Source organism: Arvicanthis niloticus, chromosome 1 (genome assembly GCF_011762505.2).
Source record: "Arvicanthis niloticus isolate mArvNil1 chromosome 1, mArvNil1.pat.X, whole genome shotgun sequence".
Classification (NCBI taxonomy): Eukaryota; Metazoa; Chordata; class Mammalia; order Rodentia; family Muridae; genus Arvicanthis; species Arvicanthis niloticus.
This window is the reverse complement of record NC_047658.1, coordinates 21,411,553-22,476,312: the sequence shown is the minus strand read 5'-3', so window position 1 is coordinate 22,476,312 and position 1,064,760 is coordinate 21,411,553. Positions and strand designations below refer to the sequence as shown.

Here is a 1,064,760-nt window from a genome sequence, read left to right as displayed (position 1 = left end):
AGTGTGGTCAACCTACCAAAGACCACAGCCTTAAAGAAAAGTCCCTCTCTGGGAAACATTCACTGTCCATAGCTCCTCAGTTAGGAGTGGGTGCTCAAGAATCCCCAGCCACTCCATGTTAGAGTGTTGACTGGCTTATCTTGTTCAGGAAACCAAAGCTGCTAGCTTTACGAGTGCCAGGGGCCTGTTATGTTCAGAAGACAGCTTCCCTCCGGGCCTCCCCACCTCTTGCAGTTTTCCTACCCCTTGTGATGGTCTAAATAAGTATGGCCCCCACAGAATCATGAGCTTGAATGCTTGGCCCATGAGAAGTGGCACTATTAGGAGGTGTGACCTTGTTAGAATGGGTGTGTCCTTGTTAAAGGAAGTGTGTTGTTGTGGGAGCAGGCTTTGAGGTCTCCTGTGCTCAAGCTCCACGCAGTGTGGAATCCAGTCCCCTTCTACTGCCTTCAGATCAAGATTTAGAACTCTCAGCTCCTCCAAGATCAAGTCTGTGCGCACAATGCCATGTTTCCCACCGTGACAATAATAGACTAAACCTCTGAAACTGTAAGCCAGTCCCAATTACATGTTGTCCTTTATAGAAGTTGTCTTGGTCATAGTGTCTCTTCACAACAATAAAACCCTGAGACCCCTCTCTTCCCAGGCACATCTCCATTTCTAAAACCAGGTTGTGTCACTCCAGGCACAGCCGAGCCTTTCTTACTGTTACCATCTATTCTCTTCTCCCCTCCTCTTCCTCTCCTCTTTTCCTCCTTTCCCAAGTACCACATTCCACAGAAGAGGGTAGAACCCACCACATATCATCCTGGAACAATGCCAGAGATCTGCTGACCCTCTTGGCTAGCACACTGCTCACTGACTTATCAGCATCTTGATAAGTGCCTGCTGAACAAATTAATAAATGCACAGCCTTTCTTTATCTGGGTCCTTTCAACTCTCCTTGCATAAACTTCTGTCTCCAGCAAGCCACATTTTTCTCTGTTGAAGGAACCTGCTGAATCATAGTGGTGCCCAAATGTTGGTGACAGTAATGCCAGTCTGGAGGGTGAGCGTGCCAGAACCTTCTGTGAGACTGACATCTCGCTATAGTGCAGGGCTTGGGTGTGGGCTATTTTTTCTCTCCAAAACATGAAGATAGATCCTTCCAACATCACTCTGTTACTGAGATCTGACTGTGGACTTATTCTCTCCTCAATGTTTGATGTGCAGAAACAATAGAGAGTCATTTAAAACTGGCCACTGAGTCTACCCCTCTTCAGAGCCCACAAGGCTCAGTGTATTCTTATGGGTATCCCCAAAGGCTGCTTTACTTCTCAAATCCCAAGACTGTTATGATGGAAACACACCCAGGCTCCTCCAAGCCCAACCACAAGAGAACCCTACCAGCAGGAAGAAAACTTCTATTTTTGAGATGGGGTTCTACTGTGTAGTCAGGGAAGACCTTGAGCCATGATCCTCCTGCCTCAGCCTCCCTAGTACTAGGATTACAGTCATGCATCCAGCTCTGTCTCCTTGAAGTTCACATGCCAAGATCCCAGTCTGCTCTAGAAGACTTAACACTGGCAATCTCCACTGTTTTCCAAGAATATAAACCCATACTCCAGGGAATTGTATTCACTCAGCAGTGTCCACCAGAAGTTGAAGTGTAATTGGGACAATAGACAGTCATTGAAGTCAAGTGAGGATAAGAATAGAAGTTTAATACAAGTTTAAATGAAAAACTAAAGATATCAGGGTAACAGTATGGCTTTATAGGATACTGGGGAACTATTGGAGGGCCAAGAACATACAACCTAAAACTGTACAGACACCTGCAGTGTTAGGCTGTGACGCCATCCCCAGGGGCCTTCACTGTACCATCCCACTAATACCTCCAGTTTCCAGCAACTGAAACAGAACACAGGGTTTTCCCATTACTTTTATTCCTCAGTGAATTACAGAAGCTGGTGTTACAGCTTGTGTTGACACAGAGTCAAGGAAGGCACAGTGTTCACTCAGCTACATGCAGCCCATCAGCACCGTGCCACTAGGAGACTAGACTGCTAACAAGCTTCAACATCACTCGCCTGCCTGAAGTACGAGGGCCCCTCTGCTCAGCTGTCTCTGTAGGAGTGCTTCAAAGCTGGTTTTACAACCAGAGGCACTGGGACCTCCAGAGATCCCTGTTTGCAACCTACAAAGTTTAGGTTTGTGATATAAACCTGTTCTTCGAAAGCTTCCTGGATGGCTTACATGAACAATGGGGCTCACAACTGACTCAGAGCTCTGCTCTGCCATTTTCTGATGGAGCTGCACGGCTGAGAAGACACCACAAAGGACCACGAAGAGACTTTCTAAAGAGCTCAAAATGACTCATTGGGTGACAGGCACTGAGGTTTTCACGAATGTCCTCCTGCGCAGTCACAGTTTGGGCACATCACTGTCTTTCCCCAGGTGGAGGATGGCCTTATTTTCCAGAAGTTCCATCTGTCCGCTGCTGGGACTCACCAGGTTGTTCAGCATAGCTCTAACCACCGTCACCACAGGCACAGCGTACCCACTGGCCCAAGAGTCTGGCAGAGAGCCGAAGAATTTTCTAGCCAGCCATTCGCCTGGACGAGACTCTTGCCTGTCACACAGTAGGACTCTAGGAGACAGAAAAATAGAGGAAGAGATGGTATGTCCATTTGGACCATGTGAGATACTTCAGATTGAGTCCGGTTCCCAAAACCTGTCAACTGAAGCCCAACCCCCAAAATACCTGTATTTGGAGATGGCCCTTATGGAGTAATTAGAGTTAAGGGATATGGAGAATGGATACGGCTGCTGTCCTTCCAAGAAGAAAGGATACCAGATATCTTTCTGTTTATGCACAAGCAAGGCCATGTGAGGGCTCGCTGAGAAGGTTGCAGTGCCTACAAGGAGGAGGGGCACCTCAGCAGACACCAACCCCAGTGACACCTCTATCTCAGACTTCAAGAAAATCACTTGGTTCATGTAGTGGTTGGAAAATTTGATTTCATGCATAAAGGGGGTTAAAAAGGCAAAAAAAAAATCATTAAGTGAATAAAATTTAGCATGTAAGGGGAAAAAATGCATGTACCAACTACTTCCAGGAAGTTCCAGATGATTCTAAAGCAGCCCCAAGCTACTCTGTTTTACAAAGCTGAAAGCTGGGTCCTTCAGAGAAGCAATTCACCACTAGCTGACCTTGTTCACAAATGGATGAACAAGATGTTCTTAGCTGTCAGCCTCTCTGCTTACTCCTGGCAGCATGAAACTCACCCTGGCCGAAACACTGAGAATCGATCAAACTTTAATTCTTCAACCTTGGCTTCCACTTCTCCCTGTTAAGATTTGAAAATAATAATAAAATCAGTGTTTGATCAAGACCAGTGCACTCAGATAAAGCCTGATGGGGGGTCACTGGGGCTTGAAGATAATCTCTGCTTCCGCAGCTCACGAGTCTCACCTCAGCCCCAAAGAACAGCCTGAGCCTCAAGTCTGGACCTGACAGAAGAGGCCATTTAATCCTGGCACAATGACAGTGATCTGCTATTGGTCAAAGTGCAGAGAGTAACTGTCAGCGGAATGCTCAACCACAAGTGGGACATCGACGTCCCATTGCAGGTGAAAAAAGGCAGAAAGACTGTAAGAGACAGAGGTTAGGGTGGGCCTGAGCAACAGTGTCTTGCGGACATGATCAAGCCAGGCAACATTCCAGCATGGAGGTGGCTATGGACAGCTGATGATGTCTAGGGGTAGGGACAATGAGTTTTCTTTAAGATTATGGCCCCTGGTAGGTCAGCCACGCTCCAGGGGCACTCTCGTCACTTATCGATGTCAAAGCAGATCCAGAGAGGGTAAATGAAGCATCAATCCAACCCCTTTCGGTTCCTCCTCAGAGCTCCAGGCCTACGGTCACCTTTTCAGTATACAGGCAGTTGCAATGGATCAGAAAAACATGGTGGTCAGGAGATGAGCCACCACCCAGTGGATCATAGATGACCCTCTGTGCCAATCACTTCTGAGCATTTGCAACCTCCACCCAGATCTCAAACAAACAAACAAACAAAGGTGAAATTATAAATAGAAGATGCTTTAAATTAGAAAGCCATGAATTTTCACACCAGGGATGTAATCAGAGAGGCCAGGGGAAACTACAATGTGACATGTTCTTCTAGGTCCACTCAGTAAAGAGACCAAGGCAATGAAGAGAGTAGACATAAAAACCAATAAAATATGGAGCCGAGAATTCAGGGTGTCACCTGAATTACAAAGCGCCTACTCCATGTCCAGGGGAGGACTTTTAAACAAGTGCCTTTAACCTGGGTGGCCAGAGGAAAGCCCCTTCTGCTGCAGGTATTTAGTCAAAAAGCAAGTGTGCTTCTGTGAAAGGATTTTACACTGAAAAGTCTGTGGCTTGGTAACCTCTGAACACTGTTCTTGTCTTAAAGGCAGATGACCGTGTCCAGAGACATGGAGCACAAAACCAGGTCTTCCCTCCTCTACCTCAACATTAGGAAATGGAAACTTCTAGCTAAAATCAGAAATAGTCAGGTATTGTACTGGCAAAAGGCATAATTCTGCTCCCTTGTTCACAAGAAAAAAAAAAAAAAAACATGGAGGGGAAGTCTCCGCAGCTGAGAGGCCAGGCATCCAAGGCCAGGTTCCGTCTGCTCCACCCACTTTACTGAATAATCCGTGGAGAACAGAAGTGATCTTTTAAAGCATCCCTGCCTTCTAAGTATGTTTCTCCCAAAATGGTCCATACAGCTTTGAAAAATACACAATATAATGTGTTTAATAGTTTTTAAGAAGATTATACTAGTCACTTAGTATTATCAATTTCCCCACAACTACGGCAAACAGAACACTCACAAACCTTTACTTGTAAGTATAAGAAACTGCTGGACTTATCGGCCCCCCTGGAGGACAGCAAGTTGAAATGTTTGCACCCTCCTGCTTTCGCCAGCTCTGCAGACTTCAGCACATAATCTCGGTCAACACGAACGAATCCTTCCTGGGGGCAAAAGAACATGAGTTATTTCCTAATGCTACACACTCGTGTTAAAAGATGATTCCCCTTCCCCGGGGATAGGCGGCGGCTGGGAGGCCTAGGGGAAATGGGGTTCTAAATAAAAAGCATTTAAGTCACAGTTGAAAGCCAGGCTTCTACTCTGGGAAAGGCTCAACTGTGATTCTCCAGAGGGACACAGCAGCATCAGCAGCAAAGATGAAGGGCAGTACACCACTAGGATGACAATGAAATGTGAGCGGAGGAAACAGCAAAGTCTCAATGGCAAGCCTGCTCCTGTCACACGTGTTCCTCCCCTTTCGTTATTACTTAGTTATTATTTATCTATAGACTGATTAGTTGGTTGGTTGTGTGGTTGGTTGTGCTGCTCATCACTGAATTCAGGGCCTCATCTGCCATAAGCAAACACTTTGCTTGGAGCTACCATCCCAGCCCATTTCTTTGAACAATTTTATAACTCTGCTTTTTCTTTTTTTTCTTTTCCCTGCATCAGCTCCACCATGGTGGGTTCTCCAAAGTATCACACAGGAACAACCAGGCACTATGAGAATAAGGAAGTCAATATCTAGTTTATGTGGAGCCTCTACAAAATACTTTGGGTTTGATACGACAATGCATTTTCAAATCTTTAAGAACTGGCAAGCAAATAATCAAAAAATGTTAGAAAGGGACCTAACAAAAGGCCTTAGTGGGAAAAGATGCTTTGCCACCTTGAACCTGTGTTCCACTTCCAAACCTGTGTAAAGGTGCAAGGAGGGAACCTGCTCAGGCCTCTGTTAAGTGTGCTTGGCTTGCTCACTAACACACACACACACACACACACACACACACACACACACACACACACACTTTTAAATGTTTAGAGAGGGCTATTGTGAGTCTGAAGAAAGCCTGAGTTACAAAACCCAACAAGGTTGGAGACTCTCTCTCCCCACCCTACCCTAGGTTCAGTCCAGTGAGGATAGTGCTGAATCTTCATTCTTAATTCACATCATAGGGTCAGTGATAAGAATTCAGAATGTAAAATATATTCATCCAAAAATACCTGAATAAAAAGGTAAATCCAGTTACGATTCAAACAGACAAACAAAAACAAAAATGGAACCACAGGGTAATGGGGAAAAGGGGAGAGGGTTACCCCAGAGGCTCACTGAAAGATGCATGCTTTCATACCCCAGAGTGAACTGAACCCAGATCCTCTGCAAAAGCAGTTAACCACTGAGCCATGGCTCCAGCCCCAGGTCTTAGATCTTTATGAAGGAACTGTCACTATCGTCACTGGTGCAGTTAACTCACTCACCAGTTTGACCTATATGCTGACTCAGATTCATATTTCTGCTTCTTAAGATTAGTGTGAAACAGCCAGGTGAGGCAGTGCATGCCTGTAGTCACAGCACTTGGGGAGCAGAGCAAGAAGATCAGGGTAAGTCTGAGGTCACCTTGGTTTTCATAGCAGGTTCCAGACCAGCCAGGGCTAATAGCAAGACCATGTCTCCAAATACAATAAACAAATCGATACAAAAACAAACAAAAACAAACAAACAAACAGTGAGGCAAACCAAATTTTAACACTTAGGGAAAGAGAGAGTAAGAAAGTTGATTTCTTGATTTCTCAAAATGGACATGTTACGTATACTAAGAGTAAACAGGAAAAACTCCACACTGAGAACGAGCCTCCCAGGGTCTCTCTCATATGTCTTTCCCTTACTCTAATTAAAAGCAACTTTAATAACTGCTTTGTTATTCACAATGCATAGTTGGCTAGTAACATACATTCTGTCTTGCCTTAGCACAATGCTTGGATTATTATAGCTGTCTGTGTCCCAATGCTTTCTTCTTTTTCCAGCAGTTTCTTTAAAACTAAGAAAGGCTCAGCCAATCACAAACCTGCAGACCGACGCTATCTCTCTCACTTAATCCAGGGCCAGGAGAGGGATAATTTGATTAAACTGAGACTCTAATTTATTTGGCTTTAGTTCTGGATCAACCTCCCCTTAACAGAGTGCTGTCGCCCCCAATTGTTTGATGGGAATTAAAGTGACATAAATACCATGGACTCTTTCAAGCTGATTAGTCAGCGAAGGCATATCAATACCTCCCCAGCCATCAGGCGCTAGCGTCCTTCCTTTCACCAGCCCAGCTAGCAACTGACAAGAGCTCCTTGAAGGACCAGCACCCACGCCGACGTGTAGACCCCCGCCCCCAGCCCATCATCCCGACTCAATGGGCTCTGGTGACAAGGTGCCCACACCTTTCTCCAGGGCTGTTCTCCGGACAAAGCTAAATATTGTTTTATTAGCAATCAATGGCTGTTAATCCCAACCGACTTCACAAATCCTCTGAGCCCTCAAGCTCATTATAAATGCGCACTTTTTCAAGCACACTAAATTTTAAATTTCACTTCCTTCACTCTGACGCTGTGGCCTTTTAGCTGCTGAATGAGATACTAAAGCAAAAGGGTCAGTGGCTTCCAGGGACTCAGAAAACAATCTGAAGTCTTTCGGAATGCCTGGAGACTCCACTGTGTGCTAGGTATGGGGGAGGGTGGCATAAGGAAGAGTCTAGTTATACTTAGAAGAATTATATGTGGCTTTAATATCACACATGGCTTTATTTAATATTACTCTTGTTCTTGCTCTCTACTGCTCAAATTAAAAGCAGTAGAAAAAGAAACTTCAGAAGCTATTCTGTACCCTACAGACAGTTTTGTTTTGTTTTTTCTGAAAAACTACCTCACTGTCTAACCACACAGAGAGAGAGAATCCAGGTCTCTCCTTAGAGAGTATTAATTCCATTGTGCTAGTGAGTCTTCAAATCTCATAGCCCATGTGTCCTTCTCTAAGATGGTGAAACTTTCTAGAATAAGGAATTGGGTTTCCACTGTAGATTTCTTTACCAGGATCTACAAAAAAAAAAAAAAAAAAAAAAAAAGCATATACCTAGGCAGAGATGTGCTCAGAGACCACAGACAAATTCCCCAGATACTCTTGAGACGTCTTAAAATACAAAAACATGTCTTCACCAGCCATGATGGTATACACCTTTAATCCCGGCACTTGGGAAGCAGAAGCTGAATCTCTGTGAGTTCAAGGCCAGCCTGGTCTACAGAGAGTTCCAGCCAGAGCTACATAGAGAAACTCTTGGAAAAACAAGAACAAACAAACAAAAATGCATCTTCTAGCCTTTTTTTTTTTTTTTTTTTTTTTTTTTACCAATATCTGAAAACTAATTAGCAACACTAAAATTCTGTGGCTCTGGAACAACTCATCTTTGTCCTTTTCTTCTTGCTTTGAGATAGGATCTCATGTAGCTCAGGCTGGCCTCAAACTCACTTATGTAGCCAACAATGATGTTGAAGTTCTGATCCTCCTGCCTCTGCCTCCCAAGTGTGAGGATTACAAGGCCAAGAACAACTCATGTCAAGAAGTGTGATGGTTTGAGTGACAAATGTCCCCCATAGTCTCAAACAGTTGAATACTTGGTCTCAAATTGGTGGCACTGTTAGGGATGTGACCTTTTTGGAAAAAGTATGTCACTGAAAGCAGGCTTTGAGGTCTCAAAGTCTTTCACAATTTCCAGTAGGCTCTGTGTTTTGGGCTTGTAGTTCAAACCCTAAACCCTTAACTTGCTGCTTTAGCTGCCAAGCCTGCCACCTGCTGCCTCTGCTTGGCCATCATGGACTCTAATCCTTTAAAACGATAAACCCAAATAATCCCTTCTATAAATTGTCTTAGCCACAGTGTTTTACCGAAGCAAGAGAAAGGTAATTAATACAAGATATCTAAGAACTGATAGTATCGGAGAACATTCTGGAACAACAGTCCAGGCTCTGCCTGAGGATTAAGACCTATTACTGTGTAAATGGTCTCAGCTGTGATTCTGTTTAGGGTTCTTGCTCCTTCACCTCTTTTCAGTTCAACAGTAAATCAGAGTGAAAAACAGACGCTGATAGATGAAGAACTATATTATTCGTGTGTGTGTGTGTGTGTGTGTGTGTGTGTGTGTGTGTGAGAGAGAGAGAGAGAGAGAGAGAGAGAGAGAGAGAGAGAGAGAGAGTGTCCTGGATGGCATCTCCCTATCTGATGTATAGAGATGAGAGACAGCTCTTTCTTAGAGAAAAAGCATAGAAACTCAAGCCAAACAGCCACTGAGGATTCCTGGGCCCATCACTGCGCTCATTTCAGTCACTCTGCAGGTGAGAGGGAGCTTCGTGCTAGACAAGGCGTGCTCAGCAGACACTAACCTACATACTCAAGGCTACACAGCTACCTGTTTTCCCAGAGGACCTGTGATCTGTGTCCTTGGCACTATCAAGGTCCTCACCATTTCACAAGCCTCCTCCAGAACATCAAATAAAACAATGGTGCTACGAACAGGTCTGGGCATCTTATCCTGGAAAGGAACAGGAACAAATATGCTGGCTATGAGGGCCCTGCTAACGCCTACCGAGATCTGCCATGACTGCACAGAAGTGGCCATGGATGACATGAAGCATAATGAACTTGGCTATGTTCTAAACAGACTTTATCTATGGAAACTAAAATTAGAACTGACTGTGTTTTCATGTGGCATAACATTTTCAGGCACTTAAAAATGTTTGTTGCTCACAGGCTATACAAAAATTGATGGTTAAGTGGCATTCAACACCCAGGCTGGATTATCAGAGTGTATTATTGGAATCAGAAGCCAGGAGATTCTACAGATGTTTAATAAATGCTGCAATGGCTGCATTAATCACTTTAACAGGATCAAGAATTTGACAGTATCCACAAATCTGGACTGCAAGAGTCCGCTGCTAATAGGGGAGACACATGAGGGGGTGAAACCACCCAAACCTGACACCCAAATCCTTCTCATACTGCACTCAAGGGAACTGCATTATTCCCAGCAGTGTCTTTGACTTTTACTATTCAAGGCACGTTTGCTTTCCAAGGGGATCCCAGCCTTCACTTGACCAAGCAAGATTACTAGAACTACAGCACTTGGAAAAGCAGAAGAAAATGAATTTAGCTCCATGCCTCCCAATACCAAATCTAACAGGGAAGCAAGACCAGCTGTCTCAGATCTCCCAAGGAACCTGCAAAATAGATTCCATGCTTCTTAACCTCAGAGATGCTCATCCAGCCTGTCTGGATTGGGGCCAAGTCAGAAAGCAACTGCACCAGCTACACAGCTGTGGCCTGTGAGTGTGGAAGGAAGGTAGCAACTAAGCAGCCACTGCTGGAAGAAACTGGTTTCCAAATAGCTGAAGAAAGCTAAGACGTCTGCCTAGCATCAGTTCTAATGGAAATCCATGGGTTAAAAAATAGTCTAGATCCTAGCCCTGGTATCTCAGCATGTAATCTTACTTGGAGAAAGATCATTGCAGAGTTAATTCGTAATGATGAGACTGTACTGAACAAACTGGCTCCTCATGCAATGCAATGTCACAACTCGTGTCCTCATAACATAATATGGACACAGACACATGCACATAGGGAAAAGGTCTTGTGTAAAGACACCCATCAGAAGACAGGGGAGAGCCTAGAAGAGAACACTTCCATCAAGGAACCACCCAATAACACCCTGGCCTTAGACTTCTAATCTGCAAAGCTGAGAGGCCACACAGCTGTTTACCCAATGCTACTTCGTTAGGGGCATCTTTGGAGCCTTTCCACAAAGGCTCACAGGGGGACTAGCCAGCTACTCAGAGGATCTGAACACTGAAACAGAAACCAACCCTTCTCTAAGTTTTTCTACTAAAGTCTCCAATTGTTGAGGCAAAAAGTATTCCTGTAACAAACAACTACTGAAAGAGATGAGTTTTGAGATGCCAGCAGTTTTGCAGTGTCCGCTTGGCTAGTCCTTCTCCAAAGAGGACTAGTGACCCAAAATCCAAGCAGGGATGCGCTCAGAAAGCCACAAGCCCCTCTGAACTATGATTCCTAGCCATTTAAATTACTGCAACCTCCAAATGGCATTATAACTCTGAACCTAAATTAGCCTTTTCTTTCTTTTTTTTTTTTTTAAGGTCTCTGCTCTTTGCTTTGGAGACAGGGTCTCACAAGCTCCTGGCTAGTCTCACACTTACTATGTAGCCTTGGATTCCTGGTCCTTCAAGTGTTGGGAATACAGGTACAGACCACCACACCAGGCCTTAAAAGACCTGGGAATGTGGGTCTGACACCTAGGGCCTACAGAAAACAAAACAAACAACAGATGAATCGGTATGCAGTGTATTACTAAGGAAAGATAGGCGGCAGAAAAAAAAAGAATATCCTGGAAGTTTGGAGGCCAGCTAGCTTGAAGCATGGCAGACAAGGTGGGAAAGATTTCTTTTCTTTCTTTCTTTCTTTCTTTTTTTTTTTTATAAAAAAATTTTACTTATACGCTGTAGTTGTCTTCAGACACACCAGAAGAGGGCGTCAGATCACTTTGCAGATGGTTGTGAGCCACCAAGTGGTTGCTGGGTATTGAACTCAGGACCTTTGGAAAAACAGTCAGTGCTCTTAACCACTGAGCCATCTCTCCAGCCCCGTGGGAGAGATTTCTAAAAGTTGTCCTCCACATCTGCACCCTAATACATAAATCTGAGTGCACATGCACACCGCGCACGCGCGCGCGCGCGCGCGCACACACACACACACACACACACACACACCACACACACCTTTCTAGAAGCAGCAGCACCTATCTTCCCTGCCAATAGCCTCTTGATCCTTTACTCTCTCAGTTCTGAGACTACTTGCCTGGCTATTCTTTGCCCTTTTGTATTCATTAATTACCTTGATCTTTTCAAGCTGATTTTAAAGACAAACAAAAGGCACTGAGAGGCCTAAGAGATAGGTGGGAGCCACCCTGACTAAAAACCTATTTTCCTCTGGTTAGAACTGCAGTTTCAGTGCAGACATTTAACATTTTCCCCCAATATCATAGGACATTTGCTTCACCCTATGCTCAATGCAGCAGTTCCCTTTGCTGAGTCATCGCCAAACCCAGGCTGGAGCCTGAAGCAGAAAGCTGCAGTGTGCTTTTGGAGGACGCGCTTATTATGACTGACCCAGGACAGAAAGGACCTCACTACCTGAGCAGGAACAGGACCCCTTCTGGAGGAAGAAATGCAAATTCTTCAGAAAGCAAACTTCTCTGTAATCTAGTTCCTACCCCTGAGCTTCCAGGTTGGAAGCGTACAACTGCACAGGACACGAATGTCCACCTATGCTGGAAACATTTGTAGAATTGCTTTCTGTATCACCAAGAAGCCTAGAGAGACACAACAGAGCCACTATTCTGTTGGTAGAAACCCGCAGGTTGTGAACTACTACTGTAAGCGGGGCTGGAGAGATGGTTCAGATGGTCCTTAATCTGTTTTCAGAGGACCTGAGTTCAATTCCCAATATGCACTCTAGGAGGCTCACAACTGCCTCTAACTCCAGTTCCAGGTAGCTCCATACCTCTGGCCTCCATGAGTACCTGTAGAACACACATACATACACACAAATATACACACACGCACACACTCATGCACTCACGTGCAAGCACACACAGATACACACACACACTTTAAAAGATAAAAATAAAATCTTAAAAAAAAAAAAAAGCAACAACAACCAAAAAAAAACTAGTGTAAGTCACTGCAAAGGTTAATGTTGTCAACTTGACCTGACTTAGAATCAAACCTCTGGGCATGTCTGTAAGGAGTTTCTGAATTGGGTTAGTTTGAGGTGGGAATCCCACCCTAAATGTGGGTAGCACTATTCCATGAGCTGGGGTTCTACACTGAACAGAAAGAAGAAAATGAACTAGACCCTGGCATCATCTTTCTATTTCCAGACTATAGATATGATGACCAGTTGCCTCACGTTCCCACCCCAGGTCTTCCTCACCAAGCTGGCCTGGGCCTTCAGGTTGTAAGCCGCAATAAACCTCACCTTCCTTAAGTTGCTTTGCCAGGTATGTTGTCACGGTAATGATAAAAGCAACTAATACAATCATTATAGCAGAATCAATGTCCTACGTATTTAATAGATATATAGAGTCCAGCAAGCAACTCCTGCCAGAGGAACAAACCATATTCAAGATCTAAACTGAAAAAGATATGTAAACGTTTGCCCAGGATCTATATTATAAACCATGACTTTTAACTATGCAGTAAATTTTAGCTTCTGGATAGGGGCTGACTCAATTTAGTACACCATTAAAGAGAAAATAAAATGGATATTAAAGCAGTTTTGCGTCAGTGAGGGCTGAGTCATGCCTGGGCTGAATCACTGCTGGTGGCTAAGTCATCACGGGGGCTGACTGAATCGTGCCTCTGGGTTCTGATGATCCAGCTCCCAAGTTTAAAGGACAGCTTGAAAGAAGGTTGGAGCAAATAAGAGAGAGAAAATGCTTCAAGCCTAAAACATTTATTATGGAAAGAAATATAAAACTTGCCACCCACAGCATGAGCCAGCCGACTGCTTTTGCCCAAAGACTGCTGGCTGCTTCCCTTAGTCAGGGGACGTTGCGATGATTATAATGTCTGCTGTAGGCTCGATCACGTAAATACTTGTGATGTATCCGGCATTCAACCTTAACACAGAGGCTATTACGTAGAGATGATGACCCTATCTGAAATATCCCATGTGTAATACAGACGGGACAGCAGATGGACTCTTAAGTACATTTTTACATTTAAGCACTGCAGTATGCCCCAGGAAAAAAAGTAAGCAAGAAAGGAATCCTTGAGGCTGTAGAAATGGCGCAGCAGTTGCAATCTCAAAGTGCTTCCACAGGGGACCCACAGTCAGTGCCCAGTACTACCTCACCAGCGCCTGTAACTCTTCTGAACTCTGTGGGCACCTGAATTCTCAAGTGGACATCCTCTACACAGGTTCACATAAAAGAAATAAAGTGAATCTCTGAAAGAAAGGAAGGGAGAAATCCCTGAGTCCTGGCCAGTAAGAGAAAGGGGTTAATTTCTTCCTCACCGCTCCGGCTTTTCTTCTGGTGGTGCCCAGGCAACAGAAGCCAACGTCATGACCTTGAAAGGCAGAAGCGTAGTCATCCAGCTTTTCAAAATCCACCACTTCTTGATTCTAGACAAGGAAGAGCACAATGGCATATAACTCCACACACTTAAAAAAAAAAAGAGACAAAACACTTTGAGACGTAAAGAATAAATGACAAATGATTATCGGAATCTCTAAGCTCAGAACATCAAATTTGCCCAATTCCCCCTTTTCCTACCCCCCAAAAAGTTAATTTGGAGTTGAGGGTAGATGGCCACTCAGTGGCCAAGTGTTTCCAAGATACAGGTGAAGCCCTGGGTTGGGTACTAAGCAATGAAAAAAATGCCATCAGAACTGATAATCAATGATTCACATGTATGTCCACAGAACATGTAACTGCAGTGGAGTGAGTCAGATTTCAAATATCAAGGTCACATGTACCTTACCTTTGGGAAAACAAAGATAGCCTTCTATACTTTACCAGAAAGAAAACCATTTGGGTAGGATGTGGAGACAAAATGGTAATTAGAATCGAAAAGCAAATCCAGCTTCAAGTCTTAGGCCTGGTACATATAGATATACCCTTATGGCAAAGCTTTTATTGTTCTCATTTTTTTTAAGTTTGTTTTATGTGTATGGGCACTCTGTCTGCATTCATGTCTGTGCACCACATGTACATACTGTCAGAGGGGCCCAGAGGAGGGCATTCTATTCCCTGGACCTGGACTTAACAGACAGTTGTGAGCCACTATGTGGGTGATGGACACCTAACCCAACCTGTGGTAATTGCTGATCATATGGACGTCTCAGTTTTGTTCAGCTGTAATGTCTTGGTGCTAATCTTCAATTCAATTCATGAACTACACTCATTAGAAAGAGCCAGAAGGAACCTGAGACAAAGGCATTTTCTTAGGACTCTTGCCAATACCTGTGAGTCAACCTCTGCAGCTGGACAGCTCCTCCTCAGCATCTCCCTCCCTCCCTCCTTCTCATTCTCTCTCTCAAGGCCAGACCGGCCTCCAGCTTGCACATAACTGAGACTGACCTTGAGCTTCTTTGTCCTGTCTCTATCTCCCAGGTGCTAACATTACAGGTGTGCTCCACCAGATCCAATCATGACACACAAGAGACTGAACCAGGGGCCTGAACTGCCCTGAGCGACCCAGCAAGCACTCTATCAACTGAGCTGCATCCTTACCCATGTGTTCTCCTCTATGGTATTTCTAACGTCCGCTGAAATTGGCAAGCTAAGAGAGGTGCCATTGGCAGAAACAGAGGCAGAGGATCTGAGTTCAAGGCCAGCCTACCCTAGTTAGAGAAACCTAACTCAAACCTAAGCCTAAGAGTCTAGGATTGACATCAAAAGTGCGGTGTTCCATCATCCAGGAGTTCAGATGAATTCTTGGGCTGTCACTACCTTCAGTTCCTTCTGAAGGATTTTTCCTGGCATGGTATATACTATACTAAAGAAAAATTAAATTATTAAACACAGCCTCGTTAAGAGGAGTGCCACCAAGACTCTGCTCTTAAAGAAAACTGCTGTCTTAGGCTCCACTTGCCAGGAACCTCCGCAGGGTTCAGGAAACCAGACTGGTTCAGTTCATCCAGCACCCACCTGAGCAATCTATTTTATTCAGCCAGTTCAGGTGCACCAGGCATTTGTAAAACAAAACAACCAGGAAGTTGTGGAAATCAAAGACTTGTACTTTCAAGTGTGCACACCAAGCAAAACGTGGGGCCCATGGGAGGACTGCCTTGAGGTCCCAGCAGCACACTACACTGTTTAATTTGCTGCAGTTGATAGGTAACTCTTGTTTACTGGAGACCAGAATGGCCACGACTCTCCAATTTAAGATACTTGGGCATTATTACCAGATGGAAGTCCGGCATTACCATTTGCGGTAACTTACAAGGAAGGCAGTATGTGTTACAAACACACAAGTCTGGGGAGTTAAGCGGGGGTGCGGGGGTGCGGAGGGTGCAGGGGCGGGGGGTGGATTCTTGGTTGGGAGAAAAGTTCTTGTCATACTTTTCCATTCTGATATCGTGAAACACACATGTAGGCAAAATGCACAAGCAGTGCGCTCTAGGAACTACAAACAGCGCCTTTCTCTATCATCCCCCATTCCAGTCTAAGTTCCTAACACAGGACAGCAATGCAGGGTGCTATTAGTATAAAAGGCAGGCCTACAAGTCAGGCACAACCCAGGGATTGATGGAAGGGTTCTTCTAGATCAGTTGTGCCCAATTTTGATCATTTGTCCGTCCCTACCATCACCTGGCAACGGTCAGCCTTTAGATACGGACACCTTCCCCTCAGCAAAATGATTGCGCCTACATTCCCTTTTAGCCCCAGCTCAAATACCCACCACATTTTTATAAGCTTCCTCCTCGAATGTTAGCTTCCTCCGGCCAATGAGCGTTACTTTGGAAAACAAGTTCTGTCTCAGGATTTCTTTTAAAAGTACTTTGCCGGTTTCCCCGCTGGCGCCCAAAATAAAGACAGATTTATTCTGCATCTTGAAGTCTTCCCGAAGCTTCGGCAGTGTTTCTTTGTCCACCATGCTGGAGAAACAACACCCACGGGTACTGTCTCAGAGTGCTAGGGGACACTCTTTACCCTGGGGAACAAGGGTTGTTAACTGTTGGGCAGAACGGACTCACTCTACAGTCTCAACCCTAGGGAAGTGCTGAGTCACACGGCTAGGGGCGGTGGCCAATCCGGGCACCTCACAGGTGTCCCTACATCACCAAGCCTCGCAACCCACGGTAACCGGGCCCGCCTGGGCAGGGCTGCAGGGCCCGGCTGCATTCCCTACCGGGGGGTTACCTGGGGGCAGCCCCGGACCCCTCGTCCCCACGCTGCAACAGAAGCATTGAAGCCACCAGCGCGGCTACCACCGCGCCCAGCATCGTAGGACCGAGCATCGTTCTGCCTGCAGCCCCACTGTCTCCCCTCCTGGCAAGGATTCCCCCAAGAGGTTCAGCCGGAGCTTACCCGCCGCGGCGTCTTCCGGGTGACAGCGTGCTCGCGGCCCCGCCCCACCGGGGGCCGGAGCTGAGCGCGGGACCCGCCCCTGCGCGGAAGCCTCACCCAGGGCTCGAACCACTCCCCGGGGATGAGCTGCAACGGGGCAGGGGATGTGGGGTTGTGCTTCACCCCAGCACAGATCTCCTCCCCCTCTCCCATAACCCTCTTTGCAGCCGCGTTCTTTCTAACCATTTAGGGCTAGAGCTTTCAGGTTTTAGCTAAAAGGCATCCCAGACTTGACTCTTGGCCCCCGAAGTATAATTTCCTTCACGTATTGGAAAGCATCATCTCACCTCCCACGTTTAAAATGAGCCCCTTCTCAGGCTGGGGAGGCAGCATGTAGCTCAGTTAATCAAATACTTGCCTGGCATACATGGAACCCTGGATGACGATGGATGTGGTGGCACAAGCATGCAATACCAGCAAGAATGATCCTCCTTGGAAACATAGTGTGTTCTGAATTCTAGGACACCCTGAAATATATGAGCTTCTGTCTCAAGAGCTGGGAGAGCTTGGTGTTGGGGTAAGATCAAAATATATAAACACACACACACGAAATTGTCAGTAAAGTGAAACATTAAAAAAAAGTCTAGCTCCATTTAAACACTAGGAAAAAGGAAAAACAAAACTATTTCTTGCCTCTTTAAGGACACATATCTTATTCCCTCAGGCTGGCTCCTTTAACTAGTTTTCAGGCTGATCTCCCTGCCCAGGCCCCCTTCTGGATGGTTAGGACAGGAAGAGTTTCCAAACCTGATCCTGTGGTTTGATCTTCAATTCACAACAGGATCAGGATCGATGGTTAGAACACAGCTATCCACACTGGGTGAGCCCTGGATTTTTGGATGCATAGAGATTAGAATGATATGACTCTGAGATATTTTTTAAATGCATTTATTATTTATTTATTTATTTATTTACTTATTTATGTGTGTGTGTGTGTGTGTGTGTGTGTGTGTGTGTGTGTGTGTGTGTGTCTACAGGTATCATGATAGGTGTATGAAGGGCAAAGGGCTCCTTGCAGGTTCAGTTCTTTCCTTCCATGATGTGGGTTTGCCTGATCTAACTCAGTCTCTCCCAGACCCAAAAACCTGATGATCCTGAGCAAAGAAGAATGGGCTGTGAGCATGACACTCCATCGCTCAATCTAGAGGTCAAATGAAATGTACTTTCCTGCGCCTTGCTGGTTGGGTGTTATTATATGAAAACCTGGCCTAGGCATGGCATACAAATACTTCCTAACAAGTTTTTCCACTCTGGTGAGCAATACAAAGATGCAATGAAGACTAGGGGTGGAGCCCAGCTAGGCAAGGACAGGGAGCTTAGGCTGATGGATGGTCCTGTGAGCCTCTGCCCTGGGTTGCCTGCCTTAACTGCTGCCTGTTTGCAGAGGCTCTACTGAGGCCTTCCTGTTTATTCTGCCTGTAAAGTCCTTTTATGACTCACTCTAGTCAGATGGACTTCCCCACTGGGCTATCACAGTGCCAGGCTGTCAGAATGTATAGGCTCTGCCATGCACCTTCTCAGAGACTGTCATATGAAAAGATACCCTCAGATCTTGTCAGCTCACATGGGGGACCCAGGTATTAAGTCCCTTATAGAGATTGCTGACCACAGCAAGCTCATTCTTTCTTTTTCAAAATTGTGATGTAGTATACTTAAAACAAAATGCTTGGGCCCTAAGGGTTCAGGTCATGATTCTAGAACATTGTATACCATGGCTAGGTACACAGCCCAATGCATGTTACCCCAGAACATGCCTTTGTTCTTCTACTTTGGAGACCCCTCTTCACCAAGAGGCTAGAACTTTCCAGTCTGATTAGTTTTGCTTGCTCAAGAATCACAAGGCACCTACACTTGTATCTTAGGGTTTGGTTTTGCTTTGTTTGTTTTATCTAGTTTATGGGTTTAATATCCATTGCTGTTTATAGGGCTGTATAATAAATTCCACGAGCCTTATTTGCTTCATGAGCCACTTCCTTCATTTTTAAAAAAATTGAATACCTGGAGAGATGGCTCAGCAGTTAAGAACACTGATTGTTTTTCCAGAGGTCCTGAGTCCAACTCCCAGCAACCACATGGTGGCTCACAACCATCTGTAATGAGATCTGATGCCCTCTTCTGGTATGCATGAAGACAGCAATACATAAAATAAATAAATACATCTTTAAAAAAAAAAAACATATAGACCAGCATGGTGGCACAGGCTTTTAGTCCCAGCACACAGAAGACAGAAGCAGGAGATCTCTGTGAGTTTGAGGCCAGCCTGGTCTTCAGAGCAAGCTCCAGGACAGCCAGACTTCCATAGAGAAACCTGGTCTCAAAAAACAGCAGCAACAAAAACCATGTAGGGCTGTCAAGAGGGTTCCACATGCAAAAGCACAAGCCCTTCATTGCTGAAGGAGAGAACTGACAATGCCAAGTTGTGCTCTGACCTCCATATCATGCCACTACATGTCCACCCCTTCCAAGAAAGAAAGAAAGAAAGAAATGTAATAAAAATATTTTAAAACACATATATTTAAAAGTGTGCCTTCCACCCATCTTTGTCCAACTTGAGTTCATTTTTTGTGGCCCTGGAACTGTGTCCTGTGACATGTGGGTCAGTTAGCCCTGAATGTTTCTTTGTGTGTAGCTGTTCTATGGTGCTCTCTCCTCCTGCCATCCTGGACTTTTCCCTGGTAGCCATAGCAACTAGAACACAGCAACACAGTGGTAGCCTGGTCTAGGGTAAAGATAAGATTAATGAGGATATTAACACTCCCCAACAGATGTTTTAGTCTCGAGAAGGACTCCATGATGTAACTTCATGAAGTCACCTCCCATGACAGGGTGCATCTCTGTAGTGATACTGCTATGGGGAGTCACCCCCACTCCTGCAAGTAACTCTACACCTCCACTCCAATAAACTCATCAGTTTCACCGAGTTGGACTTTAGTAAAATCACACCTGCCTGTCTTTTCTGCCCTTTGGTGGTAAATAGAAAGAAGAAATGAATACTGTGGTTGTGTCCCACTGTTCAGGAAGACTAGATTAACCCACACCCTGCTTGTAAACAGGTTAGGTTTGCTTCCATTTTTTTTTTTTTCTGTTATAAACAAGAATTTGAACTTTTCAGCTGCAATCTCGCCATGGATATGTTCTCATTGTTCTCCCAGGGCGGGTGCACCATTTCACATGTCACCCATTTGGTATCATCATTAGTCTTTAGCGGTCAAACAGCTCCCCTGTTATCATCCTTTGAGCCAGAGCTCTACACTGTGGCACATGCAGATGCCCATTTTGAGTCTGCCTTTCCCAGAATCACTTTCAAGCTGACTGTGTGACTAAGGTCTCACTCATGAGACGATCCATAGCCTCTCTTATGTTGGTTTTCCCATTTGTGGATGAATGAAGACAATGATCTAAGCCTCAGAGCTTCCACTGGGTCCTCATGAGAGGGGTCCATAAAGCATCTGTCCTGTGGTTCATCAGAAACAGAGAATGGCCATTAGCAAAGATCTCATTGCACTTGGATGCTGAAGCACACAGCGGGGGTTTCTGTTCTGGCTACTCCAAGTTAGTCTCAAGAGGGACTCCATGATGTAACTTCATGAAGTCACCTCCCATGATAGGGTGCATCTCTGTAGTGTATTTTCCTAAAGTGCCACCTCTTTAGGAAAATAATGACAAATGAAACTTTAGAAAATAAAGTTGCCTGGGCTTGCCCTTGACTGACGAGCTCAGGATCACTAAGAGTTTGTTGTTATTTGTCTTCTGTTTCCAAAATGTTTGTGTGTCTCTCTGCGTGTGCAGGACATGTGTTTTTTGAATGCCTGAAAGAAGCCAAAAGAGGGTATTAGATTCCACAGAGCTGGAGTTACAGGCAGTTATGAGCTGTCTGATATGCTCTGTTTGAAGAGTATTATGTACTCTTTATCACTGAGCCATCGCTCCAGCCCAGGACCAGCTGCTTTTAAAGCTGCTGAGAGGAGTTTGCTACTCAGTTAAATAAGAACTTCCCTATGGGAGGGGAAGTCATTGGTATCTATTTCCTCATAGTAACCTGAAAGAAAGAGTCTTCTGCTTAAGGAGTGAAAGAAAACTGGGCTTTAAGTCTTCCACTTAAAAAGAAATGTAAAAAACATGCAACAATACACAGCTCTGTTTAGAACTTTATAGATTACTGATTTAACATGTGTAGCTTTTGAAGAGAATTAAGAAGACAGAAGGAGAGCGGGAGAGAAGAATGGAGGGGAGGGAGGGAGGGAGAGAGAGATCGGTCTTTTTGGAAACACAGTAGACAAAATCTAATTTACAAGTTGTACAGGAAGGAAATTCAGACAGATGAGGGAAAGACCAGGGCTGCGGAAGCCATCACAGTTTTGACATGACACTGAGTAGCTGGCGTTCAGGCAGGAAAAGCTAGTTCTCCAGGGCATGCTCACTGTGTAAGCTCCCAAGCTCCTGCCAATTCCCAGTAAACACACTCAGATAGTTCTGCCTCAGCTGCTCAGGAGTAACTGCAGATATCAAGCACCAGAGGGCGCCAGAAGAGGCCAAACTACTCACTCAGATACCCAGGTGGTCCAAGATGCCTTCCAATCTCTATTTATAAGGAAGCTTAGAGTTGTTTCTCCGGGTTAACGTAAGGAACAATTATGCGTGCGAGTTTAGTGTCTAATACTTTCAGTATGAGCGGGGTAGTTCATAAGTAAATAAGCAATGTGGGAGAGTTCAGAAAGCAAAGGGATGGCCTCTAAAGCATGCGTGCATTCACTCAGCTTTCTGTGTTCCTCGTTGTACATTAAATACCAAGGATAGAAAGACAGGTGGAATCACATTTTCTGTTGAACCCATTTGTAACAGAGATTTAAAACTTTAGGCTACTTTGGTAATTTTTTATTTGAAATTCTTACACCCTTACCTATTAGACTCTTTAGGGGAAGTATGTGATGATCGAGTCAGGCAAGCACACGAGGTTTAGGCTGGGACTCTGTTTGGTTCGGTTTATGCAGCCCACCCCCTTCTTGTAATAATGCATTGGTAGGTTATGCCCCGACCCATAGGCTCTATGTATACATTCCATCCAAACAGGTCACCTAGCAACCACAGGACTCCCTCAAGCCCTCACCTACAAATAGGTGGTTGGAGGAGGGGAGCTTTTTCTTACCCCTGAACAACATAAACATTTATTCACTTCTAGCAATAAGATTCAAACAGTTTCTGTTCAAATGTATTCCCAGCTCATCCTATAAAGAATAGAAAGTTCAATCAGGCCCAAACCAGCTTTGGATGCATGCACAATAAGGCAAGTGTGTCTTTTAGTCACTTTTTAGGGAGAGTCTCTATTGGCCATCGTATGCCAATGCATAATTAGGAGTGCTTATGATTAAAATTAGATGCCTTATGGGGTGGAATATGCACAGTAGATGAAATGATTATACAACCTATCAATCAAAATAGAGAGCCACCCAAACTACAAACCTTAGGGACCAGAACCTCCTCCCTGTGAAGCCAAAACAATAGCTGAGTATTATTCACACACTTGGTCCTCTGTCAGTTTTGACAGTTGTACCCCTTTCTGATCTTTACCCAAAATAAAAATATCTCGCCGCTTCTCCGAGTCTCTGCGAGCCCTTCTTTTCAGTTCTTTGGAAAAGAAGCCAAGAACATGCCAACATCCAGGCCAGACCCTGAGCACATGTGACAGTCAACACAGAGGGCTTTGGAGGGAGACAGCTGGGCCTCAGTTTCACTTGTGCTGATTTCTGTCACCCTCCTTATGTTCTGGGATCCTCGTCTGTGACTAGCTCTTCCCCCACAGGTGCTGTAAAGATTAAGTGGATAATTCATGGAGAGTGCTTGAAATGACGTCATAGTTAAGAGCCCAGGCTGTATTATTCTTCAGTACTGCCTAGGCTCAGGAATCCAGCTGCAAAGACTCACTCCCACTCTGTAGTGAGTCAGACCTATCTGACCCACACAGTTTACAGACAAGAAGACAGAATTCTGCCACCTGCTGGCTGCGTTAGCATAGTGAAGTTCTTTGAACTTCCAAAGCCTATAAAGGGGACTGAATCCTCCCAGCTGTGGCAAGAATTAACTGAGGTAATAACGTACATGAAGCTCCCTGACGTAAGTACACATGTCAGTGCTCACCTCTCCGAGCTGTGGTACGGCTTAGTTGCTTTTGCATCGTGGTCACCATAATTTCTGACAGAAGCAACCTATTCCTGGAGGCTGAGGATTTCAGTCCACCATCCCGGGAAGGTACAAAGGTGCAACTCAGATGGTGGTGACTGGAGTGTGTGGCAAAGACTGCTCACATCACAGTGGACCAGGATGCAGAGACCAAGGCCAGAGCCACAGTCTGGGCTACAACTTTCAAAGGCCAGTCCCTAGTGATCTCATCCAACCAGATGGGTCATACCTCCTGAAAGTCCCACAGCTTCCCAATACAGTTCCAGGGGCCTGAGGCTGTGAGGGATATTTCAGAATCAAACTAACTTTCACTGGAGCAAACTATAACCTGGAAAGAAGCTGGTTCCACGTTTTACAATCATGTTTCTCATCGAATCATATCAATGATAAACTGCCAAGTCTAGGCCAGCAGCACTCGAGGGGGAGCAGGGATAACTTCAGAGTTTATCTCCAACAGAGATGGAAACACCTATAAACCCCTCCCCCATATAGTTTGCCTTGTCCTTTCCATTGAGGAGTATCTGGGGACTGTGAGGTAGACAGCCAAGAGGAAGGGCTGTGGAATGGCCCTTGAGATAGAGTCCCTGTAAATTCTGAGATAAGATTGTTTTCCTAGTAGAAGAGAAGGTAGAGGAGGGTGAAAGGATGGGTGTCCACGCTTGCTGTGAGCAGAAGCTTGTGTGGTGGGGTGTGCCTCTCACTTGAACTCCAAGAAGACAGGACTAGTCCAGCTTAGGCCACTACTGTGTTACCACCAACCACACTGGTGCCTGGCACTAAGTAGAAGCTCAGTAAATATATCATAGTATTCTTCACAACATAGAAAATGCACACATCCTTGCAGTCGAAACAATACTTTTGGAGGCAGAAAGATCAGTTTTAGCATACGTGCTGCCGAAACGAGCACAGAAAGATCAGAATTCAAGGTCTTCCTTGACTGTATAATAATGAAGACCTCCAAACTCGGGAGACCCTTACTCAAGTCTCAGGAAATCACGGCTACCCCAAAATCACAAGACACCGTACCTGGATGCAATCAGCAGAGGTTTATTGGGGAGAGTTGGCTAGCCAACAGTCAAACTGCTCATCCACGCAGGAACAAAGTTTACCAAAAGGCCAGCAAGCTGAGAGGCTTTTTTATAGCACGGGGTGGGGAAAAGGAGGAATTTTCATGCGGTTACACATGATTGGTTGTTTTACAAATTTTGAACATCAGCAGGCTATAATACTGGGAAGACCTCAAGGGGGGAGGGGTAACCAAGAACAGTGGAAAGTTAGCTACTTCTTGGAACCACCCAGATGATTTGCATCTTTCTCTGTGGTCAAGAATGTGTCTTCTTGCTTTGGGCTTTCCCCACCCTGAGGCTTGAGGAATGTTATTCCAGCAAGTGTCCTCTGATTCAGGGATAATGTCCTCCACCCAGAATGTATCCCGGGGCAGTGAAGGCCTGAAATCTTACATTCAGTTCCGCCTTCTGGAACTTGCATTCTTTTGCTCAGGTCTAGGGTAAAGAAAAAGCCTGTATATATTTCATAAAATGGTTTTTATAATTTTTCACTCTATAATATAGCAAGTTACTCTCCAGAAAACAAACAAACAAAAGCAATTTGGTTGATGGAAATTGAGATTAGAACAAGTTGGCCAACAAGACATCTTAAAATTCTAGTAAAGAAAGCTTAAGTGTCTCTGTCTTTGGTTTTATGTAAATCTGTTTGTTTGACTTTGGAAGAAGTATTTTTTTATATCTTTTTGCCCTTATCACTGTAATGAATTAGGGCTGGGGCTGTGTGTAGCTCAGGGGTAAAATACCAGCTTAGCACACGTGAGGCCCTGTGTTCCATGCCCGGGATTGCAAAAGCAAACAAATGATAAATACATTTATTTTCTGAGGTTTGATATTGCCGTTTAAGAATACCTCTGCTTTGAATCGCTGGAGGCCCTGCTTTTGGTCAGACTCAATTCTTCTCACTAGATCCAGCTAACATTGATTAGTGGTTCTAACTGACTGAGTAATTATAAAGTATAATGCCAAAATTCAGTCAGTTTCTATGCCTGATAAATAGTACTGTTTCCCCTGCAAACATCTGAGCTCTTAGAAACCTGCTGCTCTGGAGTCCTTTTTTTCAAAAATCACTTTTATGCAGATTACTGTTGAAGAGAGCAATGAAGGGGAGAGAAATCTCAGCCTTCGAAGGAGAAAGCGACCAGGATTCCGGCTAGGACAGAAGCCCTCTTATCTGTCAATAGCCTTTTAGAATCTCTGTTTAAATTTAAAACTAGCCGGCTAGCTGGACCCTATCTCTGAATCTCCATACCCTATCTCTGAAGGCTCTTTTAGTCTAGATAAACTAATGTTTACCTGTCCCCTTTATGCCTACATATAGATTATATAGAATATATTATTTATAACATTAAGTATATATGCACTAATTTAAATATGATATTATTTGAAGCAGGAGTTAGGCTGGGCGGGAGGAAGACTTATTTTAATGAAAGCCTGCTGCTGTAAACTCTGCTCAACACTAGAGGGCAGCGCAGTGCTAATATTTCAGCAGCCAGGCTGGACTGACTCCCAATGTTAACATGCAAAGTTACAGGGTCCATTTCAGATCATCCTATTTACAAGGTTGTTAACAAAATTAATGTCAGAAGGCCTTTTATTATGAAAACATTAAATATTCACAAAACTAGCAAAACTCCTGTTAGAATTCTAACCCCACCTCCACACCCCCACCCCTTCATGCTTCTTAGTATGTCCCGCTCCCTAACTTGTGTCTGGCGTATTTTTTTTTTAAGCCACCCTAGATAGACATCATGTTACTTTGTCCCTGTCTGCTTCAGTTGCTACCCCTGCAAGATATGAAATGTTGGGTTTTGTTGTGTTTTTCTTTTCATAAATACAAGCTGTTAATAGGTGTTGATAAAACTCCTCTTTATGAACTCCCAGCCAATCTATAATCAAACTATTGCAGTTGTCTCAAAGATTGCAGTTGTCTCAAAATTCCCATTTTGTGGCTTTGTTTGAGTCAGTAATCAAAGAAGAATATTCGGATACCCTATCTCTGAAGGCTCTTTTAGCCTAGATAGACTGATGCTTACCTGTCCCCTTTATGTCTACATATAGATTATATATAGAATATATTATTTATAACATTAAGTACATATGCACTAATTTAAATATGATATTATTGTGTATATGACATGCATGTAGATGTTCAGGAAGCACACAGAAATAAGAATTTTAAAACATTTTTTATGTATATTTATTTTATATGTGAGTGTTTTGCTTGAATGGGCTATGCACTGTGTGGTGTAGTGCCCTCAGAGGCCAAAAGAGGGCATCAAATCCTAGGGAATTGGAGTTATAGGTGGTTGTGAGCCAATATGTGAGAGCTCAGGACCTCTGGAAGAGCAGTCAGAGCTCTTAACAGCAGAGCCACGTCTCTCCAGCCCACAAAGTTTTCTATTTCTAAGAATGAATCAGTGGTGCTGGAGAGGGAGAGATGGTTAAGAGCACTGATTGTTTTTCCAGAGGTTCGGAGTTCAGTTTCCAGCAACTAAATGATGGCTTGCAACCATCTGTAATGGGATCCAGTGCCCTCTTCTAGCGTGTCCGAAGACAGCTACAGTATACTCATATACATTTAAATAAATAATAAATAATTTAAAAATGAATCACCTATTTTCCTTTTCTTCTTCCTCTCTTTCTCTCTCCTTTCTTCTTCTTCCTCCTTCTCTTCTTCCTATTGTAATGGTGGTGGTGGTGGTGGTGATGATTATGACGGTGGTGATGATGGTGGTGGTGGTAGTGATGATGATGATGATTTTTCACTTTGTGGCCTGATGGGCCTGGAACTTGCTGGGTAGACTTGAGGCAATTCTCCTGCTTCGGCCTCCCAAGTTGTTAACATTGTGCTGTTAATGGAACACTTCAGAATTAATTATTAGAGTTTTTGGGTTGTAACCCTTGGTTTCACACCTTGTTGCTCTCAAACTAAAGGGTACAAATTTTGCAGGCCAAAAGAACTGTGCTCAAGTCCCGTTCAGCTATGCCCTGCCTAGGCATCTGTCCGTTTGGACCCCGAGTTCATTCTTTATAAGTTCTTGCAATATGGAATTATTAGGAGAATTAAATGAGGCAGTGTACAGCAGGCTTTTAGGACTGAAAAACTGCAACATACTCAAAAACTAGAATTATCACCCAAATTAATTTTCATACTACTTAGCACTCCTGACTAAGACAACACATGGTCTGATAAGAAGTGCAGACATCTTACCTCATCACGACCAGTCGAAAGTGTTTTAGCCTCTCTGAATTCTTTCTCATGCTGAAAAACGCTGCCGTCTTTATGAGCATCAGTGTGACTGACTTGAATACAGAAGTTAGAGTTCTCGGGCCAATGAGATGGCTCCCTGGGTAAAAGAGCTTGCTTGCTGCCACATCCTGAGTTCAATCCCTAGGACCCACACAGTGGAAAGAGAGAACAGACTCTTGAAAGATATCCATTTGGCTTCCTCGTGGGTATTGTGGCACCTGTGTATGTGTGCACACACAAGTAAACAAATGTAACAAAAATAAAGATAGAGGTTAGAGTTCTTTCAGAGTCACAGAGGATGAAGAGGTTCTACTATGTGTTAAGGTGTTGAGGAAATGTTTAGGAGTAGAGTCCAGCCAGACAAGAATTCACATCGCCATTTTTCTTGCTGCATCCTTGCTCCCCCACCCAGTAACAAAGAGAAAGATCACAGTGATTGTCTTACTTTGCCATCGAGATTGCCAAGTCTTAGCTGGTGAACAGGATTCACATGTACATCCAACAGGCATACCAAAGGTCAATCACAGGAAACCCCAGGGTGGTGGATGGAGCACTCACTCAGCAAAGAAGTATTGGTTGGTGAACATTTACAAAGGCAGACTCAGCTCCCTGGTAGACCAGGGATCATGGTGTGAGACTCTAGTATTTCAGAACAGTAAATGTCCTGAAGCCTCAAAGAGCTCTGTCCCTCCCATGGCCTGGACTGATTCAGTGTGAAATGGAAGTTCATTTGAGAATTGAAAGTAGAAAAACCATAAGCCGCTTTTCAAGTTATATAAGAAGAAAAAGAAGAAGGTACCACAGCTGAATCTCAAGTTGTACAGGAATAGAAAAAAGAAGGTACAACAGCTGGATCTCAAATTATATAGGAATAGAAAGAAGAGGATAAAACAGCTGGATATCAAGTTGACTTTGTGGGCTCAAAATGGTGTGTTTATAAATGTATTTGTTGTTGACACGGGGTGTCATGAAGCCAAGGCTATCTTTGAACTGCTGACCCACTTCCTTCTTCCTTCTACATTCTAGCTCCTGGGGTCACAGGCATATGTCATCACTGTTGGCTTATGCCTGAATATGTTAAAAGTCTCACTTTTCATTGAGCCATAGAATTCTGTCTCAGGTCCTTCTTGGTAGAAAATAACTAAATTTTAAAATGAGCACAGAATTATTATGCTACCTCAATTATGGATACTTAAGTAGAAAGCACCCAAAGCCTTTTTTTTTTTTTTTTTTAAGGTGATATAATTTGGCAACTTTTGCTACACTAATACAAAAAAAAAACTAACACACACTTGGCCACACTCCCCTGTAGAGGATTTACTACTGCCAGAGTAACTTAGACAATATCTGCTTCAGTTGGCTTCCCTCACAGCAAAATAATTGTTTTTCAAATGTGCCATAAAAAAATAGATATCAATATTAGAGTATTAAAGAGATTGTGCTTTTTTACAGTGAGATACAGTGAGCATGGGAGAGGCAAAGACCAAATATAAGTGACTGTGGAAGAGAAGAAAATGCACTATGTATGAAAATACTTAATTAAGGTCTAGTTCTCTCTCCCTGTCCCTTTTGCACACGCATGCTTGTATGTGTGTGTGTGTGTGTCTGTGTGTGTATGTGTGTGTATGCATGTGTGCCTGTTGTGTACAAATGAGCGAGCAACATGATATGCATGCAGAGGACAGACAACTCTTTTAGCAGTCAATTCTTTCTGCCTTGTTCGAGGATGGTCTCTCTTGTTTCTGTTGCTGTACTTTATACTCCGGTTAGTCAGCTGGCCCAAGAGCTTTCGGGTGATTTCCGGTCTCCAGCTCCCTTCTTGCTATAAGCAACAACAACAGCTTGCATGGCCAGGTTCTTTGCCCCAGCCCAGCTTCGATTTTTTTTTCCCTAACAAACTTGTTAAAATAAAAACTAGTCTAATCCGAAGAAAAGAAAAATTATCATCTCTACAGCTGTAGTCAGTTGCCACAGAAATGCCTTCACGTGAAGACCAAATTCCCAAGTTCAAGGATGGCAGGTCTCCAAAAGGTCACACCTGATCTACGGTACTAACACAACGACAAACTCTCTTTCTTGGAGCAAGGTGGATGACCAGGGAGCATCAGTCCTGTGGCTACTGTTCCCAAGGGAACCCGATCACTCAGAAGCCATGTTAAGCGTCACACGGATGTTTTCAGATGGGCAAGTCACTTTGACAGTGTAATCAAAGGCCTTGAGTTATTATCCGTCTTTGAACAATGTGTTCCCGAATCCCAAAACTTAAGAGTTAGAGCAGGCTTTAATTATAGCATTGCCTACAGTTAAAGTGTCTCTTCTGACCCAGGATATGCTCCCAAGGATGGCGATGCTGTTCCTGTCTTGCTAGCTGATTCCACAAGCCAATACAGAATCCTTTCTTGGAACCAGATGTGATCCTGACACTCTTGAGTAATCCCCACCAATGTCTGAATGTATGAATTATGCTGTGCTAGAAAAACCACACTTCTGGCATCAAGCCGACCCTGCTAAAGATTGACCATCGTCTTTGACTGGATCAACTCAAGCTGGAAGCGAGGTCACCCGTGGCACCAAGCAGGGGAACCCCAACGGCCATGCTGTGCTCCTAGCCATCCAGTCAACCCCCAGTGGGCCTGGCGCTGAGAGGATGGCCGTGGTGGAACCAGGTCTACAGAGGCGGCTTCTCAGGAACCATGTCTCCTACTTGAAACAGAAGCAGGCTGCCGGGTGATCAGCTGGCCGGTGGGTGGGTCTAAGGGCAAAGTCAGCACTGGCGTGCTCTATGCTTTCCCTGCCCTGCGACTTTTCACAGCTGTACCTCCAGTCAGCCCTGCCGACTTTGGGCAAGGCAGAGGAAGAATACACAGTGATAGTTGTAGAAAGAGATACCACTTGGCCCACACCTGTGGTTTCCAGCTGTGTTCGTGTCACAGAAGCAATTATTTTAAAACTCGGCTCCTTCTCTACCTACCTTATCCCTTGGTTTGAATTCTCTGCTGGGTTTTTGTGGTTCATTTGGTGGCATCCTGTCTATTGCTAAAACTAAGTTCTTAGGGTTTTTTTTTGGGGGGGGTGTTTTTTTTATAAGAAGAAACTCTGTTATGTTTCCTCTGTATGAGATACTGCCTGCTGTATTCAATATATATATATACACACATATACATCATATACATATATATTCCATATACATTACATATATATTACATATACATTACATACATATACACATACATATACTAACTGTATGGGAAATTGTCAGTAAACCCCTTGTCAGAGGAAAGAAAAGGCTTTGTCCCTAGAACCAAACTCATGGGGCTCCACTTCACAGTTGATCTTGGATACATCCTTTTTTCTTTATGAGGCCCAGTTCCTTCTCTGTAACTTGCAGCTAACTATTTTTACAACCCTCAGAGGGAGTCACAAGGCTCAAATGAGCAAAGGTATTCCATAACAAACAATAATTCTAGAGTTATATGTTTCATCTTAAGCTTTTTTTGCACAGAAAAGTAATGAAGACCCAGAGTCTGGGGGCTGGAGCAGCAGCAGAACAGTAGCACAGTGGCTGAGTGCTCAGCTAGCACACTCAAGGTCCCGGGTTTGATCCCCACCTCGGAAAGAAAAGCTTAGCATTTGTGTAAACAGTCCTTCTGTGGGAAAGTCGGCAGTGGTTGTTTTTCAGTCTGTAACACATAACTATTAACCGAGGGCCTGGAGTCTTCAGACTTCAACATCCATCTAGTGCTCTAAGTTTGTCTTAAGCATTTTGTAAACTGAGTCAAGACACGAATGAAGCTGTTATGAGGATGATCCGGGGAAACTGCTTGTGGGGAAGCCTGCGGCTACACTGTCTAAAAGTCTATATTGGTCAGATTCTTCCTGACACTGACAGGCCACAGCCTTTTAGAGTAAATCCAGCTTCCAAGAACCCTGACTCCCTGGGGTCTCACTGTCTTAGTGTCAGGACCCACAAAGTCAATCGGCCATATATATGAACAAGCAAAGCTGTGGGGCGGTTATCTGGTGTTTATACAATGAGGTTTCCTAAGTTACTCCATCCATCACAAACAGAATCTCTAACATGTCTTTCCTGGCAGGAACAACCAGAGCTTGCAGTCAAGCAGGCACCATGAAGGACTAAACCTATGATAAATGCATGGGGGCAGAGAAGAGGTGTGTGGAGCAAAGAGGGTGTTGGATCCTCAGAACTGGGTTACAGGCTGTGTTGGTTTGAGTATGAATGGCCCAGGGAGTGGTACTATTAGGAGGCGTGGCCTTATTGGAGGAAGTGTGTCACTTTCCGTGTGGGCGATGAGACCCTTCTTCTTACCACGTGGGAGCCAGTCTTCTCCTGCTTGCCTTTGGAACAAGATGAAGAACTCTCAGCTACTCCTGCACATTTCCATGCTCCTGCCTCAATGATAATGGACTGAACCTCTGAACCTGTAAGCCAGCCCCAATTAGATGTTGTCCTTATAAGAGTTGCCTTGGTCATGGTGTCTGTTCACAGCAGTAAAACCCTAAGACATAGGCAGTTGTAGGGTGGCCAACATAAGTGCTAAGAGTCAAGCAGGGGTCCTCTGCAAGAGCAGCAAACACTCATAACGGCTGAGTCCCAGAAGTTGGAATTTTAAACTTGTCATGGTTAGGTTGGCGCAAGCAGTCTTGGTGATAAGTGTGAAGTAGGAATTTCTAAACTGCTGCCAACTTCAAACTACAATCTCTGAAGGTAAGAGAAGGTACTAGGTTAACCTGTTGCTGGTCGTAGTTTGCATTGAAAACCCAATATTATGTGCATGTGTGTGTTCTTGATGTATTAAAAGACCCAAGTGATATTTATTCATATTGAAATAATTTTCTGAGTACAGATTGGGCGTTGGAAATTATTAGGACCCAGATTTCAGCTTTTAGTCTGAAAGTCATGGGTTGGCCATCTACTGGCAAGTACTTCCAGGGATATCTATAGGTCTTTTCCGAGCAGTGATGTGCACTTAAGAAGCAGGAGTTACAGAGACTAGGGAGATGGCTCTGAGGGTAAAGTACCTGCAGCACAAGTATGAGGATCTGAGTTTGGGTTCTCTCTCTCTCTCTCTCTCTCTCTCTCTCTCTCTCTCTCTCTCTCTCTCACACACACACACACACACACACACACGCACACACTGAATACTATGGGAAAATTTGACCTAGGCTTTATGCCTGGCGTTATCAAACAAAATCATTTAGATAACACAGGCATTTGGGCCAGAAATAATTTGGATCACTATTGTATTGGAAAAATACTGACTCCATGAACTGAATAAAATCCCTGGAGGAGATACACAGAGCAACTCTCAGAGGCCTCTAGAAGGTCGACTGGGGGGAGATACCCTGTGCTTGAGGAACAAGCAAGCAGTGGGTTTCCTGGGTTACTTTTCCATGCCCATGCCAATGCCCATGTTCTGGCTCTAAGGCATCCTGAAAGGTAGAGTCACAGGTGAGCACACAGAAGGCCTTTCTAGCCAGACGACCTGAGCAGGGAGTCATCAAGCAGGGGTCTTCCTTTCCCTGGTTCACTGTAAAGGAGAGCGGGCATGGACACAGCAGTTCTCTATTCCCATCAGTATTAATGAAGAGTGATTCAAGGACAAGACCCTTGAGAGTCTACCTACCCATCACCAGGCAAGCTCAAGCATCAAAGGACCACCATCTCTCCTACCACAGGTATGGTGGTGGTCACTACTGGGGTCCCCCACACTCAGCAGGCTAATGACAGCTCCAAAGGGAAATTGTCAAGATTCCCTTTCTGTTCTGATCAGTGATTTGGGGTGGGCAAACCTTGTCTGAATTGAGAAAGCGGAGTCCTTTACCCCACACTACAGATAGGGCCACATAAAGAAGGTGGACTATAGAAAAAAGATGTTTTTAGGTTGTGTGTATAATTGGCTTTCAGATAGGAATTCTCTCCAAATATGGAATGTGCGTAGAGGGTTGAGGACAATGAGTTCTGGTTGTTTGCAATTAAAAAACAAACAAACAAAAAACAAAACACCTTTAAGAAACGTAACAGAACTGTGGATCTCTCTTCCTTATTAGGCTGTGTCAAGATGCCTCAAGCGTGCACCCCACAGTTGTCCAACTCCCGGGACCTTCTCCACAGATCACTTTGTTCACTCAAGAGTAAAATTGGAAGCAGGTTAGAAAATGAGACCAAAGACCCTTTGGACCCTGTGCATCTTGGTGTTTCAGTCCACCCTAGTCTCTCCTACCTAAGAAATACCTTTGCAAAGTTTCTACTTGTATCGGCTAATGTTCATTTAACTGGATCTGGAGCTATTTAGGAGGCAAACCTCTAGACACATTTGTGGGGGAGTTTCCAGGTTATCTTAACTGAGGTAGGAAGATACATCCTATATTTGTGTGGATATATAATATGTGTATATATGTGACATATATAGTATATATATATATGAGATACATATATAAAATATGGAATATATAGGATGTATAATATATAGAATATATATATTTGTATATGTATGTATACCTGTGTATGTACATATATATGAGATATATATATATATATATATATATATATCATATATATATAGACTGTACCCTCAGAGTGTGAGCGTGTGAGCTCAAATCAACCCTTCCTTCTTGAAGCTGTCCTTTCCAGGGGTCTTGTCAGAGCATCAAGAAGAGCACCTGACTGATAGACCACTAACAGCAGTTTCCTTAATGTCTATTAAAATGACAATTTAAGCTACATGTCTCAGCTCCTTCTGGGCTGGTGACTCAGGCACATTGCCAGCTATGGTGTACTCCATTTGAGAGAGAGGAGAGAGAGAGAGAGAGAGAGAGAGAGAGAGAGAGAGAGAGAGAGAGAGAGAGAGAGAGAGATTATGATTCCCTGGACTGATGTCCTGAGTGCAATAGGCTTCTTTGTGGTTGTCTCCCTGCATCCTGGTCATGAGACAGAGCCTCAACTGCTCCTTGTAGGTTTATCTTGCTTCCTGCTCTTGCCGTGGGCTCTTGTAGCCCTTTGATGAAGGCCTTAAGTTAACAAGCTCATTTCACACCTACAACTAAGACATCCCTTCTTCGTCTTCCCATTGCAAATGAAGGCAATTTCATCCCTATCACTCTGAGATCCCTGGTGTCCAAAAGCCTAGATACCAATTAGCCTCCATTGGAGATTAATAAACAATACAATAATGACAGATAAAAAGACTAATTCCTTGGCCAGGAGAATCGCTTTAATTAATTTAATCCTGGCTGAAAGATCAGCTGTGCCCAGGCCGGCTCACCAGCAGGGCCATTTATCCCAGTCTGTCCTTGCCCTGAGAGCCGGGGTGTGCCTGGGAGCCCGCACTTAGGCGACAATGAGAAGCAGATTGTACTGTCAGGCTTCATTAAAGGTGATCATTAGCATTCCACGCTGAAGACCCCGCGCGGCTCACAGCCCTTCTCTGATTCTTTTCTGGTGCATTGTGAAGTTTGGTTCAGCTGTGAGACATAAAAATTCTCTCTGGACTCCCTGGAGGCCGAGGATGGCTACTATTTGATGCCTGTCCTTCTGCAGCTTAAAGAACGAATCTCTAGGGAAGGGACGGTCCCAAGACTCTTATTTGAGAAACTAGTCATGTGCAGCTGCCTGTCTTTGGGATATTTTACAGGAACGGAATTTCCTAGGATTCAGCAACTGTAATCAGACACCAGGTAGTCTCACTACCCTTCCAGAGCCTACTCTAACTGTGCATGGGGTAAAGCTGCCAAAAAGTGACAAACAGGACTGCACCATCACCACCTCAGTGGGAAACAGGAGTCAGAGGCTTAGAAGAGGGAGGGACAGGAAGAGCCCACAGGATTTAAAGTCTACAACTCAAAGCAGTTTCCACAGGCTTCGGGAAGTGCTTTTCAAGTTTCAGACTTCCTACGGTCTACATCTTAATGCTTCCTCTGTCTCTCTGTTTCACTCTGTCTTTATCTCTGTGTCTGGCTGGCTGACTGTCTCAGTGGATTTTAACTACATTCTATATGCTGAAGCATTTTTATTTTTAGGTCATCTCGTGCAAGGAGGTACTAAAAAAAAAAACAAAACAAGACAAAACAAAACAAAAACAAACAAAACAAAAATTACCCATAAACAGAGCACCAGCCCCACCTCTCCTGTTCTACAATCAGGTCACTCCCACTGGGTGTGGCTCTGCCACTTTTACTTTTTGTCCATGTCATTGAAAGTTTTTTTTTTGTTTTTTTTTTCTTTGTTTTTGTTTTTTTTTTAAAAGGGGGCTTTATTTCTTTTGGTTCTAATTCTTTTGAATTTTCAACATTTTGTTTCATACTTCATTTGGTATCATACCGCTCTGCACATGAAGTGTCACAAATCCACCCCCATGAAGCAACTTCCCTACTTTCTCCTCCTCTTCTGCCTTTTCTTCCTCAGCACCTTCTCCTCTCATCTTTTCCTTTTCTGTTCTTCCTTTAAGCCCTCCCTTCTCCTCCCTTCCCCTCCCTCCCTCTCCCCTTCCTCTCCCTCCCTTCCCCTCCCTCTCTTCCTCTCCCTCCCTTCCCCTCCCTCTCTTCCTCTCCCTCCCTTCTCCCTCCCCCTTCCTCTCCCTCCCTTCCCCTCCCTCTCTTCCTCTCCCTCCCTTCCCCTCCCTCTCTTCCTCTCCCTCCCTTCTCCCTCCCCCTTCCCCTCCCTCCCTTCCCCTCCCTCTCTTCCTCTCCCTCCCCCTTTCTCTCCCTCCCTTTCCCTCCCTCTCTTCCTCTCCCTCCCTGCTCCTCTTTATTCTTCTCTTTTTCCCTTCTTTTCTCCCCATCTCTTCCTCTTCTTTCATTCTTTTGCGTTCTCTCTCCTTCTCTGCATCTCTTCACCTTGTCATTGTTCAGATTATCAATCAATGTGTTGGAAGGATCAATGTAAGATAGGAATCCCTAACTAGAACTCAAACTCACCGCAGCTGGTCGCTCTCCAACTCCCTCCTCTTCAGTCAGAACCGATGGCTGCCTCCTCTGAGCCTCTGTTGCCAAAGGAGATGACAGACAAGCTGCACAAGGGCCTCAGCGGGCTGCTTAGGGGATCGAGAGGCTGTGGGTGAAGTTGGGGTGGCTGAAAGCGTGACTCGGGACAACACCCTATTTTACCAAGAGCAGTGAGTGGTACCATAATTTACTCTGTATTTTACACCTTGGAAAGAGGAGTTTGAAAATATTCTCTTCAGCGAACCGGCGGTGGCTCAGCCCGTAAGGCGTCCGACTCCGCGCGTTCGAATCCCGCTCGCTCCCGCCCGCCTCCTCCCGCGTCTCGTGGGGGGAAAAATATATTCTCTTACATTTCTAATGATTTCATATATTAGATCTTCTGGGATTCCATGAATTTTCTCACCAGCTAGAAATCCAAATCTCAAACACCAAACAATCACAGGAATTGCAAACATCATTGTCCACTGTTCCTTCCCATGAACCACAGAGGACCTTGTTCATCAATAATGAGACAATGAGGATCAGGATGGCTCAGGAGCTTCATCCTCCTAACCTTGGCAGCTGTCAGTGGGGCTGGCATGTGACTGCACACCATGCTCACTCTCAGACCCAGGAACTCTTGGCTAGACTTGCTTTGCTTTCCCTGGAGTCTCTGCTCCACGGTGGGTGTTACCACTATTCGGCTGGCTACTTGTTTCTTCTGTTGTAGCCTTGGTAAAAGGGTAACCTTGTCAGCTCCAGGTTCAGCTGTGAGACCAAAACAGGCAAGAGCAGTATACCTTGTGTTTAATGGAAAACTAAAACAGCAAAAATATACTTTGCAGGATAAGAGTTCTGTGTGCAGTTGGGAATAAGTTCCAGTGTGTCCTATGTTTGTTTGACCCATCTGCTTCGGATGTGCTTGATCCCACTGGAGCAGGAGATACACAGGTAGGAAGTACGTCAGGATATATTTTTGCCCCTGATTGAACCTAATGAAAACTACATAATCTTGTGATGTGCCTTTATAAGCCTCTGCAAAATGTGACTCATGGCCATTTCCTGGGAACCCTGGAGTGTTCCTGACCAGAGCCCATCATCCTGGCCAGTACTTAATTGAAGCTTGCTTCAAATTTGGCTCAAAATTGTGGAACTTGTCTTTCTCTTCCAATTTTTAAGATTAACGTGGTAAAAGACCCTTTCTCAAACAATAAAGTGATAGGCTATTAAAGAAAATACCTAACGTCAATCTCAGGCCTCCACATGGATGTACACATGTACACATGCACCTCCACACAGGTACACACACACACACACACACACTAATATCCCAAGACTACTAAGCAATCCACTTCCTGAGTCTCTGTCAAGTCCCCTGATGACAATGTGTGTGTTTTGTGTGTGTGTCTGTGTGTCTGTGTCTGTGTCAAATGTCTGAAAAGGTTTACAGCACCTCAGACAAGCTCTTTCTGCCATCAGTATAAGAGTGAAGGCATTTGTATGTTACTAACAAAAACAAGGACATGACTATGCTTGTGTATGGTTGGGGAGAAGGTTTTTATTGTAGATATGAGGGAGAGGTTCAGTCAGAAGCATCTGGAAATCTGAGGACCAGGAGAAAGATCCGGAGAACACTAGGCTAAAATGGCTGAGGTTATACAGGAAAGAGAAGCTGGGGGAAGAGAAGCTCAGGGGCTGGAGAGGTTAAGGTGGGGGGTGGGGCTGAGAGGACTCTGCTACAGGTATTTGTGAAGCCGAGAGCCTGGCAGCCATTTGTCTGCTTTGATGTGTTAAACAGACACCCCAGAAAGCCATTTGTCTAGGGTTTCTTTGAAACCTAACAGTTACCAGCTGGTGGCCAGTAACTATCATTCGCCTGTGGCTAGAGGTGGATGGCATCCTCCTAGCTACTTCTTTTTTCAAAAGCTACTTCTTTATTAAACAATTTTTCTTTTATGTGTATGAGACCTGCTTGTGTGTATATGCATATGTTTGTATGTATATTTGTGTGCTGTGCTTGTAGAGGTCAGAAGAGAGCACAGATCCCTGGAACTGGAGTATTGTTGTGAACTATCATGTGGGAGCTAGAAACTGGACAGGGGCCTCCTGGAGGAGCAATCAGGCTCTCAGGCACTGAGCCGCCCCCCAGCCCCAAGAACACATCTTTTCGGTTTTTTGTTTTGTTTTGTTTTGTTTTGTTGCTGTGTGGGGTTTTGTTGTTTGCTTTTGTTTTGAGGTAGAGTCTCAGGTCGCTCAGGTTATTCCTGAGCCACTCTGTGACTCAGGCTGGTTTTGTTGATCCTCCTGCCTCCACCTCTCAAGCACTCATACTCCTCATGGTGTACCACCATGCTCAGCTCCAAGACCACAACCCCACCCCACCCCCCCACAGTGCTCAGTCAGTAACAGTAGTTTGATCAAATGAAAATGACAGCAGGTAAACTGATAGGCCACTTTTCACTATCAAAAGGAAGCAGCAATTGTAACTGAGAAACACACACATTTGCACAAACACGTTCTCACACACACCTTCTCATTCACCCACACTCGCACGTGTGCTCACATACATACACACACACACACTTTCTCACGCATGTGCAAGAACACACAGGCATACACATATGCTCGCACACGCACATACATATGCACACGGACATACATACACACAGATCCCTTATAGACGTAGCTCTCCCTGAATTGCTCTGGCCCTTTGCATTTGAGATTAAACAGCCCCCAGACTTACAAAATGCATGAAACCAAAGAGCAGGCAGATGAAAAGCATGAGTGGATTTTCCTGGGCAATTCCGAGCCTCCATTGCAGGCCTGTTTTGAGGCTCAAAGGGACAATGTTACATGACAGTGCTTTTGAACACCTAAAGTGCCACACAAATGGAAGGGATCATTTTCTCACCACACTCAAAACACAACAGCCGACTCTTTCCAAAAACAGTTCCACCCCGACACAGAGTCCGTGCATGGAAAGGCAAGCCTTGTGTTCCACAGCTTTTCCTGTGGTTAGAATTCAGGGATTTCTGGGACAGTTTTGGTGTTGCACTGTGTATGTACACTGTCAATGTTTCTATCACCAGGACATCTCAAGACCTGCATTTGTCCATAAACACTATGCGGTGAGACGCACTTCTAAACAGACCCAGCAGAGCACACACTTTGCTGGGGACATTTGCATTCATCTTTGCGATAATTAATTCACCGCTCAACACATGAGCAAATTCCTCAAAGAAGTCTTTGTGCTCTGCTTAAGATGAAGGGTACTTCTGCCCCATCAAAGCCTGTGCTACTGAAAATCAGTTTCTTTGAGAGGCTCACACAGTGTTTCCAGTGCCACCAGGCCATCACTCTGTATGCTGACTTAAGGTTTCTTTTAATGCAAACTGGTAAAAAAAAAAAAATATGCTAAAGGGGTCTTTTAAAATGTGATCACCTCAGGGGGACCCACTTGTTATGTGGCAGGAGCGAGGACCTGAGTACACCATAGCCTGGTGGGGAGGGTAGAGCAGGACTCTTTGCCTCCTCCAGATGCTTGCGTTTTATGGCTCTGTGGTTCTTTATCTGGAGACACTTGAAAGAGCAAATGCGCTGCACCTATGAGGTGGACTCATACATAACCCTGAGTGTCCAAAGGGAAGCCTTCTTCATCCCACCCTCATCCCAGCTAGGAGGAATCCCCACCCCACTCTGTAGTACCGAGTTGGTTCACAGCAACTGTGAAGAAAAAATTTCACTTTCAGTTTACAAATTACAGATTTAGAACTTGGAGTGAATGGTTAAAGAACCCTCCTCTTCTAAAGATCCTTAGTTTTTTTTCTTTTAAGTGTGTGTGTGTGTGTGTGTGTGTGCGCATGACATATGTATGCAGGTTCTTGCAGAGGCCAGAAAAGGACATGATATCCCCCAGATTTGGAGTTACAAGTGGTTGCGAACCTTCTGCCAGGAATCAAACTCGGGTCCTCTGTGAGAGCAACAAGTGCTCTTAACCACTGAACTGTCTCTCCAGGCCCCTCTTCCTTCTTATAAAGGACCTCTGTGTGGGTGAAATAAAGTAAGTTTTGTGTATATGTATGTATGTGTGTTTGTATATATGTAGGTGTATACATGTGAGATTGTGTAAGTGTGTATATACATTTTTATGAATGATAACTGCTTATCAAGCATGCACAAGGCCCTGGGTCCAAGACAAAAACAAAAAAATATTTTTTTCCAAACTCTACATTTTGTGTATGGTGGGCTCCACCAGAGCGTGAAGGTCAGTAGCAGAGTGATGCCAATTAGACCATGGGGCCTGCTAAACTGCTCACTACTGAATAATTGTGCGTGAGCACACACACACACACACACATACACACACACACACACACACTCAGTAGTTATGCTGCTGACCCAGGTAGTGTGGCAAGAAAGTATACAATTGTATTGGGCCTGCTATATAACATTATTAAACTAAAAGTGCAGGACAACCCTAAATGCCATGTCTGAACATCCATTCCTTCAATCCATATATTTAAAGCTTGCTGCAGACCACAGCAAGCAGAAGGTTAGGAGACCTAGTGCTGAGTAAGGGAAGGCGCTGTCTTAGTTAGGGTTTCTGTTGCCGTGAAGAGACACCATGGTCATGCAACTCTCACAAAGGACAGTATTTCATTGGAGCTGGCTTACAGATTCAGAAGTTCAGTCCATTATCAAGGCAGGAAGCATGGCAGTGGGCAGGCAGTCATGGTGCAGGAGGAGCTGAAAGTTGTACATCTTGATTCAACTGTAGTCAGGAAAGGACTATCTCCCAGGCAGCTAGGAGGAAGGGTCTCAAAGCCAACCCCCACAGTGACACACTTTCCACAACAAAGCCACACCTACTCCAATAAGGGCACAACTCCTAATAGTGCTACTTCCCTGGGGCAAGAATATTCAAACCACCACATTCCACTCCCTGGCACCTATAGGATTGTTCAAACACATGAGTCTAAGGGGGCCATAGCGTCTGTGGATTCTCAGAACAGACCACCCGCCAAGAAGTGGTCATTGCTCTAGCCCAAGCTATAGGTCAGACAGGTCGATTTGTCCTTGTGCAGTGTCTTAGGGAGAAGGAATGACAGCTGCTGCCACAGGAGTGTCCAGTGGGAGCCCAGGCCACCTGTGGACAGTTTGAGGATGATGTCCACTTTGTCCTGAGGCGGACAGGGCCTGGCCTATCTGGAAGGCCCTCCTCAGACAACTGTTCACCCCAGAACAATGCCCGGTTTGTGCCAGCCTTCCCCCCAAAGCCATGGGCAATACCAGGCCGTGAGCCACTCAAAGCTCCAGGTTCCAGGTTCCAGGTTCCAGGTTCCAGGTTCCAGATTCCAGGTTCCAGGTTCCAGCCCTGTTTGAGTTCCTGTCCTGACTTCTTTCAGTGATGAGCAGTGAAGTGCACATGTAAGTCAAATAAACCCTTTCTTTCCTCTCCAGCTTGACTTTGGACGTGGTGTTTCATCACAGCAACAGAAACCCTAACCAAGACAACAATGAGAATGAACGGGGAGCTGCAAAGTCACTCAGCAGTTCAGAACTAAGCAGCATAGACTCTTAGAACCCAACTGTGTGATCAGGCCACAAGCACAAGTCAGCCAGGAGTACGGGTCTTCTGAGAGAGAGAGAGAGAGAGAGAGAGAGAGAGAGAGAGAGAGAGATCAGCCAGGAGCACAGGTCTTCTCAATGAGAGACAGACAGACAGACAGACAGACAGACAGACAGACACACACACACACACACACACACACACACACACACACACACCTCAGCCAGGAGCACAGGTCTTCTCAATGAGAGACAGACAGACAGACAGACACACACACACCTCAGCCAGGAGCACAAATCTTTTCCAGAGAGTCATATCCATGAGTCAACAGGAGCATAGGTCTTCTCAATGACAACAGACAGACAGACACATAAGTCAACAAGGAGTACAGGTCTTCCCAGTGATAACAAACAGACAGACAGACAGACAGACAGACACACAAGTCAGCCAGAAGCACAGGTCTTCTCAATGATGGCAGATGGGCAGACTCAGCTGCTTCTTCTATGTTTGAAATCCAATGTGGGAACTTACCCTGAAGGTGACTTTTCCTTGGTAGACAGTTTTGGGGGAGAGATTCACGGTAGGCCTCCTTGTCTCCCAGTGCTAACAGGAACCATCTTCAGAAGAGTCCTATGTCTGGGACTAAGTGCTCTGGGGACTAGAAGATACAGACCCACTACAACTCAAGGTCCCTGGGAGACATGCTGTGCAGTGACCAGGTGGGGGACAGAGACAGCAGGCAGTTATGGAGAAGTGAAGGTCCAGACACAGCTTCTAAGTTTGCTGCTTTCTTAGGGAGATCTCGTTAAAGATTTTATATTTTTTAATTTTTAAAGTTAAATTTATTTAATTGGGGGGAGGAGAGGCATGTGCATGCCATAGTGGATGGATGGATGTCGGAGGGCAACTATTGAAAACTGGCTCTCTTCTTCCACCATGTGAACCCTGGGGCTTGAGTTCTTAGATTTGGCAGCAAGGACCTTTACCTGATAAGCCATCTCCTCTGGATTCAGAATTTCAAGTTTTATTTCTATATTTTAATTTACAAATAACAATGACATTTATTAATATTATTTGTTTGCTTGTTTGTTGAGGCAGCAGCATCTCACGCTGAATACCAATGCGTCTATGCTGGGACTCATTATGTAGCCCAGGCCACCATGAACTCACTGCACTCCTTCTGTCTCAGCTGCCTGAGTTCTGGGGCTACAGGCATATGCCACAATGCATGGATATGTTATCATTTTAAAGTGGTAAAATATTTAACATTTCTGAATTTTTTTGAGAGTGTGAGCCTGAGTACCTGAGGAGGCCAGAAGAGGGCGTCAGCTCCCAGAGAGCTGGAGTTGTTTGCAGTTATTAAGGTGCCTGGTGTAGGTGCAGAGTCCTAAACATTGCTACTCGTCTTTTTTTATTTTTATTTTTTCCTGTCTTGATTGGTTCTTGCTGATTAAATATTTTTCAAAAGCTTAAAAATTACTTACATTTAAAAGCTTCTTATGCAAGTTAAAAGCACTCATGTTCAACTTTTTTTTTTCAGTGCTAAAACTGCTATGTTGCTATCTGAATGTTATAGTTGGCATCAATAGAACATAAAGACTTGAATTAGTAAATCTGGAAGAATCTGCTGCCAATCAATCAGTCTCTCATTTACCTTCATTAAGTCAGTTTTAGCTGAACTTTCTGCCATATCCTTGTCTGTGAAAGGCGGCACTAGCCTTTGCCACCTACACCATACATTCTCAACGTATATACATGGCTATTTATAAATTACAAAGCTCTACAATATTTGCTATTCTCAACGTGTTTTCATACACAGGTCATATATTTCTTTAGGAATATTTAAATGTGATACCATCCTACAAAATGCCTTTTCAGTCCCCACTCAGAGGACCGGAGTGCTCTATTAGACATAGTGTCCCATGTGTTAGGCTGGGTGTGTACAGAAGTGTAGCTTGCCTAACTGGTACAAGGCACTGGGTTTTATCCCCAGCACCATTTAAAAAGGGTTTTCAAAGCACCAGCCAGCTAATTGAGGGGAACTATGGAGAACAAACGGAGCTGAGAACAATGCAGGGCCAGAGCTGTCTCCCCAAATCCAAATCCCCAGGTTAAACAGACATAAGCAGCCTCCACGGCAGGCCTCATGGGGGGAGGGGTCTAAGAGGATCACCCCCCAGGGAAGGTTTGGTAAAGGGTGAAAGGTTAACAGGCCAATCCCAGGACAAGGTGTCAGCCCAAATTAGGTATTTAGAACATTTGCTGAAGGACTTAGTCCTCGGAGTCCTTTACTTCCAACAGCAGAAGTATTTAGTGAACAAGAAAGACTATTGTGTGGAGGAATTCAAGAAATCTAGTTAGCTCCTGTCTTCTCCAAGGGAACCAAGAAGGCTAAAATCTTCTCCAGCTTTTAAGCAATTTATAGACACAAAATGTTAGAACTCATTTTATAGCCTGAGAAATCGTATCCTTATTCTATGACTGTCTCCTAAGGTTTTCACTGGTCACTCTTCCGTAGGACCAGAGTGATTGAGAAGTAACCACAGCAGCTGCTCCTCTGCCATTGCACACGGCTAGTATTAGTGTTAACTTCACAGAAAAAAACGAGTTCTCCAGTAAGGGTGAGATTTGGGGCAAGAGCAGGAAGAGGAAGAGAATTTTAGAATCTGAGGAGAAGAAAACTGTAACAGGACACTTGTCATTTCTAACCCCAAAGTCAGAATAGTTTTCTTCAAGTTACAAAGCACGCAGGCATCAGATGTTAGTAATGTTTTATTCAAAGATGGAACTCTGTGGCAGTTACATCACAGAGCAGGCTGAAGGGAGACAGAAGCGTTTTTAAGCTCTATTATTTTAAATCACATTGCATGTGTGCACAAGTGTGTGAGTATGCATACAGGGGAAGTGCTCACAGAGGTCAGAAGAGAGCCCTTGGAGGTGGCATTGCTGGTGGTTGTGAGCTGCCTCATGCGGGTGCTGGGAACTGAACTTGGGTTTAATGCCCAAGCAGGCTCCTTCCTTGCTGAACTAAGTTCCCACTGAACCTCAGCAGACCTCCTTTGACTTTGTTCCTTTCCCTCTAGCTCACTAAGAAAATAGAAGCTGGACCACTTTCTTCCAAGTGAAGTAACCAAGGAGGAGAAAACCCTGCAGAAAGCCCTCACGAGCCAGCCTTGAGTTTATGAGGAGTTTGGGGAAAGGGGAGGCACAGGGTCTGCCTTCATCCAACAAATACTGGATTCGTGGCCTGCCAGACACTATGAAGGTACCAGGTAAAGACAAGGAAAATCAAGCTCCTGCCCTCAAGTCATTCATAAGCTATTGTGACTTCATGACGGCCGCACATTTTACATTGCAGAGAAAAAGAGACTACGTGGCAGGGTAGTCTGAAAAGAGGGAGGGCTTCCAGCAGCAGAGGATGCCAGCAGGACTCCTCCTTCTGTTGTTTACAAGCTATGTTACCTTGACAACCAGTTATTAGTCTATTTTATTTTTATGTGACTCAACAGCTTTGTACAGCTCTGAGTAACAGCCACTTTATTGGGTGACTGTAAGAACCAATAAGGTAAACTTTATTTCAATGGCTGGAGCTGCTGGGGCTAGAGAGGTTGGAGCTCAGATGTATCCAGTTCTTTCACTGTCTTATCAAAAAGTAAGGACAGAATGTGGAATATGTATAGACCACCATTACATTCATTGACTGCAAAGACTGAGACAATGAAGACATAATAAAAATTACACATGTAGGACCAGCACACACATATGTACCTGGACTATGGCACATATGTGCAGGTCAGATGGGAACTTGTGGGATTCCATTCTCTGCCATCAGCCTGTGTGTCCCGGGGTTCAAACTCAGATCATTAAGCTTGCTGATGATAATGCCTTCACTTTCGGCACCATCTCACCAGCCTCAGTCCATCACTGCCTTTTGCATGTGCCCATGCTCTCTTGTGTTTCAGAGGTGTTCACAGCTCTGTTAAGCCCTCAATTTTAGACATTCATGAGAACAGACTCCCTATGAAGTCTTCAGCTCCTCTTCTACCTGAAACATCCTTCTGTTTATACCCTGCTAAGGACTAGGAAGAGAGTAGCCGTGTGTGTGTGTGTGTATCTGTGTGTCTGTATGTATACAACAATTAATAATCCAGCTGTCAATCATAAACACAAACATATATAATCTTTGTATATATATACATATATATACATATATATATATATACAAGTATATATATATATATACTGTATATTGTATTTATTTTAAAAGTTTTGATAGCACGCATGTCATAGCACATGTATAGGGGTCAGAGGACAACTCTGAGAGCTGGTTCTCCTACAAGTCTCAGATTTGTATGGTTAGACAGCAAGCATCTTTACATGCTGGGTCTTCTAATTGGCTATATGTGTGTGTGTCCTCAGTTCTTCACTGAAATTCTTAAGAGAACCTGGAATTCTTATCTTTTCAGGCAACATGCCTGAAACATGAAGTTTATGCCAGGTTCAGTTTAATAGACCACTGCTTTTGCGTGTGACCAGAGCAAATGCCAACACCACCTAGAACAAGTGAGCTAGCATCTTATTGTACGAGAACTGAGATACACAAAGTCAGAGAGTGACTGCACTGGGCTATAAGAAAAGGAATGGGAGGCCCTGAGGTGAGAGAACTTGACCTTGCCTACCCAGGAATGTTTATGAGGTGGATGATAGCACATTAGCTGTTTATCTTCAGGTGTGGAAGAAGTATGTACCTCACAGAAGCTAGCAGACATCTTCTGGGCAGTCAGTGATTAAAAGACTCAAGGCAGCACCATCTTCCTTTTGAGTGGCAGGTCTCTGCTGCACTGCCCCATGGGTGTTTGATAAACACTTAATAAACAAACAAGTCAGTCACTGACGCAGTTTATCAGGAGGTTTCCCTTAGCTCTCCAGGCAACATCTGTCGCTCCTTTGTGTCCTACTAGTTGACATTCTAACTTTGATTAAGTTAAGTTGTAGTGATCTGAGAAGTTTGCTCAAAGTGTGAGAACATCTCTGGATGTTACTGCTTGAGAACAGCGTGGGAGAGCATGACACTGATTCTTGGGTTCTAGTCTCAGCTTGGCCACATGCTGGTTCTTCCTGCCGGAGGATTTTAGAGAATTAAACAGGTTAATACATGTCTGTCAGTGGTGACAGTCAATGTTCAATAAATGCTTACCTAACTTCTTCTTTGTTCACAAGATATTTGTGAATGAATTCCTTATTACATGAAGATAAATAATTCCTTATTACATGAAGATAAAGTGAGCCTGAAATTAAAATCTCAAGATGTGTCGGCTCACACACAACAGGAAATGGAAAACACAGAGCCCTACTAGTGGGTAGCTTAAGAGAGGATGGCTCTATCTTCAAGACTGTAAGAATAATAGACGAGAAAACAAAGAGTTGATCAGCATGAAGAGCTACTAAGCTGAGATAGCTTTTGGAATGAAGTTATCAGTCATCCCTGGCCGATGTGTCCACTCTGTCATCTGGGGTGCAGAGGAAAGTAGAGAGTGCTCTGGGTATGAGAATGAGCCGTCTGTTAGGAGCTAGCTGTGACATTGCAGTTATGGATGTGAGGAAGGATGACCCCTCAGAATGTTTGCAGGATGTTCATAAGTCACCCCCTGTAAGCTTCAGCTCCTCCATGTACCCATGAAACTAGTGACAGTACTGGCTTCAGAGGTTTGCCTGTGACAAACAGAAAGACTGGTACCTCTGTTGTTGGTTGAAACCGTTTTAATTTTACCTTGCAGTATTTCACCTGTTAAATTTATTTTTGAATGTTTTGAATATATAGATATATATATCTATATATATCTATATATATAGATATCTGTATGTTTGTTCACATGTATGCGGGTGTATGTGTGTGTGCAAGTGGGCATGCATGTGTGTGGGCATGCATGTAAAGGTCAGTGGACATGCATGTGAAGGTCAGAGGTTGCCTTCTTGATTCTTTTTTTTACCTTGTACATTGAGGCAAGGGTCTGTCACGTAGAACCAAAGCTTCCCTATTAGGGTAGTCAGGATAGCCAGCCCGCTCCTGGCAGTCTCCATCTCTGCCTCCTGTGTGCTGGGGTCTGGTCCTCTTTCTTGTGCAGCAATCACTCACTTCTATCACCCTGAGCCACATCTTTAACCCTGCTTCCAACTTCTAACTGCTAAGCTTTGCTTTTCAGTTACCTTCACAACCAGGCATGGGCAGGTCACACCGATTCCCACTGTCTTTGCCTTCTGTTAACAGAAGCCCAGGGCATCGTTTTCGGAGTGCTGCTCCTCTGGTTGCCTCTGGTTTAATTAATTTTTCGGTGTCACAACTCACTTTATGATTCCCTTGGCCCAGATATGCTTAAGACTCTGATCTCTAAAACAAAGCTATAAGTGATTCTATCACATGTGCAGAATGTGTTGCATAAAGCCCACAGAGGTGTCTTTAACAGCAGCTCTGCACAAGATTCATATTTCTTATGAGTCATAATTACTCATATTTCTGTAACAAAATACTTACATAATATGAACCTGTGAGGGTCTAAGTTGCCCCATGTCAGTTCAAAGCTGCTTTCAGTGCTAAATGAGTGATGAGGAAAACGGGGGGTGGGGATGGGAGTGGGGGCTGTGGTGATGGCTCATTCAGTAAAGTGTCTGCTGTGCACACTCAAGGAGCTGAGTTCCGTCCTGGCACCCAGCATGCAATCCCGTTCTATAGAGATTAAGGTGGGCCGATCCCTAGGATGAGCATGTCAACCAGCATCGCAAAATCAGCAAGCTCTTAGGTACAAATGACTCATTCTCAAAAAACCAAAATAAAACAAAGAAAAGAAAGTAGGTGGTACCTGAGTAACAATCCCTCTGAACACACACACACACATACACACACACACACACACACACACACTCATATATATCCCCCTACAAAAAGGAAAAAAGAAAAATTAGTTTTCTGAGTGTTGGAGATTTCAAAACTACTGAGTCCAGTGGATCTGTTGCCTAGGGTTTTATTTTTTAAGTGTATGTGTGCATGTGTTTATGTGTATGTGCACATATGTGTGCACCTGTGTGTGTGAGTGTGTGTGTGTGTGTGTCCTCCTGCAAGCTCTTGCAAGTGCTTCACCAATAGCAACCCTCCTCACTGAACATTTTCTCTGACAGACAGTACAGAGTCAATGTGGTGGGAAAACAGGAGGTCTAAGGATACAGGAAAAGCAAAAAAAAGAAAAAAGAAATGAGGAGGAACCAGGCTAGATCTCAGACAGCACTTTTCCGGTAGAGGCTGGAACAGCAGCAGGAAGGGGGGAGTAATTTGGATCAAATGCCTCTGGCTGCTCCCAGCAGTTTCTCAGGCCCTTCCCGGTGAGGAGTGATTCAAAGCCCCTCCTGAGAGGCTGCTCTCGAGTGGCGGTGTATGCCTAAACACCCAATGTCCGGATTTATTAACTTCATATCTCTCAACAAGGCACTCATATCAGACCTACCACAGGCCTAACGTGGCTCCGGTTTAGCCCCTAGTGGGAGGGCGAAGGGCTAGGCTAAGGGTGCGAGGCGGTATGAATAGGACTGAATCAGGCCGGCCTAATAACCCGTTTACTAACACCTGTATTAGTCCACCATGGCTAGTGGTGAACTGCTGTCTGACAAGCTGTAATCCCATAAGCTGCTCATTTGCATATCCTTCGTTAGCTGATGAAAATTTGAAGACGGGGCAAGTCTGCAGCTGGTGAGCCCATTCCTTCACACCGCCGCCTGGGTGGCTTTGGGGATGAAGTCGTGGGTGGATGTGTGGTTTACATGTATGGAAGGGATTAAGAGTTTTACAATTTGTATGCGCTGGTGTTGCCACCCTCTCTCGTCTACAGCCCAGTAATTGGATGGGAGGAGAAACGGTAGGCCTGTTTACCGGACTAGAGATTCAATTTTGCCTCCTTTGGCTCCACTCGCCTTTGTGAGGCGGGCTTGCTTTGTCTCCTCAGGCCCTGAGCACTTCCAAGGAGCACCAGTCTCACCAAGGCGATCAAACCACAAAGGGATGCTGGTCACTGGGGCCCCCAGAGGAGAAAAATACTGGAGACTCAAGTACTACTTGAAGGCAGCCCCATCCTGCCTCAACCAATCCTGGAATGAAGAGCAGGAGATAATGGAAGTTATAAACACTTCTGGGGTTCTTTTTTGATTATTTTATTAGGTCTCCAAGTTTGGGATTAACGATCCCGGGGCATCAAACGCACCGCAGACCTCTTATCCGGGAAATGAATGGTTGAGACATTTCAGAGCCCGCACAAAGCAATTTTTGTATCTGCCGGGTTTGCATAATATTGATAGGCTGAAAAAAAAAATAACCCCAAGACAAAATCCACTTCCTCTGCTGTTTGTACAGCTGGAGATGGAGCCCCTTGAGGCTTTGGTGACGTTGGGGTGTGCCATTGTCTGGCTCCTCACTCAACTTTGTGTTCCCACTACTGTCATCAGCAAATCAGGACTGACCAATCCCGAAGACTTTGAAGTCAATCATTGTTCCCAAAATGTATGATGTGCTGCCACAACCAGGGTGGCGCATACTCGTGCAGAGGGATATGAGGGCTTCCACCACAGAGGGGAGAAAAATGATCCTGAGTCCAGGGTAGCCGGACACATGGCAAGAATCTGCAGATTGAAGGAAGCACTTAGCTTTTCCTCCATAAAGTACTAGAGAAGCGTTAGTGTGTTTCAGCTCTGAAAGGCTTATAGTATATATGCCATAGCAACATAATACAATATAGATGGTTTTAAGCTGATGAGAAGGAAACAAAAGCATAACAAGAACTTGAGGTCAACAGTTTTTTTTAAAGATACAATGTTTTCTTAAGGCTTTTCTTCTCCAGCTCTTCTGGGGCCCAAGGGGTCTGCTTTCAGATCTTGGCTTTGTTAATTTTTAGCGGTTATGCTTTGGAACATGAACCGAATCCTGCTTCTATTTCCTCATCAGCATAATGGAGATAAGAATGACACCTTCTGATGGGGTGGGTTGGTACCCAGGGGGTACCTCTTCTTTCTCAGAGGAGAAGAGGAGGTGGGAGGGAGGAACTGCTGTGTGAGTTGGGGATTGGGAGGGGAGGCTGAGATTGGGATATAAAGCGAGTAAATAAATTATTAATGGAAACAAAAATAAAAAGAAACAAACCAAAAAAAAAAAAAAGATACCTTCCTCAGAAGTGTTCTAAGTGTTACTACTAACTCATATGCTGACCCCCCACCATGATGTCATCTAGCAATATGTGCTCAGAGCTGAGGAACAAAAACCAGGCAAGATAAGGAAGATTTAATATTGACTTTAACCTACTTATGTAAGTGTCCTCCTCCTAAAATCAATCCCTGCCTCTCCTGCCTAAAATCAATCCCTGCCTCTGTGTGTGTGTGTATCTGTGTGTGTGTATCTATGTGTGTGTGTCTGTGTATCTGTGTGTGTTTGTGTTCTGTGTCTGCATATCTGTGTATCTATGTGTGTGTGTTTGTGTATCTGTGTGTGTGTCTGTGTTCTGTGTCTGCATATCTTTGTCTGTGTGTGTGTGTGTGTGTGTGTGTGTGTGAGAGAGAGAGAGAGAGAGAGAGAGAGAGAGAGAGAGAGAAAGAGAGAGAGGTGTATTTATTTGTGCAGCACACATGTGCTGTGGTATGGGTGTAAAGATGAAAGGGCAGTGTTAGGGAGTCAGTTCTCACCTTCTACCACGTTGTGAGCTGGAGGCAGGTTCTCTATCACCATTTCTACTCTTGTATTAAGTACTCCAGGTTAGCTGGCCCATGAGCTTCTGGGTGGTTGCCCTGTGTCCACCTCCTATCTTACTGTAGGAGAACTGGGATCACAATTGCCCGCTACTGTATCTGGCTATTTATGCAGATTTCAGGGATCCAAACTTGAATGATCACGCTTATGTACAAAGCACTTTTCTAATGAGTACTTAGAACAACAGAGTCAACAACCTGGACCCATGGGGGCTCCCGGAGACTGAACCATCAACCAAAGAGTGAGCATGGGCTGGACCTAGGCACCTGACATATATGTAGCAGATGTGCAACTTGGTCTCCATGTAGTTCTCCCAACAACTGGAGCAGGAGCTGTCCCTCAACTGCTGCCTGCCTGTGGATCCCATTCTCCTAACTGGGCTGCCTTGTCTGGCCTCAGTGGGAGAGGATATGCCTAGTCCTGCAGTGGCTTGATGTGACAGGGAAGGTTGAAACCCGGGGGCTGGAGGATCCCCCTTTCTCAGAGGAGAAACGGATAGGGATCGGGGAGGGACCATATGAGAGGGGACTGGGAGAAGGGGAGTTGTAATCAGGATGTAAATAAATAAATAAATGAGAAAAATGTAAGGACTCCTGTAGAGATAGATTATTTTTCCCTGGTTAGTGGCTCATGGCATATGCTACACTTTATTTAAACTCTTGTGTTTATACGATGAAGTCATTCTAGATGACAGAATCCGCTAAGCTAAGTCAACACTAATGCACCGTAGCCTTTTCAAGACTAGGGTTATAGATCACACCATAAAGAAAATAGTTTTTTGGCTGACTTAATTATTAATTGGCTCCAAGATGCAAAGGATTGATCAAACACTAGGATAGGGGCTGTGGCATATGTTGAGAAAAGCTAGGGAATGCCTACTTAATTTAGGATCATCATTGTTCCCACATGACCTTGACACACATAGTATAGTTTTGCAGAGTGAAAAAAGCTCAATATGGGCAATCAGAAAGGGGGGTCCAGTAAGACAGACTCCATTTTCCAGCTTTCCAGCTTCCCTTGCAGCTAGGTTGTGCTCACACAATTAAGGTTTGATTAGTGAGATACACTATACTTTTTGGCTTTTATCCTTTGTATATTTTTTTAGCAAGGAAGGATTTCTAGAAATTATCAAATTTCATGGTCTCAAGGATGGTTATACAGACAACTAAAAAGAGCCTAAAACTAGATTTGGTGGGGGGTGGGGCAAATCAGTGCAATAATTATTATCCTGACACCAGGATGCTGATCTTGAACTCTTAAGCACAATCCTAACCCAGCCTCCCACGCTACTGGGATTACAGGCATGCACCACCAAGCCTGGCCAATAATTACTGTTCATGGACATCTTTTTTTGAGTGATTTTTATTTTATATCTTTATTTATTTTATGGCATGAATATTTTGCCTACATATATGTCTGCTCACCACATGTGTGCCTGGTTTCTGTGGAGGTCAGAAGAGGATATTAGACACCCCAAAAAGGAGTTACAGGTAGCTGTGAGCCACTTTATGGGAACTGAAAATTGAACCTGGGTCCTCTGCAAGAGCAGCTAGTGAGTGCTCTTAACCACTGAGCCATCTTTTCAGACCCTAATTAACTGTGCTTAAACTAACTTTATCTATCTATCTATCTATCTATCTATCTATCTATCTATCTATCGTTATATAGAGCCAACCATAAATAATACAATTACTGTTGAAGTGCTTGTTCTATTGTGGATCTCTCTCTCTCTCTCTCTCTCTCTCTCTCTCTCTCTCTCTCTCACACACACACACACACACACACACACACACACACACACACACAGAGTTTCATGTAGCCTACCTAGGCTGGCCTTGCCTTGCTCTATAGTAAACACAACCTTGAAATGCTAATCTTCCTTCCTCCACCTTTTCCTACAAGTGCTAGGATTGTGGGCATGTGCCAGGACACCTGGTTAGAGTAGCTTGCTATCTTTCTTTCTGTCTGTGTTTCCTTTTTCCTTCCTTTCTTTCTTTCTGAACTTTTTATTGATTCTTTGTGAATTTCACATCATGTACCTCAATCCCACTCATCTCCCTGTCCCTTCATATCTGTCCTCCAGCCTTATAACATCCCCCACAAAAGAAAACAAAAAATAAAAATTAAAATAATGTTAATTAAAAAAATAAAACAACAACAGCAACAAAATCTTGCCATGGAAACTATAGTGTGTCACCATGTGTCACACAATATACCCTCCTGTCCAAATAGCTTTACTTACAAATGATCATTGCAATGAGCCATTGGTCTTGTCTGAGACCTTTGGCTTCTGCTACACCATCAATACTGGATCCTCGTGGGGACTTCTCTCAGATATCTTGTTGTCCCATGTTATGGAGATCCTACAGCTTCGGATCTGCAGGACTGATCCTTCACATGCTTCAGCATGCAAAAGCCACAATTTGGGTAGATATTGGGGTGGGACAACTTAAAGCGCTGGATCTGGGCCTTGGTGGTAGCTGAGTTGGTCAGCTGGCCAGCTCTCCTGTGCCCATGCCACCAGAGCCACCTAGCTCTCCTGCTTTGCCAAGGGAAAGGGCAGAGCCAGTTTTCATGCCCTTGGGGACAGCTCTTTCTCGCCTGTGCCAGCTCTATTGTACTGCCCAGGTGAGACGTGGAGGCCCCCTCTCCCAAGTGCTGCAGCTAAGAAGTGGGGAGACTCTTTCCTACACCATCTCACAGCCAGTAAGGGACAGGGACAGCTCTGTGCAGCCCTTGGACATCAAGCCTCAGGTGGCAGCCCAGACCAGGATGTCAGCATGGTCTTTAGAGGTCACATGGGCCATGGACATCAACACAGACTCATGTCGCCACAGGAGCACAAGCACAGGCATGGTCCTCTGCGGTAGCACAGGCAGGGACATTATCATCAAACAATAAATTCCATAGATGCTATCATGTTATATCTACTTCAAAGTCCTAGAAAAAACTAGGATAAAAGTCAGATGATAATTCTATGGAAGCACTGTGCATTGCAGAAGTCTACTGCTTCCAAATGGCCACAGCCATCCTAACCAGGCTCGCTCCTGCTCATCCCTGCCCCTCCTTCCACGTGCTTTGTTCTCTAGCTCCACCCAACTAAACACACCACACTTCTTTAATGTTCCAAGTGACAGCAGAGGAAAGCTTCAGCAGTAACTAAATGGAGACAGACCCTCGAGTGCACTTAGGAAAAGTCACAGATCTTTTGGGAGGATTACATTTTACCTGTAAAGATTAAGGAGGTTTGTCATTGTCCTCTACTGTGTTTACAGGAATCAAACTGTAGCGTTCACTCTTAGGTATTATGAGGCTTTGATCCAAGTCTGGGAACGAAAAGCCACAGTTGTCCTTTCTCTGTGGTTTGTTTTTGTCTTTCAAGATTTTGTGTGTGTGTGTCTGTGTGTCTGTGTGTCTGTCTGTCTGTCTATCTATTTGTACAGGTATATATGTGCTTATATGTATAGTTGCGCGTGTGTATGTATATAGGCATGAGTGTGTGCACACATGTGCTCGTGCTTGAGGTGGCCAAAAGAAAGCACCACTGCCCTGGAGTTAGGCCTTTATAAGCCACTGAATATGAGTGCTGGGAACCAAACTCGGGTCCTCTGCAAAAACAGTACTCTTAAACTCTGAGCAACCTCTCCAGCCCCTCTCCCTTTTTTTTCTATTGTGCCTCTTCTATTAGAACTCAAGGAAGAGGGAGAAGAAAAAAAAGAAAAGAAAGAAGAGGGGGAGGTGGAAGGAGAAAAAAAGAAGGAAGAGGAGGAGAAGGAGAGGAAAGAGAAGAAGAGGAAGCAGCAGTCATTTTTCATGAATCTTTTTCTCTTTAGCCTTATGCTTGTCACTTACCCTTCCACTATAGCAGTGAAGACATGAGATTGAACCCAGTGTGGAAACAGAAGGCAGCAGAGGAACAGCTGGCTCTTTCTCTAGTTTTTAATATTTTTCAGGAGAATGATGGAAACTTATAAAATCACCATGTTAAGCCTGCCACTATGCCTAAGAGGTTAGATTGGATGGAGAAATAGATCTGCAGCCAACAAATAAGTGTCACTCATCTCATCAAGAGAGAGAGAGAGAGAGAGAGGTAGGGGCTGGAGGGTGGCTTGGTGGTTAGGAGTGACTGCTGCTCTTCCAGAGGACCTGAGTGTCCTGAGTCACCAGTTCCTGTGGCTCTATGGCTCTAGCTGCAGGAGATCTGACACCCCCTTTTGGCATTCACAGGTACCTGTATATAACACACACACAGAGAGAGAGAGAGAGAGAGAGAGAGAGAGAGAGAGAGAGAGAGAGAGAGAGAAAGGAACACATATGCAGAAGCAGCTTTATGAATGATGGGCCTCAGAATTAACCCTGGCATAGTTTAACTTGGCCTGGAATAATATGATAGGGTAAGGCCCTGATCCCTCTACCACGTAGAAAGATAAAGACAATCACCTTGAACTTGAGTTGGCTCAGCCTGGAAAATGTACAGCCAAGGTTCCCAGAGTCTTCAAAATGTTACTGCCGCTAAGCTCTGCAGTCCCGAGTTATCAAATGCCCCTCTGGCCCATGTTTTCTCTGGCCTGTCAGCACTGTTTACTGCAAAGCAGGGCCCTTATCTTTATTGATCACTTAATTTATCTTTTCTTGACTTTGCTGGCACCGTCTGGTGCCGTGTGTCCGTCTGTTGAGGTTGTCATGACTGGTTTGCTCTTGAGATAATAGGGGCAGCAGGTGGTGTGACTAAGTCGACCCTGTGCAGAATAGGGACCGGTTCCCAGTCCCTGTCCCAACCTGCCAGTGTGTCTACACCCCCCCAGCTGTTCCACATTAAAGCAGTCAACTGTGACTTTACAGTCCGAGTTTTACACAACTGTTTTACAAACCGGGAAGAAGGTCTTTTGTCACAAATCCTTTGTCAGAAGGAGAATGGGGTGGGGGGAGCCATTTGCAAGACTTGGTGCATTTTAATGATATGCAGATAGATGGACACACATCTTTTTCTGACTGCAAGGGGGTTTAGGTTGGGGTGGGTGGCTGGCTGGTAAGGAGAGGGAGGAGGCCAGTTCCTTGCTCTGGGGACGATTTACTAAGAAGAAGCCGATGACTCTGTCAACACTAGTTTCTGCTTCAAACAGACCCTCTACTCTGTGAAAGCCTTCGTTCCTTTTGTAAAGCAAAAATAAGGGCAGTTAGTTAAAGCCCTGCATCCGGGGTCAGTACTCTGGGGGTGGATGCCATATAAGTGTGGGAAAGAGCAAGAAAATTATGCCTTTGGGACCCAAAAAAGCCAAATGCCTTTATGACTTAATGCTTGTAATCTTGCATGAGAAGGAAACACACACATGAATGCTGGCTTCCAACCTAAACAATGCTGACAGAACTGGTCATCAGCTATACATCAAACTCTTAGTCCTGTGATATGGCAGCTCTCTCTCTTAACTAGAAGCCAAGTCAAAATCTTTAAGTAATTATCTCTTCCTGGCTTCCTCCCCATACTACCCCCCCCCACACACACACACATACACACACACACCCCAGCTCTACACTTAGGTCCTAAGATACAAGGCCAGGGAGAAAGGACCAAGCTTAGCACTGTGGGGATAGTGGAACAGAGTGGGATTCAAAGTACCAACTCGTGTGAATACGTTAGTGTTTAAGCGTTGTGAGCCTCAGTTGGTAAATTGTAGTCCATTACTGCATGTTTAAGGCATGTGACTGCAGCGGAGTTTCTGTCAGAGAACAAGAAAGCCCTCTCACTAACATCTGAGTCCACCTTAATAAAATAAAAATAAAAAAAGCTAACACCAAAGGAAAGAAAACACTAAGGCCAAGAACAGTAAAACCCAAGATAAAAACAAAAACAACAATGACTGAAATTAAGAGCTGGTTTGTGGGAGTTGGAAGCAGGCAGATCTCTGTGATTTGGAGGCCAGCCTGGTCTACAGAGAGAGTTCCAGGTTAGCCAGGGCTACACAGAGTGACCCTGTCTCAAAATAAACAAACAATTGAACCTGGGTCTTTGACAAGATTAATAAAACATGATCAAGCTGATTAGAAAAGAAGGGGCAGGGCACAGATTGCCAATCCTGGCAACAAAATTGAGTGCCATGAGTACTGACATACAGAAGTTAAAAGAACAAAGTGGTTGTGTAGCTTTTGCCAATGAACTTGATGAAGGCAGAAGGACAAACTCATCCCCAAGACACAAATGACTTAAGAAGAAATACAATTCTAACTGCTCTCTATTTTGTAAAACAATTCAAATCATTATTAGAAAATTTCCCTGGATAGTTGGTTTTCAAAACGTCAGAAGTCCATAGAATTGATGTTACAAATATTTATATATTAATGTTCATTTTGATTAGAGACCTGTCTGCTCCTGACAACTTCCTGTCGTCGATTCTAAGAAGAAATTGAGCATCCTTGGAGTTACTCCAGTTGTGCGGTGACAGCCACTAGGCAAGAATTGCCCTTTTCCATCTACAGACAAATTACTGTCCAGAAAAGGACACACTTGCAGAATAGTCGACTGATTATATCTGCCTAGACAAAGTAATAAGCCCTTAATAATTCTGCATCACTAAGGTCTGTCAGATGATTCTGGGCCAGAAGGCTGAAGATTTGATGCTCCAACGTTCAGTAGTATAGGGGCTTTCCAGGTGTTCAGCAGTCTCTATAAATTGGCTAAGTTTTAGAAGCTATGCTTAGTGCTTCCCATAATTTCAGTTAACTCAGTCATTCTGGATTTTTGACAGGGTTGAAGACCTATAGTCTCATAGCCAATCCTAGCTATTTACTTTGAGAGAAAAGATCTGAGTGGATGGTTTTCAGCTGACACTCATTCTAAAGCCAAGAAAAAAGCCAGGTTCAAAACTAAGTGTTTTAGTTAGGAGAGATGTCAGAGGTTCTGGTTAGTCAACAAAATGATGGACTGGGTATTAGGACTATCTTGTACCTCACTGGTACAATTAGGAATAATTATGCTCTAATTGTATTTTGAGGGAAAAGTTTTATTTTAACAGGAAGGGTGATATGTAGGAGGAGCTAAGGGGGAAGGAGTACCGAGAGGAAGAGATGGAGTAAGGAGAGGAGAAGATGAAGGAGAGGAGAAGCTAGGTGATGAGAGAGAGAAAGAGAGAGAAAGAGGGGGGGGGGGCATGGAGGCAGATGTTCACGTGTCTCCACCAGTCAAAGATAGTTTATATATCTAGGTTGGGTATTGGGTTACACTTCTGATTGAGCATTACCAAACTTATAAAGCCTTTGTTTAACATTAAAAAATTGTATAAAAGCAAAAAGGAAAAGGGAGCATGGGATAGGGGTTTCGGGGGGGGGGGGGGGAGGGGAATGGGGAAAGGGAATGGCATCTGAAATGTAAATAAAATATCCAAAAAAGAAAAAGAAAATTTCCCACAAATAGTTCATGCCCAGACAAATTTATTGATGAATTTCATCAGACGTTTAGTGAAGAAATAATATAGATTGCACATTAAACTTCACTAGACAATAGCTAAAGAAACATTTCTTAGATCATTTTATGAGGCCCGCATTACCCTGGCAGCAACCCAAAGAAAGGCATTATGGGAAAAGAAAACAACAGAATCCAACATTCCTTGTGGATGTGAGCATCTTAAACAGAACTGAGACTGAATTAAAAATATATATAAAAGGTAAGATATAGCATGATCAAATAGAGTTCATATCAGGGAGTCAAAGCTAACTAAACATCTAGAATGTTGATCAATATAAACAATTATGTCAAAGAGAAACAAAAATATTATGACTATCTCTCTAGATGCAAAAATCATTTGATAAAAATCCGACATATATGGATAATAATATTTCAGGATGTTAAGCAGAGGAGGGGGTTCTCTTAACCTCGTGAAGGGCATCTGTGCAAAACCCACACTGCTATCTTTTCTTTAGTGCTTTCCCCCTTCAATCAAGGTAGGAGGATGTTTGTTCCCATTGTTCTTATCCTAAGCTGTTGTGAAGATCATAGACAATGCAATAAAGCAAGAAAAAGACCTTATTTAAAACAAAACTAAGGATGATCGTAAAAACAAAACAACGACATTGTAACAAACAATCCCAGCAGTTCCAAGTACAAGTGGGAGTGGGGAAAGCTTATCTGTATTACTACCCAACATGTACTATACTGCAGCCATTTGGGAAAATAGCATAGGAGTGAGTGTTTTTATAAAGTTAAAATATGCTTATCAGTAAATATAATCTATGATCATAAAAATACTTCCGTCTTTGGCAGTCAACCTGTGTGGAGGTACAGGACAGAAAGAACATCTGCTGTGTTCCACAGCCCAGTGTGAGGACAAAAACCAATGCTATGTTTCAAAATTGCCAACAGAGAGAATTTTTATTGCTTCCAACAGAAAGACATCATAAATGTTTGAGGTAGTAAGTGTCAGCGGTACAACCCTTCACCCTACATTAAATGCAAGTTCCAAGGCAGTGACCATATCCCACAACTGTGAACAGTTCTTCTGCATCAATTAAACACTTTCAACACCATCTAGGGAAAAAAAAAAACCATCATTTGAATAACAAGTTTCCCCATAATAAATTTTTTCTATAGAAATAGTTCAAGTGTAAAGCATTTAATCTACTGGATATTTAATAAATAACTACTTATTTATTAAATGATGGACTCATGTGTTTGTATTTATCATAAAGTAGGGGATGTTTGGCTTATCATAGTTTTCTTTTTTTTTATTTAAGCCAAACACATCCATCACACCTGGCCCATAGTTCTTTAACCCTTCCTCTGAATGACCTCTGAGCCTCTGACTTTTCATTTCATCTCTGGCACCCAAAGCTTTCTTTAAGTATGCTCAGAACTCCTGGGTGTGTGTGGGTAGGGGAAGGGGGCAAGCTGACTGATAACAGCAGGTTAGAAAGTGGCATTATTTTGTCCTCCTTGTCCTTTGGTGTTAATTCATTGAGCTCCCTAGAGTTAGAGGCCCTTCAAGATTAGACATCTTTCTCCTAATGGAACTGTTGTAAAATCCAGTACTTCTTAACTCCTTTTCTTCTAATGAAATAAAAAATATGGAAAGAAGAATTGGGTTTCTGGAAAAGGTGATTTTAAAAACAAACATAAACAACGGGTTTTGTAAGCAAGTGGAGCCGAGTAGCATCTCACAGCTTTTCCTAAGGAGGAGTTGGTGACAGACACTTGGAATTGGTCCCGAAGAACAGAGACTGGAAATAAGCAGCAAAATAGATGTATATAGTCAGAAACCTGATTTTTCTTAAGAACCAACATTTTAATGGTTCTAATCAAAATATGAAATTTGGCTGGCTTCTGAATACAATCTCATGGGGTGATTATATGTCCAGAATCCCCACACCTGGCACCAGTAGGGACACAAGGAAGCTGCCTCCACGTGCAGAGCTGGCCAGCCCATTTGCAAAGTTGAGGTTTTCCAAACACCTTTGGTTCAAAGTTCTCCAGTTGATGTTATTTACTGTGGTCAGATATTCAAATAGTGGAGTCCCTCACCTCAGAGACCCCGGGGCGTAAATCAGAGAACTGAGTTTGGTGGTTCTGTCAGAGGCTCTGACGGGCGTTTCTCTGCCTCACAAAAGCCTCTGTACAATTGGGTTCACTTTGTCTCACTGACAGTATACTCTAAAGCGGCCCAGACTGGAGGGGCATGGTTGGTACAGCTTTTCCCACCTCAGTTCTGACCAGAGGACAGAATTCACCTACAAGCAGTAATAACACCAAGTACTCTCCCCCAAACCAGGCTGTTATATGAATCTTGCTTTTCTATTTTCCACTCCCTCTCTGATATGGTTATAGGTTAGATTCCTTAGCTTAAGTAAAACAACCCCTCGACACTGTCAGACTCATTCACAGAAGACCTCCAAGGACACAGTCGTTTCATGAACTGTTAGAAGGCCTCTCAAAATACCAGCCAAGGTAACATCTGCAGGGTAGTATATGTGCTTCTAGAAGGCAGAGCCCAGCCTTCTCTGCTGGTGCATTCTCCCACAGCGCCCAGCTCTGTTCCCGTGATGATCTGTCCATTGATGCTACTGAGGGCCGATTGAAGAGTTTGGCATCCTACCTTAAATTCACTAGTCACTGCAGGTCTGAAAACCTAGTATGTAATCAGACAGCCCCAGCAGGGCCCTCAAAAGGTAGGCAGAGTCTGTGGGTAAAACCATCAGAAAACCCAATGTGTAATCAGCCAGCCCCAGCAGGGCCTTGAGAAGGCAGGCAGAGCCTGTGGTAAAACCATCAAACACCTGGTTTCTGTGTGCTGCTAAAAAGACTGGGAAAAACAAAAATTATTCTGTAAGCACCTTGCAGGGAGCATGGGCTCCATATAATTGTCTTAAGAGTAATTGAATGTGGCCTTTAACAACTCACAAATTATCCCCTGACAACTTGAAATAATAGGGCTTTTTGTTAACGGGAGAAAGCTTGTGGAGACCAAAGGTTAAACAGGTCTTTTCATCATGATAAATCACTGGTTAATGAGGTCACTATTGTTGGGTATTATGACCATCCCCTTTAATGCCATTACCTCCTGGTTGTAAAGCTGACACTGCAATGATGAGTCTTCTTTGAACTTTTCTACAATATTGACTGGCTCCTCTGAGCAGATGTCCCCTGGAAGCAACTGCAATAAGGATCACAATTCTTAAGTCATGGAAAGAACTTCAGGCAAGCTTCTGGCATACAGAGGGTCTAGGCACTGATAGGGAAAGGAGAGAAACCCAGGCCTCTCTGGGCACAATCAGTTTACTGAGCGATATAATGTACAAGTGACATCTAAGTGTTCCCCAACTCAGTCACCAGAAGGCAAGTGTTAACCAGAAGGCAAATGTTATCCTGTGGCACAAGATCAGGCTCATCCATCAGACTTTATAATAGTCTAAATAAATTTATTTTATCCTCACCAGACCCTTCTTAATTCTACTGATTTTTAAGTGACAATCTGAGAACCTGAATGGATCTACTGTGTTCCCAGGTTCTACTGCTGGAGGCAGGGGAGCTTTGATGCCATACCCATGCTCAATCACGCTGCCATCGGCACCAGGAAAAATTAACCAATTGCTGCTTCTGACTCCCCAGGAACTAATGGAGATATTTCCTTTACACATACAATTGTGTGACACAGTGGGTCATCTGTGCTTGATGATAGAACATAGATAAAACCAGAGAATTCCCACAACAAAAGGAAAGGACTTTAGAGACCCACTAGGGGAAGAGAAAGCACCCAGAGGGGAATATTTTGGCAGCATCTGAAGCCAGATAAGTGGCTAATTAATGTCCATTGCAGGTAGGAAAAGTCAATGTCGCACTGTCGTTTAAAGAGTTTGGAGACACAGCATGAATACTAGGTGACTTAAAGGCAAAAACATTTATATGACTTTACCCCATTAATTCTTGAAACACAGAGCTAATCTGTATGCTTTACCACTGGAGCTGAGAACAAATCTAGACTCATCCACAATGGCACCATGCTTCTGCTTGGAGTGACCAATTATACCCACAGTTGAATGGGACATTACTACTTCAGTTTTGACTCCAGATAACACAGTGTGAGGTAGAAGCACTTTTGAGAGATCACGGCATTAGTATAAGTGATTGGGGAGGCAAGGGGACAGCCTGTGGTCAGCATGGCTGTGTCTAAGGACAGACCCTGTGGCAGGAGCTGTATACTAGTCAAACGTGAGGGTAAGAGGAAGGAGTTTAATGCATGCTTATTGAGTTAATTTAATAAATAAACAAAACCATAAATTCTTGAATGAAAACTTCAGATAGGCATGACAAATCGATGGCTTAGGCATGGCAGACACTCTTTTCCCAAACCTAGCTCACTTCAAATACTCATTTTGGTTTTGGGGGTTTTTTGTTTGTTTGTTTGGTTGGTTTGGGTTTTGTTTTTGTTTTGTTCTGTTCTGTTTTGCAAATGCCATGGGCCAGTCAAATGAGAGAACTGGGTCACTGTATTTTGTTGTTTGTTTTTGTTTACAGATTGAAGAGTTGAGGCCACAAGGCAGGTAAGCAAACTGACTAAGAAGGAGACTCTGATTTCAGAAGAGAAAAACCTGTCCATAGTAAAAGTTATAAAGTGAATTTGGTGAGAGTCCATTGGTGTGGTATACACTTTTCTAGCAACGATGTTTTCATCCTTGGGAAAAAAATCAAAATCTTCCCTTCATAGAACAAAAGATGGGGACAGTTAATCTCTCAAGAGCCTTGTCTAGGCACCAGAGAGCCTAAACCAAGGGACAGGGGGCAGGAACCCTCTGATGTCTGGACTTTCATATCAAAGCCCTAATAATTAGCTGATTTTCACTTGTTTTTTGAGAACACAGCCCTGGACCCACAGGGGGGATTAGGCAAGTCTTAATTAGTGAGGCTTCATTTCCAAAGCAGAGCTTAGGCCTTTTCAACATTCAGCTGAACTCTGAAATAAATCAGGATCCTGTTAGCTGTCCTGAAGCGGATGAATTTCCAGTCTTGCGCCCTGGGAGTCAGGATACAGTTCAGTTTTTGCCACCTTGTCATGACAGTGAAGGACAGAGAAATATCAGATACTATGGACAGGGGCTTAGAGATTGAACTGTGCTCCCTGTGTCCAGAGCTTAGAGCAGAATATACAAATATACATAAATAATGCATACATACAATATACAATGTATACACAATATACACACTCACACATATATATAGATATAGATGATATAGATATAGATATAGATATGGATATGGAGATATATAGATATAGATATAGATATAGATATAGATATAGATATAGATAAATGAGCATTTTAACCAAGTTAGTTTAAATAAATATTCTCAAGAACTGGCAAGAGACAGAAAGACAAAATGAGAAAGTGGGAATATTTACATTTGACACAAGCTGCCTCTTGGCCTTACATTGTAAGAACTTTTGCTGGCAACATTAACTCTGCTGGTCAATGAGCAAACCGAGATTCCAAGAGGTGAAAAGCAAAGGCTTATCAGGTCAAGGAACATCAAGAGACATGCCATTTCTAGGGAAAGTTGCTTGTCTCCTGGAGTTTACAATTTGGGACTTGTGTGGTGAGCTGTGTTGGGATCACAGTATCCTTTCCATGTTCTACATGGTATGTATGTGCTTACACTGTGGCTCCAGGAGCTGGCAGCTCGCATATTGTAAACAATTTATTACCCAGGGCTGGTGAGGTGGCTCAGTGGGTAAAGGCACTTGCCACCAAAACTGGTCACTGAGTTGGATCATCAGGACCCACACGGTGGAAGAAGAGAACCAATCCCTCTACATGCATGGGGGGCTGGAGTTATTCTGTGGAGGACTGATGGTCACCAGAGTTCATATGAGTATTCTACTTTCTCTGAGGATTTATATTCTGGAATATTTCACCTGTTGCATTGTGGAGGTCTGGCTAATGCAAGCTCTTTGTTCTTTCTCTTTGGCCGAGTTGTGGCAGACATTTCCCTTACCCTTCCTTCCACATGGACCATCTTCTCAAAGACAGCCTGCAGTAGCGCTGCCCACCAGTGCCCAGGGCTCCCAGGAGAAGAGAGCTAGTTTGTCTGGCTAGCTCCTCTCCTTGTTCTCACTCTCCGACTCACACTTCAGTCAAAGCACCCACCTCCACCCTGCCATGAGCTCGGTGCCTCAGCTAGGTCAGTGGACTGATGCCTCCAAGTGAAAGAAGTCAAATTTGGAGAAAAAAATAAACAGCAGGGGGCTGGTCTCACATCTGCTGATTAGCATAAAATTGCTCTTTTGTCTCATCTGGGAGGTGGACAATGGGGCAGGGGCTGAGGGATGGCTTCCCTCGCCTTTCCTCCCCTGAGCTTAGCAGAGCCTAGGGAAACGGGATCAGCCCTAGTCCAGCTGGACTCCAAAAGGGCTCCCCTGGTTTAGACCTCTTTCCTCCCCAAGTGGAAGTATAAAATGCTTTTGGAGAGCTGGATAGGACACAAGGCTCTGCTCCTTTTACTGTTCTTCTATTTGTTGAGTGGCTGCTGTGTCACGCTACTTGCTATGCTAACTGCTAATTTCCCCCAGAAACGTGACGAGAAACAGGAAAAAAATTGAAAAAAAAATTTATCTGCCCCACAGTGCTGACATCCAGATACATACACTTGACTCCAGAGTGCACAATCCTGGAATACCTTACTAACTAAATAAAGACAAGAGCTAGAGACACTCTTAGGTCACAGAACAACAGCACATTCTTACGACTCTAGAACCCACAGCACATGCTGATAATGAAAGTTGTCTTCGGTTGGCTAAGTCTCTGGAGGAAAGCCAGAGGCAGAAGGTTCAGTAAACAAACAACTCCCACTGTTCTCCAGGTGACAGACTCATTTCCCATCAGTTAAAAGTGAGACTGACTGGACACCAGAACCAGATCAGGGCAAACAGACTCAGCTCTAAATCCTGTTCCCAGTACTTGCCATTCCCTCGTACCGGGAAGCCTTACATTCCCGATCTGTAAATGGCAGGTGATGAAATCACTTCCGGGGCAGGGAATGACCCGGAACACGGCACACGGGAGATGCTCAAAAGCAGTGACTTCATGCTCTTTGTGTAATGATGGCTCCAGCCAAGTCCATACAGTCTGTGAAACATGCCTACCAGGTAGGCGCAGGGTACTGTGGCAAGCCTGCAGGGTAACATGCAGGGGCTTCCAAAGATGACATCTGATGCCACACGTAGTAGCCCACTCTTCACACAGTAATTAAGTCTTTTAAAAGTCCTTATCACAGGTGTAGCTTGGTAGTAAAAAGTTTGCTTAGCATTCCTGACATGCTAAGTCTCACTACCACCATCAAAACAACCAACCAAAACAAACAAGCAAACAAACAAACAAACAAAAAACCTCATTACAGTATTTCCACTGTCAAGCCCCACCCTCTGGTTCCTAAAAGCCGCGAGGCTTCTGAGTACAGACACAGGAAAGGGACAAGGCTACTTATAAGATGTGACTGACTCTTGTGAGCATATGTGAGCTATTGTGTCAAAATCAAGGGCTCATAATGAGCTCTGATTTGACCCAGTGAATGCGTCCCCTTCCCTCTGACGCCCTTTGGGACCACCAGTTGTGGCCCAGCACAGCCGCGCGGCTCTTCCAGTTCGCAGTATATTGACACAGCCATTTTCATGGTAGGCCTGTTGTAAATTTGTTGCTACATGGTGCGTCTGCCCCAAATTGCACGGTGTACGTAAATTTTTGTGTGTGCGGTGGGGCTGGCACGGGGGTTGGGGGTGTATAGGACCCTGAATGGAGCCTAGATGGGGCAACCCGCAGGAGACCTAACCCTGATAAATTGTTTACTTGTTAGCAGTGGGGCTCAAGAGTGAGCCTGGGGGCTTCAGGCTCAGCAGGACAGACTAGAAGGTGGACCCACGCCAATTACCAGCCATTGTGGTCCTACCCAGTGATTGACACCAATGTCTCCCCTCACACCATGGGTTCTTTTACTATACTGGACCCAACACAAGCCCCACTGTGCGAAGCCCATGGTGTTCTCAATTTCCTTTGCTGCTGGCAAAAATTAACCCAGGCCTCCGGCCTGTGGAAGACCCACCGGCTTTATTTTACTACGCATTTTCCTTCATTTTTTTTTTTTTTTCAAGGATGAGTAACAAAAATGGAGGTTGCTAAGGCCAGTTGGGCAACAAATGAAGTAAAGGGAGAAACATTAGCTCTGGATGACTGACTTCAAAGTTAATGATCTCCCCCTACTGAATGGTGCCCTCCGCGGCTCAATGAGGTCTCTGCAGTCAGATAAAGAAGCGCCTCTTTAATCCTCTCTCATCGCTTTGTCCTTTTGTGGCAAAATGATCATTTCATCAGTTTCTGGTACTCTCAGCCCCAAGAGTTGTTTAGCCTGAGTGATTCAGAGCCAGAGAGACAGAGAAGGGTATTTCTCTCCTTCATTTTTCCTCAAGTGACGGCTGAATAACTATGCAAAAAAATTAAGGCATAATGACCCCGCAACAGTGACAAAACCTAATTAGTCACGGAGGCCACTGGCTAATGAGCCGCAAAACCCGGCTCTTGAGTGTGTAATAACTGTATTTTTCTCCGTTTCTTCCCCTTTAGTCACAGCCTTGTGTGGCATTTCTAACTAACTAAAATGGCACCAGATGCAACAGGGTGCAGACATTTTAACTTGAATTAGGAAACCATATGTTCCGATAAGTCACGGTCTCTTCTTTCCCACAGACTGGGTCCTCCATCTGTGAGGTGGCGCTGGTGGGGAGGGGAGGGCTGCCACAGGGACCATCACCCCATGATGAAGACCGGGTGCTGGGGTTGGGAGTGGGGCCCCGTTGAGACAGTAGATCCGATAGCAACCCGGATGCTCCAGATACGGGTCCAGCTGTGCCTCGGAGCACAGGGAGGAAGCATGGAGCTGAGGAGAAGAGAAGGTGGGATTTCAGTGTGGAGACTTCGAGTTCTCCCTCGTATCAACATTTAGTGGCCTAAGCCAGTTCTGAGCCTCACAAAAATCTTGCACCTTATTTGCATCCATGTTTGCAATGAGGCCATCAGGTATCAGTGCAATTAGGAGTTTGCACATGGCCACAGTTAGAAATGTGAGACTTGGGGCTGGAGAGATGCCTCAGTGGGTAAGAGAACTGGTTGTTCTTCCAGAGGTCCTGAGTTCAATTTCCAGTAACCACGTGGTGGCTCACCACCATCCATAAAGGGATCTGACACTCTCTTCTGCATGTAGGTGTACATGCAGACAGAGCACTCATACATTAAAAAAAAAAAAACTAATTAATTAATTTAGAAAAAGGCAGAGTGCTTTCTCATCATACTGCCTCACTCAGGGAGATAGTTTCTTTTCAAAGCTGGCCAGGTAAGACATCACTGTCACAGTTATCAATTGCATCATCCAATGTGCATTCCTTGTCCCACTGTAGAGACACTGCCCTGGGTTCTGAACTTGGATTGGTATTGTAGTTACTTCCAGCCTTCACCTGGGTTCAAACATGGGATTAAAAAACACAAGACAGTATGACAGTACGCTCTTCATTCTCTGAGTGGCAGTAAGGTTGATCTGTCTTTCCTCTCTCTACACACCCAGGGTGGGGGAACCAAGGGAGACTCTTGCTGGACTTTAACAAGGGCCTTGTTAAGTAGTTGAACCATACAAGAAAGCCTCACAGCACCCCATCTGAACCATGAAGCAAAGAGTAACTATGGAGTGCTGAGACAGGACAGCTTCTTCCTTGAGGAATCTTCAACACGCCATGCATTCAAAATAAAACTCTCTATTTAGTACCTATTGTCTTCCTATAGCGGGATAAGGACACAAAATGCAATGTAGGACTGGGATGAAGTTCAAAAGTAGAGTTCTTGTTTAGTGCAAATCCTCGTACTCAATCCTCCATATCACAAACAACAACAGAAGGGAGAGGAGATGGCTCAGTTGGTAAAGAATTTGTTATGCAAGCAGAAAGGCCTGGGATTGAGCCCCAAGAAAACATTAACAAGCAAAGATAACAGAAAACAAACAAACAAAAACCACTGGGCATGGTAGGGTGCATGCAATCCCAATGCTGGAGAGACAAAACCAGGCATATCCCTGGGCTGACTGGCTGGCCTAGATGAACTCCACACTAAAGAGAGACTGTGTCTTAAATATCAAAGCAGATGGCACCTGAGGCAAGATATCCAGACTGTGACTTTCACATGCATGCTCTCATGAGCTAACACACACACACGTACATGCATAGGTATATACATGTCCTCGTTCATAAAGCACACAAAAGTATAACAAAAAGCAAAGTGACTATACCATTTGGAGGGGCAATACAATATAAATAATATTCTTCACTCTCTGATAGCTGGGGCATAGAAAAGCCTGGTGTCTAGGACTGTGGATGTGACAACAGCTTGTTTGTTTTGTTTGCTTGTTTGGTTGGTTATTTGATTTGGGTTTTTGAGAGAGGGTTTCTCTGTGTAGCCTTGGCTGTCCTGGAACTCATTCTATAGACCAGAATGGTCTCAAACTCATAGAGATCTACCTGCCTCTGCCATTTGAGTGCTGGGATTAAGGGCATGTGCTACCACCTCCTTCTGACAAAAGTTTGTGTATCCAAAATAGAACCAGCTGCAGAATTAGGTGGGACACGTACAAAATGAAGATATAGAATCTCTTGTTTAAAAAAAAATGACTAAAAATTTGAAGATGTAGACACAGAACACAACGCTTCCTTTCTCAGGAGGGGGCTCTGTATAGCTGTATAGGTCACTCACCCATGAAGCCAGCCAGTCCTGCCGAGAGCCTACATATCACCATCCCTAAGAGGAGCCACACCCATCAACAGCACCTCCGTTTCTTCTGACTTCTCCCTCACAACTGTCCACAGCTGACTCTTTCTTCTCCGTGATTTGAACTTCAGAGAGTCCACTCCGCACCTCAGAAGTACTGAGCTGTGCACACACAATGCCATTTCTTCTGGACGGTTCTCCAAACTTTCATCTATTCTAGTCCTGGCAAGCTTGGCTGCACTGTTCATCGGCCTTTTCCTGCCCTCAAGCCAAGTCATTATCCTTTTATATACTGCACTTTGTGCCCCTGTGAACCTGTTGAAAAATAGTGAAAAGAGAGTTGAAAAGTACCACTGGCTCCTAAAAATAGTGCCGACTAGGAGGCAGAAAGGGGGAACTCCGGTTTTATTCAGTGCTAAAGATAACACCACCAGAATGATAGACTCCTCCGAATTGTTTGTCCCCACTGGCCATTGTCCCCCAGGCACTGAATGAGCCTCTTAGCAGCTCTTGAGGCCTGTCACAGGTAGGCACCCAATGGAGATAATTCCCAGCCTATGCTTGACTGCTCCTTAACAGACTCTCGCCCTGCTTTGAAAGGCCTCAGACTCTGCTGAATAAAATTCTCGCCTCCATCAACTTAGTCTCCCACTGAATTTTCCGGGGATGTGAGCAGCTTCCCAGCATTGCCAGAGGATGCCTCTGAATTGCGCTCCTGTTCTGAATCAGAGCCCAGTGGCCAGGCCTCCTTCCCAAGCAAGAGGGGATAACGGGCCAGCCACCCCCAAGAGGAAGCCTGTGCGCTGCTGCCTGCTCATATGGGTATTGGGTACAGAAAATTCCTTTTTTTTTTTATAGAAGAAAAAAAAAATTTTCTTTCTTGTCCGAACTCTGTGCCTTTGGGTTTTAGAATCAGAAGAAGGGTCCTATGGTCATAGAGAGTCTGGGGACATACATCTCTAGAAAGTTCTAGAAGTCCATGGGCTGAGTTGTTTCAAGATGGACTTGTATCCATCTTGTACCAACTTGTAAGAGGTCACTTGTCTTTCTAAGTCAGCTTTCTCATCTATAAAAAAAACTCATCTAAAAAAAAAAAAAAAAAGCACAGGAATGAGAAAGAGGAGGGGTTGATATAAGGGAGAATATATCTAACACAGAGCATGTACATGTATAGAAGCTTTAAAAATGAAATAACACAGAGCTCATAATATCTGACTTCATGGGGCCCTTTCTTCCCCAAAGCTTAACATACACTCATAATATGTGTGCAAAAAGTATACTTATGATACATGCACAGTTGCCACTATAATGCATGCATAAATAGCATGGTGCTTAATGGGTTTCGTCATTCCATAATTTCCAAGGCCCTTTTGTTTGTTATTCTGACTTAACACATTCCTAGGAGCCTGAACATTGGTCCTTCCTTCCTCCTGTCTTGCCTGACACTCAGGTTTTTTGGGTTTTTTTTTTGTTTTTGTTTGGTTTGGCTTGGTTTGGTTTGGTTTTTGGTTTTTCAAGACAGGATTTCTCTGTGTGGCTCTGGCTGTCCTGGATCTTGCTCTGTAGATCAAGTTGGCCTCAAACTCCCAGAGATCTGCCTGCCTTTGCTTACCAAGTCCTGGGATTAAAGGAGTGAGCCACCACTGTCCAGTCATTCAGTTCTTTTTACAGTAGCTCATCAGTTAAGGTGACATGTATGTCCATGCACCAGGCAGACACAGTTTATAATACCGCCTCACCCAAACATTAGAATAAAAACATCTGGGAATTCAAGGGATTGTTTTTTGTTTGTTTGTTTTGCTCTGTTTGCTTGCTTGTTTGTTTTAGTTTGTTGATACAAAGTTTCTCTGTGTAGCCCTGGTTGTCCTGGACCTCATTATGTAGTCCAGCCTGCTCTCCTTTGAACTCACAGAGGTCTGCCTGCCTCTGCCTTATGAGTGCTGGGATTAAAGGCATACACCACCGCTACCAGACTTGAAGGACTGTTTTAACGCTATAGAGTAGTGCCACCCATGAGAACACTTGGGAAAGTATACTGGACATTAATTATTGTTTTTGTACATTCAGCGGCTTTGAGGAACTTCTGCAAATGAGAACACAATCAACCATGCCTCAGGAGGGATCACCAAATAACCATCGGAGCTGCAAGACGGAGAATCACAAATGTGACCCAGATCACAATCCGTAATGTGACGTGGACAATGGGTGAGAGCATATGGTTCAAGTGTCCATGACCTCAAGAAAGGAGAACACTGTGATCCAAAAGGAAGAGGAATCTCATTGTGCAGACAGGGCTGACATGGGTGGATGGTCTGTTAACACATTCAGAGAGACACTAGAATAGTACCTCAAGCAGCAATCCTTACTAAGACTGGTCCAAGACAGCACACGTGGAATCTCACCCCTGAGAGTAACCCTGCTCTGCTCACCATAGTAGCTGTCCTCTTCTACCTCATGAAAGAAAAGTATCTGAAGAATGAAAAAAAAAAAAAAAAAAAAAAGACAGATACTGCCTTCTGACCATGCCCTTCTTTTCCCTAAGGAATAAGATTTTAGTTTGGGTACACAGGGACTTCACTGAGATATCCAGGTACTGACAGTAAAAAGTACAATCCCCAGTCATCCTCTTTGAATAAGTTCTGTCCCATAGGATAAAAGGAGAAGGATCATGGGATGAATTGAGGTTTGTACAGCCATCTTCTGACTCTCTGACTTCCACAAGTGATCATGGGAAGTTCACACCCTTGAAATAGCAAAGCAGAACACCAGGAGCCCAGGGCTTCAGGACTCCGGAAGAACTGCCCTCCCCCTCAGGGTGGCTGCTTGCTGGTTCTTTACATGAACCATTGCTTCCATGTGTCACATGGATCTGTTCACAGTATTATTTCACATCTCTGATTAGGCATATAGAGTCACCTGGGAGATGGGCCTCTGGAGATGACAGCAGGGATTATATTGATTATATTCATTGATGTAAGAAGCCCCCTCTTAACTCTGAGAGAGATCATTCTCTACTCAGGGCGTCTGGGACCATATCAAGTAGAGACAGCCAGCCAAGCTCCAGCACGAATTCCTGTCTCTTTGTTTCTTGACTGTAGATGCAATGAATTGGGTTCCCTCAAACTTGACTGCTGGAACATCTTCTCCATGATGGGCTATAATGTAGAAGTGTGAACCAACATGAACTCCTTTTCCCTTAAGTTGCTTTGGTCATAATAGTGTATCATAGCCACAGGAGAAGTAAGAGAAACAGGTATTTCCCCTTCACCTGAGCACAAGCCATTACACCTAACATCCCTCAATCCTAAACACATTAGTAACTTCTTTCTGCAAAGAAGAAGAAAGGCAGAGAACTCCCAGGTCTGTAAACACTCAGTTGTTTAGAGGAGAAGGGTAAGTGAAGAAGGTGTAAGAGTCTCTGTCTCTCTGTTTCTCTGTCTCTCTCTGTGTCTCTCTCTTTAGACAGTCTTTCCCCGACTGACTTCAAACTCCCTATGAAGCTGAAAAATGACCTGGAGCCTTTGACCCTCTATTCTTTACCTGGAAAGCAAGAGCTGAAATTGCCAGCATGTGCCACCACATCCAGTTTATGCTATGCTGGAGATCAAACCCAGGGCCTTGTGAATGCAGGGCTGGCACCATACCAACTGAGCCACATCTCCCGGCTAGCAGCTAAGCCTTCAGGCCCCTCACTGTGCTGCAAGTACAGATTTCATGTCTGACAGGCTCAGATGCTTAGAGCTCTCTATGTCACCATGTTCTATAGACTTACTAGTTAGAATTCTGGATTTTTCTTCTACCCATTGTTATTTAGAAGACTATTTTAAATGGGGTATCAACCTTCTATTAAACGAACAGCTAATACTTGGAATGTACTGTTTCTTTACAGCCTAGCGTATTTTCGATGTTTTATATAATCCATAAATGCCTTGAAAGGGCTATGGAAGCATTTCTTCTGATTTTTTTTTTCCTTGAAACTGACTTTTTTCTACCTAATGTCAGAAAGCCATGACTTTATAAAGTTTGACCTGCCAAGTTCTCCTTATAGTTCCTACAACTTTGGTGTTAGACAGCTAGGTGACAGCTAGATCAACGAAGAGATGAAAAATGATAAAACATGATAGGTATGTCGGAGATGAACAGATGATGGATTATAGATTGATGTGCACATGAATTTATGTGCTTGTACTAAATAAACAGAGGTGATGGTGAAAGGCAGATAACCAGGTAGGGGCAGACAATAAATGATTAGCTATAGATGATAATGACAGCTTTGACCCTTGTCTGGCTCACCTATAAAGAAAGACAACTGATTAATTACTTGCTGGGAAATTAATTTTTATCACTGTAACTTGCTTTGTTAATTTCTTTCTATTTTATTTTATTTTATTGTTGTTGTTTATCTGTTTCTTGAGACAGGGTTTCTCTGTGTATCTCTGGCTGTCCTGGAACTTGCTCTGTAGACGAGGCTGGCCTCAAACTCACAGAGATCCACCTGCTTCTGCCTCCTGAGTGTTGGGACTAAAGGTGGGCCCCACCATGCTTGGCTTTGCTTTATTGATTTCCCTGATGATTTTTCTTGACTTTGAACACGTTCCAGCTGAGGAAGTCAGCACTCTCATTCACAATCTTTCCTTTACAGACTATTTTTACATTTGCTTTCTCTACTGATAGAGATATTCATGACAACTATTTGTTATCCTCGACTAGACTGTTCTCACACTACCCCTCTGTCCTAGTCAGGGAGGCTGAACCAAAGGCACAGGGAAAAGCAGGTCAGAGACCAGGAAGCTCCTGAGGGTGCTGAAGAGAGCCACCTTCCCAGTTCCCGTGAGGCAGTGCTTCCTGTTACAGGATAAGAATCCTTCCTCCCTTTTATGACGGCTTTAACGTCCACCATCTTGGCTTCAGTGTCTTGGGTGAGGCCTAGGGCAGCTCAGATCAGATGCTATTTAACTGGGTGAGTGTTTGGAGCCGACTTTAGTAGAAAGCGGCTAGATCAACTTTGCAGCCATCTGGAACCATATACCCTGATGAAAGACTTGGTTGTCAAAAGCCTATAACAGCTGAAGCACACTCTGATAAATATATTGTTTATCCCACATAGCTTGTTTTGCTGTTTAGTGACCTCAGCTGTATGGTGCACGTGGTAAAGTGTTTTCACCTGTGTTCTCCTGCTTGTGTATATAAATACCTCAGAATTCCCTTCAATAGGAGAGACTTGAGAAAATAGAAGAGACTGAATCACACCCTGTCTTGTCTCCATTCTTCGAGTCTCCTGCCCCTGCAGCTCTACTCTCTCTCTTGACCAGAGCACTTAGCCCCAAAAGCGTTGAGGTAAAGTAAAGGCCTCAACAGGTGAGCTTCTGTGGCAGCCGTATTTCCACAGATAGGCCCCTTCATATCAGCTATACTCCACACTCTTACGGAACTCTGTTGTGTTTCTGCCAAGAAGAAGGATCTATATTCTCTCCCCTTGAGCCCAGAAGGAGGGATGAATGGTCTTAGTGGCTGTTATGACCAATGAAAAGTAGTCGCCATGACACTCTATGACTTTTGAGGCTAGATCCTAACCCAGCCAGTTGTCCTGTGTTGGAGTGGAGAAGTTTGTATAGAAAGAACTAAGTCCCAGGTAGAATTCCAGCTAATCTCTAGCACTATGGTAGTTTGAAAGAGATGTCGCCCCGCTCCCCATTTTCTTAGACATGTAGATACTTGGTCCCCGGTTGGCAGCACTCTTCGGGGAGGCCTTAGAGTATGCGACCCGGGGCAGACTCTTTGGTTTCAAAGCAATGCACCATTCCCAGGGACTCCTCTGTTTCCTGCTTGCTTTCAGCTTGCTGATCTAGTCACCATGCCTGCCTTCTGCTGTGATGGTGGTGGACCCACTAGAACCATAAACCCAAGTAAAGCCTTCCTTCTAAAAGTTTCCTTGGTCACCCCAGGAACAGAAAAGTAACTAATACAGTACCAACTTGATAGACAATTGAGTGGTCCATTTTACAGTCTCCTGGCCCAAGTGAACATATTCTAGTCAATATATTTAAGTTCCTATGTCCTGATCAGACAAGCACAGGAAAGATAATGTGATTCTTATCCTTTGAAGGTGTGAATTTTGGGGACCGTGGTGGTTTGAATGAGGAATGCCTTCTGTAGGCTCACGTAGGTCCCCGGTTTGTGGTGCTGTTTGGGACGGTTATAGGACCTTTAAGAGGAGGAGCCTGCTGGAGAAAGTACATTACTGGGGTGGGATCTGAGAGCACATAGCCTTGCTGCACTTACTGTTCCTTCTCTTTACTTTCTCTGTAGGGATGAGACGTGGTCAGCCAGCTTCCTGATCCTGCTGCCATCCCTTCCACGCCTGTCCCCATACCTTTTTTTTGTTACTTTTTTTTTGTTACATATACTTTTTTTTGTTACTTTTTTTTTTTTTTTTTTTTTGCCTTTCCTTTGGAACTAATAAGCCCTTACAAAAAATTAACTAAACTAGTAACTCCCTTGATGCCAATACCTGATTACAGTAGTTTGTTAATGGGGGCTCTCTGAGTATCAGACTCAGGATACTCTTAGATGAGAAGGCAGGGAATAAACAGATGGAAAAAGAGACACCCTTCAGTTACTTACAGTGAGTCCTTTGGGTATCCAGAAGTGGTTACCAAAGAAATATGTAGAACTTAGAAGAGAGGAGGAGGGAGGAAAACTTTGTTAACTTCCCAATGCTCTTCAGTAAATACCTGGGGAAAAGATAGCAGTACCTCCGGGAGCTCTCACACTTGAGTCCTGCTGTTACTATCTTTTCCCCCAGAGGCTGGTGCCATGCCAGTCGTACAATAGAGGTAGTCAAAACATATTGTAACTTTAAAGCCTGCGCAGAAATTCCACAGTGTCCTAGTCAGACTAGGCTTGTAAAGAATACAAGCTCCGATCAGGCAGTGGTGGCACACGCCTTTAATCCTAGCACTTAGAAGGCAGATCTCTGTGAGTTCAAGGCTAGCCTGGTCTACAGAACAAGTTCCAGGACACCCAGGGCTAGACCTTGTCTTGAGAAACCTTGTCTCAGAAGGGAAAAAAAACCAAAACAAACTAAAAAACTGTGAAATGTATGGCAGAGCCTCACATTTCTAAGGGCCTCCCATCCCCCTGCCCCCATCCCCCATCCATCCCACCTCCACCTCACACTCCACCCACTGCTGCCTGGAGCCCTGAAGAGCTCTTCCTTTGGCTCCTTTCTGGTCTCTTTTTCCTTTACAGATAGATCACTTCCTCTGTTAAGCCTTTCCATCATGTACTTACCCATGGTTGTTCTGAAACTCGCTATATAGACCAGGCTGGTCTTGAACATACAGACCTGCCTGCTGTTGCCTCCCAGGCACTGGGATTAAAGAAGTACACCACACACCTACGGCTCTAATAACCCACAGCAGCCAACTGCTCCCTCTACCTGAATTGGGGAGAGACTCTCTCTAGCTAAACCTGGATTGGTATCCACCTTGGTGTGAGGATTGGTAGCTGGGCTGGGGCCATGCAGCTTTCCAGGCTTCCTGTCCTAATGGATGTGTGAAAGCATCCTATGAAGGGATAGTGCTGGGGAGGAAATGTTAATGCTGAGACAGGTAGACTCAGCATTAAGGGGGTGTATTGTACCCACCGGAAGTTTGGTTTATAGCCCTTGATCCTGTGAAAAATGCCTCCAGGGTCTTAGATTCCACTGCATTCATTACCTTTCTGGTTGCTGAAATCAAATGCCTGGCAAGAAACAAGGGCAGAAGCCCAACATGACAGCGGGAGGCAGTGGGAGTGGGAGGCGGCTGGTTGCACTGTACCCAGGCAGGAAGCAGACAGATAATGCTCTTGCTCAGTTCACTTCCCCTCTCTATTCAGTTCTAGGTCCCGGATGTGTCACTACAGAATGTGTCACTCACAATCAGTGAGTCGTTCCTCTCCAGCTAAACCTCTCTGGAAACACCTTCCTAAAGAAACAGTCAGAAGCACATTTCTACTGTTAGATCCAGTCAAGTTGACAATGAGCGTTAACCTTCACAGTTGCCATCGCCAGTTGCACCTCAGAAGGATGTTCCTGACTTCTGTTTCAGGTTATAATTTCAAATGCAGGCAAACCTGGAGGAGGAGCTGTCTGTTAGCGGTGACCCACACTGTCTAGGACTTCCGGTGATTTTAAGAATGCCCATCTTTACTGCCCACGGTTGCTCTCAGGTCAAACGATTAGGGTTCACAGAGAGCCAGGGGTTCAGATCAGAGCCCCTCTCCAGCTAAGACGTACAAGTAACAGTCCTGGCCTGTACTTTCTAGAACGCCTTCATCCAGCAGCCGGCAGTGGAACCGGCTCTCAGTCAGGATTAATCAGCTGCACAGAGATAGCATAGTTCTTCTATGGGAAGTCCATCTAAGGTCTAGAGGATCTCCAGACTTCCAAAGGGCCCCAAGTGGCCTCTAGGGAATAAAGAAGACAGACTCCTGAATCTCACCTAATTTTGAAAGGCTGTGGTCACTGTGGCTAGAACTCAGAGTCCTGAAAAACAGCTCACAGTTGGAGGGAGCCTGACTGCTGTCTTTTGGGACCACATGCAAAAAGGCTAGAAAAGAGTCTCCTGGGCCGTGCCTGGCAACAAGCACTTGGATGAATTTTTCAAGTCTATCAGGGAAGCAACCATCATGTTTTCCACTCTAGAATTTTGCAGTTTTCTAATTAGGACAGCTATAGGAACCCAGAAGCCTAAGGTCTAGATTTTTGTAAATTTGTTTTTAATGAAAATTGTTGTTGTTGTTATTATTATTATTATTATTATTATTATTATTATTATTATTATTATATCAGTTTTTAAAGTATTTTCTACCCTGCTGCCTTGCTTCTTGTTTCTTGATCAGTCTGGGTTGAAGTTCAGAACTGAAATAAAAACAATATGAACTCCAGTTCTTGCCTCAAAAAACTCCTTTTTAAATTCTGTTGTTTTTTTCCCCCCCAGTCTTTCAAGGCCCAGGCTGTTAGTCAACCGAGAGCAAGCCTGAGGTGATTGACAGTATCTGTCCGAGGCAATGAACTCCACTCCAGCGATGCCTTTATGCTCCTGTGTTGAGTTGTTCAAGTGTGACCCTTCCATCTGTTCCTGTTAATCTGAAAGTCATTGAGACCCACGTCCCCATTCATCCGACACGCAGCACGCTCTCCTGTTAACACGCATATGCAAAGCTGTACCCTGTCAGCAACCGGAGGGGTTTTTAAAAAAAGTCTCACTTACAACATCTGTATAAACATTTACACAACAGAAAATCCACTTGTTCACTGTTAACTTTTTTCCTTACTTAATGTTTTGGCAGACACTTCTAAGTATGAGGTCCTGCGGAAGAGACATTTTCAAGTTTACCCTTCAGATTAATTTTTAAAGAATGGTAGCTGGGCTTTGATGTTTCAAAAAAAAAAAAGAATATTTTGTATATGGTGCCTTAAAAATTCTTGAGTGTGCATAATAATTCTGTTTTCGGGGATTTGAGTAAAATTTCCCTTCAAGAAAGGTTGGGAAAGAGTCATTTACTTAATTAGGACTCCTAAGTAGGAATCTTGGGGCTCTAGGAAGCTGTAGTTTTGAAAAGCATTCCCAAGATTTCAAATTAGCAGTTCTGTTATTAAGAATCGGCAGGGAAAAAAAAAAAGGCGGTAGGGTTCTGCTATCTGGTTCATTTATAAGGTGCTTTCACTGCAGGGTTTTGCTTTATTTATTTACTTAAATGATTTCATTAAATAAGTGACTTGGTAAAAGGTAACCCCCCCCCCCAAAAAAAAGACAAAATGCAAAATGTAATTTAAAATACAACAGAACAAGAGTGTGAGTGGGGTGCCTGGGTACTGAGAACTGAGACGACTTTGAGGTAAAAGATAATACAGTTAAATTAAATGAAGAAGGGCCTCTGTTGTTCCAGAACATAATCTGTCTCTTCCTCCTAACCTAGTGCCTTCTCTGCACCCTGTCCAGATCTGCACTCCATTATTCAGGTCTGGCCTGATCTTGACTCTGTGTGAGTTACTGCTCCTCTCTCTGCAACTTTCTTTTGGATGGATGAGGCACTTAGGGAGGATGAATTCTAAAGTCCTTTCTGACCTTGATAATCTCTGTGTATCTAAAACCAGTTCTACACACTCGAAAAGGTTATCTTCATGTTAGAACATCCCACCTTAGGGTTGGAACCCCCAAGAGCACGCATTCACTAGCTATTTAGGTAAACATTCCTAAAGTCTAGGGTGTAAGAACTACCTGGGTACCAGTCTTCTCACCTTATTGAGCTTCAGGCTTTTCATCAGGAAAGATGGAAGTAACACATACTGGAGAACAGAAGTGATGGCCAGATCCTAGGCTAAACTGTGACCTGTCAGACAGATGTCACTATTTAGCTATGAGTGCTATTCATGGACAGTCTCCATCTCATGATAGTAAATAAAGTGCTGATTTAACACCATGATACCTGTTCTGGACATCTATGGAGAAAAAATAAGGTGACAACACACATGATATCAAAAGCCTTAAATATTTGTGACTTTGGGCACAGTAACTTTACTCCTAAAAACATAGCAAACCTATAGACTATCTTCCATGTTCAGATGGTCAACCAAACACTATTTATAACAGCTCCTACTAAAGCAAATCTAATATTCACAAGTCAATTACTATTCAACCATAGCTGAAGTCCCAGGTAGCCCTTCAAAAAGGCTTCAGAAAAATAATATTTTGTGGCTTTGAAAATGTTCACATTATTTTATAAGGATGAGAGGCTTATATTTAACTATTAGGGTAGGGGTTTGGGGTGTAGCTTGGCTGCTAGAGAGTTGTCTAGCATGCAGGAAGCCCTGGGTTCAATTCCTAGCACCACATAAAAGGTGGTAATTACCTGAAACCCCAACTCAGGCAATGAAAGCAGAAAGATTGGGTGTTCAGAGTTGTTCTCGGCTATATGGAAAGTTGGAGGCCAGCCAACCTAGGCTATACATACATACATACATACATACATATCCTAGATGAGATCCTGACTCTTTATAAATGAGCAAATATTACTGTAAGTTTAGGGTAAAATATATTTCTTAAATATACCCCCATTAAGGAAAAAAGATTGACTTGTTTTGAAATATTCAGTCACAACGGTTGAGAACTGCACTTTTACTCATCTCCATATTCTAAATTTGAATATATTTAGCATGTTGAAAGGCAGTCTGCTTACTAAATCCCACAAGAGTGGCTAGTGGGAATGATGAGAAGCAGGTAGAGTATTTTAACCCCACAAGGCTCTTCCCTGACCATTCCTTCTTACCAGGAAGCTGAGGTTTTGTGTATTGAACTGCTCTTGTCAAGCTGAGCCCCAACTGGATGCCCCTGATTTGCTCAGGGAATAGATAAAGTTGCTCTTACCAGATATCTGGGCCCTCTCATAGTAATAATAAACCAAGAAAATGCCCAGAAGACATGCCTTCCGACCAAGCTGGTGGAGGTTAAGTCCTTAAGCTTGTGTCAAGTTGACGAACACTAACTAGCCAATGTGCCTTTCCCAGAATGTCTAAATCATGAAAGCACCGTGGCTGTCAAACAGTCCACATCTGGGCCAGCTTTGGCTCCCTGGGCAGAAGCCAGTCCAGTCCGAGTCCTGTACAGAGAGATCCTTGGAAAAGCATGCTAAGAAACGTGTTACTCATGGTTCCAGGGAAGGGTTATCTATTTTCCTATTACTTGAAACACATTCCTAGAAATGATTCTTCCTCTAAGAGGAGCTTAGAATAAAAAAAGGCTAATGACATCTGGGTATGACCATGGAGGCAAGCAGAGGTGTCAGTCTTACACAAGGTGAGGGAAGAGCTGAAGGAGAACACACACAAGCCATCAAGATGTCCTACAGGTCAGCTTCCAATGTTCCCAGGTCTAACCACACTGTGCCAGTGGCCCTCATGGGGACAGTACTCACTCTGCAATTCTGCAGCCGCTTTTAAGTACCTCAGGTGGCCGGGGAGGTGGTAGTGCTGGAATCTAATAGGCAACAGACACTGTCAAACAGCCTTTGCTGCTGCTTACCTTTGTTACTCCCATTAGCCAGAGCTCCAGAGCTGTGGCTCTGACAGTAATGCAAGCTGCTACAGCAGTCTGCAGCTCTCAGACCCTCTGGGGGTAAAAACGAGGATTCTTTTAATGGCTTGGATGACAAGATCATGCGACACTCAGACTACAGCCTGTGTTTCCAGATGTATCTCCAGTCACCTGCCACTTGCTCTGACCAGTCTGGCTTGCTTTTCCCATGCTTGCCACACTCATCACACCCCTATGGCTTTGTTCACCACCCTCCTCTGGCTTCTAGGGGATGCACAACCTTGTGTATGTTTAGATTTTGTCTCCACAACTCTTTCCACCTTCGTGATCCCAGCAGCACCAGAAACTGCTACCTAAATCCATCAGATTTCAGGCCGTTTATCTGTTCATCATAGCAGTTATGGAAATTATTGGTTTTTTTTTTTTTTAAGATTTTATTTATTTTTTATTTTATGCATATGAGTGGTTGCCCACACATAGGTACACTACATATGTGTAGTACCTGCGCATCGGATCCCTTGGAGTTATAGATGGTTGTTGAGTCACCAAGTGGGCGCCAGAAACAAAAGCCAGGTCCTCCACAAGAGCAGCCAGTGCTTTTAATCACTAAGCCATCTCTCCAGCCCCTAGTGAGGATCTTGACTCAGGGAGTTAATTAACTCCTCCCAGCCATCACTATCAGCAATGTGTAAGGTTTTGGTTTCCATAGAGCATCGCTGGCCAGCGCCTTTACCCACTGAGTCATCAAGCCACTGGCATTACGTTGTTTAAGACAAGGCCTCTCACTGAGATGTGTAGCTTACCTATGAGGCTAGGCTGGCTGACCAACAAGTCCTAGGGATCTCTTCTCTCTGCCTCCTTAGTCCTGGGATTACAAAAAAAGCACCTTGTCTTACTTTGTACATGTGTGCTGGAGATGAGAGTCAAATTCAGCTTCTCACACTTGTACATTAAGCACTTTACCTACAGAGCCCTCTCCCAGGCCTAGAAAAGCACTTCTAAAACCTATTTGCAAACACCATGGTTGAGGGGTGGGGAAAGCCAAGCCTCTAGATGTTACTGTTAACACAGTTGCTTCCTTACTGTCCGCTTACTGCTCTCGACGCTGGAACTGTATCCTGGGGGTTCCTGCTCTTTTCCAGAGTTGCCACCACCAATGTGTTGAACATCCAAAAAGGAAATGCCAAATGTCACCTTCAAGATAAGGGCAGGGGCTTTGTCAAAGACAACTTGATTAAAAGAAAGTGTCGTTTCCCCCCCTCCCCCAGCCAGTTAGTGTAAAGAATACAGCAGTGAACTATAGGCAAAGGCAGGTTTTTCCTATCTTTTGTTATTGGCATTGACTCTGAAGGTCCTTAGTCCTTCATGGAAGCTTAAGGGGCTTAGATCAAGGGCAGATTTTGAAATTGAATTTATTCAGATTAGGAAAAACCTTCGGTGAGAGGATTTACTCCCCACAAGCTGTTGCCAAATTGGGGCTGCTTTGGCCAGGCCCCCTTTCCCAGGCCACAATCAACTTGTTCCCACACCTCTGCTGGCACCCAGGAGGCAGTATGCTGGGACCTTCAGCCTTTATAGCTTCCTCAGTCTACAGATCTCATCTCACAGCCCCATGATTTTTTTTTTTTTTTTTTTTGGCACGCCTTCTCCGAGCTGTGGATGTCCTAAGAATTGTTCAGAGAGATGATGTTTCAGAGAAGGGCCAGAGATGCCCAGCCACAGAGTGTTCCTTCCTGCTGTCAGGATTTATCAAGTTACATGAGATGGTCTCAGCAAGAAAGGTGCTCTATCCATGACAGCCAAGAAAGATGGCTGCCAAGGAGAACTCAGGGTTGTAAGAAGTTGCTTGCTCAGAGATCTCCCCTTTAACACCACCGATCTCTGGCTTACTAGACACTAATCTGACCCCTACATTGGAAGGAGACTGTTTCTGAGGGTCTGTGGGTGGCAAAGGGGAAAACTGCAGAGATGCCTCCCATCTGCAGAGATGTCACAGCAGGAGATTGCTCAGCTTCTATGTCAAGTGAGCTCTGAGAGCTTGAAAGATTTGGAGTCCAAGTTTTGTTTTTATGAGATAAAAATAGCTTTCTGTTAGGAAGACTGGAGATGTGGGGCTGTAGAGAGCAGTTCAGTACTTGCTCTTGCAGAGGATCCGGGTTCTGTTCCCAGCACACACATCAGGCAGCTCACAACTGCCAATAACTGCAGACCATGGGGCTCTGACACCCAATTTGGCCTCTAAAGGTACCTGCATGCATGTAGTGACACAAATTCATGCACACACACACACAGAGAGAGAGAGAGAGAGAGAGAGAGAGAGAGGGAGAGAGAGAGAGAGGGAGAGAGAGAGAGAGAGAGAGAGAGAGAGAGAGAGAGATCAGTTTTTTAAAAAATTAAATCTTCAGACATTCTAGATACACAAGTCCTTGTAAGGTAGAAAGAACCCACGTGGTCACCTCTGTATCAAACATGAAGGTGATCACCTATAATCTGCTGAAACACTATTTAAAAAGAAATCCTGGCCAGGAGAGATGACTCAGTGGATAAGTATTACACCAATATGGGGCTGGAGTTTGACTCCCCAGAATCCACTAAATAGCAAGGCACAGTAGCACACATGTGTAACACAGTGCTGGAGTTGGGGACGGGAGGATCCTGGGGGTTGAGGAGATGGCTTATGGGCTAGCCAGACTAGCTGAAATGTCTAGCTTCAGGTCTAGTGAAGGACTCTGCCTCAAAAAGTAAGAGGATGAGTAGTAAGAGAGAAAGCCATCTAAAGTCAACCTCTGACCTACACACATATGTATATTAAGTGAGCATGCTCACTCTGACATGAAGAAGAAAGAAAGAAGATAGGTGAGGGGAAGGGAAATAAGAAAAAGAAGAACAATTTTGTCTGTGGGAATGCACAGAGGCTGAGAACCCAACAAGCAAATACAAAACTCAGTGCCAGGGGTGCTGTTCCATCTCAGACACAGGGCAGGGACCACTAAACCCTTCTGCATCTCAGACACAGGGCAGGGACCACTAAACCCTTCTGCATCTCAGACACAGGACAGGAACCACTAAACCCTTCTGCATCTCAGACACAGGGCAGGGACCACTAAACCCTTCTGCATCTCAGACACAGGACAGGAACCACTAAACTTCTCTGCACATTTAGTGTTATACTTTGAACTAGACCAGTTGTCTCACTATAGAAAGAATTAGTGGTAAAACTCAATTAAAGTCAAAGCATTTGTTGTACACCCAAAACAAACTGTACACACTGACTTGACACTGTGGAGAAGGAAATAATCTCCACACACACATTCAAATCTCCTAGCAACGAGGGCTCAGGTTTTGTTTTGCTTTGCTTTTTTTTTTTTTTTTTTTTTTTTAAACAAAGACTTTGAGCTTAATTTTGATCTATTTCAATGGAAATCATTCTAAATGTATCTTTTCAGAGTCCAACACATGTGACACCACTTAATCATTTCTTGATGGCTGGGTCATAACTATGCCCATTGGTTTTTCTTCTGTGCTGTGAATTCTGAGACCTTCTAGGCTTGATAGGTTGTCCTGTGAGCTGGTCCAGACCTAAGCTGTTACCATTTTCTATGCCTGCTCTGTATGGATTTTCTGTCTCTCTCTCACAATCAAGCTGTCAGCTATCATGTCTTGCTGTTCTCAGTGTCTCGAGACCTTCCTTTCATTCCCTGTCCATCTGCTGTTGCTTCTACTCTGATCTACAAGAGCATGCAAACACCTATGTGTGGCTCAAGTATTTACAATGTTGCAAATACTTGAGCCACACATAGGTGCCCCTGCGTGAGCACTTAGGGGCTCTCAATAATGAAATTAGTAAACAGACATACAGACATGTTCAATTCATCCAAAGCCCTATGATGCTTCCCCCTACCCCTGGCTTGGATTGTCAAATAAACAGATAAATGATACCGTACAAGATCTTTTTTAAATGGCACAAGTGAACATGAAGAATTCAGGCACCTTCCACTATTTTCACATAGCAGTCTCTCATTGGGAAGGGGACTAGATCTCAAAGCAATAGAGGGGGTTCTGGGCCCCTGAGGTTCTCTCATTTGTTCTTTCTAATTTCTAATGCCACCCCCTCCCCAACTCAAAACAGATGTTTTCTAAAGTCACATCAAGCCACGAGGAACGGGCAGGCCAAAAGGTAGGGTTTCTAAGAGATCCAGGTGGCTTCTCTTTCAAGTATCTGCTGCCCTCCTCTCAGCCAGTACCCACACGTCTTCCTTCACTCACTGCCTCTGTACTTCTGAAACAATTGAGATAAGGCTGGGTTTGTGGCTCAGCTGGTAGGGTGCTTACCTAACATGCATGAAACTCAGGGCTCCAGTACCATGTGGTAGCAGGCATCTATAATCCTAGCACTCAGGAGGTAGAGGCAGGGGGGATCAGAAGTTCAAAGTCATCCTATGTAGCAAGCTCTTGGCCAACCTCAGCTACATAACAGAATTTTTCTATCTCTGTCACAACATTCTAACCCCAAATTACAAATTCCTTAAAATACACTTACTAAAAAGAAAAAGAAAAAGAAAATGCTATAGACCAGTACTCTCCAAGCTCATGGAATGCTGAAATTGTTCTTAGCTTTATGGTCCAAAAACGATGCTGCCGGGAGCTGCATAAGCGGAGAAAGCCAAGTGATTTGCAAAATTATACTACAAGGAGGGATTTTTCCAATGCAAGCACCTGTTTCAGGGTGATTATCAATTATTCACAGCCTAACTACGACCCTGCTAGCTGACTTTCCTCCCTCCCCCACAGACCCATTCCTCTTTGCGGCCAAATGAAAGGGCTCATACTACAGTTAATGAGGGCTGTGGCCACCACAACCAGTGAGATTTGAACCGTGCATTATCAATTTGCAAAAGACGAGCACACTGGACATCTCACATTTTGACGTCCCTGCTTGCCAAGGCTGATCCCTGGGAAAGTCCTCTCCAAAGACTCTCCTCACAGATCCTGCAAAATGGTAACTTCAGAACTGAGCTTTTAACCTGTCCCACGTTCCCCTCCACACCATCCCCTACCCGTTCCCACTGCCTTTTTTCCAGCTGTCAGTTTTTAAAGTGTATGTTTTAATTGCCCACAGTGCAGCCCATCTGAAGCTGTTTGCAGAGGCACAGGGATCCTAGGCTGCTCTAGAATCTCTCAGCAACCATGGTGACAATGGCTGGCCCTGGGGACATTTACAAGTTCCAGCTTCTTACCTAAAACTATTTCTAAGGCTATTGTGAGTGACAGAGGACAGGTCCACTGGCAAGAGCGTCCCTCCTTGTAATGGAAACTATTTTTAAATGGTCTTTTTGTGATCGGGGTCTCCACCCTTAAACAAATGCGGGGCAAATTTCCCCCATGGGTGTCCTGAAGAGAGCTTGGGAAGAAACCCATCCTTATCAAGGCAGTAAGCCCAGACACACACACACTTGCTTGTTACCATATTTAAAGGAATGGCCACAAAGAAGCAGTTTACAATAGGGGAGTCCTAGTCTGCATTTCCAAGGAATCACATTTTGGGGAGAATTACAGAATAATTACACATATGCTTAGATCGCAAGCATTCAGCGAAGCGAACAGTATTTTGAGGATTTAAGATGTTGGTGTAGCGCTCGTCTCTAAGAAACCAGGATAATTCGGACATTCAAATGCAAAGCCGCACCATTTGGAGAGTGTAATGCGGTCTGTTCTGGTCCCTGTTACAAATTCGGAAAGGCTCCCAGGCTGCAGACCTTCGAGGCGCTTAATACTTAAATCTGTTTCCAATGTAAAGCGCAGAACAAAAGTTCTGGGCATTAATGAAACGGATCCTAACTCGGGGTGTGGGTGCGTTTCATTAACGGGTCAGTTTAGGAGAGTAAAAAATGACGACGAGAGAGCTTTGCCACGCAACTCGGTGGTGTCTTTCGATGAAATATCGTTCAACCAATAACACATTCAACATCCATTTTAATAATATTTGGGGTGTTCAAATCCGGCTTGCCTTCATTTCATGCCTATGATACTGTCTATCACCAATTAGTATAAACAACTGCCTTTTCTTGGTTTAAATACTGATTGGTTATTCATGCTTGTTTTAGTTTAGTAGCCAGGAAATGACATGTAATTGTGCGTTATTGTAACTAACCTTAAAACGGTGACTTTAAAAATATGAAACGTTGTTCACGTCTAATCTCTGCACTGGTTATTTTCCACGGATGTGTTTCTGTAAAGCTTTAAAAGTGTACGCCCACCATTTGTACATAAAAATTACAACGTTCACAGATTTAGCCCCCAAACTCACAAAAGACTTACGATTGAATATTCTGATTCACTGTCTTTCTATTTAAACGTATTCTATTTGGGAATTTTCCCCTCAGTATAAATAAACGTAATTTGTATTTTCAGTACAAGTTTTCTGACACTTTGACTTCTAAGATTCTGTATTCGAAATAACAAAACCTTTGCAACTCTGTCAGCCACCTCCAGGAGCCTAAGTGGCAGATTTGCACAGGGTGTTCATGGTGTTTACACATTTGATTGGTTTTGTGCCTTGGATGTGTTCATTTGAGATGAGAATGTTTCCCAACAGGACCTCCGCTGCTAGCGAGAGCGCGAGGTGGCTTGCAAAGTACGGAAGCGGCAGAGATGAAAGGAGAAAACACATCCCCAGTGCAGAGGGCAAGCCGCTCCGAGCCAGCCTTCTCACAATGTGAAAGGTTAATCATGAGATTTAGAATGTGATCTCGCTCTCAAAGGCAGCTCACTCACGTGACTGCAGACATTGTAAAGGAAGATGAGAACAGACGCAAACTTCCAACGACAGGCTTCACAGGAGCTGTAAATTTATCGTGGAAAAAGCAAGAGTAAGACTACTTCGAAGTGAAGGGAAGAAACCGGGAACAGGCAGGCAGGAATTTCAACAGGCATGTTCAAATCAAAGGGAACTTTTCACTTCTCAAAGGTGATTCAAATAGAATACTCCCCCAAAGGTCTTTTAGATTACATTCCATTCGTCCGTGGGGCCCGCAGATATTTATTGGAAGCTTGGTGGTTGTTGTCATGAAATTGTGGGAATACACAGACCCTACAGGAAGGTTCCCAGCTCCTTGGGCACAAAGCAGAAGAGTTCAGAAAGGGAGAGAGCCTCCTATATGTGCAGTATAGGAGATGGCATTTAAACTATGCCTTGAAGAGGGGGCAGGAAGAGGCCACGTGTTTGTGGGAGGGGAGTTGGGGTCCCCCATGCAAAAGCAGGGAGACTGGTAGCTGCCTAAGTGTCATCTGTCATGCACAGGGGTAGCAGGAGGAGGCCTTCAGCAGCTTTGAGATGGATGGAGTTTGCCAAATTCCTCTATAGCAAGTGAGAAACTGCATGAGAGATTTGAAGCCCTGGAAGGTGGTGATGCAGCAGGCATGGGAGAAAGTGAACCCTGGCTGCCTAGAAGAAGAAGGAAAGAAGACTAATCTCCACAGAGAGAATATGTTGAAAACAGTCCATGCTCTTAGACCAGGGAATGTAGATACCATGTGTCCACAGCTCAATTCCATAATGGCCACCTGTCGTTGGTCAGAAAAATGAAAGGTCATGCCACAAAGGACCATAAAGCCCTCCAGGGGACAGTGAAAGACCTAGAGCAGACGGTGTTTCTCAGATCTCAGGAACGGTTGCTTTCTGCAAAATGAGCAGGTAGTAATAACCAGTCCCAAGGATGCATGCCATCCCCTTATGAATGAATGCAGAAAGCATGGGATGCAATGCACGAATTCACAAGTCTACTTCCTTGTGCCCACAAGTGATGTCGAGGTCAAAAACTGCTTCCACATTAATGATGGAGAAGAGAATGGGCCTCACCCTGTCATCAAACACCTCAAGAGGACCGTGGTATTCACTGCATGGTGTCGAGACTTTGGGAAAAATAATCTAAAGCCAATAATTGACAATCTGCTGTATTTCTTTATCATTTTATATTTTCTAAAGTGTTTAAAAAATATGGTATTATTTTATTTTCCCCAATGATTCCATTAGTCTAGTTTCACAGAAATAGTTAACAGAGAACCAGGTAGTTTGTATAACTTGTTTCAAGTCTCAGAGCCCCTGGGTGGGGAGGGATGAGAACTTGGAACCCTGGTTACTCATTTCTTTTTCAATACACCAGCTGGTCCCTCGATCATAGAATCAAAACGTATTTACCAAGAGTCTATACTGTAGAAAGCATGCTTCAAACCTTAAGGAAAACCCAGCTCTTCCTGAGAACAGTGTGCGTGTGTGCCTGTTTGCTGCTGTTTGGTTTTGGTGTGAACATTGAGTCCAGCCTTGTACATGCTAGGCCAGCGGGCTCTGAACTGAAGCCCTAGCTCTTTATTTGGAGGGGGTGATGAGGGGAACAGAGTCTGACAACGCCTCCACTCCCTACGATGTCAGTATATTTTCACTTAGAATTTCAGGGACCCACGGTATAAACAACAGAAAACTTTCACAGAGGGTGTGGCCGTATGCCCCAGTTTGCTCTGAGACTTCTAAATTTTGCTTTTTTGCATCCTATATACACTTATGAGAATTACCCTCTTTTGCCCTCAAAACCACACAAATTTGGATAATAAATTATATGTATATGTTCTAACAATATGCCACGTGGAGAAATCTTTCCCATTCTTTTGAAATTACAAACAATAAGAGAAAGTAATAAATCAGAGGAGAAAAAAATTTATTATCCAGCCTGAGCTGGCTTTGAACCTGTGGCAATCCTCCTGTCTCAATCTCCTGCTGAAATTATAGACATGAATCACTATGCCTACCTAGGAGTAGCCATCCTTAAATCTGAAAAATGTATAACATTACAAAATTAGTCAAAAGACATAAAAAGATCATTATATGAAGGAAATAATCTATCATGAAAAAGTAATAGTAAGTACATATTCCACAAGTTTGGGTGCACTTGATTTCATAAAACAAATACTCCTAGTCATAAAGGGACAGATTGACCCAGAAACAATAGCAGAAGGTGGCTTTGATATTTAACTTTCATCAGTAGCTAGCTTACACAGACTGTTTTGTATTCTGTCCTATAGTGAAAATCACTCTATTTTATCTTATGCCGGACTTATTACCTTAAAAAAAATCAAGACAAAATAAGCCATTTTAGACAAGCAGAGGTTGAAATTGTTGTTTGCCTGCATGTTCTCTGTATCCTAAGAAATATTGAAGAAATTTCTTCAGGCTAAGAAAAACTCCAAGTGGAAACATTTCACATGGAAAACACTTACAGTGGTAACAGTTTTCAGATTTTACATGAAACATGATATTATTTATACTCGTATGTATAAATGAAGTACTCCATGTGGGGCGATGTGCAAGGCAAGGAGACCTGATTTCATGAATTTGCTTCAACACAATTTGGGTTATAGCAAGTGCAACAAAGAAGGAGAAAAGGTATAGCTTAAAAAGAAAAGAAACTCCCACAGGCATGTCATCTGTCAAACACAGGGACGTTCCTGAGAACTTCACCAATTTAAAAGAGAAAGGGGAGGGAAGAAGACAAAGAAGAAGAGGAGGAGGAGGAGGAAGAGGAAGAGGAAGAGAAGCGAATCTAAGAAAATTCTGTGCATGCTTCAGGCCCAATATACAAAATTGTCATTTTTTATAGCAGAGAACACTTACAAAATTAAATTTATAAAAAATATAATCTATAGAGTGAGTTCCAGGACAGCCAGGGCTACATAGAAAGACCCAGTCTCAAAAAAAAAAAAAAGTATAAAATAATTTTAAGTACACAAAAAGAAATTTAACAAAGTAGTTTCAAAATCAGTACAATGATTAAAAAACAAAACCCACAGAAATTAAAGGACCAAATGTTCATGCGTGAGAGGTCTCTATATTACTAAAATGTCTACCGCCCAGACACCCACATATTCACAGCATTCCAGACAAAAACCAAAGCAGCCTTGAAAAGTTCAACTGGAAAGCTGATCCTGAAATGTATATGAAAGAAGGTGTGTGTGTGTGTGTGTGTGTGTGTGTGTGTGTGTGTGTGTGGTATGTGTGTGTGTGGTGTGTGTGGTGTGTGTGTGGTGTGTGTGGTGTGTGTGTGTGTGTGTGTGTGTGTGTGTGTGTGTGTGTGTGTGTGCGCGCGCGCTAGGGTCAATCCCAAAGCCTTGTGCAAACCTCTAACCCAGCCCACAAACAGGTCATCAACGTGATGTCAGAGCACTAACAGCACTGAAAAATATTAGCAAACTGGATTTACTCTAAATTTAAAAACAAAACAACAATAAAAAAGTTACTCATTAAGTGATATTGTGGGTGCTACAGAGATGTCTCAGCAGTTATGAGCACTGGCTGCTATTGCAAAGGACCATGGTTCAATTTCCAGGACCCAATATGGTGGCTCACTACTCTAGGTGATTTGACACCCTCCTCTGGCCCCTGTGACCATCAGACACACAGACATACATGCAGGCAAAATACATCCATATAAAATAAATAAATCTGATGGAAGGCAGGGAAAGACTGACTTAAGCCTGGTATAGTGACATACATCCTTAATCCCAGCACTTGGAAGGCAGAGGCAGGGGGATTTCTGAGTTCAAGGCCAACCTGGTCTACAGAGTGAGTTCCAGGACAGCCAGGGCTACACAGAGAAATTCTATCTCGAAAAACAAAAAACAAACAAACAAAAAGCAAAAACAACAACAACAATAACAAAAAAGACAGCTATACAAAAGAACAACTCAGAAAAAGCATAACCCACAGTAGAAGATATTCATAGTACATCTGTGACAAAAAAAAAATCTGTGCAAAATAATTATGAAGGATACAACTCAACAATAATAAGTTGACAAATCACCCTATATCTTAAATTGGTCAAAAGATTTAACCTAATAGCATTTTGACTCCCACAAGCAATTATCAGCCAATAAGCACATAAAAGTTGGTTAGCATCTTTAGTTACCAGGGAGGTGCAGTGCAAACCGGCCCCATCTGAGAAGTCCTGGTGGCCTGTGAATGGAAACCCTCATGCACTGGGGTACAATTACTTAGGACAATGATTTGAGAACATCTTATCAACTTGAATTATGCTTTACACGTAACACAATTCTGCTCTTAAATGGTCACTCAAGAGAAATGGAATTACGTGTCCAGGAAATACCTTGTACATGAATGCTCAAGGAAGCCTTATACATAACAGAGTCTAATCAGAAGCAACCTGAATGATACCATCAGTTCTAATTCCATGTCTATTGCCATTAAAAAAAAAAAAAAAAAAAAAAAACCTCAGCAATTTAGGGGAGGTAAAGGTATATTTATTTAGCTTACAATCCCAGGTTACACGCCATGACTGAAAAGCCAAGGCAGGAATTGAGTAACTGGTTATACCACAGCCACAGCTAACAACAGGGAGAGACAAAGGCACCCAGCTCTGCTGTCTCTTTGCTGCTCACTCAGCCTTCTCCAGCCCTGTATGCTTCCAAACTGCCCAGAAAATGGTGTTGCCCACATGATCTGGGTCTTCCTCCATCAATCAACAATCAAGACAATTTCCCACAGACATGCCCACAGGTCAACCTCATCTAAATAATTCCTCATTGAAACTCCCTTCCCAGGCGTATTAGTTACTCCCCGATGGCTGTGATTAGCGCAATAACCAAAGGCACCTTCAGTGAGGAAGAGTTTATTTTGACTACTTCTCCAGAAGGGGAGTCCATAATGGCAAGGTAGGTGTGGCCGCAGGTGGCTGGAGCAGAGAGCTGAGAGATTGTATCTTCCTCCTCAAACATGAGCAGGAAGGAAAAAGAGCATGCTGGAAGTGGGGAGAGGATATGAACTCTCAAAGCTTGCCCCCCAAGGGATGTACTTCCTCCAAGAAGCTGCATCACCTCTCAACCAGCACCTGCGCCTGGGAACCAAATGTTCAGAGACATGAGGGTGTGGAAAGATTTTTATCCAAACCACCACACCAGGTCATTCTTGGCTGTAGCAAACTGACTTTTAAAATAAACCCTCACACGTCAGAGAATAAACAAGGAAACTGTGATATATTCCTATCACGAAACCATATTCATCAGGAAAGAAGCATAGGTGCATCTCAGATGTATTAAGGTGAACAGAGTCTAAGATTTTCTTGCAAGACGCCTCAGTACCTACAAAGTCCATACCAGGGGCTGGAGAGATGGTTCAGGGCTCTTATATGTGCTTCTAGTTGCTGATCCAGCTCTCTGGCCCCAGATGTCTCTATTTAAAATTATGGTAAAATATCCATATTGGGAAGCTTATTGTTTTTAATAATTTTCTGCATAAAGGCGAACTACACTAAATTGATTTCCACTGTTGGGTAGCCATTGCTCTCTCCATACGTAGAACTTTTTCATCCACCCAGACTGCTTTGTATCACTGAGATGGTAACCTCCTCACTCTGCCCTGCCCGCCTTGAGTATCTCTTAACGCACACAATTTTATCTATGGATTTAATACTCTAGTTACTTTTATATAAGTGGCTTCATAAAATGTTTTTTTTTTCTTACATGTCTGATTCTTTCTCTTAGAGTAGTGTCTTCAATTGGTATTCTAGCCTGTGTTAGAATATAACTCAAACTTTATTTTTAGTGTGTGTGTGTGTGTGTGTTCACTTACTATAGTGCATATGTGGAGGTCCGTGGACAATTTGCAGGAGTTGGTTCTCCCCCCCTCCACTATGGAGGTCCTGAGGATCAAATGCAGGTCACCAGGCTTGGCAGCAGTGGTTGAGAGCATTTCCATGCTGGCCACCGTGCTGGCACACTCGCTCTTTTATAAGGATGGCTAACATACTCATTTTACGTGGGAAACTTAGACACAGAAAATCAAGTTGTAACTAAACACCTAAGCAGTTTGCCCCAAAGCCTACAAGTCAGAAATAATTCAAGAACTTTCCCATATGACAGAGTTCTTTCAACACTTAGGATTTGTAATTCATAGTCACAGGTTTAAAGAGAACATACATTCATTTCATTTTAATTATGAACACTGCCTGTCTCCCTGCTGATCCTAGACAGTAAAAAGAATCTGCACTTTAAGCACTGACATTGTACTATGGATATTGCAACAACTGTCTGTGGAGAGGATTGTGACCTCTTTTTGACCTGCAGGGACTGGGCAAGGGTCTGCGAGGGTGGGTAGGTGCCCAGCACTGGCAAAGGAACGTCTACACGGAGAGGCATGTGTGAGCTGACGTGAGACACGCCATATTTCTGATGAGGTCTTCACGCCTTCCTTGCCTTCAAGTGAAAACTGGAGCCATGAAATTCCTTTTTTGTTAATGTTCAGATATGGTAATGCCAAGCATTCATGACCGTAAGCATGGAGAATTGACGGGATTACAGTCTGTTCAGGGAAATAACATGCTGATGAGAGAAGGGACCTCTGCCTGTGTCCAGACCCTGGTGGCAGCTTTTCCTAACAGGTGAACATTTTCTTCCCTCGCTGCTGAAAACGCATCCCTTTGTATGCTGTGCCAAGTAGATGTCTACAGAACAAGGTCAAAGGAAGGCAAGGAGGACACGAATAATTGAGATATTTTTAAGGACGGGTAAGTCACTGAGCACTTTGTTAGTGTCATTTCAGATATTTTCTGCCCTCCGAGGAGTGGCCAAATTGAAATCCTATTCTTCTACTTAATGAACAGAAGAATGCCATGTTTCGGTGGCATGAAGATTAGAGATGGTCACATGACAAGCTTCAAGAAAACCAGAGCTTTAAAATCTAAGTAACATGAACCCAGGCCTTTCTTGTGAATATTTGAGCAGAATGAATCAATAGCTAACTTCCATATGACCTGATAGTAGAAGGGGGACCATGAATAGAAAGAAGGGTCCTGGGGTGGAGGGGGGGGGGGAGATAGGGAAATGAGACAGGGTAATGGGGGAAGAAATACTAAATATTGTTCATTCTTTCTTTTGAGAAATCCATATTTAAACACACTAGCATGGGCGTGCACACACACACACACACACGCATGCACATATGCACACATATGACATGGCAGCACAGAGGGTACTTGAAAAGGGTTGGGAGGGGTATCGTGGGAGTAATGAAAGCAAATAAAGTACAGCAGTATAAACAAATGAAATATAAAAGCCTTTTAAAAGTAACTTCTTCATGAACTAATACTAGCTAGCCAGAAATCAATACTGGAAGGATTTCCATTGCCCTCTTGATACAAGTAACCCAGAAAAGCGTTAGTGCCACAGACCACAGAACAATCAGCTTCCATCCTTCAGGCCATCTCCCTAGGTCCAAAGCTGTATGGTTGAATCAGGTGGTTATGGCTGCTTGGGAAATAAAACTCCAGGCTGTTAAGATGGCTCAGTGGGTAAAGCATGTGGCTTGCAAGCCTGCTGACCTAAGTTCGATCCCCAGAACCCATGGAAAAGTACATAGAGAGAATCCACAGAGTGTCCTCTGACCTCCACAGATGCACGCTGTGCCACATTGTGGGGAGCAGAACTCAAGATGGCGCCTGGCTGGGTGCCAGACGCCCCTGGCGTGTTGGTTCACCATTTCAGGAAGCCTGGGTGGCACCTAGGTTAGGCTTTACTGCGCTTGCATTTTGCTTGTTCATCGTTATATAAGATCAGGCCATGTGATGTATGTGCTTAGCACCAATTGAGAATGACTTCGTGGCAGGTTCTGATTGGAGAGGACACAGAGATTTAAGGGCTGGGAGATAGAGCTGGGGGGGGTGGGGGGGTGGGGGGGTGGGGGGGTTGTGGTACTTCAAGGTTCCTGAATAAACTGTGTTGGGAAGGAGATCCCGTGTCCGTTGTCTTCTGTCTGCTGGTCAGTTCAGGAGGCGACAACACATGCCCTCTCTCACAGAAATATGAATAAACAAACAAACAAATAAATAATAAGGTCAACAGTGGGCAACTTAAGCCACACCCCCATGACTGATGCTGCTTGTGACTGAGTTGGTTGGGCTTGCCCCTGAGTTCAGTTGCTTGGTGACTGTCATTCAGCTGTGGTAAGCTGAGGATTAGGATGAGAAGGAAAAGGGGCTTCATTTTTGTTTTGTTCCATTGACTGAATTTCCCTGCATGATTATCTTTTCTGTAATAAAACAACCAAATAAGACAGTAGCTGAAACTACCCCCAGACAGAAAAAAGGACCTGCAAGGTAACATTCCATCAACATCGTCCTGTTCCTACCTCTCTTTGGCCTTGACCTCTAAACTCATTTATCTTCTTTCCTCCCTTTTTTTAAAATCATAATTTATTTAGAATTAATATCAATAGCACTTTAGACACAATGAAAGAACTAACTGCAGAATTTCCCTTATCTAAATATTGGGTGACATTTTCTGTACATGGTTTAAGTCTTCATTATGTTACATTATGTTGTAAAACACTGTGATATATTTTCCTTTCAGTAGTCAATAGCCTTTTAAAGAGATTAAGAAAAATAATCATATATATATATATATATATATATATATATATATTCCTTTTTGTTTCACTACTTGTTTCACACTTGCCGTTCTTGTCTACCAGATGTAAATTTTTTTCTGACATGATTTCCAGTCCATGAGAAGCAAGGTTGCTTTATTCAACATTCCTACTTGCAGTACTGCCAATGACAGACTCTCTTATGTATCGAATACAGAACTCGTCTTTCAATGTGGCAATGTCCACAGCCAGGCTACAATATTTAAAAAAGAGAAACTGTGGCCAGAACTGATCTTCCTCCACTAGATCCCAAGAAATTTCAGGGACCGAATTAAAAGTCAGAGCCAGAAGTTGTTCTTCTCTTAGTATCTGAGAGGTTCGTTTTGTGTTATCAGCAGGCAAGGTTATACCACCCAGCTATTCCATCAATCACTAGCCTGGATCTTACTGTGAATGGGTTTTGGAACTGTACTTTAAAACCCATATTTATGTAAAAGCAAAGAACGCTAACCTGAATCATGTGCTCTAGCCTCATCAAATCAAGTTAAAGTCTTAGAGGTCATCTTGTCACACACAGGCCACAGGCTGTATTGTCACCTTTCTGTGGCTCCATTTTGCTATCAAAGCCCAAAAGGTTTCCAATTTGTGAGCCCCACAAGCACAGAAGTCAGTTCTTTGAAATCAATAATGTATTTGAGATGGGATCTCACTGGGAAGCTCAAGTCGGCCTGGAACTCCCAGTCTTCCTGCCTCAGGCTCCCAAGTACTGAGATGGGTGAGGCGGGTCTACAAAAGAATGAGTACCTCTGTGCAGATGGGTGATGGATGACCTTGAATGTTCAATTGGTTGGCTCCAGAATCAACTAAGAGACAAGTCTCTGGGTGGGTCTGTGAAGGCATTCTGAGAAGGATTAACTGAGGGGGAAGCCCTTCCCCCAGAGTGTGCAGCACCTTCTGGCACAGCCCAGATAAAGAGGTCTGAGGGGAAAGCACCACTAGCCTGCATTTGCTGCTTGCTGACGAGTGTCTCCGTCATGCTGCTGCAGTTGATGCTGCTGCTGGTGCTACAGTTGCCGCTGCCATCACCGCCATCCTTCACTGCCATCAAAACTCCACCTTTTCAGGTCCCTCATGGGTTGAAGACCAGCAACTCTCCAAGATTCTCGAAGGCCTTCAGCCCCAGATTGAGACTGCTGGCACATTTGCCTTTGTGGTCTGAGCAGCTACTGAGTTCTCACCTCTCCAATACTTAATGACCACCACTAGACAACCCAGGCCTGTGGTGTAATCCAATTTAATAGACCCCATTTTGTAATACATATTCATTCTATTGGTTCTGTTCCTCTAGAGACCCTGACACACATAAAACATATATGTATTTATGTGTACGTATGAACATTATATGTATGTACCCTGATGATTTGTCTTTTTAAGAGAAAGAAGGCCTAAGTGGAAGTGTGCTAAGTCACAGGAACAGGCTGAGACCTACAATCCATGGTATGGAGGAAGAGCCACACTGGAAGGAAATCCCAGAGTTAACAGCAGAGAAGCCTCGTACACTGTCTCATCCTGAGTCCACAGCTTCCAGAGCTGGTCATCTATGCACCTCTCCATGCACAGTACTGCCTCTTTGCTTAGCTGACTGATGCTGTGATGGTCATCTAACAAAAAAAAGAGAGGAAGCTGAGGACACCCTGGAGTCCTTCCAAGCTGCTATTTTAAGTTGAAAAAAAGTACTAAATTTGTCCTGCCAACCATTCAGGGCCTTTCGAGTTCTGCAAAGTCAACTTGCATCAGCAAGACAGCTCAGTGGCTAATTTGGTCCCTCACTGGGAGAAGAAATTTTCAGGGCTTAAAGTTATTAGTTTCAGTCTCATCTTCTGTTGCCATCAGGAATCTGCATCTTTGATTGAAATAGAGAAATCTGAGATCTGGGGAGAACCCCAGAACACATCACTAGATAGTAAGAACCTGGTTGGCTGAGGAGAAACCCACACAGAGCAGCCCGGAGACAAAGAATCAAGGTAAGGTCAGTCCAGGGTACTCTAGAACTACCACAACCTGTGAGGTCAGGTGACAGAGGGGGTGGATGATAGGGGCTATGCAGGCAGAAGCTCCATTTGCCGGTAGCACCAGCTTCCATCCAGCCTCTGATTAAATATTAGAGCTGAGCATGCTGTCCACCAATCTCAGCACTAGGGAGGTGCAGGCAGGAGGCTCAGGGATTTCAGAATTACTGCATCACTGCACTACATGAGGACCACACACACACACACACACACTTAAGACATCTTAATGTAGATCATGTTCCTCCAGTTCCCGACTCCTCCTAAAACCTTCTAAGACATTTCCATAGGAGTCAGACTCCATACGGCTTAATGGGCTCTCTCTGGTCTGGCCTTTAGCCTTTCTCTCCAACCAAAACCTCCCCAGTTTCCACAGCATACTACACTCCAGGAATACTGCCTTTCTCTCAGGTACTTGGAGGAAAAAAAATATGCTACCTAAAAAAGTCAAGCCAGGTAGACATATCAAGTGAGCTACTGGGTGGAAATACGGATGCGGACAGTTTAGTGTTCAGGGAAACAGCTAAGTTGGAGGTGTAAGGTCGGGAATTCATCAGAAAGCCTTGAGGCTTGATGAACTCACCCAAGGAAATGAGCTTGGAAAGAAGGGGCAGGGGCTGGGGAGGCAGCTAATACTCAGGTGATATAGTGGTTTGCTTGGCCCAGGGAGTGGCACTATCAGGAGTTGTGGCCTTATTGGAGGAAGTGTATCACTGTGGGGGCGGGCTTTAAGACCTTCCTCCTAGCTGTCTGAAAGGCAGTCTTCTCCTGTCTGCCTTTGGAACAAGATGTAGAACTTTCAATTCCTCAAATGCCACACCTGCCTGGATGCTGCCATGCTTCCCATGATCCTAATGGACTGAACTTCCGAACCTGTAAGCCAGCCCCATTAGATGTCCTTAGCTTGGCTGGATCTGCAGTATACGCTAACATGCAAACATCAAAAGGACCTGAGGAGAGAAGTCCTTGGCTCAGGAGGAAACTCTGGCAACCTGGGGGATTTAGAGGCTTCTGGGAAGCTGCCTGAAAATACAATATATTCTCATAGTGTATCTACTGGAGTTTTGATTCAGTATGAACACAGACCCCAAAGTACTTTTTTTAAAAGCAATCTTAATTTTGCTATCAAATGACCCCAAGAGACACTGCCTTGGGACAGGACCCCATCACAAGGATCATCTGTGAGAGCCCTTTCTAAACTGACCTTCTAGATGGACCTGGAGAGATGGCCTGCAGTTAAGAGCACTGGCTGCTCTTCCAAAGAACCCAGATTTGATTCCCACACCCACATGGAGGCGCATGGCCATCCTTAACTCCAGTTCCAGAGGATCTGATGCCCTCTTCTGGCCTCCAAGGACACCAGACACACAGGTGGTGCACAGACATATATGCAGGCAAAACAGCCTTATACATAAAATGAATAATAATTTTCAAAAATCATAGCCACATTAAAAGAAAGAAAGGAGGGAAGAAAGGAAGGAAGAAGGGAAGAAAGGAAGGAGGGGGAAGAAGGGAAGGAGGGAAGAAGGGAGGGAGGAAAGGAAGGAGGGAGGGAGGGAGGGAGGGAGGGAGGGAGGGAGGGAGGGAGGGAGGGAAGGAGGAAAACTTCTAGGGACATTCTCCCTAGACACAATCTGAGTTTTATCCGGTGGGGAGGATTGAGAATATGGTAGTTTGTCACCCAAACTTACATTTTCTTGGGACTTCTTCCAAAGCAGCCCACTCAGTTTTACTTTTTGAGCCAATAAAATTTACTTTTTAGTTGTTGTTTCATTTCCAAAAATAGTTACTATCATCTTTTGGGCTGGAGGCAATTTCACTAACACCTTGAGGGTTTATTTAAGTGCACGGAATCAGGTTACAAGTCTGGCAGTCAGCCTCAGGTACACATTGAGATAACAAGGGGGCCCTCCAGACTGGACTGGCAGTGAGCCTCCTAGCGTCCCACTCTGCTGCTGCTTAACCCATCTTACCGAACCAAAGCACCTGCCATGTTTGAGCCAGAGAACCACACCCACGTGTGCTGAAGTGAGCTTGTCCTGAGCCCTCAGAAATGTAGTCTCTTTCTCCTCGGAAACCCAACTTCCTTCAAGGTTTTGTTTTCCAGAGTCTGTATTCAGGAATCCTTTCTAAATTCCCTTAAGTGTTAAAACCCCTCCCTGTCCGTTGGCTCAAAGCCGGAACACTTTCTATCTCTTTGACAGATATGTTTCTGAGTTGGCCACCTGATGCTTCCTTGGGGTTAATTAGAAAATCCTCACCAAGAGTTCAGAGGCCAATATCAGCTGTCAAAATCCCACATTCCCCACTTTCCCTTCTTTCAAGTGCAAAGCGACCTGTGTCTGGAGATGGGCGAGATGAAAGCGTGCACACCAGCGCTGGGGGCTTTGACGCGACCCTATTCACCGCCCACTGCCATGAATACCGCAAGATCCCAAATGAAAGTTTTAATCTCCCCACCGCATTCAGGCAGAAGAGAAAAGGGCTTCCTTTTAACAGTTTTCCCCCTTAAACCCTTTGTATCATAATGCGGAGACTTCACTCTGGCCGGCCAGGGCTTTACGCCAAAGAAAGCAATGCACCTCAAACGCTTTGTGCAGACTAAGAAGGGCAGGCGAGTGTGAGGGCAGGCGCCAGGGCAGCGAGGGTGGTGGGTTGCGGGACCCGAGGCCCGCGGCTCTGCAGTTGTGGAACTCTGGCCTCTTGACCCAAGAGTCTAAAAGCACCGGCATGTCCTGCTGGGGTCTTGGCTGCTTGTCAAAATTAGGGGCCTCTGATGACTAGCGACAAGGATGGACAGTAGTGGATGGTTTCCCAGCCTGGGTATGGATCTGAGACGAATCTCCCGTGCAGGCTCTTGGGTCCAATTAGGCTTTCCTACACTGGGACATAAAGCAAAACGAACAATTATGACACAGATACTTCCCTCTCCAAGGCCACCCTTTGATGAGAATGTTTCGCCACAGGGGGATGCTTGAGAGGCCAAGCTTCAAGTTCAGTCCACTCCAGCTACACCTGTAGGTGTATCACTGCACCTGTAATCCCAGCACTCAGGAGGCTGAGGCAGGAGAATCACCTCCTTTGATTCCAGCCTGGGGTATATAGTAGAACTTGTCACAAATCATCATAGAGGGGGCTGGGAAATGGGTAGTTTCCTTTATTGTTTTTAAGGAGGGTCAGAGTTAATATGACAGATACTTTGCCTCTGTCCATGGCAAAGTTATCTTTAATTTATTGAATTTTAAAGATTTGGTGTGTGCTTGTGTGTGTGTGTGTGTGTGTGTGTGTGTGTGAGAGAGAGAGAGAGAGAGAGAGAGAGAGAGAGAGAGAGAGAGAGAGAGGTGGTGTTTTCCTAAGCGCCTTAGATCCTGAGGAAGTGTACTAGACTCAAGAGTATGTAGTACTCCTGGTAGGGCAGGCTTAGGGATTCTGCAAAGACCTCATCTGGAAGTTTGAGAAAGTGGTGGGGAAAAGCCTGCAGGCTGGGGATGGCTTGCTGACCCTTGTTTTGTTTCTGTCTTAAAGAAAAGTAATAAAGCCAAGTAGCATTTAAAATTATCACTGAGATCTGTATCCAGTGACAAGCATTTTGAAGTTTTTGTCTATTTGATGATTTTAAAACAGGATTCATGTACCCCAGGCTAGCCTCTAGTTTGCTTTTCTCTTTCCTGAGCCTTTTGGTACTGGGATTAAATGACCCACCAAGACAGGCAAATAGCATAAAAATTTTCAATTATAATATGAATCCCATTAAGATTCCTTTTTTTCACCTGCTACGTGCTGAATAAAAGAGAGTTTTTGGTTTTCCTTAAAAATAAAAATGTTGCTATTAGCTGGGTCTGGTTGCCTGGACCTGTAATCCTAGCACTCAAGAGGCCGAGGCAGGAAGACTGAAGCTTTTGATCTTAGTCTGGTCTACATAGGGAGATTCCACCTTGAACTAACTTACTTTCTTTCTTTCTTTCTTTCTTTCTTTCTTTCTTTCTTTCTTGTAATCATTTTTAGGATAGAAAAATTTAACCAACTTCTTTTAACACACACACCACTAGCAAGAACAAATTAACATATAAATGAAAATAATCCTGATCAGATTTTTTGCATTTTGTTGTTGTTGTTGTTGTTGTTTTGCTTTTAAAGACAGGGTTTCTCTGTGTAGCCCTGGCTATTCTGGTTGCTCTATAAACCAGGCTGGCCTCACAGAGATCCACCTGCTTCTGCTTCCCAAGTGCTGGGATTAAAGGTGTGCACCACCACTGCCAACCTACATTGACCTTCTAACTGCAAACTCAGCATTAAAATTCAAAGAGAAACAGTGAGCTTTGCTGCCAAGCCTGGTGACCTGAGTTCAATTCCTGGGACACATATGACAAAAGTTATCCTCTGATCTTTGCATTCATACCATGGTGCCCATGACCACCACCCTCAAAATAAATCAATGAAAAAAATTCTCCATCCATCTTTATTAAAGGAACTCTAAATTCTGCCGTATCTATTGTCCTACAGGGTCTTTGTTTTGTTGTTGTTTTGTTTTTCACCTGATGCGTGGGTCAAGTGAGAGTGTATCTTTTAAACATTCTCTTAAGACATATTTTCTTTATTTGATGTGGATGACTATGTGCCTGCATGAACACAATGTGCACCGCCTGTTTGAGCCTGGTGCCCACCCACAGAGGTCAGAAGAGGGCATCGCCCTCCCTATACATGGAGTCATAGGCAGTTGTGAGCAACCTGGTGTGAATGCTGGGAACAGAACTTGGCTCTTAATTGTGAAAACAATAGGTTTCACTGTTGCCTGTCACCTGCGTTTATAAGGTACCTTGAGCATATTCAGACCATCACTTCTCTTGTACCCTCTCTTTCAGAAGTAGCCTCCCAATTCCATGTCCTAAGTTTAATCCAGACCTCAAAAGCAAAAAAAAAAAAAAAAAGATAGATTTTTAAAGACTAGTTTTTCTCCTTTTGACTGAAGTCATAAAGCCCCATCCCTAGTCTTTGGAATGATAGGGGTGGGGATGCATCAAAAAATACAAAAATATCTTAACCCCTTCACTCAATTACAGGACCAAACCTGTATCTTGGTGAAGGAAAATTAGAATAGTACATTTAAATAGCCAGCATATTAGCTTGAATAACTACCTTTATGTAAATAAATTCAGTATCGCCTTTTGAGGAAGTCATTCTTATTTAAGTATGGTGCTTTATCCAGAGGTTTTAGAGAAAGGAAAAATTTAAGATTATTAATATAATTAGTATAAATTCCCATGAGGCCTCAGTGGGAAAGGAATGAAGTCACAGAAGTTTCTGATCCAAGTGTTTATCTTCTAACATCAAAACATCCCTCAAAACTCAGCAATTGTGAACCTTCACACACAATTTGTGAACCTTCTTTCGCAGCCAGAATGGCATTTCTCACTAAAGCATGTTCTTTGTTTCATTTAAAACCAAACAGTTTTCTAATGCTGCTATTAGCTGTGTGTGGTGCACAGACCAAACGCTAACAGCAAAGAAAAGAAGACAGACCTGGCTCAAAACACCTGATACACTGCCATCCTGTCCAATTAGAGGCACCCTTTCCCCAGTGGAAATGGTGACCACTAGCTAGAGGCATCCTTCCTCTCCGTGGGAACACTGACCACAGACGCTGCTACTTCCAAACCAACCAAACTGAACCCCAAAACAGAGCATCCTTCCAAGCTGGAAAAGTTAGTAGGCTTCAGGCTTCAAGTGAACCCTGGAATCAATAAATCACATGCAGAGCTATTCACACTACTGCCCCTAAAGCCTTTTGAATCAAACAAACACATGGGGCCGGGGGGGGAGGGGAGAAAAAGATTTATCCCTCGATTGAAATATACTAACAGTTATTCCAGACTTTGCCCAACTGTTTCCCATCTTCAGCGAGTTTGAACAGCGAGTTGAATTTGCGAGTTTCAGCAAATTTAGGTGAAGGATTAGACCATGAATAATGGTTCAGAGGGAGCTGGCCCTCCCTGAACACTGTGTCTCCCACCCTAGCTCCTTACTCAGCAACTCCAGACACAATTCCATCCACATGTTTCACTGGAAGAATCTGGTTTTCTTTTCCTTTTACACTTATGTAATTAGTGTGGGTGTGCATGTGTGTGTGCGGGTGTACGTGGAAGTCAGGGGTTGGATCTCTCCTTCCACTGTGTGGAGTTGAACTCAGGTCATTAGGCTTGGTGATCTCACAGGTCCATAGGCTTGGTGGCCAGGGCCATCTCACAGGTGTAAGGACCTAGTTTCTCTATCAGCACTTCCCAGAGCAGATCTCTCACGTTCTTCATAGCTATTCATAGCTGTGCCCAGCGTAGCTCACAGGAAGTCGGCTCACCTACTCATCCGGTCATCATCACCGTCTCGATGGCAGTGGAAGAGAACCCTACAATTTCTATCTTACCCTTCCCCCTTTTTATTTGAATCCACAAGAAAGAAAAAGACCAAATATAACCTAGGATGCAGTTGCAACCACTTACCAAGTAACAGCTTCCTGGCAAACAAGGGTAAGGACTGCAGAGAAAAAGAGAGCTACTCTGACACATGAGAAAACAGCGTTTAATAGACCCCTACTCCACAGACTGAGTTCAAATGGAGAACAAGGGAAAGCCTCCCGAGTAAAGCGCTAGGAAAGAGAGTCTGGAAAGGAATTGTAGAGGACTCTCTTCATAACTTCAGTCGCTGTGACTTCGTTGATGGGAACAAAGTCCCATGGAAGAGACTGAGTCATTTTTTTAAGACTAATTTATTTATTTTATGTATATGAATACACTCTAGCTATCTTCAAACACAGCAGAAGAGGGCAACAGATCCCATTATAGATGGTTGTGAGCCACCATGTGGTTGCTGGGAATTGAATTCAGAACCTCTGGAAGAGCAGCCAGTGCTCTTAACCACTGAGCCATTTCTCCAGCCCCCTGAGTCATGTTTTGACTTGTAGGGTTTATATGAAGTGCTAGAAAGGGGACACTTCAATTGTTTGGGAAGGAGGGGAGTGAAGGTTTCGGGTAGGAGAGAGGAGTATTAGTTCTTTTTTTGACAGTCTCTTTATTCAGGTGATGGGTGTAAGAACTCTACAGTAGACATTTGCTCGCCTATCTTGACTGGTGAGCATAAAGGAAGAGCACCTAGTAGGCAGAGCTAATGTTCTGATTCAAGCACAGCTCTGTGAGTTCAAACCCAACAGGTCTACACATTGAGTTCCAGGCTAGCAGAGCTACAGTTTGGGCTCCTTCTTTAAAAGAAATAAAAATATATCACCATATCCTCAAAAGTGGCGGGCACATTTCAAATATCCTCAAGAAGTGGTGTGTGGATGGAAGAGACAGTAGAGTCTGTGGTCTTGTCATCTGTTACTACTGAGCCATTTATTTCACAGCCTAATGCATATGGATTAAGTGTCTTTGACTACCCACCCTCTCCAGGGTTATCTGGTACTAGTTAAGTCTTCAGTCCAAGTTTGCTGAGGAATCTGCTGGGTTACACATCACACTGGAACAACTGTGTTCTAGTTACTCACAGTAACAGAACAGGCCATCTGGCCAAGAGGGAAAAAGGACATTTGCATATCATTGAGCCAACAAGGGGATCCCAGCTCACTGGGAAATGGGGCATATGGGCAAGATTCAGGAGTGGCAGGAAGTCTCCAGGCAGGATAACAACGGGGTGGGACACACTAGAAACCAGGGTTATTTGCCTACAAAGTGAAGCAAAAATATCCATTCCTTCCTGCTTGGAAGTAGAAAACCACAATGTGTACAGAGTGACAACAACTGGGATTATTTACTGTCCAGATGGAAAATGTCAGAAACACAGACAAAGATAAAACATAAACATTCTCCTCAGGTCCCTCACACATCTCCCACATTTATAATGCACCTGTGTAGGGTCATCTTGAACATCAGCTACTTCCTTACTTATTACTTAAAAAGTATTTCACAATTACCTAAAGACAAATGTCTTTGCAAACATTCTTGCTAATGATATGTGTGTATAGCAGAATTTATTATTGCTGTTTTGGTTTTTTTTGTTGTTGTTGCTTGAGACAACGCATCTCTATAATGTAGCTCTGGCTGTCCTGGAACTCACTGTGTAGATATGGCTGACCTTAAACTCACAGAGATCTACCTGCCTCTGCTTCCGGAGTGCTGGGATTCAAGTCATGTACCATGACACCTGACATCATAATTTATTAAATCAAGTCCCTACAGTTAGACATCTAGTGCTCTGATTTAAATCTGTGTATATACTTATACATGTGTTTGTGTGTGTGTATATATATATGTGTGTGTGTGTGTATATATATATATATATATATATATATATATATATATATATATCAAGGGTTTAGGTTCTTTTTGTTTAGACAGATTCTCACTATGTATCTTGGCTGACTGAGAACTCACTATGCAGAGCAAATAGCCTCAGTCTCACAGAGATCTGCCTCCCAGGTACTGGAATTAAAAGCATGCACAACTACACCAGACAATTTTTAGGTTCTTAATACACATCCTATTGCCTTGAAGATCAAATTCTAATCTTACTTTTGCATTTTCAGAACAAAAACATTGTGTTTGTTCATTTATTTATTTGGAGGTACTAGCATTAAACCCAGGGCATCATTTATTTTTTTTCCTGTAAAAAATCAGTAATCCATTCATTTTTCTCTTGATCTTAATTATGTTAATGATCCCTTGTCTTTAGAAGAATATCAAGTTTCCCCAAAACTTTTATGGGTTGTGCCTATATGAAACATTTATACAAATTTCCCCCAAATCACAGCACAAATCAACAAAATAACACGAATGATGATAAGCAGTCTGCAACTGTCAGCATCACCTTCCTTTCAAACCTTGCTTATGTGTTTCTACATCTTTACAAGTAATCTGGGTGCTCTGAATGAACAGCCTAACCTTTATTAGAATGAAAATGTAATCAGTGTCCACCCATAAAAATGTTCTAAAATTATATGTATGGGTGTGTATAATACGTTTGTATGTACAAATATGTGCACATAAGTGTAAGTGCCCTTGGGTACCAAAAGAGGGCATCAGATCCCTTGGAACTAGAGTTACAGCTGGTTGTAAGCGTCTGACTCAGGTGCTGGAAGCCTATCCTGGATCCTCTGCAAGAGTGGTATACACTCTAACCACTGATTCATCTCCCCAGCCTCCCGGCAAAAGGTTTGTTGTTGTTTTATCTAAAATCATCCTGAACTAGAGACAAAACAGTAATTGTCTTGAATCCAATGCAGTAATATCTGAAATCACTTCCTGGGAGCTAAAAACATGTCTGTCTGTCTATCTATCTATCTATCTATCTATCTATCTATCTATCTATCTACTATCTAGCTATTCATCCATTTATCTGTCTGTCTGTCACCATCTAACATCTATCAACTTTGAATCATCTATCTGTAAGTGTTCTGTTATCTCTATTATTTATCTATTACCGTCCTGTCATCTCTGTTATCTATCTGCCATTATGATCTACTTGCCATTTCTACAGTGTATCATCTCTATCTTCTATCGACTAAGGAAGAAAGACTCATAATTTGCCTACAATTCATTGCTTTTGTGCACATATGGCTTAGCTGGAAAGAGGATACATCGGGAGCAAGATGAGCAAATATGCATTTTAGAAAAGGGCTTCCAGATTCCTCTGACAAAAAAAAAAAAAAAAAAAAAAAAAAAAAAAAAAAAAAAAAAGGAAAAGAAAAAAAAGCCTGATTTGAATGTCATTAACATAGCTGGCCTTCCGGGTCTTCTAAAATGGCCTTTCATTTCCATGTGAATATTGAAATTGTCCTGCATGGGGAGGGTGACAGACCTTGGTGCCAGCACCTCAGCTAATTTATATGCTCCCCAATGGAGGTCATATCGATATGAGGCCCTGTCTCTGTCAGCTTTGTGGGTCCCTTAACCTGAGAACCCTGAAACCCATTGAGAGCTATTCATACTTGGCAGATTGATTTCTTCAGTCATTTTGTCATAGTAACTGACAATTCACTGCCATCCAAGTGTATCTGGACGCACAATGCCTACATAAATACCACTGGCAATTCTGCGCATATCCCTTTGTAGAAAGGGATATGCACTTACTTCTGCCACTTGACTTTCTATAGCTATGTGGCAGAAGATCATTTCCACTGGAGCCATACAGCTGACAGACCCAGCGGGGCTTGTTTCAAAGAAGCACAAAGTTCAGAACCCCCACGAGTACAGAATGAGATGAATCAAAACTTCAAACAGGTTCGTCTGCAAGAAGAGACAGGAGAGTAAGGGGAGCACACAAAGACCCCAAGGACAGCCAGGTGCAGCCCAAGCCCTAATGCCATCCCAGAGAGTTTAGGGCCTGGAAATAAAAGATTGTCGTCTCTCAAGCATAATAATCATGCAAGGACACAAGTCAGTGGCTCCCTTTAATCGCATCAGTCTGAAAGGTGCACAGAGCCCTGCAGCAACTCAACAGCAGGTGGTGATCTCTCTCTCAGTGTCAAAACTTCTGTTGGGCAGTGCTCTGCTGGGGGATTTTCCTGGTGCCCCTCCAGTTGCTAGTGCAGCCAGCCTTGCATGGATAGTCACCCACAGTTGGTGTAGTCTGGCAGAGGAACAAGGATGCCAGCAGTGGGCACTGCTGGATTTGCTACCTCGAGTTATCCCAGTTCATCTAAGTCCTTCAGTGTTTCAACTCACGATCGCCATGTGTAAAATGGGTATGTAAAGATACCCATGTTACAGGGTGGCCTTGGGATTTAATGAGGCAACACACTCAATCTTTCCTGAGTGCCTTCTTGCATGCGCCTCATAATGGGACTGGGAAATGAAAAGTTTGGGAGGGAAAGGGTCCACGTATTTGCTCTGGATGTGTTCAATTATAAAGGAGAGTTCCTTCCATGTGAGATTCAGCTCTGCAGTTGAGCCAGGGAAAGACAGGATGGCCTCCTTGAGCAAACAGCTCTTGATAGCTGAAGGAAACAAAGGCTGCCGAGTCTTCCAGCAGGATGGGGGCATCCCAGGTTGGAAACAGTCCAGGTGGGCATCAGAGAGGGAGATGGCGGCAGTGTGCTCATTGTTGCTGGAGTGAAGAACAGATAGAAGATGCTGATCAGTAGCAGGACCCAGTTGCCCCGAGCTATGTGCTGGCAGTCTCAGGAGCCTGTGGGTACCACTGCATCATTGAAAATCTTCTGTGGCATGTGCTGTGGTCAGCCCCTTCGTTGGCTTATCTGACTCAGGCAAGGTCTGGGCCAGTAAAATCAAGATCTCTCTCTTGTCCATGATAATAAAGGCTGATGTCAACTAGGAGTTGATTTTTCCACACAGTTCTTTGTGATAGGAGATAGAGATCTACACAGTTTCTCTATGGGCACGAGGGAACAGGAGGTGGAAAAGTCCTTGAAACTGTCATAGGGGACCTAGAGACCTGGGTCTTCCTCTGACTTCTTTGTCCTCAGTACCTCTCTGTCTCTTGGTATGTGTGAACCACTTCTGCAGAGCGTGTGTGTGTGTGTGTGTGTGTGTGTGTGTGTGTAGCCCATGAGGCTTGAGCAGTGATTTCACTTTGACAAATTCAAGTACTATCCCTTCCTGCCACACAGAGTGATGAAAGAGCCTGAGCTCTAGGAGGGACCTCAAGCCCCCAGACTGAAGTTAATAGGAACACCCATTACTTCTGAGACCTGTGGAGAAGAGTCAGGGCGTCAGGGTGTAAGGAAGATACATCACAGATATCCTGGTGTTTGACATGTAGCACTCGTCCAGCCTCTTATGAGCTTCAGGACTGTCATTTGAGAAACGGGAAGAGATACCTGCCCTGGTCCCATGAGAGTGTGGGATCAGCTGTCCTCTGCAGTGTAACAGCTGTCCCAGAACATGGCCCTGATGCCACAACAGCATTGATGTTGCCCTAGAATCTGCAGTCTCAACTACACTCCCAAGGAGAGATTACCCAAGCTGCATGTGGTATCAGTTGGAGGTGTTGAGAGGCCATGGAAGTCTAGATGTGATGACACTCATCCCAGCACTCAGGAGACAGAGGCAGACAGATCTCTGTGAGTCCAAGGACAGCTTGGCCTACACAGTGAGTTTCAGGTCAGCCAAGGTTACATAGTGAGACCCTGTATCAAATACAAATAAATAAGAAAGAAAGGCTGATGTCGGAGGAATTTTGAATAGCTTACCCTTTCCCATGGTCTGGCATCAGATGCTGGTTTTTTGAGTGAGTGTCTTTGTGCTGTTGTACAACCTGCTGACAAGATGAAGACAAGTGGTTGCCTTGGCTGTGCAGAGCACTGAGCTAAAGCTTATTATTCTCTTCAGAGAGGGTGCTGATGGGGCAGAGTCTTGCTATGTGGCCTTGAACTCACAATCCTCCTGCATGCCCTTCCCAAGGGCTAGATGGCCAGTGCTTGGGCCTATGTTTTGTGACTTCAGAGGCTAGGCTGTAAGAATACTATACCATGGGAAGGAAGACTAATTCCCCCCCAAAAAAAGAATGTATGAAAACATTATAATTAGGCTCATTGCTTTGTATTCTAATTAAAGAAAAAAAAAAAAACAAGAAGAATTATCATAAGGCTGGTGGCTCACCAGGTGAGCTTAGTATGAGAGAAACAGAGGCAGGAGAAGGGCCAGTCCAAGACCAGAAAAAGAAAGGGAAGAAGAATGAGAAGAAGAAAAGGAGGAGGAACTGGAGGAGGAGTGGGAGAAAAAGGAGGAGGAGAAAAGGAAGAAGAGAAGAAACAGAAAGAGGAGGAAGAGATCATAAAACATCGTCTCTGCCATTTCCCCCTTGGTTAGAGCAGTTGCAATGTTACAGAGACTCAAGGGGAGGAGTCTGAGAGCTGCACCCCTCTACTCGGGATCATCAAGCCATGTAAGGGGCAGACTATGGGGTGGGATGTACACACTCTTGTGGGGCTGTCTTTGGAAAATACAGTCTGATAGTGTGTGCGCAGAAAGTAGCTTTGACAAGTAGAAAGCATCATGAGAGACCTTGCTGACAGAAGGCCTCTACCACTAGGGGCTACTCTATGGCCTCGATGAACACTATTCTTAAGCACTTCCTGAAGTACATATTAATATCTAGTATATACAGGCACTGTCCAGAGCATCCCCAATCACAGCACCTCGCTTCACCCATACAATAACCATGAGAAGCTGACTTGTGGTGCCCTGCTCCGTGCTGAGCCCCAGGCACTTAAGACAGCTTGCTTCCTCCAGGCACTAATTACCAGACAGTATGTTTTGTCCTCCAGTGAGCTCAAAGGGCAAACATAGGAAGCCAAGCCAATATTTTTTAAAAACTTCTTTCCTTCCTTCTCTAAGTTGCCCTGTGAGCGCCACAAAATAGAGATAAAAAGTTAAACACTTTTTAAATTAGAAGCTAGGATCTGCACATGAGAGAGAACGAACGTGTGGTAGTCATCAGAAAGGATTTTCCAAGATTTATTTTACAGGTATGGTTTTTCTCCCTGCATATACATATGTGTACCATGTGCCTGCCTGGTACCTGTGAAGATCAAAAGGGCATCAGATTCCCTAGAATTATAGTTACAGATGTTTGTGAACCGCCATGAGGGTCCTCTGCTAGAGTAGCCAGTATTCTTAACCACCATGCAGAGCCGTCTCTCCAGCCCCAAAGGGATTATTTTTAAATGATGCCTAGAAGTAGGAGTGAGGTAGAAGTTTAGAAATAAGAGTGAGATGGTAACAGTGACACATGCCTTTAATCCCAGCACTCAAGAGACAAAGGTAGGTGGACCTCTGAGTTCAAGTCCAGCCTGGTCTACAGAGTTCCAGGACAGCCAGGGCTGCACAGAGAAATCTTGTCTCAAAAACAAACAAACAATCCCCACACCACTCTGGCTCTCCCCAGAAGAAGGAGAAGGAAGAGGAGAAGGAGGAGGAAGAGGAGGAGGAGGAAGAGGAAAAGGGGAGGAGGAGGAGAGGGAGGAAGGAAAGAAAGAAGGAAGAAAGAAAGAAAGAAAGAAAGAAAGAAAGAAAGAAAGAAAGAAAGAAAAGAAGAAGGAGGGAAAGAAGGAAAGGAAGGAAGAGAAAGAAAAAAAGAAAGAAAGAAAGAAAGAAAGAAAGAAAGAAAGAAAGAAAGAAAAGAAAGGAGAAAAAAGGAGGAAAGGAAGGAAGGAAGGAAGGAAGGAAGGAAAGAGGGAAGGGGAGAGAATGATGTCAATCAAGGGGCTAGTTTGTGCAAGGCCCTGTGGTGAAGGTAGAGGGGTAGAGTGAGTACACAGAGGGAAGAGGAGCATTAAGATTTGCCTGGGGGCAGGGGGTGGGGGCTGGAGAGATGGCTCAGAGGTTAAGAGCACTGACTACTCTAACAGAGGTCCTGAGTTCAATTCCCAACAATCACATGGTGGCTCACAACTATCTGTAATGTGATCTGATGCCTTCTTCTGGCATGCAGCTGTACATGCAGCTGTACATGCAGATAGAGCACTCATACATAAAATAATTACATCTTTAAAAGAAAAAAAATGTGGCTAGAGGCACGGATGGCACAAAACCACGCAGAGCACAGCCTATCAGGCCCTGGCTGAGCTTGCAGGCTTCTGTGTGGACTGTGTCAATCCAGGACAAGTGCCTGGATCTTGCTGAGCCAAGAGAACCACTTTCCCCTCTAAAGCACAGCTCTGCTAAGTCACATGTTGTCCCGCTCAACAGACAGGCTCTTTCTTGTGCCACCTAGACAAGTGCATGGGTACAGTCAGTCCTTCTGTCTGACAGTGAGAACGACCCACTTCTCTGTCAATTCCCTGCTAGCAAAACCAGAGCAGCAGGGCCTAGGCACTGACCTGAGAACCATGAGCTGCATGGAGTCTGCTCAGAACCTGAGTATGAAGAGAAAGCAGACCTTCCCACCTACCGGCCCTCGCTGACTTCCCAGACAGCTCTTATTAGCGATCGACAAGTGTAATCAGCAGAGTTTTGCCCACAGTAGCTGCCCTTGTTCAGCAAATGGTTTTCTTAAGAATTTTGGGAGAAAACATCCTAGGTTCTCTGCCAGCAGCTGTTTGGGCTCCTGGCGTCACAGAAGCCAACACTTTTCTCACAGAAGCCAACACTCTTTAGTCAAAGATAGATGACTGGGTTCTCACACACCTGGGGGTGGGGCAGTTCCTTGGAAATAGGCATTGCAGCCTGCAGCCAGACCTTCCTGAACATGCCCCAACCTCTGCTGATCTTGGAGGCTAAGTGGGTTGCTGGGGTCCAGGAGTCAACCCACAAACCACACAAACACCGATTTCAGTCAGAGAAGGATGGTTTATTGAATGCATACCCTAAACTGTAGGCTGAGGCTACTATCTCAAACATCCTCTCTGTCAGCTTAGAAACACTAAAACCACAAAGAAAACCACAGTGAGTTTATACGCAGGTGCAGGAAGTGCTGCTCGGTGGTCAGCTCTGACCCAAGCCATTTTAGATATAGCCATTTTAGACATTGACCTTTAATGTGATGGGTTCTATGTAAAGCTTTGTGGAATTTCCTAAGATTAACAAACCTTATCCAGAAGATATTAGGATATATGATCAGCATGGGCTTGCTCTGAGTTAAGTTGATTTTCTGTGTCAATGACTGGCAGGCATATCACAGCAACAATATGAAATAACTGGCAGGCATGGAACAAAATAGCTACAGCTATGCTGGGGGAGGGGAAACAGACCTCAACATAGGTGGAGCCTGATTAGTGCCTGGATGACAAGGACAGGCACTGTCCGACAGGTCTACCTTTTTCTGCCTTCACACTGTTCAGATATGATTTACTGAGGCCTCACGACTCAGAAGAGTTAAATCACAATTCCTATACAAATTATTCTCATCTTTATTCACATCGACAGCAACAGGAGGTATCTCCTTCTGAGTTGTCAGTAAGGAAGCCTCAGAGGCCTCAGACAATACAAACTTTGCTATTCCTTTTGTATACTCACCAAACAAGGGGATCGGACTGTGATGCTGACACCATATTCCTGTATTACGAGATATTGAGAAATCAAACTAAAACTGGGCTGGAAGCTTCCTCCCTGTTGGGTAGCTTATATACTGATAGAAGGACTTCTGGGAGAGAAAGGCATCATCAGTGTCCCAACCAAATAAGAATCCTATGAACTACAGTGCCAACCTGCGAGGCAAGATGAGCCCAATTGCGTAATAATGGCACAACAGTTATGGATGTAACCAGTGTTCTCTGATTGGATTTGAGACCTACTTCACATGAGGGAATCCATCCTTGGTACTATAAACTCAGTCAAAAATTCATGGGGGGCGGGGGGCGGATCATAGTTACTTTTCTATTGCTGTAATAAGACATCATAAGGAAGCTGGCAGATTCAGAGGGTGACTCCATGGCCATCACAGTGGAAAGAATGGCAGCAAGCAGGCACAGTGCTGGAGTAGTACCTGGGCATTCACACCTTGAGATATAACCACAGGGTAGAGAGAGAGAGACACTAGGAATCATGGGAGTCTTTTGAAACCTCAAAGCCCACTTCCAGTAACTCATCTCCTCCAACCAGGCCACACCTCCTAATCCTTCCCAAACACTTTTACCAACTGAGGATCAAGCATTCAAATACATGAGTCACTGTCACTCAAACCATCACAGTAGAGGGGGTCGAAGGCCCTAGAGGAGAACATGATACTGTTTTGTTAACTAAACTGACACAGCCTCAAACTGCCTTATAAACATTTACTCTTATACACATAGATGCTACTCTTGGCCTTAATCAGTGAACAAGAATGAGTGCAAAGACTCTCGGCTCTGCAATGCGGTAAGAATAAGTGGTGGTTGAGTGCTCAGCCCTAAACAAGACATTTATATCACCCCCACTAAGGCTCAGGAAGCACTGCAGAAGGAGGGTTGGGAAGAGTATAAGAGCTGGGACATAGGAAGAAGAGCTGCAAAATGTCAGCTTCCTTTCATGCCCCAGTCAGTGCAATCATAAAATCACAGCAGCCATGGAGGACTGTGCTGGGTCTGCACAGAATGGGCCTGTTAACAGCCAGGCATGGATGGGAGAGGTACCCAGTGGTTTCTTCCCATCACTGCTGAACTATCTACTGATAATTTCAGGGAGAGAAGGGGCCATTGCCTTCAATAGTGTGGCCATTGGTGACCTCACCAGGCTCCAAAGGTTAGTGCCAATCCAATGGTCATGTATCTGAGAAAGGGACTGATGAGGGGTGAGATGACAGGGATGAGAAGGAGGTGAGAGGAAGTGGAAGAGTGACCAGTGTGTGTGTGTGTGTGTAACTGTCGAAGAATGAAATCAACTTTTTGCACTTAAAAAACACTTTCTAAGATTTTATTTATTTATTTAAAACATATGAGTGCTCTATCTGTATGAACACCTCCATGCCAGAAGAAGGCATCAGATCTCATTACAGACGGTTGTGAGCCACCGTGTGGTTGCTGAGAATTGAACTCAGGATCTCTGAAGAGCAGACGGGTGCTCTTAACTGCTGAGCCATCTCTCCATCCCTAAAAACTATTTTAAAAAAAAATTTTTTTAAAGTCTGAACTTCATGAACCTTGGCCATCTTCCATCCATCCTGCTTTTAGGATTCGTTTGCTTAAAATAAGACTCAGATCTTGCCGGGCGGTGGTGGCACACACCTTTAATCCCAGCACTTGGGAGGCAGAGGCAGGCGGATTTCTGAGTTCGAGGCCAGCCTGGTCTACAGAGTGAGTTCCAGGACAGCCAGAGATACACAGAGAAACCCTGCTTCAAAAAAACCCAAAAAAAAAAAAAAAAAGACTCAGATCTATTAGCATGCTGATAATGAAACTCCTTCCCTGGGGAGACTCCAACAAGGTTACTCCCACTCCACGCTTACTAAGAGCATAATAACAAACCAACTTACTCGGCCATGTTCTTCCTGCCCGGCCTGGCTGTTGACAGGAAAGCCAGTGAATTCATTGGGCTTACTTATAGAGACCACATGAAGAAGGGTTATTGGCAGAAGCAGGGTAGCACCAAAGCAGTCGCACTGGAAAGTCTTTATGCAGTATGAAAGATGGTTTCCCCATAGCAGCATAGCCCCATAATCCCTAGAATTATATTCTAGCACAGCAGTTTTCGACCTATGGGTCACAATCCCTTTAGGGGTTGCATATCAGATATCCTACATATCAGATATTTACATTATGATTCATAACAGTAGCAAAATCACAGTTATGATGTAGCAACAAAATAATTTTATCGTTGGGGGGGGTCACCACAACATGAAGAACTGTAAAAGGTTCCAGCATTAGGAAGGCTGAGAACTACCTCCCTAATACCGCAAGCTGTATGCAATTAGGGCAGAGTGACATACAAATGGCTGGGAGGTGTCGTTGATTTACCAAGTGAGAGTTCAGTGACACCGCAGCAGCCCCTCTTTCTAGGAGAGAATGTCAACAGTCCACAGGCCTGGTAGGGCTGGGGTGCTCAAAAGAAGGCACAGATGATCTGAGGGAGATGTCGGTAGTGTGGCTCAGAGGGTAGTGCTGCACACGACTCACCCCACTAGACCCCAGGAGAAAAAGGCTATACTCAGCACATACTTAAGGACCAAGGAAGCTGAGTCCCCATTCTACTCGAACAGAACCAGGCTGAGCTTACTTAGCAGGTTCTCACCAGCTAAGGGCACTGAATCAAACCAAGTCACAGACTGTGAGTTTTGTAAAGTCAAACTACATGGATGGACACATACTGGCAACAGACCTGGAATTCTCTTCACAAACACCCAGAGAACTAAGTACCTCAGAATGGGAGCCATGCATTTCTGAAACTACTGCATTGCCTGAACCAAAAAGGATGCCTCATTAAGGGATGCTCTGCTCCTTGCTGAACCAGGGGAGCCAAGAACTCAGGCCATGAACAACCTGCGAGGAAAAGGTGTTGCCCCTGCCTCCAAGAGTCACACAGGAATGGACAAGCCTCTCTCCGACTCCAGCCCTCCTGGATCCAGAAAACTGCTCTGGGAGCCGCAGAGGGAGGGGGGCTTTACTTCTCTGTCATCCACACATTCCTCTCTCAAATGATTTTAAACCTTTTCTTGTCCAAAAGCCCAGCAGAAGCAAATAAAGAGTAACCACTCTGCAGAGTCGCTACTATTATGCAAATAGACTAATCAAGCCGTGCTGCAATGAGAATTAATTTATATTTGAGTCCAGTGAGGCCTGGATACTTGCTAACTGAACCTCGGGCCAAAGCCCTCCGCTAGGTAGCACCTCGCATTATTCCTTTGACGAGATGTGAACTGACATACATGCCATGGCTCCCTTTCAATCCGATTACCCCGTTACCCCACATCAATGCTACCCCAGCCATCAGACTCTGGCGTCCTTCCTTTCACAGGCTGCAGGAACAAGGGACAACCTCTGCTTGATAACAAGCACCCACGCTGCCACCTCGTACCCCCACTCTTAACCCATCATCCCTGCTCAATGGGCTCTATTCGACAAGGTATTTTATTTTGTTTGTAGAAATCAAGGGCTCAAAAACAGTGCAAAATCAAGCCTGGCCCGGACTGCACATTCAAAGCTGCCCTTTTATACAGTGACCAAGGGCCTCTTGGCAGCAAGGCCCCTGAGATAACCACCCTTTAACAGAAAGCTTGCCCACTTCAATTCCCTCCCTAGCGTCTCAGGAACTCTTTTCAAACACACACACACACACACACACACACACACACACACACACACACACACACACACACGTAGCAAGCTCATGTGACCTGAAGCTCTATCCGAATGAACCTATGTTTTAAGCCTTACCTTTGTGCTAAACTCATGTTGACAACCACCGAATTATTTCCTTTGCTCTACATTGGGGTGTGGGGGCGGGGGGAGGGAACCTCTCAAAACTGTGTGTCCTAGAAGCTTGGGGGGAACAGTCCTCCAGGTGTCCTGCCTAGATGAGCAGACATTTTCCGAAGCCCCTCCCCTGGTAATTAGATTAACAGGCCGCATGTGAGCCGAAGTCCTTCATGCTTCGTGCCATTTATAGCATATAAGGAGGGCAAAGCATCTTGAATGGGGCCAGACGAATAAACTATGGGCCCATGAGCTGCGTGAGAGAGAAAATGGAAATGAGGGAGAACACAGCACTGGCTTTCTGTTTCAACACCAACATCAGGTCTCTGTAGATTTGGTTCCGTTGAGGGAAGGATCAGGAGTTACATTCGAGGTCCTTCTGTGGCTGCCATGGTGGGGACTGGGGACAAGGATCAGCCTTGGAGGCAATTGGAGAAGCCATGAGCCTCCTCCAGGCTCTGATGTCGCCAAGTACAGTGGTCAGGTGAGAGCATGTCATGATCCCATATAGGGCTGAATGCCTTCTCCAGACGAGGCCCTGGAAGATCCTGACTTTGAAAAACATTGAAGCGATTTTAGTTAAATAGCAGTAGATGCTAGCTGCTCTTTTTGGTTTTGCTTTGGTTTTGTTTTAAGACAGGGTTTCTCCGTGTAGCCATGGCTGTTCTGGAACTGTCTGTATAAACCGGCTAGCCTCGAAATCACTGAGATTCACTTGCCTCTGCCTCCCAACTGCTAGGATTAAAGGTGTGTACCACCACGTCCAGCCTGATGCTAGCCACTTTTAAGAAAAGAGTTAAAGCAAAGTAAGTACTAAGAAATGAAACACATGGACGCACCCACACAATGCATATGCGCGCGCGTGCACGCGCACATACAGACACACACACACACACAGGAAGTTATGAGTTTGGCTGGTGCCCTTTACATTTGTTGTACTTTTTATTAATATTTAATGACTTTGACAATTTCATACAGATATACAATGTATCATGCAATGTACTATGATCATATTAGTCCCCGTACCCTCCTCTATCCCCCTCTCACCCCTGCTGGCCCTTCTTCCCAGTGATTCCCCCTCCTACTGTGACATCTGTGTGAGTGCCTGTCTGTGTGTAAAGGTCTGTCTTAGCAGAGTCCCTGCTTTATCCATTGCTGTACAGCAAACACAGGCTTCTCTGACCAAGGCGGACAATAGTACCACTCCCCACTCCCCATTTTCTTTCTGTTAACACAGGGGATTTCTCTTGTTTATATGCAGTTAACTATTTAGGGTCTGGGGATGTAGCTCAGTTGGTAGCGTGCTTGCCCAGCGTGCAGAAAGCTCTAGATCTATTCCCAGCGCTGTATAAAACCAGGTGTGGTGGCATTCACTGACCTGTAATCTGAACACTCAGAAGCTGGAGACAGGAGGATCAAAATGTCAAGTTCATCCCAGGCTACACAGTAAGTTCAAACCTGTGATACAGGAGACCCTGTCTAATAATTTAAAAATAAATTAAGTTGACCAATTAGAAATAGAAGAGGCTTCCAGCAAACAGCAGATCTACTTAAGAGAGGCATCCCTGGACTGGAGAGATGACTCAGAGGTTAAGAGCACTGGCTGCTCTTCCAAAGGCCCTGAGTTCAATTCCCAGCAACCACATGGTGGCTCACAACCATTTGTAATGAGATCTGGTGCCCTCTTCTGACCTGCAGGCCAGAATGCAGGCAGAATGCTGTATACATAATAAATAAATAAATCTTAAATAAAATAAAGAGAAAGAAAAAAAGAGAACTCCCTTCACTGAAATTCTGGCCTTGCTGTCTTTGAACAACTGTCTAAAAGGCAGTACTTTCTAGGTTTCAGGTTTAGACTGGCTCCCAAGAGTTATTTTGCTGTTTTGTTTTTTTGTTTTTTAATCTCCTTTCCTTCACTGAGTCTGCTCATTACTCCCTCCTTCAGCATTGGCTCACTGTACATATGCTGTGATGACAGGCTCTCCATGACATTGGGATAAACAGCTGGTCCTAGTCCCTCGATCTGTAGCCGGGCATCCACAGTGGCTTATTCTCAGCACCCTGAACAGTGCTGTGTATCTGCACTAACCACTACACCACAGTGAAAAAGAAAAAAAAAATCCTGCAAACTAGGGATGAAAACACAAATCCTTAGACAAACATTTGACAGCATGCCCATTTATGGCACACTCATATTAACCTCCTGCTCTAGGCTCAGGTGGAAAAAGAGCAGAAAGAATGAAAGGGCCAGAGGATGGAGGAGCTCTGTGAAGTGCTGTTGTTTGAACGTAGCAAGGCAGGCACCCATACAAATGCGCAGCACTGCTATTTGAGCAAAAGCAAGCCAGTTAAAGATTGGGAGAGGCTCCAGAGGCCCCACTCCTAGCAGAGAAGGTATGGCAGTTGCTGGCTGCCATAGGAGGGACAGTCCTTTGGGGAAGGGGCTATCAGTAGGTTATTGTGGTGGTATGAATATGCTTAACCCATGGGAAGGGGTATTATTAGGGGGCGTGGCCTTGATGGAAGAAGTGAGTCACTGCATAGGAAGACTTGGAGGGCTACTAGTCCTCAAGCTCAGCCCAATGGGGAAGAGAGAGCCTTCTGGCTGCCTGTGGAATCAAGTCTCCTCCTAGCTGCCTTCTGATCAAGATGTAGAACTCTCAGCTTGAGCGTTATGTCTGCCTGCAAGTTGCCATGCTTCCCACTATAATGTTAAGAGACTGAACTTCTGAACCTGTAAGCCAGCCCCAATTAAATGTTTGCCTGTATAAGAGTTGCCTTGGTCATGGTATCTGTTCACAGCCATGAACCATAACTAAGAAAGTTACCTATGTCCCAGTGGATGATGCCACGTCCATGGGCATATGGGCAGTACTAACTACGCTCAGTGGTTTCAATAATAATAAATAAAAAGCTTTTAAAGGAGGACCTGAGGTTGGAATGGACATGTGGTGGGGATCAAAATGATTAAGATACACTGTGTACTTGTATGACATTTTCAAAGAATTATAAAGACAAGTTGTTTCCTTCCAACTCCTTCTTTCACCTGAAGGGGCCACAGAAATTTCTCCCTCTTCAGTCCTGCCCTCAAAGGCAACTCCTAGGGAGCCTGAGTTCACAAGCCTAGAGGATGCTGCCTTCACCCCTCCCCTAATGCTGTCACCTTCTGCTGGTTTAGAGACTTCCCAGGCTACCCCAAATGACCCTGGCTCCCTAAATTCCCAGACTGACTTCTTGCCTTCACCATCCTGTTCTTGGAACCTCCCTGGGTCACCCGCCTGCTCAGGACCAGAACTGTCCCAGATATTGAGCATGATCCCTTCTAGTGTAATGGTTCTGAGGTTAGCCACTAGGACCCGGTTGAGGGTATTTGTAAGTTTTGGTGACAGCATCGTGAGGAAGGGGTGCTCATATGCAGTTCATAGAAGTGCATGACGTTGATAATCACCCTACAATATACCACTTCAAACACCCAATACCTATTTCTGTGAAAAGGGCAAGTGCTGCAAACTAAGTTGCCACTGCTAAGATCATAGTGGAGAAGAGGTGGGTAAACACCTATGCACTGAGACATGCACCTTGGACTCTGCACATGCTCGGTGAATTTCTGCATCATTATCGGGAGACCCAACATTCTGTCGTTCAAACTTTTGTCTTTAAAAGTTAATGCTACCTTGTCATGTTAGCTTAAGAGTATATTGACTCTTAATCCCTGCAGGATTTCAAGGCATAAGAATTTCCTTTCCAGATTCAGGTGGGAAGGAAGCTCGGTTTGCCACTGTGCTTGCCTCCTGCTTTGGATGCCATCGTGTGAAGAAGGGATGGCTGGGGCTACTGCATCCTCATGACAGTGTGCTCCGGAGCAAATGTGCTGAGCAGGGTGAACTAAACAAAGACCATGGCACAGCAGTAGAGATAGTCAACCACACATATATGTCTTTCCTAGATATCACATACAGATGTAGATGGGGTGTCATTGCTAGGACTAAATCTTACGCATATGATTATGGGATTGGCTAAGAAGTCTCTAAAAGACAGTCACCTGCTAGAGCTGCAGGGCCAAAGGGAAACAAGAAGATACAATGGGTATAAAGCAGGAGGAGATCAAGAATGACAGACAGGAGCAGGAGTCCTGTGGGATAGACTGAAACTCACATCAGTCCTTGGTACCTCTGGCTCCATTGTGATGAATCCTTGCAGAAGACCAAGTCCTTCTTCATGGAGCTAACCATACACCCCTGGTCCAGGAACCAAAGGGGCTGGGGAGGATAGAGGGCCAGCAGGCCCACTGCTACCTCCTGTCAACCAAGGGAGTCCACTGACCAAGCAAAAGACATCTTCCTTTCACCCTTCCAGTGTTTTAGTCTCTTTTCTGGCCCACGCTACTTAGAACCACATAGGAAGCTGACACAGTATAAAGCCCCTATAACTCTAGTATTCCGAGTTTGTATGTCCTTCCCTGTGGATGACTGTGCATAGTAATGGTATCTGCCTCCTAAGGCTGCTTTGAAGAAGATTTAAAATATTACATGAATAATATTCATATAATATTTTAATGTAATATTGTAAAAAGTGGATAGTTTTCTCAAAAATCCAGCTCAGTCACCACTGCTGCTGTTCTTCACTGATCCTGGGAAGGAAATTAAAAGTGGAGACAATTAATTTGGGGACACCAGATGCTCAATGGCACAACACCACTGCGCAAGCCTGACAGCCTGAGTTTGATCCTCACAAACCATTGTGGAAGGGGAGAAAAGACTCCTGAACGTTGTCCTCCATACACATGTGCTGCCACTCAATAATAAATAAATAAACCAACAAAAAGTTTTCAAAAGATATTTAGCTTCACTAGGGGACAGACTCATTCTTATGGATCTAGACAGTCTAGTCACTTTCCAAGGGTCTCCATCTCTCTCTCTCTCTCTCTCTCTCTCTCTCTCTCTGTGTGTGTGTGTGTGTGTGTGTGTGTGTATGTGTGTGTTTGCATGCCCGCATGCTATGTGTGGATGTGTTTATTATGACACATGTATGGAGGTCAGAAGACAGTTTGCAAGAGTCAGACCTCTTATTTTACCATGTGGATTCTGAGATCGGGTCAAATTGTCAGGTTTGGCAGCATACTAACCAGCCCTTCACAGTCTTTTTGAATAAATTTTTGCTTTTGGGTTTTGGGTTTTTCAAGACAGGGTTTCTCTGTGTAGCTGTCCTGGAACTCGTTATAGATGAGGCTGGCCTTGAACTCAGAGATATACCTGCTTCTGCCTCCTGAGTGCTGGGATTAAAAGCGTGTGCCACTACCATCTGGCATGAGTAACTTTTATTAGGTGCATTTTAGATAAAACAGTTGCCAAATCTAAGGGATACAAAGATGAAAGAGCTGGGCTTAGGTATGAACACAGTACAACACAACATGACACTATATAGATCACATACATAGACAAACAGCTGCGGTTAGGTCTGAATGCATTACATGACACTATATAGGTCACATATGTGGATAAACAGCTGGGCTTAGGTATGAACACAGTATAACATAACACTATATTGATCACATATATAGATGAAATGCTTGTGTATAGGTAATATAAGTATGAAAAAAAAAACACAAGTCGACAGAAAGTGAGTGGTGAGAACGTAACATTCCAGCTTTGGTTTGAAGGAAGAGAAGTTTTAACAGAAGAAAGCAAACAGAAGGCAGAACAAATGTGAAGACAATCTGTGAACAGAGCACCAGACACATTCGAGAAGCCCCTGGAGCTAAGTGGCAGGAGTATAAGGGAAGGAGGGACAGTACATGGTCAGCATTGCTGTCACTCCAGCAGGAGGCTGCCAGGGCAAGGTGGCACATTAGGAGCTTCTGATGCGTGACTCTATCTATAAGTTGGAGCAATGAAAAACAGACTAGACTACAGTCCAAGGAGACAGAGAGGAGAAGAGCAGCAAGGCAGCTGAAAGGCATGGAGAAAAGGAGAGGCTGCTTAGGGAGAAGGAGGGTGACTCCAGCCCACCCTTCCCCAGTGGGGAGGGCAAGCTGAAGCCACAACCACAGAGGGACTGTAACAATCTGCCTCCTTCTCACTGAATGATCCTGGGGAGCGGGCACTCAAGAAAAGGCTGCCCAACTAAGAAGACCCCCCCAAATAAATCAGAACAGATATCCATGATGCATGACTCACCATTTAGAAAGGAGAAATGTGAAAAGGAAAGCAACCTGGCTCCACTAAACAGCTCTTCAATAACAGAACCCAAGGATACCGAGAAGCTGGAACATCAGACAAAGAATTCAAAAGTCTAGCTTCTTAAAATGATTAATGATCTTAGAGAGGATTCTAAAGTGGACATTTCTGGTTTCTTTGGAGACTCGGGTTATAATGATGGCTTCCTGGGGCAGACAGGTAAAAGAATGATTTGCTAAAGCAGACATGTGAAAGACTGTTTTCTGAAGCAGACACACGTAAAATGATGTTTTGCTACAGCAAATACATGAAAGGGCACATGATGTTCAGAAGGAATATAAATACAACCCCACAGACTGTGGGAGCTCGAGCATTGGTAGCCCCCACCTTGCTCTTCTTTGCGGATGACACACGTGCATGATTTGGCTCACTTTACACTACATTGCTGAGCTTCACTTGTGGTGATTTCATAGAGAGAAACTCACCAAAGAACTTGTGACATTCCTGTGGCTTCTTCCCACTTCCACAGACTCAGGTGATTAGTGAACCTTGCAGTTTCTTCTGGATTGAACGGCCTTGCTGATTTGTATGTGGTGTCTGCCAAGTGGTCTATACTGCGGCTGCTGATTCCTGTTTGTTGTTTGCTAGTGGACTGAACTGAGAACAATGAAGATTGGAATCAGCCCAAAGAACTATTTCTAAACAGGTCCACTTCCACTGTATCCTAATAACCTTTCCTTTCCACTACCTCTGGTGGGTGGTAGGCTATAGGGGATGTTGAACCCTTAGTAAAGTATGTTGTAAAAAATATATTACTACAGGATTCAACTGAACCAATGGATGAAATGAAGGAGTCAATTCTAGGTATGGACAATCTGGGCACTGTGGAGCCTGCCTGTAGTCCTCACACATGGAACACTGAGGCAGGGGGGATGTGAGCTTGAAGTTAGCCTTGGCTAGTATAGTAAGACTCTGTCCTAAAGGGTCTGAGAAATGTTACAGCTTGTAAGAGAAGTTTCAGCAAAGGAGAGAGATTCTAGAAAAACCCAGAGACCCAGGAAACTAAAAGCATTAACAACTAAATTAGATGATGTGTAGGCCACCCGCTTGAAGAAAGACCACCAGCGATTAAAGGCAGGGTTAAAGAACTGTTTCATTTAGATAGAAGAAAAGCTCCAAGATGTCATGACCATAAACGGGGCCTCCAGCAAAGGCCAAGAAGCCAAACCAACAAATAGATGATGTAGAGGAAGAAATTTAGTTACAGAGAAAAGCATGGGAAACCTACTCAGTAGAGAAATCATGGAGGGTTCCCCAAATCTGGAGAAAGGAATGTAGTGGTTAGTTTTTATTGCCAATTTGACCTGACCTAAGAGTCACCCAGGGAAGGACAACCCTCACTTATAAAACTGCCCCCAATCAAGTTGGCCTGTGGCAATATCTGAGAGAAATTGTCACTTGTTTGGTGATTGATGTGTCACCTCAGCCCACTATAGGTGGCATCATCCATAGGCAGATGGGCCTGGACTGTAGAATAAAGGAAGCAGACAGTGAGCCTATAAGCTGTGTTCATCCGTGGTCCATGGTCTCTGTTTCAGTTCCTGTCTTGACTTTCTTCTAAGATGGACTGTGACCTGCAAGCTGAAAGAAACCTTTGTGCCCAAGATGGTTTCGGTCATAGTGTTCATCACAATAGCAAAGTAAACTAGAACAGCATTCAAGTCCTAATGTGTTTAGAACCTAAAATAGACATAACCACAAAATGGCCTCTCCGTATGGTGCATGCATGTGTGCATGTGTGTGTGTGTGTGTGTGTGCATGTGTGTGCATGTGAGTACAGGTGCCTAGAAGCCAGAGGAGCCATATCCACCTGACACCGGAGTTCCAGATGGCTGAGAGCTGCCTGACATGGGCACTGGGAATGAAACTCAGGTCTTCTGGAAGAGCAGTTATCTGCTTTTAACTGCTGAGCCACTTCCCCAAAACACTTCTCACTGTCTTATCATTAAAGGGCCAAGAGTACAGAACAGAAAGAATGCCCACAGCTGCAGGAGATACGCTGAGTTGCTTGCAAAGACAAGCCTGCCAGAATAACAGCAGACCTGTCAGCAGAAGTGTCAAAGGCCAGGATGGCTGAACATTCCATGCCTCAAATTAAAATAACCGTAACCAAGACTACTCTATCCAGCAAAGCTGTCCTTTAGAAGCAAAGGAAAGACAAAGATGCTCTGTGGTAAGCATTGAGTGAGATGATCCATGGAGAAGCAGAAGACACTTAATGGCTTCTGCACACAGAAGAAGTAAAAGACATGGGTGCTGGAGAGAGGATGCATCTCAAGGAGAAAGAGGAAGTGGGAAGGACTGGTCATCACTAACTCAGCAACCGTTTAAGATGGAGATGGGAAACCAGCACATATCTAAGTAACAACTGCAAATATCCGTGGGGTTTTATCTCTACAACTAAAAGACCCAGATTGCCAGGATGGATCCTAGGATAAGATACAAAAAGAATAAAAATGTTTACTGACCACACTTTTATCCTGTGATCTCCTCCCATGGGTACCTGCTAAGAAGACAGTAATTAGAAAGCTAATTTTCATTACAATATGAAGGACCAGCGACCTTGCCTTTAATCCTCCCACTGGAGTCTGGACCAGACAATACTCTTGTGTTTCCCATGAGAAATGAGTTGGATGTTACTCTCTTCAGTTTCTCCTGATTCTACAAAGACCTCTCTGATTCCCAATCTTTTTATTGCTGGGGACAGGATGGGGGAGGGAAGTTGTTGGTCACTCTTTTTATTTTGTCTCTGTTCTGTTTTTGAAAAGATTTTTTTTCATATACTGAATTTTGATAATGTTTTCCTCCCCCAACTCCTTCCAGATCCTCTCCATCTTCCTACCCACTCAACCCTTATGTTCTTTTTATCTTTCAGAAACAAACAATGGAAACAACAACAACAACAACAAAAAAACAGGTAGCACAAGAAACTCACAAAACACAAAAATCAAAACAAGCAAAAGACAAATAGGACAAAAAAAATCCAAAAACAAACCAAAACAAACAAACAAAAAAAAACCCTTGATTCATTTTGTATTAGCCAGCTACTCCTGGGCATGGGATCTGCCTGAAATGTGGTTGATACACCCAGTGATGCTCTACTGGAGAAAATTAATTTTCCCTGTGCCAGCAGGTATCAGTGACACATAGCTTCTTGATGGGAGTTGGATTCCGTGTCCACATTCCCTCTGAGAGCCAGTCTGGCTTGAACCTGCAGGGGTCTTGTGTGAGCTACCACTGTCTCTGTGTGTTCATATGTGCATCAGTTCTATTGTGTCTGCTTCTCTGGAGTCATCCATCACCTCTGGCTCTTACTGTCTTTCTGCCTCTCCATGCACATGTCTTGAGGGAAGGGGTTTGATGAGGACATGCCATTTAGGACTGAATGCTCGAGAGTCTCTCATTTTCTCAACCTTGTACAGTTGTGGGTCTTTTGAGCCACACCTCAAATCCCCAGAACTGTTTTAATATTAACATAGCAACTGCCCAAGATCCAGGCTGCTATAGGCCCCACAACATGGGATATAGACTTCTTATATGCAACATGAACAAAACTGTCTTCCAGGAAGGGGTGAGTGGTCTCCAGGACCTGTACCCAAGACACCAGTTCCCCCAGAACAACCTCTGCTGGGCTACAAAAAGGAGCAGCTGGTCCACACCCCTGAGTCCTGGGAGATCAGAGGAGGGTGAACAGATATCTGTCTCTCTCCTGTCTATGGACAAAAGCATCCATTTTGGCAGGGAAGGGGCAGCCTTCTCACCCAGCCAACTTCACCTTCACCCAAGCCTCTCAGACTAGAATGAGGAAGAGACAGAAAATCAATAGGTCGAACTTGGGCTGAGAAAGGAAGAGGGAGGGGGAGGGAGACTTGGAAAGAATGAAGCTGAAGTGCAACTGAAGCAACTGAGACCGTGACAAGGGAGATGGCTAGGGAGGAGACCCTCCTTTCTTCCACTGGTGTCCAGCCAATATCTCCGGATGGATGAAGGGCCTAAAAATAGCTTCAATAGGGTTTGTTGATCTCTGAGACCTGGGAATTCGGAAGGCAGAAAGTGGGCCTGGGCAACCCTTCCTCAATGGCCAATCTGCAGGCTCCCAGCAGGTCTAGCTTCCCTCTTCTGGAAACACTTCTTTCTGGTATTCATTCTAGACCCAAAGGCTCAGCTGCTGGGGCCCCAGAGCCAGCTGTGGCAACAGCAGGAGTTGTTTTCCATTCCAAAAAGCTCAAAGTGGAAACGTTTTTTTTTTTTAAAGAGGTCTAGGAAGCAACCTTTTATTTCACCCATGGATCATCCACCGAGGTCCCATTCTTTACAGACACACCATAAGTGAACTGGATGCAGACATGAGTTAAAGGCTAGAACTGGACTGGTGAGATGGCTCAGTGCATAAAGGCACTTGCCTCCAAGCCAGATAACCTGAGCTCAATTCCCAAGACCCACCCATCTGGTAGAAGGACAGAACTAACTCCTGCCAGTTGTCCTCAGAGAGAGAGAGAGAGAGAGAGAGAGAGACTTTTGGTTTTTCATTTGAAGATTAGAATTAGGTGATCAAGGAAAAGAGAAGGGAATTACCTTCAAGACTAAGACTATAAATTTAATTTCTCAGTATGGTGGTTAGGAGAGTTGCTAAAAAGACACTGAAGCCCTGACTTACCAGGTTTAATGTCTATCCTTTCCAGTGGGCTCTGATGCACTGCCTAGCACTCTGGGGCTTTGCATCCCTGGAAAGGAGGGGGGGCCAGGGGGACTACCAAGCCAGTACCACCGCACTGGGCTGCCCTACAGAGAGCCTTTTTCTTTGAATTAAAAGAAAAAAAAAATTAAAAGGAAAAAGAAAAGAAAACACAAAAAACTCACAAAAAACCACAACACACAGTTAACCACCTGTCAGGGCTGAGGGTACAATAAGAGCCTTGGAAAAAGAGCTTTTCATGCATGCGGAATATATTTGTTCAGCTATTCACTTAATGAAGCTGATCAATGTGATGGGAGACAATGGTCAAGTTAATCTATTTAGTAAAATGTTTTGAGACTTTCAGAACGAGGGGAGCCGTTGGCGACATTTTCATTTAAATAACACTCTTCTCTCTTAGGCTGCACAAGGGGTTTCGGGCAATCTATGTGAATATAATTTCTTATAAACGTGTCTTTAATGGGTTTAATTCACCCTTGCCAGCTGTTTTGGGAGCTATTTTGTAAGAGCAAAACAAACGTTGCAGGCCTGGAAAGCTAGTTAAAATTAGTTTCGGTCAGCGAGGCCAAGCTATATTTTCTAGAAACCATCTGCTTGATTGGCACAATAGGAGGATTTTCGAGGAAAAAGAGGGGAGCGAGTGTGAAAGGGAGGGAGGGGGTGCTAGAAACGGCTGGGGCCGCTGGTAGTTCCTTGGGCCTATTCTAAAGGTGAGCCCCTTAGAGTTTATCTTAATAGAGGCTGGGGCTGTAGAAAAGCGTTCTGGCTGCGCCTGGAGCACTCCTCCGTTGCTAGTACAGGCAGCATTCGACTTGGAAGCCCGGGGTGAGGGGAGTGCAAGTCCCGGTAGCCTCTCACCCAGGGAACTGTCTGCCTTTCTTAGTTACTTTCTCCATGCTCCGGAGGACCAAAGCCTGTGGGTTTGCGGCTTGCAAAAGGCAGCCTTAGCATCCTGCAACCCTGAAAGCTGACACCAATTTCCTTCTCTGAGAGCTATGAAGCTCCTCGCTAGGTGGCCCAAGCTTCCTTAGTCTGGGCACTCACTCCCGGAGAGGTCTGTTGACAGTCAGAAGGTCCTAAAGGCACCTGCCTAGCAGAAAGGGGCACTCTGGGGATGGATCTGCAGCAGCCTGCAGGGCCGGACTCCAAGCCGGAGCCCCAGCTCGCTCTCCTCTTATCTTCTTTCTTTGGTTTTGCTTTTTGAGACAAAGTCTTTCTTTGTAGACTTGGCCAGCCTGGAACTCACTGCGCAAACTCGGCTGGTCTTGAACTCCCCAGAGATCCTCTTGCCTTTACCTGTCGGGTGCTGGGATTAAGGGTGTGCACCTTCTTCCCTGCAAAGAGAAACAGTCAGAAAGCTCAACTGTGGTTTAAGAATGGGAATGTTTTCTCCGACATAAACTTGAAAATAACGACGTTACAATGAGTGTCAGGACTCAAAAACAAAACAAAAAACCTCGTGAGCTCAGGTCAAATGGCATTAGTCACAGGACTTAGGCGCGGCCGCCATGCATGTGGCCCTCGGTGGCCACGAGTTTGAAAAGGCGCATCCAGAAATCACTTTAAAGTAAGATCTGTTTCTGATTTTTTTTTCTTCCTTAGGATTTAATTTTGTTCTTTCAACGGCAGCTAGCCCTGCTCCCACCACCACCACCACCACCACCACCACCACCCCGAGACCCCGAGACCCCTCACTTTTGCTCTTTGCCACCAAAGGAACTCTTGAGACGTCTATGTGGATCCGCAATGGGTAGACCTACCTTATAGTGAGTCAGAGTGGCCTCGTAAAAGCAGAGCTTTAGTTACAACTGAATTACGGGGAAACAAAACTGCCTGAGGATGAAGAGGGTAGCTAGCCAGCCAGGGCTTCAAAAACCACACCTCAGCGGAAGTAACCTCGGGAAGCCCGATCTGGGAAGACCCAGGATGCTCTCTGGTCCTTTCTTCCGCAGAAACCTAGCGAATTCTGCAGGTGGAGGTTGAATTCCGATCATCCGAAGAGGAGGAAGTGCCTGACGGATAGGAATTCTGGCACCTGTAGCCACAAGGATCTTCAGAATTTCTGAGCTGCCTCGGATTTGCAGATGGGTTGGGGGTTGTGGGTAAAGGAAAGGGGTAGGAAATAAGAAGGAGGTGGGAGGGAAGGAGGAGAGGAGGAGATTGGAGAGGCAAAACAGGAAATGAAGAAAAGGAGGAAAGGGAGGAGAGGAGGAAGAGGGGTTTTAGTCTATTTTGCTGAAGAACTTTCAAAACTCAACAGATCTTGCAAGTACAGGATCCTGGTGCCAGTGCCACGTCTGTATTTAAATGGCCATTTCTTTGATCTGGTTATTCTAGACAGCTATTCCTCCTGATACAGGAACGGTCCTGGGTTCAGAAACTGCAGTTTCACCAATCTTCAAGCATGAATTCACCCCCAGAGCCCGGCCCTAAATAACTTTTTAATTTGAATCAAGGGAGAGCTTTAGTGTGCTCCGTTTCTGGTTTAATGTGATATAAATCGCAGATGTACTTTCATGAATGGTTAAAGCAGCGACATGGCGATCATCAACACAAAACGCCCTGAACAAAAACCATCGAAAGAAATAGGCTGGTTAATAAGATTTTTTTTTTTTTTTGAGAAAGCTTTGTGTTAAAAAGCAAAAAGGAAAACCAGCTGAAAGTGACAGTTAGTTCATGGCTAATAGGATCAGGGCAGCCTGGCAGGGCTGCACACTTCTCTTTGGGGAGGGTTCAATCGCACTAAAGAAATGAATGGGACATTTAACACATCTGTCATCTCGCCGAGCCAGAAACCGGGCAGTGGAGGCTCAGAGCCACCTCAGCCCCAGACTAAGGAAAGACGCCAAGGGAGGCTCTCTAGGATTCTGGTTGGAGACACCAAACTTGGGAGACTCTTTTCCCTGTGCGAACTTAGTTCTTCCTGGTAGTTTTTACACAGTTCTCCCTTGCAGTGAACCCAGAAGCTGGCAAAATAAATGTGCGGGAGTTAAGCGCCTCTAAATACCCGGAGTTGTGTCCTAACTTTCAAGGCTCTCTGGCTTAAACAAAGAGTTAGGGTGGTGAACTTCAATGCCCCCAAAGATTGGAAAAAAGAGACCCTGACAAGTGAGCTACTGGGAGGAAGAACATTTCCAAGGGTTTGTGCTCTTCCCAATCGGAATTCCCAGTCGGGTTGGGTTCTGGGCTCTGCCAGGTTCCGCCTTCAAGGAACATCCTTGCACTCTGGGCAGAGTCCCAAAGAAGTTCTCTCTCTCCCCTCTCCCCTCTGTCACCTCTCTGCCTTCTCTCCCCTCTCTCCCCTCTCTCCCCTCTCTCCCCTCTCTCCCTTCTCTCCCCTCTCTCCCCTCTCTCCCCTCTCTCCCCTCTCTCCCCTCTCTCCCCTCTCTCCCCTCTCTCCCCTCTCTCCCCTCTCTCCCCTCTCTCCCCTCTCCCCCCTCTCTTCCCTCTCTCCCCTCTTTATCCTCTCCCCTCTCTCCCCTCTCTCCCCTCTTTCCCCTCTCTCCCCTATCTCCCTTCTTTTCCCTCTCTCCTCTCCCCTCTCCCCTCTCTCCTCTCCCCTCTCTCCTCTCCCCTCTTTCCCCTCTCTGCCCTCTCTCTCCCCTCTCCACCCCTCTCTCCTCTCTTTGTCACCCTCCCTCCCTCTCTCTCCCCTCTCCCCTCTCCCCTCTCTCCTCTCCCCTCTCTCCTCTCCCCTCTCTCCCCTCTCTCCCCTCTCTCCCCCCTCTCCCCTCTTCCCTCTCCCCTCTCTCCCCTCTCCCCTCCCCTCTCTCCCCTCTCCCCCCTCTCCCCTCTCTCCCCTCTCTCCCCTCTCCCCTCTCCCCTCTCCCCTCTCCCCTCTCCCCTCTCCGCTCTCCCCTCTCCCCTCTCCCCTCTCCCCTCTCCCCTCTGTCAACTCTCTCCTCTCTCTCTCTCTCTCTCTCTCTCTCTCTCTCTCTCTCCCTCTCCTTCTCTCTCCTCTGGCTCCTCTCTCTCCCTCTCCTCCTCCCCTGTCCCTCTCTTCCCCCTCTTTTTAGGTTATTGGGAATTAGAAGTGAATAGTTTTCCCACCTACTTTGGAATTCAATATTCCCCCAAAACAAAACAAAACAACACCCGTCAAATCTTCCCAAATCTGGCCGACTATCGTCGGATAGCACCCAAGTCTCCCTGGGTGTGAGAGAGGGACTTCCAACCCATCCCTTGCATCTGCTCTACGTGTCCCATTGAGTGAGAAATAGCTGGAGACCGGTGTGTTTTCATGCTTAAGGGCTTGACATTTTCCACACGGCCCCTCACACACAAGGGAGAGTTATTTTACCGATAGCCTGGAGATGTAGTTCTATGAATATTTATTGATTTATTTTCTAGGCTCAGCAGGGGGCCGCAAATAAATTTAGTGCGTTCTTTAAATAATTCCTTTTCTATGAGGCAAGATGTCATCTGAAACTTCTAAATAGGCATTTAATTAGCCCGGGTGTTGCTTCAGAACAAAAACCTCCAGCGAGAGCTTCGAGGGCTCACTGTATAGTAGAGAGGCCATCGATGCACAGCGTTGATGCGCGCCGGCCTTTGTTGCCGCCCCATTGTGAAGGCCATGCTTATGAAGACTAATCCAATCATAAATTGCATCTCTGAACCAATCAGAGAGCCTGGAGCCTCCCGCGAATGAAGCCGGAGTGGAGAACTTTGTTGAACTTCATTGTCAGAGCTGTCAGTTTTAAAAGCGTTGGAGCGGGCGGGCCACTATAAAACCATCTCTTGGACCGGAGAGCCACAGAAGATTCGCAGACGCCCAAGTAGGACGGTTACCAGGATACTGAGCCGAAGAGGGCACCGCGGGAGGGGCGGGAAGCCAGGCGCTTGCCCTCCGGCCAAGGGAAAAGGGGCTACTGCACCAGCCCCCCGCTCTGACCATGATGTTCCCCGGCCTCCTTGCGCCCCCCGCGGGATACCCTAGCCTCCTGCGACCCACACCCACCTTAACACTGCCCCAGTCCCTTCAATCCGCATTTTCCGGCCACTCTAGTTTCCTAGTAGAAGATTTGATCCGCATCAGCCGGCCCCCCACCTACCTGCCCCGCAGCATACCCGCTGCCAGCCTGTCACCTCCCAGGCAGGAGGCCCCCACAGCCCTCGCCGACTCGGGGACCTCGGACCTGGGCTCTCCTGGGCCCGGGAGCCGGCGGGGCAGTTCTCCACAGACCACCCTCTCCCCTGCCAGCGAGCCCACGTTTCTGAAGTTTGGGGTGAATGCCATCCTTTCATCCGCGCCCAGAAGAGGTAAGTAACAACCGTGCCCTCGACGTATGTCCAGCGGCAGGACATCCACTCAATCCTTCACAAACTAGTTCCTCCGCGCTTGTTAGTGCATAGTTCCACGCAGGAACTCAGACCCCAAGGGCCAGGTCACTGATTATGAAACTTAGGTACTGAGGATTTAGGGGGAAGAAAAGTCTCAGACCTTATGGGTATCCTCGAAATGAACTTGAGCCCCCGACCGTTGAATGCAGTTCCCTAGTTAGATGTCTCAGCGCAAGCGCTTTGGCGTCTGCGTTCCCGCCCTCAAAACTAGGAAAGAGCCTTTTTTTTTTTTTCTTCTTTAAACCCAACAAGTACGTTTATTGTGTTGGTTTGTACTATTATAGATAGATTTGCAACACCCCACCCCACCCCTCCCTATTTGCCTGAGTCTCTGGAATGGTGATGGGATGGGGGCACAAATGAAGCGACGCTACGCAAATTTATTTTACTCAGTGAATACGTTTTTAAAGATGCCTCGGATACCCGCTGCAGTATTAATTAGATCGCGTATGTGACGCGCCACGCAGTGATCAAGCACATGACCAAATTCTCTCTCCTCCCTCGCCCTACTAGAAACTTCGCCGGCTTTGCTGCAGAGTCCCGCTCCCAAGACGTTCGCCTTTCCATACTTCGAAGGCTCGTTCCAACCCTTCATCAGATCCTCCTATTTCCCAGGTAGGTCTCTTTCGTGTTTTTCCGCTCCGGGCGGCCGGACAACCCGTCCCAGTCCCGGACCGTCGCTCCCTACCCCGAAGTCATATTTCTCCGTCCACCCCTCGGGGTTACGCTCTGGTTCAGAGGTTGCGAGGCGTACAACATTCACGAATCCGTCGCGCCAATTTGATACCCCATTTAGCACAAGCAGTGACTGCTTGACACTACGCACCAATTCCCTGCTCTACAAATTAGCAAGAATTGTCATGGTTCGCATTTGAGGCGGTTCCCTTCCCGGCGAGGAGCTGTTGGCATCCCTTCACTGCCGCCGTTTCCCACAGAGTTGGTGCACTTGGCCACCATTCGCCACAAAGGTCTCAGCACCGTGACCAATTGGCCAGCTCCTCCGGGCAGCCACACGCAGACCGGCCCTCGCCCCTCCACGCCGTCGAAAAACACCTACCAGCCGCAGCTAATTTCCCGTTAACATTCATTCAGGGCTGCTTCCCCACCCCCCCCACACACAAGACCGCATGGGGTGCCCTCTTCTGTAGGATGCTTGGGGTTGCCCAAAGGTAGGAAGCCTAGATCCTCCCGCGACTCCAATCTTCTCTTGCCGGTTTGATTTCCCAACCCCATATCTTGCCCATGGGCTCATTTTGTAAAAGAAGAAACAGTTGGCAGAATTCGGCTCTGGGTCCTGCTCTACAGGCGAGGCACCCCCAAGAGTTTTCATCCTGAGACTTACGAGTGTTCAAGCGTTGCCTCGAACACTTTACAGCTGCTTAAAAAACAGGGAAGGCCCCTAGACAGGAAGGGGCTAGAGCCTGGGTGCAGTGGGTGGGGGCAGGGCAGGACCAGGACAGCACTCCCAACATCAGCAAAAGAAACTAGCGACGCTTTTTTTTTTTTTTTTTTTTTTTTTTTAAAGGAGAGAAGAAACTCTCCACCATCACCATTCAGGCGTTTGCCCACAATGGAATTTGCTCCTTTCTCCCGGGTCTCAATGGGCTAACAAAAACAACCCGAGCTTTATAAATAGCTTTTCGTGTCCATTTAATGTGAAAGATTGTGGGTAGAGAAGCCTCTGCCATCACCGCTCTCCCAGTGGTCTCGGCCTGCAGTTGTGTTTGGCTTGAGTGTAAATCTCTTTTGTCCCGGTAATATATGGCTCTCGCTGCTTGTCCAGAGCCTTTTGCGGTTAGTTCATTACTACACAATTACCATTCACGCTTCGTTAGCGTCTCTGTTTCTTTTTGTTTTTCTTTTTCTCTTCCTTAAAGCGAAACTCTACCCCTTTTTATAGCGCCAATTCCCAGTGGGAAGCGGTCAATGTGCTAATTAGACGCCACTTTCCTTGCATTCAAGCCGATTTCTTTACGTTTGTGGGGGAAGCAGAAAAATCATATGTATTTTTTTTTTTTAAGGATGAATGACTGGATTTTTTTTTAAGCCAAAGAGGATTTTTCTCTGTCTGCCAAACCAGCAAAGTGCCGTGTTTTAAAAGGTATAGACGGCACCAAGGTGATTGCGAGTCTGTGGGTCTTGGGGGAAAAGTGGAGGTGTGCTGAGTAGCTTCTGTGGGATTATTTTTATTTCTGTAATTTACTTTATTCTGTTGCTATTTAAGCTGGTTGGTGTGGATTGTTTCTCTAAGACCATTGAATGGAAGTTGGGGGAAAGCAACAGGCAATTGTGGCCGCTGTTTTTCCTAATCCGGGTTTGCACGGGAAAGTTATTTATGCGGAAAGTGCCTTTCACCCAGACAGGTTGTAGGTTCTCGGTCTATTCTCTACCGGGAGAAAAAGGGGTGCTTTAAAGAGATGAAGGGACCCGGGAGTGTGGGGGGGAGGGGAGAGAAAGCTAGCGGAAAAACAGCCTAGGAGAGGCGGATGCTCGGCTCTGCAGGACACCCAGCTCATTCTCTACTTCCCTCACCCCTCAGCTTCCTCCAGCGTCGTGCCTATCCCAGGGACCTTCTCCTGGCCGCTGGCCGCTCGCGGCAAGCCTCGCCGGGGCATGCTGCGCAGAGCTGTGTTCTCTGACGTGCAGCGAAAAGCCCTGGAGAAGACGTTCCAGAAGCAGAAGTACATCAGCAAACCAGACCGGAAAAAGCTGGCCTCCAAGCTGGGCTTGAAGGACTCGCAGGTGTGCGCACGCCCTCCACCGCCCCACCCTCACGCAGCACCCTAGCCCACGTCAATCAATTGCAAGAGCTCTCTGATGCCTCTTAGGCTGGCGGAGCAGCTGGGGAAACCCAGGCCCAGCGAGGTAGTAAGCATGGGTACCAAGTTATTTGAGGTTTCCCCAGATTAGCTTCCTTTTCCACTCCCATTTCCATCTTCCTAGGCCCACCTCCCCCACACGCCCACTGAGTCAGGTGCTGAAGGAGAGGATGGATGGATGGATGTAAGGGTACATGGATAGATATATTGATGGATAGATGTCTATGCTTGGATAAATATATATGCAGATGGGCGTGTGCATGGATAGGTGTATGCATGTATGGGGTAGGTAGATAGTTACATGAATAGGTGCATAGATTATGAACTGGAAAGATGAATGGTCATGGCTATGGGGGCGAGTGGATGATCCCCGAATTCGATCAAACTTGCCTGGACAGGCAGGTAGGTAGATGAGTGGATCAGGAGCAGAGAAGGCCTACAAGGTAGATGGGGAATATCTCCACAGAAATCACCTTGAAGGCACGAAAGACAGCGCTCTCCTCCATATTCCCCAAGGTTGCCCCACCCACCACTTCCACCACCACCCTCGTGAGCAGACACTAACTTGTTTCCCGGTTCTTTCCTCACAGGTGAAAATCTGGTTCCAGAATCGACGCATGAAGTGGAGGAACTCCAAAGAGCGGGAGCTTCTGTCTAGCGGGGGCTGCCGAGAGCAGACCCTTCCGACAAAACTAAACCCTCATCCAGACCTCAGTGATGTAGGCCAGAAGGGCCCTGGGGATGAGGAGGAAGACAGCCCGGGTGTCCGCCTGGCCTACCATGCGCCCCCAGACCCTCGACATCTGCTGGAAGGGCCACTACCTGCCTCACCAGCACACTCGAGCAGCCCGGGTAAACCCTCAGACTTCTCTGATTCCGATGAAGACGAGGAGGGCGAGGAGGACGAGGAAATCACGGTGTCCTAGGAGCCCCTCCAGCGGCTCTGGGGCTGTTGCAATTGGAAACTGGAGAGGGAACGCCCACGTGGCTACCTCTGTACAGGATCCTGGACCCTGCCTCTTCTCACAACAGATCCACCACTTCCTCAGGGGTGGCGCCACCCTTTCTGTTGTCCCAGAGACATTTCCTTGCTCGGTGCTGCCCCCTCTAAACAGCCCTTTCCACGGGAGTGTAAGCCTTTCCCACAAGGGCAACGTTGCATCTATTTATTGCAAATTATTTTAGATACCGCGTGCAGGGTGTGTGTGTGTAGAGGGGCGTCTCTAGTCCCACTGCCAGTGCTTACTGTGAGCCAGGGCCTGTCAAACACCAAGCCTCTGACCCCTAGCTTCCTGGATGCCCACCTTTCTGCAGGGAGCATCAGTCAGCCATCTTGTCTTCTCAGTGTGAGAGTAGAGAGCACAGGAGATTCCAAAAGAGAAGAAGGGCACAGCCAAGCCTCCCTGCCTAGGGGGAAAACACTAGGTAGCTTCTGGTTTCTTGATGCTCCGCTGGTGGGAGGAAGTGATTTCTCTCTGTAGAGAAGAGCTTGTCTCTATTTCTATTCTTCTCTGAAACATGTAAACTTTCTCTACATGTAGAACACGCGCACCCAGCGCTCTGCTTTGTGTCCTTTTTGCTATTTCAAGGGGAGCCTTTTGCAGAGTGCCGGCTCCTGGCACTGGGATGTGGACTTGTCTGCCTCTCTGACATGTTTCACCCAGCTTTGCTGTCTGTGCAGCTTTCATAAGCTGTGCTCTACTGTGTATCTATATTTTGTATGGATATTTTATACTGAGGTTATTGTGAATGACCATAATGAAGGGCTGACTGCGTCCCTCTTATTATTTTTCCCTGCAGTGGTCTTTAAAGTTTAAAAGGTAGCTGTGTAACTTCATAATTTATAAGGAAATGCTTATTTTGTATTTTTTACCATGTACAGACTTTTTATATATGTATATATGTATCAAATGGACAAAGGCCAAATAAAAAGTAGAATGGATTTGATGGCTAAAGAACATCATTAATTCACAAAATGTGATGGCTGAAAGAAACAGGATTGGTCACCCGGATACCCAGAAGGAAAATGTCTTAGGGGTTTACTGTTGTGAACAGGCACCATGACCAAGGCAACTCTTATAAGGACATTTAACTGGGGCTGGCTTACAGGTTCAGAGGTTCACTCCATTATCATCAAGGCAGGAACATGGCAGCATCCAGGCAGGCATGGTACAGGAGGAGCTGAGTTTTACGTTGGAAGGCTGCTAGCAGAATACTGGCTTCCAGGCAGCTAAGATGAAGGCCTTAAAGCCCATACCCACAGGGCCACACATACCTTCTAATAGTGCCACTCCCTGGGCTGAGCATATACAAAATCATTAAAACAAACTATTATAACATAGCCCTATATGCTAATTGACAAGTGACAACTCCAGTAAGAGGGTACCAAGAAGCTGGGCTCACAACTAACCTCCCATTCTCCCAGACCAAAGTGATGGACTGCAAAAGGCCAGTGCAGGGCACTCGGGTTGCTCAGGCCTGCTGTGGTTTGCATGTTCCCCTGGAAGGGAGAGCTTTTTCTAGTGTCCTGGAATGCTTTAGGACTAGTCCCGATCCTCCGATCCTTCTGCAAATAGCCTGATTCTAACTGGAATGTCAGTCTACAGTCAAAGCCCGGATGTGAGTTCCAGGCTCCAGAGTCTGCAAGTTTTTTTTTTAAAGCAAGAGCCTGATATCTCCTTCTCACAGCAGTGTCCGTAGCCATTGCCTAAGAGAGGAGTTCCAGAGGGGGCTTTTGTGTCCTGTGAGAGAGTAGGCTCTGTCCCTTGTACCTCACATGTCCTGGCTGGTTTTGGGTATCAACTTGACACAAACTGGAGTTACCACAGAGAAAGGAGCTTCAGTTAAGGAAATGTCTCCATGAGATCCAGCTGTGAGGCATTTTCTCAATTAGTGATCAAAGGGGGAGGGCCTCTTATGGGTGGTACCATCCCTGGGCTGTTAGTCTTGGGTTCTATAAGAAAGCAAGCTGAGCAAGCCAGGGGAAGCAAGCCAGTAAGTGACATCCCTCCATGGCCTCTGCATCAGCTCCTGCTTCCTGACCTGTTTGAGTTCCAGTCCTGACTTCCTTTGGTGATGACCAGCAATGTGGAAGTGTAAGCTGAATAAACCCTTTCCTTCCCATCTTGCTTCTTGGTCGTGATGTATGTGCAGATATAGAAACCCTGATTAAGACATCTCACCTACGGTTCTTTGTGAATTCCTAACTCAAATCCCAATGGTCAGAGAAGTTGGCAAGCTTCAGGGAGGCAGTTTGTTTGGTAATTGAAATGTGAGCCTATTCTCCCTCTTCTTCAAAAACACAAACCCTCAGGCTGACTTCTCCCGACCTTGTGACTAGGTTAGTTTATACTGAGTACTTGGAGAAACTTGTCTTGAAAACATGAAAATAAATAAATAAATAGTAAATAAAAGTGAACAGAAATCAAAGGAAAAATGACAGACATTGTGACCTCAGGCCTCCATATGCATGTGTACACCTATATACCACACATATGGAAAAAGAGAGAGAGAAAGTGAAAGACGTGTTTAACATGAAGCATGGCAGGGTAGTGTCAGGTACTGTCAGTGTAATCCCAGCATGGGAGGCTAAGGCAAAAAGACGGCCAAAGTTTTGAGATCAGCCTAAGCCACATAGTGAGCTTGAGGCTAGCCAGGGCTAACTATCAAAACCCCGTCTTGAAAAATAAAATAAAGTGGTGGCGCACACCTTTAATCCCAGCACTTGGGAGGCAGAGGCAGGCGGATTTCTGAGTTCGAGGCCAGCCTGGTCTACAGAATGAGTTCCAGGACAGCCAAGGATATACAGAAAAACCCTGTCTCGAAAAACAAAAAAACAAAACAAAATAATAATAATAAAATAAATATTGTTAAAATGGCAACTATTATATAGTTTTGCCATGTTTTTTAAATTTCAGAACATAATTTAGAAGCCATGTTGGTGGCACATCCCTGTGATACAAATACTCCAGAGGTAGAGGCAGGGGGCTTAGAGTTCAAGGATAGCTTTGGCTACATAGCAAGTTAAGGCTAGCCTGAGCTGAATGAGATTCTCTCTCAAAAAATAAAGAATTAAGTAACTTGAAAATTACTCACATATTGAAAAGATGAAGATTTTACAATATCAAGCTTGTGAAATGGCTCAGTGGGTAAAAGGTGCTCTCTGTCAGGCCAAACAACCTCAGTTCCATCCCTTGGACCCTCTAAGTAGAGGGGAAGAAGCAACTCCTGCAAGTTTTCCTCTGCATGCACACCATGCACATACACACACACACATGAACACACAGACACACGGACACACAGACACACACATACACGTGCATGCATGCAATAGTTGCAAAATTTTTTAAATTCAGCAATGTGTGTGTGTGTGTGTGTATATATATATATATCCTGACTAATACATTATATATATGTTATAGAATATATATATTATATATAATATATAATGAATTACAGACTGTTTTCCAGCTAATCCAACAATGGGTGGCTATGAACATTCAAGAAAATTCAAGAATCCAGAGCTTTCTCCATCCCCAAGGCTGTATGTCTCAACAGGTTTTTAGTAGATACTGGAATCCTAAAGAAGAAAGCTCTAATACCAGTGAAGAAGTGGACTTGCTAGCAAGGTGAGGGCAAGTAGGCAAAGAGAGAAAGCTTCCCTCTTCTATGTCCTTATACAGGCTTCCGGCAGAAGGTGTGGTCCAGATGAAAGGCGCTCTTCTAGCCTCAAGATTCAAATCAAAGGTGTGTGTCTTTCAACCTCAAAGGTCAGGACTGGAAATGGATCCACCCACTTTAACCACCTCCCCCCCCCCCAAAAAAAATCTCACAGGTATGCCCTTTATTTTTGGATTGTGGTTCATTTCATATGAAGCCAAACTGATAACCAAGAATAGGCATCACAAACAATATCAAAATTATGACTGCAAATAATGTCATAAGGCAACATAGAATGGAAGCAAGTAGCATTACAAGAGACAGAATTATTTTTAAAATATAAACAAATCATACTACAATTTAAGTGTTAATAATAAGTGCTAAGAAAGTCCAGAAAAGAAAAAGGAAACACTGCAGAGATCTTATGGAAGTGTGTAGTCCTCCTGCATGCACAGAGCCCTACTTATTGAGAAATACAGGTGGTTTATTTTATGTTGTTTCAGTGTCTCTAATGACTGATGTCACTGATCCATTCTCATACACACTAGGTACTTGCTATGTGCCCAGGGTGTAGATGGAAATAAAGGGACAGACACCCGGGAATCCAAACCTTAACCCTGGAAGTTACAAGACTTTGAGGCAAATGGAAGGATTAGTTAAGTTAGTAAAGAAAACTGGGGGTTACAGAGATGGCTCAGTGGTTCAGAGCACCCACTCCTCTTGCAGAGAACCCAGATTTGACTCGTGAAATCCATAAGGTAGCTCACAATGATATGTAACTCTGGTCTCAGGGGATCCTTTGCTCTGCCCTCTTCTGGCTCTGAAGGCATCAGGTGCCCATGGTGTACATGCAGGCAAACCATGGCACAGTAAAACACATATAAAACAAATCTTTAAAACAAAAAGATAGATACTAAATAAGGGGGAAGTTATTTATTTATTTATTTATTTAGTTAGTTAGTTAGTTAGTTAGTTTTGAGACAGGATCTCATTATATAGACCAGGTTAGCCTTAAATTCACCAGATCTTTGCCTTGACCTCCTGGGTGCTGTGATTGTTTTTGTTTTGAGATAAGGCCTCACTCTATAGCCCAGGCTGGCTTCCATTTTCCTTCCTTCGTCTCCCGTTACTTGGGTTCCAGGTCTTTGCCACAATATTTAAGTCAGCTACGTTTTCATGACAAGCATGCATCCCGTTAGCTGCTGTCAGAAGACGCCACACATAGAACCTCTGGAAAGCTCCGCTGTGTAAATGGGAAAGGGCCTTGTGGACTGGCTTCCCAGGGCCCCCCAGTCCCATTACCCACTGTCTATGTCACTCCCTGGCCAGAGACCTGGTCTTAGCCTTGACTCCTGACTCCGTTTTCCCAGGTGTCTCTCCTCAGTCCTTGCTGCCTCTTTCCCTGTGAGCTATTAGTTAGTGGCCTGCTCTTCTCTGTGTCTTCAGACAGATCTGGATGTTGATGAGCCCCACCTTCCCACTCAGAGATCTCTCTCCTCAGCCCCAGACAGAGATGGCCAACAATCTCAGAAAAAACACCTCTGGGTCTTCCCCAAACTTACTATCTTTGTCCACCTGACCGGATTTTAGAGTCACCTTGGAGATACATGTCTGAGCCTGTCTAGAGGACACTTCCAGAGAGGACTGACTGAGAGGGAAGATGTACTCTGAATGTGGGTGGCACCACCCCATGTCTGGGGTCCAGGGTTGAGTAAGAAGTTGAGAAGGAAGAAGCAGAGTGGCGCACCTCTCTGCGATGTGATCTGCTGAGGCAGGAGCTAGCAGCCTCCTGTAGCCTTGCCTTCTCCTCCACGTGGCCTTGTATCCCCCAAGTGTGCATCAAAATGAACTTTCCTCCCTCAAGTTGCTTCTTGTTAGGCCTGTGAGGATGTGAGGATGTGAGGATGTGAGGATGTGAGGATGTGAGGATGTGAGGATGTGAGGATGTGAGGATGTGAGGATGTGAGGATGTAAGGATGCAGTTAATACCTTCTGGTTGCCTCAAGCATTCACACAAAGCAGAGAACTAACTCTCCCTAACCCTAGATGCCACTTCACTTATGCTCAAAAGTCAGCAATGTGGGTGCCACTCCTGACTCTCACTGGCTGCCAAATGTCCCACTGTCACCAGCCAGCCTCCTTAAGACCTGCCTATGTGATAAACAATGACCTCTTCTTAATAAAGACCATCTTTATTGATTCCCTGTCCTTCCCGGTCTCACACACCACAGCCACAAAGAAAAGCTGCCATTATTATTTTTGTTTAAGGAACATGGTTCAGGTACAATGCAGTTGTCAATATTTTGCACACATCATTTATTATGATTCACACTCTGGCTATCTTCAATCCCATTTTACAGATGAGAAGTTGGGTTTGTAGATCAGCCTGGTTTTCTCTGGCTCATTCATCTCCCTTCCACTGAGTAATGACAACAGTGAAGAAGACTTGGAGGAACAATTGCTGAAGCGTTCAAGAATGATTTAGCTCTATATGAACAAAGAATGTTGTTCTGAGAAATACGGAGAAGAGAGTGTGCTTCTGGGGGTGTGTTCAGTGGTGACATAGATGCTTTCACTAGTGAACTGACAGCGGATTGGAACAAGGAGATCCTACCTAAAACATTTCTAAATGACAATGTGAGATATAATCTATGGTTTATCATCATCTGTGCAGGACAGCTGCGGAGGTCAGAGTGCACACCACCCTGTGGTGTTAATGCCTCGGTACAGGGCTCTGGGCACAGCTGATTCTGAGTCACTTTGCTGCTAACTTCCACTGCTTCTGCCATGGCATCTCAGAATAGGCAACCTAGACTTTCCCTATCACCCCAAAAGTGAGATGGTTGGCTATGCATGCTCTTTCTTCTAAGGGTGAAGGAACTCGACCACCTACCAACCTTGATCTTCACAGGAATTCTTTTGGTACATATCTGTTTTCTCTGTGAAAAGCGCCTTCCGGGAGCCTGTGAGACGGATCCCGAGGGGAAATGCCATCAAACCTCACTATCAAAGTTCATTCCCTGGGCCCACATGGGGGAAGGAGAGAACTGCCTCCTGCAAGCTGTCCTCTGACCTCCACATGTGCTTCATGGTGCCTCACCTCATGAATGATTGTTTTAAGGGAGTGGGTGGGAATCCTATGTCCCTATAATCTCTCCTTTAAAAACAAACAAACAAAAAGTTTCTTTAGTCCAAATGTGAAAAGTCAATATGAATAGAAATATGGAAAAAGACTTCCTGGCAGAGACTGCACAGGCTTGCAACTTTACAATCTCCCAAAGGAAAAGGGTTGCCTTGAGTTTAAATTGATGGCTTTATTTTAAAAGGAGGGGAGACAAACACTTTCTTTTGGCACAAGCATCTTGTTTTAAGACTCTTTTTCAACTGTGATTAATAGGAGATTATTTACAGCTAACCTCCTTCCCGTGTGAGCAGCCAGGATGTCCCCTGCCCTGTGTGAACATCCAGGACCCGTCTATACCTTACCTATCTTTCCTACCAACCCCATACCAACATTCACCGGCTCACTCAGCAGAGTGCATTCTGGGACGGCAGACCTGGGCTCTGACTGTTGTGAGCAAACTCCCATTATTACTTCTCCATGCACTCACTGTACCACCCAATCTTAAACCAGAGGGATCTAATAATGTCAGTCATGTTGAGGTTTGTATGCCAAAAATAAGTAAATAAATAAAGTCTCAAGCCACAGTTAGAGGAGAGATCAAAAGGTACGGTCACTGATTTGGCCTCAGCGCAGAGATTATTATCATTTACCTGCTTTATTTTGGATAGGGTTTTTCTGTGTATCCCAGGCTAACCCAGAACTAACTACCTGTGTAGCCAAGGCTGGCCTCAAACTCATAATCTTCTTATCTCAGCCTCCTCCGTGCTGTGATTGCAGGTATGAGCATCCAGTTAACCCATGTTTAGGAGAGCAGGTCTCCTGCACATGAGTGAGCAGAGTCCTGTATCTTTTCCTTTCCTTGATAGAAGATTAATAATCCCTTAGTTCTTGGTCATCTTTAAAAACTTTTTATTGATTCTTTTTGAATTTCACATCATGTTCTCTACTCCCACTCATCTCCCTGGCCCTTCATATCTGCCCTCTGTCCTTGCAACCTCCCCGACAAAGGAAAAAACCCACAAAAAAATCTTGTATTAGAAGCTGCAGCGTGTCACAGTGAGTCCCATCATATAGACAGACTTCTGTCCAAACATCTTTACCTACAAATGTTCGTTGCAGTGAGTCACTGGTCTGGTTCGAGGCCTCTGGCTTCTGCTATTCTGTCAATACTCAATCCTCACCAGGACTCCTCTCAGATTGCCTGTTGCTGCCCTGTGTCACAGAGAGTCTGCAGTTTGAATCTGTAGCACCAGCCCCTCACATGCTCCAGCAGATCATCAGTGAGGTAGATGCTGAGGTGAGCCAACTCAAAGCCCTGGATCTGGGTCTGAATGGTAGCTGAGTTGGTCAGTCTGTCAGTTTTCCTGCACCCACACCATTAGGAAGAGCTCTCCGGCGCTGCCCTGGCTAGCTCACCCAACGCTGCCGCAGGCTGTAGCATGTATTTTTCGCATCCTATTTTCAATAAGGGTTCTTAAATGCTTTAACCTCCCTTCTAGCCTACCACCCACCAGTGGAAAAGAAAGGCTATTGGACACGGGGGAAGTGGACCTGTTTAGAAATAGTTCTTTGGGAGCGAGTTCAATCTTCCTTTACAGGATATCAGCAGTTCAGTCCAATAGCAAACACCAGCTATAAATCAGCAGCTGCAGTCCAGTCCTCTCGGCAGGAAGACGCCACACACAAACCAGCAGCTGCTGTCCAGTCCATGTGGCAGTTACCACACACGAACCAGCAAAGGCAGTTCCATCCTGAAGAAACCACAGGGCTTATCAACCAGCCTGAGGCCGAGGAAGTAACAAGAAGCCACAGGAACCTCATGAGCAGTTCTCTGGTGACTTTCTCTCTATGGCATCACCACAAGCGGAGCTCAGCAACACAATGTAAGAGGAACCAAAACATGTGTGTCTTCAACGAAGAATATCGAGGCGGAGCAAAGCAAACCACAGGCTCGAGCTCCCATTGTATATAGGGTCGGGTCATATTTATATTCCTTCTGATCATGCATCCTTTCACGTGTCTGCTCTAGCAAAACATCCCTTCACCCATGCGCCCCAACAAAACATCATTTGACATGACTGACTTTCCAAAGAGACCAGAAGTTTCCACTTCAACAGGCAAGGGGCAGGGCCGGCTCTCCTGCTCTCATGCCCACAGAGCCAGCTTACCCTCACTCATGACAGCAGGGCCAGCTCTATTGTGCTGCCCAGGCAAGGTGCAGGAAAAGCCCATATATGGCCCTCAGTGGCAACACAGGCCAGGACTTCACCATGGACTCACATCGGGCTGTTCCTCTCCACCCTCCAGTCTCCAGTTCCACCTCTCTTTATAGTACTCAAACTGTTCCCCCACCCTCCCATCTTACCATCACACACTTGTACATCAGAACACCTCCCACTGCAGGCAGGCCACGAGGCAGCTGGCCTCTGGGTGTCTTCCTCCCATACTTTGTGCATCTCATTTGGGGTTATTATTATTATTATTTTCAAAATCTCATGGGATAATCAGAGTAGACCTCAGTGTTCATGTTCCAGACAAGCTCAGCTAGGTGGATCGATAACACAGCCTGTCAGCAGCTGAAGGAACTTCAGCAAAGGATCTTTTACAGTAGCAATGTGTCTCTCACTAAGCAGTTATTTCAAGATGCTGGGAAAGGAGAACACCCAAAGTTATCCGCAGTCTTGCTGCCAGGGAGCCTATAGCTCAGCATGGGAGAGACAGAACAGCCATGCACGTGAACAAGTGACACTGAGCAAGTGATATGGAGTTTAAAAGTGGAGACAGGTTAAAAGGGAAAACTCGGTGCACAGAGGCAGTGGGGAAACAGCTTTAGGAAGGGGACATTTTATTTAGTAACATCTGCAGGGGCCAGAGGGCACATGTCTTGTCCACACTGCTTAATGCAGAATCTGCAAAGGGTGGGAGATGCTGGGAAGGCATCTCAGGAGACTGAGTGACAGCCAGGCTCCAGCAGAGTCTCAGTCATAGACCTGTGTAATAGTTCTGTGTAATAGGAAAGTGCTCCAGGTCTCAAAGGTAAAATCTTGTAGGGAACATTAGGTGTGAATGACAGTTGGCACGGGTTAGAAATGATGGGGACTGGGGCAGGGATGTGGGGGAAACTTGAGACATTAAGAACAGAATCAACAGGTGTCAGAATGAGTGCAGGAGGCAAGGGAGAGCGAAGGCGTCAGCAAAAAGCAAACACAAAACTGGACGTGGGCTTTTTGGTGAAAGAGCCTAAGGATGCACAGGCTGAGTTAAGTAAACCTTGGATGTGAGTGGAAGAAAAACCCAAAATGGCAATGTTTTTGTGAAGTTCTGCCCACCTCTATTCTGCATGAAGCATGGCATTTGGGGTGGTGGCTTCAAGCCACCAGCATTATGGGACGCCTCAGGCCTCTTCATCTTTCTGGGTACCCAGTTGCCACCTCATGGTCCTCGGTGACTGCCCTCTTCCAGCCAATGCACAGCGGAAGCAGGAAGGAGGGAAGGGCACATTCCTCTGCAAGTGCATGGGGACATCCACTTCTCAGCCAGGAGCCAGGATGCTCAGGGGTGTGCACAGAGCTACAGAGAGAGGAGTGAAAGCCAGCACAGAAGGAGGAAAGAGAGGACACCAGAGGGACTCTTGGCTGTCCTTGGGAGCAGAGCTGGGCAGACAGGAGGATGCTACATGCTCCCTCACAGGGCTGTGACTTACTTTGCTTATCTACTCTGTGAATCATTTGTGTATTATTCACACAGTTCTTAAAGACAGAGAAAACAGAGGAATGGAAGTACCTGGCCAGGGCAGGGCAGGGCAGGGCAGGGCAGGGCAGGGCAGGGCAGGGCAGGGCGCAGGGCAGGGCAGGGCAGGGCAGGGCAGGGCAGGGCAGGGCAGGGCAGGGCAGGGCAGGGCAGATGCCAACAAAAGGGATAGGAGGACATACTTGTTACCTGTTCCATTGCTGTCACAAATGCCTGATAAAAACAGTGGAAAGAAGGAAGGAAGGAAGGAAGGAAGGAAGGAAGGAAGGAAGGAAGGAAGGGAGTGAGTTATTTTGGCTCGTTGGAGAAATCAGCCACCATAGCAGGAAAGGCATTGGGAAGGAGGAAGAGACGGCCGCTAGCATTGAGTCTGCAGTCAGGAAGCATAGAGACCAGTGCTAAGGCTTCTCTCTCTCTCTCTCTCTCTCTCTCTCTCTCTCTCTCTCTCTCTCAGGCTATTGTCCATGAAATGGTACCCCACATTCAGTGTTAAATCTCTAGAAATGCTGTCACAGACACGCCCAGATAATCATCACACCAGGCACCAGGAGAGTCCGCCATCATGGGAACAGAGCAAGGGGCATCTTAGGGAGCACAGCAAGGTCAGCTCTCCTGCAGTTTCTCAGCTGGCCATGAAGATGAGAAGAGGGACAATCAGGCTAGATAGGAGGCTGGGATGGGAAGCTGGATTCTTCTCCTCACCCAGACCTCACTAGTGTGGTGACTAACATGCCCAGTTACCAAACACAATTATGTGCATCGTGTTAAGTTTCACACAACATGAGAGCCTTCAGGAATGAAGAACCAAAGACCCTGGGAAAGCCGGTGTGACAAGTGAGCTATGATGAAGGAGGTGTGACTGGACCAAAGGCTCTCATTGGCTGCTCATCGTCCAAGGCCTGGCTGTTCAGATTCTTCCAAACTCTCCCCGCACACACAGCGCTGTTTCTCCTGGTATGGGGAGAACCTTGGGCCCTCTCTATGCTTTATGAGGGAGACCTGGTTCTGTGAGAGAGCAGGAGAGGGTCGGGGTGCTCTGCCTTAAGGCCTTCTTCAGAGCAAAGCGCTCTGCGTGTGGAGGTGCCCTACTTTATGGTGTCAAATCATGACAAATTTACTGGGGACTTTACAAGGCACTATTGGGTTGTATGATCTGGTATTGATTAGAGAAGAAATACTCCAGAAACAAACCCGAATACACAGGAAACCCGAGCTGAACTCTTAGTAACGAGATTTCAGAGGAATGGAAAGAAAATGTTTCTATTAGAAAAGGGCACTGGGATAACCCCTAAATCTGTAGCTCCCACCCCAAGCCCACACCATATGTGAAAATCAACTCTACAGAGAACAAAACGTGCAACATTCTCAAATTAGCACGCACCTTGTGGGTGTGTGCAGATTTAATACCAGGCAAGCATGTATCAGAGATACCTGCCCCCAGTCTTGCCCCAGAGGAGTAGGCAAGGAGTTGCAGGCAGGAGTAGGGTGGGTGGGGTGGATTTATTATATTATTCTTTGAATGAGTTTATTGTATTACTTTTAGCTATATATGAATATACTAATTAATATGTTCACATATATGTTTAGGGCTAAAAAATATTATAGGAAGAAGAAAAACTCAACTAATTCTTTTCTTTCTTTTCTTTTCTTAAAGGGCAAAGTATTACACAGAATTGAATAGGAACTTTCCTGTGGTCTGAGGATACAGCTTAGTTGGCAGAATGCTGCCTAGTATACACAAAACCCTGGGCTTGATCCCCAGTATAAAATGGGTGTAGGGGTGCATGCTTGCAATCCCAGGGAGGTTGGGGCAGGAGGCTCTGAAGCTATATATTCAGTTGTGATAGTGTGTGCTCACATTATCCTAAGATACACAGCAACTCTGAGGCCAGCCAGAGATGAATGAGATTTTGTGTTGGAGGTTTTGTTGAGGCTGGAGAGATGGCTCAGAGGCTAAAAGCACTGACAGCTCTTCCAGAGGACCCAGGTTCAATTCCCAGTATCCATAGAGTGGTTCACAAATATCTATAACTCCAATCATGGGAATCCAACACCCTCTTCTGACTTCCACAGGCACTGTACACATGTGGCACACAGATTTACAGGCAGGTTAAGTACCCTACACATATAATAGGCATGAAAAAACCCATTGTGTTATCAAATGGCATGGTTTATAAAGGTCCACTCTGTAGTGGGATATACCCCCCCCCTACATTTGCAATAAAGCTCGGTGATTGGGCAGTATGAAAGGTAGGTGGAGTGAGGAGTTGGAAGGAGAGGAGGAGAGGAAGGGAAAGAGAAAGGAGAGAGGGAGCAGCCATGAAGAACCACAGATGAGTTGGAAGCTGCCCTGGGTAGCAACTTCTATTAAAAGGTTAGATAATTGGGTAACAACTCTAATTATGTGGGCATCTTGTTAATTGAGCATTTCTAAATATGTAAATTCTTTAGATAATCATCAAGCTTTAAGAGTCTTCTTTCTACCAGGTACCATGAGGATGGTGGGTATTATCAGGGGCTCAGCCAAGCTTTGTGGGAGCAGCATGGTGAATTGGCAGAGCCAGCCACCATGCTGGTGTCTCGTGGATGTCAGGGACAGTGTTTCTAGATAGCCAGAGCCGTGGTCCAGAGCTGGAGCAGCAGGAAAATGTAGGCTGCCTGGGAACCAGCTGAACCAAGGGCCGTATTCTAAATATCTCCTGTTACACCAGTGGGATGTGGTAATGTGTGCAGTGCAGTGATGTGTCTGTGCTTATGTGAGTGTGTGCTTACACACTGCAGGTAAGAAGGTGACTGTGCATGTGTGTTACACATGCATACATGGCATTGTTCTGTAAAATGTATTTCTTACTATTGGTTATAATAAAAATAAATCTGAAATCCAATGCAGACAAGTTTTTTTGTTGTTGTTTTTGTTTTTTGTTTGTTTTTTTAGCTTTCCTGTGAGTACACCATCACTATCCTCAGACACACCAGAGAGTGCTTCAGATTCCATTACAGATGGTTGTGAGCCACCATGTGGTTGCTGGGAATTGAACTCAGGTCCTCTGGAAGAGCAGTCGATGCTCTTAACCACTGAGCCATCTCTCAAGCCCTGCAGACAAGTTTTTTTGAGCAAACTGGCTCTTCCTTCTGCTGGCACCTCGTGCCTGACGTTCGGTGGGAGTCTCTCGTATACATAGTTTTTTGTTGCAGAACTGCTCTGTGCAAGCTACACTTCTGAAATCAGAGAAGGCACTGCCTGTTTAAATGCCTACCTGAGGAGAGGTACAAGAGGGAGTTAGTTATAACTGGTTTGACTTTGGGGCAGAGGAGGTGGCTCATAAAGACACCTGGCAATCTGAGTTTGATCCCTGGAACCCAAGTGTCTTACTTAGATTTCTACTGCTGTGATAAAGACCATGACCAAAAGCAAGTTGGGGAGAAAATGGGGGGGCTATTTGCCTTACAGGTTACAGTCTATCCTGAAGGGAATCATGCCAGCAACCTGGAGGCAGGAGCTGATGCAGAGGCCATGGAGGGATGCTGCTTACTGGCTTGTTCCCATGGCTTGTTTTACCTGCTTTTTTACATGATCCAGGACCACCTGCCCAGGGGTGGCTCCACCCACAGTTGTCTGGGCCTCCCACATCACTCTTCAACTAAGAAAATGCCCTACACACTTGCCTACAGGCCAACATTACGGAGGCATTTCTTAGTTGAGGCACCTTCTTACAATATGACCCTAGCTTGGGTCAAGTTGACAGAAAAAAAATCTGACCAGCACATTGCACAGACAGAAAGAGAGAACCAACTCCACAGAATTGTCCTCTGGCCTCTACACTCCCACCCATACACATACCATTCACCCACATGATGATGATGATGGTGATAGTGATGGTGATGGTGATGGTGATGGTGATGGTGATGGTGATGGTGAGGATGATGATGATGGTGAGGATGATGATGATGGTGATGATGATGATGATGATGACAAGATAAATTAAAAATCAACCTTTTAAAATTTTGTACCAAGTTTTAAGTTAGACAACTGTTCTTCCAGAGTTCTTGAGTTCATCCAAGAGGCAAACGTGATATGAGAAAAGATGTTGTTCAGCATCTGGGCTGCCACTAATCACTTCATGCACCCTGCCCAAGATAATCATTTCGCATTTGTTACTATCTCCGTGATTAAAAGGTGAACATTAGGGCTGGAGAGATGGTTCAGCAGTTAAGTGCACTGACTGCTTTTCCAGAGGTCCTGAGTTCAATCCCCATGGCTCACAACCATCTGCAGAGTTCCCTGAACGGGGGATAGAGGAACAGCAAACTGAGAGCGACCTAGAACATAATGGGATCTGATGCCCTCTTCTGGTGTGTCTGAAGACAGCTATAGTGTACTCATATACATAAAATAAATAAACCTTTAAACAAAAGAAGTGAACATTAGCACACATCCAAGAGAGATGAAGAAAAGAGTCAGACTGTTCAATTGGCCTCAAATGACCAACAAACAGTCACACTGCTGTCTGTCTGTGTGTTCCTCCTTGGTGTTAATATCTCTGTTAATAAGCCCTTACCACCTCCCGACTAGTAATTCTTTTTGTGTCCCCCTTGAACCACCTCCCAGCTGAAACCTCGCACTCTCTTGCTGGTGAGGAGGAAGAGGAGGTTGTTGCTTGCTTTTCTTCTATCTGCCTGCCCATGCTTGGGGGCATCTTGCTTGCTGTCCTGCCTACTGCTTCCAGAGGTCTGGAGGGCCACCACTCATTTCTTGGCTCATAACTGCTCTGGGATCCTAGACCTCTCTTTCCTGTAGAATACTGGGCACCAGCAAACGAGGGAATATAGCCCAGGACATGTTTAGTCTCTGTACCTATTTACATCACGGGGCACTGGATGGCATGGTGCATCATACTCTCAGAAGCCCAGCTCAAAACCATCAAAAGATAAGACATCCAATAACAACACACACAGCCCCATAGCCCTCGGGAAAGGTGACTGCAGTGGGGTATTTACCAATGCGAACTTTGGCAGCAATGGCTTATGTGGTAAAAACATGTATTACTCCCACGGGACTTGACTCTGAGCATGCTGGTCCTGGTGGCCATTGCCATGGCCACTGTAGCTCCAGTCATGACTTCACAGGTGAGAAGCCAGAGGCAACAAGGACCACAGCAAAGGGAGCTTCATTCTCATGTGAATCTGGAAAAGAAACTCTTCCCAGAATCCTCAGCAGACACCCCGCCATGTCTCATTGGATCCATACTGTGTCTGAATGGATAAGTGAAGGAGTTATTAGAGTCTGCTCAGCCTGCGGTCTGTTCTCTGCCTGAACCAACTGGGGTTTTGACAGAAGAGTGTGGTGGATGCTGGGTAGGCAGCCGTCAGTGGTATTTTCCCCCTCCATTAAAAACCTCAATCATGGGCTGGAGAGATGGCTCAGTGGTTAAGAGCACCAACTGCTCTTCCAGAGGTCTTGAGTTCAGTTCCCAGCAACCACATGGTAACTCATAACACTCTGTAATGGGGTCTGATGTCCTCTTCTGGTGTGTCTGAAGCCAGCTACAGTGTACTCATACAGGAAAGAAAGAAAGAAAGAAAGAAAGAAAGAAAGAAAGAAAGAAAGAAAGAAAGTCTTTAAAAAAAAAAAAAAAAAAAACCTTCACTCATTCTCCCAGTTGTGACCATTTCTTCCAGTCCACCCTGCTCTCAGACTTGATGTCCTTACCAGATAGAGTATTGCCCTGGAAGATGCCTGCTATTTGACCCATTCCCCTCCCATCCACAGACCAGGGACTCACTTCTTTATGCCCCATTTCCTGTTTCACGTGATCATCCTACCTGGTCTGCTTCAAACAAGAAGAGTCATTTTACTGTGGTACAGTGAAGATTAACCTAGGCCACGCTGCAGAAGGGAGGCACCAGCTGAATGCTACAGTCACTGTGGTGACACTGCTGCTGAGCCACACTCTGTGGGTCTAGGCAAGAAAGAACTCAGGCTGCGTGGCAGTGTGTGTCCACTCAGTTATGACAGAGCTGTGCCCTGACTTCATGTATAGACATCTGTTCAGTTCTGTGCATGTTTAGCCCACCCCAGCTCACTAGAACATGTAACCAGGGCTTATACATCCAGTTGGCAGGGCCCAGTGCAGATGCCAGTGTTAAAACAGGCTGCCCCACTCATCCACCCCACCCCCATGCCATGACTTCTTCAACATTTGCCAGAGAGAAGGAGGAAGGATGCTAACTATGGGACCCAGTGTCAAGGCTGCTGTGGAAGCAGGCACCTGCCAAGCTCCTCCACTGCCATGGCAACACAGGCAGAACCAGGATTCACTTAGGGATACAGAGCAAGGACCAGTCAAGGATGCTGTGAGAGGCCAGTCATGAAAGAGTTCTTACCTTAGGCTGCCAGTGTTTCACTCTAAATTTCCAGACCCCAAGGCAGGGAATGGGTCTCTGAAGGCCACAGCCAGGTTTATAACAGTGTCTTGTCTAGAACCCACACCTCCAGCAACGGCATCATCACAAAGCCCATGCGTTCCAGCCTGGAAGATCTCGGCGACATTTTTATTTTATTTTCCAAACAGGTTCTTATATAACCTATGCTGGCCTCAAACTCGCTATTTAGCCAACGATGACCTTGAACTTGTGATTCCTCTGCCTCTACTTCCTAAGTCCTGGGATTAGAGGTATGTACCACAATGCCCTGTTTTATGGGTGCTTCGGATCAAATCCAAGCTTCATGTAAGCCCATATAAGCCCATATCCTCATCCCCTCAGCAACCTTTAGATACAAAAGAGATCCTGACCACAGCTAACATCTGCAAGGGTCTCACACAGCATGTACTATTCTCAGAGAGTGACAGATTTGGTTAGACCTGTAAGAAACAGTCCTGTCACTGTGTAGACTGAGAGGATGTGTAGCTTCTGAAATGCTAAGTGGCTTACCTATATGCACACACGTTTAGCACTAAGCTGACCTAGGATTTAAGCCCCGGTGGCTGACTGTAGGTCCCAGGTTTTGCAAGTCACGGCCATCACACACTACCTTGCCTGGCTATAGTCACCAGCCTTGCCTGTGCCCTCCGTGGTCAACAGAAGAGGGCTCCCATTGGTCCCAGGCTCACTTCACACTGGGTACTCCCACCAGCAAATTTCAAGGGGTCTCCATGGTGACATCTTGCTCAGGTAGGGAACCTGCTCAGGTGGAGTCCTAGTAGAATATTCTTCCACTAGAAGTCCAGAGGGAGGCTGTGATCCTGTGGCCAACGTCAGCAACTCAGAGTGAGTGAGTTTGACAGCCCCTCCCCATCTGTCTTTCTGCTCCACCATCAGGACGATGCCAAGAAGACAGACTAGGTCCAGGGTCATCACTGGGAGGGGTAGAGTCCTGCACATGATCAAATTGTTAGAAAGAGGGACGGTGGGCGCCGCAGGGGGCACTCATAGCATCTACTGGAGGAGATGGCTTCTCCTGACCTTACTAAAGAGCTAGCTGACGCTCATGGAGCAGCTGTGTCTGCTCAGGGACTCAGCCTGAAAGCCGGGGAGCTGGGTGACAGCAACTCTATAGCCTCTGTACCTAACTGTACCCACGGGTCCTCAGGACACCCGGGATCTTGTCTTGCCTCAGGACTTGCTGCTATAATTTTCTTCCCTTTTTGAACACCAGTCCTCCCTCTTAAGTGTAATAATGCCTCTGGGCTCAACTGCTCAAAGGGGCCCTGGCAATGGCACTGCCGTGGGAGCTAGTAAAGTATGGTTTGACATGGGAGTCAGAATCTGGGTTTTTGGAACAAATCCTTTCCCTAGTCATGACTGGGGACACCTTGCCAACTTCCTTTCTTACTCATCCTCGAAGCCAGTCAATCTCAATTTACTGCAGCCACAGAGGGTAGGGTGCGACTTAAGATGCCGAGCACCCTTTAGTTCGAGTGCTCATTGATTCCTTTCCTGCCCTTTATACACCGCTACATTCCCCTGGTGGGGATGCGGGGGAGCACATAAGAAGGGGAGACCCATGGTCAGAGACTGGAGAGAGAAAAGAGAAGAGCGAGGGCACCGAGAGACTCACAGAGAGGGAAGATAGGGGGAGGGGAAATAAGGAGGGAGGGAGCGAGCAAGTGCAGACGGGATTAACTTTGCTTGGGCTTTGCTGCCCTCTGCTGGTCACTGGGAGGTAGTAGACAGGGAGGCCCCTAATTGGCCGGGAGACCTGGGCCTTTCTCCAGTACCTGTTTTTTTGTTTTGTTTTGTTTTTTTGGGTTTTGTTTGTTTGTTTGTTTTTTGTTTTTTTTGCCTCCACTCCTATTCCCTCCCATACACATGGTCTCTATGCATCCCAGGCTGGACCATGCCTCACTCACCCGCCTCCTTTCTTAACTACAGGCGTTTGCTACCATGCCTGTTTCTCCAAGAACATTCTAGTTCATCCCTGGGCTGAAATTCTATCCTGTTTCCTAGGCCAGTGGTGACCAGCCAGGAATGATGGAGCTAGTGGGCTCTTGCTAGAGACACCCAGGGGTGACAGTGGGAGGAGACTGGGTGCCTCTAAAGGGCAAGCAGTACAGGGTCCAGCAATGCAAGCTTGTTCTTTGCCTTCTGCCCTCATCCCGACTGATGAGCTAAGCTTCAGAGAAGCCAGGATCAACCTGCCAGTCACAGCATGCTGACATCTGACGCTACCTTATCAGGGGTTTTCCAGGTCTTGCATGGACCCTAGTGGCAATGCAGTACAATCCATTTCTGCCACTTCAAGTCATACCCCTCATGCACACCTGTCTGCATCCTTTCCTTTGGGGCCCAATTTGGCCCTTAGAGGCCATAAAGCAACATCTTGGGACACCTACAGAGACTATATAGGCCAAGGAATCAGAGTCATGAGGACAAGAAAGATTGAGGGAGGGAGGGTGTCAGAGTCCTCAAGGCTGTGACACAGATGTGGTCAGCCCTGCCATACTTGAAGGCAGGCAGCTGAGGTTTAAGGGAGTGGCATGAAGATATCGCTCACACTTTGTGCTTAACCAGAAGACTGGCCTGGACCTTCCTTCTGGAAGAGCCTAAGTGACCCCCTGCCCCTGCCCCTGCCCCTGCCCCTGCCCCTGCCCCTGCCCCTGCCCCTGCCCCTGCCCCTGCCCCTGCCCCTGCCCCTGCCCCTGCCCCTGCCCCTGCCCCTGCCCCTGCCCCTGCCCCTGCCCCTGCCCCTGCCCCTGCCCCTGCCCCTGCCCCTGCCCCTGCCCCTGCCCCTGCCCCTGCCCCTGCCCCTGCCCCTGCCCCTGCCCCTGCCCCCGCCCCTGCCCCTGCCCCTGCCCCTGCCCCTGCCCCTGCCCCTGCCCCTGCCCCTGCCCCTGCCCCTGCCCCTGCCCCTGCCCCTGCCCCTGCCCCTGCCCCTGCCCCTGCCCCTATAGGGGCTGTGATCCTTGCAAAGTTCCATTCAGAGCCATCAACAAACATGGACAGCCAGGGAGAGTCCACGTTTTGGACATCCTGTTCCCCACCTCTTTGTGCAGCAGCTGCGCCACTGTGTCATAACCGGGATTGTTGGCCCTGCAACCTTGTGACTCTTTTCCGGTCTGCTGGTCTGCTGAAACCAGCAGTCCTGTGAAGTGACAGGTGAAGCTTTAAACCCAGTAGAGAAGCCTGGCATTGCCTCTTCTGTCTCTACTGTGCCACACACATTCCAGGGACCATCACTGTGAATTTTGCAGAGCCTTGAGCATCCAGTGCCAGATGGGTACTGCAGTGGTGGAGGGCTGTGTGTGTCCTTTCCTCCTCCTCTTCTGTCCCCAGGCACCTATATTCTGGCTGTTGGGCACAAGCCAAGAACTAACAGCTGATGACTGACAACTGCCCAGAGGACAGCCTCAGCAGGAAGTGAGCCAAACTGGTGAGCACACTGAGCCTTTAAAGAGGACAGGCCAACTTCAGGGTTTACAATGGGAGCCAGTGGCTGTCACCAGCACTGTCCCTGGCTGTCACTGACATTATTTACAGTTCCTTACAATAAAGAGAACGTGTGTTGGATTCGTTGGGGCTATCTATCCTAGTCTTCTAATCCTTTTTTGCTCATTTTTTTGTTTTCTTTTGTTTTGTTTTTTTGAGAAAGGGTTTCTCTGTGTAGCCCTGGCTGTCTTGGAACTCATTCTATAGATAAGGCTGGCCTCGAACTCGGAGATCTGCCTGCCTCTGCCTCCTGAGTGCATGTGCCACCGTACCCAACCGTTTGCCCATTCTAGCACCGATAAGACACTGTCTCTGTGACCTCAGTCTTGCTATCTGGCAAGACTAAAAGGAGGACATTCTTCTACTCTTTGCCTTTCCTCTTTAACTTTTGAAGAGTCCTGCGAGACTTGGGGTTGCTTCATTCATTCTATAAAACCACACTGCCTGGGATTGCTCCAGATTGGGAGTTTTACTTGCAGAAAATGACTTTTCGGGTGGTGGTGGCGCACGCCTTTAATCCCAGCACTTGGGAGGCAGAGGCGGGAGGATGTTTGAGTTCGAGACCAGCCTGGTCTACAGAGTGAGTTCCAGGACAGCCAGGGCTACACAGAGAAACCCTGTCTCAAAAAAACAAAATTAAATAAACAAGCAACTGTTTTCCTCTGCTTCTTCGGGTTTTCACCACTAGCTTCTCAGTGCAGACTTTCTAGAACTCTTGAGAAACCTTTGTTTTGTCTTCCCTTGCATTTATTTCTAAGGCTGTAACTTTTTTTTTTTTTTTTGTCTTCAATTTTAAAAATTAGGCTACAGACACCTTTTTTTTTTAATGCTGTGACAAAGTTCCTGAAAGAAATAAGATTGAAGAAAGCTTTCAGACCATGGAGAGCTGGCACCACTGTGGCAGGTTTGGAAGGGTATCAGAGGTGTGGGGGCCTGAGGAAGAAGGTCAGCTCACCACAAGTAGCCTAGAGGTAGACACAGAAAAGGAGGGACCAGGATATGTCCTACAAAGAGACACCCCCTCGCTGACACATTTTCCCTCCAATCAGACCCCACCTTCCATCTCTTCTGCCACCACTCTCCATCCCTGTTTGAATGAATCAGTGGATTGATCTATCAATTAAATCAGAGCTTTCATGGTCCACTTACTTCCTAGAGTCTGACCGGCCATCAGGATCAACCCCTTCCACACAGGAGTCTTCTGGGGCAGCTTACGTCCTCAAATGTATTAAACATATTTCTAACAATTTACCTGTGAATTTTGTTGGAGTATCTAAGTACATGGTGAGTAAACAACTCCCCACCCCATCCTCAGTCATTTTTCTTGTGTCTTTCTGCATCAACTAGTGTGATGGTTTGTATGTGCTTGGCCCAGGGAATGGCACTATTAGGAGATAGAGCCTTGTTGGAGTAGGTGTGTCATTGTGAGTGTGGGCTTTAATACCCTTGTCCTACCTGCCTGGAAGCCAGTCTTCTGCTAGTTGCCTTTGGAATAAAAGGTGGAACTCTCAGCTCCTCCAGCCCCATATCTGCCTGCCGTGCTTCTGCCTTGATGATAATGGACTGAACCTTTGACTTCTAAACCAGCCCCAATTAAATGTCATCCTTATAAGATGTTTCTGTTCACAGCAGTAAATCCCTCACTAAGACATCTAAGGTCTGTCTACCCTGTCACGTGGAGAGGAGACATTTTTACCTGTCCCCTACTCTGAAAGTGAAACATTCAACATTTTACCCTTTAACATACTTCCTACAAGTCTTACTTTTAAATATTCCTTGTCTATTTAAGACACACAGACAGCAACTGGTGGGACAGAAGGCCCAGCGCTCGAGGCTGAACTGTGAGGAAGTGTTGATTTAAGTTGGTCAGTTTGGGGATGATTTGTGATACTGTTGGAGGGATGTGTGACCCTCCCCTGCCCATTCAAGATTATCGGACTGTAGCACAGCACACAGGAAAGAGCATGGACTGTAGGGCCAGTAAGAATTGCATTTCCAGCGGCTGAGAGGATGACTTAGTAGGTAAGAGCACTGGCTGCTCTTGCAGAGATCCCGTGTTCAATTCCCAGCAGCCACATGGCAGCTCACAACCATCTGTAACTCTAGAAGATTTGATGCCTTATTCCAGCCTCTGTGGATTCAGGAACACAGGTAGTTCACAGCTAAACATGCAGACAAAACACTCCTACAGATGAAATAAAATAAAAATAGCAAAATTTAAAAAAAAGAATTCTATTTCTGCTGTACAGTAAGTTACTGAACATTGCTTAGGCTACTTCACACCTATAAGGTAAAGGTAATAATATAATATAGGATAGGATAATATGATAATATTATTATATTATATAATATTATATAACATGTAGCTATATAGTTATATTAATATATCGATAATTATATAATATATAGTTGTACAAATACATCGTATAATATTCAAGAATATAATTATATAGTATACATTATGTTATCTAATAATATAATACCATGTCAGAGGTGCTGGGCACACAGTAACTTTAAATCATCTCTTCTTTAAAGTCATCCAGCCAAGCTGAAGAGATGTCTCAGAGGTTAAGAGCACTGACTGCTCTTCCAGAGGACCTGAGTTCAATTCCCAGCAGCCACATGGTGGCTCACAACCATCTGTAATGGGATCCTCTTCTGGTGTGTCTGAAGATAGCTACAGTGTACTCACATAAATAAATAAACCTTAAAGTCATCGAGCCCATCGTATGCTTTGTGTGTGCCAATCCCATTTTCCAGGACACACCAGGAAGCAGCATGTATCATATGGGTTGCAAGTATCAGCCAGACTCTCTTAATCACTTCTCTTCCCTCCACCTCCTTCTCTTTGGACATGCATTAAATCTGCCCATGCTAAACATCTGGACTGTCCGTCTTCCCCTGGCCAGGCCATCATGCATTATGGGCTGGAAATTTCAAGTCATCAATACTGGAGCCAGCTGTGCTGTGTAGGATCAATTTCACTGTGAACCACAGGACTCTTTAAACCTCTGTACCCTGTGGTTGCTGCTAAAGGTGAGACATCACCTTCTGATGCCTGTGACTGCTAATGATGTTATGGTAATGCAGACCAAGACTCCCAAGCTCTCTGGGTCCCCTGACCAGGCAGGATTTACAGTTGAAAGATGGGTGAGCCTCCAGTCTCCCCCTTTCAGCTGTAGTGTCCTGACAAATCTCTGAATTTCTTTTTCTTTTTTTTTTTTTTTTTTAATCAGAGCTGTAAAATGGGAGGAAAAAATACCCTCTCTGGGGTTCTTTTGCAAATCATGTGGAATTTTGAAGAAAGCATGGGATAATCAGTAAGTTTTTGATACACAGCAAAGTCTTTTTCTATAGTAAGAGGGGAGGTTCCTGGGCTCTGGGAGCTCCAGGGATCTTTAGCAACACCCAGGACCCTAGCTAGGACCTGTCAAAGGACTAAATAATAAAACGCTGGTGAAGATATGGAGAAAGGGGAATTCATCCCCATGGCAATAGGGACGTATGTGGTACAGCTATGAGAACACTACAGAGGTTTCTCAAAACATTCACGTGGGCTGGAGACAAGGCTCACTGGCTGTAGTGGTTATTCCATCTGGGATGAACTACAATATACAGAGACACTCCATAAGTTCTGTGACTGTAGAGCACTTGCTCTCCCCATCCCCCCACCAACCTTTTTTGAGATAGGTTCTCTCTACAAAACTCTGGCTGGTCCTGAAACTCTCTATGTAGACCAGGCTGGCCTTGAACTCAGAGATCAAGACCTACCCCTACTTTCCTGAGTACTGGTATTAAAGGTGTGTGCCACCACATCCACCCAGCACTTGCTACCCTTGCAAAGGTTCTCAGTACCCACACACAGTGGTTCACACTGTCTGTAACTCCAGTTCTAGGGGATCTAATGCCCTCCTTCTCCACAGATCATACATGCAGGCAAACACACACATAAAATAAACAAGAAACAGGACAGACTGACTATAGGATCTAGAAATCCCACTACTAGGTTTTTATGTCAGAAGGAAATAAAATCAATCTATCAGAGACATGTGAGACTCATGTTACCTGGCATTCTCAGTGGCTATGCTATGGAGTCAACTAAGATGCTAGCTCATAGGTGAGCAGATGGGGAACTTTGTATTGAGACAGTTGAATGCTTTTTACTAAAAAAGAGTAAAATGATGGGTTGTGGTGATGCACACCTTAAACACAAGAGGCAGGCAGATCTCTGTGAGTTCAATGCCAACCTGAGCTACATGGTAAGTTCCAGGCCAGCCTGGGGCCACATATCAAGACCCTGTGTAAAACAAGCAGAATAGTGAAATCCTGTCCTCCGTGACCACAGTGAAAGAGATTCAGGTATATAATGTCTGACCTCACATATAGAAGATTAAGTTGATTGTAATAAGGGTAGGGGTTACCTGAGGCTGGTGAGTGCTAGAGAACTAGAGGAGGGTCGACTGGCAGGTACTGAGCGAGCCCTAGCATTGCACAACACAGCGCGGTGACAGGAGCTTCCGTGGGAAGCCATGTTTCAGAAAGCAACTCGGATTTGCTGTGCCTGAGGGGAGAAGACCCTGGTTTGCTCTCTTCATCCCTGCCTGTAATGATCCTGATGTGCCTGTCAAGAATTCACAATGAAAAAACCATAAACTTGCAGCTGGGGCTCTAGGCAAGCATGTTTGCATAGCAATTAGGAAGCCCTGGGATCCATCTGGGAACAGGTATGGTCAGTCATACATACCCATACATGTAGCATTCAGGAGGATACAGGCAGGAAGAAGTATTAGAAGTTCAAGGTTACCCCTGGCTAAGTAGTAAATCTGAGACCAGCATGGGACACTTAAGACCATATTGCAAAACAAACAAACAAGCAAACAAAACAAAACAAAACAAAATACCCTACCAAAAGGCAGAAATCCAAACAAAACTCATGCAATCTTGAACAGAGACTAAGAGTATTTGGAACGCCAGGCTGTCCTCTGAGAGCAGCATTTGTGGGTGGTGCTCCGGCTCCTAAAGGGTGACAGAGTGGTGGCTGTGTCTCCCAAAAGCTCCAGTGAGCAGCGGACAGAGGTGCTCCTGATGACTTCCCAGCAAGGGTGGATCTGAAACAGGTTTGGGGTTCCTTAGGTTCACAGCCTCTGGGGAAAAACAAGGTCCTCCTGGCATGAACTCAACATGAGACAGGTCTCGTAAGAACACAGAAGCCAAACCACCAATCTGAATAAATAAGCATTAAGTTTATTGGATCATGAATAATTTAAGACTGTTACAATCATCAGCTTTATTCTCTATGACGTGGGGCAGATCTCCAGCGGATTGTTCTCAAACCCAAAAACCTGATGACAAATGAGAATTAAATAGGGATGGGGGGGAGGGATGGGGGGTGTGTGTGGAAACATACCGTACACAAAATACTCAATTCCTAGTTTTCTCTTTAAAAATGGCTAGAAAAAAGTCATCAAAATGCAGCAGTTTTATCGATTATTTACAATTTTTATGTTACAATGAAAAAAAAAATGTACATCTTATAGAACATGTTTCATAAACCGCTCGGCTCGAGACAAGCAGGTCAAAACAGCAAACCTCCCGTCTGATACCTGCAAAGTTGGATTGTTTTGCTTTTGAAGTAGATTTGCCATGGTCAGATTTGAGCACACAGAATTTTAAAGTCGCGCACTAACCAATAAAATTTAAAATGTCCCCAAGGTCAGAGGAAGATCTGGGCAAGTCTTGCCCTTGTCACACTCCCACCCCACCCCCAACCTTAAGTTAAAAGGACTTCTGTAGAATTCGTGGCCTCCTGGGAAGAAAACTTTTGGCTCCAACTGGTACCTCAGCATCAGCATTGCATAGGATTTATTTCATTTCAAAATTAGCCTATCTATAGAAAAAGGCAAACATGGAAGCATTTCAGACAGAGCTCTAAATGAGTACAAAGTCACTTTGTCCAAGGTGGAGTAACAGGAAAGGAAAACCATGACCCAGTCGGAAATGTGCCTTTCAGACAGCCCTGCTTCCCAGTGCTTCGGGAAGGTGGCTGAGCTGGGAGGCACTCAGGGGCCACAAAACCAAGTCAGGCAGCATGGGTACACAGGTTGCTGTTGCGGTCCTGGATGTGGTGGGAGAGAAGTCTAGGCGTGGAGAGTGGGGAAGAGGGTGTCCTTAAAGAAACAGTTCTAAGCAATGTTGGTAGGGTGTATTCCTAAGGTGACTGAGAAAACTATGTCGAGGAGAGGCTTGATTTTCCTACCTCCCAAATTCACAGTATGAGAGTGTACGGCCGTTGCTGGGAGATAGACTGAGAAGGGCTACCCTTTGGGGGGAGGGGGGCCCTGGAAGGCTCAGGGTTTGGCCCTGGTCACAGGCTACACATGTGGTTTAAAACTTGTATTACAAACAAAACAATAGGAGACACACTCACATCCATTCTAGAAGGGAAGGCTGGGTCTGGGATTCCAGCAGGGGGTGGAAATGTTTCTATTTACCAGTTAACAGGACAGTCTTGTTGCTTTCAACAAGGAAGGAAGAAAATCATTGCCATTCCAAGCAAAGTGAGCAGGTTCAGGTCAAGCTCTTAGGGTAAGAAAATAAAAAAAAAAAAAAAAAATTAAAACAAAACAAAACCAAGAGACAAACGTCCAACAGTAGAACAGTAAAGATGGGATAAAAACCCTGATCGTTAACAGAGACCCCTCAGTGGGGCCAGGAAAGTCTATAGAACATAAAGAGCTCAAAGATGTCCATATGGTGAGGGGACATCAGTGTGCTGAAGCCATGGCACACTGGGATATGTGTCCTAGAATATGGGTTTGCAAGGTTGCATGGACTTGTGGGGTCACTGTCCAGTGAGTTTGTTAGCTGGAGACTGATAGGAGCCTAAAAAAACTTTCACTTTCTCTCTCTCTCTCTCTCTCTCTCTCTCTCTCTCTCTCTCACTCTCTCTCCATATATATGTGGATATCCACAATCATACATCCACACAGATGACTCTTTTGGATGAGAAATTGACAACTTGTGTTCTCTTCATGGATAGATGACTTATAGCCCTGTTTACTTCGATGGGGAAAACACACACACACACACACACACACACAAAGCCCCAGGCAGGAACAACACTCATGTGAATGGACATGGTCAGTACAAAACCAGTAAGGCATTGCATGGGGGCAGTCAGCACCGAAGAGGTCAGGCAAGGCTCATCAGGACGGAGGCACGGCCAGGACTCTGGGAAGGGTGGCCGCCCCTCCCTGGCTAAGCTGTGTCACGTTGGTTCTGAGGAAAAGTGCCAGTGTTTGGTGAAGGGGCATCATCAACTCCTCCTGCAACTGGGGTCTGGGGTGCCTGAGGTGATGACATGGGATTCTCAGCTCTCAGAGACAAGAAGGAAAGGCGAGGTCCATGGCTCACCCACAGAACTGGTCCTCATCTATCTGCAAGGATACAAATGCCCACACAGACCCAGAAGGAGGTGTTGAGGGCCCAGAACTGTGACAATGGACACTGAAAACCCAAGCTGAGGGAGGAGGCAAATTCTACTTAGCTCTTGCTTTCACCAAAGGACTAATTCTGGTCAAGGGAGTGGGGGTGGGGAAAAGGGGCCTTCACAATCAACCAGAAAGAAAGGCAGACACAGGCAGGGGTCGATAGTTCTCCAAAGAACTACTCTCACAGTACACAGTGTTTGCGGACAGAAACCTGACCATTTAGACAGACGAAGGAAACAGGCGTGCTTTTCTGTGTTGCTAGCCCCATCTGCTAACTCACATTCTCGCGACTTGCTCTCACGGATAATCGGGGCTGATGGACCGGAAACAGGGGAAGGGGTGCTCTGGAACAGACAGAATACCTCTCGGGAAGGACAGCACCATGTGGAAAACAGAGACATGTGATGTACTGGTGTCCCTGGGTGGCGCTCCAAGCAGGCGCCCTCATTAGCACCAATTCTTCCGTGGAGGGTGGGTGGCATGGCTCTGGGGTGCTGGTGGCTAGACCCAAGCTGGCGGGTCTGTGCTGGGGGGAAGCCCTGCTGTCTGTGTTTCCAAGTTGGGTTTAGTCTTTTCTGTCTGGGGGGGGGTAGCGTGTGGAGGGATGCTGTTGGGTTTCAGGGCACCAAGCAGAATCTTACATTTAAAATTTCCATTTAAACTCTTTATATTTCAACGGTGAGGATCCTTTCCCATGAAGTGTTTTCAGTGTCTCACGGAGGTCACGGCAACAAGGCAAAAAAACGAGGATGAGGGTAGAACAGAAGCTAGTACAGTTGTCACTGTCGGAGGAAGAGGTCCTGGGCTGCTCATGCAAGGGCAGATAGCAAGGAATGAGGGTCTCCTGCTCCTGCTACTCTGCTCTGGCTTCAAGGCTGTGGCAGCCAGGGCTGGCTCAGGAAGTCATCTTCAGAATGAAGTGGAGGATGTGGGGTGGGGATGGAGCAAGGAAAAGTGAGGGGCCTCGGTCACAGAGTGGACTCCAGGGAGGAGTCCAGAATGTCATCATGGTGGCTGTTGCTGTTGGAGTCACTGTCATAGCTCTGGGGGCTGGAGTAGTTGGCCGCCTCCTGCAACCTCATCAACATGTTCATCTGTGGAAAGAGCAGAGAGGTGGGAGTGCCTGTCAGTTTGCTGGGAAGCCCCCCACCCCCACCCCCTTAGCCTCTCTGGAGCCCCTGCCACCTACTCAGACTCGCCTCGGGGTCATAGCTCACCCGAGAGGCTGTAGACAAGAGCACAGAGTCCTGGGTTCAAATCCCAGCTTCCCCGATTACCAGCTGCATGACCTTGAAAGGTTACTTAGTCCTTTCCTGTGGCATTTCCTGACTGGTCAAACTTAATTCAAATACACACAGTTCCTGCCCATCATGTCGAGTTAATATATGCGCCACACTGTGAGTGAAGTGGAAAACCCTACCACTGCCATCCCCACAGCTGTTGCTAGTGGCACCTGGCCGCCTTGACATCCGAGGCATAGGGGCCTCAGTCACTGCCACAGCCTTCGGGAAGGGGAGGAGCAGTTGGCCAGGAGCAAACAGTATGCAAAGGATACGCACCACACACCAAATACTAAAGCACCCGAGCCTCCCATGCCCCATGTGTGGGCCAGACACAGGGCTGATCTCTTGGGAAGCAAAGGACCTGGTGTGCTGACCACTCAAGAACTGCCCACCTGTGACAGAGCAAGTTTTAGGAGTGTGTAGTGGTTTGAATATGCTTGGCCCAGGGAGTGGCACTATGTGAAGTAGGTGTGTCAGTAGGTGTGGCCTTAGAGTAGGTGTGTCACTGTGGATGTGGGCTTTAAGACTCTCATCCTAGCTGCCTGGGAGCCAGTATTCTCCTAGCAGCCTTCAGATGAAGATGTAGAACTCTCGGCTCCTCCTGCACCATGCCTGCCTGGATGCTGCCATGTTCCTGCTTTGATGATAATGGACTGAATCTCTGAACTTAGCCGCAATTAGATGTTGTCCTTATAAGAGTTGCCTTGGGCATGGTGTCTGTTCATAGCCGTGAAACCCTAACTAAGACAGAGTGTGAGCTGTTGCCTGCCTCCTTTACCTCAAGTGGAGAAAGCACCTCTAGGCCTTTGCTCGACATCTCCTCCACCTTACTTTCTGTACTGGCCACATGTTTGGGAGCAGAGAGTGGCAACCAAAAATATCTTTGCTTTTGCTTATAACTAAAAATTGCTATTTTGTATCTCATATAGCAAGTAGGTTAGGAGGAAGGGCCTCTCTGGGCTAAGGAGAAGGCTGTCACAGCAGATTATAAAACCTGCCTTCCAGATGCTGTGCAGACTCTCCCTGGGGTACCAGGCTGGTAGGCCTATCAGCTGCTCTTTATCTGCACAGCCAGAACCACGGAAGAGGAAGGTGAGGCGAGGCTGCCAAATAGCAGTTAATTCTCTGCAGCACGGAGGGTCGCTCACTATCGAATACCCCGAGTCCACACTGTATGGTTCTGAGATAAAATCCAGCCAGTCCAGCTCTCAGGAAGGACTCATTCTCACTGGGGGGGAGGAATCAGTAAGGATGTCAGCCACTACCATAGAGATGTGTGGTCCTAGGCAGAGAGAGAGGCTCAGGAGCTACAACGAGCATACAGAGGTGCTTGTGTCAGCATAATCCCCTTCACCAGCCTGGGTTTGTTCTGAGAGGACCGTGTTTGGAGGACCATCCAAGTTTGACCCAAATGCTTCATACACTGAAGGATTTCCCAGCTCCTACTTTTACATAAGACATGACACACAATGAACTTACTAACCTCAATAAGGTGACCTGTGACCTTGAGAAATGTCTGCTGGGTTCAGCAGACCATGGGGCAGGATAGCAGTGTTGAATTCTTTTAATCAGCTCCTATTCACAGCCTTCATACAGTGTGGCTGTGCCGCAGCCCCTACCGGCAGGACTTGGACAACTGAGGTCATCAGCTGGCATTTATTTAGTCCACCGGCTCCCCACAAGGGCTAGAATAGGTGATGTGGCTGCCTTCCAGCCCCACTCTTTCATTATGTAACGCAAGCAATACTCTCTGTTCTTTTGTTGTAGGTGCCATAGAAGTGGGGGGCAGGTTTCAGGCAGGCTGACAGCCATACCTGTGGGGACTTGGCACGTTTGCTTCCTCTAAAAAGCTTCTATGGCATTTTGATGAGTGAGGTATAACTTGGCAGTATGACTATGCACGAGTCTAGAATTGACTGGGGATTTATCATTTATACCCAAGGTCTGTCTGTCTTCCTTCCTTTTTAATTTTTTTTTTTTTTATGTTTCTCTTCTCCCCTAGGAAAACATGGCTCGGTCTCATCCCACTAGCCAGGGTATCTGGATTGGGGCTGTCATGTCTTCTGCTTGTGTCTCCTGCTCTTAAAAACTGCTCATTGTCTGGCTTTGGTGCCAAGTCCCTAGCCCTCTATAGGACAGTATATGATAATGGTACCATCTCAAATCAGAGGACAAATAGTGGGGCAGAGAACATGTGTCAGGACATTTAAAGGGGGAGGAAAAAAAAATCAAACTTTTAACTTTATACAAGAAAAACTTTAAGTGAGGTTAAAGGCCTTAGTGGAAAATCAACACCATAGAAGAAAATACTGGAGAGGACTGTCCCTATTAATGGGGTGAGTCCAGCCTTCCACAACAAGCCTTTGTCAATCCCCTGTGTCCTGAGAGCTTTGCCTCACACCCAGCCCCTGGCTGCCGCTCCCTTTGTTGCCGTCAACTCACCAGTGGATCTCCTTCAGTGTCGCTGGGGGGCACCTGCTTGCTTGTTGACCCCTCCCGAGGCAGGGAGTAGCCATCGAAGCCCACGTCCTCAGGCCGGAGCTGCAGGAGGGGCGGCCACTCATGCTGCTGAGGGCTGGCGGCCCATGGATAGGTGTCCATGACCCACTTGGCAGGGTCCTCCCAGGGAGCACGCCTTCCATAGAGCTGCAAACAGGCAAAAAAACGGGTACAGTCTAGAAGCAGGCCGAGACTTTCTCTTGTTGCCCTAGTTCTGTAGCTTGATGGAAAAACCTCCTAAACCAGTATCGTGAGCAGCATTCTGAACTAGGGAAGTCGTCCAGGATAAACACAGCCTGTGGGTTAGGTGCTCAGGCTGACTCACTCTCAGCTCTGTCCCTGTGCATAGCATTTGCCTCCTGGCATTGCTGGCTCAACTTGATAGCCCCCAGGGAGGGAAGCAACAGTCTGAGGAGAAGCTTTACCAGTTTCCATGGTGGAAATATTCCCACCACAGCTGATATCACACTCCCGCCATGAGGCAGCTGAATGTTGGGTTGGAAAGAGCCAGTCCCTACTAACTTTCACAAGGCACCTCTAGAATCCCACTGATTAAGTCCACTCAGGGATTGGGTTCTGGGCAGCAACACGGCAAGTCTGATGACAAAATAAACCTTCATTATTTTCTTTTTCATACATATGTGTGCTGTGTGTGTGCACATCCACGTGTGCGCCAGCGTGCACTGGAGGCCCCGAGGTCAATGCTGGGAGTCCTGCTCAGTGTCTTCTGCACAGGAGTCACTGACGCAGTTGGTCAGCTGAGCCCAGAGCGGCGTGATTCAGCTAGTGTACCTGCCCACTTGCTCTCAGGATCTCATTTCTGCATTCTGAGCATGGAACTACAAAGGGGACCCCACAGCCATTGGGAATTTACATGGGTTCTGGCGATCTGAACTGTGTTCCTCTTCCTTGCTGCTGGTGTGACAAGCACACGAACAGCTGAGCTATCTCCCCCCCAGGCCCTGAACCCTGATTTTTCAAGTATATCTGACTCTCAGAGTGCTTCTGTGGGCTTACTCATCCCTTTTTCGGTATGACATTAAGAGAGGACACCGTGCATGAGCAACAGCGATGAGACCTTTGCTGGCTCTGGATTCTCAGACTTGCCCGAGAGAGTAACTAATGTATTTCCAAAGGCAAGCTATAGCATTACTTAGTTTTATAAGGCTAACATATCCTGCTCCGAGGGTTCTTTTCTCAAGCCTTGAGGCCCTGGCCCTGCAATAATTTTAATGACTGCTCCCGACAGCTTCATATTCTTTAAAGAATGGAAACCTAAGCTGAGTTGCTTCTCAGAGCGAGGCTCTGACCACTGTGCTGCTGGGTCTGGCGTGTCTGTTTCCTTTCATGTCATGCCCTACAGCCTGTGCCAGGTGCCAGCAGTGAACAGGATGATGACTCTGTCAGAAGCATCATCCCCATGGCTTACAAATGGGGGAGCCCCAGGAAGGAGAAGAGCCATTGCAGAGCAAGTCTGCTACCCACTGGCCACTAGCATCAGAGCAGACATGATAGGGCATGCTCACAGACAGGGCAGGGCAGGGCAGGGTTGTCTGGGCTGTAAAGAGGTACTTCAGGGTACATAGATGGAAAATTCCAGACACCACCTCCCTATGTATGAGCTTCTTCTATCCTCTTAGAAAGCTGCAGAGGAGAAACGGAAAGGTAAATAGTACTGAGACCAGTATTTAACCAAGCCCAGCTCTGGCCCAATAGAACCTTACTTTTGAAAGTCACAGTTTCTCAACTGGAAAGAGCCAGGCTACTTAACAGGTGCCCTCTCTTATCTGATGGGAAACCAGAGTCTAACTGCGGTGTCAATATGAAAGGTCAGAAAGCAGATCTGGATTTGAACCCAGAACTCAAACTTCCTTCTTGGGGCCTTTTCTTCTTACTCACCCATGGGACCACTTTGAATCAGCAGAAACTATATTACTGGAGCCTGAGAATGGGCTGTTCACCAGACCTTAGCATGTCAGCCTGGCCTAAGTTCATCATTCTCTCTGATGGGTTCCCTCTCCCCTAGTCACCTGAGGTACTCCAGGTCTTAGAATCTGATTTCTGTCCAGGATGCCACCCATTCTATCCCACCTTAGATAAGCCCATCTCTCTGTCTTAATGGCTTCCTCCTTTACTTTACCCCAGCACCTCCTATGACATTATCTTGTCAGATGCCAGCTCATTGTGTCCCCATAGCCCAGGCTAGCCTCTAGCTTAGTTTGTTGCTAAGCTCTCCTCATCTGGAGCAATGGCAATCTTGGTCCTTGAGTTCAGTCCAGCAGCCTAGAGTAACTCGGTGCAAACAGGAATGAATCAGGAGAGAGGCAGGTGTGAACCCATGTGTGATCAGGGGTGTAGGGGACACAGAAGCAGCTGGGGATAGTTACAGCCGAAGGAGTGAATTCACATCAGAAGCCTCTTCCTTCTGGGCCTCCTCTCCAAGGAGACCCTCGAGGCGTTGGAACCACCAAGGCTGAGGCTGAGCGTGCCCTTGGCACTCCTGAGGCCCAGTGGTTTGTACACACTTGCTCTTCATCCTTAGCCCCTACGCTGTAGGATCAGAGAACATCTGGGTTTCTAGAAACCAGACCAGTAAAATTGTCCCATAGGTCAAATGTTTTCCATTTACGGATGGGAAAGCCAAAGCTGGCACAGGGGACTGCCCAGGATGTCCGAGGACTTTGGTAACTGAGGAAAGGTCTCTGAGTGTCCTTCTATAGCTCCTACCCTTAATATCCCCAGTCTACCTCAACACTAGGTCTTCTGAATTACCCCGCTCAGCGGACACCAGACACATTGGCAAGTGTTTGTGCTGACAAGGGGGAATGGGACCTTGGACTGAGTCATAAGGTAAGCGTTCGTAGGTGCAGCAAACATTAGCTGTAAGAACAGAAAACATTTTTTACAAGCCTTGCTACATTCCACGGGATGTGGTCAAGGCCAGGTGGCCGTGAGTCAGGCTAACACAAGCAGAGGAAGTGTTGTGCAGCTATGGGGCTCTTCCGCAGACTCTGGAGGGCAGTGGAGGGGCAGCTGGGCAGGCAGACAATCACTTTCACAAGTGGGGAGGAAGCTGGGTCAGTAGGAATTGTGGGTGATGCTAAGACAACTAAGATTTGGGGTGCTGTGAGACTCCTGACCTCACAGGAAGCACAGGGCTCCTGGATGTGCATGGCAGCACCAACATTCGCATTTAGGAAGCGCTTCTAGGCATTTACTTACTTATACCCATGCACACACACAGAGGAGACACACATACATGCACATTCCAGAAAAAGACACTACAGCCTGAACATGCAGAACTGCACTATATCCACTAGGGGGCAATGCTCTGTTCCCCCAGGCAATCCTGAGTCTGATGGTACAGGCTGGTGCCTGCAGAATGACTTCCCTGTGTTCTTTCTCAGTCTCCCATGGGCAGCCGTCTTTCTGGCTCTTAACATGTGACAGCCCCCTTTGGAACCTATTCTGAGGTCTCCACCTCTTCTCAGCTCATAGCCTTGGCCAAGGAAGGGCATACATGTTCTAAATGGCAGTGTGCTCCCCTTGTGGCCACTGTGCAGGCAAGAGGTGAGGAGTGAGGGACACCACACACTCAGCTTTCCCTCAGAGGAAGCCAAGGAGAGAGGGGGAATTGAAATGAGCTTTTTTTTTTTTTTTTTTTTTTTTTTTTTTTTTTAAATAAAGGATTCCTCTTATGAAGTGAAATCACACGTAGAACTCTGCCATAAAACCTAACACTAAACCAGACATAGTTGTGCACACCTTTAATCCCAGAACTCAGGAGGCAAAGGCAGGCCTAGGGTGAAGATTTAAATTCCAGATCGTTTGAGCTTTGATTTGCTTGTGGCGTCTCAGAGCCCAGGGTCTTGCCTGTGCTGGGTAAGTACTCTACCAGTATGACCTTGAACTCAGGACCTACCTCTCTTTCTTCCCAAGTGCAGGGTTTTAGGAGTGCACCATTATGCCTAGTTGAGGTTTTGTTTTTATGATCTTTGGGCGTCAGTTTTCTCCTCTTGAAAAATTATAACAATAAAACTCGGCCCAGCTCTTAGGCCTAATCTAGGTCTTGAACCACTAAGACAGATGAGCAAATCAAGCCCACGTATCTGGTTTGATTTCTTTTACACTCCTATGCTGGAGGCTTGATGGCCATGGTTTTATTTAATCTATACAACTCTTTGTGGCAGGGGAACGCCGTTATCTCCCCTGTCAATAAGGCAGAGCCTGTGAACCGCTTTGCCTGGAGTCACACCGCTAATAAGCAGCTGAGCCACGACTTACAACCAGCTGCTGTCTCCACGTGTGCCATACAGAAGACCACGCAGGGTCACGAGCACAGGGCACTCAAGTCTGAGGAAGCCAAAGGGAGCATGCTTCTCACCTGGAGTCCTTCTCTGACAGCTTCCAGGAGGTAGGGGATTATGGAGTAGTTCCACAGGTCAGTGAACCACACTCTGGAACCATCCACGTCAATGGGACATGACAAGAAGAGCCGGGGACCTGGAGACCACAATGAGATACATCACAACTGAAATGGGGCAGGGTGGACTTCCTCGTGTAAGCGTCCCTCATCAAAGGGATATTGGAGTCTCTACGTAGTGGTGGAGCTGATGGCTTGAGGTGTCCCTCTGCCCTTCTACAGAATGACATCTCTGCTTGGTCCTGTCCTGGCCAAGACCCAGAGCATAACACGAGGGAGCCAGGACTCTTGGAAGACCACCACCTACGCCATCCTCCCATCAGCTCGCCCCAGCCTGCCTGGCCTCCCACCTACCGATGGTGACGTCCGAGGAGCTGTGGGCCTCCAGGAAGCGGTTGAGGTGATGCCAGACCTTCGGGATCCAGTTGATGATTTTCACCAGCTCTGCATTGCGCACCCGCCCACTGATCTCCGTTTCCATGAGCTTCCTCCTCAGGAAGCGGCCCAGGAAACCCTTCACGGGCTCCGTGTGGTTGGCACAAAGCACCCACCTGGGAGAGTCAAGGAATGCCTTTCAACCCCAAGGATGCCCAACAAGACTGGCAAGCCTCAAAAACCATAATGTCAGGGGATGGAAGGTGAGCACACCCGTTGTCGTTGAGGCCACATTTATTTAGTACACTCTCGAGGGAGGCCTGCATGGTGGTGGCCAGTAAAAATGTGTGTAGGGTTCAGGCTATAACAATGAAGTCTATCCCCTACCTAGAGGCACAGGGAGTGGTGAGGGTGCTGAGGGAAGCCAGGGCAAGCTGGGTCACGGTCTTGCAAGGAGATTTGACTACCCTTGGAGGGGAGCCCAGCCATGAAGGATTCACAGAGGATAGAACTGGCAGTTCCACAGACCCTGCTACGTGGGGACATTTAAAGGCACAGGCCATCACTGCTTATGCTGAATCAAGGCAGAGACATACGGCCTCAGCTGCCTCCTGACATTAACCAGTGACTGAGAGTCACAGAGGCCAGGGTGCAGGCTTCTGTTCTGACTGGTGCATGGCTCTCAAGTTAGGTTCCCTGAGCCTCTGTTTCCTCATTGTAAACATGAAAGATAAATGGCTTTATGTGTAAACACATAAGGTCGCTGTGGGAGCTAAATGAGTTAAGCTGGGGAAAATGCCCAACAGAAAGTCTAGCCCACACCAGATGCTCTGAGAGGGCTGAGCACCCACCATTCTATACGCTCCCTCTGCCTGGATGAAGGCCAGGGTACCTCACCTGAAGTTATGATGAAGCTGCAGGTTGGGGGTGGAAGAGGTAGCCTGGTTCATCGTGCCGATGATGTAAGGGCTGTGGGGAACACAATGTGAGAAGCCCAGAGTTGGGGTGGGCTGGAGAGCAAGGGCTTACAGGCTGACAGACCGCTGGCTATGGCTGGCCACCCCACCCCCACCCCCTCTGGCTGTGTATTCAGCACTTCACTGTCATGCTAGCCTGGTTCACTAGCATGCCCCCTGCAGCCCTCCACCCCAGGTCTAGAACCCCCTCTTACCATTTGTGGTATTTGCAGTTTAGCAGCCCGTTGAAGATCTCGCCCAGAGAACTCACGTGGTGCAGGTTGTCCAGGATGATGACTAGAGGCATATCCACAGCGTTGTTCTCGCTGTTGCACTGATCGGCCAGGTTGGACAGATACTGGCGCAGTTCCTACGGAGGCCAGCAAGAATGAGCTTGGAACGGGAAGACCCGAGTGCTCCAGGCCCTCACTGTCCAAGGCCAAGGCAGGAAGAAGTCACACTGAAGTCACTTCTGAAATCACACTGTGGACACAACCTGAGACCTCATCTGTCACAGGACATCGGTGTGGTGCTCCAGGGATGCTGTGAGCGTGGAACATGGAAGGCCTGTGACAGTCTGCCTCCTAGCACTTACAAAATGTCTGCTCAAGGCCTCTTTTTTCCCTCTGCATGTGCACACAGGCATATGTCTGCATCTGCATGTATGTACCTGTGTGTGCAAGCCAGAGGACTAACTTGAGTGTTCTTCCCCAGGTAGGTGTCATCAACCCTGTGTTTTGAGATGGAGTCTCTGTCTCTCTCTGTCTCTCTCTCTCTCTCTCTGTCTGTCTCTCTGTCGCTCTGTCTCTCTCTGTCTCTCTCTGTCTCTCTCTCTCTCTCTCTCTCACACACACACACACACACACACACACACACACACACACACACACACACCAAGCAGGCTAGGCTGCTTGTCTTCACCTCTCCAGTACTGGGATTATAAGCGGGCTGTCATACCCAACTTTTTTTTTTAATATGGATTCTGGGACATCCCAGCCTATGGGTCCTATTTTTAATTCCCACTGAAACATTTCTTTAGGAAAACTGTGGTTTCTTGCTATTATGCTAATTTCCTAGTAGGCTTCTGGAGGCAGGTGTCTCATCTTTAGCCATCTCCAAACCATCCTCCTGAGAGCCAGCTCTGTAGAAGTCATTGGAGCAGCAGAGGTCCCAGACACATGTAAGTGCTGTTGGGTAGTGCACGTACATGGGAAAGCATGTAGGGGCGGGTGAGTCTATGTGCCCAGGGACCTTATGATGACCCACTGCAGCTGAACCTTGATGGTTGTCTTGGAGACTGGAACAGCTCAGTGTGCCTGGGTCAGGGCTACACACCAGGAAAAGACACAAAGGATGGCACAGCAGGGAGGATGGCTTTCCAGAGTCTCCTGAGGGGAGTCTGTTGGCATCACTTAGGACACCCATGGGGACTTAGGCAGGGTAGTAACTCTGTGATGGAGGGACTGCAATTAGCTCTTTTTTACAGAAGTTAAGGCACAGAGCCAGGCCACCAGCCTGTGACCGTACCAGGGGTAAGTGACAGGCTGGGTTAGACCCTGATGCCTTTGAGAACCACTCAGCTACTCGGTGGGCAATAATTCCTCCACCTCTTTCAGATGCATGTCTCTCCAGGCTTCCCTTCCTAGTCAAATGCTCATGAAAATGTTCCGAGTTTCCCTCCTCCTCTCAGCCGCTGCTCACCACAGGCAGATCCTCTGGTTCCTTCTCATGGGGAACTCTTATCCCTCTTACCCAGCCCTGCAGTGCATGGCTTAGCGCGCTCTGCACGGACACTCTGCCCATGCAGGGAAACGGGATCAGCTGGGGCACAGTTTGCCAGCCAGTCACCACGCGGCCTTCCTTCACTCACCCACTCCTAAGCTGTAGTCAGAGAGATGAGAGCGTTTCTCACCCCTCCCTACATCAAAAGCACACAGGGAACCGGTAATCAGGCCCGGTAACCATGGATATAAGTGACAGGCATGAGATCTAATCTCAGGTGCGTGAGATGACTCATAATTCACCAATTCACCTTTGATGCTCCAGGTGTGCTGTGTAACACCTGCCAGCTAGAAATCACAGGCTTCCACTGTATCATGGAGGATGGGTGGATGAATGAATGAATGAATGAATGAACAAACGAAGGACATTGCAACAACCCTTTGCAGAGCCACAGCCAGGACCAGGTCAGACTATGTAGGGTGATGGAGCTGGCTGTGCACAGGCCTCTGAGACCTCAACCAGAGTCCCAGTACCAATACTTAGTTGGTCTGAGTTGTGTCCAACATGTGACAAATGTCCTTCAAGCTGCTGTTGTCAGTCCTGCAACATGAAGACAAAGACAACTAGGGCTTCAAGGGCTCTATGAGGACAGTTTTCTGCTCATGGGACAGGCATCATCAATGCCAGCCAGCCGTGATTGTTGTTATTGGTGGTATTGTCTCATAGAACGTTTTTATTTGGGGAAAAAATAATAACGCCCAGTAGGCACAAGCTACGCTCTTGGTGAACTGGACGTATCTGAAGGAGCTATCTCTGTGAGTGGACAGGATTGACTTGCCCCAGATGGTCCTGGCTGAGAGGACCTGACTTGAATTGTCCATTTCTGCAAGCCCCGTCTCTGAGCTCCTTCCTTGGTCTTCTAGAATGGAGAGCTTGAAAGCACTCATAGTGACAGCAGCATTCAAAGAGCCCAATGTGCAGAGGGCTCAGGGCGACCTCCTCACCTTGCTGGACTTGTGGTCCACGTTAAAGGTCGCAATGACGCCGTCTGTCAACTCCCGTCCTTCCCGAAGTACCACGTACTCAGAGAGCCGGTTGGCCAGGTAGGTTTTCCCAGTGCCGCTGGGGCCCGAGAGGATGATCCGCCGGTGCTCTGTCAGCAGGGATACGTAGCGCTGCAGGATGGGCTTGGGGATCAGGGACTCGAACACCAGAGAGTCTAGGCTGTTTTCCGTGAGGCCTGTTTGAGAGAGATGAGGAGGGTTTGAAGTTGGGCAAGGAGGCTAGCTCCGGAATCATCCCTCTGCAAGTCAACAACCCTCTTCGTGACATCATCCCTCTTCTTGGTAGTCCTAAGACTCCTGACCACCCAGGCACACTGGAGGCTGAGAGCTCAACATTGCTGCTGTAGGAGGCCACCCTCCCGGTCGTCAGCAACTCCTGTTTTGAGCTCCCTGAACTCTGGACTCCCTCTGCCTGTTAGCATTAACTCGCCTTGTAGTGTCTACCTCAGTTGATGCCCGAGTCATGTCCACCCATGTCTGTCACAAACCTAGGTTGTTTCTTCTCTCTCCTTCCTGCCAGGCACCAAGCTGCTCATCCTTAGGGTTGCCCGGATGGCAGGGCGGGAAACAAGGTGAAACCAGGATGCTAGAATGGGAAAGCGGACTGCAGGCCTAGACTGAAATGCTACACGCTGAGGCCTTTGACCAGCACCAGCTACAAATGGAAGCTTCTCTCTTCCCCTTTCTATCTGGGACAACCTCATTAACCACTCATTGGTTTGAAAAGGATGCTCTCAGAATTGGGGAGATGGCTCAGTCAGTAAAGGGCTTGCCTTGAAGGCATGGGGACCCAAGTTCAAGCCCCAGAATGCATACAAAAATAAGGGGGTCAAGGCAACATGCACTTATCATACCAGTGCTAGGGAGGGGGAGAGAGGATTCCTGGGGCTCATTGGTCAACCAGACCAGCCTACTTGGCAAATCCCAAGCCAATAAGAGACCCTGTCTTAAAAATCAAAGTAGATGGTAATTCCACTTGAAAACTCCCTTCAAGAAAGCCCCTCTGTGTCAGTGATTAAACCAGGAAGTGTTCCTCTGTCATCCAACAGCACATTCCTCCCTCCCAGGGCAAAGACACCCCTAAAGCATTTATGGGTTTGTTTTAGCCCTCCCCTAACCAAGGTAACCCCTATAAGCAATGACCACTCCCAAAGGACCATAACAAAGATCTCTTGTGCCTCACCAGGTATACAGTGAACGGACTCTTGTCTAAATTTAGTAACAAGGACTTCAACAAGAAGGACCACAGGGGACAGCCAGTGGAGAGAGCACTCTGCATGTGTGTAGCTAGTTTGGTGTTTTGCATTTTTCAGAGGATTCGTTTCCAAACATGCCAATTCATGGGCCAGCAAAATGGCTCTGCATGTAAAGGCGTTTACCACCACGCCTGAGTGAGACTCTCAGTCCAATCCCTGGGACACACACGGTGGGAAGATAAAAAAAAACAAACAAAAACAAAAAACAAAAAAAAAACAAAACAAAAAAGACAACCAATTCCTAAGAGCTGTCCTCTGACTTCCATAGGCACTCTGTGTCATGTGCATATCCCCAACACACACCACACACACACACACACACACACACACACACACACCCCACTAAAATAAAATAAAAAAGGGTATGCAAAGTCAGGCCTTGTTCTGGTCTCACTGGTGTGAACTGCTACTCCAAATGGGACCCTTCTGGCAAAACCCGATGTATGAATATAAAAGCAGAGCTGACCCTTGTGAGTGCTAAAACCGATGGCAGCCATACCACTCTCCTCTAGGGGTGGGCCATCCTGTCACCACTATGCACACGGTTTTACCCCTTGCTATTTGTGGTGCTCGCTGTGAAACATGGAGGTAACAGTGTGTGGGCCCCATGAACTTTGAGTCCCTGTTGTAAATGGCTCCCTTCCTTGGGAGTTCCTGCTACACAGTTCTTGTTTCTGCTGGCCTCGTGCCTCATCCTGCTTCTCCTATGGCAGGATTCTTCCTGTCAGACCCCACCCACCCTTTTATCTGCCAGTGGGCTGTGGACTATATCCCTTCAAACCATAGTCAGGATGAACTCTTCCTTCCTTTTGTCATCTCTGGAGAGTGTTTTGTCACAGCAACTAGAAAAGCAACTCATTCAGAAACTTGGTACCAAGAAGAAGGGCCATCGGTGTGATATCCTCACTACTCGGAGCTCAGGCATCTTGAACGGGTTTGTAGGAGTGTGGAAGTGCTGGGAGCTTTAGGATACAAAAGGCCAAGAAAGCTGCAGGCAGAGATTAATGAACCATTCTGATGGGAATTTGGAAAACCAGAATGTGTAGAGAAATCTGAACAGTAAAAGCAAGGCTCGTGATGCTTGGGGATGTGGGAGTCATGACTCCATTGGGAACAGGGCAAGTCATCATTTTTGCCACATTCTTGCAAAGACCTTGGCTGCCTTCTGTCCATGTCCTAGAAAACTGAATTTAAAGGTGAAGGACTGTGGGGCGTAGTGGCACATGCCTTTCATCCCAGCACTCAGGAGGTAGAAGCAGGCGCATCTCTGTGAGTTCCAGGCCAGCTTGGTCTACATAGTGAGTTCCAGGACAGCCAGGGTTGTGTAGAGACCAGGGCTATGTGGAGGGAGGTAAAAGATGGTCTATGGAAGTTTGAATAAAAATGGCTCCCATAGGTCCGTAGGGAGTAGTACTTTTAGGGGGTGTGGCCTTGTTGAAGGAAGTGTGTCACTGGGAGTAGGCTCTAAGGTTTCAGTAGCTCAAGCCAGGTTCACTGTCATTCTCTCTTCCGGCTGCCTGCCGATCTAGATGTAGGACTCTCAGCTACCTCTCTAGCACTGTGTCTGCCTGCATGCTGCCATGCTTCCCACCATGATGATAATGGACTGAACCTCTGAATTGTAAGCCAGCCCCAATGAAATGTTTTCCTTTATAAGAGCTGCTCAAGGTAGGAGAGCACCCCAGCTGTGACATGGGCACTACTCACCACTCCGGATCTATAGTGAGAAAGAACAGGTGGGGCAGGAGGAGAGGAGAGTGCCAACAAACGTTGGGGGAAAGGGCTTGGTATCCCGCTTGCTCCAGGAGCCTCTGAAGCCTTGGTGCCACAACACAATAGGAAAGGAACTGTAGAGGGGTTTCCCTGCTCACAAGCAACTGCCTGAGGTAGTGACTACAGATTCAGACACCAAGAAACGGCTCTAACTTCAGTTCAAAGGACAAGGGGTCCATCCCAGGCTGGCCACAGAACTTGGCAACATCATCCGCTTTGTACTGGTTTTGCGGGCATGCAAGATGTCAGATTGAGGGAGTCATGGAGTTTGATCTTGTAGTTCTAGAGAGAGGCAGAGGAGGCTAGGCAATGTATGGCAGGGTCAGGAGCTGCAAGGAGAATCCCTGAGAAGACACTGCATGAAGCTATTAAGCTGAAATGGGGACCCCTGGATGTTGGAGAGACCAGGACCATGAGACATCCACCAAGGAAAGCTTTAGGCATTGAGTGGAGCTGATTCAAGAGAGAGACTGTGCGACTGTGCATGCCAAGGCAGAAGAGCTGGAGGGGCAGGGCTACCCAAGCCCTTCGGAGCTCAGATGATTCCACCACTAGCCTAAGATACTTGATATGCAGTTGTAGTATTAGGTCTTTAACCTGCTAACTTTCAGTCTCTTTCTTTTTTTTTTTTTTTTTTGTCCAAACCTTGTATTAACCCCACACCTCTGTTCCACAATGAGAATGCCAATTTTATGACGTTTTGTATATAACTTGTTTTTACTTTTTTTTTTTTTATAATAGCTCACAGTTTGCCTTGGATCTCAGATGAGACTCAAGCTTTGGATTTTTTAAATAGTCTTAGAACTATTATGAACTACAGGGTTTTTTTGTTTGTTTGTTTGTTTGTTTTTTCAAGAGATGGCCATGAATACATGGGGACAAGGATTGGAAAGCTATGACACACAGTACCCTGGAGTCTAATACTTCCGGGAGCCAAGGCTTCAGAGGCTCCGGGGCAAGAGGGATACTGAAGTTGCTTGCAGCAACCTTCTTGTAGTCTCCAGTACATCACAGTTTCTTCATCTGTAGAATGGGCTCCTGTCCAAGGCTGGCTGGCAAGCATCCTTCATTGCTTTGGCAAAGTGCCATTTTAGCAGGGTTATTAAGGAGTTATTAGTCTCTCACCATCTCAGTCATAAGGCTAATGACATCTTTTGATATCTAATTTCAGCAATAAAGTGAAGTGATTTGTTTCCCAATGATGTAACTTGCTTAAGTCAGAGTGGTTGAGGTAAGAGGGGGGAAATAAAAACAAACAAACAAAAAAACACTACCCACATTCACAGAGCAAATCTACGAAGACCTACCTTGGCCACTGGAAGTCCCAGCTTTTGCAAGTAGCCACTTACTTCTTTTGTGCTTGTCTGTCTTTCTTTCTTTCTTTCTTTCTTTCCTTCTTTCTTTCTTTCTTTCTTTCTTTCTTTCTTTCTTTCTTTCTTCTTTTTCTTTTTTTTTAAAGACAGGGTTTCTCTGTGTCCTAGAACTTGCTCTGTAGACCAGGCTGGCTTTGAACTAAAAGATCACCTGACTCTGCCTAGCTCTGCCTCTGAGTGTTAGAATTAACAGGGTGTGTCACCACCAACCCTCAGCTGGCACCCACTTACCTTTGACGGTCACCAAGATGGTGGTGTTCTCTCCCACGAGATAGCCACAAGGGAGGAGCTCGGGGGTCTCTGAGGTGTTGCTCCGTTTGATCTCACCAATGCTGTAGCCGAGAACGCTATCTGAATTCAGCCCCAGCTGACTCACTGGGTCCACGTGAATGATGTACTCCTGAAGAAAATAAAACACGGACCCCATCAGAGAGCTGGCTAAAACTGGCTAAGGACTCACATTCTCACTGGGTGATTGATAGTTGCCCTCTTTTCTTCAGATGGCAACTGGACTGAAATTAAGCCATGGTATACCCTCAAATCCCAGACCTGTTAAGATACAGATTTATTTGCGTAGGAATAGGGGAAAAACACAACCCCCCTCCCCCCGCCCAACAAGACCATGAACATTTAATCTGGGTGAATCAAGCATGGAAAGCCAGGCAACTTCTCTTAATTCTGGCTGGAATTTTAAAGGCATCAGTGTCTGTGAATGGTGCAAAGAAGTTGATAAAAAAGTAACTGATATGAAAATTTTCCCCATCCCCCATGTTGGCCCAGCAAAGCCAGAAAGCAAAGCAACTTCAGCAAAGCCAGAAAGCGAAGTCTGTGCAACTTCAAAGTATTCAAAGGTTTCCTTTGCAAAATATCCCTTTGGTAGTGACTGTGATGGCTAGATGACTGGAGACAACCAGTAGGCATGTCTAGGGATGTTTCTGGATGAGGTTAATTAATGTGATAAGACCTACTCTAAATGTGCTATTTATATATATAGGACTATTCTATAGGTTGAGGTTTGGAACTGAATGAAAAGGATGAAGCGAACTGAGCACCATCCGTCTCTGCTCTGACTGTGCGTGCAACGTGACCTTGCATTCCTGCTTCCGTGCCTTCTCCTAAACAGTAAACCAGAAAGATGTGTGCATGTACACATATATACACAGCTCTGTGTGTGTGTGTGTGTGTGTGTGTGTGTGTGTGTGTACAAGACAGACAACATGGCAGATACCCAATCCAGTGGTATGACCACAGCAGTATTTTTGACTGGTGGGATGTTACTGTCAGAGATTGCAGGGCTGGTATGGGGTGCTGTAATGGGGTGGCTGGGCATGTATATGCAAAACTGTACTGCCTGGGCTTCAGCCTCCGGTAAGAGACTCTAACAGGACATAACTTCAGGGATGCCATCGTGAACAAATGTTTACTAGCTGGCCAGCCATTGCCAAGGGCAGACAACAAAGAACGTCCAGTCAGCCATCTGAACATAGATGGCATCATCCTTCCATGCCCTGGAGGACCAGGAGACAAGTCCTAGCAATGTGTGGATGGGGAGGAGTGAAGAGGCCAGGGAAATAGTCGGTTCTGGAAACAAAGCTCTCCTCCCTCCCCAAGCCCACTGCTGTGGCTTGCTTCTTGAGACACTTACTTTGAACAGCCGTCTAACCACCCCATCGAGCACGTCCCACTTTGTTTTGCCACTAACTCCGATGCAGCCAATGAGGAAGAGGTGTGGTCTGGAGTCCTAAGGGTGAAGAGACATGTGCAGGTGAGAAACAGCTGGCTGTTGTCTGGCCGGGTTGGGCAGAGGCCTAGGCATTCCAGTGCGTTCAAAGGAGAACAAGCCCCCATTCCTTTCCACACCAGGCATGACTTAGCTGGCATACCACAGCCTTAAGCCTTGCCCCTGCTCTGGTAAAACTGCAAAGGATGTGGGGGACTAAGATGACCTCTCTGGTACCTGAAACCATCAGCTAAGTACATGCCTCATGCAGGGCGTGGACACCAAGTCCTTGACTGCATCCTTCTCCCAGCTTCTGTCTGCCATAGCCGTTTCCAATCCTGCTAAAGAACTACTCACCTTTTCCAGGAAGCTTTCATGATTCAACTGCCTGGCTCAGGGCTACACTGGACAGACCCAGGCAACGATGCTTCTCAGTGTACACATTTCTAGGGTCAACTGTCTCATGTGGTTAAAACGCCAGAGAGAATGTTTCAGTTCCCTTCCTCCCTCCCTCCCTCCCTCCCTTCCTTCCTTCTTTCCTTCTTTCTTTCTTCCCTTTTTTGAGAACCTCCTGCCTCTGCCTCCCAAATGCTGAGATTAAAGGGGTGAGTCAGGCTTCTTCTACCTAAAAATAATATTTATTGCTTTCCTTCTATTAAAACTTAAAACAAGTTCAATTCAGAAAATTAGTAAAAGCCTGGGAAGGCTGCCAACAACTCTCATTTCCCACTTCTTGTTCTTCTACACCCACGGGGGCTAACCGATCACACTAATGGCAAGGATGCCGAGAAAACATTCCATTCTGCTTGTTTTGTTTTGTTTTGTTTTTTAATATCTTGCATGCCTGTGAGGATGTAGTTGGGACAGGGGTGGGTCTGGGTGGTGGGCTCAGGCATGCGGCAGCTATAAGTCAGCAGAGGGAAAGAACGCCAACCCAGCAATGAAAGGGTCTGACGCCACTAAGTGTTTTGTGGTCTTGGGTTTCTTAGCAGCACGATGGGGGAGATAGCATTGTGGTCAGTGACCTCTTGGGTATGCCATAGTGGCCCTGAATAGCAGCGATAGAGGAAATGGCTTACCATCTTGTAAGAATGTCAACTTTGACACTGAGAGTGATGGAAAGGTGAACTGGAGGTAATATGGAGGGGTGAAACCTGCCTGCACTGAAGAATGCTGGGAGAAAGAATTCCAACCCAACAGGCCAGGCCTCTGTGAGCTGGGTTCTGGAGGTTCCTTATCAGCTAGACAGCCCCAAAACCCCTAGTAAGTCAGCCACATGGTGACAAAACTGGCAGAAAAGAGTCTGGCTGGAGACACTTTGTTTTTGGTTCCCCAACTTTCTGAAACTATAACAACATGACTGGCTAGGGACTTCATGTGGAGACTCCTTTGGTCTTTTACCACTTTCATGGCTAAGGTCATCCAAGCACCAAATCGGCCGTACCCACTAAAATACAGCTCACCTTGCAGCCCTTCACCTCGACCTCAGAATAGTCTCCAGGCAGATATATGTTGGAACAGAAACCATCCCAGAGGCATTGTCTTCTAGCATGGGTGACTCAAGATACCCCTACCCACCCCACTCTGAGACCCCATGTGCTCCCTAGACTCGGCTGAGAACCTCCTGTCTCCCAGCATGGTGAATAATGCTATGTCCGTAGCCTCTGATGAGACAGAAATGGGTCCCAGGTTGGCTAAGTCTAGTCAGCTTCCTCCTGGGCCTTACCAATAAAATGTACAAAGCTGCCTGGGACAGGCTTCAGAAAAACAGGAAATGCAGAAAAGCCATTTTGGAGAGCATTAGTGTTTACTAGTGCTGAAAATATAGGCGACTACAATATGAAGCTGTTTTAGCAAGTTTTCTCAGTCTTTTAAACAAAGAAATGAAGTGCTCTTTGCTCACTTTGTGTCAAAGGACAGTCAAGGAGTGTGAGCACAGGAGGGACCGCCAAGGATTGTGTATAAGGACTGGTGAAGATTATGGGCACAGGAGGAACCACCAAGAATCGTGGGTATAAGGACTATTAAATATTAAAGATTATGGGTAGAGGACGGACAGCCAAGGACAGTGGGTACAGGAGTTCTGTGTTTTCAGAACATTGTCACAAGTATTCTAGTTTATCTTTACAACATCTTTTCTTTCTGTTTCTTTTTCCCCTTTGTTGTTGTTGTTGCTTGTTTGTTTTTTAACTGTGGTGTTATGTATGGAACCCAGGGCCTTGTACATGCTAGTAAACACTCGGTTACTGTGTCACACCTCCAAGCTCCTCTTGTTAATCTCTTACCGTGTCTAATTTATACATTAAACTCTATTACCCATAGTCATGTGGCATATCCCAGCATGTATTGGGTCCAGTATACTCAACCATTTCAGTATCCCCCTGGGTCTTGCAATGCATCCCCTGTGAGTAAGGGGGACTATGGTATCGAGAAAGGTGTTAGCATTTCCCATCGCCTTGGGTTTCCAGTTAAGTTGCTAAGCTAGGCCATTTCTCCCTGGGGGAAAGGACAGGCGAGCAGGGAGAGAGATCCGACTAACCTCCTTCCACTTCATTGCCTCCTGAAAGCTGACAACTATCTTAACATGCCTGCCTCCTTCCTTCCGAGCCGAGCATTCACCAGTGTCATCCAGCAACATGTCTGCGAATGGAAAACATCAATAGCCTTAGGCACGTGGGGACAGCAAAGCTGCTTCCCGACACCTCTGCCGCCTGTGGGCACGGCGGCAGGACAAACCAGGTGTCAGGGTGCAGGGGAGGTGGGGGTGGGAGTGGGAGAGGACAGGATGAAGAATGAAATCACAAAAAAAACTGATGGTGGGAAGACCAGGGAGCAGCCAGCAGGCTGACGATGCATCTTGCCAGATGGAAGTGCAAGGGAGACTCAACCAAACAACAGCAACGGTAGCATCATGGGTAAATAAATAAATAAATAAATAAAGCATCAGCCTTGAAATGCTCACAAAGAAAACTCAAAGTGCATTCTGGGATGATGTGCCAGCTTGGAGTCTACCCCAACAGCCAGAAGGCTGAAGGCCAAGACATGGTCTCTGTAGGACCTGCTACCGAGAGGTACACGGGCATTGGGCCTGCAGATCAACATTTTAACATGGATTGAGCAGAACTCAGCGTGGTGGGCAAGGAGAAACCCAAGTTCATGGTCTGAAGAATTTGGGGTGCTGGAGCAAAGCATGGAGTACTCTAATGGCCAGGTTCATGTTGGTAGCAGATGCACACCCAGACACACCCAGACACACCCAGACACACACACACACAGACACCCAGAGAACACACACACCTGCTACCTCACCATCAGATCTGTGGACCTGCTCATCCTGGAGACTGGAGTGCCAGTTGCAGGCCTCCCTCTGCCCTCATCCCATGAGTCACTCACCCAGGCTGGTAGACTAGGCCTGCCCAGAGACTCATAAGCCACTCACCCAGACTTATAGACTCAGCTTGTCTTCAGCCTGTGAGCCACTCAGTCAGGCTGGTATGCACGGCCTGCTCCTGGTCCCACGAGCCACTTACCCAGGCCGGTGGACTCGACCTGCCCCCAGCCTGTCAGCCACTTACCCAGGCTAGTAGACTTGACAGGTTCCCCAGGTCCCACTCACCTAGACTAGTGGACTCTGTGAGGTTCAGGCTGTGTTGCGAGAGACCTAAAGACTGCCTTGGGGAGGCGGAAATGGACACCTGGGAGGGGGCCCGGCTGCAGCCACTGCCTTGAGACTCAGACTTCAATCGGTCATTCTCAGCTTTCAGCTTCTCGATTTCACTCTGCAGACAATAAGGGAGAAACTGACTCACTAGATGGATGTAATGAATGGATCAAGCCTTTTCTGGAGAAAGAATCTGGAAGTTCCCGGTAGTCACCAGGTAGCTAGGTCAGCTAAACTCAGGCACACCCTTGGGGAGACTCACCAACGTGCTCCACCTACCCTGTCACTCAAGACTCTGACAGGGCCAGTCCCCTTTTCATGGAGAATTGGTCTTTAGGGGTTATTCAGAAATTGCCTTTCTCAGGGTCTGCTGCCCAAGTGGCCAGTGTAAAAGGGTCTCACAACCAAAGAGATTTCAGAATTTGGGGTGTGACTCTCAGCTCCACAATTTCTCAGTGCCTTAAGGAGCTGTTTGCTTTGTGACTCAGAGAAGCACACAGCATGTTTCTAGAACACACTAACTATACAGAGCTTTCCTTTCTGGGAGCCTCCCAGAGACAAGTGTCCAGGGAATGGTTTTGGGGATGCTACTCCCTAGTGAGTCTCATTTAGCACACTCCATACGAGTCTTTTACTCTATAGTTGTCCATAGAGAACCTGATGCATGCAAAACTGTGGTACAAAAGACTGGAATGCCTTCGGTCCACAGCAGAAGGTGGGGCTGGTAAGAACCAGTCTGTAGCCATCTTTAAAGGAAGCCACTGACTCTTCCACTTGCGGGATGTGGAAAGGTTTGGGATGAGGCCCAGGCTGAGCCTTGGAGGAGGGGTCTGGTTTGGATTGACAGAGGATATTGGGGAAGGGGGGGGAGAAACAGGATAAAACAGACTGTAGGGATATAAAGCCAGCGCTCTGTGAGCAACATGTGTGAAGTGGAGCTAGGGAAGGCAGAGTAGGCAAAAGGTAGACAAGGCAGGTGGAAGGCTGAGGCCAGTGTAGGGGACCATCTTTGAAGGAAGAGGCAAAGAGGAGACACCCAAGGTCTGATGTGAAGACTCACTCTCTAAAGAGAGGTGGCAGGGGGAGCAGCAATGGCCAGCATGCCGACAAACACCCCTCACCCCAGGCTACCATTCTGCAGCTTCCTGGGGCTCTGTTCAACATCCACTCACCTGCATCCTGTTCATGGCCTCTCGGAGCTGGTCCAGCTGGTGAGCAGAGCTGAGTGCTTCCAGGCGGATGTCTGTCAGCTTCATCTCCTTGTCTCTCAGCTCATTTCGGAGCTGCATGACCGTCTCAGCTTCGCTGTCCATACACTCGGAAATGCTAGGGGAAGAGGATGTTACTGGCAAAAACGGCTGAGTTCCTTCACTTGGCCCCCTCAGAGAATGGTCCACAAAGTTGTCTATCTGAGGTCAACCATCACTCAGCGTCCAGCACTATCATAACCAACTGGCTCCTCCTCCTCCAGCCCCTACCGCTTCCTCATCACGAGGACCAAAGTATCTAAAAGACAGATTTTGTTACTCTGTGTAGAGCAGTGGTCACCAGAAAGGCTCTGCTGTATCTTTCCCCAGCATCACACTGACAGAGGCTAAGTAGGTACGGGTAGACTGGAGTTGTCTACCACTGGGGTCTGAGCATGTCCCAGGGCAGGCTCTAAGAGTCAAGAGCAAAGCGTGCTCTCCCTCCTCCACCTGGCCAAACGTGGGGGGTGGGGGGGGATTTAAATATATGAGTAAATAGTTAATCTTATTCTCATTTTATTTTGTTCAGCCACTAAGGTTTCTATAGAACTCTTGCAAGTCAATATGAAGTGGGAGACCTTAAAAGTCATGGTACATTGTAACCTTTGGAAGGGACAGTTCTACTAAAATATAGTTCTGTGATTTTTAAAGGATGTTGGGTGGTTGGGCATGATTTGGATTGAAGATGGGAGACAAAGAAAAAGCTCAGAAAACCAATGCTCCCAAGTTTGAGAGCTGGAGCTGATGACTGCCTGGGAGACTTCGTGTTTGGCTTGGGAGATGACAGCCATGTCAGCACTTCCCTAAAACTCAGTGCTGGCTTAGGGGCCAAACAAAACTACACATGGAACAGGCTGAGGGCCCAACCTCAGCTGCCAGCAGAAGACATTCAGACAACTGTTCAAAGAGATGCAGAGGCTCGAAGGAAAGTCTAACACTCGAATGAACTTGTCTTTCCAGGGCCATTTAACTGGCCTGAACGTGAACTCTTTCTAAAACCATTTCCTACTTTTTCAAACTTGCCAATTAGCAAGCTAGGTGGGAGGCCGATGCCTAGAATCCTAGGTAGCTGAGGCAGGAGGATCACAAGTTCATAGCTGGTTTGGACACAGAGTAAGGCCCTGTCTTTAGAAAAGGTTACTAATGGGGCTAGAGAGATGGCTCAGCAGTTAAGAGCACTGGCTGGGCCTCCAGAGGACCCAGGTTTAATTTCCAGCACCTACATGGCAGCTCGCAACTGAGTGTAACTCCAGATCCAGAGGCTCTGACATCCTTGTATGCAGGCAAAACATCAATACACATAAAAATAAATCTTAAAAAAAAAAAATTACTAACTACTGAGGGAACATCTCAACTTCAGTATCTTCTTAAATTTAGATACACACACACACACACACACACACACACACACACACACACACACGAACTCCCCAGAATGTTATTACCCTCTTCTGAATCTGAATCTGAGTCTACAGAACTCAAAATCCCTTTCCCCAGCTCTTTGTACTCAGATTGGCCTATAGTGTTTAAGGCTGAATTGCTGAGCCATCATTTAGTTTAAGAGATATGCTCTAATTCAGGTCTTGCTGAGAATGTGGGGTTTGTTCCACGCCTTGCTGCAAGCTTTGGATCTGTTCCCTTATTCTGCTGGGAACTCCACTCCAGGTGTGGCAATAGGGCCTGCCCTTCTTCTCTAGAAAGCTCTCTCAGAACTTCTTCCTGACTTTAGAACTGGGGGGTGGGGGGTTGCCTTGCAAAGTTTTGCCTATCAGGGACTCCATTAAAGGGATAGGATTATCTGTCTACTCCCAAGTTCACTCTGAGACTTAATCCTGAGGCTTTGCTTTAATGATGCCTAGAGGTGGGACTTTGAGGAAGTGATTAACATTAGATGAAATTACAAGAGTGTGGCCCAATAATTGAATGAGTGACTTTACAAGAGAAGAAAGATGGACCTGCGTGAACTGGTTTGCTCCAGCCAGTGATGTCAAGCTCCACGGCACCCCAGCCATGCCAAGATCCAGCAAGAAGGCCAACCAAGGGTGCCAAGTGGGCCTGGCATATACACCCAAACTGTAAGCTTAATGAATGTCTAGTCTATAACACAACCGATCTATTCTGTTTTCAGCCACAGAAAATATCTTGAGATGCAAAGGGAAGAACACTGTGCCTTCTTCCCTCCCCAACCCCTGTTCTGCTCGCTCCAGTTCCTTTAGAACTATACTGTTTTCGAATCATTCCGAGTATTTAGGCATGCCCCGCCCCCCACCACCACCACAATAGGTATCCAGCAGTGTTTTCTGGAGGTATCTGAAGCATATTCGATTATCTTATACACTGCCATAATTTCAATTTTAAAGTAGGAAGAATGGGACGCAGAGCCACCATCATGCCCAAGGTCACACTATTTAAGCATGGCAATTTGGGATAAAATCTGGAGGAAGGGGGTCGCTTAACTCTAGGCTCCTGGGCTACACCCAGTAGGCAAGCAACACAGGCCTTTCTACTCCAGAGACCATGAACTAAAGTGACCCGATGTCTTTCCTTCAGTCCCTAGCACATTATCCTCTCATCTCCCTCTGTCTTTCCAGAAGTGGGCTGGAGGCATACTCAATTTTAAATGCCTGGAGTGTGGGAAATGTGACCTCCCCACAGCTGCCATTGCCTTCGCCCACAGAGGAGCAGAGGAGGGATTTCTCCAAGCCTAACCCCCTCAGCCTTGGGCTTCATCTTTGAACTCCCTCTCCAACCTACATTGGCACAGTTTTACAAACCTTTCAAGGTTGGACATGAGCATCTGCCCTCAGCCTACCCTTTGGAAAACGAGACCCAAAACAAATATCTCCCATGTCCACGGAGGCTGTGGAATGTGAGAAAAGGGGAGGGGAGCTAAGAACCAGCCCTGCCCCTCCCTGTGGGGAGCTAAGAGACAGCCCTGCCCCATCCCTGTGGGGACAGTGGTTTGGAAGGTGCTGCCTTGCTCCTCTCTCATTTGATGCTGCAGCTTCCCTGACTCTCTGATGGACCACCCAGTGGCCTGTGGCTGGGGTTTGTATTCCCTCTCTCACGTAGTTCTTCCCTCTGCTCTTGGGTTTCCTCCCACGCCACTAGCCACTGTGCTTTTTCTTCCTGAACTTTGAATGTCAGCACATCAGAGCTAGTCCTGGTCCTCTGTTCTTTCTTTCCAATCCACCCAACAGAGTTCCCATTTTTCCCAGATGAGCACATGTAGGAGCTCCAGGTTGGCTGACACCTCCATATGAATGTCCCCTGGGCATCTCCCATATCACTCATTCAAGGGGAGGTCCAGATTGACACCAGCTGTAGTTTGAATGTGAAGTGTCCTCCCCTCCCCACCCTCTTGTGCTTGAATACTTTGCTCCCACTGAGGTGGCTGTCTGGGAGAGCTGTGAAATGTTTAGGAGTTAGAGCCTCACTGGAGGATGTGAATTACTGGGGGTGGGCCTTGAGGCCTCAGAGCTCAGCCCCTACTTCCTGTCTTCTCTTTGCTTCCTGACTGTGGGTGCAATGTGACCAGACACCCCACTGTGCTGAACAGTACCCTTTTAAAATGACAAACTAGGGGGCGGGAAAGATGGCTCAACAGTTAAGAGCACTGACTGCTCTTCCAGAGGTCCTGAGTTCAATTCCCATCAACCACATGGTGGCTTACAACCATCTATAATGGGATCTGATGCCCTCTTCTGGTGTCTGAAGACAGCAACAGTGTACTCATACATAAAACAAATAAATCTTTTTAAAAAAACAAACTATGAACCAAAAGAAACCTTTCCTTCCTTAAGGTGCATCTTCTCACACCAATAAGAAAAGTAACAACTACACTACCCCACACCACATCCTACCTGCCCAACCCCATTGCCATGACAACAAACCCTCAAGTGTCTCTAAACCAACAGAGTATCCACCCCAGAGCCAGGTAGAAGAGAAACAAGAACTAAAACCGGAGAATATACACAATGGTAAATAACAAAGCAGCTGAAAGGGGTGGGTGGTGGGTGTTACTTTATGCATGGAAGATAGGCCAGGCTTGTGGATAAGATTACCTTATAATAAATACCCAGAAGGAGAGCGTGTTGGTGTTAGACAGGAGGCATGGCAGCAGCAAAGGTTTGAGGAGAGGAGTGTGACTGAAAGGTTCACGGACAGAGCAGTCGGACCTGGAAAATGCTGCTACATCTGTGATTCCCCACCCCTACCCGAGATGTCCTGCATTGTTTCCACAGAACTCCCATTCAGTCTGTCTAATCTTGCCATCACCCATGCAATTGGATTCGGCCATACTCACTTCAGAGCTCTTCACGTTACAACCTCACCCATCTCTCCGGCCTCATCCGCCATGCTGTCCCTCGACTGTCCTACAGCAAGCAGGCTACCTGCCCCATCCTCCCCTGCAGACTCAACAGCCCATTTCCACTTCTTATACTGTTGATTTCCTGGGAAGACAGCCTTGCTCCGTGTGTTTGATCTGTGATCCTCAAAGCCCATTTCCCTTTTTGCTTATTCCTTAGCACAGCAGTATAGGCCTTGGGTTCCAGACAGTGGAGTTTAGTAGGAGCGGACAGGTGCAACCTGTAGGCCTGGCCCGCAAGGCCTTGCACACATGCCTGTCTCCTGACCAGACTGGACACAGCATCACTGTGCAGATTCTTAGTCAGATTCTTACCTGCTGATGAGGACGTTCTGACCAGGCTTTGGGTGAACCGGGAGGAGAAAGCTAAGCAAAGCTTCTGAGCTTCAAAATCAGGTTTGTCACAGTGGCTTGTGTTTCTGACCAGAACTAACCAGTGGTTCCTTCTGTTACAAAGCTTTCTGCGGGAAGGCCCCAGTCAAGAGGGGCCTCCCCTGACCACCCCATGAAAAGTGGCTGCATCCCACATGCATTCTTAGAATTAACCCTTGGGACAAACTGCCTGGATTTTCTAGACTTCTCTGATTACTGTCTGCTCATCCATAGTAGAGGGCATCCCACAGTCAAGCCAGCAAGAAATTATAAAAATCTGGGACACTGTTGTAACAGAACCAGAAATGGTTCCTGGCGTGTGGCAGTGGGGTAGGGTAGTGTGGACTTGGGCGTGAATAGACTGTATTGTTCCATGTGGGGATATATGTATGCCACAAAGCATGGTCCCCCTGTGATGAGCACCAGGCACATGAGGCCTTAGTCCCTAAGGAATGTCGGGCTCGATGTCCTATTCTTACAGACCACTGGATACCAAGTTCGTGTCCAGGAATTAAGAACAGACACTGGGCTCCTTTCATCTCTCGTCAGGCGATGCGAGTCAAGATGCTCCAGGATGGATGGTGGAGACCTCTGTTGTCTTTACATCTTGGGAATCCCATATGAGAGGGGCTCATACTCTCAAGTTCATCCTCTCTTCCAATCAAGAGACTACAGTATGGCCAGGGCACACAGCAGACCAGCTCTTCAGGGCTGCCTCTTTCCGACCCCCCCCCACCCCGTTCTTCCCACTGGACTCCTCCCAAAGGAAGAGGAAAAGATCACCATGGAGACCCTTTGTTTCACTAAGAAGCATTCAAAGATGCAGATTAATTTAAGTGCTGTCTGCTCCATCCTGTCTTCCACATACTCAGTATGCCATCCTATCTGCATTTTCTGAGGCCAGTGCTAAGCGGGATACCATGCAGGCCACAGCCCTCAGGAGGCTGCAGGGCTATGCAGACTTAGGATCAGCTCCACAGGTGTGCCCTCCATAAGATGAAGAGTGGAAGACAGAAGCTCTTCAATGCACAGGGTCTAGTTGTCTCCCTCAAGAGGAGATACACCTCCAACAGAGAAACTGAGGTGTACATGACAAATCTCATCCTTTCTCTGGCATTCTCTTAGTGGCTGTTCTGGCCATGACCATGAGTCCTCTCTTACACACTGCCCCATCTTCCTGATGTCAACTCTCTTTGCAGGCTGCTTTTATCTGGTTTTTCACCAGTGACCCTAGGCCTACTGTAAGTGCTCATGGGAGAGGCTTTCTCAGCGCTACAGAAATCCAACTGTGTCAGGTTCTGAGCTGATACTCAGATACTGAGTATGAATCTAACAGTCAATACCTGGCCACCCCAAGCTATTTTGCTCTAGGCTCTAGGAGCATTGTGTTTATAGGTAAGGCACAGGACTGCCTCCCTACACCCAACTGGAATGAGAAATCCAAGTGAGAATGAATCATCATCGAGGATAGTGCCAGGGCAAATGGCTCTTCTCTGTGTAACTAACAGCACCTACATGTCTCAACAAACCAGCTGTGCCTCCAAAGAGAGAGTTCTAAGTGCCACCTGTCCTGAACTCCCCAAGGGGTGGCTCTTGGGATGAACCACTTTATGAGACCCAAAATCCTTTAGCTTTTTGAATTCTATCCACAGAGAAAACAACTAATACCAGATTTTTAACCAAAAAAGAAATGTACAATCTAAGTATCAGGGAAGCCAGAAGTCTGGTAAAAACTGCCGACACTCACACAAGCATCTCCCTCTGTATCAAAAGGGTGGCTGCTCTGTTGCAGCTGTTCATCTTGCTCAACCCTTGGCATGGGATAAGGCAACAACATGTACAAAGAGAATTTAAACAGTCTGCTGATGGGCAGCTGCCGATTATAAACAACCGGCACCCACAGATGAAAGCAAAGCCTGGCGGAGCGGGGCCATGATGCATACAGGACTCCCAGCTACAAAAGGACACAAAGGTATTGCCTATTAGAAAGACTCACAGTGAGTTTGAGTGGGCGTTCCTCAGCAATGGGGTAGAGCCTGTGGATCCGTTGTGTGGCAATTTTGGTGAGGAAGGCAATGAAGAATCCGTCATCTCCTCGATGTCTGAGTGAGAGGATGCTGACTTGGGGGACTTCTTCTTTCCGAAAGCTTGCTTGAAGGAGCTGCGTAACTGAATATACAAGATGGTCAGCCTGGTAGAGGTGAAGCCAGGGTACAGACATGCTTGCAAAAGAGCAATTATCCAGACCACATTTCACCCATCAATGGCCAAGGCACCCAACAGGTCTGTGGGATCAGTGCATTCAGGGTAGGGAAGTTATTTGGCATTGACAGCTCAGGATGGGCCTGTGGGGGGCATTCCATGCCTACTCTTTGTTCCAGAATAGATGACAACAGCAAGACAGAGCCTGGCTCAGCGGGTGCATGTGGGAAGATGAGGTTACACAGCAATAAAGCAGAATGCTTGGATGTGGGGACAGATGCGGATGAGGTTAGTCATATCAATGGATGGGTTAGCTTGGTAGCTGATATTAAACTTGGTCTTGCTTACCTCATTGACCTGCCAGAGAAAATGCAAGCAAAAAAAAAAAAAAAAAAAAAAAGAAGGGGGAAGGGGAAGGAAAAAAAAAAAAGACAATTTTTAACAGAGAAAGCCAGTGACAGGGAAAGCTTAGGACTTTTCAGATGCGATATAGCTCACAGAACACACCACACAGAGGCTTCTGGTGGGAGCAGGATGCTCGAGCAGCATGGGGTGGGTCGGGGGCATCTTCTTCCATCATGAAAGGAAGAGGAAGAAGAGCTGGGAGGGTCCCTACAACCAAAACTCTTCCAGCTTCCTTCCACTTGCAATGGTGCCCCTGCTTTCCTGTGCCCCTGCTTTCCTGTGTGCCTGCTCACTTCCCCGCCTCTTTCCAACCAGCTAGTATTCTGAGCGGCAGCAGGAACACTTCCGTAGCAATGAGGGACTGGGGTCTGCATTGGCCGCTTGGGTCTGTGCAGCTCATTGCTGCATCTGCTTGGGGGTTCCTGCTCTGCTGCCATGAGAAAGATAATCTAACAGGCAGAGAATCTTGGCCATCTCACTCCATACTCAGGAATCCCATAGCTGTCAATGGAAGTCATTAACTACCATGGGGGGAAAAATGCAGAAAAGTGGTTAAGACCATTCCCCAAACCCTGAGGCAGACATGGAAATTCTGATGAGAACATGTGAATTAAATAAAACTCTCCAAGGGCCCTGCAACATAGACTTTTCTAGGCTCCAAACAAAAATAACCATACGTCATCTCCAAAAAGGTATTTTCAGAGTCATTTCCTTTCCCGGGGCCTTTTTTTTTTTTTTTTCCTTTAGAGAATTTCCTTGCTTGTGAGTCATGAAGCCTCTCCCAGTGGATTTGTTTCATATCTGACAAGGTACTTGTTGAGCCTGTGGGGAAACCCAGCCCACTCCCCTCTCCTGTTTGCAGGCAGAAGTCACAGAACCAGGCTTTGCCACACAAGCCAGAGAGTTAAACCCTGGCTTAAACAGTAAAAGTGCCAGGTGAAAGAGAAGGTTACAAAATTTAGACAGAATTAGGCCTGGCGGGTAAGCTGAGAATGTCTATTATCTGTCTTTCCTGGCTTCATAGATGAGAATTGTCTAAAAGCAACATAAATAAGTTTCAATTCTTAGCCAGAAGAAAACAGCCATGAATTCTTTTTCTTTTCTTAAATGATAATAATAACAAATTATTCTATAAATATATTATTATTGTTGCTGTTGTTGTGTATGTGAGGGGTACGAGTATACCACCATGTATGCGTAGATGGCAGAGGACAACTTTATAGAGTAGGTTCTTTCTATCTTTATGTGGGTCCTGGGCATCAGACTCAGGCTGTCTGGCTTGCATAGCAAGTGTCTTTATCTGCTGAACCATCTCACTGGCTCCCTACTTTTCAGAGATAATTCTCTCATCATTTTGAGAATCTGACCAGACTATTTATCAACTGCATATTAGAGATGGCAACATAAGCTAATCTCCTCTAATTACAGCAAACAGGTTGCTAAAAAAGAACTTTTAGCAGCCTAAAGAAAAAAAATCAACCAGAATAATAAGAGAAAAACACAAAGATGGGCTGGTAGGTCACCTCCAAGGTGACCAGCATCATGGAATGCCAACTCCTCTGTCACTAACTAGACCTCGCCACCCATCCAAGATGACACAGATGAGGAAGATGTGTATGGCATAAAGGACATGACGCCACATGAAACATGACAGTGTCAGAGCTGAAAAGGTCTCTGTGAGCCTGGCCACTTCAGATCTACCCAGAGTGTTCTTGGTAAGTAACACACCTCCCTTGATGCCTTGAAGCTGTGACAGTCGTCATAAAACTGGGCAGAAGTGCTTGGGACTCCCTTGGAGAAAGCAGTCTTCTGCACTCCAGGCAGAAAATCAAGAAGCGCTTTAGGATTGTGGATAGCAATTGAATTAGACTCAAAATCTGGGGTTATAAGCCTAAACTCGGGACCCCTGACCCTATAACAGTGACAGTAAGAAATGTACTCATAGAATATGGTTATGAAATTCTCAGTGAGAATGTTGGTTTGATATTATACAAGGCAATTACATAAACAATCAAAGACAGCCTTGCAGTGGCAAACACCTATAATACAAGCAATTGGAAGGCAGAGGCAGGGCTGTTGCAAGTTGGGGCTAGCCTGGTCTACATAATGAGTATGATGCCAGCTAGGCCTACATAGTGAGTGAGACCTTGCATAAAAAAAAAAAAGTATATACATCAACAAGTAAAGATAATGGTTAAGGATGAGATAACTACTGATATATGCTCAAAGAACTACCTTGGAACTAAGAGGAAACTACGAGCAATTTTGCTAAAGGCTGCGGGAAGGGGGACTGGAGCTCAACTGGGGGGCTCTTGCCTATTACACATGTGCCCCTGAGTTTCATCCCCACGACCAAGAACAAAAGAGTAAATAAGGGTAAAAGACCGCTAAGCTCTAGAGTCTGTGGCCAATGTAAGATGAGACAGAAATGACATCTACATGAAATGAAAAATGGGCACATCACAGTCTCAGGAAGCGAAAAACCGTAGGTGGGACTTATCAATGCCATTGTTTTTGCTGAGCACAGCATGGGTTTTGGTAAAAGGCCTACCCCAAAGCACGTCCTTGGATCTATTCTCCAAGGGTCTGTGGTTCTGAGGTCAGGAGGCAGCCTGGGCTTTATCTAGGGACATTTATTCCAAGAGAGACTGTGGTCCAGTCCCTGGGAGAGTCTAGGGATGCACTTACCCAGTTCTTCCTCTTCTTTTTCTTTGAGTCACTCTCTATGTTGCTGCCCACGCTTGAGTGGCTGGTGGCGCTATTGATACTGGAGACACTGTCAGAGGAGTGCTGCCTGCGGATGCGTAGGTCTGTCGCCTGGGCACTGCCATTTCCTAGAGAGCAAAGGCAAGGCATGTCGCCCATGAACTTTAGGATCCAATCTTGTGTCCCCAAGAATGGCTTCTTCTGATTCTAGGAAATTTTTACTGAGGCATTGCCTCCAGGCCCCACTGCTGATGTCAAGAGCCTTGATTGGCAATGTCTGTGCCCTCCCCCTTTCCGGGGGGTGGTGTCTATCATTTTGCACATTACAAATGGGAGATAGAAAGCCTAAGGAAAATCCTCCAACACCAGGTCTCCAAGTTTTGACAGAGAGGGAGATGTGCTTTGAAACACAGCGGTATTCCCCAGCATGGGCACCTACACTCAGTTCTCTTCTCTTTGGCCTCAGGCACCAGGTTCCTGTGGTCTCTCCTGAACTGCAGTCTGCTCAGTCACTCTTTTGATTGCTGTAGTCCTGCCCTGCCTGCCTCCTTTGGAAGCACCAGGCCACATCATCTCAGGCCCTCCACACTGTCTTCTCTTCCCTCCGCCTCCAGTGCACTTTCCTTTCCACTCTGTATGGCCAACTCTTCTAACCCTCCCCACCTCAGCCCCATCACTGCTGTTTCAGAGACCCAGTATCTGAAGCACGGCAATGCCAGAAGTAACGAGATGGCTGAAATCATGGTTGCAGCTAGCTTTCCTCCTATGGTTACAAGTGTCTCTGATCCTGAAGAGAGCTTGCCATATGTAGAACCAGAAGGTCTGAGGGTCCTCGCCCACTTCTGTCCCTAACTATCCTTTGACCTCGGCAAACCGCCATCACCTCTAAAGCACTTGGCTATCATTAGCATCATGAGCAAAGGGCCAGTAGGGTCCTCAAAATATAGACTGATGAGCAAGTTTTAAAGGGAGATGTCTTCGCCTGGTATTGAGAACACAGGGAAAGCCTTTTCTAAGTGCAAGGTATCCATCCTGCACCAAGCATAGGTGCTGTTCAAATGGGTATTGCTGGGACAAACTCACATGCATGCCCACCAACTAAAGACACACAAAGCCCAATTTATTAAGGTAGTTTACTAGGGCAACTAAGAGATGAACCCATTCTACTTTCTTGCCCATATACATATTAAATAATCATGGAAGCATGAAAGGAGCTGTAAAACACTATGAAGCTTCTCCATAAGAAACCTATTTCTTCTGCCTTTAAGGTTGATAGAGAAGAGGGTACGCTCCACTAGCCATCTCCGCAGTGGCCAGAAGCAAGCAGATGAAAGGGGTCTCCCTTCTGGGACCTGGCCCTTGGAAGTGCAATTTGAGTCACAGTCTCTCAACCCCTAGCAGGGGGGCTGTGTCTGTCCTGCTCTGTGAGAGAGGCTGAAGAGCAGCAGGCAGCCTGTCCAAGGTGTGTCTCATTACCTTTGCAGTTGAGCTCTGGCGTGTTAATCACTCCGTTAATGGCAGCCTGGGCAGCTGCATTCTGTTTCTTTAGCAGCTCGATGGTTTTTCTTAACTCATTCAGTTCTGAATCCTGAAGGTGAGAAAGATATAACAGGGACATCCCAAACCAGCTCCATAAAGAACAACTTTGAGGCCAAAGACAGAGGAGGGCAGTGACAAAGGAGTGTCACAGATCTGCCTCACACAAGGATCTAAACACAGTTGTAAAGCCATCAGGGAGCACATAAAAAGAGTGGCCAAGACCCCTAGATCCATAGGAGACATCAGGACCAACACTTGGTTGATCTAGGCTATATTTCACCCAATGGACCTCCTCTTGACATTCAAACCCTAGTTTTGCAGGTCCCAAACTAGTCTCATACATTAAAATCTGCATCTTGATACGAAATGAAAGAGAGAGCAAATGGCATCGCCAGCCTTACCTTCTGCTCGGCAGTCATAGTTAAACTCTGTAGTCTGATGGTCATGTTTCCCAGACTCTGCTCAAAGGCTGCCACAAGATGAGCCTAGAGGGGAAGATGAGGCCTCAGTGACATCATCTTGCAAGGTCAGAGTACCCAAGGGAGAGTGGGTTCTCAAGATAGAAACCTATCAGAGTCTCTTCATGTGGCCCATACAGGTTCGGCCTCCTTTTACCTCTGGGATCGGTTAGTCTAGCCTTGCCCTTGCTCAAATACGTCTTCCTCAAGCATTCTTCCTCTCTGTGTGGCACCATTTCCCTATCCACTCCTTGCCTAGTTTTTATGTTTCTGTGTCTAGTGATACCACCAGTCTGGGTCTATTCTCTCACTCTCACGAGCCCACCACTGTACTCAACAGGCTTGGAGGTTGTCGTTCAAAAAACATGGTGTCTGTGACTGCCAGTTATGCCACAGCACACTGTAGTAGGATCTGCTGTTCACCAATCACCAAGCCCTTAATACAAGGGTTATGGGAAGCAGGGTTATAGAAATGAACAAAGTGGCTGGTTTATTTTCCTTGTTATAATCCTCATTAATAAAAAGCCACTAAGAGGCCCATCTGCTCCCTCTGTGAAAAAAAAAAAACCTTTCCCAGAACCCCTCCTCCCCATTCCCCAGGGAGACACTTTCCCCCAGGCTCCTGCACACTTTGATACACTGTTGTTAGAACAAGACACCAGATGCAACATCTTACAGAAGGCTCAGAAAAAGTCTCAAAAGCGGACAGTTATAATTAGACTATACATCCAATCTCAGATGCTACAATGTAACAATATAAAACTATGAATGCTGGGTTCGGTGCAGAGCCCAGCTGTTAAGTGTGCTCCTTCCACCCTGTGGGTTTTTAGATCAAATGGGAATCCACAGACAAAGCTTGCCCGCTTGCTTGCCTTTATCCCCTCAGCCACCTTCCTGTCTGACACCTATTTCTTATTATTCCTTTGTGGTTTTTAAAAGATTTTTATTTTATGTGTATGAGTGTTTTGTCAGCATGTATGTAAGTGTACTATACACGTGCAGGTCTGCGGGGAAGCCAGAAGGGAATGTCAGATTCCCTTGAAGCTAAAGTGTTTGTAAGCCACTGTTGGTTCTGGGAACTGAACTCAGATCCTTTGTAGGAGCTATTCTCAGCACCTATGTCAAGAGGCTCACCACCACCTGTAACTCCAGCTCCAGCGTATCTCATCTTCCTTTTTGGCCTCAGTGGGTGCCTGAATACACTGGAGCAAACACACACGCACGCACACATGCACGCACGCACGCATGCAAATAAAACATAAATCAATGTTTTAAAAACAAAACAATAGCTAGGCGTGGTAGTACTTGCTTTTAATCCTAGCTCTTAGAAGGCAGAGGCAGGCAGATCTCTGTTGAGTTCAAGGCCAGCCTGGTCTACATAGTGAGATCCAGGCCAGTCAGGACCGCATAAAGACGACAGACAAACAAATAAAAACAAAAACCAATGTATATCTTAGAACTCAGAAATGTAGTGTTCCTTGTCGATTCTAGGGTCAAGGTCAAGAGGTAAGTAAGTATGCCAACACTAAGCTTGTTTTTACTTGAAGAATAATGAACACATGATGTGTCTTTGTTGATTCAACTGCTGGTTGAATGAGAAATCTGGAAAATGCCATTAAGACCAAATTTGAAGGACTGGAAAAATGGCTCAGCCATTAAGAACACTTGCCACTCATAGTGATCTGGGTTCACTACTCTTGCAGAGCTGGGAAGGACCAGCCAGGAGACTGGAGATGAGTCTGGAAAGAAGTGAGCTTTGACCATACTGTAAAAACCCAGAGGAAAAGGTGATGGTGTCCCCAGGGAAGGATATGTGTGGAACAGCAGGTGGGCAGGGCTGTGGAGTGGGCCTGGATCTCAACCTAAGAGGGAACTGCAGTCACTCAGACTTCATCAAGATAGCTGGTTAGGGCTAAGAGAAGCTGAGGTTAGGGCCACCTGTTGTCATGAAGCAGAGCCAACATCACATCAAGATTACATGGATTTTTTTTTATTATTATTATTATTATACTCTACTTATCTGAAATGGAAAAAATACTTCTGTACTTGACCTCAGGGGAAAGTCTTTTATCTGTCTATTGTCTATCTATTGTCAGGGTCTCACATTCTTCCTCAGGCTGGCATGTCAGTCACTATGTAGCCTACACAGCCAGGAACTAGTGATAATCCTTCTGCGACAGCTTCCCTTGGATTATAGACATGGGTCGCCGCCATACCTACTAAAGCCAATCGACTCAAGAAGACCCCGTGGGCAGAGGAACTGGGTCAGGACACAGTGTACTGTTCTCACCCAGAAGAGGAAGGTGAGGGACTCAATGACTGGCATTCATCTTCCAGCCTCATCTGACTGTCACCCAGGATCCCAGTGTGATCTCTCTTCAGCTTTGTGAACCCTCAAGCGCTGCAACTTACTCAAACTGTGAAAGTGTGTCTGCAGGCTCAAGGAGTAGCCGTTTAGGCTCTGAAGGGTCAGAGATCCAGTTCTGCCGGCAAGTGAAAGGGCTGCTTTTGTGTCCTCAGTACAGCTATAAAAACACGGGGGGGTGGAGGGGGTGGCCGGGCCTAGCAGGGCTGCACAACACATACAACAGCCTCCCCGCCAAGTGCCATTCTCACATTCCCAGGGAAAAAAAACAAATGGAGAGCTATCAAAACACCAGCTAGGGCAGCCCTGAGTAGCTTGTCCTAGGAAAATAAACACGGCTTGGTCTCTAAGAAAGATGGCAGATAATAAAACGCGGGCAGCTGAGGTGGAGTGCGGTGTGTGGTAAGAGTAAGTATTTACTTTAAAACAAAGCTGGACTCAGCAATTTCTGTGAGGTGTAATAAATACACTTTTGGGATAATGTAAGGGGCCATACTCCAACCCTTCAAGCGCAGAGAGTAGACCACCACAGGTTCCTGGTGGCAGATCAGGGTGATGGCTGGGTGATCAACCCAAGGTCACTGAGAAACGACTTGCACTTGCTGTTGAGTCAAGGGCAGCAACTAATGACTGTCACAAATCATGAGGCACTTCCTGGAGGAAGGGGGGTGGGCGACTGTCCACCTCCCTGAGACTGCATTCAGTTCTGAAGTCAAGTGCATACATGTAGTTTTCCACTTAGAAGATCTAAGCCTAAGAATTCAGGTCTGAGAATGTTTCTCATGATTTCTTAAATGTATTGTGTTTCTCTCTCTCTCTCTCTCTCTCTCTCTCTCTCTCTCTCTCTCGCTCTCGCTCTCGCTCTCGCTCTCGCTCTCTCTGTGTGTATATACCACATTTAAGTGTGATGCCCAAAGAGACCAGAAGGGGGCATCAGATCTTCTGGAGCTGGAGTTACAGGTAGCTGTGAGCCATTTGATAGGGATTCAGGGACCCTAACTTGGGTCCTCTGAAGAACAGCAAACGCTGCTAACTGCTGAGCCACCCCTCTGGTCCTCCATTGAACTTTTTATAGCAACACTGAAGATGGGCTGGGTGAAGAAAAAGATTGCAAAGCACATAGTGGCCTGGGGTGTTGAGGTTTTGGGAAAACAGTCAGATTCCAGTGAAGTACCAGAGCTTGGGAGACCGAGGAATGATGAAGGCGTTTACACTTCCCGGGCTTGTAATTAAGGGCGTTTCATGCTTCATGTGCAGATTTAAAAGAGCCACACTTCCTGGAGTCAGTCAGGCTCAAGCAGGAATTAGCAGGGCAAAAACTCCAGGTAAATGACTACTCTGGAGCTTTGACTCACTCTCCTGGTCAAAGGAGTGCAGCCTTTGAAGTGGCTTCCATTGTTAGTATGTAGTGGGGTCCCACAGTGAGCTCCCTCAACCTCTGCCAACACCACTGCAGGCTCTGGTACCCTGCTCTGTGCTGCTCTGTGGCTACACTGTGAACTACTAGGCAGGAAGTCTGGCCTTGGAGCCACCCAGCACCTCCAGTTTTGCCTTCTGAGCCTCATGTTTTATGGCTCACAGCCCCTCAGTAGGGCCTCTCAATGGGTCTCCCAGATAGGGTTGAGAGATTCTTGCCCACCCCCTCCTCCATATGGTCCAAATAACAAGTTCCGACTCTACATTGACAGGCTTCTTCCAAAGGTCCCAAAGCCCCCTCTAACAGCTCAGACACTTAGGAGTCCCTTGCTTTTCTCTATATGGCTCTTTCCATGGTTCTGTACTCACTTCCTGGCCACAGGTGCTAACTGGAGAAGTCACTCACAGTTCACCTTGGACCTTGCACTGACAGTTTGCTTTGGTTAGGGATCTAACCTAACCAAAGGTTAGGATCTCCAGGATCTCCGTCTGGTGTTACTTCCTCTGGGAAATCCTTCCTGACTCTCTCTCTCACCTGCTCCCAAGACATAGCTTGGTGCTCCTGTGTTTTCCTCCCCATATGGCAAGAGTGATCATGTACCAGGGAAACTGCTCATTTTGCTTCCCCTCCGCTCCAGAGGCGGCAGCGATTCTGCCTGCCTTACGTTGGGTTGGACTCACAGACCATTCTGGCACTAGCAAACATGGCTGGACAGACCAAGGCTGGCAGTGCTGAGCACTGTGTATGCTGTAATTACAGAGCGCTGGCTGTTTATCATGAAGCTATGGATGTCTTTCTTCCCCTGAGTTCCCTTGTGTTCTCACCTCCCTTAAGACTGCAATCTTCAGAAAGAGGAAGGGAAGCGAATTAATTCTTAAAGAACTGCAAGCCCTGGTTACCTCGCAATACAGCACAGGCAAGGCTCAGAAAAAGCAGATGGCTATTTCCTGTCCCATCTCCAGCTTCTACTCTGTCCTGTTCTTGCTTCATCCTGTTTTATCCCGTCTCTAGCTCCTACCCTGTCACATCCTGGGCTCCCTCCCTGTCCAGCACTGCCATGGGCTTCCACTTAGTGCTGTCTTCAGCTCTTATCCCATCCCTGGTTCACATCCTATTTTGTCTGTGGCTCCTACTCGGTCCTGACTCCTGTACCCATACTGTCCTGTCCCTGGCTCCTATTGTCCATGCGCATGCGCACATGTGTGTGCGTGTGTGCGCATGTCCGCATGCACGCACTCTGGAATCTGTACTCACATTTGCAGTCAGCTGGGTGGTCAGTGCAGACACCTTTTCCTGGGAGGCATCCAGCTCTCGACGCAGCTTTCGAATCTACAGAAACAGGCACAGGGTTACCTGCTTGGGGAGTCCATCTCCAGACTGTGCAACATGGGATCAATCAACACTGATAATGAAATCGAGTCTGACCATAAACTGTTCCTTACCTCTGACTGGCATTTCTCTTCTGGCTGTAAATAAAACATAAAGGATATTAGAACATCAAAGGAGAAAGAGCAGAGCAACCCAGCTGACAGGAACTGCTGGATTTGCAAACTTGGGAAAGTCTAGATTTTATTTTTCAAGATTTATTTGTAGTTTATACGTACGAACATTTGAATACATGTACATATGAGTGACCCTGGAGGCCAGAAGGGAACATTGGCTTTCCTGAAAGGATAGCTACCTACAGATGGTTGTGAGTCACCATGTGGGAATTGAACTCAGGTCCTCTGGAAGAGCAGGCCATGTTCTTATCTACTGAGCCATTTCTTCAGCCCCTTAGATTTATTTTTATCATTTTCAGTCATGTGTAGGTGTGCATGTCTATATGTACAGATGTGATGCACATCAGTGCAGGTGCTCTCCAAGTCCAGTGGTATGGGACCCTCTGGAGCTGGAGTCACAGGAGGTTGAGAGCTGGCTGACATGGGTGCTGGGAACCAAAGTTAGGTCCTCTGGAAGAGCAGCAAGTGCTCTTAACTGCTGAGCCATCTCTCTGGCCCTTGAAATCTAGAATTTTGATTGCCTTCTTTTCTGGTATAATTCTGCAAAGTGGGACAATTAAATCCACCCATCAGAAAGTCCGAATACAAGAGCATAGTACTCTAATAAATTAGGAAGAATGATGTATGTTCTGTTTGGGGGATGAGGAACCACCAGCTTTCTATTTGGCGATGTGGACGTAAGGTGGGGTTACATATGAGTGACTCATCTTTTACATGAGGGCCAGGGATTAGAACTTGGGTCCTCCTGCTTCTGCAACAAGTTCTTCCTTCACCCACTGAGTCCTCTCCCTAGTCCCAAGGAGGATGTGATAACCAGTTGTTTGTGAACTTCAAATCTTTTTCTCCCAGGAGTTGATTCTTTCGCAATGGGAACACTCTCTGCAGAGAGGATGCTTATAATTCCCCTTGACACACTTGATGACAATACAGGAGTGACAAGCACGGCCACTCAGCGTTGGCTTAGACTCACCGTGGAGTAGATGGAGGATGTGCTGGAAACCAAAGACAGGGAGGATCCATGAACTGTTGGAAGTAAATAAACAGGGGTCAAAGGCTAAGCTGGCTGCCGTGAAAGAGAAGAGAGGGGGGAGGAGGCAACCAGCATTTCAGGACACCACTGGCTCAGCCCCGGCTGTGACTGTCATCTTGGCTCAATACCTCCTGGATTGGGCACAGGTCAAAGCCAAATATGAAATAATCCATTAAGGAAGTCATTTTTAAAAATAGTACCACATTTATCTTAACTAGCAAAATAACATATGATTCTGGGGTTATATATTCATGTAACCAAATGTTCATACCATTGAAGGTTCAAATGCAGGGCAACTCGATTGTGGAGATTCTAACCACACTCTTCAAAGCCAGCTTGTGCCTGCTTGGGACTGCACCCGCTCTTTGTCCAAAGCTCTTCAGTGTTTTGACTGTGGGACAAAGCTGTCGTATTTCATACCCTGATACCCTGCTAGATGCTCAGAGATAAATATTTTGAATATAAGAGTCTTTGGTCACAATAAACTCAGACAGCTTTGTAGCAGAGTATTAGTTAAAGCAACGTTTCAGCTGGAGTATAGAGTCTTGTGTTTGTACAATGTCTGCAAGTGATGAGCAGGGGTGTTCTCTTCCTTTCTTTGTAACTATAGGTTCTAACTCAGAACCATATTTGTGGACCCTTAGCAGTCCCTCCCATCTCCACCTAGAGGAGCTTTTTCATGATCTGCTTTCACTCTGAAGCATGCTCTTTTCCAGGCCCAGGTATCTAAGCTGCTTCTTTTTCAGGGAACCTGATTTTTATTTTCTCAGCTACCTCCTGGCAAGTTGTCTGGAAGACGGAACTAGCCCCGTATCAAGACATGACGGGTTTTAAGTGGGCACAGCTTTTCTGACTACAGGTGGAAAGCCTTATGCTTCTACAACCCAACAGGGTAGGAGCATACCCATGACTGAGGAAGGCAGGGGTGGGGTGGGGGCATCTCTTCACCCACTGCTGAGTTCACCTGTCACCCCTGCAGTACGCTCAGCCTCACTTAGCATCTGGTAGAAGCTCCTGGCCAGCAAGATATTGAACAAACAGTTGTGTCTGGCACTTGGGAACTTGCCCGTGGCATTTCTACTAAACCTCCCTTGACCTCCCTTTGTGTGTACTTCTTGCACACATTTATCCGACACTTCTTTCCCAGGCAAGCTCTAGATGGTACTTGCCTGCCTCTGAGGCTCTGCCAGGGCAGCTGTTTGTCCAGGGTGCTTCTGAATCCTACCTGCTCGAATTCAGCACAGTCATGAGCTCCTTCTCCTCTCACTAGAGGTACCCACCTATGCCTCTGAGGCTGAGGCCCCAGCAGAATTCCCATCTACCCTCCCAGGTAATGCCAGGTTCTAGAGCTACACCCTGCTTTTCTACCAAGCATGACTAACCTGACTCACACCCCATAAAAGACAGTTTAAGGTGTTAATAGCCAATAATGGCTTTCTGTGCTAACATGTCCACAGGTTCAGAAGTCCCAAGGCACTTAAGCATGACACAGACTGCAGTGGACAGAGTATCTGGGAGGCCTGTTGGTGAAAGAGACATGGGTGTCATGGAACCATGTTCGGCCACACTTACAGGGCGGGCTCAGAGGCCTAAGCAGGGTAGCACACCGACTCTGGCTGCTATTTTGTCTCCAATTTTTCCATCTCAAACCTATCAGATTCCTGGCAGTCAGGATCAGCTTAGGGACTCAGGCAGAGGAGGCACATCTGGCAGGCTTCAGGTGGAGGTTATTACTTTCTCTGTAATTAATGGCTCTTACTTGGAAATCAGCAATAGCAAAGCTACGATACATAGAGACAGCCTTCTTGACTACCCGAGCCCACACAAACCTGAGTGTGGTTTGCCCGAACTGCTGTGGCTGGCTGGCCTTTAAGATGAGAACCGGAGCCTGGAGAGAGAGATCGGCATGGATCTTCCCGGACCATGACAATTTTAGCTCCAAACCCACTAAAGCCTGAAGGCGCTTCTCACTATACCTCCAGAATTCTACAGCTGGACAGACAGAGACCATCTAAGTCTGAAATTTAAATGGCATGACTTGCTTAAGGCTATAGAGCAATTCAGGTGCTGCTGACCAGAAGTCTGGGCACAACTCTACTCTTTAGTGACCAGCTTTGCTAGGTTCTGTTCTTTACTTTAAAAATCCTTTAGGTGGGCTGGCAAGACAGCTTACTAGGTCAGGATGTTTGCTACCAAGACTGACTGAGTTCTCTCCCCCTGACCCATACAGTGGAAGGAGAAAACCAATTTCCAAAAGTTGTCCTCTGACCTCCACATGTCTAGCATAGCACACAGACAAATGTAATTTCGAAGTTAAAAAATTTAAAAAGAACTTTTAGTGTGTTTTGAAATGCTTCTTTAATCCTTTATGTAATGTTCCTATAGCCATAAGATCCAGGACTGTGAGGCACCATAGACGGTGTTAATTATTGGGCTCCAATCCCTCTGCAACGATGGTACATGCTTTTAACTGCTCTTAACCTCTGGGCTATCTCTTGGGCCAATATCTATCTCTCTCTCTCTCTCTCTCTCTCTCTCTCTCTCTCTCTCTCTCTCTCTCTCTCTCTCTCAGAGCTGAGGACCTGAGGACCACACCCAGGGCCTTGCACTTGCTAGGCAAGCACACTACCACTGAGCTAATTCCCCAAACCACCTGCAACATCTCTTAAGTGTTCCTGTACCAAAGTTGACTTTGAGATTACACCGAGTCTATGGCAATGAACTTCCCTAAAACACTACAAAAGGCAGTACCTGAGGCATGCTGCACATGCACAACCTGGTGGTACTCTCTACCTGACTACCTGACGGATTCCCATCACCTTCAAAGTGCAAAGTGCTCATCGAACAGCACCATCTCACAAACACCGCCGCTAAGTTTCCCTAAACATCAATCCTTCCTCACAGCAAAGAATAAACATTTCCTGGCCAGGTATGAGGTCTGACTTACCCTAGCTTCTCCCATATCACTGGTAACTTATCAATTCAAAGTGGAAAAAAAAAATAAAAGTACACTTAAAGGAATTAAAAACCTCTAATTATTCAAGCCCTATTCTGTTTCTCTTATATAACAGCCCTGCAAGGAATAAACCCAATCTGATGGCAATGTACCCAAAGATGAAGAGGCCACATCTTCCTGGTGCCATAACAACTTTCTCGCTCACAGCCTTGGCAACTCGGCTCCGGGTTATCATGAATCATGTGATTACCAGGCCTACTTTTCAACTGATATCCCAGATGGTCCGCAAATCAGGTTGCTTGGTTCCAGAAGGACTGCCTAAGAGCTGCCGAGGGTGAGTCTGCTATGGTCCCTGGCCTTTGTGGGCCCATGTACACTTGTCAGGACAAGTTTTGGTATGATGTTGTGATTCCCCCAGGCATACACAGGACAGCACAGGACACACTCCACATGGGAGCCGTCCCCAGAGACAGAGGGAGACACATTACAGCTATTCTTGACCAATCATGGACTAGAAAGGGCCTAAGACAAACTTCCTCCTCCATTGCCTTAGGGTAGGTATGTGCCCCACTGTGCTGCTCAAAGCCAATTTCCAACCCTTAAATCAACAAAATGCCCTCAGTCACCCAGGCTCCTCTCCTCTTTATCCTCCAGCCCAGTGGTTTCCATATAAGGGATTACAAGCTTGCTCTGTTCAGGGTTGCTGGGGACATAAATCTGGGGAAGAGCCCCAAGTCACCACGATTAGCCAAGAAGTGCCTGCTCTGTCCCGAAAGTCCTTTCAGCTTTTCTTAGAATGAAAACCAAGAATCGGAAGTATGTCTCTTGTATTCCCTTCCTTACTGTTTGGGATCTTCTAGTGTGAGCGCACTGAGCCTATTCCCCACCTTTTACCGGGACCAAGAGCTGAGGGAGTCATCTATGACTCGCTCCTACGCTCTCTCCTGCTTCAGCAAAATGGTTCCAACAGAGACAGAGCCCCACTGGGCTCTGCTAGTTCATGAATCCTCATCCTCAGCCTGGACATCGTGCCCACAGGCTACAACGCACAACAGCTAGCAGTTAGCAAAGAGCTAACATTTACATGTATTATCTCTGAATTCTTACAGCTCCATAAGCCGAATGTTATTACTTTCATTTTTACAGTGAAAAAGTGGGGGAGGGGGGGGGGGAACACAGAAAGGTGAAGCATCTGGCCTGAACTCTGGTATCTGAGGAGGGGTAGAGCTGGGGTTCACCCTTGGTCAGCCCACCTCCCCTCTCTTCATTACTCCTTGCTCAGCCTGCCTCCAGCTCTCCCACAAGCCCAGTGTTTGGAGAATGGGGCGCCTCTGAGGCAATGTCTCGGGTGAAGGAGCAGAGGGTGAGAGAAATGAAGTGAGTTATGAAGGTAGCTGACAAAGCAACCCACAGAACTTTCCTTTCATAATTCTGATTAAAAGGAGCAAAGCTATAAATGTCTATGGTTGGCAGCCCAAGAAGGAAAAGAGTAAAAACTGAGCATCCGTATCTTGAGACAAGCTAAGAAATACTGGATGGAAATAGGGATGCCTGCCCCCGAAGCTGCGGGGCACAGGGAGATGAACTCAGTGCAGTCTGCCAACAGAGTGAGCCAGCAGCTGGGCTTGAAGATGGAGATGCATGCCAAGAAGTTATGGCCCAAGGCCAGGAGAGGAGCCTCAGGCAGAACTCAGTCAATGCTGAGGGTCCACAATAGCTGCAGAGGCCTCCTCCCTAAGCAGCCTGAAAGGTTACCTGAGAGTCAGATCTTCCTAGTGGGAGCCCCTCATCCCTACCGCAGAGGCAAGGGAAGAGTTGTAGTGACCAGAGGGAGCACCATCAACCGTGTCATGCCATGCCAAGAGACCCAGTAGATGGCAAACTCCTTCATTCCTTACCTTCTTCAAACCCATCCCGGAAGGAGCCCGATCGACTCATTGTTCGGCTCTTCTCATCCAGAGACATGGAGCTGTTCCGGAAGCGGCTGTCGGTGTAGGGGTCATACTGGCCATCTGCGTTGGACAGGCTGTGGGTCCTCAGCATCGTTGGGTTGGACAAGCTCATCTGAGTGACAGCGGTGGGGCTTGCTGGAACCAGAGGAGCAGAATGAGATGCTGGATGTCCATACCTCTGTTTGAATCCCAGACGAGTACCAGAGAGAGAGGCTGCTTATCACCAGTAGCGTGTGTGCCTGCCAACTTCACTCCCTTGTCTATTTCTAAAAGGTAGTCACATCAGCATTTGAGTTACAGGCTCAGAGCTAAAAATATGGGAGGGAAGGCGGGTCAGTTCCAAAGCAAGGCTCAGGGCCTCACGTTCCAACTTGGCACGTTCAGGCAGGCCAGTGTCACCTTCCAGGCATGAGCTAATTACTCCCCGGGTTCATCTGAAACAATTCTCTGTAAAGCCAAAAGCCCAAAATAGTCCAAATAGGCTTTTGATCAGATAGGAAGCATTTGCGCATGACAGGAGCCTCTCGCTGCAGAGAGTTATGGCTGGGAACGAAAACTGCAAACATAGGTCTCACGGCTCAGATGGGAATCACCTCCCAAGATCAGGCAAAGAGGCACACTTCCCTGAGCTAAGCTAAGCTTCCTCATCAAAAGCCCCGCCCCTGTTAGCCAGGCACGCTATATTTGGACATATACATTTAATAAAGAGTAAAATTACATGTCCGTGACGACAAGATCACTTAGACTGAATGGGAAGTCTAGAACATTCAGAAAAGCCTCTTTCAAATGGGGAGACCCGCCGGGTGGTGGTGGCACACACCTTTAATCCCAGCACTTGGGAGGCAGAGACAGGCAGATTTCTGAGTTCGAGGCCAGCCTGGTCTACAGAGTGAGTTCCAGGACAGCCAGGACTACACAGAGAAACCCTGTCTCGAAAAAAAAAAAAAAAAAAAAAAAAAAGGGGGGGGGGAGACCTAAAAGGCTTTCCCTCCACTGACCAGTCCTCAAATTCCCACCATTACCTGAAGCATCAGCTGATAGCGGCACCCAGTTCTCTTTCCTGCAACTAGAGATGGGATCTCTTCCACTGTTTGCTGATTTGCTACAAAGCTTTAGACCATTCTCTCATACCTTTGTCTGTTGGATCTGTACCTGTGTGTTTGTCTCTAATAGATAATCCCTCAGGATTCCATCGGGGACTATCACAAACCCTTCTCCCCTCTCAGTGTGTCAGTCAGCGCATTAGGTCAGCAGCAGCCATTTCCAAGAACACTTGTTCATTAAAACTTATTTCCGGCCTGATACAGGAATAAGGAGTAGGCTGGAAAACAGTCTTTCTTCACAGGTCCGAGAAGCAGGATGTACCCAGAGTAGTGGGATGGTGTGCCCTCTGCTATAACCTTACCTATACCAACCACAGGGAAAAGACTACGTGGGTGTGTCTAACCCTCACATCTTATGACAGGAAGCTGTCATCTACAGAGTCCATGCTCCACACAGTACAACTGAGTTACAAAAATATCATACACACAAATCTCATAATGTTTTAAGTTAAAAGGGTTGGCCTTTATTTGCGGCCATCCTAAGTCACATATGGCCCAGGGTCCTCATGTTATTGAAAGTACCCAAGACTTTGGGTGATTTTGTTTCCTTGACTGTACAGCCAGGGGGAGTGGAGGGGGCGGGGTTCCTCAGATATTGAGAAGGATGTGGCCACACGCCAGTTTGAAAGCACAAGATAACCTCTGCCCTGCAGAGTGGATCCATGTGGCTCAAGTGGCGACTCACCAAGCTGAGAGAAGTTGAATCTTGTTCCTGAAGGAGAAGTGACACTAGAGCCAGAGGAAAAGGGGGAATTGGTAGCAGTGTCCTGCAGGCCCCCAGCTGAGTGGGACCGGAACCATTCTTTGGCGTCTTCCTGCGTGCGAAGCTGGGAGGTGGGTGTATACCTGGAGAAAGAAACCAGGCTGGAATGAACAGCCGTTATGAACATGCATCCCCCACGGCTGATGAGGAGTGGGTACAAAGAAAGCTATATTTAAGATGGGGGGTGGGGAACAACTCAGATCACTACACGCCCTGAAACTTATGAAGTTTCTCAAAACTTTTTTTTTCCCCCTACTTGGCTGCATCTGGAGGAAATTCTAATTCCTTTCAGCGTGCAGGGGAACACCTAAAAGGGAGAAAGACTGGGAATGCTCAAAAGAGCCATCCCTGGGTGTGACTGGAACATGCTGGTTCATGACAGGGTCGCCTCAAAGCCCCCTCCTTGACAGGAAGAAGCAGTAAGAGGGTTGTTGTTAGAGCTTTGAGGAAGTTTTAATGAGCTAACTACTGGCATCTGCATGCTGAAGAACCAGCGAACGGTCATGAATCATTGTGTGTTAGTGGGTGTCATTTGGAGAGACCTGGGGTGCTAGCATTTATAGTAGCTGCTGCAATTTTTGTGATGTGGGGGTCTCACATAGCCCAGGCTGTTCTTGAACTTGCTATGTAGCTAAAGATGACCTTCAGCTTCCGATCCTCCTGTATCTGTCTCCCAATGGCCAGTATTAGAGGCATGACCAATCATGCATATGTTATAAAATGCTGGGAGGTGTGGGTTGAACTCAGGTTTTGCTGCATGCTATACAACTTTACCAACTGAGCCACATCGCCAGCCCCTTAACTGCTACAATGTAGCCCTCACAGGTTTCATGAAAAGAACCACACGCTGGTCTGTTAAACATGGAGGAAGTCTTCAGAAGTCATGTGGTCCACCCCCTTGGGTATTCCCAAACCCGGAGCATCTCTGGTGGATGAAGTACCATTCCAGGCATCATCTCACTGAGACTTCAACTTAGACAATAATACAACACGATGAATCCTGCTATACGCTCTGGGAAACCGGAGACCACAGAGCTGAGATTCTAACCCATGCTTATCTGATTCCAAACTGCACGCTCTTTCTACTCTTTCTACCCAGAACGTCCGTAGTGCCCACATTGTCAGGGTACATCATTGCAGGGGCGGCTGCTGATCAGGAATCTGCTACCCAATATGAGTATGTTAAGGAAGCAAGCTAGACAAAAACCAGTATGAATAAGAAGATGGTTTTCGATCTTATTGATAGATATACACCCTTGAAAGGCACATTGGGTGCCTGGAAATAGTTGCATAAAACTTCATTCTGCATGTTTAGACAATTAATTTAAAAAAAATCCAGGGCTACATATCTTTAATAGATCTCTTACAGACATGCACACAGCATTTCAAAATTTAACTACTTAAAAGTTAGCTTCCTAACTCTGGGTAGCACTGGGTCATGAACATATCTCAGTTGGCGGAGTGCTTGCTGAGGGCACAGGAAGCCCTGGGATCAATGTACAGCCCTGTTGGTGCAAGCTTGCAATTCCAGCACTTTGAGAAGTGGACGCAGGGGGATCAAAAGTTCAAAGGTCATCCGAAGCTACATAGCAAGTTCAAGGCTAGTCTGGGCTACATGAGACCCAGTCTCAAAAACAAGGGGCAATGATGGCATCACTCATTAACATATCCAGCTGGCACACACGATGAGAGACCCCAGTGCAGAACTCTGGTGAGAGGCATCAGCGCACACCTTCTCACATTGACACCCACCTCACATTAACAACGTTCGAAATGCTCTGGGTCTTAAGAGCCACCGGTTATTAACTAGACACACATGAGACAACACAACATTTCACGTCATGTGAAAATACTTAATGCTTAATGCAGGGTGAAGCCAGGGCTACAAACAACAAGGCTTTTTAGAAGGCAGAACTGACAAGAGGTCCACAGGGATCGTGAGCAAACTGAAGCACCTCAGGCTGGTGACTCGATGACATGATTTGAGCAATGACGACTTAGAGCATCCTGTTTCATCAAGATAAGCACCAACAAGCAGTGCAGGCCTGACTTACAACGGGAGCAAAGACACTCTTTTCTGGCCTTTTTTTCTTTTTCGTTCCACCAAAAAAAACAATCATATGCATTTCTGGATGGGAATGGATAGCTGATCCATTCATTGATTAGGACATTAAGACAACTCTTCAGTGACGTTTTATAGCAATAAAGGTATTTTTAAGTTATTATTGTTGTTGTTATTATTGTTATTTGGAGGAGCTTGGGATTGAACCCATAACCTTTGTGTGGCAGGCAAATGCTCTACCATGGAGCCGTATTTCCAGTCAGAAGCAGCTAGAGTTTTAAAATGGGGACAGCTAACAAAGCAGCATGCTCTAGGTCATAGCCTCCTTTGGAAGCGACTGTGTCTACAGACAGTCATGAAGTGCTCAGCGTCCCTCCTGCCGGCCCACCAGGAGCAGCCGCTCCTAGCTCAGGGATACTGGTTGTGAGATGGCTCGGTCACATGAAGCTTCACAAAGCACAGACCCTGCTCAAGCAAGTAAGCCACAAATGGAAAGATGAGAATGAAAGGGGTCTATCATCCAAAAATCCAGCTGCAGTGGCCAAAGCAGGGACCCCAGCCGAGCCCAGCCCAGCCCAGCAGCTATGAGAGGATGACACAGCCAAGCTCCACAGCCACAACAGATGGCATGGGTACAAGGAGGGGACAGATACCTGAGTCCTTTCTTAGGCAAAGTGTTCCTATCAAGGTGCGGGTCACTGTAGGAAAGTTAAAACAAAATCAAGAACTTCAGAGAAGCACAGAGGACATGAGAGAAGAAAGGCAAGAAGGCTGGGGAGAGGCACAAGGACCCCCAAGGGACAGGCTCCCACCACCAGCCAGGCATGCAGCATGTCCACACAGAACACAAAAGAAACCTGGTCCTGTCTGCATCCACGCCAGTGCATACATCACAACGTGGCCTGAGTCGTGAACCCCAACTGTTCTTCCTTTTCCACAGGTTCAAAGGCAAGGCAGGGGCTATTATCATCTAGAAGCATGGCCTGTTCTGCCCTGTGTCCCACCTGAGTACCTCCTCAGCTCCTCTCCCGAACCCTGATGCCTCTGGCAAAGGTTTCAAGAAGGGGCAGAGACTCATTGGAGGGTTTCAAGAGGCAGCAGTCTGCATATTTGGAATTCGTGTGTGATGAAGTAAATTCCAGGTCCCTCTCAATGTCTCCTTGTTCCTGCCCAGCAAGGGCGTAGCCAGGAGCTGAGCCCTGGGCAGGAGCCTGGGCATGTTGGAACTTGCTGAGAGACTCAAGGCATTTGAATGTCTAAAGTGCAGGGGTTTAAAGGCTTGGTTTCTAAGTCTGACAGAAACAAAGTTTGTGCTGTGGATGGGGTGAAGGGGGTTTCCATTAATTTTTCTCCCCCTAAGCATGAAACAACATCTGCTTGTTATGTTTGGCCAAGCCACCACTCCTCCAGAAACTTCAGGGTCAACTTCCATCTCAGAGGCCCACCCACGGCTGGGGGCAGACCCAGGCTTCTCGAGTTGTAAAAGCCCCAGCCCACCAGGCACTCTGTACCATTATTGCTGAATATAGACACACACAACACAGTACTCGGAACAACACGATGCGCCAGACTGCAGCAAAAGCGTTCAAGGGAGAAGAGCCAGCTGGGTTGGGAGGGGTGGGGTGCGGGGAAGAGACAGAGGTGAGGGCCAGGCTGCACAGTGGGTGGCAGACAGTATCTGGAAGGGCAGGGAGGAAAAAGCAAGACTCCAGGCAGGAACATGCCACGAACACCACGGGGGATGCCAGGGAGAGCTCCTGCAGCCCTGGGTGAGCAGTGGGGTTTGGGATGGCCACACACTTGCTACCTTTCCCTGGGCTTTAGCAGATAGTGGAGCAGGCCCTCACTGGCATGCCTGGCTATCAGAGTATACCAGAGCCACAGACACAAGTGGGAGCCTCAGGGCCAACAGCCTTGCACAGAACAACTTGGCTTGACAACAAAACGGACAGGCAGAAGACCCCAGAGGTTTAGGAGGCCTACAGTGTCATTACCTGTCCTGTTTCCTGGGCAGAGTACTTCTGCAGAACTTAGGGCTAGCAGCAGGGGAAGAGAGAGGGCTAGAGGTCCAGGCAAGTCGAAAACAAGAGAAGGAACATTAGATGGAAGGAAAAGGAACTGTTATACACAACGATCAGAACGCTTTTCTCATTCCCAAATTCTCAGCGTTGTTTCCCATGTCTGGTCTGGAAACTAGACGCGCCCGCCCCAAGACTGGAGCAGAATCAAAGCTCTGCGGACTCTTGCAGGTTCTCCATCTCTTATCACCGTGACAACAAGCACCCCCAACTGTTCCCAGGTCACCTGTCCTGCTTGCTCAGTTACATGGGAAGAAGAAAGAAGGAGCTGAAGCTGGTAAGCCTCAGCAATGGAAGGACTTCCGGCGCTAAATGGTATTTCAGGCCATAGCATAAATGTGTCCCATCTGGTGGCTCCAAGCACCAAGGAAAAGAGACGGCAGGAAGCGGTCCAGATGACCTGTCTCCTAAACTGACTTCCAGTGGCAAGGAACACTTATTAGAAAGATCAAAACCAAGCTGGGCGTGGTAGTGCACACCTTTAGTGAGCACCTGGGTGAGCATCCAGGTTTGGGATGGCCCACTTGCCACCTTCCCCTGGGCTTTAGCAGACAGTGGAGCAGGCCCTCACTGGCATGCATGGCTATCAGTACTTGGGAGGGAGAACAGATGGATCTCTGAGTTCAAGGGCAGCCTGGTCTAAAGAAAGAGTTCCTAGATAGAAAAATGAGGGGAGAAAGAAAGAAAGAAAGGAAGGAAGGAAGGAAGGAAAGAAAGAAAGAAAGAAAGAAAGAAAGAAAGAAAGAAAGAAAGAAAGAATCTAAACTTTCCAGGCAAAGAAACCCTAACCTCCTGTCTGTATCTATGGAAGGAAAGCTTCCTGAGGACATAGCACCAACCTTTCCGACAGTGTGGTCTTCACACTGCTGGTGCGGACAAAAGGCGTCAGGGAGTCTTCCTTAGTGGAGGCGACTGGACCAGGGGAGGAGTTGTGACTCAAGCCCCCTCCGCTGCCGAGGGATATGTCAATAGACTCACAGCTGGTGTGCAGGCTGCTAACAGACTGGAAGCCCAGGCCATCCTTGCTCACTGCCGATGAGCTGGTACCCCAGGTGAGGCTGTTAGAAGGGCCGGAGTGAGCTGAACTGGGGCTGGATGCTAGAGGAGACTGGTTGAGGTCCACGTTCTTACTGTAGAGAGGACTGCTGCTCCCACTGCTCAGGACACCGCTGCCTGAGGGGGACTCTAGGTTACCTTGCTGGGTCATAGAGGCATGAGGGTTGGAGATGACCACTGCACTTTTCATGGTCTCGGCTGTGGCGATGGGGACTTGCTTGGTAGGCTTCCCACCAAAAAGTCTGCGAAGAGACAAAGGGTTGTATGGAACAAATACCTGGGACCAAGGTGGGCAGAGCTACTGAGGCAGAGGAGGCCATGAGACCCTTGGAAAGGGCAGTGGTCTCTCCTGCAGACTCACTATGGTCTCTCTAGAGAAAGGCTTGCGGTTAAGTGGGGTTGACTGCTGGTGCTTCTGAGGGACCTCTTTCTAGCTCTAGACAGCAGCTGGGACTCAGATCTAAGCCCAGGTGACAAGAAGGCTTTTCCACAGGCTTAGCCACACTACTCCATGATCTTGCTTCCCTTTTCTTTCTCTACCCCCTACCCAGGAAGTATGAAGCCTTGGGACTTGGTTTCTTTAGTCTTTCAGCATAATACAAAGGTCAACACCATGAGCCTATACTGCTGGTAGCCCAGGAGAAATATAGACATGGGTGTATGAGCAACAGAAAAGCAGGGTCCCAGAGAACCTGTGTGTGCTAACACCATTCACAGAAACATGCTGGGTCCACAAGACCTCAGATCAGGCACACCAGTACAAATTGCACCTCTGAAACAGACACACATAATAAATGCAATGCCATGCTACCTTCTGCTCAGTCCTGCACATGTAACATCTATACAGGGAAGGCACAGGGCCCTTCTCTTCCATGGGCAGAGAGCCCTCTGGTAAAACCGGCTCCAAGCCAGAGGGTGAATGCAAGAGCCTAATCCCACACTCAAAATGTGGTGAAGGGAACAAGTCGCCCTGAAAACTGACAAGAAGACTACATACATGTCATGACAGGCAGACAGCCTTTCACCTTGCTGCCTGGAGTGATTTGAGTCTGACTTTCCTTCAGATCGCAGTATCTGTGAGCCACAAGGGGGATGTATAATCCTCATACAATATCTAATGGTGGAATCAGGGAATGCGTTATCCTGCTCTGAAATCTGGGCATCAGGATGCTTGTACCCTCTCGCTCGGCAGCTGTGCCCCCCTATTAATGGGCAACTCATTTGATGGTCAAGTTCTTTTCATCATTAACCAAGTTAACCGTCATTAACCAAGTTTCACCTGGCTTCCCACCCCACATACAAATCCACCTGCTCTGCTGTCTGAATGCTTGGAATCATTTGAAGGGAGTTACCCATCTCACTCCACTGAGGGCTTCTCCTTGCCACACAGTAAATGCACAGGGAGATTTAAGGAAAGGGTGGGTGAGGAGCCCACGTGTTTTTAAAGATTCCTTGAGGGTCTAGCAAATGCCAGTGGCCTCCAAAGGAAATCGGAAGACCACATTTCACTCTTCTCCTTGAGGTAAATAGCAGAGAGAATTTTTATTTACATGGTAGTGTGACAAAACAGCAAAGAACAGCCCCAATTGGACCGTCCCCCTTAAAAAAAATGATTACCAGAATCCTAATGATCAAGTCTAGACAGGGCACTCCACACAGACCCTTTCTACCTTTGTGTGGAGCTTTCCTTCTGGGGCCTTCAGGCATCCCTGTTCACCCTCAAGTATGAGTCCTGGATCTCACTTCTATTTTCACAAACCTCATCCTGGGGTTTGTCATGACTCAGAAGGCAATGGGAGAGCTGTTCAACTGCCATTCAAAAACAGGCCAGTGGGGACTGGAGAGGTCCCTCAGAGGTTAAGAGCACTGCCTGCTCTTCCAGGAGCCCTGAGTTCCATTCCCAGCAACCACATGGTGGCTCACAACCATCTGTAATGGTATCTGATGCGCTCTTCTGGCATGCAAGCATACATGGAGATAGAGCATTCACATACATTAAACAAACAAACAAACAAACAAACAAACAAAATGTTCAAAAATGAGCCAGTGGCTGAGTTTGGTGGCTCATAACTTTAATCCCAGAACTTGGGAAGCAGAGGCAGGCAGATCTCTATGAGTTTGAAACTAGCCTGTTCTGCATAATGAGTTCCAGGACAGCTATGGAGAAGAAATAATGAAAGAAAGACCGAACGACAGAAAGAAGAACGAAAGAAAGACAGAAAGAAAGAGGTCCAGTAAGTGACATAAAAGGAAATGTTAAAGGTTGCCTTTCCCATATTGAGAAATTCTACCAAGTGGAGAGATATGGGAAAGACATTCTTTTCAAAGGTGCTAGGAGGTCAATTTTTATTAGAGATTATTCTGCTTTTAGAGGTTTATATAAAAGAAAAGAAAATAGTCAGGCTAAAAAGATGTCTCACTGTATAAAACCCTTGCAGCCAAGCATGAGGACCAGAACTCACGTGAAGGATGAATAGGAGTGTGGTATCCACCTGCAATCCCAGACTAGGAAGGCAGAGGATCTCAGGAGCAACTCAGGGGTATGCTGGTTAGCAGACTAGCCCAGCTCTGGGTTCAGCAAGAGACTCTATTTCAGTAATTAAAGCAGATAGCAATCAAAGAAGACACTGACTTCAATTTCAGGTCTCTACATACGTGTACATGCAGCCATGTACCTACACACATGAACACACATACACACTTATGCCACACACACTTACATATACAATATTTTTACAAGTTAACGTTTCAAATATTGTCCATATGTTATAAAAGAACAAGATGATATAGAAATAAGAACACAACGTAACGCCTTCCCTTAAGCTACAGTCAGGGTCTGAAAATACACCAGGACCTCACCCTCACTAACTTTCACAGAATGCCTTCCATAGCCAAACATAGCCGCAAAGATGACCTTTAGTAGGAACACTGAGGGAAATACCATGAACTCCAATGAACAGTGAGGAAACTGAGGCAGGATTTAGAAAAGCGACCTGAGAGCTAATTAAAATAAAGTCAGGGTTTGAACCCAAGAAGCGTGGTTCTAGAACTTTCTGTTTCCCATCCCTGCATGGGAGGAAAAAAAATGCATAGACTACAGACCTACAGGCAGAAGCTGGCCTTGAACTCAGCTTTACAAAAAGCCGAAGCACCACAGGATGCTTTATGCCACTTACTTTGGCCCTCCTTGGCCCATGAATCTCTCCCTGCTTACCTGCGGAGTGTGGGAGAGGCCACATCTGCATACTTGGTCCCTGGCTGCAGAGTAGCCTGAGATGAGCAGGACACGGGCTGGGTGGCCGGGTTCACTTTCACAGAGTTGCAGGAAGCCACACTCTCGTTGTCTGAAGAGATGCCTTTCTCCTTGTCCGTCTGGTTGACAAGCCCTGGTAGGGAGCTGCCCAGGGATGTTTTGGAGGGCTCCCTCAGCTTGGGCACTGGCAGGCCTGCTGACTTGCTGCTCATGTTAGAGTCAATGCTGCTGGTGCTACACCTATTCCCTGCTCCATTCCGGCTGTTGGACTTGCTGGGCCTAGGCAAGCTCCGGTACTGTAAGTTTGTCCGGGAGCTGAGAGACAGATACCCATCATCCTGGTTTGGGGCTCCATCCATGCTTGTCTTCCGACCCGTGGACCGACCGACGAGGGCGGACGACTTGGGGATTTTACCCAGTGTGGCAGACCTGCTGGTGACAGTGGCCCCACTGGCTGTGATCATGGCCAGCCCAGCAACAGAGCCACTCTGTTTCTTGAACCCAAAGTTGTTGGCATTGGCTGTGGGCGTCCTAGAGCTACTGGGGAGGGTTTTTTTGGATTCGTCTCCACTGCTGCGGCCAGCATCCGATGGGGAGCGCTTGACTTGGGAAGCTTTGGGCGAAAGCCTTCCCTTCTCGGACACCTTGGCATCGTCTGTTTTTCCTAAGAGAGAAACCAGTAAAGTCAGACCAAAACCCTGATGCTGCTGGCTAGTGTGTCTAGGATGCATGCCCCTCTCAAGACCATGACCACCCTGCTTCCTGAAGGGCAAGTCAGGAGAGAGCCTGGCACGGAGACAATCTCATCTGCTGCAATTGCTCAGGATCTTTTAGGACACGTTGCTGATTCTGCTCTTCTCCAAGCAGTCTAAGATGACACAGAGCAGAGCAAAACTGGGAAGCTGTTAGTACATCCACACACTCAAGAGACTCTCATACACCGCCCTCTTCCCCCATGTCCATGATATGGACCCTGACATTCCCAGGGTACAACATGCAACACACCAATATGGCCTTAAGGAGGAGCTTGGACTAGCATGTTAACTTGATGGTGAGAGGTGACACTCAGGACTGACCAATTGATAGGCTGTGAAAACGCTTCACAAGGAAGCATTGAGTCCCACATAGCCCTCCTCAGAAAGAGCCAGGGAAGCAAACCTTTAAGGAAGTTGTCGTGAGGGCTGGAAGTGCCAGCTTGGTCAGTAAAGCACTTGCCTTATAGGCATGAGGGACTGAGTTAGAGAGCCCAGAACCAACCTTTTTTTTTTTTTAAAAAAAAAAAAAAAAAAGGCAGTTGTGGTGGTGTATAGTTACAATCCTAGTGCTGAGGAGGCAGAGACAGAAGGATAGCCACCTGGCTCACCAGCCAGCCTAGCCTACTGGGTGATCTCCAGGCTAGTAAGAGACTCTGGCAAAAAACAAAACCCCCCCAAAAAACCAAAACAAAAACAAAGAAAGAGTGGAACACCTTTAATCCCAGCACTTGGGAGAGAGAGGCAAGAGGGTCTTTGTAAGTTTGAGGCCAGGCTCATCTACAGAGTGAGTTCCAGGACAGCCAGGGCTACATGATAGGAGCCAGTCTCATTCATAGATAGATAGATAGATAGATAGATAGATAGATAGATGATAGATAGTAGATAGAACAGACAGAAGACAGACAGACAGGTATACATATAGACAATATAGACAGACAGACAGACTGGTAGGTTAGGCAGATATAGATGAGAGACAGGTAGATGATAGGTATAGGCAAATAGACAGATGATAGCCAGATCACAAAAAAAGGATGGTGGTGTTGAGGAACATACCTCAGATTATCCTCTAATGTCCTTATGCATGTCCACACAGTATATACTGGCGTACTCACGTTACTTATGTGAACATACCCCCCCCACACACACACACATACAGCCATGCATGTGCACCATAAAAATGGTTTCAGACAAAACAGCCACCTGAGGAAGTTCCTTGTAATGCAAAGCCCCTGCTAAAGTCATCCTGATTTTGGTCTCTCACTCACCAGTCCCTGGGGTCTTCAGTGTACCCGTTGGCGCTGATGGCTTGGTTCTTGGCATGGTGATGCCCACCTCTGCTGTCATGCCTCTCCGCCACGAGCCTGTCTGTGAGAGGACTGGATTCTTCTTGCCAGACACACTTTTGTCCGACTCATCAGACATGTCTGAAGGATTCCGCCTCCACTTGGAGCCCGGCTCCATCTTCACACCACTGTCTGAGCCTCCATCTGATTTCTTGATGTCGTCACCAGACCACAGGGAACTCCTCTCTACCTGTGAGTGCTTCTCAGCGTCAGTCTGTGGACAAGACACATGCTGAATTACAGCTCGCTCATACAAGCCAAGCCAGTACAGGGACTACTGAAGGACTTTCGACACCTCGGACGTCTGCTTACTTTGTGAGAAAGTCACAGCAACTTCTACTTTTTTTTTCCTTTAAGGAAAGACTAATGGAGGAGGAAAAGAGAGCAAAGGGTCTGGGGAAGAGTAGGTCAAGGGCCTCACGAGGGAAGCAAGCACAGTAGAGGGAGAGGTGATAAGAAAGGGGCCATCAACTCTGCCACTTGCAGACAGCCACTTCCAGCCCTGGCTCTGAATCCCCACTAGCACCAGCCTGTCCCCTTTCCCTTTGTTCCCAATCTTCCTGTCATTCCACTAGCAGGGAGAGCTGTACATCTAGCTCTGCAGACAGCCTAACACACCCGAGGGGGAGCAAACAAGCAAGCGAACTCCGCGATCTGGGAAGCATTTGGCGGGCCATAGCAACTGTGCTCACTCCTGCCCAGCTCTTGTTTCTGAGCTTTTGCGCCCCACGATGAGGGAGTCCTCAGACAAGTAAGATAATTAGACAACTCTCCTTGGAAGAGCCTGACCCCATGGCCATGAAGCCCAGGAAGAGATAGGAGTGCGCTGTTAATGAACTGGAGGGCCGAAGGACACAAAGGGAGAGGAACGCTCTGGGGCCTCTGGGCCTTGAGGCTGGGGGAGGGGACTGGAAGGGTGAAGCTGTGTATGAACAAGAAAGGAGCAGTCAGCAATGCTTTGGGGCTGGGTACTTTGAGAAACAATTCCCCCTATATGAGCTGCCTAGCCTGGGCCATGCAGGCAAGGTGGGAAAGCTTGTGAACAGGGCAAGACCTGGCTTGAGGCCATGCTACACAACAGGGAAGGCTGAGTGGAGGAGAGCTCAGGGTAAACAGGAAGCCCCTGTTCAACCTCCATCCTTTACAGCCTCCTGGAGGTGTTTGCACTTGCTTGGTCCTTCCTAAAACACACTGCGAGCTGCAGCTCCATATAAAGGACCAGAGGTGGGACGTGAGGAAGGAACAACTAAAACACATTCAGCCATATGAGGAGCAGAGGGGAGGTTCCATATCTGTGTGCAGAGCAGATATGCACTAAGGTTTGAGAACAAAGGTATGCGTAGCTACTACACACTGCAGGCTATGACACAGGAACCAGCTGGTCAAAGCCCGTCAGGAGATATGCAATACTACTGTCTTCTTAATTTGAAAGCTGAGCACGAACTCAATGACCTCAGCCTGGTTTAGTTTCCTTCTTTTTAGATCCTTCCGGTATGCACTGAACCAAAAATGAACTCGATGCCCACAGCTTGGCAGGCATCATGTAGGGTCTTAGAACCTATGAGATTAGTCTCCATCCTTTGAGGAATTGACAGTCATTGAGAGAAGCGACAATGGGATACAAAGACATAAATAAACACACAACTGTGAGATGTGATGGACACCATAAGGAAAGGGGGTGTGGCCTTGGAGAGATACAGACATTGACCCAGTTTAGATGGCAGGGGTGATGTAGGAAGTGGTGGGCAGACAGAAACTTCTAGAAGGACCCTAAGGAATGAGACAAATTAGTATGAGGAGCAGCTAGAGAGGACCAGGCTAGTGAGCAGAAATTGCTTGTGCAAAAGGCCTTAGGCAGGAAGAAGAGACTTTGGAAGCATCCATCTAACTAATATTTCTCAGGTACCACCATGAGCCAGGGGAGTCGTCTGTACCGAGAATACTTCAAAAACAATTCAAAGCCTCTGCCTCGTGGACCTTACATGTGAGCACATCCAAGACATATGAATATGTTCTAAGATGTACGGAGGCTGTAGCACCTTTTACAGACTTGACCACTTCGTTGTTTGTTTTTCCATGTCAGTAGACCTCTTTTCCACATCACACTGTAAGGCAGTTAATAACAGTGGCACTAAAACCGAAAGCTTTCCGTGTAGCGCAGTGCTTCAGATACAAGCTAACATGCTTTCTTCTGTTAAATAGGTACACCAGGGGAACTCCTAAAACCCATGGAAAGGTGGAAGACAAAGGCTCCACAAGTCGGTCTCTGACATTTCCACACTTGCCCATGGCATAAGCACACAGAGAGAATAAAGTAATACTTTTTTTTTTTTTTTTTTTTTTTTTTTTAGGTAGGGTCTCATTATATAGCCCTGGTTAGCCTCTCCAGGAAGAACGGGATGGCCTAGGTCTCATAGAGATCCACCTACCTTTGCATCCCCAAGTGTGAGAATTAAAGATGTGCACCACCATGTCTGGTTACAATAATTGTGTGTGTGTGTGTGTGTGTGTGTGTGTGTGTGTGTTAATTATTTAGAAAATATATACCCCAGACTGGGGACATAGCTCAGCCTACCAAGAACTTGCCTAGCATGCATGATGCCTGCATTCCCCATCACCAATGCTACAGAAAGCCAAGACAGAGGCATGTGTCTGTAATATCAGGGTTCTGGACACAGAAACAGATGGATCCGAACTTCTAAGTCATCATTGACTAGGGAGTTTGAGGCCTGGGCTACATGAGACCCTGGGGATTGAGATGAGAGAGAGACAGAGACACAGAGACAGACAGAGAGACATGGACAGTTGGAGAGACAGGGACAGACAGAGACAGGGAGAAAGACAATATAATTCAATTTATTCCTCAGCAAAACTCACAAAAAAAATAACAGAGTACTGAAGCCTGAGTGGAAAAGAAACTCGCCCAAGCTCATACAGTAAGGAAGGCATTGTGGGTATTCTACTAGTCCAGTCACCAAGCTAATAATTTAACCACTGTAATACAGTGTAATTCTTGACTACAAGCTAGAAGCAATTATAACCTTCTACATGCCTCAGGTCACCTACTAAAGATACCCACACCTAGCAGATTCTCCTTCTACAGAAATTCTGGCTGTTTCAAGCCCAGGCATAGAGCAGGCTTAGCCTGACTAAATCCCCTAGGACAGAATCCCTCTTCATCAATAACAGAGAGTACACATGTCCCCAGATTGGGACTATGGCTTGACCTTTTCTTCTCTGGCAGAACAGTTCTCCAACTATCTATCACACCCGATAACTTGGTGCAGGGTGAGAGCTCTTCCAACCATCTTCTGCAGAGCTGGGTATCTGCCTGGGACATCTTGACAGGCTTGTATTCACACATCCTTAGCAAATCCTCCTGGAGCCATGTGTGACCACTGGTGGTATCTCTTGGACGTTAAAATGGATGGCATCTGTTTTTCTGTTCCCAGAGCTTACAACAGGAAAACCAGCAGGCCAGCACACTGGTGGTCCTATCTCCCGTTGGAGCTTTTCTTACCAACTCTTTTGGAGGTCTCCTTGGGGGGGTTGGGAGGGAGAGGGCAGATAAGCCAGAATGGACCTTGGAGTAGAGGGCAGTATTCCCAGAAAGGGAAGTCTAGCCCAAAATAATAAGGACACTGCCTTTGTGGCCCAGTGGGCTTGAATTCCAGCATGGGGTGCTATCACTCATTGCTGTGTGAGATCTTGGGTTTCCTCCCATCTCCAAGACGGTTACACTGGCTGTCAAACAGGTTGGAATTGAATAGACCACTGAATAGAGAGCTAGTGGTAAACTTAAGAGCTAAGCATGGAGGAATTTCATAAACAGTGGCTCTCCTCACCAAACTCCCCAGCTCCGAGCCTCCCAGCACCCTACTGGGTCTTTAGCATTTATCCCATCTGTGTCTTGAAGTTGAACAGGGTTTTAGCCACTTAAGCCTCTAGACACTGAATCCTTTTGCAGGCCTAGATGCTGTGAGGGCTTTAAGTTGGAGCCCATAAAAATGTCAAGAATTACAGCAACATCATCTATAATTTGTGTCCCAAGACATTATGACCCTCAAACACTTTCAACTCATCCCCTGAGATTGCACTGTTACTCCTACTGTGCACAGCTTCCATGAAAGCACAGGTTTGAGGAGAAGTAACTGGCCCAGAGTCAGACGCAGTGGCTCTTAGGGAGGTTGGTATGTACCAGCCTGCCTATCTCCAGTTAAGTTGAGCCTGCCACCCTGATAACCTGAGGACCAGAGGATGCTAAGACATACAAGACAGCAATCCTGGCTACATTAGTCATAACTTTGTTGCCTTTAGAGGTAAATAAATAAATAAACAAACTGACAGTTGTATTTTTACTCCACTGTGAATTTTGTTTAAAAACAAAGCAAAACAACAACAAAAACTTTGCATTAAAATGAAAGATAATCTTGGCACAGGCAGCTCACCACCCATAGCACCTGGATTAGTGCCTTCCACAAAGCATGGAAGACTGAGTGGCCTCGTACTGAATGTATAGGTGGATAATAGTGGGCATATGTGTGCTTGTTAAAACTCTATGCATGAACACAGTGCCTGGAGAACAAGATGCTGCAGAATGGAAGGCAGACTGGTCTGAAAGTACAAGCAAAACTCACAACAGTGTGCTACCCTTTGGAATACCATCATAGATGCAAGCAGGAGACAGAGAAAAGGGCAGTTAAGGTGCAGAAAGATGAGGGACCTCTGAGCAGCTCACCAGAAGCGTGTCCAGAATTGGACCATTGCTGACATACCCTAGGGTGCAGGTCTAGTGGTCGTGGATGAGAGACCAAAGGCTCTAGGAATCTGACTGGATCATCCTACCATGTCACATGGTGAAAAACTTAACCCCAGAACACTTGACTTAAACACCCTCCTCTCTGATGCCACAGTTGGACTCACCGATACAGCTCTCCTAGAAGTCATGCAGAGGGGCTCAGGTCTCATTCAGAGGACGCTGTCTCTTAAACTGAGCCATGAGTGCAGGGGCTCTGGATACTCATGAACAGGTCATGAAAACCTTGTGGGCACCTTCAATGTTTCTCAATGTCTCCGAGGAGACTGAGTCCCCTGAAGGAAGGTTTACTCCCCCAGTGATTGCACCTCCTCTGCCTCCTCCTCTTTCCATCAGCTCACCGGGTTGCTCCTTGTACTTTCCAGAAAAAGAAATTCCCTTCTCCTCAGATGTGAGGCCAGGAAGGCAGAGTTTCCTGGGGGAACACCAAGCCCTCTCTTGCCTTGTGTGTCCTGTCTGATGGGCTGTGTAGCCCACTCGTCCAGGGTAAAGCATTATGTGACGAGACCCCGATGCACGCATCAAGGAGTGGGAGGGTGCGGGCGCATCTTCCAGGCTGCATCCACTCAAAGAAGGGTAATGGCCCTTAGCATTCCTGCCAGCCTGTGGGGGAGGAGTCACAAGGCTGCCAGAATGTGGAATCTAATATTTTGAGATGCTCCCTGGACAGGAACAAAGAGAATGTCACGAAAAGTCCATTTAAAAGCATCATGACAATAGGCACACTCTCTGCTGTAGCCAGCATTTCTGCTACCCAGACCTACTTCAGCTCCTATTTTAACATTTAAACTTGGGTAGGTCTGTAAGAGGACAAATAATAGGCCCTTTGTATCCCTTAAAATTACTTCTGATCTTGTCTAAGATACCTGTGTAGCACCCTTAACACTGTGACATTCGTGAGAAGAGAGCAAAATGCTGATCAAAAAGGGAAGGCCTTTGCCTGCACCAAGCTCAGATGCATGTAGGGGGAAACCATCTTATTTGGCAGCAATATGGTCTGCAGACAAATGTCAGCCTGTGGGCAGGGAGGAGATAGGAGGATTTTCTGATTCTGTGTCCAGCTTCCCCTGGTCCCCTTCAGACATTTAGTATCCAATAGATAGCAGGGGCCTAGGCTGGTAAGTGTTCCTAACTTGTGTCTAAACACCAATCAGAGATCATTCTCAGCGAGTGTGGCTTCGAGTCTGTTTTTAAAAGACAATCATTTATTTAGGTGTTACGTGCACCCAAGGCATATGCATGTGTAATTCTGAGATACGGTTTCATAGATGGTATGGCCCAGGTTGGCCTGAAACTCATTATGTAGCCAAGGTTGATGTTGCTGATCCCCCAACTCCATCTCCGAGACCACACGCTATATGGTGCTGGGAATCCAACACAGGGCTTTGTATGGATCAGGAAAGCAGTCTACCAGTTAATTGATGTGCATCCTGTAGATGCAATATTGTTTTTTTTAAAAGTTCTATTTTTAGTGTGTGTGTGTGTATAAGTGCTTGTGCCTACAGAGCCTAGAAGAGGGTGTGGAGTCCCCTACAGTTAAGACTTAAAGGTAAAAGGTAGTATGAGCCTCCCAACGTGGGTGCTGGGACCTGAATTTGGGTCCCTGGCAAGAGCCACACATACTCTTAGGCACTGAGCCACCTCTCAGCCTCCTAAGTGTCATATTCTTATGCTAAGGTACAGAATCTTAAGAGCAGAGCTTGAAAAATCCTAGGAAATCAGCATATTCACGAACTACCACCAGGATCAGGACACAAAGTGCTCACCCCAAAATCTTAGTGCTCAGTTTTTGTTGTCTGAGCACACACACACACACACACACACACACACACACACACACTGCGATTTTTGGCTAAAATGAGAGAGCAAGATATAACAGGTAATCCCAAAAGCAATGCCTAAAACATGTGCCCAGGTAATCTGCAGCTACATCTCCGTGGGACAGAATTAGTCCCCACACTGCCAACACAGCCTTTCTTTAGCCCTGCCCTCAAAGAAGAGACTCCTTTGAAACAGAGGCTTCCAACATGGCCCCTATCTGTAAAGAGTAAGAAGCAATGGAGGAAGAGGGTGCGGGAGAATGGAAGAGAAGATGGAGGGCAGGCCTGGTAGTTAGGGGACGGTAATTTCAGGCCGTCTCAGCAGTACACCTGAAACAACAGGCCCCACTGGAGAGAGGGACCAAATGGTTCACCCATGCCAGAGCTGCCACAGCTAACCTTGTGCTGGCAGCAAGCCACAAAGATGATACTGTACTTTGCCTGCAATAAAATGGGCTCACAGAGTCAAGTCCAGGCTCTCAGGAATACATTGAGAGCCAATAAAGTTGAGTCCATATAAACTGAACTGTATTTGAAATGTAAAATCTTGGAGTAATGCAGCTGGCTGCCGGCTGCTGTTACACACTACTCATGGGTCACCTGTACAAAGAAGGAACTTGCTTCTGCAAAGAAATAGCGTCTGGCCTCCAGGAGCTAGGTATACATATTGTATTCATGTGCAGAATACAATTTTTAAAAAATTAAAGCTAGATGTGGTGGTGCATACATGAGAGCTCAATACTTGACAAGAGGATTCTAGGCCAACCTGGATCCCATGAAAACTTTCTCAAACACTAAACCGAAACCAAAACCAAATCAAAACCCTAATTCCCCCATCCCCACCCCCCCAAAAAAAAACCCAAAATAAGAAGGGACCAGGGATGTGGCTCAGTGGGTAGAAAGGTCTCCTAGCATGAGGAAAGCCCTAGGCTTAGAGCCCTGATGCCGCATAAAGCAAGGTATAAGTCACACCAGTTACCCCAGCACTCAGAATGGAGCATTAAGATAAAAGAGCAGGGGCTGGAGAGATGGCTCAGTGGTTAAGAGCACAGACTGCTCTTCCTGAGGTCCTGAGTTCAATTCCCAGCAACCACACGGTAGCTCACAGCCAACTGTCATAAGATCTGATGCCCTCTTCTAGTGTGTCTGAAGACAGCAACAGTGTACTCATATAAATAAAATAACTAAATCTTAAAAAAAATAAAAATAAAAAAAGATAAAAGAGCAGGAGAACCTGTCTCAAAAAAACAAAACACAACAACGAAAAAAACCAAAAAATAACAACAACAAAAAAAACCACAAACAAACAAAACCAGAAAGCTATTTATAATAAGATTAATTAGTATAACACAATAGCCAGGGATGTGAGCCACAGCTGGCAATTCTCAACCTTAACCTTTGTTCCACTCCCTAGAGACAGGCCTGTGCTCAGAGACAGCAGTGGCTCATGGGGCAGAGAGGAGATACACTTTGTTAAAACCAACCACCCTTTGCTTATCATCTTCTTCAGTTTTAAAAGGTGTGTGTATATATACTCGTATACACATGCTAAGGGCTCAGGTGTGTGTGAACAAGAATGAGCGCGCTTGTGTAGGCCAGAGGACACCCTTGAGTGTCCATTCCTCAAGTGCTGCCTGCCATTTTGTTTGAGACAGTGTCTCTCATAGCCCTGATGCTTGCTACGTAGGCTAGGCTGGCTGGGCAGTGAGTCCCGGGGATCCACCTGTCTCTGCCTCTGTAGCACTGGCAGTACAGATGCCCACCCATACACAGATTTTAATCTGGGTTCTGGGTATTAAACAGGTCCTCAGGCTTGCGTTTTATAAACTGAGTTCTCTTTCTGACCCCTGCTTGTTTATTTTTTTAAAAAAGCTGAAACTGAGGTCCATGGAGAGAATATGGTTTCCCCACACCAAGCCGATGAGAGTACAAGGTTCTTTGCCCATCTGTACCGCCCACTACCTAGCCTTCTTTCCTTACAGTGAGGGGACAGAGACTGGATGTTGGGGGCTGGACCTCTCCTCGTCAGTATGGGAATTCTGACCACCGCAAGGCCAAGCTGGGGCTGGCTAGCAGGGAGGGTGGAGGAGCCTAGGAAGGCCTCTCTTGTTCCTTACCTGCACATCCAGGTTTCTCCGGGAGGAGGCAGGCGTGTTGGCATAGGAGCTGATGGACGAGCTGGTGTTGATGTCATCCGTGCTGAGGTTGTCTATGGTGTCACTGATGCCACTGCTGACGGAGCTGCTGTCATCCCAGCTGCCAAGACAAAAACACCCTGAGTGACGGAGCCCTCTCAACATTCTAACGCAGCCTGACAGCTCAGGCAGATAAACTGGTCTGGGAAAAGGCCCAGCTTGTGACCTAATGTCTTCCAGAGGGCTCCCACTGGGATGGGACTCAGCTATGAGAGCCACCTGAGTGAAGGGGCTGGTCCCACTTCTTCAGAATGGGTAGATTCATGAGCAGAGGCTACAGACCTTCCTTGGTCTGGTCCCTTCCCTCTTCTCTGCTAAAGGTAATCACTCCTCCCCAGGGACAGTGGCAGGGCAAGATTGGCAGGGCAGGATCTGAATGACAGCAAGATTCAATGACGTCCCTTGTGGGAGGAGGGGGAGTGGAGCAGATCTGCTGTGTGAGTTTCCTGGTCGCCTCTCCAGAACAAACATCTGAGGAGGGTGGAAAGCATCACCAGGGACTAGCCCATCCTATCAATGGCTCTGCCGTCGTAATACCACACAGTACATTCAAAGCATGGTTCTTCCCTTCCCAAGCTTCAGACAGGCAGAGCTCAACCCCTTCCGGCTTCCAACCAATGTCCTGGCAAGGATCCTCCATCCTTGGGTAACCTGTCACTCTCTGCCGCCTCCCAACCACACCACATTTAACCCAGCATCTGGCCTTACCACGGCTCTTTGCAAAATGCCTCATCCATGTGCAGCTCAGTGTAGCCTGTCACCCCACAGTTTATGGTGCCTTGGGCTTCTGCCTGGGTCACTACACACGGGCCAGCTCATCCCTACTCTGTGATCTCCTCTCAGCTCACTCTCCCATGGCAACCTGAGTGACCTGTAACGTCACTGGGTTTGGTCACTCCTTTCTTTAATGTCACTAGCTGGCTGCCCCTCCTCTCCCCCAGGTGTATCTGCTCTCCCTCTCCAGTCCTATCTTGCAGCCTTGTCTCCTTTGAGCACTTGTCTCTGACCACATGGGCTTCTGTCCCTTCTAAGGGACAGGGCTATTTTTCTTCAGCAGGGAGGCTTTCATTGGTTGTCCCTACAATCTTATCTTTTAGGTCTCGGTGAATGCGTCATCTCTTCAGAGATGCCATCCGTTACCTATACAGCCATTGTGTATTATTACCCCAATAAAGACATCGTTTTCTTATTTGTTTGTGGGGTTGTTTGTGGGTATACAGCAAGTGCTTAATAAGTACTCACTGAATTGAAAATCATGGGTGAATTCCATAAAGATGATGACATCAATGTGACACTGCTCTAGTTGAGCCCACGCAATAGTAAATAACACTGCTTCTCTACTGTACAGCTGGAGAAACTAAGGCTCAGCAAGGTGGGATGCTATGTACAAGGTCAGACATGAGTGGGTCAGAATCCAGTCATCCTAACGTCAGTATCACACTCTTCACTGTGACAACAGACAGCTTCCCCAACATTCTCTGAGCGCACCAAATACAACACAATTCATTTCTCCAGGAGGCCATGAACCTGGTTCAAGGTCATACAAGGCAGGAAGGACAGGACTGATACTCAGGGAATGACTTAGCCAGATTACTGACACATGTGGCCTTCCACGGTGACTATTGCTGACCGCCTTGCAGAAGTGAGGTAGGAAGCCTCTAAGGTGTCAGGTGGCTGAGATTAAAAAAAAACTAAGAGTCTCTCCTACATGCACACTCGCACACTCGAGTGCACGTTTGCACACATGTGTATAAGACTAGCTTGCAAGGCATCTGCCTTTGCATCCCAAGTTCTGCTGGCCAGGGAAGAGAAAGGGGCCTCTAGGAAAGGCTGCTTTCAGTTTAGTTGCTCAGTATGCCCACCTAGCTTTCAAAAGTTATCCTGGAACCTTGCACAGAATGCAGGAGAGCCGTGAAGTTGATGTGCACATAGAGAGGACAGAGTAGTGACAGCAAAGGTTCCATGGCTGCTCCAGTGGGAGGGAGGGAGGGAGGGAGGGAGGGAGGGAGGGAGGGAGGGAGGGTTCTTTGGCATGGCTGGCTCACCTGCTTCCAGCCAGATCCGGAGCCAGAAATACCCATGGAAGTGTGAGGACCAGGCTCAAAGCTATTTTGCTTAGGCTTGTTATTCATGCTCGCTAACCAGCTATCAGGGATGTGCAACTTGAAAGTGACTCCAGACATGTAGCTGAGAGTCAACATGAAAAATGTGGAAAGCAAGATGCCAACTAAACAGAAAGGACATCAACTAAGTGGAGACAGTCAAGCCGTCCGGTACAACCTAGACAGGGAGCCAGAGTCCATAACCTCAAATTAGGCAATCAATACTGAATTATAAGAAGCAATTAAGACTGGGATTTGAGGGAAACCCAGAAGTTGTAGCTGGGTGGTGGTGGCGGCGCACGCCTTTAATCCCAGCACTTGGGAGGCAGAGGCAGGCGGATTTCTGAGTTCGAGGCCAGCCTGGTCTACAGAGTGAGTTCCAGGACAGCCAGGACTACACAGAGAAACCCTGTCTCGGAAAACCAAAAAAAAAAAAAGAAAAGAAAAAAAAAAAGAAAAGAAAAGAAAACAAAGCAAAACAAAAATCCAGATTATGTGTTTACTGAGGAATGGGGAGATGAAATTTGAGCACGAAACCCGGGAGCCAATGACACGGAAAGATCCACTTCTACTTGGAAATGGAATGGTCATTCTCAGGTGGAGTCTGACCACACCTGGGTTCTAGCCTTAAATCTGACAAACGAGCCCAGGAGAGAGATGACAAGAGTCAGGAGAATGTGGCTTTTAAAGCGAACTCACGGTGTGAATACATGAAGTTTAGAAATCCCTGGGGGCACTGATCTAATCTCTCCATATACGCCCTTGAGAGAGAACACAGGGCACACTGGAGCACATTACAAAACAGCCTTGTGACGTCACAGCTTTAAGAACTTAATCTGTGATGGGCTGGTGATGCACACCTTTAGTCTCAGCACTTGGGAGGGAGAGACAGTGATTCTCTTAAGTTCAAGGCTAGCCTGGTCTACACCTGGTCTAAACCTTGTTTCAAAAAAAAAAAAACAGCATACATACATACACATATATGTATATTATATATTATATGTATGATGTATATGAATGTTTTCCTGCATGAATGTCTTTACACCATGTATGTGCCTCGTGCCCACAAAGGGCAGAGGAGTGGGGCACTGGATCCCTCGGAACTGGAACTATAGACAGTTGAAAGCTACCATGTAGGTGCTAGAAATCAAACCCAGGGTTCTCTGGGAAAAAAAAATCTCTCCACTCCCAACTTCATAATTTTAAATGACATGACATTAGGATGAAAGATTTAAAAACTAGAGTATGATACAAAAAGAACTGAGGGGCTACAGAGACAGCTCAGCAGGTAAGAATGCTGGCTGTTCTTGCAGAGGATCAGGGTTCAGTCCTCAGCATCTATATGGTAGCTTACAACAGCCGGCGAGGATGGATCTGGGGGATATCTGGCCTCCCTTGGCACTGTACATGCATGGTGTACTTACATATGTGCAGGCAAAATACCCATACACATAAAGAAAAAAATTAAAGAATTGAAATGTTGATAGTAATTTCTTAACAACTGAAGTTAAAATAAATGACCTAATTTATTTGCTATCAAGAGTTAAATGCTTAAAAGACTTTACTGATTCCAGTGCTATTTGCTGGAAATGTGAAGAGCGTATGGGCAGAACCTGGGTATATGCAATTTACACACTTTAAAATGTTTAAAGAGATTTAATTATTCAAGTTTGCAGATCTGTTTACCTGTTTAGGTAAATGTGATCAGCTAAATCAGCAAGAAGAAATTATATCTTTGTTAAAATTTTGTTGACATTTTTTATTTTATGTGCATGAGTGTTTAGCCTGCAAGTATGTTTGTGTACCACCTGAGTGCCTGGCACATATAGCAACTGCTGTTCTAATGCCCAGCCTCCTCCTGGCTCACCTCACCACTCAGATCAACCTGAGGTGCTTGTTCGTTTTGTGTTTTTATATGAATGTGTGTGTGTGGTGTGCACATGTGTGCACGCTTGTTTGCGCATGTGTTGTGGAGACCGGAGGTCCGTGTCAAGTTGAGTGTCTTCAATCACGCTGAACCTTATGTTCTGAGATAGTGTCTCTCTTTGAACTCAGAGCTAGATGACTCCTCTAGTCTAGCCAACTTGCACCGGGGACTCCCTGTCTCTGCCCTACCCTCTGGAATTTACAGGAGCACCAAACTCCAGCTCTTGCACTTACCAGGACAGTGCTTTACCCACTGATATATGTAAGCCTACAGAGAAATAGGCACAATGGTTTTCATGTATGCCATATCAGATAGCCCTTAGTTATTTTTTTAATTAAAAAAAATATTTTTGTGTATTTATAGGTGATTTACCTGCAATTATGTCTGTGCCCCATTTGTGTGTCTGGTACTCATCATGTCTCCTGAACCTAGAGTTACAGATGGTTGTGAACCTCCATGTGGATGCTGGGAATTGAACTCAAAACCTCTTGAACAGCAGCCAGTGCTCCTAACCACTGAGCCACCTCTCCAGTCCAATGACAGGTGTCTTTTTCTTCTTCTATATAGGTGTGCTGTCCTCATCCAACATAACCTCCAGTAAGCCTTATGCCCACTGCCCCACAGGGTCATGCAATCAAAGGCTGCAAACCCACTATAGAACCTTTACAGTCACTTCATGTTAGCATCTACATCAGACCACATTCTATCCACACAGAAAGAGGATAGGTTCCTGCCTAATAATTATGATCACCAGGGACAGTTATCTTTCGAACAGACCAGATGTTGATTGGGCCAATGGTATTTTATACTCTTAGTTTCTCCAAATGCTTAGGACCCAGAACTCCCCCCTAGAAGATTCCATTCAACCCCTTTCCAGCTCACCAAGAAGAAAGTCCACAAGAGTTTCAAATCTCCCTGGCAAGCAGAGACATGGGGCAGAGACCTTAAGAGAGCCAGCAGCCAGTAGCAAGCAACCAGCAATTTCCCTAGAACCAAGGTTCTTCACATTGCCCAGTCACACTCTGCCACCCCTGAAGGAAATGCAGATGTGAAAGAAGTGTCCTCCCCACCCCCACCCCAAACTTTACTAGAAAAATCCATGAACCCCGGGATCCAGTTTCAGTGTCTTAGAGCTGCTAACCTCACTGAGTTGGGAATTCAAATGCTGCCCAGTTGCTTTAAACACACGTTTTGAAGCCCAGGTATGGGCTATCTGTATGAAAACCACAGGTGACAGGGTTGTAAATTACTTCAGCTTTGCACACTTCCCGTTTTTTGCCCCAGTATTGTGGGGAGTGATCATCCCAAGGGCGGGAGAAAGCAAGTTTGAGCTAGGAGTGGGGGGAGGGGGAGCTGAAAGCAACAACACAACCAGCCATGATCTTGAATCCATGTGGTAATTTACAACTTCATCTCGTGCTCAAAATAGACTGGCAAGGTTAGAGAGAGAAGCACTCAGACCTTTTCACCCAGATTTACATGTCCTAACTCTGGAATTATTGAAGGATCTACAGGGAGGGAGGATCATTATACTTTTCAAACAGACTCCTTCAGAGATTTTACTATTTACTTAAGAGAAAGACCTGCTAAATGACATTGTAAAAATAAATCGCACAGCAGAGCTCAGAAGAGGCAGGATCCTCCCCAGACTTAAGTGTCCTCAGACCCATCCCAGGCCCCCAGGGCCCCCTGCCCTCTTACCAAACCTCTGCAGTTAACTAAACTGAGGAGTCACCACCAGCTGTACCAGACTTTACCTGCTAGCTATTCCAATTCAGTGGAGCCCACTCTGCCACCGGCCTCCAACCCCCCACCTCAGCCAGCCAGCTGCATTCAGTCGCAAAAAAAAAAAAAAAAAAAAAAAAAAAAAAAAAAAAAAAAAAAAGTCCAGACTGGTGGAACTTGTTTTCTGGCTATTGTTCAAGGCAATTGTTCCCTGAAACCCCAGGGCCTGATTGGAATGAGGTCCTCTGGTATGGATGAGTGAGCAGGCCCAGCTTTAGGCTTACCAGAAAACCCCTGGAAAAGAAAGGGAAAGGTTGGCTACCTGTATTCCCACCAGACAGGTATGTTAACTATTTCCCCACCAGCAGGCTGGCTCAGAGCATCTCCGACCCCCAGCTGCTCCAGGGTTTCATTAGGAAAGTCTTCAAAAGCCTTTCTAGAACTCCCGAAGGCCTTTCATAAAGGACTAGGGGGATATAGAAAACCCTGCTCTAGTTGATCTATAGAAAGTCTGTTAATATTCCCAATATATTATTTCCTTTAATTCCATACTTCTATGATCAAAACAAAAAGTAACATTAACAGCTTCCTAAATATTATGCCCAGCTATTATTTAACATATTTTCTTCCTAGCTATCATGAGATAGATATGAGTAATTAATAATTATTCAGAGATGAGAAAACGGAGGATTGGAGAAAATAGACCAAAGGTCATAGAAGTAGGAACCTGTAAAGTGAATTATGAGTGTCCACTACAAGTGTTATGAGTGATCTGTGTATGACACACACACACACACACACACACACACTGTATGTTCAGATCCAAGGGCTCTGCAGGCCACAGAGCTAATGGAAATCAGAAGATAAGGTCGGTGTGGTGCTCACCTTGTTTGGGGCAGGGTCTCTCTTTAGTTCACTAGTGCCCATGTGTACAGCAGGCTAGCCCAATAGCTTTCAGAGGTTTTCCTGTCTCTACCTCCTATCTCACTGTAGTCCTGGGAGCCTTGAGATCACACACTTACACACTACATGGACACAGTTACAGGCTTGAGAATTGAACCTCAGAATCTAAGGAGCCGGATGAAGCTTATGTTGACAGTGTTTTACCAATGTTATCCTGAGCCATCCATCTACCAAGTGCTGACTTCTCAGATTTTTAGGACACATCTACTCAGTGTTCTAGAAGGTCTTAGATGTGTTCCACACCACAGAAGACACAGCTACTTGAATTAAAAAAACGTAAGTGGGGTGCGGATACAGCTGAGAAACAGCGTGACAACCTGGGAGTCCCAGCACTTGGAGAAGAACAACAACATAAGAGACCAAAGAAACAACAATAACAACAAAACAAAACCCCACAAGCTAATCACCTCTCTCTGGGGCCAGCATACACTGTTTGTAATTCTGGTACCAGAAAAAAAAAAAAAAAGAAAGAAAAAGAAAAAAATTACCCAGAAGTTTAATTTGAACTTTGCAAGGGCAGAGTTTAAATCCCAAAGCCAGCAAGTTGTTTTGTTGGCCTAGACATGGGTAAGGGTGCCCCCAAACTCAAGGGGCACACAGAGGCTATGCCAGTTCTGCAGAGAAACAACCAAATAGGTCTTTGCTGGAATCCAGGCACGGATTACCTTGTTAGAGCACCCTCATTTCTGGGAGACTCAGGTCTCCTGTGTGGTACTCTGCTAATGACACCCGGTTCCGTTCTCACGGGCCTTCTGTGAGAATGAAAGGGTTTGATAGGTGCCCAAGGTTTTCCAGGCACATCAGAGAACACCAACTCTGGGCAGCTGCACCCAGGTTGCAAGGAACCTGTGCGGTATGGTAGGGAGGTGTCATCGACACTGTGAAACAGGCAGTAAAGTCTGGGGGTTTGGGGCAGGCATAGTGTTCCTTGCTGTGGTCTGTGGACAAGGTCTCAGGGGAGAAGCACGTCTATTGATGGTGCCAGGTGCAAGCCCAATCACTTGGGATGAAGAGAGGGAAACAGAAATCCCACCAAGAGGGCTTAGAGGGGATTTAGCAGAGATGAGAGTGCTCCAGGCTTGGGTTTCATCTCACAGCACCTTTGTCCCAGTTCAGCAACCCACTCCTGGACAAGTAGGTGGTCCCTCTGAGGAAGCGTGAAATTCTCCCTCTGGTTTCAGGGCCTCGGTATGGTTGAAAACTCCAGGCTTTGGTCTGGATGCCTCAGACCCTCATTGTTGTAAGAGGCACCAGAGTGTCTGCTGACCTCAGCTACACAAAGCCTTCTCTCCTCCCAGGCTCCTCCAGGCTCAGCTTGAGCCATTGCCAGTCGCTAGCCAGCTTGGGCTAAGGTTCTCAGCAAACTCATTCTCATTTTCAATTTCCAGGAAGGGGTTTCCCCTAAACATCCACAGATCCAGCCATCGCAACAAACACAAACAGTGCACACTCGCTGACTAGGGAGAAGAGTTTTAATAACAAGTTCCAGGCACCATCTCGGTATCCTGTAGATATCAGCCGACTGCACTACCAAGTATAAAGTATAAACTCCCCCCTTTTTCATAGATGGGAAAGGGGAGCTGATTAGGGTACTTGTGCTTCATGTACTAGCAACTCTGGTTCCAGAGTTCCTGTGAACCACATCAAGGGAAGGAAAAAAAATCAATCTGCTTTGGGGTGGGGGTGGGGGAGGGGGGAAGGGTATGTAAGAAATCAGAACATCCACCTGTTCTCGAAACCAAGGACACCATAGTGTCACAGGTCATTTGAAAACATCTCAGTGAGCTAAAGAAAATGGGGTGGGGAAGCCGGGCGGTAATCCCAGCACTTGGGAGGCAGAGGCAGGTGGATTTCTAAATTCGAGGCCAGCCTGGTCTACAGAGTGAGTTCTAGGACAGCCAGGGCTACACAGAGAAACCCTGTCTCGAAAAACAAAAGAAAAAAGAAAAAAAAGAAAATGGGGCGGGGGAAAAAAAATCCCAGAGAGGCCAACTAGTTGGCCACTTTAAGTCAGGGGGCGGGTGGTAGTGGTAAAAGGGTGTCTTGACATCCTCATAAACTCTCCTCAACCCCAACCTCCATTTAGTTTCCAGAACATCTCAGGGCTGTCGAAATCTATAGAAAGCTGAATACAACACAAGAAACATTCTGCTCCAGGGCAGCAGGCAAAGAAGCAGGGGTGGTAGTCTCCCTTTCAGTTATCTAAGACTTTCCTTTAAAGTTCTGTCTCCTGGAGTAAAAAGCTACACACGGAACTAGGTCAAGAAACTACCCCTCAGCAGGTGTGGTAGTGCATGCCTTTAATTCTAGCACTTAGAAAGCAGAGGCAGGTGGAGCTATACAGTGAGTTCTAGGACAGCCAAGGCTACATAGAGAGACCCTGTCTGGAAAGAAAAAAAGGAAAGAAGGATAATAGCTAACCCTCAGTGCTGGAAAGATGGTTCAGTGATTAAGAGCACTAGTTACTCTTTGCAGAGGACCCTAGTTCAGTTCCCAGAGCCCACATGGTAGCTCACAACCACCTGCAAGTCCTGTTCCTGGGGGACCCAACTACTCTCCAGGCTAGTATATGGTGCACATACACGCAGGCAAAACACTCATACACATAAAATCAATAAATACGAGGAAAACACAATCACCTACCACTCAAAATCAGCGTTATGACTGAAGAGAAGCAAGGTGGTAGCTAATTAGGCACCCTGCCTGGCCAACAGCCTGGGGCACCATTAACATGCAAGCTGGCCTGTCTTCCCCTTCTAAGAGTCATTCAGCTGCCTGGAAGGAGGCCCCAGCAGCCCATGGTCAGCCCCAAGGTCATCGGCCTTCCCAGATGTGACCAGTAGTTAGAATCTCAGCTTTCTGAGCTCTCTGCAGCAGCACCGCCTCAGCCAAAGCCACCACATGGACCAGGAGCCTTAGGAAGTCTGGCAGCAGCTAGGTCCCACTGCAAAGCAAGGGTGTTTCCTAACCCAGGAACAGGCAGGTTCGAAGTCAGGTTGCCAAGCAGTGTGCCCTGGTGAATCCCTGACCAGAGGAAACACCCTTTGTGAAGCAGTCACTCTCTTATTAGCTCTGTGATCTTGAGTGACTGACTTAACTTCTCTGAGTTCCCACTAACTCATTTCCAAGTTGGGCGTGCTCTTACGGCTTTGCAAGGAAAACTGAAGGAGAGGGTGTCTACTAGATGCTTGGCATACAGTAGGTGCTGAGAACCAGTTTGTTCTCCCTGGTTAGGTTTAAAAGCTGGACTACCCATCTCTGAACAGATGTCTGCGTACACATTTAAAGTTGCAAAACTGAAGCTGCTCATTCTCTCCTGGGACCTAATTTTTAGAGAGTGTTTTTTTTTTTTTTTAAAGCCCACTCAGTAATTTTCAGTATTAGTAAACACAACCACAGCCTCATCTAGCTCCTTAGATTCTAAACAAGACTCCCATACAAGTCACTTTAATCAAGCCACCAGCAACCCCAGTGTGGGCCACTCGACTCCCTCCATTCCCCTTCCCCCAAGCAGCCCAAAAGACCTGGAATGAAGACTTGAGACAGCTGGGTGAGCAACACCCAGTTTTTCAGGCTTGACAGCCTAGTTGGATAAGAGAGACTGGAACACGGGGGATGAATTGTCTAGGTGTGTCAAGTGCTTTTGGTGAATGTCCCAGCCACCTCTAAGCCATCAAGGTTAAAGAGGAGGACACAGGGAGGCGGGATTTGTGTACACACACACACACACACACACACACACACACACACACACACAGACCCCAAAGTGGTGATTTTGGCAGCCGCCCCACTGCCTGCTCTGCTGGCTTCCCAATACTAGCCAAGGACCCACAAGGCGTCGCATGCCCTCTACCCCTAGTCCCAGGAGCTTTGAGAAATCGTCCTACCTTGTAAGTTTCTTAGGCCAGAGCATGGCACTACATTATGGTCCCTGGAGAACGGTGGACAAAGAAGCCGAGTGACTCTCATGGGACCACAGTCCTGCAGCCGGCAGTCCCGCCCACGCTGGACCATGCAGTCACGGCACCCTGCGAATCTGCCACTGAGGGGCTAGTGAAGAGACTGTTACCGTTCCCTGGCCCTGGAGGGAAATCCGATCCACCAACAAAATTAACCTTTAAAGTGCTGAGGGAGTGGAGGTCAGGGCTCAGTGCCGGTATCAAGTCAGCTGTGTGAAGTTTCAGCAAAGCAAATCCAACAGCAAACTCAGACACCCTACCGTAAAGCACCGAATAGAGGGTCCTGTACATGTTCCAGAGTCCGCTATCATAGATCCCACATCTACTGCACTAAAAACACAAAAGGTCTTTTCACCAACATGTGCTTCTTTTAACTGCATGGAACTCAATGACCATAACAACTCTTTGCTCAACCGGTGAACATGTGATTTCAAAGCATTTGGTTAAAATGATAAGCACAGAGAAAGAGAAAGACGTTACCTGTCTGTATGGTTAACAAGGAAGCACATTTTTTCTAAGGATGCCGGTGTTAATGGGGTGCCAAGGGAAATATGCGTTAATTCCTCATAAATGTTTTAAAAGAAAATGAATCTCCGTCTGCACATGGCTACATCGAGCTTTATGGTAGCGCTGGCGAGAAAGGAAGATGGGACCAGAGAGGGACGAGGTCTGGGATGGGAAAGAGTTGAACTCAGCTAATCTCTATTAAAACCTGTAAGAAGGCAAGATACAAACAGATGCTGAAAGAAGAAAACAGCAGTCTCGCGGCTGGGAACGTGAAAGCAAAGCTACCTTATGGCCACAGGCTTTGATCGCCAGAGAAAGGGTAAAGATGAGTCAAAACCCTACTTATTTTCCCCAAATCCTACAGCATGGTTTACAGCAGCCTTGGAAGACAGCAGCCTTGAAACACCTTTCCTGAGGTAGGCTCACCCCTGGGGGCCATGCTGCCCTGTAGCTGGTTGAGGAGTGTGTGTAGGGGGCAGGGTGAAGGAATGGTCTTCTGGGGCTGGGGAGGAAGCAATAACCTGAGTGTGCTGGGTTTCAGTGGGGTTTTTAGAAGTTTTGAGAAGAGGATGGAGACCCTTCTGGCCCTCACCCACCTGAGAGGGAATAAAATTTGATTCAAAGAGGAAAGGAGGGGGGTGGGGCTGGGAGTGTTTCCCAGGTGAATAAAAAGGCAAAGAGTCTAGGAGCTGAGATTGCAATCTTGAAGGAGTCCCAGCCAGGGAGGTTACTCATTCCTGTCTCAGCCCCCAGGGCCCTCCTCCACCCAAGGCATCAGCAGTGGGAATGGAAAAGCAGAGGTGGGGGCTGGGTGGAACGCAAACTTGGCTAGTCCAGAATTCCTCAGACCAACAGCAGGGGAGAGACAAGCTCTAGCTAACCAAGGTGCTTCGATGCTCTGATGACCAATCTTCTTTGTCCTAAAAATGACTTTTTTTTTTTTTTTACAATATGTCTGAGGGTCTGAACCAATGTATACAAAGGAAATGTAGACACACACACACACACACACACACACACACACACACACACCCTACAGTTGCCGTTTGCTTTAAGCAATAGAACAGGTTTAAAAGCAAAACCCTAACTAGCCATGGGGAAACAAACACCAGGGGAATCCACTTACCCATCTGCTCTCCCAGCTAATTCATAATCACAGAGGTGTGTGCGCTGCGCTGCTCTAAGTGCAAGCACCCAGCAGTTAACAGAAAAGACAAAAAGCTTCCTCGAACGAAACATATCTTTTAGTGGAAGCTATGAAGTTTCACCTGCGAGCTACCCAGTAAATGACAACGAAGGTAAATGATACAGTTTGGTTGGTGATAAAGGCTACTGAGAAAATAAACTGCAAAGCATAGGTTGTGATATGGTAGGGAGGTGTCTGAGCAAGCCCTGCTGAGGAAGTGGGTTCTACCACAGGAGCTAGCTGTGTGAATACCTGAGTGAGCACAAGGGCCTTCCAAGAACAGAGCTAAGTTCTCCAGGCAGGTTGCAACCTACACATGGAGTCCAAGAGTACAAGGATCAGCAGAGTGACCAGGGAATCAAAGGGAGCCCAGGAGAGGGTCGGGCCAGAGGGCCAAGGTCCAAGGAGGACTGCAAGTCACAGGAGACAGCTTGGGCTTGGTTTTACTGAGTAAGAACATACTCAAAGGGTTATTAAGTGCTGGATCGCCTTCTGACAAAGTGTCATGTAACTCTTGTACAACAGGAATGACTTGTGTCTCGCACAAGGCAAGTGTGTAAGACCAAGTGCTTGAGGTGGGGGATTTCAGTTTTCTGTAGTCAGGAGAAAAAATCATCTCTTTAATATAAAAGACTGCCTGCCTCACAGCAGATGACAATCAGGTGTGACTAAGAAAGAGCCAGACAGGAGCTGCAGAGACAGCTCAGTGCAGTGGTTCGGAGCACTGGCTGCTCTCGCAGAGGACCCCAGTTTTGATTCCTGTCACCCATGTAGTGGCTCACAACTGTTTACTCCAGTTTCACGGGATCCAATGACCTCATCTGGCCTCCTTAGGTACGAAGCACACGAGTGGTATGTGCACATGTGCACCCATCCATGCACGCAAAACATCAATATACATAGAACAAAATAGTCTTTAACAATGTAAAGACACGGACAACAGGAGAAAGGAAACAACAACAACACACACACAGAGCCCACCAACAAAAGCAGGAAAGCCATCCAACTCTGAGACAGCTGGCAATTCTGTTTCTCCACTGGGAAGCATTATTTCTGACCCTAATTTAAAAACTGGCCAAATTCTAATGACCTAGAACTCACAGCAGTTTCACTCATAGTAACCATGTTATCAAATGTCAAGGTCCCAAAGTTACTGTCATTTTTTTTAAAAGCAAAAGAAGCTGAGTAAACTCTACCCAGACATCAGAAAGTAGAGCACACCTTCATTTTGGGAATACGATCACAAAACAGAAAAGTTTGTGATTGTATTCCCCAAATCTAAAAAATGGGCCCTATTTTCTCTCTTTTTTCCCCCTGTGTGCATATGTGTGTCACGTGCATGTAGGTCTTCACAGAGGCCAAAAGGAGGCACCAGATGCCTTGAAGCTGAAACTATAGATGGTTGTGAGCAGCCTGATGTGAGTGCTGGGAACTGAACCCAGGTCCTCTGAAACAAGTTAGTTCTCTTAACCCTTAAGCCATGTGTGCAGCCCCTAGGCCCTTGTTTCTAATGAGTACTGCATTTAAGACAGCTCAGTGGAGAAACTTAGCTGCTTTCCCACCAGTCCCAGGCTCCCCTTCCTTACTGCACCACCTCCTGCTGAGAAGTGTGCCACCGGTCTCTTCAAATACTATAGGATATTCAAGATGGGCACATAGCAGTTCAATCAATACAAGGCACACTTAGCACACAAGGTTTGAGGCTCAACTTACATGCTTCTGCAGTCCCACCATGCAGGGGGAGGATGCAGGAGGGTCAGAGATTCAAGGCCATCTTCAGCTACTTAGCTAGTAACAAGAGCAAAAAACCAAAATCACAAAACCAAAACCTTTGACCCCATGTTCCTCCCTAATTGTTGAGAGTCTTTGCTAAAAGAGCTATAAAACTCACATCCCACCAGCTTACTTTGGCACCCGCTTCTCCTCTGGGAACACTGCCTTTCCTCCCTCTACAATAATGGCTTCTTCTACCAATGGTCACTTCTTCATCCTTACCCCACCCCACCCCCAATTTCCAGCAGCAGGTGGATCTACTCTTCCCTTCTCAGTTTCCCATGTGGTATTATCCTCCACCCTGGGCCTCCTTACTGTCTCCCTGGGTCTCCTTCCTCCTGATCTCTCCATCCCTCATCTCCCTCTGTTCTCTACACTCTTTTCTTATGACCTCATGCATGGATCCAAATACTAGCTGTAGCCAGATGCCTCTAGTGTGTAATCTCTCAAGCCTGGGCCCTCTGGGCACTCAACACGTGTGGAATCGAATCCTTCTACCAAGTTAATGCTTCCAACTTTTAATGTGTCTGTGTTGTGCTAACACTTCAATATGTAACCAGGTGTCACCTTTCCCAATTCTCTTTTCATTCTTCCTACCAGATCTTGTTGATGACCAATCCCCCCCCCCCAAGAATATTGTTATGGGAGACATAAACAAAAATCTGCCTCCTCGCCGGGCGGTAGTGGCTCACGCCTTTAATCCCAGCACTTGGGAGGCAGAGGCAGGTGGATTTCTGAGTTCGAGGCCAGCCTGGTCTACAGAGTGAGTTCCAGGACAGCCAGGACTACACAGAGAAACCCTGTCTCGAAAAACAAAAACAAAAAACAAACAAAAAAAAAATCTGCCTCCTCTTTTCTTGGTTACCAAAATATGATTTCACTAAAGTTCCCAAGAGTTTACCGGGCTGACTTATGGAGAATGAATGAGAGTCACTCACAGGAGTGCAGGTGACTTCAAAATGGCCACACCTCTGGAAAGTCTCAGTCCAGCTTGGAGGAGGACTTCCCATAGCAGCACAAATAGGGATGCCCACTTCAGATAACTTCCCACAGGCTAAGAACTCTAGCGCTCAGACCGTGAAAAGCACATGCAGTTTGTGCAGAATTACATACAGGTGGCCTGAAGGAACAGGAGAGAATAGACCAGAATCTCAGGTAACAGTCCGAGGACCCTCCCTGTCCCCTCCTTCATCACCAGTCAACAAGCCTGGGCTTGTGGATCTCTTGTGATGAGCCATTAGCTGTTTTTCTCAGAGGATAAAGCTCTTGACACTGAACCTACTCACTGCTTGGCCTTTCTAGTCAGAGCCTGATTCAAGCCTGATGATTTGGCCCCTCCCCCACCCCAGGCTCAGTCCTCCAGACACAGTGACAATGACCTCGCTCAACTGCACTTCAGATCCCATCATTCCCACCTAAAACCTCTGATGCTTTCCCAAGGGACTGAGTGTCAATCTGAATCCATTGCCCTGCCGGGAAGCCTCGGAGGGATCAGTTCCTGCCCAGGTCACCCATGGCTCTGCCCGCCCCCTGATGTAGCCACACTCTTCTCCCACCACAGCCTGTCTTTTACTGTCACCTCTTGAGAAAGCTTCTACACTCTCCACCCCATTACTCTTCCTTCATGGCCTTCTTCAGAGGCTTCCAGGCTGTGTTTCCGGAAGCTTCTTTTACCTTTTGTTCTCCATCCCGTCCTGCAGCCTACACCAGTCCTGCTGTGTGGCCCTGACAGACAGAGGAAGTAAACCTCTCCACAGGCTCCTAGTTCCCAAAGCCTTTAGAGCCAAGAGTCTTTATAGTTACTTGGTCACAGACCCACGTGAGAGCAGGATAGACACTCAGGCCGTACCCTGCAACAAATAAGATGCTAACAAGACTTTTTTTTTTTTTTTTTTTTAAAGAGGGTTGGAGGAACATTTTGGGACAAGGTCTATTTATATAGCCCTGGATGGATGGAACTTGCCATGAAGACCAGGCTGGCTTCAAACTTGTGGCAATCCTCCCACCTCAGCTTTCTCAGTGCTGGTGTTACAGGTGTTTGACACACACTGTAAGAGACTTACCAGCTCCTGAAGCCTGGCTGGAAGCCCATGTTTGGTGTAGCTGCATCTGGGTCTTCCAGTCATGGTCTCATGCTCTGGCCTTTGTCCCTTTTTATAGCTTGTTAGTAACAGAAGAAGAAGGGACGGTGGCAGGAAGAAGAAAGGCAGGAGAGCCAGAAAGGATGAAGAATGCAGAGGAGAGAGAAAAGGGCCTGTGTGGGATGTGTGACATTGCCTGGTGTGGGAATAAACAGGATGTAGCCTGAGGCAGCCTGTGGAAGTCAGATGTGGTGACTCACACCTGTAATACCAATGCCTGGGAGTCTGAGATCGAAGGATTGCCCCAAATTCAAGGCCTGCCTAGAATACATAGTCAATTCTAAACTAGGCTGCTCTGTGAGGTACTACCAACAACAAACCAGAAAACAAAAGGCGAACTAGGCATGGTGGCTCATACCTATAATACTAACACTTGGGAGACCAAGACAGGAGGACAGTGGCTCACATGGACTACATAGTAAGTGTAAGGCCAGCCTGGGCTACAAAGAGAGCCTGTCTCAAAACAACAGCAACAGCACAAAACAACAACAACAAAAATAAACAAACAAACCAACCAAACCAATCTCTTGATCAAAACAAAATAAAGTCCCTTGGGGCCAGTGAAATGGCTCAGTAGGTAAGGTGTCTGCTGACAAGCTGAGTTCAATTCCTGACCCACACAGTTCTCAGCCAGGGACTGACTGACTCCCTCAAGTTGCCCTCTAACCTCCATGTTGGAGTTGTGACTGACTCACACACATGTACACACCACACACACACACAAACACAAAATCCGTAAGTGTAATTTGAAAAAATTTAAAAAGCTTTATATAGGTGAAGTGCAGAAAAAAATTATTCTTACTGATAAGCAGGTAGTTAGGTGATCTCTAGAAGGGAGATCTCATTCCAAGTCCCTTCGGCTAACAGCAGCAGCCATGCAAATTCCCAAGCTGAGGTCTCCACGTGGCAATTGGGAAAGTTGGTTCAGGATGTCTTTTAGAGATAATTTTGGAGCTAGGCCTTCCTCTACCTTCAGTCACAAAAAAATACACCTTAAGTAGTGGGGACACGGAATGGCTACTTGGTCTTTGTACCCACACTATAAAAAAAATTAAGGAGATTTACAAGATCAGCATTGGCCACAGGGCCTGTATTTATAAGGGGGTTGGATGTATTGAGAGAATTCAGATTCAATATTGACAGTATTCAAATGTGTGTTTTGCAGTTGAAACATCTCCATTAGAAGAGGCAAGCATGGTGGTGTATGAATTGAATCACAGCATTGTAAAGGCAGAGGCAGATGCAGGGGGATCTCTGTAGCAAGCTCCAGGCCACTCCAAGCTACATAGTACAGGTGAGTTGGGGCTAAATGGTGAGACCGGTTCAAGAAAGAGAGAAGGGGACGGGGCAATGGGTCTGTGGGTGTGGTTCACTTGGAAATGAGCATGCCTGGCATTCAGGAAGCCGTGATTGGACCCCTCACTCTGCATAGTATATACATATACACACACACACACACACACACACATATATATATATATATATATACTATATATATATGTATACTATATATGTTATATATAGTATACATAGATATAATTAGTATATATTATATATATAATATATATAGTATATTATATATAGTATATATAGCATATATAATATATAGTATATATAATATATAGTATATATAGTATAAATATTTATATAAAATATATATAATATATATTTTTATATATAAATAATTTTTATATATAAATAATATATATTTATAATAAATATAGTATATATTTATATAAAAATATATTATATAGATAGTATATAGATAGATAGATAGATAGATATAGTATATATAGTATACAGATACTATAGTCCAAGCATTTGGGATTTGAGAGCAGGAGGATCCTAATGTCAAGGTCATACTCAGTTACACAGACGAGTTCAGGCCACATGAGACCCTGACTTAGAAAACAAACCCAATCAATAATTGAGACAGGCATTATTATGAACTATTCAAAGAGACACTTCAGCATTGTCTAATTGACAGTACAGCTTCGTGGGCACCTGTGAACATGCCTGCTGCAGGATATGATAACCAGGGAGAAGGGGAGGCAGGCTGGGGTGGCGTGAGATGGCACAGTGGCTAACAGTGCTTACCGCCAAGCCTGGCAGCCTGACATAAGTGAACACAGGCAAATAAGCAAATGTAACAAAAATAAAATTAAGGAGACGTAGAACCATGGACAATACTTGCCCACACAGTCCTCTGAGGCCCCTCCAAGCATGATGTTTACCCCTTGATTTTCTACTGAAATCCTTCTCAGAAGAAATTACTTTCTCTGAGACTCAGACTCTTAAGCCATCTGTCCTCTGCTGGGGATAAGACAGCCACCAAACTCATGGCCAGCTTTCTAAGTGCCAGACAATACATCCAACATTGTCAGTATCCAACCGCACGGAACCTTGTGGTCGCACAAGAGGCTCTTTACGGAGAAAACCTGCCTTTGCTTTAGCCTTGACATTTTGTTATTTTCATTCCAAGTTTATAGGAAACTATAAAATTGGTTTGCAAAACCTACCACAATCTCCAAACCACAATCTAGTCTAGTTCAAAAGAAGGAGGAGTGGGAAAAAGGGTCTGGCTGAGAGCCCAATTTGTTCTAGCTAATTTGTCTACCAGGAAGGAAGGCCACCTGAAAAGTTACAGACTGGTTAAGAATTAAACTTCATTTGACCATTAGTCTTCAAGAAAAAACTTGTTTTGAATAAGCAAAGAGAAGAAAACAGGATTCTAGCACATAATAAGAGCTTATCAATTTTTCTCTTGTATTGAAAATCCAAACTATGGGGCTTGAAGAATGCCTTTAATCCCTGAACTTGGGAAGCAGAGGCAGGCAGATCTCTGTGAGTTTGAGGCCAGCTTGGTCTATAAAGTGAGTTCCAGAACAACCAGGGCTATGTAGAGAAACCCTGTTCAAAAAAAAACACGCACTCGCGTGCACACACACACACACACACACACACACACACACAGAATGAAAGCAGCCTAACTGTATTAGTTCTAGGTACCAGATTGAAGCATGGCCTCATCCTTACCTAGGAAGACAGACCTCATCATCTCTAACTCACAGATATTACATGCTAAAGCTCACAACATGGGATGGGAGAAATGGTTCAGTGGTTAATAGCACTTGTAGTTCTTGCAGAGGACCCAGGTTCAATTCCTAGCACCCACATGGTGACTTGCAACTACCTGTAACTCCAGTTCTGGGTGAGCCAGCACTATCTCTTGACTTCTGTGAGCCCCAGATTTGCATGTGCTGCATACTCATACAGGCTGGCAAAACAACCACACACATAAAGACTTAAGAAGAAAAACCAAACTGGGATATTTAAAGTTCTCAGTCACTGAGTGTTTGCCACGGCTCTCTGCTACTTTTTACTGCCTTCTTTAATCCACCTGACTGTACCTATGAAGTAGACATTACCTCTCAGCTTACATGAAGACAGTGGGGGCAAGTGGGTTGGCTAAATTGCCCAAGGTGACACTGATGGGGGAATCTAGGCAGATCAGAAATAATCACTGCTGCACTTTTGCCTTGACTTTGCACTTGGCACATGAGGAAGGATGCCAGCCTCATCGTGTTCATTACTGGAGAATAAGATGGTAAGCTGATGGGGCTGGAGAGATGGCTCAGAGGTTAAGACTGCTCTTCCCGAGGTCTTAAGTTCCATTCCCAGCAACCACATGGTGGCTGACAACCATCTGTAATGAGATCTGTTACCCTCTTCTGATATGTCTGAAGAGAATGACAGTGTATCTCACATACATAAAATAAATAAATTTAAAAAAAAAAAAAGATGGTAAGCTGAGTCCATGGCTTCCCCCTTCTCCTTCTCTCCCTGTCTAGAAGACTAGGTGAGTGACGGCAAGGCAGATTCTTATTCTGTACTCTGATTTAGGTTTAGAGAGAAATATAAAAATTAGAGAAAAAATGCAGATAGTTAACACTGGGCATTCAGCTGTGACAGCCAATTGAACAGAGACAGAGGCTCTGTTCTTTAGCCAAACTCCCCCCTCCCCCAACCCCCAACCACGGAGCCAGGAACAACAACAGAGAGTGTGAATGGCTCAGGGCAGCCCTGTCACGAACAGAACATACTGGAGACCATGTCCTACAGAACCAGGACATCATGGCACCAGTGTCTGAATTATAAGGAAAATATAGAAAGCAGGCTTAATAGACAGCTCACACCAGTGCGCATACATCAAGTTTAAACAATAGCCTTTGCATTGTTGTTTAAGAACAACAGGGCTGAAACACACAAAAATACCTCCCTTCCCCCGTTTGGAGAGAGTTAATCAGAGGGTGGCTCCTCAATGAAGAACTGACTGTGTGGTTAGTAAAAATGACAGTAAAGAATTCTAATAAAATATACTCCTGCAGGAGCACTGTGGTATCTGGTGAAAAGCAAGTTATAAAACACCTCTCATTTGCTCTGAGCGCATAAAGCAGTAGTTGAAATCCAGGACCATAGAGCTACACTGTCTAGGTTCAAGTCCCGGCAGGTGTGTCTCAGCAGCATTGACTGAGCCGTGGGGTTGGGGGGATCTTACATTTAGAGAAGTAAAGCCATGCATGGGCAGAGCTTAGCCAGCACAAGGTTCACAGTGCATGCTGGACAAAGGACTTCAGCCCTTGGGAGGTCGAAAGCAGGAGAATTAGAAGTTCAAGGTCATCCTCAGCTATGGAGGGAGCTCCAGGCCAGCCTAGAGACTAGGCTGGCGACCCTGTCTTACAAATTATAAAAAGGAACATCTGAGCTTTTGAAAATAAAATGCATGCCTTTAATCCCAGCACTTGGGAGACAGAGGCGGGCGGATTTCTGAGTTCTAGGCCAGCCTGGACTACAGAGTGAGTTCCAGGACAGCCAGGGCTACACAGAGAAACCCTGTCTCAAAAAAAAAAAAAAAAAAAAGAAAGAAAGAAAGAAAGAAAATAAAATGCATGGACAGAGAATTGTGGGAAGCACCGAAATGCTAACAGGTCTCCGAATCAGACAGTATCAACCTTTATTCTTCAAGCCCTATCGTTTGCTTCTCTGTATTTCCCATGTTTTCAGATAAAACATATTTTTTTTTTTTTTTTTTTTTTTTTTTTTTTGGTTTTTCGAGACAGGGTTTCTCTGTGTAGCCCTGGCTGCCCTGGAACTCACTCTGTAGACCAGGCTGGCCTCGAACTCAGAAATCCGCCCGCCTCTGCCTCCCAAGTGCTGGGATTAAAGGCATGTGCTACCACTGCCGGCATGTTTTTGTTTTTTAGCAAAGAAAGAAACCACAAGGCTCCAATTTTCTTTAAAAAAAAAAAAAAAAAACAAAAAAAAAAACTACAGGGGGCCAGCAAGATGGCTCAGCAGGTAAAGGTGCTTGCTGCCAAGTTGGATGGCCTGAGTTTGATCCCTGGAACCCACAAGATGGAAGTAGAGAACCAACTCCCACAAGTTGTCCTCTGACCTCCACTCACATGTTGCTGTGGCATGTATGCACTCTTCTGTTCCCACCCCTACCCCCCACTAAAATAAGTAAATGATACCTGCTATTCCCTGTCCTCAAAAAAAAAAAAAAAAAAAAAAAAAAAAAAAAAAAAAAAAAAGATGTTAATCATAATAGATATTTGAAAACTGGAACAAGTGTGTGGGATTTCCTGGTCTTTCCTGGTTTGTACCAAGTCCTTTAGTGAAGATTCCCAAGCAGGATGAATGCAAAGAGATGGGAGTGCCTGATTTCTTTCGCAGCAATCCACTTAGTTTGAAATGTCAGGAAGTTTAGCGGATTAAGGGTATTACAGTCGCTATTCATAAAGGTGTTTTGTTAGAACTTCCAAATAGCAAGCTGGTGAAATAAGCCTCACAGCCTTAAATGAAAGCCTGTTACAGTACTTAACATTTCCCAGGGAAGGAAAAAGACCTCCAGGTATTAATTTACCTAGAACAGCTGCCTGGAAGATACTGTAATGGATCCATTTAGCCAGGGCTATAGAGCAGGTCACCAGTCACATAACTAGGCAGCCTGGACCCAGAGCCCCTGGTGGAGTGGTGGGACTGCAAATTAGCAGTAATGAGAGGTGTGTCTGCATTCTGACAGAAGCCGCAGCTGCATACCCGATCCATGGGCATTGTTTTAAGCTGCTAGGATCCAGGGAGCACACCTTTTATTTTATGCATTTGAGTGTTTTGTCTGTGTGTATGTCTGGGCACCACTGCGTGCCTGGTGCTCACGGAGGCCAGAATAGTGTTGGATCCTCTGGAATTGGAGCTCCAGGCAGATGTGGGCCCCACATCAGGGCTAGGGATCGAACCCAGCTCCTCTGGAAGCAGCAAGTGCTGTATCTTCCCAGCCCAGGTTTGGCTTTTTAAAATTAACCAACTAAAATAAAAAGAGCCTGCAAGCACACCTTGGGAGAGGAAGGCCAAGTCAAACTCTCAGAAGGGAAGAGACTGACTGTGACTGAGGCCAGGCTATCAGCGCAGGCTCTGCAGCAGTGCACTTCAGCCTATGAACCTAAGCATTCTTGAAGACTCCATCTACAGATCTAGACAAGCTTGTAAGAGGCTTGTTTGGTTTTGGACCCTGGGACAAAGGACTGAGGCGCATATTTTACATACCAAAGCAGACCTGGCCTCCAGGTTCTCCCAGCATCCCTCAGTCCCTACCTTGCATACCCTGCCCCCAACTTTACTTCCCCCAACTTTACTTCCCCCAACTTTATACTTCCCCCAACTTTACTTCCCCCAACTTTACTTCCCCTATATAATCCAGACATTTTGGGCACTCTCTGAGCCAGCTCAAGCCCTTTCTCTATTTCTCTTCTCCCCTCTCTGGAGGTGACTCCCCAAAAGTCAATTCTTGGGACCAGTGAACTCACCTGAGAGCAGCTTCCCAATAAACCTGCCTTTAATAAATTCTAATCTGACTTGAATTGGCTCATTTCATGCGCAGTGGAGAAATAACCCATCAAGGCCCTGCTGTGCTTTCAATATGAAGTGTTCACCACAAGCTTATGTGTTTGATTGGCTAGCTCCCAGATGGTATGCTATTTATACAGGGGAGTGCTGGAACCTTTAGGAAGTGAAATTTCACTGGAAGAAGCAGGTCACTGAGGTGAGCCAGAAGGTACATAGCCCAGCCCTGCTTCCTGTCCTCCAAGATGTGAGCAAGCAGCCTTTGGCTTCTGCAGCCACAGTCACAGCTAATCCCACTACTTAGGAGTGGCCTGTCTCCAGGCCTTCATTCTCTATCTTGACTGGCAGCATCCCCTCCAAAAGTGAGCCATAGTAAGTCCTCTCTGCTGCCTCCTGTCAAGTAACTGGTCACAGGGACAGAGAGAGTAGCCAGTATAGGTTCTAAGTCAAACATCTGCAAAATGAATTCCATGTCTTCCCCCTGGACCTGCTGAAGTTACCGAGTTTTAACAGAAAGAATGTCTAACCCAGTTCAGAGAGCAAAGGGACAGAGTCTTTCCCAAGGGGGAGGGGTACAGACAGACAACTGAGGATTCCCCCAGCAAGTGGAGGTATATGACCTACCCCCTGGGCTGTTCCCAGATGACCAGGATGTGATGGTGAGTAAGTTCCTGTCCTCAAGATGATGAGTGACAGGCAAGGAACACTTAGAAGATGACTCATTTGGTGCTGCCATGAGGGTCCTAGGAGAGATGCATGACCTGGCCCTTGGTGAACAGTAGTCAGGGAAGGTTTTGTGGAGAGAATGGCATGTAGTCTGAGTCAAGATATGAGGTAAGGGAAGCGAGGACCCTGTAAGGCTAAGAGGGGAGAAACGGTTTTTTTGCCTTTTTTTTTTTTTTTTTTTAAGAGCTATTTATTTCATGTATATGAGTATACTGTTGCTGTCCTCAGGCACACTGGAACATCACATGCCATTACAGATAATTGTGAGCTCCCATGTGATTGCTGGGAATTGAACTCAGGACCTCTGCAAGAGCAGTCAGTGCCATTAACTGCTGAGCTGTCACTCCAGCCCCTGAGAGACAGGGTTTTGAGGAGTGACCTGTAAGGTAGTGTGGTGGGGGTGGGGAGAGGGAACCAGACCTCATGGGAAGCCCAGTTGCTGAGGCCTGAACTTGCACCCCAAGCACCATCAGGAGCTCTAGGGCACACGCTGCTTCTGGAAATCCCTGTCTACCAGGAAGGCTAGCCCAACTCTGTTTCCCACCTCAGAAGCCTCAGACACCGTGGAGTTTACCAAGCAGCTGTCTTCCTCCATTAAAACTCAGTGGTCAAATCCCAAATTGGACACAGGGTTGGTTTGGAGGCCCTTTGGCTAAATTCCCAGTATGTGCCCAGGAGGAGAGAGAAGAAATGCACACTTTGTCTTCATATAGTTTAGTGGTACATTCAAAGCTAGAACTCAGACTGTCAGCCTTCAGAGACGGTTACGGCTTCTCTTCTGTTTCTTTCCGTCACAGATCAGGAATTCCAAATTCCTTTCATAAAGGCAGGGAGGTTCCAGGGACATCTGTGCTGCCATTTGGGGATGTACAGTCTCTTGTACCAGGGAACAATGTGGGAACAAACGGGAAAGACTGTTGGCAGGATAGGAATAAGAAGAAAGGCAAGCAGCTAGAGCAATCTTACCCAGTTAAAAAGAAAAATGGATATGGGCCAGCAAGCTGGCTCAGCAGGTAAGGATGCTTGCCAGCAAGCCTGATGACCTGAGTAGGCGCTGTGGGACCCACGTGGTGGAAGAAAACTAACTTCTGCATGTTGCCCTCTGACCTCCATAAGTATGCACGTGTACACACAGACACACATAGACAGACAGACAGACAGACACACACACACACACACACACACACACACACACTTAAAAAAGCAATTAACCCAGCACTCAGGAGTCAGAGGCAGGCAGATCTCTGTGAGTTCAAGACTATCTTGGTCTAAATAGTGAACCTCAGGACAGCCAGAGCTAAATAGAGAGATGATGTCTCAAAAATGAAAAAAAAAAAAAAAAATCAGCAAAGAAACACATCCTTTCATTCAATTAAATCACTTTAAGGGAATAAAAATGCTTACAGCATTATCCTAGTGAAAAATATTTATGACATGCCAAAAAGAAAAAGAAAATGGAGCATGTGCAGGCACGCACACCGTTCTGTACAAATGGTTTATCTGACAACTAACCAGGGGACAAAAGAGAGGACTGAGAACTTGAGTTTTCAGCTGCCAAGTGGATCAAAGACACAGGAAGCAGAGAAAGCCTTACATGCAACTAAATTTAGTCTTCTCCAATAACGCACTTCCCCCATTGCCAGTCTGTGGGCTGCTGCCCTGACACAGCCTGGAGAAATGATCTCCATAGAGCCTCCACCTCTCAGAAAGCTTCCCCTCTCCTCACTCACAGTTGGGCTGCTGGAAATCATGAGCAGGCCATGTTGCTGCTTGTGTTCCTATAGCTCTGCCAGCTGCCACGGACTGAGAAAGCTTCGGAAGCTTCCAGACCTCAACAAGTAGTAGAGGAGAATCAAGAAGAAACAGAAAAAGAGAAAAGACCCGGAGGCGGATGAAGACAGATTGGCACATACCCTCTGACTTACTCTACCTTAAAGTTCACAGTCTGAATACTCTGGAACACTAGGGTTCTGTTCCCCGGCCACCTCACATCTACTAATCGCTCAGCACTGCATGAATGGGGATGGATAACAGTCACGGTCAACTTGACTGAATTTAGGGTCACTGTGAAACACACCCCTAGACGTGTCCATAGAGGAGTATCTGAGGGGCTTTAACTAAAGAGGGAAGATGAATGCTGAATATTGGTTAGGCTATGCCAGGGGCTGAGGTCCTACAGTGAATAAAAGAAATAAGCCAGGTTAGCACCCTCTTTACACACACCCTCCCCACGGCCACTTCTTGACTGTAGATACAATGTAACCACGATTCTGATTCTGCCTCTTTGGTGGACTGTATCCTTGAACTGAGTCAAAAATAAATCCTTCCTTAAGGTGTTTTGGCACACCCATGTGAGAAGTCAGGAATGCAAGTGTGAGGAATCATAGCAGTCTCCTCCCATCTGAATCCACTCTTCCAAGCTCTAAACAGCACCACAGGACAACGGGACAAAAGGACAGGAGTAAGGGACCATTGGGAGCAGGTGCTGACGTCATGGCAGCTTGTCCCCCATGTCAGTATAGCAGGTAGCTGTCTTCTGAACTACCTCTTCACTATCCTATTGCTGTTCATATACTAGGCAAGGCACAGACAGGCCTATGAGGAGCCTGCCCAGCCTTTTAAAGGAGACCTAAATTTTTCAAGGACTGGCTTTTGTCACCCAGCCAACCTGTCACACCTATCTTCTGGTGCCTAGGGTGCACGGCACATGAATACATGCCGCCAGCTAAATTTAAACTCCTCAGAGTCCTTTCTAAGTTGACGTTTCTCTCACTCTGAGGAGGAACAGGTCGGCTTCTTTGGTGAAAACACAGCCCAGTGCACACAGTCAGTGCAGACAGATGGAGCGGTGCCCAGGGAAGTCAGAAATGGCTCAAAGCTTCCCCTGCGCCTCCAGAAAAAGTCCTGACCCCACACCCTGTGTGCACGGATGTGACAGTGCATTCCTTAATGACCTGACCCTTCTGTTTCTGTAACAGCATACAGAAGAGAGTCTGTAAGCTGCCTCAATAGGCTCTTTATCATTGCTTTCTGAGACAGGAGAAGAAATCACCACGGGAGGCCAGGGGTTCTGATCTCAGCTCCATCTCCAAATGCATGCACATCATTTAGTGATCCCTCATCTTTAAACGGGGACGACAGTTGTGATGGGGACTACAGCTGCAGTATAGCATCTTGTTCACAGTGGGTGTACAACGCAGGCTGGGCTGGCTAGTTTTATGTCCACATGACTCAAGCTAGAAGTATTTGAAAGGAGAGAACCTAAAGTGAGAAAATGCCTCCACAAAACTTAATGTATGACATTTTCTTGTGATTGACTGCAAAGGGCTCAGCTCGTTTTAGGCCCTGCCACCCCTGGGCTGCTGATGATCCTGGGTTCTGTAAGAAAGCAGGCTGAGCAAGCCATGATGAGCAAACCAGTAAGCAGCATCCCTCCATGGCCTCTGCATCAGCTCCTGACTCCAGGTTCCTGCCTGCTTGAGTTCCTGTCCTGACTTCCTTTGATGATGAACTAAGACATTGGCTGCTTTGGCCAGCACCATCACCGCAACGGCTGTTGGTTATGACTAGGATGTTGCAACTTCTCAGCTGTTCAGGTTCCATTTAACTCTTAACATGAAAGCTAAAGGTCACATTGACTCTAGAAGACTTTAGCAGGATTAAGGAATGGTCAGGACTCGGTGCAACTGCTCTTGACTGAATGGGTTGACTGACCTGGTATCATGGGACATTCTCTCTCAGGTGTTGGTGTTTAAAGTGTTACGGTTGACAGAGGATATCTACTCCCAGCCAGCTTGTAGTCTAGAGAGAATAAATCGAGAGACACTTCCTCCTCCCCTGATTTAGATTCTTACATCCAATGAAGCATTAGGGAAAAGAAAGGCTTGAGGAAAGTCCCCACCTTATGGGGATTATGGGGACAGACAGGCTAAGTCTTTCTTAGAAGAAAGTGCTGCAAGAATGAACAGTGATCTGGCCAGAAGGGACATCAGATTGTTAGTGTTTGAACCTTTAGCTTTGTGCTTCACTAGCACTAGGTGGCCTTTCCCTTCAAGCAAGCATGACACCACTCTGTCCAGAGTCTGTATTGGCACCACCTCCAGGCTCCTGGGGGTGTGGCTAGCTCCATGACTCCATGGGGCTTAAGACAGCAAGGAAGTCAGAAAAGGAATGGCTTACACTAGGACCCTCAGCTCTAAAACTCAGGATTCCTCCCCGGCGATCTTAACTCGGGCAGCTTCTCCTCTTGCTTTTTCAGATCTGTCAGGAAACACACACAAAAAACCAACAAGCTTATGCCTGACTATGGAGGGGACTTTGGTGAGTAGAGTAGCAACTGCCATTGGAACTGGAGAATTATGGGTAAACCTTTGTAAGCTCTCTGGAGTTTAAGGAGTTAAGGAGCCCTAGAAATTGGATCCAGTTTCTCGGGGGTCCTAATGTTCACTAACAAGCAAGGATGGTGTTAACAAGCAACGATGGTGTCTTCTGTATACTCCCAACTTCACCTGAGTCCTCTGTACTCTCTAGTAGTAACCAAACATGAATAACACTATGGCAAAGTAACAAGAACATCCAAATCCAGTGAGTGAATGGCTAAAGGAGAGAAGCACTGGATTCAAGTCACTTGGGGCAGCTAGCATCAGTGGGGGCCTTTGCTCTCACCCTGGGCTGTCAGAACCAGAGCTGCAATGTCACTGAGGCATCTCTTCAGCCCTAGCTAGCACTGCTTCTTACAACTGCTTTCTGTGTGACTCCATACTCATAACTAGCCTCTCTGAACACAGTCTATCCTTCAGAGCTGGGTGTGCAGTTGGGTGCAGATCTCACCTGAATCCAGTCCACAGATTACCAGCTGTAGTTCCTGGTTTTTAACATGTGACCCATAGAATATCTTCCCAGCACCCAGCACAGGCAGGAGGGAACCCATCCCCCACCAGTTAGTTTCTCCGGTGACCTCCTGGGCTCCAATTGGAGGGTGTGTTGCTTAGCATAGAAAGCATCTCTCCAGGCTGGCTTCCTCCCAGCTGCTGAGACAGCCGTGCCCTCTTGGCTTTGCAGCCCTACTTACATTGAGAGCTGGTCACCCAATGTTTGTATAGTGTTTAATCATTATATGCTGGAGGTTCTAATACCAGGGGCCCCAGGGCATCTGCAAATAAGTCAGCTATTTGCCTCTGTCTATCAAGGTCTTCTTTGGAGAGGTTTCTCTGCAGAGACACAGGGCTGACCTCTGACATAATGGGCTCTCAGATGCTGGGGAGGCTTGTTCTCCAAGGACACAGGGTAGGTGGCGTGGAGGAGAATCCAAAATGGGATTGCTTCTTCCCAGAGCAGAACTGGGCTCTTGTCTTTCCTCCAGCCCTCTCCACTCAACCTGAACTGCTTCCCCTCCCCTCACTTGTTTTCTAAGGTCTGATCCAGGTTTTGCAGAAACACTCCCATAGTCTTGTCCTGCCACTTGATCTGGAAATGTGAACAGCCGGAGTGCCCAGCCCTATCCCTTGGCAGCTCCTGCCCTGCTCTTTGCACCAAGCGGAAGGTGTTGGTATTGCAGAAGACAGCTCCAGTTCAGCCTCCCTGTCCTCAGAACCCCAGCCTAGTACCTCACATGCAGGGTGATCCCTATGGTTTGCCAATCCTGGCAGGGTGAGTCTATAGACCAAATAGCTTATGTTGAAACCTAACTCCCAGTGTGGGAGTATTTGCAGGTTGCAGCTGTCTTTGAGAAGTGAGGACAGAGCTCTTATAAGTAAGATTAGCAGCCTTTCAAAGGGCTCTAGAACATTCCCTCATACTGTTTCTATTAGAGAGGATAAAAAGAAGAGGGCCCTTGATGGAATCTTTCAGATTGGCTTCTACCAGGGCCTTACGGCTTATGGAGAACAAATGTCTGGTGTTTTTAAGTCTATGGTAGCATGCATAGCTTAGGATAGGTGGCATAGTCATATCCCCTGGTCACCTCATCCAGCCCATGTGTCAAAGCCTGTATTATTAGGTCCTGGAAACTCCATGACAAATAAAATAGTTTTAGTCTTTTAAGCCTAGCATTACAAAAATAGAAAACAATTTAAGATTAAGTTAGAAGTTAAAATGAAGGACCACACAGGCTCCTTTGTGTGATCAAGGGAGAGAGCTGTTAGCGGACCTCTGAAGGCATGTACATGCTAGCCTGGCCCAGAGCAAGAGCCCAAGCAAGAGGAAGTGCTGGGATAGAGTTGCAGCCTGCAAAGCTATCAGAAGCATGCACAACCTGAGAAGTGGAGACCAGAGAGGTGGCAGGGCCAGGCTGGGAGGTGCCACTGTGTGACATGGAACCCCAAAGGCTTTTTAATAGATTAGACCTTCATTGGAGGGTCACAGTGCTGGGGTAACTCCTGAAGAACAGGGCTGGCATCCAGCACAGTGACTGGCACAAAGGACAGTCAAGGAACAACAGCAGATGTGCCATGTGCCAGTTCCCTGCAGGGACTCCAGCCCCAGCACAGGAAGCTGACCTTGGGTATAACCACAGAGGCCACACCATTAGCATGAGTGCTGCTTGTTCAGGGAGGCCTCCCTCCCAGATTCCTGTAGGGGACACTAAAGGCAGGTCTGCCCACAGGAGCTCCTCAGCTTCAGACTCCCCCCCCCCTTTTATTCCAGACCATTAAGACTTCAGCCCTCTGGAGGCTTCCTGGGGGCCTTTGTTTAAAATGAGAAGCCAACTACATTTAATTGCTTCAGCCAGACACCATGCCTCCCTCCCCATCCCTCCCAAGGCAGCTCCATCCTCAGCTTGTCTTGAAACATAATCAGCGCCTGTTCCGAGGCCCTCCGCAAATTATAGTTCTGATCTTTTGCTCCAAAGAGTACTGGAATTATAGCTTGGCACGGAGAAAAGTTCAAGTCTACAGGGTCATAAACTCTTTCATGTTCTGTTTCAAGACCTCTACTGGGGATTTTAGCAGGTTTACACCTCTGATGTTGCCTGGGGGGTGGGGGGAGTTAGAGCAGACCTCCTGCCAGGCTGTGTACCTCAGCTTTTGCTAGTTACCACACTGGGGGTCCTAGGCCTTCTATAGTTTCTACTTCAACCCCCTACCAGACTTTGACCAGGGCAGAAATAGCAGGCTGGCAAGAGCTGAGGAAGACTCACCAGTGAAAAGGACACTGTGGTCACATGGTTGGGTCTAGTGTTGACAGGGCCCATTTTATAACCTGGTGTTTTGAGGCAGTCACTTTAGCTTCTGATCCCTCCAGGTCTCCTCTATGAAATCAGCATTCTAGCTTACTGGCACTGGCTACCAGGCTTTCTAATCTATCACCGAATGGCACTGGCTACCAGGCTTTCTAATCTATCACCGAATGGCACTGGCTACCAGGCTTTCTAATCTATCACCCAATGGCAGTGGCTGATGGCTTCTAATCCATTATTATCATGTGACACTGGCAGGATTAGAGAGAGAGAGAAAGAAAGAGGAGGGGGGGGAGGACATGATTGCTTCTTGGTGTGGTGGAGGAGAAAGTTTATTATAGATATGTGGGAGTGGGAGAGTATAGTCAAAAGCAGACACATCTGGAAAGTCTATGGTCCTGACCCTGAACCATATGAGGAGGGGGGCGGGGCAAGGGAGAGAGGAGAGAGGAGAACATGTGGTGTAGCAGCCGAGAGGACAAAGCTACAGAAAAGGCGGGTGACCAAAATGTGTGGCTTATATAGGGAAGAAGCTCTGGGGGAAGAGCAGCTCAGCCCCTTGGCTAGAGAGTTTAGGGTAGAGGGCAGGGTATGCAAGCCATACCCTGTGACAGGAAGGTGTGGAGGGTTACTGAGGGAACCTGGAGGCCAGGAGCCCTAGCCACTGGTCCAGGGTTTGAAATTTAACACTGACTAGCAGGCATTCTAGTCTATCACCGAATGGCACTGGCTACCAGGCTTTCTAATCTATCACCAAATGGCACTGGCTATTAAGGATGGAGGGGACTCACTAACCTTGTAGCAAGATTTCATACCATCACCTTTGCGGTTGCCCAGTGAGAAAAACACAGCTGACACACTTGGACTCAGGATAGCTAACTCTACCGTGCAGTGGGTTAAGAACACTGATTGCTCTTCCAAAGGTCCTGAGTTTAATTCCCAGCAAGCACATGGTGGCTCACAACCATCTACACTGGGATCCGATGCTCTCTGCTACCATGCAGGTGTACGTGCACATAGAACACTCATATATAAAATAAATAAATCTTAAAATGCACATACATACATCGGCCCTCGGCCTCCTCTTCCTGCTACCAGGACTGCTGCTTGCCACCCTGCCTCCCCACCATGATGGACTCTTATTCCTCTGAAACCACAAGTGTGAATAAACTCATTCTTCTGTAAGATGCAGCTGGTCATGTGTTTTATCACAGCAACTAATACATGCTCGGTCATCACTCATCCATTTATTCATTCTTCCTGGCGTAAGTAAAAGGAGCATGCTCTCTGAACCAGGCACTGTTCTAGAAGAGAAGATTGGCCCAGAGGCAGAATTGTTTTGTTTTACTGATGCTTATACTGGTGGGTAAGATAGCATGCATGAGAACAAGGTGTGCGGCCCGGCATGGTGGACTGTGATGTTAATACTTGGGGGGCTGAGGCAGGAGAGTGGTGTGTTCAATGTCAGCTTGAGCCACACAGAAGACCTTGTCTCACAATTAAAATAAGCAGTTTATAAATAGTGCATAGCTGAGGGCTGAGGTTGATGAAGGGGTCAGGGTCAGCCACTCTGAGGTGACCTGGAAGAAGAGGAGGAGAAAAGTGCATGGAAGCCCACTCTACAGGTAGTGTGGCAGTACAGAAGTGCTGCAGGGAATGGTGGGTGAGCAAGTTCAAGGGGGGGCCAGAGGAAGGCATGGCTCTTCCAAGGAGAATGTGGATGAAGTGAGAGGTGCCACCAGAGAGGTGGCAAGAGCCAGAACACACCTATTTGGAGGCCACAGAATGTAGGTCTGCCTTTTGTTCGGAAGCCACCGCTGTGAAGCTTTAGGAAGGCAACGAAGTCCTTAGTGTGTTAGTAAGGTTATAATGGTAGCTGGCCATCTGAAGGCCACAGCAAAAGCTAAGAGGAGAAACACTAGTGTCCTAGGCAACTGTCCTGAAGCCTGGGAGCAAGGTAGAAGGATTTATAGCTCACTTGAGAGACTATGACAAGACTTGCCTTAGCCTAGATGAGAAAGAAAATGAAAAAAAAATGCAGTAACTTCATCAATGGTCTTATTAATATCGGTGCACTGATTAAACACTCAGGGAGTGTCTGTTAGTATGAGGTGAATCAGGCTCTGTGCAAAGCCAAGACAACCAGCAACAAGGTTACAGGCAGCATCCAGTTTCTTCTCACTGAAAAGCCTAGCCTACACCTGGGCTTGCCTACACCTGGGCTGTACCCAGCTTGCCTTTCTGCAGCCAAAGCTGACAGCCTAAGGCATGCAGATGCCTTCGGAGCAATGTGTCAGTTGTCTCTGGAAGGATGAGAGGTCCTGTAGGCTTAGGTTCTGGGTAGAAACAAAGAAACAAACAAAAGACAAAGGAGGAATCCCAGGGCAGAAAGGATCTGAGTTTATCAGGGTTCCCTGGATAGAGAAAGCCAGGAAGTTATTCCTCACTGCTAGGGGGAAGAGGGAGAGAGAAGAAAAAGGAAAAAGGAATGGGGAGGTGGGGGTAAGGAAAGGGGTGGGGAAAGAAGGAGAGAATGAACCATTGAATATAAGCTCTGGGTCTGTGAGCACCCAAAGGGCTTCTTGCACTCAAATTTTAAAAGGGAATCAGAGACCCAATGGATCATCTGTACCCTGTAAAAGTCCACACAACAGATTCCTACCCAAATGACAACACCCTTCTACATGTTCTCAAGGGCTTCAACAACTGTCTGAGTGTGTATGAGCCATGTCCAGACAACTTAAATAAACAGAGGGAAATGTTTCTTCCTAAGTGTTATTTTGCCACTGAAGAAACTGAAGAGCTGTGACTCCCTCTGCCCTAAATCTGCGGAGTGATGTGAGAGCAGGTGTCCAGTATCTGCAAGCAGGAATGGAGTTCACTGAGCCACGCTATCCTTCATTTCCCTCAGCCTCCACACAATCTCAGAGCTCACTTCAGGCTACTCTGTATCACTGAGTACTAGGGATTAATGGGACAAACCAAAGTGAGAACCAGTCTCCTCTTCCTGGCACTGCTGAGCCTCAAAGCAACTACAAGGGTCTACACCAGAGCCCATGGAAGGTAGAGAGGTCAGCTCGTGTGATCAGTGGGGTGCTGACAGGGTGCTGACTGGCTATGCTAAAGGAGATGCTGCATTGGTGGCTAAAAGTATCCCTAAGGTACCCTTGTGTGGGATACAACATTTTTTTTTCAGTCACTGCAAAGCCCAGCCTGAGCTGTACCAGCCTTGTCCTTCTTGAAATGTCCGAGGAGAAAGTGGTACCCAGCAGGAAGTTGGCAGGAGTCCAGGGATACTTGCAAGCTAAGGTGATGTCAAGTGTGCAGTGGGCTCCCCCTTGAGGAAGGGTTGGAGTTCTAGGGGCTTGTATCCTAGCCTCATCCTGGCCTCATCCTCCCTTTTAGACAGGGACCCTCTATGTAGGTCAGACTAGCTTTGAATTTATGGTCATCCTGGTCAGCCCCTAGGTACTTGGATTGTAAGCAGATGCCACCAGAACTCACTCTTCCCTGGGTGCCGTTCACAGGGACTCTGGTATACCAAGTAGTGTATCAAACACATAAAGCTTTACAGTGTAAGTAAGGAAAGTGCCACATATCCTAGTGAGGGCTGACCATCCTCATGGCTATAGGCACATGTCACTCCAAACAACTAAAAGACAATCTTAAAATTCATTGCTTTCAAAAAACCAAAAATAAATAAATATTCATTGCTTACCAGCTATTTGGGATTTTATCTTGATGAAAATAAGACTCTAGTTCTACAAGCTTCATCTCTTAGATCTTAACTGAAATAGAAGCTGCTACAAGGTTTGACAGTTGGTTTATTATTGTTGTTGTTATTATTATTATTATTTTACTATTTCAAAGTTTCAGGAATATCCAAAGACCACTGCTGTAGGCACAGTTCTGCCCTTCCCTTAGAGGACCTGACTCCTGTGGTTCAGTCACAGACAGGCCTTCTTGTGTACCCACCCTCAGGAACAACAGCTTCCCGTTTCTTGAAGTCTCTCAAAGCTGCTGCTGCAGGCATGGGACGGAAGAGGTCAGCAAGACAGCTACAGAATGGCCCACATGTGCACTCATCCAGGAACTCCGTGGAGAACCTGGCGCCTAACTGAAGCATCACCACAAGGTAACACATGTGATCATGACTATCAGCAAGGGTGAGTTTGTGGAGTCCCCCTCTGTGGGACGAGCTCTTTCCAGATATCACCTGTCAACTCAACTTCAAGAACACTGGCTTGCAGAAGCCAAAAGACGTTAGACATCAGAGGGTCTGGTTTGCAGGTAAAGAAATGGGGATACATAGAGTGGAGGGACCTGTTAAAGACATTCAGTGGTGGCAGAGCCAAATCCCTTGGTCCCTGGCTTGCTTACTGTGTGGACTGCATCAAAACTAACATCAAAGAGATAGGCTGGGCTTTTCCCCAAGTTCCTTAGAGTTGATGATCTCCAAGGATACACAGGGAGCACTTTGCTCTCTGGAGACCAAGATGAGTAGTTGCTATCCAACTTCCTCATTGGCAAAGCATGCAGTCCAGCACTGATGACCTTGGATCGAGCTGTCTGGATGGCACAGATGAGCAGCAGACCAAGACAGAGGTCACACGGAAACTGGGGATACTCTGCAGAGGCCTGAACAAGGGTCACCTCACATACCAGGCAGTTATAACCAGAGCTTTCCTGTCAGGAACAGGGAGCGAGGCTGAACTTCTTTTTAAAGTGACAGAGGAGAGCTAACTGTAGTAGCATGTGCTTGCAACCCCTGAATCTGGAAGGTAGAGGAAGGAGAGTCATGAGTTCAAAAACTTCCTTAGGTATGTAGTGAGTTTCAGGCTAGCCCAGGCTATGTAAAGACCTGTCTCAAAAGAAAAAAAAATGCATATAAACATATGCATAAACACAACAAAGGATATTAAAAAGTAAAAAAAGAAAATTCACATGTACAAAGCAATAAGTAGGCCTACTTGACTCTTTTCCCATAAATTAATTAACTAGTTAATTAATTAATTTAGTGTTTACATCCTGGTTGCAACACTGTCCTACTTGATTCGGGGGTAAAGTTTCTAAGGGATATTTTATTTATCTCTGTGTGTATTCACGTACATTTGTATGCATGCACGTTTGTCTGCACACAAGGGTACATGTGTGCCAAAGGATCCTGTATGGAGATCTGAGAACAGCTTTCTGTGTTCTGTGTCGCCTTCCCCCTCTCCCTCCTTTGAGAGAGCATGTCTTGAGTGCTTCTGCCTATGCTGATTGGGGTGGGTATGTGAAAAGCTTCCAGGATCCTTCTGCTTCAGCACTGGGATTTTAGATTGCACTACTGTGCCGGAATTTACTGAGCTCTGCATACCTAGACCATGGTCCTCATGCTTGTGTAACAACTACCCTACCCACTCACCAAAGCATCTCCCTAGTCCATCCTAAAGGTCATTGTTTTTATTCTAGTGTGTGATGTACGTATGTGGGGTGTGTGCTGGCTAGTTTTACGTTATCCGTTATCCATGGCACAAACTGGAGTCATCAAGAGGAGGGGAGCCCCAATTGAGAAAATGCCTCCACAAGATCCTGCTTTAGGCAAGCCTGTAAGGCGTTTTTTAAATTAGTGACAGGTGTGGAGAGCCCAACCAATTCTATATCGGGCCATCGCAGGGCTGGTGGTCTTGGGCTCTATAAAAAAGCAGGCTGAGAAAACCATGAGGAGCAGGCCAGTAAGCAGCACTCCTCCACGGCCTCTGCATCAGCTCCTCCCTCCCTCCTGCCCTATTTGAGGTCCTGTCCTGACTTCCTTCAACGATGAACAGTGAAGTAGAAGCTAAATAAAGCCTGTCTCCCTCAAGTTACTTTTGGTCATGTGTTTCTTCACAGCACTCCTAGTAACCAACCCTAACTAGGACAGGGATGCAGGTACTTCCCAGCCTCTGTCTACGGCACTCAGAACTTTGTGGAGGTGGCCTTTTCCTCCCACTTTTATATGGGTTCCAGGGATCAAACTCAGGTGGTCTGCCTTACATGATAAACACTGTTAGCCACTGAGCCATCTTGTTGACCCTGAAGAATCTTTGTAGCTATCATTGCCAGAGAACAGAAACGAGCAAACTTCCCGCCATTTGTTAGAATAACAGCACGCACCCACAGTAGGACCACAGTAGGCACACATGGTCACATTATCTCTCCAGCACTTGGTGTCGTGGCTTGACTATAAACTTCCTGCACACAAGGAATGTATCCTGCTCATCTTTAGACTCCAAGGGCCCGGTGTGTCGTAAGTGCTCAGTACATGTTAAGCTATCAACTTTTCTATGTTGTCACCCTTGACATGCAGCTGATACATACTATGGGGCAGCTACCTTGTTCCTCAAAGACCTGAGGACTTTTCTCCACACAGAGAAACCACACAGTCACACTGGGACAAACACACGGTGAACAGGCAATGCGTTGGATCTGGGGAAATGAAGATATAAAGTCCAGGGTGTGACCCCTGTGCAGCAGGACAGTGGAAGTCACTATGTGTTTTCAGCTGTCCCCCCACACATATGGTGGCACTGTATTTCCCTTCAAATGGAACGGAAACAGAGCCAGATGATCTCCTTTGGTCAACATGGCCATCCTGGGCTTTAAGATACATGTGGCTTACCGCACTCACCACCTCCTCCTCCTCATGGAAATGATCGATTCTCAGTCTGAACGACAGTCCCTCTGATGCCCTGGTTCCCAGTGAGAGCCATGAGCAGCATAACCTTCTACAGCAGCAGGACGGTAAGTGTGGGAGGTTTTGGAGTCACTTGTTGTTAAACGGCATAACCTACCCTGATACCAGGACTTTCCAAGATCCCTGGACTCAGTCACATGAAGTTATTTTCTGCTGTGGGGCATGCTCTGATTGGGCTTCAGGACCTAGGCTTTGGGTTGCTGTGGGGATTAAGTGCAGAGGAAGTTTTCCCCTTTTCTCTTGGGCCCCTCATTCCAGCTTCCAATGTTAGACATCTATCTATCCCACCATTCAGTGTTCGAGATATCTTAGTTTTGCGTGTGTGAGCTTTTGCCTGCATGCATGTATGTGTGGTATGTTCATGTCCAGTATCATTGGAATCCAGAAAAGAATATCAGATCCCCTGGAACTGGATTACACACAGTTGTGAGCCACCGTATGGTTGCTAGGAACTGAAATTCCTCTGTAAGAGCAGCCAGTGCCCTTAACTTCTGAGTCACCTCTCCAGCTCTCATACAACTTATCTTTCAACAAGTGTTGAAAGGGCATCATTTACAAAAAAGAAAAAGTGTCTTTTGGAATCATGGCTATGCTGTCCAGCCCTGACTCAGCTTTGTGTCAGGGAGTGGAGTACCTCACAGGGCCACCGTACCTTTATCCTTTCTTTGTTAGTGGGAACATTGCCTGAGAAGCTCCACGCTTGGCAGACTGTGGGTTTCCAGCCTTTTACAACCCTCTGGAGAATTCCTCTGAGGCTTAAGGTGCAGATGGTTAGCTTCCTGTCATCACCCGCCCCCTGTTCAACCCAGGTGGCCTCTACCCACAGGATCGGCCTCTTGCTTAAAAAGGAAGCCGGTGGTAGGGGCAGACTTGGGGCCCTCCAGGAAGGCCAGTGTGGTAATTATCACCCTGCTACAACGGAAATAGAGATTTGCCTCCAAGGCCTCTTTTATGGGCTTTGAAACAGGGATTTTCACTCTCTCCTACTTTGTCCCAGATGCACAGGAGGAGAGAGAAAGGGGGCGGGGCATGGAAGGGATGGGAGGAGCCGTGAGGAAGGGTGCAGACTGGCTTTTACTCTGCAGCTCCGGCTGTCTATAGAGAATGGGTGTGCACACAGAACAAAATAGTATTCTTGAACATAGTGGGCATTACTTGGCTCCCAAAATGAGAAGAAGGATGAGAGGTGGAGGGTGGAGGTGGGGAAGAAGGAGTGGGAGGGAGGGGGAGGGGGAAGAGTTCCCGAATGGGAAAGATTTTCCGAGTTCTAGGTAGAGAGCCTCCTGACATGGGTTGAATATGAAACTGGGCCCCCGAAGGCATCTGTGTTGAGACTTGGTGCCGCTGTGGAGAGGTAACTGCAGCGCAGGCTCACCGGCCTCGTTGATGGATTCATTACGATGCATTCACACCGAAAGTGGGCCGCTAGATGCTTGCTCTTGAAAGCACAGTCTGTCCCCAGCTGCTTCCCACCAGGTGAGCAGCTCTTTTAACTGTGCCCTTGGGTCACCCTCATCCTCACAGTGAGTTCCACACTGGTCAGAGCTCAATGGCAATATTCTGACTCAGAAAAGTAAAATAACAAAACAAAATGACCAGTACAGGAACTATACAGTAGTTAGCCAAGACCAATAAGGGTTCTGTTTTTTGGGATGACTTTAGAATCTTTGCAGATTCTGGTAGTCCTGAATTTCCTATGTCACTAGAAAGATGTGTCATCAGACTTCGAAATGAACTCTTCTTCTCACCAAGGCCACGGAAATGGCAGTCAGAATTCTCAGTGTCCCGGACTCTGAACCTGCAAGGAGGCCAAGGCCTAAGCCGGGTGGACATAGTGCTACTGGGAACAGAACGTGTTATACAGCCTGGCAGCAGGAGGGCTCTTGTGCTCTTGGGGAAGAGTCCTGGGACTGGAGTGCAGGCTGTTCCTCAGCAGGCAAAGTAGCTACAACCTTTCACCCTGGGACTCGCTGTCCGCTCCCAATCAGGGCTGGCTTTGAGGGCCAGGGTCAGAAGCCAAATACAAGCTGCGAAGCTTATGTGTGTCCTGTGCCTGTTTTTTTTAAAGCAATCTCAAAGCTTTACTGACATGGATACCATCTGGAGAGTGAAAAGACATCCATGACATGAAGGAGGGTGGGGGAAACAACAATAATAACAAAAAGACTCCCCACCCCCTTTCTGCTTCCATTCCTGGCCTGATCTAAAGTATACATTGAGCCGGACTCCTGTTTTATAAACACAACATGACCTGGAAGTACCGGCAAGGAGGAACATCCATCTAATGCCCGCAGCCTGCTGCAGGCTAATCCATGAGAAATGTTAAGATCCCTGCGCACAGAGGTCCTTCGCAGCGTCCAAGGAAGAGATTCACAAGTGGCTTATAAAGCGGCCGAGTTGCTAGAATCCAAGAATCCCTGACATGTTCACTCCCGACATGGTCAGGAGACACAGTACTGCAGGCAGAAACCATTTGACTGATAGCCAGACTCTAGGCCCGGCACGTCAGGTTCCCTCCTCCTAAAGTGGCCTATATTCTGCTATTGGGGCCTATTATGTGTACTGAGCTGCCTCCATCCTTCCTCCACAGCTGGCTGGCTCCACTTTGCTGGATTTAGTGGCCATTTGCCATCAGGAAGGGACTGGGATCCAGGGTGCAGCCCTGAACAGTAACAGGAGATGAAGGGGACTTGGCGTTTTGAAGTTATCATCTTTATTATTCCTCAGAACTGGCTGATGACATGAAGACTCTAGCTGACAAAGTTTCTATCTCCCAGGCCTCTGAAGACTTGTGTTCCTATTGGTGACTTTTAATAACCCCAATGATGCTCTCATGCCACGCTACAAATAGCCATTGGTCTGTCCGGGGTCTCAGCATCCTGTTACAGGCTCTGGACCAGCTATGGCTACCTATGCTAGTGACACTCCTAAGCCCAGTGTATTCTGCCCTTTCTGTGCCATCTCTTCCTGGCTGAGAACTAATGTTTGATCATTCCCCATTTCCTCAGTAGCTTTCTTGTGGCCGAATACTTGTGTGAAACTAAACAAGGACTCAGATCTCTCTTTACATAAAACTTCCTGGAAATTTTCTTAGTTCTTATGCCTTTGTTTTTCCGGGCTGTAAGGGAAGGATTCTGGTGGCTTTAAATTGTTTAAAGAACACATTTTCAATCACAGGGGAAGCAGAGCCACTCCCAATTTGCATACTCGCCATCTGTGGTGCACTCGCCTGATATTTCAGAGTCATTGTCTCACACTTACACCTTCTTAGCATAAACAATGTTTGTAAAATCATGGGCTTGATGTGCTAGCTGTTAAGTTCCCCGAAGCAGTAAAATTAAAATGTAAATATTATAAAGGAATAGTTCTCTATCATTTATAATGATTTCCTATCCTACAGTTAGTCCCCTACTTTGTGAAACAGTCACCTAGCTTGGGGTCGGTGATGAGGTATTCGGAAAACATTATAAAGAAATCTATGAAGGACTGGAAAGTTAGCCCAGTCAGGAAAGAGCTTTCCTTGCCAGTGTCAGGACCTGAGTTTGATCTCAGAGAGTCATGTCACATACACAAGGAGGTAGAGGCAGGAGGATCTGTGGGGCTTGCAGCTCACCAGCCTAGTGCACTTGTCAATGAGAAATTCAGTCTAAAATAAAATAAAATAAAATAAAGGGGCCGGGCGGTGGTGGCGCACGCCTTTAATCCCAGCATCTGGGAGGCAGAGGCAGGCGGATTTCTGAGTTCGAGGCCAGCCTGGTCTACAGAGTGAGTTCCAGGACAGCCAGGGCTACACAGAGAAACCCTGCCTCGAAAAAAACCAAATAAATAAATAAATAAATAAATAAAATAAAGGGATTGAGTAGCTACCTCAACAGTTGTGAGCACTTGCTGTGAAATCATGAGGATTGGAGTTTGGGTCCAAACACTCATGTAACAAGCGGTGTCCGTGTAAACACCTATAACCCTGGCTCCCGAGGAGGCAAAGATGCAAAGAGCTCTGGGGTTTGCCAGCCTCCTGCCTGGCTGAGAAAACTAGAGGCTCAGTCTCAGGGAGAGACCCTACCTCAAAGACATACATAGAGAGTGTTAGAGGCAGACACCTGACGTCCTCTACTGGCTTGAGAAGCAGACCAATACCTGACGGTCTTGAGCCTCCCCACGCATGCGCGCACACACACATATATGTGTACACCTCACAAATATGCATGCATGCGTAAAGAAATAAAAGCACAGCTTTCTCCACTTAGTGGGCAGAGTAGCGTTATCACAATCTATTCAGTATAGCTATGGAGCTTAAAGAAATTTAGCACGGTCCACAAGGATACAAATATATCCCTGCTTGTAGCCTAGAACTTACATAAAACAGGGAGACATTTGTATCATTATTCCGTCTTTTTTTTTTTTTTTTTTTTAAAGTAAGCCCCTTGGGTTCTTTTTTAAAACCTTGGCTATCTATCTATCCAGTCCTTAAATGATCATAGCAGGCCACTCAGGCCTGGGGAGGACCAGAAGACAAATGCTGTTTATTTGGGGCCGAAATGAGAAAAAACGGCTTTTGTCTTTCCAATCTTAGCCCCCAAATCTCCAAGCAGCAGCGTGAGGCTCAGCTGCTGTCCATGATAATTCCATTAGGCCTCCAATAAAGCATCAGGTAAATGGCTATCCCAGAGGCTTCTACTACAAGTGTAGACTGACCTCACAGGGCCTGAAAACAGGCAGACTGATCAACTGTAACAGGACGAAGACAAGCAGAATAATTCGACAAATTATGACATCACCAGTGAGGCTGTTCCAGATACTGACTATTTTCTTCTGGTGCTGTTCGCTATACAGATTTATCGGCAGGGTTTAAGCTTTAAGAAGTGAGCTCTCAGGGCTTGAGGATGGCTCCTAAGCATTTAAGAGCACTGGCTTCTCTTGTAGAGTACCATTGTTTGATTTCCATCATCTTCATGGTGCCTCATAACCTCCTTATAATTCCGGTTCCAGGGACTCTGATGCCCTCTTCTGGCCTCTGGAGGTATTGTGTGCACATACATGCAGGTAAAACACTGGAATGTATACAAATTAAAAATAAAAAGCACAGCTCTCAGAGGTTCCTTCCTTCCTTCCTTCCTTCCTTCCTTCCTTCCTTCCTTCCTTCCTTCCTTCTTTCCTTCCTTCTTCCCTCCCTCCCTCCCTCTCTTTCTTTCTTTCTTTTTCTTTCTTAAAGATTTATTTATTGTATGTATGTAAGTACACTGTAGCTGTCTTCATGCACACCAGAAGAGGGCATCAGATCCCATTATCTCAGATGGTTGTGAGACACCATGTGAAGGCTGGGAATTGAACTCAGGACCTCTGGACAAGCAGTCAGTGCTCTTAGCCGCTGAGTCATCTCTCCAGCCCCACTCAGAGGTTTCTATGGTCAAGCCTTGTCCTGCCCTCCCTTACCTCCTTTTTCCCTGCTCTCCTCTTTGTTTTATTTTGTTGAGACAAAGTTCCTCTACATAGCCCTGGCTGCCTTGGAACTCATTATGTAGTGTAAGCTGGTTTTGAATTCAGAGATCTGCCTGCCTTTGTTTCCCAAGTGCCACCATTAAAGATGTTTTCTGTTTGTTTGAATGTGATGCTAAGGAGCAAACCCTGGGACTCTCTGCATGCTGGGTAAGTACTCAGTCAACTAAGCTCTACCCTCAGCCCTTGTATCGATTCTTTTCCAAACCAATAATTTATAGAATAGCAGTCACAAAAGCTAACCTGAGGTAGACCTCTGATGAACAGCCTTTTGTTTTCCCCAGTGTAAATGACCACCCTGGATACCAAGAGACTCAAATGAGGATGTGCCAAGTTAGTAGACTCTGGGTCAGATCCCAAGGTCTTTCTTGATGACAAACTCAGCACTTCCCCGACCCAGCCTTTCTACCCTCTCCCTAGAGAATGTGAAGATTGTTCTTCCATTGTTGGGTAATATTTCAGTATTTGCCTGTCTACAAGGTCGCCCTGTTTCTCTGAAGCAAACCATAGAGCTACAGAACTCACCTTGCATTATTTTAAAGAAAAATGTATGTGTATGTGTGTGTCAGTGTGTTCATACGTGTTTGTGTGTGTGTGCATGTGTAATATATGTGTGTAAGTGCCTACAGAGGCCCAAAAGAGGTGCCAGATCCCCCAGAGACTGGGGCTATAGGGGGTATGTGAGCTGCCCAATGTGGGTTATCACACCCAAACTCCTCTGAAAGAACATTAAGTGCTCTAACCACTGGATCATCCTTCCAGCCCCTCACCTGCTAGGAGAACAGCAGGAAAGCAGCCCTATCTCACAACATAGCCTCCACAAAATTGGAGTGCAGCACCCTAAAAGTACACAGCAACTTCAAATCACTCATCTCTGAGTTTCCTGCTACAACTCATCTGCCCAGATGTGGAAGGAGGTCGAGTGAGACAGAACAGTGAGATCGCTAAAGAGTACCCAAACTATACACTGAAGGCCAGAAAGACAGCACGCCAGAGATGGCAAGCCATACCGTCCTCTCACAGCTTGCTCAAGGACGCAGGTTCTTTCCGTCTCTGACAGTGGTGGTGACAAAGGTCGACAGACCCCTTTGGATGTCAGCTCTTTAATGTGTGTCCCTTGAGTATGTACCCTACGTTTCGCCATTTGCTCCAGGCAGCAGGAAGCGTTGACAAAACCTACTCGGGCACGGCCTGAACTGCACTCTGCATACAGACCTTCTGGTGATCTCAAGGTGCAATACCTGGAAAGCTGAGTAATGAGAGAGGGAGTGAGGCAGGTCCCTGGGGCCTGCAGGCAGAGAGTCTGAGTAACAGTCAAAGCAGCAATGAAACGGCCCAAGCCTGAACCCTTGCTATCTATCTGGTGTCAGCCTAGATAGGGTTGAGGATGTAGCTCGGTGGTAGAGAGCTTAAATGACATTCATGAGGTCCTGGGTTCCACTCTCTGCACCATCACCGAATACATATGTACATATACACACACCCATAACTATATCCAAGCAAGACCCAGGAAGCAGCAGCCCTTTCCTACTTTTATAAGTTCCAGCTTAGTACAGGAACGACTTCAGGGCAGCCCTGCACGTAGGCCACTCTCAAATGGCTTTGGCAAGCGGCTGAATCTGAGTGTAGCATGCCTACCTGTCAGCATCTCCGAGGCCCAGGGAGGTATTTCGTTGTAGGGTTTCTCGCACCACAGCCATCCCATCAGGAAGCCGGTTCAGGCGACGAGTGTAAAGGCCGAGGCCACCATCTGTCATATACCTTTGAAAGAAGAGGATGGTAGGTGCATATGGTCAAAAGCAGCTGCACACGGTCTTGTCATTGTATCTAGAAACCCTGCATGGGTACCTTGTGCTCTTAGGGGGGAAAGATTTCTCGAGGCTCTGTCACTACAGACCAAGGAAAATTTGGCTGCTGATTCAGGCGGGGAGAGAGCATGTGAGGCTTAATGAATGCAAACTCATGGGAATCTATGAAGCAGAAGGAACTGGTGAATAAAATCAGCTGTCAGATGTATTCATGACATGCTACTGAATGTCAGCAATTATGCAAGCAGGTGTTCTATCAATGTCATGTAAACAGAACTGAGGAGTCCTTAGCACACTGAGGGAGAAACAACTACAGACTGGAGAGAGCGGGCAAGCTTTGAGGGAGGAGGCAGGGAAAGATGGAGGGTGAGTGGCAGGCATCGCAGCTGCTATGGTTAAAGTACGAACAGTGTCCGGTTTCACCTCTGACGTCGATGTTGTCAGAGATTTCCTACAAGACTCCGTGAGTAACAATCATTTACTCTTGGTGATGCTACAAGGCCATCTTCTGTTGGACCCAGGGTGCTTTGGGGAGGGAGAACCGCAGAGACTTCTGAATCGATGGCTTAAAAATCTACCAACCAGAGCGTCCCTGTGAGCAGTCACTAGCCTGAAGTTGTTCAAGCATAAAGCATCTGTGCCTCATGCCACCCGGGCCCCCGTAACCCCCATGCAGGGCCTGGGTAGTGGTCCCCCTCATTTTCAAAGGAGAATGAGTAACAGTGCTAAATTTAGGCAGAGCCCAGTGCTGAGCTTGACCATTTTCATCCTGGGTGGGCCCCGTTAGATCAGTAGGTTGCTGAAAAAGGAAGACTTGTATTTCAAGTCTAGTAACATGGAGCTCAGGGCCCCATAAGTCACGGTGCTCTTGACATGGCTGGCTGAGATGAATCATGGGAGCTTTCCCACATGCGCGTTTCTGCTTATCATGTATGGTGTGGCTGTCCCACCCTGGCCGCCACCTGCTTCAGATATCTTTTGGGAGAACAGAATTGTGAGGTGCTGAGCTTTTTGGCAGAGTCAGAGAAGCCAAGAACGGGGCAGAGAAGAAAGCCTTCCATGGAGCCACCTTGTATGAGCAGTGGCCAACACACACTAAACACACTACACACACACATACACACACACACATCTACACACACAGACTCTACATACCTATACACACCTACATACTACATGTAAACACAGTACATACACACACTACACACACTATATAATACACTACATATACATACTACATACACACATACACACCCGTGTAAGCTTGCACACACACATGCTACATATTGACAACTACACATACACACACTAATACACACACTACTCATATACACTACATACACATACTATATACATACATATATTACACACAGACACATCTACACAAAAAGACCCTACACAACTATACACGCACTACACACACTCATATACACATCTACACACACAGACCCTACATACCCACACACACACATACTACACACATACTACACACATACACACCTACATACACATACTACATATACACACAGTACATATACACACTATATACATATACTACATATACATACTACATATACACACGTGTGAGCATGCACATACATACACTACATATTGATACACTACACATTACACACTAGTACACAAACCACTCATATATACTACATACACACACTACATATACACACATACTACACACACACACATAACATACATAAGTCTCTTCATCTAGTCAATCAAACCAAATGTTTGTGGTTGTGTCAACAAGGCAGAACAGACTGAATTTTTTACCCAGCAGTATGATTAAAGAAAAAAAAAAAAAAACAACCTGTGAAAATCCACTGAATTGTACACTTTAAAACGGTGTGTTTTATAGTGTATGGATTATATATTAACGAAAACTAAAATAACAATCACAGCCATCGGTAAACAACCATGGAGATGGTGCGCTACTTGGATGTGGGGTCTATGATTTTGCTCAAATCCGTATCCCTAGCTCATTCCATTTCTACACCTATATTCCTTTGCTTGGATAAGTGAACACATGAAGGAATGAAGCAGACTAACAACCGCAGAGGGCTTAGCAGACACGCACTGTGATCATGTGATCACAGGGTTCCTTCTTGCCAGCCTAAATGTTAGCAAACTCAACACCTAAGACACAAAGCAAGGCCTGTCACTGTACCTAGGATCTGTCTGTCTGTCTGTTCATCTGTCCGTCTACCAGATATAGCAAGCCAGGGTACAGCAGAGTGGGTGACTTGTATCCAAGTAGCAAAAGAGGGGCAAACACCTCCACCAAAGGCACAATGTCTACTGAAGGCTGGACATTTAGAAAAAGCCCTTGCCAAGAGAGTAAGAAGCTCCTCAAAGCACCACCTCATGTCCCATTAACCAGGGCAGTTAATCTTGATCTCAGCAAAGTCACCCTGCCAGTTAGATAAACACAATTTTTTTTTTCAACTGGGGAGATCTTGTCAAAGGACAAACAAACTAATTTTAGCAGCTCTCATTCCCTGCTGGATTTTTATTGCTGGTGAAACAATACATACGGTTGGGCAATGACATGCACCTGGGCAAGGAGATGACAACCCTCTACCCCTCCCCCCTGCTGAGGGAAGAGTGGGATGTTGGGCCACAGACACTGTGACCTACACTCACATCCACCCACGGAAACACCACATATACAATATGAAAAGAAGAATGTTACGGTTTTATTAATTAGTGTGTATGCATGAATATGACGAGTGTATGAGTGTGTGAGTGTGTGTGTGTGTGTGATGCACATGATGTGCAGAGGTCAGAGGACTACTCTATGGAGCCTCTTCTCTCCTTTATGTAGCAAGTGCCTTTATCCACAGGACCATTGCTATTCCTCTGCATGTATTTCTGGTTTCTGTCTCTGCAAAGCCAACTCCACGAGCGCCTGGCTCTCTGAAGAAGCAGTCCCTGCTCTGTCCATCTGCAGCCCTGACCCAGGCTCAGAGTTGTCAACAGACTTGTGCTCTGAGGGCTTAGGAAGACAATGGGGAAGGTCATCTCCTCTTTTGCAGCTCTATCTGAGGCTCACAAGGGGTGGGGACATGAAATGACTTGCTCAAGGTTGTGAGCTAAGGAGACAGCTGGTCCAGGGCTGAGTCCCTGAGCCCCAGCACCACACCTGCCTTCTCCTTGGAGACACAAACAATTATCACTGTTATCCAATGAGGAGCTGTGATACCTTTGAACCTGCCACATGGGTTCCTGCCTACACCGAAGGCTCCTGAACAATTCCCACATCGCCTACCTGAGTTCTGCAGTGACAGTAGCTGAGGGTCTTTGCTTCCATGTTCCAAAGCTTCCCAAGACCTCTGGAACAGGACTATCTCATAATTAATATAGATAGTGTTCCTATCATCTATTCCAAGGGACGACATCCTAAGACAATGGTTATATGATCTCTTGGACACAATATACGCACTAGTCTCTGTGTCAGCCTGGGACTAGACCCAGGTTCTGCCTGCTGAAATTCACGATTATTGGGAATTAGGCAAACAGTTCTACTCTCCAAACCGAGGGGTATAACATGAAGATTTAAGAGGCTGGAGGCTGAGGTGGGGTGCAGCAGCCATAGGTGTCAGAGTCCTGGAGAAGCTGGTCCTGCAGGTGACACTGGGGTTTGCTAATGAAAACAAAGTCCATCCAGGCACATGAACCATACATAGCACAGAAGCAGGAAGGGAAAATGGAAGAGGTAAGCTAGGAGAAGGGAGGAGTTTGTTGTGGCAGGAACACCATTGATAAGAGAGAATAGTGAACTGCATGGGAGGAAACCCAGGCCAAGTGCAGGGATGCGGATGGGGCCTCCGATGGAGACACAGGAAGGTGAGTACCAGGCCCCACTTCAGTTTCAAAGAGCACACTGGGTTTTCCAAACTATCATCCCATACCCTATTTTTTTTTTTTTAGATTTATTTATTTATTATATATGAGTACACTGTAGCTGTCTTCAGACACACCAGAAGAGGGCATCAGATCTCATTATAGATGGTTGTGAGCCACCATGTGGTTGCTGGGATTTGAACTCAGGACCTCTGGAAGTGCAGTCAGTGCTCTTAACCACTGAGCCATCTCTCCAGCCCCCATACCCTATTTTTAACAAGACTTATACTTTAGTTTTTTATTTGTTTTATGTGCATGGGTGTTTTGTCTACACATACACATACACACACACACACACACACACACACACACACACACATACACACACATCTGTGCATCATGTATATGCCTGATGTCCAGGAAGGACACAAGATGGTGCTGGGTCACCTGGGACTGGAGCTACAGATATTCCTGAGCCACCATGAGGGTTCTGGGAATCAAGTGCAGATCCTCTGGAAGAGCATGCAGTGCTCTAAACTGCAGGAACATCTCTCCAGCCCCCTATTCATTTATGTTTTAACTGTGTCTATGCATGTATGTCTGTGGGTGGGTATGTGCACATGTGTGCGGGTACCTGAGGAAGGCAGAAGACCCCTTGAGCTGGCATCAAAGGATGCTGTGAACCTCCTAATGTAGGCGCTGGGAACCAAACTCTGGTCCCTTGGAAGAACAGGGACCATCTTTGGGCCTTCTCTTCTGCTCCTCATACACCAAATGCTTTTTTGGTGAGCATTTTTCTCACCAATCTATTCTGCTACAGACTTTTCCAAAATACCAGTTCTCATGCTGGTTGAGTCATCTTGACTTTCAGGGAATGAGCAAATCTACAGGGTGGACCTCATATCCCTGTAGCACCAAAACCATTGCAAAGGCTATGTGCCAGCTACAGGAAACCTCCCCCCCCCCCTCCTTTCTTTCCTTCCTTCCTTCCTTTCCTTCTCTCTCTCTCTCTCTCTCTCTCTCTCTCTCTCTCTCTCTCTCTCTCTCTCTCTCTCTCTCTCTCTCAGTTTCTTCCCTCCCTTTGGTTTTGTTGTTGTTTTGTTTTGTTTTGTTTTGTTTTGTTTTTTGAGACAGGGTAGTCTCTGTGTAGCTATGACTGTCCTGGAACACACTTTGTAGATCAGGCTGGCCTCAAACTCACACTGGCTAAGGAAAAGGCTTTGGAATCCCAAGCATCTATTGGAACAAACACACTAGACAGAGTCCAAAGCTGGGTAAAGAGATCTTTTCCCTTCCTTAAGTGCAGTGAGATAATACCATAGAGCCAAGTGAAACTGGCTGGCTGACCTTTGGAGAAGGGACATGTCCTTGTACCATCTAAGTTCACAGTTCAATCTAGTCTGCCTCAGCTCAGGGTCCTTCACCTGGAAAGAAGTCACCATTGTGGAGAGCTGGAGGCAGGGATGGGGAAGGAACCAGACAGGTAAGGACTCACTCTAGTGCCCTTAGAGCAGAGCATGTGCTAAAAGAAAATAGCTCTCCGCTGCAAGAAATGAAAGCGGGATCAGGAGGAGGGAAAGCACATCAGGCTGGGCAATTACTTTTCTTCAAAGACTTAGCCTCTCTGCAAGCTTTTGGACACCTCTTTAGTTTAGAAGTGAACATAGGCAAATGGGCATAGGTGAGATCCCTTACCAATATCAACATAAACACACCAGCATGTACATCAACAGTTCCGGTGTTGCATAAAGCTGGGGGGGGGGGGGAGGGAGGTGAGCTGATGGACAGCCCTGCGCCCCACATTTTAGCAGCCAAACAACATGTGCTTTCAAGGCGCTCTGCAGGGTTACAGCCCAGTGTGACATCGATTCTCTGAGTTTATTAGGATGTAAATTGAGTTTCTAGACAAACCTGTAAAAGGATCCTTTTAGCTTAGGGCCTCTTAGAAGTTAGATGGATAAACCTCCCTCTGGGTCACCGAGGGACAAGCTGAATGCCAGCCTAGCAGGGCAGCCTAATCCCTTTGAAGGCGCCGGTCTTTACCAAAGGTCTTTACCAAAGGCGGGTGGGCAGCTGCTGCGTCTGATTTAAGATGATGCATATGAAATGCAAAAATGAGATCGCAAAAAAAAAAAAACAAAAAACAAAACAAAAAAAAAAAACGGGGCTAATTTTTCTGTGCTGATATTAAAATGGCGGCACTCAAATTTAAGTAAATACCTAGCGTTTTGCTTGCTCTCAGAGCCCTTCTACCCTGGAGTTTTAGTGTGGCGCACTGACTAGCACGACAGGCATCACTCAGTGTCATCCTCTCAGACATCCTCTCAGACATCCTCTCAGTGTCTCAGTGTCTCGATCCTCCTCACAGCATATTCTTACTAATTTTCAAGGAAATAAAAGTTGTCCCAGTTAAAGATACTGATGCTTCACTTCCTGTTGATGAGTCCCCTAGACTGACATAAAATAAAACAAAACCAACAGCAGTTTCTGGAGAAAATACAAGGCCAGAGCACCTTGCTCATGTTTCTCTGTGGTGACAGGACTAGAATTACGAATGAACCCAACTGGGTAATACACCCCACTCACACCCAACGTATAAGGGCAGGGACAGGTAGGCAAGTTCCCAGTTTTCATTCCATGCCTTTATAGGCAATCCTTCAATACACATCCACACTCTCCTCAGCCATTTGCTGAAACCCTCCCAACACCTTTTGGGGCTGAGGGATATAGGACACATTTCCTACCTTTCTGCGCTTCTTTCTGCTGTCCCTCGAGGCTGCTAGCTCCTCGGGACCTCACCAGGTTTCCAACAAGTCTCTTTCTAGGAGGATGTAGGAGTTCTATTTACATCCCTAGCTTCCTCCTCCCTTGTTTTGCCCAGCCCTGGAACAGCCAGCCACCTGTAGCCACACTAAGCCGCCTCAGCTCTGAGCTCAGGGCACATAACCCTAGCAAACGGACCTTGAAAGCTGTGAACTGTTCTGCTGGGGAGGTTCTCGGCTCAAAGGACACTATCTCCTTCCCTGACTCTTCTGCAATCCACATCCATCGCAGTCCTGACGTGGATGAAAGGTTCTCTGGATGTAAAGAAGCAGGCGGGGCAGCCACAGTACAAGTGAACCCAGGAGGTCTGCAGCCTACTCTGGCTGGCCCTTGTCAACAGAGCCTGGCCCTCCAGGGAGCACTCGAAAGAGGTTGCCAAGCTAATCAGATGAAGCCTCAGCAGGTCGCAGGAGCAGAGAGAGCAGCAGGGGAGAAAGACAGGCTGGAGTAGAGGAGCAATCACAGAGGCTCCCGACCCCCAAACAGGTGTCACAGAATTCAGTCATTTCTATCGGTAAAACCAGGTATGGAAGAGAACACTCTGTAGGTAAGCACAAGGCATAATTGGGATGTGGGGGTTGGAACAAATTAAACTCCTTACAAGCTAGCAGGCTCAGCACCCTCTGGCAGTTGCCCAGGTGGCTCAAGTTGGACCTTACACTTCAGCTCGCTCCCCTGCAGACTCAAACACCGAACAACAAAAGCAGTGATTTCTGCCTAGCAGGGAGTGGATGGGGGAGGTATGGAACCACAGACATAGAAACACAGTCCCTCTACTACTAACTTCTTGGCATGCCTTTACTGCTTGTATATTTCTAGACTGGGGTCTCACTCTGTAGCCCAGGCTGGTCTCAAACTTGAGATCCTCCTGCCTTCCCCTTCTGGGTTCTAGGTTATGGCTGCGCACCACCACAGGAGGCATCATACCCTTTGTATTCTTATGGCTTTGGGGTGGGGGTGGGGCAGGTATTTTATGGCATATGCAATATTTCAGTAACACTCCGCAAAAAAATTTTTTAAGTACAGGAGTGCTCTATTTGCACGTATGCCTGCACGCCAGAAGAGGGCATCAGATCCCATTACAGAAGGCTGAGAGTCACTATGTGGTTGCTGGGAATTGAACTCAGGATTTCTGGAAGAGCAGCCAGTACTCTTAACCACTGAGCCATCTCTCTGGCCCTACACATAAAATCTTAAAAACAAATTTAACCACGAGTGTTTTCAAGGCCACTACCTAAAGTGGAAACTCTTGAAATCAGATCTCTTTGAATCCCAGTAGAAGCCAAGGCCCCATTTTTACACGTTTGCAGTCAGTGGCATCAGCTCTCAGGCCTCCAGGCTTCATGTCAAGAAGGGCCCAGCAGGACTGGCTGTAGAGGGGCTGTGCTCTCCCTTCAGCTGGGCAGTGGCTTCCCCACTGTGAGACTCTCCTTTGTTTGCAGCAGGCGGGTGGGGGTCAGGGGTGGGGTGGGGGAGGTGGGTTGGGAGTGGGGCAGGAAGGTAGGGTTAGGAGGTAGAGTGAGGTGGGATCCAGCAGTGGTACCTGGCAGCACCCAAGTGACTCTGCCCCATCTTTCCACTGTCATATCCTTACCATGCTCCCGGCAGAGTGATGGATCCAAGAGGGGAGATGTCTGCACAGCTGTAAAATGTGATGCCCTGGTCTGTCCATCTTCTGCAAAACGCAGTGGGATGCTCCTCATTTATTTACTTATTTACTATGTATGTATGTATGTATGTATGTATGTATTTATTTATAGACAGGGTTTCTCTGTGTAGCCCTGGCTGTCCTGGAACTCACTCTGTAGACAGACCAGGCTAGCCTCCAACTCAGAGATCCAACTGATTCTGCCTCCCAAGTGCTGGTTAAAAGTGTGCACCACAACCAACCACTCCCCGGCAAGAGACGCTCCGTATTTTAATAAAAGTTCACGGAATGCTAATTTCCAGAGGAGTTCAGTTTAGCTTACCCAAGGATCTGCACGTAGAGATAGATGTGCTATAAGAATTTTAATTGGGGGGGGGGCATTGAAGAGATGACTCAGTAGATAGACTTTCTAATATACAAGCATCGGGACCTGAGTTAAGATCCTCAGCACTTGTATAAAAGCAGTGGGTAGGAGAGTGGACTCTGTAAACCAGTATTGGGGGTGGCAGGTGGAGTAAGGTGGATCCCTGGATCTCATTGGCCCACCAGCCTAAGTGCATCATCAGTAAGTTTCAGGTCCAGTGAGAGACCTTGTCTTAAAAATTGCAGTGGCCATGGGTGTTGGTGGATGCCTTTAATCCAAACACAGGGGAGGCAAGTGGCGCTCTGTGAACTCTAGGCTAGCTTAATTTAGATTGAAAGCTCCAGGCCACTCCGGGCTACCCAGTGAGACCCCAGTGAGTCTTAGGATTTCTATTGCTGTGATAAAACAGCATGACCAAAAGTAAGTTGGGGAGGAAAGGGTTTATTCCGGCTTACCCTTCCACACTTCGGCTTATCATTGAAGAAAATCAGGACAGGAACTCAAACAGGGCAGGAATCTGGAGGTCTAACTTGATGCAGAGGCCATGGAGGGGTACTGCTTACTGGCCTGCTTCTCTGGCTTGCTCAGCCTGCTTTCTTACAGAACCCAGGACCACCTACCCAGGCATGGCACCACCACAGTGGGCGGGCCCTTCCCCATCAATCACTAATTAAGCAAATGTCTTACATCTGGGTTCTTATTGTGGCATCTTCTCAAGCATGGTTCCCTCCTTTCCAATAACTCTAGTTTGTGTGTCAAATTGACATAAGAAGACTGGCCAGCACAGCCTATCTCATTAAAAGAAAGGTAGATACCAGCAAAGGGATATACCTAGTGTCAACCTCTGTCTCTATACATATGTGCAGACATCCACAAGCACAAACATAGATACAAACTCATATACACACAAGAACAGTTATAAATGCCATACACAATACAAAGAAAATAATCTGAAGTTTCTCCTCCTCCTCTTCCTCCTCTTCTTCCTCCTCCTCCTCCTCCTCCTCCTCCTCCTTCTTTTATTGTATGTGTGTGTGTGTGTGTGTGTGTGTGTGTGTGTGTGTGTAGGCGGCCAGAAGACAACTTTGTAAAGTTGGTCCTCTCATTTTACCTTTAAAAAACTAATGTTTATGTGTGCGGCTGCTTTGTAGTCATGACTACGTGAGCATCACATGTATGCCTGGTATCTCTCAGGGCCAGAAGAGAGCACTGGATCCCCTGGAAGTGGAGTTAGAGATGGTTGTGACTTTGCCATATGGGGGCTGGAATTTGAACCTGGGTCCTCTGCTAGAGGCATGTGTGGTCTTAACTAGTGAGCCACCACCCCAGCTCCTCTCCCTACATCCATGGGTTTAGGGATTGAACTCACACTGACGTGACAAGCCATTTCTCTGGGCCAAGAATTTTAATTTTTGAAAGCTATAAGTATGCTAATGAAATGCATCCTTGGGGCGGACAGAGAGTCAAGAAGTATAAGCACTGCCCTTAGCACCTCCTATCTAAATAAATGGGCATGTGTAAACTTTTCATTATGATTAACGAGAACTCTTGTTTAAAGTGAAAACTATCCTCGAAAAACCAAAAATAAATAAATAAAATGAAATAAAATGAAAACTATTGCACATCCTTCTGAAGACACACTGCCAGCTTTGGAAAATGGGCAGGCAACCCCCCCATCCCTACCCCCACCCCCTGTATCTGGGATTGTGTCTGACTGAATTCTCTTTATTGTGGTTCAACTGTTAGTGTGGATTGCAGCAAATATTTCTATCACCAGCAGGAAGCTTTCTGTTCACCCTGTGAAAGATGAGACACATCCTACTACACAGGAGACTGCTCTCTAGACAAAGCCCCTTTAAGCTCTTTCTTGGCATGAAACATGCTGAACAGAGACGCACTGATACCCAGGAAGTCTCGCAACTCAGATGCACTTAAATCACCAGGGATTTGGAGAAAAATACACTTTCCAGGGCCATGGCTTCTTGGCTGTATGCTGTCCTTAGCAGAGTTCAAATTCGATTTTATTTTATTTTACTTTAAAGTACCTTGATTTTCAGAGCATTTTAAGGTTTGTAAGAAAGTTGTACAATAGCCATTGAGTTTCCTAGCCCCTCCCTCCCTTCAAAGTCTGATCTATGTAATTATTTAATTATTTCATGCTAATGTGGCACATGGCTGCCACTGACAAACCCATTTCATTGACAGATAACCGATGTCTATCTTCATGTGGGCTCTTCTGTGTTTATACCTCTGAAAAAGTCATGTGTACAAGGGCTGGAAGGATGGCTCAGTTGTTAAGAGTACTAACTGCTCTTCCAGAGGTCCAGGTTCAATTTTCAGCACCCATATGGATTCCAGGGGACCCAATACCTTCTTGTGACCTCTGTAAGCATTAGGCTCAGACACATATACAGACAAAACATCTATACACACAAATCAAATTTAAAGAATAAGAAAACAATCACGCCGGGCAGTGGTGCCACACACCTTTAATTCCAGCACTTGGGAGGCAGAGGCAGGTGGATTTCTTAGTTTGAGTCCAGCCTGGTCTACAGAGTGAGTTCCAGGACAGCCAGGGCTACACAGAGAAACCCCGTCTCAAAACAAAACAACAACAACAAAAGAAAAAAGAGAGAGAGAGAGAGAGAGAGAGAGAGAGAGAGAGAGAGAGAGAGAGAGAAAGAAAACAATCACATATCCTCTAGACTAATATCATAGAAAATAATTTAACACTCTTTTAAAAAAATCCCTGGGGCTCCTCCTGGTCACTGTTTCCACATACATGCAATTAAAACAAGCATGTTGGCAACTCTGCCCTGGGAAGAACCTATCAGAAATGCCACCTTAAATCCAGAAAGCATCAAGATGAGCCTCAGTTTCCTTAAGAATTAGTTGTCATGATGTAACAAGAGTGTCATGACAATTTAAAACATAAATCTTCAGTGACTGGTCCTGGCCTCCTCTGTGGAGAGAGAGAGAGAGAGAGAGAGAGAGAGAGAGAGAGAGAGAGAGAGAGAGAGAGAGAGAGAGGCCATCTCATCCATATTAATAGGAACTAGGTTGAAGCTGATCCAACTGTGCCCTCAACCTCAGGTCAGGGCGTGGTACAAATTGTTTCAGAACCTCAAGTCCCTTCTGAAATATCAGTTAACTAGTGGTCTAGACTGAGAATCTCCTGGCCCTGGAACAGTCCACCTGGTGGAGATCAGTGTGTCTGGTGAGGTGATGGCTGAGGAGTGTTAGCCACGATGACCTCAGAGCACAGCAGACAACATGTGGCAGCCACAGAAGTATCACAGTCTCTGCGATATCAGAAGAATCCTTCCTGAGCTGGGGAAATGGGTCGGTGGGTAGAGCCTGAGGACCTGAGTTCTGGCCCCACGGATCCACATAAAAGCTGGACTTCAAAGGGTGAGCATCTGGAATCGCAGTACTACAGATGCTCACAGACTAGCTAGCTAGCTGAGTAGCACAACAACCAAGGTCTCGGGCAAGGTAGAAAAATAAGCACACCCAAAGGCTGTCCTCAGTCTTCTATATGCACACACACTCCTGTCCACACCAAGCTCTCCCTGCAAGCACATCCAACACACTGTTAAGCTAAGCTTCTGGGATGGCTATAGCTGTCGTCCCAAAGTCTTTGATCTGCTCCTCGACTCAAGTGTCACATGACACAAGTTCTTTTTACATTACAGCCAGAAACACGTATGCTGGCTTTGAGAATTCTACGATCTCTTTAGAAGATGACTAGAGCCTTTGAGGGTGGAGATCAGACACCCAGTGCTTCCTGCCCTTCTGGCTTCAGCAGACAGGCCAGGGGAAATGCCTTTGCCTGTTTGACACCAGGAAGCAAATGTCTTGCACCGTGCTTGAGGTTCACACAAGTTTCACCTAGTCTTTATCAAAACTGCAGAGAAATGCCAAGGTATCCTGAGAACAGGCAGTGAGGGGGACTGGCTTATTACAGATACATCTCCTCTGCAGGCTGAGTCACCAGGTAAAAATGGCCAGACTTCTGGCGGTTCCTGGGAGAGGGGAGGGCTGCAGAAAGGGCTGGCTACAGGAGGGCTAAATGAAGGTATTTGTTCTGGAGGTGGTGTTCAAGGCTATGGCATTCTTTTCAACCAAAACTTCAGGCAGTTGTTGTTGTGGGGTAGGTGCTAGCCTGCATGCTGGGGACACAAGAATCCAGGTCCTTGACTTTACAACTGCTTACACAGGGCTCAACAAGGGTAAATGCAGAGATAAGTACCAGAGAGGGCTTCTTAGAGGGGGACCCTCAAGAGACATCTTGGAAGTATTGGCAGGGAGCCTTGGGTTAAAGAAGTTAGTGAGCATATGCACACAGGCAGGCACACACACACACACACACACACACACACACACACACACACACACACTCATTGACAGATACAATAATAAAATTTTATAAGCATATATTACAAACAGTCTGCAAAGATAGCTCAGCAGTTAAGCACACTGCTTTTGCAAAAAATCTGGGTCCCATTCCCAACACCACACAAGCTGGGCATGTAGAACAGTCACAGCACTCGGGAGGATGTCCCCTTATCAGGATGATTGGCACAGATCTGTCCTCAGAAGGGACAGACTTGTAAGCGGACATGTTTCTTCCTATACAGCAAGGTAGCTGCTGGAGCCATGGGGGTGGAAGGATAAAGCTAGGATTTATTCAGGAGTCAGGTGACTGAGCACACAGGCAAACTAGCCAGCTCCACCAGTGGTGGAGAGGACCAACAGCAGTCGGGTACTGTGCTGGGCAGGCGGAGGGAAAGTACAGTCTGGGAGAGGAAATGGGGCTAATACTGGGGGCCTCCAGAACACATAATTTGCCTTAAATAAACACGCCAGGAGCTGTAGTCATAACAGCTGTGACACGCAGGCTAAGGGATGGGGTCACTGATTGGTTTTCTTGCCACTCTTTAACTTGCTCCAATGCAGTACTTTCACAAACAAGATGAGCTGACCATTTAGACATGGCGGGGGGGGGGGGGGAGCCGAATTCTGTAAGCCACACAGTTAGAAAGTATGTTTGATGTTGTAACCTTTAATAGCTTTTCAGCCCCTGCATCCACTATACGCAAGAGGTATAATGGCTGTTTTGTGGGTAATAAGCTCACAGTGGGTCTCAGTAGCCATAGTCCATTGCTCCTCTGAACCCTTTATCCTGGGGCTTGGGATCCTACTCAGATTGCTATGTAAGCAGGCATACTCCCTTATACCTGTAATCTTAGCACCAGGGAGGAGGAAACATGAGGATGAGAAGTCCAAGGTTATTCTCAGCTACGTGATGAGTTTCTATACAGTTTGGGGATGCATGAAACCCTGTCTCAATATGAATAAACAAAATCTCCAATCCCTCATGGTCAGATCAGTTGCCAGAGCCGAAAAGAGGCCTGTCTGATTTTGTGTTTATTTTAACAGGCCTGGGTTAAATTTTTTGTTAGAAGAATCACCTTTGGGGTTGCTCTGAACGCCTGTCTGGCCTGACCTATGGAGTCCTGTCTTTCCAGGAGACTTCCCAGAAAGCAACACCCAGTTCCCATCCCTTGATTGTGGAACCACAGTGACTCCTGGGTGAACGAGGGCACACTGAATTCTCAGCTGGCAGATCTTCCTTTGAAGGAATCCCCCTGCAGTCTCTTAGATATACAGCATTCCAGGCTTGGAAACACTCCAGACAGGAAGTTCTGTGTTTCTGTTCTCTGCAAACAGCCCTACCCACAACCTAACGGCACTGATTGGCAGCACATTCTTCCGCACTTTCACTGCAGGTCATTTTAGTGCTTTAGGCAGTGAGAAATGCAAGTCTAAATTCCATCTGTGGTCAGAGCTTGGTTCTTTGAAACCTGTTCACTGAATGCTTTCTACACGGTGCACATCTAGTTTCTGTAAGTGGAGATACTACGCTACAGGCTTGGAGCTCTGTGCCCTCATTCATCTTCCAAACAGACCCCAGCCTTGCTTTAAACTCCTTATGACCTAGCACCAAGAACACAACAAACCTTTGACACTATATCCAGCCAGCAAACACTCAACTACCTCCCTTACTCATTCTTCCACTATCAATCCAAGGAATGGCAGGCTTTGGAGAGCACCAGACATTAGACACATCCAGCAGGGGGCAGCACCAGAAGAGACAAGGCTGGGGTCTCAATGGCTGAGTGCTCAGGCCTGTAGCCCTTTGCAGGTGTGTGATATGGGTCAAAAACACTTCTCCTGTGCTCAGTTTTCAGGTCTCTGAAATTGTGGGAATAATGACACAGTGACATTGTGACAAGTCACAGCGCTAGACAGTGCCCCATCTTCCCAGGGCCTGCAGTGCTGGCTACTCCTCAGGGATCACTCATGCTCTTAAAGAAAACTGACTATTCCTCCCCGAGAGGCCATCCACTGTCCATAGCTCATCACTTCATGAGATGGAGTGTTCACTAGCTTAATCTTGTGCGAGACTTATGCCGGAAAACCACAGTTGATGTGAGTTCATGCATGCAGCTAGCTGTGCTGTTAACTCTAGAGTACACTGTTTTGCCTGGGGTCTCTTCAACCTCTGTCTCTTAAAAATCTTTCCACATTCTCTTCTGTGATGGCTCCTGAACCTTGGGGAGAGGGTGTGATATAGACATCCCATTTATGTCTGAGCACCCCACAGATATTTAGTCTCTGCACTTTGATCAGGTGAATAATGCCTATTCTTAAAGTTCTTAGCAGCCCAGTGCTCTGAGCCCCACCCTTCTGAATTTCCCTAGCTAGCTCCTCACTCCCTGTGGCTTCGAATTCTTCCTATCACATTCTGCCTTCTAATCTTCCTCTTCAAGTGAGAAGCCACACCAGCAAAGACCTGGGAGCACACACATTGAGTCTAGTCTCAGAGAATATTTGGTTTTAAATACTGCTACCCATGTGAGCCAGCTAAGCAACTCCCTCTGCCTCAGGCTCCTCAAAGATAAATAGGGAGCTGGGCAGTGATCACACATGCATTTAATCCCAGCACTTGGTAGACAGAGGCAGGAGGATCTCTGTGAGTTGGAAGCCAGCCTGGTCTACAGAGTGAATTCTAGGACAGTCAGGGTTACACAGAGAAACCCTGTCTCAAAAAACAAACAAACAAAAACAAACAAATAAACAAACAAAGGTAAATAGAAAATGAAATCGGCCTCCACCGATCAAGAACTGTTTGGTCAGTTGAAGAAGAGGTGAGACACTCCCTGTATATACCTAGAATACCATAGAGATCATCCAAATTGTGGATCAAATAGACACATGTGGGCATGGTGAATGGATCCTACAGCCTCCCACCTTCCCACAGAACCAATACCTCATCTATTTCCCCCCGAGTTTCTGATTACTTGAGTTGATGTCACCCTATAAACTTGCCTGCTCAAATATATAGAATTCCTAATTGCAAAAGAGATGACCAGTCGACTACAGACACAGCTCTGGCAGGAGACCCATACTCTAACACGCAGCAAAGATGACCACAAACTCCTGCTTCCCCTTCCCAAAACCAAGAAGGAGATGATTTATAGCTAGAAGGACCTCTCCTTAGACAGGGCATATCATTTCATATTTGAGTCTCAGAACGTGTTGGCCACCAGGAGTCCAGGTCAGAGGCTCTATTGGCCACCAGCTCAGGAGTACGATAAAGAAACAAAGTCACTGCTTGAGTCTCATGACTCAGGGATGCTGGGGGCCTGGAAAAGGATACAGTGCTTCCTTTGACACACATATACTTTCAACTATGGTCCCACTTCCTAAAAGATGCTCTAGCTTTGAGCTCCTGTCACACTGTTCTCTGTCTTTAGGGCACAGGTGAGCTATCTCCTGTCTCAGACAACTCATTTTCTTGATCCCACACAAGGCCTGTGACAGGCTGTGAGGATAAATTGTATGTGTCAACTTGGCTAGGCTGTGAGTCCTAGGTGTTCAGTCAAACCCTATTCTAGATGTCGTGATGAAGTTCTTCAATGAGACTCGCATTTAACTCGGCAGATGCTGGATACTCATTATAAGTTATTATTTAATATATAGATGGACCTCATCTAAGCAGCTGCAGAAACAGACAGGTTCTGAGGAGGTAATCAGGTCTGTGGATGACCCTACAACTTATGTCCCAGACCACCTTTGAGGCTTCGGATTTGCATGTCTCCATCACAGCCTGGGTAATTGTTGGGAGCAAACTTTTAGCAGAAAGCGGATAGAAAGCAGCTATCCACATGCTAGCCACGCCTCCAAGGCTTACATCATATCCACGTGCCTACAAGGGGCGTGACAAACGTGTATAAATACCTCAGATTTCCCTTCAATAAAAAAGACTTGATCAGAACCTCTGTCTTGTCTCCATTCCTTGTGTCTCTTCTCCTTATCCCCACTCTCTCTCTCTCTCTAGACCCTGACCGGAAGACCAGAGCGGCAGTTTGAAGCTGGGCAATGGTGGCATATGCCTTTAATCCCAGCCTTTGAAGGCCAAGCCAGGCAGAGCGGAGCAGGCCACAACATAGTAACTATTCAGGCATTGTTAAGTCTTTTGTCTCAAGCCAGGTAGAGCGGAGGTTGCAACAGGTAATTCCCTAAAATTAACTGACATCCTTCAGTCCCTGATGGTTCTGTCTGGTCCTTGGTACTCAGAAGCAGCATGGCCTCATCCTTGAGAATGTCCTAAGAAGGATAAAGGACTCAGACACATGGAAAACAGGGGCTTAGAAAAATGACTCCCACTGGAGAGTGTCTATTGTACAGCACGATGGGAGGTTGTTCACGATGAAACTTCAGCTTCTTATCTTGATCAGGGCCTCGGCACAGGCAGCCTCCAGTTTGAGTCTTTCAGCATGGGATTACTGTCTCAGGGCCAAGACTCTCCCAACTCCATCCAGATGTTTTTCTTCATAGTCATCTCTACTACAGTCTGGTATTCTCCAACCTTGCCACCATAAATCCGTCAAGGCCATTCTAGCTGCTGGCCAGGCAAAAGCAACTCAGAAGGGATTTGCAATGCCAGTGGATCACGGTTAAGATAAGAGCCAACATGGGATTGATTTTCCAGAGGAGAGTGGCACAAAGGCATCACAGGAAACACAGGGGAGCTGTGGCCCCACCTGCCTCCTCGGTTCTCTTTTTAACATGTGTTTATTGGCAAAGTGTGGGGCAGAGAAAGGAGGGCTTGGCATTTCTCTCCAGCAGAGAGTGGAGAATACAGGAGGGCACCAAGGACACAGTGCAACACTACATCACAAGGGGAAAGAAACAGCAAAAGGAGAGGCCAACTTTTCATGTCTTGGGGAGGGGGGTTTAAAATGTTTCCATGTGTTTAAGAGCAGTATCATACAAAATCTGAATTTTGGAGTTGGAGTTAGCACACAGAAGGGCAAAGTAATCATTAGCCCTTAAACATTAGTCTTTGACAATGCATCTAATGCTACAGGGTGGGATGTATTCCCTGCATGTAGAAAGGCTCCTTCCAAGTGTTGAGTTTATGGGCCACAGATTTACACTTGAGAGTAGTTTCAACGATCCAAAAAGAATTATCAAATGATCCATCCTGGAAAACAAATTCATACCCTAGGGGCTCAGCTAAAGGCTGGGACTGAGATATTTGCTAAATACATGCCAACTGAAGCCTACTAAATGGCTGAGTGTCTGGAGTGCTGATGAATGGACCCTATGTGGAATTCACCTACGGTAAATACCTGAAGGCTAGCCTAGCCACAACAGACGTGGATGAGCACTTGTTGAGACTGTTAACCCACATGGAACCTGGAATATTCCTGGGAAGGGAATATCCTCCAGTAAGACAGCTGACAGGGCAGAGCATGGGTGGGGAAAGGAAGAAGAGCCTCGAGAGGTGCTGATCAGTCACCATGAGCTTCTCTGACACAGCACAGTTAATGCTCGTATTTAACCAATATGTTGATAGGTTCCCACCTCAGCCCTGACTCATTCTCAGGAGAGACTCCACTAGCTCCTATCATCTGAGACCTGAGAATGAACTAGAACGAGAAAATGGAGTCTTTGAGAACTTCTATGAGCCAGGCTGAGCTAGGCTGTATGCACATATTCAATGTCTTTGGGTCTCGGGACCTTATTGTCCTGGCCACAGAGAGTTAGAAAGATATACAGGCTTCAGGAACTCTGCCACCTTCTGCCTGTGTCATTTTGCCCCACTGTCACTGCTACTCAAAGCAACATTATCCTCAGATGAGGGTCACTGGTTTCCTACAGAATCAAGAGGCCACAAAGGCCCTGCACTGTTTCCAGACTTCTCCTAAAGGTCCCACACATTGGCTCTCCATGCTAGGAGGAACTACTGACACTCTTAACACCAGGACAGTCTTCTTCACTGTGTCCTAGCAGAATGTGAAAGCTTGTGGAGCCAGGGTGTGCCTAAGGTCTCCGGATTGTTACTGGGTTTAAAAGAACTTCTTGCTCCTTTAGTGTGAAGGTATGAGCAAGAAGCTGCACAATCAATTGGAAGCAAGGGGCTCACTATAGAGGCAGGAGAGCAGGTCAAGAATGAGACCTGGTAAGCCTTGCCTATAAGACCTTGTAAAATTAAAGGAACTCAGCTGTCCAAGGGGATGGCTGGAGAACCTACTCCACACCCAATCCCTCCACTGAAGGAGGCACAGATGACACTAAGGAGACACGTGTTGTGTGAAGATGTACTGCACTCGATGGAACAGCATGAGCAGACAACCAAAAAGCTCACACAATGTGACATGAAGCCCCATCCTCTCTGTAGCAGGGACACTGGAGCTACTGAACCCACCCTTGTTCCTCTCTTAGAAGTGTGCCATTTCCTAATAACCCCCCTTCGGTTTCTGCTGCAACTGTTGTGATGAACGTAAAGCTCCCAGCAAATACTTAAATCCTTATGTTGCTATGACATAATAAATATACTTTGGTCTCTGCCCTTCATCATTAGCAAGAACCTTGAACTCTCAGGATATGTCCTGAGTGATGGGGTGAGAAAAGTATCTTCCATAAACCCCTTTCTACCGTACCTGCATCTGTGTAGCTGAGCTATTTGTGGATGGCAGCTGGTTGTCAGAGGAACCAACCATATCATTAGTAGGTTAGAACTCTCAGCCCCACCATCCCCGGGGAGAGAAGCTGGAGACTGGTTTACTCACAAGTGGTCTTATTTAAGCAGTCATGGCTACATAGGAGAGTCTCCATCAAATCCCTCAACTATGGGATTCAGAGAGCCCCGAGGTTGGTGAACACACAGAGGTGCTGGGAAAGAGGCTCCCTCTCCTTCCCTGATTGTCAATCTTCCTAATATCTCCAAGGTCAGTGGCTAGCTGGCAGGAACCACTGGTGGCTGAGGTCCTTTCCAAATCAGAGATTTCTGCCATGCCATCTTGGAAACTGCCTGAAGCAGGGTCTTTCAAGGACAGCCTCCTCACAAGTCATTTATCTTGGCTTCTGGGAATAGCATACATAGGCTTCCTTTCCTATCAGTCCCTGCAACAGCCTGGCAAGTTGCTTGGGGCCAGTTCTAAAAAGACAGTGGGGAGGAGCAGGTTAAGAGTCTTTCAAGCAATGAACAAGACTTGATGCCACCTGCTGGCTGCCTGGGGAAAGACACCTCAACCAACCAACAGCCCTATGACATTCAGTGGGGGAAGGACAAGTGCCAGGGCTCACTGGGCAAATGTCCCGATCCATTCTGTGCTGTTTCTCTTTCCTGCTGTCATTGACAGCACAGGGGAGGCTAAGAAGCAAGAACAGGTGGCTGGGGCCCCTATTCAAAAGGGCTCTGACATCGACATATACTCATGCAGGAGAATGGGGCTGGTCTTCTGTCTTAAAGGCCAACTGAAGCATTCATTCATTTACGAATCGTTTACTATGGGTTTGCTGCTGTGTCAACCAATGAAGGTGTGCGAGCATACAAGACAGATGTGATCTTACTCTTCAGCGCATGTGACATGTATGGTTTTGTCCGCCTCTGTAGCTCTTCCGTCTAGGCATAGGAATGTGTATACGTATCACAGGCACACATGTACAGGCACATGCAGAGTAGCTCTAAGGTGGCACTCCCACAGCTGGCACAGACACTTCCAGTCTCAGATGATCTGAAAGAACAGGAGGAGTCTTGGCCCTGATGAGGGAGGGCGAAGCCAAGATGTGGATCATGTACTTAATGTTAGAAAGCAGAAACACCCTGTATAGACTGGACGCTTGTGCTGGTACCAGGAGCTAGGATCCCGGGGAAGGGAGGTAACTTAGTCTCCACAAGGTCTTACAAACAGAACTTCAGGATGGGACTGGCATCCTTCTAAGAAGGGAAAATCACAAGCATTTTCTTTCTTTGCCATGCAAAGATATGGCTGCCATTGTTACACTAGAAAGAGAGGCCTCACTGAAACCCATCTGCTGTTTAAAACCCAAGTCTAAGGCATTTTATGATATCAGCCTGGACTCTCTGAAGTAAGTAAGTCCTAAAGTACTGGCAGTTACAAGCCAGTCAGTTGGGGAGGGGGGGAGGCTCCTTGGTATTTTTGGGAACTATGTCTCCCAAGAGAAATCTGCCTACCTCTGTTGATGGGGTATTGCCTGCCACCGACCAGGGGAACTCAGGCTGTGCAGATGCCATTCTTGAAGACCAGAGTGCTGGTGCCTTCTCTCCCATGCTGGTTAGCCATAGCTAAGGAGCAACTTCCTTGTTGTACCTTCCTTGTAGTACCACCACCTTAACATGACTGTACCACTCAAAGGCAAAGGGGGTATAGCAATATCCATATTGGCCACTAGATGACATCACAGGCCAAGCTGGCTTCCTCTAAGTGTTCGGTGACCAGGACTACTGGGAGGCCCACTAGGGTGGGCACCACAAACAGTCACAAAACATTAAATGTCTATTATGCTCTACTCTCTGGATTTAGGCAAGTGATAGGCACTATCCTTCTCCTAGAAGCGTGGAAAAAACACGCAGGCTTATTTGTGCATACATACATGTATATATATGGACACACAGACTTGAGTGCCTCTGAGTCTTTGCCTGGTACCAAGCACCATCTCTAATTTTTAATATTAAAAATTTGTTTCAGTTCATTTAGTAGAGCAGGGATTAAATCTCTGGTCTCTTTTGTTCTTAGCCCACTAGCCCATGTTGGGATGCCAGCCAGTCCTCAATCGTTCACCTGAGAAAGGCTTGCCTGGTTGTTTAGGGACGAGCCAAGGCCAACAGAAACACAGAAGCGGACCCTTGTTAGGGGAGCATGTCTATGGGGTGGTGGTTTTCAGCGCAGCTGGGCAGGCTTGCTAGGGAAAGGAGCTACATGGAGAAGTGGCGTGGCCCAAACAGAGAGCGCTGCAGACACAGGACTCACTTGTGTTAATGGCACACGTGGCCCAGCCAGGAGAGTACAGACTGTGGGAGGGGCCATAGCCGGGTGAGTCATGGGAGACAGATGAATAAACCTCTGAGAATGATCTATGCTCAGTTCAGAGCCATTTTCAAAGGCTACAGAAGCCATCAAAGGTTCTTAAAGAGAGCGAGAGAACTTTTGAGGTTAAGTTTAAATGGTTGATTTTCCAGGGAGGGATGTATATTTATACTTCAGAAGATTATACAATCCAGTGCTGCCTTTGAAAAAGGGGGAAAAAAAATCTTTAAAACATATGGATGCTAAATCTGCCCTTATAATTTTATTCTGTGCCACATGGCACTCTGCAGTTTTAGAATCAGAGCACAGGACTGACTCAGGACATCAAGACTCGCAAAGGGATCCCTTCTTCTGTCACTTTAATTTCTTTTTTATTATAACCAAGACCCAAATTATCAGATAGAAGAAGCAGAGGGGTCAGATGATGATGATGTGTCCGATAACACCTACATACTAGGGTGTAATAAACACACAGAGAGACAAGTGCCCTCTCCATGCGGCTCTAGCTAGACTCCGCAGCAGTGTTGCAGTAATGTCAGGGTCAGGTCCACACACAAAGAACATGAGCTACACATGAAGAACATTTGTTATACCAAGACAGGGCCCGGTATCACTTAAAAAAAAAAAACAAAGATACAGGTTTTCAGAAACTAGACCTAACTTCCATGAATGCATTTGCTGTCAACTTTTGCAAACATTTTCCTTAAAGAGCCTGTAACCTGATGAAGATTACTCAGGCTTTGAGGCTATAAACAGCTGGATACAAGCTTGTCAATGCTCTGCTTCTAAGTCCCCATATGTTACAGGCTGATAGGACATCTAGATCCTAGTGGAAATGTTGTGTCTTTGTTAGATAAACATCTGTAACAAGATGCAACCTCAAAGAGAGGTCAGCCAGAAGGTTAAGATGTGCATCTGGTGACTGGAAATTTAGATGTCATGCTTGACATCACAGGGCTCACAAGAGGCTGCGTGGGGCTTTATACCCTTGATGGAGTTTCTCATCCATCCACTGTCCACTCCATCCATTGCCTCAGAGGTGACATGTTGCGCAGATTCTGGAGAGCAGATAAAGTGGCCAGTCCTGACACTCACGACTGTGTCAGTTTAAGAAAAGAAAAAGTGGCGTGGAAAGACATTAGGCGCTGGCATGTGAAGTAGACCTGCTAACGTGGCCTCACAGGAGAACCCTACGTGTGTTTGCACAGATGGAGGCAGGCTTAGCAAGTGTTCTAGAAAGTTCCCAGTAGAAAGTGCATTAAGTATCACCTAGGCTGCCTCTCCTGGTTTTCTCCTATAGTAGAAAGCATACTGAAGGAAAGCTCTTGGGTTTCAGTCACAGGAGTGTGCTTAGGCTTCTGCGTGGCCTACACTTCCGCTAAGTCCTATCTCAAATGCTGAAAGCACCAGCTTTCCAAAGCAGAGAACAAATGAAGGAAACCAGGGCTTCTCCCTGGGACATCGCTAAGCTTCGGCCTGGAGTGAGCACATGTCTCCACCTTGTGGACATTATTAACACTATCAAACTCAACCCACTATCCAGCAATAGCGAGGAAGTAGCTCTTTGCCACAGGGTATAGAAGCCTCAGAGGAACCAGAATGGGGGCTCGTATGTCACGATGAGGATGGGTAATGACCAACTTGAGGTCAGCTGTGCTGGATGCCCAGATTGCCTAAACAACAGTAAAAGATTAAACGCTGTGCCCTTCAGTTTTATATATACACTAGTGTTCACAGCAAGCTAGAAACACAATGATGCTGACTTGGCCGGGCTATGCCAGACTGTTCATCAGGGCATTGGTATTTGAAGCTTTTCTGGATGGGAGAAATTTGTAAGGTTGTTAAGAATTTAGTAGCTCTTGGGTTTGAAGGTTTTACCAACTAAAATGTTTCTCCTAATCTCAGCACAAAATCCAAACAACTCTATGCCTGTGCTTTAAATTTTTTTATTACATTTTTTTCTTCTTAAATATCTTTTAGTATGTGTGTGTAAGGGGAGGGAGGAAAGAAGACAGAGAGGGGAAGGAACAGAGAAAGTAGGACAGAGAGAGAGAGGGAGGGAGGGGAACAGAGAGAGGGAAGGACCCCCCCACACACACACACAATGACAGGCAACTGCTCTGTTGCTCTCTGAAACAGGGTACCTTACTGAGCCCAGAGGTAGGACAGTAGACAGCAAGCCTCCGTGACCCTCTTTCCTTCTGCTCCCCCACACCACCAAGTTAACTTTCACAAATCTATACCCAGTTTTTTATGTGGGTGCTGGGATTTGAACTCAGATCCTCCAGCAATTACCCTAACCCACTCAACCACCTCCCCAGCAGTATGCCTGTGCTTATTTGCAGTTGGGGCTGGAGAGATGGCTCAGTGGTTGAAGGCACCAGCTAATCTTAAGGAGAATTTGTTTGATTCTCAGCATCCTCTGTGGGTAGCTCACAAGCATCTGTAACAGGGGGTTCAATGTAACCATCAGTCCATGGAGGTTCAAGGTCCTCTTCTGACCTTTGCAGGCATCAGGGCACACATGGTACACAGATGTATATGCAGGCAAAATATGTATGCAAAATAATAATATAAATAGTAGTCATACTATTTCAACACAGCAATAAGGTACTGGCAAGATGGTGTAGCACAATGGTTACAGTCAGTGGGCTCTGGAGCTACTTTCCCTGGGCCTGACCTACCTATTTATTTATTTATTTACTTACTTACTTACTTATATATATTTTAGTTTTATGAGACAGTTTCTCTGTGTAACTTTGGCTGTCCTGGAATGCACAGAAATCTACCTGCCTCTGCTCCCCAGGTACTGGTATGCCACCACCACCAAGCTTTTTTTTTAAACCATTTGTTTTTAATTATGTGTCCGAGTGCAGGCATGTGTAAGCAAGTGAAGGCACCCACAGGGGTGGAGGTGTTGGATGCAGCTGGAGTCACAGGCGGTCGTCAGCTACCTGACATGAGTGCTAGGAATTGGGTCCTCAGGAAAAACGGTGTGCGCTCTTAACTGATGGCGACCAGCCCTTTAGTCCTGGGCTCTGCCTCTTAACAGGTACATAACCACCTGTAAGTTTTCTTGCCTTTCCATTCTAGTTTCCTCATTTATCAGCCAAGGACTATGACATCACTTACCCTTAGGATGGAGCAAGATAACACATACAAGCACAACTCAGTATGTGGCAGCCAGCAGCGGTTGCAGCCATGACTAATGTGACACTACTGGTTCTATATCCCATGTCTGTGGGGAATGTATGTGGTTGCTAGCCCTGACTTTACTTATCTGTAATTTCATTGCTAGGACATTAAGTTTCTTAGGAAACTTCAGAGCAAATCGTGGGAATGGATGAAGTCTCAGGTAGGCAAAATAAAGCGATATAAATGACATTTATAACATACCTGAAAGTGAAGCCACAAACAGACCCCCTACCTCCTCCCTCTTGTACACTGGGTATACACTCTGATGCTTATGAATCACCCCCAGGTGCAGCATCATGGTGGCAAGTCTTTAACTCATGGAGAAAAAACAGAGAAAACGGGACCTTTGGTTTCTCCCTCTAGCCATCCAACCATGTGCTCACCCATTCAGAAGTACCCATTAGCTCTGATGCACACTGCACTAGGGATGCAGAGAGCACATTAGGAGGGGAGGGGAGACAATAATACATGGACTCATCCTCAGGGTGACTTTACATAGTGCATTGAAAAGAGCCCACCACGGGATGTAGAAGTGGCAAGGGCACTGGACAAGACATCCTTTCAAATGTAATGTCCAGTGGGAGAGGCTCCACAGAGCCCAAGGAGACAGAAGGTAAGCCCAGAAACCGTGCAAAGGCTGTGGGGCTGGAAGGCGGTAATAGAAACGGAAGATGGAGGGAGGAGGTGCAGCAGAGGAGAGTGAGGTGGGAGACTGAGGGGCGATGCATGAGCCCTGAGAGGAAGGAAACCGCTAGGTCACACAAAGCCAGGAGGCTAGGCCACCAGTCAGGCGGTTACCCAGAGCAAGGCACATACGGGACAAAGGCAGCAGATATGTTTACATAGTAAAGTTTTGTGGGTCCCCAGCTGAGTCTGGGGACCTGCTCCTTTTGAATCACAGCCCAGCAGTGTTCCCTACCACACCACGGTTGCAGATGAGGCAGCATCAGCTGTAGAGACCTCTTAGTAAAGGCAGGCAAGAGAGACTCGAGGGCCAGGCCTTCCCGTTTGTTTACTTACCCACTAGTGATGTCATCAGTTCGGATGTTCTTGCTCAGGACATCACCATCACTCATGTAGCCAGGGGCGTCCATGCTGATGCCTTCCAGGTCTACTTCATCCCCTGCCTTGTCTGAGACATCCACATGGCAGATGCTGCTGCCCCTAGAGGCCAGTTGTCTCCTCAGAGGGGCCGAGTACACATAGCGGCCTGCCTCGGCACTGATGAAGCGGCTGGCGTTGGCTCGAGGTGGATACCCATTGCCCATTGAAGGGGCATCTCCCGCCTGGAGCCGGGGGCTGGACTGTCCGAGTCTCCAGGTCAGAGGAGTGGGTCTTCCTGTGAGGCTGAGGAGGCTGCGACCACTTATCTCTGTGGTGACGTTGGTGTCAAACGTAGTTTCTAATGTACTGAAAACATAAAAGCAACCTGGGTTAGACCCCCAATGCGTGCAGGTTAGATGGGTTTTAAACATTTAGAACTTGAGGGGGGAAAAAAAAATCTCATTTACAAAGCAGGGTAAAACAGCAGGCACCAAGTACCAGGAGAAGCTATGCGTTTATCTGCACATTCTGGAAATCCTACGGGGAATGTTCTCTTTTAAAATGTGGCATAACACACTCTTCACTGACTCTTTAATTACACGCAAAGTGCAAAGCCTCATTCTGCTAGAAAGCTGGAATCTCCCTTCTAGTTCAGGAAACAGAAAATGCTTACCTTGTGAAGAAGTGACAAAGGACCCTCTGACCTATTTGTTCCAGAGTGCTGTGATTTCTTCAAGGGTTGGCTACAACAGCCTGAGGTGGTGCTCCTAAAACTTCATACCCACACTCCCTTCATAACATCCCAGAGTCAATACTGGTGACTAGGTGCAAAGAAGAGTGATAGACTCATGCCTATTCATGAAGTCACAAGACCCAACATCAGCACCCAAGTCCTTCAGATACCTGAAGGGTGAGGAAGGCACTTCCTCCATTCCGGTGCCAGTGGCTGTTTTTGTCCCATTCTCTGTCCCCAACCCTGGAAATGATCTCAATTTTTTACATCTTAGACCTTTGGGCTCTGAAGACAGAACCCATAGTGGCTAAAACCCTGATCTAACAAGATCTATTCTCCCTTCCTCCCTCCCACCCTCCCTCCCTCCCTTCCTCCCTCCCTCCCTCCCTCCCTCCCTCCCTCCCTCCCTCCTTCTCTCCCTCCTTCCCTCTACTTCTTTCTTTTCTTCCTTTCTCCCAAAAGCTGTTGCTTGTATGTGGGATATGTTCTTCTAGCTGGGCCGCCTTGTCGAGCCCCAGTGGGTTGAGGAAGTTGACTACCAAGACTCTTAGTGGTGGGTCTGACAGTTAGTATGGCTTGTCAGCTTGACAGGATTGAGAATCACCTCTGGGAGACACACCTCTGGGCTTATCTGTGAGGGAAATTCTAGATTGGGTTGAGGAGGGAGGACCCACCCTGACTGTGTGTGGTACCATTCTGTGAGCTCCTGTCTCAGGCTGAACGAAGGAAGAAACCGAGGCAAGCACCTGCTTTCATCTATCTCTGCTTCCTCACCGTCCCCACCACGATGAATTATATCCCTTTAAGCTAAAAACCAAAAAAACTTCTTTCTTCCTTAAGTATTTAGTCACTGCAAGGAGAGGAGTAACAGATACAGCAGGAAAGCCCCTCGCATTTCCTCCTCCTTTTATACGGGTTACCAAAGAAAGTGAAACTGGAGAAGCAACCGGAGAACCCTTGGGAGCCCAGCGGGTAGCCGAGGTCTCTTTGATTTTCAAAGCCAAAAATAAACTGTGAGGCCTCATTCTGCCAAAATCAGGGAGGAGTGCCCACATTACATCCTCCTTAAGGGTCTCGCTGAACAAGGAAAACAACCCCGAGATTCCTTCCAACAAAACTATAGTTTAAACAGGGTGAAGTTTTATAAACACTTTCTCTCATCTTTCATACACGTACATGACTGACAATATCAGTGTTGTGTATCAGGGGACCTGGTAGGAATCCAAGTTACTCAGTTTGTCACACGGGTCAGACATAGTTCACCTGCTCCTTCCAACGGCTTGCTGTAGTTTTGAAAAATTCAAGTAAAATAAAGTTTTAAATGGAGCTCGAGCAATTTCCTCTGGGCAGGGAACTTGGAAACCTTGTGCTCTGGGGTGGTATCTGTCTACATTAATTTTCATCCCCTCCACTTTGTATATTGTCTTGGGTTCTTTGTGAATTCTAACACGATTGAGAACAAGGTTATCTATTCCACTCTCAACCAAACCACTTTGTGGGTGGCACGGCGGGCAGAGAGAAGCAGAGTTAGAAGGAGCTTCCAGCAAGCTCTCTCAGCAAAGCAATTCAATGCTGCCCATACCTGTGTGTAACCTGAGTTCCCCGTAAACTGGACATGGTCTCTTCTAAATTCTGTCGTAGGTCTGCGATGTTCTTTACTGTCCGAAGCCGCCGAGCCTCGGGGTCTTCCGCTGGAGAAGCAAGGGTTAAAGATCAGTCTAACTCTTGCTAGACCATGAGGTTCTTAAGAACAGCAATCAAGTGGGGGGAAGGTAATGCTGATCTATGTCCAGTTTCTTGTTTGCTGTAAGAACTTGACACTGCATGGATAGAAAGACGGATGGATAGATGATGGATGGACACATGGATGGATACCTACATGTCTGTTTGTCTGTATAGATAAATAGATGCATATGTGTATGGATAGATGGATGTATGAATTATGTGTGAACACACACACACACACACACACACACAGACACACAGACACAGATGGGATGAATAGGTGGATGCATACCTGCAAGTCTGTTTGTATGCATAGATGGACAGATGAATTTATATGGACAAAAGTCTGAATGGGTAGATACCTATAGGTCTGTGTGTCTGTATGCGTGCACAAATGAGTAGATGCCCAAATGAAGGGGTTAAATCCAAAGAGGTTCCTTCTGAAGATGTGTGGGCCAGGGCTTACCACACCTCTAAGACCACTTTTTCTGCCCATAAGAAAATGCGAGTGCCCCTTTGCTTCTCTGGGTAATACAAAGTGCCTTATAAAACCACCTGCATTTGCTCATCACTGATAATCTACAGGGAAAGCTTGTCCCCCCTCCCCCCCCCTTACTTCCAGCACATGTGCTGTGGACTAGCAGCTGTGTGGTCAGATCTGGAGAAGTTGGTCTCCCTCACCTTCTGATTCTAGGCCTCTAAAATGAGCATGGTCCAGCACCATTTCTCCAAAGATAGTTGTGGGGGAAACATGGGTTATTGCCATCACTACTGTTCACAGTGTGCCCATCACAAGCTCCAAATGAATGCTGGCAAGAAGCCACTGAAAAGCAGCAGAGCTGTGGGGCAGACCTGCATTCCTATGTCTGAATAGAACTCATAGCTTCCAGTGTCTTCAGAGCACACTGTGCACAGGCTAAGACGCTGAGTGCCTCTGGACACAGCCCTGCTTTCTGCTCTTTAGCTATGTTCTTTCATCTGGCTTTACAGGAGGATGAGGAGAAGGGAAATAACTACAGTCATGATTTAAGAAATGGATGTAAGTATGATTTAAACATGATTTAAGTATGTTCTGGAGAGAAGGCTCAGCAGTTAAGAGCATTTGTTGCTCTTGCAGAAGGCCCGGATTTGATTCTTAGCACCCTCATGGTAGCTTACAACTGTCCATAGCTCCAGTTCCAGGAGAACTGACTCCCTCTTCTGGCCTCTGCAGGCACAAGGGATGTATATGGCACACAGATACACATTCGGACATAAACATTCATACGCACAAAGAAGTCCAAAAAAGAAAAAAAAAAGGTGTTTTCCTCCCTATAGCAACTTCAAGGAGAGCTGAGATCAGAGACTCACAAGGGTCTTTAAATGCCTGCAACTCTTTTTAAGAGATGGACAGTACCTTAAAAGAAATCTCTCTATTGAGAACAGAACAAGTGACAGTTACAAGTAGCATTTATACACCGAATAGAACTTCCAACCACTATTTTTAATAGACCAATGGTCATCTAAGAAATGTCACAGAATAAGCCTCACCCTTGGGATAGGTGACAAGTTCCCTGGCCTGGCATTGTAGTGTCTGGAGTGTAGGGGTAAAGAAATGATTACCACACGATTAGCTACATTTTTTTTTTTTTTTAAAAATGTAGGAGTGCTCTGTCTGCATTTACACCCACACGCCAGAAGAGGGCATCAGATCCTTTTATAGATGGTTATAAGCCACCATGTGGTTGCTGGGAATTGAACTCGGGACCTCTAGAAGAGCAGCCAGTGTTCTTAGCTGCTGAGCCATCTCACCGGCCCTATCCACGTGATTATTATAGAAGAAAGAAATTTACTAGAGCAAACTCTGGAAGTGTAACTGTTTTCAGTTTTCTATTCCCTTTAATCCAGAGAAATTTGCAAGACACTTTTCTCTTATCTGAACTGTGTTCAAACTTCAATTTGCCACCCAAGTTGTTAAAGTACATACGTATGTGTGTGCCTGTGTGTGCGCGCCTGTCTGTGCCTGAGACTTTGAACTCCTGATTCTTATGCCTTCACCTTCCAGATCCTGGGATTACAAGTGTGTGCCGCCAGGTTTATCTGGTACAGGGGATCAATAAATGCTAAAAGGTCTACCCTACCTTTTCCCTAGAGCTTTCCTCACGGGCTGCCAATCTCTGTCATTGTAGGTTTAACTGCATTTTTTCTACATAAGACTGATTTAAAGGCACCAAAGCTTTCGATCACTGGGTGCAGTAGTGAGGCACAGATTTTCTAATTACTTCCATTAATTAATCTCATCTCACCATAAAACCCTGCCTTTAAAAGCAGGGGTGGGAATGAGGCCAGAGAAATGTCTCAGCACAAAACAAAACAAGACAAAACACCACCAACACCACCACCACCACCACCAAACCACTGATTGTTCTTCCAAAGGACATGGGCTCTGTTTCCAGCACCTACACCATAACTCCTATAACTCCAGTTCCAGGAGATCCAGTTCCCTCTTCTGGACTCCACAGGCACCAGGCACACATGTGGTGCATGTACATATATGAGGGCACAGCATACACATTAAAAGCATATTTACAAAGAGAGTCATAGGTTCATAGGTAGGCTGGTGGAGAAGCTCATGGGTAGGATTCATCCAAAATGAATTCTAACTCTTCTTCTCTTCTTCAGCTTAATAATGTAGCGTTGTGGGGTGGGGTATTGTCAAAGTGCAAAGACTAGAGTTCAGATTCCACCAACTCACATACAAGCCATATAATCCCAGCACTTGAGAGGCAGAAACGGGGATCCCTGGGGCAAACTCGACTAGCTGGAATTAATCTGTGAGCGCTGACTTCAGCAGGAGACCCTGTCTCAATAAATAAGATGGAGAAAGATCAAGGGAGAAGCCTGGTATCAACTTCAGACCTCCATATATGTGAGCCTATATACACACTTGTAACCACATACATGCAAACATACGTGTGACACACACACACACACACAGAATGTAATCGTACAATATCAACATTGAACCCTCCCCCTTGAAATGGAGTTACAGATGGTCGTGAGCCAAAATGGGTGCTGGGAATCCAATCCAGGGCCTCTGTGAAAGCAATAAGTGCTCTTACCTGCCAAGCCATCCATAAAACTAAAAGTCAATCAATATTTTATTTATTTTTTGTTGTTGTCAAAAAGCAACTTCATATGAAGGGTAAGCAGTGTGACTCAAAGCTAAGCATTAACGTAGTCCAGGGCCCAAACAGGAGACGTACCCACAAGTAAGAGATTTAGCTATAGTTATGGGAAGCTAGGAAGAGGCCGGGAGAGAGAACGGGGTTGGGGGTGGGGGAGAAATAACAGAAGAGAGCAACTTTGCCTGATTCCTATATTGCGCTGGCAGCCCGCCCTAGCAGGTGCTTGTATGAGGGGCTTCTTCCCCTGCAACCACACAATCCAGGGCTCCTACTCACCAGTGACTTCCTCCAGAGCAGTTCCTCCACTCTTGGTGTAGTGGCTAGGCTCCATGCTCACACCCGCTGAGCTGGACTCGGCAGTGACATTCCCTTCGGTGTCCGTCTGGGACCTTGACATACAAATCAGAGCTGACCCAGTCATCAGGAGTGGCAACCATCACATCTGAGCTGCTTGCCATGGCCTGCTAAGTAAGCAGCTAGGGAGCAGGGCTGGCCAGCAGACTGACTCTAAATAATTCAATAGCCACACGTGGAGAGAGCAACTGAGCCCAGAAAGATGAAATATTCAAAGCCCCAAAGGAGGGTCTGCCATTTCTCAGTGAGGGTTCAACCAGAAAAATGCTGGAGGGTGCCAGGTGGTTTGGACATTCGGACTTACATCTAAAAGCATGTGGTAAGTTACCACAGCATCAGCAAGTAAAGCATAACCATGACACCACTGACAATCCCTCTCCCTCCACAACCCTCTTGACACGGCTCTCTATGAAACAGTGAGTGTGAGGCCGTCAGGAATGGGTGCCAAGCAGCTGTGTCTACCCTCCAGGTTTCTGATTCACAGCTCAGATCCTCCGACATGAAAGGTCTCATTGATCATTATTTCAACACTTGACTGAGATCTGTACTTTCCCAACCCTTCCCCCAGGCCCTGTATTTGTCAAGCAGATTGAACCAGTGGCCAGTTGCATGGGAGGTTTCTGGCCATAGCTGCTTTGGCCTACTCAGACCTTGCCAGTAACATTGGTTATTGTGCATCGAGGCCTGGAGTGATCCAGCTACTTTTCACCACCAGGAAGAAGACATGCCTCTCTCCCCATTTTTGTTGGGGATTGAACCCAGGGGCCCCGTGCATGCATGGCATGTGTTCTGGCATGGAGAAATATCCCCATCCCTTAGAATGTGCCAAAAATGTAGCTGTGCTATGGGAGATAAGCTGATAACTTCAAACCCCACAATGTTCTTTGTTCTTTTTCTGTCCCACGGAAGCCATGCACCCCTAGTTCCCATAGCCACCCTGTTTAAAGGTCTATTATTACCCCAGTGTTCTTGTTTATCTACACAGCCAGAGTTTGAAGCTCTGTAATCAACTTAGGACTAGAAATGCCTTAAAACAAGTACACTGCTTGTAATCCCAATTTATAAATGAAATCCCAATTTATACAACTAGCCTACAGACATACTGCTAAAATTAAATTAGCATGCTCTCCCTGTCTCTGTCCATCTGCCTCCTTTCTATCTGTCTCTGTGTCTCTCCATCTCTCTCAGTCTCTTTCTGTCTCTCTGTCTCTGTTTGTCTTTCCCTTCCCCCTCTCTCAATCAGGGTCAGTGTGCATAGTCATGACTGTTCTGGGACTCACTATGTAGACTAGATGACCTCAAACTCAAAGAGATCTGCCCATATCTGTTTCATGAGTGCTGGGATTAAAGGTATGTGGCACCACACCTGGCAAATTAGCTCATTATTTCAAATCTGTGAGGGTTTGGGGGCTGGAGAGATAACTTAGTAGTTACGAGTACACACTGCTCTTACAGAAGAGGACCCAGGTTTGATTTCCAGCACCAACAAAGAGTGGCTTATAACTGCCTGTAACTCCAGATCCAGGGGATCTGCTGCCTGTGGCCTTCATAGGCACCCGTATTCATATGCGCAACTTCAGCCACATATATGCATAACTAAAAATAATAAAAATAAAATTTGAAAATTTGGGAGATTTCATGTAAGAATCTATCTGAATTTTTGCCTTCAGCCAGTGGAAGGAAGGAAAGGGAAGGGAAGGGAAGGGAAGGGAAGGGAAGGGAAGGGAAGGGAAGGGAAGGGAAGGGAAGGGAAGGGAAGGGAAGGGAAGGGAAGGGAAGGGAAGGGAAGGGAAGGGAAGGAAAGGGAAGGAAAGGAGGAATGACTGGAGGGAGAAAGGAAGGGAGAGAGTGAAGGAGGAAGGATGGATAGATCTGGAGATACTTAGTTCACTCTTGTCGGGCGCCATCTGCTGGCGCCAATCGGTAGTGTGTCCTCTAGAGGAGCATGGCACTTACTTGCTTCCTGTTACATCACTGCAGCCCCGTTCTTCTGAACATACATGTGCATTCTGCAGTGACCCTGCCATCATCCCACAGAATGTCAACAAACCATGCTTGAAACAGCTGGGCTTAGACTTGAGACTATTGTCTATTGTGAACTGCAGTTCTTTTACTGTGCATGTAAAGATTTCTGCTTTTAAAATGTTTTTTTTTTTTTTAAAGATTTATTTTATTTTACATGCATGACATAGATGAGGGTTTTGCCTGCATGTATGTATATGCAACATACACACGCAGTACTCATAGAGGCCAGAAGAAGGCATCAAACCCCTTGGAACTGGAGTTAATAGATAGTTGTGTGCCACCATGTTGGTGCTGCGGACCAAACCCAGGTTCTCTGTGATAGCAGCCGGTGCTTTTAACAGCTGAGCCCTCTCTGAAACACCAAGAATCCTTGACATAGACAGTAAGTTAGGCAGACTTGGAGTTTTGTTGTTTTGGTTTTTTTGGGGGGGGGTTGTTCTGTTTTGTTTTTGTCTGTCTGTCTGTCTGTCTGTCTGAGACAAGGCTTCTTTGTGTAGATATGGCTATCCTGGAACTTGCTCTGCAGAGCAGGCTGGCCTTGAACTCCAAGATCTGCACACCTTTGCCTCTGCAGTTCTCTGCCCCCACACCCAGCAGCAGGCTTGGTTTTAAACAAGGGCTCGTCTAATTACCACATCTGTGACCTGGAACAAATGTCCTGGTCTGAGCATCAGTTGCTCACCTATAGAACTGGAATTTTAAAAGCAAGCTAGCTCACAAAACTGGGAAGTCTCAGGGGACTAGGACGAAGAGGCCCTTGGCTGGGTCTTCGCACACATTTGGTTCACAAGCAATTGCTAGCTATCTCTGTGGCCAGTGCCTAAGACGACACAGTGGGCGGCCCCAACAGACACAGGTCAGGGTGCTGTGGCCCAATTCCTATCTGGGTCTCTTTTCCCCAGTCTCTCTTCATGGCTTCTCCAAAGAGGACTTTGCCCAGAGTGAGTACACACAGGGAAGGCTGGCATTGAACATCTAGGAGGTTCCCTTCCTCCTGTTCCTCACACATTAGTCACAAGATATCCTTCTTACTGTAGAAAAGCTTGAAATAGCCGGGCGGTGGTGGCGCACACCTTTAATCCCAGCACTTGGGAGGCAGAGGCAGGCAGATTTCTTGAGTTTGAGGTCAGTCTGGTCTACAGAGTGAGTTCCAAGACAGCCAGGGCTACACAGAGAAACCCTGTCTCGAAAAACAAACAAAACAAAACAAAAAACAACAACAAAAAAGAAAATCTTGAAATAATAATAATTAATAATAATAATAATGATAAACGTTTGCTTTCTAGTCTGCCAAAGAGCTCAGCATCTAAATAAAGATGGAGCAGCAATGGCAGTGGCCAAACACTCACATGTTTTAACATGGCTAGTAAGAAGTTATCAAGTAGCCTGAATGTGCATCACCTCATGGCACTGTGAATGCTGCTAGGGTTGCCCCAGTCCCACTGCATGTCAGAGAACAATTCACGAGAAACCGTGCATGCATCCTCACCCGGCCTCTACTGAAAGACTCCCCAGAGTTCTTCTCAGCACTGTTAGCTGAGCTGATGGCTTGCCTGAATAAAATAGATCTGTCTGCCAATCAGAGGAGATTGCTATGGCTCTCACAGAAGGCGGAAGTAGGCAGAGGAGAGTGAACACAGGACAAAAGGAAGTCTGGCATCACCCCTGTACTGCATGGATGCTGGCTAGCTTTCTCCTGACAACTCTTGTGGCAGGCAGCCTGAGAGCTCACAGGTACACAATTCAGGCAGGGAGGGAGGGGACATCTAATTCTTTGGGGAGTCACACAAGCATAAGAAGCTCAAAGTGTGGGTGTGAATGCACACACCTGGGCTTGTGCAAATGTACCTATGTGAATACACATTGGCATTTGGCACATGAATGTGTAATCGTGTCTGTACTTGTGTGCAACCGTTGATGCATGTGCTTTGCGTGTGTGTACACAGTTGTGTTTCTGTGTTTTGGAAGACAGCCACAAACTAAGTGACGTTCGGGTCATTTTGCTATATGCACAGGTACTGGGGGCCACCTTTCTGTGAAGTGGGTCAAGTACAGGACCAGGGACAGCCCTGTGAGCCAAAGCTCTCAGCTCCCTTCTCAGTAGGACAGGAGCTTCCATGAGCCTGAAGAGCTCAGCCACTGCTTACGGGTGTCTGTCTCAGTGTGGGAGTGTGGGAGCGGCAGAGTAGAGTGACTCTCAGGACAGGACAAGGAACTTGTAGCACCTACTTCTACATGGGCTGCTGGGTTCTACAGATGTGCTATTAAAGACATGAGGCTTCTGAGACAGAAAAAGGACAGCAGACTTTAGCCTGATACATTTCCTGTTCTAGAGTGGCCCTTGTCAATCTTATTATTGTTGTTGTTGTTGTTGTTATTGTTATCATTATTATTTATTTGGATTTTTGAGACAGGGTTTTTCTGTAGCCCTGACTGTTCTGGAACTCATCATGTAGATCAGGCTGGCCTTGAACCTGGAGAGCTACCTGCCTCTGTCTTCCAAGTGCTGGGATTAAAGGAGTACACCACCATTGCCCAGCTGGCCATTGTCAATCTTATCTCTTCCTCCTTCGTCTCTTCTCAGAAAGCCCCAGGAGGTAATAGGGATTGCCAGACTCGAAAAGTTCAACACCAGCGCTGCCATAGGGAATTTTATATAGCAGGATGGTCTTAAGTCTACTTAGTATACGCTTACAACTCATTTTGGGTGACACCAAAGCAGCCACCCTGCATATTCAGACCTACATGCTGCTAGTGCTTCTGAAATGCCCTAATCCCTCACAGGCCTAGTGAAGCCTTCTTATCCTGGGGTCAGCTCACAATGTCTCCTGCTTCAGCACTGTCTAGCTATAGTAGTTGCCCACTTGAGTGCACCAGGACAGAACTATGTGTTACGCTAGCTGTTGGCTCACATGTTCCCGATCCTTGCACGGACAGAGCCGGGAAGCAGGCTCTTTACCCGGGGGGAGGGGGGGGTAGCAGGTGCTGCCGCCTACCTGTACAGAAAAGGTGCAACCGTGGCGGTGTTGGGATGGTTGTATTGCTGCTGAGGCTGAGGTAGCTGAACACTGACGGTATTGCTTCCAGTGGTCTGTGTGGTCCCGACGGAGCCGCTGACAGTTTGGCTGCTGATGCTGTGGTTCAGAGTGGTCCCTCCGGGGCCTTTTCCCTCTGAGGATGCCAGGCTGGAGGAGGAGCTAGAGTGTCTGCTGTCCAGCTGGGGCTTCTGGGGAGGAAGCCCTGAGCTCAGCTTCCCTCTGCTCCTCTCTCCTTCCTTGGGAGGTATGGGGGCACTTGGGGACTTCCCAGGCATGTTCTTCATTCCTGGTTTTGGTATGCCGCTGTGGGATGGAGCTGTAGCCTCCTTCTTGGTGCTGTTGAGCTTGCCCCCTTTGGGGATAAAGCTGGCGATCTTGGAGGACTTTTTCGGCACCTCAGTCACAACCACCCCACTGAGCTCTTCCTTGGGTTCTTCCTTGAGGTCAGGCCTGTCGGTCACGGAGACCCTCTTGGTGAGGTCCTTGCTCTTCTCCTTTTCCTTCTCCTTCTCCCGCTGCTGTTTCTCCTTCTCTTTCTCACTGCCCTTTGGGGAGCCCTTCTTATTGGTAAGCGCCCTGCTGAAAGTCCTCTGTGCAATGCCCTTGAGTGCGATCTTGGGGCTGCTGGATGCAGGGCCCGCAGTAGACAGTGCCCTGTTAGCGGCCTCCAACTCTTCACTCTCTTCAAAGCTGGGCAGGATCTCTAATCGCTCACAGCTCGTGTCCCGGGATGCTGCGCCCTCACCCGCCTTGGAGCCTCCCTTGCTGTTGAAAAGTTTGAGCTTTTCCAACATGGATTTCTGATTGTTGGGGGCAGGCTTCATGGCTTCAGGTGTGGGCCTGGGGGCCTCAGGCCCAGCGGGTTTGACAGAGAGCATGGATGACGTGGCACTATGCTTCACACTGAGGGACTTGCTGCGCCAAGGCTTGGAGGTCATGCTGGGCTGGGGGATGGCTGAGGAGGAGCAGTTAACAGGGATGGAAGGGTTGTTCTCCAAGGAAGCAGGTACATTTTCGCCCATTCCGGGATGGGAGGATGCTGAGTTTGCCAATGGCTCTGCAGAGACAGGGAAGGGAAAGCGACCTGAGTCATATCCACTGAGCTGCACTGAAGATTAAAGGCCAGCCATGGCTACCCAGCCAGCCGTTCCCCACTCATATGCCCTGCCGCTCCATTACTGGAGGTGAGGATTATCTGTGGTTACAATGTAAACGAAGTTCATCCTCCCGTTCTGTTCACACGGCACCTCCCCCAGCCTTACCACATCTTGGTTGTGTCTGTTCTGTAAACACATGCCAATCTTAACAGTACCATGCAGAGCACAACTAAGAATGTAAATAATCTACCGGAAAAAAAGAGAAAATCCTTTACCAATACCACATACCACTCCCGTGGTATTCCAGGGTGTAGGAAATAAATGCTTTCAATGATTGAACCCAGAATTCCAGTTGTGAACAACAGTCAAGAAATATCCAACTATTTTTTGACATTTTCAACTTTTAGAAGACAATTTATCATAGACATTAAAACAGACCAAAGTAAGTAAGTAAAAATAGAAACTGAGGAGAAACCAATAATTTTAACTGAGAAATAGATTATTCATATAAGTTGCTAATTCATATGTAAGATTTTTCTATGTTGGCACTTTTTCTTCCTTCCATCCTTCCCCCCTTTTCTCTCTTCCTCTCTCTCTCTCTCTCTCTCTCTCTCTCTCTCTCTCTCTCTCTCTCTCATGACAGGGTTTCTCTGTGCAGCTCTGGCTGTCTAGCAACTTACCCTGTAGACCAGGCTGGCCTTGAACTCAGAGATCTGCCTGCCTCTGCCTCCTGAGTGAGCCACCATGCCCAGCCTAAAGAATTTCACTTTGTCCTAGCCTGTTCAGGGAAACAGGTGAGGCATATTCTCTGTATTTACTTGGGAATTCACAGTGGAGAGAAATGAGGAGTTCTCTCCAGTGAACACTTAAAACCCACACATCCCAGAGTGGGCGTGAACCGCCAACCTTTCTGTTAACGGCCAAATAGGCTGAGCAGTAGTTGTGCAACAGAGACATTATGCTGGCATTTTCAAAGGCTTACAAACAGAACAGACTTTAGAGACCTTCTTTTACTTAAGAACACAATCGGAGCACGTGCCCCGGGCCCCCATCTCCAACACACACACAAGGCGAGAAAACACAGACTATCTGAGAGTCAAGGCTTCCCCTTTGGCACTCAATGCATGTTTCCCTACCCACATTCTTTTCTCAGAAATCCATGAAGGCATTTCCATACAAGTGCCAGGACCATTCTGGGAAGTGTGGGCTCACCTATCACTGTCCTGTCACTTAAACTTACCAGAGTGGCCCGGCATCAGAGAGCCCTCCAAACTGCAGCCCCTTCATCAGATGGAACTGCCATGATGCACCAGTGGCTCCAGATTCCAGTAGCTGCTAGAGAAAGTGGCCAGGAGACAGAGGAGACACCCTCCACTGAGCCTGTCCCCCACCCCCAAGCCCAGCCCCGTCAGCCCCTTAAGAGAACACTGCTTGCAAAGTCACAGTGGCGAAACTGGGACTTACCTAATGGTGGCCACTTTCTCCCACAAGGATTCTCTAGGAGAATTTCTGCAAGCGGAGAGGCTGCCCTTCCAATTGTCACAAGTGTTTTCGGTTAAACTGCTCATGTTTCTAATTAACTTTTGTCATCCGCAACTACTCCTGTGCCCAGAAGCCTGGCAGGATTAACGGCTGCTTCCTCAGCTCTCTTTGCTTTCCCCCACCTCCTCTTCCTAATACCTATGTTCTGCTGCCTTCCAGCAACAGAGTAAACTGTACATAGTGCCGCTTTTGATGATTTAAAAGTCAACGGCTGCTCAGGCTGGGTCAAGGCAGCCCTGTGTGGGGCGCGAGCGCCGGGAGCCGGGCAGCCAGGGAACTGGCTGAGTCTGCCCGCAGCTGCGTGGGGAAGCCACAGCTCTGGGTGATCCAAAGCAGACCTCCCAATGTTTTAAAACACATCCATCTTCCTGACTTACTGGGGAATTTGGATTTGGAGGGGAGGGTGCTGCACAACTCCTCCACCAAAACTCACGGGTGTTGCTGGATCTTTTCCTGGGCAGAACCACAGACTGGCTTACAAACCTACCTAACTACCAGCTTGTCGTGGGGTCTCCTTGGCTTGACCCCCACCCCCTCCCAGGGTTGACTCATGGATATCTGGAGGCACACCACTCAACATATTGTTAAACGGCGTCCTGTTCCCCTATTACAATGAAGTGGGCAGGGCTGTTTGTGACTGTGTTCTTTTTAGCTAAAATGGAATACCCAGGATTTGAACCCAGGTCTCCTGACACAGTACTCAGTGACATCTATTTGGTTGTTGTTAAAGGCACAGTCTCATTGCATCCCAGACTAGCCTTAAATTTGCTCTCTAGCTGAGGATGACCTCCTGCCTCTATCTTCCACGTGTATGTGGGGCTGAGAAATGCGCTTGTGCATGGCAGGAAAACTCTCAACAACTTGTTCACATCTCCTGCCCACCTCCTCCTTTTAAAGAACAAATACAAACATTTGTGAAAAACACAGAGTGTTTTTCAGACATTGCCTTATGGATGGTGATATCCACACCCCCTCAGCAGGAAGCAGCTGTACCACAGAAGAGTCCCTCTGGCTAACGAAAGTAAGTTTTCAAGTTGGAGACCACTTTACCTCGTAAAATTGTCCTTCCCTTTATCTGGGATCTTATCAGAAGCCAAATGAAACAACACTCATCCAACCATCCACCCGTCCGCCCACATCCTTCCTTCTACTACCCATCCATCCACCCACTCGTCCGTCCTCCCATTCCTCCTCCCACTCCCATCCACTCACCCACTCATCTTTGCTCCCACCCACCCACCATCCATACACTCAACATGTGCACGCCAACAGTCACTTATTTATCAAACATGTCACACTCACACCAAATGCCATTCCAGACACTTGGGGCATGTCCGCAACAAAACAAAGATATCCTGCCTTTATGAACTTTATATTTTAGAGAAAGGAAACAGGAAATAATTCATCAGCACCCCGTTTGCTGGAAAATAAGGGCTAAAGAAAAACAAGGCTGATTTGCCAGAGAGAGGATTAGCTGCAGGCTCTGGAGGTCTCTGAGATCGAGGCCCAGCTTTGTCTACATCGTGAGCTCCAGGGTTACCCAGCGAGACCCTGGTTTTTAATAAAAGGAGTGAAGACAAACTATTTCTACTATTTCTTTGGAGTCTTTTCAGCTGTGCTCGAATTAAAATCCCAGTGAGCCTTTAAGAAGCCTCATGAGGTCAAGCCATGGCCATTTTTGTCCCACGGGGTACCACATGCTTAGCCTCACATGCTAAGTCCTTTTACTGCTGTGTGATAATGCATAGGGTATTTCTTTATTCTCAAATATTCTCCCTCATGTTTACTAGCGGAGAAAGCTGTCTGGGATAAGGTATTGTCAACCTCGTTAATTGAGAAATGCTGGTGTCTTAGGAAAACAAGCCTGGAGGGTGGAGGGAGGGGTGGGCTTTCTAAATGGGGAGAGCCACTCTAATAACTAACAGCTCTCGCCTTTTTTCCTCATGTATATGGGCCTTCCTCTTCCTTACATCGAAGGAATGTGTCAGGGAGGAGGGGGCAGGAGCAAAGCATACCAGAACGTTCTGGACATCCTATCCCCCACAGCGCACGTGGGTCACTGTTGGGAAGCGACTTGCTTTTTACAACCTACAGATGAGTATCTGCATCCTTTTCAAGGTATACTGCACCCAGCCCACGTAGAAGTGAACCATTTTGTGTTGACTAAATATACATTTACGTTTCAAGTTGACTTAAAAACATGACACCGAGACCCATGAACGGTTTAGAGAATTGGTGAGAATCATATAGGCTTGTGAGTGGTGCAGGTTGAAGAAGCACTTATTTAAAAGACTTATTTTTATATTGAATCTATCCCTTTGTCCCACGTCACACTGCCTTTGAAAGTCATCTGAAATGGCTGCTCTCGGCACTCAGTCCACTTATGTCCTGAAGGGTATGGAGTGTATTGCTGAGAGTGGCCAGGTCAGCAGCATGACCTAGTGTTGACGGGCACACATAAGTTTAAATACACACATCGTGACTCACTCAGAAGCTTGTGAACATGTATCTGTAGACGAAGATGAACAGCGCTGAGATACTTTTTAAAAAGTTACACTCTGTCTGAATGCCTGCCTGTCTCTCCCTCCCCTTCTTTCTGTGTGTATGTGTGCACACGCACGTGTGCATGCATCTGCATGTGTGTCCTGGCATGTGCATCCTTGGAAACAACTTTCTGGAGTTGAATCTTTTTGCATGTCTGCAAATCGAGCACCTTCACATTCTGGGCCATCTCACCCCCGCCCACTACTTTTATTGTGTATAATAAACTCTGATATAGTCTACTCTAGTGTGATGTTTAAAATGCTAATGGCAAGGACTATGGAGTAGCTCAGTGTATGAAGGGCTTGCCTTCCAACCCCAGAGCCCACTTACAATCCTCAGCATGGAGATATTCACTTGTAATCTCAGTGCTTGTGAGGTAGAGACATTGAATTCCTGGGGCTCTGGCTTGCTGTCCTGGTCTACTTGGTGTGTTCCAGTCAGTGACAGATACTGCCTCAGAAAACCACCAAGTGGACAGTGACACCTGGGAAACTACACGGGAGGTTGCCTTTGGTTCTCTACACATATTTGCGCGCGCACACTCGTGTACACACACCACACACACACACACACACACACACCAATGGCAGAGGCCTTTATGGAACTTCCTGACCCACTCATGACTTCCCAGTGCTGGTCTGGGCACCTTGGTTCTAAAAGACCAATTTCCACAATCCAACTGACAAACCACTACTTAAAGAGACCGTCTCCTTCGAAACACTGTGATGGCTTTGAAGAAAAGGAAAACCTTTGGGTTTATTTTGGCAAGCAGCCTCAGCCTTCTCTGACAGGAACCCAAGTGCTCTAAATGGAAACACTGTGATGCAGATTCTGAGAACTTTTTCCTCTCTCTTTCAGCAAAGGTGAGATGCAGCCCAGGACTCTACTGTTTGCGGGTTTCAGTCAGGGAGCCAGCCGTTGGTGGTCTGGTCCTGAAGCCAACGGGCACAAAGACAGAGTGTATTCCAGGAAGGCTGACCCCAGCTCCTGTCATTGCTATGGTGAGTCGAAACCTGGTTGAGGGAGGTTTCCTGCCTAAATCTTCTCCAAAGCTGTTGGGGAATAGAACTGATCATCGGGCCTGGGAAACTGTTTGCAATTTCCTATGATTTGTCAAGGTGTCAATCTTGAACACTCAGATTTCTGAGGATAATTGAAACCAGTTGAGTTATCCCAAGTGCGTGTCTTTCAGAACAGCTTCTGTTGGTGTCGTTATAGCCTCTGAGCTACTACATGGGCGTGTGGATGTGTCTCCGTTCATTGGCTCTGCAGGAAGACTCTAGAGCTGGCGGAAGGAGCCTTCTCTACACTGTCAAAACAACTCATCATCACCACCTCGACCACCATCACCGTCATCACCATCATCATCATTAAAATTAAATTTCACTTTTTTTTTTTTTTCCGAGACAGGGTTTCTCTGCATAGTCCTGGCTGTCCTGGAACTCACTCTGTAGACCAGGCTGTCCTGGAACTCACTCTGTAGACCAGGCTGGCCTGGAACTCACTCTGTAGACCAGGCTGGCCTTGAACTCAGTAAATTTCAGTTTTTTTTTTTTAAAGATTTATTTATTTATTTTATGTATGTGAACACATTGTTGCTCTCCTCAGACACAGATGGTTGTGAGCCACCATGTGGTTGCTGGGAATTGAACTCAGGACCTCTGGAAGAGCAGTCAGTGCTCTTAACCACTGAGCCATCTATCTCTCCAGCCCCAAATTTCAGTTTTTTAAAGCCAGGTTTCACACCATCCAGACTGACCTCAAACTCATTATGTTACTGAGGATGACCCTGGGCTCCCGGTCTTCCTGTCTCCACCTCGCAAGGGCGGAAGGACAGGTGAGCACTGACATCACCTGGCTTCAGTGTCTAGTATCAAGGAAGAGGCTTGAAGACACTCCCTTTGCTGGCTGGCTTGGGGAGCATCTTTAAAGAAAGGAAAAAAGGCAGGCACAAAGATGGCCATGGCAGCCAGGCACCAGCCTGGCGGAGGTGAGAGGATCTTGGCTTTGGATACACACACGTTCACAATTCCAAAGGCTCTTAGAAGGTCTGAGCTAGAACACAGATTGTAATCTTACCAAGCCTAAATTCTGTAAGCTGCTTTGTAATGCATAGGCTTCCAAAATCCCAATACCATTCTTCAATTTTTTTTTTGTTTTGTTTTTCAGAAATGCAAAAAGGTAAGCTTTTCTGTCTTATATGAGCCACTAATTCCCCAGGGTCCCTTGTGACTTTTTCATTTCAGAGGAATAAGTAGCCATCAATGTATGGGACAACCACGTTGGGTCCTTTTATAATATACGACAAGGTAATCGTTTCTCTTCAATGGCTTGTTTTTAGATAAAACCCTGTGAAACTATGAGTAACAAGGTCGTTTGTTTTTCTGCTGGTAGCTTAAAAAAAAGAGCAATATAAGAAACTAAGGAAGCATCCTCCCATTTCCAAAGCTGTGTTCTCCATCTCTTCTTCAAGGAGATTCAAAGGAAGAATCTCTCAAATACCACTCCTTCTGCAAAGAACTGGGAAGCCAAATGATGAAGTCTGGCTTATGTTTCATCTATAACTTTAAAAAACAGAATCAACTCTTCAATCCTGTATCTGTCTGTTGGTCCATCTCTGGTTTTGTTGGGCTGTGCCCACCCCAAACCCCACATCCTGTACATCAAAAAGATTTGTCATACATGAAATTTTAAATCCTTCCAATTATATGGAAGAAGAGAAGAGACCTGGTGTTTAACTGTGACATTAAAAGGAAGCTATTCCATCCCTATAATACCTTTCCCTTTCTTGTTTTGAGACAGGGTCTCAGTTAGCTTAGTTTAGCCCCAAACATACTATATAGCCAAGGATGACTTGAACTTCTGATCCTCTTTACATCTCCCTCCAGAATGCTGGGACTTCAGGTATGTACCACATGCCTGGTTTATGTAGCACTGGGTACTGAACCCAGGGTTTAATCTATGATAGGTAAGTATTCTACCAACTGTTACCCCAAGTCAGGAAGATACCATTAAAAATGGGAGGCATCAGCCAGGCAGTGGTGGCACACGCCTTTAATCCCAGCACTTGGGAGGCAGAGGCAGGCAGATTTCTGAGTTTGAGGCCAGTCTGGTCTACAGAGTGAGTTCCAGGACAACCAGGGCTACACAGAGAAACCCTATCTTGAAAAACAAAAACAAAAACAAAAACAAAAAAAGAAAGGCATCTGTTTTCTTATCCTTTGAAGCAACAGTACCCTGAAAACACCTTCTTTCTCTATTCAAATTATTCAAAACCTCATGGAAAATCCTTCTGCTTTAGTTGATAGAGCCATTTCTCTATCTTGTACCATATATGGCCACAAGAAAGTCAAAATTGGCTGTGGAAAAGCTGCTCCTTCTGCTTCCAAGGGCGGATGAGATTTCACAGAGAGACGAGAAACTCTTTACAGGGGACAACTCCATTCCTCGGGAGATCACTGTCCACAGCCAGCAGCTTTCTGGCAGAGGGGAGCTGCTGTGTGCTATGTAAATGCAGCCTTCTACCACAGTTAGGCAAAGATCTTTGCCAAGTCTCCTAACCCTAACGCACCAGCCTTCCGTGCTTTGTCCTGGCATAAATGGAGGCTGCCCACAGAAGGAGCCTCCCAACCAGTGTTAAACAAGGGTAGGTACTTCCCTGGGAGCCAGGCAACAGGCAGGAACAAGGAGAAGGAGTTCCTGGTCAAGGAGGTTTGGAACCTGTAGGGTTAAAGAGTGGTCAAACCGTTTTCTTCTCTACAGGACGCCTCACAGCCTCTCTGGCAGTGGGACAGTCCAAAAGCTAATGAAATTGTGTCTTTCCTAAATGTCTTTTTGCCACAAACATCGTTTTATAGAATGGTTTAAGAAAAAGGTCTATTATGCTAAAAACTGACTAGTGGGTGGGGGACCCAAGTGGGATGTACAGCCCAAATCAGAAAAAGCACCAGCCTGCCAGCTAACCAACACTCACAGTGGGAGCCAGGCAAGGAAGGCAGAAGATGGGGTTGGGGGGCTGCTTCTATCTGGGATTCCCTATGATTTGTCACCAAAACAAGGCTGTCACAAAACCCTACAGAAGCCAAGGCAATACCAATTCTGGAGTAGCATTCAGCACAGGGAAGATAGGGCTCCTGCCTACTGCATGGTGCAGACCATACTAGAACAATGTAAACAACATCCCAGAATTCTCAGAGATTGATATCAGAGGTCATGCTGCTCTCCCTCCCCAAAAAGGATCTGAGCCTTGGGGAAGTCTCCAGCGTCTCACACTCAGTAAAATGATGTTGAGCATGAAATCCCTGCCTCTGCCATATGACAGGGCTTCCACCCTGTCTGCCCGGAATATCTAGTGACAGTCCCACAAAGCTGCATCTGTAAGCAGCTCCTAAGTGGCTCAGCACTCACTGAAGTTTAGCGGTGGCCCAAGTCTGTGCTGGGCAGTTACAGTTCTCCAAGGACCAGGAATGAAGGTGACCCACTATCCCTAAGGTTGTCCCCTCCCTCTCCCCACCCCAGGTTTCTGCCTAATGACCCGGGGGGAATGAACAACAACAAAAGGCAAAGAAATACCCTTCAGAGCAGGTTCCCGACACAGAGAATCGAGGACCCATTACAGCACTAGGTGTTCAGAGAATACCTAGAGACAGCCAAGGGTGGTAAGGCTCGGTGTGTCTACAGCTACCATGGAAGAGGAGAGCAGTCAGCCTAAGCTTATATCTCTGCTCCATGTCTCCATGTAGTTCTCTCTTCGTATGAGTTTATTCGACAAAAGGTTTTCATAGTACATATATATGTGCATGCATATATATGTGTGTGTGTATATATATATATGTGTGTGTGTATATATACATACACATGATATATATATATATATACATATATATATATATATATGACGTCATTGGATATTGAAGTGTGTAATAGTCAACACTTATGGAGCATTTTCTTCTGTTGGCTTCTTCATCTGCATTGTGGCAGATAACAACTGTTCCATTCTACCAGTGGGGACACTGAGGCTCAGGGACAAAGTAAAGGATCTAAGGTCAGATCAGAGGTTGGTAACTCACTGACAAGACCACATGCTTCAGTGGCATTTTCTAGCCACCCCAACTTGAGGTAAGATACAAGCCTACATTTGATCCCTGGAACCCATAAGGTGGAAGGAGGGAACCAATTTTTGCAACCAGTCTTCTGACCTACACATGCTCACACACACATAATATAAATATATGTTAAAAAGAAACAAAACCAAAAACCTTGGGCCCTTCTTCTGGTCCGAGACACAGGTTTCAGAGACTACAGCATCATCTGCTAACCTTTTAGGCCTTCCCTCAGGAAAGCGAGTTTTCCCTTCCAAGAGGTTCATTTTTTAAAAAACGGGACTGTCAAACGGTTTAATAATAATTTAAGTATAGTTTTTTTTGTTCTTCAGAATTTAGGATGCTGGCAAGATGTAATCTCTCTGCTGTTATTATTTTTCTTTCCTGTCAACCAAATTCAGAAGCCAACCAAAGAACTAGCATATTGTATTCCTGGGGGGGGGGTGTCACGCAGAAAGTGGGCGCTGAATTGGACCATTATTCACTATCTGTGATCACGTTAGGCCAAATGTGCAGGAGCCAGAGGGAAAAAAGGCAGTCATTTATTCTCATTCTGCCAAGCATGCAGACACTGGGTATCAGATAGATCAAATAATCTCAGGGCTTCGTGAATGCCACTGATCCACCCAGCGCGGCCAGACTTCTGAGCCTTTCTCCTGACAGTTGTCTTCTTAATGGAAAAACAGAACTCTTTTTAGAAAAGAAAACGTCTGTGGTGGTAGAAAACACTCCCCAGATGCTGCTCAGCAGCTTGACGAGGAGTCAGGCAGGCTGCGATTCCTCCAGGTGTCTGCTCTGGTTTCTGCAGCGGGCCTGGCCCTGACAAGCTGGCAGCAGAATAGGCGTTTGAAGTGAAGCACTCACTTGGTGACTCTCGGTAAGGCTGAGGTGTCTTTTACAAATCAGATAACCATGGCAAGGTGCACAGAAAGCCAAGGAACATCTTTTTCTACCCAGGCCACACAGCACTTTCCAGGTGGGCCTAAGTCCAGCTTACCAGCTTAGAAGTCACCTTGAGTAACTTCACCTGGTGAAGCTCTTGCTCGCCCATAAGTAAACGCCCCGATGATACCACTGGAGTGCCCAATACTTCACCAAGTCCTTAAATAATTTCACTTCACAAATTCATTTAAAATTATGAGTTCTTAGCTGAGAAGCTAGCTTAGTCAGTACCATCTTTGATCTATAGGCAGGGAGAATTTAAATTTAACACCCAGAACCCACACGAAAAAGAGCCAGGCATCGCATGTGCACCTATAACCCCGGCCCTGGGAAGGTGAACACAGAAACTCGAGGGCTCACTGGCCAGTCAACCTAGATGAATTGGTGAGTCCCAGGCCAGGAGGAGACCCTCTAAACAAACAAGGTGAACGACTTAAGGAATAAAATCTGAGACTGACCTCTGGCCCTTGACCCCTGGCCTCCACACACATGTACATGCACACACATATAAAACAATAAAAAAGTAAGAGGACTCATTATTTCATACAAGTGCCTTATGAAATGAGTTGGCTGCAGCTCAGAAGTGAGCATCTTGCCCTAAGTCCTAGTTGGTATGAGGCTGAGTAAGAACTGGAACACTGAGGTCAATGCTCTTAGCAGACTCCCCTCGGCAGGAAGAGTGAGCACAGCTCTCTCCCTTTCTCACAGTGAGTAAAACGGTGCTGCAGAATGTAAGCACTTCTGTACACAGGCACACACTCGCGCGCACACACACATACACACACACACACACATGCATGCAAACACACATGTATACGTACACACATACAAACCCGCATACACATACACGTACACACATACATACACATATATACATGCACACATGCATACACACATACAAACCCTCATACACACATACTTACATATATACATACATACATAAATACATACACATGCATACACACACACACACATACACACATACATACACATATATGCATGCACACATGCATACACACATACAAACCCTCATACACACATACTTACATATATACATGCATACATAAATACATACACATGCAAACATACACACACACACACACACACACACACATACACACACCCCTTCACCCTTCACTAACATAAAGCCTTCTTAACATTAGCAGAGTGGAGCTATATCATGTTTTGGTGCCATTTCTGTCAGCCATAAGCTTAGCAAGAACAGGAGGCATCTCTCTGATCTTTAGTACCACTGTGCATCCAGGGCTGACTACAGATGCCTGGCAAGCCTCTCTTTGTTCCTCCTCTCAGCCAGCACCCGTGCGCTTTGTCCACCTTACCAGGCTTGCTGGAGGCAGCTTGGTTAGTGCACAGCTCACTGTCTGCTGTGATGACTCAGTCACTCCTGGCAGCATCTGATTTGTTCTGGTGAGAATCTCAAAACTGTTCTCCATGAATGAAGGTAAGCAAAGATGCATAGAGCATCTAGCTACAGTGGGGAAACCTGTAGGTCCACTCTCAGACCAGGTTGTAGCTTTTCAGACTTTACATACAACTGAGCTCCTCCCATACTATTCTAGCGCGTCTTTGCCAACCCAAGTGATGGATTCTGGATGTTCAGCAGGCAGGGCTATGAGTGCAGCTGCAGGTCATTCTGTCATTTGTCCTTGGAATCCTAGGGCAACCACAGGCACGGTGCTTGCTCCTCGCCTTCTCCCAGTCCCATCCTAGGCCATCCCATCCTAGGCATGTGCCTTTTAATTCTCAATCTTCTTTTGTCCCAGGTGCTAAGGCTCAGAACAATGAATCTATAGTTTAAACCTTCAGTGGCCCAGCTTTCAGCAAAGTGACAGACACGGAGACTGAGTTGGAACCTAGTCAAAGGGAGTGGGTCACTGGGGCTGAGTCTTGTCCCTGCATTCCTCTACCTCTGTCTGCTGGATCCTGGGAGACACTGTGCCCTCTCCACCTTGCTGCTCTGCCTCTCACAGGTCTGAGGACAATAGTGACCAGGAACTGAAATCCCAAGACCAGCATCTCAAAGCACTCTTCCTTCCTCTTGCTCGCCTCGGGCGTCCTGACTCAGTGGTAGAATGCTGACTTCTGCAGGTGTGACCGCAGACAGAGTGACCTCAGTCTGGGAATGAGTGAGGACAAAAAAGCTCATCCAAGTTATTAACAATAACTTTCTGTTTCCTTCATGGAAATTCTGGGGATCTATTCTTCGTAAAGCAGAAAAAAAAAAAAAGTGTCCAGGTTCCCACATCTAGTGATTAAAATCAAACACACAAGAACAAAATACACAGATTCTGTACTTAATCAGGGTAAAAATCTGGTCAGCCAAATGTATTCGTGACACTAATCACAACCAGGGACTCCGGGGGTCTCTCTGTTCCATCCAAGCATAATGAAAAATGGGACATATTACTCAAGTGGAACGTTGGTCCCCAAGCACCCAGACGAACACACGCCTTTCATTCAGCTACACGGACTGAATTGATTTCCACAATGAAGAAACCTTATAATATGAACTCTCAGTCACCACTGGGGAAAACAAGCTAGGAGACTTGGCTCTCTCATAGTTCCCTAAATGTGCCTCAGTAGCCAGGAAGGAGTAGACGGTTTCAAATAATATCAAACCAACCCTTGACTCAGCCAATTCTCTAGTTCCATCAAAGCGGCTAAACTCTCTGTGCCCAGAGTCAGGCTTTTGACTGAAGACTTGCACGAGTGGCAGAGACCCATCAGCCCTTTTATCTTCCCAACCTGAGAATTAAAAGGAAAAATGAAGATGGGAAAGATACCTGGCACCAGCCCCACACAGGGGCAGTCTGGCTTGACCATGCCATTCTCCTCCTACAGAGGGCACTGTAGAGCCGATTTTTACACAACAGTAAATTCTGGAGGAGGGTGGTTGAATCCTTGTTATCACACAACTGGAGAACGTGGGGGCAGGGGGAATGCAAGCCTAGCTCTGTCCAATGTGGAGGTGACATATCTCAGACTCATTGTCATTTATAAAAACTACCAGATCCATAGGACAAAGCTATGAAGAGAGGAGGACATGGGATAAGAAGACAGGAGCAGTGTCTGGAGAGAGGGTAAAGAGACTAAGTGGGGGAGTCACCTCTGCTAGAAGAACTTCTTGACAAGCCATGTGGGTCAGCTGCTGAGACCCCAGGGAATGGCCACTACGTGACACACATAGAGAAGACACAAGGTGGGAAACATAAACCACAAGCTATCGTAGAGACAAGATGCTCTCTGTGAGTCCCGTGATGCCGAACCCCAGGAGGTCAGCTTCTGTGTTCAGGGTAGTGCGTAGGAATACAGACAACATTGGCAAGATGAGGAAGCAGCCTGAAGGATCCTTCTAGACTGTTCCGTCAGCTCTCCAGAGGTCAGACAGGTCCTGCCAAACATCTAAGTGTCTCGGTGGAAGGCCAGGGCAGCTGCTGCTCCCACATTGGGACTCCCCCGCAACACTTCGCTGTGCTCTTCCCTCAGAGCACCGCTACTAAGTACTCTCCTAGTGATGGACACGACTGATGCAGACTCTTCCCCTCTCCTCCTCTACTCATCACAGAGCAGTGCCATTTGTCATTAATACTAGCCTCACGTACACGTAGCCCATCCCTCAAGAAGTCAGTAAGTCAAACCAGGCCCACCGTCTGCCTTTGTAAATGAGATACAACCATGCTTATTCAGCAACAGGTTTTTATAAGAAAAAGTGCCAGGATGTGGTTGGAAGTGGTGGGCTGCTGGGATATTCCTGACTGGGGAAAGCACACCCCCCCCCCCTTTAAAAAAAATCAACAGGAAACAGGAAAGGCAGAAAATTGAGGCCTTTCTATGTTCTTAATAAAGCCTCAAACACAAAAACACACAATGTACCAGGCAATGCCTCCCTTTCATTGAAAACAAGATCCAATTAGGCATCCTAAATGTTTTTCAAGTGATTCCTGGCCTGGATATGTTACATAAAACAGGGCCCAGTGATTCAAACCTGCTGTCAATACAGAGGTGGGGAAAGAAAAATGCCAGCAATTCTGCAGCTGTCCGGCCAGGATCCTGGAGGAGCTGCTCTCTCACAACCCCACGCACAGAAAGAAGCCTGCTTCCCGGAGTGGGAGCTAAACCAAATAAACCTGGCAGGGATCTGCCTAGGAGGAGAGTCTTCAAACAGCAGCCAGGAATGCAGGGCTCCCTTGGACAACTCAGATTACACGGCCTGCCCTTGCCTTTAGTAAAACTGCACCAAAGGTCTGTTGGATCTAGTTTTTCTCTGGGTTGCCAGTAAGTTTCCCTCTCCTGGAAGAAAGTCTGTGGTAGAATGTGCCGGGTGAGCAAATTATATGAAGTGTGAGCCCTTGCAGGGTGTTTGACGGGGTACAGAAGGGACTAAGTGTGGGTCCCTGGGACATTTAAAAATATTTTTATGTTTTCATTCGGATATTTTAATTATATATCATAATTAGCTTCATATATTCTACATATTTGTTGTATTTTATGTGTATGAGTGTTTTGTCTGCATGTATGGCTATGCACCACGTGTGTGTCTACTTGCCTAAGCTATTCTGTAGCTGTCTTGCCAGGATCTTGGAGGAGTTGCTTTCTCTACAACCCCACACACAGAAAGAAGTCTGTTTTTTTCTATTTTGTAATAATATATAATTTCTATTTTGTAATAATATATAATTCACACATCTCTTATATAACATATATGATATGTTTATATTATATAGGATATATGAAACTATTATGATGTACAATATAATCATAATAATATAAATTATGTTATATATCATATATAATTTGTATTGTATACAATTATGATATTACATATATTATACATATATTACATATATGTATCATATATACATATATAGAATATATTCATATATACATATGTAGAATATATTCATATATACATATGTAGAATATATTCATATATACATATATAGAGAGGGGGGAGTGTGTGTATGTGTGTGCACACACACATGCATGCACACGTATGTTTGATATATATTCATTTAGAGTGCTAGGAAATGCATAAATGTGGATCAGATGAAGACTTCTAGTCCGTACTGTTACCACTCTCTGTCTTATTCTCTGAAAGTAGAGTGTCTCATTGCACTGGGAGCAAAGCTGCCACCAGCAAGTCCCAGTAATACTGTCCCAGCCTCCCATAACACCAGACTTACTAGAGTGTGTGGCCATGCCAGCTTTTTCACACGGATGCTGGGGATTCAAACTCAGGTCCTTGTGCTTGGACGGCTAGGGCTCTGACACTGAGCCATCTCCCCAGATGTTATATAAATATATTCGGATAACATTCACTGTCCCCTTCTTCTTTGTCCAAGCTAGTCTCCCTCCTGCCCACAAGAACGTGCTCCCAAGGGTGTGTGTGTGTGTGTGTGTGTGTGTGTGTGTGTCTAAATTTTCAGTTAAACTAAAGTGGTATTTTCATAACAACGGTCATCGGAATATACTCGTTTATATATCCATTGATGGAAACATTCAAAGCATGTCTGTACCAGGGTATGGAGACAAACGTAACAGAAGAGACCAGGCCTACTGGAAGTGAAAGCGGGGAGTCAGGCATCCTAACATACTCCACTTAAAAGTCTCTCTCTAGTCATGAGCAGCAAAGATTTTTAAAGTCCGATTGTATTTAAGTGGAACATAAATATTTGCTTAAAGCTCTGGGTGTTTGAAAGTAGGCAGTCTTTTTCAAGCTATTCAGAAGCACACAAGGATCACCCACCTTCCATACCCCAATACATTCTTACTTTGGGAGGGAAGAGGCAGATACATCCCTAAGATTCCAAGTGTAAATGCCATGTTTATTTCTTTCCTATTTCAGAAACACTGGCCCAAAGCTCTCCTTGCGTTTGACAGTTTGCTGATCTTTACTTAATGGGAGAGAACTGAGGAACTATCAAAACCCCACGTTACAATGTGAGCACTAAGGAGGTGATTAGACTTTCATCTGCCGGAAGATCCCAAGTGATGCTCTCCTATCCCCAGTCAGAATCACTTCAGTGACTGTGGGAGCTCTGTTCGGGACAGCTGTTTAGATGAGAATCCTGGGGACTTCCTGTGATCTGACCAGCCCAGGACTTCATCACCACACTAGAACAGGGAACACTGTCCTTTCTGGTGGGAGCCAGCTAGTGTTTCTACCCCTGCTGAACTACAAGCATCTCACTGAGTAGTCTATGAGAGCCACCATGTCCTCTGCTGTCCATGACAGAGTTGGAAGTCATCAAGAAGTCTCAGCAATGTGCCAAGGTGAACCACGAAGGAGCCACAGAATCCCATTTCAGTATCTGTTCTCCTGGTTCTTCCAGAAGGACAGGCATGCTCTCACCCTCACAGAACCCGAGAGTCCGGAGCCACTGTGCCAGCTATGGTTCAGTCAGCCATTGTGTCTGCTTCAGACAGACTCTTGTTCACACATCTCCAATGGACTTCTGTGTCCTCCCATCCTTCCTGAGTGCTTTGACATATTCTCTCAACTTCTTCCTAGCTAATCCATCTTTTAGATCAGACCTCACTTCTTCCAGGATGATGCCTGGACTCCTTTGGGGTTAGACAGGATGCATCATACAGAGCTCAATAAAGACATTCCTCATAGAGCTCCCTAGTCCCTAACCAGACCTTATGCAGCTCACTGGAGCAGAGCTCCTAGGCTCAGTGCAGTATGCTGTGCCCAGGCTTCAAACACAGTATGGGGAATATGCTATCCCTGTGCTTCACGTACATTGCTAGACACATGTTGTCCCCTGTGCTCTAAGCAGAGCACTGCACACACTGGCAAGTTGGGAACCTTACAACCAAGAGTTGGTGGCAGTTGTCTTCAGCTTACAAATCTTTCCTGATCTTGCCTTTAAAGGAATCAAGATTACATACACACATACGTACATACGTACATATATACATACATGTTGGCAAAATGAAGTTCTGAAAACCAGAGACTGGGATTGCATGTCACTTCAAGATAAAAAGAGTATGTGATGACAGAACAGGTAATGATCATGCAGTGAACTCAGATAATCTTGGGCTGGGGTGAGCTGAATTTGATCCCTACTAGCACACGCGCGCCCCCACACACACACACACACACACACACACACACAGACACGCGCGAGACAAAGTGCCACCTCAAACCCATAAACAAAGGAGTTGGTATTTGTTTTCTAAGATCACACTGATGAGTCAACAAGCAGGCATGGGAATGGCTGAAGCAGGAGAATGTACAGTTGTAAGCTCCGAGGCTGCACGAACGTGGCTCTCCTCCCTAGTTTCCACCCCCACTTTCCTTTCCTTGAATGTCTGGCTGGACTAGGGCCATCACCCAACATGTGTAGTTATCTTGCCAGTTGCCTCTCCATCAACTTGGATAGTCCCTGACACAATGTATGGCTTTCTTCAACTACAAATCTTGTCCAAACTGGCTCAATGGGGAGATGGAAAGACATGGGTTAAGAGCTCCACCTAAGGACTTGGGTTTGATTCTTAGCATTCATATGGTGGCTCACAACTGTATGTAACTCCAGACCCAGGGTTTCCAATACCCTCTTCTGGACTCTATGGGTACCAGGCATGCATGCAGGCAAAACACTCATATACATTTTATATTAAAAACTGGCTTCCAAGCATGGAAATGCTTGATCAAGTCTCAACTCCAGGCCTTGCCAGTCATGTGGTTAGGCAGGTTGTTCAACCACTCTGAGCGTGAGTTTGTCTTTAAAACAGAGGATATAACTGGTGCTTGCTGCTATGGACAGGGTGGATGCAGTGAGGCTACATATGCCACGGGCCAAAAGCATCCCTTCCAGGCACCTAAGGCTGACTCAGTAATGAGGGCAGCCACTGTTACTATCACAGCCGTCTTCCAGCCCACCACCTTGAAAGCAGGACCTCAAGCTATGTATGAGACATGTACTGTTGTTACATGGATAGGCAGTGGGGAGGCAGGAAGGAGGAAAAGAAGGAGGAAGAGAACAGAGAAATGGGAGTGACCAAAGCAGTTCTTATAATGGAAGCCATTTAATTGGGGCTGGCTTACAGTTTCAGAGGGTCAGTCCATTATCATATGGTGGGAAGCACAGTAGCACGTAGGGAGACATGGAGCTGGAGAAGGAGCTGAGAGTTTTACATCTCCACCCACAGGCAGACAGGAGACTATCTTCTGCAGACAGACAGGAGGAGGCGGATTCCACACTGGGCAAAGCTTAGGCATAAAGACACCTCAAAGCCTACCTCCACAGTGACACATTTCCTCCAACAAGGCCACACCCACTCCAATAAGGCCACACCTCTTAATAGTGCCACTCCCCATGAAACACATCAGTCTATGAGGGTCATTCCTATTCGAACCACCACGGGAAAAAGAAAAAAAAACAATGGAGGGGGAGGGGAAGATGAGCAAGAAGGGAAGGAAGAAAAAGAGCAGAGAGGGAAAAGAGGAGGAAGAGAGAGAAGGGAAAACAAGGTAGAGGAGAAAAGGAGAAGAAAGAAAAGGGATGAAATGGAGAAGAGGAGGAAGAGGAGGGGAAGGAAGAAAAGGTGTGGGGGGAAAAAGAGGAGAGGCAGGAGGACAAGGAGGGGCAGGAGGACAGGAGTGGCAGGAGGAAGAGGAGGGGGCAGGAGGACAGGAGTGGCAGGAGAAAGAGGGGTAGGAGGAAGACGAGGGGCAGAAGAACAGGAGGGGCAGGAGGAAGAGGAGGGGGCAGGAGGATGGGGGGCAGGAAGACAAGGAGGAGCAGGAGGAAGAGGAGAGACAGGAGGAAGAGATGTGGGAGGAGGAAGAGGAGGGGCAGAAGGAAGAGGAGGGGGCAGGAAGAAGAGGAGGGGGTAGGAGGAAGAGGTGTGGGAGGAGGAAGAGGAGGGGGCAGGAGGATGGGGGCAGGAGGAAGAGATGTGGGAGGAGGATTGCTTCCTTGAAGTTCCCACTTTGCATTCTTTTGTCTTCAAAAAGAAGTGAGAGAAGAAAAAGACCAGCTCAAAGCTGTTCCTAAAGAAATGTGCTTTCCAAGAGAAAACCCACAGGACCCTCAACCGCAAACCACAGAAAGCCATGTGCTGTTCAACAGCCAGGAACCTCCGGATGACCCCAGAAACTCTGCTGCCCAAGGACAGAGAGAGTAGGCTTTATGCATCAGCTCCCCTGGCTGCCAAAAGCTAGGCTTTGTGCCTGTCTGGATGGAAGGCCAAAGAACAGTGCCTTGGCCCTTGCTCATGCCGGAGCTAGCCTTTGGTGCTGTGGATTTCGAGGGAATGTCAGCTACCTGTTCAGAGTTCCACCTGTTGCTGGACCATCTGTGACTGGGAAGGGGATATTTTCCTACTCTGGAAACCATGCTCTGCTCTAAGCTATTCCATGTTGTATAAAACAATGGTTTCTCGGGCTGTGCATGGCCCTAGGAGACTCCATTTTACAAGTATCTTTTGCCTCCATTATAAGGGATGAGGATGACTGCAAACCTGGGGGCACCTAGAGCCTGAATCTTTTGTTAGGTACCACCCATCCAACACACACTGACATACTGATAAGTGATGTACTCTTGGGAATAGAAAGGGAGCCACTCTGTAAGATTATTGGGGTGAACTGAGACTATAAGGGAACATGGCCATAAACAGTTGTCATTGAAACCATGAAATAGTATGAGTTTATGGCTATTTGATAAATTCTAACACTGTGGAAGACACAAATGTGTCCCTCTATGTTTCTGGCATATTACACTCAGGATACTATTCCTTCAGAATTGGGTTAAAGTTAATAGATACAGGGAAAGAAGATCGAAAAAAATCTTTGCCATCCTTGAAGCCAAAGCAACCCTCTTCATCAGGGAGAAACTGGGAGCTAGCACAGGTGAAGCGCTTGAACACCATCCCCTCAGGGAAGGAGAACTGGGGTCTGTTCTCTGCCTGCTTTGCTACAGACAGAACAAGAAGCTGTTCTCAAACCACACACTGAGGTGGGACTCGCCACCATAACAAAACACACACATCTAAAGGGTGTGTTCGCATGCTTTTGGTGAACACAGAACTGTGCACAGCCCCACAGGCTCATTTCCAAACATCTTTATCAAAGCACAAAGAAGGTCCACAGGCCCTTGAAATCCCTCTCCGCTCCCTGACCCAGCCTCAGCCAGGTCATGGTCTGTCTCCAGGGACTCGCCTTTTCTGGGCATTTCATAAAACATGAGACAAAAAGCCATTTAAAAATTGTCACCTTTGCATTTATTCATTCACGCCTGCATTCAATACACAATTATTGAGCATTTACTTTTATCACTAGATGATTCTGGATGCTGGGGCTCTTGACACTGAGTGTGAGGGTGTCATCAACAAAGTTCACCCTTGAGAACTACACAGAGACGTTTCAACCCCCCTCCCTCCCCAGTCTCACAGTGTCTTACATACATGTGTGATTTTGGTTGGCCCCATCCGTTAGCTGTCATGGGCTATAGGCTGGATCCAGATGTTAATCAAACAACTGCCCAACTAGACTGCCAAGTTGCAAGTGTAGCACTTGATGGAATTAAAAGTCTTATTTATTTGTATTTATGTGTATCAATATTTTGCTTGCATGTACATATGTGTAACATGTGTCTGGTGCCCATGGAAGCCAGAGGAGGGTTTTGGATCCCCTGGAACTGGAGTTGGAGTTACAAATGGTTGTGAGCCACCATGTTGGTGCTGGGAACCAAACTTGGGTTCTCTCTAAGAGCAACAAGTGTCCTTAACCACTGAGCCAAATCTCTAGTGCCATTAAAAGCCACTTTTAATGACAGACTTCAGAGGCACCTTTCTAGCTGCTCACCAGACTATTAACTGGAGCTGTCCTGATCAACACTGGAGCCACCAGCCCTACATGGTCACTGAAGAAAATTACAATTAGCATATTACGAATTTATACAGTAGTTGACATCAAGTTTGATGATTTGAGTTCAATCCCTGGGACCTACATGATGGAAAGAGGGAACTGACTCCTGCAAGTTTGACCTCTGACCTCCACATGCATGCTGTAGCATGCATACACCCCTGACCCTCATATACCACACCCTGAAACATACACATAAACAAATGTAATTAAAAGAATCAGCAAGCCAGCAGTGGCGCACGTCCTAAGTGTCTGCCCGCCAGAGGGCCTCCGTGCCCTCCTTTGCAAGTTCGAATCCCGTTGTCTCTATCTCCCGTGTGACTCTCTCGTCATCGGGAAAAAATAAAAAAATAAAAATAAAAGAATCAGAAACAAACAAACAAACAACCCCAAAAACAAACAAACAAAAAAACAACCCAGCTTCTCAGAGCTGGAGAAATGGCTCAGTGTGAAAGAGTGCTTGGTTTACAAGCCTGAGGATCTGAGTTCAAATCCCTAGAGCTCATGTAAAAAGTTAGGAATGGCTACACCTGCACCTGCAATCCCAGCAATGGGATAGGGGAGCCAGAGTCATAGGAGACCGGAGGGTTTGCTGGCTACCAGCCTAGCTGTAGGTTCAGTGAAAAGCTGTTTTAACAGCATAAGGTGGAGGGAGGGAGGGAGGGAGGGAGGGAGGGAGAGAGAGAGAGAGAGAGAGAGAGAGAGAGAGAGAGAGAGAGAGAGACTGTCATAGCCGATGCCCTTTTCTGTCTTCTACACATGTGCACACCCCATGCAATCACTTACCCAATTTCAGGAACAGCTGGTGGCAAGTAAGTCAGACCATGTGCCAAAAGGTCTGCTTGGCAGGGCTAGCAGAGGGCACAGGGGCCTCTGTAGATTCCAGACACTGGCTGTCTGAAAGCACTGCTCCTCCTGGGACCAGAAAGCACACGCACGGATGGAGAATGCGCACAAGGCGGGTTTCAACACAAGGAGCAGGGTGTGAGCTGTGGGTCTCCGTGCTGTCCCAGCCCCATCACAGGCCCCCAAAGCTCTTTGCTTAGCTAAGCCATTCCAAAAGACAAGTGTGCCAAAGTGTCTGGAGAGACTTCAAGGAAGCTGGCCTGCACCTTGGCTGTTTGATGGGTTTTGGAGGGTTTCATGCCAGAAGGTGATCTGAGGGCCTCTCTAATGAGACTGAACAGTTCTGATCAGTGTGCAGTAAGCACTGGCCATTTCTGTTGCCTGCTGACCAACACCCCAAGGCCAGAGCCTCTCAGCAGAGACCCGGGCTCAGGTTGTACCCACCCCTTTCCATGCATAGGGTAGTCGGTTTATCTCTGGTGTCTTTAATCTACTCAAATCCGGTCACCAACTCCCAGGAACAACACAGAAGGGCTTTCCAAATTGTGGATCTGGACTTGTTATGATAACCAGAGGACCGACATTTGGGAGTGATGAGAAAAATCAGAGGAAAAAATAAACAAAATTACACTTGAAGAAAGATCATTTGCTAATCAAAGATCCCTTTGTTCGAAAGCACTGCAGAACAATTATCACCTATAACCTTTCTTAGTGAAGTCCCTCTTCCTTAAAACTCCATGGAAAGCATCTTCTTTACACATCTGCTTCAGCTATTTCACACACACTTTCACACACACACACACACACACACACACACACACACACACACACACACACACACACAGGGGTGTGGGGAGAATGAACTAAACACATGTGCCTCTCTTGCTTGCTTTTCTCAATCAATATTTTCATCCCAAATTCCCCCTTCACGGCAAGCTGTTAGTTACTGGGAGATTTCAACAATCAATAAGTTGCATTTCTGAGATTCCACAAGCAAAAGCTAACCACGCTGATGTTTAATCACGCGGTGGCAAGAGTTCATTTGCTAGGAATGTCCTCTGGGGACAGGTCAGTCTGGTTCTAGATCCCTATTTTGTTTTTAAAGCATTTATTAAAAATTATATATTGGCATATAGGTATGTGCCTGAGGCATTCAGCCCCTGAAAGGCAGAGTTTCAGGAAGTTAGGAGCCACCTGACACGGGCGCTGGGATTTGAACTTTGGACTCCTGAAAGAGCAGCAAAAGCTCTTAACTGCTAAGCCGTCATCCTAGCCTCTACACCCGTTTTTTTTTTTTGTTTGTTTGTTTGTTTTTTTTTGTTTTTTTTTTTTTAAAAAAAAAAAAACCTTTACTCTGGTTCACTCAGGATTGCTGAGGCAGAGCCAGGAAGTCTTAGACAGCTTCAGATTTTGGGCCAGAGGCAAGGAGATGAGCATGAAAAGCCAGGGATTTCCAGCTTAGCTTCTGTGGTTTCTTTGCCTCCTTGGATCCCTTTTGACTCCTGTGCACTTGATTTCATTGGGTTGAGCAAATACATGCACGGGGCTGGTTCTCTTCTCGTGTTTGTTGCAAGGCAAGGGTACTTGAAGTCCAGAGTGTTTAATGATCCAGAGTCATGTGGCCTTCATTTAGAGATGCTGGGACCAGTCCCTAGGGGGGTCCCAAAACCAAGATGGATGATCACCTGCCAACTGCTATGCAAGAATAAGCAGGGGGTGGGGAACATGGAGACTAAGGATCATGGCTGCAAAACAGGCTTTAGCAGAGCGCCACTTTTGGCACAGGCCACTGTGTCTTCTCATTGGCTGCTGCTTCTGTCACACAGCAGCCTACGGGCCTCTGGTAACTGAGGATGTTCTGGCCTCTCAGCCCTGCACATCCCTCAGAGCGGTGGGAAATCCTGCATTCGGAGCTGAGCGCATTCTTATTACCATCTTGATGAGTGAAATCGGCGTCTGCTGACTTGTGTCTGACTTATTTGTTGTGTTGGATTAGGAAGATGGTTTCCAGTCTTCATTCTCTGAGTCACATTCCCCCCCCCACCCCCCCCAGCATGGCTCTGAAGCTATCCTCATAAATGTGGTCAGGCCAGCATAAGAAGACAAGCCATGATGTCCCTTTTAGTGGTTAGGTCCACATGGGCCTTACACATCCCAACCCTTTATCCCAGAATTCATCTGAACACCATAAAAACAGTCAGAAAGGAGTTTCTGGCAGGAAGATCCTTCCTTCAGGGATCACTGGGTCATCCTGGCTATGGCTGTTCTCAACCCCAGACACATTCACATGCCTGGGACACCTCTGTAGAAATATCTGGTCAACCCAGAAGCTTGTGGGAAGTAGCACACAGCTCTTACTCGAAAGTGTCACTTTTCAGGCCTGGGACGATAGGGGAAGTCACAAGCGTGTTCTGCCAAGCTTAAGTCCAGAGGGAAGCTAGCTCCCACAAGTCCCCTGTAACTTCTGAGGCTATGAAGATGCTCTGTGGGAAGGAAACACATTTCTGTTGGAGGAACTGAGATGGAATGTCTTGGATTTGACTACAGTTTCAATGGGATAACATGGGTGAGAACCCTTGTCCTAGTATACACATTTAGTGTGGACAAGCCACTCCCACCCCTGCCACCCACATGTCCTTGGTTTGATTGTGGACCAGATGGACTTAACACAATACAAAGTCATCCTGGCCCATAAGAAAGTCTGTGTCTGAGTCCAGCCTGCCTAACACATGATTGACAGACAGAATAAAGGCACCTCCAGTGCTCAGAAACCTTCAAAGCAGAGACAGGTTTCTTCCCTAAAAGACCTAAAATGACTTGCTCTCTGCAGGCTGGGTTTTGCTTGATGAGTGGTGCCCCCTAGAGGAAGCATGCAAAACAGGCCTTTGAGTCCCAAACTTAGGCCATCTGGCCTTAGGAAAAGGCAGAAAAACAAATCCACAAGCTGAGGGTCCACGCATGTCATCTCACCAAGTAGCCATAACGGCAAGGGTCCTCTCTGAGACTGCAGAGCAAGAGCTTAACCAGTTCACAACTTGTCTGAATTTATGAGAGAAATCACCCCAAGTACACAATCAGAGGGGAAAGTCAATGCAAATGTCACCGAGGGCATTTTTGCACATTTTCTTTTTTCTTTTCTTTTCTTTTCTTTTCTTTTCTTTCCCTTTCTTTCTTTCTTTCTTTCTTTCTTTCTTTCTTTCTTTCTTTTCTTTCTTTCTTTCCTGCCTTCCTTTCTCTCTCTCTTTCTTTCATTCTTTCCTTTCTTTTTTTTCTTTCTTCCCTTCCTTCTTCCCTCCCTTCTTTCCTTCTTTCCTTCTTTCCTTCCTTCCTTCCTTCCTTCCTTCCTTTTTTCCTTCCTTCCTTCCTTCTTTCCTTCCTTCCTTGAAACAGAAACAAATTCTAGAGTGTAAGCAGCACTGTTGAGGATGGATGGATGCCTTTACAGGAGGCGGGGCTTAAGGAAAGGTCATAAACTATGGGTTTTACCGGTGACATTACCCAAATGACAGAAGTACTTCCAGAACCTCCATAAATAGCAAAGACTCCATCCTTTATCTGAGATAATCAGCTCATAGGTTTACAAGCATCATCAAGGCTGTCTGCTATACACAGTAGCCAGAATAGGGCTGATCTGACCTGCCTGAACACCTCTGGGGACCAGAGGACTTCCTTCCCATCAAACGGGGAGAAGATAGAAGCAAAAGTCCTTTATTTATTTTTCAATGTGGAGCCAAGAATTGTTTTCCTGTTTTATTAATGTGTGTGTGTGTGTGTGTGTTTTCAATGCCCATGTTCTAAAACATCCCAACCATTGTGTAAGAAAATGGGCAAACACAGTAAAGGGGACCCCTGCAAACTTTGTGGGTGTCACCTTTGAGGGCGCCCAGCCCAGAAGCACACATCTATGTGTGGCATCTAAGTTTCTACAGAGGAGTAAGTACCACTCTATTAGTTGATTTTTTACTTATCTCTCCCACCAGACTGTGAGCCCCACAAGGGCAGGGCCTGGCACCCCTCTCTTCACTCTTGAATATTAGTGACTAGCACGATGTTTAATACAGAAGAGACTTTACACAAACGACCTTAGACATGTCCAGGGACATGAAGGGTGGGGGAAGCACCTGTGTGATCAAGAGTGGGGTTGTTTACCACACACTGCTTTGCTTCATTTGAAATTAGTCACCCACTAAAAACAAATAAAATCTAGTAAAACTTTCCAGTTAGTAAAAATCCACTAGTGCCAGCAAAGAACTCTTTCTTTAGGATTAATCCTTCTGCTTGAATCCCACAGCTGGCTCCCCACCTCAGGGGGAGTGAGTGACAGCTTCGAGGAGGAGGGGCTTAGCTCAGGCCTTCAGTCAGTTCCTTGTTTTTACAGACAGAATTTTTCCTCCAGGCCACTAGGACCTTACTGAACATACTTAGACATTCTTGGGTCTACAGTCACTCTCCCAAGTGGAGGAAAGAAAGCAGGGAAGCCATACCTGGATGGGAACATCCAGACAATCTACAAATCTTTACGTTTCTACCAGGGCTCCTTAGTTCAATGGTTAAGAGCACTGGCTGCTCCTCCAGAGGACCCAGTTTTGATTCTAATCACCCACAAGGCATCTCACAACCATCTGTGATTTACCTTCCAGGAATCTGATATGCTGCTCTGGCCTGTGAAAGCATCAAGGGATGCAATCTGTACACAGATATACATGTAGGCAAAAATACCCATACATATAAGACAAAAAAAAATTATTTCTTTTTTAAAGTTAAATTAAGAAAAAGGCGGCTAGGCACAGATGAGGTGTATCACAAGACTTAGACAGCAGAGGGCAGCAGAGGCTCATGGTCCTGGACTACTAGGTCAAGATAGTTTTTTGTTTTTTTTTTTTCTGTTTTTTGTTTGTCCCCTCAAAGCCTTGCTTTTCCTAAGCCGAGTCATTATATGAGGGCCTTGCAACCCAGTTGTCATTTCAGGAAAATGCTATGATTCTCCCATTACATCCAAGGCATCAGGCTCAGGACACAGAGGGACCTGCTTCGCTTACAAGAATTAGGCAGGCTACGGCTGTGATGCATAAGCCTACATTATCATCCGCAAAGCTCAAAGAGCCTCTAAACTACAGAGGTAGGCATAGGCACTGCTGAAGAAGCCAGCAGGAGCTCCTCAGGCCCTCCGTGCAGACCATTCTTCAGCATGGCTGCTCACACAGGAACAGCATTGGCAGACAGGCTTACCAACAACTGAGGCTACTGTAGCCACTACCTTAAGATGATATGATATTCTTGCTGTGACCCCTCATGTACAGCATCTAGAGGCTGGATCCCTCCCACACCAGCTGCATGATGGTGTTCTAAAGAACATCTTATCTGATAGGTTGGTTTCAGCCCTAGGAGTCTGTCATCTGCAGAGAAGGGGGTCAAGTGCCTTTGTGAGAAGCCCATCATGAAGTGTGGGCTATGGCTGAACCAGAGAGTCACAGCTCAGTTGCCCCTCTCCCCTCTTGCACCTTGCATCATGAAGAAAGCCTTACATGTCCACAGAGGGGTTCATTTCATTTACTCCAAAATAAATTTATCTTTAAATGTAGATGAATACTGTTAAATACATAATTTAGGAGAAAAAACACTTTTTTTTTAAAAAGAACATTTAAATGGAATGAACCTAGTATTGCAGATCAAACTGCTGTAACCCTAAGAGAGCACACGGATGCCTGAGTGCATTCCCCTTCTAGTGAAGCTTAAAATGAAACTGAAATCATGTACACGTGATGCTTTCTGCCCGACAAACAGGAGCAGGAGAAGCACCGAGTTGATCACCTGCAGATCAGACATACGACAGGCACTCATCTCGCTTCCCCAACGTAGACTAACCAAATCGGCATTTTGTCTTCTTATCTGACTCAGTTTCCTTTCCTTTTCCCCACCCATTCTTCCTGCTCCCCAAAGCTAGGTTCATTGTCTTTCACAAAACCATAAGCTGGCACTCTGGTCTTGAAGCACATGCATACTGCTGGAAAGGCAAATCTGGCCATGCAGCCCTCTTGTCTCCATGGGAAAGGGTTAGCCCAGGCACTGTCATTCATAGCTTCATACCCAAGGGCTTTCCTGCCCTTTCTCCCCAAGGCTTTCCTGAATTCTGAAGCAGATAAAGAAAATGGCCCCCAAAGATAGCCGGAGAAAACACACCAGACATGATTTTGTTCCTCTTGATATTTGGCTTTTGTTTAATCCTAGATGTTAAGAACAAAAGCTGGAGTGTGAGGCTTTTATAGTTCTCCCCTGTGTCTGCTCTCCTGGGCAGAAAGAGACTCCAAGCTCTTTAAGAGCCAAGAGCACAAAGAACTGACGTGGGCTAGCTGACTCCCTCCAAGCACTTGGGCCTTTGGCTACCATCCCGACACCACCTTGTATTCCTGCAGCCCAAGTAAGGGATCAGAACCCAATTCCTTGTTTTCTATGAGCTCAGCTAGCACGAGAAAGAATGAAAACATTTTAAAATAAAATATAATAATGACTTGAAGACTGGCAAGTTAAAAACCACAAAACCGAAGCCGGCTTTGAAGTCCTTGGCTGTCAGTGAGCCCAGTTATCAAGTTCTGGCTCTGAGAATAAATTTAAATATAGTTATGATAAAAATGAATATAAAATTTCTATGGTTCCCCATTTTTGAGCTCCTGCTGCATGCCAGGCTTGAGTTGGGGTATTGAACAGGAGATGGGTCCCACTACCTGTGGTGACCCCTATACCCATAAGTCATCAAATTCTTGCTAAGAGTTACAGAGCAATTAGAAAACAGTGTCTCTCGTGATGTGCATCTAAGAACACAAGGGTAAGAAGAGTAAGGGTTCTCCACCTTTATAGCCTTGAGGATTACAGGAATGTCAAATATAAACTCAGAAACCTGAATTGAAAGGGCAAAGTTTATGAAGTCCAGGGTCTATATTTGCATAGCCATCTTGAAAGCTGACCGACTGATAGTTGTCAGACCTGGAGAAACAAGCTCTTTTTCACAGTAATCTAGGTCTGTGTGTGTGAGTGTGAGTGTGTGTGTGTGTGTGTGTGTGTGTGTGTGTGTGATGGAAAAGTAGAAAGGAGACTATGGAGGTGGGGGAGGGGAAGAAGAGAGGGTAACGGGAAGTGGTATGACAGGTGATGTGGGAGAAGGGACCAGAAAGAGGCAGACATGGTACAGGAAAAAAATAGTAGCATAGTTGAGTATCAGTACATCAGGGCTAGAGAGGTAGCTCAGCAGTTAAGAGCACTGACTGCTCTTCTATTAGACCCAGGTTCATTCCCAATATTCACATGATGGTTTACAACCATCTGGAATTCCAGTCCTAGGGATCCAATTCCCTCTCCTGGCTTCCTTGGGTACTGCACAAATGTGATGATATATCGAAATATATTGGCAGAATAAAATATACACAAAATGAAAATAAAGCTTTTTAAAAAGAATTTGTTCACTGATCCATATGTATATGTATGTATATACATATGTGTGTGTGTATCTCACAATGAAGCCCGTTTCTTTTTTTAAAGTTTATTTTATTATTTTAATTATGTGTATATAGGTTTCTGTGTTGGTATGTACACATGTGAGTGTGGATTCATGTGAAGACTAGAAGGTGTCAGCTCCCCTGGAGCTGGAGTTAGTGGTAGTTATAAGCTGTCTCGTGTGGGTGCTGGGAACTGAACTCGGGTCCTCTAAAAAAGCAGCAGTGTTCTTAATCACTGAGCCATCTCTCCAGTCCTCATCAGCTTCTTAAAAATTCAGTAACCAAAAATCCAAATTAACTGTCGCCCACAAAAAGTATGAGAGAAATCAGTGGCAAGTAACCTCTATTCCCAAGGATGATTCATGGGAAGTAAATTACACTCAAAATGCCAACTGAATAATTTGGTCCTGTGGGAAAATGTCGTATATTGTTACAACTCAGGGTATCTATTATATTTAATAAAAGAGCCATTGAAGAATGACGAGTTGAGAAGTATTGACAAAAGCTGCACTTTGGCAGTTGGTGGCTCCATGTGTCACCACAGGCCACAGCTGCTGACCAACGGACACTGTGGAAGGTTCTGTCTCTGTGTCGGGGTTTCTTACTCATTCTCCTTCACTCTGGTGTTTACACACTGTCCTGGGGCTGGGCCTCTGAAGCCAAACGCATAATTAATAAATAATAAATAATTGGCTCAGTGTGTAAAAGTGCTCACTGTGCAAGCACGAGGCCCCGAGCTCAGGCCATCCAAACCCAGGCAAAGCCAGATGCAGTAGCATGGGTCTGTAACCCCAGCATTCCCTACAGTGAGGTGACAGGAATAGTAGAGTCCCTGGAAGCTTGCAGGCCAGCTGGTGAGGAGCAAGAGACCCTGTCTCAGACAAGGACATATACTTGATTTTGTCCCTTTGTATGCACCTGCACACACATACATGCAGAGAGGGCTGGGGGAGGGGAAGGGAGGGAGGGAAGAAAAGGGAGGGAGAGAAAGAGGGACAGGGACAGGGGGAGGGAGGGAGAGGGAGGGAGGGAGGGAGGGAGGGAGGGAGGGAGGGAGGGAGGGGGAGAGAGGGAGAGGGAGGGAGGGAGGGAGGGAGGGGGAGAGAGAGAGAGAGAGAGAGAGAGAGAGAGATCTTAAAAGAATAATTTAGAGTTTGAAATCTTCCAAGGCTATCTTAGATCATGGGCCAATCAATCACTGTGACAGTCACCAATGTGGACTTTCTTCTCGCTGGGATTATGTGGACACTTTGCATGGACTCCATCAGTGTGGACCCTATTTTGGAGTGGCAAGCCTGTGGAGAAGCACCCGGGGGAGCTTGCCAGCACCTTCACTGGCTGTCTGCATCTTTCTGAGTACAGAAGCACTGGTGTAGCTTGAGATGCTCTTCAAAGGTGATCTGGAGCAGATGCCCTGGTGACCGCTACCTATAGGTACTTCTGGAAAGTGGATGCGGCTTCGTAGCTGGCCAGGCCTTTTCCTCTTCCAGGGCCTTGTGAAGACTTTAAGTGTGGTAGTTTAATCCAGCTTGACCATCTGCACACAGAGCTCTGTCTCCAGACGACCTTCTGGAGCATACTTTAAATGCAACAACGGCCTCTGGTCCATACCTGATGCTGGTTTTCTAAGACAATCCTCCCCCCCCCCCCGCCCCCAGCAACCCCACGATGGATTGCAGCCCAGAGATCACAGTAATTTTACAGCTGCTACCCAAAAATGACAGTTATCTTCTGCTCTCTCTGTCAAGGGTTACAGCTCCAGAATGACCAGCAAGGCTTACCCATCACTATGGCAACCTTGGACAGGTCCACTACGGAACCTTCAAAAGTGAACCCAGTAGATCTGTTCTCAGATCAACACTAGGACAAGGTTTTTTAGAGCAACTCACTCCTTCCTGAGCAACAAGGGAAAGCAATGCAGTTGGGATCACTTCAGACTCATCCCCAGAACAGAATGGGTACTTACTACTCTGTGCTCAGCACTCAAGCACCTCTGCTATGGCACACACGGGAACTACTCCTCCCTGCGTGCCTCTGCAAAGCAGCATCTTAGGCCCTTAGTTCCCACAACCAGCCCGATGCTAGTCCCATCCCAGTTTCTACTCATGGTCACAAGCAAACGAAAGAGGTACCACTATATTCTCCTCTACAGGACTTAGAGTACGGGATTCCTTCCATTCACTAGACTCATGATGCCATGTCAGAATCCTGGCGCACAGCCCAACATAGATGATTATTTTACAGTTCTGTCTTCTAATCACTGACTGTGTCACCAACCACAAGGTGACATGCTTACAGACATTCTTAATCAATTGACCCAGTATAACATGGACATGACACAATGTTAGTCTTCGAACCCTGTCTCCCGACAAGAAGAACAGAGCAAAGAGGTGATGCAAGCTGACAAAGACCAGAGGAGGAGACCCACCAGGTAGCAGAGTAGTTCTCACGTTAACAAGGCCCAGTCGCAAGGACAGCTGAGCATGCTTCGTGTTACAGCTCTGCAGTGATCTCACAGGTAGAGGAGAAAGTAAGGTGGTGGGTTTGAGTCTCAAACCCAATGGAGTTCTTACTATACCAGGCCATTGACAGCCACCGTAATGTCCATAAATTAGGCCAGATTTATCAGTTCAGCATGTTAAAACAATCTGCCTTGTTTCAACATCCATACCCCCTACCCCTCTACCAGCAACTTCACCCCTCCCACCTCTGTGACTATAGCAAGTATCAAACCTTTTTTTGGTGTTTTGTTTTGTTTTTGGTACATGTTTGTTTCATCCTTTTAAAGTGTGGATAAATGAGGTTGTGACACGGGCAAAACTAAAAAGAAAATAGCTTTTTCTTTTGAAGTAAAACCCAAGACACTTGTATATGTGAGTGAGTTGTATTTATATGGCTGCACTGTGAAAGTTCTTGGAAGAGTATGCACAGTTTGCTTTATACTGGTGCTTGTTAAGAAATATAAAAGAACTTTTAAAAAAACATGTGTTCTTGTACCATTTTGCAAACAGATGTGATTTTTATATTCCAAGCACACATGTATGGTTTTTTTAAAAATATTTAATTGTTTTATTTATGTGAATTTCTATATGTGGGTATATACACGTGAGTACAAGCATCCTGAGGCCAGAAGAGAGAATAAGTTGCTGTGGAGTTACAGGTGATTGTGTGATGCTGGGGACTGGAACTTGAATCCTCTGCAGAAAGTGCATCTAGTCTCTCCAATGTCTCCAAACACAATTTTATAAAGAATGCCACTTAGGCATGGGGAAGTAAAGAAAAGAAGAGGTGTGGGGTGTGACTTAGTGATACGTTTGTCTAGCATGATAAGGCTTTAGATTTGGTCCCCAGCACCTCAGAAGTGAAATAAACAGACAAAAAAAAAAAAAAAAAAAAAAAAAAAAAAAAACTATATACATGAAACAAAAGCTCTCAATTTTTTGAGTGTAACAGACACCAGGGTGCAGGATCACATAGATGTGACTGAACCATATATCCTGGATTAGATTTTAATACTGGTTTCAAGTTCCTGGTACCTTGGTTGAGAAATCTGTCAGCCTCATAAAAAATAAAAATCCCCTCCCTTTCTGGGGGGGGGGGGGGACACAACTATTAGTAAACTCTCAAGGGACTCAGGCTCTGTGTCCCAAGTGGTCTTGGTTTGGGGAGTAGATAGGATGGGACCAAGTTCATTCACAACATGAGGGCTGCCCAGGCTCCTAAGCCACTGCAGGGACCGAGGGGCAGCATGCTGTGGCTCAAGGGGATGGTGTGACATGATCCACGGTAAGCTCCAGGACACTCGCACACTGCCACCAGAAACACTTCTGAGAGATCTGGCTTTGGTTCCCACCCGCTCTGCTTGGCGGGAGGGCAGGAAGGGCTTGTCTTCCATTGAAGACTTGTCCAACCTGCCTTAGTTTCTCGAATGTCTCACAGGCCTATCCAAGCAAAGGTTCATTTTACTACCTTCTGTGGAGGTCTTCCACAAGCCACTCACCTTGCTTTTTCTCCATCCTAAACGCTCAGCGGCATAGATGGTCAGATATCATTGTATCATCACAACCCTAGGAACAAGTCTGTCTGCTTCTTATACGTAAGCCAAGCGCCTCACTGTAGCTGACCCAAAGGGGAGAAACGTCCACATTACCAATACTCCCTCACATCATTTCTGATGACTCCCAAAGCATGCTCCCAAGAAACCTGCATTTCTACTGCGCAGCATCCATGAAAATTTATTCTCAAATTTCAAGTGGCGTCTTGTTTCTAATCTGTAGCCAAGTGTCTTATGGGCCATGGCCAAACAAGTAACTTATTCTGGCTGGCTGGCTGGCTGTGAATGTAACAATGCTTTCCCCAGTGTGTTAATGTCATTGATAACAACCTTCTTGCTAAGCATGTGTATATTTGAACCACAGTTGTTTATCCTTTTTGCAAGCTCGATCTTGACCCCACCCCCAACTCACCCGAAGGAACCAGACAAGTCTGCTAAGAGACAAACTAACAGAGGACTGCAGAGAAAATGACTCACCTTTCTCATGGTTACTTGGTGGTGCGGGTGGGGGTGGAGAAGTGACAGGCTTGGACTTGTCATAGTTGTTAAAGCTCTGGCTCCGGCGGTTGTTGGCAGCAGCTGACCCTCCTCCGCGTGTTTTGGCCTCGCTGCCTGCAGCGGCCACCCTTGCGGTAGGACCTGGGAGTCTAAAATGCAAGAGCCAAAGAGTAATGCAGTCAGTCTTAGGAATACAGCAGTGTTCCAGAAAGAACGGCGACCATGCAGGACATCAGCAACAACATTAGCAGCAACAACAAGAAACCAAACAAACTCAGACACAGTGTCTGTGGAGAAGGATTGCACCAAACGATTTGGTGCAATACAGCAAATACTTAGGCTCACAATGACCCCAGGAAAGCCCACCGGCAAACTGGGAACATGATTTCTTAGAGAAGAAATCTGAAGGAGTTTGCTGATGAGAAATAGAAGACCCATCTTCTTTATCCTCTGAGACAGGTGTTTTTACTTTTCAATGAGCAAAATAACAACATTCCTGGCTCTATCCGGCATGGAGCATAATGGCGTAATTACTTTTCCCATGTGCACCGTGTTGGAAATCGTGTTTGCCATAACCCAGGGGTATAGGCATTAAGACCGGGATTTGGTTTACAACGGTAAGAAAGTAAACTGTGACCACTCAAACCCAACACATCTGTGGTACAAACTTGAGGCCTGGCTGACAGCACTCGTCTGGCTATACACTTTCCTTCAACTCCTGACAACCTGTCTCTGTGGCATCCCTTTGAGGCCGAGGCTCGGCTTGTCTCTACTGTCAACATATAAAGTCATAATTCTATCTGTAAAAACAGCAGGCTTCAGTTAGTCTAAAGACAAATACACATTTTCCCTTTAAATAAAACCTCATTTTGGGTGGTTCTGAAAGTAAAGCTGCCAGATTTCTTTGTAGTGTGTCTAAAGATATCAAGGAGTATTCCGTAGAGAGGTAACGGGAAAGACTCCTCAAATCAGAAATTTGGTCCAGGGACTTACTAAGCAGGCTGTTTCCAATAATTAAAGTTGAAGGATGAATACATGATGACATGTTTAGTAGTATCTTTCAGTGAAAACCCACTGAGCCGTGTTTAAAAGCAACCAGAGTCTCGGCTGACCAGCATTAGACCCAATGATAAGCCTAAGTTTTCAACTCATAAAGCTTTCAGCCTTCTCTTTCCATGTGATTCGGCGAGCACCAAAGAAGCCCAGAGTCTGGAAGCATTTTAGATGCAAGCAGCAAGCGCTTTAAACTTTTTCTTGTTGGCTCAGCAAGAAAGATGGTCATGGAGCACACAGAGAACATGAGCGGGTGTGAAAGGACTGTAAAAGCCATCTAGTTAAAAAGCTGGCTGGGTCCCGACTGGGAGCTGGGAGGGTGGGGGAGGTTGCCATTCCCCCACCCCCCCAAAGCCACACTGAATCTTGAAGGCATTGCATCCTGCTGTGCTAGGAGCATCCGCCCTCTGAGAACTTGCAACCTCTGGTTTGGAGAAATTCACTCCCACAAAGATAGAACTGGTACAAATCCCCAGTGGTTCCAGCATCTGGGGTGGGGAGGCTGGATGTGTCAGCACAGCTGGTCAAGGAGATCCAGTGATGGGTCCTTAGTGTCACTTGGATCTGCTTCTGATTCGGTGTCCTGCAAATCTTCCATGTTAGGTGACGTGGTTTCACATGCACTGGTGGAGCAGGTACACGAAGTGGCTGTTGGGTCGGACTGATTTAAGCAGCCATGGTTTGCAGAAGTCTTTATCCCTACATATAGGACTGGCGGGAGGAGGATTATGGACATGTTCCAAGATAATGTCACAGCAGAGGTATTCTGTGGTACAGGCTTCAGTAGGGGGTTGGAAAGAGCAGGGGGTGGGCAGCACAAAGCAGCAAGGTGGACAAGACAAAAATCCCTTCAGAGTTGCTAGAGAGGCTCCAGTGCTCACTCAAGGCTGGACCACAGGAGATTTTTAGAACAGCGCAGAGGCAAGTCCTCTAAGCACATGGTAGGCTTGATCTTCTGGGGACAGTGCGGTGTAATGGACAGAAAGCAGGCTTTCCTGCCCACAGAACTCCAAGGCAGCCTCACATCTGACATTCATCTTCCTCATCTAAAACTCTGGAAGAGCAGCTACCCAGTGGATGGCTGTACATCTGACATGGGACTCGATACCTGGCCTGTAGTGACTACTCGCTGCCGCAGAATTCCCCTCTCATCCATCCTTCCTGCTTGGCACAGATTTGTAAAGAGCTAGACATCATCATAAAGGGAACACACTATGGTACAGACATAAAGGAAGTAGCCAGACTTACACGCTGAGAAGGAAGGAGGACAAAAGTCAGTACCAGATCGACATTTTGAAAGAGGTAAGATAGGCCTGGTCAAGCAGGGCTGTTTTCCTTGTTAAGGAACATCCCAGCAGAGAGACCATTGTCTGTGATGGAAAACCTCACATTAGTGAAACAGTCCTCACTTGGGACTAAGAAAAACAGTCCTGGATCCCTCGGGGTCACCATGGTTCAGTGCTCCTCTGATGCTTGAAATGATTTCTCTGAAGCTCATCCATCTGACAACTTTAGCAAAACTCGCCTCTGCAGGCTAGTTTTATGTCAATTTAATACGGGTGCGGGTTATCTGAGAGACGGGAACCCCAACTGATAAAATCATTCTGTAAGACTGGGATGCAGGCAAGTTTGTAGGGCATTTTCTTAATTAGTGATTGGTGGGGCAGGGCCCAGTTTGTGGGCTTTGGAAATCAGGCTGAGCAAGCCAGGATGAACAACAAGCCAGCAAGCAGCACCCCTCTATTGTCTCTGCATCAGCTCCTGCCTCCAGGTCCCTGTCCTGTTGAGTTCCTGTCCTGACTTCCTTCAATGATGTAGAAGTGTCAGCCAAATAAACCCTTCCCTCCCCAACTTGCTTTTAGTCATGGTGTTTGATCCACATCTATAGTAACACTAAGTAAAACACCATGTCATATACAAAGACCATGAAGAAAATGTATGTTAGGTAAGAAAGAAGAACTCAATCATGACGAAACCAAGGCACCCTCCGGACAGTGTGTTGATCTGCAACTGAATAAACTTCAGAATACATTTTAGTATGAGATTTCAAGTGTGGAATTTCAAAGTCAAGGGCAACCGTGGTGTCCTAAGCAAGGCAGCTGTGTGATCACCGGAAGGCACTTTACCAGCTGCAGGAGGCAGCACTAGTCGGTACAGTCCTCCCTGGATCCAAAGGAGCCAGCTGACCCTAGCTGGCATCTAGGTGCATGTATGTATGCAAAAAGGCAATTCACGGAAAGGAAATGGTGAGTTAAAAAAAAAGAGAGAGAGACCCCAGAGCAAGACCCAGATTTGGCATGTGGACGGGGACTGTGGATGGAGGCTCAGAAGGCATAGCATGCTACACAAGACAAGAGCTTGCAGAGAGTAAGCTTGCAGAGGTGAAGCCAGGCATGGTGGCTCACGCCTGTGATTCTAGATACTAGGGAGGCTGACACAGGAAGAGTCCAAGGCCAGCCAACACAACTCAGTGAGAACTAAAAAGAAGTCTAAGGATCTCACTCAGTGGTAGAGTGTATCCACCTTGCACGCAATGTAGACTACCACCAAAGCATAGCTAGCCATGGCGGTTCACACCTATAACCCTTCACCGATGAGGCCGAGATGGGTAAACTGTCCTGATTCAATGTCACCCTGCACTACAAAGCATGACTCTATGTCAAAAACAAAGCACACTAAAAGAGGGCAGAGAAGAGAGATGGAATGTGATGGTTCTTAAGGGACAGAGTGGAGTGAACCAGCCAGGGGAAGTGAACAGGACCAGAGAAGAGAAGACCTTGTGGTCAGCCTAGGAAGCCTGGACTCTGTCCTATCCCTCAGGACTGAAGCATTAATTAAGGAGGCCGAGGGCAGAGCTGGAGCTAAAAATAAGAGTATGTCTTCTTTACCAGTGACACAGACCCACGGCCTCACACAGAGGCTTGCAGCCTCTGGCTAAACATTCTGCAGTTCATTACTATTGATGTCCTTGTGTATCACGGGGACTTGGATCAACCCCAGCCTGGAAGCATGTGCTGTCAGTCACATCAGAATCCTGCCTTGTTGAAGAGCCCGGTCTGACCCATAGGAACAGCTGCAGGTGGCATGGCAGATGCTGCCCAGCGCACAGCCTCACTGAAGCAAGTCAGCGGGAGGCAAGAGGGCAGGTTGCCCCTGTGCCACTCACAGTACCAAGAGGTCCCAGTGGCTCTGCAAATTGACAGAAGGCACAGATGGGCTTTTCCCAAACATACATGGCACTTTAAAAACATTAAATTTAAGGAAAGTGCTGTGGAAAGGTGGGAGACAAGTCTTGCTTCTTTGAGAGCCATGGCCAAATTCTCTAAAGTGTGTTGAACACCAAGCAGGGGATTGAACTCATTCCTTGCATGGAACCTACAACCAAGCCCCCGTGCCTCTGTTCTACACACTGTACGTGCTGATGGCAAGAGCGCCGTTCTTCTCTCCTAAACCACTTCAAAGAATGGGAGTGTGTTGGGGGGGGTTGCCCCTCCCAGGAAGCATGGCAGCTTGTGTGCACATGCTGGGGGTGGGGAGCCCAGGATCGGAGATGCTTTCTTGCCAGACAAGATGATTAAATGCTAAATCTCTCATTTCCACGGCATCTGCTTTTCAGCAGCCAGGCAGAGGCCTGATTATCCCACTAATCTGATTCCACTCTCCAAGATTGCCAAGACAGCCATACAGGGATCCATTCAGCCTGACTGCCGTACCTGACCTAGCTCAACTAGGAAAGCAACATCACACCCACGTATACCTGCAATTTACTGTGCACCGGTGATATTCTAGAACTGAAAAAGCCTTTTACAAAAATCTTCAGGACACTGTGTGTAAAGTAAGGTAGACACATATATATATGCTCCTGAAGATGAAATCATTCACCCAGGCAATGCTAAGTGGCAGCTATACCATTGTGTCACCATGCTTTCCTGTCTCCTGTGGGCAGAACATGATGTATGCCTGTGACTCTACCAGAGAGGCCAGGGAAAGACAACATGGTGGACTGCAGCAGTGCATGAGGTCCACATTCAAGGCTGAGGCTTATTCTGCTGAACATCCCTGGTGCCCATTAAGATGCTTGGTGCTGGCAAGAATCCAATTAGTATTTACACTTCCACCAGAGACTTGTTTCTAGAGTTCTGGGGGCAGGTGGCCTACTCAGCCAGAGGGTGGGCGAGGGTTGTCTCCTCTGCCAACCAGAGTTTACTGCTGTACTTAAGGGTACTTAATCAGCCTCAGTCCTTATCAGGGCAATGCTCAGGGGTAGGATCTGTGAAGAAGGGAGCCCAGGAGTATGGGTCTATCCCTCTGTTAGCCTCAGCAGAGACAAGATGCACTCAAAATGTACTCTTGATGAGGGGCTTGATGATTCTGAAGGAAGCTGGACCTGGGCTGATGGTGAAGCTGAAAACTCTGTTCCTGGCACAGACTTAGGGTGGGGTAGCTGCACCCTTGTCTTCAGCTCCTCTCTCCCCCTGCCTCCATACAGCATCTGTGCCAATGAAGGGCAAGCATGTGCTTCCAATCAGACAGCTTCTCAGACAGCTCCTGTCTTCTTCTCTTTTGGGTCAAAGCACTGGGTCTCCTGGGAGCAGACACGGGTTCCTCCAGGCTTTCCTCCTTCCCTTTGATATATACGCACATTTGCATGATGTTCAGATTCAGTGGATCCACTCCAGCTGCAGCATCCTCTCCGTCAGGGAAAGCAGTCTCTTACGGGTAACGTGTGCATGTTGTCTGTGCACGGCAGCACAGGGCCATGCGGTTTCTCCCGCACCAGTCAGGACAAGTTTTTCAGAAAAAGGAATTAATTATAAAAGGTTACTAGAGCCCAGCAGAGGGGACAGCTGGCAGCTCGTCACACTGGGCTGTACATGGATGAAACGAAGGGCGGTTTTCCTTCACCTTTAGGAAACAGTTCCTTGGAAAGTTAAACACAGCACCAGTCATCAAGGGAAGATCACCCATATGCAGCTTCTCTTGTGTACCTTGTGTACCGCAGGGGCAGCGTGAAGGACTAGGCTGAGGCAGGGGCTGAGGCAGGCTTGATAACAACTGCACAACATCAGAATGCAAAAGAAAGAAACAGTGGTATGGCCTAAGGGTTCTGGGGCAAAACAACCCAGGCTCTTTCCCATCTTCTGTGTAAACTGGGAGCAAATGATCACACTTGTGAATAGTTTCCATATCTGTAAAATGGGGCTATTAACATGACCTACCTGGTTACCTCATGGAGGCTGTAGGAGTAAATAAGACTGTAGATGTTACAATGTAACTGGGGTTGCCCATACCCAAGCATGTGTCTCAGGGTTTAGGACAGGATGACTGCAGACTAATGACTGTCGTTCCCCCCGCCAAAACCCCAACCTGAGAAACTGAGGCACGGTATGAAGGAGAATGCAAAAACAAAGACAGGACATGGCAGCCTTCTGTAATGAATTCACATTTCAGATCTCAGCTCACAAGGACACCTACCCCCCCAGTTAGTAATCGAGCAACCACGACCATAGCCAAAGCACAGCACACAGAGAGGAGATGCGGATTAGGGCAGGGATGAAGCAGGGAGCAAATGCATTCACCATAAGATAGCTTATAACTACCTGGAAACTCACCTCTTCCTATGAACAGGTTTCTCATGACAAGGTGAAATCGATACAATGTAAACATCCAGTCTGAGTCAGTCACTCACACACATACAAAGCTTCTCACACACATACACACATTCCCACCCAAGCCCACTCTCGGAACTCCTCCGGCTGAATCAATAGCCAAAGCATGTTTAGGTTTGGGTAACTGGAGACACGGAGCAGGGAGGGGGGTCGACAGGGAACTCAGCCAGCAAGGAGGCAATGGGAAGAGTGGGCTGGGTTTAAACCATGCTTTGGAGGACACAGAGGACACTGCTAACCTAGAGATCTTTTTCTGACCCAGGGTGAAGCGGATGATTTTGCTTTGAGGTGAGTCCTTAGATGATGCACTGTAGGGTAGGAAGGAAAAGATGGAACAGATGAGTGAGGAGAGACATATTAGACAAGCCAAGAGGAAGTCCCTGGGCTGGTCCACCATATTCTTCCCACTAAACACACAGTGCCCTCTAGGTCTAACTTCATCCAGAGATTACAGTGTGAAGAAACTACAGTCAAGATTATCTAAAGCCTAGGCTTGCGATCTCAGGTACTCAGGAGGCTGAGGAGGATGGATGGTGTCTTTGTTACTTTTCTATTGCTCTAATTAGATGTCGTGACCGAAGCAACTTATAGAAAAGTCTACTGGGGCTTACAGTTTCCGAGGGTGAGTCCATGACCATCAAAGAGTGGCACAAACCGCCACAGTTGGCATTTCAAGATCTGCTGGAGCCAGAGGGAGTTCAGGGCCAGCCGTGTCAACTTACTGAGACCTTGTTTTAAAATACGAAGTAAAAAGAAAGCTGGGTATATGATCTAGTAACCGAGCACTTCCTGAATGTGAGCACGGCCCTAGATTTAATCCCAATGACTGTAAGACAAAACAAAGGATCTAGCTCAGGGCTTTTAGGTCATTGATCCTTCTTCCCCCGTCCCCCCCCCCCCCGTTCCCCCTCCCCCCCCCCCGCCCCCGGGCCCACTGTACCTCCTCCCCTGTTACCATACTAAATATCTTCACTGACTTTACTCATTGATACGCTTTCTTTATTCTTTTTGGTTGATTTGGTTTTCTGTGATAGGGTCTCACACCTGGGCTGCTCTGAGTTACCTTCACTGTATAGTTTGGGTTAGCGTGGAATTTGTGGCAATTCTCTTATCTCAGCTTTTCTTTCCTGTTTTTCTACATCCCTAAAGCATGGCAGTGCTTGACGCAGGAAGCATTTATAACACATAAAGCAATACTCTCTAAAGTACTGATGTGCTGATTTCGCAGGATTGCTCACTGGGGTATAAGGGCAATTCCCCACAAATGTGCACATATAAAAACTCTTGGTCATATTCAATCAATTTATAGTTATTTTGTGACATTTATCTTTCTTATGCCTTTTTAGATAAAGGTCGGGGTACTAGAGATGGCAGGTATTCTACCACGGAGCTGTCTCCCAACCTCAAACACTTACTCTGGCATCCATTTTTCTTGAAGTATATTCACGGGAAAACCTGAGTTAAGAAGCACTGTTCTCTGGGAGTAAAAGGGAGAGTAGAGAATGATGAAAAAAAAAATAAATCAAGCAATTTTTCCGTTATTTCCTAAATAACGGAATATGGACTGTATGTATTTAAGATAGACACAAGGGGAAAGAAACGCAAGGCTTAGAAAATGCGCTCCTTCCAGGGACTCTATATTGTAGGAAACTTCACGTTGTGAACTACGGGCCAAGTGCCCAGTCACAATGGAGACTGTAAAGTGACTAGGCATGCCATGGCTGCTCTGACATCGTTACACCAATGTCTCAAATGTTCTTGAGTAATATAGATGAGCTTCTTAGAAAGCAGCCAAATCTTGGTGCTTGCTGTACGGGAGCATAGAACCCAGATATGTCTTTTTTTTTCTATTTTTAAAGATGTATTTATTTTTATTTATTTGAATACACTGTAGCTGTCTTCAGACACACCAGAAGAGGGTATCAGATTCCCATTAGAGATGGTTGTGAGTCCCGATGTTGTTGCTGGGAATTGAACTCAGAACCTCTGGAAGAGCAGTCAATGCTCTTAACTGCTAAGCCATCTCCAGCCCCCTAGACCTGTTCTTAATGGGCATGTCGGCATCTTCAAGAGTTCTAACAAAACACCAGAACAGACTTGGCATCTAGGGTGCTCGAACTCGTACCTGACACTAATAGCCAAGTGTCCAAATGGCTACCCTTTGGAGCTTTGGCTACCAAAGATAGCCAGAGTGTTAGTATAGGATATCTAGACCTTGGCAAGATGCTCTGAAAGTAAGAGTGGGAAGCGACAGTGCACAGCAGATGAGACTATTCATATGCAGAAGTACTCCGCCCTGATGGGATAGAGGAGTGAATGAGGACATAACCACTCAACTCCTAGTTCATGCCTCCACTTTGCGGGGCCAGAAAGCACGACATTATGGCAAGAACCCTTCTGCTGTTGGAGTAAATGAGTTTAAAATAAAACTGACTTGAGTGTGGCTGTTCTTGAGGTAGGAAGTGCTCCCGAACAATAGGTTGCCTTTCTTATAACCTAAACATCCGGGCTTTATTATTTGGGCTGCCTCTTCTTTCTCAACTCTAGAATTCTTTTTCTTAACATAAATCCAATTGGACCGTCAGGCTCCTTTAGCTTCCCGACTTTTTAGAGAAGAGTCGAAACTCACTTCATTCAGCCTGACTTTGGTATCACATTCATCACCACACAGAGCCTTCTTTGCTTGTGGGCAATCATCCAGTTCCTTGTCTTCCCACTCCCATGCCAAGCTTGCCCCTAGCACAGAGCCTCCACATAGCTGCCCCCTGCCCCCCGTCAGATCTCTGCAGTTGAGGTTTGCATGGTTAGTTTCCTTCCATTCATGAGGTGCCATGGCCTCAGAGGGGCCTTCCCATTAACCCAGCCTAAACTATCAATCCTGAATCCCACCATCTTCCCGTGGATGCACTGTCTTTCCCATCTTTTTCCTGGTTCGTATGCTCATTGCACAGCTTCCTCCAGGAACGTGTAGAGAGCAGGTATCATGGCTATCGTTCATCTCTGACTCCCAAATGACTAACAGTCCCTGGCACATAGAAGGCTTTGCTCTCACTAGATAAAAGAATGCAAACTGGCAGATTTAAGGTTCGGAGCAGACATGCAACAACAACCGTAACAACTTAACTATGAGGCTCTCGCCACTTCCCACACAGAACCTTTTCCCCGCACTATAATTCTAGCGAGCATTTCAGGGAATGGACCTGTGCAGAAGGCAGCGTGGGAGTGATGTACTCAACTCAGGTCTACTAGGGAGCCTCCACCCAGGGGAGAGTTCCCAGCCAGGGGCATTCCTCCAAAGGAAAGAACACAGTGCCTGGCTGCTTGGTGTTCTCTCTCTCTCTCTCTCTCTCTCTCTCTCTCTCTCTCTCTCTCTCTCTCTCTCTCTGTCTCATTGCTAGTCCATGCAGCTCTCCTATTTCACAAATTTCCATAATGCCAGCTGGATAATTAGATAATTAATTAGGGGGCCTCACTTACATCAGACCCATAGCTCCTGGCTGTAAATACCCTGCCAGGTGGGAAACTGCACTTTTCATGGGGAAACACAGCTGTGACTCCAAGGTAGTTGGGGGGTCAAGCAACTTTGGGCTGGGTTTGTGGCTAGCAGGTGTTAAAGGGTCTAAGGAGTTGAAGAAGCCTTCTGTACTGGTGCTTCAGGGCCTGGCGTTTTTTCAGCACACATTCAATGAAATCAAGCAACCAACCAGGCCAGTGGCACTGGGTTTCGCTGCTAGCAACGGGTAGCTTACAAGAAGACAGTTATAATAGGCATTTCTACAGGACTTTCTCCTGAGTCAAAAGCTTTCCAGTTCTCTAATACATCAGTCTTTTTTTCTGCCATTAAAGCAAATGACTTGTGGGTGATCTTTTACAGAACAGCTTAGGAATTTGCAGGCCTCTTCCTGACCTGTAGGAACACACATCTCCACTGGGTACAGCCTTGTTGTATCTATCTTGAGGCCATGCTACTTCCTCTCAAATGAGCACCACAGACTCCACAGGCCCTCCAGAGCTGAGGAGAGGGACACCTAAAGATCGATCGGCCGCGCCATCTGTCCCCGAGAGGAGCCCACCTGGACTGCATTTCCGCTTGTGTTTTTGCTTGCTGATGTGAAACTGGCTGGAGGGGCTGGCACGGGGCTTGGGGAGTGGCCAGCCCCTGTTGCTGAGGAATGCCAGGCTGGCACTGGGAAGGCGCCCCGGCCACCTGAGACCCGGCAGGTGGCAGAGGGGATGATGGGAGGTGCTGCTTCTCAGGCTGCTGCTGTTGCTGCTGCTGCTTGTATCGGGAGAGGCTGAAGAAGAGGCCTAGAATGGCCTTGAGGTTCCCATTCCTGATCTCTGCAAGACAATAAAGAGGTTCTTGTCACCGGAGGCATACATGTGGAAAACGGCCAACCTTGTCAAATCGATGGCATGGTTGAAACTGCCATGAAATTTTAAATGTTTTTTTAGGAAAACCTAATTTTGTACGCAACATGCCCTCCCTGTCTAAACTAGAAATGTCTTAGCGTAGTCAATCGACTTGTTGTTTTCATAAATAAAACTTAACGTCCTTGCTTAACATGTATTGGAGGTTTAAGAACAAATGTGCAAGAAAGCCTTTGCACAGTTTAAGTAAAATAAGGATTCTTGTCAGCCTTTCTTTTCCACGCTCAATGTGCTTCTTCAGCCGAACCTGAGTTCAACTCCCGAAGGTCCATTAAAATCACTCCTAAACCACAAAGAGATTAGTCTAGTCTCCCCGTGGGGTTGCAGTAGATGTACTAGGCAAGTCAGAACTGGCTGGCTGGTTGGCCTGCTGGCTGGCAAGGGCCAGGAGGAACTTCTCAGTAAGAATACCAGTGAAAGAATGAGTGTCCGTCCCTCTCAAGACTGAGCCTGTGATCTGGGCAAGGCTGTAGATCCTAGACTTCTCTCTGGCACTATCAGAGGCACTATGGTCTAGCTCCGTCTGCCAAGTCAACACTCTGAGCCTCAAGCCACACAAAGCATGCCAAGTGGCCGCCCTCGCCACCAAATCCTTTCTCTCCTCTACCCAGTCAGCTTTCCAAACCCGTGGCTCAGCCTGTGTTTTCCCTTGAATCCGTAACTGTAATTCAAGCTTTGAGTGTGGGGCGAGAGAGTGTAAGAACCAGCTCCCATCAGAACTCCCGTGAACTATTTCCTATATGAAAATAAATTTGAACAGAGTGGGAAAAATTTTTAAATTCCAGACGGTACTTTTTAGATATTAAAATGCATTTGCCTTGAGGCATGCATAAAGAGCTGTGGCAAGGAATGAAATATTTATTCCGTACAGAAGCTGAGCATCCATCCTTTTATGTAGCATTTTAAATACCAACCGCCAATGGCCAGAAGCTACACTGACCCCAAGGTGGGGACATAGGGCCACTGAGAAAGAGGAACATCAAAGAAAACCCAGAGAGGTGATATTCTCCATACTCCCCTGCTATGCTGGGGAAAAGGATGCTAGCACAAGGCTAGGCTAAAGAAGCTTTAGGGGTCTTGTGAGAGGATAGAAGTCAGCAGCCCTGCTTGTATGGGAAACACAGGCCTCTGGTTGAGCCCTGGCTGAGGAAACATGCCCAGGAAGGCACAAGGACTTCCTCTAAGGTCCAACGCAGGCAAGAATGTGTGAAGGAAAGTAATGTATGCCTTCAGGACAAGCCATGTTCCCACATGGAAGGAAGGGCAGCCAGCCAGGCCTTTGGACCTGTGTCCAACCCTTCACCCCCAAGTTAGACTGGGACAAAGCAATTGTTTTGTCAAAGCACCCCTTTCCTCAGGCTGTGAGGATAACGATACGCCCTTCTGGAAGCCAGTCTTCCCGCCACACTTGGAAAGCTAGCAGGTTCTATGAAGGCCGACAGGTGCAGCAGAGAGTTTACAAAGTCTGCACCTCCGGACTCCAGCCTGCACTCTACACCCTCCAGTTGTGCAAGTCCTGCCGTCTCTCCGGGTCTCTGAGGAAGGGTAATCCTTCCACAGCCAGCCCCAGCACGCATAGCTGTCTTTGCAGAACAAATGATGGCATCTAACGTCAAGATTCACTGGGTGCGAATAATGATCTCCACCACTCTTGGTGCTACAGGAAGAACACAGCTCAGAGCCTCAAAGATAATAGCCACACAGCCTCGTGCTGCATGAGTAAGTCTCTCATGCTGATGACTCTTCCAAAGTTACTCTGCAAAGTAGGATTTATTTACTAAAGGGTTATTTTATGTGTCTGAGTATCTTGTGTGCATGAATGTGTGTGTGTGCTGGATTTTTATATATGTGTTCTTATGCTGTAAGACTCAAAGCCTCTGTGCCTTTTGCCTGCAGAAGGAAGGTGATGTTGGATTTCCTGAATTCAGGTCCCTGGTGAGAGCAGTCAGTGATTTCAACCACTGAGATATCTCTTTAGTTTCCAAGTGATAATTATTTTTAAAGCACATTTTGCTTCGTATGCACTAAGGAGACGTGCATGCCATGGCAGACCTGTGGAAGTCGGTGCTCAGGGCCTGCCTGAGGCTGTAGTGGGCAGGTTCAAATCAGCACCCAAAGCCCGAAAACCCACCCAGTGCTTGTGGACCCCAGGGACTGAACTCAGGTCATCAGGCTTGGCAGCAAAATGCCTGTACCTGCTAAGCCTTTTCTCCATCCCCAAACCATGATATTGACACATTGGGCTCTTAATTATTTCACAAGGATGGGTGGAAGTCAGGGCTGACCTAGTCCAATTGGGATGCACAGCCATTGCTTCTGAACTACCCCTGTGACAGGGATTCACAGGAAGTCTCAGAGGTGAGGGCGCACTCCCTAGCTTGGCTGTGTAGCTCCAGCTGCTTTGTTCTTCAGCCCAAGGAAACCGAAGGAGCTGCACCCTGTCCCCAGATGTCCTTATAAGTACACATCACAGACTGTGAGGCTAGGGGCAGGGAGTATGACTCAGTCGGCGACTTCAGTCATGGGGGAAACTGAAGCCAACAGTAAAGGACAACACATCTCTGGTCATCAGTTGGACAGAGACCTGAGTAAAGGAGAAATTCAGAAACTGATCAAGTGTCAACATTCAGATGAACACCACTGAAGGAACGTGGGGAAGAATGAACCAATTCCCCTCAAAATATGAATTTATTGGAGCGGTAACAGCTATTCTTAGAGATGAAATCTGTGTAAAATCTTATTTTTTGTGCTTTTCCCAGTTATCAGGATGGTGAGTAGTTTTATGATTAGCAAGTTTTATGACTGACTAGTGTGTACCTCCAAGCTAGTTGCAAGCGCATGGTATCTGTCCTTCTGGCGCCCTGGACAGGGGTACTTAAGGGGAAGCTGGAAGTCAGAAGGATGGTGAGATTTCTCCAAGGTAAGAAGCTTCGAGGTGGGACTTGAATCCAGGGTTTTTTTCTAGGTCAGGGGTTGGTTTTCCTAACACTGTGTGAACTTGGCTTGCTTGCACGCCCATCACATGTGGTGAATTTAAAAACAGGCCAGATAATGTTTTATTTATTAAGGTAGCTCATGGGTGGGCATGGGCATGTAGTATTTTTTTTTTTAATCTTCCTAGTGCGTTCAACATTCCTTAACACGTTTTTAAATAAACCACACAAGAAAAACAAAAGGGAGGGAGAATCAAGAAAAGCTAAAAAAAAAAAAAAAAAAAAAGAGAGAATTAAAAATCCCAGCATGTCCTGGGCGGGGCTTAAGGCCAGCATTACACAGTAGTGGATATGTCCACACCAGCACCCAAAGCCTGACAGCCCACCCTATGCAGCTGTCAATACTGGGCTTGTAGCTACAGTGACCAGCAAGCCACCTGCAGCTCTTGACTGTTTGCGTCCTTTTCCCCCCGAAAGCATCTCCACCTACCAGAAGCCATGGTACCACCCCAGCCATTACCCGTTTTTCTTGGTACTTTTATTATAAAGATCAAAGACTTATAAGGCAACCCTAGGGGTTGAATCTCTACAGTCCATTCCTTAAAGGCCTTGTGTTGTAAGAGTCAAGGCCTCTGAGCCTGTTTCTTTACCCCACACGTCGAGTACATACCTTCCCCGGGGATGTTAGAAGTGTGAAGAGAGGGGATGAGAAACTGAGTACCCAGCACCCGCAGTACCACCCCACTGTGTAGTTTGAGCTCAAGAACACACAGGCCTTCTCTACCTGAAGCTGTCTCAGCTCCCTGTCTGGGCTTTCCACCCAAAGAAACCCTGAGAAGGAGTCTGCCCACCCAGTTTTCCTAAAGGGACACACAAGGAAAGCCATCACAGATAACCTCACAGTGGACAGAGTTCAATAGTGGCTTTCTTTCTGTTTCTTCAAATAAATCAAAGTATTACACACCCAGTGTATATACATAAAATTAAGTCTACCATCCAATGACTTGCAGTGAGTTTAACGGGTTCTAACTTTGAAACATTTCTATTAAGGTAATTTCCTATACTCAGTGGCAATCAATCCCCAAACTCCCAGGCACCCATGAATCTGCTATCTCTACAGATTTTCCTTTCCTAGACACTGTATGTAAATCATATAACTTGTAATCTTTTGTGCTGGCTTCTTTTACTTAGCATATTAGTTTGTTCTTTTTCATTTTTTGTTTTTAACTTTAGCTTTATAGTACCAGGGATTGACTCTAGGGCCTTGCACACGCTAGGCAAGCCTTCCACCACTGGGCTGGCTGCATCACCAGCCCTTAGCCTAAGTTTTGTTCAACTACGTTAGAACACGCATGGGCTTTACAACGCTTCATAGTGTATCACTATATGGGCATACCATATTTTCCTTATTGATTCCCCAATTGATGAAATTATGTTTTCATACCACAAAGAACAGGAGTGAAACTTCTAAAAGCCACCTAGCCTATCCTATGAGTGGGCCCTAACAGACAGTATCCCAAATAGCTAAAAATTGTCTTCTGCCCACATTTCCAAACAGTATTTGTCTGGTGAACCAATTCCATAGAGGAAGCCAAGAAACAAACCCCCGAAAGACCACAAGAATGTCGACATTTCCCAAGGCGTTGGGAAGGGAGCCTCATTCTGCATATGATTGGCCAAGCTTACCTAGACTTCCAGCACAGGTTAAAAAACAGGGACACCCAGAGTGAAGTGTCTGGCCCAAGGAGACTCTGGTCTGGCCACCCTCTTTTGAATGGAAGGCCAAAGGTCACAGACTATTCTGTTTCAGGGATATCCACTACTGTCAGGACACATATCTTCTCTGGTTTCTGCATGACCCCTGTATTCCCACTGGCTTGTACTAATCCACTTAGACATAAGTACTAATTTATCTTAGATATAAGATAAATCTGCAGAGATGATATAAGTAATGCCAGGCACTACAGCTAAGTCAAAAGATTGTTTTTTTAATTTTTATTTTTTTGTTTGTTTGGTTAGTTGTTTTGTTTTGTTTTAGTTTTTTGAGACAGGGTTTCACTATATAACCCTGGCTGTCCTGAAATTCCCTTCGTAGACCAGGCTGGCCTCAAACTCAAAGAGATCCACCTGCTTCTGCCTCCCAAATGCTGGGATTAAAGGTGTGTGCCATCACCACCTGGTTTGTTTTGGGTTTTTGAGACAAGGTCTCATGTAGCCCAGTCTGACCTGGATCTCAGTATACAACCAAAGATGATCTTGAACTTGTGATACAGTTGGCTGCACACCTCAGATACTGGGCCTGGAAGCAAGCATCTCTGTACTTCCTTTATGTGGTGCTGGAGACTGAATCCCAGTTTCTTGCATGCCAGGCAAGCACTCTCCCAATGAGCATGTCAGTAATGTTACCATCTTTGGAAACGTTATTTTGTTTCAATGCTTGCTTTTTTTTCCCCTTGCAAACAGAGTCTCACTTAGCTTGATACTCTCTAAATGGACCAGGCTGACATCAAATACTATAAACCTACAGGCTTTGCCTGGATTAAAGGAGGGGCTACCAGGCTACCACACTGGGCTTGTTTAAACATTTTTTTTAATTTAATTTTTTTCCTTCTTTTTTTTTTTAGAGTGTTTATTATATAAGTACACTGTAGCTGTTTTCACGAACACCAGAAGAGGGCATTAGATTCTATTACAGATGGTTGTGAGCTACCATGTAGTTGCTGGGAATTGAACTCAGGACCTCTCCAGCCCAATTTTATTTTTTTTACTTAATCACTTTGCATCCTGCTCACTGCCCCCCCTCCCAACCACCCCCTCCCACAACTCCCACAATCCTTCCCCTCTCCTTCCCTCCCCTTCTCCTCTGGGGACAGGGAATCCCAGTTAGGTCAGGAAGTCCTATACATCAGAATAGTAATATGAACAACCCTGCCCCAGAGAGGAGGATCGATTTTGAGTCATAAGGAAGGGGGCTGTTGCAGAGGACAGTTGTGAGACTCCTCTCCGAGTCCACCAGCCCTGTGGGTCTGTGGCATTGCTCTCAGTGATGAGCTGGCTTTATAACTGCCTTGGACCACCCAACCACCCGCCCTGCTCTGGAGGCCCTGTGCCCCACCAATGGCACTATCTGTGGGGAAGCTGGGACAAGGGCACAGGAGCAGAGCCCGTGGGGACCCTTGTGCAGAGGGACAGAAACTGCCACTCAGTGCCACACTTTGCCGATGCGAGGACGGTCAGTGGACACACACCACCTGTCCTGTTCCCTGCGCTCAAAGTGTCCAGAGACACTTCCTGCTCTCCCACACAAGATGAAAGGGGTAGTAAGTAAGCAACTGATTTCACTTGGAAAGCTTGCACTCTTGAGTCCTCAGGAGTCACCCAGAAGAGTTGCCCATGACTGCTGAGTCCAGGCCCTCCCACTTGCCTCTGCCCATAGTCATGGTCACCTGCAATGTCAGAAAATCATCATAGTGTTTTAAAAAAATAATGTTGTTTTAATGTCTTTTGTTTTCCTTTTGAAGCCAACTGATTGCCCCAGGCTCCTCTTAAGAAGCAGCTGGCAGCTGGAAAGCCCCACAGATACACCTCCGCCCTTCCCCAGTGATTACAGCTGGCTCTGGAATGGCCGTGCGCACCTGTCCTGCGGTTCTGGAGTAGCACAGGCCTGCCCCGACCTGCCTTTAGAGAGCCACAGAGAGCCTTTGTTCCAGGCCCAGACGGCGGGTGCCCAGGGGCAGTGGCTATAGCGATAGTCCACAGAGGTGATACTGGTCTGAGTGGCCCCCTGGCTCACGCCTCCTGCACTCTTTGTGCCCTCGAAGCTCGGCCCCATCTCTTTGCTCTTGGAGATGTGCCAGAGTCTGCCAGTTTAAGCCTGCCCTGCCCTGGGGTGATGTTTAAGATCTGCCCTGCCCAAAGTCCTTCCAGACTCCACCTGTCAGATCTGACAACCTGTTCTGGGAGACGAGTGGGAGTGGGGGCGCGCTTTCTGAGAACACCTGGACTTTGCTCTTCTAGGCCTCGAGTCCATCCTCCCCTGTGGTGGAGAAGCAGGGGTCGAGAGTGAGGTGTACTCCATCAAGAGCTGGGCACGCTGGGTACTTTTTGGGTACCTACATGTACAAGTTGATTATGACTAACGAGAGCTGTGCTTGTGGAAGAACAGTGGCCAGTGCAGCTAAAAATATTAAAGACAGATGCCCCGCTTGGATAGCCTGGGTGCCGTCCCAGAGATAGGGCTGCGTCTCTAGCTTTTCCAGGATGAATAGGCACTTACCAGAGATGTCACTCATAATCTCTCTTTGTGTGTTGGTGTGTACATGTGTGCACATGGGTGTGTCCAAATGCACTGTACGGGAGCCCCTCATTACTGAACTTGAAGCTTACCATCCAGTTAATTGTCTGGTTACCTCCTGTCACCACCCTCTGTTTTCCTCAACTCCAAGTCCTAGGTGTATGGGCAAAGCATGAGATGCCATGACCACTGGGGACCAGCTCAGGTCTTCACGCTCGTGCAAAAAGCACTTTACTCACTGAGCTATCTCTCAGCCCATCTCTCAGCTCCATTCAGCTTTCAGCCAGTTCCTCCATCAGTAAACCATGAATCCTGTAAACTCCATCTTCAGCTATGAGAACTGGAGCCAATGCAGACAAGCCCAGCAGAGGACAGTTAGCATCTGTTCAGTAAATACTTACAGTAAAGACATCTATGCCTTCTGAGTATACAGAGATGAGAGAACAAATGAAGCAGAAAGGCAGACAACAGGCAGCTGCTACGTGGCCAGAGTTCACCTCCAAGCCTAAGGGAGGAGGCAGGACTGCACAACTCTGTAAAGGTCCCTGCAGATGCTCTCCTGGAAGGACAGAGGCCTGCACCATTCACTCCTAGACACTAAGAGGAACATGCTCTGCCACCTACTGGTCAGCACAGGAATAGCACAGGGGGGACATCTTGTACACTGAATTTGTGTCTACTACTGTACACTGTAGATTCCAGCAATGTATACTAAGTCCACAAAGATGAGACCCATAACTAGGGCAGGACAACCTTCTAAGGATTTTTTCTGTAAGTAAGTCCTCAGATTATGGTTGGCTAAGCTACTCCTGAGACTCATGCAACGGGTGACGACCAGGCCTGCCCAAGGTCAGGCTTGGCAAAAGGAGAATTACAACCCTTTTCTGACACATTCCACACAGAGTCACACTATGGATGTAGAAGCCATGGATGCCACCCACCTCCAACATGGAGGAGACAACAGTTCAGACACACAGCCAGACGATCCAAGCTTTCGTCACTTCGCAAAGACAAGGCATAAGCCCATGCAGAACCCACGAGGTCTGCTAACTTACCTACTCCATCTGTGGACTCCGGCTTACTGCTCCCCTCAGCCCCACCCCAGCTTCCAGGGCCAATGCTCCCTTACATCTTTTCACAGCACACTCCTGCTATGCTAGGACGAGCAATTGCACTGCCCCGACTGCACTACCTGTTCCGGAAAACTGGAGGCAGGTGCAGCCTAATGAGCTGGGAAGATGCCTGGCCTATGGCAGCTTCAGAGCCGGCAGCTGCCAGTGTTTACAAACAGGGGGAGGGGGAAGGAAGGGGAGAGAGCAGAGAGAGAGAGAAAGAGAGAGAGAGAGAACAAGAGAGAGAAAGAGAGAGAAAAAACAAGAGAGAGAGAGAGAGAGAGAGAGAGACAGAGACAGAGACAGAGACAGAGACAGAGACAGACAGAGAGAGAGAGATTCCAGGTGGAAGTGTTGCCTGAGGAGGCAGATAATTCTAGGCAGCGGGCTCCAAACTATTATCTCGTCTAACAACACTCCACTAGCAGACACTATTGATGCTAATTAGCCATCAAATCCAAGTTAATTAAAAGCTAATCGGGAGGTTAAAAGGTGGTCGTGTGTTCACAAGCCTCACTCTCTCTGTCTTCAAGAGCAAGGTGAGGTGCCACCAGTGAGGACTAAGTACGCAGTTCCCTTGGGCACTGGATGGTTGAACTTGGTTCTGTGCTTGCATAGTCTCTTTCCCACAGACAACGGCTGGTTGATAACCTGCTGCGCCAGGGGACTGGGAATCAGTGTTGTTCAGGCAGGCACATCTCCAACTGGAACAGCGTGCTCCCTTTCTCTCCCCCACCCCCTCCATGGCATGCAGATGTGGCATGCACACAGGGCTGCGTTCTTAGAGTGAGCTGAGCACTGTGAGGAAGTTAGTATCCTCAACTGTGCCAGAAAGGGCATCCTACCAGGACAGCCCACCGCAGCCCTGGTCATGACTGCAGCAGCGATTGTTAGGGGACAGGTGGGCCTTAACAGGTGGGCATCGCTAATGACGAAAAGGCGTGGGCCCTGACTCACCTTCTGCAGACAGCCCCTGGGTGTTGATTCCCTTTGCTGCCAGGAAATTCAAGCAGGCATCTATGTTTTCAATCTAGAGGGGGAAAACACAAGACAAGTTTAATAACCATTCAGCGCTCCTCCAGACAGGCTCACGAGGAACCAACAGCAAGCAGAACGCACTCAAAAAGCGACCAATGAGATAGAAGCAAGGTTAGGACTCTGAAAGTGCTGTCTGTACTCACACAGGAAGCAGTTACTTAATATCTTAACCACACGGGGCCAGAAGTCGAGGCCCTTGGATTGTTTGCAGATGCCAAAAATAACCAGGGTGGAATGAGATCTCTCATCTTGATCAATGTCACCACAGTGTGATCCTCAAAACCAGAGTGGTTGCCAGTAACACGGAGGTGGAGATGAAATTGATAGACCCACCCACCTTCCAGTTGCTGGGGGGAAATTTCCAGTCTCTAAAGATGCGGGCAGTCAAATGTCCAAATGGTGAGTGGCAGCTTCAGCAGGGAACCTGTGTTTACTCACAAAATTCTCAGCCTAGCAGACATTGGAGGTGACCACAGAGGCCCATGACCTCTGGGATGTCCCTGTCCTTTGTCCTCTCTGTGTCAAGAATAGAGTCACCAGCCGGAGTCTGGGAGGCTGCCCATGTTTGCTTGTGTTGACACCAAGGCCAAGGGCAAATCGATGTCAGGCCTCGAACAAAAAAGCAATTAGGTCATTCCCAAAGGTCTGATTTAACTTCAGCTGTCAGGCCTAATTACTTTTTTTGTTTTAAAGGAGAATATCCTGGCTTGATGAATGTCTCTGGTGACCAAGAGTAAAAGAAATGGCTTTTGACTGGGTGCAGCAATCTTGGGACTTCATAGAATTTGAGTTACACAGTAATGATTCCACCACTCCCCTCTCCAACTAGTTCCGGCAATGGGATTTCCCAGACTCTTCCATGTTTATGTGCACTCAACCCAGTATTTACGCCACGGAGTTTATTCTAAACTCACAGGACTGTCTTTCACAATGAACATATTGTCCTTCTCCCCACTCTCAGGCAATGTCTTGATGGTTCGTTCCCCTCAGCTACAGCTGGTGAGAAGTGTTTTAGCTCTGAGTACAGCCTGGCTCTGTGCTGGTCCTCATGAATTTGATTCACCCTGCTACATGAAATAGACTTCATTCTGCCGCTGACTTCCAGCATGCTCCTTCTCCACTCCAACCTGTAGATCTGCTTCTACCTCCCGAGGTCTTGGATTCCAGGAAGGTATTAAAACATCTAACAAATTCCATGCTTTTATCATGGTCTCACAGTGAGGGTGGCCCTCACAGTGATGGTGGCTCTCCTTGTTTAACTCATTAAATAGGCCACAAGATCCCTGACTGAAATTGTGCCATCTTAGAAGAGCCCACATAACCCTACCCCCCAGAAGTGACTCTCTCCAGGCATCCCCTTTTTATTTGTTTATTTTATGCATATGAGTACACTGTAGATGTCTTCAGAGACACCAGAAGAGAGGGCATTGGATCCCATTACAGATGGTTGTGAGCCACCATGTGTTTGCTGGGAATTGAACTCAGGACCTCTGGAGGAACAGTCAGTGCTCTTAACTGCTGAGCCATCTCCCCAGCCCACCCCCATCTTTAAAAAAAAAAACAGGTTCCCTCTCCTTCCAGCCCACCTTGAAAGTCTTCTTCTATATTATAATCATGAGACCACTAAGTCCTAGCACCTTGGTGGGGAAATGAAAGTGGGGAGAGAGGAAGAGATTGCTTCCTGTACCGTATCACATGTGTGGAGGGTGATCTGCTCCCACTTGAAAATACAGTAAGAGTTAGATTTCCAAATACTGTTTTACCCTATTACAAAATCTTGCCTGTAACAGAAAATATTGGTCATTAAAGAAAATATGGTCTGCGATGGTTTTATTTCTGCTATTTATACAGCAAAACACTTCAAAGAAGTTTGTAGGCCCACAAAGAAGCACTGTTGTATAGACAAATACATGTAATATGCACACATGCACACACACACACACACACACTTATTTAAAGAGAGGCTATCATTATGTTTCCAAGTATAAACTTGAACTCCTCAAGCAAGCCTCTGCCTCAATCTTTAGATTAGCTGCCACCACAGGTGTGCACAACCATTTCCAGTTCAAACCACTATCACTTTGAAACCACAGTAAACGCATGAAATGTACTGAGTATTGTGATACACTTCTATCATACAAGCATTTGGGGGCGTGGGTAGAGGCAGGAGAATTTGAAGTTGAAAGCCAGTCTGAGCTATCCACTACCCTGTTTTGAAAGACAGACAAGAACAAGAGAGATGGCACAGTCGTTTAGAGCACTTGCTGATCTTCGGGAGGACTTGGGTTCAGTTCTTAGCACCCACATGGCAGATCGCAACTGTCACCAACTCTCATTCCAAGAGATCTGATGCCTTCTTCTGGTTTTGGCAGACAGAAGGGACACATGTGGTGTACAGGCATTCAGGAAGGCCAAATAATCATACATTTAAAGTAAATCTTAAAAGCCAAACAAAAACATTGTACAGGCGCATTCCTTCATGCCTGTCCTTTTCCATAACCCCACGCTGCTTCTCTCATAGAGCAGTCTGTCTTGTGTGTGGCTGATGAGAGAGGCTTAGGTGATTCTATCCCCGTGGAAAAAGAGAAAAGGAAAAGGCTGTCGTCACTGAATGCTTGTTAATGCAAAAATTAAAAGTGGTACAGTTAACAGTTGCCCTAGAAAGGGTCATGGAATACGGCTAAATACTTTGGTGCTGTAATAACAATGTGAAACTACAGGAAAAAATGATGGGGGGAAGAGAGACAGAGAGAGGGGGAGAGACAGAGAGAGGCAGAGAGACAGAGAAAGAGACACAGAGAGAGGGGGAGAGACAGAAAGAGACACAGAGGGAGACAGAGAGGCAGAGAAAGAGACACAGAGAGATAGAGATAGAGAGATTGGTTTAAGAAAAGCATTCTACAATACAATACTTCTATGAACTCCCTTTCAAGGATCAGGGAACAGGGTTATTATCCATCACACCCACAGGACACTCAGTGCACACAGCACTGTGTACAGCACACGACAGGCTCTTCTGGCAAGGCTGGCCTTACTATATTTCAATTCAGCCATCTGCTGGGATTCCTCATGGCCTTCAGTTCTATGAGAGGATGAATAAGTATAAGTGCAATTATAAAAAAGGCATAGAGGCATACTTTCTCCTTAGTTCATTTTTTGGAGTTCTACCATTCTTTTATACAATTTCATGGTGTCATTTAACATTCCCTCACAGGAGGAGGGGGGGGAGGAGAGGGGAGGGGAGGGGAGGGGAGGCGAGGGGAGGGGAGGGGAGGGGAGGGGAGGGGAGGGGAGAGAAAAAGTGACATTGCTGTAGGGGCAACATCTTAGGCTGCCATAATGCAAGTGGGGGAAAGGGTGTCAACAACCATGTCAGCTAGAAGTCAGTTTCTCCTATGCGCACGACTGCCCTCTCCTGCACTTAGTGGGATGGCAATCCTTTTCTCTGGGCAGGATTACCCAGGCAGAACACCAACAGTGCTGATGCTGAGACTCCTCAGGTCGGATGGTTCATTCACAGCCTGGCTGTGCAGGTTTCAGGCGATGATGAGCGTCATTCTTTGGATGCCACTGATTTTAGTCAGGACCACATGATGGGGCAAGTGAGGTAAGAAAGCTAAGGCCAGGCTTTGGAACAAGGTCACCCAGGTCAGTGAAAGGGTGGGGAGGCCCTCCTATCTTGCTTAGGGACCTGCAGCCACATGCTTTTCCCCTTTGGGGTCCACGGAGCCATTCCTTGCCCACTCCAGTTCCCCTCACCCCCAAAACACATGAACCAGAGGAAGCATCTAAAACTTCGCTCTTTCAGTGTACAAACAGCATTAGGACACCAAGAAAACACAAGAGACAACATCCAGAAGGCTGAACCACATGCCCAGAAAACGTTAGATTAAAAAATAAAATAAAAACTGGGCCACCGTGGAAAGGTCATTCACACAAGCCCACAAGAACCTTGAAAATGTTCCCAGTGCCCTGAACTCCGCACAGGAGGAATTAAAAAAATTCCTCAACTCACGAATCCATTTTTTAATCATGTTCTTCTGGGGCTGGAAATCACTCCTGACAAAGGGGGCAGGGACCCTCACTCTTTTCATCTGCACCCCAGGAACACAGAGAGGCTGGGGAGCAGGAAGGGGTCAGGCCTGGATTCCAACCACCCCCCAGCTTCATTTGGACCGAGATCAGAAGCAGGGCCTGCTGCTTTGATCCTGGTCCTCTCGTGATTACAATGTACCTTAAGGTTTTCCTTCAAATATATAGCACAGGTGAGCAACCCAGCTCCTCGCCCATTAAGACTGCAAGCCACCACCCGACCCCAACAGCACCCCAGTGATCATTATAGCTAGCGACAAAGATGCTCTTGTGCCCTCTCTGAAGAGGCTTCTGGCTCATGTGTGATCCAGACACCCAGTGAGAGCTGAGGATCCTGTTAACACTGGGAGGCAGAGAGAGGGGAAAAAAAGACTCTTAACAAGAAAAGTATGTAAATATGACCAGACCTGTTCATTAGCACTGTGCAGCCAATGTAAACCACTTTCCAAAATTAGCTAAGAGGAGAACAAATCTGTGCAAAGTCTGACATTCTGGTATTGCCTAAGGGGCCTGGGGATGGGTGAGGAGGCTTCTGTAATTGTGGCCATAGAGATGAGCCAAGAGATCTGGGATTGAGTTGCTCCAGTGGGCAGCACAGCTAAAGTTGGAAGCCCAGCAGAGGGGCCACCATGTAGCCTAGAGGCCTGGAAGCAGAAGGTAACTTTTGAAGGATGGGGCAGGAAAAAGGAACAGATGCTGGTCAGGATACCCTTTCCCAGAATCCTGTTGTTTGGAGCCAAATGTAGCACAGCCTTCATTCACCCCAGCGGTCCTGTCTCCCCATCTGCCATCACCTTGAACTTGAACAGGTTCTCCACAGTATCTGTACTTCAGATTGTAGGGCAACCTACATGGCTGTGTGTGTGACAGCCTTTGTCTCAGTACTCAGAAGACCATTTCGTAGCTCAGAACGCCCCTCAACCAGGGGCATATCTGTAAGTTCAAGGCCAGCCTGGTCTATATAGCTAGTTCCAGGGCAGCCTGGGATATGTAGTGAGAAATAAACAGAAAAACTTTCAGTTGTGATCAAGGTTTGACTGGGTCTCGTGCTAACAAATATGCAAACCTCAGAGGCTGTTGTCTATCTCCTCTGTGGCTTAGACACTGATCAAATACCATCTGTTGTAGCAGTTGCCATGGCAACATCTTTCTCTGAATATCAGCATAGCTGAGTGCAAAGCACATGAAAATGCTGAATATAAGGGAAGATGATGGTCTCTACTGCAGCCTGGTGTCCCTGGCAGAACGGGTCCCTGGCCAAACCGAGTCCACACAAGCTTCACACTGTGCCTGCCCCTTTGATGCTCTCCACTCTGGAAGAGGGCAGGGAGCTAATGCACCAAAATCACACCAGGTCATAGCTAGATTTTGGAAAAGCAAACAAACCACGAGATGTCTAGACCCTAGGCAAGGCTAGGTTTGAACAAGCAAGTTCTGTCTCTCAAAAAGCAGTGTGACTTCTAAAATCAGCTCAAATGACTTGCTTGTATGTGTGTGTGTGTGTGCACATGTGTGAGAAAGAGAGAGACAGAGGCAGAGAGAGAGAGAGAGAGAGACAGTATTCCTGATGGTGCTATTTGCCATTAAAAATAGCCATCACTGGACTGTCAAGATGGCTCAGTGGGCAAAGATGCCTCTGTCATTGAATCTCAATGACTTGTATTTCAGGTCTGAATCTCACAGTGAAAAGAAAGCCGTTCTCTCTACATGTGCACTGTGGCACAAGTATACCTGCCTTTACACATACACAGTTCTTACTGATGTGGCCCTGAGAGGGATACCTATATAGTGGGTACTTAATACTTGCTGACTGAAAGAATGAAAGTGAAAGAGAGTTAAGGCCTAAGGAGGAGACAGGGAAGAGGGATAGTGTATACTTACATATATAAAGTTAAAAAATTAGCCGTTTACTTATCACTCACTTATATGTACTGAGAAACTACTGGGTACTGAGCAATGTGCTGGCAATGGGTATACAGTAGTGACAAATAATACAACCCCCGACCTTGTAGGGCCTATAAGTATAATGTACGTAAACAAACATTCATTTGATGGTGCATGTATGAGGACAAGATGACAAGCTGTTGTGGTAGTTACAAAAAAAAAAAAAAAAAAAAAAAAAAAAAAAAAAGAAGAGGAGGAGGAGGAGGAGGAGAATGAGGAAGATGTGGGGAACATGCATATGGGAAGAAGATCTAGCCATAGGCATTCTGAAAACATTTCCCAAACAAGTTGCAACATATCAGGCCACAGACAGGGGAGTCTTATCGCCTTTGTTTACTGATGTAACCCTGACAGGGATCCCTACATAGTAGATGACTTATTACTTGCCGATTGAAAGAATGACAGGGAAAGTTAAGGTCCAAGGAAGAGGCAGAGGTGGGGAGGGAGGACCTTTCCATCTCTTGGGAAGCCTTGTCAGGACCACATCCTGCTCTGCCATCAAGGCGACTGCAGCCACACTCTTCCCAGCAAGCCTGAGAATGGGCTATTCTGTGTTGGGCATAGCTCCAGCCACAGCTTCCACATGAGACTAGGGATGATGGACTAGAAGAGAGATGAGAAGGCACAGAAGTAGCCGTCAACATCTGATCCTGTGTAAAAGGAATGCGTCCTGTCTCCTCACTTCTGTAAGGAGCAGAGGAAGCCCCGAAAGTCTTGAGGGGCTGTGTACTGTTGACATAGGAGTGGCCATGCTAAGGACTCAAGGCCTCAGCCCCATGGGAAGCTGGGAAAGCCATTCCCCATATGAGTCAGACTCAGAAAGGCAAAGCCTTTCATGAGCTCAAGAGCTTGCAAGTGACCTATCAGCGTGTACAAATGGCCACTGCAGCGTTGTCCACCTAGATGTTTATAGCCTGAAACTGTTCAACCCTCCCCTATATGCTGCATATAATAAACAGTTTGGTACTGCTTTATCAGCATGCACGCAGCCCCCTCCAGACCCCTGCTTTCCCATACACACATGCATTTGTGTATTTGTCTTTTCTGTATTCTCTCACTAGTCAGGGTTCCCAAGGGCCCAAGACATGCAACACAAAGTACATTTCTATGCCTGCTTACAAAAATAAAATAAATTAAAAAAAAAAAAGAAGAGTATCAACTCAAACAGACTAAAATAAAATCAAAACAAGCAAACAAACAAAAACCCCATAGTATATACTCTGGTGACATGTCCTCCTAGACTGGTCCCCTGGTAGCTGCCTTTCCTGTACATGCTAAGGGTGCATGCCAGGTGCCTGCTCTGCCAGGCTCACTTCTGTTCCCCTCCCACCTCTGTCACTGTGATTGCAGAGAAGCTCACATAGAGCTTTTATTTCAGAAGGGGACTTCAGAAATGAGGGACCGCATGTCCATTGTCGCTCTTTTCCTAGACAGTAAAATACTGGAAGCATCCAGGCCTGACCTTCTGAAGATCACCCAGCTGCTGCTTGCCTGGCTGGTCTGTCAATCCACTTTTTGGGATGGTTAATGGGTACCAAGTCATGGCCAGATGGGAGGGCTGAGTCCCGGTCTTCTACCACAAAGAAGGCTGACAAGAGTAAATAAACACTATTGTATAATCAGAATAGCTAGATGTGAGAACTGGAAAGCTGTCCCTCAAGGAAACATTCACATTCAAGATGATGGATAGTTTGTAATCAAGACGATCAACGCGCCATATGTAAATTCTGAAACAGTAGGCTGTATCTCAAAGATGTACAACTGGCTGTCACAAACTTAAAAAGCAAGTTACTAATTCCTCCTTCTTCTTTTGGTTGTTGTTTTGTTTTCTTTCTTTCTAAAGATTCTTTTTTTTTTTTTAAAAAAAAAAAAAAGCTGATTAAGAGTATGTGTGCATGTATGTATGTGTGTACACAGAAATGTGTTTGCACTTGGGCATCTGTGCCATAGCACACATGTAGAGGCCCGAGGATATTCTGTAGAGTCAGTTCTCTCCTTCCAGATTTAAGTGAACTCTGGGGATCAGACTCAGGTGTCTTGGGTGCTTAGAAAGCACCGTATCTCACCACCCCTAGGTTTCTGATGTCCAGGTTGGCCTCAAACTCACAGTGATTTCATTTTTCCCAGTGTTGAATTATGGGCATAAACCACCATGCCCAGTCAATTTATTAACCTAAAAAAAAAAAAAAAAAAAAAAAAAAAAAAAAGTCAACACAAGCTCTACAGCGAGGCCCTGGCCACTGTCATCAGATACCAAAGCTGCTTTAGAGCTTCACAGGGTTTGTCTATGGAAGTGGGCTTGAAACTGGAAAGTGTGAGAAAGTGGGACCAGGGCTGGGTGTGGCCGCCTGCTCCACGTCTGCCTGCTTCTCTTCTGGCTCAGTTGCCTCACCCAGCTCTTTCCTGAGATTTGGCATCATTATCTACCATACCATTTACAATATTTATAACTTTAGCTTTCCAAGATGCTGTCAAGAATTCCTTGAAAAAAAGGGGGGTTGGGGGGTGGAGGACTTTATAGGAGTTTCTCTGATGTTTCAGCAAATGGGTAAGTCCACATGGGTACGAAAAATTCTGGAGGGGGGAAAATTGAAACCAAGCATCTCAGATTCCTCCAGTGACTATCTTTTTCCATTGTGTCTCCAACGACCTAGACTATTTCATTTTCCTAGGGTTTTCCAACTTTCCAGATTTTCCCTTGAAACAAATCAAGCCCGACAAAGGTGCTAAAGCCAGTTTTCACCCTGGAGGGTCCCAGAGTGGATTCCCAGACCTGAGGTCTGCCCCCTTTCACAGATGGTGGCAGTGTAAGCAGAGGCAAGCCACTAGTGACAAGAGCCTTGACCCTTATCTTCCTTCCTCCGGTTCCAATTACTTCTCTGTTCTTTGCTTTTCTGATGTTGTAACTAAACACTGACCAAGGGCAACTTGGGGAGGAAAGAATTTATTTAGTTTACAGATTAACAGTCCATCATGAAAAGATTGATGTTAACACATGAACTCAAGGCGGGGACTGAGGCAGGCTGCAAGCTTCATTCAGTGCAAGGAGCGATGCTTCTTCTGGCTGGCTGACTTTTTCATCCCAGGTCCATTTGCTAAGAAATAGCACCGCCCAAAGTGGGCTGGCCCCTCCCTCCATCACTTAGCAGTTAAGAAAAAAAAAATTGCTTCACAGGCAGAGGTCACAGGACAGTGTGACATTTTATTTAACTATTCAACATTTTAGTTAAGGTTCCCCCTTCTCTAGGTTTGTGTCAAGTTGACAGCTGAAGCTAACTATCATACCGGCACTCTGAAAAGTCAAGAACTCCAAGTGAGGAACAGAAGACAAACAGAAAAGTGACAAGGGCCAAGGGGCAATCCTGGAGTGCCAAAAGGGAGGGGTCTGTCAAAGGCACAGTCTGTCAGCTGTTAAGACAAGCAAGTCCCTGGGGATCAAAGTCACAGCAGGGGCAGTGGTAGACTGAAGGGCTAATTAAATCAATGATGGGAATCATATACAATGTGAGTGGCTGCCATATTTTGGATCTGAAATGTACGAAAGACTTCACACTCCCAACCTGGTGCTATTAGCAAGAGGACACCCATAGTCAGGTGGCCTAGTGGGTGGTCTAGTCATTGGAGGTACACTCTTAAAGGGCCAGACAAACACTGCTCTTTCCTCTGTCTTTCTCACTTTCTGGCAGCCTTGATGGGCTGCCATCAAGTTCTGCCACCGTGTTGTAGACCCAGAAGCCACAGGATGTATGAGATGTGCAGTGGAACCTCCAAACTAGGGACCCAATGAAACCTTGCTCTTTGGAAGCTGAACATCTCAGGAATTGTTACAGTAACGGAAAAGCTAACTCAGTGAGGCAAATTTACACTAAAAAGTAAGTATTTTGCAAAAACTTTTGGCTTTACTCAGACAGACGGAATAAGCACAGGTAGTAATTTTAACTGGAAAACCATGACTTTCAGTCCTCCAACCACGAGGAAGCATGCGAACACTTGCAGGAGAATCTTGTCTGGGGAGTAACTAGTACTCAAAGGTCTCACACGGTCCTTTAAAAACACTAGCCAAACACCCACTCTCTTCCAGGCCCTAGCCTAGATGCAGACAGCACAGTGACAGACAGAACAATGTTGTTCATTCCTCAAGGAACTGCCAGCCTATTGGGCATGCTCTGGTTTCATGTAAACAACTAGGCCATAAACTCAGACACAGCAGTGTTAATAGCCAACTTACCTACTTAGAGCCAGTCACAGGCTCATGCTCTTCTTGTACCTTGGCATGTTTATAATTCTACACCTCAGGCCACTGCGATGCCAAACAGAAGGCACATCAATGTCCTATCCAAAAAGCTGCATGTGTAGCTGAAGGGTTAGGTTTGAATTATACATCGATGATATGTATTCCCAACATATAGTTGGGAATTTTGCAAGTCATAGGCAAGAAGATATCGCCTACCAAGAAATTAGATTTGACTAGCACTTCTCAACTCTACAATATGAGTAAGGCTGTATGCCACTCAGTCAGAAACTGTGAGAACAAAAATAATTTAAATAATATTAATAATTGAAATATTTCTTAACTCTGCTTACTGGAGATCCAGAATGTCAGAGACATGTGGTGGTCACTGAATGAGAAAAATATACCGAACATGGAAGATCTCCATTGCGGGACACCCTTGAAGTTCCCAAGGCTACATGATCCCCAGTGCACCTGTGCGGAAACAGTGACAGTATCAGCTTCTCACAAAATGCTAATCTCTGTTTCTATTTATAGCTTTGTGCAAACATTCCGTTGAAGCAAATAAAACTTCCATTTACTGTTTTAAAAAAAAGTTTGTTAAAAAAACAAAATATGAATATTGACCACTTCCTGTCAACCTCTTTCTCAGTGTACTAAGAAGATAGCATCTATTCACTCCCCATATATACTCCAAAGACTAGGATTAACTGCTGGATGATCATGAAAACAGTCTGCTGTATCCCAACTAAACAGAGCAAATCGTAAAATCTGAATCAGAACCAATTCCCCAAAAGTCCTTCCGAAAGGAGTATAATCAGAACAGTTACACATGAAGACAGAGATCAAGGGACAGGAAGATAGCTCAGCTAGTAAAGGGTTTGCTTTGTAAGCAGGAAGACCTGAGTTCCATCCCAGAACTGTGTGTGGTTTGCTCTTGAAATCTCAGCAGAGTGAGGTAGAGACAAGGGGACCCCTGGGGCTTGCCAGTCAACCAGCTCTACGGTCCAAAGGAAACTCCAATTCCCCAAACTCCAAGAGTCAGTCCAAATATCCAGAAATGAGTTCAACCTGCACTATGGGAAGATTTCTTGTGGTTAGATAAAAGCCAGAGTTCCTCAGGTTCCCCTGTGCCAAAAGGAGTCATTGCCCTTACCTCAGACGAGGGGGACATATTACTACCTGTGATGCCCATTAGAATATCAGAGCTGATGCTGGCCTCCAGGACCCCTCAGTATCACATTTCAAAGCCCATGTCCTCCCCACAGCTACCCATTCTCCTTATAACCCTGCTATTCTTGCTATGTTCCCCCTCCCCGTCCCCCTCTCAGCATGTGCTCTCTATTCTCAATCCCCTGATGTTCTCCTGTCTCTCACAGAGAGCCCTGGTCATGTCCATGTCAAGTCTGCAGGCCATGTTCAGTTTATTTCTTTTTCTTTTTGCTCTGGACTTTTCCAGATACGTCTGGCTGTTCTCATATATCTACAATAAAAACCTTCCCCTTCACCATACTATGGAGTGGTCATCCCTCAGATCATGCACCAGGCTAGACTAGTTGGCAAATTGTAGGCATTTAAGAGAAACACTGTGTAAGAAAACAAAGTGGAAAACACCAGAGGAACAATACCCAAAATGATCCTGTTCTCTACACACACACACACACACACACACATACACACACACACACACACACACAGATACATACATACATACATACATACATACACACACACACACACAAACACACACACACAGAGATACATACATACATACATACGCATACACACACAGACACATACATACACACACACCTACACATGCCCCTCCCCAGAGACACACACACACAACATACACAAACACACACAACCACACACACAGATACAAACACAGACACATACACACAGCAATTGAAGGCAATTGTGAAGCATCTTCACATCTGAACATGCCCTCACCCATGAAACACCAGAGGAACAACACCCAAGATGGTTCTGGCACACACAGACACACACACACCTGCACATGCCCACATGCATATAGACACCTGCATACACACACACACACACACACACACACACACTCACTGAAGGGCCTTTTGCTTTCCTTATGCAATCACTTTCTCATGGAAGGCTTTTCTCCATGTTCTCGCATGATAGACTCTAATCAAAGGTGAACCCTGATGACTTGGCAACACAAGACAAGATGAGGCTCTTTGCTTCTTGCCTTTAGATTCCTCCAGGAGGAAGTACCACAGAAATGAGATTTTGATTGGGCTGTGCCACACAATCCAACTGTATGTTGCTGTCACAATGTCACTACATCAACAGCAACATTGGAAAATCATTCAGGAGAAAATGTCAACTCACCTCAAGCATGTAGGCAACGGTAATCATCACTCTAAGAAAAACGGAATGGTGGGCAGAGAGTTGAAGGATTTGAAATGGTCAGAGTTAGCATCCAGTAACCACAATCAGGGGCTGTTTCCTGTCTCTTGTCAATCTTTGGACAAGGTAAGGTAGACACTCCTGCTTGCCTCCCAGGTTGGGAGACAGACCCTGAGTGTGTGTCTCCTTCCGTAAACCGCACTTCCCTGTATAAACACAAGGTACTAACAATCAACCCGCAAGCGTTCACTTCTCCAAGCTGGGCACTAAGCACTCTACTGAATCATTTTCTCAGTCTGTGTCTTTAGCAATGTGACAAGGCAACCAGGAGGGCTCCGACCTGAACCCTGAAAGGATACTTCAAGGGGAATGTGGCTTCCTTCTAGAAAGTTCTAAAGTATATTCACAGTATTTTAACCCTTCCAAAGTAGAAACATTTTAAATCCCTGGGGAAAAAAAAAACATTTATAAGCCTTTGTGGTGTTTTAATGAGAAATGTCCCATACAGGCTCATGCATATGCACACTTGGCATCTAGTTAGTGTTGCTGTTTGGGGAGGTTATGGCACCTTTAGGAGAGGAAGCATGTCACTGGGGATGGACTTTGGGGCTTCATACCTTAGCCCCATTTCCTGTTCTCTCTGCTTTCCGTGTGAGGAAGAAATGTGATCTCTCTGCCAGGAGAGCCTTCTGCCCTGTTGCCATGGCTTCCCCACCAAGAGGGACTCTTAACTCTCTGGAACTACAAGGCGAAACAAACCCTCTCTTCCCAGTGGCTGCTCTAGGTCAGGCATCTTATCACAGCAAAAGAAAATAAACTCATACAAATCAAAACTCCCAAATCAAAATACTTCCCAAACAAGAATCTTTGAAACTACCAAAGGGCCAGGCATAGGTTTGCTTAACGTGTTCACAATACTTGCAAGGATATAATACTTTGAGAGAGTTAAAACATGTGCTGGGGGAAAACATGTAACAAAGAAATAGAAGAGGCTGGGTACAAGAGGACCTGGAGAGCCAGCATTGTAGCTCGGCAGCAGAACACTGGCCTAGCATGGTGCTAGAAAACAATAATGGTAGGGAGAGCCGGTGATAGTCACATGTTCAGGCCACACCTGCCCAGAGGGAGTAGCTGCTGCCCAGTTTTTGCCATAAAGAGCCAACTCATGGTTACCAGATTGATTATCTTCTGCCAAAGCAGAAAATCAACTTTTATCATTCTCACTTAACGGCGACCATCAGGAGGGTTTTGTTGCTGTGTTATTTAAAGTTCTTCTGACCCTGCACTTGAGACTTGCAGGCCACCATCCTCCACCTCTGCTCAAGTGAGCACAGGGGTTCACAGTCCTCATGCACAGACGCAGGCTGCGTACCTTCCAGTGCAAACAGGCAATCCCTCACTAACTTCTGTTCCATGGAGATATAAAAATAAAAAAAAATTAAAAAAAAAAAAACACTTTAAAACCACACATACAAAAAGCTGTCCTTTGATGCTCGGCGAACATAAGAACTCCATGAGGCCCAGATGGCTTTTATACAAACCATAATCCAAACGGTTATAAATCATCATCGGATTTCTCATTCCGCTCAGGAAGGTCTGAGGCATGCTGCACACCCACCCAACTCCCGCGCCATCATCCTGGCATACACCAAGTGTCTGGGCCTCACTGAGCACTAAGATACCAGTTACCACTCCCAACACCTCATGCCTGGCATAGGTGTGAGAAATATGCCCTTTAGGTTTCCACAGAACATTTACCAAGTACCAGAGATAAGACTTCTGTCTGCAAAGCCACTCATGTCTAGGGGAAATACAGTGAGCTGAAAGAGATGAAAACATTCTGCTTATATTACAAAGCCTTGTTACTATCATACAGCATAGGGGCCAGTTGTATGGATCAGCAGGTAAAGGTGACTACTGCCAACCCTTGAACCCTCACCTGAGTTTGATCCCTGGAATCTACACAGTAAAAGGAAAGAACTACTTACTGAATGCATGTCCATATATGCATCATGGCACATACATACACACAAACACACACCACAAAAATAAATAAGCATGAAGAGAAAAAAACAAATAGCATGTAATATGTGGTGAGCCACTTGTAAAATCTGCTTAAATGTCATGTGAATTACAAGACAAACATGCGTTAGGACCCTAGATTATATCCACAGAGCAAATGAAGGGTCCCCGAGACTAAGGAACTAGAACTGGTAGGAAAGTCATTTCCGTGAGAACACAGCACAGACAGTACAATTCAGACTCCATCAGTTTAGAATATATAATGTTCTTAAAGACTGTTCAAATGTGTCCTAAAAGAGTGCCAGAATGGGCTCTAGGCTAAACTTCAGCAGACCTTTTGGAAATACTCTCAACCTAAAACATTTTGAACTCCCCGGTGAATAGATACTGTACTTAAAAGCATATTTGAACAGGTACATCCCAAAGTATTTTCTTTTTCTTAAAATATTTTTTTGAGACAGTCTTGCTATTCAGTCTGGCCTTGGACTCATGGCAATCCTCCTGCCTCAACCTCCTGAGGTCCTGGGATTACAGGTATACGCCGCCATGCCCAGCTGAGGCTTTTCTCTTGGCTCTAACGTCGAGCGAGTGGGCTGTGAAACTGGCAGCTTGAGTTTTTCATGTGAGTTTGTAAAGGAGGTCAACTCTCCCACACCTCCCAGACCCCTGGAACTAAAAGCTGCAGGGTCAAGCCCAGAATATTCTATTTAGCATTCACTGAAGTTTGGGAAGCCTTGCTTAAGAGGCTTTGCCAAGCCCAAATAGCTTGCAACTTTGGAGTTTTTGTTTGTTTGTTTGTTTTGTTTTGTTTTTTTTTGTTTCCCCTCATAACTGTGATGTGAGCCAGGAGTGGCAGTACACCATGATTTGTGAGTTCCAGACCAGCCTGGCTGCAATATGAGAACTTGTTTAAAACAAACAAACAAACAAACAAACAGCAAAAACACACAAAACAAATAAACAACAAAACACTAAGTGAAACTATAAAACTGAGAAGACAGAGAATGGGAGAATTCTTGTCCTAGAACAACTAGAGAAATCTTCAAGTACCTGAAAGTATTACAGTTATTAAACTCTGACACACACAGCCTTGCCTCTGCGTCTGAGGAGCCCCCAGTGATCAGATAACTCTTAACAGTTTAACTCCACCCTCTGAGAAACATGAGCTAAACATGGTGAACCTGGCTAGCCCAATGTCAGGACCTAGGCGAAGAGATGGAAAACAGGCTACTTCTACAACAAAGCTTTTGTGCTATTTAATAACACATAAAATATGACCAGTCTCTCATAAAAATGGCTTATACAGCATGTCAATTACAAGACAAACACACATAAGTCGGGGAGCATGACCCACGCCTGGGTTTATGTTTGCAGAAGAACGGTATCTGTCAGCATCAACTCTGGGGCCTCAGTAGGAATGGCACAGCCTTTCCTGGCTGCTCAAGAGTCCGGGATGCCTGTGATGCAGGGGTTGGGAGGATAATAATGTACCAGAAATGGACTATGGCTGCTCTGTAGACCTCCTACCTGCAGCTTCTTGGAATGTGCAGGCGTGGAGGCCTCCTTCCTCATACATGCAAACAGTGGAGGCGACTTCCAGGAAAGTCAGCCCTGCAGGAAAGAGACTGGCTGTGGTACAGCCAGTGTTATTAAAGAATGCCAAAGACCTGGGCAGGATCTCCCTTCTGATCTGGTAAGCCGCTGTGCTTGAATCCTAGAGTGTGTTTGCTCCCTGATGCTCCTATGAGCAATCGCCACAAGCTTAACAGCTCTGAACAACCATGAACTCCACGGTTCAGAAGTCCTATGTTGGCCTCAGAGAGCTAAATTCACGCTGCTTCGGAGCTGTGTCCATTTGAGCAGCAGCTACAGCAGGACCTGTTTCCTAGCACCCCTGTATTTCATAGCTCCTGGCCCTTTCCTCTGACTCCAAAGCTGGCAAGATTAAACCCATCAGGTGCCATTATTTCCTGCCCCTTAAAGGATTCTTGTGCCCACCCCAGGCCTGCCCAGATAACCATCCCAGGTTACAATCCTTAGCTTGCAAAACAACATGCGCCACCAGCCATGGAGATCAGGATGCCACAGAGATGTTGGTTCCTCACTCAACCTCACTTCACTGAGCACCTACTTTCTGACCATGAGGAAACTCCTTGTTGCACAGATCAACAGTCATGGGTGGCATGCAGTGAGAATGCCCACCAGATGTACACTTGCTTCGAGCCCCTCCCACTGACTCCTCTCTCCCCTCATGGCCTGCCTCAGGACAGCTTCCATTATCCCGCTTTTATAAGAGAGGAGCTGCCCCAGAGAGAACTGGGCTCTGTCCAGGCCACACTTCCCATTCCAGCCCATGCTCGTCTTTCTTCACCTGACTCTTTTAAACCCTGAGCCATTGCTTATACCCCTCTGTAAGGGATGGCAGGATACTGTGAGTCCCACCCTTCAGTGTCATAGTCAGTTCTTCTCCTTAGATCACTGTCCCTGTACAGTGACCGATAATAATAAAGGGACTTGATAGAGCCAGGTTTCCGGCATAAGAGCCTCAGGGTGACACTCATCAGAGCTGGGTGACCTCAGACAAGCTACTCAACTGCTGCCTGCCTCAGTTTCCTTTGTTTTAAAATGGTACTAATCATGTCTGCCTCCATAGAATATACAAAGACCAAGTCAGTTAATACAAAGTATCTACAATAGTATTCAGCACACAGTGTGTACACGTTGGGTTTCCTGTACAATACTGTATGAGACCAGTTGAAGAATACTAAGAACAACAGCTCTGAGGGAGGGAGGGAGGGAGGGAGGGAGGGAGGGAGGGAGGGAGGGAAGGTGATGCTCTATCGTGACTCTCAGCCCTGTAGAGCCTGGCGTCCAGATTGTTCCTTAATCTTAATGGAATGAACAAAACATACATCCTTATCCTGAGAGGTGTCAGGAGACTAAAATGAGCTGCAGCATCTGAAACACTCAGAAGGTGGCTCGTCTCAGAAAGGTGGCTTGTCATCCTTGTCATCTTGGTATTAGTCTATGGTAGCATCCAATGGGGATGCCTCGGTACACTTACTTAAAACAAAAGAGCAAACTGAAAAGGAGACATGGGTCCTGACAAGTGGCATCTCCTACTTAGGTCTTCTAGGCTAATCCAGGAAGAATTAAGGCAAGGAAAGAAGTTTGTTAACATTGCTACATTTCCCTGAACTCAAATAAACAATATCTATCAAGGAATAAGACCTCGACTCACCCATCCTTCCTCATACACTTGAGATGTCCAGTATTGGAGCTAATGGGGACAGTAAATAGATCCTGAAGGACCTTCTGGCTTATTCTTGAGAGTGAGAACAGGAATGGAGAGCTACTCGTAGTTTTCAAGAGACCTGAGCTCAGTTCCCAGCAACCAAGTCAGGTAGCTCATAGCTACCTGTAATTCCAGCTCTATGGAATTTGAGACACTTCTGGACTCCTTGAACACCTGCAGTCACTCATCCACAAACCCACACAGAGACACATACACACATAAATAAAAAAGAACATTAATAAAATAAACCAGAAGCCTAAGGAAGAGAGGCAGAAATGAAGACCGCTATCACCTTTAAATGTAACAGTCAAACCCAACCAGGATGGTGGAATGGCCACTGGGTAGGAAGCCATGGGCGCTTCCTGCTGCTCTTGGTTCTGGCTTCCTATTTTGCTATAAATTCCAAGTGGCCTCTGAGCTTTCCCTCATTCCTTCTTGGTTCTGTAACATTTGTGTGCCCTTAGGGCCATGTAAAAATAGACCCAGAAGCCTCGTGTGGAGGCAACTCAGCTGCCCAAGGATCTCAGACACTCCCAAGGCATGCGGCCGACTTGCTGGCAGCTGCTGTTAGGGTTCCCAGTCACTGTGCCTAGAAATTTGATCTGGTTGCAGATGTCTCTCTCCTGGCCCAGGAGGCTCTGCAGAGAATGAGGCCGAGAGACCTGGCGCCCAGAGGCATCTCAACTAGAGGCCACCTGCTCATGGCAGCATGTGAGTTCTTAGTGATAGGTTACCTCAGGCCTCTCCCAGAAACATTCAGACCCCTCCCTTCCTGCTAACTCCTATCTCCAAGGTCAAAAATCATGGAAAACAAAAAATAGTGAGGAGGAAGGCGCTGTTTTTTTTTTTTAATTGCATATCTTCTCCATCACATCAGTGAAGACCCCAAGTCTTCCTCCTCTTAGGTGAATAACCTGTTCCCAAATCCTCAGTTTTCATTTGCAAATGTAGATTTAGAAAAATCATTCTTCTGTCTTAAATCAGTAGTGATCCCTAATATTGTCAGCTTAATGGGATTTATCATCACCAAGGAAACAAGGGCATCTATCTTTGTGTGGGAGCTTCTACATTGGTTTAAATGATGGAAGACTCATCCTGATATGGGTGGTACCATGACATGAGCTGGGATCCCAGATTGAATAAAAAGGAGGTAGTGAGTTGGACACCAGCATTCATCTCTCTGCTTCCTGAATTCGGAAACATGACCTTGAGCTCCTCTGCCTCTGTACCTTCCCTACCATGATGGCCTGGACCTTCAAATTGTGAGTCAGCTAAGTTCCCCTTCCTAGTTGCTTTTCTCAGGTATTTGTCATTGAAAGGAAAAAAGCAACTGATACAACAGTGTTGAGAACTGCATACAACTAGGTGAGCTCCTGGCACATGGTACCAGGAAGAGAAATCTGATTTGTGAGGTCTTTCTCTCTCACATTTCCAGAGAAGGAAGTAAAAAGCTGAAACTAAGGGCCACCCTGTTAAGAAGGGACTGGTCCAGGAGTGACTGACGACAAGACTGGACACTCTGCTGGATGTGTTTCTGTGACAACTTGTCTACTTAGACTGTCATCTGCAGATCTAACCATACTGAGTGGTATCCATGCCCAGCACACAGATCATCCTGTGGGAGTTACAAAGCAATGCTTTGAAGCAGGTATGGTTCTCAGAACTTCAGTAACATACCCCGGACACAGCTGGTGACCTCAAGATGCATATGCTTTGCAACCTCAGGGGTCAGAAGGAAAACAAAGCCCTAATCCAGTCACAGAGTGAAGGAGGAAAGCCGTGGCCTTAGCCTAGTGCTGTCTTCCTCCTCCTTCAATCTCTGTGTCTCCCCAGATGCTGACCCTGGCAAAGGTTGAGCAGGGAAAGTCTGCCCTATGCTGCCCACTCCTCTTGTAGCAGTAACTCAGCTTACCACTTCTGAATGGGGGTTCTACACATAACACCATGGTGAGGGGTTCTTCCCTTGGAAATTTTGCAAAGTCCTGCCATCCCCTTGTCTGTACTTACCTGCAGACTTGGAAACCTGGGTATTGGCATTTTCTACAGGGCAGGGACAGGAGCAAGGGCATTCTCGGATAAGGAGAAGAACTGTTAGGGTAACTGGAGGTTTCTGGAGCTCTAAGGGACACTGGGCCAACCACTCAGAGCAACAATCTGCTAACCTGTATGCCAAATTCTGGGTCGTTACCACTTGAGGAGGAGAGAATTGGCAGTTTTCCTCCAATTTCTCAAGTGTTCTACATCCTTAAAAACATGAACCACTAAATGATGACATCAGCATCAGTATCATCACCATGGAAACCACCAAGGAGGCAATGGGAAGGAGGGAACAAGCTTCCGTGTAGGCTACAAAGAGTGAACTAAGGGCGTTTACCCAGCACTCTAACAGCAGCCGCAGCAAACACTGTCCACCTTAGTGTATTTGCCATCTTAATTACTACCAACTATTGTAGTGAGAATTCTGGTTTCTTTAAAAAAAAAAACCACACACGGAAATATTGTGGGAATATGTCTTTGTTTTAATCCCAGGTGTGGGATATGGGGCTGCTTCAGATTGTCCACAGCAGGAGACTATGATTTGCCCCGTGCTCTAGCAGGGATGTGGGTTTGCAAGCTGCAGATGGCTTCTGCGAGTGTGTGTGATATTGGAATTCTGGGAATTTTTCAGAGGTTATGTAAATGCCAGGGCCCCGTAGAAGGGACTGGTTGGGGGTCAGTTGGTGGTTGGATGCTGTTGGTTGCGGTTTGTCAAGTAGCTGTCGCGTTCGAAGAGATGAAAAGAAGAAACTAGATATCCTGATGGCAAAGATGAAACTTGCTCCAAGGAATTTGACACCTCCTAATCAGCAGGAAGTAGCCTAATGATATTGTTGGTCCTTAAAAGTAGCAAAATAAATAAATAAATAAATAAATAATCAAGCTACAAACTATCACTACTTTCGTTGCCTTATTAGTTCACACATGTGTGCGCACACACATACTGTATGTGAGTTATTATCATTCCCACTTCAGAGGACAGGAAACTCAAGGCTTCAAAGATTAAACAATTAGTTCCAGGCCTCTGAACTGAAGCAAGGCGGTGAACATCCTCCTGGCTGGCAACTCAGGCAGTCTTCAGTCTAGAGATTCCAGGGGAAAAGAAAAGAAGATTCCCAGAGACCCACACTGAGAGGCCAGTGGGCTGCTGGAATGGAGGCCAGGCTGAAGGGAATAGCAGGTATAAGTCTCCTCTCTAAAAAGGCTCAGCTCTATGTGTCCCTTAAAGGACTACAGAAAGGCAAGTTGCTTAAAATAATGATTACAAGAGAAAACCACTGCCTGCCACTGGCTAGTCCAAAGCTCTACAGGGAACAAAGCCCATGAGATCTCATGGGGCATTGAGTTCTAGGCGAGAAGGAGCGACCCAGTGGCCGCTCAGCACCCTCTGGCTGAGCTCCAAGCAATGTTTTCCCTTCCAAACTAACACTTAATTCTGCTGAACAAATCATTTGAAAACCAAAGAGATGCCCCTTGGTTGCCATGGCAACATCACACAGACAAAACATTTCTACCAGCTTTGACGCACACACAAACTTACTAAAGGGTCAATGGGATATGTTTGGTAAGAGGGTAGGGGGTGGGGGTGGGGCAGGGAATGATATTTCTAGAGCTCTATGTCCAAGGATTTGGCTCTAAAAGATTCAAAGTCAGACTGAAATAGGCTAACAGACTTCATAAGAACAAGCTGAAGTCAGGCTTGCTCTGGATACGTAAAGCCCTGACTTTTATCAACACTGTCGAGTTTGTTTGCTGAAGAGCTGAACACCAAGGGTCATGGATGCTGGGAAATGAGCATGAAGTACTTGCGGAAAGTACTGAACAACCTGCCACTTAGGTTTCTACCTGCAAAGGACAGTACCACACCAACCACAGCCAATCAGAAGGCTGAATATCCCAGCACAGAAGGGCTTAAAACCAATTGCCATCCAGGTATGTGTGAATGCTGACATGAGAAATCAACAATTCCTTCCAGCTAGGTAGGGTTTGCTGTTCCTAGACCCCATGACCGAACTGCCTGCCATCAAAGATGAACAAATAGCCTTGGGTCTTTTCCTCCAGAAAGCTTTACTCTGGGACTAACCCCAGAAGCAGCAATCTAGGGGGTAAAAAAAGAAGCAGGCTTACCTCAGTTCTAAATGCTCCTCCATTCTCTGAGTTCTGCCATACCTTGGGCTCTTCCAAGCCCCGCCTTTCATCATGGGAACAAAAGGGCAAGGGCAGACACTGCTGGGCAGTCAGAAGAGGCCTCAGCTGCAGCCTTACAGGATTCGTGCCTCAGAAATGACCTTCCTGGGGAAGGATGGGCTCTAGCATCCTAGTGTTCTAATTGTTCTCTGATCTCTTGGCCACGCACCTGATTGTCCTGTGGAGAGACCACTTCTTGCTGCCCGCTATTCACCTGGCCTAGCTCAGAGACTGGCACCAGGACAACATTCTGTGACTGTTTGCTGACAGGCCATTAGGACACAATATCATGTCTCTTGTGACCCATGGCACTACCCCCTGGAATTTCAGCCTACGTCCAGTGTCTGTTCTTATTTCTCCATGCTTAAAAAAGACAGTGGGACTCAAAGTGGGGGTGTGGTGTGGCTAGAGAAGAAACTAGAACTCCTGGTCAGCCTGTGGGCAGGGCATTGGAAGTGAAGGAAAAGGTGCCTTGCTTTGCAGGCTTGTTCCTCCTGCGAAGCTCACTGACCAGCTGATGAACTGGCCTTCTGCTTGGAACAGCTGCTTTTCTTCAGTTGCATTACTAAAGGCTCCTGGTAGATACTCCTATACCAAAATTTGGGAGAATCACCCACCCTCCCTGTAGAATATCTTTTGCAAGGTCTCATCTCACTGTGTGTCATCGTCCCTTTACCAAAAATCGATGCTCTCCTTCAAACAGCAAAGGGTCATCACTGCTCACCCTAGACAGAGCCCAACAGGGAGATTAACTGAGTAGGAAACTAGAAATGCTGGATAGCACACTCTCAAATTCTACTCTGACAGGAGCACAGGCACTTTTACTCTGAATGTTTACATGCACGCACGTGTGTATATGCACACATATTCAGTCAGTCACAGTAACACCTCACTCTCTATATGAGCTGGTAGAACTGCAGAGGACACTTGTAACTATTTTATGGCACTGTAAAGGACAATATCCCTGGTGTACACAAAACCAACCTCTCCTCATCTCCAAAGGAATAGAATGGAGCTCGTAGACGTTCCTTATCTCCCCAGACTCAAATCATCTTTGCCAAACCCTTCTCTGCTAGGTTTGCCATAAGACTGTCTGCTTCCCCACCCCACACTGGAACCAATTATCACAGGCAATTATAGGATTTTATACTGCTGTTCTAAAAAAGAAAAACAGAAAAAAAGCCCACACTGCCCTCCTCCTCAGTACTAACATAGCTGAGCTGTGGGGAAGCCACAGGATTGCTTTGCTCTTGTGATAGTATTTATAACAAACACATTTGCAGATTAAAAATAAATTTGCCCAGAAGAGTCTGAGATGGTAACATTTCATAAGCTTGAGAGTAGACTTTAATGACAACAAACAGCATCTTTAACAAATAGTGCAGGGCATACATTTGGACCAAATAAAATAAAAGGCTGCCTACCTTCAAATGTCAGCTCTACACACATGACACCAGGCTAGGACAAATGCATTGATATCTGTCCTAGAGAGAAGGAAGGAATACCTCTCTTTCACATGAAGATTGCCTCATGTATGTAAGATGCTTGCACTGAAATTAAGTCTTCTATTGTCCAAAATTTTTCAATTATTAATACACTAGACAGCTGCAGTAGCACTAGTAAAAATAGCAGCCAACCCTTCCCAAGAGTCAGAGCCGTTCTCAGAGTCCTGGCTGTGGATTTTCCTACATAAGGAATGGTTGGTCTATGGAGCAAACAAAAAGAGCAAAGCCTCCAGGGGCCTCACCAAAGAGAAGGAACTTCCTTCAGAATGTAAAATAGAAAATGAGAATTTCACACACACACACACACGCACACACACACACAGATGTACACATACACAGAGAGACATACATACACATACACACACATGTCTACACACACTTCTTTACAATAAAAATAGGTTTTGTGCACTTTAAAAAGTTGTCTTAAAAGGCTACCTCTGTCCAACTCCTCAGGATGCAAACAAGTCAGAACGTTAAAGAGAGTTCAAGAAATGCCAGGCACTCTGGAATCCGTGGCATCTGTCAAATGGTGAGGAGTCGGGTGTGGACGGAAAAAATATTTTGTGCCCTTCTTTAGATTTCTGAAGCAAATCCACATCCAGGTATTTGGACATCCTACCCGACTCTGACAACAAGTACTCTCTGAAGAAGCACTAAGATCTCCCACAACACAGGCCTCCAGTCTCCCAACACAGTGATAGATATGAACTCAAGGGCTTGGCAACAGAAGGAAAGAACAGACTAAAAGATTAATTTTTGTATTTTTAAAGCTTACATACATCACACTTGCCAGGATATCACTTGTCATGGTTGCTGAGCAGAGTTCAGAAGTAGTCACTGTCCGTTTTCCAGTTACCACCACAGAGCCAACTTCATGTCCCTCTCCTCTTTACAGTCCAGATTGAATGTCCCACCCTGGTTAGTCAGAGTCCATCATCCCTACCGGAGCCTCTGCAGCCCACACAGGCAAAAATAATAACAGATCTCTGAGCCATAGAGAGTCCGTGTTCTAAGGGTGCATGTGTGCATACCTATTCTGTATGACTTCTTGTAACATAAAAGATGTTTCATTTTTGCATCCTGACTATACAGACATCAAAACCATTTCTTAATGAATGCCAACAAATGTGTCAGAAGCAGAAAGCACAGCTACTTGGGGACGGCTGTTGGGGAACTAACCCCACGGAGGAACTTCTGGTGTGAGTGTTTTTCAAGCTGCTCAGGTCTTTCAGAGACCACGGCCTGCTAACCTTACACTACCCCAAGGACCCACTTACCATTTGCGATCTGTTCTTTGGACAGCCATTGATGTCTTCAATCTTGTCGTTTGCTGTAAAAGGAGACACAAGTTAGCAAAACAAATAGCAGAAAGACAGTTTCAGGACTGATTGCCAGACACATGAGTCCAGCCAAGTCCAAAGTTCCACACTGGGGTCCGTCCGAACAAGGCTGTGTGTGAAATGCTGAGAGCCACATCTAGCAAGCTTCGGGACTTACTCATCAAGCTGCCATCCTCCAGGGACAGCTGGGGCAAGGTCATCATCACTTCAAGTAGAGACAACTGCACTGACAATCATCTTGCCTTGACAGGACACAGTAGCAATGTCTGACCTGGGGAACAAGTGAGTTGTGGTTGCATGGCAGGCTGCAGACACAAATTTAACTGCAGTCCCTCCACAAAGATGGGGGTGGCTCTGAGAAGACTGGACCACTTCTGACTCAGCAGGTGGGGACAGAAGCCAATGAAAGCTGCTCAAAGCAGCTGTAACCAGAAGTACTTAGTATTGCCCTTGGGAGCCCTGACTTCATGAAGTGGAGACAAATAAGGAGATGGAGAGTCAGACCCCAAAACACCTTGACCAAGACCAGATAGCAAATCCACATAGACCAGGCTGCACACATGCTTGAGGTGGCACCTTGCTAGGCTACGTGAAAAGTAAAGGAGGTACATTGAATGAACAAGAATCAAACACCAATAAGGAGGGAAGATCCAACTTCCTATGGTAAATGCAATTTACCATATAGAAGTGGGAATTCTTAGGAAATACAATCCGAGGTATTTGTGGAGAGGGGACCAGTGGAAGCAGCAGGAGAAAGCTATGGTTGCTGCCTGTTTGCATCAGCTCTAGAGTTCCTCAGCTATGGTACTCAACCTCTCTAGGCCATAGATCCCTCCTCTATATAAGGAAGCTGACATCACCTCCTTCAAGAGGAGCAATGAAACTGTGGTGCCAAGGATACTGGGAAAATGCCGCAGTGCCTGGTACACAGTAGGTGCTTCGTGTATCATTAGTTATGACATAGTCTTGATGATATAGTCGTGATCTCGATGACTCCATGTTGGGTAGACTCAGAAACTCGACTAGAGCTCCATATTAAGGAATAAGCCCCTATTCCCCTTCCCTAAGCACTCTGTTACTGGAGGGAAATGTGCCCTGGGGTCTCTGCTCTCCAGCACTTTGTGCCCATCTGACCTGATCCTACTGACTTCACATGGAACATCCCCTGTTCTAGTCTCCCCAACCCAGGCTTTGAGAGCCTGGCAGACATGCCAAGGCTGCATCTCAAATTGTTCCAGAGCTTACAACTGCCTGCAAAATCTAATTCCTCCCCTACTCCCTCAAATTTCTCATCAGACTATTATGACTATAATGGCTATAACTTGCATAGAGACGAAGGACATTGAAAACCATCTAAAAAAAGATAACAGCATCAGAGTACCCAGGCCTTTTAGGACTTCAGAATGCTAGCCCTTCATCAGCTCAGATTACACTTACATTTTCTCTTGTGTTCTATCTTAAAAGAGACTCTCAAAGATGGAAAGCAAGCTAGGGGCCTGGAGCCAGCTTGGTTAGTACAGATTTACTTGATTCGAGCATGCCAAAATGATTAGACATGCAGGGTGGTGACCCACCAGGGGACTCTTCAATCTTCAGAGATGAAGTTGAGGATTTTCAACCCTGCTTAATGTCAGGACACAGAGAAAGGAGTTTTTGAAAGCCCTAAGACCAAATGAATGTCAAGAATAGGAGAGTAACAATGTCTGGTTGGCTGGGGATGTAGCTTAGTGGTAGAGGACTTGCCTAGCATGTACAAGGTCCTGGGTTCAATCATGAGTGGGGGAAGGGAGAGAGGGAAGGCCAGCTCAATGAGCAGGAATGACATTTGTTCTTTAGTTCACAAGAAAAGTTCACAAGTATCCAGAACAGATTGCTGTCATCTAAAGCCCATATAAAACAGAGATGTCCACCTGCCTCGTTTTCTACCATGCCTCCAGAGCTAAGGCCATGCCTATCATAGTAGTCATTCAATAAATATTTGTCAAATGGAATGAAGAAACGAGTATTCAGAACATCTCAAGGAAACCATGCTTTGCTGCTGATCTTGAAGCAGCTGTCCTTTTGCTAGTACATACAGATGGGCACACCGAAGACAGGAAAATAACCGAATACCCTCAACAGATGGCAGTCCTTCACACATGAGAAGTTACGGCAAGCTCAGGGGCTCACCATGAACTCTCATATGTTAGAGTTAGTGTGTGGTTCTGGCGAGTCAGCAGCAAAGGTATCTCCACTGTATGTTTGCAGCAGCCCGAGTTGTGAGTCACTGTCCCGATGGATGCACCTGATCTGTGTCCACATCACTGGGTACTGATGAGGGCCCATGTTGCTGGCTCCTTATCACAGAACAGGATAGGGAGCTGGGATGGTAAAGAGTCACTCGGGGGAGTGTGAAGGATCCTGTTAGGTGGAAATGAAAGAGTTTGGTCTAATAACTCCTCTAATTCTCGTTGGCAGTCTGTCATATAAATGCACTCATGCCATCTGTGATTTCAAACATCACAGCTCCTATGACCTGATACTGCCACTCAGAATGGTGAAAATAACCCCATAGCATGTAGCCTACTTAGTAAGCACTCAGAGAGTCCACACAAAGATGCAAGTCAGATGGCTAAACCAAACTCGAATTCTTAAAAGAGCAAGGTTAAGCCTTGGGCCATCTAGTTTCTATTTTTATATCATTTAAGTACTTCTTTATTTAAATCCCCAAATCTTTCTATGGTTGTCATAAATACATAGCAGTGGTTCTGTTGGGCCTTTCGAGCCAAACACAGTAACTTAGAGTGAGTGGGGGGTGGGTCTCTGGTTGGAGCCCCAAATCAGATAATCAAAGAAGTGTACATTTGTCCTCTGAGTGCTCGGCCACGATTAGACTAGCACCTCTAAGAACCTATGGTAAATTATCTACCCTAGGGTGTTCAAGACATACTTAATCCCACTAATGCAGTAACTTACCTACACACAAGGTGACAAGTTACATATTGGAAAGTGTCAACATGTACCTTTAGTAATGGCAGTGACATCAAACTCTGTGCCTATACTTCTTCAAAGCACATAGTACACATCCCTGGCTACTGACAGCCCATGAGAGGCAGTATGAGAGGACTCACATGGCTCACACAGAGCCACAGAGCAGCAAGTCATTGACAGAGGGGTATAGTCCTTTACGCTGTCTTGAACTTCCAGGATAGAGGGAGCAGAGGAACACCAGAGTGAGCAGTCTGGAGCAGACAGCCATGTCAAGGACCCCAGTGCCAGGGGGCTGAGGGGAGGGGAGGGGAGTATAGGAGAGGAAGGGAGGGAATAGGAGGGGAGAGGAGGGGGTATAGGAGAGGAAGGGAGGGGGAGGAGATAGGAGGGGGAGGGGAGGGGAGGGGAGAGAAGTTACTCCTCCTATGGAGGAGTGGCAAAGCCTTTCCCAAGTGAGGATCAAGAGGGATAGGAAAGCTTTCCTCGTGTATCCAAGTATGAGTGTTTATGAATGATTGGCCGGCGTGATTCTCTGGGACATTTACAGGCTGCGATGGCTCACATACAGACACTATCTATCCAAGCTAGTTAACTCCTCTCCTGTGCTATACCCAATAAACAGGCTGAGGTTTGGGGTTAGCAGCAGGAGTGGGTGGCCTCCATCAGAGCACAAACCCCAAACCAGGCTGCTTCCCACTGCACGTCTGTCCTTTCTTCATCCCTTCATACCTTTAGTCAGGGTTCCAGGACTGAAGCTACTTGGGACAAGGTACTGGAACATGGGGCATCCGAGACAGGGGTGAGAAATGAGAGCCTCTGAGCTCTTCCTGTTTCTAAGGGGAAGGTTCTCATTTCTCTCTCTCTCTCTCTCTCTCTCTCTCTCTCTTTCTCTCTCTCTCTCTCTAACTCTTCATCCCTGTCTTTCCCCCACTCTTCTGCTTTCTCTCCCCTGCTTCTCTCACCTCAGCTCTTTCTGGTGTCACCTCAGACTAAACAGATGGAGGCCACTGTTTTCTTTTGACTCTCACAGATCTCCTTGGCCATTCCCAGTGCTCAGGCATAGCATGTGATAGACAGCACGAGACTCAAGATGCTCACACCAGCAAGAGTCTAAACACAGAAACCAAGCCCTTTGCTATAAAAAAAATCAACAGTAGCACTTTCTATCTACTGTACAGAAGGCAACCTGGGGAAGCAGGGGTATTAAGCAGCCCAGTGTTCAGAGTAGGGTCTGGAAGGGGGTACCTAGGGCAGATGAAGACTGAGTAACATGGAGAGAAATCGCTTCCCAGTTTGGAAATGAGCTGGTCCTCACTGACACTCAACATGCCCTATGCTGTACTCAGGGTTCCTACCTGATGCTGCCCTATTGACCTTGTGCCTCCACCATCAGCCTTTCCTCATGGACTCCTCTGTAGACCAAGCTGGCCTGGAACTCAGAGATCTGCCTGCCTCTGCCTCCTGAAGGCTGGAATTAAAGGCCTGTACCCCACCACCACCTGACACTCCTGCCTGCTTCTTACCACCTTCCCCCCTCCCCCCATCTAAATTAAGGTCCATTTTCTCTCTCCCTCCTCCTGGCCTCATAGTCTCTACATAGGAACGCTAAGAGCACACACACACACACACACACACACACAAATTTAATGAATCTTACTTTACGTTATTATTTTTGACAGAGTCTTGCTACATTGCTTAGGTGGTCTTGAGCTTCTGGGCTCAGTCAATCTCCACACCCTAGCCTACCAAGTAGCTAAAACTCCATAAGAGTCCTCACACACCTGGCTTGAATCATGTTAGAGTAAGCAATGCAGATCACATCCTGAGCCCCTTGTACTTCAATATGGATTTTGTAAAGGACACGGATATCATCTTCCATGGTATAATTATAAAACTCAAAAAATTTAATGTTGACACAATGCCAGTGCTCCAATTTTGTCAACTAACTCAAGAATGTCTGAGAGAGCATTTTTATCCCCACTCAGAGGCTGCAGGCAGAGACCACACAGCCCATTTCTTGTGCCTCCTCAGCCTCCTCCATCCTGGCATCACTTCTTGCTTTGTCTTTCAAGGCACTAAGGCTTTAGGGAAACACGGGCCAGTTTTGTTTCAATTAATTTTTTTTTTAACAGAATGCTCCACAGTTTGGGTTTGTCTGTGATTTCTTGTGATTAGTCTCATGCACTTCATCCCAAACTGAAACATAACTGAAGTAAGGTCATGTTCTTCCCAGCAAACCATCTTAGAATGCCAGGGCTCCCATCTGCCCCGTACCAGGACTGGGATTTGGATCATGTGGTCATGATATGGGCTGATAACCTCCCCACCCCCATAGCCACTAGGGTTCATCTTGCATGCATTCTGTTTGCACGCTCCACACAAGATAAAACCTAGGTGCTATGGACCAGAGACATCCTAGTCCTGCCCTCCCCAAGCCTTCTCTAGATACCCTCTTCAGTATGGACCTCACCAGGAAGATGCAGCAGTGTTTAGCAGCAGCTTTCTTGTGTATAGCCAGGTTCCCTCTTCACCACCGTGTTTATTTGTAAATTTTCTGCTTATTACCAGTATAGTCCATATTTTATTCCATTGTTATAATCCACTGGTACTATCAGTTTGTTCTAACACCACCAGATTTCCCTGGTTTCTGTAGCCCTGGCAGCAAGAACTGGTCCTTTAACACTAAGGAGAGATTCTGCTGAATGAAAGAAGGACTGAGTGTGAATCACATATTCCCGAGATCACTGAATCCACAGTCAGAAATTTAATTCCCAGTGTGGTTGTATATAGAAGTAGTGCCAATGTGGAATGATTTAGCCATAAAGACAAAGCCTTCACGAATGGGACAAGAGAGACCTTTACTCACAGTTGTCACCCTTTCTACCACACCACGCTTGCAGGGATTCCTCACCTAGTGTCTCAGCTTTTCTTGAACCTCACTATGTGCTGGACCCAGGCAAAATTCTGGGTTCCTAGGCAGAAAAAAAGACTTAGACTCAGATCTAGAGAAGACAAAGCCCAAGACCACAGTAGGCAGATGATGGAGGTCCTGCTAGCTGTGGTTGGGCAGCCAGGAGAAGTATCAGAAAGAGCTGGACTCCAGAGCATGAATAGAAACACACCATCCCAAGGGTAGCCACTGGAGTCCAGCACATTGCAAGTGTGGCCAGTAGTACCCTAACTCTAGAAGACTCCCATATGGATATTCATATATGCATCTTGATGTCCACACACAAATACACTCTATATTTTCTCATAATGAACACATAAAGAAGAGAACACTGAATTCAGAATTCAAGAGGAGGAATCCTGGACAGTCCACACTAAGATCAGAAAGTCTCGCTCCTCTCCCATTAGGAGAAATACCACTGGATAGTGGCACAGTTTACATGTGAAATGCTAGCCTCTGATGGAGCCCTTTTAATGGTAGCCTTTTGGCGGCAGAGGCAGAGGTATTTCTGTGAGTTTCATGCTAGCCTAGTTTACATAGTGAGTTCCAAACCAGCTAGTGCCACATAGGAAGACCCTGTCTCAACATACAAAATGGAACAAGAAAGTTCCCCACAGGCTGATGGGTTTGAACCTTTGGTTGCCAGCTGGTAATTTGTTGGGCAAGGTTGGAGAGGAGGAGGCTTGTTGGAGGACATGGGTAGCTGGGAGAGATTTGAGCTTTATAGTCTAAGACCACCTTTTGGCTTTTTGTTCTCCCTCTCTCTCCAGGTATGGATACAATGTGAGTAGACAGTCTCCTGCTCCTTCCACCACACCTTCCTCAACACGATGGACTGTGTCCTCCCGCAAATGTAAGCCAAAATAACCTTTGTCCTTTCAGTAGACGCTGTCAAGTGTTTTATCATAGCAACACTGGGAAAAATGTGCTTCCTTCCAAGTTCCTATCTTCTGGATCTCCATGCATGCACAGAGCTCAGAAGTGTGCCCAGGCATGGAGCTGTCAGGGAAACACCAGTGTGTTAGCACCTGACCTTCTCTGAGAAGCCCCCAGCCAGAGCTACCCTCTTCTGGGCCTGAGGTGCCCCAAAGTCTGTAGTTACGTCATGAGCATCCTTTATCTGAGAATCTGAAATCCAAACTGCTCCAAAATCTGGAACTTTCTGAGCATCAGCCTGATGTGGCATGTAGAAAGTTCCACAAGATTAGCCTTCTGTTTCACATCCAAAATTATCTAAAAACATTGAATAAAGCTATCTTCAAGCTATGTATACAAAGAGCCCATGAAACTTAAGATTGCTTGCTTAGACTTAAAACATTCCCAACATATCACATGCATATGGAAATATATCAAAGCCCCAAAATCTGAAATCCAAAACACATGTAAACCCCGGCATTTGAGAAACTCTGCTGTTACTGACCTGAGCCTCCAGAAACACAGAGCAGCAGTTTAGTTCCAAACGAGCCATTCATCTGAATTGACTCAAGGAAGCATCCTATGCTCCCGAGCAATGAGAAAGCTGATCTCCCATTTTCATAGCTGTGCTCAGCAAACTGACAGTACGCATCCTACCAGGAGCCTCTTCTGAGTCTGTGGTAGGCATGATTAATCAGCTCTGACACTCGACATCATCTTCCTCTGCCTACTGTTCTAGACAGCTGCTACTGAGTGCTATCCTGGAGCACATCAACTTCGCATATTTCTTATTTGATCTCCAACTTCCCTGTCATGAAGCACCCATAAAGAAAACAAGGCTAGCTGACCCACTTTCAAGTCAGAAAAACAGCTGGGGAGATGGCTCAGTCAGTAAAACACTTGATGTGCAGACGTAAGAACCTGAGCTCGGATCTCCAGAATCCATGTAAAAAGCCAGGCGCAGCAGTGCATGCTGACGACCCCAGCACTGGAGAGTAGAGACAGGCGGATCATCCCTGAAGCTCATTGGCCAGGGATCAATGAGATGACCCTGTCTCAAAAAATAGAGATGAATGAGGCCGGAGAGATGGTTCTGTGGTTAGGAATAGTTGCTGCTCTTGCAGAAAACCTGAGTTTGGTTCCCAGCACCTATTTTTAGCTGGCGTACAACTGTTCACAACTCCAGCGCCCTCTTCTGGCCTCAGTGAGCACTGCATTCACATGTATAAATATGCAAATACAGACACACACACAAGTAAAACTAATAAATTTTCAAATAGAGTAAACAAAGGTGGAGGGTGATTAAAGAAGGTACCCTCTATCAGCCTCTGGCCTCCACAAATGTATATGTACACACACATGTACACTCACTCCATGCACTCTCACTCACACCCAATGGTAACAAGTATATGCACACGGGGGAGAGAGGGGTGGGAAACAGAGGTAACAGAGGCAGAGTGAAGTAGGAGCCTGTGAGACATGGGGCAAGGCAGAGAAAGACTCCTCAGTGTTATCCTTTCTCCGTTTCCTCTCTCACTGATAGCTGAAACCGGAGAGGGTCCCAGCAGAACCACACAGCACCACCCCTAGATCTGTTTAAAGGAGGCTCTGAGCCAGCCACAAGCCTGATGACAGGACCTCAAAGCCCAGATCAGATACAGGTCAGAACTCCAACAAAGGTGCAGGTAGGGTGGTAGGTAGCATGGGCCCCAAGGCTGTGAGCCCAGCCCATCCCCTCTCTCCATCCCCAGCGAGGCACTGAGGTGCTCCAAGGCGCTCAATACCTGTCATGGAACTAAAGTGAAGACAGTGTCTGCACCAGCTAAGAAGTCTTGCGTAGTCTCCCTTTCCCCATTGGCAAAATTGGAAATCTACTACTCACTTCCTAGAGGCAGAGGAATCTAAATGAGAAAGGCTTCTGAAAGAATGTGGTGTGTGCAATGACAGCAGAAGGAAGAGGAGGGATTGAAAGAAAAGTGATGCAACATAGTTTAGGTGTCCTCCCACGAGGCACGCGGTGGTATCCACACCTAGTATAAACCTCTCCCCGTGTGTGGGCCAGATCTGTAACTCTAACATTATGTAAGAGAGTTTGTCCCACTGGGATGATTGCTCTGGAGCTGGCACTGAAGGATCAAGATTCTGATATGGCAAGAAGCTATAAGAGCAGCTGCCAGGAGGTGAGGGTGACCTCCAGCTGGTAGCCAGCAAGACTCAGTACCTGGAGTCCCCCAGTGATGAGGAAATGACTTCCACCAGTAACTCAAGTAAGCATGAAAGCCAGCCCTTTTCCAGTGAGTCCCTGTGTGCGGATACGGCCCCCAACATGATCATAGCCTGACCTAGGTGATATATGGAAGATGTGAGATAAAAAAGGCCATGTTTTAAGTGGTTGCCTGTGTGACAAGAGCAAAGCAGTCCAGGGAGGGAAGGGGAAAGAAGAAATCAATCTCAGAAATTAATGTGGAGGTAGAGGGGGACCTTCTTCCTCTCTCAGCGGAAAGTCCCAACTTTCAGCCCAGGCCTACTGCTTTTGTCTCTATGGATCTCTCTGCAGAACATTAGCATGACTTAATCTGTGAAATCCACTTACTTCTCACGGCTGAAAGAAAAGCGGCTTTTGCACAATAAGCAGAGGAGCTGGGGCCCCGTCCTTTCCCTGTTCCTTCCTCTCTGGCACTAGTGAGCTGCTGCAGGTGACAATAGTGACCATCATCAGCTGGATAATGTACACCAACAGATCTCCACAGCTCTGACTCTCAGACAGGGCTGCAGGCTAGAGACAGTGCCATGGCCGGCATGGCATCCACCCACTGATGTGCCTGCCCCTTCCAGCTCAGGTCTAAGGCACAAACATTCAATGGCTCAAGCTCTTTTGCCCTGGTATTAAAACCAGAGACTACCAACCATCTCTAGAACCTTTGATTTCCTCAGCCCCAATTAGAGTTGGCAGGATTGAACAGTTCTGTGTTTTCTTTTCCTCTTTGAAGTATGCCCAAAGTTTTCCAAAAAGAACTATGTGAGTTAAGGAAAGAGAGCCAGACAGGAGGCAAGACACAGGTAGAGTGTCCCTTTCAAAGCCCTAGTTTCCCACTTTGGCCATGGGTATTCTTTTCCCTGAGATGGTCAAGGCAACTCTGCCACGATTTTTCTTCTTTTGAGAGCACAGGCTGGCCTTAAACTTACTATGTAGACAAGAATGGCCTTGAATATCTGATCTTGCCTCCATGTTGTGGATCACCATACTGGGTTTATACGGTGCTGGGGATGGAATCTGGGGCTTGCATTCTTGTTGAGCATTCTACCAACAGAGATACACACACTCACAGCCCTGCTGAGTTTGAACAGAAACAGTTTTAAAGCTGGGCTCCTCACAATCAGAATGAAAAGAAAATCAAGAAAACGGGCAACATGTTGGGCAGACATGTCGGGGTTTGCATTTCCTCAGCCTACGGGGCCTTTCTGGGCTGCCTTTGCTGTAACCCACTATCCCTCAAAGGGAAAGGTGAACTTACCTACAACCTGGATGATCTGGGCCAGGAGCACTCCATCGCTCACATCTTGCTGGAGGTCCTTGATGAGGCGTTTGTGGCCGGATTTAGCGAGGTAATGATTGGCCCAATCCGTGTAGATCTACAAAGAAAGCACACAGGCAACTTCAGGAATCTGGGCAGAGCCCACTGCAGGGTCAGAGACAACTGCTGGGACCTATGCTTGGGTGCCACAGTCACTTTCCTGCTGGCACAGGCAAGCTGGCGAACTCCGGAGCTGCCAGAGCCATTAATATTCAGTGCATTGTGCGGGCTAGGCATTCAGCTAGCTGTAACGGTCCTGTCTATTGAGAAAGCTGTGTCAGGGTCTAGAGAAAAGCTAAAAAGAGCGTCAAAACATGCAGAGACCTGAATAGGCCCAGGGACAAGGAACTAATAGTTTGTCCAGACGGCTTTGCGACACTGCAGCTCTGAACACAAGTGAGGCTCTCTCAGCCCGTCACAGCTTTTCCACTTTATGGAGAAAACGTATGGGGAGCTTACCACCCAATAGGCATCTTTGGATGGACCATTTAAGGCAAAGAGGGCTATTGAGTGAGCAGAGTTCTTTCTCAAGAGCCTGACTCCCTTGTAAAGCAGCCAGGAGAAAAACACAGAGTCTTGCCATCACACACGTGGAAGTAGAGCTAACTATGGCCTCACCATCATTGAAGATTTAACTGGGTTAATTAAAAGCCAGTCACCATTTTCACTGTCAAGACTCTACAAATAGGGGGCTGGTGAGATGGCTGAGTGGTTAAAAACAATGGCTGTTCTTCCAGAGGTCCTGAGTTCAATTCCCAGCAACCACATGGTGACTCACAGTCATCTATAATGGGATCTGATGCCCTCTTCTGGTATGCAGGCATACATGCAAATAGAGCACTCATATATACAAAATAAATAAATAAATCTTAAAAAAGAGAGATCCTACAAATAAAACCTAGCCAATTTCAATACCTGCTGTGGGACCTCTTTCCCTAGAGAGACAAATGTCAGACCTTATAAAGACCAGCTACAGAAGGATGATTGTACCAAGGTCTAATGTGGCGAACCAATGAATTTATTTCTTAGAGAGTACTGGTGACCTCAAAGCTGCCAGAACTCTGAAGAGGCTCTTCCCAGCATGATAATCACTTGCTACAAAGATGCCTCGCCTTCAATTAACCTTCTGGAGACTGTATACTTTAGCACCTCCCTTGGTCCAGGGGGCACAGGAAAATCATGGCAGAATTATATACAACTGGCCTATACAAGGTATAAGAGTGGGAACAGCTGAAATCTCAGGGGAGGGTCCAAAGATCCTCTCCACTCACTCCTTCTAAGGGCAAATGCCTGGCAAGCAGTAGCACTGGTCTTGTGGGTCTCTTGTGAGTGAGTAGTCAGTCACAGGCTTCTCTGAAGAGGATCATGGCTGCTGTGCCCAGGGGAACACTCTCTATCTTTAAATACATCAGTGTTCATAGCAGCCCAGAAGGCAGAAGCTGGGTGGTCTGTGGGGGACCAGATTCCTTGGGGAGCTCAGTATACCTGCACTTCTACATCATAGACTCATTAGAGCAAAAGATTATTTTCTTCTAAGTAGGGAAGCAAAGAAAACTCACCCAAACCCAGGAAAGCCCCACCCCCAAACATTCGCTGTTGATTTAGAGAGAGGGCTATTTGTTTCTGTGCTTGTGGGAATGTGGGGTGGGGGATGGGCACACCTTTCTCAGTGACATGAATGACTACTCAGAAAAAAGGACACTACCACCTCAATTGGTCAGAAGCAGTAAGTTTACACCCAAAACTTCTAATGCCTTTTCCCTCTACCAGTGGACCTCCCCAAGAATTCACAAAGATCACAGAGCAGAACTTCAGCTGGCCCTGCCCGCTGTCCTCCATGCTTTGCCTGAAGGAGTCTTTCTTTGTTGGGGAAGCTGGGGGAAACTGGGGTACAACCTTCGCGGATAGGCAGTATCTCCAGCTGCTTAACCTGGGAGCAGTGAGACCCTCATGCCCAGAAGTGACAAGACTGTGCACTCTGGTTCAGAGGTGAGAGAAGCCACTTCTTTCTCAACTGATTACTAAACACTCCAACTTCCATTATGAAGACCCATATGCAGACTAGATGCTCATGAGAACTTTTTCTTTAACAGCCTGGTTACCAGATCTTACATCCATGTTCAACCCCTCCCCAGACTTCCAATTTACCCAAGACCAGAGAGCTGGTAAAAAAAAAGATAACTTACACTTTTACTTTCTTGGGTTTCTTTGTTTTGAGTTAGTTCTTACATAGCTGAGGCTGGGCTTGAACTGTCTAGGTAGCCAAGGATGACCTTGAACTTCTGATCTTCCTGCCTCCACTAGCTCGGTGATGAGATGGCAAGTATGTACCACCATTCAGGGTGTTATGGTTCTAGGGAGCAAAGCCAGGGCTTCATACATGCTAGGCAAGCCCTCAGCCACTTCAGCTCTATTCCAGCTCATCCTCAATTCATATAACTCAATCCAATAAATTCAGAGAACGCTAAGGGATCGAAATACCATAGCGGCAGTTAAGACGGGCAAACTGAAATTTAGGCAGTTAATAAATGAAATTATTCAGAGGGAGAGATGAAAGAAGAACACTGAAAGGAAAGGGGGCAGACCCGAGTTCGAGCGCCAGTTCTGAAGGCAGTGCCAAGGAAAAGACCTGGGTGTGTCTAACTCAGTGATGATCCTCAACACACACATACGTCACAGCTTCTCAGAGTGGATGAATGAATAGCTGTATGATAGCCGAGAGCCACCAAACCCATCCGAGCACATTTCTTATCTGAGAGATGAAACCTGCACGTATGTTTCTTGGCTATGATGATAGTGAATCAGCCAATGCATTTGAAAGGGTTTTTTTTGTTTGTTTGTTTTTTGTTTTGTTTTTGTTTTTTTGTTTTTTTTTTAAAATCTTTGAGACAGGGTTTCTCTAAATAGCCCTGGGCATCCTGGAACTCACTATGCAGACCAGGCTTGCCTTGGACTCACAGAGATCCACCTGCCTCTGTCTCTCAAGTGCTGGGATTAAAGGAGTGTATCATGACACCCAGCAGAGAGCAGGTTCTTCACCCAAAACTGGACTTTAACCAATATCCACCAGGGCAATGCAGTGCCTGCTGCACTTGGGGCCTCCCCTAACCATGCTAAATATATGAACTCATCCAATCCCCATCATTGCGGTGGTCACTCGTCAGCAGAGAAAACAGAAGTGTAGAAGGATAACATACTTCATCCAATGCTACACTAAGTGGCAAAGCTAGAAGGGGAGCCCAGGCTGAGTTTTCTAGATTCCTGACACATTCCTCAACATTGCTTCTCTGAATAAAGTCTATATGTTAGGTTATTCACTCACCCCGTTACATCCTATAGGCTCATTTCTCTGGTTGGTTATGCTGAAAGAATTCAAATTTAAAGAAAGATCAAGACCCACCTTGTTATCTGAATGCCACTGGGTAAATCACCCACTGAGTAAGTCACCCAACCTTTCTGGGCTTCCTTCTGTTTATTTACCAGAACTGAAACCTTGAACTGGATCCAAGATAAATCCTTCTTCTACATGGATTTTTTTCTCAAGTGTTTTGTCATAGTGATGGAAAGCTGACCTATACACTTGTGAGCCAAGGACAGTGCCCATAGGAATCTCTCAAAGGCATCTTACCAGCCATGTGGGAGGGATGGCTGTGACACACAGAAATGTAAAGCCATGTGCCTAAGGACCCAGCTGAGTGAGAAAAAGAACTCAGTCAGGACTCTGGAAGGTGACCCACTTTTGTCCCTCCCCAGGTAGCTGTCCTTTAAAGTAGGCATGCTGTTTACACATTCCAGATGGAAGCCAGGATTAAGCCACCATCTTTCCAGGATGCACATATACATGCATACGCTCTTCCCAGAATGACATCACCCTCAAAGGGTGGGAGGCAGTGTATGACAAGAGCACAACACAAACCCTTGGAATCTGACCAAGTTGCCTCTGGCTCTGGGCAAGTTAATTTCTAATAATATTTCATCCCTTGGTGTCTTAGTTCTTTCTCTATTGCTGTAAAGAGACAACATAACCAAGACATGTTATAGAGTTTAATTAGAGGCTTGATTACAGTTTCAGAGGGTGAGTCCATGACCACAGTAGTGAGGATCATGGCAGCAGGCAGGCAGCTCTGGCACAGGACCAGTAACTGAGGGCTCAGCATGATCTTCTGAAACCTCGAAGCCCAACCCCAGTGACACACCTTCTCCAACAAGGCCACACATCCCTCCCTCCCCACTCCCCTCCCTATTCCCCTCCCTATTCCCCTCCCTATTCCCCTCCCTATTCCCCTCCCTATTCCCCTCCCTATTCCCCTCCCCACTCTCTGTCTTCACACACATAGTAGAAGAGGGCATCAGATCCCATTACAGATGGTTGTGAGCCACCATGTGGTTGCTGGGAATTGAACTCAGGACCTCTGGAAGAGCAGTCAGTGCTCTTAACCACTGAGCCATCGCTCCAGCCCCAAAGCCACATCTCTTAATCCTTCCCAAATCGAGTTTTCCTAACTTGGGGCCAAGCGTTCAAACATGAACCCCTATGGGCCATTCTCGTTCAGCCCACCACACTCAGCCTCATCATCGATAAAATAGAGACGATATCAAATACGTTATAAGGTGGTACTGGCAAGTTGTGGCCTGAACCAATGCCCACTGGGCACCTGTTTCTGTTAGTGAAGTTTGTGGGACACAGCCACATCCTTTTGTGGTCTCTGGCTGCTTTCATGCCACTAAAGCAACGCTGAACAGTTGTGACAGAAATCTTTGGCCCATAAGACCTCAAATATTTGACTCTGATTCTTCCAAAAAGTTTGTCAGTCTGTGCTCCAAAGAGCAAGTGCGACGACGACACGCCCGCCGTCCACCCCAGGAAAACTCATCAGCTCTCCTGTCTTTTTGCTGCTGCTGCTGCTGCTGCCCCGCTTGGGGGCTCCCTGGCTCAACTCCAGGGCCTGTCCTTCCATGAAATCACTCTACGTTTCCGGATCCAAACCTCGAGTTCCCACTACCAGATGTGAGCAACCGCCATATCTTGCCCAGTTTCTGGCACGTGGCAGGAGGCCATTATGTGCCTGCTGGGTCAAGCTGAGTGGAATGAGAGCGATTGATTACCCATGAAAACTAAGGATGTGGGGGCTCTTGGTGAGTCTTCAAACAAGAATTTCAAACCAGAGGAAAGGTGTGGGTAGGGTGGAGGTGGGGGCCGGGGCTAGAGCAATGGCTCAGAGATTAAGAGCACTGGCTGCTCTTCCAGAGGATGGGGTAGGGTTGGGGGGGGGCATTCAATTCCCAGCGTCCACATAGTGATATTACAATCGTCTGCTACTCAACTCCCGTTTTAGGGAATCCAACCTCCTCTTCTGGCCTCTGCAGGCACTGCCCGTGCAAATGGTGCACACATATACATGCAGAGAAACACACAGGCATTTTTTTTTTTTTAAATGTTTTTTAAAGAAGAGTGGGAAGAGTGGCTATTCTTTTTTTTTTTTTTTTTTTTGGTTTTTTCAAGACAGCTTTTCTCTGTGTAGCCCTGGCTGTCCTGGAACTCACTCTGTAGACCAGGCTGGCCTCGAACTCAGAAATCCGCCTGCCTCTGCCTTCCAAGTGCTGGGATTAAAGGCGTGCGCCACCACCGCCCGGCAAGAGTGGCTATTCTTGCCAACTCGACTTGACTATATCTGGAATTAACTAAAACCCAAGTGACAGGGTACACCTGTGAGGGATTTTTCTAGATTGAATCTCTTGAAGTGGGGAGTCTGCCCTAAATCCAGATCTTTGATCCACCTTTGATCTGGGTCACACCTCCTGGTGGCAGTCTATACAAAGGACATGGAAGAAGGAAGGGCTCGCTCTTTGCCTGCTTGCCCTCACTCTCGCTGACAAGTTCATTCCTTCACTGGCTTTACAGTCCCAGGGTATACTGAAGACTGGCTGAGACATCCAGCCTTGTGGACTGAATGACTACTGAGTTCTTCGACTTTCCATTGGGAGACAGCCCTTATTGGAATAGTCGGACCATATCATGTAAGACACTCTAATAAAGGCCATTATGTAAGTATGTAAGTATGTATGTATGTATGTATGTATGTATGAACAGACTGATAGATTCGTTCTATCAGTTACCTTTCTCTAGAGAACCCTGACTAATACAGCGGAGAAATTAATTATCCCACTCAAGCGTAATCATTAGGGCCATCTAACATGGATACTTGATAATTTGGAATTTCCCTTCCTCTCCCATTCCCAGCTCTTGACTTAGAAGATATGAACCACACAAAACCGCTCAGGTTTATTTTTAAAGTCAGGGCCACAGGCCATGGTAAGTGTAGCCATAAACTCAATGCCGTATCCTTTCTGTGATGTTTCGGTCAATCACACAAGTTAACACAGGCTTCCAAGGGACACTGTGCTGGCTGGCTACTTCTTATGTCAGCTTGACACAGATGGAGTCATCGGAGAAGAGGGAACCTCCATTGAGAAAATGCATCTATAGGATCTGGCTGTAGACAGCCAAGCCTGCAGAGACTTTTCTTAACTAGTGATTGAAGTGGGAGGACCCAGTCCATTGTGGATGGGGACATCCTGGGGTGGTGGTCCTGGGTTCTATAAGAAAGCAGGTTGAGCAAGCCATGGGAAGCAAGCCAGTAAGCAGAACCCTTCCTGTCTTGTTTGAATTCCTGCCCTAACTTCCTTCAACAGTGAACAGTGATGTGGAAGCGGAAGCAAAATAAATCCTTTCCTCCCCAAATTGCTCTTGGTCATAGTATTTCATCATGGCAGTAGAGACACTAACTATTCTCTAGAGACCTACTCCTTAGGTTCAGCAGCTCTGCAAACAAGTTTTCAAGCCAGGGTGAAAGCCAGAGACTTTAGGTAGCCAAAAGCATGTCTCCAAGGCTCTCATTACCCCAAATCATGGGACTTGGGGTAATGCCACCGCTGCTTTTTGCAGACACATAATGATCCTCGTTTCACCCCAAGAGGGGACCTATGAATTTTCAACAACACAGTTTTAGTGGGAAAGAAAGAACAAAATCCCCCAGTTGGATTTCAAATCCTCAAACCAGTTTAAAGTAAAAAGGTCTCAGGACAGTTTCACACTGGTGCCCAAGCAAGCGTCCCTAACATTGATTTCCCTGTACCCACAGCCTCTGTGCTGCCCAGGTGATGCACCTAAAGAAGCTGCTGTCAAACAAAATAGGAGGGGGAAGAAAGGAGAGGGGGAAGGAGAGGGGGAAGGCCCAAGCAGCGAATGAGGCTTTCTACAGACCCTGGCAGGATTCCAGAGTGCCAAGTTTGCTTGCCTCTCACTCCACAACAGTCTCTGTCATTGGAGTTGAAACCCAAAGGGGAGACTTGTGACAACTGGTAGAATTAAAGGATCTGATTACCAGATGATGCTGGCACTGTGCTGATCAAGGGGGATAATAATGTCTCCAAGTCTGGACCTCAGTTAGTGAGGCTGGTCTGTAAAGAGGAATCACACCGCAGGAAAAAACACACCAGCAGAACTAGACTGGATAGAAAGCAGGTCAGAAATACAGGCTCGGACTTCAGACAGAAGGCAGGGTACCAAGAGAGCCATTCCTGGGAAACTAGGGTGAGAGGTGTCTCAGAAGGAAATACTAACAGGGAGACTGGTGATCAGAGCAAAGTAGTCATTTGTCATCAGCAGCTGTTTCCTGTGTTCGTAGTAAAGGATGCTACTGTCTAACTTTGAGCCCAGACTTTGGTCATGCCATCAAGATAACATCCCTCCTTTGCCTGAGCGCTGTGCAGTCAGATGTCTTCACTCTGATTACCCAGTACTACAAAAGTGATACTGTAGCCGAAGATCAGGTGTTCTCACTGTTTTTTGTTTGTTTGTTTGTTTGTTTGTTTACTATAGCAAGGTTAGTGTTTCTAAATGGATGCCAGCTTGTTACCCAGCATAAGGGTGACACATTCTGCATCACCAGCCAAACAGAGAGAAAGAGGCCCAGCACAGAGAAGGAAAATCTTCTGTGTGGGGCTGCACAGCACAGTAGGGCTGAGTCAGAACACAAGCTCTGCTCCCACCATCGTCTGTTAGAGTCCACTTCTGCCCAGAGCACCTCAGTGCCTAACTGAAGAGCACTGACCCTCCCTCCACTCCCATCCTAGGCATGTGATCCATCACTCTAGCCTCATAAAGGCAACGTTTGCAGCCTCAGGTGTACATGGGGATCAGGCTGAGCTACGTTTAGCCTTCCCAGTTGTGCTCCCTTGCTGGATCTCACCCCACCTTGGGCCTCAGTGTCCCTGATAGCGCAGCTGCCATGCAGGTGCTTTAGACACAAGAGGAGATCACATATGTAGCCAGCTAACACAGTGTCGGTTTCTGGCACAGCATATTAAATTCAAAGCTGTTATTAATATTCAAGTTAAACACCGAGTTTTAGAGAAAATGTCATTCCTGGTGGCAGAAAGAGGCCACTCTCTTCAGAACCTCACATTTTTAGCTATTTAATTGGCAGTCTTTCTAAACAGATTACATTGAGAACTAGAAACGCAGCCTGCTTTTAATTGCCACGACTTCCCTTTTCTTGGCCACCCAGGGGCATCACTCTGAACACAGGACCACTGTGATGTACTCCTAGGATGCTCCTAGGCCCCACCCAAAAGACTGACAGTCTTTGAACATCAGGTATCAGAAGCCTGGTAAGTAGAAGCATCCCAGCAGTGGGGAGGCAGAAGCAAGAAGACAATTTGAGGCTAGCCTGAGCTACATAGTAGCCTATCTCAAAAAAAGAGCAACAATTGTTCAATGTCTTGACAGGACGGGGCCTCAAGGAAAACACAGAGATGGGGAGACCCTGTGACCATTTGTGCCGATTTCAAATGAGAAAGACTTGGCTCCTTGAGCAAGGGGACCCCACCAAAAAGCTGGGCTGCAGAAACACTGAGATTGTCACTGGCTTCTCTGTAGCTACCCCCCAAGTCCTGCCCCACTTGAGCACAGGTGTACCCAACTGCCAGCCTCTGCTCCTGGGGTACATTTTGAATAGAGCCATCATGTAGCATGGACAAGGATCCCTGTCTGGACTCAGAAGGCAGTAGGTACAGGGGGCCACCCACTGGTTCCCTCCCTTCTCATCTGCAGTAATCTTGCTTACATCATCACCAAACAGATGTACTTCCCAACACCCACTGCCCAGCAAGCCTCACTTCTAAAGGGACCTGCGGGCGGACACACAGAGGGAGCCACTGGCGGGGCCTGGCAGTTCCTTAATGTCAACTTTAGTTTTCCCCCCAAAGTTGGGCTTCACCTGAATAGGAAAGCAAGCTGCTTAGTGCTGCACCTGCGCCTCGGTGCATTCAACACATGCTTCCTGACCACCTCACCGGTGCCAAACGATGCTCTGTTGTATGCAATGTTAATTGAATACATCTTCTGAAGCCAGGACAACCGGATTTCAAACATGCCTCAACCACTTCCTAGCCAGGTGATCCTCCAAGGTGTAGTTAAACTAACTGAGCCTCAGCTTTCTTATCTGCAAAATGGGTTGACTCCCTGTTTGGATTCCTGTGAGATCATAAGCACATTTACTGGTTTCTGGTATAGGCTGACTGTGCTCTCTCTGAGCAGGAAGGACATAGATGACACATCATGTGGACACTTGGCAAACCAGAGATTCCTTTGTTCTCACCTTGCCTTGGAGCAAGATGTATCACTTCTCTCAAACTGACATACTAAGAGCTTGTAACAGAGAACCTTTATTGACAACTCTACAGATTTGGAATCATCTAAGGGAGCCCGTGAAGGTGTTCCAGAGGAAATTAACTAAGAAAGGATCACCCTGGATGTAGGCAGCACCAGGGTGACTGGAGCTTTGGACTGAATGAAAAGGGGAAACAGAGGAAGCAAACTGAGCACAGCGCCCATCTCCCCTGGGTCCCCACTGTGGGTGTGATGTGGCCAGCTGCTCACACCACGACCAGCATGACTTCCCAGGAAAACGCACATGGAAAGAAACCCTTCTTTCAAGTTGCCTTTTGTCTGGTATTTGGTTGCTCTGATTCGGAAAAACTACTCATGCAAAAGTCAAAGTTTTCCCCAGTTTGGAAGAGAGTGAGTGGGCACCGTCTGCCAGGAGTGGCAGTGGCACCAAGGGCACTGCACCGTTTGTGAGGGGCTTAAATGGAATCCACGAGCTGCGAAGGGTCACGTGTCACGGCAGCGTGGGAAAAGCCGTGAGGCTGTGAGAAGGGCTGGTTGAACAATAGCCACCACAGTGCCGCCAGACCCTGGGAAAGGGGCTGGACACTTGTCCCTGGGTGCTGACAGACCTACCTGCACAGGGACGCTGACGCTTTCCCATGTCGCCAAGGTATAAAGCAAACATAGTTTCACAACCTTATTAGGAAAACCAAAATAAATATGCCAATATAACACGTGTTACCTTTGCAGGGCTGTGCTCGGTCGGGGTAAGCCTCACACCCCACCCCCTCCCTGGTCTTCCAGTCTGTGGGGCCAGGCTGGCCTGGGACCCTGTACAGAGAATGCTGGGGTTGGGCCTGGGAACAGCCCCAGAGCCACACAATGGTGGCATTGTATGTTGGGAACATGAACAAGTTACAGGTGGGTGTGCACAGCAACTCCAGGAGTTTTGAAACCCTGCCTTTGGAAAGAAATAGAAAAAAAAAAAATACCAGGCTGCTGAAGGTGTTGGGAGGGACCGGCCACATCTTAAAGACGAACACACAGGTGTCTGCTTTCTCCATACCAAGTTAATCCACTCGAAATGTCCAGCATCACCCTCCCTACACTCTGCTCTCCCACAGGACTCGGTGCTCTGGACCCCATTCCCCAAGACTCAAAGCACTGCCCCAGTGTGCTAGGGCCATGCATCTCAACACAAGGCCTACTGTGTGTGAGGTGAATTATGACTGGCTTCATCTGCAACCACCAGCAGCAGTAGCTGCTGCTGCTGCCAGGAAGTCTTCCTAGTTGGTTAGAGTTTTCCAAACATGTAAAACACTTCCTGGCACACAGTAGGAGCTCACTGAATTGTTGAATAAATAGCAGCCCACATGCATCAACCATGGTAATCAATCTTCATCCCCTTGACCGGGGTTGAGATCACCAGGAAAACACACTATTGGGTGCAGTCAGTGAAAGAGTTTTCAGAGTGGTTTGGATGAAGAGGGAAGATCACTCTGGAATATGGGCAGCACGACTCTACTACAGGCTGCATCCTGAACTGAATAATAATGAGAACGTGAGCAGCGCACTAGCATCAATTACTCTCTGCTTCCTGACTGTGGATACAATGTATCCAGCTGCCTCCTGTTCCTGCCCCAGTAAAATACCCTCAAATGTGAACCCAAATACCCGCTTTTCACTCTGAACCCATTCCTGTGGGTACTTTCGAGAAAAGTAACCAGCATAAAACCTGAAAAGAAGGAAACAGGCTCTGAGAGCCCACGTTCACTCACTCTCACACAGCCAGTGGCAAGTAACGCTCTGGTTGACCCAAGAAGCCCAAAGGTAGACTGAGTCTGCCTATCTCCCAAGGGCCCCTCAGGAAGGGCAAGGATGGATGCTGGAATTCTTACTGGACACTTCCAAATAAAATCAGATCCCTCATCAACCTTAGGATACAGATCTGAACAACACAGCCCAGAGACTCCAAAAGAGCCAAGTATCAGCACCTAATAGAATGTCTGGGCGTTTTCTCCCTCTTCCGAAATCCACAGGCTGACTCTCAACCACCATTGTGACATGACGGGTGGATCAAGTCCTCCTAGCAGGTAGGCAGGGCAGCAGGACACAAACAGCATACCCCTCCTTTTAACAACAAATATCAATCTGGCAGGGCAGCCTCACCCAAGGGTGGTGACAATCCAGACATCACACAGACCTCTCTATCTGTCCCAGACTTGTTAGACAGGAGGTTAGCTCTGAGAGGGACTGACCAATGAGATTCCCCCAAAAGAAGTTATGAAAAATAGGAGATAGTGCTGAACTCAAGCGGGGTCAGCTCAAACTGGCTTCAGGGACTTCCGCATCAGGAGAACAGGTGGAGGGGGAGGGGGAGGGGGAGGGGAGGGGAGGGGGAGGGGGAAGGAGAGGAGAGGGGGGAGAGGGGGAGGGAGAGGAGGGGGGGAGAGGGGGAGGGAGAGGAAGAGGGAGGAGAGGGAGGGGGGAGGGGGAGGGGGAGGGAGAGAGAGAGAGAGAGAGAATTGTTACTGTTACCTTTCTTCTTTCCTTTTTCTTTTGTTGATTTTTTAACCCTTCCTCCTTTAATTTGCTTCTTTTTAAATATATATATATATATTTTGTGATATGTGATATATATGATATATATATATATATATATATATATATATATATATATATCACACTGTCACTGTCTTCAGACCCACCAGAAGAGGGCATCAGACTCCATTACAGATGGTTGTGAGCCACCATGTGGTTGCTGGGAATTGAACTTAGGCCCTCTAGGAAAATAGTCAGTGCTCTTAACTGCTGAGCCATCTCTTCCACCCCACTGTTACCTTGTCTACAAGTGAACTTTCTAACCATAGGCATACTTGACTCCCTATATATGGCCTTAAATCTTGTATGACTTGGACTGAATTCTGGGTAAAATGGGCTTCCAGGAAGAATATACCCCTTTCCTTGGAAGTACCTGACTTGGAAGAGACACAAGGATCAGCTGACAGCCATAGGAGAGATATAAGCCCCAGGCCCACCAGGCCACCACTGCTTGGTTCAGCCCATTGTTTCTAAAGAGACAGCTCAATGGTTAAAGGCACTTGTTCTTGCAGAAGACCCAGGTTTGGTTCCCAGCATGCTCATGGTAGCTCACAAATCATCCTTAACTCCAATCCCACATCTAGTACCCCGTTCATGGGCTCTCAGTGCACATACATGTAGACAAAATATCCACATACAAAAAGTAAAAATAAAATTTTTGAAAAAGTCCTCTTTTTAGGTCACATTACAGTTGCCTATGGCCTTGATGCTGTTGTCTCTCTCCTGACATTCCAGGGACAGAAGAATCTGTTCCTCCCTCCAAGGCCCCTGCCAAGCTATACATGGTGGCCATTGTTAGCATTCTGTCTAAACTCCACCCCCACAGTTACCTGGCAATAGCCAGGTAGGCCTGGCCCACTATAAAAGGGGCTGCTTGCCCCCTCCTTTCTCTCTTGATCTCTTCCTCTTGCTCTTGCTTCTCTCTGCCCTCTCACCCCTCCCCCTTCCCTTCCCCCTCTCTTCACGTGCTCATGGCCGGCCTCTACTCCTCTACTCTACTCTCCTTCTGCCTCTCTCTGCCTCTACTACCCTTCTGACTCCCCTCCCCATGCCCTGAATAAACTCTATTTTATACTATACTGGTATATGGCTGGTCCCTCAGGAAGATGGGATGCCTCAGCACGGGCCCACTGAGACATCTCCTTCTCCCATACCTCACCACACATCCACAGAACATACTCTCTTTATCTTTTTATAAACACATCAGCCATCTTTCCCAGTGAGGCCGCTCCTTGGACCTGAAAGCCTGCTCTCTTGCTTCTGGGTCCTATTTTGGAATAATTCTGAAAGGTAATCTCAGATCAGCTCCTTCCCATAAAGCCTCAGTTTACATTGTTTATTTTGAAAAAACTTTAGATCAATTTATCTTATATGCAAGAGTGCTTTACCTGCAAGTCTGTGTGTGCACATGTCTATGTACCTGGTCAGAAGAATGCATTAGATTCCTTGGAACTGAATAGTTATAAGTCACCATGTGGATTCTAGAAACTGTACCTGAGTCGTCTGCAAGTACTCTTAACTCTCCAGTCCTCCACTTTAAGTTATAACTTTTGTTTGTTTTTGAACCGAGAAGATGCTGAGGTTTTGTGACCCCTTAGGTGACTCACAACTCCATGAGCCTTGGCTTCTCCATCTGTGTAGTGGGATAACAGTCTCAATTACACCTGGCAAAGGGGCAGCTTCATCTACAGTGAGGTGCATAACACACAGAAATGGGACCTTTAACTACTATTGCCTCTTTTCAGATGCCATCCTCCAGCCCACAAGCTCAACAGTTCCCTCACAGAGGTCCCTCAGCAGGTGTTCTCAGCTGGAACACCCTTCTCTCCCTGCACTGGGGGAAACACGTTTAGAGACAAATCCTGCCAGCTTTTCTCTTCTTTCTGTAAGATCCCAGCATATCCTGTAAACAAGCCTGTGGTCCAGGGCCCTCTGCCCTGGCCCTCTTCCCCCCAACCCCCACCCCATCCCAGCAAATGCATACCCCATAGAGTAAAACCCTGCTCACATCAGTTGCTGGAAAAACCATCATTTACTTCATCCACATGGCCAGAAATTAGGAGCTTCACTACAGTGAAAGCAAATCTGTATCTGAAAGACCAGCATATGACGGAATCCACAGGCAAGCCCATAGTGACTTACTGGGGAGTGGTGAGAAAGGGGAAATGGATACAGGGGGCCCAGAGAGACTCTGGGGAGTACACAGTTGTATCAGAGGGTGGAAGAAAGACATCCATGACTGGGACTTTGGCTGACTGGATGAGATAGGTCACTGTTGCCCTTTACTTTCTAAATCTCAAACATGAAAACAAGGTATTTTAAGGCTTAAGGTGTTATCTTAAGCCAGGCACCTGTAAGACATACTTTGCTGATTCAGAGATGTCAAAAGCACAATTTAAAAAAAAAACAAAAACAAAAAACAAAACGTTACGAATCCACCTCACAGTACACCAGAGCAGCAAGAGAAGGGGTGACTGGAGACCCTTTTGGAGTTCTTAGGGAACCGGCTAACTTAGAGATTATACTATTATCACGACCGCCTGCAATTAAATTACATTTTTTTCAAAGTGGTAATGAATACTCAGTCCTAATTACTTCTCTACAGCTTTCTGTTTCGGATGCTCCCGGGATAAGAAGTAGTTGCTGCTTTCCAGGATGACTGTGGGGATTCGTCCCAAGGGAGCCCAGCTCTCGCAGCCTGCCGGGTGTTTTTCTTGAAAAGCCAAGTTCGGACCTTCCGGGAGTGAACTCAGGTGGGACAGGAAAAGAAGGAGGAGTTATTGTTTCCCCCCTCCCACTCCGAGAGGGAGGTTTGTTTCATAGATGGGAGGACATGGGAATGCAAATGTGAGGGCTTAGAGACTACAAGAAAACGTTTTGCATGAGAATTCAGGGAGGCAGGTGGGATTTGGGTCCTGCCTGCAGAAAGTGGGAGCTGTGTGCATGGGGCCTAATGGAGGGTACTCCACCAGTCAAGTCCCATCCAATCTCTTCTCTCCTGGAAAATCTTCCACAAAAATCTATGTATCCTCCCTGGACTTTCTAGGGCAAGCAGAGGATTCAGGAATAAAAAAGAGATGCTAAGTTCTGCTTCCCTGTGGGGGAAGGGACAGGAGCGAGCAAGCCAAAGCTGCAGTTAGGTTATTCCCGTTCAGGTTTGCTTCCATGGCTCATAAAGGGGCATGGTGAGCTTGTAAGAGCCCTTGCAATGATACTGTGCCTGGTAAAAGGAAAAAATCCCTCCTGGCTGACACATCATAAATCTCAGTCTCGGTGCTGGCCCTCTTTGCTCTCTCTCTTGCACTGACTGCCACACACAGAGGCATGCCAACTGGCTGCCTCTGTGCTCCTCATCCCCTCCTTTGGCCTTGGCTCGGTCCCAGCCTGTCTTGGGTGACCAAAACTCACCTGACTCTTCTTGTTCCTTTCCATCAGGGCTGAGAGGTCCGGAGAAGCACAGAGCTCTCTGTTCAGGGGATGAGTCACTCTTCTCAACTAGCATTTACACTTCCAGCTCAGTCAATCCCAGCCTTAGCATCAGGAGGGTGGATGCATCTATGCAATCGATCTGGTAAGCCTGCCAGGTGTGGTTTTTGTCTTGTAAAAGAGGGGGTTGTTGCTGCTGTTTAACTCATTTTTTTTAAATTATTTTTTTTTATTCTTATCTATGTGTTTGGACTTTTTTGTTTGAATGTGTGCCTGTGGAGGCCAGGAGAGAGCAACGGATCCCCTTGGAACTGGAATTAGCGGAGGATTGAGCAGCCATGTGGGTCCCGGGAAATCAAACCCAGGTCCTCTGGAAGAACAACCAATACTCTTGTCTGCTAACTCTTATTCTCCAGACAGGTAACTTGTTTTTTTCAAAGGGCCACACAGACACAAATAAGGTGCACAGGGATGATTAAAATTTCCAGTAGCCAATTGAAACAGTGTTTCCCATGCAAAAAAAAAAAAAAAAAAAAAAAAAAAAAAAAACTGAGTAAGGAAACACTGATACACCCAGATTGCCCCAGGTGAAGCAAGTCCAGAGAGGCACCTGAGGCACAGGGCAAAGGCAAGACAGTGGGCTCTTTCCATGGTTTCACCCAGAGAAAAGTGAGAGGTAGATTGCTTAGAGCGCATGACTATGATAGGAATGCATATGCATTATATCTATATGTGTAGGTATATGCACCACACACATTCATATCCTTTTACTCAAGAGATATACTAACCATTAAATAGCAAGTCATGAGACACTGACTTTTGAGATGATCAGGTACAGATATTTCAAACCCCAAAGCATTTGGCTAGGTGAGTGGGTGTTGTATTTGAAATCCACAATCATGTGTGAGTGACATACAGGGAATTCTACACCTGGAGAATGGCATGAGCCCTGGAGGCAGGTCCTGGCTTCACCCTCTTCTTACACTCAGAACAGGTAAGTCACACAAACTCTTCCAAGTCCTCTTCCTCTTCTGTGAAGCACAGGCACGGGCAGCACCGGAAGTCACGTGTAAGAGTGGCTCCTGGCAGGCATTTTGTGGAGGACCCGGATGCCTGCTCAGGAAGGCACTGCCAGACTCCAGAAGGTCTAAAAGTGTCTAAGGGGTTAGAGCACCCCATGTCACTTGTCAAAAGAGAACCAGGACTTGCCTGACAGACACACTTTTGTGTTGTGGGTGGGAAAGTTATATGGAAGGAACTTTAAAAACTCTGGACTGCAGGCAGTTCCCAGCTGTGGCTGCCACTCCCCTGCCCTAGGAACACATTCCACGCACCCTCCCCACATGGGAGCCTCATTCCTTTCTGAGCAAGTCCAGAGCTAAGAGATCTGGCTTCTGTGGAAGTGACCAAGCAACCATTGTGCCTTGCGCCCTGGGCCCTTCTCCATCCCAAATGTTAGAGCTGCCAGGCCTATGGGGGAATCCCAGGTTGCTGTGTTCTCTGTTTTTATAATAGGCTTTTATCAGGAAGGTGGCAAGAGAAAGGGGGCTGTCCCCTATCCAGCAGACAGTGTGGCCCTGGATACAAAAGAACAGTTTGCACAAGCATACTATTTATTCTAGCGTCCTGGAAGGGAGCCCTGCTGGAGTCATCTTAGTAGGGATAGTGGTATCCTCACAACAAAGTTGTGTCTGCCTCCCAGCTACAGGCTCACACAACCTAGCCCAAGCTATCCTGGAAGACAGGATGGGAGCCTGTATCATTGCATAGATAAGGCCACTGGTGCCCAGTGGACAAGGGTCAGCCATCAGCACCACACATCAAGTCTTCTAGCTTGGTCCATACACCATCACATCACAAGGGAGTTAGAGAAGTCAGCCTGGTTCATTCTGATAGCCAAGATGGAGAGAACTTTCTAGGAGAACATTTACATAAACATACAGTTCCTAAGAATGGGTTGGGGTTGGGGGTGGGGGGTGGGGTGGGATTGGCTCTTGTGCCTATCCAGGTTAAACAGGGAATGGAAATCCCCACCCAGGCACAATGGCTGTGTTTGTCAAGGCTCAAAACACATTAGTAGCCTCCTCCTGGTGAATCCTATTTTTAACATTCTACCTCAAAAGAAATCCATTCTACAGGGCAATGAGTCTGGAGTTCAGGAGTTTAGAAATATATCCCCAACATGATGCTGTTTACCGCTGTACCTACATAGGGTTAGACACCTAAGGTCAAAGAGACACATGCCCAGTTCCCTGGCAACCTTGTTGCTGTGATGAGCCAGTACATCTTGAGGAGATGAAGGGAATAAGAAAAGCCAAACAGGTTGGCAAAATGCCTCTGCCAGTAAAGGCATTTATGGTGCAAGTCTGGTGACATGAGTTCAAGTCCCCAAACACACAAAAGCAAAAATAGATACTGACTTTGTAGAGGTTTTTCCTCTGAGAAACTTCAGAGGCCTTAGCACAGCAGGGTGGTCCCAAACCTGTGTTAAACCATATTTATTCAGGGGCTTTCCCTTACCTCATTCATATTCCTGAAACACAGCTTCTGCTCACAAGGCAAATGCTGTAAGGCTTAAACATTTGACAGTGCACCGTTGTAAGGTCAGTTATACACAGCATTCCACTAAGTACACAGGAACACCACTCTGCTCTTCTCCAAACAAGGCTTGCCACCTTGGGATGCTAATGTCTCAGAAGTTGGGCTAGCGGCTTGATGGGGAGGGGCACAGGGAGGGGAAGTTTGGGAAGAATAAGCTAGAGGGAGCTCCCAGACTTGAGGCTGTAGCCTCTTGCCACTCTCTCAGACCCTATCAAAGTGACCACTCGGATTGTTAGAGCACACTGTCATGAATGGCAGTGTCCAAGACTGCCATTAGCTGTGGGTGACATGAAGCATCTGAATGCTACAGAGATACTAAAGATGAAAAGTGCATCTTGCCTCTTTGCTTGGTGAACACAAGCTCCCACGTGGATTCTCCACAAATGGAAAGCTGGGTTGTCCTGGCCAAGAGCAGGGGAGGCTATAATACCCTTCATGAAATATGCCATGGCCACAGCTGGCTGGGTGTGGTGGTCCATGCCTTTAATCTCAGCACCGAGAGGCAGAGCTGGGTAGATCTCTGAGTTTGGGCCAACCTAGTCTACAGAGTGAATGCCAAAACAGCCAAGTCTACACAAAAAATCCCCTGTCTCGGTGAGAAAAAGACATAGAAGAAAATAAATATAAATAAATATAATATATAAATATATAAGTAAATAAATATAAATAAATAAATATCCCAGGGTCTTAACAGGTAGGAACTCCTTCCAGCTTCCCTCTCAAATCTGTCCCACAACTGAAGTCCTTTGGACTACTCCCTGACACTTCCAGGCCTCCACATAAGCTCATCTTTCTCCCCATTGCACCTGCTGAGGCCCCATTAAGAAGCCAGATGGAAATGGCCACACCTGCTGCCTTGGTGACCCTGCACATCTGGCCTCTGGCTTCTTCGGATTTTGTGCAACTGTGTTTTCTCAGACCACCAATAACTTCCAGATAGATCCTTCTCCATCTGCTCTAAAGACACACCACTGAGCCTTCCTGAACCAGGGCACAGGACACAGAAAACAACAGGGGGTTGGGGGGGGGGAAGGCTGAAGAGCAATCTTTCAGAGAACTCACAGCCTACTCCTGGCACAGACAATAAATCCAAACCATCAACAAACAAAAAACTTGGTTCAAACAAAAGCCTGGTTCAAACAAGTTTTACCAGCTCTCCCCAGACACCCCTGCCAATGCCCCTCACTTGCTCACCACTTTATAATGGTCAAAGGAATCACGACTTTGGTCCCGAGCAGGGACCCATACGTTGATACTTATAGGCATAACTGGACCCCTGCTGGTAGGCAGTAGTGTGATCCTCTGTGGTCAGCAGCCGGTGCCCTCTCTAGGGGGTGTTTAGTTCAAAGCAGTGTGGAGGCGTGTGAAGCCTCAGAGGTTAATTTTAGCTGTGGTCAGATTTCCTTACACAGGCCACCTCCCGAACAGCCGCAGCTTATGTTACCCCAACCCGTGGGACGGCCTCCTGGCCCCCTGCCCTAGCTTCTTGGTGCTGTGATGCCTGCACCTCCGTCACCCCCACCGGATTCTCTTCGCCCTCTAAAATAATCCAGCTCTCTGTGCTTACATTTTCATGACACATTCAGGAGAAATACAGCACGGTTTCTTTGGCTGCACCAAGCAAACAAACCTGGGGAGCCGCCTCCTCCCTTGTCCTGTGCTTGGCAGAGACTACCGTGGAAGTTCGGGCTGAGCAAACTTCAGCGAAGCCTATAGGCGTCCAGCTTCTGTACTATTTCCAAATTCTCCCAAATCACAGTGTGCCTCCGTGCCTCTCATCTTTTGCTTTAACACCCTGTTTCCTGCCCTTACATTACATGGCTTTTCACTGTCCACAGGGAGAAGCATCTACATATTTCAGTCCTGCAAAGAAAGTCCAGTAGTTCACCTGGGCTCAGCTCTTGCCGGGATCTTGACAAAGCTACAGGGGCCTCCGCCCGGATGCTGCCTCCCAGGTGTTAAGCAATGGACGAAAGCAGGCTTTAGGAAGAGAGTAAGCAGAAAAAGATCTTTTAAGCTTTTACATCCTGCCAAACTCCCAGACAGAGGCATGGCAGCTTACCGACCTAGTCTGCGCTGAGTAAGATGCTGGTCTGCTTGAAACGGCCTTGTTTCAATACGGTCAAAAAATGGAAAAAAAAAAAAAAAATCACACAATCTAGAGTGGCCTCTTGTGATCTTCAAACAAATACCTTGTAAACAAAACATGTGGTATTTAAGACGGGCATGGGGCCCATGTCCAGAATGTATCCTCCGTAGGGCACAATGCAGTCTTTGCCTGCCTTGCCCTCCTTGTTAGTCTCCAAGATGTCTTTAGGCCCCTGCAGAGACTCAGGTACTCTTGTGTGAGAGGATGAACGTGATTAAGAAAGTGCTTTCCTGGGCTGTTACTGGTACACCAACTGCCTATAACTCCAGCTTCCAGGTGGCTCCCAACTGCCCTCTGGCCTCTGCAGGTACCTGTATGCATATGGTGCATGTAAACTCGTGGAGGTGTATACACACATACACACAAAATAAAAATAAAGAAATGTAAAAACAAACAAACAAATAGAGGGCCGAAGAGATGGCTCAGTGGTTAAGAGCACCTGTTCGCCAGGCGGTGGTGGTGCACGCCTTTAATCCCAGCACTTGGGAGGCAGAGGCAGGCGGATTTCTGAGTTCGAGGCCAGCCTGGTCTACAGAGTGAGTGCCAGGACAGCCAAGGGCTACACAGAGAAACCCTGTCTCGAAAAAAAACAAAAAACAAACAAACAAACAAAAAAAAACCACCTGTTCTTCCAGAGGATCCAGGGTTGGTTCCCAGAACCCACAGAGCTGTTCGTGACCACCTGTAACTCCCGCTCCTGGGGAGCTGATGCCTTCTTCTAGGTAGCAGGCACTCACAGACATACATGCAGGTAAAACACCTAGGCGCATAAATTTTAAATTGAAAAAAAAAGAGGGGGGATGGTGTGAAGAACAGCCTCTCCATGGAGGTGGCATTCTAGGGAGGTGACATTTGATTGACAGGAAGGAACTATGCCAAGACTGGGCAGTGATTTTTCTAGAGCCAGCAGAGCAGTGTGGCTTTGGTGACTTGTTAGAAATGCAGATTTCGGGCCTCATCCTAGGCCTGTTGAAACTGGAACTCCAGAGTGGGGGTGGGAGTAATGGGGGGGGGGGGAAGGGAGGTGCCCTGCAGCCTGGATACAGACAGGTGGTTTTTCTGCTCTACTGTTTGGGAACAGCTAGACTGTGAGAAGAGCATCAAAGATGTCGAATTAAAAAAACAAAAACAAAAACCTCTGCAATCCCTGGCCACTAGCTCAGGACCTAGCACATACTCGGAATTCAATGCATTTTCCAGCTTGTCTGCCAGGTTGTAGCCCCAGTCCTCAAGAGCCCGGATTAAAATCACTAAAAGATAACAATCATGAAAACAGCATTCATAAAATTTGAGCATGGACATCTAGAAAGGAAGAGGGAATGATGTCATTTAGAATTCCAGGTGGCCAGAAGAGAGCTTTCTTTGGGATCAGAAGCTGCCAGCCCCTGACACTGACTCTTCTCAAATCTAATAAAACTTGGCATCTCAAAGTTGTCAATTAGATTCCCTGTAAAAGGCTGAATGTGGTGGCCTTCTGCTTCCTAGTCCTGAAACCCAGTGAGAAAGGCATTAGTGGGTGGCAGCTGGGATAATCATTTAATTAATCTTTTCCACTCAGGGAAGGGATCTTCCCTCCCTCAACCCAGTGACTTGTAAATCAGCATCGCCTTCATCACAAAAGGCAGAGCAAACAATTACCCCCATCCCCCACCCCCACCAAATTGGAGCCAATTTCCTGATGGGGTCTGAGTGACACTTTAAATGGGTGCTGCCATTTCTGCCCCCCCTGGCCTCCACCAGAGCCATCCACAAGGCTCCATCTCATAGCAAAGAATAGCCAGAGAGAAGCTTCCTACAGAAGGGCCACTAAAGCACAAAAGACAGGGATTCTACACACAGCCAGACTTGATTCAAAGTGTCAGGATGATTGACATTTTGCAAGTAATTAAAAAAAAAAAAAAAAAAAAAAAAAAGGTTTTGTGTGGGGGGGTGGCAGGATTAGAAAAATTATGCATTTTCTTCTCCTCTTCCTCTCTATTGCTGTGCTATTCATCCAATAAATAAATAAATATTTATTTATTTGCATATTAGATACTTACTTGCACCTTCATTGGGGAGAGAATGACATGCAAAAGTGACGGCCCGTGGGGCTTGTTTTGAGGGACTGACAGATATTAAACAAGGAGGTCAAACACAATTTAGGGGTACCGATAAGCCAAGTGGGGGGTACCATCACGGAGGTAGGAGGCTGGCAGCCCACAGAGGTAGAAGTTGGTAAGACCTGTGCATTAGACTTGGATACTATAGAGACTATAAAATAAGTTTCTTAAACTAAACTCTAGCAGAGTTTGTTAGGAAGAACTGTATAAGATATCACTATAATAGTTTTTTAAAATACAGATATGTATAGATACATGTCTTTACACAGGGAAGTAGGCACACAAACATACACACACAGAGACACACACTTCCTAGTCTGTCACCTTGTAAAGCATTCAAACGATGTGATGTCTCAGTTAGTAACATGTTATCTATCCTAGCACACAGAATTTGGTTTCCAACACCATGCTCTAAGAGAGGATACCAGAACTCCTTGCAGAAATGATTTCATCCATTGGGACAAGCTATCACCATAAAAGGCTAAAGTTTGTTCTAATTCCCAAAGGCAACACTGTATCTCCACCTCAAAACACAGCAAAGGGTTATGTCATGCCAAAGGGGCTAGAAGCCAGATGAGCAAGCTCCTAACAGTCAGAGCCAGCCATTCTCAGCACACCTTGTAGAAGAAGAAAGTAGCATTAGATTATAAGTTATAACAAGAAACAAATAGTCTAGGGCTCGTACTGATAACTGAAATGTGTGAACAAACAAATGAGAACAGAAAAACACCTAATATAAGAATTCCAAATTGATAGACAGCAACATTCTCTGTCAAGGATGAATGTGGGTGACACAGAGGGTGACATGGAAAAGAGAAAAAGAGAACCTTCCATGGAAAATATGTCAACACTCCCTAGCCAGGAGATCCAGGCCAGCACAGACACCCAGTCAGGATGACAGAACGGACCCCACACATTGAGGGAAAAGGCCCATTAATTGAGGTTTTCTTCTTCTAAACCCATGATTCTCATCTAACCATGAGAAAACCTAGCATACCCTAGTTGGTGGCTGGAAATGGAGACAGGAGATGATGCTCTATAGCAGTGACTCTCAACCTTTGGGTTGCCACCCCTTTGGGAGCCTAGGGACACTGTCACAGGGGTTGCCTATGACCACCAGAAAACATACATGTTTACTTTATGATTAATAACAGCAGCAACCTTACAGTTATGAAGTAGCAACAAGAATGGCTTTATGGGTGGAGGTCACCACAACATGAGGAACTGTATTAAAGAGCTGCATCATTAGGAAGGGTGAGAAACACTGCTCTACAGAATGTCTGGTGGTGAATGCCTCCAATCCCAGCATTCACTCCAAAGGTGGAAGCAAGAGGGTCAGGAGTCCAACGCCAGCCTGGAATATATGAGACCCCTATCTAAAAATCAATCAAATAAAATTAAAAAAAAAAAAAAAACCCTAGCATAATACTTGGAAACTATCAAAAATTCTAACAACTGCCAAAGCCTGGGGCTGGAGAGATGGCTCAGTGGTTAAGAGCACCAACTGCTTTTCCAGAGGTCCTGAGTTCAGTTCCCAGCAACTACATGGAGGCTCACAACCATCTGTAATGGGATCTGATGCTCTCTTCTGGTGTGCATGAAGAGAGTGACAGTGTACTCATATACATAAAACAAACAAACCTTTAGAAAGAAAGTGAGAGAAAGAAATAACAAAAGAAAGAAAGGAAGAAAGAAAGAGAGAAAGAGAGAAAGGGAAAAAGGGAGAAAGAGAGAAAGAAAAGAGGAAGAAGACCTAGCTATTAAATGTAACATGGTCCCCAGGGGAGACCCCCAAGTAGACAAAGGGCATTGAACAAGAACCAAGGAAATATGAAAACGTTGACAATGTCAGTTCATTAGTGGTAGTAAGTATATTGCACTATTAATTTGTAAGTCCTACAGCAATTTTCTGTCCTATATTCCATATTTACAACCTTTCTATAGAGATAAATCTATTGTTTTAAAATTATTTTATTTTTTATTGGATATTTTATTTACATTTCAGATGTTATCCCCTTACCCCACCCCATCCCCCACCCAGGAAGCCCCCTATCCCATCCCCTCTCCTCCTGCTTTTATGAGGATGTGTCCCCACCTACCCCCAGGACAGTATGGAGGGGGTAAGTGTAGGAGCCTGTGGAGGCCAGAACAGGATGCTCTATACTATGAAGCTGAAGTTAGAGGTGTTTGTGGACCACCTGATATTGATACTAGGAAACAAACTCAGGCCCAACAGCCAAAATCTATTCTTTTTTTTTTTTTTTTTTTTTTTTTTTTTTTAGATTATACTAAAGGCATGTTTACTGGGAAGCTGTTCTCAGGTGGGCAAGTTCACTGGCCCCAAGGGACCAGAGCCAGGAAGTCGCCTTGGGGGAAGGGGGTATAGGGGAGGGAGAAAGAAAAAGAGAGCCAAAATCTATTCTTGAATTAAAAGTTAATTTAGCTCTCCCTAGCAGTCTATGCCTTAAATTTCAGCACTCAAAAGGGGCTGAAGCAGGAAGATTGACACAAATTCAAAGTCCAGTCTGGTTTGCAAAGTGAATCCCAGGCAGTCAGGGTTACTGTGTCTCAAAACAACAACAACAACAACAACAAAATATAATAGCAACAGAAAAAGCTAAATCTATTCTTAAACTAAATTGTAGCCAGGCTTGTGGTGGATGCCTGTAACCCCAGAATTCAGGAGGCTGAGAACTATGAATTGAAATCTGAGCTATACAGCAAGACTCTATCTCAGACAAACAAAACAACAACAAAGGTTATTTAATGGGAAAAAAATCTTCAAAGTTCCATATTGACTATGATGCACAGTCATGTTTGAAACCCAGTTCTATCATTGGCAAGAATAGCAGAGGGATTGAGCTATTTCAAGCAGGATGCTTGCTGAGTGTTTGATTTGAGATCACAGGGTCTCAGAACTTGCTCGCGTTAGTATACACACAAACACACAATGTGCATGAGCCTATGTATCCTGGTTTACAGCCCCTGGTCATTATGTTCTGGAGGCCCCACCCACAGGGGTGAATTTCCCAGAATACTCATTAGTAGCTGTTCAGTAAGATAAAAGGAACTAACAAAAAGAAAGCCATTCAGAAGTCCAGGTTTTACTTTGATCCATTCAAAAGGGCCATGAAAGAACTATTTGTGCCCAAAGAATAAGTATGGGGAATCTCCCAGTTAACAACCCTGAGCCTGAAATTCAAAAGATCTCATTTGTTCTTGGGTCTAGGATCTGCATTTGGTTCTTTCTCACCTTTAGAAGACAGGACTCAAGATGCCTAGAGTTCCCTCACATTTATCAGGTCTTAACTTGATGTGAGACATTGGAATGAAAAATGTGAACGACCAGACACCAGAACTTAAGAATGTTTGTGCTGCAGAAAACATCACCAAAATGAGTGAACCTTGCAACGGCCCATTGTCTAAAGATTTTAAAGATCCTCTCATTAAAAATCTCCCCCTCTCCCAACCATATAAAGGATATATACATATGTACATATAACCTTTATATATCCTACATATACATATGTATGGATATCCTTTACATGTATATGTACATATACCCTTTATATATTCTATATTCATATGTACATATACCCTTTATATATCCTATATATATCCTGTATATACATATATACATATGTATATACACCTTTATATGGCTGGAAGCAGGAAACAGAAGCCAATTTTATCAGCAATAGGTGGTAGTACTTTATTCTTTAGGCTATGCAGACTCCTAACAGGCAATTAGAAGATAATTATTTTTTTAAGTTCCTGTCATATCTTTGTTTTCCATTAAGGTGGGGGCCCTTTCTACAAATTGCTTTTGCCAAAGATAACAAAATCACATCTCTTTTCTTTTTTTTTATAAACAAAAGAATGGATAATAAAGTGGCAAATTAATTTCCCCTGACATGATAAAACTAATGATATCATCTCGTGTGGGCCATCTGCCTCATGCACGCAAACCGAACTGCACTCTCCACTGCCCGGCAAGTTGTTTAATTCAGTTAGCCTTTACTGTTCTGCTTTTGTTCTAGTCTCAATGGGACCATCTCCCTGGTGGCTCAGCCAGAGGAGGGTGACACATGGGATGGGGACATCTCCAGCTGGCTGTCCATCAGTGAGTGAAGTCTTCAGGAGGGTAGCCAAGATGGCTAGACATTTAGCAGAGCTGCATAGCGGGTACTGTGGAACACTTCCTAGATGCCACCCACTAAGCCCCATGTAAGCATTTGCCATGCTTAGCCCTTCTGATTTTAGAGGTAGTTTCTTTGACTGGTCATGCTTGGCTCACAGGGACTCTGAGGTTCGGGGAGGATAATGCATTTGCCAATGGCTATTCTATGCCATATTGTCTGGCTGGGCAGCCAGCAGTCACTATGCATGAAACTCAGCATTGCCCAGTGGGTGTGGATGAGTGTTGGCTTAAACTTGAGGTAGCTGTACAACTTGTATCAGTGACCAAAGTGTGGGACAAAAGGGCAAACTTCAGCATTCCAGAAACACAGGAGGAATAATTGCACCATTTTTTCCTGTCCTCATAGAGGGGAGACAGGCATAGAAAGAGGTAGGTGCTCAGAACACCGGGCTGCTCTCACACACTCTCTCCACCCACTCAAACTAGGGGTCACTGACCGATGATGGGGAATATCCGTGTATTCAGAGGTGCTGTGTGCTAGGGGCTGACCTCTGTGCTGAGTATCTGGAGGGACACTGGTATGGTTGGTGGTTTCAGGAGTACTACCAGGATATTCTGATAGGATGCAACTGGCAGACACCCTCACAGTGGGGTGGGGTGGGGTGGGGGAAAGTGTGTCTTTGGAGAGAGTGTGACCTGTCTTCCAGCAGAGTAGAAAACCAGCATAACCCAAGGACACACCTTTCCCCACTCTGTAGCCTCCCTGGGGACAGAGGGAGAGGGCTCACTGCTCCTACCTCATCTCTAGGGGTGCTGACCCTAGTTCTAGCCAATGGATTGTCTTTGAATGGAAAGAAAAGTCATCTGGCTGCTGGAGTCTTCATCCCAGCAGGCACAGTCTGTGGGTTTGTGTGCTGTCACCCCCACACTACCCTTGGGACTTCCTGGTCTCCATTCATTCTCCTTTTCCTTTCAGTCAGATGCCTGGACCCAAGCTGGAAGCATGAGATAACTAGGAAAGTTTGGATGATCAACCGTCTGCGTTTTCTTTCTAAAGTTCCCTAGAGAATGCTGATGGAGGCAACATTAGCTGGAAATCACATTCTGCATAAAGATACTGGCCAATTATCTCTGGAGGAACAAAAAAAAAAAAAAAAAAACAAAAAAAAAAACAAAAAACAAAAAACCCAAAACCTCATTTCAATGGTACCCAAGCCATTTGCCCCAGGGATCCTACAGTCCTCACCTTCCCAGCTCTAGAATTAGAAGTGAGCACGTCACTGCTGAGCCAGCTTTTTATGTGAGTGCTGTTACCAACTGAGCTAACACTCAAGTTTTGGTGTTTTCTTTCTTTTTTTCCAAACAGGATCTCATGTAACCTAGGCTAGCCTCAAATTCATTATATAGCCAAGGTTGAACTTGGTACTCTTGTTTCTATTTGCAGAGTGCTGGGATTACAGATGAGCTTCACCACATCTGGTTAGGCGGTACTGGGAATCAAACTAAGATCTTCACAATGCTAGGCAAGCACTCTGCAACCAAGCTCTAGTCCCAACCTCACTGGCATTTCTTAATATTTAAAAACATCATTGTTGTAGAGTGAATGAAGCAGTATAGTTCAAATGTGTCCTGCAAAAAAATGCCCCCTTCCACTTTTGCCCCTTCCATTTTTGCCCCCTTCTACTTTTGCCCCCTCCCCTGCTCTTACTCCCTTTATCTTCTCTTTCTTTTAGACAAGGTCTAACTATGTTGCACAAGCTGGTCTGGAGTGTGCCAATAGCCCAGGCTAGCCTCCATTCCTTGAGCCTCTAGCTTTAACCTCTCAAGTGCTAAAACCTGCTACCACATATATGGTTTAAGTATTGTTTCTCTTAATGTGCGAAGCAACAGCATACAGAATCAACATGAGAACACTAAAATCATATCTCTGCTCCCTCCCCAGAAATAAGCCTTCCCTTTAAAATAAGAGAATTGATTCGAGGCCAGCCTGGTGTACAAAGCAAGTTCCAGGACAGCCAAAGCTACACAGAAAAACCCATGTTTTGAAAAAACAATAAATAAATAGTAGATAGATAGATAGATAGATAGATAGATAGATAGATAGATAGACAGACAGATAGACAGACAGAATAGAATACAATTAGGAGAACTGAAATTCAGAGATGTGATGTACCCGAGGTCCAAGAGTAAAGAAGAAACCAGGCAGATCTTACACTGGGTTCTCAACCACACACTTTCATCCTCAGGGGTAGCATGAGGGGAGATGAAGAGGGTCTCTCTCTGGCCCCTGGCCTGAGCATGCTGCACATTTTAAGTTGAAGAAGTACAGGTACCAGAGATGAAAGGGGTGGAATGACAGAGGAGGTGACTGGCGCAGGACTATTTCCTACTTAGACCATCAGCATCCAGGCCACTAAAAACTATTATGACTCATGATGTGAGACATCACACAGAAGAATATTTTGTAGTTGAAAAGTCCCCTGGATGGACTCAGTCATCTCTCAAATGTACTAGATTCTATGGCCATAAAGAATGTGGCCTGGCATTTTATTTGTTGTCTAATTTTATTATTTAACCTGATTATTTAATTATTTATTGTTTAATTACTATAATAAAATTTTATTATTAATTTATTTATAAATGTGAAAAGGAAATTCTGAAGATGGAGCAGCGTGGCTCCTAATACAGACTCGGCATAAATGAGCTGTTAAAAATTGCATGTCCCATCAATGGATTAGTGCCAAGTGACTAACCTGTCATCAGACAAAATGAATAAATAAAAACCTCTGAGGTGACATTCCAGGTCTGTACATCAGACATGCGTGGTTTCACGGAAATTACCCAAGCTTTGATTCCCAGCAGAACTCAGGCTGACTTCTGCTTCTGTCACTTAAGTGGGTGACTCTGGGCAAAGGGGTTAACCTTTTGACCCTCAGTGTTTCCCTGTGTGAGGCGGGGCTATGTCTATCCTAGTTCAGAAGGCTGTCAGAGGACTAGAGGTACGCTAAGTGAAATCCAAGCAGCTGGATTACACGGCTACCGCAAATCCTATAGAGGAACCGAGATAAACATGGTAGATAATTCAAATAAATGGAAAGAGACAACTAGATAAGACAAGGAGGCTCCCAGCACATGAAACTTTAATGCTAGTGACAATTCAGGTTTGGCTCTGGTCAATAGGAACCATAAATAGCTGTCGCCTAATGGCCATGTCCTCTTGAAAATGGGTTATTCGTCTGAGTCCGTCTCCCAGAGGACAGCTGCAAATGCCATCAATACTGGCACTAGGCAACAACCTTATTTATAGCCAAGGGACAGATTCCAAAGATAGAAGAGGCCATGGAGGCTGAACCCCCATCTCCAAGCTCCCATATTTCTAGAGCATCGGGAGGTGAGGCTGGAACATCAGTCTTAAGGAATGACTAAGACGGTGGAAGAATAGCGCGTGAAAACGGGAAATAATGGGAAAGGAGACGTTTGAACTGAGCCGTGAGCAGAGCTGAGTGGAGCTACATGTGCCTGGCTTCCTGGAGTCAGCTGCCAGCTCTCACCAGGACTGGCCCAACTCGGAGCTGAAATGGAACTTCAAAAACTGGAAGACCCCACTGAACATCTAGGCAGATTGCAGTGAAGTTCGGAAAGCCTCCTCTGGACCACACCCACCATGAAAGCACTTTTGAAAGCACCTGCACACATGCGGGGTCCCAATCTTGTTCATGACCTGCATTGTAAGCAGGTGTCCCTAACTCCTCCTGTCCCTCCCTTTCAGAGGAGGTGCCTGCAATTCCTCAGGGAGACTGGCCTCTTCTAGTCTCTCATATATTGGGGTCATCTGGGTTTCTCAGTGAAACCTGGATTCAAATGCTAATCCCTTCCCCCCCACCAAAAAAAACCTAAACCTTGCCCTTTTCATCAAATCATCTATATTTCTTAACTCCTATTGTACCTGTTAAGGTCTCCGAGGACAAGACCCACAGTCACTCTTTCTACTAGTCTCACATATTGTCTACTCAAGTAACAGTAAGTACTAGATGGATTAATGGATGGATGGACAAACTGAAGGACAAAAGGAAGAAAAGATGGGCTTGGTGAATCACAAAGAAATAAGCCAGAGGAATAATTCTCCAGTCTTCCATCTGTCATTCAACATAGCCAATAAATGGACTGTGCTAGCTACCCTAACACTGAGATTGAGATGGTACCCTTCCTGAACACCACCCACAGATCTGATCCCTGATAACTGACCAGGATAAAATCAACCTTGCACTTCAAGAGGACGAAACCAGGCCATCTTTTGTTGATGATTAACCAACCTTAGGTTGTCATGTCTGAGAGGACTGGGGTCCATGGTTGTTACCATTGCACCAAGGCAGGCAAAAGGTAGACAAACGAGTGCCTCCACGACTTAACTGGAGTATATTTGGGAAACACAAGTGAAAATGAGTACTTTCCGTATATTGCCTTCTTTGGTAAAGATATATAAAACTAGATGAACACGTACTGTAGGTTTTCAGCCGGGGCTGGCTACAGATCAGTAGAGAAGCACACCTTCCTCTAATCGCTGGAAGCCTGGCTCCTCCCACACTGACCCAATGAACACACTTGAACTTAGAAAGTGACTAGGAGAAGTCACTAAGCCAACTGGCCATGGACATTACACCTGCCACCTCAACCTTAATCCTCGTGCACCCCCATGTTTCCCCTTACCCTGGCCAAACATTCCTAGACAAAGGCCCATGTTTATTTGGCCACTTCCCAATCCTTTAAGCCACAGAGAGGGTGAGGCCCAGGAAACGCATGCCAGACCAATCAGGCTGCGGTTATTTTATTTTTCTCTTGGCTCCTTCGTGCTTGCAGGTAAAACTGGTTCTGTTGTGCAGAGGGATTTTCCACTGCCAAGCAGGAGAGAGTGATGGTCTTCTCAGCCCATGTGTTATCCTCCACTTGTAAGGGAGTGGCTTCCAGTGTGTCTGGCAACTCCCCACATGCACTAGAACTCTGATCTACGTAGGTTTACCACATGTGGCACCTCAGGGAAACTTCACAATACCCTGTGAAGAGAGGACCACTGCCCCATTTCATAGGGAGGACACGCACTCAGGAGATGTAAGTGACTTCTAAATCACACAAGAGGACCATACATGCAGTCACCATGAAGCTTTGCTCCCACTAATGCAGCAGAGACCGTGGAAGGATGAAGCGCTTCATAGTTCAGCTTTCTCGTAACCTCTAACCTGATCCTAGACAGAGCAGCCCCAGCAGCCTCTGCTATGTGGTGGGTGCTCTCAGCTAACAGGGGAGCTGGCGCTCACCAGAGGAGGCAGTCCTTACCCATACTCGCAAGGCCAACACTACACACACTGTGATCAGAGGTTGCATCTTGGCTCAGCAGATGCCTGGTGAATCTGTTATATAGTTTTGATACATGACACCAGCATAATATGCTCACCTGGGAATATTTTGGTGCCAAGAATAAGCAGGAGAGAAAGCACTGCAGAAGGATTAACCTTGGCAATCTCCTGCCACAGTAACCCTCTGGAGGAGCTTTAATGAAATCTTGCAAGAGACAAGGTACATCTGCATTGCCAGAGAACATAGAGTCCTGTCTGGAAGATGCTACAGTCTGCAGGACGGTATGGTGAGCTGGATGGAGAGCAATAGCCTGTCTCCGTGATCTGAAGAGCTGCTTAGAGCAGACAGCAGGCCACTGCACATGTCTGTCTGCGCTCTCCAGTCAGGGTTAATGGACACTTGGGTTAGGAGAACAGTCTATATCTGTGCCGCTAACACTTTTCTGGAAGCCTGTGTAGGATGACAAAGATTCTACCAATGGCCTGTCCCCAGTGACTGTGCCTTGTTGCCCAAAACTGTTTCTCAGGACGAACAAGCATTGATGTCCTGCTCCTAACCAACAGTTGGGTCTTCTGAATACATCATTCATAAGAAAACAAAATAAATACCATCTTATTTAAAAGATGTGCCAACAAGGAGGCCAGTCCACTGACCACAGGGACTTGCAATGGCATAGTCTCTGTGCCAATGTGGCACCATCTGCTAGGTGACTTTTCCCATATAATGAATATCACAGCACCTCCCTGCACCCAGAGTCAGAAGGTTCTGAGGCACAGAAGGGGCTTCTCAAATGCTCAGGCCCAGTACTGATGTTTCTTGTCATAGAAACCCAAGCCTGACCTCCATGCATGTTTTCCCAAACACCAAGTCATGAAGAACTTTCTAGCCCATTAGCTGCTGGATATTCTTCTTGGAAAGCTTCCTTCTGTTGACTTGAGTTTGGATCCTAGTGTCAGGGAGAGAAACCCAGCGGTCAATGTCCCAGCCTTCAGAACTAGACAGCGGCAAATTGCCTTGGTTGTGAATCTTTGTTTTACAGAAGCATTTCAGATGCCTGTGAAACCCCTTCTTCCTCTACTACCCTCTGCTCTTCCAACAGAGGCTGATGCTGGGTAAGGCTGAAAGTGGTTTTGTTTTATTTATTTATTTATTTATTTATTTATTTATTTATTTATTTATTGAGACAGAGTGCCACTATGTAGCCCAGGTTGGTTCTGAACTCTCCGTTTTCTTGCCTCTGCTTCCCAAGTGCTTGGATTTCAGGTGCACACTCCACCCCCAACTCTGAAGGCAATTGCTAGAATTAAAGCAAGGACCTGATTTCTTATCACAGCTACCCATCCTCCACCTCCAAAAGATGCCCATACGCCAGCTCCCCCACATCCTCCTATAGTGGTCTCCAGTGTAGTCATCCTGCCTCCTGACACATAGGGCTACTGTGGTTCCTGGGTTGCATTTTTACATATGGAGCCCCAAAGTGCTTCAGAAGAAGTCAAAGATCCTGCCCAGCCACATAGCACTCTGCTTAGCAAGAGAAAGCCTTAGAGAGAGACCAGGTGAAGCAATGTGGGACAGGAAGGAGACTGTGAAGACAAAGTCTTCGACATTTAGCAGTGCATATGTGTGTTGGAGGGATGGGGGGGGGAGCTTCACAGTCAAAGGGGAGTGGGGGGAGGGGGGACTTCACGGTCAAAGGGGAGGAGCCCATGTGTGACAACACCATGCTGTTCATACCCACATAGCAAAGAAAAATGCTTCATGGGTGACCCACTGGGAGCAGAGGGGAGAAGTGCCAGCCTGCTGGTTTCGGCCAAGAGCCAGGCTACATTGTCACGGGCTGCCTCAGTGCCCACCATCTTTCACTCCCTACCCTGATGCAGCTTGCTGTTGCCAAACTGGTTGGGCTAAGTCACAGACAGTAAAAAGGACCTGTCTGGCTGCCATATCCCTGATCAAAGCTGACTCATTTCAAAGGCAAACTGTCAGCCATCCGGGAGATTGTGATCAGACAGACAGAAAATAAACTATCGGGTTACTTTAGGGGTTAAAAAACAAAACCTCCCTATAAACAAAGTCACCTTTTGTGCTCTGAAATGTTCCATCCTAATAACCCATGAGGAAAACTATCAGGCATTAATTAAAGTACACACTTGTGTCCGGAGGTGAGGCCCTAATGCTTATTTGGCTCACATCGGCCCCTATGGGGAAATTTTCTAAAGCTGGGAGCTTAAGAAAGCAGACCTAAGCCCAAACCAGACTCAGGTCTCAGGTGTTTAGAGTCCCACCTTGTTCTATAGTCATTCATGATGCAATCAGGGCATAGTGAAATCCCAAAAAGGTTCTAGAAGACTGAGATACACACAGACATACAGATACACACACATAGACACACACATATGCACAGATGAGAAACAGACAAAAACCCTCACACATACAGACACAGAAACATAGACATATACAGACAGATATATACAGAGATGCACACAATGAGACACACACAAATACAAAGACACAGACGCATATTCAGAAACACATACAGAGGCACATAGATATGCACACACAGACAAATGCATGCATGCATGCACGAGGGTGTGTGCGCACACACACACACATACGCACATACACACATACACACGCACACATGCCCATCCCCCACTTTCTTTCAAAAGACACAGCATGGCAAAGCTATCAGCCACAGTTTCGCTCGGCTCACGTTTCAGGACAAGTTGGTTTCAGATCTGGATTCTCAGAGTGAAACAATTTGGTTGAGAGTAGATTTTCTAGACAGGTCTCTGGGCATCTGTCTAGCAATGGGAAGAACTGATCCACACGATGTGTTAGAGACAATGGAGGCCATTCCTGTTTCTCAAACCCTGGACACTTGAGAACTCAATAGGATCCGTAGATGTACACAGAAGGGGGCAACCATGCCTGAGCTCCTGGGGCCAGCTGGGGCCAGCTTTCTCTTCTTCAGTGAGGTTGTAGTTCACTCCCCAGGACCTGAAATCTCCACAGGTCCAACTACACCCAAGGCTAGTCAGAATAGTCCCAGTCAGACTCGGTACACAGAGCTACCAGTGAGGAGGGGCAGCATCCTGTGGTAAGAACTGTCTGCCATCTAGCTGGTGAGAGAATGCAAACTCTGTGAGGAGGGTGGGTGAGGCAGCTGGGAGAAACACTGAAGCCATCACTAATGTTAAGCCTGCCTCCATCAAGGCGCATCCACTTAGTAGAATGTCAGGGGTTCCCTCGGGTTCCAAGAATCTGCAAAATATGTGGTTCTATCCTACTTGGGCTGAAACCAGGGTGGCTCCAACACTGTCTCCACCAAGTTGGCCTTGTGAAAACAAGTGTGCCAGCTACTGGGTCCACCCAAAATACAATCTTTCGGAGTTTTGATATCCCCCACTAGTGTATGTGACCTAAGAAGCAACGAATCCAGGAAAAGAAGGCAAGGGCTTCAGAAAGCCAGTTACTCCAGCCATGGACACTACACCTGAGACCTGATGCTTGCTTAATGTGTTAAGTCTGCAGATACCCTGCGGGAAAAGCTGTCAGAGGCAGGAGATAGGCTTTCTAAAGCTTTACAAGCATCTCATAATGTCCCCAAAGTAGCATTCTCTCCCCATGCCAGTCTGGCAGGTGTCGCAGGCCAGCTCCCAAGTTCACCAGACTCAGTGCTGAGTAACTAGTGCCAAGTCACAAGCTATGTGTCTATAGAAAGAGCTACTGGGGACACTGAGTGTTTGCAGAATTAACTCAGTGAAGGCCTATGCCCTGCGGTGGTTCCCCTTGCTCTTCCTGACCTTCCCAAATGCTATAAATGGCCCATGCTGCCAGGCTTCTACCTGTGATCTGGAGTCCCCTGGGGTCACTAAGGTAAAGCAATGGGGCCTCTGGGAATTCTCACAGACATAAGAATGATGGTAGCCAGCCAGGAGAGTGATGGGCATATCTGTCACAGGACCAGTCTCCAGGAACTGCTAACATGGTTTCATGCCAACCCCCAACCCCGCATGAACCCTCACAATGAGGTCCTATAGGACACAGCATCCTTTCCTGCCTTTCCAAGTAGAGGGGGCAGGATGGGGCTAGACGGGTTAACAGAGCACAGTTAGGGGAGTGCCAGCAACTTAGAGCTAGAGTTTCAAGGATTTTTTTTTTCCCCTCCAAGAATCCATAGATTAAACAAGACAGAGTCAGACATGCCCGGAAATCCAAAGGCTTTGATGTCAGTTAAACAGATTTACAAGTCTCCTCTATCATCTGCCTTGCAGCTTTGGGCAAGTTGCCCTATGGGAACCTCAGTCTTTCTCTGTCTGTAAATGGGTATGTCAAGGGAGATAGGAGATGATTAAACAAAGCACAGTGTTTGGCAAACCTTATTTCAGAACCCCGAGTCCCAACTTGGGCTTCCATCATAGTGAAATCAAAGAAGCCGCTTGGTCAGTGAGAAGCCCCAGAACTCACTGCTGGCAGCTCCTCTCCAGTAACCCAAGAGTGCCCTTCCTCCTTCCTGGCTGGCCACTCTTGGGCCTATCCTGCCTCCTCTGCACATCTTTTCAAAGCCATTTTCCCACAGCAGAGGAGATGGGGGGGGGGTACAGTTTCAACACAGATTTATGAAAACCCACAATTGGAAGATTAAAATTCCAAGTGTCATCTGGATAAGATGAGCCAGATGCTTGGAGTCTTCCAAAAGCTTCTAGCCCTGCACTGGCAGAGGCATCAGGGTGGTCAAGGGGCTCCTGGCAAGCCCGGTGCAGGCTGAGAAGGTTTACTCTATTACAGAAGGGATGTGTTGATAAGGCCAAGTTAGCAGGTTCAGTGCATCTGCTAGCAGAACCATCAGTTAGTGATGCTGTAGGAATGGATTCAGGGAAACTGTGAGCCTGCTTAGCTCAGGGAACCATCTCCAAGTGTGGGAAGAAATGCATTTGTCAATGTTGGCAGTGCCAGCAGGGAGAGGACAAAACCTGGACCATCAGGACATGCAGGCCCTGGAGGCTCACTCATTAGGAAGAAGGTCACATTAGCTCACTTCGGTTGCCCCAACATACGTCCAGAGCTGAAAAAGGAGGTGACAGATATTTCTAGAACTCTTAGCAGGCACATATCCACCATGATGCTTTGCCCTGCTAACTTCACCGGGTTCTTATAAAACACTGATAAGGATCACTTTTATCTCTGCTGCTTAGAGGGCAGACGTGTGCTTGGGGGCACTATGTAATCCATCCACTCCAGTCCTAGAAGACCCTGCTCCCAAAGTGGCAGGTTAGGATACTGAAGCAAGTATTTTTGAATTCAAGGACTGTGGCTAAGGACTGGCTCTCTCCCAATAGAAGTGTCAGCTCCCAGTATTTGTTTACACAGGGCTGACCTGTTACCACTCACCACCATGACCAGAGGTAAAAAAAAAAGGTAGACCATTGTATTCAAGAGGCTGAGGCAGGAAGTTTATAAGTTCAAGGCCAGCCTTTGGGGCACTCGGTAAGTTTGAAATCAGGTATAGTTACATGAAACAGGGATTGTGGGGGAAAACAAAGGAGGAGGAGGAGGAGGAAGAGGAGGAGGAGGGGAAGGAGGGGGGAAGAAGAGGAGGAAAAGAAAGGAGGGGTAGGAGAAAAACATAGGAAAGGGGGGAAGGGAGGGAGATAGGATCAGATTGCCTATGTCACCGTCAAGGCATTAAAAAACCCTACGGAAAAGAATGAGAGAGAATGAGCAGTGTGTGAGAGATAGCCCTTGACCATAGTTAAAGATCAAAACCATTGTTGAGTGAAGGCAACAAACTTTTCAGAAGGGACTGCTTCACTAGCCAAACTGGAAACCTGACACTCCCTAAGATTCAGGCTTTGTCAGGGCAGGGGTTCCTGCTCTTTATAAAGCCACTGAAGGAAGCAGGCAGCACAAGAGCCTGCTGGGCTTGCCTCTTCTAGCTCTCTGTCCTTTTCATGTGATAACTAAACCCACATCCTCCTGCTAGGCTCATCTGAACACCTCCTTCATATCCTCTCTAGCCTCTAGGGACCCTTTCTGTCATATGAGGAAGTCCAGAATTCTTAGCCTTGCACGCAGACCTCTTTGCTATATGGCTTCTCTTCACTTCCCTCCTCCCTTTTGCCCCATGTAGTGGCAGTGTTGCTTTGGGGATAGGCTCACAGACTCCAGGCTCAACCCTCCTGGTGTTTAGCACTGTGGCTTGGCTGCTATAAACTAGTGTGGCCTTGCATGAGTTACTTAGGCTTTCTGAGGCTAAACTACTGCACATAAAGCAATAATGCAGTCATGATGACTAGAAAGGGGCTGAGAACCAAGGAAGCTGGGGATTTTCAAGCCTTTGGGCCAGGGGAACTAGTAGGGCATGCTTGCTTCTGACTCTCCTCACTGTGAACCTCCTTTTATGTACCCAGCAGAATCTGCAAGGCCCAGACCAAGCCCATCACGCACTCTCCTGTGGCACTGCTGGTCCCATACACGCAAGCAGGATCTGCACTCACCCTGGTTCTCTGTCTCATGCTAGATAGAGTCTTAATGGCTGTTTACACTCTATCTATTTTGGCCTCCTCCTGGATTTGCTTTCAATCCCTCCTATCTATTGTAGAAACTAGAAAGCCAACACAAGTCCCAGAGGCCCTTGCATTTCTGGAAGGCAGGAATGAGATAGAGACCATCCTCGTTGGAAGAACAGAAGTTAGTTAGGCAGGTATGGTTGGACTCTTGATTTCAAGGTTAAAAGATTAGAGAAAAGGAAAGTCTAAATACAGGAAGACCTAAGTTCTGTTCATTCAGAGATTCTGGGAGTGCCCAGTTTCCTGTAGCACGTCCCTTTCTGCTTGAGTTACCCCGTTCTTAAGTTTCCAGGCTAACCTCAACCGATGAATTCTCCAGTTGCTCCTCGGGTCCTTAAGCTCGGATCACCTCATCCATGTACAGGTCAGCACCCAGCCTTGCTCTTAGGAGCTGCTCACTACATGAAGCCATTAAGAAATACAGATTTACTTCTGTCCTTGAAGCCAGCTGAACCCAAGTCGGTACCTTCTCACAGGCCCTCTCACCAGCACCTCAGTCTGAGGGCCTGACAGAGGGCAGCATTGCCCAAGTCTGTCCAGAACCAAGGAGGGCTTCAGCACCTACAAAGCCTTACGCTAGAAAAAAGTAGTAACTGCTGGCATTTGTCCCTCAGCAGACAAAAGCAATCCTGTCCTGGAGGTGACTTTTACTGTCCTTGGAGAGTCTGCTTTTTTATTAGAGTCTAAGTGTCCCATTAAAACGTCTTAACCATTACAGTAGCCTCCTCTTCAGCTTTCTTTCTTTCCCTCTGGTCACTTATAGCTTGGTGAGTGGGCAGGCGGATAGCTAGTGATATATTGCATGCTGAGTACACATGAGTACACATATAGCCATGAGTTTGGTCCCCAGCAATACAAGAAGTTAGACTAGCATTACCATCTGTGTCTCAGGAAGTATAACCAGTGAGCCACCGGTGGGTGTGCTTTAAATAGGAGCATATGCAAGTACACATGTAAAGATTTATTTCATTATTTTTTATTCGTGCAGGGGTGGGGGGTGGGAAGTGGGCGACGGGAGGTTGTGTGTGGAAAAGTGCACATGACTGCGGTGCTCCAGAAGGCCAAAAGAGGGTGTCAGATTCTACTGGAGCTAGAGTCACAGGAAGATGTAAGCTGCCTGACATGGGTGCTGGGAATTGAACTTGAGTTCTCTTTAGGAACAGTATGAATTATCTTTTCCACCCCAGGCATCTTACTTAAATAGCTATATATTTATTTGTATGATTATCTTCTACTATGCCCACTTAGGATGCATAAGCAGTTTTGCATAAGCAGTTAAATAAACAGTGTCCTCTTTATATCAGGTTATTCAGATCAAGTAGCCAATGTGAAGAAAAACAGTAAATAAATAAGAGATACAAGTGGTAGACAAGCCAGACAAAAGCTGAAAATTTCCTGTAAGAATGACTATATTTTGGTGACGGGGCATTAAGTCAAACATTACAAATATATTCGCTGGAGAATTTCAAATATCTAATCTACTTGACTTATCAAAATAGCATGAGTTATCTCTGAGAATACTCATAATTCATTTGAAATAACTGACTGTCCCATTTTGTGAGCTCTTGGGAATACATTGGTTTTGCAGGGAAACAGCCGGCTAGAGTCAGGCATGTCAGCAGCCTGACACAGGCTACAGCACAGGTCAGGGTGTTCGGCCTCTGTCTCGAGCTAGGGACAGGAACTAGAGTGGTACCCATTTCACAAGACACTAAGCTGGGCAGAAAGGTGCGACTGTGGCTTTTAAGTGAAATCACTGACTTCAACAATCACCCTATTTAAAAATCTGCCTGAATTCAGTTTTCAACATATCAGACCTTAGCAGTTATCCTAATTTGCATTAACTGTCAACTTGACACAGCCTAGAAGTACCTGAAAAGACTCTCAACTGAGTAATTTTATCAGGTTAGTCTGACTTTGGGGAATTCCCAGGATTATTGACTCAGAAAGGCCTAGCCTATTGTGTTAAGCACCATCCCAAGGGAGGTAAAGAAAGTTAGCTACCTACATGTGAGCTTGTGAGGGAGGGAAGGAGAGAGGGATGGAGGGAGGGAGGGTGGGAGAGGGAGGGAGAGAGGAAACTAAACAAGCCCCATTCCTCCATCATTTCTGTTTCAGCTTTCTGCCCTGATTTCTCTCAGTGCTGGACATTGACCTGGAAGTGTAAACCAAATAAACCCTTTCCTCCTCTAAGTTGTTTTTAGTCAGAGTGTTTTTATCACAGCGACAGAATGAAACTAGGGCACTGGTGCAGGAGGGGAAAGATTTGTAATCAGTTATCAGAAAAGTAGGGTAGAGCTGAGGCTGGAGAGCTAAGAAATTGATGGGTACAAATGAACAATTACGGGAGGAAAAAGAGGCTGGCATTCTCTCTCCAGCATCCCATAAACATGCACACTCATTCTAAGAGGAAAAGTCAGCACCAATGGCAAGAAAGTAACTCACTGTTCATGGGGCAAAATTTGGCCAAATCCCTGGCAGACCTCCCATAGTTAGTTCTAGCAAGTTGTCACAGAGAATATTCTGGAACATATTTGATAAAGGAGCCACCTTCCGGGGAAATGGTTGTTATATTTATTGTTAGTAACACCAGCACTATAGGCTCACAGCTTTCTGCAGGGTGGGTCCTGCATGCTTTGCAAGGCAAATGAATTGAGTTCTTAGGAGGAAAAAAAAAAAAAAACAACCCAAAAAACAAAACTAAAGTGTAACCAGAAACTGACCATACAAAGGTTGAAAAAGATGCCATTATGTAATATAACCCCTATGGCAATAGCACTTTCTTCCAGCATGCCATCCATCCTCTCTGGACCCTCTGCTGCTGTTGGCTTACAAGGTGGGAACGAAGGCTCCTTTTGCCACTAAGCACAGGGCCCTGCCTGAGGCTATTCATTCATCTGGCAGATGTTTATTGGATCCATCCTTCCACCAGACTTTGTTCTGGGTACCACCAATTCCTAGAAAATCCAATAGGTATAGCCCAAAGGCAGGGTGGGACCAATGACAATGTGCAAATGCACTTACGAAGGAAGCCATCCCAAGTATGTGGTGGCAGTAAAGCATATCAGGATAACACGAGGCAGAAGCATTGCATGAAGAGGCGGTGGCAGGTACTGCATCCATACATGGATCCAGGGATTAACCTAACTGTGGCCCCAAGGGAATGAAAACTGACAAACACAGGCACAGAAAAGATGGGCTGGGTTTTCAGGTAGAGTGAAGCCACAGCACCCTGGAAGCCCAGAGTGTTTATTATATACCGTTGAACAGAGAGGTGGCATTATTGCCTATAGCAGCACAGGGAGGAAGGCAGGTTGTTACATACAGATAAACAAAGAGGTGGTGTTGCTTTATACAGCTGACTAAGGAGGCAGCTATATACTGTATACCAAGGAGATGGGTTCTGTAGGGGAGCAGTGTTCAGGGCTTAGACACCAGGAGCAGGGAGAAAAGCTACGGTGCACATTTTCTGCAAACAATGTCAGCATTCACTCTCAGAACACAGGAAACCTTTGGCATCTCTACTGCTGGTTGTGCCCATGTCAAACAGTACATATTCACCCAGGACTTATGTGCTCTCTACAATGACAGTTCTAGCAAAGGGCAATGCCCAGTCAGGCACATAGGTGGTGAGGGAACCAAGATCATGCACAAAGAGAAAGCAGTCCCAGGTGCTGTGGATGAGGAAACATCTCAAAGATGCTAGGAGACAAGCAGAGGAGAGATGACAAGTGGACCTTCCAGGTCACCTCCAGGGTAGAGTAGGGGTGAGTTTTATTCTCTAAGTAGAGGCAGCTACAGAGAAGCTTAAATACAACATGATGTGATTTCTGTTTTCAGTAGGTCAACCTGAGAGGTGGGGAAAGGAGAGGAAGCAAGGAGACTCATGCACTCAGCACAGGGACAGTCCAGGTACAAGAGGCAGGGGGATGGTGACAGAGGGCAAGAACAGAACCAGTGACGGGAACCAAAGCTTCCTGAGTAAGTACCCTATATTCCAACTCTGCTGGCATTTCATCCAATTTGATTGACTTGTCTAAATTCAATCATCATAAAGTGGGGAAACTAATTAGATATGCACCCCAAAACCCTTAATTCCAAAACAGACAACAAAAGACTTCTTTAAATTCAATGTTTGCACCCAGGCAAAGGCATGGCACCCTCTCCAATGGTACTATAGAAAATGACTGACTCAGACTGAGCCATGGAGTGCTCCCTGGCTTCCACTGGCTTCCTTCATTCCTCCCAACTCCTAACTCCCAACGCTCAGAATTCTTACTCTGCAGTTTCAAAGTTAAGCACCCCAAACCTCCTCAGAACAAACCAAATGTAGCTTCTAAGGAAGAATGTTCTCTGGCATTTCGCTTCGGTGAGCCCAGAAGGCGAGTCTAGATAAGAGTCGATACTTTCGATCAATGTAGCCAGAAGTCTCAAATAAGGCAGAACGACTGTTCCAAGGGGAGATATAAACCAGAGATACATGCCAGAGAGGGCCGCCCAGTGGGCTCCCTAACTGCTGGAAAACTTCCAGGCAAAGCCTTAGCCTCCAGCTGCCTCAAGGAACAGCTAGGGCCCAGAGGCCCAGAGCTCTGCTCCCCCACAAGCCTGAAGTGCCAATGCTCCCCAGACAGCTAGAACAGGGCTATACAGTGGGTACCAATATATAGTGCTGCAGCCTATGGGACAGCCAGGCACAAGGAAACAAGAGACTAGCCAAGTCTGGCTGAGGGTTGGGGTCCAGGGCCATGCACCAGCTACTGAGACTCATGCACCCTGGCATGTGGGGAGGCTTTGACTTTGGGAATTTTATGGGGAGAGAGAATGGCCAAGAAACATTAGAAAATATCCCTGGCAAGGACACTCTTGAGGCCTGTGGCCTGGCCTAGGTATTTATGTTTGGGAACATAGGCAGGATGGTCCCCCATTAAACCTCTGAATGTGTCCACTCTTTGCCATGTATGTGCATAGTTAGCACGAAGGCACATTCCCTCCAGAGGCCCAGTGCTGTGCTGGGTAGAGATGGCAGAAGGGGATGATTTGCAAAGCATCCTCAGGGGCTGGGCAGCTGCTTAGCACTTCTGTTCAATGCTTGCCATGCCTCCCTACCACAGTCATATTGAATGGGGACAGGTGCCATCTCCATAGAGAGGGGGCATAGGTGAAGCTCGGATCAGGTAACCAGGGACAACAGTGCTGATGCTTGGAGAAGCCAATCCCAAGCCCTACACTTTCCCCACACCTCTCCCTGCTGCTACTACTACCCTCTCCTCACCAGGCTCTCTCCAGGGAGATTTGGTACCTGCGTCTGAATGGTCACAGCTCTGGCTACTAACCAACCACTTGCCCACCCAAACTCTTATCCAGCATAAGAAAAGTGACAGCTGTTGCTGTCCTCATTTGGGGATTGTTTTTTTTTTTTGGGGGGGGGGTTGAGAAAGAATCTACAGCAACCAAATTCTTTTGTCATATGAAGTCACCAACAGCAATGGGCCAGAGCTTCCCTGGGGCGCCAGGGCTCCGCTGAACAGCTCTCAGGCACAGCTTTCTACAACCTTGCTGGTGCGTGCTCCCCAAGAAAGGAAAGGGGCTCTGCAGTCTGGCTGCTCTTAGGGTCCAGCAGATGTGATGTGCAGGGTGTGTGGGCAGGGAAAGGGCTTGTCCTCTTGTCATGTAGCAACTGGTGAGGTGATAATGGTTAACCTGGGACCAAGTGCCACCATCTCTTGGTATTCTTGGCGTCAGCCCTGTCCACTCTATACAAGACTTGACCATATCTGGGGCTAGGCAGCACAGTTTCTAATGAGTGCTTATGTATACAAATTCTTTAAGCCAGATTGATCTGAGCTCAGAATTGTGGTTCTCCTTCTCACCAAGTATATAATGTTGGGTCAGCTCTCTTTGGAGACTTGGTTTCCCTTCCTATCAAAAGGGGCCACTAATAGTACTTAAACCACAGGGCTGTTGTGCAGATAAATGAGATAACACATATAAAGGGATAGAGCAGGTCATGTCCCACCACGGAGACGTGAGCTTGAAGATGCAGGTAGTATTCATATTTCACTCTCTCTCCCCCTCGTCCCCATCCCCCCTCTCGTGTGTGTGTGTGTGTGTGTGTGTGTGTGTGTGTGTGTGTGTATGTGTGTAGTTGACAGTGGTGTCTTCCTCTGTCATTCTCCACCTTATTTTTTTGAGAATCTCCCACTGGACCTGGAGCTCACTGATTCAGCAAGACCAGCCCATGAGCCAGAAGAAACAGCCCGTGCTGACATTACACACATATGCCTCTGTGCCTGGCTTTTAATGGATGCTGGGATTCAACTCAGCTCCTCACACTTGCACAGCCACTTCCCCAGTGCCTGGGAATACAATGGTCTTCTTTTTAAGAGGCTAAGTCACGAAAGCTAAAGAGTCAGCAGATGCTGCCCTGAGTCCTACTCTCAGAAAAGGAGAGACCCAAGCAACCGTGTGGTACTGAGACAGAGCTGTGCTCGATGACTCCACCCCCACAACCCCACGCGTTGAGATGAAAGATGTGCATACGCTTCAATCTTCTAACTAGGCAGATGCCTCAAGCAAATGTTCTATGTTCGGTTCAGCTACCATAGTAAACTACAGAAGACATACCCAAGGCTCAGAGATGCCAGGGTCACAGGGCCAGTGAGCAGCTGGGACTCATACAATAGCCAGAACAGCAGTAATATTGCACTGTGACATGTACTGTCACGAACACCCCACACGCTAACTCAGTCTTCCACATATCCCAGGAGAAGAAGAGGGACCACGATTATCCCCAACACAGATGAGAAAAATAGAGGTCTAGATGGTTGGACAAGCGAGTAGCTGGGCTGGATAGAAACTGAGGAAAGGAGACTCCAGCAGCCTTATTTTATTGCTTTGATTACCTTATACCCTGAGAAACCCTGGTTATGCTCACTGGACTATTCTGCCTCTGTGAAGGAAAACTGGATCCTGAGGTGCCTGAGACAACTATGTGGGGGTGAAAACCACATTGGTCTCAAGGCTGTGACCTTAAGAATGGGTTTGGCCTGGAACTCTGCATTGAAAACTTACAGCCCTGACCATATATGGCTCTCTGAACTAGGTCATCCTCCTTTCTGGGGAAGACTGTGAAGATCATAAGAATGTGGGCTGGCGCTGCTGACAGGCTCTTCCCAGAGCTAGCCATGGCCCTTCTGTGGCCGGGCACGTAAGAACTGCACACAATGAGTGGGGCAGCCGGGGAGATCCTGGGCAATTTACCAGGCCCTTGGTTTTTCCTTTTTGGCAGAGAGAAGGGAGTTAGTTGCCTTCGTGGGTTGCTTTGAGGTCATAAAAACGGTCATAAAGCATTTTCCCAGATTCAAAGTCCAGGTTTGCAAAATGCTGTTGAACTCAGCCATGAGAAGAGTAATCAGAGAAGAAGTGGGGGCTTTGCAAGTTTCCCAGAAAGTAGTCTGAGAATGTAAAGAATCTTCATGACTTCTCCATGCTTCATACAGCTGAGGCTCTGCTCCAGGGAGGGGCAGAGAGGCCCCAGGGCTACTGCAGGACAACTAGCAATGTTCAAGATAGTGCCATGATGCTTAATCCATTCATAGGCTGTCTTGTCCAACACATTCCTCATCTACCATTAGACAGCCCATACTGAGAGGATACGACGTTATTCTGCCTTTAATCAGGACCTGACTGATTGATATCTAAGATGAGACTTGGGTTAACTTCTCTTGTATCAACTTGCATGATTCTTTCTATCTTTTATCCTATGTGCTTTGATGGAATTCAAGTCTGTGTTTATCTGATACTCACAGAGGGCCAGACAGTGAGTTTTGTGTCATTCAGCTACTTCTTGGTTGTTGCTATGCTTGTTATTTAGAAAGAGTCTCGTGTGGCCCAGGCTGGACTCAAACTCACGATGTAATTGGGGAGGACTTTGAATTTCAGATTCTTCTACCTCTCCTCTTGGGTGTTAGGATCACTGGAATGCACCACCATACCCAGCTTTATGCATGTTGGGGATGGAACCCAGGGCTTTGTGCATGGCTAAGTAACCAACTTCCATACCAGTTCCAGTAACAGTGAGGCCTGCAAACACATCCATGCTTTCCATTTGGAGTCAGGGCAAGGACGGGGAAGGTTTAACCTCTTAGAGCTGGTGGAGGAGGAAAGGTCAAACCTCCTTATAACAAAGTTTTCAGAAGGTCAAGGAATGGACCTTAGGATTTCCTTTCCTTTCCTTTCCTTTCCTTTCCTTTCCTTTCCTTTCCTTTCCTTTCCTTTCCTTTCCTTCCCTTCCCTTCCCTTCCCTTCCCTTCCCTTCCCTTCCCTTCCCTTCCCTTCCCTTCCCTTATTTATTTATTTATTTATTTATTTATTTATTTATTTATTCATTTATTGAGACAGGGTTTCTCTGTGTAGCTCTGGCTGTCCTGGAACTCTGTAGACCAAGCTGGCCTCAAACTTTGAAATTTGCCTGCCTCTGTTTGACAAGTGCTGGGATTAAAGGTGTGCACCACCAGACCCAGCTGACTTTGGGATTTCAAGGGCTTAAAAATCCTTTAAAAGAAAAAAAAATCCTTTAAAAATTATTTGTTTTAACAATTAAGCATACATGAAATATTACATTAAAAAATGGGTTGTCCATTACTCACAATGATTTCTTGGGCATCTCATGTTTGGAAAGCAGTATGCTTACCGTCCTGAGAAATCCAGAGAAGAAAACTACCATCATCAGCTGCCTTCACGGGCAGGCTAATTTCTCTGGTCTGCTCTTAACCAACTGTCAACCAGGAAGAAGGATGAAGAGTCAATTCTTAGTCGACATGTGTTTGTTGAGCACTGATCTTATCTGATGTTGGGGATACCTCTGAAAGCCTTCAAGCAGGATTCTAGTCCTTGAGGAGACCAGCACTCTGCTTAAGAACTTAGATGGGTGGGGTGAAAGAAGTGGCAGCCACAGACTGAGATTCTGAAGACAGTACCTGTGACAGAGCAGAGGTCTCTGGGAAGGAGCTCCATTCAGATGGCCAAGAGCCATGAATGAGAAGAGTAGACAAGAGCCTGCTGGGGCTTATGGGATGGATGGCATGGGATGGCAAGGAAAAGGGGGTGTGGTCAGGTCTGTGAGTGGCAGGAGGAGAGGTAAGAGGAGCACAGCAGATCCTGAAGGACTTCTAAGCCAAGGTGAAGACATTATTCTTTACACAAAGAGACTCAAAGAAATGAATGTACTTAAGGCAGGAGGGTGAAACAGTGCCATTTCTGACCGGTGGCTCCTCTGGGGCTGTCTGGAGAGTGGACTGGAAGGAGTAGTAGATACAGGTGTCTTTAGCTATGAGACAGTTAGACAGTGTTGAAGTTTAGGTCTCTGGGGGGAAATTTTTGTTCTGGCCATGAGGCAATGGTGTGAGGAGAAACCGAGGCTGAGCATTCAAGCTGTTGGAAGCAGTTGGTAAAGGAGAGAGAACTTCTTACAGCACTTCTCTGCCAGGGGTAATTCTGACACTGGGTCACACCTAGAGACTTTTGAACACTGGCTGTTGTTTATTTTTGTTTTTTTTGGGGGGGGGTTGTTTGCCTTATTTTGATTTTTTTTCTGAGATAGTGTCTCATGTAACACTGGTTACCCTTGAACTCTTGGTCTTTATGCCTTCACCCCTCAAAAGCGGAGATGACAGAATTGCCACCAAACACATCGCAAAAAGCAGATGCTAAGGGTGCTACTGCGGGACCTGTGGGACCTGTGAGACAGCCTTCAGGGACTTGTCTGTCAAGCAGATGTCAACCAGGACCCAGGCTGAGAAACCCTGGCTTGCAAGAGCAGGAAGAGCAAAGGTGGGGGATTGTATGGGGGGTTATTTAGCACTACATCTGGAACATATTACCCTTGAAATAGTCACGCAAATTATCGTTGGCACTACACGGCTTGGAGTGGAGCAAGTAAACATCAGGGCTGGCATGCAGGCTCTCTAAGAAGAGAGCCAGTCTTCTTTCTCTGAGCCAGGAACACCTAGGGCACACGAGTTGCTCTCCTGCTAGCTGTCCTATGACATATTTCCCAAGATCATGAAAATGTATGCCTTCACACTTGCCCGTCACCCCATCTGCGACTTTCCCTTCCTAAATGCCACCTACCTCTAGCCTGCTTTCAAGTCCTAGTTTGGGGAGGTTTTTCTAAAGACCCCTAGCCTACAGACAAGCCTCAATTTCTAGAATCTTCTTTTTAAATAAAAAAATTATATTGTTTTAATTATAAATGTGTGTGTGGTGGGAGGGGGTGTGCACATACATAAAGAGCTCATGGAGGCCAGAGGAGGGCACTGAATCTCCACAGAGATGAAGTTGCAGGTGGTTGTGGGCCACCTCACATCAGTGCTGGGAAGTGAACTTGAGTCCTTTGCAAGAACATTAGTGCTCTTAACCACTGAACCATTCCCAGATCTCTCTTAACTATACCATCTATTTAGCACCATTGATGAAACTCCCCCCACCCCCATGAGAAAAGGACTCGGCTAATCTTCCAATGTTCCCACCAGAGACTCTGAAGTCCAGACAAATTGTCATTTGTCCAAGATCATAATGATCGGGACCAAGATATTTTGTTGCTAATGTCAGCGCATCACAGAAGAGACTCCCTCAAAATCTCCAACATCAGCTTCATCAGCAGCTTCTGAGGGTTTTCTGAGAAGCCAGTCATCCATCTGGCATGCTGTTTACACACACGGCAGGCACACACACACACACACACACACACACACACACACACACACACGGCAGCACAGCTTCCAGTTCCAGTTCCTGTTGGGTAGCATGTAGAAGTATGTTCCCTCCGTCTCTATGGAAAGCTTGGCAGCAAGCAACCATGTTGGAAAGAAATGGAACTTTTCCCCTTTGCCCTCTGTCCCAAATTCCCACTTGGGTTCCCAGGAAAATGACTCACTACTGGATGATCTGGGTTTTTTTCTCCATAGCCAGGTCACTCTTCCCACAGAGCTGTGGCTAATCCGGCCCAGCAAAGCTCAGTGTGAGTGGGCCCTCTGTGCATGCACTGGTTCCTAATCTGCAACCCAACCGACAGCAGAGCAAAAACCTCTTTCAAAAGCTGTACAGAATTCTGCCGAACATGTCCCGACCTAAACAATGCGTGTAATAACTAATTACATGCCATCTCCATTGCATTAAGTTCTAACAGCCATGCGGAGCTATTTCAAAAAACACAGGAAGGTGTGTGTAGGACACATGGAAACACAACGTTTTACATAGGTACTCAAGCATCACAGACTGTGTTATTGGCAGGGGTCTGGTAGCAATTCTATCTGGCTATCAAAGGACAGCTGCCTGTAAAGCCAGGCATGAGGCTCCATAAAGTCCCTTTCACTTTCAGGAGAGGCACCTCTGGCATCTTCATCCTCACCCCAAGTCTCTTCCTGACAGTCTGGGGGTGAGACAGATTAAGCTCATCCTGTGGACCCAAGCAGGGGAGGTAAGAAGGTAGCTTTCCTCAGGGATCAGTCAGATTCTTTGCAATTTATCACCTGTCCTTGAGCTGGGGAGGAAGAAGGTGCTTGGCCAGTTTAATGAAGGCCATGGGTTTTTGTCCTCAGGGTAAGAGGAAGGATGAGGGCACAGGCATTGCTTACGCTGATTCACATTCCCCTTGTAACATTTGGACCACAGTGTAGATAAATATTCGACAGAACTTTAAAAATGCTATGAATAACTTCCAACGAGGTACTGCCAAAACCAATCCATCATGTCTAGCTGGTTACTCTCTACTGCAACTCCCTCTTGCCTCACGGATCTCCCAGGACTGCAGTACACATTTCCCAGGCTAAAAGCCTCAGGACTCTTCAAACTCCCCTTGTCTCTGCTTACCACTGACAACCAGTTGGCAAGCTTTGCCTGTGTGTCTCCAGGGAGGCACGCTCACCAGTGGCATACCTTTCCTGCAATGTTAGCCCCCAGCTGGCACTTACCAGAGAAGCCCTCCACAGCACAAATGCTGGGGGAGGAACAAGGCTTCTTCATCATCTTCCTAGTACCTGCACACAAAACATTTAAGACCCAGAGAAACTAGAAAGCCCCCCCACTCCTACAAGTTTGATGCCATGGAAATTCAAGAAGGATGATTAGCATGGCTGCCACTTATCTTCCAAATGTGACCCCAAGTATCAGAACTATAAGTCTTCAACAGGTACACCCTGTCATCATATTCAACAGGTGAAATAACTCCATATCCACTAAGTGGAGACCCAGAATCCACTGGCTTCCACCTGGGAACACAGTAGAACCCGGAAGTAATATGGTCTTGTAATAACTTGATTCTGATGTAAAGGGCATGGTGACCTGGGCCAGTCTCAGTCCAGGACCACATTCTCTGAGGAGGGTAAGAAGCATGCAGAGGACATAGGAGATAGCAGCCAAAGGACAGGTCCAAGGTAGAAGTCTACATTCTCTGTTTTCCTCAGATCCAATGTGTCTGGGTTCACCCAGGAGCCATGCCAGACTTTTAGTTTACTTTATTTTATGTGTTTGGGTATCTTGTTCATATGTGTGTTTGTGCTACATGCATGCCTATTGCACGGGATCCCCTGAAACTGGAGTTACAGATGGTTGTGCACCACCATGTGAGTGCTGGGAATGAAACCGCATCTTCTGGAAGGGTAGCCAGTGCTTTTAACCGCTGAGCCTCTCTCCAGCTCCAGGACTTTACAGTTTCAAGATCATGGAGCAGAACCAGACAGTCCTTGTCAGAACCAGACAGTCCTTGTCAGACTTGCAGGAGTCTAAGCCAATCATATATAGATTTATACATCTATAATGTACAAAGTTTCTGGAAATAAGGGACAGTGACAGGTTTCATACTCTAATTTCTCTCATTTGCTCTTTCCTGTCTTTGGCCAGCTCGCTATCCACAAAGGCCCACAAGCAGCACTCTTTCCCAGGTAAAAGGTGGCTGCTCACTTATCCTTTATAGCGTGGAAAACATCTTGCAAAGAATAAAAAAGCAGGGGACAAAGCCAACAAACTCAGAATGCTTAATTTAAAGTAGGCACGTTTGCCAAATTTCCTGGGGCCAGAAAACTACACATTCAAATGATAGCCCCCTTAGACCAAAATACGGTTCAATTTGGTGTAATACCCATCCAGAGAGACAGTGGGTCAGCCTTTTAAGAGCTAAAAACTGCCATGTCTATAGCTCCCAACTCTCCCAGTGCAGGCCAGGCTAGACATTACTTGGTAGAGAGAACATCTACTACCACAAGTGTGTACTTAAAAAAAAAAAAAAGATGCAGTAAACTCGGTTTAATTTCCAAACATGAACTCATTGCTCTATCAGGAAATATCACTTTACCCTTTAGATTAAATGTTATTCCAAGTCCAGGAGGCAGTCAACAGCGAGAAAGTAATGTACTTTAGCTGGCTTCTCCAGACTCGAATTTCACCTAAACAAGTTTTATACAAAGATTAGCCAAGAACCGGGTAACGGGATACCACAGGGTTACGTCATCTGCAGCCCATTTCCAAAGAAACATGGCTTTTCCAGGCACAGTGCTAAGCGCTGGCTTTTCTCTTTGCACCTCTGCTACAGAGACTCTGGGGGTGTGAGTAATGGCAGGTGCAGGGAGAGTGGTCATAAACAAGAGGCCCTAGGCTGGTCCCTCTCTGTAGTGCCTGGCTGTGACACCTTGTTACAGGCCCTCTTTCTGACAGTGATGGCATTCCAGGATTCTCAGCCCTGGACTTTACTGTCCTTTCTGCCTGTGGTGCTGAACACAGTCACCCAACCAGAGGAGTTAAATCTAGCACTTTTATCCTAAACAAAATCGAGTGGGGAAACGCTTTGACAGATCAAGGGAGTATAGCGCCTGAGTCCACTGCTCGGCTAAATTTCCAAGTCAAACAACAAATAACCTGCCTTGCATTATCTTCAGTGTCTTGCCGGGCTCAGAGGGGACAATTCCTCACCTCAACTTGATGACTTTACGACTCAGGCTCTGGATTGAGACTTCATTTGCAGTATCTCATTTAACTCTGATGACTCAGCATGTAAAAAGGTTTTTTTGGTTTTTGTTTGTTTGTCCCATATGATTCCTTGTCGCAGGTCTGCCTACCTGAGCTCAACTCCCAGAAACCATGCAAATAAATAAATAAATAAATAAATAAATAAATAAAGTAAAATAAAGCAGGGCTAAAGAGATGGCTCAGAGTTTAAGAGCACTATCTGTTCTTCCAGAGGTTTTGAGTTCAATTCCCAGCAACCACATGGTTGCTCATAACCATCTATAATGAGATCCGGTGCCCTCTTCTGGCTTGCAGGCAAACATGCAGGCAGAATACTGTATACATAAATAAATCTGTATAAATAAACAAATCTAAAAAAAAAAAAAGCCAGACGTTGCAGTACCCAGAACTCCTAAGGTGAAATAGGAAACAAAGACAGGAGAATTGCCTTGAGTCTGATGATCAGTAAAAGCAGGAAAGCCCCTGCATCAGCAAGTAGGAGAAAACCCATACCCCAAAGCTGTCCTATGATCTACACATGTATATGCCCACACTTGCATAGACATCATATATACACATAAACAATACCAATGACTTTGTTAAAAATAAGCAAGTATACAGACAGGCCCTAAAACCAAACCAAACCAAAAACCAAAAACCCACGACTACAGAAAACCTGCTGGCTATGCTGGCGGGAATGGAAGCAGTACAGAGAAAGACAGACAGCTCTAACACAACCACCCAGAAGGCCTGGTGTGCCTCCAACAAGCAGGGCTTCCCTCCCTAAAAAGCTCAGCTGTACTGAAGATTTCAGCCTGGGGATGGGACCATTGTCTGCCAGTCTGGAATCCTGAAACTTCAAGTGGGTGACCACTCCATCTTTGTCCCACACCACAGGGTTATGACAGGATAAAGTTAGCAGTTTCCATAGCAAGGATACAAGGACAATCTTCTCCTACCTCCTAGCCATTTCAAATATCTCCAATACAACTGTCTTGTTACCCAGTTCAATCAGACTTGCATCACCTCATCCTAACCCCTGCTCTACCATATCCTAGGTAGCTGGCTGGGCTCTCCGACTGTCTCAGTGCCTCTCAGCCTGCAACTCTTATCACATCACAGCCAGCACATCTGCAATGACATGTAAATCAGAAGACCAGCCATTGGGAAGAGCCCTGGGCTGGTGGCTGGCTGAGCAGACAGTAGCCTACATGTCCTAGATAGATTAGAGACCCCAAAGGAAAGCTTAGTTAGACACATGTCTTCTGGGTGGCATATGATAGAGGTTAGAAATAGAACCGCCCCCCCCCCCCAAATGTTTTGTACTAACTCCATACAAAAACAATTAAGTCGGTAACGTAAGCACAGCTGGGTCACCAGAGGGACTAATTATAAATCTCTATGCCTCTATTAACACAAAAATAAAGGAAAATGTGTAACCTCCCCAAATGTCATCCAAAGAAGTTACTTGCTAATTTTAGGGGTTTTGCTTTCTTCTCCTTCAATATTCTAGTCTTTACTGCCCTGGTAATTAACCAAAGCTGAACCTTCTACATATGCGATGGTTTCGATTCTGAAATGAATACCAAGGCTTATTACTCACAGCAGAGATTCATATGGAAGCATTCCTGTCTACCCCAACCTGGCTTCTTGAAGAAAGGGTGGAATTTCTTGCCCTTGAGCATTAAAGGACTAACAGAAAACAGATAGCATTCAGTAGCCAGCAGACAGAAAAGTCTATGCCAGTTACAATTAGCAGAAAGTAGAGAAAAACTTGCGCTGCCCAAGAGTTTTATAACTGATATTTCCCAGCGAGAGATGGGAGTAACATGAAGTGAGTGCCAATGAGCTTTATTCTGAAAAACATAGTTGAGAAACAAGAAACAGCCTATTCAGAGAGAGGTGAGGAGGGGCTGACTGCAACAAGGGATGCATGTTAGTGTCATGGTAATAATCATTTCACTGTGCACTCTTGTCAAAACCATTACACCAAACACCTTAGATGTCTGTCTATCTGTCTGTCTGTCTGTCCATCCATCCATCATTCTATATTTAGCAATTATAGATCAAGATGGAAAAAGAAAACACCAAAGAGGTGCTCACATTTTGTATGTGTGGTATATGTATATGGGTAAATGTGCCTGCCCATGCGCGCGCATGTGTGTGTGTATGTGTGTGTGTGTGTGTGTGTGTGTGTGTGTTGTGTTTGGAGGTCAGAGGTCAACTTGAGTGTCTTGTTCTACCACTCTCCATCTTGTTTCTACCACTCTCCATCTTGTTTCTTTAGACACAGTCTCTCATCCAGCCAGGAACTCACTACTTAAGCTAGACCAGCTAGCAGCTTAGCAAGCCTCCGGGATTTGCCTATCTCTACCCATCCAGTGGTACGGTTATAAGCACACACCACCACACTCATTTTATATGAATGCTGGGAATCTAAACTCAGGTCTTTGTGTTTGCTCATCAAGCACTTTACCCACTGCCCCAGACACGCACTGGTGTTTTGAACACAGTGCCTGCAGTACTGTTACTTCCTGGGCTTTGAATCTGTATAGAACAACTATAGAAAAAGCCCCACAGCCTGGACCCCACCTAATAATCTCCGTTAGCCTAGCTAAAGGTAGGTTGCATGTGTATGGGGAGGTAGACTAACCAGTGCCTCTGGGGAAAGGTCAGAGGTCAGCAACACATTCAGCATCCTTATTTTTCATTATTCCCCATTCAGAGCTGCTTTCTCCATCATTTTGAGGAAGGGCCCTGTGAGGGTTTTTTCAGGGTTACTAGCCCACTCTGACTTTCCTCTGCACCTCTTTCCCAACATGCCATGGTATAAAGAAGGGTAACCGGCCATTGCATCTCACAAAGAGGCCCACAAAGAGAAACATCGCAGAGGGCGCAGCTCAGGTCCCACATTCTTGCAGCCCTATCTGTGCCTTAGCCCTGTTGGCCTCTGGGAAGCACACTGGTCTCTGAACCCAGTAGCCTGATGCCTGGTCATTGCCCCGAGAACACCAGAGGTGGGTCTTCTTTTCCGAACTCTGAGCCTTCTTTTCCTCATCTAGACAAGGGGGACCTATTATCAAATAGTTTCTAGTTTACAAAGTTGTGGGAAGATGAAATAGAATCATCGTACAATCTGCAAATGAGAGTCTCTGTGCACACCAGCTATTAAGGTTATTTTAGCAATTCTTTTTATCTCTTCTTGACCACAAATGTTTGGTTGTTGCATAAAATTTGAGATACAAGGAAAAATTGGATAGATAGAGTCCTAATTGATACTTCCCCAAGCTTGCCCCTGTGGCAATTAGGGGCACTGTTCCCTTCTTTGTGTGTAGAGACCTGTACATTCTCCTGGAACACCTCCTAATCGGAAGGGCAGCTCTTCACCTCCCACCAATTACCTGACCCTGAGCAGAAAGCCCACTGCATCTTCTTAATTTTTACAGCACCCCTAGAGGATGCTCTGGTCCCTAGGCACCACCAGGAGGCTGAAGTCTAGCAGTCACATGACCAGAGCAGATTGCAGATGTCCAACCAGAGCCTGGGCTCTGTGCTAGCACAAACTGCAAGTGGGGGAAGGGGCTTCTCCGAGTATCATTTCTCATACCACTCTGGATGCTACTGCTTCTCCTCTGCCACCAGCTGCACCAGCAATGGCGTCCTTGTCTCTCCATGCGCTGCCTAACACCAAAGAATCTGAGGGAAGGGAGCTGAGGGGTGACAAAAATGTCACAGCCACCTACATCACAGCTCCTGGCTGTGCCTGAGCTTATTCTCTTCCAGCAGGAGCTTAAGGCCTGGGCAGTCACCTCCTCTGTTTCTTTCATTGAAAATCTACCAGTCACGGCCTTCTCTCTGAGGTGGGCAGGTGCATTACTGACATTCCCCTGCAGAGATAACACAGAGAGATCCAAACTTTGCCCCTAACGACTCTTGGTCTTTTTTTTTTTTTTTTTTTTTTTTAAATCCAATTACCTTTAAAATAAAACATGAAGCAAAACCTTCTGCTCCACTATCCAACCAGAACAGTGACTTCTCAAGCTGTGGGTTAACTGACTTCATGTTTATTGAACTGCATCAATGATAAAAGGTCGGGTGCCCACCTCTGCTCCTGGGCCTTGTTGTGGGCGGTTATTCACACACAATTGACTTCTAAGATGTTCTCAGGAAACTCCCTCCTGCTGAGGGCCAGCAATGATTTAAAGATAAGAAAGGTTTGCTTTCCAGAGCCCATCACTAGACATTCACGCAGCAGCTCTGGCCAAGTGGGACCCTAGACTGTGTCTCATTTACCGTTGAAGAAAATCACAACAAGAAGCTTGGTGGTGCCCACTTAACCTATACCAGTGATTCAGACTCTAGTCTATCACTTTTGTGCAAAGGCAGAGAACTGCAAAACCCTATCTTACAGAAAAGAAAATGGGGTCAGATTCAGTAAACAGTAAGGTTAGAATTTAAACCAGGAATCAGCTATGAGCGAAGGCCCTTAGAGATGCAGTCCTCGCTCGTGTCCACTAAGGTCATATCCCTAGAAGAGCAAGCTCACAGCAGGTTGCTGGTAGCTTTGATTCATTGATTAACAATGTCTGTACTGCTCCTCAGACTATACAGAAGGACTAAGGCTCACTTGGGGGACACACAAGTCTCTCTGAATAACACGATCCAGCCATGCATTTTTTGGCCTGGGCTCAGGAGACTATAGGGTACCCAGTATAGTAACTGCTGCCTTATGCATGAGAACAGGTTGTTTGAGCTCCTCCAACCCTCCTTTGCCTGGTTGGAAAAGGGGTACAAATAGCCATCCTGGGTGGTCCATGCAGTTCATTTGAAAAGTGAGACAAGCCTAAAGACTCAGCCAGACCCAATAAAGGCTGACCCCCTGACCCATGCAGAAGAAAGCTCTCTCCATGGGATAATAAAGAGACAGCAAAGATGTCCCACTTCTGACCTCAGGCACCTGCCACCAGGCCCCAGACACCATGTACTGGGATGCTCTATGGTTTTCCTGCCTGGCACAGATTCCATTTTCACCATAAAAGCCATTTTCTTCATAAAAACCTTCCTAGTTCAGACTGGGCCTTGACTCTCCTATACTGCATAGCAGGGTAGCATCTCAGATGTGGCTTGGGAAGGAAGCAAGGGGGACTCTGGCTATCCCACAGCAGGCCAGGAGAAGGTTCCAGGAAAGGATTAAGGAGCTGTAATCATGACCCAGAGCAGCAAAGGCACGTAATGTCTGCTAATGTTATAGCACCTTAAACCAAGCTGTAAAATAGTAGCTCAAGGTTCCACAGGCCAATCATAACACATGCAGGGTTAACACCAAGGTGCACGTTTCTAACAAATACTTCATTATGTGAAGACTCAGGCTCCATTATTTTGCTGTTGTTGTTTTTAAATAGCATCTTTAATGAGCTCCCCTTAATAGGTATGAATTCCAGCTTATCCATCCTGTTTCTTTTATTGAGCTCTTACATATCAAGCTCAGCTCAGGATCTGCAAAATGGGAATGTTTATCTCCTGCATGCTAAGGGCACTGGCCAGACCACAGCACCCTCTGACTTGTGGGGGGAACGTTTACAATCCCTGCCAGCCAAAACCATCTAATTAAAACACCAAAACCAACCAAACAAAAACAACAACAAACAACAACAAACCCCAAACTACATCATAAAGGCGAAGCCAGAGGAGCCTTTGAGTCCCATTTCCTGCTTGGGATGGGAAAATCAATTCAGCCTTCCTGGAGCAGCAAGGACAGCACTGCTGGCCTCACCTCTCCCAGGAGGGAGCAGCAGTTACTTTTGAAAACAGAGGGAAATGGTGCTTGAAACCTGCAGGCTTCTTGCAAGCGTGAAAAGGAGCTACCGCACATTGGGGGTGTTTGTATGGGGGGAATAAGAAGAGGGGCTGCACGCTCCCACCTCCCAACCCCAATGAGCTAGACCACAACTGAGCAGCTCCCATTTGCATCCTAAAAGATTACAATACAGTGCTGGCCAGAGGACCGGCAGGCAGACCACGCTGTCTTTAGTCCTGTCTGCAGAATGCAGCTCTGCACCAAGATGACCCTGGAGGTGCAACTGCAGAAGCCTCAGGAATTCATAGGTGGAAGGGATGGAGACAAAAGTCATCTCAGCTCTGCTCCCTATATACAGGTACAACACACACACACACACACACACACACACACACACACACACACACTTCAAAACAAAAAGAAATACCAACTGTGGATCAGGGGTTTTCCTCTCCAGCAACAAGTCAGGCTGTCAGGGAAGAGACCAAAGTAGAGTTTGTGAGTCTGCCATGTGCCCTTACCAGCTTCATGGTGGAATTGTTCTGTTCCCAGCGCCACAGCATCACGCTCATCTTACTTCAGGGTGAGGAGGGTGGGGGAAGAGGAAAGAAAGAAGAAAAAAAGAGCCGAAGCACCTGTCGGCCAAGTCGTTGGTCTGGCCCAGGCGCCAGGACGTCCACTGTTCTGCAGCCCCTGGGGCATCCCTGGCGGGCCACGGAGGTCACTTCACCAAGCCCTGGGATGAGAGGGGGTGGGGGCGAACCAAGGCGGGAGCAGAAGCCCTGCGCCTACAATTCTTGAGTGCCGTGCTCCCTCTGCGCGATCCAGTAACTAACTCCCCTGAGCCCAGAAAGCAGACGCTGGGGCCCCTGGGACTCTGGATTGTGGTTGGGGGGAGGGTGCGGGGGGACACTGTCCACTGTCGCAGGGCTCCCGTGCAAGGGGAGCGGAAAGCAGCAAGCAAGCGCAGCGGGGAGGTCCTCTTGCGAAGAGGGCGAGGGTAGGCGGGACAGCCTTGGGCAGGAGGGAGGGCTGCAATCCCGAGAGGGGGCTGTGGCTTCTAGGATCTTTCTGGTTCTCAGCCAGGACACCAGCTCATATCTCCCCCTACACGTGTTCAGCTCCATCTCACTTTCTGCATCAAACTCACCCAAATTGTCCCATAGTAGTCACTAGTGCTGGGAGAGAGCATACAGGGAGAATCGCGCACGCGCGCGCGCGCACACACACACACACACACACACACACACACACACACACACACACTGAGGTATTTATTTCCTGTTAAGTAAAGGATAAAGCTTGGGTGTTTTCAAACACACCTGGTAGCTGCAGGAGAAAGGACTTCCGTAAACCCTGGCAAGGGAGGAGGGGACAGGCAGGGACCCGGCTTTGGATACTTTGTTTCCCTGTGAGTGTTCTCTACCTGCTGCAGGCTGTGTCCCTGCTTTTCTTTCTCTCAGACTTCCGGGACTGGGTAGCTCCGCTGTCATCTAATCCAAATGTGACTCTCCAGAGGTTCTCAGAAACTTTGACTATCCTCAGAAGGTTTATAGTGTTCACAGCGTATCTCCCCACCCCCACCCATGACCCTAGGCACCAGGACCTCTCCTGTCTGTCTGGCGAGGGCAGCAGTAAGAGTTCAGAACAACAATGGCTTCCCTACAACTGATAGAGGTGGGCCAAGATTCTTGGAACTAACTTATTATATATTATTTCATGTTATTATATGTCCCTTTCAGCAGCCAAAACTTCAAAATGAGAGGAAGGGAGAAGATGGGTCCCAATCTTTTGAAGAATGGAATTTAAAGCAGGTCAAATAGATATGAAAATGTTTCCCTATAACCTCTTTCCTTCAGGATTTGATTTCTTTCATTGTTAAAAATAAATAAGTACGTTTTAAAGACACAGTTTTCTTTGGCTTATCTACCCTGTTCTCTTCCACCCTCCACCCTGACTTTCCAGGCTCCACCAGTAGTTGCTCTTGTTCTGTTGTTAACATATCAAGGTCCTTCGCACCTCCCTGGAACCTTGTTCATTTAGATTCATCTGTGGTCTCATCTCTAAGGCTACCTTCTCAAAGGCCTTTTGATTCTGTAAATGTAGCAACTCCCCCACCGCCCACTGTCCTTTATTCCACCTGTATCATTTCTTCACTCCTAGGCTCACTGCTAACTCTGCACATACACACACACACACACACACACACACACACACACACACTCTACTTTGTCCTCCTAGACAAGTCCCAACCCTAACTAGTTTGTTCTCCTATAGTGTCTGTTCTGCACTTAGTGCTTGCCACAGTATGTGGCCTGGAGTGGAAGTTACACAGGTCTCTGCAGCTCAAGGGTACGGGTATACCCCGGAGGGGGATGGCACAGCACACATGCCATTTGTAAATGCATGTTTTGTATTAAAATAGGCATATAGTCAGAAGCCAAATCTTAAAATATCTTTATTTTCCAGAACTAAAGCTTGGCCACTCTAAGTGGCCAAGACAGCAAAACAGAGGCTGTCTATTGTTGTTTTGTGTTTTAATCTAGATGTCCATGGTATTGGGGAGGAAGACTGGAAATCAAAACCTCTATGTAGATGCTACCAGCCGAGGGGCCCATGCATTCTCCAGGGAAGCTGCTACAGGCTCAGCGCACTTCCTGGGATAGCTGCAATGCTAACATTGATACTATGTTGTTGCGGAGTCCCGGCCACAGGCAAAGGTTTTGTTGGTCAGAAATGGGAAACACCACTCACAGTGCAAGGAGGAGAGTGAATGGCAGGGTCACTACATGCACCTGACCAGTTTCAATAAAGGGACTCTACGGATGGCTTGTCCTTCCATACGTCTATGTGGTAGAGAGATGTGCTAGCTCTTTCAGCCTTGAGTCTTTATGGTGGAGTGCTTCCCTGGCGTTGTGTGGTGTACTGAGAAGCTGATAGATTCCCTCTCTGCTGTGTGACTACCTGAAGGAAAGCGAGCAAACACACTTTACCTACAGCTAGGTAAAGCCTGTCACTGGTGAGCGCTTCTCAGGCTGTGCATGCCTTTCTTCCCCAAGAAAATAAGAAGCATCTCAGGGGGCACCTGTACCAGGGGATATAGGGATGAGGCAGCAGGTCAGGGATGGAAAAGTCAGAATGAAGATCACTGGGTGGCAAAAGCTGGGAGTTATCTGTTGGCCGAGGCCAGCCTAGGTCCTTGCAAGGGAGGGTGTCACCTACCTATATCTCACAAATTAAGACCAGGGTGTCCAAATTCCTGATTCGGGAAGACCTTTGTAGTGATGGGACATGTTTGAAATGGTAGAGGCTGAAAAGAGGAAGAAGACAGTTGAGATCGTGAGGGGTCGAGGAAAGACGCGAATAGCACATGTGTGAGGCCATAGCCAGTTGTTCACTGTGTGTCCTGAGGGTGACAGCTGTGAGTTTACCTCAGCACATCTGCAGACACACACCTTGCCTTGGGGAATGATTCAGTACCCACCAAGCTGCCTCTACCATACTGTCTCCTTCCTCTTGTTTTCCTAGTCTCCAGCTATGGCCTTTGGAGGAGGTTAGCCTGTGTGGACCACGTGGGACAATATTCTACTTCTTCCCAGCTAGTGGTCTCTTTTCCAGTCCTGGCTTTCTGACCTATTCCCTGGGCCTGTCAACTCAGTTTTGACACTTATAAAGCTGTGACACCCCCCGACCCCCATCTGTGCCTGCTCAGAGGCTGGGTCTGCTTTTACTGTGCATGTTTTACTGGAATGTTCTAGAACATTCCATCCCTGCACCTCATCACTCAAAGCTCGCAGACTCCCTCCTGCTCACTCTGAGTTTGCCTATCTGCCCAGTTCTTCTAATGATTGACTCTGGAGGGAATCAGGGTTTGGGGCTCTTGATCCTCGAGGCAAAGAGAAGAACAAGACCAAGAGTGAAACAGTTGGTGGTCTGGCACCCCAAAAGATTCCACTGCTCCCTACTTAGGAGAGAGATGCCTATCCATGGAGTTGCTTCCTTCTCTCCCACATCAGAGCGATACAGATTTCTTCTAGTGCCGAAACTCTGTGCCTGACAAACTAATTTGTGTCCAGCTGTTAATAGCTTAATGTGTTTCCCAGAAGCCATGCTCCAGTTTAACAGAGGTCTCCTACTTCTTCAGCCAGACCAGCGAATGATGAGGAAAAGGTGCAGATAGGGTGGGGGTGGCTGGGGGAGACTCTTCAGACTGCTCAAAACGCATGTCTTTTATATGGTCCAGGGTAACCATGGAAAGAAACAGAGTCAGTGTGCTCATCCAAGAAGGAGGAGGGAATAAGCTTGGAGGGTTGGGGAGACATGCGGCTGGACCTGAACAGGAAAACCCCCAGAAGTGCTATGTACCCTCTGCCAGTGGACATCCTGGATATCTGTGGCTGCTGAGTGTGACACAGGGCCCCTTTGAGGACTAGACAAAGCAATGCTAAGGACTGCAGATCTGAGGTTCAGAGAGAGAATCTCTCCCAGCCTGTAAGCTTCTTAAAACTTAGTATTATGAGGGCCTGCTGGCCTAACTGACTTCCTATATCTAAGGAGTCTTGCAGTCAGGAAATGAAGTGCCCTCCTGGAGACACCGAAGGTAACCTGTGTGCAGGCATTTTCACAAGTGGCTTAAGTGGTTACCCCAGCCTTCCAATATGGAGAAGGGTCAAGATCTTGGAATGACAGAGATTGAGTAGAGTATGCTGGCTCATATCTGTAATCCCAAGAGTTGAAAGGCTGATGCAGGACAGTTGCCAAAGAGTTAGAAGCCAGCCTGGGCAACATGGTAACTTCCAACCCAGCCTGAGCTATCAGTGAGACTGTGACAAAAAAAAAAAAAAAAAAAAAAAAGTTTTAAGGGTGTGGGGAGGAAATCCAAGGAACAAAATGTATAAGAATGAAAAGAAAAGCCTTATAGAAGTATATAGCCTGACTACTGGTCAGATCTCAGAACTAGAGTCAGACTGAAGGAGAGTACTAATTTTCCCTGAAGGAGGATTTGTAATCTGCAGCCTGGGGACAAGAGCACAGGAGGTGCTTTCTCCCTGTCCACCAGCCTTTGAGCGACATGAGTCTCATTTCAAAAGGTCAGTCTGAGGGCATGGGGACTGCTGAGTTCATAGGACTGGGAGGTTTGAGAGCAAGTTTTAAGGCTTTCAGGAGAGCAGACAGAATGTCACACTGACAAGCCCAGAAATAAATACCTCCCTAGAAAATGCTAGGCCAGCAAGGGACTCTCCTTCAGCTCCCTGCCTGTCTCTTGAGATGAAGTTAATGTAAAACCTCTCTAGCCCACACATTAAATGCCACCATCTAGCACCTGTTCCTCAACAGGGCTGATGGTGTCACTTCCTGCGCGCCATGCAGTCCAGACCCTCTTTTTTTTTTTTTTTTGCCAGTGGCAGAAAGTGGTAGAGAATTTCTAGGAGAACAGTGCTTCTCTTCTGAACTAGGCTGAACATTTCTCATATATCCATGAAAGTGCCCAGGTTGTTCCCTCATCTGGTGCATGGCTGTTCCTGCCAGTCACTGCCCTGCCAAATAGTATAGTTGTGACTTTTCAGATGCAGAACAAAGTTAACTCTGTTGGTGAAATTCTTTTAGGCCCTCTTCCCATTGGAACTATCAATCTCTCCTCTGTGGTCCCCACTAATTCCTCTATCCTGCTATGGTCTGTTCAGTAGCCCTCTTGTAGACAGGGCAGGTATGCTTCATTGTTGTTCTTTAGATAAACACTAGCGCTGGCACTATCATCTCTGGATGAGTTCTCTATTTCAATTGTCAGTATGGTTAAACAGAACCAGCAAATCCAGAATGGAGAGGCTGAAGGAAGCTTAAAGATCACCCCATTTTATTTTCCAATTTTCTAGGAGGAATCTGGACCCCCTTTCATGGTATCATAAGAAAGGTACAGGAAATAAACTCAAGAGAATTGGGAGTCTGGAAACACTGGGCCAGATAGCATCCAGGGTGACCAGGCAGGATGCATCAAATCCACACAACCATGAGGTCTGTAGCCTCACCATGTGTTGGGCGCCCAGAACCCAGGCATTGATCTGCTTTCACAGTGGCTAGAAAGCAAGGCTGGAGAGTAAACCTATTTATCTTGTGTCTCTATGGATCTCAAAACACGGCTGTTTTGAGCACAGTCTATGTTTTGAGAAGAGTCTGAGGATGAAGGAATGATTGACTGAAGACTCACTTGATAGCTCCGGTGTAGGGCCTTTGTTTTGGCTTATTGGAGGCTGACAAATCTCCCCAGAGCAGGCAGCATACTTCCCAGCCAATCTTAGAGTTGCTAGGTACCCCTGGTATTTATTTGCTCAATTCAACACCTCAGGCCTCAAGGCTCCTTCACTACCCTCCCCTGCCATCACTTCAAGGAGGCAGATAAGGCTTGAAATTGTGCAATCTATGGGTGACCTCTGACCCTACTCTGAAGGGCCCTGTGTGGCGAGGCCTTCATCCCCCCCACTGGCCAGGAGTGAAACTCTTAGCTTTAACCTAGCTAAACGGCAGGGTTGACGACCTTTGGGAAGCAGCTTAAAGGACTTAGTTTACCTTTCTCTGTCCACTCAAGTGGACCAGAGGTTCATGTAAGGTCAAAGGAAACTGCTTGAAGGAAAAACTATGAGCCCTGACACGGCAGTGAGGGCCCAGAAGCCTGGGCAGCTCTAACTGAAGCATGCCGGGTTGCCAGTTTACAACCGCCAGTAGTCCAAGCATGGTTTACATTGAGCAATTTTCAGAATAGCTGCTTGGAAAGGAGTTGCTGTCTGGGAGTCCTCTGGGGTGTGTTGGGTTGCTGGGCTGTTTTCTGTGGCTATGGCGTAAAGGGGGGAGAGAATGGGGTGGCTGTTGATGAGGTACTCACTATAGATCAGCCTTTTCATTCTTGGCCAGTTCTGGTCCTTAAAGATTAGGGTTGGAGCTTTAAGAAGCAGCATCTCTCCCAGAGAGGTGCTTATGGTCAGCAATTCCTGGAAACTGTTGGGGGACAAGCCCATCCGTGTGAGCTTGCCTGTAGGGAATGAAATAAGTTCTCACCCAAAGAGTTTGTGGCTAAGCAACTAAGAAAACAGTGGAGAGGAATTAGAAATTAGTGCCTGGTGGAAGTGTGGGAGGCCTCCCCTTGGATGAAGCAGTGGGTAAACTAGTTATGTTTCTTTCTAGCACCTTTTCCTTCCAGGAGGTAGACAGCACACATATGCATGTACACACGCAGACACATGCACATGCATACTCATGCACGCACACTTGGGCACTCACACATGCATGGACAGACAGACAGACAGACAGACAGACAGACAGACACACACACACACACACACACACACACAACCAGTGTACACAACCTGCTCTTGGGGTTTCTTCCTTCCCCAGCTCAGGGAAGGGTGCTTCCCACAGGGAACAGGTGGAGCTGGCACTTAGGTCTGGGCCTCAACACAAGCTGAAGATAGACAGGAAGAAAAAGACATGGTCCCAGACGGTGGGACTTTCTGTTTGAAAGTCTATAGATGACCGCCCTGAAAAATTTCAGAACCAAGGCTGTTGTTTAGCAAAGGAGACCTCTTGGTCCAGCTGCTGCCTGCCTTTGGCTTTCACATCGGCCCCTGAAATGGGGATGGTCATTGTTACCGCGGCTGGGTTGGCCTGGGCCTTTCTGGGCAGTCCTCAGTTCCCACATCAGAGCTAGAGGATAGCCCCCCAGAGTCAGCTCAGCCGTCACTGCAGCTCATCCTCCCCACAACTTCCTCCTGGTCATGTTCCAGGGAACATGAACACCAAGGACTCACCACAATCTACTTTTATGTTTGCCAAGGCCCTGTCAGGTCAGCTACCCTGGCAACTGTTCTTTATTCTTTTTTAAATGTTTTCATGTGTGCATGCTATGTGTATATGTGCAGGCACGCATTGCCACAGCAGCATATGGAGGTCAGAGGGCAATTGTGGGTGCTGGTCAGAGGCCTTCCACCCTGCTTTATATATGGCCTCTTGTTTGTTGCTGGATTTGCCAGGGTAGCTGGCCTGGGAGTCTCTGGGGAGTTCTGCTGTCTCCATCTGCCATCTTGCCAAAGGAATGTTGGGTACGGACACATTTTTTAGAAAGAAAAAATTACATTTTACAGGCTGAGTGTGGTGGTGCATGTCTTTAGTGCTAGCATTTAGGAGACAGGGGCCAGCCTTGTCTCCATAAGTTCCTTGCTAGCCAGGGCTACATACTCAGACTCCATCTCAACAAAAATGTTCTACAGGGAGAGAAAGCAGCTATCACAGTTAAACACAGGCCAACAAGATGGCTCAGGGAGTAAATGCACTTGCTACTGCGTATATGGTAAATAAATAAATACATTTATAAATTTTGAAAAATTAAATTGAAGGCTGGAGGATGGCCTAGTGGTTAAGAGTGCTGGCTGCTTTTCCAGAGGACCTGAGTTCAGATCCCAGGCACTCACATTGTGGCTCCTGTGAGTGTCACCTATAACCCCAGTTTTGGAGGATCTGATGCTATCTTCTGTCCTCCACAGGTATCATGTATGTATGTATGTATGTATGTATGTATGTTCCAGTTACATACATGCAAGCCAACAGTCATACACATAAAATAAAAATAAACAAATATTTTAAAAAGTTGAGTACCTTTTTCAGAGTCACACAGCTACAAAGAGAGCCCTCCTGTGTTCCTAGTCCGTCTGGCTGCAGGGCTTTCCTCTGAGCCCCTGAAGTTCTGACTCTTTTCAGCACACACCACTGTCACCATATGGACCAAGGATCAATACATAAACAACACACAACACAAATGTGGTCAGCTGCAGGGTTTGGGGCAAGTAAGAACTGCCACCCTGTCTGGCGGCTTTGTTGTCATTGTCATTAATGGCTGACACTCAACAGAGAAATTCCATCAGAGGGCCCACATTCATCCTCTGGCCTTGCAATACCACCTATTCTAGGAAGTGTTTCAAATAGCTCTGTGGCCTAGGGCAAGCCCCAGCCTTGCTGTGGCTCAGTCTCCACTGTCTCAGGAGCAAGGCCATTCTTGACTCTCCAGTTGTTCTAAATATCACAGAAAGGCCTCATGCCAAAGTCTTAGAAATCAAGAAGTCCTAACACTAGTTCCTCAAAGGTGGCTGAAGGAAAAAGCTTAGCCTACCTAACAGCTCACCATGTGTCTTAACTGTGCAGGACTTCAGGTGGCCTTTATCTGGGAGTGAGGGTTCTGGGGTTCCATGGAAGAAATGGGGAGTGGGGTTCAGAGGTCAACTTATCTATGGGTTGCATTCCCATCGCCCTGTGCGCTCTCCAGGAAATGCCCGGAATTAAAGATAGCACCAAACCCATAATGCTACATTTTTCCCTGTAACATATGACATATGTTGATGCTGAAGTTGAATTTGTACATGGCCAGAGGTAAAAAAAAAAAAAAAAAAAAATGCAGTGGTCAATAATAGATGAGAAGAATTCTAGCACACCGAAGTAAACGTCCTTTTTTTATTTGAATGTGCACCTTTCTCAAAATGTCTTCATGTAAACCAGATCACGGTTGACTGTGGTAACTGATTTGTTTTTCCATATAGGGTCTTGCTAGGGAGCCCTGGCTGACCTGGTAACTAATTGCTAAGTGCAGGCTGTCCTTCTGCCTTGTATTCGTGAATGCTGGAATCATTGACATGCACTACCAGAACCAGAGCACAGTGGGCAACTGAAGCTGCAGAAGGTGGATCCACAGATACGGCAGGGCTACTGTGCTTTTCACATTTATTTGACCTTAGGACTCTTGGGATAGAGATTTTTAAGGGACCACTCTAGAAAACACCTCAGGAAGAAGAACCTTGCACATATTTTCCCAGAGAGCTCCCCACTTCAGAGCAACCACCAGATGCCATCTGCAGTCACCCTTTCATGTCCCTACTGTAGTTTGAGTCTGCAACAGACATCAGCCTGCACTTTTACTATTATGGCTTTTAATTCAGGGCTTGCAGAATGCAAATGGAGAAAGAGGCCATGGTACTCCATCAGAACCATGACAAAAGACTCCCTCCCCCTAGTCCTGTGTCTTACACACAATCTGGTTGGCCAGTGCTGACAGCAAGCCAAGAGTTGAAGGATGACTCTCCAGATGATGATGTCTATCCTTCTGGCAAGGGGGCAGGTTGGGGGTGAATGATGGACAGGTCTCACAGACAGGCACTACTGGAGAACGTGGGCCTCCCAAATCAGATCCCACATTTATGAAAGATGGCTTGGGGTGTCCAAAACTCCGCGAATCTCACCCTGACAATAAGAACTGCCTAGAATGTCTCTGTGTGTTCTCAGGCAGTCTAAGTTTTGTTCTGTTTTTAATAAATCACCATCCTCAAGCTGCATAATGACCTTTGAAAGTAGCAGTTGTGGCTTTTGGCCATACCGCCTTTGGGAGTGTGGCAGTGTTAAGCAAAAGCCAGTCTGCACATGGCTCATAAACACAGCCAGAGTTTCAATACTGACTCTAGCCTGGAGTCTAGCATAAGATGTCTATCTGCACAATGTCCTTAAAGTTTTTTCTTCCACCCAGAGCTAGCCTGCCTCAGGACAGCCAGGCACACTGCAGGCCTACCAGAGCAAAGGCTCTCAGAATAGGACTTCAAACAGCCGCACCGATACCAATTCTATATCTACTGAATGAGAAACCGATGAGTTTCTGCAATTTGTTTTAAAGAGCCTAGCAACTGATTTTTGCACCTCTCCACCCTGGAAACCGTGGCTTAGAGGTTAATTTCACTTGCTGTTCTTGCAAAGGACCTGAGTTTGGTTCTCAGCACCAACATGGGATGGTTTAAAACTTCAAAACGGCCTGTAACTGCCCCCTCCCCCTCCATTGTTTCTAAGTAAGGCAGGTACTTCCAGGGCATCGAGGGAGAAACACAACAAGCTGTAGAGTGAGCCACCTGCCTGTTCATCTACCAGCGTGCCCAGGAACCAGCAAGGCAGAAGTTGCTGAGGTCAGGGAGGAGAGGTGCGAGCTAGCAGTCATTCCAGGAGGGAAGAATAATCAGGAGGCCTCTCAGATAGTCTCAGAATTAGAGGAGCTAAGGCTGATTCCTCCAGATGAGAACCAAGACCAAATGAGCAGGATGACCTGACATCCCACGTGGGAATTATGCCCGGCTTTGACCATACGCTGCACTATTCCCACCATGGCCCAGTGCAATATCCATTTCCATACCCCTCAGAAAACCATGGCCGCTCAGAGCTCAGCGGGCACTCAAGAGCTCTGAGCTCCTCCCCCTGGCCGGACTCTTGCCTGAGCAAAGACTCTGCAGAGTGCTCCTTACTATCCTCCCATCTGCCCCCCAACACTCTCTGCCCTTCTGGATACATTTCCATCTATCTACTCCCTGTTGTTTTTTCCTCCACCCTGTGGTGGCCACACAGAATTGGACGGCATCAGGACAGCTCTCAGCTATTGAGGACAGTGGCCATGTTTCCCTGTGTGCTCTTGTCATGCTTTTTTTTTTTTCCCCAACAATCCCCCTTTACCTCTTCCTGTGTACTTTGTGTCTACCTTTGAGAAAGCCCCTAAAGCTCCTCAAAGCCAATGTCCAGGAGTATGCATCTACCACTTCCTGTTGGCAGAACTAATCCAATTCCACATAATTCAAGCGGAGCAAATGGCACAGAGTTTAAGGAGGTGAAGAGCCATTTCCTGTGGAATAGCCAGGAAACGAAGCCCTGCTTCCTGTGTTTTCCAACCCTTCCTTCTTAGAGGCAGAGCACAGGAAACCCAGACTGCCCTTCAGATGCACCTCCATGCCTCTGCCTTCTCAAGGAAATACATGCCACTCACCTCACATGCCTTTACGGAGGAGGTCTGAGCTAGATGTGGAAGCTCCAGCCACACATGCCTGCATTCTGTGATGTGGGGGGAGACCCATTTCCTAGCGTCTCCTCGATTCCCAGAACTGGGGGTGACGGGTGTTGCTGGCCCAGCTGGAGCCCTTAGCTTGGAGTTGGTAAACATCACTGGAGCTCTCTGCAGTTCACTAGGTCTAAGAATCTTTCTCCAGGGAAGTATAGAAATGAGTCTGCTTTCCAGGGGCAGATGGGTTATTATCTTTCAGAGGAAGCCCTGGGGCTGGGCTGGGAGCCTTAGATCTGGATTGGAGGCCCTTGAGTGCTGTAGGGCATGGGGGCAAGCTCTTCAGCAAGGTTGTGGCTTGCAGCTTCACCTGCACGTGGGAATTCTACAAAGTCTCTCTTGAGGCTACACTGGAGCACACAAACACACATGTGCTAGAGGACCCAGGGTCTGGCACATATGTGGGTCTCTATGGTTGCTATTGATTGGCAGCTCTGCTTTATATAACCGAATGAGGGATCAGGTCCCACGTGGCTGAAGTGCTTTGGGTCTTGCAAGGACATTATTTTCTCATCTGATCCAAGTTCGTAGGGAAGATGACGATGTCACGATTTTCCATGCAATTGTGTAAGTGAAAACTGCTAAGTCCAGGAAGGCCAACCAACTGGCCTGGGGTTACAGAGAAGGACCGAGGTTAGGTGCAAGACCATGAATTGCCTGGCTTGAGCTCTTGGGGTCTTGTCCTATTTCCTCTCATATCATATAGCTGTCTAGGAATAGTATATTAATATAATATTTGAATATAATAATTATTAATATAATATATTAATGAATTAGAGGTAGACATATGCTGTAGGACCCCAAATCTACACAGCGAACAACTCTTCTGCACTCAGGGTAAGACATGCTTTTATCCTGAGTGCTTTCCAAGAAAGAAATGTCTGTGCGTTTCAGGACCTGACTGGCTCTAGTGCCAAGGTTGATCTAGTCCCTGCTTGAGTAATGAGCTGGTATAGACTCTGAGCCAGTATGGACTCTGGCTTTCTGCCTGATTCCATGGGCCCTGACTGTTCAGCCCAGGCTCCTCCTCTCACTTAGATCTAGAACTGCAGCAAGTGGGGTACCAAGTATTCCTGGGATACACAGCCATCTTCTGCAGGTACTCTTGCGATTTCTGTAGGAAGGCCTGATCTAAGCACATTTCTCTCAAGGGATTATGAACCACAGGAAGGCAGGGTAGGAAGAGGGTATACCTGCTTGCTCCAGATATATCCCTCACGAGGCCCCTAGAAGGAGATTCCCCAGGATTTGTGCCTGGAGTTAGGAGGCACCGTGCTTCCTGAAGCAGCTTCTAGAATGATCAGCTTTTTCCACCATGACGCACCTAGGCCTGATAAGCACTATCCTTCTAGTCTTTGCAGCTTGTTGGCTAGTCAATCCAGGAAACACTGCTGTTTATCTCAGCACTCCTCTGGCTCCAGAACCAGCATGCCCACCTCTTCCAGAGACGCTGGAACTGGCTCCCTGAAGCACTTATCAGCTAAGATGTTCCAATGACATCAGCTTTTGCAGAACTGGACAGACCTCACTTCAAAGCCTGGCTTGTCCCCTGAGGCCCTTTCCCCCAGAGTGTTCTGCACACATGGGCAAATCTTTAGGCCAAAGAGCAATCAAGCAGAGCGCTTGTCATCTGCAGGAACTACCCATGCAGAATCTTCCTCACCTAGGCAGAGCCCACAATGCCGAAGAAGGGTCTTTAGTAAAGAGACACTGTGGGGGCTGAAATCAACCTGCTGCCAAGCAGGATCCTGCTAACTGAATTCACATAGCCAACAAGCATCTCTTCATTGGCCATTGAGTATCAGGAACTGTTCCGATTGCTGGGGAGAGACAGTGTCACAGGAGGCAAAAGCAGTTCCTATCTTCTATAAGCTGAAGTTCCAGGGCTGTTGATGACAGACAGAGCAACATGCAGGTGAAGGTATGAGAAGACCAAAGAAGACAAGCTAGCCAGCTAGGGCAAGCATGCCAGAACAGGGGTGGGGAGCTCACGAGGGGCTACTCAAGGAGGCTACCTGCAAGCAGAGACTTAAACACAGCAGCAAGAAAGCCACAAGGAGACCCGAGGGAAGAGGGTCTGGGCAGGGGGAAGGGGGAAGGGGGAAGGGGGAAGGGGGAAGGGGGAAGGGGGAAGGGGGAAGGGGGAAGGGGGAAGGGGGAAGGGGGAAGGGGGAAGGGGGAAGGGGGAAGGGGGAAGGGGGAAGGGGGAAGGGGGAAGGGGGAAGGGGGAAGGGGGAAGGGGGAAGGGGGAAGGGGGAAGGGGGAAGGGGGAAGGGGGAAGGGGGAAGGGGGAAGGGGGAAGGGGGAAGGGGGAAGGGGGAAGGGGGAAGGGGGAAGGGGGAAGGGGGAAGGGGGAAGGGGGAAGGGGGAAGGGGGAAGGGGGAAGGGGGAAGGGGGAAGGGGGAAGGGGGAAGGGGGAAGGGGGAAGGGGGAAGGGGGAAGGGGGAAGGGGGAAGGGGGAAGGGGGAAGGGGGAAGGGGGAAGGGGGAAGGGGGAAGGGGGAAGGGGGAAGGGGGAAGGGGGAAGGGGGAAGGGGAAGGGGGAAGGGGGAAGGGGGAAGGGGGAAGGGGGAAGGGGGAAGGGGGAAGGGGGAAGGGGGAAGGGGGAAGGGGGAAGGGGGAAGGGGGAAGGGGGAAGGGGGAAGGGGGAAGGGGGAAGGGGGAAGGGGGAAGGGGGAAGGGGGAAGGGGGAAGGGGGAAGGGGGAAGGGGGAAGGGGGAAGGGGGAAGGGGGAAGGGTAGTGCACAGGCTCTAAAAAGAGCTCAAAAATGCTCAGTGACAGAAGACAGGGTAAACCAGGCAGAGGGCTATCTTTTAGGAGCAAGGGTCAGCCAATTGGCCTGGGCGATCTAGTCTTCAGTGTGGGTTTTTTTTTTTTTTTAGACAGGGTTTCTCTGTTAGCCTTGGCTGTCCTGGATCTCACTCTGTAGACCAGGCTGGCCTCAAACTCAGAAATCCGCCTGCCTTTGCCTCCCAAGTGCTGGGATTAAAGGCATCCGCCACCACTGCCCGGCTCGATGTGGTTTTATTAATCCATCAGCTAAGAAGAGCCATTTTCAGTTTTAAAAGTTTGGAAGGAGAAAGAGACTGAGGTGGGGAAGATGGAGGTGACCATATGCCAGACTCCTGCTGAGGATGACAAAACCTAGCATGCTTAAGATCTGGCCTTTGACTGAGAAAGCATGCTTGTCCACCTAAGGTGCACATCTGAAGGGCAGTAACTGTGGAGCCTGTAGAAAGTACTGCAGGGTTCTGAGTAAGATGCCGGCAGGCACATCTCCTCATGCACCTGTCGATGCTCTGGCTATTGGGGTCCTGAGCAGGTGATGCAGGGAGAGACACCTCTAGGGGAGGAGGGGCAGTCAGTGTAGTCTGGAGTGACAGCAGAGAGTGTGGGGAACAGGATGGATACTCAGACATTAGCAGCTGGCACTGGTGTGAGGAAGCGAGCAGGGCACTCTGATCTGAATGACCAGGCATGTGTTGGTGTTGTTTGCTGAGAGGCAGATAACTCAGGGAGAAGCAGTTGGTCGGCGGGCTTTGGGGATCAGGAGATGCACTGATGGTTGTTAGTCAGTTTGAGATAAGGATTATTCATCAAAGCAGAAACTCCTACACACACACACACACACACACACACACACACACACACAAGCATAAAGAATAAAGACGTCTCCAATTCTACCTGAGAAAAAGAGGAGGGAACATGTTGAACACTGACTCTTACATGGGAAGCATTTAATCATCTTCATTCTCCAACTAGCCACGAGAACAAAGCTTTCCATTTGTGTCTCCTGCTTCGTTGATAAGGAAAACAGACCTTAAAGGTTGAGCCATTTTCTCAAAGTTGGGCAGGGTTGGATCTCAGGGGCAAAGCCAGTGTTCAGGTTCAGTGTTCATTCTACATCTGACCCACACCACACATGTCTACTGAATATGTCCTTCAGACAAACTGGTTATCCTAGTCTTCCAGAAGGATTTCTACTGCACAGAGACAGTAAAAACACAAAACAAAACAACCCAACTTGTATCTTACCTCTGAATTTACTAAAATCAAATAAACACATTTTATTATAATAATTTACCCTATTAGTATTTACCCTATTAGTATTTTTTATCACAAATAAACATTATAATAAACTCATTAAAATGACAAGTAGAAAGGAAGAGGAAGTGAATATGTTCCCTGACTTTAAATACAGCCATAATGGAGCACCGTGGTGCTGTTCCAAGGCTACACTTACCTGCTGTGTAGACAGCAAAGATTGGTTTCTGAGATTCAGAACTGTGGCTCTAGAAACTGAAGATGTGGCACCAAACCAATGGCCTATGTGGCAGAGGGATCAGTTAATAATTAAAGAGGTGGCATTTGTTAAAACAGCATGCAAGAATTATGTGCTTAGGGCTATACTACATGTTCTAAGCACGTGACTGCGTCCAACTCTCTGACTCTGTTCTACAGGGAGCAAGCTGAGCCGCCTCCCTCCCAAGTCACAGAATTGAAGCTTTAACCCATGTATGACAGACCCCAGAAGACATCTCCAACTCAGTGTGCTTCATGCCTAGAGGATAATTAAAGCCATCTAGAGGGTGAAAAGGTACTCAGTAAGTGTGCGTGTATGTGTGTATGTGTGTGTGTATGTGTGTGTGTGTGTATACACGCGTGTGTGCGTGCATGTGTGTGTGTGTGTGTGTGTGTGTGTGTGTGTGTGTGCATGTCATGGTGTGTGGATGTCAGAGGGCAACTTTGCAGAATCAGCTCTTCTCATCCAACTTCACATGGTGCGTGGTGGCTTAAATAATAAATGTCCCCTGTAACCTCAGGCATTTGAGCACTTGGTCCCCAGTTGGTGGCACTATTTGGGGAGGTTTAGAAGGCATGGCCTTGTTGAAGGAAGTATGCCACGGGGGACTGGCTTTGAGAGTATATAGCCTTACCCTACTTCCACTACGTGTTTGCCATTAAAGATGAATGCTCTCTGCTTCCTGCACCTGCCACGTGTCTGCCGTGTGGCCACACCTCCACCCTACCATGATGCACTCTTATACTTCAGATGCCATAAGCCAAACTCTCTCTTCCTTAAGTTGCCTTTGGCTACATGCTTATGTCACAGCAATAGAAAACTGACTAATACACATGGGCTCCAGAGATTGAACCCAGGTCATCAGGATTGAACCAAGCATTTTTACCCATTGATCTATCTCTAGGTAAATATTTCTTTAATGAATCAAGACAATGGCTAAGGAGACGGCTCAGTGGTTAAGAGTGCTTATTGCAGAAGCTTGAGGACCTGAGCTTGAATCCCCAGAACCTACATAAGAAGCTGAGCACAGTATGTACCTGTAATCCCAAGGCTGTGGTGGGTAGAGGATGAAGGATCTCTGGGGGCTTGCTGGCCACTGACCCAGATCCAGATTCAGTGAGTGACTTAAGGAATAAGGAAGAGAGTGATAGGACAAGATACCTGATGTCCTCCTTTGGTCTCCACATACTCACGCATGTGCACACATATGATGCACACATGGACAAACAACAGCTAGCTAGATAGTTGATAGGTAGTAGCTAGCTAGATGAATGACAGATTAGATAGATAGATAGATAGATAGATAGATAGATAGATAGATAAAAAGAAAGCAAAACCAAAGAACCAAATTCGATTAAGACGAAAGCTTAAGAGAAAAAGACAGAATAAAGCAAGCCAGCCAGGAGCAATTCCTGTGTTCTTGTAGATAGTAAATATTCACTGAGCAGGCCCTCACAGAACTGGAAGTAAGCTCACAGGCTGAGAGATCAAGCTTGTGCTGCATGCACTGAAGTGAGTGTTGCACGTGGATGCAGATGTGGGGGATGCTGAGGATGCCCTGATGCCATCCTGCAGACTCTGCTTTATTTCACTTGACCTGTTAGTTCATCCTGTACTGTTCTGGAGGTGGGGAACTTGTGAGGTCTGTGATTCCAACATGTTACTTCTATTTAATTCACTGAACCTTGTAGCCATACATTTCCATGTCTTTGTCTCTTCCCAACTTCTTTCAGCTCAACTTTCCCATCACACCATGGAGTCAATTGTTAACTGGAGACTCTGGCTCTCCAGCCATCTGGTGGTGAGGGGGAATCTATGCACACAGTGGGGTGTATGGGGGGAGACAGAGGAAAGGAAGGGTTCACTGCTCTGTAGAATCTCCAAATGGATATGTAATCCCAAGAAAGTAAAAGTTATGCTGCCAGATTGGCTCAGCAGGCAAAGACACCTGCCACCAAGCCCAATAGCCTGAGATCCATCCCAGGACCCACATGGGAGAAGGATAGAATTGGCTCCCTCAAAATGTCCTCTGACATGTATGCCATGGCATGCATGTATTCCAGCCTCCATCCATAAACCACCAAAGCCATTTCTGCGCTGTTTGGCTAGACTCTGAATGTTCTTTTTCCTTAGCAGCTGTCACAGAGCAGCACTCAAGCCATGCTTTCAGAAACTATGCAAGGACAGTGCGGGTGTTTTTCCAGACATGGCATAAAACAGAACTTTATTCATTCACTTCCACATTTACACAGAATGTTCCAGGTTCTCAGCTGCTGAGAAAGGCAGGGTCCCTCACCAGGCTCTGCACAGCACCCCTTCATTTGGTTGTTATGTGAGCCACACCCCTGGCCCTGTCTCCATTCTACAGGTCTACCCCCGTTTCCCTGTGTCCATAAGGTCTCCAGCTACTTTCAGCCAAAGGAAACAGCAGTGTTCTGATAGTGGGAGGCAGGACATTTTTCCTTGGCAGGTTGTTTATCTGCCAGGATTCCTGCTTGCTATGTGTGTTTCTGAGCTTCAGATATCAATCACCATCTTGATAGGAGGAGACTAGAAGAGAAAATACAAATGGTCTTCTATTACCATTTCATGTTCAAGTGAGATACTTAGGAACCAAGGTCTTTGTCAGCATTCCTCCCTTCCTTGTTACAACACGGAGTTCAAGCATCTGCTGTGCTGGATATACTAGCTATGAATCTGCACCAAGGACAGCAGAGGGAACATGATGGGTTTCTGCTATTCACAGCTTATGGATGAATGCAGGAAGGAATCATCACAAGTATACAAGTGTGCCATGCTAGTGAGAACAAGTCACGGAAGAAAATGAGGCCATATGCAGTTATCTTGGTGTAGAGGAAGGTGGCAGTTATGTCAGTGGGAGCACTGTGTCTGAAGGAGAAGAGGTAAGAGCTATATGGCTGTGCAAAGGCCCTGAGGCTAAAGTCAGTAAAGTGTATCAGAGGGATGCACGAAAGTCCGAGATAGCGGAGCACGAAAAGTGAAGCTAAAGAGCTCAGGAAGCAGGCAGGAAGTGGGAGCTGTTGGGGAAGACACCCCATGACATCACAGAGATGTAGGGCTTATCCTGAGAGGACTAGGGAATCATGGGACAGCATCAGGGAGGTGTATAAAGGGGTATAGGAGTGTGTGTGTGTGTCTGTGTGTGTGTATGATGATAGATTTGAGATTACTTATTCATTGATGTTTGCGTATACTTGTAGATATTTTATGATTTACTTTGTTTTTATGTGTATGCATGTTTGCCTATGTGTATGCATGTGCACCACATGTGTGCCTGGTGCCCGCAGGTTAGAAGAGGATGCTGGATACCCTGGAATTGGAGCTACAGATGATTGTGAGTCAGCACGTGGGTAATAGGAACCACCAAGGTCCTTTGCAAGAGCAGCTAGCACTCTTAACTGCTGAGCCATGACTCCAGCCCGACATGTATATATATTTAACTATACTTGGGCTTTGAAAAGCACTTTACTATATAGCTCCAACCCTGTTTTTTTTTTTTTTTTTCTCTCGAAAGACAAGGTCTTATTCAGGCTGGTCTGGAACTGGCTACAGAGTCTACATAAGCCACAAACTCATGATCCTCCTGCCTCTACCTCTCAAGTGTTTAGACTATAGGAAGGCACTGCCCTACTCAACTCAAGGCTTTAGAGGATTATTATGGGGCTCAAGAGATGGCTCAGCAGTTTAGAGTTCTTGTTACTCTTGCTGAAGGTCTAGGTTCAATCTCAGCACTCAGATGGTGGTTCATGAGCATCTGTTAACTCCAGTTCCAGGGGATCCAATACCCCCTCTCTTTGACTTCCTCAGACACCAGGCACACAGATAGTACACAAATATATATATGGAGACGTATAAACTAAATCCTTTAAAAAGCATTCCGACTACAGTTTGAAGATGACTGGAAGTAGCAGGAGTCCATGGATATGAGAGGAATACAGTACAGAGGCTTTTGTGTAGTGGACATATATCTTCTGCTGGTCTGAATCAGGGTGCAGGTAATGTTGGGAGGAGAAGTGAGCTCACTTGGAAGCCAGCAGGGGCCTGAACCACAGAACCAGGTGACGGTCAGGGATGGAGGGAGCAAGAAACAAGAGTTGTCCACTAGGCATGGCATCTGTGCTGATCCTCAGAGCAGACCTAAGTGGCCCTGCCTACTCCTCAGGGAGATGGCTATCTGAAGTGAACACGACAGGCAGGGTGACTGCAGACTGGCTGTGAAGCAGCCATGAGTCCTAGTGCCCTAGGCTCCCATGATGCTGAGTTTGTGTCCACTGGAGCAGGTTGACGTTGCTGAGGGCCTCGCATTGGCTGCTCCAGGGCATGGATCAGACTGTCCTGCAGAAGGGAAGCTCTCTACATCACTAACATTTTCTCTGCAGAGCCCTTCACCTAAAGCTGCCTCAACCCCTCTTGAGCTCCTCACTCCACTTTCCCCATGGTACCTGACACTCACTGGCAGGAACTCGTTTATTCTAGTGTGTCTATATTTCCCCTCTCCTCAAAAATAACTTCCAATACAACAGAAACCTTGCCACGGTTTCTGGGACACATAGTACATACTCAATAAATAAAGACAAATGAATAAGTGACTCCTGAAGACCAAAGGCCTCCTGCTGCTCCCTCCTGGGGCTATGTGGATACTCATGCTAGCCTTGACCGGGGACTTAGCAACTGAGCAATGCCCTGGTTGGGTTTCAGCAGCCCCTTCTGGTTTATTCTGTCTCCAGCTCCACACAGGGGACAGGTAAGCGATGGCTTCCCCAAAACCAGTATTTCCATGCCCTCCCTGCCAAGAGAACCAGCTGTATGAGCGTATTTCTAACTCCAAACTATGGCCTGAGCAAATGGGACAGGACCCCTCCAGGGGTGCTCAACTACGCCCACAACTAGGAGTGCTCCCAAGCAAATACTGCTTGCACCGCGGATTCCTTGTTATTTTTGCTCCCTGGTTTTCCCTATAGATCTCGGGGCCAAAGTCAACTCTGCTTGTGGTTCATTGCTGGTTCTTTTTAACCTGGGCTATAAGATGAGGTTTGTTCCTTCTGGCTCAGTTCCTTCTTGGAAAATGCACCAGCTTCTCCCCTTACTCCAACTTCATTTCAAAGAGGCATGGATTTCAAAACATGCAGTTAGGGACTACATCCTAGAAGAGGAAATAATAGGGCACCAAGAGCCCCAGCCATGCCTGGCAGAGCCCACCAAGGGGACAGATGAAGACACAGCTCCCAGTGAGTGGTCAGCTTCCACAGTGTGAGTCTAAGCTGCTGTGTATAGGTTTTCCTTTTCTTTCCTATGCCTCCGGTCTCTTCCAATATAGAAAGGGAAGTGATTAACCACCAAGACCCTGTAGCATATGCAGATCACTGACTGAACTCACATAACACAGCGGTAGAGAAGCCATCATCCCACCCCAAAGATGGGCTGGAAATGGAGATGGGCTACGGACAAAAGACAATCCTAAAAACCCACTGACTTGCACAGAACACCGTTCTCCAGCTGCCTCTGGAGGAGTCACATTCTGGCAGGGCTTCACACTGCAGCCCCATATGCTGGCAGAGCTGGGGACCCTGACATGAGGAAAAGGAAGATAAAAACATGTGAGAATTCTCACTTCTTAGGGAATGAGTTTCTCGCAGGAACCAAAGGAAATGAGCTAACAGGAAGGAGGTAAATAATAATAAATGCTTGGGAATGAAAGAAGACCAGCTTGGAGAGATGCGGTGAAGGACATGCTCGCATCCTGGGCATCCCCACATCACCCTTCCCCTGGACCCGGACCCAGGAGTCACAGCATCATCTACTGTGTGCTGGGCACCTTTTCTACTCATTAGTGTACACTGTTCATGATGATGGCGTGTGCTGTGTGGTGAGCACTTTCTCTATTCATTATTATACATAGTTCATGATGAGGGCATCACTCTTATCTGTTTTAGAGCCAGGACACTGGAGATTCGGAAATCCCCAGGCGCTTGTCCAAGAAACAGAGCAAGTAGCTCCTGGAAAGGGACAGATCACATCCTAGAACACAGCTCCTCTTCAATACAAAGTCTGTTTTCCTCAGTCAAGAAAGGCTTGTTTTGGGGCTGGAGAGTCAGCTCAGCATGAGAGGCGCTCTGCAAAGCACATGAGTTCAGATACCAGCACCCATGTCAGGTGGCTCACCACCTCCTCTAAGTCCAGCTCCAGAGGATCTGTCACCCTCCTCTGGCCTCACCAAGTACCTCTGCATACACCTGTACAGTTTCCCGGCATGCCATGCTCCCAACTGCCCTGACACCTTTCCTCAGTCAGCCTTTCACACCCCTAAAGGATGGCAAGGGCCAGCTGGTGGCAGTGGAGTGGTATTCAAGCCCTCATTGTTTCTTAGAATAGGTTCACCCTGCTTTCACACCAGCTGGTGCCTCCTTCTCCCCTGACCCATCCTATCTTCCTATTGCCCAGCTCCTATCCACTCCCACCCCCACGCTCCTCAGAGCCATAGCCTGTCCCCTCCTTAAGTAAACATCTCTTTTATTACACTCTGATGCTTCCTCTCTACTGAACACTGATCCTCTGCTCAGGGACATCCCTGCAGCCCAGACACTCAGGACATTCTCTGAACCATTACTAGAAGTCATTTTGTCCTTGGATCCCATCGGATTTCTCTGGCACTCAGTTGCTCCAGCTGCACTGAGAGAGGTGGTGCAGACTCAGAGGGAGCTCATGGGCCTCAAGCCTCAATCTGACCTTTGCACATAAGTACTAGGCTTCAGTAAACAGCTGACTTGCCTGCCTGCAGGACAGAAATAACAGCAGTGCTCACTTCTCTAAACTTTCTCTCTCTCTCTCTCTCTCTCTCTCTCTCTCTCTCTCTCTCTGTCTCTGTGTGTGTGTGTGTGTGTGAGAGAGAGAGAGAGAGAGAGAGAGAGAGAGAGAGAGAGAGAGAGAGAGAGAGAGAGAGAGAGAAACAAGAACACATGAATGCAGTGCCTACAGGTGCCAGAAGAGGGCATACCTTTGTAGAGGACAGGAACCAAACTGAGGCCCTCTGCAAGAGCAGTATTTGTTCTTAACCACTGAACCGTCTCTCCAGCTCCTCATAGTACTAATTTCTATTGTGCTGATTGCATGAGACCATCCATAAACAACTTCAATTGTTGATCCCAATAAAGTACTCATTTCTCTTTTAAATTATGTGTGTGTATACGTGTGCATGTACGTGTGTGTGCACGCATGTGTGCACATATACACTCTCATGTGTGTTCAGTTCAATACTTCTGCTGCCACAGAACACCAAGTAAAAGACTATGCATTTCCCATATATACTGTCAAACTTTTACTATATATATATCTCCCCTTGGCTTGTGTTTCTGAAATATTATGAGAGATAGGAATTACTCTACTTCAGAAAGGTCAAGTAACTGATGTCACACATGGCTAGCAGAGCCAAACCCTTTACTTTGGGTGTCAAACTTCTTTCTCTTCATCACAATTTGTCTGCTGCTTCCTTCAACCCAATTCTGAATGCATTAACCCAATCAGGGCCAAAGAGGAGAATTCCTATGTTGCTTAAGTTTCCCTCCTGCAAATTAACAGAAGCCCCAGGTCTCCCTATACCCAGTGAGGTCAACTGTGCCTCAACTAAACCCACTTCCTCACAGGCCTGCAGCAGATTTGACTGACAGGGCCCAGACTTCCACTACTTAGAGCAACAGAGTCATCAAAGGCTTTTGTACCTGCGTTGGGCTGTTGTAGGACACTGCCCCAGCACCTAGCTCTCCTGAAAGTCAGCTGAGACCAGCACCTCTTGCAGACAGGGCCCCCTGTTCCACAGCTGCAAGTGTCCACTGCACAGGTGGAACAGCTAGACCTGGACAGGCCCAACTCAGCAAAGGGACTCTGAATGAAAACAGATGCAAACGACACATTGGGAAATAAGCCTGCATCTCAGCCCAGAGATGGGGCACCCCGATCCCAACCCATTTGGTGTTTTGAGCTCTCAGCAGCTTTATTGTGACTGGCGCATCAGCCCTGAATAGTTTCACGCTACATACTCATCAGTGTAAGGGCAGGCAGAGAGGAAAATCTGCCAGTCTCTGAAAACACGCTGCCAGGAGGCCTGCCCTGTCTCCTTACAGAATAAAGTGAGGAATCCAAGAGGGCTGTGTTAAGAGAGAAAGAACATGGAAACAGTCCCACAGAGGATCTTATGTCTGATCCTGTTGTCCCTTCCTCAAAACTTTCATGACTGCTTTTGCCTTCAGAATAGATTCTTAGCATGACTTTTCAACACGCTTTAAACACTGATCCTGTGTGGGATGAATGTCTTCCCCTTACCCATGTCCTCCTGGACCTCATATATGACCTGACTTGAAAATAAAGTCTTTGACAATGTGATTAATTAAAATGAGTTCTTTCTGGATTTGGGTAGATTGTGAATTAAAAAGAATGAAAACCCTTTTGCAGGTTTTATACATGAAGTCCTTGAAGCTTTGAAAACAAACATTGAAACATAGTTTCAAAATGCAGTGTGGGGCTTCCTGGGAGCTTCCCATAGTCAGGCAGGCCTGACTAACTAATACCCGTGTTTCCTTCCACCCTTCTTCCACATAGAAAAAAAGACACACCCTCTCAGAGCTGGAGAGGTGAGACTTGCTAACCCATCAAAGTGCCACATGAAGGAGGGCTGCAGAGGCCGGCACAGGGAAACGGCTTTGCTGGCCTTTCAGTGAGACAGGCAGAGAGATGACCCATGAGTTTCAGTGAGAAATTTCTTCCTGGACACAGACGTTCATTTTCTCATTTGCAGTGCTGGGCAGATGGCTCTCTGGTCCCTTCAAGGCCACTGTGGGATTCTACCTCATGGCTCCACCTGAACCCGTCTGGGCTTCAGTATTTGCAGTATGGAGGCTGCAGGTGTTGACACCACAGCAGTGAGTCTACACTACCTAGAACTAAGGACCACGAGAACAATAGCAGTGTGAAACTCAATGATAGCAGCTCCAGTCATAACAGGTCTGCCGGCAACCCTGGCTGACAACGGCATTTATACCCAGCAGTCAGGGGTGAGCTCAGTAAAGGGCAGCCCAGTCCAACAGTTAAATCCTTCCATCTCCTCACAGCAACTATGCTACGAAATATTTCATAGCAGAGAATTGCATCCTTGGGAGGTAAAGTCTTTGCAAATATAGCTTTCAAAATGCAGAGTTGTCAATTAGTAAGGAGAAAAACAACAACAACACAACAAAAACCCCCAGAAAACCCACAATCAAGGGATAGTGACCAAATTATTCACAATTTTTACTTTAGAGGTAGGATGATGGGGGATTTAATTACCCTTTTCCTTGTTTATAAAACTGAGTTTTTCTGTGATAAATATATCAGGTTTTTGCAACAAAAGCGGAGGGTTGAGGGAAATGTAGGGTCATATGTATGATTACGTGTCTATTGGCAGGCATAACTAAGAAAAAAAATTACCCAGTAGCACCCATGTGGCCCTCCAGGTTCTCAGCTGGGCTTCAACAGCGCCATTCTAATTGTTTGCTGAACCTTGGGTACATCCACATTCATTTCTCCAAAGGCTACAATAATCCCCAAACATCCTCTTAACAACCACCAACACATTTGCCTCCCAAGATGGGCAGTGTCATTAGTTCTTGGGATCAGAGGTTCCTTTTAAAATTATTTGTGATTGGCAGATGCGGCTGTGGCCAACAGATCCAAGGTTTTGGACTTGAGCCATGGGGTCAGAAACACCCTTGGCCTCCCAGGTGAATGTCTGAGCCAGCAGCCTGCCTCTAAGTCAGGACTGAAGAGGGTGCAGGAGAACAGCCTGCCACCCAGTCCCTGTTTAATTCCTGCCTCTCCTGGATGCTGCACTCAGGTCCAGACCCCACATGGCTTCATTCCATGATAGAAAAGGGCAAAGGGCAAATATCCACATATTACAAAGCCAGGCAGGGATAAGGTTATGACAGAAAACGAAGGAGATGATCAGAGACTACCAGGTCCTAATCTGGATGGAGTGACCACGGAAGAACAAAGGCACCGGGCAGCAAGAGCCGAGTTCTGCTCTGTCTATGGGAAGCACTTAACCTACTGGAAGCAACACTGGCCTTGAGTTAGGAACATACTTAGCAAACTGAAAGTAGCAAGCCATATAAAGCTGCAAGGAGGCGAGATCCAAAGACTGGGAGGGACATCACTCCTCTCCCCTATCAGGTGTGGTCCCTTGCATCCTGCCTGGCTCCATGTACCAGTCGGTCACACGCCTAGCCCAAGAGGGAGCAAGCCACTGAAGGCATGTTGACCAGCATGGTCCAGTGGGTTAAGAACTCATTCTTTGAAGCCAGACTTCCTCGTGAGTCCCTGATAGTGAGTCAGTTCCTTCTGTAGGAGAGGGATGGAGAAAAACCCTGTATGGTAGCATTTGCCAGTTTCCAAGGTATAAATAAAATTATAGGACTGTACTTGATTTCAGCTAGCAACATAACATCACAGGCCAAGGAGTTAAGGACACATGCCCACAGTGGGTTCTTAGGAGCTGGAACTAGCCAGCAAGCACACTGATACCTCAATTTTTTCATCTACAAGTTTAATCATCTCACAGGGTACGTGGTGAGGCTCAGATGAGCTATACGTACAAGCATTTCACATGGCGTAAGGTGTATGGTTAGTGTTCTGCAACTGAAAGCTACAGATCTCGCCTGAGAGGGCATCAGGTATACCTGGCTGGTTCTTGTATAAGAATCATTCTCCAGTCAGAGAAAGCAAAGGGTCTGGGAGGGGTTTAGGGGCCCATCCTGACTCAGCTGTACCTCCCTGTGTGATTTCAGACAAGTAGCTTTCCTTCTCTGGTCCTTGATGGGAACTTCCGAAACTTCCTGCTATGGGGAACTGTTCTAGAAGCAGCACTAACACTGACAGGTGGGTGCTGAGGCAGTGTGCAAGTGGGTGGAATGGCCTAGAAATCATCTGTATTTAAACGCCAAACTGACGGAGGTGGCCAGTATGCCAGAGTGTGGGACAGCAAATGTCCCTGCAAAGGTGGAGGCCTGCGAGGACACATGGTATAGGCAAGGGTGAGAGGAGGAGGATCTTCCCACTGGAAAAGGCCTGGGGTTAAGTGTCTCAGAGAATATCTCTAATAAGCATTTCAGAAAGGAAGGCTACCCTGCCAAGTCTTGCACACACAGAACAGAATCGAGAAAGGAGATATCAATAAAACCTTGGATGAGATGGACATTCCATAAGCAAGAAGAGGGGAGGGACGATAACAAGGACCAAGAGGAGAGCAAGGCAGCTGCAGAGATGGCTAAGCCATTAAGAGCGCTCGCTGCTCTTACAGTGGACCAGAGTTTGGTTCCCAGTGCCCATGCCAGCATTTGATTCAAACTGGGAACCAAGTCCCAGCTCACAACCACCTACTTAACTCCAGCTTCAGCTGAGCCAACACCCTCTTAACTCTGCAGAGATCTGCACACATGTGTGCATGCATACACATACATACATTTTTTTAAAAAAAAATCTTTTTTTTTAAAGGCTGAGGGGAGCCAGGAACTCCTGAGAGAGATGGCAAAAACAAGGGATGACCGGAGGAGGGCTGCCTAAGCCTACCATGAGGCAAAGGGTTCAGAATAATAAAAGGCTATGTCCCACTCCCACCCCAACTAAAGTAAGTTTTAAAACAGGTCCTCTAGGTCCAAGATAATCTTCATTCAACTAAGAAAAGGACAAAAGAGAAATCAAGTCAGGCCTGACTCAATGGGATTGAAATGTGAATTCACAAAGCTGAAATCTATGCATTCCACTTCATTAGAGTTCCCTTTGAATCATGGGAGATTCTCATTTTTAAGAGTCAAGACTAAAGGATTAGCCGGCCTTGGGATCATGAGGCCTTCAGCAGGAGCCAAGCCTGTGACCCTGCTCCCTCAAGTCCCAGACAGAAGGAGGCCAGCCCACAAATGACAGATGGGGCCGGAAGACCAAATAGGAACCAAGTCCCAGCAGCCAGCTTAGCTGGCGACTTCGAGCAGTGAGGATGGAGCAAAATGGGATGCCCCACCTGCTTCTCATCCCGTGGTCTTCCCAATTCTAGCCTGGTACGTTTCTAGCCTGGGAAGTCAAGGCTTGTTAACTGTACATATAGAATATCATCAATAGCCCCTGAGCATATTACAACACAAACTGAGAAAGGAATCCAAGCCTGCCAAATGTACAGTGTGATGCCGCTTCTAAAAACAGGAGCCTGTTTGAAATTCAAGAGCATCTCACAGCACTGCTCAAATCATCTGTGGGTGGAAACTGCTGGAAGCCTTCTGCCTGGCCAGGAAGGATGCTCACTCACCAAGACACTGCAGATCTGCACCAGATAAACCAGTTACAGACGTGTAGATGGGTCCAGTTGCTGGCCATCTCTACCCATGCATCCCCTCAATCAAGGTCACTCCCATTCTTGTACTTCAGTATCATGGTCTGTAAATCGTTCTCACTCTCTCCCACAGTCTACAACTCCTTCATGGTGTGCTAAATCCGGAGACACTGCCGGTGGAAATGATGCTGGGTTTCTCCATAACTTTGAATACTCCAGGACACAGGGAGCTTCCCACAGACCTTCAACTAAACATTGTATCTATGTAAATACCCAGGTATGTATCAATTATACATCAACTATAAACTACATGATCTCATGCAGACATTATTGAGGTAGAGAATATTATGGCTCTACCTTTCCCTGAAGAAGCCACAATACCTATCACTAGATCCACAGTAAAAGACACCCAGAGAGGTTACAGAGTAGAAATTACAGAGGGAGGACTCAGCCCCAGCCCAATCTGTGATAATCCTAGTGTCCCAATCCATTTCCTTTCCCCTCTTGGGATTCCAAGAACTGAGGGCAGTGGTGTGTGTGGTGTGTGTGTGTTGGGGGGGGGGGTTGTTGCAGATCACCTCCCTCTAAAGTACAGATGAATTGCTGTACCCCTCCATCTCCTGGACATGAAGACCCCAGGGCCTGAGAACATCCATAGGGCCTGTCAAAGAAGTTGGGGGAACCAAACAGGACTTGGGGCAATCTTCTCGGGAGGGAATGCCATTCTGAGCTTTGCTGTTCTGTAGGTCAGTCCTACCCGGAGAACAGAGTTGCTGCAGCATCATAGCCTTCCCACTGAACATGGTGGAGGTGGCCCCAAACCAGCACACCCTACAAGGGCTGCACTCAATGCTTTCATGCTCAGGTTTCCTGGGCTGCACACCCCCTCCCTGCCACCCCTTGAGCAGAGACCAGGGAGCAGTGCACACAGTCCCTGACAGGTCAGACAAGCCACTGTCTGGGCCTTAGCAGGTCTTCACCTGGCAGGGAGGTTTCTGTTCCAAGTGGGGTCAGGAACAGGATAAGGAGTAGCGCAGGGCCTTTCCTGGAAGAGAATTAACTCTTAGGGTAGCAGTAGATGAGTAATCTATCCCAACTCCACCAAATTTATAGTTTAACAAAACAAACAAACAATTTATGCCACTGCCTAGAGATACCCAGGGAAGAAAAGATGAGGCTAAGACAAGGGCAAATCTCACCTGCCCCCGCCCACCTGCCCCGCCCACCGCCTTCCACAAGGGCTGCTGGGTCATGAGCTGCTAAGCGGCCAAGCTCTGTTTGTCTCTTCCCTCTTGCTGTCTGGGGACCAGGCTTCAGTCAGCCCGTTCTGACTGTCCTCTGTCCTCCTGTGTGAGGGCCATCACTAATCGTAGAGGGTGTCGTTTGGGTTCTGTGCTCTGTGTGACCTCACCCAACTGACTCAGCCTCACTGAGTCTCTGGCTTCTCATCTATCAGCTGGATGTAATTATGCCTCATCCCCCGCCCCCTAAATGACTACCGGGAGGTAAAATAACAAGAGATGAAAAGACACAGGGGATGTATTAAGCATTCAGTAAAACACAGACAAACACAGTCATTGTATTTGTTTTTAAAATAAACAAGGGACAAGGTTGGGGAGATGTCACAGCTTATAAAGACCTTGCTGTGAGAGTGTGAGGACCTGCGTTTGGACCCCTGAACTGTTCCGGCACAGTGGCAGCCGCATTTGCAATCCCAGCGTTAGGGAGGTCACCACAAGAGCATCTCTGGGGATTAGGGGGATTGCTGGCCAGTCAGCCTAGCCAAGTGAGTGAGCACAAGGTTCAGCCAATGGCATTGTATCAAAGAACAAAGCGGAGTATTACAGGAAGACATCAATGCCAAGCTCCGGCCTCCACTGTAAGCACCAGCACATGTCTGCACACTTTCCCTCCCTTACTCAAGCACACAAATGCACACAAAATGGAAAGATCAACAGGAAAGCTTAGCTCTAAGGAACTTAACCCTGCAGCTTCCGGGAGCCAGGACACAGATTTGGAAGCATCCTCAAAGGTGGGCATTGTTGAATGCAGGGAACGGGCAACAAGATGTAGGAAAGAGCCAGATTCCCACAAAGGAAGCAGCAGAGTTAGAAGAACCAGACTGCAGAACTCAGAGAACACATGAACATGAACGAAACCCAGCTAGACACACCTTCCACGACCTTACAGAACTGGAGAGGTTAATGTCAGTGAACACACTCCGTACATAAAAGTGCAGTGAAGAAGTAATTAATGCCCGGCTACTGAATTCTGAATTTCTAATCATACTCTATTCTATCAAGATAAGCATTGTGTGGCAATCAATTTTACTCTAGTTTACACACACACACACACACACACACACACACTCACACACACACATGCCAGTTGCTTAGGTTAGATGCAGTAGCCATGGCTCCCACTGGCTTCCGTATGTCACCCAAAAATGTTGACAATTGTGCACTATCAGATGGTGGTGCTATGTGTGCGTTGCCTTCTAAGAAGCTACTGGGCAGGATGAGCAGGACACACACACAGAAAGAGAAAGAGAGAGGGGGGAGGGCTACGAGGGAGGGAGTACCATTCACCTCACAGGTAGAATAGGAATCCGTCCATTCTAGCCACAGGGAGTTGACATGTGTGTGTTGTATACATTTCTGTTAATAAATTGCCTGTTGAGAAAGGCAATAGTTGAGACAGTGGGAAGGGGGAAAATGAATGGTCCTGCATTTTATACCTGTGTTGTAACTCTTTTAAAGTAAATTGTCTGAGGGCTGGAGAGATGGCTCTGTAGTTAAGAGCATTGCTCTCTTACAGAGGACCTGGATGTGGTTCCCAGCACTCGAATCAGGTAGCTCGTGACTGCCTGTAATGCAGTTCTAAAGGACCCGATACCTTCTTCTGACCTCAGTAAGCACCTGCGCACTCGTGGTACATGTGCAAGCACTCAGCACATTCACATACAAGCAAAATTTAAGTAGTGAATAAAAATAAAACAAACTGTTTGAAAAGGTTTGATTTAAAACTACTGATTCTATGGTGTATGTGTGTGTGTGTGTGTGGCTATATTAGAAAATCTGAGCTCTCTCCCTCAGCCTTCTGCTCTAACTCACCGTGTCCAAGCAGATCCAATGTGAAATGCATCAGAAAGAAAGACCCTGCAAGTATTGATATTTAGTCCAGGGAGATGGAAGGCGCTAACAGCCAACCTCAGGAGAGGGCTTCTCATCTCCTCTATTCGGTGGAGGTCTGGGATTCACCTCCATCAGGTCTTCCCCTCCCAGGTCTCTTACTGGAAACTCCTTCACTGTTAAGAGTGCACAAAGGCAGGCCCTGGAGGCAGAAGTTTGGGATTAAAACCAAACGCACACTCTGAGTGTCTGACCCTCTATGACTCATTCACTTTATCTGTGAAGTCATTTACCAATTCCCCTTCCACGGCTATCCTTGGGAGCAGTGGGCTGATCTCTGTGAGTACCTCCAGACAGGCTTCCAGCATGCAGTCCAGCAGACACACAGTGAAAACCAACATCATCTGCAGCCAATGGCTGGGCAGGAGACATTCCTGGCCAGGCTTCCCAGAACCGGTGATCTAAGCTCAGCCTCAGGCCCCGAAGATGAAGTGACCTGGCTTGTGGGGCAGGTTGACTCTCAAGGCTCCTAGGGCTGCACCTGTCTGGACAGCTGCTGCAGGAGTGTAGCAAGAAGCCACTGGGATGAATGCCCACTGCTACATGCTGGTGCCCTTTGTCTACCATCAAGGCGGACACTGTATATCCAGCTCCCAATACTGTGGCATTCCTGGGCCTGCAGAGGCAACTGGGAGGGGGGGGTGTCGTGCTTCATCTCTTGTTCAGACCCAGAATCTGGTCCTTCAAAGAAACCCTGACATAATTCCTAGAAATGATGGTTGCAGGCACAGCATAGTCTCTACTTGCTGTGAACCTTAATGAGCAAGTTAGAGGGATTGGGGAGAGAGAGTCAAAAGCCTCTAGTGCCTGGCTTTCCTGAAGGCATGCTTGGCAGCAGAGGGAGGAGCCAATCCCACTCTTGTCCCTGCCCCCTTGCTGGTCTTGGGTGATGGTGGGCCTTCAGAGCGGACCCTGACTTGCATTGTCAAAAGCACTGACCTCATTTACTTCAGCAGCTATGATGGGCATCGCCTCCCAGCCACAGAGTTATCTTCTGCAGCTTGCAAAGCCCTTCGAAGATGCCTCACGTGGAGAGCTGGTTTATATAGAGGCCCAGTTACTTATCTAATATTGAAAATTGGGTGAGGATGTTGAAGCAAGCTCACATGACTCTGCTCAAGGCACTTTTCCTGCTGAACCTTGGTTTCCCCTCTGATCTCATCCTCTGACCCCTTCATTCTCTGGACCTAGTACTGAGGATGCACCCAATGAGCTCACACATGCTAAGCAAGCACCCTACCTCTGAGCTACACCTCCAGCCCTCTGATCTCAGTTTTGCCCTTTAACTGTGAGATAGTCTAATTGGATTTTCAATTCCCAGCATTCTGAAATCCAAGCTTTAATGGGCTTTAACGCCAGAAAGCTCCATGCATGTGTTTCTGGAAGAGCCCACCAGGTGGCGATAGCAGCCACAGCATTCCAGGACAACTGCCAAAGCCAACTGGAGGGCAAGTCTGTCTGCCTGTCTGCATTTCAGAGATGCTTGCTGCTGCATCTCTTCTCTTCTTTTAGAGACAGAGCCTCACTATAGCTCAGGCTGTTCTGGAACTTGCTGTATAGCCCAGGATAGCCTCTAGTTCCCACTTGTCCCATCTCAGCATCTTGAGTGTGAGGAGGTCCCCCAGGTTCCACTCAAAATGCAGCTTCTAGTCCAGGTGTGGACTGTTCAGGACACAGGCAAGATCAGCCGGCTTCTAGAATGCTTTCCTGTCTGGGGTAGCGGTACCAAAAATATCTGTTCCTGTTACCTAGAAATGGTCGGGGTAATGGCCAGCCAGGCTATGGAAGAGGAGACCATCTGTATTAGTAACATCTCTGGAATGCACCAGGCAGAGTCAGGAGCCATGAGATTGTCTGGCAATCATGTGATTGCCAGGTCACAATGGGGCCATAGGGCTCCTAGAAGTCCTTGTGGACAGCCTCATCCACATCCTGATTGTCCCAAAGCTGGGGAATAACCATGGTGAAACAACTTCTGTCCCCAAAGTGGCCCTTTACTGTGTAGTAGCTAGATCCTGTGTTAAGTGCCTCCTTCAGTTCTTGCAATAAGCTTATTGTTATAAGTAAGAATAGTATTTATAGTATAGATAAGGCAACTGGCCAGAAAGGAGGTTGCCAAGGCTACTGATGGAGGAAGACCCACCTTCTGTCATTGGTCCCCCAAACAGAGCAGCTCAGGGGCCTCACCCTGGCTTCTAAAGTAGTAATGGTGGGGGCTGGGGTGAGTCCCCTCAATGTTGTTTTCTAGCTCGTGATCTTGAGCACCTAACTTGTCTCTTTCAATGTTCTTTCACCATTTGGGTGTGAGTAAATAAATGAAGAGAACTCCTAGCGCCACCCTTATCCCAACAGCTACCTCCTAGGAGGAGCCCCAGGGGACAGAACCTAAGCTAGCAAGGTTTCAGGGTAGCCCTGGGCTTTGGCAAACAACCAACAAGACTGGGGGAGGCCTAGCAGAGATTCCCATCATCCAAGCAGTAGAAACACTTTTCTGTCATCTCTGCTGCCGTTCAAAGTTCTTCAGAGAGCAGCAGAGGCTGGTGTGTCCGTGGGACTTCCAGGATAGGGGCTGAGCTCTCTCCTCACAGGTCCCCTTGTGGCTGGCCTAGCAAACCAGTCCCTCTGCCAACTTCACTCCCTGAGACTGGGACTAGGACCCAAATTTGGGGAATCTATATTAGCTGTGAATGCCACTGTTCTCCATTCAAAGTGCTCCCCCAAGTTCCCAGTTAGGAAAAGCTGTCATCCGCTTCTGGTCTCCATATTACCCGGGAAATGGAGCAGATGGAATTATCTTTCATCTCCCACATCTGTTGCCCACATTTAAGATCCACATCTAAAAAAACCCTGAAAATCCAGCCCAGACAAAGCTGATGCGCTCTGGGTAGATCCTCAGACAAACAACCAAGGCTTCTGCCTGAGCCGGGCAGTGCCATAGAGTGCAGAAAGCCTACGTCACATAGAGAGCAGAGACCGAGACTAGGAGCTCCCCAGAGCAGCTGAGGGGCCCAGAGGAACTGATCTCTCAGAGAGTCTGTGGCAGTGGTTCCTCCCAGGAAGAGGTCTTCTCCAAAAAAAGAAGCTTCCAGATACAAAGTTTTGTGTTCAAAGCAACCAAATTTTTATTTAAGCCTTCTATATTAGACATTCCTACCCACTCAAAACCTAAATTGTGTTTAGTCCACTAAACACAATTGCCCGCATAATCATCTAAACTGTTCTTTGGTTGCTGGAGCAGTGTCCGAAGTGGGCACCTCTTCCTTGAATGTCAGATTGCTGCTGGCTCCACCATCAGCTTGAGCTGTCTCGGAGTGCTGACTTATCTTCGGCCTTCTGATCAGCTACTTTGCATCAGTTTTGGTTTCAGAAATCAGATGAGAATTAGCTAACAGGCCTCATTCACTGTGCTGATATGCCAATCGGGCTTCTCATGCACGGTTTTACTGAACCCTCTGCGGTGCCAGTGGGGTCATTTTTTAGATAAGGAAATGACTCACCAAACGAGGGTCATCTAAGGAGCAAGATGGTTCTCAAACCTAATTCTTCCTCCAAACCCTATAACTTCCATCACTGGCTCTCACCACTTTCCACTGTGGTTCACGGCTTGGGCATTTTTCTAATGGTCAGGCTCTCCCTGTCTCTTCTTGCCCTAGCATCCTCCCTATAAGGAAGATGCTAACACCTGACTTTCTCACCACATTGGATACGCCATGAATATATAAAGTACGAGCTGGAGACAAGCAGCATCAAGACCAACGTTTGAAAGAGGCCCCCTGACAGAAGACACCAGAATCTCTTCCCACCTGGACTCCATACAAGGAAGAGAATAGGCTCAGGAAAAGCCCATGATATGCAAATGTGAGAGAGGTGGGTGCTACATAGTGACCTGCGCGTGGTCATGGGGCACGTGGGCCAGCGCTTTGAACATAGCTTTTCCCTCAGTTCCATATTCATGCGTCCTTGGTCCAATTCACTGCCCCAGGACACTCGAGCCAGCAGGATTTCATCAGTGCCTCAGGACTCAGCTCTACACCTACAGCAGTGTGACCTTTTCTTCAGTGTTACCTGCTCCAGCACTGGACCTAGTACCCCGAGGTATTTAATACCAAATATCTTCTCTCTCTCTCTCTCTCTCTCTCTCCTCTCTGTTTTCCCCTCTTTTTCTCCCCCCTCTCTCTGTTCCGCCTCCTTCTTGCTCTCTTCCTCTTTGGTCCTTAAAGCCAGGATTTCACATGCTTTCCTTGAAGCTTGCTTTCCCCTGTCCCCGACCCCTCTGAATCTGGGATCCACCCGGTACTTGTATCTCTGACCCAGAGCTGCAGAATCTGTCCTTCCTGTTCACTTTCTGCATGTCTACTCCCTCCAAGTGTCAGCCAATGCTCCACAAAGCTCCAGTACACGCCCTGTGCTACTGTCCTGGCTCCATGGCCAAGTGGTCCAAAGGCCAAGAGGGTGGCCTTCCCTGCCTGGTTCTGTAGTCTCTTCACGGGCTGGTGAGCTTGGTCACCAAAATGGTTTAAGCATACTGGTATTTGGCAAGAATCTTTATGTAGATAGGGACTCCCTGAAAAGCATTTACCAGGTTCCCTATCCACCCTGGGGCAGGGATTCTCCTTAAAGAAGAATCTAACAATGAAGGTACCCCATTGCACCTGAGGTAGCTGTGGTCGGCATCTGTGATGGAACAGCTAGGCAGGATGGTAATATCCTATGTCAGGATTTAGATCCGAGTCTGAATCCAGCTCTGCCTTTTATGAGGTGGTAGACACTCGACAAGCTCAGCCCTCGTGTGGTACAGCCTGAGCACCCCTGCCTAGGAGCTTAGGATGGTTTTTAAAGGCCCACAAGTGTTTCCTAATTACTTCTGTTTTGACTCCAGATGGCTGAGAAAGGCAGGCTGACAAAATGACTGTAAGTGTAGACTCCTGGCCCAAATTCCAGCTTTGTACAAATTAGCTCTGGGGGCCTCAAGTCCATCACACCCAGGAAGTCTCAGTTATTCCTGTCATAAAGTGGTTCTAATCTCGGCTGTCATTTCCCTATCCGCTTATTACAAGATTACCAAGTCAGTCTACACCAGGCATCCCACAAAGAACAGTACTAAGCTTAGGGATTTAATTCTAAGTCAGTTAATGTGTCTGCTTAGCACATGCCCAGTATAGTTGCCGGCTACCTCAGGAGTCTCAGGACTGATGCATGAGACTCCCTGAGATGAGCCACTCTCCAGATCTGGGGTCAGCAGATCACAGGTTGCAGTCTGTGGCACATGTAGATGAGGAGTCTGCTTGAGTCTCAACCTTCAGCATAAGCAGTGTGAGCAAAGGCCCAGGGGCTGCCACAGAGGTTCCCCTATCCCTAGCCTGTGCTCAGACCGAGTCCCACAACCTAGCAAACTGGAGGCAGCCTAGAAACATCACAACTCTGCTTTGCTTGGCAGGAAGCTATTTTAGTCCCAGCAGCAGAGGATGCTGCATGCATTAACATGATCACAGCTTCTCTGATTACTGCAAGTGGCTTTTATTTTTAAAACTGTTTCATGATGAGAAGCCTTGTCCAAAGTGTGCCCAGAGCTGGTGGGTATAGAGAAGGACAGGTTCCAGTCAGGGCAGCAGTCTACATGGGGACAGCAGCCTGGGACTGTCACTGCTCTCCATGGACCCTCTGCTCCCTGTGCTTCCACGGGCCTCCAGCTTTACAAGGAAGCTGTCCTATTTCAGAAGGTGGGAGCTGGTGGCCTCCCTGGTGCTGGGGGTCAGGCTCGTGCCACTCTGTGTATTGAGCAGATGGCAGCATGTGGCACCCAGGTGGGCATTCCATTTCCTTCCTCTCACCAGTGTCAGCCTCCAACCACCGTTTGTTCCTCTATCCCTGCAGGTTATTTTTACCACAGGACAGAAAAAAAAAAATGTGATGCTATTTCTTCATGTTCTCCCCTGAAACCATCACACCAGCTCCTGAGAAAAACCTCTTGACAGATGGCTCTAGTCCTTGGTGCTCAGAGAAGCAACAACAGTCAGCTTGAGCTGCCAGAAAGCTACCAAAATGCAGGAGGAGTGGCGTCAACCCCTTTCTTTAGAAAGGTTTGGAGGTTGGGAGTTTAAGTCCCGACTCCAGTGAGGCATGTCACATTAAGAAAGTGAGTCAGTCGGCCTCACTGTGTCCCACTTCCTCCCACCTAAGATGAAGTCAAGGATGGACACATTTTATGAGAGCGCTGAAAGGATTAAGACTGGTTACTCTAGAGCAGGGGTTCTCAACCTGTGGGTTGTGACCACTTTGGGGGTCACATATCAGATATCCTGCATATCAGATATTTACATCACGATTCAGAACAGTAGCGGAATTATAGCTATGAAGTAGCGATGAAAATAATTGTATGGTTGGGGGGGGGGGGGTCACCACGACAGGAGGAACTGTGTTAAAGGGTCACAGCGTTAGGAAGGTTGAGAACCATTGGTCTAGAGCCTGGCACAGTGTAGGCATAGCTCTTTACTGCCTGATGCAGTTGTCTACAGAATGCAGTTCTACAGAGTTGCAATCATCAATGCCGTGCTCCCAGGCCCCAAGAGTAGCCCCGAAGCCATAGAGAAGCCTTAATGTCTAGGAGTAGGGCAGGGCTGAACACCAACTGCAGTGTACATTCAGTGAGTACCTACTATGTTCCAGGTCCTAGGTACAGCATGCTTCAAACCTTGACTTCCCTCCCCCTAACATCACAGGGAAGGTGCTGTTACCTCACTTTATCAGGAAATAAGGGACTGAGGTTCTATGAGTCTGAGGCTGGGACTGTGCTCAATGACAACAGACTTCTGAGGCTGGGTGCCAGGGCTGAGGGTTGCTATCCCTCCCCCATCATAGCCTTCTGTGGTACATCTGGCCAGGACGGTGAATTCTAGGCATGACTAGTGTAAGTGGGGGGCGAGCCTCTCCTGCTCCAGCCCAGGCCCTTTGAGTTGCTCACACTGTACCTTCACTAGCCAAACATCTGACAGTTAAAATGCCATGTGAGCCCTCGAGGGAAGGGTACCTCACTCTGTGGTTGGCATAGATGCCAGGAAGCTGCACATTAGACCGAGCATAAATAAGAGAAGGGAATGGGGCATGGGAGTGTTTGGGGGCAGGAGAGCTTGATAAAAGGGATGAGCAGGTAAGGTCCTTTTAAAAGCTGCCCATTCAATGTCCCTCACACTTCAGCCATCTCCCGAGACTGAAGCAAATGACCTCCGTCATGCTGAGATCCATGCCTGAAGGTGGTTTGCTCTCTTTATCCTTTCAAACAGCTCGCCCCTGGGTTATCAGTGGCACGTAGGGAACCCCAAGCTTGTCTTTGCTGGGTCCCCATGCTCATGCAGGATGTCACTGTCATCAGTGAGCAAGGAGCTTGAGCCACAAGCGTATTCATTGGGAGCCATCACAGCTTTTCATGTGCCTCCAGTCTCTTCTTACTTCAGCCGCCATGTCCAGTCCCCACCCTCATTTCTCCCTCTTCATGGAGGGCCCAGGGACAGCACTCATAGCCGCACATAGCCTGTCAAGTATCCTGCCTCTAAGTTTTCCAGCCCCACCAATGGCTCAAGTCCACTTGCCGCAAGGCCCACCCCTATTCCAGACCATTCTCACCCCACACGCTTCTGCTACCCTGTCTGTAAAATTGGAGCTTATAAAAACATTTCCCCTGTAAGACTGTTGCAAACATTAAACAGGGGTGCAGAGGGGTTCAGTGAGGATCAGCTGCTGTCCCATTTTCCCTGTCTCTGTATCACCCCAGTGCCATCTTACCCCCATCTCCATGGCCGCCATCATGTCTCCATGGCTCCATGTCACCCCATCACCCTCCTGTGTCCAGAAGCACCAGCATCTCCAAGACACCAGCAGCACCTTGGCCAAGGCTTAGTCTCCATCCTTCCCAACTGGGCTCCTCTCCTCTGCTCAGGATTCCAGCCCAGGTCTCTGTTTGGTGGGTCTGAGACCAGGCTTGCTGCCTGGCTTTGCAAGGTCATCATTCTTCAGCCTGTCTCACCTCCTCACTGCATGATGACCAGCATCACTCCTGACCTAGACAGACTCTTCTTGTCTCTGGAACCCCTCTTTCCTTTCTGGTGTGTGTTAGGCTTCAAACCTGGGACATACAGCTGATATGCCTAATAACGGATCAGAGTGGACTCTGGCCACCAGGTTCTTCCAGCACCCCTTAGTCCCTACCTGTTACAGGGTCCTCCTGGCTGGCATAACCCACCCCCTACCCTACTCTCTAGCCTGAGGGCTAGGTTACCCCATCCCTCGGCTCCTTTGGCTTCTATATAAATCAGCCATTTTGGCTGTACCACTCTCTCGGCCAGTCTCTGGGCCTGGTCCACACATCTTGGTTGGCGGCCCCTGTCTTGCTCCCCCTCCCCTCTCTCCTCACCTGCTCAGTCCATCCTCTAAGAAAAGAAGTGAGAAAGGGAGCAGATCTATCCCCATCTTTCTTACCAATAGGCACTAGGTATCTTGGTCCAAGGCAAGGTCCTGTGCTTAGCTGCGACCTCAAAGGCAGGCCCATGCCTGCTTCTAGTTGGTGTTCCTTAAAGCAGGCAGACCTTGGCACATGGGAGACAGCATGGCAGGTGCTCTGGGCCAATAGACTTACACTCCCAACCAAGGCTACAGGTTAAAGCCACAAGAGCCAGCTCAAACCACCCAGCCTTTGCCTCACACCTCTCATCTGGAACATGAGAACACACAGTAGGCCAGGGCAAGCAAGGCCAACTCCCTGCCCACCTTCAACCATCAAGGCTGTTGTTGGGACTCAGGATAGCCCCTAGTGGAGGGCAAGCATCCACCTGCTTCAGAGGGCTTCAGGGGGCTGAAGCTGGCTTCCTGTAAAGAGAGGCCTTCCCTAACACCTCCTCACAAACCTTGCTCATTGCAAAGCTGCGTTTGTGTTCAGGACAATAAAACTAGAAAAACTGTGAGGAACTCAGTAAAAAAAAGGCCGAAGAGGGTAATTAAAAATCTCAGATTTTTAACCAACAAGGGCAGAATGGCTGGTACTGAGGAAATCAGATTATCAGTGTATATCCTTTACCCTGACCCAAAGAAGCAACAGGCAGGCATTCCAGGATCTCTACAATGCTCAAGTCTCTGGACCCAAATATGACTGGGTCCAGGCAGCCCCTAGTGAGGTGTCCAGGTAAAAGATAGAAGCAGTCTCTCTCACAAGCTAGGAGACCCAAAGACCCCCGAGAAGCCAAGGATTCTCCCTTTCAGCTATGCCTCCTTGGGCTGGTCACTTCCCCTCTATAGACTTTATTCTCTACCTGATCATTTTTAACCCACAAAGGTGTCATAGAACACAAGACTTTCTTAATCGGTGTCTGTTTCCTGAACACTTGACACATGCCGGACTCCATCCTAAGTCTCTTCTCGGTTCCCAGGTAGGCTCATGAAGCTGGATTTCACCAAGGAGGAAACAGAGGTAGCAAGAGATTCGAGTCCTTATCTGAGACCACACAGTGAAATGAGCCTTCAAGCAGCCTGATGAGTCTCCAGTCTATGTTGTTAATGAGAGGCACTTGTGAGTCATAAAATATTATATAAAAAACCCCCTACTTTTACTATATTGACTAAAGATGAATGCTGTGAGTGGCTATCACGGCAGACACTAGAAGTAGAGAGCCAGCTAAGGGCTAGTGAAGGGCATGGGGCAGGAACAGGTTTCAAGCATTCATGGCCTTAGACTTCCCTCTCCCCCATCAGTCTACCCTTTAACACACTCTACCTAGGATCATATAGCTGGTGACTTGTGCCCACACCTGTGACTGTTCTTGGAACTTCACACTGGTCCCTGTAGATACAGAATGTTGTTCCCACTTTATACAAGAAGAAAACTGAGACTAAGAGACAGCCTTGTTCAGGGACACGTGGCTAGTCTGCTCAGGGACAGGGCCTAGGACTACAAGTCAGATCCCCTGACTCTGAAACCTTAATCTGATGTTCAGAGTAGAGGGGAGGCCCTCAAAACACCCTTCACATCCTCTCCTTTGCCGGTGTATGCCTTTGTCAAAGTATGGCAGCTTGCAAGGCCTCTTGCTCATGTGTAAAGGCCTCGGGGACAGGGACCATGAAACTCGCCAGGACTTGGCCACGGTGAACTCAGAAATCGTCATAGCTAGAACCACAGCCAATGCCCCTTCTACAATGGACCTGGGATGCTGTCGTTGTGGGGAGGTGACAAGGGGCTGTAGCTGCCTTCCAGTAACTGCCCACTAAGCCAGCCTCTGCCACTTCAGTCCTGGGAAACAGGTCAGAGAGGCTTCTTCCCCATTTAATTCTTTATGGCAGCATCTGCCATGAGTCCCTCGGTGTAGCTGTTGAATTTCACAGGTAAGAACAAGGATGTCCAGGGGAATCTCAATATCTGATAAACAAACAGGTTTCAGCGTAAGTGTGCCCTGTGGCACACCTAGTGAACCAGGGTCTCTATCTAGGCTTGCCATTTATCAATACTTGCTACTTATGTAAGCATAATTTTTTAAAACTACTTCATTTAAATTAAAATTCACCCAGGTGCCTTGTACTTTACCTGACCAATCTACCTGTGAGTGTTCCAAGTTCTGCTTTTGCTTTTTGAGGAAGGGATGGATGCTATTTTCTCCATAGGGCTGGAAAGGCTATCCCTGAGGACCAAGGGGGCACAGGAAGGGTTCCTGGTGACTATTGTGCAGGACGTAGCCCAGGAAGTGGATCAGAATGCTGCAGGGAGGAGGAGTGTCACCACAGCCGGTGTACCGGGTTCACAATGCCTCCCTGGCATGGGGAAGAACTCAAACTGCCCCAGCTGCTCTCCATTAAGCAGAGTTGGCATTTTGGAGCACGTCAGAGGCACTGGCTTCCCGCCCTGGAAGTCAGCGTCTGGCCTCTGAGCCAGCATTGCCTGCCCAGCCCAGGCCCTCTCACCTCTCTGGGCCAGGGCCTCCAACAGGCCCATTGTCATCCTGCCTGGGCGCCTCAATGGAGCCATTCAGGAGCCTTGAGACAAGCCCCTCTGGAGGGCATGTCCTCCTCCTGCTCTAGCATGCCCTTGGCCAGAGCCCTCTCCTGTGTGGGTGTGGGGTCTGGCTGTGGTGACAGCAGCTGGCAACCAGTACAATATTACTGAAGGGTAGATTGTTGACAGGGGGCACAGATAGACCCCATGAGTCCTGGGATTCTAGGCACACTGCCCACACTGTGCCCCCACCCCACTCAGGGCAGCTGTGGATGGGGACACAAGGTTCTTATTAGAGTCACCGTGGAGGACTGTGAGTCACAGGAGATGTGTAGAGAAAAGTGTGAGACAAGCCTTAGTCAGATCCTAGCTGTGTGAGGTAAGCAGGCCATCTCACCTCTTCCGGCTTCTCTTTCTTTAGTTGTAACAAAGACAGATGGTACCCACCTGTCAAGTTAGAGTGTGGAGTTTAAGCCAGGCATTCGGGAGGGAGGCAGAGACAAGTGGATCTCTTTAAGTTCAGGGCTAGCCTGGCCTATAGAGCTAGTTCCAGGACAGCCAAGGCTACACAAAGAAACCTTGTTTCATCAAACCAACCAACCAAACAAACAAAAAACTCAATGTGGAGTCTAGAACCCTGCACACAGTAGGTCTGATAAACTGTTCTCTCTATTCTTTCTTCCTCTAGCTCTTCGTGAACTACAGAAGACACCAGAAAATCTACTTTCTGTAGGCAGTAGATCTTGCTTTGCCTTCATTAGGGAGAGACAGGGCCCCCAACAGACCTAAGGCATCACCCGAGGCCCTCTGTAGGGACCATTGGCACTCACATAGAACCCTATGTCTCATTGGAGGCTTCTTTCTCCTAGCTGGCCCTGTGGTCCCAAGAGGATCAAGTCCCCTCCCCGGATGACTCCCAGTGCCTGACTGAACAGGAGGGAGACCCAGAGCTGACAAGCCGATCCTTCAAAAGAGGCCCTGTGAACTTCTCATTCCTTCACCATGAGTCTCAGGAAACACCGTAGAGCAGCTGACATCCCAGTGAGATATCACCCTAGCTGGCAACCCCGGATGCAGAGAGAGGAGCTGGGGCTTCTTGTTCACCAAAGCCCTGAACTATCTCATAGCCAATATAGTTATGTTTGCTCAAGGTCTTCTGGGCATCCACCCTCAGCCCCACCCAGAGCCTGCATGGCTCCTCCTTCCTCTGTCTTTGGATGAGGTCTTCCACCCTGGCCTTGTGCCAGTATAGGGGCTTCAGATCACCTGCGAGTTCACTGGTTATAGTTGTCCAGACTCAGATTTGGGGGGTGGGGTGGGGCTATAGCATAACTAGTTGGTATGAGGCCCTGGGTTCATATGTAATTCCACGAAAGAAAGCCCACAAATTGTGTAATCTCACCTTAGATTCGAAAAGTCAGTCTCTGGCCGGGGCCGAGGCCTCTCTGCATATTTACCAGTTCCTTATGCGATTTTGAAGACCACTGATTTAAAGGAAGAGCTGTCTTTCCTAGCTCTCTCTTGCCCCTCACAGGACCTTTCTTCATGCTCACTCTTCCCTTCATGTTAATAACTATCTGAGAACTAATTAATTGGTCTCCTTATTGCCAAATCACACTAATGTAATTAAGCCTTGACATTGCATTTCTTGATTGCATCTGTCACGGACCTCTCTCGCCAATTATATTCATATTTCCAGGTCTAGCAGGAGACACATCAGGATTTGGTGCCATACAGTGCTCATCACTGGGCACCATCTGAGTCTCATATATATATATATATATAAGACTGCTACCTGCCATTGCTGTCTATCTGTCTACAGATTCAGGAAGATGTGGCAGCAGTGTGGTGGCTATAGTTATCTTGCCTATGGAGCAGGAAGGATGTGGAGGCAGGTTTGGGGGCTGTGGTTCACTGTCTACAAAGCCACAAAGACAGGGACCAGGTTTAGACACTCACCTAGACTCACATGAATGCCAGCAGACAGATCTGAAATTCATACTGTGACTAAGATGATCATGAACACTTGCTCTTTCCCTAAACTCTTCTTCAGGGTCTGTCTCAAATTCAATCACCTCCCCCCCCCCCCCCCCCCCCCCCCAGAGCTCCACAATCCCCTGAAAAGTCCTGGGAAACACAGATGCAGAGGATCGGTTTTCTCTGCAAGGGAGATGTCTGAACAACCCCACAAGCTGCTGGGGAAGGGCCAGTGCCCAGGCCATGAAGCTATAAGCACAGGGTTCAGAAGGAGACTGGGAGGTTCTTCATCCAAAGAACAAAGACTTCCAACTTCTCGCACTGTGGAACTGTCTGGGGGTAAAATGGATTTTTTTTTTAAACCTTAGCTTTTGGGGACCATCTGGACACTCAGACACATGCTGCATACACAAACACAAACATATGTGTCCCAAACATATGCACACATGTACACATGTGCATGCATGAATATATGCATGTACAAACACATTCATTGGTACACACACACATGCACGCACTAACATGCATTCACTCATACATAGATGCATTTACCAAACAATCTGAGTCTGGAGTTTGGCTAATGCGTTCTGCATTTTACGAATACTCAAATCAACACCCAACCTCAGCCTAGCTCAAAGAAAGCAGGCATACTGCTATTCGTACAACACCTGCCCATGGGGAGGCTTCCATGGGGTCTCAAGTCAGCGGTCTCTTCCCTATGCTATTCTGGCTCCTTCATGACCACCCTCCACAAAAGAGTCTGAGTTGGGCTGCATATTGAGGGACTTGCCAGCCTCACCTCTGTTGAAGGCTGAGAGAAGAAACTATAACCATCAGAGCTAAAGGCAGAGATATGTCCAGCCTCCCTCCAGGTCCTAGAAGATACTGTCTACACTGACCCAGGTCCACCTGGCAGAGAGAGAGAGGGAGAGAGAGAAAGAGAGAGAGAGAGAGAGAGAGAGAGAGAGAGAGAGAGACTGACTGAGGTCCTCTATGCCTGCCCCTTTCTTCAGCTACTATGTGATTCTCAGCCTCTGGCTGTGGCGGGCAGACATTAGCTGCACAGGAATGAGCAACACCAAAGGTGTGGTGACTGATCCTGGAGGCTCTCTTCTGAGACTTGTCTCCTGGCCTTGTCTTGTCCCTTCCTTCCATCTCCAATTCTCCAATCCCATCACAAGGGCAGGGGATTCAGGGTAGGTGAATCTGTACTTCCAGAGAGGGTAACAGTGTTAACTACAGAAGGCATCGTTTTCTAGAATGTCTGGCAGAGTAGAGATGTTCTGCTTGTATTTGTGGGACAGGCTGAGAGAGAAAGACACACACCAAGAATGTGTTTAACAGGGCATGGGAATCCTGTTCTAGCTCTTGGAAAGAAGAAGAAGAAGAAGAAGAAGAAGAAGAAGAAGAAGAAGAAGAAGAAGAAGAAGAAGAAGAAGAAGAAGAAGAAGAAGAAGAAGCAGAAGCAGAAGCAGAAGCAGAAGCAGAAGCAGAAGCAGAAGCAGAAGCAGAAGCAGAAGCAGAAGCAGAAGCAGAAGCAGAAGCAGAAGCAGAAGCAGAAGCAGAAGCAGAAGCAGAAGCAGAAGCAGAAGCAGCAGCAGCAGCAGCAGCAGCAGCAGAAGCAGAAGCAGCAGCAGCAGCAAGGCGAGAAATGGTCTGGGAAAGGATGATGGATGCCGCCATTTTATGTAGCATGGTCTGAAAAGAGCGCTCTGACCAGTGATGCCTGAGCAGATAGTGGAGATGAAGGAATGAGCACTGTGGATATGGGGGGAGGGTCTAAGCAAAAAGAACAGCAAGTGTGGAGACCATGAGGCTCAGTTTCTTTGTCCTTAAAAGAGAGGGACAAGAAAACAGAGTTGTGTGATTTAGCTCCAAGCCTTCAGAGTCTGCAAGGAAGGGACAGGGGAAAGAACAGGAGATAAACTTTCTTTCTATCATTACAGCTTTACACTTTTTTGGTTTGTTTTTTTTTTTTTTTTTTTTTTTTTTTTTTGAAGAACTTCCTTTAAAATTTTAGTTATGTAAATGTGTGTTTGCACATGTGAGTGCCATCCCCAAGAAGGCCAGAAGAGGGCGTCACATCCTCCACAGCTTGCGTTATAGGCAGTCATGAACCTCCTGATGTGGGTGCTGGGAACCAAACTCTGGTCCCTGAAAGAACAGTGAGTTCTCTTAACCGCTGAACCATCTTTCTAGCCTTCTTTTTTTATTTTAAAAATTTAAAAAGTCTCCTATGCTTCTCTTTTCAACTGGGGGTGGGGGGTGGGGGGGAAGGATTCACCAGTTGTTTTTTAAGAAACAAAAATAATCTTTTTTTCTGTTGAGGAAGAGATATTTTAAAACCACTGAATGGATTGTTCCTTCCCTGGCTTTTTATTGATATGTCTGCCCTCTTTCCAGTTCTAAAATAAGCTTCTAGTCTGCACTGTGTTGATCCAAAGGCAACACGCTATAGAGTGGACTGGGCCAGGCAGAGCCAGGCTGGGGTCACTTAGAAGTCGCTAGACCTGGAGAATGTACCACTCTCATCCTGCCAGCACGGCCTTACCCACGGCTCACTTCCTCACAGCCCAGGTGACTGGAAGCTCCCAGAAACAGCAGTGGAATGTGGTGAGGGTTGGACCTTGCGAATGACAAATTTCTGAGTAAGTTCCAGTTCTCTGGGATGGAAAACCAGCAGTTTCCTGTTACAGAGTGCACCCACGGTTTGTGCCTGATACATGGGTGTGGGCGAGCCATATACTTCTAATCTGCATCTGTCTAAAAACAACAAAGCAGACATGCTTCTAGGCAGGTAAACAGTTTTAGGGACTAAAGTCAAGCTTATTTTGATTTCTGTTCTGTTAGCTAGAAGAGCAAAAGGAGTTCAAACTATCAGTAAGCAGAGACTTGAAAAAAGGAAAGCCAAGGCATCCATCCACCAAGCCCCTGAGACTGCTGGGGCATTTCTAGGTTAGTTCTTTTTGGGGGAGAGGCCCTGTGCTACCTTACAAGGCAAGTCTTAGCTTTGGTTTCCTGGAGAGCTTTAGTGGTCTGTGACCCTCTCTATGTTGGATCTTTCTTCCCACCCTTAACCAGACTAAGGCTCCGTCCTTGTGAAAGGCAGGTTGGCTAGAGATGAAGGCTCTTCAGGTGCTGGCTGAGCTTGCAGCCAGGCCTTCACTCGGGAGGTATGTGAGACCTTGGACACTCTGTTCATAGTCTCCTTGCCTCTCTTCACCTGTCAACAGGAGAGCATCACAGAAGCACCCAGCTCAGAGGCATGGCTTCTGTGTAGAGACATGAGAAAAGCCACTAAGGCCTGCAACAGCCACCCAGCCCAAAGTGACCATTCTAGAAAGAGCAGTGCCTTTAACTACCCCCTGCCAGGCACTACTACACGCGTGAGCGGCTTTCCCCCTTCATAGCCCTTGAAATGCCATGTTTTCCCTGTGGAAAAATGGTCTGCAGCTGACTACTTATTCAATGCCCAGATGGCCCAGGCTCCACCAATGCAAGACACAGTAGATGCATGGTAAATAGAAGAGGAGGCAGGCGGGCACCCCAGCTCTCTCCTATCTAGCTTGGGTATGGGGGCTATCTGAAAGGTAAGGAATAAAACGCATGGAACAGAGTCAAAGCAGAGCTTTATGTGGGCTTGGTCAGAATACCAGCTGATCCTGAGCCACATAAACAAAATGTATGCAAGGGGACAGTCTTAACCACCTGGGGAGCTGGCCTAGGGATCTCAGCAGTTGGTGTCAGCCAATTGTCATCTGCTATTCTGATTCTGTGAGCCAAATGCACAGAAGAAGAAGAAATTAGTATTCCTTTGAAAGACTTGGTAGGAGAATTCCTACAGCACCGGCTGGTAGTGGTGTGTCTGTCACACCATCCAGACCTTCTGAGCAGATCTTATCTGTGGATCTGTTCCAGGAGGCAAGAGGCCCGGGTTCCAGTTTGCACTCTGGCCTTTGGAGCTGGGCACTCAAGTCACATGCCTCTTTGGACATGGCTGGAAACAGATGGCCTCTAAGATCTCTCCTGGTTCAGGTGTCCAGGTTTCTAGGCTTTCCAGGCATAGACCATGAATAACGCAGCCATCCAAAGTCAGTCTGCTCCTTTCCATTCTGGTTTGTCACCTAGATGCTGTCTTTGCCTCTAGGTCTTGCCTTTCTTGGCCTCCCGTTAGCTAACCACTGAAGTCCATGCACCGGAAGGCTTGAGTGCTCCGGGACACTGGCAGCCTATGCATTTTGACGTAAACAAACTAGTGGTCCCTGGTCTGAAAAGAATCAGAGCAAATCTGCATGAAATGAGGATTGTGTGCAGAGCGGCAGCCAACAGTCCAGGAGGGAGGACAGGAAGGAGGACCTGGCAGCTGTGAGGCACATGGGCCCCACTGGCCCACAGCAGCATGGGGGTGACCCTCCGAATAACAACAGCAGTGGGAAAGGAGATGGTACCCAGATTGTAGAAGAGGTGGGCAAGACCACACAGGACTCGCTTATCCTACAATCATAGAGCTTCTGGTGACAGGCTGGACCAGGCAGCACCGGGGAAGCCCTGTGACACATAATGTAGAACATGGAGGAAGGCCAAGGCTAGCAAAGCAAGCAAAGGCTCTGGGGAGAGAATAACTCAGTGAGGGCCCTAGGCTCCCCCGAGTTACTGGCAAAAAAACCCTCTATAGTGAGCAGCGCAGGTTTGAGATTAGACAAGGCTGAACTTTAACCCTGTCACTCATGAGAGACCTGCCAAAGTCTTCAAGCCCCTTCAAAGCAACCATCGTTACAGACCCGTTTCTCCTTTTTGCTAAGTTATGATCAGGATTGTCACCTCTGACAGGGTGAAGACTAGAGAAGATTCTTACACGCTATGGCTTAGGTACCGGTTAGGCTGTAACTCTCAGAGGCTCATGGGGCAGACACTGGTCTATCTCCAGGTGGTAGCACTGGAAGGCGGTAGGATTTCTGAGAGTCACTGGGGTATACCTTCAGAAGGGAGCACAGGTTTCCTGGAGTCAGTTCTTGTGAGAGACAGGTGATATAAAAGTCAAGGGCCTGAGTCAGGCCCTTGGTCCTTTCTGGCTTCTTGTTTGGGAATGACACTCAATATATATGTCTCAAATGGTCTGCCATTGCTCTCTGTCATGAAGGGACTCAGCCATGGTGGGGGAGGAGGGACTTGAAAGAGCCTGTCACATGTTGTTTGGATTCCTAACTTCCAAAGCCATAGGCTGCATAAATCTCCTTTCTTCAGGAGCAGGCTGATTTGTTTGTGTTTGTTTGTTTTGCAAAATGGACCAAACACAGTCTGCAAGCTTTGTCCTACCCATGGATCTTCTCAACCTTTCCCTTTTCCCGAACAACCGATATACATCCATGCCCTTCTCAGGTCTCACTTCTGTGGGGCATAAGAAGTTTCCTGGGCCACCATTACTGTACACTGATAAGGCTTAGTCACTAGAGTAGCCCAGGTTGTTCATCATGAGATACCAAGGGCTACTGTTATAAAGAATGGTCTGCAGGAGTTGGAGTGATGGCTCAGTGGTTAAGAAAGTTAGCTAATCTTGAAGAGAACTTGGGTTTGGTTCCCAACACCCACCTCACAGTTTATAATCATCTGTAACTCCAGTTCCAGGGGATCTGGCACCCTCTTCTGGCCTCTTCAGTACCATGTACTGCATGTACATGGTACACAGACACACATGCAGGCAAAAATTCCATACAGATGAAATAAAAATGAATAAATTGTTATTATTATATTATGTTTTATATAACTGATCTGTACTGGGCATGGTATCATATACCTGTAATCTCAGCACTCAAGAGCAGAGGCAGGAGAATCTTGGGTTTGAGGCCCACATGGGCTATTTAATGAAAAAAAAAAAGAAATAAAGAAACAAACCAAAACCATTCCATAATGAGAACTAACTTGACTCCTTCCTAATGCAGCAAATAGTTTCAATCAAACTCCCTATTTTCCTTTAATCTGTCTCACACCTGCCCTGACAGTCTTATTGCTGGCCACCCTGAAAGGCCCTGTAGCCTCAGAGGACATGGGAATCTATACCAACATTTGTTTAATATTGAAGGGATATTTTCAGAATCTGGGGTAGGAGTTAGATTATGTACAGTCTTGGTCAGTGTTCTATTGCTGAGAAGAGATACTATAACCACAGCAACTCTTATAAAGGAAAGTGTTTAACTGGGGCTGGCTTACAGCTTTAGAGGTTTATTCTGTTATCATTTTGGCAGGAAGCACAGTAGCACGCAGGCAGACATAGTACTAGAGGGGTAGCTGAGAGTTCAACATGTGGTTCAGCAGGCAGAAGAGAGAGACACTGGGCCTAGTTTGAGTTTCTAAAACCTCAAAGCCCACCCCCCCCCCCCCAGTGACACACTTCCTGAAACAAGGCCATACCTACTCCAACAAGGCCATGTGGGTCTCCTATAACATCACTTTCTCTGAGCCTATGGGGTCCATGTTTATTCAGATCACAACGTGTACCATGCCAATATATATATATTGATATATATATATATATGTATATATATATATATATATCAATATATATATATATCTCAATATCAGCCTGCTGTGATTTGATCTTAGCAACATCCTTTGAAACTCACCCCCAACCCCCTCGCAAAGAACTTTCACAAGTTGCTGTTAAGGACCCTGACTTTGGAGGTTAAAACACGTGGCTTCAAATTCTGGGTATGCTATTTATCAGCAGTGCAACTGGTTGTAGAAGCTGAACCTTTCTGAACTCTGAAAAAATGCTAAAGTTAGTGTCTTCTCCATCAGAATCGGCTCTGTTGATCTAACAGTGAGCCTTCCAAAGGGTAGAGAAGGTAACTTCCTCTCCATGTGCTAAACTAGGTAACGAGCTGGAAGCTCAGGAAGGCAAGCTGACTCATGGAAGGCCATCAACAGGGGGTCAGAAGAGCTAATGGAATAGAACCGAAGCTCCTGGCTCCCTGATAGCCATTTCTTTTCTGGAAGCAGAATCTCCCTTATGGGTTGCTGTGGCATTAAATACAATGACTCATTTCTAGGCTGTACAACAAGGCATCTAGAGGCTGTGCTCATCAGGGTAGTGTCTGGGGGTGCATATTCCCCCATGCTTGTGTGGATACTCGTGTGGAGGCCACAGGTGGATGTCGGTGTCTTCCTCTGTCGCTCTCTACTTCCATTTTTTTAGATAGGGTCTCTTACTGAGCCTGGAGCTTGCTAATTTGCCTAAAACGGACTAGTCAGCAGCTCTACCAGTTCTTCCCATGGCCACTCCCAACCCCCACTCCAGGAGTCCCTATGCCTAGCTTTTTTTTTTATCATGGTTCTGGGAACTAACCTCATGGGTTCACAGCCAGCACTTTACCCACTAAACCACCTCCTCAGCCCTGTTACAGTCATCCTTAGTCTGTCACACTGTCACGAGGAGTTGATTCCACCCCCCCCCACCCCCCCCCCCACCCCCCCCCCCGCAAAGAATGCTGTCAGAGGAGGAATCACTTCTTACTTTCTCTTTTCTACCAGGACTATAGGAACAAAATGAGATAGAACAACCCCAACACCTGATAGTACTGAGAGCTCACTTGGAAGGAGGGACAAACCATTTTCCAGCTGTGGGCTCTTTGCAAAACAGAAGAGAAGGTTTGTCTGCCTTGGGAAAGGGGCACTGAGTCATGAGTCATTTTAAAGTTTTATTCTGGTGACTCGGGGGCCCCTGTGAAAATGCCTGAGTCACTTGCTATTGTCTACGCATACATGGAAGCACAAAAGCCTGACCAAGTTTTTTTTTCTTTCTCTAAGTCACATGGCCCATTATGCCCAAGATGTTCTATGAATACACCGTCCATCCCCTCGAACAATGTGATCACAAGACAGAGTGGCCATTGAAAATTGGTCCTGTGGCTACTGGTAAAATACCACTGGGCAGCTAGCCATCAGGCCTTGGGGCACTTTATTGACCAAACTGGTCATGAGGCTTAGTTCCCACTACTTAGCTATGAAGGAAAGGGCCTCCCTTCTGCCCCCAGAACGTAAGCAGCCATCAGGAAGCCTAGGCACTAGGCCTGAGACTGGCTGAGTTCTGACCTGAGCTGGCCCATCAGATTGGGCAGCTGCATCCCACCACCTCCAACAGTGGCAGCTAAGAGAGGCGTATAAAGGAGGCCTTCTGCCGGTTTAGTCTGGAGCAGAACCTTCAGTTGGGTTGTCATTTTAGGGATGATGTGACTGTGACCAAAACGTGGAGGTTTCAGTGAACAACTCTGCAAGTCGTTTCTTCGGATGACACTGTTCAGAGTTCACTCATGTTCCCAAGTCAGTGAACCAAAGCACTGTTGTGCAGCGGCCTTTGGTGCCGCAAGGCACCTGTCTGTCCCTGTGGTCAGCTATCTGCTTGGGAAGCAGGTAGAAGGAACACAAGCTCAGGGCAAGACATGAGTCACGGTCTGATGTTGGGTTGTCAAAATAAGCAGTACCGCATATTCCTTGCCTAATACAGGTCAGGCCCTGTACATGGCATCTACCTGTGATATCTCATTGAATCCTTACAGCCTATAAGCATCACCATTAAAAAAAACGTGGTTTATCGGCACCAAGTAATATGCCCAAAGCCTAGATTTGAATCCAGATCTGCCCACCAATAAAGCTCAGAGTTACTGCACAGAGATGTTTCCAATTGCCGATCAGTCTTGACTTCAGCTTCGGCACACAGACCATGCTGGCTGTTTCACCTTTGCCCAGTTTCTTGTGTCTCCTATTAAGTGATACCAGTATAAGGGGTGCTGCAGATGAGCTAGCAGCAAGCAAATGTTCTGTGAATGACCCTTTCCCAGAGGCAAGGCTGAATTAAGAAATGACAGTTTCTGACTCGCAGCCAAAATCTTGTTGGGCAGTTTGGGTTTGCACACCGGCTTCAGGAGACTGGCAAGGGTCTGAGTAAAGTGCTCTTAGTGGGGCTGCAGCCCTGGCATTTTGTAAGGAAATAAAATTGGGCAGGGAGGCACTTCAAATCTTGGTCAAAGAGAAAGTGTGAAAAGCAAGACTGTAAACCCAGCCATTATCAAAGCTGAACTTTGGGTTGTAACTCCCCCAGCCTCTTCTTTGAAGTACGCGTGTGATTACATGTGCTTGGTACTTGAAGCTTTTCCATGTGTATAGAGCTGTGTGTGTGTGTGTGTGTGTGTGTGTGTGTGTGTGTGTGTGTATGGATGTAGGTGTATTTATACAAAGATGTATACACACTGAATGATCGTCCAAATAAGCCCCTGACTCTACCTTTAAAGTGTCTCTAGAGGATTAACCCGGGGAAGAGGCAGTAATACGTGAACCGTAAACATTCTTGCATGTTGGCAGATAACCACAATGTGCGTTCGCCTCCAAGAATGGAGAAAAAGAAGAAAGGGAACAACACAAGGGCAGAAAAAGACACTAATCAAATCCACAATCAGCTCTGATGACGAAGCAAGCATTCTGATCAAAACACAGCAGGGCAAACCTGTAACAGGTGGTAAGCTTGGATGGGGCTTCCCAGAGGCCTCACCCACGCTTTCTTTTCAAACGTCTAAAAATGCTCACACAGGATTTCAATCACTTATAATTATTATTATTTTTTTTTATAAAAAAGAAATAAGTTGCAGGCTGAACACAAGCTCTTAAAAACAGGAAATATCAAAGTATTATGTGAATCATCTCTTCCTCCTGCCACTGCTTTTTAAAAAAAATGGCTAACCCGGTCCTCAGATAGTCCAAGAGTTCCTTGCCTGAAGATTGGCCGGAGACTTGCACTGGAGCACAGAGTGTGTGTCCTAAATGGTTACTTACAGGTGGTCCTAGTTCACAACACATGAGAGACCAGAACAGATATGATAAATGGTCCCTCTCAGGGAGGTCCAGGTGGTACAGTAGCAGAAAGGGGGTCAGAAGGACCTGACTGAGGCAGAGCAGGCTTGGCCGGAGGTTGAGAACGAGCTGCAGGCTTGTAGGAGGCTCCAGGAGAGGGGGCAAAGGTTGACCACCTCTAACAGCTATTGGCTTGCAAGTCGCTGATGGTGGAAAGACCAAGCATGGATGTGGATGACTGGAAACTCACCGAGTAAATGGAACTGCTGGCCAAGAAAATAGGAATGGGCATGGTGGCACATGCCAGCACTATGCAGGCAGAGACAGGTGGATCACTGTGAGTTCAAGGCCAGCCAGGTCTACAGAGTGAGTGAGAGACCCTCTATCAAAAGACAAAAACAGGAACACTTTGCCCCATAACTATCATGACAAACACTCCGAAACCCACGCTAGTGACAGTCATCGTTGTTACTTCCCAAGGGTCAGTTCTGAGCCAGGTACTATACGAGACGCCGCCATCTTCCCAGTTTCTCACCGCCGGCAGGTACCCTCTGACAGAAGCCAACATGAGCATCCACTGCCAAGCCTCTGCTCTTTCTCACCCTGACCTAAAATGGAAAGCACTCATCCTAGAACACGCATGAGGAAGCATCATCCACTTGGGTTCTGCAACACTCAGGGTGGCTCAACCTCTTCTTCTTTGTTCTTGTCCTCCTTCTCTCTCCTCCCCGCTGGGCACTCTTGTCCACTACTGGAGTCCAGCTCACCCTTCCTCCCCTGTGAGCCCCTGGTCTTCTGCAGTCCCTGAGCTACTAGCCTTCCTTCCAGCATCCTGACTCCTCAGCTCCCATACACTTTTACCTCTCCCAGTGTTGCCCTCTGCTGGAAGCAGAAGTCATGCTTTCCAACTGAAATATATCATGCCCAAGATCCAGATCACCAAGCCTGTGCAGCAGCATGAGAGACAATGTTGGAAAGTGGGCATGACACTTGTCCAGCACCTGACTGAGCTGGGATCCCTGCTCTCCCACGCTGGACAATGTGGATCAGTGGTGACATCTGTGGTCTGATGCCTCAAGATCTATTACTGACCAGCAGCTGCTGTGACTCCCCCTGACCAGCATGATGATTAAGGGGCTCCAGTTGAAATGCTACTGACTCTGCTGCTTGCGAGGCCATTGCACTTTGATTTCCTCATGTGTAAAATGAGGATAATCACACTTATCTCATCAGATTGTTAAGAGAATAAAAGAGTTATTTTATGCAAAACACCCAGAACAATTCCTGGCACCTAGGAAGTACAAGGCAAGGCAGCCTTCTTTACTTTGTTATCTTAGGACATATTGTGGCACGTGGACACATGCACCACACCTATTCTAAGTGGAGACCAATGAGAAGCTAACACACCAGGCATTCCACAGCTCACCCCACCCTACCCCCACCATCCTCCCACAGAGCCTGGTACTGTGCCAGGCAGAGTCAGAGGCCTGTAAATAAATGCCCACGAACACGTTGACATCTGCCTAGAGCCCTACCTTTTCCTCGCTTAAAGAATACTAAGTTTTTCTTAATACTCACAATGCCTGTGCCCATTTTTATAGATGGAAGCACTGGGGCGCAGGGGAGTAGTTAGTTAATGGACTAAGTTACTCGGCTTACATAGGTCAGGCAGAAGGTACCACTGATAGCCAAAGCTTTAAAACCTGGGTTGTTAGTCACTATGCAACCCAGCCAGTCTGCTGCCCAAAAATCCCCCAAATAAAAGAGAGGCAACAACTCCAAGATATCATTTGCCACTGAGTTCATCATTTCCTGAGTTCCTTGTAATGATAAACATTAAGTTTGGGACCAGGAAATTACCAGGTGCTAAGTCAGCCACAGTCCTCAAGCCATAATCGAGGGACTTTTCTGGAAGGTGAATGTGCAGTGTCTGTCACCGTGGGGATACCCTGTTCAAAGAAGGTGAAATCCTTTTGCCAAAGCCCCTTTGATGTCGGGGTGGGGCTACAAGTGCCTGTTACATAGAAGAGCTCCTAGGAGACTCAGGGGCTGGTAAGGAGGGGCCAGCTGGGAAGCCAGGACTGTCCATTGGAAGGCGGCCAGTTTCCTGAGCCATCCATCCAAAGCACCCTCGTGATGCAGAGGGCCAGTGGAGAGCAAGAGAGGTGGAATGTGGGGTGGTGTGGACAGAAGGGAGACGGAGCCTACAGGGAATAGGACCAAGTTAGCTTCTCATGGAGATGTCTAAGAGTGAAAAAAAATTTTTTTAATGGAGAGAGTGGTGATACACCTTCTCAGAGCCTGCTCACTGTAATCCTCTCTGCCACTGTTCCTTAGCTGAAGGGTCAAATGGACAAAAGCAGGCAGCAGTCTGTCTATGAATGAGCCCAGCATCTGCCTTCCATTCATTCCTATGTTCCTCCTCCTCAGGATCAAGGGCATGTGTCACATTCTCGGTCACTGTTCCAAAATACCACCCACTTCACCCCCCACAGACGAAGGAAGGCACCCTGGCGCTCACCCTCATTTCAGAGCCCTCCGGACAAGTCCTGTAGCTCTAAGAAAAAAAGCAGAGCACACAGCCTAGCAGAGCCAGGACCCACGAGTACTGGAGGAAATCTTGCCTTCCTCCCACACACCATCAGTCAGGGCTGTCAGCTTCCAAAAATGTTTAGCAAGTGCAGCATCAAGAGGGACAGGCTGATGGGCGGGTGTGGGAGCTTGTGTGGGGAGGGGGCCTTCTCTGGCTCCGAGTTCCAACAGTCTGTCTCTGAGCAGCTTCTAGATCCAGTTCCTCCATCAGAAAGGTTAGGAATGTGTTGAGAATTAGCCTCTGATCAGAGACAGCTACAGAGAAGTAGATGCCCAAAAGGTCATCTGGTTTGTTGCTGCTTGCCCCCATACCAACTCCAGACTGCCTCCCAGTCTGGCTTCCCGGTTTCTTCTCTCCTGACTAGGACAGCCACATCAGTCAGGTCAGCCTGTCCCTAAAAGTCCCTGCTGACAGGCAGCCAAGAAAATACAGCATGGCCCTGCTCCCTCCTGCCAGAAGAGGGGGAAGGCAGCAGGGAAGGCAGGAGTCCAAGAGAAACTGATTGGCCCTTAAGGATTTCCTTAAAAGAGATTGCATGGCCAGGGCCTGTCACCCAGCCCAGTAGGGGGATGCCTGCTCTGCCAGGAAAGGTAGAAGTCACCTCTCCTCTTCCAGCCATTCTCTCACCCACACCATCACCTCCCTAATCACCAGAGCCACCAACAGTGGCAGCATAGACTACCCAAGAAGGAGGGGCTTAGCTTCGGCAGCCATTCTGAGACAGTCAAACCACCCGAGTCACTAGGAGTCTGTAGCAGCTAGCAGTTGGCAGCACCTGGCCAGAATCCCTTCTCCCTAAGGATGGGGCAGAAACCGACCATGTTCAAGCTGGGAGGAGGGTAAGTTCAGGGCAACCATTCAGTATCCCTTGTCCTGGATCTCACAGCTGGGCCAGGTGGTATCCAACCTATCAAGGCACCGGGCCACTCCTTCTGGAGGGGGGTGTTGTTACAACCTGAATATAGACACACATCACAGCAGCAGATACGTCTCCTTGGGGCCAAGCGCTCAGCACTGATAGCCCTAACATTTCCGATGTCAGCGTGCATTTTTTTTGAAAGCACCTCTACACCTGCTCCAACACTATAGAAGCAGCTGGCTGCCAGCACCCCTTAGCTTTGCAGAGCTCCTCGGGAGAACCTCTGGCACTCTGGCCAGCTAAGCCCCTCCTGGCCACACCCACTGACCAATGTATCCTTTCAATCTGCCAGCATAAGGGGTATGCTTCCTCTCTCCAATCACATTATGGTAGCCTCTCCTCAAGGCAGCTGTACCCCCTCCCCCAAGAGGGATCATCCATCACTCCCACCCTGTAATAGTGCCCCCAGCACACAGCACTGCTCACCTGGGTATCGAACCCGTTCTCCAGAGAGCTGCTCTTCCGCAACGGGAGCCCCTCCCCCGTTGGCTCCTGCAGCCCCTGCGATTTCAGGGGGATTTGGCTAGTGTAGGCCGTCTTGCTCACCTCTACCTTGCTTCCCAACTTAAGATAGCAGGGCTGAGGACCAGTCCGGGCCGGGGGCACGTGCAGGATGGGCGCGGCGCTGTGCACGGGTTTGGGCAGTCCCGATTTCATTTTGGAGGCTACCAGGATGGCCGGCATCTTCTCCCGGGGCTTTGGCTTTCCCAGCACGTCCCTGGCAGCGGCGGCGGAGGCGACCGCTAAAGGCAGCGCGGGCAGCCGAGCAGGCGCCGGGCCTCGGCCCGCGAGGCGCCCACCAACAGTGGAAGAAAAAAAAACAAAACCCAAAATCCCCGGGTCGGGGAACTGGGAATATCCTGCGAATGCGCCTGTCAGGTGGCGGGCTAGTCACTGCCCTCAGCAGGTCCCACCTGCGCGGATGTCGCAGCGGGCGGCCTGTTCAGAAGCTCTGGGCTCTCGGGGACGGCTGCCTCTGGCAATTCTTCTCCTGGGAAACCGAGGCGTGGACGCCCATATTAACTTGTCATTGCGTCTCCGAAGTAAGAAGGCTCCTTAGGAAGAGACACAGGCTACGGGGACGCACACGTCGCGCTCCAGAGCCTGCGGGTGTGAACCTTTGAGCAAAGGAGCGGAGGATGGGGAGACGGAGGGCGCACGGAGCCCAAGACGTCTTAGCTGCGAGGTGGCTGTCACCCTGCAAACGCGCCGCAGTGTCACTCGCGCCTAGGCAGACTCGGGGCGATCTCCGCAGACAGGTCTGTCTGGGCGTGACAGTCGATCACCGATGCTCACAAGCCCTTCGAACACCAAGCACCTGAGCTTCTGCGGCTCTGGCCATGCTCCGTGCGCTCCAGCGCGGCACGGCGGTGGTGGCAGGACGCGGGCACCGGGACGCGCAGCTGGCCAGGCTGGCTGCGCTGCGCTAAGCTGAGCTCCCGGGAAGGCAGCGCGGGCTGCAGGGTTGGACGCAGGGGAGGACCGGCTGCGGCGCGCGCTGACAGCCCGGGCCGTTTCCGCGCGCCCATTGGTTCGCGGCGGACCAATCCGCGGTCGCGACTCCCACTGCAAGGGGCGTGGCCTCAACTCCGCGGGGCCGCCGCGGAAACTCTGGGGCCGCGCTTGGCCGTAAGTACAAAGCGAGCTGGTGGCCGCTCTGCGGCATGGCCCCGGCGCGCGCCTCCCCGCGGGCCGCCACCCCTGGCGTCCCCGGAGCCGCCTTTGAAAATGCCGTTGGATTGCAGATTCCCGCCTCCCTCCACCCCCTGGCATGTGTCGGGGAAATCGGTTTCTCTTTTTCAAATCGCTCGGGTCATCTCAACGGTTTGCGGGTTCCGGAGGCACGCCCCAACCTCCCTGCACCTCCACCGGGATTGATAGGGCGGGTCTTCTTGTCCCCTGACTGAAGGACACTCCAGCCATTTCTTCTTTCCGGGTGGGTTCAGGGGCGTCCCAACAGCTTCCTCTGCGACATTCAAAGGATGAACGTTGCACTTAAGTATTTGAAGTATTTATAGACTGATACAATGGCCGGGGAAGCTTCGCGCCCCAAGACAGCTCCTCCTTGCCACCTACCACAGACTGTAATTAGAGTGGCTTGGTGACCCGGGCAGGCTCTGGCTAAACCCGCCCTGGTTTCATGGTTTCATGCAGGCCTGCCTAGCAGGCTGAGCCTGGGACATGCCAAGCTCACAGATTCCTCTGCTTGGAATCACTGGAGAACCCCTTCTTCGATCTGACTCAGGGTCTCAGGGCTGAAGGGAAAATAGATTGTCCAGACAGGTTGCATTGGGGCTGATCTTTAAGGAGGCCCACCCCCAGAGAGCAATTTGGATTTGAACTGGGAAGTTTCTCCATCTTTACAGATCTTCTAACACTGAGTGTCTCATGCAAGTCAAGTGGAGGTCTGAGTACATTTCCCTGAAAGCACTGCCCAGCTAAATGAGATAGTGTCTGGCAGTGTAGGGGACCAGAAAAAAAAGTCTTTATTATTAATGTATCCACTGAGTATACCCTACTGTCATCTCTTTAAGCCATTTTTCTGTGTCTAGGATGGATGTTGTCACTTTATTCCTACCCTATATCCTGATTTACAACATCCATAGGGTTGAATTTCAATCATCCTAATGTTATTGATTGTGTCACTCTCAAACTTACCTGGCAAAACTCTAGTGTGGCCAGGAATGGTGGTGTAAGCCTACAATTTCTGCTACTTCAGAGGCTGAGGCAGGAGGATCCTGGGTTGAGGGCAATTTGATGTGCTTCTTTGCCCAAGTAAAAGTAAAGAAGGGTTGGAGATGTAGCTCGCGTGGTAGGCAGTTTGCTTGTTCTGCATATACCAGAATCTGATCTCAGCGCTCAGCACTGTAAATAAACACTCAGTCCTGGACTGGTTGTAGGCAGTGGAGCCTTTGGGAGGTTTGAGTACATGACCAAGGCATCCTCGTGGGACCAATCCCATGTTAGAGGAGAAAGGATGAAGATAGACAGACGCTTTCTGATAGTGCGATGGCAGCCTTTCTGAAGGCAGAGAAACCACAGCCCTTGACAAGAATCTGACCATGGCTACAGCCTGACCTCAGATCTCCAGCCCCTAGGCCTAGGAGAAATAGACATTTGGTGTGAAAGCTGTCCTGTTGACAGCATGTTTCATCAGTAGCTTAGACTAAGAGCCCAGACTGAAGTAAAAGTTCAGTTTTAAAACAGCTCCTGGAGCGTTGAGATGTGAGATAGTACTCCCTGCTCCCACGTCTTCCAGCCTGTTTGCAGGTCCTTTTTACCCTAGCTTGGGGGAGATGCACATAGCCTGTTTTCAGCTCTTAGTCCTGCTCTCTGAAATTAAATCACAAGTTTGTCCCTGATATGGTACACTCTGCCCTCGGCCATCTGGACAATCTCCTATGCTAGTGTCTTGCTTTATTTAACGTATTTATTGTTTCAAGCATTCTCTTCTAAAGGAATAAATGTTTTTGAAGAGCCATATTTTGACTTTCATGAGATTCTGTCAGGGGCAAGCAGAACCCTGTGGACTGAAAAGCTACCCAGATTGTAACTGAATGAATGAGTGGTGGGGTTGCCTTTTAGTAGGAATATTATAAGAGAGTTGTGGTATTTTCCCCCCTTGAACTCTGGTTGTCACAGCTGCATGAAGAGTTGTAGAAAGGCATTGCCATGATCACTGCTAGGGGTTGTGGAACTATCCCCGAATATCCTCAGAGCTTAGGCACAGAGGATGTCCAAGGTCTAGTCCCCAGAGCAGCACAGAAAACCTGTAATGCTTTTTGATACTCTCCACCCAATCCCATCCTACTGAATGAAAATTCCCAGAGGGTAAGGAGTATGTGTGTGTGTGTGTCCATCTATGTCTTAAAGCTTAATGAAGGGGTTTTGATGTGCATTAAGGCTGAGAATTCTAGCCAAAAGAAGTGTGTGTTCAGTGTACTTCCAGGACCTCCTAAGCCTTCATATGCATAAGAACTGCAAATTCCAATTCAATTGATCTCCAAAAGGCTGAGATGCTGTCTTCCAAATAAACTTGCAGGTGACAGGAGTCTGGAGATCCACACTGTAAGCTGTAAGGTCGGGCCACCGTCAGCAGAGGTGTAACAGCTCAAGGCCCAGCTGAAGTTAAATGGCTTTCACAACGCTTCTGAAAAGATTCTCAGGGCGCATCAGCTAGCAGTCCAGCCTATTAGTAAAGTATAACACAGTCACAGACGCGGAACTGGTGATGGCCACAGTGTGTGTTTGCCATTAGGAAAAAAAAGTTTCCAGTTAAAATTGGCACCAAAGCCATTGGGACACAGGGGGCAGGGGAGGTTCTGAGAGTGTCAAATATGTGCAAATAAAATCAGCAGTACATTCTTTGCTTTGACTTAAAAGCACTTACAGGCTAAGGGGATTACTCAATAGGTAAAGTTTCCTACAAGCACAAGGACCTAAGTTCCCTCTCATATTAAAACAAAAATGTGGGTGGTTCACACACATCTGCACACACTTGTGTACTTGCACACTCCAAACCACCCATAGTGTTATACCATACTATTGTCCGATAAAGGCACCCTATTCACCTTACCTATAGGTTATCCACTGAGGTTTGTTGAGGTCTCCGATTTCTAAACTGAAGTTGCACACATTTTCCTTAAGTTTCCAAATGTCTTTCTCCTCATTGCTTTAATAATCTTAACTGTTATTTCCTGAACAGTTTCATCTCCCTTTTTTCCCTCTTTTCATTTTTCTTACTTAAACTAAAATCTGTATCAGCCAAACTAGACAAGAGAGAAAAATAGTAAATGGGAAGCAAAATGAAATAATTACAACATTTCCTATTTAAATCAGATTGCGGCCTGTTACAAAAATATTCTGTAAGTATACTGCTTCCATGTGGATACTATGTTAACATGAAAAAAAATAACTTTAAATCAATGTCTGGTAGCTAAAAGAGTCAGTAGTTCAGAGAACAGCAAGCTGTTCTGGAAAGAACATTTCATGATTTTAAAGAACATTTGTCCATTTTTATTACATGCGGTATAGACAAAGATGCAAACCCCAAGCAGGCTGTGTTGTAAACCCAGAGTTGACAATGCTTCTTTCTTTGTCCTCTGACTCTAAACTTTCAAAATCACCCAACTGTCAGCAATAGGCCTGTTTGAAATTTACCACCAAAGCTGGAAGGACCACTGGTGTTTGGAGGTCCCCTTGGTGCAGGAGCCATCCTCCAATCAGGAAGCAGCAACTGTATCCCTTCCTCTACGAGCCTCACCACCAGCCACTGTTAGCTAAGTGGGGACAGGCCTTCAGGAATGACCTGTAAATGACCAGCCCCATCAACCCATCCTTCGTGCATTACAGATTCCATCTGCCTGACCTCCCAAGAAGACAGTCCTGTAAAGAGCCAAAAACATCTTAAACTCCAGCTTGTCGTGGGGAAAATGCAAGAGTCAGCTGCCCCTGCAGACCCTCAGTTATAGAGGAGAAAGAAAATGGTGCACTGCTGTATAAGGTTATACAAAGTAAAACATTTCATGAGTCTATTTTGGAGGAAAAAAAAAAAAAACACCCCAAAAGTATTAGTTTATTTGGGAAAGCATGCTTGTCCCTAGTTCCCTAGTTTCTAAGGCATGAAGTGTCAATTTAGGACATGTGTCCAGAGAAGCCACAAATATTCACTTTCAGTAGTAGCTGAGGAAAGAGCTCATCCTAGACTGTGGAGACCCAGACCTTCAGAAACCCTGCCTATCTACAGTTAGATAGTACTGTTCTCTGAGCCGAACAACCGTCATCTTTGTAAGACCAGCTGTCTCTGCTTGCAAACGATCATCACATCTGAGCTTGTTAGCTCTTGGCACTCCTTGAAGGAAGTGAGGTAGGGTGGGTCATTGGACCATCACCTGAGCATCCAGCCATGCCTCCCAGCCTGTTATCTTTAATTTTCTACTTTTGCACTAGGTTTTAGGGACCCCGAGGAAAGAGTAGAATATCTGAGCTCAGAAAGACTAGGGGAAGAGAGGAAGCGCCGTCTGCACAACCATATACTAGGTGTAGATGTTCCAGTCGTGGCTGCTTTAAGGTCTCAGTGCTCCTGCCCATAACCACTCACCCATGTTCCCTAAGTAAGCTTAATAAACTCACTTAATAAATCCCCAGGATGAACTCTGGTGGGATTAAATCATTTTTTTTAAACCTTAGGACATTATAGAGAGGTTGTAGACATTGCTTAATTGTCTCCTCCCTCCCCCAGGGAGAGAATTCTTGCAATATCCATTCCCCCTACCCAATGGACTTCTAATCTCTTGTGTGCTTCCAGCAAGGGGTCTGATTATAAATCAGTACACACCATAGTATCTCTGGGTTGCTCTTGAGGGCCAGAGCCTGAGATTCCCCCACCAGCAGATGTTGACACTGTGTGGACGTGAGGCCCTGACTAAAAGTTTAACATCTAGCAAAACATTGATTGATCAGTGGCTCAGTCATTAACCCAGAGATTAACCATTTCAACACTATGTTCTAGACTCTGGGTACAGGACGATAGGGCTGTTGTCCTTTTCCTGAGGACTGCTTTCTCACAGGTGAGGAGATGGGAGAGCTGCCTGTCAGTCTAGTAAGGGCAGCAAGCTGGGAAACAGAAATGATAAATAGCATAACCAGTGCTCCAGTAGAAGCTCTGCAAAGTAAACCATGATGAGCTGGGCACAGGGAAGATCATGTAGTCATGAAGTTATCTGGCGTGCCCATTAGTTTTTCAACAACAATAATAAAAAGTAACAGACATATTTTTGTTTGTTTCTACTTTAGGAGATCTTGGTCTCTGGTGCCTTGCTACATCTAGGAAGAGGTTTTTGTTTGTTTTCCTTGCTTCATTCTACAGAGAATTTCTACAAAGCCCACATTCACTGAAACAGTGGCAAAAGCAAACCAGCATTAGTTTAATCACCATAGAAAACATAACTTACTAAAAACATAGACTGTGGGCTACTTTTGCCTCCTGTAGGCGGGAGAAGGCTGTCTAAACAAGTCACACCAGTGGGAACATAAACCACACATCACTTCCTCCCGGATGCCAGCACTGGTGAACCACAAGAGTATGAGATGTCACATTCGCTGGATCCAGGCTGCCCAAGAGCAAGCCTCTGGGTGCATGGCTTTAGTGACTACTGAGTGTCTTGTCATCTGACAAGCGGCTGGACATCTGAAGAGAGACCCCGATCACGGGGTCAAACCGTTGTCTTATGAATTCTGAGGAAGAACAATTCTATTCTCTGACATTTCATGTGAGGGGCCCTTGGGGATGGAGCGAGCCAGAGCAAAGTGTGGACGCCCGATCAAAGTGGAGAAAAGTGTTTCCTAGTGTTCTGTCAGTGACAAATACTTGAGATAAGGCAATTTAAAGGAAAAGGTTGTTCCAGCTCATGGTTTTGAATGTTTCTATCAGTGGTGCCTTGGCACCACTGATGCTTTGGGTTTAGGGTAACACGAAACATCATCACACAAAGTGTGGAGGGGCAACGCTGGTCACAGTGGCCAAGAAGCAATGACAGAGAAGAGGCTAATGTCCCAGCATCTTCAGTGACCTGATTCCCTTCCAGCAGGTCCCCACCTTTGAAAATCTGTGCCCTGTCAGTAGTGACACAGGGCATGATGAAACCTGTATCTCACAGTCCTTTGTCCCACACCACAAAGTGAAGCTTTGAGTTACTCTTGAGTGACTAGATTTTTCCTACAATCTTGGGGAACTATAACCCATATACATGTAAATGCCATAAGGAAAACTATTATTTTGTAAGCTAATTTAAAACAAATTAAAGAGAACTATAAACAAAGATCCATATGTGGAATCTGGGTTTGTTTAGCAGCAGAGGGATAAGAACAGAGGAAAAGAAACAGACCCAAGAACAGCACGTTTCTGATGGGAACAGGAATTCCGGATCAGGGATACCAGGAGATGAACCTGGGTTTGCTCCCCATCCACCTGGTCACCATTCCTGAGTTGCAGCATCCCAGAGTCGAGTTTCCAGTTTGGCCTGGAGCAGGGGCAGAGATGAGGGGCAAGTGGCAGCTGTGTGAGGGGACAATGAGGTAAAGTAGACAAGACTGTCTGGGTCTTCTGACCCACACAGTGGACAATGGCTGAGGCTTCACTCAAAGCCTGCTCAGGAAGCAAAGGTGAAGAAGGAAGAGTCTAATTGGTCCAGATCTAGGTTGATCCCACCTACAAGCTTTTTTTTGTTGCTTTTTTAGTTTTAATTTCCCACGTGCTTCTTTTTATAGTCACTCTTACAGACAAGGAAAAAAAAACTACATATAATCAATTGAGAGGCCTAGTTAAATCAGCTTCAAACTGCTTTTATATTATTGTTAGTGGTGGTTTGGTTTTTTTGTTTTGTTGTTGTTGTTTTGTTGACACAGGGTCTCATGTAGCCCAGGTTGGCTTTGAACTCTCTATGTGGTTGAGAATGATCGTGAAATTCTGATTTTCCTGCCTCCACCTCCAAGGTATGAGATGGCAGGGGTGCATCATCCCCACCACTTTTCATGTAACACCAGGGAATAAAACCTAGAGCTTCATGCATACTGAGTGAGCTATGCCCCTAACCTTCAAACTGGTCTTTTAGTGAATTGCACCACTCTTCCCATATATCAATCTCTCTAACCAGAGTGGCCCCATTAGTGATGCTGATATTAATAAGAACTATAATCTGTTAACCTGTTCTTTACTCCATGCCTGGGACCACAGTCAACACTGTACACACATTATCTCTGATTTTCCCACCATCCCTGTGGGATGAATGGTTATTGCTCTTTTCATTCGTAGAAGTGGAAACAGGCCCAGAGATGGTCTGGCATCTCCCCTAAGATACTGCAGCTAGCTGAGGAGATTGAAATCAGCCCAAGTGCTTGAACTCTGAACACCAGGCAGTGCACTAAGGAGGCACAACCACGGATATAGACATTAAAGGCAAGCCCACAACGCCCTGCTCCTAATGTGTGCCCTCATGGCACTCCCTTACATGGAACAGTTCCCCCAGCACCCTGCAGCTGACAAATTAGACTAGAAGTTCAAGTAACTACCCAAGCTGTAAAGTCAGAGTCCTTATTAGTCTTAAATTTCATTAAATTTTATGTGTCTTGGTGTTGTATGTTGATGTACTACATGTGTGTCTGATGCTCATGGAAGCCAAAAGAGGTTCCGATTCCATGAAATGTATGAGCCACTAGGTGGATGCTGGGAATTGAACTGGAGTCCTCTAAAAGAGTAGACAGTGCTCTTAACTCCCGAGCTATCTCTCTAGTCCAAGGGCAGAAGTCTTAAAGGAAGACTAGGCAAGGAATAAGCACCAGTTAGAGGGCCGTTTGAGAGATGTTCAGTCTCTGAAACAGCTTCTTGTTACTGTTCAATTAGGGGTAAAGATAGTTTGGACCAGGTTCTTTAAATATGAAGCCTGACAGTCACTGGGAAAGTGTTAAAGGAACAGGCCCTATGTCCTTCCAGCATGCCTAGAATTCTGACTCTGGGTTCTACATTTGAAACAAGTCCTCAAGTGACTTGGGACCAGTCTCTCCTTGTTCTCAATATGGAGCTTTAGCCATACATCATAGTCCTTATGGTGGGCGAGTATGCCTAGCTCAGAGAGTGGCATGATTTGGAGGTGTGGCCTTGGAGTAGGTGTGTCACTGTGAGTTTGGGCTTTAAAACCCTCAGCCTAGCTGCTTAGAAGTCAGTCTTTTCCTAGTAGCCTTCAGATGAAGATGTAGAACTCTCAGCTCCTGCACCATACCTGCTTGGATGCTGCCATGCTCCTGCCTTGATGATAATGGACTGAATCCCTGAACCTGTAAGCCAGCCCCAATTAAATGTTGTCCTTAGGAGAGTTGCCTTGGTCATGGTGTCTGTTCACAGCAGTAAAACCTTAACTAAGACAGTCTTCCTGGGAGTTAAATATTTAAGGAAAGGAAGAAAGGAAGGAAGGAAGGAAGGAAGGAAGGAAGGAAGGAAGGAAGGAAGGAAGAAGAAAAGAGAAGAGAAGAGAAGAGAAGAGAAGAGAAGAGAAGAAAAACAAAGAAAAGGGAGTTGCTAGGTACCATCATGCATAAACGAAGCTGGCCACTCTGTACTATGGCCCAGGCATTGTCATGATGATAAAGTGTTCCAGGTATAGACAAACTGGAAAGTGCTGCTGTAAAAGCAGTTGGTGAATCAGGGACATAGCTCAAGGGTTGAGTACTTGCTAACAAGCACTAGGTCCCAGGTTCAGTTCCCAGTACCATCAAAGGCAGAACAACAAAATGGAGACTGTAATGGGGAGTGGGGCATGGGTGTGAGCAAAGTACATTGTGTGCTTGTGATGGTTTCTATTGATTAGCAGTTTGTTGAGCTCTAGAATCATCATGGAGACAAGTCTCTGGGCATGTACACGAAGGATGTTCTAGACTAGATTAGTTGAAGTAGAAAGACCCATCCTAAATGTGGGCTGCACCATTGCATGTGCAGAAGCTCCAGACTGCATTAGAAGGAGAAAGTAAACTGAGGACTGGCATCCATCTCTCTCTCTCTCCTTCCTGACCTCAGAGTCAGTGTGCCCAGCTGCCACACTCTCTTGCTCTTATGCCTTCCCCGAGTGATGGACTGATTCCCCCCTTGAACTCTGAGCCAAAGAAAACTCCTTCCCTTTAAGTTGCTTTCTGGTTCACAGCAATGAGAAAAGTAACTAGTACTACACATGAATGAAAATGTCACCGAGAAATCCGTCATTTTGTGCAATTAATATATGCTATTAAAAAGAGAGAAAGATGCGACAAAGGCTTTATTCTCCTGACATTTCACAGTAGGGGAGTGGAAGTATTGAAAACAGTAACTGGATAATTTTAATTAGTGTTAAAAAGGCAACCTGGAAAGCCCCAGGGTTTCTGCTACTTCCTGATGAGATTCACTTCCAGACAGAAGACACTCAGCCAGAAGTAGCCTGTGTGACCGAGGGCAGCCACTGTGGCACCATGAAGCCAGTGGTTGCTATGTTCTCACTGCTCACAAGGTAGCAGGCTCCACTCCTCCTCTTCTTCCTCCTCCTTCCCATCTTTGACCATGCTTCCTGTCTGGTTACTGCTGCCCTCCTGGTAGCCTTTGACTATACCCCAGAAGGAGTATTGGCCAGCATTGCATCTCATGATCAGGAAAGGCTCCTGGCCAATGTGTGGCCTCCAGGGATAGTGCAGGGAGCCCAGGCACTATTCCTGAGATGACTTGTTAACTCTTGGGGGAGATCCAGGCTGGCAGAAGGGCCTACTGGTGGGGGGATAATTTCTGCAGAGTATAACTTTTAAAAATTTAGAGTTTTGAAATGCACTTTGAAATTCCATCCTTTATTTAAAATCCTAGAGTCTTCCTCTTGTTATTTGTATTCTACTAGCTTACTCAATAAGTAAAGTATTAGGGATGCCTAAATTGCTTGATTGTTTATGTGGAAATAATTATGTTTATAGAAAGAAGGGAGAGAGAGGGAGGACTCATATCCAGCCATTATAAAGGGGTTACTTCTGAGATGTGAGTTAAGGCTCTGTATATCATTCCTCCAAAGGCTCTGAGTCAGGGGGTGAATTTTAAGTACTTCCCAGTGGGATTATGTGTGGTTTTCAAATATGTTTGTTTAGAACTTTCATTTATCTAAGGAACACTCAACAAGCCCTATCCTAAACCAACCAATGTGCCAGTGTTGGCCTTGGTGATGTGTACATAAGCTGGCTTTGATCCACCTCTGCCTCCTGCCTTTTCAGGGAGCTGCTTTCCCAGCCCAAATTAAGCAAAGCAGCAAAACACTGTGGCAGTTGTCCATGTAACAAGGTCACTGATAAGGCTTCTGTAAGACACAGGGGCACTTGTTCTAGAGGCCTAGTCTAAAAGTGGTTCTGGGAACAATTTTTCTTTTTCTTTCTTCCTCCTTCCCTTTTGTCATTCTCCTCTTCCTCCTCCTCCTCTCTTCCTTCTTCCTTCTCATCTTTATTCTTGAAACAAAATCTCACCATGTAGTCTAGACTGGCCTCAAACTCCCAGCCTTCCTACTGCAGTCTCCCCAGCTGATACATACAGGCACTACCAAGCTTGGCCCTAACAGAATCGTTCTCGTCAGAAGTTCCAGGGCTACCCTTGAACAGAGAGGCACTAGAAATAATCCTAGTCTCTCTAGAAATAATTGCCTGTGACATCAAGGATGCTGGCCACAGGAGAGAGCTAACAGCAAGGATGGTGAGTCCAGAATGCCTGAGATAACGGGGTATATGTGGAAAAGAATCGTTACCAATGCCCTTGGCAGAGTTCCAGGCTAGTCTAAAACTTGTCAACAAAACAGAGACACCCATGAAGATCTTTGCTCTCCAAGATCGGCTCAAGCTGTGTGAAGATTCAAGATCACGAACAGCTGCGTTGATTTCCGCTCCCTTTCCAAATGTAAGACAAATAAAATCCTGGAGCTTGACGGAGAAAAAGAACAAATACACAAGGCTTGTCTTTTATATTTTGGCCTAGAAAGTCATTGTTTTACAGACTAGGGTGGGCACGATAGTATTAGATTGTTTCTCTTAAAAAAAAAAAAAAATGGGTCTGGCAGTGTTCTTACAGCTCCACGTGGCTCAAGAATGTTCCGAGTTCACAGATGAATTGGTCTGAGTTTCCTCCCCCAAGCAGCCTGGAAGTCAGCCTCCCTCAGGCTGGCTAGCAAGCACTGACAGGCAGCCTCCAAAGACCATTTTTGCAAGCCAGGAATGGGGAGTGGGCTCTCACAATCTCCTGCCTGTCAGGTTTTATCCTCATATATGGACAAGAGAAGGGATTGAAGAGGTAACATCCAGCATCCAAGGCTGCTGGCCAGCAAGGCACTTCCTGGTGAGCTATCAAAGAGGCTCAAAGGATCCCTTTCCAAGGCTCTCTCAATGTTTGCCTCACCTTGGGTCCTTTGTCCTTGACTGTCGGTCTTGTCTGGGTCTCCCCCTGCAGGAACCTGGCAGAGACCCCTTACAACCAGGCAGTGTTCCAAGTGAACCCTGACTTCACCTCTCACAGTTTGATCAAAGTCACCTCACTTCTGTGGTTCTCAGTTTCTTCATCAACAAAATGAGGACAAACATCATTGTTTCATGGAGTTGTCACAAGGATTTGTGATAACAAGGTGACAGCAGGGATGAATCTAGAAATGTTCAGATTCACCAGCTGAGATATGTAGTGTGAGCAAATACGGGCAACATGCTAGTCACTGCAACACAATAAAAGTTCTCTTATTTGTTTTAGATTTATTAATCTTATGTGTGTGAATGTTTTGCTTGTATGTGCATGTACTGTGTACATGCCTAGTGCCTAAGGAAGTCAGGAGAGGGCATCAGATGTCCCTGAACTGGATTGATGGGTAGTTATGAGCTACCTTGTGGGTGCTAGGAGTTGAATCCAGGTCCTCTACGAGAACGGCAAACAAGCCTGCTAAGCCTTCCCTTCCAGCTCCACAAGGATCTTCTCTCGGGGAACTTACAACCAGGGAAACAGACAGAAATTGTGTAAACACATTAATGACTGTGTAATCACTAATCGAGGGAAATGTTATATTAGCAGATAAAGATCTTAGACCCCATTCAGAATGTTGCAGCAGCTGAGGCCTCTCTACAGAAATGACAAATAGGATAGGGTCTGAAGGGCAGAACCCAGGCAGAAATAGGCCTTTCTTTTCTGCCTGCAAGAATGATGAGGGTAGGTGGGAGGTTTGCACAGGAAAGGGAAGAGGGTTGCTTCCTCGCCCTACAGTTGTGTCTCTTACCTATGGGGGCAGGGCACTGGCAGAGCCTAGAGTACTTCTCTGGAAGTCACTTAGGGGAGTGAAGGGAGTCCCACAGGTGTGCACAGATGTTCAACTGATGGAGTGTCCTCCACCTAGGTTAGTTCTTACTGTCAGCTTGACCTAAACCTACAGTCCTAGGGAGGGGCAATTAGAGAGTCCCCTAGCTCAGATTGGCCTGTGGGGCACTGCACTGATAAGCTAATTGTCCTCGTAGGACCCAGCCCTCTGTGGGCAGAACTAACTGCATGCAGGTGGTCCTAGCTTACATAAAAAGCAAACAGAAGGAACCAGTAAGCAAGCCAGAAAGGCATCTTTCCTCCATGGCTTTTGCTTCAGGTACCTGCTTTGAGCACCTGGCCTGGCTTCTCTCAGTAATGGACTGTTAACCTGCAAGTCTAAGAGGAAATAGGTCCTTTCATCCAAGTTGCTTTTGGTTAGAGTGTTTTCTCACAGCAACAGAAAGCACGCTAGGTGGGAATATGACAGCCCTGGGCCTCAGTTATTCACTGTGCCATTCGTGAGATGCAGTTCCTACGGTGTGGAGGGGAGATTAAACAAGGGCAGACCACAAAGAAGGGCTTTACGCTGTGACTAAAGAGATCATTTGCCAACAGTCACACAGTCAGGAAGCAGAAGGACTGGGATTCAAAGTTGTCTGATTCCATCGTCTGTATTCCTTCCTGATGCTGCACTAGACAGCCACAACCTGAAGCTGAGCACCCAGTGGTGCTGCTTGCTTGCTGAAGACTGAACAAATTTCTGCCCTTGTCGATACGAACGCTAATGGTCAGAGCCGGGCCTCAGAGCTGAGCTTGGCAGCCTACCCTTGTTCAAGGTTGTCCCTCAGCCGATGGCAAGAAGGGTTGCCCTGACCCAGGAGCATTTCTGCCATCTTCATAGGCCAGGCAACCATGGTGCAGGCTGCCTTATGGAAGGAGACTCTAGGACATTTGGAATCTTCTGTGTTTTCCTGCCCCTTCCTCCCTTTCTCTCCCCACCCCTGTGCATGCATGAGCATGCACACATGCACACTGACCTCGTGCAGCTTGCAGCAGTTGGGAAAGCATGTCAACTGAGGTGTTGAAATTCAGAGAGAGCCAGAGCTTGGCACCTGGGGAGCGCTTTTCAGCACTTGGGACTGATAGCTTACTCATGCACACAACCTTTCCAGAAAGGTCACACTTGTGCCACTGCTTACAGAGGGAGGCAATTAGAGCAAAGGCCAATGGTGGTCGCCTGTCTGGAGTTGAACTTGTCACCTCTGTAGGTGTCAGGAACCACAATAACTGGTAGAGGCACCTCCTGTTTTGAAACCACTGTTTAAGTTCCAGGTAACCCTGGGAAAGCTAATGACCAACCCTTTCCTGGCTTCAGTTTTCTCACCTGTTAAAAGAGGTAAGGGGGTTTGAACACTTGAACTTGAGAGGCAAAGGCAGGAAGAGCTCTATGAGTTCAAAGTCAGCCTGGTCCTGGCAAAGGCTTTTGAATGAATATGCAAGTCTATTTATTCATAAGATTAAAGGGTGAGCGATTCCCTTCCCCAAAGCCAGACATCAGCTACTATCAAGAGCCAAATTTTTCTGAAATCCACCAGTCGTGCTGGTCATGAGATCCTTCTTCAAGAATAAAGTGACACCCCATAGTGACTCCTAACAAACTACAGGAAACATGCCACACACGGAAGAGAAGGAGGCTCCACTCATGGATACAGTTGAGGTAACTCAGCATTTGGATGTCTGGGTTTCTCAGGTTTGTGTCTTTCCAAGTACTTCCGATGGGGTCACCTGAACTTCTGACATTGTAGCATGGTGTTGTGATCTATCACATGTTGTCATCAGCTGAAGGACAACCTGAACAAAGGTAGCTAACTGGGCCTCAGAGGAGGCCCCACTGTGACCTTCAATGCCCATGTTGATGAAGGCAGAGATTTGCTCTGTCTTCAGCACAAGGAGAGCCAGGGCTATGGAGAGAGACCCTGTCACCAAATGCAAAAGGCAAAAATAAGAGAGAGGGTTTGGGCTGGGGAGAGAGCTCTGTTAGTATAGTGCTTACCATAAAATCATAATGATATAAGTTGGATTCCCAGAACCCATGGAGGAAACCCAGGCATAGCAGTGCTCGCTTTGTAATTACAGGAGTGGGAGCATGGGAACTGGTGGATTCACGGGGTTCACTAGTGAGCCAGCCTAGCCTGATTTATGATAAATTCCAGGCCAGTGAGAGACTCTGTTTCAAATAAACAAACAAACAAAACAACAACAAAACCCCTCTAAATGGACAAAAAATGCATTTATAGCAAGCACCCAAGGAACACCTGGGTTCCTTTTGATCTCTACCTCCTCCCCCCCATACACACACACATAAGGGAAGTCAACTCAGGTTCTCATAGGATATTCTAATGACAGCGAACCAGGAATAACATCAGCTGGTGGTTACTAAAGTCCTCAAACACATTTCTAGATGCCTGTGAATATCATTCTTGGTTCTCCATAATCCTGGCTCTCCTGGAACTCACCATAGAGACCAGGCTGTCCCCAAATGCATGGAAATTTTCCTGACTCTGCCTTCTGGGTGCTGGGATTAAAGGCATTCACCATGCTTACTTATCTTTTCTTTTTTATGTTTGTTGGTTTATCTATTCTATGTGTATATCCATGTATACACACATGCCACTAGACAAGTATAGAGGCCAAAGGACATTGGTAGTTGAATCTATTATATGGGTCCCAGGGATTAAACTCAGGTCATGAGGTTTGGTGGCAAGTGCCTTTACCTACTGAGCCATCTAATTAGTCCCATTCCCTCTTCTTAAAACAAGCCTGAAGGTAGGAATGGCTATCTCATGTTACAGGTAAGAAAACAACTCATTAGAGGAGTTGTCCACAATCGCATAGTAAGTAAAGGGGCTTAGATGTGAACACTAGCTCATAGTTTACTATTCTATTTTACATATACTATACCATGTCATATATTATGTTATTATATGCATTCTCTACTATATATTATACTAATATACATATGTCATATTATACTTATACATTACTATATTTTATACTATTTACATATACTATATTATACCTACCCTATATATTATACATATACTATATTATGTATTACTATAACTATACTATTATAATATACTATGTTATACATATCCTACCCTATACAATTCTATACTATACTATATATTACACTATTACACATACCCACTGCCTCTTAGGCAGTTGTTAGCTTTTCCATGGCCACTCATGGATATAGTTCCCGCTGGGCCTCACTCTGTGCCGTGCTGTCTTGAGCTGAGCAGTTGAAGATTTTGGTGGCCTGGTAAACAAGAAAGGGTTCAGGTGAGCAGGAGGACAAGGCAGCTTTTGGACTAGAGCGCAGAGACAGCTGCTCCATGGCTGACCCTGAAGTTGCCCCAAATACGTTGCATTTGTGGGAAAAGAAACAGGGGACCTTTACACTCCTCCCTGCTAGGCAAGGAGGAGCTGCTGTCAGAGACCATTGTCATCATTGTGTGCTTGTGCCTTCAGTCTCCTGCTGAAGACACTGACCTACTTTTTGTCTTGTAGAAATGTGTCCCTAGGAAATGTTTTCTCTCTCTAGGTGTCACAAGCAAGAGCCACTCCACCTTTCTACTTGATAAGCCTATTCTTCAGTTCTGAGGCTCCAAGGATCTTCTGCCCTGCCGCTGCCCCCTCTTCAGCTTCCTCTCTCCAGTCTCTCTTTTGCTGCCTACTCCAGTCATTTCTATATGCACCACCCTTCTCTCCTGCCTCTCTGCACCAGAGGCAAAACAGGTCAGAGATTGCCCTGGTCCTCTTCTATTTCCACAATGCAGTATAATCTTAGGCAAATGATGTAACCAATCCGTACCTCAGTTTCCTCATCAATGAAATAGGCACAATACAGCTCTCCACAGACACCTATGAATGCCTGTATACCTACAGTTTATAGGGCTAGTGTGAGTTTTACAGAAGAAACTTGTGTGGAAAGTCAGAGATATGTCGAGCCTGTGTCCTGTGGGCCCTTGGGTCACAGGGCAGCTATGGATGAAGCTCAACACACTGTAGATCACAGCACCATGTCACAACATCAGAGGCTGAGATAGCTCCATCGGGAGTACTTTACCAAAAGCTTCCAGGCCTTGTGCTGTGCAACCAGGGTTAGGAACCATTGAGTCAAACAGAATCACTAAGAGGCATGCACTGTGACCTGCACTTTAGCTTCCTGGTGCTTAGTAGCACAGTACCTGGAACAAAGTCAGCATCTTGGAAAAAAGCTTTTAAATGAATGTACAATTCTATTTATTCATCAGATTAAAGGGTGAGTGTTTCCTTTCCCCAAAGCCAGTCACTGGCCATTATCAAGAGCCAAATTCTTTTGAAATTCGCCAACCATGCTGGTCATGAAATCCTTCTGCAAGAATAAAGTAGACACCCCATAGTGACTTCTGAACAAACTATAGGAGACATGTCACGCACAGAAGAGAAGGAGGCTCTACTCAGGGATAGAACTGTAGTAATTCAGCATCTGGATGTCTGGGTTTCTCAGTTTTATGCCTGTCCAAGTACAGAGCTCACGCAAGGTTCAGACTTACAGTAGATAGACACTTCCTGAAGGCTGCCCCACATTCCAGATGGAAACACATCTTCCCACACTGCTGGGACAGAAATGGCTGTTCCTCTTCTTCCTCCTTCTCCCCCTCCTTCCCCTCTTCTTCCTTCTTCTTCTCCCTTTCCTCCTTCTCTTCCTCTTTTTCCTCCTCCCCCTCCTCTCCCTCTTCTTCCTTCTCTTCCTTCTCCTTCTGTGACTGATGTTCAATTAGGCTGCCAAAAACTAGGACACTGTTTGTATGCGTGAGAGAAAGGCGGAGCAGGCCATGCCCTGGACTCTCAGAGTCATACAGTGTTTTGCCTTTTCTCTTGGTTGGGCTTTCTAGAAGGCCTCACAGAAGGAACCATTTATATAGTGAACATAAGGAGTTCAATGAAGAGGGCAGAGTGCTAGCTTTGCATTAGTTAGATCAATGGGAAATAAAGTAGGGCATTCAGTGCTCTCTGAAAGAACTCAGATGGTAACCCATAAGGGACAACCTCCCCCCCCCCCAAAAAAAAAAACCTGTTTAAGACACATGCTACCATAGTGAAAATGGCCATCTTGCTAAAAGCAATCTACAGATTTAACACAATTCTTTGTTTTTCAAGACTGGATTTCTCTATGTAGCCCTGGTTGTCTTAGAACTCACTCTGTAGGCCAGGCTGGACTTGAACTCAGAGACTGTCTACCTCTGCCTCTAGAGTACTGGGATGTGCCATTGTTACCAGGAGGATTTAATACAATTCTTTACAGATTTTGAAAGAACAATATTCAACTTCATATGGAAAAACAAAAAACTCAGGATAGCTAAAACAATTCAATATAATATAAGAATTTCTAGAGGTATCACCATCCTTGATTTCAAGCTGTGCTACAGAGCTGTAGTAATAAAAACTGCAAGGTATTAGCATACAGACATGTTGATCAATGGAACTGAATCAAAGATCAGATGTAAATCCACACACTTATGGACACCTGATAAAGAAGCCAGAAGTATGCAATGGAAAAAAAAAACCCCTTCAACAAATGGAGATGGTCTAACTGGATGTTGGTATGTAGAAGAATGTAAATAGATCCTAATCAATCACAAAACCAGATATACTGAACCTGATAGAAGAAAAAGTGGGGAAAGCTTAAAATACATTGGCACAGGAGACAACGTTCTGAACAGAACACCAATAGTGCAGGTGCTAAGATCAACAATTAATAAGTGGGACCTCATAAACCTGAAAAGTTTCTATAAGGGAAAGGACACTGTCAATAGGACAAAACCACAACTCACACAATGGAAAAGGACCGTCACCAACTCCACAGATGACAGAGGGCTAATATCCAAAATATATAAAGAACTCAAGAAAGTAGACATCAACAAACTAAATAATACAATTAAAAATGGGGTAGAGATCTAAACTGAATTCTCAACAGAAGAATCTCAAACGGCTGAGAAATAAATAAATGTTTAACATCCTTAGCCACCAAGGAAATGCAAATCAAAATGACTTTAAGATTCCATTTTACACCTGTCAGAATGGCTAAAATCAAAACCTCAAGTGACAGCTCATGCTGGGAGGATGTGGAACAAGGGGAACACTCCTCCATTGCTGGTGGGAGTACAGACACTTTGAAAGTCAATTTGGCAGGTTTTTTTAAAATTGAGAATCTATAGACCTCAAGATCCAGCTATATCACTCCTGGGCATATACCCAAAGGGTGCTCCATCCTACCACAGGGATATTGAATCAACTATATTTATAGAAGCTTTATTCATAATAGCCAGAAACTGGAAACAACCTAGAAGCCCCTCAACTGAAAAATGGATAAAGACAATGTGGTAATGTGGTACGTTTACACAGTGGAGTATGACTCAGCTGTTAAAAATAATGACATTATGAAATTTACAGGCAAGTGTATAGAACTAGGAAAAAAAATCCTGAGCAAGGTAGCCCAGACTCAGAAAGACAAATATGGTATGTACTCACTCATAAGAGGATATTCGCTGTAAAATAAGAGATAATCATGATACAATCTGGAGGCCCACAGAGGCTTAGTAATAAGGATCTCCCTGGGAAGGGGAAACAGAATAGATTTTGCCAGTGGACTGGAGGTGGGTGGGGTTAGGAACAGGAGAGATTAGGTGTGTGTGTGTGTATGAGAAAAGACTTGGAGAAAAGACTAGAATTGAAGGGTATTTCGAGAGTGAGGTAGAAACCCAGTGCAATGGAAATGACAGCTTGTCTGTGATAGTAACAGCAGCAAAGGCGCCTAGTAATGGAGGGCGGAGCCTGAACTGGCCATCTTCTGTAGCCAGACGAGACCTCAAGTACAAGGATTGCAACACCGATCCAGCCACAAAACTTTCGACCTACAGTTTGTCCTGCCTGCAGAGTGTTCTGGGACTGGAGCCGAGCATCATCATCACTAGAGAGACTGGAGAGACTTCACCCAGCAACTGATGGGAGCAGATGCAGTGTCCCACAGCCAAATGCTGCACAGAGCTCAGGGAGTCCTGATGAGGAGGGGGAGGAAAGATTGAAGGAGTCAGAGGGATGGAAGATGACACAAGAGCAAGGCCCACAGAATCAACTGCCCGGGACTCAAGTGGGTTCACAGAGATCAGGGAGTCTGTATGGGGCTGATTTAGGTCCTCCGCAAATATGTTCTGGCTGAGTAGCTTGTTGTTCTTGTGAGATTCCTAGCAATGGGAGCAGGGGCTGTCTCTGACTCTTTTGCTTGTTTGGGGGAGCATTTTCCTCTTACGAGTTACCTCGATCATCCTTGTTTTGATGGTATGTACCTGATCTTATTGTAGCTTGTTATGCCATGTTTGGTTGATGTCCCTGGGAGGCCTGCTCTTTCGTGAGGGGAGGTAAAGTGGGGGTGGATCTGGGGGAAAGGGGAGGTAGGTGAGAGACACTGAGGGAGGGGAGGGAGGGGTAAATGTATTCAGGATATAATGTACTAGAGAATAATAATAATAATAATAATAATAATAATAATACATGCTAATAGAGGGGCTATTTCTCCAGCTTATTCTCTGCACCTAGTCAGGATTACCATAACTAGAATGTATTAAAATGCACAAATTGGCCAGGCATTAAGGAATTGTTGTGACAGGAAGACATGCCTCTATTTGGGGGAAGGGCTGAAAGTGTATACTGCATAAGGTGCCTCTACCTGGCTGTTGTTCCTTGTATTTAGAGGGCCACTGTCCCTGTTTACAGATGGGAATATGGAGGAACAATGAAGCAGACACATTCATTAGAAAGTGACTGAACTCAGTTGTAAATTCTGAGCACAGATTCCAAGGTTTAGCCTTCTTGTTTTGTCTTGTCCTGGGCCAGAGAACTCTGATTCAGACCTCCCCAGAGATGGCCATTTTGGGGTGCCAAGTGAGAGCAGGGAAGGCAGTAGCTGAGGTGTTGGGGTATCACGCATAGCTGGGAGTGCATACTCCTGGAGTCAGGCCAAAATCAACAATTAGGCTGTGACACTGTATAGTTCCTTGAGGCTAGGATCCTGGAGGCAGAGGTTTGGCTCTAGGGACACTGAAGGGACATACGAGCAGATCCCTTGGGAAAGGCTCCTTTCTGACCCAGAAAGCTTATGTGACAGAGCCCCTGCTCATGGAGAGAATAGACTTCAACAGACCATGTCTGTCAGTCACTGGGGCTGCATCAGCCCTGTCATCCTCATGAGCCAGGTCAGCTCTAAGGTAAGGCAGAGTCTGACACCATCAGCTTGACCACATGATTAAGGACATTGGAAATGACCTTGAGAGATCCACGTAGCAGACAGCTAAGGATGACAGGGTTCCCGCACTATCTCTTTGTAATCAAAGCTAAGTTACTTTTATTCTACTTCTATTGAAGACTAAAGATAGCCCAGGGACCCTAGGCCATTTGATATATAAGATGGTAATTAAACCGACACCCCAGTGAGCCTTGAAGATGCTCAGCTCCAGGACCCATGGAACCATCTTTATACTCCATGCCAATCTCCTCTAAGGCCCACTTTGAGTTCTGGATTGGGGCAGCCTGAGGCCCAGGATGGAATACTTGTAGTTGAAAGCCCAGTGCCCTTGCCTTGTGCTGGGACAAACTCTGAATAGTAACATAAACTCTAAACTCTCCATGGATGGAGCTGAGATGAAGGACTGAAACCATACTTTCTTGGCTTCCTGCCCTACCCTGCACCACCTCCCTTGCTTGTTTTCCCAGTAGCACATCTTTACCAGACCACAGTCCTCATCTTGCCCTCTACAGCTGGGAAACGCACCTAAGGTGCCTCTCTGCGTCATAAAGGTAAAGGGACTCACTTCCTGCAATGTGCCTCGCTGATGTATGGCACACCGGCAGCGACTGGTGATGGTAGCCAATCATTTGTAGATGAAGCCAGAAGAAATGGCCAGTAATGACTACTTTTGACTCTAAAAATGCTATTTTCCCCAATGACAAGTTACAGTACTTCTAACATTCTCTCACCAGCTACTGTGGGAAAAACAAAAACAGAAAACCTCAAGTGAAGACTTGCTGTGGTAAACCCAGAATCCTTCTTCCTGGCTCCCATCCTCCCCCCTGCCCCACTCCTAGTAGCTGGTGTTTTGCTGCCTGGTCCTGGGTGGAACAGTAGCATTTGTTATTTAAGCAGAAAACTGTGCAAATTTAGGCCCCACCTAAAACAGGAGAGAGGGCAGAGGTGAGGGTGGGAAGGGAGCAGTCAGTGTTTGTTGAATGGAAAAGGTCAGCTCGTGAATAGGAAAAACACACTGTCCGCTCCCCCCCCCCATGCCCCCTCCCCCGGGGACAGTGTTTTGTAAATATATTTGTGTTTCATTTTCCTCCAAAGATGATTCTGTGTGGCCTCTTAACGCCAGCTGCTGTGAACCCTCCCTTTGAAGGCTGTGGTGTTTATGGCCCATTTTACGTGTAATCAGCAGGCAGATGAAAAGTGTGTGTCAGGAGGGTCAGTGGTGTAAAAGGGGCCTGGAACTCTGCTGTTTGTGTTTCCTCTGCCTATCTCTGCTCCAATGACACAGCGATCCATCTCCATATCTCACGAACACATCATCCATTCCTTTCCCATCATGAGGGGAGCCCATAGACAGGGAGAGAGCCATGCACAGAGGTCTGAGGGAACCCAGGCAGGGCCCAAGCAGAGGCAGGCTGGCAGCAGATAAGCAAAAGAAAAAAAAATGAATTGGAAAATGTGGGGATATTTGGGTAACAAATCAGGGAAGGTCTAGCCATCAGGATCTGGGAACTACTGCACCTGGGGCTTGGTTGCCCTGTGACGTCAGGTGGCAGCCTGTCAGGTACACTGTAGCCCACAGAATATTGACTGGCCACCTGCCGCCATTTATGTGATCATTTTTCACTACTCATCCCTGTCTGCCTCTATCTGACCCTAAGACACACACACACCCCCAAAAGCCTCCATAAAAACAAGAACTTCCTCCTGCTGAATGCCTGTAGTCGCAGGTGCTCAATTCCTACCTGTTGACTGAATGATGTGCTCCTAGAGCACTGGGGGGAGATCAGTGCATCGCAAAGAACTTTCTGGAATGGAAAAGTGTGATCCAAGTCCAGGAGGCTTTGCTGCAACAGAGTGAAATAAAGAGGAGGTTTTGCTTAACCTGCAAATACCATTCATGGAGCATCCTCGTGGATGGGGCTGTTTTGTCTACAGGCCACCACATATTTGAATTTTCCAGATCTTCATGTGTTTGGCATTGAGCAGTAACACACGTGAGCTTTCTCAGACGAGAGCCAGCCATACCAGATATAGCTCTGAAAAGCCACATGACCTGGCTTCCTGGAGACAGACTTTCAGGAGGTCTCTACAAACAGAAGAGCCTTCAAAGTCACATGTCAGGGAAGATGAAAGTGGGCTCCTTTCTGGTATAGACTCTAAAGGTCTCAGATTCTCTGGGGGTTTTCTCCTGTAGTCTGCCTGTGTGTCCAGAATTGTGGGGAGTTGATTCTATTGATGTCTCTCCAGCAGAAGACCCATCCCCAAAGTCACAGAGGGGCCATACATGCCATACTGGAGCTTGGCCATGAAATCACAGACTGTGTGTTTCATGGTCATGGCTGGTTATACACAAAACCCTTCTATACATGTGGCCAAACAAGGGCAGGGTATGAACCATGTGGAAGGCATTTTCAACCCTGTTCTTATGTTGAACATGGTATGTCCTTGGTCACTGAGTATGGGAATGTAGGCCTTCAGATACTGAACACAGGACCTTAGCTACCCCTGGTCTGTAGCTGTATCAACCTGGACACACACATTGCAAGGCTGTTGGGGTAGGCTGTTTAGGGATATCAATGTGAGGTGAGTCTAAAGAAAATGGTCATATTTGACAAGTATAGGGGGCCAGGGAGTTACTATGACATGACCTAGAACCTGACTGAGGGCAATGGCCATACATAGGGACTGCAGATGGGAAACCTGTCATTCTGGACAGAGATATGCTTTGGATGTAAAAGATACCAAATTCCAAATATCTCAGTTGGGTGAGGGGGATGCCATTTGGATTGATAATTTTTATGTTGATTATATAGAAAAACAGATATAGTTTTGATAGTTTGGGTTAAATGGAATATGTTACCAACATAAAGTCCATCTGTATTTTTTTCTCCTTGTTTCATTAATAATATCTTCCCCCCACCCCTGGTTCACATGACCTATCTAGACTCAGGTTTCCAGACACTTTTACATCATCAGGTGTGGGTTTCATCTCATAGAGTGGGCCTTAAAATTCAACCAAAGAGTGGTTAGTTATTTCAATAACAGCTGTGCCACTACTGCACCATTTCTTTATTAAACATAATAGCTAGGATATTTTAAATTAGACACTCACTTCCCAGCCTTGGATGGTGCTGGCCTTTAGCTTTGATATCCTCTGAGATCTAGAGCAGCAGGAGCAGCACAGGAAGATTCACCCCCCACCCCCCCAGACATGTGGAGCCTCAAGCAGCACCAGTCCTGTCCTAACATGCATCAGAGGCTGCATTTTCACAACTTCCCGGGGGTTCATTTGCCTACAAGAAGTAAAAACTACCAATTCTAGACTAATTTGTATGTTAACTATTGTAAAAAGTGTCACATGAATGTGGGCACGAAGGCTTTTCTTTGTATGCTGATTTGTATTGCTTTGCCTATAGATATGTGATCAATACAAACTATAGGCTTGCATGGAAATATCCCAGTGAATCCATTCATCTGTACAGTTAGCATATGTTAATTCAACCAGATACCAAACAAACCTACACAAAGAAAGAAGAAAGACGATGGATGTTCGACATCTCCTAGCCTGCTCATTCCCTAACTTGCCTGGTGTCATAGTTCTCAGGTCCCAGAGTGAAAGCTCATCTGAACCATGCTCCGGCAGTAGGCTGTGTTTGAAAGTGGAGGTTTGCTTCAGAGTAACTGTGTTTGGAAATCACTTTTTGTGGCCTTGGTTAACTCACTGGGGCCATTTCTCTGCAAGTGAAAAACAGGACAAGAAGACCTCCAGAGTTTCCAAAGGATCTTCTTGTATCAGCTGGTGCAATTGAACCAGAATCTTTATCAAGGTGTCCAAAGAGATCCAAGATCCTAGGGAAAGTGTTAGCTTGCTTTCATCTTAATATTTTGCTTTGCTCCCATTCAGAGTTGTCACCTACAGCAGGCAACCAGTACCTACATCCCCATTATCACTGCTTCCTATGGACTCCGTGAACTTTAACATATTAAGAACTTCCTATGTCTTAGGCTGACTTTTAGTGCTTTACATAAATAGTATTATGTCAATGCTTGCATAACTCAGATGTGGTACTCATGATAAACTTTTAAAGATTCACTTTTATTATTTTTAATTATTTCCAGGTATGTATATCTGGATGTGGGTATGTACAGGTATGTACATATGTCTTTGAAGGCCAGAGGTATCAGATCCCCTGAAGCTGTGGTTAGGAACTACCTGATGCATGTGCTGAGAGTGTCAGGCCATCTGGAAGAACAGCAGTATTCTTATTATATATATATCATATATAAATTAAAGCACAGAGAAATTTTTGTTAACTCTCCCAAGATCACATTGCTAATAAATGGTTCATGTCCACGACCCTTGGACTTTAGTCATGCAGTCAGGTATAGCTGGCCAGATGGACAGCCCAACAGGGTAAGGTAGCAAGTATGTAGAGTCTTAAAGTTGACACCAGAGAATCAACATACAAGGTTATTCCTGTGACATGACTCTGCCATGACAGTCATTAGCATGCATTTGACTGCCAGAACAACCTCACCATTCTAATTCAGTGCCCTCGAGTTGAAGGCCTAGGAGAAAGACACCTTGTCTGTGTACTACAGTGACATCTATAATGTGTGTCACTTCCTATAGACTGACCATTTCTGATATGGGCTACCTTAACCTGGCCTTTATGTCTCTGTCCTGGAATTGACACAGAGCTTTTATCCACAGCAAGTTTGTCTTGAGTGGGATCTAGAGAATGTAACACAGAGAAGAGACACGTCAGACCCTCCCTCCTCTAAGGCCCCAGAGCCTTAGAGTCTTCCTGCTGGGGAGTGTACATATAGGCTGCCTCCTCTTACCTTTGAAAGCCATCTAGGGTGCATAGCTTTTCATCCAAATTGAGCTCTTTGGACAGTGGGAGGTGGTGCTATTGGTGAGTATGACTAGTTGAGAGGCAATACTGGGTCTGTGCAGGCTGACTCTGGAGTAGCCTGGCTGCAACTGTCCTCACTTCTTCTGTGTCACTCAGGCCCTTAAGAATGGCCCTTAAGATATAGCAATTTTGCCATCAATTATAAAATTTTGCTATTTTATTTACTATATATGTTTTTTTTCTATTTTTTTTTAACCTGAAACTGATGCCCAGGAAGATGTTTGCCATATGTTTATCATCTTGAGCATTATATCTGGAGACAGGGTGTGACAGCAACCGGTGGGGAGTGGAGAGTGGGCACTCATTCTGTCCAAAGGACCTGCTCTTGGGTTTTTCTTCACCTGTGCCTTTTCCTTGACTCTTAGAAGTTTAATCATGTAAGATGCCATGTGGGCTTGTTTCCTACATGGAAGGCTTTGGGCTTGACAACAGGCTGATGATGGGGAGACCCTCCCCAAATGGGAAGCATTTGTACAGTTCTTGTGTCTCTTTCAAGCCCTTTGATTTCTGTAGAAACCAGAAGGAAGAGCACACAGGGGACAGACCCAGGGTGGAGGGTTGTTTTCTCAATTAAGACCTGACCTAGACAGAGGTGGGTGAAACCCTCGTCCCCTGTGCTTCCAGGGTGACTTTGGGTTTCCCTGGCAGGGTTCTGTGGCTCTCCTGACACACAGACGGGCATGCTCACACGCATGCATATGCACACACAATGACAGCCTGGCCCAAGAACACCAAGCTGCTCTTTGCTTTCTCTGCGCCTGTGCTAATTTTCTCTGTGTGAGGGCTTAGTGAATCTTGTGCTGAATCCCTCCCCTTCTACCCGCTCCTTCAGACTTCCCATTTCCCTGGAGATGAAAGGATAATTTGAAAATTAACTTCTTTCAGCCATTCTTCACAGCCCCAGGGACTCTTCTGAGATAAAAACTCACAGTTCCTGGGAGGTAATGACAAGGAGAACAGGATGAAGACTCTGGGCTCAGGTAGTGTTCCTCATGTCTGCATCAGGGTGGCAGCTACAGGGGCCTGTCCACTTTAGCTGTTTCCTAAATCATGTTCTCTTCTCTGGCTCTAATGCATCAATGGGAGTTGAACTTTAAAAACGAGCCTCAACCCTAACTGCTGTCCCTCCAGCTGGTTTCTGGCTTCAGTGTAGCTCAGAGCTGCTGGGGCTCCCACTGTGGCAGGGTCACTATAGAGTGCAAGCTTCACAGGGTCCATGCTTCGTAGGAACATGTTGGACCCTGAGCTACCTTTTCTCAGGCTCTGGACTGATGTGTTTCTGGGTCATGGGGTCAGGAGATCCTCTGAGAGCAGACAAGGTGGAGAGTTCTGCGGCCGGAGGAGACAGACAAACCTGTGTCCAGACCTGGGCTCTGTCTCTTTCTAGCCATGTGACCTTGGGAAAGTTACATAAACTTTCTAATATTCAGTTTCCCCATCTGCAAAATGGGGCTAATGACAGTGCCTGCTTCATATGAATGCTGTGGGAATCACCTGTGTTGAATATACAGGTTTTAGCCCAGGGCCTGACAAAAAATACAAGTACCCATTAACAGTGGATGCTATAATCGAGCACCGCCCCCTCACTTTATGTGAGTTAACTCAGACCAGAGAAGGAGTATCTTGTTGAAGTTTACAGAGCCAGCATCCATGTTGCCTGGTGCCTTAGAATTATGGGTCTTCTGTATAGCTTGCTTTTCCCCCACACTGGGTACTACAGGCTTTCATCATCCAGTGAAAGTAGCTTCTACTCTCCAGCAGGTAACTTTGAGAGAGGGTACTGTAGTGAATGCAGTGTTGTCGCCATGCCTTGGGCACAAGCTGGCTAGATCTGGAGGGGTGACACCAGGCCTCAGGACCCAGCCTGCCTCACACTGGTGCCACAAAGAGGCCAAGACTCATTCAGCCAATGCAGCTTGCCTCCTTTGCAGGCAGGTGCTAGGTGTCATGTGAGCAGGGACTGCCCCCTTGTGCACTCATGACCTGGATAGGGTCAGGAGGCACATATCGAAGGACGACTATGAGGGAGGAAGCAAAGGTTGGATCTCATGGAAGAATCCTAGAGGTCAAGGAAGTGATAGCATCTCAGAGGCAGCAATGAAACTGAGCAGGAAAGATTTAAGTGAAGACGTTGAGGGTAGCTCAAGGGACTGGGCAACAGGAAGAGGCAGTGTTTCTGGTGCGTAGAGAGCAAGATGAGGCGTGTTAGATAGGCATGGGAGGAAGGAGACTGAATAGCAGCTGGAGGCCGATGCTACCACAGAACTGTACCGTCATGTTGTGACTACTCAAACAGAAATAAAGCAAACTGGCCGGGACCAATTCAACCCTCTGAGACTAGCTATCCTTTATTTCACCTTGGCTGAACTGTCAGGCTCTCTGCAGGTCAAGATGGAGGAATGCAAACAGCTTATGGAAATGCTAGTCCTAACATCTGCTTGTGGTTTTTCTTTCATCCCTGATTCTAGTGGAAGCTGTTTGGATTTATCTATCCGCACTCCCCTTCTGGGCTCTGGAATTCCCCAGGCTTGCTGCTCAGCTGGTCCCAAATTACAGATGACCTTATCAGTGAAGGTGACTTTAAGGCAAGGCAGAACCTCTGCCAAGGAACAGTAAATCTACCTATCAGTTGAGGCCTCTGGGATGAAGATGTTACAGAGGGTTCTGGGGCAGACCCAGGATGGTCACCAGGCCTAAGACCTTTGTGAGCATTATGAGTGAGGTCAGCATTTGGACCTTGTCTGGATTCTGCTCCTCATCCTCAATAATACCAGGAATAACCTTTAGCATCCTAGAGCCTGGCCTGAGGCTGTACCTGAGGGAGTGGCAGGCCAGGATAGAGAGTGAACAGATGTCATGCAGGGAGACCCTACGCTGCAGTGGCACAGCTTTTGGTGCTATACCATCCAAGGGTCATTGGGCAGTAAGTTTATCCCCTTTGGAACATGAGGTAGGGCTGCTTTCTTGAAGGGCACGGATGCCCAAGATGCTGTCTTGGAAAGGGTCTGAAATGTGATACAGGATGAGATGGGAGAGAAATGACTCCCTCATGATGTGAGAAGGTCACATCATGGGTGTCAGAGGGCCCCAGGTCTTGTGGAATCTACTTGGAACCCTCAGCCCAACTGTTCTTTGTGGCCAGAGAAGTTACTAGAACACAGCAAAGACAATGACAATTGGGATTTAGATAGAGCCGGGGCATTCCAGATACAGGGGCCATGTCTGAGAGGCTGTCCCACTTCTGAGAGGAGCCAACAACCAAGAGGCTCCTGGGTTCAGGGCGAACACTTTCACTTCCTCCACTGGTTAGAGACAGCCAGAAGCTGTGACATCTGTGCAGCAGAGTGTGAGTCACCCTGGGAATCCCTGGAGATGATGGAAGACATTATGACCAAGTTAATGTCCAGTAGACCTGGGGCATAGCAGTTGAAATGGAAAGGAAACCTACAGCTTGCCCTTTGGATCAAGATTTTTCTACATCTGGAAATTGAATTGAGTAAAGCTCAAAAAACATCTAAGGGTTTTATTTTTTTATCTGTAATAAACATGTGTAGATTTTTTTCTCTAGTGTTTGGTTCCTAAATCACATGGCTCAACAGCTATATAGGAACAATGGCTATGTTGTAGCTCATACTATACATAATCTGGAGTTAAAGGCTACAGGGGTGGCATCGAGTTTATGTGGGAATATTCCACTACTTTAGATGGTACTAGAGCAGCTGTAGAATTCTGTAATTTGGAGGGTTTGAACAAACCCCCATGGATACTGAGGCCATATTTACATTAAGTTCAGGGACAAACAGGATATATATGTATGTATATATGTAGTGGCTGGTTCTGTGTCAACTTGATACAAGCTGGAGTTATCACAGAGAAAGGAGGTTCAGTTGAGAAAATGCCTCCATGAGATCCAGCTGTAAGGCATTTTCTCAATTAGAGATCAAGGGGGGAGGGACCCTTGTGGGTGGTACCATCCCTGGGCTGGTAGTCTTGGGTTCTATAAAAAAGCAAGCTGAGGAAGCCAAGGGAAGCAAGCCAGTAAGTGACATCCCTCCATGGCCTCTGCATCAGCTCCTGCTTCCTGACCTGCTTGAGTTCCAGCCCTGACTTCCTTTGGTGATGACCAGCAATGTGGAAAGTGTAAGCTGAATAAATCCTTTCCTCCCCAACTTGCTTGCTTCTTGGTCATGATGTTTGTGCAGGAATAGAAACCCTGACTAAGACAGTATGTATATGTGTGTATGTATGTATGTATGTATGTATGTATGTATGTATATATGTATGTATATATACATATATATTTATATATGCATATATTATGTATGTGTATATGTGTATAGTGTATATATGTGTGTATATGTATATATGTGTGTATGTGTGTATATGTATATATGTATGGCATCTCTCTTCACTGCCATATTTTTCCTGGGAGAAAGGTATCATCATCATCAGCTCACTTCACAGAGGAAAAGCCTATGCTTGGGACACTGTCACTCATTTCTAGGTTCAGGTTTGTTTCATGTAGCCCAGGTTGACCTCAGACTTGCTATGTAGCTGAGGATGACCCTGAACTGATGATCCTTCTGCCTTTGCCTCCCAGATGCTAGGATTCAGGTGTGTGCCGCCATGTCCTCACTAAGGTATTCAGTGTCGGAGTAGTATATGTGAGTAAAAAACAATCTAGGAGAATATAAGAGTTCCTCCTTTGTATCTAACTTCTATAAGCAAGGAATTTTTAAATTTTAAAATATTACATCTAAGCTGGACATGGTGGCACCTGGAGACAGAGGCAGGAGGGGTTCTTTCTCTGCGTTCCAGGGAAGCCTGATCTATGTAAGGAGTTCCAGGCCGGCCATAGCTTTATAGTGAGACCCTGTGTCAACAAACCGATTGAACAATTATATCCACAGCCACCATCGTATTTTCAGGATACTTTAATGTCAGAAGTAGAGCAGACTGTTTGATTAGAATCAAGGCCAGTCTTTTACATTCAAGGCGGTGGTGTGGAGATTCCAGCTGAAAGGCTTATTTTCTCACTTTTCTGGTAACTGATGGAACCAACCCTTGAACTTATGCTGTTATGTGTGGAACAGAGGCTGGGGACCCAGGGAACTAGGGTCCCACTAGGAAAGGGCAGAAGTGGCTTTCTCCATACCTGACTCAGAGTCTCACCATTTGGGAAGCCCTGCATGTCTGCTCTTCTGAGTACACACACAGCAGCAGAGACCCCCCAGAGGCACCACAATGTTCAGTAGATACTCCGGGACTGGGACTGTCCAGGTCTTGCCTGATTGTCACTGAAGATTTGCCAAGAGGTTTGTCAGCACATGGGCATAGGAGGCAGATCGAGCTTAGGACCTGGCATCCTTGTATCATTCTATGGCTGGATAATCTTCAGTTCTAGCTGAAGCTGGTGTACTACAGGTGATTGACAGATTAACCTAGTTCTTCATCCCATCTGGGTGACTTTGGGCAAACCTGCACTTCTCTGAAAATTAAACATCCTGGGAGCAATCAGACCATGTGAATAAAGCATAGTGGTGCATGACACATTAGCCACATAATTCTCAGATTTTCCTACCTGGCAGTTTGTTCATCTGCTAGAGCTCAGTTCTCATCCACCAAGTGTGGATAAAAGCCAGATTACACAAGACACTGCATGTGTATGACCAGTGTAACCCAGTACTGGGCCACGGCAAGTGCAGGGAAGGAACTGTTATTAGCATATCATCACTGTCAGCCCTTTCCTCCTAATCTCCTCTCTCCCTCAAAAGATTCCCAACACTCAATCTAGATAAGTGGGACTGCCCTGAGCTATGTGTGACACTGTGTGTGTGTGTGTGTGTGTGTGTGTGTGTGTGTGTGTGTGTGAGAGAGAGAGAGAGAGAGAGAGAGAGAAGTCACATGGCAGGGGGCAGCATCATTATGCCTGAGGTTCTGACAGTAGCCTATAAAGCCAGGTCTATTCCTCAGCATCCCCTTGTGAGATGAGCTATCAGGGTCACACACACATGCACACAAGCTATCCCAACAACCCAGCTGTTTCCTTGCAGGGACATTCTTCCACGTGCAAGTATCTGTCAGACCCCTGGCAAGGTCTGTTCCCACAGGAAACCCACTCGGTAAGCCTGCTGATCTCTGCAGAGACATTTCCTGTACCCCGAACCCTGGCATTTTGTAGGTTGGCCAGAGTCTATGAGAGTCGAGACCACTGGTATGAAAGGGAAAAGGATCTATTGCAAAGAGGGAATCCCATTGCTAGCTCCAGTCAGACACGGGTAGCTGGGCAGAAGGTTGAAGCAGGCCAGAAGCCATGGATATAAATCAAGCCAAAGAGCTGCCAGAAGACCAAGTCAGTCCATCCTGGCTCCTGTCATTGTGCACACAATGGTGGATCCACATCGGATTTGAAGATCCTTGGGTTCATATGTCAGCCCCACTAGTAAGACTGGGTGTCTCCTCACTGTTCAAAACTCAGTTTCCCTCTATGGGACAGTGGAGCTGAATAAGTGCTGTGCAAATTAGCCTGGATAGGAATGATACTTCCTAGTATGGTATCATTACTTGACAGTGATTCGTAGCCATGGGTCATCCCAAGAGAACCTTGTCTCTATGTATGGCCTTACCCCATTTGTGTTCAAGTCCTGGACCTATCTCTCATTAGGAAGTTTGCTAACCACTACCAGTCACAACTACTTTATTTAATAATTTAATGGAAAGTGCTTGGCATGGTAACCGGCTCATAGTAAGTGCTCAGTAAATATTGGCTAGTGCTGACAGAACTAAGTTATTTAGCAACACTCCCAACATGTGGCTTTTGAGAACTCTACCATTGCCTTTTTGGGGTGACAGGTGAACAGGGGAGCTGGGACACCCACATTTCTGGCAGGTATGCTCATTTTGGATCTAAGGAGCCACACTTTATTTATATTTATTAATTCCCTACACTGGAAAGTCTACCCTAACCAGTTGCTTTATAGATACAACAATTATCTGGAATAAATATTATTACCCCATTTTATAGAAGAAAAATTAAAGTTCACAAAAGTGAAGTGAGTGGCCTAAGGGAACAGAGGAGTTAGGAAAACAGGCAGGATTCTAACTTGGGTCAGCTTTATCCCGGTAAGCTGACTCTGACGGGGTAAGCTGACTATGACTCTCTCCTATGTATAGGTTGTGGGGAGGGTGCCTGATACTTTCCTAGCATTTGTTCAGCTCTGTTAGCCTGTCTAGGGTAGTTGATCTTCAAAAATTTAAAAAAACAAAAAAACAAAAAAACAAAAATCCAAACTGGAAGCTAGAAGAAAAAAAAAAAGCCCAAAACAATAAAGAGTGATTCAGAGTGAGTCCTCCCTTGGCAGTTACGGGAAACAGGGAGGTGACAGCTTAGTCACTGTGGAATGGCCCAGTCCTTACTCATGGGCAGCAGGTCACACTGCTCAGGACAGAAGCCAGCAGAGCTTCTGGTGCCAAGAAGGCAGGAAGAGGCTCCAGCCAGAGGGGAAAGTGGGGAGAGGGAGCTGAGCAGGATCCATCCAGAAGGGGGTTCAGGCCTGAGGGCATCTAAGCTCCTGGTTAACTACTCTCTGTATTCAGACCCAGCCAAGTGGGAAGTCCTTCCTACCCCTTCCTGCCCCTCACTCCAGGTGACACTTCAGCTCCACACTGCCTGGGGTATCTGTTGGGGAGAGCTTTCACCCTCTCAGCCTTCTGTCCCAGTCTTCAAGTGTGTGTAGCTCACTCTGTGCTGTGCACTGTGCTCCATGTGAAAAGCCCTGGTCCTCAGGACACGCAGAGCAAGGGTCTGTGTCACTAGGCTAATCAGTGGAGAGCATTGGCAAAAGAAGGGCTGTGCCACAGGTGTCACAGGGCACTGAAGCCACCAGGATGCCCTGGGGCTCCTGGTGTTTGAGTTGAACAATTGTTTTTCAGGCTTTTGAGAGCACTGAAGAGATGTCTCAGTGATTAAGAGCAAGTCCTGCTCTTATGGAGGAGCTGAGTTTGGTTCCCAGGCTCACATCAGCTGGCCTACAACCAATCCAATGCCTTCTTCTGGACTTCATGGGCAGCAGCAGCGCGCGCGCACACACACACACACACACACACACACACCAGACAGACATACAACACACATACACACAGAGTTTTTAAAATCCCCAAACATGTTATGACTATTTTGTTTTATATACATCTGTTCATTATAGGGTCTTTCCATGTCAATCAATCTTAGTCCACACAATGCAAAGGCTACTTTACATTGGCTTCTGATTGGCTGAGGGAGGACTGGTTCACTGTGTAAACACCCTAGTGCACCACAGTGCATCAGGCACTTCTCCACAGACCCTCTTTGCATCTTAGGCAAATGAGACTTGCTTCTCTGGGCACAGCTGGGCCTTGCATTTAAGCCTTAACCTTAGTGTTTGAATCTGGAGCAGGATGCTCACTGCCCTGCCACACAACCCAGCAGGGGCTCTGCTCCATCACTGCCAATTTCCATCACTGTTGCCTTCTGTCCTTGCTGATGGCTTCTCAAATACAGCCTGTGTGTCTCTTTCTGTCTCTCCTTCACTTCTGCTCATCTCAGACCACAGCACAACTCCATAGTGACTGGGACACAAGAGAATTCAGTACACATTGATTGCAGGAGTAGGGGAACAAAGAAGAAATGCCCCAGATTTATAGTTGGTCCTCTTAGGTGGGTGAGATACCCTCCTTCATCCAGTCTGTGCCAAGACCCAGGGCACAAACTCAAGACTGGGCCTTTCTGAGGTCAGACCCACTGTCAATATGTGTTAGGTGTGGAGTTTGAATCGTAAATCCCTCAGAGAGACTTTCATTTAAGGTTTATTCCTACATTGGTGCTTTCTGAGAAGTGGTAGGAACTTCAAGAGGTGAGTCCTGGCGCAGGTTTTGGGTCACTGAAGCCATGTCCCCAGAGAATTTTGGGTGCCTTTGTCTTTCCTCCTATCCTTTTGCTTCTCCGCCCTGTTAGCTACTTTTCTCATTGCTGTGACCAAACACCTGACAAGAAGCCACTTAAGGGAGAGACACTTTATTTTGGTTCACAGTTCAAAGGGACACAGACCACCACAGTTGCCAATGTTCTGGGCAAAAAAAGTACAGGACCCACCCCACCCCTAGGGACTCATGTCATTTTGTGTCTACCTCCTGAAGATTCTACAACCTTCCAAAATAGTCCCACCCGCTGAGGAAGAAGTATGAAACACAAGAGCTCATGGTGGTGGTGGTAGCATTTTACATTCAAAGCACAGCACAGATCACACATCCTGCTCTATCAAGTGTCACCCCATGGTAGGAGGCCACTTCACTGGCCTCAAAGCAAAGGACCAACCAAGCATAGAGTAACACCTCAAACACCAAGAGTCAAATGGCCTCGTTATGCCAGTTATCTTAGGTGTTTGCACTAGAAAGTTGGTGAACACTCTGGGCTTGGGGAGGTACTTAGTCTATTCAGGCTTCAACTTCTTATACCTTAAGTGAGACTGCTGACCACACCCGGCTTGCCAGGCTACCACAAAGTTTCAAGCCCACCTTCAACTACCTTGTAACAGAAAAGGCACACAGCCACCCGTGCAAATTCTCTTCCACTCATCTTCTTGTCCTGTGCTCTATCCAGATATGAGCTGGTCTCCCAGCTCCCCTCAGAAGGACACTTCCTTTGTCCCCTTCCTTCCTTCTCCTTACTGATAACACTCCCTCTGTGGGAGGGTTCACAGTCAGGCCTCAGGCTGACTGTGCAGACAGACGGAGTCTACTCTGAGAGGAAGGACACTGGGAGCGTGGCCAGCAGTTTTCAGGCCTTTGGAAAACCTTCAGAGGGTTAGACCAGGGGTCAGAAACCGTTTCTATAAAGAGCCTCAGAGTGAGTATTTTGAGCTTTTGTAGGTCACATGCTTTCTGCTGTAGCTACTATGTCCTGTGGCCATATCATGAAGGCTGGCATATAATATGCAAATGATTAGCCGTGGCTTGGTTCTAGTAGACTTTTTTTTTTTTTTTTTTTTGAGACAGGGTTTCTCCGTGTAGCCCTGGCTGTCCTGGAACTCACTCTGTAGACCAGGCTGGCCTCAAACTCAGAAATCCACCTGCCTCTGCCTCTCAAGTGCTGGGATTAAAGGTGTGAGCCCACCACTGCCCAGCCTACTAGAGCTTTATTTACAAAATATAATTAGCCAGGTTTGGCCCACAAGCCATAGATTGCTGTCCCCTGGGTAGGACAGTTACCAACTCAGGTGGTTATGGTTTGAGGGGTTTCCCCCTCCCTGTACTTCCCCTCCAAGAAGTGTTTTTTCCTCCCTGGACCCCTGGCTTTGTCATTTCTCAATTAAGGAGATGGGACTAATATTTTTCAAGGTCTAGTCTTTCCCCAAATGCACTGATTGTGTACCTGGTAAATTGTGTGACATAAGGCAGGCACCTCTCTGAGCCTCATTTCCCTTCTTTATGAAATAAACCATTGCATTTATCACTAGTGACTAGTCATGCTCCTATTTGAACTGGTTGGGGAGGCCCCTCTGTTTGAGTAGATCATCTCAGGAGTTTAGGTATAGCAATGCTGGGGACATTCTACCCTGCTCCCTGTAGTCTTAGATCTCCATAAGCAGTCAACCTGCACTGGGCCAGTATTTAGCCATCCATACCTTTCAATACCCTGGCTGAATGACTCTCCTGAAAGTCACACAGAGCCAGACCACAGAAGCCAGCTTGGCTTAGGCCGGGTATAGCAATGTTTCTGAGGCCAGTGTGGAGGGGAAGGTTGTAACTTCACAGGGACAGCTGATCATCCTCTGTGGCTGGCATCCTTCAATCAGAGGCATCGCCCTCCTTCCATGCTGCTGACATGCACACACATGCTTATGAACACATAATCACAGGACACTTTGTGGCCTTTGCCTCCTAGGAGACATCTTAAGATCTAAAGAGAGTCAGGAAGCTCTTTGGACCCAATAGAATGCTACTTGCTTTTATCCTCATAAAAAGAGGGGCCAGCTTCTTGGGCATGACCACAACGAGTCTTCCTTAGAAGACGAGTCAAGTCGCCAGTGGGAGGCCACAGCAACTCTGTGGCCTGACCACAGAAGGACATGCCTGGACAACCCAGGCAATTCTGTCCTGCAATGCTTCCACCCCATGGAGCTTGTGACGTCCAGTGTTTCCCTGGGGTATTGGGACAACAAAGGCTGTGTCCTAGAGCTATTGTACAGCAGGGGAAGGCCGGAAACCAAACTGCAGGAAGCTTGTTGCTATGGTTTCCCTCCATGAAGTGCCATAGAAATTGCTTTCTAAATTTTTTTTTTTAATGATTTCTGTTTTGTTTTCCCTACCCTGCCAGAAGAGGAAGGGAAAGAGACACGTATTTTAATGTGGACTATAAACTGGGAACCTAGCTAGACTTCAATTCTCAGAGCAAAGTTGTAGGAGTTGATGGTACTATCTCCCATTTATGAAGGAGAGTACGGAAGCACAGAAGGGCCAAGATACCTGCTTGTAGAAACACAGCTAAGGCAGGAGAGCCAGTTTTGACCAAAAATGGTTATGATGCACTGCTCCTTTTCTTTCCTAACCAGTGCTTCTGTTGTAAGGCTTTGGAATAGGCAATGGGCTCGAAGAGCAAGGGACGGAGTGTGGGGGGCAGGGCGGGGAGCTCAGACTGCCAATGAACGAGTCCTCTGGTGGCTTCTAGGTTGCTGAAACAAGAGGGCCTAAGTCTCAGTACTATCTTTTCTCACATTCCACGAAGGATCTGCTTCCACACTGGTGAAAAGGGTGCAGCAGGCACGGCAGCCTAGTAAGGTTGGGGTGAGAACTTCGAAAAAACAAAGTCAAACACATGGCCCAGCACTCAGGAAATGCAGGCAAACTCAGCACACCCCCCTGTCCACTCAGAGGGTCCTTTCTGTCCCCACCTTTGTTGGAAGAGATAAGGCTGGCCCAGGGTAAGATCCCTAAATAAGAGTACCCCCCATTACATTATTGTAAAAATTGACTTGTAAATTACAAATTGTGCAAATATCAATTACACTAGGGAAGCCTTGGCTACCAGTGGCCTAAACTAGTGCAGGGAGGACCCGATGAACACATAGGGCTCTGGGAATGGCCACATAGATGGTTCACTGTCCAACTCATTCTCTGTGCATGGTGGCCCTGACTTGTTGGAAATAGGTTTAAAAAAATTTCCCTCAACTCATTGCTCAGTTGGAGCAGTGATGCACTACTCTATCCCATAGGTGTTTACAGAACACCAAATCTATGCCATTTTCTATGCCAGGAGGAAAGTGTAATGCTTCCTGCCTTCCAGGAGCTCACCACAGCCTAGACCAGAGAAAGGACGAACCCTCACTTGCACGGCTCACTCCTGGAGTGATGCCTCGCACCGATCATACCACGGGTGTGTGCAGTGGATGTCAAGAGACTAGCATCCACTCCCCGCCTGGAGTGTGTGCACAGATGCATCTGTGAGAGTACAGTGTGCACCAGGGAAGAGTCCTTGAGAGAGGCTCTTACAGCAAGGCCTATTAGACAGCGAGGACCAGGGGAGAAAAGGTGGTGGGAGCAGATGGGGGAAAAGAATACCTACAAAGACACCTTTCTGAGAACTGTAATTGGTAGTGTGTATCTACAGCATGACGTGAGGGAAAGCCAGATGGTACAGGAGAATGAGAGATGGGGTGGAAGGGAGAGCTGATTCTTGCTTGTCTGGGCCAGGCTGGCCTCCTCCAAACAAGGTAAGCACTAGCCCAGAAAGGACTCTCTGTAGCCATGCACAGGTGTGACATGAAGCTATGAAGAGGATCTGTGAGCTTTGGGAGAGTTGTTGTCCTTTCTGGGATATCACTCTTCTTGGGGTACCTACCCAGCTCTGGCTGTGTTTCCTACTTTAACACTCGCAAACACTCCACAAGGTGGTTCCACTGTTCCCTGCTTTGGCGATGTAGAAACTGAGGCTCACAAAGTCTACTTCCTGCTCTATCCCAGGCTCTCGCTCTCATGGGACAAGAGTTGGGACAGGGAACTGAAAAAGAAGCAGGTTAGGGAAATCTGGTCTCTGGATGACATCACTCCCTGAAACCTCCAGCTGGTTTCTACACAGAGAGTTCTTTCTGGGCTAGTGCTGACCTTGTTTGGAGAAGGTAAGCCTGGCCCAGGCAAAGTAGAGGGCAAGAGCCTGAGGAATTTATTTTCTCTACCCAGGGGGACAGTAGCCTACCACTGACAAAAATTGCTGTCGTTCCTGACTGTTGAGGTGGCCTTGCCCCTGAGCCTGCTACCTTTCAGAGCCCATCCTCACACACAGAAAGCAGCCAGAGTAGAAATAAACCCAGAATTTGGGCACAGGCACATTAGGCTGGTCTTGGGAGGTCTTAAGGTATGTCAGGAAAAAGGGACTTCAAATGTTCCTGATGCAGAGGTGACAGGAGGGTGGAGACAGCAGATCAGAGGTAGAGGAAGAGCCTGATGCTCAGCTCCATGATCCTTCCCCATCCTGGGGAAGGCACTTGGCTGCACCACCAGGCCTGACGCCCAGAACTGCCTTCCAAGCACCCCTGCGCTGCTATTACTTTACTAGCCCCAGCACCATAAAAGGCTGGCTCAGCTTGGAAGAGGTGCCTGGCCTCAGCAAACTCAAGTGTCAAAAAAAAAAAAAAAAAAAAAAAAAAAAAAAAAAAAAAAAGGCAGCCCAGAGAAGAAAGGATAGAGTAGAGGAGGAGGGAAAATTCGGATTCTGGGTGAGTTTGTTCTTAACAGCCTTTGGCTACCCAAGACCTTGCCCATCAGCCCTGGTGGCTCACAATCACTGCCATGCTCAGGTTTAACTCCTTAGAAAAAGATGATTTTTAGCCCCAGGAAGAGAAAGGTCCAAGACAAAGGCTTTGGAGCACATGTTATTTGACAAGGAGATGACTTAGTCAGTAAAGTGACTGCCAAGAAAACATGAAGACCTGCGTTCAAAGCCCTAACACTACCTAAAAGCCAGGTTTAGTGGCATGTATCTGTCACCCTGGTGCTGGGTATGTGTGGGTGGAGAGGAGACAGCTGTATCTCTGGAGCTCATTGGCCAGGTACTCTAGCTGAGTGGATGGATTCCAGGCTTAGTGAGGAGCCTTTGTCTCAAACAATAGAGTTGCAGGAAGACACCTGATGTTGACCTCTGGCTTTCTTTCCCATATATGCACATAAACATGCATGTGCATGGACACACACACGTACATACATACACCACACACACACATGTGCACACGCACACACACGTACATACATACAACACACACATGTACATACATACAACACACACATAAGCACAGGCATATATCATCCCCACCTCCACCCAAACATGAACATATACACAACACACAAACACACATATAAACAGAAAACAGTACACAACTTTCACCCTCTGGATCTGATTTCAGGGCAGCTGAGAAATCAGTAGCCCCCCATCTCCACCCAGTGTGAGAAAACTATCTAGAAGGGGGTACAAAGGAAATATGTTCTCAGAAACACTGGGTGGTAAGAGGAGATGTCTGGGCTCCTGGTTTGGCTTGAATGCTTATTAAGAAAGTCACTTCTTCCTGATCTTCATGGCATTCATCTTTGTCACACAAGCATAGTAATGTTCACTACCGAGGGTGGACAGAAACATTTGAACTCTGTGTGTGTAATACTGGGCTTGCCACAAGTAGGTGCTCAGTAAGCAGGCATGTGTAGCTCTGGCTACAGGGCACAGTGTGGAATGGAGACTCTAAAGCCACTACCACCGAGTACCTTCTGGGAAACTCCCTCTGGGACGGTGGTGTTCTTTGTTTGCCTCCACAGCCTATGCCACCCAAGGGAACGGGGCCACATCCACTTTTTCTGTCTTTATTTCTTGCTTGTTTTCTTTCTTTCTTGTTTTTTTTTTTTCAATGTAACAGTCCTAGCCATCCTGGAACTTACTCTATAGACCAGGCTGGCCTCAAACTCAGAGATTCTCTTGTCTCTGCCTTCCGAGTTTTGGGATTAAAGGTGTGCGCCACCATCTCCTGACTACACTCATGGTTTCACCCAGTTCTTGGCTATAGTTCTGCCTCCTTTTTCTTTCCATGCACTAAGCATATGGTATGCATGAGATCTCATATCCTTTTTGAAGAACGTCCAGGAGCAAATAAACAGATGCATAAAACAGTGTTCTGCTCTGTGGGCAGCTGTCTGTTCCTCTGCCTGAGACCAACCTTCTCTGGTTTGGAGATATTACAGTAGAGAGGGGACAGTGCCTACTCTTCTGTCACATGCCAAAAATGAGTAGCAGCGCTGCAGTTCTCCACCTGTGGCCACCCACAAGCCTGTCCCCAAGAATGTCTGAAGTTCCTTGGAGGCCAGGCCAGCAGGCCCTGCTGACCCAGCATTTCTGACTCACTGAGCAGGTGAGGGAGGGATGAGGCGAGTGTTAATTACCTCGTTCTCAGTAACCACAGGAAGGCTCAACCTTTGAAGCTATCTATAGCTCAGCCACAGAGGAAGCAGGAGTGGCCAACGAGGTGAGCCCATGGCTTGTGGGCACCGCCGAGCCCACAGGAAACTGTTAATAAAGATATAACCAGAGAGCACTTTGTGTGGATAAATAATGACACCCTGCCTCCCAACAGCCTAAGCATTTTCCAGCCACAGTGTGGTTGCATAGCATCCTTGGAATGCTAGTGTAGCTCATGGAGAAAGTCTCAGGGGGCCTTTCTTGCTCCTTTCTCCCAGAGCAGTGTATCCAGAGACGCCAGAACCTCTCCAGACCCCATCTCCTGAAACTCTATGCTGTGCCAAGATGCTGAGGCCTCTGGATATTCTAAAGATGGCCAGTCAGATACCTCTCCTGCTACATGGGTACCCCAAAAAGATGGGATGGGTTTGGGTGAGATTCTTCTGAAGTTGTGTTGGAGCCAGTCCTTCGAGGTGGTGCTGGTCATTTGCACTATTGACTGTGTCTCTCACATCTGCGTGTCAGAACCGGATCGTTTTGGATCCTCTTGTTTGTGATGCACCAATAATTGGTTAGTGCTTTCCAAATCCTTACACACAGTGATCCTGGTACATTTGGCACTCTCATCCCTCCATCCTGTATGGTCTGACTTCTCAGTGGCATCTTCTTACCGTGCCTCTCATCTCCTTCAGTGTTTAGTTCTGCCACTCTGCTGTGGTCACTCTCTGTAGGATGGCATTGGAAAAATGTTGCTTGCTCCAGGACTAAGCTGCTATCATAAACTCCATAAGTCCTGTGCTTAGCCAGCAGGTGCTTGTGACCTTTTCCCTGCTGTCTCTTTCTCAGTAGTCCTTCTCCTGAGCCAGCTAGTTTCCTTGGCATCTGTCTGAGGCCCTGAGCCTTAATGGCTCCCTTACCCTCCCCACAAAGGGTTAGTTAGACTGCAACATTTCAGGCTCTACCAGGCCGGGGACTACTTCCATTGCATATGACATCCTCGCAGTATTTGTCTATAAACCTTTCACAAGGTAAAATTTTTAGCTCGCTGCTGTCATCTGCACACTGCTGACAATAAGACAGAGGCAGGTAACTTGCTTGAGGCTGCATAGCTGACCTGTAGTGGAGCAGGCAGAAATGAATGTGTGAGGAAAGAGTGAGGGAAAAGAATGGGCTTTGGGAATAGGGAAGAATCAACAAAGTAGAGTTGAAGCAGAAATTGGGCCGTAAGTGCAGGTGTGCAGCATCCGATAGCTGGCAAGGGATGGGCAGTGGAGGCCATCTTGTATCGTGAAGTAGCCTTTGCTCAGGAATTTCCTTTGCTGACAAGGAAAGCTTAGGGTATTTTAAGGAGCTGGCAGCACCTTTCCCCTTTTGTAGCTGATGAGCCACTAGGGTTTTCCACTTCTTTGATTGACAGGTATGGTAGTCACATGTCCACCTTCCCACCTGTCCATTGTCTGTCTGCTAGTCCCTTCATTTCACTAGCATCCCAAGAGGGTGAAAAAAGACTGACCTTCAGGGAAACTGCCTAGTTGTCTTTGTGAGGCATGTCACATAGAGGAAAGGACTCCGGAAGGGTTAAACAAGAAAGTACAGTCAGCGGCATGCATTCTGCTTCCTCAGAGGCCTTTTTAAGACTCCATGAGAGTGTGAGGAGCCAGCAGGCTTACCTCTGACTTCATGGGAGAGAGCCAAGATGCTGAGTAGCCAAGCTTGGTCACTGGGACAAAGTGGCTCCACATCCCTCTTTAACTTCAAAACAGGGATGAGTCAAGGGCCTGAATGAAGATGGATAGGACTAGGGGACCCCACCCTGGATGGAGACAATGCAAGATACCTGGATGGAGACAACTGAACTATAAACACAGCTCAGATCACCAGTGTAGATCTCAAGGTTGCTTTCCAAAGCCACTGATAAAAACATTTCATAAGAAATACACAAATTTTATGTTATAACACAAAAAGATCCCCGCTTACATCCTAAAAACTTTGATTTTGCTGCCACCCCATCTCTGTCTGTCTTTTTCCTCCCAGAAAGGAGCTGCTTTGCCAGTGTTGTCCCCTTGTGAGAAGAGGGGTTGCTGGGACCCCAGGCTGTGAAACTCCAGAGCTTTGGCTGAGACTTATTCCAGGGGAAACTAAGAGCTACAAGGAGGAAGGCTTTGAGTGCCCTTGGTGATTGAAAATTCAAATAAAGGCCTTAAGATATATTGAAATTTCTGTTGGCTTCTGAACTGTTTCTAATCAGACACTGCCCACGGTCCACTGTTTCACCAGATCATACTTTGAGCTAATGGCTTGGCAAACTAATCTCAAATGTGTACATGCATGGATACTTGCCCAGACAGTTCTCCTGCTCCCAGAGGTCAAGCATCAGCTTGCTAGTTTATCATCCATCCATTTCCTAACAAGTTTCTAACAAAACATCTGTTGTGTTTTCTCTAGGCCCTGTGATGGGCTGAGGGAATGCAGGATGAATCCAGCCCTTCTAGTCTCTGAGCCCTTTAACCTTCCTCATCTACCCTTTTCCTACCTCCTGTTGCCCACAGGGGGCTATTCAGGCCTGAAGACCATTCCACCTGCTATATGTCTACATGGTCAGATGTCATAATGCAGCTGTTTACTGTCTATTTTCATTACCTGAATCAAGCATCTCAAGGTTAAGGAGAACATCTGCTTGAGCTTTCTGTCAGGTATGCACAGAGCCTAGCACAAGTTCTGACCCAGAGCAGGTGGGTGAATAATTCCCCTTTCCCACCAGCTCAGCCTTGCTGTATTAGCCAATTGAAAGGACTAGCTTTGATCACCTGGAAAGATGGACCTTCCCTCGCTGATAGGCTGCCATCTTCATACGAGTTAGTGACGGTGAACAAGCTGAGAGGGGCTGAGTGTGATATGGGGGTGAGGAGCTGCTGTGGGAGGGAGGGAGGCTGGGGAATGGCTTCTGAATTCACTAGAATCAGCAGCTTTCCCCACTGGTTATATGTAAAAATAACCTGGAGCGTGGTATAAAGATACTAATGTTGGCCTCACCACCCCACCCTGCCCCAAATTCTGATTGCTGGAGTGAGGCCTGAGCATCAGCATTTTAAAAGCTTTTCAACTGGCCACTATCAAAGGTCAGGCCTGGGCTCAATAAGCTAGAAGAAGGCACAGGTGGAGGGAAGGGGGTAGGGTAGGTGAGCAAGAATATCTTAGCTAGTATGCGTAAGGTTTCTCAGTATCATCTAGATTAAAAAACACAAACAAAAACACAGGCAGGGTGGAAGGGCATTATCTCAGCCATCAACACACATAGAATGTGTTATGACACCTCACACTGTATAATCTGACTGGAGCCTACTCAGTTCCACCTGTGCTGGAGGCCATCACCTCCGGTCTCCCTGGATGATGACAGGAAGCCGATCTCCAGTACACACACAGGTTGCCGGGGGAGGCACTGGACAGAACCGTCTAACAGGAAGGGACCATGATGGCCCCAGGGGGGGAAAATGACTGTCTTCAGCAAATGCTTAATGTGTCCTTGCTCCGTAGTTCTCAGGATTGATGGATGTGTGTCTGGCCGCCATGCTGTGTGCCGTGTGAAGCGTTAGAAGCTTTAGGACAGAGTGGAGGGAGGCTGGAGGATGTGATTTCAAGGTCAGAGGGAACTGCTACTGCAGCAGCGGAACCTGCACAGCTAATTTAGTTGGCAGGAGGAGGGGGAATCATACCTCACCCAAGCATGTAGAGGGTTTGAGTGGGGAGGATTGGGGAGGTCATAGCCTGGGATGAAGTTTCTTAGGATGAGGATGGGATGGTGAAGGTGAGGAGGATGCCAATCATGCTTTCTTCTCTGAAGTGCTGTGATTCCTAACCCTGTGATGAGGTTGTCTTCAATTATACTTGTAAAGGATAATAAGCACCTTACTCATTCCTGAGAGTTCGGCTTAAAGGGTTATTTATAAAAAAGAGGGATAAGAACACTTAATCAAATATTTCCTATTTCCTTATTAAATCGATCCAATCAGACATGTCTGCTTTTCAGAGAGACGATGACAAATCTCTTCAAGGATGGGGGCGGGGGAGTTCTTGCTCTGGTTCTTAAATCTTTATCTTGTGAATCAGGAATCAAGGGAGCAATGACAGTGACGAGCAGCTCAAGCCTCTCAGGGCTTTCCCAGGCAGGGTACCGAATGCCAGCCACTCCCTCTGAAGCTGAAGATTAATATCCGCACTTTGGAGGAGAGCCTCGGGTTTTCCTGGGTTGAGCTGCCTAAAGACTAGGCAGGGGGAGAGGAGCAGGGCTGTCGGGAAGCTTGAGTAGGATGTCAGGCGCCCACCCCCTCAGTACCATCTGCTTCTCAGCATGGCTGCCTGGGAAACAGCATCAGCTCTGAGACTGGGAGGAATGCTGGAAACAGGGCGCTGGGGAAGGAGAGGGTCTCAGAGAGGCATAGGGCCAGAGCTGTGGTCCCCTGAATGGACATGACCTGCCTCTGTGTCCGTGGATTTAACTGGGTTGGGCTTGCTCATTTAACCTGGCCTAGTCTCCACAGAGGAACACTTTTACTCAGCTTTGCAGACCCAGTGGCTAACCCTCCATGTCTAACTCCCACAGGGAACGCGGGCAGATGATAAGCTCCTAGAACCCCTAGTACCACAATTCCTAGGACTGCATTCCAGTTCTGGTACTTACTTATTAGCTGGGTGATTTGAGTAAGCTCCTTGATTTCTGAGTTCTAGGTTTTTCTTCTGTGGGGGTGGTTGTCTAACATGATTGTTCTGAGGATGGGATGAGAGGATGGCCACAAATTGCAAGCACATAGTAGGCACTTAATATGGGCTTATTCATAACCCCCTTCTTTTGGTAGGCAGACATGATGCCATGCAGTAGGCCTCCTGGCAACCTCAAACTTTTAGGGTGTGGCATCCAGACTCAGGTAGGATGAGGCCCAAGAAATATATACCTGATGTCCATTTTCTGTGGCAAGTTAGAATCCTGCCACCTGCTCCCTTTAGGTCTTGCTAGAGAGAGGCTTTAAAAATGGTAGAGTGATTTGGCAAGGAGCTAGGGAAGCTTCTGGGATAACATAGTTCTCTGGCCAAGCCTGTTGTCACCATTTTGGCTTGGAAAGTGCCTTTTCCATAAATGGCTCCGAGTTAAGCTGTGATCTCTTCATGAATGTGCCATGGGTCAGTCATATGCAAGTCAAGATAGGAACCATCATGACTGTTAGCTCACAGACAGAACAGCAAGACAGGCAGACCCATGAAACTGGTGGGCCTTTAGTTTGGGGTTTTGATGGTTCTTTCATGTCCAGCTATGGTAACTGTATCCATGGCATGAGACTCGCTTTCTTCTCTTCACCCAAACCCCAGTCTAAAAGCAGCAAGGACCAGAGAAAGGAATTGATCCTAGCCTTACCAAGTTCTGGTCTCCTCTAGTGACCGAGAATGGCTTTTGCCTCCTGCCTTCAAGGGTGGGTGGGCCTCCTATATGCATGGAAAAGGAGAGTGGAGGTAGCTTTTTGTGCAAGAGACCAGGTGAGTGGGGAGTGGCTTCATGGTGTTCTGCGCTGTTGACTCTGGAGCAGTCTGCTTCAGCAGGAAGGAGTGATGCCACTAATTAGTGATGCCTGCCTTGGGGTTTGGGAGTGGGGAGTGGCGGCCACACTGCTGTCATCTCCACCCTACTTGAGAGACAGTGCACTAGAGGATGAGTCTATGTGCCTCACATCAAAAGAGTACAAACACTCCTGTATGGCCGGACTTTCTGTCGTGATGAGCATTTCGATGATGTCCAAGATGGAAGAGGAAGTAGAGCATAGAGGGCTGGGAGACTCGAACTGTTTTGACTAAGGAAGGGCAGAAACAGGAGCTCCCGTGCTCATCTGATGGAGGATAAGAAGTCAGCCTAGAATCATGTCCTGGCCGTTCACATTGTAATTCCAGCTTCCCGGAAGCTGAGAAAGAAAGTTTACCACAAGGATAACCTGGGCTTCTTAGTGAATTTCCTTAGTGAAGGAGAGAGGGAGGGGGTTGGGAACACGCTATAGATACTGCTTTTGCTATGTTCTCTTACAAACCACTATCCACACTCAAGGGTCTTCTCCCAACACACACAGTTAAGAGATAGGGCTAGGAGCACAAGCTAGGTCTCCATCTTCCAACCTCTATTTTACCTTCAAATCTTATTTGCAAAAGACCTGTGGCACATGAAAACACAGTATAAAGGGAAGACGGCCATGTCTTTGTTGTCGTGGAATTTTCTTGCTCTGAAGCATTTTTATCAAACCCAGTCTGAAAGAGGCATGATGATGATGATGAAGGAGGAGGAGGAAGAGAAGGAGAAGAAGAAAACAGAAGCAAAACAGCTGCCCATTGCTGGCTGAGTAAACGAGTAAAACATTGCGTGCCCATAGAAAAGGATGTTTTTAGTTTTAACAAAGAACAGCATGCTGACATGTGCTACAATACAAATGAGCCTCGAAAATATGATACGAAGTGGAATAAGCTAGATTCGAAGGGAGAAACCATATGTGATTCCCCACGGGCACCTAAAGTAGTCACAGTTACAGATACATGGAATAGAAGTTCGATGTCAGAGGCTAGGGGTAGGAGACGTGGCAAAGTGTTTACAGCGTAAAGTCTCAGTTCAGGAAATGAAGGCTTCCCAGAGATGGACAGTTGGTGATACTATACAAGAAAGTGAGTGTAACTAACACCATCGAACAGTCAGGCCCCACATGGTAAGACAGTAAATGTCATGTTGTATATATTTTAGCACAATTAAAGGATTGGAGCTGTACAAACGCTACAACTTTCTCTAATGCTAAGAACATTTGCATGGGCAAGATGGTTAATTGGCAGAGGTGCATGCCCCCAATCCTGGCACCTGAGTTCACCTGACCTCCACATGTGCACATACACATATGTGAGCGAGCGCATGCACACACACACACACACTACAGACACCTCCCCTATTACGGCTACTCCTCTAGTTAGAAGGACAGCTTTCCATGGATGATGGACCACTCTGATGTTCACAGAAGAATCTCATGGAATAACACATGCAGGTGGCCCAGCTATTGTAGTCAAGATGGCAATGGTTAATAATGACTGTCTACCTACCTGGGAGACAAATTTCTGGGTGTTTCTGAGAGGAATTATCTAGATTAAGAGAGTCTGGGAGATCCATATTAAATATAAGTGGGGCCATTCCAGGGGCTGGGGTAGTCCAGGATTGAACACAAAGGGAGTTGTGTAGCAGCATTCATGGGTCTCTGCTTCCTGACTGTACATCCAGTGTGACCAGCCAGCCCCCCACTCCTGCCTCCATGCCTTCCCCACTACGGGGGAATGTATCTCCTCAAACTGTAAGCCAGAATAAACCATACCTTCCTCAAGTTGCTTGTCAGGGATTTTGTACAGGTAGGAGAAAAATAACTAATATAAACATTTTAAGTTTATGGTAGGAGGCAGGTTAGGCTGTCTCCTTTGTAGTTCATTCTCTTGTCAGTTTCTAGGTTAGTGGGTCATGGAGTCAGAGAACAAGGAACACTGAGTTGAGGCAGAAGCTGGAGGACAATGACTTAGAGCTGACTTCTGTTAAGATCTGCAGCCCTCCCTCCTTCCCTCCCCTTATGCTTGCCTCCCCCTGCTCCTAGTTCCCCACAGACCCCCAATTTCACATGACTTTATAACACTGTAGGATACTACTGTCCCTCCATGCTGACATGCTCCCCCATGGACTCTGCCTCTTATTTCCACTCAGTGTTATGTTTGGGAGTCTGTGATTCACAGAGCCCAGGCTAGGAAGCAGTGAGTGATAGTGGTGACTCATCTCTAGCCATCCCAGTAAAAGAGCAGACAGTACAGGTGTCCGGGCCCTGCCTCCAGGGAAAGCCAGCCCTGCCAGGTAGCCCTGAGATGGGCTGGTGAGGTCAGCACAAAGCTAGCCTATTTCCTCGGCCGGCCCTGGGGCTTGTGCAGCCTCCTCTGTGCTGCCTAACCTGGTATTTGCTGTAGCTGGGAACCTGTGTTTACTTTGAACAGCTTTGCCTGCCAAGTTCATGCTGGGGAAGGGAATGCAAACACTTTGAAAGAAGGATCCTCCCCGGGGTCCTGCTCTGCAGAACATTTTCTTTCCAAACAAGGGCCATTGGCCTTGAGAGTCTTTATCCCTTAATGGTGGGGTAGAAACCTACTAATAGACTCCCATTAAGAGCACACGCTTTCTCTGTGTAACACCTACTGTACTCAGGTGTGACTCTAAAATTTTACACAGAGTCTCTTGTGAAAACCCCACAAACAACCCCATGAATCTGTTGTGATCTCCATTTTATTGTCGGGGAAGCTGAGGCCCTGAAGGGCTGAGTCACTTGCCCAGGGCTAAAATGGTAGTAGAGGCTCAGGGTTTGAACTAAGGAGATACAGTTTGGACCTCTGGCTCTTATCTTCCACATCTCAGATCCCGAATAGCAGCTAACTCATCCTCGGTGCTATCGATCCATCAGCTTGCTCTGGCACTTCTGCTTCCTGCATCCATTTCCTATGGGCCTTGGTACTGCACAGGTTATTCTCATCGATTCTTCTTACTTGAGCTCCTGACACGCCCATGCTTGCTCCCTAACCAACCTTCCCTCCACAAGTCAAAATTACCTTCATCTCACAGAAGTCACAGGACTCAGCCACCCCCCACACTAGGGACTCCCAGAGTTTCCCCACTGCAACAACTCCCATCATGGTCAGCAAGACCCCACATCATCTGGCCATGGCTCCTGCTCTGTTTTTCCCTTGACTAGTGGCACGCTTTACTCTGGACTTCAGCATCTGCCCACTTTCTTGCCAGCACACATTCTTCCATCGGGGAGGATCTTACTTACTTTTTATCCCAGAGAGCTCTGGTTTAAATATCCAACTCTGAAGCCGGGTACAGAGGCATGTACCTGCAATCCCAGGGCCTAGGAGCCTGAGTCAAGAGGATCTTGAATTTGAGGCCAGCCTAGGTTGCATTGTGAGTTGAACACTATTTTAGGCTTCATAGTAAGACATTGTCTCAAAAGCAAAATAAGCCAGGCATCCTCGTCATAGACAATTTCTCTGACCCATCATGCCATCTGATGCTCCTGTATTCCCCACGGCATTACAGCTGGAGATTGAGTGTGACTACATGTATATATACATATGTGTGTATGTGTACATGTACATACATACACACATATGTGTGTGTATATATGTACACACACACACACACACACACACACACACACACACACACACTCCTACTATGTGACCATGGATATCCTGAAACTCTTTATGTATAGATGAAGCTGGCCTTGTCTCAAACTCAGAGAGCTCTGCTTGTCTTTGCCTCCCAAGTGCTAAGATTAAAGGCACATGCCATCATGGCTGGCCAAATTCTTTACTTTCATTCCTCATTATCCATCTTCCCCACTGGACTAGAAGAGTCAAAAAGTAAGAGGCACCCCTATTTACTTCACTAAAGCCCGAGTTATGAGGGCAGTGCATAGCTGAGCTAGAACTACAGCCTGTCTAGCTGCTGTTGGTTTCCCCAGCACAGGAGTGCTCCTTGTTCCCAGATCTACCATCTTCCTCTCTCTCCAGATGGACACCCCTGATTCTAATGTCAGTTCAAATCTGATCAATGCTGACTGACACATTACCTCTCTACAGATTTCCATGATGTAGTGAGCCCCCAGGCAGAGCCTGACTGCAGAGCAGGGAAGAGATGCAGATGGATGCTCTCAGCTGTTTAGAGCCCGTTCCAGCACATGACAGCCACTGTCTCCATATAAAGCAACCTTATCTACAGTGTGGATTTGTGTGTTCGTGCATGTGCGTGTGCGTGTGCGTGTGCGTGTGCGTGTGCGTGTGAGAGAGAGAGAGAGAGAGAGAGAGAGAGAGAGAGAGAGAGAGAGAGAGTGTGAGGGAGTGTTCAGGAGTCTGACTACTGTGGTCAGAAGGCTCACTAGGTTATACCATGTTTGGAAGCTCCAGCTTGACCAGCAGGTATGGGTTTGTTGTCATGCATGGCCAATAGTTAGACATTCGGACATTTATGTCAGGGAGAGCCCCTTTGACATTCTGGTTCCTGTTTCCCAGCTTTGTGATCGTGAGTGTCTGAAAATTCATTTTTATCCTCTATCAAATTGAGATAAGAACGGTCTTTTAATGGCTGTTCATGTTTAAATGCAGAGATAAGTCCTCGAGAGGCAAGGAGTGTAGGGTCTTTCTCTCAAGGTCCTGCCCATCGGGCCTGCACTGGTCGCTGTCAATGACGCCCTCGATGGATATGGTCCTAGCTCTATTAGGATTTAGGAATGGAATGCTTCCAGAGAGCCCAAGGAAGTGGCAGCTGGAGCACAGCAGGCAAGGAGACACGATGTAGGCAGAGGCATGTCTCCAGGTACATACAGCCTTAGAGACAGTCAGCTGGTGTGGCATAATCGGAGGAATATATGGGCACTGAAAACTGAGTTGAGTTCAGATCTGTAACACAAATTCACTCACCTTCCCTAGACCACTGATGATGGGTGGTATTATTTATTTATTTATTAATTATTATTATTATTATTATTATTATTATTATTATTATTATTATTCTTCTAGATGCATGAAATGACTTCTCTACTGTATAACATGAAAATGAATCACACACTCACCACAGAGAGCACACTCACAGAGACAAAATCCTGGCTGCTTAATTCTGCTCTCCTGCCTTTCCAACTTTATTAGAAGGCCACAGTGAGCCCTGTCTCTGCTCTGCTTCAACCGTTCTCATGGATTGTCTCAGTTTGTACCTCAGGGTGGACCCCTGCAGCTGCCAAGCTAAGTTCCTTTCCATAGTGCCACTTGGATTTCTATAAGTTCTGGCAACTAGATTACAGCCAAGAGAGTTCTCGAGTCTCCCTTCTTCCTCTGGCATTTTTTTTTTATCCACCCAAGGAGCTTCGGTGGAATTGGACAATATGCCCGATTCTTCTCACATACCTTACATCCAAATCACAACGCTATTGGTTTTTTCCTGCTCACACACCCTACTCATGTCTCAGACCTTCTACAGCTGTCATATGGGCCATTGCATGTGTCCATGGGACGTGTCTCCCTTGGAGCGGTGCTCCTGCAGATGAGTTAATGGGTTGGGCTGGAGCCCCAGACTATCCTGTTCCTACTCCTCCTTCTCCCACCACCAGCCTTCACTTTACATTAGCAGCCAGGGAGGACACACCAGCATAATTGATCACACCCACTGCAGCCCCGTGTGTGCACTTGCAGCCCTGGTTTGCCCTACCAGGCTCTGCCACAATCATGTCTGTGGTTTCCCTTCCTCTCAGCACATGGCTATGGTGACCTCCTTTTTGCTCCTTCAGCACAGCCAGCCACCCCAGTCACCAGCCTGGGCTTCACACTTGATTTGCTAGCTGCTCTGCTGATAAAAGCTGTGCCTGAGAGGTCTTCACACCAGCCAGCCTGGGGTGTCCCTGGGGATTGGCTCATCTCCGTTGCCGACTCTCACCCCAAATCACCTGCAGTCTTCCTTCTCCTCACAGGCTGGGATGTCCTGACAACTCCTGTCAGGGCTCTGTGTTTTGTCATTTCTGTTTGCTATTTAGAGAGACACCCGGCCTGAAGCTGTGGGCTGAGATGAGTCCCATGTGGAGAGTCCAGTTGATGCTGCCCAGTCTCTGCAGGGAAAGCCACCCTGAGCCAGCTCTATGACTCCTGTCAGCTCTATCAGATGCATCAAGGAGCATCCTTCTCCACTAGGGACCCAAAGGAGCACAAAGCTGGTGACCCTTGTCTTTAGTCACCCTTGAATTGTCTCTAGGTGAGATGTGGGGTGGTGGAGTGGCTCTTCCCAAGAGAGGCCTCCTCAGGCTCAGCTCCCAGCCCTGCCAGAGAGGGCTTCATCACCCTTAAGGGATGGCTTAAGCTCTGAGCCTCTATTTCTGGTGTGTAAAATAAGGATTGACAACCCCCTCACACAAGGACAAGTATATTTGCGCTCACAAGAAGTTCCGGACAGTGTCTGGCACACAGGAGACAGACGTAATCATTAGCTGTCGATACCATCCAAATGCACAGCCACAGAGGGAATACAGTTGGATGGAAACATTGCAGCTCTGTCTGTCTGTCTGTCTGTCTGTCTGTCTGTCTGTCTGTCTATCTGTGTCTACAGACATGAAGCTCCACCTCTATTGTCTCATATGCGAATGGGATGCCCACAGCAACCTGGCAGGTCTCTGCTCAGTGAATGGCAAATACTTGGCCTTAAGAGAGGCTTAATAGAAGCTAGTCCTGTCCCTTCTACCTCTCCCCTCCCCCCCCAATTCCACTCTGAAGCTTGTCTGTGCACTCACAGTACTCCTCTCTTTGCTGTCACACTGAATAAATGAATACGTTAAGTCGGTGCATGCAGATACTTTAAGAATCCAGGCTGGTACATTTCCCAGGTTTCTCCGCCATCCATCACGAAACATTAACAAGAGCACTTAGAGAAAGGCATCGAGGATAGAACTAAGCTCCTCTGCAGCTTGGTGGTTCTTGTGCCAAGTGTCACATGCTATTAAAGACGAGGAGGGCAGGAGAGGCTGAGCTGAGAGGGGAGTCACTAGGGGTGGCAGTGGGGTGGAGGGAGGACGGTGCCTGAGAGGCAGTGGAAGGCTGGAGCTTGTTGCTGGATAGCCCTCAGCCTTCCCCTGAAGCTTTCACAAACAGAAAAGCACTGCTCTGTAGACTGAAGAGACACAGCGACACCCCAAACGCTCAATGGGCTGAGCAAATTGTAGTCTGTGCAGATTACCCAGCATGTCACAGCTTGGAGGGAGAGAGGAGTGAATTTACATGTGCTGCCATGGAAGCCACCTGGTACAAAGGAGAATGCTGGGTATAGTCTGGCTCTCTTTGTACTGGAAAGTCCTATGGTTGTACATGAACACGGACATACACAGATATATGGGCGGGACTACAAACAGCAAAGGGCACTGGGGTGAGGGGGTGGGGGTGGGCAGGGAAAACAACCCAAAACAATCACTGGGTAAGAATAGGTGCTGAAACTCTACTTCCCTCTTTTGGTTACATACAGGTCTCTGCTAGTGATTGTTTTGCACATGCATTACTTTGGAAGTTGAAGGGAAATGAAATAGAATAAGAAAGGAGAGAAGTTAATAGTCTTCTGTTCATGCCTGCATGCCCATGTAGGCAAGGATATTAAATGTACAGAAAAATGGGCTTCACAGACTGGGCATACTTTCTCAGAACCTCTACAAGGGGCCTGGGATTGGGGCTGCCTTGCCAAGACCCCTCCAAGCACTCTGGCAGCACTCCAGAGCCTGTTGAAGATTCTGGAGGAAGGCTTTCATTATCTGGGGTCAGAAGGGCACAGAGACAGTATATCTTGCAATTGGCTTCTTTTAATAAGCTAACATGTCAGATTCAGCTCATGCATTGACTTCGTAGGTAAAATCCTCTGTCCTAGGATGCTAGCTGGCTCACCATCCAGAATGCCGTTCAGCCTCTTCACTCAGGCATCTAGGATCCCCTACTCCCACCAGGTCCAACCTGATTAGAACTCCATCGTTCTGAGGTTTGAAAAAGGCATGTTTGGTTCTGTTTTGTGACACACCCTGCCAGAATTGGTGTTTAGAAACAGATGGTGTCTGCCAGGACTCCCATCTGCTCTCTCTTTCCTGGAAGGATGAAGGTGGATGACGGGTTCATCTTCCCAGCTTCTGCTTCCAGAAGGACCCTCTGTGGCCTTTTCGATTGCTCAGGTTACCAATAAGCTCCTTGTCCTGGGTGTTCATCTTGGCTGCAGTCACTTTTGATATACTTTGCCTAAGTATGTCTTTACAATGAGAGTTTGAAGCCAATGCCAGATGTTTCTTTGATAGATGTGGATGAGGCCTGACAGGCATTGGGTAAAGGGGAAGGGGGTGCTCTTAAATTCTAGGCAAAAAATGTCTCACTCCCAATGGTCCAAGATTACTCTCTCCATCAGATGCTCACTATAAGCATGTCACACAACAAGTCCTGCCAGGAGTACCGGCATCCTTGTCACCTGTTCTCCAGGGATGTGCACTCAGGCCTCTTTTTTCCCAAGGGGCCTGGTAAACTAAAAGTGCCTGAGTTTGGCTCTCACTTAATCTGTGTCCTCACAGCCCACTCCCCTGAGAAAACCCATCCTCCCTGGAGAGTAACCATGAAGAATACCTTCCAGAAAAGCTCCTCGAGGTATCCAATAGGTCCACACAATGTGTCTGTTCAGCAGAATGGAGTGTAATAAATATTCCTTCCAAGAGCCCCCTGACTCAGACTTAGATGATGATGGTTCGGCCACTTGTGACCTGAGCAGGCAGATCTCTCTTTTTAGGACAATTGTGCTGAGCACTGATTTACACAGAATAAGATGCACCATTGGAAGTGTTTCTAAAAATGTGTGGCTTCTGTTGCTGCTGCTGCTGCTGCTGCTGCTGCTGCTGCTGCTGCTGCTGCTGCTGCTGCTGCTGCCACCGCCACCACAATCCAGATATAGGTGTTCCCGTTACCCCAGAGGCTCTCTGAGCTTTCATTCCTAGAGCTTAAATTTTCCTTTTATAGATTTTTTGCACAGATGGACTTATTCTACATGCAGATTTTCTCCTTGGCTTCTATCTCCCAGTATAATGTCTTTGAGATTCATTTATGTTACTCAAATACTTGCAGGTTGATCCTCTTCATTGTTAGATGGTATTTCACAGTAGACTAGGTGACAATTAGTATATTCACTTTTTAATTGTTGGGCACTCAGCTTATTTATTTCCAGTTTGGGCCTATAGCAACGGAATCTGCCATAACCACGCATGAACAAGTCTTTGTGTAACTGCCTGCATTCTTATTGTTTGCCTATCCTTAGTTTGGAAGGGTCCAGTCATATGGAGGTCTGTTCCCTTGATGAAGGCATCCATGATAAATACAACAGATGAGAGCTTTGGAGCCCAGAAGTCTAGAGCCAGAAGCACCAAGCTCCTTCTAGGACCTTTACAGGAGGATTCTCCTCTACTTTTCCAGCTTTCCACAGCTCCTGTCCCAGCCCTCAACCTGCACAGCATAACATTATGTCTGCTGCGTGAAAGAGGCCCTGGAAGAGCCATGTTTCTCCCACCACGGAAGGAAACATTGAACTGCCCAGACATATGTCCCTGAGCCCAGTGTTGACATAGGACATGTCTGAGGCCTCCCTGGTAGGACAGTCTACAAAGTACTTGGTCTATATGCTCTCCAGGATACATGAAACAGCTGTGATCTATGGCTTCTGCTGGAAAAATCCTCCCGCTGTGGCTGATTTCATGCTCCCATGTGCCTGCGTGGAGGAGGACATTGAAAAGAGTTGCGTGTAGCAAACCAATGTGTGCTGTTTCATTTGCATGCCTAGCCTGGGCAGTAGCAGAGCTGACAGCTCCAGTGGCACAGGCAGTGACAACACCACTGAGTGTGATGAGTCCAGGGGAATTTACAACCTTCATTTTTTTTTAATGCAAAAGCATCTACTTGTCAGGCAATAAAATTTAATTTTTAATAATAACCATCTTTAAAAAGTAGCCCACAGGATTCTTGGAAAGTGAGCTGTTGGCTTTTGCACTGGAATATAAGCCCAGCCCCAGTATCTACACACCACCCTACATTAGCCACAGTGCCTTGCAGAGAGGCCCTATGTGCACTCCCAGTGATGCCCACTAGCCACCTGAACCTCAGGGCTGTCGTTTTATATAAGAAAAAAAAACAAAAAACAAAAAACAAAAAAAACAACCACCATCTCACTCAGGGGCAGCCAAATGTTGAAGTCCTAGCACATGTCTGGCCCTAAGCAGTTGATCTGTGAGCATCCCTAAACTTCTGGAGCAGGCATTGGAAAAGAGAGGGATAGAAGCCATATGAGGGACGCCCCTTATCTCTCTCTCCCTTTCAATAGTAGAAAAGGGTGAGTCAGAAGGCTGGACTCTCTCTACCCATTCTGTGTGCATCAGTGGCCAGGATTCACACCAAGAATCGACTGGTTGCAGACAGTAAGAATGGGGAGACTAGTCCAGGTTCAGAGCAGAAAGATGCAGGTACAAGCCTGTTCCTTGCTCCCATCCCTTGTTGCAGAAACTACCCAAGCCACTGGGCCTTCCTTAGACAGATGAGACCCATGTTATCTGCCTTGTGGATGAAGGATGAAGGATGGAGGATGGAGGATGGAGGATGGAGGATGAAGGATGAAGGATGAAGGATGAAGGATGAAGGATGAAGGATGAAGGATGAAGGATGAAGGATGAGGGATGATGCTGGAGAAGAGGAGCCCAGATGGCTTCTGTCCAGCAGGGGTTGATTTTGTACTGCAATTATGGTTTTAGATTTGCAGGCTTGGGAGAATGGAAGAGGTGGGAACATACAGGGAGCAAAGGGGAGATTTAACCCCAGGTATAATCTGAAGGCCCCTCCACAGCCTGCCATGGTGACAACGGTGAGAACATCAGCTTCTCTATGTCCATGGGGACCCATCTTCCTATGGAATACAATGTGCAGGTTTATGTGTGCTCAGCCCTGCTTATATCATGACTGTGTCTTCTGCATGCCCCTGGCAACAGAACAAGGGGACGCTCCCTGATCACAGCAGGATCACAGCTGCCACAGCTAAATGCAGAGCCCCAAAGGGTAAGTGCCATTGCCACATAGCCTCTACATGGTGCAGAGGAGCTGGCATATCTGAGAATCGATGCCACCTCTCTGTAGCAGTCTACAGGTTGGGGGTAGGTATGTCTTTCTGCAGTGTCTGAGGACAGTGAGCCACAAAGCAAGTCAGAACTGACTTCAAGTTCTGGTTCCATCGTATTCAAGTGTGTGATTTTTTAAAAAAAGGTACCTCACATCTCTGGCTGCAATTAAAAGCATGTGCTTGGACCATGGCTGCTATTTGAGAAGTTGCCAGATTTCTCTCAAACCTCTCAAGCTACTGTCCTCACTTTGAAAGCATTCTCAGACATAACCCATCCTGGGAAGCTCCCCCAGGCTCTGTACTCTAATTCTGCTGGACCTAAGGTTCCTTCTGCCTTCTGCCTTCCAGCAGTTTTGAGGACATGGTACCCAGGACTGTAGAGACTCAGGCCAGACAGGCACCACCTCACTTCATCGCTTGCCATGTGTGGTTGCCCAAAGCCCATCTGTGTAAAACTCCCAAAGCAGGGGAGCCAGCCAACCGGGTCTCCATGGCCTATGACAAAGGGGTCTGTTGTAATGATAAGAATATTTGTATTAAAGACACAATTTCCATCTCACACCTCCAGTTTTTCTCACAGCCCTTCAAAGTCAGTTGCAGACCATTGGAACACAAGCCGAGTTCGATTCCAGTGACCCCCAGAGATGCTGGGTGTGCATTTTCTGGCCTCTCGTCAGTAGGCATTAGCATTTCTGCTGACAGGGCTGAAGCCCCAAGCCTGGACCTCTTACTCAATCCAATTTACAAAGCCTTGGAATAACCATTTAGGTGGGTTCAGATCTAAAGACAAGCTTGGGGTCAGGTGCTGTCCCCAATATAATGCTGTATCACTGTCCTGGCATCCAGTAGGACTGTCAATGACACCATGGTGCATAGACAAAGCTACCTTTGTAGGTACCAAAGTCTTTTGCCCCAGCCTCAGTGGATCTTTTGGAGTCAGATTTGCTTTTATATTTCAGTTCTGCTGTTTATAAGCTGTGTGACCCTGTAAATCACATGACCTCTCTGTGCTTCCATTTCCTTAGCTGTAATATCTCTCTCTATACCCAATAAGTCATGATCACATGAGGCATGTTTCTGAGCCGGCAGCAAGTGCCTGACACATAGTAAAGGTTCAATAAATGTTAGTTCCTCTTAATACTCCACCAGCCATTGATATTCCTTGCCAGACTGCAGATATTCTCTGCACTCCTGGGTACCATGTCCCTCAAACTGCCAGAAGGCAGAAGGTAGAAGGCAGAATGCAGAAGGCACAAGGAACCTTAGGTCCAGCAGAATTAGGGTGCAGGGCCTGGAGGAGCCTCCCAGAATGGGTTATATCTGAGAATGCTTTCAAGGTGAGGACAGTAGCTATTGATAATTAGTTACCAGACTAAGAGAGTCTTTCTTACTCTTTTTTTTTGGGGGGGGGGGGTGATTAATTTAGAGATCATGAGATAGGGCGCTTATCTTGTATTCTCTCAGTGAGACCGCAGAGAGCCAACCTTCATTACAGAGCATGGGAAAGAGTCACTAGCTTTGGTCTTTAAACAATGGCCTAAGTCAGGCTTTAGACTCTGCAGTAACCAAAGGAATGGGCTGGAAGGGGCTGGATTTTAGCCTAGGCAATCTGTGCTGGCTTCTGGTTTTAGAGATGTAAGAGAGTAGATCTTTAACCACCAGCAGTAACAGAAGATGATCCATCTATTCCCTTTCCCTCGAGAGTGAAGTGGGCCTGAGGTTTTTGTCAATATGCTGCTTCAGACAGCCAAGCCCATTCAGCTACTGCAAACCAGAAGGTGCAGCTTCATGTGGAGCCCCACCATGGCCAGGGGTGGCATATCTGCCTGTTTAGATCGCAGTCTACCTGTCCTGAACTAGGACCGTGTCAAGTCCTACCTCTGGTACCTGCTGAACAAGATGATGTCCATACTGAAGGCTTCTCTGCATCTCCTCCTTCAGGTCCAGACCCTCCCCCGGCCCAATTAATAGCTGCTCCTTCCTAGAGATCCTCTTTTTTTGTCTCAACAAGGACCTAACTTTGGCAGGGGCCCTGAGACCCAGAGCTGAGGTGCACATGGAGCAAAGGAACCCTCATGAGTGGCTGGATAAGATGGAATGCTGGACCAAAGCTTTTTCCCATTGCCCATCCTTCAGCTTCTGTTAAAAAAAGAAAAAAAAAAAGAGGCCTTCCACACAGAGGGTAAGCATAGATGCATGAATTTATAACCACCAGTCTGGGGCCACTGGTAGGAACAAAGGCAGCTTCAGCAATAAGGAACAAAGGGTCTCAAATAGAGACTTTTTTCTTCTTCTTCTATTTGTGCACACAGAGAAGCCGCATCGAGGACAGGGCTCCTGGGGTAGACACCAAAGAGGAGCAAATAATGACTTCCAGTTCAGAATGTTCTGACATCAAACACCTTTCCTCCAGCGTCTGCTTTTGAGTTCACCCCACGCAAATGTAAACACATGCATTTCTCTGCTCTATGCGTATATGCCCTTCCTCCAGCTCCAGAAAGGCTGCCAAGAATTTTTAGTGTGTGCACTGTGCATATGCATGTGGCATCTCGGCAAGCTGGAACATCATGAGAGGCGAGAGGCTTAAAAACAGTCTTTGAGGAGAAGGCCCTCAGAGAAGAAGGTATCACATATTATATACACAGAATTCCTCAGTTCTCAGCCCGAGGTGGTAGGCACCTGCCTGCATAGAGACTGTTACACACCAGTGTCATGGGATGCATGTACCCAACATAGTTACTTAGAAACAGAAACTTCTGTCTGTGGTATGCATAGAGCTGTATGAAGGACCAGCGTCTCAAAAGCGTGGTGAGTCTCTGCCACACAGCACGGAGGCAGCCATGCGGAAGGCATGCTGATGCATGATCTTCAGGTAACCCACTGGAAACGCAGAAGACACAGACATAGAAGCCAAGGGCTTTCTATGTTTTTATCTCTCCAGTAGCTTGCCACCTGACTCAGGGACTTGACTGCCAGGAGCTGCCCACTCTCCACAGCAGGCAGCCATGGTGAATATAGGGTTGGTGCAAACTGATTGCACAGTGATCATTTCCCAGGGGCCGTGGTTACCTCCTTGATGCGTATACACAGGCATGAGCATACAGCATCACACACACCCCTGACCGTTTGCAGCTGCCTTTTCTTTTAAACCTCTCATAGAACATGCTCACGATCCAGGCCCCCTCTGGCTCAGCTATTTCGGGAACTGGCAAGGATGCTGAGAGCAAAGATATTATTCTGAGATGCTCAACAGAGATCAAAGCTGCCCAATCAAAGCTGCTGACTGAGTGCACAGCACCTTGGCATGTCCAGAGAGCCCAGGTGGGGGGAAGGAGTCCAGAATTAATTTCATAGATGGAGATCCAGCCTTTGACTTCAAGGTCTCACAGTGGTGGGTAGCTAGGATCAGGGAAGGAGCTAAGGAGGTTGTGTATGTCCTTGGCTTTTTGCATTCTTCATCCCTAAACCCAAGTCAGTTTGGAAAGTCTCATAAAAAGAGTCTCTGCTAAAATGCCTTCCAGGGAGGAAAATTGCCTAACACTTAGTGGAACAATCTTTATGCGTAGGAAATGGTTTTTTCTTCAGGTAGAAGTCTAAACCCTAGAACTATCTTGGAGCATGACTGGCCAGGACCTGTAGGGACTTGAAGTGTAGGTGGTGGAGACGCTGTGGGTACTGTCCTCACGGAAATTGGAGACAGGTTATAAGGACCACCCAGAAGAAGGTATGGAAAATTGTGGGCTTTTTGTTTTTGCTTGCTTGTTTGTTTGTTTGTTTGAGAAGCAGGGTCTTATGAATCGGGGCCTTGTGAAGTCTTATGGGCTCTGATCTTCCTGCCTCTACCTCCTAAGTGCTGGGATTGCAGGTGTGCACCACCATGCCTGGTTTTATGTGACACAGGCCATTGAACCCAGGGATTCATGTGAGCTATACACCGAGCTCCATCTCCAGCCTGTCCCACGGGAGTCTTTACTCTCAATCTTCAACTAAGGTTTTCAAGTGAAAGAATCTTTCTGTCCCTCAACAAATATAAAACAGCAATTAGTTAATTAACTTGCCGATCTTTATTAAGTCCTTACTATATGCCAAGCCATGTTTTAAGTCCTAACAAGACGGAATCTGCTTCTGGGCAGCTCATGTTTTCAAAGAAAACAGCGGCGATGGGAGAAGACAGGTTAAATTCTGAATAAGCATTCTGATTGCTCTAAGTTTTGGGATGAAATAGAGCACTAGAAAGACAAAGGCAGAGTAAGTGGAGGCTGTGGGCATAGACAGCACAGAAGCCTCTCTAGGGAATGCCGCTCAAGCCCCAGGAAAAGCCTGAAGGTCGAGAGGAGCCAGCCTGTGGAGATCAGAGAGACTAAGTATCAAATAGGACAGTAAGTGCTGGCCAAGTGAGGGTCAGATGAGGCAACACTAGACAGATAGGTTCCAGATGATTCCTGTGGCTCATGGTAGGCTGGCTGCCCTTATTCAACAGGCTCTGGTTAACTGGCTTACGGGAGGGCAGGAGGTAAGCAAAGAGATCAGCTAAGTCTCCTGGCTCTGCAGGCTAAAGATGATGGGTACTTGAATCAGGACAGTCACAGTGGTGGTAGAGTATAGGGATGGAGGGGCTGAAGCGATGGTTCAATGGATAAGAGCACTGACTGCTCTGGGTCCAGAGGACCCAGGTTCAAATCCTAGCACCCATATAGCAACTCACATCTGTCTGTAACTACAAGATCTGACACCCTCACACAAGAGTTCTGAGAGTATGGATGGACCGACAAGTCTCAGTTGGTACAGAGAAGTGATAGCCTTGTTGATGTAGAGGGTAAGAGGATGGGAGAATGCTGTGAGTAGCATTACGACAAAGAAGCCAAGGTCCTTAAAATCAAAAGCCCAGGGGCTAAGAGGCCCCTTGAGATCCCCCTTTGCTTCTGGGAGTCATTGTGACCTGGTCACCAGGGCCTGCCTGCCATGTGTACTGCAACAGCCCCTCCAGGACTCTTCCTCTGATGGACAGGCCTGTACCCCTTCAAAATATTTACCATAGTACCACAATCCTGCCCACAGGCCATGAGAAGGGCAGACATGTCTCTGTCACCCAGGCCATCTGCTTTCCAGGATAAACATCCCTGATGTTTCCAATGGCTGGGGCCTAGCATGAGGTTGGCATCAGCATCATGATATCCCTGTGCAGTGTGGTGTCTGCTGTGAGTCTTAAGACTTCACACATCCAGGTCTAGCAGCTCTGTGGGGAGTCAGAGGGAAGGTGTCACTTTTCCTGAGGTGAGCGTCTGCATCCATTAGATCTCAGCCTAGCCATGCAACCCCGAAAACTGGCTAACCTCTGTTCCTGCAGGCTCACTCTTCTTCCAGAACTACTTTTGCATTCTAAATTTTTCTCTTAGGATGGGAGAAGAGTAGCAGCATGCAGTGCTATAACCCCAAAGCAGGCCCCGAAACAGCTGTTTCACAGGATACTGCAGGGAACCCCTTGATGGGTCCCAGCTTTTAGTCTATTCTTTCACACTTCCTGTACCTCTCTCTCTTCACTTCTTTGCCACACATAGGACCAGTTCAATATAACTACCAGCTTCATAGGGCAGGTATGGGAGAGTGCAATGGGTGGACACCTCAGCCAAACCCTGGCCCTGGCCCCCAGTGAGTGTGCTGCTGCCAAGACTTCTGGGAAATCATGTTTCTGAGTTGCCCTCCTTGCTCTGTATCCAATGTGGAATCAGGTAACCCTGGAAGACCCTATCAGTAGTGGTTTATTTTTGTTCCCTCTGATCAGTGGGTTGGTGCACTTGGCTCCCCAGAGAATCAATCTAAAAATACACCAGCAGAAAGCATCTCTCCCACGTTCTATCTTATTCAAAGGCAGGGAAACTTCTAGGAATAAATATGTCCTTTGTTGTTAAAATACCTAGGAACATTGTACCATCTACATGGGGTGCCAGCCCTATAGCTTGATGGTTAGGAAGCTAAAAATAGCAATGGAACTGGAGGAGAGGACTTCAGGGAAGTCCCAAATGGACTTGCAGGTGATACTGCCCAGGCAGGACCCTTCCAGAGGGGCTGACCCTGAAGTGAGTACTCTGTGGCCGACACACTTCCTCCAAGCTGTAAGTGAACTTCACTTACTAAGTCAAACAATGAGAGGGGCTGCACCCTAACTCTTCAAGCACAAGCCATACGGCTAGGGCAAAGATTTCAGCATCATGAGTGAGCCATCCCTATCAGATAATGGCGGTACCTTCCAAAAGTCCCAGTTCTTAGACGCAGGATGAGAGCCAGGCCTGTGAATAGGACTGTCCAAGGACAGCTGTCTCAAGCCTGCCATGTTTGCTCTTTCCCATAAAAGAGCAAGTATTCTCTCCATGTGCGGATCAGTAAGTTGACCTCAACAGATGTGCCAGCACCCACACACACTTGGGAGCATGCCTACCTCACTGGGCCCTGGTTTCTTTATGCTCTGTAACAGAAACCACCTTCTACTGTCATTGTGATAAGATAGTGATTTGGTGCATATCACCTCTTATGTTTGAAACATTTGGAAGAGTATCTAGAACACTGCATGGATTCAGTACATGTTAGATACTACTACTAACTAGTATTGTTGGTCCAAATCACAAGGCCAGTTATAGGCAACACGTTAAACTTTGGTCTGCTTTACTTCGCATTATTGCTTCCAGAAAGTTCTGCTTTCCAATCACAAAGCTTGCCATCTGTGTGGCAGAAAGCATGGCTTTGCAGGCCCTTGGCTTTTCTTTACTACTTTTGTGACACTGAGTGAAACTGCTCTGCTTTCAGACTCAGTACTGAGCTATTAATGAAGAGAGAGAAAGGCTCAACCCTTGTCAGGCGCTTCATCTCAGTCACGTGGTCTCAAAAGAGTAGAATGGCGTAGGAATCTAGCTCCTGTTGACACCAGATGGGTTTGTGAGGGGATTCTAAGAAAGGGGGGTTCAAGGCAGACAACCCTGTGGAATGTTCATCAGAAGTGGTACAGTGACACACATCCCCCAGAGTATGTAATGGAGTAACACACAGGGAATGTTTAGCACATAGTGAGTGGGCAGTAATTGAAAAGCATAATACTCCATAAGAAATCTCTGCTTGTTTTCCACTTTGTATTCAGTCCAGATACTTAGCCCATGGGTTAGTGATGCCTGTGTTCAGGATGGGTCTTCCCATCTCCATTAACCTTCTCTCTGGAAACCCCTTCATGCGCAAATCCAGAGATGCGATTCCGAATCTCGTCAAAATGGCAATCAAAATTAACCATCAAATACCTCTTCTGGCCCATAGGAGTATTTTCAACTTCTGATATTGAAAGCCTGCACTTTTTAGAGCAAATATGTCATTGCATTTACAGGGTGTGGATCTACCTCAGGTTGGTTCTGAGTCTACTTATGGAGCATCCTGAAAGTTGTGAAACAGCCTGGGTCCCAGCGCCCTTCAGAAAAAGGGAGTGGGACAATTCTTCTGTCTTAAACTAAGAAAGCTGCTCTTGGGACCTGAACCATCTCTTCCAGGGTGAGGTAAACTTGCAGACCATGCCCAGTGCACTGCTTTCTGGATAACATATTCCCTGTTAGATGAGCTACAAGTCGGACCCTCTGGACGATGTTGAGCAAGGTAAGCCACAGACCCCAGGCCATCTGTAAAACATTTAGCTTTCATTTAAACTTATTTATATATTTGCTATTAGTGTGCGTGCATGCGTGCGTGCGTGCGTGCGTGCGTGTGTGTGCATGTGGTGGAGGACATGTATGCCATGGAACATGTGTGGAGGTCAGAGGACACCTGTGTGAAGTTGGTTCTCTCTCTTTCCACCTTTAAGTGGATTCTGGGGACGAAGGTGAAGCTCAGGCCATTAGGCTTGTGAGCACGTTTCTCTGCTGGGCTATTGTGTGCACTCTCCCCCAGTCCCCTTTAAGGATAAGGTAAACTTCCTCTAGTGCCCAGGGACAAGCCTTTGCATGTCCAGGAAGTGACAAGGCCATGAGATACCGAGAAGAGCATAGCACAGTCATAGACCTGAATAGTAACAGAACAATACAAACATCTGTGATTTTGCCAGAAAGTTCCTAAGCAATGGTTTGTCAGCCAGACTCCTAACAGATAAGATTCCAACTTGCTCCCAGAAAGTTCTACTTCCTGAGGTACAAAGCTTGCATTCTGAATCCTGTGGACCCTAACTGACAAGATTATGGACTTGTACAGAACTTTTAAGCTATGAAAATGTTGCATTTTCACAAATAATGAGGTTCAATTAGACAGTAAATTGACCTGGGCCAAATCCTGTCTAAGGCTTCACTGCAGTGCAGATCCCATGGTCATGGGACCATCAGTGCCTGTGAGAACAACTGTCCACCTCTCCTCTTCTTCCCACACTCTGCTCACTTGTTCCTAAAGGGAGCTGATTCGGAGCTGAGATGGTCCCTAGAGGCAGCTTGTCTGGAGCACTGGGGTGCTTTTCTGCCTTGTTCTAAGGCCTCTAGCCTCTCTCCCTCCAATAGCTCCTCCACACCAGGGAGCCATCAGACTCTAAGGAAAATCAGATTGTGTCGCTATACTGTCTAAGCCCATCTGCTGACTCTGCACTATTTTTGGCCAAGACAGGAACTGCCTATCCTGGCTTACATGGCCAGTGCTCTGCTCTGCCTTCAGGCACAATCATATCTCTTGTCACTTCCTGTCACAGAACTCTTGCTTCAACTTCCCCAGTTCCTAGAAAATCTTTTCAGAGATGGCAGAGAGATTGTTTTGCACACATCCAAAGCCATTTTCTATTCCTCCTGGGGCCATGGCTGTGAACGATGGGTTCTGAGGCTCTAAAGTACCTGGTTGCCCAAATCACTGTCAGGAACAGAAACACCAGAACTATGTGACCAAGATTGCCAATCCTTTGTGGTTTTGTTGTTTTTGTTTTATTTTGTGTTTTGAGACATGACTTCACACTGTAACTCTGGAGCGGGGTTAGGAGGTGAAGGGGGCAGGGTGTCCTCCTATCCCTGCCTCTTGAATTGCTTGGGTCACAAATGTGCTCCACAAAGCATGGCTAAGAAACCAGGTTTATAGTATAAAATGACTGTCACTTAGGGGATGTTTGCACAAGTACTCCGTTAATTCTAGCACATGCATGGGTATGTTCTTGTAGCCAGGAGTGACTTATGGAAGAATGACTCCATATTTGCTTACATTTTCAGAGGGCTAAGAGCTCATCTGGGCAGGCAGGCTTGGTGGCAGGCTCGGAAATCTGAGGACACATAGCCACAGAAAGAAAGCAGAAGAAACAACCTGGAAGTGAGACGAAGGTATGAACTCTCAAAGCCCACCCTCAGTGACACACACCTCCTCCAGCAAGATGGCACCTCCTTAGGGCTCCTCGAGCTCCTTAAGCAGAGTCACCAACCCGGGACCAAGTGTTCAAGTCCATGAGCCTCTGGGGGATGTTTCTCATCTAAACCCCCACAGCATTAGCAGCAAAAGCTTCTGCTGGGAACTCCCAGAAGAACGGTGGCAATATCTGGCAGCTTTTTAATCTGATGAAGGTTTAACATCAGAATGTGTAAGGAAATTAATGAATACCTCAGCGACAGCACAACCAGGTCATCTAATTAAAAAACAGGCAAATTATTGGATCTATCTCTCAAAGAAAATGGAAATTGTAAATATATGAGTAAACGGACATTATCATTAGCGATCGGAGAAACGAAAATCAAAGACTGTGATAACATCGCATCTTGGTTATGACGGCAATGATTTTAAAAATCACCAAAATGAAATAAATACTGGTAAAGAGTTGAGGAAAACAACTTCTCGTTTACTGTGGTAGGCATGTAAAATAGTCCCGCCTCCATGGGAAGCAGAGCAAAGGTTCAGCACTAAAATAGAACTTCCACGTGACCCAGCTACTCACCTCCTGCGCATGCACCCGAAGGAAACACAATCAGCCCGAGCGACACCTGCATACCATATTTACTGTGGGATGACTATCAGTCACTGAGGTGTGGAGTCAGCTGATGGACTCAGTGGATGGATGAACAGCAAGCACATCACACATACCCAGGATGGACACTAGTCAGCTACTCTGAAGCAAAATGAAAGGGACCAGAGATCACTGTATTGAATGAAATAAGCCCGATATAAAGAGAGACAGGATAGTGTGCTCACCCAGTGGTATGTGGATGGCAGCTGAGAAAACATGGACCTGAATCTGGCATCCTGAGTCCTGGGGGTGCCGGTTAGGGGTAGTGCAAAGGGAAGCTAACTTTGATCAGCACCTACTGTATGCATGTGTGCAGATACAACACTGAACCTCATTAGTATGTATAATTAATATGTGTTAATGAAAAATGCTATAAACAGCTAAAAAAGAACTCTATTTTTACAACAGTCGTGTTAAGTCTTTTGTGTGACTGTCTCCATCTGGCAAATAAAAGATGTGGTTCAGAGAAGTGAAGTGACAAGCTAAGGCCACACAGCCGGGAACCAATGAGCCTTGGGATCCAAACCGGGCCTAACTGGCTCTTGGGTAGAGGCTCTCTCAACTACACCTCCAAAGACAAAGGATTTTTTTTCCTTCAGGAAATGTGGTGCCTAGATCTAACAGATCAGAGAGGTCCATCCATGAATGCTTAGCCTAGCAGTGGCCAATGCGGTGGATGATGGGGCATGGAGAAGCAGCTGTTCTTCACAGCCAGAGCTCAGACATGCCTGGTTTGTGAAGCCCAGACGCTGTGGAGACAAAGCCCAGACTGTTTGGTCAGGTTTCTTTTACTCCTGAGGTGAAGCCGAGCTGGGGCCAGAACATTTCTCAGCCCACAGGCAACTGCTGACCAGGCCTCCTGGGCTCTGTCTCTACTGGTGGCTATGAGTGTCGGCGTCTTGTCTTGGCTGGCTTAACGGCTCACTGCCCTGCTGGCAGCTAAAAGCTGGGGGTCCTGGGTGCCAGGCCCCACTCTGTCTGCAAGGCAGTCAGGGCAAGGAGCTGGGCCAGTAGCCCCAGGCCCAGGTCAAGCCTTTGCTTGCTTCAGCAGCCTGGCATCCAAGCAGAGGCCCCCCGATGTGCTTCTGGCTGGAAGATATGGAAGGAGAGGCCAAAGGGGAGAGACAAGAGGAGGCTAGGCCCGCAAAGAACCACCATGTTCTTGATCACAACAGGCTTAATGGGGTCTTGCCAGGCACTGGAGTAGATGGATGGACATGGCTCTCCTCCACACAAAGGAATTCACAGCTGGGTAAGGGGACACGAGGCAGGCAGGCTTAGGACAATGTCAGAGGTCCTGAACCAGCTTCCTTAGGTTCCTTCTTTACTGATGATGTGATCTTAGACAAATGGTACACTTTCAAAGCCTCAGTTACCCTATCTGTTGAATGGGACGAATAGTATCTATAGCACATGAGTGATGGTGCCGAGCCATGAGCTTTGCTTGAGAAAGCTGGTGTGAAATCCCATGTGGGGCTCTGTCTTCCATTAAATGGAGCGTTTATGGGCTCATGTTTTCCAGAGAACATAGATGGCGGCTTAGCTAGTACTGAGAACTTGGCGGTATTCTAAGTTGGAGAGAACTACGACATGAGCCCAGAGGGGAAGGAACAAGAGCCATCACCGTGGCTTCGGGTGTCTCTGCAGGCTGGCTCCTTGGAACCGACAGAAGTCAAACTGTGTAATGGAGTGAAAGAGTTTTCACTGTCTAGTAATTCCAAATAACGAGCCAGGATAATCCAGACTTGATAGCAGCCCTTGAATAGCCCAGGCCAGCCTGCAGTTTTGAGTGCAAGGCTTATGGAGACTTTGAATCAGCGTAGCTCTACGGTAAATGCTACTTCATCTGGAGCATGACAGTTAGAGAAGGCTGAAGGATCTGCCTGTGCAAAGGGTCCTCACTTCACCGCTGGTGAGGGTGGGGCCCAGAGAAGTAAGTCAAGTTACTGTGGTGTGTACTTCTAATCCCAGCATCTCTGTAAATTCAAGGGTAGCCTAGTCTACACAGTGGGACCGTGTCTCCAGTTCTACTGTCCATTGCTTCCCATCATCTTCCCTGTAAACAGATGATAACAGGAATGGAAGGGAGGGAAGTCACCAGCGAGCCCAACGCCGCCGCTTGGGAAATGCAGCCATGCATTCTGTTCTTATCATGCTGGTCTTGGAGCTAGGTCTCTGGGGCAACTGTGGAAAAGCTCTTCCCTGCACCCTCCCCCACCTGCCAGCAGGCATGTTCCCTGGTGGGCAGGAGCTGAGGAAAGATGAGGGGGGGCACCTGGCATGGCTGGAATGCAAACAAACAACGAGCCTGGCAAAAGATGGGCCCGGATCCTGTGTGCTGATGGAGGGAGCGTAAAGTATGGAAATAAAATTACACAACCGAGCAGTCTCCTGGGAAGATGGTGGCTAATTAGATGTCTCCCAGCATGTGGGTCCTATAACCACAGGCAGTCTTCACCCTTGGATTGTGAGCCTCAGCAACAAGTGAGGCTCCATGTCCGGTAAAACAGCCATCTCCTAGAACATCGGCGGTCAGCAGGGTCACTACTCAAGGGACACCCTCGTGGGGGTCACATTTGTATGCACCAGCTGATAAGCGTTCCAGTCCAGCCAAGGCTGCATAGTTAAGACTTGTGTCTTAACAATAAGCAAAGAGAGTTGGGGAGGTGGACAGTGGCCCCAAGGCTGCTCCCCCAAGAGGGTGAAAAGTTTAATGGAGGTGCCCGGGCAGCCTACCAAGACTAAGAATGGGAGAACCTTGCTGCGGACAACAGGGTCTGTGGTTGTAGGTAGGATAGGTAGGTGAAAGAGGAGAGAAAGGAGAAAGCCATGGGGCCATGCCAGGAGAGGTGCTGGGGGTCAGGCTGAGCTACAGAATAGCACACGTGATTTAGGGTCACACAGGTACTAAACAGGGACACGTCCAGGCCCTTTCCTAGCAGGATTGTCTGGCTGCCCTACCCCCGCCCAGTTGAAAGCTCAGACCCCCATGGTCTAGAACTGTCCTGAACATGGGAGGGAGAAGAAGAGAGGGCATGGAATGAATCCCCTGGGGCTGAATGTGCTCGTGTGTTTACGCATACATGTGCATGTGTAAGCATGTCAGAAAATAATCCCTGGCATCAAACACTGTCTGAAGCTACTTCTGCCTTCTATAAGATATAGTTCAGTTTCAAGGACTCTTACAGTTTCCTGATAATTGTTATTCTTTGTCTAGGAAAAGGTCTTCAAGTGACTCCTGGGGCCCTGGTCTGGAAGCAGAGGGGAAACAAGAGAACTCCATTGCTCTGCCTGAAAGGAGACTTGGGCTTGATTCCCTGGCAGCTCCCTGGGACTCGATGAGGGAAGGCTGGGCGTGGAGCTGAGGCCAGGGTAGATGGGAGAACAGGGGTGATAAGGGGTAAGGCTGGGACCTCTGAGGCAGAGCAGGGAGCTGCAGGCCAAGAGTGGCCGCTCGGATCAGGAGCACATTACTGTTCTGCAGTCTTAGGTTTCAGCGAAGGCTGGGAGCCTCAAGATCGGTTGTGTTAGGCGCTACTTTAAAACCAAGATGGGCGCAGCCTCCCTATGCTCAGTGCGGCTTGCTTCCCATTCCTGGGAGGAACACAGTGTCCACTGGCCTGGGAGGCCAGCTCTCCTGCTGCCGGGTCCTGAAGCCCTTCCTGACTCTGACAGGAAGCACCAAACACAGCAGGAAGGGAGGTGAGGTCAAAGCAAGAGGATCTTCCTGGGACTTACTTGTGCCTGCCCCTGCAGTCACCTCACGAGTACGCTTTCCACTTAGACATCTGAGGCACTCCCTGCTAGGAGTCACCATCAGCCGTTTTTTGGGCAGACAAGGGAACTGAGGCACAGGCTGAGAACTTGTCCCATCTCATGGCTTAGGGGTGAGCAGCATCCAAAGGCAGCTCATATAGAGTGACAGCTTCACTTTCTCCTCCTTTTCATCCTCCTCCTCCTCTTCCATCATCATCATCATCACCACCACCATCACCATCACCACCATCATCATCATCACTTTACTTATATGGATGATTTGCCTGCATGTATGTTTGGGCTCCACACAGGTGCCAGTGGAAGCCAGAAAAAGGTGTTGGATTCCCCTGAAACCAGCATTACAGATAGTCGTGAGCCACAGTGCTGAGAACTGAATCCAGGCCCTCTGGAAGAGCAGTCAGGGCTCTTAACCACTGAGCTATCTCTCCAATCCCACACAGATCTTTTGACATCCAGTGAGTCCTATATGCCCTGCTTACCACACGTTCTTTAAATGCTCAATTAACACCTGGGGCTTGCTATACGTCTGGTCATGTAGCCAGTCACTTAACACCACACGTGATGCATACGTCACTCTCTATCTATCATCTCATTTAACCTCTATAACCATTTATGAGATTGGCATCACTCCCACTTTACAATGTAGAGAACAGAACCAAATGGCTTGAGTTACTTTCCCAGGGACACAGAGCCTGTACTTGGCGTTGGGTCTGGGTTCTTAATCATTCATTACAGGATCACATTTGGGCATCTGTAATCTTCCTGGGAAGAAACAGGCCACAGAGGACCGAGTATGTGAGAGCAAATACTAAATGGCAGAGGCAGAATATGAAATTGTTATTGTGGGTACATGTGTAGACACCCAAGACTGCATGGTGGCAGGGATGACTGTGTGTATCTGTGAGTGGTGTGTGTGTGTGTGTGTGTGTGTGTGTGTAGCCTTTCCCTTTCCTGTTATACTGACCCTGTATCTTTAGATAAAGTAACCACCTCTTCTGGCCCAGAGGATCATCCTCCTCATTGTCCCTTCCACACAGACATGCCCCTGTCTCAGGCATCCTATGACCTCCCAGAGGCCACCGATGTGAGTGCTAATGTCCAACTTGTCCCTGGTCCCAACTTCATGCCAGATTGAGGGCCGCTCCAGCGCAGCACACAGCCAGACTTGGGCTCTATGCATTGCTGCTCTTGGAGAAAAAGATGAGCTCATCCATGCAGTCAGCAAACAAGCACTGGGGTATTTATTATGCACCCGCTGTGTTCAAACCACCATTCCAGGTACTTGGCTACAAAGAAAAATAATATCAGACAAAAATACCTGCCTTCATTGAAGAAAATTATAATAATCAAATAACAAGATGATTGGAAAAATAATGACACACACACACACACACACACAGAGAGAGAGAGAGAGAGAGAGAGAGAGAGAGAGAGAGAGAGAGAGAGAGAGAGAGAGAGAGAGACATCAGGTGCAAAGGTCCTGTGGTCAGTTAACAGTAGTGCGGTGGGATGGGAGTGGCCTGGGCGGGGGGGGGTGGGGGCAGGAGAGGAAGTCAGGTCCTTTAAGAGCCCTAAGCCAGCCTGAAGGCTTGGTTTGTCATCCTGCAGGGAGGAGGTGCAGGGTCGGGGAGGAAGGTCCCCACTGTGGTTGATGCTGTCAACTTGAGTGGATCTAGGAGCATAAGGAGACAAGGCTCTGGGCATGTTTATGAGGGATCATCTAGAGTAGGTTAACTGAGGTGGGAAGGGCCCCCTGGGATGCTGGGGGGGTGATGAAATGTGGAAAGTGAGCTGAGGCTTGGTGTTTGTGGATCTCTGCACCCTGCTCCCCACACTGTGAGGCCAGCCGCCACTCATGTCCCCACCACGATGGAACGCACCCCCAAATGGCAAGCCAAAAATCATCTCTTCCCTCCTTAAAGTGCAGGGTATTTTATCAGAGCAACAGGGAAAGAAATCAAGATGCTCTTCCTTCCAGATGTTTCTTCTGCAGTTTGGTGTTTAGGTCTCAGGCACAGCTGGCTCTGAAAGGGGATTCTTTCCTATATCTTCTTCTCCTGAGTGGCACCCTGGCCACTCCCTATGGGATTCTTGTGGCAGCAGCCATGTCTCCTCTTCTGCATGGCACCCACTGTATGAAAGCCAGATAGAGAAGGGTTTCTCAGTTTCTATGGCTCCTGTGTCTCTGTCACTGGGCAGGAAGTTTCTTGACAGTAGCTAGCATCTACCTTGTTTAGTATGGAATCTGCACATCCCAGTCTCTGTGCAGGGTGGGGCGATATGCTGTGAGGTTGGGTTTTAAGCAGCAGGTCCCAAAACTCTCAGCCAGTTTCCCGACTCCCAGACAGTTTCCTAACTGTCAGCACACCCCAATGTGCTGAATGACAGGGAATGAACCTGGAGTGACTTAGGAAGACAGCAAGATGAATTCTCCCCTCAGTCTCCCACTGCAGCTATCTCCACTATTCTACAGTGTCCTGTGCCTCTCAAACACTCAGGAAAGCAGAATCTGAAACTTGAAGGAAAGTTAGGGAAAGCAGAAGAACACTCCTACTCCCCTCCCAGTCAGGTCATAAACACAAGCAGTTATTTCTCTAGAACAGTAAGCATCACGGTGCTCTCTGGGCCCCTTCAGAAAGCTGTACTACTCAGGACCATAGTGAAACAGGAAAAGGGATGATCCCGGGGCCCACAGGCGCTCACACAGAGTGTCAGCCGTTGTGCCTCACAGGAGTCTCCTGTGGAAGGCTAGACCCGATTTACAGACAAAGACCAGGCTTGGGTCCCTGGCTCAGGATTTCATAATTAGCACGTGGCAAGCCAGAGCTCACCTCAGATCCGCCTGGCGCAGAGACCCATGCTCTTTTTCCATTTCTGTTCTAATCCTTTGTCTGTAGCTCAGCAAAGAAACATGTTCCAAGGGCTGAGAAGAACCAAGAACAGAAAGAGCAGTAAGGAACTAGTCTGCTCACCGTGGGACTGGCCTCTAGCCCTTTCTGTACTTAGGCCAAAGGAGCTGTCCAAGGCCAGCACTGTCCAGGCAGCAGCAGCCTACACTTATGTCCAGACCCATGTGGGGACAGGCCTGTCCTTCCTTCCATGCAGGACACTTGGAACCAGCTTGGGGTCCAGCTTCCCAGGGAACCTCCATCTGTCTGCCTTCCAGCCTGAACATCCCTTCCCCAGCTCACATTGTACCAGGACCAAGGGTTCCTCTGGGAGCCTCAATGACAGAGCAGGGAATAGTTTGCAGGTATCCCCGCAACCCTCAGGAGATGAGTGGGCTGGTATCCAGGCATGCAAACATGCAAACAGGAAAGAACAAGACACTGGACACTACTAGGCAGAGCAGGCTCATAGACACACACTTTCATACACACATACACTTACCCACACTCACACACACATATACACATGTATACACAGAGACACGCAAGTACACATACTCACATATATACTCTTACACACATGCACACTCATACTCAGATACACACATACTCACACACATACTTACAAAAACATATATACCATCTATCTATCTATCTATCTATCTATCTATCTATCTATCTATCATCCTTCTCTCTCTCTCTCTCTCTCTCTCTCTCTCTCTCTCTCTCTCTCTCTCTCTCCAGCAGAAGTGGTTATCTTTGAACAATGCTAAGACACGGGCCCACATTCAAATGAAAACATGAATTTAACACCATGCCCCCCAGGCTTCTGGACTCTGCTGGGACATTTGCCTAAATGTGGATGTTCACTCCACAGGGCTGTATTTTGGGGGGAAACAATGTAAAAAGAACAAAGCCGACGTGCCAATGTTTCTACTGAGGGCTGCTTGTAAACCTGCTTTAGGCTGAAGCGGCAGCAGGGCTGAGCAGCTGCCTGTGCTGGCCGGGCTGAGCAAGGATCACAGGAGCACACAAACAGCATGGCCCGGGGGAAACAGCACCATGCTTCTTTGAGGGTTAGGGCTGGGACAGGGCGAGATCCCCACCAGCAGGAGCAGAGACAGGTAGCTGGCTTGAATGACTGGTGGTGGGGTTATTGCTTTCACATGCTGAAAACCTATAGTTTAACTCTTAGCTAACTACAGGGCCAGCACAGCACAAGCCCTCCATGAACCTCAGGCCAGGATCAAGGTTCTAGCATCCAGCTTACCAAAAGGACTCACACTACTGTCCTGGCATCCTAGCTGCCCATTTGGGGCTGATTCATCATGGCTCAGAAATACTTTGCATCTATCCTATGAGATGTGTGGATAATACCAGCAGCCACAAGCTAACACTAGTGCTATGCAGTGTGAGGGTTTCATAGATCTGACTTCCACAGCAATCACATACCAGACAAGAGTATAGCCATTATACTGGTGAGGACACAGAGGCCCAGAAGATCTAAGTTTCCCTGAGTCAGTTAGTATATAATTAGTCTGTAATGGATTGTGAATATGAGTACAGAGCCACTCATTATATAAAAAATTACGCAATCATTATGTAAGTTATATAACATACACACAGCTGACACATTACATATTTAATTTTTCCTTTTGTATGTGTGTAGTATGTGAGTGATTGCATGCATCCAAGTACACTGCATGCAGAAACTGGAGGAGGATGTTACCTGCTGAGACATCTCCAACTTATCTTTTGAGACAGAGTCTCTCACCAAACCCGGAGCTAGGCTGGCTTATTACGTGGTGGTGGGTCTAACTCGGGTCCTGATGCTTGCCCAGAGAGCTCTTACCCACTGAGCTGCATCCCCAGCTGGCATGTTTACTGTTGAGTAAGGTTTAGACAGGCTTGAGTGAAGCTGGTTCCCTGGCAGTTTGTAGAGGCCTCTGTGTTAGATTGTGTTTTTCTCATCGCTCTGACAAAAAGCAAGCTAAGAGGGGAAGGGTGGATTTCGGTGTCTGATGATGTCCTACGGTCTGTCTCAGTGAAAGGGCGTGGCTGGGAGGGAGGTAGTTGCCTGAGCTGCATCTGTGGTCAGCAAACAGAGAAATAATGCCAGCTCGAAGCCTATGTTCTGCTTTTCAGTTCAGCCCAGGACCTCAGCCTGTGTGTGCTCAGGATGTTTCCCCCATGTGATAAATCTCTAAAAACTCCTGTGTTTCCTAGATGACTCTAAGTCCCATTAAGATGTCTCCCTCTCGCTTTGATCCTCAACTTTCCTTCTCCATATACACGAACACCTTGTATTAATTTAATCCCTTAAACCCATTAAATAGGCCAGTTTGCAAAACAAAGGTATTTTTACTAATAAAATTGAGAACCTTAAGAAAAAGAAGAAGGGTTCTTGATTATCTGGTAGGCCTGATATAATCACAAAGGCCTTAAAGATGGACGAGGGGAGCACAGAGTAAGAGAAGAAGATAGATTATGATGACAGATGTCTCTGCGATGAGGCTGGTACCAGCGATGGTAGGAAAGGTCATGAGCCAGGATGTGCTGGAAGCTCCAGACAGGAGGGGAGACTGAGATTCTCCTCAGAGCTGCCTGCTAGCTGGTCTGGGTTTTCAATTTGACTTCAGATGTCCAGAGCTGGTGAACTGCTCTGCTTGTCTGGGGGACATTTGTCCAGACAGGACTGATGTGTGGGACAATGCGAGGGAGGGATGACCTAACCTCCCCATGTACAGCAGCAACATCCATCCAATGGGCTGCTGCCCTGAAGGTAGGAAGACAGAGGAAGGGGAAGGAAGGCAGACCATCTTCACACAAGCTGGCTGCTCTTCCCCAGTGACTGTGCCACTGGGGCCATCGGTGTCCACTGACATTAGACTTCTCCCACATTTTAACATAAACCCAACACAGTTCTCAGCATTGCTGAGCTTTTCAGCGTCCCTAGAGAATAGGTGGCCATTGTTGTGTAAGGCAGGCTGGTAAATCTCCTGCTGTAAGATGAGTGTGTGTGTGTGTGTGTGTGTGTGTGTGTGTGTGTGTGTGTGTGCAAGTGCACATGTGTGTATGTATGTGTATGTGTGTGTGAGAGAGAGAGAGAGAGAAACAGACAGACAGACAGAGACACATAGACAGACAGAGACTCAGATAGTCAGAGACACAGACATGGAGACAGACAGGCCAACAGACAGACAGACAGACAGACACTAAAACAGTTTTCTTTTAGTTATGTCTCTCTAGCCTACACAAGCCTTTAGAGGGAATATAGCCTGCTAGCACCTTGACCTTGGACTCTAACCTCCTGAAGAGAATATATTTGCATGGTTTTCAGCCACAGAGGTGGTGGTAATTTGTTTCCATAGCAATAGGAAAATGGATACAGCAGACTTTGGGGAAAAGGGGAGGAGACCTGATTTTTTACAGAAGACATTTTTCTGAAGTAGATAACATTGGGCTTCCTGTGAGTGAATATGCCGTGAGTCCATAGTTCATAGTTCATGTGTGTTTATGAGTCTCTCTCTTTCTCTGTCTCTCTCTGTGGTGTGTATATGTGTGTGGTCTGTGTGTGTGTTACACACACACACACAAACACACACACACACACACACAGATATGATTCTTGTTCATATATAACATCTTAAATTCCTTAAAAGATTTGTTTGTTATTTTATGTTTGGGTATTTGGTCTGCATGTATATCTATCTGTGCACCACTTACATGCATGCTACATGTGGAGGTCAGAAGAGGTCATTGGATCTCTGAAACTGGAGTAACAGATAGTTGTAAGGCCCTACATAGGTGCTGGGAACTGAACTTGGGTCCTCTGCAAGAGCAACAAGTGCTCTCAACTGCAGACCTCACCAGACCCAATGTACATCTTTTGTCCTCCAGAGTAGCGCTAACTCAGGACGCATTTACTCAAAGCAAGTGGACTTCTCTCGAATCCCTGCAGGGCGGACTTGGCCTGCAAGCCCCTCCTCTGGAAGACTTGAGGCTGCCCTGTGGCCATGCCCTTCTGAGAACAGCAGCGGGCACTGCCTATCTGTTTACAGTACTGCCTGCTGCTCTTTTCTGGCACCCAGCACCCTGTGCAGGAGCGGGCATGCTGGTGATAGGAGAGACAAGCTGAAGCAGTGATCCTGAGGCAGCATGCCATTCATAAATACTCATATGGGGAACAGATGAAACCTGAGTCTTGCTCAAATGACCCTGGCTTCTATGTAACAGAGAGCTCAGAGGTATCCCAAGCAGCTTGCTTGGGTGTAGGGGTGGGAATGCATGTCCAGGGAGGATTGAGATGCAGCACAGAACCTAGAGATGGGAGACCCGCCCTGAATGGGGATGATGGCATTCAACAAATGGGCTGGTGTCCAGGTGGAAGGAAAATAAAGAAGGCAGTGTTGACAGATGTACAAGGGCTGGGCTTGGACTCTGCCTCCTATTGGCTGAGCAGCTGCACTTGTGACTGCTTTCCTTTTCATCTGTCCAATGGGAGAGTGTATAGGTCTGGGTATAGTGAGTATAGGAGGTGCATGTATGTGGTGTGTGTGTGTGTGTGTGTGTGTGTGTGTGTGTGTGCACTCCCGGCATCAATGGAAGCCAATACTGTCTTTGGCTCCTAAGTTGGCTAAAAAAGAGACAATAGAGAAGCTGGGGTTAGCATGCTTGGTCAATTGCCTTGGTGGAAGGTTCTCTTGAAAGGTTCACGAAGGTGGGGAACATCTCCTTGGCTGTCACTGTGCCCAAAGCCTCTCTTCCAACAGTGATTAGACACTTGGGATAGAGTTCACATCTCTACTCCGGCTGCATAGTGCTGTTTTTCTTCTCCCCGTAACAGCAGATCTGAGCCCAGCTATACCCATTTCACAGCCCTTTAGGTTGATAAGCAAGAGGCAGCTATGTCATGCTTCCTCTGGGAGCAGGGACACAGCAAGCAGATGGGCAGGGAGCCCTGATGACCTGCTCACCTTCCTGTTGCCACCTCAGATGACACTAGGAACCAGAGCACCTCCCTGCAATGGGCACAGTGTGGGACTGCATCCCCAGAGCTCAGGAGGGTCAGAGAGCAGAATTGTTCCCAGGCCTAGCTGAGTAGACTTGGGGAGGAGAGGGGCCAGCTATGCTGTCTTTCTTCTGAGCTGGGAGGGTTCCCAGGTCCCAGGTTAGGTGAGGAAGTCATCTGGAGGGTTAGGACTTGGTGTTGTAGCCATACTCGGAGTCCTGTCAGAGTAGGGGCTGAGGGACCAGCTAGGAAGAATGGAGGGATCTGTCTGTTGTACCTCAGTGAAAACCCCTGGGGAAACTGGTGTGGCTGGAGAAGTCCACAGAGAGAGAGGTGGACTTCTCTGGTACCTGGCCTCAGCACGTGGGCATGAAGGGCTGGTGTACCAGTAGCTGCCCTCTTCTTACATCAATATGCATAGGACTCTTGTTAAGATGGACACAAAGTCAACAGACCTGAGGTGGGGCCTGAAATTCCACACATGTGCCAAGACTTCAGGTAAGAGGGCCACAGTACCAGCCTGCCTTTTGGACTGCATTTAGCCTGATAAAGTATGAAAAGAAAGAACGAAGCAGAAATGACTCTGCTCTTGCCGGAGACCTTTCTACCCCCTTGCTATTCTGGGAGCTGTATCTCTTAGCAGAGGTAATTTGTTCTACTTCTGTTAGTGTTGGGGATTGAACCCAGGACCTTGATCCCAGGCAAGACCAACTGAACTACCCCTGTAACCTTGCAGAGGTAAGTCAGATTGCTTTTATATGCTTGTGGCCTTTGAGGTTCTCCTCTGTGGACTCCTCTGGAGAGCCTCTAAGTGTGACCCTGGGCTGGGGGCTGGGGGGAGTGGGGAGCACAGGCTAGAACTTAGGCTGAGTAGAGTGTAGTGGAAGCAGCTGAGAAAAGTGGAAAAAAAAAGAGATGGAGCAAGGCATCATGGGGTCAGATAGGAGCACAAACACCAAGATGGGGCCTGTTTATTTACCCACAAGGAAGTTGGCCCTGATTGACAGGAAATAGAAGATGCTCCAACCTGAGACATGAGCATTACAGTGTTGTTCAAAACGTTCAGACTTTGGATCATTTCTGACTTTTGATTTTTAGATTAAGGATGCCTAGCCAGTATCACCCAGAGAAGTATCCCAAGTTCCCAGACTCTAAAATTGAAAACACATTGGGATTCAAGTGTTTCAGATAATGGCCACTCAACCTGTATGACTCCTGGGCCTCTGGATCAGACTGAAGGTTAAATGCAGCAACATGCATTGAGATACTGTGGCAAGCTGCTGGCACACAGTAATATGTGCTACTCGATATGTTTTCAAATAAAGAAAAAAAATAACAAGTAAGCTCCATCTACACAGGGGCTTGACAGCCAAACAAAGGAGTCTGGCTTGGGCTGCCAAGAAGCCCAGGCACAAATTGTTTCTAACTCTGCAATCAAGCAAGCTCCTTCCAGGGATCTCCGAGTTACTGCCTCTGGGCAATTCTGAGTTCCTCAATGGAACGCAGATAAAATTATAGCATTCAAAACCAGTTCCGGATACAGACCTCTCGCTAATTCACATGAATCTTTTGCCTCCGTCCACGCTGGTCTGACTCCACAGGCCTCCTCCGCATTTCCAGAACATTCTGCCAGATCTCACTATTGCTGTGCTCCAAGAGAAGGGGCCCTGGGTTTCACATTAACAGAGCACCAGGGCTCCCCCTGAATCAACACTCAGATCTTCCCTCTGCTTCTAATACCCTAAATCTGATGACACCAAGAAAGGACTCCTGTCTGCAGGGACACTCGTAAAAGCCTTAGAAATGCAGCCTCTGAGATGGATCTTCTCTAAGAGAGTGAACGAAGCAGCAGAGGAAGCTGGGTATCTGGGCTAACACCTGTCTCCATACTGTCCCTCCCTCAGCCCATCAGACTTAGCTTAGGATTGGCTCAGGACTCTTGCCTCTTCTCTCTCCTCCAGCTACATACTGGAGACAACACCTATGCCTCTGCTCCATGAGTGTAAGGTAACAGCATGCTGCTCACTGAACTCCCAGCAGGTGCCAGCCACTGCCAGGTACCGAGCTGTCAGACACCCAGAACTACCCCATACTATTGTGACCCATTTTTCAGGAATGGAAACTGAAACTCTGAGGAGAACTAGGGAGTGTGGCCAGGTCACAGAGCCACTTGGGAATCCAGTGCTTCTGACTGAAAAAGTCACCCACAGCTATAGTGTAGATAATACTAGAAGCCTCCCTCAAAGGCTTTGAGGGACATGGAGGTTGGTCCCCACGGAGCTTTGGAGAGGGATAACAACTATTTGGTCCATTGTTAGCAATGTTAGAGAAGTTGGTTGCTCCTAGCAGATGTTGTGACAACTACTGCCTTGCCTAGATATCACACACTAGCAGTGACAATGTTCTTTTGCCAGGGGACATAGTCACCAACATCCTCTTAAGGAGGGGATTAGATCACCCCACTCCTGGGCTTTCTTCTGTCCAGCCTCACTCTCACTCCTTCTCAATGTTTCCTGTAGGCACTTTTTCCTCATACACGCATCCATGTGTCACAACTGTTGATCTTCACTGTGGACTTAATAACTTAGGGTCACCTAGGAAGCCCAGATCTGATGCACATTTCTGTGAGGGAATTTCTAGGGAGGTTTCACTGATCAGGAAGATCCACCCTGCATGTGGACACTGCTACTACACGGGCTAGAGGAAAAAGGAAGCCAGCTGAGCCCCAGAATTCACCTCTCTCTGCATCCTGACCACACATATAATAGAAGCAGGCTATCGCCAGATAGACGAAGTCTCTTTAAACCTTGAGTCAAGCTAAACCTTCCTCAGTGTGCTTTTGTTTGGTATTTTGTTGCAGCAACCAGGAAGGTAATTACACTCAGGGTTGGAGTCAGGAAGCTCAAAACAGAGACAGTGGTCATTCATTCTGGAGAATGTGAAAAGGACGGACAACCCAGAGGTTTGACATGACTCTGGACAGACTCTGCCAGTGAAGAGCTGGAGCAAGGCAGAGTGTGCATCAGCCTCAGATGAAGGGAGATAATTTAGCAACTGGAGAGCCAGGCCACATCTCCACACACTGTTCTCAGACAGCCCAAGGTTCACCTGACACTTCACAAAGATTGGCAAACACGGGAGGCGGGCCAGCACCCACCTTCCACAGTGAATCCCACAAGTGCCCTGCAACTCTGAGCCTGGGCTGCGAGCAGAGAATAAGTACAAATATGATCCCCTGGTCTAAACAAACCTAGCAACAGTGTTACCAGGCAGGTTTCTGTTTCTGGCCCTTCAGCTCCCGTCCTCAAAGCCATGCTGGTTCGCTTACTTTCTTAATCCCAAACCCTTTACAGGACCTCTTGTGTGGGGCATGAAGTCCAGCATTTTTTGCCTCGTAGATGCAGTTTTTCAAATAAACTTCCAAACACAGAAGAGCTTAGCCTCAGAACAATAAGACAACATTGCGGTTTGGCCCATTGGGGGAAATGAACAGGAGGTAAGAAGGAAAACATGAGAAAGTGTGGGTTTTTTTTTTTTTTTTTCTTCCCAAGCAGGGTCCTATAGCCAAATGGGTTGAATTTCACTGGAAAGGATTCTCAGAGGAGAAATAAAATTATTGGCTTAGCAGGGAGGGTTTCTTCCTTTATCAAGGTGGTCATGAGGGAAAGGGAACAGAGCACTATGGGAGAATCAGGAGCTGGCTGGGATGACGGCAAAGAGGACATGTTACCTCCAAACCAGGGTAGCTGGAATTACAACCTCTCAACTGGACTCTGATGTTTTCTGGACACCCCATTCAATTGCAGAACAGCTAAGAACAGAAGCCACTAGCTACAGCCACCCATCTGGTCCAAACAAGAAACGAAAGCTGGTCACAAATAAAATTAAAAAGATGTCACTGGGTGGTGGTGGCATACACCTTTAATCCCAGCACTCTGAAGGCAGAGATATGTGGGTCTCTGTGTGGCCAGCCTGGTCTACAGAACGAGTTCCAGGACAGCCAAGGCTACATAAAGAAACCCTGTCTCAAAATACCAAACCAAACCATGCCATCAATCAATCAATCAATCAGTCAATCAGTCAGTCAATCAGTCAATCAATTAGTCAAAGAAAAATCTGACTCAGAAGCCACAGATAAAGAGTCAGGAGGACACAGACTACAGATGTGGTCAAGTCCATTCCACAAACAACAGGGTACCCCAGAGGACATGCCCAAATGTGGACGGCCACTGGGGAGAAATATGCTGATCTCTGACACCCACAGGCTGATTGACCTGGGTAAATTACTCAACTCCTCTGCATACCTTAGTTTCCTTATATGCAAATAAACATTTAGGATTTAATTGTCTGTGAGGATGTCAAATTAATAAATGTAAGCCACCTTAAAGGGTACCTGACCTAGAGTTGACAACCAACACATGTCAGCTCTAACGACTAACCATGTCAGTGGAAAACTGGCCGAACCTATACTAGTCTCCATCAAAAACGGAATAAAGATTTTTAAAAAGTAAAAAAACCAGGCACTCCCTGGAGCTAGGATGCCATTGCTAGCTACCTCCAACAAAACCATGCATCTGTCTTACCTGTGGGCAGCCTCAGAGGAACATGGATATGCTACAGGATCAGCATGCACTCCAAGGTCCACATGGCATTCCAAAGCTACTTCTTGGAGGAAGTCCTGATGGGACCGTCAGTCAGAAGTGCAGCAGAGGTTGGGGCTCTGCCCTGGCACCGGAAACAGCACACACTCTCTCCCCTCCCTCCAAAGCAGTTCTTGCATCCGACTATGCCTGGCACTGTCAGGGGGTGGGGATTCTGTCTTTTCAGAGGTCAGTAGCTGGGGCCTGGCCCAGTTTGTAGCTAGTGGCCAGCATCCCTGAAGCATGCTTTGACCCTCTACTCCCAGCCCAGGATATAGACCAGGGCTCTTTCCTGAAGAAATGTCTTCATGCATATGAATGGCTACTGCCACCTCCAACTAATCTCCGGCTGACACGCATGCCCCAGCTGAATCCACAGTTCTTGAAAACATTCCTCATGTGCCCTGGAACCCCATTTCCTTCCGTTAGAGATGCACGCTTGGTTAGTTAGAGTTCTGGGGCTTGGGAATGAAGCCGGAAATAACACAAAGACAAAGGGTCGCTATCAGTAATTATTTCTGAAGTAACAAGCGACTAATTGGAACTTACTTTTATTAAAAACCTCGACTGCAGGCAGTAATTAAACGGCAGTTAATGAGAAGTTCCACACAGACTCTGCAGTGGCACAGGACTGTCCCCTCATCTCCTTCAGAGGGTTCGGTGGCTGGAGGAGGCAGAGGGCATCTTTGTGGCCTCATAGTTGTCATGTTGGAAACTTCTGTGTGGTTGTCAGTGTGACTAGTGGCAGTTGGGCAATATAGTATGAAAATCCCAGGGTACATGGGGCTTCTAGACAAGAATCCCAGGGGTATATGAGGCCTCTGGATGACAATCCCAATCCCAGGGGTATACGGACCTCTGGATGAAAATCCCAGGGGTACATGGGCCTCTGGACTGACTGCCATTCCTCAGGATCATGACATCACACCTAAGGGACACTGTCACATCCACAGGAAAAGAGCCCAGCTGGCTCTTACTGATAGATTCACTGCATCCCTTATTTCATCTTCTCTTCCTAGATGTCCAGATGTGAGGGGTATGACGTCACTCACAGAAACTCACCTGACTGCTGAACCTAGGGGTCATGTTCCTGCAAGCAGTAATGACACGTGAGGTGAGCATTGGGTCCAGGAGCCACACTGGGGTGACACTTCCAAAAACATTCTGACTCGCTGTGTCTACCCATGGAATAGAGTAGCCAGCAGTGCCTAACGAGTGCTATTGAAGAGAGAAGTGCGTATAGCAGGCTGCCTGGGACGCTATCCTCATGATGTGTGGTACATAGTAAGTGCCTGCTAAAGGTCACCTCTGGTTCTAGGTGCTGTTCACTCTGCTCAGAGGTTGTCCTGATGCTTGGACCTCATGGTACAATCATGGCTCATGGCTGACTTTTTGCAATAGTGAAAACTACAGAGGTAGGACTCTGTAAACAGTGTCTGTCAGCTTGTGTCCCTGGGGAAGGGGCAGACAAACCAAGCAGGCTGGCTCCATGCAGCGGCCGCTGCCCTGGTGTCCGGGGCAGTGGGAGGCTGGCCAAGCTCCCAGACAGCCTGTCTCGGCTTGGAGCACAGAGCCGTTGCCTCACCAGCTTGTAATGAGCCGAGTCTCCATCCTGATTAGGGGAACAATCCCCACACAGAAAGACTCTGGGGAAGGAAGTGACAGCATCGTGGGGACAGGGCATAACCTCACCTCCCAAAGAGGCACTGGCTTCTGAGGAGCTGGTGACATGAAGGACATGGTCCAAGATGGTGCCTGTCCCCAGGGACTAGGCAGAGTAGATCTTACTGAGGGCAAATCTGGGTCATAGTGGGAGATACAAGAGCCAGCCCAAGGCTCTGTGAGAGCCTAGGAGGCAGTGCCGGGGACCACCAGCTTGCTAAGGAGTCCAAGTGAGAGAGATCAGCTTCTCTGGGTACCTGCCAGATCTCAGCCCCAATGCCAGCTCAGGACAGTATCCCCACCATCAACAGTGTCCTGCAAACAGTGCAAAGGCTCTGCGTCTGCCTGTACCATGGCTTGTGTCCATTACTGGGTTAGGAAAACAGCGGAGGGGGTGAGTAATGCCACTTTAAAAATAGCATGACTTCAAAACGAGGAAATGTCAGAGAGCACAGCACGTGGGGAGGGCTTATATTGTTTTCTGGAAGTGTTAATTCTCTAATGTGTGTGGGACAGTATTTAGTAGGTTGATTTCAGTATCTTTTGGCATCACACACACACACACACACACACACACACACACACAATATATATTTTTTAAAGTCTTGAAAGCTCTGAATTAGGAGCACAGAAATCAGACTGACTATGGAACCTTTATTCTGTGGTCAGCTTTCTCTGAACCTGTTTCCATGTCTGTAAGTTGGGGATAATAATCGTATCTGTCTATGTATGGAGAAAACACCATTGTGAAGTACAACACTGCTCATACCCATGTTCCCTGAGTCCTGTGTATAGCTCTGTTTTCTTGTGTCATCAAGGTCTACTCAAGTCTCTCTTGGGTATGCTCTCTGGCCATGCAAATACCCTCAACTGTCCTGGGGACAGTCAAATGCTACTTAACCGCTTCCTTCTTCAACATCCTCTTCTATCAAACTGAGGCAATCCTATTTCAAACCTTCTTCATGGGTTGTAATATAAGAGCTTGAACTTGGAAGGACTCTTATCTAGCACCCCTAGAGGACTTCCAAACAGAACATACAAAGTATAACAAATAACCCAGTTATTAGGTAGGCAAAGACACAGAGATATACATTTTACCACCAGAGGAAGCATAGATGGCCAATAAGCAGAAAAAAATATGCTCAACAGCTCAACTATCAGGGAAACAAAAAGGCCACAGTGAGTGCAACTCTATACCCATCAGAACAGCTAAGAAAGCAGGCAAAGATGTGGAAATACTGCATTAACTAAATGTTTCCACATTGCTGCCAAGACTAAAATGGTCCCACCAGGCTGAGAGACAGGTTGCCTTATTCTTCAAAAACTAAAGATACAGTTAGCATGTATCCCAGCAATGGCCCTCCTGGGTGTTTATCCCAGTGAAACAAAGACTTTATATGCACATATAGAACATACACAAATGTTAGCAGCTTCACATCTTATAGCTAAATGCAGGTACAAGCCAGATGACCGATGATGAAAGCATGACGGTGTGGGTGGTCCAGAGGCCTTCTGTATTTGCATGTCCCACTCCCAAATCAGCCAACTGTATGCTGAAAAGTTTAAGGGGAGAGGAAGTTTATGTTGTATGGATTTTTCTTGTTATTCCTTAAACAGTACAGTATAACACTTCCTTATGTAGCAATCGCATTAGATTAGTAAGGTATAAGTCATTCAAGATTATTTAACGTATAAAGGAAAAGCAGCAGGCTATAGGCAGTTACTCCAGCATTTTATATAAGGGATTTTTGTTCTAATCTCATTTCTGTGTCTGCGATAAAATAAGTCTGACAAAAAGCAACGTAAGGGAGAAAGTGTTTATTCATCTTTCAATACCAAATCCATCATTCCTGGGTGTAAAGGTAGCGACTCAAGCTGTTAGTCACAAGATATCTTTGCTCAAAAGCAAAGAGAAATAAATGCACCAGGGCCTGCTTGATTGATTACTTGATTGCTTTCAGTAGAGTTCTCTTTTCTTATACAATTCAGGACTCCTTGCCTAGGGAATGGTACCACCCACAATGAGCTGAGTCTTTCTCCATCACTGAACAATCAAGACAGTCTCTCAAACATACCTATAGGTCAAACTGATCTATACAAATCCTTATTAAAACTCTTTCATGTGGTTCTGATTTGTGTCAAGTGAATAGTAAAAACTGATCTGCACAGAACTTGAACATTTGCAGTGATCGATTTCTGAGGATGAACCTGTACCAATGCCTTGGGCTTTGATATTGAGGGGATGATTGTATGTCTATGGACTCGTGCTGGACAGTAACAGGAGAATAGATTATTGATCTTCAGCTTCAATAAATCTTGGACATTCTGCTAAGTGGGAAGGGTCAGTATTAAAGGTTACACATTGACATTCTGCTTAGCCACGTGGAAGTGACAAAGGTTTTCAGGTGGCACCAGAGGCCACAGCTGGCTGCCAGAACTCCGGATCAGTCCCTAGCCCAATCAATATCAGAGAGGCTTCCTCAGGCTGATGGGAGCAGATGCAGAGACCCATACACAAACATTAGGCAGAGCTTGGGGAACTCTCCAGAAGTCAAGGTAGAAGGATTGTAGGAGCCAGGGGCTTGAGACCTCCCCACTAGAACAGTGTCAAGGAGTCAACTACATAGGGCTCACAGGGGCTCACAGAGGCTGAGTCGGTAAACTTGGAGCCCACATGGGTCTGCACTAGTTTGCCTGCATACAAGCTATGGTTGCTTAGTTTGCAGCGTTTGTGGGACTCCCAACAGTGGGAGGAGTGCCTCTGACTCTTGCCTGCTCTTTGGACCCTTTTCCTCCTAATGGGTTGCCTTCTCCAGCCTTGATATGAGGGTTTGTGTCTAGTCTTATTGCATCTTGCTATGCCAAGTTCAGTTGGTATCACTGAGAGGGCTGCTCTTTTCTGAAGAGAAACAGAGGAGCAATGGATATGGGGGAGGAGGGAAGAACTGAGGAAACTGGAGGGAGGAGAGGCTGTAGTGGGGACATATTAGAGAAGAATACATTTTTAAAAATTATCAGATGGAAGTTATACTAGTGGTTGTCAGGGATGGAGTAGGGGAAGGAAGACTGTGTGTGTGTGTGTGTGTGTGTGTGTGTGTGTGTGTGTGTGTGTGTGTGTGTGTGTGTGATACTAGAGGGCTGGCACCCAACAGCCCTGTGGGAATAGAGGTATTTTGTATCCTAGGCATATTCTGGCAGGTGAAAACACAACACAGAAGACTGGTCCCACATACTGGACCAGTGTCACTGTCTTAGACTTAATATAGACACTGTATGAGATGTAACCAGCAGAGAATCCTGGGATAAAGGCACATGGTATTTCTCTGAACTATCTTTGCAACTTCCTGCACAATTATTTCCAACACATTCAAAAGCTAAGTGAACTGCTTGAGAAGAGCTCAGAGCCATGCGTACGTGAGCCCTGAATCAATATCCACGCTCATTTCTATGTCAGTTCCGTTCCTACTTCATATAGGTCACAGTAAGACTGAGAGAAAGGAGACTCGGGTTCCCACTTTACAGACAAAACTACTGAGGCACAGGTCTATTAGAGAAACGGCCAAGGCTCCCATGCCCAGGAAGGCTTAGGAACTGAACACTGTATATTGTGCTGTAAAGATAAGTGACCTAAAGCCTTTGCCCTCTCTGAGCTCTGTGACAGAGGTGGGGTAATATGAGCTCTAACTCATAGTCGTGGGGACTGTCACGTGTGCTCTGTGAGCTCTGAGGGAGGACAGGTCAACAATTCTAACCCAGGAGACCTGGGAAACCTTCCTGGGAGAGAGAGAGCATTGGGCGTTGGTCTGGAGACCTGGTAAGAGTTTGGCAGACCTGGAAGGTGGCAGTTCTGCCGGCAGCAGGAACCTGACAGAGAAGGGTGAGAGGGAGGATGTGCCAGGATCAGGGTGGCTGGGGCAGCAGGGTGTGAGGAGGGGGAGACATAGAGGAGGAAGGGCAGAGGCAGTTGATGACAGAAGGGATGAGGGAATAGGGATGAGGCTATGTGAACAATGTGTCTCCAAAGCTCATCCAAGAAACTTAGCCTTAGTGTGACAGTGTTGGGAGATGGGGCTGGATAGGGGTGATCAGGAGGACAGAACCTGGGTTGAGAGTGTCTTGGGAGTGGGTTAGCTGTGGTGCGAAGTCAGCCCTGTTTGTCTTCTCACTCTTGTCTTCTTTTGCCCTCCAACCTTCTATCCCACACAGCATAGCACTGCCAGATCCCAGGGCCAGCCTCTTGGACTCCCCAGGCTACGAGATCCTGAGCTACATAAAACTGTTTGTGCTTTTTATTTAATAAATCACTCAGCCTCAGGCATTATGTTGTAGTAGTGGAACACAGGCCAGAACAGGCTTACCCACTGTGGTCTCCATTATCTGTGTCGGAACTGAGTAGCTAGTATCTGAAATGTAGCTGTAGTGAAGTTGGTGGGAGGTGGCAAGAGGTCGACCCTCTGTTGGTGCTGAAGAGCTGAGCAGAGCTCTACACTGGGTCCTAGGTTTCAGGACCTTTAAGAAAAGCTTTCCAAGGTTCTCCCAAGGCACTGCCTGAGCAGATTCTGAAAGCAAACACGGAGTTTTATGGGTGTGAAGACGTTGGCATCATCTTTTAACTGTAGGTCCCCATCTGTTAGACCTTGTTTATTTATTGCATGGTCGGGTCCAGGGTCTGTCTGGGTCACTGTTGAATACAACTTGGAGTTGGCTACATAGAGGGGCCAGATCCAACTCTGTCCTAGAGTTGGGAACAGAACAATAAGCACAGGTGATCACAGGTGACAGTTGGACAGTGCACAGTACAGTGGCAGAGCCTGACCATCTAGAGACCAGAGGAGAAGAAACCAGCCTGTATTGCAGCCAATCAACACATCTGCACAGCCTCTCTTAAGATTATCAGAGATGGAGCCTCGTTCTGAAGGAGTCTGGCCTCCAAGGACCGTGGCATCCAGAAATCAATCACAGTTGAATTGGAAGCCAGGCAATGCTTTCACAGCAAATGCATTGCAGTGGAGCCTTTGAAACCCATAGGTTTGCTTGGTCTGTGAGTGAAAACTCAACAATGATACAACTTCATGACTTAAAACACATCAACCAAAATAACCACCTTTTTCTATGATTCACCTTCTGGGGCCTTAAAGTAACTCAAGGATTCCAGGTGTGTATTTCTGAAGTACGATACCAGACTCTTTATGCTCAGGTGGAAATGTCAGAGGGCAGCTAAGCCAAAGGTAAAACTCAGGCAGATGGCTGTGGACACATAATGGCTTCTTTTGGTAAGGGCAGTAGTCCGGGTCGATCCTGATTCAAACTTTGGAGAACCCACGTGATTAAAATTGGCCATGGAGTGAATCACAACATGGAAAATTCCTTAAAGATTGATTGACTGGAAAGGATGCAAAGGTAGCATCTGGAGGATGGTGGCTCCTTGCAGTCAGGACTGTCACTTGAGCAGCTTTCTTGCTGTGGCCACTTTGGATGGATTCGGCCTGACTGTCCCCCAGTGCCTGGCGCAGCTGATGCCAGGGAAATGGATTTGGCCTTGAAAAGAAGCTTTTCTAGATAGGCCCTCAAGCTTTAAGAGGACGAATTGGATTAGAGAGAGCAACTGTCAGGGATATTGAAGATGCTCTCAGACAATTGTTTGGAACCTGATTTTTCTGCATTCTGAAAGCTCCCATGTACCCCAGGAGAAGGGGTGTCCACTAAGCTTGTTCAGCACTGTTCCGGTTTGGATGTGAGATGTCCCCTGCAGGTCATGCATGCAAACATTTGTTCCTGGCTGGTGGGGTTGTTTGGGGAGGCTGTAGAACCTTTGTGTGACAGAGCCTCGTCTGAGGAAGCAGCTTGCTGTGAGGAAGCCTTGAGGTATAGAGCTGGCTTCTGGTCCTTTCCCTGCTTCCTGTTTCATGGGAAGTCCTACCTGGAAGCTGCCACTGCCAGAGAGTCTCCAGTGCTGTGGTTTTCTCACCGTGACAGACTGTACACCTTCACACAGTGGGCCAAGAGAAACCCTTCCTTCCTCAGGTTGCTTTGTGAGCAAGAAGAAAAGCAGCCAATACCTCACCCAGCACTACTAATAACGCTAATAGAACACACGGATTTCATGAGAAGCTTGTGAGCCTTTGTTATGGGCTAGGTGGGTTAAAAGTGTTTCCCATCATTTATCTCACCTTAATCCTCAAGCAACTCTGAGAGGGAGGCCCTGTGATCATCTCCACTCAACAGAGGAGGAAGCAGGCACCCGAGCTATGAAGGTTAGTAAGGGAGCCCAGCCTTGAGCTCAACCAGCCCCTAGACTGTGTGATTTACTGTGTACAGTACTAAGGAGACTTAGAGAAAGACAGACTTGCCCGGCTCCCACCCAGGGGTCCGAGCATGGTCCAGGCTGCCACCTGGCCTCCCCATTACCTCCCAGCTGTCTCTTCCTCCTAATCTACCCCTCCCCCACTCCTCCATCCTTCAGTTTGCCTTCTGGAACCTAATCGCAAATGTCTTTAAATAGACAATCCGTGGTGACTGAGCATCTGTGCTCCCAAACTGAGAGCCGCAGGAGCCTGTGCTATGACGGCTGATGTGCTCAGGACTCTTTATGGAACTAGGACCATCTTGCCTGGAGCCTTACTTCCAAGCCCCAGCTGTGGAAGGTGAGGCTCTTCAGTCTGTCCTTGCTGTCTGTCCAGCCTCACCTGTATGCACCCTTACTGTTGCAGATAAGTAATGCTCATTCTATTGTCTGTGCTGTTCCCTGGACTAGGAATTCCTGCTTTATGGCCCTGGCACACTCATCATGGCCCCATCTCCAGGACCCCAGTGTCCTGAAGATCCTTTCTAAGGCAGAGGCAATGCCACCCTCCAAGCACCCTCCATAGCACAGCATGGATGGCTAGCCACTGACTGACTCCATTTCTTTGATTGGCACGCAGGTGGCAACATTTTTACTTTACAAAAATCAAGGAAACTCTCTAAGTCAGGCTTCTGACTAATTTGGAAGCATTTCTTGCTTCTGGAAGTGCTGCTATTAAACTGAGTTTCATCTCAGGGCCCAGGATGTACAGGACCTTTCTTTCCTTCCCAACGGTGAGTCCATTTGGGTAGGGAGCCATGACTTTTGTATCTCTGGACTCCAAACAACCAGCACAGAGGATGCTCAGAGTTACTAGTTGAGAGGTTTACTGGCTGGTTTTGTGTCAACTTGACCCAAGCTAGAGTCATCAGAGAGGAAGGATCCTCAGTTGAGGAAATGCCTTCATGTAGGGCATTTTCTCAATTAGTGATCAATGGGAAAAGGCCCAGCTCGTTGTGGTGGTGCTACCTCTGGAATGGTGGTCCTGGGTTCTATAAGAAGGCAGGCTGAACAAACCATAAGGAGCAAGTCAGTAAGCAGCACCCCTCCGTGGTCTCTGCATTAGCTCCTGCCTCCAGGTTCCTGCCCTGTGTGTTTCTGTCTTGATTTCTAGCTGTAATGAACAGCATTCTAGAAGTGTAAACTGAATAAATCCTTTCCTCCCCAGCTTTTTGGTCATGGTGATTTGTCGAAGCAATAAAAACCCTTAAGATAAGAGGTAAGGCCCGGCACCTAGGGTCTGGTACTCTGTGTTCAGGTCTCCATAGGAGGCATCATAGAGGAAAGAGGAGCCAGCGGCCGCCTGCCATTTGCCCACTGGGTTCATGCCTACCCCATGACTGCAGGCTTCTTCATCCTGTCTTACTGGAACAACTGAGCAGGAAGCAGACCCACCTGGGAGGATTCCAACTCACATCACTCTGTGCTCTGCCTCTACTGCTGGTCTTCCCTCTCAGAAGTTCCACCAGTTGCTGCAGTCTTGCTAGGCCCTTGCTCTCCAACAGAGATTTTTCACCCTGGCCTTTCTCATTCTGGCCAGTGCCAAGGATCCTCCAATTTTAGTCTATATTGGCTGTTACTATGTTTCTTCCTTGGGCATTAGCCATAACTGTAGTCTATGAAGACACAAGATCACCTAACATGTTCTGTGTGGCTTTCCTCATCAATCCCTATCTCATCTATGGCAGACATTGCTAATCAACCACGGCATGCTTCCCTTTGGAACCTGGCTCCCAGCTGCCATGCTCAAGTGTGCTAGCTCATGGACTGGCTTTTTTTTTTTTTTTTTTTTTTTTTTTTTTATTGTGGATTGGATGTTCTTTGAGTGGCTTCTGATGAGGAGGTTTGTATCCCAGACCCATTTGTCACAATTGCTTATAGTCTCACATTTCATTCATTCATTCATTCATTCATTCATTCATTCATTCTGTGTTTTGAGCCAGGGTCTCAGTAGCCATAAGCTGTCCTTGAACTTGAACTTGCCAAGTAGCTGACTTTGGTCTTCATCTCCTCAACCTTGTGCTCCTACCACTTAATGCCATCATATCCCACTAAAACTTTTAAATTGCTCTTTGGCAAATGCAACTTATGTGATGGATGTGTAACTAAAAGTGCTTAGCTCTCTGGAGGAACCTTGGGCTCTGAATTCAACAGGCATGACTTGGCATTGGCCTGGAGTCTCAGACAAGGGAATAGAACTGAAGAGCAAGATAGCCAGTTGGTTTTTACACACATATTTACTGAGTACCTACTGTGCGCTTAACACTGCTCTGTGGGTGGGGGTGTTCACAGACAGAGGTATTGACAGCCTTTGTGACCACCTAGTTGCTATCCTAATAGAGTTAATCTCTATGGCATCAGTTTGGGTCCATTTGTTGTTCTACAGATAACATCCTTCAAAATCCAATTTACTTTTCTTCCTTAGTGTGTTGGAGCCCAAGACTGAAGGAGCCTGGATTCCTGAATCAGTGGGTAGAGAAGACAATCCACCAAGAAAGGTCAGCCATGGACTATAATGGGAAGGAGAACTACATTCTTTGCATTGGAATCTGGGTGTGCCCCAGGCTTTCTGTGCTATAGAACTGTTAACCTAACTAACACACTTGCTATGTGACATCAGGCTCTTTGATACACCTATCTAGCATACATTTTCATGGCTCCATGCCTGCCTTTGGAAAGAGTTCTTGTGACTGGGGAGTAAAGTACTTGCTTTGTGAACACGGGGACCTGTGTCCTGGTCCCTATCACTCATGTAAAAAGCTGGATGTGGAAGCATGTCACTGGAGTCCCGGGGCTGGAGAAACAGATAGGTGGATCCCAGATTGGCTCACAGGTTGGCCAGTCTAGCCAAGTCAATGAGCTCCAGGTTCAGTGAAACTGTCTCAAAAATAAAGGTGGAAAATAAGAACAGTTAAGGAAGAAACTTCATATCAACTCTGGCCTCCATACATGCACATACACAAACATGCATACATATACACATATGTACACAAACACATACACACTCATGAACACAGTTCTTCAACTTAGGTCCTCCAAGGAAACCTTGGAGGCGAGTCCCACCTCCAAGTCAGATGCTTCCAATTTCCTTTTCTAATTTTTGAGACAGGATTTCACATGACTTGGGCTTATCTTAAATTTACTATATAACTAAGAATGGCCTTAACTACTGACCCTTCTTATCCTACCTCCCACATGCATGGATTCATAGGAGTGTATCACTATGCCCAGTTTTATGGAAGAGTTTTCTGAGAGGAACTAAAATCCTGCCATAAAACCGATTTTCCAAGTGTGGTGGTTTAAATATGCTTGCCCCATAGGAAGCATCACTATAAGGAGGTGTGGCCCTATGGAGGAGGTGTGGCCTTGTTAGAGGAACTGTGCTACTATGGAGGTGGAGCTTTTATATATATGCTCAAGTCTGGTCAGTGTGACATAATCTCTTCCTGGCTGCCTTTGGACCAAGATGTAGAATTCTTGGCTCCTCCAGCACCATGTCTGTTTGGATGCTGCCATGCTTCCCTCCACGATGATAATGGACTGAACCTCTGAACCTGTAAGCCAGCCCCAATTAAATGTTGTTCTTTATAAGAGTTGTCTTGGTCATGGTGTCTCTTCACAGCAATGAAACCCTAACCAAGACACCAAGTCTGATAGAAAGCCAATACCTCCTCCAGAAAACTCCAAGCATTGTCTCCTTCCCTGAAGACTAGTATAGGAACAGGACGATCCTCCAAGCAGCCAGGACCCCTCCATGGAGGTTTCAGCATGGGTCAGCCCTAGCTTTCTGTGTGCAAGAAGAGTAAAACCCACTTGACACTGAGAAATTAGCAAATAACAGAAACCAGCTGGGTCAACAGCACACATCAGCATGGCAAGGCCCATTCAGAAATTTCCTAGCTTTCAAAGTCAGGCCATCTATACAATAACAGTATCCTCACAATTGCCCGATTAGAGCCAGAGCCAGAGCCAGAAAAGTGCAGGTTTCTGAAGACACAGGTGGGTCTCAAGCCCCAGCATGGCTGGACTGGCTTCCTGGGCTTCACTAGTTCAACAACAGAGCAGATGCCATTCAGAGCTTTCTGTTCTTAAGGCAGTGTTTACCAAGGACCTGTAGTCAGCCAAAATGAACTATTCCCATGCAAACTCAGAAAACTGTACCTAAAACATGTCCTCTGGAGGGAACAACAACTTACACTGACTGTCATACGTGGTTATCAAGTGGGGTCTGGTCCTAAATACACAGTATACATTGTATTTAATCTTTGTTGCCTACCTGGAAGGCTCTGCTTCTCTCCTGTCTTCCAGATAAGGAAAGTGAGATGTGGAGAGGGGAGCCTATATACTCAAGGGTATATGGTCCAGTGAGGACCAGGGTCAAGGGTAAAGATCTAAACACAGGTCTGCTATTGTAAAACACAGCAACCTGTGTGCACCATGTTTCAAGGACCTTCATTCTGTGCAGCCATGTGAGCTGTTCTGGAAAGGACAAACGGCTGGAGGTCCCACAGGATATGTCATTGTCAGTAGGGACCAATGAGAGGAGTCAGGTCTGGGAAAGAATCTTGGTGTTTCAAAGAATCAAAACTCTGAATCTCTACCGATGGATTTACAACCTTTGGTTCCCACGACTCTGCTCTCTGTGCTTATACATGGGATATAACATTTGTGGAAAGTGTTAACCTTTTAGACACAACAGGACTGGCACTTCTGTGAACTCAGGAAGACTGACGCAGCATGCACTGGCCCTGCATAGGTTTGCACCAGATGGGTCCTAGAGCTGAAAGGAGAAGTGGACACATGACCCCTCTAACCTGAAGCTGTCTCTGATTGAGTCACTTACAAATGAAAGTTTAGTTTTCTCCAGGGGAATATCACTGGGGAAACCGCTCTTAAGGGCAGGCTACACAAAATGAACTCAAGGGTATCTTTGGAGATTCTTTGTCTCATAATGTTAGGTGAGAGCATTTTTTATAGGCCCTAGGCATATATATTATGACTTCCAGTTTTGTGTTTTTATGGGATTCCTATGTGTATGGATGTGTGTCTCTGGGACTATATTTATTTCTTGTGCTTCTCTCTTTTTCTTGTTTGGTTGTTTTTGTCTTACTCTGAATTGTTTGGTTTATTTTATTATCATTCCTTACATGCCTGTTTTCAAAGGAGAGACAGAAATCATGCAGATCTGGATGGGGGAGGGGGAGGTGGGGAGGAGCTGGGATAAGTAGGGGGAAGAGAACCATAATCAGAATATATTGGATGAAATAAATCTATTTTCAATTTAAAAGGGGGTTTTACTTAAATTTTGCCAAATCCTTGTAATTGCCCAATGTTATTATACCCATTTGACAGATGTGATGACTGTGGCTCACAGATAGGAGGTTGTATAGAAATACAGCAGACAGCTTGCACATCTACGTGTTCATTGTTATGAGGTTTTACTTCTTGGGATGAATTTCAATCTTGTTAAAAGCCTACATTCTGGGTACACATACTATTGTCTCAGATGTCTGAGTAATCTTGAGCATGCCCCTGAGCCTTTCAGGGGGCACTTTGTTTCTCACAGCCTTTACTAGCTGGGATGGGGGTTAGCAATCTTGTTCCAGAAAGAGCCAGCCAGGAGAGTTTTAGAGTTGGCAGTCATTTAGTCTCTGCTCCATAACTACTCACCTCCCATAGAACCTATACGATCACAGACAATGAGAACAGCAACCCATCTGGCCAGATGTGACCCTCTAGCCTCAGGGCCCTGGCCCCAGATCTACAAGGCCAAAATTTTCCACAAATTTTACACTTCACATGTAAGTGCAGAGAGCAGTGTCATGGGGGACCTGAGGCTGTAAATCCTGCGGTAGGTATTCTGACCTGAGACCAGTCCTGATCTTTCTGGACCCAGTTTCCCAACCCCGACTTGACTCCTTGGGAAGTTCATGTCCTTTGAAAAGCTCAGAGACAACCAGCCACACTCTGAGAGCAGACCTGGTTGTCTGCCGTGGCCTGGTGCGACCTCTGGGGCTGGGAGGCTCCCACCAATGTCTTGCTGGCTCTTTTCTCCAGCAACACTGGCATCAGCAACACCTTCTGAAAGTGAGCTGTTAGGACAGCAGTGTTAGCTGATGAAAATCCCAGCTCCTGAGAGCTAATTGCGCTGCAGTTCTGGGAGGGTACACTAAGCTTGAGATGAGGACACTGCTGTGAGCATCTCTCGCAACCACAAAAGGAAATGCTGGCTGAGAACTCGGGAGCAGGGCTGGCTGGCAGGGAAGGGCATGTGGCTGGATTTAACAGCAGGGATATGAAGCATTTGTCTTATTGTAAAATAGATGTGTATTTGGGAGCAGAAACGCTCTCCCTCTGCGGGCATGAAAAGCTCTGAGCTAAAAGAGATGCTGCCGATTTCGAGTCTATTTTGGGCGCCTGTCGCTAATTGTGTTTCCGAGGCCTGTGCACACGCCGCCTGCTCAAATAGTCGCAACAATAAAAATGGAACGAATGAGCATCCCCCTGCTGCCGTCGCCAGGGCACAAGCAGTCTCCAAGGCCAGCCACTCTTCCCTCCCGTGATAGGTGCCCACACCCTCCCTGTCCCCACGGCACTTGCTGGAACGGAGTGAGGCTGCCTCCTCTGTGCCAGGAAGCTATTTACAAAGGAAATAACTCTGATAAAAGGGATAAAAATAGCTGGCAACGATGGAAAACATTTTGTTGAGCGATCCGTTGACACGAGGGGAAATGGAGCTGTGAACAAGATAGGTGGTGACAGACACAGACAGAGGGAGAAGTAGCCAGGCCGTCAGAGCGCAGGAGTAGCTGGGACAGGCAGGTAGCAGGAATGGCTCACATGGACGTGGACGTTGAGCCCCAAGCTCTGCTTCCAGCTTCTGCTTTTTCTCTAGCTTTAGAAGCGTGAAGGAGGCCCAGCTGCAAGCCTCTTCCCTGGGACCTATGCCTGCAGCTGGAAGTGTGTGTCATGTAGGAGGACACCAGGCAGGTGCTGGGCTTCTGGAGTTCAAGGCTACCAGAGTACGAGAGCCATTGTGTTGTAACCCCGTGACCTTTTTTGAGCCTCTGTGTCAGCAGGTGATAAGGGGAAGCATTAGACCCACATTGTGGGGCTGTGGAAATAAGACGTGCATGCCATCAGGGTGACATCATTCAGGTTATCTGTTCCTTTACAAATAGAGGATTTCCTGAGTGCAGGGCCCCACTGTGGTGAAGGACTGTTCCAAGATGCTGCCATTTCTTAGGGAGAAGCACAGAAGGGAGAAACATCCATCCTTACATGACAGCCAGCTAGAAGTACCCCAGGACACCTTTTCTGAGCCATGGAGACACTGGAGCTATCCAGTTCTCTGGACCTACTATGGGCTGTGGTAGATAGGAGATTCTGAGAAAGTCACAGTCTGCCCTTATGCCTTCCACAGGCACTGAAGAAGACGGGCAGCTCAGGCAATAGGTCCAGGGTTTCCAGACATTACTTAGGAAAACCTTTATAACATGTTAAATACATGCAAAGTAACCACACTTAGATACTTGCATACATTAATAAGCAGTGACTATACTATATAGAATAGCAATTTAAACACAATATCTTCAAGTGCCTATGTCAATACACAGAAATGTGAATAACAGCTATTTCTGGGGAGTAGAATTGTGGGAGGTTTGCATTTCCCCCCCAAATTTTCTACAATTAGTATACATTATGTATTTATTCTTTAATTGGAAAAGAAACAGATGAGATTAATAAGAAGAGAGTTGCCTCAAAATATCACAGAGAAGAGAAACCTATTTGCTGACCTCAGATTCTGCTGAGATCCTTCCTGGGCCTAAGGACCTGAGAGTCACCAAGTTCCATGCCTACTCCAGTGTACGCTCAAGAAAAGAAAGAGGGAGGAAAGGGAGGGAGGAAAAAAGGAAGGGACAGAGAGAAGGTTGGGGGGGAAGGGAGGTAGATTGGTAGATGATGGAGGGAGGGAGGGAGAGAAAGGCAAGTGTATGTGTGTGCACGCTTACTCACTGGGTCCAAAGTGGTCACTTCAGCCCTATCCTTGCTGCTTGGGAAGAGGGATCATTATGGAACCCACAGAAAACTTCCAAGGCTAGCCCAGGGCTGTTGGACTTCCAAGGCAAACATGGATTTACAACTTGATGCATGATGGATGGACATTGAGGGGGCAGGGACGCAGCTTTTCCTAAGCACCTGGCCTGTCTGCGCCGCAGAGCCTTGTCAAGCAGAGAACAGTGAACAGTAAACTATCTCAGCACAAACTAGTGTTGACTTCGCACCCAGGGCTGTGGTTTGCCTGTGTCACCTACTTCTGCAGGAGGTAGGCGGGGTTACCACCGACATCCAGCAGGGTTCCAGAACATTCTCAATTTCACGTAATTAGTTGCCAGGCCAAGACAAGAATAAAAGACCTTCCAATGACTGTCCCTCATCCTCCTGTGATGGAAACAACCTCACACACTGTCCCAAGAATTACATGGTCTCCCCTCATACCCCAGGGCATTGGTGAGCTGAGCTCTGCTGCCTATTGTGGGCCTCCCCAAATCTTTCAGACAGTCAGGGCACATCCACCAGCTGCTTGGCCATTAATTAGTCTGCTACCCCCGGGTGCTGAAAGCAAAGCAAATGCTTGGCTCAGGTCCTTGCCAAGAGCCACCCCCACAGCAGGCAGGTGAGGAGCGATGGGCCTTCCGGCCCTGCACGATGCCAGCTCAGAAACCACCCAGGGTGGTTCCCTGACAGGCTGGAGGTGGGGAGGACAAAGATATCACTTTCTGTCCTTGGGCTCTGCCACCTGTAAGCTGGTGAGCAGATGAGCCTTTTCGCCCTGCTGTGCCCTGGGTGCTAAAGCGTGGGCCAATGAAAATGAGGTAACAAGCATTAGCCAAGGCTGGCTGGAGGGACAGCGCTGTACAGGTCAGCTGCTCCTACTGATGTCGCCTGCAGCAGGTTACTTCTAAAATCAAGGGCCATCAACTAATCCCCCCTCTCACATGCAATATACAATCATTGAGACCTACTGTGTGCCTGGAGGTGTTCTGGGCCTGGAGAAGAGGTAGAGAATCAAGTGTCCACAATCCTTGAGAGAGCTTAGCAAGGGATAGATAACCAACCAAATAAATAAATAAATGAATGAATAATACGAGTTTCAGATAAGGTGCTGAGAAGACCCAAATCTAAGGTCAGGGGGCTGGGGACTTGAAAGGAGTGCTGTCATGCTTTGAGTCTGAAATGGCCCCCAAAGTCTGGAGTCTTAAATGCTTGGTCTCCCTCCAGTGAATGTCAGAACTTCCTCCACAAGTGAAACGGGTGGCTCTGAGACACTTATTCTGAGAAGACACCATGGTCCTGGGACAGACCAGGGTAGTACAAATAGCCAAGGGTGGCCTTGCTGCTGCTGCTGCTGCTGGCTGCATTCAGACCATATCCAAGGTAGCAGCAGGAGGCCATCTCACAGGGAATCTACATAACTGGTTAAAAGGCTTACCTTCTGTTTGTCTCAGTTCTCTTATCTTATACAGGGATACTTGTATACAAAATGCCTCTAGAACTGAACATAAAACAAGGCAGAGTTTTAATAAATGAGGTGTTAATTAGCCTAATTATCTGAGGAAATTGTGTGGCTGGGCTGACCCTCATCAAGGATAGCTCCCAGAACCAGCAAACCATGGAACCAATATAAAACAACTGCCCACAGCTGCATCTAGACGGGATGTAATCTCCTCAACGCCTTATTTGGGGCATGCTTTGTCTCTGAGATTTTATGAGGATGCTGTCCTACTCTGAGATTCGACACGTGGTGAACGTGTTCTTTTCTTTGCCTGGGAGGTAGCCCTCAACATCCTGAGGCATCTGCATAGCATAATGTATCTCCCTCACTTCTCTTGGGCATTACCTTAGTGAGCCCATCTCTGGACACCCAGGGATGCTTGTGGTGGCATTGCTGGGACCAGATTGCATGGAAACAACTTAAAGCAGAAAGACTTCTTGGGGAATCACAGTTTTAGAATGTTCAGCCCATGGTCACTTGGCCTCACCTGTTTGGGCAATAGGAGAGCATGGTGAAGGCTGCTCTTCAGGAGGTGACCCCCCCCCCCCCCGAGGTTATGTACCCCCCAAGGATCCTTCAGCTAGGCCCCTCCTCCTATGATTTCTAAGTCACACGGAGAACCTCTCTCTCACTGTGAGAGGAGCAGGCTGCTTCATGCAGGATACACAAAAACATGAGGATGGCTCAAAACAGCCTCTGACCCATCTGCATCTCGTAGTGTCTGTCATCACTGTGACTCCCCCAGCATTACAGGTCTTAAAGAAGATCCTCCACCTGCGCACGGCTATTCACCCACAGGTGCTCCTATCGCACCCAGGGCTTACAGAGTCACAGAGACCAAGCTGAAGCTGTGTCCCCTCTCCTCTCAACCGGTCAACCCCCAGCCTTTACAAAAGGCCGATTTCCAGAGGGGAGTGTACACAATGGCCTCAGATGAGGAGAAAGCCTTCCTGTGGTGCTCTGAATGTGAAATGATTCCAGCAGTCGGTTTGCATCCTGAATACTTGGTTTGCAGCTGTTTGTGGCGTTGTTTATGGAGCCTTGGGAGGTGGAACCTCACCGGAGGAAGTGAGTTGCGCATGCGCGTGTGTGTCTGGGCGCGCACATGCACAGGAGCGAGCCAACCTCCTGCACCTGCTACCAGGTCTTCCTTGCCAGAAGAGACTGTAACTCTCTGGAACTCCAAATCCAAGCAAACCCTTTCTCTCTTAAGTTGCCTTTGTCAGGGTCTTTGTCATATAAAAAAGAAACTAAGGCACACACCTTCCCAGTTGCTGTCTCTGTATTATGTGTTATTATGTGTATTATGCGTTACTTTTGTACATTGAGGTAAAGTTTACACTGCACAGAACTAGCTGTGGTAGGACGCAGAACATTCACAATGTTGTATAGCAAGTACTCTGTCTAGTTCAGGGCCTTGTGCATGTTAGGGAAGTGCTCTTCGGGAGAGCCACATCCCCTGCCTTCTAAACATTTTCATCATTCCAGATGGAACCCTGTTATACCTTTTAAGATCAGTTCCCATCTTTGCCTCTCTCATCTTGTTACCCTCTGTCTTAACTTATTTGCCCACCGTGGACATTTTGTAGAGACAAGCCCACACGCTGTGCTATCTTCTGTGTCTGGTCTCTTCCCCGAGCACAGTGTTTCTAAGATTCATGCATGTTGTAGCATTCATCAGTACTTCACTTTCTTTATGCCTGCGTACTATTCCACTGAATGGATATACCACATTTAATTATCTCCTCCTTTGTGGATGGACATTTAACTCCAGCTCTTAGTTACTATGAGTTGTACTTCCATGAACATTCGTATTAAATTTTTAGAACATTGGGATATTTTGAGTATATGGCTAAGATTGAGTTGCTAGACCGTATTACAATTCTGTGTTGAACTTCTGGAGGAACTCTCAGGCGTTTCCATGGCTACGGCATCCCTTTACATCCCCACCGGCACTGTATAATGGCTCATATTTCTCTGAATCCTCACTTGTTATCTTCAATTTAGAGAACTACAACCATCTCAGTACATGTAAAGCAGCTTCTCATTGTTGTTTAGATTTGCTTTTCTCAGCTGACGAGGGCCTCATCCCTCACCGCACGTGCTCCTCCCTCCCTTCCTGCCTCCCTCTCTCCCTCTCTCCCTCCCTATGCCAGCATGCCGGCACTGCTGTTGTCTTCCTTTACGACATCACCCACCATCGCTGGGGCTAGACCATTTGACCTGTGGTCTGATTTGCACTTAATGAATCATTGTGAATATTAGCAGAATGTCGAATAAAAATGCATAGACCACTGTCTGATTGGTTTGTTTTCATTGGCTTTTGGGTCATTGAGCTTTTTATATACTGAAGCTGTTTATATATTGTAGGCACTTTGTAGGCACTAGACCTTTATCACATCTGGGATTTGCAAATACCTTCTTTGGTGGGCATCCTTTTAGGGTTCAAATGTGTTAATTGTTGATAAAATCCAGTGTATCTCCTTTTCAAAAATGTTATCACTCTTGCTTTTATGTCACAGTTCATAATTCACCACTGGAGTCTGGGTTAGGACTGTGTCCGTGTTTGATCATCGAGGTTTGTGCACCGTGTTTTACACTGAATTTTTCTGTGGTCTTCTGAAGAAGGGAACATATGATCACTAACCCCAGCTACAAACAGAGGGTCAGGGCTTTTAAAACATTCATTTCTATTTTCAATGAACACACTTTGATTTAATCTTTAAAATAATCGTACTTCTATTATTTGTGTGTGCACACATGTGTGCATCCTACAGGATGCATGTGGAGGTCTGAGGACAATTTATAGAGTTCTCTCCTTCCATAGTGTGGGTTCTGGACACAGAACTCAGGTCATCAGGCTTGGTCACCGGCATCTTTACCTCCTAAGTCTTCTTGATGGCTCCAGCTAACACATAGCAAGGCACTGAGAAGCTGCACGATGCCAGCTTGCCTGACATCCCTAGAGCCCTGGGTTCAATCCCCTGCACTGCACCACCAGAATAAAGGACTAAAGCAAGCACATGGTGGCTTGTGCATGTATGAGGCTCAGTGAGAATACACACACACACACACACACACACACACACACACACACACTGTGCAGTGAGCCCCAAGGGTACCTGTTACTTCAGATATATGTCATTTCTCTGCAACAGAACATTAAAATTCACCTCCTCTCCAGCTGTACCCTGTATACCCAGTCCTTCCCCTATCCCTTCCCAGGGGCTTTTCTAGGCTCCAGTAACTACTATCCCGTTCTCTGCTTCTCTGAGGTCAATGGTTTTGACTCCACATAGGGCTTATGGCTTCCTGGACCTGTCTTGTTTTACTTTACACATCCTTCAGATTCATCTGTGTTACTGGAAATGATATCATGTCAGTCATCTTTATGCCTGAATACCATTTCTTGTTTATAGACACCACTTTCTTATCTATCTAACGGAAACTGAGGCTGGGTCTACACAAGGCTAAGTATGACATGCCACAGTCAGCCCTCATGTTTAACTGTCTTCTCAACACACAGATTCCATTTTCTTGGCTCAGGATGGCTTGGGTATACAGCTGCTGTGTTTCTAGCTTCTTGGGGGATGCCACATTCTTCACCATAGTGGCTGTTCTCAGTTACACCCCCAGCTCACCCCCAGTCCTGTATGAGCCTGTCTCCCATGCCAGCACGCCAGGATTGCTGTTCTCTTCCTTTTTGACAATACCCATCCTTGCTGAGGCGAGAACAGTTCTGTGGTTTTGGTTTGCATTTGATGAGTGATCACGCTGGCCACTTGCATATCCTCTTTTGAGAAATATCTATTTAGGTCATTCTCTCATTTTTAATCAGATTATTTTTTGGCTGTTGAGTTCTTTAAGAGCCACATAAACCCTGGGTATTAACCCCTTACCAGACACTTAGTTCACAAATGCTGCCTCCTCCTCGCTCTCCAGCCTGGTGATAGGTGCCTTTGCTGTGGCGAGGCTTATGGTTTGACAGAATCTACCCGCCTGCTTTTGTTTTTGTTACCTTAACTGAAAGCACTACATCCTCAAATCACAGTTGAGATCCATGTCCTAAAGCATTTCTCCTCTTATTCTGCATAGGAGTGTCATAACTTGGAAACTTGTATTTAAACCTTTGAGCATTTTGAGTCGATTTGCACATGGTTAGAGACCGGGGTCTTGTTTCTTTCTCTGTACATAGATGATCCATTTTCTGAGCATCAGTTATTGAGATGGCTTCCCTTCAGAAGTAGGCACCCTTGCTGCCTCTGTTGAGGTCAGGACTTCAGGAGAACACATAGCCAGTGTCAAAACAGCAGCACTGTGCATCTGGGTGCTCCTGGGCTTCTAACCCTGGGGCGTGAGATGCTTGTCCTTTCGCTTCCCAGGTTCTACTGCTGCCCACAGCTCATTGTCTCCAGCATGGTTTCTCAAAGGGCCAGCCCATCACAGAGCATAGGTTCCAGATAATGTCTACAAGGGATAATCCTGGGAGAAGGGGGAGAGGGAGGGGGAAGGGAAGAAGGAGGAGGAAGGGGAAGAAGGAGGAGGAAGGGGGAGAGGGAGGGGGAAGGGGAGGGGAAGGAGGGAGGGGGAAGAGGGAGGGGAAGGGGGAGGGAGGGGGAAGAGGGAGGGGAAGGGGAGAGAGAGGGGAAGGGGAGAGGGAGGAGGAAGGGGGAAGTAGGGGAGAGAGAGGTGAGGGGGAGAGGGAGGAGGAAGGGGAAGAAGGAGGAGGAAGGGGGAGAGGGAGGGGGAAGGGGAGGGGGGAGGAGGGAGGGGGAAGAGGGAGGGGAAGGGGGAGGGAGGGGGAAGAGGGAGGGGAAGGGGAGAGAGAGGGGAAGGGGAGAGGGAGGAGGAAGGGGGAAGTAGGGGAGAGGGAGGGGAGGGGGAGAGGGAGAGGGAGGAGAAAGGGGAAAGTGAGGGGGAAGGGGAGAGGGAAGGGGAAGGGGAGAGAGAGGGGAAGAGGGAGGGGAAGAGTGAGGAGGAAGGGGAAGAAGAAGGGGGAAGGGGAGAGGGGGAAAGGGAGAGAGGGAGGGGGAAGGGGGAGAGGGAGGGGAGAAGGGGGAAAGGGAGGAGGAAGAGGGCAGTAGGTGAGAACAGCTGTCAGGCTCATGCCAGGGGAAGCTTGCCATTGCCTGCCATCCAGCCTACTGTTTAGTTGTATTCTTGCAGCGTTCTATGTCAGAAAGCAGCGACAGTGGGCAAGCTCTGTCAGTCTCCATTTCCTAGCTTTCCATTCAAAGGAACTCAGAGACACACGCCCACAATCCCCACCCCACATACACATGAAGCCTGGCATTCAAATCAGTCTGTCCTCCAGGCTCACACCACAGGGAAGCAGTGGGATGCAGTGGTGTGCACTCTGAGGTAAACTGAGTCTGAGCCTTTGCACTCAAGCCCACAACAAATTGCTTACAGCCTGCAGTCCATTATGGGCTGGCTCTCTGTGAGGGCTGTAGAAATAAGCCTTATGAGAAGTTCCCAGGCCACTAGAGACCAAGGGGAGAGAAACGATCACCACGGTGTGAACTAGGAAGGACCGTGGGGCCAAGAGGGACACTAGGAAGTCCAAGAGGAAATGCCCATGGAATTACTAAATGGTATCTAAAGAAGTCAGCATAGGGCTCAGTCTGGTGATTTAGTGAGAAATGTTCCCTATAGAAGGCTGTGTTTGAACACTTGATCCTTAACTGGTGGTGCTGTTTGGGGCGGCTATGCATCCTTTAGGAGGTGGAGCCCTCCTGAGGCAGCGCATTGCTAGATGCAGGGTTACTGCCTCTCTCTGCTCCCCGTTCTCTATCTCTGCTTCAAATGTATCAACGGAAACGTCATCTGCCAGCTTCAGGTTTCACACCTTCGCTATGAGGAAGATTCTGCCTCCTGGAATCATAGCCAAAACAAACTCTTTCATTGGGTTGTCTTTTGGCCATGGTATTTTATCACAGCAACAGAAAAAGTAGCCAATATACCCAGTCAGGAAAATACTTGCCTTGCAAGTCCGACGACCTAACTGATCCTCAGAACCCAAACCATGTACCCACAGGGCTTGGGATCCCAGGAGGATCCCTGGGGCTCAGGACCCAGTTCAGCTGAACAGACAGCTCTGGGTTCCACAAGAGACCCTATCTCAAAAAGCAAAGTGGAGAGCTACTGAGGAAAGACACTCAAATCAACCTCTGGCCTCCACATCCAGCCATGCCCCATACCCCCTGGGGTCTTAAAGTGAAGGTAATGAGCAGATAGCAAGCCCCTTGCTCTCTGTGGTTCTCATTTGGTACACGATGGACCAGAGATGTGTTTGGGATCAAACACTCAGCACCAGAGCAGCGCTTGCAAAGTAGAGAAGATGTCAGTGCATGGAGAAGAGAAAGAACACTCTAGAACAAGAGCCTAGAGAAGGGCTGATAACTCTCCCATTACCTTCCAAGCTACTTCCTCCCATTAAAACAAAAAACCAAAAACCAAAAACCAAAAAACAAATACTTGAAGATTTTACAGGTGCAAAACAAGAGAAATCACCCCTAACTCCGTGAGCAGGTGGAAGCTGAATCATTTGACTTCCCTGAGCCTCACGTGACAGAGGGCGGAGCCTCGTTTTCCACCACTGCTGAGAAGAGGATGCTCAAGGGCCCGTGGCTGTCTGAAATGAGAACTGATGACTCCAGCTTAGCTGAAAGGGCCTTTTGCCTCGAGTGCGGCTGAGCTTAAAGAACCCGTGTCTCTTCTCACCACAGATCTGGGATCCAAGCCCTAAGCTGGCCCCACACTACCTGGGAGTCTGGGTAAGTCCCCCACCCTCCTCGATCTTTCCTTCTTCCCTGGGTGACTTAGGAAGAGTAACCGGGCTCTACAAAGAGGTGTTTCCATCAGAAGTCAGTGAACCAAGCCCGCAAAGTGCTCATCACACAGGCAGTATTTGATAGAAAGGTCCTACTATGTGCTGAACTTCTGCTCAAGCTCACCACTATGTCCCTTGCCTGGACTCAAACTTGGTGTACAGCTCAGCCCAGTCCCTCCCTGCCCCCACCCAGCTCTGCTCAGACGATTCCCATAGAGCCTTCCACGGGCCACAGCAGTGCTCCCTGGCCCTCCCTGCACTGTGTACTGATGCTCCCCACTCCAGGAGTCCTTGGCTTGCTCTTAAAGCCTCCTGGCCTCCAAGAGAGGAGCTGATCGAAACAAAACAAAACCTCATGGATGTGACCTAAGTATGGAGGAGGATGTGCCAGACCAAGGGAACCACAGGGGCTACTTTACGCTTGTTCAGCCCATCATTTCAACTACTACGTGCTCACTGAGCACTTCCTGTGGAGCAGGCACTGCCTAAGCGGCTGCTGAGAAGCACCTGACCTCACACACTGCCATTGGGATGTGTGTGTGTGTGTGTGTGTGTGCGCGTGCACACACACAGAAAATGACATGAATACCGTGCTTAGTGGGAGAGTGGGAGGTGTCAGGGGTTCTAAGGAGATGTGAGGGGGTATGTGCTGGGGTTGGGTGCTGAGGTCAGTGATCCTTCAGTACTGGGGATTCTCTGTGAATAGGACCCTAGAGGGAAGGAGGGAGAGAGGGATGGAGGGAGGGAGAGAGAGAGGGAAGGAGGGACAGCCTATGCAAAGTCTAAAGACAGGAAAAGGATGTCCATTGAAGGCCTGAAATAAGCCCCATGGGCAGTGAGTGACAGGCTGTGGGAGATGCCTTAGGGTTGCAGCTAATGACAAAGTCTGGCCTGATTCACAGAGCAGAAGCAATAGTCCGTCCCATGGACCAGGAGGCGGAGCCCTCTCAGCTAGCCTCAAGCAGGCGTGTTCTCCACCCCTCTGAACGGAGCTGACCCAGGTGAAGGGAACCCTTATGGAAACGTGGGAATGGATCTGCAGACTGAATCCAGGGAACAGGTTACATTGCTCCAAAGTTTGGCTCTCTGGGGTTGGGACTTCCCCCAGGATCACACTCATTAGCACTTCCTCTCCCTTCCCAGCCCTGGCTCCACCCTCCCCAGGCAAGCCAATCAAACTGGGTCATTTGGCAGCCTCTTCTCCAGCTGCGAAAAGCCCAGTGAAAATTAAAACAAAACAAAAAAACCCATTTGCCCGGTCACCCTGTTCCCTGTCCCTGAAGTGACTGGATATTCAGGAGAAGGACCTGAAAAGCTGTCAACAGAGACAGGCTGGACCTGGCTAGAAGGGGAAATATTTATTTTGTGGGGATAAATATTACAGAAAAAAACTTTCCGTTCTCCAGGCTCTGACGCAGATTTTTTTTTTTCTTCCCAGGAAGGCATCCTCACTGCCTAAAAAAGGGCGCCAAGAGAGCTCACAGATGCCTTCTCACAAACTATGTGCCTCGACAGAATACATCAGCACACCGCTTACAGCTTGAATGTGAAGTGACCCCACAGGCTCATGTGTGAACACTTGGTGTCACGGCCCCTCCCCCGTGGTCCTCCTCTTTTGGAAGTTTGTGGAACCTTTAGGAGGTGGAGCCTTGGTGGAGGAATGCATCACTAGAGGGTAGCCTAAGGATTTTGAAACCTGACCCCACTTCCTGTCCACTCTGCTTCCTGTCTGTGGATGCAATGTGACCAAATGCATGCTGTATGACAGGTGTTTGTTCACAACATAAGAAAAGTGACCGAGATAGTACCTGTTCGGTGTGTGGGAATTCTTGTCTCATGAGTGATGAGAAAGCACACATGGACTTGAGCCAGGGCAGCCAGGATTAGCCCTAAGGTGACCATGGCAAGCTATCCTTTTCTAGGCCTTTCCCTGGCTCCATGAAGGACCTTAGGCATGCTGCCCAGGATAAGGTCTCCCTGGTTTAACAAGGCAGGTTTTCTTTCTCTTGCCCGCCCTCGCCCTCCCAGCTAAATTTCCTCATGTCCAGGAGTTCTCAGACATTTCAATCTGCCTGCCATGCCCACATGGTGTCTGCCAAGGGACAGGTAGATCTCAGCAATGGAGCCCTTACAGAGCTCTCAAGCTCACGGACAAACCTGAAGGTAAAGATGGATTCCAGCTATGTGTTAGAATGGCGGCTTGTATCTGGACAGATCACACCAGGCCAGCACAGTTCCATGGGAGAGGTTGACTGGGGGGAAAGGGAAAAGAGAAAACAAATGAAGAGGGCAACAAAGGAGGAAGAGAAGGAGGAAGAGGAAGAGGAGGAAGAGGAGAAAAGACAGCAAAGGCCAGGGGGCTCTGCCTTTTATTTAGGCCACGATGTGATCACATGCACCGCTGAGCACAGGTAAGGGCAGGCAGGTGAATGCTAGCAATGTATGGCTGTTGCCATGGCAACAGACGTACGGGTCCTTGTCGCCTATGGGTGATGGCATCACTGGATTCAGAGGTTGTAGGCTCTGATGCCAACATCAGCCAAGCTACATTTTTATCTCAGGAAGATCTGTGTGAACTAGAGCTCCCTTTCCTGCCCCAAATAAGTGCCAGTTCAAATGGCCATTTGGTTAGCCTGCACAGAGTAGTCAAGCCTCATCCCCAGGCCACTTATAAGAGACCCCCACAGTGTAAGAAGGTGAAGCCTGACACAAGGGCTCTTCCTCAGGCACCACTGGACACCAGGCCACCTGTAGTATTTCTTCAGGAGAGGGAGAGGCCCTCAGAAGGAAAGTGACATGTCTGCATGGTGTCACATGGACTGCATGGCAGGGCAGGGTGAGCGCTTGTACACAGACAAGGCTTATCACAATGGTATCCCCAGGGGTGTGTGGGGGGGACGATATTCATTGAGCTGGCGTCACTTTCTGTGGGAAGGAGAGGACATCACCTCAGCACTTTTGAACAATATGCTTTTCTGAGTCCCAGATAACCCAGTGAAATGGGTAACCAGAGTGTCCCCTCCTCACTTTTGCACTGCTGGGACATCTGGAGTGAGGCACCCAGGTCTTCCGAATAGGCAATTACCAGCAGGAACGTCCGCCAGCCACTCCCACCGCTCTCTCTCACTGGGGGTTGCTGAGTCCAGAGGGAGTAAGTGGGAATTCTAGTACTTTGGAAGGTGGGGGAAATGGAAACCAGAATCTTCCAGGTTTGAGGCAGTGTGGAGCAGAAGGAAGGCATAGACTTTAGGACAGACAGAAGGGCTTATTGAACTTACAGATAAGATCATTCAAACATGGAATGATCACCTTTGTGCCCATAAACACGCTAGGCTCCCAATAGGTGAAAAATGCCATCATCATTATCTTGGTTGTTCACTAGCTGTGTGGCTCTGGGCAAGTCACCTGACCTCTCTGAGCCTCAGGCTTCACCTCTATGGGAGGTCTATGAAGCACTGGGTGTCTGCAGCTGAGGAGCACCTTACTCCCTTGTTTAGAAAGTCGACTGGTGAGCGGAGGGCAGGCATGTCCACACTAACACCTCACCCGTCCTCACCAAGTTTTCAGCTAAGACACTTTTCTGAGAGCGCCTGCCACAGCTCTCCTTCACACAGAACAGGAGGCCTCCCTCTGGAGCTCTGCCAAGAGCCTCCTCAGAAAGGCATGACAGCCAGCACTCTGCCCACGGCCTGCCAGGGCCAGACTGGGTGGTGAAAAAAAAAATCTGAGGAGGTGCTTTCTGAGCCCACAGGGAAGAGACTGGGCATGGAGCGGCTCTGGGCTTGGCTTCTGGGCCACCTAGAGGAACAAGCTTTCTGCCTGGTGAACGTCCCCAGATATTACTATAAACAGTGTGTGTGCGCGTGTGTGCATGCGTGTGTGTGTGTGTGTTGTGTGTATGTTGGTTCTAGAACAAATGCTGATCCCAGCCTCCCCCCCCCCCCCAGCCTCCCACCCTCAGGATTCACGAGCTCTGCTCTGAAACTTGTGTTTATGCCGCCCTCTGCTGGTCATAATTGTCACTGCACCCACCCAACCCGCCTGCCTGTAGTAGTGGGTGAGCCAGACTTGAAGGTCTTGCCTGCTCGTCTCCCTTCCTTTCAGGAGTGGATGCTGGACTGGAAGGTTGGCTCCTGGACTCTGCATTGCAGCAGCCACAGTGACCTCCATGTAGACAATCAGGAACAGGGAATGCCTCCAAATAATATCATAGTTCCAGCTAATATTTGTTTGCTTAATATTTCAGGATTGGTGACTACATACACTTAATTTATTTGTTTGTCTGCGTCTCTTTATTTACTTAATATTCGTGGGCAAGGTTTGTTTTCCCCATGCCAATAAGTTTTCTTGATTTGTATTCCTCAGCTCTCTTGTAGCCCTGAGGAGGTTTTACTTTCCCTGTAGCACTGCAGAATGCCAAGCCGAAGCATTCGGAAAGCGGCACTGGTAATGGACAGGGATGGGGTTTGAGGCCATGTAAGCCTTAGGCCAGGTAGGTGACACATTTCAGTGGTGACTCTGTGACTTCAGAGCACATGTAGACAGCTGATGATGCTTGTTAAAATGAGATTTCCAGGGCTCAGGTGGTCCAGGTTTGCAGTAAGTGCTGGAATCTGCACTGTAGTGCACACAGAGGTAGGGTCACCCTTGATGTAGTGGTTTCATGGGTGTTTATTCAGAGACTCAGGGCATCTGGCTAGATCCAGTGCTCAAATGTACAGAGGGACAGGTAAGTCACAGACTCTAGCCTTGGAAGGTCCCTCTGTGCCTAAATTCTGCCAGACTGTGCTGGTCCTCTGGTGGCAGCTCAGAGATACAACAGGTGAGAGGACAGGACCTCAGAAGTGATGGCTAGCAGGAGGGACTCTGACTGAACCATAGGATTGTACAGGCGCTTCTCTACCCACTCTGTGATCTGTGCACCTTTCCTTCTCTTCTTTCTTTTCCTCTCCCTTGCCTGCTTCCGTCATCCTCTCCCTCTTCCCTCCCTCCCTGGTTCCTAAGAGTTCACATCATCCCAGATGTCTAGCACCTCACTTTCTGCTCTCTGATGTCCCCAGATGCAAGTTAGTGTCTATGTAGGTAGAGCACGTTAGCAGGACTTCCTCTGAGTTTTCACCAGGACAGTATTTGGGGACTCAGGCTGATGAATTCTTGCCAGCTTAGGCCCCTCACTGTTTCCCTTACAGATGTGATATAGGACTTGGCTTTGCACGGTCCCTTCTTCCTGGATCCTGAGACTCCTCAGATCAGCCACCTCTGGGCTGGCTGTAACAAGAGCACGGCTCCTCCTTCTGCCACAGGCTAGCATCCTCCCCTTCTGCCACAGGTTAGCATCCTCCCCTTCTGCCACAGGTTAGCATCCTATCCTTCTGCCACAGGTTAGCATCCTATCCTCCTGCCACAGGTTAGCATCCTCCCCTTCTGCCACAGGTTAGCATCCTCCCCTTCTGCCACAGGTTAGCATCCTCCCCTTCTGCCACAGGTTAGCATCTTCCCCTTCTGCCACAGGTTAGCATCCTCCCCTTCTGCCACAGGTTAGCATCCTCCCCTTCTGCCACAGGTTAGCATCCTCCCCTTCTGCCACAGGTTAGCATCCTCCCCTTCTGCCACAGGTTAGCATCCTACCCTTCTGCTACAGGTTAGCATCCTACCCTTCTGCCACAGGTTAGCATCCTCCCCTTCTGCCGCAGGTTACCATCCTACCCTTTTGCTGATTTACCATCCACCTCTTGTCCAAGTTCCAGGGCCACAGAAGCTTGAAGTTGAAAAAGAGGAAAAGTAGTAAGCAAGAATCAAAAAAGGTAAGATGAAGTCTGGCATGGCTGGCAAATGTTAAAGTCTTTGCTCTGTCCTAAGGATGGCCAGGGCCTCAGAGATGTCCTAAAGACCAAGAAGGCCCCAGAGATGTCCTAAAAAACAGTGAGAGCCCCAGAGATGTCCTAAAAGCAGCAAGACCCCCAAAGATGTCCCAAAGACTGAGAGGGACACAGAGACATCCTAAGACAGCCAGGGCCCCAGAGATGTCCTGAAGCTTATAGAAAGAGCTACTCTGATTGCCAGCGAGATTTCCCACCATCTCAGAGGACTGAAGGCTGTTGTTCTACTGTGCCCTTATGGGTGTCCTATGGACAGATGCTATGAGGCTGAATGGACAGTAGAGATGGGCTTGGCACAGGCTCCACACCTGTCACGTGACAGAGGGTTATTATTTACACGAGCTAACTTCTGTACAGACGTCAGCAAAACTGGTACACAGTTGCTGCCATCGAGGGAAGGGTTGGAAGAGCAAATGGATGAAGGGAGAAGGCAGATGCTTTCTTGGAGGCTGCATGGCTGTGTCTCTGGGTGGGGCGGTCCTTTTCTCTGTAGGGCAAAGAGCAGTGGAAAGTCCAGAGCAGAGAAACATTAGAGACCTCAGATCACCTCTCTAGGGGGTCCCTTTGTCCTCCCCAGGGAGGACAGCCTAGGCAAGAAGGAAAGGCCTCTAGAAAACCCTATGCCAACCTCAAGCCAGGCAGACTCACAGGTGGCAGAGTCTTCAAGTTTCCTAACCTTTCTGATCCTAACAGGGCCAAAACAGGGTATGGAGGGGCGTTCTCACCTCAGGACCTCTGTGAGTGGAAGGCAGGGGAGCAGGAGGTCAGGTAGCTTTGAATAGCTCTAGACTGGAAAGCTTGGCCACAGCAGATCAACCCATTTCTCAGGACTCCTCTACCATCTGTCTAAATTCAACAGAGCAGGGATGAGTGAGTAGCTCTTCAGTGTCTGCCAATGGCTGGTGCTCTTACACCACTGACTGACGTGACAGAGGGAGAAAGTCACCAAGACTTTGGTGCTGATGAGAGCTGAGGTTTGCTGAATGCCCTGAAATCCTGAACCCCATATGCGTCACACCAAGGTTGGACTCAGTGGGCAGGAACTAGGGAAATTTCTTGACTTTTTCTAAATAACAGCGGGGCCCAGTGGGGCCTCTCTGGTTGCAGATTGATCTGTGATGTAGAAATCTGTTCCTCGATGTTCTGCCTGGTTCCCCTCTGATGGCTCTGGGGACACTCTGGACAAGCATGGCTATCAACATGCGGACATCTGACTGGGCATCAGATTCTGAAATTCTGTGAATTACAGAAGTAGAATCAGACATAATTGCAGCCAGAGTGAACCACGAAGGGGGAACTCTATGTTCTGTGTCATCTATCTGAACGCCCTCCTGCCTGATCTTACACTGAAGGTCACATTGGGAAGGTGGCTGAGGTCTACCCAGAGTTTGCCAGTTAGGCCGGGAGGAAAGAGTCTGTGGACAGAGAACTTTCCAAAAGCTCTCACTGATGGTCTCCCCTGCCTGCTGATACACCCCATGTAGCTGCATATTTTAAAGGCACCGAGGACTCCAGACTGAAGGTTTCCATTGTTTTGTCTGACCTAATGCTTCAGTGACTTTGTTTCTGTGACCAAAACCCCTGGCAAAATCAACCTAGAGGAAGAAGAAGCTATTCTGACTCACGGTTTCGGTCCACAAGGGAAATTCAGTTTCCAGCAGTGACAGTGAGCACCCAGGGCGGAGGTTGCTCGCGTCAGAGTGGAACCAGAAGCAGAGGGCATGATGGGTAGCATGACCCTAGTATAACTTTCACAGGTCACTCTTTTTTTTTTTTTTTCTCAAGACAAGGTTTCTCTGTGTAGCCCTGGCTGTCCTGGAACTCACTCTGTAGACCAGGCTGGCCTCGAACTCAGAAATTCACCTGCCTCTGCCTCCCAAGTGCTGGGATTAAAGACGTGAGCCACCACAGCATACAGGCTGGTGACGGCTCGGCAGATAAGGGCATGTGCTGCTGTTCCAGAGGACCCAACATTAATTCTCAGCACCCACATTTGATGGCTCCCAACTGTAACACTAGCTCCGGAGGATCTGATACCCTTTTCTGGTTTCTGTTGGCATGGGAACACCTGTGGTACACATGCGCATTCATGAACACACGTGTAAACAACAGTAAAAAATAGTGCCACCAGCAATGCCATAAAACATCAGTCTGATAGCACATTTCTACATCACAGATCAATCTGCAAAGCTCCGTCTCCCAAACCCACTTAATGTGGGGACATCCTTTTCAGTGAAGGCCCCTCCATAGCAAGGATCAGTGTGACATACCTACCTTCTGTCTGGCTCACTTCTCTCATCTTCTGGTGTCTGAATGTGTAAGGCAAGACAGGATGACTGGCCTAAGGCCATACGGTCACTATTCTTAACAGACTGAAACTGGTATTTATGTCATAGGTTCTCTCCACACACATATGCTTTCCCTGTGTGTCATCTGTTGACCGCAGCCATGAGCAATGTGGAGGGCACGCTGTGGAGGGTGCGCTGTGGAGGGTGCGCTGTGGAGGGTGCGCTGTGGAGGGTGCGCTGTGGAGGGTGCGCTGTGGAGGGTGCGCTGTGGAGGGTGCGCTGTGGAGGGTGCGCTGTGGAGGGTGCGCTGTGGAGGGTGCGCTGTGGAGGGTGCGCTGTGGAGGGTGCGCTGTGGAGGGTGCGCTGTGGAGGGTGCGCTGTGGAGGGTGCGCTGTGGAGGGTGCGCTGTGGAGGGTGCGCTGTGGAGGGTGCGCTGTGGAGGATGCGCTGTGGAGGGTGTGCTGTGCAGAATGCATGGGGTATCAACAGGTGTTTTCTCTCAGCAGAGCTATGCTTCCAGGCACATACTTGGCTTGCTCATCATAAAGATGAAGACATCAAGGCTCAGAAATCCTTTGGTTCGAATCCAGGAAGTTGCCTTCAGAGTCCAGTCCCAGCCACACTAGCTTCTTAATCATGTTTTTCTGAACTGGGAGCATGTGTCTGTGGCTTTAGAGCTGGGAAGGTGGGACCTCAGAGTTTGTTCCACAGCCTGCGATTTCTAAAGAGATTTCTTTAGAAGTATATTCTCTCTCTCTCTCTCTCTCTCTCTCTCTCTCTCTCTCTCTCTCTCTCTCTCTCTCTCTCTCTCTCTCAACCTGACTTAAGGGTTAGGGAAGCGAAGGAGGCCAGCACAGAACACAGAGGTGATAGATATCGTATCATAGGTGATTTTAACACTGCCAAATCCAAGCAAAGCTACAAAACCTGCCTCAACAGAGAGCTAATCAGGAAATCATCACATGGGAAACCATGAGATGCAGTTTTGATGAGAACCAATTTAATAAACATACAGATTCTGTTAGTGCCAGGACAGAGCAGGAGGAGCTGAGGAAGAGCCAGTTGGGGAATAGAGATTCCAGGGGTGGATTCCAGGCACCATGAGGCTTATGGGACTCACCATAAGGCTCATCACCATGAGGCTGGGGATTCACCAGGAAGGTGGCCTGGGAAAGGGAGAGAAGGCCAGAAGCTTCCAGGGGAAGCATCTGAGTCTCCTCCATGCTAGCAGGACCCAGGAAGCTTCCTTAATGCACAGGTATGAAGGGTCTGTCGCACACTTTAATGGCTGCCACTGGAAGGCTTGCTGGTGGGTGGGGCATCACCTCCCCTCTCCCCCCCCCCCCCCGCCACTCCCCTTGGTTAGACCCTAGCTCACTGCTAGAGCCAAGAGAGGTAAACACAAATACAGATCCTCACAGCAAGAGACAGATTGGGAACGAAGGGGGCTCAGATTATAACCTCATATAACCAGGGTGTCTATATCTCCTGTGAGTTAAGACTTCCTTCTCCAGAGATGCTGGAGGCTGTAGTGGGGAGTGCAGTTACTTACATACCATTAAGTGAAGGACCATCCTGTCCTAGTCAGGAAAGCTGTCTTCCTAAGCACACAGCTTTGGGACAGATACACATGCAACAATAATGGGTGGAGGGGACCCCCACCTAGCCATTTCAGCTGACTCAGTCCTCGGTGGTCACAGGGTGACAGTGCAGACAGCTCTCCCTCACACCCACCATGGGTGCTTCCCCACTGGTGTCTGAAAATCCTTCTCATATTGTCTTTGTGACACCTGCCACTATCACAGGAGGACTGTGTGGCTCAGAGGGGGTGAGTGCCCTGGCCGAGAGCTCACCGCTGCTAATGTGGTGTGATGAGCTGATGACCTTTGGCTTTTGAGAGATTTGGGCTTAAATAACAGCCCCATTCCCTTCTATTTGTGTGACCCTGGGAATGTCCCTGCAGCAGAGGGTTTTTGGTCTCTTCTGCTATGGGGCTGGATACACTGATAGGCCCCTGGGTGCCTGGCTCAGTCTGATTTGCTACTGAAATCAAAAAGCCTACTATTGCTGTTAAAAGTGGGACTCACCTTTCCTCAGCTTGAGGCTGATCTGACTGTGATGCTTGTTTAGGCTTGGAGACTGTGGTAGAGTGAAAGCCGTGCCAGCCTCCAATGCCCCATTAAACCCTGACTTCTCTCTTCATTCTCTTAGCGTTCAGAGCTACAGGGATGGCATCCTGCCATCCTTCTGGGGAGATTAACACTGTGGCCCTGAGCTGAGGACACACTCGCTGCCTGGGTCACCTACCCCATCTGATTTCCCAGCTCGCAATCCACTAAAGACCAAATCACCACAACCCTGGTCCCTGTCCAAATCATGAGCTGAGAGGACATTTGTGTGTGTGGTTGCTGTGCAGCGGTAAATGACATGGAACAAGCTGTGTGTTAATTTGCTCTTTGTATCAATCCTAGGAGAAACTGAGGCCCGGAAAGCTTAGGTTACACAATAAATAAAGTATGGTTTGTTTATTTACCTATTTATTTTATTTATATGAGTGTTCTATCTGCATGTATACCTGATTGCCAAAGGAAGGCATCAAATCCCTTTATAGATGGTGGTGAGCCACCATGTGGTTGCTGGGAATTGAACTCAGGACCTCTGGAAGAGCCGTCATTGCTCTTAATGGCAGAGCCATCTCTCCAGTCCCTGAAGTGTGGTTTTAAACAGTAGGCTAACTCCAGAGCACATACTTACAAGCTTGTTATAAAGTCCCTTTGCCAGGGACTAGCCACCCTCAGAGTCCCTCCCAAGGTCCTTCAGGTCCAGGGCCTCAGTCACATGACTCAGTACTGCCCCCATGTGGACAGAAAGTGCCATCACTCTCTGACATTGGCTCATTTGGGGCTGATGGACTCTCATCTGGAAACCTGTCTTCCTCCCTTCAGAAACTCTTCTTCCAACAGAAGCTGCAGTCTTGGCTCTGATCTCTCTGAACCAAAGCTTGGCCTGACCAGTGCTGGAGGAAAGCATCCCACGTCCAGAGCCCCAGAGCTGTCAGAGTGTCTGCAGAAGCAAAATGTCCCCACCAAAGCCGTCAGCAGATCCATGGCAACCAGAAAGCCCAGCTCCCACCTCAAGTCCAGATCGCTGTCAATCTCCCGAGATGTGCACAGGCTACATCTTGTCCAGCAGGAGGCACTCATGCTGAGAATACATCAAGGAGACTAACCGCATCAAGCATGCAGACAAGGCACCAGCTTCCTCTTCTTACTTAAGCCATCAAGAAGAAGCACACATACACCTATTGGTTTTTATTACTTTGATACTTGATTTTCATTATCATTGGTTTTTTTAAAAAATCCTCCTGTTATTTATTTCATGCCTCCCATAAGGGGAGACTTGTGTCCCTTGCCCATGATTCCAGAAGGAGATGGAGGTATGAGGGTCAGTAGATCAAGTTCATCATCATCGACATAGCAGGTCTGAGAGCAACCTGTGCTAGCTGAGACCCTGCATATCTAACCGAGGGGGCTGGAGCAGTGGCTTAGTGGTTAATGGTGCTTCCTGCTCTTGTAGGAGAACCTGAGTTTGTTTCCCATCACTCACGTGCAATTGCTTATACCACTTATAGCCCCAGTTCCAGCTGAGGATCTGATACCCTCTTTTGGCCTCTGTGGATACTTTCATGGGTACACAAATACACACACACACACACACACACACACACACACACACACACACACACGCGCATGCACACATACACACATGCATATCAACACAGACACACACAAGCATGCATGCACAGACACATACATATATACACACATGCATGCACGTGTATATATATAAATAAAAATAAATTAAATCTTTAAAAACAAAACCAATTCAAACACAAACAAAAAATTAACAGAGGTTGGTTGACAGAGCCCACACACTGTAGATCCAGCTGCAACTGCTCCGTTCACTTCTTATTCTCTGTGCTGTTGCAAATACGTTGTGTGATATAATTTTATAGAATGCATTTTCTGTCCACCATAAAGAAGGCTGCATGCTATTTCTTCCACACCTTACTGTTAATGGCTGTATGTGGTCCATTTGGTCCATGCACCGCAATTCTCCATGCCCTCTCTGGATTCCCACTGAGAATGGTCTGAATCTGTTGCTTTTATATGTGATGTTGGTGTTAGCATCTTCACTCGGGGGTCTCCTTTGTTTCAGATAGTTTTCTACAGCTCCGTAGCAGTGTTCCCAGGGAACATGCTGCCTAGACTTCTTTGGCTCATGGGATGCTAGACACATGGAAACTTGGGAGAGCAGATGAGAGAGGAACATTTGAAAGAGGGGAAAGAGGAAAGATGCGGAGGAAGAAGACAATGGGAGAGCAGGGTCCCGTGGTGCTAAGTCTGGGATGAACTCATTTTGTCTATGCTTCTCAGGTTTGAGCTGGAAGGGTGAACCAGAGGAAGACCATTCAGGGAGAGAGAACACAGTAGAGGAATCCACATGTATTCTTTAATGGTGGCATCTCTTTTGAATGCCTAAGCTATACCACACCACATCCTCAGAGCATGTTAGAAAGAAGAAACAACACTTCTACCTTGTGTTGCTAGACCTCAATTCTGGAATGTAGAAATATCAGTTTGAAAGCTATCTTGACCTCTACAGTACCCGATGAAGACAGATCATGTATAAAACTCCTACAGGTGTAGAGCATGGTTATGGATCCATCCACAAGCATACAAAAGTCACGACAGCACATGCTATGGTATGCTACCCATACCTCTAACGGACAAGGGCCCCCTCCCTATCACTGATGTTCTGAGGCTAGTCTCTCCTCTAGCCTGGGTGAAGGGGGTTTCTCACCTCAGGTAATGGCCTGGCTGATTGATGTGGGATATGCTAGCCTGGTCTTCCTGTTAAGCAGAGGACACTGGGCATCTTTATCCAGCTCTGCAACACCCAGGGACCAATTACAAATATGCCACAGCCCTGCCTCTCTGTGTCACTGTGTCTCTGTGTCTCCTGTGCTATATTCTACAACAGAACTTATTTCTTGAGAAATTTGACCCTTTTTTCTTTAAAATCCCAGAGAAGAACACAGTAGGGAAAATACCTCAAGATACATGGGCAGGCTAGGACTTTTCAAACAGGATTCCAGTTGGTTGGAACAGAATGCCAAAAATTGACAAACAGGACCTCCTGAAACTAGAAGGCAGAGGCACAGGCACAAGAAACAGCTAACCTAACAGGCTAGAGAGACAGCTCTCAGAACCTTTGCAAGCCACACATCCAACAAAAAATTAGCTGGAATATGAACTCCCCGCAAAAAACCCAAATCAAAACCAAAAGCCAAACAAACCTCAAGAAACTAAATAAGGACCAAATAAGCCAACAATAAAGGAGATAGTGAAGTGAGCAGAGTTCTCAAAAGATGAGGTGCAAATCTCCATTAGACAAATGAAAGGATGTCCAACCTCACTCACCATCAGAGGAATGGGAATTAAAGTTACAGTGAGAACCCATCAGAGTGGCAGTCATTAAAAAAGCAAATGCTAGTAACAACAAATGCTGATGAGGAGGGGGATGAAGAGGCTTTTGTTGATGGGAATGGAAACCATGCTGGCCTCTGTGGAGATCAGTGTGAAAATTCCTCCCAAACCCAAACGAGGGGATAGGGCGACGAGAACCATTCTGTTCCAGGCATCCATACTGGGCAGCTCCCAACTGCCTGTAACTCCAGCTCCAGGGGATCTGATACCTGATTCTGGACTCTTCAGCTGCCTGCCTGCATACATGCACACCCCACGCAAACACATCACTTTATAAAATAATAAAAATCTTCAAAAAATTAAAAACAGATCTACCATAAGACACATCCACACAAATCATGGATATTTATCCAAGAGATCAAAATGGACACGTCACAGTAAACACATCAGTGTTTACTGGGGCTTCATGCACAGTCATGAAGTTATAGAACCAGTGCAGGTGTCCGACCACAGGGGAACAGATAAGGAAAGTTGGTTTATACACACACCGGAAGTTATATCTCCATAGAGAGGGACAAAGCTTTATCGTTTATAGGACAGTGGATGTAACCAGAGATCATTATAATAAATGAGTGAAGCCAGTCTCAGAAAGACAATGTTTTCTCTCTTAAACAACTCCTAGATTTAATATAGGTATGTAAAGCCATGCATGTATGTAATAAAGGTAAACGTGAAACTGTCTAGGAAGCAGAGAACCTGACTGAAAGGGAAGAAGGGTGCGAGTGGGGGTGGGAGGAATATACTTAATGCATATTACATATGTATGTGAAAATGTCCAAATGTAATGACCACAAGGTGCAAGGTATAGACAAAATGAAAAAATTAAATAAAAAAATAAACTTAACAGGAAAACAGAATTCAGTTGTAATGCTCTCGAAAATCTGTTTCAAATTAATTAAGATAAATAGATACATGTTTTCTACAGGTACAGAAAGACCCCTGCATGCACTAATTTCTTACTGTTGCGCCCCCACCCCCCACCCCTACACACTGGCCACTTATTGTCACTTATTATGACCTCGGAGGACAATGTTTTAAAAAGAAAAAGAACTCTCAGAGGTTTTTAGCATGAAATGTTCCATCCTCCTTTTTCACTGCTGAAAAACAGTGGAAAACTTGACTCTCTTTGGATTCCCGGAGCATTTTTATCAGCTGGGCCTTCAAGTCTACCCTGCACACCCACTGGCTCAGCCTGTATCTGCCAGCAGGGGGCAGCACCAATCTGCGGAATCCCCTCTGGGCTTTGCTGTTCTGTTAAGTTCCCGCTGGCACCACACACACACAGTCAGGTTGGGAGCTTTTAATCTCCTGCCTTGAAATGCTGGAGACGTGAGTACCTTCTGGGCGTGGCCAAACCAGCAGACTAGACTCAATGTGCAGTGTCCGAGAGCACCTGAAACGCACTCTGGCATTTCAAGTAAAACTGGCAGGCACTCAGCTTTGCCGGACACTTTACAGTCTGCTGAATGACATCTTCCTTCTCTCATCTTTGGGAGCTGTAGGGAGCCAGTGTGTGTGTGTGTGTGTGTGTGTGTGTGTGTGTGTGTGTGTGTGCGCGCGCGCGCGCACGCACACGCACGCACGCGCCAGCTTAGGGGCCAGGCACATTGGATCCCACCTTTCCACCGACCACAGCACCAACACCATTGCCCTCTATTCCTATACCTTCTAGGGCCTTTTCCCTTCCCCAGCCAGCTGACACTGAGTGTCCGAAGAGATGGGGTTTTCTTAAAACAAACAAACAAAAACATGGAAGAAAATAAATGGGCTTTACTTCCCCCTTCCTCCAAAAGGAGGGCCTTGTATTGGTCAGGAATTTCCCGAGACAGGTGTCTTTCCTTGGTCCCTTTCAGTGATTTCATACAGTAACAGGGACAGCTTTCTTTTTCTTTTTTTTCTTTTCCTTTTCCTTCTCCCTCTCTCCCCCTCCCTGTCTCTCTCTCACCAAGGAGCCTGTCCCCTACATAAATGTCTCCAGAAAGACCATGTGACTGCTATGCTGAATACGCATGCAGTACAACCTCAAAGCCTGTGTCTCTTTTCTTGTTTCCTCTCCCCATCCCATTTTTTTTCTTCTCTTCACCCTCCTCTCTGCGTATTCTCTCCCCTCCATTATTTGCTTGCTTTGGACATGATAGACAGCAGAAAAAAAATCTCTCCCTCCACGTTCATTTCTCTGTCATGGGCAGGATGGTCTTAAACACTGATACTCCCTTTACCCCGTTACCCTGCCCCCATACACTCAATGCTGCAGTGTCTACACTAAAGAACTCGGAAATTCCTCGGTGGGCAGAACTGTGGCCCAGGAAACAGTCCTTCACAGACAGTGGTTTTTCAGGGGAAATGCCTCACAGCCTGCCACTGGCCAGTGAGCACACTTCAGCTCTCTCAAACACAGCGCTGAAATCGGCTTTTTATCGTTTCCCATTTTCTCTCCCAAATGCCAATGCTATCTGTGAGCCTGAAAAATATGCTGTTCTTCTTATCTTTTATGGCACAAAGTGGTTCTGTCTCAGCCTGTGATGAACAGATCTCTGGTCCAAATGAGATCTAGACTAGGCAGCTCTGCTATGCCAGGGGGTCCCTGGGAGAGGCTGAGGGACTGGAGGGAACCCAGGGTCCACTGAGAGAGGTTCTCATTCCTCAGAATGGTAATGTCCCAGTTTTCTGGGGATTGTGTTTAAAGATGAACCAAGGGAGGGCCTGAGTCCTCACTAACTAGAAACTGAATTCCCAGTAGACACCTTGTACCCTCTGATGGTTCCATATGTCCCAGATTTCTTCACTCTGGCTCTTGCCCTTTGGAACCCCTGGAGTGGGGGGCAAATGGCCACCCACTTTTTTCTCTAATCCTTCATGCCACCTGCCCCCTACAGTTCTGCCCTGTGCCCTGTGCTGCCTTCACCAAGATCTGGGCCACTTTAACTCAGCCACAGGAGAAGGGCCTCTCATCAGTGGTTCGCTGGTCCCCTTCCTCCACAGAAAGAGGGTAGGGAATCGGAAAAAACTCAAAAGCTTCTGGACTGTGGGGCAGCAGAGTACTGAATCACCATCCTCAACAGAGAAGAGGAGAGGGAGTGGAGGGGAAGGAGAGGAAAAGGTAAGGAAGGCAATGATTGGCAATCCAGAACAATTCTGGAAGTTCAGTGCACTTCAAGGGAGAAAGGCACTGCTCTAAAGGATGGGTGTTTTCCCACCACTGCCTTCCTGCAGAAGCAAAGGAAGCAGGACATGGCTGGCTTCACAGACTCCTTATTCACAGCTTCTTAGTCTGTTTTGACAAGACATCTGCTAAAGCTGCTATTCTTAAACCCTGTGTTCAACCTCTGAGTTCCTGTAGCCGACACACGCAGGAAGCTGAGAAAGTACACACCTGGTGGGTGGTGAGGCCAGGAGGGAGGATGGGTGAGAAGACGGTAATATGTGAATGCACTCAGGTGGGTCCTGGCCAGGGATAGCCACCTGAGGCCACGACACAACCAAAGGGACTTGCAAGGCTAGGGCATGTCCCTTCATAGCAAGGCCAGTCTGACCTCAGATGCCCACCTCTGGGGCATGTAGGGGGAACTCTAAGAAGGTCCCTATGGTCCTTATCCCTGTGCTACTCACAGTTTGGTTTACATGAATACAGAACTTGATTGTAATTCCAAATAAGCCCACTGACCCCCTCCCCATGTTCTGATAGCAAAGCAGTGATAGAAGTGGCTAATACAAGTCTCTGAGAAGCCGTGGGGCCATGTGGGAAGAAAGGAGCTTTATACAGAGTGCTTGAAGATGGGGTGCCTACAGATGGGGTACCTGAAGATGAATCAGTGAATGGATAGGTAGTCTTGGCCCCCGAGCGCTAAGACCTGTGTATCCAAATCTCTGTTCCAGAATTTACTATGCACCCACCACCTTGGCCCATTCAGTTGACCTCTGTGGGTCTTCCTGCTCTCATCATTGGGGAGGAAATGGCCAAGTCCACATGAGATGACCAAGAGGAATGAGCGAGGTGTAAATATCAGGCTTCTAGCCTCGTCTGCACACCACAAGTGTTTGGTAAGTGTGTACTCCTCTGCCTTTTCGTTCCAAGTCTTCCAGGGAGCTCAGGGAGAACTGGGGAGTTCTTAGCCACCAACTTCCTTCAGGAGGCCAGCTTTATGAAATGCATACCAGAAACATCAGTCTTCTTCCTTTAGGTACCATGTGACAATCCCCTTCCTTGTTCCTAGGCGGGATCTCTATCCGGGCCTGGGTTCTTCTTGGTTAAATTCCGGTCTGAGAACAATCTCATTTTGAGGGACGGGGTAAAAGTCCTCAATCTAGCCCTAAAGTTGGATCTCCTGTTCAACCCTGTGAGCCTCTCTGTTACTGGTAGAGTTGCTGTCTGTGTGGCTGTGAACTGCCATCTGCAGCGAACCAGAAGGCTGATCCGATGTCATGCTGTGTCCCCTCCTTTTGTTGTCCTACTATGGCTTCTTCAGAGCAAAAGGCAGGGGTCAGTGGGCACCAGAGCAGGGCACATTTCATAGGCATAATATTATTACTTGCTGGTTTCCAATGACCCCAGCAGGATAGATGGCTTCAGACTTGTGGAGTAGTTTGGGTGCTTGGGTATCTACAGTGTATCTCTTGTGACTCAGGAAGAATCATGGGACAGCCGCATACATGCATTTCTGTGCCCAGAGAGCTCTCAACTGATCAGGAAGCCTCCAATGTGGGCCATTGCCAATTGGCTTAGCCTGGTCACCAGCCACTGCCTACTTTCCACTCTTTGATAGAAGACCCATCTTATGGTGCCTACTTTACCACTTTGCTTCAGAGTTAGGAGCATACCCTCCTGGCAAGGGTCTTCATTAAGTGACCACCATACTCTATTAATGCTAAGAGATAGCTCAAGTTGGGGGAGGGGTATTACACATTACCAAGGGCCCAGCAAGTACTCACCCAGGAGTAAGATGACAGAGTCCAAGGTCTTACTCTGTAGTCCATGTGGCCTCAAACCTAAGAGTTGAAGCCTTCAAAACATCTAAAATTTCAGATGCATGACACCACTCCTGGTTAAACAATCTATTTTAAACTTGTGTACTCCCCAAACATAGCATAATGCCTCTCCCTGAAGTCTCCCATGTTCTAGAAGCTGCCAGCCATTCTAGAAGCTTCTGCATATCTCTTCTCACATTGCTACCCCCTGCAGGTGGGAGCCATGACTAGCCTTGGCTAACTCTTAGCCAGTCTGATGAGGGTGGCCCAGCCCATTTCTTTAGAAGGTAGACACTCATCCTCAGCTGTGGAAACTCAGCCCAAACTTCCAGAGGATAAGAAATGTCCCTCTTGGTGTCACTCAGAAACAAGAGGGTGACTTGTGGTGGTAAAGGTTGAGACAATTTAAAGAGATGTAGGCTATCTTTCTCATCCTTGACCCCAGCTCAAATACAGAAGAGGAGAGAGTAGCCACCTTAATCCAAAACACTGCCTTTGAGGAGTGTACACAAAAGAGAAGGTTTAGCTTGGAGCAGTCGCACATACTCATAATCCAGCACTCAAGAGGCTGAGGTCATAAGTTTGAGGTCACCTTGGGCTAAAAATGTAAAACTCTGGCACTCGTCTTAAAACGACCAACTGTACAAGCCAACAACAGCAGCAAACCCACAAACAAAACGGAGAGTGTCTAGAACATTTATAACTTCATTACCTGAGGGAGAGCGTGGCAGGAAGAATACACTCTGGCCACGGTGGCCCAGAATGATGAGATCCATGGTTTTTGTTTGTTTGAAAGGGGATCCTGACATAGAGCCCCAACTGACCTCGAACTTGCTCTGTAACTCAGGCTGGCCTTGAACTTGCTGGGATCCTCCTGCCTCTGCCTTTTAAATGCTGAGATTACAAGCATGAGCCATTCATCCTGGCCTTACATGGCTCCTGAAGCCCCCCCCCCCCCCATTCCTACAGTGATGTTCACTATGACCTAGAGCCAACGTTTGCTGTCTCAGCCACAGGGATGGTACTTATAGGGTGGGAATGGACCGTTTTCTCTCCTAGAAGAAGGAGGCTCATAAGAGGGCTTGCTTTTGGAGGTGAAGGATAGTTACAGTTCTACAGCCATCTGATTTCCCTGGCAAGCAGCATATACCATGGCTAAGTACACTCTGTGAATTGATACAGGAAAAACAGGAGTCAGAGAGCCAGGTCCTGAGTTTGAGTTTGTGCCTGCTCTACCATAGCTGGGCCATTTGCATCAGGTTGGCAGGCTCTTAAAAGCTGAGTGTTCCCATCTGTCAATCAGAGATGACTGACAACTGTGCTGATTACCCTTTCTCCAACCCTTATAATTTTTTTTTTTCGTACACCTACCAAGTTCTAGGCACTGAAACTTGTAGCATCTAGAACAGCACTGTTTTGCTTAAAGTGTCGTGGAACTGGAGCTCAGAAATACCTTAAAAGCTAGCCCTTTCTTTGTAGAAAAGGCTACATTTGCAGCCATCACTATCATCATCCTTATAACCACCACTGTCACCATCATCACCATCAGCAGCACCATCATCACCACCAGTGTTAGCATTCCTTCTAGGTTCTGCTTCACAGTTACCTGGCAACAGCCAGGTATGCCTGACTCACTATAAAAGGGGTTGTTTGCCCCCTCCTCACTCTCTTATCCTCTTAACTCTCTTACTCCCTGCCCCTTCTTCCTCTCTCCCCATCCCCCGCTCCCTCCCCCCTCTTGACAGTTTGGGGGGAAATAAGGACAATGATTTTGCTGGTTGGTTTCTCTAAGCATCTCTGGATAAACTGATAAAGGATAGAAATGAGCTGAATGATAAAACGGACTGGCTTCAGATGTGAATAAACCATCTAAAGGTTCCTAAGTGTACCCTTGAAGAGAACCTTCTCTCCAGCAGTGGTACAACTCAAATTGTAGAAAATCAAAGCGACGTCATCATTATAAGGTCGCTGAATGACGATGAAAATTCAAGTGTGAGCATCAGAGGGTGTGAGCAAAGCAGGCCCCTAGGGAAGGTAGAGAGTGCAGTCTGTGAGGAGGAGCCCTGCTACATTAATGAAGAGATTTGGGACTTGGCGAATCCATTCAAGCACAAGTCTGGGGAATACGTGTGAGAATGGATTTTAAGGGTACGTGATAATGGTGAAAGAAACATAAAACCAGATTGTGCTGAGTTTATTGACATGGGCCCTCTGAGCAAAGATTCTAGGTTTAGTATGTGAGCTCACCATTGAAAACGGTCTCAAAGTTTGACTGGTTGGTTGAAGCGTTTATCGAAAGATGGCCTACTGAAAAGGAGTTGGAGATGGCTTATATTCCTTGGCCTAGGGTTGGTGAAAAGATTGGAAGGGCTCAGGGGAATTACAATGCTAGAGTGGGTAGGCTAGTGTAAAACCCAGTTCCCCACAATGGGAAGGCCCAGAAGACACGTCCTTCAGGAATCCCATAAGACACAAACTGGTGAGAGGGGGCTTCAGCACATTTGAAGAGTTTTGTTGTTGCCCTTCTTCTTGTGCCAGACCTTAGGGCTGGAGATGCTGCTGCTCAATTGGATGAATTAAATGCAATGGGTTTAATTGGGCCCTGAGGTAGCAAGGGCCAGGCGGCATCATTGAATTGTAGTTATCACAATAGGCAGCATTGACAAAACGATGTTCTTAATGACCTAAGCCAGGAAGGTCAGCACAGGCAAGGTGAATTTTATAATGGCATGACTCTTATGAACCTTTGGTACTGGCTAATCAATCATGGTGATTTCAGGCATGAAATAAGCCTACTTCATTTCTGTTTGATCTGTATGAGTAGAAAAATTCTCAAACAAATGAAAGAAAGGCGATAATGGATTGCGGTAAAAGGCAATCTCGGCCAGTGAATCAATCTCCAGATTTAAGCCAGCTTCCAGACCCAGACAGACCCCCTTGAATGAAGGGGTGGCCAGGTTCTCCTGAGGAAGGACCTTAATGTTTTTTCTCCAGTTCTTCCCCAGAGGAACGAGAGCCTTTTACAAGGGTAACTGTATACTGGGGGAAAAAAAAAACCCAATCAGACTTTCTGGGGTCTATTGGATACTGGTTTTGACTTGATGGTGGTTCCTGGAGATCACAAGAAACACTGTGGCCCTCTAGTTAAAGTAGGGGCTTATGGAGGCCAGGTGATTAATGGAGTTTTGGCTAATGTCTGACTCACAGTAGGTCCAGAAGGTCTCCTATCCCATCCTCTGGTTATCTCCCCAGTTTCAGAATGTATAATTGGTATAGATAAGTTGGCAGAATTCTCACTTTGGTTCCCTGACCTGTGGAATGAGGGCTATTATGGTTGGAAATGCTAAATGGAGGCCTTTAGAGCTGCCTCTGCCAAGGCAAATAGTGAATCAAAAACAATATGGTATCCATGGAGGAAGAGCAGAAATTAGTGCCACCATCGAGGGCTTGAAAGATGCAAGGGTGGTGGTTCCCACGACATCTCCCTTTATCTCTCCTATCTGGCCAGTGCAGGAGACAGATGGATCTTGACAGTTGACTACTGAAAACTAAATCAGGTAGTAACTTTGTTTGCAGCTGCTGTAACAGAAGTAGTTTCCTTACTTAAGCAAATTAACACATCTCCTGGTACCTGGTATGCAGCTATTGATCTAGCAAATACCCTTTTCTCAGTACCTGTCCATAAGGACCACCAGAAGGAATTTTCTTTCAGTTGGCAAGGCCAACAGTATACCTTTACAGTTTTGCCTCAAGGATATATTAACTCCCCTGCCATGTGTTATAACTTAGAAGAAATCTTGATCATCTGTCTCTTCCACAAAATGTCACACTGGTACACTATACTGATGACATTATGCTGATTGGACCAGGTGAGCAGGAAGGAGGTAGCAACCACTTTGGACTCATGGGTAACATATATTCATTTCAGGATGGGAAATAAATCCAATCAAAATTCAAGGACTGTCTACCTCAGTGAAATTCTTAGGAGTTCAGTGATGTGGGGCACGCAGAGATATTTCTTCTAAGGTGAGAGATAAGTTATTGCACACGGCTCTTCCCACCACCAAGAAAGAAGCACAATGTTTAATGGGACTATAGGGATTCTGGAGACAACACAGTCCTCACTTGGGTGTGTTACTCAGGCCCATTTAGCAAGTGACTCAGAAAGCTGGTAGCTTTGTGTGGGGCCTGGAACTGGTCAAAGTTCTTCAGTGGGTTCAACTGCTGAACAGGCTGCTTTACCACTTGGACCATGTGATCTAGCAGACCTGATAGTGCTTGATGTGTCAATGGCAGATAGGGATGCTCTTTGGAGCCTTTGGCAGGCCCCTACAAGTAGATCACGGAAGTGATAAGCAAGGCTCTGTCACCATCTGGTGACAACTAGTCTCCCTTTGAAAGACAGCCCTTGGTCTGCTACTGGGCCTTAGTGGAAATTGAACATTTGACAATGGGCCATCAGGTTACCATGCAACCTGAACTGCTCATCATGAGCTGGGTGTTATCAGACCTACCAAGCCATAAAGTAGGATGCACACAGCAGCAGTCTATTATCAAATAGAAGTGATATACATGTGATCGGGCCTGAGCAGATCCTGAAGGCAAAGCAAGTTACACGAGGAAGTGGCCCAAATGCCTATGGTTTCTACTTCTGTTTTAATGCCATCTGATGCCAAGATCCATGGGGTGTTCTCTATGATCAGTTGACCAAGGAAGAGAAACCCAGGGCCTGGATTATTGATGGTTCAGCATGTTATGCAGGCACCACCCAGAAGTGGACAGCTGCTGCATTACAGCCTCTTCCTGGGACAACCCTGAAAGACACTGGTGAAGGGAAAGCTTCACAGTGGGCAGAACTTCGGGCAGCACACATGACATTGCAGTTTGTTTGGGAGAAGAAATGACCAGCTGTATGATTGTTCACTGACTCATGGGCTATAGACAATGGGTTGGCTGGATGGTCAGGGACTTGGAGACAACATGATTAGAAAACTGATCAGAAAGATATCTGGGGAAGAAGTAGGTAGATAGATCTCTCCAAATAGGCAAAGGATGTGAAGATATTTTTGCTCCATGTAAATGCTCATCGAAAGGTGACCTCAGCTGAAGAGGAGTTTGGAGTCAAGTAGACAAAATGACCTATTTCGTGGATAGTCAACGTCTTTCCCCAGCCATTCCTGCCCAATGGGCACATGAACATGAACAGAGTGACCATGGTGCCAGAGTTGGGGGTTATACATGGACTCAACAACATGGACTTCCACTCACCAAGGCTGACCAGGCTACAGCTGCTGCTGAGTGCCAGATATGCCAATAGCAGAGACCAACATTGTGCCCTAGATATGGCACCATTTCCCCAGGTGACCAGTCAGCATCCTGGTGACAGGTTGACTACACTGGACCACTTCCTCCATGGAAAGGACAATGTTTTGTTCTTACTGGAGATACTTATTCTGGTTACTGATTTGCCTTTGCTGCATGTAATGCTTCTGTCAAAATCACCATCCATGGACTTTCAGAATGCCTTATTCATCATCATGATATTCCACACACTATTGTTTCTGACCAAGGAACTCACTTCATAGCAAGAGAAGTGAGAAAGTGGACTAATGGTGTTGGAATGCACTGGTCTTACCATGTTCCCCATCATCCTGAAGCAGCTGGCCTTATAGAAAGATGAAATGGCCTTTTGTAGACACAGTCATAGCCACAGTTAGGTGGCAGTAGCATGGAGGCCTGGGGCAGGGTTCTTCAGAAGGCAGTATATGCTTTGAATCAGCGTCTGATATACGATATGGTTTGTCCCGTTACCTGAGTCCACAGTGTGTCCAGGAATCAAGGGGTGGAAAAGGGAATAGTTCCTCTTACTATCATTCCTAGTGACCCATTAGGAAAGTTTTTGCTTTCTGTGGCTGCAACCCTAAATTCTGCTGGCCTAGAAGTTTTGGTTCCAGAAGGGAGAGTGTTTTTTGTCAGGAGCCACAGCAAACATTCCATTCAACTGGAAGCTCAGACTCTCCCCTGGTGATTGTGGGCTTCTTATGCCCTTAAACCAACAGGCTAAGAAAGGACTAACAGTATTAGGAGGGGTGGGAGATCCAGATTACCATAGGATTGGATTGCCTGTCCACAATGGAGGTAAGGAGGATTATGTCTGGAGTGCAGCAGATCTTTTAGAGAGCCTGTTAGTAGTACCATGTCATGTGATTAAAGTCAATGAGAAACTCGAACAGCCTAACCCAAGTAGGATGAGATAGGGCACAGATCCAGCAGAAATGAAAGTGTGGGTCCCTCCTCCAGGAAAAGAGCCAAGACCCGCTGAGGTGCTTGCAGAGGGTAGAGGAAATACAGAACCTGTAGTAGAGGAAGGCAGTTATAAATACCATCTAAGGTCAGTTGCAGAAATGAGGATTATAATTGACACGAGTGCTTCTGTTTTATTTTTTTAAGAGTGCATCTGTACAGACATTTGTGTCTTCTTTCTATTTGTTTAACATAAATTAAGAGAATATTAATAGTTATTATATTTAAATTTGAGTTACTAAAGGGATGTTCCCTAAGGAACACTGACCTGCTCTAAACTTACAATGTGTTTGCAGTTGTAGAAGGCAGAGTTATACCATGGTAGGCATTATCAGGACCTGGTTATCATTTTCACTTGAACATGGGATATGATTTGTATCAAGTTACAAGGGGTGGCTTGTAATGGCTGTTCTGAGTTATTGACTAACTATGGAATGAACTATATAATCTAGAAATGGGGGGCACACCTGTGATCCAGATCTTGAGGCAGGAGGACACAAGCTTTGGATCTGGATCAACACATACTTTTAATCTATATCCTGAGGACACCTTTAATTTGTGCCATACCTTCTGCTGGAGACCTACACGAGGCCAACGGAGGAAGGAAGGGTTCGCTTTTCTTCACCTGTTTGCACTTATTTGAGGGTACATCTTATGGAGCTCAGTTCTTCAGGATTCTAGCTTATACAGAAGACCAGCTGAAATACCCAGCTGACCATATTGGGTTAGTTGGACTGAAGCCGGTAAGTCATTCCAATAGATCCCGTATATGTATATGTATATGTATATGTATATGTATATGTATATGTATATGTATATGTATATGTATATGTATATGTATATGTATATATATGTATGTGTGTGTGTGTGTATTTATTCTCTAATTTCTGTGACTCTAGAGAACCCTGACTCATTCCTTCCACTCTGAACATCTGAGCTTTCGAAATCCAACTGTCAGTTATGACCTGTCTCAGCTAGTTTCCCAGATCCTGAGCTAAAGGTGAGGCAGAAGTTCTCCTGATGGAAGGACATAGAGAGCCTTCATTATGTGTGAGGAAGGAATTGCACCAGGGGCTCAGAAAGTAATCTGTGTTTTTTTTTTTTTTAGTTGCAGTTTCTTTCTTAGTACAGAAAGAAAGGGGTAAGAGAAAGAGAGACAGACATACAGAGTGTTCACTCTCAGCTGGGAAATAAAAGCTTATACATAGTCTCTCAATGCAATTTAAATAACAGAATGCCCCTCCCAAATGCCTAGGGTGATTAGCACTGGAGTTTAGAAGCTAAGTTGGTTTCCAGGGCAACCTGTCCCTCCCTCCATTTCTTCGCAGATCCCAGGATGGCCTTCCTGGGGACCTCTATAGACAAGCAGCTGGACACCAGTGGCCAGTTTTGCCTCTGTAGGGTCTCAGTGATCATGATTCTGACTGAGAGTTTGAAGGACTTATACAGAAGTCTTTCATGGCAGGTCAGAGAGTCGGGCTCACCTCCAACTATGCCTGCCTCTGAGAAGCCAGGGCAGCCTCTTCTAATTGCCTCTGCCTTCCCATCCCTGTCTCCAGGTGGATGAGGTGACAGGGAACAGCCAGGGTGAGGAATGGGATGAGGATTCACAGGAGATCCAGTTCCTCCAGAGAGCAGGTTCCCCAAATACACCAGAGTTCAATAAGGCCTGCTCAAGCCTGGCCTAGCCTTTATATTCCCCATCAAGGGAAATCAAATGCAGTTCAGGTCTTTGGTGTCTGCCTGCAGCACTGGCACAGGAATGATAGGGCTTTTGAACCTGGCCTTTATGAGTACCTGTGTCTACTCTGTTACCCATAACTCTATCCTTTGCCCTGTTTCAAGCATGCATGTACACACACACGCACACACACACGCACACGCACGATAAATGATGAATAAAAATGTAATGATATTGTTTTAAAGTGGAGAGTATCTGAGGAAGACACCAGATGTTAACCTCTGGCCTCCATGCACATACCCTGGCCACATGTACACACACAACAGCAAGCAGCATATTATCAGAGACTGTGGTGATCACATGTTGGTTGATGTCAGTGGCTCCAGAAATGGTTCTTGTTTTCCAGGACGCCAGGGACCTGGGGAAAGAACATCTCGAATGGAGCAGAGACTTTCAGGAGGGGACCATGTGGCCCTCCAATCAGGTGGTCCTCACCAATGACTAGATGCATACTTGGGCAGTGACAGGAAGCACTTACTAAAGAGGGGTGGCTTTCGCCCATGTCAGAGAGGTTGCCCCAGCTGTTGGGGAACCACAGAGTGAACTGGAGAGTGAAGAAGAGCTCGGGCTCTGAGCCAGACAGACCTCCGGGCATAGCCACTTTCTGGCTCACAACGAACAAAGCCTTGAATTCCCAAGTTTCAGTCTCCTCAACCATAGTATCTTGGCCTTGCAGGTTTTAACCTCCATGAGCTGAGTCCCAGCTCTTGGTGCTTGGTCTGGTCCTTATCTCTAAAGTGGCTCTCACAAGAACTATTTCAGAAAACAGACAGAATCTGTAAAATCCTCAGAACCCCTTCTAAGGAACAGCCCTAGGTGATTGCCTCTCTTAAACAAAACTCAGGGCAAAATGCATAAGAACTTGGGCCCCAGAGCAACCCTTATTGCAAAACTGTATTGACTATGGAGCTGTTGATGCATTCCTTTACTCTCTGTGACTTGTTTTACTCCATCTACAAAATGGGTATAATCACAAGTCCTTCCTTGGAGGGTACACATGTGGTCAAATGCTAAGAATGGTGTGTGGCAGGTGGACTGTGTCCCTTAAAGCACATCTATTAGTCATTCTATGTGGGGATGGACTTGCTAGGAAGCTGGACAGCAGCACATTAGATACAGAGCGTGACAGGCTGAGACCACATGTCAAGGCTAGGAGTAAAGATTCCCACACTAAGCCCTCCTTGGGCCTTGCTGGCCTCTGAGGCCCTGCCTGTCTTTTCCATGCTATATCTGTCTGAATTAATGGGGAAGACACTGACCCATCACTACGGCAAATCCAAAGTGGAGAAATTACTTCCTAGCTTCATTTTAAACATCAAAGCCTTCTTTCAGCCAGAGGCAATTACAGAGTGGCCCACAGGACAGCAGAGTATATTTCAATTGGAACATGGCATTTTCCTAGCCCTTGCCATATGGAGCCTGGACACCAGCTGGCCCAGGGATGAGACCAATCACAGAGTCCAATTGGAACTAAATAAAATGACCCCCTGGAGGAAATCGCTCCAGGGAGGCCCACAAATCCCCATGACATGTCATTCTAGCATGTCCCATGTCAGAACAGGCCTTGCATTCAGCCTGAAGCCTGAGGCCTCAGTCGTCTCTCCAGTGGGACAAGGAGATCTGGGGCCTCAGCTGTGAGACCATCTCTCAGCAGGGAAGGAGCCCAAGGGCACAGCTAAGGAGTCCTGGCCTCAGTCTGCTACTGCTATAGAGAGCCCCAAGGACATCCAGATTGCCAAGAGAAGCCTGATATCAGCTTTCTGTATTCCCCAAAGATGGGTCATGTGACTGACACCCAAGTCTATATTCACATTCCTATCCCTGCATTTCAGCTCCACCCCTGGGCAATAAAACACACACACACACACACACACACACACACACACACACACACACGGTAATTCCATCTCCCCTTCCCCATCTTCTGCAACAGCTTAACTTTACCCATGCTATGAAAACTCTAGTCACATTTTGGGTATAGAACATGTTAGAGTAGATGACAGAAGGTGGCATTCTATGCTGTTGTCAGGCCCCGAGGAGGACTTAGCTCTGATACCCTATGTGTCTGCCTTCTAGTGTCCAGATTCTGCAGCTCTGTATTATGCACTGTTCAATTAGTCTTGTCTTATTTCATGGGGTGACCATAGTGGCTGCACAGAACTGCTTGGGGACTTTGGAGCTGAATGCACAGTGTTATTAAAAAAATATTTAGTGTGCAGAAAGCCCAGTGCACAGTAAATGACCATAATTTGTATTGCTGTCACCACTGTGAGTTCTTTGTGAAGAATGAAAGATTTGGATGCTCCCCTGCCATGGAAACTCAGTTCACAGTTATAGCACATAGGTCCTCAGGCTTAGCTCTAGAAGCAAGGGGTTGAGAGGCCAGTCTTGGTGGGACTTCGGGAGCATTCTGCTCAGGGAGGGTGGGTAGCAGCCATCCGGTAGAGTCCCCCAGTCTGCAACCTGACAAAGAATTGGCTTGAAGAGCTCAGCAAGACTCTTTATGGATGGTGGCTGGGAATGGCCAATCATGTTTACCCCCTTGGTTGCTGGGAACAAGTGCCCCTTTCTGTTGGCCTATTGTCTCTAGTGAAGCAGGCACATACCTTTCATTGACACTGATGGGATTATGTACTCCTATCAGGAGGGGAACAGTGGGTCCCCCTTGGAGGTGGCTGCCTCAATATGGCCAGTGGGGGATGATTATCAGCGGAACACAGGGAGACCTCTTTCAAGAGAACCATTGGGGCCTGAGTGTTTGTAGCCTGTCTGCTCGTTGATAACTCGTCAGGAAGGACCCTGATTACATCACGTTCAGAGGCAGTGAAAAGGCTTCAAACTACCCATGACATTTGATCTTGAATCAAAATGGCAGCGGGTAACGGCTTTCCACATGGCTGCATGTCTCCATGGGCTTCAATCCCTTTGCTCCCTTCCCCCAAAAAAGAATGATTTAAAAAAAAAAAAAAGCGTTTGAACTCTAAGCGTCTTTTAAGCTCACTAGCTAAAAGTTGTCACCAGATTTGTGCAGAAAGTTTATGTCAAGAGACTACAGAAAAGAGCACACAGTTTGTAGAATGAAAGAAAATTAAGATTAAATATAATTAGATTTTTATGATGTGCCTGGAGAGAAGAATGTTTGAACCAACTTAATTGAGTAAAGCACACTAAACTGGAAAAAGAATAGATTTTGTCCAATGAGTCTTGAAAACAGAACAAAACAAGAGAATAGTACTGAAAATGTGAAAATGCTCCAAAAACCTTGAGGAGGATCAGCATTCCCTACCTGTACCATTTCCTCTAGACCAGTCTTTTTTTTTTTTTTTTTTTTTTTAAAGATTTATTCATTTTATGTATATGAGTACACTGTAGCTGTCTTCAGACATACCAGAAGAGGGCATTGGATCCCATTACAGATGGTTGTGAGCCACCATGTAGTTACTGGGAGTTGAATTCAGGACCTCTGGAAGAGCAGTTGGTGTTCTTAGCCACTGGGCCATCTCTCCAGCCCCTCTAGGCTAGTCTTTGAAGTCCCAACACAAGCCAGAGGACTCGATGATCATCTTGCCTGTGATTGGAAATGACACCAGGTAAAGCTTGGAAGCCTGGTGTATCTGAGTTTCCCCAGCTTAGCAACCATGCTCACTCTAAATCAGTGGTTTCTTTTGCTCCTATGGCACGGTGGCAATTTGAGACTCCTGAGAAATCATCCAGTAAGATTCAGGATGGAGGAGGGGTCTACTTTCTGTAGAGGGCCTTTCTTGAATAGATCTTGGTCAGATCAATTTTGGAAAAGAGTATAAAGTTAACCTGAGTATCTGGAAGCCGATTTCTTTCCTTTTTTTTTTTTTTTTTACATATACACCCCATGCACATAACAGTGCACTCCTAGATTGTAGACCACTGCTCTACCCGACCTTAAGGAGACTCAGGTCAAAGGAAGAAACACTCTGTGACATTGGAGCATAAAGGCTAACCTAGGCGACACAGACTGAACAAGGCATAGGGGAAGGGATAAAAGTGACACAGAGCTCTTGATTTCTATATTTATTTATTTTTATGTATTCACTTATTTGCTTATTTATGAATTTTTGCTTTCTTCAGACAGGGCCTCACTATATATTCCTAGTGATCCAGCAAGCATTTATTATTAAATACCATAGTATGCCAAACTTAGTTCTAAATGCTGGGATAAATTCATTGATTCTGGAGAGTTTAAAACACTAATGGAATTTAACTTAAAAAAAATAACATGATGCTTTCCACATATGTTACAAGGCTGGCATGAGATTACATTTGTAATCTCAGAGTAGGGGAAGCCAGACACAGATCCAGAGCTTGGTCGGCCCTCATGCCCTGCCAGTCTAGACTGATCAAGTGATCCCAAGCAACCTGAGAAATGAAGAGGAATGAAGTTAACTTCTGGCTTTCACATAAATAGCAAGCAACACACACACACACACACACACACACACACACACACACACACACACTGGCTGTACCTGTGATCTGTGCTCAGCACTAAGGACAGCTAGCCTGGATACAGACAGTTAACTCTGCTCCATCTCAAATTCAGCAAACAACAAGAAGACACACTTGGCGGCTGCTGAGAGTTAACTAGTCCCAAAGCCCGGCGCTGAAATGGCTCAGCCAAATGGATGAACAGCTTCAGCAGGATCATGAACAGAATCTGGGTAGCAGGTGGGCATGGAGATGTGTAAATGCAGGGGCTTGAGAGCCTTGGCTAGGAACCCAGCCTCTGCTAGTCTAAGCAGGAAGCTTAGGACAGGCTTCTCATTTCTGCTCAGTTCAGAGGGAGTGATAGTGACAGGCTATCCTTGGAAGGTGGCATAGGCCAATTTAGACCACACAGAGTGGGCAGTTTATTCTGCTAGCTTCTGTCACCAGCATCAGCCTTTTCAGTTGATGCTGCTGTAACCACGAGGCTGCAGGAAACACCATATGGGGCATCAGCTGCTTCTCATGGTTTCTGGACCTCTTTCTTTCTCTTCCTTCCTTTCTTTCCTCCTTCCCTCCTTCCCTTCCCTCCTCCCTCCCTTTCTTCTCCCTTCCTTTCTCCCCCCCCCAACCCCCCCCGGCCGCAACAGAGATAAGGAATAATTTCAGACCATCAGAGACCCTTTCATTTCATTTTATTTTTATTTCTCTCTCCCTTTCTCTCTCTGCCCCCCCCCCCCCATTCTGTGCACATATGTATTCAGGTACAACACAGACAATGGTGTCAGAACCCTTTCAGAATCTTGGGGCTGCAGTTACAGACATCTGTGTGCCACTTGTCATGGCCTGTTTTATAATCTCCTTTATCCCATGAGCCTCACAGTCTCACAATCTCACAGTCCAGTGTCTGAAAGGTCATTAGTGCATAGCTCTGTTTTATTTTGTTTTTATTAATCAAAGGCATGGGTGATTGCCAGTCCAACCCTCCACTGTCCTAAATAGCTAGCTACACATTGGGCCTATTATAACCCTTGACAAAGGCAGAGATCTGTGTGCCCGTGGCCATGCCCTACTGTGTGCTCATGATAAAGTTGGAGACATTTGCTAGTTAGTCACTTGGGGATCCTAAGACTGGCTCCTGACTCCCTAAGCATCTTCCCAAAGTCTGATAGTGCCAACTGGGAATATAGGATAATCTTAGCTTTCAGTTTCCAGAATCTAGCTCATGGCCAAGGTCACGGGCCTCATCTGTACCCTGCATTCTGATAACACACATGCTAGCAGGTGCTCACCCAGACTCAGATCTCCAGTTTGTTTTGCAAGCTTTAGTAAGTGTTGTACATCCCGAGACCTTGTTCAAGTGTAGAGTCTGATTCATGAGTCTATAATGGGGTCTGGGTTCTGCATTTTAATATATACCCATGGGCTGATGCTGCTGATTCTCAGTGCACACACTCTGGGCAGAGAAGACCTGATGTTGCCTCCAAATATGTTTTAGAGTTAGGGAAGTAAGGTTCAAACTGGGAGAGTGCAGTTCTAATACATTCAGCAAATGAAACTGAGGGCCTTGAGGTCCAGTTTCAGCCTTAACCATCAGATCAGTCTCTAACAGCTGGAGAGCTGTACGAAGGCTGATGAATTTCACCACAGCCGGTTTTGTCTTCTGGGGGCTGGAGGAAAGCAGTTTAACCTTATCAGCTGGCTTAGAACATTGACCAGGACCGTGTACGTAAGCCCCTAACATAAGACACAGAACACAATGGGTCAACTTTCTGTGGTTCTCCAACACTCACTGCCTGGCTTGTGATCCTGAAAGAGGTACTGGGCTTTCTTGATTTTTGGGTCAAAGATCAGCAGGTGCTCAGGCTCCTTGGCATCTAGCTCCTGGAGCTGGGTCCTGACGGATCAGCTGGGGCCACTGTCTTGGGTCTATCAGTTTAGTGGCTCCATCAAAAAGGTGTGTTCTCTAAAGGTGCCACCCTCAACCTCAGAAGTGCACACGATAGCGTCTGGACCCGGATAGCCAGAAAAGTGTCTCCATGTTGCTGGTATTTTCTGAGAACCCTAATTCTCAAACCCCAAGTCAGATCTGCTTGGGCCCACTGATTCCTGACTGTCAACAAGGAACAGAGTTTGGCTCATGAATGATGAGACCCTGAGATCAAAGGAGGCAGAGGGAACTGCTTGGATATCATTTATTAATAAGGGATAAATAGAATGCTAATTAAGGCAGAGCCTGCAAGAAGGCAAATTCCCCAAGTAAAACTTTACAGAATGCTCCAATGATTTCCATTTTAATTAAAAATGCATCACTCAGTACAAATGACAGGACACTCCTTCCCAGCATGGGCGCTGCCTGAGATGCAGAGCTGGCTCCATCTTCCAAAGGTGCAGAAGCAATTGAGCTGGCAGGGGAACTCAGGCTAGGCTGGGCTGTGTCTCCCTTTAGTCCGCACCTGAGTTACTATTCCCTAACAGACGTGGGGCTCCTCTGACCTCTGCCCCCTTAGTCTTTATGGGTAAAGTAGCCCTGTGCCTCTTTTAATCAGGTTTCTACCATAAAGGCACCGAGTCTGAGCTATTCTGACTATTCTAACAGTTTTCTAAGTCTTTGCCTTGTCCTTGTTTCACTTGCTGACCCCACGGCCACAGTCAAGTCACAATCCACAGCGTAACTGAGGGATCTAGCTTAAATCAAGCCTCTCCCCCATCCTCTGCTGGTTCTGTGCAAACCACACCAATGACAGAAGCCCCAATTACTCAGCACTCATTAGCAAAGGCTTACCTACTTCCAAAATGAGGAAATGGGCTCACGGACATAGAATTCCTGGGCCAATTTTGTGATGGAAAAGTGTAGACTGAAGTGGCTGGAGAGATGGCTCAATGGATAAAAGCACTGGCTGCTCTTCCAGAGGACCCAGGTTCAGATCCCAGCATCTACATGGCAGCTCGTAACTATCTTATCTCCCGTTCTAGAGGACCCAAGCCGCTTCTGCCCTCCATGGGCACTGCAAGCTCATGATACACAGACATATATGCAGGCAAATGCTCATACACATAAAATAAACAAACCAGCAAATCTCTAAAAGAAAAGGAGTAGCAGAGTGAGCATTTGATCCTGGCCTGAGAGTCACTTTGGATGTACTTCCTCAGCTGTCAGTGTGGACTGTCTTCTTCATGATTTCTTTTCTGAAAGGAATGAGATCTAGGTTCCTGCTATGGGGTAGTGCTCTCAAATCTGGCCTCTTCTACTCCACCCTCACCTCCTGGGCTCCAGACCGTTGTTCCAGAACCCCTGTAGTCCTTAGCTTTGTCCCCTTGTGCCTTTCCCATGCCTGACACCAACTATAATCCCCATATTTATCCATGCTTCATCAGATGCTTGGCGGTTGTTGTCTCTTCTGTACTTTGGCCCTCACATCCCACCCCATGCTGAGATCTCTCCCAACCCTTTTTTCCTTGCTCCCACCTCTCATTTCCTTTTCTTCTTTGCCTATGTCCTGCCTTGCCTCCACACCTGTGAGGCATCAAGCTCTTAGGACACATAGGCTGTTCTCTTCACATAGTGCCTGACCTGAAGTGGGGGCTTACAGCACGCTCACCCAAGTCACAACAATTAGCCAGACACTGCACTCTTGGGTACAGAAAGTCATGGGTGGTCTGAGTTTCTGCTCCCAGGGAGCATGTACTTGAGTCAGGGAGTCAGGCAAGAATCAAGCAGGCAAAGAAATTAAGATGATAAGATGATACCAGAAGGTAGGCAGGACTCCTGGGCCCTCAAACAGAAGCACAATGGGGAGTCACTGGACATGCAAGCAAAGGAACCCATAGTTGGTATCCTGTGAATAAGAGTCTAAGATGGAATGAGGATAGCCACACAGGTGAGGGCCTGGCAGGTAAGGCAGAGATGCACTTTCTCCCAGGAGAAAAAGCATCTGCCCAGAGGGGACAGAGTGGTGACAGAGTAAAAGTCTCTCAAAGCACTTAGTGGGGAGAGTGGGATGTTACAGGAAGGTCCTGTCTCCAGTGTGGCCCAGCTCTCCCCTAGCTGTTACAGCAACAGTACAGAAGGAGTGTTATCTCATTACTCAGATGAGAACATGTGATCAGGTGACTCTGACCTGCGTCTCACAACTGTCCCTTCCAGATCTGGAGACCAGGATACATAGTGCGATGAATGCAGGCTCTGAAGACATATAAGATGGTACCCTGGTTCCTTACTAGCTTGCTAAGGTACATGGGGCAAAGGACATAACTCATCTCAGAAGGAACACGGGGATGTTTTGTGGATCAGTGAAAGGAAGATGTTATCACATTGGTAGATCTGAAGATGTTACCTTGTTTGTAGAAAGAATGCTCACTACTAAGAGTGAGCATGACAGCAGCAGTGCCACAGTGTGAAGGTCAGAGGAGTTAGTCCTCTCCTTCCATTGTGTGGGGGTCCCCCCCCCCCCATCAAACTTAGGCTAGCAGGCTTGGTAATAGCACCTTCACATGCTAAGCCATCCCTCTATTCTAGACTGCTTGGTTTTAATTGCCAACACTGAATTAGGAAATGGCTTAGGGCATTGGTGAGCCTTGCCTTTGGACATATTGATGGTGTCATTTTCCGAGACAGTTAACTGAGAGGGGAAGACCCCACGCCCTGAGTATATGTGCTACTATCCCACTGGCTGGGACCTCAGTCTGAATAAAGAGAGAAAGGGGAGAAAGCCATCTGAGAGCCAGCATTCATCTGCCTCTGCTTCCCAGACAACCATGATGTAAGCAAGCAGCCTGACACTCCCATTGGCGCCTCACACTCCCACCGGGTTGCTTTCTTCCCATATATCCTCTCAAACTATGAGCCAAAACTTCCCCTAAGTTGCTGCTTGTCGGGTAATTGGTCACAGTCATAATGGTAGCTGGCATGCCTGACAGTGGTAGAATACAGAATACGGGCTGAGCATTCTCAATCCCAAACTGCCATCTGAATTGCTCCCAGGTCTGAGATGTTCTGAGCATCTACATGACATGGTAGAAAAGTCTACACCACAAAACTTTATTTCATACATAAATTATTAAAAAACACTATGTAAGATTACCCCAGTCTTTTTGAAATATAAATTAAATTTGGGCCCTACTCATCAGCTATCTTCACTGTGCATATGCAAATATTCCAAAATTTGATTAAAATAAAAACCCTAAAAACCCTTCTCAATTGCCTTGATGAGGCTACTGAGTCTGTAATATGAACGCTAGAAATGGAAACATCTCTGAACTTACTGAAGACAGAACACACTTTGAAAAAATATTTATACTCTATGCCTGAACAGATCATATTAGTAGAATATTCTTAAGTTTTACAAATAAAATTGAGGACTCTATATTTATGGTAAGGGTTGGAAAGCTGTGAGATGTGTGCTTACAAGTTCTGGGAGGGGGAGTTGCAGTCAGGTGATAGGCTCCCAAGGGGACATCTCTCACTGAAGTCCCTGTCATCTGTAAGTTTCAGTGATAGCTGTCTTGGGAGAGGGACAAGCAGTCATGCCTGAGTCTTCATGAAGTTTTCTCATGTTTTCATGTCCCAAGAGGAGAATGGACGTCTGAATTCTCCTTCAGCTATGATGGCCACAGGGTAATTAAAGATAGAGAGGACATACATTCCATGGAGACAGTTTGGAAACAGGGTCATGTATGAACACTGTCATCAGGATGCTGGGAGAGAATTACTGCTTTACTCAGGTCATAATTTGCAATGTCTACTACTTCCTCTTTGTACCTGTTGGCAAGGCAAGAATGTAAACAACAGAAAACTGGTGTTAGCTCTCAGGTATTTACCTGGCATGTCCTTATGTTCTCTATTGTTCAGCTGCCCACAAGGTCCAAGAATATACTTTCTGGACCACTATCCTCCCAACAGCAGCCTCAGACGGTCATCAGATATATGCTAGGGCTATGTTTCAGCAAGGGAGAAGAAGCAGACATCTTCAGGCAAGAGCAGGGCAAGGCTTGGCAGGGCAGGGCAGGGCAGGGCAGGGCAGGGCAGGGCAGGGCAGGGCAGGGCACGGATGGTTTCAAGGAGCCCTTCCCCCATCCATTGCTGGATGAGAAGAGGAGGTGACGTCAGACATTTTCCTGATGACTCGGAGATCTCCAAAGTCACTAATTGCAAGAAAGCAAGACCCTCTTCCTAGTCTGTCTGCAGCCCCAGAAGTACCACTCGTGGTGGTCCTCACTGAGGCTGCCTCACACTTGAGGGACTTCCCAGCCTGGTTCCCTGTGTACATAGACTTGTCAGTACCTCCTTAAGCAAGATGTATGGTTTCCACATCACTAACAACAGACAGGAGAATTCACCTCCCTGATCTGCACCTCTCTCTTCTGTCTCACTTGGATGGAGATGCAGATAGCTGAGAAGGAATCAGCCCCAACTCTGCTGAGAGAATATATGCCAGCATGGCTGTGGTGGGAACATGGCAGAGCCTGCACATTTCTGAAATATTCGGAGGAAAAGAGGTAACCAGAGGCCATCATGAGGCTTCATCTCGGCTGCTTGTCTACTGCCCCAAGGCATGCTAATGCCCCTCTGGGGTTCCCAATGTGGCCAGTACTGATAAGATCTAGCACTGATGGACTCAATGCTGTGGCATCCATGCTGGTGCTGGGCACTGTACTTTGCCTTAAATTTATGGCCTAGGCAGTGATATGGATGCTAACTTGGTATTTCTTTTATGAAGAAGCCAGTATCATTCACAGAGTAATAACCAGCTAGTCAGTCAGTTCACACCAGGGGCTAACATGAAGTGGGGAGGGGCTGACATGAAGTGGGGAGGGGCTGACATGAAGTGGGGAGGGGCTGACATGAAGTGGGGAGGGGCTGACATGAAGTGGGGAGGGGCTGACATGAAGTGGGGAGGGGCTGACATGAAGTGGGGAGGGGCTGACATGAAGTGGGGAGGGGCTGACATGAAGTGGGGAGGGGCTGACATGAAGTGGGGAGGGGCTGACATGAAGTGGGGAGGGGCTGACAGGAAGTAGGGAAGGTATCACTATAGTCTCTTACATAGAATCGTGTCAACGAACATTGTTTTTACATAATGCCAGCCACTAATATCCTAATTGTCTGCTAAATGATGCCCAAGAGCCTAGACATGATAATTTTGAGTAAAAACTGTGAAAACCCAGAACTGTCTGTGGAACTGTCAGGATAACATTGTCCTGACCGGGGGTGGGGGTGGGGTGGGGGGGTGATGGCCGGTGTTCTTAATGTGGAAGAAACTTTGAAGGTAGGATTCTGGAACCTCCTACCATGAAGTTGAGATAAAAATAAAATTAAATAGTATAACACAATATAAAACAAAAAGTGTCCATATTAGAGTAGAGATGGTCTACTTTGCCCAGTCATCCTAGGAGACTGTGACATGGCCTGGCCCTTTTAGGCCCAGCCCCCACTGCTGGCACTGATGTCATCTGGCTGGCTCCACAGCAGCACCCTTAGAGATGGACTCTAGATCAATGAAAGCATCTACCATGCCAGACATGTCTGCCCTACTCCATGCCTGCTGCGGAGCCAAGGCTCAGGCTCAGTGCCGGGCCATCTGTCATTCGGCACTGCTGTTAATTGCTGTGCTGATGAACAAGGTTTGAACTTGAAGCAGAAAATGTACATATAAATGTAGACACAGCCTGGGAGTGCTGTCCCCTTACAAACTAACACACCCTCCAGAACACATGGTAATGATGACCAAGTCATTCCCAGGCCACAGAAGGTGCTTGTTCTAATGGACAGATGCTCTAAAGAACCAAAAAGGTCTCCATCCAGAGGTGGCCCATTCCTTGGGGTCACAGTCAAACAGGGGAGGTAGACAGGTGGACAAGGACAGCAAGTACTATGTGGTGGGGTCTGGGCAAGAAGGCGGTCTTGAGACTGCAAACATGGAGGTAGGGATCTGGTCAGCCTGGGGTATTTACAAACTTTCTTGGAGAGCATGGGAGGCCAGAGTTAAATGTTAAACCATATGAAGTGCAGAAGCTCTCCAGGGGAAGATCAGGACAGGGTGGCGTGGTAGAGGGATCCAGACAGAGAGAACACAGATGCTGCAGGGTTCAGGGAGGTGACTGTGATAGGCTGAGAATGGAGCAGGGAGAAAGGATGCTACAGAAGGAGGCAGGGGAGGCTGGGAGCCCTGAAGAGAAATTGCTCCATAGACCATGACCAAACTTTGCTAAACATTAAATATCACATTAGGTCAGTGTGGGGCCCTCACCTTTATGGGTCTTGAGAGGAAGGGACATGGGAGGTGGACCCCAGTATGGCTGGTGTGTTAACCACCATGTTAGACAAGACTGGTTTCAGAGGGAGACAGGGCAAGGCCTCCAGCCTCAGCCAGGGCAGGGCTAGTGTTCTGACTCATCAAGCAACAAGGTCCTGGCATCTCTCCATTTTGGGGGGAAGGGAACTTAGCAGTTCGAGAGGCAGGAAAGGGCAGCACTCAGATGCAGATCCCTGTGAGGCTGACTCAGACCCGGTGGCACACGGCACACGGCACACACATCATGGGAAGCTGCTTCCTTCCTGGTAGAGGGAACAGCCTGAGCACGTAAGAAAGGAGGATGTCTGAACGCACTGGAGGGCGGCTATGAGGTGTTTCCACTGGTCCGGAGTGTGTGGGGGCTCACGGAGGACTGTGGTCTGGGTGTGACTTGGCCACTGTTACTTTTGTGTTCTGGAGGGTGTGTTAGTTCATAAGGGGACAGGACAGTACTTCAAGGCTGTGTCTGCCTCAAGCTCGGGGTGACAGTCTACAGAATGACACAGGTCCAACAGGCTGTGGAGCCCAAAAGCCTGTGGACAAATGGCTGACCTTCCCAGGCTTCAGTATTTCTCAAGAAAACTACATTCTAACATCTTTCTGTGAATGGTGTGACACTCATAAAGACAATGTGAATAAATGCACGCTCAAATGGTAAACAGTGAGACCCCAGAGGTAGGTTGGTTGAATTAATTTACATGGATATGGTTAAGTAGCCAGAAGACAGCCAATCTCTATTTTTGCTCTGGCTGGCCTGGCACTCATTATGTGTCACCCATGGCAACCCGCTTGCCTCAGCCTCCCAGATGCTGACATTGAAAGCATGCACCACTATGGTCAGCTGTGACTCTGATCTTGTCACCATCAGGGGATCACCATGAAGTAACATGCAGATTATCACTCTCCCGTCTTCAAAAAAAACCCAAAACAACAACAAAACACAACTCCCTCATCAGATGCTTCATGATTTTTCTCTGACTCAGGGATATTGTCTTGAAGAAACAGAAGGTATTCTCAGTGCCTAAAATCAATGTCTGTGGTTGTGAATGGATGACAGTGTCTGTCAGAGGCTGGGAACTCACTGTGAGATGCTTGGGGCTTCAGGGGCTCCTGACAGGGCCAGGGCAGCTAGGGATGCCCCAGATGTGAGGAAGGCAAGAAGCTGGCATCACCACTGTGGCTGTCCCCTTCCTGATGAACCCTGTCAACTTCATGAGGAGGAAGCTGCATCCTCTCCATCATATATCTGCCAATTAGAAGCCTCTGGAGGCCATGTTTCTTTAATCAAAGAAACAGGAGCACTCTGGACCGTTCTCTTTTTATTACAAGGTGAGGTGTGGGTATGGAGACTGCAGGAGGAGAGGCAGGCCTTTGTGAGTGTCTACTATGGCTTTACCCATGACCTCTGTAGGCCGCTGTGTGGCTGTGCCTGAATTGTACTGTCCACTTGAACTGAGGAGCCTGTAGGTTCCCAAGTCCCAGGACACTCTGAGACTGCTCTGTGAAGGAGACCTCACTCATCAGAGTACCCAAGAGAGTGCATGGTTATCCAAGCCATTCAGTGAGGATGCTACTGTACAAACACTGAAACCCCAGCTTTGTCCCTACCTCACTATGCCTCACATAACAGGGGTGAGAGAGGTGACATTTGTCTGGGGCTCTTTACCAAAATGAACAGATGGTAGTGGCAAGGAGAAAGGAAGACTTGAGCTGACCCCCAAGGCACAAGGCTGGGCAGAACAGCCCCGGGTTTGTGTCTTTGCTAGAACATCTTCAGATAAGGGGTTTCTATCCCTGGTCCCTGCCCTTGCTCCCTCTGGAGGGCTTGCCTGCAGGATGTGATAGAGAGCAGAGACAAAGTATGAAGCCCAGCCATCACCAGGCACTCACTGTTCTAAGTGCTGGTCATTACTGCAGAACTGTGCCCACCATCACATACAAAACAAGGGTGGAGAGCTAGACAGGCAAGGAACCCCTTAGGAATGGATGCTGAGAAGTATCCTTTACTAGATGCACCTGAATGCAGTTTAATTTCATTGTTCTATTCCCCAGAGAGGTGATTATTACTCTCAAACATTAGGTGAGGAAGTAGAGTCCCAGAGTCCAAGGGACCACAGTTAATGAGCCAGTTCCCTTTTCAGTAGATTCAGGACCTTGATCTATGCAGCTTGGTGACCTAGGCTGGGCCCTGGGTAGCAAACCTTCAGAAGGAATTATGTGCCACTTAGAGAGTCAGCTGAGTCACTCAGTCATCCTTTTGGCCACAGGCTCCCTGACAGTAAGTCCTGTGATTGACTTATGCTGAGGATATTACTAGGGCCTGGGAGAAAGAAAGGCAATTGGATTCCACCCCTCCATCCCCCAGTCACATAGAGAGAACATACTGAAAAAACCAGGATTGAAGGGATTCCTTGGCTGGCCTGCAACCCCTCCCCCCCCCCACCTCTGAGGTACAGCCATAGCTCATGGGGAGGGCCTGGGGAACTGTAAAATCCCATTTGCCACAATTAGCAGATGATTAATGAGAGGCGGCAGCAGCAGTCTGCTCCCTGGAGGCCCACACCTCTGTCTCCTGCCAGCACCAGCTTGGGACAGGAAGCAGCCAAGCACCTGGTACCCAGAGCACCTGGGGACATGCCACTGGTCCTGCTGGGGAGGAGGCATTTTCCTGCTCTGCTTTCTTGAGATACCTTTGTATTCGATATTACTGGCCCTCTTGTATTCTTTCCAAGGAATGCCACATGGTCTATAGAGGAAAGTGAAGTAGGAGAAAAAGGGGGACACTGAAGGTCTGGAGTGGGCAGCACAGGGAGCAGGTGGTGTGGCTGGCAGAGAGGCATAGGATCAGGTCAGACTGGACAGTTGAGGCAGACAGTCAGGTTGGCCTTGTAGAATGGCCGTGGTGTGGATTTTGCCATGGGCTTGGTGTGACTCCTTTCCTTCTGCACTAGAGGCCTTTAAACACTTCGTTAGATTTCAGCAGTACTTTAAAAAGTCATCCGGAGTTAGCAAGATGCCCCTGCATAGGAGCTAGGGATACTTTCAACTATCGTTTGTTAAAATGCCAGTGCCTGCTGGGGTAAGGACACATCACACAGAAGCAGCCCAGGCCTTGGCATGCTCCATAAAGCCTGGAGGATCATGGAGGAGAGCCAAGCTCCTGGTGCGCTTTGGTGCAGCAAAAATAAAAGGACCTATGGGTCCTCAGGCCCAGAGAGAAGAGTAAAGAAGATCTCAATCAGGTTCCCTCATCTTTAATGTAGCTTAAAATAAATACAACCCCCATCAGCAGGCTTGTGGTGCAACTGATGGTCCAATGTGTAGCCCAGATTCCAGCATCAGCATTCCCCCAGGGCCCAGTGTCTCCCTGAGAGGTCCCTGGGTGTCTGTGGACTCATCAGTCCTCCAGTGCCCACACAGCTAACTTGATCCTCTGTGGGGCCATGTGCTTCAGAAGGGTTTTTCCCAGGCCTGGTCATTCCTGAGTCAACAGACTGCAGCCCCAGGACCAGGTCTGCTGATATAAGATAGGAGGGGCACATGGGGCATGTGTGTGCCGGGCTAATGGTCTGCAGTATAGGCACAGCCAGGGGAACCTCTCCTGGATGCTGGAGTGATTCCTACAATTCTAGAGGCTGGAGTCCCAGAGTCCTGTGTTGGCACTGGCAGGGTTTGGGGCTTCCTTGCAGATAGATCTCTCTGCTGAACTCTCATGGGACAGCTGAGAAATGGGAGCGTTCTATAGAGTCCCTTTTCATTGCCATCACCTGGAAAAAGGCTGGGTGTTAGGATCTGAATGCGTTAATTTGGTGCGGAGTGTAAACATCCAGCCAATTGTCATTATTGTGGCTAAAACTACCTATTCCAGCCAATTGTCAGAAAACGACCTATTCTGGTTTTTTGTGTGTGTGTGTGTGAAAAGTAAACATCTGATTTCATCAGATGGACCAGTTGTCAGGAGAGGAATGTGAACTCACTAAATGTTGAAGAACAAACAAATGAGCGAGTTACAAGATTAATAACTTCGGCAAAGAAAATGCCCAACCAAGAGGGGGAGGGGCATCTGCCACAGCCACAGCCATTCTCTCTCTCTCTCTCTCTCTCTCTCTCTCTCTCTCTCTCTCTCTCTCTCTCTCTCTCTCTCTCTCTCACACACACACACACACACACACACACACACACACACACACTCTGAGATGGACCAGGAGTTCAGGAGTTGAAGGGCATTCAGGTATGCTCCAATATGGACCAAAGCCATGGGGTTTGATCAGAAAGAGATCAGTCAGGGGAGCTTCTCGTGACTAGCCCTGCAGCACAGAGGTGCAGTCATCTGCCTGGGGTGACAGGCTGGAGAGTGGTGGGTATGTGAAGAGCAGCTGGGCATGGGTGTGAGAGGTTGAGTTGAGTCGCTGCTGTGAGTCCCTAGCACCAGAGTAGCAGGGGCAGAAGGTAGTGTTAGTGTAGAGAATCCGGGCAGATACCTACTGCACAGCTCCCCATGGAGCCTTGCAGGTTTTGGGGAGAAGCTGCTTTAGCCATGTGGGGGTGATAGCAAGTCTTCCTCCCAAGGCTTAGGGTGAGCCTGTGTGCAGTGCTGCCTGGCACGTGTGCGTGCTTGCATTCTGCCAGCTTGCCAGAGGCCCCTAGTAACTGTGTCCCCTCTCAGGGCACTTAACACCCTCTGTGTTACTCTTTGCCTGGCTTCCCTGGCAGCCTGAGTGAATTCTCTAAGCTCTTGGAGAGCAGGGATGCTTTACTTTTCATTTCCTGTGCATCCTCAACACCCAGCATGGGATGCAAAGTCACAGAACAGTAACTATAGGGAAGGAACTGGAATGACTGGATGAACGACACACTCTAGAGGCTAATCTGCTATCAGAGCTGATCCCTCACAGGAGGGATAGCTGCTGGAGACAAGAGGTTTCCCTAAAACCTGGATCACGTTTATGCAGAGAACCAGCCTGGGAGATAGGAATTTGTCTGGTAGTCCAGCCTGCTACCCAGAACCCTTTTTGCTCTTTGACTCCTTGTGAGGTAGGACATGCAGAACTGAGGAGCATGTCCTGGGGCAACGTGGCAAACACTCGGTCTCAAAGATGAAGGGAAGTGAGTGGTACCCCTCAGCCACAGGGAAGGTACAGTCTGACCATGCTGTCATCTTCTTGGTGGGATGACAGAGCTTAGGGCCTCTTGAGGCCTATACATGGGAGATCTGCAATGGAAGTTGATTCATATGATATCTTTAAGACCAAGTCCAGAGGAAAGGGTTGCCAAAGAGATATCAGCTGTTGAGAGTGTCTGATGAGAAAACACTGGCTAAGCTGTAGGTGAAGTGTTGGTCTACTGCTGAGGTCCCACTGAACCCTTAAAACTGGATAAATTAGGGTTGTCTTGCTCCAGGCGCTCAGAAGGTAAACTCAGTGTGGACTAGTGCACACCAGGCCCGACAACTTCCAGAACCCTGCGCTAGGCTATGTGATGGTCACAGGATTTTCAGAAAAAATACAGGCCAGCTGGGATTAGGGACAGACTTGTGTTGGTTTCTGAAAAGTGTCCCAAATAAAGTGCCACATGCTAGGTGGCTAAAAGCAGTGGTGGGTGGCTGTTTTGTAATAAATTCTAGAGGCCAGCAGTCCAAAGCTAAGGTGGCCATTCGGAGATCCTTCTTTGCCTTGTCCTAACTTCTGCTGTCCTTGATACTGCTTCTACTGTTAAGTGGCCTGGTTTTAAACGGTTACAGTTGTGATAGTCCTGTTTTCAAGTGAGATCAAGTCTGAAGCCACAGGAATTAGGACCTCAATTTTACCTCTTGGGACATACAATTAAACCCACATTAGTTGGTGAGAAAAAAAAAAACAAAAAAAAAAAAAAAACCAAACCCAGCCCTCCCAAATAATGTTACAAATCAGAGAAGGATCTAGGTAATGCAGTGTCACTGTGCACTAACTGGCTCATGGGTGACTGTTTTCATTCACAAGGCTCCTGTGCTGCTCCTCAGAGCCGGACTACCAGCTTGTCTCACCTGTGGTGGAGGGGACACTGTGGTGGAGGGGACACTGGCCACATGGCTACCACCCGGGGAGGCACCACTCTGGGATTTGACTTATCAGGAGACCTTCCCTAGGGACATAAGCTCTCCACAAAAATAAACTTCCTGACATGACTCCAGGTGTCACACACTTCACTGGCTCTAAGACCCTCTTTGGTTAACCCTGACTTGACTCCGGCTGTCACACACTTCACTGGCTCTAAAACCCTCTTCGGTCTCAGCCCCTTCTGTTAGGATAACACTCCTTCTGATATAGCACCATGGATGACAGGACAGAACGGAAAGAGGCGTGAAAGTCACGAAGCAAGTCAGGGATAATGACAACTGTGTCGTTGCTGCAACAGAACCAAGTCTCACCTTTCTGATAGAAGTGCCTGATTAGCACACTTGTCATGCACTATCTATAAAAAGCACCCTCAGAAACCACAAAGCTCTTTGGCCCCTGCCCAGGTGGCAGTGTGAGTGGAATTATTTGTGATCCTTTCTGCACTCTGGATTTTTCAAGTAAAGCTGTCACCTATTACAAGGTGACCGATAGGGACCTTTTCACTTTTCATAGACTCCAGGCTGTCCCCACTTACTGTAGGTGGCACTGTTCTGGGGTCATGGCACCTGTATCTAGTTACTAAGCTCCTTAGTATGACAGAAGCTTGGTGGCAGCTAATGAAGGGCTGTGGGGGCCACTGGTCCCAAGGCACACAAGGGGCTATCTTCAGTATGGACAAACAAGAGGCCCAAGCATGTCCAGCAGGCTTTGTGTTTTGTTTCCTGGCAAAATGTGAAATATAAGAGTTGCTTGAACCTATCTTGAAGCTGTTGGTCAATTCAAATGAGCTGTGTTACCTCACCTGAGCTAGTCAGGCTTCCTAAAGTAAAATGTGAGTCTAGGTACTCAACTAGTGATTTTAGCTTCCTGTAGGCTTTTCCCTTCCTCCTTCTCTCTGCTGTCTATACCCAGCCACAGGGTAGGCATCTCTGTAGCTCTAACTGTACCCACTTCCTAGTGTCTTCCCCCTGACACTGAGCACATTCCCGCCTCAGACTCTTGGGAGAAAGCTGTCAGCTGTGGTTTCACTAACAACGAACAGCAGAATAGACTATTTTCCCTGGAGCCCATGGATCCCCTCTCAGCAGACCAGATACCCTTCCCTCTCCATCCCTTGGGAAAGATATGATCTCTGTCTCCCAATAGAACTTTGTGGGGACAGGGCTCTCCAGGGAGCAGAGTGACTTGGTGATGGAGAGGAAATCAGTTTGTCTATTTCTCTTGGAATCTGCCCAGGTGATACAATGTCATTGACTGGGCTGGGATTCAAAAGGCATTCGGCAGAACCCCCAGAGGGTGGTGTGCACAGTCCTGGCCACAGACTCCATAATATGTTGTTACTGGCTACATCCATTCTTACTTGGCAAGGGGGTCTTTGGACCAGATTTTGTTTTTCAGTCTGGGCTTAATGTGCAAAGCACCCTGGGTCAGATTCAAAGGCTGGTATCTGGCCAGATGGCAGGGCTTGAGGTTAGGAAGGCACTTCACAGCTCTAGAGGATCCATAGTGGTGAGGGGAGTGAGCATCGAGGAACCCAGAGCTAAGTGACAGAGGGCAGTGGTATCCTAGTGATAGAGTCTCCCTCTGGTGCCACATGCCAGGCCTGCACAGAAGTGGAGATGGAAGCTGGCAAGGAACAGCAGAATTTCTTGTTGAGAAGGAAACAGCGCCTACTTCCCGAGGCTCTATCAACTAGAAAAGCTGCAAGGCCAGGATCTCACTGCTCAGCCAGAGGTCCTCCTAAGACCACCTTGCATTAACAGCAGTACTACCATCTTTATGTTACATAAGTCTCAGGCCATTCTGTGTAAGGTATATGAGTCAATGTTATTTTTATTTTCAGTCTGCAGCCATTGCCACGATCAGTTTTAGAATCTATTTGTTACTGCCTCTCCCCTAAATCTGTACTCTGAGTGCTCACAAGCCTTTATACCTCTCTGTTCCCTAAACCTAGGTGTCTGGGCAGATCTCCTTTCTGTTTCAAGAGTCTGGCCTGCTGGGCTTTCACAGCACTCAGGGAGTATGGTTTCAGCATCTTAGTTAGTACCTGTGCATGGGGGCCATGGTACAGCTGGATGTCTGGGAAGTTGGATGAGGACACAGGTCCATGGCATTGCTGACTCCTTATCTATTATTTCACCACCCTTCCCCACCCCCAGTATCCTGTTTGTTCTTTGATGACAACTCTAGACCAATAGAATCCAAAGACAGAGGCCAGGTGTCGGTCGGTAGGCTGTGAGAAGCAGCTGGGTGCTTGGTCGAGCAGGAGCTTGGAACCCCGGATGGAACCTTATTGGCCGGCAGGAGTTCAACTCTGCTCCCAGGCCCTGGTTCTTTTCATTTAGCTTCAGCCCTCCAACAACCACTCCCACAGAGAGGTCTATGGCCAACAGTCAAGAGGAACAGGCCTCAGGCCCTAGAGAGATTTACATACTAATGAGGTACCTGAAGCCAGAGGGTGGAGCCAATTAAACATTCTTCTCTAGCCCCTCCCCCCCTCTCCCTCCCTATTTAACTCAGGTCTGCCTTGGGTTTTGGGGGACAAGGGGTGCATCCAGATCCATCCACCATCCGCCATGACATTAAAGCCTGTGAAAACCCATTGACTTTCTCGTGTCATTGGGTCTGCGCCGTGAGGAACCGTGGAGCCACAGCAGCCATGCCTAACTTCCAGCCTGGAGGAACCCTCAGTGTTCCCAGCCAATCACCTACAGCCAGGGTCAGGGTGGCTTTGCCAATTACTTGCTGTGGGACCTCATTAAGTCTCTAAACCTTTGAGGACCTGTTCCTCAGGTACAAACTACGATCCCTCCAGGAAGTCCTTCTCCTAGCTTTGCATAGGATTCAGCCAAGAGAGATGTGTGAACCCACTGCCAACACAGAGCCACGTGCAGCTAACCTACTTAACCTACCTATGTGCAGCTCTTTTAAGCACATCAGTAAAAAGCTCATTTTTCTACCATACTAACCCTAAGTCCTCCCTCTGCTGAGCTCTAGCCTCCAGATCTTGCCATGGGTGCCTAGGTCCAGAGCTGAAGAGACACCACCATAAATCTCCAGAGGGGAGCAACCTTCCCCATAGTTCCCAACAAAAGGACAAACCAATCAATCGACCCTGGGCCTGGCACAACGTTATCCAAAGAGTGTAGCGCCTCTGCCACATGAAGTACTCTCAGTTGCCTGGACTCTCCTGAGATAGATAAATAGTAGATGGGGATTGTCCTCAGTGAAGGGCTGGCTCTGTCACACCACCTCTCTTCTCTGTTGCCACAGTCCGCCCTCCTGTCCACCAGTTTCTCCCCTTGCACAGTTGATAAGGAGAAGACAGCACGGGAACTGCCTGAGACAAGGCCTAGAACGCACAGCAGTGCTGCAGCTGCCGTGAATAATCTTACTGATATTGTCATTGCTACTTTGAGACAGCATCACATGGATTCTTGGCCGGCTTCAAATTCATTGTGTGATCCAGTTTGACCTTGAAATTCTGATTTTCCTGCTACCATCTCCCCAGCTCTAGAGTTATAGGTGTGTGCCACTGTGCCCTTAAAAAATATTATTAGCTATTGTCCGAGAGGGGCACAAAGCTTTGGTAAAGAGTGCTGGTGTCTGCCAGGCCCCACTGCCTCTCTGTTCCTCAGTTTCCTTGTGCTAAAAATAAACATAAAATAATGTCAAGTTCACGGCGTAGCCAGGGAGTAATGAGTTCACGCTCTGAGCAGTGCCTGGGGGATCAGAACCACAGACCCAGTCCTGCCATGCCTGAGCAGTGTTCCAGGGACCTTCACAGTCACCAACCACTGCTGCTCATCTTCCTTCCACTCTCCTCCTTGTCTGCTTCCCAGTCTGTTATTTCCCAGACTTACAAAGTAGCCTCCTGCTTTCTTCGTGGCAACAGATTGCAACTGCAGAAGTTAAAGACTTGAAAGCCGGACCGTATCTCAGAGGTAGGACGCTTGCCGAATGCACACAAAGCCCTGGGCTCCACTCCCAGCACAGCATACCCACGTTTTGTTTTTTCCTTTTTGAAAAAGTGAAATCACCCTCCTCCTGTAGAATGCAAATGTTCAGGAGAAGGGTGAGACCGGGAGATGAGAAAAGAGACCAGGGACTCATTCCCCAGGGTGATTCTCTGCCTGCAAGACCCAGCTTACCACATTTCTTTCTTGTTGGATGTTTCAGGCAAGATTAAAGCAACCCCAGCAAATGTCGGTGACCCCATTGCCTGGTGCCTGGAATAGAATTCCATTTCTGCCTTTGAGTTTCAGGAGCAGTGATTCCAAGGCTTTGGGGGAATCACAGATGAAATACAAAGAGCCAGGGAAGGGAGGTGGGGCGTCCGATCATTGCCCATCTCGCCTGTGGCTGCTGAACGTGTTATCATTTATCACAGCCCCTGCCTTTGCCTTGGAAAAGCATCTGGTGACAGTGAGTTGAATAAATATCCCAACCAGCCCTGGAAACAGCCTGGCTCAGTCATCTAGAAACTACATTTGCATATAGTTCCTTCTTAATCTTTACAGTGGAATGGCACAGAGGCTGAGCGAGGTGCTGCAGAGCCCCCCACCCCCACCCCCCAGTACATGGGACAAGACATCTGAGCCCAAACTCTTGATATTTACATTTCCCAAGGGCTGCTATTTCACCTAGGAGCTTGAAGCTGTAGCCTCAGATAATGACACAGTTCTTGTCCAAGAGGAGTCTGTATACTAGCAGTCAGGCATGCACACACACACACACACACACACACACACACACACACACACACACGAACAGCAGGAGTTCAGACCTCAGGAAGAGGATGCCCAAGTTGGAAGTGACTTTAAGGGTTGTCTGACCCACTTGCCTCTACCCTCATTGGACAGAAGAAACTGAGACACCCACAGTAAGGAGAAAGCTTGCATTTACATCCACTCTGACTCTTGTTTTTCTAGATTGCCAAATGCACACAGAGGCCCTTCATTGAGAACTTCATGGGAGATCCTGGCCCCGAGACACGGCAGCTGTTTAACCATTCTTTCCCTGTATCCTTCCCATGCTGTCATATGATACTTTTGTTGATGCTCTCCTGAACACTTAGTGGGACCATAGTCCCCCATCAAACACTGAAGAGGCTGGAATGGCCACAGAGGGTCCGGATTCCCTAATGCACAGGGTGGGGCTATGTAAATCCTTACTCACTTATTCATGTATTCAACAAATTTGGCCAGCTGATGTTGGAGGCATTTGTTGATTCAAGAGTGAATAAAACATTCATGAGAAAAGACTGATCTGAGTCAATCACTATATTCACAGTTGGTTAATGCAAATCCCAGCAGATAGGTACCAGGTGATAACAGGCAGGCTTAACACCTAGGATGGAGTGGCCAGGATGACGTCCCTAAATAAGGACTAATTACACTCACACAGAAGGATGGAGAATTTTGCCAGAGATGCATGGAGCTGAGAGTGAGGGATGGGGAATGCAGCCCGGGACGAGGGGTGACATTTGCAAAGGCCCAAGCTGCTTGCCATAGGAAGTCCACAGGATTAACAGAAGCTGAAGGGGCTGCTTTGTGCCTATGCCTTATTTCATGCAGTTGGTTAGTTTGCAGGACAAAGTGGGTAGTCCCAGAGCCCTGGGAGGAAGTACCACTGCAGTGAGTAGCAAACGGGTCAGGCTGTGCATACAGATCCTCTTCCCAGTTATCCTATATGTAGATCTAGCCTACAGATCAGATAAAGGTTGGAGTTATTGCAGCTCCAGAGGAGTCAGTGGGATGGGCTTTAATGAGACCTCTGGCCCTTGCACAGCCCCACCAGTATTGCCTATTAAAACACCTGCCCCTCCAGCCTGCCCCCAGTGCTCTGTCGGGAGGAGTGTTGGTCGTTTCATCATGGATGGAGCTTCCAGAGTCAAGGGGAAGACCAGCAGACTGTGTATCTCTTAGCCTCCATGTCATCCTTAATCTTCCTCCCAGGATCTCTGGGCATGACGGTTAGGAGTTCCAGAGACAGACTGCCTGATTCAGAATCCAGACATTGTCATCTCCTAGCTGGGTGACCTCAGGCAAGTCTCTTGAACTCTCTGTGCCCTGTTTATAAAACGAGGACAACAGTTTCCTCATTGGAGTGGGTTGGACTAAGGACTAGATGAGCCAATGCATATGTATACAGGGCCCTGGGTGAAGCCTATGAGCTACATCAGGCTCATTTCTTTAATATTAGCAGTATCATGACATTGTCATACCCGTATGCCTGGTCTAGAAACGGAGCTAAGCCTTCCATACACTTCATGCCTAAGCTCCCGTGAACCTGACATATCAGTTCCCATTTTCTAAATGAGGAAACAGGCTCTCAGGGATTCAACAGCACAAGCTATTCAGTGACTGAGTGAGGAGTCAACCTTGCTCTCTCGAAGCAGCCTCCGTCTAGATTTCTATCCCCAATTAGCTACTTCTCAGCAGAATCCCCTAAAACCCTGTTGTTAACTGCAAACAGGAGCTTGGCATCACTACCTGCGGTTGGTTTGCAGACTTCTCAATAGCTTGTCTTGCCCCTGGAGAACTCTCCAGGGGGGCTTCATTAGCATACAATTCTTTGGGGGGAAATGAGACAACAGCTGGCCCTGCCAATCTCCATGGCAACACTCCAGTAACTACAGACTCCAGTCAACAGGAAACATTTATATACACACCACACAAGCTGGATAGGTACACTTAACTGCAGTAGTATACATCCAGAGACTTCTTGTTGATGAGTTTCTGGGGTTCAAAAGTGCCTGTTTCTCATTGGATGTGTCAAAGACATCAGTAAACTGGTGCCAGGAAGGAAGAGTGCACCCCAGAGAGAATATCCCACACTGCACTCAAGTACTTCTCTCTGTCAGTGAGCCAGTGAGGAACAGGGCCAGCCTTGCAGACATGTGACCTGTGCCAGTGGTCACCTGGGCCCTGTGCTAGGAAAGGCTGGCCTTAGCTCTCACCGGCGCCATTTTGAAATTCTGAATGCTGTTTGAACAAGAGGCTTTGCATGTCCACCTTATAGTGTGTCCCATGATTCAAGGCCAGTCCTGGGTGAGAAGGGACAATGGAGGGATATGTATGCCTCTGCTCCTGGTCTATATCACCTTTTCTTCTCTTCTTCCTCTAAGCTCTGCCAAGTTACCCAATGTTCCAGCTCAAGAGCTTCATATCATCAAAACTCAGTGTTCTTTCCCTGTTGTGGTCTTCCACAGCCTCATGTGTTTCAGCACTTGGTACCCAGCTGGGGGCCTTGTTTTGGAAGATTGTGGAACCTTGTTTCTAGGAAGTGGAACCTTGCTGGAGGAAGTTGGTTACTAGGGGAAGGACTTGAGGATCTATAGCCTAGTCCAGCATCCTGGCTGCTGATTACTGATACAACAGGAGCAGCCGTCATGTATCTGCCACTGCGCCTCACCTGTCATGGTAGACTATATCCCTTCTTATACTCTGAGCCAAAATTAACTCTTTCTTCCTTAAATTTCTTTTGTCATGTGTTTTGCTGGTCACAGAAAAAGTCACTAAGATATCCCTGAAGGAATATAGTTAGGCCAACGTCACCAGAATCAAGTGTGAACTCTCCCTGCACTTTATTGGAACTGAAGCTGTTTCTAATACGGATGATGACAGACAGGTACAGTCAGCCTTATTTCACAGCTAGAGACAATGAGGCTCAGAGAGATTCAGTCACTTGTGTGAGGTCACCCAGTACATCAGATACAAATCAGAAAAGCCTCTTTAAAGGCTCTGGACCAACTTCCAATCCTTTGCTCATCAGCCTAGGCTGTTGCTGTGCTGGGCTTGAGCCCAGCACACTTCATGACATCCAGTCTGTTGTCTTCCCATTACCACCCACCTCCCACCAAACCCAGTTTATACATGACTAAGAAATCTTGGGAGCAGGTGATACCATGGTTTCTGTTAAGTATACAAAGTTATCTTCAGCATGAAAAAAGGCCCATCAAGACACAAGAGTAGACAGGAAGAGCCCTGAGTGAGGTGTTGGCTTTCTGTTCCCAAGCTCAGTGACTGTTGTGCCCAGCTGAAGTATGGTTCCTCTATGTGCTAACCCAATATCTTTCCACAGAATGTCCCTAGTTGCTTAGTGTGTCCTAACATGCTTTGACGAACTGCAACCACAGGAGGCCCAGCTAGCCGAGTATATCCCCAGCAGGAGAACTATAGTGGAGACCAGCCAGATGCTGGGTTTTAAGACTAGACAGACAGATACAAACCTTGAACTTTGCCATGTTTGACCTACAGACTAGGGCAAGCAACTTAACCCTTTCAAACCTTGGGTACCTATTTAAGAAATTGGAGAAACAATGTATCTCTCAAGACAGGCCTGGGGAATCTAATGAGACCATGTGCCCCAGATACTTAGCCTATCCCACACTGAGTAGCTGCTAAAAGGTTGATTCGCTTCCCCCTTTTTTTCATATTGGAGGGAGGGACTACCTGTAAAGACAGGCTTCCGTCCAGCTCATCATGATTGGTTGGTCACAAAGCATTGCTATTCACTCTTCCTTCCCAACCTTTGGGTAAAGAAAATAAAACCTAAAAGGTCCACCCCAGAAATCAAAGAGCCAAGAACTCTTATTCCTCAAGGATAACCCACAGATGGCATAGCTCAGTCTTTTACTTAGGACCCTTTCAAAAAAAAGGGATTCCTCTAGGATGTGAAGATGCTTAAGAAGTTTGCATATTCTCAAGGGCAGGATCAAATTCCTGACAGCTCTTACATGTCACTACCATCAGGGGCCAAGGAAATGTATGTGAGCCCATCATAGCTTACCACCAATTGAATTTCACAACTGACTTTAGGTGATGCCTAGCATTCATTCTACTGAGCCTTGCTTGAGCTTCAACTCCTTGAGAGTTACCACAGAATGGTGTGTGTGTGTGTGTGTGTGTGTGTGTGTGTGTGTTGGTAGTATGGGTATGTGCATGAGTGCAGGTGTCTACAGAAGCCTGAAGAGGGCAGCAGATCCCATGGAGCTGTGGTTTCAATTGTAAGTTGCTCAGTGTGAGTACTGATATGGAACCCAGGTCCTCTGCAAGAGCAGTACACATTACCAAGCGATCTCTCCACTCCCAAATGGTGATCATTTTAAGCTACAATATTTTGAGGGTGCCTCCTTCTTATGCAATAACCTTGCTGTTTAGCGACTGGTATCATTTGCAACAGACAAGGAAATCATTAAAACAAGGAAAATGACTTGTCCAGACAACTAGGCTGGGACCCAAGACTTAGTTTTAGTCTTCTTTGTTTTTTTTTCCCTTTCAACAGTATGAAAACTTGTAATCATCAGAAGAGAGAGCTATTAGTCTTAATTATTTTCAGGGGGCAGGGTAAGGTTTCACACAGCCCAGGCTGCCTTGGATTCACTATGTAGCTGAAGACGACCTTGAATTGCTGATTCTCCTGCCTCTGTCTCGGAGTACTGGCACTGCAGACACCACTACACCCGTGCAGTGTGCTATCAAGGATGGAATCTAGGCCCTGGTGCATGCCAGAAACGTGCTCTATCACCTGAGTTTCCCAGCCCCATTTTAATTTTAACTACAGTGATGTGAGCTGGCCCTTCCAGTAGGAGCCTGGGGTCAGCTGAGTTCTTGGGCTCTATTCTAAGTATTTCATGGCCATACTCAGTCCTCACAATAACCTGACAAAGTAGATGCTATACTGGTATCTAATTTATAAGTAGGGAAACTGAGGCAGGAATTGAGTAACAATATGTCTAAAGCCACATAGCTAAAGAAGAGAAACAGGGATTTGAACCCAGGCATTGTGGGTCCTGAGGCCATGCTCTCAATGTGAGGTTCAGTGTTACATGTGGTTTCTGCCATGAACTCTTCAGTCTGAAAAGGCCCCCAGAAGCTCCTGGGAGAAGGGAGAGCCACCCATGGGTCACTTACAATAGACAGTGAAGCTAAAACGGACGTAAATGCCTCCTATGCAATTTGGTGAAAAAAAGCATCTTTTTTTTGTCTGCTGAATCTCTACACAGAGCAGCCAGGGCCACCCAAAGCATGCCACAATTAATTTCCCAGTGTGCGACATTGCCTGTGGGGGGAAGAGGCGTCAGCTCATTTCTTATTCATGAAGTCACACCGCCTAGCTTCATTTGCATGAAGCAATTTCTGTGGCTGCGAATCCACCATAAAATAAATCCATTTCTCCACCAGGATCTGCGCTTCCACCAAGAGAGATGAGTAAGCAGTGTGTGCTAGGGACACACCCTCTGGACCGTTTTAATCAGGAACTTGTCTGCAGCTAACAAGAACTTGATTTCATAGGAGTCCAAAACAGCTTAGTTTCAATATATTCACATGCAACTCTGCTACAAGATCTGTTTTGGGGAATGTGTAGAACTTCTTTCTGCTGAGCTAAACACTGAGATTTTACACATAGTGGAGTTGTGGTGCTGTAGCCACTTCACTGGGGTGGTTGGAGGCAGAGGGAACCTAAGAAGAAAGGGGAGTGGTCTCCTGCATCCCCACTGGGGTGGATGGAGGCAGGGGAAACCTAAGAAGAAAGGGGAGTGGTCTCCTGCATCCCCACTAGAAGAGGTAATGGAAATGTGCATGACCCTTTGCGGCAAAACAGTGTTCTCATGAAGATGTCTCACCATAGTCAATGGAACGGTGAACATGCAAAAGACTTTTCAAATGTAATTAAGATTAATGACCTTGAGATAGTTCTGGTATACTGGGTTTTCCCAATGAGCCATATCTAATCATATGATGCCTTAGAAGTATAGAAACTTTGCTGATTGCAGGGTTAGGGAGATGGCTCAGTCAGTAAAGTGCTTTGCTATGCAAGCCTGAGGACTTGAGTTTGATCCCCAGAACCCATAAATAAAAATACTGGGCATGGCGGTGTATACTTGGGATCCCAGCAGGTTGTGGAAGGGAGGGGAGAGCAACACAAACAGGTTTTTGGGGCTAATCTAGTCTACTTGGTCAGTTATAGGCCAATCACAAAAACCCAAGTAATGGCTCATGAGGAATGACACACAAGGTTGATCTCTAGCCTCCATGTACATGATAAAACATATACATGTGCAAAGAACAAGAATACACACACACACACATGCACCCACACTCACATACACCCTTCCCACTCATACACGTGCATACTGATACATACCCATATGCACCCTCATACACATGTGCACATGTATATGCACACACATATGTGCATGCACACCTACAACACACATGTATACACATATACATGCACACTTATACACATATACATGTACATACATAAGTATACACACAGATACAAGCACACTGATGACACACATGCATACACTGTACACACATACTTATACACACATACATGTATAAATAAATACGCACACATGTACACATGTATACACATACATACATACACACATGTACAAACATACACCTCTCTGAATGTTTGCAGATTGCAGTTGGCAGAGAGCTAGGAGAATATTCAGAGAGATGCCACTTTGCTGGCTTCAAAGATGAAAGAAGAAAGCTTTTTTTTTTTTCCTCTGTGTGACAAGATACCTTAGACCAGGGGATCTATAGACAATAGAATTCTTTGTTTACCATTCTGGAGGCTGGGACGTCCAAAGGACTTGTAACCCCTTCAGAAATGGTGCCTTCATGACTCATTTACATTAGTGGGAGGGACTGAGGAGTCCTTATAAGGTTACTGATCTCACTCACGATAGGCGGCATCCATGGCATAATCATAATTTGTTAAATCCACCACACGGGGCATTAGGTTTCCATATTTGAATTAGGGGAAGGGGGCACAAATATTAAGACCACAACAGGGTCATGGCTTGAGGCAGGTGGGCAACCCATGGAAGCTGAAAATGTCCAAGAAACAGATTGGTTTCGTGGCCTCCAAAAAGAGAAGCCTTACCTCCAGATTTTAGCCCATAATCCCCACAGACCTCTGATCCATGTGTCTCTACAGTACCACTTGTGTCATTTGAAGCTCTAAGTCTGTGACAATTTCTAGCAGCAGGACAGGAAATGAGTATATCTTGTCTGCCCTTACCAGCTGTGAACCACGTCACCAGGATGACCAGAGTGGGTCAGACAAACTGATAAAGTTCTCAGTAAATCCCAACATTTGTAGAACTGTCACAGATGTCAAACTGCATAGGAGACATAGCCCAGCAGAGGTGACTGGGACTTTTCAGGTCACAGTCACAATTCTGTCTGTCTGTCCATCTGTCAGTAAGTCAGTCATTCTGTCTGTCTGTCTGTGTATCTGTATCTGTGTCTCTGTCTGTCTCTCTCTCTGTTGTTCTCTCTCTGTCTCTGTTGTTCTCTCTCTGTGTCTCTCTCTGTCTCTTTCTGACTCTCTGTCTTTCTCTCTCTCTGTCTGTCTCTCTCTCCAATCCCAGGTCATGATTCTTAACTATCATTTCAGCACTTGGTGCCTGCTGATCCCAACACGCACACACACACACTTCACACATATGCCATGTGATCAAAAGGGAGAAGCAGCAGTCATGATGAAAAGTGCTTTGTCACTTCTCAGGCCACTTTTCAAGCTTTGTCCCAGACGGTAATTGCTGCTGGTGATGTCAGCAGTTCCTTGCCATAATAATCCCTCAGGACAAACTGCCCTGATGCCTACAGCTCAAAGCTGCAAGCATTTCTGGGGCTCAAGCACCTGTAAGTATGTGATTAGAATAGGCTTGGCTGGGTGGAGCTTGCAAGGGCTCTGCTCACTCGTGACCAGTGGGAAGATGACAGACAGGTGGCCAATTCTCCTGTGCCAGCCTCTCATCTCTTTGTCTGCCACACTAGCATGACATTCTCTGTGACTGTGGACAGCAGCCATGAGATGAGTAGGGATGTGCAAGCCTCTTGTGTGAGTCATGTCTGTGACACCTAAGATGTCACTCAGCCAGGCTTTGGAACAAGTGACTCTTTAGTGGCAGTAAATGCAAAGTAGTGAGTAAAGGTGCAGGCCGTGAGAATGGGCGTGTGAGAGTGTGGGTGCATGTGAGTGTGCACACAAATACGTGTGAGGGTGTGTTTGTGAATGTAGGTGTTGTGTGTGAGCATGCTTGCGTGTGTGTGTGTGTGTGTGTGTGTGTGTGTGTGTGTGTAGAATGGGATCTTTGAGGCAGCTAATATAATACAGAAAAACAAAGTGGAAGAAACCAGGGCATCTTCATTGGAGATTTGGTAAGTACCTACAGAATACCTGGATCTTACCCAAGGGACATGGACTTAACCATCCCCCTTATTCAGGAATCACCTCTAACAGGATGTCTGCCATGAATGCTATGGGGAAAAGTGCTTATGGCTGTTCTCTTCCAATGGACCAGGCTTGGCTTGGTGCTGAGGAGACACCAGAAAGCGTTACTGGGCGTTCCCTCCACAAAGTAACCATCAGCCAATGGTGAGCCAATACTCAGCCCTATCGAACGTATGGGAAAGCCAAGGCTCGGCAGGGCTCAGCTGTGTGCATGCCTGGTCTCAAGATGCCAAGCTCCATCTATCTAACACTAGAACCCTGTGCATTCTGCAGCACCAGATTGCATTTATTCTCCGGTTCCCCCAGTGCTTACATGTGCCAGGTGTCCTATGTGCCAAGTGGAGCTCACATCTTAGAGATGATTCATGACACCTCCGTGTCACCATCTATCATACGCACCACTCCCCATGCCTTCTGACCTTTGCCCTGGCATGAGGTCATTACAATTGACGACACTAACTAGCTCCTTTAAACAACGCCGGCAACAACAGTCTCGCACCTCCTAGGCCTCTTCATCTTCATTACTGAAGCCTCTGCTTCACCTCAGTCATGGATTCCCGGCCTTTTACTTACCTTCACAGAGGTTCCGTGTCATTAGCTGCTCACTCTTCTGGCCAATTACATGAGGTTAGCACTCTTGCAGGCAGTACCCTCCCCAGATGCCAAAACAGCTGAGGCTGCCCAAGGTGCTGGCTCTGCCCACTAAGAAGAGATCCAGAGGAGACAAGAGCCGGGCAGGAGGCTGGCTGTGCAGCTCACATGAAAGGAATGAGGAGCAGACAGACATTGACTGTGGATTCATTTCAATAAGTCATTCTTGAACATGACAAGAGGTTAAACCAATGGTTTAATGGTGGCACCTCGCTGCAAGGGAGGACAAACCTTAGGGAAAGTTGTTTCAATAACGCAGATGTCACCTAAGGGATGAAACCCTGAGCATCCATGCTGGGACATTGGCTGGACCAGGATTCTGAGCTTGCTGAGAGCAAAGACCTTGGCTTGCTCCAGCAGCATCCTAGTGAGGTGATGCACAGGCAGCGGGATGATGGAAATATAAAGAAAAAAAACCCAGGGTGAACTGGTTGAATTAATGAAGGGATCTCCATTGTTTTCTTCACTCACCAGGCAGGTGGGGATGGGGAGGAGGTGGTTATCAGGTTCCTTTGGCATGTTGCCCACCTGTAAGACAGAGAGACACCTTCCCCATCACTGGGAAATACAGACTGGGCCTGTCCCAGTGGGTCAGCCCAAAGCACAGATGGGGGCCTGAGCTTTGGCTGTTTGTCATTGAGTGACGACATGTCTGTTGCTACATGTGCCTATTTTTTCAATTGGATCTAATTTTCTCGACTCAGCCTAATCATTATATAGAGAAAGACACCACAATATGGAGAAATTGTTCAGGAAATCAAGCCAGAAAACAGGGTTCAAGCCAAAGGCTTCCACTTTTGGAGAAAACTTCCTCGTTCTGATAGAGAGGAAACAGACGTTGGGAGAAGTGTGATTTAACCACAGGAGTAGGACTGTGTGTGGACAGGACAAGGGAGCGGGGTAGGAGCCACCAGATGAGTGGAGGCATGTGTGACCTGGAGAACCTGGAGCCACCAGGCAGTGTCTGAGCTCAGCTCTGAAGTCTGACCCCACTGGGATTCCATAGCCTCGGGTGAGCATGGATGGTATCTAGTTCAGAATATGCTACTCAGAACTCTGGTACCCTTCCCATGTAGAGTCTGCTGACCTCAGCCGGGGTGCTGCTCATTGCTTCCAACTCACAGATCATCCAACATCTCACTGAGCAGAAGGTGTCATTGGAGGACTTTCCCTCAAATGATGCTTGGTGTGCTAGCACACAGTGGGGCTAGCCAAAGTATTCTGAACAAGAATCAGGTGAGAGGCTCCCCTTTTGTTCTGAAAAGTGCATACAATGCCCCCCTGTGATTGGTGATGGCTGAAAGCACAGCTCTCTGAATCTGGGGCCAAGGGTGAAGCTTCCTAATCGCTGAAGTCAAGGCAAATCATCAAAGCAGGAGAGTTTTCCTGGGGACTCAAAAGCTTGTGAAGATGCATGGGTTAGAACACTCATCAGTACACCCCATGGAGGCTCCCACGAACCCTGGGAGGAGGCCACTTTCTCCATCAGGTTCTGATGCCTCCAGTCTTTGTGGGGAGATAGGAGCTTGGATGCAGGGAGGGAGAACAACCATCTTGAATACTTTCTGTATACTGAAGCTGCATGGAGCATTTATGTAGCACTCACTGGGTGCAAACCCAGGGCTACACCATGCATCAGAGAAGTCAACCCACTTAGTCCTTATAGCACTGTCCTTGTACAGGGGCAGGAAGCACAGAGAGGTACAGAAACTCACTCAGTGACAAACAGCCCAAGTTCAAACTTCCATTTATGCTTTGGGCTGGCCCACTGGAAGGGGCCTAGTCTGTATTTCCCAGCAATGAGGAAGGGAGCTGTTACATCTCTCTGTCTTATAGGCAGGTGATCTGAGACACAGAAAGATGAAGTGGCATATTCAAGCACAAGCGGGGAGTGAACCCAAGTGAACTTGAGTGAACCTCTGTTTAGATGAACTATCTCAATGAGACAGGAAAACACAGACACAGATAAACCAGCTTTCCTTGGTGAGGCGGCTAATGGTCAAGTTTACAGAGACCTCCACAGAAAGACTCAAGGGTGTCTGAAACTCAGCCCACAGAGGCCTGTGGCACCCAGAGGGGTTGACCCAGGCAGGCTTATTGAATGTAAACTGAGTCTGGACTGCACCTTCATGCACTTTACCTTTGCCTCTGATAACCTAGCTCCCTCTTGACACCCTCTTCTTCCCTGTGGCCTTGCACTGAGACTCCCAGTGATCAAGAGCTGGCGCATGCACTTTGAATACTGTCTGTTAAGCTTGGTACAAGAATAACAGTTGATATTTGGTTTAGGGATGGAATGGGAGGCCAGACAGTGAGCAGAGAGATGCTAGCGTCCCTACTCTCCCTCTACAATGGCCCTACAAGCACACTCCTATGCACATTCACACTCACACGCCCAGTCCTTGGTCTCTGCAGCATACTGTGATGGGTGGGGTGAGGGTTCTGCCCAGCGTCTCATCTGCATTAAAGAGCGAGTGCCTGCTCACACTGCTGACAGTACCCAGGTGTGCCAACACTGTTCTGGTGGACCTCTTGTGGATTTGCCTCCCCCATCACTGCACACTTTGCCAAATCAGGCTGACCTCTTGTCCTCTGGAGACTTTGCACCGCTCATTCATAGATCCCTAATTTGTGATGGCCTCACGGGACAGCAAGGTTGTGTGTACAGTGTGGCTCATACTAACTTAGCCCAGAGGCTAAGCTTTCCAGTCCACCACCATCACCTCGCTGTCTCCACTTCCATGTGATCCCGACTATTGTTTTGGCTCTGGCTCTTCTGCAGGAAAACTGTACCTTCCCGATCCATGGGAATCAATAATCTGGCACTTTAGAGATGGCAATTGTGGTCAAGGGCAGTTTGGTTTTCTGGGGAGGGCTCAGTACTGGGGAATGATTCAGCAGGTGTTCTCAGTTTAGAACAGGATTTGGAAGATGAACACAGGTGGGGCAGAGGGCCCAGGGAGATTTTGACTTTGGAATTGACCCTGAAGTCAAGGTCTGTGCTTCCAAAGCTCCACGGAGCTGGACCTCAGTGTTCTTTCTGTGAAATGGGAGGTACCACTGTCCTCCCAGAGTATTGGAAAAATGTAATTTAATTACAATAAATGTATCATTCTGGGCATAGTACTTGTGCGGAACAGTCTTTTCATATGTGGATAATACATTCAGTATCATAAATATACGTAGTCGGTATCCAGTCCTATGAAAGCCCATCAAGGATTTCCTTCTCAAGCCAGATCTCCTGTGAATTTTCTAGATGCTTTGTGATAGTATCACCAAAGGCCATGTTAAGGGTGATGTATGAAAGCCGGATGTAACTGACCATTTGCCATGTCTGAGTCTGCTCTAGAGATCTGACCTGGATTACTACATTCAGTCTTTATGTTAACCTCCTGCACGTGGCTGTAACCCCATCTGTTGCTGGGAAAGGAGAGTTTCTGACAGATAAAAAAAATCTTCCCACATATGGTTAGGACTGGGTCCTGTCTTTCTGTTTCCAGAATGCCTTAGCCCTGCTCCCGTATTTGGTAGGGGACAGTTACATGGTGACTATACCATTTGAGGGCTTTTACAGACCAGTGACATCATGGCCATTGCTGGTCTCACTGAGTGACAGTCATGTGTCAGGGATGTCTCTCTAAGAATTTGCTCCGTTCTGCAGAGCCTTTGGGCTGATTTTTAATCCATAGTTTAGAAGCCTCCTGCTCTACAAGACCAGGGTCCTCTGGTTCTTGTTTCTTCTAGAAGCCAATGGATAACAAGCGATACCTGTCCATCTAGTACAGATGCCAGGAGCTAGAGATTCCCCAGGGCACCATGGGGAGTGCTAGGGTGGTAGTGATCTGATTGGCCAGTGAGCCACCAATTGAAACTAGCACTGAGATCTATCCCCTGCAAGCTTGTCAATAGTTATCTGTCTAGGCTGCAGCTGCTGCAGGTCCCATGACTGAGCCTCATGAAGGCCATCTGCTCTGGCCCCTCTCATCCCTAATCCACCTGCAGAAGGCACAATCGCACAGTGAGCAGCCCAAGGAGAAGATCCAGAGAGGGAAAGACAGACAGACAAAGCCCAGAGCAGCTGCAGGTCTGGGCTGCGGGATTCTCTCCTCTAATCTGAGCTCCTACAGCCAGTAGGGGAGAAATGCCACAATTTACATGACAAGGGCCAAAGGAGGGAATTACGGGCAAATCAATTCTGCGGGAAGAGATAAAGCCCCGGTTTAATGTATGCAGTGAAAGGTGGAGATTCAGTTCTCATAATGTTGGATGATGCTGATGAAGAGTGACATTCGTTATTAGTGTCATTGCTTTTCCCTTCTCTTCTTGGACCCGAGAAACACACAGCACATGAGGACAGGGTTGTTGAACACCATTGTAAACAGGCAGCTGAATAAAGCCAGGGTGTGGGAGCTGCCCAGGGTGCACCTGCTAGCATCTCTGGCTGGAGATAGCAGACACACTGCCCAGAGCTACCTTGTCACCTCAGAAAGCTTCAGGAGCTCCTATCTGGTCCTACAAAGCCACATCAAAGCTTTTCATCCTTTGACCCATTACCTTTCCTCTACAAATTTGTGTTCCTGAGCGATGTCCCACTTGTCTTGAAGAAGCCTTAAGAAGAAGGGAAGCCATTTTTTAGTAGATCAGAATGGGGCTATACATTTATCTAGATTTTAGTAATTCATGTTAGTGTCTTAAAGGCTCTGAGAAGTCACATAAGTCAGGGAAGAAACCTGCTTAATTATTTGTTTAACCTTGGATTTCTTTAGACCAGAAACTTTCCTTGGTTTTGTTGTTGGTATGCTGTGTTTTAGTTGACTTGAGACAGTCTTGCTATGTAGCTCAGGCTGGACCCAAACTCTTAACCCACCTCTCTTAGCCTCCCAAATGATGTGACTGCAGGCATGTACCACCACATTGGAAAGGCTACCTTGTCCTATCTGGGGCCAAACAGGAAGGACTTTCAACTTGGTGGGCTTTTTTTTTTTTTTTTTTTGGCATACTCTATTGTTGCAGTACAAAGGTAGCCACGGAAGTTATATAAATAGCCTACCTTCTAATAAAGCTTTATTTAAAGGTAAGCGAGTTACCCATAGTTTGCCAGTCTTTGACCTAGACTACACTCACCCTGGCTCCCTGGCAAGTCTCTATCCAAGTGTCTACACTCTCATCATTAACTTCATCAAGGTTCATTCTCCTAACCTCTCTGTCAGAGAAGTTTCTTTAACCTTCTTTCAGTTTGGGTAATGATGCTTGACACATCGACCAAGCCACCAGCTGAACTGTGCTTCCACTCTCAGTCACCCTCCAGACATAGCCCAAGCCATCCAGCTGGATGACCTGGAGTAAACACCCACCCCAGCTCCAAGGGCTCAGCACTGAGATCTTGGCGACTTGGAAGCATGCTGAGAATGTGCACCTGTTCTGTGTAATGCAAAAATCATCTCTGAGGCAAGCCTCCTGTTTAATTACCTCATTACAGGAAAGCCTTGTCTCTAGAGTAGACATTGTATTTGCCTCTGAACTTATGACCTGACTAGAAAAGGAGACTAGTCTTGAGTTAGGGGTAGCAGAGCTGGTAACGTCCAGAGGCTACAGGAACTAGAGCTTGGGAGAGCATGTACATACAGACATGTCGTGTACACACAGCCATAGGAGTTAGGGCCTTGGCCTTTGTCTTGCTTGGTCAAGACTTATACTGGGCAGTGCCTCTTTGTACTGATCTTTGAGCCATGATTGACACAGCACAGTCACTCAGTGAGTGTCCACAAGCTGGATGTAATAGTTGATAAACTGATGAATGTGATTATGTCCCCCATCCCCCTTACCTTTGTCTCAGCTTTGTCTCTCACTGTTTTCCTGATCAAATTCTGGCCTGGCATGCTCTGCACATTGCTTTGACATTGTCCTTGAGCAGCCCTTCCCCCGACTGTCACTCATATTTAAAACTCTCCATCAGGGATGAGGAGACAGCATTCTCAGATCCAAGTAAGGCTAGTCATGGTAGCATGCATCTTCGATCTCAGTGAGCCTACAGAAGGAGGAGACAGGAGAATCCCCAGAAGTCCACGGGCCAACTAGCCTGGTGTATGTATGCTGCACAGCAGCAAAAACAACTAAAGAGATCTTTCATCAAGCAAGGTGGCAGGTAAGAAATGACACCTGAGGTCCCTTGGGCCTATCAACAAACGCCATGGAACATGTACACACACACACACACACACACACACACACACACACACAGCCATTCTAGTTATGAGTCCAGCCTGTCCCCTTACTCTGGATAGCAGGGCTCCCCTTGGCTTTGCTTGGCATGGTTGCTCAGTTTCCTCCACCCTTCTCCCCTCCTCACCTCTAATTGACCCTTGACATCCTTCAGCCTGGTTCCACTTTTTTCTTAATGGCACATAGAAGATTGCCCTTTGGGGTTCTCCAAGGGTTGAGGTGATCTAAGATACCTTTCTAGCTTCTTGTTTAGAGCAATCAGTGCTGAATTAGTCCTGACACTTAGTGGCTGAAATTTGTACTGACTGGTGATTGCAGCGAGGCAAAACTCTGGAACAGGAGGATACCCTGATGTACTGAAGGCTGTACATGGCACAGAACCCCAGGATCAAATCTCAAGCTTGGTTCTTAGTTAGAAAATGTCAGGCAAGAGCCTCAGACTCTCTGAGCTTCTGGGTTCTCATATATAAGATGCAGTTGTGTCTCTCTGGCTTTAGACTGTACATATCTTTGCCTGGGAAATGGCCATAAGTGTGTTGTGAGGGGATGAGTTCAAAAGGAAGCCCAGATTAACCTTCAGTCGGCACAAGAAAAAATGACTTTCTGTAGGTAGTAGTCAGGTGTCAGAACCCATCCTGAGGATTCCCAGGAAGGGAATTTCAATGTATCCTGTTGGTGTTGCAGATGAGGAAACAGACTTGGAGTGGTTGACATGGCTAAGGCCACGTGAGCACATAAACCCAGTTCTGTATTGTCTGTAAAGTTATACTTTCTGCTGTGCCGTGAGATGTGCGTTTTATTATTTATATGCCTGGAAGGTAGGCACCATTTCCCAGGGGTTGCTGTCCCACTCAATAAATTCTTCTTGATTATCCATTTGAATGTGTAAGATGTAATAAATAATAATGAGAAAAATGGATGCAGCCCTGGGCCCTCTAGAAGGCTTTAGTGCAATGCAAGCAACAAGCATTGCAGGCAGGAGTTAGGAAACAACAGGACAGGCACAAAAGGCTCACAAATGTGACAGACCTCATAGTAAAGCCCTCACTGGTAATCACTGGCTAGCATGGATGGGGGGCCATCTGAGCACCTGGTTTGCCTTAGGATGTCCTTTGATATTTCTTCCCAATGTGACCATTTCATTGTAACCCAAGACTGGCCACATTAGTCTCTTTATTGACCTGGTTTGAAGACAAAAGCTGGCCAAGAACACAACATGACAGGAGGAGATGGATTTCCCATTTAAGCACCCCCTGATATTATAGAGGGGCTTGACCAGGTAAAGCCAAATGTGGTGGAAGAAATGAGATGGGAAGGTAGCAGCCCCTGGCACTGCTAGGGCTGACAGGATGTCTTGACCCAGGGTTGAGGACTGGTAGGGTAACCCTGGCCACTGGTGCTTCATGCTAGACAAGTAGACTTGACTATGGCCCCAGATTCCTCGTATCCAAGCCATAATTCCCTGCCAAGAGGTTTTCCTATCAAGATCACTGAAGCTAAACTATCCTGTAGAGCTATGGTCACTTGAGATGTACCTTGGGGGAAATGATATATTTCCTTTTTAAAAATAAGAACACTGGGTAGTGGGGCCCAAAGTAGAAAGATAGGAGGGATGTTGACTAAAAACATCTGATGAGGCAATGAGACCCGTGGCAGGCCAGTGGAAGTCCAGTGGTAACATGGATACCTATAGCAGTAAAGCAGGCAGACAGGAAGTGGTGGGAGGGGCAAAGGGAAAAGCAAAGGGAAGGCAAGGAAAGGAGAATAGAGGAGAGAGGGGAGGGAAGATGTCAGGGGAGGGGAGGATTAGGAAGAGTAGGAAACACAAGTGTAATTTGGAAAGTTGGAGGGAAAGACAGGACTCTAGATGCCCCAGCTTAGAGCTTCCATTGTAAGTGCAGTGTGTGTGCAGTGGTACTTCCTGACCATAAGGTAAACAGCAGTGCAAGAGTGTTACACTCTTACTGGAGGCAGCAACTGGCACTCAGCCTCAGGCAGCAATGTGGAGTGCCCAGACCAGATCCATGCTAACTGGCATGCCTTGGGAAGTGGCAGCCGCCTTATTTTTGGCTCGCTCCATGTGCATGCACTCATTGAGTGCAGCTAGCGTTTTTTATGTCTCAAGAGAAGCAGGCCAGACAGATGTGACAACCTACCTCTTGAAGACCCATTCTGTTTTAGGGCTGAATTTCATCCATGAGCCTTCCCCTCATCTTTGGACAACAACCTTCAGCCCTTCTTCCAGCCCTTTGGGCTTTTCTTCTCCTTGACTGGTCAGCAGGGGGCAGAGGTTTCCCCAGGCCAGCCTGCCTTGCTTTGAGGGATTCCCCACAGGGATAAATTGGGACAACAGGGTTTCACAAACAGCAGTTCTTGACATAAATATTGCCAGGCTCCGGCTAATGTGATATCATGGGCCTGTAATCCAAACAAAATAGACCATTGTCCTGTGATTATTTCTGCTCTGGACAAAAGCCTGTGAACACTTGGCTTCCCATTTTTTTTTAACCTCTGTATTTATGGGCCATGTTAATTTAATTCAGCAGGCCCGCCTTCACCGCCTTCAAAAGCAGCCTTTATTTGCATTGCATGATTGCCCGCCTTGCTGGTCCGCTGCTTTTCACTGAGAAGGAAAGCTTTGTCCTCCCAGTTCTAAGAAAGGAGAGGAGAGAAAAAAAACACCCTAGACCCTTTAACTTGTCACAACCTCCCTCCCCCGTGCCCCCCACCCCCCAAAGCGGCTACACAGGTTCACTGCTAGTGTCCCAGAAGCACACATCAAATCCCAGAATACCCAGAGTGGTCCAGGACAGAGCCCTGCCCTCATCCTGGAAGATGTAGGTGTAACCAGGGAACTCAGACATTTCTTCTCTGTGCTTGCCCAGCGACTGCTAACAGAAGCAGGTGTTCATTTGACGGGCAAGACTCCACGAAGCCTAGGCAGGCTGTGCCTTCTGGAAGCTGGGTACTCTAAGACACCTCCTTCCCCAACTCATGAGTGGCATTAAGCTAGCAACTTTGTCAGCTTTGCCTCGTTTCTACTTATTAACATGGTTTGGATCTCTTTTTAATGATGGAGAAACTGAGGCTTAGAGAGGCAGAGGATTTTTTCCGAGGCCTGGAGCTCTCTGGGAAGGGCAAGGAGGGTTGCCTTTGGAGATCAAAGCTTAGGACATGACTTTGATGTTTAGTCTCCAGAGTGACAATGGATTTCTAGCTGAACTGTACAAATGATCTATGAATATATTATTTTAAAAACATTAGAATAGAGGCTAGGGAAATAGCTCAGTGGTGGAATGCTTGCTTAGCCCCAGTGATGTCTGGCTTCATAGCCAGCACCACAAACATCGACAACTCAACACAATGAAGGCAGAAAGCAGCCTGGCTCACGTCCCAGCTTCTAATGTTTTGCCAAGTATTTACCAGCTGTGTGTTTCCCATTGGCTACACACACACACACACACACACACACACACACACACACACACACACACAGAGAGAGAGAGAGTCTGGTGCTTTTAGTAAAATGGTTGTCATAGTGCACATCTGTCACAATTTTTTGTTTTATACTTGGTTACCTCTAGTGGGACACAGAACTTAGCAAGTCTAGCCTGGTGTCGCCTTAGTTTAGCTGGTGTTCAGTTTTCAGACTTGTGAGCCTCGCCAGGCTTCAGTGTGGGACTGGGCTTGCTCGGCACATCTGTAAACCTTTTCGCTGAGCAGATATGAGGAGTGGGCAGGTGAATGGGACTGCACACATCTATATCTTTTCACCTCTGCTATCCCATGCAGCTCCCCTTTCTTAGTTAGGGTTCCTTGCAATGCTCTGATACAGACTAATATAGATAGCTCACTGGGGTGGACTGCTGTGTTAAAAAAAAAAAAAACTGGGGAGAGAACATTAGACAGAAAGAGGTGTATGTTTCTGGGAATGGTGAGTTTTTCTAATCTGTGGGAGAAAAAAGAGAAAGCAGGAGGCTGGAGGCCAAGCTTCTAAGCCCCAAGCTGTCCGTATCCCCCATCTTATTCCAGCCACCCTCTGGATGGATGGGAGAGGTTGCAACTAAACTTCAAAGAGATAGCTGCTCCATCATTCCTGGACACCCTGATTCCTGTCTCAGCTGCTTCTTTACTCACATCTTTACATGGGCATCCTTGGGGTCAAAACTGGAGCTGAGGAAGCAGCCAACAATTTGTGAGGCGGTGGCAGGCTTTCTGGAAAGAACCTGGACGTCACAGTTACATGAAGATTTCCCCTGGCTGCTTGGGGAAAAGATGACTTCAAGTTTACATGGCATGTCATATAGCAGGGAGACGACACAATCTTATTCATCTAATTCTCATGAGGGCTTCCGACGATTCTATGCATTAAGACTGGTCCTCTCTTATTTGACAGGTCCATTGTTTAACATCGGTTAACAGGGGACTCAAACCTCAGCTGTTTGTCTCCAAAATCTTTGCATTGACATCCTGTTCGATCTGTCTTTTGTGTACTCGTATTTGCATTGCAATTTCCCCATCTAAGATGTAGAGGACAAAACGCTGCCTAAGATAAAATATCATCGGCAAAAGCCAGGCCACACAGCACCATCAGCCAGAGCTCTGAAACCTTGAGTGAGCGTTGAAAAGCCTGGCCCTGCAGGATGGGGCTTTCATTTAATCTTTCTAAACCCTTAAAGTTGGAACTGTGAACTTGAGAAGGTGTGTGGGAAAGGACGGCAGCATTTGGAATGTAAATAAATAATAATAATAAAAAATCACAGGTGGCTTTTTTTTTTTTTTAAGTTCATGGATTTTAACCAACTTCTAGAAATCTTCTCTAAGGAAATAACCAGAAATCCCATCTGAGATGTTCATATAAATCAATTAAAACATTACTATTAAAAACTTGAAAACAGCCTGGCCTATCGGTTAAGTTACTGTAGTCCCATAGAGGAAACAAGACTTACTAACTAGATATATAATGGTTCTATCAATTTGAATATAATACTTGACATAGTAAAAATGTTCATTCGAAGGAAAATGCTCCAACAGTAATATAGTAAGTTATTTAACAGCTGATTATTTCAAGCCAGATCATATATGTGCACTGTTTGCTTCATTCCCCCTCTCCTCTCTAAGCCCTTTGGTGTATCATCATCCACCCCTTCTTCCTCTCAAATACATGGCTTCCTTTTAAAAATGTTATTGATACATGTGTATCAACATATATTTATTCATATACATATGGATAAATGTACAAAAGAAAGAAATTACAATGGGGGAAGAGGATGTGTGAGCTATGAAGGTGAAGCCTAAGTCACAATGGAGACCCAGGGAAGACGGAGATGCCAGGATGATGGACGGGACATCCATCAGTAGGAGCACAGGCATAGAGTAGACCTGGCTCAAGAGAGAGGCTGAGTGTGCTGCAGGTGGCCAAGCTGGAGGGTCGGGCTTCTCAAGGTTGTTGGAGCTTGGATGATTTCAGCACAATCCCTGTTAGTTACAGAGCCCCAAAGTTTGGTGTGTGGCCTGCTCACGAGGTCTCAGTCTTGTCCTGTCCCCTCTCTCCTTGATACCTTCTCCATCCCTCCCTTTAACTGCATTTGAGATCTAATAAATGAGAGAATTAAAAAAAAAAAGACTTTGAAAAAGAAAGAGTTGTTCCTTCTACGTCATAGTGTATTGGAAGTGTGTAGCTTATGTGTTACTGTACAAGGGCTTGCAGGTAAGAGATTGCCCTGCATCTCAGAAGAGACTCAGGACTTTTGGACAGTGCTGAGACTATTGGAGGCCACAGGGACATTTTAGAAATGGATGGAATGCATTTTGCATTACGAGATGAAAATGAGACTTTATAGGCCAGAGGTGGAATGTTAGGACTTAAGGTGACATGTTTGGGTGTCCAGTTGATGAGGGCTGGAGTTTCGATGATTGAGTTTGATTGTCAATTTGGCTAGATTAGAATCGATATAGAAACCCACCTCTGGGAGTTATCTGTAAGAGTTTTCAAAAAGGTTTAACTGAGAAGGCTTCTCACTCCAGGTATGGGTGATGCCATGCCATGGCTGGGGTCCTAGACTGAGTAACAAGGAGAAAGCGTGAACACCAGAATTCATCTCCCTGCTTCCTGACTGTGATGCAGTACATCCACCTGCCTCATGCTCCTGTATTCTCCCAATAGTCTCCTTACCTCCATAGGCTATGTTACTTCTTAAACCTTGAGTCAGTATGAACCCATCCTTCTTGAAGTTGCTTTTGTCACAGATATGAGACAAACAGTTGGCACAGTAATTTTCTCTGTTCTCCTTAAAACTACAAAGTAACCACATTTATAACTGGAGAAAAACGTGGCTGAGGAGCCATCTCTGCCCTGCTAGATATCCATGACACCCCTTACCCCCTCCCAACCCATATCTATCAACAACACCTGTCCTCAGACCACACCAGTCCCTTCCCCTGGCTCATCGTGAGCTCTCATACATGGCTCCCTCCAGGGCTCTGTGTAGCTATAGACCAAACAAGCACCAGTATGCTGCATCCAGAAAGTCAAAGTCTGGTGACAGGGAATGGCTACTTTTCTGGAACATCTCTGTACTCCATAAGCAGTTCACAGTCTGGGACTAGTTCCAAGAGAGGACTGTTTCCTCTGAGCTGCAGCTAGCTTCCGCACCTACTCACCTCTTAATCCTTCCCAGCCTTTCAGAGAGAAGAGCAAGGGGAGACTAGTCTGCCATTGGTCCTACACAGGAGATGACCCTTCCTGGGTGTGTTGCCACCAGCCACATCTCAGGGATGAGCCCAATGACAGTTTTGGTAGAAGTGGGGAACTGTGGACACATGCATGGGATTGGGCCACTCCACTGGGGTAGCAGGAAGGGAAATATCTGAACCTGGCATGTTGGCTCATCAGCCTTGCCACCTGGTGTGCGGCTGCAAGTTGGGCAAACTACTAAGGGCGGCACTAGCATTGCCACAAAGACGGCGCCCACCTCACCACCATTCTTCCCTCTCTCATGGGAGAAGAAATTCAGCTAAATAATTGTCTGTTGTGGGCTGCATTTTGATGAAATGCACCAGCATGTGTCTGCAGGAAGTGGTACACACTGCAGGGACGAGCAGGACACTTCCCTCGGGTCAGCACTCCCTGCTGGCTTCCTCTCTACTCTTGTCCTTCTGGATTCATCCAATAAAATCAGGTCATCTCTAATTTGGAGGTATCTGAATAATTAAAGGGATTGGGCCACTAGGTTTAAATTTAGGCCTTACCATGATTGATTAAGCCCAGCTTGCTTTACTGTATGATGGAGATGTACTTACACTGTTGGCTTTGACAACCCCAGGTTGGTGAGCATACTCTGGCGAGTATGCCTTATGTAATGTCCCCATCCATTCTTGGGCTCCAACTGCAAGTTTGGTTTTGTCACCTTCTCTTCCAATCTCAGCCTGTCATTTCAAGTCTCCAGCTGTTCCAACTTTCCCAAACACAAAAGTTCAATTTCATTTCTTAGACTCTATAATAATTCTGAGAGTACAGAGAGGGTTTCTTTTTAAAGCTGATTAATTAAAAATAGATTTATTTAGTAACAGTTGGAATGATTAAAATCTGGTGGGGAGATAATGGTTACTTAATCCACAGATATTCTTCTGTAAAAAAAAAAAATTAAATCTTTGATTCCACTGTACTTGGGTATATCTTGAAATAGAAACACCGATGCACTCGTAGCTGCCACAGCAGGCTGGACCTCTCTCCTATCAGGGGACTTCTTTTTCTTTGGGCAATCAGAAGCACGTTGACCTTACCACCAGTGTTCACTCAATGAGGAGAAAATACACAGATGGTTCTCTGAGCTTAGGTCACTGTGAATTGGTCCTTCAAAAAAGCAGGACTTTCCTAGAGCAATTCAACAAATCAGGACGATCCCAGATTGGTGATCTGAGCAAGGACTTAGTACAGAAGTTTCTACCTCCTCCTCCACAGATGAGAAAGCCTAGGGGAAGAGAGAGGAAGGGCCTTTCGCACGTCCTGGGTGTACAGCTCCTCACTGCAGCCAGCGTTCTGAAGGCTCCGTGTGCCGCCGTCTGTACCATCCCAGGGGCACACTCTTCTAGCCACTTTCATTTCCTGCATTTGCCCTTCACTCTAAAGCTTACTTTCTACAACAGAAATTCAAAGCCAATCACTCCCAAGAGGGCAGCCTTAAATCTTGTCTGGGGCACCAACCTCTCATGGTAGCCGTGGAGCCCAGGCTCAGAGAAAGGGACATTCTTTGAAAGCAGAGATGACATTTTTCTTCCACAAACAATCCCATTAGAATGTAGCCTGCAGCCAGCCTAGGATGGAAATGGGTGCTCTGGGCTGATTTGGCCCAGTGTTAATCAGGTTTGGGGCTTGGTCCTGGGACACTCAGACAGTACACCTAAAAAGACGAAAGGCCTATCTTAGGGTACAGACCTTTCTCCAGATTCAAGCATTTCACATGGAGAAGGAATGCTGCTTGCCTGTTGATTTCTTTTCTCCAGGTGAATTCTCCTCTGTTGGGTTTCTCTGTGGTGCTGTATAGCTGGACCAGTCCCTGCCTATTCTCAGGGCCACACTCATGGGAGGACATCCCAATCTTGTTTTCCCTTCCTCCTGCAGCCTCAGCTCTTGCAGTATTCTTTCCCCTACAGTCTTCCTTGCAAAAATCCTCAGAAGTTCCTTCCTCCTCCTGCTTCTAGACTCTTCTATATGTGTGCCCCTTTCTAGCCTATGATATCTTTCTCCTGGTCTCCACTCCTCCTTTAAACCTCGTGAGCTTTTTGCTCAACTCTTCCTGGAAGCTTTACTCATCAGGGCCTTTCGAGTGAATTTAGTGGTCATCCTCCGGCTCCTGGGGGGCCTCTGTTGTCCCCTGTTGTGGCATTGAACACACACTAAAGAAACTGTCCATTTCTGGGTCTCACTCTCTAAGCAAGAGGGAGCAGAGTGGGCTAAGCTTCTTCCATATGCAGGGCAGTGATTGGGGAAGAATGCTAAAACAGTATAACCAGCTTGGTGCAAAAAGGCACAGCGATCAACTTTTTGTGTCTGTTCCAGGCATAGGCTGAGAGCTGCACGAGGTATCCCAGCGGAGCAGTCAGCCATGAGCTTGTGCGCATAGTGTGGCATCCAAAACACCACAGTATGTGGTAAAGACTATGAGCGAATGGATGCATAGTGCAATTCCTATGACACGGAGTACCAAGTACCATGCGAATGTGTTTTGCATGTATCACCAAATCCTCAGAAAACTCCTATGAGATAATAGGTATTTTGAGTCTTCTATGAAAGACAGCATTTGGGCCGGTGAGATGGCTCAGTGGGTAGAGGCATTCATTGACAAGCCCGAAGACCTGAGCTCAATGCCTGGAAACCATGCTGTGAAAGGAGAGAACCAACTCTTGCAAGTTGTATTTATACACACACAATATAAGCAAACAAATAAATGTAAAAAGCCAAAAGGTGACATACATGATGAGAAAATTGGATAAGGCTTTGGATCACAGAACAGTGGACCTGAACCCAGGATGCCTCCTGGGTCTGTCCTGAAGCAATGTTGCATTCCTGGATATTGGGGACTCTCTCCCAGGCCTGGAAACCAAGTCATACATGAGACAAGAGTGTGGCTGAGAGCCAAGCATGGAGGTATCTGTAGGGAGGAGAATGAGGAAGCTGAGGGATGGAGGAGGCTTCTGTCTGGCCCTGCCTCTAGCCCACACAGCTCTGCATCTCACTCAGCATCCTGAGTGTTAGTGTGTTATCAAAATAAGAAGCTTTGGCTTGTAAGTACCAATTGTTCCTATCTCAGTCTGAATGTGATTTTAAGACAAAATGCAAAAAAGAATTTTTTTTTTTTTTTTTTACACAAAATCCACAGTGAGAAATGGTTGCCAGATGCACTCATTAGAGACAGATTATTCCAGACACCAAAGAAAGCACAGCGAGGCTTGGAAGTTTGGAGTCAGACAGATTGGGCCGGCCTCCTTGCTCTCAGTCGTAGCAGCTGTGGAGTGTGATCAGTGTCTCCCTTTCTGAATCTCTGCCTCATCTGCCATGAGGTAGGGGAACCAGCCCAGCGGTTTGCCATGCTGTCTGGGACTGGCGGCATTAATGTCACCTAAGCGCTTGTGGGTCCTATGCAGACTGTTACAGTTTGAGCACAAAGGGCCTGCCACAGGCTCAGGCATGCTTGGTGGCACTGTGTTGGGTGGCTGTGCAAACTTTAGTAGGTGGGGTTTGTCTGGAAGAAGTAGGTCCCCAGGGGTGTGTCTTTGAAGGTTATACCCGCTGTCTCCGCTTCTGTGCCTCTCTCTCTCCCTCCCCCTCTCCCTTGCCCCCTTGCCCTCACCTCTGCCAGGAGGGAGCCTTTTCTGCTTTATTGCTTTTTTCCCTTGCACAGTGGTCTGCCTAGGCATGTAAGGGTGAAGAAGCACGGACTGACCTCCAAAGCCATGAAGAAAAATGAACTTTCCCTCTCTTAAGTGTTTCTGTCAGGCTTCTGTCCACAGCAATGAGAAAGTAATTGACATTCTACAGGAGCTCCGGGGATGGTCAGCCCCTGTGCTCTGACAGGCTTTGTGGGTGTCTTTGATGCACATTCAGATCTGAAAACCATGAATTAACATCAAACTTGTGTAAGACTTTTTTTTTTTTTTTTTTTTTTTTTAAATCAGAAGCTAGGGGCTGGAGAGATGGCTCAGCAGTTGATCACTGCTCTTATGGAGGACTCAATTTGGGTTCCAGCACCCACAGGGAGTGTGGCTCACAGCTGTCTTCAACTCCAGGGGATCCAATACCTTCTTCTGACCTACACGAGGATCATGCACACACCCATACATAATTTTTTTTAATTAATTGCTCCCCCCCCTCAAATCAGTACTCACACCTGTGCTCAGACTCAGGTCTTTAGGAATGGGTACCATTTCTTCCTCTTGCTTCTCAGAACACTCTGTGATATTTGCTCTTTGATTACATTCCACATCATTTTGACCTGTGTTTTTTTTTTTTTTTTTTTTTTTTTTTTTTTAGATGTTGGATTCAACCCATTTGTGGTTATCTGAATTAAATGTGCCCCCGCCCCCGAATTCTGCTCCCCAGATGTGGGTGGTGTTTCGATAGGTTTAGGAGATGTGGCCTTGCTGGAGAAAGTATGCCATGAGGGGCAGGCTTGGAGAGTTTAAAGACTCATCATTTCTAGTTCACTCTCTATGGTTTGTGCTTGTGGTTAAAGATGAGAACCCCCAGCCTGCTGCTCTAGCCGCACACCTGCCACCCCCACTCTGCCTTCATGGACTCTCCCAGCCCCCTAGAACCGTAAGCCCAAATAAACTTTCCTCTATGAGTTACCTTGGTCATTGTGTTTTATCACAGCAGCAGGAAAATAACCAATACACCTTCCAAATGATTACACGACCCATTCGTGGGTCATCATCTCCGGTGTGGAAACTCATGAATCTAAATGAGTCGCGCTGACCCGGATGGTGTCTGGAAAGTACTGAATGCATTTCAGAAATCCCATTGACTCCATTATTCCAACCTCACTATTTGTAACCTCAGAGACTTGGGAAAAGTCAGCTCCTCTGAGATGTTTTTTCTTAGGTAAAGGCTGCCACCGTCACTGCTGATGTAATTAACACATTTGGTGGCAGATAGAAGCGTATCATTGTCAGTGAACTGTGATCCTCAGACCTTCACTTTGCCATGTACTGATGCACTAACTTCAGTTCACCTTTCCTAGAGGCTGAAATGAAACAGCTATGAAACTGGAAAGCCCTCCTGGAAGTCTACTAACTAAGGCTAGTGAGAAGGAAGGTGCGTCAGGGCTGAGTGTTTTGTGGCCCTGAGGAGAGACTCCCGGGGATGCTAAGCTCTGATGGGTAAATTTCAAGGTTTCTGTGGAGTTTACTTAGCATTGCAGTTGACAACTCATAGCTTTCCACTAAGGAGACCAGCACACGGGAAAGTGCTGGCTACAAATTGCAGCCAGGGCACCTGAATTCTGCTTCTGAGCTAATCATCACCCCTGAAACCTGAATTCAGTCACACCCGAATTGAAGGCCAAGGGCCGGGAGGTCTGAAACCTGTCATCAGTGTGCTGTAAGTCCAGTCTCTCTGTCCCTTAGGGAAAAAGTAAGAAGAGGGCAAGAACTCACTTGCCATATAGGGTGAGCCTCTCTGAGGGCCAAGCTAGGCATTCATTATATGGTATGTCCCTTCATACCAAGAACATTTTTTTAAAGTCACTTTTTTTTTTCCTGTTTCCTTTTTTTTTTTTTTTTTTCTGAGACAGGGTTTCTCTGCATAACTACCCTGGCTGTCCTGGAACCCACTCTGTAGACCAGGGTGACCTCAAACTCCCACAGTTCTGTCTGCCTCTGCCTCCTGAGTGCTGGGATCAAAGGGTGTGCACTGCCATGCCCAGCTCACTTTTTTTTAAAAAAATTGTGTGTGAGAGGGTTATACATATGCTACTGTGTGCACATCGAAGTCAAGGGACAACTTGCAGGAGTTTGTTTTCTCATGAAACCATTTGGGTCTCAGAAACCCAAGTCAGGTCCTTGGGCTTGACAGCAAGTGCCTGTATCTGATGAGCCATCTTACTGACCCCCGAGGACATTTCTAAATGATGATTTTTCTAGTAACTACTTTTTGGGGAAGGGCACACACTATAGGCTGCGTGCTGAGCAGGTAAACTGGTACTGCAGTGAAGTTCTTCAGATGAGAGGAGTGAGTGGGTCAGAGAGAAACTGACTTGGCCACAAGGCAAGCACAGAGATGCCCAAATCTGTATTTGACCCTGTATTCTCGAAAAGTCAGCATGTACTCTCTCAGACAACCTCACACTGTTATCTGGACCCTGGATTACAGAAAAGGGGAAGAAAGAGGAAAGACTCTAGTATCACTTAAGTATTGGCTATGCAAACTGCCATGCAATGCGGCTTCTAAGCCACACTCCTGTGCGGATTCAGATCTTCATCCTATTTTCTAGGTTAAAAAAAAAAAAAAAAGAAATAAAGGAAGCTTGGGCCTAGAGTTATAGCTCAGAGAATAGAGTGTTTACCAAGCTCGCACAAAGCCCTGGATTTGATTCCAGACCACCACACAAAACCTGGTGCTATAGCATATGACTGTAGCCCCAGCTCTAGGGAAGTGGAGGCAGGAGACCATCAGGAGTTCAAGGTCACCCTTAGCTGTACAGTTCCAACACTAGCCTGAGCTACTTGGGACCCTGTATGAAAGTGTTATTTTGTTCAGAGTCACACAATTTAAAAGTCAGACAATTTAAAAGCTATAATTGTAGCCCACATCTCTTTGAACCCTGGTGCTGCCTGCTCCCAGCCACAGTTGCTTTGCTGTCTTGCCTACACCAGGGCAGCTGAAATCTCCGAATGGATTTTCCTTGTTCTCCGTTTCCATCTGGCCCTATTGTTAATGCAGTATTAATTTCCACAATCAAACTTAGTCTAAGGTGCTCTCTCACTCAAAAAATAGTCTATGGTCCCCAAGCAGAGGAGAGGTGTTGAGAGACTAAAGCTTAAATTCTTTAGCCTGGCTTCTAAGCAGCCTTTCTGGTGCCCACAGCCAGTATTGCTTTTTGAGCACCAATGGGCACCTCCCACAGACCCCTGGCTTAGCTTTGACATCACACCAAGGCATCCTTTACGAGACTGTGGCTTATTAAGCCACTTCCTGTCTTGGACATCCTAGATGGCTCTGTGGAGATAAGGTTATGCATCATGTTGGCTACATCCATTGGCCCTTCTGATAATAGTCAACTGTCGTCATTCAGTCAATGTTGGGGCTTCTACTTCAAGCTTGGCTAAGTAGACCATCACAACTGTGGCTAAGGTAAGTGGCTCAGGTGAACTTCATCAAGCCAGTCCTGGGGCTCTGGCTCAGATGAGAGTTCTCTGCTCCACAGGAATGGGGAATGAAAGCATTGGGCTATTGGCAGCTACTTTGGTATCATGGGGTAGATGCCATCTCTGCATTATGTCACATTAAGACAGGGTCTTAAGGACATGGCCTGTCATCCTGAGCCAGCATAGTCGATAGGAAGGGAGATGTATCTGTGAACTTACCATGTCCCAAAGCCTGTACTTTATGCCTCTGTCAGTTTGGATTGGTGTCTATGGCTTAGACCAGAAGTCTCTTTAGCACTGGAAGCTACAGCTGAGGAAGCTCTTATCTGCTTTCAACATGAAATTTGGTCTCTTGAGGGTCCCTGAAGGCCCAAGCAATAAAGACCCTCCTTTCTTTGCCCCCTTGTCTTTTGTCACTATCCAAACTGTGCTGTGCCTGTTACAGTGTCATCTTACACAGTTGCATAGCTGGTGGGATCAGTAGATTAGGTGTGGGTCTCCAATCCATGTGCCCATCTCATGGTTAGCACTGAGCTCTCTGGCCACCTGCCCCACCCCCAACAGCCTTTTGAAGGAAGGGAGGCAGTCTAGAAAGCACAGGGGCACCTCTAGCCAGAGAGCAGGTGGGCTTCATGCTGGTTATTAGGTACAGATTGTTGCCTTGGGCCTAAGGTCCAGGATTCTTTGCTCAAATCCTTTTTCACAGCGGTGGGACTGGACATGGTGGACTCTTAGGGCCTTGACCTCCTGATCTATAAATTAGAGGTCATGGTAAAGTCTCATGAAGGCTTTATTAAGTAATTTAAAGATAAAACTCTTAGATCTTCCAGACAGGGAGTCAGAGAAGTCAGGATTTATGCTCCTATGGCTGTGATCAGCAGGAGCCAGGGAGCCATGGCATGTTCCTGAATAAGCTGCCAAGTCCTTTGCAGATGACCCCCATCTAATGTTTTCAGACACGAGAGGCATGAATCCCTGGGGGGCAGTGTCAGCTGGCTGGTGCCCAGCCTGTGTGCTGCCTACGCTGCGTTGCTGGGTGGTGACAGAACAGGGCATGAGCCACTCTGGTTGTCAGCTCTGGGCACCTGTCCAAAAGGTCACTGCAAGTCCCTCAGCCAAGGGAGCTGCCGCCTCCCAGATGCTCCTGTCTGGCTGGGCTTGGGGACCAGAGTGAGAAGAATGCCTAGCACACAGGTGCTGACACACAACAGCCTGCTACTGGTCTGGCATAGGGAGAGAGACCGATGAGGCTAAGAGGTTAAGAGAAGGGATAGGAGGCAGACAGAGGGCCTGAAAGCGGGGACAACCAGCATGGGGAGAGGTACGGCATCAGAGAAGGGAAGGGTGGCGTCAAGAGGGCCTAGAGAGAAGGATTCTGTATCTTCTGTAACTACAAGTGTGTCCACAAAGTATGCCATACCCAACAGCCTTGCCCTGAGACCCACTCTCTTCAAGCTATTATGATTGTTAATTGGGGTTGTTATACTTTAGAAAGAAGGAAGTCTTCGTAGGCAGGTTCTTAGGGACATACTGTCCTTGGCTGTTTTCTGTTGCTTTCTCCCTGCTTCCTGGCCACCAAGGTGTGAAGTGCTCTGTTCCACCACACTCTCCTGCCATAATGGATTGATATGATACCTCTGACACCCACCACGAGCCCAGGTAAATCCTCCCTTCCTTGAGCTGCTCAGAGATCATGAAACTGGCTAATCGAAGAGTGAACACTAGTCTGTAGCTGACCTGTGAAATTCCTTCTCTCACACAGCTCTGTCCTTCCCTAGCCAGGATAGTCCTGCCCCTGGACTGGTGACAGGCTCTGCTTCTTTTCATGTACCTGTTGCACCCCAGGTCAGAACTTTCTGCAACTGCGGATGGGAGCTGGGAGGATAAAAGTGTAGGAAGGGTGGGCTTTGTGTCCCTCATCCCTGCCTCCCCAAGTTCATCATCAAGTCTCTGTTCCCAGCTTGACAGGTCTCTCAGCTTTGTACCTGAATGAGCATAAGCTTGCACTCCTCACCACAGCCAATCAGGGCCTCTGTGAGGATGCTTTGCCTCTCCTGGTCACTTCCCCCAGCCATTCTTCCCTCTTTTACCCTCAGCAGTCTGGCTTCTTCTGCTTCCTATCATCTGTACTTGCTGTGTTTCTAATTTACATGCCGTCCTCTGGCCTTCATAGCAGGCTCCCTCTGGCCTCCCTCTGGAATGTGAGTCCCCTGAGCACCTAGCTGGAAGTTGTCTGCCATGCTTGCATTTTTCTGTCTTTCTCTTCTGGTTTCTCAGCGGTGTTTAACATCATCCCGCACCGAGTTCCTTCTCTTCTTGTCTCAGCTTTGTTCATGGATTTTGTAGCCCTCAGTGCTGAGAGTAGAAAACAGCATGTCTCATTTCCTGTCCAGAGCCTTGGTCAGGGAGGGTGTGGTACATACGAAAACTCAGTAAGTATTTTTAGGTAAATAAAAAGGTGCTAACAAGTCAGCTGATGTCTCCCCTCTTTAAGGACACACTGGAGAAGAACTGAGTCCTCCTTTAAAGGAGGGGAAAGAAAGGGATTTGCTTGGGTCTAAGGGATGGCTTGGCTTTGGGACTTTCGGACTTTTTTCCATCTCCACATCCTGTTTAATATGAAGTAGAATGCAGTGTGGGAAGGGGCAGCTAAGCCAGCCTAGGAGACCAAGCCGTGGAGTCGGGCAGAGACAGAGCTCTGCAGACAGAGACCCAGGCTCCAGTCTCATCGGAGACACTTCCACCTGGGCAGTTGGGTATAGCATCTGTTTGTTCCTAAGCTTTGGTGATTCAAGGCTGCTTTGCTGCTCTTCTACACAAAGGCTTTTCAGGGTGGAAAGTTGTTATCCTGGCCTCATAGACTGCTCAGGGAGTAAGGAAATGGTATGTAGACCTAGCATGTGACAATAGTGCTCTTTAGATGCCTGCTACAGCTGAAAATGGCACAAGGGAGTACTCCAGGGGTGCCCAGGACAGCTCAGGTACCCTTTAGTGTGTGCTCTTTAACTCTTCCCTTGCTAGCTGCAAAACCCAAACCCTTTGATTTTTTTTTTCCCCATCAGAGCTCACCTGATTGGAAGGAAGAGATGAAAGCAATGTGGCCGGAATAGCATGCTAAGGGTCATAGAACCTGAGGTGCAGACAGAGCCAGCAGCCAGGGCTACCTGACTTGGCTTCCTCCCCTCCCCCTCTCCATGGCTAGCCCCACCATGAATATGCACACTCAGGCTTCAGTCAGCTTGGAAGGATGGTCTGTCTTCTATAGGTCAAATACCATGGCAACTGAGCAGGCCAAACTCTCCTGGCCTTCTGATATAATGGGCTCTGGTGAGACACACAAAGGAACTGTCTTCTGATGCAGACATTATCCTGGAGTCCCACTGACAGGTTTTCTTAAATAGCACAAAGATAACAGGATGCAAGAAGAAGGGAAACCTGAGTCCCTGGTAGAGTAGGTTAGGATTCCAGCCTCGAGGTCCCAAGACAACTTGTCTTGTCCTGGTTTGCCTTCTGTAAGCTACAGTGGCAACAGAACCCACTCACTCTGATGGGTCAAATTCCACCGTCCATTTATCTGAGTCTATTCACGGAGGCCCATGTGCAGCTGGGCATTGCACTTGGTTCCTATCCTTGTCTTGGAGAACTTAGAGAAGAGAATGAGAGACATCAATCATTATGCACAGTTCATTTAATATTTGAGTGTGGTGCATGTCATATTGCTAAATTATCAGATGCTATTTCTGTTTGATAAAGTAGACTCTGGGAGAGAGGAAGGCTTGTCTCACCTCCAACACTCCCTGTCCTAGGACAAGCTGGTGCCCTTACTAAAAAGGAAAACAAAACAAAAGGACCCCACAGCTCAGAATATTGAAACCATCATGGTACTTCCTCCAGACCAGCGAGAAGGTAACTGATTGCTATCTGAGGTTACTGTTGTTTATTCTGTAATACAGAAATACCTCTAGTGGGAGCAGCAAGCAGAAGCTCATCCATGGGGAGCACCCCCACTCGGAGCTCTCAGGGAAGCTCATCCACAGGGAGCACCTCCACTGGGAGCTCTCAGGGACTCATTCAATGACTCAGCTTCCCTAGCTGGTTTCTGCTGGATGCTGTAAGTACTGGTTTGATGATAACTGATGTCTCTCTTTGCTCTTATCTGATCTTATACTTGAAAGCTTTCACCTAAAGAAACACTTTGCTCTGCCCAGGACTCTCGAGCAAGAACTCCAGCTGGCTGCCCCACACAGGCTTCCACAGTGAGATTTTGCCTTTTGTTTGTTTTCTCAACTGCATCAATCCAATCATTTCTTCAGGATGTTCTGTATTTTTACAATTTTTTGTATTTGTTACCAACACTCATGTATGGTCTATAAAATGAAGGTGTCTAGGGAAACAAATGAGACAGATAGGAGAGAAGAGATGCAGGGGGTGTGCTCATAGTATAAGATACACCTGCTTAAAAGATTTCAAATTTACTGCACATCTACATATAGCACCAAGGGCCAAGGGAGCTAGGGAGGTGGTGATTGTAGTCCCAGCTGGCCTTCTCCCTTCTGTGGCACACTCTATCTTCACTCCAGGTAGTGGCTATAAATATTTTTAAAGTAGAACCACATCATACTGTGTAAGTGCTTTCCAATTGCACCATAATGCTAACTGGGCTAAGGAGGTGGCTTACTCAGTAGAGTAGCTGGCATATAAGCACAATCACCTGATTTTGGTCCCAGCATGCTTATAAGAAGCTTGACGTGGTGACACATGACTGTAATCTCAACACAAGAAAAGCAGAGACAGGAGGATCCCTGGGACTTTACACACACACACACACACACACACACACACACACACATTCCTCCAGGTCCCCCCATGTGCCTCCCACATTCAAACACATGTACATGCACACACACATGTACATACATGCACACACATGTGTACACCACACATGTGCACACACGTGTGCACATACACATATACATCTACACATCAATCCAAACTTGTTATTGCTGCTTGGCTGGCTTTTCTTGACTCTCAAGCACATCTTAGGGAAATTAGAGAAAGTGCAGTGGTCTTTAAAGATGTGATCCCAAATGAAGAGTCTGACTCAGTAAGCCGAGGCTAGACCGAACCATGCACACTTCCAGGCTGTTCTCGGGTTCCAATGGTGCTGCCAGCCTAGAAACCCACTTTGGAGCCACAGGTCTTTCTCTTTGTTCTACGAAGGTACTAAAGTTTGTCCTGCCTCAGGACCTTTGTATGGGTTACTCTCTGTTAGGATATCAGCCCCCTCTCCTTCTATCTCCCCTCTGTCTGGCTTCTCTTCAAATTTGTTTCCTTAAAAATGTCACTCTCAGCTGTCTGCCTCTTTCGCTGTTAGTTATGTGTACCATTAATTCAGGATCATTGTCCCTGGTCTGTGTCCATCACCAACCTGGCTTGTGATCAAATTTGGAAGTCTATTTTCAATACTTACTCCACATGATGCTGGGCACCTGGTGAGCAAAGTTCAGAATGGGGATAGCTATAAAGGAACAAAGCAGTTGACATTAAGGGCCCTCCAGTCTAGGATGCAATCCCAAGGCCCAGAACAAGGTAGCTACTGTTAACATCCACTCCTCAGGTGGCAGCCTGCACCCACAGCCAGCCTCCTTTAACAGCAGCTATGTGCTCAGAGCTCACCTGAGTCCTGCTTCCTCAGCCAGCATCCTGACAGCTGTCTGCAGCTGGCTTTGCCTGTTATCCTTACAGTCCAGACAGATTGCTTTGCTTCTACAGATAGCCACTGCTCCAGGCTACTGCATCACCCCCAAGCTGTTCAACCATGACTGGAAAGCCAATCCCTCCTTCTGGCTTTGTTTTGGATCCTGCAACAGTGTGCTCCAGGTCTTAGCCTCTTTGTGCTCTGAATGGCAATGCTTAGGGAGCAAGCCAGATTCATTTCCAGATGCTCAACTGGAGTCCAACACTCCTATTTTTTTCTATTCCTCATATTCCATGAAAAGAATCTGTGTCCCAGGCAGTAGCAGATAATCACATCCAAAACTGCCCAAGAAGGCCATTCAGAGGCCTAAGTGGATGGACAGTTAATAATGGAAAAAAAAAAAAAAAAAGATGGTGGCGGTCTTGCCCCACATAAATAAATTCAATTAACGCACAATGGTGATGGGAAGTCACTGATGGCTGTTTATGGGCTCTCTCTAAATGGCTGGCTCTGGCCTTGAGCTTGGGGTTCAATGTATGACAGTTGCTTAAAGGACAAGGAGTTTCTTAGTAAAGGGAGGCTTGAAGTTTTGCTGGAGAAGAGAGCTCTGCAGAGATCCCAGGGTGAACAAAGCTTCAGCCTGGCCTCCCAAGCTGGTTAGGCGTTTTTTTGAGTCCCTGGTGGCTCAAGAGACACCCAGTAGTGTCTTGTGTCACTTTGGAAGTGTCTCATGCCAATATGAGGAAGGAATGTGACCATGGCAGACAGGGAATGACAGGCAGGCATTCAGCTAGGTTGTCCTGGTATATCTGTGAAGAAGCCTCTCTAATAGCCCTGTGGGGGTGGGGAGAAGCGGGGAGGCAAGGCTCCTACCCGGGCTCTGCTGAAGTTCAGAGCTTTCTGGATTGAATGACAATTCCCAGCAAGCTTTCATGGGATCAGCATGGCTGACTCTCAGTTCAGACAAAGCCTAAGGTTTCCCATAGATAACACCCATTTCAGGGTGATGCAGGCTGTTCTTGTGGGTGTCCAGAAATGTTAAGTTTGATATTTGTATTCCAGAAGGCATTAGCATGGATGGGGTCCTGACAATATTTGTATAGCATACCATTGAAATATCAGTTTTCTTGAATTAACTTAGAATTTCAGTGTACACCACAACTCTGCTAGAGACCTACCCATAGCCCTCTTTGAGGTTTTTCAGCCTACTCATGCCTCCAATCCCAGAGATTTTATTGTGCCCCAGCCCCACATTGGTTGCCTGACATCTTACTTTGCCTTTCTTTGTCACCAGCCAGCCTTCATGCTTTTATTCTGAATACCTGTGATTGCCACTCATATGAACAAGAGGGAATTCTGAAAGGTGGGAACACACCTGGTGGATGCTCTCCAAATTTGGACTGGCGTTAATACAATAAGCAGCTGAGCTTGAACAGGGTGAGACAGCAGTTACAAGATACCTCTGGACTCAGGGCTCAAACTCTGGTTATGAGCAAGGCATGCTGGTCTACCCTGATAATCCCAGTACTTGGCAGGTTGAGGCAGGAGGGTCTGGAGAATGAGATCAGCCTAAGCTACAGAGTAAGCCCTTGTTACTTGTTCCTTCCTGAGCAGAGGGAAACAGAGGGATCAGACAGGAATAAGGGGCAGGCAGAGCAGGGTCTTTTTGTCCTGCTAGCTCCTTGCAAGCCTTGTGCTCCAGAGCCGAGTTAACCAAGACAGAGCTGTGAAGTCTGGTCACAGAATGGAGACTAGAGAAGACCTTACTAAGTGACAATGACTGCTCCTGTCACAAATCTTCAAGTTGTTTGACCTTGACTCCAAACCTCCACCCCACTGAGCCTATTAGAGCCACGATCACCTGCTTGAGGTATAGTTGCCTGTGTGGTCACACAGGGCTCTGTGCCTGAGAAGGGAGGGAGAATCCATGTCACTTGTGGACCTCTGCCCATGGCCACACTTCTGCCTGCAACCACACTGATGAAGCCGAGCCAGCGCTTGATTTAGTTGTGAGGAATGGAGCTGTCTGTATAGCATATGCAGGGAAATCTCGTTAACTCAAAACTCGGGAGACTAGACATTAATTCCTAAGTCAAAACAAAAGCGGGAATGGGCTGTTTTCAGATGTTTTTATTAACAGAGCATTTTGTCAGCTGGGAAATAGCAAAGGTTCTGAATTATGCAGCTTGAGGAAGCCATTTGTGGATTAGAAGAGGGTTGAGGGTTTTTTTGTTTGTTTGTTTTGTTTTGTTTTCCATTTATACTACAGGACATAACAAATGACTTCAGGGCTTAATACTCTCCACTTGCCTGGGCCACTCTGGCTGGAGAAGGAAGGACTGAGCCAGTTTCCTGATATCAAATGTTTTCCTTTAGCCCACGACTTTGGTCTTAGATGCTGAGCAAGAGGGGAAGGGGGTAGGTGCCAGCTTTGTAGAGTGATGTCGAGGACTCCAGCTGACCTTCTGCATGGAAAATCAGGTACTGAGTGATGCTCTGAGAATCCAGAAGAGACTCTGCAAAGCCCCCATGTCCTGGTCCTGTTGGCTCCACAGCTCTAACAAGCTGAGGACTTCTTAGCTCCCTGTCCCAACCATTTCTGTCAGCCGAGAATGTCCCCCCCACCCCCCTTCTCCCTTCCAGCATATTGGCAGCTGTGTTTGTTTTGACTAAGTTCCAGTGGGCAACTGGAAATGAAGCCATTTTGAGGGCCACATCTCCTCCTTCATCTCTGGAGAAGTGAATAGAGGCTCTCTGATACCCTTTGCTATGCTGTCTGGGTAGTTCACTGAACAAAGTACAACTCAAGATGCAGGGCAGAATTCTGCAGGAGAAAGGAGGGGACTTTATCAGTCTTCAGTGCTATCTCAGCCATGGTCTTGTTCTGGACCAGGTACTAGGGACATGGAAGGCACACTCAGCCCTTCCCTCAGAAGTGTGCAGGGCTTCCCAGCAGGGAGACATGGAAAGAGAGTATGACGGGAGAGATTTACAGCAGCACCCACTCACCCACTGTGTGTGTCCTCCCTTACACACACACCTTCTTTTGCCCTGTTTTTCCTTCTCTGTAAGTCAGCACTGGGAAGTGGCTATCCCTGCTTTGGGAGGGGAGTCACTTTTAGTGCAAGATACTTCCCTGAACTCACCAGCCCTCTCTCGAGTGGCATCTTGCGCATAGTTAGTATCTCCTGCCCCCCCCCCCCACTTTCAAACCAGTTCTCCATAGACCCTCCAGAAGCCTCCCTCAGATGTCTCAAGAGCCTTCCAATCTACTTATACTCCTGGACAAGGGCGTACGCCTTTCCTCAGCCGTGAGTCCAGCTGGAACCAAACCTGGGACAAAGTCTCCAGTGACTTACTAGGTTCATGGCTAGAGGACAGAGGCAGGAGAACCAAAAGTAATCGCTCAATTTCAGGCCTGCTCAGCGCTAAGTGAATTTAATAATCCATAGATCATGTTATACAAATTGCATTTCACAGTTTTACCAACTTACCCCACACTGTGCACAGTCTTGGGTGGCTTATTTCACAAATAAATAGCTGGAATCTAAATAGCTCTATTTCCTTAGCAATCACTCTTGGAGAGCAGAGCAGTTCCGGCTCCCCCCCCCCCGCCCTCTTTTGTAGACCACCAGTTCACTGCCAAGGAGGCTTTACTTATAAAACTAATTTTTATGTGAACAAAGGAAAAATGATGTCATTTATTGAGCATGGGCTACATGGAAGGCCACCGGCAGCATGTTCTATATACATGATGCATTTGGCACTACCAGTATGAAGTAAAGGCCATTATGCCATTTTACAGATGGAGAACCTAAGTTTCAGCTGGGCCCTGGGTGTAATCTAAGTCATGTAACTGGTACCCATAGCCCAGACTCCATAAAACAAATGTCAATTACATAAAAGTGCCCTCCACAAGGAGATCCATGTGCCAGCATCCTAGCACAAAACAGATTGGGGCTGGAGGATAGAGCCTGCAGTGTGTCCTGGCGCTAGAATACAACCCCCATGGTAACCTTTTGTCTTTATGTACCACCTCTGAGGATACTGTAAATATTCTGATGCATGCAATGAGACAGCCAGACCTGGTGGGAATGCTGGAGTCATGCCCAATTATAGAGACTGTCTTTAACCATTCACCCAATGGTGAATCTGGGTGTCAGGGTATCTTGCCAGCTTAAAGGGAGGGAGGCAGAGTAGTCTGATTATCCTTGCACAAAGTGGATTTAGAAAAGAAGTCCACAGAGCATCTAGAACAATGAAGGCAGAAGACATAATCTTCCCAAATACTTTACAAATCATCCCAGAAAGAACCCTTCCTATCTTCCTCGTATAGAAAGGGAAAGAGGTGGTTGGATACTTGCCCATGAGATAAGCTCTTATTCTATGTCAGGGCTGCCTAATGTCTACTCTTGCTATTTCCCAGGACCATTGGAGCCAATGCTAATGATGGTGGAGCTACAGAAATCCTGGTGCCCAAGAATGGGATTTCAGTGGCTCCCTTTGCTTTCTCCACACAGATGGGTAGCAAGATTACTATTCCCACCTGATTGTTTGGGCACCCGGGGTCAACTGCCTTTGCTTTGTTGTCTCAGCTAGGAAGTGGCAGAGCTGGGATTGAAAGCCATTCTATTAGACTTAGCTTAGACTTGGCTTAGACTTGGAGCTCCCACCTCACACACCCATTCACAGCCATGAGAGAGGAATGGGAGAAATGAAGCAGGTTAGGATAAAAGGCATACATCCTTTTTCCATAGGCCTTCTGAGTGGGGTTGTGGCTTGGTATCCTAAATAGTAGTACCCAGGCTTTTTGGATTCAGGGAGAAGAAACCCAGGACTCCATCAGGCCAGCCTGAGGCAGTCCTACCACCTGCCTCACTGGTGCTGAGTTCTCTGCTCTGTCTTCATGCCTGTCCTTGGGAAGTAGTTGGCTTACAGGTCTTTGGAGGGCATTCCTAGTTCTTAGGAGGCCAGGATGATGAGGGCTCTACCTTTATTAGGCCCAGACTGTAGGGACATCTGTTCAGTCAGGTCTCCATACAGATCATGTCAGGAAACACTATGGACAGACAGAAAGGACACTGGTCCTTAAGGCAACCTCATTCTTTCTCACGACTCTGGCTCCCAGAGCCATGAGCCATCAGCAGTTCAGCTCTCTGTAGTGATGACAACTCTGGTGGGCAGGCAAGCAGTGTTTGAGATGAAGTCTATGTTCTTATCATCAAAGCCCTAAGGTACTCGCCAGCCCAGTGCTATCACCTGGCAGGCTGGAAACAGTTCATTGAGAGGTATAAAACACCCCTGGAATGTCCCAAACTCTCTGCCCTGGAGAGCTGCCCACTGAAGCAGACACACGCAGACTTGTGTCAACTTTCACTTAAACCAAACAACCCCAGGCCCTGCTTTCTGGACTGGCTAGGCCCTGGTGTATGATACGGACCACACAGCAGAAGACCCTGCAGGGAGCAAAAGGAGGCAAAAGTAGCATCGGTGCTGGGCTTCCCTCATCTTTCAAAAAGCTGGGGGAAACAGAGAACTAGAGCTGTGATTCTAAGGTGTGTGTGTGGGGGGGTGGGTGGATCTCAGACTTAGACCTCTGGTCCTTCCCTGGGGCCTTATCAACTTATTTCGACCATCACCCCTAGGGAGAGGAGAGGGAGACAGGGAACTAATCAGATTGTCATTTTCTTGGCACTAACCACTAAAGAGATTTGACGGAGGGGACTGGGTGAGTTAAAGTAGGAAAACTCCTAAAGATGCATGGGAGGCCTGGGTTTATATTATAGGACACTGTTGCCACGTACACAAAAGAGAGGTCCTGGGCCAGGGGACCAATTCCCCTTCGTGTTTCAGTATCCCTCATCTGTAAAACGGGATAATAGCCTTACCTGGCTTGTAGGTCCCTGGAGAGATTGCATGCTATATAGTGGTTCTGTTTAAACAACCCAGAGGGCACTTGTCTCATGTGGACTTCCTCCATCTTCCTTTTCCTCTTAATTTGGAAGAGAAAAAGTTTCAGAAATGTGGACATCTTTGAGACTTGAACAGGGCTGTGGAGCCAGCTAGTGAAATGAGTGTTGTGCTGTAGAGCTAGTGGGTGAAGGGAGGAAGAGGATCTGTCTACTGGTACTTCCTGCCTTCTCCCTTCTACATACAGAAACTCACTCTCTGTAGGTAGGATGTGGGTCTCCTCAGTTTAGATACAATTTACTGTAAGACTCTGTGTATGTTCCACCAAGAAGCTTCTGTTGGCTTCGTGATATGTGAACTGGGAGACATAGCAGCTGCTTGGTGTTTGTGGTGATGTGCAGGAAATCTCTAGTCCAATGCTTGCTACTGTCCTCCCCCCCAGGCCACTGGCTCTTCTACAGGGCCCAGCATAGGGGCATTCAGAAGATATGTGTTAGTCTTATGGCCAGTCAAGTTAAAACATCCCACGCTGGCCTCTGCTGTTGTTACAGACAGTACTAATTGATCCTAGCAGCAACAATAAAGGCCACAGTGAAGGAGCCCAGCAGATGAATTAATTTCTTAATTTTTCACATCTTAAAGAGAGCATGGCCGGGCAGTGGTGGCGCATGCCTGTAATCCCAGCACTTGGGAGGCAGAGGCAGGTGGATTTCTGAGTTCGAGGCCAGCCTGGTCTACAAAGTGAGTTCCAGGACAGCCAGAACTACACAGAGAAACCCTGTCTCAAAGAGAGAGAGAGAGAGAGAGAGAGAGAGAGAGAGAGAGAGAGAGAGAGAGAGCATGATGACTACTTTACAGAGAAGAAAACTGGTTTCTTAGGAGGGGATGTGTGGAATTTGCACAGTCTCACTCAACTAGCAAATAGCAGGTCCAAATTTAAAGTTAGACGTCTTAGCCAGAACTGAATGGAAAGTAGAGCCTGGGTGGGATTAAAGTCAGACAGCTGTGGGAACTGCACATAAGGAACAAGGCACCTTGAGATGAGGGAAGGCAAAGGGTTACCCAGGGATGCCTGGCTGTGGTGGCCACTGTTGAGCACATGCTGGGGGATTCACAGCTGGCCCTTTGGCAGGTCTGTTTGCTCACCATGTAAGGCTCTTCAAGAACCACTTGTAAAGCCAACTTGCATCTCAGAGCTGTTCACAGTAGGAGAAGGAGTGAGGGTGGACTAGCCCATCTCTTTCCTCCACTGGTCAAACTATACTTCTAGTATTATGTAAGTGAGTGCCACCCCTCTACCTACCTGAATAGGCTGGAACCCATATATCAAAGTGGTTTTACAGGAGAGGGGCAAGTCAACAAGAGAAAAGGCCCAGATTCCAAGACAGGAAGGCCAGCATGGCCTGGTGCTCCAACTTGGGACATGTAGTGAGGGCAGTGGTGTGGAAAGAAGCACTCTGGGACACAGACCACGAGGTCTTCAGCAAGTAGAAGGTGGCATATGTGATATGATGCCTGTGGTCCATGCCTCACTCCAAAAACACTTCATTTCTGTTGCTCATTTAACCAAGGGGACTGTGACACACAATTGAAGCTAGCTGCCAAGAGGAGAGGTGAGATGCTTCATATAGTTCATTGTTGAGCCCACTGGAAAGAAATGACTCTCACACCTAACAATGGCAGGGAGACTGATCTAAGATCCTATAACCAGTTGGTGGCAGGGTGGTCCCAAGAGTTCTACGAGGCCGTCTCCCAATGTTTCTCCAGGTTTCTGCAGAGGATTCCTTCCTTGGCCCTTTACTCTAGCCAGCAGTCCAACACTTATGTTTGCCTGGCAGCAGCAGATACAAATGACCCCAAGGTATCTGAGACTCGCACATCCTTCCCAGCTATTCCTGCCCACTTTCTTGGGGAAAGTGTTTCTGCTGTGCGCTAGTTTACCTTTGGCTTGAACGACTCCAAACCCACAGATATAATTATCCTTGTTATCAGTGGGCCTAATCCCCAGAAGGCAGCAGCTTGCTCAGACTTCCCACAGAAACCAGATCAGAGCCAGGGGCCAGCTTGGAAAGCCCAGACAATCAACAGGGGCAGAAGGGATAGAGCCAGGCCTCCCCACCAGCCAGCCTTTCCTCAACCCATTAGCATTCCTGAGGGGCCCCTTGGGAGATGAGGAGGGGGGAAGCACAGATACCATGGAGGTAGCTCTCCCTCTAGGTGTCCTCTTACCCTCAAAGGCCACTGTTCCAGCCATGACAGCTCTGTTTCTGAAACTAGAGACCCTCTGAGAAGAGGAAGCAGCAGCCTTGTGGGTATTTTCCCAAGTGGCAATGTTTCCTCTCTAAGCCATTAGGACAGAGTGAGATGACAGGCTTTAGGGAATCCACAATGAGGCCTCAGGCCAGCGTGCCACTCTCTCTTCGGATAGCATGAACAATGTAATTTAACAGCTCATCATTAATGGGGGATATAAGATAAGAGCTAGCTTCACTGTCCAAAGGAGAGCTCCCAGGCTGGACTGAGTATGTGGTAATGTTTGCTTTCGAGCCAAAGGCTGACAGAGGGTGGATTCCATTCTTGCCCCACAGTGCATCCCCAAGTCCTCTTAAAGAATAGGATCTACTAAAGTATTTGCTGACCCACATCCTGTCTAGAGAATACTAGCCTCAAGAGAAGTACTGTTCCTGTCATTTCATGGTATTGGGTAAACAAATCATGAAGTACATTTCTAGGTCCTATTTTCATGGAGGAGCAGTCATTTCAGAAAGATTGGAAGAAACAATGTAGGCATCTGCCATTTTATAATTGTATCTGCTTCCTGTTGACATGGCTGCTTATGGACAGGGTATTGACAGCCATTGGAGGATATGTGTGTGTGTATGAATGCACCCATATACATATGTGTACATGTGTTTATGTGTATATGTGTGTACATATGTATGTACATGTGTGCAAGGATGCATGTGCATGTATATGTATATTAATATGTGTGCATTTCTGTGTGTACATGGATGTGTGTATATGTGCATGTGTGTGCATGTATGTATGTATGCATGCATGCATGTATGTGTACCTGTGTCCCTTCTTGCTTCTCCTCACAGAGAATTCTTCTCATAGAAAGCCAGTGTAATCTGATTACATCTCTCCCTCATCTAAAAACCTTTTGATAACTCCCAGTTTCTCTTTGTCATGAGATGAACATCTCTAAAGTGACAGACACCTCTCAGAATTCTGGACTCCTTCTAGCCTTCTCAGCTAATCTCAGTGGCCCAGCCATGCTTGAACACTCTGTGCTCCAGGCTGATCTCAAAGCCTGTGTAGCTACCCTTCTCTCTGAATGCCTGAGACATTTTTCTCTGTGTGTCATGTGTGCCCCCGTGCCCCATGCTGCTCCTCATTCAAAAATCCATTTCCCAAGAAAGTCTTCCTGGGTCCCTTCACATCCCCTGACATCATCTCACACATCTTGTATTTACATGCCATCATTTTAAATTACGACACATAATTATTCGTGTGGCTAGTTATTTAATGCTTGTCGTCCACATTATGCTGCAAGCTCTGTGGCAGCAAGGTCAAATCGCATCTGTCCCATACCAGTTTCCAGGACACTCTGTCACAAGGTTCACTTGTTTTGTGATGAGGCAGAGATGTTTTCAGAGATCTATAATCCAGACTAAGGAAAGTGGCATGAATAGCTGGCAAATGTGGAAAGTGGGGCATGTTCTCTTGATTCATGACAACAGTCACCTGGTGTTCGTTGGCTATCTGCTTCCTGCCATGAGCATGAAGGCTGGACACTCAGGATGCAGCCTAACAAGACAGACTCTCTGTGTTCTCTTCATCTCTTCATCTCTCACCTCTGCTATGCTTGATTATCCTTTTAGGATTGTCTCCTCCACCTGACTGTGTAGACCCAGGGCTGTCTCCTCCATCTGTGTGGATCTCAAGGTTCAACGCTATAACCTGCTTATTACACATGAGGCACCTAATAGTTGATACCTCTGCCATTCCTGGTGCCAAATAAATGCCCACTGAAAGAATGAATGACTGGAGCTATATAGTTCTCTCTAGACAATCAGCCTGAGCTATGACTTGGCCCTCTCTTCTCCTTTCTTGATGCCCTCCTCCTCTACTCTCTGTCCCAACCATAGTAGGCTCAGAACTTTGCACAACACCAGGTATGATTATCCAGAACTTTCCCTACACAAATCTTCCTTACCTGATTCTGATCATTTGCATTTGTGGATATCGAAAAGGCATCTTTTCTTCCAGAATGACTTACCTACCTGGGTGTCATTGCCCCACATCTTAGATGTAGGACAGGCCTAGATTTTTGCTATGGCGTCTTACAATTCCAAGAATTCCTGGTAATTTTTTTCTTCCTCACTAGCTTCGTGTGGAAGGCAATCATGCTAATCAGGTCTTTACCTGGCGTGTAGCAGGCTTTGAATGAATATTTTTCTAGTAAATTATCAAATGGATATTGGAGGGACAACTTCAGAAAAGAGAAGAATGCCGTTATCTGTGTGGCTTCCAGTTTTGTACCTTCAAACACATGGGCAATTTGCTGAAAACCTAAGCAAAAAGGTAAATCACTTAAAAATGTTTGCATTTCAAATTAGTTATTGAAATGGATTTGCATGCCATCCTCGATGCTTCGCATCCTTCCTGGCTCTACTTGCAGCCCCAGGTAACAAGAAGTGGTGTTCAGAACAAGCAGAAGATTAAATCATGCTCACTGTGTGTAAGAAAAATGAATTCTGACATTTCCTAAGGATTTTTAAACAAGGGTTGGGAACAAAAGAGATTTGTAATTAACCCCCAGTTACCTAGGGAATTGCATCTAGCACAGCATCTATTCACACAAAGATACCCCTTGATCACGTAGTCTATGAATGGCCACCCTAGGGGAAGAGGATAAACACTGGGTACTGTGCCTGTCCCACCACACAGGTTATGTTGTCTAAAGCTCACAGCCCATTTATGAGCTCAGTGGTACCACTGCACACTGACAGCTCACTTTGTCCTGGGCCTTGGCACATGGCTTCAGGGACCCTTGGGGTTTTCTGAATGATAAGGACAGAGGAATATATTCTGGGGTCCATAACAAGCCAGTCAGCTGTACCCAAACTTCCACCAAGAAGGGCCCATCTAAGAGCACCTAGACAGGGGCTATTTGACAGAGGATCCGGTCATGTGATTACAGGGTTGACACATCTTGACCCTGTGACCCCACAGAGGGAAGGCAGCTTTCAGAATGAGTCAATGGGCTAGTGGATAATTATTGAATCAATCATGTCTGCTCAATGAGGCCCCTGTAAGACACCCTAAACTATGGGGTTTGAGAAGACTACAGGTTGCTGACAGGAGAGTGGCACTTTCTAAATCTAGGGCAGCAGTTCCTTCATCAAGAGTATTTCTAACCAGTGGTTCTCAACCTACAGGTTGTCACCCCTTTGGGCTTCAAACAACCCTTTCACAGGGCTCGCCTAAGACCACTGGAAAATACAGATATTTGCATTATGATTCACAACAGTGACCAAAGTACAGTTATGAAGTAGCCACAAAATAATTTTATGGCTGGGGTCACCACAACATGAGGAACTTTAGAAAAAGGTCACAGCATTAGGGACCACTGCTCTAGACATTGCCTGAATACCACTGCACCTGGGTAGTTATCCGAATCCTTTGTTATAAACCACTGAATACAAGGAAAATGTCTTCCCTGGTCTCAGCCATTACCATGGCAGATTATCGAACCTGGGGAAGCAGTTGTGGGAGACACTAATTTATAGCCGGTTGGTCAGTGACACTAACTCCAGGCAGTTAGTGTCAGAATCCAATTGAATCACTAGATACCTAGTTGGCATCTGGAGAGCTGAAGGATTGATTTTTGGTGTGTGAACTCCACACATTTGGTGTCAGAAGTGTTTGAGTAAAATGGAATCACAGTAGCTGGGAAAATAGAAAAATAGGATGATTTCTATGAGAAGGCACTGCTGACAAGAGCAGAGGCAGGACTTGAGTTCAGGTCTGAATAAATAGCACTTAACCTCCACATAGGAGGGCTAATTATCCTGGAAAGGTTGTTCAGGGATGTCCACATTGAAGACAAGAAAGCAGAGTTCAGACCCCACTCCTACCACTGTGTCCTAGACTCTACCTCACTTTGAAAGCCCCTGTTTTCCTCTTCTGTGAACTGCAGAAGCAACAGTACCTATCTTGCAGGGTCGTTACCAGCATCTGAGATAATGCATACAGGGCATCTAATGATGAGACCATGGTTATGTATCATTTAACCCTAAGAGCCAAATGACCCCTCTATAGTTGTTAAATGATGGAGGATAATAAGTCAAAAGTCAAGGTGATGGGCTGGAGAGATGACTCCACATTCAAGAGCATTTGCTGGCCAATCATGAGGACCAGAGTTCAGATCCTAGGACCTGTATCAAGTGGCTCACAAACTCCTGTAACTCCAGTTCCAAGAGTTCGGACACCCTCTCCTGGCTTCTGTAGGTATCTGCACACACATGTGTAGAGACACTAACATTGTCACATACACATAGACATGTGCATATACACATGAATAAAATAAAATAAAGTAAATAAAATATAATAAAGGAAGAGAACTCAAATGACACAGGAGTAAAAGGAAGTTCCCAGGCTGGCAATGTCATTCCACAGAGCTCTTATCTAGCTTGCTTTCAGTCCCTCTGGGTTCTTCCATTCTCAGTACTCATTCATAGATAGATAGATAGATAGATAGATAGACAGATAAGCTTTCTTTCTTTTATGCAATTGCCAAGGAGGCCTCTTGGAACTGAGCACCACTGAGGACGTCTCATTAGGTTTTTTTTTTTTGGGTTTTTTGGACTAATTTTAGAGATACTAAATGACCACTGAGAATGATGGTATGCGGGGAAGCACATATATCAATGGCTTAGAGAGAGAGAGAGAGAGAGAGAGAGAGAGAGAGAGCGCTTGAGACCTCAGTATCTAAGTGGGCATTTCAGAATCCTATTCTATTCACCTTGCCTATATCCTCTATCTGCAACATAGAAAGACATACCTAATCTAATGCAAAGAGAAACAAGCAAAAGTCCCAAGGAATGAGCAGGCACGGTGTCACAAGTTAATCACCAGCAATTCTTTTGCCTGAGTAGTGCATAGATCACAGGGATTCCATGGCCAGATGACATTTGAGACTGGATGGACATCGGCAGTTCACTGACAAGCAGACCTCAATGAATGACCGTCAGCTAAGCCTACAAAGTGAATCGCTGTGATCTGCCCACAACATTCCCCAGGAGGAGAGAAGGAAGGGAACGGAAAAGAAAAATGAAACAACAGAGCCCTGGGGGACAAGACGCAAATCATGTAATGAACCTGCTGGGGACAAATATTTAAAGAATGGTCTCCTGGACACCATGAAGCCTTCAGGTCCCCGCTAAGATTCTACTGTGCTCATGTTGTACTCCTGGGAACACGGATTACACCTGTGGATTTTGAGTTATACCGACAATGTTCCAAGGAAAGAGACAAAAGATTTGTCTGTAGCCCAAAGAACCAGAAACAACTGGATGCTTGACAGTCTAACTGTAAAGTGAGGGTGGCAGTGACTCACCTGTAGTCATGGCTGTGTGATTCTTCACCTCCCATGATGCTGAGTGCAGTCGCCTGCTCCATCCTACCTCCTACATCACATTTCCATCAAGATACAGAGCTGAGAGCCCGAGTGAGGAATGAAGCAGAGTCTGGGAGTGTAAAGTGCATCTTTGCAGAACGAGCGTTAACAAACATCCCCCACGTCTTTCACCTTCTTTCCTATGCTGCTCGCAACTGTAAAAGTATGAGGGGTTCGAACGCCAGCCAATATTTCTACAGAGAAGGAAGGCTCAATAATAACAAAGACAAAGTCTTGGACCCGACCTTACAATCTGATTTGACTTGGCAGCAAAATGCCTTGGGGCCTGATACAACAGTTCTTAAGTCCTAAAGGAGGTAAAGAAATGGACCTGGGGTAGTTTGAATGAGAAATGTTCTCTATAGTCTCAGGCATTAGATACGTGGTCCCCAGTAGGTGGCGAAAGAGGTGTGTAGGTGGTGTAGTCTTGCTGGAAGGACCTCAGTGGGCATGGGGGCCAAGATTAAAAAGCCTTCCCGACTTCCAGGTCACTGTTTCCTGCTTGCCTTTGAAGATGTGAGCTCTCAGCTTCTTCATGCCCACTCACTGCTTGCTGTCATGGCTTCCCATCATGATGGATTCTTAACGGTCTGGAGCAATAAACCCAAATAAACTCTTTCTTATGTAAGTTGCCTTGGCTCAAGGTATTTCCTCATAGTAACCAAAATGGTCTCAACCCCAGCGTCAAACCACTAGGATGTACCCATTCTTGGTAACTTTACCAGGCACACAGAAAAGCAATTGCTTACTCGGCTTCCAGCCCCATGCTTCCAGTAGGAACCCAGAGGCTTTTTTCTTCCCAAGATTGTCTGCAGGCTCCATACTTTTCTTCTTCTAATTAGTCTTTTCCTAACTATCAGTAACAGACTGTTAACTATCCTCACATTAACTTTTCTCTGAAAAACATTTCATTTACCCATTTACCAAGTAGCCCAAAAATGCCTCCCTCCAAAGCTGCACTCTCCTCAGGGACCAACGTGCTATATAACATCTTTAAAACCTACATCACTCACAGCCTCTGAACAAGGCCCATGTACCAGTCTGACCTCTAGCTTGAAGTTCACAAGAGACTTGTGGAAGCTGTCCCTTGAGACACATGCAAAGTTCTATCTTCTGTATCCGAGGACTCAGGCTTCCTGTATTTGCCAACATCTGAGGTTTCCTTCCATGAGTCTCATGGAAGCCTGCAGAATAGTTTTCACTGATGGAGTGAAGGCAACATGGCCAATATTGCATCCAAGTCTGGCACCTGATTCCCTGCAACATAATGTGGGCCCCTTCTTCATTTTATATGCTAAAGACCCAGTAAAAGGACTCTGAGGCTTTATGTGGTGTAACTGACAGGATGGTTGTGAGACAGAAGAAGCCTGGGTCCCCGAATGTTTGGATGGATCCATTTTAAGCCATGGCATCAACAATCAATCTCCCTTTATTGTATCAACCCATAGAAGTTAGAAGACTCATCTTTCACAGCAGATCACTTTATGATGACTGATTATAATGAACATGTCCTTTGACACTTTCTGCTAGTGCAGGTTCTATTTGCATATGTGGTGGGTTTTGCATCTTGATTGCATTGAGACTTTTAAAAGTACAGTACTCTGTCTTTAAGTTGGGGGTTCAGAGGGCAGTTGTGATTTGATCATGGTGACCATAACTGCTGAGACTTTATCTAAAGACCCCAATTAGATTTAGGGGTCTAATTGGGTATCCCTGTGGAGTACACATTCTTCAACAAGTAAGCCTGTTGCTGGCTCACCAAATGCTTGGTCCACATCATTGCCTTTCAGAGGAGCAGATGGGGGTTTTGATATAAATTGTGCTGGCATGTGCTGCTCTGAAAATAGATTTGCTTTTTGCCTGCTTCTAAATTCAGTTTTAAAAAGCAACAGTCAACAAACTCCATTTCCCCCTTTAGGCAGGTCAGTGGTCGAATAAGACCTTATTTCCTAGAAGAAAGCACTGGAACAGAGCATCTGGTCAGGCCAGGGAGGAGGCCTGGGGCCCCAGTGATCTGGGAGACCTCTTCTGCCGCATCTCATGTAGAGCACCTAGTTTGGGAGTGCTCTCTCTATTTGATGAAGGGCTCAGGGCTTGGTGGAGACACATTCTAGCACAGACTACTGTCAGTTAGAAAGCAATTAGTCTAAGGACTAATCTCTACAAAGATCCTGTTCTTTAGTCCCACATCTCCCCTGCAGAGGCAGAGTTCAGTTCAATTCTCTACATATGGATCATTCCAGAGTGCAAAAGGCAGACACATAGCCCCAAGTCTTTCTTTTCCATATCTCTGTCCAAAGTCCTCTCTCCTTCACATGACAGTCTCTGGGGCCCTTTCTTAGACATTCTCCAGCCTGTCACTGCCTAGTACAAGCTGAATCAGAAGGGACTAGCCACGTATGAACAGTATAGAGAGGAAAGGTCAACAACATCCAGTATCATCAGGACACTACAAGCATTGGATAAACAGTGGCCTCAGAGGATCACATGCTTTTTCTCAGCTCCAGTGAGGCTTGTGGAGAAGTCTCCATGAGAATTTGCACCTCTCCAGAGCAAATGGTGGTATGCCTGGGAAACTGTAGGGGGATTCAGGATCCAGAGAACTTCTAACAAGATTGTTAACTGTCTCCCGGGGGCCCCAGATCCATGCTATTTCAGCTTCTGACACCATCTTCCCATCCTCTGATCCTTCTTAGAAGCCTTCTATCCCAGGCTTACCTTCTTTACTCACCCAGATGCCTCTTGGCACACCTGCCTACTTTCGAGGCATCATTTCCTCAAAAATATTCTTAATGATTTGAGTTTAAAACGGCTACAGGGAAAAGCCTGCTATCTTTACTTCATCACCATTAGCCCTCTCAAGCAACATCTGGCAACAGTTTGCCCTAGCTGATGCTGGCCAGCCAACAGATTCTGTCTCGGCTCCCCTGCTGCCCAGTCCACAGTGATGATCGAATGAATGGCTGCAGGACTGGGTACTGGCAGTTCCTACAGGATCAATCTGGGATTTAGCAAAGTAGACCTGATCTTACTTGCTGGAGAGACTTGACTGTAGTCAGTCACGGATCTAGGCTTCCATGTTGTGATGGTCACATCATACTAAGTCCCTAGTCAAGGTGATTCCCCCAGGTTATGGTTTTCCTCACTACTGGTAACTTGCTTCTATACTGTAGATGTGTGCAATCCTTTGCCCGATTCAACTCTTCCTGGTGGACAATGGAAAATCCTCCAGGTCTGTTCTTATTCCCATCTCTAGCTACAACACTGAGCATGCTCCCTTCATCTCTGTTTTATAAACCCCAAAGGTCTCTTAGCTCTGTTAGAACCAGAAAGACAGGAAACCTAGCAGAAGTCAACATCCAGCTCTAGACTTGCTTTGGCCAATAACATGCTGTAATTCCAGGTAAGAGTTTCTATAACCAAAATAAAATCAGGGAACTGTGGAGACAGCCTGGCCCTTTTCACTACTGTGCTCTGCAGCTGCTTTCACTTTCCAGTGCACCAACATCTCTCATACTCCCTTGGGTCTCCTCTCAGGCAGGTTGAGGTGGTCACCTCCATACCCCAACCCCAACACACACAGCTCCAGCAGTCATTACATGTGGCACAGAGCACGTTACATGTGGCTCCTGACCTGCCTGCTCCAGGGAGCCATGGCTCACTGTACTGTTTCCCACCCTAGGCTTCAGCTAGCCCCTTGCAGCATGGCTTCAGGAAGGAGGCAGTAATCTCTTGAACAGTGAGACCTGGCTGAGAGACAGCAGTGGACACTGGCTGCTAGCAGCTTCCGGGCAGAAGGTGAGATACCCATGTGTATCTGTGCTGCTTTTAATAAAACTCAACAGAGCAGAAACACCTTGTAAAACTTTAACAGGCCATGAAGATGGTTTTCCTGTCCTATTTTAATCTTGGCTTGAGCCCCCAAGCTAGAGATAATGGGTAGCAGGGATCACGAGTCATAGAAAGATGTTTGACGTAGCTATGCAAGCTCAAAAGCACATTCTGGAAGATAGCCAAGCTTATCCTCAGACTCCATCAGAGGAAGATGCAGGAGGAGTCAGGCCTTCTGAGGACATCTGCAGAGAAATGGGACAAAGAAATCAGGCAATGTTGCACCTCATCTCTTATCAGCCTTAGGTCATACTGTGAGAAACACAGAAGTTGGAGAGCCTGAAAGAGGAGGAGCCTGGAAGGACATGTAAGGACATGTAATGACATGCAAGTACATACATGAGTTCCAGAAACAAAAAAGTTCCCTTCTGTTCATGGAGCAGACCAAGCCAGACGTGTGGGACCTTTGAGGTGTCTCCAGGATTTGAGAGCATATGTGAGTAGATACAACTGCCCATGCATGTGATGGTGGGGTGAGAGGATGGGATCAGTGCTAGGCCAGCTGCAGGGCAAGCATACAACCTTCCTCTGGACCAACAATGCACTGTCAAAGAACTCTGCCTATACAGGCTATGTGGGAGGGGACAGCAGGTGGAGAGCAGGTTATCTGGTGGTCAGAGGTATGTAACCGAAACAGGGGAGCAACAGAGTGGAGGATCTCAAAGTATGTTCCAGATATCTCATTTGACGGGATGACCTTGGGACACTGCCCTCACAACAATAATCCAAAGAGAATGAGACACGCACTGAGGACTCTATCTTTTCCTTTGTTTCTTGACCAGTCCCAATGGGCCAGGGCTTGGGGACCCAGGGAACAGATGGGTTGCAAGAAAGAGCAGAGTAAAAAGACAGGTGGGCCAGCCTGATCTCCCCCAGCCGTGCTATGATTGGAGAGACGAAGCTATGAGAGGTGAATGTGATATTCAAGTTTCAGTTGGATGGGCTGGCCCCTCCAAGGACTCACACTGAGGCTGTTGCTGCTTTTCCTAAAGGGGCCCCAAAATGGTACACACAATGGGGGAAGAGGGTTGGAAAAGGGCAGTGTGTGCCTTCCTTACAGACCCTGCTGAATTCAGGCTATTTGAGAACCTGGTCACACGAGCTCAGAACCCAGTCTTCCCAAACCACAGATGTCTCCTGTATTTAAAATAAATAAATAAATAAATAAATAAATAAATAAATAAATAAATAATTTTTTAAAAAAGTGTAGTTCCTACCTCCTGGAGAAGTTTTAGGAAACATGATATCTGTGTGAAAGTAACTGGAATGTGGCTGTGTTCAGCCAATGGTATTCCTACCTCCAGGAGCCATCACTGTGCAAGGCTGACTTTTATAATCGCAGAGTTAAGAGATTTCTACAAGAGCAGAACTGAAGAGATTGCAGGGTTCTGAGCCAGGGCTTAGGGACCCAGGGAACAGATGGATAGCAAGGAAGGGCAGAGTAAAAAGACAGGTGGGCTAGCCTGATCTCCCCCAACCATGCTACGCTTGGAGAGACGAAGCTGGGAGGAAAATGTGATCATCCTCCTGAGAGAGGATGAAACCAGAATCAAGTTACAGAAAGAATAGAGTCCAGTTGCTTGGGTTAACAGCAGGGTCACAACTGGACCCCAAACCTACTGGCCTCTAGTCTGTAGGAACTTCTGTTGGTGTTTATAGGTTGGCTGAAGAGTGACCAGGGACTTCTACACAAGGACCTGGCACCCATGGTGGTGTCAAGAGCTACCAGATTTAAAAATGCATTATTACCCACACCCATTTCACTCACCCAGTAGGAGCCTTGTACCAGGAACTTGGAATAGAGCAGGAATCTGACCTGTAGCCCCACCTCTCTGTTCCTAGCCAGCTGCTAATAGCTTGGGATAACCACTACAGGGATGCTGGGAACCAAACCCAAGCCCTCTGTAAGAGCTGTCAGTGCGCTGAACCACTGAGCCATCTCTCCAGCCATACAAACACCTGGGCTCTAAAGAAGAATCAGAAGTTTTGTCCAGATCTAAATTGATATCTAACCTAAGCACATCATTCTTCTATAATTAGGATAAATGTCTAGTTACCAGTGTCCTCAGTAGTTCTAGAAGCACAGGAGAGAGGGGCCAGGAGCCACACAGAGCTTTCTTTATATGCAATATCAGGATCTCACTGGAACCCAGCTAAGTCTCAACGCACTGCCATTCTGTTTTCACAAACTTTCTTTTTTCCTTTTCTTTTCTTTAAACAGGCTCCAGATACACAGCCTAGGCTGGCCTTGAATTAGAGAACTTGATGTTTTGGTCTCAGAGCTGAGAATATAGGCATGCCCCGTCATGCCTAGTTGCCATTCCCCAGTTGTAGGCGAGGAATAAGAGTAGCCACCAAACAGAACTTCTTTCACAGACAAGGCAGGGGAGACCTGACAAAGGAACCCCAGCTTGAGTTCCCTTAGGCCAGTGTTTCTCAACCTGTAGATCACAACCTCTTGGAGGGTGTGTCATATATCAAATATCCTGCATATCAGATATTTAAGTTACAATGTATAACGGTAGCAAAATCATAGTTGTGAAGTAGCGACGACAAAATAATATTACCTTTGGAGGGTGGTCACTACAAAATAAGGAACTGCATTCAAGAGTGACAGCCTCGGAAAGGTTGAGGACCACTGCCTTGGACTGTCTTGTCTTAGATTGTTTGTGTTGACTTCATCAAAGGATGCTTAGAAGCCGGGTGAGGGTGGGTGTCCTGGTAGGAGGCTGGCTGCTGCTGGCTGTCTCAGTAACACTGTTGGGAGCTCATGCCAGGGATTTAATTTATGTTTTCCTTTAATCCTCAGATCCAGTGAGATTGATGCCCAGAGCAGCCTTGCATCGTTCTTAGTGTTTAGTTTGTTTTTAAAGTCTCATGTAACCCAGCCTGGCCTTGAACCCCTGCTACCCTTGCCTCTACCACCCAAATGGTGGGTTATATCATGTGACTCCACACTGGGCTCTAAACCAGTCTTGACCAGGTATTCTGTGTGAAGCAGCAGTGAGCTCACCAGGATCTACTGCCTCCACTGATTAGAGGAGAAAGTACCACTGGTCCTTTGCACTGAATCAATCATTTGATTTCTGAATAACGGGGGAGGGGCACAGCCCTCAGGAGGGACATGAAGGTCCTGCTGATGGCACAGTTGGAAAAAGACTGAACAAATTAATGAGAAAACAAAAAGTGATTAGACCATCCATGCTGAGGCTGCAAAGAGCTTCTCATTGCCTGTGGTCTCTCTGCTTCCCCCTCCTCTTCCCAAATCACAGTCCTTTCTTGGGGCAGTTTATTATGAGAGATGCTACAATCCAGCTGACCAGCCCCATTTGTTGTTGTTGTCCTTGGTAGAGAATGCTGCTGAAAGCTAGGGATTAGAGCAAGGAAGTCAATTGTCTTTTCTATTAAGGTGAATCCTGATTGATTTATTCAGAATCTTTCAGACACAGCTAGCCATGGGGTCAGCATCCCAGCTCCTACCTTGAGAATCCTATGGGCTCTTTGGGAGAAGGTCAAATTTGACTCTGGATCAGGATCCAGTCAACTCAGTATCATGGGATGGATGCAATGAGGACTGCAGTCCAATGCCAAACTGGAAGCTGCAAATTCTGCTGGATACCATATTGCCGGAATGAGCCAAACCCAACTTCAGGCTTCCTCTCATCGCTTACTCAAGAGTCTCTGAGCTAGAGCCATCAAAACAGCACATGCCTCTGAAATAAAGGTACTTGAGTTAATCAGACCTAGCTAAGTCTAAGTTCCCAGTGACTTCATGGAGAAGCTTTCTATGGCCCTGGTTCTCTTCTCTCAAGAGACAAAAAGGCTGAAGACAAGAAACCAGTCTCACCCAGGGCTTAGGGTGGTAATTTTCTGAAGACTTCATAAACTTGACTGTCATGGGAACTAAGGTTCAGGCTTACAGGTTTGGAGTGCCTTAATATTCTCTATCATCAAAAGGGGATTAGATAAGGGATCTTATGCCACATCCATCAAGCATGAAGAATAACTCAGACTCGAGAAAGGTAGAACCACAGAGATTTCCTGAATAACGTGCATTATCCAGACTCATCCCTGTTGCCAACTTCAGCACTTCATGTTGGTTGCACCTCAACGCTTTACTGCTGAGGCCCAATTCTTAGTGACCCTGGGACATACCAGAGCCATGATACATAGGATGCACACAAAACCTGACCCTAGGAGGCCTGGCTGCCATGAAGACTCTTCAGCTTCCCAGTCTTGCCACTGTCGGGCATGCTGATTGAATTGAATGGAAGGCAGGGAGGCTGGAGGAAAGAAAAGCATGTTGGTGACTTTCTTTGGATTTGGTGACCCAGTCTGCACTCTTTTGGGACACTGTTTGCATTTTTTCCTTTCTCTGGGAATGACCACCATTTTCTTTATGTCTAAATTCCATTCACCCAAAAGTATCCCTTCTGTAACTCTGCCGTGAATGACGTGGATTTGCAGCTCTACTTGAGACTTGCCGCTGTGCTTGTGCTAAAGCACTTCATCCTAAATGGATGCCTCCCAGATACTGTACATCAGAGGTGCTCAAACGGCGACAGCACATTTGCCTGAAGAAAGGATGGGGTCAGGCAGGATCTTGGTATCTAGGTATAGCATGCCACACAAATCCTTTAAATGACTTCATTTTTGGAATCTTTCTTCAGACCGTCTCATAATAATATTGAACTAACCATGTTCCAGAGTCTGCTGCTCATTTGGTTACAGATTCTGTATTTGTCCACTTCTTAGAACTGGAAGTAAATTTTACCTTCTGGCAGCTCAGTTTTGGATGGGTCCTGCTTCAAGAAGATGAGTCTTCTTGTTGCTCTTAAATAAATGTCTGTGACATTTCAACCCAACTATGCTGGGGAAACTTAATTAATCTCTTTTAGCGTCAACCCCTAAAGAAGTCAGAAAATAATACTTAGAGAATCAGTAATCTTTATTCAACCCAAATAAAGGGAAAAACAATACCCTTGGCTCCTGAAAGCCATATGCTAGCCACACTGCAGGAAGTAGCTCATTGATATTAATGTGCTTACAGCTTATTACATGAAAATTAATTAAAAATTGAATAAAACCAGAGCTCATGATTCTGCACGTCTAAATTGCCACCAAAGCATCTAGGAATTAAGAGCTGAGATCCCATGAACATTAGACTACTGCATTGTGGGATGTAACCCCTTTTCAAGTCACACCCCTCCCAAAAAGAATGGACTTTCCTGACTTTAGAAGCCCTTCATCAACATGGTATCTTTGGAGTGGATACCAGGTCACAATAAGAATGGTACTGTGTAGTCATTGTCAGCTCAAGCCTCAGACCCTAGAGAAACACCCAGGTATTTACAGACCACAAATGGTCCATCACAGGCAAGAAGGAAGTCAAAAGTTGTCTCTGGCTCCATATGTCTCTGCAGACTCATGGATGATTTGGGAGTAGAGGGTGTGCAGAGCTTGCCCAGGTGGGCTCAGCTTACTCCTAGCTGTCTGCTTCTGGCCTGGAGCAGTTGGAGACAGCAGGAAGATAAAGTCTGGAGCTAAGCAGATGTTGCCAACAACTTTCTACCTTTGAGCTCCTCTCCTAAGACCCGACTTCCATAGATGTGTCTAAGAGCTAACCAAGACAGCATGGTACGAACCAGACACTCTTCGTGTTCTTGCCACTTAAAACAAAGTCAAAAGTCAAAGTCAAAAGTTCCAGCCCAAGAATGTAGCAGCTCAATTCATCTCCCCTTACAACACAAAACATTCTCAAGCCTCTTGCCCAATAATATTCTGGGTGGTAAATTCCTCAAAGTAAGGCTGTGTTTCCTCTATCTCTGCATTCCCTGGGCCCTCTGTGTTTAGCACAGACCATGAATGTCTAGAGATCAAATGAGTGGAAAGATTGGAAAAGTATCCCAGCCATCTCCAGCACTCAGGATCTCAAGACAGAAGCATCACAAGTTTGAGGCCACCACCAGCTACAGAAAGAATTCCAGGCAAGCCTAAGCTATCCAAGGGGACAAACATCCCCACCTCCCACCATCAAGTGGCTTACAAAAAACAACTTTCAGCCATTCTGTTGTGCCTTAGTGTCTGTTCTTGTCCCTAGACTTTTTCTCCCTCTCCCAAGTCCTTCCCCAGGGCCTCGCTCACCTTATCTGACCCTCCAGCAAACTGAGGAAGGTACTGATATCTGAACAGAAGTTGTTGTAATACACAAACTCTGGTGCCCCTTCCATTTGAAATGCACTGGACTGATCAGTTTCAAAACTGAATTTGTCAACAAATGGAAAATCTTGCTCAATGTGACCCAAGAGGAAACTGAGCCAAGATCACCCAGTAACTCAAATACAAAGGGAGGAACGATTGTTGTGAAGACTCTGCTGTTGGAGGCTGGAGTCTCAGGGTGAACTGGAGACTCCAGTTTGACTTTGGCAAATGCACTTTACAGACGTGTTATACTATTCAGGATTCCCTGCACCTAAGCATACCAGCCATCCGTTTGTTCATACAGCAGACCATGAAACATCGATCTATCCATCTGTTTAGCAAGCACTTATTGAGCCCCTTCTCTGCAGTCATGTACAAACTTTGGAGATCACAGAAATGAGCCAGAATCAATCCCTGCCCTCAAGAAAAGTGCAGCCAATTCAAGCATCTTTATTATACATCACTGAATATTTTCAGTTACTAGACAGCCTTATCACATGTCCCATATTATCTATGGCTACATTTGGCACAGAATATTGCTAAGAGGAGTTAGAGAGGTAGCTCAGTAAAGTGCTTGCCATGTAAGCATGAATACTTCAATTCCCAGAAGCCATTTTTTAAAAGTGAGGCATCATGGGGTCCTTGGAATCCCAGCGCTAGCGAGGTACAAACAGATCACTGTGGCTCCAAGGCCAGCCAGATTAGCCTACTTGGTGGGCTATAGGCCAACTGGAGACCCTGTTTCAAGAACAAATCAAGGTAGATGTCTCCTGAGAAATGACACCAGAGGTTGACCTTGTGCACATATATACATAAGTACACCCATATGAACACAAACCAACATTTGCACATACATACACAGGCATAAACAAAGTATTGCTGAGATATAGTTGATGAATGTTCAGACTCCGAATCCCTGGATTCTAAAGGATTCACACTCTGTCTTTCTATTTTATTCTTTTCCTTTCCTGTTGGATAGAGCAGGAGGGCCTGGAGTTTTACCTGCTGTAGCCTCTTCCTCCTGCCAACTAGAGTGCAGAGGATAGAGCAGGCGATTGCTGGGCTGACCTCCTTTCTCAGTGGTCCTGATGTGTGCCCCCAGCTGGGAAACAAGCCCTGACCACACTCCAGGGAGAGCCATATTGGAGACTCGTCTGCGTCTGACACATTTTTCCATTTACTAATTGTACACTGTGGTTTTCTGCAGAGAGCTTTTGATGAGGCTCACCTGTGGTGCTGGCTTCCAAAGATAATAATAGAGTTGCAAATGATTGCCAAACGTGGTATGTCAACAAAACTGGCAAGTACTATAGAAGAAGCAGGGTAGCTCAAAGACAAACCTGTGAAGAAGGGGAAGGGGTACCCAAGTGCCAGCACAGTGTTACCTAAGGCAAATGTCCCCAAACCATCAGGACACAGCTCCCTAACTCATGTATCCTCATCAACTGCCTCAGACACATGAACGCTTTCTGAATTTCTACTGTGTGTAGATCTTAGTGCTGGGTCATCTCTCCTCTCTCTTGCTGCTCAAAGGTCATTATCCACCATGTCTTCAAAGCATCTGCTCCTGGGATTCACACTCAGCTCACCTATTGCTATTGCTGATAGCCAGGTCACCATCCTCCTCCTGTCTTCCTGTCTCCACAGTGGCCACTCTCCAGCCCAGTAGATGCAAATCCCTTTGATGGTATTGAGAGACCCTTCAAAAATGCCCAGCATCTGTCAATGGTCTGCCAGGCCCACGGGGAATCAGCTGCTGCCTCCGCTTCCTGCCTCACCTCTGCCCATCTCTTCCATGGCTTTTTATTCCAGCCAACATATTTCATGAGATTCAGGAAAATCTCATGAAAGCTGAGAGAAAAGTGTAGTCCTTGTGGTATGAGCTTCACAGCACCTGTGTGTGGCATGATCACCTCATCGATGACTACTCTGGGTGGCAAGTCCCAGGGACTGTCAACTTCCAGAAAATAGGCACAATGGGTACCTTATCTGTTGCTCATCTTCAGCTCCTGTTAACAAGAAAGCCATAGACTGAAGATAGTGAGCAACTACTTCATTTCCATTACTTAACTCAGTGCCAGGAAGTTAAAAGGTCTTGGAGCAGACACAGGTCCTTTCCGTGCTTAGGAATGAGCCATAACCTAATGACCTCAGGTGCATGACTTCTCACTGTCCTTAGTTCTCCCTGTATGAACATAGTAGCAGTAACTGCCCTTCTGACTGCACAGATGCCTCACCAAGTAATGAGGTCCCAATTATGAGGAAGAGTAAAGATGCCCTCGGCAGGTAGGACCAAGCACAAGACTATGCTCACGAATAAACTCCACCTCAGTGCTTTCCCCACTCCAAAGGGAGGTAAAAGGCTCTATGGATCCTCTCCCCAGTATCTATCCATTAGGACAGCCTCAGAGCACTCTGACATTTACCTAAGAGCCTTTCAATACATAATAAATGTGAAGCAGGAAGAGACTTACAGAAGATACTCCAGCCACAAAAATTAAAGACAATTCTTGGTCTCCTCATCTCTGGGGTCTATTAATGAAGGAGGCTGGAGAGATGAATCCCAGCAACAAGGGGATGGGAGTATTCTTGATAGCACTTGAGTGAAGAATACACTCCGGCAGCCTAGAAAGTCCTCTAACTTCCCTGCATCTCAGGGGCTTCAATGACTTACAGGGTTAAAATTAGCTGGCAGGTCCTATAAAGATTGTCACAGTGCAGCCATTGTGGCATCACTTAGTGTGACCTTATTGAGTCAGAAGTTCTGGGAGCAGGGTGGAGCAGCCTGGGTTTCTATGAGCCTGCCAGTAATGTTTATAGCCAAGAATAAAAACCCCTCTGTAAGCACAGGGAAGGGGAGACAGGTAGGACCTTCTCTGTCTAACTGAGGCTTGCCAGTGCCCCTGGATATCTCTAATGTGGGTTCATATAGTTTAAGACCTATGGAAGCAAGGTTTGATCTCAAGTTTCTCTGTCCACCAGACCTTTCCAATTGTCTTCATTGCTAAAAACCTTGTAATCTGGAATCCAAGTAGAGCACTGAGAACAAGGGCACTGTGAGCAAACAAATCTTATCACCTGCACAGCCTCTTTCTTCTTCATTACTTACCTACTGAGATAAATCTTTTCATATTAATAGTTTTCCTGGGATGCCTGTGACAGGCTGGGCACCCCTGCTTCTCACAGTGGAGAAGAGAGGAGGATGAGTGAGGGGCAGAAGCCTGTTGTTGATCTGTGTGTCAGTGTTTGTATCTACATCCTCCTACTGGGACAAGATCCATGTTCACATTCAGTGTGGCCTCCCTCCCTCCCAAAGAGAAATGAGACTCACTTGCCAGGAAAGAGACCAAGTTCATACACAAATTAAAGCAGCAGAGAATAAGAAAAGAAAGAGACAAATTGAGGGACAGAAGAAACTAGAGAGAAGAGCAGAGGATCTGCGATGGTTAATTTTAATCATCAACCTGACATTCTAGAGTCATCCGGGAGATAAGCTTCTGAGATGACTAAGAAAGATTGATTTAGTTATGCTAACAGATGTGGATCTATCCATCTCGGGCAACACCATTCCCTAGGCTTGAGATCCTTGCCTTTATGAATAGAGAAACTGAGACGAGCGCCAGCATGCCTGCATTAATTCATTGCTCTCTGTTTTTGACTCTGAATGTACTGTGACTGGCTGTTTCAGTTTCCTGCTGCCTTGACTTCCCTGCAAGTAACGACTGTAGCTTGGAATCATGAACCAAATACACCCTTTCCCAATCTAAGGTGCTGTTCTTAGGGTATTTTTTTTTAACACAGTAATGGAAAAAGAAGCTAAGAAAGGGTCTTTTTCCAAGAATGGTGGGGGACACCAGCTTCTTGAATGTCTCCAGGAAGTGGACACAAGGGAGTTCAGTTGCTTCTTAAGTTGATCATTTGAATTTTAATGGTGACTGTTGACCCTTGGACAAAATAGCGCCTGACTGTTTCATCAATCTTATTAGCGTCAGAAATAGTCTGATAACCAGTGTGAGCACAGGGCTCTGGGGGGCACATTGTTCTGCTCAAGCCAGGCAGGGAAGGCGTCTCCACAGAAAGACTCCAGAGTGGATGGAGGTGGTGAGGTGGCTAGGCCATTGATGAATGATCTGAGTTTCCAAACAGCAACTTGGTACAAAGTACCATGCAAATGAGTGGATCAGAATGTTGTAGGCCACAAGGAGGCCAACACCAGGTCCTCCTGAGGCAGAGGGTGTTAGCCTCATTGTAGACAGAGTTCTTGGTCAGCTGAATGAGAATGGATCTTGCCTGAGTGAGGCACCCAACTTTCATTCTAACACAGCCCTTGTTAAAAACTGGTCCTCCTGTCTTTATCTTAGGAAAATCAAAATTATTCATTACCGACCCTGTTTAGAGACAGCAGCAGCGTTTCAATGCTGGACCATGTTAAAAGGGGAACAGAGAACTAGATGTAATCCGAGATAGCCCTGCTCAACAGAGGAGTAATCTGAGTCTGAGATGGCTTGTGGTGGAGCCAGATTCAAGCCAAGTAAGTGTGGAGTGGAAGCCTGCTCTCTTATTGACTAGAATCTATTGCCCGCTAAATTCTATCACACATGGGCCCTCTTTTGTTCCCCTACCCTCTATTGTGACACTCCTCAAATGTGTCTCCACAGAAATCCCTACCCTAGTATGGCTTGTACTGAGTGCCCAGTACAGTATGACACATCCAGTGATTGGTTGATGGAAAGGGCTCTCCTGTGTTGGTAATCTGCCAGGCAGGTCCCATCTTGCAGTTTGCAGATTAAGGGAGGATGGTCCAGGGTCCTCTCCACCCAACAGCAGCTCTACTCCCTAGTGCTCCACCTGTTGGCTGTCTTTAAGCATTTCTTAATTGCCTTTCTTTTTTCTTTTCTTTTTTAACAGAAGGAACACTGAAAATTACCTACCTAGCAGTGACTAGAAACATTGGCATAGGGCTGTAGCCAGGGTAGAAGATTCTGGATCTTGAGCCTTAGGTTTTCATCCCAGCTCAGGCAAGGCTCAGTGGCCTTGTATAGGTTTGCTAACCTCTCTGGGGCTCTATTTACTTACTACTGAGCTAGGGATAATAATATCTCCCCAAGAGGGTTGGTATGAGGAAAAAGTATATTTCGAGTATATTTTGAGTGCTTCCCATGGTGCCTGGCACACTTGACTCTGGTTAAACATGTTGCATGTACAATGAGGCGGGTCTGAAATGGAAATCATTCATGGGTCAGGTCAAAGTTCTGATGTCCCCAATGAAAAGGAATGGAGAGGGAGCCCAGATGAGGGGTGCAGGGCCACCCAGCTTTATTTTCAGCCACAGCTGTCCCCACCTGTTGTGTAGCACTGCAAAGTTCCTCTTTACTGAGGAAGATTTCCCCCATGTATGTACTCCTTCTGAACCAACGCAAGACAGTGATGGCGGAGAAGCCCTGTGCAGAAGATTCTAGGGCAGGGAATTCCATCCTGGAGCCTTTCTCTGTAGGGTCTTGTTTCCCATGCAGCCAAATAGGAGAGCTTCCTTCCATCTCCCTAGGGCTCCCATCACTCCCAGTTCAGTCCTAAGCATTCAGCACTTTCCTCCTCCCCAGTCCAGTACCAAGTTGATTTGGGAGCTGACCTGTGGCAGCTGCTATGTGTGCTCTTGAGTGAACGGCCCCTCTTGCCTTCTGCTTCCTAGGGTTTGGAGAAGAGTAAATTAAGTAGTAATAGTCAGTGCTGGGACAGGAGCCCAGGGTACAGGGCACCACAGGGACTCTGGATATGTGCTTGTGGGTGAGAGAGGCAGAGAGGGAGAATGGAAGGAAAGAGGATAGGAGGAAGGGAGGGAGGACAGGCTACCTGGACTCAAGGAGAGTCAGATGCTGTCTGAGCTGCACTGTTCACAGCTCTCCCTTCCATTTAGGCAGAGGGGTCCATGCATCTCATCTCTGCATTTCCTCTGAACCCTTCCCGGGTCCTCAAGGTAACCAAGAGCCAGTCAAATCCATGAGGCACAAGTGGGGTTTCCAGACTTCAGCCACCACAGTGAACTGGGTGAAAAAGAAGAAACCAAAGAAAAGACAATCCCCCTGCTCAAGGGCCACAGTGATGACAAGGACTGCATGGGTCTCTCTGCTTTTTTAAATTTAGAAGCCTTAAGTAAGAAAGCACCAGAGAGTGTCATGGGGGTTCTCTAATTCCTTCCTTCCTTCCTTCCTTCCTTCCTTTCTTCCTTCCTTTTTTTTTTTTTTTAACCTTGCCAGTCCCACTGGGCCTGGTGGCAGGATGAACCCATCTCCTAAGCTTCCCAGAGGCCCAGCTGATGCAGGCTGGGCCAAGGATTTGCTCACCAAGGGAAGCAATGTCCCAGAGGGAGAAAGGAAGACATGTGATTTACATGGCTTAATGTACTCATTAAGGGTTTAATTGGAGTCACTTTGCCACTGATCCTCCAAGAACCCCTTATTTTCTCTGTGTAATTAACGAAGCAACCTTTAGCTTCACGATGCATAAATAGAGACCATCAGGGAACTTCCCAGACATATCTCTGACCAGATCCCACTAGTCAGCCTACACCCCAGGGGCACTGGAGCTTTGGGGATGCTCAGCTTCAGCTTGGGGTATTAACATTCTCAGAGACAAGGCTGTGAGTGAGGTCAGCCTCAGCAAGGCCTGGCCTCAATCCCCATCTCTGCCCTCTCCCTTCCTTTGGCTGGAGCATCAATGCCTTTGAGTCTCAGTTTCTCCTCCTGTGAAATGTGGGTAAGCTGGGTATTTCCCAGGGTTCTGGAATTCATAGGTAGGTACCATATGTTCTGTAGCATCCAAGAAAGGTGTACTATTTGCAAGGATGGAGGGCCAATGAGTTTTAGGTAGCAGGAGGAACTGGAGTGTCCAAAGGGCTTCCCAAACAGGAACAGAGCATTTTTTTTTATCTTGTGGGAACACAGAACAGTTTATAGGAAACCACGCGAAACATTCTAGCAATTGGCTTCAGAGCAAGGACACACACTCCTCCATACCGAACCAAGGTTCAGAATATTTTGGTTGCTTGCCATCCTCTGGGTTGGTCCGCTAGCCTTTTTCAGCCGCTCTTCTTCCTCTTACCCTTTTTCTGCCTGCTTGCAACACAGAACATAAATAATTAATACTATCCAATTACCCAAGCCAAAAAATAAACAAAGCGTCAAGGGTGTGTTGGCTTTCCCCTGAACTCACCATCAGGAAGGGGCTGAGTCCCCAGTGCAGATGTCTGGCTCTCGAAAGCCATTTGTGTGGGGCTGCTCTGTGGGTACCAGGGTTAGTTAAAGCTTGCTTCATTATGGTGGTATTGGGGCAGATGGGAGCTGATGGCACCGGGCTGTTTTCATAGGGAAATGTGCACAGAGTCCCAGGTCAGTGCAGTGATAAATGGGCTTGCCGACAATTTGCTGGGAGCGCACATCTTGGGGGACTCCTGAGGTCATGATATGTCTGCTGTGAGCCTACACAATTTTCTTTACTTATCAGTCCCCGCCACATCACAGACACATATTTGAACAATGAAACAAAGGACAGCATGCATTATCATGTCCCAGCCGGAGACCGGGAGCTTCACTAAGCCAGACTATGCTGATTGGACAGCGCTGGGACATACCAAAAAAAAAAAAAAAAAAAAAAAAAAAAAAAAAAAAAAAAGCCAGTCGCAGAAGCAGAGAGAGGCTGGTGACAGCGAGCCAAACTAGTGAGTTAGAAGGTGCACTGGGGGGGCTCCAGGTGGATGGAACATTGAATCATGAGTTCCAGCACCGTGCAGCTGGCTCTGCAATCACACAGCAGTGTTGGGATCTCTGAAAACCAAGCTTCTATATCCGTAGAAGAAAGTCAAACTCTTCACCATGTGTTTGTGTTTGGGAATCATCTGACAACACTTCACTTCTCCCCAGTAGTCTTCCAGCTCACCCCTTACCTAGCTAATGCTAACCTCTCCTACCTGCCACCCTCGCCACTTTTCTCGACCCCTTCATCTAAGGCCCAGGCATGCCCATGTCTCAGATGAGATGGAAGTCTTCCTGAACCACTCTCCAGTGGATTTCTGATATGCCTCCCAGCTTCTCATGGCATATCCCTGTTTGTCCACACTGTCAATGTTTCGTTACCTGTCCAGACTATAACTCTTCTGCAATACAAGAAAGCCTGGCACAGAGCAGATGCTCAAAGCTGTTTAGGACCCAATAAATAAGCAGAAGTAATAATATTTTGTACCTGTAGAAAATAGCAATACTCACAGGAAACACACACACACATACACACACACACACACACACACACGCACGCACATGCATGCACACATGCACAGGGACACGCACATGCACAGGGACACAGGCCCTGCCAAGCAGGGTGAGGACCTCCATCTCCTCCCCTGCCTTCATCCAGTGAACCTCCATCTGGCACTAGGAAACAAGAGACTGAGCTCTGGAAGCTAAAACATACAAATTGGAAAACAAAATCCCTGCAAGAGAATTTGGAAGTTAACCTCAAATAGGGGAGATGATGTGGGTGGGAGTTTGCCGCGTGCTTTAGAAACTTGGGGAAGGGTGAGGCATGAGATGGAGAGTGGATATAAGGAATAACTGGAGAAGGTGATTTGAAGGAATGCCCTTGTTCCATCAGGGATGTGTGCAGACACTTCCTCGGGTGGGTGTTGGGGCAGGAACAAAGCAGCCTGCCTGGTTAGAGGGAACTCCAGAGAGAAGGAGGCTGCTCCTTCACTGGCACAGTAGTAACAATAAAACTCAGCGGGAAGAAAAAGCTGACTAGTGGGAAAGGATCAATAGATGACAGGAAGGAGATCTGTGGTAACATGAGCCAACAGGTAAATTGATGAATGGGGAATCCTGGGAAGTACCAGGAACCACGTGGGGGGCAGGCCAGCCTGGACAACAGAGTAGCTCCTGCTCCATCTGCCCTACGACTCTGGGCTATGTACCAGCTGTCTTCCCTTTCCTTTTCTGCAAAGCAACCCCCTCCATGGTGCCTTAGCATCTTGCTGCTCTTCAGGGGCTTCTCCAGTCATATCCCAGAACCTTCCCACATGCTCTTGGATAGGAGGCTCATTTCACAGAGTGTGCCCAGCAAGAAGAGGGACCAATCTAAGCCTACTTAGCTAATGGTGGCCATGTTCCTTCAAATCCCAGACAAGACAAAGGCTGGACAGCTCCCTCAAGCTCAGCGGTGGGGGCCCCCTCCAAAAAAAAATCAGGCTGGATTTAGACTTCTGTCAGACCAGACAAGCTGACCTCAGAGGTTAGTAAAATATGTTCCACCTCTCTCAGCCACATAGGTGCCTAGTAGCCCCTTTCCTTGAATCTCTTTCTCTGTATGAACCGTCAAGTTGCAGAACCCTCCTCCTCAAAGGCCAGGCTCCTCCCACTCTGCCCCCATGACCTTGACTTGTTTATCTCCTGGGCCCATCTCTGGATTAGTGGTACATGCTAACAGTCATATGCCACACAGCCTCCATAACATCTAGGCACATTTAGAGGTTCTCCTTGGCAGCCCAATATCTTCCTTTGAAATCTAATAAAATCAGGGGCATGAAAACATTGTTTCCCAGAACCCCTACTCTGCTCTAAGCTTTTATCCAGACATGATAATTATAAAAATAGAATCTTCCATTTTCAGGGTCAGAGGACACTGAGGCTTAAGAAGAGTCTGAAAGCCTCCCAGTGTCACAGTCAGAAAGTGTCAGAACAAAGCTGTCACCTGAGCTACTTGTCCCATGGACACTGTGCTTTGTGGTCTTTCCGCACAGTGGGTACAGGAGTCAGTGGCATCAGGGTGGTTTGGTGGCATGCATAGGGAGACATTGCCAGGACAGATGGACTTTATGACAGCCTCCATATCATCCTTTTATATGTCTGCCACGACAGACAGCAGAGGGAACTCAGGGAAAAGAGCAGCATCAGAAGGGAGGAGGCAGGAGAGCCAGGTGGGAATGGAGAAGGGGAGGGAGGCAGTCCAATGTCAGGATTTGTGAGGAAAGTCATCCATATGCTGGCAGGTTCCTCCCATACATCTGTGGGTTTTTTTTTTTTTGGGGGGGGGCATGGACCAGGATGACTGGTAGTCTAAACCAAGCAGCCTTCAGAGGACAAATCTGTCTTCTTTTTTTTTTTTTTTTTTTTTCAGGGCCACCAAGATTCTGGGTTTTCAGGACAATGAGCACCACTCCCATATGCTCAGGACAAAGGGTAGTATATTTATGACAGTTACCCAGTGTGACTTCTGTCCTGGTCCATACTCTGAACTCTCTGCTTCATAAGTCTGCAGAAGCTCCCTGCAATGTGTGGGGAGCAGAGGAAGGAGGGGACAGCCCAGATGCTCTGCCTAGAGTTCTGAGGACCAGACAGACAGCACTTCTGAACTCAGCTTACAATTTAAGGGGGGGGGGGAGCATTTTTCCCCTCCATTCTGTGACTGCCTACTGAATAGAACACACATTTAACATTTAATCATGAATCCATTGGAAGGAAATAAATCACAGAGCAATGTTCAATGTTTTAAGTGCAAAATCTCTAAATTTTTGGGTTATGATCACCACTTGATTTAGCATAAAAATTTAAGAGCTCGTATTTTCTAAGAGTAGAGACAGGCACTTTTGAAATTTGCCCAAGTGACAGATGCCATTAATTTTTTAAAAAAAAATAATCTGATTAGCAATGCAGCCTGAGCTGTGAAAATGTCGCTGCTCGGGCTGCAGCAGTGACGTCTGTGGAGGTTGGCTCCCAACTCCCAACCTCCTGGGTTTAGATGGACCACAACTCGGATCCTTAGCTTCCACTGCATGAGGCACCAGTGCTCTCAACAAGAGAGGGTGGGTGACTTTCTATAGATTTTAAGCAGTCTACAGAGACCTGGCTCAGTATATATACAACAAGTGTTTGCTGACTGGTAAATAAATGGCCGTTGCAGTGACATGGTGCATGTGTGTGTGCATGTGTCTGTGTGTGTGTGTGTGCGCATGTGCACATGTGTGTACTCATGTGGAGGCCAGAGGTTGACTTAGTGTATTCCCCTCTCTACACTAGTTGTTTGAGACAAGGTCTCTTATGAAACCTGGAGTTCATGGATTTGGCTAGACTGGCTGGCTCTTGAGCTCCTGTCTCTACCTCCCCAGTGATGGGATTACAAGTGAGAACTGTCATGCTTGGCATTTCTCACAGGCGTTGGCAGTCTGAACTGGGATCCTGATGCAGGTACATGTAACAAGTACTTACTACCCAAGCCTCAGCACCTATCTGCCTGTCACTCCTGCAGAGATTAACCCAGGATCACCAGAATGTCCTATAAGATGCTGATATGACCCTATATTGCAGATGTGGTGTATACATTGAGAAGTGAGAGAAGTTGCCACAAGTCTGTACTAGGTGAGTGGCTGAGTGGGGCCTGCACCCATTCTACAGTCTGGAGTCCTACCACCCCATCACATTAATAAGGAATGAATGAAGGACGTGTGTTAGACCTTACATTCTGCTTCCTTGGACTCCCTCTTCTTTCAGTGTGTGATGTCTATCACTCTCCCTTGCTCTAGCTCCATATAAACTCTAAGGGCTTGAGGACCTCTGCTGTGCTGGGCCCTGTGCCTAAGGATGGAGCTGGCAACTGGAACTGATGACAGTGGCAGAGAGACACTATTCCAGCTCATAGGTCTACATGGATAAACTACGGTATAAGCTCCTCACTCATTTATCTAGCACAGATGGCTATGTAGCAAGTGCCTGGGTGTGCAGGATCCACTTTGGGTGACGAGATAAAGCAGCCACTGTCGATTCTCAAATGGACCAGAAATAGAACAGTACACAGTCAAGGTGGTTTCGAGTTTTATAAATTGCATTGTAAAAGTAATGAGGGAAAGAAAGAGGCAGCGAATGGAATATACAAGGTGTAACAGAGACCTTGGCCTCTACATCCAATGAAGGGACTCAAAATGTGCGCTGTGTTTCAAAGCACCCAGCTCTTCTTGGATCAGCCCACTCATCGCAGAAGTCAGCCCCATGAAGAAGGGCCTGCTGTTGCCCTCATTTCATATAAAGTTTCAGCCTAGAAAGGTTGATAGCTTGCTCAGCATCAACTACAGTTGATGTACATAACAAATGTAGATTTGACCCAGTGCCCTGTGCTGAAGACACACTGCTGTAGACATTAACAACACACTTCTGTGTTCCCTAGAAATATCTTTCTACCACTAGAGAGACAGCCATGGAGTGATGCTCAGGAGCGTAGTGACCTCGAGGGGACCAACACTTGAACTTCTGAATCTGAAGATGACTAGATGGATTCGACTCCAAAAGTCTTATACTGGGAACAAAGGCTCCTCTCACATCTCAGGAAGAATTCTGCCCATGAGTGACTGTGGTCACATTTCCTCAGTATAACACCACAGTCTAGATTACATTTTTTCCAAGAGGCCTGTGGCCTCCCTCAAAGTGCAGTAAATTATTCCTTCTAAAAGTTAGTGTTCCATAAAAGACACCAAGAAATGAATTGTGTGTGCTCTTCTATGGGGCACACTGCCTTTGTGCCCAGAATACAAATGAATGAATGCACAGTGCTCCCTGAATAGAGCGGCACATCCTGAGCTGATCTGAAATGGTTTGCACTGTGTCTTCCGGATTCACGCTTTGATTTGTGAGCTCTCCTCCCTCCACCGCCTGCTCCTGAACATTGACGATTCAGGCAGCTCTCCCTGGCCCTTAAGTCATTAAGGTCAAATAAAGCTGAGCCTCACAGTGTGATTTCATAACCGTGCTCAGTAAACCTGACAGTAAAACATTTTATTAGGTGGGGAACGCCATACATAAGTTATTTATTTGCCTATTGAAACATGAATGGAAAACTTGCTTTTACAAGCAGACAGGAGGATTCCGTGACTGTTGACTCATGTCATCAGTGGGACTGGGTTTTTGTCTTTCCATTTGACGTTGCTATTCCAAGGAAAAATAAATTTGCCTCTTCAAGGCCTGCGTCTTAAGCTACTTAACATCATATGTATCTTTCAATGGTACATTAACATATAAAATGTATCCTTAAAGACAAACAGGAAGAATGAATATTTCATGGGCTGCAGCCCGCAAACGCCATCAGCAGTACTGATAACATTGATTGTTTTCTTGACCCATTAGGCTCTATTTTGGTCTCTAGTGGCTGGAGGCAGGCTGCACTGTGGTAAGAGATATTTTGGCAGCAGAATAATCTAGGACCAACTTTGCATGACCTTCACCTTCTGACAAGGAGGGCAAAAGAGACTCTAATAGGAAGACCTGGCCTTGACACAGTCCTGCCTGTCACTGATTACCTGCTAGCTATCCTCCTGTGAAGAACTGAGAAAATCAGGCTCACACTGGTTCAACTAGCCCACCCAAGGGTCAGGCCAGAGCCATTTGCATCCAGGTGATCATCATAATTACATTGGCAACTGTTCTCATCTGCAAAATGGGGAATGTGCAACCTTCATCATCCTAGAGGCCTGCTCACACCACAGGCTGGAAGATGGTTGTAAAGCATCCCGAGGGAGGAGTGCCTTTTCCTGGCTCCAGTGCCCCTAGGGGCACTACGGGATCTGGTGACTGCTTCATCCTCCCAGATCAGGTTGAATAGAAATTAGAATCTTCACTCTGTATTTGAAGAAATGCATCCAGGCCACTGATCTACAGCCACACCATAAGTCAGGGTGATGGTGAGACTCGCCTTGGCTTCGGATCAACAATATCCTCTGATCTGGGCTGACGGCACCCAGCTGTCCATCAGGGAGACTGACAGGACTCCAGGAGATCATGCTTACTCTCCAGACAAATCCTACTCCAAAGGCTCCATCTGGAACAGGACAGAGGAACAGGCATCCATTGCACAGATGAAGATAACTGAGCTACCTCTTCCTCATGGTTCCCTCTAAATCATGGTGCATCACATACTCCAGCCTCCTTACTGAATAAAATCCCCACATGTATGAGCTGCTTTCCACGAAGAGGGACTCTATTAGAAGCCTTTAACTTTTTCTTTGTTTTGTTTTGTTTTTTTTTTCCTAGTGGTGGTAAGGACACATAACATAAGCCCAACCGTCTTAGCAGACATTGTACTGTATTGTTAACCTGTATACACAGTGTTCCTCAGATCTCCAAAGGAGGAAATGCTGCAATAGGGGATGGCACGGATGAGCCCTGGATATTATGTATGCAAATTAAGCTGGCCATGGAAGCAAATGCTTCCTGGTTTCACTCCATGAGGCACTTAAAATAAGATTCATAGAAGCCAAGATTGGAATAGTAGATAGGACCCTTAGATAGCATTCTCCAGCGGAGCTGTCACGGAGTGACAACCCATTGTGTGTTGTACACACACACACACACACACACACGATGCATTAAAGTGGCATGCAGGCTGTAGTCTGGCTAGTCCAACAATAGCTAACAACAGAAAGTCCAAGAACTCAGTAGTGGTTCAGTCTACGAGGCTGGATGTCTCAGCTGCTCTTCAGTGCATGCTGGAATCCCAAAGAAGTAGGCTCAGGGTTAGGATGGCTTGTCAGAAAACTGACAGCAAGCAGGCAAAGAGCAAAGAGCAAAGAGCTTCCTTCTTCCATGTCCTTTATATAAGCTGCCAGCAGAAGGCATGACCTAAATTGAAGATGGATCTTACCACCTCAAAAGATCCATATTAAAGGTCCATATTTCCTACTTCAAATAGTTTAATTAAGAAAAATCAATCACAGGCACACCCAGCAGCTTTGGTTTTAGTTAATTCCAGATGTAGTCAAGTTAATACCAAGTTAAGCCCTTCTAGGCTTTTCAAAAACCTAGTGTCTCCCTCTCCCTTTTGTATATACAGCCTGGTTCTCCTTGTTAGAGAAGAGTACTTCAGAGAGTTGGTCTCTGTTGAGTTTTCTAAGAGGACCCATTTTTCCTCACAGAGGAGAATGCAGGACAGCAGATGACGATGACCTGCATGGTGCTGGGCATGTATGAAATCTGTACTTAGTCTCTACCAACACAGGGAACTTGGACCTATCTGAGAGATGAGTATCTGAGGCCCAGGGCTCTTGAGTGATTGGCATATGGTCAGACAAATGACTGTGATCCAATATGGAACTTGAACCCAGACCAAGTCGTTTACTCTTCCAGAACCCCAGGCTGTGTCCTAGGCTAACACCAAGTTATGACTTCTTCATGCTGATATTTTCAATTGAAAGCCAAGCCAGTTCTGTTACCAGCAGCCACCAAGGAGATGCTTCCTTAACTGTTCCCCAAACATCGGCAGACTTCACATATGTCTCTGCCGAGAGCAGACCTTAGCTCAGATTCGAAGCTGAAAGACGCCCATATGTCCTGGCTTTGCTGTTCACAATGCAGACGTGCTCAGCCTTTCTTCCCATTCATGCGCAAACTCTGTTATCTGAACCGTTAGGACTTCCCTGAGGAGGCTGCTTGCCATCTGAATTCTAGTCCTGACCCTCGTTGGCCTTCTAGGGGTCCCCAAAGTCACTCAGGACTTTGGGTCCAGCATTCTGCATCTCTGAGTATGCTGGGGTGTGATTTTAGGTGAGCCCCAGGGAAGATCCATCTTTGTAAGGTATGTCTGAAGTGGGAAGCCTGAAATGGATGGGGTAGGCAGAGACAGCAAACAAGTCAAGTCTGTCTACTATCTCATATCTCTACCTACCTTCCTGGCCATTTCATCTATATCTTTAACTGGTGTCCTACATTCTCCTACCACCTTGGCCCTCAGCCTCAGGCATCCACATGCCTTCTCACTGTCTCCAGACAGAAGTTGGGCCGTCTTTTCTCCCCATCCGTATCCTGACCTCACCATCGCATGTTGCCCCTGACAGTTGCCACACCACTGCCAAAACATATTATCAACTTTGCTCTTCATGCTTGCTGAAGTCAGAACTTCAAGGCTCTTCAGAACTTGTATAACCCAGGAGGAATGCATCATCAAACACGAGCCATCCTATTTTATGTGCTCAACACAGTTTCAGAGCCAAAGCTCTTCTCTGCATCATCATGGCTACAACCACAATTCCAGTCATTCTCATCTGCGGCATGGACCTGTTGTTTGCTTCTGCCCCCTACTCCATGAACCACAGTCCCCAAGTGCACTCTTCCCAGTGCAAATCAGAGTCTGCCTTCCTTCACCAACATCTTTTGCCGTCTGGATTGTCTGTCAAGGTTGTCCCTATGTCCCCTGCAATTATTCTCTTTTCTATTTCCCAGCTCTGCTCCAGATGCAGGGGCTTCTTGTTAGTACTGAAAAACACTGAACATGTTCTCCCTGCAAAACCATTGCATTTGCTGTTGCCTTTGCCCCAGAACCTCATGTCTTTCTCCCACCTCAGGACTCCATTGAGATCTGCCCAACTTTATGGGCCAGTGCCATCTCATCTAGCCTGTGGAATGTGCCATCACCCACTGCTGTGTCTGTTCTCAGCATCAGATTTTATTTGAATCCACAGTGAGGATAACCATCTGTCACACTATATGTTTTCCATATTCTTGTCTTATTTTTGATGATTGCTTCCCCCCCCCCTTTTTTCCTAGAGCACCTGCTCCATCAGGGCAGGATTTGCTCTCTGTTTTGTCTAGAGTACATCTCCCACACCTAGAACAGTGTCTGGCACACTAGAGACAAAAGGAGATTTGTTTCCCACTGAGGGAGTCTTTGAATGGATGACAGCAGTGGAAATTCTGAGAGACCCAGGCCACGCACCAAAGACACCTCCCAGACTGAAGATGTCCTGTCCCACACACAGTCTGTCAATCCCATGTCTTCTCTCAGTTATAGTGGGAGGGGCTTGATAGCTTCTCTGGAGGTGGGGATCTGTAGGTATAAAGTATATGCCCCAAGGCAACTCCAGCTTTATCATAGAGTTCTCTTCTGAGTTCTGTCTGGGAAGAGGTAAAAGGCTGCAATGGGGGATTTACCACAGGGGTCCTTAGAATTCAGAGGGAAAATTCCAGAGACCCGAGGCTTATGCTTACTGGCCAATGAGAAAGAAGTAATCCTTCTACATGTGATTCTGCCATTTCCCTGCAAGAAAGCCCACTGCACTACGGGACCTCAAGCAAGGCAGCGTGTGGCCCCTTCTTCAGGTGTGCAGTGGGCTTTGTGTTTAATAGAGAAGTGAGTGGGAAAAATAACAGAGAAAGAGGGAGTGAGGCTAGTGTGGAGAAACAGGGACAAGTGGTCTTTGGGATGTTGTACGTACCAGTCTCCAGAGTTCTGACATTGCCTGCATTCATCATTGCTATTGGGCTTAACTGCAGCACCCACACCTTTCTTCAGGTAAACAGGCATCAGCTTGCCCAAGCTTTATCATGTTGTGTGTATGCAGATAGAACTCTTACATCCAGATGCACGACCTTAGGAAATGCCCCATTGGCTGTGGCTTCTGCCAATGATGAGTGGAAAGAACCTGATGACTTCTCTGGAGTTGGTCCATGGGTGTGGTATGTTCCCCGAGGCATCTCCAGTTTTATTATTGATTTGGATCTGTCAGTCTATGAAGAACCATTCCTAGGATCATCCCCGGAATCCTGGGCCTGAACCTTCTCCAGGTGCACCATAATGCGGTAAAGGGCGTTAAAGACCATGGATTCGGGCAGACTATAGGGCATGTGGGACCATGCTACCAGGCAGGCATAAGAACTGGTAAGGTTGAATAGCTCAACCCTTGGGAATCTCAGAAATTTGAGAACAGGACAGGAGTGTCTCTGTACGTGCCCTGAAACAGGTAACCACAACACCCCCACTGACAAGACCATGGACACTCAGTTACATAGCGTAGCACCTGGAGTTCGTCTCCATGCCAATGATGTATAGATCATGGACCTTCCTGACTTCCTCTCCCTGGGGCCCATCAATGGCACCTGGGCACACCCCAGCAGACAGGAGACCAGGAACCACTGTGGACTACTCCCCATTCCCAGACTTTGCTTTGCCTCCTGCTGGTGGTGCCTGGGCACCCCAGGTGGAGAGGCAGAATGCAGTAGGACAGCTGACCATGTTCTAGGCTCAGTGGCAACACACGCACACACGCACGCACACTCGCACGCACGCACAGACGCACAGAAGCTCTCTAGGCATTTTGACAATTCTAAGCCTCAGTTTCCTCATCATATGTGGAATCCGGTATGATTCCTGATCATAACGCCTGCTGTTTAGAATCAGTGAAATATTTACATAAAATATTTGACTGGGTCCTGACATGTCAGCAGCGCACTGAGGGAACAAATGAGCTACACCTTTCTGCCCGTTTCCTTCACACTGGAGTCTGGAGGCTCTGAATGTAAGAGTCTCTTGCCTTGTTCCTCTTTGTCCCCTGGCCATTTTCACTTCATCTGCACAGAGAGAGCTGATGTTTGAGGATTTGCTGAGCCCCTGGGAACCTTCTATTATGAGGGAAGGCACCCCTGTTGCTGCGATGGAGATTACCATTCTGGAGATGTCAGAACTGAAATGAAGGGTTGCTTCAGAACCTCACTTCTGAAGGTGGCAGGCATATATCACAGGGGAGGGAGTTCTGATATTTTTTTTTCCTTACAAAATTCATCACAGACACTCAGCCCAAGACACAGGGGAAACAGAACTGTGTTTTGACTTCAAATTTATCTTTCCAATATCCACTTCCCTGTGCCCTGGAACAGAGCCAATGAGTCTCAGAGATCACATTTCACCAGCGACCTTGAAAGTGTGATTCAACATCTCTTTTTGCAGTAATAAGATCTTTTAACCCAAACTGTCCATTTTATGAGGTTGATACAGAACAGAGAACCAATAGGCAAGCTTATTAAAGCCCTGGGAAAAATCAGAATGCTCCAAAGCCAGCATGCAGCTGCAACTTAAGCAATGATGACCTGAAGTTCACAAGGGGTGTTTGCCAGGGACTGAGGTTGCATACCAAAGCATCCACCCACTAGGCGCCTGTCTCTGAGGGACAGACAGCTGGCATCCTCAGGGAGTAGAGGAGGCCTCTCAAGAGAGGGGCAGAGCCCCTGTTAATCCCAAAGTGTGGGCCTATCCAGAGCACAGGGTAACAGGGAATGTGTATTTAGGTAAGCTAGGAGGAACAGGGATCAGAAGTTCAGAAATGCAGAGGAGCTGCGTGGAGCCCAGAGTGGCTGGGTGCAATCGAAAGACACTGTAAGCACCACTGACAGGCATCAAGCTCAGTGCTATGAAAGCCAGTTAGAATTAAGACAGTGATTCTCAACCTGTGGGTAGTGACCCCTCTGCGGATGATTAACCCTTTCACAGGGGTCACCTCTGACCATCAGAAAACACAGGTATTTACATTATGACTCATAACAGCAGCAAAATTGCAGTGATGAAGCAGCAATGAAAATAGTTCTGTGCTTAGGGTCACCACAACATGAGGACCTGTTATTAAAGGGCCACAGTATCGGGAAGGTTGGAAAGCAAAGGAATAGGGTTAGACTGTCGGGGAGGTCAAACACGACATCTCCCAGGCCTGCTTTTTCCAGACACAGCCCTTTAGCACCACGGGATTCCTGGTGCACCCCTTACTCAGCCCCAGGCAGAAGAGGTCAAGCAGAGTCAGGATTGACAATCCTCCTTTGGCTGTTATCAACTCCTGCCCCATCACAGGAGCTGGGCTACTTTCCATGCTTCCTGTGTCCCTCCCCATGATCCTTGTGTCCCAGACAGAAGCACAGCTGCCTGAGGCCATGTTTAATCTGTGCCATCCAGACTTCCCATTTTGCAGATGGGAAACAGAAGGCCTGGAGTGGAGCTGTACCACATGAAGAGATCAGCTGTGCTAAGGGAAGACGCTGGGCCTCTTGACCTAGTCTACCCTCTGTGGCATATAGTTCAGATGCCAGGTTAGTTCAAGATCCATTTTAAGGTTTTTTTTTTAAAACTATACAATTAATATTTACTTGTTATAAATTATAAACTAGTACACATACAAAACTAAAATAAAATGTTGGAATAATACCCCCTACTCATCTACCAGCATACACAGCAGAAATGACCACTGTAACTTTGTGTGTGTGTGTGTGTGTGTGTGTTGTTCAGGTGTTTGCAGGCCCACTTGAGGAGACCAATTAGAAGGATGATTCTCACACCAAGTACTGTGGCTCATGGAGTCTAGTCCTTGCATTGAGGAGGCTGAGGCAGGAGGCTAGCCTGTCTCAAAAACAACAAAGGAAACAGTATTAGTAATACATATGTATATACACACACACAGACACAGACACACACACACACACACACACACACACACACACACACACACACACGGATCATGTCTTCTCTATAACAGCCCTACCACGTCTTCATTGTGACCCTGTAGGGCTGAGGAAACTTGTTACCCTGGAGTCTGTCACCCACCTAGGACCACTCTGGTAGCCAGGAAGCCAGAGTTCCTCATTTCAGTGGCTCTTGTCTATTCCTAACCCAAGTTTAACCCTTTCGTAATCTCAGCTGATCTGTTCCCTCTTGTTTATAGCAGCCTTTGGGTATTTATGCATAGCACCTAGATACACACACCCCTTATACCCACACTCTCTATACATAACACATACACACACAAACATATACACAATGTACACACACACATGCATATGCATGCACAAGCATGTGCACATACACACACACACACCCCTTATACCCACACTCTCTATACATAACACATACACACACAAACATATACACAATGCACACACACACATGCATATGCATGCACAAGCATGTGCACATACACACACACACACCCCTTATACCCACACTCTCTATACATAACACATACACACACAAACATATACACAATGCACACACACACATGCATATGCATGCACAAGCATGTGCACACACACACATACACACACACACACACATACACACACACACACCGAGTCTTCTCACTAGGCCGCTAGGCCTATTTGGAAGGATGCTCTTGGGCTCCTGTACACTCGCAGACTGCACTGGGGTCCCAAGTCATAGAACACCTTGAGAGAGAAACAACCTTCCTCCACACCCCTCAATTCCTCCTATTAAAAAGATTCAGAAGCCACTCACAGTGACTGCATGTGAGCCCCCTTTTAAGAAAACCCAGAGCTCCCAAGTTCACATAGAACTGCCCAATTTAGTGAAGGATGGCCGGCTGCATGCTTTGGATTCCCTTGCAGAGTGAAAGTTCTTACTAGAGAGCCTGGAGTTGCACAACAGTCTCTTACAAAGGGCTTGGACTTGTATGAACCTGGTTCTGCATTCTGTATGGTCTGGAGAAGAATCATAGTGGGCATGCTTTCAACTTTGAATAAGTGAGTCTAACAGGTAGCTAAGTAAGCTAAAGTGAAAGAATAAATACCAAGAGACAGACAGGAAAACATCGTCCAATCAGCTGTTCACAATGTTCACCAGAAATTGACTAGTGAAGCTGAGGCAGTGGGCTAAAGTTCACAGCTAGGTTTTCTCCCTGTGGTTGAACTTTCCCCTTCTCACCCTGTTAGCATTTAGTCTAGGCTCTGCCCCATGGTTACCTAGCAACAGCCAGGTGTGCCTGACTCACTTTATAAAAGGCTGCTTGCCCTCTACTCTCTTGCTTTCTTGCTCTTGCTCTGTCCTCTTGCCCCTTACCCCCTCTCTCCCCATTCCCCTCCCCCTTTCTCTCCATGTGCTTATGGCCAGCCTCTACTGCTCTACTCTCTCTCTCTCTGCTTTTCTCTGTCTCTACTCCCTCAACTCCTCTCCTCATACCCTGAATAAACTCTATTCTATACTATACCATCATGTGGCTGGTTCCTCAGGGGGAAGGGATGCCTTAGCATGGGCCTGCAGAGACACATCCTTCCCCACACCTGACTACACCTCCATAGAACATATTCTTTCTTTAACACAACACACCCAATACCAGGTACTTTTATATCGTGGGATACATACTAATAACCAATACTGTGAACGGTGTTCCTTAGCTGTTCTCAGGGATGCAAGGCTTTTGCTGCTTGGTGGTCTTGCCCTTCCCTTTTCATAGAGCTGATGGAGGAGCAGGTAGTCTGTCCTCAGACAAGCCATTTTACAGCACACTAAGACAAAATATGCATGAATTTGAAGTGAGGTGAGTGGCAACCCTACTTCCAGTCACAGCTCCTCAGTGAACTCAACCAGCACATGACTAGAAGAAAACCTCCCTCAGTTTTGGCCCCAGAGTGAGCACTGAATTCAAGGGACCAGTGGCTTTCTTTCCCAAGAGCTACACTGCCTGGAGCATGGGGGTGGAGCTTGAGGGTCATCCTGCTGTGGGACCAGTACCCGTCCCCTTTGCGGAACTTTATATAATGATGGCGTTTGGATGGTGGACCTTTGGGAGTAATGGAAGTTAAATGGTAATGTCATGATAGGGCCTTAACCCAAGGAGGGACCTGAGCTAGGATAGTCTTCCCTGTACCACCTTAAACTTCACAGAGACCTTGATAGCAAGAAGGCAGCCACCATGTGCAGCCTCATTCTCCCGGCACGGCTATGAGAAATGCATTTACTTATTTAGAACTTTCTGTAAAGTTGAGTTACAGCAATGGAAATTAGACTAAGATGACAACCCTGTCTGGGTGGTACCATAGGCTGGGCATGAAGACCTCTCTGTGACTCCACTGTACAGCGAAAGCGCTCCATCAACATGCCCTGAGCCACACTGAACAAATGAAGGGGACAGGGAAAGAGTGACATGGGAGGCTGCAGAAACGTGGATCTGTGGCTTGCTTCTCTTCCCTCAAAAGACTGCTGAGCATTGGGTAGGCATGTACTTACATGCATGTACCGGGTCAAGGACGGACCTGAACTGTCGTGCATGCGTGTGCACACAGGCACACATTCAAGGGCCTGGGAATGAAACACAGCTTCACTCTTCCTCACTGATCCAAAGCACAGCACTCAGTTTCAAGTCACCGTAAGTGTTGGTTTGAATAGAAATGACCCCCACAGACTCGCATGTTTGAATGCTCAGCCCATATGGAGTGCCACTAGTAGAAGGTGTCGCCTTGTTGGAGGAAGTGTGTCACTGTGAGGGCTGGCTTTGAGGTCTCAGATACTCAAGCTAGGCCTAGTGTGGCATTTACTTCTGCTGCCTGCAGATCAAGATGTATCGCTCTCAGCTCCTCCTGCACCATGTCTGCCTACATGCCACCATGCTTCCCACCATGGTGATAACGGACTAACCCTCTGAAATTATAAGGCAGCCCCAAAGAAATGGTTTCCTTTATGAGTTGCCTCAGTCACGGTGTCTCTTCATAGCAATAGAACACTGACTAAGATACCATACAACTCCCAGACCCAACAAGTGACTACACCCAAGATGTTATTGGAATTTCCCCCTCTTCCCACTGGGGCTTTAGCAGATGGGTACTGCCTGCATTTGGGTCTTAACAGGGCTAAGAAATGTCAGGTCATAGTACTGCAGCTTGTACCCAACCTGGCCTCAGTTTGTCTCAGAGGAAAGCAGCTTTCCTGAAGTCATCTAAGTCCTGTGCACACAGTGGTCCCCCGACCTCTACCCTGACCTAGGAGTGAGCTCCTTTCTGGTACACCAGCTTCCCTGGGCCTGTACCTCGGCCTCCTAGGGCCAGGCTTTCATCAGTTCTGTTTCTGTTTCCTGGGATACTCCTCCCTCACCTTCCCATGAGTCACCCTACCTCTACCTGCAGGTCACAAAGGGGCATAGCAGTCTTATCTCTAGACTCCTCCTGGGTCATCTCTTCTCCAGTGTCTCTGTATCCGTGTTTGATCTGTTATTCCATGTCTGTGAGCCTCTACGATTACTGTTGTGGCTGGCATGAAACTCTAAGCTCTGGGACAACGGCATCCATGAGCACACACAACTATGCTATGTCTAGCATAATACCTGGGACAAAGAGCTTGTCCTAAAGGAAACCAATTTAAGGAATGAATGAATGAATGAATGAATGAATGCCAACCAATCCTGGGAAAGAGCAATCATCATTACAAATAATAATTCAAGAAATCTACTTTTTAAATCAAAGGCTTCATTTCCCATTATAAAAGCACCATGAAGGTCTTATAGAAAAAGCAGAAGTAGAGAGAATCCTCTTTCTTAGCACCTAAACTTCTCCTTCAACATTCAGATCATGAGGCCCCACAGCACGAACATCTGGAGTGTGAAGGAACCTAAGCCCTTTCCCAGCTGTTGTGTGGTCTATAGGCTGAGAACCCATGTGCAGTTCGGCTTCCAGAAGGGACCCAGGACATATTCTGCCAGAAAGTGTTCCAGGTTTACAGTCCAACTTAAAAAAAAAAAAGCAAGCTGTTTTAATTATAAATTCTCTTTTTAAAACAACTAATAATTTGGAACCAAAGGACCTGTGATCCAGTATGCCTCATATTTAAAGCAAGTAAATTGCTACTGGGAAAAGAAATAACCAGGCAAAGAAGGCAGCAAAAAGAGAAAGAGAATCCAGATTAAACAGCCTGGGGGTGCAGCCCAATTACACTGTCTTCTTCCCCAGCGTTTTGTCTGCAGAAGGTGCTTTTTTTTTTCCTTCAAGGAGGAGGAATAAATTTTAATGTGACAGCTGCTATGATCTCTACTGCAAAATTAAAACACATTTTGTCAGATTTTTTTATATTTTATTGACACATATATAATTTCATACTGCAAATACAGCTCATATTTTACAATTCCTGTAAACAGACAAAGAGATACACACCTTCCCTCTAAATCAATGGGACCCAGCATGGGGAGTGGGGAGAGTCTTAAAGCTATAGATGAGCCCAATATAGATAATGGTTTAAGGGAAGGACAGAAGGTTCCAAAGCAAGCCAGGGGTCTGTAGCAGCTTGCTCCTCCACCTGAGGAGCATACTGGACAGGGCACAGTGGGCTGTGACCCTCAGGCTGGAGCACACCTATATTCAAGACCTCAGGACAATGACTCAAGAAGAACGAGGTTCCTGCTTCTACTGTGTGGTCCCTGAAACCAGGTGCCCAAGCCATAGCAAAAGGTCATATTCCATGAGAAGACTCAGGGAGGGAAACCACTGGGCTCTGAGTTAGAGCTAGATACAGCAAGAAGGTCCGGAGCACTCCAGTGGCGCAGCAGGGTGCGAGGCTGATGCGTGGAGGTGTCTGAGCTCTTCCAAAAGCCAGAAAGAAGGGCTTGGGAAGCTTTGGGCATGAAGAAATGATAAGCCTTGACACCCATAGGTGTGCTTAACTTTATTTAAATATTACATGGCATACGCATATATCAAAACACCACAACATGATACAATGTTCCCTAGTATTGTATCAGCTCAAAATAAGTTTGAGAAGTAGACAAACTATCCCAGCCCCTACACAAAGAGCCTAGAGCCACCTTTCCAAGAGAAAGCAGGATGCTCCATGCTGCACCAATCAGATCACTCTAAACCCCACTTCTTACTATCAGTGCCTGGGGTATCTCACATGCAGCAGTGTTTAGGTGAAACTGGCAATGCCACTTGCTAGAGTCTGGGAGCATCATGGAAAGGCCCCTAAGCATCAAGGAGGGTCCCTGCAGATCACACAGGAACTCTCAGAGCTTCTGTCTCCTCAACTGGAGAACAGAAATCTAACCTAAACTACCTCAAAAGGCTTACATCCATGCCAGGCACAGTGGCTGCCTTTAAGTACATGATCACACTGGACGATGGGGTGGTTTAAATGTGGCAGCTGGTTATACACAACCGTTCCTTTGAAAAGGCAGATTTTAGGCTAGGGTGGATCTCAGTGGTAAAGCACTTGTCTTGAATATACAAGGCCCTGGACTCAACTATCCAGCATGAAAAGAAAAGGGAGGGGGATGGAGAGAGGGAGGAATTCTAACTCTTCTCACTTTTACAGGGGCCAGCTTTCTATCCTCACTTCTAAGAAGATCGAAATCGCTGGAGTGAACCCTCATGCCTTCGCACATGGAAGGAAAGGCCCTCACAGGTGACTTCATCCAGCCTGGAGTCAATCCCCCACTGCACCCTGTGAGTTTGGAGGCTGGGTAGTTTTGACCCTCATGACTGGCATGAGGGCACATTCACAGTGTTTAGTTGCAAGTAGCAGGAATGGGGAACCCGAATCCAATCTGGGGTGCTGCCAATGGTATCCCAGTAAGAAAGTCTCAGAACTGAGAAGGAGAGAGTGGCTGTCAGGAAGAGCCAAGCTTCAAGTTGTCTCAGTGGTGCCAGATAGACAGAGACACACATGCTGGACTGCCCAGAACATGGGGTCACAAGCAAGACAATGTGGCTGCTCCAAGTCTCTGTGTTGGTTCACTACCTAGGTTACCACTTTTCAGATGAGAACGTTGGGCCTTAGATGGTCTCTAAGAAGAAGACCAAGTCACTTTTCTCACAGCGTACAGAGGCACTGCAAAGACTCGAACCCAGCTGGCAAGGTTATGTTCACCCTCACCGCCCCACACTACCTTCCCAGCCTCATCCAGCACCTCAGAAGCAGAGGTTTACATGCAGACCAGCTGTCTAAGCCTCAGTTAGGAAACACTAAAGCAAACCCCACCCACCCCCTGGCATTCTGATCAAGAGTTTAATATATTCCTGCCTTCATGATTATCTGTGCCCATTACTTATTTTTAGCTTCATTTAAATATCATTTTCTCAAGGAGAGCAAAATTAAAATAAACTCATAGCAGGAGACCTTCTGGGGATGGAGGACCATGGAGGATGGTGGGAACAGCAGAAGGAACAGTGATGTCATCTACCTACACAGCACTGGGCTCCAGGGTTGCTACTTGTTATCCTAGAAGCATTGGGGGAAACACACTGAAAAAGAAAAGTTTAACTCTAAAGTTTGTTACAAAACACAGAGTAGAATTCCCCACTCCCTCTGCCCCCCTTCCTTCTGCCCTGCCACCCACAGATAGGTGTTAAAATGTCCATTACGTTCTTACTGTGATGCCATTTACAACGCCCAAATCCATAATAGCATCCCACTGTTTCTGCTTCTGTTGCTTTACATCCACAGTGAATGCTTTGCCCATCCCAGGGACCCAGTGCAAGGTTCTTTTTTTAAATGCAGGCTACAGAATGGGAGAAAATCTTTGCTAGCTATACTTCAGACAAGGGGTTAATGTCCAGGATACAAAATAAACCATAAAACGACAGCAACAACAACTTCTCTTTGGCTTTTTGAGTCAGAATCTCCCTGTGTCGTTCAGGCTGTCCTCTAATTCATGATCCTCCTGCCTCAGCCTGAAGAGCATTAGCGAGTTAATTCTACAAACAAACAAATAAGCAACAAACAAACAGAACCCATTCATTTATTGTATTTACAGGTGTGGGCACATAAGTGTGGAAGTCAAAGGACAATTTCGGGGGGTCAGTTCTTTTCCTCCACCATGTGGGTTCCTGGCATTGAACTCTGATTGTCAGGGTTGAAGGCAAGCACCTTTACCCATTGAGCCATCTCACTAGCCCTGAAAGGACTGCAATAAGGATTGCCCTGTCATCAGCAATGGTTTAAACTAGCTGACCTCTTCAAGACATGGAGGATCTGGATTCATAGAAAGCTATGCTCAAACATGGGAATGGGGGCATCTGTGAGGACAACAGAGGAAAAACACCAGGGAAAGGTGAGCAGTGCCGCAGGACAAGCTGGAGGCCATTGCAGCCCTAGTAGGTGAGACTAGGAGGTGTGACTTCTGATGGGGAGAGCTGAGACCAGAGATGCAGCAGGGTTTGTTCAGAATGGCAGAGGGGCCTGAAAGGATGCAGAACCTAAAGAGTCCTGGAAAACAAAGACCCCAGTCACAGCAAATCCTGTGAAATGCAAGGACTATCACAATGGCCTCGGAAACCTTTAAATATCTTAGAATAAATCTAACAAAGGAAGTGAAAGACTGGAACAATGAAAACTTTAAGCTCTTGAAGAAAGAAATTGGAAAAGATCTCCCAGGCTCAGGGGTTAGGACTAATATCGTAAAAACGGCCACCCTACCAGGAGCCATCTCCAGAGTCAATGCAATCCTCATCAAAATTTCCAACACAATTCTTCACATAAATTGGAAAAAGTAATCTTAAATTTCGTATGGACACACAGGGTAGCTGAAACCATCTTGAATGGTCACTGTGCAGTTACAGTGCCTCTCTCACACAGCATGCGGCTCCTGTGCCTATTTTGAGAGATGCATCCTTGATATGAGGACACTGGGACTTGGAGGAGGTACTCAGCCTGGAAGATTAGGAGAGTGCACTGTGCTGGTTGCTTAGCTCCCTACATCTGCAGGTCCTACCATAGCAACCTCTACCTCCCAGAGCTCAGAGCCCTGCCTTGGGCATTGGAGCTATTTATCAAACGCTGCTCTAATTGACTGTCTGGCAGACTGACTGCTTCCAGACTGCATGGAGAGCAGGGCAGTCTCTGCTCACCCTCTGTTTGTCTGTTTGTTCACAGAAGCTCCTGGATTAACAGCCTAGATTCCAATGTTAGCTTTCATGGCCTTGGGCTTGGGTTGGAGACCCTCAGTGTCCTCACCTGTAAATGAAATAGTGTTACCCACCTTGTCAGGTTCCTGAAGGAATTGTAAAAAGAAAAAAGTGTGTGGGATATCTATGGCACATAGTAGGCATTTCATAAACAGTGGCTATTGTGAATTTTCAGAATGATATCTAGGATGGAATACAATCTCGTGCTTTCCCATTAATATTATTTCCACATAAGCACCGGACAAGCTACATTCTTTCTGTCATTACACATAATTCTCCAATTCACCCCCCCCCAAGTCCATCATTGACACCTTCTGCCCTTCCACACCTCCTCTCTAACCCCAATCTCCACTCATCTTCTACTATAATCTTTCTGTGATGTGATCTTACAGGAAGCTTAGAAAAATGGGACCCTGCATTTCTAAAGATCTCCAGGGCCACGCATGCCCAAGCTGCAGATGCATGAGGAAGTCAGCGGCTAGAAACCCAGACACCCAGAGTTCAGGGAAAGGAACTGAGTGCAGAGATTTCCTCTCCACTGAGCTATTTTTCTATAAATAGAACTCTTAAATTAGGCTTGAAAATTAAGGAACACCATTTAAATCAAATTACAGTAAAGAGGAAGATTTAGCGAAAATCAATCACTTCACAGTTATTATACTGAACTGGGCATGCTGATGAGAAAGGCCTCTGTCTTGTCCTTATTGTCTCAGGGATGCTCTGGCCCAAGGCTTGACCCTTACCACCCCAGCCAGGCTGGCCAGACAGCTTCTTAGACTGGACAGCTCCCACAAAGCTTACAAACTACCCCCATGGAGGCTCTGCTTGAGGAAGAAGATGCCTTTCTGTTCCACTCAGAAGAGCAAACTGAGGAGGGAAAAGTTCCATATGTACTGTGGTTTCTCCGTGGCCTACCTCCGTGGCCTACCTCCAGCAGCCCAAGCCACAGGCTGCTTCTCTCATAGTACACTTCTTGGGACTCCATGTGCTCTCCATTCCTGACTGTCCCTCTGCCCTGGCTGCCTCTCTGTGCAGTGTGCTGTTCTCCCACGCCTGTTTTGACCTAAATGGATTTGGAGGGATGGGGTGAACTCTGAGGTGTCATTGGTCAGGTAGGATCTATCTGCACAGTCCTGGGAGCTCTCTCTCACCACCCCAGTGAGCCTTTGCCTACATTTTACCTCAAATAAAGTCCCACCCATTGTTCATCCCCCAAGTTGAGGGATCTCTACTTCTCTCTAGGTTCCCCCCAGCCTCTGGCTTGATTCTTTCCCCGGAAGGATTTATGAGAAGTACATATCTGCCCTCACCTTTTTTTTTTTTTTTTTTTTTTTTTTTTTTTTTTTTTTTTTTTTTTTTACCCTGTACCTACTGTCATGGAAATAACAGCTTCAGGCTTGTTTCCAATGCTCATTTTCATCTTCGTAAGTCACATTTTCTGTTCATCAAACTAAGGTTAAAGTTATCAATGCACCTCCTGGTGTACTCAATCGAAAAACCCTAGACTAGAAGAAACCCTAGAAGAAGCAACTCAAAATGCTGTGCCATCCCACATGTGCTCTTGATGATGGCCCCTGCTGTCTGTTGTCTCTAAAAATCTTTTTAAGCGCAGTGTCAAACCTGTGTCTTCACTGAGGTTCGGGTTCAACTTGGTGAGCACCTAGATCATGCTCATATGGAACTTTTTAATTACTTATTAATTTATTTTATATGTGTGTGTATGTGTGTGTGCATGCATGTATGTGCAGCTACACATATGCATGTGTGTATACAGGTACATGTGGAAGCCAAAAGACAACCTTCAGTATCATCCCCCAGGTGCTTTCATCTTGTCTTGTTTGAAACCGGTTCCCTCACTGGCATGTGACTCACCCAAGTAGACTAGAACAGTCAGGGAGCCCCAGGGATCTGCCTTCCCAGTGCTGAGCTTACAAGTTCACCTTACCAGTTACCATACCCAGTTTTTCCTTGGGTTCTGGGGGATCAAACTCAGGTCTTCACACTAACACAATAATCACTTTACCAACTGAACTATGTTCCCAACCCTGTTTTCTATTTGGCTTTGTTTTTTGTCTGATTTCGAGACAGGTTCTCATGGAGCCCAGGCTGATTACCAGCTCTCTGGTCCCCAAGACTAGCTTTGAACTCTTGACTGTACTGTTTCTATTTTCCAAGTGCTAGGATCATGACCGTGCACCACCATGGTTCACTCACGTCAACCAGTAAAACAGGTATTATGGCATCCGTTCCACTAAGGAGCAGACAGATGCTGGGGAAAGTAAAGGGTCTTGCCCAAGATCACACAGTAAAATGCTACAGGATCCCAGCTGAGCCATCTGGCCAACTTCAAACCCCATCCTCTTCTTATAAAATGATACTGGTTTCTTCTGCCAGAGTCCTAACTATGGCCTCTGGTTCAAATCTGATCACATGTTTATTTGGTAAATGAACATATCATTGCCTTGTGATCAAAATCAAGCCAACTTATAACTTAAATATATTTGTTTAATTAATTTTTAAATTTTAATTAATAATTAAATATATTTTTTAATTGGGTGTCAAATATACCTATATTTAAGGAAGACTGAAATAAAACATTTCCATACACAGTTGAAAATCATTAGCCAGAGATCCACATTCATATGGATTTGTTTGCAAATACCTAAAGATAGACAAAAGGCAATAGGCTAAAACCACCTTTTCTGGAAAGCCAGACCTAGCATACAACAGAAACCAGCCATGGGCACCTCTGTTTTTACTATACGTGTTTTTGGTTTTTTTTTTTTTTTTTTTTTTTTTTTTTTTTTTTTTTTTTTTTTTTTTTTCGCTTTTCAGATTAGTTTTGAAAAGGATGTAAGATTGTGTATATAGCTCAGAATAAGAGAATACTGTAAATAATGTACGGTGCCAACTTAATAGGACCGTTTTGCAAGCTGTCTACCTGTCCCTGGGAGCTTTATACAGCTTTATACAGCATGAACCCTAAATATATAATTGTTGGGTAAATATACCAGCAACCATATTTACACAGAAACTGTTTCTCATACCACTCAGATCATTTAAACAATGTTTCTTATGAGCAAAAAGATAAACAGATTTCAAAGCAGCCCTGAACTGAGATCCTGGCTGCTCCCACTCTTGCCCAACACTGAGATTCGTCCACTTCCTTTTGGTCATGCTGTTGGGAATGACAGATTTCCCCTGTGGCTGGGAGATGCGTTTTCCTGGCCACTGTGATGTGAAAGTGCTTTCCATGTGCATAGTGGTCATTCTGTATCCAATTCCCAGAAATCCTTGCTGGGGCATTTTGTATACTTTTTACTGAGTTGTCCTTTTCTGGTGACTTTTTAGAACATCTTGACATATTCTGGATTTGAATACTTTGTCATATGTGTACACTGTAAATATTCTCTCCTAGACTGTGACTCACTGATTCTCTCACAAGTGTCTTTTTGGCAAGCTTGACAACAATTTCAGTCTCACCCATCAAAAACCCCAGCCCACAGTAATAAAGGCTATGGTCCCTGCATCTGAGATGGTTCCACCCAACACCTCAGCATGGCATGCTACTTCAGATCAAAGCTGGGAGTTCCCAGTATTCTTCTCGTGGTCCTCAGCTGGGCTAGAGTAGCTCACCTTCACCAGGCATCTGGACAGTGTCTTAGTACAAATGGCCCCATCAAAAAAGAATTTACAGTAGAAGTAGAACCTGATGTGGAGCAGAGGAAAGTCCCTGTGCACATGGGTCCACACAAGTCACACCCACAACACTATATAAATACCAGCCACTAACTTGAGCATCCAATACCCATCATCCTAAGCACGGAACAAACAGCACTCAATGGACCACTGATGACTACAGTCAGCCCTCTGCTAGAGAGCGCCACAGATGCCTGGGGCCAACAAGTATCTTTGTCGCTCCTGCTGCCTGAGTCAACAGTCACACAAAAGAGGTAAAGGAAGAAGTTCAACGCTGTATCTATGAAGGCAAGAAAGGTCAAAACATAAATTTCTATGAACTAGGTTATTCTTTTCTCCAAAGTAATGCTTGCATTTTGGAAATCTGGAAAATACAGATATGGAAGAAGCCCATTCCTTAGAGATAAACACTTTAATATTATATTTCTATTTTTGTTTTAAAAATTAATTAATGGAAATTCATAATTTTATAATTCTCCTCTCTCTCTCTCTCCTCTCTCTCTCTCTCTCTCTCTCTCTCTCTCTCTCTCTCTCTCTCTCTGTGTGTGTGTGTGTGTGTGTGTGCGTGTGCCTTTTTTTAAAAACATCATTCCGAGGTCTTCTGTTACCTAGTGATAGATGGCTGGCTGTCTCTCAATTGGATAGCTGCACCACGGTTTGTTTAACCAATTTGCTGCTGCTGAACTTTTAGCTTGTTTCCCATTTTTCACCGAAATGCATCCATAGGTTAAAAATATCGACATCTAGGTCTCTGGTTGCCTGAGAAAAAGTTCTCCCAATAAACTGGAGGTGGAGTACTGGGTCAGAGGAAGCACGGTTGTTAGGGCAGACACAGCTGGCAGAACTGCTTTTGTATCATTAGCTAACTCTGAGCCGGGGTGTGACTCTGTGGTGGAACCCCTTGCCTCCCAGGCTGGAGGAGGCCCGGGGTTCCACTCTCAGCACCTCTAAAATTAATGAGACGTCCTCCATTTTTGTAGACCACGTGCTCAGAGGTGCTGCAGTATTAATTTTTAACTAACCCGGCAGTATAAGGGTTTGTTTGGGTTCACGGTGTGGGCACAGCCCACTGTTGCTGAGAAGTACGGCAGCGGGAGCTTGAGACAGCTGGTCACGTTTTTGTCCACAGTCAGGAGGCAGAGGAGACATGAAGGCCGGTGCTCAGCTCAGTTTCTCCTTTTCACTCAGTCTGGGATTCTAACCTAAGAGCTGGCACTGTCTACATTCAGGGTGGGCCTACCTATTCAGTTAAACCAATCTAGAAACTTCCTAAGATATACCACGGCTTTTGTTTTCTAGGTGATTCAGGTTCTGTCAAGTTGGTAACCAGTATTAGCCGTCACCAGTGCTGAATGAGGGACATGAGCTGCACTGGCTTATTCCCCAAACACACAGCCTTGTTGGTGCTATGTGGATCTCACAGAAGAGGCTCTGGGTTCTGCAAGGTCTGGGCAAATGAGAGTCTGCATTGCTAGGACCAGGGCGGGGTGCTAGTTGCTGTGACTTTTTGTTCACATCATGATCTGATGATGGAGTGGAGCTGGAGTCTTAGTTCCACGAAGTCACCCGGGGTACCCAGGCTCTTTATTTGATGACTCTCTTTGAAGTCCATAGACTCTGGATGGGAGAGTTATTTTGGTAGTGTTTAGGGCAAGCCAGGTTTTTCTTCAATCAAAGTCCATTGGCTGGAATGCATCACTGCCACTGAATGGGATACATAGGCAACAGGGATGTGCTAGGTGCTGGGAGCCCAAGAAACAGCACAGGTGGCCAGTGTAGCACTGTCCATCACAGGGTGGAAGATAAAAGGGCTTTCTAGCCCTCAGATTACTGGAAAGACCCATGAACCATCTCTGAGATTAATGTGAAGGCCCAGCACAGGTACCTCAGGGCCAGCATTCTGTACTTAGCAGCCACATTAATGTCACAAACTGTGTATCTTTGCTAATAGAGTAAAAACCGCTAACTGCGACTACTGAGTCTTCACCATTCATGAGGTGGCATGATGAATAGTTAGGCACTCAAATACAAGTGTCAAACTTCCTTAATGCAGTGCTGTCACTGCTGCTTGCCTGTTATGTGACTGTGGGCAAGCGATTTAAAGTCTCTGTTTAATTCCCTTTTCTGTAAAAACGAAGCTGATTGTGGAAGCCATGTTACAGCTGGCTTTCTACCTGGTCTGCTTCAACTGCTGTTCTTGGAATGCCGGGCCAGGCATTGTGCTCACTGCTTTGAAGCCATTTGGCTTCCCGAGGCCAATTTCTGCCCTCATGAAAAGGGGGAGATCATTCTATCCAAAGGGCTGTTGTTAAAGAAAGCCAAGCATCTGGCTGGAGGGGGGCTGCTTGGAGCAGCTGAGCTGCTAGCTTCCCCCAGTGTTCAATTCATCAAGGTCGGCCTCACCCTGGGCTCCCGCCACCGAAGGTCACTGTGACAATCCCAGCCTCTCATTCGGTGTGGACCAAGAGAGAAGGAATTCTATGAACAGCGTGGTCTCCCATGCACACCCACCCCCTACCCATTGTGTGCAGGACACGGAGTTGCATGCACATTACTCACTCCGAGGTCACCATGCCCTTCCCCCTCAGGCTCCATTCAGAACAGATTAAAAGGCACTGGCTTTCCCAGCTGCCTTTCTGGAGAGTCTGTCCACAGAGATCCCAGTGCATAAGGCAGGCCCTGGGAAGATGGCTTGGGTACTTCTCTTTCCAGCTGTGGCCCACCTAGGGCTCAGGAAGTTCTGGCTACCCCAGGCAGATGTACTGGCCCACATGCATTGCCCACAGGGACCTTATATCTCTCACCTACTGCTGTCCCATCCTGTCCTGCCCCGAGCAGCCCAGGTAGGGCATCTCTGAAAAGTGCCTCCTGAGTTCCGCTGGGTCCTGGTCATCTTTTTGCATCCTCTGCCTTCTTTTCCCCAATTCCAGCCCCCATTTGAATGACTGAGTTCCAAGGGTCTCCTGGTACCCAAAGCCAGCAGGATACATTACCTGTACTTTCTATTCGGTTCTTTCATTCCCAGGATGGTTCCGGTGGCCCACTCCTCTCCTGATGCCACATCCTTAGACTCCAGTGTCTACCAAGCCTTGTCCTGATAATACCTCTCCCTTTGTGTTTTTGTTACCTCCAGCTCCACCATCCCTGAACAGGGCATTTCATAGCATGGAGAAGTGAATCTCCCAGCCTTGTCTCAGGAAAGACCCCTGTTCTCCCAATCTCAAGAACTACACTCTATTCTGGCCTTTCAACCACAGGCACACACACACAAGTTTTCAGAGCCACCACCAACACCCGTCCTGTAGTTTCTCATCTGCACTTCCATCTGCTCGCTGAAATATTTATATAATTAAATCTTCAAATGTTTACTGTGTGGCATATCCAGCCACTGTGCCAGGAAAGCAAAGTGTTAAAAACCACACGCTTGCCTTCACAAAGCTTCCTGTTCAGTGGGAGAGAGAAATAAGACAGACCTAGAAGCAGATGGGGGGGGTATAGTAATCACTGACCTGCAGGAGGATGGGTAAGCACAAAGGCGAGATGCTGCCCTACATAGGAAGTGAGCAGTGGCTTCCTAGAAGGGGCGATGTTTTGATGAACCTATAGTAATGCAGGGACTCAGCCATAATACCCAGAAGTCAGGGTGGGCTTCTAGACCACAGGGAGCAGAAGGATGAGTGGCAACAGGGACCTTCTGCCATCACTGTGGGCCACTAGAGCTATTGTCAAGGTGGGAATCAGGAGATGGGCTGCAGAGGGTTGGGCCATGTCATTGGACCTGAGCTGGACAGCTGAGGCCAGTATACACAGGTCTTCCTGATCTCAGCACTGAGTCCCATGTCCCCGGAACCTTCTTGGTCCTGGGCAAGAGGGATGAATGACCACCCTATGAGACTTTGTCATGCTAAGGACACCTAACATTGCACAAAGATGGTGAGAGTCAGTAGAAGACTGAGTTTGTGTATATAATGTATGCAGAGTACCTAGCCCCTACTTCCACCACCCTGAGTACATGTTCGTCGGTGAGCACACTGCCATGGGACTCATAATGTCTCAGAGTGCCCTGGATACCAGTGCTTTGCCAGGTAATTAAATGTCTTGCTGCACCCTGCTCTCTTGCTGAAAGCTCCCCAGAAATGGGAGATTTGCCTTTCTGCATGCCCCTCCTCATGGTAGGCTACTCAGAAGCACACACTGTCTGGCAGCCATGAGATTACAGGACATGGAGAATCCAGAGCTAGCTCCAGCCTGCAATGACTTTCCAGAACCAGTGACTTTTCCTAGCCGGTGCCTTCCAGATCTTCAGTACATACAGAGGCACATCTACAAGGAACAGCTGTAGCCTATGGAAATCCAACACAGAGAGAAACCCACCTCAGGAGCTTGACAGAGATCCACCCTGCCATGCTGTGTTCAAATCTCAAATGTTACCAGAATGAAGTGAAGGTGCTTGCTGTTACTTATTCATTTGCATAAAAGATTTGACTCACATGGTTAACTGCAACCAGCACAGCAACTGTAGGGAGTAGGGATGTTTAGAAAAATGGATACTTTTTTTTAAGGATCCTGGAAAACCATACACAATGTTAATTATGTAACTTTATTAGTATAGACATGAAAGCTACTGGCAACCTTTCTTCAATCTGCTTTGAGGATAGCTTATTAGTGACTTGGTAGGGGGTGTGAGGAGGGGGTATTAGATGCTCTGTGTTGGCAGACAAGGAAATAATATGGAATCGTAGTCAACAGCTATGCAGGTGTGGCATGGCTGGGCTTCACACACAGCCGGGGAAGTCGTAAGCAGGATGTGGGCTAGGTTCCCAGTGAGTCTCAGAGGAGCAGCTGGGAAAAACAGAAAGACTGAGTAAAACCTTCTGAGAGATTGTCACTGGATTCTCTAGCTCCCCAGAGACAGAGATGCTCAAAGCGGTGCCTTAGAAGGAAGAGTCAGAGCAACAGAAGTGGTCAGCCTGGAGAGTGTTGAGGACCTGAGACTGCCTCTCTCACCCTCCCCAACCTGCCCCTGTCTCCAAAGGCCATTCAAGGAGCCTGCTCCAGAGCAAAGCTAGGAGGTGGGGAGAAGATAGAGGAGATGAACCCTTTCCAGCGGGTGGGTGTAGAGGACTAGCCTGACTCATTTTGAAATTTCACCAGGGAGGTTTTTTTCTTACTGAACACTCCCCAGAAGGATCTTCCCCACACTTCCACACTTCTTCTCTAAAAATCTCAGGCAGGTGTGATAGCACACTCCTGAGGCAGGAGGATCATAAGTTCATGGTTCTTCTCAACTACTAGCAAACTCAAGGCTAGCCTGGGCTACACAAGACCTTAACTCAAAAGCAAAGCAAAACAAAACAAAACATCTCCTGTGTCCTTGGCTTTTTCACACTATCTGTTTCCTGAGTGGCTCCACACCCAACCACCAGGGTCAGTGTTCTTGCTTTCTGATCCGCTCCAGCTGGGTGCTCTGGGGACTACTGCCCCTCTCACCCGCAGCTGCCTACAGAGCTGATGTGTTTCAGCCTCTCCTGCTTCTCCCACTCCTCAGGTGCTGCCTGCATAGCTGCCCTATCCTGCAACTGTCACTGGGGAGGGAGCAAAGAGAGGCTGATTAATTTTCCCAAGATCACACAGCAAATAAGGGACAAGGCCATGATTAGAAGTCAGGGCTGTGGCTCTCTCCAAAGGCCTGGCACAGAGCCTGGGGCTGAAAAAACTGAATGAATACAACTGAGCCTCTGCCCTCCATAAGCCGGGAGTCTGGCAGGCACCTGCCTTCTGGATGTGGGTGTCTAGGAAGCCAAGCTCCTTCAGCAGCACCTGGGGTGAGTACAATCATTACTTTTTTTTTTTTTTTTTTTGATTTATACCTGTCCTCTGCTGGACACTTAAGGTACTTATCAAAAGACCTTAGAAGGGGCGTCTCTGCTGAGTGCTATTCTACCCCTGAACTCAGCTCCTCAACTGCCATACCAAAGCCATCCCAATGAGAACTTGATCCTTAGTCCTATGATTGTGAACAGTAGAGGCTCTGGGCTTTGTTAACGTGCAGTGATTCTGCCAGCAAGCCTATCAGTGATCCAGGGTGTGCACAGGGCGTAGCCATCTTGAGTCTGCTAGGGAACTGATAAGGTGCCTCATGTAGGGCTTTGAATGCATGGGAGAATGCATTTCGAGGGTCCCACTAAGCTTGGACACATTGCCAAGGAATAGACTCAGAGCTGAGGAAACAAAGAGCCCTAAAGAGTTTCAGGAAGGCAGTGAGGACTAGTAATGAGAATGAGGTAAGCACCTCGCTCCCCAAAGCCTCTGTTTTCCACTGGCCAGAAAGAGTTCACTGCAACTTGGATATCAAAAGGTAAATGGCATGTGGAGGAGGGGCGGTGCTGCTGAGCCAACGGGGAGAAATGTGTTTGCGGTCCGCATCACTTCCCCGCACATGGAGCTTGTCTTATACATGCTCGGTGAAGCCTGGATCCTCTCTCTCCAGAGAGGAGCTGTTTGCTCAAGCCCCAGACAGCTCCACCTTGTCAAACGTTGCCTGCTCTGATCTTCCACCTGCCAGGGTCTCCCAGCCTTCTCTCTCTCTCCTTAATCCATTCAAAAGACTGAGACCCAAATAAACTGTCAAGCACTCTGCATCACTCCTAAGTGGAGTGGGGCTGGTCCACCCCAGCTCCAGTTTCTCTGCATCAGCACACAAGCCTCTTCTGCTTGTCAAAAAAACAAAAGAAAAGAAAGAAGATGAAGAAGGAGGAAGAGGAGGAAAGAAAGATGAAGAGAGGAGAGAGAAATGAAATAAAATTCTGGGAATCTTGGTTGGCAGGCAGAACTGTTGATTTGGATAGCAGGGGGCCTGTCCTGTCCTTTCAGCATGCTGTTTTACTGGCAAAATCTAGATAACAGACAAGAAAGCAATTGATTCTGAGTATTCTAGATTGGGTCAAGTCCACGACCCCTCATCCGTTTGCCTGCATTAGACCATGCATGGTGCTGTGTGCTACAATGCCTCTCCTAAGGAGTCCTTGGCTCAGAGATGAATCAGATTTGCAAATACCGAAGCCCGAAGCCCGGTAGCAGGGGCAGCGATGTTACAGACCAAGGCTCTGAGGGAGCTGAGCAGGACTCTGTATCAGCCTGAGAGACAAAGAACAGAAATGGAGACAGGGTGGAGGTGAGGAGTGGGTATCACGGGCAAAGACCAAGAGAAAGAGAAACTGGTGTGAAGGCACCAGGCTGTGGTGAAACCTGACCATTCCAGCCACCCTCACGGGAAGTGTGCTTCCTCCTCCAGCTGGCCCCACTCCGTTGCTCTCTTGACAATGGAGCTCAGCTGGCAATGGTATAATGGAACATCCAGAAAGTGATGCATAAAATACTGATAACACTCAGAAGGATAAATGCCTGCTACACACACACACACACACACACACACACACACACACACACAAGTGTCAAGATCTGGTTCTGGTGTCACTTTCTCCAGGAGGCTTTTTGTGACCAGTGTCCCAAGCCAAGTAAGTCTTCCTCCTCCTTTTTCTTACTGAGCCTGAACGCAGACACATCAGCACTGGTCACAAGTCATCCTAAGTATTCATTTACTTGCTGTCTTCCCTGCTAAACTAGAAGTTCTAAACTGGTATATAGTATATGTACTGGTGTCTGGTATACAGAAAATTCTCAACAAAGAGTTTTAAGTGGATGATGGGGTGGGTAGGTAGATGGATGGATGGGTAGATTAATGGACAGTAAAATTAATGAACAGACCTGTCTCCTTAAGGAACAATACCATAGTGTAGGATCTGGTGCCAATAGGACAATACCAATGGACGAACTTGGGTGCCAGTGCCAGTGCTCTGGCCCCAGTCTGGTAGCAGCTGGGTTGCATGCTTCCTCTGAGCTCTGTTGTTATTTGTTGCAGATGTGTCTGGGGTACCTGTCTTAGAGTTCTCATGACATTGCATGTGATAGTCAATGTGACTGTACTTTGTACTTTGTTGCCAAATATGGAGAGGTAGGTCACCTGTATTTTCCAGTCAGGTGCTTCATAAGCAAGCACAGAAACCCAATGCCAACCCTGCTTTAACAGTAAGGACATGCATTGGGTCAGAAATACAACAGTAAGAAAAACTGTCAACACACAGCTGCTAGAGAAGACGCCCACCTTAGGAGTGTGGCCCCTGAGAGGCTACCCATAATGCAGACGGTAGTCTAACACTCATGTGCGCACAAATGGAGGAGTGAGTTTTTAAAATGGACACACAAAGTTGGGAGGGAAAAGTGGTGGGTTAATAGAGGGACTGAAAGGGAGGGTGATATAGAAATTTCTGGCTTCTTTGGAGACTCAATTATATCATGTGATGTTGTGCTGAAGCATACACAGGTGAGAGGACATTTTGCTGAAGCTGACACATGGTGTTTAGAAAGACTATAAATATGGCCCCACAGGCAGAGTGATGAGGCTCTTGCATTGGTTCACATTGTACCATATTGCTAATCTCTGCTGGTTCATAACTTTGTGGAGAGTAACTCGCCAAAGAACTCAAGATATTCCGGCTGCTTCTTGCCACTTCTGCAGACTCAGACTCCTGCCTCCTTGGTGGAGCCTTGTGCTTTCTTCCAGATCGAGCATCTGTTACTGATTCGTGTTTGGTATTTGCCAATTAGACTGAACTGCTGCTACTGATTCCTGTTTGATGTTTTGGACTGGACTGCTGATATCCTGACAACAAAGATTGGGATCTCCCCAAAGAACTACTACTTCTAAACAGGTCAAAAACCCCCATTTCCTATCAACCTTTCTTTTCCCCTACCTCTGGTGGGTGGGCTAGAAGGGAGTTTAAAGTGTTAAGGAATGCTACATAAAGATGGTTTTGAATAATCTAAGCCTATAGAAGGGATGGGATGGGTAGATTTTATCAGAACACACACACACACACACACACACACACACACACACACACACACATGAAATTCTCAAACAAAAGGCCATCACATTCTCAAGGAGAAAAAGAAAAGAAAATTTCTGAACAGGAAACAGCTAACTAGCAAATTTATACTAAATACAATGGTTTTCTTTAAATAGTCTCATTATCTAAAAGAAATGGCAAATGCCTATACTCCCGGCACTCAGGAGGCTAAGGCAGGAGGACCACAAATTCAAGGCTAGCCTAGGCTACACAGCAATACTCCAATAGTCTCTCTACCCTTGTCTTCCCCCTGTGACATGTGTCTGTTTAAACTGCATGCACTGGGCTGCTCCAACCCATCTGGAAATGAGAAGATGGAATCTGCCTTGAAGAAAAAAGGCTCTTATGATATTGTAGTCATTTGTCTGGGCCGCAGCCTACATCTATAGAGTCTATCATTTTGCCTAGTCGCTTTCAAAATCCCCTTCAACTGCCCTACCAAGATATTTATAGTGATATTTGTGTTTTTAATAAAAGAGGATCTTGTGAAGAGAAGTAATAAAATGATGGTACACACACACACACACACACACACACACCTGCACCAGAAGATAGAAAATGAAAAAGTTATCAGAGTACCAAGTGATAACAGCACAAAGTTCCTTAGCTGAGACCTCTGGAGGTTGTTGAGTGTTTTATTAGCAACGTTACAGGACCTGGACACCTGTGTGGGTGAAGGCAAGAGGCTCTAGTGTACTTCTGTGTATGAAGTCAGGCCCACCTAAGCCACAGCATCCAGCAGTTGATACAGAGACCTCACTCGGATCCCTGAGCAGCCAGGAGAGGCCTAGAGAGCAGCATATGTGGGCTGATTGAGGCGAGAGCCATGATTCTCCATAAGGTCAGATTTGAAACCCAAGTTGAATGGCCATTTCTGGAAGGAAGGTTTTGCAAAAACATAGGAGGGAAAATACCAATATGTTACACCAACATTTTACCAGTTCTCTTGCTATGACTTGCTGGTTTCCCAGTCTGTGACACAGGGAAGTAGATTCATTATATATATGTTTATATCCCTACAATGTCATCTCAGGCAGGACAAGTGATGTGGCCCAAAATAAGAAAAAACAAGATAAAGAGCTAGACTGTAGGATGCAGGGTGCTGCACAAGGGCTGGCTTAGGTGACACAGTTGGCAGAGTCTTTCCAAGAAGGAGACATGGGTGAAGAATACGACTGTCATGTGAACCCTTCCTAAGTGGAGGCAAAAACCACGGGCAGGAAACAGGTGGCAACCTCAGGGAGCAGCAAGAGGGTCGATATGGTCTTTTAGACATCCAGGTAGTGTATGAGTTTGGATACCTGGATGAATGGCGGCACCCAGAATCTCCCATCTGGGGCTCTTTGACAAAGGGAAAAACCAAAGGGACACAATCACATTCAAAGACTCAAAAAGAAAGGTAGGACTACGACTTGAGCCTGGACAGCCATCGATGAGAAGGTAAGCCATCCTCAGAGACCACAAAGGAGAAACTGTCACTATAGAAGAGAGTGAGAGCATGTGAGCATGCGCAAGAGGTGAGGCCATGTGAGCATGCGTGGAGATGGGGCGGGGGGGGGGGGGCGCATGTGAGCATGCACCGAGGGAGGTCTGTTTTTGAGGAAATGATGTGAATATGTCTATGGAAGGCTGAGATTTCCCCAGTGAGGAATAGTATTTGGCTATCTGAGCCCTCGAGGGACAGTAGATCCTGAAGAATTTAAAATACAGAGAAATGATAGCAGGATGGAGAAAGAAGCAACATTCCTTCTAGTTGGATATAACTAGTTAAGGTCAAAATTAACTTTCTGGAAATCCCAGCAGCCATGACAGCCATGGCTTTGGAAGGATCTGCATGTTGGATTGATGGGGACTAGACCTTTGGAACCTGATCCTTGTGGCCATTGTGTGTGTGTGTGTGTGTGTGTGTGTGTGTGTGTGTTCTCATATGTGGGAGCATCTATATGTGTGGGTCGCTATATGTGTGCACAAAGTTGACATTAGGAGGTCTTCCTTGGTTGCTTTTACTTTACTGAGGCTTGCACTTGCTGATCCCAGAACTTGCCAAGACTGGCTAGACTAGTTGGCCAGCTGAGCCCAGGGATCCTGTCTCTGCCTGCCTGTGTTGTAAGTGCCTTTCCCCACTGATCTGTCTCCCTGGCCTCCATGGCTGTGTTTCAGCAGGTAGTTTTTCACGACACCCTCTCTGGTCCTGTTTTTCTTCTATCTCCTGCTCAGGGGGCAGGGCTTTAGAGCCAGAATGAGTCTGTCTGTATGAAGCCAGCATTCTCTACATGTGCCCCTCAAGCACAGAGGGCTAAGGACTTAGTGTGGGAGCCTCAGTGCTCCCCTATACAGGCATCTGGAGGGAGCATCCCCAGCCTGGCTCTGCTATCCTCCTGAGCTAGCCAGAAAAGAAGCCTTGCTGACAAGCACTTAATAACCACCTCATGCTCCATCTGAAGAAAATGCAAACCCAGCTGTCATCTAACTCAACAAATGTGGATCCCCAGTGCCGAGCCGAGTAGAGGGAGCAATGGAGAAAGCGCTCAGACCTGAGGGATAAAGGGACCTAATGGAGGGAACCAGAAGACTACCCACTCAGCAGTTTTCAGCCGGGGGCGGGGGTTGGGGACAATCTACTTCCAAAGATGCTGGGGCATGAACAGGGATGCCGGCAATGAAATCCAGGCTCACAGGAGTGATGGGAGAACCTAGGAATGCAGGAAACACTTTTGGTATAAGGATTAAAGACATGGAAACAGGAATGCCTTAATCTTTTGAGCAGAATTAGGCAAATCAAATTTTAGAGCTGGGTGGCTTCTGCTCAAATCATAACTCCTGAGCAAGGAGGAGGATAGGGAGGAGAAGAAGGAGGAGGAGAAGGAGGAGGAGGGGGAGGGATAGGGGAGGGGAAGGGAGGGAGGGAGGGAGGGAGGGAGGGAGGAGGAGGAGGAGTTACTCTTCACCTCCCAGCCCTGTCTGCCTCTTCTAGTAGTGCCTACTTCCACCTGGTATCATGGTAACAACGTAACAAGGGGATGTAAAGTATGTAGTCCACCCCGTCATGTAATTCATGCTTAGAAAGGCTAGTGGTTTTCGGTAGCAATGATAATATTGTTTAAAAATCACTTGATTGCAGTGGCCTTGGACAAACTGCTCTTCTTTGGGGACTCCAGGTGTCCCCACCTGAAAATCAAAGGTGGGGGGGGGACTAGAATCAGCCTGGAACTGGGAAATTGTGGAGACTCCAAATGGGGTCTTCAAAGGCTGCATTCCCCCAGTTTTGAGGGTTTTGTCTTTTACTGTCTATTGTAACACTAAGTGCAGGCCCCCAAGACCTGGAGTCTGAACTTAGCCCCTGGGATCCTGATTGGTGAATTCTGATTGGTGAAGGCCAACAGCCAATAGCTGGGCAGAAGAGACATAGGTGGGGTTAAAGTTTGGTGGGCTTGGGAGAAGCAGAGAGAAGCCTCCCTGGGATACTCAGGAGAGGAAAAGGAGAGCCGCTATGGGTTAGCTGGCAATTGGAGCTAAGAGCAGCCCAGATGAAACATAGGAAGTAATAACTTGGTTTATCGATAGGAAGGTAGATTCTAACAGAATGGAGGGTAGACAGCTGTCCAGCTATTGAGCTGCCTGAGGCATATTTAAAGATATAAAGGCTATATGTCTTTCATCCAAGAACGTAAATGGTCCAAGGCAGGGAAGAAACCCCGTGCCTGGATCTTTAATATTATTTACTACACCCCAGTTTTTATCTCAGAACTGCATTGTCTCCCTGAGGAGATGGAGATAAAAACCAGTGTTAACCTGTTGAATTTTTTTCATGGCTTAACCTATGTCACACAGGTCCTGGTACACAATAAATACTTGATGAAGTTTGTTACTGTAATTCTCTTTTCCTGAAATTATTTTCTAATGATAGCAAAGATGACAGAGGCCAACTTGCTCTGTGACACGGATCAAGTCCCTTGCTATCTGAAACTCCTAGTTTCCCTTCCTGTAAAATGGGAAGGTCTTAAAGGATCCTCATCCTCTTAGACATAAGTGTGACGTGAAACCAGCTCAGAGAAACCAGCCAAGGAAACACACATTTTTCAGGACATCATAGAGTCCTCCCAAGACTCTAAGGACAAGTAAGCCTGCCTGGTGGCTGTTGTACAAGCTTAGAAGCCTCATCCCCTGGTGTGTATGTCCTTACTGTGGGCTGCTGGTAAAGCTGACCCTCAAAGCAACTATGAATGACGGATCTCTGCATAATAAGAAGCCACCAAACATGGGCACCATGTTCTCTGTGGTTGGGTAACTCCAAGCTTATCTGTCCAATATCCAAGCCATTTTAGGACAGAAAAGAGACAACTAACCCCTTTCCCCCTTGCCTTTCTCCATGCCCACCTTCCTTCCTCCTTCCTTCTTTTCGTCTTCCCCTTCTTCCTCTCTCCCTTCCTTCCTTCCATTTCCCCTCCTCTATTCCTTCCTAAATATCCCAACTTTATACCACAATTATGTTTCAAAATATTTAGTGTAAACCTTTGTCTGGGAAAACACCTGCAAGAAAGCTGCATACAATGGGACAATGGGATCCTACACTCTCACCTGCACAGTAACTATAGGTCATTAGAACAGACTCTGCTGTGGAGTTGGAGGAAAACTTGCTGAACAAAGGTTACATTGTAGCCTTTTTTTTCCCACCTCCATCTCCCTGGGCCAGCCGGAGAAAAGGCTTATCCAGCATAAAGATCTTACATTGTCCCCATTACCCATTCTTTCACCCGTTTGGGCCAAATTGGATTTTGATGCAACAAGGAAATGTGTCCAGTGTGTTATTAATCAGGCTCAGCAAGGGAAAGGTCAAGGGGTGACTTGGAGCAATTATGGGTTGTAGTCAGCAGGCCAATCAGAGAACAGGTTGGGGAGAGGGGAGATCGATGGCTATGAAATCATGGAAGGTTATGAGCCATTGGACATAACCTGGAGGCTGATGCTCCTCCCAAATCTAACACATCTGCGGCTTCTCTCTTTAGCAATCCTCAACTGTTCATTATTATGGAAATCTTTTGCCTCTGAGGTACCCAGGGCAGTGACACAAACCAGAAGCCTGCTCATGGTCCTAGGAATAAGAGCCACTTGATTCTGTAGATTCACTTGGAAGTTCTTCAGACTAATTGGAGCTCCAGCAAGAAGAGATGTCCAGCGTCTGCCAAGGAAAATTAGACTTGTTCTTTTTGACTTTCTGGTATCTCAATAGTCTGAAAAGAACCTGGATTCCCAAGTACTATTTCAGAACAGATGATGCTGAGTAAGAAAAAAACCCCGAACTGCCTTAATGAGTCATCTACATCAATATGTATTAGATGGCAAGAAACCTTCTAGAAGCTATCTCTACATCACACAGCTCAATGAAAATCTTCAAGGAAGTCATAAAGTTTGCAAAGAATATTGTGCCACAAACAAGCTACACAGCATCAGACCCTCAATTCCCATGATGGAGCCTGCCCAAGAGGTTCTTTCTGAAGACAACTGCATTAAACTCTAAATACTGAGAGAACAATCCATCTTGTTTATCCAACAGAGTAGACCAGGCAGAGATAAACTTGTGGTCATTTTATAAGGATTTTTAGATTAATAATCTGAATCATCAATGAAAGTTTCATTAAACTGCACCCTAGGAATTGATTTGCAATGAGTTGTTCAGTGTGCTGTACAAAGGTGCTACAGACAACTCAGTCATCACGCACTCCCTAAAGAATACAGACACGAGATCCCGGCATCTATTGAGTTTGCTCAAAAACATATGCCAGCCTTTTTTTTTTTTCCTCTCTTAAGAACTATAATTGCATCCTGCTGAACCCACCAAGGAGCTCGCTAACTGCCTTTGTGTTACAGCATCCATTCCCCACTTATGAGGTTCAGCTCCAATGTCAGGAGCAGCCCTGCTTATACACTGAAGGACTAAAATCAGCTATAGGCCTAAAATCAGCAATAGGCTTGACATACATGCCTGCTAACACAAGGTCTTGGGTCTCTATGGAAAAACATTGAAACAGATAGCTATAAGCTATTGTAAACAGGCAGCTTTGGTGGAAATTTACCAGCCTGAGTAGTCACAGACCTTGTAGATAGGTAACCTTGGTGGATAGTACCAACTTAGATAAGGACAAGTGAATCATAGGTGGAGTCATAGTGACCTGTCCCCTGAACCTTCACCCAGCTGATACTCTGTTCTGGAAGATAACTGACTGTACTCTCCCTAAACATCTATGCTCCTGTGTCATCCTCTTCCCCTCATTCTGCCTTTTTGTGTACATAACACCTGTGTGAAAAAGTAAAAATTATAGTTTGATCAGCCTGTAGACAAGCCGTCTTTCTTTGCATTCGCCTGTCCTCCATCTTTTCTTTCAGGTGATCTCCCTGAACCCCTGTTTATTGCACTGCTGGACAGGGCACTCTGATGCTCTGGTCTTTGTTTCAGTCTGCTTGCCCCTCCAGCATGCTTTCTTAGCTTCAGTCTGCAAATGGTCCTACCATTTCCTTCTCAAGAATTTTCAAGCTGCAGAAAGTTAGCTTTGTAATGTACCTGTGAATCCAGGAAGTTGGAAGCAAAAGGGACATTAGCAAAACAGGCCCCATTTTTCAATTTCAGTAGTGCCACTAAATGTTGGAGAGGAAATATGCCTGCCTGATGCCACACAGCTAAAATCTAAAAGTGTTCGAGTTGAAGTAATGAAAAGTTTGGACTCTCAAGCTAGACAATCCATTCATGCAATGCATTAGCTCTGTGACTCAAGTGCTTCCATTCCCTGCAACACAGCCCCATAGAATGATGAACTTCCCATCTTCATGGACATGACCTTACCAATTCTCTTAACAGTCTTCTCAGGAGGAAAAGACTAATACCACAGCCTTGGGTGGCAAATGGATGAAAAAAGAGACTCTCGGTGTGAGGAGCTCCTTGGTGACATTTAGACCCAGTTCCAGCTTCTCACAGTCCTGCTGAGGTGCGCGGGAGTTTGGATCCCTTCGCTCTCCTACTATTTTGCTTTATTATCCATCCAACACTGAACAGTGACACTAGAGAAAGCTTGGGTTTTTTTTTTTTTTCTACACATGAACAAATTAGTATAACTGCTGTGCTTAGGACTGTGACTCCTGCAGAGCCTTTTGGTCTAACCAGCTGTTCTCTGCCTAAGGGGGGAGAAAGAGGGCAGCCATGTCACCAAACCTGCCACCGGATATTGGGGACCCATGTGTGTATGGAGTGGCGGTCTATTACTTTAGGATTCTGCTGTGTATTTTAAAGCCAGCATCAGAGCACTTGTCAATGCTCCATCAGCCTGCCCTCTTGACCCCCAAATATGGCCTCTGGGAAAATCTAATTGCCTGCTCAGAGTGACACTGGAGCCACGAGAGTGATAAAGTTGTAGACAGTCACTTCGTGATTATGGGCCCTAATGGAAGGGAACTGGGCTGAATGAATGCACGAGTGAATGAATGAACACACACTGGGGTCATTTATTCAGGGCTCTGGGGGCAATGCAGTGATGTCTTCATTAAAGCATCTCTGGGGTCTTAGACTCCATAAGGATGTCAGACAAGGACAGAGCCAAGAAGATAGCAAAAGTTGTAATTCATAAGACTTCCCCCCCCACACACACACACCCCAATTTCAGACTCTGGGAGTGTCACTAAGGAAGACTTCCTAGTCCTCATGCTCTCAAGGATGCACACATAGCTGGGATGGTGCTGGCTGCTGTGTGGACTTCTGAGAGGTGGGAGTGGGTGGGTGGGTGGGGGTCACACCCTCATAGAAGCAGGAGAAGGGGGGATGGGATAGGGGATTTCTAGGGGGGTATTGGGGAAAGGGGATAACATCTGAAATTTAAACAAATAAAATATCCAATAAAAATTCAAAAGAAAAGCAAGTGAGATAATAGAAGGCAAACATTTCTAAAAGCCATGGGTGGGCTCTGCTGTCCTGTTAACAGAGCTGGTAGCAGCCTCTTTGGAAAGACCACCACATAAGCATCTTATGCCCTTTATGTTTGCTTGTGTATTCTTTTATTCTCTGGTGAATACCTCTTGGAGAACTCACAGTGTGCCAGATGTGACCATAGAAACACAACAATGATTAAGACTTAGCCCGAAACCTTGACAAGCTCATTGTCACACTGCCATGTGACAAGTGCCACCACAGAGGTCAACTCGGGCAGGTGAATAGGCCAGCAGATGGCAAATGGGATTCCTGGCAGAAGGAACAGTAGTTCAGTGGTTCAGAGGGGCCAAGGGAATGACAAAGGTCCTGTGTGCTTTGGATGGAGGGCCAGGTCTAGGTTCAATGACTCTAGAAACAACAGTGCTTTGTCTATAGGATGATGACTGTGAATTTAAAGATCTTTGGATCAAAGGGAAGATGCCCTGCGTAGTCCCCAGGCAAAGTGAAGAACACTCACAAGTACAGGAGAGGCATCCCAGCTGATGCTGGACTGTAGCTGGGGTAGGGTTTATCTGATCCTCATCTCTCCTCTGCGGTCCATTCTCAGGGTTCTCTCTGGGGCTCTTAGTTGGCCTCAAGGCTTTTTCCTAGAGAAAGACTGCTAAGTCTGTAAGGTGCTATTGACTCTTGCTTTAAATGTGAGCTAATTGAGGCTGGAAAGCATGTGGGCCTGGTTGTAAGGAGATGTCTGGGTTTCAACTGAAGTTTGATTCCATTTAGCTTCTCTGCAGGACATTCCTCTGCCTCAATCCTCTGAAATACTTAGTCTGTTAGTCTCCTAGCTCCATGGTTTCCTCCTGTCAGGGGCTTCCAGTGCACCTGAGCTGCAAACTGTTCTTCCGGGGAAGCTGAAAAGCTGGGCAGGGAAGAGGCAGTCATGGGAAGCCATCCCTATGCCCTCTCCTGTCTACCTGGATTCAGGACTGGAGAGGCCTCTGCAGGAAGGCATGGGCCATCCTTGGGCAAGTTGTGCCTCTCCGTCTGTTCCCTTCAGCAGCATGGGGGCTCTTATGAGCCACCCTGACATCATGCTGACTAGACTGGTAACCTGACCCGTGGTGACAGCTCTCTCTTCCCCAAGCTGGGCCCATCAGGCTGGTTCAGGGCAAAGGTCATCCCCCAGGGGAAAGGGCAGCTGGAGCTCTTTCGAGTGGCTGTGAAAGGGAGATAATTTTGATGACTGACATCTCCCATCTTCAGCTGCCCCCAGTTCTCCTTCACTGGCTGCTTCTCCAAGCGCTGATCAGTGGTGATGATACCCCTTTTAGGCTTCAGTTCATCATAGGAGGTTATTAGTTGGAAGAATGGGGGTCGTAATGACACAGGCCTTGTATAGAAGCTGAGTTTTCCAGGAAGACAGACTTTTTTTTCTTAAGCCCTTTTGCTAGTCACTGACCATCCCTTCTCTAAATTGGATTTAAGTACCAGTTAAAAAGTAAATGTATTTAAATGTCATTTAGATAAAGCAGCCAGGGGATGGAAGCATGCTTCAGAATCCTGCTTAAGCCCATTGAATAGCTACAGGGCACTGCTGTCCTTCAGCGTAAGATCAGCTCTTGGAGGAAGAAACCAGCCTTGAGCAGTTTCTGCCTGACAGCACCTTATAGGCTGCCCAGGAGCACAGACCAGTCTGTGTTTGCCAAGGCCACCATTCCTGGTCACCCCGTCGACTGCATGGTCACTGTCTCCTAGCCATCACTTCGTTTTGCCTCACACTGACCCTCCAATGAAGGCCAGAACAAAACATGCATGGTTATTCCCACATACAAAAGAGGGAAGCTGAGTCACACGGAGGTAAGGTGACCTTCCGAAGATCGCTGAGGCGGATCGCTGAGCCGGGATTTCTGTCATTTGCACTCCACAGCTAACATGCTTAGCCTGCAAGTGGTTTAATAAAACCTTGCTGCAGGTAGAAAAAAAGAATACAGTGCGAAAAGAAAAACTGAAAAAGAATCAGAGAAGAAAGGACAGGAGAAGAAACAGAGGCTTCAGGCAAATGTGTGAGCTGCATCTTGAAGCGTGGCTAGGGGCAGCAGGCTGGAGGAGAGTGGGCTGGGTGAAGGATGAGCCATGGCTGCTTGTTTCAGATACCCAAGCACAGCTATGGCCATCCATCCCCAAAACCTCAGTTGGGGTCATTTGTTTTCCTCTCAAAAGAAATAGATGTGTTTCTTCCCCTAAAAAGAAAGCTCCAGGGCCACAAATGGTAACATTTTGCCCAAATATCCCCCGAGGAAAATGGCGAACTAAAGCTAGACTTGTCATGCGGGGAAACCTAGCTTCCCACCGAGAACAACTTCATGAAAGTAACAGTATCTTTGTGAAGTCGTTTGTGAAGAGAACTCCGCAGTGGCATCACCTATAGCATAAATGTGTTCTATATGATTGATATATATGATTGATAACAGGTCCTCAGCTCCTGAGACTTGAACACTGGGGATCCATGATTGAACCTGGTTCTCATATTCTCACAGTGACATCTGTTTGCTTGGTCACCGAGGACTCTCTGAGCGTCTCTGTTCCAGTAAATATTGGCCTCCCTTCTGCATGCAGGAGCTCCTGGGCTCCGGGGAGACAAATAGTAGGACAAGCTACGAGAGCTCAACTCCCACTCAGACATACCTAGGATCCAATTAGGGTTCTGGGGACAGGTACAGTGACACTAGCTGCTCTCTGGTAGTCAGGCAAGGCACAGTTGATGATTAAGCATGGGCCACGTGCCTGAGTGGCTATGCAACTCTGACAGAAAGTAGTCTTCCTTCCATGAGGCAGTAATAAGGGTGCCAGCTCTGGCTTTTGTGGTATGCCCTGTTCTGATTCCTAGCAAAATCTAAAAGCACTGGCAACTTAGTAGGTGATGGGGTGAAAGGAGTGTCTGCTGTCATTATTTTTGGTGACTGTTACTTGTACTTTGTTATTTCTTTATTTATATTTTTGTTATTTGATAAGGAGATGACTATCGGTTTACCCCCAGTTGCCTCTGGGATGAGCCTGGCTCCCAGAGGGACCAATCACATGATCATTTTCCAACCTCTAAGGAGGGGAGAATGTCTAGAGATGGAGTGAATGGCCAATGGCCAATGGTTTAACTAATGTTTTTAACATGGAACTTCCATCAAAACTATCAAGAATAGGGAAGAGAGACTAGGGTGGTGACCATTCAAGGTACTGAGAGGGTTGTGTGTCTATAGAGAGCTGGGCTCCCTCCTGCCTCCCTCATTCTTTGTATTTCTTCCAGAGTTCTGTAGGCCATTGGGGGATGTGATAAAATCCAAAGAGGTAATGGTCACGGGAACCCCTGGCTGACACCAGCTAGTCAGAAAGATGGGGTGGCCAGGACCTGGAATTGACACCTTCAGGAAGGCAGCCTTGTAGAACCGTGTCAACATCTCGTGGGAGCTAATGAAAGTTTCTGGTGGAGAATTCCAGAACTAAACTGGAACTCAAGACACCTGGCACTAGAGGATTGTCCAGGTTAGGGAGGGGAGGCAGTCTGGATGGTGGATGTTCAAAGGGCTCTCTGGGTAGAAAACCAGTCATAGTAGGAAGACCGCAGAGCACCTGGGTTTGAATATCAGTTTGATCTTGTGTCCACTTGGCAGCATCAAGGGAAACTCCACCTAGGTATTCTAAATGAAGATGAGCACATTGTGGACTGTTGCAATGATATAAACCAGGAGCTGTCAAGCTGTGTATTCAGTATTGTCAGATATAACAGAAATGTATTCAGTATTGTCAGATATAACAGAATGGATGGATGGATGGATGGATGGATGGATGGATGGATGGATGGATGGGTGAATAAGTGCCAATGCTTACTGTTAGACAGAAGGGAAGGGTATGTCCATAGAAAATAAGATGATATGAAATTCACCTTCAGAATGACTGTATAAGCTCACGGCTGTATCTCTGATGCAGCCTGGAGCTAGGAGAGCATTAGGAGAGGTGGAATCATGGTTGTAGGTAATCATGACAGGGCCCTAAATGGACTCAGACCATTCAATTCACTCATTTCCACTCAAGATGCTGAGAATAGAGGGAATGTCTGCCTCCTTTAGGTTTTCTCAGAGCCGCAGCGAGCTCCATACCACAGCCCAGTCTACAAGCTGAAGTCAGAAGGGCACTGATAAAGACTAGCTGTAACTCAAGGTTGCTTGGGATCTTGGAAGTAGGGAGGGGATCAGCGCTGCAGTTCTGAGACAGATGGAGAGTATCCATGGCCACAGCACACTTTATCAGCAGTCTGTCCCACAGAGAAGGCTGCAGGGCTTGCAGCCTGACTTCTGAGAAAGTGCAGCAGCTGCAGGCTCTGTGTTCTCACACTCACATCATGCTTACATGTACCAGACACATTCCCAAGGGTTGTAGGGTGATCTCAAGCTCAGACCAACTCTAGAAGGGAGGTGCCACTCTTTACTCTGTTTTACCAATGAGGAAACTGAGGTACAGGGGAGCTAGTCAAGCCAGTCCAGATCACATGTCAGAAAAGTGGCTTGGGAGCCTGTGGTCAGCGTATGCTGAAGTTTCTAGCAGTGCTTGGCACATAGTACGACTCAGTTAAAAAAAATAAATAAATAAAGCTACCATCACTGCTGTTAGTTCTCACAGCGCAAGCAGCTCCAGCAGGAACCTCCCTTCCACCTCCTCAGATGCGTTGATAAGATTTGGAGACACCACAGGGATCCGATGGGGAAGGTGCTCTAGGGATGCAGCAGAGATTAGATATCTTTCAATTACCATGGGCACCGGGCTTCACGTGGTTCTCCTAATGCAAACTGCCTATTTGCTGTTTCCTTCTCGCTGCCCTATCTGCTCCCTGCCAATGATTGATGGCCACAGGAGGGGAGAAGACACGCATCTGCCACTCGCCTCGTCAAGCCCCCTCGATTTCTATCTACAGAGTGAGCTGCCTCCCTCAGCTTGCTGTAATAATTCAAGATCATGGGAGGCGTCTAGGGCAAAAGACATTCCGGCTGTAACCTGCCACATCTCCCAAGCAGAAGGTTCCCCCTAAAAGTGACTTACATCCAAAAACTCCACCAAAAAGCTAAAACACTGTCAGAGTAGAATGAGAAGGACTAAGGGTAAGAAGTGACGAACAAATCGTAACTGGATCACTGGGAGGTCTCGGGCTGAGAGTAGCACGAAGTGGAACACACATGGACCTCAACTCCAAAGTGCAGTTTGTCAGAGCTCAGTGTGGGCTAAGATGCATATAGAAGCAAGGTCCCCAGCTGCCACACTAAGTCCTTTACATATACAAGTTCTTCGTGATGCTGCTGTCAGGATTTCCATTTTGTGGGTGAGGCCCTGAGCATCAGAGAGCTCAAGGAACTTCCCTAAGACTAAAAAATATGCTAAGATCCAAACCCAGACTTCCGATGGTCCAAGTTCTTCCCTCCTCACCACCCAGCCTCCTGTTCTCCACTATGGAGAGTTCTGCCTTTCTGGTATGTTCTTGTCAGCTTGTGGAACCTAAACAGATGTCGGGTTAATGTTCATTCGTGTGATGGCGTTCATTCATGTGATGTCACGCTGTGTGAGCTGTGTGAGGTCAGGGATGTTCCAGCGAGGGAGACATTTACAAGACAATTTCTGGATCTACTGAGCATGCGCCCCCGCCCCCATCCCTCAGCCTCTTCTGCCTCTCTCATATCAAATCTTATCCAGTCAAATAGAGATGCCCAACTGCTCATTCAGTCATGCCTCTTTCTGGAGTGGTTTGCCCTCAAAGGCAAGGTTCCATGCCTGCCATTAGCCATAACTGAATAACCAGGGCACAGACACAGAACTCAACTCAACAGTAGCCCATTCAAAGGCTGACTTATCTCTCTAGATCATCTGTTTAAAAATGTAAATATCCTGGGCTAGCAAGATGGCTCAGCAGTTAAGAGCGCTGTCTGCTCTTGAAGAGGACCTGGGTTCACTTCTCAGCATCTACCTGACAGCTCATGGGCTATCTGCAACTCCAATTCCAGAGCATTCGGGCCTCCCTGGATGCTAGGTGTGCAGGTGATACACAGAGACAAACACACGAGGTAAATATAAATGAGCCTTGTTTAAAATGTAAGCTTTCTGACACTCGTTAAAAACAACAAAAAGAGTTTAGTCAAGACTATGGCAAGAGAGAACTTGAAATAGGGGGAGAGGCAGAGTTTAACTCTACAGCCTGCAAAGAGCACTGAGGGTGTGTATGGCCAAAGCAGAGTGAGTGGGCTGAGAAAGGGAAGCTGTTTGCCTTTTTTCCATTGTTTTGTGTGAGGCAAGTTCTCACTAAATAGCTTAGGCTAGCCTCAGTCTTCCTGCCTCAGCCTCTCAAGGGTGAGGATTACAGGCATGCACTACTCTGCTGGCTCTGACAGGGGGATTCCAGGTAAGGCTGGGTTGGACAGGCTTCTGTCAGGAAGACTGAATCAACAGGCAGAGCCTGACTAGGGTGAAGGAGGAAGTCTGCCACCAAACCTCTCCATAAGAGATGGGTGGGTACGAAGTTCTCGGGGCTCTCCTAAGGAACAGATAGTGAAGGTGGAGCTGGTGGGAGCTGGTGGGCTGCTGAAGATCAGCCCTAAATAGCAGTGGAGAAAGGATGTTGGAAAGAAGGGACAGGGTGCAGCTGTGGCTGAAGCAGTGAGCTGTAGAAAAGTGGACCCCACACCACAGAGACGTGAGCAGCCAGCCCCTCAAGATGCCTGGTTGTAGGCACTTCCCAAGTGTGTCTGACATAGGGACAACCTGAAATTGGTCTCTCTGCTCAGAATGATTCTTTTGAATGCTGTTCTTATTTTCTTGGAATTTCTGGGATGGAGAGAGAGAGAGCACCACAAACCTACTTCTGCAGACTTCTCCTCTAGGAGAGCTTAGGTGTTTCTCTACCAACGGCTACATCATCTGTCTGCATTTCTGACCATCTGTCCTGCAATATGGAAGAAGGTATTTTGCACCAGCTTCCTCAATGCTTCCCATTTGAGGTGTATCTGAGCCACTGTTCTCCCTCTGGTTGTACCCCTAAATAGTCAACCCATGTAGTCATCCACAGAATGACCTCCTAGGTTATCTTCACCACAGATATACCACAGGGAAGCTCAGAAAGAGAGGGGCAGGGGCATCTGCACCAGTAGCAGAGGAATGCCAGCTTGCAAGACAGTTCAGAATTCTTTCCTGTGCAAAGACTCATGAATGCGAGACAGCCACACCTAAGCAGTGCCCTCAGATGAGATGCCCCTCTCCACTCATACATGCAGGCATCTGAAACGTTTTCCATTCTAATCTGCTAATGTTTTGACACCAACTCTAGATCATAATCAAAGTGGATCCCTAAAGTGGAGGCCTCTTTTTACCCATCCCCATTCAGAGTGTCTACCTTCACTCATTCATTCAACAAGCATTCCTGGATCTTCTGCTATGAGGCAAACACTGTACTATGTCCTGATATAGGAATCACCACGATACCTAAGGACTCAGGCAAGAGTGAGCCCAAACAGCCGTGGCAGGCGGGCTACACATGTTAAGATGCACAGGGGCTGGGAGCTGCAATTCTCTGTTCTACTTTGTAGCTTCCACTGAGAACTGCTCATGTACTTGAGGACGTTTGCTTATTGGATTTTTAAATTATAACCACAGATGGAAAAAAAGAGAAATATTTTGACATGCACTTAGAGTCTCCCAGGGAGCCTCTCATCTCATCCCAACCCACCCTTTAAGGAGCCCAGAAGGAGCCTCCCCCTCCTGCCTCTGAAGTCAACAGGAGCCTGGTGTTCCCAGATGGCCAGGTTGTTGTCTCTGTGGTAGCATTACAAGGCATGGGGTCGGAGGATTGAACTAGCTATAACCATGATACAGTTTATTACCTCACAAGGCCCTCTGTCAAGTCCTCCAGGGAATGTGGATTCTAGGAACAACCAAGACCTTGAGAAGCCTGAATTTTTGCTCACTCAGCTTAGCCAAGACAAAAGTCTCATGATCACCTTAAAGGATTTCTTAGTCTCCTTCTCTAGCACATTGCACAGTTCTGACCCCAGGTCTCTATCAGAAGCTACCCTAGCCTATCTCTCTTGCCACCCACCCCAGGCCCAGTCCTTTGTCCCTGCAAATGGATTCAGCATGTAGCCACCACTCCTCAGAGTGGCTTTCTGCTTTTGGAAGAAGCTGCCTTACAGGAAAAACCCCCACTTGGCCTCTGCCACCCATGTCTCCTTCCAATTTGCTTCCCAGCCCCCACATCTCCCTCCCTCCCTCCCTCTCTTTCTAATTATCCCAAAGAGAAGGAAGATTAAAATTTAATGCCCCGAGGATGGGAGTCAGAGATGTCATTATTTTGATTCAAACCCCAGGCATGCAAGAATCTGATCTAAGCTTCAGGAGAAAGTAACCTGGGTGGCTCTGGAGAGGCTTGATGAATTGGAATGGACCCCCAGGTAACCAGACTTTCCCTGTTACTTGGCTTTTAGGGGATGCCACAAAAGCACAGCAGATGATACTTACAAAGCACACTGCAGTGAAAATTTGAATTGTAAGGGGTGTCTCAGACCTGCACAGAAGCCTATAGTCCCCATGCAGGAGGCAAGCAGAATGATGAGGTCAAGGGTGTTCCCATAGGAATGTCACACAAAGAAGAGCCTGGCCACCAACTTGCCTTCAGAAAGATGTACAGCAGATGAGGTTCAAATCAGAGAGAGTCTTGTGTCACCACAATTAACCAAAATCAAACCCTAGTACCAGAAATGTTCCCAGTTACCCCCCCCAAATATGCTATTACTGATAGGGTTTCTGCCAAGTTCAGGGAAGTTCAAGCCTGAGAATTCTGATGGCTTTCATTCAGTAGTTAAGTGCTGTGCTAAGTAATGCCAATGACAGCTTTCATTCAGTTCTTGAGCGCTGTCCTAAGTATGGCCAGTGCAGTATCTCAGGGTCCTCTCCAGGCTGCCATTACTAGATTCATAAATTTCGCCTTGAAGAAGGATGCTAGAAATGTTAAAGAACTCCCACAGCTATATAGGTAAGAATACCAAACAACCAACCGAGGTGGCTTTGCCATGCTTTCCCTTCTCATTTAAAACATTGTTGAAGCTTGTTTAAAGCAGGAACCAAGGGGAACAGCACCAAGCAGCAGGGGAAGTGGGTTCTAACGAAAGATTGACGAACATGCCAGACCTGGATGCTAGCTGAAGATACAGGAGATGCAGCTCTGCTTACTGCTTCTTTATCACTGGTCCCCTGCCCTCTTCCATTCTAAGGACTCTGTAACTTGGTTTTTGTAAGTCTGTGTGGGCAGAACAGAAAGGCAGGAGGGAACCCAGTGCTGATGTGCCAAGGGACCTTCACAGGACTTCTATGAGCTGTAAATGAAGGAGTGGCCATATACAAGGTGCCTGCACTATGTTTCAACTTCCAATGCAAAGCAAATTTCCTGGTGCTCCAAATGAGATCTCCAAAAATTCACCAAATCCTCTTCCCCAGTGAGAATGTAGCTGAAGTGATAAAATACAAGCACTCTTTTATTCTGAAATGAAAGCCTGGAAAGTAACTGTAAGTGGGAAGGGAAAAGGGGGGTCACCTACTTTTAATTATTAATGTGCCATGTGATCTTTGGCTAGTCATGTATCTGTCTGTCGCTCTTATACTCCAACCACAGAATGGAGATAGCATCAGTTGCTTTCCTGTGACAGGGGCAGGTGCAGGTCACAGTGAACCCCAAAGGCATCAATCCAGAAAACACAATCCAGAGCCTGGAGAAATGACTCAAGTGGTCTTGCAAGCATGAGGACTTGAGTTCAAATCCCCAGAACTCACAATGCGTGCGCGTGCGTGCGCGCGCGCGCGCACACACACACACACACACACACACACACACACACACACAGAGTAGACATAATTGGCACACACGATTGCCATCTTAGCACTGGAGAAACAGACACAGGAGGTTCTTTGAGGTTCACTGGCCAACATACCTGACCTAATTGGTGAGTTCCAGGCTAATGATAGATCCTGTCTCCAAGGCGTGGGAATTGTTTTTAAAAGGTTTCTGAGTTTGTCTGTGTCAGGCTATCAGTCATTATCCTCCTTGATGCAGAGACAAGTTCTAGACCCTATCACCTGGAACACGAATAGATCCTGAAAATCCTCTACCTTGGACAGTTACCTTGCATCTGGGCCTACTCTCCTCTTCCCTCCATTCTCACCTACAATAGAAAGTGTCACCAAATGTTGGATCCAAGGACCTCCTACTGTGTCCCAGGGATTCTATGCTGTCACACGGGGAATATCAGTCCTGGTGAATGTCCTCAGGGAACTTCCAGAATAGGCAGTTATGGCCAGATTACCTTTAACTCGCCCTCTTAACTCTTCAGCAGGTATTAGCTGCCCAAGACAAAACTCCACATACTGGATAGCTTAACTAGGCACAGTGCCTCAAAGATCTGCAGTCAGAAGGCAAGGTGAGGGTACGAGAGTTCGAGAGGTGGCATTCTCCAGCTTCTCCCCTTGATATGCAGACAGCGGCCTTCTTCTCCTTCACACTGCCTTGCTCTGTGCCTACATCCTTGGGGACTCAAATCCTATTGGAGCAAGCCCACAGCCTTAGGACCTTGCAGGACCTTAGTTGCCTTCTTAAAGGTCTTATTTCCAATGAGTGTCACATTGGGTGGGTGTGAGGGGCTAGGATTTCAACACATGGACTCTGACAGGACAGATTCTATCTAAACTGGTGGCACCCAGCTGCAACCCCACCAGAGAGCAACCCCTTTCCTGGAAACTGCTTGCTTAGTCCCCCGCCTCCCACTATGCTTTTCATTCAGTCCCTTCCATATAGATTTTGGGTCACTTATTCTCCAAGGAGACTTTCTTGGCTTCTCCAAAGCAGAAGCACACCTGCCTAATATCTCTGACACTACTGGTTGAACTGCACAACCTCCATGACCTTAGTACCTAAGCCTGTCATCCTCTCATACAGTAGCTAGCTGGCAGGCAGCGGGTACTCAATAAATGTCGAATGGATGAATAGTGATGACTAGGGATGAGGGCAGATGCCAAGCCTGCCCCCTCTTTAGCCCTTTCCCCTGTGCTGCACCTGAACGATGGCTCACAGTCCACTGGCTCTAGTCACATATGGCTCTAGTCACTTTCCATCTCCCTCTTCATTGACGTGTGAAATGTGCTGTTGTATGGCCTCAGCATCCAACCCCGATCACCTGGTTGACACCTCTTCCATTCATGACTGCAAGACAGGTGGGCCAGTCAGAAGGCAGAGCAAGCTACAACAGTTACATCCCCAGCTACAAGAGGCATCAGCACAGTGACCAGACCAAAAGGACAGGACTCCATCTCATGTGCAGAGAGCTGGAAGGTGGGTTGTAGCCCCATCCTCACCATACACATTAGCATCTATCTGTCCGGACCCAAACCGCACCAATAGCAACTCAGAGCTCAGTCTACTGGTGGAGGAAGATTCCGCCACAGAAGGTCTGAGTTGTCACCAGCCTGCAACTCATCTCCTCGGGAAGGCCAGTGGCTAGTGAACCTTAGTGCTGTGGACATGGTCTGGGGTAAGTGATACCTGTGTGATGTCCTGTAGGCTAGGCTAGTCTCACTAAAGAGTGTGTGTGTATGCATGCTACACGTGAACAGTTGTGTACATACACACACTGCACATGTGTGTATTCATGCACAAAGGCAAAAAAAAAAAAAAAAAAGATCACGTTAAAAGTTTAGACCTAAAAACTTAACAAAGAGGTAAGATTTCAGTGAAATCCTACAGCCTTGCAGACATTGCAAGCTGTTTAACCCTTAACCTAGGTTTTGCCTCTATGAAAAGGATTAAGAAGGGGGCTGATTGGGCGGACAGCTCAGTGCTAGGCTGTATGTCATACACAACACTTGGTGTTTGATCCCTAGCACTAGAAAACCAAAATAAGTTAAAAAACATGTACACAAAGAGTCTGAGGAAGAACTGAGAGAGTAAAGTAAAAAAAAAAAAATCCAGGTAGCTCTCAGACACAGAGCAAGTGCCTGACACATATTAGTTATGCTCCTTGTTCTTAGCCTAGTGATAAAATTTTTCAATACTTTCAGCAAAGCTCACTAAGTGTGGCCATCTAGTCTCAGGAAGATTAGCACATTTGTGGGTCTTGTGTCCCCTCTGTGACTAGAAGGAACAACCACTGCCATGCTTCCATGGATGCAGATCAAAGCTCCACGGCGCATGCACCATGAGAAGCCTGAGAAGGCATCACAGTTTCAAGATGCTCCTGTACCACTGCTCCCTCCAGCCATGCAAGCACTGGAGCTTGTGCGTGCCTAAGATTCCTCCCACCCACCTTGTCACCGGGCCCCCACTAACTCTAATCTTTACTTCAGTACATCTGCTTCGAGACCACTCTCTCCATAGACCTTGTCTGACCTACTATATCAGATGTCTCCAGTCCTCCACAGAACAACCCCCACCCCCAGAACATCTACTTGAATCCTATTTTCTCCCCTCTATCCATGAGTGGAAACATATTAAGTCTAGAAGGACCAAACTCAACTTCATCATCAAAGGGAAAGAGGTTCCAAAACAATATATACCCTTCATTCTTTGAAGTAAGTTTGGAGCTGCCTGTGTTCCAGGGGGGAAAGTGATGGACAAGACCGGCATCCTTCCTTCAAGACTCAACTGTCTGGCTCAGAGCTTATGATGTAAGACAGCATCCAGGACATAGGAGGGTGCAGTGAGCAGCTGCCTTGCTGCTCCTGAGCAAGGTAAACGTGAGGATGGATGATCCATTCTTTGTGAGATGGAGGAGTGGCCTGAGAGTAAAGTCTTTGTGGGGCGGGGGTGGGGGGGTGCTATGACATAAAAGTAAAAGACTATGGTGGTCAACATGAGGACTGTTGAGAAAAATCATCAGTCTAGAAAGGGGAGATACAGGGTAGAGAGAGTAAGAGAACTCAGTTATAGCGACCTACACACTACTTACATGGTGCCTAGCATGGTGCTGACATCTTATAAACTATGCATAAATAGCACTAGGGACACAGCTGTGGAATGCCACCAAGTACTTTCATGTTTAGACTGAGGTCAAAAAGATTTAGGGTTTCAGCCTCAGTCCTGGAACCCTAAAAAGATGGACATGGAATAGTAAAGTGGTTAGGGCTGGGGACAGTAGTCTATGGGGAGGGACAATCACTGATTAGGATGATGGCAGCTAGCCTCTGGGAGAGTCATCTGGCCAGGGCGGGATGGTGACATATAGGAGAGAACTAACCACAATGCTATGGGACTCCCCAGGCATGATGTCAGAGGAGACACAGAGGCCAACTGTGGCTTAGAAGGGGTGACTGGGTGAAAAAGGAGTGGCCTTGTGGGGTAGGATGATCGTAAGCTGTAGCCTCAGGTGACAGGGTTGTGATCATACCAAATACAAGGAAAAGCTGGTAAGGTAGCCTGGTGATGTGTGCCCCCTTAGTAGGGCACTGATTGGTAACCTAGAGCAGTTCAGCCAACCCTACAAATTTTAATTACATAAAGCCTGAGTCTACTCTCTCCAAAGTCATTTTAAAAAACTGGCTCTGGGAAGCTTTCATGCTGAGAAGGTGACAGCCCGGAGAATATTCAAACTAAACTATCCTTGTCACCGCTCAGTCATCAAGCACCTTTGAAGTGCCTGAAACAGAGCTTATATTCCAGCATTCACCCTCCATGGGAAAGCTTGCTGCGGAGAACGTAGTTCTGTGCAGAAGTAGAAGAGAAAAAAAAATCAATTCTAAATTCCTTCCCCTGACAGATCAATAGCTGTCTGTCAGGAAGTCTGACTTCTCCCATCTGTGCCGGGTAAGTGGACTCTCAGCACGCAGCCGTACTCACCAACTGGATTTCTGTCTGGGATGATTTGCAGCCCCAGGGCCTCTCTGCCCCTCATTCCTGACTCAGCACAGGATTTGAATTTGACAGAGAGGCGGAGGGATCTGCTATTTGTAGGTGGTATCCAGGGATGTCACCAAAGCAGGAGGGATGAGCTTTGTGAGCTCTCTGAATGACACCTGCCCCCAGCACAGGCTCCACGCGTGTGACTCTGTGACTTCAGCTGCCTCCAGATGTTCTCACGGCCAGCTGATGCTCACCGTTAGGTCTCCATCCCAAAGAACCCATCTCGGAGTGGCAGCCCCTGACACCCAACTCGTCTATAGGCTCAGAGCAAGAGATGTTACCTGTGTTGGGCTGACGAGATGGCTCAGTGGTTAAGAGCACTTGCTGCTCTTACAGAGGTCCTGAGTTCAGTTCCCAGTTCCACACTGTGGCTCATGGCCATCAGTTACACCAGTTCCAAGGGATCTAATATCCTTTTCTGAAATCCATGGGTACCACATGTTACACATAAGTCCGTGCAGGCAAAACGTTCACAGGCATTTAAAAAGCTCATTGATTTTTAAAAAGAGATGTCACATATCTTTCGTTTGAGAAGTGTCTGCACAGATATAGAAGATGCCTATATACCCACCAGTCTGAAACTTTAGAGGCCTGAGCTTTACTGGATCTAACATACCTTTCATAAAAAGGAAGTTTTAAAACAATCACAAAATTGAAATCTATTGTCCCCACATATCACCCCTTTACCTGTCCACCCTCACTCTCCTTTTCAATTTTTTTTTTTATCTGAGACCACAGTCTACAAATAGACAATGTTACCTGATGGTTGTTTACTGCTCAGCAAGCTACTTCTCACCATGGTAGCCATATGGATGTTGCCCGAAATGAACAGACTTGAAAGCCCAGGTCTTCAGACCCACTGGTCACATTTCTAGTGGTCCACAGTCAGCTATGGCTACTGGCCACTCATACATACAGTGGACAGAAAGGCACGCCTATCACGGCAGGAAGTGACACCAGAGAGTACAGGCTCCACATGTAATCTTCAGAGAGAAGGAGGTCACTGCTATCTAACTTATTCTGAGCCCAGAACGGTGCTTGCTGTGCAGAGACCCATCTTTGATCTTTGAGAGATGCATGAATGATGGACTGATGGGACTTTGTAATACCAGGCAAAATCCCAGAGCTGGAAACACTCTCCAGGCCCACGTGCCTGGGAAATGTTAGCATGCCCATAGCCATCTGTAAAAGGCAGGGCACAGGTATGTGTGCAGTGAGACAAAGATGCACATTACGTTAAATACGAAAGTAAGCTTCCTAAAATGTTAGACGACGTGATTTTGTTTTATGAAGGAACATGATTGGCCAACAAGTTTAAAAAGAAATGTTTTTGAAACACCAGGTGTAACTGAGGGCTGTCTGACACTGTGACACGGTGACATGACATTAAAGTGTGTTGGGCTGTAGCATTCCTACCTTGAAACACATGTGATCCATAGGCCACAGGTAGGATACCTGAACAGATCACACTGTTAACAGTCATCGCCCCTGACCAGAACTGGGAAAAAGAACTCTCTAGTCTATGTTTCTGTAATTTTAAATTTGAATATGTAAGTGTAATTGAGTATTTCAAATTCAATCTCAAGTAGAACTCTAAAACAGAGTAATACAATGTTACAATCCATCCCCAAGATACACAGCACACTTTTCAAATGTCTACCAACTACAGACTCCCCAGGAGTTTACTTCATTTAATCTTAACACTCTCCCTGTAATTAGATATTACTGGACTCTGTTAGATCAGAGAGGGTCACACAGTGAGGGCAAAGCAGCACTGGCACATGAGCCAAGCTTTTTCCTTCCGCAGTTCATGGCACTCTTCACCCACAGAATGTGGGTCTCCACAGACTAAATCCCAGATGGGCTCTGAACCAGCTGCTCCATCCCCAGAGACTCCACAAGCAGAGTGAAGCTACCACCAAGCACATGAGAAGCATCTTTTTGCTGCTCAAGATAGCAGGGAATACAGCAAGTGAAGAAGCTTCCTCACCCTCTGCAGTGCCTGTCATTCATCCCACAAAAGCCCATTGGTAACCCATGCATGCTCGTGGAGGCTCCCCAGCTGCCCATGTGCCCAGCTGCCCAGCAGATTCATTTGTGTGATTTTCAGCCAGTCCCCAAAAAGAGGGGTTCTCAGCTCACTTGAGGTAGGAGCCAAAACACTGCAGAGTTGCCTTTCAGCTCTGTGGACAAGACATTCCAGGTTGCATGCTGGGAGGCTTGTTTAGTTTCGCACTTGATGCAAATGGGGCATGTGTTTACCCACAAACACACACACACACATGTACACAACAGAAGCTGCTGCTGCCAACAGAAGCGGCTGCAGTGGCAGGGTTCTGGAAGCCCAGACTTACTCTTAAGCCACGTGGAACTCGTGGAACTCGATCACAACGACTATCAGAGAAAACAATCTAATTCCACCAAAGCCAAGTTTCAACCTCTGCCCAGAAAATTCAGTAGAAAATGAAATGTAATACTCTATTAAGCTTTATTTTCTCAGCACAAGTGAGGGCTCACCCGAGCATGGAGAGCCATTAAAATGGATCTTACATATATCATTATAAATTTAATAATCACCATGACGGCTAGAGTTCAAGTTAAAATGAATGTCAGCTGAGCATGACCAATTGATGTTACCCCAGCTGCCGCCGAGCCTCACTTGGGGTTGTATTCTCCTTCCAGAGGCTCGGTGGTACATGTGGCCCAACCCAGCCCAAGCCAGGAACAGATGGGAAATGCAAGCAGCTACACCTAGCCAAGGAAGAGCCATCATAATTGCACATTATCATAGTGTAGCAGCCCAATTAAAATTTTCTATGGTGTCAGAGGTCTCAACTGTTCCTCTGCTAAGTGTCTGGATCCCAAACTTGGCTGACACTCAGTTGAACGCAAGCATTCCTCGAGCTGCTCTCTGTAATCAATTTTCCTCCTATCTCTGGGAAAGCGTCTCTAGAAACTGGAGCTGAAGGTCGAGCAGGCTCCACACTTGGCAAACCAAACACCAAAAACCAAGTCCCACTTCCCCAGCTGCCTGAGATGGGGCATTCTTCCAGAATCACAAGGGGCCCAGTCTCAGGAGTGTTTTTTTGTTTGTTTGTTTGTTTGTTTTGTTTTGTTTTTGATTTTGAGGAATGGAGTCAGTGTCTGTGTTTTTAAAATGTATTTCAATTTATTTTTAATTCTAAAATTAAAAAAATTAAAAGACAAAAGATGGTTTTAAGACAGAGTAAAACCCAATATGAAAACATACACACATAGAGAGAGACAGAGACAGACACAGAGAGAGACAGAGACAGAGAGAGAGAGAGAGACAGACAGAATAAGACAGAGAGACAGAGAGAGTGCTAAAATATAATATTTTAATGAGTCAAAAAGCCATGCATATCACACACTGGGAGACTTGAACTTTGAAATTCACAAGGAGAGGCGACATGATAGATACCCCATCACCTGGTAGAACAACACAAGTTTGGGTACCATCCAACACTTCAATGGAAACACAGGAATCGTTTGCAGACAAACACAGATTCTGGTCCTACATGAACAAGTTTAACCCTTGATTAGCCTCTGGTCACAGCCTGACTGGTGGATGAAGACCCAGCCTCAGCTTCTTTCCTGAACAATCATTTACAGCATGTCACTCCCCAGTGAGTCTCACTTTTGAAGAAGAGTTGAAGTTTAGCTGGCAGACATAAGTCCTGGATGAATGAGGCTTTCAGAGCAATCACAGCCAGTGGCCTTCACTCAATGGGCCACTTTAAATGACAGGAGAGTCCACAGGGTGCGTTTTTGATCCATATACACAAGAGCCAGCAGACAACACAGAAAATTCCTTAAACAAAACCAGCTCAGTTGGGAGCATCAGGCTCAGAAAGGCTAAGTGTGCACACTGCCTAGAGCGACACAGTGCGAAAGAGCCCAGTTTGGCTTTGAGAACATCAGGACTTTTGGTTAACCTCTGTAAACTATGTATATATGCATGCCTTTGCCTTCCCAGGTCCTGGCACTAAAGTATTCCTTTCTTTCATTTATCTCAAATGTTAGTTAATCACCAACAAATCCAAAGCAAAAAACATAGCACTAGGACACAGAGGTCAGAAGCAACCACACCTCCTCCAAGCAGAGAAACACAGACAGGTCTGGTCCATGAACACCACTCTCCTGACCACCCAGCTTTGCTCCACATAACAACTCCAGCTCCAGGCAGCAAACAATAAATGAAGTTCCACCACTTACCCTCTTTTGATCTTCTAGTCCATGAGTGACTGGCTTTCTCTTCTGCTGTTGACTTGACTCAGAAATCGATTCCATTTCCCAGACATAAAATCTTCTCCAGTGATAGTTTAAATCCACAAAAGAACCAAGTGCCTCCACACAACAGCAACCTGTGCACACCACCAGACGAGGTCCCACCAGAAGGGAGATTGTGCTATCTCTTCAAAGGTCTTGCCATCTTCTTGAAAGCCACTTGGGAACCTGGCTAGCCACGGATGCCTTGGGGATGAAGGAGGCTGCCGCTGACATGTTGAGGATGAGGACCAGGGCTTCACTTCAGGGTTGCAACTCACTTTACAAGAGCCCCAAGGACAAATTTGGGCAAAGAGGAGTCCATATCCTGGGGTGAGTGCCCCATTCCTGCCCAAGGAATCCTTTTCCTCACTGTCTGCTTGGTATGGATAATTTATATATCAATAGCGATGTAAATGGGCATTTAATCCACCGAGCTGATAGCATCCACATCCCTCTCGGCAGCCCTTGGCTCCTATAAATCACCACAAACGCCTCTCTGCCGGCCTCTCCTCACAGCTCCTGTGAGTGTTTGTCTCCATGGTGGCTCCCCTCCCGGCTGTCATCTTCTTTCACACAGAGAGACCCAGACCTAAAAAGAAAATGCTCAATGGTCAGATTTGTCTGTGGTGAAGTGTGGTGTTTGATCGGTCTTGCTTGCCATCTGGAGTCACACAGCAAGTCCTAGGCCCAGCAGCAGTCAGCAGTCTTTCTCTGAACCCAACGCTGATCACATCCATGGGTAAGCAACCTAGTGGGGGTTGGGAGGCAGAGCTCATGGACTCCCCACTTCTGTTCTTGAAATAGCAGGGCAGCACTGAAAAGGAGTTATCTTTCAAGCCCATGTAGGGCTCATTGTCACAGCAGCAATAAGGCATTGTGGGATGGCAAGAAAGAGGGAATGGTTCCTAAGGCTGAAAGCAACAGCACCCCACCCTCTTACTGTAGGAGATGGTATATGGCAGGTGAGACTCCCTGGCCACAAGGAGGGGAAAGTGCAGCGTCAACCTGACAGACATCTGGAAAGCAACTCTGCCTTGGGAACTAGCAGGCAGAGTAGATACCAGTCATGACATCACAGAAGCTCTGAGAGTCATAGAAGGGGAAGAGAGGAAGAGAGCCTGTGCTCAGAACGTTCTCACTGGGTACATCCTTCCCTGGGTGGTTTGAGAGGTGGAGTCAGGTCTGAGAAGCATCATAAGAATGCTTCAATCGGCAGTCTCCAATATATTTCCTCTCAACATCAGCACCTCAGGAGACAAAGGCTGAAGGGGCAGGTGGGGTGGGGTGGGGGGTAGGGGCTGGGGAGCCTTACTAAAAGCATTAGTTTCCCGCCAACATTTCTTACCAAACAATTTCAATTCAGTCAGTGCCAGCCTCTGGGGGAGCTGTGATCAGATCCAGCCAGAGTGAGCATAAGACAGAAGCCCCCAGATCCTCCCTTGCAGCTGTCCTGACGGGCAGCCACTTTGAAATGAGGCAAGAAGTCACCCTCTGTCACCACACTCTGTCAGGCTTCTGTGCAGCTCAGTGCCAAATCAGGTTGAAAGGCAGAGATGAGAGTTGGTGACAGAGCTCTCACAAGAACAGAGAGACGGAGTGGCTCAACCTATGCCACACACTTGGCCAGAACAGAGGTCAGCCAGTCACATGGCCCCTTCTCATTTGGATTAAGAATTGATGAGGAGAGGAAAGTCCAGAAAAGACTTCCCCAGAGCAAGATTTCAGAAGTTCTTTGTGGACCCAGGAAATAGCTAAGCACCCTTGGGCTGCCCACTAGCACCCTGGACACCACCCCTCCAAGAGCTCTCTAGCAAAGGCAAGCCTCCAAGCCTTAGTTCCGAAGCATAATCCAAAGAAACTAGCAAACTGCCCCCCCCCTCCCAGTAGTGTCTTTTCCAGATGTTCAGCTGAGACCAAAATAGAAGACCCAGGCAGATGTATATGAGTTTGAGTCAAATGTCTCACTGTGTCACCTCTACCAGGTATCTTAACATTACTGGGCTCTAACTCTGTCATCTAGAGAGTGCAGATGATGCTAATGACTAAAGGAAAATGGTCATTTAATATGTGACTTGCTAAGGTCATCAAATGCCTTCTATGCCTCTGGTGCTATCTACTGACACACATATCCATTTATTCAAGGAATCCCTTTGCTGTGTGCCAGTCAGCTTGCCGCATGCTAAAAAGATTGCACGAGAGCAGTCGGGTAACTTCCCTAAAACAAAAGACAGGTAAGAAACCATGAGTCTGGAGTTTGAACTCAAGTCTGGCTTTAAAATTCTCACCTATGTTGAAGCTGCTCTGGAAAGATCAGTGCCGTTTGTCTAGTTCAGAGTCTATACTTACAGCTCCTGGCTGTGCTCATGAATAATAATGGAAAGAAGAAAGGAAAAAAAAAAAAAAAAAAAAAAAAAAAAAAAAAGCCCAGTGCCCACAAGGATCTCCTCCAGCCCTGGGCTCTGCTTGTGTCTGAGAACAGCTCTGGCCCCTCTACCAGGCTTGAGCCAGCCCTCTCCCCGGTGAGACCCTGTCACATCCCATCACACCTACAGAAGCATACACCCTGAAAGCACATGGAGGACAGACGCTGTCACCACAGAAGTGTCTTCCCTGCCAGTGGGGAGTGGGGAGATGTGCCACACCTCCTGCGAGCCTTTTGTTTCCTCTAGAAGGCGGTCTGCACCAGTTCTGGGGCCACTGCCTTCCTGTGCCAGGGTGCAGAGTACTCACAGGGACGTTGCTGTCAGCGCCACGTCCTATGTAGGTTCTGACAGAGAAGTCTCTAGAAGTTTCAGTGTGCTTGTAGGTGGAGTTGAGGAGGAGGCAAGTCTAAGAAGGGAATGTTAACTGGATCACTAGAAAGCGAACACGCCTGTTGGGTGGATCCCGAAATGTAGTTCTTTAGCTCTAGTACCTCTGTGGCATTAAGTAAGCCAGACATCAGCCAGTCAGCCTCTGCAAGGGGCAGAGCGGAGGCAGAGGGTAGGAAGGACACACAAGAGGAGAAGCCTAGACCAGGAGGTAGCATTAGGTTAGCTGGGGAGCCATGTGGGCAAGCTCCATCCATGATCTAGAAGTCCAGAAGACAAGCCTAGTCATATAATTCAAACACACTACCAAGGGGTCTGGACCCAAAATAGATTCCATAGGGCTTCACTTTCCCATTACACACCTGTCCTTACTTCTTCCTTTTTGGACAATCAAAAATATGAATATAAAGGACTATTTTTCAGGTTCAGCCCACCAGGTACCAAGACGGAGTCTAGTCTCTAAGGCAGAGATTCCCTCAGAGTGCTACTGAGGCCTTTACTATAGGAAGTCCCAGTCCCAGTGAATGGCCAATGGGATTCCAGTGCTGAACAGCAGCAAGTTAAGGCTGTTAAGCAAGTTAAGCAAGTTAAGGAGTGAGTCTGGACTCACTCCTGCCGAGATGTTAAAGCCCGAGCTTATTTACCACATTTTGCTTAATTCTTCTATGTTTTCAAACTATCCATTTGATCTCCTGCCTCCCTGCAGCAGCGCTCACTCCTGACTTCCAGCCAGCACTGAAGGAGGAGGGAAGTAAAAGGGATGTCTGACCCATGCCATTTGATAAGTGGAGTGCATCCCCAATTCAGCATTTGCTTCCTCATGCCGATAGGAGAACAGGAGTGCTTCTTGCAGACCTAGCCCTTTATTAACTGAGTGACAGACAAGTTGCACAAGGTGTGTGAAAGAGTACCAAGGAGGTCTGGTGGGCTTGAGACTTAGGGTGCAGGGCAGGACGCTCTAAAGAAGTCTGTGAGCCAAGCACTTTTGCCAGGAAGATTGACCCAGCCGCCAACCCCCGTGCCTTTATCTGAGCAAGCCAGAGAGCAGAGCATGCTCTCGCCTCTTCCTCAAGAAAAGAAAGGATCGTACACAAAAATAAGTCACCAGGGCCCCAGCTGGGCGGTGCAGGCTGCCTCTGCTGCCGCCACTGAAGTCCCTTTGCCTGCAAGAAAAGAGCTGGTTGGGCAGATGTACCCCACAGGGCCTGGGCTCCAGTGCTCGGGGAGCCTACCGCCTTTGCCTGTAGCCAGCAGCTCCAGGAGCGGCAGTGTATGTGAGAGAGAACCACAGTACCTAGCCTGGTTTGGTGTCCCAGCTCAGGCTTCTATCCAACCTACTCCCATTCTTTTGCTGATGGGAAGACACAGTTAGAAGGCAGAGAAGAGACACAAGGCATATACAGGCATTGCACACACACACACACACACACACACACACACACACACACACACACCTATAGCTGCTCGGATCACACACAGAGAGAGAGAGAGAGAGAGAGAGAGAGAGAGAGAGAGAGAGAGAGAGAGAGAGACGCATGAGTGCCAGACCTATATTCGGAGACAAATGTGGCCAGAAACAGAGGCGCCGACATAAAACCACCCGGAAACATACCCTAAAACCAGCGCACAGAAAGGACACACACAGAGAAAACACAGACCGTAACAAAAAAGCCAGGAACAGTGATACTCAGTCCCTCAGCACCTCAGAGAGTGTTCGCAGATGCCCACACAAATACAACAAATATGAAGGGACCCAGACGCCTGCACACACCCAGAGACACAATCACAGAGTAGGGACAGAGACACGCAGAGCACTTCGAAGCACAAGAACACGCGCAAGGGGGTGGGAAGAAGCTTTGGACATTTACACTGAGAGGGGCACACGCCCACTTCAGATGGGGATGTGCACAATTTCGCGAGAGGCCTGAGAAAGTGCACAGCGGAGCTCCTAACCAAGGTCTGACAGTACAGCGCAGCTAGCCCGGCATCTGCTGGGGAAGTTTCTCAGACCATCTCTGAACAAGGGTGTATAGACTGGCTGGCCTGCTTGTGCGGGTGGCTGAGTATCCTCCTGCGAGGACGCTCCTGTGATGCAATTTGGTACCTTCACAGGCTCCTCGCCCCTACTTCAAGGTCCTGGAGTAAGGGTGCGGTCTCCTAGCCTAGCCCGACCCTTTTGCAACCCCACCCTGCCTGGACCTTCAAGCCCACCCAGAACATCCTCAAGTCCTCTTCTTTTTGCCAATCTAATTGGGCAGCAAACTTTCCCCAGGCCGGTCCTAGCGGCCAGCCCGACCAGGCTTGACCCCAGGGAAGCAGCGCAGGGTCCTACCTGTGCCCACGCCGGCTTCCAAAGCCACAGCCTCCAGCCAGTCTTGCTCGGTATCGCTCTGTACTCGGACCTGCGCTCCTCAGCCCCAGCGCTGCCACTACAGCCGCTCCTTGCCCTCCCGTTACCCGGGAAACCGCCTCCTCCTCCCTTCCCCGAGCCAACCAGTGCAGTTCACATGGTGCCTCACAACCAATGAGCAGCCTCGCCATTCTGGTCCCCTTTCAGGGTCCGGAGTCTCTCCCCCGCCCCGGGACTGAAAAGATAGACAAGGCCCCTCTGGAGATGGGGTGGGAGGGTGGGGTCTTCTGTTAGCACCTGTATGTGAGCAGATGTACTTGACAATTTAAGAAAGATATCGGAGAACCGGAAGAGGGAACGACCTCTCAGAGCACCTAGTCAGCTCCCTCCAAATTCGAAAATTCCCCAGACAGGAGCCCGCCAGGGAGCTGTCCAGACTGTGTGAAGTCTCCCTCAAGGCGGAGCTCCTAGGTTGCCACATAGAGTGTTCAGCACTTTCCTGGAGCAAATTTCTGAGCACCTTTCAAGGTTTGGTGAGTGCTTCCTAACATCAAACTCAAATCTTCATGCCACCCCCCCCCCCGTGTCTGCTTTCTTGGACCCACAGAGAAGGGGTGCACAGCCTATTTATCAGCTGGGCCTTTAGAAACTAGAAAAGGATGTGTCTTTCCCTTGGGTCACCCATTTAGGGATGATTCTAGTGTCTTGTTTTCTCCCAGTATTATCTTGAAACCAGAGTGGCTTTGCCCAGCTGTTTCCCTTTCACAGTGTGGTTTGGGACCTAGCTGCCAAGTAGAAGGATGCAGTGCAGCTGGAACTGACAGAAACAAAAATTTGTCACCTAAGTCAGATCCCAAGACATGGAGTAAAGGGAAAGAGTGGAGTGGATATGTTCGTTTGTTCGTACATTCATTCGTTCATTCATTTATTTATTCATTCATTTATCCATTCATTATTACCTTTCCATTTCTTATCTATCTATCTATCTATCTATCTATCTATCTATCTATCTATCTCTCCACTTCTTCCTTACCTCCCCCACTCAAACACACATACTGTGATCTCAGGTGAGAGCTGAAGACATAAACGTCTCCATGCACACTGACCCACTGCCTACCAAAGGGCCTGGTTCCCACCAGCAAAATTTACTAATATTTGCTAAGAATTTATATCCAACTATTTATCTGAATCTTAACCCTCAGTCTGACCACATCAGCTAAGATGGAATCCTGAACATCCCCAGACATGGAAAATCCAGGGTCAGGTATGACTAGGTCTCCTCATTCTAAGTCTGCCAGTTGGACGACTGCAGCAGCACCTCAAATGCTACTTCACCACCAGTCTGTCCACACTAGTCTCAGCACAAATGTTCCATGCAGACTGCTGCGTGTCTCTGGAACTGGATTCAGTGTCTCAAGAGAGAATGTGATTGGTTATTGACCTTGGAGTCGGATCAGATGCCAGTCAGGGGTAGTAATTAAAAGAGGGACCTTTGCATGGGCAGGTAAGAACACAGTACGAAGAGGGTAAGCATGGGTAGCTGACTTAGCATCTAACAGCTGAACCCAAGGCTCTCACGCCTCCATGTTGTCTTCAAATCCAGGGAATGGGTATAATGGCTCAGAGTATATTATATGCATATATGGAAATGTAAGGGGAATCCAGGACTCTGCATAATTAATGCATAATTAAAATAAGATGGGAGCCCTTTCAGTACCATTGGAAACCCAATCTTGAGGTCCCAAGATTACAGTAGTTGTTCGATCTATGAGGCTGGATGTCTTAAATGGTCTTCAATATATGTAGAAATCCTGAAGAAGTGGGTTTTAAGCCCAAAGAGGAAATAGACTTCCCAGTGACGGAAAGAGCAAGCAGGCAAAGAGAAAGCAAGTTTCCTTCTTCCATGACTTTTATACAGGCTGCCAGCAGAAGGTGTGGCCCAGATAAAAGGTGGATCTTCCAACCACAAAAGACGTGAATTAAAGGTGTATCTTTCCCTCCTCAAAGATCCAAATAAGAAGTGAATCATTTCTTAATTCAAATGACTTAATTAAGAAAAAAAATCCTTCACAGGTGTTTACGGCCATTTGGGTTTTAGTCAATTCTGGATGTAGTCAAGTTGACAACCATAAATAGTCACCACAAACTCTCATAGCATCATCTGTTTTCTCAAATCTGCCATCCCATCCCATAAGCATTTCTCTCCTGCTTATGTCTTCAGTTCATACCTTCTCTGAACCTTACTTAATTCACCTAAGAACTCTGTGACTCAGCAAGCCTTCTGAAAAGGAGCAGGGCGATTCCCTGCTCTCGTGGGAATAGAAGGAGAAAATGAAAAGTAAAATTGTATCTCCTGTAGATAATTTGGGAGAGTAACAAAAGCTGTATGGAAAATAAAAATAGGATGTTGAATGGAGAATGGTGTTCTTTAAGGCCAAGTTCAAAGTGAGGTCTTAGTGGTGAACAGGACTTGTCCATGCAAGGATCAAAGGGGAAACACGCAGGCAGAGGCAGCTGCTAGTGCAGAGTCCATGAAATAGGTAGTAGAACAGGGTCCCGTGCTCCTTAGCAAGAGGGTGGTCAACACAACCACTGCACAGGACAGACTGTGAGAGTAGTGGGGCTTTTGAGTTCACAGAGGAAGATAAATTTTCTGTGTAAGTGAAACTGGAATCCTTAGAGCACTTCAAATTTGGAAACAAGCTTATATGATGCAATAGACGGTGTAAGCTGTTTCATTGAGAAATGTCAAGAAAGGAAGCAGGAAATAATCTTGAGGTAGTGGTCCAGAATAGGACAGGGGCAACTACAGTCAAGATAAATGGATGGACTGAAGAAAGACTCTGGAGTTGGAAACAAAAAGACTTTCTAAAAGTCTTTTCTTTCAGCAAAAGAATCATGTATGTCCAGACTTTTTACTTGAGTTACAAGAGGCATTTCTTTGCTATAAAGATTTTCTCGCCGGGTGGTGGTGGTGCACGCCTTTAATCCCAGCACTTGGGAGGCAGAGGCAGGCAGATTTCTGAGTTTGAGGCCAGTCTGATCTACAGAGTGAGTTCCAGGACAGCCAGGGGCTACACAGAGAAACCCTGTCTCAAAAAACCAAAAAACCAAAAAAAAAAAAAAAAAAAAAAAAAAAAATTTTTTTTTCTCATATTCTTCTTTCTTAGGCTCTGTACTTAGAGAAGAATGGGGTATATGAACGCTCGGTGAGCATTTGGCTGGGTGGGCAGGTGGGTGGGTGGATGGATTGCTGGATTGGGTGGGATGGGTAGCTGGGTGAGTTGATGGATAGGTAGATGGGTGGGTGGATGAATAGATGGACAGGTGCGTCAGTGGCTGAGTTGATGTATGAATAGTGGGTGGTGGTTGTGGGCATATGAATAGGTGAGTGTATTTAGAAATGGCCTGCTCAGTAGTTGAGTATACACTGCTTTTGTAGAAGACCAGAGCTCTGTTCCCAGCAACCACATCAGGTAGATCACAACTGCCTGAAACTCCAGCTCTAGGGGGTCCCATGCCTCTGGCTTCCAAGGGCACCAACGCCCACGTGTATGCTCACACGCACAGACACACACATGCCCATAACTAAAAATATGATAAATCCTTTTTTAAAAATAGAAACAAAAGCAGAACCACCTTGTTTACATCAGCCTGGGGAAGCAAGCCTGGGGGATAACAGGACTCCTGATTTCATACCCTACATAACATTAACTTTACCATCCCAGGCATTCCTTTACTTTACTTTCCTCTCCGTTCTCCTCTTTTCTTCTTTCCTATCCAACTTCCTCTTTCTCTTCCATCCCAATTGCCAGCCTAACCCCACTCAGTATTCCTTCACTTCACCCTTTCCCTCTTTGAGATTGTAGATCCATCTGATTCTGCTTTCTTCTGTGTTTAAGGAGTACATTCCCGATGCATTTTAGAAGTGTCTCCATTCATGGATGTCTGCTCACAGGTCTGGTTTGAATTTCAAAAAGATTAGGAGTCCTGAGAAGTCGAAAGAGATGGCTAAGAGATTGGCCTCTCTCTGGTCCTTCTCATCCTCAGCCTTGCATGCCTACCCCTTACAGCTTTAATAGAGCTGGTTCTTGGATTTGCAAACCCATGAAAAATCAAAGAGCGCACCCACTCTACCAGTTTGAACTGACAGCTATCAGGGTAAGAGACCACAACCTGGCAGCTAGACTAAAGATAACAGACCCATGAGAAGCAGCATGGAGGGCCTGAGCTCAGGCAGGGTTTCACACTGGCTCACTGGGAACAGCCATGGGAAAGACACATTTCCTGAGATGAGGAAGAGCTAGCTCCTTAATGAGTGGATCCATTTTGCACACCCAATCCACTCGTTAAGTACGATGCTCATCTGTGGCTCGTCAGAATGCTGACTCAGAATTTAATGATGGTCTTACAGAGTAGAGGGGAGGTTAGTGTGCCAGTTAGTCCTGTGAATTGGCTAAATAGGTTCAAATGAACAGGCCCAGGGCTACCAAAAGGTTCAACTGTCTAAAATGTGTCAGATTCTAGACAGCAACTATTTTATGCTTACACAACCATTCATCTTAATTTATCAGGAGACTCTAAGGCATGCCATTCAATCCAAATACTTGCACCTACTTAAACCCTCAATAACTATAGTTTCTGTTTATCATCATGCTCTGAAGGAACAAAGAGGAGACTCAGAGGGCTCGACTAGCCTACCTTTGGTCACAACACTTGCTGGTGGCAGTGTCTTACAACCCAACTTAACACCAAGTAGGAGGTAGACTATATTCCTTTGTTTTATTCTTCAGAATGTATAGCAGAGACTTGGGTGTTAAGGAATTCTTCAAAGGAGGCTTAGGAGGTTATCACCACAACCCCTTACCTGAGCAACAATATAGGCATGGAGATGCATCTGAGGGGAAGCTTGACAGAACTGTCCCCTCGGTAGCCACATGAAGAACTGGTGGATTTGTTCCAAGCTTTCAAAAATATCAGTTCAGTGTGATGACAATAAATTGCAACTATGGATCTTTTGGAATCAGCTGGAGTTTCACTCTCAAAAGAATAAATGCTAGATAATGGGGAAACCAGAGACTGGCTGTGAGGGAAAGTCGCCAACCCACCTCCATTGTCACCAGGAAGCCCAATGTCCCCGTGTTTCCATTCTTCCACAGCTTTGCTGAAGGTGACTAAGTGCGTGTAGTTTCTCTCTGGGCTCCAACATCTTCAGCAACAGTGTGTATAGACAGGATGACGGGAGGGGAGGTAGCTGTGGCATACTGGGTCTCACCGCCCTCCCCCAGGTGGGTTCTGCTCAAACATGTATCTAGTGATCTTCACACTGTATCATTGCATCTGAGCAGCTAGGGCAGGCATGCAGAGCCATTTGCCTAGCTGATGCTGGATTGAGACAACAGCAGTGTCTGAAACAGACAATCCTGTGGGAGTTTTCTGTCAGCTGCAGAGGGTGGATGGCTACATGGCCTTGACTCTGGAACATGGGAGGACACTGTAAACACAGCCTGCCGAGAAACACCCACATATGCTGGTGGCAGAGGAGTCAAATCTCAGAAAAGATGCTCCTCAGAGGCAAGCATTCTGTGGAGGCTGGGATGGGTACCAACATAATCTCTACATGTACTGTAGTGGGTACTTTGTTTTTTAAGATATTATAAGAAAGAGTAGGCATGTGGCAATGTGCTCCATCCTCCCAGGATTTTTGTATTCTAGCAGTTGAGCCAATTCAGGGCAGAGAAACAAATGCACACTTTGGACCATCCAAGATGGTGGCAGAAGAGCACATAATGGAGGTGGGGGGGGGTGATAAACAGGGACTGAAGGTAAGGAGATTGACACCTTGTAAAATGACAAGAAGAGGCTGCTCTGAATTAGACCTGGAGGAGCTGTCCATGTGAAAGTCATTGGGGAGAAAATAATGGCAATGCATGTGCAAAGATCCCGGTGCCACCGTAAGTTAGAAGTCGTCAGGAGACAAGTGGAGCCAGAGTGTGGTGTGAAATGACAAGAGTGTGAGGTATGTGAGCCAGGGAGGTTTGTTCTAGAAGCCATGGAGGTTTTCAAAGGACAGTTCCAGAAGGTTCTCTTGGCTACATTGTTGAAAAGAAGCAGGGACATCAGTAAAAACTCACAGCCATCCACAGGCATGGAGGGGAAATGGAAGCAGGAAGGGCAATTCAGTCCCTGTGGAAACAGACATTCATAAAGGTGGGAGGGAGAGCTCAGAGAGGCCTGGCTGGCAATGGGAACTATCTGCCCTGTCTGAACAACCTGCCCTCCCATCTCCAGGCTTCCGCATTCACACAGTGAGCCACCCTGGAGTTTGCTGTCTCCCATCCAGGACACCTTTGGCCACAGTGTACACTAACTGGGTCTGCCTCATCCAGGCACCAAAAGGGAGCATCTTATCTTTGCTCATATGTAGATCGGGTGGGAGAGTCTGGTACATTCTTAGAGACAGGTCCACAGAGGCCATAACCATTCCAGCAGGCCAGCATTTCTCAAAGAGCTTGTCCCTGAAAATGACAATGGCTGGGTGCGCAGGTAATCTTAGCTCACACCTCTCCATCCATGTTTTTCAACGTGCATTATGTGTCATGACCAACTTAGTTCTCACAGTTATCCCATGGCACAGATACTATTCCTATTTTGCTGCAAAGGAGTCAGACTCCAAGAAGTTAAAGGGGTTTTTGTTTGTTTGTTTGTTTGTTTGTTTGTTTTTGTTTTTGTCAAAGAGTTAGGCATGAAGTTGGGATTCAAATTCATATAGCATGGGCTTGAAACTCACTGGTATAACATTTGACAGCTGAGAGCCTTTCTAAACACCAGCTCAGACATTTCTGTAAAGGGGCCTTGAATGTGGGTGCTGGGGAGTTGTAATAGGAGTCTCTGCAGCCTCTGCTGTTCCACAGAGGGAAGTGGGGAGGAGTCGCTCCCACTCTCAGGGCTCAGCTCCAGTGTCGCCTCTGCTCCCACTTCTGTGACCTGGGGAAGCACGTGTAACCTTGTAGACCCTGAGTTTCTCTTCTGGTAGCCACCACACTGTGTAGTCTTGCTGCTGGTGTGTTTGTAAAGCAAGGCTTATGAAGCCAGAGTTTCAAGTGCAAAGGGGTGACCACGAATCAGAAAGGAGATTCTGCTGGAGCAAAGAATGGCTCAGAGGAAGGATTAGAACATGGTGACAAAGACCTGGAGGTAGGGGAAGTCTCCTGCTCCCATGATTCCATGAGTTCTTAGCTGCCTCTATCCTGGAATCCCCTGACTGCTACATGTGTGTACACACATGTACATACTCAAACATTCAGGGCATTATACCTACCACACTCTATAGCCCACTCCCCGCATGTGCTCCTGGAAGGCATCTTTGAAGTCTGCAGATGTCACCTCTCTGTGTTGCTGCCTTCTCCCCTGGGGGTTGACTGTTAGAAGCCAACATAGTCTAAGTCTTCAAAGAACATTTCAAAACACTGTCTTCTTTCTGGGTCACTGGGTTAGCTTAGTTTAAAGTAACCAAAGATGTATTAGTCGGGGAACTTGGCACGAAGTCCCACCTCTCACTGAAGACCTACTTGCAATTGATAGCTCCTTGGAAAGTCAGCTTTTCCAGTGGAGAGACACTGCAGATGTAGGGCACACCCAGGGCAGGCTCCATGCTGCCCTGGAGTAGCTGACCAACGCCAACCACACTCCAAGGATGGAGGTGGTGGGGTGTTTTTTTTTTTTTTTTTTTTTTTTTTTGTATTTTGTTTTGGCTTTGTTTTTGTTTATTTGTATTTTTGTTTTAGTTTTGAGAAAAAGAATGTGAAGTTGGGTAGGTAGAGGTAGAAGTTGGGGGGAGTTGGGGAAGGGGAAAGAATATAATTGAAACATATTGTAACAGCATTCTCAAAAAAATAAATGAAACCAAAAAAATTTAACTTGGCAACCACAAAAAAGAGGAGGAGGAGGAAGAAGAGGAAGAGAAGGAAAAAGAGGAGGAAGAGGAGCCCATGCTGGAGCTGGAGAAAAGGTTCTGGGATTAGCAATAGCATAGGGCCCCAACTTTCATTTCCAGAACACACATAAGTAGCTTAAACTGCCTGTAACCCAGCCTCAAGGGAATCCAATGCCTTTAGCCTTTAGGGTACCTGCAATGGCATACGCGTACTTCCACACAGATACACACACGTACACATAAGCTAAAATAATAAAAACAAACCTTCAAAAGAGAGAATCTATTCTAGCCAAAGGAAATGACACACACCTGTAATCCCGGCCCTGGGGAGGCAGAGGCAGGAGGATCAAGGCATGTTTGAAGTCAGTCTGACCTACAAAAGCCATACACTATCTCAGAAACAAAACTAAAATGAAAGGTAAGGAGCTGAGGAGCTGGTTCTGTAGATAAGTGTGCTGCTCCATAAGTGTAAGGACCTGAATTCAAATCCCCAGAGCCTGCATTAAAAAGCCAGACATGGTCGTATGCATACCTATAACCCCAGAGCTGTGGAGTCAGAGACAGGGGAGGAGGATTGCTGGGACTTGCTGGCTACCTGAGCAGCTCAATGTCCTCCTGCCCTCAGAAGGAGGCCCAACTGGTGCAGTGAGCAAGAGCTGCAGAATGTCAGACAGGACCTGGATTGAAGAGCAGACACCACAGATCCAGGGAGGCCTGAGGGCGAAGCAGGCAAGAAGCCCAGGACAGAGAGTGGAAAGGGAGGCAGGAAATGGTTACCAAGGTAAAATGCAGCTTTGTCGCACAGAGGTAAAGTCCTCCAGTGCTTCACAGAGTATCCCTAGGGAATGGGCCTGGCAGGGGTCAGTGACACTGGATCATAAGAACTTCCTTTCACCTTTGTAAACTTTCCCAGCCCCTGCTGAGTGGTTAAAAGGTAAGGGGGTGAGCGAGTTAGCTTGCCTTCTGTAGATGTCAGTAAGAACAAACCTCAAGATGTTAGCTTCTATTTCATTATCTTCTTTATCCTTCCTCAGACTCTTGGAAATGAAGGCAGAGAAGGTGACCAGATCCTGGCATCTACCTCTATGAAAATGATCTTCCAAGATAGAGTGAGGGGAAGCTGAAGAGACCCATTCCTCACTTCTTATGGAGTGTTTAATGACCTGACTCCTGGGGTCTCATCACCCAACCCACAAAACACGATGAGTTATTCAGAATCTATGGTGGCCTCTGAGAGAAGGGTACGAGGGAGAAGAGAGGTTCCAATCTGGAGAGGAATTGGGGTGAGGGGGAAACACAGTATATGGAACAATGGCCAGACACTCCCAGATGACCCAAGAATGTGTCAGAGGCCAGTGTGAATGTGCACAACCCCAGGGGTGAGAGCAGACCTGCTCTTCTTGTCACATGCCCATCTAGGAAACACCCACTGGCCAGTTGCTTGTCCATTCTCAAATCTGTTCAGAACCTTCCGGAAACCCTGCCTCTCTGCTCTCCACACAGGGAACTCCACTATCTCCCAGACTTCTTTGCACGCTTGTGTCTAGGTAGGGCTGACCATGGACAAAGCACTAAGGCCTCCTCCAAAGGCCTTGCAAACTCAACAGATTGTGACTTTATAGAATTGATTAAACTAAGTTGGATACTTCTGTTTATTTGTTTCCAATGTTTTTGTTTTGGCCATAAGATTTAGGAAGTTCAAACTATGAGTCAAGGTTAAAGAAGACTAACAAAGCTATTGTGTGCTTCAGTATACTGCTGTGAAATTCCTATTCATGACACTAAATATAAATGATAAGTGGTTGTATGTCATCACTTTGACTAAGCAGTCTGAATGTGGACAAAGAGAGGAAGTGGAAACAAATGCTTTCAGTGAAATGGGATGCAGGTCTTAAGTAGCTCAGGCTGGCCCCAAACTCTCGAAGTCACTAAGGATGACCTTAAACTTCTTAGCCTCCTGTCTGTACCTCCTGACTGCTGAGGTCTACCATCATGTCCAGATGACGTGGTGCTGGGGATCAAACCCAGGGCTTTATGAATGTTAGGCAACCACTCCACCAACAGATGTACCTGTACCTACCCAATGACCTTTCAAAGATATTTTTTCACGATAGACTAACTCCTAAAGGTCACCTGGGCCTCAGTGGAACAGGCATCTCCTCTGCTTCGGTGTCAAAGATGCAGGAAAGTTCAAATACCCTTCCTCTGTGCAGCCACCACCTAACAATTTAATGATACATAGAGTTCACAGAAGCCAAGGTGTAAAGCTAAAAATACAAGAAGGCGGGGAAGACTAGCAGAGGTGTTGACACACTGCATCTGAAGCAAGTGTTGAACTTTCCTGAAGCCACAGCATAACCTAACTAGGTCAGATGCAAAACTCTGACTGCACGGGGCTGTGTAGCAGTGCAGGACCGAGGCATGCTGAGAAACGAGAGGGGCTTGTCCAACTTGGGGTAACCTATGGGGGTTAAATATCATGGTTCTGGTTTCTCACAAAACAGTTCTTGGACACCCTTGAGTCAATAATCTTGAACTAGAAGGGCCAACACATACCTCATGTCCTCATGGCATGGAAGAAGTGCATGGGTTTTACAGAGAAGATTGCAAAGGAGACATGTAGGACATGATGGGGGTTGAGCAGGGGCTTGATCTGTAATCCCAGCTCTTAGGCGGCTGAGATGGGAGAATTACCAGTTCTATGTCAGCTTGGGCTACATGGGGGACCCGTAGCCCCCATGTTCTTCGTGAACACACAAAAGAACAAGAAAAGGAACCCATAGGAGAGAACTCTGCACAGTGCTTCTGAGCCTGGACTTGGAGCCTGGCTGACATGGGTATTATCATCACTAAACAAACAGAAGCTATGCGACTTCAATGACTTGGGGGCCTCTGTCTCCCCACCTATATCATTGGTGTGATAAGAGTCTCTCCTAGAGAATCTGTGAGGACAGTGAACAAGCTGGCACCAGTAGGTAGCTATGAATGCACTTTCAGAATTATTTACTGCCATTTTACATAAAATGTTCCTAAATTTTGAGGGTGCTATCGTTGTTCGGTTGAATTTTCCAGAATAATCTAAAGATGCCACTCACTGGGCTGCAGGGCTTATAATAATGACAACATTCGACTGTGCCTGTGCGAAACCTCCTATATTCTCACTGTTGTTTAGAGGGAGGAGCTTCAGGACAAGGAGCAGCAGGGCCAAGCATGGTACCAGGGGCATAGCTGTGCTGTGTTCAGAGGACTTCAATGACATGGGTGTCCAGAGTTCCCTGGTTGGCATTCACTTAGTTTAGAAGCTGCTTTCCCATAACATGAAGGTAGATAGGACTCAAGTCAGAGACCCTGCACTCTTTCTTGCTCGTTGCTGGCATAGAAGACCCAGCTGAGAGAAGTGTGCCACCCAATTCCACTTGCTCCCAAGACCCTGTGCTATCAGACTTCACCCAGAGATTTGGGATAGGCTGAAAGGAAGGGACTCCAGAGCACACCCAGTAAATAAAAGAACTGGCCTAAACTTGATGTCTCCATCTCATGCCTCATCCTATGACTCTTTTAACACTACCAAGACCAGTATGGAAAACCTCCTTTAAACTTGAGTGTTTTCCCCAGGGGTGGATGGATGTCCCCATGCAGATACATCTTCTAGTTAGCATCACATCTCAGGGCATTTGTGAACCTGCATGAACTTTCAACTTAAAGTCTAATTTGCTTCATGACATGACTTTGAGCCCTTGAGCAGAAAATTTTGAGTTAGCCTGTGTAGGATAAATGATCATTTGAAACAAACAAACAAACAAACAAACAAAGCCAAATGCTTTCTGCAGCGGAGCCCAGCTGCCTCCTCCCTTGCTGCTTTAGTGTGACCTGTAATCTGTGGTATAATCTATGAGGACAGATTCCAGGGACTTACATGCTGAAGCCCCACCTCCACTCACCTTCCCAAACCCAATGCCTCCTCCCTCATGGGATGGCCTTCCTGCCTCCTGTGACACCCCTAAGGCACACCCCAGTTGTCCCTCATAACCAGCTGGGCAGTCAAGGCAAGCCTCATTGCAGAGCTGTTAAGACAAAGGCGAGAGGTTACATAATTCCAATTAGCAGAAGCCCCACCGACTCCAAACAGCCCCTCACCACTTCATCATCTCTCTCTCTCTGAGGAAATCATTACAATTGCCACCAACATCCTAGACACAAAAGGTGACAGAACAAACACGGGGCTTTCAGGCAGACCTCGGGATTAAAATGTAATCTCAAAATAAAGTCTAATAACTTTCCCCCTTTTGAACACACTTGGAATAAAATTAGCATATAAATCAAAGCTTAATTAGGACATTGTAACAAGAATCAGTACCGGCTGCTACGAGGGGTTTCAGGCCTGCTGTAATGCACCAAATAAACACCATAATTAGAGAACAAAATCAAGGCAGTCTCTTGGCAATCAATCACCCAGCCAGGCTTGAGCCTCCTGGCTGAGGGTCACCTCTGTTTGCTATCTTGTGCATCTTGTCTCCCAACCAATCTCTCTTGACACCACACGCACTTTCCGGTCTGTGTTGGTGGCACGTGATTCAGGGTCCCAACACTCATGAGGAGTCCTAGCACCCAGCAAAGGTTGGGGAAAGTTACAAGAACTCAGAACAAGAGTCTGAGGGCCTCTAGTAGAAGCACATACTCGTTATTCCAGCTGTGCTAGGCCCAGCGATGGCTGATTTTACCTAATCCAGAAATCCTGCCTTGGACTCAAAGAAAAGTCTCCTCTCATTTCTCTCATTTCATTAGGCTGTGGCCATGTGGCTAGCTCATGTTCTCTCTCTCTCTCTCTCTCTCTCTCTCTCTCTCTCTCTCTCTCTCTCTCTCACACACACACACAGGCACACACACACATACAGAGAGAGAGAGAGAGACAAACACACACAGACACACACACACACACACACATTTCTCAGAACCTTTGCACATGCCATCCCCTTTTCTATTGATGTTTTGTTGTTGTTTTCTGCATGGCTTTCTCTCTACAAATATCAGTTCATCAGAGTAATCCTCCTCAGTTCCCTTATTTCATCTCATCTCATAAAACAGCTCCCATCATTTTAACTCCCTTTGCTGGGGAGTTGGAGGGGCCACAGAATTGCACCATCTACCTCTTTGGCTTGGCTCTAATCCAATAACAGAATAAGGAGGGAGGGAGGAAGAGAGAGAGAGAGAGAGAGAGAGAGAGAGACAGAGAGAGAGACAGAGAGAGAGACAGAGAGAGAGACAGAGAGAGAGACAGAGAGAGAGAGAGACAGAGAGGGGGGAAGGGGGCAGACAGAGACAGACAGAGACAGAGGCAGGGAGGGGGGCAGACAGAGACAGACAGAGACAGACAGAGACAGAGACAGAGAGGGAGACAGAGAGAGACAGAAACAGACAGAGACAGAGAGAGATGGGGGGGAAGGGGGCAGACAGAGACGGACAGACAGACAGAGACAGACTGAGACAAAGAGTGCAGAAAGGGCTGGTAGAAATGGCTCAGTCTGCAATGTGCTTGTAGTGCAAGTCTTCGAGCCTCTGAGTTTGATCTGCAGCGTCCACCCCAGGGCTAAGGGCTGGAGAGATGGCTCAGCAGTTAAGAGTCCCTACTGCTTCAGCAGTAGACCTGAATTCAATCCCCAGCGCCCAGGTTGGGTGGCTTAGAACCACCTGTAACTCCCAATCCTTCTGCTTCCCAGGACACCTATACACCTGCACATACGTACATGCATGCATACATTCAAGCACATATATGCACACACAGAGACATGCACACAAACATAATTTAAAATAATAACAATAAATATTTTAAACATGTAGGAAGTGGAGACAGGAGGTTCCCTTGGGCTTTCTAGGCAGCCAATCTAGCCAAATTGGTGAGGTCCAGGTTCAGTGAAACACCCCAAGTCACTGAGAAAAACATCCAGTTTGGATCTCTGGCTTCCATATATACACATATACTGCACACACATAACACACACACACACACACACACATTACTGAGCATCCACTAGAGAGCAGGGACCAACAAATAAGAAGACAGAAAGCAAGGAGTCTCATTGAGAGCACAGTGTGAGAGAGGAAATGGGCTCATCAAATAGTGTGAGCGAACGCTATGATTTAGCATTTATTCTCTTAACTTCCATAACTCTGCTTGAAGTAAGCCCTAACTTCCAATCCCTGCTTTCTATAATGAAAATGTCAAAATAGAAAGAGGAAATACTTTGCCCAAGTTCATATAGTTTGTGGGTGGCTGAGCTGAAATTTGAATGGAGCAAGGGCTTGTCTCTGTAAATACTGTATACAACCGGCTACAGAAAAAAAGCAGCAGCAACACCCTGGGAAAGGCAGGAAAACCAGATGGCAGAGAAATTTGATGTGACCAAGGAGGGAAGGAGGGACAGCTTGGCAATGCTCTTCAGTGACCTTTGACCTAGGGCTTTCTGGGTAAGCAGTTTATTTGACCAGTCTATAAGTTGAGCGAGGAACCGTGACTCCACATAGAGAAACCAAGCTTGCAAAAGCCTGGAGGAGATATTCTTGGGCTTTGGGTGTAGGGGGAGAAAGGTGGTGAGAGGCAGGTGGTGAGGTGGAAAAGCAGCAAACAGATTTCCATGACAATAGAATTTATCCTTGGGCCAGCTGGAAGGCCTCCAGTTTCCAAAGAAATGTCCCGATGATGAACAGCCACAGTGTGTGTAAAATGTGGTCAAAGTACAGAAAAATCTCACCCTTCACACCCTTCACCCATTCAATTGCTGTAAGATATTGACTGAATGGGTGTCATGGGTGTCAGGAACATGGTCACCACCCTTGTGTACGACGAGGGGTGTACAGAGCATGCTGGGGAGTAGTCTTAGACAAGCCACCTGCACATCCTTTGGTCTACACCGCATGGAGCTAGCCAGAACCAGTGTTGGGTGCTCTGTTGAATGGGTCTCTTTGTGTTTAATGGGAAACTGAAGACATCCCCAAACCACAGCTAGTTCCAGCGACCTAAACAACATCAACAGCCACTTAAGATTTCACCAGATTTGAAACCTTTCTGAGGAAGCTAGCACGGGGGAAATCACGCAGGCCACTCTACAGTATGAACTTTGCTAGTCGAATCAAGGGCGATGAAATAGGGGGTCTACAGACCTGTGATTCCGTCTGTATACTGCACAGAAACTTGTCAAGTGACTGCTACAGTCAGCAAAACGAAGCACGCAGAGGCAAACTGGAAGACAAACCGACTCCTTTCAAATGGGCTTTAGAAGCATTTTCAAAACAGTCTCCTCTGCCTCCAGGTTTGTTGTTGTTGTTCGTTTTTTCCCTCCTGTAGAACAACTGTAGATAATACCCAAACTCCTTCTGGCTAAGTTCTCCAAGCCAGTCTTCCTTGTGTGACTCAAGAACGCCAAGCTTGCTCCGTCTGAGAGGAGGAGAGGCTTTAGCCCTACCATCCCCCAGCATCACTAATCCTTCTGATGCTCACTAGTGCCAAAATTCAGTGTCATCTCCCAGGAGAGGTGGTTTTGGCTGCTCACTTAAGGTGACACCATTGTGGGGTATGTGCAGAGCATGCTGGGAGAGGCCTTAGACAGCACACCTACCTATGTATCTGTTGGTCTACACTGCATGGGCCTGGCCAGACCCTGGGTCAGGTGCTCTTGTATTTAATGAGAAACTGAAGATCCATTTCCAGATTACAACTAGATCCAGTGACACCTAAACAACATCAAATGACCTTTTTCTGAGCTCTCCGTGGTTTTCTCCTCTGATTTTCCTTACTAAAATGAAAACATCACCCAGCAAAAGGCTCGTGTTTTATCTCACCAGCCTGTAGCCCATCATAGAGCACACTGAAGAACATGCATGGGTTATCTAGGGCTTTTCCCAAGCATGCTCTGGACACACACAGGATGGAGACATTGTCCCTGGCATCCATTCAGTCAATATCTTACAATAACTGAATGGGTGAAGGGTGAGATTTTCTGTATTTTTGACCTCATTTTACACACATCATCATAGTGGGGCCCTTGGCATGACACGTCTTTGGAAATCAGAGGCCTTCCAGCTAAGCCAAGGATGAAGACTGTTGTCGTGGCAATATGGTGTTGCTGTGTGTCCCACTTAACCTTGGAAGCTACATGGAGAAGACACAAAATCCAGGTTCCTGAATCACTGGAGGAAAGCTGCTGGGTGATCACCTAGTTGAGGTTTCCAGTGAGATTTGAGGTTTACCTATGATGTTAGTACACATTTCCATAACAAACCCAATACTCCGGGCCAGTTTCTACAAGCCTTTGCAGTCTACATATGCATCGCTGTCTGCTACTGGAGTCAGGGATACTTCCTCTGGGTCTGTTGCTCATCTTTTAACTTTCTATAGCTGTCTTTTGTTCCGCAGACATTCAGAATTTGTACCTAGTCTAACCTGCCAGCCTCAGGCTTTGTTATGCACTAAGAAAGAACTCTTCTAGCCCAAGATTACAAAATAACATGCTCTAAGACTTCTTTCAGGTTCTTTGTTTTTCTTCTAAGTAGATGGTTAATTGTCACAATATTTCAATTGCCAATTGTTGCTGGCGATGTAAAAGGCTACTTTCTGTTGTGCTTCTGCTTCTCTACTCTGTTCACTGAGATAGCTTCATTTGCCCCAGGGTAATATTTTTTGAGGGGACAGTCTCTGGAGCTTTATAGTTTGTGCTAATAATATAATTGTCCTTACATTATGTTTTAATTTCTCAGTTTTTGACTGTTTGTTCATATTTATTCTTCCAGATTAATTCTAGAGAAAATTAGGGTTTTACCAAAAACATCTTGGTGTTTTGTTTACTACACAGCACTTATGAGCTTATTTGAGGAATATTGCCTTTAAAATAATGAGCCAATTATAGAGAAACACTGCTCATTGCTCAGTCTTCTTTTGTTTGCTATAATAAATACACAATTTTCTTTACATTGGCTGTCTTAGTTTGCTTCATGTTGCTGTAACAAAATACCTGAGGCTGAATAATTTATAAGAAGAGATTTGTTTAGGTCACAGTTTGGGAGAGTAAAAGCCTAAGACTGGGCAACCTTAACCTGCACAGCCTGCCGTGTGACTGTTATGACTGCATTACAGCTCCCTGGGGCATCTGTGGTAGGGACAGTTAGGAGAGAGGTCACATGGTAAATGAGGAACCATTCCCTAACGCACAGCTTCCAACACCACCACACTAAGTTTTGGTTGGGAGAAATGACAACACTGGTCCAGACATTTTCCATCTGTGGTTATTCCCAAGTGTGCTATGGAGCTTGCTGTTTTGAGAATTCTCCCTGGTGACTGCTACTGCAGTTTGGATGGAGAATGTCTCTCATATGCCCCCTGTGTTAAAGGCTTGATCTCTAGTCCATGGTGATGAGATGGCGTCTGGAGGGAGGCCTTCAGGTAGATTCGCCACCCTTGAGTGAGATACTGGGAGTCCAGTCCTTCCTCTTCTGAGGTAAAGGATTTGTCACATTCTTCTACCACAAGGAGCCCTCTCACCACAGGCTCAAAGCAGCGACCCCACCAGTTAGAGCTGAGACTTTTAAACTGGAAACTAAAGTAAATTCCTTCTCTTATCCTTGACTATATTCTGAACTTGTTAGAGTAACAAAAGTTTACCACTGTTGCCCAACCCAGGGTAACTCATATACAAGAAGGTTCTGCATATTTAACTTGTAAGTCATGACCCCTAAGGGTTACACATCAGATATCCTACATATCAGATATTTACAATATGATTCATAACAGTAGCAAAATTACAGTTATAAAGTAACAACAAAATAATTTTATTCTGCATATTTCCTCCAGATCCTTAATTTGAAAAAAAATTAATAGTTAATCTTTTTACAAAGTCCATTTAAACAATTCTACCATTCTCAAATAACCCTGTTTGTCTCTTTCCATCCATATTTGAATCTTTTATTTATTTATCTTACCTTATTGAGTCTGCTAGAAATCTAGTCTCATCCTGGCCAAGCTCAGGGACAGTGTCCATCTTGTATTATCTTTATTGGAAAGGCCTGTATAACTATACCAACTGAATTCTGTGTTTCTTTTCATTTCTCATGCTGTTTGTGTTTTATAGCTTTCAGAACTTAATAAGTTTTAATTAAGAAACAATGTTTAGTTCTGTAAAAAAAAAAAATGTGCATTCAACATTCACAGAGACAGCCACGTGGTTTTTCTCCTTTAACCTATCAGTAGAGTGGAATTATGAACAGATTTCCCAAAGTTAAACCACACTTTCATGGGACAAAGCCTTACTTCCCCGTGGTATGTCTTACTTTCAATGCTTTTCTGGATCATATTTGCTAATGTTTTGCACAGAATTTCATTTCAGCTTCATCCATGATCATATTGTCGCTGTTTGAGGCCAGTTCCCTTGTAATAGCCTGAAATTCTTATGTGGAAAGTTACAGATCTTCATGAATTAAGTGGCTAATTGAAAAGATACACGGAATAAAGAAACTGATTTGCTGGATGACAGCAACACCAGAGAGACAGCATTCATGAAGTGCCACTTGACAGGCACGTTTGAAAAGAAGTAGGTAGTCACTCTGGGTGTGGCTTTGCACTCTCATGTTCCACACTGACAGATAACCCATCAAATTCAACATGTGAGACATGACTGACCAGAAGAAGTTCAGAGACCTGCATGATATCTACTATAGTAGCCTAGTAGCCCACTGTGCTAGCACAATGTTTGATGTAACAGCAAGAATTACTTCAAGAATGTACCTAACTGGCATAGAGACCTGGTGCGCATGTGTGAAAACATCCCCATTGTGTTGCGTGGCAACAAAATGGATACGAAGGACAGGAAACTGAAGACAAAATCTATTGTCTTCCACTAAGAAAAGAATTTTCAGCACTATGACATTTCTGCCCAAAGTAACAAGTTTAGAAAAGCGTTTCCTCTCACTTGCCAGACAACCATTGGAGCACCTAACTTAGAGTTGGTTGCCATGCCTGCTCTTGTCCCGAGTGGGGTGGTCATGGACCCAGCTTTGGTAGCATGATATAATCATGATTTAGAGATTGCTCAAACAACTGCCCTCCCAGGTGAGGACAAGCAGTGAGAAAGTGGAGCTGGGCCCCTGTGACAGAAGTCTAGCTTTTACAGGCAACTGTCCTGGGATGTCAGTGAACATGCCACCTGGTTTAGCCAAGCAGAACCTGTGCTTTTATGTGATACTGAATGTATGTATGTATGTATGTATGTATGTATGTATGTATGTATGTGTGAGATGAATGGGCTTCCAGGTGAATGTGGCAGTTAAAACATACCCTTGTTTTTGGGGGGCATGGGTAGAACTTGCATACTTAGCTGTTTGTAACACAGTTGTTTTCTTCCTGAATTTCAAAGATAAGACTGCTACAGTCACATGGCAGTATTCAGTGGTCAGATCTTGTTTGTTACTGTCAGTTCCTTTCTCTTGTTTAGAATTAGAAAAAAAAGTTGTATTTCCAGTAATACAAAAGAAAAATTAAAAACAGAGCTTGGTGTGGTGGAACATGCCTTTAATCCCAGCAGGTCTGCATGAGTTTGAGGCCAGCCTAATCTACATAATGAATTCTCTGGCAGTCAGAGCAAATGGTAAGACCCTGTCTCAAAAAAAAAAAAAAAAAAAAAAAAAAGGAAAAACAAAACAAAAAACCAAAATAAGTTGGAATATAGAGAGAATGATTTAAGCTTGGTTGAATTGAATTTGGAAGATTTTAAAGAGGTTTCAAACATTTTAATAAAAGATCATAGAAGAGGCAGACTCTGACTGCACCTACATATCTGGGTGAAACCTCTCTGGCTCCCAATAGGCAGAAAAGGAAGTCAAGAGGAAGATTCCGTGGGTATTTTTACTCAGGATTTTACAAGCAGCAGGGATCAATTGCAACAGTTGAATTTTCAGTAGCATCTTCTTAAAGGAAAAGAGTTCACATTTTAATTTAGAATGCTTGTGTCCTGTTCAGATGAAAACATTCTGTTCACATGTTTTAACACTTGGTCCCCAGCTGGGGGAGCCCTTTAGGAAGGTTGGAACCTATGGAGACTTACAGATGGAAGTGGGTCACTGGGCCAGCCCCGAGGCTTGATCGCCCTGCCCCACATCCTGTCTACTCTCTGCTTTATGAGTGCAGTTACTACACAGGCGGCTGACTGTAGTAACCACCATCATGCCTTCCCCACCAAACTCTCAAGCGAAGTTAAGTCTTTCTCTCTTACGTCAGTCTGGTCACGTAACATGAAGAGTAATTATTTTTTTGCATGAGAACAGATGACACTGCAGAACATCCCTTGAGATAGAAAACATAAAAGAATAGATTGAATGATACACAATTTCCCAGCATTGTCTTAAAGGAGAGCAGTGATTCTCAACCTGTGGGTTGCTACCCCTTTGGGGACCAACCCTTCTGCAGGGGTTGTTATCTAAGACTATTGGAAAACACTGATGTTTACATTATGTTTCATACAGCAGCAAAATTACAGTTATGAAGCAGCAACAGAATAATTTTATGGCTGGGGGGTCACAATAAAAGGAAGTGTATTAAAGGGTCGGTCACAGCATTAGGAAGGTAGACAACCACTAGAATAGAGAGACATCTAGCTGAGAACTGCCTTCTGCCTGGCACCAGTTCTAGGGGGACAGTGGGGGCTCCAAGTGAGCAACCCCACAGTAGTGTGGTCAGAGCCTTTCTGATGACCTGGGCTCACTGCTGAGCCCAGTGAAATAAGACAGCACAAACCACACGAAGGCAATGCAGAGCCGGGGAACACTTAGCTCTTACTGTACTCTCTAAGCCAGCTTCTCTCTGATGCTGTCTTCAAAGGTCAAAGGCTATTTGACCTTTGCCAGATGATGACGTCTCACCTCCAAATGCAAATTCCAACCTTCACAAAAATGTCCCCGGCTTACTTTTGCTTCACTAAGACTGTCGTACAGGGGACAGGAGGGGAGCAGACAGGACATGATTTCACGATCTATTCTGCAGCTCTTAATACTCAGAGACCCTTGAGAAAGTCTACACTTCCATCTCAAGAGAGCTTGCTCCTCTCAAGATTTAGATTTCATCAGGAAAGAAAGTGGAAAAGGACCACTTCAGAACACAAACCAGATGCTACCTGCAGCTGTTTCGAGGCCTCCCCTCATGTAGAGCCTTGCACAAGTGTTAATCTGGGTGTGTGAGATTCTCATGCATCTGCCTCTGAACAGCACACATATCCCCAGTTGTATGAGAATTGTTCACGCTCCAGCTAAGGAACCCAACATCTCTAACCACAACAGAAGGGAAGCAAGACTAGTGGTGCACAGGCGTGCCTTACCCACAGCCCACATCAGCCCCTGGGAATGCTTTGTGGCTTTCATCCTTTGCAGGCTTCAGGATGTTTGAGCTTCCTCTTGGTGGGATATCTTGTGCTAATTTCTATTTAGCTGACTGAAGAAGTTCCTTATGAATTATTTTCTGAAGGTGGTCTCTGTCTTTGCCCGTCTAAGTACATAAATCTTTTGTCACATCCTAGGGTTGGTGTTGCAGGTATATTTAATGTCAAAGAAAGCCTCTTTCTCTGTAACTGCTTTACTTTTCTTGTTAAAGATGGTGCTGGATTTTTCTACTTGAATATATATTTGTGTGATATATTTTTTCCAAGGGGAAATATTAAACAACCTTTAATAAAAGAAATATGTGAATATGAAGTCTCAATTTTATATATCAAATGGAATTATAATATATGCACATGTACATATATATAGCTTGATAAAATTGATAAAAATGATACATAGCTACTTAATAAATTTGAGACGTCAACATTCACAGTCACATATTCCTTCTGTTTAAGATTTTCTCCTTGATTGCTATTTTTTTCCTCATTCTGATTTCTGTTTGTCATCCTTATGATGATCTTGGACAGACTAGCTCTGTTTCAGAGGGGTTTTTAACTTATTATTCTCATAATTTCTACTTCTTCTGGTTTGGTTGGGTTTTGTTCTATATCCTGGGGGATTCTATTTTCATCCATATGCCCTTTCTAAGAGTTGCTATATCTTGATTTTTTTTTTTACTTGATTTTTCTTCTTCAAACTTGTTCCTGTTGCCTGGTTGCCCCCTATTTCAATTGCTTTCTTGGTTTGGTATCTTTAGATTATCTCAGACTATCTACTAGGCGTTTAATTATTTTCTGTTCCCTGCATCAGCCCCGCTGCAGCCAGACGTACTTGCTCTCCATTCTTGCCGCCCTTTGCAGTGAGCTGCTGGCTCTCCTCACAGTCATGGTGTGCCCTGGCCTCCCGGTGGCTCTAGGCCTGTGCAGATGCCACCCTGATTCCATCAGCTTCCAGGAGAGATCAGTCTGCATTCTCCTACAAAGCTGGTTGTATTGTTAGGAGTGGGTTAACGAGGGCCTTGCTTTCGACCTACCAGCCTCATGCAGGATAAGGAACACCTGGTCCCATGGTCCCCTGCAGGCCCATGGTTGGTATCAGCAACCCTCAAACAAGCCAGTCTGTTATTCATCCATCCTGAAGCCTGGGGGCAAAGTTATGATCAAATTTCCTAGATTTCCTCTTACTGGAAATGCTCACTACATTACAGCACCCTCACATCCCACCTCCCACGCCTAATGCCACCTTGAATTTTATGGGTACCACCATACATAACCCTTGGTGAGTGGACCACATGTGCTGACTGACAGCTCGAGGAGGGAGGAGGGAGGAGGGAGGAGGGAGGAGGGAGGAGGGAGGGAGGAGGAGGGAGGAGGAGGGAGGTCGTATAGAGATGCTCTGATTTCTGGCCAGGACACCTGGGTGTGGTTTCCACCAGACTGTGGACCTTTGAAGAACAAAGGTTGACTCAGACACCCTTTCTAGATGCAGCACTTTCCAAGCACCCAGGCTGCTGTTACTCAAATGTGATGATGTTCATCAAGTCCACAGCTGCTCCCTTCCATACCCAGGCTCAGCCATCTTTCTTCCATGTGGCATCAGCTCCAGCATCACTCACATGGAGCCTCTTTGCCTTTGTCCTGTGTCTCTGCAACAATTGGACACTGTAACTTTTTGCCATAGATTCTGAGAAATGTGTGCAAACAAATATGCAAATAAATTGACCCTTCAACTTAGTTGTGAGGTTGAGGCAGAAATCAAGTTCTATTCAAGTTCACGTCACCGATGCCTACATCAGCATGCCATGTGACACAAAGCAGCCAAACACTACACACCTGAACTGAATAATATAAAGGGAGGATTGTCCCCATACTGGAATACTTTCATAGTATTGTAACTGTAGAAGCGTGTGTACCATAATAGTCCTGGAGTCACAAAGAATAAGGATAGAAAATTTATTATCAAGTCGTAAGATGTGCCAGGCACTGTCCCAGGTGCTATCTCAGCAACAAAGAGGAGTGCTTCTCTATTGATAAGTAATACTTTGCATACGAATCTGTGCCTTGCAGTACTGAGGTGGACATTGGTGTTTACTTTTCTTAAGAGCTGAACTAGCTGGTTCAACACTGCAGAACCTGTAAGTGGCAGAGCTAGATTTGAACCCAGGTACTTTGAGCCTGGAGACAGGACTCCCAGTGTTAGGGTATGCCGGCTCTGTTAGACTGTCCATACCAGGCCAGCTAGGTAGGTACTCAAGGGACTGAGGCTCCTCTAAGGCACATGATTAGAACCAAGCCATTAAGCAATTTCCTTGCTCTTAGAAATCATTTGAGTGGTTGTTGTTGTTTTGAATTTCTCACATGCAACAACCCTTGGGATCTAGCCTCAAGAGACCATAATGCTCCAGAGTGACAAAAAGGCGTCATGAGCAGAACCTGAGGAATGAACAAAAGACCTCAGTCATTTGGAATAGAGTTGAAAGAAGCCACCAACAGTTGGGGACATAACAGAAGGGGGTCACACGTCTCACCTGACCCAGACTGCAGGGTACAGACTGCTCCAGCAAGGTCCCCTGTTGCAAGGTCCCCTGTTAAAACCACTCATTCGATGGTGCCCTTTACCCTGGGCCACATGTGTTGCTCTGTACCAGTCCGAGAGAGTAAAAACGCCTCCTGTCCCCTTGTCAGCTGCCCTACCATAAAGCTCTTCTCTTCCTCTTTGCAAAAACTGATGCCACAGGACTGGCATCCATGTGCCCAGACAGTGAGCCTTTCTGAATATTTAGCTTTTCCTCTCAGACACTGGCTACAACATGGGCGTGGGGTTAGATCTTGGTACATAGCCTCAGAATCAGAAGCCGGCTTTGCATCTACAGCCACTCTTCCTCTTCACACACATGGCCTCTCCTCTTGGTCTCGCTTGAAATGGGGGTGCAGAGGGCAGCATTCCAGCCACACCACACTCCCTACACGCATCTATGAGACAGTATGAGGGAGAGGAAAGTGGGGATGTCTATAATATCCCTACATGACTGGGTGTCTGAGCAGATGGGAAGCCTGGACATGCAGAAGATGGGAAACCTGGACATGCAGAAGATGGGAAGCCTAGACGTGCAGACTCTTGAACTCCAGCAGGTAAAGTTTGTGCTCAGACAGTTCCCACTGCCATCTGTGGATGGAAATGTTAATTTATACTTGACATCTCTCACAAACACATGGGAAAGCTGTTAGCCTCATGTTTTGCAGAAAAGATGAAGCTTCTGCCTTCTGAGCAGTGAGTGACAGAACTAGACTCTGCTCTTGGGTGAATATGTACCGGACATCTCAGTCAGAGATCTCTGCTGACAAGTTTGTCTCCAATTTCCCCTTTGTCCCATATGCATGTCCCAACAGACCTGGGTTACTGCTGCCAAGCTTGTGGGTGAATTGATCAAAAGAACAGTGGAAGGAGGAGTGAGGGCATCCCAGACCAGGAATAGAAAGAGCGGGCAGGGGGAGGGAAGACACATGTGCCCCCTGCCTGGGAGAGAAGGATGAGAACCAGGAACCTAAGAAAACTGTGTCAGGGGTCCTTAAATGCAAAGCCAAGGAGGCTGGGCCTGGGTGAGGACTCAGTAACACCAAGTCACCTTTTTGGTCTGTGTTTCAGCAACAGGCATAAGATCAAAGGACCCTAGATGCGCAAGCTTCCAGCCCTCACCTGAATATATGCCACATACCCAGCATCTGTTTCTGGTCAAAGGCACCATTTGGGGTAGCTAATAGAGGCATATTGGGGTTGTCACTGGTCAGAGGGCCTGACCTGGCTGAGACTTCCGCTCCTCCTCCCCTCTGATCACACAATCACAGCTGTACAGTGTGGCCTTAAAACAGACCACATCACTTTTGCCTCTGGGGCCAAGAAGAAAGTGAGTTTTGTTCTTCCCAAAGAGAGGCCGTTTACCAGAGAGTCCTCTCTTGCTCTTGGAGCAGATGCAGGCCTGCTTGACCAGCTTTGGAGCAGGTAATTCCTCCCTAGTCATCACCTGGTGCAACACCTGTTTAAGCTCTTCAGAGGGTGATGGAGAAGTAGCTTGGAAGAGTACCTAGTACAGGGACACTTACCTTTAATTCCTGCCTTGGAGAAATCAAGTCTTGACAAGAACAAGAACCACAAGAAAAGATGTCTCTTAAAGATGGGTAGACAGCTTAGTTAGTAAAGTGCTTGTCACAGAGGCATGGTGGCACATGCCTGTAAGTCCAGCACTGGGAAGGCAGAAAGAGGTGGCATTCCAGGGCTCACTGGCCAGCCAGCCTAATTGGTGAGCCACATGTCAGTACCCAGTCACACCCTGTCTCAACAAACAGAGCAGGCAGGAACAACACCCAAGGTTGCCCTCTGGCCTGCACATGCATGACCACACACATGTACCTGCACACCTGTGCACCCAAATATAAATATGTACACATCCAAAACGGTCCCTTAGTAATGCCCATCAGTCACTATTAGTCTACATTGTATCATCTGTAATTAAAATAAGACAGCAGAGACAGCCACTGGGAGGTAATGGCCCAGGTTTTTGTCTTGAAACATAGCTGCCATAATATTAACTAGCTCACCTGTCATTAAAACTGCAGACAGAATGAAGCCTCGTGTTGCCAAGTCATGGTAAGCTATATCCAAAACCCTTAAAACTTAGAATTTTAAAAGAAGGGTACTCAAAAGCCAATCTCACCTTCCAAAATTAAGATGTACTACATGGCAAGAGATGGAATGGCTAGCTGTGTTTGAAGACAGTGTACCTGTGCCAGTCATGTCCAGAAAGGACATGGGGGGAAAACCTCCTGTGACAGCCATGTCCAGGAAGGACATGGGGAAAACCTTTCAGTCTGGACAAACCAGGTCATAAACAAACACACAGGAGCTTCCAAAAGCCCCAGGTAAGGCTGGAGACCTGCAAAGACTGCAAAGCTGTCCTGGCCACAACCTGCTCCAAGTGATACATATATCTCAGAAGGAGTGGAGAATGGGAAAAGACCCAGAGAGGCCTTGAGAGGGCAGCTGGATGCCCAGAGGCCTCAGCTGCACCTCAGTACTACTTTAGATAAAATCACGGCCTCTCTGAACCTGTTTTATCCCCTGTAGAAAACATGGGGCTATGGAGGACACCTGTGACTTTACCCTTCCAAGGTATCCCTTTGGTAACCTGGAGGCTATGAATTTCCTTGATAGAAAAAAATTATCCATGTGTAGCCTAAAATAGGCTATTTCCATTATCACCTGTTTGGTTGGAACCCCTGCTTTCCCCGGCAGAAGCTAGGAAGCCCATGACAACATTCCTCATCTCTGTATTTCCAGCAACAACCCAAGAGTTCCCACCTTGAGCTCAGTTTTTGACCATATATGGGCACAATCCTAGCTCCTAGCTGACACGTCATCATTCCCTGACTAAGCTCTATAAAACTCCCTTGCTTTAGCCCAGGTGCACAACTCACTAACCTCCTGCTCTGAGATTTGTAAACCCACCCAAGAACTGTGTCTCAATAAACCTGCCTTTATATTCTTGATGTGGCTTGAATTGGCTTATTGGATCTGCAGAGAAAACCTATTACTACCTGTTCTTCCCCACATCCCCAGAGGTCCCAGAGAACAACCCTCAGGCTAAAAGATTCCTAAGCATTCCTTTCTTTCAATCTAGACAGGTAGGAGAGGTTCTGTCTGTAGGAAAGTGGCGATGTCAGCATCCAGTGGGGTGCAGAACGCCCTGGAAGGCAATGACCAAAGGGTTATGTGTTAGAGATGCTCACTATTCCAGTTCTGCCTTCCTCATTGAGGGCCTAGGAACAAATAAACTTAGTTGACTCTGAGACCACACACCGAAGCCAGATCTACCAGAAATGACACAATGGCCCAGTTCCCTGGAGAAGGACCCAAGCAGGCCCACAGCAGAGGCTGAGTGCCACAGTCTTGCTGGGCTCACAGCAAATGAGAGTTCCACACACTTTAGACACAAGATGCTTTTTCATTCTCTGGGATGCATACGCATATGCTTACCTGTAAGTCCTGCCCAGGAGACATCTGTCACCAACTCCAGTCCAAGCTGCCAGGTGGCCTCAAGGATTGGAACAACAACAACAACAAAAAATGCAGATCCTGCTGACATTTGAATTAGGTTGGCCATTTTCTGGTCACCACATCAAGTCAGATCGAAGGACTATCTTAGAGATCTCTCATCTCTCCTTCGGGATGTCAAGAAAGAATTGCAAGAACGAACTGCAAGAAAAACCATGTTAAAGGGGAGGCAGCCTCCCAACACGTCTACCACTGGCTGCATTGGTTGCAGCAGAGGAGAATGAACTATATTGCTTTCCACTGGGGGCCAGTTTTTCCCAGGTGAGGCCAAGGAGCACAGACCTACACTTAGAGGTGTGACACTCTAAGCATTTGCTTACCCAGGTCAGGCCTCTTACGAAAGAAATCGTGCAAAATAGTGGGTGCTGAATCCATCAATACCCAAGAAAAGGCATCATTATGACATGGGGAGCTTTTCCAGAAAGGCTCTTAGAACTTGGGTCCTGAAGGCAGCAGAGCCTGTACAGGCAGCATGGAGAGGGAGGTGCTCCAGCCGGAGAGCAGGTTGAGTAGAAATCTAGAGGCGGAAGACCCTGCGGATGCCTCAGGATTTGTATTCTCAGAACTTTCAAATGAATGTTAAAACACCCATTTAAACTGCAAGCAAAAGAGGGGCTCCTGCATGCTCTGGGACTGTTTAACAATGCTCCTGACATTCCATGGGCAAGAACCAATCCCTGACACTATTAATGAGAACTCTGTTCTGCTTGCAGATGGAGCTCAGAGACTCTTATGGAAGAGTTGGGGGAAAGGTTGAGGGCCTCAAAGGCAATAGGAACTCTACAAGAAGACCAACAGAGTCAACTAACCTGGACTCTTGGGGGCTCCAAGAAACTGAACCACCAACCAAAGAGCAAGCATGGACTGGACCTAGGCCCCTGCACATATGGAGCAGATGTGTAGCTTGGTCTTCATGCAGGTCCCCCAAAAGATGGAGTGGAGGCTTTCCCTGAATCTGTTGCCTGCCTGTGAATCCCATTCCCCTAACTGGGCCACCTTGACTGGCCTCAGTGGAGAGGATGCACCTTGTTTTCAGTGACTTGATGTGCCAGGGTGGGGTGATACCTAGGGGGACCTCCCCCTCATCAGAGAAGGAGGGAAGGTAGGGGCTGTGTGTGGGGGACCAGGAGGATGGGGGGCTGCTATCAGGATGTAAAGTCAATACATACAATAATAATAATAATAATAATAATAATAATAATAATAATAATAATAATAATAAACAACCAATATTCCTGACTTTGCCCTTAATTCTTTGTTCTGATAAAGGATCATCCTGCAGTTGGACCTTGAAGCCAAAGGGGGTGGAGGATGGGCATCTAAAGAAGTGTAACAGACTTTCCACACAATTTTTTAAAAAATACTTCCCAGAAAATCACCTTTAGGAGGAGGACAAAAAAAGTAGCCACTGTTTTTTGTTTTTTTTTTTTGTTTTGTTTTGTTTTTTTTTTTTTTTGACAGAGACAAAGGCCCTTGCCCACTACCACACAAGTGGGCACCATCAAAGCAATCTCTTACCAATTTTGTGGACTCCAGGCAACCTGCCCTTCAGGCCAGAGCTGGCCAGCTGGCTCATTCAGCAATTTGGATCGAGAAATCCCAGCACTACAGCCAGACCAGAAAGGCCAGTGCCATAGTCGCCACGGGCCACGAGGCATTCAAATCTGTTCATTTGACCAGGAGCAAGGAACTAAGAAAGCAAACAAAGGAGATCTGGGTCCTGTCATAGCTTGATAAATGGAAAATCAATTTAGTCTCTATAATCCTCCTGTGTCCCAAACTGCAGGAACAGTCGCCGCATGCTTTATTGCCCTGCAGAGTTTATTATGTGGCATTTAAAGTGAAGCTTTTTAAAGAATTTTCACTACATTTGTGTTAGTTTGTTAGACTTTTTATTACTGTGACAGAAATCCCCCAAGAAAACAACTTAAAGAGGCAGGATTAATTTCGACTTATAGCTTTGGGGACTCCTGTCTGTGACAGGATGGGCCCATTTTTCTTGTCCTGTGAGGAGGCAGTCTGTCACTGTGAACGTCTGTGGTGAAATAGATCAACTCACCACAGCCAGGAAGCAAGCAAAGGGATAAAGAGAAGGAAGGGCTCAAGACATCACACAGCCCCTAAGGACATCCCCCCAAAGATCTGCTTCCTCTAGGTAGGCTCCACCTTATAAAGTTTCCAGAACCTCCCAAAATAGTACCTCCAGCTGACAAAGCCTTCTGGACTCAAGCTTCTCAGCAGATACTTCATATCCAAACCATGACCGCTCCTTCTATCGTCACTTAAAATTATACATGCATTTAAACATTACAAATTGATATGCTCACTCTGAACTCGGGGCGTGAGTTAATGGCATGCTGGGCACTATCTTGGTCATTGATGAATCATCAGCGGGTATGGAGAGATGTACCTTTGCTGGCTCAGTGCTGGCCTGGCATCCATGAGGCTATGGGTTCTATTCCCAGCACCATATAAGTTGGGTGTGATGGTGCAGGTGTCAGCATCTAGGAGGTGGAGGCAGGAGGATCAGTATCTCAAGGTCATTGTTAGTTGCAAGTCAGACACCAGCCTGGGCTACAGAAGGCCCTGTCTTTATGTGAAGGGATTACAAGTGCAGGCCGGAGAAATAAATCAAGAGAGGAAGATGGGAGGGCGTGTCTCTCCTTTATGCTTTCTTGTATTTTTCCAACATCATTGGCTTGTTCCTGGTGTGACCGTCCACAGTGACAGCTCCCTGTTAGGGTGGGCAGTTCTACCAGTGACTTTCAGGATCACTGGGACATTCGTATGAGGTTTTGTTGTGGTTTTATTTTTGCCTTTTCTGGGCTGTCTTTGCCATAGTCCTATTCTTCACCTGATAAATGGATGGTTTAAAACATTGAGAATAGAAGAAATAGAAGCATGGAGTGAAGGATATAAGAGCTAACGAGACTTTCATGAGGCACGGGAAGAAATGGGATGCTAGTGAAAGGTGAGCCAGGGTCAGGCACTTCACTGTACTCTGTGCCCAGCCAGCTGGGCAGATGTGCTCTGTACGTTTGTTCAGCACAGCAGGCCATCTGTAGTGGTCAAGGGAGATGAAACTGTGCCAAGAAAGCCGTTGCCTGCTCCTCCATCCACAGAACTCCCCCTGCCACCAGCAATATCCTAAAGCTAGATCTACTTTCCTGCCTCCTTCCTGGAAGGGCTCCAGAGTCCAAGCCCAGAAAGACAGAAGTTAAGATCTAGCTCTGCCCCTCCTCAGTTATATGATCTTGGTCACAACGTTTAAGCACTCTGGAGCCTATTTCTTCATCTGTTTCTTTGAAAGGATGGACAGAAAGAACACCTACAAAAGCTGGGACTCTACAGGCTTTCTGCTATCATCACACTCTTTGTCCCTCTTTCTCCTTTTAAAGTGAACAATCTAACAAAGGTCGTTCTTCCCCTGACTCCAGCGAAAGTCTTTCTCATCCAATTTGGGGTCTTTCTGTGCCATGAGACCACACCCTGCTGTGAGGACAGTAGTGTCAAGAATTTGAGCTTACAAGAGTCACAGGCAGCCCAGCCATGGTGCTGGGCCAAAAGAGGTGGAGAGACACACAATGTTGAAATCTGTTTGGGGCTGGGGCTGCCCAAACTGGCCTGACTGGTCACTGCTCTCTGCTGCCCCCTGTTGGTTCAGCTCCAGAAGAGCTACTTTGCTATGTCACAGAGGTAGCTCACAGTAGGATCTGTAGATGTCCCAGAGCATGTCCTAATCTGTCGTGATGTCTACTTTGAGATGCTAACAGATCAGACCAGGTGCCTCTGTAATCTAAGGCTCTATCCAAACAGAAAAATCAGGCTCCCAATCCAGTTTGGGAGGCAGAGACAGCTACAAGACAGGCAGGTGGGTGAATGGCACCGTTTTTTTCCTTCAGATACCTTCTCAACTGCACACATGTTAGAAGGTGGTGCTCACTCCAAAATAGGGTCCTCCCTCAGCTACTATTCCTTATCCCCACAGACCTATCTAGAGGTGTGTCTTCTAGTTAACTGCAGACTTCTCCATGTTGACTATCAAGATTAACCACTATGGGCACTTGCTACATTTCAGATGAACTTGAAGACACTCTACAGGAACTTGGCAGAAACACTGCCCTTTCCTCACCCCCCCCCCCGTCCCCTGCTAAGCACTGCTGTTCATTTTTCCTTCCCAGTGAGCACACCCTACCCTCAGAAGCCTTCTCCACAAGGTCTGCTCCACAACGAGTACCCCAGTCACCCATAGGTGTTACTGCCCAAGATAAACTCTGAGTGTCTTGGGCATTTGAAGCACCTGCCCTGGAGCCTGCAGTTAGAGAGGGTATGTGGACATCAGTATCCTGTTCTTTACCTGATTCTGTCTCAGACTGTCCAAGAGGTCTGGGTATGTGGTGGTTTGAATGAGAATGGCCCCCAAAGGCTCAGATATTTGAATATTTAGTCCTCAGCTGGTAGAACTATTGGAGAAGGATTAGGAGTGGGGCCCGTGTCACTAGAGTCAAGCAAGCTTTGAGGCTTCAGAATCCTCCCAGCATCCCCATTGTACCCTTGGCCTCCTGCTTGGGGTTTCAAGATGTGAGCAAGTAGCTTTTCCTGCCACCATGCCTTCATTCTGCCATCACTGACTCGTCCTCAGAAAGCCATAAGCCCCAAATAAACTTTTTCTTCTCTAAGTTGCTTTGGTTGTAGTGTGTTATCACAGCAATGGAAAAGTAACTAAGTCAGGCAGGGTGCTAGTTGTATCGGATAAGTAAAAGGTGTGTGTTTCCCTCTCTTGAATTATACAGCTAGCCTGTTTTTGGAGTTTCATAAAGAGCAGGAGTCATCACTCAGAAGCATCCCTAAGGCAGTGGATGCTGGCCATGAAGAGTGGGACTGGGTGGTTCTTAAATGTGAAGATGGTTGATACAAAGGACTCCTGCCAAGCCAGTTAGCTGGGGGACAGCAGACAAGTGGGTACAGGGATAACATTAACTGGTGTCTTTGTTAGGGTTTCTATTGCTGTGATAAAAACACCATGACCAAAAAAGCAATTTGGAGAGAAAGGGGTTAATTTCATCTTACAGTTTAACACCACAGTCAATCACTGAGGATAGCCAGAGGAGAAACTCAAGCAAGGCAGGAACCTGGAGGCAGGAACTGAAGCAGAGGTCATGGAGGAGTGTTGCTTAGTGGTTTGCTCCCCATGGCTTGCTTGGCCTGCTTTCTTATAGAACCGAGGACCACCAGCCCAGGGGTGGTACTGTTCATCGTCCTATCTCAATCACTACCTAGAAAATGTACCACAGGCCAATCAGTTGGGCCCTTTCTCATTTTCTCAATGTAGGGTCTCAGTTGAAGTTTTCTCCTCCAAATGACTCTAGGTGGTGTCAAGTTGACATAAATCCAGCCAGTATGACTGGTATCCTTTCCTCTGGTGTTGCCTAAGGCCACATCAAAGCAGCTGAACTGGAGACCCTGAGGTTCCAGGATGATAGCAGAGTAGAGAAGAAACAGAGAGCTAAATCCTTGAGCTAAGGCCACAAAAATCTTTCAAAGTTCTCCTTTGCAGGCCTTGACATGGGAGTGTCAGACCCTGAAGCTGTCTGCATAGAGTTCATACTGTCAATAGTAGACCTGACAGAAACTGGGACTAGTCTGACTCACCTCTTAACTCTCCCCTAACCAAGTCAGATACCGTATGCTGTGATGAGCAGGGGGGACAGGCATGGCAGAAATGTCAGATATAAACTGTATGCTTTTAACATCAGAAACCTAACCTCAGTCAGCTCATCGAGATTTTATTGAGTCTGGAACATCATCACCCTTCTTCTGTGTGGTATTTGTCCTGTTTAATCTGCTTGTAAGCACTCAGGCAGGGAGAGAAGACTCTATTTTCAATTATCACTATTCTGTTGTCTTCTACTGAGATGTTCTTCATTTAGTCTCTAGATCAATCCACAAATATCTGCTTCAGAGACTGTGGATTAAGAATTCTGAATCTCTGTCTTTTGGGGTATAGGAATTTCTGTTAATTTCCATTCTCTCTCTCTCTCTCTCTCCCTCTCTCTCTCTCTCTCTCTCTCTCTCTCTGTGTGTGTGTGTGTGTGTGTGTGTGTGTGTGTGTGTGTGTGCAAGTGAACCTGGGAGGCTCCTACCTAATGCTAACTCACAAGCGGTGTAAGCCCAGGAAAATCCCTATATGCTCTCTCCTTGACTCAATTACCTCTCCTGTATAATGGGCAGAGCAAGAGTACTTGCCTCACAGGGTTGTCATGGGAATTATGTGAGCTAATGCAGATTAAGCACCTAGAACACTATAGAAGTGCCTAACATTTTCATTCTTTGTTATTGTAAGGAGTAAATATGGGAGTCGCTCTGCAGACAAATTCCAGGCATTTCCTGTTTAGCACAACTCTTCTGCTCTGCCTTCCTGATAAGGAGAGAAAGAGGAGGGTTATAGCCAGGGCACTGGGGGGAGGGGGGAGGGGGGAGGGGTGCGTGATGTAACACTGGAATGTGCTGATGTCAGATCCCACAGAGCTGTTCTAGAAGCCACATCTATGCCAGCTATGGCCCCATCAATTGGACAGTGCAGACAATATTCTTAACAGGTAGAAGAACACTAAGTGCTGGTAGACACCACATCTGCTCCACTTTGGTCTTTTAACAGCCAGTTTTGCCTCTCCTCCCTGGTCCTGGGGAATGCCCATAGGAAGTCCTGGCATGAGAGCATCACCTTGATGCTATGCATAGCATTACATGATGCTATGCCCCAACACGGAGAGCAGGAAGAAGCGCTGGTTGTGGGAGGGGTCTGCTGAATTCTTCCTTGGCTGCTGGCTTGACCATGCAAAGTGTCTTAGTTGGGGTTTCTATTGCTTTGATAAAACACCATGACCAGAAGCAAGTTGAGGAGGAAGTGGTTTATTTGCCTTACACTCAGCACTGTTCATCAACAAAGGAAGTCAGGACAGGAACTCAAACAGGACGGGAAATCTGGAGACAGGACCTGATGTTGAGGCCATGAGGGAATCTTGCTTACTGGCTTGCTCTCCCATGCTTTCTTATAAAATCCAAGACCACCATCTCAGGGATGGCACCACTCACCATAGACTGAGGCTTCCCCTTCAATCACTAATTAAGAAAATGCCCTACAGCTAGATCTCATGGAGGAATTTTCTCATTTGAGGCTCTGTCCTTTCAGTAACTATCTTGCATCAAGTTGACATAAAGCCATCCAGACTTGAATTGTCTATTCCCTGACACCTCACCTGTAAAGTAAACTTTGGGAACGAAGCTTTGTCCTAGCCCATCCTGAAATGAAGGTGTTAGTCACCTCTACAGCTCCTCAGTTCTGCAGCTCTGAGGCCTCCTTCTGTCTGGTGCCTAAGGGGTGTCACTGGTTAAGCCTTCTGTACTCTGAGTTCTGTCTGCAATTATCCCTTGAGTGACACCTACTTCTGTAACAATGTACCAGCTCAAGGAAGGAAAATAGGACTTAGTTTCAGTGATAATTTAGACTGATTGGCCATGTCTGGCTAGAATGTAGTAGAGTGTGGTCCATGTACAGGCCATTCAACACTGGCTACTGCAAGTTCAGGGGAAAGAGACAACAAATTTATGGAATGTACATTGGCTGATACTATTCTGGGCCCATCAACACAAATATGAAGTCTTTAGCCTCTATAAAAGAATTTCCTCTATAGGAAAAATCCCTCAGATTTGACTTCTGAGGGTTCCAAGAAATTGGCAAACTTAGGTTTCACAAAATGGAAAGCAATCATCACAGACTCCTGGGGCACCACTAAAAACTTACTAGGTGATGGCCAAGGATGGCCTGCCTAGCCCCCACAGGCCTTAAAGGCAGCTAATAAATGGTCTCAGCTGGCCTGAGATGTTTTGGTTTGAGCACAGAAAGCCCCACATCCCAAGAACACCAGTCCCATTCAGTTCGGGATGGATGTAAGCAATACTGACGGCGGATGTAACCAACCTCCCCTGTGTGGAGGAAGTGTGCCTGACAGTCCTCACTGACTGCATACAGCAGCTCATCTGGGAGATGTCTAACCTCAAGGAAACTTCCCATTCCACGGTGCACCCTGTGGGTGAGGCTGAAGCGGGAAGATGGTGGAGAGAGATCCATCGGGAGCCAGGGCACTTAGCAGCTCTCACTTGCTGCAGGAAACAAGATCCATGAGGCTGTCCACATGACACGTCTGCTTGTTACTCACTAATCACAGGGACACATGGAATCAGGCAAGGCTCCCTTTCTCTGCAGTTAGGTACCACCCATCCCCTAACATCCAAGAACTGCTCTTCTCTAGTATGCAAGAAACACTGTTTCCACGTCCCAAAGCACTGACTTCTTTGGCATCCAGAAAAAAAGAAAAAAGAAAAAAGAAAATACCCTTCTTTCCTTATTGTTGCAAAGTTACCTGCCACCGCAAGGAGGAAAAGAGAAGAAGAAGAAGAAGAGGAGGAGGAGGAGGAGGAGGAGGAGGAGGAGGAGGAGGAGGAGGAGGAACCACCAAAGGAAAGCATAAGGAAAAATCACTTGCCTCGTTTCAAACCTCCATAGACACCCATCCAAACGAAAGCCAGAAAATGAAATTAACTGTGCTCCTTGAGTTATGTGCTTCTGCCTGGGCTTGCTAAGAAAACCCGACTCTTGCCCACAGCCATGTCTGCTCCTGGTGACATCTGTCAGCCAGAGAGTTTAATTGTTGGTAAAATCATGTCCCTGTTATTTGAGCACCACACAAATAGTGTAAATACAATTTAACCACCGTTTCCAGAAATCACAAACCTGTGTGTCGTGCGCGCCAAATGCTAAGGCTGATTAGCGCAAAATTTAATTTTCGTTAATATCAGCCCAAGACAAGTGGAGCATGAAATTACCCTGATATGTTGATATTGTGCTCCCTAGTTCCAACTGTGTCCTGTAGACTCCCGTTGATGGAGACAGGTGCCGCCCAGCGTGGGGAAGAACCCCAGCAAGGTCTGGGTAGGGAGGCAAGATGATTGGGTCTGAGGACACGAGGTAGCATTCCTGCAGCTGCAGGGGCTCAAGGCCTGTGTGGCAATGACTCCAAGGGACACTGAGTGGTAATTAGAGATGATGGTGGTAGAATTTAAGGACTCTGTCGCCTAGGAGGTACTTTCCAACAGCCTGGGGGCCTGGGATTTTAAATCTTAGAGTAAACTTCCACAGGTCGGGTGCTACTGCCTAAATAAGTCACAGCCCAGGCAAGGCCATTTTTGGCTACTACTTACCCCTAAAGCTAAGAATCATCTGTATGTCTGCATGTGTTTGGAGGGAGGAGGTCAAAAGAAGATATTATGATGTGAAAATTTTATGAAATTCCAACTTTAGTGTCCACATAACGTGTCCTGTCCATTTGGTGACTGGAACCCAGGCGCGCCTCTCATTAGGTTTTATTCGCAGCTGCCCTGGGCTACCCGAGCTGACCTGGGGCTTTGCAGCAGCCGACATGTAAACTGACAAGTCCCAAATATTTACCTTTTGCCTACTTCCTAGGAATGTTTGCCAACCTCTGAGCTAAGACAATACTAGTTTTCAAATGAGCTCTCTGGAGGAGGAGCCAGGAGTCAAGAGGAGCAGAGGGGCATTTTGAGTGAGGCAGCCATCTTTGTGTCCGTTTCACACAATGCACTTTTGTTTGGAAAGCCAAACTCGTCCAGGATCTGTACAACGGACTAAAGAGCGCTTTCTCTTTGGTGATTTCTACTTGGCCTTGGAATGGTGGGATATAGAGTGGCTCCAGGAAAGCCAATACTGGTCCCAACATACAGCTCAAACAATAACAGGGTGTGTGTATTTGAACACAAGCATTTATCTAACCAAGGGGTCTGGAGCAAGCCCACGAGGAAACGTTATAATGCCCAAAGGAGCCCATGGCAGGAACTCGCCCATGTACAGCCTTCTCTTCACTGTGTGCCTGTAAAGTTCCCAACTCATTTATTTTAAGACAAGTTTGTATGTGTTATTGATTGCAGAATTTGTGCTATACTAATATTTTTATTAATCCCTGGAATGATACCCTCCCTGGGGAAAGGGTCTTTGTAGATAAGAATAAGTCAATGTCTTCAAATGACATTATCCTGGTTTTCTGAGTAGTCCAGCGATATTCCAATCCCAGTGATTCTGTTCATTGTTCCATATTGAATACTTATGTGTCATTTAAAACAAAAACCTATTTGTGGTATAAAAACTCTCCCCCCAGGGCCATCCCAAGTATCCTAATAAGATAGACACACAGACTAGAAGCCCCACAAAGGGGGTATGATGCACAGGCTGAGATGGAAAGGGTATGGCCACAAATTCAAGAATACCAGGACAGTCACCATACACAGAAAGGGAGTAAATTCTTCTCAATTGTGTATTTCTCGACCCCAGAACTGAGAATCGTTTTCTATTGCATTATACTTCAGAATCTATGGCAACTTGTCTGAGTTTCCAGAAACCAATGCCAGTTACAAAAGGTTTTATCATTTAATTATAAAAAGTCCACAATCCCAACAATTCTGCTCATTGCTCTGTATTGGGTATTCATATGTCACTTAAAAACTCCTATTTGTGGTGTAAATACTCCCAATATAGCATCAATTAATCAGGAGGGTGAGGAAAGAACATACTATTTCACAGTATTTTTTTACTCTGAAGTTGATTATTTATATTCAGACTGGGTACAATTAAGTATGTATTGACTTTTATCTTTGTGTCTTGTGAGTGTGTGAGTGTGTGTGTGTGTGTGTGTGTGTGTACATACATGTGGAAGTCAGAAGTTGAAGTCACTTATCTTCCTCAACTGAAAGATGTCTTCTTTTAGACGAGGTCTCTCATTGGAACTGAAGTTCTTGGATTGGCTAGACTGGCTGGCCAGTGAGCTGCAGAGTTCCTCCTAGTCTGACTCTCTAGTGCTGGGATTCCTGATGTACAGTGCTGTACCTGACTTGTTCTGTGCGTCCTAGGAACATGAACTCGTGTCCCAATGCTTACACAGCAAGCATGATGTGTGCTCCTTTATGGAGTCAGCCACATTCTTGGCCCATTAACCCTTCTTTTAAATTTATGTTTAGATCTATATATTGATTTTTTTTAAATAATATTGGTGTGTAGTAGTTGGCTTGCAAACATTCTGAAAATTTAATAATCGGCTGCCACAATCTGATACTTCTCCTCTGAGGCAGATGTCCACTGGCTGGTCACGTCTAGCCTTTCCTATGCCAGCATGGTACCCTCTCTTTGTGAAACCCATCTATCTGCCTGCCCCTGAAGCCAGTGCCCCATTACATATGAACAGCACACACTCTACAATGACAGGTTCCGCTCAGTCTTCTGAAGATTTATTTCAGTTGATGATATTCCAAGCCATGGGGACGGACTCACCACGACCATATTTTCCCAAAGGAGCTGTGGCTTTTTGTAGGGAGAGTTTTCTTGGTTTGTTTTTGTTTTGTCTAACAGCCCAGCCAGCACAAGCAAAAACGCAATATGTCAAGCGTTCATAGGAGCTTTTGATTTGCCGAAGGGCCCCTGGATCAAAGCTCCCACAAATATCTGGGCTCCTTCCACACGCTCAGCGTGCTAGACAGCAGAGCCAATGACAATAGGGACGGTAAAACGCTCAGCAATAACCGTGCTGATGAAGGTGGATGACGTTTGTGAAGCACTTACTACATATGATTCTTTTCCGCGTGCTTTATGTGAATAAACCAAACTCATCCTAAGGTAGGTACCATGCCATCATCTTAAATTCAGAGAGAAGAAAAAGAAGAAAGACTCAAAATAAATAGAAACCTAAGATTAATTCCATCAGATCTAGCATTCAACCCAAGAAGCCATACTGTGAATCCTCAAGTGTCTTACCATAGTCAGGCGTGGCATGGCCACACAAGTAAGCTGAGAAGAGAGGGAAGGTTTGCATGTAAGCTCACTAGTGTCAGAGAAGAGAGGAGAGTTACAGTTTATCAGAGCCGTGGCTTCCAGGCTGTTTCCCGATACATATGCTGCCCATTCCTAAGTCACCCCCTTTCTAGTGTTGTTCTGAATGGCAATTCACAATCATAGGAGGATCCTTGGACGCTGAGCTCTGCATGCAGAAGCACTGATGAGCTGGGCTAATAGTGTCTGCATATGTCTCACAGCTGTGCTAATGGAGGTGTGGGACTCTTCCTCCCAGATCTACAACCCACAGTCTAATGGCAAACACCAGCAGGCTCTAATTAAGGGATGCCAGTATCCCTCAAGGTGTCGCAGCTATGGAAAGATAGAAACTGAGACAGGACCCCCACGTGCAGTGTGGCATCTCAGATAGAATCTAGTAGAGGACGGTGAGATAGGAACAGAGGCTGGAGTTTAGGAACTACCAGCAACATGTTAATATTTGTTTCTTCAAGTTGTTGAAGGTGCCCTGATGACACAGATGTTAATGGCGGGGAAATCGAGGCCCTGGCTTCCCCGTAGAGCTTTCTTGTACCCTGACCTTATGACTCGGTGATCTAGTTCAAAGGACATCAGTGGTGGCAGTATATGTTCCCCGGCTTCCTTCTGAATGGTCTCCCAAGAAGGAAAGGAGAGGTTTTCCTTTCAACCAGGATAATCAAATTTTGGGTCAAGGACAGTAACCCTCCACTTTTGGACTCAGAAGACCACACAAGGCACCCTGATGGTGACTCACGAGTTCCTCTCACCAGAGCCCCTGCCTTTTCCCAGACTAGCAGCAGCACCTGGTTCCTGGAGTCAGTGAAGCCAACTGGTCCCACTGGGACCCACCCAATGGTCAGATGGTCAGAGGGCAAGAGCTGGCTAGCTGGGTCTGCTTGGACCCTGCTTAAGGGTAGATTGCAAAGGAGCATCTCACCTGAGGCCAAGTGTGCCTCACAAATAAAGTGTGTGTGTGTGTGTGTGTGTGTGTGTGTGTGTGTGTGTGTGTGTGTGTGTGTAAGAGAGGCAGGTGAGAGGGAGAGGAAGAAGAGAGAGGAAAGGGGAAAAACCTGAGAAAAGGGAAAGAGAAAAGAAGAGGCAAACAGACTGAAGAGACTGAAGACGGGGTTGAGGGGGGATGGGATCCTGAATCTGAATGAGGAGGTCATGGTGAGTGGTCTCAAAGAGGCTTCTGGAAATACCTCAGCAGGGAGGAGGCGAGTCCTTTTGGAAACCACCAGAGCAGGAAAGTGGTGTTGACCTACCTATTGTGCCTGCCCTTTCATTATCAGCAGGTAAAGCAGAGACTGAAACCATCCCTCAGTGCCCAGGCTAATAGTCTCTGTGACTCCTGTCTCCGCTCCTCCCCCCACCCCTTTCACTCTGCCACCTTCGGTGACCAACTTTCTACCTTCATTCTGTCAGTGACATCTGCACACAAGCTTCTTGGCTTTTACTTCAACAGTCTCCAAGACCCTTTGTCTTTAGTCCTTCCCTCTCTCTTCTCCTCTCATTCACACAGGACTGACTCTTCTGTTTCCAAAATTAATCAATCACTTGAGACTTTTTAGCTCTGCCTGTGACTGTGGTGGCAGTCACAGCCCCAAAGCACAGCCCCTAGGTGCCAGGCCTCCAGACCTCTTCTGGGCCTGGGATGTGGTATGTCAGGTCAAACGTAGCAGTGAGTCAGTCCAGAGCCAGGGGACAAGCAGAGCATCCACATCCTTCCTTCCGAGCAAAGTTTGCTCTTAGCATTCCTTTCTCAAAGGGCTCATTTAAACAGAGTGAAGTTTGGACAAGATATCAAAGAGAGCGTTGTCAGGAAACGGAAACCGCATCGGGAATTTTAAGAGATTATTTGCCCGGAATAGTTTTTCACCAGGAATCAGAGAACTGCAAGACAAACAAGATGCTGGAACTGCACGGAGACAGGTACAAAGGGAGATGGAGCCACGTGTGGGGAAGGATGCTCACAGCCGGAGTGTCTACAGAATGCTGTGAGAATATGGGGAAATGAAACGGGAGCTCCAACACTCTCTCCTGACATGAGAAGCCTAGGTGAAGCATCACGGCCTGAGTAATAAGGCGAGTCAGAGGGCAGGCCAGGGTGACAGAGGGATGGGGCGATGAGTGGCTAGAATAATGGTGGTGGTGACCAGAAGGAAACAGGAAAGAACACATGCCCTCTCCTGTCTCCTGCTTCCACAGCAGGTAAGCCCACTATAGCTCCAGCTGGCAAAGGAGAAGTGGAGAAGAAGCAGAGTACCAAAGGGTGTGTGGGACTCACAGTGATGGGGTGTGCCTGTGATCCAGACCTCAAGAAACGGAGGCAGGAGTGCTGGTGGGCTGTACAGCAAGTCTGTATAGGCTGTACAGCAACTCTGAGGGTAGAGTAGGCTATAGAGTGAGCCCTGCCTCAGAGAATAAGATTAAAAATAAAACAACTTGTGAACTGGAAGCTTATTACCCTGCAAGGAGGCAATGGAAATAGAAAGAAGAAAGGCATACATTTACAAGGTACTAAGTGACTGTTGCAGCAATAAACATGAACATGTATAGTCATGTGTAAATAATATGCATGTGCCCCTGCATATGTGCATGTGCATGTGTGTGTGTGCATGTGTGTGTGTATAAAATGCTAGTCTTCAACTTCTAATAACATCTAAAGTTTATTTAGACAAATAACCTACATCACTTGTAAAGACCCAAGGAGGTAGACACCCAGAGAATCTTCATCTCACAAATCCGAGCAGTAAAGCTGACAGTTGTTAGCGGGGCTGCTTGTGACATTCAGAGTAAAAGACCAGAGATCAGGCCCCATAGAGCTCATGTGTGGCCCCAGCATCCCCTGTCTGCTAAACACAGTTAAGGATCTACTCTCCCTTCCCACACTGCCGAGACCCCCTCCCCTGAGACCATTGTGTTCCTCTCTGCTGTCTGCCCATATGCAGCAAATAACTCTAGGTCTGAACATCATCAAAGCACCACATTAAACACTGCGACACCAAAGGGAAAGCAGAGACGAGGGCTTACAAATTAGCGCAGCAGAACAATTCACAGCCAAGGAGACTGCGCTGTAGAGAGAAGCGATAACCTGGAAAGATAACAACAATGATCATCTAATACAGGGCCCTTTGCTGGGTGTGGCACTAAGGTCTAGTGTCTCTTTAACATATTTTACTGTCATAATAACCTGACATTGCAGATCTTGTCACTGACAGCTCCACTTTACAGAAGAGGATTCCAAGACACCTGGGAAGCTATAAAACTCCAGGTCAGAGAGCTGCTAACTGCTCACTGCTCACTGCTCACTGACATCTGGCTCAGAATCACTGGGCTCAGAGCATAAGCCACCCATCACGCACCCATCACACTACCTCACTCCAGGAGAACGAGAGACCCTCACAGTATGTGAGTCACTAAGAAAGCAGTTTATAATCAGAGTATATATTCTGCCTTGTGCATACAGTGTGAATATATATATATATATATATATATATATGTATGTATATATATATATGTGGGTGTGTATGCCCGTGTGTGTGTGTGTGTGTGTGTGTGTTTAATTTCAGTTCACAGGACAAAGTCTGGGAGAGCTTAAAATACTAATGAAGGTTAGCCCAGTGAGGTGATTGACATTTTTAAGTAACTATATGGCTTTCTACTAAAGTTTTCATAACGACATTTTAAAGATTCTCAAAAAGATGAGCGTCTCCTTGAGCAAGCAGTCTGTCACTTGGAACAACTATAAGATTTAGGATAAAATGAAGATACTTGTGTTTCCGGGAGGCATGCATGCAGAAATGACACTCAAAAGTACGTGGACCACCTGAACGAGACAAAGAGCCGCACTGACTCCCTCCACACAGGGATAAACCAGGAGCCACAGCCTGTACCCTGTTGTCAGCCTGTTCTTTCTCTGCAAATGAAGAAAGATTTTTCAGGTTTACTGAATGAGAACGTGACCATGGTACTTTGAAACTCAAGCCTCCCCAGTCCTAATCAAGACAGCTGGGTCCCGCTGAATACTGACATCTGTGCATGGATAGCATTGTCTGCTAGCTGGATGTTATCCTCTGCATCCGGAATATTCTCCGATTTCCCCCAAGCCATGTGTTGCCTTGGAAACATCATGATTCTCACAGAGATCTAAGCATAGAGAAATAATAAAAATAATAAAATCTCACACTTAAAAGTCTAGTTTTCGTGCCACCAAGGTATTTCGCTAACCTCTTCCTCTGGATAAAAGGACAGGCAGGCAGTGTGGCTCACACTGAGAGTCACCCAGATAATTACTAATTAGAGAAAACACACTGTTCTCTGTTCTCTGGGTAATTCGGGTCAAAGTGGAATGAAGCAGACTGCAGAGGCCAGCGCTTCTGTGAACAATTCAGCCCCACATCTAATACTGAGACAAGAGAGACAGTTCTTCACAAGAAGCCATGAAGCAGCTTACCATCACCATGCCAACTCACACGGAAGGACAGGAGTCCAGGGATCTTCCTTCCCTCTGAGTGACTGTCCACACACTTGTTTTGTAAAAAGCCAAACATGGAATACCAAAGCTTCGCAGGCTGTGTGGACTTTGCCAGAACCCCTCAGCTCTGCTGTAGATGATCTGATAAAACTTTATTTGTAAAAACAGACCATGCCATGTTTGACCCATGGGCAGTCATTTGCTGCTTTCTCTAGAATGTAGGCTGGAGATTCCCAGGGTGTGCCTGTGGTACTCAGGGATGAGCCTGAGGAAAACGGGCAGGTGGGTAACACTATTCTCGTTGGCTTCTTCAGTGAAAGCATTATATGCTATAAGGCTGGCTCTGGCCTAAGCACAAAGTGAACGCCCGGAGTTTATACTTGAGGTGGGGAGGTATAGTAAACAATCGAGAAAGATATGGGACGGAAAAGGGATAGATTAATGCAGTGGGGGAGGGGAGACGGTTTGTTGAGCATGGTCAGTGACCACTCCTATTCAAACTACCTGCTAATGTGAGAGTAAAGAAAAGTTACTACAAACATGGATATCTAGTTATCAAGTATCAAAAACCCAAATGCAGAGAGCCTCAGGCAGGGGCCTGCCGCCGAGTACCTCTGCAGAACATCAAAACCCGTCCAGCTGGAATGAACATAACAAACAAGGAGATGCGGCCAAGGGTTACTGCTGCTGAGACCTTCCAAGTCAGAAGACACCCCTTTGACCTCACCTGGCTCCCACAGGACCCTTGCCAGCAGCTCTCAGGGGCTCTGGCTCTTGCTTGATGGTTCCTGCACCAAGTGTGGTTAGTTCTGGGGTGGGCGATTAGTAGGACACATTCTGTCAACTAAACACTAGAGCTTTCTCTCCAGGCAATTAAATATGCATTTAAGTGACAATAAATTGATCTGAGGGTAAGATTTGAGGTTCCTACCAAGCGTTATCTTATTGTCTCCCTTGTTGGAAATCAATGTTGAGAACCAGAAGAAACTAGCCACTTGGTTCAGGATTGTGTTCACAGAATGAAAAGAAAAAAAAAAAAAAAAAAAAAAAAGCAAAAGCTGCTATCTCCTTCTTCAGTTTCTATTTTCACTGCCAAAGCAATCATCTTCAAAGTAGAAATCATGGAATACATAGGATAAGAAGATACTGAAACCTAGGTGAGATGGGCTTAGGCTATGAAAATGAGAATATCCGGTCAGGTCCACACTGTGGCTAACCCTAGGAAGAAAGGATGTTGGAGACAACGTCCATATCAGGATTGTGAGAACAGAAGAGGGGCCTGAACAGGTGATGCTGTTTTCAAAAGGGATAATGAGGCGGATTCTAAAACCACCACCTTCGAGTTGAACATCCCTCTCCAGACAAATCAGAAAGTGCTGAATGACTTTTAAAACTCAACATTTAATGAGCGATAGAGAAGAGGTGCTTGCTTGTGGCAAGCAGTTCAGTTAATGGGGACAAAGCTCTCAAGGTCACTCCACCACACTTTTGAAAGAGTGTCACGTTCCACGGAAGCTGACCGTCCCAGTGTGGCGCTTGAGCACCAGGCCATCCACGGCACGAGGCAGACACACTGTCTGACTTCATTAGTTCAGGGAGAAGCCTTAGTAACATGCCACCTGCTCTCCTCTTGATGCCACTCAATCCCAATTTTTTCCCCACTTTTTATCAGTGAGTTGGATAAAGACTTGAGATTCCCACCCAATTATATGTTGCGTGATGAGGTCCTGGTTTAGCTGAAACTAATAGATAGTCACTGTTCCACAAGTTAACTCTGAAAATATAGGTGCTTAAAAATAGTCAACTGGGGTGGTACATGCTTTTTATTCTAGCATGCCTGGGAGGCAGAGGAAAGCAAATCTCTGTAGATTGAGGACAGCCTGGACTACACAGTGAGTTACAAGCTAGCTGGGGTACATATTGAGACCTGTCTCAAAATAGATAGATAGATAGATAGATAGATAGATAGATAGATAGATAGATAATCAACTGGCCATAGGTGTTGGGTTTTTTTTTTCTTCTGAGGCAAAAAGAATTGGGAGGGGGATATCAGTGGATATAAGATCTTAATAATTGATTGCATGTCCAGCCCTGGAACCTTGGCAAAAATTAAGATTTGATCAAAGCAGCCATTTGGAAGGTCAGGCAAAGCCAACATGGGAGTTCTGGCCTGTCTTTCTTACTGGACATGCAGAATGTCCAGCTAAATAGCAGCTAAATACCTCCACTACAGCACCTGTCACCACCCTTCCCCAGGGAAAATTCTTTTCTGAAGAAATTGAACAATTCCAAGCAAAAGACTCATAGTGAAAGCTGAGTTTCACCAAGTACCAGCTTCCTCACCAACTGCCCAAGACTGAGGGCTGCCACAAGATAAACCATGGTGACCCACAAAATCCAAATTGCAATGCCTTATTGTTAGATACAGGGGGACAGCCTGGGAACTCTTTGAAAAGACTCAATGTGAAAAAGAGACAACACTCAACCAACAGAAAGAAGGAAGGTGAAGGAAACAGATTTAAGAAAGGAGGCAAAGAATTGTGGCCAAGCACACAACTTCAATACTAGGAGGCAGAGGCAAGCAGAATTCTGAGTTCAAGGCCAGTCTTGTCTATACAGTGAGTTCCTGTCTCCATCCATCCATCCATCCATCCATCCATCCATCCATCCATCCACCCATCAAGCAAACATGTCCAAAGGAGCAGAATACTATGAAAAAGGATGAGAGAGAGGCAGAGGGGGATTAGAATTAAACATATGACATAAACAGTTGACAATGTCTAAGAAGGAAAGCAGCAAGGAAAATGGAGGATCCAGCAGAGGATTCAACAAGGGGTGAGAAGGACCAGTGGCTTAAGAGAACTCCTGAAGAGGAGATCAGATGTGTAAGAGTGAGTAGAACAAACAGTGACTCAATGACAAGCCACTTGGATGAAGGAGCCACATGGGCCCATCCCTGGGAATCACAAAAGATCTCACCAAAGCTTTGAAGTCCTAGTATTCAAAGCCAACCCCTTAAAAAGCGTGAAAGAAAACCCAGGAAACTATTTATAAGAACCAAGCTAAATGGGCAAAGACTCAAGAACAAAGATGTATCTTTGAGACAGTAGTTTTCATCCTACATCCTAAGATGTGGCCAAGGACCAGACTCTGTTCCCAGGCTGGCAGAGAGAGCTACAAAACAGAATATAATCGAAAGACCAACACCAAAGAATTACTAGCAAAAACAAATTTGAAGAAGATACATAAATTAAAAGCCCACAGTTTTACTATTTACTATCAGTCTCAATAGAAAAAAAAAGGACTCAAATTAACATAAAAAGTTTTGAACATTTCTGCTTCTGTGCTCCCAACAGCAGATAGATGGCATACAGCTCAGACTGAGCCTGGGCCAAGGACCACACTGAGCAGCATGTGGGAGCAGAAACATCTGCAAGGATGCTTCAAAATTCTAGTTCTCAACCCAGAGTTCTGGACCTGAATGATGGTTTGAATTGATCAGAGTAGAAAGAAAGTTTGTTGAGTTTCAAACTAATGTAAGACATTCCTCTTCTTTGCTCTTCTCTCAGGACGCTACTGAGAGACATTCTAGCACAACAAAGGGAGAAATCAAAATTCGATGACAAGCACAGGTTAGAGGCAGGTAAACAGAGGAATCCAACCGCCCAGCTTAAGCTGCAGGTGTGAGGTCAGCCTTGCCCCCAGAGCTTCTGCCTTTCATCTGGTGCAGCTTCCCCCCCAGCGCCACAACTATAAATCTGTGCTGAGGCGTAGAGGAGTTAAGATAGTCCTGTGAGCAACGTATCTGCCTCTGCCTTTGAGGGGCCTCCTTGGTAGATGAGGGTCAGTTATTCTCAGGTTATCAGGTTCAGTATCAAGGCTGTCCTTCTCAGACTTCCCGAGGGTAAAGGCAAAAGTGGCAGAGTGGGAAAGCTTGGAGTCTGTTCTCCTGTGGGTTGCTCGGTTTTACCCTCTTCTTGGCACACACTAGTGGTCCTACAAACAATAAAACCTCTAAAATATTTAGATTCCATTCAAGTGAACGCCATATTTTCTCTAATTATCCCTGCTGCTAAAATCATTTTGTTGTGCGCTTTTTGAGCAGGAGGAAGGGGTGGAGAATCAAATTAATTCCTTGGCAACAAAAACCTAATTAATCAAAACCAGTTCTCATCCATTCGGAGCCTCTTTAGCCTGTTGAAGCAGCAGCCAACAGGGAACAGGAACATTCAGAACAGAAAAAGAAGACAGGTGTGTCCTTGGATACTGGTTTCTCAAGATGCACAGTGGAGGCAGGGCAGCTTACAGAGAAGAGGGTGTCCTGAGACTGCCTGGGGTAGGCTGGAGCCCCAGGTTGGTAAGGCCTGGCTGCAGATCTGGTTACCCATCTTTGGTGGTTAATCTTCCTGGTCAATTGATTTGGTTTAGAATTACCATGGAAACAGACGCCTGGGTGTTTCCAGAGAGCTTTAGCTAGGGTGGGAGGTCTCATCCACCCTAGTGGCAACACCATTCAGTAGTAGGCTGGAGTTCCAAGACTGAATAAAAAGAAAGTGAGCCGCCTCCTAACTGAAGATGCAAGAAAACCAGCTGCCTTCAGCTTCTCTACCATGATGGGCTTAGATGTCCTAGAGCTATGAGTGGAAAGAAATCCTTCCCTAAGTTGCTTCCTGTCTGGTATTTGGTCCACTCCCTGCTGCCCCTTTATAAAATAGGAATAACAGCACCCTCTCATGGTGTCAAATGGTGGAGAGATGGTGTCAGCGGCACCCTTTCGGGCAGCGGCACCCTTTTGGCAATTGATACATTGTTATTTACCTGCAAACTTGGCTGCAGTTATAGAAACTGGATATTTCGAGAACTTTTGAAAGTTTTTCCAGGAGTTTTTTTTTTTTTTTAATTCCTTATGTTTTTAGAAATATACTCTGAAGAAATCAAAACAGATGCACAAAGAGATCAAGCTGCGGGGATGCTCACCATGCCGCTCACTATAACTGAAGCAAGGAAACTATCCAAGTGCCGTCAACAGGACCAGGCAAGATGCATCACACTGGCCCCCCACAAAGCAAGCAACTGAGGGACTGAGCAACCAACCGCTCCTGCATCCCTGCCAAGCCAGGATGTTTACTGATGAAATGTGTTCTTTGTGGCTAAACAGGGAAGCACAGCCAGCTTCCAAAGCCCAGTTCACATTTATTTTGTCAAGTATTTCCTACCTGTACACGCAGTCAGAGACAACTTCAGGAAGGGGAATGTCTTGTTTTGCTTTGTTCTTTAGTGTTTGTGTGGTTTCCCTTTCCCTCCATACTTTTAAACTTCCTTGTGATGAGCATCGTCTTTATGGTTTGAGAACCAACATGTAGGTTTCAACATATGAGTGTTGCCAAAAGAGACCTGAACACTTGTGGAAGGAGCAGGCATTCGCTGTCACCAGGCCTGCTTTACGTGGATGTTCCCTGCCTGGCCTCTAGAATACTAACTTTTCAACCCCCATCTTCAGGATTCTAATGGCCAGTGCAGAAGGCTTCCTCAGGCATGAGGAAGCTTAAGGAACTCCCCACAATGTCCTTCCAGCAACTGCCTTCTCCATTTGTGCTGGAACCTGGTCCTGATGCTGAACCTCTCTCCCGTCGCCATGACTGAAAAGCATACCTGATAAATTTTCTTTTCTTCCTGTCCCCACATCTCCCCTCTCCCTTCTCTTGCACTCTCTCCTCTCTTCCTTCCTTCTCTCCTCTTCCTTCTCAAGACCCCATGGTCAGTTAGGCAAGGTATTAAGGTGAAGGTTGCCTGGTGGCTTATCAACATCACCTTCCGATTTCCTGACATCACAGAGCACCACACAGCTACTAAGAGTTGCAGAAACCCTCTCCTATCTCATTCCATCTTCACAGCAGCTGAGATCGAGAGAGAGAGAGAGAGAGAGAGAGAGAGAGAGAGAGAGAGAGAGAGAGAATTCTACACGTGAGTGACGTGAAGCGAGGCTCGAGGAAGTGACAAGTGCGTCTTTATCCCAGCTCAGCTGTAGCTTGGCGCAGGCTCTTCCCTCAAACTGGGCTGCAGGTCAGAGTTCCTGAGGCAGCGACCTGAGCAGGAAGTGAGGTCTAAGCCGTAATTGCTCTCACACTTGAGGATGGGCTGGGGAATGCTGAGCTACACAGAAGAGCAGAACTATGAGTGAAGGGAACAGGAAGAAAGGAAAGAGAAAGAAGGAAACAGAAAACACATATATAAGCCACAGGTCACTATTGAAGCTCTGTCCATGTTTCCCTATGTGATTGGATCCTAAAGTAATCCTGTAATTAAGCCTCAAGAATACAGTTTTAGGACAGCATGGTGGTGCAGGCCTTTTATCCTAGAACTTGGAAGGCAAGGGCAGGCAGATCTCTGTGAGTTTGAAGCCAACGAGGGCTATATAGTAAGACCTGTCCCAATCATCATCATCACCATCAGCACCACCACCACCATCATCATCATCATCGTCCAGTTTCAGGATCCTCTGAACCTCCATGAAGAGTCCTTGAAAAGTTCCAGAAAAATGTAAAAACCAAGAATTGAGCATAGCTAGACAAAGTAGAGAGAAGGCAATAATGTCCTAAGAATTTCTGGCTCTGATAGGGGCTTCTAAGACACGCCTGAAAGTCTTTCTAGTATGTTTCCACAGACTCGTGTCAAGTAAGAAGCAGACTTTGATGGTGGAATGCCATTCCTGTTTGGCAAATCTGAGACCCAAACCGCGTTTTACACAAGGTGGGATGTTCTATCTGTGAGAGTAAAAGATATAACAGTAAGAAATCAGAAGCATAATCGCAGAGCCCTCAGATCAGTTACACTCAGCTATTCTACACTTTTGCATTTGATTCAGCACTTACTAAGTGGGTTTCAGTGTGGTGTGCTGAGTGATAGATCAGGTTACCACCCGGCTGTACTCATGAGCTCACCCTCCAGCCATAACGTTCCCTCATGTGACATATCAGAGTTGCTAGCAGTAGCCAGCCATAGTCATGGTTCTGGCCAGACATCTTCTTTTCAAGCTTTGCTGCTCTTCTGTCCAAACATGTCTCTCTCATTTTGACATCAGGGGAGGAGGTGACAGATGAGTATAGTACCCATGGAACTGACTATTCCTGTCTTCTGGAGCTGAGAGATAGAGGAGGACAAGACATTCGGTTTCCTTTGGGGATTCCATCACACACAGGTGGGAAAGAAACACAAATGAGTCCATCCAAAGGCCGGTATAGAAAGGAATGGAGGCCCCCCAGTCCCAAGCCAGCCTCAGATGCTAGACACAGGAGTGAATGAACTGTCAGGTGTCATCAAAACTGTAGAGACTCTGGACACTGGGGATTGGACATGGGTCGTTCCTCCTATGCCTTGTCTGTGACCCATCGAGTCTGAGACTGACCAGTGAATTGTCCCTATGTCCCTAAGTTGTCAGGTTATTTGCTACTCAGCAATGGTAACTGTTATATCTTGGTTCTTAAACAGAATGTGGTATCATAGAGCTCAAAGACCATATTTTGAATCCTGGCCCTGCCGTTTCCCTGCTATGAGGTCCTAACAAAGTTATTTCACTTACATAAGCTTCACTTTTCCTTTCTGCAGAAAATAACGTAGTAAGTATAATATTAACCTCACATGGCTGATTTAGGAAAAATCACCACCCTGTGCATTATGCAGCAAGCCCAGAGCTATGGAAACAGAAGTTGCTGTTGCTGTGGGTAACCTGGGAACATTCTGGTCATTCATGGACACTGAAGTTGTCAGATAAGCATTTCTGAAACAATGAGGTAGATGAGCCTGTCATTGCCCAGGCTAGACCAGAGAAAAGAAGTCCTGGATGCCTATGGGCCTACAGGAATTTTACCCTGTGAACTCTTCATGCCAAGGCCATATCTGCACAGGGTAGCCTTCTCTCTGCCTCACACACCAGCAGCCACTGTCTGGGGTCCACTTACAGTCATCTGGAGTCTCTTCTTTGCTCTGGAAGCCAACCTGGCCCAGTAACCTAATTTCTGCCCAATCTAATGTCCTAGAAGATAGCTCATCAAGAGAGCTGCTGAGAACCCAGGAAAATTCCAGGTCACAGCCTAGGGACTCTGCCCACACCTCTGGTCCCACACCCCTCTGGCCTCAGCTTTTCCCAACAGCCATTCTCATGTCTGTTCTTTGTATCTTCCAGATTGCCTTAGCCTGAACTGCAATGCTCTCTGATGCTTCACTCTGGTTTGCCACCCAGTGGTTCCTTATACCTAACCTTAACTCTAGCGTCAATAAGCAGCTACCGCATATCAATCACCCATGCCAGACACATTCTGCAGTAGCTCATGTAAACCCCACAAGTCTCTGAAGTTGGAATTATTTGTCCTGATCAAGAGGAAGAATAGATGCTACTTGGAGAAAGGAGATCATTTAGATGGAGGTCATCAACAAACTGATGGGGAAAATGCCAAAATCAGCACATTCTTTTTTTGTGTGTTTCTCAATGGGTTTGGGGGCGGGGGAGATATTTTTGTTTTGTATTGTTTTGTTTTGAGACAGGGTCTTGCGTAGTTCATAATGTCCTTCAACTCTCTGTATAGCCAAAGTTGTCCTTGAACTCTCGATCGTCCCAGGTGTTCTGATTACAGGTATATAGTATACCCAGCTTGCTCAGGACATTCTTAACTCTGCTTTGTTACAAACATGTCCTACTGAGCATGTGCACCCGACCCACCCCCATCTCCACGGGCAGCTGTCTCAGTCATCATCATGGTCACTCTATCCTCTCTGGCCTAGGGTCTTTCTCAAGAACTTTCAGATAGCTGTTTGGCCACAGGCCTCTCCAGTGTTGCCTTCATGACCTTAGTTCCCTGTGTAGACACAGCCAGGGCCACCCCAATCCCCAAGGCCAGCCTCCCTAGGACGATGCCGACACTTGAAGAGGATCAGCTACATTAACAGGAATAAGACAAGCTACAATGAGAGAATTTGCAGCATCCAAAAGGCACAGAGGCAAGCCCTGGGATGGCTTCCCTAGCTCTGGCCTTACCGTGGTACTCCTGGTCATGAGTTAGATCCATAGATAAGGTCCTAGCCCAGAAGCTCTCTAGTTTCTAAAGTAGTGTGAGAAAGAATGTTATTTCCTAGACAATCTTTCCATTTACTGCTGCTAATTTTCAAAGCAATTGCCAAGCCCTCCCCTTCAGTTCATCTGGGAAGAGCTTATCTCCACCTGTCATGGATCTGACCTAACCAGACAAAGTAACACTATAGGTGATAAATAAGCACACACCCATGAATGCAGGTGTGCATACTCTAGCTCAATGTGTGTTCTATGAGGAAGGACCAGGTCTGAGTTACCGGTCAGTATACTCTTGAAGCCTGACATTATTCTTTGCATAAAAATCCCCTTTCTCTTCTTACTTGGACCCTCTCCATAGTCTCTGCATGCTCCTGTATTGCTAATATCCCTAGTGCATCATGCCACATCTTTTAATCCGACAGCAAGCCCCTCTGTTGGCTGAAAGTAGTCACCAGATGCCAGCTAAGCGTCTTCATCTCCAGGCTGAACACGCCCGACTACCCAGCATCTCAGTTCACTCTGGGGATTTCCTCTCCTCTCTCCACTGGCTTTAATTATCACCTTTGTGGAAGGGTCCCCAGAGGATGGTTTTCTCTCTAGCTACCTCTAGACATTGTCTTGTGGTGATGCTGTCAGTCCCTTGGGATGGGGATTATTATGGTCTAGGGGTGATTTGATAAAAGCATGATTCTTGAACGTGACAAAAGAAAAGATACCCCGAGAAGAAACCCTTGGTGGACTAGATGACAGGTTTGTGTACAAAGTAGAGAAGAGAGAACAGTTCCATATGGGCCCATGCTTTAGGCTTTTAGTAGACTCTGATCCATCAGATAAAGAACAGGAGAAGACCATGTCTGGAAAAGGCTCAGACTTATTGTCAGGCATGAATGGATGGCTTTTAGGCAGGATGAAAGGCAAAGGCAGGGAAGTGGAAAAGCATGCTATACTTAAGAGGCTAACGGTGTCACCACATAACGTCAGCAGTAGCTACAGGAGCATTCTTTGGGGAAGCCTCTACAAAGGCCGGTGGAGAGAAGAGAGGAAATCCCCAGAGCTGGGCAGGATACAAGGGAGGTGGGCATGATTAGCCTAGAAATGAAAGTGCTTAGATGACATCCCACAGCTACTTTCAGTCATTAGAAGGGCTTGCCATGTGAGTGAAGATTATGGCATGATGCAGGGGGACACCAGCATGACAAGGAGTTAGGTAGGACATCTGACTGGGATACAGATGCTCAACAGCCCATAGGGAAGAACCAGGACCAAAGATGTGTAGCCATAGCGGTCAGGCAGTTAGCAGCCCGGCAGCAAACATTTTCTTCTAAATATGGAACAGAGTAACGGAGATGTGGATTTCCTATCACCAAGAATCTTCCATCTGAGACAGAAATGCTGATCTCAGCAAACCTCATCTGGTGTGCTCACTCCGGTCCTCAGCAGCCACCCCAACTTTCAGTTACCTATCGCCCCCCACTAACAATCAGCTGCACCTTGTCAGCACTAATGCTTCCCTCTTTGTGTATTAATTCATAATCTTTCTCTCCTCCCCCATCCCTATCTTATTATCTACTGCCACAAAAAAACAGACTGTATGGACACTGTACTCTGTCCTCCCTAAACTCACATGGGGGAGTTCTGATTCCTATGTGATGCCATACGGGCTCCTGTTTTTCCCTTATATGAGGAAGCCAGCAGGCAATGCCTGATCTGGCACAGTGACCTTGGGCTTCTCAGCCTCTCAAACATGAGAAATGAGTGTTTCAGTGGTACCACCTGTAGTGTTCTGCTTCAGCACCCAAACTGGCTATTGAGAACTCTCAATGGCTCACAATGTCTGGAGCAAGAATCCGGGAGATGCTATCTGGGTCTCATGGCTGTGCTGGAGATTCTGGCTGGGGTAACTTCCCCACAAAGGGTAACTAGAGGAACCTTTTCCATGTTCTATCCCTGTGGTTGTGGAAGTGATCCTCTGCTTTGTCCTACCTAGCCTGCTGGTCAGAGGCCGCCATCAGCTGCTTATACATCAGTTTTCAAACCCAGACTGTCCTCCAACATGCCAGCTGCTTCATCAGAACAAAAGAACGAAAGAAAGCTAGTAAGGAGAAAAGATATATCCTGTGTCATTTCATCAGAAATGGCATCCTCTTGCTCTGTGTCTATTGAGTCACCAGGTCTGAGCTACAAAGGAAAGCAGAGAATTATATTAGGTTGTGGTCACAACACACCCATGAACCACGCTATGAGCATCTGCACACTCTTTTTCTCATCATCTCCCAATACAAGCTTTATGATGGCACTTTCAAGCAACGGGAGGACCTTCCATGCAAATAAGGGCTGCAGTGAGCTCGTGATAGCTCTCTCGCTTTCCTACTCAAATGTCTGACACAGTGTATGTCTGATATACATGTTTAAGAAAACAAAGTAAGCTATAATATCCTTGTACTATACCCTAAAATATATGTTTGGCTTCTTTACTTTATTTTTACTTTTAACTGAGAAATAATCAAATAGACTTTTGGGGTAAAGGCCATGTTTTAATATATGTGTATATCATGGAATTATTAAATCAAGATAACTAATATATCCATAACTCCATAAACTCAACATTTTGGGGGAAAGAGAAAACATTTAAAATCTTCCTTATATTAAAAAAAATTGTTTTTAATTGTGTGTGTGTGTGTGTGTGTGTGTGTGTGTGTACAGTATCCACACAGGCAAGAAGAGGGTGTTGGGACTCCCAGAGCTGGAGTTATAAGCTGTTGTGAGTGACCCTATTCAAGTGCTGAGAACTAAGCTAGGTCCTCTGCAAGAGCAGTACATACTCTTGACAGCTGAGCCATTTATTTCTTCAACCTCTTTATCTTAGAGGTGTTGGTGTATATACATTATCACATGCTTGTTGAATGAATGAGTGTCTTTTGGTAAATGTTGAATTGATGCAATACCTAAGCCATTATAAAACAATTGACATGGCTGAGTGACTTTGTGACTGCCATAACAAACAAACAAACAAACAACCCCCTCCCCCAAAAACAAACAAAAAACTACAAGACAACAATAACATCCAAGAGACTTCAAGTAACTTACCCTCAAGTCCTGTTTCCCAACCATGTGTCCAGGGGTCATATTGCAGAAGCTTAAATAACTTAGAAATCCCCCTGAAAGATCTGTGGTGAGAGAGATTGCTGTCCCTGGAAAAAGAGAGAGAAAGCAGACCTTTATCCTCTCCCAGGCTGTGGCAGGGGCTCCAGAGAATTTAAAATTTAAATCTGCATAATTGTTTCCCCTTGACTGGCTCCCCCACCCTGCTAGGGCTGATGTCCTAGAAATGCGTTTCCCAGTGACAGGCATATTGTCAGCGTATCAGATCTGTGCACTGCAGCATGCTGATTGGCAGGCCTATTAAAAAAAAAAAAAAAAACAAAAAAAACAAAAAAAAAAAAAAAAAAAAAAAAAAAAACAAAGAACACCCAAAATGAACAACTTCGGGGATCAAAATGGGGAAGCAGTAAGAACACATCCTAACCTTCTCCTACCTCAACCCAGGCTATTAATTGTGAAGCAGTGCGTCTGGATAAATTATATGGAACAGATAAACAACTTGAGCTGTGTTTGTTAAAAGAATAGCAAGTGGCTCAGGCCTTCCTGGCTAAGCCTCACTGTGATCACTGTATTTATTTCACCCCCAAAAAGCCTGCCTGGGTTTCTTTTAAGCCTGATAAACTCATTATGTTAAATTTCAGCCTCCATAAGAATAAAGGCTTTTCTATATGTTAATTTATTTTAGTAAATAATTATTCTGTTTGGGTGAGGGAATACATGTCTCTATAATTTAATAATTGGGAGGCTATTAACGTGTGATTAATAGGAGTCATAAATGAACACTGATAGTTTAAAATTACTTTTTTCACTCTGAATCAATGTGATAAAGAGAGCTGGTGGGGTGGGAGGGAGAGTTTCCTCCTTCTGCCTCTTATTCCTGAGAACAGAATATATTATTTCTTCTTGGTGTGAGAGCCAACTCTGACACCTACTGTGCTCTTCATAGGTGTGTGTGTGTGTATGCGTGTGTGTGTGTGTGTGTGTGTGTGCGTGTGTGCATGTATGTGTGTGTACATACTAAGAAACAGAAGAGCAAAGGGAAAACAATGAGGTGGCAGTACAGAGTGGCCCAATCTTTCTAGGCTAGAGATCCCCCCACCTCCCACCCCCATTCCCATCAGCCCTAGCTCTGAGGAAAACTAACAAGAAAATGGCAAATACTGGTGTGCTCTTGGTGGAAGATGAGTCAGTGCAGCTGTGATAGAGAGTGGTATGGACATCCCTCAGAAAACTCAAATAAGCCGCTCATAAGACTCACTATCCAACCACTGTGTAGCCAAAGGAAATGAAAGCAGTGTATGAGAGAAACCTATACCCCATGCTCGTCACGGTTCTAGTCACGGCAGCTATGGTATGAAATCAGGGGCCAGAATGGCTCAGCGAGTAACCTGCCTGCTGTGCAAGAACGAGGCTCCTCAATGTCCACTTAAAGGCACTCATCTGAAATCCCAGAGCTGGGGCAGGTTGGAGTTGTGTCTAGACAAAGAGCAAGTCAGGGAAGAAAAGGTTTATTTGGCTTACACTTCTAAGTCACAGTTCTTGACTGAGGAAAAGCAAGGCAGGAACTCAGCAGGAAGTGAAGCAGAAACCACAGAGGGAGTCTGCTGACTGGCTTTCATATTTCATCTCATGCTCAGCCTGCTTCCCGATACATCTCGGGCCCACCTGTCCAGGGGCAGCACCACCTACAGTGGATTAGGCTCTTCCACATCAATCAGCAATCAAGACATGCCAGAGGTCAATCTGATGGAGGCAGTTTCTGAACAGTGGTGACTCTAATTTGTATTGGGTTGACAATTACAAAAAACAAACAGTATAGTATGTGAGACCACAAAGCCTGTGGTCAGGTGAGAAACAAGCTTGCAGAGAGCTGTATGACAATACCAACAGTGACAGTCCTTCTGTACCAGGAGCAGGATATAGAGCCGCTGGGGCAGCAGTGTTAGGGAGGGCTCCCCGCAGGAGGTGTCTTCATGGGAACTCTTATTGCATTCTCTGCTGGTTTTGTTTACTAGTAGATGGATTTATTTCTGCACTTAGATGTGGGTGTCCCCCTACAAAGAGAGAGACACACACAACCTATTATTAATCATGTCTGGTTCACTGCTAAACTAAACAGAAAAACAGGGTGCAAAGCCGTCATTAACCTCTCACATAATCCTTCTTCCCCACAGGCCAAGGCACTGAAACACGCTCCAGTGACAGTACAGATCTGGGGACGCCATTTTTACTGGACATTTAGTACATTTTAATTAGTGACATGAATAAATGAAGTTCATTTCAAACTCTGAAAGGATAGGACCAGGAGCCTCAACAGCCAAATATCCACAACTGAGGGAAAAGAGAAACCTAACCCCTTAGCATCACATGTGTGACAGCACAGGAAAGGCAATGGGGCACTGAGTCTCTACATAGCAAACATCCAGGAGCCATGTTGCAATTGTGTGATCAGAGAGGGAGACACAGAGGAGGGGGCTTAGGCCTTTTTGTTCCACCAAGTTTGGGGGTGAGGGGGTACAGCATATTCACCAGCCAGTGGCTCAGATGGCTGTGAATGAAAAGATCAGATTTGCACAACTTGCAGAAAGCAGAACACACCCAAGGAAGACTCACTTACTATGGCTTCAAAAAAAGAGGCAAAAAGAGGAGAAGGCAGACATGGATTCTATTCACATTCACAACCCAGAGAAGTTCCCTCAGGAAACAGGATGGTAGTGACTCAGTCATTTATTTATTCCATGAGAACTAAAAGATGGGTGACGTTCCGTAAGAGAAGGAAATTCCATGAGAACTCAGAAGAGGCAAAGCATAGCTGAGCCTGATTGTTTGGGTGGTACAGGTGGTATGCCCCTGTAGTCTCATCTACTTAAGAGGCTTAGGAGGGAAGATGACAAAGTCAAGGCCCACCTGGGCTATTGGGTACGTTCAAGAATAGCCAGAGAAACTCAGCAAGACCCTGTCTCAAAAAACAAGAAGCAAAAATGCAAAAATAATGGGGATGGAAGCAGAGAAGATATGTTCAAAGGTGGGGCAATTGTACAGTGTGGAGATCCCAGTTCAATGTATAGCATGTGAAAGAAAGAAAGAAAGAAAGAAAGAAAGAAAGAAAGAAAGAAAGAAAGAAAGAAAGAAGAGAAAGAAGAAAGAGAGAGAGAGAAAGAAAGAAAGAGAGAGAGAGAAAGAGAGAGAGAAAGAAAAAGAAAGAAAGAAAGAAAAAAGAGAGAAAGAGAGAGAGAAAGAGAGAGAGAGAAAGAAAGAGAGAAAGAAAGAAAGAAGTGGTTAAAAAATACAATGTTGCAATGTAGCAGCATTAACTGTAACATTGTAGAAGCTATCAGCAATACATCAAGATGAACCACAGTTGCACCTACCAAGCAAATCCGATTCCCCAACCCATTCATTTTCCCTACAATGATCAGACTTCAGGCAAACAGGAGGCAGAGAACCCAAACCAAACCCCTTCTATACCACAGAAAGGATGCTGATCTGACCTAAAGATCTTTCCTCTCAGAAGCCTTGGGACCTCAGGAAACTAGCCTTGGCTTCCTGAGTTTTGTTCTGCACTGCCAGGCCATTCTAGCTGACTTCAACCTGGGTTTTGTCCTTTAAGCCATTGCTGCATATATAAGAAGAGCCTTAGTATTTCTTGGGTGGAAATCTTTCTGAAGCTTAGTAACAACAGCCCATAGGGATGCTGCAGAATACTGGGAAGGTCAGTAAGAGAAGTGAGAATGCAGAGGAGGGTGTTGCAGTTGCTTCTGTTTTTATCAGGTGAAGAAGAGGTCCCAAGAGCCCAAGTTATCGGCAAACAGGAAACAGAACAAGAACTCCTGACTCCTTGTTCTGGGTTTTGTCTGTTAAGCCATGTTACCCACATGGCAAGAGTGTTGAGCATTTCTTGGTTAAAGGTCTTACTGGCATTCAGGAACAGCATCCAGAAGAGATGTTATATGGATGCTGGGAAAACAAACAAAGTTAGTACACTTCGCCAAGCTTTGTTCTCAGTTCTCTTCATTTACTAACTTGTTTTGCCCATGTGGCAAGTCAATGAGACAAGGAAATGAGGTTGCCATCCTGATCTCTACAAAGGGGGAAACTGAGGCAAGGGTTATGAAAGCCACCCAAGTCCACATATCCAGTGAGCAGCTGCTGTCTTCTCATGGAAGTCATCAGGTTGAGAACTGGGCTCTAACTGTTCTGACACAATGGCAGCAGATGGGCCTGGTTACGATTCCCTGGGGAAGAAGTCACCTTCAAGGGTGTAGAGAAATCGTGGCTTCTGCTTACACATACCACAGTTTCTGTTGATTTGAAGCAAATCCTGAGATCTATTTTGTGGTCTAGTATCGCTTTGATCCTCTCCAAAAGATTCCCCCAAAACTTGCTCTGGAAACAAGAAGAAACACTGTTACTTCTCAATTGCTGTAACGAAACACCATGACCAGGGCAACTTACAGCAGGAAGACATTATTTTAGCTTACTGTTCCAGAGAGATACAAATACATGGTGGTGGGGCAGAGGCTTGGCAGCAAGCTGCAGACATTGGGGCAGGAGCAAGAAACCCGAGAGCTCACAGCTTCAAACACAAGCATGAAGCAGAGAGGGTAAACTGGAAGTAGGGCAAGGTTTTTTAATCTCAAAGTCTATCCCCATGATGTACCAGAAAGGCTGCATCTCCTAAACATCCCCAGACAGCATCACCAACTAGAAGCAGGTGTCTAAGTACCCAAGTTTAAGGGGGACATGGTCATTCAAACCACCACACACATCCACCCTCACCTGGAGTCCAGAAACACTTGACAGGGTTAGAGAGCCCTTTTGTCTACTAAAAGGACTATCAGGACTCTTTCGAATCCCGAAATCTGATGCTGACAAGTGTGGAATGAAACTACCATCCCTACAAAGCCGTTCCCAGCTTACTTCTGTGGCTGAGTCTTTGGCCCTATGTAGTCAATTTTTAAAATTCTGCTTACCTGTTTTCTATAATGCCACCAACCGTGATTCAGAACCACTGCTGAAGTCCGAGGTTAGGATCTTGACATATTCTAAAGCTTCTGGTAATATTTTCACCTGCCAGTCGATATATGACCCTGTTTGATATGTTTCTGTTCCAGACACCTTATTCCATATACGTACTCATTAAAATCGATTCTCCTCCAACAGCAGTGTATTGCAGAGCTGAACAGAGCCTGTCAAACACAAAACTCCTCGGTAAAGCACGCCCCAGCTTGTTGCACTTAGGAACACTGGAGAGCATGTAGCCTGTTCAGGAATGTTTCAAACAGCAGTCTTGAGAATGCACAAGTATGAAAAAAAAATCCAAAAAGCATTGTACTAAGTCAATCGCACAAAAGGCACTTGTTTGCGACAACTGAAGCACAAAGGAAGCCATTGCCTGGCTTCACTTCCCCCCTGGGAACGCTCCTGAAGAGTGACTCAAGTTTTTTTCTGCTTCTGTGTACATGTCTAAAACTGACCGGAAAGCACAATTAACATTGATTTATGGGTGACAAATGCACTCTAGCAAGTGAGTAAACCCACAGATTCAGAAGCCATAGCGCATGAGGGTCCAATGCATACATGTAGAGCCCTCGGCAGTCACTCATGTTGAAAGGCGGGGCTTGGTTTCATGAGACTGAATAGATTCTGTTTTCAGAAACTACACGTCTGACATCCATAGTGAGGCCTGACTCTCAGAGCCACTGTGCATCTCACGCTAAGCACTATGGGAAGGAGAATTAAAGGCCCTATACTTAGACTTGGGTACACACCACCCCTGGTCCGTAAGCTTCATTGTCCTGCCAGCCACCTGGGAGGAAGTACCACTAAGTTCAAACTCTTCTGCAGTGTGTGCTGAGCCCATGGCTCTGGAGTTTACTGAGGAGACAAAGCTCCCTCCAATCTACCTCATCTCATCCTGCTCTGACTTACTTCTGACATGCCAGCCTCCTTGATGTCCCCTGGAACATGCCAAGCAAGGACAATCCTTTGCACCTGCTGCCTGCTCTACTAAGCGCACCTATTAGATTGTTGCCTTCTTTGCTCTCTGCCCCACCCCCACCTCCCCATTCCCTAATTTGCCCCAGTAGCAATTATTACTACCCGTTATAATATTACCACCTTTATTTATTATCTCCCCCAAAGGGGGTAAGACTTTGTGTTGTCTCCCCATGTCCTAGAAGAAACCCCAGCACACAGTAGCCTCTTGATAAATATTTATCAATGAAATGAATAAAACTTGATGGGCCACAAGAAACATTTGGGGGAAATGAAAATCCTTTTGCTCTCAGTGCTGTAGAAGGTAAGTCTCCTCTCTTAATTTTCAGGTGAGAAACTCTGTCTAGAATGTGGCTTCCTGGCATCTCATGGAGTGATTCCTAGTCCTCTGTGGGGTCTCCTTCCTAGAGTGACCCTCCCCAAGCATCCTGTCAAATGACACTACCAGCCTGTCACCACCATGTTATCCATCACTACCAGAAATAGTACCCACCCACAAACACTCTCACGTGGCTCTGCCGTCCTGCGAGCAGATGACGCACGCTCCTGAGGTGGCCAGGAAAATGTAGAGGAGCAGGACATGGAAAGAAGGGACTAACTGGACTTCTGGGTTGTACAGAGAAATCAATCTATTGCTTGACTGAAATCCAAAGGGGACCGAGTCTTTTACTTTCTCTTCCTGTTTCTCCCAGTTCTAGCAACCCCAAGTTCTAAGATGAGAAAACCGGGTCACTGAGAATAAAACAAACACAAAAACAAACACACCCCCCCCCAAAAAAAAACCCTAAAACAGCAACAAATCTACTGCAAAGCTCAGCTGAGGAGTGAGGCCCCCAAACCATAGCCAGAAAGTGTGGACCAGCCCTGCCCACTATCGAGCAATGGACAAAGCTTGCGAGTTGGCATACCTGTCCTCTGCTGCTCTCCCTATCCTGTGTCAGAGGCTCTGGTGCTGCTAGGTCCATGTCTGGAGCACTGTTTGGTACTGGAATGTCTCTGGCTTCCAGCAAGGAATGAATGACATAGTTTGTCTGTATTTTAGCACTTCTGTTGATAAAGATACTAACTTACAAGGCTGGAACACCGGCTCAGTGCTCAAGAGCACTGGCTGCTCTTTCTGAGGCCCCAAACAGGATTCCCACCTCCCACACAGCAGCTCACAACAGTATAACTCCAGTTTCAGGGGTTCTGATGCCCTTTTCTATCCTCTGTGGGCACCAGACATGCAGATGTGGGCACATAGACACACATACAGGCAAACACACAGGCAAAGTAAAGTGCCCTTTCCCTTCCCTGTATCAGATGAGTATAAAAATTAAATTAAAATCATCTGGAGTTCCACACTTAGCAATATCTAACATTTCTGTGTGTATCCTTCCAGATCTTCCCCAGACAGCATTAGGTCTTCACAGCATTTGGTAAAACCATTCGCTGGAGATGCTAACGTATTTAGGAGGCTAATTTCCTTGTCCATGCCTTTCACTTACCAGGAAGCCATAACACAACCATATTCAATTTGTCCATTTTTTTTTTGAAAAGCATGGAACAATTAACAGCAAATAAGTGGAATTAAAATAAAATTGAATGCAGCCTTTCAGTAGGTCTTAGAATTTGATTTTAGACACAATAAGGGATGTGAAAAATGAAAGCTTTGGACTGTATAAACGGTTGGAGCTTCTGGAAACCTGAGTGCCACCTAATGGCCACAGCCTGCCGTGACGTGCCACCTTCTCTCTCTACAAGCCACAGCCATGGTAGCCCCTTTTTCCTGTGTGGATTTGTATACTCTCCCCGGAGCTTTGCAGACCTTCCTTTCCCCCTTACATTTCACAGTTCCTAGAACACCTGAGTGCTTTAATAAATGTTACTGAGTGAAAGTAAGATGGATGGATGAATGAACGGACAGACGGACGGAGGGATAGATGGATAGACACCTTTGTTCCTTAAGAAAAAAAAAGGGAATAATTCCTTCCCTCCCTGTTTTACAGGTTTTCCTGGAGGAATGAGGGCTTGCCACGGTTATCGACCTTCTGGTGTGACATAGTATTATGACAAAATGGCGAGGGAATGTACCAGAGTCAAATGGCCAGGGCAAGCATGAGACTGCTCAAAGAAGTTTCTATGTTAAACATAAGAAACACAGACAAATGTACAAAGTGCTCTTAGCAGGCACTTGGAAATGGATGGGTGGTTCCCCTGCCCTTCTTCCACCTCAGCCTTGTTCACAGATCCTTCCCAATATCTAGAGCATAGAGATGTGCCTCTCCTGGGCTCACTCAGAGCGAAAGTGATGTGCGGTGCTTGTTGTCAGTTCTGAAAGGATCACTGTGCACTGGGATGTGAGCTGGCCCATCATATGCCCTGCCCTCAAGTTAGAAAAAGTGGTGTTTTAAACCATGACTGTCAGCCAAGCTGACGGTGAGGTACCCATCTCACCGTATCCACCATCGACGTTGCTTGTCAAGTGTGGTTCCAGCTTTGCTTTTAGATCCTGCCAGCAGGAGCTGTGGGCTGAATAAAGGCAGCATGATGTGGCAGAGGAGAGCTGACATGGGGTCTGAGGGCTGGGCTCTGTCACTCACTGCCTGGGTGACCTTGGAGAAGTCAACTCGTTCTTGACCAGACACAAACCATTTCAGTAGGACGATGTAACAAGAAGACAACCATGAAAATCCTTTGTAAAATAAAAACTTGGGGCTTGGGGTAAGACATAGCTACCAGTTCCCCAAACAAACATCATGCTGGGAATGTTATTTGACCCCATGCAAAGGCTACAGAGAGATCCTTATAGGCGCACGCACCTGCTTTCTTATGGAATCTGACCCCATTCTACAGCTGTGTGAAGAATTCAGCCATGGCCCATGATGTCCTCCCCCACTGGCTTTTTGAACAGGTTTATGTTTTAGTCATTCTTTGATTTGTTAGACTTTAGGTTGCATTTCCACTAGATTGCACACACACACACACACACACACACACACACACACACACACTTCTGTTTTTTTATGAGGCAGTTTCATTATGTAACACTGTAGACCAGGCTGGCCTTGAACTTTTGTCCATCTTCCTGCCTCTATCTCCCAAGTGTTAGGATTGTAGGTATGATCCCACACCCAGCTATTAAAGTACTGCAAAGCTTCTTTGTCTGGTCCATATGTCATCTCAGCCTGCAGACATGGTGAAGGCTGAACAAGTCACCAGCATCCAATCCACTGAGGATGTATTCCTATGTCCAGAATTTACCGCGCTCTGACCTGGATTAGAAGTCAGGAGATACTGATGGGTGTGTTTTTCTGACAGGGCAGTGAGTACCTTGACAGAGGCACACCAACCGCTACTGTGAGAGCTTGGTGCATACCCAATGGCAAGCACACAGGTTTTCCAGCTCAAGGGGTGTGGCAGGGGCTAATACCCAGTTTGTTTGTTTTGTATAATTATATATGCATGTGTGCATGTTTGTATACATACACCTGCATATGTATCGTACATAGGGGCCAGAAGTCCCTTGAGTACCATTGCTCAGATGTGGTCTACCTCGTTCATTTTGTTCATTTGTTTTTTGCCAAGGTCTCTCACTGACCTGGAACTTGACAAGTAAACTAAGCCTCCCAGTCAGCAAACCCTATGGACCTATCAGTTCCAACCCAGCCAGCACTGAGCTTATATATGCTTGCCACCAGGTATGGTAGCAAGAGTTCTGGGGATCAAACTAGGGTCCTCCTGCCTACAAGGTAAGCACCTTACTTACTGAGCTGTCTCCCAGTCCCTGCACACCTCTATACCACATTTTCTGGCCACAGTGGTTCCTAATGTTTCCCTTTGTTGACCTTGCTTTCTGGGCAAACAAACAAAAGAGATCCATAGCAGGTTTCTGATATCCACATATCTTCTCTGGTGCAGGAGCTTCAGGTGCCAGCAACTAGGTTGTTAATGTCATTTAAAAAAACATTATTTTAATTAAAATATTACATCATTCTGACCTCATGATGCCCTGGCTAGTGCACATATTCACCTACTAGGTCATGTCCCTAAGCAGGCTAGGCACCATAGCAGGCTTCAGGGCATTTCTTAAATCCTGAGTGCAGGATCTCCTCCACAGAGAGTGGTGCCTTCTCTGTCTTAGTGGATCCCTCTTCCCTGACCCATGTATCTCTCAGCCAAGGTTGAGCCTCTGCATTTCTTCACTCTGGGCCGTCCGGGGTATTCCAAATACTGGCAAGGTGCTGAGGAACAGGAGTCAGGGAAAACCTGGGCCCCTGGACTGTCCAATAGGTCACTATGGTGGCTCAAGCCTGGGGTCAAGAGGCAGGAACTCCAGTCCAGGGACCGGAGCTCAACAGCCTGTTGTTAAAAAGCCCAATAAAGAAGCAAGCTGAGGAAGTCGCATCTTAGATTCATGTCGGCACAATATTCTCTTTCCCTGCAGATCCCCCATCTCCGGAGTAGGGCTTCTATTCTCTTCTAACCTAGCTTCCTGGAACAATAAGAAAAATTCACAAGGGGGTTGGGGTTGGGGGGAAGGAAGAGGAAAGAACACAGCCTGCCTTACAATGACACATCTGCTGGCAATGAACAGCCTGGAGCCTTAAACAGTAACTGAAGGATACAATTTCAAGAGTATCCTGGGACCCTTCCTGGCCTGTCACCTGATTTCTTTTAGATCCAGACTAATTTTGTCCAGACTCAAGCTCTGAGTTAATTGTCAGGTCCCATTTGAATTATTCATGAGTCTCCATACTGGGTAGTGTGAGTGCTGTTCTCTGCAGATGTGTTCATCCTTCCACATCTTCCATGACTGTTAATGATGAGCTGTTAGGAGAGGCAAAGCCCTTTGACATCCTTGTTTGAGTTTCTTCACTACACAGGAAGACAGTTCCTCCCTTACCTTTGACTCCAGAAGACCTTTAGGTGTGTGGCCGCAGATGCCCCTGGCTGAGATTCTACATGCAGCTCACGACCAACAGAAAATCACACAGACAGTTAAAATAATGAAGGCCGCGTGTGATGATTAAGCTGCAAAGGAATTATGCAATTAGCAAAGGACGTTGATCATACAACATGTGAGTCTAATTGCAGTGCAGGAAAATCTTGCTAAATTAGATAAAGACAGGGTTGCAGTTGCTCTGGTTCACAGATTGAGTTGTGAAGTTGAGGGAAATATAAAAGTTAATTATAAGACAGGAGCGATGGGCACAGGTTATGCACATGCACTGGGAAGGTTAGGATTATTAACCGAAGGCACCATCTCATGCCAAAGGTGAAGAATTATAGAGATGCCAAGCCTGCAATCCAACTACTGCATAATGAAGACAGGACACTTTATAGGATGTGGAAAATATGATTCACCTTCACACAGCATCTACCACCCCGGGGAACATCAACCCTTGCAAGCAGGCTATGCTGGCTCACCAATCTGCATGCAGATAAAGCACATCTCAGGTTGATCGGCACACTTCCTTTCTGCCCTTTTTACCCAAGCTCAACTTTGCAGACATCCCATGGTTGTTATTCTTGCTCTGTGCATTTCCTTGATCTTGTGCATTGGTTGCAGTGTCTCAAGTTGACAGGTGCACGAAAGATCCCAGGGAAGGTAGTGGGATGTTTAATCTTCACAGTCAACTTCATTAGATTTGGAATCACCCGGGAGACACACATCTGAGGGTTTGGTCTGTGAAGGGGAAGCTCACTCTGAGTGTGGGCAGCACATTCCTAGACAGAGGCCTCATGCTAAAGAAAAGAAAGAAAGCAAGTATTCATGTCCTGCTCCCTAACTGTGCACACAATGTGCCTAGCTTCTCATATTCCCACTGCCATGCCTTCCCTCACTCAAAATCATGAGCCAGAATAATGCCTTCCACCCCCAAGTTTTCTCTAGTCAGGTTGCAACAATAAGAAAAGTAACAGAGATAGTGGCAGTGGGAGCCAGGCTTCTGGAGGCAGAAGACCTGGACTTGAATCCTAAACCCATCACTAGTCCTTTGATAAGGTTGTTTCCTATTTATGCTATAAAGACCCAGAACCACCTACCTGTCAAGGCTGTTACAAAGCTTACAGGAGTGATGCCTACTACTAGAACTAAGAACACTGTCAGCAACAGTAATCACTCACTCACGGTATTGTGACCGTTCTTCACTGCTGTGCTTCCTCCAGCCATTAGCTTAATCATTTCAAAAGGACCCACCATGTTCTTTGCACTATGACAATGATCAAACTGCTTCACACACACAAACACACACAAACAGTGATACACAAACCAGAGATACACAAAAACTGGAGAACACATCCACTGGAACACACACACACACACACACACACACACACACACACACACACACACTGGGATCCACACAGACCTCATTTTCACTTTGAGATAAACTCTGAGATACAAATAATTACACTGAAGCAGCATGTGAGGTGTACTGCTTAACTATTACAAAATCTTGAAGGAAGATCATTCCCCTAAAGCAGCTACAGGAAGCTTCTCTATTGCAGTGGTTCTCAACTGTCCTAATGCTGTGACCCTTTAATACAGTTCTTCATGTTGTGGTGACCCATGACCATAAAATTATTTTTGTTGCTACTTCATAGTTATAATTTTGCTGCTGTTATAAATTATAATGTAAATCTATGACATGTGACCCTTGTGAAATGATTATTCCACCTTCCAAAGGGATCACGACCCACATGGTGAAAACTTTAGCCCAAAAGCTTGAAATACTCAAGACACAATCCACAGACCATATGAAGCTCAAGAAGGAAGACCAAAATGTGGATGCTTCCGTCCTTCTTAGAAGGGGGAACAAAATACTCATGGAGATAGAGAGTGGGCGAGACTTGGGAGGAAGAGATGAGGGGAAGGGAGAAAAAGGGGAGCCAGATCAGGTATGGAAGGAGACAGGGATGTTATACAAAGGGTTTTGAATGGAGGTGTGTAGCAATAGGGGATAGGGAACTGGGGGTAGCCACCAGCAAGTCCCAGATGCCAGGAAAGCAAGAGGCTCCCAGGACCCAACAGGGATGAGATTAGCTGAAATGCCCAACAAAGGGGAAAGAGAATCTGTAGAAACAACATCCAGAGGTTAGGCAAGGCCCCCAGATGGAGGATGGGGCTACCCACTCATCTCCAAATTTTTAACCCAGAGTGGTTCCTGTCTAAAGGAAATATGGGGACAGTGTAGAGCAGAGACTGAAGGAAAGACCATCCAGAGACTACCCCACCTGGGGATCCATCTCATATACAGACACTAATCCCAGACACTATTGCTGATGCCAAGAAGTACTTGCTGACAGGAACCCGTTACAGCTGTCCCCTGAGAAGCTCTGCCAGAGCCTTACCAATACAGATGTGGATGTATACAGCTGAATATCTGATTGAATGTAGGGACCCCAATGGAGGAATTAGGGAAAGGGCTGTAGGAGCTAAAGGGGTTTGCAACCCCATAGGAAGAACAACAATATCAACCAACCAGACCTTCCCCCCACTCCAGAGCTCCCAAGGACTAAACCACCAACCAAAGAGTACACATGGGGGGGGGGGAGGAATCCATGGCTCCACTTACATATGTAGCAGAGGATTGCCTTAGTGGGCATCACTGGGAGGAGAGGCCTTTGGTCCTGTGGTGGCTCAATGACCCAGGGCACTGAGACAGAAGTGGGTGGGGGAGTACCCTCATAGAAGCAGGGGGAGGGGAAGGGGATAGAGGGCTTGTGGATGGGAAACTGGGAAGGAAGATAACACTTGAAATGTAAATAAATAAAATAACCAATAAAAATGAAAAAAAAAAAAAAAAAAAAAAAAGCAAAGAAAGGAAAAGAAAAGAAAATTGCTGCTCCAAAGCTTGGCCAGGAGATTTTGAACAGAGAAGGCTGTGGAGCAGGAGGGGTTGAGTAACATTTTAAGAAAGGATACTGCATAAGCAAAGATTCCAAAATAAAAAACAAACAAACCCACCACTAACAACCAAAAAAACACATTAAAAAAACAAAACAAAGGCAACTTTAAATGATCACAGTCAGGGATGGGTAAACCTGGAGAGAGCGTGAGGACATGGGGGGGGGGGGAGAGAGCCCACGTGAAGACTGTGCTCTGCACAGTGTGCGGGGCACATGCAGGATTATAGGAAGATTGATCTGGCCAGACTGGGCGGACAGAATGGAGAGCCTGGTGACAAAGGGAGCAGGCTGCTGCACTGGTCCAAAGTGTGCTAGTGAGGTAAAGAGTGAAGACAGGATGCAGGAACACCGAGACCAACGGATGTGACTCAGTAACCAGATGGCTGTATGGGGAAAGACAGCCCCAGCCTGGTGCTACATACCTACAAGTCCAAGTATTCCGGAGTCTAAGGGAGGAGGATTGTTGTGAGTTCGAGGCCAGTCTGAGCTACACAGATTTAAACCACTGGGCCTCTAACAAACTCTGTAACTACTCCCTGGGGGTTAGGAGTGGGGCTGTAGCAAGAGGCTGCCTGGGGTTGGGGAAAGGCTATGTGATTTTGAACTTAGCCCTCCTTTCTCCCTAGGGGAAGAGGCTAGCTGGTCCCTCCCCGGGTTCTAACTTCCCAGTGCTTCTGTTGTCTCTGCAAAATGTGGATTGAACTACTACCTTCTCAGGGGCAAAAGACAGCAAATGGGTGAGCCAGCTGAAGCTGATGTGACCATGCCTGTGGCAGGGTCTGCCACATGAAAGACTGCCCAGGAAAGCTTGAAGAGAACGTCTGAAAATGCAGAACACCAAAAGTTTAACAGCCACGGTTGCCCTGCTCCTGTCTGTTCATGTTGTGATGACTCAGAAGACTTTCCGGGATCCTGACGCCCCATCAGCAACTGTCATCCCGTTTAAGCCTTATAGAAATGCGTCTCTGGGCCATAATGAAATAAAACAGATCACTGTGTAGACCTGAAGGCAGAGCATGGGGTGGGGGCAGCTGGGAGCCACCCCTGTGGAATGGCTCTGCAAATCTGGGTAGGTTTTTGCTGTGTTCTCATCTGTCTGTCATCCCTTGTTTCCAGCTCCTCCAGCAAAGCTTCCTCCCACACGCCTTCTATGAATTCTTGTAACTGAGTTTGTGGTGACGGTCCCAGGGGCTGCTGACCAGTCATCCGGTGTGTATGTGGACTTCAAAGGCCTATTGACACAGCTGCACACCCGAAGCCTGGGGTCAGAACAGCCTGAAGGGTGGCTGCTGCCACTCCCTGAGAGAAGCAGAGCCCACCCAAGGGGACCAATGCTCTACCCCAGCTCCCAGAGCAATGTGGTTTAGTCACTGGAAATTCCATACAAGGGACCTACCACAGAATTTGGAAATTATACGCAGGAATCCTGACCTGATACTTTCCAATTTTTCTTTGTCGCTGGAGACTCTTGCCACCTAACTTATCTCTCATTGCAGGCAATTATCCACTTGAGTCAAACAGCTGCTAGTTAAGAAAAAAAAAAGTCACAACACCCATGGACATGCCAAACTGCATAAGGAAAAGCCCATGAGCTCTCAATTCTACACAGGAAGTACAGGCAACTGAGTAAAGCTGGGAGAGGGAGAGGTGACTCTCCTCAGGGAAATGCATACCAATTGGGTGTCTGCCAAATGGTGAGCCCTGAAACATACATACAAGTAACATTAGACAGACCCAGCGGGTTATATTTGGGAATATATATGTATAAATGCAAATATGCACATAATAACAATTGATGAAAGAGATCATGAATTTACAGGAGAGCAAAGGGATAGATGAGGGGGCTTAGAGGAATTTAACTTATAATCTCAAAAAAAAATCAAGAACAGTCTGAGATGATCCTGTACTGGCCTCAAAGATGTCCATCTACAAGGCACAAATGGACCCCGGTTGTTAGGCTTCAAAGCCTAGTGTGTTTTGTTTTCCAGGGGAGCATCACAGCAGTACCGAATTGAGCAAGGTCCAGGGATTTAACCCATCAGTCTTCCTCGTGTCAGAAGCAGACAACTGAAGCTCAGAGGGGTCTAAGATCACACAAACGCTAGCTCCTTCTGCGGAACTAATGAGCTAGGAAGGGACTTGATCAGATTGCTAAGATTATTTCCTTATCATCAAGTAACAACTAAGGCTTCCACACAGTGATCCCCACCCTCACTGTCTGCTTGATTCCCACACTGCCAATGAAGCTGCCTTCAGAGAGAAGATACTGCGGCTCAGAGTGGTCGGCAGCTTTCCTGAGGTCCTAGACCTGGTAGGTGCTGAAGCAAAGGCGAGAGTAGGGGGCTTTGGATTCTGAGTCATTTAGTGAGTAGCCATGGACTCCAACTCCAAGGCCAGAGTTGTACTTGCAGTGTGTAAGTGTCTGTGTTCTGGAAGCGAGCACAGAACAACACCCAGGAGAGGAGGATACTGACCCACGCACGTGAGCCAGGCAAGTTCAACCCACTCACTAACTCTGGTAAGAACACGTTATCTTAGAGCGTTCTTCAGACTATCTTGCAGAAGCATTCCTAGATATTAAGTCCTTCGGACATGTAAAGAAAGCCTCTGGGTGCCAGGCTTCGAGACACTGGATATCCTCCCACAATGGGCACCTAGGGGGGAGGTAGGGAAGGGACAGAGGGTGCAGAGGCATCCAATCAGAAGAAACTATTTCTGGGCTAAACTTTCATGGACATGATCTATCTGGCTACAAGGAATCTCTCTGTGGTGATTAAAACTTAAAAAACAAAAAACAAAAAAAAAAAAAAACCAAGACGAATCCAGATATGCATGTGTATGAATTGTTTTGGATTACACATGGCAATATATAGCAGCTTTCTTTGAGTATTTGCATAAGCTACATACTGCACTGTTCATGCTCTAACTCATTATTTCCTGTAAGGCCCTCCTAGGGGTATACTTTAATTTCCCTTTAATATATGTGTATGGGGGTTGTTGAGAAAGTGTTCAAGTCTACAAAGTTGCAATAATAATTACAGGACTTTAAAAGCAAGGTCTGTTTTACTCCAAATCCTATGCTTTGTTTTTTTAATCGTGTGTGTGTGTGTGTGTGTGTGTGTGTGTGTTTGTGTTGGGGACTATGTCCATGCCAGTAACCTCGGAAGACAGAAAAGAAGCATTTGATCTTCTGGAGCTGGAGTTGTTGGGAATTGAACCCAGGCAAACATCTTCCTCTATGAATAAAATTATTATTTTAGTGGGACAGAGCCTGCATACAGTCTCATGCATGCTAGGCAAGCACTCTGCCCTTGATCTGTCCTACCCCAGCCATCTTGTATATAGTTCAACTAACAATAAATGGTGGCAGCTTATTCCACAGATTGAATTTGTAATAAAGTGTAGCCTACTCCAAAAGCACATGGGCAAACCCAGATGCAGCTCATTTCTAACTGTGGCTACGAGAACACTGATTTATTCCTGATCAGTTTCCACATCGACAAACCCTTTGAGCTTTCACTGAATATCAGCTGGGATGCAGAGACTGGCCCTGAGTGTCCTGTCTACAGAAGGAAGGGAAGATCCTGTCCTGTTAACCATATGACAAAGTGATGCAGTAAAGAGTAAAACTCTAACACACCTGAGCATTTGGGGGATGACAGTCAAATTAGATCTTCACATTCATACCAAAAGGGGTATTCAGAAGAGCTGGGGAATGAGAAAGAGATCTGTTCAGGAATAGGTTGTTAAAGCTCTTGGTGACTGCCTAGAACCTCATTTGGGGAGGGCCATGGTCATCAGAGCCATCAGAACCAGCCTTCTCTCTGCAGCACCCAGGTCCAAGGCTAGAGAGAACACACTTAGGTTCAACAGCCTCATTTGTACCACAGCCAGCAACCACTTCAGGAACGAGGGACCGTCGGGACACAGCAGCCTCCAGTGAATCAGAAGCCACACTTGTGAAGAACCCAAACACGCCAATGATTTGTACAAAACAGGTTCACATCCCTGGAAAAGGAAAGAGAAGGGGAATATGAGTAAGTGGAGCTGGATCTAGTATTGGGATCCAAGGGAAGCCAGTTCACGCCGACGTTGATGCTGAACACAGGTCCCCATTCCTGAGCAGAGGCAGACATTCAGATACGTTTTAGTGAATGAAAAGCATCTGCCTAAGAAGGTGTTTGTGTGCACATGTGGATGCTCACGTAGTGTCGAGATGGAGGGGAAGCAAAGCGTCCTCGCTACTTGGTAGGAGAACATTCTAAGGTGGAACCGTAACCAACCGATGTTCACGGAGCCCTTTTCTTGGGCCGGGCTAGATGCTGGGAAAACCGAGTAAGGACAAAGTCCTCTCTCCTGTTCTCTGGGAGCACACAGAGGGGTCAGGGGGGAGGAGTCCATAGTAGAAGGGCAACTACAGGAATAGGAAATCTCACTCAACAGGATGTGAGGCATCTGGCTGCAGGGGATCCACACAGATGATCCTCCCACCACACTTTAAGCAAAAAACCAGCAGTGGCTCATCAGGGAGGTAACAGGGATTCTGCTCTGATTAGGGATTTTTGTGTGTGTGTGTGGCCAATCCCCACCCCTACTCCCCAGAACCTGTACACATTCTTCTGCAGTGTCCTGGAACTGGGAAAACTGTTCTTCCATCCTACTGATAAGCACAAGAGGATATGACCTCAATTCTATAACCGTTTTTAGATTCTCTTGCACACTCACACAATGACAGAATTCAGACTCCAGTTCTGTAAAGGGGGTCTTTAGAATTTTATGTTGTTTCCTCAAGGTGTCTTAAAACTGCAGGGGCAGTAATTGCTCAATAAAGAGCAGCAATGGCAGCTGCTGCAACTGAGTCCCTAGCTGCAGATATGTGCCCAGGCTCAGGGAGGAGCTGTCCACAGCAAGTATAACAGGCAGGTTTTCGGCTCTAGCTAGGACAAGCTCTGACCAAGCCCTGCTTCCACAGCCAGCAAGCTCAGGACCAGTGCCAGCTCTCCTATCTCCTAGATCCCTTGCTCCTGTTCATCGTCTTGAAACACTTTCAGTTTGGGTTTGACACTATTTATTCACAAAGTAACCAACTTTGTTCAAGGCTGAGGTCTGGTTGTGACCAGTTGTGGTGATTTGTAGAATTTAATGCTCCCAACAGCTGGTTTTGGGTAGATATGCCAACACATATGGCAAAGGCTAAACCCCAATCTCTACACGAAGCCAGAAATACATATATGGCTAGTCACTGAAGGACCTTGGAGGAAGGGACTGTGAAAAAGAGAGGTCTCAGAACCAACCAATAGAAAAACATTTCCTTAGCCTCTCATCTTATCCTGGCCATCAGGGAAGGGCTTGGCTGCCCCTCTCACACCCATGATGATGGGAAAGGACATGATTCAGAACCCCAAAGGTTACCTTTGAATCTAGGTACCTCAGGTGACATCCATAGTCCCCCTACCTTTGATATCTTTTTTTTTTAATAATACCTTATGTATTGTTGAATATGTTACACAACCTCCTGAGTTGTGCAACCCAGAAGAGTGACAGTGGGGTGGAAAAACTGGCCCAACCCCGTGAGATATGAGCTATTGTGCAACTCAGATGACCAGACACAAAGGCATGGAAAGCTTCTTGGGTTATATAATCAATAACTAAAAATCATTTGATGGGATGGGAAAGTAAGAAAAGTGACTTTAAGTTTGTCCTCTGACTCTTCATTTGCACAGTAAGCAAGAAGGTTTTCTGTGGTCATCTTTCCTTTATAATCACACCTAACTTCAAATGGACACACTAGTCTTGTGTCATGATGCTGGAGATGACCCCTGGCGCCTTGAGCCTATTAAGTAATCCCTCTGCCCTGAGCTAAATCCCCGGATTCTTGCTTCCTTTTCAAGGTCTCATGACTGACAGCGTCAAGACTTCAAACCTCTCTTCGAAGCACCATATTTCATCCTATTCACGACTTTGGTTACAACCGACAGAGCAGCCACTGTTAAAAAAAAAAAAAAAAAAAAAAAAAAAAAAAAAAAAAAAAAAAAAAAAAAAAAAAAAAAGATGCATCTCTCCTTTCCTCCCATGTTGAGGAAAGGCTTGAAATGACTGTGACCTGGACTACAAGTCACTGACTTTTTTGTCCTGAGAGTTTTCTGAGGCAAGGCACTAAGATCTATGAAATGACAAGGGACTGGGGTTGGAGGTAGGGTGGAGGTCCTGATTTCTGGCTCTAGATATAAGATGGGCATCACTTAATCCTTTGGGCTCTGAGCACTGATAGTTGACAAGTAACCTGACAGAAAGTGGCTTAGACAGAAGCCCACACACTACTTCTCGGTGATATATTTAAATTTAGTCCCTGCTCAGTAAGATTTATCTGTCCTGTGAGCAGCCTGTCTTGCCTCATGACGGGGCTTTATTTTACATCCGAAGCTACAGCCAGGTAGCCCCTTGTGCACAGCGCCTGAATATTCAGGTCCAATCCTCTTCTTGGGGAGCACATGGGTGACCCTGAGCACCCGAGCTTCTGACCGCTACTAGAACTGAACAGAGACACGAAGACGTGGCAGGATCTTGGAAGCCACCCTCAGGAAGATGACCTGGCTCATCACCTAGACCTCCACCCAGTGTGCACCTGGGTCCCGCGGCGGTGTTATGGCATCCACGCCCTAACCACCGCCAGGAAAACATAGTATCTTGCTTGGAGTCAGCAATGGATAGTTTACTGATGGCCAAGCTCAATGATGGGACTTGGACAGCGTGGCCCCAAGCCCTTCTGGAGGCTGAAGGCACAAAGTTAAAAGCAGGAAGAGCCCAAACCACAATCTTAGATGTAAGCGGGTTGGGCAACATGCGGTCCAGGCGATCTCAGGAGTGATCAGAAAAGGGGAAATGTTACAAGGCAAAAGCTGTGCAAAAGAACTCGAGCACAGAAAGGCAGAGCTGGGGTGCCGAGCTTCGTTTTCCACTTCTGCAAAATGAGAGGTTTGGATGAGATAAGTCTCCTAACTCTAAAGTTCCCTAGACCTTTTCGATATACCAAGCAGATGTTAGAGGCTCATAAAAGGAAAAGGAAGAAAAGCGGGAAAGAACAAAAAGAAGGGATCGGAAAACGCAGGGCACTGGGGACAGGCTTGGCGGGTTTTCTGAGTTTCTCTGCCTCCTCCCACACCTGCGTGTTCAGAGATCCGCCAACGCCCCGCATCCGTGGGCTTCGGACAACGAAGCTCTTTCCTCCTTACACTTTTTTTTTTTTTCTTTTCTGGAAGCTGTGGGGCAGAAGCTGCTGAGCGGTCATGCAAAGGGTGGCAGAGGGAAGGGTGTCGCTAGGGTCCAGAGGGCAGGTGAGCAGACCCGGGGCTGCGCACCGGTTGACGTGGCACCAAGCTGGGGATGGCGGGGAGTCCTCGAGTCCCCGCCAGTCAGCCGTGGACAAGCCAAATTTCATCCCCCAACTTCGATCTCGGATAAAGGGTGTTTGCAAAAAGAGAAAAGAAAAAAAGAAAAAAAAAAAAAAAAAGGAAAAGTTTTTGAGGACTTTTCCCCAAGTCTGGCTGTAGGCGGGGTCGGAGGGCGGTGTCTACAGCCTGATTCGCCGCGGCGGCAGTGCAGAGGCGCGGATTGGCGCGCGGGGCCCCGGGCCGGGAGAGCGGGCGTGGGGGAGGGGAGGCTCCGCGCCCGCGGGAGCGGCTCGCGCCGGGAGCGGGTTAATTTCAAATCGGGGGCTGGACTGCTCCGGGACAGCCACGCTCCCGCGGCCCGCCCGCCGGCCCCCCCCAGCCCCGGCCCCGGTGCCTCCCCCGGCACCCACCTCTGCGCGGCGGGGCTAAGCGAGTCTCCCTGAGACGCGCTGGCTCCCTGAGACGCGCAGCCAGGATTCGGGGCCACCTCGGACCGTCAGCCCTGGAGGAGGATTGACAGGTGAGTGAGAAGCAGACTGTCGCGGCGGGGCTGTGGGATCCCGGGAAGGCCAGGTTGAAGGCGGCCGTTTCCCGCCTCCCGCCCCGCCGGGGCCCGTGGGGAGGAGCCGAGCTCCCGCGCAGAGGGCGGGGGAGGGGCTCGCCCGCGCTCCGGCCCCGCGCACTCGGGGGCGGTGCCAGCTACGGTCCCGCTTTCCGCGCCAAATTTTTAAATCGAAGGCGGAAGGTCCGGCCCCGCCTCGGGGACCTCTAGCCAATCGCAGGCCTTCACTGGGCTTACTGATTGGCTGGGAGCCGTCGCCCTGGAAACCGTGAGATGCTGTCTGGCGGCCCCCGGGGGCGGTGCAGTTGGCGAGAAGGAGGAGCCAGTGCTTGGGCCCGGCGGGAAGCAGGCTACTGCAGGGGACTGTACCTGGGACCCGGAGCGCAGCTTACGGTGCGCATAGGCGTCCGCGGTGATTTCGGCATCTAGGGAACCCCTTCCTCGCCCCAGTACTTCGCGTATTGAAAGAAGCCTGGAAAAGGGGGTCAAAATCCTAAAGCTATCTGTAAATGCCCGGTCGTGCGCTTAGAGCGCAGAGGCTGAATTGGAGGGTTGTTCTCAGGCAACTTCACAAGTCCTTTTCTGAGCCTGTGCACGTGTGTGTCAGGCGAGAAACTTCAGCATCTCCCCCGATGCAGGCTCTGTGTGTACTCCATCGGAACCCGGGCTCGTGCGCTCCGTCCGCAGCCCGGATCAGTGCACAGGTGGGTGCTTGCTACAGCCATCTCTGAACGTGAGAGAGGACTGTCACTGCAGATTCTGTGTTTGCCTGAAGTCTCGTGACAGAAGGGTTTGATGGAGGAATTTACTGCTGTCTGTTGGCGCGGTCTGCCTAGAGGCGTCTGTCCTCGAGGGGGCAAAAATAAACCTGGTTTGTCATTTTTTTGTTTCTTTGTTTCCGGAGGCTCTTGTGTACGTGAATCATGTTCATTGGCTCTTAATTTTCGCTTTACTGTTTTTTTCTTTTAAGGATAGTAAAAAACTTTAATCGATTGGACTACTTAAACCACTGGAATTTGGGAGAAACTTCAGTTTTTCGTTTTTAAAGACACACTAAATGTATGAGGAATTAACAAAATGGAGAACCAAAAGGTATTTTTAAAGTTCTGTCTACACTGTTGCAATGTCAATTGAAGTATCATCCTGAGTTTTTCGTTAATAAGTTTCCCTTAAGTTTTTCGTTTGATAACCATGGATGCTGTATCCTTTTGGTTAACTTTTACAGAAATCCAGAAGGAAATTTTAATTTTTGAAGAGGAATAGGGCTGTCCAGGGTTAAAGTAACCTTTTTGTTTCAAAAGTTTAGTATAAATTTTATATAGATGGGAGAATTTTTTTAGTACTTAAAAAAACATGTATATGTTATTTACATGAACCATTGGAATTCAGAAAGGTCATAATTTGATATTGGATTTCTTTGTAAGATAACATTTTAAAATGTCAGCCTTTTAACCTACTGGGCTCGAGAATGCTGTTTATGACAAATTTCCTGGAAGCTTTTAGATGTTAGCTAAATACTGTCCTTGGCAGTTTTCACTGAAATCCCATCCTTGGGTCAGCACCTCCTGAGGGCACCATACTGAATTGAAAATTCAGGTGCCAACCCCATGTGACTTCCCTCTGCCTGGCATCCTCTTCTGCTAAGTAGCAGATTCAGCAGAAATACACACTGGAGAGCACTTGATGAGCCCTTAGTTTCATGGTTGTAAATAGAGGATTGTTAACCCATGCTCCTAAAGTTACTGAGGAAACAGTGGGTATCTCTGTTCTCTGAGTTGTTGCCTTCTAAGTTTGTTTCTTTAAGAATGGTGTACTGCCTAGTGTCTGCAAGTGAAAGGGGCCCAGACTCTACTAGCCTTATGAACTGCTGTTAACTTACCAGTGTAGGTAAGTGCTAACTTACCATAGCAGGATCTAGCTTTGAGGTCTTAAATGGCTAACTTTACTTCCCTTAGTCCCATTTTCTGCATCTGCCTCAAGAGTTGATGTTGAAAGTAGATTTTTTTCTGGTCAGAAGTCCTGCTGGTAGACAGGAGGCCCTAACCATACAGGTACCCTCACGTTGGCTGCTTGAGCCTGTTCCTGGTCATTGATGTCAGTGAGCATCCACTGCGGACAGCCACTCCACTAGGTGGAGCATGGTTTGGGTCCTGAAAGCCTTTACTTGATGTATCGTTAGTAGAGACTACTTCTAGGAATTTAAAAGTGATCAGTTACTTGGAGTGATTGGTTCTAGTAAGGAAAGGGAGTGAGCTCTGAGCTATCTTGACAATCCTCTTTTTTCAAAATAGAATTTAAAAATAAAACCTGTAGTTAACATTATTCATTAATTAAAATTCTTAGAGCACAAGATGAAGACATTGAGATCCACAGTTTCTACCAAGTTAAAAGTGGGAAGTCTAACTATTAAATAGACAGTAGCGGTAAGGCATAGTGGGACATGCATGTAATCACAACACTCTAGAGGCTGAGGCAGGGGGTTGTAAATTTAAGGTCAGCTTGTTGCTATATAGTAAGTTCCAGACTGGTTGGAATGTCCAGTGAGACCTGTCTCAAGCAAAAAAGAAAAGTACTGTCAAGAGATCACTGTGATATTCTTAACCTAGTTGATCAATATTAAAGGCAAAAGGCTTTCTGATAGGCTCTGTTTTACAATGAACTCAGTTATGAATTCCTTCTAAACCAGGAAAACCTCTTTTCTGAGCCACATAAAAGGGGACTGATGAAAAGCCCCCTGCAAGAGTCCTCGAAGGCCAACGTGGTGTTGGCTGAGATCCAGCCTGACTTGGGCCCTTTAACCACACCAACCAAGCCCAAGGAAGTCTCCCAAGGAGAGCCATGGACACCCACAGCCAACCTGAAAATGCTTATCAGTGCCGTGAGCCCAGAGATCCGAAGTCGAGATCAGAAAAGGGGCCTGTCCGACAACCGAAGTGGATTACCTGAAGCTAGAGACTGTTTGCACGTAGGTTTACGGGGGGGGGGGGGGGTGTGAGTGGCAGCTGGGGGCTTGTGGAGGGAGGGAAGGTCAGTATGGCACCCGGAGCCTTTGGAAGGCTGCTGTTGACCTCCTGAGCATGGGAAGAGTTTGTGCCTGTGGAGCGCAACAGTGGGAACTGTAGACTCTGTGAGTGATCTTTATCCCAGGCTTCCTTTAAGACCGTTCTTATCCCCCTCCCACTTCGTTGCAGCTGTTCAGACTGTGTGTCTGTGTGGGTAAGAGGAGTTAGTCATCTAGCACAGTTGCCCACAATAAATCTGTCAAGCTTTACTTCAGAATGAGACGTTATTTACCTTTTCCTTTGCAGGAACACTTATCTGGAGACGAATTTGAGAAATCCCAGCCGAGTCGGAAGGAGAAGAGCTTGGGGTTGCTATGCCACAAATTCCTAGCGAGGTACCCCAAGTACCCCAACCCTGCTGTGAATAACGACATCTGCCTGGACGAGGTGGCCGAGGAGCTTAGTACGTATGCCAATTGCCAGGGTGGTTAATGATTAGAACGAGTCTGTGGACTTAACTCTTTTGGATCTGAGCTCATATAGTCACACTGCCACCGATTCAAATAAGGCCGTGTGGAAATTAGAAACCTCACAAGTCCTGTTAATTTGAGAGTAACTCTGTCTTAGAAACAAACAAATGGCAGTGCAGAGTGTTTCTGGGTTCAGTTTGTCTCTGAAGCTGCACAGGAAGGAAATGGTGTCTTATGACTTGTTTCACAAACAGCTGTGGTTCTGACGTTCACCTTGACCCCGTCCCTGAGGAACCAGAGTATCCATAGTTGCATAAAGGGATGGTGACACTGCCTCTGCCATTGAAGACCAAAGACGGAATGGTTAGGCGGTTATTCTGTCTTTGGCATACATACATTATGGGTGTTCTCTCAAGTCTAGAAGACAGAAATAGCTTTGAAGTCATTACAATACGGTTTTTGTGTGCATGTGTAAGTATGGGTGTCTATGTGTGTTCCTGTGTGCATAGGTCAGAGGTCAGCTTTGGGTATCTTTCCTCAGGAAATCATCGGCCTTGATTTCTGAGAACAGGGGTCTCACTGGGACCTGGGGCTCACCAGTTAATCAAGCTTGGCTTTTCAACTGGGTGTTGGGGATCAAACTCAGGCATTCCCAGCAGAGACATCTCCCCAGCCCGAAAGTATCTTAGTCTCAAACTTGAAGTGTGTGCAGGATAGTGAGTTGATGTGTAGTTATCACTTCATAAAGAAAAAGACCGCCTTTCTAAGCAGGAGCATTAAGTCATGACTTAAGACCATTATGCTGCTTGGATCCACCTGCTCTTCACATCCACTCCGTCTGGCTAGGCGGCGTGTGTGTGTGCTCTTTGATTACTCAGCAGGAGCTTGTATAGATCCATAAACAGAAAGTACAAAATCCGCTTTTCATTAGAGCCTATCTTCAGTGGAACAATGGTTATCGAGCAAAGGACACATGTGTGTCAGGCAATATATGTCACAGAAAAGGAACGGGGTTATCTAGAAGGTCGTGTGGGAGCTGTGCTTTCTGACCATCAACTTAAGGCTCAGATTAGGCCTGGAGATAATGCAGACATCCAGTCCAGGCCTTGTAAGAAGAGAAGCAGGGGACTGTGGGGACTGTGGGGGAAGGAACCGCCCAGGAAAGAACCCTGTATGCTGGTTCTCAATGGGCAGTCACCAGGAACAGCAAGGGCCACTAGGGGGAGCTCTATTAAGCATATTTCCACAAAGGATAGATTATCTGTCCAATAATGAAATTGAAATCAACAGTAGAGGTAAGTTTCTGAAATACGGATGATCTCACCATGCAGAACACTGAAACCCCCTCTGGATTTGCAAGAGCCAAAGAATTGCTAATCTTGCCATCACTGGTGGTAGGTAGAACCTGGGCCAAATTAGACCCCAAAGAAATGTACCTTTCTGCTCTTTCATGTAGGTTTTTAAGAAATGACATCATGGATTTTATGCTTTTTTGAAATCTCAGCACTTTTAAAAGAAATGTGTGTGTGTGTGTGTGTGTGTGTGTGTGTGTGTGTGTCTATCTGTCTATCTGTATCTGGAGTTACAGATGGTTGTGAGCCTCCCACTATGGGTACTAGGAACTGAACTCTGTTCCTCTGGTAGAGCAGCAAGCACTCCTAGCCATTGAGCCCTCTCTCCCTCCCCAAATCCCAAATCTCAGCACTTTGTGCCTGTGACATGGTTATAGCAGGCAGGTGTAAGTACTAGGAGGGGAATAAAAGAATGGGCTCCAAAATTGTGGCAGTTAGACTATTAGAGGCTTGTTCTTGCCACTTCCTAGCTATCACCGAGGCAAGTCTGAACTTCTATGTCTTCATCAGTAAAATACAGGTAACAGCGGTCACCACACACATTAGAATACAATTGCCCTGGATGGTGCAGTTTAGATCCCTCCGTAGATTGTGACTGTAATTTAAATGAGCTCATTTCTGTGAGAGAGCCGCATCTTTCTCGCCTCTCCAGTGCTTGTTGTGTGTATTGTATTACTGTCGTATTCCGATGCACCTGCAGACTAGTAGGAAGTTATTCCATTGTGAACACACAGTGAGAGTCGGTGCCTTCTTGGCAGATGTTGAACGTCGGCGGATTTACGACATTGTGAATGTACTAGAGAGCCTGCACATGGTGAGCCGCCTCGCCAAAAACAGGTACACTTGGCATGGCCGACACAACCTCACCAAAACCCTCGGGACTCTGAAGAGCGTCGGGGAAGAGAACAAGTACGCTGAGCAGATCATGATGATCAAAAGGAAAGAATATGAGCAAGAGTTTGATTTTATCAAGAGTTGTGGCATCGAGGACCACGTGATCAAGTCAAACGCTGGCCAGAATGGGCATTCAGACATGTGTTTCGTAGAACTCCCTGGGGTGGAATTCCGGGCAGGTGAGAGGCAATATTGCATGGTGCTCCTTGCAGGTTGCAAAAAAGATGCCATGGAGACTCTGGCAGCTACTCTCCAGCTACCATCACTTGTTTTGGGGGCCGGGTTGGCTTTGATGAGACAGTGTCTCTGTACTCCAGTCTGGTCTTGATTCCTGATGGTTGTCTGGCTCCATTTCCCCAGTGCTAGGGATTTGGGTGTCTGCCTCCATGTTCTGCCACTGCTGCAGCTGTTACCTGTATGGTCCAGTGGTGCTATTTTTAAGGCTTGTTACTTTCCCGCCTCGAATGTTAATTCTCTAATCCCCCGTCCTTCTCTGAAGCTTCTGTAAACAGCCGCAAAGACAAGTCCTTACGAGTGATGAGCCAGAAGTTTGTGATGCTCTTCTTGGTGTCGACGCCTCAGATAGTAAGCCTGGAAATTGCTGCCAAGATTTTAATTGGGGAGGACCACGTGGAAGATCTGGATAAAAGCAAGTTTAAAAGTAAGAGTCACAACTCCCTGGGAGGCTTGGGAACCATTCATGAACAACAGAGATTCACTTACTGTTTGATCGGGCGCCCAGCAGATTTCTGGGTACATGTCTATATTTGATCTCTGCCTGCCTACCTTACCCCCACCCGCCTCACCTCCACCCCTCCACTAGTGCTACTGCTAACCAGTGGAATTCAGCAAGACATATAACCTTCTTATGGTCTGACACTTTGGTGCCATCTGATACTGCAACTGTCCCATTTTACATGGTTAGAAGCTCCCAGGACTTAAAAGAGCAATCACTTGTAAAGTAGATCCAGCTCCTGGATCTCCTCTCTCCACTAATGCTGATACGTGAGGGTAGAAGTAATTCCCACTAAATTGTCCCCTGGTGGCCTTGCAACACAGATGGCTTGCCACTTTGAAAGAGTTTCAGCCAGATGGCTGCTGTGAATTTAGCTGGTTCCTAACCAGCTCTGTTCCAATGGTTATGGCAGGCATTGAAGGAACCTCCACAGAAAAGGTGTGGAAAAGAGCCGAGCAGACGGGAGTGACCTTCCACACGCTTGTGACCACAGGGAGATAATGCAGATGTAGCTACTGGGGGAATCAATAAGGCAGAGCTGTCCTGAGAGCTTGTAGATTGTCTGGGCCCTTGCCCTGAGATGCCATATCCTGTAAAAGCTCTACTAGTGTGGAGAAGTAAGTCAGGACATCCCTGGGTTGGTAGTTCATCTACAAGACAGAACTAAGTAGAGAACAAGGCACTACTACTGGCGGTGCTTGGAAAAAGTGTAATTTGAGGAGATGCATCCTAATACTGCCAGTGGATGCCCTGCTTTTCTGAGTCACCAGGTGCTTTTCAGCTCGACACTGCCACTGGTCAGTCACAGCCTTGGAAGCTATTCCAAGAACTACAGCTGTGTCATTTGCTGAATCCTCCACGGGGAATAAATACAGAACCCTCTGGCAGGGCTGTGAGGCAGGAGACTCAATTTGTAACCCTGTTCTCTGAACATTGACATAAAAGCAGACTTGTTAAAGGAAAAGGCAAAGGTTTTCAAGGTCAGTAAGGTGTGTAGCGCTCTGTTTTGCAGATTTTGCAAGGTTAGTATCAATGTGTGTGGTATAGAACTTTGCAAGCATTTGATACTATGTAACTCTCATAAGCTAGCATGGTGAGAAAAGCCATCCATTCCCAACTGCTCCATTTCTGATTCTTCCCATTCTGACTCATGAGCAGACACCTAGGAGCGTGACATTTCACAAACAGGATCATCACAAGTCACTTCCAGCAGAAACCTGGACTATTGCCCTTTCAAAACTCAAGACCAGCAGTCACTCCTGAAATATTTAAAACTCCCTTTTTATTTTAATTCAAGCAGTGTTGCTGGAAGTTATAGTTATTATATATATTATCTTATAGTTACTGTTCCGCTAACTTAAAAGGAGTCAGAAGTTTCTGCCTGATGCTGGCAGGGTAGCTCTTGAATACACCTGACTTTCTTAGGAGACAAAATCCTGTGATCTTTCACGCTTCTTTTTAATGCTATACATGCTTTTGTTTTTCCTCCAGCAAAAATCAGGAGGCTGTATGATATTGCTAATGTTCTGAGTAGCTTGGATCTTATCAAGAAAGTCCATGTTACAGAAGAAAGAGGTCGAAAGCCAGCTTTTAAATGGACGGGCCCAGAAATCAGCCCAAACAACCGTGGTGTGTATGCTTTTGTGGTTGTTGTTGTTGTTCTCATTTGTTGTCTTTTTAATCTAGAGGAATTCTCTCCTCTCTTCCCTACGTAGCCCCACACGTGGGAAGACCATACGTAGATACTCCTATAGAAAGGTAGCTACTGCTGGGCAGTGGTGGCGCACACCTTTAATCCCAGCACTTGGGAGGCAGAGGCAGGCGGATTTCTGAGTTCTAGGCCAGCCTGGTCTACAGAGTAAGTTCCAGGACAGCCAGAACTACACAGAAAAACCCTGTCTCGAAGAGAAAAAAAAAGAATGGTGGGCACTGTGACTTTGAACACATTTTCAGGGAGAGGTCCTTCAGTGCAGGAATTTGGAATTGAGGGCTCTGGAGCAATAGTGACGGCTGCATAAACCAGGCCCGTGATATTTTCATAAAGGTGTATCCTTGGCCAGTGTCTTCTGTGGCTGCTAGCAGATCTATCGTGGAATGCATTCCTTAAGAGCATGTGGAGCAGGCATGTAGGTCACTAGCTTCCACCAGCTCTAACATTTTCCTGAAGAGAAAACAAACAAGATTTTATACATCACTAGAGAGGAAAATCAATAGTGAACGCACGCCGGCATTTCTCTGGCCTTGAGATAGTTTCCATATGGAGAGTTTCCACTCTTCATATCCACCTGTTTAACATTGAAGGGTTCCACCATGGAACGACATTTTCTTGGTCTGTACCAAACATATGCAAATGTTTCCTGGTCACTGTTCCCTAAAGAATATGTAGGGACAACTCTTTGTAAACATGGGCATTATATTAGGTATTTCAAGTAACCGAGAGAAGATTCAGCATAGACTGGAGGTTGTGTTTAGCTTCTGTGCCATTGTATGTGAGGGGCTTGTGCCTCTGCAACTCTTGGCATGTAAGAGGCATTCTGGAACACGTCCTCCTCAGATGTGGAGGGCCAGCTGTGCAGTGCAGTGTCACATGGAGCACGAAGAACCATCTCTAACTGAGAGGTTCCCAGTGCCGAGCGTTGAGAGCAGGTACACATGGTGGGCGGGCACCCTACACTGGCACCCTTTGCTGCATTTTGATTTTTCATTACAGGGAAGCAGGGTCAACTGTGAGTTCATACACTGTCCTTCTCCATTTCAGGCTCCAGCCCAGTCATGCCTCTTACCGCCTCCTTAGAGGCCGAGCAGTCTGCAAAAGAGAACTGTGCCAAAAACCTCTTTTCTACACGGGGGAAACCTAGCTTCACTCGACACCCATCCCTTATCAAACTGGTAAAGACCATAGAAAGTGACCGGAGGAAGATCAGTTCTGCTCCCAGCAGTCCTGTCAAGAACAGCAAAGGTACGTTTTCCTGGAAAGTCAAAGCTCCACGCAGGAGCACTTCTGATCTGCTTTCTCTTAGCCTACTCCATCCCTCCTCACACATACAACTTAGGATAAAAAGTGCTTTGTGGGGTTTAACTGCTGTGCATCTAGGTGGCGGATGCATGCTTTCTGTTCCCTGGACGCCCGAGTTTTCTTCCACGTGACTACTCAATCTTTACCTCTGACCATCCTCTTTCTTCCTCTCTATTTTACCAGCTGAGAGTACTCAAAATTCTCCACCTGTCCCAAACAAAATGGCTCAACTTGCTGCTATTTGCAAGATGCAGTTGGAGGAGCAGTCAAGGTAGGCTGGAAATGAGACGCATTGTCATCTCAGTGTGTTCTTAGATCGGATTGCTTTCTGCAAGGGTAGGCATGACCCTTGGAAACTGGAGAGAGAGCCTTTACAGTATCTGTCCTCAACCAAAACAGACCAAAAAGCTGCTGCTATTGTCATGAAAAGTGAGGCTTTAACTGGGGCAAGAAGTGGTAGGATGCAGGGATTGGGAAATGGTTCTGTGGGAAAGGTGCCTGGTGCTCAAACATGAGGAGCTGAGTTGAGATCCCTGATGCCCACATAAAAGTCCTGGCTTGGCAGCATCCATCTCTAATTGCACAGTGAAGGTGTGGCCGCTCGAGGCTCCATCAAGTTCCTTACCCAGCCACCTCAGCTAAATTGATAACAACAGCCATCTTTTATCCCACTGTGGAGTTATGGCCACTGAAGGATCCTTGGAGCTCATTGGCTGGCCGGTCCAGCTAAACTGATGAACTCCAGGCTCACTGGAAGGATGAAAATCACTAAGGAAGACATCTCATGTTAACCTCTGGCCTCCACATGCCTGCATGTTCACACACATCCAGACAAGACTGCTTAGGAGCAGTGTGGTCCCATGACGTTCCATAAATCTTCTCTTTCAGTGAAACCAGGAAGAAAGTAAAAGTAAACCTAGCAAGATCTGGGCACTACAAACCACTGGCTCCCCTGGACCCTGCAGTGAACACTGAGCTGGAGCTGCTTGCACCATCCCTTATCCAGCCCTTGGGAGTGGTCCCCCTAATCCCTAGCCCGTTGTCATCTGCAGTGCCTGTGATCCTACCTCAGGCCCCTTCGGGCCCATCTTATGCCATCTACTTGCAACCTACCCAAGCCCAAATGTTGACACCACCCCATGGCCTGAGCCCAACAGTCTGCCCCACCCAGTCCTCTAATGCTACTGGATCCAAAGACCCTACAGACACCCCCATGGAGAAGACCACCACAGATGCCACAAAGTCCAGTGCCTCCTGCAGACCTGGAAGCTTGCAGGCAGCACCAGAAAGGCAAGGCACCAAGAATCGAAGCAAGGAGACGACTGGAGAACGAGGCACAAAGAGGATGATCACCACAGAGGACAGCTCTTCCGGTTCCCTAAAGAAAGCTAAAGAGGACCCGAAAGCTCTTGAGAATGTCCCCACCCCCACGGTGAGTATAGCCTCAGATGGGATGGTGCTTTTAAGCTCTAGCCACCCCAAGGCTGACGCCACAAGAATGTGGTGGCTTGTGGAGTTTACCAAAGCAAAGAACTGTCTCTCAGAAGACAAAGAATTGTCCCTTCACATCCCCTATCCAAATGAGGTCCCAGACAGCTAATCCTCACACAGATGACAGCAGGGACATTTTTAAACCTTGAGAGGGAGAGCTGACTTGCTCTCTTTTTAAAGCATCACAGGTGGCCGTCCCCAAGTCCGTTTCTCCATCCCCATTCTGGAACACAAACGCCTGTCATGAGAGTCATAAGTAGTTTATAAGCAGTTGTCACCACAACTGCAGGGACACACAGGCCTCCCTCCCGTAACTCATGCCTTCTGAGTCATCCCTCGGCCGTTTGCTTGATGTCACGTACCTGGCATCTGTTGGCTAGAAGAGAATCTGCCCACCCCATCTTTTTGTTTCCTCAGATTTACCGTGTGTTTTTTTGTGTAAATTGAAAAGTCAACCTGATCTTGTCAACCCAAAGGTTTGGTGGACTCCTTGGCTTCTAGAGATGTTGGCCCTCTAGGTGGTTTCCTTAGGTAAGATTAGATCAGGAAAGAATTAATATGTATTGTACCCACACACTGGTGTGTCGTAGACTTGAGAGTCTCACTCGGAAGTCACACCGAGTCACAGGTCAGTGGCCCATGAGACAAAGTATTAACAGAGGCAACTAAGCACAGAAGCAGAACTCAGTCTCTTCTTTTGCCCCTGCTGTTAAGTTATTTGGCTTCTCCACATCTTGCTTTTCTTTGTCTGGCATGAATTTATTCCTCTAACACACTCCCACCCTTCCCTGCCGTCTGCTAGGTTAGAAGAAATTGCCCCAGATCAAGTCTAACCCAGCACCCACCTTTGATAGCTGCTTCTGTGTACTCACCCCAGTTTTTGTGGGATTAGGTGAATTTATTACATGAAGAGATATAAAGGGCTTTGTGACCCCTTGAGGACACCTTATTGGCAGGATGGCATTATCTGCCACTGCTTGTTGAAGCAGCTTGATTCTGGAATCTTCCCCAAGGATGGCTTTATAGGAACCATTCAAATCATCTGCTATCTCACATGTATTATTTTGTACTCAATGTATATGCTAGCATGTGTACATTGGCCCTGGCTTTACTAGGTATTCCAGGAAGGCCATAATCTCTCTAGGCCAGTATGTATGATTTTGCAATGGTTTCCTGGTATTCCCTGGGTACCCCAGATTAGAGGTTTTAGATTTCTCATGCCCGCCCCCCCAGTTCCCATCTCTGTTTAATTCATTTTGACTCTTTAGTGTGGACTGAACAGAGAAAGAAAATGATTCAGGTGCTAAATTTATTCATTAGACATGTTCTGAGAACCCAGACCTATAGGGATGGAGCAGAGCCGGTATACAGATAAATGCAACCATATCTGATAGTAGGTCATAAAGACAGGAAAACAAACCAGGATAAATGATTAGGAGACAGGGGTGCAGAAGGGTGTAGGAGGTGACATTCATGAGGAAAAACACAATCCATCCATTCTGCTAACTTCAAAAAATGGTATTATAGGCTGAAAGAATTATAAATGTAATTTGTTGAAATTGAGTAAGTCTGGCCAGAAATCACAGTAACTAGTCCATCAGAGAGGCTATCTCAGTGACATTAGCAGCCCCGTGTAAAATGCCCGAACCCAGCCATTAAGAGTTCTCACTCTCTGCATCTTTCAAGGCACCATCTCCTGTGACTTTGAACAATACCAGGCACCTGAGAAACAGTTTGAATCTTTCAGCACTGTGGACTCTAAGTTCGGGGCGGGGGGGGGGGGGGGGGGGGGGGGTTTCCAAGGAAAAGACCCGATCAAGGGCTAGGGATCAAAGTGTGGGCTGTTGTTTTGGCAACAGAGAGAAGCATCTGAAGGAGGATGAAAGGAGGCCCCTGCGTCTAAGAGATGTTTTTAGAGTCCCCAGTCCCAGCACAGGGTGTGTGTGGGGGCAGACTCTGGGGACACTCCAGCCACCTACACACCCTTTGTGTTTAGGAATGTGCAGCAATCTCACAGGGTGGGAGCTGCATCAACAACCACAGTGGAGGCTCATGCCTGTGGGCATCTGGGTCTCTAATATGTACCAATTGGTGCTCTTCTCTGCCTGTCAGCTTTGGCCTCTGGCGCAGTTTGCTTTCCACGTGAGGAGTCTGCTGGGTCAGAACAAAACGTACAAGGAAATAGCCTGCTCGTGCAGTTCTTTAGTTCTAAAGCAGGAGTCCGAAAACCTGGAAGGCCGGCTAGTACATATTTGGTTCCCTAGGACACTGGTTTTCAGTTGCACCCACTCAACTCTGTCCCTGTTGGGAATACAAGCAGCCCCTATACAAAGGGTGTGGCTGCATTCCAATGAAGCCTCTTGGGGGGGGGGGAATTGGGTCGGACCTTGGGCTATATTCAGCCACTTCTTTTACTAAATGGAGTACCTGACCCCATGTTTCTCTAGTGTACACATGTGTGAGATAAATGCTTTTTCTTTATTTAATAGACCCTGTTCCCATCAGGATACCTAATCCCTCTTACCCAGTGCTCATCCCTGGGGCCAGACTCTGTGTTGTCTAACACGGAAAACTCAGGTACACTCTCCCCAAACCACAGGATCTACGGCTCCCCAATTGCTGGTGAGTAGATGCCATATCACACCAGAGCTGGCCTGCAGTTTACTTACACGATGTCAGCTTCCTGAACAAATGCCTGCTTTTAAGACATCACCCCTGCCCCCTTTCTTTTCCAGGTGTGATCCCAGTGGCGTCGTCTGAACTCACTGCTGTGAATTTTCCCCCATTCCATGTGACACCTCTGAAACTTATGGTCTCCCCAACGTCTATGGCAGCCGTACCTGTTGGGAACAGCCAGGCTCTCAACTCCAGCCACCCTGCTCCCGCCCAGAACCCAAGCTCAGCCATTGTAAACTTTACCCTGCAGCACTTGGGACTCATCTCCCCCAGCATGCAGATGTCTGCCAGCCCTGGGCCTGGAGCTGCCACAGTCCCTGTGTCCCCACGTGTAGAAGCAGCTAGCGTCATACCAGATAACTTGAGCTCTCGGCAAGGGAGGGCCACTAACCATGACTCGCCAGTCCTGGGCCAGAGCCAACTAAATGGGACAGGGGCACAGCAGGTAAGAGTATTTGCGTGTTAGGCCTAAAGCCTGAAGATGACCTTGGCCTTTTGATCCTCTGGCTCCCAAGTTGCTGGGATTCCCATTTAATTTGATTATCTGTATCACGGGCGGGCTCATGTTTGCCTTCCATCACTGGAGAGGAAATTATGACAGCATGAATGACAGAAGGCAAGCCTTCCTTCCAGACCCAAGAAGAATGCCCAAGGAATCCATATTATTAGGTTGTCATAAGGTTTTGTCTCTTAGCAATAGTAATTGACAGTTCAAAGAAACACATTGAGGCTCCCCTTGCCCATAGAGGATATATTAGTCTCCCAGCATTCCAGATACCATCCAGCTCAGTCTTGAGTCTTATGGCAAGCAGGGGTCACCATGGGTCTGATACCTTATTTCCTTGTTCTCTCCCATCAGACTGTTCCTGTGACACCCAAAGGCTCCCAGTTGGTGGCTGAAAGTTTCTTCCGTACTCCGGGTGGACCGACTAAACCTACCAACTCATCCTACATAGATTTCGATGGTGCTAACAAAACCTCCTTTGGAACCCTCTTTGTCCCACAGCGAAAACTGGAAGTCTCAACTGAGGATGTCCACTGATTGACAGATGGTGGTTTAATTTAATTTTCTAAAGAGCTATTTAATGAGAGAATATACACATTCAAGAACACCACCTTTAAAAATACTGTAAATATTTGGGGTTTTACTCAATATCACAGCAGATATTTGTCATGCTTACTACACACACATACATGCACACACATTTGTACAAGGCCAAATTCAGCCTTCAACTATAAAATAAAATGTTGAACTAAGGTACATTAACTTCTGGGGGGGGGAATTCATCTTTTTCACCTGTGCCTCTATTATTATGCAAAGTAACTTTATTAAAGTTTACTTCCCTTTCAGCAAATGTTTGACTTACCTAACACAGCACCTGCTCAAACTTTTTGCACAAAGGAAATGCTGTGTGATGTATAATGTATTTTTACATAGGGAGGCGATAGCTATATTTTTTTTGTAATTTCTTTAATCCTTTGCTGTTTCAGTCTGTCTTTTTGTAGAATTTACAACCCTCCTCAATCAAGTCTATGGAAAAAAATTATTTATAAAATGTATTTTTAATCATAAGTTGTTGAAATTAAAACTCTTCTAAAATGCAGTTAACATTTTCATTTGGCCACGCAGGGTACTCACGGTTGGGAGAAACTGACAACTTGTCTAATCTCAGAAGCAGGTTCTTGGGATGGCCTCCTTGGATACTCAGAGGTCATAGGAAGGTTTCACGTTCTCCCAACCCCTTCCCCTGCCACAGTCCAGAGCAGTACTAGAGTAGTGAGCGACATGGTGTGGAGAGGCTAAGAGCTTGTGAAAGGGAACTAAGGTAGTCCTGGCTCTGCCCAGCAACAGCCGCAGGCCTGCTCTGCAGAGAAGACGGGCAGCCATTGTCCTATGCCTCCTCTATGGTCCAGCTCTAGGGAAGGAAGAGCAGTAAGGATTCTTTCCTCTTGGCAGGGAACAAACACATGCCACACCCCAGTGGGCTCTAGGAGAAAGAATAAGCTACGGTGTGCTCAAGGTGTATCTTCTTGACCCCTTAAAGACTGCATGCAGAGAAAACAAGCACCACCTCTGGCCAGGGTCTTTCAGGAACATCAATACCTGTTTCCTAAGTGGGAACTACAGACATTTGAATTGTGTGTTATGAGCCTAGATCACAGGGCCACTGAGACAGGATTCAAGGCAACAAGTCCACAGTCGTTGCTAGGACTCAATCTTTCTGTCCATCTCCATGAAGCCAAACAGCTGTGGGAGGCTCTGCACTGCTCTGGACACTCAGAGGGTCACCTCTCTTTAGGTATGCACTCTGTATGGCCAACGCCAGGTAAGATGGCAGATTTTCCTGTTGGTCTAGAGAGAGCCTTCTGTGCTAGAAAACCAGTGTAAGGAATTTCCTCCAAGAAACTTAACCTTTGTTTTTTTTCTACCAGCAGAACTTGTAAATGATCCTGTAAAAACGGCCTCTGCTTTGAAAGCACTTGAGCACATACTTGAGAAAGACATAAATCTATAAATGCACTAGAACTTCCACTGGAGATATGGAGGAAATATCCACACAAAGACAGCTAGACTTAACTGTATACATAACACAGACACCAACCTACATAGACACTCGAGCTCTTAGGGGGTGGGGCACTATACATTCCCTTCCTTGCCAGCCCCCTGTAGACAGGGTGGAAACCAATGTTCTACTCTGATTTTGTTATCCTTCATGTGAAGAAACTCCCTGGAAAAATCAGATCCCCGGGTAGAAAAGAGGTATGTTAGATATTATGACAGCTCCGGGAACAGAATCTCTCAGTTGTATCACTCACAGAATTTTGAGGCTTCCCCCTTGACCACCACCTCCTGGTCTCTGCACCCTTCTTGAGTGTGGGTAGGTCCTATGCCTTGCTTCCAATCAAGAAGACACTAAATGAATGGGGTGTGTGTAGTCTCATGTGTGGCTATCTGCTCATATGAGACTAGTTCACATCATAGCTTGAATCTTTCCCACTCACTGGCTTTGAGGCAGCCTCTTGGACCTAAAGATAACCGACAGCTAACAACACATCCAGGAGAAAACAACTCTAGTTCTGCCAGTATCCACAAAGAACTGAATTCTGCCATCAACCTGACTGGAGCGTAGGGTATGAAAGGTCCCCTAAAGGCCCATGTGCTGAAGGCTTGGCCCCCGATGCACCAGTGTTCAGAGGTAGGGAACTAGCAGGTGAGCTGGAGTGTGAGTGATTAAACCGTTGACAAAGTCTTTTTTTTTTTTTTTTTTTTTTTTTTTTTTTTTTTTTTGGTTTTTCGAGACAGGGTTTCTCTGTGTAGTCCTGGCTGTCCTGGAACTCTCTGTAGACCAGGCTGGCCTCAAACTCAGAAATCCACCTGCCTCTGCCTCCCAAGTGCTGGGATTAAAGGCGTGTGCCACCACCGCCCAGCCGACAAATTCATAATTTGATGAAATATGAGGAAGTGATAGAAACCTTTGGAGGTGGGGCCTGTTTAAAGAAAGTAGTTCTTTGAAGAGAAATGCAGCCCTTGAAAGGCACATGTGGTCCCTGCCCCTTCAGCAATCCTTGCTTTGTGGCCGCCATGCAGAAAACAGTTTTGCACCAGATAGCCCTCCAACCCCCCAGCATTGGTCAAATGGCCATTCACAGGGACTGCTGAAGCTGTCAGTCAATATCTTCCTTTAAATTTTTTTTCTGAGATATTTTTGTCACTCCAATAGAAAGCTGACAAGAATCAGTCCATGGAGGAGCCTCAAAAGGATCACAGCCCCAACTGTCACCTTAGTTGCAGTCTTGAACGCCAAGCAGGGGTTCCTGGGCCATACCAGCTGACTGGCACACTGAAGCAGATAGTACAGGGGTGCTGTTCTAAGATACTAAGTTTGTGGTAACTCCGTTGAACAACAACAGATACGTGCAGCCACATAGCCTGCCAGCTCCCATAAATACCCTCTTCCTGTCAGAGTATGGTTCATTGTTTTATGGGTCTTCACAGAAGGAAACGTGACTCTGTGGGCTTTTCTAGGAACACACTCCATTTCCTTGGCTGGGAACAACTGTCAAGATACTAGGCACCACACTAATAAAACTTCTCTGAACAACATTCCCCTCCCCTCCCCTCCCCCACAAACTACCCTCCTATCTCTCTCCCCATCCTCTCCTTTTGAGACAGAGTTTAATATAGCCTCGGTTGGCCTCACACTCACTATATAGATGAGGACGACCTTGAACTACTGAGCTTCCTGCCCCTACCTCCTTAGTGCTGAGCTTACAGGCCTGTGTCAGCACTCCTCACTTATGGAGTGCTAGAAATCGAACCCAGGGCCTAGTGTATGCTGAATCAGCACTCTACCAACTAAACTATATCCTCAGCTCGTTTCCCCTTAAGGAATTTTATTTCCATGGGGATAGAGCTGAGTGGCCTATAGCTGGAGGCTGTGCCATGCCTAACCAAGAGTGGGTCAACATCCAGCCTTCTCTGAACTACTGGAGTAGGATGCTGCACTTCTACCACTTTGCCTCCTTAGTGCACCTTGTCTGCAATGTCTCAGCCTCTGCAAAGGTTTTTGTCTATGTGTAAATCTGAGCTGCAGCCGTCTGCCAATCCCCTGAGCCTTTGTCATCTGTCTAGTATCTCTTGCTCAGAGCAATTCATCATTTCTGTGACTGGAAAACCAAAGGACACCAGATCTCAGAAAACACAGCCAAGGCCTTCAGAATACCCCTCACCAGGACTTGTCACGATGGTCAGCTTGTAGAGAGCAGGTAGGAAACAGCATCCCGCTCCAGCCAAAACATCTGAGGTATGCTTAGAGCCTGTAGATGGCCCCTGGTCCATGCTTTGCATTATGACTATGGGCCTTCACTATAGCATAAAAGTGACAGGCATTCATCAGAAATAGGGCTTTAGGTTTTTAAATTTTGACCATGTCCTGGGCTAATGATACACATTGCCATAGTCTCGTGTATTGGGCAGTGCTTGCTGCTCTTCCCAGGCTCTTGGAATTGTGAAGGAATAGAGATGTTTTTCCGCAGAGCGTTGCTCTACTGATCTATGATGCTGTTAGAAGCTTTAACACATTATTTATTTTCTTCTTAGGCTGGGATGTAAGCAGAGGCATCTGTGTGTGCAACTTTTTAAAATCTGCATTCAGCTTTACACGTAGACGTTTTGGTCTGTTGTACAAAACTCATTTATTCTGCTGTTTCATACAATATACTCTGTGTGAAAAATCCTTCTCAAGTTTTATCCTGAGTGAAAACATTTTTAGGTATCTTAGTAATATGCTTGGCTGGTATGCACTAAGTTCTGGGTCTGATTTCTAGTCCTGCATAAAAAACGCATGGTGGTACAGGCCTGTAGCCCTAACACTTATGAAGTCGAGGTGGGAGGATCAGAAGTTTAAATACTTCTGATAATGAGCCAGAGGCCACCTTCACCTAATGAGAAACAAGAGAAGAAGAAACATTTTTATTTTAGATACAATAGATTAGGATCTTTCTAAAATGATACTGTAGTTCTTGGGTTCCTAAAGAGGATTGTAACATAGTTTAAACTACTCGCCACGGTTCCTAGGCTCCTGGCTACTATTTAGGAACACAAATGCAATGAACAAAACATAGGCAACTGCAAATACAATAGTGCCTTCAGAAAGTATGAATCGGGCAAGTGAACATCCTTCTGATACTTATAGCCCAGGATTTTATGCTTTTTTAGGTCTATATTTTAAATTTTTTATTATGTTTGTTTACCTATTAATTAATTGATTTATTTACTTATTGCGTCTGTGTGTCCTTGCTATAGCATACTTCTGGTCAAAAGACAACTTGCAGAATCAGGTCTCTCCTTCCACCATGTAGGAGCTGGGAATTGAACTCAGGAGGTGGCAAGTGCCTTTACCTGCTGAGCCATCTACTGGCCCGTTGGTCCATGCTTTATAGTTCTTGATCTCCACTCCAGCTTTGACGTCAGCTTTTACTTGCTTTGTCCTTCTTCTGTGATGATGGATATCTTTCCTGACCCAGAAAATCTGAAGACTTCCAAGGGAACTCATGTTATCAGTTTTGCTTTTATAAACCACTCCAAGCTAATAGATTCCTTTCTGACCACTTAGGGAGGCTCTTTTCCTCTCTGATGAAGGACAGAACCATCCATACCTCAGGGCAGACTTTCCCTGACAATCAGTGGTCTTTTCCATTATCCCACAGGTCCAAATGTGTTAACACCGGAGAGCTATAAATCTCCGTAGTACTGGAAGTATGCCAAATAATAATTTTGTATCCATATTCACTACCAGTTCAACCCTTGGACAAGACAGTCATGTCTGCACAGAGATATTCTGAAAAAAAAAAAAAAAGTCCTAGAAGCGCTGGGGAGAAGTGAGGTCAGGAATTGTAAGAAATAAAGTTGTTGGACTCCTGCTGTTAGCCAGCCTGAAAAGCAGCATTGCAAGATAATTGTTATCAAGCCCACTTTGAGAAGGCTAATTTTGGAAAGGAAAAGGTGCAAGTCTTCCCCACACAGTGGGCATGTGGGGTCAGTCAGTGTACAAGTGCAGATGTGCAACTGGTGGCAACATCTGCACTGAGCCCCCCATGTCGCTTGCAGACTGTGGAGAAATAGTCCGACTCCAAGTTGCTCGTGACGAATGAGAACAGCGCTTAACTTGCATTAACCTGGATGGGAGGCAGCCATCGCTGCCATCTCAGGCTCCACATCAGAGGCGATTTACTCTGTTTCAAGCTGCTTATTCCAGGACATTACATCAAATTCTGTTATGCTATGGCTGACGTTTGAGTTGATCCAAATGAGAATTTGCACAAGATGTCGGAAGCAGAAACAAAACCACCATTATTCTCTGAATGAAGGTCATGGATATTTAATGCAGTGACCCAGGGGCTCCAGCTTGCTGGCTTCTACTTTTTCAAGGTTCTAGGTTCTGCTTGGAGCAGTGGCTGCAGCCTATCGCCAGAAATGAGCTGTTTCCCTCTTACTGGCCTTTTTGCTGTTCTCTTCAGTGCCTAGACATCCTCAGCTTCTCAGAGCAGCATGTGTGGATGGTTTTACTGATCAAAGCAACCTGGCATTTCAAACGTCCACGTCCCTCTCTCCTCCCCGAAATGTGTCAAGGTCTACTTCCTTAAAGAAGTTATTTCTAACTCACAGTAGTTCTTCTTTCCTTACTAAGTCTCAAATATATCATGTGGGACTTAGAGAGGAACTGGGTTAGAGCCAAAGATTGCCAGAGGCTGTCCGCTTCCCACAGCCCAGAGGATAGGATGTACCTACAAGTCACAACTTGGCAAGCTGAGGGCCATTTTACTGGCCAGTACTTTCAGAGCTGCAAATCCCAGAGCTGAAGCATTCTTAGATCAAAGCACTCTTTACAAATGCATCACATGGACTTTAGCCACCACCCAGCAGCCTCTGACCCAGCTGGTCAAAATGTCTGGAGCTCCCTCACCCAAGATACATGGCCTAGGAGCTGAAGCCCGGTTTCTCACGCTGCTTAAGTGCCCTGGATAAGGAACTTAACAATTCAGAATGGCTGTTCTCCCCTGGAAGCAACCTCAGTGAAGCTCACTGCTCCCCACAAATGACACGAACATAGAAGGGTGATTAGTTAAGGGGAAGGGCATCAGTGGAGTCATTGGGGTGCTGGACGGTAAAAACATGATACACAGGTATGAAAATACAATGAAAGTCACTACTGTACATGATTACCATATACATAATAATTTGGTGGTAACAAAAGTCCTGGAAAATGAAAAGTGAATTTTATTGACTTTTAAAAAAATATCTCAAGGAGTTGTTTTTGAGGTTCAGTTTGGAAAGCAAAGTTATTCAAACTCACTAGTGATTCGGGGTGCATAAGCAGAAAGGGCGTTCAGCCAATGTGGTCAAGCAGATGGAAAAAGGAAACTCCAAAAGAAACCACTAATCCTCAGACTTCAACACACAGGGCATTCCTCTTCGCTAATACCACATAAAGCAGCTTTAGAACTGACGGCTGCTATTATTGCAGGAAGTGACTACTTCCATGAAAACATTCTGGCACATGGAGATCCCTTTCATGCTCCTGTTGGGTTTATGCCTTAAGTTTACTTAAGTTTACTTCTCAGTCCCAGAACTTTATCATCTCTTCTGTTTTGTGACCCTGTAATCTAGAGCTTTAGATGGGGATTGAAGGGAATCAGCAGCCTGGCACTTTGGGAACAAGAAGCTGTGTAACTCATTCTGGATCATAGAGTCTTTCAGGTCCTGGTGATCCTACTTTGAACTGTTCAAAAGCTTCCTATTTCAATCTTAATTTTGGCTCCCCAAACCAGTGCTAGGTTGGCTGTATCAAAACCACCCAAAGGCATCAGTAAGATGTGGCCTACACATTTTGGGAAGGTTTCTATTTCCTGAGGCTAATGTAGAATAGAGTTGTTGAACCTATGTTTTAAAAAAGATTTCTAGGTAATTCGGTTATGTTGGTAGCTATGAAGATTAATAATACAGGAAAGTCTTCCGGTGTCCAAATTGTCACTGAAGACTTCCGACATTGATCAAGACAGAGCAAAACCCCATCACAGGCTCTCTCCATTGACAGATTGCAAATACCGCTACCTGAAGGTATGAACAGTGGGGCAATGAGCTGGGTGGTTTAGCTCTCACCTGGGACACCAGGTTGACTGGTGCCCAAACACACAACAAGCAAAGCAATGTCCACTAGAAGATTTCTAATGGGACTCATAGATTTAGTACATAATATCCAAAGTCACAGGGTATGTTTGGAAATCAATTACCCAGCATAAAGGTAAAAGAAAAACAAAACGAAAGGAAAGGAAAGGAAAGGCTGGCCAGTTCTGACAGGGAGATGATCAATAGGCACCAAACTGAATTGAAAAAAAAAAATTGAAGTGACGTCTTTGCAAATAAAGATGAATTCTCCTGAAATGCTGAAAATGGCCTCTCTTCAGAATAATAGAACTCTAAGAAAATGAACAGTGGGAATTTAGACCTTAAGGTACACCTGAAAAAAAGACCTGATTGGCTGGGGCTCAACAGGACAAATGGTCCATTGCACTACTTTCCAGACATATGTTGGTCTGGTTCAGAGCCAATAGAATGGACTAGAGAGTCCAGAGACAGGCCCACAGTAACTGCAGTCATTCGGACAGTCAGTGTAGCACTTCAGGAGAGCAAGGACGGTGCCTTTCATCGAGTAGGGCTAGAACACTTGGTAGCCACACACAGGAAAGTGCGACCCCCAATCCTCAGCTTACTCCCTGCAAATATCTGTTCCATCTAGACACAGGCCTAAGTATAAAATATAAACTTACCCAACATTTAGGAGAAATGCTACATTGGGTGGAGTAAAAACGTTTGTACAACCCCAAAAGTATAACCTATGAAGTTAGATTTATATAACCTATATAACCTGGACTTCAAAACGAATTTTAAAATGCTCATAAAAGATACTGTTTAAAAAAAAAAAATTGAAAAAGGAGAATCTGGCCCAAAAGGCCGGCCTGTTGTAGAATCTGATTTATTTAAAAATCTGGAAAGGGCAAAAGTTTGGAGTGGAGAACAGATTAGTGGTTACAGGTGATTAGGAGCAAAAGTAGATGTGACCGTGGAAGAAATAACAGGGTAATCTGGGGTTCTATTAGGGTTCCTTAGAGGAGCAGAACCAATAGAATAAATATACAAATTCAAGGAGGGTTTATTAGATTGGTCTAATGGTATGGTCTGATCGTCCAACAATGGCTGTCTCACACTGGAGAGAATCCAGCCGTTTCTTAGACCACAAGATGGGTCGCCTCTGCACCCTCAGACTGGTGCTGAAGGCGTGGAGACTTCTTGGAGAGTGACTGATTTTTATTACAAGAGAATACTATAGTAATAACAGTACAGAAATGCAACAGTGGCAGCTAACAGAATGGAGGAACTTGCCAGCAAGATTGGAAGAAGACAAGCAGGCAAAAATCCAAGTTTTCTGGTTCTGTCTCCCTTTTATCTGGCAGAAGGGACCCCCACATTTAGGGTAGGTCTTCTCACTTCAAATAATCGGATCTGGGAAATTTGTCACAGACATTTCTAGCAGCTGTGTTTTAGTTGATTCCAGATCTAATCAAGTTGACCACAGTTAATCATCACCGGGGTGGTTGGTGATGGTCACTTGGGTCTATGCATTCCTTGGAACTCATAAAACAATACATCAAAAGGCACATGCAGGTAGGTAGATTTTTTAAATTGCTGGGCCATACTTTGTCTGGGTTGTTGCCAGACTTTACCTGAAGTTTTCCTGTGATAAAGCATATTCACTGATTTTGAAGATCACAGATCCCATTAAAGTAGGTCTTCTTCGTAGTGGCTCTGCTGGAAATGGGTTACAGGTTTCCAAGCTGTCTGTTCTTCCAGCCTCAGGCAGGTGGGAGCACTGCTCTCCCCCAGCAGGCTGTAAGAAATGTTTCATTTTTTATCACCATTACAGAGTGGAAAACAAACCATTACCCTGTAAAACAGCTTACTATTTTTCATTTCTGTTAAATAAAATCAACACATCTGCTTCTCTGCACTCATTGGTTTTAGTTTAGTTTTATTTTGTTTTCCCCTGAAACAGAGTTTCTCTGTGTGACCCTGGCAACCTGTAACCCATTTCCAGCCGACTGGGAACTGGTTCCGCAGACCAGGCTGGCCTTGGACTCAGAGATCTACCTACTTCTGCCTTTCAAGTGCTGGAATTAAAGGTTTGGGTCACCACCATTTGCCAGTTTTCTTCCCTTTTTCCCTAGATTTATTTGTTGATGCATTTTATGTATGAGTGCTCTGTCTGCATGTACACAAGCATACGAAAAAAGGGTGTTCAAATCCCATTATAGAAGTTTGTGGGCCATCATGTGGTTGCTGGGAAATGAACTCAGGACATCTGGGAGGGTTCTTAATCCCTGAGTCATTTTCTTTTCAGCTAATTCTCTCCAGCTCCACTTCCTTTATATGATAGTCCATCATATACTTGAAGATTTTCTGTAGGTTTCATCTCCAGGTCTTCTTTGAGTATCTGTCTCTGGTTCTTTGGAATTCTTCCTCTGCAATTGTCTAAGATTTTCATTTTCCAGAGCATAGCCATCATTTTTAATATTTATTCCCAATCGCCATAATAAAATATGATATTTAATCTCCAATTAGCTTCTACTTTACAAAGATAGGCTTTGTTATTGAAATGGATCCCATGGTCTCTGATTTCACATGTCCAGAAAAGATGCATAATGCAACCTTTCTTTGCCTGCAGCCAATGTTAAGTGCTAACTTTTGTGGTCGGCCTCTACTGGCGTCATAGCCTCTAGGAATTCTTAGAGAGCTTGGAAAATCTAGGATTGAGAGACAACCCACAATCCAAAGGAATTCGTAGACCTGAATGAAGCATTACCAAACAAATCAATGATAACTACCACTCCACTCCTTCACGGCATCTCAGGAGCTACAAAAGAATCCACAGCTATAAAAACATCTGCAGTTGTCACAGCACCTGCTCAGCCTCTTCCCGCAGTGGCCCATGAGTGCCATGTCCACTTTCCTTCAAATACTATGGAGGCAAACTCTTGTCATCTTTCAGGAATCAGGATGTCTTTCTTACATGCCAGCTGAGCTCAGGACAGTGTCCCTTGCTTGAATAGCTTCGGACTGTCTTGACTGTCACACCATAGCTGACAGACAGACACTGCACTGTATGTAGACTCACTAAGAAATTCATTTTCCCTTCTTGGTTTATGGACCATCAGTTGAAATCCTTTGACCTGTGACATAAGATAGAGCAAAATAGTTCAGAAACAGGTCTGAAGTCTGCCATCCCCATGATACCTGATCTTCAATGAACTTTTGAAACACATTGAATTTGATCACAAGTGGTTTCTTTTATGCTTTCTAATTCCTAAGTCAAGGAAATACAAACAAAACAAAGCCTAATTTTACTAGGGCTGGTGGCTCATGCCTTAGTCCTAGCATCTGGGAAGCCAAACTAGGAGGATTACAATAAAATCAAGGTCAGCCTGAGCTGTGTTTGACACAAGCCTGAGCTACAGAACGAAACTCTTTTTCTTTCTTTTTTTTATTGGATATTTTAATTATTTATTTCAGATGCCATCCCCTTTCCCCATTCCCCCTCCCCCTGGAAAACCCCTATCCCATGTCCCCTTTTCCTTTTTGCATTTATACACTTTTTAAAAAATGTTAATCAAAGGATTTATAAGTTTGGTAATGCTCAATCAGAAGTGTAACCCAATACCCAACCTAGATATATCAACTATCTTTGACTGGTGGAGACACATGAATATCTGCCTCCCTGTCTCCCCCCTCTTTCTCTCTCTCATCACCTAGCTTCTCCTCTCCTTCTTCTCCTCCTCTCCTTACTACTTCTCTTCCTCTCAGTACTCCTCCCACCTTAGCTCCTCCTACATAGCACCCTTCCTGTTAAAATAAAACTTTTCTCTCAAAATACAATTGGAGCATAATTATGCCTATTTGTACTAGTGAGGTACAAGATAGTCCTAATACCCAGTCCATCATTTTGTTGACTAACCAGAACCTCTGTCATCTTTCCTAACTAAAACACTTAGTTCTGAACCTGGCTTTTTCCTTGGCTTTAGAATGAATGTCAGCTGAAAACCATCCACTCAGATCTTTTCTCTCAAGGAAAATAGCCAGGATTGGCTATGAAACTATAAGTTTTCAACCCTGTCAGAAATCCAGAATGATTGAGTTAACTAAAATTGTGGGAAGCACAAAGCATAGCTTCTAAAACTTAGCCAATTTATAGAGACCTCTGAACACCTGGAAAGTCCCTATACTACAAAATGTTGGAGCATCTGTTCTTCTGCCTTCTGGCCAGGAATCATCTGACAGACCTTAGTGCTGCAGAATTATTAAGGGCCGATTACTCTGTCTAGGTAAATATAATCAGTCGACTATTCTGCAAGTGTGTCCTTTTCTGGACAGTAATTTGTCTGTAGATGGAAAGAGGCAATTCTTGTCTAGTGGCTGTCTCACCACAACTAGAGTAACTCCAAAGATGCTCAATTTCTTCTTAGAATCCAAGAGAGGAAGCTGTCAGGGCAGACAGGTCTCTAATCAAAATGAACATTACTACAGAAATGTTTGTAATGTCAATTCTGTGGACTTCTGATGTTTTGAAAACCAACTATCCATGTAAGGTAATCTGGACTGTTGTCTGTTAACTCCACTCAGCTATTTCTAAATAAAACATAGAAAGCACCCTAACAATAAACTCCAAGCCATGAATTTGCTATAGTCCCTTAACTCACAGGCTAACTATCTCAAATCTGTTAAAAAAAGTTAAAGAAGGACTGGGTCTAAGCCTTGTATTCCTAAATGTGTTATACAGGTACAATGCCTATGAGAGTCTCAATATTCATCTCACTTTTATATCAATAAGAAGCTCATACAAATGAAAACAGAACAAAACTCCCATACCAATGAAAACAGAACAAAACTCTTGTCTCTAAAATAAAATAAAACAAAACAGCAACAAAACAAAGGCTACATATGTGGCTCAGTTGCAAGAGTATTTACCTAGCATGCAAGGGTCTTGGGTTTGATCCCTACCACCACATAAACCCAGAAATGATGGCACATGTCGGTGATCCCAGGATTTTTGAGGTAAAGGGAGGGGAATTAGATGTTCAAGGTCACAGCGACATAGGGACTTCCAAGATAGCCTGGGAAACATGAGACCCTGTCTCCAAAGGAAAACAGACAAAAGAAAACAAAATTTATCTTTATAAGTTATGAGAAAATCTCTGGGAGAGGTTTCATAGAGCATGTGGACCTTGCCACCAGAGAAATAGCCATGGGACTGGTGAGGTGGAGCGTGCTCAAAACCCAGACACCTCAGAGTTGAGACAGGGAGTAGAGCTGACTCCCTCCTTGTTTCCATGCCTGCTTTGGGGGCACATAACCTTGACTGCCAACCAGATTATCACAGGCAATCGATTATGTAATGTAGCCCTGAAATTGTCCCCATGCAAATAGATCATCACCAGCATCTTAGTCTCAGCCAACAGAATCTATTTTCCCCCCAAATCCTATCCCACTCCACAAGGTTCATATAGTTCCTGTCCACGTGGAGAAACGCCCACAATTTATTTCACCAAGAATCGTCTGAAACTGGCTGTTCACTCATTATCTCTCAACCAGGGGGCAGGGAAGGGGAAGGAATGAGTGTGTACCCATACTAAGCAGGGGTGTATAGAAACCCTGTGACTTCTACCCAGTTTTTCTGTGAATCCAAATATTTACTAAGACACAAGAACTACTTTTAAGAAATAGAAACATCAGGCATCCTTTTTATGGAAAGGCTGTCACAGTATCCATTTGGAGCCAGAGACAGTGTCACATGACACTTGGAATGTTTCAGCTTTAACTGGGCTTGTGTCAATTTGGGGCAGCTTTTTAGAAGGACCTGAATTTTACACTCAGCATCCAATAATCTTGTTTCATCTTCAAGTGCTTATCAGGTGTGGCAGGTGTAGCCTGTCGTCCATTTTTATGATCTCATGGATTACCTAATATTTATTTGTTTGCTTGTTTATTGACATGTCCTTACTCATAACCCTCAGATGGCTTGGAAGTCATCTTGAAAATTAGGTTGGCGATGAACTTATGGCAACCTTCCTGCCTCTGCCTCCCAAGAATTGGTGTGAGCCAGACACTCAACATAGCTGAGCTATTTCTGAAGCCTTTTCTTCTCCTTGGGTTGTTACCATCCAGCCCTAAAGCAGAAGAGGCTGCTCTAGCAATATAAGAAACTGACATGGAGGGCAGGGGGGTTGGGGTGGAGGACGGTCTTGATTTTACTTTCCTCCATATCTAGGGCTCCTACTCAATAAAACACCCTGTGCTTTTCTAATACCACATCTTATTAATAGGGCCACCAAATGACAACGTAGACTGACCACCTCTGTTGAGAAAGATCAGTCACACTCAAAGGGAAATGAAGGCTTGGCTTACATCCCTGGAAAATAAGGATGATCAAATTATAGACTTAGAGGTCTTCTCATCTAGTGTGCACACCCCACAAAACCAGCAAAGCGTATGGCTAGTAGTAGGAAAGCTATAACTAGAACCCTATAGCTGAGGAGCTCGGGCTTCGGCTCAGTGGTAGAGCATTTAACCTAAATGCATACAAGGTTATAGGTTCTGTACCCAGCATGGAAAAAAAAAATACAAAAAAGCTATCTATTCCAATCCAGTGTTCTTGCACCATCAGCACAATAAACTTCAGTGAAGCCAATTAAAGACCTCCAGCTGTTGTGAAATCTCATTTAACCATTATTTTAATATTTTAAATGAAGTGACTATACCCTTAAGTAATGTTTTTGTCTGAATTTTTAATGTTATTGGTTGCTGCTTATCTTCGAGACGGTGGGAATTTGGCTCTTTCAGATCTCTCATAATCAGGCTAGTGTGTGGGCCAGCAGGTAAGCTGTTTGCCACACCAGCTTTATGAGCTGAGTTCCATCCCAAACCCTGTGTAACGGTGGAAGGAGAGAACTGACTCCGCAACAGTCCTCTGATCTCCACATTTACAGTACACACATACATACATCCCTCACATAGAAATAATAGAAATTGAATTACAACATTATCAAAAGCATTCAGTTTTATAAATACATTTATTATGCCTTTTTTTTTTTTTTTTTTTTTTTTTTGGCCAGGGAGGTACAAAGTCTTTCTATGTAATAGCCCAGGTTAGCCTCAAGTTCCCATTCCTTCTGCTTCGGCCTCTTAAATGCTGAGGTTATAACAAAAAAAATTCAAACAAATATTTTTTAAAAACATGCTAGGGGTCAAAACAGAAGAGTCACAGATCACTAAGATCCTAACTGGCCTTTAACAAGCTCAAGATCTAGTGAGCTGTAAATTACTTGTACTGAAAAATGTACCCAAAGAGGCACATCCTGCCTAGAAAGGGGAGGTGCAAAGGCCCTAGGGAAAAAAGAATCATGTGAGTTGCTTTCTGAAGGATGCGGAAGATTCTACCAGGGATGACGTGAAGGTGGAGGACATTCCAGGCAGAGCACAGAACATGAGCAAAGCAGAGAGGCATGAAAGCCCTGGCTATTTTGGGAGCACGGAGATTAGACTGGAGAGGCTGAGAGATAGGCTAAAGGAAGGGCTGAGGAGAAGTTGGAAAGCTGGTTTGGAGTAAGATGAAGAAACTCAAATGCCATGTCAAAGTTTTGAACATGACCTCATAGCAGGGGACTCGAGCAGAGGACTTCCAGTTCAAGGTAGCCATGGTCGGATCTGCTTCAGATGACTCTGGTGGGTGTACCAGATGAGAGGAAGGTGGGAAAGCTCAGTGAGGGCTTCTAGAAAAGTCTATCAAGACATCTGAGTGAGGGCAAAATGAGGAGCCACAGGACGAGAAAGAGGGAACGGATTCAGAAGACATTGAACATTTTTCATCGTCATTGCTCACTAGTGTCTATTTAATCTACTGAAATCTCTCCCAAGACAGTTTTACAGACTGAATGGTGTTCGTTTGCATGATTTACTTTGGTCAGTTTGCTGGCCTGTGGTAGCCACTTCAGAGACTGTGTTGCTCAGGGATACTCTCAAGGGCTTTAATGTAGAAGCTGCCTCTCCTGACCACAAAGGACTAATTGAATAAGGTTTTGCTAATTTCTCAGTGTAAGCTAAAGTTAAGTTTGTACTTTTTCTGTGCAGGCCTGGAGTCCTTGAAGGCGTTGGTATAATAGTAGCACTGTAGTGCAGTGAACGTTTCCATCAAGCATAGCCCTTGCTGTGGAGGTCCTGGGTCCAAGCTATGACGTACTAGCAATATGATTGAACCTCTCAAGCCAGCTTCTTCATTTGCAAAGGGCAGGTAATTGCACCTATATTCTCTCTGCTTCTGAGAGAGAAAATGAGACATAGAAGGACAGAGAGACAGAGATGAACCCAAGAGAACCCATTGCAACAGAGAGCTCTGAGGTTGAAGAGCATTGTGTAAGAACACTGTTATGGAACTGACCAGTTAAAAATGCCCAAAGAACATGAACAATTGAGCGATTTGCTTTTCCCAGTCTCACTTCCCCTCAGTAAAAATGACAATATTATTACCCAGCTTTGGTAGAAACAGCCATTGTAACACATTCAGGTGTCTGCCTGTCCATTTCTATGCCTTTCACAGACAGGACACAGGGCCAGGATCAACCTCTGAGTGGAAGGTTAGAGTTAATTCTCTTCTTGAAATAAGAACCAAAGACAAAACGTCAGACCACTGGTGCATGGAGACAGCTAAAAGCCCTAGTTACTTTAAGAACGCTGCTGACATAGAATACATCAGGGCCCAATTATGTTTCTTTTCAGAGGAGATTGGATGAGTGGATGGAAGCAGAGACTCCTAGTTGCCAGATTCTTCGTTAAAATATTCCTTCTTTTATGTGTCACTGTTCAGAGCGGTGATTTCTAAAGCCAGGAATTGTGAGCAGCAACCAGGGGGACATATGAGATAATGGAGAATGAGAGAAAGAATTAGAGATGCTATTTTAGTTTCTTCCTTCCCAGCGCATAGCTTTAACATGCCTCATACCATGCATATTATAGGGATGTGTTAATAATTTAGATATACATCATACATATGTAAATGTGAGTGTTAGCATATGCAATATTGGTATGTTGCTCAAAAAATGTTTGCTGAACAGACCAAGATCAAGCTAACATAAGAACCATTGTGTGAAGGGTTTTGGAGTTAGATCGCCATTGTCCCTTTGTGACTGATGTGTTCCAATGACTTGCTAAGGGTTAGCTACTTCAGGGACACCCAGGAGGGGAAGATGTGAATTCTCAGCCCAAGGCTGCAGGACTCACTTGTGTGTTGGGGGACTGTCTTAAGAAGCTGCATCTTCATTGCTCACCAATAAGGAATAATAATACCTTCTTGGCAAAGTTGTTGTGTGGATTAAATAAAGATCTTACGACAGAAAGTAGCCCTCCCTTTCTGCTTTCTAGTAAAACGCTTTTCTCTTGATGACTTACTCCCTTACAGTGCCTCTTGGGGGAATGATGTAGCAGCAGCAAACAGGCTCAGGCAGGTCTTAGCATCTCCACTCATTCACTACTGGGTGAACTTTAGCTCCCGTTGTCCGGATGCCCTGTTGTACAACCCAGGCAGGCTGCATAGCCCTTTTTCCCTATTGTATCTCAAACAAGACATGGGCACTTCTGAATTCTTCACACGGAGAATTTCTACAGCAGAGCAGCCCAATAGAACTTTCTATGGAGCTGGCCTTTCCTCTCTATGCTACCCTCTGTGTGTAGGCACCTGACACAGATCTACAAGGACTAAGAAATCTCACTTCTTATTTAAATTTAAATCATTTCCATCTGAATAGCCAAACATGGCTACTGGTTACCCTGTTGAAGAACATAATTTAAAGACTATAAGACTCTAGGAAGCAATTTAAAATGAAAAAGAAATGTAAGTAATCGTGGAAAACAGAGAGTCCATCAGAAAGAAGGGAAGAAATACAGAAAGTAAAAGTCATGGATTGCTGGAAAAAGAGAGCCCAAGCACACAGCAGAGCCCAGTGCTGAGGGTGAGGGTGCTCTGGGGACACTTCAAATGGAATCGGTAGAAATATAGGAGAGAAAGTCTGAGGACCACCATCATAATGAGCAAGGAAACAGGTCAAGGGCCAATGTGGTCCAAGTCAAAGGTGTCGGGAAGTCTGGAGAGAATCACAGAAAATTAGTGATGTTGAGAGGTGTTGGAAATTCCCACCCCATACCTAGACAACACACCACAGCACTGTTCAGCAAGATCCATTCCTGCCCCACAAATGAAGGGAAATTCCTTCAATTGGAAATGCTTCCTACCAGGAAAAAACAAAAACAAACAAACAAAAAACGAGGACTTCTCAGAATTATAAACAGACAACTAAAAATCTGGAATACATTAGAAAACCAACATTACAAGAAACCCTAAAGTCAACGCATGAAAGAAACAATAACCAAGAAAACAGAACAGAGAAAGTAGACTTGTCCTCGGTGTCATCAGTGTCTTCAGAGACTCAGAATGATATGCCAACCATAAAAACAAGAATGGGCTGGGTTAAAAAAAAAAAAAAAAGATGTGCTAACAATTATATAGAGCCAAGTGCAATCCCACAAACCAGGAAGCTAGGAGAGGAAAATTTTGAGTTCAAGACCCAGCTGGGCTATACAGTGAGACAAAATTTTGAAAACCTTATAAATGGAATTATTTTTAAATTAGTAAATGAATAAGTGGCTGAGTAGACAAGTATTTGGGTGTAATGCGAATTCATTCCAGGCCACTGGCTCTCAACCTCCCTAAGGCTGCAATGTAGTTCCTCACAAACTACCAACCATGTTGCTACTTAATATCTGTAATTTTGCTACTGTTATTCATCAAAATGTAAATATCTTTGTTTTTTTCTGAAGGTCTCATGTGGTCCCTGTAAAAGAGTTGTTCAATCAAAGGGGGTCACTACCCACAGGTAGAGAACCACTCTTGCAGTCAATGTTGCACTAAGAAATTTTTGAATAAATACAAAAAGACAATGTTCTAATTTCTAACAGTCTTTAGAGGGAAGAATTAATTTAAAACATTAAAATTTTCCAAATCTAAAAAAAAAAAAAAAAAAAAAAAAAAAAACCCATGAATTTTCAGACTGAAATGACCCACTAAATTTCAAGTGGTATAAACTTTAAAAGACAAAAAAATATCATAAAATGTAAGAAGTCATAAAAGTTTCCAAAGGAAGAAAATTAAGTTAATGAGGAAGCTGAATAAACTGACATCATCACCATTGGCCACTACAACACTATGGGCTATTACAGACAGTTCCCTCCCAGTTCTGACTAAAGGTCATTTTGAATACAGATTCTCAGATGTAAGCATGACACTCACTCAAGTGCAGATTGAATTGGGTCCCTCTAAATGCTAAAATACACAGTTACAGCCTTCCGACGTTAGTATCTCAGAATGTGGAGCTGCATTCAGACACGGGGACTTCAGAGAAGGAACTGGGTCATATGAGTAGGCTCTCATTCAATATAGCTGGGATCCTTATAGGAAAACATGAGACATACACAGAAGGAAGATCACAGGAAGACATGAGAGAAGACTTGCCTACATGCCTGTGGTTTCAGAGAAGCCAATCCTATGGAATGATCGCCTGGGACACTTAGATTTATCATAGCTGAGACCCTTTTGGTTATGTAAGAATTTGGTAAAGTTGGTAGAGACTCTCTTAATGAAATGACTTGGTACATATTCTAGTGCCCAGATTTTAAAATACAACATTATAAAAAGTATGCAAGAAGCAGTGTGGAACTCTTGTTTTACTGTCTTTACATGTTGATGTCTCATTTAACATTAATTATGTTAAAAATATTGGTGTCAAAGCACACAAAATTTTGAAGGGTTTTATTTTATTGCAAATTTTTTGGTATGTTCCTTTTTTTTTTTTTTTTAAGGCAGAGTCTTATGTCATCCAGGCTGGCTTTGAACATGTTATGCACTGAGAATGGTAACTTCTGATCCTCTAGCTTCCACCTGAAGGATTGAACACACACACACACACACACACACACACACACACACACACACACGCATGCACTCACACACTTGACTTTAACACTGCCATCCTACAAGAATTCTTAAGCACTAGTCTAAATCACGAAATATTCCATTAATCAATAAAGTGACTCAAAACTTGAGGGAAAACATTTCTTCGTCAGATACACAGGCCTTTGATGATTAGCTGATGTCAACCCCACCTCCCCTGCACACCTCCTTGAAGAGATTAGCTGAGTGCGTGCCAGACCCCCATCACTCTTATTTTTAGCTCTGAGTTCTTCTCACAGTGCAGTGACCTGGGTCTTGGAATTCCAAAGGGCTCCCAGGCCTGGCTCATGATTCATTAGCAGGTAGCCTGCACTGATTTCCAGAACAGGCAGGGCATGGGGGAGGGGGAAGGAGGGAGGGGGTCGTGTTGCAGAAGTGATTTTAAATATAAAACTCTTTGTACAAGTCTAAGTCTTCAGTCAGAAGCTGTACACTTCACAAATGCATCCCTTGGTGCCTTAGGCACATGGTAATTAAAATAGAACCCAACAGATATTGTTCTCCGGGAGGCTGCGGCTGGCATGGGGGGTAGGGGACACAACTAAGAGCTTTGGTCACGGGCTATTTTTGGCAATTGTGTTACTCCTGTCTTATTCACCCCCTCTCCTCAGCCTCCCCACTGCCCTTCCCTCAGCGAGCCAAGGCTGGTGACAGCCTCTATATATTTAAAGAGGACAAGAGTCCCCTCACTCAGTTGAGCTGACAGAGAGACCACACAGGCAGGTAAGCAGGCCACAACAGGCATTTGGGAGGGATGGCTGACTGACTGGGTGACTGGATGGAACTTCATGGAGTCCTACATCGTGGAGGCATATTTTACAACTGAGTCCCAACACCCAGTCTGGCGACATATGAGGAGGATGAGGTTATACACTCGATCTGTATGTAGATCTAGCAGTAGTTCTGAACTTCCTAAAAGCATGATTGAGACTGGGTGTCAGGACTTGGGGAGCATGTGTGAAGGTCTGAGTTTGATTTCCTGGGACCCTAAAAACAAAACAAAAGATTGGGAGCAATGGCCATGGGGTTAATCTGGGTCTAAAGTCATTGTCACAGAGGAATGGCCCCGTCTTCTGAGTCAGACGGCGGGAAAGCAGAGGAAAATGGAGTTCCGTCGTACGCTGCAGTCTCTGATCGGCCACAGAAGATGCAGTGAGTGGCTCTAAGGATGGGTCTTGGTCACTTTGCCTTCAAGGGTTTGATACAAATACAGTGACATTTCTTAAACTCTGCAGTACTCTACAAGACAACCGTATAATATATCAGATCTGTCATAGATCTGATAGCACAGAAGAGAACCTTTCCCACCTCAATTTAAAAAATCTTGCTGCTCACAGGTATGGGTGGATGGATGAATGAGATCCCAGATGGGTTGTTTTAAAATAGACACACACACCAAAGATATTCAGCCACAGGCATGCTTTTAGCCATTTAAAATTAATCAAAACTGGCCCTAAAATAAAAGACATCATGATGCTGAAAATTCATTAAAACCTTTTATCTAATGGGAAGATGAATTTCTTGTTTGTGGTGAGGGTGATTCCCACACCCAGTATTTTCTCTCCAGGTCTCAGTCAAGTTTTTTTTTTTTTTTTTTCAATATCCAGTCAATGAGAACAAGACATGGTTTCAGGCAATGGCCTGAATGTTGTGCAGATCAAAGCTGCTGCCACCTCTGATGTCTGTTCTGGCCCTTAGCCAGGGTGGTGACCCCTCGATGGAGGAGCCGGGTGACCATTGGAGGGGGTCATCTGACTGTAGCGTGGTGCAATGCCAGTTAATAATCAGTATGCTCCGCCTCCTGTCTCAGGGCTGGGGCAGATGGAGGCGTGAGGCACAAAGTAGGGTTGGGGGATGTGGGGAGTCTGCGCACTCAGTTTACTTAGGGGACTGACCGTTAAAGAAAATGAGGTAAGAGAAACATGCTATGCTGTTTTATACAAAACAAAGACCAGGGATACCTCATATGAAGTAAAGCCTTGGCCATCTGCATGAAATTACCAAAGCCCTCTCAGTTACAAAATGCTCCATCATTCAACCAGTTCATTACAATGTGTGTAAAACTGTTTTATGTCCCAGGAAATGTGGAGATCTTTTTTCTGATTTGACTTTGGTTTATTTCTGAATAACTCTCTCATTGGTGCTCAGTGTTAGTGGCCCCCAAGGTTAGGAGGAGGTATAGCTGAACCAGGGCTTAGTGTTAGAGGCAAGAGAGCACAATGGAGAGGATGAGAGGCTGGATGAGGGCAGAGGCTGGATGAGGGCAGAGGCTGGATGGGGGCAGAGGCTGGATGGGGGCAGAGGCTGGATGGGGCAGAGGCTGGATAGGGCAGAGGCTGGATGGGGGCAGAGGCTGGATAGGGGCAGAGGCTGGATGGGGGCAGAGGCTGGATGGGGGCAGAGGCTGGATGGGGCAGAGGCAGCCTGGGGGCAGGGTGAGAGCAGCGAGTGGCAGCAAAGCAGCAAACAAACCAGAAGGGCCTCACCCAGAAAATGGAGAACAAATCTCTTAACTCTTGGGAAGCATAGGAAGAAAAGCAAAGTAAACAGAGTCAAAGGTTCAAATCATAACTGAATATCTCTCAGCTTCCCAGTTTTCACTTTCAGAACAGTAAAATGCAAGGATGACCAACTCTCTCCAGGGGAGTTGTATGTGCTAAATAAGATTCAGGAGAGTACTCTATGAATTTAATATGGCTGTATGCATAAATGAAGCCTTTCAGAAAGGGTGCAGGTCCTTCTCTGCGTTAGGAAGAATGCCCTGTGAAGTACGAGATGATGACAAAGTCTGGCAGTCAGAGTGGCTAACAAGCTGGTTAGTGGTGAAAGGCGATGGATATGTTTGTTACGAGGACAGATACAGGCCTAGGAGTATAGTACATGGGAAATACAACTCCAGGCAGGCAGCCTTCCAAGCACAAGCATGCTGCCCAGATGTCTGGGAATACTTACTGTATAGAGGGTTGGGAGTTAGGCCCAAAGAGAAATATGATTCCTGCCTAGGTGGAAACTGAGTGTCTCTTCCAGGGAAGGAAGCAGCAAGTGATGCAGGGGTTGTCTAGGAACCCTGAAGCCCAGGGTCTCTACAGAGCTCCACTAAGGTCATTGCTGGACACAGCTACCAGCATCTACTGCTGCTTACCTGCTCTCACGCAATCTCAGAACATGTGAGGGCTTCTTTAAAGACTCAGGAAGAAACTAAAGTTCAAGGGACTGCAGCAATCACACAAGGTCACATGGCCAAAAAGCAGCAGAGCCAGGATGTGATCAGGGTATGATGTGGTCTTTAAAGGACAAAGGTCAAAGCAAACCCAAGAGCAGAAGCAAGCAGGCTACAGAGATCATTTCAGAGCAGGGTACTGCAATTGTGCATTACGGTCTCTCTAATCACATGTGCACCATGCCTGAGAGCCAACATTCATGGTTATTTCTAAGCACTGAGGGCTTCCAAGGTTTTATGGTGGCAGAGAGACTTCATGCATACACCTGGCTTATAAGATCAGAAGGAAGCCACCCACTGCCCTTGACTCCTACTGTAGGAGCGAAAATGGTGAGCTTCTCCTTAGCCACAGGGATTCCGGATGGGCATGCTTCCCTTCAAAGCTTGATTGTCAAGTCAAGCTCAGCGAGAGCTTCAGTGAGGAAGAGTGGGCCAGAGGCCAACTCAGTCAACGATACAGGCAGCCTGAGACTCAGCAGACACTCCCTTGTGCCAGCCACACATGGGTGGCTGAGATTCTAAAAACTGGGGAAACAGTTGATTTGTGGTCTGAAATGAATATTCATGGAGAAGGAAGAGAGAGAGAGAGAGAGAGAGAGAGAGAGAGAGAGAGAGAGAGAGAGCTTTGCATGTTCTGCAAAAATAGATTCAAACACTGTACAGCAAGCCACACCAATCAGCCGTCATGATCATCTAAAGGTAACAGAAATCATTGGATCCTTGTGTGCACCAAGAATGTATATGCAGTATACTCTTATTACCTTCAGCCTTCTGGGACAAACCTACTCATTTTGACATCCATGGGGGCTGTGCTCAGGACTCTGAGCTGTGTGTGCACCAGATCAGACTGCTAATGTTCTGAATGCAGCTTTAGTTCTTTCAGAAGCCTGTGCCTTCTTCTCACACTCTGTCCTGTGCCTTGCTGAATTAAGAGAAGAGATGACACTCAAGAGGGAACACTGCTGAGCAGTGTTGCTGCAAAGAGAGGTTTCTATCATTCACAGTTCAGGTCCTTACATTGATCTCAGGGCTTGAGGGGCTCTAGAAGATGTGTCGCTGCATTTTAGTCACATAGATGTCCATCCCCAAAGGAGATGAGAATCAACAGTGAAAGAGACTTTCAACTCTGGGGGAGCCTTTTCCGTGTTTGAACACCACTTACTCCTGGGATGTCCCTTATGTTACCAAGTTGAAGCCCCCCCAGAACTCCTCTCATTAATGCTTTCTATGCCCTGTAAAGAGATGATGGATCTGTAAGACCTCAGTTCTCACCAGATGAGATGCCTGGTCCCTGCAAGTGCTCACTCATGTCTGTTTCCTGGAAGACATGTTGCAGCAGACACTTGCATAAGGGTCAAGTTAATTGGCCTTTTAAATGCAGCGCTCCCATTTATTGGCTGTGTGGTCTTGGTCAAACTCTGTCTACCTAGCTTTCTGTAGTTCTCTCATCTCCAATTTAGGATCAGCACAGTTAGCAGTTGGCATCAGTGTAGAGCACAGCTCTGGAGTCAGACAGTGGAGTCCCAGCCTAACCGTGGGGTCTAGGAGAGGGATGTAAATTCCCCAAGTGCACATTTCCCTACCTGAGAAGGTGGTTTTAACAGCATCTGCCTGGAAGGGTGACTGCTCATGAGTTACTGCAGTGCCTGCTCCAAGGGCTGTGCCCTAGAACCTTGCACATCAGTGGCAATTTCTGAGGTAGTACTAACTCTACCACAAAGTCCAGGCAGGGTTCCTATGAGAACTTGGTCTCAGCCAGTGTTGACAGTTCAACTCACCATGTGGAAGCTTCTGTTAGAATTAGCCAGTGAGCCAGCAGCGAGCTGAACAAGCCACTGAGCTGCTGGAGGTCTCTGCTCCAGCTCTTGGCTTAAACGGGGCTCTCAGATTCTGTCTGTCTGTCTGTCTGTCTGTCTGTCTGTCTGTCTGCCTGCCTGCCTGCCTGCCTGCCTGCCTGCCTGCCTGCCTGCCTGCCTGCCTGCCTATCTATCTATCTATCTATCTATCTATCTATCTATCTATCTATCTATCTATCTCTTTGGTTTTTCAAGACAGAGTTTCTCTGTGTCCAGGACAGGCAAGGCTGGCCTCTAACTTAGACATTGCCTCTGCCACCCTAGTGCTGGGATCAAAGGCATGCACCACCACCTGGCTGTCTCCCAGATTTTTAAATGGACTGTAAGAAGAAGTAACACAACCACTAAGTGGCTATTTTTGTCTACCCCACTTTGTCCTAGAACACCATCTTTTAGTCTTTAGTTAGTTGCAGGGAGTGTATAGGAAGAGAAAAGAGAGAGAAAGTAGGAGGAGGAAGAGGAAAAAGATAAAGGGAAGAAGAAAAGGAGGGAATCCAGAATACTGTCCAATGAATAGTTTGGATTTATTTTAGAAAATTCAGATGACCCATGACAGTTTAGAGTGGCAGCAGAACCAACTAGAACTTACGTTCTGTTACTGAGTACCACACAGTTCATACAGTGGCAGTGCCGGAACTGGAGCAAGTCTCTGACCACTGCCCAAAGAGCCCTCATTTTGGAACGGATACTAAAGGTCGGGGAGGTTAATGGCTTTCCTGGACCACAAAGCTTTGAAGAAGCTAGAAAGTGGACCCAGATCTGATCCCACTGATTCACTATAGAGAATTCTCATTTAGGGGCAATTCTCTTTCACAGTACTATTATTTAAGAAGTCCATTCAAGGCCATCTCTCAGGGGGATCAGAGTAGCCGAGACTGTCCAATCTGTCCTCAGCCGGCACGATAGCCCTCACCTTCTACCCCTTCCTGATAAATTCTTCTCTCCCTTTTCAACTCTGACCCAGGACTTGTCTATGGCGACAGCAACCTCAGGAATAGTCCCAGAAAACAGTGCCAGGTGGTGTGATGGTGGCCCAGGTGATAAACAGTGCTGACTGACAGTCAAGCCTATTTTTGGTGTCCTACCTTCAGTGACCCTTGCCAGTTCCAAGTAACGCTGATAAACAAATGGCCCATCTCTTGGTGCTGTGCCAAGGTAAATACTCATCCCGAGCCCAGTTCTGGGTGTTGAAACGCAGCTATCCCAAAGCAATGCAGAAGCCAAAAAGGCCATTTGTAAGCCAGGACTTAAATGTACTTTCAAATCGCAGTGACTTAATTAGCACACTGGCAGTGTTTGAGGAACCTGCAATAGAGAAAATAATCACGTTTGCCTTAGAATAGCTCAATACTGCTTTAAATTTCCACCATATTTCCATGACCTTCACAAAGGCCCTGTGCACAAGAAGATATTAACATTTATTTTCCTCAAGTTCAAGTGATAAGTGACAATCAGAACCCATGTTTTCCAATTCAGGACGCATTATGATACCTCTACCTTGTGGACCATGAGCATTGGAAGAGGAAATCAAAGACATTTTCCTTGCGTAGCTTCCACTGCTGTGTTTGTTCCCGTCTTCAGGAAGGAATGTACATCTCTTACGTGAATCTTTATGTGTTTCTGTTTTGGATTTTGAGTGCTGATGTGTGTAAGGCATAGGACTGTGATTACTTACAAACAACGTTGTTGAGATGCATTAGCTGATGAAGTATTCTATGCAATCTTACCCTCATTTTGTAAAGTATGCCTAGGCAAATGCATGAGTGTGTGTGTGTGTGTGTGTGTGTGTGTGTGTGTGTGTGTGTGTACACTCCCTCAAGAGGCCTATCAGTCTCCCATTAAACTTGCTGGGCATGCCGATGAAATCACTGGCAATATGCCATGAGAAATGTGACCTGGGGCTGTTTTCACAGTGAGTTTCCACATCACTCATTCCACAGGGTCACTATCATGTTCTCAGATGAAACATATTACATTTCTTCTGTTTGTATTACGTGGAAACTCACAATCAAAATGAACATGAACACAATTACATGATTCTGTTCCTTTTTAGAAAATGTATCCAGGAAAAAGAAATTAGCAAAGAATGAACCCTAAGTGTGTGCCTCTTATGTAGACATCTTAGCTGAAAACGAATATGCTAGATAATTTTCAAAATTTGTTCCAACCCAAGAGTCTACAGTCTGAATGGAGTCCAGTAGAAATACATAGGCTCTTTTTGGAAATAGGAAGTTATTATGTTTTTTGTTTAATTCTTAAATCTTCTTGAAATGCTCTCCCACCTTTTTGTTCCATATCTTCTGGTCTCTTGTTCACCCTTAAAAACTATCTGAATATGGCCTCTTCTGTGTCCAGTGACTCATGGCTGTTCTCTTGTCCAAGTTACCATAACACTCTGATCCAAGGTGTTCTGGCTTTTGTCTGCTCTCCTCACTAGAACATAGGCTTCTCAATGCCAGGGGACACAACTCACCATTCTATGTTCTCACCTTGATTTGCCACATAATACCCAGTACAGTGTTCTGGAGAGGCAGGTAGTAAGCATGTGGTGAATAAATGAATGAATGAATGAACAAAGACTTGATTTCAGCCTTTCCTCTCACTCTTTCCATTCCTCTGAATCAATTAAGCAGCAGAACAGAAACTTCTATGAAGTGTTTCCTTTTTTTTTTTTTTTTTAAGTTGTTTCCTAAAATTTTTCTAAGTAAACAGAGAAGACAGAGAGGAAGCTTGGGCTGTTCTCTAACCTCTGATGGGAAAGGCATTTCAGGGGATGCTCAGATAGGGACTGCCCCTCAGCCCAGTGTCAGGTTCGGTGGTCTGTTTTCTGTTTACTTTCTGTTTCTTAGCAAAAGCTGTCATTGTTATGAGACTGTGAGACACAACCCAGATCGCTGACCCAAGAGGGCTTAATGCTAATCGCAGCTATTATAGGAAGGCAACTGTCTTCCCAGAAGGGAAAGGGAAGGCCAGAACGGCCTCAGAGAGTGGCATGAGAATGCTTAGTGTCCATGATATCACATCACACCAAGTCTCTAAAAAGCCAAAGGATCCTGGGAAAGTCCAGTCACCTAGGCAGGCAGCAAGGGAGCTTCATACGTGCACTGAGTATCAACAGCTTGATTCAGCTTCACTCTAAGGAAACTAAACACTTGGGTTCACATCTTCAGGCCCACACATGAAAATTGTGGCTTACTCTTTATTACCATCTCTTAAACACCACCCTCCAATGAAAAGCTGAGAGAAGAGAGGTATGAGTAGAGTCAGAATGTGTTTCAAAGGTGCCATCTCCCATGAGTCCCTTGAGCTCTGAAGTCCCTTCCCACACACTGAATCACCTGGTCTCCTAACAACACTGTGACACCCCCAGAGAGAAGTGTCTGGGATGAGTAGAAAAAATGCTCTGCATCCCCTCCAGATGCACATAGAATGCTGAGGGCAGCTGAGAGAGAGAGCACAGGTTGCCAGATTGCTGAGCTACTAGAGTGTTGAACTGTATGGCTGGAAATGGTATTCTTTGACAACAGACATGACACTATTTATGTAGCCTATATTTGCCAACTGGATAAGCTAAGACTGTAAGCTATTATTTGCAGTATTCGCACTGCCTGCTCCAAGGTATTCCAAACAAGAACTTTCATCATATCTATCCAGATTTAAGGTGGTCTGGGGAGAGTTGAGCCAGACAAGAACATGTCATGTTCAGAAGCTAAGCCCATTTCTGATGAGGTAACTTTCAAACTTTAAATGACAAAGTTTTGTCATCTACATTTTTATGTACACAAGGCTAGCGGTCTATTCCTTCCAGAAACTCTGGGAGATACATAGGATAGATGTCACTGACATTTAACAAAGGGGGAACTGAGATGACTCAATAAATGGATTTCTCAAAGCCTCCAGGGTCTGAGCTATTTGTCGAAGGTAGTCATTTGTTGAATGAGTGAATGAAGGAGTGACTGAATGAACCAGGTTGTCCCTGGTTCTCAGATCATTGTACTTCTATGTCAGTTTGCCCTTAATGCCATCTAAACCTAGGGTATTTGCTTTATATCCTCTTAGATTGACCTTGGCCTGGAGTCTTCACCATGCCAAACTGGGGTGGAGGCGCAAAATGTGGAGCCTGTGAAAAGACTGTTTACCATGCAGAAGAAATCCAGTGCAATGGGAGAAGTTTCCACAAGACCTGTTTCCACTGCAGTGAGTTGGACACACTCCTATGGGGGATGACCTGTGCCACGGGAAGCTCAGACTTCTCATTTAGTCCTAGTGCTGTCTGTCGGTGGCTCTCACACTGTGGGCAGCGTGTAGGACCATGACCAGGAAGCTGTGAGAAAGGCTGCCTGTGGGATCCACAAGTATTAGGCACAACACTCCCTCGAGCACTTTTTCTAGCCATGCACCAGCTCTGAGGGGCTTTCACCAGGCTCAAAGTCAGGACAAGTGGGTCTGGTCCTGCTCTCTGTGACATTTACAAAGTATGACTTAGCAGAGAAAGGAAAGTAGCAGTTGTCTGGAGCCAGACTAGATTTGGCTCTTAGCATGGCCCTGGTCAGCTGTCACTGACACCAGCTGTGACTGGTCTTCCCTAAAAAAGGACTTAGGTCAGGCAGTGGGCAGCAATTCGATTTCTATAAATTTTGGGCTTAGGCATCAAAATTTCTTGGAGGAACGCTTTACCATCAGCTGCCAGACAGATTTACAAATGCCCAAACTGAGGGAGCTCTGAGCTACTGTGATCTACCTGAGGGCCTGTCACATGACTTTGGTCAAATCATTTCTCATCTCTAATCCCAGGTGGCATGCAGAATGAGGAATAGATCCTCTAAGGGCTCGTACTTACTCCTTTTCTGGGAGAAATGGTCTATGGCTTTGAGATGGCCACTTATAGTCTCTGCTTCTAGGTTAAAGCGATTGATAGCTCACAGGTTAGCTTTGTTCAGTATCTGGCAGGATCCATTAGCTGGATCAGTTCTAACCCTTATGTCCCACTCTAGTGGTTGCAAACAGAACATCAGTGCCCAAGTTCCAAGCATGAGGCTGAGCGCTATATACTCCAGATGTCAGAAACAGTGGCACGTTGTGTTCTCAGCTGCAGGCCCATGGTCCTCCCCTTCTCAGGAAGCATGTTTATAGAGGAAAAGGAGATTAGGTTGACAAACTTACTGATGCTTTGGGTTTTAATGATGGGCAATTATCTTCTAAGTCATCTTATACATCCCTCATAGTCATGGTTCATTTACAGCTATCTAGAACTTACTATCCATTCCCCAAGCCTTTTGGTCTTTCTCTAAAAATAGCTAGTATTCTTTAAAGTGAATAGAATTGGAAAGAATACTGGAACTAAACAAAAAGTAAGGTTTGGACCTAGGATTTTCCATTCACTGTGTCACTTGGGAAGTTGTTTTACCACTGGTGGGCCTCAGTTTCTCTATCCATAAGATGAAGACGGATTTCCCCCATGGCTTGTTATAGGAGAAAACTGGGGCCCTATACCTGGAAATTCAGCCTTCCAGGTTTTGTCTTGCTTTTATTAATTAATTTTGATGCTGGCACAGGAGGTGGAGTGGATGGAAGCTTCCCACTGGGGATTGTCTTGACTTCGGCAAAGACAGATACTGCCTATGCTCAATGGAGCCACAGGAGAAGGCTTTGAGCACCTGATAGCACATCTCATTTGCCCCAGCCCGTGGGTGGGATGAGAGACGAGCAGTGCAGGCTTCAGCTGTGTGGCAGGGGGCTCTGGGGAGAGGCACACTTTTCTATATTATCTCCGAGAGATTCACCAGACTTCAGCCAAGCTTCTGCTGGCAGGAAATGGGGCCCAGAGAGGCAACTCTACCTCAGTTTATCCTACCAGTCTTGTTCTGACTTGTAGATAAACTCCAGAACTGCCTGAACCTTCCATTGTAGTCTATCCAAAAAATACATACAAACCATATAACATTCCATAATACTCACCCTATAACCATATATGTAACATTCCGTAGTACTCATCATCTTATAAGAATACCAATAAGGAAATAGGTAAAATCAGTGTTGAAATATCTCATTTAACACAATATATATGCGATTTGTGCCCAACATATATGTCTCATTACTCATGAGATATTTTATATTCTTTTAGTGTTCACACTGTTTGAAGTTGGGTATGATTTTATGAGCATATTAGTATATCACACATAGCTGGTTGCTATGGTACTGGACAACACAGTTTTTCTACTGTTGTGTATAAAAGTTCTTCAGAGGCCAGAAGGGGCCAGCTGGATGGCTTAGTGGGTAAGGGTGTTTGCTGTCAAGACTGATGACCTGAGATCAATCCCTGGGACCCATATGGTAGAAGGAGAGAAACAATTCCTTCAGATAATCCTCTGACTTCCACTCACATGCTATCACTCACACACACACACACAGACACACACAGACACACACAGACACACACACACACACACACACACAGAGAGAGAGAGAGAGAGCGAGAGAGAGAGAGAGAGAGAGAGAGAGAAAGAGAGAGAGAGAGAGTAAATAATATATAATAACGTGCTTTTAAAAAGCTCTTTGGAAGCCAGAATGGCCAGGACTTGTGAGCTTCTCTTCACAAGCTGTCATGGAGAGCTGAGAGTGAGAACTAGGTAAGTCACAGGAAGTGAGGTCAGCACCAGCCCTGGAATTCAATGCTGTGTACCAGAGGGCGTCACTGATATCTAATGACAAGTAAATTCACTCCATCAGTCACTCACCAGGCATTTGCAGACCTGGGCCCTCTATTACGGTCTGGACCTGTTACGGTAGAACATGCCTGTCATCTGGAATTCAGCATCCAAACCATCAGCAAATATGTTAGCAACTGTGGAGGGCGGAAAGCTGAGGGCAGCAAGGGCAGACATGGGTATCGGCCTTTTATGCCCCAGTGTAAGACATTTCCCCTAAATTATTCTTCAGAGAAAAATCTGTTCTTTATTCAAAGCATTTTAAAGACCCTCATGCTATTGGACACTCTCTCAATGACTTAATTTTTTTTTTAAGCAAAGAAATTTGACCAATAGGTACTTGAATAACTTCTCTCCCATACTTCTCTCTTTCGAGCTCCACAACCTTCAGCCTCTGGCCCATTTTACTTCATTGGTAATCTCAGCTCCTTCTTTTATTCCTGTTTCAATTGCACTATTTTTTTTTAACAACAAAATGCCACTTCAGAAATACATATCAACCTGCAACAATCTCATGTGTGCCAGACTGCTTACAAAGATCACTTGAAGAGACTATTCTTGTTGTTCTTTAATGAAACAAATAAAAAGAATACGCATGTCTTCTTATTTCTAAGGTTATGATCCCATTTAAAGATTATTACTGTAAACATTTAGCTGTCATTATTGCAAAGCACTATTAGCGTTTTGTTGAGTTGTGGAAATTCTTTACACTGACTTGTATGATGGTAGATAAGAGGCTGTTCATCTTGAGATTGTTCTCATGCTGTAGCTTCCTGGCCAGGGAACCAACAAGGGCTGCCTGTCAAGGGCTCAGATACAGAACTTAGTGAACATGAACTGTTCAGGGAAACTAGCTACAATCAGCTGTCCCAGAAATGAGTGGTTGAAAGGAGGATGCCAAGAAACAATGGGATACCTGGGTTTGTGTGAGATTAGGAACAAATAGCATTTCAAAATCAATTTATTCTTCATGTGTATTGTTAAATATCCTTAGATGATTTAACATTTTTATTTATATGTTTAAAAGTCCCACCCTCAGGAATGCTTGTGTAACTCAACAGTAGGTAGCTTGGTTAGTATGTCTGAGGCCCCTGGTTAAATTCCTAACACCATACATGCATGCACACACACACACACACACACACACACACACACACACACACACAAAGCCTTTTCAAGTTTGAAAAGCAAATCTTTCTGGAAACCTTGTCTTTTGATTAGTTACCTCATATTTGGAGACAAATGACATGAGGTAAGTAGTACACAATGGCAAGGCAGCTTGAGCCAATGGGAAACCGAGGGGACCAGTGAGCCACCTGTGTCCCTTCCTCCCCACACCTAATTCCAGAACTGGACACAGTATCGCAGTGTTCTTCAAAAGCTTTGATGAAGGGCAGTGATGGTGCATGCCCTTAATCCCAATACTTAGGAGGCAGAGGCTGATGGATCTCTGTGAGTTCAAGCTTACCTAGTCTACAGAACTAGTTCTAAGACAACCAAGGCTACACAAAGAAACCCTGTCTCAAAAAACCCACTGATAGATAGATAGATAGATAGATAGATAGATAGATAGATAGATAGACAGACAGACAGACAGATACTTTGGTTCCTAGCCCCCAGCTTCCCTGACATCATTCAGCATGCTTGACTTGTTGAGCAGAAGCACTATTGCGAGCAGGTCCAAGACTACATACTTGGTTGCAGTGTTTTCTGCCCTCTTTCCAGCTGGGTATGCCAAACCTAACTTGTCTCTTCTCTGAGACCCCCCCCCCCTTTTTTTTTTTTTTTTGCAGATGAAGAATTTGCAAAATGAGGACTCTATTGAGAGTGACTTGGGACAAATGCTCTGGATATTTCTGGAATGACAAATGTGCTCTTAGCCTGGGGCTCTGAGCATCAGGTATAGAAGAGAGAGATGGGGAGCTCACCTCTAATTCCCTGACCTTTCCTTTCTTTTGCAGTGGCCTGCAGGAAGGCTCTGGACAGCACCACAGTAGCAGCTCATGAGTCAGAGATCTACTGTAAGGTCTGCTATGGGCGTAGGTATGGTCCCAAGGGGATCGGGTTTGGACAAGGCGCTGGCTGCCTTAGCACAGACACTGGTGAGCACCTTGGCCTGCAGTTCCAACAGTAAGTTACTGCCATGTTTCTCTTTTTCTCTCTAACTCTCCAATTATCAAGCCAGTTCATTCTGTTCCCATAGCAACATTTTCTAGAAGTGGGAAAATGGACTCTATTGTTGACTCGCCAACAATAGGAACACTCACTGACTAAGTCCTAACAATATGTTGTCTCTCTGAAGACTTTCTTTAAATTATCTGTCTTTCTAAAGGGCAATTACTTTTACATGATGGTTCTTGGTTTGCATGTCAAGAGAAAACCAAGACTGTACAGATGTTTCATTATTTGGCCTTTGTAAACTGCATGGAGTCTCTTTGCTTCACCCTTGAGAGCTTCTGTGTAAATCACATAAATGCAGCAGCAAAGCAATGGTCGTTCTCTGTGTGCTCGCCATTAACGATTTCTTTCTTAGGTTGTAAGATGAGTAACGTCTGCAATGCAAGGGGGAAGGGTCTGGGGATGAGCCTCTGAAGGGAAGAATCAATTCCAATGCTTTTGTGGGCCTCCTTGATTGTCCACTGCCCATTATAGCACTGATGCTCCCCCACACAGTCCTAAGGATGTGGGATATCACAACAGCCACTGACAGCTCTGTCTCCCCACCCCCAAATCCCAGTCTCACTGTTGATCACCACTGACCATGAGCCAGAATTGAAAACAGTCAGTTGGCTGATCCATAGCTGCTGTCTGGCCAGCTGGTCTTTGTCTGGACTTAGCCCTGTGGTGGTTGGCCAGAAAGATTAGCTCAACTGTGTAAGTCCCTCAGAGAACACTTTGTCATTTGGTCCCTTTAGAAGAGAGTCATTCACCAGAGAGCCTGGAAAAGTCTAAGTATGTGAGCTCACATGTTAACTAGGGCCCACCCCTTTATTTTTTCTCATTAATCTCCATCCCAGCTGGAGACCTTTTGTTAAAGACAAGGACATGATGCCAACTGCACTCCCTGTCTTGCATCATTTAAAGTCTATTTTCTGCCAATGGGAAAATAGTGAAAAGTCTTTGGTGGACCAGTTAGCTCCACCAGCAGGAGAAGCTGACTCTTATTATTGTCTGTCGGTCCCTCCTTTCCCACTATCCATATCCACTTCAAATCCCAGTAAGTCTCAGGGGGTACCAAGTATGCGGGAACATCAAAGAGTACATACGCAGGATGTATATGGATACTGCTCTCAAGGGGACAAGTGACTTTGGGGTGAATGACAAGGGATAAATTGTAATAATAGGAAACAGATTTCACCACTCAGATAATCAGCTGGCTTCATGATCATACAGAAAAATCGGAAGCAGAAAGCAAACCAGCAACAGCACAAAATAACAATGTATGAATGTGTACAGGATGCTCACCAAAGTGTGAACCTAATCCACATTTGCCCACCCACACTGACAGGGGCTGAATTCAGTGCTTTAACACAGTCATTGTACTTAACCTGCTCAACAACTGAGACAGGTCCCATGATTACCCCCATTTTCCAGGTGAAGAGAAAGAGGCACAGTAGGATGAGGTACGTCACACAAGACACAATTTTCATACTGTGTGCCAAGGGAAGTCTTTATTTAATTTATGCTCCCACTAGATCCCCAAAGCCGGCACGCGCAGCCACCACGAGCAACCCTTCCAAGTTCTCTGCGAAGTTTGGAGAATCAGAGAAGTGTCCACGATGTGGAAAATCGGTATACGCTGCTGAGAAGGTCATGGGAGGTGGCAAGGTGAGGTCATGGTGAGGATGTCTGAGTGAGACAAATCTCAGATTCTCATCTCCACTGGATTTGCGGGAGGATTGAAAATGGAGACTTTGGTGGGGGCCAAATCCTTCATCCTCCTTAGCTCTCACAACCTGTTTAGAAACCACACATTTCCCAATTTTGTGACTGTTACCTAGTGCCCTTTGAGAACTACAGCTAATATACTTTGTCACCATAAGAATTAATGTACTGGTGGTGGGGGGTGGGTGAGGCATACAGTTATCTTCATGGATACAAAGATGCACATGCTCCTCTTTCTCCTCCCATACTTCTGTGTCCACTCCCTCCAGAGGTGTCAGCCCTGGAAATCTATCAGCACTGTGTACCTCAGCCCGATTCTGCTATCAAACAACTTGTACATGTCCTGGCTTGCAGGAAAGTTGTCAAGCATACACAGAAATGTACACTGCCCTGAAGATTGTTTCAAGCCTACAGTCAGGGTGTTCACCAAAGAACACCCTGGTGAACACAGGGTGGGGGAATGTATTTTTTTCTAAATATGGAGAGGGGAGCCTTGGAGGGATCTAACTTGAAGCTTAGGGCTGTTCCCACACAAAGAGCAGCCATTTGTAGTCACACAAGAACCAGTGGGCCATGCCTGACAGACAATGATGTATCAGAAAGAGATGGCTTGTTGGAAGGCTAAGCCATGCACCTCTCTGCTGTCATAGTTACAGATAGTGAGAACAAGATTGGCTTGCCTGGGTAACTGTCTGGTTCCTCACCTCCCACTTTCTGGAACTTTGTATTTAATATACACATCACCACTGTCTCATGGGCAAGTCTTTCTTAACCTGTTTGTCCCCTGGACCTTGTCACTCAGGGGAAGCCCTTTTTTGTTGAGTTTATTTTGAAGAATCACACATGCAAATCGTTATTATAAATCCACTAGCAGGGTTCTAAGAATTTCTGGCTAAAGCCATTGTATCTTATTTTCTTGAGGGCTTACTAGTTGAGGGACCCTAACATAAGAGAAAGGCTAGGGCGGTGGTACTGCTTTGTGTGCTGCTGGCCAGTGGGCTTGAAATGGAACCACGGTGTGTTCATGCTTGCTTCCCTGATAAATAACTCTCTTGTGACTCCCAGCCCTGGCACAAGACCTGCTTCCGCTGCGCCATCTGTGGGAAGAGCCTGGAGTCTACCAATGTCACTGACAAGGATGGGGAGCTTTATTGCAAAGGTAAGTGGTTGTACAGACTTTCTTGAAACTTCTTTTCCCAAGGATCCAAGGGGAGGGGAAGATGTGCCATGCTTAGAGGGCTGCCTATGTCTGCCAGAAATCAGAATGCTCAACTTGGCAGTTCGGGCTCTTGGAAGGAAGCAATACTGCTCAAAGGAAATGTGTAGCCACTGGCCCCAGCTCTGGGCTTCCACACTGGAAGTTTGCAGATGCTCAAGGGTTCAGGACCACAGGTACCTGGAAGGGAGTTGAGGAAAAATGGTGTCCTGCTTTAGGTCTAGGCAAACAACATGATTATACTTCTGAAAACCCAAACATTTCTTTTCTTGTGGGAGACATATAGGGGTACCTGACTGAAGAGGAGAAGATCACCCTGCCTCATCTGTATGCCTTCCTCTCTCCTCCTAACATTTGCTTCTGATGTTGCAAGTCAGTTAGCAACCACAGGGACCAAACTGCCTTTTGTCCTAATCCTTGCAGCTCTGCTCCTCAACCTCTTCCACAATCCCTTGATCCTGTGCAGAGATGGCAAGGCCTAGCTCCCTCCTGACACGCAGTCAAGAAGGACATACTAGGGAGCAAAGTTAATTTGTCCTTAACCCTGCAGCATTTCTATTCTGTAACTCAGAGGAACAGCATCACCTAATGATGGTGTTCAAATGCCTGTGGTGGACAGAAAGGAGAAAGCACATGGGCTGTGTTTGGGGGGGTGTGTGGTAAAGAGGGATTGCTACTTGAGATGAGGTACCAGGTATGGCAGCACATACCTGTAATCCCACACCTGAAAGGCAGAAGCAAATAGTAAGTTCAAGACCAGGATGGGTTATATAACTGTTTCAAGCAGATTCAAAAACCATAGATTGCCAAAACTTTCTTCATGATTTCATGATGACACAGGACAAGAATTCACAGGCTGTCTAACAGCTATAAGATATATATATATATATATATATATATATATATATATATATATATATATTGTGTGTGTGTGTGTGTACACATTAATTAACTTTACATTCCTATTGCACAGTCCCCCCCCCACCATCTCTTGAACCCCTCATCACATAGCCCCTCCCCCATCTCTTCTTCCCTTCTTCTCTGATACCATCTGGGTATCATCCCACCTTGGCACATCAAGTCATAGCAGGACTAGGAACATTCTCTCCCACTGAGGCCAGACAAGGTGGCCCAGTTAGGGGAATGGGCCCTAAGGCAGGCAACAGATTCAGAGACAGCCCTTGCTGTAGTTGTTGGGGACCCACATGAAAACCAAGCTGGACATCTGCTACATATGTGTGGGGGCCTAGGTTGGAGCCCAAGGGTCCATATTAGCTGACTTTGTTGGTCTTTTTGTGGAGTTCCTCTCCCCTTCAGGTCCTTTAATTCTTCCCCCAACTCTCTCACAATACTCCCAGAGGTCTTTCTAATATTTGGCTATGGCTCTCTAAACCCATTTCCAATATCTATCTATCTATCTATCTATCTATCTATCTATCTATCTATGGACATAGATATATATTTGGGCTTGAAGGTTAATATGGACATGGGATAGTGCACTCCAGAAACAGGGAACAGCAACCTCTTAAGAGGACATTATAGTACATTACAGGAGCTGCAAGCATTTCAGAGTGCCTGGTGGGCGTGGCAGGGTGGAAGGCTGGGCAGGCAATTCTAGCTGGTTTATGTGGATTATTGTATAAGCTAGTGTCAGTAACACCATCAAGTGCAAAGACATAAGTGAAGATTATTAGCAAATCTAAGTACAGCTTCGTTTCTTTAAACGTTAAATTTACCCAAAGGTTACCACTGGCAAGTGAAAAAGATGATGTTCAGGCAGGATCTAAAATAGCAACACTAATCAATCTGTTCTCTCTTATCTTCTGGTTCACAGTTTGCTATGCCAAAAATTTTGGCCCCACAGGCATTGGGTTTGGAGGGCTTACTCAGCAAGTGGAAAAGAAGGAGTAAAACAGTGTGCTTCTCACAGCCCTGTCTGTCAACAGCAGTGCCGAGTGACCCCAGAGATGTAGTTTGTCCCCACAGCCTCCTTTGTAGCTGGACAGCATTTCTCTTCAGAAGCAGTCATAGGCTGCACCGAAATAACAAGAGACCATCGGAAATGTAATCTGCAACAGATGCTTCATTATTTACAATTCTTGGGGTGGGAGAGGCAATAAATGTTTTAGTGGTACCTACCATCTCTATCTCTGTCTTCTTTGTAGGGAGGGAAAGGCTAGAGAGAGAGAGAAAGAGAGAGAGAGAGAGGGGGGGGGAAGGAGGGAGAGAGAGAGAAAAGAGAGGGAGGGAGGGACGGAGGGAGGGAGGGAGAGAGAGAGAGAGAGAGAGAGAGAGAGAGAGAGAGAGAGAGAGAACTAGTTGTTTTAAACTAGCTACAAAGGATGAATTCCAGTGTTAGCCATGAAAAGAGATGGGAAAAGAGGTAAAGGAAGATGGTGTCCCAGCGTTAGGTATGGAAGCGTCTTCTCTTTCTCATAACTAAAGAAAGAGAAGAAAACAGGTCTGAGGAAATAGAGAACATGAAAGCAGATTCTGAGAGGAAAAGCAAAGCTAATAGAAGGACTGAAAGGTTGATCCTTTAGTCCTAACATGGGCTTTTCGAACTGGTGGAAGTTGGGAAGTAACAGCAAGGCTTGGCCTATGGTCCTGTTACAAATGACAGGAGGGTGGTTGTCTCTTACTCTACAGGTCTTTGGGGGGTGAGGTGGGGGTGGGGGTGGGGTTAGCAAGTTTCTTAAAACTTCTTTTACATCAAATTGCTGACCTAACTAATGAAACACAGCCAATTAGACATGTCTTTCTCTGCTTCTTTGGTGGCTTGAATCTTTAAGCAACCACACCATTTTCCCTACCTCTCTGTAATTCCTTAATCACTTGGAAAGCAGATAAAAAAATATACATCTCTTAATAAAAAAAGCTACGAACACTAGGCAAACCTATCAGTTTCTCTATGCTCCAAGTTCCAAGAAGGTTATCTTTAAAACCAGCAGTCATGTCAGGGTGGTGGCGCATGACGTTAATCACAGCACGTGGGAAGCAGAGGCAGACAAATCTGAGTCTGGTCTACAGAGTTCCCAGACAGCCAGAGCTACAAAGAAAAACCCTGTCTCAAAAAATAAAACAAAACAATGCCCCTGCCCCAACCCAAACCCAAACCCCAACCAAAACAACAAAACCCAAGCAGTCATTTACCTTACGTGCCGAGTAGGACAAGGTTCTCTGTGGATTTTAAGAGCAATACACAATTTTGGCTTGTCATAGACTCCAAGCTTGCCCAGGAGTCTAAGTCATATGTGTGCCATAACTGCAGGACACTGCAACTTCTTCTTTCTCTGCTGCAGTTCTGACACCAGCCCCACCAAGTATATGTCCAGGAGACGAAGCTAAAAACTGTCACCCATTAGCTTTGGCTGCCCCTTATCTTCTCGACCCACTCCTCAAAGTCTCTTTGATTCTGACTCAAGGGTCCTGCTAGAACACATCTCTCCATTCCCATTTGGTGTTATATGAGTTCACTAGGGTTGCTGTAATAAAGTACAACAGACTGGGCGGCTCAACCATTAGATAATTTCTCCTGTGCTGGAGGCTGAAAATCCATGATCAAGGGGTCACCATGGCTGGCTTCTTTTATGTCTTTCCTTGGCTTATCCAGGCTTCACAGCCAATGTGTCTATGTCCTAAAGCTGGCTTTTAATCCTTAGGACAGCAGAGTGAATCAAGGCCTGCACATCATATGGATATATGATCTGCTCCAACCCTAATTACTTCTTTAAAGGCTTTATCTCCAAATACACTCTCATTCTGAGAGACTAGACCTGAGGACTTAACATTCTGGGGAGGCAATTCCATCCAGTAAATAAAAGGGCCTATTATATATTGACCTTCACAAATTAGCCTCAGTCTGGCCCTTCAATTTATTAGGCTTTACCCAACTTCCAGCTACACTCAGATTTAAATCTGTCCAAACATGCCCTGTACTTCTCTGCCCACCACATCTTTGCTGACACTCTTTCTGCTTGAAATTCGTAAAACAGAACCCCCCTCCATCTTTATTCCTTAGTCTAATAATTCCTTAACCTGGTAAACTCCCATCCATCAAGCCCAACCAAGTCAAATGCTTCACAAAGTATTTTTTTTTCAAGTACCTGAGCAGATCAACCCACCTCTGAGCAGATATAGTCCCACAGCCAGTATATAATCTCCTTGCACTGAAAAATTTGAATGCCAAGGGTGTCCCATCTGCCAAAGTTTCTTGGAAGAGTCTTCATGCTTTCCACACCTCTAGACATAGAAGGTCCATCAGATATGGAAACATTCAGTAATGGTGGGCCTTGGAATGGAAGGACACCTGCTGAGAGCTCAGCAGGACACAAGAAATGAGCCTTGCTAGTTGTTTTAAGAAAAAGTCTGACCAACCGCAGCTCAGAACAGACCACTTCAGACCACGCGGTTCCAAGGGGGAGGAGGTTTATTCAGGGGATAGGGCAAAGGTGGGGAGAAGAAGGTGGAAAGGTAAAAGAGAAGTAGAGGCCGGCCATGACCACATGGAGAGAGAGGAAGGTGGGGGAGGGGACAGAGAGGCAAGAGGGTAAGAGAGAGGGAGAGAGGGTAAGAGTAAGAGCGTAAGAGAGTAAGAGGAAGAGAGAGTAAGAGGAAGAGGGGGCAAGCAGCCCCTTTTATAGTGGATCAGGCCTACCTGGCGGTTGCCAGGTAACTGTGGGGAGGAGCATACCTGGCTGTTGCCAGGTAACTGGGGAGGTGGAGCTTAGACACAATACTAACAAGCCTGATGTTGCATTTAGACACTAGTACTGAGAATATGTAAAGCCATTCAAGAAATAATTATCACATTATTCCCTCAACAAATGCACACTTGATGAATCAAATTCAGTACAACCATGTTATCCTCTTTCCTGTTGCTCTGGTGCCCACCCTGTCCTTTGTAAATAGTACCATTCGCAATCTCTTTTGATAGTATCCACTGAGCCTCTCCTTGGCCTCTAAATTCTGATGTCCTATTTGCATTCCTCTGAACAGCTTTCAGTGTTTGCTATATTATAGTACAGTTTCATGTATGTTAGCTTCCCCTCTGTCTTTTACAAAGTTCCATGATTACAATAGTTCAACAAATCACTGTGAAATAACTTACAGACACATGAAATGTACTTTCCATCTGTAAAGACCTGGAATATGGAGGAAGGAGGGATCCTTGAAGAACTGACCAGTGGCCCAGAACAGCATCACTGAGGGGTGGACAGCCATGAGGAAAGACTTAGCTTTCTCCAAGGAAGACTTCAGTGAGAAAATTGGGAGAGCCGTGCAATCTACACTAAGAGTTAGGCGGCTCAGCATTCCCTCTAGAACAGGAAATCAGTAGTTACAATCCCTGACTAATGCAGCATTCCCTCTAGAACAGAAAACCGGTAGTTACAATCACTAACTGACTGATATTTTAATGGCTCTGGGTGAAAATCCAGACAAATATTTAAGACTTCATGTATTCAAAATCTAAGAGGGAAATTAAAGTGAAATACTGCTTACTGGCATCAACAGTAATTTCAACTCATTCCTAATCATGAATTAACTTCACCCTGCCAGTCAACCCATCTTTTCAAGATTCTAAAGATGTTAAGCATTAGAAAGTAAGTCTCAAGTATAAAAAAATGTTTTTATTAAGTGTGAAAGCAAAACAGATACATCTATTTAAATATTCTTTACATATTTATAGATACAACGAAGACAAATAACTTATCAAAAATTACAAGTTTAAAGAGTACTATTTTTAAAAAGCCAATACAGTATTTGAAAATACTTTATTTTATCCATAATCAGTGACTATTATGTTTTTTTAAAAAGTAACTTATGTTCTTGGGGAAAATATTTTCATATTTTTTTAAAAGATGTTTGCCATCTTTCTGGTCTGACAGAAGGTACACTCTTGCTGAGGACTTTATTCCCAGAGCTCTTGACTGTGGTGAGCTGAGTATCTCACTTTACTTTCAGATCTCCAAGCACCAGCATAAACACAAACAAGTCAGAGTGCATTTTGAGGTACGTTTCTTTATACAGAGCGAAGGACTTTCTCTTCGGCTGGGTGGAAAACCATAGTGTACTGGGACGTCCAGTCTATCATGCAGGGCTTCACCAAGCCAAAGCAGCCACACTGAAAGAAATCTGCCAGGTTCTGTGTGAATCCGAGGCTGTAAAGAAAAGAAAAGGCGACAGCTCAGCATCTCTTGTGCTGATCCTGACAAGTGTTCACCCAAACCACAAGTACTCATGAGCATCTGCAAAACCACACCCTCAAAGGACTTCTGGAAAGGTAAGAGGCTAGCGGTCCGGAACCTTAAAGCTGAAACCTAGCTCCATCTGTGGACCCAAATTGCTATTGTGAGATGCCTTGACAGCAGGTCAACATCTCCAATACACGTTTCTCCATCACTCCTCTTCACTCCAGACACTGTCATTACTAACGTCCTCCTATTCTCACTGGACTTTATCTGAGAGCTCACATAGGCTAGAGCTGTAACCAGGAAGGTAACCTTTTCCTAAGCTTTTGAATGATGTCCTTGTCCCAGTTCCTTCCAGCTTACCTGACACACTGGAGACTGTCTTGTCCTGTAGAACTCTTAATATATTCACACCCTCTTACTTTTCAAACTCAACCCTTTTAAGATGCCTCTCTGCCCAGAGGATCCTATCCAACCTCTTCATTTTGTATTCAAGACTAAACTCAATGACACCCTTAGGATTTACTTTCCCAAACCCAGCTCTGCAAACCTTCCACTCCTATGTCAGCTGTTTTTTTCATGATTGTGAACTGTGGGCCTGGAACACACTCTCTCACCCTTATCTCTGGCTGATTCTCAAGATCTAGCTGTTACTCATAATCTTTCAGAACCTCCACTACTGTAACTGTCTTTGGCATCACTTTTTCTCCATCAAATTCCTGAAACAGTTCTACCTTACTCCAGCACAGGGAATGCTTAATTTTAATGCACACACCTATATCCTATCTTTTATGCTAAAGCCAATCTACACACACCAAACTGTGAATGCGTCCCTGAACCATCTGCTGTTAGAACGGCTCTACACGAGCATCATGCTGCTGTCTGTAAAGGACTAGCCTAACCAGAGAACGTCTTTCCAGGAAAAGGGCTGCAGGTGTGGAACTGACTGAGTGACAGTGGGGAGACATGCTAGCAATCACAGGGTCAAGCTCAAGAAATGTTACTGAGTAAAGCTAACAAGTGGGCAAAGAAGTAAGATCTTGATTTGGACAGGAATTTGGAGGTTAGCCTCAAAGTGACTCTAAGGTCTTCAGTTCCTTGGTCTCATGTTCTTATCCTTAGCAAATAAGGCTCAGCTCTCATGTGTGCTGCTCCATGGAGGCTTCTCTAGGCCTCAGACTGCCCTCCCTTCATTCTCTATCAGACCCTGCCTGATGTACATCTCTTCTACCTCCACCACAGGACTTTTGTACTTTAGGAATGTTAGGGATTAGAGGCATGCACGACCACCTGGCCTGCTTCTAGACTTCAATAAAGTAAATATTCATTCCTCTAGCTAAACCACCAAGACATAGACTTATAACTGCCAGTTTGAAGTGATCATCACCAGCTTTCCACTACTCTCCAGTCCTGGTCGTGGCCATCTCTTCTCTCCTCCATAAATCCATAAAAACACTGTAATCTCAAACCAGTCTCTGATTCCTTTGTCTAACAGCCAAACACTGAGAGAAGGCTTTGAAACAGACTGCTCATGATATAGGCAGTGAGTGCTCCAGTCTCTTGAGGGCTCTGGTTCACCTCTGCCACACGCCCAGCCTCCAAGACACTGATGTAGGTAGCAGGAAGATAAGCTTCAAAGCCTGGTCTTTCACATCACAAGATCAGAGTTCCTACAAAGCACTCTAATTTTCAAATTGGGAACAGGTTTTACAGAGCCAAAGTTCTAAGGAGACATATTCCAAATCTAAAAATGTAGTTTTTCCCTGACCCAGGTGGGCATGTTACAAAGAGAAATAAAAGAATTACTGGGGCTAGAAGGCCATGCTCAAGTTCTGGCAAAGCACATCACCTGATGCTTTCTACAGAGAACCCTGACCCTGGCTTGTCAGCCACATGCTTCATTATCTCATACTGACTCCTTGCCAGCAACACAGAACCTTGTGATCACTTGGTTCAACTGGAGAATCCCCATCTTGGCAAAACTTCAAAGTAACTTGTATTTGCACTGAGTCTAGTAGACTGAATTCCTGACACCATCGGGCATATGACCTTATCACTTAAAACCTAACCTTGAGGCTTCTAAGAAAGATGGGCTCAGCTCTATAAGACAGGCTAGAAAATAGAACTGGGTCAGGAAACCAGTAGCTGGGAATCTTCCAAAGACTTGATGACCAGATGCGAATTCACTTACTTGTATGGTGTTTTCCTGAGAGACAATGTCTGTTTCATGTGCCTGCTTTGCTTTAAGAGGCTGATTCTCTCATGGGAGGTTAGGCCCAGAAATGCAATCTGAAAAAGATGGAATTATAAGAATGATAACATGGAATTAAGAATTACAACATCATGGCTCTACTATTCTTAAAAGTGCATTATAGGATGGTGGCAACTGTTTAGTATTCTATAAAGACAACAGCCACAGACTTCTAGCAAAAGATCACATTGAGGACAAAGAGTCACACCCTTACCCTGTATTTCACCAAGTAAATATAACGGTTAGACTTACTGTCTAGATTTTATTAACACTCAAGAAAGCACTGCACATTGACTCGGAATTATAAAATACCGTTTCACTAATTCCAGTCATGTCTTATGGCCATATTTAGATTTCAACACAGGAACTCACATTTGTTGAACAAGTGAAAAAGGGCAAGGTAGTATCAGTGCAATTATCACAGTTTTGAGTTCTGAGCTTTTCCTTAAAAAGGCTAATACACCAAAGGGAAGCACATCCAAAGTTATAAATTTGAAGCATAAGGACTAAGGTGATTAAGAAATTCTGAAATCATTATAGACCACAGCAGTTCACAGGGTTAGCTAATCTAAACCTTGAAACATCCCAAGTATCAATTTCCAATCTGTATAATGGAGTTATCAGTCACCCTCATCATACTATGTTAAGGGTATGAGAGAAATATCTAAGATGCATGCTGAGGATCAGAGAGGCAAAGCAAGTAGACCAAGGCAAGCCAGAGACAGGCAGAGCTGGGACTGGCAAGTCAGTGTGAGGACACAGATTCTATCCCTAACCAGCAGCCTATTTGCTCAGTTTGGTATAATGAAGATAAAAGTATCTAAAATCACAATATTTAGAAAATCAAAGTTTTTAAAGAACTGAATTGTTTAGTTCCTTAAACAATTGTGCAATTCTTGTTTGTAAAAATTTTCTGAAACCTTCAGACCATTTTTCTTTCTCAGTACAGACAAATATATCAATCTTTCTTTAAATATGAATGCTATCTATCACCTGTTTGTTTTGGAGACAGGTTTTGCTATGCAGCCCAAACTGACCTTCAACTTCTCATTATCATGCTTTAACTTCTTGAGAGCTTGCGTTACAGGTGTTGTGACTCCGTGCACACCTTAGCTATTAAGGATGTCTGAACTCATACAGCTCCCTATCACTGAGCCTCTGGCCAGAAGCAAGACCTCTGAGAGAAGTTGTTTCCTCATCTATAAAATAGAGCTACTCCTCGGGCATGCTCCCTATCTCAAGTGTGCATGTGTAAATGTCTTGGGATGTATGCTTATAAATGTTAGTATTAACTATGTGAGCACTCCCTGATGACACTGACTCTGACTACCTGAGCAGCTGATGTCAAGATAAGGAGGATGCTCACGTCTGTCAGGGTTAATTAATCCCTTTCCTCAGCATTTGTCTGACTTCCTTCTCTTGCCCTCTCACATCTATCATTATTTCCCCCATATAAGTGGGATCTGCTCTGCTTTTGCTGAATAATATTCTAAACCCCGGTATTAAAAACTGGCTAAAAGTGATCACTTAGTCCCAAAGTAATGAGACACAGGACAGGGGGAGGAAGCTCTGCAGAAAACTGAGGCTGTTATTGCCCTCAATGTTTTCAATGTGTTCACTCTGTCCACTGGTTAGTGACCTGTCTTTCATCTTCCCCTCTCTTGCATCTACTTAAGCATTGTATAAGGTAACAGAATCAAAAGAATTGAAGGAAAATAACTGCTTCGAATTTGCATAATACTTTACAGTTTATACCATGTTTTCACACACTATATAGCTTAAACATAAGATGAAAAGAAGCCTGAATGGGACTGTTAGAAGAACCAAGTCTACACTTGCTGGGCAACTCTGAGCAACTCAATTCAGTTTTCTGTACCAAAAATTAAAAGGCCAGATTAGACCATTCCTGAGTAGGTACAGCCTCCACAATTTATTATTCTAGCCTTTAAGCTGCCTGTGAGAGCAGATAGACATTACTGTCCTCATCTTACAGACAAGGAAACTAATAATGAAGAGTGGGAGATGGCATGCTAGACTCACAGAGGGAGCCCTGGAGATGGAACTGGATGCTGGTCTTCAGATTTTAAAGTCAAGTCTTTCTACCCAACTATTAGTCACTGAAAATGTCATTCAGAAGCATATGAGAAATACCTGAAAGAGTTGATTTATTAATAAAAATGTTGACCATGAGAAATGGAAAGCTGCTAGCATGAAGATATACAAAACCCAGGGAGAACAGGCCACTATCTGATTGAGGTAGGTCCACAGTCCATCTTCCTTGAATGTCGTGGCACAATGATTTGACCAGTCTGTAAATCCACATGGGGAAAAAAAAAACATTATTAACAATGTCAAAAAACTAGTTATCCTCCAAGAAGATAAAGATTATATAGTTCTACTTAGGGAGCAACAACAGCGCTAATAGGTCCTAATTCAACTTTAGGGATGTGGAGAGTACCTCAGAATGGAAAGTATCCTTACCATACATGTGCTCCTGGTCTAAGACCTACGCATCAAAAGTAAAGCAAAACAACCAAAACAAAAGCAGAAATCCAACTCAGAAGTTTACTTTCTAAATGCCAGCTCAGCTACAGGCAACAAGAATAGGCCGCATGGTTGTGAGGCTTTGATGGCACCACAGCAGCTGTCACAGAAAAAGGATACAAATAAAAAGGGCCCAGAAAAACTTCACTTAGCATACTAACCGTAAAATACATTGGCCAGAAATTTTTAAGGGCTTGACAACTGCAGATGATGACATCGAAGTTATCTTCTTTACGGGAAGTTATGGATTAAACACAGGATTAAATATAAACACGGAATATTCAGAGGAACAGGGATTGCTACGGGCACAATACATAACACACAATCCAAATACCTTCAGGACACAACCTATGATAGAGAGCCAGGTTTGGTGTAGCTCTGCCATCAGCCTGGTTCATAGTCCTCTTACAAAGAAAGATCAGGATAAAGGGCCTCACAAGACAGATTGGTCTAGCACACGGATAAAGAGCAAGATTAAACACTAACTGCCCACTTTTTTCTCCAGGGAATCTACATGCCAATTAAAAAAGAGTGGCCATAATTCTGAACCCTGACCCATGAACTGAGAGCAGCTGCAAGAAGAAAACAGGTAAGGAGCAGCAGAAACTCCTTCAAGGAAACAGATCTTCAAAGTCATGCGGGTCCTGTGCACTGTGACAGTACATAAAGGGTAGATTACTTCTGAAATGAGAATCTGCAGATTTGTGCATTGAGGATTCTCTGACAATCTGTAAGCAGTTTCAGACATTCCCCTAAAGCAGCACAAGCATCTCCTGGGACAGAAAGAAGATGAGTCCAAGACTGTCCATTTTCATCTTGAATATCTATTTCTCTTTTCTGAATTCAAACCATCTTTATGAATGTATGCCTAAAGCACCCTAAGAGCCGAGTAACAATCAGGGCAACACATTAAAGCAAATGATACATGTTAGAACTTCTCATTAGGGCAGCAAAGGAAGAGGGATCCTATGCACCTGATGGGGAAAAAAAAAAAGAAAAAAGAAAAAAGAAAAAAGAAAAAAAAGAATATAATTTCCACAGCAGGTGGAAGAAAGAGTTGAATGGGGAGGAGAATAGCTAGCCTCTTTTAGCTTATGGATTTCTTCTGCTACCTCTTGCCTGGGATTTTTTTTTTTTTAAATAACAGCACCACCAACAGTGAAGCACTCACACTGACTTTAAACTTACTATCAAAGATATGGCTGCAAGTGGTCATCTACATTATGTTATGCAAGGTAACAATAACAATTTAATCCATGCTAATGTAGCCTTCCTTGGTAGTCAATGGCTAATGACAGGGAACTTGCTCCCCACCCCCAGCCCTTTACTAAAAAGAGACTTTTTTTCTCACATTATGGTTACCCCTCTCAATTCTCCCCCACTTCCCTTCCATCCAAATTCACCTCCTTTCATGACAGAGAGTACTTATTGTTCCACACCAGTCATTCTCATCTCTAGGTAGCTCTGGCACTTACACATCCCTTCCTGATAGGATCTAGTATCTTTTTCCCTGTAACCTGTAGGATGTTGACTTTCTGATTCACCTTTCTACTTTTAAAAAAGACCTCACAAAAGACAAAGTGGATAGAGGCTGTGCTGAGACAGAAACAGCTAACAGTGAGGAGGTTATAAAGCACAACTTTAGTGATAACATGAGTGGTAGACAAAGAAGGAGGGGTGGCAATGAGGCCATATTAAGAGAAACGGAGCACAAACTTGTGCTTACTATCTGGAGAAACAATAAATGACTTAATACCTTCATTGGTGACAAAGCATGCTCAGCTGGGCTACAGAAGTATAAGTCAATGTAACTCCTCACAAAATATTGTATGAAAACTGGTCAAAGCCAGAAAAAGAAATCAAAGAAGGGAAAAAAAATGTCTGTCATTTAAAAAAAAAAAAAAAAAAAAAAACAACGTGGGAAGATTGAATGTGATGGAAAATTGCTGCATCCTTATCAGCATGGTCTAGTGCTAGACCCTGACACCAAATAACAAGATTATTTTTAGTGAGGAGAGACAAGGGTGGTGCGACGTCTGGTTCCTTTTGGCTTGCCAAGTCCAAGAGACAAGCTGGTCCACGGGCCAACTTAAAAGGTTTCCAAGAACAGGCTTGTGGTCAAGCCTAAGAAGGCAGCTGTCAGGAAACTGTTAAGACCTTTAATATTTTTGCTAAAAGACATAATCTAAGATGGTTAAAAATGCTCAGGGCTGCTATGGAAGTGAATAAGGACTGAGCTCACTGTATTAGACCTGTCTGAGCCCGCCATGGTTATGTTTTTATAAAGCACTTTCTAGAAAACAAACACCCAACATATCAGGAGGAAAAGTGTCTGGCAGGGGCTGAAGCCTGCACTATGCTTATATCAGAGTACAAAGCAATGGAGTCCATACAGATACTAGCAACCTCCAAACAAGAAAACTCAAACAAAATAGAATCTGTAACTGAGGCTGCTTGTAGAAAGGGAAGTGGGAGTCAGGGAAGAGTGTAGAACTAGTGTCTTAGTGCTGGTGACTGGCTTGTTGCTTAAGGCTGTTGATGCCAAGCCCAATGATCCGAGTTTGGTCCCTGAAGCATATATGGTGGAAAGAGAGAACTGATTCGTGCAAGTTATCTCCCTCCTATCACCCCAGCCACCAACAAAAAGTAGATAGAAGACAACAAAAAACACCCCTCCCCCATAAACCCTACATTTCAACAGGAAGTAGAGATGCTGAAAAGAGACAGCATGAGAGGACAACAGTGCTGAGGTTTGGGAGGTGGAGGCAAAAAGAAAACACTGTGCTTCTTAGGATTTCAGTTCATAGCAATAAGCTAGGACACCAGGAGCCACAAACCAGAGGGGAAACCAGATGTGAAAAGATCAAGTCCATAACTAAGTATCCTCAGTCTTCAAAATACATAAACAAATAGTTACAGCCTAAAGTTCTAAACACTTGGATAAATAAATGCTAGCACTATAGGTTCTTCCCCTAGGACACCCACTTCAGGACATGAAGAGTGTAGTTACACAATTCTCAAGAGTTCACCAACATTCTTTAGGCTTCAATTTAAACCCTGTCCTTTACCAGTCATTCCAGAACAGCCCTGCATAATATCTAGGCACCTTTATTGAACACTACTGAAGGTTAATTTCTGTTCCTGGACTGCAGAACAAGTGAGCTAATATTTTCTTTCCAACTTTTCCACTGGCAGCTTTCCCCTGGTTTCTTGGTTTTAATTTGATTCTTCTCAAATGGCCTATACGCAGAGCTTTGCTCTTTAATTTACTGTGACCATTATCCTTCCCGTCCCCCACCCCCACCCCCAGCCTCTTCCTTTCCTCTCTTCTTTACTCACTAAAGTAAAGTGCTTTGCACTCTGGCAGCTGGTTTCTCTTCACAGGAGGGTAAGCCTATACTCGACATAATCAATTTCTATTTTGACCACTCAGATTTATCCAGGTATTCTTTCTAAGTGTTCATTTGTTCACTAGGAGGTATGGTTTACACACTGGCCAGAGTGTGACAGACAAGGGCTCACAAAAAACAAAACAAAACAAAACAAAACAAAACAAAAACTCGGTATGGGTGCATGAGTTTATAAGAAACATTCATACTTACAGACAAAAGATCCATATATGATCCAGTCACACACCATGGAAAGGGAGAGCAAGAAGAAGATGTAATGATGATGGTTGCCAAAACCTGAGTCAGAAAGAAAGAAAACATTTGATATTTTCTTTTCCTAGCGACTCCCTAGACAATACTCCTTTTCTACCAAAAAAATTTCTAAGTAAACAGAAATAAGGCTTGCTTTGCTTTTGAATACTACTAAATGAGACAGCTCTGATAAGAGTCAGATGTCCATGTTAACTAATATTCCCTACTAGCCTAGAAAATGACAGTTTGCATAGAGCAAAGTTAATTAGGCAAACCCAGCACTGGACTGGCTTACACTGTTAGTGGGACGTAGCAGGCGAAATCACATCTGGTTTCTTTACCATGGAATGCATTTAGGGACATCAAAGACTAACTTGAAAGGGAACAGAAACAGCAAATGTGAGGAGCAGCAAGTACACATCAACCTTGGTGGACACTAGAAACAGCAGAGGAGAAACCACAGCCTACAAAATGGCTGTAGAAGGAAGGGGTGATGGGTAACCAAACCTCTTCCTACAATATGTTAGATGCTTGGTGGTGAATGTGGCAGCATTTTGCTGCTAACAACATAAAGGATCGTTAGTTACTACCACACCAGTCTCCTTTTCTTCAGAAGCAGGAATATTCAGTACCACCAATACACACTGCAACAAATATCCCTTGTTTATGATTACTAGCTGTGTTACTGCGGCAAAGTCACTGGGTTTCTCTGATCCCACAGTCTCACTTGTAATAGCAAGAAGAGATAAGACCTCTCTCACTTCATAGGCCTATATAGGACTATGCAGATGGAAATACTGTTGACTATAATTTGATAAACACACAGTAGTTGAGCCCTTATGACGGTTTCCCTGCTGTCATTCAATTTAAATGGCAGAGTATCAATCATTTAATCTTTATGACAGAATGGGGCCCAGGAAGATTGGGACCCCATCCCCAGAAGAAAAGAGAACTGTATCACAGGAATCTGCCTGATCTGTAGCCTCAGGTTCCTCAGGGGGATAAAAGCAAGTCCTTAGTGAAAACAATTCACAGATCCTTTTAACTTTGGCTCATCTCCCATCTGAGCACTGAAGGAGGCAGGTGGAGAAGAAAGAAAGTTAAGTCACAACCTAAGGAAAGGGTGTGGCATTTGGTGTGGAGAACTAATATGACAAAGATGATCTCAATTACTTACACCCTTTGCTCTGCAATGCAGACAGCAATAACAATCTCACAGGTGTGTCCCAATGATCAAATCAGACATCACATCTGAAAATATTTTATAATCTCCAAAATACTACACAATTGACAATAACTGTCATTAACAATCTGTTAGTTACTTCCTAAGTCTTTACTGTAAAGACACTTGAAGAGCTACAAAATGGAGCTCTTGAATGGCTTTCCATTTTCTTTGTGCATCACATTCATAACTATACATATGCTTAACTTCACCACAGAGGTTAAGTAAAAAATTAAGTCTCTCACCTATGCAGCGTCCAGTCCAAAAGCAGTGCTGATCAAAGCGAGCCACACAAGAGTTGCACACGTGGCAGTGGAGTGATCTTAGAGGCTTCCTTATCTGAGGGCAATTAAGAGAAGCCTAAGCAAAAATGGTCTTTAGCAGCAACAGATCATAGCAAAACTTTAATTTGACATCATAGAAGACTGGCACAAATAATCCTAAATAGATGATCCAGTCACTCAGAAGCTGTGGAAGGCCTTACTAATATTTATTTCTGTATGTGACAGGAATGAGCCTTCACTAAGAGAGAACTGAATTCAGAGGTTGTTCATACTGCCTAAGGGAAACTCAGGCAGTGCCACACTCAGTATGAGCACTGGAATAAGAAAATGGAAATCACAGTTCCACTTCAGGTTTTTCTAATCATTTACTCCTTTCTAAGCCTCAACTCAACTGCAAAATAAGAGGTGTCAGTATGTAGTTTTGAGATGATAAGGTGCTTCTGACTGGCAGTGAATTCTAACATAGACTTCACGACAGGAAAGGCAAACATAAGGCTCTATGGATAAGTTACAGAGATTAGCCACAGAGAGCTTCATGAGTATAAATATTCTTTCATATGCTCATAGTGGAAAGCTGGTCTGACAGAAATACAAAATTAGAACCAGGTAAAAAGGAAAGTGCACGTGCATACCATGAGGATCAAATAAAAGCGTACTACATAACCAATGCTACTAAGAAATTGCCCTTACTATGGAAAACAAAGTATTAACAAGAGACTCACAAGACATGATGTGCAAAATGTTCTGAAGTCCAGAGAGCCGGTCTCTGCGAGGGTGACGATATTCTGAAAGACAAATGCCGATCTGAGGGTGCATTGCATTTAACTGAGCAGTGTTATCCATAGTCATGTGCCATTCGTGCAGCTTTTGTGCCACCTCCAGATTCAGAAGGAGGCAGAAGAGCAACGTGGATACTCCCAACCCAGTCATTCTCTTCTTTTCAAGGTGTTCTTTTAGGCAGTGGCCATGAAATCTGACTGCAAAAAATTAAACTTCCATACCCCTTGCCACCTTCTCATAAATGGCATGCACCTCCCAGTTACAGCTTGCTCAGACTAAGAAAGAAACACAGACACTCACAGACACACACGAATACCATTCATCAAAAAAGAAACTAAACTCATGGATAAGCATCCAAGCTGACAGCTATAAGCACAGGCCTGGGCCTTTCAGGACAGGTGTTAGGTGGTAGAAGACAAGGTTCTCCCTAACTTCTACACCCCAGGAACAGCTGCAAAGAGGCCATGCCTCTGGCAACTTCACACTTGAGGAAGAGAAGGGGGTATCTTCTCAGGTATTAGGGAGCAGAAATCTGCTAAGGTACAGTATTATCACTTGGACACTCAGGCAGGCATTCAAGACTAAAATTGTAATGAAGAGAGAGATCCAACAACAAAACTCAAGCCTAAAACAGTCTGATGAGGGATCACTTCTTACAGAAAATGGTGTTTCTAAAAAGTGTTGCATACAAATGAAAAAGTGTAACTGTGTAGAAATTTCATTTTGATGATCTAATCTGCCCACATTCATATTGTACCTATTAAGTGGCAGACAGTATAGATGTAGTTGTGCCAAAGGCCAGCATGGCTGCATCTCTCAGAAAAACATAAGAGAAGACTCACCACTTTCCTCTCTTCTTCTGAAGCCTTAGTGAAGCCTGGATCAGTTGCCCAAGTCTTGTAGAAAAAATAGAGAAAGGCCATGATGCTGAAAATAAAAGCAAAATAGAAAGGGCTGCCTGCTGCATGTTAAAGCCACGTTAAGGAACACAACCGACCTCTACTGAGAAAAGTATCATGTGTAAGTAAGCAAATGTTATCATTGTCCCCATGAACCTCTAAACTTTCCTATGTACACACACCACCCAAAATGTCCCTCTTCCATGTTCTAATCCTACAGAAATTTGCTCCTGGTTAGTCAATAACTAATGCTTCTTCACTATTGAAGCCCATTTTAAATACTAAGGAAAGCCAGCAACCATCCTGAAGACTAGAAACATCCAAGCCTTCCAAATATAACTTCTCAAGGTGTAACTATGGCTTTCCTCAGACCATCCAGAAAAATATCCTCTGATCTTTTTCACAAGACAATTCAAAAAAATGCACTTGGGTCTGAGATTTCAATGTACTTTACCTGTAAAGTAGATAAGTGCCTACATGAGTTTCTTACTAGAGGTTAGGAACCTGCCCTTGTATCTGTTCTGAATTAAAATTGCCCTCCTGATGGCCAGATGGCAATGAAAATGAATGAGAATCTGCAACTGGCAGGGCTGAGGAGGTAGGGGGCATCTCCAAGAAGAGACACAGAGACTTGGGATATGGGAGGAACCCAAGAATCAATGGAGGTGCCTTTAGCTGTGAGATTCACAGCATCGAGGATATGGAAACTGAAAAGGTCATTTGCTGTAGCCAGGCAGGAACACCAATAGAGTGATAGGGAAACCAACCCACCCACAAAACTTTCGACCCAAAATCTATCCTATCTACAAGAAATGCAGAAGATGGAGCAGAAACTGAGGGAATGGCCAACCAATAACCGACCCAACTTTAGATCCATCCAATAGGCAAGCACCAATCCCTGATACTATTAATGATACTCTGTTATGCTAGCAGAAAGGAGTTTAGCAAGGCTGTCCTCTGAGAGGCTCCACCCAGTAGTTGACTTAAGACAGATGCAGATACCCACAGTCAAACAGTGGATGGAGCTTGAGGACTCCTATGGAAGAAGAGGAGGAAGGATTATAGCCTCTAAATGATAGGAACTTCATAGGAAGATCAACCTGGACCTTTGGAGCTCTCAAGAGACTGAACCACCAACCAAAGAAAATACATGGGCTGGACCTAGGCCTCCCCCCATATATGTAGCAGATGTGCAGCTTGGTCTTCATGTTGGTCCCGAACAAGTGGGGTTTGGGGGTGGGGTTATCCCAAAAGCTATTGGAGTAGCATATGAGGCTGCCTTGTCTGGCCTCAGTGGGAGACGATGGGCTTAGCCTCACAAGACTTGATGTAGGGGGATATCCAGGCAGGGAGAAGGGGAGGAGAGACGGAGGGAGAGAATGTGGGAGGGGGTAACTGGGAGGGGGGCAGTGAGTGGGATATAAAGTGAATTAAGTAAAAAAAAAAAACTAATAAATAAAAAAGTCCTCCTTGCGAATGAGTATATATTATATACTATTTGGGAAAGGCTGTTGATATGAGTAAGTTAATGCTGAAAAGGACTATAAGGATTAAAACCTGTCCACTTTAAAATACTTTTAAAGTGGTACTTTTTAAAAATACAAAGTACCATTTTGCTCCAGAGAGGAAATGAGTGTGCAGTAATAAGTCAATGAGACAGTAGTAACCCTGACTTTGCCCAGTGTAAATGTTATTGGCCCGACACAGTGAGTACTGCCTTACAAGGTGTTATCAAGCTACCTTCTATTAACCTCAGAGGCCATAAAACAGACGCTCAATTCTTACTACTCAAAGTTGGAAACTGAACTTTGTGCTGAATGTCAACACCTGGAAGGCTAAGGCAGTAGGTTTTTGAGTTGAAGTTAACTTGGGGTAGTTGAACAACTTAGTAAATATCACCTCAAGGATTAAACAAAAAATAAAATGAAATTAAACAGAAAAAAGTGGAGAGGGAGAGAAATAAGGAAGAGAAAAAGGTTAAGCAAGGCAATAAACAGTACTGTTCCATGGCCTCTGGATCAGCCCCTGCCTCCAGGTCTACCCTGACTTCCCTGGAAGATGGACAACAAACTAAAAGCTGAAATAAACGGTTTCCTCCCCAAGTTGTTTTTGGTCACGATGTTTTTTCACAGCAATAGAAACCCTAAGACACTTAGTTTAGCACAATTAATCTATAAATGGGGCTGGTTCTAAGGAAGAGATAGAGGCGAGATAAGTTGTAAGAAACTGAACTTTAACAAAGCTTACTTTGAATGAAGTAAGAGGAACACACGTTCCAGTAACTTATACATTAGACTCTTAAAATTCATTTGGTTCAGTCACCACAGGGTTTTCCCGCTAACTGAACTTGGTGTCTCCACTAATTAAGACTACTCTTAGGAACATCACTAGATTTCCTTTCCCAAATAAAAGGCACTCCACCTCTCTCATCACATGAAAGGCAAACAGATGGCTTGCTTCCATGGTAACTACAAACACTTCCTACTGCCTCTTCCAAAGCCAGACTTTTAGGATGTTCTAACTGCCTTTAAGACTCACCTTTGTTCTTTCTCTTGTCTTTTCAGATTTGTAGAAAGACTTCATCCTTTCCTGAACCCAGGGATGCTCCCTCTATGGCACTTAGACTTTATAATACAGGTATCTGTAGATGTGTTGGCTTCCCTTGTCTGCTGGGAAGTAGGCTCTACTGCAAATGCTGGGCTAATGCCTGCTCTTCCAGAACATGACCAACTGGCTTCATTTGTTGGATTCTGTAGTCAACACTACTGCTCTCCTTTAGATCTGCCCTACATAAGTTTATTTATTCCTCCACCTATTTAATATTTATGTCTAAATGGCTCTAGAGTGACAGTGTCATTCCAAATGACCCTCTTCCAGCATCTGAACCTGGGACAGCAGCAATACTGTTCCCTACTAAGCAGTGTACCAGTCATGCTCCTTTGTGTTATCTACTGTTTTCTCCAAAAGAACAGAATTCTAGAGAGCAACATGCTTTGGGTACATACTGACCAGGTGAAAGGACAATGACAGAGTGTTGTCCTCTGCATGGATACGTAAGTTCTTGTACTACTACTAAACAGGTCAGCTTTCTTGAAAGCTCAGTCACTAGCCACACCAAACCTTCATTCAAAGCTCTCAATTCTCTCTTCCCTCTTTTCTTCCTTTTCTGCTGGTTACCACACCTAGGGGTTTGTGCTGGACCTGAACTCATTGTGTAGCCCAAGTTAGCCTCAAGCTTTCCATTCTCCTACCTCATCTCCTAAGTGCTGGAATCACAGGCATGTATCAGGACAGCAAACTCCTCTGATTATCTGCTATTTGACCTAAAAACTAAGTCATCTGTACAGCTGACTCTGAAATCATCCAGGGCTTTACACCGACCTATCTAGCACTTAGACTTAAGGATAGCCAGTGTCATAAAGGAAGCGCTCAGTGGCTCATCACTTCTTTCCAAGTCTTAATTGTAGCTTGAGTCATGATCCTTCTCATAAAATCCAAATATATCACTTACTGCACACATAAAAGAACCTAAAGAAAATAATCACTGAGTTGTCCCTAAAACATAAAGTGTTATTTATAAATGCCAGTTTAATAGTGATGACTGTGTCCAGTTCTTTATACACCATAGCATAATAATCCTTGCAGGTTCCCCAAGAGTTTGATATTGTCCCCAATTGACAAAAACACAGACTTGGTGAGGTTAAGTAACTTGCCCATAAGAGAACACAGGACACGGGACAGAAGCCCTGTGCTAATCCTAATTGGCAGCCTGAGAAAGACAAGTCTAAATATTTGGGCTATGTTACAGCAAAACAGCAGATAATTCACATGGCAGTACCAACAGCATGCAATACTAGACTTGAGTGAGTGTGCCACCTACTGGCTCACATGCCTTCAGACTAGCATGTTCAAACTGGTGCCTCCATGTTTGGCATTTGAGTTCCTCGTGACACTTTTAAGATTCTATCTAGCTATGAAAATCAATTCTCCTAATATAATACACCTTTACAAGTACCAGGTAGTTCCTAGTTTACAGTCAAGTGAGAATTTCTGCAAATGAGGTTAATAAACTATGATGGGATTTTTATGTCTTGTTTATTTTTGATTCTGCAAAATCAAAATAATCTGATGTATAAAATCTAGAATAACTGAAGTTGCTTATACTTTAAAAATTTATTAAAACCTGTAAATTTCAAAATTTATTAAAACCTGTATGTTTAGTGACATAAAAGTATCAATCACCCCATTTCAATACAATGTCCACTGTTCTAGCCTCTATGAATACTGGGTCACCTGTAAATGACCTGATAAAAACTGTGCTAGTCTTAAGTGGAGATAACAAAGCTAGTGTTAATTAAAAGCGTCACCAAATCCTAGTAATTACAGGACAAAGGTTAGAGGTATTTATTTATACCTCTATCCTTTAGATATCAATAGTGATATCTATTGCTACTTATGCTTTCATTTAGGTTAAAGGAAAATAACCCATATTAGAAATAAAACTTAGAAATAGTAAAAGAGTATTAAAGCAAAAATGTGGCAAAAGGGCTGTAGATGTCTGCACTCTGAAAACTCATATGCCATCCTAACTGTCCCCATGGGAAAGTTTCCCTTATGCATTTCCTCGATAAGCACCCTCTTCTTTTCAGAAATGCCATTATCAGAAAGAGACAAAGAACATAGAAAGTAAGGCAATAAGCTAAAAAGCACAATTCTTCCCCCCACACTTCTTCCTGTCATATAAGCAAAGCAGTGTTTCAATGGCTTCACAGCAAAGACAAAGAAGGAAGTCTGGAAAGAGATGAAGACTGGTCATGTGTATGCTGTTACAAATGGATATAATAATTCTGTTTTGTTTTGGTTTTTGGAGCTAGGGTTTTTCAATGTAACTAGCCCTGGCTATCCTGGACTCACTTTATAGGCCAGGCTGGCTTAGAACCCATAGAGATCTCCCTGCCTCTGCCTCCTGAGTGCTGGGATTAAAGGCATGTGCCACCATGCCCAGCTGGCATTAGTAGTTTTTGAAAGTATAATAAGATATGCATTTCATCTAAGCTTAAAGGATATCAGGAAAGAATAAGATGAACCAAGTCATAAATATCCAAAAAATGGAACTTAGCAGAAAGACTGTTGGTAAGTACACAAGGTTCTTATAGCCAACCAAAAACCTGGAAAGAAAAGGAGAAAGCATATTAGTGAAGTAAAGCATAGGTATGATTCATGTTAATTCAGTTCTAATTCCCCAATAACAATGACAGTTACACCAGCAGCAACTTTCTTCCCTGTCAGTTTATTCTTGCACATGAGAAAACTGTACAATAACCTTCCAAAAGTACACATTCCAGTTCCTCTAAGCTACTCATAACTATTTCATTCATAGAAAAAAAAATACATTTTCAATGAATAGTTTGTATTTCCATTGTGATATATCATATTTTTAAAATATAATTTTTAAATATACCAAAATATAAAACTGTAAATACTTGGAAATTCACCTTCACTTGTAAGCAAGCTTTTATCAAGAGGGTAGCTTTATGTTTATGAAATAGCAGGTGTACAGAACCTTAGCACTCTGACTCTGAGCTGGCTTCAGAAGCAGTCACACATGAAAATACACAACAGCTAAAAGGACAGTAGTCCCCACAACACTAACAAACTCACGCCTACAGCAGGCAGCCTGATGAGCTGTGTAACTTGTTCAAAAGGTCAGTACTACTTTCAAAAGTAAAAGATAGAAATGTCTTCTATATCAAACTCAATATAGTCACCTTATAAACAAATATAATTCACCCAGATACATCTTAAAATTTCCATCAGAAATAGCTAGTATTGGATTTTAAAAAAAGAGAGTAGAGAGGAAGCCAGGGCTGGCAACTGGTGCCTAGAACAGGAACCTTTAAAAGGTTTAGTTCAAAGGAAAAAAAATGCCATGAGGACCATAGCCATAATTAAGATAAAAGTATATCTAAGAAGAACCAAGGACCTCAACCTGGCACCAGGTACATGCTACAATAGGAAAGAATGGAGTCTGTTTGCTGCAACCTCCATGTCTGAACTAAGATTTTTTACAGGGAAAAAGACTGCGTTTGGTCTAATTAAATGGTTCAATGAAATCTCAAATCTACAAGAGCTTGTTATTTGTGATAGGCATCACATAGCCACCTGGATCAAGAAGCAGCCACCCCTGTAACTGAGTAACAACAGAATCTTGCAGCTGCTCACCTCCATAAAACTGAAACTCTAGAGAAATACAAGAAAAATAAGGCAGTGGACCAACCTGCCACATGCACTGGACTCATATTTGAAAGGTATTCACATGCCAATCATAGCAATTAAAAACCTCATGCAGTTATCAAACCAAAGTTATTCCTATAGTCATTCTTTAATAATTTGGATTTAAATAAAAACATAATAGCTAAATAAATGGTTCTGTTATGAGTGAGTATAAATTACTAGCTAGCCCTTAGTGTGTCTTAAAAACCCAGAAAAAACTAATGACAGATTCTTGTTACTTAGCTTAAAATATATTTAAATATCCATGGGAAATTAGAAATTTTAAGTAATTTCTTAATCAATTGTAGGTACTTTGCTACGTTTTAGAAATGTAGACTTTTATTCCACATTTAAATTCTATTTGTCTGCACCTAACTCTCTTGGTCTTTGGGTGACTAAGTAAAGACTTCTCTATTATTGCCTTTTTTTAAATGACAAAAAGCAGTACATGCTTATTCCAGAAAGTGCTGGTAGCAGGACAACTCTGGGATACACTCATAGTAGCAGACCATAGTAGGCACTTCCTTCCAGATCTTCCCTAAGGATCCTTTTGTTACATTGTGTCTCAGTGAATGAAAAATGTTCAGAAGCAGAGACAAGGCCTACTTTAATGGGCTTTGTAGACTAGGAAGCTGCTATGAAGAGAGTACAATGGATGATGCAGCAGACTTGAACCCTGGCCTGGGTGGGTTCTCCAGTTACAAAATGATCCAGCATCAAACACTTGAGGCCAGGGCACCAGCAAGGCTCAGGTCGAAACAATGTGGTGTTCCGGAAGCAGAAAGAAGGTGGAGTACAATGTAGGCATGGAGAAGGGAGATGAGGCACCAGGGAGGGAACCTGGTTTTTATTCTGAGCATAACACCAAGCCTTAAGGAGACTTTAACAAGAATATAGTGCAGAAATGGATCTGCCTGAGTACTATGTGGGTACACTATAGGGGTGAAGCCAGGAGACCAGCTAGGCTTGGCAGGATAAATGTTGGGAGTGAAGGCAAGGGGAGAACCAAGGATGTGAGAGACTTAAGGATGACACCCACACTCATGTGAGGAACTGACACCCTGTTAATAAGGCAGGAAAGAGACTGTGATGTGACAGGATTAATTACAAGTACAGATTCTGTACCAGATAACCATTTATATGCATTAGCCATGAACTGGGCATTACTACAATTATCCTCACTTATAGATGAAGAAACTGAGGCACAGAGAGAAAAAGCAGCTTGTCTGAGATCAGACTGGTATGTGTTAAGGCTAAACCTGGATCCAGGCCATATGATTCATCAGTATAAGCATGCATATTTCTCTGTGTGTTAGCTTTAAAGAGAACTACAATGTATTTACTGTTTCATTACCTCCCCTCATTATAAACAGGCTGCTTTACCTAAAAACAGTCAAGTAGAAAAAAATAACTCGTGTAAAATGAATTTAAAGATAAATGAGAAAAAAATGAGTAAATGCTTCAAGACATAAAATGGTTACAGAACTCTCTCCATTGCTGATAAACTAAATGATAAAATGTGTGGCCCACATTATTTACTTCCCACCAATGGTCAGCTCAACCACACTACTGGGCTGAACAATTTGCTTTCAGCCCAAAGCTATGCCACCAAACCCTTTCTTCCTACCATCCTGAGGATGCTGTCACATGGTTCAGTAATATTTATGCTTAACATCAATTTGCAGTTCCAGCTGATAGAGAACAGAAGTAAGTAGTTACATTGGAAATGCAATAACTAGCCTTGCAAATACTAATATACACACCTTGGAAACAAAGATGTCAGGAAAAACAATGCTACTAGAAGACATCCCTTTAAAAGCCAAGAATCTGAATTGAAGTTCAGGATGTATCCAACGGTCCACAGGGTGATCATAGAGAGTATTAGCAGCAGGAAGAGCTATGGAGAAATCAGAGTTTTAGAACTTTATGAGGGCACTCATAACAATAATTAGTTCAGTACAAGAACTACTTCGTAAGTACAGTACAACTTAATGAAACTAACACATTTTCTTCAAATTGCTGTCAAATTTAAAAAATGATTGATTTATACAATAGAGACAATCTTACAAATTTTGCTTAATGACATTTTTCAGCTTTTTTCCCATAAAAATGACATTTTTAAAAGGAAGGTGATAATAAAAATTAAAAATACTTGCTTTTAGTTAGTATTCTACATCACCAAGAATAAAGCAACGAAATGGACTACCAAATCAATACAATCCAGACTAAACTGAAGGGCTATAGTAACTGCACCTTGCTAAGAATGCCAGAGAAATAGTCCTGAAAGAGCTGAGCGTGGTTTGGAGCATGTGGGACTGTGAATGGCTGTGGGCACTCAGGGCAGATGCAGGAGGCAGTCTGCACAATGGGCCTAGCTTTTTGCAAGTCTTTAGAGTAATCTGCACATAGGTGGAAAAGCAGTAAAAGAGGAACTTCCTCAAGACAATGAAAGCAGAAAGGAGCAGAAGCTCAGCCAAGACAAACAGTCAAGGTTAAGAACAAAGCTGATTCCCAAATGTAACTAAGACAGACTGATTGGAAAACCAGGCTGAAAACCTGGGGAAAGCTTCAGCAAAGCAAAAACAAGGGAGGGGAGCTTGGGACTGGGGTGGGGGGGGTCAAAGATTAAAATATTTTTTAGGACGCTAATGCTTCAGCTTACTTTGACAATGTTAAAGGAATGAAACCTGGAGCCAACAGGCCATGGGTAGTGGTACTGGGCTCCACATGCAAGCATTTCAGTGCTGGGTTTTTGAAATAGCAAAGAGGAAAATGCATTTTGCCGTATTTTCTTCTACTTTTACTCATGCATCTGGAAGGAGATAATTTCAAATGGCATCAAGTCTTCAAAATGTTTCCAGTTCTAACTTAACTGATATAAAAATAAATTTAGAACTATATAATATAACCACAAAATTATTTCAGAACAGAGAGAAATAAATGTGAACATCACAACTGTAAATCTTGGACATAACAGTCTTCTATATGAACCACACTATTTATTTACTGGGGGCACACTTTGTGTGATGCTGTTCTACACACAATAAACTGAAAGGCTTTCTTTCATGAAGCTGAAATTCCAGCTGTGAAGACAAACAGAAATATTAAAAGTACATAAAAACTGGAACATGTGGAGCCTAGCAGGTGTGCTAGCTAGTTCTAGGTCAACCTGACACAGCTAGGTGATTTGGGAAGAGGAAACCTAAACTGAGAAAATGTCCTCACTAGATTGGCAGATGGGGCATTGTTAGGATGGATGATTGATGTAGGAGGGCCCAGACCACCGTGGGAAGTACCAAACCTGGGCAGGTGGTCCTATATGTCACAGGAAAGCAAGCTGAGCAAGTGAGGGGGAACAAGGGAAAAAGCAGCACTCCCATACAGCCTCTGTATCAGTTCCTACCTCCACTTTCCTACTCCGATTTCCTGCCAGACTTTTTCTGAGGAAGGACTGTGAAGAAGGACTGAGGAAGGACTGTGAAGTTAAGAGAATAAACTTCCCCCACCTAAGCTGCTTTTGGTTATGGTGTTTTACTACAGCAATAGAAACCCTAACTAAGACAGCAGGCAGCTGTCAGGATTTAGGTTTTACTCTAGACAAATGGGAAGATATCTGGGAATTTGAAGTAAATATGACTTAGATTTTCAAGGACTCATCTGCTGTACTAACATGGCATTGGGGACGTGGGGGGTCAAATTCTATCTATAAATGAAAGGCAGGACCAACCAGAACCACACCAATGTGAATAAGGGGTAGACAGAGCAGCCATTTGGAGTGCTCCTACTGAGATGTGAAGATGAGTGAAGGTGGGAAGGAAGAGAACAGGAATTCTGGTTCTAGTGTGCTACCTGCAGATGCCTATGGGATACTTTCTGATGTGCTATACTGCAATGTCTATTGGACACCGATTGGATGAGCTGAATAGGCATTGAGTTAAGCAATCTAGATGGTCTATGCTGAAGAGAGAAATCTGGGGGATGTCAAGATGCAGATGCCTCTTAGGGGACTAATAGGTAGAAAAGAAGAATAGGTAGAAAGACAGAATCTTGGCATACTGAATTCAAAGAAGTTGGAGAGTCCTCTCCCTACTTTACCCCAACTGACAATTAAGCACAGCACTCATAGTTACTTTCTATGTAAAATCTTCAATCTGCTAATCAGAAAGTATAACTATTAATATTTCTTGAAAAGACAGTATTTGAGAACAAAAGTATTCATCAACCAAATATCCATTTTATCACTGTGAATTATATTCATACAACTATGGCTTAGTTTTCTTAGCCATTTATGAGAAAAAGCTAAAAGTTCCTAAACTTTTCCTTTTTTTTTTTTCCTTTTCAACTGTTTAGCCTACTTTAAGTTTGGAACACTATAGAGAGGAATTGTTAAGTTTAAAAAATGTGATTTTTCAATAGGAAAATAAATCTACATCAAGACTAATGGGGCTGGACTAATGTGGCATTTGTGACGTGATGAGGTCAGGTTCTAGAGACATACTGACAGTAGGACCAGCCACAAGGACACTAGCATGAATAAAGGATATGACACGCACCATGAAGACAGGAAGGAAGGAAGAACTACCTAAGGAGATGAGGAGGCTCAGTCACAGGCAGGTAGGACAGAAACTTCACAGTGCAAACATATACTGGACACTGAACTGTGCTCAAGTAGGTGCAATCAAACCCAGTTTGCATTTCAATTCATTCCTTAAGTTAATTAGCAAATATCAACTAGTAACATATAGTTTGGTGCCATCTACCTGAGAATTAACATTGAACAACCAGTGAAATGCCCTATTTCTTACTTTGGGCTATGCAATGCATATGAAAAATGCTAATAGCAGATCCACTGCAGCACAAAGTTGAACCTCTAGTCTTCTCTACTGCCCTAAAGACAAAGGCTAAAAACTCATATCACACAATACCTCGCATTTGTGCAGCCATCGCCAAAGCCGAAACTTTTTGTTGGCTCTCATCTTGGCCTCTGTTCTTAGCATGTGAATAATGAGCTGGTTTTTACTTTGTAGAGCCATATCAAGAGGTGTTTCTCCCTAAAAAAAAAAAAAATAAATAAAAAATTATAATAAATTATATTTATATTTTTAAATATATTACAGGTATTAAAACACCTTTTCACCAGAATCATAGACTCGACACGTTTATTTTAAGAGTAGTTATTATTGTTAATATTTATCTTGTGGTACCTAAACCCCAAATGAATAGCCAATTACGAGTACATTAAATACCCATCTTTTAATTGAAGATATAATGAACTAAAGAGAATACCAGGCCATACCTTAGCATTTCGGATGTCCAGGCTAGAACCAGCTTCCAAAAGCTTATCAACTGCACTGACATTTCCTGCTGAAACTGCCCAGTGAAGTGGAGTGTTCTGATGTGTTTTATCAACAACACTGAGAGAGGGATTAAACTTTAAAAGAAATCCAGTCGGTTCTGGCCTGTCTCAAAATAGTAACAATACCACAAAGCATTAGTAAGGATGAAGATACAAGAAGAAATTGCAAAGAGAGAATTTTTAAGATTAGTGTATCATTGACCAGCAAGCACTCTGAAGAACTAAGGGATCTAGTCTAGTTATTAACAGGAAAGATCAAAGAAAAAAGAAAGATAGCCCTTAAATGGCAGCTTACTGTATCCATGACACAATTTAGACAGTAATACAAGGGATAAGAAAAAATTTCTTCATGTTGCTGTTTTATTTAGTGATTAATATTTTTAAAAAACTGTCAATTTAACCTTGGCTGATACTAAGTGCTGTAAAATTAAACAGTAAACATGTGTTTCAGTTGAGCAGATATGCCTCTGACCGTACCCTGTAACAGACTCTCGTTATGTACCAGCTCTATCAGTGTTTCCACAGCAGTCAGAAATAGCAAAGAACCTCAAATTCACTGCTGTTAGAAAAGTGGGTTTATCATAGAGATCTGTGATTAGGAGAACATTTAAATTTGTCATGTCTTCAGGTCCAAAGGAAGAATCAGTCAATTAATTAAGGGGTATATGCTAAGGAATATGATCTCAGTTAACTTTCAAACTTTTCCATCAAAGCTACCAAGAGAAAATATACTCGATGGTCTATTCTAAGTATAGCTCCTCATGCCCACGTGGAAAATCTTCAGCATCTTACGGGCCAAAAATACTTGAGAATATATTTACAGAGGTTCATAGGAACCAAGAAGCAGACTGAGAGGATCCAGTAACACTCACCCAATTACTTTGTAAGCCGACAGCATGAGAGGAGTCTGTCCGTTGACATCTGTCATATTCACACTCTAGTCAAAAAGGAATCAATTAGCAAAACTGTGAACACAGTATAAAAAGTTGCATTTCTTAGTAGATAAATACTTCTTTGGCACCTTTATTTCTGTCACTGCTCTAAAAATGGTGCTAACATTACTTAAATTAAAAAAAAAGTGCTTTGCTTTTACAGGGTAAAAATCCATAGATTGTTACAAAATATTTGGAGAATATGAATATATAATATAAAGTGTTGTATGATGCAAAAGGAAAATGAAGGATAGATGACAATCACCACTGAAAATGACAGAGATCTTGAAGTCATCTAGTTTAAACCCTGCTGCATGGATTCACACTACTATCCATTCAATAACAAAGAGTGCATTACCTATCTTCAGAGTCACTTCGTTTGCACTTGTTTCAAATAGCTAAACAAGAAACATTTAAAACTCTTTTTATATTTTCTGGAAGAGAAGGAAAAAGGAAATCATATCCCGATAAGAATATAGTCCTTTTACAAAACACGGCCAGGTGAGGTACACAGTGCTCTGAGCAAATCAAGGAGTGTAAGTTACTGAGGGTTCTTACAGCCACAGAGAAAGAGAACTTGGGAAGAAGCATAAGGGTCTCCTTTCTCATACATTTTAAACCAAAGCCCCCAAGAGGTTATAATTATTCCATTTTACTGGGCTGTCTGAGAGAAAGTGCTTATAGAGGGAGAATAATCAATCCAATGGCATTTGTGCAAACACGTTTCCACACTCATTCCAGACAAGACTGCTAACACACAAACCACCTTGCTGTCGGAGCACACTCCAGCAAGCACAGCTGACAGCAGAACTCCCACTGCTGACAGCCTATAATTTAACCCGTGCTCTGAAGAACGTCATTTTCATGGAATTACTCAGAGAACAATAAATGAGATGCTCACATTCAAATTGGCCTCCCATTTGAGCTCAAATAATGAAAGCAAACGATGGGTTAATAGTGATCTGACAACCATTTCTACACTCAGGCAGAAGGAAAATACAGGCTTTGAGGTCATGTTTTTGAAAAAAAAAAAAAAAAAAAACCTGAAAATTACTGGTATCATAAGAAAAACTATTACAGGCTTACAAGGTTTCAGAAACATTAAATGATGCTGAGCTAAAATAACCTGTCTTTCTCCCTCTAATGAAGCCAAAAAACGAGTGCTCAAGAGCTAAGTTGGCTTACTAATGTTAGTTATGAGTATATGGATAGCCATTAACTCCAATTTAAAACTGAGGGTAGACCAGGGCCAATAACCCACCCCAATATCTTCAAATTATACTACCCAGAATATAAGGCGCATGTCAAAACATACCTGCCCCTTTGAGATAAGATAAGCTATGATGGGCATGTGCTGAAACAGGACTGCCAGATGAATGCTGCTGAATCCCTCGCCATCAATCAGAGTTGGGTCTGCACCGTGCTGGAGTAATAAGATGACCATAGGCAAATGTCCTTGTCTGTGAACAGAAAATTTCCTAATGTGTTTTATTCTATAGAAGCAGAATTCATGCAGAAAACCAAAAAGTACCCAGAAAGAAACTACATAACTCTAAGACATGAGGGATTCTGGTTGGACAAAATAACATTTTCTAGTAGGAAGGTGTTTTACATACCGGCAGTTGTACAAGTGACTTCTACTCATTTTTTTTTTTTTTTTTTAAAGAACTATTTTTATTTATTTATAGGTATGTATATGTGCCTGTGTGTGTGCATCCCAGAGGAGGCCAGAAGAGGGTGTCTGATTCCCTGGAGCTGAAGTTGCATGCAGTGAGTTGTGAATCACCTTACAGTGGGTTCTAGGATAGAACTCTGGTCTTCTGCAAGAGCAGCAAGTACTCTTAACGACTGAGCCATTTTGTTAGCCGCAAATGTCTTTTACTTAAATAGTCCAACTCAGAATTATATGACTATGCTTGGGGCAAATGATAAACCTTGATAACCTAAATCAAACCTTATGCTGTTACAGCACAGGCAAACAGTAATAGCAATGACTAATGTGGACAATGAAAACCTTAAAACCCTGCAGGCTTTATTGATGTTTTTGAAACTAAAACATGATCATGAATCAGAAATATTATGGTTATATTGTAAAAATATTAAGATAATAATCATATATATTTATAAACCATATCATTAATAACCATTTATATAAACAACCTTATATATGTGTGTGTATACATACATACATATATATACACACACACATATATAAACCATATCATATATATGAGATATGTATTTCCAAATATAACTCATTTTCATGGAAACTACCATCAGTATCTTGAAGGACAAGAGTGATGCTTAGGTTTTTCAAAACTCTTGCCTATGGAAAAGATTCAGCTCTCTGCCTTGCAGTAACAATTAATTTCACTTGAGTTACAATCTCAGTAAGCAGAGTGGGTTAGGCAGACAGATTTAGACCCTCAGCTTCAGAGGATCAGTGCACCTCACAGCAAAGAAGAAGATACCATAAATGCCATGTTAAGCCGGCCTACTCAAGATTATCCTGCATCAACTTCAAAGGAGTTTACCCATTTGATCTTAAGAGACAGAGATACACTTTAAGGAGATTGAAGGACTCAATCTCTTTAAAACAGCTCTATACTGAGTTTCCAAATGAGTAGCTAAGGTTGAAGATTGACTTTATAGTTGAACTACTGTGTTCATTTATACAAAACAAATAGAGATATTCATTCCAGTGTCAAAAGAGAAATTCTAACACATTTGAGTCTGATAATAATACTGGAACATAAGATCAAACACTAAAACAACTCTTCTAGAAACCCCAAAGCCCTACTTAATAAAAAAAAAAAAAAAAAACCCAACACAACAAACAAACAAGACCTAGGGAACCAAAGAAAACAAACAAACAAAAAAACCCATTCCCCTGCCTGCACCTGAGGCTATTACATGCTGCCACTAGCCACATGTCAAAACTTCAAAAGATATCTTACCGGATAGCCCAGTGAAGAGGAGTTGAATTTAAGTCACCACCCAACTGATCTATCACAGCACCTTTGGAAATATAAAACCTGTTAAAAGCAATGAAAATAAGACATGAAATTTAAGATTCGAATTGAAAAAGAAAAGGCTTCCCCCCCCCCCTGCCCCCATAAAGTTTCATTTATCCCAGGCTGGCCTCAAACTCACTAGGCAGCCAAAGATGACCTTGAACTAACTTCTGATCCTCCTGTCTCTACTTCCTGAGTGCTGGGAATGCAGGTATGTACCACCAGACCCAGTTTTATGTGGCACTGGGATCCCACCCAGGGCTCCACGTCTGATACGCAAGTACTCTACCAACCCAGTCAGGCAAGTACTCTACCAACCCAGTCCAACTTTTTCTTCACACTATATTATAAAACAGAAATTACAATAACTCTCCTGAAGGGCCCAGATCTATAGAAGTCTCAAAATAATGAATGACAGCATCAAATAAACCTCTGGTGAAACACTTAATAGCATATTCATAATTATTTTTGCTATAATTAGCATTCCTCTATCACCCACAAGCCCAACACATGGTAACTTTTCTGAACATTCTAATGACTATAGCACTCTTAAATAGCTTCAAAGTAGAAAGAGAAAGGTGAGATTATATCATTTTTAGCAGTTCATAATTAGAAGTAGTATGTGGGAATAAAATTTTAAAGTAGTAAAAACGAATTTAAAATCATTTTAGACAAATTAGAAATTTTGAGTGTTCCATTTTGGGAACAAAGACTATAAGGTATTGTATATAGTGAACCTATAATGTAATGAAAACAATTTTCTTCTCTAGTTTAGAGAAGTTTATTTCCTTACTTGAAACATGTGCTTCATGTACCACATTATCTAAAGAATATACCTAAGTTTGTCTGATGGTATGATGTATTAGAAGATTTTAAACTAGTACATTTTAATTTTTTTAAGCCTCAAGAATTTTACACATATAGTCCTCTGACTTGAAACATATACACTAAAATCCTCACTACCCACTAGCATTTTACACACTAAATTAGAAACTGTTTAACCAAACAATGTATAGGCAGCAGCGTTTTCTTTATGAAGAACTATATAAACCATTATATGCTCGTTTCAAACCACAGTCCACATTAGCTTTTTTCAAAGTCTAATTCTCATGATGTTATAACTCAAAATATTTCATTGCTTCTTCTAGACTTAGATGCAACTTCTATCCTGAGAAAGTAATCTCATACCTTTCTTTTCAAAACACATCCCCTTTCCCTGACTATCCTTTATCTTTATGACGAGCCTGCTTTTGGACTGGCCCTCTCCAATGCTATGGTAACGGATGTGTGGTAAATTCCAGGTTTTCACTTACAATAGAACACTATAGGTGGCCCAACCCATACAAAAACAAAACAAGAGAGACTTCTAGAACAATAAGGATCAGTACATGTACACAGACATGAATACGCATGCACACACACACACACACACACACACCATCTTACTTTACAAGCTCCAGCCTGTTGTTAATGGCAGCCCAGTGAAGAAGAGATACATTTTCTCTGTCTGGTTGTCTGACATCATACCCTGCTTCTACCAGCTCTTTACATCGTTCAAATATTCCATATCTTAAATAAGAAAAAGAAAAGCACAATTGATACATTATAATAATTTTATATGTCAAAATTTCTTCCTTTTACCATGACTTTTATTATTATTATTTTTAATTTTAATGCAAACAACTGTTTAGTCAACATGGAAATACAAAGCAGTCCCCTGGTATCCTTGGAGCCCCATATCCTGGAATCCTCCCAGATCCCAACATCTGTGCATCTGTTCAAATCCCTTATAAAATAAGGTGCCATATATAGTAATTATGCATATCTTCCCACATTCTTTATGTCATATAGGTTACTTATACAATACAGATGCCATGTAAATAACTGTCATACTGTATTATATATGCAATCATGACAGACTTAAAATTCTATGAATGTATAGTACATGTTCAGGAACAGTATTTCTTTTTTTATTTTTACCCTTTTTATGTTGTTTCCCCATTTATTTATTTGTTTATTTATTTATTCACTTTACATCCCAATATACATCCCAATATTCACCCTTCTCCTCCCTGTTCCTCCCTTACACAGCTCCTCCCCCAATTTCCCTCTCCCCTTCTCCTCTGAGAAGGGCCAGGAAAACATTTTGAATGCAAGAATGGTTGAAACTGTGATTGTTGAATTCCACAAGACAGAATTCTTAGACATGGTCTAACTCTAATTAACACACAAAAGGAACATAGTGTAAGCAAACAAAAGTAAGCTCAGTGTTCTTATTGATGGATTCATCCACATGGAGTTGAAACAAACTTTCTTAAGCCTTAATCCTCACACCTGCTCTCCTTCAGTAATTTCATTTGTCTACACACACACACACACACACACACACACACACACACACACACACCATTTTACTTTACAAGTCAGGTGTTGGCTCCTGACTACAATCTTATCTCTGAAGAAAACTACACCTATGCAACTACCTTACAATGTAGGTGAAACCCTAAAAGCAAACTTGGAATGAGATAACTTCAACAAGAAATAGCCAGGATGTAGAGCCAGGCAAGAGTCCTTCCTGGAGAACTGAAACATGACACACGTGCTGTAATTTAAGAAGGGAGGACATTCTGGACAGGAAGAATAGCACATACAAAAACTGAGATGTGAAACACTACATAGATGTTCGGAGAAACAGAAGCAATTCAGCAATGGTGAGCTTAATATAGTGAAGAGGGAAGGGAAGGGCAAGACCACACAAGGTGGGTGAGACTGTGAGTTCATCTTCAGTTCAGTGGGAAACCAAGGAAGCCATTAGAAAAGGAAAAGTGCTGAGAATTTGAGTTTTAAGAACGATTATGTTAGTGGCAATATGAAAGCAGCAGCTTAGATCAGCATAAGAGTAGAATTTAGAGACCAGCATGGGGGTGATAACTGTGAATACAAATGAGAACACTAAGTGTGAGATGAACAAAAGGAACAAAAAAGGGGAGTCTAGAAGATATTCAACCTGATGAGTTATTTTTTTAATGTTTTTGTAATTTTAAAAATCATACATTAGCAACATTTCTTTTTAACAGAAACTAACTACAACATACATTTTTAGTAGTTTCTCTAAAACTTATTTTTCTTTAGAAGGACATGAAAATTGCAACTGGCCCTCAGAGGTCAAAACTCAAATCAACGGGCAAAACAATCTCACTTTTTCACAATTAAATGCAAATGTTTTGCTTGATAAACATATGTATGTGTAAACAATACACAGAAGCTTCTGATAATGGCACATCGTCCTAGCTGGACTATCCATCTTTTAAAGATCACTTTGGCATTTTATTGGAAAAATATATTTCTTTTATTTGACAAAGAGAACACATTATTGGTTACACATAACATTTGTCTATCTGCTTCTATCTCCTTTCCAAATATCTATCGAAAGCATTAACCTGTGGGTTGTGATCCCTTTGGAAGTTAAACAATTCAGTCACAGGAGTCACTTAAGACCATCAGAAAACACAGATATTTATATGATGACTCATAACAGTAGCAAAATTACAGTCATGAAGTAGCAATGAAAATAATTTTAGGCTGGTGTTACTATGACATGAGGAACTGAATTAAAGGGTTGCAGCATTAGAAGGTTGGGGACTACTGATCTAAAGATATCACCACAATCATTCGAGAATGTCCAAGACCTAAAGGAACATCAAAGACGAGTTCCTACTGAGCTTCCCAGGGAATGCAGCTCATGCCTAGCAGTCAGCACAACAGAGCTTTCCTGGTGACAGAGACATTTCAATGTTCCCATTCTGATTAAAGCCAACGTTCCCCTTAAGAATCCTCTCATCTTCATAGCAATACAAACTATCAAATACTATTCACCCAAAGCAATAGACGTGGGGTCTTTAAACTAACTTTATATAAATTGGTAATCAGAATAACCCACTCAGGTAACTGTCAATATATGAATAATGAACATAACATTAGTTAGTGTTAAAGCCAAACAGGGGTTTAACAGGAATGATACCAAGATAGACAGGTAATTCTAGTTCTGTTATGGTGACTAGAAGAGTGTGACTTACATTAAATGGACAATGTAACATTTATACTTGTTTACTAAAATATAAATTACTACTTAATCATGTCTGGTAAACAACATATTTCAAAATATGCTCAAAAGCAAGAGGTGAGATGGTCCCTGAAATGAACAGGGCCCTGGCAATCAATGACAACATGGATATCCACATAATGTTCACTGTAAGCAGAAAAATTTTACATTTATTTTTATTTTCAGCATAAGGAACAGATCCATTAGAATATACTTATAAAGATAAAGGAGATAAATTCTATTGAAAAGCAGCTCACAAGCTAATGGAGGGCCTGATACAGAACCAGCCAAGGTCTACTGCACTAAGTACTTTGATGCTGGAATGGCAAACACATTTGGTGGGTATGGAGCTGTTAGGATACAGTAACAAAGTGCCCACAGAGTGCCATCAACTGCATGGTCATTATCATAACTGAAGAGACTCTAAGGATAAAACAGAGCATCCAGGAGACTCACTGTGTAGCTTTGACAATGTCACAGTTACTGGAGTCCTCTATAAGAGGAAGAATTTCTTTTGCTTTCGCAAGTTCTTTGTTTTCATGTACACAGATGCCGTGTCGACCAAATCCTGGAACATGGGAGCCATGGCTGTGATTCCTGCACTGAAGAGTAAGAGCAATTGACAAAGCATGTAGAATTAATACCATAATTCAATCATGTAATGAAGCATTTTATACCATTAACAATACCTATGCTAACAAATCAAACTGTTTTAATCTCTTACAGGAGTGTCTTAGTGAAGATTTTATCTTAAAAGATGCTTAAAATTAGGAAAATCCAAATTATAAATGTTGTCATAAAACAGGTCATTTGAAAAGGCACAAATGTGCCTTGGTAGCTGCAGTAGTAGAAGGTCATGGACACTGACAATGAAGGAACATTACCAGAATCTTGTTTTCAGAGTTGTGGTGAGCACATCCTAAAAAATATTCTCATTTCCTAATGATCAAGCTCTTGCAATTTCCTTTCCCTTTGAAAATGGAAATCCCTGAGATAAGGAATATGACAAAGGTGGTGGGTACTGTAGTCTATGACAGGGTGAATAAGGCTGTCTTAGCAGCAGCTCCTATTGGTTTTGCAAAGGCAGGCTGCTATGACACAAAAGGGACTGCAAAGAGCCCAGGTGGCAAGGACCGAACTTTCATTTCTAGAAGTGAAAGTGCTCCTGGGTGACAGACATCAAGAAAATGAAAATGTGAATCAAGCAACAGCAGAGAGTTGAACTGCATTACTAACCACATGAGTTTGAGAAAGAACTCTTAAGTTATATTAGGGAACAGAGGTCAGCCATGACAACAGCTTGTGAGATCCTGAGCGAAGGATCCAGGTAAGCTGTATTTGAACTTCTGACAAGCAGAAACACTAAGCTAATAAACAGGTACTCTAACCCATTATATGTGTGGTCATTTGTCATGCAGCAACAGCCAGTACAGAAGTGACCAGGTTGATGTAAAATGACCCAACGTTGTTATACCACCATCAACTTATTTATGTGGCCACTTACTTGGATCTTCCTAGCGTGGGGCTACTGCTAACAGTACTGCTGTGCACACTCTTGTATATATGTCTCTGGAGATTCATGCATAAACAATTCTTAACAATATGTAACCAGAGTTTAACTGTCTGGTATTTAAGGTAAGCTACGCCCATCTTAAAATGGCCACATCAATTAAGCTTTCCAGAGCAGGGCCTGGAAACATTCATGGCTCTTACCTTTACAAACTGTTGGAATTATCAAACTCTGCTTGCTGATGCTGTATGAGACTTCTAGTTTGTCTTAGATGGCAGCACTTAAACACCTGAGTGTAAATTCTTTTCTCAGCTATGTATAAAATAGAGCCTTGTACTTTAGTGTACATGCAATAACCAGGATTATCTCACCATTGACTAATCCTGTTTTAAAGAAGACCTAGAAAACTGGACAGAACACCAGAAATAAACTATTTTAACTATGAATAACAGGAAAGTGTCCAAGAAATGAGAACATAAGAAAGTTTGTTTTTAGAGGGGGCATGTGGAGGGAGTGTGAGCACACATGACTGAATGAAAGGGCATGGAATTGGGTAAGTGGGGAAACGGGAAGGATCTGGGAGAGATTGAGACAAGGAAAACCAGGATCAGAACATAGTGTGTGAAAAAATTTTTTCAATTAAAAAAAAAAGTAAGGAAAGTGAGTGAACCTTACCATGAACCCCAAAATGTCAGAATTTGAGAAAATACGTTCAATATGTCCAACCTGTGGCCCCTGGCCTCATGCACCTAAAGACACATATGATGTGCCTGAATATGACCAACAGGACACAGTAAGCTTACTTAATACATTGAGATTGTTGGTGATTATTTTAGGCAACTTTGTAACCACGCTGGGTTATAATGTTAAAAGGGCTGCTAGAGCCTCAGGGCCTCTCTGTATAAATGAGAAGCCAGAAATAATGCACGCAACAGGCTGAGGTGGCTCAAGGTGACAGCAGATTTTGAGAGAAATAAGCTACGCAGGAAAGAAAGTGTGTGTGTGTGGGGGAGGGGGGGGCTGAAGCTTAAGATATGGGATAGAGTTTTCCAAAGCTTCCTAAAAACAAAGACATTATTTACATGTATTTTGAATAACAAATTTAAAAGGAACGTATTCTATACAGACAAGTACAGAATAAACTCTATGAAGTTAGAAAAATGTTGACGGTCCATGGAAAACTCAACTGAAACATAAAAATGCACACAGATATACACAGACATTAAGCATGAGGAATGCAGTGGTTATTGGAAGATATGACAAAGCAGTGTCAACAATATTTTGAGGAGTAAAAGAGACTTCATGATATTATAGAGCTAATTATATAAGAAGACGTAACACTGGGTGTATATAGAATTCAAATGTTTAAATTCATAAAGTAAAAACAGATAGAACTGAAAAAAGAAATCAGTTCATAATTATAGGGATTACAACACTTCTTTCACTAACTGTAGCATGAGAAGACACAAAATAACACAGGATAGAAAAAACAAAAACAAAAACAACCAAAACCAATCTGGGAACCAGAAAGAGACTTTAAAAAGAGCACTATCCATCAATTTAGTCAACTGTTAGCACAACAGATGTACAATTTCATAAGAGTCTTAATTTACATAACCCTAAAGAGCAGATGAGGCTAAGCACTATTTCACGTGCTAATCTGTCTTCTGCATATCTTCTATGAAGTTTCTGTTCAAGTCTTTGCCACCCCCTTTTTGATCCAGGGTCTCACAGTTAGCCTCTAACTTGTGATCGTCCTGCTTCAGCTTCCTAAGAGCTGGGTTAACAGTCATGTGCTAACATGTCCACCTTCTATTTTTCATCTGTGCCTTTTGTTTTCTTACTGTTAAGTTTTAAGAGTTCTTGATATTAAACAATCTAGATTAGTACAAGGGATATGTAACTTTCAAAATATTTTCTTCTGGACTGTAGCTTTCCTTTCCTTAAAAGAATTGTTCATTGGGTAAGTTTTAAATTTTGTTGTCCAGTTTATCAATTTATTATTTCACAGATGGATTTTGGCTTTGTGCTCAATTCCAGAAATTACCCATGAAATCTCAATTATTCTGGCTACTGAGGAAAGTTCTAGCACCCATGCTGCCAAAAGATCCCTTTCTTGCTTCTTGAGTGAATTTCACTGCTCATGGAGTTCTGTCTATAGGAATGTCCTCTTCTAAAGCTCAAGTCTGTAACAGGGACAAACCAGAGGTGACAAAGGTAAATTATCTGCTGGGTTTATGGAGTTTGATTTCTGGTTGTTTTTAATATGATTTAGCATTTACTTTTCCAGGGTCCTTCAGGAGATGTTTTAAAGTCTGCCAGACTTCATATCTACATTCACTGGGAGAAAGAGGTGTACTTTTATCCCTTTATCTCACCCAGAGCAAGAACCATAATGCTCATTTGAATACGTTTCTTTGGCTCTATCTGCTAAATAAGCAAACACAGAATCATATATAGCTAAAACCAAACTTAGCTACATTAAAAGGAAAAGTAAAGAACCTTTTAGGATTCTTTCTGTATCATAGTAATTATAATCTACTCAAATGGAAGAAAGTTGGCTCTAAATAGTCTAGGATTCTGATCTATTTGATTTTCTCTGGTCCACCTAAGATTCCAGTTCACAAATGATTCAAGGGGCCAGGATACCATGTTTTATATTTTTGTGTTTATAAGATAAATGGGTTATTGGGGAGAAGGAGAAAAAAAAAGTAATAACAAGAAAGACATATATAGCTAAATATTTCTCCACAGGGAAGAAAAGGGTCAAAATTGAACATTATGCATGAGGCATAAGGTTATACCAGTGGCAGTTTTTATAATATAAATCCCCACTTTTTCTTATTTTTAAGATCAAGAGGTGAAGGTATATGTTAATTTTTCTTGACTCTAAGCTCTGTGAACTGTTTCACTAGTGAAGTATTATAGAAATGTTGCTGTGCCAGCTTACAAGCCTAGGCTTTAGAAACTGGAAGCTTTCTCTTCTTGTCTCCTAAGACACACTTCTTTTAGAATTCAGTTACCATGCTGTGCAGAAGACCAGGTATTTGTTGAGAGTCAGCATCAACTAGATAATTCCAGTCCTAGCTAGCAATTCACATCTAGCTTATGAGTCTTTCCTACTGAGGCTCTAGACACAATGGAACAGGGAGACAAACCAACCTGAATCAGTATATTCAAATTTCTGATGTACAAATCCATGTGTTAACAATGGCTGTTTTCCATGCCATCATGCTTTGAGCATGCTCAACAGAGAATCTTTAAGTTATATGGTAACTATGATGCAATCAAATTATTTTTAAAATAGTAAACACCTTGAAGTCACAGTGGATTCTAAAAGAAAATCATGACCTGGAAAACTCTGGCAAGGCTGACTAGCAACTAAAACAAGTGTAGGGAGGTATGACAGAAAACCATTAAAATTTGTCACAATAGCATCAGCGTTAAGTTTCTAAATTTGCTATTGGGTGAACACTAGTGTTAGATTCATTTTTTATGCTTGACACAAAGCAATGATTAATGCATAGGCTACAAACCACTACCTTCACAGCACTTATACACAACAGAGGAGAGAGAGTGCACATCAGCATAACAGAGCATGATATTAAATGTTGGGGAGAAATAGGAAACCAGGAGGGAGGTCAGGGAGTGTCATTGTTAGTGGTGACAATGAGAAAGGCCTGCAATTTTAAGTATAAGGGCATCAAAATACTACACTGTGGTCAGACTTTCCTGAAGATATTATAGAAATAGAGGAATAAGCCACATCAATACTCAGTAGAGACTCCAGATAGAACATTCTAGATAGAGTAAGTAAGTATTAAGGTCTGTAGCCCAGTGTAGCTGGGAGTTTCTTGAGCAAACAAAACTGTAAAAGATGAGGTGTTAAACATAACTGAGAACCAGGCTGGGTAGGAAAATTCTGACAAAAACAAACAAACAAATACCCCCCAAACCAAAAACAAACCTATCAGCACTAAGCAACAAATTCAACAAAAGGGATGCTTTGTCTGCTTTGTTCATGGAGAATGGAGCCCAGCTTCCAGAAGACATTCAAAACACATTTATGAGATGAATGAATAGATTCTTGGATGTGCCACTCAGTTGCTCTCTAGCATGTGACTACAGTTTCTTGAGTGTCCTTTCTTCCTTTTAAGATTAGAAATAATTACTCATACCTAGCTCACAAGTGAGTAGTGAAGACCAAGACTGGGGGATTTCAAGTGGCAACAGGAATTATCATTAACAACAGGCTATCTTGCCCCACTAACTTCAACCTCTAAAATCATCCTCTCTCTTCTGATGTCATGGAACTTGAGCAGGGTTATTTTCCCTTCAGCATAGAGGGGACGGGGATCTCACAGGCTTTTATTAATGAGTGACAGTAATTAAGAAATGATGGCTACTCTTACCAACCTTTGAGCCTGAGAAAAATAATGAGACACTGTTTCACGTAGAGAGTCTATGCTCTTTCATAGCAATTCAGGCTCACTGTACATTATTCTTATTTCTTTTAAAATGCAAGAACTCCCAATAAAAACACCTCAGCATGTTATTTTCCACTTAAACCTACACCAAACTGGCTGAAGAAGAAAAATAGAGAAATATGAAGAACACTCTTGGGACTAGGGAAATTTTTTTTTTTTAAAGTGTCCAAACAAGGTGACTACCTCAAACTGCTTGAAGAAAACAATCTACTTTTAGCTTAACTTGAATTAGAGACTTTGTCAGTTTTCTCACCTGAAAATGGGGATTTCTTTTGCTTAAGGACTTTGATAAAAAGGATAAAAAAAGGCGCACAAGAATGCATGTAGCACTAGCACATGCCAAACATTTGCTAGGAATGAAGAGGCCTGAAAATATTAAGTGGGAATCTTTTGAAGGCCAGTTATTAGTCTTTAGAGGTCATAATCAAAAGGGACAAATTCTTAGTTCTCTAGGGTTTTATAGCTTCCCCTCTGGCCTCCTCTGTCCTTTGGGACGAATCTAGCCCTTCCCAGAATAGACCCCTTTGGGATTTTGCAGATGGTACCATGGAGCTCCCTTCCTCTTTCCTCCACAGGCTCGATGCTTTCAAGGAGTAGGAAGGATGTGGGAAGGAACAAGAGCTAAGACAGCACAAGGCGGAGAAAAGGCGGCAGCCTAGGCTCTAGGCTAAGGTCCAAGGCTGGCTGTGCTACCTGAGGTGTGTCACCTGACACCTTACAGGTCCCAGCGGACTTAGGCGCCGGTGCGTGACGCCCTGCCGCCGAATGGAAGAGGGCCCGACCTCGCTTTGCGGCCACCTCAAAGGACAAGCAGCATCTTACTTAGTGTGGCCGTGGCCAAGGCCCAGGTCCCGCCGTCCTCGGGGAACCGCCTCACCTGGCCGCGGCTTGGGTCCCCACCGCCGCCCACGTCCAGCCGCGCTCACCTGCGAGCCCAGACCCGGGCCCTCCATAACGCCCCACGCCCGCCCGGCCGCGGCTCCAGAGCAAAGTGGCGGCCGTGGCTCCCTGAGCACGCCTCAGCCGCCTCTCGCCCACTTCCGGCTTGCGCCCCGCCCTCCTAACTGCGCGCTTCCCAGCGCTGCCAATCCGCCACGAGAAGCCAATCCCCGGCCTCTCTCTCATGGGGGCGGAACTTTCTCACCTCTTGAGAACTGCCGGTCATCCCCGCCCTCTGCCCCGCCCCCGCTATGTTCTTTTCTTAGTCCTACCCTTGGCACCGCTTCAGGTTCCCACCCTACAGGCTCTATAGGTGCATTCCAACGGCCCGGAGTGGGCTACCCAAAGCTAGATGTTCGTGTGGAAATCTTTCCCTCACCTCAGTCTTCTCAACTGTGAAATGGAGTCAAGAACAACTTCATGGAAGCGTTTGGAAAATTAATTGAGGATAAGTATGCACACTTCCACAGCAGGGCTTTTGGCAGATGAAGAGCATACTGTCTCATGGACAATCTCACGGTGTTAGCTGTTAAACTGTCTGCTGCTCTTCAGTCATGTGCTCTTGAGCAAGGCACTTCTACCATCAGGACCTGGTTCCTCATAGAAAGCAGAAGATATGAGCAGTGGTAAAGGCACTTGCCAACAAGTGTCACGACCTGAGTTTGTTCTCCAGGATCATGGTGGAAGGGGAAAAGTCTTGATGTTTTCCACTGATCCTTCCACACACAAACAAAGCTTGCTCACCATGCCACCCCCTCTCAACACACAAATCAATAAATGAGACAAAATAAGTTTTAAGAAGAAAGAAAGCAGAAAATATGAGAGTTCCACAGGGAAGGAAGAGATAAACTGGACAAGCCTCACCTCTCCCTTTTGGTGGAATGCATGGAGAAGCTGGCATGTAAATCTTGCAGAGATTGGTGGGCTATGAAATAAGACTACTCTTGGTTCTTACCAGTGGGGAGCTCTCTCCTACCTCAGCATCCAGAAAACAATGGGGCTTTCCTAGGTGTGCACTCAACAAGTTCTTTGTGATAATTCCTTGTTGTGTCTGTTACTAAAACAAGCTTGGTTAGATTCTTAGAAGCTAATTCAGAATAGAATTAATATTGTGACTCTACGTTCTATAAACTGTGAAATAAGTGTCTGGAAATAAAAGTGCTGGGAAAAAAAAAGTGCTGGGTTTACCCATGAAAAAAATATCACCCCAAAACAGTAAAGTTGTAAGTATTATTATCATCAGTGGCCCTACTTATTGGGCACACCATAGGTTACCCACAAAGCCTACACCCACTGAGGATGGGAAACATGTTGTGTTTGTCTAGGAACTCCCAGTGCCTAGCACAGCATTGAGACCTAGAAACTATCTAACATAATTACAGTGAGTAGATGGGTGGATGTACGAATGTGTCATCAACTTTTATGATGCTATGCAGAGCAAACTGAATGACAAATAGAAGGATGGGTAAGTGACTTCCTCCAGAGCAAAAGGAAAAGGCAGGTGATTTGGATAGTGTAGGATGAAGCCTGAGGAGGGTTTCAAAGAGGAGAGAACCTTGTAATGTGGTCACTCCCTGATCATTACCTAATCTGATGTCTGTTTATTGATCACTTAGTGTGCGTTAGCAACTGTACTGGTGTTCTGCCTACGGTTTTAGCTGATTCCCTAAATTCCCAATCATTTGCTTAATGCTTGACAGAGAGAGGGTTCAATCTCATTTCTTTTATTAGTTAATGCTTCGGCTGATATAATTTGGTTCTTTCATCTTTAAGGACTCATTAAGGTGCTGTTGAACTCGAGGGAGGCTTGAAATCTATCCCATGGTTTTGTTTTGATGTCTTAACATATCGGAAGAGTCTGCACTGAATAAATCCTATTCCGACACCCTACTTCTTAGCCAGGCTCCTGATTCTACTCTGCTCATTAGCTTTATTCCTCCAACAAGCTACTCGGGGTTAAGATAAGCATATCTGTGTCTAATTCCTCTATGGACGTGAGCCTAGTGATGCGAAGGGCTGTCGCTGTCTCTCATCCTTGAGAATACCTTTGTAGGCATGCCCCAGTAGACAGACATGAACGTGTGCATGAGCTCCTGAAGCTTGCCCCAGCTTGACTCACTGCTTCAGCCGTTAGTGATTTTGTGCTCTCCAAAAAGCTGCTATATCTTTGTCCTTCCGTTCTCTCATCTGTAAATAGGACACCAAATGATATTTACTCCGTGGTAGTGTTGAAAGAATTAAATGAATTGATGTGTGTGAAGTGTGTAGAGGACAGCTTGATTCCTCTAGGCTTTATAAATGGGTTCGTTAGCATCGTTAAAATTGCCATGTTTCTCTTTGGGAGTGGGGTTGGGAGAGCACTGAATGGGACCAGCTGGGTGGTGTTGTGTAAAGGGGACAGGATAGAGATTCAGCAAGTCTGGCTTCTAGTTTACACTCTGCATGTATTAAATTTCCAGGGTTGCTGTAAAAAAAAAAAAAAAAAAAAAAAAAAAAAAAAAGCAGTACTGACTGAATGGCCAAAGGGCTGGCGAATTATTGTCATATAGAGCTGAGTGCTGGAACCCTAAGTAAAAGTCTTAACAGGCTTGGTTTCTTCTGAGGCTGGTCTCCTTAGCTTGCAGATGGTCCTGTCCTCCATTTGCCTTCTCGGATCTCTGTTGCATGTAATCTGTTTCGTAATTCCTTCTCCTTGTATGTACAGGAGTTAAACTGGATTAGAGCCCACTCTGACCATATCTTACCATTATTAGCTTATATAAAAAAAAATCCTATAGGCAAATACAGTTACATTCTGAAGTACTGGAGCTTAACATTTCAGTATATGAAAGGGGGTGAGGCAGGCATTTGTCTGCCCACAACACTGTGTGATTCTGAGCAAACCATTTCCCCTTTTTATAGGTGTCCTCATATGTAAATTTGCATGGCAGTCGAGGCTGAAAGCACTCTTTTTTATAGTTCCTCTTAGCTTTGATCATGTAGCTTTCCTAAGTAAGATTAAGCCTTTTCTCTCTCTAATACCCTTACATAGGTGGAACTATCCTCACCCTCTAACACAGATTAGCTTTCTCTTACATACCAGACACTGCTCAGCATTGGGAAAGTATTTGGGCAAGAAAGAAGTCAGTTCTCTTGATTCCCATGATTTACTGTCTAGGACCAAGAGAAAGACTCTAAAACTAGCTCACCAGTACTCACCTATTAAAGTCAGCCTTCTAGTTCTTACAGAGATCATTATCTTTCTTCATGGCTGTGGGCTATTTGTGAACATTCATTTATCTTCCCTCCACCATGCTCTGTACATCTGGCAAACGGTAATGCCTAACAAGAAATGCCCAAATATATAAACAAGTAACCAATAACAATGTAAAAACTGGTCTGTAAGAATGACATCAAAGGTAGCCCAGATCCACAAATCATACTGTGTCGTTATCATAATATTGAGAAATGATTTGATTTGAGTATTTCATATTAGGATCTCCTAATGTCTGCTGTCACAATATGGGTGACAACTGACTTTGTTCTGCTTAAACTTTTGATTCCGGGCTTATTTATTGCTCCTTCTGGGCCAGGCCATGGGCATGTTTTGAAGCAGAGGACTGTGATTGTTATCATTATGTTAGTGGCACCAAAATGTCCCTTTGGAATGTCAAAAGAGAGCAAACAAACAGTGATAGCAATAAAAACAGCAAAGCCCATGCATCCATCTGTGGACAGCTCTTCACATGCACCAGGTAGAAAATGCCAATGCTCTGTGCCACAGTCTGGAGGCTGAGTAGGAGGAGTGCTTGCTGACACAAGTGTTGGCTGAGGTCCTGATTTGTGCCGGGTACAGGCTAAGATGCTTTTAGGGGCTAAACTCAGTAGACAACGGTTACTGCTCTTCTGGTGGCAATAGATAAAGAGAAGCAGAGGCAGCAGGCACACACTGAAGGGGAAAAGTTCCAAGAGGCCACGGGGACCCACTTAGCCTGGGAGGCAGGGTGTGATGGAGAGTTGCCTTCAGAAAGTCATGGAACCTGCTCAGATGTCTTACTCTATCTTTTGTGTTCTGCCCGTGGACAAGTCTTACTCATTAAAAAAAAAAAAAGTTGAAAACTTTTCATTTTATATGTGAAACATCAGGATCTAGTCATGAGATACGAGCTATTTTAAGCAATGCCATGAATGTGTGTTGGGTGGTGGACTGTGAGAGGAAGCCTGGTAAAGTTGAGCTGGGTTGAAAGTCCCAGGCACCCAAAGAGATGGTAGGAGCTTCACCTGCTCCTGACACCAGGCCCCTGTCACATAGCCACCGCTCCCATAGAGAGAGTTATGACTATCAGTCAAGTAGGGGCATCTCCTCCAAGCTCCACCACATGTAGACGAGGCATCCCTAACATCTCAGACCAAGCCAATAGGAAGCACCTGCTGTCAGACCCCATCCCTCCCCAAAACTGTATATAAGATCCTATCCAGAAGGAGTAAAGGTGTGTGAGCATTACTCCATTGCCTGGGACCATCTGTCGTATAAGAGCTGTAACACTGCCTGGGAAGAGAGCTCTTTCTCTGCTAGAAGCTCCCCTGCACCTCACTCAGTAGCTAGCCATCAGTTGCACTTCCCCCTCCCTGCTCCTTTCCTCTTCATTTGAACGCTCCCACCGGGCAGAGAGAGAGAGAGAGAGAGAGAGAGAGAGAGAGAGAGAGAGAGAGAGATCTGCAGATAGCATCTGGTGTACAGCCCAGCAAATGTGTGCTGTTAGAAGCCCGTGTGTGGTTTATATTGTATGTGCTAAATTAACCAGAACCATGTATGTGTGTAATCATTAGTGTGTGGGGGTATGTGTGGTCGTGTGTGCACTCATACAAGTGTGTATGTGTCTGTGTCTATCTGTGTGTAGGAGAGACAGAGATTATTGCGAGGAGAATAACAGACATGAAGTATTCTGCTATCTGCTACGGGCATTGAACTACCTTGACTGATGGAGCTGTGGCAAGACTCCCATCTCTACCTTCTAAATACATGATCACTGCTTGCAGACCCAGCTTCTCAGTCTAGGTGCTTCTCAAAGGCACTTAAATATCCTCTCCTTGGGAGTGACCTTCCCAGATTCATAGGCCAGGTTAGGATGCCCCATTAAGTATACTAATAGCACCCTCTAATGCTTCCATTACAGCCTCAAGAGAACTTGAGGCCTACACTGCATGCACATTTAGAACACCCATCTTTCTTACACACGGTGAGCAGCTTTGTGAGCACAGAACCTGACTTGTCTCAACATAAACTTATTCCCAACACATGCCACAGTACAGGACCCATGGGAGCTGCTCATGCTTCAGTTGTTGAGTGTAAAAATAGATCCCAGTCATTTTTGTTTATATGTCTGGCAGCTGGCACAGTTCCCACGTGTTCAAAACATTGACCTGCATTAAAGAATCCCATCTCTGGCTCTACAGTTTGCAAACCAGATCACTCCCACCTTGTCACTTTGGTTTAGGTTCAAACAAGACTACGGGACAAGCAGCGCAGGGATCAGCACCTCCCCCATGGCCTCAGAGTACGAACCTCAGTGGGACAATCAGTTGCGCAAGAGCATCCAGCACGACAACATCGAAGAGTTAAGGCCAAGAATACCCAATGATGAGGGCAGTGCCACTTCCTACTTGTAACGTTAGCACCACAGTTGCCAGGGAGAATTAAGTTCAGAGTCTAGGCGTTGGCTCCAAGTTTGGAGCCTTTCAAACCTTTATCCAGGTGCTTTCAGTGACTTCTCCAGCTCACAGCTGCTCTGGAGAATCAAGGTGGGACACAGGTCACAGAGCTTCACTCTAGAAAGGCCCTACCACTCTGAGTTTCTATGTTCTAATCAGTCAAGTGGCAATAGTAACAGCAACCACTTCATAGAAGATAAAATGAAAACAAGGTATGTTCTCAGTGGTTCTCAAGCCTCCGAATTCTGGGACCCTTTAATACAGTTCCCCATGTTGTACTCACCCACCCCCAACCATAAAATTATTTTTATTGCTACTTCATAACATAAGTTTGCTATTATTATGAATCATAATGTAAGTATCCGTGTTTTCTGGTGGCCTCAGGTGACCCTTATGAAAGGCTCTTTCAACTCCCAAAGGGGTTGCAACCCACAGGCTGAGAACTGCTGTCCTAGAACATAAGGATAGTTCTGACTTTACAGCATTTCATGGGCCCATGGCTTCCTGCTTGGTGATTACTGAATTATGCATTTTATGCATTTTTATTGAGAATCTTTAAAGAGAGAAGCCACTTTGTAGTTATTTATTCAGTGACTTACGGGTTCTCTAGTTACTTATCTATCTTGTCTATGTATTTGTGCTAGTGTGTCTTGTTTCTGCCAGGATCTCCAAGGGCTTTAAGTAGGAACAATTTACAGAAGAGGGAACCTACAGTACATGCAGTTCCAAGCACTGAAAGTCATTTATCCCCAAATCTAAACACATTAAGGACCATTTGTCAACGTTCTAGGCTACCAGAAAAAAAAAATACTACAATGAGTGACTTAAAAGAACATATAACCATCACCTCACAGTTCTATAGGTTAAAGGCCCTAAATTAGAATATGAACTGTGGTCTCTCTGAGGCTCTAGGGCAGACACCCTCTTGCCATTTGCTCATGTCTGTGGTCATGATCAAGCCTTGTATGCTATGTGAGTGTATCCTTTCAACTTCTGCTTCTTCCACACCATCCACCCCATTTTTCTCTCTCTGCACTTTCTCCCCTTTTCATAAAGGTAGCAGTCCCTGATTTAGGTCCCACCCTTGTCCAATGCAAACCTTATCTTGATTATTTCTATAAAATCCTATTTCCAAGCACAGTCACATTCACAGGTACCAGGACTTAAGACTTGAACATCTGTTTTTGGAGGGCAGAATTCAACCAGCAGGAGAAATAAGGGGAGGAAGTGAGATCTCTCCTGATTCATGTCTATCTATTTGAGAAGTTTGGTGTTGGAGTAGAGAAATGAGCTAGAAATCAGTCTGAGATGAGAAGTACTTTCTAGAGAATGAGGCCAAGACAGAATGTGATAACAAGATGCTTGGATACTGTGGTGATCTGAGATCTGAATATACTCAGCCCAGGGAGTGGCACTATTAGGTGTGGCCTTGTTGGAGTAGGTATGTCACTGTGGAGTGGGCTTTGAGACTCTCCTCCTAGCCATGTGGGAGCCAGTCTTCTCCTGTTTGCCTTTGGATCAAGATGAGAACTCTCAGCTCCTCCAGCCCCACATCTGCCTGGATGCTGCCATGCTTCCCCCTTGATGATAATGGACTGAACATCTGAATCTGTAAGCCAGCCCCAATTAAATGTTGTCCTTTATAAAGAGTTGCCTTGGTCATGCTGTGTCTTCACAGCAATAAAAATCCTAACTAAGCCAAATACCCAAGAGACAGTAAAGGCCACTGGGATCCTGGATGTATAGGAAATAAAAATATTAAAAAATTGGGAGGAAATGGCCAAGTGTGCACTATGTGAGTCACAAGGATCCAGACTCAACTTCTCACACTATCTAGGAGAGTAGAAAAATAATGAATATTCAGAAGGATATTTACATACAAATGAAAGGGAGAAGGGAAGACAAAGATTGAGAGTGAGCTAGGGGTAGCTGGAGCCTGGATGACCCATTGCCTCTGCCTCACAGCACACCACTCTGCAATGTACTAGCCTCACTGTATCATCCCTGTCTGTCACTGGCTCCAGTCAGTGACCAGGAGAGCCAAGGTCTCGATAAATGCTTGCTAGGTGAAAGGGGTAAAACTTCGCAGAAACTACCCTAAAGACATGGCTGAGAAGGAACAGTGGAGAAAGATATATATGCTAGAAGTTAACTCACAGCGTCCAATTCAGCTAGCTATATGACTCATTTTGAAGAGCTGCTTAGGTCCTTGCCCCTAAAGGTTGAGTTGGGAGAAGAGTGGCTTACCTTCTCTCTTTGCTTCAGGGAGCTGCAGGCTTTGGGTGGAAGTTCATTATACAGGTGCTAACACCGGTCATATGAGGAACTCAACTGTCTGGAGGCTTCAGATAACACAACCATGAAGAACTCACAAGGCTAGTATGTCCCCAGGGTAGAGCAATTCAGAACAGAGGAAGATGCTGTGTCACGGGGTGACCTGAATGGAGGACACTAGAAGCCAGGCTTCCAGTTGTGATCAGAGCTGAGACATTTCACAAACCCATAGAGTGTCTTTTCCTAGGTCAGTTTCCTTTTCCATCACAGATGTGGAATCTGGAGATGGAGTTGTGATGGGCAGAGGAAAAAGCGTTGGGCAAGATTCCCAATGCCCTTCAGATATACACTAGCCATCACCAGCACAGGGCCTCAGACAAGACACCCAGTCTCTGGTCTTAAATTTTTGTTGTTGTTGTTTTTTTTTTTTTTTTTTTTTTTTCCACAATGGATCTGTGGGTACAGCACATCTGAGTGCACTTTGCAACATGGTACCATGGGAAGTCTTCCTGTGTTGTTCATCTTACAGGTCAGACAAGAAAAAAAGAAAATTATCAGCTACAAGGCCAAGGTAGTTTGATCCCAGCTCCAAACACCCATGGGAGATTGTTGTCCAGTGAAGGACAAGATGGAGTCCCATATCTTAAAGAGATAAACACTTCCATGATGCCACTTTGTGCAGAATCTGGGGTGAGGGACCCATGAGCAAGGCAAAAGGACATGTTCAAGGAACACCTCTAGAAGCCTGAGTATTCTGTGCTCACTTCCTTCAGATAGATCACTGTCCTATGGGGAACGATATTAAAATTGGTAAAAACACTCCCAAATAAGCAAAATTATCCTAACTGTATAAAAATGGGTTCTTTTAAGCAATAAACATGAAACTAAGAATTCTGGAAAGTCCTGAGTAGATTAGAACAGTCACAAATACATAGATGTTTACAAACATCATCAACACAAAATTGATCTTTTTTAACCAATGGGTAATTTTGATTCACAGATTTATTTATCTGTTGTCTATTTTATTTTGGGGAGTCAATTTGCCAGCCGGGAGTGACTCAGAATCATAAACCAGACTTACAAGGATCTAAGTTCAGGGAATGGGGTAGGCAGAACTCAGGAAGTAATTAGGGGCAAATGTGATATCGAAATGGGTAGTTCCTCCTGCCAAGGCTAAAGACTGGAGTTCTATCCCTGGAAAACACATCATGGAAGGAAAGAACTGACTCCTTCCTGCAAGTTGCTCTCTCATTTTCAAATGTGTATTGTGGCACGGCTCCTACAATCAGTCAATTAATCAATCAAGAAATGTAAAAAAAAAATCTTAATAAAAGAAATAATTTCATGTCTAATATGGTATGGCCATTAAAAATCATGTACCCAGAATTTATAAGATGGTTCAGCAGGTAAAGGTGCTCGCTGTATAAGGCAGATGATCTGAGTTCAATCCTCTGAGTCTATGTAAATGTAGAAAAGGGGAAGCAGCACCGCAAAGTTGCACCTCTACATAGGCACTGTAGCACCCAAACACACACACACACACACACACACACACACACACGTACATGCTCATGCACGTGCACATGTACACATACACATGCACATGCACGAATGTATGTATGCACGCTTGCTTGCTTGCTCACTAAGAATACATTTTTTAAAAGGCTAGAAGTCCTCTACTGTATATGTTCTTTGAGTCAGGGTTCTTTTACTCTGTCATATCCAATAGAATCTGTCATCATTACCCCCAGAACACTTACAGTCGTGTGTGTACACTCTACTACCCATCCTTTCAGTTCCATTAAGCAGAACTCTATATTATATCACTATTGGTTCTGTTTGTCTTCAAGGGGCCATGGACATCTTCAGTGAAGTTTCTCTTTTACAACGAAGCCTACTGATAATAGAAAGAATGATGGCACCGCCCCTTTCCAGTGTGCTGTCTTCCTGGTTAAATAAACATCTTCAGTCGTTTCAGCCATCCTTCAGTTGTTTTGGAGACAAAGTGATGGAGACTGCTGATCTGGGAGACAGATGGAGCTAGATCTTCACTGGGGACTCTTGCCCAGGAGCTGGGTCTCCTTAGCCAAGTCACAGGTCTGCTCTTATCTTGTGAGTGTTTTTAAAAGCCTAAATGAGAGAACCATATGGCATGGTATGATACTTGGGAAGGAGTGCTTTGGGTGATGGGTGGTGCCAGAATCAAGATTGAATTAAAGATATGTTAGTTGAAATTACTTCTTTTTCAGGAGGCTCCTACATAAAAAAAGAAATGGTATTGAAACTTCTGTGAATTAAAAAAAAAGTTGGGGGCTATGTGACCTGGCTAGGATGAGTGACAAGAACACTAGACTCATAGTGAGAAAATATGAATCTTGGAGTCCAAAGGAGTCTGTGAAGTGCGGATGACGGGGCCTCCCTCCTTCCAGGTGACTGGCATTGTAGGAACAAATTATGTGGTATCTGTGGTTTGCAGAATGAACACCCCCCTTGCTCCCAGCTACCTTGGGTTTCCCCACATTCACATTTATATTTTGTGTTATAGACACATGTGTGCTCCACACTGTAAAGAGGAATTCACATGTACATATGATTACTGACCTAGTGTTACACACTGTAACTGATTGTTCTGAATTAACCTTCTCCCAGTCCATGTGCCCCAGAAGAGAGTACAAGGTTGATACAAACAGAACTAAGTTGATTCAGACTTTCTGGAATTGCCTAAACATCAACAGAATAAGGAAAGGAGAAAGAGGTGATAACTGGAGAAGCATAGACTTTACAAGTCTCAGCGACATGGCTGATCACCTGACCAGCTCTCAAATGACTGATTGCCTTAGCTCCCTGACCCCACCCCCAACATAACCTGTTACCTAGAGATTAGATGGAAGACAGGCTTCTAGGATGTGAATCCACTTTTTCTTGCATTGCTAACTTTCTGAATAAAGCATAAAAGATTCAAATTCCATCTCTGCTCATTGGCATCTGAGTGGCAGGAAGCAGTGAACCCGGGCACTCTAGTTACATGATTACAATTCGTCACTGTGTCTGTTTCTTCCGGAAGATAGTAAGTCACTGTGTTGGGGAAGTGTTGATTCTGTCTGTCAGCTCTCCCATCCATGGAAACGAACCCTCCCATCATCCTCAGTGGTTTCAAGGGACTGCCGTTCACATTCAGTACATGCCTGTTGTGAGCACTGGGCTGAGCCCAGGAGCCAGGTCTGACCGATGAGTATTCTCTATGCCTTTGTGGTCAAAGCAAACCCATTCAGAGTCCTACCACTCAACCAACTCTAAAGGCTCTTGAAAAGGCAAGTTTCTTTCTTATGAATTATGACTGTGGTTCCAAAGAGTGGTTCCAAGTGGTGGGTTCAGCCAGGCCCCGGCAGCCTTCTGCAGAAGGCTGTTAGTGCAAGTTACACACATTCTCTCTCTCTCTCTCTCTCTCTCTCTCTCTCTCTCTCTCTCTCTCTCTCTCTCTCATGTTCATGTGTAGGTACCTATATGTGGAGACAAGAGATCAATCCTGAATACTGTTTTTGAGCTGCCAGCCACCTTCTCTTTTGAGACAGGCTCTCTTCATTGGTTTGGATCTGACAGATTAGACTGTACTGGGTGGTGTGAGTCCAAGCCCCAGTGATCTACCTGTCTCCAGCTCCTCAGCATTGAGACTACAAGCATGAACAGCCAGACTTGACTTTTTAATATAGGGTCTGGGTAGAGAAAGGTCTTCTTGTTAACCCAACAAGCACTGAGCCAACAGATCCATCTACCTAGCCTGCTCCCTGTTGTTAGCTGTAGTATTTTCATTCCAGAAACTTACAAATACTTCAGGCAGAAAATAAAACAAAAATAATACGAGATGCTTTCGTTGTTGATTGACAAATTGGAAGGTTATTTTTTTTATTTAGAAATTAAGCTTCAGGTCTAATGTTAAGGACATGGGGTCCAATTTAAGGCTATGGGCTGGCTAACTCTTCAAGTGACCTTCAAAAAGGTGTATGCTTACTTTTAACTTCCTGCATATTCTAGAGAGCTAGCTTACTGGGCTCCACCCATTTCTCTTACTTCCGCCCCCACACTCCTGCCCTTTACTACCAGGAAAGTGACACTCCCTCTCCAAGTTACCTTTCTTCCCAGGAAGCCTCAGGTTTCTTTATGTTCTCCTTCAGGGTTCTAGGTGCCTCTTTATTATTGCATTATTGCAATAATATTGTAACAACTTCACTTTGAGATGAATAACCACCTGTTATTCCCAGGGCTGAGAGTCTTCTTGGCAGGCTAGTGTATTCCTTTGCTTCTCTGTTGTTGGGATAAACTCCATAAACATAAACTTGTGAGAGGAAAGGGTCTATTTTATTTTATAGCTTATGGTCTGTTGTGAAGAATTCCATGAAAGACTGCTGCTTACTGGCTTGCTCTCTGTGACTCACTCTTTTATTGTTCTATCTTTCCTCTCTCTCTCTTTCTCTCTCTCTCTCTCGCTCTCTCGCTCTCTCTCTCTTTCTTCTCCCCAAGACAGGGTTTCTTTGTGTAGCCTTGGCTGTCCTGGTCTTGATTTGTAGAACAGGCTGACCTTGAACTCACAGAGCTCCTCCTGTCTCCTGAGTGCTGGGATTAAAGGCCACCATGCCTGGTCCACTCATTTTTAAAAATACAACCCAAGACCACCTGACCAGTAGTGGTACCACCTACAGTGGCCTGGTGTGACACCACCTGCAGTGGGCTGGGCCCTCTGACATCAATCATCAATAGAAAAAAAATTCCTCATAGTTTGACTACAGGCCCATTAGAGAGATTGTCTTTTTTCAGTTGAGGTTCCCTCTTCCCAGAATACCCCAGTTTTTTTGTCAAGTTGACAAAGGTCAGTACAACTGGACTTTCATTGGTAAGCATAGGACAAATCATCTTCCTTTTCTTTGTTTTCTCTACATTGAGTCATTGGGGATATATGCTCCCGTCCTACTCAGCCTGATATTTGTGCATGCCCAGTTCATACACAGTTTAAAAGCTCAACTGCCTATGAGACTATAAGTCTTCAACCCCATCAGAAATCCAGAATGACTGAGTTAACTGAAATTATGGGAAGCACAAAGCATAGCTTCTAAAACTTAGCCAATTTACTTTGAGAGAAAAGATTCAAGAGGATGGTTTTCAGCTGACATTCATTCTAAAGCCAAGAAAAAAAAGCCAGGTTCAGAACTAAGTGTTTTAGTTAGGAGAGATGACAGAGGTTCTGGTTAGTCAACAAAATGATGGACTGGATTAGGTCTATCTTGTACCTTACTGATACAAATTGGTATAGTTATGCTCTAATTGTATTTTGAGAGAAAAGTTTTATTTTAACAGGAAGAGTGACATGTAGGAGGAGCTAAGGTGGGAGGAGTAAGGAGAGGAAAAGGAAGAGTAACGAGAGGAGGAGGAGAGGAGGAGCTAGAAGAGAGAGAGAGAGAGAGAGAGAGAGAGAGAGAGAGAGAGAGAGAGAGAGAGAGAGAGAGAGAGAGGAGGTGGATGTTTGCATGTCTCCACCAGTCAAAGATAGTTGATATATCTAGGTTGGGTATTGGGTTACACTTCTGATTGTATGGGCATCTTGTTATTGAGCATTACCAAACTTATAAAGCCTTTGAAATGTATAAAAGCAAAAGGAGGAGGGGGGAAATGGGGAAAGGGTATGGCATCTGAAATGTAAATAAAATATCTAATAAAAATAAATTTAAAAAAAGTTCAACTGCCATTGGAGTTGCAAAATTCAGGGAACAGTATCAGCTTTTCTTCTTAGAAATTCAGAACCCATTAAGCAAGATGCCCGGAAAAGCCAGGTGGTCTGGCTTTATTTGTGATAAAACTGATAATATTAGAAAGGGGGCTTAGGTCTTAGTTTAACGCATTGCAATCTTACTCCTCCTAGACCTCTGTGAGCACCTCAGCACCTTCCCCGAATGCAGAAAATGGGATGCTCCATGGGTACAGGCAGGTCCCAGGGAGGAGTGAGAGGCTGAAGTATGCAATGCTAGCCTCTTAAACTCTTTTACAGGGAAGTCACTTTCATAGTTGAGATGAGGTGAGAGAGTGGATGGAGGGGAGGGAGACAGAAATTAGAGAGGCGTGTTATTATAGGCTTTCTCCACAAGGAAGGATGAAGCCAAGGAGAAGAAAATTACCAGAACTGTTTGAGTAAATGAATGAATCAGCGAGTAACACGCATACTGATCATCCTTCACTGGCCATTTGTTGCAGAGACTGGATTCTGCCTGCTGTAACCGTCATCATCTGCATGTCTCCAAGTAGGACTGACTCAGCTAAATGCTCTGTACTGCCTAGAATAGCTAAGGTGCCACACTGAGAAAGTCACTACTGTTTTCAGGGTTTTTTTTTCAGCTAATCTCACACACACACACACACACACACACACACACACACGTTTCAAAAATGGAACACTCATCTGTTTGCTGGATACTTTTTCTTTGTCCAGGTTGGAGGGGGTTAGTCTTGTTGGGATGGTTAGTGAAGCTGAATGAAGTTTTGCCTCAGGTGAGTTTCCTGTAGGGTGTCCCTATGGAGACAAGAGTGATCTGAGGTTATGTTAGGTCAGGGAAGATTTGCCTTGACTGAGGACTGTAGCTGTTCTGCTTCCTTCCCTGTACTCAGGTGTCCCAACTCAAGAGGAACAACATTTTCCAAGAGTAATCAGTCAGGTCAGATGCAAAGAGGCCAGGCTCCCATGAACACCAGCTCTAGGTGAACTTAACCCAGCAGGTGTTTCAGGAAGGCTAGAGCTGAGGCATGGCCAGGCTCTGATGAGGAGTGTTGCACATATACATGATGTCTGGAAAGCCAGTGTGACAGATCAAAGGTAAAGGCCAGGTATTCATTTGTTTGTCATTTGAGGCAGGATAGTCTAGGTAGCCTAGAATGGCCTTGGAGGAGCTTGTGATGCATCACTACATAACACAAAGATTTTATTTCATGTTTAGTTTATAATAGTTCATTTATCTAATGTAGGTCTTCTGTGTATTAGGCTCTTCACCTGTGAAATAAGGTGAAGAAGGTTAAATACCTTCCGGAATCTCTTCCACTACAAACCACCAGAACCCAGGCACCTCTACTTTTGTGGAATCTTCATTGAGTGAAATGTTTGTTTGTTTTTTAATATGGCTCCACACCCTCTGTGTCTTCCTGCAGCAGATATTGTATTCTGAGTGTGGTAGATGGAGAATTAAAGCACAGGGCACACTGACTTGAGATGTAGTATTTACACTGTGGTTTTCCATGGTGGGCATCTCCTAGATCCTAGATAATAGCATCTCAGGCCTCTCCATGTCGTATTCCACGATGTCTCCAGACACATGGCTCCAGGAGTACCTCACTGTGAAGAATTCTACTTCTCATAATGGCTTTTTGGCCTAATTGTGTTCAAAAGGCAAGGAGCCGATACTGATTGGTTCATTGCCTCTACTTTGCTGGCCTTGGACTTTCTGCCTGTATACTGATTTTATAGCACACCAAAGCTCTGCCTCATTCTTCTTCCAAGAGGAAAGAACAAAACAAAACAAAACAAAACAAAACAAAACAAAACAAAACAAAAACCTGCAGCCCTAACACATTCAGAAACAAAGACAAAGCATGTGCTATGATGTAGAAACAAAGTCTTTCTCTTGGGAAAGTGACATTAGCTTAAAATGTTATTAGTGTATCCATGAGCTGAAGGAAATGCTGGACAAAAGATTGTATTGACAGGAGGTGGACCAAGTGGGTTAATCATTAATATAGGTACAGTAATATGTTTATGATACAGTATCAATAAGCTCTATACTATACTTAGTATATCTGCTTATAATAGAGACTTTAACAATTTTTAAATTTAATTTTTTTAGTATTTTTAATTTTTTATTGGATATTATATTTACACTTCAGATTTTATCCCCTTACCCCACCCCCCACCCCCGCTCAGGAACCCCCTATTCCATCTCCCTTCCTTCCTCCTGCTTCTATGAGGATGTGCCCCACCTACCCCAACACTCACACCTCCCACCCTCGAATTTGTTTAATTTTTTAAAAATTACTTATTCAACTTATATCCAAGTATCCGCTCTCCCTCTCCTCTCAGTATCCCCTCACACAGATTCCCCCCTCTCCTCTGAGAAGGGGGAGTCCCCCTGAGTATCACTCTCCTACCCCATCAAGTCACTGTAGGACTGGCCACGTCCTTTCCCATTAAGGCCAGACAAGGTGGCCTGACCCAGTGCCGTGAATGGGATCCATAGGCAGGCAACAGATTAAGAGATGGCTCCTGCTCCATTGTTGTGGGCCCACACAAAGATGAAGCTGCACACCTGCTACATATGTTCAAGGGGCCTATGTCCAGCCCATCCTCACTCTTTGGTTGGTATTTCAACCTTTGGGAACCCCCAAGAGTACAGGTTAGTGGACTCTGCTGTCTTCCTGTGGAGTCCCTGTCGTCTTTGGCTCCCTCAGCCCGTCCCCAACTCTTCCATAAGACTCCATCGAATGTTGGCTGTGGGTTTCTGCATTTGTATTCATTGGCTGTTGGGTGGAGCCTCTCAGAGGAGAGTGATGCTAGGCTCCTGTCTGCAAACACAATAGAGTATCATTGATAGTGTTGCTTCTTGTCTATGGGATGGGTCTCTATTTGGACCAGTCATTGGTTGACCATTCCCTCCATCTCTGCTCTATCTTTGTCCCTGCACATCTTGTAGACAGGACACATTTTGGGTCAAAGGTTTTGTGGGTGGATTGCTGTCCTCATTCCGCCACTGGGAGTCCTGCCTGGCTACAGGAAGTGGCCACTTCAGGATCCATATCCTCCACTGCTAGGAATCTCAGCTAGAGTCACTTCCACAGACACCCTGTGGCCTCCCCTATCCCAGGCCAATAGAGACCTTTCTTGCTGGCAATGGAACATGCATGAAAAATACATATTATTGTTGTTTAATATGTATGCATATGTATGTAGGGTTGTTTGTTTGTGTGTTTGTATTTTTATTTGGAATGTTTGGAAGAGAAAGGAAATTAACACTTTTTTTTTTTTTGTTTTTATTTTTCGAGACAGGGTTTATCTGTGTAGCCCTGGCTGTCCTGGAACTCACTCTGTAGACCAGGCTGGCCTCGAACTCAGAAATCCGCCTGCCTCTGCCTCCCAAGTGCTGGGATTAAAGGCGTGCGCCACCACCGCCCGGCGGAAATTAACACTTAATGAGGGTATTAGTTTCCAATATTTCTGTAATAGTTATCACAAACCTGGTATATTATTTTTCTGTAACTGATTATCTAACAAAAAACAACAAATGTCTGTCTGGGCTTACAGATTGAGGATATAGTCCACCATGGTGGGCAGGCATGGAGGCAGGAGCCTGAGGCATCTGGTCACATTCTATTCATAATGAGGAAACACAGAGAGATGAAGACTTGCTCCTTTCTCTCTTTCTATACAGACATGGACCCCTGCCCTTGGGGATGGTACCACTCACACTAAGGATGGGTCTTCTATCCTCAATTAAATGTCTCTGAAAAATACCCTCATATACATGCCCAGGTACCTCCTAGGTGATTTCACATTTAGTCAAGTTGACATGAAAATTAATCATCACAATTGATTAAATAAGTAAATAATTAGAAATTACAGAAATTCATTCTCTCAGTCTTAGAGGGAAGTCAGTATCCTTGTGTCAAAATCAAGGTGTCAACAAGGCACAAGCCTTCCAAAGGCTCTGAAAATCAGATTTCCCAACATTCCTTGTCCATTCTTTGGGACTCGTGGACACACCGATCTTTGTTCTATTCCTATACTACCTTCTTCTGTGTGTGTAGAACCTCTTTGTCTGCCTTTTACAAGTATATACATGACTGCATTTAGGGAGCACCCTCTATAATCCAGAGTAATATCCCGATATCAAGAGCCACAGTTTAAATGCAGCTGCAGAAACACAGCTCCTTCCTTCACCATATAAGGTAATGCTCACAGATCCCAGGATTAGGACTAGAATTTCTGTCAGAGGTCACATATTACTCCAGCATTTGTTCTGCCTGCCTGTAGCTCCTCTGTGAGCTTTCTGTAAGGAATGCGCAGTAAGAAAAGAACCTGGGTTGGACATCAGGAGTTCTGAGTCTTTAGGTCACCAACATAAGTGCCCTCCCTTTTCTGTACCTCTTAAAGATATTGGTAATTGATCACAGTGAGTTTTTTTTTCTTTTTTTCTTTTTTTTGCCAAATCTCTGGTTTTGAACTCAGAACTCTCAACAGGGTCTTCCGGGAAGTCAGTGTGAATTGAAGCCTGTTTGATACCTCTGTTTTGAATGCTGTTTCCAACCATCTATAAAATTTCATGCATATCTATCTCTATATAGTGTAAGGCTCAAAAAAATGTAGTAAGTTGGGGGAACAGTTTCTGAGTGCTAAATGTGAGCAAACACAGACTAAGCATTCAGTAATGATAGCTTAAAAATAACATCATCAGGTCTGGAGATTGTGTCTTCATGTCTTGCCTGACTCACAGTAGCCATCTGGTATATGTTCATTTGAAGTCAGTCCTGTACACTTGCCAGGCATGCAGCCATCAGCGACTCTGTCAAGGGCTAGTAGCTATGCACCCCACTAGGTAGTCTTCCCGAGTGTGATAGCAAGTGCTCTCCTGTTCTAAACTTCAGCATCACTTTGTATATCCTTTTCAAGGTTTCACGGCATAGACCTAGGGACAAGCCCGTCTCTGTCTCTGCAGATGAATACTGAAACATCTTCTCCAAGTTTCCAAGTGTCTCTTTTTTTTTTTTTCTTCTTATCCCTCACCATTTTGGTGTCTTAAAATGGTTTTGATAGGGCTTATTCTGAGATCCAGCTCCTAGCTTGTTTCTATTGCAGACCAACTTGCTGTGTGATCCTGATGTGCACTGACATGACAATGCTTTCTCCGCTATAAAAGAAGAAGTGCCTAGAACCTCTGTCCTTCCTGACTTCTAGGGATGTTGGCAAACACTATGAACACAGGCTTGTCCAATGTACACTGTTTCAAACTTGGCTTCATTCACAGTCTAATTGAACGACCATGACAAAGTCGTTGAAACTTGCTGGTCCAGTTGCTGGTTTTTGTTTTTCCTGTAACATTAGAATGTTAATACCTAGGTTCTAAAGTGGCTAGTGCAGGCAGTACATACTGAATGCATAATACCTCCTATGTAATGAGGCTCAGGCTTGTAAGAACTGTTACTTTAAAGGGATTACTGTAATCAAAAGAGATCATAGGGTCAAACAAGAGGCATGAGTAGGCAGGGCAGGGAACTCAGATCATACAGAAAAGCCAAGAGCAAGCACATGTGAATTCTTGGCAGATGGCTCAGGAAGTTGAGATCTTACAGCATGAAGGTCAAGACCAGGTGGATTGTGTTGAGGTAATCCCAGTGATAACAGTTACCACCTAGGACCAAATTATTCTGTGTATTTGCATGCACAAATATTGGTCAAGTCTTATTTCCCTTTTCAGACCTGGAATAAGACCATAGAGGTCAAATGACTTAGGCATGATAATGTAGAAGATGAGAGCTTTAAAACCAGGCCTGAGTGTTGCCCATGACCTCTGCTCTTAACTGCAAGGTTAAGGCATCTGTGGAAGCCCCTGCACTGTGCTGGCCACAGAGAGAGGTGTTTCATGCTGTGGACTTCTCTACTGCAAGAGCAGGAGGATCACTGGGTCCACTGCTGGGCAGGGCCCAGCAGGAGATTAGAGACCACTTCTTCGGGTTTCTAAACCGTCAATGCTCAGTTGATTAAAAAGGATAGACGATGCTGGGAGTTTGGACTTGTTGAAAATGGTCTCTGATGTAGCAGCCTCTTCTGTAGACTGCAGTATCCATCGCCCCTGCAGGTAAAGACATCTGTGGAGGAAGCTTCATGTGGGAAGAGCTCTGCTTTCTCACTAATCATTTGTGTTCTACAGCCTTGTTTTCAATGATTCCTTCTACCCCTATTATGGATTTAACGACCATCTTGTCATTATAACACCTTCATATCGAGATGAAATTCTGTCTTCATTGCCTGTGTATCCAAACCTGGCCACAAGCTGTGTTCCTGTACCCAGCTTCATACAAATTCAAACTATGGGCAATGTGATTGTTAAGTATAAGGTTAGGCCAACTATTATAGGAAGGGATCATTCTTAGAAGCTAGACAGGACCTGGCTTATGACAGTCGTAGCCCAAGGTTGGAACCTTTCCTGTTGTAGGGCAATGGTTCATTGAAACATTGGTCAGGCTGGAATATGCCTAGCTGTTGTGCAAAGCAGAGAGATTAATGACTACCAGAGGATGATGCTATTTTATAAAGGAAGAAACTGAGGCTTGGAGACATTAAGTGACCTGCCTTAAGGGTGCACACCTGTAATGACAGAACCACCCATCACGTCCAGGCCTTTGGTGTTGTCTTCTGTGGCCGACTCTACCATACTCTGCTGTGCAGTGGTCTGACTACACTTCTCATCATTTTCTGTCACTGATGGGTTTATCACCTTGGTACCACTGTTCAACCCATTCTCTGTGTCTATGGAAGAACCTTGTCTTACACTCTATGTCTTTCCCTCCTGGAGTTCTCAGGCTCACCAGAAGACTGACTGAGGAGAGGACTAGGGGTCAATAGGAGTATACAAATTGCTACACATCTTCCAGGGAGTTTGTAATACATATTAAAAGACTTAATAACATAGGTGCTCTGAAATGCAAAAAAATTCCAGGACTAGAATGTTATTCTGTGGAACAACCACACAAGTATTATAAGAATACAGACAACTACAAAATGTAACAGATCTTGGAAGGGACTATGTAAAGACAGTACACTCATAAGACAGGATACTGGTGTGTCATTCACAGCAATAATGTCACTTTATATTTATTATGTGGAGATGAGTTATATGATAAACTGAAAAATAGAACATATCTATAGTCTGATCTTGTCTTCTGTAAATAAATTACACCGGGGTACGAATATGTTTATAGAGAGTGCATGCTCTCCTACTCAACTGCCAATCACTCACTTAACTGACAGGTGAGTGAGTCTCTCTTCCCCACATGGGAAGCCTTAGACTTCTGGGTGGAAGGCTTGAGGCGTTGTCTCCCCTCACCTGCCTTAGCTCCTGGTGGACAGCTGTGCACTTCTCAGGAGTCACTTGTGTAGTTGTCTGTGAAGTTATCTGCAAGCCAGTTCACCTTCATTGTAGTCTCACGATTAAATATTATGTAAATAGAAAACCCCCAATGGCACTTTAAAACAGAAGATGAATAATCAAGAGAACACGAAGGCTATTTTGTTGTAGGTAGGTAAGGTAACCGTGAAGGGAACAGGGCAGTCCTGGAAAGCCCAGAGCATCATTTCAGAATGCTTCACAGTTTTAGGTTTTCCTTCTTCTTGCTTTGGTGTCTCATAGACACCAAAGATGTTGGTGTCTATGAGAAAGACAGAATCAGACTCCCTTCAGTCGCCACTCAAACAGCCACACTGAAACGTTGGAATGCTGTTAACAGATTAAATATGTGAATATGTTCTTATTATTTTTAGTTTTTATTTCAACAAAATGTTTATTTTGTTAATGTTTTCAACTAATTCTTTTGCTTAGCTAACTTGACTACAGATGTCAGCACAGTCAGATGTAGGCCTAGGAAAGGCAAGAAATGGACATATCTAGAAGAAAACAGATGTCAGCTGGATCTTACATGTTTATATCTCTCTACAATTTTTAAAAGAATAGGGCTGTCTGTTACTCTAAGGAAGAGACAATACCCCCACTGAGGGCAGGGCAAGCAGAAAGAACTCCATGGTGAAAGGAATGACATGTTTAGTCTCCAGGGCACGCTGGACAGATTCTGCCCATCTTTGCTGGTGACAGACAGTGTTGGGATTACTTCATGATGCATTTAAGCTGTGGTAATAAGCTTGGCTCCTTAGTTCTGCCCTATCCTGAGGGCCAGGTGATGTCAACACTCAGACATCTCAGGACTCTTAATTGCTATGGGAAGAGGATACCACTGTGATGGGCATTTCTGGGTAACAATATACGAAGGGAGCCATGAGTCAGTGAGGTCACAGCTGGGATAAACAGCGGAGAAGAACCGCTTAAACAACTCAAATTATCCTCTTTTCTCATAGGTTTGCTAAGGTGTCAAAAGGTCATATTCATTAAACACACACATGCACACGCGCGCACACACACACATACACACAACTGATACTGTTTTCTTTCCTTGAAACATTTAAAGTAATAAAATTCCTTTTTTATTTAAGGATACTTATTAAACATAACTTAAAAAACAAACAATAAAAAATTTCAGCTATAATCAGCCATTCTAAAATTTAATAAAAGTGTTCAAAGTGTTACAAAAAAAAATCCAAACAAAACTAAACAAATTGGACATGGGAGATGTTTCTATGGGTAAAGCACTGGCATAAAAGTGTGAGGACCTGAGTTCAAATCCCCAACACTCATAATAGTTGGGCATGAAAGTACATGCCAGTAATCCCCGTGCTGGGGAGGTGGAGAAAGAGGATCCCGGGGCTTGCTGGGTACCTAGTCTAACAAACTGGTGAGCTCCCAGTTCAGTGGGAGACCCTATCTCAAAAAAGGTAGGGAACCATAGCAGAAGACAGCCAGTGTTAACCCTGACCACTCCACCACATGTGTACACATGCATGTGCACATACACATACAGAAGTGCACACATATGAACATACAGGCACAATCCCCTCACACCCACACAACTAAAAGAAAACTAAACCAACTATTCCAGTGCCTTTCCATGATACCCACTGCCTCAGTTCTGGAAAGACTGGGCCTGTCTGAGAGAAACAAAACAAAACAAAACAAAACAAAACAAAACAAAACAAAACAAAATCAAATCCTAATAAGGTTGTAAGTCCTACCCTTGGAAGTAGGATTGCTAATTATTCAAAGACATTTTGGGGCTCTGGAATTTGGAACAGCTCAAAGAGAAAAGGGAAAGGAGAGCTATGGGGGTATGTTGTACTTGAAATGTTCTAGTGACATCATTCATTGTCTTTCTGAGGGCAGGGCCACGAGTTCAAATCCTATTTGCTTAATCTTTGTCAGCTAGGCTGTAAAAGCAAAAAGGTTGTAAGCATTTGCTTCCCTTTGCATTCCCAGGTACTTGGTGCCTTATAGACAAGGCAGTAAATAAGCTGAATAAATGAACAAACTAAAGGCACTAAGTGCAAGGTAGATGTTCACTGGGTACAAGGCTCCTTTACTTTCAATCCTTCTCGGTCTATTTAACATACTATGTTGGAACAATTGTGTGCTCACAGGAAGTTTTTGAAAACAATACAGGGAAGTCCCTTATGCCTATTGTCCAGTTACCTGCAGTAGTGATGTCACTGGTATTCATTTGTTTATGCCTTTGCAGAATCAACACACAACTGTCCATCATCACAAAGGACCACTCTGCTAATACCCTTTAAACGTACACCTCATTTCTGTCTCTCTCACCTGATTTCTGGGCAGTTCCCTATATCTGTCTACTGCAGTTTTGTAAGTGGATTCATACAGTCTTTCACTTTTTGAGGCTGTCTTTTTCCACTTGCTATAGTACTTTTACAATCCATCCACATGGTTTTGTTTATCAGTAATTCAGTCCTTTTTCATTGCTGGGTCATTTTCATGGTGCGGCTACATTATAGCGTGTTAACTTCTCTCTACCCACTGAATGACATCTGGGTTGTTTGTAATGTCTCTCTGCTGTAAATGATGCAGTTATGAACGTTGTTTATCAGATTTTATGTGAAGATTCCTTTCTCTGAGATGAATGCCCATTACTGTGACTGGCTGGTCATACACTACAAACATCATTAACATTTTAAGAAACTGCTGTCCATTTTCAGACAGGATCTACCATGCTACATGGTCACCAAGAATCTTTAAGATCCAGTATCAGCATTTGCTTCAGTAGTATTTTTGCCATTAGCATTGTATCAGGCATTAATCAGCATTTGTGTTTCTCTGATAGCTAGCAATGGTGGCCAATCAGGTGCCTTCTGTAGGGCAGCATCCATGTTCTCCCATTTTATAATTGCATTGCTTCTTGAATTTGGAAGTTCTTTATCTTGGAAACATCCCTTTGTCATATACACTCTTTGCAAATATTTTTTCTTCATTCAGTTCTCTTAAGGTCTTTCACAGAACATAACAAATCGTGTTTTAATGAAGTCCAATTAATTTCCCCTTATTGCTGTGGTTTGTTTGGGGTTGTTTCTGGGAACTCGTTTCCTGACTAAAGACTACCAACGTTGTTTTGCAGGTTGCCATTTAAAAGCTTCACGGCTTTGTCTTTTCTATATAGAATTTGGATCTACCCACATCCATGTTCACTGTGCCAAGGCTCATTCTATTGACTGTTGATTTTCTGCCAAGAGAGGTGTCAACACCTATTTCTACAAGAGTCTCAGAAGAAAGATAATTTGTAGAGAGGCAGGATGTGTAAACAGCCCTTCACAAGCAATTAATTGCCTTTCCATGTTCTAGAAGGAGCTGGATGCTATAGAAACCAAACAATTGGGTGAGTCTTTTTCTGTCATCACACTGTGCAACCAAACGCTGTCAATCCTGGGTGCCCAGGAAGCTGTTGCTTCCTGATGCATCATGGTGCAGCCTAAGAAAAATGCCAGTTGGAAGTAGAAAGCGAGCATTGCAAACTCCTGTTGTACATGATAGCATATCATTTAAAGTTTGGAAATGGTGACTCTACAGGTAATTACAGACACATGCATTATTGATTAACCCAAATCCTGTGACCTGTGATAGGATGCTAACAGAGATGTGATAGGGACACCTCATCCAGATGTGGGATCCAGGAATGCTTCCTGGAGAAGTGACATGGAATCTTAGGCCTAGATGATAAGTAGCAGAAAGGTAGGTGGACTGGAGGAAGAGTGACAGTAGTAAGAAGGCCCTTCAAGATATTGAAAGTATCATAAACAAAGGACAATAGGCTAGAGCAAGCATGGTGGGCATAGGTTCTTAATTATCCAGTGTCACTGGCCTATGATATACAAGGAAGGCAGCGTCAAAATGCAAAGACTCTCAAAGGTCATGGTATCCTATTACTTGGGTTATCAACAATCCACGGGATGGCATCTAAATCTGTATTTCAGTGATCTCACTCTTGAAGTTGGGAGGCTGACTCATGAAGTCATGGCTGACTCTGAGCAGCAGGTCTGAGCAGTGCTTAGGAGACTGTTACCAGAGACATTGGAACCAGCTGGGGCATTGGGAATAGAGCACAACTAATACATTTACAACAAGGTAGAACTGGGTTTGTGGAGGAGGGGCATTTAGTGAGTGTTTTTAGAGATGAGAAGCAGTGGTCTTGCTACAGCTACAAACGAGACACCGTGTTAAAGGACTTGCTGAGGCTGGTAGCTCTGACGAGACATTCCCAATGAGAAAGTTAGCTCATCCTCCACTGTTGGATGACCCTGCTGAGCAGAACACTGCATCCTGTTAAGGAAGCTGTTCCTTATAAGGGCAGCTACCTCTTCTGTAAGCCATCTGGGCCACCAACACAACATTGTCCCACCAGGGAAATCTCTGGTCACCCTGGACATTAGGAACAGGTCTGGGCCAAGAGCTTCAACCAGGGAAACAGGCTTAACAAGGCTCCCTCTGACTCACCCTTCAACACCAGGCAAGCTGGATTTGGGAACCTGTGACCCAGTCACACCAGGAAGGATTTCCTGCCTCTTCTCCTCCAGTGAGAATCAAAGCATCAGTAACTCATCACTGATCATTGCTGGGTGTGTGTTTTTGAGTGGGGCATGGAGAACATAAGGTGGGACACTGGCCGTCTTCAAGAAGTGTGCAGCTTTGATGGGGGAGAGAGTACGGAAAAGCACTCAGGGAAAGTTGTTTACAGAGAAGATGGGGTCACAGCCAGACATCAAAGCATGAAGAAATATCAATTGATCAGAAGCATAAGGACTTAATATTGGGATAGTAAAAGGATCCTGTGGGGTGTGGGGGATGGGGATGGGAGGGGCATAGCAGCTAAGGAGAATCCAGGAAAAGAAAAGAAAACACTGTGGTCACATCAGAGACTGTATATATGAGAACTGAAAGATAATACTGCACAGAAAATATGGAGGATCCTAGCTCCAGAGGGGATTCTGATGGTGTCTGGGAGAGTCACCAAGGGTTTATGAACTAGAGGATGAGACATATAATGGCAGATGCTTTGGTGTCTGGGTCTGATATACTCTGCATTTCCAGGAGAATGGTATTGTATTGTGTGTAGAAAGGTGAAAGTCCTTCCAAGAAGTGGTCCAGGAACTCCAGAGAGGCCTCTTACTGGCTTTGCTTTAGCTCATTCTTAGGTCATTTCCCCATAGCTTTTATAGAGGGACACAGAGAAACACAAACTAGTCACATGAACTGGGACATTTTGAGAAGCACCAATGAAACCTTGACCTTCTTGGATTTGGGAACAGAACTGACTATATGATTTTCAGGGCCCTTTGTTGACTATTAAGAATTTTAAGTTGGCAACACAAAACAAGGCCCATATTACACACCCATGATCCTGGTCCTAACTTGAAAAAAGATGAACACAGGTTTCTATCTAAAGGCTTATGATAGGTCACAGTAAGAGTTTTAGCTCTCTGTTCTGGGCAGGTGAGAGCTCAGCATTATAGCTACCACAGTACAAGAAAAGATTAATAGACAAGGGACAGGGAGCCTAAGTTCTAATCCTGGCTTAGGTTCCAACTTTATGAGTCATTTAACTTTTGTATCATGGTTTTCTGTCTCATTGCAAGGGTTCAGTGGTTTCCCTCTCTGTCCTTTCCATAAGGAAGGGTGGCTCTAGACTTTGCAGCAGGGTGTGTTGTTGGGCTAGCTGCAAGAAGACAGGCTTTCAGTTGCATAATGAGCTGAGTCAAATGTATTTGTACCCCCAGAGCAACTCCTCCCCTAACCACCAAATGTGTGTGTTTGTGTGTGTGTGTGTGTGTGTGTGTGTGTGTGTGTGTAAATCACAAGAAAAGTCATCTTAGGCCATTCTCAGATGGATGTATTTGAAGAGATGTATTTGGATGTATTTGCCCCTGTCCTAACTCTATGTAGTCCAGGGGCAACTGACTTTCTATGTGCCTTAGTTCTCTCTTCTGTACAATGTGAGAACTAGATCTGATCTGAAGATTGCCAAGGTTGTTTTTGTCTCTTAGTTTTGTGTTTCTTTGCATTTGTGGCCCAGCGCTTAGCACCACATGGTATTGGGATGAACTTACTTGTCTATGTTAACCAATCATAAGCTCACTGGGCTCAAAAATGACATATAATCCATACCTGCATCTCCAGTTTTTAGCACAGTAACTATGCTTAAGTAAGAGTTTAATGAAAAGACCAGTGCACATACAGGGTCTTGGGGGGTGGGAGAAACTAAAAGCTAATATGCTATGGAAACAAAAACAAATATAACATCTAAATACTGAAGAATGAGAACGTTTCCGGCTTAGCAAAGATCCTAGGCTTCATTATTAATCCATGTGATCACTGGAAGAAGTTATCCTACTAAAGACTAAAGGTGGGTATATCATAATGAAGAGTGGATAGCTGGCACAAATGGATCTTTCAAGAAATTCTGTGTCAAAATGTAGTGTAAGAAGTTTGTTACACATGTGGGAGAATAAATGACTCTATTAGCATAATTGTTTTAAGGAGTTTCTATATTTATTAGCTTAGAAGAAGGAGGCATGGAGGAAAAGGCTGGGGATTTTATAGAGGGAGGATGAAAGCAGCTGATGTATTTATGTCCTACAGGGGTCAGGAAGGTGAGGGAACCAAGAACACAGTCTCTTGTCCCTGTCAGTCTCTTTCAGCTGAAAAATCTGACGAAAGTGTTATTTGACATGCAGAGGGAACACAAACATCAGTCAGGGGTTGGACAATGTCACTTTTAAGTTTCCTTAAAATTCTGTGACCACCTTGTCAGTGGGGCTCATAGCTCACAAGCAGATGATGGTAGACAATATAAACAGTGAGGTAGACCAGTACTCTCAGCATGTATTCATCAGCTTCACTAGTAACTGGTGAGAGAAGATGGACCTTTTGAGACAAGACTCCACTTGTTTTGTATGGTAGCCCTAGGAAGAAGTGACATATGTGGAGTGCCTCAAATGGGGTCATAGGGCTTCAGATCATTCTCTTGTAATTCTTATGTGATCTTAGATACCCATCATCTCTGTGGGTTGCAAATTTCCTTTGAAAAGCAAGAATATAAACAGGGTGACTGGTATGTTTCTACACCCTCTGGTTCATTAGAAAAGTTGGGGGAACGCTGGCGCTCTGCATGCTGTCAGTCTCTGCTTGATAATTAAAGCCATATGCCTCAATAGATCAGGAAGGAATATGAATAATGGTGGGAGAGACACCATTCTGGTTCTTGGGTATTGCAGAACCATCCTGGAGGAATTAACACTCACCTCACCTCTGTGCCTCCCAGGCAGTTCCATGCTTAATGCAAATCACCCCAGTACAAGGAGAAAAACAGGTCCTTGTCAAGTCTCACCCATGTCACCAGGGAGTCATGGTGTCAGCACCAGCTCCAACAGGAAAACCCACATGCCTGCCAATGACATCTAGACCCTCCCATTTGGGCTACAGTATGAGAGGGTCATGCTTGGTGAAGAAAGGCTTAAGTCTGACTAAGTGCAGCTCACATCCTGGGGGTAGAGTTGATCCTGACTCAGCTCCAAGTTCTCAGTTCATAATTTGCCCTGCAATTTGCCAACTAATATCCACATAGGATTATTGAGATGAGTGATCTTTGACACTGAATTTGTTATGGCACACTAGCCATCTATTCATTCAACAATGTGCCTTGAACTTTTATATACACTGACTATGTTATTGCCAATGGATGTGTGGTTGATTGGATGATGGATGAGGAAGATCGTTAGGAAGGAGCCGGGCAATGCTCTGGCAGACCCAGGATCCATCCCACAGCTCTCTTCATCTGTTAGGCATAAAAGAAACTTACGTTAAAGTGGTTTGTGAATGGATGAAAAGGAAATGTGTTGAATCAAGAAACAGCTAAAAAAATTATCACTGGTTTGCAAAAGTCCCCTTACTACCCTAAAGCTCTGCTTTCATCGTCTTAGTCTTTCCCATCCAGTGGCCAAAGAGGTCCCATGCTTGTACCCTTCTAGCTTGATAACCCCAAAGAAAAGATTTTTTTTTCTCTTAGGAGCTCCAGAAAAGTCTTCAAGAGGCTTCTTATTGGTCCAGGCTGTACCACTTGCAAACAGATACTATGGTTAGGAGGGATTGATTGGTTGGACCTGTTGTGGTCCTCACTGATGCACCCACAAAGTATAGAGATGGCATCATGTACAGTGAAACTCAGGGACTGAGCCTGACTGGCAGAGAAGAAAGGCTGGATGCTGGGCAGGAACAACCCTTACAGGTCATTTCCTTGGACAGCTTTCCATCCACTATCCATTTGCTATTTGCATGTTTATAGCTCTCTCCCCTGTGTTCACTGCACAGCCTTCTATCGATATGATGCCCTTCCAGGATGTAGAGGTTAGCTTATTTTGCTCACTTGTGTGTCTTTCAGGTTACCAACCATAGGTCTGTCTGTTGGAGACCAGCTCAAAGCCCAGCTAAGGACTAAGGTGAAGTGAAACTGTTTGGGGAGCCAGGCTAAATCATTGTCTCCCACATAGCTGACTAAATAGGAGGCACACTTCCCCATACAGCACTTCCAGGCATAGGTCTGTTCTCTTCTTTGAACGCCAAGGTAAGAATACTCCAGGGTCTGCGGCCCCCTCCTTTTCCAACTCCTTATTTCTGACATTAAAAAATCAGCTTCTGCCTTTCACATCCACACAGGGAAGGGTGGGGCCTAACTAATGAATGTTTGAGAAGTCCTTTGAGATCTTAGATGAAAGGCACCTTGTAAAATACAATTAAAAATAATAGGGGTAATTATTAGCCAGGCTGGTCCCTGCAGGATAATTACAGAGCGTTTGCCTGGCAAATCTTGAATTCATGCAGAAAAACATGGGTTCAAGGAAGAAGACTGATTTGAGATTTGGGGTCTGTCAGCTTCAAAGATGGAGTCTTTGAGCCCCTTCTGGAATTGGAGAAGCATGGTAGCAGGCTAGAGCTGAGACAGGACTGGACAACATATTTGAATGACAGATGAAGCCACTGGGGCACAGAGGGGAGATATATTGGTTTCAAGCTGCAGACCAGGCATCACATGGCTGCATCTCTGGAGGTTAAGGCCTAGGTCATCTGAGTTCAGGGGTTTGTGTCACCACATCCCATTCAGTCCTTGTAGACAGGTGACCTTTGGTGGCACCAAAGAGTCTTACATGAAAGTCAATAGAGTGGAGCCCATATCCCAGCCTGATATGTGTGAAAGATGGTAGTTAGCCAGCCAGTTTCTGGTGCTACACTCCAATAATAATTAAAACAGCCTCCCTGGGCTGCCATGAGGAGCTGAGGAGTGTTGTAAAGGGAAGGCTGCCTGGGCCTACCTGCTCACTCTACGCTGTTCCGAGTGTGGGCCTCTCTGACATTAACCTATTGATATTTCCCCATGGCCACTCCATGTTTGGTGAGCATCTGTCATGAGTCAAACATTGTGCTAAGCTCTCCAGGGCTGTGATTTCATTCAGCTATCACCATCTTTCCCCAAGGTCAACTGTTCAAACTCAGGTTCAGGTTGATTAGTGAACTTGTCCAAGACTATGCAGCTGACTGGGAGGCAGGGCTTGAACCTGGGTCACATGCCACACTGCTCTCTCTTGTGAAATGAGACAGGCATTTGATTGTCACCCAAATAGAACCTCACAGGGATTATCTGGTAGGGAAAACTGGGGACAAGGTGTGGTACTGGCCCATGACGACTTCATGATTATTTAATTATTCTGAAGGTCTGTTTTGATGAAAGAAGTTAAAAGACTCCCCTGATAGGGGCTGTGAGTCCCTATCACTAGCTTTAGATTGAAGAATTCTAGATCAGGACCTAGAGAAAGGGTTTAGTGACTAAGAGCACTTACTACTTTTTCAGAAGACCTAGGTTCGATCACCAGTTCCCACACAGCAGCTTACAGCCATCTGTAACTCTAAGTCCAGGGGATCTGGTGCCCTCTTCTGGACTCTGGAGACACCAGGAACACATAGAGTGCATATACGTATGTGCGAGCAAAACATTCATACATAGAAAATAAAATAAACAAATCATTTAAAAAAGAAGAAATCTAGATCAGAGACTGAGAGGTAGCTTTGTTGCTAAAGTTCTTGTTGTATAAGCAGAAGGAACTAAATCCAGTTCCTAGCATCCTCATAAAAATTCAGGAGTGGTTGCACCTGTTTATAATCCCAGCAGTGTGGAGTATGGCTCCCTGGGGCTCATCAGCCAGCCAGCCAGCCTAGATAATTGGCTAATTCCAAGTGACTAGATGGATGGATTCTGAAGAATGACACCCAAGGTTTACCTCTGGCCTCCAAACACACAGATGGACAACCTCTGCACTGTTAGGGCCTTGAGCCTCGACCAGCATCTTAAAACATGATATGTGGGTGGGGGGTGATGGAGCCTCCAGATCTCCTTCCATATAGGGCCTTCCAGCTTCAATGGGGGCAACACTGGTAGCATCTTGTCAACTGGAATTCTGTAGCAGCATAAATTGTTAGTCTTGACATTCCAGCCTAAGAAAACTCTAGCATGAAAAGTAGGTGGCTGTGCTTCAGGCTAGTGAACTTTGGCTCAACTCACCACATCTGCAGAGGCCAAACACAAACACAGGTCAGAGCACTCATAGTTCTGAGCTCAGATTACTTGAAGAGAGATGAGATTTCAGGGAGGCCGACCTTTGACATTCAGCTGTAAATCCCAGTGGGTTCCATTTCTTTCATGGTCCCCTCAACAATGAAAGTGAAGATTAGAATCTACTGGTTATACCAGGCATCTTCAGCTGGCTGAGGTTGGCAAAGGAGGAAAGCTAACTGGAGAATCACTAGGCAGTCTCTGCAGATCTCCACCACTCAGGCTTTCCCCAATACCCTCTAGGAACCTGAAGAGGACACCTGTGCTTCTGAACCACTCGGCTTATGGATGTTTAAGCCATTCTTGAGGGTATTCCCTGAGTTCACCAAGAGAATGGCAGCATCTGACACAAGCAATGGCAAAGGTAACTCAGAGGTCATTGTGCCAGCTGCCCCAGGCAGGAATTTCTTTGGGCTTTTCTGGTGATACCACACCCCAGGTCATGAGCACCTTCATATCATTGGTCACTTGTGACAGAGTACTGTGCTCTGGTTCCAGCCATCATCCATCTCGGAGTAATTCTTACCTACTGCTAAGGGGTTTGTCCTCTGGAACTACAGGGATGTATGTGCCTCTCCTCAGAGCCACTGATGATGGCAACTTCATCCAAGATGAAATCCTCCACATTAGAGAGGTACGAGAAAGTGTATTGTTTTAGGCATCAGAGAGACTTAGCTTTAAACCTTACCTCAACAACTCATTCACTCTGTGACTGAGAAACTCAGCCTCTCTGAGTCACAGTATAGCCATTCATAAACAAGCACAGACCTCCTTGGCATTGTGAAAGTGTAACACACAGAAAATCCATTGTCAATCATAGGCACTTAAAACCAGTGCAAAAACCCATGTTATCTTCATATGTCAAGATTCATTCATTTTCAAACATTTATTTAGTGATCATTTATTTACTTATTTTGCCAAGTGCTTTGTTAGGTGCTGAAGACTGACTAGAAAATGGAATATGGTGTCATGAATACCCACATTCTCATCCAGACTCACCACTGACTAGGCTCCCGACTGAGATAGCAGACTGCCTGTGCATCCCAGGATCCTACCCCTCCAAACCTTGTGCCTTCCTGAGTCTTTCTAAGCCTTGTGCCCATCATCCCCATGTCTTCTTTGTTCAGGGATGTTCTGGGACAGAGTGAAGTGGAGTTATGGGGGTATTATCCCAGTTCCTTTCTGGTGCATCTTGAACATGCTGCAAGAAGACACACTTCAGAGGGCAGGGGTGCTGAATACAAAAGGAACCTTAGAAGGAGCATAAGGTGGGACATTTTACCTTGGGAATTTAAAGCAATCTTACTTCATATTTTAGTTCTAAATGCTAGACTCTGGATGGCTTCCTCTGTTCACCTTCTTCCCAGAGAAGTACACTTAATATGTAGAGGGGCAAAGTCCTGTCCCTTTAGCTGGGCCATGGATATTTAATGAATGCCTTTCGAATTAAAGATAAAAATAGTACCAGTCAGAAATTCTCACATGCAGCCAAAGAAAGTCTAGTCCTGTCTCTGGCTCTAAGAAAGGGTTGTTTTTTTTTTTTTTTTTTTTTTTTTTTACCATGATGGCTAGTAGCTGTTGGCTTGGATAGTGCAGACAGTCTGCCTGCAGTTGGGAGATACCGACTGTGTCATACCTTCCTTGAGAGTGAAGAAGGGCAATGATGTGACTCAGGGTTGGTCCATCTTCTGTCCTCAGCCTAAGTCTAAGGCAGTCACATGCACTGGAGGGTGTGACGGAAACTGTCGGTAGGAGATGGCTCAGGAGCCACAAAGGCACCTTGAAAGCTCCAGGCAGAACAGCACTAGGACTCGAGCCCATTTCCTGGTGTCCATGTCTGGGTCAAAAACTGCTTAGAACAGTTGTTCTCTCTGATGGACCAAAGGTAACAGTTGACCGAGTTGTCAAAATGGATCTTCATCTTTCTCTTTGAGAACCTTGAGAGGAGCGGTGGAAGGAAGCACAGTCTTGTTCAGTCCCACTCCCAGACACCACACAGACTCTTACTCCATTCCTGTTCTGGGTCATATAGAAAGACAAAGCTGTGTTTTGCAACAGGGTTAAGTCCCAGGGCACTGGGGAAACTATGGATTCTGATGCAGGGATGTGGGCGGGGCCTAGATGTAAATGTCTTATGAGCTACTAAGTGATGCTGAAGCAGTCTCTGAACTCTCAGCCCACGAATCACAGACACACAAGGAGAGCATCTTTTGGGACACACTTTCCAACACACAGGACAGACTTTAAGGCAGGATCGCCATGCCAGCACGAAGACAGATCCAAGTATACATGTGTGAAGAAACTGGCAAATACTGAGGAGTTTTATGCCATTGCATGGGATGGAACCATTTAAGCCAAAAATTTGCTAGGTAGAAAGGGAGGGCTGATACCCCCCATTAATCCCCTTCTTGAGGCAGGGTGCAGAATTGCATTGGAGAGTGAGGACTGCATAAAGGAGTCCTCAGGAGTAGCTATGTCCTGAAAAAAAAAGTGATCAAGAAAATAAAAATAAAAATCCATGTCTGCCATGATTTGGGGTAGGTGGGGGGAAGAAGGCTCCCTGAGGTCTCAGGCCAATAGGTCAAGCATCCATAGCTATCACCTATGAAGAAATACTAAGTTAAGCATGGTCTCAAAACCCTAAGATGGTCAGTTAAAAATAACAAGTTTGGTCTGGCTGTTAGCAGTATGCCCTGATGTCTGGCAGAAGCAATTTCAATCCTCCGGGTAGGCATGTGACTTCAAGTTAGCCCAACAAATCCCCAACACTAGAGGCTCTGGAGGCTCACAATGAAAAGCACACAAAGACACATCACCATGAGCCAGCCAGGACAGAAATAGCATATCAGCATGATCGGGAGAGCTCAGTGGGATAAGGTACTTCCACCATGTTCATAGCAGCCTTATTTGTAATAGCCAGAAGCTGGAAACAATCCAGATGTCCCTCAACTGAAAAATGGATACAGAAAATGTAGTTTTACACAATGGAATACTATTCAGCTATTAAAAATGATGACATTATGAATTTTGGAGACAAATGGATGGAATGAGAAAATATCATCCTGAGTGAGGTAAACTCAGACCCAAAAGGACACGTTATGGTATATACTCACTGATAAGTGGATATTAGCCAAAAAGTACAGAATACCTAGGATACAACCCACAGACCAGAAGAAATGTAAAATGCAGAAAGGCCCAAATGAGGATGCTTTAATCCCATACAGAAGGGGGAAGGGCATAATCACAGGAGGCAGAGGGAAGGAGGAATCTTGGTGGAAGAGAGGAGGGGGAGGGGCAAAGGGGAACAGGACCAGGTATTGGGGGGCAAGAGAGAAGCCCAGAGGGTCAAGAGAATGAATGGAGATAAGCAGCCTTGAGGTAAGAGGTGGGGGACCCTCTAGAAAGTACCAGAGACCCTGGAAGTGAGAGACTCTAAGAACTCAATGAGGGTGACCTTAGCTAAAATGCCCAACACCAGGAAGAGGGAACTCAAAGAGTCCACCTTCAGTAGTTAGACAGGATCTCAAGTGAAGGGACAGGGTTACTAACCCACAGTAAAATTTCTGTCCCAGAACTGTTCCTGTTTAAAAGAACTGCAGGGCCAAAAATGGAGAAGAGACTGAAGGAAAGAGGGTCCAATGACACGTCCAACTTTGGATCCATCTCATGAGGGGGCACCAAGTCCTAACACTATTATTGATGCTATGATGTGCTTACAATTGGGAGCTTGGCATGACTGATCTCTGAGAGGCCCTACCAGCAGCTGACAGAGACAGAAGCAGATACTTACACCCAACTATTGGACTGAAGTCGGAGAACACCTATGGTTAAATTAGGGGAAGGACTGAAGAAGCTGCAGGGAAAGCAACCTCACCGGAAGACCAACAGTCTCAACTAACCCGGACCTCAGGGAGCTTCCAGAGACCGAGCCACCGATAAGGAGCGTACACGGCTGGTCTGAGGCTCTGGCACATATATACCAGAGGTCTGCCTGGTCAAGCCTCAGCGGGAGAAGATGAGCTTATCCTGGAGAGACTTGAGGCCCCAGGGAAGTGGGAGGCCTGGTGAGGGAAAGCACCCTCTCAGAGGCAAGCGGGGAGGAGGAATGGGGTGAGGAACTGTGGGAGGGAGGACCAAGGTGGAGGGGCAACAACTGGAATGAAGATACATAAAAAGCACTCCTAAGTTTGATCCCTAGTACCCGTCTCAGAAGCTGGCTCTGGTGGCATGCTTTTCTAACCCCAGTGCTGAGGACGGGGAAAGACAGGAACATTTCTAGGACTCACTGGCCAGGCAGCCCAGCTGAATTAGAGAGCTCTGGACCAAGAGAGAAATCCTGTGTCAAATAACAGGGTGGATGGCACCTGGAGATTGAACTCTGGCTTCCACACAGGGGCAGCGGGCATAATGTTTGACTGGTAGGTAGGGAGGGAGGGCAGAAGGAAGGGGGGGGGGAGAGAGGAAGTTGGGTGGGTTGGGAGGTGGGGGAGAAGCTGGAAGGAGATGGGGGAGGGGAAATATGATCAAAATAGATTGTATTAAAAAAGAAAAAAGGCTGGGTGGTGGTGGCACACACTTTTACTCTCAGCACTCTGGAGGCAGAGGCAGCTGGATCTCTGTGGGTGTGAGCTCAGCCTGGTCTACAGGTGAGTTCCAGGACAGCCAGGACTACACAGAGAAACCGTATATTGAAAAACAAAAACAAAAACAAACAAAGAAAAAGAAAGAAAGAAAGGAAGGAAGGAAGGAAGGAAGAAAGAAGGAAAGGAAATTCAAATATGTCTATCTCTGGCATTTAGTTAGCCTGCCTGAACCTGAGGCTGGGATATCCATCACAGATCACCCTTCAGAGTGATGACCCCTCTCTGCCTAGTTCTCCCATCTAGTATGTTCATTTTTCTCTCAGTTCCCTGGTTCCTTTCCCAGTTCCCAGCACTGACTTCTGGTCCTCCTTTTTATTTAAAGGACACATTCAGGCACTCCCCAGGTCCTCTCTCAACTCCACATTGCACAGGGGGTGCCATCAGTGCAAGGGTGGGGTGGGGGGTTCTCAAGCAAACCACACTGGCAACAGGATCACACCCCATTTTATCGCTGTCCACTGCATGCCCCCCTAGCTGCTGACATTGTGAGTTTAGCTGAGACGGGCACACTCAGCTAAAAACTGCCAGCTCCAGGACTTACACAACTGTGTTCTGAAGGCTGCTCTTTCTCCACTATGCCACAGCTTCCTCTAATTAGAGCCAAGGTAATCACCAACCGCCCTCCCTTTTATTGTGTTAAATAAACCCTGACCAGCCGTTTTTCAATCTTCTGACCTTAAGTTTACCCAATTGGCTGAGAAGTCAATGGGGTCATTGCCAAGTGCAGTGTTATGATCAAGGAAATAATGTATGTTCCCTTAGATCAAAGTTCAGTGGAGAAAAAAGTCAACCCAATACAAGGGTGCCAGGTACCAGAAGAGATAGGGTCCCTGTGGGTGCAACCTTCTTCTACCCTCATCTTTGAGCAATAGAAAAAACACTTTTTAAAACTCGAAGGGCAAACACAAAAGGCTCCACAAACAGGCCGGTTTGCACACACAGCTGGGCAAACGGAACTTTAAGGTGGATCCCCGTGAAAGAGGTCTATCAGTGCCCTCTTGTGGGAATGTTTAACACTGCAGGGCCACAAAGGCTATCCCTATCCCTCAGAGCAGTTGAGCAAGATCCGGTGCTGCCAGCTCTCAGGGACTCTCATCTTTAGAGGCCTTTCAAAGGCTTTGCCCTTAGACAAACCTAACCCCCAAAGTCCTATGCCACCATCGCTCAGTCTGGTCCAGTTACACCAGGATCTTGAAGGCTTGAAGCAAAAATGAGCTCAAGGGATTTGGGCACAGAGGCGAAAGAGAGAGGGTATCTAGGAATTGTCCCTAGTAACACCCACATTATACTAATGGGAAAGCAGGTCTAGTTTACACTCTCTGTAACATTGTTTTTCTTACCCACGCCATCCCATCTATTTCTTCAGTAAATGCATCCAGGTCTGAGGCTATCCAAACACTTTAATCTCCAGAGCCGGTTTAACTCAGAAGCCACTTTTATCCAACAAGTAAAGCCTAGACCACATGGAGCACCTGGAGTTAGTCATTCAGTTCCTGAGCAGTGAACCTAAGTGGAACTCAGATCTACGCCTGAACCTTGGTCCTCCAGCTCAGTTGCCCAGCCCTGAGCCACCATGGCACCATCACCACCTCTCCCCACCCACCATTAACACGCTCCCTGCCCCACCCTGGCCCTATACTTGCTCAGAAAACCTAGGCTGGCAGGCCTCACTAGGTGGAGTCCCTTCTGAAGGTTTCTGGGAAGAGAGTGACGTGGAGATCCCTAAGGTGCCCTGAGACTCAGAGGTGAGCCATCTCTTGAGACCTGTGGGCGGCTAGTCTCCATGGTTTGATTCCAAAAATGAGAGAATTACAAAAGCCGTGATGGTCCCCTCCGACTTGATAGGCTTTCAGCTGTGGGCAGGGCTCGTGAGAGGCAAACTGTTTTGACAGAGAAGCAGCAACAGAGGTGCAGTCTGGGGCTTCCCTCAGTCGCAGGCCGGCAGGGAGCCTTGGCTTATTTTGTTTCTGGTGTCAGCTCTCCTCTGGTCCACCCAAGACTAGACTAAGCATCAGCTGTATGCTGAACAGCTTCAGCTCTGCTTGGTCATGAAGATTTGTACCCCCAAAACCAAGTTTCAGAGGTTTTGGAGAAGCTCATGAAGAGAATGGGACAGTTAAGATGATCAAGATGAGGGTCGTGTGCTTGGTGCAGTGTTCAGTTGGCATGTTCCCCTGCACTCTGCCAAAGCTGGCCAGTTAAGGATTACAAGATTTTAGCACTATTGACTGCCATCTAGTGTTCAAATATGGTAGCGTCACATTGCTTTTACATGCCTTGGTCTGGATGATTCCTTTGAGACTCTGAAGCCAACACGTTCGAAAGTTTGCTTTTTGTTCTCCGAGTGTTAGGATCCCTAAAAGTAGGTAAATAATCAATTCATTCATTCATTCATTCATTCATTCATTCATTCATTCATCATTCATCATTCATTCATTTTTACTCAAATAAAACAGATACAGAAATACAAATACCACATGATTGCATATGTAAATTCTACAAAAGCTAATCTCTTAACCATTAAGAGTCAAATGGGGAAGTAGCAAGGATGAGAAATTATGACCACTGGTACTAAGTTATAGTTAGTTAAGAATGAGTGTTGGTGTGCCAGCACACAGTAGGGTGGTTATAGAAAATGGTAATACATTTTTCAAAAATGTAATGGAAAATTTTTTTCATAAAGAAATGTTATTTTAGGAAATAGTTATGGTTACCCTAATTTGAGCACCATGCAAAATATTTATATATTTGGGTGTCATATGGCACCCTATAAATATGTACAACTTTTGCAAGTCGATTAAAATACAACAATAATGTGTTTCTCACTCAGCTCTATATATGATGGTAAAACTTTTGGTGGAGTGTTGCAGCCCGAGCTGCCCCACATTTGGGGGCCAAAATGTTTCGGACCATTCTGTCAATGTTGGAACCCACACTACCAAAAGCCTTGGGGGCTAAACTGTTAGAGCCTGCACTGCCCCAAGCTGCTCCAGCCCATGGGTCAGGGTTCAGCAAGAGAGAGAGGACAAACATGAAGAATGGAGACCAGACAGAGTGTGATTCAATCCTGTTTATTATTCAGTCTCTCTTCTTCTCTCCAAGTCTCTTGTTCCTAGTCCAAGTCCCAAGTCTTGAGTTCCTAGTCCCTAGTTCCTAGTACCTAATCCTAGTTCCAGTTGCTAGTCTCTTTCCCAGTTCTAAGTTCTTTCTCCAAGTGCTAAGTGCCTAATACTTAATAATAATTTCTTCTGTCTGCCTCTTGCCTTTTATATGTCTCACTTCTAAACCACGTCTTTAAGTCATGCCTTTAAGTCATGCACTCAGGTTTTGTCTCCAAATCTGATCTCTAAGTCACACCCTTAAGTCACACACCTTTAAGTCTCACACACCCAAGGGAAAATCCTGGGTATCTAAAACAAGATGTTATCAGAGTGTGCTCAGCTGTTGTAGGCTATTGTAATCAAGTCTCTTGTCAGGGTATATGGTTCAAGATGGCTTCAAGGATGATAGCTGCCTTCTGTCAGCTCCCCACAGGTCCCCCTTTTTAATTTTTTCAAAAGGGAAGGCTGGGAAAACTTACAAAAATCGTGCCTGCCTTAGGTTGGAAAAAAGAACCCCAGCCTCCCTTTCCCATCTTTGGATACTCAGCAGCCATTGGTTGAGCTCCTGTCTTAGGATGGTGAGGCCTCCCTTTTTAGGGGCAAGGGTCTTGAAGTGTTCTCTTACCCATCATTGACTATCTGGCTTAGTGAGTAAGTTAGGGGTTAATCCTCATTAGTCTTGATGACAGAGGTTTTACAATCCCCTACTTCCAGCCTGTAATAATGGACTTGTATGGGTTTCATTTGAATAGCATCTATCTGTTGTCATACAAAAGCCATCAATTTGTTGAACAGAATGGACCCAAGAGACAAGAGACTTAACAATGCCTGAATAGTCAGTATAACAGCAACACACTCTCTCTCTTTTTTTAAGGGCAGCACATAACTCCCTCTATCAGTGGAGTAAAAAGTATAAGCCTCTTCTATTCTGTTTACAAATTCGTTATAGTAGGATCTAAATCTATAGAAATACAGAACTGATCATAGCTTTGATCTTAACAAAACAAGTAAGGAAATCCCTATTCCTGCTCCAATCAATCTCAAACCCAAAAAGCAACTATAGTAACTGTGGTAGTGGGTTTTCTCCTGGGTCTAAATAATGTTCTCCATTAAATCAAGTTGGGAAACCAAGAGTCTAATAGAGCCACCCTGGAGATATGGGTGGTGATGTCTCCTTCCACACTGGGGACTTCCCAAGTCAGGTTTGCTGTTTGATGACAATTGAGAAGCATCTTCATGATTCCTGTAAGGAAAAGGTAAACTTCTCAGGGGGTTTCTCCTCCTTGGATTTGTTATTGTTGTCTATTTGTTTAATCAGTCTCTCTGGCAGCCAGCATGCAGCATCTGCAGTTTGGGAATATATGCAGACAGAACCTCTTCCCCAGATAAGCACTGGATCTGGCCCATTTCAGATTCCAGTTAATGGGTCTTTCCAGAGGACTGTTGCAAAATTCTTTTTTGGTATCAGGATGCCAGAATCTATCTGCAGCGGATTTTCCTTCAGAATCCAAAGTTAAAAAATTTAAAATAAAGAGCGTGTGATGAAGGATATTTCTGGGGGATCCCTTGGTAGGGTACCATTCCCCCTTTTTAATTTTTTCAAATTGACATTTAATGGTTCAATGTGCCCTTTCTACCATACCTTGGCCCTGTGGATTATATGGAATACCCGTTTTATATAGTATTCCCAATTTTTCACAGAATTGGTGGAAACTGGAGCTTGTATAACCTGGGCCATTGTCAGTCTTTATCTGTTTAGGCACACCCAATACAGCAATTGTAGTAAGCATATGAGTGATCACATGTTTGCTTGTTTCTCCAGATTGTAATGTCGTATAAATGAAATTACTGTATGTGTCTACACATACATGTATATATTTTTGATTGCCAAATTCATTATAATGAGTAACATCCATTACCATGGACCTCAACAGGATGAGTAATCCCTTCTTCACTTTTTCCTAATCCTTTCCCTGGGGGAAAATCCAGAGTTTACCATTTGAGCCATGATTACTTCATTAGGGCTGCACATAATCAATCCCAACTAGGATAACAGATCTCTGCCCCAGAGATTAATAGGAAGGCCCAGGATAACATAGGGTTGTATATTCCTTGTATTTCCTCCTTTATTTTTCCACGTCAGCACCGTAGAGCTTTGTTGTGGATTTTGACTTTGGCCAATACCCCTTAGATTGGTTAAGGTTGGGGTCAGAGGCCAGGTGGTAGGCCAATCACTTTGTTTTAGGGTAGTCACATCAGCTCCTGTGTCAACCAAGCCTTGGAATACCTTTCCATCCAGCCATAGTGTCATCATAGGTTTTTGTCTACCTATAGGCTGTACCCAATATGCATCAGAGGAACCAAAGCCTTGATCCCCTCTCTTAGAATTCTTATATTTGTGATTAGTAGGGTACAATGGAAGTAATAATAGTTGAGCTATCCTCCTTCCTGTAGGAATGGTGACTATATTCTGAATTGCCTGGGCCATTACCTTAATCTCACCTTGATAATCATTGTCTATTACTACAGAAAAAAATTTGTAGTCCCTGCATAGTAGTACTGCTTCTTCCCACTATCAGACCAAACACATTTGGATAAAGTGGTCCAAACATTCCAGTGGGTAAGGCCTGAGGTCCCATTTCTAGGGTTAATACTGTGTGGGTGGCAGAACTGAGGTCTAGTCCTGCACTTCCTGTGTTGCTTAACTAAGTTCTGAAAGGGACTGGTGTTTGCTGGTATAAAACTGACTGCTCCATAAGCCTGTTTTGGCTTGTGTTGGTTTGGGGGCTGGAGCTGGCCCCTGTTCCCATTTCCCTGATTATGGAAAAGGATGTTTCCTTGTTTCTTGTGCGTCACTTTTGGACCTACATTCACTAGCCCAATCCCTTCCATGTTTGCAAAGTGGGCAGAGCCCAGGCTGTTTTTTGGGCTGTCTCTGGGTTAGTTCATTTTCTGCCTTGCAATCTCTTGCAAAGTGTCTAGCCTTGCCACATTTAAAACAGCCTTTTGGTTTCTACTCGCCAAAAAATCTGTTACTGATTGTCCTTGCATGGCAGGCGCCATAGCTAAGCCCTGTTGGTAGAAGGGACCTATGTCAGAACAGAGTCTGATATACCCTGTAAGGTCTGTCTTTTTCCTGTAGGGTCTAATGGACACTTGGCAGGCAGGATTGGCATTTTCATATGCAAGTTGTTTCACATAATCTACACCTGCCTCTGCATTACCAAAAATCCTCCCTGTTGTTGTCATTAGTCGATGAACAAAATCAGAAAATTGTTCACTAGGTGCTTGTCTGACTGCTGTTAAGGATGGACCAGGTCCCCCTTTTCTGGGAGTTTACCCCAAGCCTTCATGGCTGCATTTTGAATTTGAGCAAATAAGCCTGGGTCATATTGCATCTGGCTATCACTAGAAGCAAATTGCCCTTCTCCTACTAAGGCATCAAAGGACCAACCATTGCCTGCCTGAATGTTTCTCCCAGCTGTTTCTTTACAATTCTCATGATACTCTGATTTCCAAATAAGATAGTCACCACCGCTAAGAACTACTCTCACTATTTCAATCACTAGGAGTCAGCCACTCCTCTGCGGCAAACTCTAAAATTGCAAGAGTAAAGGGAGCAGTGGCACCGTATTGTGATACTGCATTTTTTAATTCCTTAATAATTTGAAAATTAAATCCTGTGTGATGTCTCCAAGCAACCCCTTGATCATTTCTGGTCTCTGATACAGGGAAAGCTTCAGCGTCTCCCTTCTCTGGATGATCTGTAGCTAATCTTAAGCTAGGGGACAGGGACTGCCTTGGGACTCCTGGTTGAGGAACGCAAGGAGCTGGGGGATTTTCGTAGTTTACCTCTCGAGACATCTTCCCTGTCCTTAATTTTTGTAGCTGATTAATTAAGTCCTGATACTCTTTTTCTAACTCTATTTGTTGTTTAAGAACAGATATTTTTTTTCCTGTAACTCCCTTATGGGATCTATAACGGCCATCTCCATTGGGGAAGCACTTAGAGGCGGAGGCGCACAGGGAGGGGGTCTTCAGAAAGAGGACCATTCAGGGTCATAATGTTTGGCTGTCTCTTTCTCTAGGTCAGCACAATCTGGCTCTGACAAATTGTCATCAACCTTTGGTTGTATTTTGGATTCTAATTTCAAAAATATATGTTTCTTTTTATTTTGAACATGAAAGACAGCATTCAAACAACAAAACAAAAGCAGACAATTAATACACATGAGCAGCAAACAACAAAACAAAAACAGAGAGTTGAGTTCAAACTGACTTATTTCTTGCCCCATTTTCATTAACATGACTTACCTTTCTCGAAGCAGCAGATTCCCGTGGTGATCACCTTCGTTTCACTTCTGAATTTTTCGGCAGATCCTTCTTCCAGTAATATTTCTCACTGGGTCCCCAGTTCTTGCTGCCCCCAAAATGTTGAGAACTGCTCTGCCCCATGTTTGGTGCCAAAAATGTTGCAGACTACTCTGTCAATGTTGGAACCTGCACTGCCAAAAGCCTTGGGGGCTAAATTGTTCCAGCTTGTACTGCCCCAAGCTGCTCCGGTCTGTGGGTTGGGGTTCAGCCAGAGAGAGAGAGATAGATAGATAGAGAGAGAGAGAGAGAGAGAGAGAGAGAGAGAGAGAGAGAGAGAGGACAGACAAGAAGAATGGAGAGTAGACAGAGTGTGATTCAATCTCGTTTATTCTTCAGTCTCTCTTCTTCTCTCCAAGTCCCTAGTTCCTAGTCCAAGTTCCAAGTCTCGAGTTCCTAGTCCCTAGTGCCTCCAAGTTCCAAGCTTCTTTCCAAGCTTTCTTCCAAGTGCTAAGTGCCTAATACTTAATAATAATAATTTCTTCTGTCTGTCTCTCACCTTTTATGTCTCACTTCTAAGCCATGCCTTTAAGTCACGCCTTTAAGTCATGCCCTTAGGTCTTGTCTCTAAATCTGATCTCTAAGTCACACCCTTAAGTCACACACCTTTAAGTCTCACACACCCAAGGGAAAATCCTGGGTATCTAAAACAAGGTGTTATCAGAGTGTGCTCAGCTGTTGTAGGCTATTGTAATCAAGTCTCTTGTCAGGGTATGTGGTTCAAGATGGCTTCAAGGATGATAGCCGCCTTCTGTTGGCTCCCCACAGTAGAGGTCTTAAGTTTAACCTGAAAGTTGTCAATGAAATTTTAGGCAGAATAGCAGGACTTCTGTGAATCAGCTGTTGTACTCTGTCATTCACATTTTTTAAAATTTGATTTTATTTTTTACTTATTCACATCCCACTCACTGCCTCCCATCCCAGTAACTCCTCCCACAGTCCTTCTCCCATCCTTCTTTCTCCTCTGAGAGGGTGGGGCCCCCTGGGTATCTCCCTACCCTGGCATATCAAGTGTCTGTGATGCTAGGTGCTTCTCCCACTGAGGCCAGACAAAGCAGCCCAGCTAGAAGAACATATCCTGCACTCAGGCAACAGCTTTTGGGACAGCCCCATCCCCAACCCCCACTCAAGTTGTTCAGGACCCACATGAAGACCAAGCTGCACATCTGCTACATATGTGCAGGGAGACCTAAGTCCAGCCCATGTATGTTTTTTGGTTGATGGTTCAGACTCTGAGAGCCCCAAGGGTCCAGATTAGTTGACTCTGTTGGTCTTCCTGTGGAGTTCCTATCGCCTTTGGGGCCTGCAATCCTTCCTCCTATTCTATTCTTTGATTAGACTTGTCTGATGGACAGAATTCCTAAGCTCCATCCACTGTTTGGCTGTTGGTGTCTGCATCTGTCTAAGTAAGCTGCTGGGTGAAACCTTTCAGAGGACAATATCTAGCATAACAAAGTATCAATAATATTGTTGGGGATTGGTGCTTGCCCATGGGATGGGTCTCAAGTTGAGCCCTTGTTGGTTGGCTATTCCCTAGAGATGCTCCTCACCTCCTTACCCCTGTTAATTGCAGATTTTAATTCAATTTTGTGCAGGGTGATAAATATGGATCTGTTTTCATTCTTCTACATGTAGACATGCAGTTAGATCACTATCATTTGTTGAAGATGATTTCTTTTTTCTATTGCATGGTTTTAGCTTCTTTATCAAAAATCAAGTATCCATAGGTCTTTGGGTTCATTTCTAGATCTTTGATTAGATTTTATTGATCAACGTGTCTGTTTCTGTACCAGTACCAGAAAGTTTTTGTCTCTGTTGCTCTGTAATACAGCTTGACATCAGGGATGGGGATTCCTCCTGAAGTTCTTTTATTGCTCAGGATTTTTTTTGGCTATCTTGCATTTTTTTCCATATGAAGTTTAGAATTACTCTTTCAAGGTCTATAAAAAATTGTCTTGTCATTTTGATGGAGATTGCATTGAATCTGTACATTGCTTTTGGTAAGGTGGCCATTTTCACTATGTTAGCATGGGAAATCTTTCCATTTTCTGATATTTTCTTCAATATCTTTCTTCAGGAACTTGAATTTCTTGTTATACAGAGTTTTCACTTGCTTGGTTAGAGTCACACCAAGATGTTTTACATTGTTCATGGCTATTGTATAAGAGTGCTGTTTTCCTAATTTCTTTCTCAGCCCATTTATCATTTGTAAAAAGGAGGGCTACTGATTTATTAGAGTTAATTTTATATCCAGCCACTTTGTTGAAGGTTTTTATCAGCAGTATGAGTTCTCTGGTAGAATTTTTTGGGGGTTGTTTATGTATATTAGCATTTCATCAGATAATAGCCCTACTTTGACTACTTCCTTTCCAATTTTCATCCCCTTGATCTCCTTTAGTTGTCTTATTGCTCTGTCTAGAACTTCAAGTTGTATATTGAATAGATAGGGAGAGAGTGGGAAGCCTTGTTGGGTCCTTGATTTTAGTGGAACTATTTTAAGTTTCTCATCATTTAGTTTGATGTTGGCCATTGGCTTGCTGTATATTGCTTCAATTATGTTTAGGTATGTGTCCTGTAACCCTTACTTCTCTAATATCTTTAACATGTTTGGGCCTTTAATCAAAGGCCATTTCAGCATCTAATTACTTTGGATTACCTTGGTAATCACATTGGATTACCTTGATGGATTTTCATATCTTAAACCATCCCTGAATCCCTGGAATGAAGCCTACTTGTTTACAGTGGATGATGTTTTTATTGTGTTCCTGAATTTAGTTTGTGGGTATTTTATTGAGTATTTATGCATCAATGTTCATAAGAAAAATCAGTCTGAGGTTCTCTTTCTTTGTTGAATCCGTGTGTTTTAGATATCAGGGTGACTGTGGCCTTATAGAGTGAGTTTGGCACTGTTCCTTTTGTTTCTATTTTGTGGACTACTTTAAGTAGTATTGGTATTAGCTCTTCTCTGAAAGTATGGCATAATTCTGCATGAAAATCATCTGGCCCTGGACCTTTAAATTTTTTTTTTAATTGAGAGACTTTTAAAGACTGCTTCTACTTCTTTAGAGGTTATAAGGATGTTTAAATAGCTTACCTGATCTTAAGTTTGGTAATTGATATCTGTCTAGAAAATCATCTATTTCCTTAAGATATTCCAATTTTGTGGAGTACAGGCTTTTGAAGTAATTGAATTTTCTCAGTGTCTGTTGTCATATCTCCTTTTCCATTTCTGATTTTGGTTATTTGGATACTGTCTCTGTCTTTTGGTTAGTTTGGCTAAGGGTTTGTGTTGCACCAAAAATGTTGAGGCCCAAGCTGGAGCCTCACTTTGGGTGGCCTAAAATGTTGAGGCCCTCTCCACTCCGCGCTTGGCCGCCACTGTATCCCTGCCCAAGCTGCCGCTCCGGTCTGAGGGTCAGGGTTCAGCAAGAGAGATAGTGAGGACAGACTTGAAGAATGGAGACCAGAAAGAGTGTGATTCAATCCCATTTATTCTTCAGTCTCTCTTCCTAGTCCAAGTCTCAAGTCTTGAGTTCCTAGTTCCTAGTTGTACTCCTCCTAGTTCCTAGTTGTACTCCTCCTAGTTCCTAGTTGTACTCCTCCTAGTTCCTAGTTGTACTCCTCCTAATTCCTAGTTGTACTCCTGTTGTTCTCTTCAGAGTGTCTAATGTCTACTCCTACTACTAGTGTCTGAATCTCTGTTACTCCAAATTGTTCTCTAAGTTGTACTCTCTAAAGTGTCTGATTCTCTCATCTCTCTCCGGTCTGCCTCTCGCCTTTTATATGTCTCACTTCTAAGCCATGCCTTTTGGTCACTCCTTTAAGTCATGCCCTTAGGTCTTGTCTCTAAATCTGATCTCTAAGTCACACTCTTAAGTCACACACCTTTAATCTCACACACCTTTAATCTCACACACCCAAGGAAAGTCCTGGGTAGCTAAAGCAAGATGTTATCGGAGTGTGCTCAGCTGTTGTAGGCTATTGTAATCCAAGTCTCATGTCAGGGTATATGGCTCAAGATGGCTGCAAAGCTGATAGCCAATTTCTGCTAAAAGTCAGCTCCCAACAGGTTTGTCTATCTTGTCGATTTTCTCAAAGAAACAGCTCTTGGTTTAGTTGATTCTTTGTATTTTTTTTTTTTTTTTTGTTTTTAACTCATTGATTTCACCCCTGGTTTTGATTATTTCCTGCTTTCTACTCCTCTTTGATGTGCTTACTTCTTCTTCTTCTTCTTCTTTTTTTTAACTTTCAGGTGTCCTTTTAAATTGCTAGTATGAAAACTTTCTAATTTCTTTATGGAGGCACTTAGTGCTATAAACTTTCCTCTTAGTACTGCTTTCATTGTGTCCTATAAAATTGAGTATTTTGTGTTTTGCTTTCCATTGAATTGTAGAATGTTTTTATTTTTTTTCTTTATTTATTCCCTGACCCAGAGATTATTGAGTAGAGAGTTGTTCAATTTCTTTGTAGGATTTCTGGTGTTTCTGTTGTTGTTGAAGTCAAGCTTTAATCCATGATGTCCTGATAAGATCCAAGGTATTATTTCAATTTTTTTGGTATATGTTGAGGCTTGCTTTGTGATCTGTCCTATATATTTATCTTTAAATTTAAATTTATTTTTATGTTTTAGATAGTATGTGTATCTCTGGGTGACTAGTCTGGAACTCTCCATGTAGACCACACTGGCTTCGAACTCATAGATACCATCCTGCCTCTGTCATGCATGGTCTTGTTCTTAAAATTACGATTTCAGGAGAAAGTGTAGGTCTTTTTTCCCAAGATTCTTTTGAATCATATTTTCTCATCTGATGATTCCTTTTAATTTAAAAGTCACCTAGTCACTCTTGTGCATAAAACTTATTGAAAATCAGGGGAGGAATATTGAGTATACAATGGAAAAATGCAGAAATTTTAATTTTCAGAATGTTTTTCTCTCTATGGATATCTGCTATCACTTCATTTATTTAGATATTCCTTAAATTTTATTGTTTTTATTATATAGTTGTTTATTTGTGTCTCTCTCTCTGTGTGGTGTGTGTGTGTGTGTGTCTGTGTGTGTGCAGGTGCGTATGCTGTGTATAGATGAAGAGACCAGAGGCAACTTTGTGTAGTCAGTTCTCTTCTGCCACCTTGAAAACATTTAATTATTATTATTTTACATGTATGAGTGGTTTTGCCTGCATGTACATACCTGTCCACCATGTATGTGCATGGTGTCTGCAGAGACCAGCAGAGGGCATCCAATTCCCTGGAATGGGGGCTACAAATAGTTGTGAGCTGCCATGTGGAAGTTGGGAATTGAACCCAGGTCTTCTGGAAGAGCAGCCAGTGCATTTAGCCACTGAGCCAGCTCTCTCACCTTTAAGTGGGTTTGGGATATTGAACTCACATTAGTAGGCTGGAGAGTAATTACCTTTGCCCAACAAGACATCCTGTGGACTCACTTTCTTTTTTGTTAATGACAGATTCTTACTCTATAATCAAGATTGATCTGGAACTCACTATGTAATCCAGATTGACCTTAAAGTCATTATAATCCAGGTTCATTTTTGATACATTTATATTACCTTTTAAAATTAGGCTGTTGATATTTTTCTTATATAGAAAAGACAACTATTTTTTAATAAGAGCAGTAACTTGTATATCCATTTATAGCTGTACAGTGTCAATACCACTTTATATCTCTGTTTAATATTTAGCTCAGGTTCATTACCTGACAAGTACCTTTGCTTTGATTTTTATCTTTCCATTTTAAGTCAATGTCTAATACACAGCATATAATTAGATTTTAATTCAAAATTTGTTGAGCTTTCTCCTTTTTTACATACATTTTTATTCTTCCTTTAATTTTTTGAGTGCAGTTTTTTATTGGATATTTTATTTACATTTCAGATACCATCCCTTTTCTCCTCCCTAGAAAACCCCTATCTCATGCCCCCTTTCCCTTTTTGCTTTTATACATTTTTTAAAAAAAATGTTAATCAAAGGCTTTATAAGTTTGGTAATGCTCAATCAGAAGTGTAACCCAATACCCAACCTAGATATACAACTGTCTTTGTCTGGTGGAGACATGTGAACGTCTGCCTCCATATCCCTCTCTTTCTCTCTCATTATCTCTCTCATCACCTAGCTTCTCTTCTCCTTCTTCTCCTTCTCTCCTTACTCCTACTCTTCCTCTCGGTACTCCTCCCACCTTAGCTCCTCCTACATATCACCCTTCCTGTTAAAATAAAATAAAACTTTTCTCTCAAAATACAATTAGAGCATAATTATACCAATTTGTACCAGTGAGGTACAATACCCAGTCCATCATTTTGTTGACTAACCAGCACCTCTGTCATCTCTCCTAACTAAAACACTTAGTTTTGAACCTGGATTTTTTTTTTCTTGGCTTTAGAATGAATGTTAGCTGAAAACCATCCACTCAAATCTTTTCTCTCGAAGTAAATAGCCAGGATTGGCTATGAGACTATAAGTTATCAAACCTGTCAGAAATACAGAATGACTGAGTTAACTGAAATTATGGGAAGCACAAAGCATAGCTTCTAAAACTTAGCCAATTTATAGAGACCGCTGAACACCTGGACAGCCCCTATACTACAGAACATTGGAGCATCAAATCTTCAGCCTTCTGGCCCAGGATCATCTAACAGACCTTAGTGATGCAGAATTATTAAGGACTGATTACTCTGTCTAGGCAGATATAATCAGTTGACTATTCTGCAAGCGTGTTCTTTTCTGGACAGTAATTTGTCTGTAGATGGAGAGAGGCAATTCTTGCCTAGTGGCTGTCACCACACAACTGAAGTAACTCCAAAGATGCTCAATTTCTTCTTAGAATCCAAGACAGGAAGCTGTCAGGAGCAGACAGGTCTCTAATCAGAATGAACATTACTACAGACATGTTTGTAATGTCAATTCTGTGGACTTCTGACATTTTAAAAACCAACTATCCATGTAAGGTAATCTGGACTGTTGTCTGTTAACTCCTCTCAGCTATTTCTAAATAAAATATAAAAAGCACCCTAACAATAAACTCAGAGCCATGAATTTGCTATAGGCCCTTAACTCACAGGCTAATCATCCCAAATCAGTTAGAAAAATTAAAGAAGGACTGGGTCTAAGCCTTGTATTCTCATAGGCACAATGCCTATGAGAGTAACAATATTCATCTCACTTTTATATCAATAAGAAGCTGATACCAATGAAAACCTTGAATTTGAAATCAAAAAAAATTTGTACCATTTCAGAAATTATAACTTTGTCTTGATAATAATTATACATATTTCTACCAATAGGTTATAGCTATGAAATAAATCCTAGCTACTCCTCCCTGTTCTAAAAAAAACACTACTTTCCCCTAGAAAGACAGCCCAATATTAACCACCTTAGTCCCAAAGCCCAGGGAATAGGGGCACTGACTCTTCATTAACTTCTTCAAGCTGATTACAGGGGTTGAGATATTAGAAGAGGGGTTGGGGGAAGAGTAAATTGATAATCCTCTGACGCTGTGTTTTCACTGCATCCAGATGGAATTCCAGGACATCAGAGGTTTGAGCAGGTCTGCTCAGCTTGCTTGATGAGTAGATACACCAAGGCTGTGTATTCTGCAATATACAATTCTCAAAACAAATTTTAGTATCAAGATAATTTTTTTTAGAGGGCTGACATTTTATTGAAGATGTTGGTTCTAACAACTTTTCTTTTTTTTTTCCTTTTTTATTGGATATTACATTAACATTTCAAATTTTATTCCCTTGCCCCATTATCCCCACCACCCAGGCACACCTTATCCCATCCCCCTTCCTCCTGCTTCTATGAGGGTGTGCCCCCACCTACCCCCCACTCCCACCTCCCCCCCCTCAGACCTCCCCCCCCCGACTCAGTGTTCAGCCTTCATGGGACCAAGGATCTCCTCTCCCACCTATGCCCAACAAGGCCATCCTCCCCTACATATACAACTGTAGTCGTGGGTCCCTCCCTATGTGCTCCTAGGCTGGTGCTTTAGACTCTGGGGAGCTCTGGTTGGTTGGTATTGTCGCTCTCCTCATGGGGCCACCAACCCTTTCAGCTCCTTCAGTCTTCTCTCTAACTTCTCCATTGGGAACCCTTGATCAGATCAATGGTTAGCTGTGAGTATCTGCCTCTGGGTATGTCAGACTCTGGGAGACCTCTAAGGAGACAGCCTTATCAGGCTGCTGTCAGCATGCACTTCCTGACATCCATATCAGTGTCTATTTTTGGTGACTGCACATGGGATGAATACCCAGGTGGAATGGTCTCCAGACAACCTCTCCTTCAGTTTCTGTCCCACACTTTGTCTTCAGATTTGCTCCTTTGGGTATTTTGTTACTCCTTCTAAGTAAGACCTAGGCATCCACACTTGTTTTTCCTTCTTCATGAGCTTCATGTGGTCTGTTAGGTGAATCTTTGTTGTTTCAAACTTTTGGGCTAATACCCGCTTATCAGTGAGTAAATATCATGTGTGTTCTTTTGTGATTGGGTTACCTCACTCAGGATGATATTTTCTAGTTCCATTCATTTACCTAAGAATTTCTCAAATTCATTATTTTTAATAGCTGAGTAATACTCTATTGTGTAAATGTACCACATTTTTTTGTATCCATTCCTCTGTTGAGGGAAACCTGGGTTCTTTCCAGCTTCTGGCTATTATAAATAAGGCTGCTATGAAGATAGTGGAGCATATGTCCTTGTTGTATGTTAGAGCATCTTCTGGGTATATGCTCAGGAGTGATATAGCTGGGTCCTCAGGTGGTGCTATGTCCAATTTTCTGAGGAACCGCCATACTGATTTCCAGAGAGGTTGTACCAGCTAGCAACCCCACCAACAATGGAGGAATGTTCCCCTTTCTCTGCATCCTTGCCAGCATCTATTATCACCTGAGTTTTTGATCTTAGTCATTCTGACTGGTGTCAGGTGGTATCTCAGGGTTGTTTTGATTTTCGTTTCCCTGATGACTAAGGATGTTGAGCATTTCTTAAGGTGCTTCTTGGCCATTGGGGTTTCCTCAGTTGAGAATTCTTTTTTTAGTTCTGTACCCCACTTTTAAATGGGGTTATTTTGTTCTCTGCCATCTAATTTCTTGAGTTCTTTGTAAATATTAGATATTATCCCTCTATCGGATGTAGAATTGGTAATGATCTTTTCCCAATCTGTTGGTTGCTGTTTTGTCTTATTGACAGTGTCCTTTGCCTTACAGAAGCTTTGCAATTTGATGAGGTCCCATTTGTCGGTTCTTGATCTTAGAGCATAAGCCATTGGTGTTCTGTTCAGGAACTTTTCCCTGTGCCTAGGTATTCGAGGGTTTTCCCAACTTCTCTGCTATTAGTTTCAGTGTATCTGGTTTTATGTGAAGATCTTTTATCCACTTGGACTTGAGCTTTGTACAAGGGGATAAGAATGGATTAATTTGCATGCTTCTACATGTTCACCTCCAGTTGAGCCAGCACCACTTGTTGAAAATGCTGACCTTTTTCCACTGGATGGTTTTAGCTCCTTTGTCAAAGATCAAGTGATCATAGGTGTGTGGGTTCATTTCTGGATCTTCAATTCTATTCCACTGATCTTCCTGCCTGTCTCTGTACCAATACCATGCAGTTTTTATCACTACTGCTCTGTAGTACAGTTTGAGGTTAGGGATGGTGATTCCACCAGAAGTTCTTTTATTGTTGAGAATAGTTCTCGCTATCCTAGGTTTTTTGTTATTCCAAATGAATTTGTAAATTGCTCTTTCTATCTCTATGAAGAATTGATTTGGAATTTTGATGTGGATTGCATTGAATCTGTAGATTGCTTTTGGCAAGATGGTCATTTTTACTAGGTAATCCCGCTAATCCAGGAGCATGGGAGATCTTTTCATCTTCTGAGATCTTCTTCTATTTCTTTCTTCAGAGACTTGAAGTTCTTGCCATACAGATCTTTCACTTGCTTGGTTAGATTCACTTGAAGATATTTTATATTATGTGTGGCTATTGTGCAGGGCGTCATTTCCCTAATTTCTTTCTCAGCCTGTTTATCCTTTGAGTAGAGAAAGGCTACTGATTTTTTTGAGTTGATTTTATATCCAGCCACTTTGCTGAAGTTGTTTATCAGGTTTAGGAGTTCTCTGGTGGAAGTTTTAGGGTCAGTTAAGTATACTATCATGTCATCTGCAAATAGTGAAATTTTGACTTTTTCCTTTTCTATTTATATCCCTTTAACTTTCTTTTGTTGTCTAATTGCTCTAGCTAGGACTTCCAGTACTATATTGAATAGGTAGGGAGAGAGTGGGCAGCCTTGTCTAGTCCCTGATCTTAGTGGGATTGCTTCATATTTCTCTCCATTTAGTTTAATGTTGGCTACTGGCTTGCTGTATATTGCTTTTACTATGTTTAGGTATGGGCCTTGAATTCCTGATCAGACTTTTAACATGAAGGGATGTTGAATTTTGTCAAATGCTTTCTCAGATGACCATGTGTTTTTTTTTCTTTGAGTTTATTTATGTAGTGGATTACATTAATGGATTTCCGAATATTGAACCGTCCCTGTCCCTGCATTCTTGGGACAAAGCCTACTTGATAATGATGGATAATTGTTTTTGATATGTCGTTGGATTCAGTTTGCAAGAATTTTATTGAGTATTTTTGCATCAACATTCATAAGAGAGATTGGTCTGTTGTTCTCTTTCTTTGTTGGGTCTTTCTGTGGCTTAGGTATGAGCATAATGGTAGCTTCATAGAACGAAATGAGTAGTGTTCCTTCTGTTTCTATTCGATGGAATAGCTTGAAGAGAATTGGTATTAGGTCTTCGTTGAAAGTCTGATAGAATTCTACACTAAAACCATCTGGTCTCAGACTTTTTTTTGGTGGGGAGACTGTTAATGACTTTTATTTCTTTAGAAGTTATGCAACTGTTTACATGGTTTATCTGCTCCTGATTTAATTTTGGTATCTGGTACCTGTCTAGAAAATTGTCCATTTCATCCAGATTTTCCAATTTTGTTGAGTATAGGTCTTTGTAGTAGGATCTGATGATTTTTATTAATTTCCTCAATTTCTGTTGTTATGCCCCCTTTTCAGTTCTGATTTTATTAATTTGGATACTGTCTCTGTGCCCTTTGTTTAGTCTGGCTAAGGGTTTATCTATCTTGTTGATTTTCTCAAAGAACTAGCTCCTGCTTTTGTTGATATTTTGTATAGTTCTTTCTGTTTCTACTGGGTTGATTTCAGCTCTGAGTTTGATTCTTTCCTGTTGTCTACTCCTCTTGGGCATATTTGCTTCTTTTTGTTCTAATGCTTTCAGGTGTGCTGTCAAGTTGTGAATGTATCCTCTCTCCAGTTTCTTTTTATAGGTACTTAGAGCTATGAGTTTTCCTCTTAGTACTACTTTCATGGAGTCCCACAAGTTTTGGTATGATGTGTCCTCCTTTTCATTAAATTTTAAAAAGTCTTTAATTTCTTTCTTTATTTCTTCCTTGACCAAGACATCCTTGAGTAGAGCGTTGTTTAGTTTCCAAGTGTATGTGGGCTTTCCATTGTTTTTGTCATTATTAAAGACCAGCTGTCGTCCATGGTGGTCTGATAAGGTGCAAGTGATTATTTCAATCTTTTTGTATCTGTTGAGGCCTGTTTTGTGACCAATTATATGGTCTATTTTGAAGAAGGTACCATGATTTGCTGAGAAAAAGTTATATTCTTTTGTTTTAGGGTGAAATGTTATATATATATATATATATATATATAAAACATATCTCTATCTATCTATCTATCTATCTATCTATCTATCTATCTATCTATCTATTTATCTATCTATTTATCTATCTATCAGTTAAATCCATTTGGTTCATAACTTCTCTTAGTTTCATTGTGTCTCTGTTTAGTGTCTGTTTCCATGATTTGTCCATTGCTGAGAGTGGGGTGTTGAAATCCCCCACTATTATTGTGTGAGGTGTGATCTATGCTTCGAGCTTTAGCAAAGTTTCTTTTATGTATGTGGGTGCCCTTCCATTTGGGGCATAGATGTTCAGAATTGACAGTTCATCTTGGTACATTTTTCCTTTGATGAATATAAAGTGTCCTTCTTTATCTTTTTTGATTATGTTTGGTTGAAAATCAAATTTATTTGGTATTAGAATTGCTACTCCAGCTTGTTTCTTGGGACCATTTGCTTGGAAGATTGTTTTCCATCCTTTTACTCTGATGTAGTGTCTGTCTTTGTCACAGAGGTGTGTTTCCTGTATGCAGCAAAATTCTGGGTCTTGTTTATGTATCCAGTCTGCTAGCCTATGTCTTTTTATTGGAGAATTGGGTCCATTGATATTAAGAGATATTAAGGAAAAATGATTGTTGCTTCCTGTCACTTTTGTTATTGGAGGTAGAATTATGTTTGTGTAACTTTCTTCTTTTGGCCTTGTTGGGAGATTACTTTCTTGTTTTTTTTTTTTTTTTTTTGTTGTGATTTCCCTGCTTGTGTTGGAGTTTTCCATCCATTATCCTTTCAAGGGCTGGATTTGTGGGAAGATATTGTGTAAATTTGGTTTTGTCATGGAATATCTTGGCTTCTCCATCAATATTGATTGAGAGTTTTGTTGGGTATAGTAGTCTGAGCTGGCATTTGTGTTTTCTTAGGGTCTGTAGGATATCAGTCCAGGATCTTCTGGCTTTTATAGTCTCTGGTGAGAAGTCCTGTGTAATTCTTATAGGTCTGCCTTTATATGTTACTTTACATTTTTCCTTACTGCTTTTAGCATTTTTTGTTTGTTTTGTACATTTGATATTTTGATTATTATGTGACGGGAGGTATTTCTTTTCTGGTCTAGTCTATTTAGAGTTCTGTAGGCTTCTTGTATATTTTAGGACATCTCTTTCTTTAGGTTAGGGAAGTTTTCCTCTATAATTTTGTTGAAGACATTTACTGGCCTTTTAACTTGGGAGTCTTTCCCCTCATCTATGCCTATTATCCTTAGGTTTGGTCTTCTCATTGTGTCCTGGATTTCCTGGATGTTTTGTGTTAACAGCCTTTTGCATTTCACATTTTTTGACAGTTGTGTCAATGTTTTCTATGGTATCTTCTGCACATGAGATTCTGTCTTCTATTTCTTGTATTCTGTTGGTGATTCTTGCATCTATGACTTCTGATTTTTTTCTTAAGTTTTTCTATCTCCAGGGTAGTCTCTCTTTGAGATTTCTTTATTGTTTCTACTTCCATTTTTAGATCCTGGACCATTTTGTTTAATTTCTTCACCTGTTTGGTTGTGTTTTCTTGCAATTCTTTAAAAGATTTTTGTGTTTCCTCCTTAAGGGTTTCTACCTGTTTACATGTGTTCTCCTCCTATTCTTTGAGAGTGTTATTTATGACCTTTTTGAAGTCCTATAACATCATCATGAGAAGTTATGTTAATTCTGTATCCTGCTTTTCAGGTGTGATGTGGTGTTCAGGGCTTGCTATGGTGGGATAACTGTGTTCTGGTGATGCCAAGTAACTTTGGTTTCTGTTGTTTACATTCTTGCGCTTGCCTTTCGCCATTTGGTTAACTCTAGTGCTACCCTTCCTCACTGGTTCTGACTTGAGACTGTCTTTCCAGTTATCTTGCTTTTGTCAGAACTCCTCAGGGTCCAGATGTCTCTGGGATCCTGTAATCCTGAGCTCCAGCTGCTCTGAGTGCAGTGTCTCCTCTAGGATGTCTCAGGGTAAGATGTCTTCATGAGAGCAGATCAGCTAGGTGTTCGTTGCTCTGAGTGCAGTGGTTCCTCTAGAATGCTTCAGGATATGGTGTCTGCTGCTCTGGGTTCTGTGGCTCCTCTAGGATGTCTCTGGGTATGGTGTCCTCTGCTCTGAGGTCGGTGGCCTCTCTAGGATGTCTCAGAGTACGATTTCCACAAGGATGTAGACCCACTGGGTGTCTGCCTCTCTGAGGGCACTTTACTCTCTGGGATGTCTCAGGATATGGTTTCCACAAGGGTGCAGACCTGCTGGGTGTCTGCTCCAGCCACCGGATCTGGAGAGGGGGCGGAAGGGGAGTGGAATATCGCAGGGGCAGGGTTTGGGTGCCTGGGGGTGTCCTGCGAGCTTCCTGGTCCCAGCTGTGGCTCTGGGACGTAGGACGGTGCGCGGCTGACCTTACCTGCCTCTCTGAGGACACTGGCATCTCTGGGATGTCTCAGGATCCGGTTTCCATAACGGTGCAGACCCGCTGGGTGTCTGCTCCCGCCACTGGGATTCGGAGAGCGAGTGCAGTTTTTAAGATTTGAATCTAGTTAATTTTATCTTGAACTTTTCTGTATTTAACAAATTTCAAACATTTCACTGATTTTTAATTTCTTAGTATTTTCTTGTTTCATTGAGGCAGAGCTGGGAGTAAAAACTACAACTTCTAAGCCCACAGCAACTTCGGCATACTTTGATATAGCCTTTTCTCTTTCATTTAATATTGCTACTGTCCTGAATTCGTATGAGACATGAGCTTGGAAGAATTCAGGAATGGAAAAGCAGGACAGACAATACTCTCTTTGTCCTAAGTGAACCTCCTCCTCTTCCTTCTTCTTCCTCTTCCTCCTTCCCCCACCACGTCTTCCTCCTCTTCTTGTTCTTAAAACAACCATCACACACACCCATTTACACATAGTTACTTATTAAATGCCAGTGTGTGCCAGGCTCTGTCCTAAGCCCTGCGAATTAAAAGTGAATCTGTCAGCTATCAATTACCAATAGTTCCTCTGCTGAGTGGGAGGGACTTTGTATAGCCCCCTCCCTGGTTTCCATGCTAGGACTTTTGTCTTCTTTTGTGTGCTATTGGGGCTGCTATGAGCTTATATAAACTCTGCTGTGTCTGGAAAACTTTTTCTTGTAGTCATCCACTGCCTCTGCCTCTTAAATCCTTTTTGCATCCTCCCTGCAATGATCCTTAACCTTTCTTGAAGAGTGTGGTCCCTACAAAGAGGATAAGAAGTTCACAAGAAGACTAATAGAGTCAACTAACCTGGACTTTTGGGGGCTCTTAGAGACTGAACCATCAACCAAAAAGCAAGCATGGGCTGGACATAGCCACAACCCCATATGTAGCAGATGTAGTCTTTATGTGTGTCCTCTAACAACTGGAGGATGGGCTGTCCCTGAACCTGTTGTTTGCCTGTGGATCTCACTTCCCTACCTGAGGTGCCTCATTTCTCTTCAGTGGGAGAGAAACACCTAGTTCTGCAGTGACTTGATATTCCAGGGTGGGGTGATATTGAGGAGGGGCCTCCCCCTTCTCAGAGGGGAAGGTAATCAGGGGGAGGACCTATGTGAGGGGGGCTGGCCGAAGAGGGCAGATATTAGGATGTAAAATGAATAAATGAATAAATTAGTGAAAAAAAGAGCGTGGTCCCTAGTAGGTCAAACGTGCTTCATAAAATGATGTTTAGATACCCAAGAATATATGGGCAGCCCAAATTGAATTGGATGGATTAAAAAAAAGAAGAGGACAGAAAGTTCAGTGAGTAGGGAAGGAGGCTACATCTTGGAGGGCTTGAGGGGACTGAGTATAATCAAAATGCACTACATGGAATTCTAAGAATTAATAGAACAAAAACAGATAAATAAAAACCAAAACAACAAAAAGTAAGCATGATAGCTTAAAATCCAAATGCCTGGACATACTTATATCTACTGAACAGAAATCTGAAAATATACATATGAAACAGGGCTTTGTTTAGTTGAATGACATTACAGTTGATTTCTCTACTTGGTAAGTTAATGTTAAATTCAAATGCCTCCCTGTCTGCATTTTCAACATGTCCAGCACCACTTCTCTCTGCTTCTAGATTACTGATGACCTGGAGAAGTTCAATTACTCATTGCATTTCTATGCATCTTCATCTCTGGGTCTTCTTTGTCTTACAACCCTTTGTCTATGGTGCTGGCTGGAACATGCTCAGTACCATTACCTCTGGGCACTGCATGTCCATCTAATGACACACATGCTTCCTCCACCCTCCTCCTCTACCTCCTTCTCTTTCCCTTTCCTGTCTTCCTTCTCCTCCTCCTTCCTCTCCTTCTCCCTCTACTTCCTTCTCTTCTTTTGTTTTTGTGTCTCCACAGAGGTTCTCTCTATGTAGTCCTAAGTGTCTTGGAACTCACTATGTAGATAGACCTTGAATTGAAGGAGATCCTTCTTGCCTTTGTCATCCAAGGTCTGATATTAAGAGTGTGTATCACCATACCTAGTCCCATGTGGTACTTCTAATATGGCCTAAGATTTATATCAGACATCATGTGTGCCTTAGTCTGCACTCCCTCCCTGTTGCTGGGCACCTCAGAAGGGGACAGTCACAGCTTCCTGCTTAAGGATGTTAATCAAGATTGGTGTTGGGAATTTAATTTCATCACTACTGCATGGCTGATTGTCCCATCTGTGATTTTCTGCAGGCATGGTCCAGCCCTACTGTGCAGGATTCCACTGACATGGCTGCAGAAGACCATCATGCTCTGTGTTAGTCTTTCTCCTCTTTGGACTGCCAGGATCATGGGATGTCTGTGGAGGATGGGGTATATTTAGTTCTCTTGTATCTCCTATTTCTTCTTTGGATATTATCATGCAGCATCTCTTGTCATCTTTATCTGGTGACAGTTTTCCTGTCCTGTGATAACAGTTGTGTCAACTTCAATACTCAGTTTTCTGTTGGTTCCTTAAAGTGGTAGAAGTTGATGTGACAGATCTTCTGGATGCTTCTCCATGTGCCATGCTGGACCATTTGAGGAGCAGGATTTTCCAGTCACAGACATTCTGGAGAGCTGTTGAGAGCCTCAGTTTTGGACACATAGATATAGCTTTAGTATTTTCTCAGTCAGCTTAAGGGAATATTTTTTAACTTTGTTCAGTGGGTTCAGTTGACTTGAAAGCAGTTAAGATAAGAATCATCCCCATGAGTTATGAGCTATGAACTGCCAATCAAACACCCAATCCAGTGCCTCTGCCAGTGCCTTTCTCAGAACCTCACCATAGCCCCTGTAAGTTTGGCAAACACTAGAGTGCAAGACTATTTCCACTTTTGGAAAAATCCTTTCTTTAGCAGAAGGCTAAAGCATTGTAGAAAAAAGTCTAAATTTATTTCTCTACAGTACTTGATAGCAGTAACAGATGTCACTGTGTGTGTGTGTGTGTGTGTGTGTGTGTGTGTGTGTGTTCATGTCTCCATGTGTGTGCACATGTGTGGCTAGAGATTGATTCTAGATATCTTATTCTACCACTGCCCATCTTGTTTTTCTTAAAGAAAGAACTTTCCACTGAACATAGGGGTCACTTACCTGGCAAGACTAGCAAGCCCAGGGCTACTTGTCTCTACCACCCCAGAACTAGCATTACAGAGCTTCTCTGCTTTGCTCAGCTTTTTAAAAAAAACATGGTTTCTAGTGAGCAATTTCATATCTTTATGTTTGCATAAACAAGCATTTTAGCAAATGAACCATCTCTGTAATCCCAACATTTTTGATATGATTCTCTTTTCATTTTTTATACTTTCTGTCTTAATTTTATTAAAATAATTAATTAGCTACATAATAGTTTTCTTTAATTTTGATAGACCTATTGAATAATGAGTAAAAATAACTCTGGTTTCACTTTAAAAAGATTTATTTTTGTTTTATATGTGAGTGCTTATCTTCATGTATGCATGTGCACCACATGCATTCTTTGTATCTGGAAAGTCTAAGAGAGGATATCAGATCCCTTAGAATTAGGGTTACATATAGTTGTGAGTAACATTGGTGATGTGAACTGAATTCAGGTTCTTTGCAAGAGCAAATACCCATAACTTTTGAGGCATCTCTCCAGCACTTATGCTCCTGCCCTTTAAAGAGAAGCCAGCATAAAACTTCCATTCAGAACTTTGAGTCACCATCTTTACATTTATCTTGTTGACCATCTACCAGTTTAATAAGTATGGAGCTCTGTAACCAGATAAACCAATATACATATCTAGGGTATGAGGTAGATTGCCTTCTCACAGTTTCTCACACACCCTCCATTACTTCCCAGGAGCAGTTTTCTCAGGCCTTTCCCAATGCCCTAGCCCTCCTTCTACCCCAAGTCCCCTGTGACACATTTCCATGCTTCTTAATATACAATAGATACATTTAAATGTTCACTTTAATTTTCAAGAGCTCACAGACTTATTTAATTACTGTAAAAATTTCTCATGAATATTAAAGAATTGAGTCACAATTATAATAGATTTTAATTGAATTATAATGGATTATAATGGACAGTGATAAGCTAATATGATAAGCATATAGTTGCCATGCTTGCATAGAGGATATACCCATGTGGGTATATCTTAATGAAAACAGAACATTTTCATCCCTCTGAAAATTTCTTTCAGGCCTCCTGCTGTTCTTGCTTCCATAAGAGTCAGACAGTGTACATACTTTTTGGTCCTGTTTTGTTTTGCCTTTCACTTTGTTTGCTTAGATTAATTTGATGTATGTGCTTGGCTTTATCCATGCTATGGTATTCCCTCATCAACATTTAAGGCTGATATGTTTATTTTGTTGTATGTATTTATGACATTTAACTATTTTCATTTTGGTATATATGTGTAAGACATGTATTGTTTCCAACTCTAGGCTGTTATAAATAAATCTGTTGTGAACATTCTTATTTAAGACATTTTTAAAAACAAGAATATCATTTTGTTTTCTGGCATAAACAAAACTTCTAGATTATAGGAAGAGGATTGCATAATTCTACAGGATACACCCAAGTTTAAGACATTAGAAAAAAAAGAAAAGTAAAGAAATCAAGGGTAAAACAAAATGGTGGAAAGACATTCCATGTTTATGGATTTTGAAGAGCTAATATTGTGAAAATGGCAATCCTACAAAAGTAATATATAGACCCAGAACGATGAAAACTTATATAGAAGCAGGGAAGACCAGATTAACCAAAGCATTATGAAAAGAAGACTATGGCAGGAGGAGTCACCATACTGGATTTCCAGTTACATTACAGAACCACAGTAATTAAAAAAATCACACTACTCTCACAATATAGACAAGGGGGATCAACAGAATAGAAGCAGAACTGGATGCGTGATTTCCATGTCCAATATACATTATAGTGCACATTCTGAGGTGGAAATAATTGCCCCCTACCATGTATCATTTGTGACCTGCTGTTCAGGTTTTAATGGCTTGCAGAGGTTGACTAGCATAGCATTTGGGTTTCTATTAATCTTCCCTGGTAACTCTGGCTCAACTCATATTTTGCCACACTTGCCTTTGAGTATTCTAGGAACAACCCTTTGTCTGTTTTTCATTTTTTCATCTTCATATCCACTCACTGTTGCTCATTGACCTGGGTGCTTTTGGGGGTTACTATGAATTAACACAAACAATGCTCCAGTATCCACTAAGGCCCAAGGATTTTGCACATTAATAGGTAACCAACAAATCTGTGATTTGACATGTGGCCTCAAGTCACCTTTATGGCCCAACTTGTAGGAAGCCTTGGCTACTCCATCAGAAGAGGACTTTGGTCATTCCACCCAGGATATCTTCCACAGCAGAGACTACAGTGGGAACCATCTATATCCTCATATATTCTACTGCTTTGAACATTTTGATGAACCACTAGTGTGGGTTGCTCATGTTCACCAAAGCCTCTCTAACCTTGTAATGATTGGTCAACCATAGGATTCAGCAGCAAAGCCACTGAAGCCTCATATCAGTATCATGGTCCTTGAGGAATCAACCTCTTTCCTAACCATTTCTCTTGTATGCGCAGGGCATCAGACACCATCTCTCTTGTTTTCAGTTTTGTCAGTAATTCCTGTCCTTCCTCCATTGATAGTCATGGGACTCTCAGCCTGCTATAATCATATGTTCCTAATACTTGTGTGAGCCAACCCTTCTGAGACTGCTTTCCTTCATATCATCTTGGGTTATACATCCATTTTCTTATGGTGAGATAGGTAGTTATTAAGTTTTTCTGCTTTCTCAGCATTCACAATGATCCAGCTCACCCCTGTGTCCCAACCCTGGAAAGTAGTCTGTTTCAGTGATTGTTCTAAATTATTTTCCAATATAAGCAGTGCACATGCTAAGGATTTCATGACTATCATAGTTTGCTCTAAATTTTCAACTATTCTTAGATGTCTCTTTACTTATATGGGGAGTCCTACTTATGAAGAGGCATGCCACTCTATATCACAAAGAAAACTGATACCCTGGATTTCCCACACAGACACTTTACCTTAGAATGGCTCACCTAAGTTATCTATCTCATACCCAAGGCTCATGAAGCCATCATAAAAGCAAGAATGGATATTACCACACAGTACATGGGCAATCATATAATGATTATTTTTGCAGACCTCCTCTCTCAGATGGTTTAGTTTCTGTTACATGTTTCAGCAAGCTATCACAGGGGCTTGGGTATGCAACCACTTCTAAACTCATCTCTGCTTTTGTTGGTCCCTGTTAGAGTTACAATTTGTGATTTTTCTGGGGAATACATTCAGAAACATCTACATTATAGATGATAAACTTGATAACAGATGAAAGTAACAATTCTGCTGAATTTAATCTTGGCAAGCAAAAATGTTTATTGTGGTAACTTACAAAAAGTCGGGGTGAGGGGTCAGTAGTGGAGTATGAAAGAAGGGTTACTTACAGGAGCATGGATGATTCAAGGGCAGCTGTATCACCAAAAGGCCACCTCAGCGGGGATGACAACTATTGAAAGCTTCAACCTTAGACTCCCTGTAGGATCTGGCAGCAGCTGGACATGTTAATTTGGAAGAGCTCCAGTTCTCTGTAGCTGGTAAGAGAACATCAGGAGCCTCCATCCTTTCTCTAGAAGGAAATGCTTCAGTTAGAAGGGTCTTGGTTCACAGCAGCTAAGAGCTGTGTAGCAGCAGGAGGCCATTTCTTGACCCTAAAAATGAACCTCTGTTTTCAAACTGAAGATATCCCTACAGAAGATGCTGTCTTATCTGGTGTCCTCAGGTACCACAGTAGCCCATGTGCTGTCCTGTGGTAAGAAAAAAGCTCCACATTTAGTAAGAACCAGATGACAATGGGATGTATCATGGAGAAATAGGGTCCTTAATTCATTAAGAGTAAATTCCAAGTGCTCATGACATGGTTTTATTTATTTTTTTAATCTCCTGTCCTCTTCCAGTCTCCACATCTGCCCTTTCTCTCCTCCTGTGAAGGCTATGACTATTCTTTACCTCCAGCTAGCAAGCTTAAATGAATTACTTCATTTTCTCCAGCCATAATGAGAGTGTCCACAGAGAAAATGTCCATACCTGGTTTTCTGGTCCTGGTTATAGGAAGAGAAGAAGGTAGTGAAGCTCACTTCCTGAACTGTTGTTGATATCCTTATGCTTCATTGGTATTCTTGTTACTCAAAGCTACTTACCATGATATGTCTCATATCTGTAATTTCCCCTCAGAAACAGAAGGCAGGAAATAAAAGGGGAACTGAGCTATTTTAAATACAAAAATGTAGAGAGGGCTGAGAGAAACATGCAGCGTATTTTAGTGGAGAACCATTCCTATTTCCAGGACTGAAGAGATGAAGACAAGTTATAAGGATCCCAAACTGGTGGCTGTGGTTGTGGGAAAGAACCACATACAAGGTAGTATTGCTTTGGTACCTGTTAACTCACAGCCTAACACACACACACACACACACACACACACACACACACACACACACACACACACACACACACACCACACCACACAGAGGTCTGGGAGAGGCATGAGAGAGAATTAAAAGCAAAGAAAACAATAAACATACCACCAAGCTACTTTTCTACTGACTACTGTAAATAAATGGCTTTATCTATGTTCAGTGAGAAATCAGCATGGATAGAACCTATTGATGAGACACGGTGATATCTTTCCCCAGGATAAAAAAGAATATGAAGAGGATACATAAGATACTGATGGACCAGCCTGACTCCATCTTACGGATGGAAACCATTTTTGTTATGCGATCAGATTAAGTTCATGTTTGTTGGCTGAAAAAAATTAATGCTTGACTGTGCTCTAACCTGTTTCTCAGGTTTGACATGCTCCCCACCCTATGGAGTTTTACTCACAAATTGGATGCACCCTGAGAAGATAAGATGTTCTGCCACATAATTTTGAAATGCTCAGCCAAGTTTCTACATAACCACAATTTCCCCAGAAATCTCCCAAAACCTGAACCTCCTCTACTTTTGCATTATATAAATCTCAACTTTTCCTATGTTTGATGCTATTTTTCCAAATACCACTTTAGGAAGATAACCCCGTATGACAGAAAATCTAGCTTGGCTTAATTTGGGTCATGGTCTTTACTCTCTCTCAATCAGTAGGATTAACTGCACTAATGTAAAATTTGTGTCTTTCTGACTTTGTGTCTTTCTGTGTCCACACAGTTTGTATTTCCAAGAATGTCCTCTATGTCAGTGTGACAAACTGCTTTTTCTATTATATTTTACTATTTTAATTACATCTTATGTAATTATCTTACGCAATTAATTATGCTACAGCTGTAGAATGGTCATATGCTCACCACAGCCTCTATGAGAATAGAAGAAAGTGAATAAAATTGTAGTGCATTAGTACTTGTGGTTTTAAAACTTATGGGGTTTGGTTTTGTACAAAGGAATAGTGACCTAAATAGAAAACAAAGTTTGTAAGGTCTGAGTGCACCTGGGAAGGACTTTTTTGTCACTAGTGGTCTAGTGACTAAGCACACTGTCATCTAGTATCAAGAGAGGCTAAGATTGTCATCACTTTTTGGAGCTTGAACTTTAAGAATCGCTATGTTGCAGAAGAAGATGAAGGGAACTTGCAAGTGTCTATAAGCTTCTGGTTGACAGCCAGGGCTTTTAAACACCGAGCCATCTCAAGCCCCTTTTTTTTTTTTTTTTTTTTTTTTTTTTTTTTTTTTTTTTTTGCTTTGTTAATACTGTTGCATCTGATCCAGTTAATGATTCAATCTCACGAGAACAATATCCATCTGAATTTTTACAATTCTAAAATCTTTTGAAGGTTGTTTTTTTTTTTTCAAATAGAATTTTGCATATTTCTCTTGAAGCTCCATATTGGCTTAAATAGTCATAATGTAATCTTTTAACAGGCATTTGGAGTTTCCTAGTTTCTGTATACAACATTAAATCCTGGTGCTGTATTTTTCCCTCTGGACAAAGCCCAGTCTCACTGAGGAATGGTAGCAGATTCTCTACATGATAGTGGCTTTGGCTTTTTTACTGCATACGTCTGCTGTTGCTGTTGTTCTGCTTTTATTTATTTAACTCCTTTATCTTAGATTTCATTTTAAATTTCCTCTTAAATATGCTGTTGCCTTCTCACATCTCTTATCTGTTTTACATACACATTTCTATAGGAGACACACTGCAGTTCATTTTAATAATGGATTTTTTTTCATTATGTGATTGCCAAAATTTGCATTCATTTTTTACTTGCTGGGAATCGGGTGGGTTTCAAGTTCTTTTTGTGAAAGGTGTGTGCATGAATGTGTGTGCTCACTTGTTCACTCATGTGTAAGGATAGACATTGGCATCATGTGTCTTCCTTTGTCTCCTCCAAATTGTTTGAGACAGGATCTCTCACTCAACCTGAATACATCAGTTGGCTAGTCTAGCTGGTCAGGGCTCTTCCACCTGTCACCACCCTGCCCAGCCCACCACCTTCAACCTTTACATTGGGTCTTGATATCTGGACTCACTTTCTGACACTTGCATGACAAATACTTTATTCTCAGAGTAGTCTTTCCAACCCTGTGATGTTTCTTTATAACACAATATTATGGACATAATATTTAATTTAAAAGCAAACTAAACCATTGACGATCCTTTCTTTAATGTTGGTTACATGGCTACATATACTCTTTAATGCCTATGTGCCTGATGGCAAATGATTGCTGCTTTACTGTGACTGTACATGGATTCGGTACACTCGGGCTAGCTCTATCTCAATTTTTTAAAACCCCATTTTCTCTTTTATCTGTTGGCTTGGTGAAATGCTAGATGACTTAGTTAAGATTTTCCATCAAGAAAATTTCCTTCAGATTTTCTTTCTGGTCTGTGCCTGAGCACTGAGCAGATCTTGGGCTTCAGCTCTGCACCCAATCCCACAAAACCCAGAGGAGGTAGGGCTCCCAGGAGCTCTAACCCTGGCAGTATCTTAGGTATCTAATATGGGGAAGAGGACTTGTTTGTGTTTTTTCTGCAGGATGCTGTAGGAGCATGGTGCCTGCCAGAATGATTGGGGAGACATGCTGTTGCTGAAAAAAAGAATGATGCTGACCTGTGAGCTTGCTGAATGCCCTGACAAGGGTGACTGGGAAGCTGTATTGGACATATGTTCCTGACCCAGCATTGCTTGCCTATATCGCATATGGGACAAGCTGCCTTGCTTCAGGCTTTTAGACCTTGTGGAACAGAGAATTAAAAAGAGAAATTATAATGACTCTTGTATTTTTATTAAAGGTATTCGGATCAGAAGTGATCTTTGGACTCTGTTTATTGTTGTGCGTGTTCTTTGACTATCTGGGTTTACTGTCTTGCTTGTTCCTTGACTATTTGCATCTATTGTATTGCTAGTTCCTCAACCTAGAACTGACTTTAACACTCGCATGTAATTTAAACAGTATAAAAGCAAAAAAAGGAGGAGGAGGGATGGGATATGGGATTAATGAGGGGGATGGGGAAAGGGGATAACATCTGAAATGTAAATAAATAAAATATTAGGACCATCTACTGCGCATCCGTGTTTGGGAGACAGGCTTATGAATGAAATTAGTCATATTGGCAAGAACAAGGAACTCTTTACAACTGTGGTGGTTTGAATATGATTGTCCCATGGGAAGTAGCATTATTAGGAGGTGTAGCCTTGTTAGAAGAAGTGTGCCACTGTTTAGGTGGGCTTTGAGGTCTCCTAGTGCTCAATCTCCACTCAGTGTGAAAGAGACACTCTTCCTGACTGCCTGAAGAAGAGAGTCCCATTCCTGGTTACCTTCAGATTAAGATGTAGAACTCCTGTCTTCCCTAGCACCATATCAGTCTGTATGCTGCCATGCTTCATGCTATAATGAAAATGATCTGAACCTCTAAAACTGTAAGCCAGCCCCAATTAAATGTTTTCTTTATATTACTTGCGTTGGTCATGGTGTCTCTTCACAGCAATAAAACCCCAAATAAGACTACAACTAACTAGAATTTTCCACAAATATAATCATAAAGAGTGATATTTTACCCAGCTAAGAACTCTATGAATAACAATTCCAAACTGCCAGTCAAGATGTGCCTGATGGTACAATAGTGGTATGACTGCCATGAGGGTCACCAACTGCTCCCTGGTTGGATTTGAGCCCTGCACCACAAGATCAAATCCATGCACAGAACTGTAAGTTCAATCAAGAACCTAGGATTGATGAGGGCTTAAGCCCTAGGTAGGAACCTACTAGTGTATCTTATATTTTTTGACATAGTGCCAAAACACCTTCAAATATGAATATTTACAAACTTGGTCCAAGGCTACTTTTAGCCTTATCCTAAGAAGTATCTCTTTGAAGTGAATGCTGAGAATTAAGAGACCCACAGCTACACAAGGTATTCAGAATAAAGGATGGTCCATGGTTCAGCCCTAAACATAGGCATTCATGCTATCACCCTTAATGCTTGAGAAATATTACCAAAGAGGGGCTGAAATAATGTGAGAGGAGAAAATAGAGAAAACTACCATATTCTAAGCATGACATGATCAAAGCAATCATGAACTCACAGCTGTTTTGTTTACTGGCACTGGGCCTATGCAAGTTGAGTTCATGAGTCAGCCATGGATACAAAGGAGATCAGGATGGCCTTATCTGGCTGGCATCATTGGGAGAGGAGGTTCTAGGCCCTGTGAAAGTTCGGTGCCCCAGTGTAGGAGAATGCTAGAGTGGTAAGGTGAGAGTGTGTGGGTGGGGGAGCACCCTCATAGAAGCAGTGGGAGGGGGATGGGATGAGGGTTTGCCAAGGGGAAACTGGGAAGGATGATAACATTTGAAATGGAAATAAATAAAATAACCAATAAAATGAATATCAGCAAAAATAAAAAAGTATATTCATCACCAAAAAATAAATAAATAAAAGAAAGAAAGGGGATCAGAGGGCTCTGATACTTGGCAAATAACAGATACTGGAAGAAAGAAAAACATTGTATCCCACCAGGAAGTGGTAGATAGTTCCAAACTCATTGCACACAGATGACTCTAATTTAGCTCTCTCTCTCTCTCTCTCTCTCTCTCTCTCTCTCTCTCTCTCTCTCCCTCTCTCAGTTATAAATATGGAAGAGATAGTTATAAGAAAGAACTGAGGCTGACAAGTATGTGGGAAAAAAGAGAGAGTGTGAGAGAGGGTGGGAGAAAAGAGTAACCAGAGGTATTATAAATATTATGAATTTGTCAAAGAACTAAATCTATTAACAAAAATATTTGTGTGATAGTGACTAAAATTTTCCTAATAGGCAAAATGATACCTATTATGTTTTCTTTCCTTCCCTTTTTTCTCCCTGATTTTCTTTCTTTTCTTTTTTCTTTCATTATTCATTTGGTGATGACTCAATATAGCCTCCATATGGACATAGACTTCTGTACTATACAATATGTGTGAAAGTCTTCTTATCCCTATTGTCATTTCATAATTAGGAAGTATGGCCATCTCCACATTTGTCTTAGCAAGCAGTTGTGGGGATAGAAACCCCAGAAATTTTGTCCTGAGATATGCAGAAGTAGGTCCCCCATCTGGGCCTGCATGCACCTATAAAACTTTTGACCCAAAATTGGTTCTGTCTTAAACAAATATGTCTTAAACAAATATGTCTTAAACAAATATGTCTTAAACAAAAATGGAGCAGAGACTGAAGTACTGGCTGACCAATGACTGGCCCATTTTGAGACTCATCTCATGGGCAGGCACCAATCCCTCACACTATTATTTGTTGTGGATTTGATTTAATACTTGTATTATGTTAATTGGGTTCCCAAAATCCATGAGAATCCTGAATGTAAGGTACTGAGGGTCCCTGCCCCCAGTTGGCTCTGATTGGTAAATAAAGTTGCTGGAGGCTAATGGCTAGGCAGGGAGATAGAGGCAGGACTTGAGGATTTGCAGGCAAGGGAGCCAGGAGAAGTAGCAGAATCTCCATGCTGAAAGAGAAATAAGATTTGGGCTTGAGAGCTGCAGGAAGAGAGATATAGCAATCATCTAAGAGCCAAGGAAGAACAACCCCAGCCCCCTCTCCCCTGCCTTGGATCTGGGGTAGCAAAGATGAAATACAGATTTTAGTAAGTAATAATTCAGGAGTACCAGACCGGAGGTGTTATCAATGTGGAAGTTTGAGAGTGGCCCAGCCATTGATCTGATTAAGATGTATTAAATATAAGGCTCTCTCTCTCTCTCTCTCTCTCTCTCTCTCTCTCTCTCTCTCTCTCTCTCTCTCTCTTTCATTTGAGAATCCAGAGCATTGGGGTGTGTAGTAAGAATCTAGAACATTGGGGCGGGTAGTGAGGAACTCACACAGCCCGGGAGATTAGAGTGGATTAATCAAGTACAGCAACACCCATGATACACCCACATACTCAAAGAAGTTAAACAAGAAGGTAGGCCCAAGTAAGGATGCTTGGATCCCACATAGAAGGGGAGACAAAATAGTCATGGAAGGCAGAGGGAGGGAGGGACCTGGGTGGCTGAGGGGAGGGCTAGGAGAATAGGGGTGAAAGATCAAGTATGGGGAGTGACAGAAGAGAGTCCCAGAGGGCCAGGAGAATAAATGGAAATTCACAGGTCCCAGGGTACAGAGGTGGGGGATATGCTCTAGGAAGGCTCATTGCCCCAAGATGAGGAAAGGCTCCCAGGATTCAGTGCAGGTAACCTTAGCAGAAATGCCCAACAGTTGGGATATGGAACTTGAAGAGACAACCTCCAGTAACCAGATTGGACCTCAGTGGAGGGATGGGTGCACCAACCTACCTACAAAACTTTTGACCAAAATTGGTCCTGTCTTAAAGAAATGCAGAGACAAAGATGGAGCAGAGACTGAAACATGACTGACCAGTGTCTGGCTCATTTTGAGACCCATTCCATAGGCAGGCAAAAATTCCTCACTCTATTATTGATGCTGTGCTGTGCTTGCAGGTGACTGAGACAGATGAAGAAGAACCACAGACAAACATTGAACTGAGGTCAGGGACCCCTATGGAAGAGTTAGGGGAAGGATTGAAGACCCTGAAGGAGACCCTCATGAAGACCAACAGCATCAACTAACCTGGGACCCAGGGAACTCCTAGAGACTGAACAACCAACTGAAGAGCAAACAGGCTTATCCAAGGTCCCCTACAGAGATGTAACAGAGGGCTGTCACTTCTGGCCTCTGTGGGAAAGGATGCTCCTAATCAAGCAGAGACTTGATACACTAGGGTGAGTAGGATACCATGGGTAGGGTGCCCTCTCACAGTTGAAAGAGAGAGGTATGGGGAGAGGAACTCTGTGAGGGTATACAGAGAGAGGGTAACTTTGGGGATGTAATTAATTAATTAGTTTAAAAACTCTTGGAGAGATCAGGGATTCAAGGCACATATCTAAAGACAATCAAAGCAATATACAGGAAGCAAATGGCCAACATCAAATTAAACAGAAAGAAATTTGAAGTAATCCCACTAAAATCAGGTACAAGACAAGGCTGCCCACTTTCTCCCTATCTATTCATTTAGTACTTGAAGTTCTAGCTAGAGATAAGAAACAAAAGGTGATTAAGGGGATACGAATTGGAAAGAGAGAAGGCAAGATATCACTGTTTGCAGATGATGTGATAGTATACATAAGTGACCCCAAAATTTCTAGAGAAACATCCTACAGCTGATATCCTCTACACCTTCAGCAAAGTGACTGGATAAAAAATTAACTCAGAGACATCAGGAGACCTCCTTTAAACAAATGCTAAATGCACTGAGAAAGAAATTAGGGAAACAAAACCCTTCACAATAGCCACAAATAATATAAAACATCTTGATGTAACTCTATCAAAGCAAATGAATGATCTGTATGACAAGAACCTCATGTCCATGAAGAAGAAGATACGGTCGATACAGAAGAAGATACTGTCTCTGTGCCCTCTGGTTTGTCTGGCTAAGGGTTTATCTATCTTGTTGACTTTCTCAGAGAACCAGCTCCTGGTTTTGTTGATTCTTTGTACAGTTCTTTTTGTTTCTACTTGTTTGATTTCAGTCCTGAGTTTGATTATTTCCTGCCTTCTACTCCTCTTGGGTGTATTTGCTTTTTTTTGTTCTAGAGCTTTCAGGTGTGCTGTACCTAGTGTATGTACGCTCTCTCCAGTTTCTTTTTGGAGGCACTCAGAGCTATGAGTTTTTCTCTTAGCAGTGCTTTCATTGTGTCCCATAAGTTTTGGTATGATGTGTCCTCATTTTCATTAAATTCTAAAAAGTTTTTAATTTCTTTATTTCGTCCTTGACCAAGTTACCATTGAGTAGAGCGTTGTTCAGCTTTTATGTGTATGTGGGCTTTACATTGTTTTGTTGTTATTGAAGACCAGCATTAGTCCATGGTGATTTGATAGGATGCATGGGATTATTTCCATCTTCCTGTATCTATTGAGGTCTGTTTTGTGACCAATTATATGGTAAATTTTGGAGAAGGTACCATGAGGTGCCGAGAAGAAGGTATATTCTTCTGTTTTAGGATAAAATATTCTATAGATATCTGTTAAATTCATTTGATTCATAACTTCTGTTAGTTTTACTGTGTCTTTGTTTAGTTTCTGTTTCCATGATCTGTCCATTTCTAAGAGTGGGGTGTTGAAGTCTCCCACTACTATTGTGTGAGGTGCTATGTACTTTGAACTTTAGTAAAGTTTCTTTTATGAATGTGGGTGCCCTTGCATTTGGAACACAGATATTCACAATTGAGAGTTCATATTGGTAGATTTTTCCTTTGATGAGTATAAAGTGTCCTTCCTTATCTTTTTTGATGACTTTTGGTTGAAAGTTGATTTTATTTGATATTAGAATGGCTACTCCACCTTGTTTCTTGGGACCATTTGCTTGGAAAATGTTTTCCAGCCTTTTACTCTGAGGTAGTGTCTGTCTTTTTCACTGAGATGTGTTTCTTGTATGTAGCAAAATGCTGGGTCCTGCTTATGTATCTAGTCTGTTAATCTATCAAAACAACCATCCATCATTATTAAGTAGGCTTCATCCCAGGGATGCAGGGTTGGTTCAATATATGGAAATACATCAACATAGTACAGTATATAAACAAACTCAAAGAAAAAAAAAACACATGATCATCTCATTATATGCTGAGAAATCATTTGACAAAATTCAACACCCCTTCATGGTAAAAGTCTTGAAAAGATCAGGAATTTAAGGCCCATACCTAAACATAGTAAAAGCAATATACAGCAAACCAGCAGCCAACATCAAAATAAATGGAGAGAAACTAGAAGCAATCCCACTAAAATTAGGGACTAGATATGGCTGCCAACTCTCTCCAATCTATTCTATTCAATACAGTACTGGAAGTTCTAGCTAGAGCAATTAGACA

General features: G+C 45.9%; 6 protein-coding genes, 3 long non-coding RNA genes and 1 pseudogene across 28 annotated transcripts; 6 read left to right on the top strand and 4 right to left on the bottom strand.

Annotated features, from left to right (window-relative positions):
• Positions 1–1,682: 1,682 nt before the first annotated feature.
• Positions 1,683–17,063, bottom strand: Htatip2 (HIV-1 Tat interactive protein 2). Of its 3 annotated transcripts, none has more exons than XM_034494712.2 (6): positions 16,991–17,063; positions 16,362–16,613; positions 13,972–14,079; positions 4,868–5,005; positions 3,268–3,329; positions 1,683–2,629 (listed from the first exon to the last, which is right to left on the bottom strand). In XM_034494712.2, the coding sequence occupies exons 2-6, from the start codon at positions 16,554–16,556 to the stop codon at positions 2,404–2,406; spliced, it is 729 nt and encodes a 242-aa protein (XP_034350603.1). In that variant the 5' UTR covers positions 16,557–16,613; positions 16,991–17,063; the 3' UTR covers positions 1,683–2,403. The 3 variants fall into 3 exon arrangements, with proteins under 3 accessions (XP_034350603.1, XP_076791091.1, XP_034350597.1); XM_076934976.1 differs by having other exon boundaries at positions 16,362–16,557; positions 16,991–17,055; XM_034494706.2 differs by lacking the exon at positions 16,991–17,063 and adding an exon at positions 16,823–16,984 and having other exon boundaries at positions 16,362–16,557.
• Positions 17,064–135,191: 118,128 nt separating this feature from the next.
• Positions 135,192–139,504, top strand: Dbx1 (developing brain homeobox 1). The gene is made up of 4 exons (XM_034493986.2): positions 135,192–135,678; positions 136,273–136,374; positions 138,299–138,501; positions 139,169–139,504. Exons 1-4 carry the CDS (start codon positions 135,312–135,314, stop codon positions 139,502–139,504), a joined length of 1,008 nt encoding a protein of 335 aa, XP_034349877.1. The 5' UTR covers positions 135,192–135,311.
• Positions 139,505–165,260: 25,756 nt separating this feature from the next.
• On the bottom strand, positions 165,261–811,870 carry Nav2 (neuron navigator 2). Of its 9 annotated transcripts, none has more exons than XM_076934936.1 (39): positions 811,526–811,870; positions 408,816–408,933; positions 398,403–398,455; positions 373,350–373,422; positions 363,696–363,963; positions 359,862–359,930; positions 352,880–353,049; positions 317,850–318,948; positions 312,751–312,863; positions 309,165–309,273; positions 306,826–307,215; positions 280,339–280,461; positions 235,320–235,458; positions 226,489–226,780; positions 224,430–225,132; positions 220,999–221,457; positions 220,076–220,141; positions 218,735–218,779; positions 215,942–216,102; positions 214,100–214,288; positions 209,186–209,238; positions 208,156–208,179; positions 207,968–208,042; positions 202,875–202,958; positions 202,411–202,522; positions 200,917–201,062; positions 197,618–197,790; positions 190,806–190,959; positions 189,589–189,751; positions 188,512–188,612; positions 185,898–185,993; positions 184,484–184,652; positions 179,791–180,026; positions 177,280–177,434; positions 177,006–177,077; positions 176,088–176,284; positions 175,695–175,813; positions 171,254–171,457; positions 165,261–168,622 (listed from the first exon to the last, which is right to left on the bottom strand). In XM_076934936.1, exons 1-39 carry the CDS (start codon positions 811,598–811,600, stop codon positions 168,497–168,499), a joined length of 7,173 nt encoding a protein of 2,390 aa, XP_076791051.1. In that variant the 5' UTR covers positions 811,601–811,870; the 3' UTR covers positions 165,261–168,496. The 9 variants fall into 9 exon arrangements, with proteins under 9 accessions (XP_076791051.1, XP_076791029.1, XP_076791036.1 ...); XM_076934914.1 differs by lacking the exon at positions 811,526–811,870 and adding an exon at positions 525,775–526,780; XM_076934921.1 differs by lacking the exons at positions 218,735–218,779; positions 811,526–811,870 and adding an exon at positions 525,775–526,780.
• Positions 526,933–533,168, top strand: LOC143442439 (uncharacterized). The gene is made up of 4 exons (XR_013110660.1): positions 526,933–526,977; positions 529,391–529,543; positions 530,701–530,851; positions 532,144–533,168. It is a non-coding gene; the product is annotated as an uncharacterized LOC143442439 (long non-coding RNA).
• LOC143442438 (uncharacterized) lies at positions 616,276–637,134 on the top strand. Its single transcript, XR_013110659.1, has 7 exons — positions 616,276–616,417; positions 616,810–618,857; positions 619,106–619,247; positions 621,372–621,444; positions 635,231–635,278; positions 636,237–636,335; positions 636,773–637,134. It is a non-coding gene; the product is annotated as an uncharacterized LOC143442438 (long non-coding RNA).
• A 23,537-nt stretch (positions 811,871–835,407) lies between the features above and the next one.
• On the top strand, positions 835,408–835,787 carry LOC117707615 (GTP-binding nuclear protein Ran pseudogene; annotated as a pseudogene).
• A 38,479-nt stretch (positions 835,788–874,266) lies between these two features.
• On the bottom strand, positions 874,267–898,070 carry LOC143442435 (uncharacterized). 6 transcript variants are annotated; one of them, XR_013110655.1, is made up of 7 exons: positions 897,912–898,070; positions 890,305–890,672; positions 887,374–887,485; positions 883,657–884,498; positions 877,748–877,963; positions 877,068–877,160; positions 874,267–874,828 (listed from the first exon to the last, which is right to left on the bottom strand). It is a non-coding gene; the product is annotated as an uncharacterized LOC143442435 (long non-coding RNA). The 6 variants fall into 6 exon arrangements; XR_013110653.1 differs by lacking the exon at positions 887,374–887,485 and having other exon boundaries at positions 883,657–883,784; positions 884,181–884,498; XR_013110654.1 differs by lacking the exon at positions 887,374–887,485 and having other exon boundaries at positions 883,657–883,784; positions 884,245–884,498.
• On the top strand, positions 894,220–909,858 carry E2f8 (E2F transcription factor 8). 4 transcript variants are annotated; one of them, XM_076934871.1, is made up of 14 exons: positions 894,483–894,575; positions 895,256–895,488; positions 895,588–895,709; positions 897,304–897,582; positions 897,926–898,082; positions 900,200–900,514; positions 900,835–900,996; positions 902,563–902,700; positions 903,830–904,030; positions 904,271–904,358; positions 904,976–905,519; positions 908,068–908,200; positions 908,314–908,699; positions 909,114–909,858. In XM_076934871.1, exons 3-14 carry the CDS (start codon positions 895,695–895,697, stop codon positions 909,294–909,296), a joined length of 2,601 nt encoding a protein of 866 aa, XP_076790986.1. In that variant the 5' UTR covers positions 894,483–894,575; positions 895,256–895,488; positions 895,588–895,694; the 3' UTR covers positions 909,297–909,858. The 4 variants fall into 4 exon arrangements, with proteins under 4 accessions (XP_034368139.1, XP_034368131.1, XP_076790986.1 ...); XM_034512248.2 differs by lacking the exon at positions 895,256–895,488 and having other exon boundaries at positions 894,220–894,575; XM_034512240.2 differs by having other exon boundaries at positions 894,456–895,321.
• A 19,638-nt stretch (positions 909,859–929,496) lies between these two features.
• Positions 929,497–947,943, top strand: Csrp3 (cysteine and glycine rich protein 3). The gene is made up of 6 exons (XM_034512128.2): positions 929,497–929,643; positions 938,056–938,193; positions 942,665–942,833; positions 944,399–944,531; positions 945,654–945,747; positions 947,639–947,943. Exons 2-6 carry the CDS (start codon positions 938,082–938,084, stop codon positions 947,713–947,715), a joined length of 585 nt encoding a protein of 194 aa, XP_034368019.1. The 5' UTR covers positions 929,497–929,643; positions 938,056–938,081; the 3' UTR covers positions 947,716–947,943.
• A 3,471-nt stretch (positions 947,944–951,414) lies between these two features.
• Zdhhc13 (zDHHC palmitoyltransferase 13) lies at positions 951,415–990,352 on the bottom strand. 2 transcript variants are annotated; one of them, XM_034493387.1, is made up of 17 exons: positions 990,217–990,352; positions 983,750–983,895; positions 980,638–980,760; positions 979,135–979,212; positions 977,493–977,637; positions 976,118–976,182; positions 975,186–975,348; positions 974,815–974,940; positions 971,653–971,786; positions 968,684–968,784; positions 963,560–963,684; positions 962,660–962,722; positions 961,899–961,992; positions 960,393–960,476; positions 956,398–956,555; positions 954,187–954,284; positions 951,415–951,965 (listed from the first exon to the last, which is right to left on the bottom strand). In XM_034493387.1, exons 1-17 carry the CDS (start codon positions 990,241–990,243, stop codon positions 951,827–951,829), a joined length of 1,869 nt encoding a protein of 622 aa, XP_034349278.1. In that variant the 5' UTR covers positions 990,244–990,352; the 3' UTR covers positions 951,415–951,826. The 2 variants fall into 2 exon arrangements, with proteins under 2 accessions (XP_034349278.1, XP_076790965.1); XM_076934850.1 differs by having other exon boundaries at positions 951,678–951,965; positions 983,750–983,890; positions 990,217–990,331.
• Positions 990,353–1,064,760: the final 74,408 nt, after the last annotated feature.

Coding starts and splice junctions, on each gene's coding strand:
- E2f8 (XM_034512248.2), top strand. Junction 902,701..903,829: donor AATCAGCCCAAACAACCGTG/GTGTGTATGCTT, acceptor TCTCCATTTCAG/GCTCCAGCCCAGTCATGCCT. Junction 908,201..908,313: donor CTACGGCTCCCCAATTGCTG/GTGAGTAGATGC, acceptor TTTCTTTTCCAG/GTGTGATCCCAGTGGCGTCG.
- Dbx1 (XM_034493986.2), top strand. CDS start 135,312: ATGATGTTCCCCGGCCTCCTTGCGCCCCCCGCGGGATACCCTAGCCTC. Junction 136,375..138,298: donor CAGATCCTCCTATTTCCCAG/GTAGGTCTCTTT, acceptor CTCACCCCTCAG/CTTCCTCCAGCGTCGTGCCT. Junction 138,502..139,168: donor TGGGCTTGAAGGACTCGCAG/GTGTGCGCACGC, acceptor CTTTCCTCACAG/GTGAAAATCTGGTTCCAGAA.
- Nav2 (XM_076934914.1), bottom strand. CDS start 526,032: ATGCCGGCCATCCTGGTAGCCTCCAAAATGAAATCGGGACTGCCCAAA. Junction 177,078..177,279: donor AACTGCAAATACCACAAATG/GTAAGAGGGGGT, acceptor TGTTCCCCACAG/CCCTTACATCATCGGCACGA. Junction 171,458..175,694: donor CTGTCAGAGAAGGACTCCAG/GTGAGAAGCATG, acceptor GCCTGTTTGCAG/CTCTATGGAAGGCGTGCTCC.
- Zdhhc13 (XM_034493387.1), bottom strand. CDS start 990,243: ATGGAGGGCCCGGGTCTGGGCTCGCAG. Junction 977,638..979,134: donor CCTCTTCACTGGGCTATCCG/GTAAGATATCTT, acceptor TTCTGTTCACAG/ACAAGGACATTTGCCTATGG. Junction 968,785..971,652: donor CTGACATCTTTGTTTCCAAG/GTGTGTATATTA, acceptor TTTTCTTTCCAG/GTTTTTGGTTGGCTATAAGA.
- Csrp3 (XM_034512128.2), top strand. CDS start 938,082: ATGCCAAACTGGGGTGGAGGCGCAAAATGTGGAGCCTGTGAAAAGACT. Junction 938,194..942,664: donor CAAGACCTGTTTCCACTGCA/GTGAGTTGGACA, acceptor TTTCTTTTGCAG/TGGCCTGCAGGAAGGCTCTG. Junction 944,532..945,653: donor AGGTCATGGGAGGTGGCAAG/GTGAGGTCATGG, acceptor TGTGACTCCCAG/CCCTGGCACAAGACCTGCTT.
- Htatip2 (XM_034494706.2), bottom strand. CDS start 16,920: ATGCTCGGTCCTACGATGCTGGGCGCGGTGGTAGCCGCGCTGGTGGCT. Junction 14,080..16,361: donor AGGAAGCTTATAAAAATGTG/GTGGGTATTTGA, acceptor TTCCTTGTCTAG/AATCAAGAAGTGGTGGATTT. Junction 5,006..13,971: donor CCAGAAGAAAAGCCGGAGCG/GTGAGGAAGAAA, acceptor TTTTGCCCCCAG/GAAGGATTCGTTCGTGTTGA.